Source organism: Anser anser (assembly GCF_964211835.1).
Source record: "Anser anser genome assembly, chromosome: 18".
NCBI lineage: Eukaryota > Metazoa > Chordata > Aves > Anseriformes > Anatidae > Anser > Anser anser.
In genome coordinates this window covers 4,303,503-5,322,894 of record NC_139739.1, presented here as the reverse complement: position 1 = coordinate 5,322,894, position 1,019,392 = coordinate 4,303,503, and the positions used below count along the sequence as shown (strand labels likewise).

At 40.3% G+C, this 1,019,392-nt stretch overlaps 7 protein-coding genes and 5 long non-coding RNA genes across 32 annotated transcripts; 6 read left to right on the top strand and 6 right to left on the bottom strand.

Moving 5' to 3' along the window:
- Positions 1 to 22,574: 22,574 nt before the first annotated feature.
- On the bottom strand, positions 22,575 to 79,791 carry GLT1D1 (glycosyltransferase 1 domain containing 1). Of its 2 annotated transcripts, none has more exons than XM_083803340.1 (12): positions 79,603 to 79,791; positions 70,816 to 70,964; positions 67,165 to 67,270; positions 61,664 to 61,715; positions 55,514 to 55,550; positions 54,285 to 54,341; positions 45,945 to 46,040; positions 44,825 to 44,874; positions 40,583 to 40,626; positions 38,981 to 39,101; positions 31,940 to 32,038; positions 22,575 to 24,069 (listed from the first exon to the last, which is right to left on the bottom strand). In XM_083803340.1, the coding sequence occupies exons 1-12, from the start codon at positions 79,668 to 79,670 to the stop codon at positions 23,923 to 23,925; spliced, it is 1,026 nt and encodes a 341-aa protein (XP_083659466.1). In that variant the 5' UTR covers positions 79,671 to 79,791; the 3' UTR covers positions 22,575 to 23,922. The 2 variants fall into 2 exon arrangements, with proteins under 2 accessions (XP_083659466.1, XP_083659467.1); XM_083803341.1 differs by lacking the exon at positions 79,603 to 79,791 and adding an exon at positions 74,124 to 74,140.
- Positions 79,792 to 83,462: 3,671 nt separating this feature from the next.
- On the top strand, positions 83,463 to 109,177 carry SLC15A4 (solute carrier family 15 member 4). 2 transcript variants are annotated; one of them, XR_014573652.1, is made up of 9 exons: positions 83,463 to 84,209; positions 91,752 to 92,047; positions 92,767 to 92,935; positions 93,976 to 94,053; positions 95,364 to 95,532; positions 98,901 to 99,056; positions 103,891 to 104,049; positions 107,730 to 108,028; positions 108,869 to 109,177. XR_014573652.1 is itself a non-coding variant. In XM_083804475.1 (8 exons), the coding sequence occupies exons 1-8, from the start codon at positions 83,472 to 83,474 to the stop codon at positions 107,876 to 107,878; spliced, it is 1,914 nt and encodes a 637-aa protein (XP_083660601.1). In that variant the 5' UTR covers positions 83,463 to 83,471; the 3' UTR covers positions 107,879 to 109,177. The 2 variants fall into 2 exon arrangements, 1 of the variants encoding a protein (XP_083660601.1); XM_083804475.1 differs by having other exon boundaries at positions 107,730 to 109,177.
- A 30,739-nt stretch (positions 109,178 to 139,916) lies between these two features.
- Positions 139,917 to 345,447, bottom strand: TMEM132C (transmembrane protein 132C). Of its 5 annotated transcripts, XR_014573649.1 has the most exons (11): positions 344,075 to 345,203; positions 284,978 to 285,866; positions 230,264 to 230,410; positions 195,260 to 195,443; positions 170,730 to 170,873; positions 154,820 to 155,025; positions 154,070 to 154,343; positions 152,838 to 153,029; positions 143,414 to 144,445; positions 142,952 to 143,041; positions 139,917 to 142,090 (listed from the first exon to the last, which is right to left on the bottom strand). XR_014573649.1 is itself a non-coding variant. In XM_083804466.1 (10 exons), the coding sequence occupies exons 1-10, from the start codon at positions 344,169 to 344,171 to the stop codon at positions 143,018 to 143,020; spliced, it is 3,189 nt and encodes a 1,062-aa protein (XP_083660592.1). In that variant the 5' UTR covers positions 344,172 to 345,203; the 3' UTR covers positions 139,917 to 143,017. The 5 variants fall into 5 exon arrangements, 4 of the variants coding, with proteins under 4 accessions (XP_083660592.1, XP_083660594.1, XP_083660591.1 ...); XM_083804466.1 differs by having other exon boundaries at positions 139,917 to 143,041; XM_083804468.1 differs by lacking the exon at positions 344,075 to 345,203 and adding an exon at positions 345,251 to 345,447 and having other exon boundaries at positions 139,917 to 144,445.
- On the top strand, positions 230,417 to 254,147 carry LOC310883695. The gene is made up of 2 exons (XR_014573665.1): positions 230,417 to 235,097; positions 235,482 to 254,147. It is a non-coding gene; the product is annotated as an uncharacterized lncRNA (long non-coding RNA).
- Positions 345,448 to 450,062: 104,615 nt separating the features above from the next.
- Positions 450,063 to 716,135, top strand: LOC310883694. 11 transcript variants are annotated; one of them, XR_014573654.1, is made up of 10 exons: positions 460,452 to 460,586; positions 492,249 to 492,311; positions 553,211 to 553,331; positions 554,138 to 554,262; positions 597,354 to 597,434; positions 680,889 to 680,980; positions 683,931 to 684,044; positions 707,688 to 707,814; positions 712,794 to 712,968; positions 714,521 to 716,135. It is a non-coding gene; the product is annotated as an uncharacterized lncRNA (long non-coding RNA). The 11 variants fall into 11 exon arrangements; XR_014573656.1 differs by lacking the exons at positions 460,452 to 460,586; positions 712,794 to 712,968; positions 714,521 to 716,135 and adding an exon at positions 450,063 to 450,361 and having other exon boundaries at positions 707,688 to 708,306; XR_014573655.1 differs by lacking the exons at positions 707,688 to 707,814; positions 712,794 to 712,968 and having other exon boundaries at positions 714,521 to 716,134.
- Positions 547,628 to 551,562, bottom strand: LOC310883698. Its single transcript, XR_014573670.1, has 3 exons — positions 551,438 to 551,562; positions 550,996 to 551,030; positions 547,628 to 547,746 (listed from the first exon to the last, which is right to left on the bottom strand). It is a non-coding gene; the product is annotated as an uncharacterized lncRNA (long non-coding RNA).
- On the top strand, positions 635,387 to 642,540 carry LOC310883697. The gene is made up of 3 exons (XR_014573669.1): positions 635,387 to 635,712; positions 635,908 to 636,043; positions 642,059 to 642,540. It is a non-coding gene; the product is annotated as an uncharacterized lncRNA (long non-coding RNA).
- TMEM132B (transmembrane protein 132B) lies at positions 690,759 to 945,329 on the bottom strand. Of its 5 annotated transcripts, XM_083804471.1 has the most exons (12): positions 945,187 to 945,329; positions 942,654 to 942,787; positions 936,659 to 936,974; positions 933,714 to 933,859; positions 867,837 to 868,716; positions 831,063 to 831,203; positions 766,775 to 766,961; positions 734,453 to 734,596; positions 708,313 to 708,518; positions 698,716 to 698,989; positions 697,102 to 697,293; positions 690,759 to 695,829 (listed from the first exon to the last, which is right to left on the bottom strand). In XM_083804471.1, the coding sequence occupies exons 4-12, from the start codon at positions 933,790 to 933,792 to the stop codon at positions 694,678 to 694,680; spliced, it is 3,255 nt and encodes a 1,084-aa protein (XP_083660597.1). In that variant the 5' UTR covers positions 933,793 to 933,859; positions 936,659 to 936,974; positions 942,654 to 942,787; positions 945,187 to 945,329; the 3' UTR covers positions 690,759 to 694,677. The 5 variants fall into 5 exon arrangements, with proteins under 5 accessions (XP_083660597.1, XP_083660598.1, XP_083660596.1 ...); XM_083804472.1 differs by lacking the exon at positions 933,714 to 933,859; XM_083804470.1 differs by lacking the exons at positions 933,714 to 933,859; positions 936,659 to 936,974; positions 942,654 to 942,787; positions 945,187 to 945,329 and adding an exon at positions 929,837 to 930,077.
- Positions 945,330 to 945,466: 137 nt separating this feature from the next.
- AACS (acetoacetyl-CoA synthetase) lies at positions 945,467 to 986,872 on the bottom strand. The gene is made up of 18 exons (XM_083804474.1): positions 986,592 to 986,872; positions 983,083 to 983,186; positions 978,628 to 978,748; positions 975,994 to 976,107; positions 968,252 to 968,349; positions 964,660 to 964,774; positions 964,027 to 964,108; positions 962,788 to 962,935; positions 960,487 to 960,567; positions 959,253 to 959,377; positions 955,540 to 955,604; positions 955,235 to 955,357; positions 953,820 to 953,933; positions 953,532 to 953,657; positions 951,900 to 951,969; positions 950,883 to 950,941; positions 949,373 to 949,575; positions 945,467 to 946,822 (listed from the first exon to the last, which is right to left on the bottom strand). The coding sequence occupies exons 1-18, from the start codon at positions 986,707 to 986,709 to the stop codon at positions 946,685 to 946,687; spliced, it is 2,004 nt and encodes a 667-aa protein (XP_083660600.1). The 5' UTR covers positions 986,710 to 986,872; the 3' UTR covers positions 945,467 to 946,684.
- Positions 981,327 to 983,076, bottom strand: LOC310883693. Its single transcript, XR_014573653.1, has 2 exons — positions 982,306 to 983,076; positions 981,327 to 981,887 (listed from the first exon to the last, which is right to left on the bottom strand). It is a non-coding gene; the product is annotated as an uncharacterized lncRNA (long non-coding RNA).
- Positions 986,873 to 992,344: 5,472 nt separating the features above from the next.
- Positions 992,345 to 998,412, top strand: BRI3BP (BRI3 binding protein). The gene is made up of 3 exons (XM_083804464.1): positions 992,345 to 992,603; positions 993,467 to 993,569; positions 994,219 to 998,412. Exons 1-3 carry the CDS (start codon positions 992,406 to 992,408, stop codon positions 994,635 to 994,637), a joined length of 720 nt encoding a protein of 239 aa, XP_083660590.1. The 5' UTR covers positions 992,345 to 992,405; the 3' UTR covers positions 994,638 to 998,412.
- Positions 998,413 to 998,571: 159 nt separating this feature from the next.
- Positions 998,572 to 1,014,630, top strand: DHX37 (DEAH-box helicase 37). The gene is made up of 27 exons (XM_083804435.1): positions 998,572 to 998,732; positions 999,453 to 999,622; positions 999,785 to 999,897; positions 1,000,263 to 1,000,581; positions 1,001,291 to 1,001,439; positions 1,001,934 to 1,002,026; positions 1,002,491 to 1,002,587; positions 1,003,042 to 1,003,155; positions 1,003,866 to 1,003,967; positions 1,004,467 to 1,004,581; positions 1,004,899 to 1,004,994; positions 1,005,591 to 1,005,667; positions 1,006,379 to 1,006,517; positions 1,006,778 to 1,006,854; positions 1,007,438 to 1,007,670; positions 1,008,096 to 1,008,207; positions 1,008,795 to 1,008,901; positions 1,009,539 to 1,009,727; positions 1,010,113 to 1,010,237; positions 1,010,485 to 1,010,601; positions 1,010,719 to 1,010,891; positions 1,011,286 to 1,011,400; positions 1,011,599 to 1,011,736; positions 1,012,087 to 1,012,181; positions 1,012,622 to 1,012,695; positions 1,013,541 to 1,013,638; positions 1,014,226 to 1,014,630. Exons 1-27 carry the CDS (start codon positions 998,624 to 998,626, stop codon positions 1,014,303 to 1,014,305), a joined length of 3,426 nt encoding a protein of 1,141 aa, XP_083660561.1. The 5' UTR covers positions 998,572 to 998,623; the 3' UTR covers positions 1,014,306 to 1,014,630.
- The last annotated feature ends 4,762 nt before the right edge of the window (positions 1,014,631 to 1,019,392 follow it).

Below are 1,019,392 nucleotides of genomic sequence, written 5' to 3'. Positions count from 1 at the left end.
TCCAGAGTGATTCCTTGCCCCCCTTTTATTATTAAGTCTCTTCCTGTCATTGAATCTAGGTTGCTCTGTTTAATACGCACCCACCCTCCCACAGCCACTTAGATTGAATCCCTCTATATTTAGAATGTACTGTAGATTGTAAGAATGTAATATATATATTTATAAACATGCCAACTGTGAATAAAATTTGCATTTTAGTGGCTTCATCTTTTTTCCTACTCTGAACGCCTCTCTCCTTTCACTGTCAGAACATTTACCCTAAAAGAGACTGGCAGCAATATGGAGACTTGTCCTTTGATGAAACCGTGAATTATAGCTCTTGGCACAATCTAGTTACAAAGTTTTACATTCTGCAATGTTGGGGGAAAAAGATATAACATCAACAACATGTTATACTACAAATGTATTTGCACCAAGTCACCCTTCCAAGATTTGAAACTAGTTGCAAATAAATCCATGTGCATATTCCTATCTTGAAAGCCTAATATGTGAATTCCTGATTTGGGTGTGATTAGAAAGATCCACATTTGGTTAAAAGACTTTGAAGACAAGAGTAAAAGAGTAAGTTGGTGTAAATAGGGCAAATGGGCCCAAGACGCTGGAGATCGATACTTGTGCGTGTGTTGGATGCATAGAACTCATGTAACTCCACACAAATTTAAAAAAAAAAAAAAAAAAGATATCTTTCAGAACATTTCATCAAGGCCTGGATTAGTCAGTCCTATGCATGCTCAAGTACAAAGTGCAATGGTGATGACAGCACAGAGCAGGGCCCAAGCCAGCCCAGGTGAAGGAAGTGCTCAGATGAAGGAAGCAGCCTTGGTCTCAGAGCAAAGCCCTGCAGCCTCCGAGCAGGTTCAGCAGTGCACTAGCCTGCAGTCTTGCCTCCATTCCTGAGCTATTTTGGGTGCTTTTTACACATAACTACATTGTGTCCTCAGAGAGACCCTCACTGACGCGGAGGTTGGGGTAAAAGTGGACAAATGTCAGCTAGCAGTCTGTGCAGGTCAGAATCATGCATGCACGCAAGGTTACTTTGCAAAAGCGTCACTCTGTGGCCAGTCGTTCCCCTTCAGAAAGAGCAGGTACGAGCCATGCTGGGAGCAGGCTGTCAGACTTGCTTTCCCAATGAGCTGCTATGGTAAATCCAGATTTCTATGTTAGCTGCCTCTGGGGAACATGGAGAACTAACATCAAGTTCATCTGGTAGCACTGAAATGTTCTCCTAGGACAAAACAGCCACCAGCTATGATGCTAAGGATACTGACATTCAGATTTATGCCTTTCTGCTTGCTCAGACATCCCTGACATCTCTAACAGCTGCAGCTTGCTATTATCCATAGGGTAATACTATAAATAATGCTGAGTACCTAAAGTGCTCTTTATCCATAGATCTCAAAGTGCTCTGAGCAAGGTGGATTCCTTATTGACACAGAGAACACCAGGGTTAAGTGATTTGCCCAAGCTAACAAGGGAAATCCATGGCAAAACCAGAGGGAGACATCACTCCCCCACACTTTTTAATGTATTAGAGTCACTGGGCAGAATCCTGATCTCTGATTGGGGAGAAATCAGAGCAGATTGTGGCTTGTCTGCATGCAAGCAAGCAGTATCGATTAATCTGCTAATAGAAGAGTAACTCAACTGCCTGTAGAGATTTTTTGTGCATACGTATGTAGCTATCTGTTGTGGGGTGTGTGTGTGCATACCCGCCTTTCTCACAGCACTTTTAGGTGAGAGCCTCTGCACCATGAAGCATCTCGAGGGTGAAATCTCGTGTTTCGGGCAATCAGACAAGAATTTTGTTTGGTGAATAAAGGGGCTAAATTCTGTTCCCTGTCATAGAAGCAGTGATGGCATTTAAATGGTCCATGCACATAGCATGGAGCTGTGGCTCCCATTGGCAATCTCTTGAGCCTGCTGAAGAGCCCTGCTGATAGCAAGCAGTCTCCTGTGGGTGTTATTAATAACTTTTTTTTTTTTTCAGTTGCTTCCTTATTTTCATGTTTGAGTCTCTTTTTGTGCATGTGTCTGTTTTTATGTGAGTAGCTAGACTGATAGACTGATACAGGCATTTTAACAAAAGAAAATGTGTCTGATGCAGTTTGGCTTTTTTTAGGCACTTTATGCGTAAATACAATGAGGAGTAGACACTGAATTGTCCTATAAATCAGGTAAGCTGGTTCTTTACTGTTTTTCTTCATTTTAAAGGCTTCCCCTTCAGAAGTCTTATGTATGTATAGTGGTTTAGACCAAGCTGCATTAATACACCCGTGAATTCAAGGTCTGAGCAATGCAGGTAAATAATTGGTCTGGAACAAGAGTTCTAGGGAGGTGAGTGACTTTAAAAAACAGAGGAGGTATTAAATAGATGTGCAGCCTGCACTAAGTAGCTCTAGAAACTACTTTCACACCTCGTTTCCATAATGAATGCAATGTAAATGAAATGAGCACACTAGAGACACTTTAGTTCAGCTCTGCGTATGCTTCCCCTCTCCAAGACTGTTGGCTCTCATTCCCCTGTGATCTGTGGGATGCTTCTTTATGGAAGATCCTTAGCAAGACCTAAAGGACTTGCGTACTACAACACAGAAGAGTCTTTCACATGTCACTTAGGCGAGAAATTCCACTGGACTCACGTGTGTATTGATCAAACGAATTCCAATAAGCATCACTGAGGAATTAACTCAGGCAAGGAGCTATCATTGGCATATGTTGTGGTTAGAAAATGCCTTGAGCACTTTCAAAAAACTAAAAATCCACACTGCTATCAAGAGTACTTGAGGTAATGTACTAGTTTGAAGTAGGAGAGGCTTTTGTCCTGCGGGAGGGTTGCATGGTGCCAACCTGAGCTGCCCATGCTGGGCCGCAGCACTAACCCTTCTTCGCTGCCATGCCTGGCCCACAACGAGCTGCCTCCTGCTGATGGGCAGGAGACCAAGAGAGCTCTAAAACAGGTAAGGGTATCACTTGCAAAGCATTGATGAGATAAGATTTGTGTTCTGCTTTCTGTTCATTTCTCACTGTTTGAAAACTCAGTGGGGGGCCTGCTTACGCACTTACCATGGGGCATGTGGTTAAGCACCTTTCTGAACGGGTGTTTGGTCTGCAACAGCCATCATCTTCCTCATACATAAATTGAGCCTCTATCTTATGAAATTGGTATTATTGCACTGCTTGGCTTCTTGGCAAAAGCTTTAATAGATTAAGTTCAAAAGTGGCAGCAATAAGGGACTGAAAAGGGTAGAGAGCCTTCTACGTTGTGCCAATAATCAGGGGTGTTATACAGGCCAAGGTTACATGAGTCAAGCCAATATGCCTGAAACTGGACATTTTTTACCTTTTTGCTGATTTGATATGAAGACCTCTGTCAACAAATCCTTCATTATGCAGGCTTCCTGCTCAGGCTCTATGAGGAACAGCAAATTAAGCAGCCCACGTATGTAATATTAATGGCTGGAAAAGCAGCACTGCTACTCTGTTTGTATGTACTGCCAATGCTCATTAAGAAATTCCTGTCGCGTTTTAAAGATGGCTGGTAGATTGCATGCGACAAGTTCCTGCATCTGTCTCCTTGAAACAGCCCCGCGAGCCTGGAGGGACACGTTCAGCGCTGAACCATGTTTGCTTGAACCATCTACCAGGACTCATTTCCTCCTTGTTTTGGTAGGTGCAAATGAGGTCTCCTGTTGCATTTTCCCCTTGTGCAGTCACAGCTGCTTCTCTAACGCTGCCTGATGCTGAGCTGGCACGCTGGCAGTGGCTGGATGATAGCGATTTGGTACCCGAGCTTCTGTGGCACCTGACAGAACTCAAACCAGTAATGCCAGCACCAGAAAGCTGTGGCTTTGAAGTGCAACAGGGACTTTGCTTATTCATGTTCAGGCCTTTGTACCTAATAATTAAATTAGAGCTTCCTGCAGTCAGTTAAGGTATTAATGACCTAAAAACCAATCCCAAGAGCTTCATTGCTCAGCCTTGATGATAGGAGACTGCAAATATGACTGAGACTCTCATTTTCAAAATTTTACTGTGCTCAGTAAGCCTAGATTAACCGAGAGAGTGAAGGAGAAATAATAATAGGAGGACTTCGTACAGGACTTTGCTGCACAGTAGGGCCACAGTCTTTGGTGGAAGGTGACTTTGCTTCTTCCCCAGATGCTCCTGGGATGCTCCCCGAGGGGGGATCAGTTCCCATGTGTGTGCTCTGCCAGTGCTGCCAGAGAGCCTGGTTCCCCTCTGCTGCAGCAGGGTACATCCCAGCTCTTCCCAGAGGTTGCTCAGGAGCCCAGGTCTGACTAATTTCTTTGACTTCAGTAGAAAACATGCTGTCTAAAGGTCAAAATTACAATGCTTCCCAAAAACAAGTGGGCAGAGGGAGACAGGGCAATTTGCATTGTGCAAACAGCCCAGGGTTCTCCCCCCGTACAGATACGTCTCAGGTCTCCTTGTTTCTCCAGCAAAGACTTTGGCTGACTGACTGTGGACACCCATTTTGCATTCTTTTCTCAGCAGGCCCCAAACCCAAATCACTGTGCTCCTCTCTGCCCTTAATAACCTTTTGCAGCTTTCTTTCATCCTCTCTGTCCTAATCAATGCTCTTAGCGTTTGGCATTGCTTTCCCTTCCGCCAGTCAGGACACCAAGAGCTAATCAGCCCCTTTTATATTTCTCCCTTGAATGAATAGTATCAGGCTGCCATGAATTAACTCAAAATATTTTGCAATATTGAAAGATCCCAATTATTGATTAGCTCTAGCTCTGTACCTAGCTCTCTACACAGGCTTGACTACAGCTTTAAAAGCGCGCTCAGTAGTGTTTCTATTGCAAGACCAATTCACACAGCTGAAGAGGCTTTTTTTGGCAGGCTGCGAATGAAAGCTCCGAAAGATTTTTTTTTCATTGCACCTCACAGTCACGCCAAGCCCCTGAAGAGCAATAGGATTTTAATCAGCTCTTTTAATTGTTTTGTCCCCTCATCTAGTACGGAGTTGGCGTCCCACACTCCTAAAGCACCCATGATGAAGGACTGTAATCGAGGAGGCTGCTCTTGTAACCCAGTTTTAATATGATTTGTGAGGCTACTGGGGATGCCTGCTGCAAAGCAGCAGAGGAGGAAGGACAGACAGACAAGCTGGGCACAGTTATTCAAATCAGGGACTAAACCAGAGGGAATTTCAAGGTTGTAGAGCAAGAGCTATGCCAGAGTGCAGAAAATTTTGCCACCAGCTATTCTATGCCAACTAAAAACTCATCCTTCAGAGCCTTACACCTCCAACACCCAGTTCAGCCGCTCACCCCCACAGCAAAAAAAAAAGCCTCCCCTCCACGTGGAATGCAGGCTTGGAAGCACTGCAGGGGAAGCAAACCAGAAAGCAACAGAGAGGGACAGAAGGAAGCAAAAGGGATTTACCTAAGCTGGGTCACGGGGGAGCACTTTGCGACTGGCCCTTTGCAAAGGGGAGCAGTAACGCACACTGCCATTTGTGGGCTGCGCGAGCTCCTGCTGCTGCAAAGAGCCAGGCTGCGCACTGCAGAGTGCCCACCTGGCCCTGACCCTGCGAGGAGCCCCACAGTCTCTGGTGTGATTTGCAAGGAGCCCAGGGTCCCCAGCCCAGCCAGGGAGGGCCTGCCTGGGTCTGCTGGGCTTAGGCTGGATTCGCTCTCACCGGCAGAAAAAACCTCCTTGGTGAAAAGTTGCTCTTTGAATCCCAAACTCCCCCTGTGCTGCCCGAGGGGGCTGGTGCTCAGGCATGTTTCATGCTGCTGCAAAGCACAACTCTCCAAGGGAAATGCCCCAGTCATTAGCAATAGCTGCTGCTTTGGCTTTGGATGGAAGCAAAGGGTGGGGGAGCGTAATTTGCTATCGCAAGGCAGCAAGAAGCTTTAAACTACATATTCATCTACATCTGTGTGCGTGTGGGTCCATATACATGTATGTGTGCTTTATGTGTATGTGAAGCAGACTTATGCTGTCCTCATTTCTAGCCTTAATTCGTCATTTGCTTACTACAAGTTCCCCATCCCCCATTTTAATATTTTCACTTAATGTACTTTGAAGAGCTAGAAATAGCTTGTCAGATTGAGACAGCTCTTGAGAAGTTTAATTTTCCTAGTGCTTGTTGGAAATCCCCTTTCTGAATTTGTAGGAATATTAAGGTTCTTAGTGTGAGCTGTGCAGAGAGGGAATTTGCAAGTAAAGCTGTCAGTGAAATGCAATTGGGTTAGGAGAGGCTTGATGGGCAGCACGGGTGGGTGCGGGATCCATCTCCCGGGGAGGAAGGCCACTTGCACAGCCTGCCGTGGGTGGCAGAGCTGGGAAGGGGCAGGTGAGCACTGAGCGTTTGTTTTCTCTCTGCCAGCCCTATGGGGAATGCAGGCAGGCAGACAAAATTAGAGCAGAGGCACATGGGGAGCTTACAAGCAAAGAAAGGAAGGTAACTCTTGCAGTAGTTTTGCTGCTGATTCCCTACCTGGCTTCCCAGTGTTGCTGTTCCTGGCTGTCAGAGCAGGTAGGCACTTGTGCTCTGGCTGCTGGCTGCCAGCAGCTCGGTGCTCCAGTGAAGGTGGCCTCTGGAAAGGTGCTGCTGGCGTTAACAGGCGCAGGGACAGGGCTTGGGGAAACGCGAACAAAAGCTTTGTTCCCAGCGCTGTGCATTATGTGACTGGTCAAAGCCATTCCCAGGGTGGTAGCAGTACTGTGAAGGGTTTTTCCTATAGAAAAGAGAAATAAAAAGGTAGCTTCTAAAGAACCAGAGAATAGACAGTGCTCCTTAGCTATTGTCAGTGATGGAAAAGCACAGTATGCTTGTCCAGATGGCGTTAGATGACCTAGGTAACATGTCAATGTCCAGCTCCTTTTGCTTGGTTCTGTGTCCAAATAAAGGTCCCTACCTGACAACTGCACGTTCCCTCTGTGTCACCAAAGGGGACACGAGTAAGCAGCCACATTTATATAAGCAGGGCTCCAGCATGGACTCCTGCTTCCACGCCATGCTCTGGGGTCTCCACCACATGGCAGCTGCAGGCTGGCAAACCCAGAGGTCCACCACACAGAGCCCACCGCAGGCGGGGGCTGGAGCTGAGGCCGCGGTGTCTGCGTCTGGAGCTGGGCCCGGGCTGCAGAGCTGAGCGGTGCAGCACAGGCCCAAGTGTTCTGGCTCGGGGCCGTTTCTATTGCATCCCATTGCATATATTTTTAATGAAAGGCAGATAATTTGAGAGTGGAAGTGCCAAGCAAACGCCTTCCTCCTAGTGGGAGGCCAGCAGCTCTGCTTGCTGAGGGCTATTGGCGAGCTGCTCAAAATGCAGGATGGCTCGCACAGGAGTTCAAAGATGCAGGCGTGCAATCAGCCCATTTTCCTCCTTCCTGAGCAGAAGCAAAATAGTTAAGTGAGACCAGAAAGGATGATAATTCCTCCTCCTCCTCCTCTTTTATCACCTGCTATTTTCTTCCTGAGTATCTGGACTCAAAGAATTACTGAAATTAAATATAGCAATTCAGGCTGCCCATTGTTCCCTGCTCTGTAATGTGCCAGAGTAGCACCTTTGTATTCATCCATCCATCCCCATCTCCTCAGATGTGCTGCTCACACAATAGTTATTGTTGTAGAAGGGACCTGGAATGAGCTCTTGCATTATTCACTTCATTTATTTTGATACAATATTTGGAGCCACTTCATTAAATTCTCTTACAATGTCCTGTCATTTTTTTTTTTCATCTCTTTGCCAGTGCCTGGCTCAAACAGATAATATAACAACAACGATATGGGGTGTGGGGAGGTGAGGGAATAGACTTGTTTTCTGTAAAGGGGGATAGCTATGAACAATTTAACTTGATGTGTTGGTCTCATGATTGACCTCTGCCACCCCCCCCCCCAAAAAAAAAAAAAAAAAAAACTGGTTTGAAACACTTCAATTGCAAGTAGCAGGTATGGGCACTAAATACTTCAGACAATTAAATCTTGAACAAAGGAAAACCACATAGCTTTACAGACTATACATGGATACACAGAAGAAGACAGGATATATAAACTCCTATTTACTAGCACAGAAAAATGTGCTATGTTCTCTGCTTTCTTACAGTTTTTTTCATTAATGCAACAGATTAGTCCCATGAATTTTTTTTTATTATTATTATTATTATTTTTGTCTTTTTAATGCTCCAAGTGCTTGTGGGCTGGGGCTGGACTGATGTAATACAGCCTCTCTGTTCACTCAAGACGCTGTTCTCTGGCACTGCAGGATTTGTCGGAGCTCCCAGAGATGGAGGGGAGCTCCGCTCCCAGGTGCAGCATGCAGAGTGCTCCAAGGAATGGAGCAGACTGACTCAGCAGATTAAAGTCTCCAGTGAGCAGGATGGAAGTCAAAGAAATGAGCTTTTTTTCTACAATGGAGCTTAGAAAATGTACCCACTGCACTTTCTTCCCAGGTTATAGTTTTCCAGCATTTCTATCCTGCCTCCTCACAATGGTCCATACAGTATTTAAGATGCAAAGAACACATAACACATAACCTCCACTTGCTGCTCGGTTATATTTTGAGCAGCTTGCCAAGATCACCTGTGTGCTGCCCTCTCTTCCATACTCTCCCCATATACTTCCTCATTAAACTGCATCAAAGGCAGCAGCCTCCAGCTGCTCTACCAAACGGCAAAACACCTGAGAACACCTGGAGGTGCTTCAGAGAGGTCAGCTGAGCACATCATGGAGCACTGAGGGCACGATGCAGCTGTGTCTGTCACAAGCAGCCTCACTTCTGGTGTGGGCCAGACCAGGTGATCAGACCTTGCATGGTTTTGGAGCACCTGCTAAACATCAAGAAGCCCTGCCTGCAATTTGGGGATGCTGCTAGAAACCTCGCAGCTGTGAGCAGCTTATTATACTGTAAGACAGCAGCAGCTAGGAGAAGTGAGGAAATAAAACCATAATAATTCCAGAAAGAGTAGGACAGAGCCAACAATTAAGTCAAAACTTTTCACAGCTAGAAGATGTTCAGTCTATGTAGGTGGAGGGAGAGGTGGGCAGGATCTTCCACGAAGCACAGCTGCGGTGCGAAAAAGTACATCCTGCTCATTGCATTATGCCACAGAAAATGTTTTCTGGCGATTTAGCAGTAACATGTCAGAACGCTCTGGCACTGGGGACATCCACAACTGATGGAGTGTGTGCTGGCTGCTTGGGAATTGGAGTCTAGACTTCGGTGGGTGGCTGTCTGAATAAAAAGTAATAATAATAAAAAAGTACTGCATCCATGGTGCTAATGGTGTGCCTTGAGCATTGCCTTGATTGGGACACTCAGGAATGAACTGTCTCTCCAGATTAGGTGCTAGCTCTGCAACCACATATGCTTTTCATTTTTAGTATGTAATTAAGCCTCTTGGAGTAATAGAGCTAGTCCTGTGTTTACCTAATGTCTGTAAACAGATATTAGGTTTCACCTATTTGTCCTTACGTTTTTCTTTGCTGTTCATCATGCAAAACCAAAATACCGGAGGAAAGGTATGTACTTTTTTGGCCTGGAAAATAAATAATAATCTAGAGGTAACTTTAGTTTTCAACGAATTAGAAACAACTAGCTATAATTTTACTGCTGAAGACTGTGCTTTCTTGGAACAGTGGAGCTTCTGTCCCTGAAAGGCCAGAGCTGCAGCTGAGGAGTCGGACTCCAAAAATCCTGTAGCAATGACGGCAGTAGGTCTTGAGCAGGAGCCACAGAGAGGAGACCATAGGCCAGACCAGAAGGAATTGCTTAATGCCTTATAACTGTCAACACGTGGGGCAACAACCATAAATATGAGATGGAAAGAACTAGTTGTGGTGATGGGAGAGGCTTGATTGGATTTATTTTTTTTTTCCTTTGGTGATAGTGGTGCTGACAAAAACTTGTCTTTTCCATATGTGTATTTTTGGCACTGCAGAGCAGCTTCTGGACACTGCAACACACAAGAACTGTAGGGTGTGTGCTCTCCTCCCAGCTTTTTAATGCGGGCTTCTGCAGCAGCATAAATTTCCTTCTGTGACAGATGAGAGCTGCTAAGCCAAAGGCAGCCAAAACTCTTTTTCATCCTAATTGCTCTGCAGACCATTCCTCCCTCGAAAAGTGCCTTTGCTGAAATATTGCAGCAACCATAAATTTTATATGTATTGAGAGAGTAGCATGATTATTTGGCTGTTTAGACTATATTTGCCCCTAAATGCAGAGCACGGTTCATAGCTGAGACTTGTTTGTCGATTCGTTGGTAGGCAAGAGATTGGGACAACTTTTTGGAAACAAGTTCTTAACAACAACTTCTTTGTAAAGGTTACTGTTAATTATTTGCTTCCTTAGTGGTGCCAGGCTTTTCCTATCTAGCAAAAAAGGCTTGGGGCTTGCCTTTGTCCTAGAGTCCCCTGAAAGCCATGCCCAGCTGGATGGCAGTGGTGTTTCAGTGGTCACTGGCGGCAATACTTGGGAACAGCTCAGGGTGGACAGAGCTTAAGATAAAGCAGGGAGACTCCCCTGGCAAGGGGAGCCCTGATTGCCTTTGAACCTCCAGTATCTAATACATATAAGATAAAAAAGCATCTTAGGGTTTCTCTTCCATTTTTGAAGGCTTATGTTAGATTTCCTTTCTCTTAAATTTGTTTCAGCATCTCATGATGTTAGTTTGAATCTCTTGTGCTCATGGTTGTTTTTACATATAGTGCCAAAGGAGAGCAAGGCAGTAATAATTTCCACCTGTTTTTTGTTCATTTCTTTAACCATATCTGTGTCTCTCAGATTGGAGCTCTTGAGCTGTGTGAGGCTCCAAATGGTAAGCTGCAGTTTAGCTCAGGTATCGTCAGAGCCATGCAAAGGAGGGGAAGTTTCAGCTCATGAAGTCTTGATTTGCCTTGTTGTTTTTGTTTGTTTGTTTGTTTAATCTTATGGAAAGCAATACTCAATACAAAATAAAATACTTTGCTTTTGGGAGTGTCTTATGAGAGTTATTCCCTAAAAGCTTGGAGGTTTTTTTTTCACCTTTTGAAATGAGCTTAATTAAGTAAAACTGGACTCAAAAGACTTTTTGCAGCTGCTCAAATTGACTTTTTTTTTTTTTTTCTTCTGGTGGAAATAATAAAAGTGGTTTACTAGAACTGTGGTTTTTTTTTGTTTGTTTGTTTGTTTTTGTAGGTGAATTATCATTTGCATGTTTGTTTACTTCGGTTTCAATTACCAAAGAGAGACTAGGGAAAGGCTAATAAGGAAGGCTTTCTGTAGGCCTGGCCTCCCAAGGCGGCCCTTTTTCCAGTGGGCAGTTTGCTGTTAATAGATTGACATTCAAATACTTGGCGTGGAAGAGAGAAAAGGAACACTTGACTGGCTGCAGCATAAAACAGTTTTTGAGTTATTCCTAATCTTTATGTAGAAGTCAATTAAATGTCTTACTAGAAAGCAGGGGTTCATGGGACAGAAGCCCTCTCTAGATTTATCAGTCATGGAAACTCTGTTTCCCATCACAACAGAGTGATGTTCCACAGAGATTTTTCCTGTGGCAACAATTATTTTAATTAGTCTAGTGACAGACTAATTATTTTATAAGTTTTAGTGTATACAAGATTATCACAGAGTAACTATTTTTTTTTTTAAGGCCCTGCGAGCTGTATGGTGGCTGGCATGATCCTTCAGCCACAGCTCCCTGCAATTCCAATTGCAAATGCCTTTTTCAGTCATAAGGCAGTTTGATTTGGGGAATATCCATCACAGACTGACAGGTTTTGTGCTCCCAAAGCCTGTTGGAGCATTAATTCCCCTCAGTGTCTGGGCTGCAGCTCCATGGTGTGCTGAAGCAGGGCCTTGGGCCTATGCTGCGGCCTGGACATGGAGCTGGGGAGTGTGTGTAGGCCATGAGCTGTCTCATGGCTGAAGCTGCTCACCTCAGGGCCAGTCCTAAGCAGACCAGTCTGATCATTGTGGTTGTAGTGAATTTCTAGCCTCTGATGTGCTCTGGGCAGCAGCACACAGAGGTGAGGCCTTTCCAGAAGCACAGGCTGTACCTTCTCCTGTCCTGGAGGCCGCTGCCTCCAGCCAGCCCCCAGATCATGCTGGGTGAGGAGCTGGGGAGGATTCAGACAGGGAAATGATTAAAAGATTAGAAAGCATCTCAGAGAGAGAGAGTCAAAGGGCTCAATCCATGTCATCTGTCAAAGGGAGCTTATGCAGTGCTTTGATCTCAACACATAAGTACTTACATGGTGGTCATAAATTTGAACAGTCTCTTTAATCCATAGGCAAAGACATAAGCACCAGAATATGAAGCTGTAGCTATATAAATTCTGACCAGAAATACATGTATTATAGTGAGGGAACAAGCCACCAAGGGTTGCAACAGGTTTACTGCTCACATATTTTTTTTTTTTTGATGTTTTTCTCAAAATCATGCTCTGGTTTGGGCACTGCCACTGGGCTGAACATGAGAAGCCAGACAGTCTGCACTGCAGGAGGCTGAATTACGTGGTGCTTTCTTTTGGTCCTAAAAAAGTAATCTGGCAGTCTCTGGGTAAGGATCTCTTCAGAAAAAAAAAATAGGAAAGAAAAGAAAAAAAAATTTCAGCTCTTAGCTCTAATTCCTTTTAATAGGAGCTATGTTATATCTAACGACTATATCACACACACTAACAACGGGTTTTAATCTCATGTAAGTGCATGGACTGCAGTCATGTTATTTCTCATTTCACTGAGGTTAACTGAGTTAACTGTTTCCACCTGAGTATTGCTCACTGCCCATGAAAAGGCCTGGCACAGAGCTCACTGTGCTATGATTTCCACAGACTTCAGTGACAGCTAAATCCTTCAGAGCTGAATTCTAATTTTAGCTCCACCAGAGCACGTCCGAATGGCATTACCTGTTGACATTCACATTGGTTTTTCAGCATCATTGTATATGAGCAGCTCAGACTTTTCCAGTTCCTCTAGCCTCACAGTGTTGCCATGAAATAGGGACAGTCACCTCATAGGTGGGCTTTGACCACACCAAGCCCTCCATGCTCACAAACACTAGTCCAGAGTCTTAAATGTGGACTTTCTTTCTCAGTGGCTTTATTTTAGAGCAAACCAGGCCAGTCTGACGGTCACTGTTTTTATATAGCATTGTATTTTTTTTTTCCAAATGACTTATCTTTCAGAATACTCCATTTACTGTTATTTTGTTGGTACATTCAACTTGGTAGTAGGGAGAGAAACTCCGACTGCCACCTCCTGTTTTTAATCCCAGTCAAGCAGTGGGGATGAAATTGTGTGTTTTGAATAATTCTGTGTGTGTTCTCACTAGAATACCGAGCCACAACCTTAACCTTCCCAGTAGTTCATGATGGTTACAGCTGAGTTATTTGATTAAAATATTATTTTTACCAGCTACTTGAAAGTACTGCAGCAATCTGATTTATTTCCATTGTTAGTGCTTGTTTGTTTAGCCTTTCAGACAAAATGAACTTGCCATTCATTTAGTACTAATGCCAAAAGAACTATTGTATCCAAAAATAATGGAGTATAATATGCAGTAGAATATGCAATGAAACATGGGTATTTTGCTCACGCAGTTGCATATATATACAATGGAAATCATTTGTCAGCTTAGGGTATTAATCTTCTTCTGTGAACGGGCGTTTGCAGCTTTGGTATCAGTCCACAGTTATCTCCCACTTCACAGAGGAAGTCTTTGCATCCAATGCCAGGGACAGATCCTTTCTGGGGGTAACGTGCAGAGCGTTGTCACAAATAAATGAAAAACTACTTGTCATTATAACTCTTTTCTGCAAAATTCAGATCTCTGTAAATTTGCAGTTGTCCTGAAAAAAATAATAAAAAAGGTAGGAAGCTAAATAGATGGAATATTTAAAATCATCAGTTTTAAAGTAGTAGTTAATGTTGAGCACCTGGTTTATGACACAATGGTCTAATTTCAGGGGTGCATCAAGCAGCCAATATACTTAATAAAATTAGATACAAGTTCATGATACCTCTGAAAAATCAGGCCCTGGCATCTTGGAGTGAAGATACCTGCTGAAGCTGCTTGCAGCTTGGCATCTGTTTGGGACTCTGTATTCCCCTAGTATGAACTCACTGTCTTTGGTACTAACTTCCTTGCAAGATGTGGAATGTCTTAGCAAGGCTTATCATCTTTAGTAGTGTTTTAGTTAGTTTGTTTTAAAATTTATTAACAAGATACTGGCAGTTGACATATGTTGAGAATGTAGCTTTCACTTGCATATATAGATACTCAGTCACACATAAAACCTAACATAACTGAATTTTAACACTGTCATAGCAAAATTAGACTTTTCTTTTTAAAAGTACATCCTCACTTATTTCAGACTAGTAGGCAGAGAGATTAGAACCCTTGAAAGTGTTGCAGAAAAACTGGCAATAAACAAAGAGAAAGAATCACCAGGGTATCCTCATTATTGTGGTGGCATTAATTGAGTCATTTGGATTTACTCAATCCAAATGGCTCAAAGTTAAAGCCTGGAAGGATAATATTACTCTTTTTTTTTTTTCTTTTTTTAATCAGATAGGCCCCACAAATCTCTACCACTAGTACAGCCAGACTGCCCAGTCTTCCACCAAAAACTGTGTGCAGCAGCTTGGTTTTCATACCTCCCCAATGCACGTGAGGATGTACCTGATTTTTCTGTTCTGAGCAGACATCTACTTCAGCTGTAAACTCTTCTGACATCTTTAATGGAGATAATTATAGTGCTCTGGGGGACTTTTGGCCTTTCCAAAAATAGATGGGAACAGGAAAACATGCATTTACAGGCAAAACTAGGAAGATGCTGGGGAGAATAGTGTCTATATTATGTGACAGCATCAAGAAAGTGCCTACTTCATCTCCAGGCCTTCATTCTTTTCTTGCTTCCCATGATTAAATTTCTGTCTTCCTGGAAATCTTCCAGTATCAAGCCATATTAATGGAAATCCTTGCATGCCCATATTATTTTCTGGTGTGATGACTGTGGAGGATCAGGAATGCAGTTTGCATCTAGTGACCCAGTGTGACACCTTAGCAAGATCCCAGTCAAAAATGTGCTGTTACATACCTGTCCTGTGCAAACCTAAGGATGGACACGGGTTTCTGTGGGATTTGAGGTCAAGCCATTATATTGCCTGCTTAAAGCTGAAACCTGGCTTGCTGTGATTCAGGAAACAAACTTTTCTCCAATTAAAAGAAAGTTACCAGTTGTTAATATTTATAAGCCAATCAGAATAAAATTTGTCCCCTAATGTTACGGAAAAAATGATGCATTTTTGTAGTGGCTTTAAATGTATTGAAATACTGAAAAATGAGCAAGGAAGAAACAAAATACTGCTAAGGGGAAAAATGCAAGCTGGGTGTTGGAAAGGTCTCTCCCTCCTTCTGATGGAGACAAATACCTTTCCTTGGTGGCTCCTCCTCACCTAAGGTTGCTTTGATGAACTATGCCTTTGATGAGGCCTGGACAACTCCACTGACCATAACGGAAATCTGAACAAATAGTTTTCTGTATTTATGAGACACTCGCATGAAGGTGAGATTAATCTTGCCAACCATAAAGTAGTTTAGAGGAAATTGGTTCCTGACTATTTGTCTTCGTGCAGAAATTCCCCTGCTGAGGCTTCATTTCTCTTCCCTGAGTCCACGAGTGCCTCCATTTGTGTCTCTACAAGCAGGATAAGTGCTTGTTGGCGCTCTCTCTCTCCAGCTGCGCTGCTGTGTGTGTCCATCGCCGGCACCATTTGCGATCTGACATTGCCTGCTCATGCCAGAGTGGCTCAGGCATATCGCCTCTTCCCTTCTTTGCCTCCAAAGTTCATATTCAGGAATTTGGCCTCTTCTGAGACGAGTCAGGATTGCATGAAACATTCCCATTTTCTCTTGAGCTGCTTGTTGACTCAACAGATGCCAGCTGAACCTCGCCACATCTCCGTTACATGGCTTTTAATGTACTGGTTTGATTAACAGTCTGGGACTGGAGAATTTTAAACAAGACACAGAAATAGGAGCCATCCACAGGAATTAATGACTGCTGCTCGAGAGCTACAGACCTGATGGTCCATTTTTCCTGTTTAAAAATGAGATTTAACTTTACAGCTGTTACCAGCACGAGGAAGGAATGTAGTGACAACACAACCAAGTCCCTTAGACTGGGCCTTCCATTTAAAGCCTGGTGAAGTTGGGATCCTGTATGCTGAATTTGTTTCAATGGGAGGAAAGCAGCTGGTCTCAGCCTGGGCCTTATGAACAAGTGTTTGCATTCAGCCCCAGCAGTCACAGCACTGCTGCTCACTTGGCTGCAGAGTGATCACAGCCGAGGACCAGAGGATTTATTCAAGTCCAGTGAATCACTTGCTGCATGATATGTTCCCTTCCACTCAATAGTTCAGCCCCTCAGACTGCTCTGTTGTCCCCTGATGTGACATTTGGAGCGATGTCACGTTGCACTGGCAAAACTCAAGCAAGTGCTACAACAATATTAGCAGGCTGGAGCTGTTGCAGTGACCTGAAGAGGCATGTGCAGACATCAGTCATTAGGAGATCCCAGCCTCACAGAACAGTCTAAAAGGCACCATTCTTGTAAGGAGTGAAGGAGGGAAATAAAATAAAAATAAAAAAAAATAAAATAAATAAAATAAAAATAAAATAAAATAAAATAAATAAAATAAAATAAAATAAAATAAAATAAAATAAAAAGCCCTTGCTTTGCAGAGAAAAGATACCTGCCAGAGAAGAGAGTTCTGGTTCTGAGAAATGCTGTTTTCCTTGTCCTCAAAACAAATGCAAGCTTCTTGAAAGACATCAGTAATAATTCCTTTGAGCTTTCCTTGCTTAACAGAAAAAAAAAAGGTTGATTATACACCTCTTATTTCTGCTTTCGATGAGCTTCCCATTTCATTAATGGTTTTTCCTGTCTGTCCATGGGCATGTCTACAGCTCCCACCTCTCGGCACTGCTCTGGGCTCCTGTGGCAAAGTGCATCCCCCAGCCGAGCTGGCTCAGGTGACTCGGTCCTGCTAGGGAGCTGCCTGTTGGCAAAATCTTGGCAGGCTCTAAAATAAAAGGGAAGAAGTCACTTCAGTGTGGAACAATGTTACCTTAACGATGATGTCTGGGAGACTTCCCCCAGTGCAAGCTTAAATACTTTCTGATGTTTTATTCAAACAAATGATGTGCAGAGACACATGTTTTAAGACTGGAGCAGGTAGAAAAATGGTCTCATTAAGTTGCAGAAAAGTAACTAAAAAGGATGGAAGATACACTAGGTAACTAGATGCATAATACTCCAGGGACACCCAGGAGCATTTCCCAAGGCTACAACAATAAAATATGTAATCAGTAAGAAACTGTAGATACAAAAAACAAGATGAGCTCCAGGATTTGTAGAAGACTTTAAACCTGTTCAGAACAGAATCATTACGAAGGTCATACTGAGGTCAAAAAGAGAGGGAAATAGTATTAAAAGATTATGAATATTCAGAACATGTAATATTAATGTTCTCCTATTTCAGAAGATTGTTATAGAATTCCCCTCTTGCCTTTTACTTTGCTATATTTTCATACAGAAAAGGATACAACCTTCTAGCTTGACCTTTAGTGCAGTCTGTAAATAGCTATATTGTCACTATTACTTGGCCAAAACAATATTATTTATAACCACATTACCAAGTGCGAGACAGCCTTTAATGCCTTTATTCTTGTCAGATCACACCTCAACTCCAGCAGTCGCTGACGCTGTTTGAGGAGCAAGAGCTCGGAGCCATGGCGGTGTCACAGGCTGACTCCCGGAGCGCAGCAGGCGGCTTCTAAATAGGGACTGAGGTGCCAATATTTTGTACCTGTATTCAAGGGCATTACTACTACACTAGAGTCTGTTACTTTTACGTCCTCACCTTCCTCTTCAAATTGTCATTGCTGGGTTAGATCAGGTACGGAAATAATGATTGCAGAGCCAATAGTTACTGCCGATAGTATTTGTTGGCCATGCTGCAGACCAGAGCGTCGTTGCGATAACAGCCGGGCAAACAACCAGCAATCTCTTCCCATCCCAAAAGCACTGAGCATTAGTGCTAGAGGATGGGCAAGCTTTACCTCCAGAAAGCAAACCAAATATTTGGGTAACTTGGAAGTGTACCGCAGTGGATGATGCAAGGTGTGAACACTTGCACGTTAAGCTTTTTTTTTTTTTTAATTTTATTTTTTATTGTGATTCCTTTTAATTAATTAATTTATTTATTTATTATGATTCTAGATAATTTCCTGCTTGAATGTATTTTAAAAGAAAAACAATAGCCAGGAAAGAAGCCAGGAGGCTCTCACGGATAGCAAAGGCCATGCTCCACTCATATAGGCTTTTGATATATTACTTAAGTTAAATTAAAGATTCCGTAACTCATTTCATTTCATTAAAGCTACTAAAATAACAGTGCAACTTTTCAACAACGGGGATTAATTTTTGAAGCAGTACAGGGGCATTTAATTTCAATGCTTGATGTAACTTGATTGAATCAGACAAATGAAATAAGTGACCTCCATCTAGCAAGGTTATAGTTACAACTGGACTTATGTCTAAGAAGATTTGTGCTGAAGTACACAAGAATGGAAATTGCAAAGTAAGAAGCATACTAAAATATCATAAAAGGTGTGATAGACTTGCTTCTTAAACAGTAGGAAGGGCTAGGGGGCTGTAAGGGTGATTAAATGCAGATTCAGATTAGGTGTTCACAACTGCAGCTTCTAGGCAGCCAGCTGTTCTCTGCTGTTAATGTATTGTTTAATTTTAAACAAATGTTTTAAATTAGCTTAATTGCAATGCTTTAGGGGAAATGAATTTGTAGAACGGGGCAAAACAAATGTTGTCCAACATTTTTATAAAGTATGAGAGATTTCAAGTGCCCTCAATATTTAATACCTAAAATTAGATGTCATAGGAATGACATCTAATGCATGGAACAGTTACTTGACAAAAATACGGTTCATTTAAGGAGGATTAAATTGCACATAAAAGTTACCCACTTCTTTAGAAATTTTAAATTGTTAAAAAAAAAAACCACCTCATTTTTTGTAAGAGTTTGGTCTCATGTTGTCTTTTTTTTTTTTTTTCTCTTTACTCTCAAATTCTGAATATAATTAAATGTTTAGAGGATCAAGCCTTTCCATTGGGGTATGTCAGGCAGAATTACTTGTGCCTATGGCATCTGGGAATACCAGGACATGTGCAAGGAAATACCAAGCTCTCGCTGACCGGGCCGCAGAGGCCTGCTTGCCTATGGGGTGTGGGTTTCAAACATTAAAGCAACCGGGCTTGGACCAGCCACACAGAGGAGGGTGGAAGGGAAATACATTCTGGAGTGATGAAATCACTTTGGACAACTTAATGAAAAAAAAATGCTCAGATCCCACTGAGCCATTAAATGATTGATTTCCACTTGGAAGCACCCATCTCCTCTGACAAGCCTTTGACAAAACTGTTTCTTTAATTTCATGTGGAATGGTTTTTGACCAAAAGATTAAAAAGACTGCGGGGGGAAAGGGACAGAACAGGTTATGAGCCCAATAGACAGGAGAAAATGTGTCGTAAAAGAAGAATGAAGTTCTGCTGCATTCATTAAACACAAGGGTAGACCTTGCAGTTGTTTGGATTGCTTGATATTCACTTGTTGGCAAATGATGCTAAATTATATTTGCAGAAGGAACACAAATACTTTTAAATCTTCCAATATACAATTTAACATTTTCTTTTGATGGCTTTTTAAGTCCTGATATGTCAAGTAGTTTAATAGCAAAACATCAAAACTGATTTCCCTGAGATCACCAAGTAACTCCTTTTGGCTAATTTAGAGCTCTGAGGCTTCCATCAGGACCTTAAACCACAACGGTCAGCATGAGCTTGAAAGTGGTGTCCCAAAGGGCTCTGAATTCATCTGTTGACTCAGCTAGGCTATCATGGCTGAACATGCAAGGGTCCTACAAACCCTGGCATCCCTGATAACTCTAGTCACACTGTTTGAATTTCAAACGTTAATGCTCCAAATGCCATGTCACATTAGTTATTATTGGAGCCAAGCCCCCTCAAATACAGCCTTTGTTAAACTATGTAAAGAATGTGTTAATAACCTTATAGCTGCATTCATGTTCCAGCTCCTTGGGAGCACTGCTTTTTGTCTCATCTGTGACTTCTGAAATGTTTCTAAAATGAGCTGTAATGAGGCCAAAGAGGAAAGCTTGACTTTTGTTTTGTTTAAAGCCTTAGAGATCTATATCTAAATCCCTTCCCTGATTCGATCAGACGACGTGCCTCCCCTCCAGCCACGTTGTACAGGCCACCTCCAACGCGCTCTGGTTATTGCAAAGATAAGAGTTAGATCAGTACAATCTGTTTTCCCAAGGCCAGTGCTCAGAGCCAGCTGCTGATTGCAGCACTGGCAAAGGATAAGAGTCTGACAAATTCTGTGTTTGCTCTAGGAAGAAAGAGAGAAAGATCCCCTGGCTTCCTATGGAGACCCTCTGAGGGGTAAGAGCAGGGCAGGAGCAGAGGAGGACAGGCAGTGTGGGCTCTGCGTGCTGGGGAGAACAGAAGAGCCACGACTGCGGGGATGGGAGCTGCTAAATCCTGGCTGCTATGAGCCAACGTGACTTTTTGCCTGGAGTGAACAAACCTGGAGAGACTTACCTTGGAATCAGCCTTCTTAGGGCATATCCTGGCTAAGGCTGAAATGAGAATGCAGAGATTAAGTCTAAAAATTCATATATGTGTGCTCTAGGGCTAATTAAAATGAAATCCTAATTCAGGAAGCTCTCATTCCCACAGACCACAGGCTTTAGCTGGGTTTTGCCACACACTACCAAATTGTCTCTACTCCTGAAGTAATCGTGCCAAGAAAGGAAATGGCATAGTAGTACCCATTGTACAGGTCCACAGCTTTCATTCAGTTCCTGTGGATTCAGTGACAGAATTAATTGCAAAATAAAATGCATGTAATTGGATTAATTAACAGTACATTTCAAGGTCCTGAAATGCAGAATTAGCCACAGGGGTAAATGTACAATGCAGGTTTTTCCTGAGAACAGAACCCGTGCTATTTTTGGAGCTGTATCTGTATCCCAATGAGGTGTGCCTTGCTTAAAAAGCTGCTAGGATAAGAAATGGGGCTTTGAAGGTGGAAGATAAATACCGTAATTAGGGCTGCAGGACAACAAAAGGATTATTCTTAAATGTAAAATCGTTTGAGTGAAGTCATATGAAAGATAATTATACCTAAAATTGCCTGTACAGGGTCTAATATTTTCTTTACAAGGACTTACAAGACTCATTGAATATTTATGGGCCTGGAACATAACACTGGATTAAATTTAAAACAAAAATCCAACTGTAATTTATTGTGATGAAATTCCCTAGCAGTTGTTGCCCCAACCTTTTAGCCTCACTAGACAGGCTTCATGCGGCAGAACACAAGCCCATGTGATAAATGATATCAAAGCTGAATGCCCTTGATTGATGAACGCTGCCTTGTTTGATAACTGTAAAACAGTCCTGAGGGCTGAGCTCACCACTATTTTGGCTTCTTTTTTTTCTTTCCTTTTTTTCTTTTTCTTTTTTTAATGCATATATTGCAGACGGGTTGTTTGTGCTGCTGGTATGGTTATCAAATGCAAATGAGCATGCTGTTTCCCAGATGCAGTTTTCACATTTATAGATTAAATACAGCCTGAAAAATCATATGTTAATTACATTCTGAGGGTGTAGCAGAGTTTCTCACTTGCACGTTTTGTTTTGCCGGAAATAGCGCAAAATCCAGTTCAATGTATTTAGTTCCTTGCAGCTTGGTAATAAACATATCACACTTTGGAAAAAGCTCTCTGATCATTACTATTTCCAATCATTTACCATTAGCTCAATGCTTTGAAGTATAGCTGATTTCTCTCCCATGTTATGTATTTGTTTATTTTTTTTTAATAACTTGCATTTCTCAGAGGACAATAAATGCTATAGGAAATGGGCTGGAGGGAGGCCTATAGATCAAAGCCAAATAAGCAAAGTATCTGAGACACACTGGCAGAGGAGGTCTGGGAGATGTTGTGAGAGGAACAGGATGCCCTGCAGTAGGCTCAGTTTGTTAAAAAACAACGAAAAAAAAAGACCATTTATAGCTATTGCCTATAAATGTCCCCTACCACATACAACATGCTGAAAGTGTCGTAGGGGTTCCTCCGTTAGTGCATAGCTTGCTGTGGCTAAAAGAGGTGCTGCAGTCTCATGAGAGGCCCTGCTACTCGCTGGTAATGGAGGGAGTGACATGTCAAAAGAAAGATGGAGCTGCAGGTTTAGAAGCTGTTCCGTGATAGATGTTGGCTGGCGGCTTCTAAACTGACAACTAGTGCACGTGTATTTACATCTCAGCATGTCAAAGCACATGAAAAATATTTAAGAGAAATGTGCTTAAAAGGAAATGTAGCAATTCTCAGGTTTGAGATTAGGCCCATTTTGCCCTTGGAGATTGTGATGTCCCACGTTGCTGAAGGCAAGGCTGAGCACACTACAATAGAAGGGTGATATGTTTTAGAGAGATCAATACACAACATTCAAATTCCTTTCTTGTTTACTGCCTCAACAATTGTAAAATATCCAAAACACAGAGGAAAGCTTAAAACACACACTGAACTTCATTATTACAAAGAAAAGTCTGGCTCAATAGCCACTCAAATCAACAGAAAACTCACTGGTTCTCATTGGGGCAGGATCAAGCCTATATAAAGCATATAGTGTTTTCCAGTAAGAATTAAAAGTATGACACTCATTTTTCTATAAATACAAATTCTTTGATGAACAGTTATGAAATCAAACATATGTCCACAAATATTGCACTAGCAAAAATGATTATTATGGACTTCAAGCACAGATAAGTCTCCCTTTAAAACAGCCTGCTGCAGTATGTTACAATATATCCCGAGAACCACAAATGAGAATGAACAGTACCAAAATACACAGCAAATTGAAAATACCTTTGTTTTTTTTCCTTCATTCCATTTTACAGCTCTCATAAATCTTTTATTAAATAGGTAAATCACTGAGGTACCAAAGTAACTGGCAAATTAAGAGGTAGTTTACGTAACAAAACATTTCTGCCTGCAAGCACCTCTTGCTGCCAAGGACAGTGCTGTGCAATTCTGGAATCTGAAGCCATGTACGCTTATCAGTGCTTTGCTAAACTACATGCTCTACTCCCAGGACCCAAGAAAAAATGCAGGCATGGGACTTTTCATCCATACTGGCTTATCTGAAAGGAATTCAGGTACGTGCATGGCAGCTAAACATTTCCTGTACTCCTTGTTTTCTCTAAGCATCAACACACTGTTTGCTGTTTTGGCCCACAAATCTTTATGCACTCAATAGACATGTCCATCTTCTAGTCTTAAGAAAGCTTTCATCTTAATAATTTTGTACTCTGTACATGTAATTAAATGTGGTTTTATGAAATTGTATGTATGTCACATGTACCTGAATACATTCAGACTGGTATAATTGGAAAGCAAACTGGTACTGCATTTTGTTAGGATGTAACGATCATGTTTGACATAAGCTCTTTGTGGTTGAGTGCTCCACTGTATACAAGAAATCATCCTCCCTTTGAGCCTTACAACAACAAAGAATTTGTGTCTGTTCGAGGAGTATATTTCTCCTGTGTGATCTTACAAAATGATACTGGTCTGTGATGAATTGGTACACTAGAGACTGTGTTGAATTAGATAAATTTGATAGTTTGAAGTAGCAGGCAACTCCTGTGATGTTGGTGTATTTGAATAGAATACTAATGCATGTCTTACCATCTCTTCTAATAAGAAACCCAGAGAAACCCACAACTAATTATGTTTCCATCATTATTAGGGCGCTCTACACAGATTGCTAGGTATCAACTGTAGTTCTGAGATTCACTGGAGTCCTAGGACAAGAGTCTGATAGGCTTTTCTTTCACATTCCCATGAGTGAAGTTTCTTCACATAGTCTTTGGCCCTTGTTACAATTTCTCTTTCCATAATGGGGTCATTCATCAAACTCTTGGACAGCACAACAAACTCCTAAAAAAGATAAAGAAAATAATAAATTAAAGGTTTCTTGAAGTTCTGATGAGTCTGAAATAACTTGTACCTGTAGCATGATTACAGTAAAACGTCATCTGTAAACCAATAAACAGAGCTGTTCAAAGTCATTTTTCAAGGTCAAGTACCATAGTTTATTTATAAGCAATGATCAATAAATAATTATCTTATATCTTTTATTCAGCCCACCAAGTCATTTAAAATCAAAGACAAATCCCATAGGTGTTAGGACAAGTGTAGGCAATGAATTTAATGCCACAAAAATTGTTTGCCTACCCAAGTGTTACAAAGCCACACTGGCTATAAATTAAATAATTCACCTGGTTTCCTGCATGGAGGATAGCTGGCATCAGATTATTTGATCTCAGCGCAACTAAGCTTTTATCTCATTGCTGTCGTAACATGTTTAGTTATTTTGTAGTGAGACTGAAAAACTCACTACATAAAGATAGTCACAGTATAAAGATAGTCACAGTACAAAGTTAAGAGCAGGCATGCAGCAATAAGATCTTCCAGAGTTGTTGCATCTGGACAGTTACAGATCCAGCAGTGTAAGCTCATCAAGCTCTGCAAAAAAAGCCATATATGAATTTCTATTAACTCTGTTTGGTAAAATACTAGACCTGGCAGATTACAACTATACCTTTGTCTGTTCCTCTGCCACTCTAATTTAGTTCAAGGGAAGAGAATTTGTGAACTTCAAACATATGAAAGGAGAGTTGATGTCTGAACTAATCTATTCTGAGCAGCTGATCTAATATTGTATCAAGAGACAACTTCCAATACTTTAGCTTGATTACAAATGGGCTCAGATCTTTGCAAAATATTGTCTTGGTTCGGCTCAGAAATGCAGATAGCTATTGTGCCAATGGAAAATTAAGTTAATACATTACTACACAATTGGTAGTGCAGATCGGTGCATAAGGACACGGGGGACAAAAAAGGGTGGCAGAAAGGGGATATATTATTTACACAAACTGTCAGCTATGAAAGGAAGCATCATAAATAACACCAGCATTTATATCAACACTAGGGTTAACTAGCAAACTATACTTGAAAACCTAAGTGCACAGTGTATATAAACAAATACATAAATATAAAATCTTTGGTTACCACAGAATCAATGCTGCTGTTGTAATGAAAGTTATGGCTATGCATAATACATAACTATAGCATGACCCTTGGGAAACACTGATACGTGAAATCACATCGAACATGTTATAATCACTGCCTTGACTCTCACTGACAAGACAAACTATCAATATATGCATCACTGACATAAGATTTAAATAGTCAGAGATGCACATGTCAGTTCTGTTGGAAAGATTTGTAACCTTAGTTACAAACCTACAAAGGTAAATACCAGACGAAGATGATTTTCACACATGCATATTAACAATAACCTCAAATTTTACATGGAATCAGCACTACATTGTAATCTTTGCAGAGATGTTTTTCAACTTGCATGGTTAATAGGTGCAAAAAAGCCCCACTCCTTGCCCGGTGATCTCAGCACGTATTGCACCCCAAATGCATTTCACTAATGCCTGTTAGAAAACCCTGGCACAGCACACGCTCTCCCCTTTCATGTGCTGCAGAACTCCAGCCCAACTTCAGTCTCTGTCCACTCCATTCCCACACTCTTCTCTCATGCTGGCTCTGTCCACACAGCGCTGAGTGGCCTCTGGAATAGCCATGAGGGCCACACACATCAACCAGCCTGCCTTCCATCTGCAACTACCTGGCATTCAGGTATTTTCTAACACGTGAGTCTGGTCTAGAGAGTAGCCTGAGGCCACATCTATCAGACACTGCAGATCCAGCCAAGGACTCTGACTTCAGAGATCTGTTCTTTTCCTTCCTCCATATCTGCCAAGAATACAGAACAGGGAACGTGGGAACGTCTTACATGACTTATGCTGGTTTCATCCAATTGCCTGTCTAATCATAGTAATAAATACTGTTCACACTGAACTACATTCCAACTTTAATTTTATGCTCCTGTGGAGGATTTTATTTAAAGTAATGTTTAAAAATAATTTATGTAAATTACCTAAGAACAGAAGCAGCAATGTAACATTTCTTGACAGGTAGTCCTATTAGCATTCTTTTAAAATGTGGATATAGAAGACAAAAACTTGGAAACATGTAAATGATAGAAGAAATGAGATCCTTCTTCACAGTTTCAATACTTAGTGCTGGGGATAATTTCAGGAAAATGCCAAACTGAGTCCAAAGCATAAAAGTTGAGAAACTGCAGGAATGAGCAAAAGCAAATGGAAAAACACTGGGGGACTGGGAATAAGGACTTCTCAGCTTTATCCCTACTTTCTACTAATCAAATGTGACCACCTACAAGTCACTATCACACTGGAAGCCAATGGGAAGATTTGCTGTGACTTATCTGGGTTTTGCCTTGTACTCCTGGAGCATCTGGCTTAGCTTGTTCTCAGTTTTGGTTACTGAGCTTTAGACAGCAATAACTTCGTTTATCAGGTGTTGTCCTTAACTCCAACTGACTTGCATTTCAGTCGTAACTTCATGGTGAGTCTGAAGTAGGGGCACTTGCAGAATGCAGACATTCAGAACTCAGAGCTCGTTCAGAAAATCAAGGATTTCATTTTTCTTTCTAGAAGCCTATGATATGCAAACTACTTACAGTGCGGTAATGTGTATAAATCAGCAGTTATGCTGTATTTCTGCAAGTGATATCTGCACAAATATTTGTGCACTCTCTTATGTAGTTAGACACAACCCAGAAGAAAAGGGGAGATCATCTAATGTAAGTGATATTACGTGTGCCCTCTTTTTGCGTAGCACTTCAGTTCAAACACTGGCATTTTTCAACAGCAAGCATCCATAGCACATTTTTCTCCCAGTAAATTGACCAATCATCTTTAAAGGAAATGTCAGCTTCTCTATATAGTACCTAAAAGAAATTGTGTGTAATATTTTGTAGGAGCCCAGAAATACCACTATCTGGAAGATAAAGCAACAAAATGAGTGAACTGAGAAAGGAGAACAAATATTCCTTCAATTACCATGAGAATTACATTGGTGCCACAGCTCACACATGATGAAAATAAGATGCACTGTTAATGTATTATTTATATAATGAAAGTAATTCTGCAATTAAACCATTTCATATCAGCTTCAGCAGATAAAAGAACATGATTCTTAAGTAGCAGAGAGTCACTCTGGGAAAGGCAAATGCCAGATACAACTCAGAACGGCAACACACCTACCTAGTGGCAAGCAAAGCTCAGAAGTTAGATGGCACGTCTGTGTACTTCACAGGGCAATGGGTCAGTATTTCTAGGGGAGTGTAAACAGTGATTACTGGCACTGCACACATTGCAAATTAATCTATTCAGAACCAAGGTTCAAAGGTCTAAAACTTCAGCTGCATTCTGGTTTTAAGTCCTGGTAGGAACGGCATTGACTCACATTTGGCAGAGGAAAACAATGTGCATTCAGTGTATCACTGCCAGTACCCAGCTGAGCTGTGTTTCTCTCTTAAAACTTCAGAAGTTTTCTCTACTAACAGTAGTCTTTCTGGATCCTGCTCACAATCAAATTCAGTCTGTGCTTGGCCCCTTGCTTTATGCCTTTGAAGTTTATTTACTTCCTTCTGTTTATTCAGCTCCTTCTGTGAGCTTTCACAGATGCTGGACACATAATTTTGAACCTTAGGATGCTGAATAACTCTTTGTGTCTTCCATTTTAACATGGTTTTGCCCAAAAGCAGCTGGCTATTCTTCTCTCTTACTTATCATTTTTTCTTTCAGGTCCCATTAACTCAGTGTCATATATTCCATACACTTGCAAATTCAAGTAATGGCAGGATCAAGGCGTGATTTAAAAGTAAGGTGCACAGATGATGTAGTATCAAGGACAAAATGTTTCATAGCTTTCACCTTTACTTTAACTGCTGTTTCCATCTGAGTATTGTCTTCAGTGATCAGCACGGCCTTCTCTATTTCCGTACATGAAACCTCAGCATTTGTGGAAATGGTTAATGATGACTACAATTTCCTACTTTCCTGTAAACCACAAAAGCTCTCTTTCATCAAGAATAGAAGAAGAATGCCAACAACATTCATGATTTAAAACGATATACATTTCATAACAGTCAGTTTCTATCCCTCTAATTTATCTTTCAAAAGATAAGGCAGTCCACAGACCAAACACAATGGCTCATATTTAGGCTTACCATATTGCAAAACTTTCCCACCCCAGTACAACTTGAAAATAAGCAATGTTTTCTACTCCTGATCTATAATACAGTCTATATCATCACAACCAAATAGGTTCTCTTCATCTGAAACAATTAAGATTCCTTTTACATTTTCTTAAAAATATTTGGTGCCTAAGCTTCTTCAGCAACAGACTTTCCCAACCACCTGAACAAAGTACCAATCTCTCCATACCATTAAAAGCATTTTCCCTAATGTGTAACACACTAGAATTTATTCTCAGTGTAATGAACTGCCTCCATTCGGATCTCCATTCAGAGTCCATACAGACTCACTTGATTTTCACAGATTTTCATTTATTATTTTTTTTCCTGTTTGTTTCTGGATTGTGGTCTGGTTTAGCTTTGGGCTAAAAAGAAGAATGGATTTCATGTGCTGAGCAGAATTTAACCTTGTCCTTCTTTTACTTGACTTTGCTGAGTATAGACTTGGACATTTTGCAGTGTATTCTTTTAGATCAAACTTTCATCCAGGGACTAAAGGACACAGCTGTGTGACAAAATAGACATGTCAGTCTCTTTAAAGGCCTGTCTCTGTGTGGAATGGAATAAGCACTTCGATTTACAGAAAATGGTGGATAGAGACAAGAGGTCAGAAGGATGAAACATGCTATGAGTTAGAATTTTATGAAGTTGAGATTTGGCATCCTGAGAAGAATAAGAAACCTCTTTTTGAAGGATCTCTTTTTTTCTCATGGAGGTATGGGGCACTGAGCAGCTGAAGAGAGATCATTCTTGTGTATGTGAATGAAACTTATTTTTTCCAGCACAGTCTAAGAAAAGGAGAATGCTCAACAAAAAGAGAAATGTTGCAAGCTGCAGGAAAATGGAGGAGCAGAGCAGTTTAACAAATTGCCACACAGGTGGGAATGAGAGGAGATACAGATCTCAGGATGGGGAAAAGGAGAAGCAAACAAGATGGACTGTATACAGTGGTTTAAAAACTGTATTTGACATGGTTTGGGGAAATAAGGAACAACAAATGTAAATGGTTAATTTATCTTAAAAACCATGAGTGAAGATGATTGGCATTCATTCTATATCCATGCAAGGAGAAAGTGCTTCAACAGCTTTTCATTGGGTTTGGGTATTATCCTGCAAACAAATATTTTTCTGACCCATTTGCAAATGTTGATAGTTCATACATCACTTGACACCAACAAAATTATGAAGGGCTTTCATAAAATAATATACAATTGCTGTTTTACAGAGAAAAAAGAGATATTACTCTCCTTTCTAAGATAGGCTAAATGCACAAACATAAGTGATTCCAGTACAAATATTACCTAGGAGCTTGACAGCTAATATGGTAATGAAAGTTACCATCTTCACTTGAAAGAGATCTCGTGGCCTACTGGGATAGAATAACAGCAAAACTGGGGGTAACAAGTGGCAGCAAAACAGGAGGGGTATGTTTCAGGGAAGAAATAGCATTCTACTCTGTGAGTCTAACTCTGAAATAAAATAAAGTCCTTATCCACGTGAACAGTAACTGATATCACTGCAACCACTGTGCTCAAAATAATGCCTTCCTCTATATAACGCAATTATAGCATATTTTTAATTGATCTCAAATTCCAAACAAACAGTTAGAATGTACGATGCTTTGAGATCACAGAGGAGACTTCTTACAAGGATGTATGATGAAACTAATTGGGTCTGGTATGAATAATGTATCTGAATTCCAAGCCAAATATAGTGAGCATGTTGAGGGAAACACCAGACAGAATGTATCACAATTAATACCAGGAGAGACATCAGTGTGCGAGTTCAACATGGTTGTATATCCTTAAAGTTCTGAAGAAGCATATGGAAGGCAATGGGCTGCTTGCAAGGAATACATGTACAACTAATTTTATAATTAGCTTTACATCTCAGCCTCCACTACCCTGAAAGTACCCCATTTCCAAGGGTTATCTCAAGAAGAGAGTCTGCTTCCCCAGCAAAATAAATTCCAGAAGCTAACAAAGAAATCTTGCTGTAGAACCACTGGAAACACTGAATATTCTAGAAAAAAAAAAAAAACCTGCAAGAATTTTTTCCATTAAAAAAACAAAACAACAACAAAAAAATAACAGAGAGAACTCACCTTCCTTAAACACCACAAAATAGGACACATTAATCACACATTCCACAAACTGGATAAATATGATACATTTTGTACTTTGCAAAATTATCAAATAGACTGCTCCTGTAAATTTTATTTAATCTTGAATTGGATAAAAACAAGAAGGATTTAGTTAATAATCGTTATCTAGGAAATTCTGTTTTACGGAATAATAGTTGATCTTTTTAATGCTTTCTTCCCTAACTGCCATTGTGGTTAATTAGTTAATTGATTGTAAAAGGAATGAACTCTTGCAAAATAGGTCCATGACTAGTTTGAAAATTAAATATGGGATTTCTGTACATGATGATATATATGACCAGAGCAGGAAATGACTAAAAAAGGTCTTCTAAATAAATAATAAAATATGCTGACATACCAAACCAATTGAAAACACAACACAATGTCTCTTAGATCATACTTATGATGAGAACTACACACTGCAGGTGATATTTGCTGGTCCAATTCTACTCTCTTGAAGTTGTAGAGAATCCCATCGGAGAAATGTAGGATATGTTTCCTCCTCATACAAACCAACTTTACCTTCTGTTAACCAAAAGCCCAAAGTATTAGTCCATGAAAATTTTCACCCATGAAAAATAAGCCTTCCCTTTTCATAATCAAAACTATTGACTACAAAATTTTTTTTTTTTTAACAAAATGTTAAAGTCAGTCTTTAGACAAGTTAAAAAAAGTAAGAGGAGAAGAAAGTCTATGTGTAACATTTTCAAATAGAGGCTTTAAAAGCAACTACCACAGACTTCCTCCAGTATTTTATATTTAGGGGAACCACGTAAGAAAAAGGAATGAACTAAAGCATAAAGGAATCTGCGTCTGAAAGTCATCTTCCACAACATATACAAATATGTAGCAGCAAAGCCACAATGCAAAAAAAAAAAAAAAAGAAGAAAATTTGCAGCATTTATATATGCAGTATTCTGTGTTCCCCCTCTCCCTGCTCCTACGTATCTTCACAGAAAATCTATTTTAAAAATATTGCTTAATTTTAGTCATTAATTACTTTCTGACCAAGTAGTATCTTTGACTTAATATTGCTTTATAAGAACACTTACTGCTAGATAATACATTACCTAAAACTTCGGGCTTATACTTCTCTTTTGGTCAGCTACTGGTTGTCTAATGTGAGTTCATATTTCAGGCAGTGCTTGGAAAGAAACGTGACACTGAAGTGCAACAAGTTGAGGAGAACTGAGCCCCATTCAGAGGGCAGGCTCTAAAGCGACACAGGCTAGACAAACGTTCAGCAAGGCTGACACCTAGTAAAAGTTTAGTGAACTGCAAAACGTATGTGAGACAACAGCAAAGCTTCCAGAAAGGCAATCTAACACCTAGAGTTTAAGTAGAATCTGAGATAAACTGCTCAGCATAAAAGCTAAGTTTCCAGAGAGACACCAGCATGTAATGGAAAGTGAACCTAAATTTTGGAAGGCAAAGAAAACTAGTCTAAGGCTTTGTTGTTTTGTTACCTGGGGATCTGAAAATAGCAGTCCTGTATCCTTATGTTTTATTATTGCTGCATTCCCAGGAATGTTCCTTGCCAGCACTGGAGTATCTAAATCCATTGCCTAGAGGAATATGAAGAAAGGAAACAACTGTTTATTAGGATATAGGGATTCTGAGACATTAATGACGACAACATTGAGATGAAAAGCAGAAGCAATTATTCCAACCTTTCTTTCTCTTCAAACTTTTAGTTGAAAAATGCCATTTCTAAGGTGAACTCATATATGGACCTTCACTGAAATATTTTCTTTACATTTTTATCAGTCTTGTAACTTTGAAAATATTTTCAGAAGCAATAATCAATCCAGAAAGTCAATGGATAGCTGTTTCATCCTTTATTCTTTTATTCCTCAAAGTATGCAGTTTGTTTCCCATTGGAAGTTCTTGACATACGGCAGGCTTTAAGAAGATAAAATTAAAGGTTGTCACTCTAACTCCTACCATTATTGTGCACGGATGAGATTATAGCACAAAAAGCCAACTTTCCCCAACATAGAATATCTGTTCTCTTGCTCCATTAAAACACGTTTTTTCACAGATTTTCTACATGTGCAGAACTGGAGAGAAGTGGGCAGCACCAATGACAGCAAAGGTCACAGTGGCTCCTTCTCCTCAATTCTGACTCCTATTCATTATATAAGGCTCTGGAAGGAATTTTGCTTTTGATAGTGTCTGTCACTATAGCCAGCCTTGGACTTTGAGTGTTCAGGGAATATAGGGAAGCATGCAGTGACATAGTTTCTGTCTGTGAAGAATATATACCTAGGAGGGTAGAGAAAAGGTTATGCTTTCAGAACATTACACTTTCAAAACATATTATCTACAAAGCTATTAGCATGGGATTCCTCAGGGACCAAGGAATACATCTGAAGAAGTAGAACTTGATTCTACATAAACTGTGGGCTGGTTGTTTGATTTATTTATTCATTTATGTATTATATATATATGTATGTATGTTTATGTGAGCATATACATTTTTCAAACAAAAAAGAAAGGAAGCATGGGGGTCTCAACATGGTAGTATGAGGTAGCTGATAGCACTTCAGGCTGCCTGCAGGATGAGGAGCAGAGATGCACAAAATCTGTTCAAAGCCAGTAAACCATTTGCAAGAGACCTAAGGCCAGGCAACTTTAAAAAATATGGCCTAGATTTTGAAGTACCTACTATGCAAACCCTGGCCACTCAGCTCTGTTACTCATGCATATCCTGATCTAAAATTTTAATTGCTATTGATGAATTTGGAAGTCTTGAGATGCATTGACTGTAAACCTAGAAAAACTCAGATTGTACAATTATCACAGTGTCAAAACAGAAAGCTATTCTCTCCCCCAAATCTTCAGTCCATTTCATACTGATTCCCTGTCACTTCTGAGTGAATGCTTTTTTAATTACTGTCATTAATTGCTCCTGGATGGGGAGCAATTTTCCTTCAGTCTATGAAGCAAGAAAATAAAACTCCAAGGAAAAAAACAAGAGAACATTTAATTGGCTTTGCTTTTTTATTGTTTGGACAAAACTGGAGACAAAAATACCCTGACTGGTCATGTATAGACCCAATTATGTTTTGAACAGTGAAGGAATGCTGTGACTAATCAACATGTGTTAATAGCTTAAAATTTCCATGAGAAACACTGTGTAAATCACAACTGCAGGTGAATTTACTCTGGACATTGAAATTCTACAGTCCTTCTGGCACAAACATCTGCTTTGCAGCAGTTAGCTCTAAAAATAATAACCCTTAATGACATAACCTGTTCTACACTTCGTATCAGAAACTACTCGGTCAGCTGGAGGAAATTCAGGCCAATAGGTTAACGAAGTGAACACAAACCAGACTAAATAAATGAAAAGTATAAAAACTACAGACCAGATTTCTGAATTTTACTATATAAAGTTGTTGAGTTTTTCTATTAAAAATAATTATAAGTTTTTCTATTAAAAATAATAATAATTTGGTGAGAAGTTATATAGTTTTTAGTCATCCATGGATTACTGTCATTTCCTCTGACTTTACTGTTAAACAAAACAAATCTATTTTCCAAAGACAGATTAAAAAAAATGATGACAGTATCTACTTATCGGTACAGCAAAGTTCATAGCACATCAAAGTTCACCCAGGAAATGAGATACCAGTGCTCCACTCAGCCTGACAGGTTTTGAATCTGCAGGTCGAGGAAGTTGCTTTTGGCTTTAATTACCCAACTGTAGGCCTTACACGGGATTACCATTGGTATCAACTTCTCAAGGAGATAATTTCTGATTCAGCAGACTTTCAGCCCTTCCCATTGACAGGCTTAAATGCCCTTGCATTCAATGTGCTGGCTGTCGCTGATCTCGCTCAAACATGTTCATTGAACAGGGAATGAAAATATTTTACTTGAACTTCTGAACTGAAAACCAAGAGCTTCATAGTGGTTTTGAAAAGTGTTAGCACTATTTGTCACCTGCCTAAGGCCTTCTCCTCACCTCTCTGTATCTCTTCCTTGAAAAAACAAAACTGTAAGAGTTTTTCTGGCTTGGCCACTTTCCAAACAAGCAATTGTCCATTCAAGAGAAAGAGCACCATTAAATAAAAAGAGAAAGAAAGAATGAAGGAAGAAAACACATAACACAATACAACCACCCCAGGTGTGACAACTTATCTCCACAATAGTTATCCGCAAAGCACAGAGGAGTTTGGATTTGAGTGTATCAGCCACAGTGAATAGCAGACGCTGTGCCAACTGGCTGCCCATTGATAGTGATTGTCAAATGCGAGTACAAGTGCCCCGTGGCAGTTCTGTCCTAGACTGTACGTCCTGCTGCGGTTTTACAGGCTGGCACAGTACCACTGTACTACATTGTAGACTAGACTATAGTGCACATTATTTATTTATTGATTTATTTATTTAGTCATCGCAAGACATGTTACTCCTGTTTCTGAAAGCTACGTAGTTGACGGCTCGCTGAAGCTGGTCGCTAAGTTTATATTTAATTTTCGGTAATTTCTGGACTTTAAAGGAAAATATATTTATTCTGTCTCATAGACTTGGAGGGCAGTAACTGCTACACTGGAAAACTTTAAGGTCCCAAAACACATAGGTACCAATGAATTATAGCTACTGAAAGACAGAACAGATGGCCCAATACATACGATGAGGGGCTGGCTTTATACCAGCCAGCCTTAAAACAAATGGACTGTGCTGTAAATAATTACTGCATGAAGTGGCTTAGAATTTAATTTAGATACTTAGTCTATTTTTAAGCAGTAAAAAGGATCATTTGCATTGTTGAAAATATGTATAATTTACTGACCTAGGTTCCACAAATAATAGAATAAAGTAACATTTTAGTCCATTGGCCATCTGTTTGGCTACATTATCCTGAATACAAACGCATTTTAATGCTATGTCAGAAGGGTGCTGGGTGAAAATTCTAGCTTTGGAGTCAAGTTATACAACAAACATTTCTAACCCGTAGTGTGGGGCTTATAGAGTAAATACAGTTTTTATGTACTCTTTTGTCTTTTGGATTGCCCCTTCTTTTCATCCTCCTATACTATGCATCTTTTTTGTGGCCCCTCTTCAAATTTACTACACCACAACATACCTTTTTTGTTTTTGAAGTTTGCTGTGGCTTATCTTCCAAACTACAAGGCCTGTACCTCAAATGTTGTTTAAGACTGGACTTTGCCCTGCAGCAGAATAGAGAGTGGCCATCTTCCTCTCCTGTGATAGATTTTTTAAAATTGGCTTTTTATGTGTATGTGTGAAGGCACAGCAATCAAATAATTTTTAGAACAGTAGGAAAACATGTGAGAGCACAAAAAAGTATTCCGGTGAAGGGTGCTGAACGCAAAATCTTTTGCTTTTCAACTATATAGAGAATATGCAAAATTTTCAAGCACTAGTGCCTGTTTCACCAGCACCTGCACAGGAATGTGCATAACTCCCGAGGTACTGATCTGAGGTGTATTTCAAATGCTCACTGTAATGCTTTTTTTCTCTTCTTCAAATGCCAGACAGATCAGTTACGGCAAACTCTCTGAGATAACAGTACTAGATGACAAAGTAATTAGCTATGGTTTCTAGGTCTTTCATACCTTAAAGCAGGTTTGAAATAGATATGATTATATATTTACCTGATTTATCTATTATATATTTTTCTCATACTAAAAGCAAGCTATGTATGTGCTCAGTGTTTACAGATTCATGACCTGGTTCAATTTTGAAATTCCAAGAGAATCAGAGTTGCATTTCCAAATGCAAGCAAGATGTTATTTCCAGCCTATGACCAAAAGGTTTTTACACATAGTTTTCTGCCTTATTAATTTAACAAGATCTTAGCAGATGGCCCTTCCTACTGTTGACCATCTCAGGCAGGGACTTAACTTTATTAGACTGATGCTTTCTCTGAGAGGGAGAGATATTTACAGTAGGACATTTCATAAGCAAGTCATCAAATTCTACTGTACAACTGTCTAGCAAACAGACATACAGTATCAAAATCCTTATCACTTTAGAAGAAGCATTCAAATGTCTGAGGACCTAAAAAGGGCATGCTTCAGATAGTTTCTTAAGAGATAACTGAAGACCTAATTCTGCTTTATGAGTTGATGGGAACAACTCTGACACTGTAATCTAGCCTAAACTTCCTCCTAATTTTACAGGGCTTAACCAATATTCAATGGCCCAGCAGATACACATTCATTCCTTATTGCAATATTTGAACAGCTCAGAATCAAAAATGGATTTTTATATCTGCCATGTGAAAAATTAACCATATTTTCTAAGTGGAAATGTGGATAAAGGACTGATCAACTGATCTGTCCAAGGTCACATACAAAAATCCTGACTCAACTGGGACCAGAGCTGTTGTCTCACACCACCTGTGCCACGCCTATTAGACTTTCCTTCCTATAATGCAAGATTGCAGTTTGTGCCTGCAATTGGTAATTCATTCACTTGTATCTGATATGCACCCAAACTAGCATGCTCAGGCTTCTGAAAGCATGCCAGCTCTTTTTATCGCTGTTATATGACTTCCATGATAAACTTCAAGCTATGAGTTATCAGTTCAGAGATTAGGTTGCCCTTCCTCCACTATTCAACAAGGCTAATATAGGACAGAGGCTGGTGGAAAGAAGAGGATTATACCTGTTGTAGATTTATTTTTCTCCCTGTGAAGAAGATCTCCCTGCAGGAGAACTTAATTTCCAAACAAGAGTATGTAGCCTTTTTGCGGTTCTTTATAATAATTCTCACATAATTACATAGCGGGAGGTGTAGCAACATAAGAGCTAATACAAAAGGTAAGCAGCTACCAACAGCTACTATCTCACCCATCAACAGCCCCGTTTTTCTGAACTCACTGTGGGACTGGGAGAGCAAAACTCTCAGGATGCTGAGAGCACCTCCACACAAGCACTACCACTGAGGGAGCAGATCAAGAGGCAGCACCACAGAAGAGCTAGATGTGTCTTACTAGAGATACTAGAGAAACTATAGAATTTCAGCAAGCTGCTCACATCCTAGTGTACCAGTGTAAAATGAAATGAGCAGTGTTAAAATGTGAACTGTGACAGCTCGAAAGCTCATATGTAGAGGAGAGCAAAAATCAATAATCCCTGAAGCAGGCTCAACATTACCTTCGAAGTAAACTGGAGTTATCATTTTGCTTTGAGTTACTACATATTTGTTAAGACACTGTATGTGCAAGATTGCTCCCTTCCCTGATAAAATCTAAGGAAATTGCCTTTTAACTGCTCAAATCTGATGGGATTCCACAATATTTTTGCAGAAAATTATTCTATTTGTCTCATCAGTCCTGAGTTTTCATAACAACTTGTACCAGGCCAAGCACACTTGCACTTCTGTTGCCTTGTCTTTTAACAGTCTCTCTGTTTTGCCTTTTTTTTTTTTTTTTTTTCATCTCTAACTCACTGACATTCTTAGGAAGTAAATCAGATTTATTTTTGGTCAACTGTTCTGTGAGTGCTCCTGAAGGGAACATGTAGCTGGTTGGGAGAAGGTGACAGGTACTTAACATTTACTTCTCTGGTTGTGTGTACTGTGTTAATACACTCCATTTCATCTCAACTACTGCCACACTGATAAATTTGGAAATGTCACAATCTGTAGTATGTTTTGTTTATATAGATAGCATTGGTGCTGTGAAGAAGCATCTGCTTTCACCTCTGTGATCTCTTCTCAGAAAGAAAATACAAATTTGCTATCTTACCATCACCTAATTTTCATAATTCTCATGATGCTCACTTAGTTCTTACTTATGAATAACTTTAAGATGTGTAGATGAAAAGCATGCTGGAAATTCAATGTGTGATTACTCATTACAAACAGCAAAATGTAATTAATTAACACAAATTGTATAATACTTTCTGTGATCTTCTGAGATCACCATTCAGCAGCCACAAAGAAAAAAGAAAAGTAGAAAGCATCCAACCAAAGAACTTCCACTTTACGTACATTTATTATGTTCCTGGAATGCATTTGATACTAAGCAGGGTCCTACTTTGACAGGTATGAAACCTGGTTATTAATTTTCAATACGGTTGGCACAAAAAATTAAGTGAGCATGTCATTCATTCATTAATCATTTCAGAATTAAATAACCAAATAAAGCTCTTAGATTGCTTTTTGAAAGGATGTAAAAATAAATGAAAGTCTATTCTAGCAACATTATAACAAAGTGGATGTTTTATCAAGAATAGTGACATCCCTAGTAAATCAGAATGATTGTCGTATCTCATGTCTGTATTGTTAATTTAACAGGACTGATAAAATTACATTCTGTCCTTAAAAAAATTAAATAGACAAACCATAAAAATCTGTCAGTTCAAGGGATAAAATCCTTAATTACTAACACTTGCAAAAAGAAATAGTTTAGTTTTGTCTTCACTAGCTTTGAAATATGGACATAAAATGTTTACACACATTTCCAGTGATAAAAGGCGATTTCAGATTCACTGTAACCTCACTGATAAACATTGCTAAGACGCAATTACCTCCAGGATTGCAGCAGACATCCCCTCTGAAATTGAGCTGTTCACCACAGCAAAGCACCTTTTCATAGCAGCATGAAGATCATCCTGTGGCATCTCCTGTAATAAATGTATTCCAGGTGCCCTAGAAATAAAATGCACACAAATAGGACATCTCCGAAGAACATACTCTCAGAATTCTTCCTAAAACCAAAGACAATGATGAAGGATGGTCAGACAAGTTCAGGCATGGTTCTGATGTTAACGATTGCTTTCCCATGGGCAAGCCACTTCCTGTGTTTTTGTTAGCTTTCTATAAATGCATATATTTCTATATATATTTCTATAAATTTATAAACGGGTACATCTTGCTACCTACCACTTCACTGTCTGTCCTTCTGGAGTTTTAGAATCAATCACTTAACACCAGGCTCTGTTAACCACCATCAGTCTCACAGATGAAGGAGCTGAATTCGATGGATATGGATGTATTTTCCCTGAAGAATTTACGTAGTAGAGGTGACTTTTGAGAAACATAGGGAAAGGGAGCACAACAGTCTGAATGGTCAGCTGCAGGAGATGCTGACTTTTCAGATGTTGGCTTTTTGGGATGGATCAAGGTTCTAAAACATATAATCTGCTTCTTCTTTTAGGATAAGCACTCTTCTCTTCTGAATGCTTACATTCTTCCTGTTGTTGTCTTCCTCAGTTTAAGCAAGGTCAATCAAATCAAGAGTGCAGAACGGAAAAACAGGGTAATGAGGTGTTCAGTCTCAGATGAAGTGGGTGGGATCTTTAGGATTTTTTTCAAAGAGCCAGCATCTCCTCCAGTTGATGAGTCCATTCCTGCCTCTTTATCCTCGACATGAGATCACAAAGCCAGACAGAAAAGCATTTGACCCTAAGACCCCCCCCATCAACTAGACTTTGTTAAAAATTGCTTTTCTGATCGTGCAGTAACATCCAGCTTCTGCAGAGATAAATAGCTATATTAAGGGAAGTATTAATGCATGATTACAGGAAACACGTTTCCCATAAATAACCGGATAAAAAAAAATTCTCTCCACAAAACAAGTACTTTATGCAGATTTTAACAAAGGCATATAGCTGATAGTATCATTCAGACATAATATGTTTGTACTGTTCTAGCCAGAAAATTCTAGGTTCTGCAGTCAAAAAAAGAAATCTCTCTGTTCTCTAAAATTTATACCTTCCAGTCAGGAAACTCATAAAGTAGGGACAGAAAAAAGCTACACATGGTTATCTTGTCTACCTACTCATTCACCCACCAACAGGATGCAACATCTTGCTGAAGTCAAGATGAAAGAAACAATGAAAAGACACAAAAATGTAATAAATATGAATCATACATGATCCTAAGTCAGATGTGACTTAACGTAAAACATGAAGAGATCTACTGGCTAATCTAAAATTTAAAATGTGTACAATAGCTGGCCTGAGAATATCACATGCCAAATAATCCGAATACATTTGTTAGTCATACAGGAGTTTGAATGTATGTCCATTTGTACATATAAAAAAGCATTTATGCACATGATGTTAAAAAGCTACCCAGCCAGCTGCTTTCATTTGGAGCAGATAAAAGGCTTAACATTAATTTCTTACCTCTTAACTTTTTCTTTAACTTCATTTGTAAAATGTGGATCAACCTAGAAAGGAATATACACACAGGTAAAAGGCACTACTGTAGCACTACAGTGAAATCCCAAGAAAAGAAAAATAAATTTTAGCACATCCTTTAATAAAATGCATGAGTGTGCTGAGCTTCAAAATCATACCAAAGATCACTAACTTGGAGGAGTTACACTTGACTTTTCAGACAAACGCTCTCGTGAAGACTGACTCTTAGAATACCCAGCTAGGGGTGTGAGTGCACAGCACAGCAGAGTGAATTGACTACCCCACTCTCAATTTCAGTGACTAACCTGATGCAGTGGAGCTTTGGGCTGCTGTCAAAAGGGGAGGGTCTGTTTCTTCTCCCCTGACATCCCCCTCTGGCTGCAGGTTCTAATTAGAGCTAGATCTATTTAACATGAATGACTGCTTTCAGATGACTCTGCAAAGGCTAACATGATTCAAATGATGGATTTGACAACTTACTGTCTAAGTGAGGAGCACTGCACTGATGTGCCAAGCAATTGTCCCTTTATGTATGAGGTTACCAGTGTGAGGAAGGGAAGGAACTTTTCAGACTTTAGCTAACACAGAAAGCAATCTGCATGTAAATGGTGACAGGCAAATAGATGTTACACGCTGGCAGAAATACTTGCTTGAAAACTAATAAACACAAAATTTTAAAACCTAGCATAACATTGAAGACATGCTAGAGTTATTAAAATGCTGTCTAAGATGGGCAATTAACTCCAGCAGTTTTAGTTACAAAGCTTAACTATGACTGCTACTTTCATTTAACATGTTTAAAAGAAATAAACAGAACTTGGAAATCCTTAACTAGACATGAAGAACAGAAGTAGACTGCTTTTTATTAAGGCAGACTGGCTATATTGGATCAATTTATGATAGCTTGCACAGCATGCAGCAGTTGTAAGTCCTGGGAACAATATGGCTCATTTTTTTAATCGTTAATATTTTTTTCATTTTTGTTTTGTTTTGCTTTTACACACTATAAGATAGAAAGCCCTAACAAAGCATTTTAGAAAACCCTCTTGGAAAAAAACTCAGAATTGATTTTATGATTGTGTATGCTGAACACAAGAATAATTATTTAATGAAAGCAGGACTTCATAAATCAAAAGATACAAGCAAATCACCACTGCACTAAGGAATGAATTCCTACTGCACGCAACAAATAAAAGGCTCGTGTAACTGTTTAGGAACGTATTTTTGGTAGCAGCTGGGGGAAAAAATGAGATGCCCCTTCCTGAAGCACTAACTAATCCGGATGACAGTATGCTACAGACCTGTACACTAAGCAACATTGTCAAGACACAGGTTCCTTGGATATTTTATATTGAACTTTGTGGCTGCTATTTCTGTAAAAACATCTTTTCAGCTTTCTCCCCAAAGTACTATTTTGAGTTCCTCTCATGAGGAACTATACCCTGTTTCCTTTAAAATCAATGGAGTACTTGCAAGTGATTTAACATGCAGTGGGATATGGTCTTTTGCTCTTCTACCTTTAGAAGGATAAGAAAAACTACAGCTTGTGACTCATAAAATTTGTAAGATATTAATTCCTATCCTATCTACTTCTCTGGAAGCCAAGAAATTGCCATCTGTCTCATGAACAGAACAATCCTTTAAGCAGCATTCTTCTATTGGTAGATATTCCAAGAAGTCTGCCCTGAATATAAGAATTCAGTTAAAATATTGCTTTCAGGATGGGTGTAGCAATGACTTGGAGAAGTGATCCCCCTGAGCTACATTTAGGAACTTGAGGGGGCACAGTTATCTAACCACAGGCTCAATATAACAGAAAATTGAATACAACATAAGCTGTTCAGTAAGCTGGAAATACATTTAAAAGATGTGAATGTTTCCAAAGCCAACTGACTGTGGCAGGATGCCTAGGAACTCAGCAGTCTCAGAAAAAGCTACTGAAAAGGCAAGACTATTACTTCTGCCCCAAATGTCTCCATAGTCCAGTTCTTCTATAGGTAGATGAGTGTTTGTTGTCATATTTTATTTTGTTACATATCAACATACCAGGCAAATATGATCATCAGTTACCTACCATCTGCTGTTAAAAAACCCTCCATCCATTTTTAACAGAGGAAGAGCCTTCGGAGAACTGCACATCTGATCAGCTAACAAGACCAGATACCCTTTTAAGAAAGATCTGTGCTGCTGACTGGTAAAGAAATATCTGAGGCGTTTAACAGTGCCAAAAGTCACCAAATGCTGCCTAAAGATGAAGGTGCCTGTTAAGCACAGGGCCTATCATGACCAAAATCTTGCAGACCTTCTATAAATACACTATACTACATTGCTGTCATATGAAAATGAACTCAGAGTGAAGCAATGGCCCAGAAACATCTCCATTGTGATGCTGGGGCTGTTGTGGCCCTCTAGACATCGTAGAAAAAAACAAAAACAGGTCTTAGTACACTTAAAGTTCTGTCAGATTATCACCCAGAGCACTTGAGAGTCACAAGCTACATCTGCAAGCATATTCAGTATAGATAGGAAGAATTTGCTCAGTTGCTCTGGTTTGTGAGGCTTCAGCAGTATCACTGTGAAAGAAATCAGCTTTATTCACAGCAGCAGGTGAACCCACATTACAATTTTTATCTGATCGATTGTTGAGTAGGCTCAGCAAGACTGAGCTTCCCATAGAACTAAAAAACATAATTATTGTCTGCAATGCAACATAATCTGCCTGCAGCAAATGCACTAGAAATTTAAAATCCTAGCTAAAACACTAAATTCAGCCATTCAACATTATCTTTTCCATATACTAAATGCTTAAGGAAATTAAATGTCTTCTGACCTAACCTATAGCTCTACTGCTTCAGTTCAGGACAACTAACAACTAGCCAAAAATACAGTTTTAATTCAGCTGAAACAATTTGGCAGCTAGAATCTAAATTAACTTACTTTCATCCTTTAGTGATATTACAACACTATGGGAGAAATATTTTTTTAAATGTTTTATGGATGTTAGTCATTGATTCCTTTGCACTGCCACAGGTTTGACTGCTATGCACTGCCACAGGTTTATTTCTGGTAACTTACTGTGAGAAAGCAAAGCAAATTTAAAAAGATGACCAAAATGTCTAAAATCCTCACTGGAGGCAGGAAGCGCATCTTTTGATTCTAAAGCACAGCTTCATTACACCTGCTCTAGTTTTACCTTCCATATCAGTTCACTTTCAAATCATTTTGTGTATTAGTGTAAAAAAAAACGCAGATAAAAATGTAAAAATAGCTTTAAAAATAAAATATTATGTCTTTAAATCTGCAAAGAACAAAACAGAATGAGAAAACAGAAAAATATTTGCCCATTCAGATTTTATGTATTTTCTCATAAAATAGACTTCCTGCAAGTTTTCATGCTCCTGTGAAGATAAATCAGAGAGAAGACTGATAGAGAGACCCAAACACATTACCCAAATAAAACAATGAAGCTTTAGTACTGTTTTAGCATAAGTAAGAATTTGTTTCACATGACACAGCTGCCTAGTCATACCCTTTCCACTGTTTAGATAAAGGCGATGGGTTGCCTTTTCTAGACCTCTGGCTAATTAGCTCTTGGCTAACATGGTGCATGCTTCCCTCTTCAGTGAGGTTCAGTCTTGCCACTTCCTTAGAAATCATAATACTTGATTTAAAAATCATGGGGCTGGAGGAGAGAGGTTCAAGAGCTTCTCTTGCTTGTGAAAAGAGAGGCAATTAGAAAACGTAATTTTCAAATGCATCATAAAAAAATGTCTTTAAAAACAAAACAAAACAAACAAAAAAAACAGTATGTGTAAAACAGATTTTCAGCTGCTATAAACTATTGATAACAGTTTGCATTAAGAAAAAACTAAGTGACTAGAATTGGACTAACTCAGTGCATATCCTCTTAGAAAACCCTCCTAGCTGCTCTCACTTTTGTGACAAACAGTGGAGCACATGCTGAGTGAGTTGGACTTTTAGCTGCTAGCAGAACTCTGAACTTTGGAAGTCAGAGCACTGGAAACACTTCCACTTCCACAGTTCAGATCTGTTGTGAAAAGCCTTTACAACTGCTAGATTTGCACCTTCTTATCTCTATGGAAGTCAGAAGTCCTCTGACGTAGGTTCAGTTTGGAAAGAATTATTGCGGTATCTCACACATGAGCAAGTGGAAGTATTTAGGAATAAATGTGCAAATAAAATAGTACTAGTAATTTAACAACTTACTGCAGGTCCAATTATGCCCAGATGGACACTGGGATCCTTTCTGTGCCAATCTAGAACAGAAGAGCATCTTTTTATTAATCAAAATTACTCGTTTTAAATAGTATTTTAAAACACAAGAAATACTCTTCCTTCTCTAAAATCAATGTAAATAGCTTCATGAATAAAATAGAACTAGGCAAATATTGTATTACTACTTAAAGGACAGATTTCATGCTCTGCCCTCAGATTACTCCTCAGAATTCAAATGATTAGCATATCTAAAAGTTAGTATTTAGCATTTCTGCTTCATGAAATCTCTTATGATTCAAGGGTTATTTAACTAAGCTCAGATATTAATTTTGAATCATCTCACGAGAACAATGCTCTATTGAATGCAGTGACCCTAGCCACTAAGACAAAATGATTTGAAATTTTCCTCTTAAGTAAAGGCATATTTGGAAACAACTGCAACCACTGCAATTAATACTCAGTTATAATGTACACAGAGAAATCTGCCATTCTTCCATGATCAGAATAGAACCCTATCACTAAACCAATACTTGACATTAATAAACTACTTTTGTTACTGAACATTACTAGGCAGTGAAGGCTTATAAAAGTAAACAGAACAGCTGAGGCTAAATTCCCAGCTTGGAATACCCAAACCTTTTACAGATACAAGCTGAGAACCTAGCAAACCATTCACTTATGTGACTATAAGAAAACTTCATAATGATGGGTGGTAAAATTTGCTTGTAACTTTAGTGGTATTATTTAGCACACATGCCAATCAGTCTAACAGCCACAGGACAGTAATATAAAAAAAGTTATTTTGAAGTAGGTGAATCCTTCTTTTGTCTTCCATTAATATTGTATGTATCAGCAAAAAAGTTTTACCAACAAATAAAGGCATCAAATAGTGCTTTGATTTTAATGCTGTTATTCTCAGCAGGCTGAAAAAGATGCAGTACAGAAATAATGCGTTGAACAGATCAATGGTTACATGTGCATTTTAAAAATATAAATATATTATGAAGCTTTCTGCAATGAATAAAACAGCTTATGCCAAACTTGTAAACATGAAAAGAAATGTATCTACATCCAGGAACAAAACAGGGGTATTCAAATACCAGCTACCTACCTGAAAATACATCTACTAAATACAGAGGGTCTTTGACTCTCCGAAGTCCACATATCAAAAGAAACACGTGTAGATTATCTGTATCTGTAGGAATGTCTGCAACAAAACATTTCAAAAATCTGAATGCAGATAAAAAAGTTAACTCACTCTAAATCGTTTCATGAATAAGCACATACAATGGTAACAGCAGTATCAGGGTGGATTCTGAAAAATTCTCATTATTGTTCCCTCTGTTTCTTGCTCTCACATTAATCCTCAAATCAACTCAGTGGAGAACTTAATCATGCATATCATTCTACAGTGCATATGAGTTCATTTCAAGAGGCAGTAAATGTGCAGGATTTGGAGAAATAAATTGGTAGTCAGTATTCTTCAACACCAGGAATCAGCTTTGACTGACTGGGCAACTATATAAATCAGTGTGTTTCTCAGTTTTTCTACCCATAAGAATAAATGTGCATTCATATAATAATTCAACACCTGTTTCAAGAATATTTTGAGGCTTGATCAAACACAAATTGTTATAAAAGATCAGCTAAATGTCCAATAGTTATCTATCCCTACCATGTCAATACTACTACATAATATTTAACCAGAAGTTAAATTATTGCAAAGCATTTGTTTTAGCACTATTGTAAAGAAATACAAATAAGAAATAAATAGGATTTTTTAATATGATAAATTTATTTTGGAAAAAATCTCAACATGTTCATTTTTAACATCGAAAATCCCTCTTGCAAATACACCACAATAATCCACAAAAAAAAATTTTGTAGGCTATCTTAAAAAGGAAGGTCAGATGTATGGTATTGCAGTTGCCATTGGCTATATAACAGCACAATTAATTCAGAACACTTCTGGAGAAGGGTCACTTAGTGATGAATTTTGGTAAAATGTGTTTATGATAAAATAATTCAGATGTGCTGAATGAACACTCATAACAACATAATTTAATAAACTCTAGAGAGGTTGCAATGTTCTTCTCTGATTTACTGTACAGAACAAATTAGCTTGCTGTCCTTCAGTTCGTGTTTTTATTGAGCTCATGGCAAGGATGGATAACATTATCTAACACTAGTCAGCTGAACAAGGATCATCAAGCTGTAGCTCTTCAGGGTGTTTGTGGGACATTAATGCATCGGCCACACACTGGGACTACGTCACATAGCTACCAGGAGGGCTTTGCTGCATGGTCAGATTTTCTCTTGATGGAACTTGTGATAGAATGGTTGTGATGGCTCTGCCATCCCCTGCTGCTGAACACTGCAGAGCTCCCTTCTCTGAGGCCTCCTCTTCCCTTTCACTTCCACCCTCCACCAGCTGCAGCAGCACCTCAGCTGCTATATGGCGTGACTGAATTGCTGCGGTTTGGAATTTGAGATCACCCAAACTTGGTACCAACTTACATTTCTTTACTATGTTGTATTACTTAATGCAGGGTCTGCTCCAGGCCCTGGAAAAAACAGGAATGTCTCTTCTTGTGTCAAGGGACTGGCTTAATGTGAGCTTTGCAACAAACCTCTCTATAGCAGGGGGTAAAAGCCAGAAGAGTGGTGAATACTCAGCTACTATTACTTTTAAAATTAAAATCCAGTTCAGGGACTTTTAAATGCTCCCTGTCACAGGGTTCATTATTAAGTCAGTTCCATTTAACTTAAACAGCTTGAGCTGTCAAGAGTGGCTGCAGCAGACATGGTAAGTAATATTTTACTGGTTATTGGACCAAGAAATAATTTGTAATTTATAATACAGAAACATTTGGATTGAAAAACCCATTCTTCTCGTGCAATGGTCCATTAATACTATTTGTTTTTAATACATGCAGCAGTGGTCTCAATTCATGACAAACAAATTACTATAACGTCGACAAAATTGAGATTACATTTTAACTATCCATATGGCACAAATATTCATTTTACATTATGAACTCCCACCTATTGATGTTCAGCTCTGGCTATTTTGGAACAAGCTTAAAGTTAGCACTGAAGGCTCAGTGAGACAGTAGTGAGAAATCAGGTCTCCCTGTTCTCACGTAGAGATTACAATTATTGCACTCTTGATCTGACAGCATCCTAATCAACATTAACCATGCTTAAAATAACTGCTTCTTATCTCTTAACATCTTTTTGTTTCTATCTTAAAACTTTCAGTCTTTTCATTTTATTAGACAAGGGTTTAAAGTGCTCTAACAATGAAAAGCCCTAACAGACCAACTCTATGCAGTCCTGATTATCATTCTGTTCCCCGTACAAAAAAAAACTTAAACCAAAACAGAAATGTGGAACAGGCCCTACAGACTGTAATTACACTTTGAAATTTGGATTTTTCCGTTCAGATCCCATGGCCTTTAAAGGTACTTCTCCCAAGAATCTCATGACTAACAGTTTAATTATTTCACTAGTGAAACTACCTAAAATAATGTTCATTAAAGAAAATAGTCTACTTATTTGATTTATTATTTTGAATAGACATTCACAAGCCTGAATTGTAACTGGCAGATTACCCCCTTCATGAAACTTTAGAAAGCACTACTTCACTATTACGGAATGTTTCTCACTTTCCTCTCAAATAGCAGATATTGCACACACTGCACTAGAGATTGAATCCTGCACAGCATTTCTAAAAGCTGTCAAAGAAGGGCTATTCAGGAAAAGATTTGCCTCTGCCACTCAATTTAGTGAAGTGAGAGTCAGTTGTAGTTTTACTTTATTGTATGCTGTAGATCTTAGTCATCACCTAATTCATTTTTACAGGCAGACTCTCACCAACTCAATCCACTTAGAAACATAAAAAGACATTCCTGACAAGACTGCATTACCAGCACATCGCAGCCACTGTTCAGTGTTGGAAGTTTACGCATTCTCTGTCTACTTAAGAACAAGCTTAAGAAGCACCTGTGTATTTGTTAGTTTTCTGCTCATTCACCGAAAATGGTTAGATTTACACATCACGATGATGCCTGTAACGTTTTTTTTTTGTTTTTTGTTTTTTGTTTTTGTTTTTCTGACCTGTTGCTCTCTCAAGCCTTGTCAGCACCCCTACTGTGAGAAAAAAAAATACAGCCCTTTGTACTAGAAAGCAATCATTTTAGTATGTCTTCTCCTCACGAGAACACTAACAAGGGGGACATCTTAACAGAATAACTGCAGTAGCTGCCTTTTATAGCCACCAGCTGGGTGAAAACTGGTATTTGAAAGAAGACATTTTTGGTTTTTCCTGGAGCATAAACAGTTTCAGTATCTGAGTTTTTGCTATCATTCTGTCTTTCCCAAATAGGCTACTTAATCAGATGTAAGACACAACAGCCCCATGTGATTCATTTCTGAAATGGAAATACACCGCTATGGCGCAATCAACTGATTTGCTGTTTTGATACATTCACTGTGTCGCTGTGTTGTCTGAATGACATGCAAACACCCAAATAACAAAGAAATGCTTGTCTCTCTTTTTCCCGGTTTCTGTTAGTGTTACAAAAACAAGGATTTGAAACAGCACAGTGTGCTTCATTATCTCCTAGCTCATGCATCCTTCTGTTTGCTTTGCAAAGCAAATATAAAATGGAAAGATTTGTCCATACTCACTTGCAAGAAAAAAAAAAAAAAAAAAAGACTGCATTTTCTGAAGTATGCAGCCATACTTCAAAATCACTATACACTGAATGCAAGTCTTGCCACTGTAATCAACATCTCCTTCACTGACAAAAATAATTGTTTAATATCAGCAAGAGATTGCTCCTTTAAGTGTGCTTTGGTAGTATTCATCTATGGCTGTAGTCTGACTTGTTAAGTTATCCTTATCTATAAAAAACAGCTGTACGTTGGCCATGGCCAGTCTTGAGCGTGCTTAGCAGGTTACCTCTTTAGCAAGATGTGAAAGGTCAAAACAACAAGAGTGATTGATAGGATTATGGAAACTCATTCCTCTCGTCAGCTTGACAGTATGCTGACCTGATATACCGCACAGAACTACAGGGATGGTGACAAATGAACTGCAGGTGAGCTGAAATGAATCAGCCACAGTGGCAGATTAAGACTGACACGGAACTCCCACAGTCATGCAACTCCTTTTTCATGATAGATCAGAGTGGGTATGATGCTGCTCAACTCTGAAACACAACGATGCAGCATTGGCACATGTAATTTCAGAGTGGAATTGCATGATCAAAACAGTACCCAACTGCTGTCCTAGTGTAGCTGTTGCTGATATTGGAATCTGGCACAAAATGCATTATCTAATAGATGAAATGTGATTAATAATCAGGACTTGTGTCCTCCTGATGGCTGTGATTCTGAGTCATGGTGTGCCCTAGAGAATGTTTCTCAAATCTAGACTTACCCATCTGGATTTACCCATTCATCTGCAAGCAGACTGAATCCTTGACACAAAACAATGTTTAATTTTTACTAAACTGCTTGGAGGTCTTTAGTTACAAGACAGAATGAGAGAATGGACTATATTAAAAGCATACAGTGAAAAACATCTTAATAATACGACACTTTCCTACTGAAGCATGCTGAAGTTTGTTATTTAAGATTTCATTGGCTTGGTTTGTTTTTTATCTGAAATTGTATAACTGTTTGTCACATCCACTATTTTTAGGAAAAACAATAATTTTACTATTATGATACACTATGATAGTTTACACTTGGGCCTTTTAAAATATCTGTACTTAGATGCCAGGATAGCATAGCATGAACACAGGCAAACAGCATGAAAATCAGAATAACTTCTAAAGCATTAATAAGGACATCATTTTTCTGAGAAAGTCAAGAATAAGTAGAGATGTTATCCAAATAGATTTTGAAAGAGTAGATTCATTTAACTCCATGCCTCTAGGTACCATCAGGAAAAAAAATGTGGTAATCATAGATGTACAGTTAAAAAAAAATACTGCAAATCTTTAATCTTACTGAAAAGCTGCAGGCCTCTAAGTGAATGAGTAATATCAAGCATTAGCTTGCTGAGAGTTACAGAAGCAATTTGAGACCATCATATCTTAAGTGACCTATTTTAGAATCATACAATCTCCTGAGCTGGAAAGGACCCATGGGGATCATTAAGTCCAGCTCCTGACTCCACACAATGCAACCTAAGAGTTTCTTACCACATGCTCAAATGTAGAAAATGAAAGTATTTTTCTTACTTAAAGTTCTTTTCTGTACTTTTGTAGGGTGTTTTCAAAACATCTGCTGGGTAGATGAGCTTTCTCAGTTCGTTAGTATAGTCTTTGTTAGCAATCTCCTTCTGATCACGTGATGTCTGTGTTTATTAGGGTTTACAGCTTCACCCACATTCCACTGAGATCAAAAGGAGCCTTTCATCAAGGTATGAGGACTCTGTGATCTTAAATAGCTATATCGCATCCTTGAGCTAAGTTGTTAAAGAAGATCAGTGTCAGTTTTTGCATTTTCTTAGACCGTCTTGTAATTTCCTGTCATTCAGTTTTCAGTAAAAGCCAAAACTTTCATTGCCTCTCCAAAGTCTACAGACAAGCATCTTAAATTGCTAACAAAACTGATATAGATTCCTAGATTATAAGGTCAGAGAAAACCATTTTGAGTATGTGGTCTGACCTCCGAAGCGACACAGGCTGTAGTACTTTCCTAAATAGTCTCGAGTTACTAAATAAACTGAAAAGGTTGTCTTGTTGAAGTCTGTGTTGGAATTTAGACTTTTTTTTTTTTTTTTTGCTTTGGCTACTGTTGTTTGCCGTCTCTCATACACATAAGAGAAACACTGTGAAGCTGATTGTAACTAGAATGCAAAATGTCTTTAAAACCCCTCTTTTTTTTTGTAGATTTCACCAATAAATATTTTAACAGCCAGACACTGAAAATAATGCAGCTAGCACACGGCAACTATGCAAATATCACCTCTGAAACTCTCAAGTCTGCTGCTGAGACTATGAAAAAATACAAATTCCATGATTTTTGCATTAAGATGGTATTAACACCAATAACGACAACAGTAAAAAAACTTTTCACAGCACTGCTTCAGCTTATATTAGGCAATTACCATTTATGTTAGCCACACAAATGATCAAATGGAATGTACAAATGTAGTGGGATTGCTTAGCTTTTGATTCAGTACCATTCACTTTTGGGGGCTAGGTAGGAAGTCTCTGACAGTGAAATGTATTTGATGCACTCTGCCACTCACTGAATCTGCCATTAAATTCTTTTGGAAGCCATTACCCTGACTTAAATAGACTATTTATATAGCAGTGTGACATTTAACGTCAAGCAAATGGTATAGGTTTTCTGTGACTGAAGAATTCAGTACAAAGAATATCCATATGATGTGTGTTCTATAAAATATAAGTCTTGAAATATTCTGAAGGGCCTAATTCATTTTAAAGAATAATTCCACAATGTATGGAGCTGATCACCAAGGATGTTTAACATGGATAGCTCAAATGCACTGTAATTTGCATTGTAGGGCATGTGCAGTTTCTTTACAATCAGTCCTGGGAACCCCATATCTGATATAAATTCGAGTAGACTGCTAAAGATATAGGCAAGAGTTATCTGGAGAAGTATTTCCCCAAAAAATCATTAATTGCCTTAGGTATGGAATAGATCTTCATGACAAAAGTGTGAGTTTTTCATTTGTTTGTTTTAAAAAAGATCATAAATGCCAAGAAGTGAATGAGATTGGACAGTTTTATCTGCATAAAAGGATCTTTTCAAGTGCACTTCATTGTGCAAGCCAGCATTATCAAAATAGTATTCTTCTGAGCACAACTGCCTTCTATTTTTTTTTTCCTACTGATTGCTCCGCATTAGGAGAATTGTAAATATTTCAAACACCTTGAAATTGCAAATCCCTAGAAAAGCAATTCAGTGGGAAGTTCTAATAAGTGCAAAGGTACAGTCAAGAACCTGCCTCCATGTGCAATATTAAGAGAAGTGGAAATTTTAGCTTGCCACCAGAGATGGAAATAGAGACAAGACTGATAAAATCAATGAGTTCCAGATTCTTTTCAGTGGTGCCCTGTGACAGGACAAGAAGCAAAGGGCACAAAGTGAAACATCGGAAGTTCCACCTGAATATGGGAAAACACTTCTTGCCTGTGAGGGTGACAGAGTACTGGAAGAGGTTGCACAGACAGGCTGTGGAGTCTCTTTCTCTGGAGATATTCAAAACCTGCCTGGATGTGACCCTGTGCAATGTGCTCTAGGTGACTCTGCTTTGGCAGGACTTGATGATCTCCAGAGGTTCCTTTCCAACTTCAACCCTTCTGTGAGTTGAAACAGTCATAAAAAGAAAAACAAAACCAAACCACTGAATAATGTGATGCCAGTATTCAAGCTATTATTTCACAGGCACAAGTGTTAGAGTTGCATTTTAGTTTGCTTTTCATGTACTTTATGAATTATTTTGCGCTTTTGCATTAGTACACATTAGGCAAAAGACCGCATCTAATAGATTAGATGATATGCACTTAGGGGGAGCTCCCCCCTCCCTGATCTGTTGACTGCACTTTTAATCATAGATTAGTTAGACATGAGGTCCAATCAATGCTAGGGCTGTGCTAGCAAGTGACAAATCATTTCACTTCAGAAAACTATTAATCTTAGTGGTGCTGTGCTTGTGGGCCATGATTTACTGAGAACAAAATAACCTCACAATGCTCAATTTAAAATTAGACACCCGTTTTGAAGAATGGTGCACATTTACTGATACGATAAAGCAATTGAATAGTGAGGATTCATTAGTAACAGAGGGAAGAGCTGTACTATAAGAGATCAGATTGATGACTATAACACTGAAATATTTTTACCACTGTAAAATGCATACAAATTCTTTTGGGGAAAGGCAGCTACATTAAAGTATTTAAAGTATTGCCGAGATCAGGTGACTAAATTAGGTCATCTGCCTTACATGCTGTTACATGAGTGAAAACGGAGACAGACACTAGATCAAGACCAAATATTAAAACATCAAAACATTTTTCCCTTCTTCACCACTTTTTCACTTCACCTGCAATTCTGCAATAGAAATCCTCAGTTTCTATCACACAGCTGTGAAGCACAGCATGGCCAGGTATTGGTGCTTAGGTCTAACTTAACTTCCTAGGGGATACTGACCCATACCATGAATATTTTATCTTTTGATGCAATTCAGTACTGGACAAACCTGCAGTCGAGAGACAGTCTGAATAGCTTACTGAACTGTGAGAAGTGTGTGATTGATGTTCTACCTGAATCTAATATTTTTAATTTTTTATATCATGAGGCCATTTTATTACATAATCATTTAACCTTCTCATTCTAAAATTCTTTCAAGAATGAAATCTATTAAGCATAAATATGGCAAATACAGAAAAGTGAGTAATACCTGCATTTTGTAGAAATCTATACCAGTCAAATGTTTCACTGGGTGTAGTCTTGATTCCTGTGTTGAAAAAAAGAGAAATGCAACTTGTTTGACTGGTCCCTATATGCCTGAACTATGCCTCTTAAAGTCTTGCCCTAAGAAAACCTATTTCTCTCAAGCACACTGAATTCTATACACAGCTGTTCACACCTCAAGCTTTCCTCTTCCCAACAATTTCAGGTTGCCTGCACAATCCTTCTATAGTAATCAGATTGAAATGGAATTGAAAATTTCACACAATCACGCTGTGTATGAACCACTTTAGTAATCCACAGAAATAAGCCCCTTTACACCATGCTAAATTTGGCCTTGTAAAATCTACATACGAGATACTGTTTTCTGAAGGAGATGATTATTCCAAAACAGATACGGTTCAGCTCAGACTCAAGTCATTAACATAAGGCAAAGCAGCTAAATTAAATCAATATCAAAAATATATTTTATTTGTTTTGCCTTAAAGATTATTTTAATAATGAAATGATTTTAGTAATTTATTTAATCTCTTAATTATCTATTATCTCATAAGAAGCTTAAATACAGAGTAAACATGAATTAAATACACCTCATTGAGTAATTTCAAAATAAATTTCAAATTTTTTTTTTATTCTTTGAAAGCAAAATATACAAAATGCAATAACTTTTGGAATCTGTAGACAATTACTTTTAGATAAATTAAACTGAGAGCTGTAGATTAAGTAAACACACCTAAAAGGCTGAGGAGAATGTTCCTTAGACTACTCACTTAAGTAATATACCCTGATTTAGATACTTGCTGGGTGTCATTACTCCAGGAACTCAGCCTATAGCATTTAAAGAAATTTGGAGTTTCATAGAGTAATCATTTATCAACTTGTGTGAAATCAGAGTGAGGGTCTAATACAAAGGCCACTTACTTACATATGGAGAAAGCCCCTTGTTACCCTATCTTTCAGATTCCCACTGTAAGGCATCTGGAAAAACTTCTTTTAAAAGCACAAAATGAGTTGAAAATTTAGTCTATGAGAGTGGAATACTACCCCAAATAAATTCAATAGCAAAGAGCTTGACTTCAGCGTAGCCAGCACTTCAAACCCAAGGCCCATTTCAGCAAAACATTTCTGAGGCAAAGAAAATAGATACATAAACATATAGGTACTAAATATATTATCCAAATCAATTGAATGCCTTAGTTAATATTTCAAAACTCTCACCTTGAGTTTGGACATATATTTTCTTCCTAGTATCTGGCTTTAAAGAGAAAGAGAAGAAAAGTGACTCATAGTGCATCATAAAAGATCTGTTCAGTCTTTTAAAAAAATCTAGTAAAACAACATGCTCATCAGTGTGATTTTCTTTCAACTATTAAAAAAAAAAAAGACCATTAGAAAGGAACATTTTAATAAGACCACAGGCAACAAAGTCAGGAATTAAAATTACATTTACTCTGAACATTTATAGTGTCAATGAATCCATTTTGTAATTAACACAATTACCAGATTAGTAGAAACATGTTTTTTTTGTTTAACCGTAGTTTCTCAAAATCATTAACCTGCTTATGGCATAGAAAAAGAAAACACTTCCCTAGAATAAAAAAGATTTTAAACTACAAAACAGCCCTAGCTCCCAAACACTCTGGTTTTCAAAGAAAAAGTACAGCTGGTCTCAGAATCACAGTTACATTTATCCATAATAAAATGTTTAAACACATCAGGCATGAAACAAGCCCTACATACCACTAACCTTTTCGAAGATTGCTGTCAAATATATGTAGACACTTGTCTAGACGGGAAAATTGGCCAGTACTAGGTATTGCAGTATATTCCCAAATAAGAATTGCACAATAAATTATTTTAAAATAGATACAGTAAAAGGGGTAATTACTATATTTCCAAAGTTATTCCTGAAGTGCTACTACACTAGTTATTTATGTGACTAACTAAGTGAGTTCTTACTTCATTACCTTTCTATAACTCCAATCATGAATTTGTGGAATGCTACTCATTTTTTTTCATGAAAACACAGAAATAGCCATGGGATCTTTCCAAATGGGGAAACAAAACAAAAGCAAACAAACAAAAAAAACCACTCTTCCCCTCTAGCAAAAAAAGCATAGTTTCTCTGAGCTCAAAGTATTCGCGAAAGCTTTGTGTTCAGACAGTTCCTATTTCTTTTAAAAGCTGGCTGCAGTGCCTGTATAGGAGTAAACCAAGGCATTGGTCAAGTCGCGTATTCTCTAATAGATTTGCTCAATATTACCTTGGAAGTTTCAGTTTGAAATTACATTCTTTCAAGCAGTTCTAGTGGCTATTGCTTAATGTAGCATCACAGTGACCCAAAAGGAACAACCTTCCTTAGAGCACCAGTCTTTGCTGTCTTTGGGCTAAAACCAGACTCCTCTTTAGTGCCCGTTTCATCATGTACAGACACCCAGTCCCTTAGCAGGCTGTGACTCTGTGAGTCACTGACTATTTGTCTACCACAGCTCTTTCTAAAGAGCAAATAGGAAAAGGACTCTCAGACTGCCACCCCAACCATTCCACTTTTGAACATATGGCTGATACACAGATGATACACTACTGAATTCCTCAAGCTAAGTATTGCTATGCAGCCCTGCTTCTTAATGTGGAAAGCTGGTGGAATGAATAACACAGCCAGAGTTAAACAAAGTAGAGCATCACCTATGCTGTCGGATCATGTCAAGCTGCACGTTAGTTTTCCCTTCTCCTCTCCCACCCCCATTCCATTCTTAGCAGCAGACTGCAGCTTGTGAAATCACACCTGCAGGACAATGACTTCAGGAAGGAAGAGAGCTTGTACTAGGAGAATGAGAATTAATGCAGAAACAAAGTGCTAAAGCAACCAAGTCCTGAACCAGTCAGCTCAGGAAATAAGAAGTCAAGGAGCTGACTTTTTTTTTTTCACTTGCAAAGATTTTGTTTTTTTCATTTCAACATTTCTATGTGACTGCCCCTACAGTTCACTGCTGGGTCATAACAGTCTATTTTAGTTACTAAAAATGAACTGGAAAAAGAAAAATGGAAAAAGAAATTGACAGAAAAGAGGTCAGAAAACTGAATAATCATCAACAAGCAGTTCACAGGAGGGGAAGAGGGCAGTTTCTGAGAATCAAAGTGAATTAGCTACATCACAAAACCTACATGAATAAGCAGGAAATCCATTAATGAAGTGGGGAAAATTTAATGCTGTTTATGCTACAGTAGAAGATTAAGTATATCTTTCAAAAGCCATATGAACTTCTGTGTTCAAACGATTTAAAAAATAAAAAAAGATGGTTTCATAGGTTATTTTATTACTTAACATTTCCTCATCTTTCTCTTACCTATGAATAAGTAGCACTTTAAATTAAATTGCATTCTCCAATCCTAAAAAAAGCCTTGCAAATGATGGAGACAGCACTGCAAGTTAGAGGCCAACTGCAAAATTTTAATTTGCAAGACAAATGGAAGAGCTGAAATTCAGAGCTAGGACACAGATGCAACCAAAGAAAATGTGGAAAGAAGCAGATGGAGCAGGGGGCAGCTTAAGCCAGCCCTTCCTCTATAGCTGACACACTGCATAATTCTGACTTTGGTGGGTAAAGATGTGGTCTAAGTTCCCCAAAACCACTAAGTTTCAAAAATAAGCTGAAGTTAAGCATTTGGTTTCATGCTCTACTAGACCCGTAATAGCTCTATGGTGAGTAAATATATTCCTGCGAGGGTTTAGATCATCAAGAAGAAAAGAGCAGGAACATTGTTTAACCTGGCGTAGAGATGTATTCACACTTTATAGATCAATTTTATATTTTGTTCTTTATTTTAAATAGCAGTGGGGAGAGTGGAAAAATGAAATGGAATACTAATAAAACTGGCTTAGGTAATTCTTATGCACCACTTTTACACTATTGAAATAAAACACTGACCATAAGCACGGGATCTTTTACAGTATTTTGCACTTACTTGGAATACAGATTATTACAAAAGCTATATCATGTACTTCATAATTAAAGGCAATTTATCCAATGTAATAGAAAAGAAGTAGTTGGAAGATACACCCCTTAAGCATAATGCTATTGCTTACATGTCTGTAATTTAAATTATTGACTGTCTAACTAATAAAGCACACATTACAGGAATAATGTAGTTCACATTAGGGTGAGTTAATATGTAAAGAGTGTTGATATTCTGTGAGCTGTGATATGGTAAGACGTATTTATGTTTTTCAGTGTTTGAAAATAAATGTATGGCATTTGCTCTTACCCTTTATACAAAGATACAGTTGTAAAAAGAATTCAAAACCTCAGCATTTACGACACAACTCAGCAGGTGATATTTCAGTTTAGGGCTTGACAGACTTGCCTCCAGTTCCCTGTCTGCCACAACCTTCTCCAAAACACTGAATGAGTCTCCAACCAGGAGCACAAAGGTGTTTAGGTAAAATCAACTAAGTCAAGTTCTTAAAAACATAAGTGCTGATTTCAAAATGATTTCAAAGTTAAAGTTTGCTTCTCCTCCTTATACTCTGTTAACTTTGTCTTTCCTGTTTACCCATCATGAAGTTAATTGTAGTAACTATTAAAACCAAGTTATGTTTATAATGTAACTACCACATCCTCTATGTGCATAGATCAAAAATCAATTCATGCTGAAAGAAAGCATTAAAAATTAAATTGTTGTGTTGTCCAGGCTCCACCTCTCAGTGATTTTCTTTAGGCAAAGGTGTATTAATTATTATATTATGATGCAAATTAAAACTGAAAAGATATCCAGCAGTTACTTTCTACTTCTTACATTTATTGTTCATCACAGACTCATAGAATCTGCTGAGTTGGAAGGGACCCATGAGGATCATTGAGTCTAACTCCTGACTCCATACAGGGTAACCTAAGAGTTTCTCACCTCAAATATAGAAAATAAAAGTATTTTTCTTACCAATACTTCACAAGATAAGGTGAGTGGAGCTAATAGCTGGCAGAGGGTGGTTCCGACCTTCTCTTTTTATCCCAGTTATGTTGCCCCTTACTGACAGCCAGTTACTGATTTCCCGTCACTAGCCTTGATGCTCATTGCAGTTCTCTGTGATCCAGTACAAGACTTTAGGCAACAAGTTATTTGGAAAACTAACCTCACACACACACACCAAACAGCTGAGCTAACAAGCCCTACTGCCTGGTGTGGAGTGTGGATTATTTCACAGGTCAGCAGTGCTGTCTCACACTACCCAAAAGCACTCCTTGTACTCAAATGACCGGCAGCTCTTTATCGTCTTCCTCCATTCTTCAGAAAACAGGATTGAGCACTGCCTACTTCCAGGATTTGTCTCATTTTTTTCCACTGGAAGTCTGCCATGAATTCAACCACAGAAAGGTGAAAAGGCTGATCCAGTCTATTTTCCAACCGGAGCATCAGATACTACCAATAACTACAGTGAATGTCTGAAGTAGACTTGCAGTACAGTAGACATAATTGTAGCTACTAAATAAAGAGAAAGAGAACCAAAACATATTTATTCTAATACTGTAGTCATGGTTTCTGGGAAAAGAATGAATGTATAGAAATAAACCAAGAGATGAAGGGAATTCTATTTGCTGTTAGACAATCTATTTTTAAAACATATAACCTCTAGGTATCAGTTATTATATCAGGAGTTATTTTCAAAAAACAATAAGGAAATGAAGATAACGTATTTGAAATTACTTAATTATCTTACTATTTCAGGGGCTAAATAAATAAATAGATAAAATTAAAACATTAATTTAACTCTACTCTCCTCCTAAAAATGATATATGCTTTTTCATTTACTCTTTCTCTCCCTTAAAACTTAAAGTCCTGTCTTTATATTTCAAGATCAAAAAAGAATATTAAGAAGCTCAACAACAGCAGTCAAATTAGGTAAGCCCTGGATAAATCACTTGAGTTTTTTATCTTAAAACTGTCTGAACTCACACTTTAACTGCATGCACAGCACATTATCCAAGCAAGCATGTTCACCTCACAAGGAAGTGCATGAGGCAACTGCACTCATCTTGTACAGCACTTACCCATTATTTAAACAGTCTGTGGAATGAATTAAACTAACTAGTTGCAAAGACCTGAGATCAATATTTGCTGAGAGACTGGAAAATTAACCCTAAGAGCTTGATCCCAAACTCATTGAACTCAATGGCAAAGCTATCAATAACCTTCAGAAGTGAAAGATTTGGATTTAGCACATTTAAGTACCAAGCACCCAGTGAGCTTCTGGGCCCTTACAAAATATGACTGGTGTCAGTAAGTCTATATGGAAACAAATGAGTTTTTGCATTGCTTACTACCAATCCAGGATTCATTAAGTTAATACGAAGTTAATATGAAGACTTTGTATTTACAGACAAGGGGATTTATGTTAAACGCTTTTTATAATAAAACAGCATAGCAGCTCAAATATTTTGACTAATTAAATGAGGTTATCAAAGAAACTCCATTTGAAAGGTCTTTTGATTTTTTCTGTATGTACTGACGTTTCTCTGCATGAATATAATACTCACCTTTAAACTAGATTCACCATAATAAAATATCTTCCACATGGATAATATATTTGCTACTAAAAAACATTTTACTGAATGTTTTTCATTCTGCTGAACCTGAAAATTGATAGTTAACTAATATATTCTAGGAATTTTAGTTTGTATTATTACTCTCAGTTCTTTGCTGGCTAAATAACCCCCTTCGAATACTATGCCAAATGTATTTGACCACTATACTGTTGGATAAAAATAATTGTATTCAGTATTTTTCCATATATCATTCAGCAATGTCTTTCAATCTGTTTCTGGAAGCAGAGATGACTTTTTAAAAAGTTGTGCTATTTATGTGCTATGTATCTCTCAAGGCCTAGTCAGTACTGCTGTGCATCACATACTGCTGGGCTTAGCATAACTTCAATTTTAGCTTTGCAGTTCACATAAAGAAGTTCATCCAATTTCTAGTGTTGATAAAAGAAATATTTTCAAATTATTCTTCCAAATTCTTTATTGTAAGTAAAGCTGTTTAGTGGAATTTTTTCAACATAAAGTTTATTAAATGATGCAGAAAACCAATATATGCATATGGTATCAGGAGAAGCTCAAGATAACAATGCTTAATTTAAAATGTTACAGAGAAGCACCTCCTAAACTGCTGTATACTCTTTTCAAATACTAAGCAGCTTTTAAATGCCAGATCTATCTGACCTGTCAAAGTACAAAGTGCTTCCTCTGAAAGAAAAGAACAGGAATAGAGAATATAAAGATTATTACAATTCTCTAGCATTATTTAGTAAACATTTTAGGAGAATGCACAGTTGCTAATACTATAATGATCACCATCATCACATAAACATACCCACTCTGTTGCTGCCAGTTCCTTCATTTTCATCGTGAAAGCCACTGCAAACCTAGTTAAATGGACAAAAATAGTTGGGATCATCTACTTAAAGTGTTTGAACATAACAACAGAGAAGCATTTCAGAAGAAAATATTTATAAGAAAGATGAGCAGAGGCTTATAAAAATAATTATAGATGGAAAGACAGAAAGCAGGCTTTCTATTTGTTTTACCAGAAAACACTGGTAAAACAAATGGTATCTCCAGGCTTTAAATGGATTACAACTTGGAGCTCTTGTGGAGTTACAGTGATGATTTCTTAAATATAGGAGAAAACCCAAATAACAGGAACATCCTGTAGTTTATCTAGATTTATACACACAGCGGCAGCAGCAGACAGCCTTCCTTGTTTCTACATCACTGCAAGTTGCAGTAGCCTTCTTCACAACCAGAGAACTAAATAAAAAGGAATCTTTAGTTTTGTACTATTGTTATTTGACAGTACCCAGTCCTACTATTCATTGCTACTGAATTTAATTCAAGTGAGCAGGCAGAATTTTATAAACCTTTCCCCAGTGTTCTCTCCTTATTTCTAAGTAGTCAAAGCTGTTGATGGAAAAAAATGTGTGAGAGACAAAACTGTTATTCTTCATGGAACATCCTTTAATTAAAAAAGAAAAAAAAAAAAGAAGAAAAAATCAGAATTAAATAAACTGAAAAATAAGAAAGAAGATCCAGTGATTAGGCTTCAACTCTAGAATTTAACAGACCTGGGACACTCAGTTCTGTACTTCTGAATGTTAGGCGTCTACAGAGGAGATGAAATTTATAGTGCTGAGTTAGGCACTTTATACCCCTTTATAATAAGTAAGCAAGAATTGGGTATCCAGAAATGAGACTCACCACATTCATCATTTTGGACAGAGACTCTTATGCCAGCCCACCATAATACTAACAGGCAGGCAACTGCTAAGGGGTAGGGCATTATGACTGTTCTCCTTTTCTTTGTAACAAGAAGGCAATTAAAATAACTGAAGTGTAGAATTGGCTGAGATATGAACACTATCTCCTCCTATTCTGTAATCATACAAATTATATTACCAAAGTAAGAACAAGCAAACAAAGGTGTATCCAAATATCTTCATGGTTAGGTTTTTATTTCACCTGGAAGGGAGACGGTAACTCTGTTCCCAAACTTACTTCCTCTTTTACCCTTATGGGTGTTTAACATGGCTCATCTGGACTTCTACTTCTTAGCCTTTGAGAAACATATGCAGTATACTATCATTCCCCATAACAGAAGAGTTACTTTAGAGACCATTTAAAAGCAGCATTGATAGGTACAGTTCTCATATTTGGGTGCCTCTTTATAGAGAGACTTCAGCCACAGAAGCCTGTTATCTAAACATACGAGATAAACAAGTAATTCCTACTGGGAGCTTGACATAATACCCAGAAGTCATATGAGATATTTTTATGGAGTCAGACCTAATAAAGAATCCCTGTTCAGAAGAGATCTTAAGAACATCCTGAACTTTAATGCAACTTTTAAACCAGGATGAAATACAAACACAAGCTTTGACTGCTCTTAAATGGAACTTCAGTGTTAACTAAAACCATACTTGGGGCCATTTCTGAAGACTGTCAGTACTGTGGAATATAATTGTTTGAATGGCTCCTTCACAGGAGACACAATGTGTCTGCTTGGCCAAATTCTTTTTAATTTCTTTTAAAAATACTGAATATAAAACATAGGTCATCACATATGACACTTAAGATTCCATGTTTCTTTTTCACAGAATTAATGTAATGCTTCCACCCTGAGCCATACCTGTAACATCTCAATGGTGAGAGGTGAAGCAGGTTTCTAAGTCAAAACCAGAATACTGCTTTTCCACTGGAGATATTATGTTATAATTTGAGTGCATGAAGTCACCACCACTCATTAGAAGTCACATAAATGCTGAATTATAACTCCTACTTTTGTTTGTTGTGAGCAGATATTCCCATACATCTGTTTCGTAGTATCTGCTTTATGGTATTACAATACATTTTACATATACAATATGACAGCTTTAAGGTTATTGAAGCCTTTGCAAATGCTTGTTTTCTCAAGTTGCATATGCTTCCTTTCTGGATTTTGCAATTATACTTTCAATATATCACATTAACAAGCAGAAAAAACTATTGCTCCCAAGTCTACAAAATACTATTCAATAGATTTAAATACCCTAGAGGAGTACAAGCACCATTTAGAGGAATTTGATTAAAAATGAAACACTCATTATAAAGCTTGACATTGTTCAATACTTTGTTTTATGGAATGTGGTGGTTTATTGTACTGGACAAGTAATCTACAATTCACAGTACTTTTTCCTTAGAACCCTGCAATCAATAAGGGAAAAAAAAATCAATGTTTCTTTTAATAACTATGCAATGAATAGTGATAATATTGGAGAAGAGATCCATTTAGTATAACTTCTAGAAAACTGAATTACTTTTCCTTCAGCAGAGAAAATATTATGAACTGCATAAAGCATGTGGTAATGCATTTTGAAACATCAGAGGAAATCCTAGCCACTAAAGTATACTTCAAGTTCCTAACCTAATTATCACAAAAAAATCATTCAGTATAGCATAGTTTTGTATAAGCTACATTAGCTATATTGGTGACAGAACATGTTTTAAATGCAGAATTGGATCAGAATGGACACACACAAAAAGACTGTTCTTATATAATTGTCTTTTTTCCAGTGCTGAAATTTAATGCTCTCATTTTAACTGATACATTAGATAACTTTTTTTCTCTTCCTTCAGAACTGTTTAAAGAATGACTTTTAAAAAAGTATATAAACTTTGTCTTAAATGGGGCCATGAGTTGTTTTTCAACTGCAAGTCCTTCTAAGACATAAGAACATGCCCTAATGATTTTTCAATGAGCATGATTAAATGCTGTCTTTAAAATCTGTTTACCTACCACATTTTATAAGGCACTATAGACAGAACAGCATATCTATGCCAGCGTTAAGTTATCTAATAATAGCTAGGACATATAGTGATATTAGCAAAGATAAAACCACAAGATATAAGCCTATTGCACACACTATATGCATTTCCTCATGGCTAACATGAACTAAAATCCATACTGCTGTATCTGAACCACTGTAGTTATCTGTCTTAGTGAAAATGTTGTGATGAATAGAGATAGTATCCTGAGCAAGCTTTGTTCAGCAATGTATTTAAGCTCTGCTAAAGTATATAAGCAGTACCACTGGATTTGATAAGATGTTCCAGATGCTTAAATTTTATTATACCTTGTACACTCGGGGACTTCTCTGCTTACCTAGAGGTCACTTCTGGAGTGAAGCCTCTGCAGAGTACTCAGGTCACCAGAAGTTCAGACACAATATAGATCCATAAGGCTGAATGACCTGTTGTAGCAGCTAACTGCCACCAAAAAGACATCCTTGCTGTATCCCTACACAAGCTGTCTTCTTATTAAAGCAGTAGGAAACTAACCTGGAAAATAAAAATCCCAATTTTACATTATCAAGTGAGTTAGACCTGCTCAGAAAGTGATCCAGTCCTGGCACACAGAAGGGTGGGTCACACAGCCACAGGTAAGAATTAAGGAGGAGAGGAATGAAGGTAGCAGTAAGGTCATCCCCTGCCAACAGTGAGCAATTAGTTGGGCTGCTTATGAAATGACAACATTATCATGTGTCTTGATAAGACTTAAGCCATCTATTATTATTATTATTATTATTATTATTATTATTATTATTATTAATTTCCATTGGAAGATTTACATCCAGAAAATAGTTTTGAACAAGAAAAGGGCATATTGGCCCACCATGGGAATGATCTAACACTGTTGAAAGTCAGTCAACCCTTGGATCAAGCAGAAGAAAACTTCCTTACTGGGGATGCTGAAACAATGAGATATGCTGAAAAAACGTTTGGTTTTTAGTCGTTTTCTCTGATTTCTGATCAGTTCCTGAACTACATGGTCAGATGCTTGGACCAGTTGATTTTGGAGGTCTTTTCCAACCTTAATTATTCTATGATTGTATGATTTTACATTGCTGACTACACTGACGTGTCATTGGATTTTTTCCAGATACATAAAATACCCTGAAAACACTCACTTCTTAAATCACCTAAAAAGTTAAGAGAAATTGTATACAGATTTTTTTTCTCCATCTCTGCTTTGTTTACGTAGCTAGAAAAAGGATCACATTAGCAAGAAAAAAAAAAAAGAACAAAAGCCCTTTTTACATGAGTCACCTGCTTTTCAATCAACCACACTGTCAACACATCATGTGCAAGGCCTCTGAAAACAGGTTTGATTCTGTGATGCAACAAGATAAACACCAGCTATTTTTAGTTGTCATTTCTCTTCAGTCAAATTGATAGCACTTTAGTCTGTATGTACAGAGAGAATTTAATGCATATAAAATGCTTTATTCCCAGTACAGAGTGTTTTATATATTTAAATATACATAACATAAAAAAGAATTTACTAATAAACTTTTTTGGTTTTTTTTTTTTAATATGGAGCAACATTTAGCATTTCTGGCACAGGGCCTTGTAAAAGGGGTTCAATGTTGTTCAGGCTAATAATATTACTGCAATACGATTTAATAGGAATATTCATAACTCTACCACTAATAAAGACTTACGATTTAAATAACCACACCTCCACCACTACAGATTCACTATTTAAATACCAAACATCAGTCATTTACATGGCCAGGGTAATTCTGTACAAACGACAACTGTATGAATATCATTGGAGCTATTTAATTGTGTTTTTCTTTACTCAAATCTGGAAACATAAAAAGTATAAAATAGTTTTGGTAAGAAATTAAAACTTGATTGCATGCTACAGTTGTATTCATTACAAATATATTAAATAAAACACAGTCTAGTTGCTACAGTCCACAGTTACACTAACCATCAAAGGCTGTCTTTATAATGCCTACCCATAAAGTAGATTATTCTACAGAGCAATATGCTGTCAGATCACAAGCCTCCTTGCTATTATTCTTCTAATTTCTTTCACCTACCTTAGAATTTTATATCCTCATCACATGCACAGTTCTATTATTTTAGAAAACAGTTAACATTCAGTAGACAAAGCACAGGATTAGTAAGCAAGAGCACAACATTCATTACCTTTTAATGGGATTTGAGTCATTTTGAAAATTCACAGCCCAAGAAGCCAAACTTCATCACTACCTTTGCCAACTCTTATATGGACAAATACGATGGAACGATTGTAGTAGACAAAATATAAAATGAATAGACTGCATACAGACTATATTTTATGAAGAAACTGCTCTACATTCACCACTGAATCATAAAATCATAAGCAGAGCTTGTAGGGATATCAAGTAGCCTATCCTTTGTCTGGAATCACATCTCCCAGTGACTCCAACCATTTATGGATCAGTTCCTAAAAGATCTGCCATTAGAAAGATACAATTTCCTGTCACAAACCTTCTACACAGATTTTACCTGGCTTCCCCTAGCACTTCTCCCATTACCCGACGTTTTTCTTCACATTTGATATCTTCATTTATATCTGTCCCTCCAAAGATGATTCCAAAAGGAATTCTGCTACCTGCAAAACAATGACCAAGATGAGAAGGGGACAAGGCACAGGATTCATTACCTTTTAAAGGGATTTGAATAATTTTGAAAATTATATTTTTAAAAAATATATATATAGTGATAATACTCTAACACACACATAAGCAAAAGCCTTTGAAAATGAAACCTGAAGAAACATGAATTTTTAGGGTTTTGGAACTGAAAAGAAACATACAATAAGAACGCACTTTCACAGCAAGTCAATCTGTTTTGCAGCTATGAGATTTTCTTTGGCTTTGTCTGTACTTAGTAAAAACAATTACTTTCTACATTTGGCAGCCCAACAAACAGTATAAATGGTTTAAATGGTATTCACATTTTAATAAGATGCAGTACCTTAAAGTTTGGTTCCAGGTATCTAGCTTCGGTCAATCATTTGCTACCCTCCCAAGAATTCCAATATAATGGTTTGGGTGGCCAATTTCATGTCTACAAAATATGTAGGTAGAGCCATAACATTGGAAAAAGTCACTCACTTAAATAAGGCAGTCAACCTCCAGCAAAACCACTGTTTTGCTTAATTACATCCCAAAAGATGGATCTGAGTTTATAAGTGGTTGCTCTAAGACCTTCAGTGATGACCCAAGCTCTGGAAGGTGGCTTACGATGCCAACAGTGGAACAGTAAGAGCAGAGGAAGGTATGTTGACTCAGGAAGGTCTGTGCACAAGACCTTATCAAAATTCAAATTTTAGAGTGTCAGCAAAAGTACAGATATCCCAGCGGTGTATGCACTGTGTTAAAAGCCTAGTTTTGATACATTGCATGAAAATAAGTTCCTATCTGAATACATGTAAAGCCATCAAAATAGGGTAGTGTAGCACTTCTCTGCTAACAGCAATAAGCTTTACATAGACAAGGCCAAAGACTATTTAGATGAAAATACAAAAGCCAATAGTAATTTAAGATTCTTTTGTAATAGTATTTGTTTTCCTGGCACCAGGCTATTTTTAGTAACTGACAAGTTACAGAAGTGTTCTCCCCTTAAACTAATCAAGATGGCAGTCAATAATGTTTACTTTTGATTGTTTCAGTACTGAAAACGATTCAGTGGTCAGTTTTACACCACATTAAGCTAACAAATAACAACCTGAGGGTGGCTAATTACTACATGAAGAACATGGTTTTAAATTCCAGACAAATTGCACTGCAGTTTTGCAAAAGAAACAGCCTCTAGTAAGACAGCCTAAAAAAACTCATCAAGGTGGTGGTGATAGTTTTGCAGATTTCTGTTAGCTGTAACACATGAAGCCAAGGTTTCCTTCTGACTGTGAACAAGAATCAGTCATTAGGCAGTACTGCCACCACCAACCGCGCATCAAGAAAGACAGAAAATAGGCTTTGTTTTCTCTTTTTTGCTATGAGATGGAAGTGGAGGAGTGTTGATGACTCCGTACATATCACTGCTCTCTGAGCATTGGACCAATAAGCAGGGCATCAGGAGATACTGTGCTGATGGAGACCCTTGCTTCTGAGAGATAATATAACTGGCCTTGAATGTTCATGGCTGTGAAAATTATTGCTGACGTTTTCTATAGCTACCAACAGTCTTGAGGGATAAAAATAATCAGTTTAAAAGCAGTGAATACTCATTATTAAAATTCATGGTTAAAAACAAGCAAATGAGGAAAACTTAAAGCAAATAAGAAAATATGTTAATAAAGATTAAAACTTACTATACATTTCACATTTATATTTGAAAATTAAGTGAGCTGTAAGATGAGGATTTATATTTAAATAAATGTTTGATCATTTTGGTGTTTTGTTGTTTTTTTTTGGTGGTTTCCCATTTCAGCATTGCTAATTTGCTCATTACTGAATGAAAGAACAAACAAAATAAATGAAGGACTATTTGCCATTCTGGCTACTTAAAGACTTGGCATTTCTAAATAGTTGTAATGCTCTAATATTTGTGGGTAAAGAGAATTAAAGTGCACTGTCAAAACACCACAGCACTAATCCTCAAGAGATTGACTTTCTGTAATACTTGAACAAATATATATTGCCTTTCTAATCAGTAAAAAATGAAATAATTATTCTGTCATCTATTATATGTGCTGGTTTTACATCCCCAATCACGTTGACAAAGTTTCTGTGATAAGGCCCAAAAGATTTACTAATGGTAGTATGACTGCAATAACTAAATTTCTTAAATATTTCTTAATAAAGTATACAGAAAGAATAAATGTTACCAGAATCAGGAATGTCTTATGAATCACTCTTCTGCTCCAAAAAAATTGCAAGCACTTTGACTAGGATCATCCCAGCAATCCTATTACTTACTGTCTTTCTTTTCAGATACTTCCATTTTATCTTTCTTTTAGTTATTACGGATGCTTTTAGGAACAGTGTGATTCTGATTTATTTAAATTACTGAGCATTTATAAGTCATTCCAAGCTTTGCAGGTTATTTGGGATTTTGAAAATCTAATAGCAACAGTGTTCAGGTGATGCTATCCAAATCAAAACCACAATGAAGTTTTACAGTAAACATTTAAAATTCAACCTTAGTTTTTGTTCCTCAGAAAAAAAGGGTTAGTTTTAAGACTTTCCATACGCCTCTTCCAAAACAATTCTAGGTCTTGTCACAAAAACAATTGTTTCTGTATTCCAACAAGAGAAGTCCTAATACATAGGGTAGCAGAGATCATCACACAGAATTATTTTTGTATTTGTATTCTAGGATCCCTACTGAAATCAGAGCTCCATTGTAACAGAAGATACACAAGCATACTAGACATAATAATTCAGGCTTTCTGAAAACCCACCAGTATAAATTGCCAGGGGACTTCTGAAGTCTGCAAACTAGCACAATGCAACTTATACTGCGATCTGATGAAAGTATCAAATTATGTACCCTTGTACAAGTGAATAGATTTGGACAATTGGAATGTGATCTCAAAAATGGATATGCACTTGCAATTTCAGTAGGTGACAGTGTCTATAATTTTGACAGCAAGTGCTTCTACTGTATCATTAATGGCAGGCTAAAATTTTGTTCTACATGGCCAGTTACCATAGAAAATTCTATTATTTGTCTGATAACATCCTGTCTCCTACAGTTTAGCTGGCACGAATGACAACCCTAAGTTATTCCATGTCCAAAAAAAACTGACTCATTTTTTAACAGAAAAATCAAATTAGCCTCTCTGCTTTTTTCTATTTGACCTGAGCTATACTTAGCCAAGCTATTGTCCTCTGAAAAAGCACATTTGTTGGAAGTATCTTAATGTTAATATAATGCTCTTATCTTAATGTAGTTAAAGTACTTAATTATGAAATGCATTAAGTGCTTTAAAAGTACATTTATTTAGTCCCCTCCTCTCTGGATCAGATCTCCCACAGAGAAAGATTTTCAGTGTTTCTGAACATTTGTTGAAGTGGATAAATAGAATAACTACATTATGTGTGGGTTTATGCATTTATTGTCATTTATAACTGTTTGTATTCATCCTCTTCTTTCTCAGTACCTTTTTAAGCAGTATTTTTATTGCAAAATAGAAAAAGAATTAATTACCTTGCAGAAGTCTGCCTCCTTTATAAAGATGAATGGCCAGGGCTGCATCAAACTTATCTGCAGAGGTTAGATTTGCTATTTCAGCTGGACTTTCATACCTGAAAGCATCTTTAAGAACACAGATATGACCTGCAGCATGGAGATGGCTCCTTCATTATCAGAACAGATGGAACAAGAGAAAAAAAAATATGTTAATGCTGCACACATTTCATTTTATTAAATATGCATAATCAAAATGTTTTTTCTTAATTTTTGTTCCTACATTCATCTTGTTTACACTAACTTTATTCAAGCAATCATGGAGCTAAAACAAGGGGTTTTCCTGGAAAACATTTTTATCATCACCATTGTGCACACTGCCAAGCATCATAGTCTGCACCCACTTTATGGCCCAAGCCTGCCATGTGTCAATTCACCTTTGGAAATCAATGGAAGTGAACTCTGATCAGCACCTTTCTGGATTAGTCTTTTACTCAAAAGATTCTAAAGATGCTAAAAAGATTCACTTTGAATGAAGTGTGTAAGCCTTGGTCTTGGACATCCTCAGCCCCTTGCTCTGGAGAAAGGCTACCACTTGAAAGAAAACAGAAATATGTCCAGCTAAATAATTCTATTAAAAATAGAGAAAATGCAAAAAGTCTTTGCAAATACAAAAAATGAATACATAAATTAAACTGGACGGTTGAAAATGTATTCTCTTTCTGTTTGATTGTTTAATTGCTTCTTGTCTTAGTTTACCCAGTTGTAAAACAGTCACGGGATAACTGAAGTTAAGAGAAAAACAACACAAAAGTGATTACTCAAAAATTTTCAGTCCTTTTAAAAAATCTCAATTGACAAAAAAAATCATGCACACACAAAACACACCTCTCCTAGTGTTAGTTTACCTATTCATCTTTATATACAGTCGTTCTTCATATTAAAATTTGATTCAAAGACTGCTAAAGCCATTAAAATGATTGATTAAAGGGAGTTTTACTTTAGGCATTTCAGTGAGCTTTGTTTCAGTCTTTTCTTTTACACACTAGGCTCACAATTCCTCCCACAGAAACCACGATCAGTTATCAGTGTTTCCAATGACATCAGCCAAAATACATACAGGAGCAAATCCATGTTTTGATAGAAACTAGCACACTGTATCTGCTGACATGTAGATAAAATTGCTTCAAATAACTAGTGTTTATGTTTTGAGTATTACAAAAAGACCACAAGAATGTTTTCTGCTTATTACATATTGTTCCAGTTGATTTATTTCTCATAGCATATTAATTGTTCTGGCATTAAAATCCTGCTAACTCAATAGCTTCTTGGATAACGTTGTCTGTTTTCTTTCTTGATCATTTCATATCCTCCCAAGGAATGTAATTTTCTGTCCTGCAGAAGTTAGTCATTACTGCAGAAATTGGTGCTAAAAATGTTGTAAAATGTCTTGAGGCCTTGGAAGGAATGTATTAGCACTATATCAGACAGAACTCCATCGGCGTAACATATGGTACTGTATTTCTTCCTTATTCTTCAGAGAAACTCATTTTACTTTTAACTTCACTGTTTGAAACAACACCAATACATTATAATAAGCACTAATAAATAATAAAATGCAGCCAGATTGTGAGCTCTTTATTTACACTGTTGAGCAATTATTTACTTCAGTTGTCCTATGAACTTGTACCATGTACCTGCCTGACATTTCAAAGAGGTTCTCAATTTATATCTAAATAATGATGCCCAAATCTCACAGCTGTGGAAAGAAAAATCTCTTGGGCAAATACTTGGGATGCTCATGCGTGCGTTCCATAAGTTCACAGGTGCTCATTAAATAGTCTAAAAGATTTTTTTTCCCATCAGTATTCCAATTACCATAAATCACTATCATGTACAAGCAATATGTTTGCATATTACAATTAATTTGAAAATAACTCTCTCAGGACATCAGGAGTCAAGAAACTCAGCTGGGAATTCTGATCTAAAGCTTCTTTATTGTAATATGCTAGGAATGAGACCTTCCCCCACAGTTTCCATAGCTCCAAATCTCACAGCTGAATGACAGCTGTTTCTGTGGTAAATAGAGAGGGACTCCCTTACGTGTTTCAGTGCTCAGAAATTGTGGATTATCTCTTTTACTTCATTTTTTCCCTACACATAATGACTCAGGAGCATGTAATAAATTTGCATATGGCTTAAGAAGGAAAAAATTATGATTTTTTTTCCCAGAATAATTAGAATTCCCAGATGTGAGGAGATCTTAATCCCATAAACATACCATTAAGTTCAATATAATTAGTCACAAGCTTCAAATTATGCATATATGGAAATGTATGTATGTAGAACCAGTTAGGGGGTACTATTTAAGTACTGAAATTTACAGTGATATTTTCCTATTTTTTCAATGGCATTTCATCTTTATAACCAAAAAAAAAAAAAATGCAGACTGTGATTTTCACACATATGCTGTTATCAAGGAATATGATAACAGGGTGCTGCAAAGCTATTGCAGGGGATTTTTTTTTTTGAAGGCTGATCTCTCTATGAAGTCACAGATGTCCCTGAATCAAGCCAAGACATAAGAGATACATTACCCATATTTTCTCCTCCTAGGAACAGTGTATTCACATTATTTTGCCATTTCATAAACAAATACTTTCTACATGAAAAATAAAAATGAACATAACTCCTGCTGTCTGTGAATCTAAGACAAGATAGAAAATGCCAAATTTCAAGGCTACACTTTCCCTCTATCATAGTTATGTATGAGGTGTATTTCCAATTTATTGCTTGGATTCAGATTTTGCCTTGCTTTTTCATCTTTCTCTTCTACTGAAAGACTCATGGAAGCCAATGGCACTCACTATTTGGGGAGAATAATATTTCTAAAATGGAGCTGACTGTCAGATTCCAATTTGGCATGTTTTGCTGGAAAGTAACCAAACTGGGAAAACTTCAGTCATTCAGTAGTAAGCTTGAAAGATGATTTCTTAGAGAAGATGGTAATTGTCACTGCTGACACTGTGATATTTATGTACATCTAAATACTGGATAAAATATTTCCCAACCCCATTTTAGTATTATGGGAAGTCATCTTTTTCATTTTATTTTTTACACTCCTTGGAAATCAAGAGGCTTATAAGTGACACATACGTATGTAAGTGTCTGCTCTGGGTCTACACGGTACGCAGAGGGATATTGCTAAAAGGTGTAATCCTGTACTGACACGTTTTCACTTTGTTAAAGACTTCTATAGAAAAACAGTTTTCTCCAACACAACTACGAAACACCAGGTGATGTTTTACGTTTCATTTTTTCTTTCCTACATTATTGATCACTACTTCTCACTTATCCTGACTTAGAAGGCTTCTTTCCTCCAACCTGAAGCTGCAGTTCACAGATCCTCATATGAAGAAACTCTTCTGCAGCTCCAAACACAGCATGGCTGAAGCTAAAATACAAATGAGTTAGAAGTACGCTTACTTCTAAGATACAGTAGTTTTCAAACTATTTTTATTTTCTGACATCACCCTCTCAGAAACCTTTACGTTCAAATTTTCCAATATTTTAATGGAATTACTTACAGACAAAGAATGTTTGATTTTCAAAATGTTTCTGGTAGGTAGATGCACTGACATTTTCTGAGCAGCACACATTAGGCTTCATCCAAAAATATTAATTACCTCTTTCCCCAGGCTGTCTATTCTGTAAAGCAGCTATGCATGAACTATTCTTAAATCTATACAGTATGATCCAAAACTTATTAAGTTAGCAGAGTGACTTCCACTGCCTTTTCTGAAACTTGGCCACAGCCGAATACTCACAATTCCCACTGAAACTGGTGGAATTACAAGACTTGAAACCTACTCGATCTTCTATGTTTCCTTTGCAAATTTTACTGAATTTTTTTTATAGTTCTTAAAGTAAAGTATTCTTCATTTTATTTCTCTCTCAAACTTCTTCAAATATCACAGACAATTTGTGTTGGCTGGAATGAAGTATGAAGAAAATCCACTGTGAATAAGAACAGAAATTAAAAATGGATTGATATTGCCTCTGTCCCTACATTCTGAAATCAGTAATTGTCCTTTGGAAGGACAAAATATCTCTACGAGGTTTAATCCTGCCTTATAAATAGGTCTAGTCATGCAAAACATTTGGGATGCGGCGTACATCAAGAGCAGGCCATACAAATAATTGAGTATCAGTTCCCAAGGTAGAGGATGACCGCTTGCCTTTTGCAGCTGTCCTTTTCTTGGAATGGCTACACAAACAGCAGAAATTTACCAACACCTGTGCAAACTGACATAGGTTGGTAAAAGACCTCTTAGAAGAAAGTATCCTGAAGAGAAGAGGATCTCCTCCTGTACGAGTGCTTTTCTGTGTGATTTTAATGGTGGCAGATAGGGTAAGACTAAATAGAAGTAAAGTTGGGGATCAGAATTACTCCAATAAATCACAGAATATCCTGACTTGGAAGGGACCCACAAGGATCATGGAGTCCATCTCCTGGTTCTACATGGGACCACCCAAAAATCAGACGCTGTGTCTGAGAGCACTGTCCAAACGCTTCTTGAACTCTGGCAGGCTCGGTGCCGTGACCATGTCCCTGGGAAGCCTGTTACAGTGCCAACCACTCCCTCGGTGCAGAACCTTTCCCTAACACCCAGCCTGACCCTCCCCTGTCCCAGCTCCATGCCATTCCCTCAGGACTCGCTGTCCCCAGAGAGCAGAGCTCAGCGCCTGCCCCTCCGCTCCCCTCGTGAGGGAGCTGCAGGCCGCCATGAGGCCTCCCCTTAGGCTCCTCTCCTCTCGGCTGAGCAAACCCAGGGACATCAGCTGCTCCTCATGTGTCTCGCCCTCCAGACACGTCACTATCTTTATAGCCCTCCTCTGGACACTCTCAAAGAGTTTTATGTCTTTCATATATTGTGGTGCCAAAACTGCACACAGAACTTGAGGTGAGGCTGCACCAGCACAGAGCCAAGCAGGACAATCCCTTCCCTTGACAGGCCAGCAGCGCCATGTCTGATGCACCCCAGGGTACAGCTGGCCCTCTTGGCTGCCAGGGCATACTGCTGACTCACACTCAACTTGCCATTGACCAGAACCCCCAGATCCCTTTCTGCGGGGCTGCTCTCCAGCCTCTGGTCTCTCAGTCTGTACGTATATCCAGGGTTGCCCCTTCCCAGGTGCAGAAACCGGCACTTGCTCTTGTTAAACTTCATATAGTTGGTGATTGCCCAGTCCTCTAATTTGTCAAGATCTCTTTGCAAGGCCTCTCCACCCTTGACACAGCTAATAACTGCTCCTCCCAATTTAGTGTCATCCACAAACTTACTTAGTACACCTTCAAGTCCTGTGCTGAAAAATATTGCAAGGAGAAGCAATAAGCCATGCATTGTTGAATTTGTGGGTTTAATTTTCTTGCAGTTGATTACCTGGAAATTTACAGAACAGCTATTTAAACTGTCCCGTTTCAAACTGAAACAATCTCTTCCCCTCCAAAAAGACATTTATGTATTGACAAAATACTTCCTCCAAATATCTTTAATTAACTAATTAATTCAAGATTTCTATTCCCCATTACTAATAAAGTAATAAATGATTAATAGAACATTTCAAGGGGCATAGAAGATTCATTTTTTTCTTTCCTAACACCCTTTTTGATCTCATTGCTAGGAATGAAGAACGGCAGCCCAACCAAAGACTTCTGTGTTGTGTTTTATTCTCTACTCACTGCTCAGTTTTCTGAAGGCAATTAAAGATTATGCAGACTAATACAAACAAAGCTCATAGCACCTGCGTTATATCACTTGTTTTAGTGAACTGATTTCTAGCCAAATTAGATTCTGGTTTCTTTGTCACCAGCTACTTTAAGTTCAGGAAATGAATATATTATTTATGAAAAGATGAAGCAGTTACAGAAACAGCTGTAACATCATAAACATAGTATACTCAGTGATATTAAGCCATAAAATTAATCTACACTGGCAAGTGTCCAACCCGGAGGCAACTTCACTGTTTCGTGTATACTCGACTGAAAGTTACCATAGTTCAATATAAAAAAAATAGATTGAACAAATAATTTTGTAAGTATGCATACAGAAACAACTGAAGACAAATATTAATCTGAGTATTTATTCTGAGTGTCTTAACATGTATGCTACAAAGGCAGACATATAAACTTAACCTTAGTATGGCAAATTAGTTCAACAAGCACTTGGTCATACATGTAGATATTTTTTAAAAAAGTAAAGTCTTAAGAAAACCAGTGTTAAGTATCCATGTTACATGGTTTAACTGATAGCTGTCACTTGAGCAGCCTTTTAGTCGGGAAGTCAGATTTTATTTCTAACTAATACTCTTCACTACTTTTCCTGATCAGATTTTTTTTTCCTAAATGGGCTTCTTTATATTACTACTATAAATAACATTTATGTTAAGTGATAAGATAGCAATTGAGCATTACATAAGTTACTGATTCTCAAAGACTATTTCTGTTAGAATCCTTTACCTACCTTTATTTTGAACGTGAATTAAATTAACCTCTCATTCATGACTTTCTTTCTGTTTGAAGGTCTATGCACATGAGAGAGCGGCATCCATTTTGTGTAAGGCGTGTCCATAAAGCATTAGGATGCTAAAGCAAATTGGTGTACTCTGCACAGATACTGCAGATGCGTTCACATAGCTGCAAATGATTGCGTTAACATGGTAGTATGTTAAACCATCTGTCAACTGTGCTGTTCTGTCTCACCAAGCCTATTCTCTCTTTTGTACTAACACACATTGACTTAGGCCACCATGCAAGAGTCACAGCTGGAGAAACCTAACCAAAATTACCGGTTACTGAAACTCCAACGAAGGCACCTTGCTAAACCACTGTGTCTTGATGCAGTATGTTCGATGATTATGATCAACCCTGGTTTATTTAAAAGACAATTTGAAATAATATGTGGGCATTTGTTTGACTGGCTTATTCATGCTTAGTTTAACTTGAAATAATGCAGAACCAGCTGTTTACTAGATTACCTCTAAACTGCTTCACAGACTAGATGTTTGTTAGACTCTCCTCAAAGCTGAAGATGAAAGTAAGTGAATACTTAATTTGTAAAGGTAGAAGAAATAATCTTATGGAGGAAGAATGAACATAGTCTACCCCAAGAAAAACTAGCCTTGTTTTATCCAGTGAGAGCAAAAGATGAGAGTAACATAAATTAAGAATTCCCCACAAACTACCACACATGAACTCTATGCTGATATGTACAAGTACGAAATTTATATTAAGAACGTAAGAATGTATTCATCTAAGTATTTTATTGGCAATTATTCTATTAAAATACAGACTTCAGCCTTCTCTGGTCTTTATTCTCCATCTGCTTTATAACTTCAATGCCTGTGTGACTGATGCAAAGCAGAAGGTACATTTCACCACTATCTTACACTATACGGCAGCCCTGAACAAATCTAAGACTGAACTTGGTATGACACAACTAGAGTGAAAACTTAAACAATGTCAACCGACTGTTTCTATGCATAACGGTGAAATGTGATAATACACAGAGGAAGGGTCAAGGAAAATGTGTAATAGCAGAGGGTGTTCTGAAAAGCTCATCTTAAGAAAAACAGCCAAATTGTGGATTACAAGGTAGAAGCCTGTCTCAAGAGGACAAAACATGTTTTTAAGGGAATTCTTTTTAAAAAATAAAAAATAAAAAGCTTAAATGCGCAGCTAAGTCTTTAAAAATGCCATCACCCACATACTTTTTCTATATTTCATGGAAAAAAGTTAAATGGTGACATTAAGAATGTTGTGTCTTTATGCACCACTGTTAGTCCAAACAATTTCAAAGCACTATAGATTCACGTTTGTAATTCCCATGGGAGCTGCATGTCACAGAGCCCCCAGTAAGGAGGTAACGGCAGCGGCTCTTGCAGAAGTGCTGCCCTAGGAGAACTCCTGCACAGACCCTCATTTCAGAGCCCTCAGAAGGTACCGCTCTTCACGTTTACTTGTCATCTAATTCTGGGTATTTCCCAACACGGGCAGCCCTTGGGAATCCGCTGCACCACTGACTAACCACTGACTAACCGGGTTGTGCAAGGGGCCAGCAGTGACGCTGGTGAGGGCATCTCTGCTCTGGGCTTGCAAGCTGGGGTCACCCCTGCAGTGTGAACTCCTCCTGTGCCAATAGACTGCTGAACGTGTTTGATATATATCAATATATATATATATAAATATAATATAATATATATATTATATATATATAAGTGGTCGGGGGGCACTCGTTCAGCTCCCCCTCTCCCTTACTCCCCGCTGTAGGGCAAAGCAGCAGCGAAGCCTCCCCGTGCCCCAGCCCCTCTCCAGTAGCCCCTCACGCCGGCGCGGCTCTGCCTTCCCGGGCCCCCCACCCGGCACATCCCCGGCCCCCCGGAGGGCGGCGGATCCCCCCTCGGCACCGCCGGAGCAGGGCCCGCGGAGCCGCCGCTGGGCGCCTGGCCGCCGCCCCCTCACACACCCCCGGCGGCCGCCATCCACGCGGCTGAGGTGGCCTCCGTGCGCCGCCGGCGGGCACCTAATGGCAGCCGGGGCCCGAACCGGGCCCCGAACCCGGACCCCCGGGGATGGCGGCAGCCCTTTGGAGCTCCCTCCTCATCTTCAGGGCCGCGGCAGCTCGGCGTGAGCGGGGCCGCTGCCGCCTCCCCCCTTACCGGGGAACGGGCAGCGCCGGCGGATGGGGGATGTTGGGGAGGCGGTGGATCGGGGGTGGATCCCCCCCGGTCCCCTCACGGGACACTTACTGTATCCTCTCGGCCGTGGTCGCGTTGCCGGTCTGCGCCCGGAGGCACGCCAGCAAGAGCAGCCTCATAGCGGCATCTCCCGTCAGGCCGGGCCGGCAGCCACCTCAGCCGGTGCCTCCCTCACCTGCCGGCGGGCTCGGGAACAGCGCGGCGGAGCCGGCGGCCACCGGCACACCCGGCGGGGCCACGGGCGGCCCTTGAGGAGGCGGTGGGCTGAGGGTGGCTCCGTCTCCAGGTCCCCCGGGTTAAAGACCGCGCTTAATGTCAGGAAGGCTGTAAGGCCAGGGGAAGGGTCTGGTGAGGAGCTGCAATGTTTGCTACAGAGGGCAGAACCCCGTTACAGATGCACAGAGGGAATCGTAGAATGGTTTGGGGCCCCCAGCCCCGTCCAGCCTGGCCACGGGCACTGCCAGGGATGGGGCAGCCACGGCTTCTCTGGGCAGCCTGGGCCAGCGCCTCACCGCCCTCATAGTGAGGAATTTCTGCTTTATATCTAACCTAAATCTACCTTCCTTTAGTTTAAAGCCATTACCCCTTGTCCCATCACTACACACCCTGATAGAGTCCCTCTCCAGCTTTCCTGTAGGTCCTTTAAATACTGGAAGGCAGATGAAGAGGTGTCCTCAGAGCTTTCTCTTCTCTGAGCTAAATAACCCTGACTTTCTCCACAGGAGAGGTGCTCCAGCCCCCTGATCATCGTTGCCCCCAGGGAAGGGGCAAAGGAAGAGCCTGAACCCCAAACCAGGAAAACTAGATCCCAAGCTATCAAGGAAGTGTTCAGGACACAACTCCAATTATAACCAGCACAGCGAGCAGCTGGGTGGGGCACAGGCAGTAAAACTGAGAGGCCAGTTGTGGGAGTCCCTTGGGAGACTGACAGAGGCCAGGTGGCAGACAGCAGATATCCATGCCCTTGAACTTGATTCAGTATTTTCTAAAAACGTTGAGAGCCCATGCAGGATGCTTGTGACCGTGAGGTAGACTAGAAAGAGGAATTGATCTAACAGAAAGCTCGCTTTTTTGCTTGGATGCTTATAACCATGACCATTTCCCTGATGTAATTTATCACAGGGCCGCACCAATGCCTATATTACCCTAAGGCTGTATGAGAGAAGAAGAGGTGGTCCACAAACTGCAGTGCCTGTTTATTTTGGTTTCAGTGACTCTTCAAGTCTCCATGTTAGGTATGGGTAAAAAATATACTCCACTTATAGAGAAAGGCTATTAAAATTCATAATTTAAAAAATCATAGTTCTTGAAATGCTTTCTGTGGATCTTTGAGGATGACAGGGGATGACAGGTATTCAGGAGTTGAAGGTTTAGAAGAGAAAAAGGTGTAGTTTTTTTTTCTTTTTTTCCACCATACTTTGGCAAATTGTTAAGTATTTTGGTAATCAGGCTTGGGTTCTGCTATCAGACCTTCATGCTACAGAGATATGTTCAACTCTCTGCATCTCACTGAGGCTCAGTTGGAAATCATTCAGCATGACATATTGTTCAGACCATTTTAATGTTCATGCAAACTAAAAAAGTTGGCTTCTACTTAGAAGCTAAGAGCACCAAGTCTTGCATAAATGCTGAAAATAGCACAAATGCTAATTTAAGGGTAGGCAGGACCAAGCTGTTTTCATCACCATTTTAGAAAGCACTTCTGGCATGAAATCCTAGCTCCATTGAAATTCAGAGGGTTTTTGTCAACCTGGCCAGGATTCTAGCTGGATGGCCAGCACCAGCCATCCCTGCTTTAAAAGTCATCGCTGCCCTGTTATCAGTCTGTCCAGCAGACCTGAAATACATCACACTGACTGAATGATGACACACAGCTGCCTTTTGTCTCCTGACACACTGCTGCTCTATATCCATTATCAGCACCCCCTCATTCTGGTTCCAAGAAACACACACCCCCACAAGGTGGTTCATCCAGGGGTACTGCACCAAGAAAGGCTGGCAGTGTGTGTTCCAAACAAGAAACACACCTTCCGTGTTCTTGCAGCCCTGTACCACTGGCCTAAAATGGCTCATGTAACCCAAACGGGGGCATTTTCTACTTGTACAGACCGAAGCAGGATATGAATGACTCAGAAAGTCATGTCTATTGGTAAAAAGGAAGCTGTGGTGATGAATCTCCATGAGCTACCTAATTGCAAAGAGCATGGCCATCGTAGCTTTTTTTTTTTTTTTAAGCAAAACCACAAGCTCAAAAACCAGACAATAGCTATCCAACACACTTAGTGTATAATACAAAAAAGACAAAAATGCAAACATCAAAGTAGACAAGGCCTGTTCCACCAAAGAACTGAGACGAATGAGGAAACTCAACCAGTCATCTGGGAAATAAAGAGGAAATAAAAGAAACATTCAAAGAGGTCTGAACATTTTATTACTTTATATTTTTTTGTTACATAGGCTTTGACTGACAAAATTAACTTACAAGTCTTTGCAGCATTAGGTTTTGTTGCATCTTTGAAAACATGTACATGCATCTTAATGAAGAAGTTTTAAACATATTGTAGCTAAATGTTCTTGTTCAGAGAAAAATTAAAAATATCCTTCCTGAAGCCACTATTGCTTCAAGACAGAATGTTCAAGTTAGAACAGCAGCTTTTCAATTTCAGTCAGAATTTGTCAATACCTGAATATTTAAATAACATTTTATAGCATACATTTCAAACGTTATTTAACATTGATATGTGTTTTTAACAGTTAGTGGATAGGCCAACATAAAATCTCACCCCACTTGCTAAGGGAAATTATGAAGGACCTACAACGCACTAGTTGCATATATTGAAACACACAGAGAGCACTTAGTTATTTTGTAGTCTCTAGGAAGTACTACTAGACCCCCTAGAAGATGTAACCACATGGTTGATATGATGTACTGTATTAAGCAGGGCAAACCTGAAATGTAATGCTTTAGATTACAGATTGTCACGTTACAGTAGCTCACAAAAAGAGATCTCTGTTCAGCAAGTTGCATTTTCCTCATTGCCCTTTGACACGAAATATAACTAGTTAAGAGTGCAAATATATTTAATGAGTCATTTCTATGGCACATATTATTTACAAAGGCCCGTCATTAAATGAATATATTTACTTTTACAAGCATTACTTGCTCAATTACCAACGCTGTTCCAAAACTTTTAAGTCATACCTAAACGTTGGGTGTAACTCTGTGATGTCAATCTGTCTGCCTTCTAGAAAACATGTAACTAGGAGTATCTTTCTGACTTGGTTCTGGCCAGAGTTGAGGCTATTAAGTATATTGTTTAAGACAATAATGTACTTTCATGATCTTTACTTTAGCACACATGATGGTGGGACAAGGCCCACCTTAGGCCCCCAGCCCTGCCACAACCAATGCACGTTCCCTAACCACACACTTTGTTGCGCTGAGATCAGTTTCCATGCAGACCAGCGAGGGCTCCTGCTGCCAGCACGCCTCACTGCCGTTATCCTGGATAAAAACCGAGGAGAAAACGAGGGCCCTGACGGAGGCCAGGGCTGAGCCCAGGTAAGTTATTCACGGCACGCGGTTCCATTTGACGCCCCAAACGCGATCCCGGCCTGAAGGAACGCCCCGAGCAGCGATCAAACCAAACTTCCCGCTGCAGCCTCCTCCCTCCGTGCCCCCTGTACCCTGCCCGGCACCCCAAGGGGCGCTGCAGGGCAAAAATCGGGCTGAGGCCGGGGGTGAGGCTGAGGTCCGAGGCCACCCGCCCCCCCATCGGCCCCTCCCCTCCCCACCGCCCCTTCCCACCGCGCCTCACGCCCCGCCCCTTCCTCTCCCATTAGCCCCACCCCTCCCTCGCAACCACCTCTACCGCCGGCCCTCCCACCCACGTGACACGGAGCGACAGCGACCTCAGCCAATGGCGGCGCGCCGCCGTGCCCCGCCCACCCCCCCCGCCCACCGCCGTGGGGCGGCGGGGAAGTTTCCTCAGGCCGGGCCGGGCCGGGCGGCGGCTCCGCGGCGGGGCCGAGCCGGGTCGGTCAGGGCCGAGCCGGTCCCAGGAGGCGCCTCCGCCGCCGCCGCTATGGACGAGGCGGATCCGAGCGAGCGCAGCCCCTTGCTGGGCAGCGGGGAGCAGCGCGGGCGGGCGGCGAGCGACGCTTTCCGCGGGCGGCGGGTGGCGTGCGGCGCCGTGCTGCTGGCCGAGCTGCTGGAGCGGGCGGCCTTCTACGGCGTCACCTCCAACCTGGTGCTGTTCCTCAACGGGCCGCCCTACGGCTGGGAGGGCGCCCAGGCCAGCCAGGCCCTGCTGCTCTTCATGGGCATCACCTACCTGGTGTCGCCCTTCGGCGGCTGGCTGGCCGACGCCCTGCTGGGCAAGTTCGGCACCATCCTGCTCAGCATGGCGCTCTACCTGCTGGGCATGCTGGCCTTCCCCGTCATCGCCGCGCCGCACACGCGGCAGGGCCTCTGCGGGGACATCCCCCTGTTCCCCGTGGAGAACTGCTCCTCTCCGGCGGCCAACGCCACCCCCGTGCCCTGCGCCCAAGCGGGGGCCACCCGCTACTGTGCCGCCGCCACCTTCGTGGGACTGGTCCTCGTGGGGCTGGGCGTCGGGTCGGTCAAGGCCAACATCACCCCTTTTGGGGCGGACCAGGTCGAGTATAACTTGGCGGCTGCCAAATCCTTTGTGGGCCCTGCTGCGAGCCAGGGGGTGGGTGGTAGTTGTGCAGAGGGATTGCCTTGGTGGGGTGGATGGTGTGCCAACTGCTTCACGGCGCATTGCGTAGGTGTTAAGGCCGGGAGGGATGTGGATTATCCAGCCTCGTTCCCTGTGTAATGTAGGCTGTTGGGTTGTACCCTGTGAGATGTGATTTTGGGGGCCTTGTGATGGCTGATCTCTTAGGACTTCTGGTTTCCTTGGAGCTCCAGAACCTGATTTGGCTGAAGACATAACCAAATTGAGGAGTTGGGTTTGGTTCTTCGTGACCGCTAAGTAGATTGTTAATTATCCTGTGTGGTGGAGTTGTACATAAATAATCTGATCTCATAGCTCATCATGTGAAATACCTGATATACATTTTAGCTTTGACAAGGATAGCATGGGTCTTTTGGAGCAGTGTTCAGAGGCCTTTCTTATCCTGCTATGATAAATGAAGTATAGAGATTGAACAAACCTTTTTCAGCCTTAAGGTATCGCTCACTGTGCCCGTGAGTGATGTTTTTGTGCAGGCTAATATTGTTCCAGGTGACAGGTGGGAAGGTGCTCTCCAAGTGGTAAAAGTGTTAATGCATTACCAAGGCTGTTCTCATAAGGACATGTCCTGTCAAACGATCTTACCCGCATCCAGTTCGGTGATATCATTCATTGGATCATCTCTGCGGAACCAAGTGACTTTACAGAAAATGCTTGACAGCCAGTTCATGGTTCAATATCATCTGGAATGTGCTGTTGCATGTGGTTTTTTTTTTTTTTTAGCCTTATGCTAAGGTAGTATGCAGGCTGTGGGTGATGAAGTATAATTTCTGCTTTACAAAATGAGAATTTCAGGTGCTTGGATACTGAGCAGCTTTCCCAACAAAATGATTCTTGGTGGCAAAGCAAGGAACATACCTCCACTTCAGTTTGCTGGCCCATTGAGTTATGGTTAGTGCAGCTATCAGAAATGCCATTAAATTCTTTGTGAGAGGCAGGATCTGCCACAATCTCCTTGCCAAGTGTCCCTCTATGCTCTGTTGTGCAGTTTACACTTGTCATTCTTTGGCATTTCATATATTATAGATTCTGAGGTTCTGAGTAAAAGACAGTATATAAATGTAAAACATTATTGTAGACTGGGATTGTACATCCTCAGTGTATTGGTTCTGTTTAAGCCAGCATGAGCCCATCAAGTGAAATAGCCTTAATATGACTCTATCTTGTAAGGAGTTTTTCAAAACTGATCGCTTATCCTCAGAACACTTTATGAATGTTAAATGTAAGAGATAAATAATGGTGGGAAGAGAGCAAGGGAAGAACTGTTGGCAATGGAATTGTAGCTGTTATAGGTGGATTGTTTTATTTTTATTTTTTAAGTCTTTTCCCTCAGGATTGCACTGAAAGCAGTTTTTGGCTAGGTCTGCAGATAATTCACAGTGATTTATGTAGAGTGAAGCCAAAGAAATATTCCTTCTGGTTTATAATCACTAGTGCTCTGCCAAGGACCAGATTTTTCCCCTTCTCTGTTTTTCTGGCTTATCTATTGTTAAATGTATTACAGCATACCATTTACCTTGCTGTGCAGTTCTGGGCCCTCTTGAGTGGCTTTCTCCTACATAATAATGTAGCAAACTGCTGGGTAGACGAAATATATATTGCTGAAAATAAAGTTTGGCCCCAAGAGTCATGTTCTTGGGAGACCAGAATACGGTGCAAACATGTTTTGGTTGGACGCGTGCTGACAAGATTTGTCCTATTTCCCTTAAATACCAGACAAAGAGAAATATTATCACTTGCATGTTGTGTACTTTAACTGACATTAACTGGCTTTCAAATGTTGCTAATTGCACTTCATTGCTGGTATCTTAAAAATTACCATGTAAACTTTTCAGTTTTAATTGATAATATATAATTCGGGTGGAGAATCAAAAAGTAGTGAGGTTTTATTTATATAGGATAAAATAATCACTTTATGGAAAATTGGAAACTGGCTTCCAATACTTACCGTCATCTTCAGTTAAAATTTTGTGGTTGCCTAAACTCATTTGCCTAACTGCATTTAGAAGTGCTGTTACGACTAAATAGACTTACTACAGTGTCAAAAAAAATGACTTTTGCCAGTCAGTTTACCAAAAGCAGTTACTGCAAACTAGGTGGAAGCCAACTTTACTTAATGGAGTTTATAAATGAGAGCTGTTTCTTTCCTAGAAGTTGAAGACTGATCAAACGTTTGGGTCTAAATCTGAAGTGATGGTTCTCAGAATAGTGTTTATAAGCATGTGATAAGTACAACCTGACACTTGCCAGTTCCCCTTTTGGGTGCGTGTGTTTTGCAGTCACTTCCCGTTCTGTGTAGCAGTTTGTGACTTGTTACAGTTGGGAAACATCTGACTATGTTCAACTATCCCTCATCGTTGTGAAAGCTGGTTTAGCTTCGGCATTGAAGCCAAAATCAGTAGTAGACTACTGGTCTAGTATCAGCTGTAACCATTGATCTAACGATAGATGAATCTGTTCTGGAGTTATGGGGATTAGAGATGCTAGTTTTAGCACACAGTATTTCTCCTTTCTAAATTTCATAATTAAATGTATCAGTCCAGAATGTGCCAAAATTCTTCAGGGTTTGCTACTTTAACAGCAATGGGTTTAGTTCTAGCATTGCCAAAGAGAATGCTATTGGGAGTTGCTTATATAGAGATAGCTTTAGAGTGATTTTCAACTTCTTGGTTTGTAGAACTTAGATTTTGCAGCCTCTGGGGAGGAATAGGGGATCCCCTATAAAGAACTAAAGGTCATTAACCACGAGTTGCTTTTCTTGTTGTTATTTAACTTCTTACGAGTCTGGGGACCTTGAAGAATCTGCAGATAACAGTTTGAAAACTGGACTCATGGCATTCACGTGTGCAGTACTAATTTGTTTCCACAGATGCGGCAGTAGTGAGAGGAAGCAGACCTGAAATGTGGATTGGCCAAATTTTACTATGAAAATTTAATATTTTGTTGCCGTCAAGCAGTAGTGTAAAGCTGTTACTGAGCTCTCTTCAGTTGCTCTCTAAGAACAGCCGGTGAATCACTGTATGCTTGTATGGATTCCTGGCTCTTTACGTAAAAATCAGGAGAATCTGTGGAATAAACTTTTAATATTAGAGCTGCGTGATATTTTGGTGTCAAGTTGTAGGGACTGCTTTGGTCAGTACATGGATCATCTCCCAGGAAAGATGGTGTTGAAAAATTTGGGAAAGGGGTAACTTAGCAAGTGATCATCTTCTAAGTCAGAATAAGGTCTAAGTATTAATGTCGGGGCAGCTGTGCAGTGGAAGTTGCTGTTGGTCAGGTATTTTTAATGACTGTTTTCATCAAGTGTTGTAACTAAAGATCTAGTTACCCTTCCTCTGTTTTAGCTGTGTTTAAAATTTTAGTCACGACTGTAAGATGCTAACCTCATATCCTAAACAGGTTTGCAGGATTGCAGTGCAGCATTACACAGCTGGCGTGTCCTCCACCGAAAGTGGCTGTAAATAACCCGAAGATTACACAACTCCAATAACACAATGTTCCAGGCACTTGGGATACTTTAGCATGAGACCTGTGGTGGTAATTGCATCTCATCTGACCATAATCAGTCTAATATAAGTGTTTTGTATTAGAAGTTTTGGCTTTGAGAACTATTCCTGTACTATTTTGAAATCCAGTGCCGTGTAGGTCCCAATTATAACATTCAGCACGTCATAGTGACTCTTCTTTCTGCATTTGGTTTAGCTGTATGTAAAGGATAGTTATCAGATGTATAAAGGAAAACGCCTTTTACATAGTAGAAGTATCAAGGTTTAGGTTAGACTTCTTTTGCAAAAATCTTGGTAGATGTCTTGAAAATAGCAAGACTTTTATTTCCTCTTTAGAGGCCCACCTGAAGGCAGTCAGCAATGCCAGCTGGTCAATGACTGACAATGCAGCTGTGGCCAGAAGACTTACAGTTAGTCTTTTTTTTTATTTTATTTCTTTGTGGGTTTTTTTTTGATTTTTGTCCTTTTAATTCATATTTACCCTATACTTGAAAACAAGAGAATTCAGAGCAATTTGGGTGCTCGTTGTACAGCAGAGTAGGTCATTCTATGTTTTAATTGAATTAGAAGCACTGCTAGATTGTCCCTTACTGTACTTGGAGAACGGCGTGCCATCCCATTTAGTGGGGAAAAAGGTGTGAAAGGTTTGAAGAATGCAGAACAGTTAAATGGAGGTGGAGGACTGGGTATTTGGCAGTGGAAGATGACCTACATAACTAACAGCTGTCCGACACTGGTACAGTCTGTGGAAAGTGTCTAAATCTAAGCTCATGTGTAAAACAACATGCTACCTAGAACAATTAATTGTGTGCATTAGATATTTGCTAATGTTCATTTGAGTCAGGGCACCTTTGAAACAGTTTTATTGCAATGCTTTTATTCAGTGATAGAAGTGTAGCACACCAGCCTTGGCATTTCACTGATGTTAGAAGTTTGACTGAAACATGTTAAATCGAAGAAGCTGACCTTTTTCATATCTTTTATAGCACTACTACTGATTTGAAGCTGTTTTGTTGTGATGGGGACGAAATCTTTTAAATGTGCCTATTTTGACTTTCAGTGCAGGGATATGGAACCATTAGCCTGCAGGACAGATTTGATCCGGGACCCACACCATACCTGTGCCCCTTGTGTGCATCACTTTCCTGCTGCAGCTGCTGGTAGGATGATAAGAATATAATGAAGCTGGTGGTGCTCATACCACAAGGACAGTGTTGCTATGCTTGAGCACAGAGGAAACTGAGCAGAGGGAGGGATAGATTTTTTCTTTTTGCTTGGGTGATTGAAAATAATGCAGGCAGGCACAAGGGGCAAAAGGAGAATTCCTGCAGTTCTATGAAAAATGCCCATCCTTGACAAATAAGATTATAAGATGGTTTTCTTTTTCTTGATTGCTTATTAAAATGTACCATCTACAGGATTAGTAACAGAGAAAGAAATATTTGTTGTTCAGTGAACACTTGAGAATAAACAAATCTATCATGTGTTGTCACACAGATCACGTAATAGCCAATGGGAAACTTGGAGTAGGCCCCTGTAAATGTAATGTAGCTAGTATTTTGGGTAGAGGATGCAATGTTTGAAAGAAACTATGAGGACTGTCTTTTAACTCCAGTGTTTTCTGTTTCTCGTGAGATGACTTTGTAGCTCTTCCACTTTGACAAATTACTACACCAGCTAGGTTGGTGGGATTTTTATTAAGTTGTTAACATTGGTCAGTAAAATGCTGTAGTGGCATTTCAGGAATGGTCGGGATGTGATTTTTAGTGTGCATATGTACTTTCATAAGGAAGCAGAAAATGAATTCTTTTCATTGTAGGTCTGTGGTGTGTTTGTCCCTTGAGCACTGTGTTCCTTTTTTGGTCATTCTGTTTCAAAAAGGACACTGGAGAAGGGAAGGGAAGGTTCAGGGAAGAGCCACAGACATTGTCAGTGGTTTCCCTGCAAGGAATCCTGCAGCATTCTGTAACTTCCTACCTCTGAAAAGGCAGCTACAAGGAGGATATAGCAGCAGTTTGTGGAAATAATAGGTGGTTAGAGAGGGGTAGAAGTGGGCAAGGGATGGGATAAAGCTCATCTGTCTTCTCTTGCTCTCTGGAACTAGGCAAGTGAGGCTAGTACAGGGCAGGTTCAAAACAGATAAATGGAGATGTTTCTTGCCGCTGTGTAATTACCTGGAGAACTCTGCTACAGGATGTTATGGGTCCTAAAAGCTGACTTGGGTTCAGGGGAAGGCTGGAAAAGTACACAGAAGGAAAATCTGCTGCAGGTTATTCAGAGATGGAAGCCATCCTTGGTTCCAGGAAGTTTGTTGGGAGCTAATAGTTGGAGGCTGGGATAATACTTGATAGAAATATCACGCTGTGCTTTCCCTGTTCTTATATTTTATAAAAGTTTGCTTTTACCTCCCTACTTGTCTTTGCCTAGACATGAGCAAGGTCATTTGTAAGAGAAGATGGGAAGTCATTTCCTTGCAGGAAGTGTAAGAGAACTGAGACTTTATCATGAAGAAATGAAAAACTTAGTCAAATAGACAGTGCTCCAACTTAATTGATGTTATCAACCTATGATGTAATTCTTTGCTAATACCTTGCTGTCATTGGGGGTCTAGAAGGAATACCTACCTTGCTGCACATGATGACTGTTAAGATTGAGAGAGAGAGGTACCAAGTTGAAACTGGAAAGGGAGAATTTCTTGGTTTTATGCTCCGAGATTCTATTTGACACACTAACAGACATACTTGGATGCCTAACAGTGCTATGAACCGCATAGGAATAGATACTTTAATATTTCTTTTGTCGAGCTTGGTTAAATGATACAGATGGGTTTGTGCACCAAGAAACTTGAAGCTATAAATCAGAACTGACAATGTTAAAAATGTGTTCAAGGTCTGGCAAAAAGAGGAAGGGAAACTTGAAATTAGAAGTCAGAAACAACTGATTCAGCAAGACCAGTGCATGGCACTGAGTCACTGGTCACTGCTCATGGTCTTTCAGTCATAAAACAGTGACAAACATGGTATTATAGATTATTCTATTCTAATATTTTTGATCTTTTTAATGTATTTCAGATTTTAACTTGCATAATTTCTCTTACATCACATCTTATGAGTTATGCTGAGTTCTTGTGACTTAATTACAAAACCCGGGGTGACTTACAGTAGTCAATACAGAATAAAGAGTGATGGTGGAAACAGTACAGGATGATTGTGCAAACCAGGAACGTCTTGACTTTCACTGGAGAGACACTTGAAGCAGAAAAATAACACTATTAACAGAGCTGACTTGATAGAAGGGTAAATGTTTACTGGCTCTTTTACTGCCTGATACCTCAGGCAACCTGAATTTAATTTTTTATTATTTTTTTTAAGGTCAGAATGGCAAGTCTTCAATTTATGTTCTGATGAGAGGAATTAGGACTGTGTTAAAACTTAAATTTGGAATTTGTGCTTTAATCACCTGAGGCTTAGAAAAATGGAGTGTGTTTAACTGTTAGGTATATGCTGTTGGAAGAAGCAATTGTTGTAATACTAATAATGGATGAATTTTTTGGTAGCTTAACTTTTTTACTAAAAAAGGGTTATTTCAACTTATGTGTGGATTGTGGGACAGTAATTTGAGTGAGCTTTGTCTACAGAAGTGATCAAATGAGTTACAGTGCAGTAGAAATAATAATGGCCTTTCTGGGAAAGCTATGTAGTTTAGTCTTATGTGACTTTTCAATCTACATGCTGAACTTCTGGAAGGTCATTGATATAATGGGATAGTTTATTAAGGTGTCATTACATCAAATACCGTGCTAAGCCCAAAACAGTTAAATCATTTCAATATGACTAAATTAAACCTAAACTCTTCCTCGTGTCGTGGTTGATTGAATTTTAATAAACACACTTAACTTCCTTCAGAAACTGAAGAACTTGTTTTTAATTTTTTCCAGGTCAAAGATCGGGGTCCAGAAGCTACAAGAAGATTTTTTAATTGGTTTTACTGGAGCATAAATTTGGGAGCTATTCTCTCTCTGGGAGGCATTGCATACATTCAGCAGAATGTGAGCTTTGTTATTGGATATAGTATCCCAACAGTTTGCATTGGGATTTCATTCATGGTTTTCTTATGTGGTCAGAGTTTCTTCATCACAAAACCACCTGATGGTAGTGCCTTCACAGACATGTTTAAAATTCTCGCATATTCTTGTTGTTCAAGAAAGAGACATATGGAGCGTTCAACAAATAGGTTTGTAATGAGCTCTTTTGTATAGTCTGAATTCCAGTGAATCAGTCTAAGAATTGAAACTAATTTGTTCAGACTAGCTGGCAGTAAGTCATGTAAGAGAATATACTAGAATATGCAGTTTTTCTTCAAGAACTGGATCACCTGAGGCTTACTCAGGTGGAAAACTTGGGCCCAGAAACTGTACTCTGAGAACTTGGGGACGAAAGAGATGCATTTTGAGTTCTCTGGATCTCCATGCTGCGAGGTCATGTGTGCTGTTTTCAATTGAATGCTCTGTCCTGCCGAAGTTGCTGCAAGTGTAACGTTACCCAAGTATGCTGCTTTTAAACAGTAGTAAACTTCCTTAACTGCCTAGATATGTTTATGGGACATCTGATTTTTAAAATGCTACCATGTGAGATGGGCTTTCACGTATTCAGATTGTAAAACAATTCAGTATTTGGTGATACTGTTAAGATCTGCATATTGCTGTGCCATTTACTTATGCGTGAGGATGAGTAAGGGAAATAAGCAAACCTTTAGAACATTTCAGCTTGTGCTTTCAGCTGCTACTGATCCATTATGGCCTAGTTTATTTGTAGTTAAGGATAACTTATTTTGGAAATGTATGAGCTTTTTTGTTTTTTAAAATGTTTTACAAGACCACAGAGAAGTCAAGTTTTATTGTTCTTTATCTGTTGTTTTTTGTTGTTTAACTAAATCCAAATTCTTTTCAACAGCGAAGGCCAGGGAGTCCTTCAGCAACCTCGTAAGCAGAGCTTGTTTGAGATGGCTAAGCTGTCTCATGGAGGCCCATTCAGAGAAGATAAAGTTGAAGATGTGAAGGCTCTTGTGAAGATTATCCCTGTCTTTTTGGCTTTAATACCTTACTGGACAGTGTATTTTCAAGTGAGTAGTTCAAAGGGTTACATTCTTATTTTCCATGTCTGAGAAATGTAATCTCAAATGTAAAGATTTCCTCTTCCAACTGTATTTGAAAGGTCTGGGGCTATAGCATTAAGTTACAGTTCTGAGCCTAGGTTGTAAATATACCTTCTCTCTGAAAGTTTTTTTTGGGGGAGGGGTGTAACATTACACAACAGGGGATGGGATGGAATGGGATGGCTGTTCCATAAGGTTTATTTGCAGTTAATATTTAGTAGCTGTGATTCTAGAGAAGATGAATATTGAACAGGATTCTTCAGAACTCCAGTACTGACTGCTTGATTTTGTTTAATACCTATGTGTTCAATAATGTTAACCACTTTTCGTTTGCACACCTGTGGCTGCATCTCAGGGATCGTTTTAGTATTGTCTTAGCAAAAATACTAAGTGATGATAGCTTCTGCATTTTTGGTTTGCTGGATAAAATTATTGGGGAAAGCTGTATTAGCTTACCAGTATGCCAGAGTATCTAATTTCACATGTTTTCTGGGAGCTCTTCCCCTGAAGTAGAGAGATGAAAAGTGGTTACTGAGATTACTTTCAAATAATCATTTTTTAACTTGATAATTAAACTAATTAACATAACTTAAAATAAAATCATTAAAATTATCGTTTAATAGCTGTACAAATTAACATATCTTAAATATTGCACTCTGTTTCATCTTGCAGTTGATTCACATAGGTCAGGGTAAGTGGAATAGATTTCATTTTTAATTAATTCCTTTCTCGTTTTTCTGTCTTACTGGGATGAATTACAGTAGCAAATATTTGGGGGAAAAATGCAGAAATTTTATTTTAAGTCACACGAATGATTCTTTCTGCACTTAGTAAAATTAAATTTAGGAGTTAAAAGCAGCTTACAGTGTTCTAACAATAATTCTTTTTGGCTTGCTATATTCGCAATTTACCTTTGGTGTTATATTTGTTAAATATAAAAAAGAAAAAACATCTTGGTCTCAGTTTGTCATGTCCAAGTAATCTCAAATCATCTTCCCTAATGCTAGATGCAGACAACATATGTATTGCAAAGTCTTCATCTGAAAATTCCTGAAATAGCAAATGATACCAACTCTGTTCATACGGTAAGTAGGGCAAACAAGTGGAAATTGTTTTCTTTAGTTGAAATCAAAATAAATAAGTATTGTACAGGCAATTCCAGGAAGCTAAGGTAGCAGCTAGGGGTAAGGAATGGCTACAGATGCTGAGCATATGTTAAAAGACATGACGCATAATACCTAGATTTTGGCATATTTATTGGTATGTGGAGTTCACATCATACTGTTTTTAATGTATTCAGATAATTTTCACTGCCTTAAATTACGATTGTCTTTGTCCTTTAGTGGACGGAGTATGATCTTTGAAGGAATCTTTAAAATCAGTATGCCCTAAGTTTGCAAAGTTGTAAGTGCAGAAGCAGTCATAGAAACTCAGTATTAATACCCATACTTAACTGAAACATTAGTATTTGCAGATTTGCAATATGAAATACCTCAATGATTAGTCAGTATTGACTTTATCTTGAATCAGTTTGGCGTATCAAAGGAAGCTTTTCAATCAATATTTTTCAAAAAAGGCTAGCACCTTTTCCACCAATCTGTGGCGTATTTATGAAAAGTTCTAAGCCGAATAATAGAATGTGTACTGAACCTAGCTACTAGACCGAAGTAGAAATGTTTAATTAGATCAGATTATATTGCTGGAAGTAAAATAGTGGCAAATATTTAATTACATTAATCACTTCCTGACCTGTACGCCATGAAATACTGACTTTGAACACTTTTTTAAAAAGTATTTGGGGATATATTCATTTTAAAAAGCTGCGCAATTTAGTTTACTAGATTTGAGTGCCACAATTCCTCAGTAAGGTGTTCTGTGACTTAAAAAATCTCGATGGCAGAAAAGCTCCCAAAGGATACTGATTTTCCATTAAATACATTTCAAGATGTATGCAGAAGAGCTCAGATATTGAGATAATGTCAATGTCTATCTTCTCTTTCAAAAGGCATCTGCATAGCTTTTAGTTATTTAGCTTGTATTTTGACAAAACTTAATTCAGAGTGAGGTCCTAGACTGAGTCCACTGAAACTTTAAAAAAAAAAAAAACTTTTGTAAAAAAAAAAAATCTTTTCAAAACAACTTTGCTAACTTTACATTTGCACTTCTGTGCTAACAGAACTAATAACTGCCAAATTAAATGAAAACTTGAATATCTGAGTGTTTTCCTCAGCATTTACACACACTTATTTTTCTCTTCACAATGTCTTAGAGTGCACTGTGGTTTGTTATGGGTCTCAGTATTTCATGAAAAATATTTTTTCCCTTTGTTACATTACAGTAAAAATGAACCCATGAGTATGAAATTGCTAACTTAAGTCATCCTGTTGCATTTTAGTTTCCAGCAGCCTGGTTGACTATGTTTGATGCAGTGCTTATTCTAGTCCTAATACCCTTAAAAGATAGATTGGTGGACCCCATTTTAAAGAGGAATGGCTTGCTGCCATCATCATTGAAGAGGATTGCAGTTGGAATGTTCTTTGTGATGTGTTCTGCATTTGCTGCAGGTAAGAACAAAACTTGGAGATCTACTTACGTAGTTATTTATTTAGTAACTTGAAATAGCATTTTTCAAAAACTTCCTGAATCTTTAAATCAAGATTATGCAGGAGTCTTTTTCATGGGATAGTTAGAATGCAACTGCATGGATGTATTTTATTCAATGAAAGGCATTTTATCCAAAGACTACTAGACTGGTTTGAATATTTGTGTTAAAATTGGAGAATATTTCCTGCCTGAAATAGACTCGGAATATATGTTTTAAAATCAACTTGTTAGTTAAGATTTTCACGGTAGGGGGGCTTACATTTTCACATACATAACTGACAGCATTTCTTTCTAAGCGTGCTCGATACAGAACTATTTATCTTCTGACCATATTTGTCTGAATAAATGCCTTACCTTCACTGATCAGTGCTTGGCTTGCCTGAACAACTTGTCTAACATTTGGATTTGAGGCCTTTATTCCTAATCTAAACTGTGTTGTATTATGGAAGTCCACGTTGTCTGATTTGTTACCCATTTATCTTGAAGGTGAACATTTATTTATCCTGAAAAATGAAGAGGTTCAGAAATAAGTATGCTTCTTCATACAGTGTGACTTTCAAGTATTATAAAACTGAAATTTTATGTAAAATCCTTTCTCTTAATCTGAAATAATAAAGTTAGGTTATTGCTGAACAAGAGTTTCTTCCCACTTTGGTTTTTTTCTCCCCTATCTTAATGTTCCCTAATGTTTGGGAATTACTGTAGTGTAAAATAGCTTAGCTATAACATGAGAGGAAAAAGATGGCATCTCTGCTCAAATCATAAATCAGCTGCTTTTGAGATGATTTAAAGCTGTTAAGCACTGCTGATGTGGAACTGAACATCTCTAAGCAATGCTTCATAGAATGCATAGCCTTCACCTAGAATCGCTCTAATGAACATATTGATAAAGCATTATAGCATTAAATAAATTAATTTCAGCACTTGTAATCTCCTATATTTTAGCGAGAGGGACACTTTATATGGCTATTAAGATTTCTTTCAGTGAGAGAGATAATTACCTTATTAGGCCAAGGTCACTTTGTATGTGGGCAAGTAAAGTTCTTTTAGCAAAGTCATTTAAACTTAAAATAGGAGTGTTTTTCTTATTCCATGTTACTTAAGATATTGCTACCAGCAAGAGAAGATGATGTAAAACAGTTAAATGTCAGCTCTTTAAATAGAACTTGCTGGCTCACATAAGTGAATTCAAAACCAGCAATATCTGTATTAGTACTGCAGGAAAAAAAAAAACATTGTATTATGATTGCTGAGTTGGGAAATTATTTTATATGGCAGAATTCTTAAAAATTTCAATTGCCTTCTGTTCTATTTGCCTACAGATGTGATGTGTGATTTTGTTTGATTATCTGCAATCTGGCTGGAAAATCTAACCTTTTGGTGTAACTTAGCATCCATTCATCATAATATGAATTTCAGAGCTTCAATTGTGGCAGCTTTGGGGCATAGGGAACTGTGTCTATTTTTAATGTGAGGAAAAGCTTCTGTTGTTTTTTTTGCTTCATAAAATTTTTATTTTCTCATTAAATGCTATTTGTAGAAGCCACATTTTAATATTCCTAAAGTGCAACATTACTTCCAACAAGTTCTGCCTTAGAGAAAACTATTAAATTTTGAACGTATGGAGACATTAAGATATTAATTTGCAATCTTGGAAGTATCTTAACGATTTGTGTGTACCATATTTCCATTTTAACTCAACTGACTGGCATTAGTTCTGGACACCATTTAGGCTACCTATTAGACTGCTTAGATTACTTAAAATATCTCAGTGTGTGAGAATACAACTGATTAGATTTAGTGAACATCTGCTGTGCTTCATGCATTTTATTGTAAACTCTGAGCAGCAGTATTTAAGGTTACTCAACTGGAAAATCTACTTCATTTATAGAGTTTAAACAATTATTGCAAAAACTTAAGATTCTTTTAACTACAAAAACTGTAAGATTAAACTTGAAGCTTGGCTGTCAGAGTCTAAGAATGAATCAGTAGATTCTAGATTCTGGAGTACTCAGCTTTGAAGACTTAGAGAAGTTTGGTATAATGTAGTTATGCTCCTGTGTAGCTAAATACCTCTTAAACTAGATGAAGAATGTCAAACACATTAAGGATCACTAGATGTTTTGAAGAGCAATATTTTTGTGTTGAATGTGTGTGAATGAAATCATGTATGGGTTCTTAGCTAACTGTAATGCTTAGTTTATGTTTTAATTAAGTTCTGCTCTAAACTGTTTGTCAGCTATATTAAAACCAAAATAGCAAGAAACCGAGCTTTATTTTAATTGCATCAACTTTTCATAGTTCAGAGGGTACTGAGGTGACGGAAGAGCTAAACAAAGATATTTAAGGTGGGGAAGTCATCACCCAAAAAATGAGGAAGGTAGAGAAAATGTGGTAGCCTGGTACTAAATTCAGAACAATCTTTAAGTATAATGAGACTGAAACAGGCAGGCACTACATGGGGGGCCGTATGTGTATAACTCTGCAGGAAGTAGTGTCAGTGACTCAGCCCAGCTTCTCTGCACTGGTGGTGGATAAATCCACCTTACCCTTTCCAAGGGTATTCGGAGTTTGTTTATAGAGATCCTTTCTGGGTAAAGCAGGAAATTTTATTAACTATCAGTTAATTCTGTGCATTTGTGTAACAGTGAGGCAAATACTTTAATCTAGGCGACTTCAGTAAAACCCTACAATATTCCATGCCAGATTATTTGGTATTCATTCTCTAAACTGTTGTGTTGAACAAGCTAAAAATTGTTTTATTTATATTTGCACAGTCATCTCTATTTTTCATTCTACATGAAGTGCATTCTATACAACATTTAGTTTGTAAATCACAGTCTTGCGATAAGTGTCATATAAATGTCATGATCATATTTGTAAAGTGTTTTCATGGTTTTACAGCACTAGTGTAGCCATTTTAATAAGCAAAATGTTCCTGATTTACTAATACCATGCAACACTGCGAAGTAGTAGTTTGCAAAAATTATGTCCTTTTTTTTTTAAAAAAAAAGGGGGGGGGGGCGGCAAATAAATTTTGTGTGAGAAAACTCTTAGCTAATCCTTCTAGAAAAAGGTTAAGTATTTATATGTTTATTGCTACTGAATAAGAATATAATTGCTGTAATTCTATGGCAGAAAATTTGTATGTCTTGAAATAACAATAGAGTAGTTGGCAGTGAAATTATATTGGGAAATAAGAAATACATATTCCTATGTCATAAATTGTAATTCTCATGTAGGACTGAATACTAATTTAATTCTTAATATGAAGAAACAGTATTTGCATCTTAGGTAAGTCTTTTTATTTTCCTCCCACTTTGTGTAGGAATTCTGGAAAGCAACAGACTGAAAATTGTAAAAGTTAAAACAATTGATCAGACAATTGGAAATGTTACATACCATGCTGCAGATTTGCCAATATGGTGGCAGATTCCTCAATATGTGCTGATTGGATTCAGTGAAATATTTGCAAGTATAGCAGGTAAGAGTTATGTGTCTTAAATCTGCTTTCATATCTGTCATAAATGATGGATTCTTAGAAAATAAATGAATTCTTGAATTATTATAAACGAGTTCTCATGTATCCAAATGAAATATTATGCAATATAACTGAATATACAGTGTCAAAGCCTGCAAATGTTTTTTCACATTTGAAAAATGTCTGTGTAAGACGTCTTTTCAAAACTGAGTTTCAAACAGCAGCATTTGAATATTTGCTTGCCATCCACTTAGCACTGGATATTTATAAGCCCTAATGGAACAAGATAGTCTTTCAAAAACTGTATTTGAAAGAATAGTTTTAATGTTGTACTGTTTCCTCTGAAACCTGCTCTGAGTTGCAAATCAAATTTGTGTTTTGTAACATTTTGGCTTAGAAACTGAGCTCACAGTTTAGAAAGCCAGTTAGTATGTGGAAACACCTTTCTGAGGGGGAAAAAGGAAGAAAGGATAAAGATAAATCTTTATCAAGATTTATCACCAGACTAAATTCATGTTACTTTAGTTTTTACATCTCTGAGATAAGAAAAATTGTGACACTAAATATGAACTAGTTTTTTGGGGGGATTAATAACAAAGTAGGTAGTTTTTACAGTTTTATATGTTTTAGACAGATGTTTCTGTAGTTATTTTAGTACTCCAGTGTGCTATTAGACAAACTCAAATGCTGTTCAAATCCTGCCTCTCTTGAAAAAAATGCAAGAGATCTTAAATTTCGTAATATTTTTTCTGTGACGTACTGGACAGCTGTGTGATCACTTTTTTTTATCTGAAAGTGAAGTGGGAGGAGTGGGTGAAAAGGACTATAATATCTTATTTTCTGGTCTGTTTCATATACATGCAGGGCTCATTAGCACAAAGAAAGCACAGGTGCTGTTGTCACTGTGATATGGCTAAGGCTGGTTTACTGTGATTAAACAAGTGAAATGTTAGCGTGAATCTTGTGGCACAGTGTTTACATATCCCGCGATTGGGAGAAATGCTTAGTTACCAATAATGGAAAATATTCATGATTACAGAAGTAGCTACTGTGATGGTACTTAAATAGACTTGTGGAGCTGCTTGATATAATATATTGGAACTTCTCAAGTGACTTGATTTGAAAAGTTCATGGTATTTGCTTAACTCTAGTTACTTATTAACGTGTTGTAATACTGTTTCAGAATATTGAACTTCAAAGATGATGCGTTCAAATTGGCATTACGCATAGCTCTTTCACTTAGATTCCTTAGAACAGAATTTCCTCTTTTCATTTCCCCTGTAGGTGGTTACTTTCATTCCTCACACTGGGCGAGCACAGTGAGTTAAAATGAGATTCCCTAGTTCTGTAAGATCTTGCTGGTGGTAGCCCCAGCTGTCACATGGCCCAGTTGTTCCCCGTCTCAATGGAACAGAGAACTTCTGCTCTATCAGGTTTTTGGTTGTGTGTTTGACTGTTATCACAGTTGTTAGGAAATAAAACAAAGTGGTTGGGTTGCCTGGCAAGGATTAAAAAATGTGTCTTTTAGACTTTTTTTTTTCTGAAACAGCTCTATGCATTCATCTGGACAGGTGAACTGCTGCAACATAGTTAAAATCTAACATATTTAGAGATTGTGTCAAAGGCCTTTTTCATTTTAACATCTTTAACCCTTGCTGTGAGCTACATAGGGAAGGACATCAAATTTCAGCTTGTCTCCACAGCCCCCCCACACCCCACAGGGATGTACAGGCAAGTCCTCAATGTACTTCAGTACTACTAGTAAGATGTGGGGAGAGTTCGCTATCTTTAAAGCACTACAAAGACCTAAGATGCTAAACATTTTAGATTCTTAAATGAAAGGTATACTTTAGCAGTACAATCAATGGGTATCCTCTGCTAGAGGACATATCAGTATAGTCACTGCTGTTCTGTATTACAGTACTTTTCATTATGTATAAACAGTAGCCATCAAAAACCCTAATACATAAAAATATAAAGTCTTGCTTAATTAGGTTACTTACTGAAACTGAGTCTATATTTAGCTGTTTTTTTAATCAAAAGACTAAAATGAATTATTTAGTTTTAGTTACAATGTTAGGGACCGTGCCAATTCAGTCTGAACATGGGTAAACCGATGAGTCATTGGAAATGCTAGTGTTTTGTTTTTCCTCAACTGCTTTAGTGGACTTTGCCATGGGATGTAAAGTCTTAGAGGCTTACATTATTAGGTGAATACCCTGCTGTTCTTCTGTACTTGCTGCATCTGTATCAATAGCTTTATAACTTCAAAACCTGTTACTTAGTCAGTCTTAGAAAAAATGTAAACGCCTATCTTTGAATGAGAAATTCCATGCAGATCTTAATTGCTTTGTGTATTACAGCTTCATTTGACTTGTTTTACAAAGCTTTGTTTCCCCCTGCCTTCTGATTATCTAAACTGAATTCCTAGAATATTTAAGAAAGCCCCTCAAGAATTTAGTAGGATTTAATTTACCTATTTGCTATTCAAAGTGGATAAAGGCATCTGTTTTTCTACTAAACTCATCTTTTTTTAAAAAAAGTGTAAATGATTACAAAACTATGATTTGAAAGTGTTTATTACAAACAAAAAGGGTCTAAATGCCATAAGAGCAAAAGTTTGTTTGTTTACTGTAAAACCAAGCATGTTCTTATTAACCCACAGAAGTTACACTTGATTTACCTTTAAAAAGATGATGCACATTGCATTAATCTTTTGTATTATTCTGCCAATCCTCTTAAAACACTCTTATTTAGCTGGGAATCATAATCTCATATGACAACACCAACTAGCGGGTTTAATTTCAAAACTGTTTGTTTGAGGTAGCATAAAATTGTTATCAGTGGCTGCCAGCAGGCAAGAATATCTCTGAAGGCAAAGAAAACATTTTGTATTCTTTATGATAGGTTAAATACTAGGTTTGCTGGAAATATTATTCAAGTTTAAAGACATGCCTTATTTTTTGCATAGTGTTATACCCATTCTGTTTTTGTTTTGGGCTTTAAGATTTTTTTCTAGCAGTTCAGTGTGTCTGTAAAATGAACAAGAGCAGAAATGGGCCATATTCTTTCATGTGATTGTCTTGCACAGTATATACAAATCCTGGGGACCAAAATGTGAGTGATACTCTAAAGATCTGTGGCACCTATGATAACTTACCAACAGGTTGAAGAACAGGCAACCATATCCCAAGAGTAGCCTATCTTCTTTATTTTTATTATTTTTTTTACTTTGTCAGATTGGCCAGATAAGTAATTCTTGAAAAATCTGAATTGTTAACTAGTGGCACAAAAATAAAGTTTTAAATTCTCAAAATAAATACAATTTCCCCCCGTTTGCATATGACTCTCTCTTCATCTCTGTAGCGATTCTCTCATTACGGTTTGAATTTACAGGAACCTACACAGCTGAATTGCACGAATAATGTTTCAGTTCCTTTCTAGAATTACAGACAGGTTGCTGTTGGCCCATTCAAGTGCATTTTGCAAAGATTTTTATAGATTGCAACCGTATTTGAGAAGTAGTATGGTGGTTGTCTGAGATTTCTCAGGTGGCAGTGCAGGGTGCTGTGAGATCAGTGAGAACGTGTAGTTCTGTTTCCCTTACAAGAACAAAGCTGCTCCCTCGCAACATGCAAATTGACCTATTGGACTAGAAACGTTCATTTTTTTTCTTGAAAAAGAAATGCCAGGGTAAATCTATTAAACTGTCTGGAGTAGCAAAAGTCAAATACCAGTAATGGTGAAAGTAAGCAAAACTTTATGATGCAAGACACAAGATTTGTGCCATTTTCAGGTCTATAATGCTATCTTTGGCAAGGAAGATGTTAGATGAGGTAACAGATGTTTTCAATAATTTCAGTATGAAGGAGACTGTTTTGAAACAAGCAGCTCACCTGTCAGAGAAAAGGCTCTGCAAAGAAAGTATTTGACTGTCTCTTGTGAATAATCCCTTTTGATTTTTGACAGAAATATTACTCTAAAAAGAGAGTTAATCATGGGCATTAGTCTTTGCAAGGCAGAACCTTAACCCACTTGTCCTGTTGGTACTCAAATTCAGTAGCAAAGATTGTTTTCGAATTGATGTTACTTGCTTGCTCTCTTATCTTGTTTTTATTGGTTGAGATTTGAGTAAATGTAGTTTAAAGCTGTAGTTCCATTTCCACAAGCCTTAAAATGAACATGCAAGCAAGCAATGGGCTCAGAGTGTTCTAGATCAAAATTAAGTTGAAAATAATTGTTGCCTTCCCACCTACAATTAATTTCTGTCTACACATTCAGAGACACAGACACTGAGTCTATGAGAAATGAATGTTTGTGGTGAGTGCAAGAGTGACCTTCAGTTCTTGAGTACTTTGTTCTTAGTACGGATGGCTGTGTGCTTCATCTTGTCTGTTGTGCAGTATTTATATATAGAAACAGGTGAAATGGAGAACGTGGAACTTGCCAGGTTAGGTTTAGTTCATAAACGTAATTGAGGATAATTCTACTTAAAAAAAAAAAAAAAAAGAATATTCTGCATCAGAAGATTCTTGATTTTTGCACATGCGATATTAATGAGATAAAAGTGCTAGTCTCAAATGTTTTCCATGTAATGGGTTGATATATAACATACATTGGTGAGCTTTAACAGGGCTCATGAAGCAGTTGGAGGAACTTGGAATTCATAAGGATTCATGAGTTCAGTCTCCCATGTCTCCCAAAATCTGAGGCTAGGTTTAGGTCTTTAGCATACTAGTAATAGTGTACATCTGTAACTTCTATAACACTAAATCAGAACAAACCACTGTTTTTTCTTAGATTTTTCCAATAATGTATATTTTCTTCTTTTATACAGGTCTAGAATTTGCATATTCAGCTGCTCCCAAATCTATGCAGAGTGCTATTATGGGGCTGTTTTTTTTCTTTTCGGGGATTGGATCATTTGTTGGCTCTGGATTGTTGGCACTGGTGTCTATTAAAGAAATTGGCTGGATGAGTAATCACACAGATTTTGGTAAGTTATTTTCAGCATATTCATAGCCTATGAAGTAAACTGCTTCCTTCGGAAACAGTTAAACATCAAGCATATAGAACTGTTGAATCTTAGCACAGTGTTATTTTGAAAATCTAAATTTGTCTACTATTATGTTTGACTAATTTCATCTTGCATATATAAGTATGAAGTAATGTGACTATGCAAAATGATATATTGTCCTCATGAAAGCATGGAAAACAGGCATGTAGCATTTTGCCTAAGTGCTCGTCAATTACCTCCTCAGCTGTTACTGCATTTTATCACTAGAGATTACTTGTAAATCTTTCTATTTGAGTAAAAATGAAAAGACGAGAAAATTATGAGTGGAAGAAGAATGTGTTTGGTACTGAAATTACTTTTCTGGCGGTATGGGGAGTAAAATGTACACATGTCTCTCTTAGTGATTATTCATTTTCCTAGTTTCAAGAGGCTTTATGGCAATTATCATGGGTTTATTTTTCATTTCTGTCTGCTTACTGTTTATACTCTTGTAAAGTCCAGTGTAACTTCTTTGTATTGCCAGTTGAAGTTAAAAATAATTATTGGCACCAGTAGGTGGCACCTTGGGAATTTCAGAAAATCGTGCCATCATCAGTGGTTTAATTAATTCCAAAAAAAAAGAGCATGAAAAGTTCTCAGACTGGTAGGCCTACTGTGTATACATGGCTTAAAAGAGTAGCCTGAACTTGCTTTAAAATTTGTGTGAGAGAATTTGCTGTTTAAGCTTGATTTGGTTGCTACCAAAAAGAGACATTTAATGCCACAAGCAGTTATCTTTGTTTTATAAGTTGTTCTTTACTCATCATCTTGTAATTTTTTAGCCTTATCTTTATACAAGTGTCCTCGCCAAATGGAAGGTTAATCACATTGAGACTATTTTGTCCTCCAAAACTTCAAACTTTGTCCTCCTTCCTTCAAAACTGGAAGAGTACCTTTTCTTGCAGTTCTATGTAGAGGTTGATGAGGGCTCAGTAGGAGGATAATTATTTGATAAAAATTAATGTGATTTTTAATGGTGCTTTCTTAAGGTTGCTTCAGAAAACCTTCAGAAAAATGAGAGAGTGAGGCAGTGGCTAGTGTTCTCGCCATAAAATATTTGTGCCAGATATATCTAGTGTTGGTTAGAACTGGAAGATGTTAACTTTCATGACCCACTGGTCATCTGTTTTAAATAAGCCACTCGGCTCAGTGGATTACTGTTTGGACAGCTGTCAGAGTTGGATATTTCTACCTTTCTTGTCCAAAGGGTTGCTATAAAATCATGCTTTCTCAGCATCTCAAGGTTGAAGCACTCATTGGTGGCTTTGATACGTAGCATCTTCTATCAATACTGTTTTTACTGGTTATATCAGGGTAATAACCAGAGCTGCCTCTTCTGCTGTTAAGAGACCTGTTTCATTTGGTATAATGCTATTCAAAGTTGTTATTAAATTCATATGTAAATTTTACTTAGGCCTTCAAGGGCAGGAATTGTAAGGAGGAGCCTTTATTGAACGACAAACTACAGAGTTTTGTTTTTTTTTTAAATTAGATGCTGCATAATAACTATAAGAATGTGTACCAAGTTTATGCTATTTAAGCCAACTCGTGATATCATTTGAGGTAACTGACTGCCTCCAAAATGTACTGATGAAGTTTACTCTCTGCTGGTACTTCAACGTTGATTGCTACCTTCAAAATCACTGTTATTTCTCTGACAAAAACTTGAGATTTCATGGATTTAATATCCCATCTCATAAAGGATAATTACTACTTTTTAAACACATCTGCTTTTGAAATGGAGATTCACGTGTAAATTGTATTTTAAATGTCAAGGAAAGACTCGGTTTAATTTTATTGCGTTTTACTATAAATTCATTTAATTGAATCATAAGTTTCAGTAATTAAAGTAATTTAATCAGAGCATTTATAGGCATGGTGTATGAACAGCCTGTTAGGATGGATCTACACTTCAGTATTTTCCCTCTCTAACCTTTTTGATAATCAGAATGGTCCAATTGGCTGTGGCTCATGTGGCATGTTGGAAATGAGCCACAATATATTGTTCTTGGAAGTACAGCAATAGTTAGTACACATTTCTTAATACAGGAATAACGTTTTAGCAATGAGCTTTCTTAATTTAACGTTAATTAGTGTGCTACAAATCACTAATCTATAACAACCTTGAGAGAGTGTCAAAGGTGAATTGAACCAAAAAGAAACTACATATGGTTTCATGAATACTTAACTTTGTTCCAAAAGAAGGCTGAGAGAAAATCTCCGTAATTGCTTTCTTAATATTTGCAGAGTTGCCAAACTTTTTTCCTTAATACCATTTATTTTTTTATTCTTTTTATTTTTTGCTTTGGCCTGGCAGAGAAGGGAAGTGTGTATCTCCATATGCCCAGAGACCATTTGGCATAAAGCAGGGCTGAGAAGCCTCTTAGAAAGGGTTATGTAGAGTGTCTGTGTGTATATATATATATATATTAGTATAGCATAAAATTCATACTTTTACCTGTTTCAGTTAAGCTGTAAAACAGAAAGGACGTTTTTTCCTAATTTAAAGCTGTTTCACTGTATTCTCCAGGCTCCTGAAAAGCTTTATCTATTGAAAAGGGTAAAGGCTCTTTAGTTAACTAGGCTGTATCAGTGTAGCACAACAGTACTGGCAAAGCAGGTGTATTGATAATGTATTGATATGGGATGTTGGAGGAATGTGTTTGATACCAGATCCTTTAAGCCAGGTGTTGCAAGGACAACTTGCACATCAGAATGGCACTTTGCAGAACATGGTGTGTAGGGTTTCTGCAAATCCTGTTTCATTGTTTGCCGAGGAACTTAGCTGGGGTTGCTCATAGGCTTCATTTTAAGAAATAGTAGAGAATAGACACAGAAAGCAAAACTATAAGCTTCTGAATACAGAAACATTTTGGAGACTCAATTTTTTTCCAGATAAAAGGAAGCCTATTAGGTAGCTGACACCTAGCATTGCTTCCTAGCCAGCATTCTTGAATTCTGCATTTCATCTTGGGCTGTTTCTGAACAGTTTACAATCCAAGGCTTTCCTTTTTATGTCCATTTTGTGGCCACAGCAAAAGGATGTGGTGGTTTTGTTTTTGCTTTGAAATGAGCTGTCACGTGAAAAATGGATGTCATCTGTATTACTTTCATGTATGTAAGTAATCCTTGAAATTTTTAGCAGTTTTATCTGAAGTCAGAAAAGCATTGCAATTTTGCAGTATAAGACCTAAAATGAAGGAATGAGAAAAGAAGACTATTAAACTTGTAAAATTCTGACTCTCCTGAAGCAGACACACTGCCGTGTGCATACTGTCTTTATACAGAGTTCTTTCAGTGGTAGGAGGAGGTTCCTGCATTGTTTTTTTCGAAGGGAAATCATGCAGTGAGTATATCTGCTTTCTCAGGGGCATTACGTAGTTTTAGACATTGAAGCACAAAAGAAAGCTATCTTCAGACTGTGTGTATCTTCTTTCAAAGTACCATCTTTTGTTCTGGATAATTAAAAATGAAAGTATGCTGTCAGATGTAAATGTGATTAGGTGTGGTCTTGCCCATATTCTGCAGAGAAGTCTTCACTACTTGGGCTTGAAGGGGACTGATGTTTTCACTTGTATATTCTTTATTAATGTTTATTTCTTCTGCCCAATTTTTTCTAGGTAACATTAATGGCTGCCAATTAAATTATTATTTTTTCTTGCTGGCTGCCATCCAAGGAGCAACTCTTTTGCTTTTCCTTATTGTTTCTGTGAAATATGATCATCAAAAGTCAAAGACAAATGAAGTAGCTGCCAATGGGAGGATCTGACATCTGTTATGGAGCAGACTTTATTACAGCAGCACACAATGAGGTGACAGCGCACCCCGAGTCTGTGAGATCTTGTTTTCTCCAGAGAGACTCTTACTATACTTGCATGTTACAAAAGTTCTCACCTCTGCCCCCTCTCATGTAACGTAGGTAAGTGCCTTATGTTGGCGGGGCTCGTTTCTTGCACTATGTCCTGGCAAAGGACAAACATAAATCTTGGAAGTGTATTAACTCTAGGCATTCAAGTTGCTCTTTGTTAATCATGAGATGTTTACTAAACTCTTGAAAGCTGGGACATTTAGGCTTGGAAATTGAGTATAACGAGTCACATGTGACATGGGTTAGCCCTGACTGAAAAACTTTGCTTAGTGAAAGACGGTGGATAAACAGAAAACTCAACTCCCTCAAGCTTACATTGAGGACACATAGGAAAGAAAACATTTCACAGGAACCTTAAGTAGTGGTTACAAGAACAAATTATAAGTCCTGGGAGTCTTGTTTTGGGGAGAAACAGGGACAAATTAAACTGCAGATCGCCGTGATGGAAAAAAATGTAGTTTTATAATTGAAATGTAGTTTTATAATTGACTTTTCACTGGAAGTAAACTCGAACCCTGAAGTCCCAACTTGCAGTCAAGAGAATCCAGTACTGAAGACTGAATTATATGTCACAGTAGCTTGCCACATAGCTGCTGTAAGTTTTGGTGCACAGTAAAGAATTGTCGGCAGTGAAATGGTTTTACTTCAGAATTGTTTTTGAGTCTGCATAAGGTGTATTAGAATGAAATGGAAGCATACATCTTTTGATAAAGCGTTGCTCAGTCTAATGCTGTTACTTCCCTAAGGACTGTTTTAAATATTTGCAGAAAGAACTGAGATTGAATTCTCAGAAGATGAATGCGCAATAACAATTTAGAAGCCTTTCAATCCAGTTCCTTCAGTCCTGTGTTGTAGTTCTAGCTAACATGCTACTGGTTTTGTATCTTTCAGCAACACATTCCTATAGCAGAGCAAATGGTTTTACATTCAGCCTCTTGAATTTTAATGATTTTAACAACTGATTGTGTGCAGACTGGTATGGAAGATGATACTTTGCAAGGAATTATGCGGAAAGAAAATGAAAACTCAACTTTTATTAATGTGTTGAATTTTTTATAGTTTCTTTTGTCTGCATTTGTGTTGTTAAAATGTCCTTTTTTACATGGACATCTTTTTAATGAGTTTACAAAATAAAATGAAATTCCTTGCTGTGACTTTTGACCCTTTGTTTCTAGGTGAATAAAATTGTACTATAATTCATTCGGTTTCTAGTCTTTATTTCCTAAATGTACACTGAAATCCTATTAAATTTCTAAATGTACATTGTCATCCTCTTAGTTTTGTCAGGTAATAACAGTACACATACTGTACTGTCTTTGCTAAGGAAAATCAGGAGATCATAGAATTGTTTAATATGGTTAAAAACTGGAATAACTAAAGAAAATAAGCAACATCTCATATGAGGAAAAACTAGTTTTCTTTAACTTTGTTTTGAAAATTCTATGTGCTGTGTCTGCAATATCCCATTTACAACTTGCTAAAAGGGTCTACTAATAAAATACTGTATAAGGAACAGATAGGGTCAAATATATTCCTTCTTGATTATATGCTGTTTTGGTCATGTAGGTCTGATTTGGGGCTGCAGCTGTAATATTTAGTGTTTATTTCATTAACTTCCAAAGCATATGTAATCATAGGAAAGACCTGGGCTATGCCTGCCAAGTATTGTATTATCCAACTAGATTTATAAAGACTTTGCTTTTAGAACTGTTCCTTCTTCTAAGGGACTCTTTTCCCATAAGTAAATTTAATTTAACTGTTTTTCCCCAGGCTCTAAAGTTTTACAACAGTATTCATAAACTTGTCATCTCATACAGTTCTGCTGATTATAGTTAAAACTGAGTTTAATGAAGAATGGAGAGTAATCTGCAGAGTACTAACGAAACTAGATGTCTAACACTAATTGTAACAACATATACAGGCAAGCTTTGGAGAAACTTTTATATGTTTTACAAATTATTTAAAGAAGAATATAATGAATAAATACTAAGTTAGCCCACTCAATATTTAGGCAAACATCTCTTACCCTGTCACAAACATACAGTAAATGTCTGCAAATTTCTGAAGGGCTGTGTTGGTACTTACACTCTGGAGATGAGACTGAACATGCAATCACTTTTACAATTTAATTTTTGTTTGGAATGACTTGGCTGAGCTCCAGGCACAAGTAATTATGACCATTTATGAAGATTAACCTGGCAGTTTTCATCAAAGGAAAAAGGCTTTTTGTGACTCAAAGGCTTAGCTGATTCTTCCTCCCAGTTTTATCTTTTTAGTTTTTCCACTCCACTCACAGAAATAAGGCTAATCAATTAACTTTGTGACTGAGCACTGCACCTCATTAATGAAATACCTTGAAGAGGTACAGCTTGAATTCAGTTATGTTCACTTCTTAGACTGATCTAGTACAATAGAAAGGTCTGACAGGAATCACCAGAATGGACATTTCTAAGCTTCTGACTTACCAGATGCCTGAAGTTCAAGGCACAACATTGAAAAGAAAGTACCTATTAAACATTATAGTAGGTATCTGCATAAAGTTTGTTATTTTTATTCACAAAGGATTAGGTAAAGATGAAGTGTGTACCTTGTAATACCAATACAAGCTGTAATCTAATCACGTATGAAGAATAGCTGCCTGAGCCCCTATGTTTCATTCAGGGTGAATGCATTGCTCCTGTAACATGTAGATCTTTCAAGAATACAGCAAGACCTGTCTTGTGCCTTTTGTGTTGACAGTCTATACAGAATATCCCTCCTCAGAAAAGGGGAGTTTGTTTTTTTTTTTCCCCATTTCTTCTGCTTATATAGACCTCTAGAGTGAGGTAATTCCAGTAACTGAGTCATCTATCAATATTTCCCTTAAAAGGCTGTAGTCAGTTCTGTCAGGTGTTGAGGTTTTTTTTGGCTTGTTTGTTTTGTTTTAAGAAAAGTTGCTTAAGGCTGACACGTCAAGCAAGGTTTCAGCTTAACAATAAAACTGTATTAAAAGATGCAAGTTCTTAACATTTTTGTGTTTGAAATTGCTTTTTGAAAAATGTTGTACTAGTGATTCTGTTCATATGCAGGGCAAGTTATGATATGGCAGACAAGCCCTCAGGGGGAAACATTACAATGCTTTTCATTTCAGCAGTCAATAGTTTGAGGTGCAAATTCATCTCTGAGGAAGCAGAGAATTTGTAGACCAACACTGACGCTGATGTTGGAGTAATGCACATACCTGACAGTATGGTACCTGCTGGCCCCAGAGCAAAGATGTAACTGCAGGGAAAGAATAGAGAAGAGAACTACGGTCAGAAGCTATTAAAGGCTAAGTATGTAAATAGGCACTTTGCTCCAGGTAGCACTAAGTTCTGAATAGTAATAACACTGCTTTCAGTAAAAGACTGCCTACTGACAGTTAATATAGGCTGGCTGTTGGCTGTTTTTTCACATCATGAGTATGCTATGGTTTAACAGTCCTTCCCATCTTAGAATTAATTTTTCCATTACAGTATTCACAGCACAGATTTTGTTCTCTAAGTAAGTGGAAAAAATAGTTGTCAAAACCTGGTTACATAGTAATTGGATCTACTTACAGTGGTTTTGAAATGAGCCTTGCTACGTGACTAGTAATCTTTAACCTGCAGTCTGTTGGACTTAAAAGATCATAATGAAGGATGAAAAACACTATACTTTCACAAGCATGGAATGGGGAATTAATTACAATCCATCCCACTACTTTCATTCTGCCAGTAGCTACACTAATGCTGAAAAAGGAGGTAAAACAAGTGAGTGTATTGAGAAATGATCTGAACAGTAAGAAATAGGAAGTAGTTAGTTCGTACCCTAAAGGATGAAAGCTTACTTTTCTTTTTTTTTTTTTTAAAAATGCAGTACTCCCTTAGATCTATTTTTGGTCCAGTTCTTAACTTTTACCCACATCGCTGGAGGTGTTCAAGATCAGGTTGGATGAAATCCTGGGCAACCTGATAGTGGGTGACATCCCTGCCCAGAACAGGGGTTGGGGTGGAACTAGAGGGTCTTTGAGGTCCCTTACAACCCAGGCCTTTCTATTATAGGCTATTGTTATTATTGTTCTTAAATATGCTTCCTTTATCAGGAATAAATTCAAAATATGTACATAACATGAATGGATATTCTTTACAGGAAGCAACATCTGTCTTCAGCTAAGCTGTGACTGCATTTTCTGTAGGCAGTCCTGAGCCAGCTGGATACTGATTAGAAGAACTACAGCACAGTCTGATATGGCTGATCTGTGGCTGACTGTGCTGCTTCAGAGGTACATGTCATTGGTGTCCACCAGCAGTCTTAGACCTAGCCTACACAAACTGCAGGCACACTGAGACTGCAGTGCAGACATATTGCAATACTGTATTCCTCCTTTGGTGCATAGCTACAGTACAGTACTTTCCTGATCCAACTTCTCTTCCCTCTCACTAGGAAGTGTTAGTAATCAGATTTAGTAATATAACAGTCCATAAATCACTTTTGACAGGGAATAGAACACTTTAATGAACAAGGGAAAACAAAGTAAATATTGCTTAGGCTTTTGAAAAGGGAACTTCAAACAGATAACATGGATTCTGAAAGCTGTAAAATGTACTTGACTATCTGCACATTTAATGCTGTACATCACAATCTCCTCCTATCTGTCCTATCACCTTTTCAAGAGTATTTTTTTCTTGGCTCTAACTCTCAGGAGACCCTAAGGTCCTGAATTGTTCTGCCTGCTGTAGCTGTAGACACTGGTTAATACCATGTATCAACACGAAAGACTATAGCATATATAAGAAACTATTAAACACTTGATCATAATGACAAGTGGCTTTACTGTCAAGCAAGATGCTATAAACTACTAGTCTGTAAACTAAGCATCTGAAGAGCAGAGTTCTGCTCAAGGGTATGTTGCAGAAGCTTGAGAGAGAGGATGCTAAGGGCTAGCATTAAATAGCCCCAATTTTTAGGCACATTGCTATTGCAGATGTTGCAATAATTAAAATGTGGGGATAGGTTCCCATTAATTCATGTCAGTTTAGAACTTCAGGAAGTTGTGCTTTAACTGGATCACTTTGACAAAGTTGCCTGATAAATTAATAGCCTGCACAGGAAAATCTGGATTAACTGCCAAGAGTGGTTTGTGAAATAACAGGGAACACACTGGCAGATTTTGAGGAGTATTTTCATCCTGCTTGTAGTTAGGAGAAGGCAACTGCAGTAGTAGATGATAGTTTGGGCTTGAGACTAGAGTTCCTGGAGTAAGATGGGGAGTGTGCCCTTCCCATTCTTTTCCATGTAATTAAAGAAATGTAAAAGTGATCCTCTGTGAGGGCTCTGTTCGTAGATGGATCAAGACCTGAAAGATAGGAACTTACGACTCGAGTTCACTGCAGACAAATGCATGTAAGTTCTGCATTGGCTTGTGCAAATATGCCTTGAGATATGGCTGGAGGCATAAAAGCCTGAAGAAAATATTTCAGAAGGTTCAATTCAACCCGACTGACTAGCCTGGATGAAATAAACTGTTTTTTTTTTTTTTTAGTTCATCTGTTCTGTATAAAATAGGAACTTCTAAATGCTGCAAGCCAGCAATTTAGGGAGGTGATAGATTTCATCTTCATTCTTCTAGAAATGAATTCAAAACAACTCATATGTCTGTTCAAAGGCCTGAAGGACTAAGGTGAGGCAGATGATTACTCTCAAATAGCAGACATTTCACCTCAAAGGCATAAGTTAGAAACATGAAACAGGTGTTCCTCTGCTTGTAAATACAGCACAAGCATTGTAAGAGGTAAATTACTTAAAATGGCAGGAAAAAAAAAGAAAAATCAGAAATGATCTCTGCTGTAACCCAAGCTTTTACAGTCTCATATGTAGGTACAAGGTGAGCAGTTTTAAAATTAATGAATTATTACTGCTTTTTCTAATTTCTTCACTATGTTGTTGCATGAAGGGCCCATGGAGATACTTCCACAGACCTTTCAGAGCTGCAGTACAGAAGACACACAAATCACTGGCCATGCCTTGGTTTAGTTTGGCACTGATCAAGTTCAGCAAACAGCACAGCAGCTGTCTGACGGTCACAATGAAGTACAACCCTATTGTGGTCACGTTACATGATCAGTTATATCGGTCATCCCTTACCACTGCAGATTACAAAACCTCTAGCTATGGTAATTATTACTGTACAGCATGGGCTACACAGATTATAAAAGGATTAAGTGTTATTCAAAAATCAAGCCTTAAGATTTGTTAGGAGTAACACTAATCACGAGCCCTTGCTCTATACTTCAATTCTGTCCCATCCCGCAAAGGTGAATCTAGTATGAGAAGTTATTTAGTAGCTTGGTTGGATATGATGGTGCAGGACTTCTCTGCTATGATTTGGCAGTAAATCTGAGCACAGTGTTCAAATCCTAAAAATCAATGCTTAGAGAGGTACTCTAAATCAGGAGGTAGAATAACTAGTCATAAAGGACTAAATAGGAGCTTGGGCTGGAGCTCATCTATGATGGCAGACATCTAGGAGCATTTCTGAAATCATTTTAACAGGAAAAGCATTCATAGAATGGAAGGAGAGTTTAGAGACATGTTTGAGTTACCCGTGATGACTTAGTGGGCACCATAGGGGCCCCTACTAACTGCATGAATTTTTAATCACCCACTTGTGAAGCAACATGACTGAACACCACATTTTAATAGTACTATAAGCATCACGTTCATACTTACTGTATCAAATCACATGTAGGGCAGGCTGAGAGCCCTCCTCCAGCTACTGACAGGAGCTGAGCAGACAAGCAACACCTTAAGTGCTGCAATTCAACCCCATCTCTGTACCTGAAGTGTCAGTGTAGCCAGTCAGCACAGACAAGTGACTACACCACAAAATAAGAAAAACTATGAGTTTTAAAGTATCTTTCCAGCACAAAGAAGCCAAACAGATATTAAAAGTCTAGAGAAGCACTTAAATACTATTTCAATAGGCCTGAATCCTGGTAGTTTAACCGTTATGATTTCTTCCACCTTTACTGTCTCATGGTAACACACTTGAATTGTGTAGCAGTCAAACACAGTTTATAGCTACCATCTTAGCCCAGTAACAGTGGATGATGTTACTGATGCTGTTACAGGTTTTAAAAAGTTTAATAATTTCAAAAAAAATTATATCGTCCATGTCCACGGTCCTCATCATTTCTAAATTCCAGCTCATCATGTTTGATGAGCTCTAATGCTATGAAATTGTTCTACATGATACAAAACTGTCCAAATTCAAGTACTTATAAAAGCATGAAGTGCTACAATAATTTAAAATAGCTGTGTGCTTTACAAAACACTCTCATATTGCTGGAACACTTCAAATACTTTTATAAGGATGTCAAACTGGAATGTGGTCAAATAACCTTTTGGTATAAAAGTGGAAGATGTCAAAAACACACTTCACATAGCGTGAACAGCACTTGGAGTGTCTTCAAAAATAATAATTTCAGCTTGTCAGCTTGCAGCTTTCTGAAGCTAAAGTCTGTATGTTGGTGCGGTTAAAGCAAATTTGTCTCTTGCTGATGTGATCCAGAGTTCAGGGTCTGACCCTGCCAAGAGGTGTTTGCTTAATTTTTTATTTTTACAGTAGGGGTACTTGTGACCCCAAAGCCCAGCATGTTTTGTGTCTTCCTAGAGGCTTCCATCTTAACCAGGTCTTTCAACAAGCCCTAGAAAGTTGACATCAGTGGAGGTTCATGTTCACAGCCAGCATTGTGTCCAAGACAGTGAACCCACCTGGGCTAGGAAGAAGAGAGCGTTCTCAAGCAGCAGGCGATGGCATCTCTTCCCCTTGTAATGGAAGAAGGAAGGACACAAGCTGCAGATTCTGCATTGTCCCAGTTCTTCTGAATTTCCATACCCAAGACAGCAGTTTGCTGTCAGTGGAAGTTTATCTAATCTCAGCTATCAACAAGACACACAGCCTTATCTGTATATACATACACGTGTGCACCTGCATATGCACCCATAGGAAAAGTTCCAAGAAACTTCACATGATCTTTCAGCAGTTAATGTACCTAAGCCAGCAGCCTGGTTTTGTTGGAAAAGATGGATAGTTCAGGGTTCAAATTCATATTGTTTAGTTCTGCACATAGAAGTAGGACTTGAGAGAAGCTGCCTCTAATTAAAGTTGTGCTCCTGTATCACTCACTTGTACAGATTATTCAGTGGGAAAATAAGCCACGATAACATCCTCCTTCAATTTCCTCTTTAATTTCTGTTACAATAGATGCATTTTCTTCTGCCTTCTGAAGAAGAGACTAATGCATCTCTGAAGTTAATAAAATGGCATGGGGTCATCTTTATTAAAAGTAAGTTAAACATCTGCTGTGTCCTTTGCAGTGTATTAAACAATACTTTATTATTCTCACTTTCCTGACCTGCTTCATGTCCCTGGCCAGCAGAGAACCCTATTGTCTGCTTTTCATAAGCATGTAGCAATTTAAAAAGTACCTGAGAAATAAAATTTGGAGATGTAGAACAGCTGCAGATGCAAGCAGTCAAGGATAGGTGGTATTACTGGTCGCTGGCTGTCCTGGCATATGCCCATTCAGCTCATGAGCCCTCCCTGTCCACCATTCTGTAAGAGGGAAGGGGGAAATCACTTTAACGGGCATTGTGCCTTCCGAAGGAGAGAGTCCTTACAGGGAACGGCAGTACTGGACACAGCCCCAGCTGTGTCTTTTTTTGAACTTAGGAAACGTGTTAGCAGAAATATGGCCATTTTATTTTCTTCTTAGCTTTGTTGCAGTTGCAGCAAGTTTTAGTAATGCTTCCTATCTACTGTGGGGAAGCACACAGGGAGAAAGAAGGCGTATGAAAATTTTTTTAGTCATTTTTCATCCCGTTCCATTGGAGGCTGGGAGCTTAGGGACAAGCATGAAAGAAAAACACTTCACTTCATATTAACATTCCCTTACGCCCACTTCAGAGCCCTGTATGTGCCAGAAGAAAAAAAAAAAAAAAAAATTAAAAAAAAAAATGGAGCATCCGTGGGCAGAAAACAGAAAAGCAACGTGAGCGCAGTCAAAGCTGTGCTCAGGTACAGTTTGCAGAGAGGAGGAAAAGACCGGCTGAGGCATTTGCCCAGCTCTAGATGTTTTAAGGGAGACATTTACCCCTAATCGCCAGGATTTAAAATAGATTTGTTTTTAGTGAACATAGTAAAATTACTATCAACCGCAAGACTGACAGTTGCAATTAATCATCATTATTGGTACGAGATACAAATTGGAATAGACAGCAAGTTCAAGTTGTGTTAGAAAATGCCTGTTCATCCACCTACTGCTTGTTCTCAAAGTGAGCTGAATTCAGGCCATGTATGAACTGAGATAACACCTGTACAGGCCGACACCTCATGATTCGGCAAATCTGCCCCAAACTCCAATTCTCATTTCCGTGGTGGCCCCACGAGCCTTCACCAGGGCCTGAGAGAGGTTTCATTTACTGCCACCGGTTTCTGCTTGCATTTCACCCTAGTGTCATGACCAGACTGCAGGCTGCTGCTTCAGAGCAGGTACTGCACCGCTCTGACTTCCACCTCAAGGGGTGAGCAGAGCAGGATTAGAGCCGGGCTCCCCAGCCCAGTCCCTGCTCCCAGCTGGGAGTTTGCTGGCCCAGAGCAGCCGGGCTTGGCTTCCATTCCTCTTCCACAATGGGCGAGCGGAGCTCAGGCAATGCAGGAAACCCAGCCTGGGCTGCGTGCAGAAGCCAAGAATCCTCTCCCCTCCTGCTTCCCACTGCTATGGCCTCAATTCACTCACACAAGTCTCACAGCCTCTGCACAGTTCACACCTCACCGTGACAAGACCAAGCAAACACTGCTGCCACTGCTCCGCTGCTGCGGCCTCGAAGGGAGATACCGCAGCCACAGCCCACAGCGCAGCCTCACAGCGAGCCCCAGCAGCACCCATTTCCTCACCTACTACCACAAGGACTTTGCTCAGTCCACTTTCTGCTCCCTTCTGCTGTCACTCTTGCTGTCACCATGGAAATAGTACTGTAACCATGGAAATGAGGGGCTTTGGGTTATTAACGTGGATTGGGGAAGTCACTCCGCAGCCCAGCAGTAGACTTACCTGGCAAGGTACGGGACCGCAGGCTGTGCCTTTGGTGGGGTCACCACCGGGCCTCAGGGGACAGGGAGGGATGGGGGGGCCTCAATCCTACAGCTGATATTGCTTTTTCACAGTCAGATAACAAGCCTGTGGCCATTACCCGTGTCTCAGCTCCCTCCATTTCTCTAATGAGTGTAGTGACTCTAATTTATATGACGGGGGCATTTTAAGGCTCTTCAAATCATTAACGTGTTAATGCACCTTGAGATTCTTTGTTTTAAGGGATTAAACTAAGAATTAGAAAAGAATTAACATCTTGTCAGATTCCAGGCTTCATCATGTAAACTCTAATCACAGGCTTAGATGATTGCACTTCTTCTCCAAGTGTGGCAAAATAAGAAGAGACACAAATAATTAGCATAGCTACATGTGAAATTCCTTCAGCAATTACAATTGGTTTTGTATACCCCTGTTGGAAACCAGAGCCTGGCCACCAAAACCACTTCTCTGCTCTCTTCTCATGCAAAAGATGAGGACAAATCTCTGCGCTCTCCGGTGCACAGCTGTCACCTGTGTACTACTCCCCACACAACGCACTCAGCACCATCAGTTGTGCATCAGATGCATCTCAGCCCCAAGAATTTCAGCACTCAGCTGCAGAGAGCCACGACTGCATACCCAGGACAAGAGTATTGTGCAGTGTAGTAGGAGAAATGCAGATAAGGCCGTGTTGTGACAACACGTGATTTTTTAGGATTTCCACACCAACCAGCCAAGCCCAGAGCACACATGCTCTGAATAATTTTGTGTCAGAGGATCCAGTCTAAAACCCTTCACATAGCACTTGCATCAAAGGTCCTTGGTCACACTGGAGTGGAGTGGGTGGAACCTTCCCTGCTCTGAACAAACATAACTCTGACCTGGTTTTATTTTCTCCTGATGCTCAGTATGCCTTCCCCCTCGTGAACTGCATATTTATGTTACCTGTCTCATGCCACTCCAGTGCACGTGGTACGATGATCTGCATTTGTGACATCCTTCCCACTCAACCCCCAGGCCTGCTGCAACCAATGCACTGTGACAAGGCAGTCTTTGCGAGAGCCCATCACTGCCGTCTGAGCACATTTAGCCCTTACCCTCCTGCACATCACCTGCCTTCTGAGTGAGTGCGGGTCCAGCCCTGAGCGCTAACTGAGGGGTGAGATGATCCCACCCTCTGCTGGTGGCAGTGATGGTGGTGTCTGCTGGGTTTTGCAGGGAAATGTCTGTATTTTGGATACTTCAGGCCTTCTAGAAAAGCCAGCTATAGGATGGCTTCTGGTTCTGTGTTTGCTTGTGGCAGGACTCTTTGAACTTCAAGCCTGCATGCTATGAACCCTCTCATTTAAGTGCTCAGAGACAAGCAGCCCACTGTAAGTGATCAACTGCCACAAGAAAATAAATGCAACTTCTTCAGCGCCCTCCTGAACTGCTCCCAAGTGGTTCAGTCCTTCCCTTCTTGCCCTCATTCAGCAATGTGCTGGGGATACAGTTTTCCCTTAATGGTTGTACTTAAATCACAGGCTCACACCGATGGTGCTGTCCTACCTACACTTCTGATTGCTATTCTGGTCCCAGGGCCAAAACACCGCTCTCTGCACGGCTGCACCACTCAACAAGCAAAGGCAGCTTCTGCTCCCAGGAGGATTCCTTCTAGATTTCATGAAATTCAAGAGTAAAGTCCCTGCTATCAGTATACAAGGAAGCATTTGAAGGAAGTGCTTTCCCCCCTCTCCACCCCTGAAAATTGTTTCCATCTAAACCCTTCACTACCATCACAGTGAAATTTTCCAGCTGGGGAATCAAACTTTGTTTTCCCCTGGGGCAGCTCAGGTGATAACTGCTTAGCCGCTAGCAAATTTTATTATACCAAGAGGTATTCTGCTTTTGTTTTCCATCAAATTGATTTTCCAGTTCTACTCTGTATCAGTCAATGCATTTGCTTCTCTATTCCTTGCTTGTCAGCTGTGCTATGCTGGGCTTCATGTGCAGGTGTGAGAACCATGAAGCAAAGCTGAGTGCTGCTGTCACCTGAAGGGACACAGATGCTGCAAAAACTCATGGAACCAAGACATGAAAATGCATGTATTAAAATATTAAAAATCAGTTGGGCTTTGAGTGTGTTTCAGAGTTTGTGGTCATCCAGAAGCAACGATGCATTAAGTTGGAAAGCCAGTTTATTGAATAATACCAGAAAGGTAGTGCATAAAAATAAAATAAAGGTTTGGGGATTATTGAGCTCCAGCAGTGGCACAAGCACAGTTCAGCCAATTCATTAACTCTCAGTATCCTGGCACTTTTAACTGAACCAATGCATATAGTAAAAATATAGATTTCTTTTCTCCCTAATAATTAAAATGAAGCCCAGGGTTCACATACATATACTCCACTTGCACTGTACATAGCTGTGACACCACAACCCCAGATTGTGTCACAAGGACAGTGAGGAAAAGACTGATCAGTGGTTGTGTTAAGCTGGGGGGCACAGGGTCCCACAGGACGCCTGGAGTGGGCACATCCCTGTTTCTGTCAGCAATCCCCTGTGAACAGGGACAGACCTTGTGCTAAGCTGAGGTCAGATCTTTGCTTTTGGACCTCGCCATTGCTGCTCTTTGCACTGAAAAGAGCAAAGCTCAGGAGCAGAGGTGAGGCTATGAGCATGGGGAGACCTAAGCTGGCAAGGAAAACCACGCACCAGAGTGCCACCACCTTCCAGCAGGTAGCAGGGCTTGGAGGGGCAGCTTGGTGAGGCTCCAGGCTCAGCCCTGCGAACACTGGAGGAGAGGCAAGTTACACAGACTGCAGAGCAGCCAGCAGTCGTATTTGCTTTTTTATTACCTCTGAGGAGCTGAAAACCTCCCAGAGCTGGGCTTTTTTCAGTACACTTCATTTTCTTAGTGGCTGACTTAACGAAGGTAAAGACCTCACCAGGGAGCATCCCTGAATACAGAGGACAAACAGTGGGCTCGCTCTGCCTGTGCCATGTGTAAGCAGTGCTCAGGCTGCTCGTTTTTTCCCTTGGTACTATCCAAATATTGACTGTGCTCAAGTGCCACTAAAATAACATTCAGTGCTTGTGCAATCACTTCAGGCTTTGGAAGCTCTCAGACTGAGAGAATAAATATTTTGCTGAAGTGCTGCTTTTTAAAAACACCCTTTGAGAAGAGCGTTGCTGTCCCGCAGTCAGGTTTAGAGCAGGGGTGCGAAGCACGTGCTGGCCTAGGAGCGATCCTCAGCAGGGTAGGATGGAAGCAAGGAAGAAACCCCACAGCGTCGTAGCATGCTGAGCAGGCTGCACGAGACCAGCTTAGAGGAAGCTCAAGGGGAGGGGAGATCAAGCACCAAAACACATCTTTTGGAAATGTTTTGTTAAAAGCTGAGTTTTGAAGAAAAGCATGAAATTCTGCTGCTCCTGAAGGGAAGGATGGATTCCTTCCCTCTAACAAGCAGTAGGAGAGGTGGAATGGCATAGATAATGAAGAACAGGAGATAAATAATAAGGAATGGGGAAGCAAATGGGGGAAATAACTCTTCCATTGTTAGAACAGTGCTAGTGGCAGCTTTATAGCAACTTATCATTTCTATTTAAAGCTTAGTTTGGGGGCTATAACGTCTCAGCTGTTTTCTGTACCATCTGGCTGAAATTTAGCATAAAATGTTATCTTGGAGGTAAATGAATTCTTTTCCCTTTATCAAAATAGCAGTATTTGGGCAAGGAAACCAAGATATAAAGAGACACACATTCAGGAGCGTTATTTTAACAGCTAAGGGCAATCTTCCTTTTAAAAATAGCTTGGAATAATCTGGTTATGGAATTGACATCCCAATTCTTCTGCCGTCAACATTGTCTCTCTACGCTCTAAGGGTCTCCTGTACATGGGTACATGAGCGTGAAGCCTCAGAGCCAGGCGCACAGAAGTGGCCTACCAAAACCAGCCAAGGGTGGATGACACACTCAGACACCACTTCTTGCTCCACTTCCAGGCCACCATCCTTGGGAGGCCACGCACACCCTGGGAAGGGCACAGGCTGCTTACCAGCAGCCCTGGATCACAGCTCTCAGAAGTTGGTGGCTCCTACCATGCTCATTCCCCACCCATTAACCTAGATAAAGGCTTCTTCCAGTCCTGGCCAGCTAACAGACAGGAGTGGCCACCTACCCAGTTTCTCACCAAGCGCATTACCTACCATTTCACAACATGGGGATGCTATTGCTCTGTTTCCATCTCTCACAGCTCAAAGTTTCCTTTTCCCTTAAACACCACACAGTTATTTTCTAATTCATTCTAGATAAACCTGATTATTTCCCTGCTTCACCCCACTATCATTTCAGCCATCCTTTGAGCTGAAGGTAGAGCTTTATCTGCTGAAAAGTCTCTACTTTCCAGTCTGGACTTCGATTATACAACAAGTAATATTGCTCGGTGGAGGAAGGTTGTTGGAATAATTTGTATCTTTTATACAAACTGATAATAAAAATTTAGCTCCTTGATGTATTTTTCTCCCTTAAACTGTAGTTATGCTTCCTTGAATAGATAAAGGCAAGATAAATTCAATTACAGCATAATTTCTCCCAGGATGAATAACCTTTAAATCAGCTCTGATCTCAAAACGCATTATGAGATAACATACTGTCCATTACGTTGTTGAAATTGGGGCTACGGCAGTGCCTAGAGTTGTCAGTATGAATATCAAATTATTTATGCTCCTCTTTGCATCCTTGAATACCAAATAAGCTCAGGGCTCCTTGCTCTCAGTGTTCCTGTGTAAACACTGATTTTTAATGGAGGCAAGAGGTGCTTGCTTGACAGCTCTTGAAATTGCAGTGCACTATTTATCACAGAGATGCGCAGCACTGCTACGCGCTCCCACTCTGCTGTCACCTCGCTGAGAGTTTCCCTCTTCTTGGGGAACAGTTCAGGACTGGAAGCTCAGTTGCATCTTCCACCTGGCTGGCTGCATTGCTGCTGCTCAGAGCCGGTGTAGGAATAAAAGGGGAGCCACCGTAACATTTTGGGGCAGCGCTCTGTGTTTGAGCTGTTCATCAGCAGCAGTTTTGAGGTGCAGGCCTTTCGTCATCAGACCAGTCACAAGATTTCAGAGTTCTCCACGTCCTCTTCCATTTTACAAGCCTGAATACATTAGCACAGCTATTGTCTGCTTTTGGAGGACATTGTTGTCAAAACAGGATTCAGTACAAAAGCAACACGACTTAATGTCATCCCTCTCCAAGGTTAGCAGTGCCTGAGTTCTTGAGGAGAGCAGCAACGACTACAGCATCTAAACACAGCGTGCTCCACACGGCGAAGATTTCTTCCTGCAAATCAAGTTAACCTTATGTTCAAGGTGACAAAAGTTGAGAGCGTCCAACTTGTTCAGAGCAAATAATCCAAGAGGATATTAAGTGCAGGCCTGGGAGAGGGAAGAACTGTTTGCTGTTAAGCAAAAGGGTAAGCCCAGCTTCACTTCAGAAGCAAATGGAGAAGTCCAGTGGTCTTGCACAAGCTAGACATCTGCCTGTGTGCACCCCACAAAGCTACCTCTGAGTGTCAAAGTCTCCAAACTCAAGCCCCTGGATGCCTTGTTAGAACCTAATGAAATGATGGGGGCAGAGCAAGAGGAGCTAGCAGAGCTCTTTGAGGCAAATAAGCAAAAAGACAGAAGGTTTGAGCAAGGAGCACACATCCCAAGGGGAATAGGGAAGGGCAGGAAGGAAGTAGTGTTTTGTTTGTGCCCAGACATCAAGACTGCTTAACAGAAGTACCTGGAAGCTCTTATTCCTGGTTTCGTTCTAACTTTCATTTTCTTAAATACTTGATCACAAAAATAACCTCCTGGGAATTCAGTAAGTCTCATGGCCAAGTAGTCTATTTAAATAACCTCATGTCTTATGTTTGGTGGCCCCCTGAAGTCCGCTAGGTATTTTTTAAAGAGAAAAATCTAGAATTGAGTTAAAATGCAAACATCCAACCCACCTGAGAAAACCACAGGGCCACCACACCCAGGGAGGCCAGGCCTCCCTGTGGACTCAGAGCACCGAGGAGCAGCTCTCCGCTGTTCCTCCTCCCAGAGCATGAGATGCCTGGGGCCCCAGCCCGGTACCTAGATGAGGTCTTTCTTCACTCAGTGCCAGGTAGCCTCCTGCAAGCCGCTCACAATGTGCTTTCAGTCTCCTACCAGGCAGAGCTACCTCCTAAACTCAAAGCCTTGGGATTTAATTCAGCGCACATCTGATGCTGCGTGCCGAAAAGGCGCGGGATGCTCTCGGACGAGAGCAAGCTGATTTCTCTGAAGCAGAAGCCGAACTTGACAGCACAAAAAGCTTCTCCTAGTCACAAACCAGCAAATGCTCCATATTTATCACCAGGATTTAGACAGCCCTGTTTGACAAGCCTCCACTAAGCGACTCCACAAATCACATTATGTTTATCTGCCTTTGTTTTCCTCCAGCCAAGGCAAGTCACTCTTTAAAAACAACAGCTGTTAGCCACAAAATTCCAGTGCTCAGAAGTCAGCATAACTTATTTCATAAGTCTGTCATGTATGATTTACCAGAGAGGGAAAACCATTTAAATTTAGTTGACATAACCAACAATAATCGTTCTGTGCGTCTGAGTTTTATTAATATCTGTGCATTGCTGGTGATGATGTATGAAAGAGACGGAAGAAGATGCTTTGGATCTGGGAAACGAGGCTGGCCCTGCAGGGCTGGATAAGTATCTATGTCAGAGAAGCACGTAGGTACAACAGGAGGTGGCATTTTTAAGGCACAGTGAAGCCTCGAAGGCAGAATTACTGTGGCAGCGAGCTTTCTGAGGAGCCTCAGGTGGGGAGGAGAGGGGAGAGGCCTCCTGATGAGACAGAGCATTCAGTGGCTGAACCTGGGAGTATTTCTCAGTAGGAACCCTCTGAACACTCTGCAATCACATTGCTCTAGGTCAGCAAGAGGAACCCAAATGCATTTTGGTAGGAGGAGACAGCACTGCCCAAGGCACACAGAGATGGCACAGGCCCACTCCATGCCCCACAGCTGCTTTGAACCATCTCCCGCTCAGGAAAGTCATTTTGTACCTCAGCCTCAGTTTCCCTTCATTTTAAAAAGGGCAAACAGTTAGCTCTTCATGCTGTTTGATGAACTCTACAGTATTATAAAGCACCTAACACAGCATTTAACACCCTCTTTGTCACCCCCATGATTCAGGTGTGCTGCTGCAACTGCTCCATTTCCAGCTCAAGAGCAGGGCAGCTTGCACCAGGCAATGCAACAGCCTCTTAACAGGGGATGCATCCTGCTTAATTACAAGGCTTTTGCATCTTTGCCTGGCTAACCATTACATAGACACTCTTCAGTACATAGCAGGATAGAAAACTGAAGTAAAGTCAGAGCTGGCAGACTCTTACCCCTGACAGCCTTCCATGGCATCTATTTCCCACTGAAGATGCTAGTCCTCTGCTTCAGACCCCACAGTGAGGGCCAGATTCTTCCTAAAGCCACGGGAAAGCACTTCCACTAAGGTCTTTTAACAAATTTGTAGATGTTTCTCCTCCTCTGCAAGATTTAACATGATCAAAAACCTTCTCCACTCCTCTGAGCTTCATGTTGTTATCAGAAGCAGCAGGGGAGCTGCCTGCCTCCCCTCAAGCTTTCCCTCTTCTGCAGAAACCTCTTTGAGAAATGTTTTCCTCCCATGCACACCCCCAGCCACCCATGGGCTTCCTTCCCAAAGAGGCAGCTCCTGGGTACAACCATTGTTTTAGGCAAGCACAGTGTGAGCCAGAGCTGCCTGAGGACTCTACAAACATGGCCACTGCCTGAACCATCAGAGATTCCTAGAGGCCAAACCAAACCAAAGTAGAAAAAAATAAAAAAAAAAATACCCACCACATACACACAAAAGCCACCACATGTACAATAGAACCCTAATAGATAAACCCTAAAGCCTTCTCCTGCTGCTGTGGGGTCCCTCTGGAAATGTAGTCTGTCTGTCTAGCCACTTTTACACATTAAAGAGTCTAGTAAGATTGAAGGCTTCAAAATTTAAATAAAATAAATTGGGAAAGTTCTAAGTTTTGCCTTGAGTAAACAATCAAACAGACTTTAAATGCAAGCCAAGCCAGACTGAAGAAGGAACTTACTCATGAATCTCCATCAAGGAGAATTATGCATTTAGACAAACCATTACTTCACTTCTATTACCTAATGCACCACAAATGATTTAAAAAATGCAGAACAGAACTTCCAGTACAGAGATGAATCCATTTTATGACAGCAGATCATTCTATGATTCTTCTCAGAAAGTACTAACACACTGATTAAGCTAATAAAAAGAGTGATCAACAACATACTACCATTTTATCCTTAAAGGTGTTTCTCCCTTAGCAGAAAATGTTTTCCTATTCTGTTCTTTAACTATTTATAACATAGTGAAACAAAACCTAGTATAACATTTTTGTTTATATAAATGCATTTGTGGCAACAAACTGTAAAACAAAGGTTTCAGTTGCAGATTTACTGGGGATTTTAGGGGCTCTAAGTATTTAGTTCTTCTCTTTTTGTATCACTTACTAAACACAAGAGAAACAGCATTCTCCCAGTCCATTTCCTTCTCTACACCTACAGTATTTTGCTACTAAGTTTTGTGGAGTTTTCAGCTTTTGTGTGCGGGGAAGAGAGAAACCCATTATGCTGCTGCATGTTCAGGTTCAGGCTTCCCTTTGATAACTTGAGCAATGAAGAGAATAGAAAACTTTGGTGTTTATTTGACATGATAAAAATATCATTGCCCAGTTAAATAAATGATAGCATATAGAGGTAACAGCCATATGCGAGACTGGAGGAAAACTCTACAGGTTTACCATGTTAATGGCACAAGGCACATTTGTCGTTATAATAATCCACAAGTTGGAAAGGAAGGTTTCTAAGATTTCCAAGTAAAGTCTAGAAGTGATGGGCTATTTAGGACTTAAATTTATGTTTGCAAGAGTGATTTAAACCATACTCTAAAAATACTTGGCATACAACAATAAGGACAGAGCAAGAGTTCTGTAGCAATTCTGGGGAAATTATAGAATTTTAAAATGTTTCTAAAAAGACACCCTCCCCCTCGCATACCACTAAATCACATTAAATTACCTAATTTCTTACATTGATTCATGGTTTTCTCCTGGAACTAACAGCCCTCCTTTTACATGCATTGCAGATGTACTTAGCATATGCAATACCCTGAGCTCAGTCAAGTTAAGCATGCATGTAACAGGACACTAGAGTAGCAGACAGGATTTATTTACATTGCTGCAAGCTTTCTGAACGCAGCAAAGATGAGTTACAGCCCTGTGTAAAAGTAATTATAGGCAGCATCCAGGGCAGAGGTGTACAGAAGAGACCGACACAGAGACAAGGGCAATTGAACAGAGCCTGTCAAGAGGGGAAGGAAGGAGACAGAAATGGAACATGAAGGCTGGGACCTGGGCACCAATACATTATCTACAGACACTGGTTGAATAACCCTGCCTACAACGAGGGCCTTTGAAAAGTCCCCTGAGATGCCACGGACAAGATAGAACTAAAGAGCTGGAGCATGGGATCAAGTGGCATGCTGAGCTTCAACGGGTGACCAAGCATCACAAGGACTGCCATCAATAGTGGATGACAAAGGCAGGTTTTCCTGGGGGGGATGCATCAGTCTGCAGACAGCACTGGCACCAGTGGGATTTCTACCCTAATGGCATTCAGGCCTCAAAATTTTTTGGCCAACATCTATATTAAATAAAAAATCTAGGAAAGTTTATAATTCAAATAAAAAGTCTAAAATTATTCAGAACAGACTCAGGGGGAAAAAAAGACTCCCTGTCAGCTGGGTCAGAGATCAGGTGATGGACATGCATGAAATCATGAAGAAGAAATGCAATTTGAGAAGTATCAGAAGTGGCAATCGAACTTCAGAAGACTGATCAAAATCCAGCCTCCCTGAAAAGGTCATGGTATTTCTCTTACACTTTTTGTTCCTAGTTCTAATTTGCCTCTTTTTCAGATCTTCCCTTCTCTAACACAGCAGCTCGCTTTGCTTTCCAAAGGCTTCCTGGCCACCAGGCCTCCAGCTCTCACAATTACCTTATTTCTTTTGTTGAAAACAATGATGCCAGGAGAGCTACCTCTAAAGAAGCAGTCCATAACACATGGGCCAACCTTGAAGCAAAACTAAATAAATCCCTCAGTAGTTCTTGGATAGCCAGGGTGCCCTGAATAATTCACAGTAAGTCACGTTGCACCCCAGCACCTCCCAGGCCACTCCAGCAGGGCCATTACTTTTCTTTGGTCCCCCAACTTGCCAGGTTCTGCAGGGATTTTAGCTGAAGTGCCTTGTGGCAACACACAGTTGTCTGCAGGCTGTGAACCCTCAGGGAAGTCAGGGATCACCTGTGGCACAGTTAAAGCTCCAGCTGTAAGGACAAAGCCGAGCTTGCCACTTTCTATCCAGTAGAAAACTGGATCCCTTGTGCTCTTCTCTAGCCTAAAGCTGATGAATTCTTGATAACCCAGGGGTGCCATTTTACCAAACTGAGGTCCCAAAGTTGAGCAGAAAGAACAAACTGAGGAAGAGCTCTTTCTACTTTATTTCTCCATTTCACGAGAATCAAGATGTAACTGACAGAGTTACTTTCACAGAGCCCAAGGACAGCTTCAAATCCTCAAGGACTACAGAAGAGCTCCCTACATCCAACCCTTCAGAGGCAGAAGTGTCCCAGATCTGCCCAAAAGCAGTCAGAAGCCAGCAGAAGCTACTCCACTAAGGTGGCACATTGCAGCTTGATGACTGCAATTCATTAAGAGCTTAAGCTGTGGGAAGTGCATAAGCATAAAGGGAACCCCAGGCTGCACAATCAGAGAGAGGCTCCCTGATGAATCAGGAGAAAATGAGATGCCTGTTTCAACTGTCATCCTGATGCAGGGGCTTGGAGACCAGCCAGGCATTCCCAGGGGACTCAGCCACACCAGGACCCTCTGATTAGTGACCGGGCTGTCTCGCAGGCCTGGGGACACCCTGAAGTCTGCCCGTGCTCTCCAGTGCTGCCTCCTTGCACTCCTGAGAGGGTTTGTGTTGAGCCCTAACTGTTTCTGTGTGCGTGCTTAGACTGCTTATGAGGAAACAGAGGAGAACTGTGCACCTTAAGAAAACTAGCAGCACTATACTTGGGTCCCAGCCTGTGGTCACCCCTTAGCACAGAAGTCTATCTCATCCTTGCTATAATCCGAGGCAGAGATCTGGACTCTGCCAGCATTTAGCACAATCAAGCAGAGAGTTACAAAAAAGTCCACTGAGCCACACTAATTCTGCAATAGGCCTGAATTAGTTGCTCAGATGGATTACCCGTCTTCGGATTCCTCAGGGGATCTTTTATTCATTCAGGAAAAAAAAAACATTTCTCCACACATTTACTTTTTGTCCCGAAGCTAGTATGTCAATTATATTCAAGGTGCAGCAGATTGATGCAAATACAGATGGAGTGTCAGACAGGGAATTGTATACCTTCGCTAAACTCATGCAGTGCAGTGGAACTGTGCTATCCAGAGGGCAGATTTCTTTTCCCAGGAGATGCACAGCAATGCCAGACTTGTGCAACAAAACTCAGAGCCTCAGAGAAACCAAGTGTTTCAGCTGTGACTTCTCATTTGCAGAAAAGAAACCTATTTTCCTGGATGACTGACCCCTTTGAGGCACAAGGATGTAGCCGTTCACAAAACCCTAGGCTGTATTGATTATACAGAACTCCATCACCTCCAGGTCTGCATGTGCATAAACTATTACCCAATAGATTAGGAGCAAGCAGATAGGACTCTGAGATATGTAGCATGCCATACTTTGAGTGCCATCTTCTGGCAGATAGTACTGCGTGCCTGCATTTGCATACGGAGCAGCCTTACTTCATCAATGACATCTTAACACCAGTTAAGCAGCTAATCACTTCTTGCAACCTTGGCCAAAATTCCTACCTAGGTGAGCACTTAGTAGTTTCCTTTTCCCATGTCAGGCTAGCACCTGTAATTTGTTGGCTATTCAGGATTACACCAGTTTCTAGTCTTCCACTGTCAGCGTGGTTTTAATTAACCTTGAAATCTTAGAGCTATCTTTTTCCCATAAGAGATGCATTAGAATTTTTCTTCATATACATTATAGTGACAAAAGCTCTGGACAGAAGCCCAGGACAGGCAGTGCCTAGTCCTGAGGGACACTCCCCGATGCCAAATGAGTCTTGCTCTTTCAGCTTAAAGATTTTCTGCCAGGTAATTGCTAATATTTCTGCTAGATGGAGAGCTCAAAGATCAGGATTTTCTGGAGTTCAATTTCACTGACTCAGAACTAGGTACTTGGCATGACTTTAACTGTTTTCCACTAGATCACATCCTTGAATCCAGGAACATCGAGTTCCCATTTAAAACAAAGGATTTAGGCACTCAGCAGTGAAAGATTTCACATTTAAAATTGCTCTTGCTCTTCAGTTCAGCAGCATTCCTAACACACCTAAGCTTTGACCAGCTGCCCGGGGCTGAAGAGAGGCAGTTCCTACGGCTCTGATAACAAAGGGTCTGCAAAAGCCTTCAAAGTACTTTTTTAACCAGTGTCACTAATATCTGAGGGAGATTCAGGAGTTCTCAATTCTAGCAGACTAGCTGCATGGAACTGAACTAATTAAACTGGTCTGAATAGACTGTAGGGCTCTGAGGGGAGATTGCTAGTAAGCATATCTGCAGTCCTTGTTGCAGCCGGGATTACATCAAGCCTTGCTCAGCCATCCAGTTTTGTTTCAACATACAACTGCAGTTGTTGTGTGATGTCCATGTGACTGCTTCTCCCAGGGGCAACTCCCACATTACCTGTGAGCAAATTCCAGTTTTCCAATAATTTTTGTGATGAAATTCATGATTATTTTTTGTTGCCTTATTTTGACCTTCCTACCAAAGGAAGTAGATCTCCTGAATCTAGTGTTCTCTTCCTCAGCTTAGCACAATAAAATTCCCTAGCCCACACACACAAGTGCACACATCTGCAGACAGCATTTGAAGAGGTTATTTTAAAAAGTGACAACTTCTAAAGACTCTAAGACACAAGTTATGACATTACTTGTATTAGTTCTCTAATCTAAGGTAGGAAATAGCTGTTGTTAAGAAGATGCTTGAAGAGAGAAGAGACAAGTGGGCTAATTAGGTTAATACTTTTTCTTTAAATGATTTCTCAGCATATGGAGATTTTTATGTCCATTACCTCATCTACAAAGCTGACCTCAAGCTTCCTGGCTGGCCTCCCCTTACCTGCCCTCATGCTGCTATCAGAGCATTTCTGAAAGAACACATGCTTACTGCTAACTGAGCAGGTTTTGCAAAGTAAAAAAGTCATTCATTATCACCTTCACCGTGCCACGAAGGGTCATACCGGCAAGGCAGGACACTGCTTCACACAGACACTGGTGCAGACGCAGGGAGGTGGGAAATAGCTAGCTCACCTCTTCCCAAATTTCTCCAAGCACTGCTGTGATAACCACAAAAGACATGGAGATGACACCACAGCATGATCTCCAACTCTCTTCCCCTCTTCCCTCCCCCTGTATACTCCCTTCCTGCTAGAAATGGATCTGTAATAGATGTAGATATTAATGTTTATTAGTAAGAACCTGAAAGAGAATACCAGGCTGTGAATATTTCCCTGTTCTGAGCAACAGAAAGATCTAAAGAGTTGCACATAACTCAATCACTGCTTCCAGAGCAAGTCTGCTGGAAGATTTAACATTATTGAAGGAAAATAGCAGAACCGGGGGAACAGAACAAGACTTGACAAGGCCATGCATTTGCTGCAAATGTTGATAATTTTATGCAAGACATACAGGCAAGTCATTTTTCTGCATTTGTTTGCACTGAGGTACCTCCCTGGGAAGTGTTTTATTTAACATCCCGTCTGCTTTTACCGCCCATATGCTTGTGCCCTCCACCAACTGAAGGGCTCTCTTGGCCAAAGCACTGGTTCATATAATCAATTGAAAGGACTTAGCTCCTCCGTATGTTTTTCAGATAAGACCAGAGCAGAGTAATTCCTCTTAGCATCAGTCCTATCATTGAATTTGATAACACTTCACCAAATTAAACCAGCAGGTAAACTTAAATCCACTGATTTATAGATTCAGTTTTAATCCCAGCCTTTGATTGCTGTGTAAGGAATAGTCCAGCAATTCGTGCCACTAAGGGGTGTGAAGGGTTAACATCGAGGCCTGGGTTTAGGCGAGAAGAGAACAAAGGGATTTCTTCAGAGAAAAACTGCTGACTTTGCACAGACGTGCAGTAACTTCTGACAGCCGGCCAAGAGACCACTAGATAAGGAGGAAGAATATGAGCCTCCCTGTCCGAGCGGCCCCCGAGAAACTAACAGAGACTGATAAGCAGGCGCACCTGGGAGGACTTCGGATTCGGGAAACCAATTATAATAACCCTGCCTCTTCTAGAAGTAGTAATGAATATGTATTAGCCTAGGAGCATAAAAACCAGCCGCCTTACGTAACAGGTGTGCGTCCTGGTGGAGCAGAGACTCCCGGCGCACCCAGCGCTGTTTGCTTGCCTCTATTCATTTAATAAATTGTAAACTTTGATTGTAATCCTATTTGGGACTCAGTCATTTATAACAGCTGCATTATTCCATTCCACTAGTTCAGTGAAGTTTACCTTATTAGTAATATGCCTGTTTCATTTTGTATTTATTTGCTCATCTTTTTAATAAAATTTACACAGGACTGTTTATTTCATCAAAGCATAACCTGGTTCATAAATCCAAAGCTAAGGGCAATTTAAGCTAGGGTATTAAAAACATTGAACTGAATAAGAGCTGGGAAGACAAAGACCCAGGTTGTATCACCAGAGCCCACCAGCCTTTGTCCAGGGCAAGAACCAGGACAGCCTTGTGGGGGACTGAAATAGGAGAGGAAACATCCAGGGTCCCACATTTCCTCAGAGCTGGTTGCAACTCCAGCAATGACACCCATATATATATACACCTAATATACCTGACAGTAGCCATCTGGGTGCCATCAGTACTACCTGATGGAAAGTAGAAGCCTACAAATTACACTAAAAAGGTCTGGTAGTCACAGATAGAAGCACAGAGAACAGCACTCTGGTATGGGGAAGATGGCTGGATTTATAACAGGTTTTCCCTCCCAGCTGAAAACAAATGTCTTCTGTTCCACATTTCAGGGAAACTTCCCTTTTAGTCTGCTCGGTGAATTTCCAAAATGCCCTGAAGCTGTCAGTTACCCAACCCACACATTTCCATTAACAATATCTTGCATTTTATTTTTGTAATAGTAGGCCTAAAAAATAGGAAAACACAATGCCCTACAAAGCAGAGATTTAAAAAAATAAACCTCCAAGAACATGTGTAAATCGCATGCCATGCTGATGAATGTGGCATGATGAACCTAGAGACATGATGGAAAAAGTAAATGGCAGATGCCAAAATGCAGAGGTGGACTGGAAGAATGGGAGCTGGTTACTTGATTTGCCAAAGAGTTTCTGTTAAAGAATATTAATCTTTTCAGACAATCCACAAAAAGACCCTGTAGCAAGATCATATTAAATTAATAGAGTCTCATCATTATGGTAACCTCAGCTCACTTTTTTAAGATCTATAGTGTCATCATAACCAAAGAGGAGTCCCCAAATAACTCTGCAATTGCTACGAAATGGCAGTGAAGTGCTAGTCGTTAGCTGCACAGCATTTTGGGTGCCTCACGTCCAGACTGGGGCTTTCTGCCTGCAGTGCAGCTAACTGACGCCTCATATGCTGGTACAAATCTGTTTGGGAACCAAAGTTCTCCCTGTCATAAGAAAACACTTAACTACGGCCTGCCCCCAGAATAATTCACTATCACATTGAGCCAGATTATTATTTGGACAGCCCTTACCAACAGTGCTGTTCATCATACAGCTCCCTCGGGTGTCAGCATCGATTGTCAGAGCGGAGACTCCAGTATGTGCTGGGCTGCTCCTGCTCCCCTAACCAGAACCAGGCAGCGGAGCCAGCCCGAGTCCCAGAGGGTTTGCATACCTCTTAGCCCCAAACTAGGAAAATTATCACTTCAAACCAGGAAAGGCCACAGCAGACAGGGGAATTATACATACATTGCAGAAAAACAAACCGAGAAAGCGATCCTAGCCTTCATATAGCTTAAGTTTTTTCTCATGGGACTTTGCTCTCATTCTTTCAGTTCTGCAATAAAAACAGTCCACAGCTCTTTTTACTTTTCCTCACAATTCATATGGATAGCATGAAGCTGTGTTAGTGGCTTTTCATTAGTACTGCTGAGAGGGCTGGAAAGCTAGATAGCAGCTTAAAATACCCAGTGGTAAGACAAACATGAAGTGAATGAGTAGATGTGGCCAGTGGTAGACAGGCATTTCTCTGCCAGGTGCTTCCTCCACTATACCAAGTGTGACATAGTGGTGAAACAACCAAAAGCCTTCAGTAAGATTTCCCTCCTGGCTTGCATTTGTAGACAGAAACAACCAGACTATCATGGTGCTGAAGAAAAAAAATAATAATAAAAAAAAAAATTACCTACAATCTCCAGATGTGCTACTGCAGCTCTGGAAAGATGTACCACTGTCTGGAACATGCCCGAGAGTGCACAAGGCAGCCCCTCCTGCAGCCAAGGGAATGATTAGCATGGGATATCTGTGCAACTTCACATGGCTCAGCTGAGCACCAACGCATTGTCTCCAAGATGCTGATGGCTGGCTTTAACACCAACACCTCATACAAAGAGCTTTTATCCCTCCCTAGCATAAGCATAAAAAGAATGGGGCTGAGCTTGACCGAAATCAGTAATCAAAAGGGAGAGCTGTTTAGTAATTTGCATCATAATCAGTGTCTGCTACAGCATCTTTGCTGACAGCTTATTTTTAAACACTGAAATCCAGTTTAGGAGTATTTCAAAACAGAGCAGTCCTCCCACTCTGCTTTCTACTTTCCTTCCTGGGCAAGAAGGAAGGAAGATAGATATGTGCAAGCATTGGGTGTCACTGTCCTATTGCCAGCCCAGCTGCTAGGGTGTTTCCATGCACACATACCAGAAAAACGTCTACTGACACACCTCACAGAAACCCTCATCTTCTGTTCAAATTCAAGTATTTGCTTTAAATACAGACCATAATACCCAGTGGTATTATAGTGTATACGGCAGACATGCAGACAAACTTTTTACAGTGATAAATAATCTTTGGAACATATCTCACTTCAGTTTAGCTTTTCAGGAAAGCATTGAGAAGAACATTTAGAAGGTTAAAGCTATGAAGCAACAGCTTGGCAAGCTGGGACACACTGACAGTGCCAGCGATGCAGGACTTGCAGTGAAGGTATGTTGCCTAGCACTGGCTCACACTTGAATTAGCCCTCAGTCCATCCCCAAGTCCGAGTCCCCTGAGCATCCATGCGTTACACAACCAGCTATCACCTGGGCTCTCTTTTAGAAAATCCTTTTAAAAACAAATCCACATGCAAGACTGAGATAGGTCACTCCAAGGACTCCCTCTAGCAGGCAACAGGGACACGAAAATTATGCCAGGTTCAATCTCCTCTGAAAAAAATTCTCCACTGGCGTCCCTGCACACTTTGCACCTTCAGGCAACGCTCTACAACATATCCCACTCCAACAGCTGCAATAGCCCTTGTTATCTCAGGCTCTCTGAAACATGGTAATGGCACAACAGATTAATTACTTTCAGGTGACAAGAGCACCACACATCGCTAGAAGCATCTCCAGGGGGAAGTGCCTGGGGAAAGCTGGCCTGGGGTTTAGTCCTGAGCTGCACAAACATACACCACTGGGTTTCTGAGCCAAGAACTCTTTGGACAGCTGTGTTGACAGCACAGAAACAATCTCAGCCTTCTTCTTCTTCCTAAAGGTGCATAGACTTTCAAGGTTTGCTGGTTTCCAAACAAATACATGATTCTCTGAGCCCCGACACACCCCAGGCACAAAGCAGATTGCATCCTCCTCCTTTAGCAACTCCCTTGCCAAGGGGCAAGCAACACAGTTCCTCTCATTTATTCCCAAACTTCGGACACCTAAGCAAGCAGGAAGAGTCCTCCTTCTCCCCAAAGCACCCAGTAATTAAAACAACAAAATAACACCCCCTACCCCCCCCCCCCAAAAAAAAAAAAAATTAAATAAATAAAGCAGGACTCACTTTCTCACCGAAGTGAAATCCCCCTGGCAGACCAGCTCACTGTATCCCATCTACTGAAGCTTTCACACTGTGATCTCTCTTCAGCTGCACCAACCCAAATGCTCTCTTTTCCCCCCAGGCTGGGCTCCTTGTTACTGCCTGCATCAGGTGATTTCACTAATTACCTCCCCGGGGGCACACAAGTCTAGACCTTGTACAGGTGCAGCTGAGCTCCTGCACCCCAAAAACGGGAATGTGTTCACTGGGTGTTGTCTCATTTTAAAAACACCAGGCCCCCTTCAGCCTGTTCACATCTTCACCCTTTCCCAACAATTGGAAGTCACTGAGCTTCTCAGATGAAAGGCTCTCCTCTAAGTGCAAATTATTATTAATGAATTTCCACCTTGGCTCCTTGACAGAAAAATGTACCTTGCAGCGTGTTATCTTTGCAGCCATACATCCCTGGCACTTATAGATTCCCTCATCTGGCAAGGAAGGCACATTGCCAGGAGTGATGTTCAGAGAGGCTCTCTGTGCCTGATCCCAGTGCCTTGGTAACTGTGGCACCACAAAGCTTAAGAAATGTAAATCCTGGCATTTGACCCAATGTGAATTTCTCAAATAAATGATATTTCACAGCCTGGTGGTTTCCTCCCTGCTGAGATGATCATTTATGGGGGCTCAGTCAGAGTTGGACTTTGACGGTATTTTTGGTCAGTGGAAGACAAATTGAAAATTTTCTTTTTTTTTTCTGGCTCTGAAGCACCATGTTTTGTATGTAACTTCAGAAAAAATAAATGTGATGGCAGGGATAAGTTTGTTTGTTTGTTTGTTTTTAACTCTTTCCTCCTTTCCACAGTCTCTTGAAATACAGCCCGTCTTCCTTGTTCCTTGCAAAGATCAAGTGATTTTGAAGACATGCTCCTGTTCAGCCACAAGTTACAGGAGTCAAAATCAATGGCCTCTCCTAGGCTTCCTCCAGGCTTCAGACCTACAAAGAGCACAGAGAACCAGCCCTTTTCAAAGTCACCACCACTCAGATACAAAAGTACTTTTTCCTTTGAAGTTAAACACTTGTGGGAGAGAAGAAACCACCAACACCCCAAGACCTTCATCACCACTGCTGCAGCTCAACCAGTCTGGACCAAGGCAGCAGGCTGCTGCAAGCAGAAGATGTTTTCTCTGCTTCATTCGAAAAAGCATCCGGGCTGGTGGGTGTTAGTAAAGGAAATATCAGACACGTGAAACAATTTCTGCTGCTGATGAAGAGAGCAGGCTGTGCCAGGAGAAGCAGTCATTGCCCAAGCCTCTAGAGCACTGCCATTAGCTTCATCTCTTTCCACTTTTATGATAGGGGAAAACAAACCCCTTGTGCTGCAAAACACACAAAGTCAGTTATATCACATGGCAAAATGTCTTTAAAACTCTCTTCCTAAACAGCCAAGAACCTCTCATATATATTAAATCAAAAGTCCAGACTCCTGGCTGCTGTCAATTAACATGCCTGTACCAGATGGCTTCAGTGGAGACAGAGAGATTTACAGCAGGTGTAGATCTAGAGAGAAATGCTGTAGTTGTGACTCAGAAAAGATTTGAAGTGGGATCTTGGGACTTTCTGGGTGCTCCCCCCCAACCATCACAAGCCTCATATCACACGGCCCTGCTGTTAAACACATCATGCCCCGTCTGAACATATTTTCCATATTTCAGTTGTTACTGCATATGTAGTAGAGAACCTGGAGCAGGGGTTCTTCTTTTCTGTTACAGTAAGATGTGATATTATGACAGGCAGTATTCCACGTCTTCCTCTTACAGCCTTAAACCCCATCGTGTTGCCAACATGGAGGTTAGCTGAAGTCCATTAGTTGATAACTCAGGAACTAAAAGACATCAATAACAGGCATGTGTTAGTGAAAAAAAACACCAGAGAAAAACATTTCAAGTTCTTCAGTAATGTTGTTTCCATTTCAGTCTGCTTTGGGAAAGTGGCTGCACTGCCTGCCTCGAGTCCAGCAGCCCAACAAAACTCCTGCTTAAGCCTCTCCTCTTGGCCTTGCATGTGCTCACGTGGGCAGTTGCATGTGATTGTCACTGTTTACAAAGTGATTATTATGGCACAGACAAGAAAAAGAGTAAGTCAGAACTGCAACAAATACCCACGGCAATATGCAGTGTATGTAAAATGCCGGATGTGTTTGTGAATGGCCAACGTCCAACGGGGTGTTACAAGCAGGTGGGCTCTGTGTGTGCAAGCCCTGAAACCACCTGCTGCAGAGGGACTCTGTGGAGACTACATTTTCTAACGTATCATGACAGAATATTGTCACTCAGAATTCACAGATTCACAGATTCACAGATTTCTCTAGGTTGGAAGAGACCTCAAGATCATCGAGTCCAACCTCCGACCTAACACTAAGTACTCCACTAAACCATATCCCTAAGCTCTACATCTAAACGTCTTTTAAAGACCTCCAGGGATGGTGACTCCACCACCTCCCTGGGCAGCCCGTTCCAATGCTTAATAACCCTTTCGGTAAAGAAGTACTTCCTAACATCCAACCTAAAACTCCCCTGTCGCAACTTTAGCCCATTCCCCCTCGTCCTGTCACTAGGCACGTGGGAGAATAGACCAACCCCCACCTCTCTACAGCCTCCTTTCAGGTAACTGTAGAGAGCGATGAGGTCGCCCCTGAGCCTCCTCTTCTCCAGGCTGAACAAGCCCAGCTCCCTCAGCCGCTCCTCGTAAGACTTGTTCTCCAGACCCCTCACCAGCTTGGTCGCCCTTCTCTGGACTCGCTCGAGCACGTCCATGTCCTTCCTGTAGCGAGGGGCCCAAAACTGAACACAGTACTCGAGGTGCGGCCTCACCAGAGCCGAGTACAGGGGCACAATCACTTCCCTCGACCTGCTGGCCACACTGCTTCTTATACAGGCCAGGATGCCGTTGGCCTTCTTGGCCACCTGAGCACACTGCTGGCTCATATTCAGCCGACTATCCACCAATACTCCCAGGTCCTTCTCGGCCAGGCAGCTTTCCAGCCACTCATCTCCCAGCCTGTAGCTCTGCTTGGGGTTGTTGCAGCCCAGGTGCAGGACCCGGCACTTGGCCTTGTTGAACTTCATGCAGTTGACCTCAGCCCATCGCTCCAGCCTATCCAGATCCTCCTGCAGAGCCTTCCTGCCCTCGAGCAGATCGACACACGCACTTAGCTTGGTGTCGTCTGCAAACTTACTGAGGGTGCACTGGACGCCCTCATCCAGATCATCAATAAAGATATTAAAGAGGACCGGCCCCAGTACCGAGCCCTGGGGGACTCCACTAGTGACCGGCCTCCAACCAGATTTGACTCCATTCACCACAACTCTCTGGGCCCGGCCATCCAGCCAGTTTCTAACCCAGCGAAGCGTACGCCAGTCCAAGCCCCGAGCAGCCAGTTTCTCGAGGAGAATGTTGTGGGGAACGGTGTCAAAAGCCTTACTGAGGTCAAGGTAGACCACGTCCACAGCCTTTGATACATGGCTACTCATCAGTGAAATTCAGCTCCCAACAAGGCATCGTTTTTGTGTTGGTCAATGACACAATGACCATCACTCTATATTAAATATATATATATATATTTCTGATGGGGAGTTATTTCAAACAAACTGCCTAAGTCTAAATATGAACAGCAAACAAAGTTATACACACAGTCAATAAACAAGAAGGAAACAATGGTGATTATCTTAACAAAAGCTGAAGTAAATAAATAAGCTATAACTTTCCTACTCGTAACAGAAGAGCTCTGTTCCTCTTTGGGAGTGTTGAATCCAATCTGAGCTGCATTAATACAGGAATGAGTCTTTCAACCAAAATTTACATCACTGTTTTGAAAAGGAATTGCAAAATAGTTTCCCATGGGAAACTGATTCCCCCCTCCTTAATTTCAATGAAGATGTGTTTCTATTCCTTGAAAAAAATGCTTGAGGTTTTGGAGAGGAGGTGAATTAGGAATAATGTATTCATTCACTGTGAAACACTTTTCCTAGCCAATACAGTGAGATAACAAGATAAAACAAGCAAACAAACGTGCATATCATCACTAACATACAGAGAAAGATAAATTCACCTCATAAGGTTTTCTTCTCAGTAGCCAATTGTTATGTTGGATAGAGATATCCTTTTCCTCTTCTGATCCTATAAAGCCTCAGCTGACAAAAGCTGAGTGTAAAAAAGTGTATGGACTAGAAATAAAGAATTAGCAACCAATTCCCTTCCTCCCCACCAGTGCTGTATCTGTATCCCAGAAAATGCTCAGGAGTGCTCAGTTATTGGAGATGCCATCCTTCATGTGTGCTGTAACAAGGGCTGCTCAGCACAGTAACAGCTTTCTTAAAAATGCATTTTGAACAATTGCGCTGTGTGTGTCTGTACTACCATGGTGTATTATTTTTGTTCCATATATCTTTCTTTTTCCTCTCCTGTTGTATTTCGCAGCTCTGCACTGTAAATGTCTTTTTCACCAGAGAGGCCCTTGCATTTTCCCAGGAAGATATACTGATCCCTGAGGTGTGGCTGATGCATCGCTGTGTTTAGCTTATGAAGTAGCTTGGGGTCCACTGGGATACGGGGTGCTTTGTATATGTCACTTGTGATTCAGTAAAACTTGCTTTCATCTGAACCTACTGTATCAATCAGAGAAGCAACATAATTAATTATGACTGGGCTGCATGAAAGTTGCACACATCAGAAGCTAGAGTCCTGGAGTTGCTCGTGCTGATGGTAAGCATGAAGTTGAGCAAGATTAATAGTGACACTGCCATGAACTGTGCCTGACTTCTGTCTTCTCCTGCCATCCATCATCATCACCACATGTTGGGTGGGAAGGGGAAGAGGTTCACAAAGGAAGGGTCAGAGCGGTGAAGAACTTTTATACATCTCTATTCTCTTCTCTTCAGAAAGTGCCTTAAATTTTGTTTCAGCTGTTAGGCAGTGGTTGCAGTACTCCAACACAGAAATGACAGAAACAGCTCCCTCCCCTCAGAAAAGAGAGGTTAATTTGTCAAGCCATGTAAAGCATTTTAATTACAATTTGTATAACATGTATAAATAAATATTACATTCTTTCAGTCTACAATGCATACTAGGCTTATCTTGTTAAAACGTCCATCTATGTTACTGTGTGGCAGGCTTGATTTTGTCCAAGAAAAAAACAACAAACAACAACAACAAAAAACCAACAAACTACTGAGTTTAGTAATTAAAAAAAAATCCATGAATAAAGACAGGACTATGCAAGTGCTTCTGGCTAACAGTCAAGAAATAATACTGCTTTCCAAAAGGTTGGATAGTTGGATATACCATCTTCCTTCGAGTTACAGAAGGTTTTGGTTTGTCAGTGATTTCCTCATTGTGTAGATTTTGATCTGCATCTTCCATTGGTCTAAACTGGCACTGAGTCAATGGGGTTCAGCCAGTTTACACAATGAATGTATGGCTCTATTTTGTATTTGCTTTAGATTCATTACTGGTTTTGTATTATGATTTTTTATTTTTAATACAAAACAACAGCTGTACAATCTAGTCTAAAATTTTCCGTCTTAGCTGCTCTAATGTCAATAAAATAACATAAAATAAAATAAAAATTGCTGTTATTTCTTGATCTTCCTTCAGTAATATTTTCTCCCCTCCCAACAGTCTGTCCTGAGGCCAGCTCTCCCAGTACAAGGAAATGCAAGTCTGAGGACAATCAGTGTCCTAAAGTCCGTTCCTCTAGCTTCAGAGTTTGGTGAGAGCTGGTGACATTGGAATAAACAGAGATTATAGAATGAAATCATGAATTCATGGACTCAGAAAAAAAAAAAAATCCAGTCTGTACATATTTGACCTGCATGGTGTCCATTCCAGGTACACTTAAAATACACCAGGGAGCACTCCCATTGGTTATTATTTCAATGTACTAACATAAACAAGCACCTTCTTCCCTTGGTGAAACGTGGGAACTTTGGTTGTGGAGATTTAAAACAAACAATGAAACAAACAATCCAAACCTGAAAGTAAAATGAACACTCCTTCCAAACAGAACATATTTTTAGCTAGGGTGAAACAACTGAGGCTTTTGCTTTCAGAAGAGACACCACATAGAGATTATTAGTCAGTATTTATCCTCTGAATTCTTTAAATGACAGCAGATTACTTACAGCTAACTTAGAAATAAAATATTTTTGGTCCACTGTGAACTTACTGGGTTGAATTTTTTCCTGTTTTTAAAATATTTAGAAGAATATTATGAAAGGGAAAATTATTCTGTTTCAACGTATAAGACAATCAGATAAGTAAAACTAAAACTACCTGGTAATTTCTTTCTCCTTCATATTCAATACCAAACACACATCTTCACTTCAAATGAAGGAATAGAAAGAACCAGCCTGAATATCAGTCTAAAAAGTCTCCTTACAGGTCATATGTCCAAAATTGGGATGTTCTATTAGTAATATAAACAAGTCATTGTTTGTCTCTTGCTTATTCTTTTCATGGTCTTATATTCTCTTTCTCTCTCTCTCTCTCTCTTTTTTTTCCTGAATAGTTTTGGTACTTTGAAACCTTAGTATAATTATCATTTCTATGACCCATAAAATACATTTTCACAACCTCACCTTGTCCAGTTCATTATATTGATCATACCATTTCCTTGTTCCTTTCTGCTATTTATATTCCACTTCTTAAATCCGTGAATAGCAGAATAACTGTTGGAAAAACAAAACAAAGTGAAAAACCTAAATGAAAAAAAACTAACCGTGGACAGTTTGGCAAATTTCTTTCCCTGATTACAAAAACTGCCTCATCATTTCTCCTGGTGACTCCTTCCCCTTTCCCTCTTCTCTCCCAATATATATTGTAGAACTGAAGGCATCAAGGTGTGGTTAAACCCCCTAAAAAACAGCAAGGAGCTACACTTTGTCTTTGAACTTCTCCATGTAATTTCTTATCTCTTTGGAGTCCCCCAGGTCCATATCCTGGCACACCCATTTAATGTCATCATCATTGCTACTTAGGATTGAATTGACAGTAGGACAACCATCGTCGGGTGGGATGGTAGTGAATGTTGTGAATTTTACCCGCTTCCGTTTAGATGTTGGCGAATGTAAAGGTTCGGATTTCTGGTCCTTTACAAGCTTGCCCCCTGAGTCAGCACGCCTGTGAACCTGGCTCTGAATGTTCTTCTGAGCACTGCCGTTGAGGAGCTGGTTGCTCTCCTCGCAACCCGTCCCTCGGTCAATAATGGTTGTGTGCTCATCCTGCTGAGGTGATGCATCTGCTGTGTTCTCCAGCAGTTCTGCTTCATTTCCCAGCCAGACCCAGTCATGGGAATGGGTCATGGTGGCCTGTCCTTCCACCAGAACCTGCTTGTGACGGTATTTAAGTGCAAATGTTGCACAGTTTATTAGGAAGACTAGAATTGCCAGGCAGAAGACACCTAGCAGAGCATACATCCCGATCTCCAAATCGCTAAGGCCTCTGGGTGTCTGCACCAGATCATTTTCCTCCATGCCTTCACTGCCTTTTGGGAGGTCTACTTGAGCAGGGAAGTTGGTGAAGTCTATGGGGATGTTCTGCAGCTGGCTATCATCTGAGAGTTTGCCACCATCCAGCCTGTTGTTTTTCATCACTTTATTTTTTATTACAGATTTTGCAGTGGTGCTGACTTTCCTGATGGCGCTTTCCTCTCGCTCTGCTGAAGAGCTACCATAATATCGTCCATCCTGGCCATACCGCTCCTGATCTGACACTTTGTGCCGCCGGTCGCTAGCATGGTTTTCAATCTCATCAGCATCATAATCTCCACCTGGGTCAGAGTCTGCATCATTCTGGCCGAACTTGACTTTGACGTTGCCGTTTCCCACAGCCAGGATACTTTTCCTCTTGGACTTTTGGCAGGCTTCAGAAATCATCATGTCCACCTTGATTAATGTGCCCTGACCTTCACCTTCTGCTGCTACAACTGGCCATTTCAAGGCAGCGTTCTGGTGGATTGAGACAACAGCTTCATCTAATGACACGGCAGAAAGAGAGAAGTCCTTAGGGTCATAAATGTCCAGCGGAGTAACAGAGCTGTCACTGAACTGAATCCAGGTGCTTACCACAGCCTCCTGAAAGAAGAGGGGTATGGTTAAAGACAGGATCTTAAACAGAACAGCTAAAGCCACTGCAGCTTATTGATCGCTCAGCTCTGAACAGCAGCTGGAGGAAATGGGAGACAATGTCTCTGGGCTGCATTTAAAGCAAACCAAGCTTCAGCTGATGGGGCAGAACATTGGTCACATTTTTCACTAACATTCCACTGCTACCCTTCCTGCAAGTATTTTGCAAAAGAACATATGAAATAATTGATATGAGATGTCCGCAATACCAAAGTATTCATTAGCAAGCTACAATTTACATGATTATAAAGAAAGCAAGCCATTCCAGTCATACAAAACCTGGAAAAGACAAAACAGAAAAATTACTAGAGGCACTTGACAGAACAGTTATTTTCCTCATGTTGCCCATGCTCAGGTGTCACAGGGAGCTGTCAAATTAAACAATGCATAAAAATCAGCAAGGATAAAGAGCTACCAGACTATTTTGGAAATGATTAGAGCAAAAGATTCGCCTGAAAGAAAAAGAGTCATGGAACAATTGCTATTTTGCAGGAGAAAGGTTTGTTTTAAATAAAACACACTTTATCCTTGAAATAATTGAAAACTCCACTGCATTTCTGTTTCAAGGAGAGGAGGATGGGGATTCTGGTATGATCTCTATGATAACAGCACAAATGGCTTGGATTTAATTGGACTATCTTTGTTCTCTGCAGGTAGCACTGTTAGAAATCATCATTAGAAGCACATACAAAGCTAGAGGTCAGCTCTTTGCCATTTGAATCCCATCCAGATGATATAGATATTTACTTCTCCACGTCTCAGTAGCTTTCTTTGCAGGAGATTTCTTTATTTTTTCATTTGCTCTATGTCTTGCCTGTTTAGCTAGAAGACATGCAGGCAGATTGCCGGAGTGCAACTTCACACAGAAAAGTTCTTTTCTTTACCAGACTTAAACCACAGACGGCCCTAATAACTTTACACTTGGGTACATCAGAACAACTGGGCTGAAAATCACCATCGGGGAAAGACATTGCCACCCTGTTAACGTCCAGTCATAATACAAATTTACAACCCAATATGGTTTCCAATTGGTTGCAATTTGTTATGCTATGGTTATAAACAAAAGGAATCGGTACCCTTCTAGTTAAATTTAAAGCTTTTCAGTGAAAACAGCAAGGGGCATTTAGCTGTGCAGTAGGCTGGACTATACTGAATATTTGATTTCCAAAGTGCTATCAGCAAGTTCCTGAGGGACTGGTAGAAGGAAAATAAGTTGTGGCACAACAGGGAAGAAGGCAAAGTTCTTGGTGATTCAAAGAGCTGAAATAGAGCCAGAGTAGCTCAGGAGCTGGAAAGGGTGAAATGCATAAGAAAATTAAAACAGCTGATCTTCCATTAGAGAAACAACTGAGAAATGGCTGAACAGACTGAAGCACAGAGCTACAAGGCATAGCTGAAATTTACATCATAAAAATCTACAGCAGACCAAATCCATCCATGGGAAAATAAAGGATTTTTTTTTCTTATGGATATATGTAGAGAGAAAAAGATTTATCTCCCCTAGTAATTCAAATCCCTATTGCTTTTCTTCTCCCTAGAGATAGAGGGCAGCCTCATGTACTATCAGAGAGGTAACTAAGATAGGTTTATTTTTCGTCAGCCTATGGAAGTCAAAAACATCAGCATCATTACAACTATACATCACAATAGGATTGGCATTGCCTATCAGTTGTACCCTTTTTTTTGGAGAGCAGAATGAGGAAATGAATGAAGAGTTTTATATGGTTAGTATCAGAAACTATAAGGCCTGTGCCTCCTCCCTGCTCAGCTGTGGACTTTCATCATATCCTGTCTCTAAATAGGGATTATTCGCATTGCTAAATCCTTTGTGTATTGCTTTACAGCCAAATAGCATACCTAGTGTTGCATAGCCCCACGTTTGGTTATGCCCTTGCTGTGCAAGTAGGTTTTATTGGTTCTACTGGTGGTAGAAGAGCAGCTCTGTGGGATCTGAAGTCTCTGTCCACACTGGGGAGGAAGATGTACAAGAAGCCATATAATCTTCTTTGCTGTTCTCTTCAAGTTATCAACATCCCTGATTGGTTTTCCTGTCTTGACTCCTTTCTGGTTTGCCAGTCTTCAGGTACCTTTCAGGTTAAGAGGTAGCCAGCATGGAAAATTTTGTCCAAATTGCTATAATTTGACAAATTTGCAATCAACTTTAAAACAACTTTTATTTTGTCCACCTCCATTAACCTGCACACTTGGTTTTATGAAGCAGAGGTAGAGAAGAATGAAATGGCAGTTAGCTGAGATTTGCAGACACACATGTGATTTACTATAGATAATGGGTGTACAATAGCCTAGCCTTTATTTTCAGCCAGCACTGAGTTATTTTTTATTTCCAAGAGACCAATTTTGGTTAGGAAGAACCAATTTCTTCCCAACACAACACAACATACCACAGCACAGCACAACACAACACAAGACAACACTGTCATGCTTATGCTATGTTAATTAAAAGGGGAGGGGGAAGGAGGGAGAGGGACAGAATCTCAAATCCTGCCAAAATACATTGCATCAGCTCAAATATTCCACTTGGCAAAAGATAGCTCCTCTCATTCACATCGTTAAAGGCAAGCTGAAGACAGGGGAAGGAAGTAAATTTCCCAAATGATTATAAATTCTGAAAAGCTAAAAAGAAAAAAAAAAAAGAAAGAAAAAAGAAATGATTTAGTACCGTGTCCTTCAAAGAGCTGTTTCTGCAAATCCTACGTACCACGTCAATAAATCCCCTCCGAATCTCTGACAGGGTCCTACAATTACCATCAGCAGATGAAGATGGATTGGTGCCTTCTTACCTGCTAAGCTGCTGCCCCCAGTCTGATGCCCTCAACAATGAAATGACAAATGCTTGTGTTCATTAATTACTAAGCATAAACAAATAGTTTGAGGGATTCTCTCTCCTTTCTTTCCTCTACTTTTCCTCTCTCTTTCACTTATGCACACACATGAATACTCAATTGCACTCTATGAACAAATGAACCACAACCACACATTAGTGTCAGTGTCTTAGAGAACAGGTTGATTTATATGGTGACTGTGATGACGTGAAGTGAGTCAGATACTGTACATTAGATCACATTAATGACAGAACAATCCAATCTGGAAGAGATGAAGAAACTGTTCTTCACAACCACTGTCGATAACCAAATACCATAATTTCCCTAAGCACATTAAAAAACCCTTTTATCAGGATACATTTTCTCTAGTGCTTTTGCTGTTTACCTTCTCAATTCCAGTTATAGCTACAGACCATATAAGCAAGTTTGCCAGTTTTTTGTGATCCACTGCACCTTCAACACCTTTTCTGGCCCTGAATTACATTGCTGTTTATCAGTCCAAAGATACCACTTGATAAATCTTCTTGGATAAGCTTGCATTTTGCTTTCTATTAGTATTGTTATCTTTTATTATCCACGTTATATTTAGGTGGATTAAACTATGGGGAAATTTCTAGGATAAATAAGTAACATGACACTAATGGAAACCAGCAATCCCTGAGGAGCTGTGTTCTTCCTGATCTGGAATGCTTCAAACTCCCCTGTACGAGCTGACCACAAACACCACTGTTTGCTGGCTGTGTCTGTTCCACCTAGTAAAAACAACCAGGCTCACATTCCAAAAGGCAACCTGAATGCGGGAAGCAGAGCTGGTTTGGAAGCTCAGCACAAAGCATATTAGTCAGAAATCTAATGAGTCCTGCAGTGCCGGGACTTGCACAGGTTGCCTATGAAAATCTGGGAGCCATAGTGATGATTATTTTGCCCTCTAAAGCCTTATAAAACACTTGAAAGACTGCTTATCTTACTATGTTCCACTGAGCCCATCTGTGGCATCACAGTCAGCATCACTAGAAACCTTTCACTATGAAAGATTGTGATTACAGAGTGTCCTTCAATACTTGCTCAAAAAAAGCTGGGATCAGCTTGATACCAGGGCATGATACCTTGTATACTTCAAGTAAAAACTGGGTGAATAAAATGTGTAGGACTGATTGCATTTGAGAGAATTCTACTGCTTAGAAATATGCATGAGAGGACTGATCAGTATGTTTCATTTCATTTCATGCCCAGAATTAAGAACCCTTTTAATGGTCTTTATTCACCAAAGCACAAATAAAAGTAGTTGTGAATAAGCCCTAAATTGCTGGGGTCAGCTGCAGCAGTCTTGGAGAGAGGCAGGACACCAAAGGAAAGAAAGGGAGAGCAGAATGGCTCTGTAGAAAACATTCCTCCCTAAAATAAAGGAAAAGGAACACTGTTCTCAGCTGCCTCTATTACACCAGCTCTGATTGTTTTATCTGCGGACTTGAATGCTGAAATGGGTTTCCCAGGCTATTTTATCACATGAAATATCAAAGAATTACATGTGCATTTATTTTTAAGCCTGTGGCTTGTGCAGTAAAAATTGGACTTGATCGTTATGATGTGGAAATGAAAGGCAGCCAACACTCAGATCTTAATTCAAAAAACGCATTCCCCTACTGTGTATTTCTTTCTCTCCTTTTTGTCCAATCTGCTAATGTGACAGTCCTTTCCAGTGGGAATTTGCTTGTATTTGCAAGGGAAGAATTCAGATTCTTATCTAACTACACATCCTTTCTCTTTCCCATGCTGCTTATTTCCTTTGTCATACTCATGTGCCATTACATTGCTCTGTTTAAAGAAGATAGAAATCCAATTTAAGAGTAATTTATATTACTAGAATGGGGTAATGAAACCATACCATAAAAGTACTCTCAATATCCATTATTTAACTGCGAGATGTCAGTGAACTCCCTGTTGGTGTGAAGGACATAAGCTAAACCAGGATAGTATTGTGTCAATCCAAGGGGCAGGAAGTTGTAAGTAACTCCAGCTTGTCGTCCTCATTCAGGTGGTGCTGAGCATCCTTGCCTCCTGTCAGAAGACAGCTGACATTTCAGAGGACACTCCCTGAGGTTACAGGTGACCTCACAGGGTTGGGTCTTGTCACTGATGTCAACAGGAGCTACATATGTGAAGGAGAAGAACTTGGCCTTTAGCAAGTGCTAACATTGTTCTTTTTTTTTTCCTAAGAAAATGCCTTGAATTTTCCAGTAGCACTGAGACATATATTAATACACACAGCTATTTATTAAAGGCTTTCCTTTTAATTTTATTTTATCCACTCCCATTTCAGTCCATTAGACCACATGCAATACCCTACAGTGATGAAAAATCTATGATATGACTGAGAGTTTCCTCTGCAGAGCCAGCTGAAATGTAAGAGGCCTTGAAGCTCCTTCAGATCAGAAAAGACCTAAACACTGAAGATTTTCTTTTATTTACATTTGGAAGAAAGCTTTAAGATGGCCGTGTTTATTTTACCAAAGGTCTGCAAGCCAAATGGAACAGCTTTTCTACCTGAGCAGATGGCCACTAAAAATAGACTGCATACAGCTACAGTTCCCAAATTTTCAGAAGATATTTCAACTTTGATGTTTAAAAGTTGTTTAACCTGAGTTTATTTTTAGGCACCTAAATAATCGATCCACTTTTAGTACCAAAGATGACCCCCTGATTTCAAAAAAAGGAGGCATGGGCTCAGCATCACTCAAGGTGACCTCAGGTAATGAGTTGCCAAAGCACAGATAGAGATTTCTAACTTTAGTCATCCAAAATAAAAAACTTTGACTTATCCTCTTTGGATTGCTAAGTATTTGGAAAAACTGCCAACTTTTCAGGACTCGTGCTTTGGCTGCCTTGGCCTACTTACGCAGAAATGGTGCGGTCATTATAATCAAGGAACTAATCTAGTCATTATGTTCACTGAAAGTCACAGCTAAAATACTAAATTCACTCCTATGATATTGAAGGATCTGTAATAACACAACCTGTATAAATGCTTTATGCCTTCCATTGCACTACACAGACGTACTGCTAAATCTGCTAGGGACAATATTGAGCCTGCCAGAGTACCAATTACCCAAGGACATTTGCTAATCTATGTTGAGGTTTGGCTATTGAAGATATTAAAGCGTAGCCAAGGAAAATATTTGAATAAGAACTATTTTTTTTCCATATAACAATATTGAAACATACAATAATTCCTGAGAAAAATTAAACCTTCAGCTGTCTTTACTGTTATTTTGTTTTTCAGCTTCATCAGTAAGGTTTGCATGAGTTATTTGGGTCATTTATAAACCTCTGTGAGAAGAATTGACACACATAAATAATGAAGTCCTTTCAATATTCAAGTATATGCTTAGTTCTGGGCTGCACCTCTGAAAAAAACCCTCTTTCAAAAGGGCTTGATTTTCAGAAAGCACTCAGCACTCGCCTTCTGAAATTCCAGTTCACTAAGGATCTCAGCTGGCATACTCCAATTCACTAATTACTTCTTGTTAAATTTAGTCACAAGCATTACTGCATTTGCATTAATTCTTCTAAGGGCAAGTGACTTAAATGTTATATCCTGCATTCAAACTGCCAATGAAAGAAAAAGTCGTATGTGACTCTTACAGGCCACTCATGTGCTAAGACTCTTCCCGTCAGTGTATTTTCTAGAGTGAAAACTATTCCTGTCTTTTACTTCATGTGATGCAAAAAAAGAAAAAAAAAAAAGCTACAGGACACTTCTCTTTCTCCTGGTGAAGAGGAGGTGGTGGTGGGCAGGCAGAGGCAATGGGGATAGAAGGCTCCAGACTGGAGCAGCTGGAAGGAGAGGCAGTGACTGAAGCAGGATTCCACAAGAGCACACTGGTGTATGTTTGCAGGAAACTGGAACAGAAGATGCCATATGTGGAAAGAGTAGGAAAACTGACTGATTTGGGATGCCTGCTAAGCAACAAAATTTCCTTTGGGCATACCAGATCTTGAATTACTATTACTTTTTTTTTTTTCTTTTTTCCCACTGCCTTCTCACAGAGTCTAGTTCCTGATTTTTCCAGATTTTAACAGATTTTGATCTACTTTTACTGAGAAAAACTTGATTGATTTTCTCTTGCCTCCTGCTTTACAGTCAGTATCTTTAATAAGCACAATCCAGTAGTGCTCTCTGTAGGCTCAGGCAGTAGACGTCATGTTGTGCACTACTGAAATGTTGCATCTTAACACGTCATAAACTATTTTTGATAAATATGTTTGCATACTCAGGACAAATTAGATACAAATCTGAGTAGCTGATGATATATCTGTGCAACCTTTCCAGATTCACAAGCTCTTTTATCTGCACTCAGAGCCATGATTCTTCCAAAGATGCTGCAGGAGAAATGGTGTTCTGTCTACATAATAGAATTGGGTTAAGCGTGCTTTGGCTTTCATTTTTACCATCTTTGTCTGAAGACAATATGTCAGAAGTGGTTTGTAAGCCCTGGAGAAAGGGTATAGATGGGTTAATTACATAAGTTTCTTATGTTTACAGGATGCAGTAAATTGAACAGATGGGCAGCATGTCCTTCTAGTTTGGACATTTTCCTGTCACTAAGTTATAAAACAATCTAAATTATTTTTATGTTCCAGAAAATTAGGTAGCAATAATCATGAAAATGGGCCATAAAACTTGACTTGAAATCTCTCCCTATCTCTGTGAGATAAAATACAGTTTCTGTGAGAGGCGTAGCTGTGGACAGAGTTAATTGCATGGTCCCCAGTCCCACTCTTCAAATCAACTGACTGAAAGAGCAATGAACATACAGCTTGTTCTGCTGCTATTGACCCTTGTTTTTAATCTGTTCGTCTCGATCTGCTGTTGTTCCCCAGTCCTTTTTTCCATACGGGTTGTGACCTAAAACACACTGCTTGAAAGCCTCCTTTTACAGAGATGGAAATTTGCTGGCTTAAATTAAGTAGGATCAGCATAGTGACACCCTAATGAACTGAATGATGAACTCCCCAAAATCCACCTGAAAAATAAAAGGACGGGGAAGCCTGGCAGTCTGCTGTGACTCCAGGAGGTAAAAGAAATGTATTTGGCTTTCTTCTTCCTCTATTTTATAGCTCTTCAAAATACTAAATTGTTGTGATACACAGAGCTCTGTGCTCTCTGGCATGGAAAACAAGGGCATGCTCATAGAGCAAACAGATCTCTGTCCAGAGACTGTGTTGCAAAAATAACAGATGTGGCATCATTTAAAAAAAGGGTACTAAAAATGTAAATAATACAAACTTTAGTATAGCCAGAACTTTTACTGTGGATTAGGTCCATATTTGAAGGGAAGAACTGAGAAGAAAATTCCAGAGTAACTCTAGAGAAAAGCAATCACCATAGACATGTCTTAAACTTGTTAGTGAAATAATTAAGTCATCTATAATTCACATTGATAAAACATTGTCCCATCCCAAACAGCAACAACAGTAAAAACTGGAGTGTACACTACCTGCTTAGGAGTATGAAGTAGCTCTTGGGCAATGGTTGTAGCCACAATAGCCTGATTACTTGCTGCGCTTGGCTGAAGAAAGAGCGAAAGCCCTGCCACCAGTTGGACTCCAAGGTCTGTTATGGTCACTTTGTCATCTAGAACAGTCACTGTCTTCTCTGCCAGGATGGAGTCAGACAGAGGAGACAAAACCTTTTGAGAAATACAAAAGAATCAATTTAGAAAAATGCTGATAATTTAAAATAACATTTCTTAAGGTCATCATTCCTTCTTGTCCCCAAAATCTTATGCATAGGAGAAGCAGACAAGCACACTGCAAAGACAGTCTGATTTCATGTGGAGGGTGGGAAAAAAACATTCAATAGAGAGCGTATGGCTGAGAACACTGCAGCCAGTACTAACTATGCAGCCTCTGTTGTGTTATTTGCATCACTTCACTAAAAGAGTTGATTCAAAACTGTCTTCTGTTACTCTGGGTCCCAATATGGACGAGCTCATCAGACTTACCTCCCAAACATTTTAAAGGGAGGTTAGACACATTTAGGATTTGCCCTTCATTTCTTCGCTTGAAAATTCTCATTTCTCTATCTTTGCTGTTCCTAATGGAACATCAAGGCAGTAGGAAATCTTTCCTGTTAATGAAACTGACAGCCATACCGCTGCCCTTATAGGAACTTAGGACAGCTAGTTCATGCAATAACTTTCTTCTCCACTATATCCATATCATGTTGGATAGACTAGCTATATTCAGATTTTGTGCAGCTGGGGCAGAACTGGGAAATGGTGTCATCAACATCCACTATCAGTACTTCAGGGTTATTAACCAGGTTGTATTTTTGTTTCCTGAGTTAATGTTTAGATAAGTCAAAAGCAAATCAGCATTATCTAAAGATTTCTGTGTCATAAAGTTAAAATGGTGCCAATCAGCTGACTGGTGGCAGCTTGCATCCATAAGGGACAAGAGCTCTCACTGAGCCTGCAGTTGCTGCCTTTCCTAAAAGTCTCTGAAGGCTGTATGGCTTCCCAATTCTGACCGTGCTGCATGCCTCAGACCATGCGCTAGCTTGGATGAATGTCCCTGGCTTAATGCTGTGTGTGACACTCTAATAGGTCACAGGAATGTAATGGAAAATTATCCAGTTTCAAGATAGCAGAACACTGTACTATATTTTATGCCCGTGCATAGATTCTCTATGAGAGTGGTAGAAATGTGGCAGTCCAGAGCACAGTACCTGCATCGTTGTCATTCCTACTTCCCGTCCGATCAAAATCCTGCCTTCCTGCAGCTTGGCAATGTGAGGTTCCTCCAGTTTCATAAAATCCATCACCAGGTCTGTAATGTCAAACTGCCAGTCAGAGCCCAGCAGGTAGCTCAGCTGACCCCAAGGGCTGGAATCCTCAGCTACGAACTGCGTCAGGACTCGCACCATGGCATGCTGGTACTGGAGAGTGCATCCTCTCCCTTTCCGTTCATCTTCATCCTCGTCATCACTGTCTCTGGTGGGCCTTTTTTGATTTTAAAAAAAAAAAAAAAGTGTAAAAAAAGCATTTTCAAGAACATTAGTGAAAACTAACGTTAAAGTGCTAATAGAGAGTGCTCCCTTAAGTTATTAAGACCTCCCTTCTATTGTCTTAGGACCATTGTTAATTCATGGCTACTTAGTGTGATGAAGAGCCATACAATTGGACTGTACCACCTCTTCATCTAAGCTGCAATGTCTGAACAACAACAGTTACCGTTGCACCACATTGTTCTCTGTTGCACATGATAGACACACTCACACAAACAGAACTCCCCCAGACTTTAAAACCTTTATTATATCTGCAGATGGCCAGTGCAGAGCCAAGGACTCCAGTGCTGCTGTTCCTCAAGGAAACATACTGCAATGTGGGTGCAGGTGCTGCAGCTGTTCTCGCTGCGAGTTAAAATCAACTCTATTATTTCACAAAAACACCCGAGAAATTGAGCATCTCAAACCCACCTTTTGTTGGAAACCACGGGGACTCGCCAGCCTTTTATTTGGCTCAGTTCTGTGTCCGAAATGTCGATCTGAAGAGGCAGGCGTGGAACCCAGACTGTGATTTGCAGAGGAGCACTCAGATACTGGTAGGTGAAGTTCACGAGTGCGTTCACCTTGCCTTTCATTTCTTTACCATTGACATAAACATAGTCACATCTGTCAGAAACCTAAGGTGAGGGGGAAAGAGAGAAAGAAGAGAAGGTAATTGCTGAGACAAAACAGGCTTGAAGTGTAACCCTGGCACCTCAAACCCCCAAAATAATCAAAAAAGACTCCCATCTCTTAATGCACGAAAATGACAGATTTTTACAATGGAAACAGCTGAACACGAAAATCCTTCATTGATTCAGGAGGCATAATTATTCTGGAGATGCCTAAAAACTGGATACCAATTATGAAACTGGTGTTTGATTTTCTGTTTGCTATGCGGTGAGCCACTAGCTGATCACAGTGCTGTGGAGTTCATAATGAGCACAGCTCCTTCACAGCTTGGCCAAGAGGAACCCAACAAACCATAACAGGCCTCAGTGGAGGTAAGCAGCAAACCAAAGCTCTACCCAATGAGTTTTGACCTTCAGCAGGGGGTGACACTGCTTTCAGTCTTCAAGACAAAGCTGGCTCTGTAGTGGATATTTCCATTGAGGAATAACAGAATCCTACTCCTTCCCTCCACAATAAAATTATATGTTTATAAAGGTTTTCATTTTGGTTAAAGCTGTAAAGTATTTCTAAACACTGCAGTAGATTTATCATTAACATGTAAATACCGTCCTGAAATATAAGCAAGCATTATCATAGTCATGTAAGAGTTATATCAGTAATTGCTTCTTTAATCAATGTTGTAATTTACAGACCATTGAGTTTTCTCATTTATTACCTTACTGAGTACCAGTGATAAAATCACTCCCAAATATATAAATCATTAAGAGGGATGCAAATAGTATGAAGTGACTCCATGTGATAAAGTCATTGTCATATCTATTCCTAAAGGTGTCATAAATGTCTGGGGAAATCCTGTGGCACATTAATCATATATTAAGTGGCTAGCAATGGGAGCTGTTACATTACTAAATGAGCTGGTATGCCTGCAGAAATTAACAGTAAACCCAGCAAATCTCTTCAACTCCCGTTCTTGCTCCCATCCATCAGAATTGTATTTCATCACCCATAATGAGTATCGTCAGTGGTGGCAATGTGTCTCCCCACCTGAACATACATTTATAACGTCATCTGCTGCCTTTTATCCCCACTCCCCTTCCCCATACCACTGTATTCAAATGAAGATTGTTTGCTGGAAATGTTCATGTCCTCACACTAATAAAACAGATAGGTGTCCTCTGTGACCACGATACAGGAGCTAAATTGTTCCCAGCTTCACATACACATCCCACTTTGTATCGTCTGTCAGGTTTAACCACTTCTCACATTGCGGTAAAATATTTGATGGTGAGACTGCAAGAGGAAACTTCAGAGAACATAATACAAACATTTCTATGACTCACTCCCTAAGAGGGTTATGCTGACTCTGGGTACTGAAAACAGTGCTACATGCTACAATAGAAGACCCACCTGTTTGTCTAGGCTTCTCCCTCAGACCATCTAAGACAGGTTTAAAAGTCTGAAGGTGGCAGAAATTCCTTCATTTTATCAATACAAACGGCATGCTGTATTTTTACAAGGCAACTTGAATGGCAATACAGAAATGGACTTTGTTCACACTAGGCTGTTTGATCTAATCTAAAAGTACTATGTAGCAGAGGTGCATAATGTAGTATATAATACAGCAGAGTGACTCAGAACCCTGCCCTAAATCTGCTACTCTTGCTTTCTATGGTGCCATTGCATCAGCTTCACTCTGGAAGAGGAAACATCATGAAAGTGTTTCCCACTAAAATAATTACTGAAGAGGCAAGCAAGGGCCACATATCAGGAGGTACAGCCTTGACTGCCTGATCACAGAGTCATTTCTGCTTAGAGCACTAGGACATATTGGGGCATTCAGCTCCCATGTTTGAGCTGCCGATGTCGAACACTGCTGCTGTCTCAGTTGCATGGAAACTGGAATGGCCAGTGGGTGACTCTCTCAACACTCAGCAGCATTACTCCCCTTCTCCCTGCAGGTGCCAATGTCTCTTCAACAGAGATGGAGATTCTAGGAAGAATCTTAGATCAAATTTTTAACTGAGGTTAAAAGCAATTGGAGGATGGCTGAGGTTAAAAGCAATTCACATCCAAACAATATACCACAAATGAATGTTACCTATTGCACAACACTCTCAATGAAAGTACAAGGAAGTCCTGGCTGACATAGATTCTAATTTTTGTCTTCCTCTATGGTCTCAGAAAAGTCATTTCAACTCTCTGTCCATTTTCCCCCACAGGTGTAAGCAATGCAGCCCAGGGAGCCTTGGTCAGCAAGAGTCAGTGCCGTGCCTGGAGCACGGAACAACTTCTAGAGCCAAATGGGAAGTGGTGTGCCTGGAGGGGAAGACACAAGAACATTTGAGAAAGCAGCTTCAGATATGGCTCTTCTTTCCTTAGCCCTACCTTTCTTTGAACAGAAGTTTTTGGGAGGCTGGTCACTAAGATCTAATTTAATTTCACTTGGAGCAGCAACCATTCCAATTCTGAAACTGGTTCAATCCTGTTCATTTCTATGGAGCTGATCCCGAAGGCAAATGCACGAACCTTCTGAGTTAGTTGTAGAAGCTTCTTACTTATTCACACAGTAAGCCACATGCACCTACTGATATAAAGATTCCTGATAACATATTCAGCTTCAGACTGACCAGGTCTGGTCTAGGTGTACGAGTTAATATCATCTAAAGCCGAACATTGTCAGTAACAGAACAAATGCAGCTGTCGGGAAAAAATACAATAACAATAGCAGCAAAACTGCAATTCCTAAATGGTTCTGGGCTAAGATCCAATCTCCATCTGTATTTGTAAAGCTGCTATATGCCTTCATGGGTATGTGACAAACAAATGGCTAAACAAATACATACAGCATCCTAAGGAAGTGGCTGCTGTAGCTACCAAGCAGCCCTTAAAATTGTTACAGGTTAATATTTAGTACTGGACATGCATCAGCAACAGTGGCAGGTCTTTATGACTTGCATCGAGAAAAACATTACTCTTTTCACCAAGTACAAGCATTGCTAATGTCCTTACACATGCTCTTTCTTCTGTTCCTTTATTTCTGATAAAGATGTAGCACAGAGCGAGTACGGGAGGAGCAAAGCTTATATTGTATCACTGCACGCATTTTAACTTTTGTGCCTTCAGGTAGGCATTGTTCTTAAAGTAACGCTGATTGCTTTTTACAAAGAAAGGCAATGGGCTTCCCAACTTATGCTGTACAGGGGAAGAAAGGCAGAGGGGAGCAGTATCTCAGCATCTAATTCACAATGTAAGGTCTAACTTGCTAAGCAGACTCGTCTCACAAAAAAAGGGTAGTGGTTATGTGACGCAACCTATGCGATAGAAGTACCTCTGTTTCCTCCAGAGTTTTGCATCACTTCCGAGGTCACCAAATAGTGCAATGACCAGCTCTCACCTACGAGACTTGCCCACAATACTTTAAGGAAGTTTCTGATAGAGCCTGGAAGGCTGGAGACTCTGAACAGTGATCTGTCTGTCTCTCATCTCCTGTAGTATTTATGCTTTAACTATGAAAACATTTTCTCTCTGAAACTGCTTCTTATCTTTCGCATCAGAAGAAGTGAGAGATGATGAAGGGAAAGCCTGCTTAGCCACCACCTTTAAGCAATTGGTTTTTTTGTCCATTCTGCATAGCAGATCAGCAAGAAGTTTTGCATTTTAAAGAGCTTTCTGATGCTATTTCAGCAGTTTCTTTCATTATTAAGCTGCATTCAGCTACTTTTCCCTTTTTCTCTATTTTTCTAACTTCTCTCTCCAGACTAAAACTAAAATAAAGAAGCTAGACAGCAAAAGACAGGGCTAAGCACAATTCCCCAGAGATTTCTTCTTTGTCTCTTTTTTTTCTGGCATTATATTTTTGTACCCCTTTGTTACAAAGGCCATTGCCTTTCTAAATGACTTGGATAGATTCTCTCCGCAACAAATCACATTTTACTGAGCTGACAGAGCAAACTACAGAGCAAACTACTGCCTGGAAATAAAAATAAAAATAAATAAAAAAAAAAGAGTCACTCCTGAATCACACTACCTATGGTACTATGTGACTTTGTGATCTGGGGAGCAAATGTACCTTTCCATCTAGTAATGAACAAATTAGCTGTGATGAATATTGGGATTCTTAGTACAGTTACCAGTTAAATGCGAAACCTCTGGGTCTTCCTTTACTTGCTCATTTCAGACTAAGCTCTCGATCCCACAATGAGCTCTGTATTGGATAACTGCAAGAAGGGAGAAGCCTCCCACAACATGAGCTGCCTGAAGTCACCATAAGGGATGTGACGATGTACTGCCTTGGACTCTGCAGCCATAAAGGGGCTGTTGACAATTCTGTAAGAGTATCCCTCTTTTGTTGGTTAAATTCTGCTACAGATTCTTACGAAATCTCATTCAATTACTGGTTGAAGCAGATTGTTTTCAAAAGACAAATTCCATGTCAAATATGAGCTGAGAATGTCTTTCAAAAGATGGTGAAGTCAAAATACTGTCTGCTTTGTTTTGTATCTGTTGTACACAGGAGTGGAGAAAACGACAGCTATAAGACCCACAAATAAATGGTACTGACTGTGTGAGTCTAATGTATGGCTTGTTTATTGTCCAAGTGTGTTTTTCAGCTCTGGAGACATCAATCCATATCAACAGGTCTCTGAAGGACAGTTCTGAAGAGAGCTTTTAATATGGTAATACTGTTAAATTTATGAACACTACAAATTTGTGAGGCATCCATCCATTTTCTAGGAACAAGTCTATGTGGTTTGCCGTTAAACATCCTGAGGTTTAAAAAGTCTCGAAACTAAAACAGGACAGAAATGAAGAGGTATGGACAAATGGCTCTAGGTGGACCTGCTTGAGCAGGGGAGCTGGACAAACTAACCTCCAGATGTCCTTTCAACCTCAGCCACTTGTGATTCTGTGTTACAATAATAGTAGATATCCTGCTTGTATTCATTAGCCTAGTACAACTGAAGACTTCTACAAATAAAGGCATAAATATTTCAGTATCCATGGGATAAATATTTTAAACTCTACTTTTTGTCAGCTGCTTTACAAACTGACTGGCTCCCATCACTTGAAGGTATGAAAAAAGCAGTAGAAATGCTGGAGAAATCAAAGGAAGGTAATTATGGTAGAAAAGCAGCTTGATAAGTACCTTATAGGATGCTAGCCGGCTACTGCTCATTCAATGCAGAGTGGGACAAAAAGGATTAAAATTAACTTATATTCTTAGAGAGAAATTTTAGATGTGACTGACATGAGCTGGAACTGTGGGTGATGAGTGCCTTGCTGGGATACATACATAAAGCAGAGGCACGTTCGGCTGGAGACCACTTTAAGTAAATTAGACGAAAATGACTTGTCAAAGGTTTCTGCAGGTCAGTATTGGAAATGGGAAAGGAGTTGTGTCCTCTCCTCCTAGATCATCCTTTGAGAAGTGAAACTGCTGGGCCCTCATCACGGAAGTTTCCATCAAGACAGTAATATATAAATCCAGCATAACTCTGGATTCAGCAGCTGGTTTGTGGAAAACTCTTCGATGTTGTAAATTTCATTTGGAAATAGTGTCAAGCTGCCAGAAAATCTGTTTCACTTCAGAATAATCCTCAGAATAATATCTGGGCTATAACAGCAGGAATATTGCATTCTGATCTGATTGATTCTGATCCCAGATTTCTTGAAGGACATTGTCTCTCAACAAGACACAGCACAGACAGATTCCCTATTTCTGAACAGGTCCAGCCCTGAGGAGCTCTCTTCTCAGGGTCCTGGCTAGGCCAGAGTTGTGATACGTGGCTTTCAGTCCGTCCTCTGTGACTTAGTCACACATTCTCTTCACTCTAATTTGGACATGACAAGAAATACTGCTGTGTGTCTTTAAGTAAATTAATCCTTTAAGTAAAATAAATAGTTCTGTAGTACTTGAATAGTGGCTTCTCTGATAAATGTCCCTATCAGGCTGGAAAGGCCCAGAATCTTGTATTTCGGTGTGTAAACCCATTTGCCCATATCTGTTATACTAATGTAAATGTAATAAATATTCAAAGGTTACATAAATGCTTAAATATTTATGAAAGCACTTCTATGAGCAAAAAGCTTTTTCCAGTACCTCTTAATAGAATCTCAATTTCAATGAGAAAACTTACGGGATAATTAGGAAAGAATAGTGATACTCAGCACTTTTCAAAGAGATGACTCTCTTAGTATTTCAGCTCGGTATCATCCCTCTTACATACCAGAAGGGCAATTGAAGCACACGGGGAGGTTAAGCTTTTTGAAAAAAAAGTCATTCATTCCTTTAATAAATACAGAGCACCAGAATGACGTATCCACTGAATATACTGGCAATTACATAATATTGAAAATGGTAAGAAGTGAGAACCAGTCCACTAGATTTTTGTGTGACTCTTTAGGATTTTTTAACATATGTGTCCTTGTTATAGAATTTGTGCTAAAATATTCTTCTAACAATATTTTCTGTAGAAAGGCAATTATTCTCTATTAAATTCAAGAGGTTTTGAGACTATGGTTTTATACATTAAGAAAGTCCTATGCTACATGAGCATTATATGATGGCAACTTCATAAGAAGTACTTAAATGCCTGGATGCATAACCCTGAATAATCAATAACTTACCACTGGAAAATGGAAGCTGTCTCAAGGTCTGTACTATTTATTTTCTCATGCTAAACTGTTTAAGTCTGGTAAGAGTTAAAGCTTCAGACCTGAGCTCTTCTGTGATATCTGGCATGATATTTACAGCTTTGTAACACATAGATCAGCCTGTATAAGGGAAGCATCCATTACAGGAGTTGCTAACTGCCAATGCGACTTGACTTGCCAGAGCCACCCTCGTTCCCAATGACTTCACCTGGAGCTGTGCTCAGTGACTTGGAAAGCAAAGCCAAAAGCTCCCCTCACAGGGAAAACATAAAGGTAAATACAGTAATGAAGACTACACTGATAAGACTGTCATAATAAATGAAAGGCTTGATTTTTCACACTGCAAGCAAAAATAATGCCAAGAGTTGTTTTTTTACCCATGACCCAACAAAAGAAAAAGAATGAATTTGTTTCTTGAAATAACTGAGGAATAATCACTCCCATTCTGGAAACAGTGATGAGAGAAGGGCAGGTATTACACTTTAATAAATGACTGAAGTCTCTTACATTCTGCAACTCCTAGAATTAACTCCATGGTTTTCAATGAATAACACGGCTGCAGCTTTCATGTTGCACTGTGCTTGTGAACAGCTGCCACCTTCCAAATGTGGTTCCGATCCCTGCAATCAGCCCTCAGGCAAAATTCCCAGCAACCTGCACTAATAACACAGGGAATGAGCCCTGAGCACTGAAGAAAAGGAGAGAACTCTAAAGTCAGGCCATAGTTTAGAAGCAATTTGGACTCTCTCTGCTGAGAAGCGTCTGTATTTTCAATATCAGCAGCCAGATTAGCAAAACTAACTAGAAAACCCCCAAAGCTAGAGAGCATTTCTTAGGGAAAAGGCTGTACATTATCTAATCTCATTACAAAGATTTCGCTGGCAGCTTTGCAGAGCAGAAGCAGTACATTTAACTAACTGAATATCATTCGCTACGACAGAACTGAGAGAGTAAAAGGGGCACAAAATGCCAGCTGAGACTGGAGGGCATCTATTTGCTCCCGAATGACCAGCTTTTGAAGCTGAACTGTAGCTGCGCTGAGCCACAGGAGCTCTCTGCAGCTACCATTATCACGTAAAACAAAATCTGTCTTGTTTTGTGCACTCTCAAGTCAAGTAATTTCTGAAAATGGGGCAGAACAGAGAGTTTGGCTACTGCTCACTAGGGATATGCCAGACTACATATACAGCATGGCCCCAGATATCTCGCGTGTCAAAGCAGGATCACAGGGTGAATGCAAAGACTTTTAATTTCTACCAACTAGACACTTTAGACAGTAGTTACAAGAACATAACATTGCTTGCTTTTTCCTAACTGAATATATATCTACAATATACAAATTGACAATGTGTAAATTGCAACTCTTAGCAGAAAAAGAAGAGAGGCAAATAACTATTTCTTCTGCCTATATTGTTCAAAAAGGTCTGTAGAAACCTGCTAATCTTCCCATCAAATCTATACCTGTATCGAGATTCGTTTTATTTCTCCAATTCCCTTTCCTGGTCTTGATCTCGCAACTTTGAAGTTCGTTTTGAAGCACTTTCTGTGGATCTTCAGGCATTGTTACTGCCACTCTGCTTTGATATTTCATTTGGGATGTATAGGTTTTCCACACTGGCATCACTAACACAGAGAGTGAGCGGCATGAGGGCATGAGATGACAGGGAAAGGAGTCTGCAAAAATATGGCTTAAATGTTTCTTTAGCTGCCTTTGAAATATTTGCCTGTTATTTCATGGCAAAGTATTTACACCTTTTATTGTTGAATTTAAATATCTCAGACTATGTCTATTTTGAGTTTCAACTTCCATTGAGGTTGACTGTTTGGGCAATAGTATCATACATTAATGATATAACATCTATGAAAACTCCACATATTGCTGGCTTATATGTCGTATTTGTATCTGACAGAAGTGTGCAATAAAGATTCATTTTTCTACAACACCTCTGAAGTTTTTTCGCTCTGCTGATATATATTGATCCCTGTAAATCACAGGACTATAAAAACTATTGGGGAGGGCAAGGAGGTGGACTTTCTCTTTGCAATTCTGTTCATAATATAAAATACCATGTTGGATTTGCCAGAAGAAAAGCCTACAAAGTAGCAGGGCTTCAGAACGGCAAAACAATGGAATTTCCATGCTGTGACTTTCTGTTGTCTGAAAGCTTTTCACTTTCACACAGATCACACGAAAACATAGTATCAGAAGAGGAAAGAGGAACCATCAGATAAAAAAGTGCTAGGTTTGTACTCACAAAGAGATATAGCTTCTGCTTTTGAGGGCTTTCAAGGCTGTATTAGGCTGTGCTGAGTAGGAACTGTATTTGCAGTTCATCAGCTGCTGCGCATTCATTTCAGGAAAGTGATTTGTGGTGCCCTTTGTGGGTATCTGCAACATGTGGTCGATGGAGCATGTGACAGAGATCCCATGCTTGTTCTGAGCCCGCTGGTGTGTCCCTACAGCCCCAAGCAGAGATCCCACCTAGCTCAGGACCCCAAAGCAGTGAAGATGTGTTGGTTCTCAGTGCAGCATCACATGGACTGAGCTTTCTGCTCCCCATTCTGGAGCTAACCAAGAAAGGACTTGCATGCCTAAGAATGAACGCACAGATGCTTCAGAAGAGATAATGCAACTTTTCTACATTACTGCCAGAAAGTTACACAGCTACTACATTTTTTTTTTTTTTTTCAAGAGACATCAACACTCCATGAGCAGCTGACTCCATGTTACAGGGTAGGAGGACTGCTGGTGGCTGCGAGTGTTCAGATTGAACCCTGCATGCTTCCACTGCATCCTGTAGGACACCTGTAAAACCCCAGAAGAGAGCATTACGTTCAAGTACAAAGTATGGCCTATTATTAGACCATATTGGATTCCAGGAAACCCTGTTTCATTTCTCCTTTTGCTTCACAGGGTTGAGATAGGAATAAGACTTGTTTCAATCAAAAGTTTATCCATCAACTCGTTATTCAGCGTGCTCATCTCTACAACAGTTGCACCTAGCTAACAGACTCCAAATAGAGTTTTATTTGACCTAAGTGAAAAATGAGCAATAAATCAATTGCATTATATACACTGTAGCAGCTTTTTATTGGAAGTTAGTGTTCTTCCTCGATCAAAATAGCTGGTAGGAACAACCAGTTCTTTCTTGCTGGCCCCTTGTTTTTATTTTCTCCTATAACTGCACTAAAAACATAATGTGAAGCCCTAAATCCTCTGAGTCTTGAAAGCATTGCAATAAAGCCCCATACAAAGAATATATGTGTGTGCTGAGGTGCAGAAACTCAATGCAAGTTTGGATGCTTACCCTGCTGTTTGCAGCAGGAGTTGAAAGATATGAGAGGAAATGTAACGTGCCAGTGACCTGCCAGGGTTTCTAATGGACCGACACCTTCTCAAACTCTGCTTCCCCTTGAAATCACCATCTGCATCACACTTCATCACAACCACCGCATCATTACTTGCCTCCAGATGCTGCTGGTAGTAAGAAAGCACAGGGAAGAACCCTTAGAGGCCATGGGAAGCTTTGCTTTGAGCAGACTTAGTGTGCCTCTGGCTGATACTTAAGAGATTCCTACTTTGTATATTTTGGCACTATCCATAATAACTTTTCACTGAACCAAGTACAATTATCCCCAACCTCTGCTCAGGACCAGAAGCACTGATTCACTATGATATCACAACTGCAATGCTAACAGTGTAACACTAATTTCAATAGGAAAAGGATCAGATCTTGAATTAGTCCTGTGGAAAGCAAGCCATGAGACATTTAGGTCATTCCTTAACAATCTTGAACATTTCCATATCCTTCAGTGCTGCAGTGCACCTGGTGAGGACTGTCACATCCTGAATCCCATTCATCTTCGTAGAGGCTTGAGAGCCCAATGAATTTTGGCAGCACCACTTTCTTTAACTTAACACCACATGCCCTTCCACCATCATCTGTCCGCACATCACCATTCTCTGAGCCCGGGATTTGCTCTCTTTTTGTTGCATGCCTGGCAAGTTCAGAGGGGTCCAGGGACCAGCTGGGCCCTTACAGTACATAAATCAGGTAGCAGGAGCTTGTGCCTCAGCAGGACGTTGCCCCCAGTCAGCCCACCAGCTGTGGGGAGAAGCTGATCCCCACTCAGGCTGATATATGTGCAGTGTGGGAACCTCTGCTCTCACTAACAGGGTATCAGCCTTGCTTGTGCAGTGATAACCACTTATTTTTAGGTAGAGCTAAAATAAATAAAGGACAGGATGATTTCCCTTAGCCTGTGGTGGAAGCCTGCTTTTGAATTTGGCCTCACATCCAGCCCACGTGCTTCGGAGAGCAAATGATTGTGTTGCCCCAATATGTAGCCACTGCTTTGAGTCAGAGTAAGTATCTATTTGGTATCTAAGCAATATGAAAGGGCTTCCATTAAATAGTTACAGATATCTATTGTACATAGATCTCTCTCACTTTTTTTTTGTTGTTATGTTTGTTGTTATTGTTTTTGTTGTGTTTGGTTGGTTTGTTTAGTTTTCCTCTGGAATATGATGAGACATTAAGGAGCCTGAGGGACTGTCCCTATACCATTAAAACTTCAGGGTGAACTTTCCTGATGGCTTTAATGAGTGCAGCACTTTAATGAGTGCAGCACTGAGGCTGAAGAGTTTGATTCTTTATTAGCTGCCTGCAGTTCAGGCACTCAGCCTGGAACTGCAGTCAATCTACTGGCATAAAAATGCATAACTCAACTTTTAATAAAAATACCTATGGATGCTGCTAACTAGTGGTTCCTCTGCCTATCAAAGTGAAGACAGTGCTTTCTATATCTCCTTTTATAAAACGCTGCAAGTTTTGCAAATACTGGACGGCAAGGAAGAGCAGTGCAATTTCTTTGTAGTTATCTGAACAACTGCCCCTGCCCGTGGCAGGGGGTTGGAACTAGATGGTCTTTAAGGTCTGTTCCCACCCAAACCATTCTCTGAGTCTACAGTTGTCTGAATTAAAGAGGATGAAGCATAGCTATTTGTTTGTGATTGGGTATATTAAGACAATAGTAAAGTATCTTCTAAATAATGAAGTGCTGATTACTTTTCCTTACTAAATAGGGTCATGTGATATGGTCCAGATAAAAATAAAAATAAGTTACTACAATTAGTGCACAACTATTTATTTATCCATTAGGAAAACATCCATCTGTCAGCTGCCTCACTAGCAAACTGAGTCTCTCCTGCATCATGTGTTACACAGCCTCCAGACTGGCCTTTAATCTGAACAGATCACAAATGAACAGCATATATTCCAACATAAATAGTGTCTATTTAGTAAGAATTAATTTCATTGTATAAACTGTTTCCACCAGAAATGGCAAAATCTCTGAAATATGTATGAATACTAAAGGACTATTTCATATGAGTAGGTTCACTGATGTTAGCAGTATTCACAGCAAAGTTACTTATGTGCATGAACAATTACTGGACTGGAACTTTAAACAAGATCTGCAACCTTGACAGTTGTCTATGAGTCCCATCAGTATTGCTTTGAAAGCTTTGAGACCAGCAGTGGTTCCAAGCTTTTCACTACTAAACCAGAGTTCAACTATAAAAAACCCTAGTCAAATTTTCAGCCCCCGACAGTTCAGCACTGCTTTGATCTGGGATTTTGTTTCAACCTATTGTGATAAGAGCAGGACAGCTGTGACACCTTGTCCCGGACTGGAGCTCATAACCCAAATTCCTAACATTCTTCCAGTGGCCTTTACCTACCGTTAATGTCTTTCTCTGCTCATTGGTCGCAAAGAAAATAAGAGCCCACTGTTTATTAACAGCTACCAAGGGATGTCTTAAAGGTGAGATCCACACTTCTGTTCCCACTGATGACCATAGCAGCTGCATGTTTGTACAAATATTGTGTGAATCTATGTTTTGATCTTACATTCACTCAATTTACTGATTATAAATACTAGAAATACAATAAAAATACAATGTCATATATGTAACATCCCTTCATGTAGTGGTGGGATGAAAGCTAGCCCAAGAATAATGAAATGCAAACCCAAAATGTTTACTGTAGCTTCTGAAATAGCACAGAAGATTTTTGAACTCAGGTTATTTCCATGGGGGAAAAAAAAAAACACAAAACAACCACAAAAACACCATCACCACCACCACTAAATACACAGATAAATAAAACAACAACAAAAAAAGAACACGTCCACAAGAGTTCTCAGTCTGGAAATGTCACAAGGTATTGCAAGTCTCCTGAAACTCCGCTCTCCTTCGCAGCATGAAACCGCATCTGTGCTAACTGCCAGGTGACCTGGGAACCCGGAGCAGTATTTGCTCTTGAGTAAACCATACAAAAGCACTGGCATAAGCAGCCACAATCGACTTTAATTTCCAGGAGATGAAAAAGAGGCTATGTATGCAACAGCAATCACTATTAATGGATCCAGATATATGGATCCTACTAGTAAATTCCAGCTTAGCAAAGTAGAATTTGGCTGCAGCTTGATTTTTAGTGCCATAATAAATTTTTTGTCCTCTTTTATAAGGTTGGACCCCTGTGTGAAGGTCTAGAGCATTCAAAGACTTTTAAAGGTCAGGAAATCAACAGTGAACTTGGAAGTGAACGAACAGAGTGCTGTTTGGAGCTGAAACTATGAGATGTTAAAAAAAAATGTAAAAGGAGTTATACTCAGCAGATTAAGACAGGATACAAACTATGCACTGAACTGCCTCAAGACCAAGATTATCGCTGGGGAAGCTATTACCTGCTACTTGTAGATATATCTTATCTCTACATCTCCACTGGGCTCTGTTACTGAGAATAATGTAATTACAGCCAAACTGAAGGCACTGTAAAAATTAATACATATAAGCTTTTATCTGATGGCCATTCAAATTGCAGGGCAAAAACATTACCTCTAGACTGTTTACATGACCCATACAAATGGACACTTATCTAGGTAATGACGAAATATTACAAGCTAAGTCCTAGCAAGCAGCAGTCCCCCCAGCTTCCAGAATAACTCTGTATGCTTCTCTGAATCCAAAGCAATCAGAAATTCCACACAACTGAAATCATACGAAAATACCTCTGTGAACCTTTAAATGATAATATGTCTAAGTATTACATAGCTCTCATCAATATCTCATTACTTTTCTTAGTTTGTGGTTTAAATTCATCTACAGGCTTTCATACACCTAAATGTGTTTTGATTCTGTTATGAGAGGGATGCTTACGAACACGAGCTGCAAACACATGCACCCTTTTTTGTTGAAGATACCATGATCTTGTATGAAGAAGTATCATTTATGATGACTAGACTTCTGTTTTTTAACAGAAAGGTTACTACCAACAAGGTATCTAAAGCAGTATTTTACAGAGCAAGATGATATATCCAAAGAATTGAACATAAAACCTTTACAGGGAATTTCAAAATGAATTAAGGATGAAAGATTTTTATGTTCCATTTTAAGATTTCTGCGTGCTCTTAAAAATCAGAACAAATAAATACATTTCAATATGACTCAAACCCCAAACTTCATTTGCCCACGTAAAGAAATTTACTGGAAAATTTCCTGATTCATAAATAAATAAATAAAACAAAAACCAACCACCTTTTTTTCTTTATGATAAGGTGATAAAACCTTTTTGTTCAACGCTCAATGTTCATTGAAATCTGTCTTTTAACTAGCTGTATGATTTATAGCAGTTAGCTCTTATGTCACAGATGCATTCCTCTAGGGAGTCTGCTTATATTTTTAAATATACAGAAGACATTTTCCCTATTTGTCTGAGCAATTTCAAAACATTCCTGAAAGAAATTATACCTGAAAATTTTCTCTAGTCAATTCCAATAAGCACTGTGTGCTAGCCTCCAGTTATTTGTTCCACTTTAACTTCAGAGTGGCTAGATAGGGAGGCTTCTAGAAGCCACTTAAAAATGTTCCAATAGTGCAAACAGACTCTGCTTTAAGAAACCCTTTTAGCGGAGATAAATTATTTCTGTAGAAAAGAAGAGAAGAGCACAGCAGGGTCCCAAGTGCTAATCAAAGGACATAGTGCTTGAAGAAAACATTCTTTCCAAACAAATTGTTGGAGAACTGTGGTAGTCCAGGATGTGCTGCAATTACTGCAAGAACAACACTCTCCTCTTGGTAAGATTTGGGAATTTCATTTCTTTTTCATCAATATGCTCCAAAGCTATAAAACTCAGACTTTTTTGCAGATTAATTTTTATTTGAGAAATCATTGTGCTGTCATTTTCTATGCATCATCTGGTGATGTATATCAAATATAACATAACAAATTCCTTTTCCAAAGAGCTTATGGACCAGGGTAAAATCACCCTTGCTCAAGGATCATGCACTACGAAAATCCTATGTGGAAAGCTGCAACAGGATTCCTGAACAGCATTATCTTTGTACTGTCTCTCTGCACAACTGTGAATTTCCTTCAGGGCTTTGACTACACATTCACAGCAGAAATAGTTGTGTTGCCATAAGACAGTATGACCCCACAGGTATTTGTTAATGTGTGACATTAAGCTGCTAGTGCTAAATCGATGGATCAGGCAATGTGAGCGCTTTCTAGCCACTTCTGTGCAGAATCAACTACTTAATTCAAAGCAGTTCTCAGCAAAATGTGATGTCCACCAGGATGACTTTGCATTGCAGTTGCTGGGGAATATTTATCCAATCTATTCTACTGATGCAGCTGCGGAGGTGATAGTAACAGCTGGCAAGGTAATAAGAAACATCTGGAGAGGCAGCACCAACAGCAGAGCTATTTTTGCAGTGAATGAACTCCATGCACAGAGGACTTGAGGTGACATTACCAAGACATTTTAAAACTAGGACACGAATAAAAATTAAACACTGAAATTCTATTGAAACTCAGTGTGGTGGCTGTACTCATGCTCCTAACTCTCTCTTTTCTTAAAAATCCTCCTCATTATGCTTTTGAAACAAAAGAACAATTAATTTGCAGGACTAGATTTAGTGTCTGTTCCCAGGTTGTTATTATATAAAAAGACAAGAAATTTCAGAAGCCAACATAGGGCGTAAACTTACTTTGATGACATCTTCATCAGAGGATTTGCACTCAACTGATTCAGAGATGTCTGTCACAGCACTGTTCTCCTCAATGGAGACCACTTTGATGGGCACTGCCACTGTTTTTCCCGTGAGAATTGCAGTGTTCAGTATTTCCGTATCCTGTACACAAAACAAAGCACAGCACCATTACAAGACAGCTAAAGACATTTCTAAAGAGTGAGCACCAGCTCTTCAATTGGACTTATACTCAAGAGAGATGCACTAATTCTCAGCAGCTAATGACCTAATCTCATCTTCTATTAGGCACAACTCAGTAATAAGTAGTAAAAGTCCATTTATAGTTTACCTGCTAAACAAGCACTGACACCTGCATTGCACATTGGTAAATAGCGAGCAAAAGGACCGCAGCTCAGTTCAGTCCAAGCAGGCACACGTCACAGACAGCTTCTACTTTTTAATATTTGGGGCTTTTCCCAATATAGACCTTCTAAGACGTTAGTTCAGGATTATTACAAAACTGGATTTGATTGACAATAGTTGGGACAGGATGCAAGAGTATCAAAAGCAAAAACATTACTCTCTGAATATAAGCCCATTGCAAAGACAGGGCCTCTCTGTGAACTTTGTATCTGGAACTGTTTCAAGATGATTTAATTTCCGTTGATAGGGCCAGTGAAGCAATGTAAGGAATCCAGAAGGAGTTAGTGATGCTATTAACTGCAAGGAAAATAACAAGGAAATCTGAAGTTTGAACTTGGGTCATGGCATATAAAAGCCTTTGAATGCACCATCGACTAAGCTAACTCTTCTAACTCCTGAACTGTTCCAGCATCATTGTAGTCCCAAGATTCCCATACAGGAAGATCTTCAAAGTTTTCTCCATCTTTTCAAATTCCAACTCTATAAAACGAATAAAATATTCAGCAAAATTTTCAGCAACAGTCAAGAGGACTGCAGCTGTTAATGTCAACAGCAGCAAAATGGGGCACTGATACTATTGAAATTGTTTTCAATTCAAGTTTATTGAGCTTGAAATCTAGGTCAGATTTTCTTTTCATCTTGCAGCTTGTTATTTCTCAGGTTTTCCTGCTGCTTTCATAAGAAAGCCCATCAAATTAATATATATATACATATTAAAATAGGGATTTTGGCAGTTTTAGGAAAGTAAGAACATTATTCCTATGACATTTATTTAAACAGAGCTACACAACACAGTAAATTAGAGCCAGATTTACAAATAACATTATTGGAAAGTTTAAGGCCATTCTTGGAAACTCCTGATTTTCAAAGATGGAGATCCCCCTCAGCCTACTCTTCTGTAGGCAGACTTGCAAAGCAACAAGCCCTGAGTAACCCACATAGCTTCACCAAAAAGCAGGTTCAACATATTTTTACTGTGCATTTGGTTATTGCAAGTGCTGTATGTCCTTTAAAATTAAACTTTTGCCTCAGTCCCTTAACGCCTTATTTTTTGTGGCTCAGAGTGTAAAACAGTGTGAACTAAGGACTCCAGGGTGAAGGAGCAGCTAGAGACTTTGTGGAAATGACAGGACATCTTTTCAGGCTATCTCAGCTCTGCTTTGAAATGATTCTACTCAGATCCAGCTTGTCTTTAGCAACTGATATGAATTACTGGTAGAGAAATCTAATTTAAAGGGACAGATTCAGAAGAGCAATACCATAAATAGAAATGAGTTTCAGATTTAAAGCATATTTTGTGGCTTGGAGATTTATCCATGTTTGCATTTAATGGCAATTTATGAAGTTCAACACACACAAAAAAGAAAATCATATACATACAAAACAAACAGACAAACAAACCCCACACCACTGTCATGAAGAAGAGAAAAAAACAAAATGTGATTATACAGTGAGATAAAACTTCTGTGCTTCGAGCATCAGAGTGAATTCATTACCTGAGTTTAACTTGTGACAACCTACCTGGGAGTCACTAGAACTTCCTCCAGCTCAGCTTTGCTCATGCGTGCTGTGCTGAGTAATCAGTGGCCCCAACAAGAAGTCAAATATTAAGAAAAAGAAGGTAGAAGGTAAGTGGGAAGAACAGCAGGCAAGGCCACAAGGCACTCTGATCTGCATGAGGACGCAGTGCTCCTGATTTCCCAGCCCTGCATAACACCACCAGCTGCGTTACCTTGAGTGATGGTGAGACTGCCAGTAAGATCACACTAAATCATGTTTGCTGCATCACCAACCACAGTCGCTGCTAAGCTCTGAGCCTACACCACAGTGGTTTTAAAAAAATGCAATGTAATAAAGTTAAACCAAGTTGCACCATTTTTTGAGGAACAAGTAATTCCACAAATACAAGATGGAGAAAACTGAACAGGAAAAGCTGCTCTCAGAAAAGCATTTGGGGCTCTAGTGGATCACAAGCTGAACGTAAGTTGGAAATTGCATGCTGCTGTGGTTAAAAAACAAAACCTTCCCACACTAAGCTCTGTAAAGAGTAGTATCACCCGGTAAGACGTGAAGTCCTTCTCAACTCAGCACTAGCAAGGCCTCAGCTAAAGGGATGTGTCTGATTTTGAGCAATATACTTCAGTAAAGGCTTTCTTAACTGAAGAAAGATGATTACTGTCTCCATATACGTAAAAGTCTTCTGAAAATGAGGAGAATAAACTATTTTCTATGTTCACGGACAGGGCCTGAATAATGGGCTTAAGCTGCAACAAGGAAGATTTGTTTGACATTAAGGCAGTCTTTATTATACAAATAATGATAGAGAATTTCTGGAATAGATTGTCTGGGACAGAATAAAATACATTATCTATCATAAGAGATTTTTGAAGAACAGGTTATATCTTAGTGAAATAACATCAGTTCTTTGAGTTTAGGTAAAAGAGGAAAGGGAGCAGGTGACCTCTTGTGGTTTCTTCCACCCCTCTATCTTCTGATTCTCCGATTTTCAAAACGGAATGGTAATACAATAACCTATTTGTCTTGTATCCTAAATAAGCCTATTCTACTTCACCCATCCCAAATAATATGATCCTTCCTCACTGGACAAAAGAAAATTATCTGTATCTTTAAAATGAAAAAGCCTGACAGGCAAATGTGAGTGATATTTCTGCTTTCTGTGCTCCTTAGTGCAGAACTGATGTACCAATTGCTACGTAATAATCTGTCACTTCTGTTTCTCTCTTTCCAATAGGTCATTATTGGTATATCTGAATTCTAAGTGGGTTTGATATAAAGCCACTATTACAAAGGTTAAAAAACCTTTTGAAATTTCCCAAGACCTCTCTATAGAGAAGACAGGAAATTTGACTACTAGCACATTATCAGCAATTAGAAACCTCAATCTTCTGCCCTTTGCTAATGGTTTCATTAAAGGAATGTGCATTTGAATGAATTTATTTTGATTAATTACTTCAGAGCTGCATCTGCGTAAAAATTGTAAAAGGCAGTTTGTCATGACAAAGGCTACTGAAGTTCCACATCTCTTCTCTGCATGACGATCAACTTCAGGAGTTTCAGATTCATGATGTGCACAAAGGAATGGAAATATATGGGACGTGTTATCTAATAGCTTCATAGTTAGGGCCACTACAATCATTACAGATCCTCAGCATTTGGAAGCAATCGTTCGCCACCTCACTAAAAGTTTTTTTTTTTTTAGTTAATCACTGATAGCAGTCACAACTCATTGTTATTACACAGATTTAGAAATACTGAAGTATAAGTAATTAGCATATTACACAGTATGGTAAAAGCAATTCAAACCTGCCACTTACCTTATTTTTTCTGTAGTGCCCTATGTTATTCAACTGTGGTATTTAAACAAGCAAGACCAAGGAACTGAGTTTTGATTCTTTTGTCTTTTTGTTTAGAACTAAAATAGAATAACATGTACCCTATAGCGCTGCGTATGGAATAGCCTTATGGCATAACTTCTGCTTTCTCTGTTTTTCCTTTATATTCCTGCAATACAGCCAAGGGCTTTAATGTACCGCAGAACTGACCCATTGCCTGCATCCCCACACAAGCTGTTAGGCAGAAAACTGTAAACAACGTATGGGAGGATCCATGGTCCAAGACTCCTGAAAAGCTGAGCTGAAACCCATAAAAATAAAAGGAGATTAAATAGAACTGTCACTCTGTCTGCTCTGCTATACTGAGCACTCTGAATGCGCACCACAGACAAGAGGACTCTCATTCGGCTCCCAAACTTTGTACTCTGCCACCCCCTGTAAGTCTTGGTCATCCACTTATAAGCAGAAATTGCAGCTGAATTTTTATGAATATTCACGTAACATTAAGTAAACAATTATCTTCACAGCAGGTAACTGCAGGAAATACAATAGCTGGTATAGGTGGTGACTTTTATGCTTTAGTTTAAAATGAAATATACTATCCTAGTCTAATTCAAGTATAAAAGAAAGTATACAAACAACATTACTAAGAAACCTTTAGAGAGACTAAAAACTCATATAAAATGTTGGTGCATTTCAAAACCACAATATTTTGGCCATTTCCACATTCTTCAATTTTTAAAATCCGCCCCCCCCCCCCCCCCCCCCAAACTAATTTACTGTCTGTGCAGGCAGCAACTGAAGTTCAAATTAAAATTTATTTTGTGTGACAAAAGACAGAAAGCATCTGATAGCAATGTTTGGACTTGCTCCTAATAAAATAAAAAACAGGGAAAGTAGTGTAAAGTAAATTGAAAGACCAGAAAGAGGATGAGTTATAAACAAGCATCAATATCCAGGTTGGAAAAATGTTCCTCTATGTATATGAAAATTTCTAAAAAAAACAAGGGTTGTCATTTCTGAAGTCAAACACATATGATTCTCATTGACACAGTAAGGACATGTGAGCCTTGGACTTCTTTGGAAGCCTTGAACTGTCTTCATAGCACAATGACAGAATCCTAAAACCATGTGACTGACATTGCAGATAGAGTCAGGTTTCTGGTATGGGAAACTACCTACAAAATACCGATAAAGGTGATTCTTCCCCGTTAACAGGGCATCCCTTCAATTAGTACAGCATACCAAGGAAACTGTTGCTATTCACACATATTCAATTAACAAACTAGCATTAAAGAACACTTTTTTTCTTCTTCCTCTAATGGTTAGAGGAAGGCTCCAGTGGTGAAACATTAGGCTCTCATCAAAGGAGATATTCAAAAGCAAACGACGAATTGTGTGCATAAGAATTTACTGTCAAAATTTGTTGATAACTTTTAACTTCAAGCTAGATCTCATAAACAGAACAGAGTAAATGTCTTCAACCAACATAGCATTTTCATTACCCATTAAAAAAACTACTGTTCATCTGCCTTCTCCAGATAAATAAAGTAAGAGGGCTGGGTGGCTTTCCCACCTCCTGATAGCTAAGCACTTGATCAGTAATGACTCAAGTGCAACAAAGGCGCACTTACGTTCGTCTGCATTCTTGATAAGGAAAAAAACAGCAACAAAAATTAATCAAGAAGCCCACAAGGTAGAACCGGTAAGCTACATCAGCCTAATTGTTTGGGACTCCCCTGTGCATACCTGTACCAAGCTACCACAGTTACAAACCCTGATATTACATTTGTATAAATCAGGAAAAGAGTTAATGAGTATTTCAAAGGAAAATGGTGAGATCGGAGGTAGGCAGGGAGTCAGACACTACATTAGAGACTTGTGTTCGTTGAGATCAACACGCAGAATTTGAGGCAAATATCACCAATCTATAGGAAGCCTCAGAGCTTTCCTGCTTAGAGCCAGGTGGAATTGTGACTGTAAACTAACTCTGATGTCATGACTCAGAGTATCATAAACCTTTGTTCATACACTGGTCTTGGTTCTATCAGAATTAATTTGGATAAAGTCCACTAGCAGTAATGTTGGTGTAAACATTTACTTCCACAGCTGCACCCATTATGCTGCTTCACAGAAAATCTGTACTTTTTTAGAAAGGGAAAATAACATTCATAAAACTCATGTGTTCTAGCCAGAGCTGAGAAGATGCACGTGCTCACATTTGGCCATTTGAAGTTAGGTAACACTACGGTTGACACTTCAGGAATCTGACCATTTATTTCATCACAGTTTCAGTCAGGGAACTTCCATCAATGTCAGTGGGAGCACTGTGCAAAGAGCAAGAATACGGAATATGAGCCCTAGATGCTTGAATTAGTTGAAGAGCAAACCTTATGTTCATCCAACCTTTCAATTGTAAGAAGGCAAGCATTCGGCCATGACTAATTTAGGAACTAATTCAACATTAAATTGCAGCAGAATGTGGAAGCAAAGTGACAGCTGTTTAATTAAACTCCAAATCCGATTAGATGGTGTTATCAAGAGAAATCCATGGGAGCCTGAGGTCATGAGAATGGTCCTGTTTACAGGCTGAATATTCTGTAAGTGGAATCTCATAGAATGATGTTAATCATAGCTTAGCATTAAGATTTCTCCCTCACACAAACATGGTACCTCATGAGAAACAGACCTACACTGCAGACCTGAAGGAATGACACAGAAAAGCCAATTGTGGTTTAATTTATAAGGAAAGTTTCCTGAAAAAAATAGAAAAGAGGCAGTCAGGCACTGTCCACCTTAAAGTCAAGAGTTCGTGCCTAACAGAAAAAGGACAGAAGAAGCAAACCCTTGCATGTTGTTGACAGCACTTGAATTGGTGGAGACAGTGGCTAAGGAGGAGAGCTCCAGGAGCTGCACTGTGCTTCCAACTATTGTTCAACCCATCACCCTTGATGAACAGTGACACCCTGGCCACACAGTTACAAAAGATGATGGAGCTGTGGGAGACAGAAAGTAAACTCCATGCACACCATTTGCAAACACCATAAATATTCCACTGATGAGCACAAAGTTATGCACCACAGGTTTCCAAGGCATCCTAGTCGGAGTGCTGCACAGAACGGTACTGCACTGCAGACAAGTGTTATGCTGATTTGTGAGTCTGGTGACACGACGCTTGCAGATTTGAGTTATTAATACTCCTAAGATTACAGCTGATTAACAAACTGATATTGTTAGGCATCAGATTATGTTTTATCTACATAATCCCATGATTAAAAATAAATTACACATTGAGCTTGCTGCCAACTGGATTCTCTGACACTCTACATTGACAGACAATTTATATGAGAAGGGAAAGAAGCTAACATTGCCTCTACATTCTCAGCACACACTGCAGAAGAACAGGAAAATTCCTACAGACCAAAGTTTTCTCCATTCCCTGAGGCAAATTCACCCCTTGGCAGACAGTAGGGGAAGACAAATTTTGGTGGTGGAATTTAGGTTTGCTCATTTCCTTGACTTGATTCCAATGCCATGAGCCCACCATATGTGTATCCTGTTTTGCTTCTCTCCTCATTTTATAAACATGAAGACTTTTACTTTGCAAGCAATGCTACATTGCAAAAGAAACGGGGTAATGCAGTTAAGCAGTAAAACCAAGGGGGACACCTTCTTACTTAATTGCATCCCTCAGTATTCAAACATGGATGCAGATGGAATCCAGGTTACTCTATGACTACAGTGAGAAGGAAAATGGAAAATAATGAACAGATTAATAGTAGTGAAAATCAGGCCATTCAAAATCTGCATAAGAAACAGGTTTATTTAACAAAAGTGGCCACTTCTGCAGTCTGTTTTTGACCAGGACAGCAGAACAAAAGATCCCAGTTTCTTTTGGATGCTAATTCTTTTTGACACTTGACAGCCCTGTGAGGTATCTTCTCTTTATTAAATCTTTGTTAAATGACCAACAATGGACATGGCACAAAAATTAAGGACAATACCTGCCCTGAAGAACAAACAATCCAGAAGTCAAACACAGATAAAACATCACCCATGGAAAGACCCAAAGGTGGATGTTGGCATTGTTCTGTCCTCAGCATGCACGGTATTTGTTTGAAGAGCTTGATCAGTGTGATGTCTCCAGTGAGGGTCTCCAGAAGTTTTGAAGAAGGTAAATGGAAGAAAGTTGGAAACAGGGATGTAAGGAAGGGATTCAGACTCATATTTCTCATCTCAAAGAGGAGTGGCCTTGACCGTCGTCAGTACACAGGTAAAGACCCCCAGTGCACAGGTTAGGCAGGGTCCCCTCACCCTTTTCTCTTGGGGATGGCCCACGGCAAGGAAAATAGTGGCAGATTCCTGGGGCCAGAAGGACAGAAAGCAAACACCACTCAGCTGGGATGGGAAGGTCTCAGGCTCAACTCAATCTTCCTTGTAGTTTTTGTGAGACATGTAATTTATGACAAAGATCTGAGTGTCTTTTCAAAATGGGAACTAAGTGTTCTGCAAATGCAATGCTCTTTTAATCAATGATCTTGTCTCTGTTTATAGTCTCCATATTGAGATAAATCTTAATTATTGCCCACTCCTCACCATTAGCAACAGACCATTCCATTTTCTTCCCTGCTAGTACAATTTTCAAATATCCTGCTAGTGGGACTTTTGAATCCTCATAAACTAAACTCTGCAGGCAGAAAAGGGGAATGAAGAATATATTAACAGATAGGAAAACAGAAAATTTTCTTTGGATTCCTGATGACTAATCCACACTTACTTTGCAGTGAATCTATCCTGTTAGCTTTCAAACTTGCAAAAGGGAACACACCCAATGATTACTTTGATGTAGCAGATGAACACTCAATTGCTAAATATAATTCTCTCATCTCTCAAAAGTGAGCATCTCCTTTAAAATGTAAGAAGAAAATGGAGCAACTGAACAAAATTAGCTATGCCTTAAATTGCTTTGTTCACTTTACAGTTTGTGACATAATTATACAGATGGAGAACAGTTATAAAGCCATTACTTAGACTTGTGTATCTGTACCTGTATGAAGGCTGTAGAGACTTAGAGTCAGCCCTCTGAAGGTCCTGTCACTTCTTGCACTTGTGAGTAATAGAAAATCAGACTTATTCTAACAAATTTATTTTGGAATCAAATATTTATTGTATTTAAGTTCGTCATATACAGTTTATAATGAGAAGTTAAAACTTGATTTCGGAGCTGTAATATTTTGCCACAGGCACCAAGACTAACCAAGAAATCTTATTTCCTCTCCGTTGTGGAATCCAAGCACTTCCATTAATATTCCTAACAGTAAAGTTCCACTGCCTGAATATTGCTGTTACTTGTGTTTATTATTTATATAAAAATAACCCCATTCTGGCTCCAGGTGATATCTGGATCTCAATATGCCGATCAATGAGTATAGTAAGAGACTGTTCCTACACAGCTATCCTAAGCTCTGTCTTTACCTAGCATACAGCAAGGTGGAATGAGAAATACACGATCCTTTCCCACAGAGTGCATGGGTTCAATTACAGTAATGATAACTGAACCCTTGGAGAACTCACATCCTCAGAGAAGTTTAGAAGCCCCATGTACCCAAATTGTGACAGACGGAATTGCCTGACCACCAAGCAGGTTGGAGAGGTACTCCCTCCAGCAGCAACAACCAGCATCCCTTCTGCAAGAAAGAGATGTCAGACAGACTCTCCCAAGACTAGAGACAAGTGAGCACACTGTCCCAACACTCCTTTCCACCTGTCATAAGAACTGTTATGCTACTTGAATCATGAATAACATGCACAGCTTATATGTGACAATACATTGAACTTGCGTTCAACACTTTTTTTAATGAATCAGGGCACAAGAAATAACTTCAAAACTTCCCTTCCACCCTCAATTACTCTGACAAGATGATCTCATTAGATAATCTAACCCCTCAGGTGATGGGAAATGCAAAATAGTGGCATGAAATAGAATCCACAGAACATTTTCACGTTTGACTGAGTCTTCCTCTACTGTCTCAAAAGCTGTAAATGTGCGCAGTTTGTCTTTTTTAAGCATCTATCATAATCAATGTGTATCAACAGTGACTGAGCCCCTGGCTGGGGGACTCTGCTTTGTCGGAGCTCTGACACTGAACTCTGTTAGGTACAACTCACTAAAAAGACAAGTATTTTGCTAAAGCTGTCTCTATTTCCTGTTGACTAGCATGGGTAAACCAGGATCCAATGACTGGTACATATTTTCAAAGAAAGAAGGTATTTCCTGCTGTGTGGAGGAAGAGTCTGTAAGTGACTTCAAAGAAAACAATTCTGGAACCACTTAAAACACAGAATAAGGACATAAGGACAACTGCAGGAGATAGGAAGCAGAAGCCCACATTTCATCTTTCTGTAACTACTTAAAATGTTGAATAAGAACATGAAGGTGACTGGAGAAGATGGGAAGCAAAAGCCCTCATTTTATCTCTCTCTATTTAGACATAAATGAAACAAAAAGACTGATTTTTAAAAAGATGCATATATGTAACGCAGGAAACCACCTGCTCTTCTTCTTTGTGAATTTCATTCCTTACTTGCAGTATTTTGCTAAATTGACTTAGAAATGAAAGCACTTACATAGGAACCATATTATGTAGAGAGAAAAGAATTGTACTTATGGGTTGAAATGTGGGTGATTACCTGAGATATTCCTACCCCAGCATCATTACTGGCTATTTTGAGTACAAAAAAATGCAAATAGATGAAAAGCTGTGAAGCGACAGGTTAAAAGCCCTTACTCTGAGGCCGATATAATTGAACAACTTCACTCTTGTTTCAACCCATTTTCACCTAAGGATATAAGTATGCTTATGGATATCTTTGAATATAAGTATACCTCATGTATAAGCAATTAACTGCCCTAAATTCTCCTGAAAATTCAGGATTTTATATATTTATGCAGTACATAAACTATATGTATTTCATATATAGTAGACATGTGACAACATCTACATTACATACCCAGAAGTATATTTTTCTTCTAACGAGCACTTTTAGAAGAGTAGCCACACACTTGGAAAATAGAGTGGCGATAAACATATCAAGATTATTACTTCAGTGGCTGTAGCTACTTACAACATTCCCAGAAAAGGATAAATATTTGTTACTGATTCCAAAAGCTTTGGCAATAAAATAGCCTCAGAACCTGCAAAGTGTTCGGTCCTTTTTAATCTCAAAAAATAGCTTTTCATTTACTCAAACATCTAAGGAATAATTGTCTGAAAAAGCCTTCAGCTATGATGAACACCTCTCATGTTTTTCTCCATTGCTGAATGGTCCTATTAAGTTTATCACAGATGGGAGTGGGAATATTGGTAAAGCCTGAATGGGAGAGAAAGACAATAGCCACCTGGTGATTTTATAATGGAATGGTTCATGGATGCTTAAGCAGCCATGGATGGAGCTATGAGATATCTTTTTGCTGAAATCATTTCATGGCTTACAGCTCTCCTTTGTTGCAAAAAGACTAATACATGAAATTTGTCAATTTAAGGCATTTTCTAGGCTCAAGATGTGTCAGTCATTTGCTTTCCTTTTTCATGAGTCTGAGGAAGTTATTTGGAAAAGGACCCCCAGTTAAATTGGGTTTGCTTCATCATTAAGCAGAACCAGCACAGCTCCGGTGATGTCTCCGGTCTGTGTGACCACCATGGGAACATAGCTGGTAGTAAAAAGGCAATTTTCATTAACAGTTTGAAATTCTTCCCATGTTCATTTCAATTAAACCTGCGGCACTGTTATATAGTTGGCCATATATCTGTAATAATATTGCTGTAATAGTGGTAACCGATAGTTGCGGATTGAAAAAATACAAGCATATTAGCACACGTGCATGGGTACACAGACAATTCCACGCAACACATATATGTGAGTAGTCTGTATCCACACATACACATATCCAACTACACTGGAAAAAAGATTATGATGCATTCTGTGTTAATAGAAGCCATATACTTATTATAGACAGATAGAGGCAGAAATTTTCATTTTATATATAAGATATTTCTATGTCACATATTTCCTACAGCAAATTTTTGCAGCCATCATGCTTTAAAACATTACCCCACTGAAATCAGCAGTGATCTTGCCAGTGGCTTCAATAAAGCCAAGCTCTATTCTATCAAGTGTTACAGAGTAAACCCTAAAGAGTCCTCCCTAATGTGCTTCCCTGCAGTAGGACCTGCACTTCTACATAGCCCTGCTGACTTCAACCTGAAGGACTGGTGTCCTATTCCTCGGGCAAAACTGATTTAGTCGTCTATAAAGCTAATGATATGACAGATACAAGGGCTTTTCCACCAATTAGTGATAATCTGGATCAGTGTGACACTTTTGCTGTTGTGAGTTTCTCTCTTAACATGTTGCAAATGTCCTCTGTGTTTGAAATGAATTTAGCATCATCACTGACATCACTGGCTGGGTGCAGCCTGTGGAGACAGAGTATAACAGTAACACAGAGTCCTGCTGGGCAGCAAGGATGCAAATCTCAGTGTGGTTTCCCTGTGGTGGGAGTCAAGAAGCTTCACGGTGAGGACCTGAGAGTACCTATACCTATATAAAACAAATACCTCTGTGTACTTTTTATGTGTTTTAGTGTGTAGTGCTGTTTTGCTCAGCAGTAGCAGGAAAAGTGGTCAAGAAAGTACATTTTGTGTAAAATTAAATTGTTTTCTGTAAATTAAACCACATACTGAAGAAATCCACAGTAACAGACAAAAAACATGGCATTTTCAGGGATGTGCTTCACCACAGCTCCACTTGACAGTTTGCAGCTCTGGGGAAAGATTGAAATGCCTAAGAATAGAGTGCCATTTATATGCTTGTAGGCATCATGCCTGGCCTCCAGATGCTCTTCCAGAAGGGCACAGGTGTCCTGTAGGTCTTGTGTCATACCTGGCAGTCCTGGATGGATGGCTGAGACTCTACAGTATATAACGGTATTAGACACCTATGTATAGTCACCCAGCTCACTTCTTTCTTTCTTCTCCTGACTTAGGAAGGTAAGTTTCCAATCTTCCATCTCTGTACTACAGCTCCCCATCTACATGGGGGCTACATCCTTACTCTTTCTGGTTAACAGCAGAAGCAGAAACTTCTTTTACAGCACATAAAAATATGGTACCTACTATAATCTGCTCCTGGAATTTCAGCTGAAGCCCCCAGATTCTGCTGATATAAACCCTGTTTTATATAGTGCTGCAAGCCACACTGACAGAGCATAAACAGCTTGGTTTGGATGAGGGATGTAAAATATTATCTAGCCTGACTGCCTCACAGAAGCTGCACGGCACTAATCACAGTATGAGGTGGGATGTACTATATAGCTGGGGTGAAGCAATTTTAAATGCTTTATGGACTTTAAGGATTAAGTACCCCCTCCCTCATATTTCCTTTTTTTAAGTAACTGGGGTATTGCATGATACATAGATGACTTTTATGACCACTGTGGAGGGTTGTGAACTTGTTTCATCTGTGTAGATTAATATGTCATTGATTATTAATGAGCATGAATACTATATAGTAATAATAAATATTTATTTTAACTAAAACCACATGAAAGCTACCAGGGCTGTCACTGTTAGTACTTTCTCCCTCTAATGCGGAGTATTCATCTAAAAATTTCTTAAAGTCCTCAGTTTTTGACCATGGAGTGCATATTAACACTTGGCTCAGGTTCCTGGATTTCAGAACTCTATTTAAACCACAGTGGAAAAGAAACAGACAGCTTCTGCTAAAATCTTTCAATTTAATTTAGTCTATTTTAGAAACAGCAAGAGAAAATTTCTAGTTTCTCTTTCCTTATTTTGGCTATACAGCCTTAATTTTTGATAAGCACAATCTGTAACCAAGACACAATAGAGCTTCTTTTGGAACTGCTATGAAAAAGTAGTAACAAAAATGCAGAAAATAATCATTCTTATTATTATTTCCTATCCTTGCCCCTAGATTATTTTCCCTTTTCAAACAGCTTATTGATTTCACTGACTTCACAGCAGGTCCACATAAGCAAAGCACACAGAGGGCAGGAAACAGATTATTGCATTAATGAGAGAAGATATTGTACAGACATCAGAAACTTAGTACAGTTAAAAAGATGGGAGAGAGTGACATACAAGAAAATTAAATTATTGACTAGACACATGACTAACAGACTGGTGTGTCTTACCATTTATAGGAAGAAAAAATGTCATAAATGTAGGCAGGGGTGAAGTATAGAAAGTATACATAATCACAGATCCAATTCTTTCCTCCTGATTCAAGCAAAGATGCCCTTTACCTTCAAGGGCTGTTTTGCACGATCGTGCTAGCTAGAGATTCAAGGTTGGAGAAGCATCCTTGAAAGACATTGCCATGCCCATTGTGTGAGTCAGTGATATGAAGGACAAAGGGATCAAATCCCTTTGCTTAAGGCAGTATTTTATGAGTATAACCTGAAGCAAACACAGTGACCATTATCTTTATCTGAGCATCTAAGAGCAACTTACAACACTGAAAGAGGCTTGAAAACAGGTTTTAGTGCTTGAAAGCTTGTCTGTTTTTTTTCTAACTCTGTCGGATGACCTCATAAAAGACATTATCTACAAACCTTGCTTCACTTATGTTTTTACCCTTCTGGACCAGAACAACATTGCCAGTACCAAGTGGGGGAGACTGGAATTCATGTTTAAGCAGAAAGCTTTCACTGTTAAAGGATTTGAAGTACAGAATGATCCTGTAACATAGGAAGTACTATGTCCTTTCTAAAGATGAGTGAACTGGTGTGTGAGTTCTGACTAGATACAAAATAAGCAGAAACTAAGTCCAGGCATGTGGCTCCTGGTCCATCAGACAATTCCTATTTTTGCATGTCAGAGTCTCCTCAGTGCTTAATGAGTAGCCCATAATTTGAATGAGGTAAGAGCAGTGAGGAGGAATTACTGAGTCTCAAATGACTTATTTATTTCCACACCAAGCTCACTCCTGAAGCTTCCAGGCATTCTTAAAACATATGCCGCGGGATACTTGGTGCCAGCTGGCAGTTCCTCTCTTAGTCACCGCTTTTCAATGCTTGCAATTGACATTTTGTCCCAGATCCAGAATCTAAAACATAGTGTTTTCTGCTGGCTCAGTTGAAGCTTCAAGTCATATAAAACTTCTTGATATTGGCACACAGGCACGTCGTACCCTATACAAAATGATTCCAAAGTACATCCAGGTCTTAGACCGATCGGTTTGGTTTCAGCTGCTGACATAATATATGCAGCAGGAGGCCTTCTGCCTTCTGTTAGCTCTCCAGAATGAGAATTCAAGATCACTAAGAGGTTATAGCAAACCTTTTGGATTTCATTCAATTATGCAACGTTTTAGAACACAAAAGGAAGAAAATGCACCTTTAAATCACACAAGGTGATTTTGTCCACATGCACTTTCCTCACCTGCATCTAGTGAAATCTGTTTATGCAAATTAAAATAAAAGTGTTATGCCTGGGTAAAATATTTTTACATTAAAGAAAAGAAAAAAAAAAAAAGACAAGCAGGTAAACTAGTTCAAAATGGCACACTGAGAGGAAAACTCCATAATGAACCTGAAGGTTTAGTCTTTCAGAAGTAGCTCGGGGGTACAAGAATACAGATAAAGGGGCAAATGTCGGATAAGGACAGGAGAGGCTGTGCTGCAGAACCACACTATCTGTAAACACAACATTATGTGGTCGATTAACACACTAGTGTGCTTTTTAATATTGAGTTTACAGGTTCATGTTTCCCTCTCTCATTTTTCTTAAACTCCCCAGTGAACTTGAACTATTTCTTCTACACTCAGTTTAATCAAAATACTCATTTCACAACCTCCAAAACATGTACAGATCTTGTCCTATAGGCCTTGGAGAGCAAAGTACAGCGTACTCACTAATCCTGATAGTGACAGTGAGCATTCAATATTCAACTGCTGTAATTAACAAAGCTGTGCTGCTGCTATTTTTCAATGATAGAGGATTTCCAAAACCAAATTGCAGGAATAAATTACATCATTACAGCCATATTATTGTTTTGTGAGGTAACAGATCTTGCGGAAAGGCAATCAGTTTTGATAAAGAAAAGATTAGATGACTAGGATCTGATTAAAATTAATATCAGCTTTACTTTTGTTTCCATTTGTTTCCTGAAATTCCCTCTCTCACCAGTGTGCTGGCTTGCTGATACTCATGCTATGTTGCTGGTGCTTTAAATATTAGGCATGACTTGTTTCTGATGGAAGAAAAGATCTTGATAGGTTCACTGTCTGTGCCAATTTACAGCAACGGGGCCACTGCCACACTGTATGAAGTTTTGGTCTGTTAACTTATAGCCATCTAGTATATGTGCATCAATCTAGAGAGCTTTGGCTTTGGAGAAAGGCTTTTGCATACTGCCCCTCTGGCTTAGCAAAGTACTAACAGCAGCCCAAACTTTGGTGCTGTCTTGGAACCCCCTTTTGTTTCTGAGGTTATGCACTGATCAAATCCTCTCACCACCGCTGCTTCCCATGTCTTTTAGCATCTGCTGCACAGAGAAGCAAAGAGAAAAGCCAGAAGAGTGGTGCTGGCTTTCTCACCAGGGCACTACTGACCCCCATCCTAGGTTTTACTGTTTTATCTCCCTCAAGCACAGCTACGGACTTCAAAGTATAGATTCCTAATGAATTCTATGACAAACATCCTCAGTGATGAGAGTCTGGCTGGATAATGAAGTGTAAACTGAAAGCTGGGTAAGGCAAACATGCATCTAATAATAAACCAAAGGTGAAAAGTTGCTGGGTATTTTAATCCTTGGGGTAGCTCATTATAACATTGAGGCTTAAAAAAGTCCTGGTGATTTTTATTTTTTTCCCCATGCTCACTCATTGCCTTCCATTATAGTAAAGTCTCCTGGTTGTCTAGTTAGTCTCTCTGCCAAGCTAGAGCACCTCAGGACCTCATTAATTAGGGTCCAGTCTAAAAAATTCATAATTCTGCTAGGTATTTCACCTGATGGTGAAGAATTAAGTACTCCCCAGAAACATTAAAACTTTCTTTACAGATCAAAACCATAATTAAAAAGTTGCTAATTAATAGAATTTTGTCCTATTTTTCAGTATGGGTCAGAGTTAACCTACTTAATGGTTACATTGGCTGAGCACACGCTGTGTTTGCAAACATCCCTGGTCTGCTCTGACAGTCACTGCTCATCCCAGCATCTCGATAAGTGATAGCATGAGAAGGTGGAGACCACTTTATTCTCTAGACTAAACCAGAAATCTTTGTCACCTGAAATAAATTTGGGCAGTGTCTGGACTTGCATTTATCAGTTAAGACAATTGATTGATAGCTAAAGCTAATAAAAGAGCATGAGTTTAGACAATAAAAAAAAAAGCAAACTAATAAATTAACTTTCATAGGGGAAGGCATTATCTGGCAATCAAGAATCCTCCTTCAGCTCTGCCAGCAACTCATGAATGAACTCTGTAACATTCTCCGTTCTTCCTTCTCCATTCCCATTTCACACAAATCCCCCACAGCAGAAGTGCAGTGCAGTAGGAGAATCAGAATCAGGCACAGCACTTGCCTACCACTGTGGGCCACGGGTGAATTCTGACGAATCACCTATCTCACACTACAGCCTTACAAGATAGCAACTTCTCTGCCTTTAAATTCCAATTCTGTTTTAGCTGCAAACTTGGGCAGAATGTCAGCCTCGGAAAGCAGTCTCCTGCCACTGCTCAGTAGTGCTTCTCTTCCCACTGTCTCTGCTGGCAGTGAAGGCAGCAGTGGAGGGCACATGTGATGAATACAGTCCTTAGCAGACACAGCATCAAAACACACAGTCGTGGACTGTCTTTCTCAAGCACCATCGTCTGGGACCAAAACTCAATTTCTGCTGGCTCATTATTATGTCTCTGCATGGTCTCTGCTCACATGCATGTGGCAGCTGTGAAATTGACTTTGTGGTTATGTTAAACAATCAGAATTTTAATCAGCTGTCATTTCAAATATAAACTGTTACTTAAGATGTCTTCTTCCGATAGACTGGTATCATAAACCTGAGCCAATACTTACAGCAGCCCTCATATCTAGCCCAATATATCATAAGTACAAAACTATCTCCAGGCTTGACAAGTTCCACATGCAGTACCATGAACCAATACCAAGAAATCTGCAGCAGAATGAGGACTTAGCCAGGTTCCAATGCTGAGAAGAAGCACAGAAGCATCCAGCGCTGTGCCATGCTGTCAGAAGAAAGAGACCATGACCAGAAGACTTCTAACGTGCACGACGGATTGGCATCGAGAACAGACAGGCTGGGGGATCTCAAGTCTTTACTTCGTGCTTCGTTAGGATGTAAATGTGGTGTGATGTCTGGTGTCTCAGTGTCCATACTTTGCCCTTCGTGGAGCTCAGTTTATCCACCTTTGAACACCTTGAATTTCATCATCTTGACTTGTGGACTGAAAATTTTCTAGAGAGGATTCTGACTTGCCTGTCATCTGCCTGTGCAGCATTTAGGTATTACCATAACAGCAAAAGTCCAGTAATTGAGTCGCTGGCTGTCTCACTGCACGTTCTGGCTGATCTGCAAAGTTTTGTTTGGTTCACAGAATTTCTCTTTTGTCAAGGCTGAGCGGCATATATATTAAGCCTTGTATTGACATCTCTCTACTACAGGCAGGGGAATTGGCCAAAAAATACAAAAGTTCTCTATATGGCAGAGATATTTTACAGAACACTTTAAAAATCTGGAAGCTGGCTGGCTCCACCTCTCCCCAGCTTTTTAAAAATTCCCAAGTAATCTATTCAACAGCATTGTCAGATATGAGGGATGCTGAAAGAGGAAACTATATATGCTGTTGCACTGCATAGAAAATGACATATAACTCGATCCAGTGGAAAAAAGTAATTCCAGCCAGCTGAGATAGCCTTATTGATCTATTCTCATTTCCTGCAAAAGGTAGGAGTGAATATGAACATAGCAAAGAAAAGGAAAACAGAAGCTAGAATCAAAAGTGCAGTGGTTTTAGAAATGATGACTGGGACTTAAAAGGGACTATTAAATTGAGCCATTTTAAGTTCTTTATGTTGTTTGCATCTTCTGGCCAAGTTAGAATCAATGGACAACAGTACAACAGTTCATCTTTTTTTTTTTTCTTCCCACTTTTGTTTCCTGATGGGTAGACAACAAAAGAGCCAAGTCTTATCAGATAAGATTAATCAATATGCATAGCAAGTCACAGCTCAACACATTATGTGACAGAGCCAAATTACAAGCAGGTATGCAGGCTCCTGAGTTCATCTGGTATAAATATAGAGCAATGACACAAACTTTAGTGAAATTATATTCACCGTAAACCTAAATGAAGGAATGCTACCCTCATTTAAACGACTGTAACCTACCACGAGGGAAATGGTAGGCATATAAGTGATCTGGACTACTGCTTCTGCCCTAGCATCAGAAGATTTTAAGTCTGGTCTCTCACTCAGCACACAGTCCTGTAACTAAACTCTACAAATTTTTACTTCTTGGTATTATTTAGGGCTTCACAGATCATTTAATTTGTTAGTATTACTAATAGTAACAGGATAGCTTTTACATGAAATAAATCTGTTTCATGTTATTTATGTGATGTGATTCATAATTTAATTATCTGAGACAATACTTGTCAGCTGAAAAGTTCAGTATGCAGATTTTCTGTTAGTTTGCTTGCGATAAGCAAACTGGGAAATGGATGAGTTTAGATAGCCTCAGATTTTGCCCTTTGGAAAACTCCTGAACCGTATGACTCCTAGCTGTGCCTGTTGCCTCCTGCATCGTTCAAGACTCAAAGACTAATGGGAGTGAGAATCCTGCACTTCTGTGACCTTGAAATAGATGGAGCTTTATGGTGTGAAATTGCAGACTGTGCAGAGAGAACTCTATTTATTTAGGTCCATATTTTAAAATGTAATATAGGGACTTAGTTTCCCTTCATTGCAATGAAATACCTTAAAAAATCTTTATCATAGAGAATGGCGTACATATAAGTGTATATAAAACAACCGCTGCCTTGCAAGCTAAATTTTCAGTCATCTGTGTTTTAATGGAAAGCAAGTTAACAAGGATACATAAAAATGTCAAAAAGCATTTTCGTCTGAGTCACAGCTCTTTGTCTTAAATGTCCATTCACTTCTGCAGCAGAACCACCATTACACTGAGTTCTGAATGTAAAGAAAGGCACTTGGAGACCAAACAACTCAGTACATAGCAAAAAGTATGCGCGGAACTCTGTTGCTTAATGATAAGCAGAGGAGACTCTCAGCTCCACGTTATTGCTGGGTTTGCCAGGGTATTCTGTGTAACAATTCTGAACTTGGATTAAAAAAAATTGAACTTGGATTAACCAGCAGTTATTATGGAAAGAAAAGATGCAGTTTACATCACTAGAAAGGCAGGGTGTGTAGGAACAACTGATATCTTTTATTAGACCCACTGATGCTGTTGGGAGAAAAGACAAGCTTCTGAGTGTGTGAGGTGTGAAACAGCAGCAACCGCGCACACGTATGCCTGAGAACCACTCCAACTTGAATTTGCTTGCAAGCAGTTATCAATGGATTATAGAGTTGAATGAATGAAGCCTGAAAGACCTACCAGAAGTTTAGTATTAGAGTCATTTTAAAGAGGAAATATGCATGGATGAGCAAGTTACATGGCTTTCCATGGTGACAAATGTCTTTTGGAGTACATTGAGACAAGAACTCTGCTCCTGACATCAGGTTTATACTTCAGCACTTTAAATACCTGGATTTCATGCAAGTCACAGTTAGAGATCAACTAATTCAAAAAGAGTTTATCCATATGATTAAGGACTACCACTGCAATTCCATATACAGGCACCCAGATTGTCTTGCATAAACACTAAACCACTGATTCATCAATCTACCTTCCAGAAGGAGTTATCCTTCAATACCAACGTGCCTTACTGGCATCAAGAAACGAACTTATAAATAAGTCTTTTACCTGGTTCTATCCCAAAGCAAAATTCAATGGTATTAAAATCTGTATTATACGCTTAAAGCATGAGAAGAAATCTCTTGCTCGATTTTCTAACACATGGCCTAATCTTTAACACAAATATATAGACTTCTTCATTGAGATTCATGTGTGCATGAATGCTACAAACGTGAAAAATTTCCTTTTTTTTTTCTTTTTAATCTAGTCAAGTGGCAAAATCAATATAGTTGGCTGCATTTGCACATGACAGGATAGAAATTTGAGGAAAATGGGGGAAGTAAATTAACCAACCTTGTACACCTTAATTGGTAAGTTCTGAGGTTACGTGTGATTAATTGAAGAGGTTTTCAAAAGCTGCTTAGCAGATAATTAATTAAGCTCCTATGAAAGCACTTTTCTAATTGATCCTGCAACAAGTAACATGAAATCAGAAATGCTCGAATAGGACATGACTCAGACAGTAGATTTCTCTACTGGAAGGTTCAATCTTTGCGATAGATTTTTCCTGTCAGCAAACAGTGGTATATATTTTGCTTTAAAAGATCTTTTTATTTTCTTTTTTATCTCCCCTAATTGCTGAATTTTACAAGCCTGAGTTTCTGTAGCTGTAGTATTTTGCAGCTGTTGTGATTTAAGTAAGTGAGGTAAGAGATCTGAAGGAGGGGTTGTGTGCCTGAAATAGCATCTATCTTTCTCCATCTGTATCAGTTGGTCTAATAAATGACATTACCTTTTAACACGTCTTGCCTCTGTTAATTATTGCTACTCAATGATGGAAATACAACAAACAAATTTAATCTCATCCTTTGATGAGAACCTCATGCAGCCTGCATGAAAGGTACAGGGAGTGGATGGTTACACCAAGTGTCAGACTCAAGATTTTGGTAAAGTACTACATATGTGTGATGAGGATCCATTTATGATGCATCATTCCCCACAGTACATACTTAAATAAATTATAAATAAATTCTCTTATTTGAGAGTTAGAAAGCAACAGAAGTGGTTAGAATTACATTTTCTTTACTTTTCTGTCTCATTTTTCTCTCTAAATACCTTGAATGGTGAAATGTCCTCCAAAATTACTCAGATTGATTAACTTCTGAGCGCAGGAAAAAATATACTTACCTGAAATTTACATCTTTTTTTTTTTTCCCTGGGAAAAAGTTATTCTACTTATTCTCAGCCCAGTACCTTTAATATTTCTCTTGCTCATTTTATTTCACTGTTGCGTTCACCGTAGCAGCATCACTGTGTTGCTGCTTCTTACTTGTACATACTACTTAGCTGCATACTTAGGCACACAGAATCTGGATTCTACTAAAATCCTCTCTTTTGATTGTATGATGAATTTCCACTGATTTTTCAGCAGCTGCATCCTACAACTTGCTCTACTGATCCAAAATCTGTAAGGCTCTCTTAAAATTTTAGGTTCAGTTTTTACTGGCAATGTTTCTTTAATCTCTTTCAATCCAAAATATTGTAGCATCAATTCCACTAATCTTTTGAAGGCCCTCTTCTTTTTCATCTTCTTTTTGTAACATAATCAGTCATAGGCCAGTAAAGGATAAAAGATCTTTTGTGTTTCATAAGTTTCAGAATTTGGAATGGCTCACATGAGAGATGCTTTACTCTGTGAGTCACAGATGACCATTATATCATTAACAAGACACACAAAAGTTTGCTGCTTTCATCTCCAGAGGACTGACTAGGACGCCCATCAGACCAATGGCAGAAACTCAGTCAGATCTTGGAAATCCCACATCCTAGTCCAGCACAATAGCAATGGCTCCTTCTCTCTCCCCGGTCCTCCCCTCCCCCCCCCCCCCTTTTTTTTTTGGCCAACTTTATAAACTCTGAATGACAGATTTTACTTTTGATGTTAGCAGTGTTGCAGTAGGAACACTCCATGCTTAAATCAATATAATCCTCTCTACCCTCTAGAGGATTTATGAAACACACTTGCTGATAAACATTGAGATCTAATTTCTGTGCACAATAATGCGCGGTTGCTTTACAGTGTGTAGTAGAGATAAAGAGTGTGGTCTGACTTCTCAGTAGATACAGTATCCCCCTCTCTCTTTTCAGTGTGGCTCTTGTTTCTGAACAGGAGAATTGCCAGGTAATCAGCTCAGCTAGCGATTAATGCCTAAATGAAGAAAGCACCCTGGCTGGATCTGCAGCCTTAGCTAACAGAAAACTGTGAAAATTCCCTTTATCTACTAATATCCTGCTAGCAAAGCCAATTTTGCATTGGCATCTCACCCAACTGGATTCTATTAACACAGTATATTTTGGCTCCAGCCAAGTGTTATCACAAATTACAGAAATGAGATAAATAAACACAAGAAAGCTTTGCAAAGAGAAAGGTTTAATGATTTCATTGTTTGAACCCTTTGAAAAACCCACAGTACATCTGATGGGAATAAAGGATCTCACCTTATATGATTTATACCTGACAAAATTCATTAATTTAGACTTCCAGTTCTTAGAATAACCCTTGTAAGTGGATTAATTTTAATATGGAATAGACATAAGTCTTGGCATAAAGCTTGAACCTTTTATGCAAGTGCAAAGGCATTAGACCCTGTCATGAAATATTAAGAAAATCTTGATTCCCTCAGGTATGGAATATAGAAAGAAGCTGGTGAATTCTTTCAAAAAATGAATAAGAAAGAGATGTTAAGTCCATCAGTAGACAGACGTCTGTCATTTGGTACTGGAAGCTACAGAAGGTATCTCAAAATAAAACCTGACTAGAAAAGACTTCCTTATGCACATTTTCAGCCTTTAGAAGACGGAAGTTCAAATATGTATTCCCTGCTCAACTCCACCAGTAATGAGGACAATTATTTTCTTCTCAGATCTGGAATGCAGCACAGGTTTTCTGCTGACTTAACAGAGTTTGGCTCAGGAAATTGCTGGGCATGACCTCATTTGTTATGAGCAGCAGTTTCACTCTTCAAAGGGGAAGAATATACTGAAGACTAGGACTTCCAGGAAATAATGCTCATCTAATTATCTGCTGCAAACCATAGAACATTGTTCAAAGAAAAGGCTGCCAGGATTCCACCAACAAGATTATTCACAGGAGAGGCAAAATTCACAAATGGGATGGATATGTCTAACTCTTCTTCCAAATCCTGATCTCTAACATTGAGTAACTGTAGCACTTCCAGTTCCTCTGTTTAATTGACTCTTCATCCTGTTCTAGATATCTGGCAGCTCTGTGCCTCTCCCTTTCCTGATGTTCAGGACGTGTAAAATCAATGCTCAGACCCTACTTCAGCATGTACGCAGTCTCTTAAACCACTACGGAAAAGGCCAGCAAAAGTAGTACCAGCCTCAGCCTACTGAGGACCAAGCAACTTATTCTTTAGCAAAAGGTGCTCAAGGGACCTTGCAAGTTCAAGCTCTGTAACAGCAAAATTAGAAATGGATAGTTAAATCTACCTGGCTATGTGCTCACAACTAGTAACCTGGAGGAACTGTGCATGGCAGAAATTCAAGATTTAAAGTCTGAGAGAGATTTCTAAAGTGGTAGCATCCCTTTCTTCTATGGTTTGAAATTGTGTGACATCTATGAACCGTTAAACATGGGCATGATTTTAGCAAGTCGTCCTATAAAGCTATAAAATGGGAGGCAGGGCAGAGAGCCCTCCCTTGCAAATCTGTCTGAGGCCTGGTGTGTGTTTTCTCAGACCACATACAGATCAGATGGAGCAACATGCTGAAACAGTTTCTTACCATTGCCAATGGAACAATTCCAACAAGATCCTTTTGGCAGATGAAGATTTCAGACAAGGTTATGTCTGTTGTCCCTTTCCGAGGGTATTCCACCTGCCAGGTGATGGGCTGCGTTCCAGAAAGGCTGCTGAAACTGGCTATTTCAAAGTTCATCTGCACGACCTCATTGAATAAACTGTTACTTCTGAAAGAGGAAAACAGGGAAAGGCAAGAGCTATTACTTTTGCTGAAGATGGCAAATGAAGTGAATCATATTAGCTACTAGAAAATGCAGCTATTTATATGCAGATATAACACAAGGCCCCTTCCAATCTACAACTTCTTCAGAGTATACAAAGTGAAATTATTCAAAATGAGTCAGGTGCTCTTAGTATGGACACTATGTGGGGGGATAAAACCCAGGATTTTCTGTCTGATGAAAGAAAAACATACTTACTCCATTACATGTTTATTATGACCTTTGTAAGTATAATTCAATCCTACAAGATGGATTTGACCCCTATCGGCCAAACTTAAGCCCAGTGCAGTTTATGATGACAAACAGCCCAGAATTAGCCCAGCCAAAAAGACAAACAAGATTCATTGTACATCCCTGTCACCAAATTTGTATAAATCCTTAGCAATCAAACTTGGTGTAACTGAAGTAGATATATATAGCATATATATATATATATATATAGCATATAGGCAGCCATTAAAAAAATGAACATGGTTAAATGGCAGAATGAAGAGAATATTTTAAGCTTAGAAGTATGTTCTGGATATTAAAAAAACATGCATCTGAAACCAAACAGAAAGAACAAAGCTACGGCAAGTAAAATATACCCTAAATTCAGGAAACATAAGATAATTTGAATAATAAACAGAAAAGACAGGCTGAAATTCTTTCTTTCACCTTAAATTTCTTTAACTTAATCAGAAATAAAAGTATACAAAATAAATTTGCTAGACTACCTGCTACTTTAATTTAAAAATAAATAGATATTTTACATGCATCAGAAAATATACATTAACTTTTCCAGTGCTTTCCAAATGTCTTTCCGTATCATAGAAAGTTCTGATATTTCACAGCATAGTACTTCTACCAAACCCTATGCTGTAATAATTTCAAAAGTAAGGGAAAGATGGGCATCTTCCTAGCTTCTGTAACCCAGTTCCAGCTTCATCACACTTTTGGATGTACTCACCAAATAACAGCTTCAATTTTTTCCTCTGTTTTTTTTTTTTTTTAATGTACAATACACAAAGGTCCATTTCTGAGAAAATCTGTCAAGAACTGATCATGTAAAAAGCACTTATATTTTGAAATGCTAAACTTTCTTTTTACCTCTTGAACAGAAATCACCATTTTATTACTTAAGACATATTTTGTGCTTTACTTTGCATGATTACTTTGAAAGTAAATGTGTTCCCCTGATAATTATTATTTTGATTATGGGATTTCATTTGGATGGCTTACCCTGGAAAGTCTTAATACTGCCTAATGCTTAAAATTTATTTCCTTGCTGTTTTTTTTTTCTCTGTAAAAAGAGAGACATCGCAACACTTTTGCAATGGTGGCATACTTCCTCCATGCATTTAAAGAGTGATTTTGTGTGGTAATGCAATAGATGGATGGGTTTAGCAATTCATAACTCAAGACTGGCCTATTCCCTTTTGAAGAGTTCCTACTAAATAAATCTTAGAGCTTGTAAATACAAGGCAACTGTTATAACTGTAGTTTACACACTTCTGGGGCATCTCAAAATGAATACATACTGGATTGAACTTCGTAATTTATTTGAAAGCATGATTATATGCAAAGATATCTGAACCACCTGAGCTACAGCGTTCATTTAGCTCTTAAAGACACCATTATGCCTTAGATTAATGACACCTGAAAGGCCATTATTTTCACCATTTCTAGATCTGATGCTGTGACTGACAGAAAAAGTTTTTACTTTTGATTGACTATCTCAGTGCTTTCACTTTTGTTAAACAGGGAATAAATTTTTGCACACATCAGAGACGCTCTTAGAGTGAATATATGTCTGGAAAGTCTCCCTGATCAAGAAGTCTACAATTCTCTAAATAGCCTCTGAGCAGATGTGAAATGTGTAGCTTTACAACAAAATCCCACAACTCTGCTGGTAGGACCAGAGAGCAATAGGTGGGAATTTACAGGTGGGAAAGAGCTCATTTCCAGCCAGCCCATTGATTCCTGATGCATTGCCATAGGTGAGGGCTGATCAGCTCCTTCTGGCTCCTAGCTCTTGATTTACACCACCTATTTTTCCTTGTTACTTCATTTTCCAAGAGTTGCCTGGAGTTCTGCTCATCAACTGTCTATACTGCTTACCTGCAGGCACACACTTGAGCCTGGCTTTGAGCTCTCCAGCAGAAATACCCCGAAGAAAAACTTTGGGTATGCTGTCTTTATTAAACATTTGATGGCACACTTAACTCCAATGTGGACAGACCACAGCCTGCTCTAGCTGCCATTTCTAGGTATCAACTTTGTCATGATATCCAATGATTGACACAGGAAATATGATGAGATGACATCTGTTTTACATGATTCTTGACCTCACCTGCAGTATGGCAGGTGCTATTTCATGCATCATGAACCTTACTTCATGCAGGCTACAGTGCACACTTACATACTTCCCACTTCTCCATTTGGGAAATGCTCCAGAGATTAAGTAGCAGACAGGGACTAGTCAGCTCTCAGTGTAGACATAGTTTCTCTAAGTTACTGTCTCAGGATGCCTATTCCATATCTCATACATATATAAATATTCTGTAGTTTATATGTGAAAGTACTCTAGTCTTATTCCAGCCTAATAATACCCGGAGGATTCTAGTACATCTTTTTGTTTTTATACTTTAAACCCATGACGCATACTTACTTGGATTATTGTAATCAAAGAAAATTTCAACATTTTTCATCTATTATACAAATAAACACACACATTTGGAGTGCTGGCAAACTACAACTGTAATGTAAATCACACTTGATTACTACTACTTTAGTTGCATTCTCATCCATATTATCTTCACTAGAACCACAAGAAACAGCCTGTATCTCTAAAAAGCACTTAACTCCACCATAAGAAAGTCTGACAAAAGCTGACTTCCTTTCTCCCAAATGTAGAATTATAAGAATCACTCCTGCAGCACTGACAGTTACATCTGCCACTATGTGATCTTCTCGGGCTAAAATGAGGGATTTATTGCCCATGCTCTATTTATATGCCATCTGTTGTAGAGGGTCTTGAGGGTCATACACTCCTAAATCTCTTCTCCATTGCGCTGTAGACATAGCAATCTCAATTTTGCATACAAGGAATGAAGGAGAGGCTGTGACACACACAAGGTCATGTGGAAGACTGTTATAGGGTAAGAAAGCTCTCTGTGATTTTCCAAATCTCAGGAAAACCACTGCATCATCATTTCATTATCAATGGAAATGAGAACCATAGCACTTGTTTCTAGTCTTAAATGGTCTTCAGTGTGTGAATCTTAAATTTCAACACCATTCAGTACATGAAACGTCTTTTTGATAACTGCTGAGCTATTCTGTAGAAGAAATCACTGCTATTGCCATTTACAACACTGCCTCAAACACCTGCTTAATTTCGGTTTCCAGTTCTCATTGAGCACTTTGGCTACCTCAGCCAAAAATCTTCTTGGCTGAGCAGACAGGCAGGCTTCTTCTTCCCAAAGTATCAGACTCTAATGGTAGATATCAAAAATAGTACCAAAATTTTTGTGCAGAATTCTGTAAAACATTGCTTAAATATTTCTTCTGTAAGATACATGGCACAGTAGCCAAAAATACATATGGAACAAAATAAAGGTTTTATTGGTACTTTCTCAGGATGACCCGCATAATTATTTCAATGCCTGCATTTGTAAGTAATGCACCCATCTCATTCTCACAGCAATAAAACCTTTATACAATGTCACACTACCATCAGTTTCCTTCTCTCTTCATACACAAGAAACTGAGAGATGATCAACAGCTGGGAAAGCATCCACTTGAAAAAAAATATGCCTTCAGAGATGTGTAATGGCTGAGAAAAAAACTTCTCATGAAGCACATTTAATGTTCAGAGCTTGTTCACTGACTGAAACAGCAGTTCCTTAATATCTAACATTTAGAACTGTTCAGCAGCCGGAACAGCAAGTAATTATAAAACTTTTCTAAAGTACACAGCACATAGAGATTGCAAATGAAGCTTCGTGAAGGCTGGGCTTCTAAGAAATTGCTCTGGGGTGGATATATGAGTCTAATTTGATTGGACTGAGAGTTTTCCTGGGCCAATTCACTCTTTGGATTTATTTTGATTTATAAATATGCTAATCATTCATGGCTAGATTGGACCATGCACTTGCAAAAGGGAGTAAGGACTCCTTTTGATCTGCTAAACAGCTGCTCCAGGTCTGAGCACACAGGCACTACATGAGGCACAGTGAACCCACGGCCACTCCCTTGCAGGAGCAGCCTGCAGCGATTACATGCTACTCACTGGGTACAGCAGCTGAGCCAGCAAGTTGGTGATGGGGTTGCTAATTTACAACTGGCATAGGCTAACAGTAAATTACTAACCCAGGAGGACAGGGGGAACTGCGCTGCAGAGCTGTGTGAACACTTCTGAGGAGCACAGTTTTAGAAAAAGAAGGTGGACCAGAAATATTCTGTTAATGGAAAGACAATAAAAAATGCGTTAAAGGCAAAACAGAAGAGACATTGGGAGAAACTGCCCTGCAACTCCTGTGTGGAGCCAGGAGCTGGACTCAATGATCCTTGTGGGTCCCTTCCAACTCAGGATATTCTGTGATTCTGTGATTCTAACGCATCACATCTTGCCAGATGGATGGATGAACACACCCTTTTGGTGTCAACTAGTGTAAATGTAACCAGGATTCTTGATTTTAGAATTTTTTGAGCATGATAATAAGCATTTATTTGAAACTACTGACCATTCGAACCTTTGGTACTCTCAGAAGGAAATTTTTCTTGCATGGAAACCCAAGACTGGCTGTATCAAAAGCTATATTTAACCCTCTCTTCAACGCAGGGTGTTTAAAACATGGCATCATCACGAGCCATACATAAGACAGACACATAATGTGGATAATACAATAGATGCCAGAATGAAAAACAGATTTTTTTTTCTCTGCAGAGGTCTAGTAAGAGGTAGAATGATGTTCGATGTGTCAGTGCTGAAATAGCTTGAACTGGTCACACGTGGCCAGCACTCAGCTCAGTCCCCAAGCAAGAACCACAAAGCCAGTGCTGCAGAGGCTTTCAGGGCGCAGTGGGAGAAGGAAGGCAGATACTTACTAAGAAAAACAGTGTAGAGATCTCAGATGGTGTAAGATCCACACACAAACAGAAATCTTTGTTGAATGTCTGTCTACATGTGTGGGCCAGGAGTCTCTGATGAGAGATTTCAAAGTGTTGGGTTATTGCTCCAAGTAATAAAGAATTTTCGACACTTAAATAAGTGAATCTTAAGATTGCTGCAGGCTAAATCAATAATTTTGATTTATTACTGTGGCTCTCAAAAGAGAAATTTTAAAAAACCTAGATTAAAAACATTTTTTAGCCATCCTTTATTCCAACAGATTTTCACTGAAAGTCCTTAGGGAACTGGGACTATTTCGATCTGCTGAAAATTTATCAACTCTTTTCCTCTTTAACACTATCCAGTTTGACAGTGACATCTCAATGCAAGATCAGCACTTACTAAATGACATAAAAAAGTGAAAAGAGTACAAATCTCATTTTCCCCCACTTACACTTCACATCCTATCTTCACTAAAATTAACGTATTGAAGTACGTTACCACCATGAACAGAGATGAGCTCTCATCAAAAGCCAAGGGTCAAACTGGAGCCGTGAGTGACCTGTACTTCTTCCCACCTGCAAGCACACACCAATGCCTCTTCCCACTAAGACTGCAATGGGGTACAGAACATATGCTCCACTATTCCTGCTCTTTTCAATTTCTTCATCCTCCTGCACCCTTCCTAACCACATTGGATAATGGATTACAGCAATTTAACCAAAATTAACGAAACACAAAAATTAGAACCTGATCTGGAAAGTGACTTACAATGATTTTAAAGATGATGAAATTATACGCACAGCTCTGTACACATCAATTCTCTTTTATAGTCAGCACTCAGCTCTAACAAAGGGTGGGTCATTAACAACCCAGGTTCCTTTGAATTAGTCACCTGTGAGCTAAATGCCGTAATATCTACCACTGTGCCCTTGAGCCATCCATTTCTATTCTGAAAGGCTTGATCAGCAAATGGAGTACAAATGCTTAATATCACTTTCTTTCAGCAGGTCCTTAATAAGAATGGTTACAAAGGTAATCCCTTTGCAAAAGTGTAGAAAGCAAGTGGTAATTAAAGAATGCCAACTGCTCTACACAAAACACAGTTTAAATTTCTTATTTGCAATATTAGCCTAGCTTTCATCTTTAAGCCATAAAAACCAGCAGAGGAGAAATAAAAGGATGATCTATTTTGGCAATTAACAAACAGGGAGGACATAATTTCATGAAAACTACCACATTAAAAGTATTATGAAGGTCTTCAAAGGAAAATATCCGAGGTATAACTTAGCAAACTCTTGAGCAACATAACAAAATTTACATGCATATCTTTAAACAGATGATATAATGCTGTACTTGATTTCTTCATACAGTCCAGATGAGAGCTGCATTAGTTAATAAGGTTTCTTAGTTTTCTTGTCATAAACTGTGATATAAAACATAGCTTTTTGATTAAGGTATTGGACTGAGACAGGAAATCTCATTTCACTTCCTAGCTCTTCCACAGCATCCTTTAATGACCTCAGGCAAGACACGAAGATACAGATCCTTACAGCTAAAATAAAATCAATAGGAATTAGGCATCATGGAGCTTTAAAGAATAGAACAGTGTCTGTCTACCACTTCAGACACCTGAATATAGTAACTTTATGAGCACCATGATCTCAGCTGGGTTCAATCCCACACCGTGTAGGACAGAGGCAGAAGACCACTTGTGGTTGAACTGCTGCATTATGCTGAGAGCTCCCACATGCTAGGAAAATTCTTAGCTGCATATGCACTTCCTAAGTGGCATAAGGTAGAGAGAGCCTAGGATGTGATCTTCCTGTGCCTTTATTTCCCATAATAATGATTTTATTTTTCTTGTAGTCTCAAACAAAAATTAAGAGTATGTGGTATCTATCTGACTTCTCTTTACAAGCCCTGCTCATGGATGCCAACCTCAGTCAGCGATGTTAACTGCTATCTTCAACAAACAGCAAAAGTCATGTTGCTGATCACAATACAGAAAAGCAGAAATGCTCCTCTCTTAGCCAAGCAAAAAGTTGAATGAGACAGTCCCTAAAGAAGGGAAACTTGACTGGGGATCACAACATCTCACCGATTTCTTCCAGAATATTTTTTTAGAGTCACTAATAACTAATAAATGTTGCTGTCAAGATCACAGGCTCATTAGTCTTCTCTGATACTACATCACATCCAGGCACAAGGTATAAGATTGATTTTCCCTTTTCGCAAAGGAAGCAGGTATGTGAACCTCCACCTCAGACTGCTGCCATCGGATAAAGGCTATGTGCAAATCCCAGGACTAAGCTATCATCATCTCACACTTTTATTTCACTTTCCATTCAGTTTGTACATGATATTAGCCTACTAATGTCTTCATTATATTTTCAGATAACAAAATATGTAGGCAGATTGGTAAAGAAATAAGCTTTCTCAGGGATTCATCATCTCTTCTTGCCTCTAAGAAGGACATTTTTTACTTAGTATGCACTCAGTCCTGGAGTCTCTCCAGAACCACCGTAAGTAAGCAGTATTTTCCTCGTTTGGTGACAGCAAGTGTTTAAGCACTGAAAATCTTCCAAGGGACATCACTGGAAAGGAGACCCTGAACACAGTTTCAGAGAGATTCACTGCAAAAATACGATCAAAATGGCAAAGAGATGTAGAAAGGCCTGGTTATTGAAGTAGCCCCCAAAAGACTACCCTGCCCAGTGAAGATGCGTCAGTTGCTATTGACAATAGCGGTTGATTTCTTTATCTACCAGTTACTAATAGTGGACCAAGTGTTACTGCATGACACTTGTGGTCTGTTATGCCCTAAAGTGATGCATTGATCAAAGAAAGGGATGTAGCCTAAGTGCTGATTGCTATGCAAAACATGCCTCCAGGTATTGCTCATGTAGATGTAAGTGTATCAGGCATTTGCATCTGTTTTGTAGATGCAACTGCATTATGTATCAGGTGGCAACACAAATCACATTTATTTAGAAGTAACAGCATATGTAAATCAGATGTTTGATAGGCGCTTCTAACTTAAAAGTCAGGTGTCTTCAGACTCTAGTTCCTATGGTTTCCTGTGATTTTTTTTTCTTTTTTTCTTCCTTTTACTGCTCTGCTAGCATATCTGCTGTTGGGCTATGCTTCACACTTCAAAAATATTTGGGCATACAGATCCCCATTCCTTTTCAATGGGGTATCTGCAAATGCCTCTTATAAAAAACACCTACCAAATTGACCATCCATCAGGGATGTAAAGTTGATAAAATATCTGCATTTCATAGAGGCAAAGGATGTAAAGAAATCATGCATGTAATGGCATAGTAAAGGAAAACAATATATAAGTTTTGAGTACAATGGTGAAACAGTAAAGAAAATAACCAAAAGATGAACTAATTTATTTTTATTTTTTTTTTCAAACTTGTTAACCATAAGCAAAGTTCAATGAAAAGCCAAGCTTGTGGGTGATAGCCCCATGCTCCTCTCCTACACTACATTTGGCTATGACCATAGTTTTTCTAATTCAAGTACATGGAGAAGGTAAAAGGATTTTTCAGATCAGAAGCAATGATCAACAACTGGTTGGTGGCAACTATCTGGAGAGACCTCCAATTTAGCTGAAGAGCTTTTCCAGGTGCCTGTGAAGCTGCCTGAATAGAGAGTAAAAGATCTTGAAATGAACCTTGTCCTCTGAGAAATAACCCCAACAGTTGCAATTTCATCACAGAGCAAACTCAGTTTGTGTGGAGTTCCTTGGACTAGATGCTGCAGGGAATTGAATAATGCTGTGTACAACCTAGAGCTAGAGAATATCAGTCTGGGGAAGGTGGAGAAGTAGTTTTATTTCTTGAAAGTCAATATATTTTTGCAAGCTTCACTAAGGAAGAGTCTGCAGCAGGAATATATTCCTTTTTCCCAATCTTGGGTCATATTTCTTGTGTCATTCCATATTATTCCCCTTATTAGTATTTGAAGAATATAAGATGTACTACTTAAATCTTACCCTTACCTTGTAAATTCTCTTCAGTGTTGTATACTGCTCATACATTCTTTACCATGCTAAAGTAAAATACAATTAGGGTACAGCAGAAGCCCAAACTAATCTAAGGAAAAGTCTGAGCACTAATAATAACATAAATGAATTGAACTCAGCTATAATAGTGCAAACCAGATGAAGCTCCACATAAATGGAAGGAATGATATAGGTGAAAATTGACAGAGGAGGAGAGTCAGGCAGAGTGGCCTAATTCAGTTATACTAATTATTTGTAAGTATGCTTACACTTGAGGGCACTGCCCTGGATAATAGTAAAGGCTGGTCCACGCTGAATATGTGTTCAAAAGTTATCACCATGAGGACAAGGAATAGTATTCTGTTCTCTCAGATTATGCAGTATGATCTTGCAAGGTCGAACTTGAAAAGAAACATTTTACCAGCTCTTGGCATAGATTTGCTGCACTGCATTGAGAGTTTATAGTAGAAAATTGTGACAAGTACTGTAAAACCAAGGCTGTGCATGGAGAAGTGTGAAGGACAGGAGGACAGGGTGAGTTTTTAAAGTGTTATACACATTAAGACACCCATCCCCAATTCACAATTTTGGCATCATTAGGCTGGTCTTTATGTGATGAACATAAAAAAAAAAAAAAAGTTTAGAAATGTAGAAAGAATACATATTTAATACCCATTAAATACCTCTCAGTGTACATTATGCGTGCAGCTTACCAAATCTGTTCTCAGAAGATGAAAGAAAAAAAAACGAGCAACAACAAAAAAGCCCAAAGCCAGGGAAGTGTAAAATAATGTGTACACTGACATTAATCAAAGAACTTCACTAATGGGGAAAAAAGTATGGCAGATGTTTTTAGGAATTTAGGAAGTTTTCTGAAGTAAGATAGAGGAAATATAGGTTAGAAAGGGGGAAAAAAAAGGCTTATAAATCTTATCTTTTTTTCTCTTCTTTTTTTCCTTCCTCTGAAGGGGTAAAGAGGGAAAGGAAGCTACAGGAGCCATCTTAGACAAAGAATCTCCATTTTTAGTTCACAGTGGAAAAATCTGTTTTATGCTAAAAAGTGCAAGATGTAGAAGCTAGCTGAGATGATACAGTCCAAATACGTCCTTTAGTAACAATATTTTAAAAGTGTGTTTTGTTATTTTAACTTCCTGCAATTTTCTTCCATTATTTAAATTTTAAGTTTTTAAGTAATTGTGGTTTAATGCCTGCATCTTAACTAGAAAGAGAGCTGTTTGTGTGACCTGAGCTTCAGGAAGGAAATTCTTACACATCTATGTTGGTCTCCTTAAGCTGGAGGACAGGGACATAGACTAGTTCCTAAGTCCTCCTTAGGATAAGCTACAGATCTCACAGTGGCATGTCTGAGAGCGGCAACCAGATGAGAGCTATCGTCCAGGACTGGGCATGAGTGACAAGGCTCTCCTTGTGGAGATCACATATGAATCATGTAGAGATTGAACGAGTTTGTTACACATGTATTTCAGGATTAACAACGTGATGATTTGAAGATTCACCTGCCAGTATTTACATAGATAGACTGGCAGATAAGGCCACACAGGATCACTCTGCCCAGTACTGGTGCAGCACCACCTGGCTGAAACCGACAGGAGTTATTAAGAACCTGAAGTACTTCCCTGTGCAGGAAAAGATCAGACTCCAGTGATGGCTACAACTGGTTCAAAAACACAAGCAGGGGTTGCTGGGATGTTTTGCTCCACTTCTCCTTTCCTGTGTTTTTCTCTTCCCTTCTTTCTACATATTTAAAACCAAAATGTATGATGGACAGAGATGACTGTAGTAAAGATTCTGTGGAACTTAGACAAAACAGTGACCAACTTCCTTGGTCTATAGTTATAAACCATCTCTTCAAATTTACAAAAATCATGGACCCCAGGGCTTTCACCATCTGTAGCTCTGGAAATCTGATGGACAAACCTTTATTTTGCAGTTCATAATGCAATGCTTAACAATTCTGCCTTCCTAACAATCCACAGCTCTCATTCACTGTAAACATAAAAAGAAGCACATAAAAGCTGAACCAACATAAATACTGGAGGTAAATCCATTTGAATTCATGATACTGTTGTTGTTTAACTCTAGTAGTTCATTTCTCTTGTTCAAGGATAATAAAAGGAAAAATGTCCCCATGACATTCAATGGCAGAAATGTCATTGCTGAAATGCCTATGATGTGCAATTAACATTTTTAAGGAGTCATTTAAAAGCATACTGTCAAGTATGATAGATTTGAGATTACACCAAGTATCTATGTTTGGATTTCTGTATAATTCAAGATCTCCCTAGCAAGTTCACCCTTTCCCTTCTGGATATTTATATTTTTCTTTCTCCTTATGTCCACTGTATTGAGGGCATTATACGTATTTATTATTGACTACTTCCCCATGGCAACATTATAATGCTGCATTAAAATTGCAATCACTGGAGTTTCTACCAAAAAAGTTTTCTTTACCTTTTTTTTTTTTTTTTTTTTAATGTTCTGCTTTTCTCAAGCAGTTGAAAATTTCTCCACAGAACATACTTTGTTTTGGAGAAAAAAAAGTAATTCTCTATTAGTCATGAAGACATTGTCACCAGCAGGATGGAGACTTCAGGTCTAGAGTCAGCATGTTTGCACGGAGAAAAAAACTCCTGGGTCTTTGTTTCTTGGCAGTCCCATCTGACACTTCTGCTTAATAGAATGAAAAAGCAGGAAAATATAGAATATATTTGCTAATGTAGCGGAACTGTCTTTAAGCAAAATGTTCATCAAAGTTTCTTGAAGATGCCAGCTAGCTTGTAAAAATTTCTTTGTACAACAACTGAATATTTGTAGCTAAAATGTTCCTTCTAAGACCTGATAGCGGACATCAGTTTTCAGGCAGAGCTCAGACGTTCCCGTCTGACTGTCAGGCACATGAAGAGCAATGTGTCCTCAGTATTTCAGGAAGACGAATGAAGGAGACACGATCCTATTGTTAAATGGCCTGTGTGAAAACCAAGTGCCTACGCGATTGACAAAACACTTACAGATATACTAAAGAGCAACTTCGAAGTGATGACTCTGACATCTCTGGTTCTTTCCAAATCTGTTTTTTCTCTACAGCACCTCAATTAGAAAACAGCTATGTCCAATTTATTGGGAAGTCTCAGTTTCAAATTTGCTAAATCAGGCCCTGATTCAAAGAAAACAAAAACAAAGAAAACAAAAACAACAAAAACAACCACTTCCTTACTATAGTGGATTTGGATGAGGCTTTTGAGAGAAGCCACGCTTTATAAATGTGACTTGCCACTGCAATGAACAAGTTTTCATCTTAACTTGACCCTTAGGAAGGGTGTAGGAGTGCTTGGGGGAACCATATGCTACATGATATCAGACTACTCTTTAAACAACAGTGAGTTTTTTATTACAGAAAGTAATAAACAAGAGTCTAGCACAGAATCTCTCTATGCACCATATAGTTACATATTTGTCTCACAGCCCAGAGCAAAGATTTTTAAATCTACTGTGAGTGTTTTCCAAGCAATGATTATTGCCTTTTTATACCTTCTTTTTCTACACCTTTCTACACTAGGTAAATCAAAATAGGTTTCTGCGTAATTATATGAACAACTTTTAGGGGACACTGTCAAGAGGAAGAAAAAAAGCTTCTAAAGACCAAGCCCTCCCTTTGTTATTGAAATCTGCGGCAGTATTAGTCACCCCTCCAGCCCTTTGCTGACTTTTGACACTTCACTTGATCAGAGAGGTGGAATTGGACTGATGAAAGTCCAGCTTTCCAAGGCTCTGAAGTAATACCAAGCCAACAGTGAAAGTGCTACTCTACACACTGTACATGCATATTGGATTCAAAAGAGCCTTGTTACTGCAGATTACCAAGGTCCCACTTCTCAGCTGAGCCACAGTTGTACATCTCGTGCATGCTGTTAAATTGGGGTGATTGAACTGCATTTACACCTTTGTCTACATGCTGTGGAAACCTTCTTATACTTGATAATTGCTCCCATATGAGAACACCAGCAGAATTGGCTCCACAGCTATGGGAATGTCAGATAAGAGGTCATTATTACAGACAACCACTCAAATTTTGTCAGTACAGTGTGTGCCATGCTCTAATCCGAACTGCCAATGGGCAAATGCACTCACAGTTGTATGCAAGGAAAATTCAAGACTGGCATAGATTCTTATTCTATAAAATAGGTTCGCAGGAGCAACACTGAAAAGGTTAAAAATGTGGAAGGATGACAGCCAGCATGATGGGGTGGTCTTGGAAATTACCAGCATAAATATAAAGGAGTTTGCACCTTCCGGCCTCTTCCCAGCTACACATCCTTAATCTAGTTTGATTTTCCTGTGGTAGCAATCTGTCAGATGCATCCCCTTCAGAACAAGATTATAAAAGGAGTGAATCATGGACACATTATTATTCCCCTCAGCATGCGGCACTTTTTCTTTAAGTACAGAAACCATAGTGTGCAGGAAATGATCCATCTTTTAAAATTTGTGTCAACATCTCTCAAAACTCTTGGAGCTGTGCAGCGAATACTGCTAACCATTCTCCTGTGTCTGAAAATCAGTATGATGACAACACTAAAATATGTTACATGTGACACTTTTGTCCTGACCTTACTTTCACTCAAGTCGATCGGCTTTCTGCTTTTGATTTTGATGGGAATAGGGCCGCTGTTTCATTGTCACCTCTCTTGTACCTTCAGGCGCACTCTCCAGCAGCAGTGTCAGCTTGGAGAAGCCAGAGCAAGTTCAAAGTATTTTCTGATGCCCAAGGCAAAACAAGAGATGACCTTTTCCACCAGCAGAGAGCTGCTTATAGGCTGCTACTGAATATTCCACCAACTGTAATGCTCTGCTCCCAGAGCTGACCTGGCTGCACTACATATGAGATGGGTTTTCCTTTTGTTGTCCTTCTCCTCCTCCTCCTAATCCTACGAATTGGGATCATAGTATGATTTTCTCCTGTTCCACAACTTTGTCTGTACTTTCATCTGTGACAAGACACATGCTCTTGTGTCACTTGGCAGAGTGCTCAATGTCAGGCTGCAAAGCACTGGACAACAAACCCAACAAATCCCTTTCCTTGTGCCAAGATTATTTCGACAACCAGGTTTCAGGAATGTGGATGGCTGAGTGATTGTTTATGTCTGGCCATGGAAATTAAAAATGTTGATGTCCAAATGTTTTTGGTCACAAAATAATGGAATAGTTGTAGCTTCCTTAAGGCCACCTAAAGTACCGTGCTCAATATTGTGCCTCAAGATCACAACAGAAACGCCAGTGTTGTTGGACCATGCTAAAATCACTAAACAAAACCTTTTTGTTATAGAGATTTTAAATTCTGGCTAATGCAGAGACGATCTTTGTAGAGTAATCTGACACACAGAATGGAATTTCCAGGGGTGTTCAACTCTGTTACTCTGGTGAGGGAGCAGTGCTAAGCCAATAGGGTGCACACAGAGCTGTCAAATGCGGGACACAAATTGCTGCAAATATTTTACTGTTGCCAAATATATGGTTTGTACTAGAACAAAGAGGTTAGCATATTCCAGATGGGATGGCCTGAGTCTCTTACACATTCTAGACATCCTCATATCTACACACCATTCAACATAAATGATCTTTGAAAATGGACAAATATTTTCTTAAGAACTTCCAGCAGCATTGCCAACTCTTCCCAGAACTGCATTTTGTTGGGAAGATAGCTCTTAATTTCACAGATAGGCTGTCTGTGCTACCCAGTTACATCTATAAAGAGATTTGGCCTTTATGACTAATTGAAAGGGTTTCCCAAAGCAGATGGAGCATTTTGAATATAGAGAAAGGGAATTACAGAAATACCGAGCTTCAAATATTCAAAAATAAAGACAAAATTGTGCCTAAGGCAATACTGGCAAGTAAGAGGTGCTCTGGGCTATCAGAGGTCATCTCTTCATCCTCAGTAGATGTCATGTAGTGCAAACTGACATTATTTCCTGACATCAGTGGATTTTGATTCGATTCCTCTTGCTGATGGTTTGGTTCACAAAAGGAGAATGTCTGGGTAAAATGGACAGAGAAAAGTGAAGAGGAAAAAAAACAGAATATCTTATCTGGCTGTATCAAATTAACACACACTACTTCCATGTTCTTCTTATGCCAGCAGAAGAAAAAAAATGTTTCTGGAATTATTGATGCAATTTACTGGCAAGTACAAATGTATCTTTGACAAGCCAAAGTGAGAAGATAGAACTTGTGAATGAAATGCTGTGTGTGTGTGTGTGTGTAGAGTGGGAAGTAATAGAGATGCAGAAAGCCTGTTGGTCAGGCTGAATTTGTCAAACAAATGACATCTACTTCCCTTCCCCCTACCCAGTTCTTAACCTATACATTAGATTTATGTTACGCTTGGCTAGCCAACATCTGCCATCAAACTCCTGTGATATTAACTGCACAACTTTGGCCCTTTACATGCAGGGGAATTCAGATCAGATGGTCTCTTTACAGATAAATTCTCCTTGCTCAATTGCTGTCCCCTCCTCTCTCCCTGCTTCAAAGCTCTGGTAACTGGTTCTGGGTTAAACAGCAAGCATCTCTGTTAGCTGTATGCTGTTGGCTTATGTTAGCATCACGTGGTCGAGTGTTAAGAGTCTGTGTCAAAGCCCTTTCTGGGGTCATGGACTAACTGTATGATCTCACACCAGTCATTTGTCTTGCCTGTCCTTCTATTAAGCCTGTTAAGAGAAATGATTCAATAGAAGAAAAACAGGAGCTCCTTGAAGACATTGGCACATATGAGTTGAACTTTTTTCGGTGAAGAAGCTATAAAAAAAAGACTGCAGTGAACTCTGAAATATCAATTTGTTAAAAAGGCAGTGATTTCCCTTCCTGAACAATGCTTTTCATAGTGTGAAGCCTTGCAAAGGAAAAATGTTGTGTATTTAGAAACATTCTAAAAAGTATTTATGAAGGACTGAGTGATGAGAAATGTTTCAAAAATTAAGGCTGCATAAATATCTGTTGTCTAGTAAGTCGAAACTACAACTTAAATCCTGGAAATACATTTATCAACATTTTCATTCCCAGTTGCATTTCTTGACATTTATGCCAAAACAAAGTCCTGTAAAAGGTCATAACAGGACTCATGTGTTATTAAGTGTACGATCGAACAAACAAAACAAATTACCTTCATTCACGCTTGCCTGATCATCCTGTGAACTCACAAACAATAGATCCTGTCCACTTTCTCAGACTCAAAGAAATATCCATCTTGGGTGAAATCATCCATATGCAGAGAGTCAGCAGAAGCTTTAAATGCCTCTGAAGTACTTCAAAGCAGGAATGAATTATGGCTTAAACTCTTTGAAACTATTCTGCTTTCTTTCCTTTTACAGTATCCCAGTGAATACTGGCACACCATTGTGCTAAGTGGTATATTAGTAAAGGATTGCTTCACATACTAGGGGGCCTTGCGGTCCACATCGAAGAAGGAAAAAATAAATAAATAAATAAATAAACAAACAAATAAATAAATAAGGAAATGAAGTTTATAAGTTCTATTTATAAATGCAAAAATAAGGTGCAGAGAAAAAGGAGTGTTTTGCTCCAGATCACACTAAATATCTGCAGCAGTTAGAAATGGGACCTCTCATTTTAATTCCTGGACCTCAAGCAGTACCCTTTCTTTCCATGCTCTTAAACAGTATTTACAAAGGCAATACAGGAAATCTGTGGGCGAGGTGGGAACTGAAGCTCCATCTTCTAAATCTATCTTTGGTGGTTTTGTTGCAAGGCTATCCTTGCACTTCCTTTTCCATGCATACATTTAATTTAATTTCTCCCACATTGCTACTTAGACTTTTGGGGACTTCCATAATACTACACCAAAGGCTCCCAATAGCAGCCAGAACTGCTTTTACTGATGTTTAACACAGTATTGAATTTAAATGGTGAACGTATATGCCTTTCTCACACATGAACACAAACTGCCGCATAGGAAAACTTTAATTTATCAAATTAAAATGCACTATAGCACAAATTCATTGTATCACTGCTCGTGAATGTTTTTATGTGTTTGATTATTATTTTTTTTGTCTTCTATGGTTTTGGCAGTAGATGGAAAGCAATCAAGGTTCCATTTGAAGCAGCCATGTAAGCAATTCTCATTTAACAGAAGACAATGAAAAATTAATATAAACTGAGTGTAACTAAGTTTTCATAGAAACAACAAAACCACTCAGACATTATCATCTTCAACAGCTGTTTACTGTCTTCATTTACAAAATTGCCTGTCAAATTTTACTGTTTCCTCTAGGGAAAAAAAAAAAAACAACCCCAACTGTCTCTCTGAGTTAATAAAATGCTCCATGTGTAACAGGGATATTAAGGATTCCTTTCTTGCAATCATAATACTTAGCAGGGATGATTGAGGTGAAGTAATGTTCAACGCTCTCTCCCACAGGTTTCAATTCTACATTTTTAACTACAGGAGAAAAGTTCAAACATAGCTGTCTGGTAAAAGCCTGAGTATTTTCCTCTCTCTCTTACTCTCTGGAACATCTGTCCCCTCTTTTTGATGGGCAAAGCAACATTTGTCATTCCTGAAAAGCTGTTTATGGTGAAACAACCACAAATTGAAATGAAAATGAAAATGAAAACAAAAATGAAAACATTTGAAGAAACTGCAAAAAGGGTTAATGGAATATTTTTGGTGGAAAATGTCATCAACTGAGAATGTACCTCCCAGCATCAGTTTGTTTCAGTGATGAATTTGGGCTGTAGAATTTATTTAACTAGGGGAACATGTGCAGCTGGTTAATGCTACACAATGCATATGATGGGAAGGATGTCAAATAAGCATCAGAATGAAACTGAAGGGTTCGGGGAGCATGTGCCTGATCCCCTGGCACAGAAGTCAGAGGGGTGGCTAACCTTCAGAAAGTTGCAGGAGTGGTTGCTCACCCAGCAACAACAAAGTCAGCAGTTTAGTATCTCAGGAAAGAGAGGAAGACAGCAATAAGCAGACAAATACAAAACAATTAGTTGTCCCTCACTTGTATATTCCCAGGATGAATGATCTAAAAAGGCCGTCTCAAGTGCTGATGCTGTGCCTGACTCCAGATTTAGGAGATGGGAAGGAGTTAATTATTGAAGGGCAGCTACAGTGAGTGGGGTGCACAGCTCCTATTGACTTCCTTAATGGTGGTAAAATGTGCAAATCCTGTGCACTTGTAGCTGAATTACAATGATTACAAAATATAAAGCCTAAAAAGAGGATTTATACATGAGCAGATTTAGCTGAGACACAGACTCCCTCAAGACCTACAGTTTGTTTACATGCAAAGTAGCCTACGCCTCCTGAAAGACTTTAAATCCTGATGACAATTATATATATATTTATCCACTCTCATAACGTGGCTTGGAACCATAGTTCCTGCTGCTAAATGCCTCAGGGAATATCTACTGGTTATAGGCTCATCCCTGCTTTCTGGCCATTGTCCAACAAAGCACTTTCAATGTATAAACAGCCCCACTGCCTTCAGTAGGTCTGCTCGTATGATGCGTAAGACCATAAGAACACACTGCTTAAATAAATACACAATAACAACAACAATAGCAATACTAATCCCTTCCTTTACTGCTTTCAGACAGATTTTTTTTATCCATGGCTCTTGGGAGTAAAGTACCATTACCGTATTTTAGGATATGCAAGCTGGGAACAGAAAAATGAAGTGACTTGCCCAAGGTCATACAGGAGGTCCATCAGAGAAATAAGGACAAAAACTCTAAGTGCATGGCTAAATTGAGTATTGAAGATTTTGCAGAGCTTTGCCTACTATGTAAGTAAGGCTCTGAGCACTCTGACATTGTGTTAAAGGAAAACAGTGAGCTTACATAATGAGAATAAAATCTTTTGAAAATTGTTTGCATCTGTTATCATGTTAGCCAATCTAGCTTCATCTTCTGGAGAAAGTGCAACTAACAGTGGATTCATATTAAACCTAAGAAATCACAATTTTTTTTATATACTTTATATACTTCTGATCCAGATACAGTATCAACTTTGAACACATTCCACTGTTCTAAATTCCTTAACAACAATCAATACACAGTTAATTATAATGAGAAAAAAAAAAAAGATGCAGTACCAGCTTTAAACAAAAACTAGTAGCTTTAAATGTTCTAAATTCTGAAAATGGAAAGTAATTGTAGAGAAACGGTGATACATCCAAGCAAGCCTTCATGGCCTCCCACAAAAATTTTTCTACCACAGTCATATCTGTATGGATTTTACATTCTCAGACAATGCACATCTACCAATGACTTTGTATATGGTCAAGATGACTGGTGTGGGAAATGGGAAAAACTGCTGCAATCTGTATGCAGTAAAAGAAACTGGAGGTAGACTCAGGCCATCATTCTGTCTGGCTTACTGGCATGGTAATGTAATAAATGTTGGCAACTTGGATGCATGTCATCTGGCTCCAGGAATAAGACAGAGCTAGCACTGGCTGAAATCTGCCAACTGATATATGTATATGTGTGTATATATATATATTTGTCATCAAAACGTAGTGGCATCAAAATAGAACAGTTTCCATTAAGCATTTTGAGTATGAATAAAATAAAATGCTCAAAATTACATGGACCTTCTAGATTTTCTTGTCCTTCTGGTCAAGGGACATCACAGGGGAGGAGCAGAAAGAAGTCGGTGCTATTCCACATCTTTGATCAGTGAACTCTGTACAATCTCCAAAGCTCTCAAAACAGACACTTTTCAGTATCATTAAATTCATTGTCAAATTGAAAAGGAAGAAAGGTGACATAATCCTGGAAAGTTTTGGAGACTCAGACTATCCCAAATAAAATTGGATATTGAAACATTTTCAACGTGGGTTAGGGCACTGAGAGCTCTCGTTATGAGCCTCCCCTGACGCTAAATGGCCTGGAGATGGCTGTTCAAAGTGCAGTCCAGGCTGGTTCCCTAGACTAGTTATTTCCTTCAAGGCAAAAATGAATGCAAAGTTCTTTTTCAATGCAAAGTTTTTCCCAAATAATTCTTCATATCCCTCCAATGCCAAAGCCCTGCTCAAATGCTGGCATACTCTATGCTAGACTGTAGCCATATCTGCCTTTTCTGTCCATATCCAGTTTGAACCAATAACAGAAAGTTTCCTCTGTGCCCCAAATGGCCATGTTGGCAGTCTCAACTGTGTCCTGCATGCATCATTCTCAGAATCTACAGACCAATTTGCAATGGAGGTTCCTATTACATAAGCTAAATTTTTCCATCTCACTTTTCTACCCCATTTTAAGAAATTATCTTCATTTTCAGGTTCTGTTGTCAGATGTCTGATTAGGATGGGAGGTGAAATTTCTGGAAGTACCTTAGTTCTACTTTCAAAAGTGATGGGGTAGCTCTGGGGTTTTCAAAAGCACAAGTTCCTTTCAAACTACAGTTGCTTTCAAACACATCTGCCTTCTCCCAGGCAGTGGGAATTTGAGGCCCCAGAGCTTCTGAAAATTCCAATAGGTGTCAAAACTGTTGAAATAACTGCTTTTTAAAACTTAGGTACTACAAACTATAGTCATCAAAGTATTTATGCATTGCTTCAGTTGGCACTGCGAAGCCTAAGTGAAACAGATGGCCAACTCAGGTTTCCAAAAGTGACTCAGATACTCAGGAGCCCAACTCACACAGGAAGTCAATACCAGTTAATCTTCTAAATGTCAAATGGCACTTTGAAAATAGAACTTTCCATTACCAATAAGGGCCTGAAACTTTGTGTTTTTTAAATATTTGCTTTGTACCAAGTAATACCCCAGGCCCCACCTGTCTGTCTTTTCATGTTTAAAGGACAAGTGAATTCTTGAGTAACGCAGTCCTCAGAGGCAGGTCACCAGCAAATCAGCCAGCTCGGCAGCACTATGGAATTTTTTTTTATTGTTAAGGGCATTTTTAGGCAAAGTTTAAGGCTTGTCGAGGAGGAGAGAGATAAAGAACATATATACGTAGAATTAGCAGCACAGGCTTCCCTTGCTTCCAATAGCTTTAGTAGTAAAGTAGCAGATACTGCAACCAACCTAGATAGGAACAAAGTCCCCAGGGTTTAATCAGTGTTAAAAGAATCTGAAGCTGAATGAAGGAGGGCTGTGTTAGGTGAGCCTAGGAAGCCTTAAAGACAATGGGTGAGTAATGTAGGAGCATCACTGAGGCTTCTTCTGGATCCCCCTGACATATAGCCCAGCTCTTCTATAGCACGACTCTCCTAGGGCTGGGATGGATTTCTGCTGATGTCTGAGAGCATGACTCAGACAGAACAGGTTGAAACACTAGGAAATAAGAAATGTTTGGATTCTATCCCAGAACACAGCACCTACAACAAAGTGCAGTAGTTTTAAAGTCAACATTGTGGATACAAGATATCAACCATTTCCCACTTCTGACACTATAGCCTCTGGGACTGGCACAGGCCAAAGCTCAGCTCATGACAGAGAGTTCCCATGGATCAGCCATTAGATGATCCAGAGGTCACCAGAGCAACTTCCAGTACATTTGTGCTACAAACAGGTAATTAATCAAATCAATATTCCACCCAGAAATTGACCGAAACAGGAGGGACAAATGAGTTGAGTGCATTTGGTATTTTCAACCTGAACGTCAAGTAGATGAATAATGGCCAATATCTCCACTACATGTCTTAGAAGAGGAAGAAATTACGGAGGTGATTTCTACCCACATCAGTAAATCTAATACAGAGCAAAAAAAAAAAAAACAGATGAATGCAGAAACTGCTTACAGAAGAGACTAGTGGGAATCCAGTCCTACAAAGATTTTGAAGGTTAATTTTACAGATTTTTAGGAAGCTCTGGAAAAGTCTGCAGGTTCAGGACTTGCCAAGCTATATTTTCCAGAATCATCAGAATGTATTTCAGTTTCAATGGAAACAGATTTGGGTTTGATTATATACATTCCCTTGTACAAGTGTCAAAAAAGAGAGCCAACACCAAAAGTGGTATACAGTAAATGATAAAGTTAAATGTTTAAAGTATATATTTCTCCCTAACAACTTAGCTCCCCACTCTTAGCACTATGCTGTTTTCAATACAAAAGACTTTATGGTACTGGCCGCAGGGAGAAGGGTGACTTCTCTTAAAAAAAGAACAACCATTATAGTTTTGGATTCTCTTCCAAGAGTAGTAATTTTAATACCTTCTTGTAAAATTTAAATTACATCTAGTTAGCAAAGTGACAATGACTTTTGGCATATTTTTTCTGCATCTAATTATCACTTCCATTCACTTAAATTCTCTTTTTCCCTACAGAGGATTATTGTCATTAAGCTATTTAGAGTGTGACAATAATTGAGAGGTTTTGGCTATCGCGGTCAGAAGAATTAAGATCTGAGAAAGAGTAATAGAGAGACAAGGGAGACAGAAGTTGAAATGCTCACATAATCTGCACCTGATTTTAATTAGGGACAGAAAACTTTTAAGGTCTCGAGAGAGATTTGGTCTGGATGAACATCTCTTCATTTCTATCATGCTCACACAGAGTGCTTCTCCTCCCTTCAGTCCTGCCAAGCCTGACCACTTGGTGACCCAGCTAATTAGCCCCTTTGACTCTTTTTCTTCTTCAAGTCCTCACTGAAGAGACAGGGTACGCAAGGTCTGTTGAGCTGGTGTGTAGTTCAGAATGAAGCTGTAGAGCGTCTTAGGCTTCTGAACTGTGGAGAAGCCTTGGGATATGAAGGGCCCATCTCTTTCCCTGCTACAGATGAAAAGCTAGCAGCAACTATGAAATTAAAGGGTTTACCTAGTTGCTTGAGTCTGTCTTCAGTGACATCTGGAATAGTTCTAATAACTTCTTGTATTGCCAACTGCAGAGACTTCATTTTAAAACCAGCTGTTGAGGTACAGCACTCAAAACAAAGCCAGTGAAATCAGTATTCCTCTGAGAGTGGACAATGGTGAAGAGAGGTCACACTTCTCAAACATTTATAAAGTCAGAGCCTGTTTACGCACAGTGTGGTTGGCCAGGTCTGTGAAAAACACTGCCCTCAAATGTCCTAAGTTCTGCTCTAAATTGAAGTCTGTTCTGTGACTGTGGATATATTCTTAGGTGTTTTGTTTTTTAATGAATTCATACAGTGGTTCAGATCCAGACAAATCTCTACTGATTTCCATCATTGAAGGATGTGGCAATTATATAATGTCTGATGACTATGTTTCATCTCACCTCAGCAATTCTGCCAGCCCCAGGAATACTGAAAAGAACAGGAGAGGCTGCCTGTCAAAATAACATGTACAGCTTTGATTAACAAAACATGGCAACAATCCCCTTCTTGAGTGGTTCTGGGAGAAATGTTAACAAAAGCTGAGTTATTAGCCAGTTCCTTGTGATCAAGTCCCCTACACTAACCATCATGATTCTAGGTTAACTTCTGTAAATAAAGAGTACTGTTAGGAACTGCTTGTATTTACTACTACTTGTATTTAAATATCATTCATCTGAAATGTGTAGGAGCTTACTAGTTCATTGTGAGGAAATCAGAACAGGTAAAACCAAACTGCAAGTAAGCAAGTACAGATAGCCAAACAGATATGAAGCAATGAACAAGATCTATCTGTAAATATTCCTTCTCAGTCAGTCTCATTAAATTTCTGAGCATTTCTCCAGACAAAAATTGAGAAATAGCATCTCCAAGTGGAGAGCCTCACCATCCTATTATGCTTTTTCACAGATGACAAAAATGCCATGAGAAATTATAATAAAATACAATTAAAACCTCTAAATCTAGCTGAACAATTGCTAAACTAACCAGACAGATTACATTCCTTCGGGGACTGTCAGTGATACTTGCTGAGCTCTGGTTTGGTTGAAATGTAGTTGTAACAGAATATTTCATGGAGATCATATACATCAGAAATGTCTTTTGCCTTGTGCATTAAAATGAACGTTGCCCCACAGGAGCTGTAAACTATTTTGGGTAAGAGCACTGATACAAACATTGAAATTCTTGCTAGTTGACTTATCAGCAATGCTTTGGTTGACAGAGCACTTAGCTTTCAAGCCATCTGATGGCATTGCTAAATACGCCAGTCTCATTAAAAGTAGCTGAAATCAGAATGAATTCAGTGGCTGAGGTCACTCAAGAACTCTGGCAGAGTCATTATTGAATTTCTACTAGTGTGATTACAAAGAGTGCATGCTCAGTCCATTAATTTGCAGCATGGAAACCAAAAATCAATGGGGTGTTACTTAAAACTCCTTTTGTAATAATTACGATCATGTATGCAGATATACATATGGTAGAGTAGTGTGCAAGCTGCTGTTCACAGCCTTGAACAGGAAAGACATTATCTAGTTTTCTGAGCTCCAAGCCAGGAGAAGGAAGGAGAGAACAACAAAAATTTAGTCTAAACTTGGGGTGAAATTCAGACCGCAAAGAAAATGTTGCTGTTTGCTTCAATGAAGCTAAGGTTTCTTCTCTGTAAATTTAACTGGAACTGAAATTCCTGGAATTCAGCAATCTGGAATTCAGCATAGGTCTATCAAATATCTCTGCTACAACAAGCATCTCAGTTTTCTTTAATAAATTTTCTTCCCAGTTAAATTACTAACATGTTGGTAAAGTAATAATGGGAAACATCTATGAGTTCTTTGTGAATGATAGTGTGACAAACTGGTATACATCATTTCAGCAGACTGATTTATACCATCTGTGGACACTCCTCATTCAGACCCTTCAAAGTAATACAGATGCATCACAGATTTCTTCAGGAAAAAGCACTGGATTTCCTTGCTTAAGGAAAAAGTGCATTCAAAACACATTGGCAACAGTTGTATAACATTGTTACTCCAATTTAATTTTTCATTCTTAATTGTGAAAGTGTTACAGAAGAGCATGATTGCTGATCTTAATCATCCAATATCATTTACTGAAACTAACAGAACCCTACGGGTCTTATTTAGTCAAGATTTCATGGATCCTAATGAAGTTTTTGAGAACTCACAGACATCTCCCACCTTCCAAAAGAGCAGCCTACTGCTCCCTTGTTCAATTGCCAGGAAATATACAGTATCCTCCAAACACATCCTATGTCCCTTCAGACCTGCCAGTGTATGTAACCAAACCCAATTCAAACCAGGTGATTTGTACAAGCACTTGACAGAACAAGACAAATTCTACACTGATTTACGCACTTAAGGGACTGTGGCTGCACAGCTCAGAAAAAAAAAAAAAAGCTGCCTCTTAAAATGTATTTGTTGATGATCACCACGAAGTGATAACAAAGAAAAACCCTCCTTCATACCTAGAATGTGAAATGCCAGAGGTCTCCCTGCACCTTGAATTATAGATAAATACAATTTGCAAATGATGACCTATAGAAACCAAGAGTAATTACACTTTCTTGTGTGAAGGTTGGTTATGTGGCGAGAACTGCAATGATCTCTAACACTTGTTTTTTTTTTTTTTTATTAAAGGAATTGTTTTGTCTACAGCAAAGCTTTTTACTTTCTAAGCATGTAAAAGCATGTGTTATCTCTATCTACTATGCAAAATTTGCAGGGAGAATTAGATGAAATCCATCATAACAAAACGTGCAGAGTCCTTAGTTTTGCCGAGTTGTGTTATGTCCAGCTTGAATTACACAAAACGTTGTTTGCTAGCAGTGCTCATATGCTCTAAAGTGTTTGCAGAACAATAATGCTGCTGCCGCATTCAGCCTCAAGCACTGGTAATGTGGCTTATTAGTAGCTATGTTACAAGTCAATATTCTCCCCATATCAGCCTGAAAAGGTTTAAAACATGCTTCACACCAGGGAATGGATCCATTCAACTATTTTCAGGCAGAGACACAGAATTAACCAGATAAAGGAGGTGACTATTTATTAGTATAGTAGGATCCTTGTCATAGGCTTAGATCTCGCTGTGCTGCATATTGCCCAAATAATGAACACACAGCCTGCTTCAGCAAGCCTACCAGTATAAGCAGGAAAAAAGACAGCGGATGGAGAGAGATAGACAAGAGTGCATAGAAATATTGAAAAAGTAATACAAAGCTGTAGGAAGAGAGCTGTACCCATTAGACGCCCTGTCATTGCTATAACTTTTCTAAGATAACTGAAGGAGAGTAAGGTTTTCCAAGAACTGATGTAATGTTGCTGATGCACTACACATGGGGATGACATTTCAGTAGGGGACAGCATGAAAGGCAGCCTGAGACATGAGTGTCTGAAGGAACCAAAAACACGTGGAGTGATGCACTACCCACTGCTGTCAGACCAGGTCTCCGAAATTGTTTGAGTTCAGGACCTTATGCTGGTTTGGTATTCAAAGCAACACATTTGCAATCACAGAACTGGATACCACAAATGAGTTTAAACAAACATCTTATGATTGTGCAAGGCTTGATCTTGTTTTAAATTACAAGAGTGAGAATCAGCAGATTAATATCATTCAACTCAGTGGAGCTAAACCAATGTAAAAATGGTGTTAATGACACAACAGTTAGGTCTGCCAAGTGTTTATGAAGACCAAGCTTCCTTTATAAACCCTGCACATAAGTGATTTTAAGTGATAATTTTAATGTGCCTATAAAATTATTTTTACATTACAATTATCTCCAACTGGAAGATATGTGATGGGTGTAATGGCAGAGGCTAATGAAATGCACTTAAACTCATTTTGAATTTTTAAAAAGAGAAAAAATGCAGTGTGTAAAAACACGAATATTCTGTCTTTCTATTATTTAGGCCCTGTGAGACATACAATGCTGAAAGACAGATGATGAACAAAGAGGCAGTAGTGCAGCAGGAGCCATAGAGGTAGCAGGAGCAGTGTCTAGCCATCACTTGCCACAGGTACACAAGTAATGTCATGTATTTGATTACATACGCTCGCAACTGTGAATGGAGGTTAATGACTTGAACTGAAGGGACAGCCATGAGCGGTTACGGGAGGGACAGCCCCACACAGCACCACCAACACACCGTGAAATCCTCTGAGTCAGCATTTACCATAATCTGCTGATTTTCCTACCAACCTTGCTTAACTTGTAAGGCTTACAACAAAGACATCTATACAGTAATTTTCTGCCTGTCTCACACAGCAGCCACCATTATTATATAATAACAAAATAAAGAAACAGAGAAGATATTTTTGTCTGTGCTTAAAATAGGTAGTAACTCAAAACTGAAGCATCTTTGAGTGGAAAAGTAGATCTCAGTAAGAGTGCAGAAACATGTGGTTCACCTGGCTAATACAGCACGCTTCATCCAAGGCAATGCAAAGGTCTCAAGCAACTGGTGATACTTTCTCACGGCCAGCTGGTTAGCTGCTACTGCTCCGACAGAGGTGGGAGACGGGGAAAACGTTCAAAATCATCTAATTCTCTTGAGATTGCAGTAGATTTTCCAGAGGTCTCTCTTGACCAGTTTTAAGCACCTTGGAAACAAGATGCTCATCAGCGTTTTGGAGGAGAAAAATGAACAGATTACTTGCATGCTTAGGATTGCTGCATACTATCCCTACAATAAAACTCAGAGCAAATGAGTTCAGAGGAGTTTTGTTTTCATCAAATTCCTCAAGTAGCAATGATATAGAGGATTTACATGTGTATGAAATATTTCAATTTACTCTGCTAAATACTAACAAAGATCTTATTCACTATATTCTACAAAGGTTTGGCTTTTGGTGCTTTTTCCTAAATTTTCTTCATTCTTTTTTGCCTGACTGATTTATTTCCTCTGCTGTGAAAGTTACAGAGGAAAGCAGAGTTGCTTGGCATCATGATGTGGTATTGCTGAACTCAGCTGTTTATGGCTTTCAGCAGATGTTTCTGCTTCAAAGAGAGTGTGAGGAAAAATATACATGCACAAATTCCGCCCCCCCCCCCAGTTCTGCATGTTTTGTCTCTTATCTTCCACTGTCTCCAAATCACAAGGAAGGCTGCATGACAATAGCTACTAAAACATCCTACCCATGTCAAATCTCACAGACAAATGAGAGCTGACCTTGTCCAAAATTAGAACTCATGATTTAAAGTGCAAAGAAAAAATATTAACAAAAGTGTCAGTCCATGAACACGTTGCATCAGAAAGATTTTCACAGACAACCTGGCTAAGAATTACATCTTATTAAAATGGAAGGCGATGAGGATTGCTGTGTGCAAGAGGTGAGAAGACAGCAGTTATTCTGCAGAGGATGCAAGGGGGACGGCCAGCCTTTCCTACTATAAAATCCAGGAGCTCTACAAAACACAGACATAAGCCAAAGACTGAGAAGGAGACTGTATGTTTTCTAGTCAATCTGTGAGAAATTACTGTTTTGTCAGAAATCAAAAAATAATCTCATCCTGGACATCAGGAATTACAGTTATTACTGAATTTGCCCATCAATTTGAAATGGATATAAAACTCTCCCATTATTCCATGATTGCACATCCTATTCAATTTAATATGTGTGGGGCTCTGCTCTATTTATATAATAATGAAATAAAACAATACCTCCAACCTGACTGGAAAGCAGGAGGGCACTGGCAGCAAATGAGACAACTTTCTCAGCAAGTCTGGATTACTGCACACAGTGGCTAAGTGTTCAGCATTTGGTTTTGATAAGCATTGTAAAGAGCATTTCCAAACTGTCCAGATTTGCTGAGCAAACAAAATCTGATGCTTTCACAAGTGCAAGAAATATTTGAAGAATGACCTTTCTCTTCATGCTTTAGTTTTTCTTCCCAACAGACCCGGAAACTCCAAAGTAGACACACAAATACACACCAAAACAAAACAAAAAAACAAACAATTAATTTATTGGAACTGGGCTGGAACTTCTGTGGAGATCATGGATGGGCCTAATTTTGTGCATCTTGCTATCTCATCTCACTTACTTTCTTTTCTTGGACAGAAAACTCATGGGATTGCCTTGTGCAGATCCTGTTGGTTTGCTTGGCCTTTTTCTGTCATAAAGCAGGTATTTATGCTCATACAACGAATGTGTTAAACACACATTTCCAGCAAGACTATTTACTGATAGTAGTTATTTATTGTTATTTATTTGCTTATTGGCAGGACCAAGACACACCAGCTATGGAGCAGGGCCTTGCAGTGGTAGGTGCGAGATGAAAACTAGACAGACAGATGCTGTTGTCATGACGATTGCTAGTTATCTCAAATTCGATCTTTCTGAACTTGCACTACTGAGTGCATGGAAAAGAAAAGGCCCTTCAGCCTCAGCAAGAGTCCTTGTTCATGAGGGCTCCCATGAAATTCACTTTCCCTTAATGCAGCTGAGAGCTGCCCATTAAGTCAAAACCACTCAGGACTCATAAGGTTCAACCAGTGGCCCTGCTCTCCACAAGTACCCGATAAGACGGCGAGGCACAAGAAACAAGTGTTTCCCTTCAAGACAGTTTGTGCAGACGCTGCAGCAGCCAGGCAGAGTGAGGCAATGGTAACTGTGCGTCTGCCTCTGTCCTGCAGACAGCTTCCTCTTGAAAGAGATAGGAAAGGCATCCTTCATCCCTCCTCTGTCCCCAGGTCAGTGCTTTGATAAACACTCCTGACGTTCAAAGCAGCAAAAGAGGAACTGTATGAAGGGCTCCTTTGGGAAGCAACCTTTTAACCCAAGTCTTCTGTGCCCTAGAAAAGACACTGTTACGAGGCACAGCTGGCTGATCCTCCGCCATATGTGCAGATGTCCAGTATATCTTTGGCACCTACATCGTATGCTTGAAGACATCTGTGCCCTAATTTGACCTGAAGCAGGCATCCTAACATAAAGGGAAATCTTAGAATGCAAAGACAGCAAGCAAAGATAAATTATTGGGTAAATCAGACAAGAAAGGGTGGAAGGAAAGGATCTTTAAAGCAGTAGGTAAAGGCTTAGCTGTATTATTCCTGAAACTGTTACTGCAAGCTATGTGCATAAATTCTCCCGTGTCATTTTAAGCAGATGGATGCACATCACAGGAATGACTGGCCTTGCAAGCTCTGAGGGTTGCACTGGTAACTTGCCAGCAGACTAAAAGACTGCACCTAATTTGCACCAAAATATGCATAATGCTTAAAGCATGATACTCAGGAGGCCATAACACTTGTTCGCATGTGACTTTTATATAAATTAAAGGAAATTGCTTCCCTCTTGGGCTTCAATGGTAAAGGATATCCACTGCTGATGTCTTCCTTCTAAAGCATCTCTCTGGCTTGGACAAATCAGTTTCTGCAGATGCAGATATGACCATATAAGACTTCCCAAGCAGCTAATACTACAGTAGTGGCACGTGTCATGCCAGCTTGGATCCTGCCTCAATTAACAGTCAGAAGGGCAAACAACTCTATGGAAAAAATCCTGATCCATGAGTACCAAACCTCCAAGTCCTTGTGAAGACAGATGTCCTCTGCTCAGACTGCAAGGTTTTGTGGTCAGCAGGCACCACTGCCACCTTGCTGAGCTTTGCAAACCACAACGACCCCAAACTGTGCCAGGGGAAGGTGACCCAGATTCCAAATAATTAATACCTTCAACCCTGTTTGTAATGTCTGGATGCTCTTCTGTGTACCCATACATTGGGAATGCACTGCCTGTCTTCAAGTATAGCCAGCCACACACACTGCATGGCTTGCGGTTTTTCGAGTTTGAGACATGTTGTTCACATATGCTTCATTTTTTTTTTTCCAGCACAAGAAAATTTCACTTTGCTGAAACCCCTTGGCAACACATGGTGCTGCCAGACAGAGGAAGGACCTGCTCAGAACTGTGTAATGGCTTTGTTGCTTTCCTCTGTGCCCTGATGATATGAAACACAACCTGGTAACATCATTAGCTCTTTGCATGTGAATGCAATGATACCCAGCCAGTGTAAAAAAAAAAAAAAAGTAAAAAAAAAAGTGTTGTGGCAGGGGAAGTGATTGTGACACAGTCTGAAACATAAACATAACATCTGGAAGCACTCTTCCTGAGTCTGCCTCTTTATCAGACAGATGGCTGGAGAGCTGTAAGCCCACGGGCCTCTCAAAAGGTTCAAGGCCAAGAGGATAAAGTGCTACATCACAGCAGTTTTCCATTATGTCAGTTTTTCTAAACGTCTCTCCGTTCTCCCACACTCTGTTTCTCTGCCCAGTTATGGAGACAGGCACTGCTGCATTGGCAGAAATCAAAAGCACTGAGTGACTCTGTTCCTGTGCAAACAAAACAAAACATCCACAGGCAGAAACATCAGCCCAAGAACAGACTGAAGGCAGCTTGTACCAGCCCATTGCCAGGTTTGAAGAAGCAGGAAGGGAGTTAGGTCTAGATTAGCCCCTGTTGCTGCTACTTAGTGCTTGACATAGCAGATACAGGATACTCCTGCTTTGGCAGAGAAGGCAGCTTAAGAAATTCCCCCTTCTCATTCCTACCCTTAATCCATTGTTTTCATCCCCACGTCTGGCAGCATACCAGCTGGTAGAGGTATGCCATTAAAAAAAAGTCTGTGAAAATTACTTAGGTTAAAAATAACCTTTGGTCTGTCTTGGAACAGCCTTTATATGCTGTGGTGACAGTCCAGAATAAGCTACACAACAAGTACGAGACTTTTCAGTGAAGCTGCTCTCAGGGTAGATGTGGTACATCATAAATCAACCATACTTGCCTGGAACCAAACAGAGGCAAGGCTAAGATATGGAACTGATTGTGATAGTAACCAGAAATATCTCTTCGTCTGTCCTGAGGACACATTTCAAACCCACCAGCTGTCCTCCAGACATGAGAAACAACAAGGGAAAACAACTGACCAAGCAGTAGTCTAGCCTTGTTTTCACTAATCAACACACTGTTGCTATCCTCATCAATAGTTACTTGAATCTCAGCACAAATTGCATTATGAGGCACACAAACATTGCTGATTTCAAGCTGTTTTCAGCTATTTGCTGCAGTGGTAAAGTTTTTCTGAATAAATCAAAGTTAAGGAGCTACGGCTCTTTGCTTTAGTGGCACAAATTTAAACAGAACAAATACTACTTAAAAAGTAAAAAAACATGGCCCACATATTCTCAAAATGTAAGCGTAAACAATTATTCGTGTGAGGTACCTAAAGCATGTCCCTTGGTTTTTATTACTTATATAATGTGAAAGCTGTTACCTGCTGAGTGGTGTTGCACCCGGATACAAACTGCTTGCTTCAAAACTCTTGCACGCTTACAAAGTAATTACAGCCATACACTAATGATAGTAGAAAGATGAAAGAAAAGAAAAGCAACATGGCAAGAAAAATGAATTGTTTTATGGAGTCTGGGGGTTTGTGTCCAGGGATGTGAAGGGGAAGGAGTGCAATGGTTCACCATGGTGTGTCAGGGAGACTCCCAAGTAAATAAGAGTGTGCAGAGAAAGGCCAGGAGTTCCTGTTCACGTGCTTAACTACCTAACACATCACCTTCTTCATTATGATCAGAAGGAGCTCTGGGATGAGGTTTTATCTTGTTTCCACAAAACAGTTTGCAGGAGGCAGCATACCAATACACTGAGAATTTACTATTAATTTAAGAAATATTCTGACTTTTCACAACCAACTGGGCACATGTGACAACACAAAGGGAGAGCCAAATTACTCCTGCTGGTTGCAGTACAGAGGAATAAAGCATAACTGCAGAAGACCTTTCGTTTTCCTTTCCTGCTAGCTCATTCTCTGAGCTGTGATAGAAATAGCTGGTCACGCAAAGAAAAGGAACATACTATCATCCTCACAACAGGCTGTGTGAGTGTTCATAAAGCACTCAAGAAGTATAAATGTTTACTTACTTTTCAGAAGCTCTTTGGTGAAGGCCATGGAAAATAACACTCCCTGCTTAAATTAACCAACGTATCTGTGAAATCACTGAGTTTACTGCAGGAGAAAATTAGTCTGTGTTGATGCTGGAGCTCCAGAGTGGTAGCTCACATGTACGCTGACCTTGCTACAGAACTGCACATTGCCCAGATGCACTACACTGCTAAACCACTCTGAAAACGCTGGCGGCAGCACAGAAAGATCCCATTAGGGGCTTGCAATTCTTGACCAAATTAAATCAGTTTAATAGAATATTTGTACTCTGCACAGGGGGCTCCAAGTGATGCTCAGTAATTGTAATGCCTGCTACATCGTGTGCTTTCCCACTGGGATCTCAGTACACACACCCCTAAGTTTCTCCATCAAGCTCATCCTCGTATATTAACATTTCATTCAAACCTAGGCTTGTCATGCTTTCAGAAGACAGGGACTATTTACATACACAAGTAGAGAGAGGCGTTAATTAAAACATTGACTTTTATTTGCATAATCAGCGCTAAAAATATTTTTATAGGTTAATTAGACTTTATGCAAATTGGATTAAGAAGACTTAATTTGGGATTTGATAACCTGAGTATTATAGTTCTGCAGTTGTAAATACGTTCAGAATCACATGCTGTTCTATAGCCATGTTTTCCCTTTCAAACTTTTTTTTTTTCCTTACTTCTGGCAGACTTAAATGAGTTATTTTTCCTTTCCTCACTCCACACCACCCCCGCCCTCACCCCCCCCAATCTCCACTAAAAATCTCACTAGCTGCAATGATACTAAGTGTAAATACAATGAATGAATGAGCTGCTCTTGACAAGAGAAATTTCCACACTTTATGGAAGTCTAATTTTCCCAGGCACTCAAACTGGGCACAGAATATAAGTGTTAAAACCTGCTCATGTTTTCTGTGCCTGAAGATAGTACAGATCCACTGCATGCGAAAGCAAAAGCCAACACAGAATCCACTGAAGGGTTTATGATACTCTTCAATGAGCCCAGGTTTGAGGCTGATAAGCATAGCGCTTGGGAAACATTGCTCAGATCTGTACAATGGAAATGCTCTGCGTGGACTAATGAACAACAGTGTTGTTAGACTTCAAAAGATGACACCCAGCATGAGCCAAATGATTTCCACTGAAACCAACAGTGTACGAATTCACTGCATGATGTGGAAGACAATCAGAGTTCCTGAAAAAGCACCACTTCTATGGCTGTGGAACAGCTAGACTAACTCTCAGTACAAACATCAAACAGGAAAGCAGGCACTGGCAGGCCAGCTCATACTGGTGCTTCCTGGAGTGTGTGGCTGCCTCTGACAGTTACCAGTGCATGGCCTAGCAAAGGAAACTCTAGTTCTGGAAGAAGAAATGATTTGCAAACGGGGATTCTGCCATATTACACACAGGACACTAAATACTGAAAGCTTTAAATTATCCTGTACCAATGCCTGAAAGTTACAGTGGCTCATCCTGGAAGAATTCATTACTTGCTTGGTGAGCCAACCATGGAGGCTGTGATATGTTCAGAGAAACAAGGTCAAAACTATCTAGCCAAAAAATTACGTTCAGTAAAAACCTTTAAAATTAAGGATATTTATATCCATGCCAAAATGATCCCCTCTCCCAACCTTAGGCCTATTTTTTTCTCTCATTTAAACTGATTAATTTCATTACCTGGAAACTGAGATGTCCTGTTATAGATCAGCAGATGGTACCATAGTTAACATAAGTGTCTCCAGATTTCCAGGCTACAATTTTAATAGCTATGAGTACTGGTAATGTGAGCCCTAAGTCTTTCAACCAATGAATGGTATCATGGATATAAATGAGTTTAATGTGCCGAGAAGATGAGGTTTCATACCTGTTCCTTGAACTTGGTGCTATCCTCTGACAAATAACTGTTGCGGTCGAATGCTTTCCACCATTCCCCACTTCTTGTTTCACGTCCCATTGCTGGGGATCACTTGTCTTTGCACTGAGAATATTTACACCTTTCTTCACCTTTGCCCTGTTGGAAACAGCAGTTGTAAAAAGTTTATAGGAGTCATTCAGGACTGTGATCTTCCTAATATAGCTCAGGCATGGAAATCTCAATGTATCAAAATTAAGCTAAGTATTAAAGACGTTTCTAATCCATAAATAAATGTAGACTGATATAATGAGTGCAGATCTAAGGCCACCTATTACTTTTTTTTTTTTTGGACAGAATCAAATTCCTGTGTGCCTTTATATGTTCTGCCAACAGTAGGCTGGGGGTATGACCAAGACTAAACTTGTAGGACAATCTGCACTCAACGTTTATTTCTTTATTCTGGTAACAATTTCTTTCAAAGATAAATTTGTCCCAACAGAGAAGACTTCATAAGGTTCTGTTCATCTGTATCAAGACAAGCTTGTGCTTGATCATTGCACAGATGAATATTTCACTTGAGAATTTTAAATAATCCACCTATATATATAGTATTCTTCTAGCTATTAGTGGACAGGTTGCTCTTCTGCCTTCTTGGTGACAGATTCCCAAGGAAATTTCTGTTTCTGTTTGGAATCTCCAGTCTGGAGAGAATGCAGCCATTGGCTAATACAAGGCTTTTTAATTCAGTGATATTCTTCCAGGATGCAAATTTCTGCCACTGTTACTTGTTATGCCCAGTAAAAAGTTAACTGTATTTATCCAGTGATGCTAGTATCATCAGCAATAACTGCATGGAGGGTTAATTAATGAGTATTTGCTTAATTAAGGAGCATTTGTATGAAGAACTCCCAGCAAAGATGCTATTTAGGTGCAGAACATACAACTTCTGACCTCCAGTTCTATTACAAAACATTAAGAATAAGCAGTTCAGGTACTTATACAGTCTCTCTCTTCAAAAAGACAGAGGCACAAAATTCCACCAGCCCAGAGGACTGATGCAAAAAATGCATATGCATATCTTTAGACATTAAAACACTTTAAAAATGTAGCCATGAATAATTTGAGCAAGTGTAATTGTTTTCCTGAAGATTTTTAACACTGAGACAAAAACAAGTAATATAAGTCACTGAAAAAGAAAACATTTTTTTTTTCTTTGTATAAAAGCAAAGCACTTAATTCTCTCATTTGCAACAAGAAACACAATGGAGCTTCACAAATTACAGTCTTGTTCCAGTAAAACTAGCACAAACTTGATGTACCCCTAATGCCTTCAGTTGAATTACCCAGAAATAAAACCAAGAAAAAGTAAGGGGAGAATCAAATCTGCTACTGAAGTTTCATTAAAGCCTTAAGCCCCATTAAATTTTCCAGCATACAGTTCAAATAAATGAACAATAAATAAATAAACATTTCATTAATAAGAAAACACTACTACCAATCTTGAAATCCATAAAAATCCACCTGCATGCTTTTGGTAGCATGTATTTTAGGAGACATTTGGACATATTTTACGATACTGTTATTTAGCTACTGGGGAGAAGTAAAACCTGATCATTTAAATACTTTGTTCAGCTGCTCTTTGAGATGGACTTTGAAATGGCATAATGTCAGTCAAAATGAAGTTCCTCATGTTTGGATTTTCAACAGAATTACAACTTCCTCAGCAGCTGTAAATTGCCGTTTCCATCATGTAGCTTGACATATTCGATACCTGGTCTCCTGTTAATTAGGATGGACATTTTGTGTGGTCAAGGTTAGCAGTAAAATACACTGCCAGAGGATGAAAGACCATGGCTACAATGCCATTTTGTTAATTAACTACAATATGGGGCATTAAGTTGAGTGGTTTTCACATATACCATTATATAAAGCCCATTGAAAAAAAAAAATAAAATCCATCCCAGGGTAAAGTAGGTTATGTTTAGCGAGAAAAATCAATGTTGTGATTGCACTTAGCACTGGAATTAGGGTATGAACACCCAGAAGATTGAACTTCCTAAATAAATATGCAGAAGCACAATTTGCAACTCTCTCTCTAAAAAGGGCATTGAGTTTTATATAACAAGGTCAATGGATGAATCAGAATTAAATCAGACAGTACTGAGCCCCATGCATTTTTAAATGCAGTCTGTACCCATATGCTACAAATGTTTTCACTTAATTTTTTATTTACTTAGTGTTTGAGTGCTAGCAAGGAAAAGTCTATTTAATTCCTTAACAAAAATCCATTGACCTTGTTGTATGCCTGTGATTAAATATTAATTTTTAAAAATCAATAGTGCCAACTTTGTATATAAAAATTTGTAACTTATAGTACCTCAATAAACCTTGAGATAGAGGACCTGAAGGCCAAATTGCTTGACAGTCTCCTGTATTTACCCACCTAATCTATGCAGTATATATACATTAAGCATGTTTACTTAAGGGAAGCAGGCACAGCGACAATAAACGGAGGTGACAAACAGCTGAAGTACTCCAGGTTCCCTCAGTGCATGCTTCCCCACCCACTCATACTGCAAAATTCTCCCATCTGCCGTGGCTGCTTATGCTCACAGAAAGGTGGTTTTGCACATCTCTACAGCCTGGAAGTATCCACCAGCACAACCAGAAGTTGTCACTTTGGACTTCCACCCAAGTGGAGTCAAAATGTCCCACCCCAACTTTTTTCTATCTAATTATGGCATTTTCTGTGGGTGTCAGTAAATGTCCTCTGTCACTGTGGCTATGTGCTCTCCATGGCAGTAGGATAAACTAAAGAAAGGCTCCAGGTCTGCTGACCAGTAACAAAAATCACCCTCCACTTCCTCTGGATCTAAACACATACCCTGCTAAGCAAGCCACCTACATATGCACAAAACTTCAAGGGCAGCTCATTTAGTTGAGTTTGATGAAAAGTTAAGCACAGTTTTTGATCTTTTGACGAAAGCAGACCTTGCAATGGAAAGATGAAAGAAAGACCATCATTAGGAACAGAACAGAATACCAGAGGTCAGCTTCAATCCCATTCTACACAGAAGACTCCATCTGAATGAGATTTTGAGGCTTTATGAACACATGGTAGCCAGAATGGGGCTTCTTGCTTCAAATTCTAAGGTTATTAACTCACAGCACGGGAAATCTCTTCCTCGACTTTGTCTCAAAATAACTGGGTAACAGATTTCTCTCTTTAATTCCCTCAAAGGGAAAATTAAAACATTTCACTTGGCACGCTGAGCAAGCTGCATCTTAAAGACATTACTGAAAAAGTCTCCAGCAGCTCACCTACATATCATTACATAACTGTCATCCAGACCCAGTAAAAATATTTACTGACACAATCTCACACCGAATGCATTTGTGTAAGTTTGCAATTTCCAAGCAAATATTGTTTCCAATTGAAGCTTTTAGTTGTACACAAGGATTTTCATTTAGCACCTTACCTTCCTAATGTGTCAAACTTAGAAATGACACTTCTAATTAATACGGGCTGATCAGAGCTGCAGATGAAAATCTTGCCATTCCATTTCACTGTCCTCAAATTACAAGAAACCTCAGCAGTGTTTAGACATAATACTATACAGCTGATAAAGACAGTAACTGAAAAGCAATTGAATCAGCAACAGCCAGAGCTGAAGATGTGACTTACAACTGCAGGAGCTCAAATTATAATTCCCTATTTAAATTTTAATCTCGCTTAAGTGCTTATAGCCATGGGAGGGTTCTACCACCTGCAGCAGGGCCTAGACAGGACAGACTGCTGAGTACTGCACACATTTCTTCATGTGCTCTGTGATTTTGCTGATGTTCGCTAATCCTAGAGAACATCACCTCTGTCACTTCAGAGAAATAAGGAAGAGTCCTTGCTTCACGCTTTCGCACTTCCCTGGTACAGCCAGGGCACAGCCTGTTGATCAGATCTTGCAGTGAGCCATCCGGGAAGCTAAATCCTCCTCCACATATTAACACTACCCCCTTAGCTCACCAGTAAGTCAGGAAAGGGGGGAGCAGGACTGAACCCTCAGCAGCAGCAGCTGACTCTTACATTGGGTTAGCAGTACTGGCAGGCTGCACTCCCAACAAATTTTGCAGAGCAGCTGGGGTAGACAAGGCTCCCCTGTAGAATAAAAAGCTAAATCAATAGTAAATTCCTATAGGCTCCATAATACCTGGAATAGTTTTCCAGTCACTAACTTTCTGGTCCTGTTAGACTGTCTCTTTTCAGAGGGTTATACTTAGCTCTGCATCTTCTGCATTATGCTCCTCATAAATGCCATGCTATTCCCAGGATGCTGTACTTTGAGCGCAGGCCGGTTTCAGATCAGTGACCACTGAGTTGTACAGTCTCTTCAGCTCACATCTGTTGCCCAAGATGCTGTGCTGGAAGACCTTTCTTTAGGAAGTATTCAAAACGTAACTATTAAAGACAGATGCAAGTTCAGTCTAAGTGGAGGGACCAGCTCATCTGTGAGGTAGGCCTCAGGTCTCGCGTGCTGAGCACAGGCCACACTATGCGGGGTGAGGGAATGCTGGCGCTAAACCCACTGTACTTCCACAGGTAAATCCCCATCTATTTGTATTTGCCAAACTGGTGTTTCAACTTAACAAATACTGACCCCTTTTGGTCAGTCCTCTCTGGAGCTTCAATGTTTCTTGCAGCTCTGCTACTCCTCCCTTAGCTGCCCAGACTAGGAGAAACCTTTGACATTACTGACTCTAAAGGTCACACTGTAAGAAATGATTTTACCCTACCTCCTGAGACCCAGGGACCCTCTCCTGGTGGCCTGTTTCTGGGCTGCGCCTTACAGTAAGTCCCTAACCTTTCTGGGTTTTGCCAAAAAATTTTCAACTTCTTCCTGCCATGATTTAACTTCACTCCTTTCTTTCTTTGTTCCCAACATAAATCAGGAGATTAAAGCCAGCTGCAGGAACCCATAAAACCAGGCAGGAGACTAACCACTGCAATTAAGCAAGATTTGTTTTATTAAGCAAGTCTTTTTCCTTTCATCTATGTGAAATGAGTTGATAGATCTCACCACAGCTCTGAATGAACTGGACAGCCATCTGCCTTGCAAAATAATATCCATTAGAGGCCTTGTTGCTGGTCTTAGTTGAGAAGCCACAAGCAGAACATAAGACTGCGGCCTGGTTAGCCGTGTCGACCTTTCAAATATGCTTCTTTGATTTGCAGAGTACATGGACAGAGTGGGTGTGATTAAGCGGCTATGGCTCTGCTCGGGGAATAGTGGGGATCAGATGTCAGCTCCAGGCTTCCTGCATGACTCTACACAAGCCTCAGGAGCCCTGTTTGCCTCCGTCCTACCCCAGCAAGCGGATTTCCACCTGTGCTTCACATGGCCACCCCTTTGCTACAGAGGTTTTCATTTACAAGCCAAATGCACAGGTAAGCAGCAAAAGAGAGCCCCATCTCATCTGGGGAATTTAGGTACAAAATTTATTAGGTAATACATTGCTGCTAACAGCAGTATTTCAGACTTGGTTCCCATTAAATAGGCTAGTATGAAGGGCCATCCATGCAAGAATTTTGTTTTCTTTGATTTCTAGATTTACAGTATGGGCTGATCATTACTATAATGGAAAATCTTGATCCTCAGAGCATCTGTTTTCCTTCAGGCACTTTCTTTTTCACGTAGTATCCAGAAAAGTCCTTCAGGAAATGTTTAAAAAAAAAAAAAGTAAATGTCCCTGAAAATGTAGGTATTTAGCCCTCATTTCTGGCTTCTTCCCATTTTCTTTTCACTTTTTAGAATGTTGGTCTATTTGAAACAACTTTGAAAAAAATGCCATGTCAATACAAAAAATAAATAAATATTTTACTATGAAAATACAGTAATCAAATCCTTAAGAACCTCTAAACCAGAATGCCTAAGCTTCTTGAATACAGGTTTAATTCTGTAAGCAGCAGAGGCATATTGCAGTATTTCTGAAACTTCCTCTGTCAGTTGAATTGCACTAAATTCAGCTCCCCCAAAATTGCATATTTTGGGGACTTCGCTGTCCATCAAAATTATATAAATTCCTTCCACTTCCAGTGAGGAATCCTGGGATTCAAAATCGCTCAGGGGCTGTTCTTTCATAGTGCTTCTTACATAACTGAAATTCCCTGAGACACTAGGAAAATCAGCTGTCTTTTATTTCAATGGAATAGGTGCTTCAAATCCCTTAGGAAGCTTTGAAGAGCTCAGCTGCAAGGCACGAGGTGGATGCTGTCAGCTGTATTTTATTTTATTTTTTTCCTAAGAAGAAATTAAATGGGTTTGGGGATTTTCCAGTCACAGAGTTCTTTGGTTTGGGTCAATTTCTATGGTTAACTCTTCATTATCATTCCCAGTCCTCTTTAGATCTCAGGTACTTCATTGTTTATGTAAAAAGAAAAGGAAAAAGAGATGTTATCTGTGAAGCTTGGATAACACTACTGAAGTCTAAGAGCTAGTCATTTAACCCTGTAATATATCACATGGCAAAACTGCTTTCTGCAGCTCTGAATGTTAATAGCACTAGTTAAGGGATTAGAGGAAAGACAGGAGGAAAATACATATACATAAATAAAAGCAAGAGGGAACTACACAACACAGAGAATCTGGATCTGTCTTCCAAGCTGAAAGGAAACTCAATCTGAATTTACAACCTGTTAATATTCTGCCTCCAGCAAAGATAAACACTGTAAGCTCCTAATGTTCACAGGAGCTGTCACAGGGCTGCTACTGTGTTTAACTTGCATACTCCAGTTCATCCTGTTTTCAGAGAAACAGCCACATTTCAACCTAGTTATTACCAAGTTATTCTCAAATCCACTGGTCGAGAAGAGTATTTAAACTTGAGGCAGCTCATATGAGCTCTAAACCTAAGGGACTTCATGGCTACTATAAGCTATATTTGCTCTCTGCCTTGGATAACTGCATTGTGGAGCCACCTAGGTGGTAAAACCACTGTCATTGAGCTCAAATTATCAGAGCAGTAACAAGATACTAAACAAGACGGCCCAAAGTAGAAGAAAAAAAAAAAGTCATGCACCAGATAACTCCAGTTCAGCGTACATCCTCCATTGCTTAACTCCCCAGTCCATAGCTTCAAGAATTTCTTTGGACATAGCTGTTATGTTTTGTTTTTTTTTTTAAAGCCTCAGCTCCTAGTCCTCTGGAACTGGGAATCACCACCTCTATTAAGAAATATGGAAGAGGGAAAACAGAAGAAAAACTGTTTTCAACAAGAAGAACCCCATGCTTGCTTTTGTAATCCTTAATATTTTTGCAATGCTTGATATGGGCATCCCAAAACATAAAAATCCCTTCCCATTATGAAGGATGGAGATCCTGTTGTGATAAGCACTATCCAAATACGGAGCAGGAAGATCTTCCTCACCTCGGAGTTTACAAAATAATATAACTATTAATCAACAGATGGGGACATGTGGAAGCACAAAAACACAGGATCACAAGACTGCTCTCTTCAACCTCTTTTTTTATAACCCTTTTCATGTTACCTCGTGGAATTAGCAGGAAATCTGGGCTCATAAGAAACTCAAGGGAAGCTCTTACTGAGACAACTGAAGTCCTATAGTGCCTGGGAGGTGTTTGCAGCAGTGTTACAATACCATTGTACTCCCCTATGGTAAGCATTTCAGATACTTAACCTTAACCGAAGAGAGGACAGGCTGAATTTGCAGATTTCTTATGATTTATTCACCCTTTCAATTTCTTTAAAGAGTACATGAGTAGAAAGGCTCCTTTATGATCTGAAACTCAAAATAACCAATGGGTACAAGTCAAAGATCCATCTCATGGCCCTGCAAGGAACTGAAGAAAGTTATGCATAACCCACATCTAGGTAAACTCCCTGTGAAGTCCACTAAAGGTGCACATTCATTTATAATGAGGTATTACGCCTTATGTGAGCAACCATTGGAAACTATGCTCTGCTGTCTGTTGAAAAGCAAGTTGGAATAAGCAGCTGTCTCACACCAAAACATGCTTGCAGAGAGAAAGATGGGTGTTAGTAAACAAAAAATTCTCATGGTGAATCCAGAGTGCAGATTCAGCTGCACGTGCTAAATACAAGCTCATCACCTTCACAGATCTAGTTTATAAATCCAGAGACAATTTTTGGATAAATAAATGCATTGAGATTTTATTTGCTGCTCCATGCAGATTCTATGACTACAAAAAGATCTTTAAGCAGCATATTTGTGACATTCCCCCAGCTGCCAGAGCAACAGCAGTGCTGAGGAAAATATTTAATGTTTGCAGTAGTTATTAGGATTATTACTTAGACCCCAAGTGACTTTTTAAAGTAATCTTCCTCTGCAATCCCTTTGTGTTTTTAATCCCATCCACACTCCCCCTTCAGCAGCTGTTACGGACACAATTTTGCCATCAGCCATGAAGGTTGTGTTTCCTTTTCCCTTAGAGAAATATAATATCTGAGATCAACTGCTAGGAAGAGGAAGGGGCAGGTATCCTTAAAACATCATGAAAGAGAGGAGTCATTCAGGCAAATACTTGTTTCAAATGTTAGGTGTTATAGTATGTATTCATACAAGCAATAAAAGAAGGGACTGATTAGCAGGTGGTTCATCCCCAAGATGCAGTACTCTGTACTCTAATCGGTCTATCTTTTCTACTCTAATCAGTGGACTCAGGGATGGAGCATTTTACCGTTATTCTGGGCAAGATAACTCCCTTGATGTCCCACACAGCAGGGAGTTGCTGACTCCGCGGGTGCTATCATAACTTGTGCTGCCATCCGTTTAGTCCTGCCTCCTCCCTGCCTCTTTGAAGTACCGAGAAGCTCCAACCAGCCAGGGGCAACCTTCTGGCACAGATGAGTGCCAGAACTGCCATTGACAAAGCAGAAATATTTCTAAGAAAGATAAGTGCAGATTAAACTGAGAATTATGGCAACAGGTTTCCTTTTTATCCCTTGTACTCTAATACTTGCTTTCCTCATCGTGATCCTCAGACTTGCATATAGTCACTTTAAGTCACGTTAACACCGCTGCTGTTCTTGCACACCTTGTATTCTAATCTGCATGCTGACAGTACGATAGAAATACTACAAAGATGGTCTAGGGGAATACAGCAGACAGAACTGCTAGCTTTATGTTTAAATTGAGTCTTAACCTGGTAAAAGCTGCCAGTGATCTACAGTACTGCAGCCTCCAAATTGGGTTCTTTCATGCTTTAAGTTTACCCAGTAATAGCAGAGATCCTTGTGCCCTGAGGCAATTGCTGGTAGTTTGTGTATTTAGGTGCAGACCTGAAGCCCTTGAGATCAGCACAAATACTTACAGAAGTAAGCCCAAGCACTGCTGCTGACCTCAAAGGCCTTGGGCCAGATGCGTGCAGCACACATGGGTTTCCACGGGGCCACCAGCTGGCTGGCCACAGCCAGTGGGAAGGGCATGCGATGGAAACTCACGTAGATCAGAAGCGAGAAAACAATAAATTTAATAACTTTTTATAAATTACTGGTGGGATGCGTCTCAGGGAGTTCGAGTTAGGTAGAAAACCACCCCCATCCTCCTGCAACTTGTTTTGTAACATAAATCCACAGTTCTATTTTTTTTTTTTCAGAGTTACTGAGTGACAGACACATTTTTCTTATCATAAAGGAACACTTCAAAACATGGTGGGTTTTACCTTGTAAGTGCGTGTATACACTTGTCTATACGTACAAACACACACGGTACTTCGTATACAGTTACTTCTTATTTCTCTCTGCTGTCTTTTCCTTTCCATTATCAGTCCCTTTGTATTTGTTTTCTCTCAGCTTTGTATACCTCTGCACATCCTCTTGTAACACTCTGTTTTTATTCCTCTCATTTATTTTCACCTTCTTCTTTCATTCAGAGATTTGTCTAACCAGCCCAGTCACCACCCTGTTACAGGTAACTTCCAGCCTGCCCATCCCTGCTCTTCTTCAGCTGCACTGACAGGTAACCCTGAATCCAGCCCTACAGCTTCAGCTCCTTATTTCTTTGGATTTAGTTTGCAGATGGGTCACATCACAGTGCAGAGGTATCATTTTATTCTTCAAAAGAAACATACAGTCATTTTCAATAAGCATGGACCTGGGGCCCATTCACTGAGGCTGCCAGACAGTATTCACACAGTTAGCGAGGGGTCCTCTTAGACTGCGAACTTCTGGTGTCCAAAAGTATTTGTTAAGTAAATATTTCCCTCAACTTTTACACAATTCCTTAGCAGAGAAGCTCTCTTCATGTCTCTACCTCATGATCATGCCTGTTCTCCCATCTGAAGACTTGCTCCTTTTAGGGACACGCTCTCTGACTTTGGGCTGACTTGTCTAGATCTGAATAGCATTGACTAATCTATCCCAACAAAAGGAGCCCCTTAAATTCTTTGTACATTCGGTAAGTGGTGTCCAATTCCTGTTACAGAAAACTAGGAATAAATATTGACTATGACAGAAATGAGCCTGCCCAGCTGCAGGACTGTTACAATGAAGGATTAGGAACAAGAGTTCAGGCAGCAACTCGCTTGAAAGTTGCTTTCCATTTCCCTTTTGTATGTGTTTGGTTTGCCTTATTCCTGGCTCATACCTAACTGTAACAGCAATTACTGTTGCAGAACATCTCAGCCAACTCTCTCCTATCTGACCACAGAGGGCTGTCATCTTTAATACTAATTACAGACTATCAAAGAAAAGGGTTTCCTATAGAAACTCACTAGGAAGTTAGAGATGAAATAAACACTGCAATCAAAATAAAAGCATGACTTGACACTTTTTTCAACAAGGCACTGTTTGCCCCTTTCAAAAGACGGAGAAGCTTTTTTGTGGGGACAGGTTAGGAGTGAGCAGGCAGATGTCTGTACATTAGAAACCACGGGCCTTTTGTTTATTGCTGTACAGTTACAGGATCAGGTTTTACACCTTTGATTTTCCAGGCTCACTTAGGTCATCAATATTATCTCAACAACCATTGTTGGACGTGCCCAAGGGCAACAGTTCCCTTGGGCTACCATCAGCCATTTCAGCAAGACCTTTTATAGACTTTTTTTTTTTTTTTTGGAGGCTGAACCTGCACTTGAGGACAACTGTGAACTCTTGAGGCCAAAATGAACAGAGAGAAGTCTTGAGAGGTCAACAAACTGCTGAGCTCCTTTGACATATTGCAGAAATCAGTGGGAAGATTCTGGGATGTATCAAAAGAAAACCAGCTTTCGGTGAGAGCCAGAGGCAACAGCTTGCTCCTGGATGCAGATATTAAGGTCATGATACACTTAAAAAAAGAAAAAAGCCACCCACAAGATGAAATAGACTAGTATATTTCTAACACTTACTGTGTTTATTCCTTTTCTTTGTAAGGATTACAAATCAGCATAAATCATGTTTCCTTTCTTATCTCCTGGGGAGTCTTTTTCCCCTCCACAACTCTCCCCAAAAGTCATTTCAATTAATACAACTGCAGCCAGCTACTAACTGCAGGGATGAAAATCATTTTGTTTCAGTTTGATGCAGCAGAAAAGCACTAGACCTAAATAGCATATGACAGGGCAGAACACAAGCACCTGATTTAGAGTTGCACAAGCTTCAGCAGCAACAAAGGATGTGCTTTCCAAAAATGCTGAAGCAGCTACCCCCAACACTGTCTGTATCAGACTAATAACATCCAAAAATAAATGAAATGTTTGGTAACCAAGCACGTGCATACATACGTGAATGCACACATGGAGCATCCCCCTGCAATCAGATTTCAAGGGCTGCTACAGAACCTCAGTTCATGCCCTCCAACCTCCTATGCAATTTCTGTTAAAGCCATCTCAGGTTGTGGAGAAAAGCTTGGAAATGTCACAAGTGCATTATAATGGCTCAAACAGTAGTTACTGAACAAAAAGAGCACTAATATATAGCATTATACATCTTCCTTCCACTTCCCTCCAGTTTGGGGGCACCTGATTCATAACTTTCAGATGCTTAGGACTGACAAAGCTGCTGCACATTGTATTTTTTGGTCCACAGAAAACCAGTATGGGCTTGCAGCAATCCTCTGCTCCATTTCTGTCCTATTCTGCAGAGTACTTCTAGAAATCAGTGAGAAAAATCTAGTCTACAGGCTTTGTGTTATGGTAATGACAAGCCTGTCATTATGAGGGATGTTACGGCACTGGCCCTGCGCACCGGAAAGCTGATGAGGTTGCTCAGCAGCCACCGAGGGTAGTGGTACCAGACCTGCACATGACATATGTCAGTCAATTTAGAGCCTTGGCAAACCTCTACCCATCTCCTAAGCCATTCACTTCCTTATTTGAAAGGCCTTAGATAAAACCACTAAGAATTATGGAGTATACAACAACCAAGGATATAGAGAAATGACAAGTACAAAAAGAAGAATATGAATAATATACAGAAGAGGCCATTATTCTGTGTACTGAGGGAAAGTGTTTCTGCTCCTTACAAAAGGAAGGATTTATCTTTCCCTGATCGGAGGTGGCAAAGCTAGCATGTTAATGACAGAAAAACACAGGGAGGATAGTAAGAAGGCTGCCAGCTATTCCACTTTGATTTCATCAGCCAATCATGCAATTATGCTTTTTCTTTTTTTTTTCTTTTCTTCTGTGAGCAGCAGACACATTCACACTCAGTATCCCATGGGAGAGAGAAATTACCAAGTCCCTCAGATCCTTCTACAAAATTCCACAAATACTTAGTCCAGCAAGACCCTGATGTTCTCAATCTCCTGTCCTTTAGGTCTGGCACAGCTCACGTTACCAACTTTAAAGGGGATAGGTCTGACTTCAGATACTGACTTTAAAGGTTATCAGATACTATCAAGCCAACGTAATTCAGAGCCAGTTCTGATTTTCCCTTGCTGTGGATGATAATCAAATGAGGCCTTTAGTACCTAAAGACCCCTAAAATTTCAGTATGTTTGCTTAATCTACCAGTAGGTCTTCTAATCCCCTGCTCCAGTCCATGTGGCCCTCTGTACATCCAGCTGGAAATGTTATTAGCTCTCAGCATTGTCTACTACATCAGAAAACATCACGTAAACACAACTAGAATACTTCAAGATCCAAGCTACCTCTTATACACCCAGTATATATTCTGCTTTAAAGCTCACAGTGGCGAGTTTAACACAAATGCAGCCATGTCAGTATGCCGATGCTTCCAGCAAACAGACAGATGTAAAGGCAACCCAACTGACACCAGAGATGGGACTGTACTATTATTACTATGAGCAGAAAAAGCAGCCTCAAGATAGTAGCTGGAAGCCCTGTTATGCTGTTGTACCAAGACATGATTAGAGGGCTTATACCCCCCAATGGTTTGTAAAAAGAAAAAGATGGGGTAAATTCACACTGCAAATTGCTGCAAGAGCCAGGATTTTATTTCAAGTAAATTATTTAAGGTCTGAGTATTACCTGTTTGCACACGGAGATGAAAACTTATCACAACCTCATAGCCCTGCTGCTTCTGTCATCGGAAGGGAAAGGGGTTACTAATTTGCAGCATGGAGAACCACTAGGCTGACTAAATGTAAGCATTTTCATTATATGGAGCAAAGCTACCAGCTTCCAAGCAATCAAACAGTTAATAAATATCCAAAGAGTGTGCCAGCCTTGCAATAAATTAATATTGATCTAATGTAAACTGAAGTATCCACAGCAATATGCCACAGGATCATTTGGTTGTGACTTCATTTTATTTCATATGCCAGTAGGCCATTTCCCCTTTTATTTCTGACATTTTAAGGCCATCTTTTCAGCATATTAAAAATAGCAAAAGAAGATGAGACAAACTATTTCAAATGTTTAATTATTCTTACAGAAAAGTAGTAGTGGAAAGTCTCAGAAAAATCTCTCGAAATGAATGCTGGATTAAGTACCTAAGTCAGGTTTTGGACACCCTCCCTAGAGGTAACTAGATAGACCTGAGATAAAGAGGTAACCCTGAGATATCTGATATGGAGTTGTGCATCTGATGAGAAACATCTACTCCACGAAACCAGACATGCAGGTATTCAGGACACGTCGGTGACAGACATAAGCAAAGTGTCTGGGTCACCTGTGCCAGACCCAACTTCACCAGCCCTCCTGAGAGCCAAGGTCACCAGGAGAGACTGAGAGCAGGGCCCTTCCTCCTCCAGGTAAATCAGTGCCTCTTTTCTTTGTTCCTGCAAAGCTTTGCACCTTCTGCATTGTCTGGGGAGTGTGTTTATCCATAATTCAAAATGCTGCCTGGTACAGGCCTGATCCTGCAGTCCATGTATCAGTAAGCTTTGCACTGACCCAAACGAATTCTGCCTGAATGAGGACTACAGGATCAGCTTCTTTATCAGCCAGCTGAAATAGAGCTGCTAAAGAATGCTTTTAGCCACCATCTAATTCTGTCTTTCACTATCAACCTGCTCTCTGAATCCAATTTTACTAATTTTTAAGAATCTTTGCCCTCTTAATCCTATTATACTGGTGTTTTTCAAAAAGATTTTGCTGCAAGTGACTCAGAAAGAAAACTACCACCCCTACCACCACCTTCTACTCCTTCTTTCCCCCAGAAAAGACAACTTTCCACATTGATACACGAAAACTTTTCAGTACTTCGGAACTTCTTTGAAAACAGATGCTTATTTTTACCTTTTTGTGAAGCCTTTCTGGCTGGAATTTCCCAGCCTCTGTTTGCAAGAGTGGCATTTGGAAGACCAATGACCTATTTTTTTTTATTTTTTATTTATACCTCTTCTATTCACAAAGCTTAAGGCCCCAGGATGAATGCATTTTCCACAGTGCATGCCGGATCCTCTATCGGCTAATGACATTTGTCTAAAGCTTCTGGTAAGGACAAGGACTGCTAGCAGAGCCGCAGTAATACCAAGGGTAATGTGAGGTTCACAAAGGCAATAAATCCATCGTGTGAATGGTAGGGGAGATTTATTTTCTAGTGATAATGCAGAGAGTTGAAAACTCAGAGGTTATGAAATCATTACGGAGAGGGGTACTTAAAGAACAAAATCGTTGTACTTACACAATTTTATTAAAACTTGCAAATGGAATTTACTGAGGGGAGAAAAGCAGGGAAGCAGTATTTTTATTCCCTTAGTATATTCATATATATTCTAATTATTAAAATTTTTATTGCCCCCTACATACACATTAAATGGGGCTTCATAGCAGTAAATAATGGGAACCTTACAAAAATAAGAAGTCACCTTGAAGAGGTAGAATGGAGCACAGGCGCTGATCTCTGCCCTCTTCATTGTGATTTCCATATGAGAATGAAAAGGCTGCTTTCACGGGCAAAGCTGAGGCCTACAGGCACACAGTTTGAAAAATAACACCACCTTTTCATTTGTAATCTGAACAAATTTAATGGAGAAGCTATTGATGGAAAATGAACTTAGAACTCCACATTTCTATTTTTTCCAGGGTAGAACTGCACTTTAAGTCACAGGCTTTATTAATGGAATAAGTGCATTTGTCTCTCTCAGGCCTGAAAATAAAGCACTGAGAAGTAACATATGGAATATGCCTTGGGCGAGAGATTTTCATCTGGTATTGCTGTTTTTCTAATAAAACTGAAATCATGGCATGAGTGCACATGTTGCTGTAAAGTGTTTCACAGGGGGTGGCCTAAAATAGAGGCACCCAAAAATCAATTCAGTGTCACCAGCTCCAAAGGACTGTGCTTTCCTCTTTCCTACCTACAGAGCCACTGACTGAAAACCGAAGGAGGGAGCAAACCAGGAGTCTCTGAAATGCTACCGAACAGGAATGTTTTGCAACAAACAGGCTGGTACCTCAAACCACTTTAAACTGCACAACACATCAGCATCTCTTATTTCACCTCTTCAATTACATGCAGCGATCTGCGGCCCCTAGAGATAGTTCCTCTTTTTTCCTGCCACAAAAATTAAGAAGAATTCAAATGTATACCTTGTCAGTCTTGCTTTTCATTGCAAAACAGTTACAATACGAAACAAACTTAAGTGGAGTTATTTCTTCAATGACAGTTAGCCAATAATACAAGTTTTGGCTCAATGAGATAGCGTAGTAACCATGACCTGAAGAGCAAGCAAGGAAAGAAGCTCAGAGCATCTTTTGTATGCATTGAGCTGAGCCAAATTTTTAACGGTGGGTTCCTAATTTACAAACAAGCTGGGCTAGCAGTACACAGGCAAGCTCTGCACACAGTGCAACTCAAAGCATGGTATCACAGGCCACAACAGTGCCTGAGTTATGTAAGAATTTCAGTTTATCTGAAATTAGATTTGCCCTACCACTCAGGACAGCAACTTATTTCTTGGTACAGTGTTGTATTGATACATCTGGCCTGTTTTCAGGGTTTGAAAGCCTGCATAAAAATGTGCTGAGCAGACAGCCAGGGCTAGAGTCACAAAAACCCTCTGCTACAAGGTAAGCAAAAAGGACAGGGGTCTGGTACTGTTCATTCCCCAGGAGAAGACGATGGGTTGCATGGTGAAACACCAGCTATACCAAATGTCATTTATGATGGTTAAGAAAGCAAGTCCCATCTAGCACCAGTAGAACCCATCCACTACCTAACACCTGACGCATAACCTGTAACAGAACAACTTAAATAAACTAACGAACAAAAAAGTTGGAATGGAGGTTTCACTACTCAGGATTTCAAAACTTCTGACTCTAGTTACAGAAAAGTGTTTGGTTTTTTTTTGCTTTGTTTTGTTTTGTTTTTTGTTGTTGTTGTTTTGTTTTGCCTTCTTTTCACTGTCTGCATCAGATTCCTCAGGTAATAATCTAGCATAGAATTGATTTGATGATTCTCATGTACTAAGCACCAGAAGTTGCGTTTAAACCCTTTGTGTATGTGGCACCTTACACAGAATAGTTAATATCAGCAAACATGCCTTATGAACTATTAAGAATAAAAATCTATTCTGAAAATGTTTTGGCAGCACAAAAATGATGTGCATAAACTCCAGATTCCATGAATAAGTATCACTGTTACATGACACATGCAGTTGTTCCGAATATGAAGCAGAATTATAATTAACTAAATAGAGGGGACAATGAACAACAAAGTTTAACAAGCCAAGTTGCAATTAACATCTTGCTCTCTTCTGAGACTTTAGGTAATGAATCTGATTTTACACTTCATGTTTTCAATGCTGTCTGCAGAGAGAGAGTAATAGAATGTCCATTACCCTGGTGTAAGACTGACATATTCTCATAAAATGCTTTGTGATTGGATAAATAGCACCGAACAAAGAAAAATCAAGAGCATATAGCACATAAAATGTCCATAGACATCTCATTTTTTCTATTCAGCAGGACGCAGCAATGCAAGCAGAGAACTGAAGGGCATATTAAGAGGCATTTGTGCGCTTCAGCATTTCTCTCTGTCTTACCTGAAGGTGCTTGATAAATCTGATGCATATAAATAAAAAGTAGAGGGGATAGAGTATGTGGAATCCTTGGTGCTGATGCTGACTTTTCATTCCTAGTGTTCTACTTCAAATATGGTCCATATTAATATTATTTATAGATGCTTATCAAAGGTGTAGCAATTACAGGCATGAAAAGCATTTTTGTTTATGATCCAAGCCACACTGCGCTCTTTTGCAGAGGGCAGGCAGCTCAGAAGGGCTGAATGTCTCACCAAGGTCATACACTGACTACATGGGAAATAAAGGACTAGAATGTGTAACACCTGATTTGTTTTCACATGCTGCCTTGTACACCACAAAATCTAATGTTATCAGTGACTGGTTTGTGTGTTTGAGTTGGGAGTCCATTCCCTCACAACAGCAAATACCAACTGTTTATTGGACTATCCAAGTAAAAGTCAAAGAGCAAATAAATGACAGTTAATGCAAGACCATTCCACTTCAGATATGAAATGCCTGGATGAGGCACTACTGGTAAAGCTTAGAGCTTCTCTTCATCATGCTCCACAGCCATGTAGACAGATAAAGGATTCCAGGTCTGAGGCATTTTCCAAATCAACCATGCAATCCCAGACAAACAGTGAAAGTTGAGCTGATATCTCTATCAGGAAGAAATATTTCTTTTTTTTTTTTTTCTTTTTAATTCTTTTTGATTACAATTGATAGTGACATGGTCATTTTCTCTCTTGTTCTCCAAATTATTCAATTTGTGAAACTGTCAGTCTTCATGACGTCTACAGCAACTTTTGTAAGGTGGAGATCCAATTTTTTTTTAGCTTGTCAAAGTCAAATATTTTGTAAACATAGTTGGATGATGTTGCATTTCCAAAAAGCCTTTACCCGTTGTGCAAGCTTTTCTGCTCCCGATTTCAGGATCAAATAAGCTTAATGGATGGTACAGAATGCACTAAAATAAGCCTTGTCTCCTTCATTCACCTGGATTGAATTTCACTCCCTTGCAGACCAACAGCCTGAAGCCTATTCACCATCTAAGTCGTCAAAATAGGATTAGTGGATTTAAGTAGCACAGAAGCTTTGCATTTTCCACCTAGTTTCTTAATGAATTTTTGCATTAATAGGAGTATTACAACTGAACAAACAAGCTTCTCAACAAGGGCTGTGTCAAATCTCCGGAGCAGACAGTTGCAACCACAGGGAATGTGTGAGCTCTGCAGCGCTGAGCAGCAAAACGTTGTTTGCTTTTGTGCTGAGACAGGATGTGAACTCAGATGCACAAAAGCGAAAGCCAAGTGATGCATTTTCCCTACCTTTTCATTATTATAAGGGATTTTTCTGCTTGTTTTTTTGAGTTGATACTCAAAGCCAACCTCGCATAGCGCTGGGCTTACTACTTACTATCCTTTAGATAGCGCTAACTTAGAAGCAGTTCCTGACAGTCTTAGTGACCCAGATCACCTAAACAAAGGTATTTAGAAGAGAAAAAATGATCAGCCCACATTAATTAGCAGCTATTTACTCCTTTTAATTAGCAAAGACATAGAAAAGAAAACTGGAAGTCACCCCATCATCACAGGCCATGTTAATCTCAAGTTACCCTGCTGCGCAAGCAAGCTTACTGACTATATTTTTTGGCACTTCATGCGTGCACGTAGGCTGACTTTTATCTAAGGATCTGAACACAGTGTACAAGCATTAGCTAATTAGATTTCTTGCAACAGCTATAATATCAGAAGCACTTAGGAGAGAGATAACTAGGGTTAAACCAAAGAACCAGGTCTCATGGGACCTGTGTATCAAACGGAGCTCTACTGCGGGCTGTCTGCGGTACAACCATATGATTTCTGTATGTATCAGCTCCATCACAGTCTTGTTTCCAGGTTTCATAGGTGGGGTTTTTGTTCCATAGTAATATGTGCTCAGAGGCTCCAGTCATAACCAAAACACTAGACAAACTGGTAGGAGGAGGAATTTGTACCCGCAAGTCAAGGTGACAAGTTCGAAAGACAAGTAGTACTGCACCATGCCCAGAGATGAACTGCTTTGTCTAACTTGCCCAAGCCTGTTGGAGAGCTGTAAATTGAACTCCTGTTTCCTATGTCCTTACCTGCCAACACTGAAAAGTCCAGAACACCTTGGATTTGCTATATGCACACGAATTATCTGTGCAGTACATCCTAAATCCGATACAGCCACATCTGAGTGCATGCATGATGTAAAATCTGCACACACTGAATAGCTGCGTACCTGGAATGCACGAAAAACAATATGGAATGAGCTCCTTTAATACAATTAAAATCTCCTAGATGGCTGCTCAATGCCTGTGTGTGAGCAGAATAGCAAAGAAAGTAGTAATACTGAAACCTGTAAAAACAGCAGCCTTCCACCCCCAGCTAGCAGAGATGAAATGTACTTCTAATCCCCTAACTGGAGTATCGGTTTCTTGTCATTATTTCTGATTCATAGAGTGTTAGCAGATATTCTTTCAGGATTCAAAATGCAAGTACAAACTACGCTTACTAATTTGTAATTCACTGAAGATGTCAAGAAAGGATGTGATTATATTGCAAAGGAAAAGGACAGCTAGGAATGGAATGAGGCTGTCCTAGTTCTCTTCTTCAACCTTAAAGACTATTTCAAAAGAAAAAAAGAATAAATTCAATATAAGCATAAGGAGGTCTTGTCTCCAAACCAGACAAATGCCTGCCTCTCATTAGAGTTCCTGGGAGATGTAAGCATGCATCTGCCAGGAGAACCAGACCCTATGAAAAAGTAGGGATATAAAATCCCAGATCACTTCAGAGAGGCAATAAAAACAATATGGAAAATTTATAACAATCTGGTGTAATTGTTCAAAGGTAACTGCTTCAAGGACTCTTATGAGGCTTGTAAAGGTTTTCCAACTGATAAAAAAGGGAAACCATTCATAAGATGGGATAATTTAAAGCACTCTTCAGTGCAGCTTTGCAGGAAAATAGGATACTAACGAGCTTGTGTTGGTTGCAGAACTGATAATGTAAATTTAGAGAGAAACCTTTCTTGCTAACAAAATATGATATTTATTTTTACATAAAGCATTTTAAAAAAGAAAAGTGCCTTTAATCCCTTTAAAATTCAAGAATTAAACACTAAAAAATAAGCCATAGACTGACATCTTTGGCTGGGTGCTAGAAGATGCCTACCGTCTTGATCCATGACATTTTCAGAGCTTTGTGCAAGAAAGCTAGAACGTTCATATAAATAGGTCTGAGTACTGCAATGAAAACATAGCTTAGCATGTTTATAGTTCAAGGGTGCTTATCTTTGATAAAACAGCTCAGAAAAGCTATACATTTGGTAGTCGGAGTAGGGGACTATGAATGACGCAGTCTAGTCCTTCCTCTGCTGTTTACTCACCACACAACCAAGCCTTTTAGCGTTTTAATACATTGGTGTACCCTCCAAGTAAAACAGGCATGAACACAATTTAAATACCACATAAGTGCCCTGCTAAGGCTTGAAAGAATAAATGTAATGTTTAAATGAAAGTCACTATAATGTTGTCTGGCAAAAAATTGAAAATTATAATCACTGTTTGCAAAGATATCCAGTCTCATCTGAATTATGCTATATTCTTGGAAACTATTATCACCTGAAAAGTAGTTTTACAGACTTTTTTTTTCTTTTACAGTTTATATATAGAATAATTCCTAGCTTCAGGAGATTTAATATATTATTTTTCCCTTGAAAGTACTAATCTCCCTCTGAATACCTGCTTAGTCTATTCAATTACATCAGAGTTTTTCCTCTGTTATTAACAATGCATCATTTAGCCTCATTTTGTTTTAATCATAACAGAATCAGTCCAGGTTGTCTATGCCTTTATCTGATAAATGCCTTACTCCAATATGTGAATAAATATATATTAGCAGAAACCAGCAAGTCTATTTGTATTCAAAAAGTACTAGTAAATATTATGGGATAGGCATAAAACATACAATGGGTCTTTTACAGTGTGTTTATTTGCAATAACACAGTTGTCACGTTTGCTTGTTTATACCTCCTTTGAATTTTCTGAAATTACTGCTAGAAAATGTTAAAGTCAAAAAGATAATTACAGTCACCAAGCCTTGTCATCAATGATTCAAAGAAATGGAGCAAACCTGTAAATTATAACAGCTTAAATCAAAGTCAGGTCATAAAGAGTAGCATAAACTACAATTACACTCTTCGGCCAAGCCACAAATGATGGTGAAGCAAGACAGTTGCTCTCTGCAAAATGGCCAGTGCTGCAAATTAGGTGTCAAGGTGTGCACATATTTTTGGTGAGACTTTGACAACATCCTTTGCTGACTAGTGAGCAGGGACCAAGAATGATCTACAGTGGTGTTACGTGTAGGCACCATTGCCAGCTTAAGGAATAAGCAGCATGAATATAAAAATGATGCAGATGCAGACTCACCAAGGAAACCTTTGTCTCTCCAGCAGCGCAAGCTGCTGACATGGTCACGTCTATGCAGTTAACTCTTGGGATGCAGCCCGAATTCCCTGGCTTCATCTTATCATTATCCTGGGAACCTGAATTCCTGTGTGAAGGACTAAGCCCTGGATATCTTTGGACCAGTATCCCAGGGGGCTTCAAAGGGAGACAAAAGCCTACAATTTTTTTTTGCTGCAAAGAGCCTTTTGTGTGCTGGAAATGTCAGCTTTTAGCCTGAACTGCTTAAAATCAGAAACACACAAAACCAGAGAAAAGATACTGAGATCGTTGAATTTTTATAGGTACCTTAAAACTCTATTGACAAGAAGTATTAAAAAAATACAGTATAGAAATGTAGTAGCCATCAGCCATTACACCACATTCAAAAAGTAAGAAGGAGACAGAATTATTTGCAAAAGTCACTGATAATTCCTGGTCTGACTTTAATTCCTACAGGAAGTATGAAGACACAGCGATGGAGCTGAATCAGAAAAACTTGGTGACACGTATATATGAAATCCTGATGAGGACTCAGCCTGCTGACATTCATATGAAATACTGTGCCATATGGGTCTGAAAACTTGAAAACCTCCAGAAGTAGCACTGTATATAGATAAATGCCTTACCAACACACAAGACATCTGATCATAGACTGTTTGAAAAGTGAGCACTGAGGTTGAGATCAGCTTTTTGACTCTGTCTAGATGAATCATTTTGTTGTCCATTTCTGAAATGAAATCAACCAGTAGCACATCAGCACTGTCTTCCAAACATGAGCTGAAATATTTGAGTATCCCTGGGAAGGCAATTTTTTTTTGACTCAACATTTTGCCATCTAACCTTGAAATGCTAGATGTTGTAAATATGATATACTGCTGCTATAAAAGGGGAGGAAAGTGTCTGAAATTCAAAATGAGAAGGCAGTAGGAGGAGGATTTCCCCCCGACTTTACTGCTATAGCATTACAATACTTGAAAAAAAACAATAACCCGCAAACGTGATCTTGCACTACAGAAGTAGTAGTCATTCCTACGTATTTCAAAATGCCTAAGTTGATATAAAATGCTATTCTCCTGATCACAGTTCATTTCACACCCACTTTGCCCAGGTGTAAAGGCATTACTGAAAACTCACTGCAATCAATGGACAGAGTTGATTGTGGTAGCCTTTGGAGCACCAGGGGAATTTTGCAAGGCACAAGATCCACCGGTTACTTTTGAGAGAATCAGAAATTCAGTGGTTTGGGATTCTTCTTTTATGTTTCATATCAACAGGGCATTATAGCATAATCAATAGTCCTTGTGCTGACTTTTGTTACCAGTTCACCTCTCAGAACAATAAGAAATCTGCTCAGCTTCTATACTGAGCCTTTCTTCTCTCACTGAGAGTTCCATGCTTTAATAAGAAATGTATGAAATCAGAAAAGAGCTAATGGTGCTGAGCTTGTTACACTCTTGTCATTTCGAGTCTTTGAGGCAAGCATTAGCACAAACGGCTACACGCCTGTAAATGTAGCATGGGTTTTTTGGTGTCTTTTAAAAAGCATCTAAAAAACAAACCACGATTAGAACTTTTTCCTTGAAAGCCTGGATTTACTTAAAGTAAGTCCTTAAAAATATCCTGTCAATCCTTCTGCATTCCACTAACTAAACTGTAACATTACATTCATGAAGAAAGTTTGGTGTCTAATAACAGGAAAAGATTTTATTTATTAAGCATTGGGGTCAGTGGTAAAGGAGTTTGAACTGTGAGCTGTTTACTAGTAAACTTCATAGCCTGTGTCAGAATTCCCAAGATGATACCCTTTAATAACAAAAGGAAAAATTCCATCCTCGGGACAATATTATCTAGGGAAATAATATTCTCCTGTTGAAGTGCCCATCATCTCTCAATACACAGACATTCTCAAATGAAGATTTAGCTGGTCCCATCCAGGGCAACTCATTTTCTGATTGTAGCTATCCTCTGATTATACTTTTATTTGTGATTGACATTTTCCTGTTTACAATCTGTTAATAAACTTATTAACATTCACTTTTGCAAAGTGCTTCAAAACAACAACAACAACAACAACGAAAAGACTCAAAACAACATGACTTTGATATAAGCCTCCCTGTTGGAAACCCGAGACCCTAGGTGATGTTCACTGCAGAAGAGTTCCTACCTCAGGCATCATCAGCCCCAGCACTTTGTCACTACCTCAGCATTGGAAACTGGGTGCTTTTTGTAGGATTTTGAGGAAAACAAAATCTCCATGTGCTTCTGATGCAAACTGTTTTTATTATTCTCTTAAACTGAATTCACCAACAAACTATAGAAAAAGACATTAAATGACCTTGAGATAACACCTCTGCTTAGTCCTGAGAGGAATGGAAAAAAAATGGCGCATTTGGGGCAACTGGTAAGAATGACTGATCACAAACTACTTTTTTTTTTTAATCAATTCAGGGCAACAGATGGAAAAGCCAACTAAAAGGCACGTTATTCTGTGGCACAATAATGGGAAACGAGGCATTCTCCTACCAAAACATAAAAATGAACATAATACGGGGAACAGAAGAAACCCATCACCTCCTTAGGAAAGCAGGCTACCTCTCAAAAATTTTTTTCTGTGAAAGAGCATGAGTGATTCCCAGTGGTGGTGACACTAATTTAGGAGGAAATGTTATCATTGCCTGTAGAATTTTGAGACTTAAGACTAAGGATGGTATTGCTGAGTGACAGTGATTAGTATCTTGTAATATCTGGTGTCTCCCTCAGCACAACAGAAATGCTGCAGGAATATACCAGAGTACCTTCCTTGCTCAGTTAACGTGAATAGCTGAATGCTGGAAGCAAAGGAAGGAAACCAACAGAGAGCTGCCCTAAGTTTTTACCATATGGTTTTATTTTAAAGTGTTTGCTTTAGGATAGCCAGAGAGATGCAAAGCGCATCTTTAAAAGAGCCCTTGGGGAGCAGCACAGACAATCTGAATTTGCACAACTGCAGTTTCAGGTAACCTCATTAATACAGAATTATGTCAGTGAAAACAGTAGAGACTGATGCAGAAATTCATGAAATTTCAGGGAAAAAAAGTACCCTTCCGCTTCTAAGTAAAGATTCTCTCCGCAAAGCACAGAGGAAAAAGATGAAACAGAACAAAAAAGAAAACTTTCAACCACTACCCCAAATGCAGGAACACAACGCCCCTTTATTGTCACAACTACTGGTTTCTTAGGTTCTAAACGCCACTCCCATCCCTCCCCGATTTGTCTGTAAGTCATTCTTCAGTGTCAGGACAGGGTATAAATTATAGCAGGTTCTTCTGGACTGAGTCTGTCTTTCAGCATGCAAAGCCTGCCTGGGACCCCAAGGCTCTATGAAGGTACAAGTAATGATATTTCTCTGATTATTTTTTATGTAATGGAAGACATTAAGGAAGTTACAGACATTTGCTAATGATTTTCTAAGGGAGCCTAAATAAACTTATTGGAAAAAAAAACAAAAACAAAAAACATGCAACACCAGGCAAGAGAGAGCTTCTAACATGATTTAGCCCTTCTTTTATTTATGGCTGTGACAAGTACAAGGTCACTAAGGGCAAAATACAGTTTCAGGGCTGCTCCAGGTGTCATGTATGAAACACTTCCAGTGCTCCAGCCCAGACTATGACTTCAGTTCTGCTCATGCTCACCACCAGAGTCCTGGCTCTGGAGTCCAATGGCTCTTCCACACTGCCCAGATTTCAATACTCCCTGGTATTCGCAGCACTAGATCTGTGACAGAATATTTGTTGTCTAAAACTAGAGTAGTTCTCAACTATCCAGGAAAATTCTATAGCTACTGTTAGCTGAAATAAGCAGGATTTTGAAATGTATTGAAATAGGATGGATTACATGATTGGTTTACTCCCAACTGTCCTCTTTATCTGTTTCTTAACCTTTCCCCACCGTGATCCATAAGCAAAGATACGCGTCAGGCATAAAATGGATGGAATTTTCCCTGCAGCAAAAGAGAAAGAACTGTGTAACTGAAGATAGGCCGTTTAATTGTGTGATGCCGTCCTGCATCTCCTAGACAGAGCCAGAAATGAATGCTCAGACTCTCACAAAAAATGGGAAGATAATCAAAGGAACCTGTAGGTTATTCCCAGAGCAAGATAAGCCATCAATTACCACACTGGTTTGTGGGAATGCCAGCTTGAATATGTTTACAAAACCCGTTAGAAATCACTGGCTGCTTAAAAAACGAGCAGAAGATTCCCTTATAAAATATGTGCTCCTCTACTATAAGGTTTCCTTACAAGCTATGAACCCTGCACTGTGTGTTTAAGAGCTGAGGAGCGAATAGAAATCTTAGTGGAAAATGATTTAGCAAACAGGATGGCCAGCATGTTATTAAGGCACAAGAGGAAGCAAGAAAGCCAATATGAATTTAAGAAAGTTTGTTTTACCATCACAGCATTTTCAGGTGTCAAATGCAGGAAGAGCGAACTGCATTCTCTAATCCCTGGCATAATTCCAAAGCAGTAACAACAAATTAGCCATCACAGTGACTTTATATGGGCCTTACCACCACAGCCATCAATAGACTTAGTCCCACACTAGTCTCATTAAATAGTTTAGTATTGGCACATTTACAGACAGACTGCTGAATAATAGACTCAAGGCATTTACTTGTTCATCATAACAGAATTCAACAGAAGACAGGAAAATAAGATAGATTCCCACATTTCAGGCAGGTACCAGAAGACTGTCCCACTCTATCTCTAAGACCATCAGAGAAACAGAAGAAGGACAGAGGGTTTGCATACCCTCCAGGGGCACAGAGCTCTAACGGGTACCAGTGCTACATATTTTCAATACAAACACTCAGCTAAGGAACTCCATTTGAATCTTGCTTGTTTAATCTAATTACACTTGTTTGTAGCTTTTGATCGTTTCCAAGAATACAGAAATCTGATGTGGAAAACAACAAACTTGCTACATTACCAGGTAGTTTGGTTGTTTATGAGTGGTTCTGGAATTTGAATCGAACTTCTGACTTAAAAAGAAAGTGTCCCAACTGAGGAGAGTTGAGGTAAGAGACAGGTGAAGAAAAATAGTGGAAAACATATTATGATGAAGCTCAGGTGGGACAAATCTCTCCTTACAAAAAAAAAAGTGGAAAGTGGGTGGGGTGCTTTTTAGAGACAGAACAGAAAATCAATCACACACAAAAAATGATAAAGTATGAAGAAATTGAGAGAAAGAAAAAAACAAACAAACACCTTTTCCCCCATCTGCGTAAAAATATACACAGACAGACAACGGTACCATCAAAGCACAGCAGAATTCCTTATGCATGACTTGATCCCTTGACTTATGTTCCAGTGCTGAGAACCATAAACAAAATGGATTGTTTATGCTGCTCTCTCCAGCCCCTGAATGGGAATTTCTGATGCTGGATCCAAAATTAAAGGAAAACTGATTAACCTCTGCTTTACTATCTGACCTTAAAAGCTAATAAAAGTATATTTTTTCCCCTCAAAAAGAAGTAAAAGCATTAGGAAGCCAGGAGGTTCTTTATCTTCATCTCATGACTTTCATCCAAGAGCTGGCATTACGTTTTTCTTTTTCATTTGTGCCAGTTTGGTAATATGATTAGGGGATGATATTACTGGCTCAAGAACAGCCAGTCAAGACAACAGAAACTTATTCTGCGTTCAACAAGAAAATCCATGTGAAAGGCAAAATATAAATACATAAAAAGGCATTGGTCTAAAGAGCCAAAGGGAAGTTTTGTAGAGATTTCACATCAGTAGGTACCAACATAATAGTGCATTTAGATTTCTTTCATGCATAAAGTATCGAGTATCATACATAAGTATCGAGACAATTGTGCTACCTACTTAACTGCATGATGCCATCCTTATCATATACAAAAGCAGCTTCTTTAATCATAGGCTGTATTTTGAATATTTACATGTTACAAAAGCGGGTATTAATGCCTTCAACAGCAACACCTTCTGCTTCATTTGAAGTGCGCAATTGTGTAGCAGGAAGTAGAAGGGTGTAGATTTCCCAGATGTTTGTGGTTAATAGAGAAAAATTACGTGCTTTGAGGAGAGGGTGTAAATTGCTGTGGAACTATCGATCTCCTGCTATTCTAGAGCTGTCACCCCGTTTTACTGCCCACCAGGGGCCTTTAGAAAGAAATTAATTGTGCAGGAAAAAAAAGTTAGAAGACTATTAGAAGAGTTTAGGTAAGTTGAGAGGATGTAGCAGAGACTGTTTTTTTAACCTTTAATTAAAGGAAATAACCACTCATCAAGAAGATAAACAGGAACCTAAAAATATTCTCTTAATATGACCGCAATACGTTACGCAACAAGCACGCTGTGAGTTCTGTAATGTCTGGTCCTTAAGAACAGCAGCTTACTGTTGCTGGTTTCTAAAGCTTTACCTTTTGCACAGGGTAAGTTCATCAGTCCCAAGCAGTGGCACTGTGAACAAAGTCCATGAGACTGCAACTTGCCACTGGGTGTACAGGAGCCTACCTTTGCTGGAAGCAAGATTTTACTTACTAGCTTATGTGTTTCTCTGTTGAACAACTAAATCTCTAATGTCTGCAGAAGGTTTAGAGGCAATGTCCCACTTTACATTTCTATCCACTGCCTCATCATAATGAGTTCATATTCATTAATTTTAGGGATTCTTTCTCTTGTTAAAAAGATGTTTGGACCAGAATATAAACACTGCATCTACTGAAGTTTCTACTTATTTTCTTTTGTTCTTGCATATACTGCTTGACTCCTGTTTTTAGGAGATTTGTGCCACCTAAGATATAAATTTTGATTTGCTGTTATGCTGGGGGAGGTTACGAAGATGCAGGTTTTATCACTTGACTTTCTCCATCTCTTCTATGTTTAGATTATCTATGCTGTTACAATCTCAAATACTGAATGCACTCTGCAGCTGCATAATGTATCACAGATGCACAGTAAGCTCCTCTCTATATAGCAGCATTGTGTCACAGCATGGTGCAATGGATGGGAAGCTATTCCTGGATCCAATACCAACTTCTTGTGTGACATTGGACGAGGCCTCTTAACCTCTGTTCTTCATCCTTCTCTAAAATGCTGATGATAATATAAACCCACTTGATTGCAGAGAACTTTGAAATCAAGGGGGAGGTTTGAAAAGAAATGCTATTTATTTCTCAACCAAAACATGCACATCTGTGATGAAGAAAGATACTGCTCTCTATATCTCTGTCTCCATCCAACACAGTGATGCTGGTTTTTTCCACCTCAATTCTCTCTCACCTCCTCAGTTTCTCCCAGCCTTACAACAGACTTTGAAATTTGGCTCTTATGTTTTTTAAAGGGCTATACAAAAAAATTGTCTAAAATCTGGAGCTTTGTTAAACACTGGACCCCAATTTTATCTTCACTATTCAGACCAATCTCTGAATTTAAACCACATCTGCTATGTATGTCCCTTTCATGAAAGCCTCACCCAAAGCTCTTTAAAGTCTGTTGCACCACAACACACACCGTGAAAGCAGAATCTGTCCTCTAGTGCTCTGGAGAAGGGAATTTGGACCTGGCTGCACTGCAGTTAGGTTAGAAGACCACAAAACAGAAACACTTCTACTTACTGTGAGGCTGACCCAGAATCATGCATGACTTTCCCCTCTGCCCTGAGAATGGTACTAGCTTCACAAACAGTAAAATAACACTTCAAAGCCCATTTAAACCAAGGAAACCTGACAATTTGAATGACTCCACAAGTTCAAAGCAGAGGAGTGCTTGATAAAAGAGAAGCCCATCAAAGATTTACCACTCCTCCCCGGTTTATAGAACCCATCATCAACCAGATTTTGAGAAACCATCACTCCAGAGGACATAACTCATATATTCAAAATAATAATAAAGGACCATCAAAGGAAAGAAACTGAGGTGTAATTTTTCCTTTTGAGATATCAGAATTTTCTCTATTTTGGTGAGAAAGTACTTTTGATTTTTGACCCCTGTCAAGAACCCTAATGACCATGAAAGGATCAAAATATTTCACTTACGCTCACTTAGGAAAAAGTGTGAAGGCATCACAGAACTCAGATGGGTCTGGTACATAACTTCAGTCATGGTAACACTGTAAGGCAGTAACCACCACAAGAAGAAACCCTGTTTGCCAGCACCAGAATTGAAAGTCAAACTGGCTATAATTCTCTACTCTCCTTTTATCCTTTCCATCACTCAAATAATTTGAAGACTAATAGCATGGTCTGCAATGAGTCATACTATTTTTGGAAAGGCCATGAACAGAGTGTCAAGCTCTGAAATAGAACTGAACTCACAAGCAACTTCTAGGCTGTACTGCCACCAGACATTCTGGTTATTACAGGATATAGGAGAAAAGAGAAATGTAGATAAGCCAGTTTCCTGCTAAAACTGGAGAGGAAGGTGAAAAAAGCCAATGAAGGACTGTATGATGGCCATGCACATAGAGATATGGGAGTAAGAATAATCTACAACTGTTTATGCTACCCATCAAAATTTATGCAAGTACCTCTTTGAAAGAGGAAGAAACACTAGACCGGAATGAGTACGTAAATGGCTGCAGTAAAACATTTTCTTTTATTGCAAGAAACTGTAAGAGGCAGGGCAAAAGAAGGTTGAGTCTCCTTCTCCTAAAAAAAAAGTCTTCATATTTTGTTGGAAAATTAAATGAAACAAACTTCTTGTGTTCAGTTTAATTTCTATTGCACATTACTAAACCACCACGCATAATACAAAGCATTTGACAGTCTATGTATTGAACACAGCACAAGGTTAAGCCAACCTGAAAGAGATTCTGCCAAAAACAGAATGAAAAATAAATACAAAAATTACCTGTCCTTTCTTATGCTGTTATTTGACCTATGTGTTGCTTTCTAGAGAAGGACTCGAGAGGGTTTCAAAGATAGCTGTAGAGAGACAGGAAGAACCTCTTATCAGAGCACAGAATTGGAATCTTAGTCCTTACACTTCTGTAGATGTATTGGGTATGTAAAAATCTAATAATGGCTTGATTTGCCACTCCATCAATATTTAAGAAGGTGGAAACTATATTCAAATATTTCTAAAAAGTCATTTGGATTTGTAAGTGAATGTATGGACAAATAAAAAATATTGCATGCTCAGTAATGATAAAGGAATAGAGCAACCATTTTCAGACATAATCAATGAGAATTTAACATAGCCAGCAATATCTAGCCTGAATTATGTCTGGACATCATCCTGGAAAAGAGGACTTGTGCCTCATCCTAGTTCCATTAAAACAAGAAATGGAGCTCTCTTCAAGATTTTCTTAATCTTGTCTTCCTTACTCAAGGACAGCTGGTTTCCATCACACTTGGAAGCTAACTGTTTTACTGTTTTCTGGCAATAGGAAGCAACTTGGAAAAAATCAGTACCTAAGATTATTATGGTCTGGGGGACAGCAGGGATACAACTGCAAAGGCAGAGATTGCCCCAGTGGGATACTTTAAATTGCAGGAAAAAAAAATGCACCATTTAAAGGATTTTATCAAGTATAAGCTCTGAAATAGAGCTGGTCAGGCCAGGAAAAATGGAAAATTGTTATTGGATGAATTATTATTATTATAAATTGAAAGTTCTGTTTCATTTTCAGGTTGTTCAGTCTTGCTTAAGTTAAAATTTGACATATTAATTTCTTTGTTTGCCCAAAGATGTACTCTTCATTGAGCACGTTGTTTTGCGAAGAATTTCAGGCAAACTCAGCTGCTAATAATCCTGAGCTATAAACACCACAACAATGAAGTTTTACCTACAATTGGAAAGAGGGAGCTATATAACATTTCACAGAAATAGCATTAGAGGAAAGAGCAGAACTGTTTATAGAATTGCAGCTACAGAAAGGATTTCAAGAAGAAAGATCTCAGGTATCAAAGACAATACGAGATTAAAACACTACATCTGAAAGGGAGCAAGAAAGAGTTTTTAATGACCACAGCTTGTGCGGTTTTTAATTGCATCTCACCTGAAAAATCAGCCTCTATCTTGAGAATAGGACATTTTCAAATATCTAGTGGAAAAAGCTCCCTCTCATAATTAACTCTATACTTTCATCATATATGGTAGAACCTTCATCTACCTATTCAAATGGACCAACCACATTTCCTTATGTTCATGTAAATTCACAGCACAGAGCAAGTTCAGACTTTTTCTAAATCTTCTGTTATTACTTATAATGCCAACTTGCACTTTTTGTTTCAATGGTAGACCACGAACTGTCCTCAGAATGGTATTGGAAAATGATAAATGCTTAAACGTTGCATTATGCATCACCCTTTACTGAAAACAGAATAGTCTGCTGTGACTGTGAAATACATTGCTTGCAATCTAGCAGACATGGTCATTTGTTCTGTTCAAAACTGTTAATAGAATATTTATAACCTTCATGTTTATGGTATATGAACTAATCACACTTTCATTTTATGTGTGCCATATGAAACAAACCTGATCTTCAGACACATTAATTACCAGAAAACATTTTTCCAACCTGAAAACATCAAATTCACAGGCCAAACACTTTGGCACTCTGCTACCATAAACTGAGGTTCTGACTGTAGTTTCAGCCGTGTTAAAAATTGTACACAGATACAGCTTTCATACTGGTCTCCTGAAAATAATACATGATCCTGCTGAGCCCTTCCAAAAGAAAGCATCACTTTATTCCTAGCATTTATGCCCCCATGCAGATGAGATTACTGCTTTGATGACTGAAGTATTTTTGCTTATATTTTAGTGATGTGCCTAAACAAGCCTCTGAGAGCAGTAGAATCTCTCCTTTGCAATTTCCCCCACGTTAGTGATCAGGCAGCTCTGTCAAGGAGCTCACTACCTCTGACCCTGTACCTGAACCAGCATGTCATGTTAAAATACAAAAGCCTAGTTGTAGGGTAACACTACATGCCCATTCTCTCTCATTCTGCTATTTGTACTATGGGTTTTTAAGGACGCTTTTACCCCTTTTGAAAAGAAGTAGAAAGTGGCTAGCGATGTAATTTTATGTGGTGCCTAGCCTGAGTGGCACGATCATTTGTCTTTTGTTACTATGGAAATCACTGCACTGAGAAACTGTGCGTGGGCAGCCAATTAAAATGTCAATAAAAGTAAATACATTTAAAGAGGTCATGTCTATGCATTATGCAATGAGCAAAAAAAAAAAGCTTATATTTGTATCATGCTAATTAAATTGACATTGTTGTTGCAAATCATTTTGTTTCACCTGGAGCTGTAATTAAGTGACACCACTTAATGAGAAGGAACCAGCACTGATTGAATGCACCTCTGTAGTAAAGTTCCCCTGACAATGAAGGATGTTTCTGTTTACATTTCTCATCATTTCATATTCTCCAATGCCAATACCTTCACAGTGAGGTAAACATTGTTTTTTAAAATAAACAATTATGAGCATTTGCTATTTTTAACCAGCTTTTTTTCTAGCTGAAATAAATTTTTAAATAATCTGCAGTGTTATTATTCCTAGAAGTAATACTTAAATGTAAAATATCAAAGGAATCAACACTAAAATTAAAGTGTTAATTGCCTTTCCAGTATGATTAATTTAATATTAGGCCAAATTCAGTTCTCCTTCATGGTAATTTTACTGGGATTAGTCTACGTTTACAACAGATCTAAAAAAAACATTTTGGGCCCAAAGCTTCCAAAAGAAGCTGGTAGAGATTGAAATTCAAAACTATTTGTATTAAGTGCTTATATAGTCTAGAGAAACGAGAGTGTGATACTAACAAAGCGCAATGCTACGTCTTCTTCCTACTTCGATTCTCTGCTCGAGGCTACAGTCTTTCACCTGAATGCAGAACACACACCAAGTTTATTTTAAGGTGCAGCAACAGCTTCTGCTGACATCTCCTGCCACTTTGTGGAAGTGTGATGGATGGCAGCAAGACAACATATAAGCGAGGCTTCAAAGGATTTTGCCAGCATCAGCCACACCAACCATATGTCCCTAATTTGCATAGCCAAAACTTGGCAGAACTCTTTTATTATGGTTCATTTTGCGGTCTCTGGAGGTCCTGTATTTTCTTACGTAGAGGAGCCTTACCACATCAATTATAATAAGATTGCACTGCTAGGCAAATGGGAGTGCTGCCAGCATCCAATAATTTGGCAGCTTAGTGCTTAATATTTAGAACAGCTCAGATACAAGATGCAGCTGGAATGCCTACTGGATCTTTCGAGTGCACCATCAAATTTGGATCTCTGTGATTTTTTTTTATGCTTGCAAACTTGAAAGTGAATTCAGTGCTTTAAGAAAAGAAGGATAAATAGAAGTGCTCTGAGCCAGGAACACTGTTGGCAGGGTCTGTGAAAACTCTTTTACCCGCTTCTGTGAGAAAGATGCTATTTTTATCCTGGGTTGTTCTAAAAAAAATATATATAAAAAAATAAAAAAAGACCATCCTTCAGGTTTACTGTATAATGCAATCAGAACGAGACTGGGCAGGGAGTCTGACCGTATTTTAAATTATTTTGGAAGTCATATTTCCCAAACAAAATATAAGCATGTCTGGAGAGAACTCTCACTTGAAAAGGTTCATTACTATACTTCATCCTCTTTACAGTAGTTTCTAGAGGTAGCTCGGAACCTCCTCATATCTTTAGGTTAGTGGGAATGAATTTTCTTCTTTTTTTTTTTTTAGCTGAAGTGCTGAAAACCAATACTGATTCCTGAAAATAACAAAATTATTATTAGATAATGACATAGTGGGGGATGTATCTAGACTAAAGATTAGACCTAAGATGAGACCTAAGACAGACAGACCTAAGGTCTCATCTTTTGAGAACCCCAAAATTGAAGCTTCAAGAGGAAAACTGGTTTCCTTCACTAATAAAAGAGTGAAGTAATAAAATAGTGAAGTAATTTTGGGTAATAAAAACCCCAAACACAACTGACAGTTCTGCCAGTTTGGACTCTGAAAGCTCAGGAGATCAAGACCTGGGAAGCCAAAGTCCATCACTCACCAAGTTCAACGCAGAAGACAAAACTATATTTTACATGAGTTCTGTATACACACATTGCCTCCATGGTAGACTGGATCTTTCAGATCTTAGCACCAGCTGTGAGGAAATATTTAAAGAATATACATATATATATATTTTTTTTTTTTGAGTAAAGAAGCCCAGCAGTGGTGAAGATTTTGATCTCACTGTGTTAAATGCAATCTGTGTTTATTTACTCCCTTATCAGTCACCCGAAATCAGGGATATAGTCCCATAAAAATAACAAAGGCAAAATGAGATGTGAGGACATACAGTTCACCAAGAGCCCCACTGCGGCTGCATACCTTCTTTAATTTATTTAGGAGTCATTTAACATCAGCTCACTGTCAAAAGTCGGAACGGCAATTCTGCCACATCGCTGTTGAAGGTGGGTAACCAGCGCTCTCGCAAGACAGACGGACGGCTGCCTTGACATCTGTCATTGGCACAACATCCTAAAGAAGTGCTTGCAACCATCCATCTTCACAGGCAGATCTGCCTGCTGTCTGCAAATCACTGAGCAAACTGGCAAATAGCCAAAGCCTCTGCTCTTTCTCTCCCTCTCTTTTTGGGGGCCAGAGGGAGAAAGGAAACAATGCCAAAACAATCTTGGCAATTTTCCCTCAGTCTGTCACTACTATCTCATTTCAGCCATTAAAAGCATTGTAAGATACACACAAAGACAAGAAGGGCGTCTGCATGGAGGGAAAGGCAAATGCAAAATAAGCCCTATTCCTTGCACAGCCTGAAACTAGTCCCAAGCACTAGAGAGGCTGTTGATAGGGTCATCAGCCCTCTCTCTGCTTACATGAAGAATCTTTAAGTGTTGTTTCTAAATATATATATATATATTTGTATACAAACACATGTCCTTTAGTAAGCGCCAAGGTAAGAAAAATAGAGTAGACTGAGAAACTATTCTGCTGCAGGTAAGAGGCAATTATTCTGGCCCTGAGCATGCCCATCTTTTTGCATGAAGGCTTTTAAAGGTTTGTATCCATTTTGTCAACTATAAACCCCTGATGACACTCACAATCAGTGTTTTAAAGGCACTTAACTTAATTAGGTCTCAGTGGATTGTTTGTTTTTCCAACTATCATATGTTTAGAGAGAGAGGAATATAAGGCTGGCCAGCTTTCAGCCATTCTTTTATTGATCCTGACTCTCCCATATCAAAGGTGGTGATGCTCCTGCTGACATCAGTGAGAGCTTTGTGTGCATGACAGACAGCTGTGCCATATGTTTATTCAAAAATAAACAAAGGAAACTGAATCACAAAAAGTGGTGGGGGTCCAGCATCACTGTTTGGAAAAAAATTATGATTAAAAAGAAAAAACAAAGGCCAAAAAAAAAATAAAAAGCATTATTCCAGCCCAGGAAAGGTACTGGAGCCAGAGCAGTTCAGTGAATAGGGACTGATTTGACATTATCCTGCCCCACCTTCAAATTTCAACTTTGTTAATGGGCATTTTTGAAAAGCTCAGCCAGAGAGGATGCCTGAGTTACTGCTGTCCAAATGTTTTCTGTAAATGCCAACCAGTTAATAATGACATTCAATAGCTACAAACATCAGGTGATTTCAGGCCCACTGGCACTCTATACAAAGCTTTTACAGTACAGCCCATCACTAATCGTCCCTAGTTCTACAGACCTTTGCACATATGGCATAACCATTGAGAGGAAAAAAAATAAAAACAAATCACTTTAATTAATAACCCCATTTTAAGCTTAAAATATAACCAATAGGAGAAAAAAATTAATAAAGGCAGGAGTTAAAAAAAAAAGTCATACTGCTGTAACTAATAGAGACCACATTTATGTAAGTATGTGTATTTAAGTGTTTCAGGTTTAGGATAAATCCCCTTTGCCAAAAATGTGGCAGATATATTTGCTAGTCTCCATGGGAAATGTTATAAAGAATCAAAAGCAAACAAATTTTCCTTTCAAATAAACTTGACCCGCATGTTTTAGACATATGTTTCCCTTTGAATCCTTGTCCCTCTTTGATGGTGCTACGTACTTCCCCCCCCCCTTTAAGAGCAAACACTTTGTTGTTACAGCAGAACTTTCCCACAATTCAGTCACAGCAGCTTCTCTGCTTTCTGCAGTGAGGGCTCAGGAGTCCTCCCCACTACTCCCACACGGCTTCTCCCGCAGGATGCCCCAAGCACTTTCACTGTTCTGCACGCAAACTTCAGCTATCGCACTGCCATCGTGACCATTAAAAAAAATCAGTGGCACATAACTCAGTATGGAGTGCAACGGGTTCAGTTCTGAATGATCTATGAGCACTTTTCTGTTTTCTTGCATATTACTTGTGTATTAATTGATGGATTTCTTTCTCTTGTTCTCAAGGTTTCTGTATTGAATCTACTCTAGCCCACCCCCATTAGCTAGGATGAGAAATTTTTCAAGGTATCTGGAAAAAAATCTTGCCTCACTTTAGCTTACACAAAGCTTTTGGGTTGTTAATAAAGACTTCTTTTAGAAATGAACCCCACCCAAATTAACACACTGGGCAACAGGTTGCAAAGGCAGCACAGGCTGGACAGTCAGCAGGACTGAAAGCAGCATCACCAACCCCAGAAGTAGGAAACTGCAATCATAACTTTACTTTAACCCTTTGCTTGTGGGCAAAAGCAAATTCTAGACTTTTCTTTCAGGGCCACCCACAGTGGGGCAGGATGTGTGCGTTTGTGTGTAAACATGCATAAAGAATAACTCCAATGTATTCTACCTCCATAATCATTTATTCCAGGTATTTTTCCTAATGTGTTTACTGACCTCCGCCAATGTCCAATTAAACAAGCCAAGGCAGTGTTGTCCCCAACTTAACCCGGCATCAGACCTCTCTTGCTTCTGCTCAGTGTCGCTCCATGCCCCTGCCCTCATTAGCACTCCTGCATGAACAACTCCATACTGAGTCTGGCACTTCAGAAGTTACTTCTCTTTCTGGACTTGTCTTGATTTAATTATCTGTTTTTAACTGTTAACAACTGTGATAATGAGGAGTTGGAGCGTGGTGTTACAGGCTACTAGTCCTTAGCACAAGTACTCAGTTGTCCTCACTGAGGTCAATGGAGGCTTTGACATGGATTTAAATTGCTGCAGGATCTGATTTTGGATCAATGGAGACCCATGCCATTAACTGTAACCTTTACATAGCATTTACATGCATCAGTAACTGAGTTCCATGGTACTTTCACAACACACCAAAAATCCTTAGACTGTGAGGCCATCACCTTGGAAAAATTCCTAATAATACCTAATAAGAAATTATTGCTGATTGCAACAGGACTAAGGCACACAAAGAACGTGACTTTTACTAAGAACCAAGATGATTACTTTAAATGAAAAGTGGGATTTTTCTCCTCCATCTTCAACACTTGACCTGGATAGAGTTTTGTCAAGGTGGAAAGCTCACACCTGGGAATATCGTTTCTAAAACGAACACATGGAAAATATTTCAGGGTAAAAGCCTTTGTTATAACAGACATTTCAACAAAGTTCAAAAAATTGCATGTTCCAATGAGGGGATCTAGCTTATCATGAAATACATATGCATCACTAAAATGCAAGCTTGTGTTTTTGTTGTTTTGTTTGTGGCCTTTTTTAATGATTTGGTTTTGCTGTTTTGTTTTTGTTAATCAATAAAAATGTTTTAACAGGGCAAAAAAGGTCCCAGTCAGGATCGAAGTTCCATCATACCTGGCACTGTACAAACACATCTCCAGACATTTTATGAACACATCTCCAGATCTCCAAACATTTTTTTCTTAAAACTATTCTCCTAGATAACATGCCTGGAAGGAGGAGATACTCGTTAGCCTGCTTTGCACAATGAAACAGGTAACTCTCAGGAGAGCTTCACCATGCAAAATAAATGAGCATGGATATTTCAAATCAGTTACATGTGTCATCTAAAAGCTACGTTTGTTTAATTTTTCACACACCCGGAAGATCTACCTTGCTTTTATTGCTGTTCTTGCTTCTTCTCACTTTTCCCTTTCTACACCTGTGAGGCCAGGCTGCAATTGACCTATGTGTACATGTGGAGGTATATATGTATGTGCGCACACACAGAGGAAACATGACAAATTTCTCATTCACAGGGACTCAGCTATCAGCTCTCGGGGTGGTGAATGCCTAAGTGGTATCCAGAAGACCACAAGCAGAAGAAACCCTGGCTGGTCCTCTTCCCTACCACCTCTGCTGACCCTAGTTGAGTCCCTCCGAGCAGCACAAGCTGCCAGTTGCAGGCAGCGGCAGACGGGCCAGCCAAGGTGCCCTGCAGGTGGAAGGCTTAAGTATGAACACCAGCCCTAGAAAAAGCAAACACCTTTTGTTAACCCTGCTAGATCTGCCCTCTGATCATCAAGTGAAAGCATAGAAGCAAACATTTAACTATTTTATGCTTAAGCTATACATGTATGAAATATACAATAATTTGTATATGTGAAATATAAAAATTAAGTTTTACTATGATGAAATACATAACAAATTAATTGGTAATATATTCAGATTATATAAAGAAATAACTTTAGGCTTACTGGCCAGTCATGTACACTTTGGGCACAGCAAATTTTCATTCAATAAGAAAACAAACAAGGAAAAAAAAAACACAAGAAAAGCTCACTATAAAGTGTATCTATCCATAGGGCTTTCGCTAGCCGAGTTCAGAATGACAAATGAAAGACTTCAGACCCATTTTTTGTTTTCAATAAAAATCTTGTTTAAAAGTGTCATGAATATTCATGGTTTTGGCACGGCTCCAGATTAAGAAAGAAGAGCCAAATCAAACAAGAAAATAACATTCCACTTGGCTCTACAAAAGGAAGATGCATTCATTGGATTTTATATGCTAAGGCATATACTTAAAGTACAAAACAAACTTTGCTGTGACTATGCTCAAAGGGAAATGGGTTCCCCCTATGACAAGAGCAAATCTGTAGTATGCCAAAATAATAATGCTAGGCAGTAGCTACTAGCTGGTCCTGAGTCTGCTGGCATTGATTGTGTCTTTTTGTCTTGTATTTACAACTAAGGAGTGCAAAGGTTGAGGAACAACTGGTTTGCAGCTGCTGTTCATGGTGGCAGTGACCATGGAGATGACCAAAGCAGCAGCTCCTGGAAGCCCTCTGGCACAGCACAGTAGTATGAAAGGTGCTGTGTGCAGACCCGCGGCTCCGCTCCCCAGTGTGGAGGGGACAAGGTTATAAACTGTGCTCTCTTGGAGACAACCTAGCAGCTGGCTGGTGGCCTCAACGAGTCCTTGGTTTTACGTAGGTCAAGGGCTGGATTTGCAACTAAATCTTGTGCAATGATAGTAGAGGAAAAAAAAAAAGATAACTCCTGGCACACATTTTTTTCTCTAACCCTCTGCATACTTGCACGGAAGAGTCACAACCCCTCTCTGAAAGATCACCAGGTTTGTTGTGAGCTGGTTCAGTGTTACAGTCCCACAGTGAGCCAAAGACATGGAAGGACCAATGGAGTGACAAAAGGCTATAGTCTCATCCTGAGGCTCTGGGGATAGCATCTTATTCCATGACCTACTGCTGCGATCATTACTTAGTTCCACATGCACCAAGAGAGTATTCTTTAATGTATTTATATGTATATATTTATATATATACACACACATACACATATAAAATAAACAAGTAACTTTTTTGCGTTGAAGTAGTTGTGAGAGAGATACTTGTCTAGAAGACTATCATTTCAGAAAAGTCAGAGTCATTCTCACATTATTTTCAAGACTAGCCACACGGAAATTTAATATACAAAACACTGGAACTGTGATAACATTCTGTCCCTTCTCATCACATGCTAGAAAGATATCACTCCTCCCGTATAAGAAAACCCAAGCAGTATCAGATCAAAATGCAAGTCTTACATTGTGTTTAATCAGACAAGAGAAATTACAGCCCTAACCTCTATATGTTTCTCTCCAGTGAGAAGGAAAAGGGTAGAAAGTGCAGAAAAAGCAAAAAAAAAAAACTGCTCAGGTTGCTTAAAGAGAGATATAGCCAAACTGTTGGGTGTACATGCAACATACATCTCAAGTTCCAACGTAACCAACACTTATTCGGTTACATAAATTTCTTCACATCTGAATAGAAAGCTTAATTGAAATGATCCCATCAGGATCTCCACAAGAACTAAAACTTAAAACACAGGAATTAAGGTTCAACATGTGAAAAGCTGGAAAGCATCATCCTGTCTCTAGAGCGTAGAAGAAAGCATACTTTCACAGCTGCTGGTTCCCAATCTCTGTTCCACATACCCACATCTGACAGCTACACTTCTACAATGACATCATACTTGTGCCTCTAAGAAAATCTGTTCTAAATATATTGCACAGCAGGGTAGGGGTCCCAGCAAGCATTTTTCAGGGACTTGTGATACATCTATCTCAAGCATGGGCAACAGGTGGTCACTGAAAGCACTGTGACAAGGAGGAAATGAAGGATACTGTATTGGAAATAGATACAAGAAGCATTAGTGCAAGGTTTAAAAATTTCCTACAAATCAAACAAAAATCCAGGTTCTGATTTCGTCCAAAATATCTATCTGGAATGAATTTCCACAAAAGAAATTTCCTGCTCTGAATGGCGAAGCTCTAAAATTAAACAGAGAAAAGATGAGGAAATAAGTTGTTTTTTTTTTTCCCTAGATTATAAGAATATGTCCAGAGTTGAATTTAATTTTTTTCTTATTTTTCCATTTTACTTTTCTGGATAAAGGGAAATAAAAGACAAAGTTATCCACTGAATAGCCTGAGTACATGCATATTGTGGAGTGGCAACTGATTTTTAATGACCGATTCATTTTCTTATGTTGGTGAAGATTCAGTTGCTGCAATCCTCCTGCCTTTTTTTTTTTTTTCCCCTTCTCTTTCATGTTTCTGACATTGAGTCAATTGAGTGTTTGGCAGAAAAAGGCAAATCATGGAGACAATGTAACTAGCCCAGGGAGCCCCTTAAGCACCATTTAAACAATTATCAAAGTAACATTCCTTATCCATTAAAGCTTTTCTGACTAGAGAAGAGCGCACTGATGTTCACTTGCTCTCGCCATGAATGTGTTAAATTTCCTCATTGAATAGCGAGGATTTAAATAAAAAGACATAATAGAAATGAATAGCAGTGGGATATGTGGAGGCGGATATAATTATGCGACACAACAGGACAATCATTGCCTTTCTGAACAATCAGAGCTTCCCAGAACAAGAAGTTCTTGACCATTTCCCATTCCCAGGGATCGCTCTTACATCCAGCCGTGACTCACCCATTCAGCCGATGAGAACAAGAGAGTCCTTGTGGCTCCTTCTGCTGAGTACTCTTACCTAACGTGCCTACTGCACAAGGTTAGGCAAGGTGCTCCCCAGAACACCACCTTCGGTATTGACTTTACTGTAGGAATATCATCATGAATAGGAGCATATGGAATACTGTCCCCAGACTAGAGTAATTAACATTTTTGGAAGCCTAGCTAACTATAGGATTCTTTTACTTTTAGCTAACTGCAGAAGTAAGAAATTATCAGATGATTCACATCAACTGGGTAAGCAATCAGATCCTTTTCAAAAATATTAATTGCAGTACTTAGTACATTTCCACCTCAAGGATTAAAATGTATTTCATAAAGCACCACCTCAATTCTAAAAAGTTACTGCACATATTTAATTTTGGCCACAGCACATACAGATAAATGCTCAAACAGCCTTTTTGCAGAACTGGGGCTTACAGCTTCTACCCTGCAAACACTTCTACCCATGCAGAGCATTTTTAATGCAATCATTCCCGGTACAATGGGCTATCAGACTGAATTGCACTTGATTTTAGTGCAAGGTGGTACAGTCACTCCCTCACGGGAAATCCCTATAATAGTTATTAGAGATGAAGCTAAGAGAGCTGTAAAGATGCTTAATGAGGTTCCATCTCAATCACTCTAAAAGCATACAGAGTATAACACAGAACATGCAGGCCCCTTCTTGTAGAGTCAAAAAAAAGATTTTATCTAAAACAGTAAGAATTGCTACATTTATCAAATAATTTTGATGGGGGCAGGGAGAACCCTAGAATATACTTGCAGAAATAATTTTTTCAGCTTGATTTTTCCCTCTGAGAAGAGCCAGACCTACCGGCTTTCCTGGCATGGGGGTGGCCCATGGCTCTGCTGGGTGTTAGGGCTCGAAGCGAGCCACCTTCCTGCTGTAAGGAAGGAGCTGTAGGACTTGGCTCTGCACGTGCATCACCCCATGCAGCTTTTGAACAACTGCAATCTCAAGGGAACTTGATGGCAGAACCTTGTGGAAGGGACCAGGGCTACCAGAGCTTCATACAACTTGTCATGAGATTTTTGTTGTTGTTGTTATTTTTCTTCAGGGCAACGGAACAGAAGTGCTAGCACAAGAAAAGGAACTGCTACTCCCATCATTAGTGTTCAGAAAAAGCATAGGAGAGATTTTGAACAACTGCCAAGAGTTTATGGGATCAATGCAGCTTCAAAATGGAGCTGTTTAAGAGCAAGAGAAAGTTAGCGTGCCTCATCTGCTATTAGATCCCAGTTCTCTTAAATGCTCACCAACACAGCCAAGGACTGTTCCCCCCCCAGAGTATTTGAAATCTAATTAAACACAGGTAGGAGTTGAAGTAGCTGACAAAATTATGTATGAGTTGAAAGGCAAAAGCAGCTATATACCATGGCACTAGACTTGCAGTTTATTGCTCCCTATCCACTACAATCATGACATATTTGCACAGCTATGACATCCACTAGGTATACGTGATGAATAAAAAGAACGTTAGAGTAGGTTTTACATCAGTGTTTACTCTGAGTAAGAAAAAAAATGTTACCATAGTAATGGACAAAGCACCCATCACCTGAGATGCTAGGAAAATTAAAGAATGCAAACTACAGATAACAGCACTTTCGTCATTCTTTAGCAACATGAAGAGAGGCAAGGCATATTAATTCCTAAACAACTCTTCAGGATTTCTTTAAAGATCTTCCAGAAAATTAATATTAAAATTAACCAGCTGTCATTGCCTACAGCCAGCAGATAAAATCTTCTCTCAACTATGTCAGTACTTCTGCCCAGTGTTAATTACAATAGTTTTGTCTGAGACAGATAACATGAGTAAAATTCTTAAGCAGTACCCTGGGGTCTTAGACAAGGGAGATTACACATCTACTTCATGCACTCCTGCCCAGGCTAGACTGCTGTTTGCAATATCCTTCCTAGGGCTTCCTACAGCTCGATTTGAGATACCAGCACTTCACTGTGAAAAGTCACTGGGGAGTTACTTTGAAGCTGTCACCTACGCTACAAGGTTGCTGACTTCTTTTCAGAGACCTGCTGGGAAGTTGAGCTCATTAGGTCTGGAATCAGCACTTTCACATGTCATCATGAGCACAGCAGTGTCCATCAGGAAATCAAAGACCAGTGTCGAGGATCCAAGTCACATACTTAAATGCCACTACAATGTCACCTGCAAGGTTGTGCAACCCTTGTGACACTACAACCGACTTGTGTAACACCACCTGCTTTCCATTCTCGCCTTTGTCCTGAGCCTATTCAGACCTGCTTGGTCCTCTTCACAATGCACTGAGTTGACAGATTAAAGCTAACACAAGCCTTTTATCATGTCTCGGAAAACAGTATTACAACACACAAGTGTACATTGTCCACTATCATCAACATCAACAGGCAACCAACACCAACTAAGCACACACAAAAAAGGTGTTTGTTCATCCCCTTCTGCTTGAAAACTGTAATCAAGAGGCTATGGAAAAGAAGCTGGTGCTAACATGGTCTCTCATGAGTGTCTTGTATCCAGAGGGATAAAAAACAGCCCGTGAATATTCCCATTACTTTTGACAGAACTATATTTAGGAATATTCCCAGGTGACAGACTCTCACTATGGGTTGACGCTTCCTTTCGAGAGGAAAAGCTCCACACAGGCAGGGAATTTTCTAAGCTAGAAGTAATCTCAAAGAGAAAAACACATTTTTGTTGCTTCTGGTGGTATTTCTACAGCCTGCTGAGTCCTGGCACACCCCATGATTCAGTGACTCCAGCAACTAGCATCACAGCACCTACCCTTTTAAAAGCTCAGAATCCTAAGCAGCCATGCAATCCACGGGAATATTCTGTTTCCTCAAAATGGGACCTACAGATACCCAATGTGCCAAAAAAGGAATCCCCCTCTGGCTGGTCAGCACCAACATTTGTGCCTTACTGATCACCTGGAGGGCTGACCTGCCTTCTTCAGCACTCCTGGGGCAAATGAAAGACGTTTCACTTCAGAGTGCCTGACGTACTGGACCATAATCTGTAAAACCAAGTTGTGATTCATGATCCACAACTATTTATGTGTTCTCTTCAATGACTAATCAGGGAGGCTGAGGAATTGAGCTCTGGACTTCGGCATTTAAATACCACATATTCCTTTTAATGAGTGTCTTTCTTATACAAAGAGCTCAGTCTCATTGCACTTTGAGAAATCAAGGCTTACATCTTAGAGCCAGAGCTTTAAGAAAAAGCAAGTCTTTTTAAGCAGTCTGACAGCTGATAATGCAGAGGGCTATGTCTGAAATGCTTCCCCTCCCAAGATATGAGCTATTTCTTGAGTCTTCTTTTCTCTAGTTTTACTGATCTCAGCAGCAATACAAAAACCTAAAACAATGTTGTTGGAGATGATTAGACTGTTAGTGCAAATTAACCCCCAGCAGCTTTGCTAATAGAGGCATTTTGTAACACACCAGGAACCAGACAAACAAAAGATGCTTAATTTCTTTTTAACCCAGTCTGATCTAAACTGTAAATTAAGCTGCTTTTCAGTGCGCTGAAAGCCTATAGAAATACAAACTTCCTTCTCAAGAGAACATCTCACATACCAACACACCTCTCTAAAGACACACATACAGCAAAGACTGGGATTAAAAGGAAGCACTGAGCACCCAATAGGCTCGCAAAGGAAACTGTGACAAAAGTGGAGTCAGATGCCCTGTACCCTTTAGGAATGCGCTTTTTTTTTTTTTTGTAGAAATTAACTCCTAGACCAGCGCAGCAGATTCCACCATCCTCATGCCTTTTGTGGGAGTTTTAACTGTAAAGTGCCATATGAACATATAAACAATTTCAGTTCCTTGTATATGTGCTGTCACAAGGAAGGAGTGATAGCCTACCAAAAGAGGAACTGCAATCAATCTGACAGTTTCTGTCTTAAATAACGAGACCCACAAGCAGCAATAAAACAATACAGATAAAACCACCACATTTTTACAGTTCTTCCAGGCCAGGTACCTACTCTTGGCTTATTACCCATACCTCCTCCCTCACCCTAAAGTTACCACAAAACACTGAGCTATGACTGGGTGTCCCTTCCAGCATCATTCTGGCAACTTGCTACTGCTTTTACAGCTTTAACAGATGCACTGGGTTTTAAAGCTTTTTTTTCTCCACACAATTTTTCTCAGGGATACTCATTTCCATTCAGACCTACAGGCTCACACACATTTCTGCTTACAGTGGCCTTGGAACCCAACAGCTTGTCAGATAATCACATTGAGGGTTCCCAGGAGGTTCCCTAATGCATCGGATCACAGCCTTTTTTCAGACAGCCAGAAAACATTATCTTGGTTCAACTCAAATCCACTCCCGGTAGTATGAAATTTCCCTCCTTACCGTTGGTTTGGGAGAACTGGGTATGGTATGATCTTTTAACGAGCCACCATTGTTTCTAATTGGGCAAGTAACCAAGGATTTAATTAAACATTGTAACTTGAGTCACACAAGTGGCTAACAGTCTAAACAAAAATTAAGTAGAGGTGCCTTATCTGATCTGTGAGCAGCCTTGCACATGCACAGGCATTCAGGAGGTCAGCAGACAGAAGCCAGCAGGAGGGACACCATACCCCAAAGCAGTGTCTCTAAACAGAAGGAGAAGAGCCAGGGGCACCAGTGAGCATTTAGCAACATGTGTTGCAGCGTATTTGGAAAAGAAGCCAGAAATGAGTTCACTAGGTCGTTGAGACTGAAGAGGATAGGGAAGGGAAAAGGCTTACAGGAGGGGATTTTAACAAGATGCCTCCACATATTGTTGCCAATGCTAACTGAAAAGTTCAGCCCCAGCACTTGGTGCAGCAATTCGCTGGCTGGCTGCTGATGCAATAATTTTCTTCTCCCCCACTTATGGTCCCCCTTAAGACAGCCCCTATCACTTTCTTCTACTTTTCTATCAGCATAGTAGGGAAAAGATTTCAAAACATAAAAGCCTGACGCACAAAAGTTAGAATGTATTTTATAGTGGGGTTAATATAACACTTCAGGTTTGACTACACTCAACTGGTTGGATTTCATACCTGAGTTTGCAACTCGAGGAATGGAGGTGCTACCTGTCAAATAACCAGTCACGTGGAAAAAGCCCTGCATTTGGCTGAAAGAACCCACAGACTGAGTCTGCACTGTGGAAATGCTTTCACAATGCAAAGAACATTCCTACGAGTATTACACTAATGATTTAAGGTTTTGTGAGACTTTTACATAATAGAAATTCCACTTTACAGCCAGCTCATCAGGGTGTTAATGATAAAGTTTTGAAAACTGTGGTAATAGCTTTTGATTCTCAGTGCTGAGCAGTTACATTTCTACAAACTTCAGCAATGTTGAACCCTACTGCTCACTTCCTGAATATATTGGGATCTAACCTCAACTCCTGGTTCACTGGTTGCAAAGCTCTGATCCAGTGACTCGGACATGGTCAATCAGCAAATGACTTCCAAAGCAAGGAAGAGAGACTGCCTTCTAACAACTAATGAATAGCTTATTCTCAGTGCTAAAGAGCACATTGCATTGTCTTTCAAAGCTCAAGAAACCTTCTGAACAGTCAGGAGAAGAATACCTGTTTTTTTTTTTTTTTCCTTCCTTAAGCAGGTAACTTCTATATAAAATTAATAATCCATTCCTTTTTAAACTTTACTAAACCTGATTGACTGCAACCATAGACTCAAGTGAGCTCTTTGCTTGTTCTGGTGAACGAGCTTGGCCTTTTCTTATCTGTTTAAAGGACCTCTTTCACCAACTTATTTTGAAGAATGAGCCACTTGTTTGGAGGACCCAGCTGTCTCCAGTATGACACTGATGTCCACAAACAGTGCCTCCTACGGCTAATGAAATTAAACTAACCGGAGTGTGATAACATTCTTTTCAAATAGTATTAACACATCCTCTTTGAAAAAAGATTTTTGATATCGTAAGTGCTTATAAAAGTTATACTGTGAAATAATTACCTTTTTATGTCAGTGTCATATTGTCTAGTAAACAACAGAATTAGGAGAACTTCAATAGATTATGCTCCATTTCTTACTGAACAAGAAAATAAAAAATGATACCATGATTGCTCTGAATTACTACCCAGGTATTTACTTTGAAGAAACCTAAACAAAATATTTGCAAAGTACTATTATTCTTATTTAAACAAAAAAACATAGTCCCCCAAGTGTAACAACTCTTGTGTGCCTTATTGTCACTTGTTTTATGTAATCCACAGATGCCCTACGGGGACTGGAGGCTCCCTGTACTGAGTGAGGCACAAAAAGCAAGGCCCAGCATCCTCCCTGAATTGTGTATAGTACATAGTACAAGCAAACAAACTAAAAAGATTATGTAAACAGGAATAAAATGTTATGCCCAAAGTAACAGACTAAGTCCTGAATAGAAGTAGGAAGAGAATCCAGGTCTCTTGATTTATTAATTAGTGCATAACAATGACTAGACCACCTTTTTTTTTTTTTTTTTTCCTTTTTTTAACCTGCTCCACTGTAGACCTGAAGCTGAATTGTTACTATTCATTTTACAGAAGGGAAAACAAAAAAAAACCTGCAAACAGCACACAGTAAGAATAAACATTTTACAAGGCTAAACCACTGGACAAAATATATAAAAAACTTCATGGCTCAAGCAGTAATTTCTAGTTCTGAACACTTTTGTAAACCAACTCTGACCTAGCATCCAATTCTATGACTTCTACTTAATAACAAAATGACTGCGAAAGCTCTTTGATGGGTTGGAAGACCGAGGAAGAGTTTCTGCAGTTTCTTGGAATGCTGATTAAAGCTTCATAACTAGGTTACTTAAACCTTCCAGTTTTGACTTAAGTGACTATTCTGAAAAAGACAAGGAAAAATGTGAAGAATACTCCAAAAGATCTTAGCCACAAAGTTTATATTTTGTTTACTCAAGATGAAAAAATATGAATGGAGAAACTATCTCAGATGAGAAGAGCAAAGGCATTTTGCTAGCTGGACTGCCTGAGATGCATGCTTTTCTCCATACAGCGCAAGAATTATCCAGTTAGTTTTATCAGTACCTCAGAATACAGAAAGCATGTCCAAAGAGAAGGTTTAAGGTACCATAAAAGGAAATCCAGCATTCAGAGACTATATCTTACTTTTCATATTCCTGCAATAGCTAAAGCTTTGAGTGTGGGTTTTTGAAGATGAGATCTTGTCAATTGAAAATTGAACATGAAATAATGATACAACAGAAGAAAGTCTGAGGGCTTCAATCTCCTCTCCTTTCAAGATATGGACTGAAATCCTTTTATGCTTAAGATCTTTCCTAAGAAATCTTTCCTAAGTGTTTTTACTGTTAAGCTATATCAAACTACATGGGAAATGAAAAATGTTTTGTTGTCACTCACATCTGAAGACAACCAGAAGAGCATCCCACCAAACCAATCACTCTTTGCTACACTCTGAACTTCATTCGTATTAAAACATGAAGCAGTACTCAAAAGCATGTTCCTCAAGAATTTCAGAGTTGGAAATCAACATTCCATTTATTGAGGAAAATGGGTACCTAGGATAATATAAGTCACAAGTTATGTATTAACACAAACCGTAGAGTGAATTCATCTCTGGTTTTGGCCTCTCATGTTCTGGTTAACATCAGCTTCAGTTAGTCAACACAATGTCGTTTCAGGCAGTGATGCTACTACAATGATGCATTAAAAAATGCATTAAAAACTGATAAACAATTTATACTAGTAAATCTCAGGTTATTAGAAGATTGTTTCATAATACAGTACGATTCAAGTGTCAATAGCAAATTTAAGAGTAACTACATGAAAACAATTACTTTTGTTTCCTTTTAGATACAGTGGGTATGGGCAGGGCCAAGCACAGTTGGCTCCTCTCAGCAGTTTACTCCCTAGGGAGGTTCAGATAGGTCTTCCATACAAAACAGGTGAAGTTGATGCTGAGAGATCCCTGTTTTCCACAAGTAGTTTCTCCAGAAATGGTCAGATCACAAGCTGGTCTTTTAATTCTTGAGATTCACAAGCAAGCAGCACACTGGTGTTATGATCATAACTACTTTTCTAGCTATGGGCTTTCTGTAGTGTTGCTGGATGTGAGCATCTAGGTTTTAACAGTTCTCAGTACCACCTAACACAGCCTGCTGTCAATACTCATTAGGAACTGACATATAAAGCTGCCTCCACTGATCGGTTTAATAGCCTTCCTCACTGCATTTATCCCTTAACCTTTTTTCAATCTGTAGATTTATTATCATCTCTAATTATCCATTGTCTTGGGTTGATTTGTTTGCTGGACAAAAGTAATTCAGTAACACTGTGTACAGCCTACCACCCTTCAGACGAACAAGCTGCACTGTCAAAATCTTTTTTCTCCCTCAGGATTATTGTATCACTGTATTACTGTTTTTTCACCCCTTTTCTCTAATCAGGACAGATAACTTCATCTCCTTTCCCGTTACTTATCCTGCTCAATACCTCCAGTAAATCGGGTTACGTGGTGGTTCAGCACCTTCTGCAGTACGCTAGAGATTAGCCGCTGCCTAGCAGAATAACAAAGCACTTCACGCTCCCACATCTTTTGTTTTGGCCCCGCGCTGGATCAAATGTGGTAGGTATATCATGCCATGGAAAAAACAGATAGAAGGATCCTTTAATGGTGTAGTAGTTGGAAAAGTATTTAGGTCTACAGAACAAAGTCAGCAATGCACATAGGCCAGACTTTTCAAAGCTGCCTAATGCATTCAGCTCACTGGCTGCCCAGTACTACAAATAGAAATTGAGTGGCCAGATTCCCAGTTACCTTCAAATATCTTCAGATATATACACACATAGCTACGTGTTACTTTCTGAAAGTTAACCTCTTGGGAATAGCTTGTTTTCAGTATGGTTATTATTTTTCCCTTATTTGTAGCCTGCTGTATGTGAGGGCAGTTCACAGAAGCATTCAGGAACAGGGTCTTGCCCTAAGGATTTTGCCTTCTAATCCTCACATACAGTATATACAAACGATGACTCAGATTAGAAAAGCTTGAATACGCGGCAATTCGTGAAGTGACAATCACTGCAGCTCTGCAGAAGCCAGTGGTGTTAATTTACAACAGCTCTGGGAAGCACACAGAACACTTAAGTGATCTGGATTTCAAGTGTTGCTAGTTTTTAATTTTTCTGTCCTGTGCTGATTTTCCAATCTACAGAGAAGTTATAATGACACTACCCTTTCTTCTGTTCATAATTTACCCAGCTGCTAGAGGTAACAGGAATTTTCCTCACTGAGCAATCAGCCATAAGTGGAATTCATCTCCCCTCTAGGGGCCAGAAGCCCTTCTCAACAGCAGAAATACAGTACAAGGATACTTCCCCCCTTCTTTTACCAATATTTTCCTATTCACTCTACTGTTGGTAACGTATAGCAAATCTGAATCTCCTTTCATCACAGGAAGCCAAAATATTTTAGAAACAGGACTGAAACAGATTTCATACTCCTGAGTGTGATGTTGATCAACTCTTCACATTTTCTATTTTGCAGGTGTTTTCTATTTGCAAAGACTTACCAAAGTTCACCCAGCAAGACAAGAAGAGGGTTCTGTGAAGCACTTACATCCTATAACCTGTCAGCAATGTTTGAACCACTTTCACAATAGCTCGCACTGGCTAGATGCAAGAGAGGAAGATCTGTTTATTCAGACAGTGTTCCTACTGCGTTAATGTACTACCATGCATAATTAGTTTCACTCCCTGTCATATTAGTCATTCTCCTTGACTTTACTGGTGTTCTTGGGCTGATAAGTTTATGGATACAGTAAATAGGATTCTGAATTAAGACACAGTTTAAGAACAGTTTCAATCCCGATGATTTGTGGATATGAGGTCACAGACCAGTCTACTTTACTTTTGCCAGAGAAGATTTGTAGCTATTATTTTCCTAAAGCAATGATCACATGCTGTTTACTTCAGCACTGGATGTTGCAATACCTCAATGAATAATATACAAGAAGCAGAAAATAAACAAGCCAGCCCACTGTGCCTGGGGATAATGTGTGGCATGTTTTTCTTTAGGATGATTAAATGTGAATGCATGTCACAGGATGTAGGGATTGCTCTGCTGGGAACCCATGAATATGAGAGCATACAGCCCTACATCTAACCAGGCAAACGGCCATGGAGAAGGTTAAAGCAGCCCCTAGGCAGAACCAGCATATGTACTCACTGCTCCCTGGCTGCTGTGCTCAGTCAGCTCCTCCTTGTAAGGTATAGGCACTGCATGGGCTCCCGGGTCAAATCCCACACTTCCACATGCAAGAAATTTCACTGAAGACAGATTTCCACCACAGAACCAGGAAGCTGAACTTAGTTTTGCCAACCTTTCGCCAGCAGTCACGAAATACACAGCAGAAATCTTAGCAGTGGCAGAAGTGTCCACACCGTTAGCACCTTGCAGGACAGTGACACATGAGCTTCACCAGTGGGGACCCAGCTGCCCCTTCCAATTACAGTGCCAAGGAAGCTGTTAAAACAATTTCCATTTCTTTTACATGGAATTACCCTCTTGTACTTAAGGAAAGCTTCTATGTGATGCCTTAACAACTGCATGGATCAGCATCTTCTGTAGATATGAGACTAACAGGCCCGCAAGAGTAAGTTTTCAAAACTGACATCTGCTTGGGAATATTGCACATTGTCCTGAGATGTAGCATAGGGCTGACTTGCCTTCTAAGATCAATGCTGTTCAGTGTGCTTACTCCCTTCCCCTCCCCACCCTTGATGGAAAGAAAAAATCACCACCTTCTTATTCCTGCTGGAAGTAAGCAGAACTCTTTTTAAAAATCTTGGTATCTTCAGTCTCATGTCTTTGCCTGGTTCAAAATAATTTTAAGCAAAAATGCAAATCCCCTTTTCACCAGAAGGGCGTTTCAACAACAGAATATGGCCTGAGCTCTGCATTTGTGATTAACACAGAACAATCAATATTCCAATAAATGTCAGACTATTCACTTCAAATAAACCAGCTACCTGTTCTCAAAACCGAAACGAATCCATTTTCTCCATAACAGCAAGTCACACAGGCAGCTACTGATATCCCACATTACTATTTCTATCTATTGCACTTCTCAGCATGCTAATGACACCCTTGCCTAGGCAGATTCATTTCAGAGCAAAGAAATACATCATCAGATTGCAGCAAGCTTGTTTTTATCTTCAACTCCCTTTTCAGGAAGATAAAGACTGAAGCAGACCTTCAAAGGGTGAACCCCTCTCCCATCCACCCAGCAAATACCCAGTTCATTGCCTTTGGATTTCTTCTTTCACCACAGCTATGCTTGTTATGTGGAATAGCATTCTGTTTCTACTATTTCATGAAAAAGGATTTTCAATAAAAGATAAGCACCGCAGTCAGAAAAGACTTCTGTAACGGAGATTTCACTCAGTAAACAGGTGTCCGGGAGATTATCTCACCAACTTAACCAAAGCTGCAAACATCAGAATGATTCTGGGATAACTAAAATCCCCTCTTTTTAAAATAAAAGCCTTTTATCTGCCAAGCGACACTTCCTGTTCTAAAGGCTATTCTCCTCGGTAGTTGTCAACTATGTATTAATCTAATTCATATAAGCCTTAGAAATAAATACTTTCATGTGCAGAATCTTTTGGGAAACTCTGATTCCCTGAGGCTTTAAAGAGCAATTGTTGCTTATCACCGTGGAGATTTCCCTTGAATTCAAAGCCTGGTAACCAGAAAAAAAGATACATCAAATATTTCAGCGATTAACAAGTTTTCCAGTCTGTCATCCTCAAAGGATTTTCATCTCATTGGTAGTGAAACTCCTAAAGAAGGAAATGAAAGGAAGGTGGTCTGAACCAGTAAGGCATTTGTTATGTTCCCAGGTACTGCTTTTGCCACTCCTGTCCAAAATAACAGCACTCAATTCTTGCAGTCCTTTACAAACCACAGCAATATCAAACACATTAGGTCTCATTTTAAAGGGTATACATGTTGGCAAAGACAAATGCTGCTTAACCACAAGTAGATAGTTAAAACTCCTCCCTGAAGAGCTCTCATAACAAAACCGCTGTGTGGGAGAGGCAAAGCACTGTCAGAGCACTTTGAGAAAAGCAGGTAATTGAAGTTTTGCTATGTTTAAACTCTGCCTGTGCAATAAAAAGCAGATTTTAAAAGCCCTGTAAAGCAGAGAACTTTTCTGGTGCCTCACTGCCTGTCATTCTGCAGAAATGGCCCCGCTAAGGCAGCGAATTGCCATATTTTGTGCTTTGCTGCCTAATGTCGGCATGTGTTAAATGGCATGGCATACATGTCAAAAAACCTCCTACTGATGGAGGCTTTCAGTCCTCTTCACAGTGTTCAAGAAAAATAATGGATTTCAATGACTAGGAGCAACCTCCAGTGCGGGTTAACTGCAAATTGGTTGTGATTCGCCCCCTGCTCCCAACATCTGTGTGCTACCACATTAGAAACAGGAAAAAAAAAAAACAACCTACCATACCTGAGTATGAACTGATCCACTGTAGAATTGGTGGCAATCGTCACATAAATGTTCACAACTTCTCCTTGTTTGACAGGTTTTGAGGGCAGCCAGATGACAATGTTACTGTCCAACCGTAGCTCCGTTAGCTGATAAGTTTCCTGGCCTCGATAGAGGCTGACTGATCCAATCCTCTGTAGGTGGGACGTGGTTTCATCCAGGCCATCTTTTCCTGGCCGGATAGCATTTCCCTTCCTTACATCCTCAGCAGTACATTCTCCCTTCTCATCTCCTGGTTGGACAGCGTAGTAAAGCTCCACAGGGCTCCCTTCAGAAAAATCAGGTGGCTTCTTACGGCCTGTAACAACCGTGGGGGGGTTAAACCAGCTTGCTAGGAGTTCCAGCTCTGCCACACACAACCCCAGGTCCCCCTTCAGCCTGCAGCTGCCTCTGACCTCCCGCGTCTCTCGAAAGGCAAACACCCGCAGGCAGGGCAGCCGCTCCGTGGTGCTGTAGTCATCCCAGTCCCTGCCCACGATGTAGAACAGGACCTGGACTTTGGGTTTGCTCACATAAATTTTGTCACTCATTATGAAGGCCTTGAGTTTCCAGTTATAAGTAAACTTGTTGGCAGATCCAAAGAAGTTGGAAGTTAACATTAGGTCCTGGGGCACAACTTGTTCAATGGAAAAAGGTCCATAGCTGGCATTTAACACGGGTGGCCTCTTGGCTTTGTATGGGAAGAATGATTCCACCCTGGACTGCAAGCTGGAATTTCTCATGAAGTCCTGGTTGGCTTCTTTGAGGAAGAAAGATGTCTCGGCACTGAAGATCCGGTAGCTCACAGGTAGGTAAGTTGGTGAAGAAGAAAATCTCTGATTATTGTCCAAGACCCCTCGACTCTCTGCCACTAATAAAAGAAAAGGTGATGTGGGTTAGATCAAGTCTGCTTCTGGATTCCAAGGTATGTTTATTACAAGTTTAGTGGAGCTACCTGATGAGCTAGGGATTATCATTTGGTGCAAAAATATACACTGAAGTTAAATGTTTAGATGTAGCTATTTTTTATTTATTTATTTTTTTTGCGTTACATACAAGAAAAAAGTGATGTAGACTTCAGTGCTACCTTACATTTATTTAGCATAGTTTTGTCACACATGCACATATACAGGTGATCATTTTCTCCAGCATACAGACAGGCCAACTGCAACAGAGCATTTCACTCCTTTTGCCTGCTGTTATAGATAATGTCCGTGCAAAACTTAGTCCTATATTACACTTGCCTTTCAACTGGAAGTAACAGAACCTTGTGCCCACCTAACACACAACAAAATCACGTGGAGAAACTGACTTCACTTCAGGAACTCCCTGAATGCTTTGACTGACACCTGCATGAGAAATAGGACACTTCTATTTGTGCAGATACTTTTCACTCACATGCAACGTCTCACCTCCCTAACAAAACTTCAAATATTGAAATTTGCTCACACCAATTCTCTTATGGACTGGCCACAAGCCAGAGTCAAAGCCTCACAAAACCAGTTCACAAATAAACAGGGTGACTTAAACCACCAGTGGGGGTTACTTTCCCACTGTTCTTCTTCTGTCCATGCCATCCCCACCTAAACCTTCCACCCACTTAGAAACTTCCCTGCTGTCTTTTCAATCTTTCTGTTCAGTTACAGCACACGTACAGTGTTCAGCACATTGCTAAGGTCCCTTGAACCCCAGCCCTCAAAAGCCTGCTCATCACCACCCCTGTAAGGAACGCTGCCCAGAGATCAAATACAGCCTCTGTTCTACAAAGACAGAAATTGCTTTTCTAAGAACTAACACATCCCATTTCATTCTCTTCCTCTGTCAAGAAATCTTGCCCTTGTACTACTATTTCTAGCACTATGATCTGCACCTCTGTAATTTAATATTGACTGTAAATCAGCTTCCTAAGTTAAACAGATATGTACCACAGGCTAGGAATATTTCAACAAGTGCTTTGTGCGTATAGATAATACATAAAATACAATACATAAATTAGTAGGTTTGTACATACTGGCCCAATTTACGTATAAGCTGAATATCGAACTCCTTTTGACTGAAATGATGTTTGCCTATTATGAAGATTAACAACATACATATTGGTGATAAATAGGTTGAAAGAAAATGTATTGCCTACTTGGGGTAAATAATAGAGGGCAGCCTTAAAATACAACGCACGGATTACTTAATACTCCCAAGCCCTCTTCCTAACCCATTCTGAAGAGATAACTACAGGTACAAAGGGTAATTGAATGAAGATGCATCTAGTGCTATACTGTCTTTAGTACTTAAAAATAGACCTTGCCCTCAGACATATGTCCGTTCCAATATCCTTGGGGAATCCCATCAGAGTCAGGATTTAAGGTTCTGTATTTGTTTACCACTTTAAAGAAAGGCAACAGTAAGGACAATGCATAATGCCCAGACCTGTCTGAAGCTCAGGAACACCTGATGATCTCTAAAACCCTATATAGCTGATAAAACACTGTCTTTCTCACAAGGATCTGCAGCTTGAGGTTGGGTTTTATTTTTTTATTTTTTATTTTTTTTTTCCAAATAATAGATTCACTGTCTTTCTAGCATGTCTGGCTGCTAGCATACTAATTATCCAGTCAAACTTAATTAAATGTTTTCAAGTAATAAATAATCAATAACTATCATTACTCCAAATGGCTGCTGCTGACAGAGACAACTTCACTGCAATCTTGTTGAGCATGCATGTAGCCAGTGTGCTGGCACTACTCGTTGCTGGGGAAGGGAACAGTTTTGGAAGGCAGGTGTTAGCAATTAAGAAAAATGTAAGAAAAAGGTGGAGAAGAGGGGAAAAAAAGTCAGAGCTCTCAAAGGATGGCAGCCATAAATTTGAAATAAGGAATTAAGATGTGCTCGCTCATGTTTAATTCATGCACCACCACTGAATGGTAGAATTATTTCTCATAAATGAGGAAACTGCTATGACTGAACAAAAAAATTAAAAAAATTAGAAGGCAAAAAGACAAAAAAAGAAAGGTAAGAGGCCTGTCAGTGAAAATATCAGCATGCAGTGAATTACCAGCACAATACCCTGTCAAGTAAAGCCACATTTAAAACAGAACTTCAGTGTAGCACGCTGTTTCAATCCTGTTAATCTCCAGTCTTTGGCATACATCTCAATTCTGCTGGAAAGGAACGTACAGGTGCCACTCCTGCCCAAAATAATGGCACTCACTTTTAAGCGAGCCAACTTTCCCTTAGCTGAATCAGAATAGTGCTCTGTTAGGGTTACATCCCCAAGCCCTATAATACCGAAATAAGAAATGTAAATATTTTGGAACATGGATCTTTCAAGAAACAGCAAAGCCTACATATTCCTTCTGGTCCAGAAACACAACAGGAACTTGGTTTACTGAAACAGTAGTAGTGTAGGTTCACTTTCCTCTAAATCCCTTCACCTGCAGCACAGCCTGCTGAGATAGAGCTAACTTTCTGAATTGCTGTGTAAAGAGTTTATGTGACAGCTACCACTGTTCCTTTAAAAAAAAAAAAGGTTTGCTACACGAGAATTCAGTTTCTTGCTGATCAGCTTGGATATTGAATTTGACTCGACAAGGCATTAGAAAAGAGTACACCTAAAAAAAGTTCTAAGGCCAAGAGCCTTGTAATATCAGAAAGCAGGAAGCTCTAATTCAAGGAAGCACATAAGCACTTCCTTGCCCGTAAGCATTACTTGAGTGAAACACATGGGTACACATTTCACCGAAACCCTGCTCTAGAACTGGCATCTTAGCCACTGCTACTGAGGGAATACCTTTGGCTTCAACAGGTCTGAAAGAAACAGAAAAACTCAGCAGGCTGCAGAGACAAACTCTTGATTTCAAAGGGCTGTTGATCAGTATCTATGCTTGAAACTTAACAGCTGTTTCCCTGCAATTCCCAGGGCTTTTGCTGTAGCACATACTCAGACTGACGGTGGTCTCTCTTGTGCAGGCACTCCATTTATTCTGAATCAATCACATGGATGATGTCTGTAGGACCTAGCTGAATATTAAGAAAAACAGCCATGCAACTTCCACTTTAATAAACTGAGCAACATCAGCAAAATCTGCTTGGTCAGAATGACAGCAAAGAGAAAAAGCTTTGCTCCTTTATTGCAGTCGAACGATTTCCACCCACTGTTGTACTGTACGTAAAGGAGTGCTATAATTCTACAGTGATGGCTGTGCTTTAGACAATCTATTTAAACGCTTTGAGCCTTTTTTACTGATAAAGCTGGTAGTTAAAACTGTCCACTTTATTTTAGAATCCCAGCCATATGTATCAGCAACTAAAGGCCATCATTTCAGGGGTTTGTTTTACACAAATCTCTACCCAGTAACCTTCATGTCCTGGTACAATTAATTACCAAAATCTCCAAGGAACATTTTTATATGTTTAATCAGCTCTGCCACAGAAGTGTTTTTTTTTTTTTTTAAATTTAATCAGAAAATCTATTTAACAAGATGCCAAGGTTTTTCTGTGTTTCGTATCACAACTTACTTTAGACAACGTAATCCTACACTTAATGATTACTTATTTAGAAAATAAAATGGAGCACCTCTTAAAAAAGAAGCCATGCCTATCAGTGGTTTCAGATGTTTGAGAATACATCTCAATTTTGAACTTTTTTCTCCTCAACCACCAAAGCACATTTTGAGGGGTTCGTGTTAAAGCAAGGTCTAAATTGAAGTGTTGTACCACTATGGAAGTACCAGCTGTGGGAGCAGTATTTCACTGCCAGTTCAGCTACTAATGTGGGTACAATTGCATCAGCAAAATGGAACTGGGTTTCTGCACAGGAATGCTAAGTGCATTTATAAAAATCTAAAACATGCACATCAGGGAAGTTGCATTTCCTCAGACAGATTAGCTGAAGGGTGTAAATATATCCTGAAAAGCCATGGGTGCTTCATCTGAAAGCCCTGATCATCAGAGAACGATGCTTGTTGACCTTACATATCGGGTTCAAATAAGTAGAACTTACACGTCGCTACAAACCAAAATGGAAATCAAGAATATGGACAAGGGTAAGAATGGAACTGCAGAAATAGTATTTCTGTACTGAAGACCAACTCTAACTACGGCACAAATAAGCAGCAAGTGCTTTACCTTTCTGTATTAAATAAGAGCCACAAATTGTCCAGAGGTGAAGTCCAGCATTGCAAAGACTGAGAACCAGCAAACAAAGCTACAATTAGCCAAGAACAAAAGTTAAGGCTTACAAGTAATTACTCCTTTGCAACAGCCTAGTGACTTTCTAATCCTTCTGGCTTCACATGCTTCTGCAGCACTTCATCTGAACCCAAACAGGCATCTGTTGAAGACATCACTGGCTCCAGCGTCACAGGCCAGGTCAAATTCCTATTACCTAACGAGTCTGTTTTTGGAGCTGGATATGAAATGGTGAATTCTGATCTGCATTATTTTTTCTTGGATTTCAATGTAAGAAGAATTTTCTTTAGGGGAATTTCACATGGAGCTGGAGCCCTGGGTGCTGGATTCACTGGAACAGTCATAAAGGTTTAATATATTTAAGCCAACCTTTTATGAGGTTGGTTTGAAACAACTTTCTTTTGGATTGGGAATTAAGGGTTTCATTCATGGGTGGGAGATTACTGGCCAATGGCCAGGCATCTTTGCTGACTGATGTTTGATAAGCCACCAAGCCTTCAAGGAAACCATCTGCCTGTCCCTCCAGCCAGAAGGCTCCTAGCCAGAGAAAGCCAGTGAGAACAGAAGACATCTGCCTGTGAAAGAGGACTAATGTGAGAATCTTTCTTTGTACCTTGCATGGCCCTCATAAAGGCACATTTGCAAATACTCATTCCAGGAAACAAACCATGTGAAAACTGGTAGACAAATTTCAGTCTGTGTTCCATTACCACATCAGCACAGCTGAAGCTTCCACCAAGAAGTCTGTAACTTCCAACGCAGGATCTTCTCCTTCCTTTTTATAACTGCTTTACCCACTGACTTGTCCCTCCATTCCTAAACATAGCTGTCATAGCTGTAACTGAATGCTGCATTGTACTATTTTTTCCCAAATTACATGCCACTTTTTTATATTAAAAATAGATATTGTTTATTTACAGCGCCACCACAAATCCTGCAAACCATTTAAAAGCTATCCCTTCTCCTTATGTGTATTCCCGTTCCCATTTTACCCCTGCATCCAGCAATACTAAACATATTCTAAGCATTATACTAGCCATCCTCTCACAGAAATCCCCGTCCTTGAATTCTCTTCCATGACTCTTTCCACTAGTCCAAACCTGTCCCACTGTTGCACGGACAATCACATGCTCCAAATCAGCAAATGCAAACAGAGTAGGGAAAGAATAAAAGTAGAAAAGATGCACTTAAATCCTTACAGATGTTTTCTTCACCACAAAACATCAACAGCTATGTTTTCTTGTCCATTTTCCCTTATTTTTCCACACTGGCAGCACACTTAGTAAATTCAAAGCATAAAAAAATCTTGTAGCAAGTATTTTTCTTAAAACTACAGCTCAGCAAATCTGGCAAGAAATAAATGCCTGTGAATATTCATTTAGATTTCAGGATGACCTTGTACTCTCATCCCCTCTTAGCTCTCTTTCCTTAAGATCTAGAAAAGGATATTTCATATTACAAAGGTCAGCTGAAACTTAAAAATCAAACAAGGTCAAATTAAAAATATGAAGCATTTTTAACTGTGAGGTTGATTAACCATTGCATAAATTACAGGCAGAAATAATGGTTTGTCCATTTCTTTATAGGGAGACTGGATTCATTTCTGAAAGATACATTTTTTTTTTTCTCACTGCAAGTTACAGTTTCAGTACAGGGATAACTAGAGCCTACTACTCCTTTCTGGCTTAAAATCTATGGACCTATGACCATTCAAAAAATCAATTGAAAACCTGACATGACAGGGTAACTGCAGAAACCATGTTTTCTATTTCTCATGCTTGCCCATCAGATATGCTTTCTCATCCAGTGAGAGAACAGAGACTCTTTGACTAATTGCACATAGGCAATGTCAAGTGTCAAATGCTTACAGTGAATGCTTGAGACCAATTTGTGAAGTTAAAAATAAACTGTGGAAACAAATCTGTCAAAGAAATCCATATACTGAACATGTTTGAGGGAAATTACAGTCTATTCTCAAATATCCTGTGAGCACCCAACGAGGGCAATTCTGTCAACTAAATGATTGCTAACTATTTTCTCAGAATTTTAGGATCCAGGTTTCATTAAACTGAGACTCGAAGTCACAGGACAAGTATACAATTGAGTGTTTTGTTAATTAACTTGGACTTGTATATTCCCTGTTCACATAGATGGGAACAGACACCCTCGGTAACCAACCACACATTTTAACCCAGGTATAGATAGAACCTTATCAAGCCTAGATCAGAGTTCAATTATGCTACATCAGATAAAGACTGTCAGGAGATGATTTAATCAGTTATTTTGAACAAACGTCCTATTTGATTTCAGGGAGACAGAATACCAGATTTCACTCTGTTTATTGTAAATGAAAACTGGAATAATATTCCATTATATAGGCTTCTCCCACATACTGAAAGCATGTCCTTAATGAATCTATCTCCTGTATCCTGCAGCAGGCAAAACCTTTAGTAAATCTCAACAGACATTTGTTGATTTAGTACAAACAGACACATTTCACCTATATTTCTCTAGCAGAAACAGAACAGTCATTTCAAAACCATCAGGGAACACCACAAAATTACCTAAAATAATGCATAAACAAAGATACACCAGAACTTCTGTGCTTCTCTAACATACTAAAAGAAAAGGGTCTGTCAGTGAAACTAAGTGAAAAAAATCAAGGTGGATAGAAGAAATCTTTTCATACATGGTGCAATTAGATGATGGAACTCGTTGCAAGGTAGGAAGGTACAGAGACCAAGAACACACCAAGACTTTAATTAAGGATTTGCATGTTTGGAAAGATATGCAGACTATATAGGGTAATGGCATTAAGTACAAGTAAAATTCTTTGTTTCAGTATTTATCTATTTTTCAGTATTTATCTATTAGAAACCAGGATTAGATCTCTGCAATATAAAGCATTATCCGACATCTGCTAGGTTGCTCCATTTTCCTCAGGATTACTGAGGCTGCAGGCACATGTGTACAAACCACAAATACTGTTTTGTGATGCACAGTCTCTTCACAAACAGGAAAAGATTCTTAAAACTCTAATTTGGAAACACAAAATGAAAATATTCAGAGAACTGCACGTTAGAAATGCATTTCCAGTCTTTTAATGACAGTCTGAAAGCTCCAATTTTGGATGGTCACCGTTCTATACATCACCCTCGACTTACTGCATTGCAAAACCTATCTTCTCCATCACCCTCAATTCACATAACTGAGACATGTTAGTCAAAGACTGTCTGACATTCAGGACTGAAATCTATAAACTGTTTTCTCAGACTAGTTGATGACCTTAAAAGTCTGTAAAACAACAGTGTATATGCAAAGGTCAGTGAAGGTTTCAGAAATAACTCTTACTGCCAGCGCTGACATTACTGAATGTCTGTACCGCCGCAGCCATCTGACGTATTGAAGCTAGTTTACTGTTTAGAAACAAAGATAAATATCTGGAACTCAAATTTCTGCTAATGACAGCTTTTGTTGAGAGATAAGGTTCTAAAAACTTCCATACACACACTATTCAAGTTCCCAGGCTTTCCTCCCCTTGCCAGTAACTGCAAATGTCAGTACCCTGAGAGCAACATACAGTAGGTAAAATGTCATATGATGGCCTTTCGTTCCAACACTGTTTGTCTCATTGTGGTAAACTCCATGGATTCTGCATTCATTTATTGTGTCAGCACTACAAATCCAAAGCAAATAACACTTAAGCTGATTTTGTTTGACAGCTGTATAGAAGGGGAGAAGGATTTAGTATACCCGAGTTTACTCCCAGCTCTCCTGAAAACATGTGGTAGCCATAGGGCACGACTACAAGACAGTTTCTTTCATGATAGCTTCTCTTCTTTAATAGAGAATTTTGACTAATTTTTGATTAAGTACAACATTGAGCTCATCTGAGAAAGACTGGGTAAAGCACTGACTTTTTTTTTTTTTAAACAGGAAAAATGACCCAGGGGAAGCCAACAAGCGGGGAACAAGTAGACAGTATCACCAGGTTTTTTCAATTTAACCAGTAACTTTTCAGAGATCTGGATTCTTGTTTTCCCATTGAATACACTCTGCTGAAGAGGTCTAATTTTAACAGGAGTACAATTAAGTGAAAAACAGGTCTCAGCAGATTGTGTGCTATGTTCTTAAGCTAAATTTGAGACAATCTCCCATGATATTTCAAAACCTTGGCCAGAATATTAATGTAATTGATCACTGTGATATCTCAGTAAAAAAAATAATTACTGAAGTGTTGCAGAAATAAAGACACGCAAATTACAAACATTGAACAAATAGTTCTAGCCTTGGCAATGTGTCAATCTCTTGTCCTACGCCTCTGTCTCTCATTTAACAGCACTGTGCTTTCCTTTGCTGTTTAAGTCTTTGTTAGATGCTGATAGGCATCACTCCTCTGTTTAGACATTAAATTGCTTTACACAGGCTCCTTGTTTAAAAAGAGATTAGGGTCCTACAGTCTGAATGGTGCAATTTGCTCAGCACTCTCCACTGCCACAAAAATCAACACGAACTGAGAGTACAAAGCTCAGCATGAGTAGTGTGCAGATCTATGCCGGACAGAGCTGGCAGCTACACAGGTGTAGGGAGAGGACACAGGATTCAATAAATGAATTACAATACTTCCCCCCCACACCATTCAGTAAGAAAAAGGGAAAATAATTTTTCTTGTTAAATAGGTATGTTCTGAGAAGCTAATTAGAAATAAAGCCAGAGACACAAACAAAAAGGACTCTATACTACATTAGTGCCAAAAGGCCCACACCATCTCCGCTATGCGCTGCATTACACAGATATAAGGGATGTTACTCCAAGAGCTAGGTACAATCAGACACTTAATAATTCTAAGATTAAACATGGAAAAAAAGGACTTATTAGATATGGAGAAGGCTTTCTCTAGGGTTAATATACTTTTAGCATACGTCTTGATACACTCATAACTGGCATCTTATATTTCAGTGTTTGGATTCCATGATGAAATGAACCCCTTCCAGATTTGTCATCCCATTTGGCATCTACAAATATCTATGCAAAGTTGATACAAAATAACTAATTTGTGGCAAAAAAATGACCACAGAAGTACTGATTTATATTAAGCGTTGCAGAATTCTACTCACAGGAAAGTTTCTCCACTGGCATAATCAATAAAGCTCTGTTAAAGTCAGAAAAACGGTATGCTACAGTAGCTACAAACCCAACCCCCACAGGTTATTTTTCTAGTTGTTTACAGAAAGAAAAAAAAATATGTATTTGTACGAGAACTTCATTTGAGAGTAAAAGACAACACTCATCCCTGTTCTCTCTCCTCCTCTACAGATACATTTGGAACAGTACCAGCCAACGCGTGCACATTTTCAATACCTGCTTGTAGTGCTGCGCCTTAACATGTCAGGATATCCCACTGTCCCGGCTACAACTCCACTAATCAACTCCATTTCAAGTGCCACAAGGATCTATGAGGCAATTAATTGAGAAATGAAGGTGGGGGTGGGGGCCAGCCTTGCCCCTTCAGGAAATGAACTCTGTGTCACCTTTAACCTCCAAGCAATTCTTTGTCCCCGAGCACAAAGGAAGCCCACCACACCAACAGCAGCAGGACAGAAATCAAGCAGAAATCTATCTGGTTAAACACCATCTTTGAGGAATTAATTAAAAGGGATAGCTAAAGCACTTGTGTTATTGTGGTCACAGCACCTCCAAGAGCTGCTTTTAAGGTGATATCACCTACAAGAGGTGGCTCTTTTGCAGTGCCTATTCTTCAAACTTGCATAGCCTTCTCTCTCCATTTGAAAAGGCCCCACATCAGAAGAGAAAGCAGGAAGGGGACAAGGAGGAATCCCTCCTAAAAACTGCCCTAAGCCCAAGGAAAACAGGGTGGGAAAGGCAGCACTAGAAATAGCCCTGGCTACCACTTGGTTTGCGGTAGTGTTTCAGAGGCATCCTGAAGCACCCTGTGGCACCACAGGTGCTAGTGATACTGCTAAGTAAACAGCCTTTTTATTGAAATCCAGGCTCATCTAGTAGCCTGCAGACTGGATTCAGTCCAGTGGCTGCTTCTAGCCAACTTACCACCTTTCCTCCTGAGAAGACTGAAGAGCTACACCAGCAGCAGCGGTACAATCCCATTTGGTGTCTGCTCTCATCCACATGGAGAAAACTAGCTGCTGCTAACACATCAAAAACCAGTGGATACTGGGATGAACAGCCCCTCCCCAAAATCCCAAATTGTTTTTTCTCAAGTATCTCATCCTGACTAACAAAAGCTGGCAGCATCCCAGCTCTCCACAACAGCCACTGGATGGTCGGTTTGGTGAACATCAGTGCTGCTGGGCTGAAGTAGGAGGGAAGAGGGTCCCTAAAATCCCATTCCCATAGCAGATGAACTTTGGCCATTCTGTGAACTGCTCTCTCCAGCTTACCTGCAATGGGGAAGTGAGTGGGTGAAGAAACGACAGGAAGAACAAAGCACTACAGTGGTTGTGGTGTTAGTAATGGGCATGGGAAAGTCAAAATGACAAGGTTACGAATGAGATTCGGAAGAAGGAATCCTGAGGGACACAAGTAAACCTCAAAGAATGATTAATCATGGTGAGGAAATGCAGAAAGAATTATGCACACATGCTCTTAATTCTGTTTTTATTGTTTAAGGTGGAAAGCATGATTTAGAATTTCTTCTCTAAAGTCTACTTCATTTGCTCTAATTGTCTTGCTATCATCTGTCTTGAAAGGGTCAAACCACAACACACCATCTGTGCAATACCTGAGGAAAGTGTCTGGGAGAGGACATCTGGCAATTCCGCTTTTGGAACTAGGATACAAAAACCAATGAGACCAAGTTCTTCTTTGGTACAAACTTTATCTTGAAAGGAATAAACTTGCAAGCCAAAAAACAGGACGTGCCTAAAATGAAGATACATTACAAGAACCCGGATCCAGCGTACAAAGTAGGGCAAAGTCTTGGTGGTGAGACTTCAGTAAGGAATTATGCAGAGTGCATTCATGAAAGAGACAGAGCTGGCCCACACACCTCTGAAGGTGTAGCAAAGTACACTTATTTTCTGGGGCTGGTTAAAACATAATTCTTTGCTAAGATTCCTACCTTGCTGTTGCTTCTCTAGTGTCCTTAAAGTCATTGGCAAAGACAAATGACCATGATGGATGTGAGTTTGTTATGCTGAGTGCCACAAAATTACACAGAGCAAATGACACTTGCACTGTCTTTCTAAGAGGTTGAATGTGTCATACGCCTAAAGTGCTGCTGCTCAAGAATTGGCAAGACCTCCCTGCAAATCAATGAAACAGAGCCTTGCTATACATTTTGCGAGCACTATTTTTGTCCTCTCCTAATATAACTTCCAAACCTCCCTCATGTCTCTGCCACAGATCCCTAATTCACACAGCTTAAAGTACAAGTGCCTCCTACATTTTTTCCCCAACAGGTGCAGTCCTTAAAGATAAAATTATTTTTTTCCTTTCTTTGAAAAGCATCTTCATTCAGCCTGACTCCCAAGGGAAATTAATGAGTGCTCACTGAACATGTTTACATAAGATCTCCTCAGGATTTATGCTATTAAACATTAGGAGTGTTTTAATCTGCCCCCTAAGGGCCAGAGAAGCTGATGTGGTTAGCTAAAGATGTCTCAATACAACGAACACTGTCCACTCTCACTGCTGGCAGCATCAGCTGCACTCACTCACTGTCGGCTTTGTGAGCATGCAATCCCATCAGCTCGGGTGACAAAGGAACTAGCAGCAGAGGAAGGCATTACAGCTGAAAAAAAGCAACTGATTTAATACGAAGTGCTAAGGGCTGTTTTGTCAGTGAGACGCTGCAAGACCAAGGCACACTCAAAGCCCAAGAGGTTGTAAAAGCCTGGCTTTCACCCCCTGCTACGGCCGACCCCAAGCCCCCGCACAGGGCTGTCCTCACTGCTCGGCAGCGCTGCCTCGCTGTGCTAACATGACAGGTGAGGAGCCTCTTGCACTCCTATGGTAAAACACAGACAAGCCTGCCACATGCCTCGTATACCCACGTGTACTTTCTTATTGATCTATACTAGGCCCCAACTGCTCGTTCCCAGGCAGCGTTCTCCAAAAAGCCTCTGCCTTATGAATTTTCTTACAGTCAGTGGTAAAAAAAAAAAGTGGTTCAGAGGAAAAACTAAACCTAGCGGACTCCACACCCACAGTTTAGCCTATGCTATCTGATAAAGGCTCCTTTTGAGGTTGAAAAATTTTTGCTAGTTCTGGTTTACAAAAAAGCAATAAGATTTACATAGTCAAAAGAGCACATTATGGTGAAATATATACTTGTGTGCGTGTATACGCATACACAAATATGTATTTGCATATATACACTAATAAATGCAATTCATTTCTCTGTGATAAACTGTAAATCCAAGTCTTGACCTCTCAGACTGACTTGTCCTGTCATGTCTGAGGAAGGAAAAAGCCAGATACCTTCTCTCTATTGCAACTTTACTGAAGCCAGATGTCTTGCATCAAAAGAGACTGTGGTCTAGCACAGCTATTGGGATCAAGACAATACAATTTCAGCAATGATTAAAGATGCCTGTGGCTTCTGGGCAGGCAGGAACAAAGAAAAGCCTTATGTTGGAAGAGGGGTTAGATAAAATCCACTGCTGCCTTCACATTTGCAGTTTTGTCTCCTTCATTACTTAACAAAACAATAGTTAAATTAATTAAGAGCAAAAGGTAACTCTATTAAGCATATTACCATACACTAGTCAAACACTGAGCAGTTTACAAAGCCTATCTTGCAGTTCCTTTTGACTCCATGTTTCCCCAGGTAAAGCTAGCCAGCTGAAGCCAAGTGGCACAAGAGTCATCGTGTTGCACAAGTTCAAAACTCTAAAGTTTAATGGGAATCATCTTTCTTTTCAATAAAGGCATATAAAGAAAATGCCACCCTAAAGCCCCAGAGTACTGTATTAACACTCGTCAGCTGTTGGGCTTCTGGACCACTGTGTATGTGTGTGTATATATATATATATATAAATATATAGAAGTCTATTTAAAACTGTCTGAATACAAGTTTGCTAAAGCTGTTTAGCCACATACGCACTCCATTCATGCTGGCTGTAATAAACATCACATGCTGTAACCCAAGCAGGCAATTGTGCTAGCTTGCTGGAGATCCTCATTCAAAACAGAAGGAAACAAGGGTATTTTCAGAGATGCTGTAAATACTGAGCTGCTTGCTGTGAAATCTAGTGTATGGTACTCGCTCTCCATGGAAAAGCAAAGCCTGCAAGAGGCAGGAGGGGAGCTTGTTTATATCAGGCTCCTCAGAGCTAAAAACTTACTGGTGCAGTTTTACTTTAGAGGCAATAGCATGCATTTGGTTTAGAAGACAGAGATGAGCATCTTGCACCCTTGATAGGTATCAAGGAAAAGTAGTAGACAATGTAAAACTCCAGCCCTGTGGGCTGCAAGGTAAATTGCAGAACAAGTCTCTTCTTAGAATAAACTTTAAGGGAGGATCTACAATATGGAGTAATCTTCAAAGGCCAGTCAGGTTTCCAGTCCAACAACCCTGCCAAGTGTTCCTTTAATCCTTTATTTACCAGTAAATCTGCCACTCTGTTCAGCAGGCATTTACTGGTATTGGGTTTCAGCTTGAAACCCCAAAGCTGTAAGCATATGCTGTGTAGCCCTAATGAGAAACTCAATCTATTAATGGGCAGACCTTCTCCACAGGACCAGGTCTTGGCAACATGAGTCAGTTCCTGAACTTTCACCTCCCACTTGGCAGCAGACCAGACTAACTCCCCATCTCTCAGCTGGCTTACATTATCAGCTCATTATTAACATACATCATAGCCAGATCTCTTTTACATGCACCCAGCAAACAGGAAACTACACAAGGGGAGGGCTCCTCATTTTTGTCTGACTCTGGAGCTCATAAAAATGACTAATTAGAACCAGCTATAGTGGAGGCACTGTGCAGATTTGCTTGCATGTTCTCTGCCTGTGCACCTTAGTCCTGACTTGGGCTACATACTATGAAATGCTAAAGAAATGTGTGGCTGTCTGTAATAATTAGGCATCCCTTCCTTCTGCCACAATAGCTTACAGTTCTTATCATCAAGAGCTGTGCTACTACCCTTATTTCACAGGGAAACAATCATTATGCAGATAGAATGATAACTTGTCTAGTGTCACATCAAGTCTACAGCAAAGAAATGCCAGCTTCTTGAGAAGAGTTCCCCCCTACATGGGCTCCGCTCTACAATAAAGAAAGCTGGCAGAGACTTCACAGCCAAATTCAAAAGAGATTAGTGTATGCTTTAGATCTACATGCTTGCAGAGATTCAGAAACTAGGTTTGCAGGCCACCAGCAACGTACACACCACACTCCAGAAAAATCATTTCATCAAGGATGGAAGATGATTCTCTTGCACAATGTGCTATCCTGCTATCCTAATAGTGCTATTGTTAATGACATTTAGCATTTGGTATGAGTTGCCCCACTTGTTTTTTCCTCCTTAAACAATTACCATTCTTTACATTTGTCCTTTAGAACCTCCCCATCAACTGGCTAAATGAAAAAGCAACTCTCCTCCAGATCCCTGGTTCAGATCCAGCCCAGCCAGGCAGTAACTGAAAGTTGCATCAACCTGGTAACTGTTTCCCTACCAGCTGAGCATAGATGGCAGCAGAACAATGGGAACATGCACTGGAGAATGCAAATGAAGTCACAGGGAGCAGAATAGGTCAGAAAAGTCTCCTTAGGTCAGAAGGGGGGGAGGGGATATTAATAAAGTGGATTAAAATAATACTGTTACACACAGCATCCTACACCTGTAGTCATCTTAGGTTAAGATGTACACCCTCTTAATGCTCACACCTGTTTTGAAACATACAAGAAAACTAGCCTTAATATGGAACAATATGAAATCTGGCAAAATTTAAGAACCTACACAAGCCCGACTCGCTTTGGCTGCTCAAAAGGTAGCAATTTATATTCTTTTTTTTTAAGATTAGCTGTTGTTAGTATTATTGTTCAGAGCTGATCTCATTTCATAACTTGCCTCCTATTCAGACTGAATTTATGCACAGATGCTCAGAGCCAAAAACCTGTTTTCATTTAATCCACAGCAGAACAGGTAAAAAGCATATTCCACACAGGTTCTTGTCTTTCTGCTTCAGCCTCCCATAGCACTTCAGTAGGCATAATGAACTTACTAGCTGCCAAAGAACCTGCTGTTCCAAGAGGCTTTTGTCAGCTCTGTTCCTCTGAAAGTTTGCATACTGATAACTAGAGAAGAACTAATGCAAAATATTCTTATAGGACAGAGCCCTTTCAAATGCAAAAGAGTTGGAAACAAATTTTAACTATTTAAAACACAAACGTATAGTTCAGCTTCTGATCACTGCAGGTTTTTAAGTGATTATTTGTAGAAGCAACAATGACAGAAACAGAATGCTTCAAATTCACTGGTCAGGAATAAACCATATGACTCTCCACTGTAATCACACTAAGATAGTAAACTCCAAATTCAGATGAAGGTTTTATTATCTTTAAATAATAACACTAAGGTAATTCTATAGCAGAGACTATATCTGCAGACTATATCTCTCCCAGACTTGCTGAATTACCTTAGACCATCTCATCTATTTATAGGTAGATAGAGGCACCAAGTAAAATGAGTAAGAGTTCTTTTGCAGAAAAGTGCTGTGGCCTTAACTAGTGCTCAGAAATGACTTGGGATTGATCTTTGAAAGACTGAGAATGTAATGGAAAGTGACATTATTAATATTACAGAACTGCAACACCTTAACATGCATCAGTACATTAGAGTCAAACTTCACAAAGAAAATGAAAACTTTACCATTTTTCATAAAACCTTACTTAATTTATATTTTCCTACATCATAAGATGCCAACATCAATACAGGTGGGAGAAGAGGAGATAGTACAATTTATTTCATGCTAGATACTTGATACCACTCTCACTCTATGGAGTGCAGAGATTTCATTCTCAGTAATGTTTTTACAGTAGACAAAGAAAGTCTGACTCCTGCTAAGAATAAGGGCATGATACTAATCCAGTTAAGTTGATGAAATTGCTCCTAACTTCCTTGGTGCTTGGGACTGACATGTGAAAACCTAGGCATGATAAATTGAAAAAAGTTTTCTAATATATGAAATTATAACTTTCACACAAAACATAATCTAGACTCCAGCAATATTTTAAACTGTTTCCCCAAGACCACTATGCAAATACAATGCATGCCCCACAGTGGGCACCTACACCTAGGAGCGGGACCAGCCTCTTTCCTTTGTTTTAAACACCTACATATGCAACCTGATTTTAGAGATGCTAAGCTCCCTCAAGTCTCAGCAAAATTAGCCCCATTAAGAAACAAATCAGTCTGGTGCCTACATATGGATTTAGCAATTTTACTTTAGCTTACCCAATTAGAAAAACACTGGCTCTTTTCCTCTTAAATGCTTTCAAATTAATGAAAAATCCACACACCAATGGCTGAACAAAGATTGGTTCTTGATGAAATTTGCATATAAATCTGCTGAGATTCAATTTTAAATAGAAGCAAACTTAAGCAGAATGTTTACTGCTCAGCATTTCAAAACCCAACAGCCAGCCTTATTGTACACTTAAGATTTTAGAGGTAATGGATATTATTTTTCTCAGTGTACATGGTGTTTTCAGTTTGAAGGTTATAGGAACTGCTCTTTGCTGAATAAACTACCATATATAATTACTAAATCTTTCTGTCCTAACACCAAAGCCAAGTACAGCAAACGAGATGCTGACTCACAGCTATACTGCTGTTCTCATCTTTTCAGTCTATCTTAGACCTTCCCTTTGCACATTCAATACTGACAACTGAAATGACAAACAGACAGCTGGTTTTGCAGCCAAGAATCTGTCCCGCCCTGGATATCAGCCAGCAGAGAAGCCCTTGCGCAACTCAATCAGCAGTTTTCCTGTAACACCAAGGTTGCCTCTCCAGCAGGACACATGGCAGAAAGAGTTGGTCCACCTTTGTACTTCTAAATATGACATGTCTTTCATAAACTATCCAAGAACAAGTACTGGTACAACAGTTAACCTTTCTCCCACCACCGATTCCTGCACTGTTAGCTATTCCATGAGCACTGTTAGCACAGAATAATCTTAGGGCAACCAACACCCTTCTACCCAGCTGGTCAAGCCCCTAGCAGAGGTACTCGGTCACAGTTAAAACACTGCAACACAATTAATGTCATATCTCCAGTAACTAGCATAAGATGACAGCTACTGTGTTCTACAAAGCAACCCAATTTCACAGGAGTTTTTATAGTCCTTGATCACTTTTGATTTTCTTACAAGTCATAAGAAAATTATGAAGTCTTAATTGTATCTAATCAGAAAATGAGAAAATCAGCACTTTATTTCCTATGCCATATACCTTTTCATGGTTAGAAACCTAAAGGAATAACCTGTAAGTGTAAGAATACATTGATTTTATTCAGTAAATCCATGTTGACTAGTTATATATGCTACTGATTTCTCAGTACTAACAGCAATTGTCAGAGATACCTGCAAGCTTCCAGCACGCGTAGCCAAACTGGAGCTATTCTTCATGAAAATTTCTACCAGGCTCAGCCAGGTATGGCACAAGTGACTCATCTTCCTTGGTCATTCTGTTCATCCAGAGGACACAAAAACACGGTTCCTGTGAATGCTGGATCAGATAAATGTGCTAGCAATGACAGGAATAAACCTGAATATCCTTTGGCAAACTTCTGTTCCACAGCACCAAAAACAGGACTAGCTCTTAGCTATCACATAAACCAGTATCTGAACCTGCTATGGACTAAGAACATTCCCTAGTATCTGAAAGGTTTAGCTTCATCTCCTTGAACAGAAAGTTTTCTGTTAAACAAAAAAAAAAACCTCAATTTTTCTTCAGCTTGTACATTTGACTCTCCTTAAGTAGCAACAAGTCACAACAGATTTACGAAATACTAGTGGCATTTGTTTATGTAAAGTGTTTTCTAATAGCATCTGTGAAGTTGTTAACATAGCAGCAGAAAGCCCCCTAGCTGCAATATTAGTAGTATAGGTTGGGCAGGAATCCGTATCATGATATACTCAAGTAGGTAGCTTCTTGGACATACTTAATTCTTGTAACCAGCAAATAACAGCATGAACAACATTTTCTTGTCAAACCTCCTCCTGTTCTACATTTTCTTTTCATTTCCTTCCAGCCACAGTGCTATCACCAATTCAAAGAGCTTCTACTGAACCATAACAAACCTCATAACAAAAAAACCACTCAAGAACTGAAGAAAAACGTCCCTTTGGCTTTTTAAACTTCTGCAGCTCTCAGTAATGCTGCCAGTTGAAACAACCCTTTAAAAGATAAGCATGCTCTAATGGTCAGAGCAATAAGCCATAAATCGGCACACCTGGATTTTATTCCTCCATCTTTAGATCATTCACTAGGACACTAAACACTGATTGTTTTCAATCTCATTTAAGTAGTAACTACTTGCAGTCAGGATCTTACTCTTCACATGAAACAGGATGAAACTCTCACCATGACTGACTTGTAGACTGCTAACCTGCGGCAATATCCTTCCTAGCCATACTTCTATTGTTGCTTTCAGTATTCTGGGGAAAAGACAAGAAAAATATACAGCACTACCACCTTTTCAGTCCTTCAGAGCACGTACTTGGATGCAACCTTCACAACAGCCTTTCCAACTGAAAATGCACTCTCAGCAGTAAATCATCAGAAGTGAACATTTCACCCAGTTGATCTTTACTTCTGAGTAAAGTAAATTCTAAAGTAAATTCTACAAATCCCACCTTTTACATACAAATTCCTATTCCCATCTCCCAAAATTCCCTCATCTACTATGCATCCTTCAGCATCCTGAAATACTTGGTGGCTGGGTGAAGCAACTGAAAACAATTGACCAACACCAAAATTAAACCAGCAAGTTTCCATAGTAGGTTTAGCTCTATGTACGTTTTTGTAACTACAGATATGAGGGAAGAAGTGGGTGTGTCAGGCCTTACGATATGTGGCAATCAATGGCAAAGGAATGGAGTTCAAAAAGCAAAAAGACAATTGCGCCAGTAAAAAAAAGCGAGCCCCATGAGCAAAGAGAATGAACTTGTGGCACGTCTCTCCTTTTTCACAGTGTGCCTGGGAAACTGGATGAGGCACTGCAATACATAATATTTATAATATTTCCTTATTTGTCACAATATGTCTGCCAAAGAAGTTTTGAGAAATCTGCTTTAAGTATTTCCTAACATGTTTCTTAGATGTAAGTGATAGTCGAACTTTACCACTATATACTAAAAAATTGCTGAAGATTTAACTGCTAGACTACCATCAGAGTTAAATCCCATATTGTAGTCCAACAAGTTAAAACTGAATCAATGTTTTTATCTCACTTCACGCTGCTTGCTGGAGAGATGAACAGGATGAACTGCTTTCCAGAATCAGTTTTGGATTTAATATGCATGGAGAAAAGTGTAGCTTCATCCTAGAACATGAAAGATAATACAGAGAGTGGTTTTGTGGCATTTTCATTATTTACATCATCTATCCAACTTCTGCATACAATCAGACTTCGCACAGATGTATCGATATGTCTACGTCTCCACAAAAAGGAAGAGCATAATAAATGTTCCCCTTCCTTATCCAAAAGTACTTTTAATCATGCTGTTTAGTAAAATCTGAATGGCTGAAATCTGTTAGATACATCAGCTATGCCTAGAAATGCAAACCTGATGCAATCACTTGTTATACTTTGGCACCACTTCCCTTTTCAGTGGAAGTCAGTAGCATTTTTTATTATTATTATTTTTTATTTTTTAAGAATGTAAAACCGAGGAACATGTGAAACCTTGCCCAACTCATGGCAAAAACAAACCCAGAATCTATTAAAAGTATAGTACAGAAGGACCAACACAGCAATTGTACACAACTTCAGCCATCAGGAAGAAAAACAGTTTTGAACGGTTCTTCTGTTATGTGAAGGACAACTATAAGTATCCACATCAAACAAATGAACTTCGTTTATTTTACATGTACCACAAGAAAGCCTCCAGATAACCTTATAGTACAGGGAGGTTGACAGTCAGGTTTGAAATTTAGGTCCTATCCCAACTACTTGTAGGATTTCCCTACTTCTTCCTTGTAAGGCATCTAAATTATTGCTGCTCTGTGTTCTTCCCCCCACCAGATACTCAGCTAGTCTTCTGGGTATATAATCATTGCACATTAATATGCCAGGGAAACAGAAGGCTGTTCTGGTGTTAAATTCCCTAGTTACCCAGATAACTGCTTTCTCTGCTTGCTAGTTGCTAGGAATCTGAAGGTTCAGTGGTAATTGCAGTGGTTAAGACTCCAGTGTCACTGGAATTAAACCAAAGCCTCTGAAGTGCAGTGGGAGGCACCCACGGTCCCGGTATATTCACTGCCTGCAGATAGCTCCTTCTCCCATCACTAATGCATTTCTGTATTTCTTTCTTAAATGGGAAAGTGTGTCTTGAAGTTTAAGTGATCCCAGAAAGACCCATCCACCCCTGAATTCAAGGATGATATAATGATCAGGCAGAAGAGAGCTTATCATTCCCTACATTCACCAGCTTCTTCTTGGTTACTTGTATTACACCAGATTCAGACAGAAGAACTAGTCTGCCCACAGATTTCTGCTAAAGACAGACAGCAATGTACTCAACATTCAGATTGTTCAGTCTTTTGGTTTTTTAAATCATTCCCAATGTTTAGTCACCTCTAGATCTTCTCAACAAGAAAATACAAGAATCTGAGGGCTCTCAAAACCTGAGAAAGCATAAGGCATTTTTTGCAACAGGTACTACCCACAGAAAAAGTGAGGCTACTCATCAATATGGTTGCACGCACAGAACACAGTGCAAGAGTTTGATCTACATACAATTTTACACACTGAAGTTCTTTCTTGGAAACAGCTTGGTTACTCAGTCTTTGTTAAAACATTTGTATTTTCTGTACCTAATCTAGATGAAGAGTGTAGAACTATCAAACTATCTACACCAGGAAGAGCTAGAAAAAAACATCCAGGACCAATAATATCTCAATCAGTAACAAAGTATAAATAATTGGCTGCCAACAGAACGTAACTGTAAAATGGTCAGGATGTTACGCAGACTCAATGACTCATTTTAAAGAAGTGCTCCATCTTCCCTGGTTTATCTCCCAGACTTTTTTGACTTGCTCCTTTGGGAGCCATTAGTCTTGCATATTTTCATGAGGAAAGTCACTAAACAAACTTCTAGTGCCATCACTGCTCAGGGTTTGGACAAGCGCAGGGATTTCAGAGAAATTAAAGACCCTAGAGACACGTAGTTGACTAGTGAACAAATGTAAATATCTATGGTAGATTATCCATTATGAACTACCTTCAGCAAAAAAAAAATAAAATAAAATTCCTAAATCAAGCCCATTTTCCACCAATTTGGGCACTTACAGGATATACCAAGTCAAAGATGTGAGAATAGTGGTGTGGTGTTGCCCAGTGTTAGCCTCTGTGAGCTGTAGCGAATGTCACTTATTTGTTGCTTTCAGTGGAAGTTTAATACATCCATCCACAGCTAAATCCAGTTGGTTACATTCATTCATTTTCTTTTAGTTTTGCCTCTAAGCATCTCTAGATGTCTGAAAAGAAAGATAAAGCAATTACTTGATTTCATCCTCAGGATTTTAGCTCTCAGCCTCAGCGTGGTGCCTCTTTAGCACTTGATTAGTGTCTAAATTCTCCTCAGATTAAAGAGGGTTGTCTTTTTTCTCAGTGCATTACACACATGGAGAAAACACAAATCAAAGGGGTCCAACATTCAGCACGTACAAGTCGCCACAGTTTTTCAGCTCTGGAGAGACTGTGCCAATTTACACCTGGGAAAGATCTGTCTCAAAATATTTTCAACCAGATTTATGCATTTAAGTAGGCTATAAAATCTAAGCTACGATTTTAGAGTCTGAACTAATTCCATAATAAATAATCTCTTAAAAAAAAAGGTAAATATGCTCTCATCAAGTCAGCTTCTAGAACGAGCTCTGCAGGATGTTTTGAATCTATGCCCCAGAGATCATTGACGATAAATTGGAAGAAGAGAAATGGTTTGCTGTATACATGAAATAGGGCTGAGCACAGAAAAATAATTAGAGAAAGCTACTGTTGTAGTTCTCCTGTTTATTTTTGTCTGAAAGTCCTTGAATAATGATCCAAAACACACCATTAGTGATTACTGTTTCCCAATGATTAATCAGCTGCAAAATTGTCTTTCTTCATCATCTCCTTGAGAACAGAGAGGAAAGCCATACAATAGGTGTTTGAAATGAACTATTTTGTTTCAGCTGCTCTACGTGAATCCCACATAGCCCACACATTCCAGCCCTCAGCCCCTCTTACTTGTCCAAAATCCTTATTCTGTAAATTATTTGTACAAATGGGGTTTAAAAGGAATTTACACTCTTTGCCCCCAATCTCTTCAGAACCCACATTTTTAAGACAGCTTCCAGAAGCACTCTTTTTCTGCTCTATAAAATGCATATAACTAACAAAACTCAGGTGTGGGAGGGAATGTCACATAAGAACTCCCCTAAACAAATTCCAGTCTCACAAGAGATCAGATCTGGCCCTCCAGCTATTTCCAGACCTCTCTACATCACGGGACTGTGGTGAAAGCATTTTTTATGAAATAGCTAGGTCCCTAAACTTCCAGGAACCACTTGAATTCATTCAAAGGACTCCCTAATTTACACCAGCTATTTAATCAAGAATATCAGTAGTAAGTTCGGATGTTCAGAGTTCAGCTGAAACTTAGGACGAAAAAGAGGATGCAGATTTCAAGAACAAGAGCTGTAAGAAGTCTGACAAATGTTTCCAGCTCCACAGTGCAACATTACCTGATGTTTGCCGTTTCAAACAATAATAGCTGCAGTTAACACATTCCAGCTGGGAATTAGTGGTAGCATGATGTTGAAAAACCTTAGCCTTTGATGTCCTGGTGAAACAGACCTTGAATTATTATCATTTTTTTTTCTACATTTGCAAACCAGCTTTACAGACCAGACCTAGGTATTGTAATCAGTCTGTCCTTTTGGTCACTCCCAGCTGGGAACAGAATTTTGTGACCATAGTATAACTCTTCTCCATATGCCTGGAAACATGAAAACATGTAGTAAACACAGGTATAATTTATAGATAAAGATTTTAAAATAAGGTTTTTAAAAGGCATTCATGAAGTAATAACTAAGTTTCTAGCTCATCAGCTTTATCATTAAAAAATAGTATATTATTTCATGGGAAAAATCATTTACTTCATAATTCCCACAGTAACTGCCCTAATGAAAACATTCAGAGGTGTTGTGTATTTGTAATTTGAAAGGCACATTTCAGCTTGCTACTTCTGTTCCTGAAACTGTGATAAAAATTGCACAACAAGAGTCCTGTAGTCAGCTGTTGACAGGATTTTGTTTTATTTAGACACACAAAAGTCCAAGTGAACCTTTGTGCTTCTCTCCCTTCCTAACACAACTTGACCAGAGAATTCAAAAGGGTCAGACCACACAAATACATGAATCGAGTTTGATCCTGGTTTATGTAAGTCAGTGGAGTCACACCACAGATGGCCTTTAAATCTGCTCTGACCTGAAGGACTGATCAAATATACTGGTTAAAGTACACTGGAGATTTTTTTTTTGCCACTGTCACCACAGTTTTATAATCTTGAATGTGTTTATTTTTAAACCTCTGAGGCTATTATCCCTTCTTGTATCTGAGCAGACGTGACTTGCCCAAGGGTACTCAGACAGCTTGTGGTGGTGGAACAGGGGGAATTACCTACAGCATCTAATTTTACATTTACAAATCTAATACCAGTAGAGGTACGTAAGAAAGATTTTCTTATTCATAGTAGTGAACTCTGAACTCAGTAAGTAAACTTCTTTACTCACAGAAGTTGCTCATTGGCATTATACAAACTGAAGATCGAGATCATAGTCTACAGCCATACTCAACAGCACAGATTTATTTATTTTTAATATATATTCTTAATACAAGAGTCAGTGTTGATTTAATTTAGTGCTAGGAAGGACTGCATAAACACAAGTACCATTAATGAGGTAAAAATGTTAACTGTCAGCAAATTCAGCCAAAATGAGCACTAACCTAAGAAAGATCAGAAGATGAATGTCATTTGAATTCAAAGCCACAAACTCAGATCAGATGCTTTTATACCTTAACAAGACTAGTCAAAGTTGGAAATTTACAATGTAACTCAAAACCAGAGAAAGTCCTATGTGCTGCTGACAACACCATCAAGAGAAAAAGATAGAAATTATTGCTGATTTTTAATAGAAATAAAACTGTATCAGCATTCATCCTTTCAGAAAGGAAAGTCCAGGCAATAACCGCTAAACAGAAGATAAAAAAAAGAGGGGATGAGGGGAAAGGAAGAAATCCGATGAAAGAAAATAAATCCAATTACAGAAGAAAACAGTCACGTCCCTCCTCCCACCCCCCCTCCAGTTTTAGGCATAAGGACAGGTCTATCAGCTTTCAGAAGAAGCTAGGTGATTATCTCTGCTAGTCTCCCTGTAAAATTCCACTCTCATCTTCCCTACAGGTTCATCTACTCTGGCTCCAAATGAATTACAAAGATTTTTTCTTCTTCTAAGTGTCTACTGTGAAGTGAGTGTACTCTTGAACTGCCCTCAGCCCATTTTCTATTTCACTAAGAGTACAGAAAAAAGCGTTCAGTTTAATTTTCCCTTCTTTTAAATCCACATATTTCCCCCCTGCACTGAGCAATGGGAAACAGATTCAGACAGCCTTAAAACACTATCTCAGCAACAAAGCATGCAATGTGCTCCATCTCATCTCGCCACTCCAACTGAGTTTACAGCAGTGGGTGGCTTTCAAACCTAACATTTGATCAAAATGAAAAACTGGGCATTCCTTTCACCCTATGACAGGCAGGCTGATATAAATCACAGCCTTCCCAGCAAGGGTTCTTCCCCAGACAATGAATTGTGGCAGTGTCTCAAAGCTCAGCCTGGGCCATTGTAAGAGAAAGTTTTAGGTTTTTAAAGCCGGCCTGGGCTTTTTACAACAGCACTAAAACCAGAAAAGGGAGAAAATTTATGGTATGGCTGTTTGTGACGGGTGAAGAAGATGTTTCCCCTCAAAAGTTGTATTTTCAGTGCATCGCTCCTGGTAGGTTTGTGCCAGCTTATGGTTTTATTATTCATATTTCACTAGCACTGAAAGCTCCAAATCAGATCATCCACCTCCTCCTATTTTATGCACTTACATACACATGTAGATAGGGCAACGCAGAGTTCATACACTGCTCCTTCATTGTTTTGTCAACAAACAGCCAGCCTTCGTTAGTCAGCACCTCTGGAAAAAGCTCTCAGATCTGTTCTCTCAAGGACTGCATTGCACAGATCCTCTGGTTCTGATTTAGCAAGTGGACAGTGCAGGTAAGCGGTAAGTAACAGCTACTAAATCAGTGTTGCGTGCGCGCGTGTGTGCACACAACAATGCCTGATCAAAGCAAAGCTGATACCATACACAGCACCGACGTTTTTCTTTGCTAACCCGGTAACCTATTAGAAATGCCCTCCGGTCTCAACAATTTTAAGCCTTAACTTCAAAAGATCAGCTTATCCTTCAGGGCTAAGCTGACTGACAGGTGGGGGTTGGGAAGAAATCCAGTCCCCTCCCTCCAGCCCTATCATATAGGGTTGCACAATTGGCTAGGCACATTAGGGGGTTTCTCCTGCATTCCTCTGAGGCATTTGAAAAAGGCCACCTCCAGAGCTCGGACACTGTTTGATGGACCACTCTGTTTCTCTGTCCCAGCTTTGTGTAACAATAGCTACGTCTACGTGAAGCCTGCACTATGAAGAGGCAAGAAGTTGGTGTTATTGTAGAAACCGGCTATTATATTATACAAGGAAGCAGCAGCGGTTCATCTGCTGTTAGATACCTATGTACCTGCCAGATGCAAAGGGCACAGGAGGTTTGAGCAGCCCTGTGTGCATCAGCTGGTCCTGCTTAAACAACTGCTGGATTCCCCAAGGTTTTTAGAAAGCAAGGATTTATAAGGATAGCTATCCTAAAAGCCTATCGTGCTGCATAACAATAAGCATTAATAAGAGTAAAATGAACATAATGACTGCAGATTAACAGAGAAACCAAGAAAAGGCAGACAGCCTAAGAACATACACTGAGAAAAGGCAAAAAAAAGTGCACACAATTAGATAGAGATGAGGCACACATGATCTCAGTAGAGTTTTTAAAGAGCCATCCACTGAGGAGCATGTGGAGAGGCACTCAGAGACTTTCCCTTGGGGTATATGCATCTGTGATCAAAAGGTCAAGAACCGCTGCAACAGACACTGCTCCAGCCGTCTGGCAGGCTCATCCCCAGAAGGAGAGTCATGAGCTTTGTACTCTACAGCTTTGTAATGCATACCCCATTGGCCACACCTGGTCAGCATTATTCCTAAGGCAGCAAATATCCTCTACCCCCACAAGGGCTCCAGTTGTACTTCCCCACTACCACCCTCAGACAGAAGGGATATTAGGACAGGGCAGGAACATCACTGAGTTGGAGACTTCCGTGCATCACGCTGTGCATCCATACAGAGTTTCTCAATGTCCCCTTCTATCAATGATATATTTTCTTCCCTAGAGTATATCAAATAACTTAAAGCACTTCACTGACTGAGCAGAAGCCAGGGGGATATTTGGGTAACAAAAGAGTTATTTCTGTCACCTGAGAAATTACCTCATCAGGTTTGGCCATGTTATAATATTCAAGTAATGAATTCTCACAGGAATCATTTGAAGGAGAGTAACAACAGTGTATATCATGTACAGGTAGATAGGTAGATATAAACACATCAAAATCCTTCCGCCCCCCCCCCAAAACACAATGCTAAATTTCTCTTCATGAATCTTAGGACCCAAGGCAGGCAAAAAAAGGCTAATAATTAGCTAAATGCAGAGTTGTTCCTCCAGGAGATGAGAATCTGCTGTGCAGAAGTCTGGGACCACATTTTCTGCCACAAAATAGAGGATTCTATAAGGAAAGCCAAATAAGAAATGATCTACCCAAAATACAGGTTTTATAGGGGAAAATCCAAAGTTTTAGGGAAAATCTTACCCATCTTTACAAATAGACATACACAAAGAAAGTTCAAAAGTCTTTTGGTTTTGGTCATGGTTTTGAAATACCACAGCCCACTGCTACCCAAACGATGCCACAGCTTCAAGTTCAGTTGCCAGTTCACCAGAACTTCCCAGCCACTGATCTTTAGCTGTTTGTCACTTCTGTAGAAAAATAAACAAACAAACAATTGTTCTAACTTAAGCTTTTATCAAAATAGTCCCAAGTGTTAACTACTGAAGGAATATAAGCACAAGTCTTGGACCAGTGATGTCCCGCAGTCACAGGCAGCTGTGCTAGAGCTACCCCACAAAGGTCTGCAGAATAATTCATGTCATCGCACATCACTACATACATCTCGTTACTGATTTGCAAATATGAATATAAACACGATGAGCCACGGGAGGAGAGCAGGAAAATAACACAGGCATATGACAAAAAGAGCTGATCAATTTAAGTTAGTGATCATCAGCATTTTAACAATCAAGGAACAAATATGCTAGGCTCCCTGAAAACTCAAGAGATAAACTATACCTGTCTGATTTATTTTTTTTTTTTTTACTATACATAAAAATATTTCCTTTCCCATATCAGCATAACATCAATACAACCCGGTGTGTAAACCAATGGTAATGCACAGACCAGATCTTCAGTTGATTTACATCACTAGTTTTAAATAACAATGCATGAATGGACAAAGTGCCTGTTTTATAGCATCCTCCCTTTCAGCATTTCCCGTGTCTCAGTTCATTTCCCCGTGGCATGCTTTGTTCTTAAAGCAGTCTTAACCACTCATACATCAAAATATTTAATCAACTTTTCTTAGTCAGAAAATAATCCTGCTTTAGACTAATTCAGTGGGAGACTCTGCAGTGGATTCAACATAAAAAAGGGTCAGAATCCATTTCCGAGGGTGCTTTAGAAAAATCAATGCTGACATGTTTTTAATGAAAATCAATAAGTGACATTAGATAATGAAACAACATCTAGCACCACTGCAGACAGGCCATTTAGGCAATCAGTTTAGGAAGCAACCAGTGAGGTTAATGCTTGAATGTACAAGTAGCCTGGGTTTAAGTATAGTACTTTTTTCCCCCCTTAAAGGAGAATTTTAAAACCTGCTTCCTGTGAACAATGACCCAAGAGCTTACAGTTTCCCTTCCCCCTGTTCCCTCGCTGCCCCCAGCTCCAAGTAAATCAGCCTTAGGAACCAGTGTCACGGCTCCTCTAACACTGTCTCTCCATTGGGAGCCACTGACCCGTGCAGCCGCCGCGAATGCTTTGACAAGCTGCGGTGCAGCCCCAGCAGGGGGGAGAGATCCATTAAAAGCTGAAGTTGTGAAACTCCTTAGAAGAGGCCTGTCCCTTCTCAGAGTAATTAATTCTTTGACTGCCACACTGAGATGCAATGAATGAACACATACTCTCAGGAGCAACAACTATGCCAATGGAGAGAAGCTGGGCAGACAAAGACTACAAGTGCTCACTTGAATTGGGTTAGACTCTATATGTAAACCTGCAGTGCTACACACGCCTGCAAGTCAACAAAACTCAGAAGAAACTTACCTCAGAGACCAATATTTACAGCGGAAATCAGTTTGCACTCACATTCTTTACCTACATCCAGCGGGAGCCACCAACAGCACTTCTGCACAGCTCATACAGGCTTTGCATCAGTTTGTAGGCTATAAAGTACCTCCGGGAGGCTTTGGACATGGGCACACGAACGGTCTCTCCCAGCCACAAGGGTGGCCATCTCAGTAGGATGACACCACACCATCCACACACAGTATGCAGGCCTGCTGACGGCTGCTTGAAGAGCACACTTCACGCACTTTTTGTGCAGGGAAGGAACGATAGCATTTACTTAAGCTCTGCACATTTGATCAGGATCTGAATGTCACTTCCAAAACTCAGTTGTGTCTGAACCCAGTCCACATCTTCCTGATCTAACTGTATCCATGCTGTTAACATGACAAATTCAACACATTTTGCTTGTAAGTTTAAAAAGAATAATCATCTTGGTAGTGGAAAATAAGTCAATCTGAGGAAAAAAAAAATACATGAGTTACTGATCAGAACACAGAAAAGTGTTCATTAAGTGACACACCAAGAAATGCAGCTGCAAGAATACTCCTTCCCACCTAGACATACACAGCAAACCTTGAACTGTGTTAGTTCTGTTTGACTCATATCTTAAAAAAAAACTGTAAAACTATAAATCAAAGAAAACTAAACTGCAAAATATGAACAGCTCTAGTTAGTTCCACTGTTTTAAATTCCATTGTTTGAAAACCAGCAAGGAAACACCCTAAAAGGTATGAAACATTCACACTTTCCAGGAAAGTTAGCAAATTGGGTAAACCCAAGCACAAGTGTAGGATGCATTGTAAGTTTCAATAAAAACTAGCCATATTTGAGGACAGATTTGGAACAAAAGCCTACCCATGGAGTCAACAAGATGACTGCAAGATTCATTACAAAGTCAGACATGGTGTTTTGGCTTCTGGCTGGACAGAAGGCTGTAGCATTAACACATGGTTCATTACAGCAGAATTAGAGCCTGGTTATTCAGTACTGCAGAAATTAGGGATGGTACACATCAAACGGATTTTCCCATGAAAATACAGTGCCTCCAGTTCAGCCCTCGTAAAAACACTAATTATGGTGCAGAACCTATTTACATTCACAGAATACAACTTCTGTTCAGCAGTTCTTTGTCCTTTTTTTCCCACTGCAAAGGATTTCAAAGTCATCTTCATGAAAAGATTAGATTTTTTTTTTAATATTACAGTAGAAATTTGAACAGGATTAAGATATAAAAATGTACAGTAAAGAATGAATTTAACATTTCTTCCTTGCAAGTGTATAATTTTTTTTTTATTAACAGAATAAATTACTTTTTCATCTCATAAGCAACAACTGTTACATTGAATTACTGTTGTATTTCAGACAGTTACATGTAATCAATCAAAGAAGATTTTAGGTTGCTACTATTTAATAGCTAATTCCTCAAAATACAGTATGTGAGCTCATGCAATTAGTCTCCTACTGAACAAAAGTAATGAAAATGCCTCAAAATAAATACATGTCTGACAGTAAAGCAACCTAAGGAACTTGGGGAGGGAAGGGGGGAAGCTTCCCTACTATTAATGCAAGAGTTTCAAAATACTTCTAACTTGTACATTATTCTGTATTGATTTCTACTGAAACACTCATGGTGAAGGATGCTATTCAGTGTAATGAACACTGCAACCTGATTTAGCTTGTTAGGATGCATTTGAAGAGTTTAGTGAAACAAGTTCAAATCACCAAAAGCAGAAAACATAGCTGGATGGATATCTCCATTTACTTAAATGTTCTTTACAGCTGATTACAATATCAAATACCAGCAATGAAAAGAGGCTTCTTCCACTAAAAAAAAGGCATAAAAATAAACAACTTAAGTGTCTTCCTCATTAACATCTTTTTATGTAACATCAGATTCAATTGGTCTAAGCCAAAGGGCTCCCTCAGTATTGGTAGAGCTATCATTTTTTGCCTCCAGCTAAACCTCTGTGGCATTTTAATTGTACACAAGGTTTTACAGACAATAAGATAAATGAGGCAGTTACTCAATAACTTACATTTCTGGTTCTCTATTTCCTTCTGAAGAAAAAAGTTATGTTTTTGATGTCTCTAGGAACACAGTTTTTGCAATTCAGTTTTGACTGAGCTCATAAGCCCATTTTTAAGCTCCACTCTCCTTGGCATGCAAATTCCTACCCACCTCGTGTTTCGTATCAATTGTAACATAAGCTGGCCTGGCTCCTCACTGAGGAAAGCAGAATAACAAAGTAACAAGGAAAACAGTACCACCATTTTCATCACTCACATGTGAAAGTATCAGGAGTTTTCCCAGAGCACATGAGCCTGAAGGGAGAAGAGGGTGATTTGTGAAGGATGTTTAACACTACAGAAAATAATATGAAAGGAAGAAACATGGGAGGATCTAGGAAAAAGTGGACTCAGAAGCAGTGCATAATGTCAACCATTTGAAATTGATCCACATACAGGTATCAACATGAAGGCATAACAGCACTGGAATAAAGAAATATGCTGCTAAATATTTATTATTTGAAATTACTATTTCGGGGAAAAAAATACAAGTTCTACCTGTTGTCACTGATCATTTCTTTTATATAGCTTACTAGTAAAATAGTTTATCTAGTGGTCACTTGGTCAGTTCTCTTCTTGACACTTGTTAAACTAATCCGATTAATTAAATTAATCCCCCGAAGCAGCTAGCACATTTTCTAAATGGCTGCCTGGCTGGTTTCTCCTGCCTTATTGCTCCTGCTGACTCAGCTGGATGGATGGCTGACTCTCCCCAGAGGATAGCCAAATGAATGGCTTTATAGCCCTCGTTCCCCTGGCAATCTGTCATTGAGTTTAAAAGCAACCTTCCAATTCCTCATCCCTACTGGCTGTAAACCAGTGCATCACTAAGCTAACAAACCTGAAAGTAGCATCCCAGCCACTTTTCAACATAAAACAGGTTCTCACATAACTTGTGCATGCCAAATACAAGTCAGGCATAGAAGCAAGCAGTTCACCAGAATATTTCTGTTATACATATTTATGTTATACACACAGATGTATATATGCGCACTTTTGCAGAAAGGGCCAGAGCATGGGGAAAAGGCAGAAGTGCAACTTGAGCATGGCGTTTTTAATGCTGAAAACACAAAGCGAACAACTAAGTTAATATACTGTTTCCCCAATATATCTTGATATAATAAAGGAAAATTAAACTTTCCTCTTATGAGAGGAAGGGAATAATGATGTCTATAGCAAGTTGATCCACTCCAATGCTACACTAAAACACGCACAGTCAGTTATCAATTTAGGTATTACTTTTTTTTTATTTTCAAGTACAAGGAGGGGAAAAGCCCAATTATCATATACCTTACTCCAATGCACAGCTTGAATCTAGCCTCTCACCCGTAACCTCGAGCACCCATCTGACCCTTTCTAGCTCCAGAATTCCTGAGGTCAGACCCTCCCAAAGCTCCCTACCTTTCAGCATCAGCTCCAGAATCCTACAGACTCCAAAGCAGCTTTGTAAACTCTACCATTTGCCAGCCCAGGGAGATTTTCCAAGTGATTTTATTAAGCAGTAGCAGGTATTTAAGTGCACAAGGGTAAATAAAAAGTTTACTTGGGGCATGTGGAGGAAACAGTCTGCAGAGTTTTTCCCTTTTCTCTGGTCTTCCTGAACAACGTGATTCCATTTCATAAAAATAAAAATAATCAAATAGGACCTTGTATGTCAATCTTTACTAACAAAAGCATAATGAAAAAGTCTGTTACTGTGAGAAAGGAAATAAATTCTGCAAAGGAACAAAGCAATCAGATTCACTTCCTGTACAGTTGGAAGAAAAGCAATGCTCTTAAGCAAAAAGGATTACTTTCTCGTCATTTTTTGGAAAAATTTGCTTCCTTCAGAACCATCAACCTGTAAAAATAAAGAGAGCCCACCTTTAAACTACAAATTAACAGAAATAGTGAATCATCACACCAAGTGCTATGCCCTTCAGAGCTACTCTAAGAAGTCCTCTAGGCTTTTTGGAGGTAGAACTCCCTCCTCCGCATCTTCAGCGATCAACATACTCCTTTATCCCCTGCACAATAATGCCATTGTTGTTTGCCTGTGGTTGGACAGGGGTCATAACGAAACACATTGCAGACTAGATGCTCAGCTGATAGCCTGTCTCAGAACAGCAGTTATTAGATCAATTTTCTTGCAAGTGACATTTGAGATAATCCTCCCAGACACCACCCTGCATCACGTATCTGGCCATATCACACTGCACATCACTCCAACAGCTGAGTGCAACTGAAGAGTCAATGCCCAAAAAGAGCATCTCTGTGCTAATTACTGACTATGCCCCAAAAGCCCTTCTAAGCAACTCTAGGAATGCTCTTTTAAGGACTTTCTGGACTTTGGACTTAACAATTGGGTGCGATATAGGTACTCAGCATTTCTCTAGATCATACTTTCAAACTTCACAGGAAAAGCCCTGACTCACAAGGCGTGAAGACACCTGTCAGAAAGAACTCAGAGGCAGAAAACAAGTAGCTGTACTACCTGTTTGGCTAATACCAATGCAATCAGCCTGAAGCAATTCACCCAACACCCTCACTCTCATAGTGGTTAGTATGTGGAAGAGTCAATAAGAAAAAGTACAGCTGTTGAGCTATCTTCCCTGACAGTGACTGATACCTTGTCTGTGGCATACAGGATTTGCCAGTTGTTATCCAGTCCATTCGTGCTGGCAAGCTGTGTAGATACCCCAATACCTTCATACAGTAAAGGTATTAAAACACCGAGGGATATAGACTTTCTTAGAACTGCATCAAAGCATGTTCCTTGATGCATAAACTTCTGAAAGAGGAGTTGAAGGTCAGGGGAATAACTGGAATCCATTTAGCATAGATGAAACTCAGTGCAGCTATACAAGTTAACTGTAAAAAGCACTCACTAATGAAATACTCCAAGGGAATGGAGTAGACCAAGTCCTTTCCACACTGAATTCAGACTTCACTAGCAAGCACATTACACCTGGGACTGTAAAAGAGTAAATTCCAGGCTGAGTGAGCTTTTCACCTTGACTGAATAGTTCCTAGTTACACCATCACAGATGGCAAATAGGATCACATTAAGAATAACATTCAGCTGCCATTTTAAAGAGATAGAACTGAAACTGTTATCAAGAATGGTGATACCTGAACACCAGGTACAGTGGTATTCCAAGGGAGCCCAGTCAAATGGAAATAGTTGTCAGTAAGCATTAAGTGATGTATTTTCAGAAGCCTTCCAAACAATACACTATCCCTTTTCCCATAGTTTCTCCCACAAGTAATGGGCCTAGTGAAGAATTAGAAGGAATGAACAGATGATTGCATACTCACACAAGTGAGAAGTCTGGTTTGAGAATCAGAGGTAGATGGACACAAAAGTAGTAACAACTGTTCAGGGAATGTAAATTCTTACATGCAAACAAAACCTACCCATCTACACCTAAGTTTCTTTAAGCAATTACCAAGTTTTAGAGGTCATAAATTTTGATCTTCCTCTGGTGGCAAATATCAATAGCATGGGATCAGACTTCCCTGTTTGTCTAGTCATCACCTCCTTGCCCCATACTAAGCTCCATCTATCACTGTGGGAAGAATCACCACCCATAAATAAGTGCTCTCTCAGCAGATGAAGTTACAAGCATTACTGCAGGTATTCCCAGAGAAAAAAATAAAAAAAGATATGAAGAGATTTAAATGGCATCACAAACAGGGAGATGGAAAAAGAACAAATTCTACCAGGAAAGTAAAGGTGATTTCCAAAGGGGAGGGATAGCAAGATGAAGAGGAGGAGCGAAGAGCAAAATATTCTGCCTCCAATCCTGAGCTGCTAAAGATGAAGGGATCTGCTTATTTCAGGGGTATCTATCATCACACTGGTGATTAGCAGGGAATGATGTGCTGTGTGCTGTTTGGATCCACTCCTCCCCCTTCTAGACACTGCCTTCCCCCATTCCTACGTACCTGGCAACATTCCCTAGATCCTCAGCAACAGCTGGAAGAGAGAATACCAACTCTGTGCAGGCTGAATGGGGGAGAGTGCAGAAAGGCAGGGAGGGAGAGAGACATGAAATTACTTTCTCATTCAAATGTGAAAATCCAGAGAAAAAAAAAGTGAATCCAGAGAATGTGAAAATAGCAAGGGTACAAGTAAGGGCAGAATAGAGCCTTAAATATTTAAGTCTTCTCTGAACCTTTCACACTAATAATTTAAGCCAACCCAACATCTTAAAAATCTCAGGAATTATCCAAAGCCTTTGTTAAACCAGTTCTAAGGATACAATCAGTTTCTCTCCTCCCCTGACATCATGCAAAGTGACTCAGGCAGCAGTTAATAAATCTAAGTCCCTGTGATGAATTTTGTCTTCCACAGAAAAAAAGCTGGGGAAGAAACCAGAAATAAGAGAATACGAGGAAAATCTATTCACTAATCAGAGGAACCATAGTTAAATTCAGCTGGTGAACAGCAAACTGGCAAAGGACTCATCGAGACTGCTTCCGCATGCACTGTCACAGCTTTGTCCGGTATTATATCAAGTAACTCAGTCAAAAGGGCAGCATGTTCTTTTCTGCACCTACCCAGCACTCATAGTCAGACCTTTTAGACCCCCTCTTTTTTTTTTTTTAAATCCATTCAAAACACTACCCTTTGAAAAAAAACAGACTCTGATTCTAAAATTTTTCAATGCCAAAAATGCAAGAAATGACTTTCAGGCACATCTGTAATTGGCATGTCATTGTGGAGAAATCTCCATGTTCCATAACAAAAGCATTCAAGGTGAAAGACAGTCACTTCTTTTCAGCACTGATCTCTCCAGAACACTTCGCCATAAACTCACTTAAAAAAAAAATAAATTAGGAGCCACAGAACAAAGGAATCTTTCCCCTATAAAACAGAGGGTTATGAACAAACCCAAGCACAAAGACTTGCCGAAGAGTGGAAGGGGTTAAAAACTGCAGAGAATGAAAAAGACAGCTTAAAAAGCACTACTTCAGTTAATGTTAAAACACCAATTTCAGTCCATTTGTGTCTTCAGAGGCATTCTGGTTTTAATTTCTCCACTGAAACCAGGAGATGTCTTTACGAATCATCAGAATGCACATACTATGGCATAATCAGCTTGTTCTGGGCACGAGTTACAGCATACATTGTGGCTGCAATGCATCTCAAGAAATTATGGAATCTTAGAGAGGAAGCAGTTAAATGCACAACTTTGTGATTACTCAGAAACACGGCTTTCAGTATTGAAATTGGAAGGGGGATGGAAGAGAACAACAGCATTTATGAATCCTGAGTAGTACCAGTGTATGAACAACAGGGAAAAACATATGTAATAGAGAGGCAAAAATCTTCAGAGAATTATTATCTAGTTACTGTCATTGCATATAATCAAATAGATGTTTTAATACTGTGACAATATGTTACAGAGACAGCTGTAATAATTACAGCTTTAACAAGCTCTAACACAAAACACGACGATATGGCAGTGTCATGCTCATCTTCACTCAAGCTGTCCAACTGAGAAGGGAGTCGTGCTTATATTAGCGCGCTACTTATCTAGTTTCCAAAAGCAGAATTAAAACCTTCTGCCATGTGCTGACACCTGGCCGCTGTCCAGCTCGTACTTCATTTGGTATTATCACTGAAAAATGGAAGACTTAAGCTAAACTGGACAGAGATGAGAAAGACAGTTGCCCATTACTGTCAGTTTATTCCACATAACCGCTCCTGCAGCCTTCAGGAGATAGGAAACCTCCAGAAATCACTTGTCAAGAAAAATCAGCTTTGCTGAATTCACCAATTTAGGCTACTGCTCCCCTTCTTTTATCCCCCAAAGCTCGACAGAACATGGATTCTGTGCAAGCTGCCTGGATGTAAATTTGATCTCAGTGCCGAATATTCTGGGTCTGTAATGTATACCTGATGCATAACCAGCATTCCTACGGTGTGTTTCCTGACTTCAGAAAACAAGATGTGAATTTTGTGGAAATGCAAATCCCACAGGTAGGCTTTACATAAAGTTTCTGACACTGCTTCCCTCCAATCGACTCCTGCTATTCATAGCACAGAAACAAGTCATTCAGCTCTATCCCAGTGATATAATGAAAATAATTGTTCACACTAGGCTAGGCTCAATGCACTACCTCAGTGACAGGTAATGGTTTTCTAGCTAATAGGTTTTCTTTTTGTTATTTTAACCACAGTATTTCGTGTCTGCTTCATTGTTAAATGCTCTTTTCCCATATTCCCAGGAATGTGGGAAATAAAGTGGTAGAAGATTTACTGTTTAAAACATTTGTGAGGCTCCAGCATCCCTGTTTACTACATTCTAGAAGTTTCCAGAATCTTGGTAGAGCAGCAGTGTTTTACATACCAAGTCTATCCAAATTACAGAAACATGCACGTAGAGTGGTTTGTTCACCAATTTGCATACATACCCTCTAAGGTTAATATTAGAAAAGTAATGAGGAAAGAACATAGCAGCCCATAAAAGAAAACGAATAAAAGATCAAGTGGGCAGGGTAATGTATTTCAGCAATGTACTCACCCTGTTTATTAATTAAAAAGGACAAATTTTCAGAAACCTTATAGCAACAGAGGTTCTCAGCTATTAACACAATTGAGAGGTGCTACAGACCTATACTTGGTAGAAAGTATTTTTTGATGTCAAGATGAAAAATGTAAGCCACACACTTCCTCTCAAATTCTTATCGTTTCTTGGGAAAAAGGGAGGTTAAGAAAAGTACCATCTTAGTCCATCATAAAGGTCCCACACCAAAGGGAGGAAATCTATACCAGTTCTGACATACCAGTATGTCAGTTCTTTGCTAGTTGCCCTGCTGAATAGCTTATTCCATCAAGCTATGGCTTTGCAGCAGCCGTTCCCACAGGCCTAGAGATTGAGAAGAAAGCAGGTCCTGCAACTCTTTTCCTCAAGAACACCATCCATAAAGTAAAATAAGCCTTGGCTGTTAGCCTTCATTATACCTTTCAGTCAGAAAGTAAGCTCAAAGTGCCCTCCCTTTACCCAGTCTCAATCTCATGGGGCCTGTTTAGTGCATGTAGGTAATTAAAGTTTTTCTGTTTTTAAAAAACACAATCCAACTGACAGTCTTGTGCTCCAAGAGCTACTAGGATATTAAAAAAGAATGCATACTCCAAAAGGAGCTGCAAAAGCAAAATATTCACTCACCTATATCAGCATTTCTAAAACTCAGGAAACACTCTGCAGAGGCTTTTTCCTCCCCCCATTGATTTTCATATTAAAAAAAATAAAATCCAGTCTCAAATGAACAAAGATAAGACCATGAACACTCTCATTTTCCTCTAAGCATTCAATTTGCTAACACATTTTAGCTAAAATTCCTGCTTAGTCACGCCTGACACAATCTAGTCTTTTAGGCAAACATTCCCTCCATTCTGTGTGCTGTGGCTGCCAGCCAGTTTGCAGTTGATGTACCCAGCAGTTCTGCTTGTGTCCAAGCACAGCGAGATCTCGTAAACCTGCTCTCATGCATCATTTTTATCCTTGCATATGCTCTCCATTTATAAACAAAGCATATGCATATTTATGTATAGACAAGTCCAAATAGGTGCACATTAATTTTGAAGATACCAACCAGAAAGAAGTTAGGTACTATAATTAAGGCTACAATCAGGAAATACAGTTATGTCCTGAAACAAATGAATCTTTCCGCAAACAAAGTGACATTCTTCATCCTGGAATTAAAGCTTTGTTGCAGGCTGATTTAAATAAACAGCTCTGTATATATAATATATATTGCATGTATATAAGAATAATTTCCTAAAACAGATCCAAACCTCTTGCTTATATGTTAGCATCAGAAATTGATGTTGAAAATACTGTTCAGAAGCATATCCTCAGAAAATTTCTTTAAAATCTAGTTCTGCTTAAGATCACAGACAATGTTTTGTTGAAGAAAAGATGAGCAACGTGCTTTCCTGCTAATCACCATTCTCACTCCCTGATCCTGCCTAATTTAGCTAACTATTGGGTCTTGATATTAACAGCAGGAACGTGCTAATATTTTCAGAACGAAAAAAGAAGGAAATAAAACATTTTCCTGTTACCTCCAATAGTGCTCTTTTGATGGTAGATGGCAAAGCAGCCTCCACAAAACTCCTACCACTTCCATGGCAGCTGGGCCTTGGGAAGCACGGCAGAAAGCTCAAGGAGCCCAAATCACAAGCGTAACCACTGATGCTGAAGTGAAACTCTCTTCTGCTCTTGGCAGCTAGCAGGCAATTCCACTGGAGTCCAGAAAAGCTGGGAAAGCTTCTCAGCTCTTCAGGCCACCAGTAACCACTTCTGCTCCTAGTACAATGCAGCTATGCCCTGCCCCTCTCAATACTCTGAAAACCATTAGGTTTCAGTTCTCTTCCTAGATCTCTGATGCCTGAAGCTGCACGGATATCAAGTTTCCTTAGGTTGAAAGATCACTCAATACCTCCAAATGTTTAAATCTTTCTTCTCTTCTACAAGCAGCAATTCCTTTCTTCAATCATGCCTGCTCAAGGCTTTTCCAGAAGTGCAACAGAATAGCTCCTGCTCTGGAAACTTAATTGTTTCCCCCAAATGTGATTAATTTTGGAGTGATTATTTTAAATATAGTTGGTCTGTTGCCTCCACTCTAATTACATTTCTCTTGTCAATTAATTAAAACCATGCTAAATGAAATACCAGTTTTTATTTAAAGTTTAGGGGAAAAAAATATCATGGGATACAATTAGATGTTACCAGACGTGATCTCAGCAGGTTTTCAATTATTCTATGTATAATAGGTCCCTAATTCAATACAAAGCTGTAATTAAGAATGTAATTAACTTGTGGCATTCTACTGATGTCATACACCACAAGAACACATAATGAGCTACAGTTTTTTAGTGCAGGATCCTTAATGGATTGGTCTGTTTCATTGAGAATGAATTAGGTACATAAAAATAATTTATTATGGGAACTTGGCCAACATAATGGCCACATTTAAAAAACAAGCAAAATATAAAACAAGAGGCAATAAACTTTGTCCTGCCAAGGGCAATCTGGCCAGAACCCAAACCTGCATCTGGTACCCATGGCATGGAATTGATGGACTCGCCTTCGTATGTAACAGAGCTCACTGCCTGTGTCTACACAGCTCTCGAGGACAGGTCTAGGGATTGGCAAGAAGCACAGCATAATTGCAGATGTGTCTACTCATAATCTGGATGTGGGCAGGCTGTCTGAGCAGGAATAGCAGCAAATTAAGCTGCCTGATGTTGTTTTGGTGATATACTGAGCTGTTCTATGTACAGAGCAGACAGTCCCATGTGCTTTGCAGATCTTCCAGACCTGAATGAAGCAGAGCTTCTGGGTTCACTGTCAGTATTTAAGCTCTGGATTTCAGTCTGGGTTTCATGACATACCATGATGCATCCACTCTGTGCTATCACTCACCGAACTTATGAGAAACCCTCGGGGTCAATGCTGCTTATTAAAGGAAAGCTTATGCTTCTGGAACAGACTGCATTGCTGCACTGTCTAAATCAAAGATCTCTGTTCTCAGTTACAATTATTTGAACACCACCACGTTTCCTTTTTTTTTTTTTTTACTTTTTTTTTTTTTAAATAGATGACATTTAAGGGGAGCAAGAGGGAAGTGGGAAAATAAGGTAAGTCTGAGAAAACTGAAACAGGTTCCAGAAAACATTAATAAGCTAACAGAACTACAAAAAACTGATCTACAGTAATGTGGTAAAAACAGAACAGCCTACAAAGTTGTTTGTTTTTTCTTTCAAGGAAGTCCTCTTGCAAAAAGCACGCTAGGATAAAATCTGACTTATCAACTAAGGAACCTCCTGCACTGCAGTTGATGTTAATGTGCAAGTAAGCAGATGAAAATACCATCATGTAAGGCACTGACAGGAACTCTATAATGTATCCAGAAACTCTGTAACCACTGAATAGACTTCTTAAAGATACCTCTGATTTTCTGTCTAAATACTTGATTCTTTCCTCTTTCACAAAAAAAAAAAAGAATTAATGGAGTGTCTTTGTACCCTGTATCTGTTACCTTCTGAAGGTTATTACCACCTTGACATTCAAAGAACAAAGTTTTCCTTACAGTCAGATTTCCACGTAACTTCTTCCTACAGAAACAATCAGGGAAAACCATTCAAGAAAGTCTGCAAATAGGTTCTCTACTCCACTCTTGCCTTAAAGAAATGCATTAAATTAAGAACTGGGAGAGGTTCTTACAGTATTGACTTTGTTACCAAACACAGGTCAGTACCATTTCTTCACCTTGAAGGCACTCAGCCTTTTCTGCAATGCATTGAATCCTCTTTCCCTGGGAGTGGCAAATAACTTTAAGGGATTCTATAGATCTGAAATCTGTTGGGAAAAAAATGGAAAGTAATAAAGCAGGAAATGATAGAAGCCTACACAGATTAATTCCACTATATTTAGTTGTTTAAATGAGGTGCTCTTTCAGCTCTCCCTATAATCAATGAAGAGGCTTTATCTCACCTGAAACCTACTGAAAGTCATCCTATGAATGTGCTTCTAAATCAGAGATACTTCTGAAACTACTCAGAGCACATGCAGCAAGCCAGAAAAATGGCCACACTTAACTTTCCTAGTTTATAAGGAAGCATAGCTTTGATTTTCTTTTTCCTGCAGTCTGTTCAAGGACTAATGAAGAGAAGCCAAAAGGTCACAGGTCCTTCTTCCCATTACCTCTGTGGCTGCTAAGTTTCCAAAACACGCACTGTTTGAAGTGGGTTGTATTGAGGGTCCACCACCATCCCCTGAAGATGCACCAGGTATTCTAACGTTCTTCCACTGAACTTTTCACTTCTGTTTTCTTTTGTTTCCACACATCGTTTTCTCTGTGGAACTGTCAACTAGTGAAATGTAAACAAATATTGACCTATCCTACACCAAGACACAAGTCACCTGAATGTCATTAATATAAAAACATTCAAGTTCATCTACTCGCTTGGAGGAAAAATATTGCCAAGTAGTTATCACGTACAGATATGTTGAAAAGTTACCTGAGAAACCTCTACTACTTTTCTGAAGTATTCCAATAAGCCAGATCCAAACACTTTCTTTATACTATTTGCACACTAATGCTATCAGTATTTGATCAAAATAGAACTGCTCAAGTTGATAGCTTTACTTAATGGCAAAGGTTCTTTGAATCATGACATGTCTTTCTGATGAAAGTGGCACTGAAATAGTCCAAGTTCAAATCCATTCCCATGTACCAGGGTCTTTCTTTAAGATTCTTACTCTTTTTCCACAGCTCAAGATGTTGGCACTTCATGAATCAATCTCAAAGGATATTAAAAGCAGCAGGAATAGCCTACAATGAGCCAGAAGGTTTCTTCACAAAAAGAATGTTACATTTGCCAAGTAAAGCACTAAAAAAAGTAATAAGGAAATCCAGACTTAAACTTAATTCATCCCCACATACATATGCATTAAGATATGGCCTTTAATGACATATTCTTTCTTCCAAATAACTTCTTCCTACGGCTGAAAGAATAGACAGCTGCTCACCATTTCTTTACCATCATGTATAACCTATACACTAATTCAAGACTATTTGAAGTGTTGCACAGAATTATTTCTACTCCAATAAGCTTTTCTTGCTACTATACAGAGCATATCAGAAATATCAATAAAATTACTTGCACAGCATTTTCCTAGAACAGAATTTTCTATAATTTTTAAGCGTGTGAACTGCAGTACTGCTAAATTAGTAACTAAACTCAGAAGTATCTGCTAATACAGACTCCTTATTTAGAAAACTTATGGCCTGATTTTCTGAAGAATACAGCATTAGCATAAGTTCAGAGTAAATCTCTCGCTTACTTTAAGGACAGCTCTTTAAAAAAAGTATGAAAGGATAATGTACAAATCTGTTTTCTTTCCAGCATTGCACTAATGCTGTGGCAGGAACAAGAACATAATATAACTCCCCAGGGCCCTACTAAACTCCTTTAACTACCTTTATCTTCCTACAATCTTTGCTCCTTCCATGAGCTACAAGCTAACCTGCAAACACGTCCAGCTACACTAAATAAAGACAAAGAAGGGATTCAGAAAATGAAGTCCTGAATGCCAAGGGAAGTTTCTGAGTGGTAACATAACATGCTCTAAACCATATAACCCCTACCTATCTCCTTTCTGTAGCTTGCATTTGGCTCATGAGCCACTCATGTGGCCTTCCTGAGGGGCTACTGAAAATACTCCAGGATGTTGTCACCGAGTACAAAAAAAAAACACAACAAAACAGTGACAGCCACAGAGGCTATTTATACTCTGAAATACCAAAGTTCCTCTGTCTAGATTAAGAAGTTAAACCCATGCTGAGCCTGCTATATCTACACACCTTCTACTTCTGTAACAAATGAAGCAGAAGTCCACAGACAATAACTGCCTTCAAAACAAAATCTGGGATTTTTTCCCAGGAAGCTATCCATCCTGTGTATGAAATGAGACAGCAGACCTGCAGATAACCACCTGTTCCTTAACTCTTGTCATGCCCCAAGATTGCTTCCTCCCCCTTTTCTGCATGAAGTGGAAAAGAGGAAGGAGGCACTCTGAGAGCACACAAGAGCCTCCCTGGCTCCACAGCTTTTACCCTGAAAGGTGGAACTATGATGGCTTATGACAGTCAAAGGGAATCATCCACAAGAAAACACACGTCACCCTTATCTGAGATGCAGCGTGCTCCACAAAGACAACATTCTCAGAACAACACAGAATTGAGAGGGTGGCAGCTGAATTAAGAACAGACTAGACACAATTTTCAGACTTAGAACTCTGGCAACTTTGAATAGATTATTCATGGAATTAAAAGTTATATGGCTTCACAAACATTTTTATCCCCCCCCTTTTTTTTTAATGCAGGGACGTGCTTGCAGGAGTTATCTGCAGTCATGAATCTTAGTAAAAATGAATGCTAGCATTCATACATCATCATCACTTCAGAAAGAGATTACAGAAAACACCATTTATCTTTGCCTCTAACAGTGAAAATCACAGGATTTCACCCAAGTAGAGCTGCCCATGGAAGTGATTCTAATTGGCTAGAACTCAATTTCTAGCTGGCTTTGTTCTTGGAAACAACTGAACCACTTCACAGAAACTTTCTCAAATCAGTCAGAAAATATGCAGCATGGAAAACTTCAGCTAAAACAGTTACAGCTTGAGAAAGCCCCATTTTAAGAAGGTATTATAGCAAAGATTACTAACCAATTAATCTAGATGTCGTTTTCTGATATTCAGATAACATTGTGACTAAACTTGATTTTTAAACTACCAAATCAGGCCAAAAACAAACTAAAAAAAATATTATTTCCCTGACTTTTTTACTATAGTACCAATCCATTAAGAAACATCACATATGTAACGAATTAGACCACAGACCTTTCATCTCAAACTGCTTTGAAATGTTGCTTACTAAACCCACTAGAGTTAGTTTTTCCAATGAAGAATTTCTTCACTAAGTCTTCACATTCTGAGTAGTCCATGTGTTTTGCATTTTCTGTTTCTTCAAAATGATTTCCTTAAAGCTTACGCTATTTGATTTCATTTTTAGTTTTAAGTTATGATTGGGGGGGGAAGCAGGCAGAAAAGCAGAAATGCATATTCACCCTACATGCATATGTAGTGCTATTTACATTGTAGCATGTTAGAAGTTAAATTTCAATATAAATCCAAAGATGTGTTCAAAATTATTAGAAATTAGCAGAGGCTGGCAACCCACAACTTACTTTCAAGAGGGTGGAAGGTTGGATGGGATATGTCAGTGACAGCTTTAAATATCCAAACCCCTAAGAACAGAACAGGTTACAGAATGTGAGCTTTCCAGCTATGCCCTCTAACATTTAATGCAAAGAAATACTAACGGTTGCTTTGGTTGTACTTTGTTTCTACCAGCCCCCCTTTCATAGCACTCAGCTATTCCAGGTAGAAAGGAACACTAACATCCAGGAGTACCTAGAGCAAGTTGAAGCCAGAAAGCACTGCATGAACAATTAGTCGATAAAGCCATAGATAAAGTAAACAGCTGTTCTGCTCACAGAGCTTCCACCAAAATGTCAGAGCTTCTCTCTGTGCCTCCTGAAACCCTGTGCAGGGCTACAGCAAGATACATGATAGAATAACTGAAAGCTCTGGGTACATTTTATTATGTTAGTTTTCACCCAAAAGAAAAAAGAAACCAAGGATAAGTACATTTAACTTGACTGTTACAAGTAAAGGAGTTTATCTGGATTAAGTATCTTCTGAATTATTTGAACGCAGATGCCAATGAGTTGTTTTAAACATTCTCCCACGAAGGACACTGAAACAGTGTTTTTCAAACAGTATTTACCACTTATAAACAGACTAATTAACAGAAAAATATTTCCAAAATCGTTTCAACTCTGACAGGGTCTAGCAGTGCCAAATGAGATCTGGCATCTTGAACTAGTTCCCCTCTTCCAGCAAATGAGGATACGTAAATGCTGCAAAAGAATACAAAACTGTTCTTTGCCCATGAATAGCACTAAAAATGTCCTCTCCATCCAATCTGTTTCACTTCACAGGGAGAGAAATTGCATGGTAAAGTGAAGTATACTGCAGATACTGTACCTAGCAGCCATGAATTATTAGATGCATACAGAGCAATATACATGTGGGCTGAGATCTGGATGAATGGTAAGCCTCCTACTGAAATATGCAGAGCCAGGGTTTCGCATGCAATGTATAGGGCATGAACAAGTGCCCATGGAGTAGGATTTGCTTCATTACAAAAGAGCTAGAACTTGAGATAACAGCTCATGCCAGTGTCTGTATTTATTCACATACAAGTTCTAACACTAAAATTGAATTTTTAGTTTCAGAAAAGTCCATTCATAAAATAATGAATTACAAAACTCGAGAGAAACTAATAAGCACTGGTGACCCAAGGCTTCAATTTGACGTACTCTTCTCAAATGTTAAGAGGCTATGCACAAGAGCCGCACAGTACAAGAAAGCTCAGAATATTCCTAACATTTAGATGGGTCAAACTAACAGTGGTCTAAATACAATGTACAAAGATGAGACGTCCTCTTCAGGGTCCAGGTCAGGATCCAAAATTGTAGAGGCACTCAGAACTGTAGGTTCAACTCAAACTTCACAAATCTCTGCTACTAACAAAAGTGGACCCTTTTCCTCTTCGTGATTAAAACAAAAACAAATCAATATAAGTACTCTTCAAATAAACTGTTTGCATTTTATGACTCTCCTGAACAACACTGCCTCAAGGCATGATTTTTACCTCAAACCAATTCTGGCATTACAGCACTACATGATCATGTTTAAATGTCATCTGATGATTCCTATTAAAGTGTCACAGTTTTGTCACTACAGCTAATTTAATTCCAAATGAATTTTCAAAACCAAGACTAGAGTTCAATGGAAGCGTGAAGCCTTGAGGAATTGTGATGCTTTGAGCCTGAAATACAGTAATATCCAAATTTAATCTGTTAAGTAGCCAAGGCATGGATCTATGGCTCTTTGAATAACTATATGTAATGTAATAAGGACCTTCCAGATGGATACTGCACTACACATCTTTCCAGATCAGCATTTGCCTTTCCAGACCATCACTCTCCTTTCATCCAGAGTATGTGACGCTCCAAATGAAAAAAACAAAACAAAACAAACCCACAATATACTAAACCCTACTGTTACACACAACTGGAAAAATTTGTTCCATTATCTTGCTGATGTTCCAAAGCACAATACATTAACTTACAGACTCCATCTGGAAATATGACTAAGGAGCACATCCAGTGAACTGGTGAGTACCATCACGTGATATTGGTCTCATATCATGGTAGATATTTCTGGGTAAAATTGAAACAATTATAATTCACATTGCTATCTAATCAATTGCAAAACTTGTAAAAACTTGCAATTTTACCTCAAAGAAAATATTTTTTTTCTACCCACATTATAACAGAAAGGTAATCAAATGCTTTAGTCATTCCTGTTTTACAGATGAACAAATGAAATCAGAGGTTACCTAAGCACTCACATTTACACACACACAACTGGAGAGAGAACTAAGAAACATGGGAACCCTGCTTACAATTTCTTCTTCCCTTTTCCCTCTAAGATAGAATGACACGAAGACATGTTAAACAAATATATAGAAAGACAGTACCTTAGTTCGGTATTCTTCTAATAGATTTTTCTGACATTATTATTGGGATGATTAGGAACAAGAGAGGCATAAAGTCATTTAAAGCAGTCCTTCTATGACCAAGTGACGCGCTTGGTGGATGAGGGAAAGGCTGTGGACGTGGTCTACCTTGACCTCAGTAAGGCTTTTGACACCGTTCCCCACAACATTCTCCTCAAGAAACTGGCTGCTCGGGGCTTGGACTGGCGTACGCTTCGCTGGGTTAGAAACTGGCTGGATGGCCGGGCCCAGAGAGTTGTGGTGAATGGAGTCAAATCTGGCTGGAGGCCGGTCACTAGTGGAGTCCCCCAGGGCTCGGTACTGGGGCCGGTCCTCTTTAATATCTTTATTGATGATCTGGATGAGGGCGTCCAGTGCACCCTCAGTAAGTTTGCAGACGACACCAAGCTAAGTGCGTGTGTCGATCTGCTCGAGGGCAGGAAGGCTCTGCAGGAGGATCTGCATAGGCTGGAGCGATGGGCTGAGGTCAACTGCATGAAGTTCAACAAGGCCAAGTGCCGGGTCCTGCACCTGGGCTGCAACAACCCCAAGCAGAGCTACAGGCTGGGAGATGAGTGGCTGGAAAGCTGCCTGGCCGAGAAGGACCTGGGAGTATTGGTGGATAGTCGGCTGAATATGAGCCAGCAGTGTGCCCAGGTGGCCAAGAAGGCCAACGGCATCCTGGCCTGTATAAGAAGCAGTGTGGCCAGCAGGTCGAGGGAAGTGATTGTGCCCCTGTACTCGGCTCTGGTGAGGCCGCACCTCGAGTACTGTGTTCAGTTTTGGGCCCCTCGCTACAGGAAGGACATGGACGTGCTCGAGCGAGTCCAGAGAAGGGCGACCAAGCTGGTGAGGGGTCTGGAGAACAAGTCTTACGAGGAGCGGCTGAGGGAGCTGGGCTTGTTCAGCCTGGAGAAGAGGAGGCTCAGGGGCGACCTCATCGCTCTCTACAGTTACCTGAAAGGAGGCTGTAGAGAGGTGGGGGTTGGTCTATTCTCCCACGTGCCTGGTGACAGGACGAGGGGGAATGGGCTAAAGTTGCGACAGGGGAGTTTTAGGTTGGATGTTAGGAAGTACTTCTTTACCGAAAGGGTTATTAAGCATTGGAACGGGCTGCCCAGGGAGGTGGTGGAGTCACCATCCCTGGAGGTCTTTAAAAGACGTTTAGATGTAGAGCTTGGGGATATGGTTTAGTGGAGTACTTAGTGTTAGGTCGGAGGTTGGACTCGATGATCTTGAGGTCTCTTCCAACCTAGAAAAATCTGTGAATCTGTGAATCTGTGAATAATATTTCTCACAAAAGACATTCCTTTTTGAACACGTAAAAGAGGAAAATTAGAGTTACCTTGCTAAATAAAACACTTTTTAAATCGTAAGCTTTGTCATGAGAGTGAGATTCAAATATATACAATAAAGATACACCAGGACAAACAACAGAGACTCACCAAGAACAATCACCAACTCATGTAATGTCACATCAGCTTTTACAAGGGGCACAAGCTTTACCCTTCTGTTAGGCACGTGCAGCTCCCTTTGAATATTCACAGCCAGACTGCCTCATGTAGAAATTCACTAAGCAAGCATTTTATAGCACAGAAAATGTGGAGTCCTTTCTAGTCACGTTACCCATACTCTGCATAACTCAAATCACAAATTACAGCTGTACACAAAGAAAATCATCTTCTGTCTGATCAGTCCGTTATTGGACAGCAGGAGCAGTGAAACAAGATCAAGTATCAGAGTACCCACCAGAAGAGCAAAGCAGATTTGAAAAAAAAATAATAAACTCATCCTTGAAAAGGCAGAAGTGCAAGTATTGACAACCTAAATTTACTAATATATTTGACAGAATTGTAATACAAATTGTTCTTCTACAAAATTTTACATAAGTTTCATACAAAACAGAAGCCCTCCTCAGTTTTCATACTCATGCTATTCACATGCAGGTGTCCACCCTCCCTAAGGGGCAGCCAAATTCAATCTCCCTTTTCCCTGATGTTCTCATCAGTGAAAATTAAGAGGCACTGAGATGTCAATATTATATTACCTTCTCCACAGCAGTTATTTATTGTATTTGCTACTCTTTATTTCATGCCAGCAGAGTAATAAGTCATTTGATTCTACAGAGTACAAACAAATATTCTGGATCTTTCTACTGAGATGTGAAATTAAAAATAATTTTTTTAAGAACTGATTTTTTTTTTTTAAGTCAGGTTTAAAAGATTAAAGATGGCTAAGGCATAATTGTGTTCTCTGCCGTAATTGTTTTCTCTCACCAACTGAGAAAATGCTGAAGATGAGTGCATGTACCAAGCATGCTTTAACAGCCCAGTAAATACTGGCCATCGGTCAGGCTTCATTGTCCCAGCACAGGTCCCACTGCATTGTACAGTGATTGTACAAGTAATTCAGTTGCAGACCACAAGAATTAAAGTTGTGAATTAAAACAGAAAACAGCTGGGCCCAACTCCATACCCACTGATGGCAACAGGAAGTTTCTGCCTGATTACAACAGGCCTTGGGGCAGGGCGACATGGTAGCAGGCCTGCTCCCTATTTGTCTAATGGTTTCCTCTTCATATACACCACATCACTTCACAGTCCTTTACTACAGGAACTCATTCCACATCCCAGGATCTGACAAAAACATGCTAGCAGCTGTGCACTTTTATACCCATTCTGCTCAAGCCTGAGTCCTTCTTTCCATCAGAAAGTGACCTAACCCTGCCCATGCTCCCTGTCTAGCTCCCTGATACATTTCTGCTCATTCTGTCATTCCCATCCCAGTCCTGAGACGTTTCCTTACACAACCTTCATCTTGTTCTGAATGTTTCTGCCTTTTTGCAGGCCCCTATCCTAACCTCCTCCTGCACACCACCTTCCACAATCAGACCCTTCCCTCTGCTTCCAGTCTTCTTCCTCACCCAAATACCTGACTCTCTCCCATCTGTCCCCAAATTGATTCTTGCCCTTGCTAGTTTTCAGACCACACTTTCCTGCGTCATTCTCCTCCTGCTCACCTTGCTTCCCACCTTAAACTCTTGCTTTTGTTCTTCCTTTATTCCTATGAAGCAATTTCATCTTCCAGTAAGTCCGCCCTGCAGCTAGGAAGGGGGACAGAGCATTGTGAACACAAGGATGGACAGCAACCCTACCCATACCTTACACTTTGCCCAGGTCAGACTTCTGCAGTGCAGATTTGTAACTGCAAGGCAAGTAGAGCTCATCCCTATCATGTTATAGGCCTAGTGCAAGGCAATTTTCATAGCATTTAACTGTAACGATGCAACAAGTTTTTCCTTGTTGTGAGCAAATTCATTCCTTCAAGTGTTTCTGACTTGACATCCCATCAAACCAACCTCAGACTTCTTTCAGTGATCTCACAAGACCCCTTTCCTGGGGAGTTTCATAGGAGTACAAGCACTTCTCATAGAAGAGGTCAGCAACTATTTTTAAACAAAGGAAAATCCACACTATCCCTCCTCTCCCTCTACATAGCTCTGTTTTGTAAACCATTGAACTCTTGGCTCAAGTTTTGGAAAGAAAATTTACTCAGTCTGAAGCAGATGCTTGGCATGGAATATTTCAGCTGAAACAGTTAATGACTGGAAAACTTAAATTAAAACCAAACTCTTAATGGCAGTTTTAATAACAAGCAGTGCGACTAGTCCTGATAGTAATAATAGACAAAAAAAACAGTTGTTGATGGCGGGTTTTGGTTTTTATTTTGTCTTTAATTCAACAAAACAATTTAGTCATCAAAAGCACATTCTACCTGCGTGTAGAAATGGCACTATATTAATGTAAACATCACTTATTTATATAGGATCAACAAGAGAAAAAACACCCAATACAAAAAAAATCAAAGCTGCATGGTTCACCAAGTGTTCACTCTCTAACCTCTCAGCGTTTAATATCCTGCATTGGATATATAATGTAAGCAATTCCCATAATCTCTTCTCTTACTGTGTTGTCACATGAACAAATTAAAGCCATACTGCTGTAAGTGTTAGGCTGCAGTACTGTAATCACTTAAGCCATTTCTCCCCAACTTAGGCCTATCTTTTTTTTTTTTCCTGCTATTGCTTATACAAGCAGTCAGTTGATCCCACGGTGATACAAACTTGCCCTTTATGAAAAAAATATTGTATGTGCTTTATCTCCCTGAAGCAGCTTAGAGAGGAATGCTTGCCAGTGCTGGCACAAAAAGAGGGTTGTTCAGTTTGGGCAAGGGCAGAAACCTGGCAGCACCAATTTACATTGGCTCAAGCTGGTGAGGAACTGTACCCTCAGGCAATACAACTGGTTGGAAAATGGAATTTCACAAGGACAGGAACTGTAACATTTTGAAGTTTGTTTTCATTCTCAATGGGAAGAAAAAGGTTAAATCATTATGTGAAGGTAAAATGCTTTTCAGAAGACATTTGAATGACAAATCCTTTCACAGTAGTCATATCAAGGTGATTCATTTCTGCAATATGAAAACAAATATTATAGAAAAATACTAATGATGTGCTCTATATAGTATCTATGCTATTGTCAATTCATATTTGAATACTTAAAAAAAACTGTGTTTGCATCTAAATTTTGCTTTGATAATTTTTAAAGGAAACTTTCACAAAGTAAAAAAAGGAAGCTTTTTACCCCTTTCTCCCCATTTTGTTTTGTAATTTTATCAGTTTTTAAAATATTTTTGAAGAAAGAACAGTTCAGCTGATTTTTTTTTTAATCAAGCGAAGAAATAAAGCAATTACCTAAGCAATACAGCATCGGATGTATCGTTGTAGATACATTTCAACATCTGTGATTCTATGTTGCAGTTAAAGAGCAGAATCTAGTGGACCAACCCCTCTGTTGCATCAATATCAGGGGATATCAGCTTACCTTTTATTTACTTAAGACTTCCTCTTCATGCACAGAGAAGCTGACTTTTACATGTGCTCAGGAGACCATTAAGGATTTCTTCTATTCAAAAGCATAAGCTTCTTTTAAAGTGACTTTCCAAAAAAGAGAAGCTCTCCCCTAGATTTTATTCGTATTTAAGTTCAAAGTTTTCACACAAATGTCAAATCCCTCATCATTATATTGTGACTTAGTTTGCCTCAAATTATTGAAAAGGCTAATTCACTTAACAATTCTGTCTTCCCTCGCAGCAAGTTTGCATTTCCCAATCTTAAACTATACAACAAAAAGCAGTGAACACCCAAATGCTGGTAGCAACAGAAATTAATGAATAGAATAGCACTCTGCTAAGTTTATGATAAAAATGACACCATTGCAAAATATTAGTGTCTTTCTACAAAATCTCATCTTCAATAAAGTTTGTAGAAGACAGCTGAAAATGCTGTATGAGAGGAAACAACAAAAAAGGTGCTTGACCTTAGGCATGACACTTGTAGCACCACTGGATGGTAAAATCAGATTAATTCTTACTGCAGTACATAATAAAAGCAGCGTTCAATTAAGGAGACTCATCTAGCCATTTACATCTGTCAAGCTGCTGAAGCTGCAGTCGTAAAAGAACACTTTTGATAACGATAGTGGAACTATGATTAGTATGATCTGTGTTATTCAAGCAAAAGAAGTGCCAGAAGAGGTTGTCTCTGCACACGAAGTTACTGACCCAAGATGTCAGTGATGCAATAGTAAGACATTAGCACATTTCTGAAGTGTAGTGGCAAAGAACCACTTAGTCCAAATGTACTTCCCTAAAGAAAAATTCAGCTAATTGACCGGTGGTGCAAATATGCCTGTAATTTTAGTGATGGGGATGACACTTTGTTTATGGAATACAAGCTCAATAGATTAATATGTTTTAGAACAGCAAAGAAAATAGAAGAGTAAACTTGCTGGGTCATTTCACTAGATAGAACCGAAAAGAAAAACGGTGACCTGAGGCTGTGTATTGACCCCAAAAATGTGAACAAATAGATAAAGAGAGAGTATTTCCATTTACTAACTAAAATAGATACAGGCTTTACTGGAGTAAAATTATTTCCCGAGCTAGAAGCATCCGCAGGCTTTTACCAGATACCTCTAAGTGAGGAGACTGCAGAAGCTATGAACTTTCAATGCACCATTTGTCCGTCCCTGTTTCAAAGGGGTCACATCTGTCACTAGAGCCTGAGCCAGTCCACAGAACACAAAACAGTACAACTGCTTGAAGAGCTGAACACTGTGAAACTGTTTTGCTAGGGTACTGAGTCTGCAAGGAAGGCTGAATAAAATATAAAGGACTCAGGCCTGCAAGAGCAAGTCAGGACAAGAGTTTGACCTAGACAACGGCAAGTTTTCTGGCCAGTAAGTTATTGCATATCACTATGAAGGACAGAGCACCCAAATTTCAGTCAAACACCTACAGTTAGCATCTTATAGCATCACAGATTATTTTCTGTATTTGTATCACTGTAGCATTTAGATATTAAAAACTAAAAACATCTCCCTGGATAAAGTGGCCAAACCAGGATCAAAAACTAACAAACCAACAACGAGACGAGCACAGTGAACAAGAGCCCAGGAAAGTAAGAAGGAAATGACTGATCAATGTTCAGACAGCAAGGCAGCGGTATTCCTGACAGCGGAGGCAGCATCTGATTCCTGCTAAACAGCTTTCCTTTCACTAAATCCACTCTCCTCTTTGGCATCAAATCCACCCCGTACACACTAAACGTCTCCTTCAAACTGATGGGTGAGTTATTTTTGTCATTCACCCACAGTGTGTTTGCTTTCTGTCTTACATCCTCAGTTTAGCTTTTTAGTATCCATATTAGATGATTTTCTATAGCTGTCTTTACACACTCCTTTGAAGCTCTCTCAACTTGTTACTATATTACTTTACCTCTTTTATCATGCCAGGCTTTTTTGTCTCTCTCACAGCAGCTAGGACACATCTAAGTACCACCTGTCAGACACGAACTACTGCCAAAACTCTCAGTGTGGCAGCACAAACTGGCATGCAGCGTATGATCAAATCTAAGAGTTTACCAAAAACTTGAAAATTAGAACAGGGCAACAAATCTGACACCTCTTCTGTGGTGTGGTCACACACTGAAGATTTCAAACTTTCCTTTACTTGTCTCCAGACTAACTGCCTTGAAGAGACATGACCCTAACCACAGCTACGAACAACAGCTCTGAGATATTTACTGCAGAGGGGCATTACCTTGAAAACCCTGCCTAGGAAAGTTCATATGCCAACACTTCTAACAAGTTTACCATTATTTATAGAGCTTCTCGCTATTCATTACAAGACAACTTTTCAGTGGTGCTGAACCACTGCGTCATCAGTAGAGTTCAAAAATGCAGAACTAAACCCCAACTCTCGATAATCTCAGCGAACATAGCTTACCATTGCTTACTAATATTTAGCAATTTACGAAAACTTAATGCTGTGCTGCTCATTATTTGATTTCATACAAGTGAAAGTTCCACAGCTGGCACAGATACTTAGCTCCACAATTCAGGAGCCAGCCACATATTATGCATTAGAGAAATGATTACTGGTATGACATTTATATCACGTGGTCATGCAATTAGACACATGCTTGAACAGACATTTATAATACAACTGTTGCATATTTCACTAAGTGCAGTGTCTAATAAACCTTAAGATCTGCTATTAAATATGAGAAGTCAGAATATTAATAGCACTGTCTACATTTTGACAGTGTTATATCTTAGATTAGTCACTTAAACCCTGTGCAGTTATAATTTAACTTAATGCAAGTCCCTGCTGTGTTCTTAGCTACTGCTAACATGATGAAATTGAGAAAGAAAATCTAGGAAGCGTTCCATAACACCGAGGTATGTCATGCTATTGATCTTCCAAAATAACGTACAAAAAAGCCACCTAACTGCTTGAACAATTTAAAATTGGAAGAAAATAAAATTCACAATAAAGAGCTTCAATCAGTTCCCACATCACTAACTAAAACAAGATCTCATTACATGATTTTGGTATAAGCAATAGCAGAGCCAAACCAGGTGCTACACCAACCTCTGGATGCACAACTGTGCCTGCATTTTTGTACAAAGGCTATTTGAGCACCTAAAATTCCTGTAACTCTATGCAGATGTAACATCTGCTCACGTTCAATACTCTCTTGCATGCACGTACTTCTCACACAAATGAATCAATCCTCTAGCTCTACATCCCCAAACTCATTTTCAGGACTTAGAATTCTGTATTTCTGGTTTCTACTGTTCTGTTTTAGTTCACAGATAATACGGCACAGAATTCCCGGTTGTCTATGCATTATAGAATGAAATAGAGCTGTACACTTGCCTTTACACTTATGGTCCAATTCAAGAAAACAATTAAAAATATCTAACTTCAAGCTCGTGAATACCTCCTATTGGCTATAAAGAGGCTTAAGCACATGCATTAGCACTTTGCTGAAAAGAGGTCATTTCCTGAAAGGAATATATATACACTTGGGATTTACTTGTGTAAATATGATTTCACACGCACTCTCCACCTAGAGAACAGGCATCCAATAATCAGTATGTAAAGCATGCACGTGTACCTAAATGCGAGAACACTTTTGCACGCTGACTTTTTATACATCCTGGTTTGACTAGAGGCATGGCTTAAATTAAATGCCAAGCTTCTTTCTTGAGATTGAATGAATTAACATTATTAGCCTGATAATAACCACAGCATAATGGCACACTGAGGCCTAAGGCAACATTTCAGGAGAATTTTCTTAGAAATTCAGGCCTGATAGGAGATGCTAATGAGTTCAGAGAAGTAAATATAGCTCTTTAAATAGCAAAAGACAACTTGTCTATAATAGTAAGTTTCTCAGCACATTTACAAACGTTTTCACTTGTGAGCTATAAACTGACTTTCATTTAGTTGGACTTTGGCTCTCAAGAACAATCACTATCCTAACACGCCAACCAAAGGAGTGCAAATACACAAGGGGGGTGCAAATGAAACGCTTGTTAAGGCCTCACAAGGAAACCATACAAACACCTTATTTAATAAGTTTAATTAACCGGCTCTTTTCTAAACCGTACTGTGCCTAGCAATGCTGAGAGGCAAATTCTCTGCTCAGAAGCCCTGCTTTTCTTCCCTGAAGGAAAGTAATATTTTCTCTTTTATTCCCAAAGAGCGCAGCCCAGCAACTCCTAGCAGCTGCTGCTGGTAGCAGCTGGCTGTGGCACCACTGCTGACTTCTTTACAGCACGGCTGAGTCAACGTTGACCCAGGTTCCAGCAGAGAGAAACAGCTTAACGAGGCTGGGTTGTTTATAACCTCTCACTGTAGCACTTTTTCCCACCCTTAAGAAGCAGCACCTACATATTTCTCTCGTAAAAATATTTTCAGACAGAAAGTGTCCATATATCAGTGCCTAACTCTATTAAGTCTAATGCAAATGCTTATTGGAGAAGATGCATTTGTGACTGTAAAAGCTGCACGGCAGAAGAGAAATATTGCCCTAGAAAAAAATGCCAAACCCTCCTTACAAGTCTTAGTCTCCTGCAGACTCTGAAGGTGAGCATGTGGCTAATAGGATTCTCACCTCCAGACTGCAGCAACCCAAACAAAACCCCATATTTCAGATTCTTCACATCAGCACTTTCACAGCACATTGAGTCACTTGGATGTCCATTAGTTTTAATGTACTATATTAAAATGACTGGCATTAAGAGGCCATGCAGTTTTCTGCCAAGTACTCTGCTTTCCCTACCAAGAGCTTACCACAGTACCAAGTACTCTGTTTTTTCTCTGTTTTTCTTGGGTGGGAAAAGATTTACCACCAATTCTACCTTTGTTTCACTTGAGATACTTCTGTACACATCCTGGCTGCCTCTCCATGCAACCACCCTGAGAAAGAAGTCAGCAGGGCTGGACCAAACTGAACAGTGAAGAGTCCTATTAGTAATCTCCTTATGTTAGTCAATCAGCACCACTAACAACAATGGGAATAAGAGCAAAATATATATATATTTATTGCCCAGGGATGACCACAACAGCTGGAATTGCAAAGACCTTGACAAGTTTCCATCTCCCCAAAAGGCAAGGGGTAGGTGCTGTGTTCAGATGTCCACAACTAACGTGGTCTGAGCACGATCACCAGACATGGAGACACGGCAGTCACCTATAATTCTGCATAGAAACCTGTTTGGATCCCACCCAATTTGCATCCCCGAGTCGCTTTAGAGCGGACTTGCCTTTGTCCAGGCGACTCTGGCCCAGAAGCCCAGTGACCAGAGGCAGCAGCAGACCACCCAAACGACCTCCTGCGACCACAGCTGGCCCTGTAACCCAGATAACGGCCACCTTGCCCAGCCCAGGTAATAGGGCTTCTACCCGTACTTTAAAGCTATCCCTGTACAACTCCCGCTTCATTTAAAGGATGCTATTCCACGATCTTAACACTGCCACTGCTCCCCTGGTGCCTCGGAGCTTTCCCCGCTGCCCGTCCTGTCCCACGCTGGGCCCGGGCCCCCCACCCCCCTCCCACGCAGAAGGGCCCTTTGCTCCAGGGGGATCTCCGAGATGTGTCGGTACACACCACCACCGCCGAGGCGGGGAGGAAGGAAACTTTCCCCGTTTCCCATTTCAGCCAGATGCAAGCTCGCAAGGTTCTCTGCCATGCACATAAACACGGGGATGGGAGAGAGGGGGGGCGAAACTGTAAGACAGAGGAGAAAGAGAGAGGATTTTAAAAGGGAAAATAAAGGCGTGGAGAGGAGATAAAGGAAATAACGAGGAGAAAGGAGGAACTGAGCCCACACGCCGCGAAAAGCGAGCGGCCAGCCTGAGGGGCTTCACCCAGCTCAGCCCGAGCGCGAACGCGACCGCCCCGCGGCCCCCCCGCTTACCTCCGCGGAGCAGGGCCGCCAGGAGCAGGCTGCGGGCCGCCCGCAGCGGGCTGAGAGCCGCCCGGCGGGGCACGGCGCCGCGGGTAGCCCCCGCCATGCCGCCGAGACGGGGACACGTCCCGGGAGCGGCTCCGGGAGGCTCGGCCGCCGTCGCCCCGCTAGCTCCCCCGGCTCGCCATCGCCGCAGGCACACACCGAGACCCCGCTCAGCACCGCGGGGGGCTCCTGCCCATGCCGGCCCCTCGAAGCCCTGCCCCAGAGCGGGAGGGGGGGGGGCAGCGACTGCCGGGACCCCCGGCCCCGCCAAGGAAAACTTTCCGAGCGGAGGGGCTGGGTCGCCCCCCGGCTGCTCGCCGCTAAACACGGGCGCCCTTCGCTGCAGCTCCGCTTCCCGTGCCTTTATCTGGGGGCCGGCAGCAGACGCGCACACACACACAGACGCACTTTTCCCTGAGAGGAGGGGAGCCCAGCCCCGGCGGGGAGCGGAGGCGGTGACCTGCGGGCTGAGGGAGGACCAGCTCCAATCAGGGAACCCACGCGTGCACCGGGCAGCCCGCCCCCGGGGACGGGGGTGCCGCCACCACTGTCACCACAACCACCACCATCACCACAGCCGGGGGACCCACCCCCCACCGGGGAGCGGGGCATGAGGGTCAGGAAAGCCTCGGGCTGAGGGGCGAGCGCCCGGCACCGGGAGGCTGAGGGGGGAGAGCGGGAACCGGTAACGGTCCTGTCACGGAGAGCGCCCGCGGGAAAGCGCTGCTGAGGTGAGACCGCCACTCGCAGCGCCTGGACCGTGAGGGGAGAAGAGGTTTGCCAAGCCGACATGGCAGGAGAGGAGAACCTCGGCCCGATGGGGGGCCAAGGGCAGACTGGAGGGGCAGGGCACCCGAATGAAGGCACCCCCAGACCGGCTGGCCCTGGGGAGTAGAGGAAGCCCCCTCAGAAACTATGGGCCACCACTGACCTCACATCTTCAGTCCTCCCTTCTCAAGTCCAGGTATAGTGCCAGATATATAGAAAATAAAAGAACATTACCAAAACAGGAAAGTTTACTACACACATACACATCCCTCCAGAAAGAGCAAGAGGGATGCATGACAGATTTTGATCACGTTGGTTTGCGTGCTGTGCCATTACAGTCCACCACTAGTCCCTCAGAACTGCTCAACCCACCTGGATTTCACCCATCTCCAGCCCAACCTCTCACACTTCCATTTCCTTCTGCGTAGTTTCATCTTCTAAACATAATTCTCACGCCTCATCTTTATTCCCATCTTTTAACTTGATCCAGATAGTCCAGCAGGTATCTTTTCTGATATTTTAATCATAATAGAAAATATTGAGTGCAGAAATCCCCAAAGCAGGGAACAACCTACCCTCTACAACCCTACCCTCTGCTTTTGCCTGAGAAATTAAGCCCTCATTCTTCAGGTGAAGAGTCACAGCCAGTCAACTATGACTGGTTAATAAGCTAAAATTAGTGAAGTTCTCTCCATCTGTTGTCAGGTAGCAAAACAGGTGTCAAAGTTTATCATTAGATATTTTTCTAAATAAAGTGAATAAAGCATATCTATGCTAATTCTATAAAGCCTATTGTTTACACAAGACATTGTTCCCAATTTGATAAGCCAAGTCAAGAAAAACTACTTTAAAATAGGGACTTCTGATGAGGAAGTGATGATGAAGGAGCATGCTTGGGACTGTTATGGTTTACATGATTTTATTGTCATAAAAACAGCTGATTCAAATAGAAAAAAAAAATCAAGCTAATAGCAGCTAGTTGAAATACATTTAAAAAAAAAAAAGTATATCATATGGATGCAATCCTAAGATAATTTTTTCACAGGAATGTAAAGAAACATTTCTCAGTGAAAAAATAATTCAAACATGTAACAGCTATAGCCTTTTCTGCTTGATTGTAAATTCTGTAGACACTACAGATACTTGTTAGAGGTTTTAAATGTAAGAATCCCGCAGTCAACAGTAAAACACAGCAGCTAACAAGCATTTATATCCTGTCTACACTTGAATTTGTACATAATGTGTATACACAATTCATCTGATTTATAACAGAAAGCAGATACAGTCAAGACAAAAGCCTTTCCAAGGCAACTTTTACCAAGGGACCAAAAAACAATGCAATCATCATTCATAAACTACCAACTTTGTTTTCTTTAAATTGCAAAGAAAATTTCAACATAATGTAAACTAGAGGGAATATGAGATTATTTGGAAATATTGACATGTAGTATTATGTGCTATTTATCATAACCAAGCTGGAGTGTATATAACATTATTTGCCTAAAATGTTCTGAAGAAAATTTTGGAAATTCTATGTAGAACCCATTGGCAGCGACTTTCATGGGTAAGAAGTAGAAGTATAGAGATGTCTAAATATAATAGATTTTGCTACAGCTGTCATTATTCCATTGAAATTTGATTTCTTGCCATTGTAGATGCAATATTTTGGAGCCAAAATTGTCAATAGAAGCTATGCCTAATTTTTTAGGCTAGTATGTTCCCTTCAGTAAGCATAAGGAAATATAGAACATTCTCAGGAACAAACAGAATGTGACTTGGCCAAAGCTGACTTCTTTCTTAGGGTCAGGCAGACTCCTAAATTTTTCAAGTGTCCTTCAAGCTGAAAATGCTACCTACATCAAGGTCTCTCACCAACCCCTCTTTAGATTTTGTCAGCCACAATGTTGAAGTCACTTGTCAATTCACTGATGCAAACTGAAAAATGAAAGCAGAAAAAAGAATGCATCAAATCAAAGCACATATTGCCATGTGCAGATAGCAATTGATAGGGGAACTCTAAACCCGTGTGCAGAAATTGAGATATTTTGTACAATTTGTATTTTGAAGGTGCACCTGCTGCGTATGCGGCAGTTCTGTATGGTAAATGTATCTCACCAACATTTCTCAGGCAAACACATGATCATGCACTTTGAGGAGTAACATATTGTGTAGGTAACTGAACATTAGAATAGGTACTTACAGCTATCCCATTTGCTATTTTGTTGGACAATAAAAAAGCTATAAGTTTGTCTCATACCGAGCACAGAGATGTGTAACATTCATCATAAAAAGGAAAATAGTTGAAGTACAAGATTTTTCACTTTTTTTTCTTCATGAGAAAACGTGTTCATTTCAAGATAAAAAAAGGGCCATCTTTTGTGCTATGTAGACTTCCAATAACAAAATAAAATCACAAACCCATCAGCCAGCCCTAAGACTGCACTGCAAGCAAAAGTTTGTCAGAAGCAATAATCTGACAGAACTTCAGAAAGCAGGTGTTGGGGTTGTGAAGTTGCCAGCAGTTTAACACTCATGACTTAAGTGAGTATAATAGACATTACAGCCTGTGATCTTGGTTTTAATCAGTCTCTAATGAAAACTAATTTTTGACAAATACTCAGTAATTTAGCCAAAAAACATAGGTTGTCCTTGATATATGTGAGTGGTTATGGATGTAATCATTTAGCACTAACTACATCTACTACTTGAAGGCCTGTTAAGCTTGTTTGCTGTTTTAGCTAGCTACATGTCATTATCCTTGGCACTATATTATACATATGGCTTTGTCTATTCATGTGAATTTAAGCAAGGCACCTACTTTACTCCATAATGTCTTTATGTGTATAACGAGATAATGATCTAAAAAGTTTTATAAAGTACATGGGCACATAGCTACATCTGTATTCTAGAATTCTTTAAAAATTAATAGCACTAGGTAAATAAATGATTTTCTAATTTATTGTGTACCTCTCTGCTCACAAATTGTTTGTAATTATTCAGAATTATACTTTTCTTAACTCATTTAATTTAAATATAGAATTTCTTTTTAAATCCTTTGAACGGGGTTATGGCCAGTTCACTGCATCTATGCCAAAACTGCATTCTGTGTTGCTCCATGTATATAAGGTTCCAACAGAAAGTAAGGAAAGGTGGTACACCCCAAATCCTGCCAGACACCTGAGCTCACATAATGGAATAGAGTGAAAAAAATGTTCAGGATTTAGTTTTATGCCATCCTTGTACCTGGGTGCATTATCATCCCTCTTCTGTCTTCCATGCTTTGTGTTGCACGACTTAAACTAATTTTTTTATACTTCAATGTCAGCATTTCTCCTTGAAATAGATATGTAACTTGTATCTCTTACACTTACTCATTTGTGCAGCATGCAGACAGCATGGCATGGGTTCGTATTCAGGACATCTGAAATCTATCTCTCTATCACAGTGCATGGTGTTGTCATCTTTTTGGTTGACAAATGTTTTTATTAAGGCCTTAGGATCACAAGGCACTATTGCTTGCAAAAGGAACCATCTCACCTAGTTACTGTGATATTTTCTAGTTATGCTTGTGACTGTAAGCAATGTACACAATATGTATCCATTGCATGGGTCAAAAATTTGGGATATCACGGGTGTGTGCTTTTCAGTCTTAGTTCTGAAGAGAAGGCTTTTTTGACCTCAAAACATAACTGAGGACATCAAATTTGAGGTATTCAAATCACTGATATAAAAGGGATTAAATATATGGCTTTCTCTCCTACTCTTCAACACTGTTGGCAAAATGAGGTAAACTTTGGGAACAATAGAGACAAAGAAACAGGTGGCTAACAGTTGTTTTAGGTATTTATTGTCTAATTCTATTCACAGATAGTTTAGTGAAGTAAAGGAAGTATCTTTCATCTGACTCTTGACAAATTTATGAGTGAGAAGCTTTAGGGAAACAGGTCCAGGAAAGAAACTACCAGGTAAAGGGAATATCATTTAAAAAAGGACATTTCCTAAAAGACATGTAGGATCTCTGAATTTTTTCTACATTTTAATTTCTGTCTGCAAATGCCTTACCTGAGACAAGAGTTTTAGAAAAGTCGTGCTATCATGCTAGTCATGCCAGATAGATGCAAATTTATTTTTCTGCACTTATATAATAAAGCGCTCTATGTTCATGCAAAAGCTTTTCCATAATTTTTAATAACTAAAGTTTTTGAAGAATCTGATCTTTTTTCTCCATGTGCTAAGGATCTCTATCATAATACCAGCTGTACCAAGTCAGAGCAAAAGTTCACCTGGCTTGTTTTTGACGGAGGCCAAAAGCAGATGCTTTGAGATGAGTACAAGAGTGCAAGTGTGCAGTGACAGTCCGTTCCCAGGCTCTGAAGATTTGAGGTTCAGAGAATTCCTGAGACAACAATCGTATCATTGTCTTTGATGGGTTTTGCTCCTCTGATTTTTTCCAGTTGTTTTTGAACCCTTCTATACTTTAGACGGGTTCAATCCATAAAATTGGTATCTGTTCTAAGGCAAATACCAGTGTTTTTATACATAAATAATGATGTTGTATTCCTTAATTTTTTGATTCAAAAACAGTGAAAAATATAGAACTACATATATAGTGTATATATAATAGTATAAATTTTGTTTTTCAAGATGTCCATAATTACAGTAAATACTCAAGTTACCAGTAACGTTTGGGAGTATTAGCTTCCAGAAACATGAAATGTAAATACAACTTCATCATTTGTGGAAAGCAAATGTGAGCAGAATTTGAACAGAGCGAAGACTAAGTATTTGTTTTCATATCTCAAGCATTTGCTGAAATCCCTAGAAGCACTTTTTTTTTTTTTTTCTATTCTGTAATGTCTTTTTATTTCTTTGTTTTATCCAAGTGTTATAGCTCACCATAACTTGAAACTGCAAACTCTTGGGAGGTACCATGATGAACTAATTATTATCTCTAGATTCTATTACAACTGAAGTCTATAAAACAGTAATACCTGTGTCTTATGTAGTATTTTTCATGTGTGTATATCATAGCATTTACATATATGAATAACAGTTGGAAAAAATTATCCACACATGTTTCTGTTCCCTCTTAGTTCTTCTCTTATTTTTCTATACACAAAGTAACATACATCAAAATATCTTGACAACCTTTAGATATATATATCATGAATAACTAGTACATTTTCTTCAATGTAATTTAGTTGTCTTAATATATATGTACTAACTTAAGAAACAAATATTCTGTCAGATATAATGCATTTCAAAGGTGTTTGTAACTGTACTACTGCATATTTTAATTTGCTGGAAGTTAAGGCTTTGAAATACTCAAGATACATCTGTTGCAGGTTGCATTCTGAAAAAGGATAGCTACTTCAAAGTGCTGTGCCCAGGATAAATTGCTAATCCAGGTGAACCTTTTGACACTTAGTTTGAGTTCAACCACTACTTTAAACATGTGTTATCAATTATGGGACTCTAAAGCTGTATTCGACATACCAGATCTGTTGTGACAGTACATGGGAATGGTCACATTAATACCATATTCTCTGACAATCATAACTGAGGTGACAGCATCTGACCAGGGGTCAAGAGAAATATTTTTAAGGTGGATTTATTTAAAGCCTCGAGTTCTTCTGAGGGAGTTTTGTTCTAAGGTTTTGATTGATGGGGAGTTTTCCAGCTTGGCATTCGCTTTGCTGAAGGCGAGTGATTGCTTTGCAGTGCGAGCAGTGCCCCCTCGTGCATCAGCCAGGGCTGTCTGCATCATGCCACAGGGAAAAGCAGGAGCAGAAGGTAGACTTGTTATTTTTTCCAATGCATCTGGTACTCAAGAGCAGTACGAAAGCGCCAAGTCTCGTTAATGTGGCATACAGATAAACAATATTCGGATCATTCTCTGATCATGATGGATTATTTGGTCATAACAAGCATATTATCCTTGCTTAATGAATGGAACATGCTATTTCTTCCTAGCCATTGTCAGTCTTTGATGCAGTACAATTAGCAGACGCTCTCATTTAATTACCTAGTATAATAGGACCTGAAATGCTGAAATTCAATCTTTCATATAGTTATGCTGCTTTTCAACAGTCCCCTAGGCTAATGAGGATAATGTTCTAACCTAATGCATATTATTTATAAAGAAAATATTGCAAAACAAATACAGTCTTACAGGAGTATAATACTTCAAATTGCTTTAGGAACTGTTTTGATGACTGTGGCCAATAACTGTTGTAAAATGGAGAAGATGCAAGTAAGTAGTCCTAGTTAAAAAATAATAATAATCTAGCCAGGAGTAAGAACTTTATACGTTTCTTCTGTCTCTCTTTTTTTCCAAATCAAATGAAGGATGAATAGAATTGTAATGACATTCTAGATGCAGCTGTCTTTTAATACTAAGAATGCAGACTCTTGCTTGTGTTATGACAGATTTGTTTTTAAAAACAGAATTAGGGAAACAAATCTAAAAAAAATTAGGTGTTTAAAAGATGAAGATGGCCATGCGGACAGATTTTGAGGAACATATGCACATACTGCAGAGATTGTTGGAGTCTCTTAGCACTTCTGAGTATCCTACAGGCTTTCTTCTATATTATGACTTGTCTGTTTACTGTCAAAAAACTTCCTCTAAGTGCTTTAATCATATCATAAATTGAAACATTTGTAGAATGAAACTTTACTTTGTGACTGTCTTCAGAAGACAAAGAAATTGTCAAAATTCACTTCACTATATTAAGTTCACTCTTCGTCCTTTTTATTAGTTAGTTGCTTAGTAGGCATGCAACAGGCTACAAAGTTCTTCTAATAGCGTATTCCAGTTTTATTTAGAAACACTGAGCCCACCTCAGATGTGACTCTTATATCTCAGGGAGTTGTATTAGGTAGCCTCTAGAGGTCCTTTTCAATCTAATTTTTTATACAATCCTATCTCATGGTCTATGTGAGCCTGCAAATTGCCATGTTACTTTAGAAGAAATTTTTAATGAGAAGAAAAAGAAAGGAGTGTATTTAGGTGATAACTGTCCATGCTGAGCTCTCAGTGAATACATCTCCATGTATCATTCACATGAACATCAGGATAGAAACAAAGGAAACCTGGCTTTACTTTGATTTGTAAGTGTCATCAATCCCATAGAAATCACAGGCACTTACGGTAGAAGGTTAAAGTGAGGGAAGAATTTAACTCAAGAATCTTTAGTGAAGCAGGTCATTGTATCAATGGAGTATAATCAGCCTTGAATATTTCTTGCAGAAACCACCATCACTGCCATTACCATGAAACTTTTAAGTAAAAACAATAGACGCTATGATTCTACAGATGAGCCACAGACTATTTATTATGTTTCCATTAAATATCTGTGGTCTGAAGACCACAGTTTGTCAGTCTCTGACATCCACAGAGTTAGGACACACACCTCATAACATCCCCTGAGATCAACAGAAGCTCTTGAAGGAGTGTGTAAGTCTGTCTACACTTCCCTCCTTCGTAGCAGATGCATCAGATTTTGTGGTTACAAAGAGCAACTCAATTTCCTGAAGTGATGTGTTTTGTTTATATTAAGAGGATCAAGGGAGAAAGCTCTCTATATAACAGTGCTTACTGTTTTTTTTTTTTTTGACTGTCTTTGACAGCAGGAATTAGTAGAAAAGAAACCTCAAGATTCCCAAAGAGAAATAGATTGAACTTCTAGCTCCATGTCTAATTTTCAGTGTTCTAGGTGGCATCCATTGAGCAAATGTAACACTTCTAATTGATAGTTCAATAGGACCCACGTGTCAAGCAGACATAGGAGTTTACTCCTTGAACATCAAAGATAAATCACACTATCAGAACAGCAGGAATTTTTTCCCTAGTAGCAAGATGGAAATTTTGCATTTTAGGCTCAGAATTGTCTTTTCATTGAATTATGGCTTACATATTTAGTGCCAGAGACAGATTCTGCTTAAAATCGTTTTTGTCTGCTAATCCTAAAAGTAGCGCTGTAAAGACTTATGGATGAGGGGTTATTTTAAGTTTTCTTGATTTCACTGTCTGCTCAAAGATCTGGTAGACTTAAGGCTGACATAATGATTTATATGCTATCAGCAATGTCCATCCATCCTTCAGTCCTCACACTGTTCACAAAGTAGGAATTTTCCAAGTTTCCACAACTGTGTTCAAGCAACACGTATTAACCTAAATTAAAACTGTTCCATGAGACAACCTTACATTCTCCTGCATTGTCATCAGAAGTAGCTATGGGGTAAGACCAGTTAAATTATGGTTTGCAGTAGAGATGATCAAAAGGCATAAATAATGAACAATAATGTAAAGGTAAATCAGGAATTTCATTAATTTCTTAATTAATGCAAAGCCAAAGAGGTATTCAATATAATTGTAAGACAGCAATTTTTAAATTGCCCTTATGAACAGGGGCAATGTCTGCAGAATTCCTTACCACAGACACTATTAGGTGAGCAGATTAGTAGTGTTAAAAAGATATGGAAGATTTATATAAACTACATGCAAATTATGGTAGCAGCATTTATGTAAGTCTAGAATTTTCAGAAATTTTATAAATTCCTGCCCATCAGGATATTTGGAAAAAAAAAGCCACCTTTTAACCAAAGAAATTAAGAAACTCTATATTTTTTGGCAAATTATCTTGTACATTTAAACAATTGTTCCTCATGCCTTACTTTGAAACAGGGATGGGATGGTATATTGGAAGAAACTTAGTATCAATGAAATCCTAGGTTTATAAGAATTGAAAAGAAGAGATAAAAAAGGATTATTTTCTAGCTTTTAATAGTTAATTTCATTTGTAAATCTAACATTTAACTGAATCAGTAGTCAACTGCATTAATTCGAATCCCTTGCTGTAGCTGCTTTTAAGAGCCATGAAAGCTTTTGCTTACTCTTAATTAATTTTATTATGAGGCTTAATTTAAAATTACACATGACAGCATACTAGAAAACTTTGGTTTTATTGTCAATACAATAGAAGCATTTTTATTATTAAAATTTAAGTTTAATTGTATTTTTACTTATGTTATACTGTCTATAATAATATGTGTTATAGACTGTTTTATGTATTATAATAATATTCCTCTATTATTAGATCATTATATTGCATTGGCACCTAGTGCCTGACATACCCTGTTTGTCCTACGTGAGGTACAAAACTGCATTAGATAAGTTTTGGACACAAAAGCTTACAATCAGCAAAGTAGGAATTGGAGTTGTCTGCAATTTTCAGCTAAGAAGGCATGTGTTATACTTTCAAAACACTCAATCAGTGTTTTGATTTCAAATAGCAACTGCATTTTCTTGTCCAAAACACACTAACTTTCATCTAGAGGAAACAAAATCAACTGCATACTTGTAACCTGTCTATAAATAACATGTCCATATCTTTTGTGCAGGACTTTTCCCTCTGGTCTGTGGGATGTTTTCGCTTGGAAGAACGGGCAATAGAAATTCTTAATGTCCTTTTCTTTCTCCTAAGCAGGCAGCAGTCTCAATCTTGTTCTCTAAAACATCTATAAAAGCCTCCTACCTTACAGACTGCAGTAGGTCTGAAGTGCTCACTCTCCTAGAATATGTTAGTGGACATCTGTAATTTAATTCACAAGAGGTTACACTGTTCTTTCCTGCTGATTGGTGACAATGATTTAAACATCATGTTCTTCTCACTGCCTGGATAAGCAAACCAAACCAGGCATAGATCTTGTTGGGTTATGGCTCTGTTCGTCATTCTTACTACCCATGTTCTGCTAATTTGAAAGGTCTGAGAATAAGGAAACTTCAAAAGATATTTTAGCTTCTCAGTGCCATTTGGGTATCAAATTAAAAGACCTGAACTTTACTTTCTCTGTGCAACACTTTTCTACATTATAGGAAATAATAGCTTTTCCTTATCCTATCAGATACTGCAGATATTCTGTTGTGAAGCTTGAAGATGCTGTAGCAGTGAGGGCTAACTCTAAATTTCAGATGAAGAAATAATGGGAACTGAGCATGATTACCTTTAATCTTCTCTCAGTTTCATTCCTCAACCTTAGCAATTGTCAACACTAGACAGAGTAATTTCAAAATTCTACGTTATTAAAGACCACAATTTAGTCATGTTACGAAGTAAGAATTTTATTTAATGTATATTGAATCAAATGCTAGGAATATCAGAACTGTATTTCAGTAAACAAATTGAACCTGTTTAACAATTCTGTTCAAATATTCTATTCAAAATTAACAGAAGAGAAAAAAATCCACTGCTTAAACTATCGGTATGTAGTTTCAGCATTTAGATAGCTGCTTAATATAAACAACACCAATCCCATAGAATAGCCATATGAAGGATGGATAGGCTAAAGAAAGGATATTTTATTTGTTCTAATTTATGATAGTGAAAAGTGCCTCTACCTTTTAAGAAATTCAGATTGGGGTTAATATTACTTACAGTGCCTTATTAAGAAGCTTAATGGCAATTCAAAGTGAGAAGCTATTCAGACTCAATGGTAGTTTACTTTCTTCTAGGTCAGACTTTTAATTGGCTCTACAGTAGAAAAAAAAAATGGATGAGTATAAAAATAAAGAGAAAATTTCAGTGCATTGACAGAATGACCAGACAGAGCAATATCTTAAATTTGAAAAGAAAAAAAAACATGGTTTACACTGGAGATTCTAAGAGATGGTGAAGAGTCTGTAGGGAAACAAGTGTCTCACTTATATACAAGCCATCTGAATAAAGGGAATGCTCTAAGTTAGTCTGCAACAAGAGCTATTTGTTCTTGATGATCTTCTGGAATTTCAGATGTACAATTACTGCGCCATTTAAAGCATAGGAGGCTTATTCAAAGTATGCCTTTAGTTTGTCTCCTTTAAAAATTGTTAATGTGTACAGTGCTAAGCCTTTCCTCTGTGAGATCCTGCCATACATTGAAGTTGCTGAACATGGCTGCCTGGAGCCACAAAGCAGGCAACTGCCTTTAGCAACAGATTGCTGGAGGTGCGGCAAGGGACCTCACTCCAGCCACTTGCTTTGGTTATGCCCTGTAGCTGCTGCTACAGCACGAGGAAGGCTCAGGCTGGGTGAGTGGTGGGAGCTAATTCTGGGAAAGGCAGAAGGGTTGGCTCCTCACAGACTCACAGAATCATCTAGGTTGGAAGACACCTCCAAGATCACCTAGTCCAACCTCTGACCTAACACTAAGTCCTCCACTAAACCATATCACTGAGCTCTACATCTAAACGTCTTTTAAAGACCTCCACGGATGGTGACTGAACCACTTCCCTGGGCAGCCTATTCCAATGCCTAACAACCCTTTCAGTAAAAAAGTTCTTCCTAATATCCAACCTAAACCTCCCCTGGCACAACTTTAGCCCATTCCCCCTCGTCCTGCATGGGAGAAGAGACCAACCCCCACCTCGCTACAGCCTCCTTTAAGGTACCTGTAGAGTGCGATAAGGTCGCCCCTGAGCCTCCTCTTCTCCAGGCTGAACAATCCCAGCTCCCTCAGCCGCTCCTCGTAAGACTTGTTCTCCAGACCCCTCACCACCTCCTCCTTGCAGCTGCAGCAGTCACCATCTCCCCTCCTCACATCCTGCAGAACAGCAAGTCTTACACCCCACAGCTTTTTTTCCCACTGTATTTCTGTATCAGCTCCACTGTTTTCCTATACCTCCTCACTGCATGTGTCTCTTGCTTCCCTTACACTTATTTCCATGCTTATTGGCCCCCCACTAAAATGACTCAGCTCAGATGAACAGCAAAAAATAAATAAAAGAAATAAAAGAAAACAAAACCAAAAAAATAAAACAAAATAAAACAAAATAAAAAAACAAAACAAAGCAAAACAAAACAAAACAAAACAAAACAATAAAATAAAATAAAATAAAATAAAATAAAATAAAATAAAATAAAATAAAATAAAATAAAATAAAATAAAAAAGGCAAATACTTCTCTGTATGGCTGGCAAATTAAATCAGATCAGTGAAGATTCCAAAAAAGCAACAGAGCCAATGCAAGGGAGACACTGCTGTGAGCAGGAAGATGTGAAGGCAGAGTCAGAGAAAGGGAAAAGAAACAGGTCTGTACCTTTTAGGTACAGCAAGTTGTTATTGTGCTTCAGCTGTACTGTGGAACTGTACCCCAGGCCACTAGGAAAGGTCAAAATTGTCCTTTCTGCAGCTATTGCAATGGACTAAGATAACCATTAGCATCAGCAGTTCACAAACACAGAAAGAAAGCAAATTAGTTAGGATATTAATCCTTTTTTTTTTTCATAGTTCCTCTTCTTTTTCTAATTTCAGAATTGAGAGAAATGTTTTCATATATCCTAATTGGATTCAGAACAGTAGCTGAAAGGAGAGGAGTTTCCTCTTGGGGGAGATCTTTTTACTGTGCATTCCAGGTGCCTGTTCATTTCTCTTTTGATCATGTGAATGTTTTACTTCAACTTTCATAAACAAACATTTGCCTTAGATAATATAAAGAAGCCTTCGAGTATTATGAAAGCACATTCCAGCACTACAGAGCACTGTGAATGGTCACATTTACAAGGTCAAGCATTCTTGCCAAAAGACCAAAGAGAGATATATTATTTAAACAGAGAAACAAAGGGTGAAAGGGCTCAGCCCATTGAAAAGGCTATTGTCTCTCTTTCAAGGGACTGTGGAGTTTAGTTTATGAAACAGAAATCAGATCAAACCGAGATTGAGCCAGATGGCTTTGCCACCTGACAAGGTTAGGCGATCTGTCTGACCTTGTTGGGAACTCAGAGTGAGTGGTAAATAACGCCCACTTGCCACTTGCTCCTAAAAAGGTTTTTAAACAATAGTGAAAACCTAACGTCAATTATGCAGCTTACGCTGCTAGAACTAATGGGAGGATAATTTTACTGAACTGCTATGTTTATTCTGTTATTACCATGAACTGCACGGCAGAGGGCCCTGTAGTACAGCTGCAGATAAAGAATATTATTTTATAAAACTCCGTTCATTTTCTGATGCTAGCTGAGGTAGTTGTTTTAAGCAACTAGAGGCTTGCTTGTAACTGTTCATATGCGGTTGTTTTCTGTCATGTCTGAAACACCAACCATTAGTAAAATGATGAGCAAATGCAGTTTTATTATATTAAAATTCATTACTCAGTTGGACAAATAACATCTTCTAGTTGAGATTATTCAAGCTAGGCACGGCTTCTCTGATAATTCATGTAATATTTTATACCCATGCAGCATATATTTAGTGTGTTACAAAATGAGAATAGTGATATTAGAATAGTTCAGTCGGAAGGGACCTACAAAGATCATTGAGTTCAACTGCCTCATCACTTGAGGGCTAACCAAAAGTTAGTGTGTTATATTGTAATATTGAATATAAAGAGATTTTTGTATGGCAAGATTTAGAATTCATTAAAGATAAAGTGAATCATTAGTGTTTGGATAGAGGGAAAATGGACAGATAGAATTTTGTCATTGTGTTAATAAACAGGTATGATAGAAATTGTATAAAATTTTAGTAACATCTCTTATTTTGTTGTATTACAATTAATGGTCCTGATCAAGATTGAGGTCCCACTTTAGATGGCAGTCGGCAAGTTGAATTTGCAGCCTAATTAAAAAAACGTAGAAAGAGGAGGAGAAATAGGCAAGCAAGTACCTTCTGCAAGATCACATAGTATTTCAGTAAAAAGTGGTGAGAAACTTGATCCTGTTTCTAAATGTAAAGATGCAGACAAAAGCCTGGCTTGCCTCCTTGGAGCTAAGATGGATAGAGTTCTAAAAATATGTAGTATTGTTCTTGGGAATTGTAAGATTACGGTTATTTACTAGCTTTGGACTGGAAGTAGCTTCTTGCATGCTGTTCTCTTCACTACTGGATAACAGACCATTTGTTCAGAGCTTTTAGAATACTGGTTGCTGAAGAAAAGCCTCCAAGTAATGAACTGTGGAATTCTGACTGATAAGGACTGAAAAACACTGAAAGGTTGGGACAGAGTTCACTTAATGGATGGAAGACTTTTCATTGACTCTAATAAACAGTAGATCAGGTCTGTGAGGCATCAAAATTTGTCCCTTCAATAGAGTGAATGCATATCTAAGTTAATGTGCATCTGTATTCCAATATACTTTACATTATGCAAATATGAATAGCATGATGTATAAATTTTCAGATGGAAATAAATAGATTCTAGGCTATTATTTTTTAAACCTTTGCTCACAACACTGCAGCTTAGCTGCTTTTATACAGAACTACAGCTGCAGATAGGCCAGAAGAATTCAGCAATCAGTCAACATAAAAACAGTGATTTCCAAAACATTGCTGTAGATGCCCGTTTTACTAATTTTCTTCCCTTATATCTCCTATTAGAAAGAGCAGCAGTAGCCTTAGATTGGATTCTGCTTCCCATCTCCAGAGAAAGTGGGACTGGTAAAAACAGTATGGCCATTCCTTTCCATTTTTGAAAAGATAAAATTGTTATTGATTTGTGGAGAACTAATTCACAGAAACATCCTTTTGCTTGCCTAGAGCCATTGCTATTCCCTTTCTTTCCAAGGTTCGATACCGGGTACGGGAAGCTGGTAGATTGAGTCATCCACCTCATACTGGCATAGGAACTTGCACAGTATTTCTCTATGCTTTTATCAATATGTCAACTCTTCTAAAATTCAGTTCTTGCTGTTTAAGCTTACTACCTTTATTGTCAACTCCTAAATGTGATTTTTCGGATGTGGACACTCTTCATAGGTCATCAGTATTAGCTCAAATTTCATCACAGCCAAAATAATTTTTTTCATTCTACTAAATGGACCTTGGATCAGTCTCCTCGAAAACTGATACTCCCAGATAATTTCATATAGATGTAAAACGTTGCTGACATCCGTGTTATCTCCGTTATTTCTGAAAGCGTTCCTGAAAGTGATTTTCCACTAAGAAATGCTTTGAAGATACTGCACTATTGGTATCACCTGAAGCTTGTAGTCACTCTAGAAAAGATACCTAATTTCGTAATGCAGAAATTGCTTTTTAAAAAAGTCAGTGATTGCCAAAGACATGGATAACGTCTGAGATATCACTGTCATCAGTTATTCTGAGCAAGAGTTGTTTAGTTCATAGCATACTGAGAACAAGCTAACAGCTCAGGAAAGAACAGCCTTAAAGATCTCCTTTCCCTGCTGATCACCTATCCTACAGTTGTCTACAGATGGTGAGCACTGGTAAATTTTGTCCAGAGTGCAATAACTTTAGTTTAGCCTCTTCTGGAGGGTAGTGTGTGAACAAGAAAAGAAACAGTTAATAATTGTGCACTGACTTGAAAAAAAAAAATCTTACCCATCAGGAAAGAGCCTCATGATCCTTTTTATTTCAAAGACATGATGATAAATCTCACTTTTTAAGGATTACATGTAAGTAATTGAAACCAGGGAGAGTAGGTCAGTGAATTACCTATAAATAAATAAATAAAAATAAGCTACAGTTTTACAAGTCATTAAACAAAATTCTAGTTACATTTTATGTACTGCTGAATAAAGAACTCGTTGTTATTTCTTAAAGTGCCATCACTAACTGATAAACCATGTTAGAAGAGGATGGATTTATTATCATTCCCATACAACTAAAAGGTTAACACCCTTCTAACTGCAAAAGAATACACTTTCAGATAATGGGAGCATTTAGCATTTAACAGAGCTGTGAAAAAATGTCCTTGATATTTATTAATAGACCAGTGCCATTTTCTAGGGCCAACTCCTAAAATCTTCAGAAACTGAATTGAGATTTAAAGCTTTATTTAAAGTTTATCTTGAATATTCTACTTGAAAATGTTATTACATGAAAAGATCAAAGAGAAAATATGAGCTCACATTGTTTCAAAATATCTTGTTGGAATTATAAACAACAGGTCAAGTTGAAAAACTCAGTCTGTTCCAACCTTTTTTTATTGCTACTTTTCAAACATTTTATACTAAGATATGGTATGCGAGATGTTGTGGCAATGATGCAACTATAATGTTACTCTTTAGAGAATCACTGAGTGTCTGCTTTTTTAATTTACTGTGATTTAATGACATTCTAATCAAAAAAAAAAAAAAGGCTGATTTCTAAATTTTCACCTGTCTCTCCATTATTGAGGACTCTCAGTTAAATCCAACATCATCACTGCGTACTGCTGATACTGTTATAATTCAGAGATCACAGTGAATGGACTATTGGGATTGAGTTTTATGATAAGTGAGACATAAAACTTCCTGTGTTAGCTGTAAAGAGTACAAGAAAATATTAATGACTTAACTCCTTTATATGCATCTACTGGGTGAGAACTCTGAGATACCCAGATCTTTTCAAGACTCTCCATTTTTCTTAATTTGACAGCAATAATTGTATCTCATGTGGTACTGAAATCCTCAGCCTAAAATTATTCATCCTTAGATATGAATTCAGTTATTAGAAGTGATTGGTATCACCTCTATTGTACTGTCTTGACCACTCAGTGTTGTCCACATGTACATAGCAGCCTGTGAGTTACATCAAGTCATCTCTCAAAAATTCCCTTTTTTCCTCATTTCAAATAGTTGATAAGCTTACTACAGAGGTGATGGATATAAGTACAAAATGAGTTCATGTGCAGAACACAGGAAATAAAATTCTAAATGTGAAATGCTTCAACATCAACAATTCCCAAATCAGTATTTATTCTCTTTATTTCTTTGTTACAAATATTAGTTAGGGTATAGCAAGTATTTTCATTTAGTAGGCCATACACTGATGGAGTGCAGTAAATGTGAAAGAGGAGAGATTTTCTTCCTAAAGGAAGAAAATGAGAAGAAATATGAACATTCTTTCTGTAGAAGAAAGAAAGGAAAGAAGTTCTGTCTACAAGGAATCTTACTGTCCTTCAAGTTAAAGGAAAGAAAAGGTACATTACTTGAGCCTTTTCTACTGCAGCGTTCTTTAGAGACTTAGAAGATGAAAGTAGGATCTCTTTGAACATGAAAACCTTCAAGTAAAACATGATTGCTTGGTATTTAGTAAAATAATTAAATGAGCTCTCACTAGTGTGTTCCTCATACCTTTTCATTTGAAGCAATTGCAATATTCCCTAACATAGCCAGAAAAAGTACTACGTGTGTTCAAAGAAAACTGCTTTATGCTTTGTACTTTTGTATGTAAATTAAATTGCCTGAGCCATTAACATTGGGAAAAAAAAAAAACTGGAAAACATAGTTTTAAGTAAGTTGCAAATATTACTTCAACAAGCCCAGGATGAATTGTGTTCTATACAACTGAGATGGTTTTCCATTGAAACTCCTGGTGATTTTCCTTAGTAGCATACACAACTTTTTCTGAAGCTATCTCTATAGAAGGGCCATTCTACTTAAGCTATTCCCTGTGGACCATCCGTACTCTCTCTTCACCTAGCCCCAGCAAGTGTCTTGAATCTTGAACTCAACCACTGTAGAAGTTTCAGACAGTTACTGCATAACTAATGTGCTTAATCCATAGAGGGAACAAAAACTGTCAAAACTAAGATGGTGTGATAAACTAAAACCGTCACTTGGGAACAGAGTGAAAAGTAAATTAGTGAAATCAGAAAGCCGTTTTCTTCATGACTAGCCACCATGACAATGACAGTAATCTGCCATTCACTCAGCCCTCTGTCCGAGCCTGATATATACAGAAGGACATATCCACCAAAAAATGAGCATGTTTAATTAATTCATGTTATGTTCTGCTCTTTACTTGATGTAATGTTTTACTTTTATGTTGCAACATAGTCACACCCACCCATATATTAATTAGTGAATAACTTATTTCCCACAGTGGCAGCCATGAAAAGTCAATGGGCCTCAATGTGCAATAAAACCAGAGACATAAAAGGGTGTACAAAATTCCCTGAAAGGGGACTGATCTTGATTTTGTTGATGTTATTGGCAAAACGACCTTGATTTAAAGTAAAATAATATTTTATTCTAATGGAGAAAACTTATATGCCTATTCCTAGCATCAATGCACACGACCCCAAATGTGTTACAAAGATTACTGACATTCATTTTTTTATTTTCTAGATGGGAAATCCATTTCACACGTAGTGAAATAATTCCACCTCTGTTTATTTTTCTGCAGGAATGAAGCCATGGATATATAGAGCTACAAGTATAAGGCAGCAAAAAATGCTTTGATCAGGAGACATGAGAAGACTCGATCTTCTGTCTAGTGCTGACACAGGTAGACATTCCATTATATTATGTATACCTCTTAGCTGCTGTAACAGCAGTTTATCAGCTTCATCACAACAGGCAGTAGCTAATCAAGGTTTTCACTCCTACGCTAATCACTGGAATGAGACATAGGAAAAGTGAGAACCAGGAGTGCACAAAGGGTCCTGGCTGACCTTTTGACTGAATTTTTACTGTTGAGTAAATAGCTTACAAATCCTCTCTACACTTAGACAATTTTAGGAAATGATATTAAGGTAGAATTTTTAGAAGTGAATTGATGGCTCCTTTGAAGCTGATACCTCCTGCAGAAACATAACACAGGAAACTTTAAAAAACACTAACTGTAAGATTATTTTAGAACTCCCTTTGATACTGTTCAGATATTTTTAAATAATGTCCACTTTGGACTTAGTGCAAATGATTCTGAAATTCTTGACATCCTGCATAGCCTTTGCAACAGTAATTCTGTAGGTATTTCACATACAGCTCAATATACAATTCAGTGGAAAATATCTACCTATACAAGTTTAAATCCAAATTTTGTTTTCTCCATTTTTTTTTGAGAGTGTGTCTTTCTATAATCATTCTCTTGGCTAACAAATCATTTGTCTGTTATAAGTACAAATATTTGCAAAGAGTCATTCATTCTCCTACAGGTGAAATTCACTTAAGGCATGGGTAAAAGTACAAAAGGGTTAAATCTCCCCTATGCTTAGACTAATGTTGTCACTCAAACAATAATATATACATGAAAAAGGTGTTCATGTAGTTTGAATGTTGCTGGGAACTTTGTTGACTTTCTTCTGTTAGTCTGATCTTCTGAAATAGCTTCTCTACAACTGTTCTCCAGAGAACATGGGGAAGGAAAGAACTCAACCCAGATAGAATCCCTTAGTTCTTGTTAAGTCCATGATTTTTCCTCACTGTCCATTGTTCCATGTTCAAAAAAAAAAAAATAAAAATCAGAGTCTAAACAATGTACTGGATTAAACTTCAGTGCAAATGTCTGCTACAGTATGTCTCAGTGGTTTGCCATGTTCAGAGTCATTTTTATTGACCTCTCCCCAATTGTTTCTCTTGTTTCTTCACCTTTAAGTGAATTAGTATTCATTCTAACAGAAAAGCTGATAAGTAATGTTAAAAGTGAACACAGGAACATTCTATAACTGCCACAATAATTGCTGTAACTATGGATCTGATGGAAATCATTGAAACTAATTTCTCTGGTGGTTTAGCATGTAAATAGAGATTGGATCTTCAGAGGTAACATATATTTTGCCTATTCCATCTGCACATGCCTAAATTGTTTACAGACAAAGCAAAGTATCATTCTGAGAGTTGAAATGTCTTGTCCAAGACCGGAAGCGTCCAGAAAGAATATTGTCAGTGCCAATTTAACTTACCTACCTATCTTATTGCCCTTTAACTTTCTTAGTACAACAAGAATCAATGAATATCTTTTCATTTTCTTCAGTGAGCTTTCCACGTGTTACTCTTTTGTGAATGATTTGTTGATGAAGCACTGTACCCAACATTAACTTGTCACAGTTTGCAGCCTAGCATGTAAACTACGCTGCAGGTTGTCGAAATAAGGCTTCTCACAAGACATTGTTCTTTTATATTCTGCTACAAAGAACACCTAATTGCAAAACTTTTTTACAGTACCTTGTCTCAAATTTCATTGTATATAGAACACTGCCTACCCACAACTTTAGCATTTTTTTTAAAGTGAATAACCTATACTTCTGAAATATTTACAAACCATTTATCTCATACTTAATTTTAATTAGACTGAATCTATGAAAATAACTCATGTTTCTTGTAATTAAATTATGTAGAACAACAACAGTGACAAAATGTCAGATCTTGTTATAAGTATGGTAATGTCTTCGCAGTTAAAGATAACGTTGCAAATTGCTGTAGTTGCTTACAGATTTTGGATGTTGTTTTCAGAATAGCTTAACTTTGTCTGAAATTGTCTTCCATGGGCTTGCTGGGATTTTTGTGGTTGTTTTTAAGTGAAGTGGAGGGAAGACAGGTGATGTTCAGATCTTTCAAAACTCTCACATTACTCTTGTTCCTTCTGAGTCACATAGATATTCTCTGTGGCTGTTCTGCTTAATTTTTCTGTATAGGATGGTTACCTGAGAAAGCACTGCAAGCAGTCTTCACACCTGAATCCAAAAAAAGGAGCATTTTAATTCCTGGTCGTGATTCACCAGAACTGTTGGGATTTTTGGTGGAAATTTATTAATTGATGATGGTGGCTTTATGAAAATCTTGCATTGTTATAAGAGTGACCACAGAAATGGGCCATAAATATATGTATGCAGAAAAAGAACATAAGGGTCTTGCTCTGCTTTTCTAGCTCACGTGCATGCATCTGATTTCAGACTTGGTCAGATCTAATAGCAGTCATTAAACACTTCCCACTTATCTATCTGATTTTATCATTTCAGAAGGATGATGAAACAGGTGTTGGATAAAAGAAAATATTTTTTTTCATCAGGAGTACTTTTGCGTGCTGAACTGTTTCATTCATTGAATGTTTCCCTATTCAATTCAGTATTGCTTCCTCCCTGCATGGAGGGAGTTAAATCAAAGCGGTCTGTAAAGGGGTTGTTAAGGGACCAAACAGGAAATGTAAAACAATGACACAGATAAGAATGACTTCATATAAATGGCTTCAAAGTAGTTAAGATAATAATGGCTGGGTCATCACTTGGAGAAAAGCTAATGAGCTGGCTCCATCCAGGCTGAATAGGTACTCTTCCCAAGGCTAAGTGGAGGATCAAAGAAGCCTGAAACCTCAAAGAACTAGAAAAGGGAGAGAGCTTTGGGTGAGCCAAGAGAGGTTTCCCAGAATGTGTCAATTACAGAGCTGACAGGCTGGGAAGACTCACAGTCAGAAAGAATGTGCTGCAAGCAACGGAGGCTGTTCCTCCTGAGAGGAAAACTAATCTCGATTTATGTTAATTATAGAGTGTGGAAGTTTAGCCAGGGAACATGCTTATAAAGAACAACTTTTTTTTTGTTTGTTTTTTAATTGTTTAACACCTGGGCCTTCAAGCTTTGTTTCTTTGAATTAGTGAACAAATAATATTTTTCTTGTAAATAAGTGTGATTTGAGTCTTTCTAATTAGCCACTGTACCAGTCATCAGAAGCAAAGCTCCTTCAGTAAATAAACCCCAGTTGAACATATTGAAGTAATCCTAATGGACATTTGGGAACTGTTACCCAGCTACTTAAGTGCATATTGCCAAATTTCTCTTTAGGAAAGTAAGCACGCTGGGCCTGACACCAGTGTAAGGACATACCCTTCAGAAAGGACAACATTCAATAACAACGATGCTTTCTAACAGTAATGGACCAAAATGTGCTATAAATTTCTAAGCAGGTCTCCTATGAATGGCAAACAGCTCTACAGTAAGGGCTGGTGATATCCCAATGATGATGTATGCATATGTATTGTTAGGAACACTCAATTTGTTCAAGATACTTAACATTTTTCATGGGGATTTTTATCTTATATTCACTGCATTGAATGTGAGATTCAATTATTTTGACCACATTATTTTAAAGTACCTAAGACATAGGTGAAGATAAAAGATTTTTGTGAGCTTCACCCTAAGCATAAGCTGATGGCCACTGAAAGATCAGTGAATATAGCAAGGATACAGGTGTTCAGCAGACCATTTCAGCAAGGCATGGTTAACTTAATTTTACAAATACCTTCAACTAGAAAAAGACAAATGGTGTAATTTCAAGAGAAATAAATTTATTTGGACAATTGTTTTTTTTTTGTTTGTTTGGTTTTTTTTATATGGAGAAGAACCGGGGCACTTTGAAGATCTTTTTGTGGTAAATATCTTTCACATTTTTCTACCATCATACTTTACAGGGGATCAACAAAGTTCTTTCCAGTTCAGTACCAAAAGTGTATTCTAAAATAGAATCTTATGGTGCTGAAATGAAATAGTGCCATGACAATGACAGATTAAATATGCAGCTGTTCTCCTCATGTTCACTTTTTGAGAATCCAGTACAGTCCATTGATACAAACTAGCACTTGGACAGAGACTTGCTAACATGACTTGGTTCAAGTGAAATAAATGACCCTTGAGGGACATCAAAATAGAGAAGTAGTTTTTAGACTTGTACAATATTGCCTGTATACTTTTAGACTTTGTTCATAAGTAACCTATTTAGAGAATCCCCAGTATGACTATTGTGATAATATTGCCAATCTGGGATCAGATAAAATAAACATCAGTGATTTTGTCACTACTGCATGATTTTTTAAGTTGTAGTCAAATCTACTGAATTGTGCCATGATAGAAGCATCCCTTTTCCTGGATACAAGACCTTCCTGCCATAAATCAGTCTCTCTCACTGGAAGTTTTTCATGCATCTCTGACTGAATGAGTCTTTTTTCTGAGTGGATTCTTCTCTCTCATGGAATTTTTGTATCATTGTTATTATAAGCTTCCATAGAGATAACATTTTAATTGCCTATTCTATTTTAGCTCCATAGCCTGTTCCTCAATTCTATTACAAAATGATCTGCAGAGCCACCAGGGTATAAGAATCTGATTAGAAAACTTGGTGCACTGTCTTTTTAGCAAGTATCTTTGTGTTTTTCATAGCAGAGGAAAATGAACCATCTAGTGAAGTTATAATACACGCAACTAATTCAAAATTTCAATGACTACTCACTTATTCAAATGCTTATCCCTAGAGAGAGGAATTGAACAAACTGGTTATAGGTAGTCTTATGATAATGTCCTCACATTTCTGCAATGCCTTTCTTGCCAAGGCATTTTAGAAGTGGATGCAACCCAAGGGTTATAGAAATAAAAATTATAACCCTGCTTTCAGTGGGACTAGCAACACCAAAGGGCAGGGAGAAACGATGTTTTTTTCTGAAATGGCACTGTGAGTTAGACAGAGAAGGCAAGGAAATTGGACAAAGCAGTAAGGTTTCCACATCTTCCTTAACAAAATGTTGTGAATATATATATTTTTTCTGTAAATGATAAGGGTTTTGTTCCATGCTTCATCCAGGAGACTTCATATTGCTGCACAGTACCCATAATGACTTGCAGGCCTTGCAAGGACAGTACTTGTCTGCCTCCCTATTGTTCTTGGCAATGTTCTCGTGGGGATGTTCTTGCAGGGAAACCATGAAATTCAGGAGGAAGGCAACCAAGACTTGTGTGGTAGACTTCAAGAGATTGCGTGAGGAAGACACATCTCACTGTCTCCTTTGGGAAGGAAGGTTCTGAAGTTTCTAGGGTGTGTAGGTGATTCTGGTGTTCACTTGTATTTTCTATTTTACAAGGAAATGAGGAATGTTCAGAAAATCCAGACCATCTAACTGATGGAGAAATAAGGTATGGCTCTATCACTGGTTGCTGCAAGATAATTCCCCAGTACACTTTTAGCCTAATATAATATAGCAGATCTACTGAGATGTGCGACAGGGTGATGGTGAGAACACAATACAACAAACTGGGACAAAACTGTGTATAAGAATGTCTCATCCTCAATGTTTAAATGTGTCAGGTGACAAGCAAGTTAGTTCAAAATATATATTCCGCAGAGAAGTGTCATTTCCCTATAACTCACTCCTCCTAGGAGAGGAAGTTACACACTTTACAGTCTTACCCCCTTGTTTGTTAGAGCAATATTTTAAATGTTTCTCTTTGAATCCCACCTTTCCTTCCGTAGTTCCATTTGTTTCTCCCCATATTCCTCAGCACCGAAATACCTTCTGTCTGGGAAGCCAGGATTAAATTTTTCCTTATGATCTTTTTTTCAGGCTTTAGCAGAGACTTGACATTACTTATTCTAAAGTCACATTTCTTGTTGACTAATAGATATTCCTATAAAGAGATACAGATTGGACTGACTCAATCTTTTCCTCTGGGAAATATAGGCCATTGCCTTAGATTGTGAACTCCTATGCTAATCTCTGAGATAAAATGAAATAAAAGGCTTATAATTCTATACATTAATCACATCTTATAATATCTTAGGAAGATTTAATTGTAGTAGAATTACCACTGACTTAGTAAAACAAAAAAACAAACAAACAAAAAAAAAACACACTACCAACAGCAAAAAAAAATATATTAAAAAACTATCGCAATATTGTACTGTCTAAAAAGTATTAAAAAGCTGGCCACTGCACAGTTTTAACTGCTGGCACATTAGACTTCATCACTACATATATAAGCTTTTGGCTGAGTGAGTCATTGACTGAATAATAACTTGTTTAATAATCTTTTGTCAACTGTAGTATCTCATCTGGATGGTTATCATAATAAAGACAGTAATTGTTTTTTCAAAGTAGCCATTAGAGAATTCTGTAACTGCTACCATTCTAATTAGAGCATTCAAGATTAATTTCAGGAATAGCATTCCCTAAGAGTTCAGTCACAGGAGACACTCACTTAGAAAGAAGTAAAGTTGTTGTCCATATTTATAAAGGCTGGTCCTCATTAGATGGGATACTACACACACTTAATAAAGCAGAGTGCTATAGCAAATAGAGACAAATAAAGTACTGAACTCACTTTTCCAATGTCATTGGTCTGTCTGGGAACTGAAGAATGATTTCCTTAGCCTTGTCTAATGTCCAGTTCACTAAAATCTGCTGCATTTCAGATGTGCATCCTTTGAGGAAGATAATTCTTTATATTCTGAGAGTGCAATGACTGCAGGTATACCTCTGGGAAAAATCCAGGCATGAGAGCAGGTGACAGGCAACTTTTCCAGATGTACTTGGTATAGGCAGATCAAAACCTGCTTAACATATTAAGACTGATTTGCACAGGAAGTTTCCTGATTTTGCTCATACAGCCCAAGTTCCAATGCAGGCAAAAAGATATAAATCTGCCTCCTTTTAAAGACAAAGCAAACCCTAAATTCATTATATATGGATCACTGTGAGATCACAGGGAAAGAAACAAATGGCATCATTCATTCATTGTGAAGGGTTAGGACAGAATAGCAGAAATGACAGGACATGACTGTTGCATACTGTGGTAATTTCTGTATGCTAACTTCTGTAATCTGCTACATTTACCATAACTATAAAATCACTGAGAGACACCAGATGGTGCTATTGTAAATGGTCTTGCTACTTTTGATGACCTGCTGATATGGCAGTTTGCTTTTGGAGAAATGCTTATGGTCAGCTGTGATGCATTCATTTTTGGAAGCTGAATATATGTCCAACACAAGTCTGCTTTATGCTAATCAGCGATGGAACAGTTCTTAAGTGGAGCAATGGCCTATGAGTCCAAATGAAATTCCTGACTGCCAATGAATTTAAAGGAAGCTGAGATCCATGTTTGGATCTGAAGCTTACTGAAAGATACCTTTCTGCTCAGCCAAAAATATACCACCTGGTATAGTAAGATTCAGGATGGTATAGCATGTCCAGAAAGAGAAGTGAGTTCTAAAGACGGCAAAACTGGTTGCTATCTAGTAGTTAAGCGAGAAGTCTGAATGCTTTCAGTGTTTACGGACTGAGAAGAAATTGTATAAGCCATCATTTTAAAGCAAACATGCAAAGCAGTTGAACAACTTGTGACTGCACTTAAGATCCGGTCTGCTTCTGTCACACTGCAAATCACTGGAATGCAATAAATACTATCTACTGAGAAATAAATGTTTTTATTTCAGCAAGTGTACAGACTAAATACATAGTGATCCTCTTTGCAGCACTGGCAAATTGTGCTTTCTCATGCATGAAGTTGTTCATATTACCGTTCATGGTATAGCATATTTAAAACTGCCTTATTATTTTTGATAGCTTTCAATTTTCTTTTTAAATGCAGAAGACATGCACATGAGTACTACATTACATTCTCTTCATGTGCTGTGTGAATGTGCTGTCAGGTCCCATTGGCTGAGTATGAATCCCTCTCTTTAGGTGTGAAATTTAACATTTCAATCAGAGGGTCTTATTTTGTTGTCAAATTCCTCTCTACGGTTCTCACAGTATTTTCTGCTTATGACATGGTGTTGATTCTTTCAGTTTTCAGTGTTTCCACTGAAACCACTTTACTTTATTTCTTGATACCCTCCCATACCCCAGCAACCAGCTGCAATTCTAATACATTCAGGGAGATAATTTATCAGTTGAAGGGGACACTGGCAAAAGCACCACAGTGTACCTCGCTAGAACTATTATCTTCTAATAGGGGAGCCATTTCAGCTTTTATTTCATCTTCTTCCTTTTCTAGCAATGAAAATATGCTCTCTCTCTGTGATTTTTTAAATCACGAAATGAGCCACGGGTCAAAAAAATCTAAAATTTCAGAAATACTGAAAAACAACACAATCATAGTGTTATGTAACATCGTTCCACTGTCTGATCTTACAGGATTGCAGGAAGTAGGAAATATAGTTGAAGATGATTCATCACATGCCTGAAACAGATGTTCCTCAATTTGAAATGTATCATTTCAGCCAGGCAAATAGAACTACGGTAGATATCAGATGCAGTTACATTTTCCTGACAGATATGCCATGCTTTGGAATAACATTACTGCTAATGATAGCCTACTGTTGATGTGTAGTTCTTTGTTTTGTTGTTGATGTAGAGCAGTCAGGTCTGCTCGGTGCATCCATTAGCAATAAAGCTTTGTGTGTGTGTGGTATTGCTAAATTGAATTATAATGCAAAACGCAGACTGCGTCCTCACTTCATTTTTCAAGCATTGCCTGTGCAGTCTCAAAATCAACAGTTAATAAGGAAAGTTACTCTCCTCCATAGAGCCAAACCACCTGATTTATTTCCCTTTACGAGAGCAACTTCCTGTGATTGACCTTTGAGCACAGATGAAGTTACATCCCCACACAACAGCGCAGTCTTTGTGTGTGGCTACACCGCTGTCTGAAGGCTGGTGCCAATACTAATTGCTCTAAGACCGGCAGCCACTATCATCTCTCAGAGCTGTAAAGATTTCTTGCTTAGGTTATGGAATGATAAAACACCAATCTCTTTGTGCTCCTTTACAAAATGCTAGTGTAGCTTTGCATATTTCCTCTGTGGGATTTGATTTCTGCTCTATAATAAAAAGACTTTATCATTAAGTTAAAGTACCTGTCATTAAGTTAAAGTACCTATTTCCATAGCAAGCAGTGGAGTAGATGTAAAAGACCAGATGCTGGACAGCTACACATGGTAAGATTCACCCAGACAGGTATTCAAACCTGGACAGAGTCTAAACACAAGAATGAAGATTTATAATGGAAAAGGCTTAATAGAGGTTTTATGAGGATAAAAGACAGGGAGAGCACAGGAGATACTCTAAATACCATCAAAGGAGTTAGTATTTTTCCAGCCTTGCCTGATCAGCATAGTTTCATAAACACCTTTTTTCCTGTTGGCTGGAAATTCTCAGGCTGACTTGCATGAAAGCAGTGTAAGTAGACATAGTTCTCTCCTCCTCATTGACCATGAGATACAGACTAGAATTATAGCTCAGAGTCATTGCACATTAAGTTCTGTGGCAGTGCAAGAAGTAGCAAATAAAGAATTTGGGGCTTTTTTAATGATTACCTTGCAAGCACAACTAAAGGGTTCGTGTTTGTTGTTGTTCTTTTTTTGTTTGTTTGCTTTTGTAGTGGTTCTCTACAGGAAGACTTGCAAATCTTCCTGGGAGATAGTTTTAAAGAATTTCTATCCATTGTAGTGGGAGGTAAAGGGATGGGAACATGATTAAAACCAAAAAGAAGCATTCTATTTCAGTTTGCAGAATCTATGTAGTTAAACTTTAAATGCTGAACATTGTCATACCAGTCACTCACCATTGAAGAAAATGCATATTCATAATGGCTAGCAAAATTGACTTTAACTGTGGACAAGTGGTGTGCTTTTATAAAGAATATAAAGGTGACTGACAGCCAGAGGAAATTATGAGGACAAATACATTGTCAAACTGCTTTCTTTAGCAACAGATAACTGCATTGAGAGTAGCCTAAAGGCATGGGTTGGCTTGTTTTGATTAGGCATAGTAATTTGCTATCTATCTTACATAGGGCTCTAATCACTTGTAACTGCAAATAGACTGATTTGCTAAACATACTGATGGCAGCAGCCAAAGTGAATGTTGAGGGACTGTCAGTTTCAAAATCAGCTTCTGGAAGTAAGGAAGTTGCCACTTCTAAGTTGCACCTTCTCTCTTGTGTGCACACATACATGTGCCTTCCAGCTAGCATAATGAATGAATTAAAGAACAGAGAAACTTGAATAGCATTGTATTCCTCATGGGAGGACCTGTATGTTCAGTTCTTCATAATCTCTGAAATGAAAATTACTCGATGTTCCTGCAAACTTTAAAGTCACATGAAACACTTTAAATGGGGTTAAAATGAGGCTGAGGAGAAAAAAAAAAATCCTTTTTTGTTTTTCTAACCATAGAGGAACTTCAACATATCGAGGAGTAAAATTTGAAAACGGCTGCTTGACAGTTTGACATAAACAATTCCAGTGATGAAAGCACAATATGGGGATAATTATCTGTTCAAATAAATCTGCTTGATGCTAATGAGCATTTGAACAATCCATTAAGCAGCCTTTTTTTTTTTTCTGTGCAATTTTCTTTGGTAAGCAGAAATGACACATCCAAAACTTTTATTAAGTATACAATTTCCTCTCTATATCATCCCATCTTCTACAGAGATCCTTTTTCCAAGAAGGTGGAAAAATCATCTCCAGCATAAAGGACAGAGCTTATTCCTACATAACAACTTGACACAGGACAGATGCTGAAGCTAAAACTCAGTTCAGAAATGACCCAGTGATTCACACTAGTGTTGCAGTTTGCAGATGTAGTAGTGGGGGAGAGACTGCAGAGCTCTTCTGTAGAGGTTTTATCTTGTTGATTGAAGCAGTCCTGTATGACTGTGCAGTAATTTAACTAACTAGCAGGAATCACACAATCGATAGATATCTGCCTTTTCCTTCATCCAGTCCTGCTCCTCTCTATTTTTTACTGGGTTGCCCTTTTACATGTGGTCAGTGAATCCTTTCTCAGAAAATGTCCACAGCCAGAGAAGTAAAAGCTGGATTTGTACTCTAGTACAAAAGTATTTACCAGTACAACCGCTGTTTGTCAAACTACTGCCACAAAACATGATGGTGAGAGATGAGAAGAAAATGATTTTTCATGGAAGTGTATTAATATCTGTTATTAAAACACAACAGCCAACAATATCCAGAATTTGTGGGATGTCATCAGATTTAAATGGTGTTCAGCTACATATTGTAAATATTAAGTTGTTTCATTCAGCCTGGCCATCTGAGAAATCACATAAACTTAAGGGTTAATATTAAACAGCTTTTTCAAAGGTTTTTGAAACCCTCAGTTTCATAAATTATGTTATTAGTCTTTGCTTGCTTTGAAATCTGTGCCCAAAGTGTTTCTTGTTTGTTTGTTTGTTTGTTGTTCTCTTCAGACAGAACAGAAATTTTAACCAAGCATTCAAAGACAGAGGATTAATAACATGTGATTCATGGAGTCAGCTGTATAGAGTTATGATAGAAAGCATAGCAAGAATTCCTGTAATATCCAAATACCCTAATAAATTGCCATGAATACTAAATATACAGTAATTAGGACTGGACTGCACATGATTGTCAGCATGGAGATGGCTGAATTCATAGTTGTGTCTTACTAGTTCTAATTTACGGCATTGCATCCTCACTCCTGATAGGGATTCGCTCATGATATGCATCACAATACAGTATCCCCTGATTACCTGTAAAATTGTACAGAGACCGGCTTCTTCCAAAGAAGGGTACAAGTTTTTCTGCAGTGTCTTTATATATGCTGTCACTAGCTAATCATTTGTAAGGCAAGGGTTTTATTCTGGATGTAAAAAGAATTGATTCCACTGTAAAGCAACTTTCAAAAATTATGTTATTGTACATATATTGGAAAAGCCCTTTTCATATGTAAGTCACAGTGATGTGGTAACAAATGTGCTTCTTTCCCTGCTTGTTTCTAATGTTAAATGCTGTTCTGGGTATAAATAATCTGCAGTACTTGATGTTGAATTAGGAGGTGGTGGACTATTAATTAGTCGGTGCTCCTTCTTTCTGGTCACCTGAGACTTTTGATGTAAGAACTTTCAGAAAATGATTTAATTCACTATATGTGACTTCAAAAGAATGGAAAAATCAATTCCAAAAGCATCAGTACAGCATGAGTACAATTAATAACATTTCCATGAGCACTAGATGTGGAAAGGAAAGTAAAAACCATGAGCATCTCATATTTAATCTTCTAGGACAGTAAGAGACGATAGGAAGGTAAGAATCATAAAAATAGCTACCAACATGTTGGAGAGAAAAGTAATGAGGCACGGATTTTAATGAATTAAGAGTTGTAAAGGGGATGGTGTTAATAGAAAGATGTTGAAGCATCAAAATGGAAAGTGGTTGTTGGGTGTGGAGCAGGCTGTTCACTCAGTGTCTATTTTTATATGCAAGCGACAAAATGATGCCAGGGCTCTTGTGTTCCTTTCAAGAGCAGAAGGGTTATCAGTTCCTTTAAGAGGTTGATTCCCACATGCAGTTAGGCTGTTGTCTGGTGATATGATGCGTAGGAATGGTAGCATCTTACCGTAAGTTTGCAGTGCTTATTTCTTCTTCCAAATAATGCTCTAAATTAGAAAGAATTATTTAGATGTTGATTCTAATCAATTGGTAGAGTAATGAAAAGAATGGCTCCCCTGACATCAGGGAAGTTCCACTAGCAGACAGAATGGAGGTCAGTGAAAATTCATCATGGAGTATTCTTTTTCATTATAAAAATAGGTTTGTTCATCATCTGTAGATGAAAAGGAAAAAAAAAAAAAAAGATTTTGTATATTGGCCCAGAAAGCTAAAGCTGGCTTTTGGTTCACAAGTGGTCACTCTCCCCACTGCTGCAACTTTCTTTTGACGTCAAGGTATCCTATGGCAGAATTTGGTCCATGCCTCAATGCGCTTGTGACTTCCTGCAAATGAACAAAACATTCAGGCAAGCTTCACAAAAAAAAAAAAAAAAAAAACCAAAAACATTTATTGAATGACTAATGATTTGAAGTGTCCAAATCTGTGAGTGGATAGCTCAAGGCATTATTAAAGATTTTCAGTTTGTGGTTGGAATGGGTCAAAGGAAGTTTTTACAGTTCTAAGTGAAAACATATTTCTTGAAGCTGTCTGTCTTTGAAGCTATTTGAAGCTGTCTTTTGGAACCCATGATCACTGCCCAGCATTAGCAGATGAAATCTGACCTAATCAGCTAGAATCTGATGTTTTTGATGATATCTGAAAGGTGAAGAGGTTAGATTAAGTTCGATTTTCCCTTCTTTTTTATTGTCTGCTTATTTTTTATTCTTCATCATACATGGATTAAAAAAAATAAAATCTTTGAGTCACAGAAGTATTTCATTTTGTGTTTTTACTGGAGTAGAAGACACTGTAGAGCAAACTATGGAAGAAGTTCTTTGATGAGAGGGAGTTTCTTGCATAAAATATGAAATGTAGCTCATTTCATTTCTTTGTTCCATAGTTTTCCCATCAGTAGAACATTCAGAACATATCATATTGCCTTTCTGATGGGCAACTATGAGGATTGATTGAAGTCCTTAGAAGGCATGCTTATGATTGTATATACTTCTTACTTCAATTCATATATGCTTCTTACTTACTTGAATCACTAACATACATATTCTTAGGAAAAGAGGCTTTTCTTTAAAAAAATCCCAGACTTAACACATATCTAGGCATGTTAAAGTATTTTGTGGGCCATATTCTATCAGTTCTACTGGTCTTGAGCAATACATTGAATATTGTATGTTGAACATACACAGTTCCCTAGTATTTCATCATCCTTCACACAACATTTCCTTTTTATTTTTTGTTCTAAGATGCCCTAACATGCTCAAGAATTTCTCTGAGGAGATTGCCTCCAGGATACATGTATCATTCTGAATGTTAATTAATTTTCTGACGTGTTTTTCAAGTTGTGGGGTAATTTTAGTCATTGATAAACACCATTTACTTAAGTCAAAAAAATATTTCCAGAAATGTATTCTGTCCACTTTTGCTTATCTGTAGTAAATAAACAGTGATGTTTTATTTGAATGAATATTTGGACTACTGCCAATATAAATGCATTTTGTATACACATTTTAGCAGTCATGTGTTTAGAGCATGGAGCCTTTTTTAAAAGCACTCTTTTCTGGGGGCTACACAATTAAGTACTTCCATGAATAGTAAGTGACATCTTCTAAGTGAATTCAGATGAGATTATGGTAGAAAATCATCCCTTTGATGCTCAAGAGGTGCAGATAGGAGTGTCAGCTCTGGCCCAGAAGCTGCGGAATGACATTTGTGCAGTGCTGTTCCTAGCTGATGAGCAGTACTGGGAGCTGGGTGTATGAGTTTAGGCAGAATGGTAATCCATGCAGAATGCAACCTGGACAGATGACACTATTGTCTGTACCTTGCTTCCCGCAGTTATCTCTTTTCTCATTTCTGTGTTTCTATAGGCAAAGTCATGTCTTCTCATCTCTTCAGCCTGCTGAGAAGTGATGCTAGGTTCTGTACAGTAAAAAGGTAGTGTATCTCCTCGTGTCCATACCTAATCACCAAAAGTCTGCCAGTATTGCAACCAACTCAGAGATGTGTAACAAAATGACAAGGGCTTGGGTTTAGTTACTCAAGTCTTGCTGGACTGGAGTGATGTACCTTGCCTAATTTCTGTCCTGTCAGTTTCAAATAAAGGTAGTAGAATTCGTGTGTGTCTACACAGATGCACAGAGATGATTTTTTTCACTCCATTTTGAAAGTTATCATGAGACATAAACATGTAGTCCTTGCAGAGGGGTGAATTTTACTGTGTATAGCTTGGGGTTTTATTAGCTACTGCAGAGAGATATCTTAAGAAACTCAAAAGAAACATATCCAGCTTCATCTAATTCCCAAAGAGAGAAAGCTAAAAGATCTTATGGCTCAGCAAATGATGCTTTTTCCTCTTTCTGGTTAAGCCAAGACAAGGTTCCAGTGGTCTAATGTGTTTAGAATTGGATATAGATTTTTAAGTTTGGATATAGATTCTTATAAGAAGGTCAGAAGATTTAATTTAATTCTTGACATCTACTTGGTCATAGGGAAATATTTATTGAAAAAGAGAGATGAAAGATTTTTAACTGAACTTTGAGTTAATTTCAAAATGCATTTTTTTCTTTAAGCGAGAAACAATTTTTTGTGTTTGCTTGTTTCACACTTACATTCAAGAAAACTGGCTTTTATGGACAGTCATACATTGAAATTGCATATGCTGTAATGATTTTTAGTTACACAGAAACCTCACTTGCTATTACAAATAATGAGCACATATAATGGAAAAATACTCTAAAGCCATTTCTTAAAAAAGCCAGCTGAGGCTTAATAACACCTTAAAAATCCGTTAAGGTAAATTTTTCAGATCTCGAAGTGCATGCTGTAAACATTTTCTCTCCATATTTTGCCCCGGAGATCTAACTTCTTATTATTAAACATACTGAGGAATGCTTGTTAAAAATAGGCCTAAAAATAGCCTTTCAGTCGGCTATTGCACTGGCACTTCTAGGTTTAAAAAGTATTTACTCTTCCTACCAATTGCTACTTCATATTAATCCATTTTCAATGACAGTATCAGTTTATCTTACCTGGCTTTATTCCAAAGACATTTTATTTTGACAGATTTGGGGAATTCTTTTCTCAGTTGTTACAGTATGGAAAATATTAAAGTTGTACTGTAAAAAGAACAATGCATTTGTTGATCAGCTATTCCTACTTTGTCAGCAAAAAAATAATCAAAAGAACTGAGACCAACTTTTTATCAGGAAGGTAGACATAAGTCGAATCACAGTCAGTGTTCTTTATTGCCTTTTTATACAGGTAAAAGAAAAAAAAAAAGAAAAAAAAAGAAAAAAAAAGTTGGGCCCTTAAATCCTGGATCTGTCTGTTAATTACTGTTACTCGAAACATGGTGGTGTTCCCTGTGATAGTCATTGCTTTTTTAAATATTCTTGTTGCTACCAGGTTGTACAGAGTAAAGATAGTTTCACTCTCCTTTCACGAGGACTGTTTTGGTGGTGTCCAGCTCATTGCAAAGCATCTGCCCTAAAGTCAGCCCCTTGGAATCCCTAGTGCTTGTGAGTGTGTTATAAGCAGTATGGTTTAGATGAGCACTGCAGTAGAGGCCATGGAGAAGACCTGAAGAAGACAGGACAAGTGATTTTCCTCAGGGTGATAGGTGACATTGCATTCTTTATTGGTGTCCATGAAATTCATGGAAATCTACTTGAAAAAGAGGGGGGAAATCATATGCCAGCATGTTTTTTTCCATGAAATGAAGCATTATAATCTCAAATCATGGTGCAGTCAAAGGCTGGGAAAAAATCTTACAAGTATTTACTCTGAAATGTTGACAGATAAATGTAATAATAAAGGCCTAGACTGAAGAGCATCACAGCCTTCCTCATCCCATTGCTGTTATGTGGGAGTTTGGAGCAGTTTATTGTTTGGTGGCCTATACCCACTTTTCATCTAATGACTGGAAAGAAGAACCTTTTTTTTATTAATGCCTTTGTCAAGCTGTCAGTGGATCTAACACCAGCTGCTAACAGAGAGAGTTCTTCTTAGGTGCAGGGGTGAAGTTATTTCTCACATCTAGGGTTGTACAGCCACACTTAATTCCCATTCTCCTAACCCCAGAAGCTCTAATCCTCAGTTTTGATCAGATGGCTCTTGAGAAGTTGTCAGTACTTCTGTCAGTCAGAGGAGGTCGAAGAGGATACATGAGGGATAGAGAAGTATTTGTGATACTGTGTGTCAAAGTCTTACTCTAGGGCCTGTACTGAGTGAACAAGGCTGTTTCTTTATTTCTTTATTTATTTTTTAATATTCTTCCCTGCAGGGAGCTTTACTCCCTAGCCTAGGAATGGGTGAGAATGGGTGAGAGAATTTAAAGCTCCTGGCTTCTAATCTCCGGGCTGACACAGGCTTGCAATGTAACCTCAGACAGATTATTTAAACTCTCAGCATCAAATTCACCACTACGTATGCTCTCTCCAACCTCAGTGTCATTATACTGAGAACGTAACATGTTCTCAATTCCCTAACATGTAATCCCAAGATAAGTGTTTGTCTTCCTCATAAATATTTTGTAAGGAAAGATCATTTTTCCAGTTTTGCTAGAAGTCTATGTTTCAAAGTACTACCAGTGGCCAAGTATTACGGACTACATCCATCCTAAGGATTCAGCCCCCAGTATTTCTGGTGGGACTATGGATGGAAATGAAGACATAACTATAGACTTACAGGGATAGAGATTCCCTATGCAAACTATTCCCTACGTGGAAAGAAGAAGGCCTGATGCCTTGACAAAGGCATTCTGTTTTTCCTTTGATTTCTTGCTCTCATAGGTTTCTTCTTTTGCAGGCATCAGATGTCTTCTTGAATCTCTCATTCTCCTGGACAAGGGCAGTGGTGACAGATCTCATCTGGGGCAGAGGGAGGATGACCAAGGGAGAGAAAATTCTCATCTGGTAAGTAATATGTCTGCTTTCTTTTTTTCTTTGTTTTTTAGTAACTGGTCCTAAAGGTGAATGATCTGCCCCTGTGTTTCAGAGAGACACTATTCATCACCTGTTAGAAGTCCTTTTGCTCTATCAGAATGTCGCAGCTCAACAGCACCATGGCATAATGCAGATGATATTTTTGACACTTGCTGTCCCCAGTCATTATCTTCTCTTTTTCTAGTTCATTGATAGAAAGTTTATCAATAGCACTTTTTCCCTTTGAATATCTTTAAAAAAATACCACTAGGGAATCTCTGTTCCTTTTTTCAACATTTTGATTGTAGCTTTCTTCCAAATTACTAGTTTCTTTATGGTATCTAATATTTTGGTATGCTGTCTTGTACTTTAAATCTTACCCTGGTATGAATGGGAACACTGCTTATGACAATGGTACTTCGCTTTCTTTGGGAACATTTGTGTTGCAGCTGCAATGGCCTGTGTCCATTCCATTCTCCCATTTGTTCTAGCTAAGATTTATTCAGTGTGCTAGACTGCTTTGGAGCATAACAAACTGATCTGAGAGACCGTGTGGCTGGAGGAGAGATCATAACTGATAGCCATCTTCATTAGTGCAAATTGTTCAAGTGATGAGAACTTGACATCCTTTTTCTCTACATGTGATGACTTCATTAAGCAGGAAAAAAAAAAAAAATCTGCCAAACTGTGCATCCTCTCTTCAAAAAAGATCTCATTTAGTGTATGTAGAAGCTTTTCAAAGGAAAAGGATGAGCTCATATAGATAAGCAGCAAATTTTTAATTACTCAAGGAATATTGAACAGTAGGTTAGTCGTAGGAAGAAAAAGTAAAATTACCAGAAAGATTGTTCCATCCTGTGCTCTGTATATGAGTTGCTTGCACTAAGGTAAGCTCTGAGTGATTGAAGACCAAAACAATAGCTGGTTACCATTCAAAAATTAGGATAGAACTATAATACTGTGTTACAGCTAGAATCTGTCAACCATCTCAGGACATAACTTCTTCAGTGTAATATGCATGTTTGAACTGATTGACATGGTTGTGAGTTCATGCTGAGTTTGTGGAATTGCCTCAGCTAGAAGATTCACCAATTCAAATAATTTTCATTTTGAATTTTTTGATACTAAAGAGATTTTTATATTCCCCTCCCATTTTTAAACAACCTTCTTTATCTTCTTTTTTTTTTCTTTTTCTTTCAGGGAATTAAAAACAAATAAACAAACAAACAAAACACAACTCTCAAATACTATTTTACATAACAATAGTATAACATTATGTCTAGCAGAGATCCTCTTTTTGAGACACTTTCAGTCTACATGGATAAGATAGAGGGTGAAATGGGGACACTGAGAGGAAGATGTGATTTACAGACAACAGGGGAGGAATGACAGAAAATGGCAAGGAGCAAACAAAAGCTCATTTAGATGAGTCACATAACAAATTATATATAGTGCTGAAATGCATTGTAGAAGAGAAAGTGCAGCTCTTTATTTCCCCTCTCTGTCCCCTGTGCAAAAGCATATGGCTGGGAATGGTATTTCTTGCTCCTTAGAACAGGTCAAAAAATGTGGAAAGGTCATAAGAAAATATGTGGAAAAGAAAGTAGAAAACTTTTACCTTTTAAAGATGTTGAGATGTTGAGCAGCTAAGGAGTAAACCCATGAGTTTCTCTACTGTTGTTTTACCATAGGAGCAAGGTGCAAAATCCATGCTTACCTTGCTATACCTGCTCAGTTTTTAAAGTTTTTTAGACCTACATGTTAACAATTTGGAAGGTGCCTCTACTCTAGCAATGAATTCAACCCAAGTTGAAGGCAACCATGCTGCTTCAATCAGGACAAAAATTGAATGAAGTAATCATCTAGGATATGCAATTCCCTGTGAGGAATTGTCTGTCATCATAATCAACAAATGGCAAAAATATCTCTTTGCTGTTCATTTGCTGTTTGTTTGTTGCTGTTGTTAAAGCCCGTAAGGGAATTCACCTTTAGTACTGCAAGTATGAAATCAGACCTGAGGATCCCATAACTCTTTTCAGCTAAGTGAGCACTCACTGCAACATGCCCTTAACACTAGTTTCATGACAACTTCCAGTTTAGATGTGGATTAGAGCGAAGAGGTTGTACAGGGGTTTTAACCAATCATTACTACTAGCCAATGCAGTCTGGAAATATGTCTGTACAGCCACCTTCCCCCTCAAATAAAATCAGATCTGGGTCTCCCAGTGTCCTTTGCAGTGCAGAATTTGCTGAGACAAGGACTATAAGGTATTAACTCAAGCTTCCAAAGCTGGAAACACATCCTGAGGTTCTGGCTACATGGCGTGCTGAGGATACTCAATTCTCCTTGTAGAACCAGTGCAATGCACTGCACTTCTGAAAGCTGGCAGAGCCATGAGTAGTATTGGGGTGTCCTGTACATGCCAGCCACAGGGGGAGACTTTTACAGTCCTTTACTGAAAGAAGAGGTTATTGCAACTCAGGGGCATTTAAAGAGACAGGTAAGAGAGCAAGGGGAGAATGTATATTGAAATATTTTACTTCTTCAGATACCTTTAAAAAAAAAAAAAAAAAGAAAAAAAAAAGAGAGATGATTGAATCAACTAAGTTTAGCAAAGTGGCATACTATACTACTCCTGCTATAGCCAAGGTTGTAATTTGAATGCTTACACTGTTAGATCAGGAGAAGAATAATTACCTCTACATATTGTAAATCTCTTGATATGCCAAGCAGGAAACAGGATCCTCATAGCATTTATCCCTGAGGGAAGAGATGTATAAAAAACAACTGCAGTTGGCTTACCTTACTTTTGCATTTTATTTTCTGACTCTTTGCTGCACCAGCAAGTGTCACTATGGTCTTTGCTATATAGCAGCAGAGATGAGAATGTGAGTTTTGGAGCATTAAAGGGGGAAAAAAAACAAAAAACAAACAAACAAAAAAAACAACACAAAAGAGCTAATCATGATTATGAATGTTGTTTTGCTACACCTCTATTCTACCTAGAGTCAGTAACCCTGAGTTACAAAATCCCTGGGTTTTTGATGGCAAGATGGCCTGAAATAATTTGTTAAATATATCACCCTGGAGACATTTTAATGGTAGAATCATGTGACAAAATCTGTGTTTATTTTGTTGTTGTTGTTGTTGTTGTTGTTGTTCTCATGAATATGATTGCTGCTTGTAATAATCATGGATTAAATTTCAAGAATATCTTTGCGAAACCAAATTTTCAAATTCAACTTGTCAGATTTTCATATTTGGGATTGGAAGTAGTATATTGCTAGTTCTCTAGCTAAGAATTAAAAAATGAAATATTGATAAATTTAGAAAAAGGAGTGAAATAAAATCTGTGACTATGATTTCCTCTTTCCTCTGCTCTTTCAATGTTGTTGAATATTTTGGCACCCCTTTCAATGTATTTGATGTTAGATGGGCAAGTGTGAAATTGGAAATGCATTGGGGAAATGGAAGAACATCAACAGTCCTGTTACTGAAACAAAACTAAATTATTATGACAAATATTATCATGAATATGGAAAGGAAGCAAGGTTGTGTTTTCTTCTCCAAGTGCCTAGCCACAATTTCACATTTCTTAAAAAGGAAATTTAGCAGCCTGCCCATGACATTGAAATGTTAAGCTCTGAAACTAATTTTATTTTCAGGAGACATACAGCTCATTAAAAATATTAAAATACATTTCTTCCTTACCTACCTGAAAATTTATTTTTAACCTTTTGTAGAAAGCTGTTCTAGGTCATCACAAAAACCTAGAAATTACACCTAAAATGCCTATTAACTCCTGTATACGCAGGATTGATGTTTTAGCTGAAATTCTTAGCTTGCTGAAGTAAAGGTGATAACTCCCTATGGTTTTTCACTGAGCAGGGATTCTGCACTTTATTTCTTTGTCATGTGCCCTGTACCTTTTTCTATACCTTGTCAAGTGTTCTAGGAAGTGTGGGAGAGTGGGAACAAAGGAAGGGAGGACGTCAGCCTAGGTAACACAGTATGCAGTGGCTTTGTAAGAGGAATGAATAGCTCAGAGTAATCAGCCACTCCTCAGTGAAGATTTGGATGTAGGAAGCATTAAACTGAACTCCCTCCCACATGCAGAATTTCTATTTGTCAAGGAGAGTCTGACCTGCACATGAGGTTTGGCTTTCAGACCGTAAGCAGTTCAGGGAAATGGAAAGACACAAATACACACAATATGGAAAGACACAAGTAAGAAGTCATTCTTACTTCTTTTAATTTATTCTTTCTTGCTGTAGCCATGAACAGATGCAATCCTTCCTTCACTAAGTAGACAACAGATTAACACTGACCACAAGAAGAATGACTAACTTCAGGGAGGAGAATTAGAATTGTTTGACCTTTTGTAGTTTCTTTTCATCAGCTATATAGAAAAGAACATCATAGCTCAAAGCTCTTGTTGCCTCAGGTTTCTTTCACTTTTATAACATTCCTGCGTGGGTATAATAAAGGTCTCTTTTTTGTTTAGCTCCTTTTTCTCCTTTTATTTCTACTTGTCATTCTTGACTTGAGATCATGATCGGGACAACTAATTAAAATCTCACAGAATCCTAGAGGAGGCAATATTTTTGTCTTAGCCACAAAGTTTCCCATTTCCATTGTATTCCTAATAAAGTGTCTCAGAAAATGTCTGATCTGATTCTATAGGTTGAGAAGTTTATCTAGTTAGGTAGCTTTGGAGAAACATCTAGAGTAATCCTCTATATTTCTTTTTTTTTTTTTTTCACTACTACACTAAACTTAAAAGCTTTGCTAACCAATTTCACTGATATTTCTCCTGCCAACAAAATACCAAAAGGTAAACACTGGCATTAACTTCTCCTGCATAACAATGTTTGGTTGTGGTTCTGATTTTGATACTTAAGCAATACATATAGTCCATAGCAATACATATAGTCCAGTTGTGTAGTCCATCAGTTAATTTGCCACCAAAACATACAAAATTCAACATCATAAATGGACTACTATAATGCTACTAGTAATGCTTTTAATGTGCTACTAGTAATTTACTTGCTACTAGTTATGCTACTAGTAATTTACTTGATTTAAAACAGTTTCCTCCTAAAGACAAGAATATATAGTACTGTCAGCTGAATCTGAATAAGGGAAAGGAAATTTCCTATACCTTTTCAGAGAAGTTTCTACACATTTTGAAGATATAAGGAAACATTCAAATAAGACATATGAAATGTTTTTCACATGGTAGAGGACTTGAATTAAAATACAATTTTCTGTCCACCCCCTTTTAAAAGCTTCCCTCCTCTTGTAATAGAATGGATTGTTGCTGTAAAAAGGTGTACATTTATAGCAAGCATAAAGAAGCATGAATTCATTGACATTACGGTCAGTATGTGGAACTCATTTACTTAGGAGGTCATCAAATTCTGTCTATTAGTCCTATTAGGGAAAAGCCTTGGTAAAATTAAAAGTGTTAACAGACAAGATCTCAAAACTGATTCCCTATTTTAGTCTCCTGCCTCCCGACACAAGTAGACATTTGCTCAGTGTCCCCCACAACTTTACATTCTTTAATACTATTTGTGCTCCTGCTTTGAACGAGAGGACATAAAATGATTAGGATCTGCCTAACCCCTGAAATTGCAGGGATTTTGACCTCAGTTCTCTTAGAGCAATTCGAAGTTGATATGAGCTATCTGAGGCACCTGACCTTTTGAATTAGCATAACTAAATGTGTTTAAAAACCCAGCTCAGGCTACACGGGCACTTTTCCTTCAGAAACATGACACAATGTCAGTACTTCTGGGTATAGTGTGCCTTGGATCACATAGCTTATATGACTACCCTGTTCCCAATATGGCTTATTTTTCTGTGCTAGAGGCTTATTGTCCGCAGTGGGTTGCAAGTCAAAGGAGTGTCACAGCATTTTATTTTTTTTTACCATCATATTTTCCTAATACATTGTATGTGACCTTTAAAAAGCTGCAGAAAATAAAGCAGTGTTTTTCAGCTACTCTGTGCTCATTGTACAAGCTGGGTAACAGTTTTGTGACTTACCTTTCCTCTCTGAGGACCCAGGGCTCTGTGGCAGCTGTGATGAGTTCACAGAATATATTTCCAACCATGCCACATTCCCACTGTAAAGTTTTAAAGTCTTATGGCAAAGAGAGAGAAGAAAAATTAGTGATCCTTTCTCTTAATAACTGAGATTGGCTCCAAAAATCTGGTTAGCTGGCAAAGACAAACTTGAACATGCTGCCGGCCAGATATGCCCAGCTGTACGCATGCCACCTGCTGATCCATGTGCTGTGTGGGCAGGCTGCCATTTACATTGCCGACAGTGTGTTGAGATGCATAACAGGATATAGCAGCCAGTCATAAAGTTAAGAAGTTTCTCTGTCTCCTCTAATCACAGATCTTTCTTTACTGGTTGACTCTTTTGTTTTGTTTGAGGTCCTTTCTTCTTTCTTTTCACAACCTTCACTTTACAGCTCTGAGCACCAGCTATTTATGGGACTAATTGGAAGTCTTTAGATGTTTCAGAACATACCTGAATAGTTTCATAAAATCTTGCTTCACACATTTGGAGGAGGGGAACAGTTTTGACACGTCTGTCTTGCACATATTCATCATAGGCTAATATACAAAAAGCACTGGCACTCAAAAAAGGTAAGAAAACAATAACCAAAACTTTCAAAAACATTTGTCACTGCCCTTGACTCACATAGTGATTGATGTTCTCCCACCCCCATATCTCTTAATCATTTGGTGACTTATGAGCAGAGTTATACTTATGAAATTTCCTGGCTATTGTCAGCTTGCCGTGACCTGACATTTTAAATTTTGGTTCTTTATAATTACAAGTGAGGTCTTAAACTTCTTTGGGTATGGCAGTATTCCATGAGGGGCACATTACAGAAATATCTAGAATAAATCAATTTGATAGAGTTTTGGAGCAAATGGAATTCCTCTTGTCATACTCTAACTGTATTGACGACTATTCTGCTTGTAGAAGAACCTTTAAAATAAAGAGCAAATGCTATGGAACACCTAAGACTTACTTTGGGAGGTGGTTCTGTTGGCTGTATATATGCATATAGCTGTACATTTCGTTAGTAAAGCATAGGTCTAATCTATTAAGTTGTCAAGACTGGATATATTGATGTCAATGTAAAAGAAATACACCAACATACCATTGCTTCTAAAGGCCAGTCAAGAAATGATTCAACAATTGTCACTGAATGGCAGTTTATAGAAATTCTGTGAAAGAAGGCAAAACTTCACCTTCTGAATTCCCCCTGCTGATTTCATAGGCTCGTGTATTGGAGCTACTTTGTGATGTACAGACCATACCCCCAAATCCCTTGCCTCAGAGATGAGTATCTCTCTATATACTTTAAGAATAAATTCTTACTCCAGTTCTAAAAGGTTTGAATTACTCGGGAAACATGACAATATATTAGTTTAGATGGGTCCACTGAGATAGGTGAAAGAATTAAGACTTTTCAGATGACTTTTGAGGGTACCTCTAAATGTTATCTGTGTTATGTAAGCAAACTCTGTGGACCTACGACCTTGTATCCAAGCAATGATCCATCAAAAACCTACATAGGATAGTTATGTGGATTAAAATAAGTGAGTTTTTTGCTTTTCTTCTCTCATTTATTCAGTTAATCTAATAGCAATACAAGTATGAATGAATTTATTTCAGGATTAATTCAATTAAGAGCCAGCTTAATCTAAACTAAGGTAAATTCCCCTTATGCTGAAATAGGAGAGTCTAAAGCAGGTTTGTCCTGGCTTAGCTAATTCGTTCCTAAATATACTGAAGCGATGTAATGTAACCAGCATCAAAGATACATGAAACCATATTGGAGGACTGCATTTTCTTTCACAAGTACAATAAAAACTGTCTCCACCATCATTCCTACCACAATATCTAGAAGTCATATGAGTGCAAGATAATTGCTAACTTGAAAGCTTTCAGTGAGCAAATGCTACTCAATAGACAAAACATATGAAAACTAGCCAAATCTCGTAGGGGCTTGGAGTGCTTAAATCCTTATTACTGGTAAAACTGTGGTGATAAAGAAACATTGTTATAAAATTAAAGAACTATTCTTAAGAAACACAAGTATTATAGCATGTTCTCCAGAGTGCAGTAGCAAATGGGGTTTCATAGCTGGATCCCTTTTTATTTACAAGTTGCAACTTCATGAAATGCTTTAATCATTTTTCATATATAAAGCAATATTATGCCATTTGGTTCTCAGGAATCTCTGCAATAAACATACTAGCAGCTCATTAAGTCTCACTAAACACTTCTGTATTAGATAAGAGTTATTTCATATTTTGAATAGATAAATGGGCACAGCATGCCTAAGTGACTTGTATAAGATAATACATCATGTCAACAGCTTCCGTGGCAAGTAAGCAGAATAGCAAGTCTTCTCTTTGCAAAACAGGGGATACTAATAGACTTTCATAACAGGAACACATTCTTTTTTCTAACCCCAAGTCCAAATAGAGTAAATCTACTGTTTAACTGTGTTGGTTCCTTTTGACTAATGCTTAGAGGACTATGTCACATACAGTATATTACTGGAAGACGAAATCCCCACCAAGGTAACAAGTGCCAAATAAAATATATTAGTCAATAAAAAAACTATTAGAAAGCAGGTCCTTTTAATGTGATTTACAGTAGGCTGAAGTTAAAAAACAGCAAATGGAAGGAAAGAAAATTACACCATGAGCAGTAAAGAGGACCACCGTTTTTATGGTATATATTGGAAAATGAAGGAAAAGCAATGAGTAGGTATTGGCCATGGCCTGTTAGCATTGTTTCCCAGGGGAAATAGTCCAGCATTTGAAAGCGTAAACACCAATGAGGGAGGGAAACATTTATTGTGGTCAAAGGCTCAAGTACAGAGACAATTTTCTGATTGTTTTTCTCTGCTTTCCGCTGTTCCATGTGAGTCAAAAGGACTTTCTGTGGTGTAAGGTACTGTTTGACGTGTATGAGAATGTGGGGATTAAGGAGAGGAAACATGGTCAATTAATAACAATTCTTGACAGGACAAATTAATGAGGCCTAACATATGACTTATTTAGAAGTTGCTGCTTATAGAAGGAAGCTAAACTCGATATCGTTTTGTTGGTTGCTGGAGCACAAGACCAGCACTGGGAAAACCTAAGTTCTGTTCTCATCTGTGCTGACTGGTGACAGTGATAATGTCATTGTACCTCAGTTTTCCCACCTGAGGAATAAGACATGCTAGTAATCTCCTCTGTAAATTAAGTAAATTAAAAAATATTATGTAATGGGTAGGTATCATTAAAGAAGGGAAACATGATTATTTTCAGGAACTATAATAAACCCAAACACAAAATGCTACGGTTGACAAAGGAGATTTCTACTGCCATGAAATACAGTCTACTTGCACAATGTCCTAAAAGCAGGAAGTCTCCCAGAAGTAATGCTGATAAAGTATGTACATAAATAGCCTGTTAGTTCAGCTTCTAGTCTGTGGCAGGTTCTTAGCCCCTTCATAGATTCACAATCAAAGAAAAAGAATTAAGGATGCTGGTTTGAAAAAGTTTATCTGAAATATGTTCTCTGGTTATGTGTGGGGTCTGTAGAGGAGTGGGAGAAAAAGAGGGTGTCAACATTGTCCCATTTAAACAACCTACTTTTTACTCTCAGAAAGGCAAGTGGCTTGCATTTTGAATTAGTTCCATGCTACTAGAATAAGAAGATAGCATGGTTTGCTGCAAATGAAGGCAGCATAAAATAAACAATCTATATATTGAGCTGCTTTTCTTGTTTACTTGCTGTGTCACTTTACTAGGTAGCAAAATACTGCTAGAGCTACAGCTTTGTAATTAAGTGATTATTTTACACACACCTGCATTACAGCATCTGTATTACATGACTGATAGGCTGATGGCTTGAATTTACATTGAAATATTTTAGTGCCAGATTGGTGTTAGTATATTAGGAATTTGGTGATAAAAATTGTTCTCATGTGTTTCTGTTAAAATCTACTAAACCTAATCAGTTTCATCCCATAAGAGCTCTCCCCTGGCACAGTAACATTAAATAATAATGATGATAATAATAACAATAATAATAATAATAATTATTAATAATAAAAAAATACATTTACCATGGAAGAAAAATATATGGATAATGAACAATCCTTAATCTGTGATCTGATGTTTTCTATTCTGACTGTTGCCTTAGCTGAATTTCACCCTGCTCTTCCTGAGCCAGTAGGACAAAGAAGGAACATGGAATGGTTGCCTCAACTGCTGAGCAGAGAGGATGCTCTAGAGCTAAGACGTACTGCCAGGATAAAATCAAACAGTTATAGGACGGCAGATTGATGGCTCCTCTGATCCAGCAAGAATGGCTCGCATGAGACGGAGGAGGTACTGCAGCCTGAGTGTCATAAAGCAAGACCTGGAAAAGAGGGTGACAATGGCAAACGGTAGTTTTTTAGAAGCTTGTACTAATACCTGATCTGTAGAGCCGGATCCATTACAGCCTTGATCAAGAGAAATTCAAAACAGCAGTTGAGCCTGTCAGAGATCCAGTCTTTCTTTGTAGGATGAAGTAGTAGAGGAAGAAGAGGAAGAAGAAAACAGAGGGTAAAGGAAGCTGGAGATAAAGTTTGGAATGGGGAAGATGAGGTTATCAGTGACCAACACTGCAATTCTATCTTGATACCTCCGTTGACTTAGTGCCTGGCTCTGCATGACTGTGGAGCATCCCTGGGAGATACTGAATGTTAGATATCACTTGAGGTGTTAAAGTCTGTCCTAGAAAGCTGTTTGCTCTATTCCCAGGACAGGGTCTTTAGACTCTGAAGTATTAAAAACTGTCCCTTAGCCTCGATAACATCTTAATGCAATATCAATTATTAATAATAAATAAATTCCCTTAGCATTCCTATAAAGAAAAGAAGCTCTTTGGAAGTTTTAAGCATTTTTTGAGCAACCTCCTGTTTCTCCAGAAAAGATCTTGTACATGCATCATAGTATTTGACTTATTTCAGTCTGTGAATCTTTGACATTTTTACTGCTAAAATGCAGAAATAGAAATTATGATAAAAAAATAAATCCCTTTCTTTAAATGTCACTACCTTCCATAGCATATGTCTGTTTGCCAAGGGACTGAATGCTGTTCTTGGTAGCATTAGAGATGTTTTTCAAATACCAGGTTGAACTGGCTGTATCGGTTCTCGTGCCTCTTCTTTCATACATAAAGGAAATTTCAATTTCTATGCATAGGATAAGAGGACATTATAATCCATTAACCATTCCCAGCATATTTGCCTTTTCATAGGAACTCAAAGGTGTCATCACAGTTTAAATTGGATGATATAAGGTGTAGGTTTTTTTTTTTTTCTTTCATGTTCTGGCTACTTTTATAATATGAAAGACAATTCCCAGAATAACAGGGAAGTTACTGCATAGAGTGGGACAAGAGATGATTTTTCAAAAATCTCTTCATTTACCTCTGATTAATGTCACCAAAATGAAACTTAAACCTTCATCTCCCCTGTATTAGATTTATGTCTTTACTTGAGCTTTTAGTCATGCTGGTGTCATGATTGTGTCTGTTTCAACTAGAAATTTCATCCTGGATTTGAGAAAGTTAAAATTGCAGCAGTCATATGAAAGGTGCAGATTTAGTGAAATCTCTGTGGTACAAAAAATTCTGTCTTGATCTCATAACAGTATTACAGGATGTTATTTGGTACATAGAATTTTTTGACTCCATGAATATGAAGTTATCCATTCTGAAAATGCATTAATGGATCTTACCTCACCAATTGAAAAGCCAGATCTCCTCTGTGACTGCTAGTAGTGAATTGTACAGACTACATTGGAATGTTAGAAGAGACCGGACTGGAAGAAACACAGAGCTGGCAACTTGTCTTCTCATCATCACCAAGAGGAGCAAGGTCCAGGAATTTCACTCATTAACTTGAACAGAATGTATCAGAAGTATGTAGAAGACAGTTTATTGAAGTAGAAGAGGTTGTACCCATTGGGATATTATTGCTCTGAAACTATGTGATGAATTTAGAAGTCTGAGAAGCAAACTGAGTTTCATATCTAAATTATTTTTAGACCAAAGGTGTCTTGGGAAAACAATTTTGAAAAATGGAATAATGTGCCTCCCAGAAGGTTCAATTAAAGTCATAACATTTAGCAGCATGAACTACTTCAAATTTCATATATTACACCAATTTGCAAAGTTTTGTCTCCTGACGCAGTGGGAAAACAATATGCAAAATATTTTATGATTGTGAAGGAAGCTTGAAATGATGTCAAAATAAAATGTAAATGGAGTGAAAAAGATTGTTGCCAGAGCTGGTCACAAATCTCAGTTGAGTATGCAGAACTGAATACCAAAATACTGTTTAATTTCAGTGAAGTATTTGCTTCAATTTGCTTCAACCTTTCTTGATGATTTCTTAGTGCCATAACCATTTCCTGACCCCAAAGGAGTGGAGGGTTAGTTTTGTGGATGCATCTGCTAACCCAAATTGAGCTGTGAATTTGATACTTACTTCTTGTTCAAATTCAGTTTTGTTGCTTTGAGAAGTCATGCAGAATTACATGTAATTCACATAGAATTACCTATACTAATGTATGGTTAGATAGAGTCATAAGAGATTATGAAATGATAATGCTGTACAGTTAGGTATGACAGAAGCTTTTCCAGAACTGCTTCTTCCCCAACACACACTTTTTTTTTCAGTCTTAGTATTTTTGGATTTGCCTAAATAAGGATACTAAACTGGTCAGGAAGTCAGCAGGAAGAGTTCGCTGTTTATCTGCAGCTGGGAAGGACCTTTTGGAAAACTCAGAAGAGCCATAGACAAGGGTTCAGCAGTGAAGAAAGTGAGTCCATGTATTTACAATTTGTTTGGCTGCCCAGGGTGCAAAGTCTGCATGAATGTGACTTAGTAATTCTGAAGAAAAGGCCCGGTGAAGCGTAGAAGTTTGGGGTGCACTGGGGAAGTTTGAGATGTTGCAAAGCAGATGGAGAATGAAATAAAAGAAGTGATGTGGTGTGATTTTGCTATTGATGGAATAAAGAATGGTAAATCCAATACATTGCACAAAGCATAAACTATAAAACTTGCTGTCTCAAACAGCCAATTGATGTGAAAATTACACTTGGATTTTGTCAAGGACTCCTGCCTTGGTTTCAACATAGAGTTAATCATTTTCATCTATTTCAAGAAGCACATGAACACAAAAGTATATTTGGACAATTAAAGAATGGTAAAATTATAGGACTGTCAGGGCAGTTTGGAGTTCAGTCTGGTTCTTCTCAAAAACCCTGTGAAGATTGTAGGCGAGATCTTCATCTGCTGAAAATGAATCAAAGAGGTTATGCAAGATGATATCGGCAATGTTTCTAACTTGCCTTTCATTGCTTATCTGACCTAGAGTCATAAAGTGATTGAATAAACACATGCAACGAAGTATAATACTTGCAAATAACTCTTGAGAGATCCGCATTGGTAATTTTGGTGATTTATTGAGTGCTGTTCTAAAGAAAACCCAGCAACCACCCTCACCTCCAGTTTTGATTTACTCCTTTCATCTTCAGATAGAAGAAAGTGTGATATAGCAAGCATGTATATACTGCTGGCATTTGCCGTTAGAAATGATAAAAGGAGGATTGAAAAATATGGTATCCTATTGAAACTGCTGTCCATGTTTGGCCTGATGAGAAATTGGAAAGGAACTCCACTTGACAAAAGAAGGAATGAAATTCCCTTGGAATAACACTACCAGAGGGTGTCCATTCTAAGCATTTCCATTCATTTTGTTCTGTGCTGCATTAGCTCCTACATTCCTGCTCTGTGTCACCCCAATCTATTAGTTATTCTTGGCTTTTACACTCTAAGTATTACTCTTTATAAGATCTTATACTTTATATAGGTTGTTTAGGTCAGTCTTCTCATTGCTAAGTCTGGCATAAAGCTTGTAGATGACATTGCTATCAGTATAACATCAGGTTGATTACACATGAAAATACAGAAGGATCCTAGAAAGTATGAAAAAGTAACTGGTATGTGATGTAGCTCTGGCTGAATTTAGCAGTAATATAAACAATATGTTGATGTACATATGAAAGATAGAACTAGAAGGAAACAGAGCTGCATGGCAAAAATTAGTCTTTAGCTGCCCTGTGTAATGCTATGAAAAATCTAGCCTTGCAGCAAAATTGGATACAATTCAAAGAGAGTTTAAATGAGCCAGCTCTCTGTTGGTACTGGCTGAGAAACAGGTTGAAGTATTATCTACATCGGCAGTATAGCAAGAACAATAAAAATAAATAAATAAGTCAACAATGCATTGCATTTGGAAGCTGTGATAGCCTTAGTGGTGCATGACAAAGTTGCCTTACGGCAGAAGCAAAAAAAAAAAAAACAAAAAAAACCACGAACATACAAACAAAAACATAGGAAACATGATAAATAGTGTTACCCTAGAATGATAACTTTCAATATAAAGGAAGATTCTTCTGAGTATGCCTAAGTACTTTTATCTTGGGGACTTTAAGGGATCAATATTGTTCCTTTGAAAACATTTTTATTGCATGAAAGAAGAAATTCATTTACAGAAAAATAATGTATATATAGCTTTGAATTCACCATGGCTGTAGTTGAAGGTAGTTTGATACTTCCAGCTGGATTACAGATTCTGGAATAGCAAAAATGGTTATAAGTGAAATTACTGAGCGAGAGGTACACAACTGGAATGACTGGGAAATTTTCTGAGTTGTAGACAGTATAGGCTGTAAATGGTAGGCCTTACTGTGTATTTTCTCTTGATTCTCAGAGTTGCTTGCCATCCCCAGGACATTTCTACTGAAAGAGAGAAGTGTTCTAAACCACCTTTTAAGAATATTACATGAATTAAATAATATTAACTGACATGTTTGAGGATTATCCACGTTTTCAAACTCCCTTTGAAAAAATTTGCATATAAAGTTCTAAGTAACATGAATCACATTAACTAAACTGTAGGGCATTATGATATATTTAATATTTGTAATGATATTCAATAGGAAAATACATAACATGTTTAAGATACTTTCAAGTTCTATTTGTATAAGAAATATTGGGTACATTGTATTTTCATTTCTGACTGATTTCAGATGTATGATATTGATACACTGAGAAAGGAATCAAAACTTTCAGGCAAGGGCAACAGACCTTTGAGAATTCGTACTATAAATTCATGAATTAAGATGACAAGGGATTAAGCAGGTTATCCAGATTAGGTTTGTAATACAAAGCCATTTCATTAATATAAAAGCTTCTTTCAACTCTAAAATGATTTACTAACATTTTTGCAAAGCAAGCTGTTGATTCTTTCTCAGTCGGTCTGTTTTAGCAATGTCATCACATGTTGTAAAAGCCTGGGTGAAAGGCAGGTCAGTTAAATGTAGAATGTCTTACAAGTAAGTGCATTAAAAATGTAACTCTTTCAGTGCTATCCACAAAACTGGAAATTTTTGTGGCTGTCTCCTTCCCCCTCCACTGACCTCTTTGGTCTATGCATCCCAGCAGAATGAAGTTCACATCTGGCTGGAAACAAGACACACGAGTTTCATTTGAATTTCTACTAGTGGCAGTGTAAGGGCATATACCACTGGGTGGTTATTTTCCAAACTCCAGAGAAGTGGCATACACATGAACTCTCCAGCAGGGCAGATATCACAGGCAGAAATCATAACTCCTAAACATTTGCATTTGCTAATATAATTCCCATTTACAGAGCAGAGTATGTGCTTTAAAAGAGGCTATATAGCACAGTGATGTTGTGATAAGAATGAGAATGAGTTTTGTTAATTTTCCATTGTGTAGCATTAAAGTTTTTTTTCTCACGTGCCTTGCATTCTACAGGTTTGGGGACAGCAATACTGCATTATGTATGATCACATGCCCACAAAGTGAATTTGCAATTCAAGCACCTGAGACTATTTTTCAAAGCAGCTGGAAACAGGGATAAGCAGTTCTCACCTGGTGACCTCTGTCTTAAAGTGAGGTTGTTTTGTCATACCTAAATAATCCTTTCCACCTCCCACTGATGTCCTGAAAATGATGAAACCTCCAAGCTCCATGAGTGGCTCTCTTCCATTCTTATTTTGTAGCAGCCCATCTGACTATGCTGGAGTGTTCTTCATTTCAAACTGCTCCAAAGGTGAAAGCATTCTAAAATGACTTTTATAAAAGTCTTTAGAAAATTACCATTTGGTGTATCTACAGTACATAGCAACTGCAGTAAATTCTGACAAGCACTTAGCAGGGATTATACATAACTACTTGAAATCAGTTTTCATTTCCATCTGTTCTCGGAATAAGAGGAACTAAGATGACTAAGGTGGATGTTACAGTATGTATAATGCTGCTTCTTGCTTGGAACTCTCCATGATTTGTTGTGTTACTTTTGCGTCTGAGATGCACCACAGAGGTGTCAGGAGCTGATACTGCAATCAATGGTAAATGTTTTCATTCTTATTACATACTGCCTATATAGTAGATTGGATCCCAACATTAATAAAACATGGAATCTAAGTGCAAGAATTTATTCAGTGCAAGAGCTATTTGAACATGTCAGGTAATTAGTCACCCTTTTCTTCAGTGGAAAAGATTCAACTCAATTTCCTATTGATAGATTGCTGCCAGAAATGCCAGATCAATAATGTAAAGCATTATGGGATTATAACAAAAGGCACAATGCTTAATAAAGGCAAGGTTCATAATGTGTTTTGTTGTAATCCCGCTCTGTGGATTTGGTCTTCTGAGATGTGACATCCTGTTTGTACACAACCAAAAGCAGAATATCCTGTGCTGACTGACAATATAGATGGTTACTTCTTCAGATTGCTCAGCTAGAGAGAAAAGAATTGATCTAGATCACCCAGAAACAACCTCAAGTTTCCTGTGCAGCTCAGTTAATATATAAAACTATAGTTCTAAATTCTATATTCTGCTATACAAAACAAGATTTTAAATTAGGCACGAAGATGATGTTGTCGTTTTCATTATGCCTTTCTAGTATGATATAGCATCCAGACAAACTGGAAGATGGCATCACCCTTCCCCTAAGAGTGCAATGGAGTTTTATGTTTCTAGACTTCAACTGAGGGTTGCCAAAATCAATCCAATTTAACTGAGAGATCCGTGTCTAACATGCACTATAATGCTGAAAGCAATAATGTCAGAAGCCCAATATATAATACAAAGCACATTACTTTTGTGTACAAACCAAGTATTTAAAGTATGAAATATCAAAATCAACTGGAGTTTGTAATAAATAAATTCATCTGTTGAGCTATTTGCACTCTGTTTCTACACAGGTTTTCTTTCAGGTATGATGTTCTTAATTATTGCTTTTTTACTACAAGACAGACCAGGAAACAGAGATACTCTGATACACTGCTGTCAGTAGCCATCTCAGCCACGTGAAATATTGGCTTGAGCTCGCTTTGGATTTATTTATTTAGAGGAGAGAAGGAATAAAATAGATCTAATACCATCACAGAATGAGTGTTTCAGCCACCTATCTATATACCTCCCTGGATGATTCAGAGACCTTTTTGTTTTGTAATGCTTATTTCTGTTGCTACCCTTTCCCTATGGTAGTTACTCCAAAAAGTTCATCTCTTGGCTGATCCCCAGTATTGTCCTTTCCACACAATGGATAAGAAGAATAAAACTTGCAGAAGCCAGAAGGTTCATTGGATCAGGTTTTCCTTCTTTTTATTGATTATTTATAGCACTTTAATTTCTGTAATTGTTGTTCTCTTATAATCCAAATTTCAAGTTTATAAAAAAACATGGTTGTTAGGAGAATAGTGATTCTGAAATACAAATAACAGGGAAAAAAAAATCCAGTTTTCCCAGCAAGCACACTTGAAAGGGGAAAAAAAAAAAAAGTATTTGATAAGCTGTTCTCAGCCACCTGCAAATTAAAAAAAAAAAAAAATAAAAAAAACCACAGTTTCTGTATTTCTGTCTTACATGTTATTACACTGAAATACAACTACCATTACCATTGAGGCATGCAGAGTTCCCAAGAGAAACCAAATTCTTTTTGTTCCAAGAAGAAGACCAGCTCCCTATCAGGGGCCATATATAACCGTAGTTTTAGGCTTGGCTCTGCAGCAGCCTTCCTAAATGACTGCAGGCAATTCAGCTGATTCTCTAAGACTGAACTGCCTATCAGAAAAGTGGGAATTACATTTCTGCTCTTCAGCAGAAGTTCTTGGAAAAAAAAAAAAAATCTTATATAATATCTATAATAATATCTGAGATTTGGTCAAAATTTGAGATATGATCCTTTCTGGCTTTGCATCAGTGGATTTAAGTCTCTTTGCAGAGTCATTTTAAAGCTTTCTGCACCAGATGTCAGTGCACTAAGTGCAGTAATGTAGCTCTGAGTGGCACCAACCAGACTCACCTGGACTTTTGACTCCGCAGCCTCTTTGTGTGACCCAGGAGCTCCATTTAAGCTGGGGTCTGAGCCTTCTGTTTTTGTGTGAGCTATGCTGTAAATGTGCCTGCCTCTAGGTCTGTGTCTGCATTTATTTCCTAGGTGGTCCTTAGGCCTGTGTTGTAGTTCTGTCTCCAGTCTCATCTCTAGCTTAATCTTCTACCGCTTTGAGATAGGTATTCCAGATTTGCTTCATCGTCTTGTTTTGTGCAAAACTGTTGAGGAATGAAGTTATCAGCTCCTGGCTCTGTGTACTGTGCTTATGGGACTGTGCTCTGGCTGGTGAGGAATTGCTTATGTTGTAATTCCTTACGGCTACTGGTGTGCTCACCCTCTTGGAAGAGCCCTGCTCTTGCTGCTCCCTGATGCCAGGTGGTCTGATGTTGTGTATATCTAGTGTAACTACTAAATGAACCGTCTCTTATCAGATGTAATCAAATCAATGGTGTTATTCTAGATCTGTACGAGGAGCCAAACTTTTTATCCTAGAATACATGTCAATGTAAAGTACTGCAGTGGCCAGTAGTGACTTCAGAGAATGCTGTCAGGTATGCCATCATCTTGCAATCTTTGCTACTATACTGGGAGGGAGGGGGATGACACAACTGTTGTCTAATGTGACATTGAGTGTTAAAGCAGCGTAGAGTGATGCACATGCATGTGATGTATGTGCATAACTCCATTAGCACTAATGGGAGTTAATGGGTATAGCCTACTAGAAAAGAAGAGGCTATTTCTGTAAGTGTTGTAGACTGTTGTGGTTTAACCCGGCTGGCAGCTAAACACCACACAGCCGTTCGCTCACCCTCCCCCCTCCCTCTCTGGGATGGGGGGAGAGAAACGGGAAAGTGAAGCCTGTGAGTTGAGATAAAGACGGTTTATTAAGACAGGAAAATAATAATAACAATAATAATAATAATAGTGATAATGGTAATAGTATTAACAATAATAATGTGTAAGAAAACAAGTGATGCACAATGCAATTGCTCACCACCCGCTGACCGATGCCCAGCCTATTCCCGAGCAGCCGGCCCCCCCACCCCGGCCAGCCACCCCTATATATTGTTTAGCATGACGTCAGATGGTATGGAATACCCCTTTGGCCAGTTTGGGTCAGCTGTCCTGGGTCTGTCCCCTCCCAGCTCCTGCTGCACCCCCAGCCTGCTCGCTGGCAGGACAGAGCAAGAAGCCGAAAAGTCCTTGGCCTGGTGTAAACACTGCTCTGCAACAATTAAAACATCAGCATGTTATCAGCGCTCTTCTCATCCTAATCCAAAACATAGCACCCTACCAGCTACTATGAGCTACTTAACTCTGTCCTAACTGGAACCAGGACAGATATCCACCCCTTATTCCATACCATTTATGTCATGCTCAGGTTACACTCTGTCCAATACATTCTAATTAATCACCATTTTCATCTATGATATATAGCAATCATGGTAGTGATGACATACATTATTATATAATAATTAACATACTACAATTCAACTCATGGGCTATTCTCACCCAGTATCAAATCCCCTTGAGGTACACACCGGACCTCCCCATTCTTTTGCATTACCCACCAAGTGCATCCAGGTCCCTGAGCAAAAGCAATTCCACGAATAGGTTTGCCTTTTCCTGAGGCAGGAGTAGCCCAGACTGTTTTACCCAGCATGTTTCTTACGTGCACTACAGGAACTTTATCCCCTTCTACAGTGCGTAACAGGTTTGATTGGGCAGGTCCAGCTCGGTTGGCAGATCCCCTGGTATTGACTAACCAGGTGGCCTTTGCCAAATGTGTATCCCAATTTTTGAATGTCCCAGCACCCATTGCTTTCAGTGTAGTCTTCAACAGTCCATTGTATCGTTCAACTTTTCCAGAGGCTGGTGCATGATAGGGGATGTGATACACCCACTCAATACCATGTTCTTTGGCCCAAGTGTCTATAAGGTTGTTTCGGAAATGAGTCCCGTTGTCTGACTCAATTCTCTCTGGGGTGCCATGTCGCCATAAGACTTGCTTTTCAAGGCCCAGGATAGTGTTCCGGGCGGTGGCATGGGGCACAGGATATGTTTCCAGCCATCCGGTGGTTGCTTCCACCATTGTAAGTACGTGGCGCTTGCCGTTGCGGGTTTGAGGGAGTGTGATGTAATCAATCTGCCAGGCCTCTCCATATTTATATTTCAGCCATCGTCCTCCATACCAAAGAGGTTTTGACCGTTTGGCTTGCTTGATTGCAGCACATGTTTCACAGTCATGAATAACCTGTGCTATAGTGTCCATGGTCAGGTCCACCCCTCGATCACGAGCCCATCTGTAGGTTGCATCTCTACCTTGATGGCCTGAGGTGTCATGGGCCCATCGGGCTATAAATAATTCACCTTTATGTTGCCAGTCCAGGTCCACCTGAGCCACTTCAATCTTAGCAGCCTGATCCACCTGCTGGTTGTTTTGGTGTTCTTCAGTAGCCCGATTCTTGGGCACATGAGCATCTACATGGCGTACCTTTACAACCAGGTTCTCTACCCGGGCAGCAATATCTTGCCACAATGCCGCAGCCCAGATGGGCTTGCCCCTGCGCTGCCAGTTGTTCTGCTTCCATTGCTGTAACCACCCCCACAGGGCATTTGCTACCATCCATGAATCAGTATAGAGATAGAGAACTGGCCACTTTTCTCGTTCAGCAATATCTAAAGCCAGCTGAATGGCTTTTACTTCTGCAAACTGACTCGATTCACCTTCTCCCTCCGCAGCTTCTGCAACTCGTCGTGTAGGACTCCATACAGCAGCTTTCCATCTCCGATGCTTTCCCACAATACGACAGGACCCGTCAGTGAACAAGGCATATTTCTTCTCATTTTCCGGTAGCTTGTTGTACAGGGGGGCTTCTTCAGCACGAACCACCTCCTCCTCTGGTGATATCCCAAAGTATTTGCCTTCTGGCCAGTCCATAATCACCTCCAAGATTCCTGGGCGACTGGGGTTTCCTATTCGAGCCCGCTGAGTAATCAGTGCAACCCACTTGCTCCATGTAGCATCAGTTGCATGATGCGTAGAGGGGACCCTTCCTTTGAACATCCAGCCTAGTACCGGCAGTCGGGGTGCCAGGAGGAGCTGCGCTTCAGTACCGACCACTTCCGAAGCAGATCGAACTCCTTCATATGCTGCCAATATCTCCTTTTCAGTTGGAGTATAGCGGGCTTCAGATCCTCTGTATCCCCGACTCCAAAACCCCAGGGGTCGACCTCGAGTTTCCCCAGGTTCTTTCTGCCAGAGGCTCCAGGTGGGACCATTCTCTCCGGCTGCGGTGTAGAGCACATTCTTTACATCTGGTCCTGTTCGGACTGGCCCGAGGGCTACTGCATGAACTATTTCCTGCTTAATTTGTTCAAAGGCTTGTCGTTGCTCAGGGCCCCATTCAAAAGCATTCTTCTTACGGGTTACTTGGTAGAGCGGGTTTACAATCAGACTGTAATTTGGAATATGCATTCTCCAAAACCCCACGACACCTAGGAAAGTTTGTGTTTCTTTTTTGCTAGTTGGTGGAGACATAGCTGTTATTTTGTTGATCACATCCATTGGGATTTGACGGCGTCCATCTTGCCATTTTATTCCTAAAAACTGGATCTCTCGTGCAGGTCCTTTAACTTTATTCTGTTTTATGGCAAAACCGGCCTTCAGAAGGATTTGGACTATTTTCTTCCCTTTCTCGAAAACTTCTTCTGCAGTGTCACCCCACACAATGATGTCATCGATGTACTGCAGGTGTTCAGGAGCTTCCCCCTGCTCCAGCGCAGACTGGATCAGTCCATGGCAAATGGTAGGGCTGTGTTTCCACCCCTGGGGCAGCCGATTCCAAGTATATTGGACTCCCCTCCAAGTGAAAGCAAACTGTGGCCTGCACTGTGCTGCTAGAGGGATGGAGAAAAATGCATTAGCGATATCAATTGTGGCATACCACTTGGCTGCCTTTGATTCCAGTTCATACTGGAGTTCTAGCATGTCCGGCACTGCAGCACTCAGTGGTGGCGTGACTTCGTTCAGGCCACGATAGTCCACTGTTAGTCTCCACTCACCATTAGACTTTCGCACTGGCCATATGGGACTATTAAAAGGTGAATGAGTCTTGCTGATCACTCCTTGGCTCTCCAGTTGACGAATTAGCTTATGGATGGGACTCAGGGAGTCTCGGTTGGTGCGATATTGCCGCCGGTGCACAGTTGTGGTAGCGATCGGCACTTGCTGTTCTTCAACCCTCAGCAACCCCACAACAGAAGGGTCCTCTGAGAGACCAGGCAAGGTAGACAACTGTTTAATGTCCTCTGTCTCCAAAGCAGCTATGCCAAAAGCCCAGCGGAACCCTTTTGGGTCCTTGAAATATCCTCTTCTAAGATAGTCTATGCCAAGGATGCACGGAGCATCTGGGCCAGTCACAATACGGTGCTTTTGCCACTCATTACCGGTTAGACTCACTTCAGCCTCCAATACAGTTAACTGCTGGGATCCCCCCGTCACACCATAAATACAGATGGGCTCTGGCCCTTTATAGCTTGATGGCATTAGAGTACATTGTGCACCGGTGTCTACCAAAGCCTTATACTTCTGTGCGTCTGACGTGCCAGGCCATCGAATCCACACAGTCCAATAAACTCGATTGTCCCTTTCCTCCCCCTGGCTGGAGGCAGGGCCCCTCTAGTCCTGGTCAGAATCTTCATTTCTGTGTTTAAAGGACTGCCTGCTGGAAGTTGGAGCAGCAAACCTTTCAGAGAACTCCTTTTTCCCAATTGTTTTCCTTTGCAATTCACGTACCCGTGCCTCTAGGGTCGCAGTAGATTTTCCATCCCATTTTCTCATGTCCTCTCCATGGTCACGTAGGTAAAACCACAGGGTGGCGCGGTGTGTGTGCCCACCATATTGTCTTCCTTGCATAGATGAACGTTTACCCCTAATAGCTGAGACACTGGTTTGTACAGGTGGGGAGGAAAATAAACTCTCTTTAAGTTGGTGGATCTCTTCAGAAAGTTTCTCCAAGGTATTCTCTTTTAGCTGGTGGACACTAGTTCGTTCAGGTGAAGGGGAAGATAATCTTTCTTCAAGTTGGTGGATCTTTTCAGAAAGTTTCTCCAAAGCATTCTCTTTTAGCTGGTGGACACTGGTTCGTTCAGGTGAAGGGGAAGATAATCTTTCTTCAAGTTGGTGGATCTTTTCAGAAAGTTTCTCCAAAGCATTCTCTTTTAGCTGGTGGACACTGGTTCGTTCAGGTGAAGGGGAAGATAATCTTTCTTCAAGTTGGTGGATCTTTTCAGAAAGTTTCTCTAAAGCATTCTCTTTTAGCTGGTGGACACTGGTTCGTTCAGGTGGAGGGGAAGATAAATTCTCTTTAAGTTGGTGGACCTCTTCAGAGAGTTTCTCCACAGCTGAGACACAGGCCTTTAGGGAAGAGGAGAGATTTCCTTCGTACTGCCGGAGTATTTTAGTCACTTCATTCACTGTGGGATTCTCCTCCGTTTTCCAGGCTAGTATTGCCAATGAGCTGGCATATGATGATGGGGCACTCCGTACAAACTTCCGCCACATGGGTGGTGTACACTGGACTGCATCTGGATCTGTGGATGTTTGTGCGTCATCTAGGTCCTTATAAATTACTTCCCGTACGGCCAATTCCCTCAGGTACTGAATTCCCTTCTCCATGGTGGTCCATTTGCTTGGTAAACATACAAGTTCTTCCTTGAAGAGATACCTTTCCTTCACAGCTGACAGGAGACGCCTCCAGAGGCTGCGAGATTGTGCTCCATCTCCAATTGCTTTGTCAATGCATGCGTCCCTAGCAAGGGATCCCAGCCGCCTGGCTTCCTTGCCCTCCAATTCCACATAATTGGCTCCCGTGTCCCAGCACCGGAGCAGCCAGGTGACAAGCTGCTCGCCTATACAGCGACCAAAATCTTTTCGCACATCTCGTAGCTCACGCTGGTATAGAGTCCGGGTAATTACTGTTGATTTTCCGACATCCTCATCCTCATCTTCAGTCTCCTGCACCTTTGATGGCTGGTATGGAGTCCGGGTAGTTACTGTTGATTTTTCGCCATCCTCATCCTCATCTTCAGTCTCCTGCACCTTTGATGGCCCAGCCTCGTCTTCACTTCGCCCAGACTTAGCAGAAGACTGTCTGCGTTTTAAACGACCTGAGCCTCTATACCATTTTTTCACCTTGTCTACAGGGGCAACTTGCACTGCTACAGCTCGTTTCTCTGACCCAGCCACAGGGTCTGCCACAGGGGTTGGAATACCCTCTGCGGGGTCAACTTGCACTGCTACAGCTCGTTTCTCTGACCCAGACACAGGGTCTGCCACAGGGCTTGGAATACACTCTGCGGGGTCAACTTGCACTGCTACAGCTCGTTTCTCTGACCCAGACACAGGGTCTGCCACAGGGGTTGGGATACCCTCTGCGGGGTCAACTTGCACTGCTACAGCTCGTTTCTCTGACCCAGCCACAGGAGTGGGAGCAGCTGCACGAGCTGGGGCAGCTGCAGGAGCTGGAGCGGCTGCAGGAGCTGGAGCTGGAGTAGCTGCAGGAGCTGGAGCTGGAGCGGCTGCAGGAGCTGGAGCGGCTGCAGGAGCTGGAACTGGAACGGCTGCAGGAGCTGGAGCTGGAGTAGCTGCTAATAACATCAATTGCAGCTCGATAGGCACAAGCCAGACCCCAGCACGCCACAGTGATTTGTGTCACTTTGGAACTGCCAGAGTCATGACACCTTTTTTTCAAGCATTCTGCCAGCTTTTTAGGATTTTGCAGTTGTTCAGGGGTGAATGTCCAAAACACTGGAGGTGACCACTGCTCTAGAAACCTGCCCATATCCTCCCACACTCCCTGCCACTCGCAACTATCCCGCCTCAAGACAGATCTCCGGATGAGATTCCTAAGTAGTTGTTTAACCCTCCACAAAATCTGAAGCGCATTCAGGAGACATAACAACAAGAGCAGGCTGGTCTGAGTATCCCAAGGATATTCAACATCTCGGAGAACCACCGTAACTAACTCGGGGGATAAGAGGGTGGTGGTGAAGGAGAAAGGGAGAGTGAACAGGTAGGGAAACATGTCTTCCCCTGTCCCCTTCACAGATTGGCTCCCTAACGAAAACAGGCAATAGGTGTAATTGCTAATAGTTTCCGAGATATGGGTTCCAAAGTATAGAGTCGACGTCAGTGCTGAGTACAAATACCAGGTTAAAGTCGTGACCAGATATTTCATCATTTCATAAGCCATTGTTACACCGCACAGTACCATAACAATCTTAAACCAGGGCCCGGAAAGGATAAACAGTGCAACAGGGAGCACATACAGAAAGTAACGCACCATAAAACTCAATTTGGAATACAGGTACAGCAGACTGGAGATTAAGGCAATCAACATCGTGACTAGCAACTATTAAGCAGGTCCAATACTTATACCAATTTTAGTTTAACACACTCTGGTCAGATTTGTCGATATCTCAACCCTTCGTGCCCCACGTTGGGCGCCAAAAAGACTGTTGTGGTTTAACCCGGCTGGCAGCTAAACACCACACAGCCGTTCGCTCACCCTCCCCCCTCCCTCTCTGGGATGGGGGGAGAGAAACGGGAAAGTGAAGCCTGTGAGTTGAGATAAAGACGGTTTATTAAGACAGGAAAATAATAATAACAATAATAATAATAATAGTGATAATGGTAATAGTATTAACAATAATAATGTGTAAGAAAACAAGTGATGCACAATGCAATTGCTCACCACCCGCTGACCGATGCCCAGCCTATTCCCGAGCAGCCGGCCCCCCCACCCCGGCCAGCCACCCCTATATATTGTTTAGCATGACGTCAGATGGTATGGAATACCCCTTTGGCCAGTTTGGGTCAGCTGTCCTGGGTCTGTCCCCTCCCAGCTCCTGCTGCACCCCCAGCCTGCTCGCTGGCAGGACAGAGCAAGAAGCCGAAAAGTCCTTGGCCTGGTGTAAACACTGCTCTGCAACAATTAAAACATCAGCATGTTATCAGCGCTCTTCTCATCCTAATCCAAAACATAGCACCCTACCAGCTACTATGAGCTACTTAACTCTGTCCTAACTGGAACCAGGACATAGACTAATAAAAATGACATTTCAATTTGGATGTCCAACCTTCAATTTAGTCAGTAAGTGCTTCAGATGAAATTTCTGACAGCTACAGTGCCATAATTAACTTCAGGCTCAAATGGATTTGTTTATGCTATTTCCATAGTTCATTCCCATGATTTAAGACCTCCCTTCTGTTCTGTGACTTCAGGGGGAACATATTTACTTACATTTAGAAGTTGTTTTTTTTAATTGGTGTACTGTATTAAAAGAATGCCTGTAGTAATTTAAAGCGTTGAGTCCCTTAACTTATATGTATACTGAATTTCTTTACTTTTTTAACCAAATACTTTAATCCTGATTGATGCACTAGGCCTTTTGCCCCTTGGCAGAACAAACTGGAGTTCATGCAAATTGCCAATGTTGTGCATAATCAATAGAATTGTTGACCAAATGCAATGGCCGCTGAAAGCCATGCAGAGCAACTGAGAGCTCTAAGGGTTGCAAGAAGACCTAAATTATTTGATGGCAGTAATGCTGCACAGCTGTTACCAAGGGCAAGAACTGCTTTGCATAAACTTGACTTTCAAATGCCAAAATTAGAGCTAGCAGTTTCAATCAAACCAAACTGGAAGCTGTTGGTGGGTGCCAAAGATAGCCGGGCACTGTCCCAAACTCATAAAAAAATCCTGAAGTCAGATGTTCTTCCACATTGTCATATTACATCCCGAGGAAACTTGGGATGATGTTAGTCATTGGAACACAAACCTGCCACACCAATATCCAGCAGTATATCTCCCACACTTCTCCATCTGGCTTAATGGGGAAGCAATTGTTAACTCATAAAATCATTGAATTTGTGAATCTGTGGTCACTGTGGTTTACTCCATGGCACATTCCAGTCTTAGGTCCACATGTATGCTTCCTGGCTGCATCCTTCCTGCAAGGCAAGGTGCTCTGAATGTGACCTGAATTCTGGTTCTGGAGTTATTGGAAACCTGAGGGAGTAATGGGTGGAGTACACCACACCTTTCTCACTGCCTCTACACCTGGCTCACCTTTCAAAGGACACCAGAGCAAGGAGAAAGGTGGTGGATGTCTGGGTGTCAGAGTTCTGTTATTATCCAAATGAATAATTGGTGTAACGCCTGAAAGCTTTATAGTGAAATATTTCTTGCCTTTTTTCAATTCCTAGCAATGATCTTAAATCTTCACTTTTTTTTTCTGATAAGATCCTTTATTTAAAAAACAAAGAGAATTACAGATGACCTGTTTAATTATCCTTGATGCTTCTCTGACCTTTGCTGATTTTGTTTACCTAACAGACTTCTGTGAAATGCCAGTTCTTACATTTAACTCTATTTATTTTAGCCATTCAGCTAATGAGAATGCTCGGTGTGTGATTTTAATGTTGAATTGCAACTACCATTCAGACAACAGAAATATCACTTTCCAAACTGCATATGTGGCCTGGATTAGGTAATAGTTTTTTGTGGTGCACTTTATGAACTTGATTATTTTAGCATTCATGGCAGTAATTTTTAATCATTTTGCTTATGAACACTCATGACTCTGTTTCACAATGTCAGTAAATCATATCTGGCTAACAATTCTCAGCTTCTAAACATGACCCCTTCTGTAAGAGAGAGCAGTTTATGGAATATCAGCTCTGTCTTTTATTTACGCCTCAGCAGTTCAGACAGCCCTTGGGCTTACAGAGGGTCATCTTAGGAGAGTAGTTCCAGAGATCTTTGCTCTCTGTGTCCAGCTGAAAATCTGCCCCTGATTCACTCATTGCCTGCCTGTGCTGAACAGTGGTACAATCTCTGGATAGTTCCAATGAATATCAGTGGGGTTTCTTGAGGAGTAAAGCATTATTTAACATAACTGTGGCAGAATGATCAGGCCTGTAGGAAGTTAGCATTAAAATGTACCTGTTCTGTAAAATCTTTGTGGTAAACTTCCACAGGGACATGTGCTACTGATTTTATAGAATACTGGACAAAATAGTGTTTGGGGTAAAAACCCCAAGTCTTTAGAGTTTTATAAGCTAAAATCATGTTTAAAAATTCAGGTTGGATGCATGTACATGTATAATTTAAAATTGCCAAATTAAATTACTTCCTGGGGTGCCTGTTCCACTGCCAACAATCCTCTCAGTGAAGAACCTTTTCCTAGGGACTTTTAAATCCTAACTGGAAATTACTGGGGATGGTTCAAATGGGTTATATGCTAGGCTTTTAATCTGTTAAATTCACTCTCATGATGTGGTTGCTAGAATAGCTGTGAGAGAGGAAAGGCAGGACTGAAATGAAAAGGAAAATGTTCATGAGTTGCCTGTGTGGTGCCAGTTCCGCCATTGCTGTCAGCCTATGTTCATGAATTTATTAGGGGCTAAAGTATTTCTCAGAGTGAATACAGGGGATATAATGTAATCCTTAGAAGTTTTTGTATGTCTGGATGTATTTAAACAAAGATTTCCAGTTATATCAAATATGTGGGACTAGAGCACTGGCTGTTGTAAATCAGTGAAGCTCTGGTAATTATGGACAGAATGGAATTTTATTCTAACTTAGCATCACATGAGAAAGTAACTCAAATTCATTCAAGCAATAGTGATGTTGTTTTTCTTTAAGGAAAAATAAATCTAAATATTCAGCTGTAGTTGCACATGATGGCTTGTATTATGAAGACATTTTGTCTTTTATAACCCTATGTTAATATATATGCAGAAATCAATCGACTTAAATATGATTTACCATTGTTTATAATACAAGTAGTCAAAGGACAGTCTGTTTTCTTCTAGTAAAAAATATAAATGACCAAAATATTAAATCCTACACTGTATCCATTAGCAAATCAAGCAGTTAAACAACTATGAACAGTTTAATCCTCAGAGCAGTTTAAAACCTTTTCCATTATGTTATTAACTACACATTAGCAAATAATAATGCTTAATGGCAAAAGTATTCAATATCCCAAAATACACAAATCTGTGTAACATAAAAATGTTGACATAGCTTCAAAATATCAATGAGTGATAGTTGCATTACAGAAAAAAAAATATATATGGGACCTCATTAATAAGACTGTTGGAAGATGAGATCTATGACATGAGGCTGGCAAGGTGAAAGGAATAGCTAGCTGTGATCAAATAATGCCAGGTAACCTCAGTAATGATGATTGAAAAGATTCCCCCGACCCTTCCTTTCTTCAGGCTATGAATAAGGTGGGGAACTCAGTTAATGCTGAACAGGCCAGGATATCTGGAGTGTACATATCATTTCCTGATGAGTATTTCTTTCAATTCAGGGTAAATTCTTTTGTAAAAGGAAATTACTGTCCCTGATGATCTTATTTTGAAATGTTTTTCAAAGTTATTGTTCAAATATTTTGCTCATAAAAGCTATCAGCAAGGAATCTTTCTGCACTTCATTCATCAATCTTAATCCCTCATTGCATATCCGACATCCACTTCTCCCTTCCATCTACTTCCCACTCCAATACTTGGCAAGAGATAGTATTTCATACAGAAAAATATCCTTGTGGAGAAATGCTCAAATAGACACCTAGATGTATGCTCTTTCTTTTTTTTTTTTTTCCCAAGATTAGGGCGTGAAAATGGATGGTGAATGTTAAGCAAAGTTAAAAAGAGATTTATAGAGGATTAAAAGACAGAAACATAAGATTAGGTTGAACTCATGCTTAGAGAGATTAAGAGACGTTCATTAGTCCTTTGATCTCATTTGTGTTGCTGTAAGGATCTTTAGGGTCAATGCTATGGGTGATTATCAGTGTTTTAAATTATTGTTCAGATTTGCAGTAATGGATTACATGCAGAAAAATGGTCTGCTGTGGAAATTGCGAAGATACCCTACTCATTTCAGCCTTCAAATTTAAACTGAGGAACCAAATCCCAGCAAAAGCTTTCCACTTAATTAGCCTGGAAGAGAAATCTACCACCCTATGTGAACAGAAGTAATTGTTTTTGCTAGTTTACACAGTGGTGAAAGCTATGATTCTATATCTGCTTTTGTTGCACAAAGATAACAGATAATCCAGGATTTATGATGGATGAGTAATATTTTTGGATGAACCTGACCAGTGAGGCTGGCTGGCTTTTATGACCATTGCCCTGGTGAATTTCACCTGAGAGATGGCAGTAATTGAACATGCTTCCCACAGGACATAAGCTGACAGTGAGTGACCTGCTGAGAATTGACAAAATGTTACTAAATTAAGTCATTTACAATAGCATTTCATCTGGCACAGATTTAGCCACTGATAACTGCAAAGATACTTCATGATTTACAGAAGTGACTTCTAGGCAAATGGGACAACTGATTACAGGAAGTTACCTTTTTTGTCTTTCTGTCATTGCGCTGATTACTTCCCCTTTCATTCTTTATAAAGATATTTTGCCAATTTTTTTCCTCTTTTTTTCCAGGTAAATGCCTGTGTCTGATCCATGCTGTAAAGTGTATATGCAATATGTAGTACAAATTATCCTGTCTTTTCCTCCTTTTTCGATAATAGCTCAGATAACCACGTGATATTATCTAGCCACTAAGCTGGCTTTTATTTAATGATATACTGTTCACATTTTGAAGCTGTGAAACCATAAATTTGAATCACTGGCAGGATCAACTTGCCCTTCATCTTTCAGAAGTAAAGAAATTGAATTCCATGCAGTTTAGTGTGCAATTTGTTTGGATGAGACCTCATTACACTAAGGTCCTGCTGATTTTGTATAGATATTAGATTCATAACCTCCACCTCAAGGTGGAGGTGTCCCCAGCCAAACTTTCACTTCATGTCATACCGAGTGCCATGTCAACTGGTTTCTTTACTTTCATCTTAAAAGTGGTGTAATTTATAGTGACTGAAGTCATAATATATCAGTGAGCATCTTTTAGAGGAAAGCTCCCGTAACTCTATCCTCCTTGCAAAGACTTAGAGACCCGCTTAACTTTATAAGTTGCCAGCAATCCCAAGTGAGTAGTCACTGATTTCTGAATAAAAAACTCAACATCCTCTCTCTGAACCATTACAAATAATTAAAATTGGTAGTGTCAGGGGCGGCGTTATCAATAAATGTAATCAAATTGTGATAAATTACAGGAAGACGCACTGTCATAGAGAAAACAGCATTCTTATGATCATCTCCTGAGCCAGTAGGAATAAAGGGAGCTCTGCATCCTGAGTGCTTAGCACGCTTGGGGGAAAGGTAGCAAATTTCTCATCAGTGTAATGTAATTAACAGCAACCAGTACAAAATACACAAAAATCTCTTCTTATAGAAAGAGGACATAAGTAAATCTGTATTTTATGTGATCCACAAAGGGACAGAAATGACTGAAATTCTTGCAAGTCTTTGCATAACCAATTTCCTCCTTTGAGCACATGCTAATGAATAGGTGTAAGGTGTTTTTTTCAAATACACTGTGGAAAGTTTTATAAAATAAATCACATCACATAGAGCCCAGTCCTTCCATAATTAATGGCATGGTTAATGCCATGAATGACAATATTTTATTACAGGGACACAGTAAGTGATAGCGTATTGCTCAGCCATCTTTGTAAGGAATTACAGTGCAGGGAGATACAATTCTATGCCTTTTCATTCCCCACTGCTTCTAGGAGGTAAAAGCTTGCAGTCAGTAATATTGTCCCATGCTTAGGCTAATTTAGATGAGCTGGTCCAAATTTTCTATGCTGTTTCAAGAGGTGGCGAAGGGAAGTTGCTTCTTTCCAGAAACGTGCAGCCCAGCTCACACTGTAGCCCAACTGAACTAAATGTCACTGAAGTCAACAAATCTACTACCCTAGGTAAGCAATACTCATGAGAATTATCCATGGTAAGATCAGAACCTGCTTTGTTGTTCTTTCTGCTAATTCCGAATACCCATTTTCTTTAGTAAAAGATTCTGGCTGAAATGAATTAGAACTCCTACCTCACCCATGTGCTGTTTAACATAACTTTGATTTAAAGGCTGGGTACTGCTAAATTTTCTAAGCAATCAGTCTTGTACTTTGTAGTCTTTTTTTTTTCCCCCTTAAAGCGAGGACTGCCAGTAAGCATGTGAGTTGGTTGCTGGCTCTTAACAGCTGTATGTCTAATAATGATTGCAGTCTATAAAATTCCCACTGCAAGCAAATTCACAACACAGATTGGCATAATCCAACTTCAAAAGGAGCAGGGAAGTTTCCAGGTAGTATGGAATAATATAGCACAAGCTTTCTTTTGATCTTATCAGAATCAGATTAATTCCATTACACTTCCCTTCTGTTTTTCAAGACCACCTTTTCATTAAAAAAAAAAAAAAAGGAAAAAAAGGAAAACAGTGTTTACTCATAGTTCCAGCCTCCTCAGAGGCTTGTGGTAAGTAACTTCAAGTACCAGATATTGATATGCTCCTTCTCAGCCAGCTTTTGGGGTTGACTTGGAAATTCAGCCTCTAACTACATAATTTGTTTATCTTTTGTTTATAAAATCAGACAGCACAGAATAGACATGCTAGACTTTTTTTAAAAGTCACTAAGCTTTTCCTGTCTTTTGCAAAATACCCTTGTTTCCTTTAATTCAGTTTCCCTATTGTAAAATAGTTCCTTGTGATTCTTTTCTTTATTTTTTCAACTTAAACCACAAAATCCACTGGAGAAGTGATCTTATTGTGCACTTAATACGTTAAGTATGATGGATTTCAGACTAAGAGCCTCTTAATTCTACCATAATATAAATAGCAATAGTTCAGCATCTATCCAGGAAAACATTACTTGCAAATTTATCCTGATAGGTTTATAAAACAGTCTTTTAGGAATCAAATATTTACCCATGTATAATGCATGATGCATGGAGTTATATAAGAAAATGTATATATGGAAGCTTCTGAGTAATGCATTTTCTCAGAAGACTGGGAGAAAATAGAAATTTTCTCAATGAGAAACTTGTATTTGAGAAACTTTTTTCTCCTGCTTGAAGAAAACACCTCACTGTTAATGCCAAGCTCTACCAGGGAGACAAATGCCTTTGAAAGTTAAGGTTTGGCTGAGTTCAAGGTTGCGTTATTTGTTTTAAGCAGCAGTTTTGTAAATATTTTTTTTAGAAGAACCAGCTACATTTTCTTCCCTAATGGTTTCTATTGCTCACATAAGTTGGTGTCTCTTTTTCTTTGCTTTTAGCAACAATCATTGAGAAAATACTTCATTCTGCCACCCATTGTTGCCACGATTTGTGGTGGAACATTAAGGGAAGAAAAGAAATCACTAAGAAATAAGTGCTTCAGCTGTGTTTCCTTCTGATAATTAACCCACATTGCAGTGGTAGTGCAGGTGATGATTTCTGGTTATGTTTTTTCCTTGGGTTTTCTGGAAGGGATTTTGTCCAGTGTTAGCTAAAAGACAGGTGACTACTTTTGCATTCAAGTCCAACTCTGAACAGTTTCGTTCCCAAATTTAGAAAATCTAACTGAAACTCTAATTAAAGAAACAATGTAGGAGAGTGGGAATACGTAAGGTGACACTAAACATGAATTTAGAGTGGATACTTTATCTATTTGTAGGTAGTTATGCCACTAGAAACTGAAGGAATAAATAGTGTATATTACAGCAAGAAATATAGGTTTCTAAATATGATTTGTTAAACTTGCAGGTTCAAACTGGGAGGCTAACTCAAAAAATCTTTCCCCTCTTTTGTCCCAAGAACCACATTTTAGTGAAAATATGGGTAGTACTTTACTAAAGGGGACCTGAAGAATGAAGGATTAACTTTTTCTTTCATGCCTTTACTAAAATATTACCTTAAGCTGCTTGTGCCGACAATGTGATAGACGATTAGAGGCATCCAAAGTGTGATGGCGTTATTGGATTCATGCTCAGTGGTGTCCCTCTGACTATTAATGAGCCATCTTTACTGGATGCACTGGCTTTTGTAGATTCTTCACTTAAAAATACATAGGAATGTCTGTACTTTTCCTGTTTGCTTTTCACAGAAGGGGCCCATTCCTCCTCAGGAAATGCATTAATTATCTCAGGAAAATCAGTGGTGCAGCCATTCATCCTTTACAAATGCAGTGTATGACTTTTTTGCCAACAGATCCACAAAGGATGCTGAATGGATTTTGAGTTTTCAGACTACAGTAACTGCTTGCTTTTATCATTTCATCTCTTCATGGTAGCTCTTACCCACTGTATTCCTAAGACATAAATAATTTAGTTGCTTTGATATTGAATTATTGTGATTTCTTTTCAAACTCACTGAATTGTGAAACTAAGAAATGGTTAATCCAACAACAGTGTTTACTTTATAAAAATGAAAGTGGTGTTATGGATGGCAGCTCTAGAATTCTTCAGATATTTCAAAAATTGTTGTGTTCTAATCTACAAAAATCAGCTTGTGGGTGCAAGGGAAAGGTCCCACAGGCTATGTGAAAATTCAAGCTATGCTGGTGATGTATTAGCACATAGATATGCACACAGTGCGTGCAGATTTCTAACTATTTAGCATAGAGAAAGAGGAACAGCTAGGTCACGGTTGTATTGTTTATAGGCCTAGTCTTTAGATAGCAACAGGTGCATCTTGATTTATGTCTCTGAAGAACCAGATCCAGTATGGATGAGGACATCTCCCATTACTGGGACTCTGCCTTGTTGCATTTAGGGGCAAATTCAGTTTTCATAACATAGTCTGAAAGCTGCAAGGATACAATGGTAAAAATGGGGGGGGGGGGGGGGGGAGGTCAAAAATGTCTTTGGGCTTCATTGCAATCTGTAGGAACTGGAACAAAATAAGGCACTTGGGGGAAAAAATAGGTCTGTATATTGAAAGAAGTAATGTGAAAAAGAGTTGCCAGTGCTGGCTGGAACTGGGAAGCATACCTTCAACTCATACTTTCATTGTCTCCAATCCTGTTCATGTTTATAGTTACTGTAAGTTGTCTTCTCTGGTGGTCAGCTGGAAATAACCAACTCCCATCCAAGTGGTCAGATATCAAAACAGTGTTGGTGTTATCAGTGTTAGAAGTACCAAGGAAAGGGTGAGGAAGTTATGCTCTTCTGCCTGGCTAAGGATCTTGAGGGTAAGTGCTGATGAACAGGGTGGGAATACTGCTGTAATCCATTCAAGGCTGCTGTTAGCACACTTCCTATCAGAACAGGATGAAGAAAGGCAAGAGCAGCAACTGGGAAATCTCTTGATGAATTTGCTTTTATATGTTTCATCCTGACCTTATCTTCCTGCTTGCTTCATTTTTTTTATTTTTTTTTTAAGTGGGAGAACACCTAGCATGGCAGGATTTTGGTCCATTTTATATGCAGGGATGCTCTGTGATGAGAATGGATGCTGGTGCAAGTAATGAAATGGGATGCTATTGTTGCTACCTCATGTAGTGACAATAGTCTTAGTAGACTATTACTTTGGTCCTTCTGTCCTATCCTGATCTGTACCACCCGTAGGCTCAACAACTACATCACCAAATCAGAGTTAGTTACTTATAACTGGCTGAACGGTGCTGGAATTTGTAAAAGGAACGTTCTCTTTACTGATAAATATCCATATCAAGGTTGACTGAAAGCAAAGGTTAATCTTTTTCTTCAAACTGAAATGTTATAGACTGAAAGGGGGGGGGGGGGGGAGTGCAGTCTCTCTAATACCTTTCTATTTCTGTGTTCTTAGATGCTCTGAAGCAAATTAAACTGTATATTAACAGAATCAGACAATGGTCCATCTAATCCATTATCCAAAAAGATGCTTGTAAAGAAGACACAAAAAATGCTTCCCCTGGAATCAGTTGTCTGCAGTGGCCATGTGTGTTCTTATGCCTTCCCTTCGTCGATGTGCCTAAATGTGTATATGCTTTTTCTTGCCGCTGTCTTCTATAAAAATAAAAAATCGGTTTTCATAAAAGAACAGTCTCACTAACAAGACCTATAAGTTGCAGTCACAATTCAAACTATCTCTTCTAGGGAAGCAGAAATACTTTTCTTCATAAAATTTTAGACTATTTTTTTCCTTTTTGTCAGGTGTTTCCTTTGTCATGAAATACCTATAATTGCTACTTACTCTTATTGTTTGGTTTCTTTTATTCCTTTCTGATGGTAACAGTGGAAACTTTAATTGGTTTCACCTTGCAGAGGGAGTGACAGTTCTCGCTCTCCTTTAAGGGATGTATTTGTCAATTAAATAACTTTGAATATTTATTTGGGAAGCAACTCCCAGATACTGTTTATTGTGCAAATGCAGTGTGTTATCTTAGGCATTGTAGTGACAATATATTCCTTTTTTATTTTTTTATTTTGTTTTCAAAGAAAATCAGCTCTGTGTGGCAGCAGCAGCAGGCTGTTCTCATCTTTTTGATATTCTCTGTGAAAATAGGCTGAGTATTCCCTGGGAGGATTTTTGGAGGGCCAGATCATCCTATTTCCATGTATGTTTGCATAAAGACGTATAGAGGTGTAAGAAACCTTGTCTCTGTTTTCTGCAGAGGTCAAGCTGTTGATGTTTGCAGGCTGGCTCACAGATGCAAACTGCATGTTCTCTCCCCTTCCCGGATGGCTTTGAAAGAGCCAAAGCAAGGTAGTCAGTAAAGAATTCAGCTCTCCCTGCTTAAAGACAATTTGCCTGTAGACTGAGGAGTGTAATTAATTTTTATTTTTTATTTTTTTCTGGTTCTTTTTTTAAGTGGTGTTCTTCTGTTCTTGCTAGAAAATACAAAAAAAAACTTTTCCATTTAACCTTTGTTTCTACTTTGCTGGAGAGATGTTAGTTAATTAAAAATGGTTTATAGGAATTTTCTGGTCAATCAAAACTCTAAAATTTGGACCAGAACCTTCAAAATACTCCTGAGGCTATCTCAGAAGATAGATATGAAAATCAGAATAAGACCAGTGGGCTGGAATACTAAATTAAATCAGAATGCATCCAATTCATAATCAAAACAAAGCTGTCCTTGTGATTTACCTGAATTTTATCACCAGGAATGTTTTCTGTTCAGCAAAACATACATCTACATTAATAACATTGTCTGTTTTAAATTAACACTTTTCTGGTTCCAGATTATTCATCTTTAAGTTTTTGATCAACTGTAAAGCATAGAATATTGGATCCTGTTATATTCACCTACTCCATTTCTCATGTTCCTTGTTTCCTTCTCCTCCCACTGGTAGTGCACATCCATCTAAAAATGGAGTTGTTTTTATACTAAAAATAAAATTAAAAAGCTCCAAGGGCTTCAGCTTCTATTGCACTCACAATTGCTCACCCTTTCCAGTTTGTGAGCAGTCATCATTTAACACAAAAGTGAAGTCAGATTTCCTGAAAAGAAAAAAATAAAAAAAAATGTTTGACAAAATGTGTTTTCCTGTAAATCACTCAGATGGAGCAAGACACAGTGATTGTAATGCAGGGCTGACATTCTTTTACACTGTACAGTCATCTGATATTGGTTGCCATAAACACTATAAATCAGTGCACAGTATAACTGTGCAAGGCAGTTTAAAACACCAGACTCTGAGCCTGATGCAAGATGCCAGCAATAAAACATTTAGCTCTACCTCAGTCACTTGTTTACAGCTTGTTTGTTGGCTTTCTAAACTTTCTCATGGTTCACACTTGACATCAATTGGTATGGCAAAGGGAGCATAAATGAGCAGTGAAAGAGACTTCCCAGCAGTTGAACCTGGTCAAATAGCTTCTGGCAGGCCATGACTGATGCAGGGTTTCACTTCTTCAAACAATTTCAATATAACTTTTTTTTTTTTTTTTGCATCCTAGAAATAATTTCAAGACAGTTAGTGTTTTGATGACTGACATTAGAAATTCATATGGCTTAAAGCTGAAATCATTGACTACTCATGACTTTTAATGTTCTAGTAACATTTCTCTTAGGAGCTGAATGTGTCTCTGCAATACCTAGGAGTAAGTGGATGACTCTTTAAGCCTTTTATGCTTTTACTGGTTTAGATTAACATTGAGGAGTTCAGACATTCATATAAAAATATCTTACCAGGGCCTCTAATTTCCTATCAGTGTTGTTTGGCTTGTGAGAACTGCCTGTGTATGATTTCTCTATCTTTACTCTTGTTGCTCGGTTTGACTCTGCTCCCTTCCTGATCTGTATGTATTGTGTAGGGAAGTGAATATCAACAAACTCTACCGTGGAGAATGGAAATCTTGATTACCATTTGTTACTGTTTGATTGTTACCTGTAAATCTCAGTTCGTTTCCTTACAGAAGGCATGAATAAAAATACTTTTATCCAGTCATGTTGCTCCAGATCACCTCGCTAGGTCTCTATTTATGGTGCTCTTATTCAAAGTTCTTGCACATCACTAAGACAAATGAGAAATTCCCAAAGACTTTCTATGTTTGAAAGTAGAAGCCCAGCTTAAAATCCGTCCTTTATCAAAAATGCAAGTCATCACTGACTACTTCTATCACATACTGCCAATCTGAATATGCTTTGATTAGCCCCATCTTTGATCCCTATGATGCACACAGTTTACGGTTGTAAATATTTTAGGATTCCTGCTAGATTATCAAAATAAAGTTTTTACCTGGCAATAGAAAGACATTGTTATTGTTGACCTGCTCTGCAGGTATATTTACATATATTTGCAGTTATATACATGTCTGTGTTTGTATCCATACATACATGTACACAGATCTTATTGCTTTCCTTCAATTTTAAGGACTTTGAATGACTAGAAAATGTGAATCAGCTGGTAAGCTCCTCATAGATCAGCTGGATAGTTACAGCTTTGTGTATTTAGGTTTTGAATACAGAAAGATGGTAATAGGTTTTTCATTTTACATTACAGTTCAAACAGTACCCTGGTGGAAATGAAAAGATACATTAAAAATAAAATAATTCCTGCTTTTGTCAGTTTAAGTCAAAACCTAGGAATATTCAAAGACAGGCCCCTACTAGTTTTTCAGCTCATTGTGAGCATTCTTATCACAATACATTGCAGTGCATAGGATTGTGCTCTGCTCTAAGATCTTTTTCAATAGTTTAATATAATAGGATGAGTTAATAAAGATGGAGTGACAATTTAAATACAGAAGTTCATTTTTACTCATGATTTACAACTGTCACTGATTGTAGAGTTGGATATGTATTTAACTCTTGCATGTTAGTTATGGTCCACAGATACCAAAGATCTCTAGAAATAAGTGACAGTGGGTTACATTTTCCTGATGTGGTGAGATGAATCAGGAGCCCTGGTAGCACTGAATTTTAGTAAGATGTGGATTCCAAAGTCACGGAATGCTTTTGAAAGATACAGCCTTTTATTTACGTAGAAAACAAAAACCTAGTGAAGTGACTTGCAGAAGGTTATACAAGAGAAATAGAACCACATCCCTGTTGTCTTGACTCTGAGCCCAGGATTCCAGCAAGATGCTAACAGTGCCTCTGTGCTCGTAAATTAAATCATATCATCTGTGCCAGTAATTTAGTTTGTTTTAGGCAGCCAGGCTCTCTATTTGTAGAACAGTCATGGAAAAGAAAATCAAATTTCTTCTGTTAGAGCCTAGTTCTTTGAGATTCTGAGCATTTTATCTATTCTCTGAAGTCAATGATAATTCTCTCCTCTCTCCCTTTTCTTATAACTGAAGTTTTGGTATTAGTTAAAGAGAGAGGCCTGTTGCTGATGATTGTCTTGAATCAGGCCTTATAATAACGAGGACTGTTAAAGAAGTAGAAATTAAACATTTCTTAAGTTAACTATGACAGCTACAGAACTTCTTCCCCAGCATACACGTATTATTGAATATGTATGACAGAAGATACAGTGGAAAGAACTAAGATTAATTAGATTCTACTGAGCCAAATGGCATTTGACACACATTATACAATATCTGCATATGTTATTGAAACTATGAATAAGTAAATGCCATTTCACATTCCCATGTGCAGCATGGTCCATTTCGAAGCACAATAATTACATAGATATGACATCTGTGTGTTTTTTCAAAATGTCAAGGGATGCAGATTTTTATTTACTTGTGCTTTTAATCACTTCTTGTCCACCCTGTTGGTTACATGCCCTTGTGATTGAAGGAGCAGTGTTAAGTGGGGCCTATATGCAAATTCTGTATTGCACAAAATTATCAAATTGTTTTTTTTTTCCATTATCCTTACGTTTGTCTGACACATCTGTCAGTTCACAACAGATCCTGAATGGTCGCCAGCCACATTCTTCCTTCCTGCAGCCTACTTTCTCCCTCTTCTTGTTTGTTGGTATATGCCTCAAAAAGTAACCTCAGCTTGTCTTTCCAATCCAATCTAATCCAATGCTATTTAAATTTGCTAAACAGCCGTGTACTTGGAAAAATATGCAAAAGAGCATTCTATATAATAAATTTTTTATTTCCTTGAGAATGTGTTAACATTTGTAAATTTAGGATTTAGTCTTTCCCTGCTTGAGTGGTAGGCATTGTTAAGGTCAACATAATACTGCCCATTTGATGAAACTCTCTGGTCTGAGAGAGAAACTACCTAGATGATTATAAATAGATTTTATTTATAATGTGCAAACAGAAGGAAGTCCAAATCTGTCATAAGTGTATAGCAGTGCTTTTAAAAGACCTAATTACGTAAAGCTAAAAATAATTGAGTCACATTGATTTAGAGAAAGAATTAAGACATAAAATTTTGAATATTTCAAGACTGTGTAAGAATATTTTTTTCTAGGTGCTATGCAGAAATATTTTGACAGATGAGAAAATCTCATATAGTGATAGAATATTTTCCTATAATGGTGATAATTATGGTAGATGTTAAACAGCAGACACTAAATTGTCATATTTAAATTGGCAAATCAGATTAGGCTGTATCCTGGACTCCTAAGATGTTGGCCAAAAAGCTCTCTGGGCCATTATTATTGATTTTCAGTAAGTCTTAGAATACCAGGAAAAGAAAGAAACAAAGCTAATTCAGTGGCATTATTTAAAGAGCTTAGGGGGACAGCAGGAGGAGGAATGTGTATCTTTCTGATGTTGAGAGAAAAATAATAGAAAACATACATAAGGAATATAGTACATCTATTGAAATAATGTCATTTCATTCCAGGAGAATATTCTCATTTTTGAAAGCACAATAGTCTAATTCCTTTCTGTGTGGATAATTTTAAAATATTTAATTGTATTGAGGCACTCAGAAATTTCACTGCACTTACTCTGAAACATTTTCATTTCTACTGGCTGCATGAGTACCCAATGTGCAGGTGCCCAGGCTGTCTTGTTTTGGAGGTGGGAGATTCAGCTACCCATCACTTACAAATCCAAGGGAGTCCAGCCCAAGAGGAAGGCAGCAGACTGACTTGACTGTCTGTTCACACGGTCTCCACTCTGAGCTTCAAATGAACTGGCACATTATCAGAGCAGTCTCTCAACTTCTGACCAGCCACTTTTTCTTAGGTATAGAATCATAGAATGGCTTGAGTTAGAAGGGACCTTAAAGATCATCTAGTTCCAACCCCTGCCATGGGCAAAGGATGCTACCCAACTAGATCAGGATGGCCCCATCCAACCTGACCTTGAACACATCCAGGGATGGGCCATCCACAACTTTTCCGGGCAGATAGGCATCATCCATTTTTATTTTAGTAGAAGACCCATTTCAGTCTCTTCCTCTTTTCGTTGGAAACAGATGAATTTGAGCCCAGGACAAAACATTTGCAAGATATCCTAGCCTTCATTCAATGAGATATATCAAGCCCTGCTGAGGATACAAAATACCAGGTTCCCAACAATAAGTTTAATATTGAGTGTTCAGTTGGAGATGGGCAGAGTTAGGCATCTGAATGCAGGGCAGAATTACAATATAAATTAAATCTGACCCACTTAAATCTTTTTGTCTGAATTATATTTAATATATAGCTGGACCATCAGTTCTATTTAAGGACACATCTTGTAACATCTGGAGAAAGATCATTACAAATGTCATGACTCCAGTTCAGATATGAAACACCTTATTCAACACTGTTCTTCCCACTCCTCTACCAGCCTTTCCTGAAAACCACAGAACGCGTGCAAACTTGGACACAGTAAATGGTTTTTGCAAGTTTTGTTTTGTTTTGTTTTGTTTTTTAACAATCATTTACAAATGATTGTTACTAGCAATATACATTGTTAGAAATGGATGAGTGTTTTTAATGGTGCTTACATCACATGTTAAATTATTCTGATATCACCATAGAATCAGTTTGTAGTCTGAGAGATGTGTTGTTTTGCAAATCATTGTATTACTGTGTTTGTGGGAACTTGATTCTTCAGCTCCAGAATAATTGCAAAAATTACCGCATTGTTTTTTTATCCGGGGAAAAAAAACAAAACTGTTAACTATTGGGAAAAACATCTGGGCAAATTCTGTGCCTTGGATAAGTTCTGATATAACCACTTCGCCATCATTAGCTAAATGTCAGCTACTATGCAGCATTTGTTCAGGAATATACTATTTCAGCGCATGATATAGGAAGATATGTATAAGACTATAGAGACCCTGCCAACTTCTTGCCTCATTCCATCTCAAAGCTGATTCATATTACTGTTTTTTATAGAGTGCTCTGTGCTCTATTTCTCCAACTAGTTTCATGTGGTTAACTGAAAATCACATAGTTAATACAAATATATAACCACAGATCATTGTTTTCTGCAGCTCTTGGGGTACACTGATTAGTGATTAAGCAGCAACAGCATTGATAACACTTTCTAGATATTGCTGACATGTTACGTTTCCTCATAGAAAGATGTTTTAGATGAGGGAATTAGTAGCAATAGTGGGAGAAAGTGTTGCATGGTAATTGATGTAAATAGCGTGGTTAATGGCTTTGCTAAACCAAAGTGGCATGTGATTGTAATGGAAATGCTACACTGCTTGGAAAACAAGATATTAATTTAGAACATAAGGACAAGAAGAAATAATGTTTGGGGACTGAGTAAAGGGCATTCAGCTTCTCAAGGCTCATTTCCTTTTTCTGTAGTACTCCATTAACCACAAGATGCTATCATGATTTTTAATGACCCCAATGTTTTTGCCTCAACAACTTTGTCTGGTAGACAATTCCAGATACCTGTGATGGTTCACATAATTGATAGCATAGTTTCTTCGTGCCTGCTTTGACTTCATTCTTTAATTTCACATAAGAAGCTCATTGGGAATCATCAGCACAAAGGAAAACTGAGTTCTGTTGTTCTCATCATAGTAGCAAGTGGCTGGAATCAAGACATGTTTACACCAATGTTCTACATTTAATGGTATTGTGCATTTTTTTATTTTTATTGAGTAATATTCTAAATCAATTTTCAAAGAGTATATCCATATCTTTTGAGGAACTTATTAGTGCTGGACTTCCTAGTTTTTTTGATGGGATGAGATGTTTTAATCTGAGGTAATTAAATCTCTTGTGACAATTGAAATCATTTTAGGGACGCAGTTTTCCCAAGAGATGCCAATAGGACTAAGGTATGAGTAGTAATATTCTAGTAAAGAAGCTTTTCATCTTGCTATTACATATTGTATACTTGTCTGTTTTCTAAACTATAACACATGGTATTTTTGTATGCTGGAAAACCACTGCCTTATTTTATGCAGATATTAAAAAAGACATCCCTAGAAGTCCTTGTTTTGCACCATTATGATGGAAAAATAAATGTATTTATATTTACATATTTATAATGCAGCATTGTCCAGAAGTGCCAATCAGGTGTCATAAAAATCCTGTCAAGGAAAACATCTCTGTGCCCTTGCAAAAGACTGCTGCTGCTGTTGTTAATGAGTTGTCTGGAAAAAAATCCACCAATTGGGCATAATGACTGAAATATGTCAGCTTCTAAATACTTAGTGATAGCTAGTTACCATAAGTTTGAAACCTGACCTTAATACATGCATATGATACTTCATATATCAGCTGCTACAAGCAAATTCTAGGCTTCCCCTTACAGAAATAGGGCTTTAATTGACAATCCCTTGTACAAACCTTGTGCACATCCTTGTTTTATTCAGATTTACAATAATTTAAAAATGTACTTTCATGCACTCATAGACAAGGAAGATTGTAGAAATTAATTACGTTTTGTCAGGAAACATAGAAACTTTCATGCTTTAGTGGATGATTCTGCTCATTTAAAAATGTAGTGACCTTTACTGAACATCCACTGATGAAAGTTTATCCATTCCTCAAGAGAATGAGGGAGAAAGAGAAAGGTGTGGAAGGAAAACTCAACTTTGTCAACCTGAAAATACACAACATAAGGTGATTCTGGCTCCTCCAAATGTCTGCAAGCTATTTTGTTGTTACTGTGGGATGGAACCATACTTAGAAACAGCAAGAAGTGGCTGAGAAATTGAATTGTTCTCTGGATATAGTTATAGAAAACAAAGAATGCATACATTTTGAAACATATGCAATAAATACATAAAGCTGCTTTGTTTCTACTGCATTTTGGCATGTATATAACAACAGTCTTAAGGATGAAAATCAAGCACATGCACAACTTCAATGTTAATACTTTCTTATTATGACAACGCTTGTGGTTTTCAGGCACAGACAAACCCTACCATGACCTGAAAAGGACATTATAACTGCAGGATGCGTACACAAAAAAGGGTCATATCTAAAAATTAAAATAAAACAAAACAGAACTACAACAACAAAAATGAAAATAAAAATCCTGAACGAACAAAATTTTGTAAAATAAACTGAAGCTGTACTACAGACAAGCATGAAACAGATTCGTGTAACAGATTGCTTTAGGACTAAATGACGATCAGAAAATGGTGGACCTAATTTATTATCCTCTGTACACATTATGCAAACTATTTGGGTATTGACCTAAGGGGTGAGGGTAGTTATGTCTCATTAAAAAAAAATAAAAAAAAATAAAAAAGGATTATCAAGCATACTGAAAAACATTGATAGTGGAAATTGCTTTTTTATTAATCCATGCTTAAATTCCCTGTCTGTAATTCTTTTGACCTAAATAATTGTTCTATGGGAAACCTAAATGCTCTACAAATTTTATGTGTGTGATTGTTATTTACTTTCTTCTTTCGGAAAGACTGCACCACCTACTACTTAGACACCATTAAAAATGCATATCAAATGTAGAATAAATTGTCTGCAGTTAAGCTGCTGGTGTTTTTAAACTGCTGTCATCAACAGACTTTGCATGCAATGATTCTATCTGTGTGGTTCTGGTCTGCTGTTGGCAGCTGTGGGTGCTGAATAATAAGTCCTCTGGGGCAAAAGGAGGAACCACTGGCCAAAAAAGTAGATTCAAGTACTACATGATAAAATGGAAAAAGTAAAATTAAAAAGGAGTATCCTGTTTCCAGCAGACTTGAAAAAACAAAACAGTGCATGGCCCAAAGCCAGTGAAGTCAGCGGAAGCCTTTTGGTTGACTGCAGTTAATTTTGGATAAGTCTGACTGTGTGAACAGGTGAATGTTATTATGCCCGGCTGTTATTTAGGACCCTGTTTTATTAGCAAGAGAATTACTGAACAAATGCTGGTCACCTGCTATTTCAGCCATGATTTGCTGTTTAATATTTTTGGTGGGGGGTTTGGTTGCTTATATTTCAGTGTTTCTTGGGGGTATATGAGATGTTTTAGAAATTATTGTAGAAGAAAAGTACAGTGAGGGTTAGCTGCCTGGAAAAGTCAGGGTGGGTTTGTTTGTTTGTTTGTTTTTCCCCTCAATATCATGGCTATATGAAGCTAGAGATTCACAATGGATAAGTGCCTCTGAAATATGTGCAAGTGGGTTCTTCTGCATGGGTCAAATAGTATGGTGTGTTGCATTGCTAGACGTATCATCACCAAGCGTTATTTTGCCTTATAACATTTAAAAATGGAACTTGAGTGTCCTGCAGAATTGAGATCTTCTGTAAATTATGCAGCAAAAGCAGTAGTAGTAGAGGTAGGTTGTTGGACTTAAAAGCCATGCAGTTGTTTTTGAGAAAGTATGTTTGTTGTGATATCTTGGAAGAGTTTTGATGTACTTACTAGGAGTATATTCCAATCCCACCTGTGGTTTCTGCTGGCTCTGGTATTCTTCACTGCCTGCTTTAAACTGTTATGGAGTGTTTCTGTGCATGCTGCTAAACAGGTGCCATCTATCACTTCAGAGGTGGGTGACGTTATTCCTGTGTAGAGATATATCTTGTAAAGCACTTTAGGATCCTTTGGGATGAAAGGTGCTATTTAAATCTGAGACTTTATTATTGTCTGTCCCCCTCTACAAATAAATCATCTCACAAAATGACTGTGGAAGAAATTACTCTTGCATAAATGAATTCATCCTGATCTCCCACAGAGCGATGAGAGAAACTTTATAATAACTATCAAATTGTTTTACAACCAAAATGTTGCAATGGTTGAGTAGTTACCTACTTGTGACTTTGATAATGAGTTTTTGAAAAGTAACAGAAAACGTTTCTAGAAATTGGAAAATAAGATTAGCATATCTGTTATGTAGGATTCTTTGTTAAGTCAAGCTATTTCTTCTTTGGGTGATAATAGCTGTGCCTTTGTTAATTATTATTTCATATTGTCATTATTAGGCTATTAATAATTTATAGTAAAAGCTGCTTCTTTTTGCTATGTAAATGCTTTCATTCTTATTCATCAGTTCCTTATTCCATTATTAATGTGATTCATAAATACATTACATTTAGATCCTCTTATAGGAGAAGAGATTTGCTATTATATTTTCCATTTTGTTTGGATGTGAGGTAAAACAAGGGTGAAGGCAAGGGAGGATGTCCAGAGAGGTTTTTTCAGGGGATGTAACCACACTTCTGACAAAAAGCAGGGGTACAGTAGCAGCAGCAAATGACTCCTATGTTCTCTTTAGTAAACCGCTAATCATATTTTATGAGATACCAGTCTATTGTGTTTGCCATGTAAGTATAATGGCTCACACGTTTCCAGATGCATGATATAGGCAGCAAGACTGCAATTTGGCTTTGCCATTTTCAGAGGAGCAAGACTTTTTCTCCAGCTTTTCCAATTTTTCAGTGTTGTTTTTTTTTGTTGTGGTTGATTGGTTTTTTTTCTTGTTTTTTTTTTTGTTTGTTTGTTGTTGTTTTTTCTTCCCTGAGTTACCATAACCTATATTCTTGATAACAGCACTTTAGGAGCTTACAAGTTTACAACCTACTTGAATATCATTTCATTACATAATTTGAAAGAAAATAAAACTATTCCAAGAGTTCGGGGGTTACACAGTTAAAATCCAGTGAGCTTCTAGGAGAACAGGCTTTTGTCTGTAGGCTATTTCTTCATGTTTACCCCAGGTTGCTAATGACTAAAATATTGTTGCCATCTGGTTTTCCAGTTATGTACGTGAGATGAAAAATGGAGATTCATACCATTCATCTGGTTAGTTGCTGAGTTGTACTGTTACTTGTGCCCCTGCTACCTGAGCCTCAGCTTCCCCGTGTCAATGCCTGCCTTAGTTAAGAGGACCTAGTGATCCGGCCAGTGCCTAATATGCACATTTGCATTCTGTCCTATTAGATTCATAACATTATTCCAATCCTAAAATTTACTACGTGGTCATTCAAGGCTTTGATTATACTTCATACACGTAATTCCTTTGTGTTTTGTGGAAGCAGCAGATTGTACTTTGCTAGGTTTTGTGTTAGCAATTAGGAGTAGTGTGAAAGGCACTTCTGGTATCATGGTGAATGTTAGTGTTCAGGAATTGCTCATAATATTAATTCCATTGGCCCTTAATTAACAAAAATGAATATCCAGCAGAATGCTGATTAGATTAATATAAAGTAGACCTTACATAAGGGGAGCTTCATAAAACAAGCAAACAAAACCCCGTTTCTCTATCAAACACCGTTTTTTACTACAGGTTATGGAGAAGCAAAACATTGTTTTCAAGTTGTGTTCTTGATGCTTTAGGTGTTTTTGAGTCCAAAAATGATAAATGTTAACTTTTAGAGCAAACAGAAATTAGTTTTTAGTTATTAGTTTATCTCTACCATGATACAGTGGAAACTGTCCCTTACTCTTCACTGAGCATTTAAAACTGCTTCTCAAAAGATGTGTTTTGCTCAAAGCATGAAATAATCAAGAATAGTCAGATTTACTATGGTTTTGTTGCAGGCATCAGCACTTCCAGCCCTGAGCATCTCAATCAACAACAAATCATACACATGGCTTAATAATCACACTTTAGGGAATTATGTTTTGATGTCTATTTTTGTTATCATTTTCTATTTGTATTTGGAAGCAGTGAGCTTCCTGTTTTCAGAGTGTGTGTGTGTGTGTTTTAATTATTCCACATTCCCTTTTCTAAAGAAATTCTCTTCTCCTTTTGTCTTCTCCCTCACCTTTCCAGATCTTCATGTGATCATTTTTGGTCACCCAGCTAATGGCTAAGCTGGCCTGGAGAAAGGCAAGACTATATAGCACTTGAGAGATAATTCAACAACCTTCCTAAGGTTTCCCTTCTCTCACGAACACCTGAACACAAAGCCGCCCTACCACCTCCTTCACTTTTATACTGCTCTTTTCACTTTTCAATGACTTCTGCTGGAGTGATGCAAAGACAAATTTGGAGTCCCCTTGGGGGGGCAGGAGAGGGGGGAAGTAATAGTCCAGTGCCACCTCTCTCCTGTGAAAATACCTTTAAAAGAAAACATTGAGAGGGAAGGGGGAAAAAAAAGAGTTCAGTGCTCCCCTCAGAAGTTTGGTTTCTTTGCCTTCAATGCTCCAAAAGAAATGAGGGGACATCGTGGGGAGCAGTGAATGAAACACTGTCATAGGCCAGGATGTAGGTTTTGCTGTGTGGGTTAAAGATTTGAGGGCAGGGGTTGTTCAGTTTCACTATTTATTTATTTTTGGTGTGACTCTAAAACACACAGTGAAGGGAAGGAAACCCGTCTATCAGCCTGGACTGAAACACTCAATTTCAAGAACCTTGAGATTTTGGAAATGCTCTGAAACTTGGTTGTCAGCAATAAGGCTTTGACCTGTGTTGGTTTCCATTGCTGGGACTTGAATGTACCTGTTATGAGGTTTATTGTAACAGTACTCAAAATGCCAATATGTGAGGGGAAAAAGCAACTGGAATATTATTGCATTATGGTTTATTACTGACATAGGTCACTTGTCCTTTCTATATGTAAACATCATGACACACTACTTTGTTAGTCTTTGTTCATGAAATCCAGTCATGAACACTGTGAAGCAAATGCAGTATCAGTAGGCCTTCCCTTATAATGCTATAACTGCTAGGTTTTAATGCTTTAATCCTTATTGGTAAAAGCTGTACAGATGTAATTGTTCCTTTTCACATCCATTCCTGTAGCACAACTAACTAATGCCATCCAGTGGTAATGGTACAGCATAAATTGAATGTGCCATAGGCTTGCTTACCTGGGGCTGAGCAGGGTTGTTCATTGTTCTAGCTACTGCAAAACTTATTTAACATGAAAAATAGACTAATGAGTAGTAAATTGCTCTTTCTAGGAGATGGGAAAAGTAAGGATTATATATGATGACAAGCAAGAGACTGTAAGACCTCTCCCATAGTTATATGAAACCAGCTAGTCAAGGTGGGCACAATTACCTAATTTTTTGGGGAGGATTTTAATTCTGAAACAAAATTGTCACCCACTTTACCCACAGAAGGGTTTACACTTTACTATACAGAACTTGTATTTTATTGAAATTTTGACAAAGTGTTTCACTCCAGATGAAAACCGATGGTGTGGGGTTTGTTTTTTTTGCATGACAGAACGCTCCTAATATCAAATGATTGACTCAGATTTGGGTATTTTTGGTTAAAATGTGCTTGTATATGCAGCAAAATGTTTGCTTTCTATTAAGATCTTAATTGTCTTTAAAAGTTTCATTGTCTATAGAAATAACTGAATTTTCTGTTTTCCATATTGGAAAAAAGGTCCCACTCTACATTCTTAATGTAGTACTTGGAATTTTGAGCAATTTTGTGTTTTTCTGCAGGGTTTTCAGCCATTTCTAACAGGTACTAATTGCTGCAGCTTTTCCATTCATTGCAATTTCCACAAATCTTGTATGTGCTGAAAATTATCCATTGCTCACACTAGTGGTACAACTGAACTAAGGGTGGACGTGTTCTAACTGCAAAAGCAGCAGCACAAAAAATCGTTGTGATGCTTCAGTTTCTGAACCGATGGTAATTGTGGCTTGTTCTTGACTACACAATATTTTGAAAAAATAATATTTGTTAACAGCTCTGTTCAATTCTTGTTAACACATGATGTTAGGAAAAAAATATCTATAAGTATTAGCTTTGTTTACTTTTGCCAAATATTAACTTGGACAAATCAAGGACCCATGCCAAAATCAATCTCCGTGGTGAGTGTCAATATAATGTAATAATGTAATGTAAGCGTATCTAACCCCCAAATTGTATATACAATAAAAATGAAATAAAAAATGAAAAAAAAAAAAAAAAGAAAATTTCTACCCTTATTTTCAACTTTGTCCACATCTCTAAACTGTAGAATAACAGGTGAATATTCACTGCAGTAAATATTTTGGAAGTTACATTTCAAATTTGATCAGGAATAACCAAGAATGGCAGCAAATGCTACCCCTATTTTACTGCCATCTGCATTGATCAAATAGCCTGTTCTTAGTGTCTGATGCTAGCTATAGGGTAAAAACTTTATATTTAATGCCTTCCTTATGAAAGTTGTATGTTCAGTATTCAGTTAAGCAGCAAGCTAACTTTGAATGCTAACATACAAAGGTGTGGAACTAGCTGCTTAGCATTTTAGACCCATACCTATTTTAGACTTTGCATGTGAATGCATACAAAATTGTGGAGATAAAACAACTTTGGGGGGGGGGGGGGGGGCTGTTTGCAAAGATAGAAGAGATTACTGCCCAAAGCTTGCCTTTTACTTGCCATGCAGAATTTCATTCTCTCTATTAACTTATTTGCAAAGTTTTAGTGGGATAATTTGAATAGGTGATCTGAGACAATCTGGTTAATTTTTGCCTTTAGCAAATGAAGTGATTCATACAGACTCCGGTCCCAGCAGATCAGGAGGGTCATTAATGAGCACTTAGGGGCAGTAACTTCTTTCACAGGCACATTTGGATTTTGAAGGGAACATCTGCCCTTTGTCTGCGCCTCACTGGTATTAAACAGCTTGAGATCTACTGCATTGGAAACAGAAATTAAACTGTTAACCAGAATTTCTGAGAGTGGCTCCTCTGCTCTTAATCCTTCTCTGAACTTGCTTATATAGAACCTTACAAAATCCAGACAACCAATTCCACATTGCAGTGTTACGGAACAAAGATGTGTCTGGTAGAGACATTAATCAGCATTTCTCCTCACACCTGTCCATGCCACATGAGGGACAAAATATTCACAACACAACTGCTATGTCTTAAAACCTGTCTGTTTATAACATTTTGGTGTGCGTACCAAATCTAATAAGAGTATCCCAAATATTGTGAGTACTGATAGCACACATGCTGTCTAACAATTTGCGTGGTCTAATACTGACATTCTGTTTCTCTTGGTCTATAATCCTAAAAACAAACAAACAGCATTTTTCTACATGAAAACAACCACCCAGCACCGAATGTTAAAACAGCATTATTCCTATTATGTTTTGCTGCTTATTTTGGAAAATGCAGTGTGCAGACTTTTGAAAAAGCCTGATTTATTTCTGTAAGCTAAAAGGTCACGAGTGATTTTCTTTTTCCCTGCCAACTAATATCTATTGAAAAAATAATAATAAAAAAATCATCTATTCAGACTGAAGTATATTAAAAAAATTTGACAGCACAGAAGACCTTTATCTGGGAGGGAACAGTGTTAATTATGCCACATTGATTTAATTTCAGAGAGACTGGGTGCATGATTTAAAATTCATACTATTATTAATTTGCCAGGTATGTTTTACAGCTATCACATTTAAGGAAATGCAAGTACTGCCATTGCCAATGAATTTCTTTCCTTAAACACTTTGCAGGATGTGATTTAAAAAAAAATGTGTTTTTTTACTTTTTTTAATCTTTTCCAAGTAAAATTGAAGAGACCTTTGGCACAATAGCGAGCTGGGGATTGCTGCTAGCTGGCTGGAGCACAGTGCAGGGCTCCTTGCTGCATGTATTCCCTTAGCCCCTCCGCTAGGTTACTGGAGTGCTGCATGGGAAATAAGCTAGCAGCAGCCGCTGTACAGTAGTTTTAGTACTCTGCAATAGCATATCGGTAACCTTTAAGTGGTGAAACTTTATTGTTTTAGCGAAGCCAGTCACAGTATGATGCTAAAGGCTGAATTATTATTTTTTTTATGTAAAGCAGAGGCGTAATCACTTTATTAAAAAGTATATATAAAGTTATGACACTTGCTTCTGAAGTGTATGATTTCTTTCTGAGAATTGATGAGTAAATGTCATAATTACTTTATGAAGTAAACTACCGTCTTAATATGAGAAACAGAAATGTCTTCTGGTTTTAAGAGTTCAGGCACTACTCTGGAAATGTTTGCATGTCTGTTCTGTGAACTTCTTTCTGCTAATTCTAGAACATGGCACTATCAGGAGAGATCACAGAACCTGGCTAGTGAAGCTGCTGGGAGCTGGATGTACATTGTAAAAGCAGAAGACAAATTCTGTCCTTCAGTGTACATGGTCTAAATAATGGTCTTTGGACCATGGTTTTGTGACTGTGAAGGGGGCAGAGGACTGCTGTTAAGGAGTACACGAAGCCCAGTGTTTTGCCATCCGTTGCCTGCAAGAGGGAGCATCATGCAGTTCAGTTGGAATAGCTGAGAACTGCACCAAAAGAGGGGAGTTTTCAGCTGGTGCAGAGCTGGCGGCTCATGGCCTTGGTTTCCACACTGGCCCTGCCACCAGAGAAAGTGATGAGAAAATCCTTTGGGCTAGTTGGCTTCTTCTTGAGAAGGCCCTAGGGTTTATTGACCTCCCGTGCAGCTGGCAAAGGTTCATCACAACAATAAGGAGCTATAACAAACTCATCATCTTTAATCATGTACCAAGATATTAGTGCAGATGGGAATTTGGGCTTTTCACATGCAAAATAATGTGACAAACAACTTACTGTGAACAGCTCATCCAGTTGTATTCAGGGCCTGAGCCAAGGACAGCCTGTGCAATGCTCATTCAAACTGCTGAAACAATGAGAGTTTTGAAAAAGCGATGTTTAAGAATTATCCAAAAAATGACTTTACTTCCTAGCTTCATCCTAAAAATAGGACAGCACTTTCTGTCTGGATCCCCACTCCATCAACTCTACAAAGGTTTTGTGAACATGTAAGGAGGCTGCCCTTCTCAGCAGGGGAAGGTACAGGTGCTTACTCATGGCAACAAAGGAGGACTCAAATTCATAATGTGAAACTCAAAAATAACTGTGCTCATGCACTTTATCATTTACTGCCCTACTTATTCATTAGGATGTACAGCCACAAAGTTCTATAATTTGTAAAATAGTAATGAATTAATTGCAGTCATCAGGTGTTTTTTCCATTTATTTTAACAGTATGAAGTTGCTTCCTGCTATTTATGTTATCGCTCTTCTTTTTCATTTCTCTACCCTCTATGTAGTGATAGTGATACAAATATTCCTTGTGCCTGAAATATGTCTCAAGCCAAATCACATTAATGCCCCTATTGTACAGCTGCTAAATAAGCAGCCCAAAGCCCTACATTTAGCTGATTTACATGTATAAAAATTCAAAACTGCACAAAGGTATGCTTCAACCTTTTGTTGTATCAGTTCCATTATATACAGGCTTCTGAAAATAAAGATTTAGGTGTCACTTTTTTCCTTCTTCTATCTTAGGCCAGCATTTTTTACAGTTGATTTGACATATAAAAGCAATTTTATCTTTTCTTTTTCCTCCTCAAATATTCTCTGCTGAATTGGTAAACATCTATAATTTCTGACAAGGTCACTTAATTATCAGCAGTGCTGGCTGAAAAAGAGCTGCCTTATCTCTGTAGCTTCTGCTGCTTTTGTGCAGCTGAGTATTACTGAAAAGCCTCATGCGTGTTCTTTAATTACTATTCAAAAGCCAGACTTTGTGCATGCAAGCATTTTGCCTTCCTTAGGATTTGCTTGTCATTATGAGTGGATTATCTCTGTGTTAAACATCTCTCTCTCTAGTGTGCTGGTTTCCCAAAGATACCAAGTTTGAAAAAGGATGATAAACAATTAAAACAATAATAATAATAACAACAAAATAAGAGTAGGTGGACATAGGAGAATGAAACAAAATACAGGAAAACTAAGGGAGGTTTATTTCATTTAGCATTTTTTTTTTCCTCTCTCTCTCTCTAAGGAATAGGGAAGAGCAGTGGTTTTGTTTAAAGTTCCAGACTGTGACTTGGGAACTTTAGATTCAATTTCCACCTTCATAATGAATGTCTTATGAGACTTTGGGCAAAACATTAATTCTCTCTGTCTCATTGCCTCATCTGTACAGCTGGGATAATAATCTTCCTTTTATCCACACTACTTGAGTTACCAGCTTTATGTAGCTGAGACATCTGTGTTAAGTGCACCTTATGAAAGCTAAGATGGGGGCTCTGGATGTCATCAAAATAAAATATAACTTTATCTATTATTAAGATTCAACTGCTAGTATAAAGTGCTATACAATGGGAGTATTACAGCCATTTACATGTCTTAAAATAAATAGCCATGCATGGTCCCTCACTCCTCCTCATCCCTCTTCCATTCCTTACCAAGTACATTTCAAGCAGAGAAATCAACGTGGAGATTGTCTCTCCTAGAGGTTTGTTTGTGCATTGTGTTGGGATCTAAATGACTTGGAACAAAATGATTTGGGAATTGTTTGGGATAGTTGCAGTAAGCCTTCTGCTCAGTGTATAGAAGGGGTTTTAAAAAGGACAACAAAATTAGCTGGTATGTAGAAGAGGTCAGAAAATGACCTGGTGCCATTATAGACACAGGTGAAGTGGAGAAACAAGCCTTAAAAATTTGGAGAAGCTGATTTCAATAGAATTATACTTCTGTAAAATTAAAGCTCTGGTGAATCAAATGATGTATTTCAGATCTCGTAGTTTTATTTCCTTCTACCTCTAAATGGAAAAAAGGTCCTATTTAAACAAACAGCTTCCCTGTGAAATGAGGTTGAAAAGGACTAAGAACGTTATCCTGGTGGAGAACCTCATAAAATGAGAATGTGTAAGAGGTATGCAAAATAACACAGTATACAGAAGGAAACTCCTATTTACCCCTTCTCATAATACGAGGACAAGGGAGATAGATCACTTACAAATACTAAAAAGGCTAAAAGAAATCAGATTTTTTTACACAAAGAAAATTTACCCTGTGGGACAGATAAGGGCTTAGTAGGATTCAAAAGGGATTATACATTTCTGTGGATAATAAGAACATCCACAGCTATGTTAGATAAGATTAGAGGAGGGGAAAAAAGATATAAGGACTCCTGCTTCAGGGCATCAACCAATTACTGATATAGACAGAAATCTTCCAGTGGAATATTCTTCCCCTGGAAAATGCTTTTTGTAAAGTGCAAGTATTGTGCAGAGATAGATTCATTCAAGTGAATCTTCTATTAGATTCTGCTTCAAAACTTGCTTATCTGGCAACTAACTCTGAACTGGGAATCTGGAAAATGGAATGACGTGTTGCAGAATACGCTATTGTTTAATTTGTCTGAGATGGTAAACCTCATTTATATTGCTACATGCAATGACTAGGAAAACTACCTGTACATTTTGAGACGTTAAAAATGTTTCCTTTTCTTCCCAACACGGAATTACATAATTTTTACATTTTTCAGTTTTTGTGTGAAACACAAATTTACTCTTTCTGCCTCAGAATCTGAGTTGGAATTTTCCTCAGGCTGTTGTTCCATATTTTTCTGTTACGTTTTATTGAACTGATTGACATAAGTATCTGGTAGCAAGTAATGAATCTGGAGACATAATTAGTTTAATGAGGTGGTTCTTTCATTAAGAGTTGTTTTGTTTGAAGATTGTTTATAGACGAGGCTGGGGATTTTTGTTATAGACAAGTGATTGTTATGGTGGTGATTTTGGCCAAATCCCTGTGCTTTGTGTTCTTTATGTTCATTTGCTGCTCTGTCTTCTTGCTCATTTTCATCTGGTCTTATAACTTTCCATATGATGCTCAGTTGATTCAGTCCAGTCAAACTTTTGGTTTTCAGATCTTTGAAACACTCAGCAACAGTAAGTGGATAGCATTGTAATCTCTCTCCTGGATTAAATGGTAAGAGATATGGCTGCAGGGACATGTCTTAATTTTTAGTATATACTCTTTTGTAGATTACAAAATTATTCACTGTAAATAATTTGTCTGGCCAACATCTGCCCAAAATCTCCCCTCTCCCCCACCTCTTTTTTTTTTTTTTAATATTAGAACATCAGGTAGGGAAATGGAGGAAGATAATTACTTAAGATAATTGCTTTAACTGCTTTTAGATCTAAACTGCTAAAAGGCTAACTGTGTGACAAGAAAGTAACCATGATAAATATTGGAACGAAACAATAGAGAACTCAGGTGGAAAACGAATCGGGTACAGTTGCACTAGACATTTTTGGCAACAACTCTGTAAATCTTTCAAACGAGTACAGGTACTTAATAGGCAATTAAAAAGATGGCCGATGTAAATGAATTAATAGCTGGCTCTTAAAATGCATTAGCTGCTCTGTAATTAATAGAAAATTATAAAGGAAATACATGCTTGCTTACAGCCTTATTAAGATCTGAATATTATATCTGAGTCTGAAATAATTGGGATGTTAAAAGTTTCAGGAGGAAAAAATGGAAAGCACAGTTAAATTCTTGCCAAATTTCAGCCAAATTTCAATAATGTGCGGCCATGCTCATGTATTTCAGAATACTTATGCAAGATGACATTCAGAATGTTTGAATGTAAGTACTGGGAGAGGACAATTGCAGTCCTGGGGGAACTGGGACAGCAATCATAAATGAAGCTCACTAGTCAAAGATGGAAGATCTCATGCATTATTCAATTAGCCCAGTAATAAATTAACTGCTGTATAAGCTCAGAATTAGTCTTTGGTGGCCCAATACTGTATAGCTCCATGACATGTCCATTCATACACCAAGTTCAACTTTATTTTTTATTCCCAGCCTTACTTTGGGATTTATCTGTAACATTGAAGTGGACAGTTTGGCTCTCAAAATTGTATTCTGGCTCAAAGTTGTACACATCATCTGGTAAAGTGGTTGCTGTGGTGGTTTTACCCTGCTGGACAGCTGAGCTCCACAACAACTATTTTCTCACTCCCCCTCCTCAAAGGAAAACGGGCAGAATATACGATGGAAAGGACCCAAGGTATGGGGAAATCACCCACCAATTATTGTCACAGGAAAAACAAACTCAGCATAGGGAAATCAATATAATTTATTGGCTATCACTAGCAGACTAGAACAGTTAGAAATTAAAAGAAAACTAAAACACACACACACACCTTCCTCATCCCCCCTCTTCTACGTCCTTCCCCTTGAGCGGCCCAGGGGAATGTGGGCTGCGGTCAGTCTGTAACGCTTCATCACTGCTGCTCCTTCATGGTCACCCTCTGCCCCTGCTGTACATGGGGTCCCTCCCATGGGATGTCATCCTTCCCAAGCTGATCCTGCGTAAGCTGCCCGCAGGCAGCAGCTCTTCAAGAACTGCTCCCATACAGGTCCATACCACAGGGTCCATCCATCAGGAGAAAACTCCAACGTGGGTCCCCCACGGGTGGCAGCTCTCCCCAGATCTCCTGTTCCTACATGGGCTCCTCCATGGCCTGCAGCATGGAGATCTGCTCTGCTGTGGGACCCATGGGCTGCACGGGGACAGCCTGCTCCGGCACCTGGATCACTTCCTGCCCTTCTTCGGCACTGCCCTTGGCATCTGCAAGACTGTTTCTTCCTCCTCTCTTCCAGCTGCTGTTGCACAGCAGTATTTTCCCCCTCTTCTTAAATCTGCTTTCCCAGAGGTACAACCACCACCTCTTGGTGACTGTGCTCTGGGCAGCAGCGGGGCCCTGCTGGAGCTGGCTCTGCTCTGACATGGGGCAGCTGCAGGGCTCTGCTCACAGAGGCCACCCCTGCACTCCCCTGTTGCCAAGCCCTTGCCATGTAAACCCAGTGCAGTTGCTCAAGTATAAGAGGTCAGGGCTCTGTAATACTTTCTGTAAATATTCTGTCCTCTGTCAAATTTTAAGTGTGAACTCTTGAAGCAGCAACTATCCATTATTGAGTGCTGTAGGGTTCTGATAGGAGCTGGCAACTGTAATACAAATAGCATCATAAAAACAAAGCAACTTCCAGAACGGTCAGGGTGTACGTATCATTCATAACATCTGAGTAGATTGCATGATGGCTGACCACATTAAACTCATGTTACTACAGAAACAAAAATAAATAAATAATAATGGAAGGATTGTTTTTAGATGGGAGTTGTGGGAGAAGTATTTGAAGGCTCTAGGGTGCTATGAGGGCTTAGATCCTGTTTCCCATTTAGTCCTCTTGATAGCAATAATGCACACTTTGTGTAGAATCATAATAGGCTGTATGGGAACAGAGCACTTTGCAGATGCTTCATGACCTAAGACATGGAAACTGAATGCTAATTGAATAGAGCTTTTAAATGGCGTTCTGGTCCTAGAGCTTTTTTCTCTAGATGTTAGTTGTCCATGTGACCTGTAAAAAGTCATTGATGTTTCCCTGGCAAACAGCTTGATGCAGCTAAATAAAAGGTAACTTAGTCCATATCCAGTATTCAGATCAGGAATAATATGAAAGCATGCCAGGGAAACATGAAAAATATTTTCAGATAATGAGTGAAGAGCAAATGCATACAAACACACTGTTCTCTGCCTATTTTGAAATAAACTTTTTTTTTTTTTGAAGCAGCTTCTTATGCAGTGGAATCAAGATAATTTATTTAATTTTTTTCCTTGAGCTACCTTGACAAAATAGTAAAGTCTATTTAGGATTGTGAAAGGTTGTGGGGGGTTGTTTTAGTGAGTGGAGGTGTTGGAGAACTAAGAACTATGCTTGTACTTAATCTTTCCTCCTTGTCCTTTTTTATGCGTTTTCAAGTGATAGCTTCTTCAAGGATGACTGACCTTATAAAAGACTTTTTTGAAATGAAACAGTTTGGTTAGAAGCTGTGAATTTTTTAACAATCAACAACAGACCAAGGCAGAGATCCTTCTGTCATCTTAGTATGTTCTGTCTTCTATTACTTAATCTTTTTGGTGTTATATTGCAGATGCAAGATCTTTAGATGTAAGGCTGAACTAAAAGTTGTCAGTCATTGCCAGCTGAGAAAGCTCCAGTTTTCTCTGTCCAAAACTTCTGGAAGTTTTGCTGACCTTATCTGGTCAAGTATCTCTTACCCTGATCTGAGTGATGTTACCTTCTCCTTTCATCCTCTTTTCTTCCATAAACTGTGCCCTACCTCTTGCAGTCTCCGTAAAACTGTACCAAACAATACAGATTCAGTTTTACAGTAAACTCATTGTTTTTCTACCTTTAGTATTGTTAGTTATTGTTAATTGAAGTCTAACTTTTTCACAGTCTCCATAAATCCATTTATACAGAGCAAGATAGGGGTAAACAGATAGTTGAAGTCCTGATGAGCTGGGGTTGGTAAACATAAAAGCTACCCATGTTGTAAACGAGAGAGAAAAACCTATACCTTGGGACTGGAAATGAAAGGACTAAAGTGTGTCAAAAATAACAATGCACACAATGTGGGGATTGAAAGATTTCCAGTCTCACTGTGGGAAAAGGGGGTGGTATGTATGTTGGAATGTCTTCCTAAAACTTCCAATTGCCTCTCAAGACTTTGCCTTTAGGTAAGTAATGCCAGCATGTACATGTTATAATCTCTTTAGGGTTTTATGGCTACAAGTTACACATAGAGTCTCTAGGTGGAAAAAATAAAGGCAAAAATAAAGGCAAGAAAAATCAAAAGGGTGAGGACAATGGCAGTAAAGAGAAGATTTGAAGAGAATGAAGAGTTGTGAAGTTAAAAGGATGCAAAGAATTTTAGCTGTGCCTGAACTACCTTCTGCTGTTGAATCTTGGAGCCAGGTTCATGGTGGGTTTGGATGTGGCAAAGTGATTGCTGCCTTATAATCTGTCCTAAAAAGATGGAGAGTCTCATTTATTTTGGGTCTTGTTCTCTTGACTTTAGCTACATGTCTAAAATTGCACTAATCCTATGGCCAGTATGATTTCTGTGCCCCACTGCAGCCTTTCATTTTCATATGCTTTCTTTTGTGGATTTACATGAAGCTTTAAAGCAGCAAGGACTTTAAACTAATAATCTATCTTCTCAATAGATTGAGTAGAATATTGAGTAGTAATACCAGGACTCTCTCTGCTGATTTCTGCTGAACTACTTATGCTTCAAGTTGTTGAAATCAGTCAAAACTAAGTCAGTAGAAGTTGATCTGTATAGGAGTTGACTTGTAATGTATACTTACAGCAGTAGCTAAAAAGATAAATTAATCTCAAATTGAGGTGCTGACATGAAAATTTTCAGACACCAGTGAATTTTTTTTATTAGGTAGGCTTCCCTTGTGATCTGAAAGTGTGGCTGAATGTGAGCTGTGTTTAGTTTTGTTTCCTATAACTTTTTGGAAATTTATATCTACAATTTACATAGCCTCCATCTAACCTGGAGAAGTTGTAATTTAATAATAATAATAATAGTATGAGATAGGTGGTAGAGTGCACATGGCCTTTTACATTGGTGAACACTCTAGGAGCATTGCAAACAGCATATAGCTCTTTAGAAGTTACTGGTAGTCTCACATTATATTTTTTATTTTCAATAAACATTGTCCCAGATGCTTGTACAAATCTCTGGTGCATAACTCTGGAACAAATTTCACAGTAATTAGAAACCTGCCTTTAAAAAATATCAAGCTTGGATGATGGGCATTAATCTAAACAGCTCTAGGGACTCCATTTTAAGGTTTGCTAGTTCTTCACAGTGTTAACCCTTAACTTCAAAAACTTCAAACAAATCTGCATAGCCAAATAATTAAAGGTTCTGTTACAAAGTGTTTACTGATAACTCTGTGGGAAATTTGCAATTAAACCCAAAATAAAACCACACTGTCTTGGTTTTTGAAGTTTGTTACCAATCTGAATGAATGACATTTATTAAAAGAATCTTACCGTATTTATGCCCAAACATTTCAAATGATTAGCTGCACTTTATGGAAGGTATTAATTCATGTGTAATCTTCCATTAAAATTCTGATAAAATAATCAGGATTTGATCCAGTAAAAATACAATTCTGTCAACAAAACTTTTGAGCTTGTGAAAATAATGGGAATGGTCATAATAATAATAAAAACTTTTGGATTTTTTTCCTTGTCAATCAACTAAATATTTTTGTCTTTTTAACAAAACAAAAAGTTACCTGAAATACTTTAGTGACTAGTTAAGTAACTACAGTTATGTCTTGTAGTCCAGTCATTCAAAGTCCAAAGTTATACAAAACACTAAAGAAAAGACTGCTCTTAGATTTTTCAAAAGCAAAATATAGTTAATAAAGATTGTGTGCCAAGACTACTTTCTTTGTCAAGGAAAGAGTTGATCAGACTTCCTAAATTAAATAAACACATCATGAGACTTAGTGATAATCTTATAACCATACATTTGAAGGCAGGACACTGAGTATGAACTTTTTAAAAGTCATTTGGCAGAATTGTTTTCATGCAAGGGAAAACACGTATTTAAAACAAGAAATACTTAGACTTCACCCTGCTTGGAAACATATGTTCTTACTTGCACCCTATCGTTTAAATACTTGAAGCTATGTGAGTTCATAGACAAGCTGCAGAGAGCAGGCCACCAGTGGAGAGAAAAAGTGTTTTGTATTTTAGAATTAGAAGATTAAATGAGGTTTTTCTGTATTTCTCTTTAATCACTGGCACCGAGTCATTTCAAAGTAACAGAACGACCACGGTACAATTTTGCAGTCTGGACTGCTGATTAAAAGGAGCTCTGAGCACTCACAATAAATAGCTCAGAGTGTGCAGAGAAAGAAACTGCTTCTGATTAGCAGAAAAACAAGTTAATTTTAGTATTTTCTTTTTACCAAACACTATAAAGATTATTCAGTGACAACTGTTTACATGGCCGGAATGAAGAAGTAATCTGTGTGAAGAAATGGTCAAATATTTGTCAAAGCTTCTTAGATTGTCATCAATGCAGCAGCAAAAATGAGTGTTTTTGCTAGAAAGTCAAACTACGGTACTCACCTACCGAATATATTTACCCTGAACTTTGTACTGGTGAACAAACCCTGACCTTTGACTTAATTTTTTCTTAATTCTAATATCGTCCTACAGAAACACTTGTCTTTTCTCTCCTTTCTCCTTGCCAGTCTGCTTCAGTTCCTCCCAAACACTCTCAGAAGTGGTGAGCATCCACATTTAAAAGAGCAGACAATTTCAAAGGAAGCATTGTTAAGAATCTTTGAAAGCAGCAGAAAGAAAAACAGCCACAAGGTTCCCAGCTCCTACAAGGCAATGACATTGAGTAATGAAATATTCCAAGCCAATTTTTGTGGTGAAGTACCTGTTTCTCAGTCTACAGTCTCAGATTAGATTATATGTAGCTGAAAAATGGGCCTGGTTCTGCCAGTGTCAGTGCAGCTATGCTGATTTACAACAGCTACTTTCATAAAGTATGAATGTGGAAAAATAAGTTTATTGACTCATAATTTAAGCAATGTGGATTTCTACCACCTTTCACTGCCCATCTGCATTTGAACCTGGACACCCTTGACCCCAGCTGAAAGACCACTTGTAAGCTCATCTCTGCTGGGAAACATGTTTATTCTTGATTACTTTACATTTCTGTTGTAACTTGATATCAGCTCATTTTCCAAGAACTTTGACAGGTTTGGGGTTTTGTTGGTTGTTTTATTATTATTTATTTATTTCCTCATAGACCTGATTTCCAGATGAAGTTAATATTTGTTCAGCATGCTGCTCTGCTGTTCTCTACTCATTCACTCCACTCGGGTGTTGGGATGTGTATGGCAGCTAATTTAGTCTGAAGTTCTGTACTGATGTGTTTACAGGTTATAAAACTAAAAAAAAAAAAAAAAAAAAAAAAAAACAACACTTTTTTTTCCTACAGAAGTGTTTTTCATTGTTACAAGAGTGACATAAGGATCTATAAAACTAGGTGTCAGTGTGATAGTGTCTAAATACATGCTCTAGAGACAGGCCGAGTTCAGGTCATATAGAAGGGTGGGTGTGGGCTGATCACGGGCACAGGGGTGCGTGTCCTGTATCAGACTGGCTGGATACATGGAGGAGGGCTCTCTCTGTCTACACCTGCATATAAACTATGCAAGCTAAACAAGGCACAAATTTTATATTTCTATAGATTTTCACCTTCCCCTTTTAAGCTCTATTATACAGTCATCCTACTGCAGCGCTGTCCCTGCTACAATTCTGCCAGTGGCAGTGCACTTGTTCGCTTGTACAAACAAGACAATATCTTTCTTTTGTTGCATAAAGGTGTTAATAAATGCCTGGATTTGAATTAAAAGGTGATAATGGAAAACAGAGACCCCAATGTGTCAGTCTTTCTGATGCCTACAAAACAATATCTGATATATCTAACATCTTAAAACAGCCATACGTGATCTGACCAAAAACTCATTTATAAGAACAAATTTGTGAAAAGCTAACTGGGGAGGAGGAGTCTATGGCAAATGGATAGGGAGAAAATAAAATAAATAATAAAAAAGCATGAAATATATGTGGGAGACAATTTTTAAAGTCTACACTAAATGGTTGTAAGAAAAGACTAAACTGGGACTATAAAGGAAGCCTGATTACTGGAAAGAAAATAAATCTCAAAGGTTTGTTCTTCAATGCTTGTTTACATTTGATCACAGAACAATGCAGGGGGAAGTTCTTCATTCCTGTCAGAATGATCCTACCTGTAATTTCCTCAGTGCAAAAAACTTTTCGGTGGTTCTTAATTCAGATTTTACAGTGGTGGAAAATACCTGAAAATCCTTGCATTTAAAAATTATTGCTCATGAATCTTTGCTTGCTGACACTAGTAGGAGTCTGTTAATATAAGAGGAGTACCTTTTGTTTGGCAGTGGTGATTGGAAAATCCACCCAAAGTGCATCTGATTGAGTAACTATTTAGCTAAGTCATTAATTAAACCAGGCATTCTGGCTTCATGAAGATATACAAAGCTAATTTTCAGCTGAAAAGCAATACTGTAGTCCCTAACACATCCTGTGGCTGGTGTGGTGACCACCAGCTCACCTCCTCGTATCTAGAGCTCAGGGACAGGGAGGCTCCCTAGTGCAACACGTGGGACAGTCCCAGGCTGCTGCTGCAGCCCTCTTTCCTTCCCACCATGCCAATGCACAGCATTCCCTCTCCCATTTCTCCCATCTCACACTGGGGTGAAAATAATTTGCACGGGTGAGATGACAGAATTTCTTGCAAGCTTCTACCGTATTTTTCTTTTGGCAACAAGAGTCTTGGTGCTGAAAAACCTTGCAGACCAAGGTGAGTTTTTAACCCACAGTGATTCCAGGCAAGATGCTAATTCTTCCATTAAATTCTGGCCGGTTTTCTTTTAATTAACTGAAGAAAGGCTGAAGAATTGGGGGATGAAAAAATCTATTAATCCTAAAAATCCTGTGAAAAACTTAAATTGTAACCTTTAGACATTATCTTTACTTTTATACATTGAGAAATTGAATCATGAGCACAGTCAGCTGTAATTACCAGCACCCTGGCATGGGTGAGTTGCCACTTAAGGAGATTGCTGCAGTGTTGCAGTTGGTCAGTGAGGACACTTGTCTTAGCTGTTGCTGTAGCTCTTTTCGAAGCTCATCACTCAGTAGGTCACACATAGCAGAACCTCCTTGAGCTGTGGTCTTGAAGAAAACCACGTGTAAGCAAGAGATGAGTGAATGTCACTACTATGAATTGAAGGATTCTTTTTATCCTCAAGCCTAGATCGCCAGTGGCTATCAGTAGGGTTCCTGCTGTCTCCTGCCAGGTTTACATCTTTTTCTGTCTCACTGATTTCCCTCTGTTTACAAATTTCTGATAGCAAATTCTGAGTCATTTTGATTTCTGACGGCATTTGTTTCCTTTTTCCTGTGCCCAGGTTATCATTGGGCTGTACTGCTCATCCCTAGAGCTAGAATAGTTGGAGGTGGTTTTACTTTTTCCTTTGATTGCTTCCTTGTGGTTTAGCTGTTTCTGAAAATTCATCCTTCCTACTGTGCTCAAGCTAACCACCTGGTTATGTATCACACTGTTACACCCAGAAGTGCGATGGGATGAAGTCTCTGTCCTCCATCTCTGCACAAGCAGGGTTCTGTCTCTGAACTGCTCTTTCAAGCTTCCTCTGTGACTTCAAAGATTTCATTATGCTGTGGTGTAGCATATATTGAGTAGGATTAATAATCCAAGCAGGTTAGAAAGTATATGATGAAGCATATTTTTTCCCATCAGAAATCTTAAATTTAGGGGAAAGAAGGTTGTAGCCTCGGACTGTCTACATCCATGTCAGATACTTCATTTTGTTTTACAGAGAAGCTATTTTATTCTATTTTAACGCTTTTCTGAATGGAATATTTTAATATTTTAATAAATTATGCTTTTAATTTTGAAATTATTTTAATTAAACTTCAGTGTTGCAAATAACAATAGAAATATCATGTGCCTGAGGTTAATTCATTTTCTTTTTACATTTGCTTTTCCAAGGAATATAAAGAAATGCTTTTCTCTCAGGTTGAAATAGGAAAATAACATCATTGGTGTTTCCTTAGTGTTGTTTCCTACCAGAATTTTGGCTGTTATCCAAATTCTGTGACACTACTGTTTATCTCCCATATTTTGTATCCTTCTTGCTCATTCACATAATAAGGTCATCAAGGCAAAGACGACATGGACAGTAATTGTGATAGTCTAATAGTATTTGGGAACTGTAGATATTATCACAAATGTAATGATTTAAATGTCTCCACCAAAATAATTAGAATCTTAACATGAGCAAGAGGCTATAAATTTATTCAGTAAGTGCTGCTGCTAACTTTACGTTTGTAGCATTCAGGCATTCGTTTGCTCTGTTTCAGTATTTTCTAGGTCAGAAATTTTAATCTGAATTGGTTTCATGTAATGACAAATCACCAGTGTCACAGCTGACTTCCCTGTGATGTGTTCAACACTTTCAAGATTAAGATGTGCCAGCATGCCAAAATAGTACACCACGTACCTGAGTGAATAATAGAATATATTTCATATATTGGTATGTTTATGATTCTGCATCACTTTGTTAGCCCTACTGATCCCTACAACTTTTATTACAGGTTTGTATACAATTTTACCTTAGGTATGTAAAATTTATCCACCTGTTGTCATCACATATTCAGAGTGAAATCAAAAGCCAGACAAACATAAACACTAATTCTTAATTTCCATATACATATACACACATATAAGTACCAAAGCCTAGTGATGCGTGAATTTAATTAAATGACATAGAACTAACAGGCTTTGTTTAAAAGGAAAGATGTTTTCTCTGAGACCCGCTCAATATCAGGGCTGTTCAGTGAGTTGAATATAGCTTGCTGCTTTTCAGCTTTCTGCAATCATATTAAATAGAAAGTGACTTCAGAATTTGTTCTTTCAAATTTTAATCTGGGAAAACTTGTACATGGCAAAAAATAGAACAGATAGGGATAACAACAGCCACTGTTATACAGTTTTCAAAGAGCTTCCAATTGTGACATCTAATTATTTTTTTTTTAAGTTTCTTTTTAACTTTTAATTGAATTTCAACCAATTGACCAGAAAGTTTATGAGGTTGTTTTCTGTCTGGGGAGGTTTTCTACATAAAGTTGCTACAGTAATATCAAGACTTTCCCAGGCTTTATAGTGTTAGCAGAGCTTTGGAGGACAGCAGAATATTAGGTGATTTCTTGTTTCTATTTTGTATAATATTTGTATAGAGGGTGTATCGGCTGTATTGCACTTGTTTGAAGTTGCATTACATATGTGGTCAAAATGTCTGTTCATTGTAATAAGCCATTATACACTAGTTATAGCCTTCATTCATCCTATCAATGAGAAGATGCAAAATTGTTAATTTTTTATTCTTAGTACAAAATGATAGTGCTTGGTTCTAGTCTTTTGTATGTAGCTGCTTATCAGAAATCACACCCATGTCATAAAATCAAGAAAATCAAGTAGCATAAATACAGTGTGGCCAAGATCATGCTTACTTGAAACCCAAAAGTTAGAATGGTTTAAGCTCCACAGCTTCCACTTGTTCATGTTTAACAGTAAGGAGATAGTTCTGCAATAAAAGCACCTCATCCCACAAGGTGGGGAAATACTTTCCAGAAAGGATTCTCATAAATGCATTTATCATCTTACTTGCTTATTTAATAACCTGAATTTTTATGTTGCTAAGACAGAGTTCCTTTGAAGAAAGGCGTGCCTATAAAAAGTAAGACAGTTCCTAAAAATATCATGGCTGCCTTTATTTCAAGACAGAACTTTCAGGTCCCGAATATCATCTTTTTTGTGAATGTGATTATGCTAGCTATTTTCTCAAAAATAAAGTATTGTAAAATTAAAAGTATTGGCAGAAGGTTGAGTTACAGATCTCGTAATACAGTGAAAGACCTCAGCCACTGTAACTTCTCCCCTGCACTCAGAGATAGCAAGGGATAGAAAGGGTGAATATAAGATTGAACTGACCGACCCCAGCCTTGTAATGTAAGGGTCTGATACTGCCCTGATGAAAGGCAGTGCTTTCTCCTGACTTCACCAACCGCCTCATTAAGCAGGAGAGACCAAATTTTATACAGACTGTCTGTACTTAACGCTTGTACTGTTCATTTTCAGAAGCAACCTGGAGTATTTAAGATTCAGTATTCCAAGGACTTATCCCCTAAGCTCCTAAAACACTCTCAGAACCTTCCTTTGTTGTCCATGCCACCTACATGTTGCTTCTGGCTGCAGTCCAAAAATCCTCTTAGCAGAGAAGGTTGGGCAGAGGTAGAGAACTAGTTCACACTTCAGTCTGTTCCTCCAGACTGTACAGTTCCACCTAGTTGAAGTTACTTTATAGAAGATGCAGGATGCAAGGGCAGTGATGCAGATTAACATGTAAGAAAATACAGAACCTTCACATTAGAATCAGCCAGGCTGAGCACTCCTTTAGCACTGAAAATGGGCCTCTCTTAAAACCCACATGTGGGAGGGAGCAACAAGTTCCCAGTAAGCCTACTGTTGCTGAGCAGAGTCTGAATAATAAAGTACCCAAAGTTGTGACCTGTGAAAGAAGCAAATTAAGGTAGCCATCACAACTGCAGGCATCTGTCTGTAATTTCGTGTCTGCATCATTGCTTCAAGCTGTGGAAAGTACCCTGGCAACCTGTTGTAGCATGAAACTTGTAATTACTTCATGTACTACACTGAAGAAAAGACAGGCCACTACGAGGTTAACAAATCAAGCTCTGCTAGACTAATAGGAACGGTGAGTTGTAAGCCCCTGGGCCCTTGTGACAAACATGCCACTACAGAGTGCTCTCATTTATTACCCAGGGAGTTCCAGCACCTGTTAGCATTCAGGTGCCTTCGGGCTGTTGCCAATTCCATGCCTTGCCTTTAAATCAGCTGTGCTTAACATTCAGCTCCAAAATGAAAGGGTCTGTGAGAGGCACTTGGTGTATTTCATAGGCCTTCTAAGTACTTGCAGGCCTATCGTCTAAAATATCATGCAGTTTGACATAGTATAACAGTAAACCTTTCTATCTTCTTTTTCCTAATCATACCTGCTAGATAATTTTCAAATCATATCATTTATATATATTTATATACAAAATTACAAGATACAGTCTGCTTATGTGAGCACTGCAGTGGCAAAAGTTACAGCATTCATTCAATTGTTTCTGGTCTACATCAATACATTTGAGAAGCAAATTGGAACCTCCATGAAGTAAAAAATCCCAGGGTAAGTGGCTTCTATTCCAGTCGCTGTTCTTGCTGTTAATATATTTTCTGTTATCGAAGTACAAAATGATAACTTTTCATTTAAAACCCCAGGTCCTGACAGAAACTTGTATCACGTGCTTTAAGGTGTTTTAAAACATGTACTTGCAAAAGTATTATTTATATTTTTTATCACCATAAACTTCCAGTTCCTTTACAAAACCAATACTTCCTTATTGCATGGAGTTTTGTACTTGGCTCTCAGAATAACTGTTGTAAGAATTCTTTGCTTTAAAACTTCCATATTTTTTACTCACTGTAGCTCCACTTCTCGTACAGCAGCTTCATCAGCCTCTCCCTTATAATCAGTTCAAGTATCTAGTGACTGAATAACCAGTACTACTTCTTGCTGTCTTCAAGGGTCACAACAGAACTAGTGTTTCCCTCATCATTTAAAAACAGATATTAGATTTTTTTTTATATGAAAAGAATCTGAGAAATAGTATGTTTAAGTTCTGAGAATTTGTGAAGTGAGCATATAATAGAGGGAAAATGGGCCTGGACTTTGTTTTCCAACCTTGAAAAATCTCTGCAGCTGCAGGAGCAAGCCCATTTCAGGTACCTGTCCGCAGCTGATGTTCAGTTATAGCTTGGAGCTCAAAACCCCTGGAGATCTGTGTGTCTTCACAGCAGCCTGATGCCTGGCAAACAGCATGTATTCCCATAGCCATTTGTCAGTGTGAGTTTAGACATCCACATTTTTTTTTATATCACCAACCTGTTTTGAATCATTTTAAGGTTGTGGCAATATTAATATTCTATGGCAAGGAGCTCTACTGATTATTATCCATTGAACAATGTTAAGCTCTTAGTCCTAAAAGCTGTGTGATAGTGAATTGCATAGGCTACGAACAGACATTTTAACTGTGTTTACTTAACTTCATCATTGGCCCATTCTTAAAGAACATTAATAGGAACTCTTGGTACATCTTATGATACTCATTCAGTTCCCTTAAAAAAAAAAGGTCTGGTATTTTCCTGCAGAAATCTTTTTAACTCTACATTCTTCGATAAGAAGTATGATATCTGTAATGACTGAGGTTGTTAAGTGATTGTTATCAGCTATTTTACAGCTACATGCCTAGAATAATTTATCTGAAACTGAGAAGAAAAATTATTACTGGAAAGAGCAACAAGAAATATGTCGTCATGTCTCCTGGGCTGTAAAAGGGGTTAATGTTCTGAAGAAAAAACTACTATAACAGTAGGAAAGCTTCTTCTTTTTTCATTTAATAATTAACTTCCAGTCACATGCCAAATGCTTGTCTTGTTTTCATACTGGTGAAAAGGAGATGTGACATCTTAGAAGTTTTCCCAAATATTTGAAAACCTACATCTTTGTGATCATCAAGAATTACTTGAGAAACTGTCAACGCTAGGCAGACATGAAAAGAAAGAAATTGCAAAGAAGCTTGGCAAAAAAATGGAGCTATGAACAATTATTTGTCTTTCTCCCAGAGAGATCTAAGTGCCCAGTTTTCCAGTGAATTATGCTCACTTCTAATCATTCTAATAATATAAAGAGTAAGATCCTGACATATCTGTAGGTTCTTCCTACTGTGGACAACTGGACAATTAATCAGTTGATTTAATTTCCAGGTCTTCTGCTGATGTGCTGCGTCATCTTAGGCAGCTCATTTCGTTATTTCTGTGTCTCAGTTCCATATATACAAATTGGCATAGTAATACCTTAACCTCTCAAGCCCTTTTAGTCATTAAATGGCAAATATATGATACAGACTGATTTTTAAGAAAATGAACAAACAAACAAACAAAAAAAACTTCAGTCATCAGGATTTGTGAAACAGAATAAAAACAGCAAAAACGCAGGTGATATTATTTTTATCACTGATTAATACATAACCTCTTTTTTTTTTTTGTCCTTTGGAATTTAATAGAACAGCCAACGTTGTTATCACTGGTATTTAATGTGGACTTGGATTAATGGACAGTGATTGCAAACTCCAAAGTGATTTAATCTTTTCATTTTAAAAGTTTAACCTACCTTTCATCTTGTTTTGATGAGACACAGAAATAACTAAATGACAAAAAAAAAAACAACCCTTTGGAGCTAGTTTGATAGTGTAAGGGATCGCCTTTTTTGTTGTTGTTCTTGTTGACTAGTACCTGTGCTCTAAGATAGCTAAATTTCATTTAATTGTCTTGTTATTTAAATTGGAAGACATGAAAAACTGTCTAACAGATGATTACAAGATGGATGAGGCTATGGAAAACTGTTTGCATTTCTGGCTGTGCCACGAACCTCTTTCAGTGCTGGGGAAGTTGCTTTGGTCTTCGAGCTAGTGTCTGTGCAGTAGTGTACCAGTCACATTAGGAGCCATAATAGATGTGTATTAGATGTTCAGTAGATGTGTATGTAGGCTTAACTTGTTGCAAACATAAAATAAAACATGATAGTCCTCATCATTTACTTTGAGATATGTTAGCATATTAGCCCTCTGAGATCTGCTGCTGTTGGGGCTGGCAGCCTTGGGGACCTCCAGCCACAGGAAGGCAATGTTACTTAGTCTAGTACTGTGTCTTCATCTAGAAGAATGCAATTTTCAGCTCAAATAGAGGCTGGTAGTCGCTGATTTATATTCAGAAGGAGAAATGTAACTTGGGATTTCAATTCACATAAAATCTTCAGTACTTTAGAGCATGTTCAGGTAGTCTTGTTACATGGCCACACGTAACATAGTAATGAAAATCTGTATTTTTAAAAGGTATACTTTCAAGGTTCATTTCAAACCTATAGCAAAGTATGTTAAAATGTAGCTGGATGAACAGTGTATTTTTCAGTTTGAACTGAAAAATGAAAATGTATATAATATATTTTGTATCTGGGGACAAGAATTCAAAGAGGTGTTGCCATTGAAAATATCTCTTCCTCATTAAAAAACTTTCAGTTAATCTTCTGTAAGAAAAATACAACTGAAAGTATTAAAAATCATTCCTGTGTCAATCATCATGTTGTGCAGGACCTAAAAGACAGTGATATTCACTTGTATGTGTGGACTAGCAGAAAATATCAGACAAGTTATTAAATAAGAAACCCATGAGAAGTCATAAAGTTTGGCTCTTTAGACTTCTTCTGAGGATAATAAGCTATTATACTAGAGCACCTTACTCCAGCAGACCATTTTGCACTTATTTCTGCAGCTGTTTGCTTTTATTTTTTGTGTAATGCACCTTTAAACTGCAGTGATGCATGGTTGTTCAGTTCAGCATAGACTGAGACAGACACCTACCTGCAGGCAATGCTTTCAGGAAAATCTCATTTTTGTTCTGTCTTTTTTTCCTCTTGTTGTTCACATCAAAGTCATTCAAACTGAAAATAGCTGTTGATCATTGGTTGTAGAAGAATCTAGCACAGAGAAATCAGCAGAGACTTTTTCATATTACTGAATTGTTTCCTTCCAACATAACAATATTCAGGAGTACTATTCAGTATATAATAAATTTGATGGCATTAGCTAAATTTATCCCACCATAATGAAATTCATTATTAAGCTATTGTGTTTTCTTTATGATAGTTAGTGGTGATTAGTGCCTGGATTTTCTTCTGCATTCTACCTAAGAATCAATTGTGACATTAGTTTAATGGATTAGCATGTATTTATCAGACACATGCCAATAAAGCAATCGGTATGCTACCAAGTACTATCAATCTCTGCTGTAATTGCCAAACCCAGTAAGTAGCTGCAGTGGTGATAACAGCATTGTGAGCTAATTCCTTTTCATGTCACAATCCATTCAGCAGAAACTGCCTCTTTATTATTTCTTCTCCAGGTGTAGAGCCCGTTGACTGTTAATCTAGATTAACAATGCTGTGAGTGATGGCAGTAAATGCTAATAGTTTTGCTTTTTAGCACTCCATTAGATGATGTAGGCTATTGTCTGCGTACCTTCCTCCTCCACAATACAATGTTGAAGTTACTATTGTTCTGGTTCTTTTAGAAATGACATTCCCTACAAAAGCATTTTTTCCCCTATGCAGGTAGCTTGTGGTACTAGACACTTAAGGAATGATGAAATCATAGAAGAGAGCAATTTTTTTCTAAAGGGAAAAAATGTGTTGCTGGGTTTTGTTTCTAATTACACTTTCATATATAAATATCTCTTCTAAGAAACTGGAAGGATAAGGAGAGGAATGGGAATGCCATACAAAACCCAAGTTTATGTAAGTCCAAATGCACATATTCGGAATACCAAAACAGTACAAAGGGAAGTAGAGGGTAATTTGAAGGCATTTAGAGGAGGAACTTTCAATTTTTTGATCCCAGACCTGGAGAACAAAACAAAGAACAAGAAGAAGGAAAGCCAACTTTCTGAACATATACACAGGTACATATTTAGAAGCGATGAAACTTCTTCATATGTACCAGTAAACAAAGACAATATGTTTTGGTTATGTTCACTTAGCAAGCCTAGATGAAAAGTTCAAGTGCTGGCTAAGGAGAGAGTATAAAAATGTATTTTTACAAATCAGAAATGCAGAAACCTTATTATAATTCATAACTTCACGCTGGTTTTATTGTTTTAAAATCACACACTAGTGCTTGTGCAACAGAATTCTCAGTTTAATATGTAATGAGTATGCTATTGAGTAGCATATTTTATTGGGCATTAGAAAGACTTATGAAGCCATCCATATGATATGAATTACAGAATATGTATCAAGAAGTCTAGGATGATTTATGTTTCTCTAAAAAAAATATATTCTAAATAAAGTAATTACTATTAACAGTACATACTAGGAGGTCTATTTTTCTAAATCAGAAAATATGGGAGGAAAAAAAAAAAGTAAACTTCATAGACAAAGGATTATTCCTATGTCCTTTGGCTAACAGTCTTAAATTTGCTCTTTGGCAGAGAAATAAAAAGGTGTTGCTTTAATGTTAGTTAATACTTAGTTTTCACGAGAGAAAACTTAATGTCCTCTAAATATTTTTGGATTATTTCTATGGTTCTAAGAATTTTTGTCATTTAAAGTAATAAATTTGGACAGAACAACAAAAACAACAACAAAAAAGTAGTAATAGATCGGTAAAACTTTATGTTTTGAGAAGAGAGGTTGTTTAAGGATTGAGATGATAGGACTACAGAGCTCTGAATGTAAATGCTTGATCCTGTTGAAGACTTTCTGAATGTCCTTGGATCAATAAGCTAATAAATTTAAAATGTTTTTTTTAAATTGTGGTTTTCTTGTTTAAGTACTTTTATTAATAGAGAAAACTTACTTCCTCTTTGTGCAGCACCTACCACAGTAAGAGTTGTTTAAATTTTAGTGGATGAAAATCAGAGCCTATATGCGCTGCTATAATAATACAAACTATGTTATATTTTGCCAACTTTTGCTTAACCCTCATTCAGTTTAAATTGGAGAATCTACTGAAGCCTTTCTGTGTATATATAAATATATATACATTATATGTATTATATATATGTGTATATATATATATTTCATGGTGCCTTTCATACATGCCATCAAAATGCCATCCTTTCATACATGGTGCAACCAACCGTTTTCAGAAAGAATTTTAAAAGGTGCTTACTGACCTTTTTGTGGGGAATTACCTTTCTAGAAACAAAACATGTCTAGCCAAGGATTATCTGTGTGATAATGGTTAAATCCAAATTTCCATTCGGCAGGTTTTGAAATCTCTTGCAGAGGTGTATGTACATCTGAACTTGTAAGGACAGAGTTCAAATAAAGGGTTCAGATTTAGAATACAGATGAGAAGAAATATATTTAGCTTTTTTATTTAAAACAAAGCAGTGTCTTCAGAACTTTTCTTAGAAAATCAATCTCATCCTTCAAGACTTCCACTGATAGAATAGATATTAAGGAGGGGGATTGATATTTCAAAAATGAATTGAACTTAAACACATTATTCTTACTCAAGCAAAATAAGCTTTCTACATAGTAGTCTTATCCATGTAGCATAAATTAGTGAGCAGGTTCCTTAACTACCAAAGTGCTTTATTTTTATCACTTCTTTTGTATCCACAAAGAGAGTCATAATTAACCTACAAGTTCTTTAAAGCCATAAGCACCAATTCTTTTAATTGGCTAAATGTTAGAAACTTACATTATGTAAATGCAAGGAGGGTTTACTGAAAATTGTTCTGGTGATAATCCATCTGTCTTGGATAAAGGCCAATGTACAAGTAATTGTGCCACTTGTAAAAAAAAAAAAATTAAAAAAATTAAAGGTAGAAAGATTTTCTTTTCTTCTTCCACATGACTCAGAATGATCTCTGTATACTTTTATATTCCTAGGAACAGTCACAATAGCTTTTCTGAATAGGATGCCAGATAGTCTTTAGCATGAACAGCTTACATTCACATCGCTATAGCATACTTGCTAGTGTGTTTATCACTGCTTGGAAATAGCACTATAAAAATGAGTATGTTTTATTCTTTTAAAACATGCATAGTATCAACTCTTTGTAGCAACTAACAATTTTCAAGCAGAGGAAGCTTTACCCAGTTACTTTAAAACAGCAGCATGGCAGAAATATGTATTTTCCACCACCATTTAAATGTTAAAATAGCCACAATAGAAAAATGAATTCCTTACTGCTGCCCTGCAGCAAGAGAATAAACCATTGAATTTTTTTAGCTACTCTGCTTCCTGCTTATACCTAATGTGTTTTAAAATGGCATGATAATATCTTAAATTGGATGGGTAAATGCACACTTTCATTTCACTGGAAACATATTTGCTATACACTCTCTTGGTCCTTTATAAACATTTCTATAATACACTTTAAAGTATTAGGAAGCTACAATGATCATTTCATTTATCCTGCTTCTGAAGACAAATAAATGTTGCTGTGTGTGGAGCCTGGCTTTTGCACGGCATTTGTATTGAATTTTATGTGAGCTGTATCCTCAGAGATGCTGTAAAATGCTTGACAGTTGTACCGAACCTTCCTGGCCAGGCAGCACAGGGATTCCCAACACTCTTTCAGAGTTTGCTCAAGCCTCCAAATTTGCAAACCTGATTTGTGTAAAAATATCTTGAGTTTTATGAACAACCTCTTAGAGTTCCAGGTAGAAAGCAGCACACGAAGTAAGTTTAATCGTGTAAGGGCTGAAGAATCAAGTGTTTCCATGTACGAAAGAAGCACTTTAACCCAAAGCACGGTTAGCCTTGGGAGCTGGAGGAGCAGTGCAGTGGTTTGCACAGTCACATCATATATGTGTTTCCATTCCAGGTGGCAGTGAGTGATTGAGAAGGAGTAAAATCACACATTGGAGTGTCCCAGTTTGCTATTAGAAACACTGAAAGTGCAGAAGATTGTTTTCTAAATTGTTTCTGAGATGTTATTACCTTTCTCCTTTTCGAGTGAATCTTGCAGCAGCCAAATGCTCTGTGCTGTTAAAATGCTTCAGATGCTGCCTGAAGTTTATTGTTCCCTAGAAGCAATTTATTTCATTATAATGTACTCATGAAAGAACATTAGCGTTTAATTATCAGGAGAACTCTTCTTAGCAAGGCTCAGACTGAAGTATGAAGTCCTTGACTGTTAGTTGCTGCTTATCTACGAACTGATGGTTGACAGAACAAATGTCATACAGGTTGGTTCAATGATCTCATGCAAATAACATTGGTTGTGAATTTTATCATTCCATTAAAAAATCTTTTTGAGAATAAATGATGCCAATTCAACATACTCTGACTGATGGAGTGAAAACTTATGTGGAAGTAGCTTCACACCACTGCAAGGGAAAGTGTAATATGGTAATATCTCTGTGCAGTGAGGTGATAGCAACAGTATGTGAAGGGAGGGACAGAAGTAATCACAGATCTGTATTTGCCCTCTGCAATGGGAGGGAAATTTCTTCCTCTTCATCCTAGTTCACAGCATCAGCTGCTAGTGCTGATTTCTGAGGTATAAGCAACAGATTCAGAGTAATAGATGTAATGATAGAAAACAGAAAAGATAGAAGACAGAAAAACCAGGGTTCCCAGCAAGGTTCTTTTCTACTAAATCATGGTAGACCTGATTTAGTGGAAAAGAACCTTGCTGGGAACCCTGGTTTTTCTGTTGCAATGCGATAGTTTATTTTCACTTCAGTTAAGGAATTATTTACCCTTAGTCATTCAAAGGCAGCATCACCATTTTCACAGAGTCCATACGTTGTGGCTCGCTCCAAGTTTTGACCTGAATACCAAGGATTCTTCTACAACTCAGGGCTATAAATCACACAAAGTGTAACACTTGTATTTGGTTATACAGCACTTTGGATGCAAAGGGCAAAAGATAACAGAATGACTCAGCACTGAGGGAAAGAAAATATCAGGCTTACTCAAAGAGGTGAGACAGCAAATCGTGTGGGGAGAAGCATTAGGCAAGGAAAATTTTAGAATGTGAATAAACATGAGGGAGAGTTAGAAAATGGAGAGAAAGAAGCAGAGAAATCATTGCACTTACAAATACCAGCAGAAAGCTGAGTTGCAAGCAGACTGAGCAAAAGTGATGGCAACAAATGCAGCAGGAACTATAAAATGAGAGAAAGGTAGTGGGTTTTCGTGATCATTAAAACGAATGAGAATTGTAACAATATGGGCATGAGTAACAGTATAGGTGCTGGATGTTTAATTACATAGAGAATGCTGGTGGAGATAGCGCGGTAGACAGGGAGATGGTCATACTCTCAGTGCTGCAAGTGACCTTGTGCATAACTTAGGGCAAGATGATCCCCAGTAAACTCTTCACAGTCAAGGATGTCTTTTCTTATGTGTTTGCATATGCATCTGCTGCCTGTGCAGGGGACTCCTGAGCCACGCTCGGATCTCCTGTTGTAATATGGTAACAAATGCTGCGCAGCTGGAGCCAGCTCAAGAAGGGGATCGTGGCAGGTCCCTGTGGTGCACAAGGTGGTGGCACAGCTTGGGCTGGCTGCACACCACGGCCATGTGGGTGACTGCACACCCCACGGCAGCTGGACTGCCTCCATAACCCAACAACATCCTCTGGAGTCTTTCTGGACTTGTGTCCGTAAATCAATATAAACAGTTTCTTCAATAATTAGAGGGCCATGAAAATAAAACAGTGATAAATGTCATTAGAAGCAAATACTGAGAACGTGAGATGATTTTTATTCATTGTTCCCGTATATAGCACCTGAATATGCATGGAAACCTCGGGATAAACTGGAATCAATACTACAGTGCATAATCTCCTTAAACTTGAAACAGCAAAACACTCTGTTTTCCTGTCTCTATGATTTCTGCATTTCAGTTTTAATCTTGTCCTATGTTATCCCTCTTCGCTCATCTGCTAATAAAATACCGTGCCCCATATGCAGCAGTTTGATGGAAGAGACAAATCTTCATTGCGTTGAAGATGCGCCTGGGTTTCATAATCTCTGAAATAAAAACAAAACACCTCATTTCTTTTTCCTCCCCCACAAAATTTAATTCAGTGAAAAAAACTGATGTTAACAGCATCAAAGCTGAAGTTTATTCTTTGGAACCTTAGAACTTCGCCTTTAATCAGAGATTTGGCTAAATACGAGGCACAGCTCTAAACAAAATGAACCTCGAGTGTCAGTTTGTCATTTGCAATCCCAGCTGGTTAATCATTTCATTGTTGTTTTAAATGAATGTTAATTGCCACGTGCATATCTACATGCCCAATGTATTAAAACGTTAAGTGGGAATTTTTCGTCTATGCTGTCGGAACCCCCCCCCCCCCCCCCCCCCCCGAGGGCAGGACCCTGTCACTTAGCAACTCCGAGCTCTCACGGGGGGGGGGCCCCGCCAGCAGTGTGCCAGTGGTGTGCCCTGCGTGCCAGCCAGCCCATATGCAAGCACTGCACTGTGTACAAGCAGTGCACTCCACAAGCGAGTGTACTCCACATGCAAACACTACACTGTACGTGTGAGCGAGCCTCGTGCACAAGTACGCCCCATGTCAGTGCCCCCCCATGCACAGGTGTGCCCCACATGTGAGCAGCGCACCTGAAAGCACCTGCACAGGGCTGGCTCAGCTGGGGCATGGCAGGTAGTGCAGACTTGCCCATGTGAAGCTAGTGAAGGGCTCGTTATTGGTACCACAAGCCCTGGGGAGGGAGGCTGGAAGGTGCTAGAACGTTTCCTCATCAGTCGCAGCAGCAGGAGGGTTCTTGGTCTTGCTCAATCTGGGTTCTTGCTGTTGTGCCCTGAAAGGTAAGGGAAGGCTCAAACAACAAAAATTTGGGGAGATCCCTCAAAACTTGCATTGTTGATAGAAATCATTCTCTTTCCTTTCATCTCCATTTGTTCTCGCGTTGGCTTCCTCGATGGGGCTCTTTGTGCCGTGCTGAGTTAATAGGAATGCCCTGCCTTGCACAGCTCACCCTGGCACACTGTATGGTGCTTTTGGATGATTTCATAAGGCTTGTTCTTCTTCAAATGTATGTATAGACTTGCACACATACAGTGCTGGTTGTTCTTTGTGGAAGAAGTAACAGTATTTTCCCATGGCACCTCAGCTGAACAGCAGATTTTGTGAAGAAAGCTGTTGTGTTTCAGGCTGGTTTTGTTTCTTTGAGAGTGAATGGGGAAAGGAAGCTTAGCACATAAGTGTCTTTGCAACCGTAACTGTAGTGTTTGTTATACCATGAATGCTATAATATGTATTGATTTTGTTTGCTTTCCCCTGTGAAGTGTTTAATGCTGCTGCTTGAAAGATGATTTTTTAAAAGTATGGTGTTATACTGAGTTGGCTCTGACATCAAAAAATCAAGAGAAAATGAGCAAGAGAGAGAGCAAGGATATCAAAATGATTAATTGCTGCATTAACATTCAGGCGCTGAACGTATTTTACTTTACGGATTGCTTGTTTCTCAGGGTATGATTATGACTTCTGGATTGTATTAAAAAATTGTGTATCTTAGGCATTGATGCTTAATTTCAGAGGGGTTACGTTCCTGTGGAAAGGAGGGAGAGGAAGAATGAGGGAAAAAGTTCTACGGTTAAATGCCAGAGTATATAGCCAAAGACGTACTTGATCATCCAGCATTGGTGAAACTGAACTAGTATTCCCCCCCAGACATGTAGCTCAAGGTCTGTTTGTTAAAAGGCAGGTTGGTTTTTATATGTTCTCTTCTTATAGAGCTGACCATGCATGATTGTAATTAGTGATGGCCTAATTAAATCAGAAGCAGACAGAAGAAACAACATTTATCTGTAAGCATATGTGATGCTAACAGCCATTAAAAAAAAAAAGCTGCAATTATCCTAGGTGGACAGGACTAATTTTCTCTAATTAAGTTTTGAGGAGATATATTTGGATGTATGCTTTGGGCCATCTATGTTTTGTGTCACTTATGTATTGCTAGAAACAAAAGTACTAGAGTTATTCCCAGTTATCCTGACCACATACTTTTTGATTCCAAATTCATTTAAGCACAGCCTGCCTGGGGACAGACTTTGTAAATATAATGTGCTATCAAAACAGATCATGTGTTCTTTAACATGTCGGTGGTATCAGTCTCTGTTTTTGTTGTTGTTCCTGTGGCAAAAAAAGCTGTAACTTCATATCATATTATGCAGCTTAACATTCATATTTTAGAAACATCAAAGTAATACTAAAGAGTGTGTAATATACTGTAGCAAGTTGATTTAGATAAAAACAGTTTTACTGCATACATGACTTGCAGCCCTAAAGACTCCCTCTGGCAATTCTCAGAAGGAGCAGTGAGAAATACAATTTAATTCCCTTTGTTTGTCCCATCCCCCACCTCCCGAAAAATCCATAGATTTCCTGTCATTCTTATTTTGATTAATGAATGCAGCAATTCTGTGGGAATCCTACCATCCCAAACCAGAAGTCCTTGTGGGCAGAGCAGCCACTTGCTGTACCTTGTGGCCCTATCATGGGGTCACTGTGCACCATACAGTAGCTTTAGGGTCAGTTCTTAGGAAGTGGAGCAGTCTGGGGACCTACACGGTCAGTTTGGGTTGTTCACTCATGCTCCTTTTTATCCCAAGCCTCTGGAGCCTGGCAGCATTTCCAATACAAAATGCATGGTCCTGAGTCTTGAGCAATGACCGCTCACTCCTGTGAGTCGGTAACATTTTGAACTTGCTTTGCACCTTTAGAAGGCTCCTGTTTACTTAAATCAGTGACTGAAATCCACCCTGTTGCAAAATGCCAACACAAAACATTTAATCTGCGTGGGTCTGATCTTCTGCAGGTGCAAAAGAAGTTCTGACAAGAGTTAGAAGATGTACAAATACCCTTTGAAGGCAAATTAAGTAACTGAGGCATAGGTGCACGCAAAATATTTTGAAAGAGATTTCCCCAGTCACATCTCCCTCTTGGTGTCCAGATGCTCTAGCTTGCTGCTGGGGATAGTTTGGACTTTGGGTGAAAAACTTGCATTCATATTAGTCCTTGTCACTTTTGAAAACTAAAAACAAAACTAAAATGGTGGCTAATGAGGATATTTGATGATTTGTGGTGACTTTGATATCATAATTGGCTTTTAATACATGGTTTCAAAGCAGTCTGATGAGATTCACCCTCATAACTTCTGTATCTATTCTCTTCCTATCTTGAATCCCTATTAAAAAGAAACCTCTCAATTTCTTTGAACTAAAATTCCTTTTATCATTTGAAGATTTTTTAAAAGGGTAATAGGAGAAGGAAATTACCAGGAACACACCTGATTAATTCAAAAATTAATTGAGGCTAATTTTTATGACATTAGATCATGATGACTTTCATCAGTAAATAAAACTATTATCGAAAGGAACAAGCATTTTATCCTAACTTTGAGTATACCTGTTCAGTTTCCCTTAGTTAAGTAATCAAGCAGTTCCTCGCTTCCTGATGATCACCCAGGGTTTAATTCATTGTGGGCAGGTCTATTCTACCACAGCTCAAATATCCAAAATAGTAGATGTCTGATGCATAAAGCCATGTGCTAGATCTCTGTGTGAGGGTGAATATTTTAATTGTTTGCATCGCAGCTGCAGCTTTTGCCCTAGATGTATATTCTGGAAAATATTCAGTCAAATATTGCTCCTGATGGCTTAGAAGTGTAGTTATATTGTACAGCTATTATGGAAACTAAGGCAGACTCCCCTGTGGGGAATTACTGATGAACTGGCTTGGGATGATATGTAATTCTTATTTGTTGCAAAATCAATAGTATTAGCCATCTGCCACCATTTCCATTCGCATGATGGTAGTTCCTAGAAGTTCCTCTTTTATTTGGGTCTGCACAAAATGCAGGAAAAAAAAAGCCTCATTCTAAGTGGGTTGTGGTCTTACAGGCAAAGCGTGGAAAGGGAAAGATGAAATTATTCATCTATAATTGCATGAATCCTTGGCTGAACAGTTACCTGAACCCACCTGGGCTTTGACTATGAACATGTGCCTATGAGAGGAGAGGATTTTCTGGCTTCTATGAACGTAGGCTAGGACCCAAGCAGGTGAAGGGTATGGCATGAATTTTTGGTGGGAAATGCTAAGCAAAGATGCTATGTCTGGAAGCTCTTATTATTTTAACTGTCTTGGAGATTGCTGTATCTTGGGTTCCAGTTCTTCCAAGCACTGTGGTGTAGTAACGTTAATTACTGAAGAAGTTACAACACTGCCGGGTAGGTGGTTAATTTAAGCCTTCTCTCCCATAGGAGGAAGAGTTCAAGATATTGCCAGGTATGCAGAAAAGCTTCATCCAAATAACCTCCTTTGCCAATCAACCTGTGAACTCTGATATCGGAGTAAAGGGCTTTTCTGAGTGGTTCTGTTCCCTATAACACGTGGAAACACTATTAGGAGGAAGTTTCTGCAGCCCTCCCCACAGCCTGTGTCTCATAGCAGTCCCTGCCCTGCCATTGTTATCGTTATGGCAGATGATAATGGTTCAGAGAGCAACCAGCTGGAGGAGAGGTTATTTTTAGGTACTCTAATTACTTCAGAATCTTATATAACTGGATTTGAGCAATAGTTGATGCCAGACAATCTCACAATTGGTTACAGAGCTCCATCAGTTGTCTCTTTATATTCACAGTACAGTTTGTGCCCCAGAGAGGGCGGCTGGGCAACAAGCATCACACCAAGAATGGCAAAAACTGCAGGAAAAAAGCATTTGGTTGAAGACTCCTGAACAGCGAGCACACACATAAGAAAATCAAAATCTTTGGGTAATTTGCAAGTGGGAGAAACTCAGCTGGTAATATACTCAAGTTGAAGTCCTAAGGCTCAGTATTAGGGTATGATAATGCATTTTTTAACAAGCATCTGCTGAATAAGCTGATACCTTCATGTGTGAGGAAATAGTTCTGTTAGAGCTCCTGGCCTTGGTTATGAAACAGGAGGACTGCTTTTCTACTAGAGAAGTGATTACAAGGAAAGCCACTCACAGACTTGGTGTCTGGTTGTGTTTGGCATGACTTTCATTTGTCCAGTGGCTTAATTATGGCACTTTGCTTAGCTCGGGGTCTTTATAAATATTTTTGTTTCAATAAATAAATAAATTTCATTCTATCCACGTGGGGTATGTTAGACCCAGCATGAGGACTGCTTGTAAATTCTTGCATTGCTTCTCTATTCTCAGTGTTTATACAGGTCCACTGCTATTTGTTCCTCTCCTTCCAGATGTATGGTGCATCATCTACTCAAACATTTTGTGTTCTCCGGAGGAATTGTAGAAATGGCCAGGAGAGATAAAAGTAGAAGGTCAAACAACAAACAGCACTGTGCAATTAATCTGGCTGCTGTTACTAAATCACAAATGGAGGCTATTTTCCAAAAATAGAGATCGATATACAGTTTGGTAAATGTGAAGGAAAAACAAATGCTGTCTTGAGCTTCTTTTCATGCTGAATTGCTTATCGCTCCTTAGCAGCTTGATGTAGTATAGAAGGCAAACAAGCCTTCAGAGGTCCCCCTTTGAGAGACCAGGGCAGGAGCACTGGTTCAGTTCCAGGTTCAGAGGATGTTGACTTTTAAACCTCAAGCAGTACAGAAGGTGTTAGACTGGGGGAACTATATTACTTTAACTCAAATGTCGAGGAAGATTGAGAATGACTGAGCCCAATCTCACATCTGGGTAAATGAGTGTCCAACCCCTACATGCTGTGTTCACGGTCTGGTAAGCCTGATGTGCAGACGAGAGATTTCAGCTTCCTTACCAATATTTTTGCCTCCTGCGGGAAATTGAAGGCTCTAGCGTTACACCAGCTTTGCAGCGTCTTTGAAGAGAGAAAACATCTGTAGCTGTAGTATGAAAAAGTGTTGCAAGTTTTCCTAAATGAAATGGCATGAAGGTATTGATGAAACATGTAGCTGCTTTACATACAACTTGAGCAGGGTCTTGTTCTAATCCTTTGCTACCCTGTGAAGCTGCCTTTCTGGATAGATTCATGTCTGTGGCAATCTACTGCTTGTAGGCTTTGTGTGATACACTGATGGAAATGGTTACCCTTGTGAAACTGTAGGACCTCAGAGTAGGTAGGGGACTACTTGAAATTCTCCTGCTGGAAGTATATTTAGCACATTAAAGAAATACATTAATAGAAAAGAAATGGAAGAAAAAGAAAAATGCATATCAAGTCTTACTTTAAAATAAGAGGCATCTGCTGTCATGAAAGAATGCTAGCTTAAAAAAAGAAAAGTCTCTGTTTATCAGGAAAGGTTTTCTTGTTTTTTTTTTTCAGCATCTACCTTTAAACAGTTGAACTAAAATTAATCATTTCATGTCGGATAACCCTTTCTGCATGGAGACCTGTCTGAAGTCATTGATTTCCCTGCTCTCAGCACATTCACCAGCCACAATATGAGTGCTTCATCTTTTAATCTCCAGTATGAAAGGAACAGAGGTCACAGTGGACTTGTATTGTTGAAAGTGATTACTGGCAGACCTGAGATAGTATGCAACAAGGCCAGCTTGCTCTTTATTTAAGTTTATATATATTTATTTCTCTCTGCTTCCCCCCTCCCACTCAGGACTCGCGTGTTCATGAGTCCAGGGAGAGCTAATTAAAATGACTTGTTCCTTTTAAATAAGTCTGCTAGCAGCTTGGTACAAAGCCAGAGCAGGTATCATTTTAATATATCTGCTTTAAAAATGATGGTATTGTCCTTTCCTTTCTCTAGAGCAAAATTTCTCCTATTTTTGTTCCTCCCTACATTTAATTACTGTTTATTGGAGACATTGGACTCACTGCCTTGGAGACATGAAAAACAAAGAAGTGAAGGATCTGGTGGGGAGCCTGTTACACCAAGTGCAATGGCTTTTCTACTTCTGGTATTTTACAGTGTTCTCCTTGACAAGAGATTATTCACATCTGAAAGAGCTTTCAATAACAGGCAGAAATGCAGGTATAAAGAAGAAAAATAACTTTTGCAAAATTGCAAAACAGGTCAGTAGCAGAGAATAGGATGCATCTTTTGCCTGCTAGCCCAGGGCTTTGTTTGTTTATTTTATTTTTATTAACTTTCTTAGCTTCTGTTAAATCCAGTCAAAGACACAGCTTGGACTTGATTCATAATCTGCACATCTCATTCTGTGCCGTTCCTCTTGTTGCTGCCAACCATCTTATATTACAACTTCTGCCTCTTATCTTCTGGACACGCATTTGACTCCCACACTGTGCTTGGGTTACCCCACACACCTTTTCATTAGCACCCTCCAGCCACCCTTCTCCTCCTGCTTCCCCTTTAAAAAAGAAAAGAAAACACAGTGAAATGTCCTATGCTTCAAAAGCTGAAGCCATCTGATAAGAAATGGTGGCTTTTAGCTGGAAGTCGCACTCAATGCCAGTAGCCCTATCTCTGTAATTGCAGTCCCCTTCTGTTTATTACAGGGGTTATCAGAAATTCAAGTAATGAGAAGTTGAGCAGATAGACAACTGCTTGTAAACTATTTCCAGGCCATTAAACCATTCAAATTTGCTGTTTTGAAAGCAAATTCCTTTAATCTTTGGACTTCCACATTTAGTTGGACTTTCAAAGATACCAGAGCAAATGGAGTAAATGAAAGAAATGTGACAACTATTCTTTTCCTGTGATGCAAAATGTATATTGAGATGCAGGAATTTCTAATTCTGCTTGTAACCATAAAGTTACACTCGTGTTCCAGAGCCAGCAGTGGAATAACAGACAATAAACTGAATCTTTGTCATGAAGATGAACACACAGCTGTTATCATTAGAAGAACGACAGCCATAGTAAGCCAAAATTTGTGCTAGTATATTTGATAGAATATTTACTTTCCAGAGTCTCTATTTCAGTAGCCTTACTGCAACCAAGACAAGCAAAATTACTTGCTGTATGAATACACTTTTAACTTAGTCTTTCAAGCCAACCTATCCCCCTAATAATGAATGGAACGTTACACATTTTCTAATTTTATCCACTGGCTGTGTGGAATGGTCTCAAGTCCTTATATGACTTTTTTGAAGAGTGTAATATATCTAGAAATCTTGAGTGATTGTTTGAACAGCAAACTGAAAGGGGAAATTCTTGTCCTGGAGACGCTGCCTTTTCTGATGCATAATTAAGTCTTATCTCATCAAAAATATTTCTTTGTGGGGAAGCTGAACTGTGAGGTGTCTTTTTCTTGCTTTAAGTGCAGGATAATATTCAAATGCTGGGTTTTAGTTTTTTGAGATGTTACATGTCTGATAATTAATTTTAGAAGTCTGCATTTATCATCCCTGTAAAAGCTCCATGGTAATTCTTATTAAGTATCTAAGTTGCCTTTGAAAATAGGATTTACAGGTGCTCTTCAGAATGCAACCTCAATAAATATAAACAAATCCTTGCTTTACAGAGAAATGACAGAAGTTACGCGCTTAGGGTCAGCTCTACAAAGGCAGTTAGGTACTTCTGTAGACTTCCCACACTAGCAGTTCAAACTTGCAAGAGCTGAAGATTTGGCCACCAGTGGTTTGCTAGCTCTGTGATTAGCATAATATTTTTTGCTTCCTTCGCACTTGTTTCTGATTTTATGCAGTCACAGTGGGGCTACTTGTTCTGGTGGCTGGAAACATAACTAAACATTGTGCTTCACATGCGTGTTTCATGGAAAATCTCTAACAAATGTTTAAATTGGCATTTGTAAAACTTGGCTGGCTGCTGGTAGTAATGAGAGACAAATATCATTCATTATCAGATTTTATTACACATTCCAAAAATACCAAAGTCATGCCTTTTTGCTGATCCAGTGCAGTAAAGAATTGGAATGAATCTGAGCCTAAGAAGCTTATGCTGGTTCTTTACATAATACAATATGTTGCTGTAATTTACCCACAGTTACAGTGCTAACCTGTGGATTTGATATTTCCATTACAATAGAATCATAAACAGCATTGTAACTGTCCATTGTGGTGGCATATACTGCAACAACACCCAATACCACCCCCCCCACCCCCCCCCAATTCAATTACATGGGAAACTGTAGCTAGACCAAGTATTAAAAGTGCGTCCAAACTCAACACATTGCAGCTTCACTAATATGGTTGTGTATACATTATGTAGCAATACCCTATTGTCTTTTAGCTATTTCATCAGTCTTTGTTTTCACTATGCTTTATGACATTATTTTATTATTACTTTTAAACTGTTTATTTTGTAGTGGCTACAATAAATATCTCATTTGATGGATATGAAGAACCAACAGTCCTTGGTTTAAAATGGGATAGTCCTTAATGTTTATGTGTAAGGTGTCGTTCCTAATGGTGATCGTGTGGATTTCACTAAAACTGCTTGGAAGTGGTTGTTAAGAACAAACTTCGATTCTATTCAGAAGAGGTGCAGAAGACCTCATTTCTCACTATTCAGAATAGGGCTTAAATACTGCAATTGTTTTGGAATTAAAAACAAAAGCCAACCTATGTATTATTTTTCTTCTCAGTAATTTGGTTTTGAGGAAGTTATTGGGGTGGGTTTTCTTTTGATTACTCATTACAGGGATGACTTGGTCCTTCCTTGCCCTGCTGGTATCCCTCATCTTTACATCTTTAAAGTCTTTGCTAGTCCTTTTACATAAGCAATGACAATAGTCAGTCATTTCTCTTCCACTGATTGCTCAAGCTAGACGAAGGTTGCTCCCCACTGAAAGAGAGTACTAATGCAAACTCAGCCATCAGTGCTGAGCTTTGTTATTCAAGTTTGTTGTTTTATGCATTTTTCTTCTGCACAATAACACGGGCAGATTTATTTTTCTTGCTGTGTTTGGTGCTGTGAATTAGTTTACACTTGTTTGTTGAGATTCCCTTTGCCAGCATGACAAGACCAACAATGGGCCACTCATCAAAATCGTGATGTCTCCTGACACTCATTAGTGTTCTAGGAAGACTTGCCCTCTCCCTTTTGTCATATGAATTAAACTGTCAGTTTATTGAGCCAACAGTTCACGACCAGCCTGAAAATCCTGAAGAAAATAAGTTCTGCATGGTTTATAGACAGAATTATGGGTCATCTTGGATGACAGAACACTAAGCATTAGATTACTGGAATTTATTTTATTGCCACCTCTTCCCCCTGACTATTCAGAAGGGGTCTTCTTTTGCTTGACTTCCTTATCCTCCCAGGCTGCCTTCTGTTGCTCTCCCTATATACTGTTGAGCTGTCATTTGTAAGAGACAGCCAACATCTGTGCGGGTGGGATGAGTGGTCTGCCATACAGACCCTTGTCAGCACTTATGTGCCAGCCTGTGAGAGGACTCACAGCAGCTATAGACAGTCCTTTTAACTCTAGAATAATGTCTTCTGGGGCTGTGTGAGCATTAGACCGGTAATGTCGTTTTCAGTAATAAACAGGAAGCAAAGTCCTATTCACTTGCTCCTGAGAGCCCCACCATCTGTCATCGTGTATAGATTTTCAGATTTGCTGGTGTGCTAATTAATCATATTGGGTGCAAGGGTAACTTGCATTAGGCATCTCTGCAGGGAAATAAGGTAGGAGATAAAAGTCACTCCAACATGCCTGCCTGGTTCGCTTTGTTGCAAGGGACAGCTCGCTGGAGACAGCTGCTGTGTCCCCTAGCAAGCAGCGAGCAGGTGGCGAGTGGGAAGGCAAGGATGGGTTGTGTATGGAGTTTCTCCTCTGCCTGCCCTGAAATCATGAATTGGCAGTATTGAAAGGGAAAAAGCTTTATCTGTGCCAGATAAATTGCTGGTTGAGGCAACATCTACCGTAAAACTTGGTGCTGATCTTCCAAAGGCTTTGCTGCAGCTCCACAGATGCACCGTGTCTGGGCTTAGAGATGCCTACAGAACTGAATACCACAGGGTCGTTGTAAAGGACATTGCGGTAAATGCAGAGGGAAAAGCTTTCTATTCCCAGTATGTGTTGTATATGGTATGATGAGCACACACTGAAGAATGAAAAGCACATATTGGAGAATATAAAATGTCTCCAGCTGCACATAAACTATATCTGAAGTAATCTGTGAAACTGGCCTATTTTAATGAATCTCAAGTATATCGACAGACAATATATTGGCAAAATGTGATTGCAGCAGTTCTAAAAATCATTTTAATGATGTAAAGCAGCAATATTTTTCACCAGTAATAAAACTATATTGGCTTCCTATAATTCATTTAATGGCAATTATACTAAAACACTTCCACTTGAAGAAACTATGTGTAAGAGCTTCACAGAAGTGGGAACAGTTGCCAGATATTTGCTTACACAAGCTACACCTTCACAATGTAATCAAAGAAGTTGTTTTGCTATTAGTTCTTCTTGAATTTATAGTCTCCAAGCCACTGGCAAGATGTGGATGAATAATGCCAGTGTCAAGGCAGTGTGAAGGCTGGGAAGGAACCTAAAATTCCTTATATTTCAAATTATTCTCCAAAGCATTCAAAATTGGATTCAATTGAATGAATTCTTGGAAAGAGAAAGTAATAGCTTGTCTCCATTTGTAACTGAGCCAGGCATAAAATACAAGCTTTACTGTTGCTTCCTACACTGCTCAGGAATTCAAAAATATATCTGAATGATGAGCAGCTGAAGAGGTTTTGCCAGTACTGAAACTGCGTTATCTCTGCCTTGAATCATTTTTAATGTTTGACTCTGCAGAGATTCAGCCATGGAATGAAAGGACTGGATTCCTCAGTCTCCTAAATTGAACTGGCTGTTGAATTGGCTCTTTGCCTGTAAATGTAAAATCTTTGGCCAGAAATGTCTCTGTAAGCTTCGCATTTCTGTTGGTTGTGGTGTTTGTCATTTTGGGTTGGTGGTTGTTGCTGTGTTTTTTAACTCCCCCTGTCCCAAGTCTCACCAAATCTGGACTGCCCAGAGCTCATCAGAAAGGATGCACAAGGAAGATGGTGGGAGTTGAGGGAACAGTATAAAAAGTTCAGGTTGAGAGGCTCAATTGCATATAATTATCTGTTGGTATCTAGCTATGTCACTCAAATCTGTTTGCCCAGAGCTTCAGTACAGGCCAGGAAATTCAGGAATGAGTCAGGAACAGAGCTCAGCTCTGAAACTTGAGCTTTATCTGTCTTTTGTCTCAAGTAGTGGAAAACTGAGTTAAAAACTTTTTAACTTTTGCAAGCCTCTTCTCTCTCCTCATTTAGAAAAGTAAAAAGTGGTTTTCACTTAGCATGATGAGTCACTCCACTGTAATATCAAAGTCTGGGCATTATTTGGAATTACAGCAAAATCATTTATGAAAGCCTGCAGAAACTATCTCAAATCAGATGATTAAAAAAAATATATCATTATAATTAGAAAAAAAAAACTTTATATTTTTATACTTTTCCATCCTGTTTAACTGAATAATAGAAATACAGCAGTGAGTAAGAAAAAAAAAAAGATATTTAAAAGAATGTTAACACTATTTAAAGGGCAATTTCGTATCAGCTTGGATTAACAAGGCTGCCTTGTTTATACCTACCACATGAAATATATATATATTACACCTACCTCTCTCTATTTAATTGCACTAAATCATAGCAAAGTGTTTTTAACTTTCTAGAAAGCCACAGCTAAAGTATCCAACACCAAACTTTCTCACTTCAGTCATTCCACTTAGCGTTAGCTCCCAATTTAGAGCAGTAGAGAAATGTTCTTAGCAGTTTAAAAAAAAAAAAAAGTGGGGGGAGGAGGGGGAGCTTCCTAAAATAAGCCAAGTTAAAATGAATAAGGTGGTAATCTTGTGATTCTTTTTCTCAGGGGGTCTCTAACTCAGTGTCAGGCTACTTTTATGCAGTACGGTGCAGCTCTCTGTAAAGCTGTCAAAGCTGAAAGCAGCCAACCTGAAACAATCAGCCATGCCATATTATTTCAGACTGAGTGCCTTGCTCTGCAGTTTCTGCAGCCTGAGTTAGTACATCTGTATGGCACCATGGAGTGCTGTGTATGGCTCGTTCAGAGCTAGTCCCAAGGACCTCCATACAGCACTGTCTGCACCGTATAGACTTGCAAGCTCATTGCCAAGTGCCTACAGGCAAATGCAACTGCTAACCCAGGAACTGGAGCAGATCTGTAGGTAACGTGTGTGTGTGTGTTGTTCTGAAGGTGTTTTCAGAAGAAAATTCCAGGCAAATTCCAAGTTAACTTCTGACTGTATCTTGATTCAGAGCCTTGTGGGGAACAGAGCAGTGAAGAATGATTCGTGCTGAAGTGTGGTGCTCCATCCTCTATTTCCTTGCTTATGACATTTTTGTCATTATAAGTTTGCTTTCAGTAGAGCAATTCAGCTTCTAATTGCTAAATCAGTTGTCCTAGAATTTAATGCATCTCATCCCTTGAGGTCATAATGTAACTTAGTGTCACCAAAATGAAATATTGCATGCACAGACTAAAGAGCAAATGCACCAAGTGATTTATCTGAGAGAAGAAGACACACAAATATCCTGAAGATGAAGAGCATGGTAAATTGTGTGCCAGTCTCTGTTCATTGGCAGAATATGCTAATGCTGGACAGATAAAACTATTGTATGAAAGAGAGGAAAGAGAAAACAAGCATAGTAAATTACTGAACGTTAAGGGACAGGTAATGGATGAAATGCACCTCTGCAGCATCCCCCTTGCACATGTCAATGTAACGTGGAGCAGTCTGTTCTTTTACTGCATCCCAGTAACAGCAGTTTGTTTCATTTCTGTCTCTTAGCATGTACCATGCAACAATTTCCTATCTCCAGGAAGGAGATTTAAAAATAGGCAGAAATTCTATATTGATTGCAAAGGTGGAATAACTCGAAGAACAATTAGGTGTCAGAATTCTCAAACTTTTCCATTGTAGGAAAATGCATGCTTAGAGAAAATGGCAAGAACAACGGTAGTGGCTAGTTGCCCTGTTTTGGGCAGCAACTTTCCTATTTCCACACTTCCAATAGAAAATGTGTGCTCTAATCCATTAATTAGATGGGTTATTCCAGAAATCCCCTCAAATTCTCTCTAGCTTTCCCTGAAGGGTTTTTTTTTGTAGTTAAACCCTTTTAAATCAGAGTGATCCTGCCGTGTTGGACATGTGCTGACCCTTTGTGTGAAAGAGCCTCATGTCTGAAGCTTTATAATACATTTTTTTAAAAAGTAATCTGTAAATGAGTCACTCTGCTTTTTATTTGTAGTCTACAGTGCATTCTACAGAATGTTGCTGAACATTTCAAGCCATGCCTGCAAACCTGGTGCCTCCACTCAGAACTGACAGTGGATGAAAAGTCCAGGTGCCATTATTTTGCGGTTCAGTGCTCTACTTGAACTTAATTTTTATAAACAGATACAGCGATTGCTTTGTGCTGAAGTGTAGCAAAGGGATTACTTCATGGAATATTGATCACAAGTAAATAAAGAGAGACCTATTTATGGATATTTGGGATAAAAGAAAAATATGTTCTACTTTGTTGTGTTCAGGCTTCAACAGAATGATTGACATCCTTCTGAGGATTCCTAATTATATGTTTGGTCATGGTTTAGCTGTGTATTTTACAATAAAGGCTATTGCAGGCCCTTCAATCGTACAGACTGTCAGACTTCAGGAGAAATCCCTGTTTACCAAAATAAAGTAAGTGTTAAGGGCAGGAGCTGGCATCGTGTAAAGCCTGATCTGCGTGGCTTTAAAAATCTGTTATAAAAAACCTGGGAACATGTTACCATGAGGGAAACTCTTGGCAGCACAGATACAACCTGTGCTATTCTGCGATCTGAGAGCATAGGGGACTTGCTGGAGGTGCACATTTGTACTGTCTCTGCTGGCTGTCAAAACAGCCTTAGGGATTTGTTCCTGCCTTCCATTGGGGTACATCATCGCATATGAAAAGGTGGAAAGACGATTAAAGTTTGCAGCTATGGCAGTTATAAGGGACAAAATGTTTAGTTCTGAATTTCTGGCTGTGCTTGATAATATGGAATGTAAAATCCGACTTAGTTTGGAGACTGACTTGAAAATAGATTTTGTTCTAAATGCAGTGGGTTAAGTAAGTTTGGCTACATGGCAAATATTTTGTGATGAGAGTCTGGATTTAAATTACTGAAACTAATTTGCTAGCATAACTTTGTATGGTGTTGGTTGGCAAGAACTATTTTTTGTCAATGGCTCAGGTGTACGTGGACAGAACTACTCGTTCCAAAGAAGGTGAGCTTTGTCAGGGGGGCTGTTCTGGCTGTGAGGATCACTGTACCTCTCAAATATATCCAGTGTCAGGTGCTTCTAGGAATTCCTCACCTGGAGCAAGGACCATAGGAGGCCGTGAGGGAATTTACACTTATCCAGCTGTCTAGTGGTGTCAGTGCAGTCATTTTTCCCCATAAGGTTTTATGGGGTTTGGCAGATCTCTACCCAAAGTGGAAACTACATGGCATGGGAGCCACAAAATAAATGAGTATACAACAGGAGACAAAGAGATGAGAAAACTGCTTTTAATCTTTTCATGCCAAGGTAAATTACCAACTGACCCAAACACTCGTTTGATCTACTTTAGTGTCTTGTAATGCTGTATGAGATGGGTGAGCTGGGTGAATGCAAACTCCTCACTAAATATAGCATAGAGACACAAATGCCACTGGTGGCGGAAAGGCAGAGGACTGGAACTTTAACAGAGGAACACTCTTGAATTTGGATTTTAAAGAGGGCTAGGATCTGTCAGGAGAACTTGTCTTCCTTCTCTTTAGAAATCCTCAGAATTATTACTTGTCTTCCATCTCTTCATAAATCCTCAGAATTAGGTCTCTTGGACGTATAAATGTTGGAATTTTGTTGTTGGGGAAAAAAATTGCATGCGACAGCTCATTTTATAAGCTATAACTTGCAAAAATCAGCAAATACTGCACATATACAGGAAAGAGGAGAGAAACTGGGAGACTTCAGGTACGGTTACATATGGAGCAAGTGGGGTTGCTCTTGACAACAGCAGGCTGTTTTGTTCTTACTTGGCTCTACCCTTACGGCTTACCTAAGAAGTTCACGCTTCTTGTTTCAAAGCAGTTTCTGATCATGTTACAGATTTCCCACCTTGTCTGTTGTAGCTTCTGTAGCTGGCCTGGATGTCGTTTTTGAAGTATTTCAAGACTGCCCTACTTTCAGGAAACGGTGTGGGAAATCTTTTCCAAGGAGAAGTTAAATGCTGGGTTGTCTGGGTGCAAGTTGGTTTTTTTTTTTTTTTTCCCCACCTTGAGGTTTGTAGGCCATTCAGTGGCAGATGTACAATGACCATACATAGAATATTCAGGAATGTCTGTGACTAAGCATGTTATGTCTTAAAGCCAGAGTACTCATACAATCATAAAATGGTTTGAGTTGGAATGGACTTAAAGATCATCTAGTTCCAACCCCCCCTACAATAGGAAGGGATGCCTTCCACTAGACCAGGTTGCTCAAAGTCCCAAATAGAAAATAATCAGTATAAAGTGATGAAAGCAATGATACATGAGACTGGCTCAGAGTTCATTAATGATGTGAGCAAACATCTTTTTTTCTTTTCCCCCCCCCCCCCTTTCCTGCCCTAAGGACAAGAACAAAATAGTCTTCAGATGCAAGATGTCAATTTTTGTTTCCTTTCCACTGCGTGCTTGCCCACTTCCCATCTGCTCTCTGTCTTTACCCTATACCAAATGCTGTCTTTGTATCTGTACCAGGTTTGAGCAAACCTGGCAGCCTTACCAGGGACCTTTTTCATGGCAGGAACCAGCAGGAGGTAGATATTTGCTGCTTACAAACAACTTGCAAATTGTTCAATCCCCCAGGAATTCAGTGGCAACATATTACTTTACTGCACCTACTTCTTTCCCTGGCAAGAGGGAATAGGGTGGCAGAGTCTGGATGTACAATGAAGGGACAATGTTTTTGTGTTAATGGGGGTATTGGACTGCTAGAAGCAGCCAGCCACCATAGGGTCTGCCTTCAGACCACACCCTGTTGTAATTAAAGTGCCTGATCTTATGCATCACCGTCAGAACAACATTGAAAAAGCAAATCGGAAATTAGCACGGTTCCCCAAATACCTCTAAATTATGCTGATTTATACCACCAATCCTTCTCTATAAGGATGAGCTTCCTTGTTCAGAGAGGAACTGGTGATTTGATCCACTTTAGAAGTAGATTGCTTAAAATGTAGATAAATGTTTTGCTTTATGGTTTTGTTTTCTTATACTCCAGTGACTTACTACATGAGATTTCAGATGGTTTCCATGGAAAAACATGGCACAAACAATGAAATTTCAATATTAATACTGCCTGCAATAAAAGTGTTTGATTCTTCTCCTTTTCTGAATGTTTTGTTGATGTTGATGGGATTATGTAATCTGCACACTTCAGTGCTGTCATAATTTGTTCCGTTAATCTGTCATGAATCTCAACTCATGAGTGTATGTGCAGATTCCTGAGCCAGCCTTACAGCATCTGTGAAAGTCAATAAGAGATTTGCCTTGTAAATTTTATTCTTGTTGTTCTCAACTTTTTAGCAGTCCCAACCAGATCATACAAATCAAACGTTGCAAGGTTTGAAGAGAGTTTATTGAACAGAGATCAGTTGCACTATCAAGCAATCCCATTTGCTTTGTTATATCCCAAACAATGGTAGTTTTCTCAGTGTTCTTCTTTTAAAGATGTTATCTGCAGCATCAACATCTCAGGTAATTTTTATAAAAGAAAATATTTTTTTCTACTTCACTCTATACACAAAGTACTTCATCTTTTTTAAACTTTCTTTGTTATTATTATTTGTTTTTTTCAATGGAGCTTCGGTTCCATGAAGCCTATTTGTACCAGGAAAGAAAGAAAGTGTTCTGTGTGAGTCCAAAGCTGACTTGCCTTATTCTGGTTCAGGTTTATATGTGACATTTAAAAAGTGAAATACTGTTGGAAATAATAAGTGGATTATTGGTAACAACCATTTTTAAATACGCAAAAATCTCTAAACTTCTCTAGCAACGAAAAGCTTCATCCTGAGCATGTGCAAACTTTACATCAGTATAATCTTGGTGGATTTCTGTTTTGTACATCAGGAATAAGTCTAATGTTGGATAAAGTCCCCAGCATTACATCCTGGGAAGCAATTTCCCCCTCTGTAAAAAAAAAAAAAAAAAAGTGAACAAATCAGACTAACACTTCAGTGTTTTTCTGTGTTCACTTTATTGAAATCACTATACCAGACATAGAAATGTCCTAGGAGAAAATCAAGCTTGATAAAACTATGCTTGTGTATATATAATGCAAGTGTGGCAATAATCAAGTTTAAAGCTAAATATTTTTTTTGTTGTTTATTTTTGTTTATTTGGCTATTACACAGATTCTTTTTTTTTTTTTTTGTGGTTAGTAGTGAATATGTTTTGTTGGAAGGGAAAGTGTTATAGGGTGCCCAACCAGACTGTGGCAATCCACACAAGCAAACTACTTGCCTACAGACATGAAGATGTAATTTTCTGTTGTGAGTTTCCACTAAAGATAGAAAAAATGTTACCTAAAGTAGATGCCTGACCACTAAAATTATGCGGACTAAAGCAGTATGGATGAAGGTATATATGCCAAAGGAATTTGGCTGCCTTCTTTCTGAAAAGGAAATTAATGGTGTTAAAGATGCACAGTACTTGTGCTCTAACCTGATATGAGAGGAGCTGGTTGAGAAATACTGTTGATGTTGCAGGTTGGATTTTTTTGTTTTTGGTTTTAGGTGTGCTTGATGCATGGCCAGGGAGCAGGACAGTGGTGTCCTCCAGGCTAGTTCATGCCACCTGGAACTTCTAATAGCTGCTCTGTCTAAATGATGTCTGACTACTGTAGCAGCCAACTGGGATGTAGAGATGTCTCAGCTATGAATCCTTGCTGTTAGGTCTATCCATCTCCTTTCATAGGGCGGAAGGAATACTTGTGTGTTACTCCAGGGCATTCTTCAGTGAGCTGTTTAAATCAGCTTTTAGCTGCTATTTAAGGCGCATTGCTGATGTGGAGAATGAGGGACTTTTATCTGATGGTATGCTTTCTTGCAAAACTGCAACAGCTCAACATGTGGCACTCTGAAATCAAGTCATAAACTAAGCAGTTAGGCAGACATTTTTGTCTGCTCCCTAGATACAAAGGAGGGTTTTACACAGATGGGAATCAAACCTCTTTCCTACTGCAACTTTCCAGAATGCCAACCGTGCAAGCATTTTCCACATCGTAAACTATTATTGTCCTGGATGCTGGATGCACTGTCACAAATCCCGAAGCTGTAACTCTTTGATACTGTCTGCTCTCCAGCATCTCTCCTACCTTTTTCTCAGGCAAGTCATCTACTCTTCATCAGACAGGTCAAGAGCCATTCTGAAGTTGTCACATGCCACATTCAACCAAGAAGCTGGTATTTTTCTTTTTCTTTCCAGGATAGATTGGGAGAGAGGGAGGGGTCATGGCACATTTTCTTGTTCAGATAAACTTACAATTACTTCATGTGTCTACCTAAAATAAATAAATCAGTTACTCACATTCTTCTCTCATCTCTGAAAGATTAATGTACCTTTGAGCAAGTGATAATCTTAAGGAGCCTCTTGTGAAGAGAGTGAGGATAAGTAAATCCTGTGCCAACATCACCTTTCGTGACCTCATTTTTTTGGCTCTGAATAATAGAACTTCATTTTTATTGCTAGTATAGCTTCAGGGCCACTTTTCCAGAGCCTCTTACACATCTCCTTCCAGTTCAGCGCATGCCTCTCTTAATTACCATCCTATGTAGCAGTAACACTAAGAATAAAAATAGCTTCTGTAAGCCTTGGCATAATATTGCCATGAAAATAAGGGAGGCTGTCTGATGGCAGATCTTTCATTGGGTTAATGATGCACACTGTAAGCCATGTCTATACTGGTCAGTTTGGTTTCACAGTTAGTGGTTAAGTAAATGACAGTAAAACTTTAATGATCACCTTTTACAAGTGACATCAGGAAAGCTCTTTTAGGGAGTATTTATGAATTGTACTACATGTGTTGAAGTAGTCTTCCTGTCCATCTCCTATGGATCTTAGGCGGCCTGTCTAGCCTGTGAGTGCTATCCTTTCCCATGGTATGATCCAAAGGCTACATCAGGAGAATAGGCATCTCATGTGGTTTGCCTCTCTTTTTGTCTGCGTGATATTAAAAAATCCAAGGGCAAATGAGGTAGTTAGGGGCTGCACAGAGTGCTGGTGCTTGCCTACCCCAACAGCAGACACTTCAAAAAGTCCTGTAACAACTATTGTGCTTGGGAATATAACCAGTCCCTGGAGAAACCAGCTGCTGCTGTAGCACTCTGAGTGTGCTCTTGCTGGCTGGAATGTCAGCAAGCAACTGGTTTGTCCTTGGGAATGTTTTCCCCATACTGCTTTCTGTAGCATTGCAGACGTGGGGCCCCTTGGTGTGGAGCAGTCTTGGTCTGTGGGACTGTGCCACCCTCTGCACCTCTCCCTCCAGGTCTTTCTCATATATATATATATATATTTAAGAGAAAAGGTTGTGTGTGTATGTATATATACATACAACCTTACACTAAGGCAGTCATACCAATACTGACAACTAGGTCGCGTATCTTAGAGTAATAGTGAATGCTTGTGAATGCTTTAACTACTCAGGTAGAATCAGGCCATTTTCTGAAGGTTTTTTGAAAAATAAGTAAACACATGATTTGGCCTTGAATTCCCAATATAAATATTAATTCTATAGAATAGTATCTGCATTTGAGAGGGAGACAGATATTTCATGCAAAGAAATGGTAAATATTATTTATGCTGAGGAATTAGTTTAATAGGAAATAATCTCAGTCCTGCTTTGTCCTCCTCGAGGTAGCCTACAGCCCCTCTTGCTGCCTACGGCTAAACCGATCTTTGTGCTCGTCAGCTCAGAATGCTTGTACTTTATCTCCCTGACAGTAACTGAAATATTTAAACTCTGCTTCAAATACTGACATGCTGTTTACACCTGTTTTGTAACTAAAACCAAGATTTTTGACCAAAAAAATAAGAAGAGGGATAGGAATCTGAGTGTTTGCTTTCAAACTGAGGAATGTTGTCCAAAGCTTGCCTTGCTGCAATGCAGTTACCACCACATAACAGTGTGATGTTTGATTCAAGAAACAATGCGTACCAGTAGCTATTAGAGCATTTTATTAAGACATGATTCAAAAAAAAATCTGTAGACTCTACCTGATGGAAAAAAAATGGATTCCACTATGGCTATTCTAGGTGCTCAGTAGCGTGAGCTTCCTCTACCACCTTCTGCTAATCCATCTAAATACAAGAGAGATGATGTAAGCTTTGCACTCCCTAGCAATGACTCTGGTAAGTGCCAGCTGTCTGCATTCCTGGTCTCTCAAGGGGACTAGAGCAATGAGGAAGAAGGGCCATAGTCTCGTACTGATGACTTGCTATTTGTTATCCAGGCACAAGATGTCTCTGTGGGCTCTCCAGAAATTCTAGATCAAAAAATAAAAAAAATAAATGAATAAAAATCAAGCTGTGTGGGAAGCCTGTCAGCTTGTGTTTGTGATTTTATTTGTTTTCTTTAACAAACGCTTCCTGTGTTAAACAGGCTGATACATTATATTTTATAACATCCTTGCTGCCCCAGTCCATGGCAAAGGAGAGACATCCACGAAGGGAGAGTAATGAAGGACTTGCATGTGGTATAGATTCTGACTTTATGCAGTTTAAGAAGGAGATCACCAGGGTTTAGGTGCATGGGTAGATAATCAAGCGGTTCATCCTCTAACTTCCATATTGAGACAGACATTCAAATTGCATAACGCTTATTGATGTCTTAAACATTTAACACGGTGAACATATAGCTGAGTTAATACAACTAAAGAAAACTCAAGGCTTGAAATTTCCTGGAGTCTGAATGCTTAATTTGACACCATAAATGTTTAATTAAGAGTTAACTCTGGTATTTAACATTTTTTAGAAATGTATTTATTTTAAACAGCAAGTCAGCAGGACTTCTTTTCAATCTTATAACATGTTTGTAGCATTTAGTCATTTCTAAGAGAAGGCTTTTAAAGAGTAACTTGTGAACTGCTGTTTCACCCATTTGATCTAAGATAAATATCTTTGCTTTCAAGTTTTGATAATGACCACCTTGGTCTTTGTCATTATTAAAAAACCCTCATGTTAACAAAAGCTGTGTTCAGTCCTGCTCAGTGGAGCAAGTCACATTTCCACACCAGGCACGAAGAGGCTTGATAAGTTAATGAGTCTTTTATGTCAGCTGACTTCGACTACAAAGTGTCTGGCCTGCCAAAAATGCAACAGTCTTACGGTTATTAATATTAACACCCACATCTTCTTAGTACAAATGGAGGAATCCCTTTTTCAAGTATCAAGGAAACTAAAACTGTAATGAGACATGATCAAATCTGAGCCTTTGGAATATGATAATCAGTATGCTCTCCCTTCTTATCAACCGTTTGGATGATTTTATTATAATAGTATGTAGAAGTCCAAGTGATGAAGAAACGTACTAGTTCAGGATCAAGAATGAGTTGTGTATTTGGTACCACCACAACATATGCATCTTCTGTAGGAATCTACATAGGAATCTCTCATGTAAATCTTTTAAAGTAATAGTACTACGTCACGCACAACTTTCACCTCCAAAAGTCAGTATTTCTAAGAGACTCTCCCTTAACTCCTTGACATTTGTTGCATTTGAATGAAAAGTACATATTACTAGTTGTTCAAAAATCCACTGAAGTGGGAGAAAGTGCATCTTCATGTGAACCTTGAGACTGATTGCAGCATCTCTTGCAAGTGAGAGTTTTAGGAGCATAGCATTAAATCTTTATACAGTAGGCAGACTGTAACAATGATTATGTAGACTAATTGTTGGACTGTACTGGAAAAACTAATCTCCTTAAGAACAATACACGTGGTTTCTGAAAGATGAACAATTCTAAATCATTTGTCTTTGGCCATCCTAATCCTGCTTACTTATCCTCACTTTAGAGCCAATACATTTCAATTTTTGTAATCACAGTGTTAGTAAATATGCAAATGGTTGTTGGATTCTTACTTACACAGGTTTATTTCAGTAGTAGGTTTGGCAGATAATTCTCTTTGAAATCACTTTTTTGAGTGGTATCTATGGATGTACAATAACATACTGGTACAAATTGCTCCCTCTGGGGCTGAAGAAAGTAAGATATAGGAAAGATGACATCATGACATTAAACATTTTTTCTTTGCTTGGGACTGATCCTAAGTCTGTTGACATTAATAGAGATTTTCTCTCACTGACTTCCTTGGATTTTGTGTCTCTAGTCTAGCTTTGCAATATGCTGATATCAATCCTACTCTTAACAAGGAGGTACTAAAACTTCCAGGTGTGGCATTATGCGATAAGAGTTGGTGCCAATAAGCAAGAGAACATGAGATGAAGCAACCCTTAAAGTCTAACCACTTATATAAATTGGAAATACATCATCAGGACTGTACAAGGAGCACGTATTTTGCTTTCCCACCTCCAAAAAGTTGTCAATTAGGCTTTTGACGTGTTTGAGTAGGTAAGCAAAAACAATAGATACATTTGTTAAAGAACTGACCTTGGATATTCAAGGCATCACCAGCAAAGGTGACATACAGAGGAATGGGAACATCTCCCTGTCCTACTTAGACAAGCTGAAAATTTGGCAAAAAAAAAAAAAAAAAAAAAAAAAAAAGAAAAAGAAAAAATAGCTGAACAAGCTGCTTTGAGAAATAGTTTGATAAACTCCCAAATTTGTGGGAACAGCTGGTGTGGTAGAAATCTCAACCAGTGTTTAACCAGGGATTTCTGTCAGTCTCATGTCGTGTTATAGGTTAAGAATTGAATTCGTTACTTGTAAATTAAGAGTGTTACTATTAATTAATACAATTTTGAGAAATAAACATTTCAAACATTCATGTTCTATTTCCTGATTTAATGAGACAGGAAGTTTATTTAAACTCTCTAGAGAAAGAGAAGGATTTGTACATTTACCATGTGTTCTGCTACAGACCTATTCTTGAATTTGTATAAATTTATATGATTTTACACCAGATGTATATTTCTTTTGTGATGTTTTAGAGTGCGTTAGGAATAGAGAATAAATACAGATATAACAAACTGTAGAAGCTCATCTTCAAGAAAGTAGGTATGTCACAGGCTTACAGATGACTATATCCCCGTTTTGGGATGTTGTAGCCCAACACGTGCTTAAGTCATTTGGGAAAATTGTGTGAAATGTCTGTGTTCTAAGAAAAATTCTTCTATAGATACGAAAAACAAGATTTCAGTCATCTGAATTTTTTGTGTTTTTTTAAATCACGTTGGTTACTTAGTAGGTAATATTTTGGTTGATACAAAATTTTAACTATCAGATTAAATTTAGATTTTTCATTAAGTATGTTTCCCTTTCCAGTTTATGCACAAGTGAGTTTCAATTTAAATGTGCATTTTCTTAAATTAATGTTAGTCAGCAAAGCTACACTTTTCCTAATTTCAAATAAAATCTAAGAATTTCATAAACATTTTAAAGGCTGTTGAATCAAAAGTATCATTGGGACAAAAATAATCTGCAGTGATGCCATCAAAGGCAGAAAATGATTAGGTTTTTTTCATGCTTGTATTTAAAGTTTGAGTTATTAAAGGATAATTAAAGGGTTGTATTTGGATTTTTTTAAATTAAGCACTGATTAAAACTCTTGTTTTTGGGTTGCTGATGTGACTATTCATGAATGAATCCTGACTATGTCTGTAACATGTTCATAATATCTGTATGCATTGGAATGCAATGCCTAACTCACTAAATCTAGTTCCCCGATTTCTCTGAAAACTTTTTATTAATATTAATAATAATACACTGCTCACTAGCCCCTTATAAATGGCAGCTTAACTGAAACTGCTGCAATTCTGTGTGGCTTCAGAGCCTCTTGAAAATCCCACTAGGCTTCTGCAGCACACTTTCTGCCTTTCTGCAAAGTCTTTATTTTGCTTTAGTCGAGTAATACTAACAATTAATTGTGTGTGGCACTAATAGACAGGACAAGTGTTTCATCACTCAAAATAAATTAGCATGGAAGTAAATACCAGCTGTAAAGTGTCCTGGCATTCTTGTAAATCTCACACAACTACAGTGATGTCTCCTCCTACGGCTTACCCCTTGCAGTACTTCACATTTTGACAGGATGGAATCAGAAGGGAATTAGCTGGACTCCCAAGGTTTTGTTCAATGATGCAAGATCTGTTCCAGCCCTTAACTACAACAATTATTATAATGCTTATTAGAAATTCAAAATCTTTTGCTAAAGATTTGTCGAGACTGTGCCACTAAAGTATCTATGAAACAGCCAAAGTGGAAAATTAGTTTGAAAAGTAAATAATTGATGAAGGCACACACATTCTTCACTAAATGTCAACACCAGGAAACTCCTAACAATGTACATGCGTACACACTTATGTATAATTAGTCAATGAAGCTACAACTGAGGTCCTTTGACGAGGAAGATAATGCACTGTGATGCATGAAAGGAAATGAAAGCATGTTGTCAATTATGCTGTTAACAGGTTTTAATATGCACAGTCCATAGGTTGATCACCATATGGAATAATTTATTCCTTTAATTATTAAGACTTTATAAATTAGGAACAGGAAAACTATTTCAGTCATACATGATTAATGTTGTATGTGTTTTTGGAGAAAGCATACCATGATGTTTTGCTATGCTAAAATCCTGAGGCTTTTCTTATCCTTTTCTCTTGGCATTCTTCAGGATCAGCTGTGTGCTATTTGGAATTTCGATGTTTTACCTTCTGGATCAACATTGTCCAATCTGCAAAGAATAATGACTTTTCAAGTCATTAATGACAATGACTCTGAACTGCAAAGTGGAAAAGCTAAAAAAAAAAAAAAATAAAAAATAAAAAATATATGAAAATACTACAACCTCACCCCCCTCTTCACATCTTTTGTTTTAGACTTTGTTGCCTAAAGGCATTCATGTAGAAGTGCAGTGTCCCCAGCACTTCAAGGACAAATCTAAATACTGAACTTCATTTGATGTAACATTCATTTTCTCGGAAAGCATTTGTTACACTTAACTCAAGGCTGACATTTCTTTCTTTTTTTTTTTTAATAACAAATTCAATTTATTCAATAGACAAAATATATTTGTTTTATGAAAAATAAAATATCATCTTTTCCCCCCTTTCCCCCGTCTCTCAAAACAACACCTGATAAAAACAACAAAACCACAGTGTTTGTATAATGTGCTGATTCTGGAACAGCTGTATGATGCTTTCTTGTGAATTTCAGGTAGCTTCTTGTCAGGTTTAAACAGCTAAATTCCATTCTAACCAATATCAAAAAGGTTTCCTCTATATTAACAGTTGATTTCATATTTCACACAGTCCAATTTAAGATATACATTCTCCTTATTAGAGCACACTAATTTTTTTCTTTTCCAGAGATTCTCACGTTCCCAGGTTTATTTAGTCTTGAATTAAAAAAAATCAAATTTATAAGTATATACACACGTGCACACACACATATAAAATGATGAAATACTTGTATTGAACTATTTCAGTTCAGGTACTTAATTTAAATGTTAGGGAAATTTTGATTCTTTATTTTTAAAGTAGTAAAACAAATACATTACTGTAAAATATATAAATTTCTTTGGGCATAGTTTTATACTTCATGCTGGATACAAAATATATTGGACAATTTTTATTTCCCCACCAATGTGGCACTGAGCCTTTTAGAACAGTCACGTCTCACAGCAGAAGGAAAAGTGGAGCCTGAAGCAGCTAAGTTATCTCATACAAGACGGGTTCAGATGGATTTCTGAATCCACGATAATACGTGAACCATCCTTAACAGAGCTGAGATCGTTAGCAATGAAACGATTTTAAACCCATATATCTTCACATCTTTAAATGTTTAAGGAAGTTCAGGTAGAAGAAAGACACTTTGGCTGAAACCTTAGTTAGTGCAAATACCTCCTGCTTCCTTGTGATTTAATTCAGTAAATATTGCTATTTATTCTGCAATCGATTTAGCATTGTCATTATTTTGCTGTGTATTTCTGCTCTTCCTAAGTGTTCTGCTTTCACATCTATCAATGGCAAGTATTCAGTTCACTGACCTGATGCTCAGGAAGGACAGGTGTTATCTAAGCCTTAGATGTTTTTCTGTGGCTGGCTACAGGTATTAATTCATGGTGAGTTCTTCCACATGGTCGTGATTTTATAATACTGCAAGAAGAATTTCAAAAGAGTTTTCAAAAGGTTTGGGTTTTGTCCCTTTGTGTCTGAAGATCAAAGGTAGTCCATGACTTTATAACAGAAAAATTAGCTTATTTCACAGTCATTGTAGTTCTTTCAGTTTACAGGAGTTGCTTCAATAAGAGGATTTTATTTAACATGCAGGTCAGAAATAGAGGAGGACCTCTAAGGCAAAGATGAAACCAGATGATGTGGAAGTGTTCTAGTTTCTCTTAAGTGTTGTATTGAAAACACATTTTAAGTTATAACTTTTTATTCAAAACTTGTGCTTTAGTTCCCAAGGCAACACAAACCAGGAATGATAATTTAGAGATTTTTTTCTAAGTATCCTTTCACATGAAAAGGGCGAGCAGCTGTAGATTTCTGATCTGTGGTTTGGAGACCTTTTAATGAAAGCTGTCGATTATGGAGCCCTTATTGTAACACAGACCCAATCCTTAAGCTTTTCCATTAATACACACTGTACCATCATTTTAAGGCTCTTTATTGCTAGTCATCATAGGTCCTGCCACACATCACTAATCTCTGCTGCCTGAAAGATGCTGGGAATAGCAAGTAACATACAATACATCAGAGTAATTTTAAGTTTTGATCTCATAATGAATGGAAATTGAATCAATCTCTTCTGGGACTTACTCCAAGATTAGACATTAAAGTAGGATTTTTACACACACACACCACACTCCTGCAGTAAGCATAACTTCAGTTAATATTCCTAACAGCTACGTTTTCTTCTCAAAAACTCGCTCATTAGCTTGTAAAATATACAGGATTCAGGTGCTTGATAGCAAATAAAGCCTTTAAAAAATTATGTTTAACCACTAGGGATTTTAGGAGCCTGACAGGAAACAGCTATTTCGTATACACCATTTTCGAGCCTCTCTGGAGCAAGTTCAGAATTCTAATTCTGGATTTGAAGAATTTCAAGGTTGTTCCTAGGATAAGACAGGAGTAGAATATGCTGCTTGGAGGACCAAAGTTCTCTACTGCAAGTCAAAAATGCTGTGAGCTGTGACTGTCTCTACACTGTGGCGTAATTATATCCTCATCAAGACAGAGAGCTTTCAAGGTGTTTCTGCAGAAGTGAAGAAAAAGGGAAAGCAAAAGGAAGAGGAGAAGGATTACAAAACTTTTAACCCTCTGTTACTTTAAAAAGCTTCAGAAGATACCCCCCATGCAGTTTAATTTGCTGAGTGTTGAGGAAAGGTAAAAACTTAAAAGGACTAAAAAGGAAAGCTTGCACATCTCCTTGGGATGAGGATGGAATATAAGTGTCAGAATGAAATATGAATAGTGGGAATATGGCATCTGCTAAAGATTTAAGACTTAAAGGGAATCCTTTGTAAATCACTATATAAAAACAGGTTATAATTACTATTTTATGCTTCTATTATTTTTGTTATTCTGAAAAACACCCATAAGTCTTTTAGTCCTCATTTATATCTCGGGTACTACCCTGTCTTGTCATGTAGTTGGAGCATGGAGACATTACTAATTCAGTGATGCAGTCTTTCCATATATACCATGGGTAGACTTCATGGTTGCCTTCAGATCCCCTCGGCTCAGAGGGTTGAGGTGTTATTCTAAATGTGAAAAAGAAATATGTCTGTAAAATTGGGACTTGGGGTTGTGGATATCCTGGGATATTCTGTCTCTGGACTTCAAACTGCATTTTTATGTAATACCTGCTTAATTAACTTGATCCCAAACCAGTTCCCAGTTCATTCAGCAAGACAGTGGGCTCAAAGGGGGAAAAAAAAAATAAAATAATAATAAAAAAAAAAAGGCATCACAGAACCTATAGGGACTTAAAATACCAAAGTTAAGAAGAGGAGCAATCTGGCACACTCCAAAACATGGAAATCCTCTGATGCTCATTGTTAACTGCCTCACAGATGAGCATAAAGGCTTTTGCTGCAGAGCTCTCAGGTACAGCCTGGCTTCTTTTCCCGCAAATATTTCCACTTACTACATGCCTGTATTTTCATATTGGCAAAAAGGTAAACGATCCATTTCCTCAGTCTGATACCAGCTGAGCAAATAATTCAGTTTTCTATTAAGACTTGGGATGATGAGGGTGATCTTAAAATCACACAATTAAAGTTTAATCAGTCCCACGCATAGATTTGCCAATGCAAAAAGACCACCCTACTCAAACTCCAGTACTAGGTGCTGGAGTTGTAATCCTGCTCCTCTCCTCTCCGCAGCAACCCTAATGTAGTCCCCATTTACTACTAAGATAAATACCTTTCAGGATTTGGATTTGGGTAGTACCTAAGTGAACCTTGCAAAACTAATAAATTAGGAAAAAAAATGTTTATGAATACTGCGCTAATTGGTAATGAGGCATGTTCTGTATTTCATGTCTCCCCGCTTGTGCAGTTGTGATACTGTCATCGCTGGAAGATTTAATCCCAGCAGATCCAAAAAACTAATGTGCATTTCTTTGCACCTCATTGCTTGCAAGGCCAGAGCTCCCTTCATCAAGACTTTTACAGCAGATATCATGGATTAATAAAAAGGTGAAAGAGCTCTGGTCCATTATTTATCCCTGACTGATATTTATTAGCAAAAAACAATTTATGCTGGGATTCCTTTATGGGTCTGTGATTGCAGTAGCTGGGGCAAGTGGTAATTAAAAAGCTGCAATGTGTCCTCTCACTTCAAAATTGGGCTTTAAAATGATGACAAGATAATGAATGGTGAAGTCTAATATCCATATTAATTTCTCTGGGTGTTCACATGTGTGGCTGTGTTGTGTAGGTGGCTGGAAAGTTCAGGATATTTGACAGCTAAGACACATTGCTGCTGGCAGAGCCCATCTGTCTGATTAGTTTCGGTTACACGATGCGAGTGTTCTTTGCACACCAGCCCAAAGCATTGGGCTTGACTGTTCACATAAATCTCAACCAGATTTCCTAATGAGCTGTTGCAACATGTATACCTAGAGCTAATTTTGATCAAGGAAAATGTTAAAGCAGTACATTAATTTAAGTGTTGCTAGAGCTGTAGGAGTTAGATATTCTCCAAGTTTTACATACAGGTAAACCGAGGCACAAATTCAAATTGTCTCAGGTGAATTATTAACACAGACATCCTTTGAAATAAGGACAGTTGGTTCAAGTTCACTACCGAACTTCTTTTTCCCACTGAAAGCAGGAGCTGAAAAACTGTTTTAAAAGGATTCTGAAGAGCCAGAAAATGCTGTATTGCCAGGCCTAAGTCTTGTGCTGTTCCCCTGAGATCAGTGTGTCTTGGACTCCTGGCAGCCCTTGGCTTGGCATCCCTGGCAGGGCAGTCTAGACTCAGCAGAAGTTACAGCCACAGCGTCTATGCAGCAAGGAGGAAGCTGTCTTAGCCTCTGGGAGGGAGACAGGAATTACATTCGCACGTGTTTTTCTGAATTTTCTACAAAATTACTTTGCAGATAGGTAGAAGGCATGCTCTGAAGCAAGCTTTCTCCAGGTTCTGTAAGTATGTGATGTGTCTCTTAACTTAATAAGGAGACCAGCATCAGCAAGAGGTTCTTCCCAAAGGAAAGAGTGGTTTACCTCCGTGCCTTCTTCCTATCTCACTTTGGCCTTTTGGAATCAGAGTTAATGAAGGCAAAGGGAAGCCAAGCAGGTTTAACTCCCTGAGGAGCTCAGCCTCAGGCAAGATGAGAACATTTCTTACCTGGAGACTAACTTGTAACACATGGAAAATGGTTGTCTTTTTGTGACCACACCCTAAGGGAGGTAGTACAGGTTACTAATAAAAATTAGTGTGAAACATTTTTTTGTCATGTGGAAAATTCTCAGATTTCATTATTTTTCTCCTCTCGACTAGGAGGAAAAATCACAAACCCCAATCCTAATCCCTTCATTTGAGAGAAAAGCTACATATGTAAAAATTTGGGAAGGGCCTGTCAGAGTCATTTTGTCATATGAATTAGATTTTTAAACCTCTAAATAATTTTCAGTTGCTTTTCTGCAATCCCTAATCCTGTGACCTAGAGTTGTGAGATACTTAACTCTTCCTCCTATCCCTTCCATTTAGTAATCTATTAACAACAACAACAACAAAAAATTATAATCAAGAAATGTCAATTCTAATGAAAAATGTACTTGTGCAATGACAAGGACTGCTGGTTTATGTTAATTCATCTGATCAGGCCATTAATGTCTCTACCCCTCAATTTGATATAGTTACTTTACTATGAGACAACATAATTTCTGTGCTCGGAACACATTAGAATTTAATTAGTACTGGCACAGAACAGTAGCACCTTGACTGAAAGAAATACTAAATTGCTTCATTTCTGACATAGAAAATCAATGCATTCTCTATTCAAACTTGATTTTCATTTCATTATGCTTCTAAATAGATTTGCAGGAGTCTATTTAGGATTATAATATAGCTAGCACATGAAAAATTAAAATACAGACAGGACTGGGTCATTTGCTCAGGTATCAAAGACAATGTATCATCAAGATTTTGAAGTCTATTCATCCATTAAGTTCATGTACTTCTCACTCTTGGTAGAATTGGTGCTTGTAGACTGATACAAAATAGTCTGTCACTATCTCCAGCTGCAAAAAGTTTCCTCTTCCTCTTTTCTGGGTGAAGTAAGAATGAACTGGATTCCCAGCTGCTCAGGTTTCCATTAGGCCTGGTAGAAAGGAGCAGTGCTTACTTCCTTGCCATTTCCACATGTCCTCATCATAGTAGGCTTAAAATTCATGCTCCTCAACCCCTGAGAAAAAGGAACATATGATAATGCAGTGCCATCTGGTCCTGTCCTAACTTTCTAATGCCCAAAGCTGGTCAATGTGAACTGGAGGTTTTTAGTACAAGATCACCGTTTGCCCATAAGAAACCTCAGGATTCAATGAGACTTCTTTGAGGCTTGAATAGTCTGGTTTCAGAGAGGAAACATAATAAACCCAATTAATCCTCAGCCCTAACTGGCCTGCTTGGATTTAGCAGGTTGGCTACACCTGCCCAAGTGAACAATTCACTCCCATTATTCTCTCCCTGAAGAATCAAATCCCTTCAGCAGAATGGAATCTGCTCCGCTTGCTATGTGAATCTCAATTATATCAAAATCTTGCCTGAATCTAACATATCAGCAAAGACAACTCTATTTAACAGTTGGCATTGCTTTAAAACTCACCCACTTTTCACCATTCTCTTTCCCCCTCCTCTTTCCAGGAACAGCTCTTGCAAGACAGGAAATCCCTCACCGTGCGCACAGTTGTTTGACCATCTCACACAGTAAGTGCCTCATCTAGAGGCTGGTTATTATTTTGTATTTTCTGAATACTTTTATCTGTGTGTTCTGGCTTCTGATCTATTCTCACCTGGAGTTGAAGGGCGTTCTATTGCTATATATTTTAATTGTCTTGCTGGAGTGTAGTTGTTTTCCAGTGTTTGGGTATCAAATTGATAGTGACAACTATGCTTACAGCATTGGAGGAAAATGCATACAAATACTAGAAATTTGAATATTGAAGCATACCCTTCCAATCTCTAATGAGATTATTTTGCTATTTTCCAAAAACATATATCACTTTTTCCTTCAGTTTATTTTTTGAGAAAACATCTTATCAGGAGAGCAAAGGGAAATATATATCCAGAAAAACAATCTTTCAATAAATTTGTCCTTTGCGATACTAATGGTTAATTAAAAAAACAAAAAAATTATCAATGTTATCTGAAAGCTCCAAGAGCTTGGTGCAAAATTTTTAGTACTTACAATGTCTTCATATACTGCTTTTTGCTGTCATTCAGCAGACAAGCAGATCCCAAGGAAAAAGGTCACATTTTGTGGTCCATGTCAAGGAGATTACTCTACACACATCATGTCAGCTAATGCTCATTATGCCAATTGCTTCATTAAGAAGCAAGAAGCAACAGTTAAAACTGTCAGACAGCTTTGTGGCAACATTTACTTCTTACCTCCATATTAGAAATATATCAGTTAAGGGGGAGCTCTTTTGAAACTGTGGTTTCAAACAGTAGTGAGAACGTTTGTAAGTGCTTGGATAGAAAGTGGGTGGAATTTGGTATTTTGACATAGTTACAGATCAGTGCAGAAACTTTCTGAGGAAGCAGGTTTGTCAGCAAATTCTCAGTTGTTGCAGATGTTCAGTTTGAAACATTTCAGGTCTGATGTACTTCTTGCCATTCCGAGGTAGGTTATTCTAGGAAATTGTATTTACGGGAGGCAGCAGAAACCTCCCACAGGGACCAAACCACAGTGTTTGTTACTGTGTTGTGAGGGGCATGAGGGGTGTCTATTTTGAGATTTTTGTCATGCTTACAAAGAACATCTTTTGGGGGATAGCCTAAGCATCTGTGAAGATTGGGATTCCAGCATGCAAATACATCTTTAAGTTGTAATGGTGCGTCCTAGCTGGAGAGTGATTCCTTTGAAAAAGGAATTGTATCATCAAAAATGGACATGAGAGTTCAGGCTACCTTAAGGCTCTTCCAATAATCCAAATACTTGTATTCCTTTGAGAATAACCCTGAAAGTGTAACACTTGGTAGAACTGTAATTTGTAAGGAATATACTTCCAGTTAAGGGAACAGCCATGCTATTAGGTCATGCCTGTGTAAATGATTAATTTACAGTAGCAGACTGTTAACTGATGCTTGTGGAAAGTTTTTCTGACTTTTAATCTAATTGAAAATACACTTTTAAGTGCTTTTTGTTCATCATTACAGACTTTCCTTTAGGGCCTATGGACCTTTGTAGGACAAGAACAGGATTTGGTTTTAAGTAACAAACTGAAACATGATGAAAGCAAGAAACAGAGACTGAGACCTTAATTAAAACAGAGTTGCATTTCAGAGAGTTATTGAAGAAGGAGGAGGTGCTAGAGGCTAGAGAGTAGTTATGTTTTTCAAAGCCTATTTGTACAGTGAAAGAGCCAGTACAACAGCCCTATTATTCACCTCTGCTATGTTGGTATTTGTGAAAAACAAACTTCAAACAGGCTCAGAGCTAGGAGCTCCCTGGCTGAGGATGATGGCACATCAAGGAGTAGGGATGAAGGAACAGATACTAGCAGCTGGAAGCACAGAAACTCCTCTGAAGTTTGCTAACAGTTTTTGACCTTGCTAGAATTCATTTCACATCATGATCCTCTTGATTTCAGTGTAAGGTCTGGCAGCTTCTCTGGTCTGGCAGCTTCTCTGCTCAGCCATGACTGTGAGGAGGTTTTCCTTTAGCGTAGCTCCCTGTTACAATTCACTTGCACTTGGTGCCTGTGCCAGACTCCATCGTGACATCCTGTGACATGATGACAAAGCAGTCTGGTTCCTTAGAGATGAAATAAATGCAAAGTTAAACCAAACCAGTCAGAACAGAAGAAAAGCTCAGACTAATCACGTTTACAAAAAAAAAAAAAGCCTGAAAAATGCAAGTATTTTTTGTATCTTCTGCTCTGAATATATATTCTCAACAAAGGTATTTCCATCCTCCTATAAGGATCAGAGTTAGTTAATAATCTAGTTTATAATAATTTATATTATTAAAATCTGTAAGTCATTTCAATTTTTTTCATTGGAACGTAAATCTGCTGGCAGACTGTACATGGGAATCGTACCAGTAGCGTTATATGCCCTGTGGACATCTCCCTACCATGCTCTCATCTTCCAAAGGTATCTGCATCATCATCTTCTAGGAGACAAGATCTGAAATCATCAGGACCCTACCATGTGTTGTGGCTACATCAGCTAGTTGCAGGCTCCTGGTAGAAGCAGATTAGAAATAACGTGCAATATCCTTGATATCCAAAAATCAGAAGGCACCCTAAGATGTTTGGGACTCTTATGTTTATTCATCTGAATGTTGTCTTAGCCCAAAGCTCAGGATATCCTCCTTAAAACATCAAACATGAAGTGATGTGCCATGTGATTAAGAAAGAGGTGTTGATTTCCTACTTTGGGGATTTATTTGCTGAGCTAGCGCCAGTTTTCCCTGCGGTTCTCTTGAAAGTATATGAATTATATATGATAAGAATTGATGAACTGTGCTGGAAAACCCTTCAAGGCTATCAGATAGTCATTTACAGGAGCAGAGGGAATCATTGTCCATACTTTAGTTCTATTTTATCACATAAATGATGTTTTAGAGACAGTTTTGTACATGCCATCTCATTTCAAAGCTTTTTTTTTTTTTTTCCCTCATTAGATCACATCATTTTTGGAAGCTACTAAATATTTATTTTTGTCACAGTCCCTTGGAGTCTTTTTTTTGTAATCTGCTACCAGTCCTTTATAAGGGATTAATTTACATGTAGGATGTGTGTGTATGTTTACATATATATCCCTACGTGTATATATATATATATATATATAAAGGATTAAATTTCCTGTATAAGTAACTGATACTTACATTTAAATTTTTAAATAGCTTGTTGTCAAGGACTTTTTCTTTGTTTCCTTTGTTGACTTTGAAAGCTTTGGAATATGTTTTCACGCTTTCTGATTCAGAATACCAGGAATCTGGTTGTTGATCAAGGCAAATCTCTTTAAGTTAATAGTTGTCCACCCAAGGAACATATAAATACATACCTCTTTTTTTCACATGAGTGCTCCTGATTGTGACAGAATGTGAATTCATATAAAGATTTTTTTTTCCATTTCTTCTCTGCTTACAACTTTTCTTTCTGCTCCAATTTCCAGTAGCATGTGATTGTCATTTCTTTCTTATGTTAAATCTAATTTGAATGATTAAAGTGGATGTTGCCTGTGCATGCTTCTGTTGCTGTATAAAACTGTATTAACATAGCTGCTCAGACTTTGCAAATGCTTGGCTGTGCATCTCCTTACATCCAGGCTGGTCCGTTCTGACTTCTAGTATTCTGCAAGTTCTTCTCTAGGATTCGCAGTGTCTAATGAAAGACTCCGCAGGCCACCTAAGATTTTAGTTACTTTGCAATAAGTGCAGGACACTGGAAATCTGTGCTGTCTGGAGACCCAATTAATTTTACAAAGGTAGTTAGACTGTGTGGGCATGTGTCACCTGAAGGATCAATACAAAAAAGTTGCTACTGTATAACAGCTTCCTGGTGCATTTCACCCACTCAGAACTAAACATAACTCAGTACATTTCTTTCTCCTTACCTTAGTAGCAATCCTCATATTGAGATGTTTGGCTCCCCCGGATTTCTATGTGATTTCCCAGGCCACCTCTTATATTATCATCTAGCTATTAAGCTGCTTAAAAATTCTCTTTTCTTTATCTCCGTATACCTTGCAAATGCATTAGCTTGTTCAGTATTACTCCTGTTGCACTGATGTCAAAGGATATAAAAGCTTCATTTAGTTTGCCCTTTTCATTCATTTTCTCAGGTGAGCTAAGTAAAAAAAAAAAGTGAGGATTCTTTCAATTTCTTTTTAAAGAAAGTTGTTTTGTTTTTAAGGGATTAATATATAGAACAACATATATTTTAACATGTATTCTTTTGTTAATAGAGAAGATAGTAATTTTAACACTTCCCCCTGTGGATATTACTGCTGCAGCATAAGAGCTCAAATGTAGGATGGGCTTGTCTATGTTCAAGCATAGACAGAGCTGGCTAACACACAAAAACTGTAGCAAAAACTCTTTTACCCCCATGACTTTAGATTCGGACAGTGAGAAAGTCGTCTTATCCCTCCCAAACCCTTATGACAGGGATAGAAGGAGGAACTTTCGGAGAATAATGAGGAATCACATTTCAGTGTTGTCAACTTTCCTTAACATCTGAAAGTGTTCACATTGTGGTTTCCAGGTTTGGTAAGTCTCTCCTAATAGCATCTGACATTAGCATAAATCTGATGTAAGTGTTACACAGAATTGCCTTTGTGTTACTAATACAAACACCTCTACTGACTGCTTATTACAGTAATGTAAACGTCCACTCTTGAGGAAAGGTAGATCTTCCTTCTCCTATGACGGACTTAGCAGCTAGTGTAGAAAAATAAAGAAATGACATCTCTCAGCTGAATAGGCATCTTCGTAACACAGCAAGGCAGTCCCTTACAGGAGTTATATAGGAGTACTTGCTTCATTTAACTGTCCATCTGCTTAAGGAACGAGAGGAAAAAATACAATGTGATCGCTGGAGTTGCAACTATAACTCCGTTAACTTCAGTGGAGTCCTAACTGTTTGAACAAGAAACTGGCTTTGCTTGTGAGGGCATTCACGATAACTGGCTGTGGTTGGCTCCTCGGGGTTTACCATATTTGAGATTCCTCCTGACTTACAAGAGCAAGAACTGGGAAGGATTAAGACCTGGTTCCCCAACACCTCAACATTTTTTTACTTAGGGGCATGTAGCCTGTTTTGAAGAATAATGTGTTTGAATCAGCTTCCAAAAGGTGTTGCAAACCCACAGGTTTCTTCTATGTCCTCCCTCTCTCTCCCCACAAATATTTTATCAAAAGAAAGTCCTTTTACCTTTGTAATAAAAGAGTGTCTCTGTCTACCTTCCTCAGAAGCAGGATGACGTCTGAGACCTGGTGAAGGCAATGGAGTTGAGATTTCACCCCAATTTTTAGAGGTGCTGACCGCTCTCAGATCTCATTTCTTTTGAAAGTGGATTGCGAGGCATCAATGCAGGATCTAGGTCAAAGACTACCAGAAATTTGAGGGATTCTAGGAGAGGAGAGAATGTACTCTAAACTATTGAAAATGAGTTTTTCAAACCACTGTTCCTAAATACATGAACAAAACTTCTTTTTTCCCCCTAATGAGCAGTAAAACACAGAAAGATTAACCATGAGTTTAGTAACAGTGAGCTCTTGTACCTTTTGTCCTGCAGAAACTTGCAGAGGTCACGGTATGAAGGTACTTTGATCCAAATAAGTATCTAAGCATGCACATCTTTCTCTTCACTTCAGCTGCAATGTGGGTCCTCTGGCCAGTGAGGGTGGGATGACTTCTTTCTCCTGGCCACCAAATTCCCTCCAGTGGAAGTCTCTCTGCATCCAGGAGCCTTGCTGTCGCCTGGACAAAGAGCTGATGCCAGACTGTGATGTACATAGACTAGTAAACAAAATTCAGAGCTCACAATGACGTGAGAACTGATAACACAGGAATATTGTTTGGCAAAACTCAGGCTGCATATTTTATATGTTCCCTCTGTGGTTTCCTAGCTGGCAGGATCTGCTTCCTCCCTGTTCAATTCTGTGGTTGTAGAATTACTCACTTTACTGTTTCTTGTTACAATGCCCTGAGGGTATTAAGGTCTTGTTTGATCATAGAGCTAAAATATAAAGCTTCAAATTCTCTTCTCCATTGTACCTAATTAAGGAATCTCATTAACCCTCTCTGTGAATAGATTGAGAGGATGTCTCCTTTCTGCGGGCTGCTAATATGTTTTCTGGTAGAACAGCACACTCATCTGACCCCTGGTACTAGGTACTGTGTTAAATGGACTCTGCCAGCTCATGGCAGTGACATTTCCTTTTCTGGTCCATTCTTTCTGAGAAACTTCTCTTAACTTAAACCTAGTTCTTGATGTTTTTTTTTTTTTTTTTTCTTTCCTTTCTGGAGCTCTCCCACTTCAAAAGCAGGGAAAACTGTTGCCTAATCTCACATAAGTTTATGGGATCCAAAGGGCAAGGTATCTGTTGGTTGGGGGGGGGTGGGAGGAGATAAAAATCTGGGTCAGTTCCATCAGCTGACTGTACAGAGACAACTGCACAAACAAATTTAGCATGATGCTGCTTATAATTTCTCCTGCACATCATCTCTGCACCATAGAAACTCTTTAAGTGCATATGCAACAGAATAACAGAATGGTCTGACTTAACCAATGACTTCTGTGTTTAGAAAGTTGTTTTCTCATCTGCCAGGAAAGCAATGATCTGATAGTTTCTTCTATTCAGCTGTGCTATCTGTGGGCTGCTGAAGAAAATCTGGGCAGCAATACATTGATAAAGGATATGCTGCTGAGCCTGGTGCAGGAACGTTGCCCAGCTTCTGCAGGGAGCCAGCTCCCAGCCAGCAGGGTGAAACTGTTCCTGCTCAGCACCAGCCTGCTAGCTGAGTCTGACTTCAGCGGTACCTGGGGGTGTTGTTCCCGTGGGGTCCCCAGTGCTGAGGCAAGAGGATGGGAAGAGGACCAGGCACTCTTCATTTGGCAGCATGCCTGTGCCTAAAATCCCTCCCAGAGCACCAGGTGCTGGCTGGAGATGCAGGGACAGTGGCTGTGTGAGGATTTTCTTTTGGCCTGGTGTGGTGGAAGCCAAAAGCCCAGCTGGGCTCATGCTGTTTGCATGGCATAGGAACAGTCACTGCACGGCTTTGCTGCAGCACCCAGAGCTGCTCAGCAGGGCTGGGGAGGTGCTTCGTCAGGTGCTGTGTGGCTGAGACAGAACATTGAAACTTCAGACAATATCTGTGAATGTCTGTTTGTTAAATGGATATGTCTGTGGCTGAATGCTTACAATAAGCTGTAAGTCAAGCATGCCATCAGGATTTGTGTAATAAGGAGGAATAAGGAAGACATTTGTCTGGACTGGTCCCTAGCAGATGGAGAACTGATTCCAGCGAAGTGGGCTTTAAATAATGAAACTGAAAGCAAAAAGGAGAGAAAAAAAAAAGATTTAGCACAAGAGCAAGAAAGTGAACAAACTTATGTAGTGGAAGAACATGAAAAGAAATTATTTAATTTCCTGTTCTCCACTGGAGAAGAGGAGTTGAAATATTTACAAATGGGCTGTTTGAGCGAGCTAGTATTATTGAAACCTGCTGAGAAGACTCACGTGTTTGGAATGTAATAAAAATGGTTATATTCCACTAGGCAGAACAGACTGAACGAAACAGCAGGCAAGAGTCACTGCCAGTTGGTAGCAAATGTGGAGCACTTGCTGATTCATATTTATCTAACAAAGCATGAGACAGGGTTGTCTGCTGCAGACCACCATAATACCTGCTGTAGTGTTTGAAGAAGTCCCCTGCTGCCACTATTCCTAGTTCAAATCCCTGCCCACACTGATCCTCCTATGTTTACTCTTCCCTGTGTCCTCATGCTTAGCAGCCCTTTCATCATTCCCACTAATGGCCACGGTAACAGTTGGGATGATTCATGTGCTTTACACCTCAAGGAGAACACACTATAAAGTGGAAGGACCATTTTCCAATCAATGGTGATAAGCAAGAATCAGTCAATCTCGGTACCACAGCCTGCATATATCACAGAAAGGGACACATTGAGCAATACATGTGGCTTGAACAATGTGCTGGTTTACTAATTTTCAAGATTTTTTTCCAAAGACACATTAATCTGGACAACACAAGGTCACCGTGCAGTGAGCTGGACAGATGCTTCAACTGGACAAATTATTTCACACAAATTTAAAAAGAAATCTTTTAGCCCATGCTCATTCATTTGTATTGTTATTCTCTACAAAATCCTGAGTGGCCAAGTCTACCCCCTCCAGTAGCTCTGCATTTGTTCATAGCAGCTTGCAGAGATAGTTCCTCAAAGCAAGGTTTAAACTCGTTTGCCTAACTGTAAGTGCCAGCAATGATACTGGAGAAACAATAGCACGTGACTTAGACAATTAACCAAGCATCTGGGAATATAAAAATACCAGAGGGACCCTTTCATTTGGTTGAATGAGGAAAAAAAAAGTCACCTTAGCTATCAGAGTCAAGCACTAAGTGATTATATTTAAGTGAAATATCAAGACCGGCATTAGGATTAAATTGTTCCCCTGTGGCCTTTAAATCTACAGCCTTTAAATCATTTTCTTTCATCCATTGAGCTACTCTGAGACGCATAACCTGTGCAAAGTCCCCTTAAACTATCCGGAAATATCAGTGTAATCTTTTCCTAGTCATCCTGCCTATTCACCATGCAAAATTGAAGCATGGCATAGCAGAGAGGATACCAGGGTAGCTGTATGGCCTTGGGACCAGAGCAGGCTTGCAGGAGAATGGTCTCATATTGACGGAAGTTTGGTTCTGTTTGTCCCTGCCTATTTTTCCCTGGTACAATAATATTAAGCTAGAAATGGGCTTGTTGAATAAATGCTTTGTGGTTAGATTTTCCTTCTGTTGCATAGAAATTACTTTTATTTTAGGAAACGTATGTTGGAAATACAAAAAAAAAAAAAAAAAAAAAAAGGGCACTAAAGAAGATACACCTTCAACAAGAAAATCTTTGCCAAGCCACACCTTTCCCTGTCTCTGCAAGCTGATAGATACAGAAGACAGGCACCAGATCTGATTTTATTCTAACCAGGCGAAACACTCTGACATAACAGTTTTTGTCTTTAAACCATCCATATGCATTTTTAAACTATGCTAATGGGTTATGCACGTTATTTTGCTGGCTAAATTGATACATGCCTCATACTTCCACTATAGTACCATTGAACTTTCAAAAATTCTTAGAGTAGATCAGTTTTGCAGGAATTTTGGAAAACCCAGGCTTACTTCACTGGTGCTTTAAAGCTAAAGCATCCTAATCACCTAATTTACAAATATTTCAAACCTGGCATACTGATGCACCAAAAGGTTAATTGCTGCTCATACTCAATTAGTAGGAACCCTATGCTCTTTATTATATAAAAGTAAGCTATTATCACTTACTACATTTTTAAATCCAAGGTTTAATAATGACAAAACTTTTATCTCAACCCTGCAAAACCTTAATTGGTTCTATCTGAATACCTCTTTCTTCACAAAATTTTAAATCTCAGAATCTTGTGCATATGTATTTGCGGTTACAAAATGGTATTCTTAAATAGACTTTATGCAAATTCTGTAGATGTGCTTTTAGGTCTTTTTGATAAGCTTTTATATTTCTACAAATTCCTCCTCTCTACAGCTGCCAATTTAGCTGGCTGTTTACAGGTCATTTTTGCCCGGTGGGTCAAAAGCTTCTGAAAGATGCTACTCTAGCATCTGTCAGGCTCTACCTTTTTTTTCCAGAATTGAGGTTTTTCATAGAACACCCATTTTATATTTTAATTTATTTTGGTGTGATTACTCAAATGTATTTTGACCAGATCAAAGGCAGTATTTTAGAGATGTAGGAACACATACTATAAATTTTTTTTTGTAATGACCTTTCAGTGGAAAAGTATTCTATGTTTTAAAAGTCAAATTTGATATAAAGCTTTTATACTTAACTGAAACAATTCTTGGGAAACTTCTCTCTTCAAAAATTTCAAAATTATTCTTGTGTTTCTTTTTTGAAGAAAACTACAGAACGAGCTTGGAAATTAAAACTTTCCTGAAGTAAAAATCCCATTTCCTTTGCAGATTCAAACTCAAACTCAATACTTCAAACTCAGTAAATTGGTAGGTTTTAACCAGTGATCTGCAGGTTGCAGTGAGATGTATGGATTACCTCTAAGGAGTCTGCGATTAAAATAAAAACAGGGCTGTTAATGGCAGACTGAAATTCATTATACCAGTGTCCATTCCTCAGCTGGAAAACTCAGGTTTGCAAATTGAAAACACAGTAGTTTTCAACCTCTTAAGTTAATAATTCCTGATAATACGTTCCTATACACATCAGTAGCTGCTCGCACAAATAATTTGTAAGTAAATGCTGGTTGTTTCTGAGAGTCTTCGAGCTGCACACTTACTGCCATCAGTGTCTGCTTTTTGTCATTGTTTGTTTAGTATTCAGAGGATTTATGTCAGTTCGAATCATCCTGTGGTAGCTGATAATGTTTTTGTTTAAGTAGGTTAACTTGTCTAAATAATGAAATACTTGTGGATCCTTTGACCCAAACTCAGCTGAACACAGATGGGCTGTCTGTGATGAAAGAAGGAATCAATAGGATATTCCACCCTGAATAAGTCAGTGAGTCAGTTTTCATCTTCCTTATGCTACGTCTCTCTGGTCTTTATCACTTCTGAAATAACATTATTCTAATTTCATATCCTAAAGAAAAAAAACATATTTTCCTAGTCTAACTCCTTAGCAAGGGTCATCCTGTTGTGCTGTCTTAATGACCTCCAGGTGTTAATGGGTTGGAGACATCACCAAAATAGCTGTCACTTTATGTAGTAGTTCACTGCACATTATGTATTCATTACTATTTGAGTTTGCTGTTTGGGGAAGGGAAGGAAAGAATAGAATTGTCAAATCCAAATTCATTATAATTCTGAAAGATTAAAAAAAAAGGAAAGAAAAATCATCTTCATGCAGGAGAACAGCTCTGAGGGGATGGGATCTGGCCAGTAGAGCTCACCTAGCAGTGGGCTCAGCATGGAACTGTGTGTGTGTGTGTGTGTTTTGGTTTGTCTCACAACAAATATTCAGGGCAACTGTTCCTCTGCTGTGAACAGCCCTATGAAGTTCCTGCACAGGTAGCGAGTCCCTGCATTGTGGCACTCTGCTGCATGGGGTTCCCAGCTATTCTGCCAGGCAGACCAGGTGCGAACTGTGCTGTGCAAAAGAAAAGGCAGATCTCTGATCTTTTGCCAAGCTAGCAGAATGGATTGCAGGCACTGAAAAGCAAGTTCTCTATCACTATATTTTTCCACACCCCACTGAGAATCTGTAAATTCTTTTCACTTTCCCATATTTAAATAGGAGACCTCATCCTCTTCAGACAGCTTTAGTGAAAAGTGCTTAGTTCTGTAACTTCAGACCAACTCTTAATGTGTGTACTGGGCACTCTCCTTGAATTCTTTTTTTTCTGTTAAAAAGAGTACTTCTAATGCTGCCTGAAGTGAATGTTCTTATGCATTCTAATCCTCGTTATTTTATTTGAGGACCTTATCCTTGCAGCCAGCCTGCACTCTGCTTGAAACAAAAGAGAAAAGCTCCAGAAAGGTTTGATTCACTGTCACTCGTACAATTGGAAATATTTTAGGGGGTTTTCCCTGCTGTTGTAGGTTCAAAGACAAATGATGTAAATTGAAACTGATCAGAAGCAACTAGAATCTCAGCCAGGACTAGGGACTAGCCTTGAGATTCAAGTATTCAAGTACCTTCCTATAGCCTGAGAAGGTCCTGAACTGGAGGGAAGGAAACCCTGCATCTTTACCTTTGCCTTTTCCATGTATCTGGTTATGCCACACCAACTTAAATAGATGTATATACAGTCATCAGAAAAACAAGTATCCTTCCAGAGTGTTTTATTTCATCTGAGATTCTCAAAGCATTTCTCAGGCAAGAGCCTTCTCCGTGCTTCTCTAAGGCCCCCACACTCCGCACAATGGCATGATTTCTGTGTCTATTTTGTGAGTGTTCTGACTAGACAAATGCTGTATTTGGCAGATGTAGCTCTAGGACTCGATGAATTGTTTGCCTTCTTAATCCATAGTAATCAACAACTGAAATCCAGCAGCACCACTTCTGACAGTTCCTACCAGCTGCCTCTATGAAGCAAAGGACAACATCCACCTTGTCATGGTGGTGGACTTTTGGGAGGAAGGCTGCTCTCAGAGGCACGCCAATACGCTGGTTCTCTGTGCTTTTTGGTTACTCTTCTCTTTGCCCCTTAGGCAAAGAGAAGAGGTATTTACATATTTACATTTAGTATTTACATTGCTGCACCTAACTTAGCTGTCCCAATATTCATCTGAGTAATTTCAAAAGTAGTAGAGTTTCTACAATACATAAGCAAATTCTCTTTCATGTCTACTGTATGGAGGCTTGCTATTATCCTGTAACGTTTTATTTATACATTTCGTGTACTTTCTTTAAAGGGCTGTCAAATGACTGTCAATTATTTATTCATATCAGGTAGAGCAGCTGTAGAAGGACTGCCATATCCAAAGGTAAAGAGTACTACCTAAAACTTTGTAGGCAAGAAATAATTCAAATTTCAATAACCTAACTTTTCACCTATGTGATTTTTCCATTTCTAAGCTTTTTTTCTTGGGTTGATTACCGTACACATTGCAGTAGGTGATTTTGTTTGAAGGTAGCTGAGTGAAAAATAAAGATTAATCTTGACTGAATTTTTAATCATGTTTTCAAATGACTTGTAGCAACCAAATACCAGCTGGTGTGGAAATACATTTATTAAGAACATATGGAATCCAAACTGAGCCACTTGGTAATTTTACCAGCTTAGCAAGCTCCTTATGACTTGTTCCACAAAATCATTCATTTGGTAAATGATGGGATGGACTTTAAATAAATTAAACCAGCAATCGGAAAACTTTATATATAGCACTGTGTGATGATGCATGGGGGAAAAGAACAGGAGAGGGGAGAGTGGGCAACACTCCTGGGAGACTGGGGAGGCTGTGTTCAAGTCATTGCTTTTTTGCAGGCTTTCAAGTGGTAGCAAACTCCTTATTTCTATGCTGCAGCTCATTTTTCTGTAAGATGGAGAGAGGGGCACTGATAGACATCGTGATGTTTGGGTAATGTCCTGATGGAGGACCTAAAGCTGATATAAAAATGTATTTTGAAAGGACTGAATGAAGCAGCTCTTAGACAGCTGGGTTGATGCATGTGGCATGAAGATCTGCTTTGTGGCAGACCTTCAAATCCCTCACTAATAACTGGCATGCCCGGTGTTCCCGAAGATCCAGGGGAAAGATTTGTCTCCTGTGTGTCATCCCTCCGAGGAGCAGCTGCCAGCCGCCTTATTCCCTCTCCGCACTGCTTCTAATGCTATGCTTTGGGTACATACAATGCTGATTCACCTCAACCATTACTGCCTGCTCCGTTTTACTTGTTAATCTTTTTTCAGTACGAAGGCCCCCAGCCCTTCTATGGATTGTGGTGGAATCCCTGTGAACATTTGGCAGAAGCATGGTCTCAAGGATTTTCTTTTGAGGCATATCAGCTCCCAGTGATGTTACTAAGTCCTTCTTTATAGAAGAGCTAAGGGTTTTTAGAATTCTTAAGGATAATTTTGGTCAGATGTTGCTCTCATTGAAATCAATATGATGGTGATTAGCGATTAAAAGGAAGCTCAATATTTTTAGCTACTATTAATTTTTGATTCACTGTAGTCTGCTCAAACTAGAATATACCATCAACCTGCAGCTTCAATCTCTGTTTTCTCAAATATTAATATCTTGGGTAAATTTCTGAGTCCATTCTTTCTCTGATTTCCTACAAGCTGAATCCAGTTGACTGACGATGGCAAATCTGAATGTCATTTTCATTGCTCCTAGTTAGAAGTTGCCTAGTTAGTTGCCTGAGTTAGAAAAAATAAAAATAAAAAATCTTTTCCTATAACAGTTTCTCTTCTTGAAACATGTGGGTCTGGCCACTTTCAGATTAGAGTGATGAATTGCTTAGGGTAGTCTGTGATGGCAAGTCCCATACTTTGTATTTCAGCATTTCCACGGCACGCATAGGTTGGGATTGGGCTTTTTGGTTTTGGTGATTTTTTGTTTGGTTTGGCATTGTTTTTTTCCCCCCTTCCACTCATTTCCCAGCATAAAGAAAACATTTGGGGGATCTTTATTGTGTTCATTTTTTAAACCACAATGTAACCTTGCAGTCTTCATCACTTTCCCTGTATTATTGTTGTAGACAGCATTAAGATCCTAGCTGATAGAGTTTATTGATTTCTGAGTGATCTCTTGAGTGTTATTTCACATTCATGTTCTGTCAGCATTGCTTAGAGAGCCTGTGTTAGACAATTTTGTATTTATTATACATGAAACTACTGTTCCGCAGACTTCCAATTTCAAGGCACTGGATAGATGTAGGAACACAAAGGATGATATGCACAATATCTCTACAAACCATGTTTTATCTGAAGATTTTAGAAATAAAATATACAAGTAAGAAACTTTGGAAGAGTATATTCAAGGTAGATTTATTTCATATTTTCGACAGTAACTAAGTCATATCTGAGAGCACAGCCACATATGGGTTTGAAGGGCTCTCCTTACCGTCTGTTCCAGCTGCATGATGGAGATAACAACTCAGTAGAGAAGACAAAGGTCAAAATATGATTGAGTATGCTCAGGGTAAAGTCAGCAACTTCTATATTCTCTGTCAAACAATTTCTTGATCATACTTTCCTATTTCTGAATGATGTTACTGGAATTAACTAAACTGAATTTTTACGTAGTACTTTGGAATACCTATTTGGAAGAAACTTGCAGCTAAATAATCACCCTCCCCTTCCATTCCTAAGAGCATAATCCTGAATTCAAGTGGCAAATAAATAATAGAGGAGTAAGTTATGTGCAGAAAATGTTTTCCATCTTGGTACAATACAAAAAAATGGAGATGCACAAAAAGAGGTGTGTGTGTGGTCAGTCACTAAATCAGATGTAAAGCTGAGCAAAAAGTCACAGAAGGAAGAAAAACAGAACTTGCTGTCCTGAATTCTTTGTGTGAGCCACTTTTTTTCCAGTAAAAGAAAATGTGTTCTTTCATGATTTGTTACATGTAACAAATCGTTTTTATTTCTCCTAGAACAAAATTTTCTTATTAATGTTGGCATCTGAACATGTTTCTGAGCTATATACTAGCTCCAGAAACTTACAGAGAACCTTGGCCTGCTTTGTTCCTCTATGAAGCTCAACAATAACACTTTATGAAGAAGTGTTTGGAAGTGTTGTTGTGATTTTCATGGCTAGCAATCTTCCTTATGCCCTAGAGCAATTGTACAGCTTACTGGGATCCTTTCCCCGGATGTTGTTTTAGGCAACGGCCACTTAATCCTTTTCTAGAGCACAGCTCCCTAGAAGGGTTTGCCCTGAGTTGTAATGGTGTGCTCTGAGAGGATGCTCTTACAATGCAGTGACCAAAATATCTTATAAAAACAACTCAAATATGTTACGCATAATGTTACTACTACTTTTCCATAAACCTTGACATTACCAAGTCAATGAATTCCAGACAATTTTGTCTACCAGCATGATGTGCACTAAGCTTTCCCCCTTGGATCATTTCTTAAAAAACAAGTTTATGAAATGCCAGGAATTCACTACTATCCATTTGAAATCAATGGAATCCCACATGCCTCTTTTTTAAAATAATAAAAAATAATATTTTTTTTAAAAAAAAACAGCCTTAATTCTTAACTTCATGCATAGTTTACATGTTCGTCAGTAGTATTCTTGGGTATATCAGATGAGTTTCTAACATTCAGTAATTGCCCATCCTGGACTCCTTAGATTGTGCCATTCATTTTCCTGTTGCTCAGCTGATGATAATGGTCACCAGAAGCAAAGTTTTACAGGGAGAAGAAGGGGGAGTGTCTTAGACCTCTAGCAAAATGCTCAAATGTAAAACTCAATTTGAATGAGAAGAGAGCAATCACAGAAATGTATTAAAGTTCTTCACATATCAAGTATTTTTTCTTTCTTGCTTCTTCTTGAGTATTTTTTTCCTGCTTATTGTAGACTGTGAACTTAGTCTCTCACATCATGTAAACAACAGTTAACCAACCAAGAATAACATCTATCTTATCTGTCATTAACTTTCAACTTTCCCATCTGCCATCAAACTGGGCTGTGGATCCTGGAAATCAGTCTAATCTGTCAGCAGCTTCCCTCTATTTCTCTTAGTCACTCAGTCCAATCTTAGCTTGGTATTTTTTTGTTGTTGTTACACAATATTTTTCTCATACTCTCCTATCAAATAACGTATCTTTCTGTACTGATTTTTTTTTTCTCACTGTGGTTGTGTTGCAATTATCGTGGCAAATTTAAAAAGTTGTCACAGATTCCCCAAAGTTCAGAGGTTTCTCTGATTAAGAGCAAACCAAAGCTGGTCCTCTAAGTCTTGCTAAATTATCTTGGAAGATTTCAGATACCTTCTAATGTCTTTTTTGATATTGCACCAAGATTTTATCCCCTGCAAAGTTACCAGTCCCAAGTAGAAGGCTGACCATTGTGAATTATGATAATGAGAGGTTGAGCCAACTTTCCCATGTTGAAATACTCACAGACTTTCCCACTGATGTAAAAGGAACTATTTACATGAGAAAAACTCCTACTCGTCTTCTACTACTCTGCCTTTGCAGAGGCTGCAAGAGTAGGCCTCAAATAGTCCGCAGCCAGACAATGCAAATATTTCCTTATAACCTATTTATCTGAATCAACAGGTTTTTAAATGAAGGTTAATTATGCTTAACAGTACTGATCTCTTCTTATCGATGCTCACCAACTACAGAAAGGTATCTAATTGCTCTTCTGTGAAGCTCATTGGCAAACATGCTTTGTCTATCTGTCCTGCATTATTAATCCTTTTCCATATATACTTTAACATGTTTGTTGATTAGCGTTGGCCACACAAGAGAGTGGCTTCAGTATCTCACTTTCCTCTTTCAGTTTATCAAACTCAGAGCAAAACCACATCTATTCCTAGCGCTTTTTCCCTCCCAGTCATTTGAGATGCATTTTCTCCCGCTGTACCACTTCAGCTTTTCTTTTATTTGTAGACCCTTTTTGTTGGCTTTGTTAATCCTCAATTTTCTCAGTGAACACTCTTAAAATTTTTTGTCCCCTGCCGCATGTCACAGAGGAATATGACCATATAAATAAAATAAACCATAGTTTTTATATGTGCCAGTTTTTTTCTAATATTATTCCTTCATGTTATTTATGCTGATTGTTTTAACTCAATTTAATTTTCATTGGCAGTTTTTGAATCTCAGTGTATCTTATTAGCTCTTAATATTTGGTAACTTTTTTTTTTTAAATAAAGTAATGATTGGAAATTTTTTATTTTAACATGTTTGTGTGATGTTAAATTATGAGACTGGACCAATTTACTTTGATTCGAGGCAGCCTAGCCATTTCTGCTATTTTAACTGATTTCTTTTTCTTGTTACTGAATGGAGGTTAAAATAACATTTCAAGATGATAGAGGTGAATCACCTACAAAAACACAATGGGAGGTGATTGTAAGTATGCAGTATGACAAAAGACCCACAATACTGCTATTGTATGACAAGCTATTTTAATAGGCATGAGTAAGGTCAAAGGCAGAAAAAACAATGATTAAGATGTATTGCCACAGAAACAGGAAATCTTTTGGGAAACATGCAATCTTGAACTTAATGCCAATAAATGTAATGAAAAGTAGACAAGATACGTGTTAGAGAGATGAACAAGGGGGATTCATGAGCTCAGGATGTACGTGAAGAGTGTTCAGGAGAAGATTCTTGTGACAGTATGGCAGACCTTTATCCAGCAGTATAACAGGCAATAATATTGGTCAAAACAGATACTGCAACTAGAAAAAGCTATTTTCTCCTCTATCAGGGAACAGAAAATACCAGCCTCAATTCTGACCATCAAAATCAAAAGTTAACACTTACTAGTATCCATACCTTTCCTTCTGTCATGAAGGGCACTTGTGCCATTTCCTCGTGCCGCCTTTGGTTTGTTTTGCTATGGGATAAATGATGCTTGAAGGAATTGAGGTAGTACAGGGCAAGAAGAGTCAAGAGACTAATGATACCTATGGCTGAGTTGCTGATGATAATCTTTGTTTTCTTTTTCTTTCACAATATGTTGAATGTCATGACATGGCCCTAAGCAAAGGCATAAAATTGTGCAAATTCCTAGTGATCTGAAAAATAGGTCATTCAGTTTTATATTTAGAGTGACAATTGAAATAAAAGATAATAAGAAAAGTATCATGTGAATGTTAACCTCCCAACTTCACCAAAATGTTACTTTAAACTACTTGTTCTTTGCTCTGCTTCTCTCTGATATTCAAGAAAATATGGGAAACTCAGGGTGACTTCCATAAATTATGCCATGAGAAAAATTTTTTTTATAAAATTAAAAACCTCACTGCCAGTAGGTCTACAAATATAATATGGATGTGTTTTCATTAAGTTGGTGGTGAGAAACCTTCTGCGCCTACTGTAGTTCCTTGCTCTGCAGTTCCAGAATTCCTTCTGGAAGAGTTGGAGGCAGGCCCTTGTGCAGAGCTTTTTTGTCCTTGAACAACCTCTCACATTTATTCCAAGCTCAGCAGAGTCTCAGCTTCATGCATTAAATAATCCAAGTTCTCCAGGCTCTGCATTCATCTTTGTATGCTTTTTGTTGGCATTAATCTAGTTGGAAGCATTCGTTTCTAACAGTTAGCTAGCGTGTAAGATTGCGCACACATTTGATATCCAGGGTGTGGAAGGGGTGAAGACACAGGCTCCGTAAAGCAAGTTATATTTTTTGTACTTTAGGTCCTCCTTACCCAAATAGATATTGCTGGAGAACTACAGTAAGGACAATAATATCAGAGTAAGTTCCTTGCTATTGTCTCTTCCCTGGTTTGCTGTCTTTAATATTATACCAGGACTGTAAAGTGTCTGGGGTAAAGCTTTGTCTTAAAAGCAGAATCACTATGACAGAACAAATATAGCCTTTAGATGCTGCTCAATTAAACGGAAATTAAAAAAATAAAAATTAAAATTAAAGTTTTTGGCCATTCATGGCATCTCTAACGTGTGGCATTTTCAGTGTATCTGATCTGCAGCTGTATCAGAATATAATGCTCATCTGTCCGATATCAGAATTTAAGGAGGTAATTGTAACTGCAATTAGCAGTCTCTAATTTCTTAAAACGGATCTGTAGGACTGCCCTGCCAGTAACGGGACTGCCCCATCTGTATCCCTGCGCTCCTGTAGTGCAGGAGCTCAGCCATGCCAACAGCGTTTAACTCTGGGGTGGTTATTAGGATATTACCAGTTCCCATCCAAGAGTTTTTTGATGTTCCCTTGGTTGAGGGAAATGTAGGCATGGCAAATAAATTCCTGCACTCTGTTTATACGAACATTTTATTTTAGACTTAGTAGTCTTTCATTAAAAGTAATGCCAACTGTATATTCTAATTCAATGGCACTGTTATATTTTTATGTGAACCTAGTGAACAGATAAAAATCTTTGTATGAACATATTTAATGAGGTTTTCTCCCCAGTTCTTTAGAACAGCTGTGTAATATTGCCGATTTTTTCTTTTTTTTCCATGCTCTTATTTAAATGCTATGTCCTGTTTATAACTTGTATTATTCTTTCATTCTGGCAGTTGTTTTCTTCACACTTTTTTATTATTTTTAAGCCATTGAACTCTTAGTCCTATGAATACTAAAATTACACAAAGGCCAAGCGAAATGAAAGTGCCGCTTTGCCATCAGCAATGATGAGGGTGAGTATTTTCGTTGGTACTAGATTCATGGCACAAAGTCAATAGCAAAGCAATATTTATAGAACTTGGAGATGATTGTAAACATACTTCAAAAAAAATCTCTTCAGCAGCACTGAAAATGCAATAATCAGTGATCACAAGTGCTTGAGTTATTTTTTCTATTCTCATAGCCAGGCTTTCATATAGTACTGTTCTTGCTGTTTTCATTCCTATATTAATACAATTTTGCTGCAAACAATAAACACAGCAAGAAACAGAATAATCAGGCTTGTTGGTAAGATGCAGGCTCCAACAGTTAGCGTTCAATATAAGGTTCAGGTTAGCTCCAAACTTTTGAAATGCCACCTGTGATGCATGTTTAGTGGTTTGGCATTTTACATGTTTATTTTAAATGAAATTGTTCCAGTAAAAGATGATCTATCTGCTCTTTGGTGACACAGAAATTACTGCTTTGTTTGTTCAGTGCCTATTCACACCCATCACCATAGCTTTAAGGTGGTGTGGTATCAGAATTAACACCTAGTTTAACTCTTGAGCTCTCTGGTAGAGCTGGGCTAGTTTGGCAGCAAGATATGACGAGTTTTGTTAATAAGGCACCATAACTTAACAGGGAAAGTTGAAGACAGACCAATTAGCTGCACAACAGAGCACTCAGCTGCATATTGTGGAGGAGAGAATCAGGTACTGGCAAGTCAAATTAAATGAGAAATCAACTGACCTGCACATACAGACTGTGATGTAAGTACAGATTTTCCCCCTATCTTCTCAAAAAAGATCAGCTAGTAATGCATTTCAATGAAAAACATGAGGCTTCTGGAGATGCTTCAAATCCATGTAACAGCTGATGACTTCAAAATACACAACCAGTTCAGCGAACCCATCCAGAAGTGGCAGCAATAAATCAAACAGAAAACAGTAAGTTTATTTCAGATAAGATCCAGTTTATGTCAAAGGAGCCCAATGTAGAGAGGAAATGGAATGGTCTTATCATGAGGAGTAAGCCAGCTCTCAGGGGAGTTAAAACCAATATGAAACTCTGTGACATTTTCTAATATGGTTATGGTGCTTTAAGGTGGGATTTTCTTGCAGGTTAAACTAACGTAACTAATGGCGTCATGTTTTGTGTTCAGACTTGAAGATATCAAATACTCACACTGCTCTGTCACATGGAAGTTTCTAAACAACTCTCCTCATGCTGAGAGCTTTCTTCAAAATAGAACCTTCCTCATCTGTCAAATTATTAATTCTCAATACAGTTTCTTAGATTATCTATCACTGTTTCACACATACTTTCTACCTACATGTTCTTTAATCTAGGTCATGAGGAATGGTAAATTCTATGCTCAGGTTCATTTTATTTCTGTTTCATTATATAATTTATGAATTATAGTAGTTAGGACAGATCTTCTGTGCCATAGACTCGAAATGTGATTGATGAGCTACTCAGCACCTGTAAAACTCACCTTATCAGTTGTTGTCAGCACCATTCTCATTTGCTATTTGTCTTATTTCCTTAGCCCTGACCTTGAAGGCTGTTCACAATTGTTGATTTGCATAGGATGTAAACTAATCCTGCCCATGGAAATATAACCAGAGCCACCAGAGAGCAAAAAAATATTATTCTGTTTTGGTTCTGTTTTGGTTTTGATTCTTCAAGATATACTAAGTCTTTCAGTAGAAAGACTGGTACTGTGCAGTTGTCTGCGTATAGATTCCTTTTTAAGTAGGATCAGTATGCATAGAATTAGTGTAGTAATAAGTATAATTCATCTAGAAGAGAGGAATAGCTTAATTTAGTCCAATATTTTGACTCTGTCAGTGGCTGACAGTAGGTGCTCAGAGGTGAGATATGTATGAGATCATTGCATTAGCTAGCTATTCCTATTTAGCCTGGATATTACTTTATTCTCCTTGTTAGAGTTCATGAAACAACGTATTTTTTTTTAACATGCTTATCACTGATTCTGAACACACGTGTGTGTTTAAGCGGAGAGGTAACCAATGAGTGATGCTAGTCAAAGCCTGGAGGTAAAAAAGGAATAGGTCGAGATCATAGCTTTGGTCAAGGATATCCAAATGATGGCCAGAGAGCTGGATTCAGCTATTGAGGAAGTTTTTCGTGGCCTCTAGAAATGCCAGTTGGCTGGTTAAAAGGCCACCAACACAGAGGATTTTGCTCTGCATGCAAAAGCGCATAATATCTGACACGTTATTAAGTGCTGTATTTCACATCATGAATATGTTCTTGGTCTGACTCTTGCAAGGTACCTAGGATTGAGGTACTGTATGAGCAAGATGGTTTAACTGGCCCAACCAATCAAACATAAGTCTTGAAAACAAGCACATCTGTATGATCTTCAGCAATTTGAGGCTATTTGATTCTATCTCAGTGCCTGAGGAACTAGCACATTATTCCTCCAGTGGATCAGTTATCTTTACACAGGATTATTGTCCCTTAAAAATGATTTTTCCAGATTGTTTCTTAGTACCATGCTACTGCTTGTTTTTTCCTCTCATTTTAAACTTATGTAACTCAAAGTAGAATTTGGTCCTACACATAAATCTTGTGCTTGACAAAATAACAAAGAAGCATTGACAAAAGGCAGTAGTAATTGCAGCATATCCACACTAATTGCTAGGTACAGTTACAGTATACTGTATGCAGCAAAACTATGTTAGAGATGCAGAATTTCTTCTTGACATTACCTGTCTATTACATGCAAATAAAACTCCACCACAAGAATCCTAATACTGGAAAATCAGACATGGGAGAGCTCAACAATACTTACGATATGACAGGCAGATCTTCCTCCTTTTCTCAGTCTTTTCATATCCATCCCTGTCTTCTTAGTGAGTCCTTGTTTCCTCTCTGTCACACCCATTACCTTCCACCTCCATCTCCATTCTTGGTTGTTGGGTTCCTTGCTGTTGGGGTTGCACGTAGGGTGTATGTGGGGTAGTCAAGAGAGCTGCTGCCCTCCTGCTGGCAAGAGATTTGCTTTGCAGCCCACCTCCAAAGAAAATGTGTGAGTAAATGATGGCTGAGAAACAGAGGTGGTTTAATCAAAACCCCAAAAATGAATACTGGCTAGTGCAGGAGGTACATTGTTGGCAGTGCCTGTAATGCTTTTGCTTATTGCATGGGGAGGTACTCAAATATGGAAAAAAAATAAGAAAATATATATATTAATGTATTTTCACTTGCTGTAGCAGAAGGGTATGGTTAACTGTAGTATCTTCTCCCCTTTACTGGTTGTGTGACTGTGTGACCTCTACTAGCATAAATCACTGTAATGCAAATGATATACAAAAAGAAATTATTTTGTACAAAATAGGTCCCATATCTTTTAGAGTACCTCTGGTGCCTATTTTAATGCAGTGGAATCATCTTTCCTTTGTGAGTTTAGAGGAAACCCCCGAAAAAACAAACACAAATTTTCAAAGGCAATGGAGGAAAGAGTAAAGCATTAATATGTTTAAAAAAAAAAAAAAGTTTTGTTAAAAAAGCAATATCTCTATTATGAACAGATTAGTACTCTGTAGAGATGGTTCATATTTGGCAGTAAAGGTCAGGATGCTATCACGTGGCAGTTCTTCCACCTGGGTGATGAGGTTAAAAAGATATTTTATGACAAGGCCTTCTCTGTCATCAGACTCTTAAAGAAGGCTGCTGCTTCAGACTGCTTTGCTCCTTTGCTATTACATGGCAATTTTCCAAAGGCAAGCAATAGCCTAGTGCTTAATCTACTGCAGTTTTTGCCATTTATGCAGAAGCCAAATGTTCACTATTGTTTGGGGGAGAACATCAATAACATCTTAGTGGTTTAATGAAAATCAACACCTGCAAGGCTCAGACTAAGCATGGAGATTAGTTTATCTTTTTTTTTCTCCCCTCCCTTTCTCTCTACATTAAAATAATGTATCTACTTAGATACTTATCTGTCTCACTATGTTTAACTTTTTTCTCTGGGGTTCAAAAAACTTACTACGTATGTACTTTCCCATAATGAAGAAAGATATCTCAGTGCATTGTTTGTTTTTGGTGCACAGGCAGGATTATATCTGTCCCTGTGGCCTTGCTTGCTTATTGAAAGATACTGTATATTATGTTCCATGGCATTTCTCTCTGCCCCTCAGTGTTTTTATACAATGCACAACCTAGCCAGAGAGGCAAAACCCAGAGTGCCATTACGGTTCAACATTTCAGAAAGGTCTGAGTGTTTAAGACACTCTCACATACATACCTCATAGTCCATGCCTTAATCTAGGAATTGCTAGCCAAAATAATAAAGGCTTTACTGATTTGAAACATGCTGTATCAGTTATAGATTTGAATGTATTTATTTGTTTATTTTCCCCTCAGTGCTCTTTCCCTGACAAACTGTCAGTGACTTTATTGGTCTTCTCTCAGCAAGCATTGTTGAAGTATTTGGCAAAGACTTCAGGACTTGGAGCCCTCAAGAGTTACCACATTTTGTTGCCATAATATAGTAGGAAAATGTTAGCCAAAACACATAACATCTTCAACACGTCTTTTCCCAGCTTTGGCAGGCTATGCTGAAGAAAGCCTACATCAGCTTTTAGGAAACGTTGTCCAAGTGAAATGACCCAGTGCCCGGGTTTTCAGGCTCAGAGCAAAATTTGGCTAAGCCTTTGGCTACTTCAAGTTTTGCTCCCTTTTGCACACTGTTTCTAGTCAATATGTTGAGGTGAGAAATTTTAACTTGACTAATGCTGACATTTTCATTACGTCTCCCTGTATTTTATCTTAATCACTTGGTGTATCATAATGATGATGGATCTCTTTTATATAAAAGTTCTCTTTTTTTTTTTCAAACACTGCACAAAGAAACAAAAACTAATTAATTATCCACTGCTATAGTTTTAAGATGATAGTAATCCACATATTGTGTAGGTAGGTTTCCCTATTTTACTCGTGTTTATAACGCATTTCTAGGTTTTGCAGTTCATGATCAAATTCACAATCAAACTGAGTTCTCTGCATGATTCATCTAAATGTGTTGCTTTGTTGGGCTGAAGTGAGATATAGTACAGAAGAAGTGCATGCACTGTGGCCATGTGTTATGCTTCTTATGTGGCAGGTTAGTGCAAGATGGATCAAATTCTGACTTTATATACCGGCTAAATCAGAATTATCTAGGGACAGTGCTGGAAATAGGTATTCCCACAAATGACTCCGTTCATTCAAGTAGTCTTATATGGAACTACTTGTAGCTGGGCGAACATAAATTCACAGTAACAGAGTACCCTGGGTGGGATCAGACCACAGAACTCCAGATTTACACTGAGTCTAAGTGTTGACAGTTGGAAGTTATTTTATTTGAGACCTGGATTTATACCTGCCTGTCTTGAAATTCTACAAAATAGTTCAAAGCAAGCAAATCTTAAATCAGCTTTCACTCCCCATAAAATAAGCCAAGCTAATGGCCTAGGCCTGTCAGCATCACAAAAAAAAAAAAAAGAAAAATATTTTACCAGAATTGAGGTTTCCTTAGACAGCAGTCATTTGGAAGCACATATAGCTTTCTGAGCATTAGAGTATAATGCTACCCATTGGGTGTCAGCCTTGAACAATTAGTAAGCAAAAGCAATCACCAGAAGGCAAAAAGAAAAAGGATTAAAAAGAATTAAATGAGGCAAAAGAAACTCAATAATTTCCATTTGTAAGGAAAGGATATAATAAGGCAGTGATGCACTGCAGATTTATCTCTGAAGTAAAATCAGTCTTTATAAACATACAATGCCTTCCTTTACCATCCTGTGGATTCCTTCACTCTACAGATCTCAATCACATAATTCAGGGGTAAACTTGTGACATTAGGCTGCAGAAAGAGTGGCATTCACATTGATACTAAGCAGAGGTAATTTATCTTCATAAGGCTGGTTAGTGTCCCTTAGGAATTTTCCATTAGCAACAAATCCTGTGTATAAAAAAGATGAAATTGTGCATACAGTAATGACCAACCGGTTATTTCTTTCCTAAGAGAAGAACAGCTACTGACTGTAATATCGTGGGAAGGTATTAGCAGTTCTTAAAGGCAGACGGTTTAAAAAATAAACCCAAATTCACAAAACAATAGATAAATAAAACCAGTATTAATCTAATTCAACAACTGTTCATTTTTGTTTTATCAGTCACCAAAAAGGTTTCTGCCCTGGAGATTTAAATGGACCTCTGGGTATTTGAGTATTCCACCCTCTCATGCTGCATTCACAAACAGCCATGCCAACAGAAAGTAATATTTTCTTGCAGTCCTGTATGATACAATTCCCTGTCTCTTAGCTGTGCTTCTTGAGATCATGTCTTGAAGAATTGTAGACTGATGGATATAGAAACATTAAAAGAGCAGGAATGCTTCGTCAGAGTGCTGTCTTGAGATCTTTTATCGAGGTATAGCATAGTTCTGCATCTAGAGAGAGTGGCTGAAGGGTAATGTAAACCTACAGAAAGAAAAAATCAACGAGGAAGAAAATGATTAGAAATAAACATTTTGCAGTGAACCACATCCTACTTCCAGACAGACCAGTTGCTGCTTGCTGCTACATTCTCAAACATCAGTAATCATGCATAGCTCTCTAATATCAAGTGCTTCCATTCCAAATTTTTAAGCCACAACTTTTTGTTTTTGTTTCGATTTTTTTCTTAGGGGATGAAAGAAATTAGTGAAAATGCCTGGAAATCTGATTCAAGCAGCAGCAGTGGCATTTGATGCAAATTAACTTGAGGGAACTAGATGTTTGGTTGTTGGGGGGATTTTTTTTTACGTTTCCACAGGACATGTTGCTAAATAGCCTGGGCATGAGAACAAAGCAGCTGCAAAATAAATGAGGCAGAGATAAAGCTAAAACCTGGCCTTGTTGGGAAAGAAGTGCAAAGAGATCTTGCCAAGACCAGACATAAAGAAAGGAGGACTGGCAACCTGGAAAAAGAGACTTGGAAAGAATAATTTGTTAGGGATACAATGAAGAGGCAAGGATTATTGTAGAGAGACATGTAGATCTGGGCAAAGCAGAGAGAGAAACAAACATACCGTAACAGAACCCAATTTAGCATGTCAATCCAAATGTGGAAGATGCTCAAAAGAAAAGAGAATAGAGAGACTTTTCAAATCCTGGGTTTTAACGCCTTCCAGACTGGAAACTGAATTGCTAAAAATCATATAAACCATAAATATCTATCATTAGTTTCATGCTTATAATGCACTGTATAAACATGTAATCTGCAAAAGGAAAAGAAAACAGCGATAATTAAGCATCTGTGCAGACTGTATGGATTAATCACAGGAAAAGAAGTTTGCTCCAGAGGTCCCAGCAGCATTTTTCCCACTGACAGCACAGAACTGTATGTACTTTGCATTAACTACTGGTTCCCTTTAGTATGCAGCACTGGAGAAAACTCTGATAATGTAAACTTAATTACTTCTTTCTTTAAGCTGCAGTTTTCAAAGAGATTTTTGAAAACTATATGTTGAACTTAAAAAAAAAAAAAGGGATTTTGAAATCCTTTTTTAAGGATTCAAATTTGAAAGGAACCCCCAAAAGAAATGATTTTAAGAGTAAAGAATAATTACAGCTGTTTCAGTATGGCAGGTGTGATGCCATATACACTGTGAAAACAAATTCAGACACTGTACACATCATAAAATCATAAGGGCATATAAAAACATTGTAGTAACCAGCAGCCAGGGAACCACGGAAATCTGAAACTATGGCAACTCAGTGTAGGAAGAATCATTCATCGGAGAGAGAGAGTGAGAGATTAAAGACAATAGCCCCTAAATCTCTGTATCAGCTTGGGTCCTCATTTTCACAGCAGCTTAAACCTTTTCTGCTTCCCAAGTAGAATTCTCTTTCTGCATTTTCCAGAACAGCTGTCCATGTGGTTATTTGAGGAAAACTTAGTGGTTTCCAAAAGTACAGTTGCCTGGGAGGGCAACTTTGCCAATTTGCTGTTGTATGTGCTAATTTGTGAAATGAAGAGACAAAGGATAATTTGTCTGCAGGCATAAAAAGTACAGAGAAAGAAATGGGAAAATACCAAGTCTTCCCTTTTCTGGTTATGTTTCCAGCCCTTGCTGTTTCAGGAGGATTATGGTTTGCAATCTGTGGGGCCAGTTTGCACCACTGAGATTGGCTTTGTCACATTGCAGAGGAGTGCAGCCACTGTAGCGCAGCAAATAGGGGTCAGCAGAGGAATGGGGTTCGGTCTGAAAATTTAATACCAGTCAGAAACTTTACATGGCTGATTATTGTTTCTTCTCTGAATCCATTTCAGCTGTCTGTGCTCTACTTTTATCCAGCTCTTGAACAGAACTGTAACTAGGCGGGTTTCTTTTGTTTTGCAGGAGGATGAAGAAACATAGATATTGGTTCTGTGTCTCTTTAACGGGCAGCTGAATGTGTTAAAAAAAATAAATAAAAATAAAAAGCACAGCTGAGAGGATTTTCTGTAGATTTGGATATATCAAGTATGTACCTAAATGAGAGACTGTTGTACTTACATTTAGTTCATCTAGTGGTCCAATATTATTTTCAGGGTTAATAAGAACACTATATTTTATTGTTATTTTAATCATATTTTTGTATACTTAACAGTCCTCTTTCATGATACATTCTCTTCAGATTGTTAATCTTCATCTGTAGCCATTTTCTGTTGTAAGTGGATACAAACCGTAGCTTATTCAGAGGACAGATAATTTCATATATTTGCAGAATTCAAAGTCCCATGTATATTTTTTTCTCAAATGCCCTATACCAACACTACTTTCATTTGCATAGACACCTTCCTAGTAGGAAGCTAAATGATATACCCATGGCCTGAACATAATTCCTTGAATCATGCAAGTTTGCAAATAAAGATATAGGTAGATGCCTGATTATATTTTCTGAAATTGTGTCCTGATTTGACCTAAATTATAGGACTATTTTGATGTTCCTCTTGGAACATCTTGGATACATTTCAGCAGTGAATGGCATTTCTATACCTATCTAGAAAACTAATTCCTAACCCTATTGAAGCCACTGGTCCGTGATGCCCCGCAAACTGTATTTAAACATCACAGTGCAGCAGCAACACTGTTCTCATACTCAGAAAGAAGCTCTGAGTAAAGATTATTTGCACAATGTGGTCCTTTGTTTGAAACACTTCTTAAAATTCTATAGATGAAGAAGCTCTCTCTACATATCATCCTAAGTAAGGAGAATTGCCAAAAAAAAAAGATCTGATGGTGTAGCTTATTTATCTTCTTCTTTGAAACACTGGTGGAATTTATGTATGGCTTAGAAAGGTGCATTCATGATCTATAGCACTTAGCTGTCCTATTTTCAGATGTGTTCAAATATTCCATCTACTTTCGTGGTAAGTTAGGGGAACGTTAATGGAGCTTTGCTAATTTCTAAGTATGACAGTTACATGAACTGTTTTATCTATAAATTTTAAATGTGTGGGTTTGGAGTGATTTATGCTCTTCTAAAGAGCTCGTATTTAGGAATTTCACTGTGCTTGTGTGATAGCACAAGATACAGTGTCCTGGGCAGCATTTTAATGTGGATAAGTGCCATTCCTGGTCAATCACTTCCAGCCATGGTTATCTCCATGTTGCTTTCCAGTGGGGAAGTGACAGGGAGGGCACAACCTGACACCTCCTCTCGCAGAGGTCAGGCTCGCAAGTGAAAGCCTGCAGGGAGGCAAAGCACATGCTGCTGTAAAACGGTGCTGTGTTTCAGTGGGCGCTCTCAAAACCTGCTGCAATTACTGGGGTTGTTGGGCAGCGTGTAACAGAAATTACTGTGCTGGGGGCTCACCGGAGGCAGGCAATCAAGTTTCAGGCAGTATCACCTGGGCAGGGGAATGAACTGTAGAAGAGTGAATATCGCTGAACAAAAAAGACATGTTATAAGCTTACAGTGAAAGGTGAGCTACCAGCTGAAAAGGCATAAGTCCAAGTGATGAATGTATTTGTATGTTGGAGGAAAGCAAGCAGAAGACTGGCAGAGACAGTCATGCCTGTATTGGATCAGAATGAGCATCCACTTTGTATGATCCATATTCTTTGACAGTCTGCACACATAAACAGCTAGGCACACTGAGTCACAGATTTCTGATGTGCTTGAGTATTTTTATGGGCAGAAATCATGTAAGATATGCTACAAGAGCCCACCTAGGCTTTTGCTAAAAAGCAAGCTGCTCTGATAATTACATTCAAAGACAAATGTGTTGAATCTAGTGGCGTTCTCTGAAAATGCTGGGTTAATTCCCACCTATATATGAGCATATGAAAAGCCAAACACTCATTAAACTTTAATAAATTAGATAAAGTTGGAAAGAATAAGACGTTGTGGTTTTGCTTTTATTTTTAGACTAACTCCTTGAAAATAGAAAAGACTGTACATTGAATTAATGTCAGTCTTTTGTATAGGAGTTTTAGGATTTGAATATGAAAATCATTGCTTTACTCTGAAGGAGAGCAGCTGCCAAGTTCCCTTGTTTTCTTGAATACTTACACTCCAGGCAGTGAGACCATCTTATTATTTCTTCCAGTTTAAAAACAAACTTCTGCTGTTAACAACTTTCAGTCCTTCTCCCCCTCGATTGCTGCTGTACTGCCCTGAAGCAGGGAAGCTCTGTAGTCTGTTAATAAGACTCCCTTACCAAGCAAAGTAATGCTTTTATTTTTAGACTGACAAAAATTGGCTGCTTTGTGCAAGTTGTCTAATGAAGGTGGAGCACAATCCCTGATCACCTCTATTCAGAGGTGTTTATGCAGAGTTTAACCAGCAATAATTCAAAGACTTGCTGATATAATTAGAAAAGTGCTGGCTGAGTGTAGGTGTGCACTGCAGTTTTCAAAGATATCTAGAGCCCTCATAATCGCAGCCTACTTGGATGAAGAAACTGTAAAGCTTTTGATGGAATGCATATTCACAAAATGTACAACATAGGAGGTCTCAGGAAACTTTTTTTTTTTTTTAATCTAAATCTTCTAAAAATCTTGTCTCTTTCGGAGCATGTAGATTAAAAGAAGTCTTATTGCTAAGTACCAGCCACGCACAGTTCTCAGCAATGCAGCAGACTGGCTTCTTGGAAGTCAAAATACATTCCTCAGAAATTCCAGATTGAGATACAGCAACAATCGCTGAGATTACTTTTACCTCCCTATCAAAATAAGTCATAGTATTGACTTAGGTAAAAACAAAAGCTTACTAAGAATCCACAAGCTCTGAAAATCCTTTCTTTAAGCCTTTTTAAACCCCACTGCATTTCTTGCATTGATTTTCCCACATATATTCATATTGTTTTCATTTCTTTTTGCTTTCACCAAAGTCAGCAAATCCCTTAATTACCTTGCTGCTTACAGCTGTCCACAACTGTCTGTCTTGATTTGAACAAGGCTGCAGGTTTACTGCAAGGGGAGAAATCTGAGAACTGCAATAGAGTAGCAAAGGACAGGTTTGGCTGTCCAGTATCACCTTTGTGGTTGAACATGTAAATTTGTGTGGTCAAAAAAGAGAAGTTTAGAAGTAGCCAATGTTGCAGATTGTACTGTGCACGCTGCCTTTACTTGCAACCTTGTGGTGCGAAGGGAATTGCCAGAAAAAAAACACCCTGTTCCTAGCCAGTTGCATTTGGGGTTGTTCATTAAATGGATTTCCCATGCCATCTTCCAGATGTCACCATGACCCATTCATTGAACCACAACTTCCCTAGTGAAACTCAGAGAAGGAGAGCACCCACGAGTTAGTCATGGTTTTAATTTCAGGGCACTCTGGTCTAGATTTGAACTAAAGGAAAAGGAAATAGTTTAAGAAGAAATATTTCATTATCAGTTCTGTGAACTAGCACCTCTTTTGCGGGAGGGTAATTCTTATCATTCTTATCATTCAGTCAAGGAATTTAAAGACAGAGATTTCATTACATTTAATAGGAATTTATCTTTTATATAAACAATGCAACTTTGCAGGTTTCAGCTCTCAGACACTGGGCTGGTCATGTCAGGTTGTAGCGGGTGGAATCAGACAATTACAGTGGCCAGCTCTTTATTGATCGCTAAGACACTCGCTCCTTCCTCCCCACTGGCGTGCTTTGTATATTTCAAGTAATGAATTCTACTTCCAGAAATGACCAAGATATCTTCAGAAATGGAAACAAACACTGTGGAGCCAAAACTGTGGAGTTATTTAGATTCTCAAGGATTCAAGCACGATAACTAAGCATCTCTGCTTTTTGCCATATTATATATGTGTGTATATGTATGTATGTGTGTATATGTATGCGTAATATGTATGTATTTAGTAGGATGCAGCTAAGGAGCACTTCCAAGTTAGGCCCAAGAGAGGACAGACCAGGCAGAGGTAACTGGAGCAGTGAAATACCATGCAGTTCCCATGGGCACATGAAACCTCTGCTGCTCTGTTTGCCCTGTTATTTTTGCTGTTACTGACTGCACAGGCTCTGGCATGCCCACTTGCAATGTACACGAACCTGTCATTAGCGTTACAAGTCTGACTGGTGAGTGAAAGACACCTTTCAGCAGCAGATGTCCACTAAAATTAATGGCAAAGTATAGTTTATTAGCCTGGCACAAATAATATATATGCATCACAATCTATGTCAGTACATGCTCTAAATGCAGCCTTACACATAGCAGATTTTTTTGCAACAAGTTAACATAAAAATTGTATCGTGTCCCTGAACAGCAGCTGGGTCATTACGGAATAGCTTTTGAAATGGAAAAGGTCGGAGAAATAGCCAGCTGCTTCCTCTTCCTGTCTGTGCTTTCACTCAGGGCTAAATTATTATTTCACTAATTAATAATCTGCATGCAGATTAAAATGATTACAATATATATTGCATGACAATAAAACAGCGACAGCAAATTATGCTTCAGTATGCATAACAACTTAACTCTCTAAACAGAAGATGTTTTCTAACACTCAATTCTTGTCCTTCTGCTGGTGATTAAACCCTCACTGATTTTGTTTTTATTAGTCCTCAGTCATTATAGTTCTTTTATCACTATGGGGTCTTCAGAATTAGCCACAGTGGCTCAGAAGCATGGTTGCTGCTGCATTCTCTTATTAAATCAGGTTACCTCTCTAGTTGTCAGGGACTGAAATCAAACCCCTTCATTATAATGTTCCACAACCCTTTAAATATTGATTATTACAACTATGTAGAGCTGCTAAAAATTTATTTTTGTCTAGACTAGTTCAGAGTAGGAAAAATTCCATGACAACAGTGACAATGCAGCTGCTGCTTTCTCCTTGGAAAGAGCAGCCTGGCTTATTCTCCGGGCAGCTCTGGTGTCCCAGGAGCTCCTACCTGTCCTCTGGAGCCAGTGCAAGGTAAAACTGCTGCCCATGAACTGCCGGAGATTAACAAGCTGAAACTCTAATTTTTAATGATTTATAATTTTGCTTGGTTTGCACTGGATTGCCAAAGACCAGTTCTATAGCAGACTGGAAAAGAGCAATTTGGGGAGGTTCATAAGGGCTCCCCCATGGCTGCTGGTAGAGGAACTGCCATCAGTGCCATTTCTTTTCCATGCTGCACCTGAACAATGTCCAATCCTGTGCTGTGGAGAGGCAAGCTGGACAAGCAGCTATTTGCCAAAGATCATATAGCAGGTCAGTGGCAGAGATGACAAGCGGAGCACAGTGAATGCTCCCTTTGCCTGTGATGAGGTTGCCTAATTGTCTAACTAGTCATTGTCTTTTCTGGATGTGACAAGAAATAGATTTTCTGACATTTCTTTCCTACCTCTGGTCTTAATTATCTAAATAAAACCTGGCTTGCCTGTTCTCACCATTAACTAAGAAGAAAACAGGTCAAGCGACATAACTAAATCTGTTGATTCCATCCTTCTGCAGAGTGTGCGTTCATATATATGCAGGTGTCCATGAGTAAAAAACCTAAAATCATTAAAAGCTAAAATCATTCTGGTCAGCTAAGTAACTCTCCTAATTTGGCATGCCCTTGCTACTTTATCTTACAGCTCAGGCACACTGTATGTCTATGTTTTGAAATATTTCTAAAGCTCTTTAGCATTTTCAAATGGAACAAGTTGGTAAAAGGAAATATTTCTATTAATACCTGTCTTCTGCCTTTCTGATGGGCGCCTTAAGAGGAGTTTTGCTATGTCAAAGCTTCACATGCACTTGGGGAGAGACACAGAAAGCCCGAGGAATGTAAAGTTGTCTGTAAAGGAGGTCCAGGGTCTGAAGCCAGGGAAACAGGACAACTGCTGACTTCTGCTCCTCAGGGTTCTAGCCAGGACTGCTCTTCTATTACAGGATTTGTCATATACCCAATTAAAAATCTCTCTGCAGACTGCTCAGCCATGAATGCAGGAGCATATTTTCCTTTCAAAATTCTCTTTCTGCTTCAACAACACTTATAATCCAATTTTCACCAGCGGAGATGAATCATGTCCCTCACCAACACGTTACAGTGGATGGAGAAGAGCAATCACACATATTGATTTCCTTTCCATCCTTTCTGTTCATGTTTCTTTTTTCTTTTTTTTTCTCTTTTTTCCTGAGAGTGTTATAAGTAAATCTACTCCTGTTTCTCTTTCGTGCTGCTCGTTCTAGCATCAGGTAAATAATGAATATCTCCAGGAGTGCTTGAAGGAGGAAGGTGGCTCAAGCAGCCATTGTGTGTTACATATTAGTAGCTCCCCATTTGCTCCCTTTGTTGAAAGTCAAGGATAAGGCAGTGGCAGAAGACAGAAAAGACTCTGCTCCTTTATTTTTCCCTCAGTTCCTCTCCTAGTGGGTAGTAGTATGGCTATGAAATAACTTAACTTGCCATAGCAGGGAGGTGTGGGTCCAGGAAGAAAGCAGCTCTCTGACTCCCATCCCCTTCCCTGGTTGGTTTTGGAGACACTGGCTTTATTTGCTGCCCTTAACTTACAAGTAACCAACATGAATAAATGAAAGAGGCTGGCTTGGAAGGACAGGCTGTAAGATGGCTGTCTGAGTTCAAAGGTGGAAATCCCATTATTCCAACTGCTTTACATGGTAGACGAATTTGACTTGCTGACTCATACACTGTAATGTTTCCACAAAACTGATTTTCAGATAACACAGTCCTTGATGATGAGATGCAATAGCCCCATCGCTGTCACACCTCAAAATAGCATCTGTCTCCCAAAGAAGAATAGACTTTGTACAGAACCTCATTAGTGTTTTTGAATATGAATTTATTCTGTTTTGTGCATCAACAATAAAAAAAACTTTGTTTAAAGTTGTCAGCAAGGTCTTTTGTTTAAAAGTAAACATGAATAGGTATCATCTCATGCAATGCACGTGTCTGATGTGTCCTACTTTCTCTGTTTGTTCATCTGTTCCAAAATTGGCTTTGTGTCGTGCTAGGAGGATCCCCAGCAGTTCTGGTTCTCTTGCACTTCCCTCTGTTTCTCTGGAAGCCAAGGGGACTGTTCTCTAGCAGGGAGGAAAAATGCCAAGGAGGACACCATCCCTTGGGAATGAGAGGGCAGGGAACCCTCAGCGTGTGGCTATGCAGGTGGGGGCAGGCATCCTGGAGGACCAGGCAGGCGGGGGAGCAGCGTGCTCAGGCAGCACAAATGGCCTTGCCTGGGTCAGGCTGCACCCCAGAACTGCACAGCTGGTTTGTCCTGTGCTTGGTGCAAGATGAGAAACCGTTCCAGAAGGGCTTTGATACCAGTACACCTGCTCGTTACTGTGTTTTGTGGACCTACCCGTCCAAGGCGGTGCTAAATTGGGCCTCTCTGCACTTTGTCTTATTTTGCAGCGTTGACGTGCCCCCAGTTTACAAGTGTCACGACTCTTTTACAAAACACAGAAGATTTACTTCTCTTCTGCTCTTTCTGTGTCAGTATTCAAGGTATATCTCCCTAGGCTCCAATATATAAAACACTGAGAGATGGGGATTTCAAGAGTGCAATTCAGTGCACTTAAATTAGCTCCTGCTCTGAATTGCCCTCTGAAGGTGCCTGTCTCTTTCTATTGATTACAGAAAGTGCTTACAGAGACCAGTATTCTGCGCCTAAAATTAGCCTATGTGAAGACCCCTCTGTGTATTTCTTATTGCAACCCATATTGGAATGGTAGCATATAATAATTTCTTTGATTATTATATTCTCTACTCTGTTTCTCGTGATGATATTGAAGCCCTATATGAACATGAATGATTCGAGTCTTTCGGTGGCCATTTGGTGCAAATAAGGATTATTAAGTCTATATTAGGACATGGCAGAACTCTGTTGCTGGCTTTAATATACACAGTAAATCAGAGTGGCGTTAGAAATCCAACCAGTGCAACAAAACAGGCTACTGACAAGTCACAGTAAAGCAAAAGAAGTCACCTTGTAGGAAGGTAGCAACCAACTTCCTAATTAAAAAAAACCTTCAACTGAATCATCCCTCTGTGTCCCCTCTTCTCTCACTGCTGCAGTTCTTTTTCTGGTAAACAGTTTCCTAGTGAATTACAGATTTTCCTAGGCATTTTTGAGCATTGCAGGCTAGAGACACTTTTCTAAATGTGTCTGTTTATTATGATTTTGTCAAACAACAGTAGCAAACGTGACCTAGGACCTACATAAAATAAATAAATAAATGCATTATCTATTAGGCTCTCACTCATTGTTATCTGCAAGGCATTAGACCCTTACCATGATGCATTCATTATGCAATACAGAGAGAAAGACTTTATTCAGCATTAGCTGGGTGCTGGGAGTCCTCTGTGTCTCCTGCTTCTTGGGAGAGCATGTCACCTACCCATCGTCAGGTGGCAGGTATGCAAATCCATCAGCCAGCTGACAGAAAGGCTCCAGGGGGGTTCATATTAAGTACTTTTTAGGAAAAAAAATGCTAGAAAATAAAAGAAAACATTATTCTGACTTTACATTTCACAGACATTTGAAGTTGTTTTGACATACCCTTGTGCCAGGAGCTTATTTTCAACATGGATGATGGGGACTGTGAATGGACAGTGAGAAATGACAGAGGAAGAAATAGATGATAGTTTGCCACTATTTTTTGTTGTTTAACTGACAGTCCCAGCAGCAGTTTTGAAAGAGGTATAAATGATTATAGCTAGAGAAAAGAAGCCTGTAAATAGTAATTTGCTTTTTAAAGGCACAGGCATTATCCTTTGGATCACAAGTGCCAGAAATTACTTAGGAACCAGAATAACTTTTACATTGCCTCCTTTATTTTCTCTTGTTTCTCTTCACTTTTTTTTTTTTTTTTTAATATTTTCCCTGAATTATTCCTCACTTGTTTTTCTCCTCCAGATGTTGCAGGTTTTGATTTTCCTCTCACTACTTCCTTTAAACTGCCTAATGGTAAAAAGCCTGTGGAACCTTTCCACCAAAACCCTTTGATTTCATTAATGGAAAAGCTGTACCTTAAATGAAGTATTTCAGTAGCTGGAAATTGAAAAAGAAAAAGGAGTGTGAGAGAGAGAGAAAGAGAGAGAGAGAGAGATCTACAGGACTTGCAGGACTTGCCAACTGAACATTGCTAAGCAGGAATAATAGGGGCTATTGCATAGATCAAAACTTGCCTTGGACTTGGACAAATTCAAAGTTTCAAGTGAAAGAAAGAAGGAAGAGTCCTTGTGCTCAGCGTTGGTTGTCCTCAGAATCAAATAACATACCCACTCAGTTTTTTGGTGGAATTTTGCAAAACTTATGTCTACTTTTTGGTTTTCTTTTTTCTTTTTTTTTTTTCTGTATTTCTTCATGTTCCCTGTTTAAATAAAAAAATTAAATGATAGTGTTTAAATTTCAGTGCCACATGACTGATTGAAATTCTTCCGGTTCTGACTTTTACAATGGAAAAATGATATTTTGTGTGTGTGTCTGTAAGAAGTGTCTGTATTCCTGGGGAAAACAGGGTCCATCAGAGACACTGTGTCCAATGCCATTATTAGAATGATCTAATATGTAGGGGAAACAATGGGACAGATCTGTGCTTCATTGTGAAAAAACTTTATAAGAGAAAAGCATTAGTAATTAAGGATTAACTCTTTCAATGGCTAGTTAATGATAGTGACCTACACACTGTATTCAGATAGGTATGGTTCTTTAAATACTCATTAAAGTATTAATTGAGGCAAACAGCTATTATTGAACTATCTTTAGTATAGTTCTATGATAGATTGTATGTACTGTAGAAGAATAAAGAGCAAATGTTGAATGCCTGAGAAATTGCAGTCATGTCACCAAGAAAGACAGGTTCACTCAAAACAACACTTAATGAACATTTTTAGGAAATCTGTAATTTTTGTTTAATTTACAGCATTCTAGATTTTCATGGTTGTTTTAGAGTTGCTTCAATCATTTCTATGACTTTTATAATGATGCCTACATTGATTGTTTCTCCTAATTCGTCATGCTTCACTTCTGTTGAATCCTTTTTACTTGTCTGTCTGATACTCTCTTTATATTACAGCATGTGCAGTACCAAAACAGAGTACGCTGTCAACTACTCTGCTTAATTTTAGAAAAGGAAGCAAATAATCACACTGAGGAACAGTGTGGCTCTGTCTTGATTACTACTGTAATCAATGTTAGGTATTACTTTGACTTTAGTGTCTGCTATTTATTTCTGCTTATTTTCTTGAACAGAGAAAAGAGAACAGCTTTTAACATATGTCCTTTTCTCATCTGAGCTACCACACAGTTCCAACTCCAACATACACATAGAAGAGACATATGGTTAAAATAAAAAATAAAAATCTTTTTTCTTCTAAGAATCCCAGAAAGAAAAATTGCTTTTTTGAAAAAGAGAAATTATACTTTGCCATATGTCTCCTTGTGTGTATGCTGAGAGTAAGACTGAGAGACACCTGACACCAGATGTGTTAAACTCAGTTTTCTTCAAAAAAAATGCCCACCTCAAGGCATACTTTAAAAGACACAATTTTAACCTACATATCTTCTGGATATGTGTGTGCCAGCATTGTTGTTATGATAGTTTATGAATCTTTTGAGTGCTAACCATGCATTGCAGTAGGAGGATAGATGTAGGTAAGGGTTCATTTAAAGGTTTTGTTGATGTAGGCGAGGAAACACAAATGTGTTCTGTTGACCTTCTATGCATTTTTTTGCTAGCTTTGAGAAGACTATTACAGAAAGAGAACCATGTAACCTTTGCCAATGCTGAACAAAGTAAAAGGCCTTAGTGTAACTGAAAATTAGAGCGGGGAGGCTGTAATTTACTTTTGAACGCCAAAGTTTCAGGGAGGTGGCAGGTATTCAGCACGGCGATTCACAAATACTGTGCAATTCCAAACAGTGACACTGATGGCTGCAGTGTTATTGATAGGAGATGTAACTTGATCTTGGAAAATGAATTACTGTCAACCCAGCATTGCACTCTATTTCCTGCATGATTAGGATCCCATTGGAAATAATACTGATCATTTTTATATTTCACCAGAAAGATTAAAAATACCATGACATGGCTTTAGAGCATCCCAGTCTAGCTACTTGTAAGAAGGAAAAATTAATAGAAAGCTATTATAAGCAGTAATCCATTCATAAATGGCCTGTCAGATTTTGATTAATTTCTGCAGATGATCAAGACAAATTTTCTGCATTTGCAGTTGCTTGTATTTGGTTTAGGCTTTTATTATTGAATATGTTTTGTTTCTTTCTGGAAAGGAGGAAACACTGGGGAGCATTTCACCGGATGTCTGAACACTGACAAATGCAACCATTTCATACACAGTGGGATCCCTGGCAAGGCTCTGATCCCAATATATCAAGAATCAAGAGACAGTGGACCAAATCCATCTCTGGTACAAACTTCATTGAATTCCCACTGAGTTACACTACGGATGAATTTGATGCACAGTTCTTGACACATCTGAGTTACCTGTTTATGTTTCGAAGGGATGATACACAGTAATTCCACGTGCAAATCACACACAGTAACATTAAGAGCTTGACAGTCGCTGCAAAACAGTTGCTGTGCTGCAGTAACTCAGATGAACTGAATATGTTAAAACAATGTTGTTGCAAGACATGACAAAATGTAATGGTAAATCCTGTCTGACAAAGAGGACAGTGGTTTTATTAAGGCTCAACACTGGATGTGAAGAGTTCTTATTTCTCTTTCTGCCACTAGCATATGACCTGGCTGTTCTACAGATAGGTGGGTAGATATTTAACATACCAGTAGATGGTGCTCAAAAATAAGCAGCATTACAAAGAGTTTCTAAAACCAGGGCACTGCTGTGCACTGCAAATGGCTTCCCTTGTTTCTCTCTTACCAGAGACTCCATAGGGGAGCCGGAGGGCAGCAGATCTTCAGTAGGCACTAGTCTTACATTTTAGCAGCTTGGGTTCAGGTCTTCTCTGCAGCCTTCCTGTATAGCCCTGGGCAAGTTGTTTATTCATCTTGTGTGAGACACCTGAACTCAGAGTACCTCACTCTGGAAAAAAAAAAAAACAGGAAAGGAAAGGAAAGAGAAAGGCATTTCTACTGCAGGCCCAGCGCTTGGCTACAACGCTCTCAACCATCCCAAGGAGGAGCCTGTTCTACTCCATTGAACATAAGGAATGTTTAGGCTCCCCAGCTGATGCTCATCTTCAAGATACAATTAACTACACCTCTATCCATTTGTCTGCACATGAATTCTGCATCTGTAAAATGAGGCTATGACATCTTTACTGCATAGGGCTGTTGTGAAGATGAGTTGATGAAAGACTGTAAGGTGCACCAATAATAATACATTCTGCATGTTAGCTTGGGCAAGATTTTCATGGATTCTGTATCTGAGTTGCCTCGCAAGCAAAATGGCATTGCTAACACAGTATCTACGCAGCCTTGAACTGCACTGGGATCCTGGAGTGGGAGATTATGATAGAAGAAAGATATATATTTCATTAACACTAAAATTTCTTCCTGGTACAGAACTTTTTAAATGGTAAAGTAGTCCCTTTGTCACAGAAGTCTCTTGTTAATAGAAGCTCTTTTCAATGGTGGGGTCTTTGTTAATTGAAGCTTGGAACTGCTTATAACAAGAATTGATTTACAGTTAATCATGCAGCTTGTACAATTGATGGACATGGTCATATAATTTCAATTATATCAGTAACATCATGGCAATAGAGTTGTAAGAGCTTGAAAACTTGTGACATGCTTCAGACAGACCAGACCATTAACACGCAAGGGAGCTATGCACATTAATTACAGCTGAAAATGCATCCTATTACACCCTCTGTGTCAGTCCTCTCTATGTTCCCCAGCCCCAGTCAAGCATGGAGCTCATTGCTCACTGACAGCTCTTAGACATGCTAACACCAGGTTTTTGACTAAATCCAAGACATAAAAGATGTCAGTCAATAAGAGCTTGGAAACATGGTTTGCAAAGCTTACATTCCCAGCTATGATTGGGTACTAATGAGTAGCAGAGTAAGATTTGTAACCAACAAAATGGTTGCTTACACAGTTAATGTACTGGCTAGCAGTCTACACCTGTATTTTTCTAGTCATTCCAGAACATGACATGTCAGATAATGGACTATTAGTATATCTGACTTGGAGAAAATCTTTCACAGCAAGAATGTGTTCTTCAGCTTAGATAGCAGGTGTTTGATCAAAAATATTCTCTCAAGCATTGACAGCTGTATATTTCCAGAAAGCAGAATTGCTTCTATTTTTTTGTAAGTTGCAGGTAAAGCTGACAAAGGGAATTCTATGTTAAGAATACAGAAAAAGAGTAATGTGCATTATAAAAAAAAAAAAAAAGCTTCTAACAGATATTGTAATCCAATTTTAGTTTAAATTTAAAATCTAATCTGTCAAAATTTTCTGATTTAATATCTTAATTCATTTTGCTGTGAGCAGGAGGCTCTGCTCACTAGCTCCAGAGATTTTCAGCAACTTTACAGTACCATACATTTTTGATAATGTTTCAGATGCAGGAAAAATGAGCACATAGATGACAGAGTATAATGTATGGCAGGAAAAAGTTTTATTGCTGTGATCATATCTAGCCACTGAGACAGTTACCTAAATAACTTCATAGTACACTTTGCAAAGACTCAGCAGGCTATAGAAGTTACACGATTCTGTTGATAATCAACGAACTACTAGCACCAATTAATGGCATCTCTGCTTATTATTTTTTTTCATTTTCTTAAATATAGTATTAAGTGTTCTTACTGTGCCCCACTTTCTGAGATGTTCTTGCTTGTACCTACAACTCTACAACACGTGTGAGCTCACATAGTCATGGGGATGCACAACTGCTAGATGATTTGGAGGAAAACAGGATAAGGAACCAAGGAGGGGGATTTAGGGATGGAGGTCAGTGCTCCTCTATTCACTGAGGTTTGCAGAAGCCATATCTGGAGGTATTTTCTAACTGGCAGCACCAATTTCCATAATTACTGATCCCTGCTGCTCATTCCAAAACGCACTGCACCGACTCTCCCTTTCTTCTGGCAGGCTGTTTGTCAGCTGCTGCTGTTCCTAAGCCAGTTCAGTGAGCAAAAGCCCCGCTGTCAGTGCAGCAGAGAAACAGTGCCAGCACGGGGTGGCCTGGCTGGGAGGAACCAGCAAAATGACGGGGCTCAGGGCTCCTCCTCAAATCTCCCCAGCTGATGACAGTGCTGCCTGCAGATTCTGTGTTCTCCATCACTCCCCTCCTCCTCCTGCCATGTCCACATACTTTGAATCACACACTTTTTTTCAGTTGCTTTGATAGGGAAAATCCCCCCACATCTGAACGGAGACGTTAAAGCACCTTCATATTGTTTCAGACCTTTTACAGAGACAACAGAAAATAGAGACCAAAAAGTCCCCATGGATCCACTCCATGTGGTCCAGTTGCTCCATCTTTCCAACTGCTTCTGTGAATGGAGGGAAGGGAGCTCTGAGACTCAACTACTAAATTTGTTCTGAGATTCTTTATTGACAGAGCACTTTATAATTATTCTTTCAAGTTATAATGACACTTGGTCAGATTATTACATGAGCTCTGATCATTTAGTATTAAAAATGAAACCCAGTGAAGGTGTTCCTTTTTTAGAGTTAGAAAAATTAAATAACTTTTTTCATCTGTCTTTATCAAAACCAATTACATCTATTTTTTGCAATTTTGTGGATAAATTGGGAGCAGAAATGCAGCACAATTATTAAAAAGAGAAAATTAGTTGATAAAGAGAAAAGTAAGTCAATTAACCTTTTTTTTTCTTCCCCCCCCCCTCCCCCCCCCAAAGTATCATATATTTGTAACCTTCTGCATGCTGAGGTAAGCACAGCTTCTTCCTTTTGACTCTTGGTGGAGCTGGCATTGGTTTGATTGCAGCTACAGAGTTCAATCAGGAGTCACAATTAATATCCTTCAGTGTGATTACAGTGCCTCTTTTGCTTGGACATTTGACTGAGCTCTAATTCCATTCAATTTTTTATGGATTGAAAGGGAAAACGGAGAGCTCTTACAGTTTTCACTTCACAAAATAACAGTACAAAATGCAGTGGCTCTTCTTGTAAAACTCTAGTTTGAGTTTCTACAGAATTTTATCTTCTGAAATCTAAATTCAGATAAACTGCAAGCACAACTCGGGAAAACCTAGTAGTCATCAAAACTAAAGAAAACTACAGATAGTTTATAGCACTTCATATGAATCCAGATTCTCTTGAAAGCTTCATGAACTTGAGGAGCTCAGCAAAGAATGTAGTGTATATTTTTCACTCGATGCCTGAATCACTGTCTGGGTGAAATTAATAGCTATGCAGCAGAGAAGGTATTCATCTATGCAAACAGGAATTCAAATCAACATATTGTTGATATGTTTGCTTTTGTCTGGCTTCATACTTTTAAATTCCATCTGAGAGCACAAGATCATGGTAATTAAGGGTGTAAAGCACCTCAGCAGATCTGCTGTCTGCCTCCCACGCTGAGATAGGATCACATTTATTGTCAGCTTTCCTAGAAGATGCTTGTTTCACCTGTTTTAAAAACTTCCAGAGAAGTTTCTTCTTCCTGCATCTTGCATAAAATTCCATTTAATACACCCCAGAATTAGATTTGCCTTTTTTTTTGCAACAGTGACATATTGTTGATTCATATGCAGTCTGTGGTAGAACAGCTCCTCTTCTGCAGTGCTTTTGCCTTGCTTGTAGTTCCCTGTTTTGTATTTGTGCGTTTGATTTCTCCTTCTAAATGCAGTTCTTGGCACTTGTCTATTGAATTTCATCCTGTCTATTGATCTCTAGCTATCCAAGTCATTTTGAATACTGATCTCCTCCAGTAAAGTGGTGCAACTCCCCCAATTTCACACCATCCCCACATCTCATCTCAAATAGGTACCCTGTTTTGTCATCAAAGCAATTAACCAAGTTGTTCTGTGAAAAGTCAAACAAATGAAGCCTGCATTCCTATGGACTGCTGTTCCACATCCAACTCATCACAATACCCTCAGGTAAATACAGGCAAAGATGACTTAACCACTGGAACAAAACTCAGTGTAACTACTTGGCACACATGAAATGTCTTCTGACCACCTGTGTTCTTGGAAGTGAGTTAAGACTCTGGAAGATAAATAGCTGTAAGAGACATTCAGTTTAGATTTTATATACTGTTCATTATTTAAATTTCTCAAGTTTGTACTTCTTTATAGTGCAGAACTTCAAAGGTCATTTTAATTGCACTCTTATTTATAAATTGCCTACTTGACCATGAAGTGCCACTCACAGCAGATCAAATGTGAGATTCTCTCTCTGTCTGCCTTTGTTTTATGGAAAAGAATGATAAGTGATTTACTCTCTGTAGAATGCTTTACAAATGAGCTGTTATATAAGCGATCAGGAGAAAGATTTTTTTTATCTGGAATTATTTTCCATAGAGAACAAATAGGTTGTTTTCCTAACTACTAACATAAGCATGTATGGGCCAGATTCTCAGTTGGAGTAAATTAACAGAGTCAATATTGATTTACACCAGATGCAAATATTTTCCCTGTAATATTTTGTCTTGTACTGTAATTTTCTCTATTACAAACCCTAATTTCTTCTCCCTGAACTCAGATTCTGAACTGCTATAATTCCCACATCTGTTTATTGTCTTTCTGGTTTGTATTCCTTTACCTGGGTTTATTAACATACTATACTTTTATCCCCCATTCAACAGTATGTGCACTGCATGTTTAATATCTCATTTATAGTCCATGTTTGCTTTCCGGGATACTGTTTTGTTGAAAATCAATAAAAAGGCAATTTAGGAAAAAAAAAAGTGATTTTCTCCTAAGTCTAGTTGAAGAAACTGCCAATAATTAACAAGGGAGACCAATCCGGCCGCCTGTAAGCATGCAGATTTCTTACTGACTTCAGTAGGATTTAGTGGGGTACGTAGACTCCCGAGTATTAATCTGTTGTTATAGCTGGGAACTGGGCCTCTCTAATAAAATTACGCTTAGCTCTGTGCAAATCTGTTCAGCTTCGGTAAAAAGAAAAAGGCCCCCAGCCTTCTCTCCAGATATTAAATATAGGAGTAGGATTTTGTAATACCAACTCCTAGCAGAAAGAATTCTTAAATATCCATTTTAAAGGCCTCAGATGTTTTGGTACTTGCCTGTCAAACTTCCACTTGTAGTACTTACTGAAGGCTGGACAGCTTCAAGGTAGTTACCCAAAGTCACAAAAAACTTTGGCTTGGAGGCATGCAAACGTCAGCCTGTATGTTACACATCAACAACACAGTTGATTTGAAACCTTAAATCTGTAGATTGGCAGACAGGAAAATTATATGTAGGGAAACTTGCTTAAAATTTGACTTAAGATGTGCACAGCTGTATGCAGCATTGGGGGGCTTTTTTCTTTCTTTCTTTTTTTTTTTCAGAAGCTGAAAGTCATGGATGAAAAAAATGTCTTGTTTGTTTCAGTAAGTAAACGCTATTGTGTGCTGAACAAAACCATCCTGCAGTTCTGTGTATCCCGTGCACTAAACAGAGCTCAGATAAATGCATTTTAATAATTTATTATCATGTAATTTTGGTGGAGCTTTATTATGCTTTTCATTGTTGTTGTAAATATGTAAAATGCATTTAATCAACCTTTATTAGTGAATATTTGATTAATAGCTAGCAGATGTACTTGCCCCTGTGTATACTATGTTAAATGCAATGTGCCAACGCATAATTCATTATTTTAATAACACAGAGGGCTAATAAATCAAAGGAACTCTTGAGAATGAAACAGCCAGAATTACCAAGGAGAAAGCTGTGCATTGTTTTAAAAATAACAGATCTGTGTATTGTTTCAAGTATGGTATGGACTTGATAATCAGGTACCTATAACTCCTAATACCACATTATTGTGGAAATGACCAAGGACTTGTAAACAACAGGGGTTTTTTGCCCCTTGGCCCTTCTTCTCCTAGAGAACAAAAATCAATCCCAGACCCAAAGACCTTACAAATCCAAAGAGACAAGATGGGTAAAGGGTGAGGAAAAGGAACAGCAGGTACTGATGAGCATGCAATAAGATGTCTGCAAATATCCTTTTCACTCTGTGATGTGTGTCACTGTGTAATTTCAGTCTTGCTAGTGGATTCAGGTCACAAACGTGATAGCTACCTTAAGAAACAAGAGGGGAGCAAGGAAGTTGCAGTAGATAACCAAACAGCAGAGAAGAGAGAATATTAAGTCAAAATTGGTGTAGGGAGCAGCCAGATGACGCTATTGGTGTCCATCAGTGCCTGTCTAACTTCAGCACACTGCATTGGAATGTGTGACTGATGCTAGGTTTGAGCAATCTGATATTTTCTTTAATAGGCAATCACTTTCTATCCGAACTTTTATGTTCAAAATCTTTACTTGATGTTAATCATTGACAATCTGTAGTGACAGTTGCATTACTGAAAGAGCCCTTTCGGTGACATATGTCATTCAGTTCCTGAATTTCGATGAAAAGAACTCTCCAAGTGGAATAGTTCTATGGGGAAAGTAAATACTTTGATCCAGCATTAGTCTGCTCCAAATGTGGAACCAAAGTAGAGAAAAAAGGTAATTTGCAGAAATTCTGAGACTGAGCCAAGAACTGTGCCTTGATTCTTTGAGTCCCATAACAGCATCCCCTCCCTCTTCCAAATTGTCAATTTCTAACAGAAAACATCTTATTTATAACAATATGGTGGTTTTGGGTATGTTTAATGGCAACTGCTATGAAGTACATGTAGTATAATGCATGCATCTACCAACACAGTTGTACGTGTGATTTACTGTTCTCTGATATATTTCACAGACTGCTTATTTTTGGTGACCTTGGCAATGTGTTTGATTCAATGAGGGATTATCGTATTTGGTAGGCCCTGTATGTAACTCTGTGACTTGGTTGAAAGCTTTGCAGTGATTTCCATGTGCAATTAATACATTTTGTCAGTGGCAAATGCATGCAGAAATAATATACTCTTTGAAAACTCTCCTGTGTACGTTTTATATCAAAATAGCACCTGGTAGCTGAAACCTCCTGAGATGTGTTGGATTTGAGGTGGGAATGTAGCATTAAGAACTGCTTGTATAATACAATAGTGATTTTCAGTATGGAAATAACAATTCCTTAGAAATCTGAGTAACTCAAAAGCTTAGATGTCTTTAAATCATCACCATCTTTAAATGTCTTTCTTGTACTGTGTCTTGCTCCTCCTTACAATGCAACTGAATGTCAAGTTATCCGAAGAACAAAGAAAATGACCCCCTGAAATGTGTAATGTCTTCACTCTGATATTCCTTCAAGAAATGACCCTTGTACAACTAATAGATAACAGCAGGGAGTATGGTCGTATGGATACCTTGCATAGGGCTGGCTCTGAAATGGGATTTGCGCCCTTTGAAGAAGTATCATCTAGTTAGTTCCAAATCAAAGAAGTGCCAAGATTTCTTGAAAGCCTCAGAGATCCTCTTACAATTAACTTTGCTGGAATATTTAATGTTGCTCTTTCTGACATATTCTAGTTGTATCTTTTTGACAGGTATCATTCAGCATGTAATCTAAAAGTCATAGCTACCTAAAACATTTAATTCATACTTCAAGAAAAACAAATGTTTTGACCCTATTCGTTCAGTTTTGTTTTTTTTTTTTTTTAGATGTCAGGAGATTGATATTTGTTTTTGAAGTACTTCAATTCTGTCAAATCTGTTTTCAGATATAAAATTTTTACATTTAGAAATGCTCCATCCAGTCAGCTCTAATGTGAAGTGTCTGTGAAGTTGCAAACATTTTCATCTGCCCAATATAGAAATGGACCATGACTGATAAGAGTGTTTCAGTGCTACTCCTGTCAGACTTCACAGAATTGAGACTATTAGAATGTAAACCCAAATCCTCTCCCTTTGTTTTTCAAAAACGCCCAAACTGCTCCATCCAAATAAAAAGTTGCTTTGTAGTGTTGCCTTTGATATTCTATAGAACTCCTTTTAGAACTGCAGTTCACAGTGGACCTTTAATTTCTGCTAGATATAAAAAATAAAAATAGCATTGATACCTAAACTACAAATCAAAATAAACAAACAAAGGAAAAAAAAAAAAACAAATTCTGGCTCTTTTTATCTGTTTATATTCTCACAGAGCTGTTGTTATTACAGTCACCTCTGAAACAGTAATGGATGATATCTTCATAGTGCAACAGTGTGACTGGAAATGTTATTCCCAGTTTGCTGACAGATACTCAGAAGAAAAAAAAAAAGTAGAAAAATGGTGAGGCTTATCTCACATAACTTTAGATATATGAGATATGAAAAATAGATTTCTGGTCTAAATAAGCTAGACTCCCTCTGTACACAGTAGAGAGAAGGGGACTTCTAGGGGATGATTTATCATCTTGTGGAGGTAGTCTAGACAACTCACACAAACACCCAGCTTTCAGAGAGTGATGTGGGAATCCAAGTGATTTGCATAATTAAAACAAAGTCTCCAGAACTGCAGCCCAGCAATGAAGCTATATTTCCCATCCAGTCCTCCATGCGTTCCAGCATACACCTATCGCAAGTAGTCCTAGTCACCACTTCCCAGAGAATATCATATTCTGTAACACTAGGAGCTGAGTAACTAACTCGGTGGGGGTGTTAACCAGACCAGAGGTATATATTCCAAGCTTTCTGTGTCCACACTGAAAAAAGAGCTGCACACCTCTGCCAAACATTCTCATCCATTTTGCATTTGGAGCTGTTTTACTGGCTGCATTTTCCCATGCTTTTTGAATCTTTCTTCATTAGGAGCCTCTAGCATCTGACAGGTAATTTGCTTGCCTACAGCTTCCCCTATTAACACTACCTTTGGACTGAGCACATAGGAACAAATGGAAAATGGATGTTGTGCCATTTAATGGAGTACCTGTCCCTCATCTGTTTTCAGTCTGTCATGTATCCTTCCCACCCCTTTCCTATGGCCATACTGGGGGAAGGAGAGTTGCTTACACCTGTGTGGATGTTTCTATTGCACACTGAACAGCTGTTTGTCCTAAACCAGTATGTGCTGCTTGTTATTCGAAAGGATTACTTCTGCAGATGTTCCCACCACTATGCCCTCCTGTCTTTTCCTCTGTCCCTCTCTCATACATGAACAGATTGCAGTGATTTTTATTTATTTATTTATTTATTTCCCCTCCAGAGAACTAAATCCCAAGCCAGTCCTCTGGATTTTCTTTACTTATTCGTAAGCAGCAGTTCATTCAGGCATATGGCTTTCTCTCCTTCTTCACCATTTGGACAGATGTTTTCTCTTGACTTTGTACATTCTTAATCCACAAGAGAAATGAGAAAATTTCATGATTTGTTAAGTAAAAAGAAAAAGACCATTTTTTTCTGATGCAAACTGTTTTTCAGTTGCATGTTCCTTTAATGCCATGATTTTCATATCAAGACCAGTTAATATAACAGGAACAGAAATTTCATTCTCATTACATTTGAATCCCAGTGTGATAAGTGCTGTGCAAACATGCAACAAGAATGATTCTCCCCTGCCTGAAATAGCTTCCATACATGAAAGGATGGCAGGTAAGTGAAACAGTCAGATGAGAGGATTCAAAGCAGTGATGAGACTTTTGTGCTCCACATATTAAGCAGTGGTCAGAGCACCCCCATTGCATAATTATGATGATTGGTTTACAGGTAAATGAGAGGTAAGAAGTTATTAGCAATAATTGTCTGATTAATGGCAGGCAGAAAATGCTGAAGGTATATTTAAACAATCATACTAAAACCTTCAAAATTATTTCTGGGCCATTTGAAGGTCAACATTAGCATTAGCTTTTAAAAAATTCAGATTCCAGTGTATGCCTCTGTTCTTGTGGAAAGAGGAATGTTAATATATGCCCTGCCTGTGTGAAAATACACTGTCCTGAAATTATGCTATTATTATTTCCTCTTAATTTCTTCTTAGAATAGACTCTCAAACTGGACATAGCATGAAAAGATGTATATGTATGCATGCATATGTTCCCCCCAAGTAAAATGAAGCCCTAACATGAGAATGTTTCACGAGCAAGTAGCAAGATGAGAGCTGAGTGTCCATGCACATGTGCAGGGCTTTTTATGTGGTGTTGGCTGTCTCTGATAAACTTAAAAATGAATGAAAGAATCTGTCTCTAAACCCTTCGTTCTTCACTACCCGCTATATAGCTCTTCCTAAATTAATGATTACAACCAAGATTTTAATATGATAGCCTTGTCTTTCTCACCGTAAGCATCCCACACACATTCACACCTCCCACTGTGACAGCTGAAGGAGCAAGAATGAGCACAGCCCCAGTGTAAGCAAAATCAAAGAGATTTATTCAAGGGTTATACGGTTTTTGACGCAAAAAACTTTTCTTGTGACAATGGGCTGTTGGATAACATTCAGGGTGATCTTCCCTGAGCCTCATTAAGCTGTCTTCAGTAGTTAGGTTTAAAATGAGAGGCTGGTGGCTTCCTAGATGTCTGAAAGAAAAAGGATGAGATTCATCTCTGCTTGCAGTTCTTTTATGGCTGAGTAAAGTGCCCTGACTGATATTCAGAGTGACTGAATACAGAGTGAAGAATGCTGGCTCCAGTGAAGTCTACACAAGAGATATAAACTCTGCTGAATTAGCTCTTCAAATATTTTGAAACCCTGCTGTATTAATAGGCTTATTTTTCAGCATGACCCTGAACAGACCCAAAAGACTATTGGTGTGTTTGAGGCACACAGTAAAAGAGATGAAAAGTTTAACTTTTTCTGGGTACTAGAATCAACGGGGTCGCTGCTGTGACCTTCAGATCTGGCTAGGAATAAGAGCTTTATCCTATAATGAGATCTTATTTTATGGGTGGGAAGGAGGAAAAGCTTGTGCAGGGTGAACTTAGGTGGTCTGTGGGATTCACAGCACTTGGGCTGTGTGAAGGATGAACCCTGAGAACTGAATTTTTCTGTCTTTGCTTCTGAAAAGCATCTAGAATAGACAGGGTCATGAAGGGTGACATTTAGCCAACATTGCCAAGACCCAACCATTGCCAGATTCTCATCTCTTGAAATGACTGAGACAGTGGAGCTGAAGGAAATACATGTCCCAGGATGTTAGAGGTCTCCTGCTTTTAAATGCTACAAACACAGTGTCTGTTTCAGAAACAGGATTCCAAGAACAGGTGAAAATCTTGAATATACAGGGAGAGTGGGGAGGCAGCCTGCTGGCCACAGGCCTAAAGAAGAGCAACAGCACCTGGAACTTCACAGAATTAGCCCCACAGCTGGACAGAAATTAGTATCCCTTATTAGTATCCCTTATATTTGGTGTTGCCTTTCTGCCTGGGTGAGAGATTTTTCTTTGGATATTCCTAATATCATTACACTCCCTGAATTTGCCATCTCCCAAATGCCCTTCCCATAGTCTGAGTGTAAAAGGTGTGGGGTTGGAGCTTTGGGCCAGGAAAAATTCTTCAGCATTTTATTTTGAGTATTTGAAGTCAGTGTGGTTGTTTAAGCTTTCTGTGTTATCTGCAATTCAGCTCCTCTGTTTTCACTGTTCGTGGTATGTACTGAAAGTAGTAAGAACTTCAAATATTAATTAAACAGCCTGGTGCAGGTGTCTGTCTAGGGTAACCCCACTGAACTTGGCTGAATATGCCTCACTTGCATTGTGGATGAATGATGGATTCGGAAGCACAAAAATTCTTCTCAAAAGAATTACTCTCATCCTCCAAATGTTATTTATTTGGATTGGAATGGGTCTTTTCAGCTTTAGTGATATTCATCAAAACCCTGCTTTGTGATACAATATTGCTCTTTTATTAAGCCATAATGCTAGTAGATTGTTTTAAGCCTTATGCTGTGAATCTCTTGCAAATGAAATGCTGCAACAGGAATATCTGCACGATAAGGAAATTGGAGGATGTTTTTCTGCACAACTTTATCATTCCGATGGTCTGGAGGATCTGAATGATTGAAAGCCAACACGTAAATAAAGCCATATCTATTACATACCCAAATGTTGGTGAAGTACTGAGTGGTGGGGAGGAATGTTTAAATGATCATGTGAAGCTAAACAGTGCTGCATGGACTTGAGTGACTGAAATGACATTTTAATCAAATCTGACAGCTCTATTGCATTATAATTATAAACTGCCAGAGGCACTTTTTAGACTATCAGTACTTTTGGGATAGCTTGCATCTAAATTAAAATTGAACTTCAAAGCAGTTTGATGGGGATGCGTTTCCAAGGAGTTTCAAAAATGTGAAAGACACTAACTGATTAGCATTACGCACTGTACCAGCTGGTTGCTACTGTAAAAAAATAAAATAAAAAATAACAGCCATGCTGATAATCAGAAACCACTATCTTGAATCCTATTAATTTTCTTTTGAATTATTTGGGGGAGGGAAGAGGGGGGATCGTTACAGTCGTGTACTTCCTTTCAAATGTTTATTTAGTTTCTCTGCAAAGAGACAAAAACTGGGAGGAAGAGAGAGAAATCTGGAAGATCTCCAAGGGTTAGCTCACTAGCAATCTGTTTAGATGTCCTCTTCTCAACCGAGCCCTGCTCTGCTAAATATTTATGGCAATGTTTAACAAATAAATCTCACCCACCTCTCCATTTACAGTAAAACAGAAGAGTGAAATGCTTTAAGGGAGGATTACCCCTTTTTTATCATGAGAGGGAATGAAATTCCATGAACATATTTTAATTTCTGGAAAATCTGAAGTCTAGAACTGCAAACATCTGTCCGTCCACATTACAGATGTTCTGCCTGAAGCTTCTGTTCTGATCCCATCTCTAGACAACAACTACAAAAAGGAGTTCACAGCTCTTCTGTGTTTTCTCTTTCTTGTCATATTGTATAACCACTAATTGGAAGCTACAGATATTCTCAGGACTAGGTCCTGTCTTCAGATACATGCGTGCATCGCTTGGCGCATTGTAAAAGTCAGCCAGTCCCTCAGCCACAAGCTGAATTGCAATGAATTGCAAGGCAGGCTGTGTGCTGTGAGGAGGTAACAGGACCCTGATTTACTTAAGCGTTTAGGTATCTAAATCCAGTTGATGGAACTCTACTGATTTCAGACAGAGGTTAAATTTTCGGAATATCTATGTGCATATATGCCAGTTTCCCATCAGCTCCTGCCCTTTGACATTAACCATTCTATAATGAAGAATAGAATTTTTGGTTTAATTGTTTTCATTTTGCTTCCACCCATTTTTGGATTCACTCAGCTTCAAATATTTTAAGGGGTGCCATGGTAAGAAAGAGCACAGTGTGTCGTCATACCAGCAGTCTCTGTTCAGTAATGGCTAAGGCTGGACTCTTCTGGAGAGTACTATGAAATTGCTATGAGATAGATGGAATATTTTTTCCATACTGGCCCCAAATGTCTGGTAAGTAGATGGAGCACTTACAGGAGAACTTATAGATCTTTAAATTTCATTGAGTTTTATGACTGTAGGTGAAAGAAATGTCAGTTATATAATTCAGGAATGTGCAGTTAGACTTCTATATTTCCAATACTGTCGGTATCTGTGAGCCCTTTCAAGATTTGTCTTAGGATACTGGATTTATGTGGATGCCTCCACAGTTTTCTGCCCACCTACAGTGCCAATCTGTATAAATTTGGTGTATGCAGAATCTATGTAAACAACTAGTGCCAAGGAATTTGAAGCTTACTTACCATTAGTCCAAACTTTGAAAAATAGAAAACTTCTAGCAAAAGTATCTAACCTTTTCTGTTCTGATGCATTGGTTTCCACCCTACTAAATACTGTGTTAAGAATAACTCTGGTAAATATGCAGTGTTTCTTTCATATTTCATTATTATTACATTATTGCTGTGGATAACTTCGGATGTTTGTTTATATTCATGGTAATTTATTTATGACTCGATTTACTGATAGTGCATGTAGTTAATAGCATATGGAAACTCTTTCCATAGATTCAAACCTGTTACATGAAAGCATACTTCAGGACTGCATCATCCCTATTTTTTAAGCCAGAGCATTCATTTTCACAGAATTAGTTTGGGGAGTTTCTCAGGGAAAGAGAGAGAGTCAGAAAACAATGCATCATTCATGAATCATTTTCTCAGAAACTACTTACTGTTTTGCAAGAAAATGTTGACAATTCATTCAGGGTCTCCCTCAGTCATGATGCACTTCCTTTTCCTCAGTCCAAATGGACATGCAAAAGTATGCAAGTAAGATAGGACAAATTTGGCCATCACTGTAACTGCACATATGGACCAGGTATTGCAAGCAAACATGTTAGTTTGAATAACTGTAAGCAAAATCTGGGCTCCTTCAAGCTGCAAACCTGTGATGGCTGGGTAGTGAGAGCTTGATACCACAAACTCAAATTTCAGCAGCAGCTTTGTTAGCTTTAATTGCAAGTTAGAATGCCGAGCACTTGAACCGGAAAGGTTAAACATACATGCATAACTTTCCTAACACTGACTGGTTCCCCTGCCTTGGCCCTTGCTGGCCGTACACACTTGTCCTGTTAGATGGCAGGTGATGAGAACACCTGGTAGTGTCACCATCCAGTGCCCATTCACACACCAGCCTTTGTGCATCGCTCATTAGATCTCACTTTTGAGCACAGCTGGTCCTCAGTTGAGAGCTGCATCGTTGCAGACAGCCTCACAGACAGACAGAAGCTGTTTCTTGCCCAGTTCTGCTAGCTTTTTCACTAAACTGACACAGATACTGTGACCTGGTAGCACAGCAGGATTTTATTTCTCATAATTCCAATGGTATTTTTCACTGTTAAAATTACCATCACAAATCATTGCTGCAGGAGCTCTTTTCAACAAGAAATGACAAGTTACTAAAGAAAAACATTTGAAGACATTTAAACTGAAAGCTGGTATTCCCATTTACCCCTTGACAACATATCAGCCACTCTCAGAGACAGGGCGAGGCAATTCACAGAGCCTTTCTGCTTTACTGCACTCGCTCTCCCTCCTCCACCCACTTTTCTCTCTCTTGCCAGCCACATGGAAATTCAGAACACTTTCCCAAAAATAGTGTTCAAATCTGAAGCCTGGATATATGTGTGCCGGTAGCTTGCAATTCTTGACATACTTCTGTTGGCTTCAAAGGGTATCTGCCAGCTGCTGGCCTGGAAGCAGTGAAACTGACTCTTAGCTGCTGGAGCTGAAGAAGCACCCGGCCGTGGAGTCTCCTGCATAATGAAAATGTTCAGGTCAAGGCACACAGGAGCTCTGAAATGGGGATTTAACAGAAGTCTGTCCAGCTGGGACCACATCTTCTACCTTCTTCCCACTCCAGTAGTTCACTTTGTACTGATTTACCCACACTTCTTCCTACCAGAGCTCAGCTTTGGCAATCAGCCTTTATTGGCTGAAAGCCAGAAGGCAGGTTGCATAAAAATTTCCATGTGCCAAGATTACTTCTACTGTGACATATCCCTTTTTCATAACCCCTTTGCATATCAGCTTTTTCCTCTTTCCCTTCTTCTCAACAACTACAAGAGCCAACCAGCATATAAAGCCATGGTTAGAAGGATGTTTCCTCATGTTTTTCCTCAGCATACTCCTGACTTCAGCGGAGATAGATGAAATATGCACAGATTCTTTCACGTTTAGCAGCCTCCATTTCACTGACTTAAAACATACCTCATGTAAATATTTTGGCTAATAACTTTAAAGAGAACACCTAGCTGGGATCAGTTCCTTCAAGTGATTAACACTGTATATACCCAAATATTGGGCTTCTGATTTTTGTAGCAATGTTATACAACATTTATACATCACTTTCTTCAAGAACAGGTCTGTATATGCAGCAAAATGTTAGTATAAACATAGCTTACTTTTAAATGGAAGCTCAGAAAAATCTTTGCTGTACATCTCTTGTGAATGCGATGAAAAGTGAAGGATGAGTTAAATTCCCTGTTGTTAAGTAACTACTTGTAACTGGATTGTTTGCCTTTTAGGGGGACATTTCTTCTAACTGAACCTTGGTAACTGACTCTTAGATAGCCAACATAGGATAAGATAAATCACAGTAGTGTAACTCTGTATTTCTGTTGGCATCATCTTAGATTGAGTCCTCGGGAACATATGGAGTGCACTGAGTGAGAATAGATTCAGTGATGCTCTTCGTGTCTGCTGGCTGGGAAGTAATTGTAGCAGAAAAAGAAGAAATCACCAACTTGTACTGGCATGTTCTTCTGCCTGCTTAGATTTATAAATGTAGGCATCCATGGCCAGCAAAGACTTGGCAATAAGTGAATGCAGACTTCAGGCAGCTATTCCTGAATGAGATGTGCTGGTGACAACATACTCGTGTCATTTGGCTACAAGTAGTTGCTATGAATCTGTTCCAAAACAATGGAATTGCTGTATTTGCCAGAAGTTTTCTGTCCTGCTATGGAACATAATAAAACAATTTAAGATGGTTTGATGAGTATTATAACCAACTCAGACCTAAATGGTCTCAGCTGAGTTCCTTGTTTGCCACAGACTTTCCATCTAACCTCAGGTGAATTATTTAATCTCACTGTTCCATACAGTGTTGTGAGGATGCATTGGTAAATCTGTAGGAGGCACCCAGATATTGTGGCTGTGGATGTTGTATAAAATAACACAACAGTTACAACTTGGAACTGGCATATACTTCATCACGTGGAGTATCTGAATGAGACGAGAACATATTTACCCACAGCATGGGAAGAACTGCTACTCAGAGGTGAAAGCTGTGGAAGGGTGTGCTTGCAAAGTTATTACAGAAAATTAAGAAAACAATTCCCATGTATAATTGCAGGTTCATGCCACAAACAAAACACATGCATCAGCATTTTGAGTGTTGTGGTGGGTTGACCTTTGCTGACAGCCAGTTGCCAACCCAGCTGCTCTCTCAGTCCTCCTGCTCAACGGGATGTGGGAGAAAATAAGATGAAAAATCTCAACATAAAGACCGGGAAATCACCAGTTAGATTACCATCATTGGCACAATAGGCTCAACTTGGGGAAAATTAATTTATTGCCATTTAAAATAAGAGTTGGATACTAAGAAACAAAGAAAAAAACAACAAAAACAAACCGAAAAAAGCAACAAAAAACAAACACTCCCCCCCACCTCCTCCTTTTTTCCCTGACTCAACTTCACTCCTGCACTCCTAACTCCTTCTCAGTCAGTCCATAGCAGTTCCTCTGCTGCTCCTTTCTCCTCACACCTTTCCCCTGCGCCATCATGGGCCCTTCCCTGGGCAGCAGCTCCTTCAGGGCACATGCCCTGCTCTGCCATGGTCTCCCCATGGGCTGCAGGTGCACCTCTGCCCCGGCACCTGCAGCACCTCATCCCTGTCCTCCTCCTCCTCTCAGCGTGGTGCTGGCAGGGCCGTTCCTCACACGTTTTACCTCAGCCCTGGCTGCCCTGCAGCGTGTGGCCCTTCCCTCACGCTGCCCCAGAACCTTCTGGAAGTGGCCCAGGCCTCACCTCACGTGGCCCTGTGGGCTACACCTGGGCATGGGCACCCATGCAGGTGTACATTCAGTAGAAGCTGGCAGCAATACCTGCTCTACATGCCTTGCCAGGTGATATACACGCAATTGATCAATATCTGTTCGTCTTGCTTGATAGTTGTTTGATCTGCATATGTTTCTTTGGGAGTTTTTTTCTCTTTTCGCCTAGGCCTGTAGAACCAGTACAGGATAAAGGAGTTCGGTCGATAAGGACTAAGAGTGCCTGAGTGATTGATTCTAAAGTGTTTTTTTCCCGCTTGATTCTGATGATCCTAACAGTAAAAGTACTAAAGGCTAATATGTAGTAATGCACTGTCGTAAGGATTAAGGTACTATTCACTTCAGACCTCAGAAGAAAATACAAGTAATTCCAGATGCTTTGGAAAATAGCATGAGCCTAGGGAAAATTTAGTTGAGAAAATATTCAGTTGGTGAATGGCCTCATATTTAGATGCTGGAAGAATACACTACTCAGACATTCAGTCTCCGTTCCCCCAAGATTAATTTATTATGAAAGTATAAGTAAGGGATAAACTATGTTGTTTATAGGTACAGTTTGCTGGTGATAAAATCAGGTATAGGCCTCAAGTCTGCCAGCCCTCTCAGTTCTCTGAGCCTGATCCAAATACAGTGACATGCTCTGTTTAGCAAGGCTGCATTTACAAATTTTTTATTATAAGGCTGTGTAGAGTGACTTATCTCAAATACAGGTAAACACCAAAGCTTGCAAGTCAGTTACCCTGCAACAGTTGGACATTCCCACTTGAGGATGCAAATGTTACAGTGTCCTTAGCAGTGGTTTGGAGAGCAATGTGTTTGTGAGTACAAGTTCAGAATAACAATAGAGACAGTAGGAGTTCAGAGTGCCCCATGCATATGTTCAAAATAATTGATGGATACCTGTGGGACCATTCGGCATTTCAGGTTCAGTTCATCTCTTAACTTACCATTAGACCCATTTCCAGTTGAACACCCTTTGGGCCTGAAATGCAGAGGAAAGAAATGAGCAATAGGAAGAGGGAGCAGAGCCTTTCTTCTGCATATGGAAATTATTCTTCAAATGTCTTTGTTGACAGCTGGCATGGCACAAAATAAACATAGGTCTATTTGCAAGTAAGCAAGAATTAGCATAAACAGCAGCTGCTGTGTTACCAAAAAAACATGTAACAATAAAGAATTTTTTTCTGCCTTCAGAAACAAAGGTAGGTAAAAAGCCTGCATGAAATAATGAGTTAGTTAACCACCTGTTAAAGTTCTGAGCAGTGGCAAAATGAAAGAGGTATTTGTTGATGGCATAAGCATATTTCTGAATCAGATTTTCTAATTAAAACTGAATCTATACTTATGATAAAAAATGCAAAGCAATATCAAAAATGTTCTCTTGCTCACCTCTCCTCTCTCCGAAATCCAGGGAGTTCCTACACCTGTCTTTTGAGTTGCTTTCTTGCCACATCCAGATGTCTCAATTTTCTCTTAGCTTGCTTGGATATGATTTCTGCTCCCTTTCTCCACCTACATATCATATAAAGTCAAGTCAGATCATCATAACATATACTCATATTTATGGTCAGATCGCATTCAGGAAAATAACTTTATGGGTTTTTGTCTCTCAAACCTCTCTGTGTTAAAAGCTGGTTGCTAGTTTACTAGCATTGTCACATTTTAATAAAAACTGATGATTCAACACAGTGAAATGCAGAAACAAGCAAAGAAACAATTTTAAGTTCATTATTTTAGATTGATGATGCTTGAATTTATTACTTAATCAGCTTCCCATGGAAGGTGGCTTACCTGTTCAATTAACTTTTCAGAGTAAGTTGTATATCCAGTTACATACAAATTCCATAGATTAGCTTATCTAGATTTTCTTTATATTTTAGCATTGTGACTCATATCTAGTTTTCATTTGTTTGGAACTGCAGCTATTTGTCTCTAAATTTTTCTGACAATAGGGTATTTTAAAAAAAGAAAACAAGGTAAATAATAGCCCTGTTTAGAAGTTATAGAGAGCTTTATATCTTCAAAAAACAGTTTAATGTAAGTCTCAGTACAGAGTCTCTCAAAATCAGCATGTCTTCCCACAATAAATTTTAGATCCAAATAGCTCAGAGTCAGATCCTGATATTGTTGCTTACCAGAATATTCACTTCATTTCATGAGTCGATAAAATTAGTTGAGTTAAATATTACCCATACTCAGGCATCAGAGTCTTATGTTAAACAGACATCCTACCCCTGGAATGTATGTATCAAGGAGCAGGCTGTATGGGCATGCTTGTAGGTCTGTTGATGTGCTTACAGCCATGTAAAAGGTCAGTGTTAGTGCCAGGCTGAGACTTCAGGAGTTTCTCATTTAGGATCCCATGCTTTTAGCATTCATATGTACTTTATTTTCTCACTGCTCATAATTTTAAATATGTGTTTTCCTTTGTTTCATTTTTCTATATCAGCAGGCACTTGATTTTACTAGTAACTTTTTTTTTTTTTCCAAACTATAAATATTTTGTATGGAGTTATGTGTTGTGTGTGGAATATCTTTGAAACAACACATTTTTAATTTAATCACAGTTTCATAGGATTTCTTCTGTTTCCACTGTCATCTTCTCTTCTCAAGATAACCATATTTTAAAGGTATGATTTTGTTGGGTGAAATACTTTGGAAGCTTTTGAAATAAAAATGATATATAAATTTTCATCAATAGGTTTCTTTAAAGAGTGTAAAGAATGAGATTTCGTAGTTTGTATACAGATTTGGCCAAATTTTCTTCAATACCAGTTGCTAAAAATACATCTGTGTTTGGCTGTGAGGTTTGGTAGGGTTTTTTTTGAAGAAAATAAAAAAAAATGCTTTTCATGTTATAGATGGGGACATCCACATCACAACCACAGAGGTCATAGTCATTTTTATTGCAATACTATTCTGAAAGTTTTATTTTTCATGAACTATTCTTTCTCCTTTTTTTTTTCTTTCTGAAACCATTTAATGCACCATACCTGTCGTGGTTATCTTTATATCTGCAGATGTTTCTGTGCATATGAGTCTGTATATATGCAGAGACACAGGGTCCTTTTTTTCTAGCTACGTAATAAGCTGAAATGTGTGAAGTCTGTACATTCCCAAAGCAGACCTCATTGTGGTAAAATATTATCTATTTCATTTTAGGTGAGAACATGATTATCTCTCTCTACCCACACTGATTTGGACTGTGTTTTGTTCACCTCGAATAGCACCTCTGTCCATGAAGAGCTGCGTGTCATCTCCATGGAGCTACTCTTGGAATAAGGTAATTTGCATAGCAGCAAGGGCATCATTATTTGGTCTCCTTTACTTAACACCAGCAACAGCAGTTCAACAACAGCTGATCCAAATCATAACTCAAAATGGGGAACATTTGCCATTGTATCTCATATCAGATGGATATCAGTATGATACCAAACTGAAGTAGTTCAGACTGGAAATAGAAGAGTTGAGATCTTGCCAGATCAGGCCTATCCATATGGAACAGATAGCTCTTAACTGACTACTCAGTTTGGAATGGAGGGTTTTTTAGACTATGCGGTATAGGCCTCTGGTATAGAAGAAGCTCACCATTTGTATCTGAATTTTTTAAAGCTCTGTATTTAACTGTATTGTTTTACCCAGGAGTACTGGATTTGTATTTTTTGATCTGTTCATGACTTTGGATATGACTTTGTGTGTGACTTTGGCTAAGTTTCTTAACAACTTTCTGCCTCAGTTTATGTCTAAATAACAATGTTATTTGCTGCCAATCTTGGACATTTTCTGAACTGCCATTGTGAAATGTCCATACAGAGCCCATTGCTGATTTCAGAAGGCCATAAGTCCTTACAAAACCAAGTGTAGAGTGGAAATGTATTCCTTACTGCCACTATAAAGAAGGGAAGTCTTCCCTCTTACTGCATTTCAAAGACCTTGAGTTTCTTAACACAAGAGGAAAAATCCACAACAAAACACAGAACTGAACCCCAGTTTCTTGAGCACTAGTCCATTGACCACCAGATCATAGCCTTTCCCTCTGCCACTTTGGTTATTTTTGCAGCTGTTGAATGAAATGTATTTGATTTTCAGGAGTTCATGACATTGTTCATTTGAGTACGTCTTCATGCTGTGATTTTCCCCATGCCATCACTTCCTTACCTCTTAAGAACCCAGCAAGGACAGGAACTGGCAAAGACACAACAATGCAGACACAGGTCAGTTACTTTGCTCATGTTCTAGCTTTTCTTGCTCTTTTGTGCTTTCCCTTCTACTCTGCCAATCATTCCATCACTGTTTTTATTCTACTGTCTAGTCTTCCTTCGGTGAATAACTTCACTACATGCTGGGGTCCTAATAATTCGCTGCTTTTTTATTTTAATGAAAAAGCCCTATTCTCTTGATATCAGGCCTCCCAGAGCTGGAAGCATGCAAGCCCCTTCTGATATGCTCGTTCTCTGAAACCTATATTCTACAGGGATTCTGCAATATATTCTTCTTTCCCCTCTGCCTCTGGTGCTGCAGCCGGTCTTGAAAGGAGGCCACTTGAAAAGAGAGAGCAGCAGCAATATGGCTTATGAATTCCTAGCACATTGCTTTACCCTCAAGGATATATTAAACAATAAGCATTTTTTAAACAAAGACCTCTAGTAACCTCACCACAGGCACTGACTCTGCTGATATATTATTAATTTTAGGAACTAGTTTCAAATGATCTGACTGAATTACTGCTTGTCTGCTCGTAATACTTGGTCATCAGAAAGATATTACCTCTTTCAGAAATGCTACCTTCCTTTCTTATCTGACTGACTGCTTAAAGAATATAAACTTGGATTTCTCAAAGTAACAGTAGCCCAATAGTTAGTACAGGAAATTGGAATGAAGTAAACCATTACAAACCCTCTCATTAAAGCCCACAGTTAATAGTCATTAGAAGAATAATACTATCTAAAATTAAAAATGGTTAAATATGAAGAGTCACCGTACAGGTAAACAACAAATGGATTTCCATTTTCACACTAACTATGTAGATATGCTGCTTTTCCAGAAGGTCTTACAGGTCACAACACTGTTATCACTTCAGGACATAAAATGATCATTATCTCTATAATACAAATTATGAGTATACTTCTAACATGATGAATGGGACTTAGGAAAACAGGTTGTGTTTCAGAGCAATTGTAGTAGCCCTGGATTTTGGGAAGACAGACAAGGGGCCTCTCATATGCAGTCAGCAGTGTTAACTAGCAAAAAAAATCATACTGTTGTGCTGCTGGAGCCACATCACATTATAATCCTATATGTGATTTTGTTGTGTCTTTCTTTTGCCTGTTAGGTGGTAGGTAAATATTCCCTTCCCTTGATGTGATAAATACACCATTAAACATCCAACAGGATTCTGAATTTCCTCTGTTAGGGGTTATCAAAGGCTTCCCTCATGCTGTAGAGCTGGGTTCCCTGTTCCTCTGCAGCCTTGAATTGCAACTTATCCTATTGTGAGCAGAGGAATGTCATCATTCCTCCATGCTTGCAGGGGAATAGGCATGGTCTGATCTCTTAACAGGTTTATGCTGCTGTTGCCAAAAGGATGTGTATGCCTATTTGCATGAAGAATTAAAGAGGAGTTCTGCAACATTTCTAAGTCCTACATTCATAATGCTTAGAGGAGATACAGACTATAGAACCAAACTTTCCCAGAGTTCAGCTGTGTCCCACACCTATCTTAGTCTTAGACGTTGCTGCTTCATTGCAGTCATTAAACTCCTTTCTTTGCCTGCTGAATAGGCTCTTAAGTTTCACATTTACAGTGTGGTAATTATCTTAATCATATTAAAGTACAGAATAAACTTCAGTGAGGAAAATAAAATCATACTGCTCTTTTTGGACAAACTTTATTTCCTTTAATGTTCTGTGTTTATATCTTGATTGCCTGGACCTCTCCCACTAATAAGCTTTTAATGACTGTTCCCACTGATATCATAGCAGCAGATTCTTTGCATGCTGTCTTTGTTTCCTGGAATAAAATCAATTAAGCTCCTTGTCTCTCTGACCCCATCTTGTATTAAGGCTTAGCACAACAATTAGGAGCACATTATGGTGTTCATTCTTTTATAATTTTGGTTCTATATACACTGCAGCAAGTCAGGTGTCAGTGCAAAGATTAACTTTGATGCAACACAATGTAGTATGTGTATAAAAGTCTTCAGTAGTATAATTACTAAACTTATATGATTCACTTTTGGAAGAGTGATTTAATGAGCCTGTGACACTTTTCAACAGCCTTCTTGAATTTTTTTTTTTATTTTTTTGAGTATTCCAAGGGACAAAGTTAGAAACTTGTGACAGTCAAGTTTGAAGACTTTCACAGACTTAAAAAAAATGAACTGTTAGAAGGATGCCTCTAGCATGCAATGTAAAATTTCAACAAACAACTTAATCTTCATTAAAGTCTCAGTGTCATACCCTGGAATGTGGTAAACTCTGTATCTGGTGAATTATCTTCTTACTTAGAAATAGGCATGTTATTTCCTTTTCAGTCTGCTGATAAAGATATCCATTCATAATTTAAAATGTACTTCAGCAAATAGTTATATGCCATGGGATCTACACATTTTTCTCTGAAATAAAGATACTGTATACAGTATACTATTGGGGTATGGGCAGTGAGTCCTTGCTTGTCCCAAAGTAGCTGTCTTTCTCATGTCCCTCTTGCTGTCCATATTCCTAAATCCTGACGTTCAGTTCACCCCTCCGAACTTGACATGATAATTCAGTAGGTAAAAACAAGCTCTACTTTCCACAGTGTAGGATTTTAGGTCCTTTTGAGGAGATTATCTGAAGGTACATAATCCTACCTCAGACAAATCCTTGTCTGTACATGTGATTTCTTAGCATGGCTCCAGCTGTGCTGTGGGATTAAGTCCTTCCCCATCTCTTCCTCCTGCTGTCATCTTTTCCACAAGAAAAGATTGTAGATAAACTCTACAGTCCATACAGTTTGGCATCACAGACACCTTACTCACTAATAATGTTACAGATTGCCTATTGCCTACCTAGGGTCATTCTGCAATGCACAATGGTCGACCTGTGCATGAAACACTCAGAATCTTTGTGTCTCAACTCACTGATGCATTATCAGCGAACATTAGCAAGTTGCAAATAAGTGGTGGCACTGTATGTAGAAATGAATAAGGGGATTTGGTAGTGGGTCGGTAACACGTGTATTTCACAATTAAACCATATTTTACTTATGGCAATATTTTCATTTCCAAACTATTCTGTTTCCAAAGTACTTTAAAGAAATAGTTCAGCATTTCAAATGAAGTTTTTCTAATGAGTTTTCACAAAAAAGTGTTGTTTTTTTTTTCTGTCAAAACTGCTTCAGCATATTTTTGACCAGCTTAAGAGAAAATATTCATCAGTTACTATAGTTAATGGCATGATCACTTTGTTGCCAAGCTGCTGTAGAGAAAAATCAGCACTCCCCTTTGCATTCTTTTTTAAAATTCCTTTTAACTTTAAGCAGGTTATGGGACCTAATTGATCAGCTCTTGCAATCTTTTGCTACTAATTGTCTAAATGTCAGATGATAAAGAGAATAATATCAGCTCCCATAGTTTCACAAGAGACACTTTGTACTAGATACTTGCTTTTCTCATCAAATGCAGTATGTGTGGTTCTTCCAAAATAAGTCCTTGACATGGTGAGACTTTACTAGGTTCAGAGTACTTTTGTAGGACTATTTGTCCTTCACAGAGATTATTTGCCAGCTGAAGGTAATTTATGCTGCTTTTTTCCTCTGTTTTTTTGTTTGCTTGTTTGTTTTCTTGTTGTTTTTAATTTATTTTTTTGAATCAACAGTAATGCATTTGTTACACAACAGGTCTGAGAACAAACTCTGCACTCAAGTCAATAGAGATGTGCTTGTCATCACCAATGAAGTTTATTGGCTCCTTGTTCTGTATCTGTTTGTTTCATCCTCATTTCTGGGGAATCTTTCCTTTCTTCATATCAAACACAGCCTTCCTCCCCAGTTGGACTATGTGGAGTAGAATGGTTACATCTGTTTCTTTTTTTCTCTGTTATGGGACAGGGTTTCGGTGGCAGGAAGAAGGGTGAATACTGGTGTTGAAGTCAGCATAGGTTACCAGCTCTGAAATGGCATATTAGAAGTTATGGTTTGATATCCCTTGGGGTTTCCATCCCTGGCTGTAAAAAGCTACTTGAATTTGCAGAAACACTTTTTGGCCTAGGGCAGTGCTTTAAGGGTGCTTTGGAGCTCTGATTAAACAGCAGAACCTCATCTGCTGTCCCCATCTTTCTACTTTCCTGTACTGCAACCATGTGAGCATGACAAAACTCAGCATCCATTCTGGTGCCTGTCCTTTTTCTGTTTCGATGAGTTATTTATTGCTCAGTATTACTTTGTTGTGCCTAGAACTGGCTTGGTTACCATCAGTGTGAAGGCACTTCTCTGTTTTGAAAGAAAACCTTCAACTGAAGGAAAAGCAGTGTGTAAATGTTCTCTGATCCTGTGTTCTTTAGCATGCACTGCCAGAGACTTATTTTTCTCTCCATTAACTTCAGCTGCACTTCATCTTTCATGATTACCCTGTTTGAACTCAACTTTATAAGTTAACGCCCAAGCCTAGGTCTGCCTAGTGTGACTATAATTAAGTATTTATATAATTACAGCTTTGAAGGCAAAGGGCCTCTAGAGAGTATTTTGGAGTGACCACAGCAATAACCCACATCCCCAGCTACTAAAAACTCACATTGTTTTCTTGAAGATAGTAGTTCCTCAGAACCTCAGATCCAGCCCTTTCAATTCTTACTCCTAACCTCATGAGCAATATACCCATGAGACCAGCATTGTCTGACTGTCTCTGCTATCCACAATATGCCTTTAATACCTGCAACATTTCTCTGTCTCGAAGTTTTTCTTTGGTTTATGCCATTAAGCAAATACTTCTCCTGGAGCCATTTCTGCATTGTTTATTGTAGTCACTGAGTATCACTGAGAATGAGTATTCAGTTGTAACCTCATGCTACGTACTCCATCTTCATGGACATCCTTTTAAGTGTTTAAGTTTAAGCCACAAATTTATGCCCAAATCTTGCGTTTTATGTAGGATTAAACTGGTCAAAACAGCAGGTGATATTTTGTTATATTTGCAGACCTTTTTCCCCCATACTTTGAAATCCCCTGTGAGTTACTGACAGATCTTTTAAATGTAAATGAAATCAGATATATTTTAATATAACAAATCTCTAAAGTATATACCGTGTGCAACAATATTGCAGATTTTGTGTTCAATCGGTGTGAAACTCTGCTGTCTTTAAGATTTTCAGTTGCTGTCATTGTCCCTGACAGGTTGAGGGGAGGTAGAAGAGCTGCCTGGGAGAGGCAAACGGACAATGGCAATTTGCTTGGTTACTTTTGCTTGAGTGAAGGATGACCAGGTGATGCTTTTGCTCAGGACTCTGTCTTGCTACCTTTCACATCCATGCAGCAAAGTGTAGAGAGCAAGGGTGTGGTTCCTGAGCGCTAACCCAGTGTTCACAGAGATCAAGCCCAGCAACCAAGTTTTGAAGGAACTGGAGTCAATTACAGTCACACATAAGGCGGTTTAAAACACTCTCAGGCTTAGGTCTAACCATAATTTGTAGAATAGACAAGCCTTTGGACAGTAAAAAGAGATGATTTTAAAGTAAGCATTGCTGCTAGCTGAGGGTGGAGGGAAGAGGAGAGGGAACCTCTTTTCTTTCTTTAACCAGGAGAATAAAAAGGGTAAAGGAGCATCTGAATTTAGTCTGTTCGTTTGTGATACAGAAAGTAGCCCTGTCCTATAACTATCAGATTTAATTAAAAAAGAAAAAAGAAAAGAACGGAAACAAATTGAATTGCAAACTTGGCCATGTTATCATCAGTTTTTCCTTGGCAGTTTCAAGAATATTGAATAAATTGCTGTACTTGCTGTGATAGCCTCTGTTGAAAACTTCGGTGACATTTCACTTTGAAAAAGGAGTTCATTGTTCACCCCAAATGTGATGTTCTGAAAGTCAAATTTCCCTTTTATGTCTGTAAGCAAAATTTTCAAAGAATTTCTTTTAATAATTGGACAGAGCTATTCATAGGACTTCATTTTCATCAGGAAGTTGTGGCTTTGTTTATGTCTGGAATATGGCTTGTAAAAATGAACAATAAAATCTCTGGATTACAGGCATGACTTGCCTCACTTACTAAGATAAATTGAAGGCTAGATTTAAGTTTTTTATTTTTGCCATGGTGAAGGGCAGCACTTTCCTCAAGCCATCTAGGGACCATGTTAAGGAAAGAATCATGAATCAGAGACAACTTTTTCGACCTTTGCTTATACCATCACTGCCGTCCCTACCTGCACCAGCCTGACACAGCTCACTGATCCTGCTGTACCTCCCAGCACAGGTAGGCTGTTACCTACAGTGCCTGCCTACTGGGCAGCAGCCACATACTTTATTGCAGTATCACTGACTCATTTTTTTCCCTAAATGTTATATTGATTGGTCTAGTCACTGGCTAACTGAGATGCGGTTTTATAAAAGTATGGAATAGTTTTATGTGGGTAGGCAACATTTCTTCAAGAAGAGAAAGAATTTTTTTTTAAGTGATTTTTGGTAGGAGGGAAGAATTTTATGACTGGCTTCCTCTCTCATGTGCTTTCATAGCTCACTGAAATCAGAGAAGCTGCAGCCTGGTCCCAGGTTGGGTACTTAAGTAGACAGCTGTCTTCCTTCTCAAACAGCTTGCACAGAGTCAACTCCTCATTATTTCTAGACAGGTATCTGAAGAGCCCCTCTTGCTAAGGCTTGGCACACTCTAATTATGAGATGGAACAAAGAAACAGCTCAGTGTTTTAAAGAGGAATTGAATTGTGATTATTCAATTGATGCTAAAACTTGCTTTGATACAATAGAATCCCACATTACAGCTACCAAAATTCTTACAGGGCCTTGGAGTGAGATTTACAGTTTTCTAGCTAAGCAACTGCACTCTCTACTTAGAGGAAGACATTATCTTCTGCAGAGACACTTAGAAAGGGCCTTTGTCTTTGCTGGCATCTAGAGTTGCTAAAAAGAGAGAAAAGTACTTAAACAGTATTTAATATGGAGGATCTACTGATGGTAAACACCTGAAATTTGAAAGCATGGAAAGAGAAAGTAATTTTGTGTGGTTGCAACAAAAGTGTTATTTTAACACTTATCAGAGCATACAGATGGAAAAAAATAGCATTTGACTTGCAACATCAAAGATATCTCAACAGAACTGTGGAGCAAGGTTCATAAGATCCTGCTATGCCACAATAGAAAAGTTGAGGGCATGACCTGTAATTCTTGGTGTGTCCTCCCATGATGTTCAAATAGATCATCCGTAGACAATGTCACCATCGACGTGAATGGAACTTTCTTGGCTAGCTCCACCTAGTATAAAACCTTTTCTTCTGTCTTATTTATTCTATGCATTTCTGTCCTCTCACCCCCACTCACATCACAGGGCCGTCAAAGAGATATGTTCACTTGTTATCCTGTGGCAATTCACAAGTTTTACACCAGCCTTGTCTATACAGTATAAATCTTTGTGTTTTCCTTAATTAACCTTAAATATTTTAAGTCTAGTTATTTTTGAAGTCCCTTAAAATGAAGTGACAAATGTAGCTGTGCTATTCTGAATTTTGATCATTATATTTCTCTAAAAATAAAAGCTCAACATGAGATTCATTTACAGTTGTGCACCTGGGGAACCTCTGATTACTGCCTAAGGTATTCAAGACTATTAAAATATTCACAGTGAATAGGCCTCTTTCTAGCTCCTTGCACTGAGGGAGAATTTCAACTCCTTGAGGACTGGAAGGCAGTAAGTATGCTCACTGTGGTGCCACAGCACAGGCCTGGGTTACTTAGCAGAACTGTGTGTCTTAAGTGGTGGGAGAGATCCAAACTCAAGAAGTTCGTTTACAGAACGTTTCCATTTCAGGTTGTGAACTCTTCCGTATCCTGATAAGGAAGCAATTTGTTTACTAGAACAACTCTAGCAATGGGGAGGGAGCTGGTTTTTTGTTTGTTTGTTTGTTTGTTTGTTTGAAGAAATCCTTTCACTGATCCAGAAGCTTTTGTCTATTCCCTAATTCATAAGCTTGGCCTCAAGGTACTAAACCCAATATCATGGTGTTAAAAGAAATTTGATTTCCTGCAGGATTTTTACCAGTCTCTTTGGAGCTATCTGCTGCAAGGTTTTCTGCAAATCTACTGAACGTGTTGTCCATTCCATGAAAATGCCATGTATATTTGTGCCTTGAAGTGCTTGTCTTCTAAGTTGTCTTCTCTCTTATTCAATAGTGACATGAAGCCAGAAGTATCAGAAGTACTTCTATATATACTAGCAAAAGGAAGCTAGGGCAAAACATAAGTGTTTGTTGTCTTGTTTTCAGTAAGACCAAAACCATGCCTATAGAATAAGATATCAGTTATTGTATGATTGTGGCTGAAAGGCTAGAATATTGTATGAAAGGCTAGAATACATGTAGGAATGAGATGCAAAGAATCAGTCCAGAGAAGGAAAAAAAAAAAACGATCCATAGGGAAACTAGGCATTCAGAGGGGAACTGTTCATTGTAACATTATGTGCATTGGTCAGGCATTGAAATGAAACCATGTTACCTCTGGGTTGTGTAAATTCACAGTATACGAGATTCTTATTTGTCAGAAGTTGGTTTGTTTGCTTGTTTGTTTTTATATATATCAATTTATATATTAATTAACGCACTATATTTAATATAGCCCTGTATAACTTGAGATCTCTTAATTCAGCTTAAAAACCTAAGGAGGTTGAAGGTGTTTCTGTTTTCATGTAATGTACCATAACAACACAGGAAAAATAATTATTTATTAAAGACCCCTTTCCCTCCCTTATTTAGGCACTAGAGAGTTAGAAAAAAAACTTTTAAAAGGCAATAAAGTTCAAGCAGAAAAATAAACTAAAGAGCTGAGACATAATTATCTTTTCCTGCAAATGACGCACAAGCAGCATGTAAAGCTACCAAATAAATGATACGAGTCATTTGATAGTGTATTAGGACACTGAGGAAATTTAGATACAGGACCAAATTACACCCTGATGAAATGCCATTGGCATTAATGAAGTTGAACTCAAAAAGAATTTGTCATGTGGAGTAGTACTAATATTTTGTAGGTTTTAGCCTGTAATTTGTAACCTGTACTAACTAAACATTAACAGCTTGTACACTTTGTTTTTCAAGACTAACAAGTCTGATTTTTGAAAAGCAGTTGGATAAAATTACTTTTCACACACACATTCATGCACATGAGCAAGCAAAAACATAGTCCTGGTCTAATTGCAGCTGATGTTGGCTAACCTTGCTGTTGCTGTTAGTAAGAGAATAATTGTGTTAGAGGTTTCCATCATTTCTCTGGAAATATATTTTTCTTTCCAGTGACTGCTCACCTTTTCAGCCTAAATATTTATTGGTTTCAGTACTGTGGTGATTTATTTCTATTTGTTTTTAATTTCCTTACACAGTGTTTCAAATGGTACCACAAGCTATGAATGGCTTGGTGTTAAATTATGTAGAGGTGCCACATTGCTCTTGAATGCATGTTTTTGATGAGGTTATTAAAACTCTGACAATACAAATTACCATAGCAACAAAAAACATAAATTCACAGCCTATGCCAACCTCTGGAGTATGAAAATATTTTAAAGTCCTCAAACATTTTGCAGCATAGCACAGTTCATGTGGCTAGGCTTGCAGTTCTTCACCATGTCCTAAAATATATCAAAATTCATTGGTCCTTGATCTCTCAAACAGGCAAGAAGTCGTGACTTTCTTCCTTTTCTTTTTTTTTTTTTTTTTTTTAATGTAAAGTATTTGATCCAGCTCAGTTCCTTCCTGATTACTTCCTCTGTGGCTTTCACATGATGATTTGTGCATGGTCCTTATACAAATAAAGAGAGAAAAAAAAAATCACCAGGATTATCTCTGATGGTGATAGTGGAGTAGTGCTGTGGTTTTGATTGCTTTCTAAGGGCTAATCCAATAACTTCTCATTTTTGTTTTAATGTTTAAAAAGGATGTTTCTGAATAGGCTGTGTTGTGCAAGGTGCTGAACAAATGTTGCAAATCGTTGTTTTTAAAAAAGGTGTTAGTCAACAGGTCTCAACACAGTGCAGAAATCCAGAAATTCTTGCCCTCCAGTGAAAAAATGTTGAAAGTAGAACTACAATTTGAAGAATACTTCCATTTTTCCCAACATATTTCATAGCAGTTATTTTAATGCCAATCGATATTTGATGATTGTGTCTAATTCCTCTGGCACCTTTACCGTACATTCTGGAATGCAAAGAATGAAGTTAAAAAGCCACCTTTTCTGTCCTTGTTCAGATTAACCTTGATATATGTTCAAAATTATTGTGCAATTCAGAATGGTTTGGTTGGTGAAGATGATGTATGTATTTGAAGGAGGCAGACTGAGAAAACAACCTTTCCAGTTATTGATGCACCTAATTCCATTGAAGTCAATAGTATAGTCTTAGATGTAAGTGATTTTGACTTAATTCTTATAAGAACAGGAAAACAGTGAGCATTATTTCTTGCCTTTGTGTTTTATAGGCCAGTTTTGTATTCCAAGGTTTATAGGGACATTAGAGGGTGACCATATGGTCTATTAAGGTAACCCTACTGTTTCTGTCTAATGTTTCTGTCATGAAATCACACTGCATCTGGTAAATTTAATCTGGAAATATGTCCCTATTTTCCCAAGACCTCTCTTTCTGTACTGTTGTTTATTACTATAACTTATATATTTTGTTTGGCAACGTGACTCTTGTTTTCATTAAAACATCGTATACTTATAGTATTACATGTATTTGAATACTCAGACATACTATTTACATTTCCTACTTTTTATAAATGAACACTCTGTCCCTCTCCCAGGCAGGGACATTAAAGCTATCAACAGGTAATGAATTTTGCATGGGATTTGTTCAGTGGCTAAAATGAGCAATATAAATATATTTTACAGTTTGATTTAGTGAAATATATACTGCAAACAGTAATATGTTATGATTCTCTTGGCTTAATCATAAATGAACAAGGAAATAATCAGGATTCAACAGCAAAGGTGCATCATTTAGAACCTGCATAATCTGTTTTTATTTCTGAATCTAAATATACATCATGTATAAGATTTATTTTATGGAAAGAAAGTGTTAATTTTAAACAATTTAAAATGTTTTTAAAAATTAAGTAGTTTTAAACTATGTATTATATACTTTATCAATAGACTGTAATTCGAATTTGTAATAAATAGCATTCCTAATCTGCAGAAACTATAACATAGAATATTCTGTTATAGCTCATTTGCTTCATTCTGCTGTCTAAATGTCAGTAACTGACAGAATAAGTCTCCATTTGTTGAAGACTGAATGAAAAACCTCCTGTGTCAAAAGATCTAGAACTAGTGATGTTTTACAATAGTCACAAAACTTGTAAATTTCTGTTTCTCAACACTTCTAACTTCCAGTGCAAAACTGGCATAATCTTACTAAATAAATTATGTCATTCTTATCATAGGTGGAGTTCAACCACCAGATACTCTGTTCAGTCATCAGTAAAGGATCAAACTCACGCAATTTTTTACTTTCTCTGCAAATGAGAAAGTGGTAGCATGTTCTGTTTCCTGTGCTGGAGTTAGCATGCAGGAACCTGCAAGAATCTAACCCCTTCTGCAATACCATGGGAGAAAGAGAGAGTTTTAATCAAAAAATCCCTTTGTCTTATCTGTTATTTCTTTTCCTGCATCAAAGTGCTGAAGCATTGTCCTATAAAACAATTGAAATTCCGCACGAGAGGTTTCCCAAGGATTTGAAATGAAGTTCTGTCAGCAGTGGCTGCAAAGAATGGAAGATGGGAAATGTAAAGTCAAAACAACTTTTCTTTTTTTCTTTTAAAAAGGGTCTGAGAGAGATGTGAGAAACTACAGACAAGCAAGGGTTACTTTTGCCCTGGACAAAATGGTAGGAAACTGTAATAAACAAGGAAATTGATAGACACCTAGATTAATATACAGGAGAAGAGACAACATTATTTTTGTAGAAGTCATATTTCACAAATCCATCAGCGTTCTTATGGATGAATCATTAAATATGAGGAGACGGGTGATCTGGATTGTGCTGTATTAGATGGATTTCCAAAAAACCTTCAAATAATATTCATCATTAAAACTTAGGAGAGTAACTGAGCCATCCTGGGTTGAGAGGAAGACTTTTTCTGTGGAATAGCTTTCTTAAGAAATAGGAAACAAAGGGGAAAAAAAAAAAAAAGTCCAGTTTTCACAATGGGGAGAGAGTATCAGTGAGACCCCAATATGATATGTGTTGCAGCTTGGGCTAAAAGTGGTTGAACAGTCAAAAAATGTTTAATGACCTAAACAGTTTCCCAATGTGGACAATATTCTGAAGTAAGGACCATAATAGTGGAATCATTTAGTTCATTTACATTGTAATTATACAGGGTTGCAACTACTCAAGGACATTATTCTGGAAAGCCACAGAGAAATGGGATCTGTCAAAGGATCTGTCTCCTGTTTCAGTAAGGTCTTGAGAAATTACTGAAAACATGAACGAAGAGCAGCAGAGAGGGATTTTTTACCTAAAAAATGCCTAGATGGGATACAGAGTAGCTGTTTAAATATTGTTTATAGGCAGCTTTTCCCATGCAGGCAGCAGCAGACCCTGTTGAGTTTCCCATTAATTGCTGTTCTAAAACTAGGTGAAATTGGCCTGGAAGATGCCAGCTAGCTGGGACTGACTGATTTCTGGACTACTCGATGATCAGGGAATTTATTGTACAAGTTACAAGAGAAAAAACAAGAGAGTAGTACCCCAAATACTATCTGTCTTGAGGCACTTGCTAGGTTTCAAGTTCATTCTCACCACTATTTCTCCCAACTTTTTATGTTTCTTAAGATAATATTTATTTAGAACAGATGGAACTCTGCAGCATGGTGACTCAGATTCTTTAACAGCTCTGTTGTTTTTTTCTTCTTTTTTTTTAATATCTATTCCTGCCATTCATGCCATTATCCTTACTTTGAGCAGTGTTGGAGCAAGTAACCTCCTTGGAATCCTTTCATCCTAAATTATTCTATGATACCGTAGTTCATAGAGCTGTATGGAGGGAAGCAGGGCTGGAGAGCATTGCTGGCCTTATAACATCACTCATCAGTTCTTAAGAGTTAACTTTGTTGTTCTGCTTCAACATTTAAAATATATCCATCAGTTTTTCCTCAAGTGAGTGGTCCTGTTGAATCCTGTCAACATCTAGAACAACTAACTGGACTACAGACTGGAAAAGCTTTTGGAAGGAAGAAATTAGTCTTCAGTCTCTGAATCTATTGCTGTATTGAGTGTGGACACTGGGAAGTTTCTTGTCCCTCCAATCTCATTTTCATGCTGCTGTAAGGAAATAAATGATCATATATTCTAAACCAAGTTAATAGAACTGTCTCTGAATGTATCCCCTATCCAGACAGTAAAGGTGAATTGCTAAGGGAATTGACTCTTTATTTTAATTTGGATAGGAGTAATCAGAAAAAGTTTATCCAAGAGTCTATGTTGTGGGAAAAGGTGGCAGTCAACTAAAGGGATCATAAGAGTGAGACCTGATGACGGAAAAAGAGGTTAAAAGGAATATGAAAGGACTAGATCTGCAAGGAGAATCATTACAGAGAATTATTTGACATCACAAAGCACTCTATTTTCTTTCCCCCACAGTAAACTTGAATGATCTTAATGACAGAAGATGAGATCCAGCAGGTGTAAACTACAGCATTTAAATATTTATGAGTGAAAAGTAGAAGCAGGAACTGAATTTAAGTACAGGGGTCAGTAAGGGGGAAGATTCTTCAAGGCGCTGAAGCAAAATAGCTGTCACTGCAGTGAAGACAGTGATGAAAAGACAGCTTGAAAGAAAATGGTAATGGTCAAAGTCAGCTTATAGGTAAAGCTATGAGGAAGAGACAGATTGAAAAATGCTCTTGAAATGTGGCTGAACCATTTCCAGAGACATGAAATTTTGTGCCAGAGACTTCAACAGAAGCACTGGAGCAGAATTTAGATGAGATATGAAGACGTGGAATGGCTGACTTCTGACCTTCTTCACATTTCCCATGATATTTGATCACTATTGATAAATCTGCAGCCTTTCCTGCATGTAAATATCCCAAAACAGACAAATTCATAAAAATTCTGAGAGGTGGTTTAGGGACTTTCTTCTCCATTATTTTTATCTAGGGAATGTCACTGTGAGAGGAAAGTAATGCAGTGCTAAACCAGTGAGACTGAGCATTCAAAATAAGAAAAATAAGCTGGATAACTCAATCTGAGAACTGACTTTGTGGCATGATTTGAAGAAACATTTGTTTTCCTGATAGCAGAACAGAAGTGATTCCACTGAACTCTTGAGAAATCTTCATGTGTTAGGACAATTTGATGATGCCCTCTAACAAATAGCTGTTCCAAATATTGTCTGCAAAACACAGTATGTCAGATGCTGCGAAAGACCGAATACTTTCAAAACAGCAAAAGCTCCTGTAATGTGGCCTAGTAATGTTTTGTGAAACTGCTGCTCAGTACAGGGTAAATCCAGAACGGGATTTTTGCTTCAAACATTCTATGGCAGCATGCATTTCTGTGCCTTTATGTATCTGAAGAGCATGCATTGAAAAAATTAATTTTTAAAATATCAATCAAAATGACTAAGGATCTAAGCTGGATATGCGTCAAGAAAATAGACACATTTGCTTTCAATTTTAAGATGCATCACCATCCAGTAATATCTAAATTTAAATAAAGCATGGCATAGATGCCCTTTACAGCCCAGCTTTTTTATTTTTATGGATTGTGAATCCAGCCCTTCAAATCCTGTAACAGCTGTCAAATGTGTTCATCTCGTTCCCTTATTGTCTTGCAGCACCACACCCTGTCTCACTCTCTCCCAAATTATTGCATAAGGAATAAGCAATATTCCAGCCCCTTCATGTTTCACTTGGAAAGGACTGCAGATAAATTTTAAACGATTCATTAGCTTTATCTGGATATAACTCTGTGATTCATATCTTCCTTTTTGGATATGTCTGACACAAGCAGCACAGCTGAAGTTTTGAAAGGTTGAAGATAGATTGTCCAAGCCAGGCAAGCTATCAGGAGTAGGGACTTCTCTCTGTTCTTTGAACTGATCAGGATGGAGGTCCCAATGCTCTTCAGAAGGTTTTAGGGATCAAGACTTTTTTATTTTATCTACAAGTGCACAGACTCATAACCTTCCCCTTCCAGAAACTTTCAGACAACAGCCCTCAGTATACTACAGTGCTGGGAATCTTGGCTGCACAAGCAGAAATCTCAGTCTAGACTTTTTAAAATATGTCTGTGTAGCGCCGTGAGAAAAATACATACATTTTAGAAAATCCCTTCCATCGACAGCTCTTTCAAAAATTTAGGCCTTTGGATAACTTTCCTCTGGGCTTGTTTTTTTTTTTTTTTTGGTTTTGTTTTGTTTGTTTTTGTTGTAGTTTTCTTAATATATTTAAAAGTAACAAAGTATTCAAAAACAGGGAGAATTCCCAACATCCTTCTTCAGCTCATTTAAATGTCTTGGTTTTGATCATTCTGACCTTCAGTTTGACTTGTTATTTATGCTGAACAAATTAAAAACAGGGAAAATAGTGTCAGAGCTATTCACTGGACACCTGCTTTATGTTCTGTCAGTTTTTGTATCATCACAATAAATCTGAATATTGAATACTGGTTATAAATACATGCTTGAAAGTCTCTTTGTCTCCCAAGTAAAGTTGTTTTTGTTAAAACTTTAAAATCTTTTAGGCTGTTTCGTTACGTTCTTGGCTATTTATTTGTTTGTTTGTTAGTGTAATAGTTGTGTAGTTGTTATTTTTACATTGCAGCAATGGCATCTTAATCCAGTTGAAAGTATTTCCTAACGTCCCCAGTTGGTTTTCTGTAGGAGGATTTGAGAGGCTTGCAGAGAACTGTATTTTTGTTCAAAGCAGTTCTTCAAAAACAGCAATAAACATTGCATCACACCACTGCTGCTTTATTGAGACATTGTCTGCATATAGGGAGGAAGGAGCAAAGACAAAGAACAGCTAAATGTTGTGGTGTTGTTGTTTTTTTCCTCATTCTTTTTAACAATCTGTAATAATTGAACTTGGAATTTCTAGTAGCTAATTTGAAACCACTTGTTTGTGTGATGACTAGCTTGCTGAGCTGCTTCTAGAAATGCAGGTCTGCTGGCAGGATTCATAATTTGAATATGTTTTCAAACAGCCTCATGTCCCCTGGAATCAGGGAAAGTAGTCCTGGCTTAATGTGGAGTGACTTGCAGAACCTACGAGACTCCCCTTAGCAGCACTCTCTACTTTTTTTAATTATTTTTTTTTTCATGCAGGGAAATCACTTTCAATTATTCAGTGAATCTCATTCTCTGGCTTTGTTTTTACCACTTAAGGTTCAAATGTGGTGATGATGGTAGTGGAACAGAAGCATGTCAACAGAAGTAGCATGTTTAATTACCTATCTTGTTTGGGGATGAACACCACACCTAGGTTGAAATGAAAAACCATATTTCATGTGGTTTTAAAAATATAACATGGCATAAGAGCTGTTTGGATAGAAGTATGAATGGCACAGTATGGTGGCAAGCTAAATGATTACAAAAAATCTAGGTCACTCCCTAAGGCACTGCTTTCTGGAGACTGTATTCCTGAAAGTATGGCTAGAAGCTGCTGCTATTCCAGCCCTGAGGAGACTGGATGATGGAAAAGCCAATCAATGAAAAAAAGTGACTTTAAAAAATATACACCGGTTTCCAGCTAACTAGTGAATGAGCTACAGATCCTTAGATGGTGTAATACTGAAAGGTATGCCATAGTGGTATTTTTATGAGTGATTTTTACTTTTTACTCGCTTTCCCCCAGAATAGCGTTATCCAGAGTAAGATTCTGGTTTCAGTCCAAGGGGTATGCCAGAACAATACCTTCTCAAAAAAAAAAGACCTTGAATTGCAACTTAGTGGGAGTGTGGGAGGGGAGGTCCTTCCGTTCTCGCAGTTGCAATTTGAAACCACTACCTGCCATTTTTACAATCGTAAATACTGGAGTTAAGCAGTTTCCAGGCCCATATGTACAACAGAGCCACTATAAGAAGCCAGAATTCCTCTTCAAATGCACAAGGATCTCTATTTGCTAGGATTGGAATGTCTCTGGGGTCTCTGAAGGTGTTGCTGGGCTTAGTTTAAAGTAGTCTTTTAGTAGCCCTCTGTAGTGTGCATCCATGGAGGAAAGGAGGGAAACACATTCACTAAATGTTAATACATTAAAAAAATGAGAAAAATCGACCCTGCTCTTGAAAGATCATTACATAAAGTTAAATCACACTTTGTCTGACATCTGGACATGCTAGAGATGCAGCTGTCATCAAGTGACTTAAACTAAGAAAGAACTAGGAGTCTTTCTGGCTCTACTAAGATTTCAAATATAACTTGAAAATACTGGCTTTCTGTTAATGACTCCATTCTAGACTGGGCAGTGTTCATATATCCCTGTCTAATAACCTAGTGCCCAAAGCCCTAAATATGTGAGGATATTCCCTCTGTTTCTGAATTCATTTTGCAATAGAAATAAGTGTTTGGCAACCAGCTCAGGCTCGTGATTTAATGAGCTCTGTGTAACCTACCAATAAGCAAATGTATTTAGATCAGTTCTTTTGCTTCCCCATTCAAATGTTATGGAGCGTTGGGGATAGAAATGGAGCATTTACAACAGAATTTTCAATCTGTTTACATTTTTGGATGAATGTTAGTTAGACACAGAAGCCTAGAAACTGTTTTTCATCTTGCATTTATAAAGTATATGCTGTTCCAAAGGGTTCCCAAGCATGTTATAAAACTAAATGTAATTTTCAAGGGGAAGTTTTAGATAAGAATAAGAACTGCCAGAGAGAGAAGAAATCAGATGAAGAAAATCTTTTGCCCCATTCTTAAAAATATTTGCAGGGGGTTGTTGAACTAGTTTCCCCTATACTGGTAAAGGTATTTGTCACTTGTGTTTTACAGTTTCCATCAAAAGACTTTTAAACACTTCTAGGAGGTCAATATCACTGTTCTATTTTTGTAGACAAGGAGACCTAGGAAGAAGGAGTAACTTTTACCAAGGTTACACTGGAAGTCACTGCAGAGGCCTGTTTTTTTCAGGCCCAGCTTGGAGTTTCATCTACAGTGGGTCTGGCCTTCAGGTAACAGAGGCCAGATTTAGATCAATATAAATCTCTGTATTTGCCCAGGAATTAATAAGGATGGAGCACTTTAGGTCACCTAAGCATCTGACCGCAGGTTGTGATATTTGTTTCAGTGTGGACACCTAAACATCTGACCGCAGGTTGTGATATTTGTTTGTGTGGAGTTAATCAAGTTTGTTTAGCCTTTAGAGCAAAATGTAGTAGTTGACTGAGAAGACTGGAGCCATGGCTCCTCCAGACGTCAGTAGCAGTTGTCCTTCCTGAAGGGATTTTATTCGACAATATATACAATGACTTCTAAAATTTGCTGTGGCAACCATGAAAAGCCCAACATAGATTTGGAGACATAGGAGCTAACTAATCATGAATGTCAATATTTGTGTATTTTGTAGAAGATCACATGGTTCTAGTGTGTCTGGTCTTTGCTGCTCTCCCTTCAGAACAGATTCCGACATTGAATTGGACACTGCAAGCTTGAGTAGTTATTCAGAGCTTCTTTTTTTCCTGAATTCACTATTTTATAAAATTCAGACCAGTCACAATGTGAGCCCAGAACCAACATAGCTTATCTTTTTTGCTATTATACCTGTGATATGTCCATCCGGCCCTGGCCAAAGCCATACCAAGTGTGGAGAAATTGTCAAATACATTTCTATGCATGTATATTTTTTTTTTTTTAAGATTTTTTTCTCTTTTTGAAGAGAGATTTCCTCTATAGATATGAAAACCTGTGAAGAGAATGAGATGCAGATGTGCTAGTTGGAGTAAAATGTTTTATATTCTCTGTTACCGTATAATCATAGTTGGCTGGATGTTTTCTGTAGAATCAGCAGCTTTTATTTACAGTACAGTTTTGTTAAATGCATAATCATATACTACTGCACAGTGATATCCAGACTTAAAACTGCATTTGTCTGCTCTCAGTGTGGATTCCATACAGGACTAACAATTACTCTTTACTAAGGAGTATAGACTGAAAAGGCAAAAGTTCCTCCTGTTGCTCATCTACTAAATGCTCTATCTATTAATTAATGCCAATAGAGGATACAATCTAAATTAATTTGTCCTAAGATCTGTATTTGAATCTTGCAGGGATTTGCCACATTTAGGGTGCTGTACAGGGCAAAGGTGTCAGACAGTGGCTGCTTTTGGGGCCTCTCCAGTCCCCAGTACAGGGCAAAAGTGACCGAGAAGATTGGCACCATACTGGTAAATCACAGGGGAAGAGATAATTATTGAGAAATGAACCATAGATCCTTCTTTCATTAGATAGCATAAAAGTATGCTCCAAGCTGTATATAGCTTTACACAACTCTTGTAATGTGTGATTTCCATTTTCTCTGTGAAAATTGGAAAGGAGGAAAAATGAAATGATCTGCCCAAGTTTACCCAGAGTATCTGAGTTTAACCAAGGAGTTTCAGCTAGGCTTTTTCATTCTTAATCCATACCATATCCAATTTCCTACCTTATAGTACTTCAAATTTAATTTGATAGGACCACAGGTACTCTGTGTAATTACTATTTACAGCTAATCAAGAGATAATGCAAGGTATTATATAGTGTAGTAGACCATCTAAATGGATATTACTGCTTTTGCACAGCACAGCCTGAAAGCTGCATGTTATTCAGACACCTTCCCTCCCTGCCTTGCCCCACCAATCAAAAATACGGGAAATCAGGGGCCTTGTCCTCCCTGTAACCCTGGAATCCTGTATGTATTCTTCTACTTCTAAGACTAAGCATAAAAAAATGAGATGCTTCTGTACACAAACTTCCAAATATTTCTGGGAATTTATTGAAAGCGCATGATTGAAAGCAAAACAATAAGAATATAAATGGTTGGGCAGATCTTCTTGAAAATAAATTATTTTTTTCAACATTTCAATGCAATTTTAAGTAATTCTCTTTCAAGAGAAAAATTTTCACTTGAACCTGTGGCCGGTGGGATCTCAGAAGGCACTTTCATATATAGTGACAAGAAAATAAGTTATAAATGTGGCAGAATACTAAATATACGGCAAAGTATAAGACATAAGAAAAATATAAACATGAAATATATTATGAAGTGTTTAAATAGATCAGTATGACTGGGGAGTTACTACTCAGGGGAAAGATTTGACCCCCTTTTTTCCTGAAGAAGAGTCTTCTGTTACTGGCATGATGCTCCCCTTGAGAATGCTTACACCTTTTGAACGACTGAATATGCTTAGAGATAAAATAATAACTGATTACACGTGGTGCATTTTTATTAACACTGCAGTAATGCAGGTCACCTTCAAAAACGGATTCATTTTAGAAAACAATAACAGTCAAGCTATGATTGTAGGCAAATAATTATCTTAAATGCTTACAGTCTTTTGTTTTTATAAAATAATGTTTGAATAAGTCTTCTTTTAATGACACTGAAGAGAGTTTGGAGGTTTTCAGATAAAAGAAAACTGTTGGCATGCATTTTTCAACCAGGATTTGAGAATGATTCCTAGTTCTATGTAATCCTTGATCTCCTTTTTAAAGTACTAGGGCTAATAGTATTAGTATTGTACTGATAATGAGGAAGTAGCATGGGAACTTAATAACTTGCCCAGGAAGTTCAGTCAATTAATTGATAACAAACAATATCAAAATAGAACTGGATTCAGTCTCCACAAAGTCAAGCAGGCAGGTTTCCAAACCCTTGTTTAATTCTGATGAGAAAGCATATCTTTTTGAACAATTGCTGCAAAATGGATTTATGTCCATTTCTGTCTTCATGTACTTGTGGTGAGCACAAATTCATGGATTTGTCTGTCTTTTTGCTGCTTCTGTTGTTTATTGGTTGTATTTTGTAATAAAGTTTGCATCTTAAGAACAGCTGCATCCAAGTGGGTAATACACAAATATTTGGGGAATTACAAGGACAGCAGTACAGAAATGTATGCTTTTACCATTCCCTATAACACTGTTATCCTGTTGCACAGGTTCTTGGCTTGGCTGTTTTAGAAATGGCTATGGAACCAATTAATACTAAGTTATTGATATTGGCAGCCACTGTGCAATTTTTCCCAGCTGTTGCGCTCAGACATGCTACATTTCTTGAGTTCTATTCTAATTTACTTAAATGGCAAAATTTATCATAAGGACAAACAAGTTTTTTTTTCCCCCCGCCCCTTTGGTTGCAGGGGAAAAGTGGGAAAAATGCAATTCCAGGCTTTCTTGTTTAAGAGACAGGCTGATGTTCTGCTGCCTGCTCTAATATTTTAGTAAGTTGCCTTCTGTCTCAGTAGAACTTTGGTGACCTCTTTACATGTTGCCACCATTGGAGATTACTGATGTGAAGTTGAGCCATCAGAAAAAAAAAAAAAAAACAACAACAAAAAAAAACAAACAAAAAAACCCCTGTGCATTATGTCTTACTTGGAGAGTATAAAAGCATTTAAACTGTGTGTTACCTGACACAGCAACTGGGATCCTTTTTAGCCTCTGATTTTGCAACTCCTCATGTTCTTTTTTTCAGACTTCAGCACAACTCTCTTGTTGTCATAAGTTTCCAGAGGTTATACAGGTTTCTTGCTTTCATCCACTGCTGTGAGTAAAAGGCAGTAAGAAGCTCAGTTGATAGTCCATGTGATTATACAATTAATTAAATTAGCAACTTAGCTGTGTTATTAAATAAGACCTGCAAAAACTCATCACCAGTTTGGAAGGAAATTTCTGGGGGCAGGTCTGAAATTTACAGAACAGAAAATGAGCTTGAACTGTATTTAACTAGTCTTCGGCTGTAGGTTGGTGCTAGTCACAAATGAAAACTTTGCTATTTCTCATGAAAGAAAACCTGACAAACTTGGAGAGAAGCTAACTGACAATTAAGAGACCAAAGATGAGATCAAGAGAAATCTGAAAGCAGTAAGAAGAAAATTCAAACCTTCCTAACTGCAGGGTGTGGCTTTTCCTTAGCTTAATGTTGTTATTCCATCTGCAAGGTGTGAGCAAGCTTCTCTTTAAAATTCCATAGTAACTGTCTATGAAGACACTTGCCAAATCAATCTAAGTATCTGAAATTTTTGCAGCCAGACCTGAGGTTTAGTTTTCCTGAGAGGTAATCAAGTCTCATAGTGTAAACAGGGATTGCTAGATAAGAGCTATTCTGAATTGCTCCTGCTCTGCCTGAAAAAGCCCCTTATCTTTCTTTTTACGAAGGTTTTGTGTGTAGTCTCAATGTTGATTCCTCATTACAAATGCTGTCAATATTGTGTTAGTGCTTTAGGCTTCTCTCTAAAAGCCCAGTCTTAACACAACACCCTAGTGGATAGCTTGCTGCAGATTTAATAACGATTTTTCATTGCTGGATGATTTCTTCTAATTGTCTTTCTTTTGAAGTATTAAAGTCAGGGATGATGTTTCTTGTGAAGTTTCTTGTGAAGTTTCAAAAGCATAAGATACTGCAAGAGTATTCCCCTCACCTTGCTGTCTTTTGCTTCTTACACTAGTGTTCAATTCTTTCTTCAGCTGTCTGTGTGCAATTACTCTGTTTATATATCAGTTGTGTTTCTAGTAATTCCTTAGGCAATAGGAATTAAAGACCTGGGATGTGGGAAGCATTTTGGAAAGGAATAGGGGTAAGTGTTGTTCAGTTCTGCAGTCGCGGAGAATTCACTGAACGCTGCAGTAAATAACTGCCCATCTGAAGAGTGTACTCATTCCATAGAATAAGCAGGTTTGTGAGCAGACCTGAACCTTCCTGTTCATTTCAAATCTACTGTCCTCTGAGGCAACAGTATTGCTGTCTTTACCTCTTCTTGTCATGTATTGTGGGATTGACAGTACTGTTGTCTTTAAGCTATAAAACCTATAGATAATGAGGTGGAGTTGGAAACATGAATTTCTCCTTCTCTGAGTGTCTTAATATGCTTTTAAAACTCAAATTGGTTTGATGCAGAAACCTTTTATCCCTGCCGAGGTCTACTGGAAGCTCTAGTCTTCATCTCTCCTTTATTAAGCAAAAATAACTCCTGTTGCTAATTAAGTTTGTTTACTGTCTCAAAGCCTAGCCCTTTACCATCTTAAAATTATTACTTTGGAGCAAGATACTTTTTCTTCTGATTAGGCATGAGAATACTGTGATACCACCAAACATAAACAGCAGATAAAGGGGAGAGGTATTGCCATAAAAGCTCCAGGGTTTTGCAGAATTACGGAATCATACTGACATAGCTCTTAACTTTTTCTTTTTACAAAAACAAAATACCAACAACAACAAAACAAATATGGGAAGGAAAGGGGAAGGGGAAGGGGAAGGGGAAGGGGAAGGGGAAGGGAAGGGAAGGGAAGGGAAGGGAAGGGAAGGGAAGGGAAGGGAAGGGAAGGGAAGGGAAGGGAAGGGAAGGGAAGGGAAGGGAAGGGAAGGGAAGGGAAGGGAAGGGAAGGGAAGGGAAGGGAAGGGAAGGGAAGGGAAGGGAAGGGAAGGGAGAACTTCCATTTTTCTGTTTTCTAGTCTTAAAGGATATTTACAATAACGGTCTAGGATTTATACTAACAGTCTAATCTGCACAGGAAAATATGACTCCATCTTCCACTAGATTATACAGTGAGTTTGAGCTGTGTATGTATCTTGTATATGTCCATGTACACAGGATGCACTACACAGGATGCACGGCAGTGAAAGTCTTGTGCAGGTCAGACCTCTCTTTGCCTAACAACATGAAGTCCTCCTTCAAACTGCAATCAAATGTGTGAAGAAATGCCAGAACATAAGAAAAGTAAAAATGTTCTGGGCTCTGCAGAAAGACTGATGTGCTAATCCTCAGACATATGAGCTGCCGTGTGCATTTTAACAAGCTGTTAGCATTATACCGTGCACAGAGAGGGGAGGGAGAGAAGGGGTAGCCATGCAAACCTCCAGGCAGAATCTTCCTTTGTTGTAGATAAGCCACCAGCAAGGTCTGTCAGTGAAGGATGAGCTTGATTAAAAGGACAGGCTGCCTAGCTGCCTCTCCCTGGGAGGAAGGGGGAAGAAGCAGGGATCCTATGACCTTCAATTTCCAGGAGAACAGTTGAGCTCTTTTGGTATCACAACATCAGTTTGGAGGTGACCTCTAGGGGTGGCCCACCTGTGAAGACTTCAGCATGCATTAAGCTAACCTGCCTCATGGAGTCTTGGCTCAGTGCTAACACACAGTTGATGACTCACTCAACAGCATAGCCACTGATTTTATAGCGGCTTCTGAAGTTATCCAAATCTAACAGAATAATGAAAACCAGATGAAAGGGCTGCAGGAGCCAGCCAGGCTTCCAGGATGCAAATGATCTTCTGACTTAGTGCCATTTTGATATTCTGCGCTGGTAATTGCAAGAAGCACGAGTTATAATTTTCCCAGCTTTCTAGTTCCAAAGGTTTTTCCTCAGTGGCTGATTCTGGCCTTTCTCCTTCACAACAGAACTGTTTGTCTCCACTTGTATGTACAAACACTTTTGATACTCCATCTCCAAAATCTGAGTACCAGCTTTGCTGTTGAACTCCCTTGGTTGTTTTTTCTTCTTCCTCTTCCTCTTCACCTTGTTCTCTGGGAAGTGGCTGGGACATTTTTTCAAGGATTAGGTCTAACGGATGAAAACACATTTCCTTCAGCAGGAATCATGCTCAGGGCTTGCTCTCCATCAGATAAATACCTTCAGTAACCCATTTTCTTACTTAAGATGTTCCTCCTTGCTATTTGCCTGTTGCTTCTGTTTCCATGGCAATGGTTTCCTTTTACCCCACTGTATTTTCCTTTTGCTTTTAGCTAGACTTAGCTCGGCCAAACGTGTCTTATTAAATCCAGGACACTACATTGCACCCTCAACAGGGGCCTGTCCTGCTTAGCCTCTTAGGAACATGCCTACAGATCTGAACTTTTTGGCTAAGATCTCTAAGCTTGTTGCCATCAGGATTTGTCTCTCTTTTCACCTGACCTATGTGGCTCTGACTGTTCCTTTGAGATCGTGTCTCTTCTCCCATGCTCACGATAAAGTACTTAGAGTCTCAGTGTGGTATTACTTAAACCTCCAATCCCAAACTGATTTCTTTCTTAACTTTGATGTTTTAACCTTGTGGTGAGGACTTTCCCCTTAAGCAAGCTTTATTTGGAAGGGATCAATTTCTGTTTTCCTGAACAAAACTGATCCTGACTCTTTCTCCATTCCTTCTCATCCAAATCACTGTAATCCCATAAGAAGAGGAAGCCCTCAGACAATTATGCAGCCAGATGTTGTTTTCTGAGATGCTTATAAAGCAACATTCCATCAGAGCTATAGTCAAGTCTGTGCTCATCTCCTAGTGCTAACTTGGTAAAGCAGACGCAAGATTCAGAAAAACAGGACTGTGAGTTCTGCTTTCAGTATCCCTTCTTTTTCCTTAGCTTTGTTTATGTTGACTCATACAGAAGGTACTTGCTTGAAAACTTTTGCCCAGTATCATTTCATTTTGTGCGTTAAAGGTAGTTTGGCTATTTCTGTTTGCAGGATGTCCATGTAGGCATGGGCAAAGCCATGTGAGGGTCAAACATTTCTGTATGTTACTCTGTAAAACTGAGTGACTCTTACAGCTGTAGGCTAAATGCCATAATTTATGGCAGTTAAGAGGTGTGACACTCTGGAGTTAGTTAATCACCAGTGGAAGGAATATAACAAAAGAAAAATATAAATATATATAAAAATATTTTAAAAATCAACTCAAAGCTGGATACATGCATATATGATGGAAGGGAAACGGATGCACAGAGGAAAAATGAGTTGTGCTGGGTCTTACACAGGCCAGTGGCAGAGCTGAGAGCAGACCTAAAGTCTGTTCATCCTGTCCACATCTGGGGCCTCTTAGTTGCCTAAGCTGAAAGACTCCCCTCCTAGTTAAGAGGGGCTACCCTATATAGTCTCATCCAAAATGCTTGTACTAGTCTTCTTCCATGAATTTGCCTCTGAAAAGGCTTAGATGTAGCGGCATCATGTTAAACAATAGGAACATCTTCTCTTTCCTGCTCAAGCTTTGTGATTCTCAGGGTAGCACCAGGGAAAATTCAGTAGCTTTAACCTAGGCACCTTCTCGCAAAACATAAATGCTCAACCCCCATCTAAACACTGCCAGACTGTTCAGAAAACTAAAATAAAGTTGTGCATTACCAAGTGTGCTCCTTCCCACAGAAAAATTAAAAAAAAAATCTCAATTTTGCTCAAGATGAAAGTTGTTATTATAAGATAACATGCAGTATTAGCGCCTGTTGAACTGTAACATTTACAAACCATAAGTCTGTTGTCAATTGGCAGCAGTGGTGGATTTTGATTAAGTAGGCATGCATTTTGGAAAGACAAAAGATTCTGTTGAGCCTCTGTATTTATCTCTTCTCCAGACAGAAGAGTGGGCGAGCAGATGCCTCCACAGATGAGTGTAACATAGCTCCTTGGCCAACATGCGTTTCAAACAGATTAAAAAAGTCTGGGGTATATATCTTTTCTTCAGGGAAAAATACAAAAAGGGGGAGGATGGGAGAGGAAAACTTAACAACCTAATCACAACCATCCCACTACTGACATAATTTTTTATTTTTTCAGAGGGAAAGTGTCCAGTTTTAATGTGTGTTTAACTATATACGCGAGTTTGTAGAAATGTAAAAAAGCTCTGTGAAAACTCAGCTTTGTTACCCATTGGGAGTGAGCTGTCTTGTAAATTTCAAGCTGTGTTTTGCTTTTGTTACCATGAAGAGCACCAGTATCTGATATAAAATTGGCAGGGAATTTTCTGCCAAAGTGGTTCTTGCTCAAGTCTCTTTGCTTTGAAAGGGAAAATGGAGAAATTATGGGACGTTTAAGACATTCCATTAAAATCATTGGGTATCTATGAATATATCACATGGAAACAAGACTCTATGAGCAAATTTGTTCTGTTTGCAGTAGATTGCTTAGAGTATCTTTATACCCAAGACCTATGGCTTCAGAACACTTTAACTCATCTTTCATCCCTTTAATGGTGAAAACCATGGGCTGCCCCTCAGGGGCTTGACCTCAAATTCCCATCCAGTTGGAGGGAAAATTGCAAATTGTTCCATTAGTTTTTAAAGTTGTTTCTATTTTTTTTCCCTGAAGATAAAACCAGAAAGGGAAAATAACAAAATTTGCACATGGTATGGTTTTCAAAGGAAGATTTTTAAGAAAACATAAATAAATCCAACTGCCTTGTGTAATGTGAAAACCTTGTTTATTCTTACCTGGCAAGTATAAGATCTACTTGAAAATATTCAGATTTGGGAGGTTTTTATTCTTAAATTAGATCCTGAACCTGTAACATAGAGAGGTCTTAAGTCTTCTGAGCGGTAATGTAAGAGCAGCTTAGAGTTTAAATTTTACTGTTCAAATGACCTAAATAGTGTGCATTACTAGATGGAGATGATTTCAAAGCCAAAGATAGTCTCCATATTGTGAGCTGGTGAACAGAGCATGAGCTGTGTGGGAAGCTTGCAGAGATTTTAGTCAGTGAAGCAAAATTTCTGGAGAGGATTCAATCTACTCTTCACTTTTGGGACCTTGAAGTTTCCAAAGTCTATCTTAGTAGTAATTGACAAAGCCAAATGCAGCAGCAGTATTTAAGGATGATCTTACAAACCCTGAGAAAATAACCGTTGTGATTTAGCTTTTAATACTGCTTGTTAATGCAGTCTGCTTGCTAACTCTATGTTCCATCTGGTTTGGCTGGTATTTATCCAAGTTTTCTGATTTTGTGACCTGTGTGTGCAGATGTGGACTGTGTATTTAATTCCTATTTATTTTATTAAGCAAAAGCAGTGAAGGTGAGCAATGCTGGTTTGACAGAAAAAGAAGGCCAGTGTTTTAAGAACTGGTAAAACAAATTGCAAGTCTATTCTCACTATCATTCCAGTCTTGAAAGAGCTTATTACCAATGGCCCAACAGAGTTGTAGAGGTAGTGTTGCTGTTCTGGTTCAAAGCCATGGACTCAGAAATGGGAGCCATTGTATTGAACTGAGAGAGCAAATATCTCCCTGCCAATTGTATATAAGCATGTTTAAAATAGTAGACACTATTATCTGGGTACCTCATGTTTCATATACAAGACATATGTGATTTCAAAGTATTTCACAAAACAGATTAGCATAATTTCCCTATTTTTTACATGGGAAACCAAAACACCAGAAGGCAGAAACTAGTCCAAAGTAATCCTGCAGCAGCAGAGCAGATAATTGAACTTCTGAACTGCACTCAGTGCTTTACACTTTAAATTACATAAATTATGATAAATGTCATTAATACTCTCCTGTGTCCTAAAACTCTCTACTACAGCAAATTGTCTGTATACAATAACATGGAAAATGTGATTTCCAGATACTCACAGTGGGATGATGGACATGGTGTGTTGAAGGAACATGGAAGCAGAAATCTGTTAATCCACACACCAGTCAACTCAATTTCTGGATACAGCATAGCTGGTCTAGGTTTAGAGTATGAAAACTGGACCATGCGCAGGATGCCCTGTGAAAGAAGGCATGAGAATTGTTCTGAAAACTGATTTTAAATAAAATAAATAAATAAATAAATAAATTGAGAAAACTGAAATTGTTGTTGGTGCCAAGAAGTTAAATTTAACATAAAGAAAGACAAGGGAGAACAGCCATGAGAAGAAGGAAAATAGACCCCAGATTGTGTTGCTCTCTGACCTGAAATATGATAAAGGCATGAATTAGTCAGGTGAGAAATCTGCACAATCTTGAGAATAAAACTCAGCTGTCATCTCATAACAAAAGTGACTAGGGCCTCTGGGAATGAAGAACAAGCTATAGCTAACCAAATTGCAAGGGCTGTTTGTCACCACACAGTGTTGTGCGTGACTTTCATTTACATGCTACTTTTTTTCCACCCTTTCAAATTGCACCCATAAGTCATGGGGGAAAAAATCTCAATATTCAGCTCCATTAGACAAAGTTATTCTTTGAAATTCAGGGCAAGGAGCATATGGAAATTCCTACAGCAGGGAACAGACACTACACCCAGAATAAAAATCAGCACTGTGCAATATTGAAATGAATGCCATTATGGGTTATTTTGAATCCGATCATGATATGATTGAAATTCAATTACCTCTTCTGCTTTGAAGGGCCAAGTAGCTTGGAGAACACAAAGTTAGGCTGTAAAGATTAAGAGAACAAAGAATCTATGCTGGTTGTTATTCTCAATTCTCTTCTGGCTTGATGCTTTTAACCTATTCTGGGAGTCACTAAGTTGTGTATGGTAAATGTTGTTTATGCCTTGGCTGTGCAGTTAGTCCATTCTTCTGGATTTCTTAGTCAATGACACAGTATTGGCAATTGATCTCTGCAATAGCCAGTGCTTCTTTGGTAGGATTAGCCTTGTTTACAACTTGCCTTGAATCTGAGATTTAAAGGGAAAACTTATTGAGTAAACCTCTTCAGATCTGATTTGCATATTTTTATTCTTCCTTTTTTTTCTTTTTTTAGCCTGCATTTCTACTTGTCTATGTTAAAAGGGTTTTCCTTCTTTTGTTATAGTACGCACCTTGTCATTAAAATCTGATGTGAAATTCTGGGGTAAGCACAAAGCCAGATGGTGTGGACTCAAATAGCACCACAATTACAATAAAATGGGTAAAAAAATGAGTGCTCAAAACTTCATGACTGTGGCTTTTTATAGTGCTTGGTGAGAGCAAGATAAACACTCAAGTCTCTTGGTCAACAGGAATCACTTATAATAGCAGTTTATAACACAGATTATTATCATTTTTCTATGACTTTTTATTCAAACTAAAATATGCTCATTTTAAGTATCTCAAGAATGTTTTGAAGAGGGCTGAGTGCATCCTTTATGCTAATAAGACTAGGATTTGTGTGTAGTTAAGGTTGCAGAGTTTGTTTGTACAGGAGCTTTGGGGTGGGAGTATTCCTTTCCTAAAATAAATTGTGTTTGTTATCATAAAAACTTAGTGACATTCAGCATCATGCATCATCTCTAGTTTCAAATCTGAAGAAAATCTCTCCCGGTAATTTGTTTATATGTATATGATTTTTCTTCATGTGCTCCTGCTTACGGATATGGGACTCTGACGAGTGTATGTAGGTACAAAAGGACAAAACAGACTAGGACAAAAACAGACACACAAAAAAATTATACCAAATTTCCATTTCAATGAAAGTGCATTTTTTTCACGTTTGCTCCTCTTTGAACAGCTGCTGTATGTTACAAGCATAGATCCATTTTTATTAAGCTGAATTCATTTTTCTAAAGAAAACAAGAGAGACATCTTACAGTGAAAGAAAACTGCATGGATTTCTAAAATTCGGATAATCCTGTTAAGTAGTCAACCACCTTGAAACAAAAGTTTGCCATCTAGAGCAAGACTGTAACCTTTAGAATATGTCCTTTGAAGTGAACAGAGCACAGCCATGCAGTTCCAGCAGCAGGTGAAATTGCAAAGTGGGATTGTTGTTTTTCCCCATTGCTATCAGGAAGATGGGTGACTTTCTTGCTGTTGAAAGAGTTTACTCTAAAGTACTCAGCCTTGAGTCTGTGGCTCAGTGCTGGCCTTGAGAGACTCCAGTTGCCTCTGAAGAGGAGAAAAGGAGAAAAGAAAAAGGAAGGTTCCTAAGCTTTTGCTCCTCCTTTTCTCTGCCTTCCAAAATTATTTTGATCTTTGAATTACTATAATCTAGGCCATCTCCAAAATGCTACATAAATCAGCCAATTTCATTTATAATCTTCAATGTAACCTAAGCTTTTAAAGCTTAGAAAGTGATGGAGATGTGAGCAGAGAGTACTTCTTAAATGCTGCCTTAAAATCAACCATCTAATCTGGCCAATTGTAAAAATCAGTGGTGCAGCAATCTCCAGTTAATTTTGTGATGCTACCTGGGCACTGTCATGTTCTTTCTGTTGAAGCCTCTAGAGAAAACATGACATTCTTGACTGAAACTCATCTTCAAACAGCCTTATGTGGACATGTGAGATGTCACATTAGCTTTGATTTCAGACAGGTAATCTCCTTGGTCTATTATTTGGGCATCCGAGGATTGTTTATCATCTTTTCACATTGCAGACCTGTTCTGAATGTCCAATGAGACTTTGAGGTGAATTCTCAGACAGTCAAAGACTTATTTGGAGATTTCATTTTGATGTTCTTTAACATCTTAGTATGCAAACACCCACTGTGCTGGATGACAGACTCAATGTTTAACTGAAGGATAGCAACTAATTCATGAACACCCCTTCTCATTTTCACACAGCATATTCTACTTGTTTAAGTGATTTATAAAAATGATGTGTGAGTATCCTATATTCATTTAATATAGAGAAGCACTTGCATCTGTTGACTTTGTCTTTTGAAAACTATGCAGTTGATACTTGGTTGCAATGCCTAGAAACCAGTATCTGGTCATGTTCCATTCATTTTGCACAAGCATCTCCACAATTTCTGTAAGTGTATACTGAAGGACTTTGTTTCATGGTTAAAATGAGCAATGCAGATTGTACTCTATTCTCCTGGAAAATGTAAGAATCCTGAGTCAAGGTATTGATTTAGAAAAGATGTAAACATTCTCCCAGTTTTTTATTACAGAGATGCACAGTTCTTTTCCTCCATAGGAAGTATCTCTACCCCATGAGTAGGAAATAACACCAGTAGATGATATTCTACAGTAGCTTGGCACTTCTCTGAATGCTTATGAGCCATCCTTCGCTGCTCGAATTTCAGAGTAGCAGTAATATTTTCCCATAATTCATTACATCCCATAGCTCAACAGACTGTTAGATGATGTGGATCCTCCTGGAACGATGATGATGATGATGGTCTGCATCTCTCAGCTGAATCGTTTTTCCCATCCTTGCAAGCAGGCAAAGCGTTGCAAGTTTCCACCAGGATGGAGAAGCTGGAGTATCAATTTTAGTGTGGAAGCAGAGGAGATCTTGCTTTTGTAGCCAACAAACTTTCTCTTTAAGATTAAGCTTAGGCTGAGATTTCTGTTGCTAGGCAAATAATACATTTGTAGCCAGATGCATTATTTGCTTGCTCCTTTGTAAATATTTCCTAATTCACCTTTTTAATGTGAATTCTATTCCTTTCTTACACACCCTTACAATGTGTAAATGTGATTATCTATTTTTTTTAAATAATAATTTTTAATGATCACAGCATTGTCACAGAAACAAGCTGGATCTGAATTCCATTTTATGACTCATTCAAAATAAAATTAGGCCTTAGGCATATATGCAGTCTTTGCATATGCCCCCAGACTAACAGAGATATAATGCAACATTTTGTTAATGGCTCTAAAAGCCACTATAGTAAAATGAAACCCTTTAGGATAGATAGATGCATAAAATTAGAGTTGTAGATCTCAGATTAAGTCATTTACCTTTGACTCCTTATGAAATGCATTGTCCTATGCCCCTGCATACAGTCTGTACTCTTGCAATTACACAAAGGCAATTGCTATAAATGCCTTTGCCTTCTCTGGAAATTAGAATTCAAATTTTGTCCTTTCAAACACTCAGCAAAGAATGTCTCTTAAATTAACATTCAATAGGTAACATGGAATTATTCCCACATCCGTTCCTTCAGCTCAAAATAAAAGCCATCCCTAGCATGGTCAGTTCAATCATCATTTCTTCTTGAATATCTATAGGCTGCAAACTAGCTTTCTTCTCTGACTGTATTACCAGTGCTTTTTGTTTTAAAACACAGTTGTATATCCTGAAATCCAAACTCACTAGAAGATTGCTATGTTGAAATATACTGTGCCGTGGCTGAAAAATAATAAAATATTAAACAGCTATTCACTAGGAATTCAATAATAATACTTTACAGATGGAGTGGAATGAAGTAACGTGTTTCATTTGGGCTATTGAATTTAATAGTGATTAAATAAGACCTTAATAAGACCTTAGTTCAATTTATATCATAGTCTGGCTCCTTCTATCAAATGCAAGTACCTGGACACGGAGCCAGAAAAAGAAAGTAAGCCACTGACCTATTTTTCAGACTCTGGTAGTGTGTGAAAATGTCTAAACTATTTAACCTGGTCTTTGACCTTGCATTGCCTACAGTGCTCAGATCATTAGTGCCAATATTGATGAGTTGTTTTGTAGGACTCAAACTGTTACGGAAAACTACTTTTTCATATTAATCTTCTTTGAGTTGCATATGCAACAGGGCCCAAGCTATGTAGAAAAAATATTGTCTTCTGTCTTACAACCTCTTTTGCATTTACTTGTTCTTTGGAGAAAAGCAGTAGATAATGATCATTTGTAAATACAGGTCAACCCTCTCAAACAGGCACCAGTGAAAGAAGTACATGAAGGAAGAACACTGAAGTTGTCTTACTTGTTAATTTTCTAATTGGAGTAAGGCTGGGGAAGCTAGCCTTTTTCTGCCTGTTTTTTTGTTTCTTTGCCTCCTAGGTTTTCCACTTTGCTGTTGGTGTATGCATGAGAACTAGACAGGTACTGTCCTCTTCCAAAAATCTCAGTGCACACTAAAGTGGACTGACTAACTATCTTTACAAAAGCACTTACTTCCCTTGTAGAAATCCCAAGTTATGTTGTCAGGCCGGGAAGTAATCAAGCAAAGTGTTTCACTGTAGCTGACTGCAACTGATTGTGTTTCAAGGATTACAAGCAATTTAAGGCATGGAAGCAATGCATTCCTTTTTTCTGTCTTCAGCTGTTTTCCAATTACAAAGTACTCCTGTCCTGGCATGAACGTGTGCATTTGTTTGGCAAAAGGTATATTTCTGATAGCACAATAAATTTTCTGATGGTATTAATTTTTTTTCATTCTCAAACTTGTATAGACAAGAGCAATAGATGGTGCAGAAGAGAAAAATTGTCATCTCTGATATTGCAATAACCACTTTTTGTCAACTCTTGATTTTTCTTGTTCATTTCAACATTGAACATCCCACCAATGGCTCATACATTCAAAAAGCACTATATGCACTGACAACAGGACTGTAAACACCCTTCCATCCATTTTCTCCTCCATACAAAAACTTTTATTTTTCTTTTTTTTTCTTTTAAGGACGATACATATGAAATGCTAGACATCTTCAATTTTTCAGTGTAATACCTGGGAGTTGAAAGAACTGTCTACTTGACTGGTTTTAACCTTTCTTCAGGTCAGTCTCCTTAATTAAGGTCATTAGTATCTCATCTGAAGTTCCTGTGAAACCATGTCATATTCATGTGAGAAGAGATGTGATCACAGAACTGGCATGTTCCTTCTGGTAGCTATGTATGTACATCAGCTGGGAGAGTTACCTCCATGGAACAATAGAAAGTTGCTGTTCTAATTTTAGTCTGCCTTTTCATTATCTTTTTGTGAATTATTATTCCCCCAGAATCCAAAGATTTATTCAGAAGAAGGGAGAAAAGTGGGAGTCAAAATTTTGTTTACTTAAAAAAAAAAAAGAATAATCTTTTTTAAAATACGAAATATCTAGTGAGTCCTAACAGCAGAACACTGCAGGGTACACATTAATGACCCATTAATGCACTTCTCAGATGGTAAATGGCCCATTAATGCTCCCTTGTCATGCTGTCTTGCATAATTTATTCAAATTCATAGCCAGGGCATAGGGAGGAGGGAAGAAACACTATAGAAATAGATGGTGTTTGAGATATTATCATCACCTATTTTGCTCCTGGGAGGACTTCTTTATGGATAGAGAAGGCTCTGGGCATTGCACTCTTCTGCACCAATAATGGTAAACCCAATGGCAAAGACTACGAGCACCGCCATCTCACCCTTACCCAACCAGGGGATTGCTACAGCTGTTGGCCAGGCCATGGGCATGGTGAGGTGATCTCCCAAGCCTGGCAGGACCCTGGGGTGGTCTGGGTGTGTATGCGTGGTGTTCCCGTGCTTCCCAGCTTCACTCTGAGCTAACGTCTGTGGCATGGCTAATCCACAGGCCCTGCCCCGGGCATGGTAAATTATACCTATATCACTTGTGTCAGGTGTTTGCCTAACACATGCTTTAAAATTTCCAGAGCGAGATATTTCCCATCTTGCCACAAAATCTACTTCCAGGCTTGGTTATCCTTAGTGTTCAAGAAAGTTTGCACTGCCTAATCTAATTCACCCCTTTTGCAGATTCAGCCCATTGCTATTACTTCTCCTTAAAATAAGCATGCAAAAACTGCTTATTCCTTTTCTCCTTTTATGTACTTTGAAGACTGTTATCCCTTCTTTTAGCCTTTTCTTCTCTAGACTGCACAGCCCCAAATCTTTCAACCTTATCTCATAGTCATATGTCTAGAGCTTTGATCTTTCCCACTGGTGGAATTAGTCAACTTATTTCCTGAAGTGTAGTTTCCAAAACTCAGTACAGTTATAGGCAAGTGGGAAATGACATGTTGTGTCACATGGCTCACAGCTAAACTATTGTTTGTGTTTCCTCTATGTTTTATCAAACTCTTGCTTCATATTCTGCTTTCAACCCTCTAAAATGTCTGACCTTTTACTGTGGAAAAGGGACCAGCCTCTGTTTTCCACTCTGCATGTGTAAAAAGGGTTGATCCTGAATGTGGAAATGGTTATATCAAGAACTGTAAGCATAACATGATGTGATATAGAAATATTTATCAATTAGTTAAATCCCATAGGGTATTTAGAAATTACTGTGTAAATATGATTCATAATTTTTTTTTTTTGAGTTTGATGTTCATTTGAATAGTGTAATTATGGAAGCGGTGATGAAAAAGGGCGTACAACCCATTTCATTCTTCTTCGACTTTTTAACTGACTCCTAAACTATGTATTATAATGCCTTATCTCAGCTAATTTTCTAATGTCCCAAGTTCTGTCATGATTTTACACAGTATCTGTATGTTGCTGAAAGTCTTGAGTGGCTTAGAAGTCAAAAGGCAACGTTTTCAAAAACATTTAATTTTTTTTTCTTTTTTTATTTTTTTTTCCCCAGAGGAGGTGGAATATCTTCAGATTTAGTGAATATATTATAAGTTGTAATTTTAACCTTCAGCTTGTGAGCCATTTAGGTCACACTGACTCTTCTTGGTCTACAAAAGGAATTGTCAGAACTTTATTAAATGTGTGGTTATGCTTTTCTTTCCCCCCCCCCCAAAGTTAATTCTGTTCTGATACTAAATGGTTAAATTTGACTCACGTGAAGGTGACTCATACTTTAGTAGCACTAGCTGCTTGCTGTGAGCCTCAAGCCATCCTTCTGACGTGGCTGTTTACGCAGTCATGTGCATTGAAGTCAGAATCTGATCAAGCTGAAAATTGGTCCAGAACAGGGTGCTGGTGGTTGGAAAGGGTGGACAGAAGGAACAGGTAATGGTGGCAGCTGGCAATGCTGCTGATGACATGTTCATTATGAAAATACACTGTTAGTTGTTCTCACTGCTCTGGAAGCATCATTTTCTCTTCCCTAAGATACTGAAGGCTCAGTTTTCAGCATAGATTTACCAAGGGGAGTATGTGCTATGTGGTCCTTACTGTAGTAATAACTTGTGCTTTCAGCCACTGCATCATCAGTGTTATTTTTGTTACATCTTCTGGTCTCTGTCATGGATAAAAAATGTCATGACCACCTTTGAAATAGGTTGTGACAGTGTCACGGTATGTGGTAGGTCACTAAAGAAAGAGGTTCTGTAGTGACATATATGTTCCTAGTGTTAACATTTCCTGACCTTAAGCACATTGCTTAGTAATGCTGTGCAGGGGTGTTTGAAAGAGCAGTTTGTATGTGACCATACCTGTCCCCTTCAAAGTTCATTACCACTGAACAGCTAAATCTCTTCTAATGGCTCTGAAAGAGTGATCTATAGCTCCCTGCTATGTTGTGAAATTACGGTAAATGGTCCACGATTGATCTATGGATGCATAATAAATATATTTGGACTTAAGGTTTTTAGGAATGCCTAGTGACTAAGAAATATGGAGGGATAACAGACAATTCACGCTCTCAGAAAATGAGGTCTGCCAGCAGCAGATTTTCCACTTCTGAGTTTAGATCAGTTTAGATAAAGATTTTCTAGACAAGTCCTGCCCCATGGATCTCTTACTCTAGCATGTACTTGGGCTGGTTAAATACTAATCTTTATCAGGTAGTCAAATATGTTTTCACTGTAGATGGCTGTTCTATCCAAGAACTAAGGCAATATACATAGATGTATATATAAATCTGTAAGAGAGAGCTTTGGAGGAGTAGTTATTTGAGCTTCAGGGTTACCTGAGCTTTCGAGACAATATCCATGCATTGCGATCAGCATCTTTCTGTTCTCTTCCTGTGTTCAGCTGTGTGTGGTAGTGGAGGGACAGCCAGCAAGGTACTGTGAAACCTGTTGGCTTTGCTAATTATGCAGAACTGCCAGAACGGGCACACAGAGGCTTGGTGGAAAGCAGCGCCCACATGCTCCTAATGAGGACAAAAGGAGGAGGATGCGCCTGTGCTAGCACAGAGGCAGCGCCAGGCATCTCCTGCCGGTGAGCAGCCTGAAGAGAAAACAGTACTGTCTGTGTGGGATTTAAAGCTGTGTCTAAGCCCTCCTCACCCACAATGTACCATTCCATCTGCTGTTTAAGCAGAAAGTATTAGCGTAGGTGGGAAAGGAAGTTATGCACCTAGGAGACGCTGTTGTCCTGAGCTGGCTGGGAAAAGCTCATTTGACAACATGGGTGGCACATCTGTGTATCACACAACAGAGCTTTGCTCAGGAAGGGAACAGCAGAGAGTGTGATGGAAGGGAAGAAATGCAAAGAGTCAGCTGGATGTATCCTGGGTTGTGCAAGAAAGAGGATTTCCCTGACCTTATTGGAGCTGCACCAGCTCGTGCCAGAGCTGGATTCAGGTGGAGATCCCATCCGTAACCTAGTCCATGCCCACTCCAGCTGTAGTCATTTCAACAGAAACTGAGAGGCAAGCTTCCTATTCTGACAGCACTGCTAACCACTGACAAGGTGTCTTTTTTTTAGAGGTTGAGGAGGGCATATAGCCAAAGGCATCCTACATTCCTTATGCTGAGTGTGAAGGTTGCCAAAATTAGCGCACATACACGGAATGCACAATAAGCCATTTCCCGCTCAATATGCCAAGAAGGCTGTGGAATCTGTGAATTATGCTGTTAGAAGGAAGAACATACCCAGCATCTTGTCCATCAAAGCAGAAAACACCTCCAAACGGCAGCAGGGAAGAACTAGCATTGCATGAACCAGTGTTTAAAACCAGCAGCAGAAGAGCAACCTTGCAAATAAAATTCTGAGCTCCTGTAGACAGCTCTTAACTTCCTGCCAAAAATGAAAAAGCAGCGTACACAAGAGTGTAATCAAGCTCTTCAAATCTACTATGCAAGTGCCTCTGCAGTGGCTCTTTCTCCAAGAAAGCTGAAGTTCTGAGTGGTGTCTTGAGGGAGACATTTCACACTGCTTCTGTAGGTACTGCAGCAAAATTGCTTCAGCCATAGCAGCATCGCATGGCTCTTTATTCCATTTTGCAGAGGTAATAACCATTAGCTGAATAATTTAGGCTGAAACATTTTGCCCCATAAAATTTTTTTCAGTTGACAAACAGTTATTTCTGTCATCCACAATAACCATTTTAAAGGACCGCAGAATGAAACGGAGTTTTCCATTTCATACTTTCAAACTTTTTTTTTTAGAAGGCCCCATTTGTTTAGAATATGTGCAATGTTTTAGTGTGGTGGTATTGGGAGACAGGATTTGAGGAAAAAATATGATCCACTGGCAAGAGAAAGGAGAGGAGACAGGTGTGATATTTTATTTTCCAAGCAATTTCCCCTTATTTTAACAATGAGGGAAAGAGAGGGACTTGCTTGCTTACAAGAAATCTCTTATATTGTTTTGTATTCATTCTGTGAAGCTGACTGGGAAACTAATGCATGTAGAAGTGGATTAGGTCTTGCTCTTCTTCTCACTCAGATGCAGGTGGTCAGAAAGTTTCTCAGACATAACAGAATTATACTTGTAGGAAAATTAATGAAAGTTACGGGTTCATTGTTTCTGAAGAGGGCAACATTTCAGAAGGGAGAGCACTAATGTATGATGTAGGTAAATGGAGTTCTAATGGAAACAGTACAAGATCTTTTGTAATAAAAAGTCCTGTTTGTGCCATGTTTGATTCTACCTCATTGTGTTCACTTAAACGTACTTCCTTGCTTTGGATGCTGGAGCACGTGGACTCTCTCCACTTTGCATGACATTGCAGCCTGGTAACACAGCAGGGCTTGTCTTTGGTCACTCAGATAGGATAAGTCATGATGATTAACAACACGTATTATTTCTTGGCTCTGCTTGTCTTTAAACTGATGCCTCTGTATATCCACCCCACAGCTTTTGGCATTGGCTCCACTTCAGCTTGTGACCTCAGGCCTCTTGGGTGTAAATAAGAGCAGCATGTATTCTAGGGGTTCAATTCTAAATCTCACACTCCATGGTTAAATTTTTAGCATAAGTGATATGTTGCTGGAGATACGAATGAAAAATTAGAACAGAAAATGAAAATACATGTTTGCAATGCTCTCTTTAATGGCATAGATCTAATTGCATCTTTATTTTCAGGAGTATGAGCCTAGTGAGATTTTTCTTTCTGCATAATACCTACTGATAGGTCTGATCTGGATAGGCTGGAGCGATGGGCTGGGGTCAACTGCATGAAGTTCAACAAGGCCAAGTGCCGGGTCCTGCACCTGGGCTGCAACAACCCCAAGCAGAGCTACAGGCTGGGAGATGAGTGGCTGGAAAGCTGCCTGGCCGAGAAGGACCTGGGAGTATTGGTGGATAGTCGGCTGAATATGAGCCAGCAGTGTGCTCAGGTGGCCAAGAAGGCCAACGGCATCCTGGCCTGTATAAGAAGCAGTGTGGCCAGCAGGTCGAGGGAAGTGATTGTGCCCCTGTACTCGGCTCTGGTGAGGCCGCACCTCGAGTACTGTGTTCAGTTTTGGGCCCCTCGCTACAGGAAGGACATGGACGTGCTCGAGCGAGTCCAGAGAAGGGCGACCAAGCTGGTGAGGGGTCTGGAGAACAAGTCTTACGAGGAGCGGCTGAGGGAGCTGGGCTTGTTCAGCCTGGAGAAGAGGAGGCTCAGGGGAGACCTCATCGCTCTCTACAGTTACCTGAAAGGAGGCTGTAGAGAGGTGGGGGTTGGTCTATTCTCCCACGTGCCTGGTGACAGGACGAGGGGGAATGGGCTAAAGTTGCGACAGGGGAGTTTTAGGTTGGATGTTAGGAAGTACTTCTTTACCGAAAGGGTTATTAAGCATTGGAACGGGCTGCCCAGGGAGGTGGTGGAGTCACCATCCCTGGAGGTCTTTAAGAGACGTTTAGATGTAGAGCTTAGGGATATGGTTTAGTGGAGTACTTAGTGTTAGGTCGGAGGTTGGACTCGATGATCTTGAGGTCTCTTCCAACCTAGAGAAATCTGTGAATCTGTGAATCTGTGAATCTGTGATAGTGAGTTTGCATCTTACGAAAGTAGATTCTGCACAACTATCTTGCAATTGAAGTATTGTTAAGCCTTTCTCTAAATATAGTGGTAACATTAAAACCCACAGCAAGCAATTTCTTCCTTTGTTATATTTAAGCTGGATTTTAAAAAGTGAAGCTGTAAATGCCTGAACAATGAACATGAACGCTTCTTGTTGCAGCTACATGGAGGTGGAGGAAACTGGAATGAGGGGAGGAATTAATGGCTCATGTGGCTGCAGGTCTGGTAATGAAACTGCTATTGAAGAACAGGTCAAAAACTAGGGTTTTCCTTGCCATGTAGCCCTTACCATAAGAACATTGAAGAAGTCTGAGTCCAGACCACCAGACCATTATTCCCACTAGTTGAAATGCCCAGAATCACATTAATGAATGATTCTGATCTAAGCTGTTGTGTGAATACCCAGGTGTTGTTCTCAGCATGCTTGGAGATTTAGATCTAAACCTTATCATCCGATTTATCTGACGTTTGAGTAAAAATTTAAGTCATCACGGAGTGCTCAAAATGAGGACAATGTTCGGGAAACACTTCTTGTGAATATGGACTGACTGTCATATTTGTAACTAAGCTTAGCAAGCTAGACGTGCTTCCCAATTATGCCTGGTGCTCTTTGAAGGTGTTTAGATAGAATAATGTAGGGGAGCGCCAGTATATTAGAGGCTGAAAGGATAAAATCTACCCTGTTTTTTTACATCCAGGGAATATAGCACATAATCTACAATAGGAGGAACTTATTGCAAACATCAGTTAGTCTAGGATCAGCATCAGTCCGTATCTGTGCACTCAGGGAGGTGAAATTCCTCAGTCCGCCAGCGGCAGGGCCTCATGTTCTTGGTGAGAAAAGGCTACTGGACAAAGCACTGAGTTAGGGTGCATTTAGTGAACAATGTCTTTTTGTTCTAACAAAGTCTGAAAACATGAAGATTTCTGTCCATGATCTTCAGTTTCTCCTGCTACTGGGGAAGTTTGTGATCTCTAGGAGATACGTTACATGAACCCACTGGAATTCAGTTCATGAAGAAGGAGGAATTCTGTGACTTTCAGTCTGCAGCAAGGACTTTCATCCATCCTGGAGTCACTTGAAGCTCTTTTTCCTCTTTATATACTTTTTTTTTTTTTTAAGCATTTTAAACATGAATCAGCCTGTCAAATGTCCGCGCACAAAAATGTTAACTGAAATCTCAGTGTGATATCTGTTAGAAGTTTGATGGCAAAAAAAGCAAAACTGAGATTTGAAGCCCCTTGCTGTACATGTATGTACAATCCCTTACACATGGCCATGGTACCACACGATAGCTATCAATGTGGCTATAGCAGCTTTTTGCACCCACTCCTAATGATTTGATATTCCAAGATCAAGGCACCAGGTTCACCTCATGCAGCCCATGGAGTTGAGGGGGTAAAAAAATCAAAACAGCGATTGTTCAGAGTATAGAGGTTGGATGCAACCCTGTGACATTTTGTTGTAGAGCAGGCTGCTTTAATGAGTGCATGAGCCAGTATTCATCTTAAATCAAATCTTCCTCCCTTGTGTATTCTGCTACCTCTCCAAGGCTGCAAATCTGTTTCAAAGGTTATTAGTTTGGAAACACTGTAGGGGGTACATCCCTGTACTAAACCTGTAACTGCCTGCATTATTTTGGTGGCAATAGACAAAAAGAGAAAAGCTCTCTTTGATTTTTTTTCCTTTATCTACTGCATTGCAAGTATTTTTCCATCCAATTAATCCCACTAGGTTTGTAATTGAAGTGGTGGTTTGCATAAATATTAATCAGTCACTAAGAAACACAAAGGGTCAGGGGCACACCAAATGAAGGAGTGTATTTGGTAGATACTCTGATTTATCTTTGCTGAGCTATCAGATTGCAAAAGATGCTCAGACTGTTGTTCCCTAGTATGTTTTTGTTAAGTTTTATTAGCAATATAGGTAAATAAATTATGTAAACATGTTGCTTGTTCTAATTCTCCCTTAATGCCATTTCAATGGAAAGTAAGTGGCTAAATATATTTTGTGTTGGTTTGATCTCTTGGTCCCTCTCTGTCTTAATGAAGGGAAAATATGACTTCACTCTCCATAGTATAATACGTTGTGAGGATAAATAATTTTGGAGGCCTTTATATGAGTAGGGGCCGTATAACTGGCTACAGAGAATTGCAAAGCAGTGTTCTTGGTAATCACCTTGGCCACATAACTTATTTGCTGCTGGCACATATTCCAGCTCCAAACTGTGACCATTTTAGATGTTTTGTTTTACAGGATTGTTTTCATTGCAGTGTTCATGGACTTGATCTGAACGCTTGGTTTAACCCCTTTTACTTTGGTATTTCAGTTCTTCACAATCTTGTGAAAATTAAGGAACTAGTTAGGAGGGCGGCTTGGAAAGTATTGGCTATTTAAATGGCTCTTTCTTTATTGGCATTTAATTATGGAACACTGTTTTCTTGTACAGAACTGGCTATGTACTGGAATTGCATCTTCTCTTCAGTCCCCAGGAATCAAGGTTGCAACAAGAAATGAGCAGGGTGGTTTGGTGAGTAAATGTATCTAGAGCTGCATAATGATTGTTTGAGTTCTGCAGGGTTTGAGACAATTGAATATGCAAAGCAAACCCCAACAGAATGAACGTATCAGGAAGGTCAGATTGTTTCATTATAAAACAAGAAAATCCTTTGTCTTTCTGAGAGCTACAGAAAACGGAGCTTTAAAAAAAAAAAAAAAAAACACCTTTCACAGTATCGTACTTTATTCTGCTCTTGGGACTAGACTGGAATTAGCTCTTCTTGACTCTATATTGCTGAGAAGGCAAATGTGATCATGACAAAAAAAAAGTGATATGTTGCATATCACTTTTCCATCCATTTTGTATTCCAATACTGCAGAATGCAAATAGTCATTGATAGATCCAAGACACAGCCTACCATTATATTCATCAGGCTTTTCTGCTGCCCTTATTAAGCTTGGTAAAGTTGAAGACACTGTTTATAGCCACACTGTTGTTAAAATGAACTTGCCAGAGGAAAACAGTTCTGATGCATCTAATTTTACAACTTACCCTGTAGTGACATCAGACAGCCTCACAGGTATCCAGACAGTACAGATACGATTGGAAGGGGGATGGGAAAAGAGAATTCAATTTTTCTCCTGCTGAAATGTAAGAAATTCTGGGGAAACGTAGACATAGTTCAGAGAGACTTGCATTCCTTCAGGCATGCCATCAGCCATTGTTTAAGCTTCAAAACAAAACTCACCAGAATGACAGCTCTTCATTTGCTGCTGCAGTGTGGAATTAGGCTGCTCCTGGGGGAATATTTCTTAACATCCTTGCAAAGCAAGGCTAGAGAGAAGCCTCAAACCATTGAGTGATGACAGCCATTCCAAATCCTCAAACATGGAAACTCTCTCTGTTGTCTGTCACTGTGCAATAGTCACCTTTCAGGACATTAAAATGGAAATTGTATAACAGCCAGAGAAATACAGCCATGATATGATGGAGCTTGTCAGCTACTAATCTGATATCTAAACATATACATGTTCTGAGTCTTCTTGTATTAAATCATTCTGTGCAAGTATTTAGCTATTAAATAAAACAGCATATGACCATAATCGGTATATCAGTAAATCAGTATCAGTTTTTGCTTCCCTGCATCCTTCGTCACAGCTTCATGTTACCATCATGTCATGTCAGAGCTCAGTAATTGTTATTATTAGATCTGTGTAATCTACTACGTAATCTTCATTTGTTTTGAATTTCTGTGCTGAACTCTACTACGTCTTGTACCAGGCATATTGAATTAAGCTGAGGTCAGAGCTGTCAGTGAGCTATTTCAGCAGCTCTAAGTCTTAACAAAAAGAGAGTCCCTGTAGGTGTACTTAGGAAAGTTTATAAACTTGTAGCTTTTGCTTAATAAGGTCTGAATAGAATGCTAACCTCCAAAGGAAGCAGTGACTTTTCTGGTTAGGAAGAATCAAAACAACAACAACAACAACAAAAAATAACAGCACTTGTAAAGTGTAAGACCGCACAGTCCACTGGGGAGAGCACAGGGCCAGGGACAGCAGGGGGATGGCCTCTGGAAGTATAGGTTGACGCCCCTGGTGAGAGATGTCTTGAAAATCATTTTCCTATGCCACAAAACCCTATGAAGTTTTGAAAACCCTCACTGTTTTGTCTTCAGGAAAGAATCTTGGGGGAGAAGGAACCACAGTAGCCTGGCCATTAGGTCACTCTTCTGGAGATCAAAGATCCAAGTCTTTTAATCCTTGAAAACCAGATTTGAACCTGGGTCTTCACTATCTGGCATGTCTCTCTTTCACATGCCTAGGGAAGAATATAGCTCATGAAAACATTTTACAGCTTTGACAAATGCTCACTTACAGATGAAATATATTTTTTGCCAAAAAAAATTCATAAGCCATTTTTTTTCCCTTGGCTCTGCCAGTTCCTTTATTTTTCTCTGCTTTCATCCCCAAACCTCCTACCCTTTTTCTGCCGTCTCTATTTTGATTCAGTCCATGCCCTGAATGACTTCTGTCTTGCTATGTGCTTGTACAGTGTCTATCACAACGGGTTTCAATCTGTTAGCACCTAGAGGCATTAACATAATGCAGGTAATAAGGTCTAAATTTAACTTGCTCACAACTACTTTTACCCACTCTAATATGCATCATGCTCTTCAACTGACAGACTCGAATCGCATATAATAGCTGCCTGGCTACAGTACACAGATGAAGAAGCTGGTAGAAAGCATTTACCTCAATAAAAAGAATATCTTTCCCTTCCAAAAATCCCAGCTTCATTTTTTCCCACTGCTTTCAGAAGCTTCATGTCAAGATAGATTTTCCTCCCACTGTGATGCCATTAAATCTCATGGCTGGCATAAAATATGCTTTATGAGTTATTAAAGAATGTTTTAGTAGTAGAATTGGGCAATCATTAAATAAATATTACTAAATAGTTTATAAAAAGAAAATTTAAGTGCTTGCCATTTTTACTTATTCTGTCTAGGAAGGATGATTTTATAGTTTCTCTTCATTTACCTATTTATGTGATCTGGAATGAACTTTAAAAACTTCATGGTTCATCCAAATACCTGTAAGAGGTTTAATTGATTAAGAGCAAGAAATAACTAACCAGCGTGTTTCAAAATTTCTGTGTTTAGTTTCATGAGTCTCCTGAACAAAAAAACTAGAAAATTGAGTTCAGGCCCTTTGATCTATAATTCTTTGCTTTTACAAGTCTTAATCATAGAGGCTACCAGTAATAATCAAATTATGTATGGAAAAATGGAAAGAAATAATTCAAAAAGTACAAAAGGACTGAAACATAGGGAGCAATTTTAAGAGTTTATTTGGGCACTATACAGTGTGTACTTGCTTAGCTTTCCATCCACTGTGCACCGTTGGCAGTGACCCCCCAGGGTGGTCATTCCATGAAGAGGAGCATAAATTTAGGAAGGACACTGAGGCCAAATTTCCAGACAGGTCATGATGTTAATGACCTTAACTTAAGCTTCAGTGATATAAAATTACTCTAAGCATATCACCCAGCTTTCTTCAAGAGCTGCTGGTAGGTTTCTAAAACACAGGGATAATCAATCTTCTGGATTGATTACCTTCCCCTCTTCCTCTTGACTATGGTGATGGCTGATACTGGTTTATGTGGGATCCTGACCTGAACAACCTGCTCAGGAGGAGCTTCAATAACATATCCATGGAAATCTGCAATGGACAGGTCTGTTTAACAGTGGCTTTTGCTGTGCAGAGCTGCACTGAAAGAAGTGATGCTAGCTTCAATATCCTTCTTCCTGAACACATTTTACACTTTTTAATTTGCAGTTACTTGTTCTACGTAGTGCGAGTCTCACTTTTCTTGGGAATAATGTGTTAAAGCTTAGAAGTTGCCTGCTGGACTGGATTGAGACCAAAAGAACTTCTTACACATTTGTTGTATCTTCTTAAAGATTAGGGCAAAGTACAAGAGCACATACAACCAGTTTGGTCTCAAAATGTTGGTACTAGCCCAGCCACGACTAGCGCTGAACTGAGCATTTATTCAGCAATATGGATGTAGCTATGTACTTATGAAGGAGCAGCAAATTCACATCAAAATGAAATTCTCAGACAAGGCTGGCAGTTTCTGTGTGTAGCAACTTCATTTTGTCTATCAAAATTGGATTAATCCACTGCTGCTGACATCTGAAGCCATAGGTACTCACAGCAAAATCCACAGATCAATTCTAGAGACTGGTAATGACCATTATGCTGTGTTAGTGTTTCCCAAAGAGAGATCACAGTTGCTTTCTCACTACCATGGTACTAAAGATACAAAGGAAGCAAGTCTGTGTCGTGATTTCTCCATGTGATTTAAATTTTAATTTTAACATTTTCCTTATAATCATTTTCCGAGGAACCCATGCCTACTCCCTTATCCACTCTTCTTTCTGAAGGTCTCAGGGCTGTGTGGACTACTTTCAGCTGCCATTATTTCTGATAGCCCCATTTCTTCTTTGGTTAAACCAAACTACAGAACTGCAAGATCTTGACCTTTTCAAAATTCAGACATATCATGACTGTGTCCAAGCCCCAGATATGCAGCTTCACTTGTCCATCTCTAGCATAATTGAATCTATCTTGGCTCTTTTCCATTCAATTGTGTCCTATTTCAATAGATTCAAAAATAGCTCCAGCATATTTAATTACGCTTCACTTCACTCTGTTCCTTCTAGTCCATTCAGTCTCCAGTACAGCGTTTTGTCTGCTGACAGACTTTCCATTTAGGTTGGCTGATGTTCAACTATTATACTTCCAGCCTGTATTGACTGAAAGAGGTTGTTATCTTATGAGACCAGGAGCCTATGCAGCAAAGAACCAAAAATTAGGTCAACAATGTCATATGAGTGTCTTACAGCTCATGATAAAAGTGATCATTAAAAGCCATGAAAGCAAGGCATAACAGTGGACAGAGAAGTAAAGAAGTAATCAGGAGAATATTTCCCTTTCCTCTCTTAATAAGCTATCATTCATCCCTGTTCTATTTTGACCCATTTGGGACATGTAGCCTGAGCAGGGAAATTAGAAAAAGAGAGAATAAAATAGTACTTTGCATGTGTTTAAATATTTTCAGTAGAAAGGAAACAACATAGAATCTCTCACTAAATCCATGATGAAATGGAAGAAATACAGGCCTATAGATTTCAAAGTAATTAAGGTCAGTTCCAGAGGGATGTTGGTACTTAAGTCTGCGAGGATCCTTTCAGGAAAAGATCTCTCTGGAGGGTCCTGATCCAGAGGCCCGTTGCAGTCAACGGTGGTTTTCCCACCAACTCAAACAGTCTTTGAGTAAAACCCTAAAAAGCAGATGGAGCTTCTTATCTGCCAAGGTTATCACCATGATAATTTGGGGTAACACCATTGTCTGCCTTCAACATTACATTCATGTTCCAACTAAAGTAAATGATGCACAAACACTGAACAAAGAGGACAGTCCCTGTGCTGAAAAACTGACTTCCCAGAATAGTTTACCTTTGTTCTATAAATGATCATATGATTATGAATTTTATGAATTTATGAATATTATGAATTTAATCCAGCAAATTAGAATGCATGTCAAGGGAATTCTGACAAATACCCGAAGGTGCTGGAGGTGAAGTGAACCCTAATTTAGCTGCTTGGATCATTTTCTGCAAGGCAAATGCATTCATTTTTCATGGATTCATGATGCTCATCAGTAACGTGTACTATAATGGAGTGTGAAAACAGCACTTCCTCTGAGCCTCAGATATTTGGCCTACCTTACATTAGCTCCTCATTTCAAATGAATGTAGTTCATCTTTTCTTGCAACATAAATATGAATGGCATCTTAAACTGCTGAAGGTGTTTGTTTCCTCTGAGATGCACTTTTCATTTGTTGCATTAGCAGGACAGTTGAGCAATAGCATTTCTGTTTAAAGCTATGGAATAAAGTCAGAAATCAATGAGAGGGGAAAGAGGGAGCCAAAATACAGTCAGAGATACTTGTTTGATTCCCCCCTTGAGTGAATGAGTTAGGGAAGGGGAATGATGTGGCAGTCTCTGGGCACTGAAGTACATGGCAGTTGGTAAAGTAAAAAGATATGGCAGTAGCTGACTGACCTGTACCAAAAAAAAAAAAAAAAAAAAAAAAAAAGAAAATTTCTCTCATGTTAATATATTGTTAAGGGCTTGGGGCACTCAGTATCCTTCAGAGAATGTTTTATGTGCTTGACCCAAAGTCTGATGAATCCAATCAAAATATGCTTATTGACTTCAAAGGGTGCCAAAGCAAGTTTTAAGTGTTTTTCTTCTGTTAACTTCAGTCAATATCTTGTCTTCAATCTGTGTGAACATCCCTTGCTGGTGGTATTGGTAAGTATGTGATGAGACTGAACATCTTATGCTGGTCAGGCCCCAGGCCTGACAGATTTGTCAATTAGACTTGTGATGTGATAACAAAAGAGGAGTGCTAAAAAGACATCACATTTTTGGAAAAAATGTGTAAAAATTAATGACAGAAGAGACTTCTTTTTTAAGTAAAGAGGATGAAATTTGAAGTGCAAAACTGAAAGAAATCACTGCAATCATGTCAACCTTCTCGAGCTGCTAACTTCTACAAAACCTAGTGTGGCACCAAGGGAAAAAAAAAAAAAAAGAAAAAAAAAATCTGGGCTTTTTTTTTTTTGTCCCCTAGAAGAGTGGAAGATTTCTATCCGAAAAGATAATCTTAATTACTTATTAATCTTTAATTAACTAATTGAATAATAATCTTAAGAAGGATTACCCGGAGCACCCGTGTGGCTAAGGAATTGTTGAAGGAGGCCTGTGACATACATTTCACCCATCTTTAACATTACAGAGGTGAGGCTCTATTCTAAGCAATTCACAGGAGCTTCAAATAAAGGCCAAAGAGAAAAAAGAGTCACTTTCAAAGAGCTGCTCATGCTGCCTGCCTTAGACCACTTTCTCTGGCATTGTGTTGTTGCTCTACTGTGTCCCTGGATGTCCTCTCAGGCTTGGGCTTCTGTGTGCCCTGGAAGGCAACCTCTAAGTGTGCAGGCTCGCAGCCCGCCTGGGGCACTGTCCGGGCAGTTCTCAACCACACTGCGCTGACAGGGCTCCAGCAGCTCCCCGGTGCCACTAGTAATAGCTCAGCTGCCCTCAGGCCTATCACTTATGTGGTGGAAAACTCTGCAATAATAGTTTTGCCATTTCTTGTAAAATGTGGATATACCTATCCTTTTCACAGCTGTATCCTTAGTTTATCCTCAGAGGCGTACTTGTTGTTCTATACTGTGTTCGCATGCATAGAGCGTCGTATGTCTCAAAAGTGCTTTCTGAGCCAAGGCCTAAACCATGACCAACAAAAGCTGTGGTAATCATTACCCTTTTCACCTGCATTTCCCTTCGCACAGAGGGAAGAGCGATAATTCACCTGTTGGGGGTCACGGGGCAGTGCTGATGAACACTGATGAAATGCAAGAGACAAGAGAGGGCATGAGAGCAGGAGTGGAGGAAGAGTGAGTTGGCTGGGGAGGGGGGGGTAACAGTGAGGACAGTACAGAAGAGAAGGATTAGGAGGCATATTCTATCAACCAAAGTGTTTAATGCAATGAGGATTTTCATCTGAATTTTTAACTTTGTTGGGCATCATCTCGTTTTTATTTGTTGTTTAATAACTCCTCCAAAACTTGCAGATAATACCTCTATTCTTTTCTGACACATATTCCACTCTATTTAAGAAGATTTTCCTTGTTCTCTCTGGCTTTTGATGTCATTTAGATGTGTTTTGAAGAGGGAGAAGGTGCAATAGTATCTTTAGTAACCCTTTAATGAAGTTGCGTACTCTTGTACACCGCAGATATGAAGATCATGTTGGTAGTAGAATGCAGTATATAGGGAACCACAGGAGAGCATATCGTACTCCTGCTTCATGGCCAGGCTGTCCTGCTCTAGGCTTTGGACTCAGGGAGGTAGAATCTTTCTGGATTCAAATGACAGTCACTGCAATGGCTCCAAAGCATAATCTAATGTCAAAAATAGCTAAGAAGCTAATTGTGAGCTGTAAAAATGTTATTTGGAAACTGCTGCTTTTAAATAATTGCCATCGTTTGATATATTGGATATATTTTATCAACCAAGAACCCACTTTTACACTTAAAACAAAACTGAGAACAAAGACTGCCTGTGTGAAACCTAACTGCTTTAAACACAGCTGCAGGCAGATGCCTGCACAATGAACACATCTGAAAGGAAAGCACTGAAGTTGGAGAGGAAAAATGGCCATTGAACTATTAGATACAATTAAAATTCGTGGCTAAACACATATTCTCTCTCCATTTCTTAGTACAGCATATGTGCCCCTGGGGAGAAAGTCAAGGTTGGTTATGAAAACATTGTAATGAACAGCCTCAGAAATGCTGTATGCATCCCACAGCCCTCACTGGAGGAAATTTGGAGCTCTGAGGTGGGGATCTGACAGAAGTGGGCAGAAACTGATTTTTCTATGATTGAAAAATGTTTGCATTTTCAAAAAATATACATTCCCTTTTCAACAGGGAGGGCTGAAGACCTTCATTTACTCCTTAGAGTTTACAAATTCCTCACACACTTCAAAACAAAACAAAACAGAATAGGAAACTTCCAGCCTGGTGGAAAGCAAGATGTGAATCCTTATGCACCATAGTTCTTATGTGACTACCTTTCCCAACTCTTTCCTTGCCAAAAGTTGATTCAGCTGATAAACATATCCCTGTGGAAAAAAAAATGTCATGAGAAAAATCTCAGCTAACCTACAACATACAGCATCCTGTATGCAAGAAATGTGTGGGGATTTTACCAGTGGCCAAAATGTTCTGTGACTTTGGAAGTGCATGTAAGTGGATTTTATTCTTACTGCTACTCTGTGCCAAGGGGGTACAATGCCAGTTACTGCAAATGATCTGAGATAACATAAGATATGCTCACATTTGGGCTTCAATTCCCTGACCATATCATTAGTGCCAATAGTAGAAATAGCTCTGAATGGAAGGGAGAAAAGAGCAGAAGCATGATTTAAAACTTTGTTGTGCTGTAACTCAAGCATTTGGCCTGACCATACATTGTTACTGGAACACTTAGATAATGAAGGGAAAGAAAGAACAATTGTAATAGAATTTTTTCACTGAGGTGCCAAGTGCCCTTGAGAGCAAAACAGGTCTCCATGGATGCAGGTAACAAAGCTACCTCTGAAATCCAAAAGGAAAAATATTCTCATTGGAACCAAAGCTGGCATTTGGTCTTCTGGTGGACTGCCAAAGCTTAGGTAAGGTTGAAATTTAATGCAGGTCCCATCACTGAGTTAAAGAAAATTGATATCTAATAATTTGGTGAAAACCATTGCTATAGTTTAGATGTGTTGACATTAAATAGCTTTTGATTTCTGTTTTGTTCCATAGTGCTAAAATGGTGCTGGAGGCAATTAGCTGCGTTTGGAAGTAAGGAAATGATTGATCGTTCTGCTTCCTCTCAGCTGCTTTGTGGGTGTAACTTTTATCTACAGTTTAAAATCAAAGGGTTCTTCTCTCTCTCTTTTTTTTTTTAAACTAGTTTACAATCTGTTAACAAAAAGGCCTTCCATCTCAATAGATTGCGTGCTCTTGTTTAGTTGGATTAAAAATGACAATTATATTTGTAGGAAGATATTATTTTTCCTGAATATTTCTTCCTGGTGAAAAAAAAAACAAAACAAAAAAAAAAAAACTTTGTGGTGTAGTTTGTTTTCGCTTCATGACTTAAGAGCCTTTTTTCATTTACAAATTTCTCTACTACAGCTCTGATATCTGATAAATAGTAATATATCAATATTTGTTTGATTTGGTTTTTAAATTAGTATAGTTTCTAAATTGGCAACTAGATGTCAATGAGGCTCTGTGCTGAATTAGGTTAGTTAGAACAAACAAGGATAGACTCCTTTTGGATATAGTTCATCATATTTTCTAGAACAGTCTTACAAAAATCAAGTCAGTGAAGCTTTATTATAACAAAACCACATCAATCCCCTGATTTTAAAAGCAGTATTCCCTGCTCTTAATTAGGATGTGAGAGGTGCTAAGGGACCTTCTTTCCAGGCACTGCATTGTGACTGTTGTCACTCTTGATAAACCACACTGGAAACATTTCCACTCTTGTCAGCTCTTTTCTGGATTTCACAGTTCACCGAGGAAAGAAGGGACAGGCTGCCAGAATTGTTTCTATGTAGTTGGTAGCACAATTAGTTTTCTCCTGAGATGAACACATACCAGAAGGCTGGTTCTCAACACCTCTTTGGAGTTAAGAATTTTTTTCAACTCCAGCTGCTGTTCTACAAGAAATGATCTCTGGATGAAAAATGCCCACAGGGTCCAGAAGCTGATCTACACAACAAGCACTGCCTACAGCCAAAAACCAACAGGGATAAAAAGGGGAGCTTAAAAAGGCAACTAAATTTACAAGCCTGTATACAAGAAATACTGTTGTAACGTTATTGTCTTAGACTTATTTAGGGACCTTGGGGAGAGTGCAAGCGTACTCCATGCCCTGTCATGCCTTGTTCAGTGGTTACAGCTCCTGAGTAGAGAACAGAGACAGCTAAACTGATGCAGATGGGCAAGAAGGAAAGATGGATTAGTTCCGATCCTTGCTTCCCAGTCCTTGCTGCAGTCTGCTCAAGTAGCTGCATGCAGAAGAAAAGGTCAACTTCACTACAGAAAAAGAGAGATTAAATCAGAGGAACAAGAAGTGGATCTCTGCTTAATCTCTAATCTGCCCCTCCAGGCAAATCAGAACTGCTTCTTTCTTAGGGTGGATGGTAAAATTGCCATCTGCCCTACCTGGACTACACCTAGATTGAATAAGAAACGTTTAAATGGCAGCTGAATTCTGCAGTTCAGTGGTATTCAGATGTCCAACAATGTTCTTATGTTCCACCCTCAAGCTTGTCTTATGAAGAGGTTACACCTATAAATTATCCAAACAAGGGGGTGAGGCATGCACAGACAGGCAAGACAAAGAGGGAGGAGGTTCAGAGATTTTAAGGCCAGGACAGAATTTTCTGTCTCATTTTGTAGCCAGTGTACATATTTATGATGTGCAGATAGGAATGGCCCACAGAGAAAATACAGCTCGCAAATCATATCTTTCAGCATGCTACAGAGTTTGTTAAAGTTCACTCGTGTCTCCTATGCTTGTACTCCATTAATCATTTTTGCTTCTGAAAACAAATGTACACTTGTATCCCGAATCTGCATTAAGATCATGTCCATTTCATCTCATGCTTGTATCTCTTTCAAGGCAGTCTGCCTCAACCTTCTTTCTCATAAAAGTGAATTGGAGGACCACTGCTTTCTTAATGGCAGATGTCAGCATGACAGAACTGCATCTCCTATAAATGGTGGCTTACAAACCTCAGTCTCTTAATGTAAAGTTTTTCATTAGACACCTGCCCATCCTTTGCCTCCAATACAATCCCGTGATGAACTGAAAAACAGAGGTTTCTTTTCTTCCATCTTGAAATCCTTAGGTAAGAAACACTTAACCTGGGATTGGTGATTGGAACATTTTCCCCATCTGCACTTTGATGTACTGTGCAAAGTGAAGTCAAAGTTGAACACGGGTTTTTTATCATATTTTCATAACTGCCTTTTTCCAAAGAGATCTCTACCTTCAAATAAGAAGTTTATGACTGGCCAGTATGATTTTTTTCCCTTCTGAATCTTTGTGCTCTAATGAAACAAATAGCAGATATGATGCTGGATCTCAGATGTCCTAATTTTACTCTGATGTACTTCTGTTACCTTTTATGATGTTATTCCTGACTGTAAAACTGCCAGTGAGATCAGACTCATACTCATGAAGTTGACTCAAAGCTGCAAGACAAATTTGAAAAAAGAAACAGAATAAAGTAGATATTCACTAGCATATGCTATTGCAGCTGAGTGTTGCAGAAATCTTTCTGCACTCTGTTCTTATGTAGCATATGTGCTATAACTGATAGGCATAATAGTTTGAATTAAAAATTAGTCATTTGTTTTTCTCCAACACCTTCTATCCACAAAAACTGAGATTTCCAAATGCAATCTAATTAAGACTAATTCTATCTTTGAGTTCAACAGAGTATGTGTGTGGCTGTAGAAATGCTATAGCTCTGCTCAAAACTGTAGTGAAGCCACCTCTAGAGCAGAGCTCTGGTGTCATTTCTAACCCCATGAAGTGGTTTTCCTGCATCAGCATGTTTTCTGACTTGCTTTATCAGTCCTCTTCCAGGCCATATTCACAACCAGTCCAAACCTATCCAGTGTAACAGCTTTTTGGGCATTCCCTGCTGTCGGCTTACAAAAAGATTAGGTTTTGCTTTAGCTGGCAGTGGAATTACTCTCTTCAGTAATAAATATTTTGACTATAATATTTGGGTGCTGTAGATTCAAAAGTCATTGAAAACCAAATGGAGGCTCAACCACTATGAAGATGAGTAAAGCAAATCCTGAGAGAAATTGAACACTAGCTGTGATATGCCCTTTCCTTTTTAACAGCTGTATGATTCTCATAATGTTTTTCTGTGTGTTACTATCTGTCCTTTTTCTTGCTATCATCTGCATTGCACTGGTATTTATAGCTCTGTGAGATTATGGTCAAGTCTTTTCAAATCAAACAGCCAATTATGAAAGCCCTGAAAGAGTAGGAATAGAAAATGAGAATATGATGTCATGTGATGGAGCTATAGCAGCTTTTTCAGTCTTTCCACATACTATCTCTTAGATACAAGACAAATATCTGACAATCCAGTCCAATGTTTTTGTTCTTTAAACACACACAAATCCAGTATGTACTAGATCCCAGCATGAACTGGGAAACACCCTTGCTTTTAACATTCATTCCTCATTCTGCTGTATTGATTTGATAGCAAGTTGCATACCATTACCTGCAATTATTTGTCATTTTGCTCTTAAAAAAATTCTGAAGTCATGGCATGGGCTGCAAATGTGATGTTCACTGGAGTGGAACTGCAGTATCCAAGTTACACAGGGTCATGCTGAGGGGAGCTTGACTTGCATATTTACAGTGTAACCCTCAACATTTCTGTCTTTTTTTATGGGAGCTGGGAATATTCAAGATTTGGTATAAAAGTGTAATTACACTGTATAGGGCTAATTGAGAAATGAGAAAAACCTCAGTAAAATTCTTGATAAATTCAATACCAACACTATAATGAATTGAAAAAAAAAAAAAAAAAGAGATTTTCAAAAAAGTGTTTGGAGGAAGAGCAAGAGGGACATGGCAGTTCATAATTCTAAATGGTGCTCATTTTCTCCCAAAAAAATAAATGTTTTTAGCTTTAACCTGAAGGTCTTATTTTTATCAAAGGTACGTCTAGATATCATCACAAATCCTACTGCTAAATGAGCCACTAGCTAGTCCACTGCTAATTGCAGTGGATGCAGCATAGATTAGAATCAAAATTGCCTCTCCTTCAGGTTCTTAGCATAGACTCCTTAGACTCCTGAGTCGTTTCTTAGGCAGAACCAGGAGAGTTCTTTTACTGCATTACTGTTTGACAATGCTGTGCAAAATCTGAGTGTGCACAAGTAAATAATGTCCATTAACATCAGTTCATAAATCAGATTAACCACCCACAAACAACAAATATGGAATAGAAATGAGAATATTGAAGAATATACAAGTCAAATGTAAAACACCACTTACAGATGCTAAAATGCATTTTACAATGTTTTCATGAGACCGCCTGGGATGATGCGTGGACAGAATCAAACTGAATTCCACAGGACTGAAGGAGTGAAACCCATCTACAGCATGACTGGGAGGTATGTGGCCTCAGGTACAGCCTTTGTTCTCATTCACTGGTAAATCGTGACCAGAAGTATTTGACTTGATATGTTTTGATACCTCTTTTTTTTCCTCTTTTTAATTGTGATTCTCTTAGCAAGTAGCTTTTTAATTTTTAGAAATCAAATTTAATTAAAATACAAAAGAAAGTTTAGAGGCACTACCTTCAAGAGACATTTTCCAGAAACTTTTAAAAGTGGAATTGATCAATTATCATTGACCTAATGGCAGAATTTCAAGTCAGTGTGAAATAGATTGACCTAAAAGCAGGTAGCAATGCCTGTCTCCCACACATTCCCCCACTTTGCAGAAAGTTTTCTGCAACAAATGTAAAAAATACCTTGAGTTAATCCACCATAATTTTTATATTTTCTGCACACCAGCAAAATCAATAGTTCTGATTCTTGCCAAAAGCTCATAGCACTATTTTCTAAGGTCACCTGTATTTCAATAGGATGCCAGAAATTAATTACCAGTATGAAGATTCAGAGTTTCCTACAAGGCTTGCAGTTAAACATGCAATTCCATCTCCTTATTTTAACCCCCCAGTAAATCCCAGCTTTGAGTGAAGCTCAAAGAGTTTGAGCAATGGATAGCTTTCTCCACAGAAATGTTCTTTGCAACCTTTTTTTTTTTCCCTCTCCAAATGGAGAAAAATATGGCAATGAAATTTTGGAAACTGTGAGGTAAGCTGAAGGTAGAAAACCAACTCTATAGCCAGCAGCCAGGCAGAAATTAGTTACATGATGGTTCCGAATGAGGGAGGACAACAGCAGTAATGATTACATATCTTTTTTTTTTCTTTTTCTTTTTTTTTTTTTTCTCTTTGTTCGTATCTTTCTCTTCATCTGCAAAGCATGAATGTAAATGAACTCTCTGTGTGGAACTGGAGAGGAGTACTGGGGTGACCTTTACCAATCCACACTCCTAGGGCAGTCATGGAGCAGTTTTGCATGGCTCTTGAGCTTTGATGATAACAGTTGGAGCTTCTGCACATGCTAATGTGAAGAGTCCCTGGCCTAGTGGTATTGAGGCAGGTATCTCCAGTTGAGAGATGTTTATCCCGCACTTCATATAGTGAAGATAGAACATGTCATTCTAAGGGCTTTTTCTCAGGGGCAATGTCTCACAGAATTGTAGACAGTCGTAGAAAATACATCTGGAAGGGAGCTCAAGACATCATCTAGGCCTGTCCCACCCTGAGGAAGGTTCAGCTTTACCCAAATGACTCCTGACAGTTCTTAAATATCTCTGATAACTAAAAACCCAGATCCCTCCTGTCTCAGAGCTTATCTATCCTGATATGAGTTGTAATGGTATGCAGTGGGCAGAGCCATGCTAAAGGAGAGAAAATCTGATAATTACCTTCAGCTTTTTGCTACTGCAGCTCTTGACATACCCAGGGGACTATTATTGTTTAAAGGATATAAAGATTTCCATACATCTAGGCTTGAGGGTTATTTCTAGATATTTTACAGTCAGTTAAATATACTGGTATGTTTATGTAGCAGACATGCAAGGCATATTGCAGAGTATCAAATTCATAGGAGGATGTGTTGTTTTCCTTTATCCTTTCTTTAACTATTCCAATGCTGATAACACATATTAGAGCTCAGAGGTAAATAATCATGTTCATTCTGGCAATTCTGCCACAAGCATGCTTTAAATTGTAAAAACTCTTGGCAATGATTCACTTCTTTAGTACTTTTAAGGAATAAAGAATCTAAATAGTGAAGCAATGTGAGTCACGAGCAGCAGCCATGGAGACTTTCAATTGACATGAAATAACAGTGACTAGTAAATACAACCCTTTTCCTCCCTCACTCCTCCCTTCCAAACAATTAAGATTGGTAGTGACAGAAGGACATCCAAACTTCTCAGTGCTCGTTCATTAACCTTCAGTTCCTAAATATCCTTCAAGTGGTCCCTCCAAGATAGCATATTTAAAATACTTTGGAAGAAATATTTCTGAAGTATTTATAAGTACTTTTAAAAAGTCAACAGTGTTCATTTTCTTTACCCATTTGAGGAATTACACAAGGAATGGATTTGGCCCAGTAAATAAGAACCACAAGTTCTAGTGACTTGCAAGCAGTTCAAGGCCAAAAATAAACTTGCTTGCTTGAGGCAATTGGTGACCTATTGGAGAATAAAAGTATTTGTCTTGTTCTTTGGGTGCTACTTTAGATCATGTGAGTCCCTTGTGACTAGGTTTTGAAAATTAGCTCCCAACGGAGAAGAATATTCCCATATAGCACAGCAAAGTTCTCATTTAAGTGCTTTTCTGAACTAATAACATTAACCTATTCTTTATATTCATTCTACTAACCTCTGTATCCGTTAAGTGATGCTCACTGCTTTTCTGCTAGGAACAATCAACAAGAAACCCACCTAGTGGAAATGTTTTAATGCCAAATGGGGTATGATATAAAGCTGCATGAACCAACAGCTCTTCAGACTGTATGTCAGAATTTCATTCCATAGCCATTAGTGCCTTTGTACAGTGCTCTATATTAACAATCAATATTTCATTAGGGCAGCAGGATTCCCTACCTTTATATGTTGTTTTTTTCATGTATTGTTGCATTTAATATACGTATGCATCTGGTTGTCTAGAGACAGGTAATGGTTGATTGTTTGAAGGTAACCACTTACTAAATTTCTAATAAAGCATACAATTTAAGGGGAAAGGTTGGCAAACCTAGATGGAAGATTAAATGAGTAAGACTCCCAGAGGTTCCTTTAGCTAGAGAAATTGATTTATACCATGCAGGAAAGCTTTCTTTTGAAAATTGAGTGAACAGATCGCTGCGATTTATATAAATTAAACCTTGGGCTTGTTCCTCAGACTTGAGGGTTTTTTCTTCTGTTTTTAACAAAGTTGCTGGTGCATAAACAGTGGTCGGTTCTGTTTCTAAATGTTGGTTCTTCACAGTTGTTTTTAATCATTGAACTTTTTGGAATCAATTGTAGAATTAATCTAATTGCAGCTCCCTCTTTGCTCGTCATTCTGTGGAGCACAATGCAAGAGGAAAGCTGTGGCCAGGGAGAAAAATTACAGCCTTACATTCTTGTCTCGTGTCACTTTCCTCAAACAGTCTCTGATCTATCATTACAATCAAAATTCTTTATCCTGAAAATTGCGACATGAAATTTTAAAGCTTAAAATAGCACTTCTGTAAGGCAGAGATTAGATTATGCAAAGTGTTAATGCAGCATTAACTGAAGAGTCCCAATTAAATAATTATAAATAGTTACGAGTCTAGCCTTTTCATTTCCAGAGCATCATAGTTGAAAAGTTTCACACTTTCTTTCTTTCTCTGACATTCATGTCAGTTAAGGAGGACTGAGACCTCTGCAATGTTTGTTTTTTCTTCTTTTATTAGAAAGAAGACATAAAATTTCAGTAACAAGGAAACAAGTATTGTGAAAAAATGGTAGACCTCCTTGAGACAGAATTAGTGGTTTAGACTCCTTGAGACAGAATTAGTGGTTTAGACTTATTTTAGAGGTTCTAGTAGATGCATGCAATGCTGGGATGGTATTAGCATTAATATCAGAATATAAAACTCTTAAAATCATTTTCCTGTTATCATGAGTTGTGATTTGTGACTGTTTTCTTGTAGTTCTCCCCTGTGTGTTCTTGCTGTGGTAGCCCTGGTTACATCAGGCATTTTGATGCCCTGAGAGGAAGGAAAGGGGTAGCAGTTGGATGCTTTTAAAAAGGCATAGACCTCATGTGATTCCCCAGATACTAGCAATGCTTCCTATTGTTGATTCCTATTTTATCTTGCAAAGGTCATGTCTATACTGTCAGGACCATCTTCTGTATACGTACCAGAACTTGTTCAGAGAAGCAACGATACTTCTGAAATAGAGTTTTCCTGCTCCAGACCCATTGCAACCTGCACAGCCCTGCTCTGTGCTGTGTACCCTGTTCTGTGTTGTCAGTCAATGGCAACATGCCATTTGTAAAGGTACAGTGCCTGCTGCCACTGTTGCCAGAATGATGCTCCAGAGAGCTCTCAGCTTCAAGTGCCAGTCACTTCTTACAATACTTTCCAGTTATTTTTACTTCTCCTACAAGTGTCTGGATTCACCCATAAAGTGCAATAGGAAAAACTATTATATCCTTGCCTAATCTATGGTGAAGTTAATGTTTCTCAGTGGTATGCTCTCCCTACTCTGAAGGAAAAATAATTTGCCTTCTACAACAGTGTTGTGGTTTAACCCGGCTGGCAGCTAAACACCACACAGCCGTTCGCTCACCCTCCCCCCTCCCTCTCTGGGATGGGGGGAGAGAAACGGGAAAGTGAAGCCTGTGAGTTGAGATAAAGACGGTTTATTAAGACAGGAAAATAATAATAACAATAATAATAATAATAGTGATAATGGTAATAGTATTAACAATAATAATGTGTAAGAAAACAAGTGATGCACAATGCAATTGCTCACCACCCGCTGACCGATGCCCAGCCTATTCCCGAGCAGCCGGCCCCCCCACCCCGGCCAGCCACCCCTATATATTGTTTAGCATGACGTCAGATGGTATGGAATACCCCTTTGGCCAGTTTGGGTCAGCTGTCCTGGGTCTGTCCCCTCCCAGCTCCTGCTGCACCCCCAGCCTGCTCGCTGGCAGGACAGAGCAAGAAGCCGAAAAGTCCTTGGCCTGGTGTAAACACTGCTCTGCAACAATTAAAACATCAGCATGTTATCAGCGCTCTTCTCATCCTAATCCAAAACATAGCACCCTACCAGCTACTATGAGCTACTTAACTCTGTCCTAACTGGAACCAGGACAAACAGCCAGTTATGTCCTGAATAGATAGAATTAATTATTTTGCTAATCTCACTAAGCATTAGGTTAACACTCACTGCACGAGATCACTTCCCAATTATTTAGTTAGTAACATCATCAGCAGAACACCAACTTGCCTGGGGAATGGGAGGCAATCAACCATTGCGTAGCCATTTGAACCTAGACACTGCGTACGTGCTCAGCTCCCCAAAGACAGAAATGTAATGACACAGATTAACAAAAAGATAGGTCTTGCACAAGCAGGCCTTTTATTTTTTCCAGTAGTGGAAGACACTAGCTCAATTGATAAACTTGTTACAACCCATTGCGTTTCATCAGAAATTCTAGTCAGCTCTAATAGCATATTTTATTTTCTGCACAGCCGGGAGAATAAAAAATAAACAACAGGATGAGCTGTAATCTCTTTCTCCCCCTCGGACATCTAAAATTACGCTTGAATAATTTTTTTTTGCTGTAGCATGTTCACTCTGAATCATGCCTTGTCATGACTTAAGGTAAGATGCTAATTATTTACCTAGGCTCTTCTATGTGTCATAATAATGTACTTAGCAATGTATTATACTTCTTCCTTTCCAAAATACCATCTTCCCGAGGCAACTATTTTGAGTGATATTTAAAGATGTGGTTAATTGTAGGAGGCATTATCACAACCTTAGTACAGCAGGGACAAAAGGGAAGCAACCTGATAGCAAAGTGAAGGTGGGACAAACTTGAAAATGAAATTTGCAATTAGCATTAAGAAAGAGGGATATAATTCCAGATTGTTAATCAAAGCAGTGAGATAAAGAGCATTTGAACTCTATTAAGACAAACAAACTGCTGAAACATTAGCTTGCTGGTTAGACCTCTTGCTTAATTTCTGAAAAACTATGTATAAAATGGCCCTATTCCTAGAGGCACAGGTACAGAAGAACAGCTGTTATGCATGAGAAAACCTCCCATATTTTTTGCATTTTATATAAGTTTCACCTGAGAGATCCTGATGTATATCTTTGTGGAGACTTTGTCTCCAATAATCTCATCAGAACCCACAAAACTAAGTTTTAGGACTGACCTCCTGATACTCTTAGTCTTATAGCATGGCATCTGGGAAGCCAGGGATACCTGTGTCTTCTCTATTCACTTCACTGCAGACCAATCTTTAAGCAAACATGAGTGAGTGTGCATCTGGGCATGTTTCTAAATAAAAACTCCAGTTGCTATAGCTGTAAAACATCCTAGGAGGACACTCCACACAGATACATGCACTTATCCTATCTTACTTGCTTTTGAATTTCAATCCAAACCAGGAAAGAAAACCAAATGATACTGTTAAACTGATACCAGATGGCTTCTGGGTCTGAAGTGGGTGCACAGGGCAGTGTGATGAATAATAAGCAAGGGAACTTCCCACAGCCTGGATCTTTTTAAACATGGTGCGACAGCCTGTTGCGTGTCAGAAGGATGTGGACAAGTGAAATAACCATGGAGATATGTTTATGCAAATTGTGCATAGCAGTAAAACAAGGCCTGAAATATTAAATTAAGTACAGGATTCTTCCTGGAGAGAAAGACAGGAAGAAAAAAATTATTAGTGTTGTGATTTTGAGCTCCATGGGTTGTTCTTTGTTATGTGAAATCGTCCGATGCTTGAAAATTCCTTCAGTGTATTCATTTACAGGTTTGCCAGGGATTGCCAAACTGAAAGGATGATGGTTGAGCAGCACAGTGTGCCTGTTGCCTTCCACTTTACTGCTTCTGGAGCTACATTTGCAGAAAACTACAAAGTGCATTTTGACTTTCTGGGCGCACACATTTAAAATGGCAAAAGGGCCTCCACATAGTGGCACATTTTACAGTGGCAAAATTGGGTAAACAAAAAGAAAAAAAAAATAGAGAGAGAGAAGGGAATGGCAAAATGGAGAGACCCACATTTTCACCCTTTGAAAAGCAATGTCATACTTACTAGTGAGCTAGAATTTTATTTTTATTAACTTCAGACAGGTTTATTTATTTATTTATTTATTTATTTTTCCAAATGGAAACTATTTATCAGATCCCCTTACTAGGAATTTCTTTTCTTTTCAAAGTCCACTTTCCTCAGGGGACTGGTGACCCCTTTCTCTCCTTCTGAAAAAAATGGATCTCTGAAGGCAAGACATCTCCTCCTTTAACGCATCTCTTCCCTGGATGAGGAGCAGTTATGACAAGATGAGAAATCTTAGGCCTGTCACTTGTCCCTACACAAACCAGTGTATGCTCATCAACCAGTTAACCTACAACTGGTATTTATTTCTGATGACAGCATTATCTAAGACATAAGGCTCGAGTGTGTGACTCAGGAGACCTGGGTTCTATTTCTGACTCTCGTACTAAGCCCTTGTGTGACATGGGCCTTGTCACTTCGCTTCTCTGCCTGGTCTTGCCTTAACCCTTTTTGACCATTGAGAAATAAGCTGTAGTGGGGTCAGTGGAGAACAGGGTTGTTTGGAATTTTTACCGTCACTATAATACTAACTAACAATGTGTAAAAATAAATCATAGATGATGGATATACTAAAAAAAAAAAAAAAGATACATGATGACCTTTAGAAGGATGGAACAAATGCAACAAAAGTCAATGAAGTGACTGTGGGGTTTATCATTAAATTAACCCAGTTTTACTTTGCAATTTTACTTTAATTATTTTCCACAAGGAGTGAAATTAATGGTATTTATTTCACTAAAACATAGGTGGTGCATCATCCTTCCTTTCCCCCTCTTGCAGGGACTAGACAAATTCTCATAATGTGCTTTCTATAAAGAAATTTTATGATATAGCAAAATATGTCTGAGGACTGGAAACTGATTGACTTCTGTAATACCATTTTTCTGTCTGACCCTTTTTCTTTTAAATAGAAAAAAGAATCAATTCAGTTGTGCCTAAACATCTGAAGTTTGAAGATCTACATTAGATTGTCATAATCTTTATTTAGTACAGTGTTGTGTTGAGTTATTTGTTTAAAGCTGACACTTCCTGACAGTATTAGGTTACATCTTAGGGAGATACTGTGAGTTGTGTTTGAAGCTGCATCTTGGATTTACTGCAGCTGCTGTAAATATCAGCTAAGCAACCTTTGTAAGTTATGCTAAAGGCATTTCTGAGTTATATAAGAATTATTCTGGTATGTAAATGAATCTCTGTTGCAAGACACCTTTAAACTATTATAAAGCTAGTGGTTGTATAGCATTTAAAATTTTATATTTAAGGTTTAAGTGTTGTTCCAGATTACAGTTGTATGAACACAGATACATTGTATTCTGTATAGCATGCATGCAAAATCGACCTTGCCATTGGTATAGTTATTGTAGTTTCTCTACAGTCTGGCACAATCTGTAAATTTATAAGAAATGGGAAAAGTTTATAGCTCAGTTTTTGTACAATTGGAGACAGGAGTTGTTCAAATATTCAAAGGTAAGTTACAGAGATGCTTTACTCTGAGCACTGTCCACACAGTCCTCACAAGGCAGCAACAAGCTTGATCTTGCAACAAGCAAACACCAATGCTTTTGAACTTAAGAGAACTGCTGTCCTCACTGGCTAAACCATGACACAGAACCCCTCACTTTACAGAAATAACTCAGACAACCTTCTCTTGGTTTTGGGGTAATCTAGCCTGAGTTATGCAAGTGCATTTTACAGGATGAGACTGAATGGAGTTAGGCAACTTACTTAGATTAAGCAGGAATTAGCTAGAGTCCAGGCTTGAACCCAGTGGTCAGTCATTTCCCATGGATGATACTTAACTCCATCACTGTGGGGCTTGAGTGATGAGCTCTGTTTTTGTCTGCCATCTCTTGAAATTTCATAGCACTCAGCTGCCATCCTTTACAGCTAGAAGCATGTGTACACACACACACAAGCTGTGCACCTCATTGCTCTCATGCACTGATTTTACTTTTAATCTTTCCCTCTCAATGACTCATTTCTGATGAAGGGAAATGACAGGAAAGAAAGAGCCTAGGGTCAGTTTTGCATCTATAGACACAACTGATCAGCTGGCAACATGAGTCCTCGAAATAAAATCCCATATACTCTACCCCAGAGGAATAAGCCAGTATTACATCACTTCCCTAAACCTTGCAGTGGCAGCTCTTCTGCATGGGTCTGGGAAAGATTCCTAGTGAAACAAGTTGTCCAGATCTGTACGTTACATAAGAAACAAAGCAAATACAGGAACCAGGTGACTTAACTGAATACATTTTGCACCACCTGGTTGTGTGCAAAGAAACCATTTACAAAACCAAAGACAAAAAGTAGTGGCAGACGTTGTAGGAACTCTTTGATATGTAAGTCTTGGTGTAAAGAGCCCTGGCCCTCCATTATCAGAAAGAGCAGAGTGAAAATGAGTAAGGGATTGGAGCAATAATTGACTATCCAGTGACACATTAATGATGGCAGCTTAAAGAGGCAACTGCTGACCAGATGGCTAGGAAAAGTAAATATACTATAAATCATTTGGCTACAGGGGTTCAGCTCTAGGCATGCTTCTCAGCCTAGGCACTCATATCACTATTTAATTTTACTCCTAGAAGAGCTCTAGCGGAGCTAGCTGTAGTAAATGCATAGGGAATGCATAACTCCCTCTTTTAAATATTGTGCGTCTTTGGGTCATGCCCTGTCCTCAGTCTTTGTCTCATCCTTTTCCACTGTCAGTCCCAGGAATTCTCAATATAGGGCAGTGTCTTCCCTTCTGCTTCTCCTCTACCTTGAATAGTAAGGCCAGATCTCAGCACTTCCTTCCTCGATACAGGGGTGTGACAGACCTACATGGATCTTTTAGTTACCAGCCCTTCAGGCCATTAAACCATATTGTTTTGTTGTAAGTAGAGCTCTGTGGAGATTCTGAAGTGCCGGTGCCTGGCTCTGCCAAAGCATCTCCCTGCTGAGAGACAAATGAGATGTATGGATTAGCTCTGTGATGCACTTCATAGCTACCCCTGCACTGAGGGAGTCCTGCGAATGCCAACCCAAAACAGGGATGAGAATTCAGTAATTAACCACAGAGACACAAAATGAAAACTTTAGAGTCATTCTAAAGAAATAACTGCCCATTTAGTATCTAGTCTACAGTAACTAGCTCTCCCAGCCAAGGCTGAACACATGGTGTTCAAGCATGCCTGTGCATAAAGGATCTTGCCGCGTAAGATGTCAAGTGGCATGGAAAAAAATGGGAGGAGAGTAGGGCAGTCAATTATATTTATAAAGGGCCTGATCCCAAGCCCATTACAGAATCTTTCTATTAACTTGAACACTAGCTTTGGACTAAGGCCAGGCATATTTGCAGTGGCAGTGAATCTATTATTATATCTTCCCGTCTGTGAAAGCAAACTGCAGGATAGGGAGAATTCTTACAGTGCATAATCTACTGAGCTATCACCTGCTTTTGGCAAAAAAACCTGTAATGTAGTTTTCCTATAATAAAAACAATAATAATTCTTCAGTCATAGCTTTATGATTAAACAACACTGAGGCAAGAATTTTTTTCTTCTTGTCTTAATTTGCATAATTCCCAGGCTGCAATGCAGAAAAACCTTTTGAGATATTAACTAGATTATAAAAATGTCATGTCAGATTTGAAAACTGCCACTAACATGAGAGTTTTAATTATGAATAAATTTAAAAAAAAAAAAAGAGAGAGAGAGAGACCACTTTTCCTGTGGCAATAAGATTTTGCATTATGCACAAACACTAAAGCTTAGAAATTTTCAAAGGCTGAAAAGTAAAAGTGTGATAAGAGAATGGATTATTCCGGAAAATAGGCGAAAATAAAACTGATAAAACATTGCTATTCAAATGATATCTTTACAGGAGTCATTACAACAGAATTAATGTTGTTGGAACATAGACAGAAGCAAGGTTATAAACCATTCGAGCTAGTATGCCAGAGATTTATTTCAAGAAATGAATTCTAGTGCTTGTAGCATCACTTTAGAGCTCATCCAGACAACGGTGTGCAGGATATGCATGGGAGCTTATACCATACACCACACATGCCCAAGTCAGCAGTGAGGAAAAACTTTACACTTGGCAGGAGTAGGTTACCTGTGTGCTATGAAGGATACTCTGATTTCACTGAGGTTACTTATATGCTTCTACTGAGTGGGACCGTGGGCTGCCGCCAGACTCCTTTCCCTAGTGAATGTATGCAGAGCTAAGGCCTACACAATGCGGACAAGAAAAGTTACATCTACTCCTAACTGTATTGCACCTTGATTTACCCAAGAGTAAAATGCAGTACAATATTCAGCAGCCAAGAGGAGACATTGTTGAGATGCAAACTATGTCACAAAAATATATTACATGGAGGGGGAGCCCACAAATTCTTTAGCAGAGGTAACCACACACCAGCTCAGATCTGGAAGCAGTTTAGCTGCATTTGCTTTAACTTGGCAGCTCATTGCCAGCACTGCACAGGCACAATGTCATGGCTGCCAGCCCCCGTGCTCCTCTTCAGCTCGTGGTCTTGCTGACTTGGAGTATCACCAACCGAGAGAGGATTGCATCATGCCCCATTGCACAGTGCAGAAATACTGCAGGGACCACCTACAAGTGCTTACCTGCCAGCAAATACGTTTCAGCTGCCCATGGCAAAGTTTTTGCTGATGCATCCTCACTGCCACTGCTTTCTCTTGCGGCCAAATTAAGGATTTTCTGTGCTGCAGCAACCATTTCCACTGCAGTGTGGATAAAGCCCTGGTGAACTTGCAGGGAGTCTTGGGAAGACTGTTTAAGTTGGAGCAGCACTATTGATATCGGCAGCACTGATAACCATGATGGCACCCCTCTGCACCTAACTTAGATAAAATCTGTGCTCTTTTTAGAGCCAAAAGAAAGATGTGCAATTGTTGAGATATCCTAAAGATGATAAATGTAAAGCCCCAAGATAAATAAAATCATTACTGCCATCTATTCTCCTGAAAAAGATTTTTCAACACAGGAGACTAAAACATTAGCAACCCCACATTTACGTAGGAGCTGGCATATCTGCTAAAGTGGTATTTCATGTTTAAACAGACTTGAATTTACCAGATCTAATGGATAACAATATTTCAAAAAGAGACTTAATCTATTTCATTACATTTTATATTACTTTGTTTAATAAATCATCTTTCACTAGAAGCCCAGTCTAAGATGAATTTAACAGACTTTATAAATAATGGGTCAATATCAACTTTGTCATAAATTCATTTTTACTTTGGATACAGGCCTGGTGGGTACTTTTGTATTGCTTTCTTGCAAATGATCCATAATTCATAATTAACTTTGACTTAACAATGTGACAATGCATTTTCTTTTGTCAAGTGTGGGATTTTTGCCTTTAATTTTTCAGTGAAGAAAAATTAATTCTTCTTTAATTACAGGTTTAGATAATGCTAATTTCAATTTACTTTTCTGTGTTACATGGCATGGTCTGAAATTCTTCTAGCAGCAAGAAGAACATGATTAAAAATACTTACTGGCAGAAACAATACATGGAAGCATAAGTTTAATAGTTGTCAACAGTTCAGGGAGCTGCAGGGGGGATTCATGTTCCTTTATGTAGCCAAAACATATTTGTTTCAGTTCTCTTATTACCCACATATTGGCTTTTGTAGATATTTACAACGAACTTAAATATTCCTGTGTTAGCAAGGAGAGGAGCTTGAGGCAAGAGGAGGTTTGTTGTACAGATAAGACCATTGACTGGAAAAATTCCATACATGTGTGGGACCTGAGGGTTCCACTTTCCTAGAAAGCTAAAAAATAGACAGCCCCTAAAAATATTCTGATACCTTTCTATTGCAAGACGTGATCTGTTAGGAACAATAGTGAAATTTCAATGTGAAGGTGGAGAATGTCTCAAGGTTACAGTTTGGATAGGAACAGTTGCAAACTTGGCTGTAAATTCATGGTCCGTTCAATGTGGAAAGCAAGTCAGCTAAACAGGTCGAATAGTGTCCTCAGCTATGCATTGTATGAGAATGTGGAATGGAAGAGAAAACAAAAGAATGTAAAAGCAATGTAAGGGGGCTTATTTTGGCTTCAGAACATGACTTGACATCTGCTAACTTTTGTCAGAAAACGATTTACCACATCTGAACACCTGTACAACAGATAGCAAAATTTGGTCTAGGGTTGGAAAGAAAATGAGAGCAATCTCCTTGTTTGTTGCACTTTATTGATTATTTAAAGTGCAGCTGCAGAGTCATCATGAAGTCATACATCAGAGGTGCGTTGTCTCAGGATGAATCCCATAACATGACCAATTTCAAAGGCTTAAGTTATGGAGTTAGAGGTGGATTCAGTTCTTGTCTTTACCCCAACCTCTGTAAGTGGCCGTAAGCAAGCAAATAATTTAACTTCCACTCCCTTGCTCTTTTCTTATACATACTTATTGCCTTGCTTCCTTATGTTGCAGACTTCTGATGGGGGAGTCTCTCTGGCTGTAAGTTTGTCTAGTGTATTGCACAATAAGGTTGTGACAGGAGCTGGAAGTCTCTGTGCTACTGTAGCATAAGGAATAAGTGTAAGAGAATTTCATGGGATATGCATGCATATGTATAATATATGTATGTCCATACGGTACACACAAAGTCTTGTTTTCCTGCACCCAGCATTCAGAAGGCAGGGTACTTCTTGTGAAATGGCAGTTCAGGGCATCTGTGCTTCTGTTTCCCCTTAGCTTCAGTGATCAGAATGCCACCTTCTAGTGTGTTCTGGTCAACCGTACCCCTACAAAGGTAGTTTTGAACGAACCCACCTGTGACTTTATTTCTCATTGTCCTGGGCATGGAAAAGCCTTTGACAATGAAGGGTTTTCATAAGCTGATCATCTCACCAGCTGGCAGCGAGTAGCACCTATCAGCACACAGGTAGGAAAATCTCTATTGAATTCTCTCATTTCTTTCTGTTCTGTTCTGTTTGAAAAGCAAAAATGTATCTGTTTCCTCTCAGCATGTACTCCACCTGAACTGAGAGTATGGTGAGTTCACCTTACCTTGTTATCCTATTTGGCTACACTTATCAGATCACAAGCTGGAACAGTTTCACAGTGGAAGTCTATTGGAGGGGATGATGGATGAGTTGCAGAGGAACGAAGCAGGTAGCTTTAGGGGGGATGGAACTGTTGTGTGCTCTTTTGTCTTGGGCACTGGTGTGTTTCAAATCCTTTTCACAGTTTTCCCCTAACCGATCACTAATGCTGTTTGGAAAGAGCTCTCTTTTCTTTCCCATTAATCATCTCTGGCACATCATTGGCATTTTTCTTTTTTTTTTCCCCTCTGTTCAAGGTCAGCCTTATCCCATGACACAAATGCATACCCTATGTCTTCCAATCGTAGATCTGAAAATGTATGAAAAATGTACAGCTTTGATTTCTTAATCTGTTTTATGCAAGAAATGTTCTGCTATTGCAGCTTAACATGCTGCCTGATAAATGCATTGCAGGCACATCAGCAGTCACTTTCTAGCTGTTTTCCCCAAATTCTTTTCTTCTCCGGTAAGTAAATGAGGAGTGGTTTGGCTGAGGTCAAATTAAGATTGTCAGTTACATTGTCAACATTGTCTTCATCTCAGGCCCTCTGTAAGAGCATGGAGAACTTGCTGGGACCTTGATGGATTCTGCAAGAGCTTTCAGATCCTGATTGGTTCTTTCTGTTTGAACTGGGTATGGAAACACACAGCACTTACAGTTATTGCTCCTTTGCTCAGGGCTTGTATTTTCTAGTGGCTAGAGCTGCTTTTAATCCCTAGAGAGAACCTGAAAATTAGCCTAAAAATCCTGGACTTTAATACCTTACTCTATATGCAGATGCAAGTTAGCAGTATGTCTTACCTTGGCTAAGTATCATTCTGGTCTTTGACATTGTATTTCTGTTGTAATCAAACATCACAAAAAACAATAACTTTCTAAGAAAACAAATAAATAGAGGATCAGCTCTAAGAATAGGCAAAATGGGTGTCAACTTAGTAGGAAATCAAGGATGGAAAAAAATAAGTAAATGTATACAAAAAGTGAAATGTTACTTGTTCAGGAACCAAATTTGTTTCTTGTTAGAGCTGGTGTCAGTGATGATATTTAATTTTCTTAGTAATTTTCTAGACAGTCTGGATATAAGCAGGGATAAGGGCCAAGAGTCAGCCTTCATTCCCTAAAGACTAGGCAGACATTAGAACTGGATAAATAAGCACAAAAACTGTGTTATGCTGTTTTGTTTAAGTTCTACGATTGGGCTAAAATTCATTCCTAGGTTAAGAATGAGCCAGGTCTACGTCCATTAGGAGCTGCAGTTAAGTACCAGTTTAACTGGCCGAATTTTGTTCTAGGCTTCTGCTGCCCACACATAGCTGGCCCCTTACAGCACGATTTCTCAAAAAGCATTTCCTATACAGATGGGTAAACCATTTCAATTTTTGATCATCACAACCCTCCAAGCTAGCAGTGGTTGTTTTCACAAACAGACATTTTCAAATTCCCTAGGGAGATTCAGAGAATGTGCTTCTCATTCCAGAGGCCTTTGAATGGAGCTACAAAACTGAATTACTAAAACCCTTCCAATTTCAGAAAAATGTTCAGTTCAGATTCTTGAACAAAACCTCTGAGGTCTTGTTTTGTATACCTGTCACATTTCAAACTCATTTTGAGTGTCATATTTAAACAGGAGCTTCATGTAGATTTGGGCCTGCTGCCATTCTCCATGCAGAATTCAGAATGATTTGAGAGGGAAGCCCAGCAGAACGTTACCAAAGTCCCTATAGTTTTCATAATTGATAGAAAAGCTTTTTTCATTTTTGGAAAAGTCAGATAAAATTCTAGAGATAAAAAGTGAAAATGTTCTGCATAACACAAACAATTGATTTTGTCAACTTTTCAGCAGCTGTAATGGTGAGAAACATTTTATTGGCAAGCGCTATTAGCTTCTTATGAGAGCTTTGCCATTTAATAACCTCTAAGACAGAAAAGTAGAGAGAAGGTAGGGAAGAGATGTGATAAGCCAACAAGAGTTCTGACCCTATGCTAAGATAATTCCAATGCAGTGAAGGTTTACATCCTTTCTCTTTCATTAAAATAAATCAAAATCTACTGAATAAATTTAACTGTACTTCTGGATTTAATTATTCTTTTGCTGAATAAGCAGAGAAAAGTGAATAAATTCATCATGATGTTTGTATACACAGGTTTCCTTGTGCATTCTTCTTCACTAATCATACTTACTTAGCTCATGGTATCAAGGAAATCAAAAGGAATTTAGAAAGAACTAAAAAGATACAAATAGTGGCTGGAGAGTTGCTGGAGGGAGCTAGCAGTTGTAGCTATGCTATTCCTCACTTGTTTTTTTGTGTCCCTGTTCTGCAACCATCTGTTTTTACTGTTTCAAGCTAACTCCTGGATTCTATCTATAATGGAAGCAATAATAAGCCTTGAGATATTTGTACCATAAGAGCCTTTGTTCACAAGTGTCTCTGATACCTTGAGAGAACAATCCTGAAAGAGAAAATCTGCTGTGTTTCTAAAGCACAGGATGCTTTAAAGAAGTTGCTGCCCTCAACTGCCATTTGTAAAACTGGCTTATTTATAGTAACTCCTTTTTTTCCTGTCCTTGTATGTTTAGATAGAAAACTTGTCAGATTGCAACTGTCTGTTGTTTTCCTCCTGGCCAGTGAAAGTCTGATCTTCATTAGGGCCTCAGCATGCTACAACTACATAAAGGAATGTCTATCTCATCATGGTAAGTCAGTGGTTACTATTAGCCTTGGCAGGGCATATTCAGAAATGCACTGCTTTCAACCTGAGTCTGTTCAAACTGAATTAATGAATTTTACTAGTGACTTTAATGGCATAGTAGTGACTTTTATGTGAGGCTAAATAGGCTAGCTTGAAGCACGTTTAGAAATCCCACCAGTAAAGATGCACCACATAAGCCTTCTTCTAAGGCACCAAACTGGACTTCACTAATTTGTGTTTTATGTGTGCAAACACTGTGCCCAGAGGTGAGTTTCACTGTGTTCTAGTATTGCAGATTCTTTAAGTGTACCACATGATCATAGGCAGTAGCATGTGAAGAATACAGCCTACAGTATTAGCTACATAGGTTTTGATGGAGGTGATGGGCATCAGATTTAACACCTGTAGGATTTGGCTCCAGTATTTGTATTGTTATTAATTTGCTGTCATGCACAGTAAGCAATTTTTCATCTTCAGAGTTTTATGACGTCTTGCCATGTCAGGAGAGACAGGATTGATTCAGGAAAGGACATTTCAGTTATTTTGTCTGTGATTGTACTGCTCAAGAATCTGGCATTTCTGACATGAGTGAAGGATAAGAAAAAATGAGAAAGTCTAAACTTTTATTCACAATATGCCACAAACAACAAATAGCAGATAAATTGACACATATTAAATTTTACAATTAATCATATTTCTGCTCAGTTGAAAAGTGAAGAAACAATTAAGAATAATGGTGAGATGTAGCAAATGGACTGGCATATCATACATCCTGGTATAGGTTCTGTGCATTTACCTTGCTGATGCAGGGGATGTAGAAGGGAAGAGGAGATGATAGCATAGTACAATTCCCTGATGTGCAGTCTGGATTCTTCATGATGTAGTTTTTGCTTCATGGATTTTTAGGTGTGAGATTAGCCTAGAGGTCTCAATGTAGTATTAGTTTTGGCCTGTACTTTACACTGTGCGAAAGCAAGTGAGTTTTGGTTACTGGGAGCATGGAACAAGTCACATTTACTTTGTTCTGGTGTTGACCTTGTGAGTAACCTAGGATAGAACATTTCATCTACCTTATGATCTCCTTTCCTTTTGCAACAAAATAATTAATTGCTGTATTATACCTCCACTGTGAAGTTTGAAATAATTACATAGCTTTATTTTTTGCTCAAAGAGCTTAATGGTGGAGTATTAAGGGTTTGGGAGAAGGAAGGTTTCCACAGGAAAATAATTATGTATCATGGTATGGGTCGTTCAAACCAATATCGTAGTGTTAATTTACACATCAGCATTAAGTTCACCAGTGATGTGTTGTTGTTGTTTTTGTTTTGTGATATTAAGAATGGAAAGCCTTTTTTTGACTAATAGCTTAAAACAGATTCATCTGCTACCATTGTACTGGGTATCAAAGTGAAAGATAATGCATTGCTCCATCTCTGAAATACTAATGGGCCCCTTGATTTTCTGAGTTTCTGTCTTCAGTGAGTACCTTAATCATTTTGGGCTTCTGTGATCTATTCAAAGATCAGCTTCAAATATAGAATGACAATGAAGTTTTCCAACTAAGGAAAAAATATCCAGGTACTTTAAGGACAATAGTTCGTATTTAGACTGTAGGTATAAGAATATAAGAATAGCAAAACTGCCCATCTGAAGGCAGATCATATGAGAGACACTGTGTCCCCAGTGTCAGAGCATGTGATAAGAAACTCTGCATGCCTCCTGAAGTAAATCTGTCATGCTAGGATAAGGCTGTATTCCAGGACTGTCTTGGCTGCCAAAGGTTATCTGGTCCTAACGTGGATAATTCTTATCAGGGTTGAATGTGGATGGTGCAATACCTACACAGAGTAACACAGAGGCAAGTGTTTTCAGAAGAGACTAAAGAAAGCCCAGTACCGTAAGCTTCTCTGAAAACTTGAGCTTACAGAAAAGAATGCATTCATGCCCTGTGTTAACAGATCACTGTCTGTGGTATGAAAAGAACAGACTGATGTTTCAGAGAGGATTTTTTAACAGTGTTATCATCTCCTGACATTTGGGGAAACAGGTTCCATTTGATAAGCAGGTCATCTATTTAAGAAATGGCTTCTTTAGTAGTGGTGAAACATCTGCCTAAGCACATATGTCTCTTAGCCAGAGACTCGAGGAGGGTTTACAGTTCCAGTTGTGAGTATAACGATAGCTCTAAATACCATCTGGACCATGAAACCAAATTTAAAACATTGAATTGCAAGCATTTAGGAGGAAGGTGGCTTGACTAATGCTCAATAATCACCAATTTCAGATGAGGTTCTTAACAAAAAACAAGACAAGAGAAAGAGACATGATGGAGCAATTCTAAACTTCAAAATAATTTTCGAGAGTATGGAATCTGGCAAGCAAATTCTGTCAGTGACTGAAATCAGAGCAGAATTAAAATTCACTTACAAAATGTTCCTATATCTAGCTTCACCCTCTTCGCACATCAGTGTAACTTTCTGTCCTCAAGTGACCATCTTCCAAGGGGAACACAGAGCAATCAAAGAAGACTTAAGAAAAAGGCTTATCTCTTTTCCCAAGTTCACAAACCCTGGTTTTCAAAAATTATGACAAAAACGGTAACTTTAGGACAAAGGTGGGTGAGATCAAATGAAGCCAATTTGCTATGTAATAAAATTTTTCAAAAAACATGAGATTTCATAATGATAACATTCAACTTACTCTCCAGAGGAAGGGTTAGTGAATTTAATTGGTAATATTTTTTTTATTTTATTTTTTTGTATGTGGATAGTAGTATTACAGAAAAGCAGCAGCACTCATATATCATGGTGATGGCAGCATCTGGATAGATAAATGTAAGAAAACTCACTGTACATGAAAGTTGATCCCCATTAAAATGAGACAAACTCTAGTGAACTGCAAAGCAAAGGCGGGCAAATATTTCACCTCAAATCTCAAAACATTCTGGCATTAAAATAAAGGTAGCCTACTACCTACCCAAAGCTTATTTACCTTCTTGCACAAAGACAGACTTCTGTGTGTTTTTTTTTAATCTAACTGGAGGTGTAAGATAACCTAAAGGAAATTATTAATGCTAAAATGCTTATGTTTAAGCATGAGTAATTTCACTAACATCATTGGCACTAATCATCTGCTTTGGATTTAACATGTGTTTTAGTTCTGTGCACACTGGTGTCATAAATTGCAGTGCTGCAAGGCACAATCACACCAATTACTCCCTATGTTTAGGGACTACTGTCCCCTATAAGTCCATTACTACTTTACTGTTGTTGAACATGAAGTTCGATACAATATCTGTTACTAGACACATTCAACTAGATAAACCTCTGCTCTATTCATTGCAGAACTTTCTACACCCTTAAAATATTAAATGAGTTACATGAAAAACCTTTTTTTTAAACCAGATGAGAGGCAGTGAATTCTCAAAAATTTTACATGAGGTTAAAAAAATTAAAACTCATTGCTCTGAAGGACCATGATTAAGGCTGCCTCTGAACAGCTCTTCCTAAATTGTGGGTTATAACCTCTTTCAGCTACAAGTCCCTGTGTTGAATGTGAAGTGAATAAAATGTTTATTAACATACCAATGTGCCACTCAGGTATTTTCTCTGAACATTTGGGAAACATGTAGAGGACTTTCTAAAACTCATTATATTAAAGAAAGTAGTGATTTTAGTTGCAAGATGTGAATTATATGGATGAGTGAGCGTCGGTAAACAAGCTTATTTTAAACTGATACGTTGGAAAACCTATTTCTAAAAACAATTAGTGATGAATTACTTTTAGCAGTTGGGAAGGTCATTAAACTGTGTTCCCTACATGAGCAAGTGCAAAGAAAATTTACAGCTCAGAGATGGGGAAAAGAAATCTATGATTTTTTTTCCATCCAAGGAAATGAACAGGCAAATCTGAATTGTCAGCCTGGGTTCAGAAAACAAACAGCATCCCTGCATTCTGTGCATATAGGAAAGAAGTTCAAAGAGGCCAAAAGCTACATATAACAGCAAAGCTTTCCAAATTCTCCATCAGCTCTCAAACATCACGTTCAACTTACAAATATTCCAGCATTCCAAATTGACTGAAAATTGAGGTCAATATTGTTTGTGCCACTCTAGCAGTTCAAAGACTTATCCATTCGCATTCCATGTAAATGCTGCTCTATCACACTTTTACATCACCAACTTGCCACTGTTAAGCCAGAAAGGAGAAAATGGAGAGCCCAAGAAATAAGTGTAATAGATACACTGTCAAAATTGTATTTGAGGCAATCAATCTGTAAAATGACCTAGGAGGGGTTCCTAGGGAGCCTAAGCATTTTGAATCTGCTGAGCTTAGATAGTAAGATACAGTTTACAGAATTCAAAATTGAAGCAAAGAGCTAGCTGGATTTGTTGTTGTTTTGTTTTGTTTCATGTTTAAATCGGGCTGAATGTTATGATTGTCTGAAGGAAGTTATTCTCTCTGGACACAAGATCTGACAGAAGCAGAAGCAAAAGCTTCCCTAAGGCAGGCTGTGTAGTTAACAATGTGGATTAAAAGAATGTGGATTAAAATATTAACAGACTACCCCAATTAAAGAGGATAGTTATGGTTACAACAGGGAACTAGACCTCTGCGTTCAGTTCTGGACTTGAGCTTCAATTTTATCATCCCTGAGACTCCGTCTGGGATTCATCAATGTGAAGAGGTGCAGGAACTTCCCTTCATATCCTCACAGATCATATGAAAGCAATGATACCTTTTAACACCCTCTGTCTGTTTAGACTGACACTATATATCATGTCCCCTGTGAAACTAGCTCATCATTTAATCTTCCATAAGATGCCAAAATACAGATAATGCAGGTTGCCCTTGGGAGAGCTATCTCACCTTGGTGATGTAGAGCAAGGTGGAAGAATTTTACCTGAAGAACCTAGTACTCTGGCATCTTTGTACCACTGCAGACTGCAACAGAAGACTTCATAACCTTTCTGAAATACAGAAAAAATAAATAAATAAATAAATAACTAGTCTAGAGGCTTTGCCCATGAGCATCTCCTGCATGTCAATTTCCAATGTAGAGGAGAAAAATGAAGCTGTTTACCTTTCTTTAAAAAAGCAATAATACTTCTCCTGATAATCGTGATGTTAAAGTAAAAATTGGATTAATAAATCTGTGATTATTGTAATCTATCCTCTATTTTTTTCTGCTTTGTGACAGGTAAATACTATTCCATATAAAATCTAGAACTTCACATTTCATATAGATAGGATTTTGTTCCAGTAATCACTAAGTCAGTTTAAAAGAAATCAGTTATTTGATAGAAATTCAGTCAAAGAGAAGAGGCAAAAAAACAGAAAATAAGGTAGTCACAAGGCTAGATATCTATCTAAAGTCATCTTTCCTTCTGGTCAAATAGATGACGATGTCAAAGGTTTTCCTCACCTGACCATACATCAGAGCCGCATCTGCAAAAGAAGATCTCATTACTTTAAATGTTTGACTTAAATTGGCAAAGAGAGAGAATTTTTTTTCAGAGCTCTTCAGCATATGTAAACAATTTGGTGGCTAATGCTGTTTATACCTTTGACACTCTCTTAAAAGAGCCAAATTGGACAGTTTTTCCTTAGGTGAAACACCCATATAAATCAGTGCATGGGAGGCACAGGGACAGGAGAAGGAATGAAATTGAGATCCTTTGGGCTACAGAATGTATGAATTCCTTTTAATGAGATTTTGATTACAAGCAGAGTGCCTTGGAGCAAAAACTACAGCAATAATCTCTAATGTATTATTTTGGAGGAGAAATTTAAACATTATAATGCTCATCCAATGAATGTCCATTTAGGCTAGCTAATGATGAAACACTGTATATTACACAGTTCTAACCAACTAATGTGAGGAAGGATGTCTTTTATGGTATTATGTAAAAAGAGATCAGGTTCATCAAGAATGCAGTTACTCACTTGGAAACCTTCCCATTTACTGCGTCTCGGGAATCATGGGGAATCAAAACCAGATATAATGAGATCATTTCCCTCAAGTAAAAATGGAATGTGTGCTTAGCCATTATTGATTATTAGACAAAATGAAAAGGAGTGCAATCCCACATCCATATCCTCTTACCTAGTAAAGTCTGGCTATAGAAAGAGGCCTATACGGATTTATTTTTTTTATTTTTATTTTTTGATTGGAAGATCTATGTTCTTTCATTAAGGAGACATATTTTCATTGGAAAATGGTGGTACTTTACCTTGTGGACAGTAAAACTTTTAAAACAAAGCTCTAAATTGATTAATTTACTCTACAGTGCCTGATTATCAGTCCCACATTCACAAGAAGCTTAGGAAACCAGTTGCTCAAGCTGGAGTACAAAAAAAAGCCTAAGCTGCCTTTCATAGACTCTTACATTGTCTTTTCCATTTGGCTCCAGGTGAAAGCTGATGATTTGGAAAGTTCTGGTCTGAATGTGTTTACATGAACACAACCAAAATCAAGACCACAGTCCTCGTCTGTGAAGTAGTGATGAAAAATCTTGCAGAGGCCATAGAAGTACTCACCTGCATGTACAAAAATCTTTGTGGTTTTTGCCTGACCTCAACCTCCAAACTCAAATCTTCTTCTAAGACATCCTGATATCAACCTCAAAGCTATAGTCAAAGCATCCAATGCTAGCATCCTCAAATATGGAAAGTCTCAGCACTCCTGAAATCTAATTCCTTTATTTTGTTCATTTATCTGTTTCTTCATCCTGTTCCCACTCAGCAATAGCAGCAGCATGTACTGTTTGTTCCTACACATCACAGCAGAGTATGAGTTATGATACTATTTTTCTCATACCTCTGTTGATCAGAAAAGAGCATAAAGGATACAAGGAACTGCACTGGGTCTTGCAAGAAGGCAGTCTGTGGTGAGGAATGAAGGTTAGCATTTTTTTTACAACTCTCTCAAGCTGAGTTAAGTGAATAGAGAAGAAAACTGCACATCTGCCACAACTGAGTAGAATGAGTTGCCGTCTGTTGTGCCTGCACAGTTAAGAAATCTCAGCAAAAACAGCAGTCCCCAGACAAAAGCTGGGACAAGCCAAGGTGTGTCCGGGATCCTGTGTGGGTGTGCAATGGCCTGATCTCTCTTTCAGATACGCTGTTTCCCCAACACAGGAAAAGGAATGGCATCCCCACAGTGGCTAGAGCAATCGCTCCACAGGCTATTGACATCAGAAAAGTATCTGATGCCTTTTTGATTTATTTTAATGGGGCTTAACTGATGGAAATGAGGGAAGCTAACATACGCCTGTCAGAATACTTGGTGGAATACCAGTGAGCTCATGTTCCATAGTGGAAACCCAACAGCGTGGAAACCGTCGATGTTGCAGACCTGCTGTTTGAAACTTGCTACTCTGCTTGTTTAGTGGATCACATAAGGCACTACTGAGGCTATGATACGGAGCCTGAGTTTCATACAAAACTCCATCTGCATTCAACAGCCCAAGATCTAGAGCAAATGTATTCTGACATGGTTGAATGAAAATGAATACCTCTTCTGTATTAAGATGCACTCTGGGATGAGCTAAAAAATACTTCTGTGGCCCTGGAATATTAAAAAAATAATAAAAAAAAAATGTATAAAGCTTTTATCAAATAGATGGTGGATGCAGTGGGAACAAGACTGTATTGTGCACAATACAAACACTGCTGCTGAGCAGGAGAAGCTGCAGGACGGCACAGGAGGCCAGCAGGCAGCTGGCACAGCGTGACTAGGTTGAGGAAATCTTTGTGCAGCCCTCCCAAGGGCATGGTGCCTCCACACAGGAAAATCCAGCTTCAGCAATGCAGCAGAGCAGAGGTATTAAACCTGAGGTGCTAGTTAGGATCCTCCAAATGTCTGCTGATTTTGTATACAAAGAAAATCCACAGAATTTTTAAAATTAGGCTTACTGATAGGTGGCATGACATACACAATCCTTTTATGTGAAACATCAGTCCTCCATTTCACAGACCTTCCTGGTCACTGGGCTATAGCAAGAGAAGAGTTACTCTTTCCTTTCAGTAGCTTCAAAAATTACTGAAAAAAAGTTCCGCAAAGAGAGAGGCAGCCCATAAAAGTTGAGGGCATCGTTTCACAGCCACCCACCCACACCTGCCTCCTCAGCAGAGGCAGGGAAAGGTGGGAGGGCTTTGAATGCACCAACAGGAAAAAAAGTTCAGCCCCAGGATGAGCGGGATTGGTGTGGCGTGGCTGAGGCAGGTGAGGGTGGCACTCCCCTGCTCAGCGGCACAGAATGTTCCAGCAAGAGCTGGGCCTGGAAGCCACAAAATGGCAGCCGTGAAGGGCTGGGGCTTGCCGCCTACCTCAGGAGCTGCAGCTTCCCAAATGGCTCTTGGTTTGGCTGGCCATGCATCAAGGACTGGGGTAAGATGACTATATACGTGCATTTTTCTTTCTTTTGATTAGAACATGCAATGGTTTGATACCCCTCGGCTGCCAGTGCTGTAATTTCTGAGGGCTTTGGGCTCATGCTGGGGGTTGTGGCTGGTAGGGTGTGTTCGGACTTGGGTGTTGCACCAGTCACAGCTGTCAGCAGTAGCAGAACCCAATATCTTGTAGGTTTTCTGGATGTCAGTGTCTTGTGTAGCATATTGGGCAGAGACTGATGGGGAGCCCTACGATGAAACAGTGTAAAGAAAGGTTGGGGAGAACGCCCGTGCATTTTCCTGTCAGGGTCCCAGCTTTTACCTCAGAGGTAAGTTTTGCTGTGCAGGTAGGTTTGTGTTAGTTCAGGAATGGGATAAGTATGATGGATATCTTTATCATGGGTTTATTCTATGACTTCTGGATGTTAACGTTGTTTCCTAGCCATAGAAAGCATTTTGCATGACTTTCCTGTGAGCAGTCTTAATCAGTTTGCTTCCAACCTTCTAGCGCATGCAGTTGGCTTTAGCTGCAGAATCCTTAAATGCTATGGGCCACACAAGCCAAAAATCAAAGGCAAAACCAATAACCAGGCAGATGTAGGGACTGGGAGAGCTGCAGAACTTAGAGGTGTAATTGAACCCAGGTGTTCAGGTGGTTACCAGGTGTTTTCCTGTTAAAGCTGTAGGGTCTGAGGAGCCTGCAGGCTGGACACTACTTCCCACCTCCTGTGTGGCCATTAATAAGCATGTGGTTCAGGACTGTGGGCCATGGGGGAGGAGAGTTGGGCTCTCATCCTGAAATGGGCTACCTGGTTTTTTTTCTGTTCATGGTCTAGGCTTCCATGACCTCCAAAGCTATTCCTATTAAGAAATTGTACATGGAATGACATATTTACTGGCAATGTCAGCTGATGTTTATAATGATATGATTAAATAGCAATTACTTTCCTTACTTCCTCCTCAGTCTTCCTGCAGAGAGTTGTGAGAAGAGCATGTTGAGATCTATTCTTGATGAAACTGTGCAACTGCGCTTTTTTTAATTACTCTCTTAGCAAACACTTTATCTGCATAAATCCAATGTACGAAACCTGGCAGCGCGTATTTAGGGCACTGAAAACCTGATATAAGTTTTCATGGGTCAATGCATTAGTAATGACTGAAATATTAATTTCTTGGATTTTATTTTATTTTATACTTGGTATTCTTTTACAAAATCAATTAGTAATGACCGTTCACTGGCTGTTAACATATATTAGACTACTGCATTTTGGATTTTGTTCTTGATATAGAATTGATTTATTTGGGCTAACTTCCTGCCCAGTCATGCTTGCCTTCAGAGCTCCCAGGTATTTTGTGTCGATAGATTACAAAGCTAAGGTAATTTGTGATGATCAGGGTGAGTTGCTTGTCTTCCACTTTTCTCACGCAAATGTTTCTGCAGATCTGTATTGTACATGTCCTTACACATAAAATTTGACTTTTACTATTATTCATTCTTGTAAATTACTTATCATCTTGGCACTAAGGCAGATATGGAGTCTTCTACGCTGGTCATGGCTCTATCTCAAAATATAAAACATAACTGTATAACGTATGAAGAGAAGTTAAACTCGTTTAATAATAAGTCATTGAAAGCAAATCTAAATGCCTTTCTTTTTGCAAGACATAAATTCAATCTGTTAATTTTACCTGCTATGAACTCCCCTGCAGGCAAGGGTGTTCACGTCAGCTGTTAGTGAGTGGTGGTGAAGCTTACTTTCTCATGCAAAATTTCCTTATCTTTCATTTACGTTATGTGGTTCTTTAACTGAATAACCCTTGTGCAAAAATAAATACTTTCATAGTTACCCTCAAGGAAAAGTATATCTTGAAATGTAAAGATTGGTCAAGCTGTGGTTCAGCAATGTTTGTCTCTTTGCACAGTAACATTGTTTTAAAGTGTAAGGCACCTGTCCTTAAAAGGTTATCTGAAATAGCCTTCACATAAAATGTTTTCAAATAATTCCCCCTTAGTAATTTATCAAATAGCATTTCTTCCTGCTTCTCCCAGGTTACACTGAAGACTGTGGTGCTCTCTTTATTTAGTTCCTGATGTCTTCTCTGTATTTCAAATGAAATGCAGAATAGTGTCCCTTAACGTCTGAATGAAGCCACATTTTAGGAAAGGGTCATTTCTTATGCTGATAACTAATTGAGTTGAAGCCACATTTGTTTTGTGGTTGTTCAGCTCGTTCGTTAGTATTAGGGGAAAAAATGAATCTCACAGGAATTTCAGGAAGGAAGTGGGGAAAGAAACGCATTTCAGGTTCACTGTCTGAAGGAAAAATGACCGTCCCCTGATTCTATCCTAGACAATTTTAGTGAGTATTAAAATAAACCACTCCTTTTTGCTTGCTTACGTTCCTGTTTTATGTTTTTCTGCAGTGTTTGTCTTTCTGTGTATTCAAACATTTTGTTCTATTTATTTTTTGAGCTTAACATAGTTTTTAAGAAAACCTTACAAAGCATTGACTACAACTGTATCTCATTAAGTATTTCTGATTTTTCAGCCCTCCTGAAATTACTACTGTTGTGCATCAGCAGAGTCAAAGCGCTTTAGTACATCAGCTAAATTATTAACATGGTTTAGTGGGAGTGTCAGTAGAATGATAAGCCAACTAGTTCCTATGCCTCTCATCATACTTTTAATCAGGGTTAGCAGAAATACATTTAATATGAGATTCTACAATCAGACAAAAATAGCGGTGATCCAGCCTTAAGATTTGCTGTTTATCCATCTCATCCCTAATAGCAATCAAACAATGTAGGTAGCATGGATATGGCTTATTACAGCTGAGACAGATACATTTGTTTGCTCTGTTATAATTTACCAAGTTGGCAGATGCAGGAAAATAACTATGGGTAAGATATGCATGCTGGACATGGTGTGGTTCTAAGAGGTGCTAAATGGAGCAGAATTAAATGAGAAATTCTTGACCTCATGGCAACTGAAATTCAGAGAAAATGACCTTAAAAGTTTTTCTTTAAGTTTCATGCAGGAACCTGCAACTTTTACTACAACTCTTTTGGAAGAAATACTGGAGTTTTGAAGAATAACAGAACAGGTTGTTTTCCTTGAAATTTCGTATCACTCATGATAGGGAATCAGTATGTTAATTTTCTGGAAAAAAATTCTTATTACAAATTTTGACTGGCCACATGATTCCGTAAGAGCATGAAGAGATACAGGTTGTTGCAAAAATCATAGCAGGCATGGAGCTAGGCAAAACGCCCTTTAGCAATTGAGACCCAATGTCTGTCTGTAGTACAGATATAATATAGCTTGTTCATTGACTTCTGGACTGTGGCTGCACTCTCTGACTCCCAAACTATTCCACTATTTCTGCTTCTTTTTACTGTGTGCTTCCCCCTTCAATTTTATCTTGGAAGAATGTGTGCTAAAAGAAAGTAACTAAATAGCGTTGTTTGTTACAAAAGACAATTCTGAAGTGGTCAATGCATTGTATACTAGGGCAGATGGATGTGTCTGAGAACTACTGGCACAGATCTAACCTTACAGTCAGAACTGTACAATCTCCTGTCTTACCTGGCTAGTCCCATTCCCCTCAGAGACTTCTGCGCCTCTCTAATCCATCCAGACTGGGTATTTAAAATAATTTCATGTCAGTGCTTCCCCTTACACATAAGTGTAATTTGGTACCAGAAAGTTGTACACGAGATGGAACTTTTAAAATATGTTCATAGAAATAGTTTAAATCACAAGAATAACTCAGTACAGAATGTTCCTGGCTGCAGGAAAGAGGATCCAACTCAAACACTGTCAGATTTCTGGAATCAGAAAGGTATTGAATGTTGGAGGTAGTTCAGAGGGAAGAGTGAGCTGTAGGGACTCATAAAAAAGCAGCATTAAAGGAGTGAAATACATGGAGTTTGGCTGAGCAGTGGGTACAGAGAGACATAATGGCACACAAATGTTTGAAGGATCTGAGTACCAAAAAGAGAGTGGAATTTTGAATGGGGAAAAATAAAATAAAATAAATAAATAAAAAGATATTTTTTTTCTAGGAGCAATGGGTGAGGTGTTGTGCAGCACATCAGGAAATACTGAGAGAGTTCTGAGCTCTGGAATACTGGTGCAGTAGCTGCCCTGAGAGTAGAGTGGGCACCAAAGGAACTTTTCAGTACTGGGTAGGATCTTGCTTTCTCACAAGTTGAATTTTCTGGGTGTAATTTGTTATTTAGTTTTTGACAAAATGTCTGCCACTTCCAACAACTTTTTTTAAATCATGAAATCTGTACCACCATTAATTCCAAAGTAGGCTATTTTGGTGGTAAAGCACTGGAGGGTTCATACCTTATCCTTTATCCTGTTATAGTGCAGAGAACCACTAAACCCCACATTAGAGGAGTCACATGAGATAAGCAAAAGAGCACCTGCATAAAAGCCTTTAGCTTGAAGATGTAGATGAAAGCAATCATGGTCCCATTTTAGAAAAAAACAAAGCAGTACTTTTCAAGCTGCAGACATGCCCAGGTCTCGGGGACTCGGTCTTAAACTGAAACAAGAATAATTCACACTTTGTGTAGTTTGTACTAAGCAGAGACTCAAGATGCTTCTCTTTATTGAGCCATCATTTAGTCAGGAGCAAAATCAGACAAAGCCCTGAAAAGTCCTTCCACGTATGTTTTTGCTACCAAAACTGTTCCGTGTGACTTGTCTCTATGATTTTTTTTGTATATGATGCCACACTACTTAACTTTCCAGAATAGCTCTTTTTAGGAGGTCATTTTCACATGCTGATGAGATAAAAACTTACTAATTCAATTGTTGAAGTAATATAAGAATTTGGCAAATGAAGAGGAACAGGACTTTATTGTGAAAATGCTTCTGTAACCATTAGCAGCTCTGATTTAATGTCAGGCTTAACTGTTCATCTGAACCAAAATCACTTGTTTGTGGAGATGCTGAATAATAGCAGATATCTCTGATAGCAAACCACCAAGTCTGTATGTCTTGCTGTTGTGTTGTGTATTTTTTTAGATGTAGAGGGACACTGGCACAGAAAAAAATCCCTGCACAAAATTGGTAGCAGGAAAGAATCTCTGACTGAAGAAAACACTGAGAAGTTTTTATCTTATGATCTGTTTTCCAAGATACCAGCAGGACAATATAAGAATTGGAGAGGGAGGTCTAACTAAATATGCTAAATACCTGAAGTCTCGCTGAGTCTCCTGAAAGATTAGTGGAAATAGATGGAATGGGGATTTTTTTTAATCTTTTTAAATACCCAGTGGTGCAGCATGTGACTTATTTGTTAAGTGGATTCTGAAATGTTGCACATTAAGGGGTTGATTTCAAAGGACGTCAAATATCTGCCAATAAATTTGGTGGGCTGCAAAACTTGTTCTATTTACAAAACTGGATAATGCCTCTACAAGATAAAACATCATATATAATAGCTGGTGAAGGTAGAGCTTAAAGTTGGAGTTTCACTTGCATGGAGGGCAGTCCTGAGTGGGAACTCTCTAGAAGAAATCCGGGCTGCGGTTCAACAAGATTTGGCATTACAGAAATCTTGTGTTACCTCTTGTTTCATGCAGGGAAAAAAAAAAATGCAATCAGCTTTTCAAATCAGAATAAAAAATAAATAAAATTTTTGCTTTTTTTTTTTTTAAATACCCCCAACTTCTTCATTGAAATGGTGAGAACATAATTTATTTGATGAAAAAGCTAGCTTTTTCATTGAAAGTTGAATGTTCTACAACATCTTGTTTTGTGCTTTCATCCAAAAATGGAAAGACTTTTCAATGGAAGCTTTGGGGGGGGGGGGGGAGTATTTACAAGCTCTTGTGGAAACTGGTATATGTTACTTGGCCAGAGGTCTTCTAATATAATTGAGATAATTGGCAGAGGTGGAGGGTGTGGAGACGACAAAGAATTACAAATGCTGAGATCTTCAGAATTTTGTTGAACACATAGTATTTTCCCTCGAAGTTAACAGTTAAGCATAAACCTGAGATTGAAACTTTACTTTTTCATAGTGATGCTTTCTGAAAACAGGAAAAGATATCTAAAAAGTATTTTCTTTAAAATACTATTTATGATAGACATGCTAGTGTCTAGAAGTGTATTTATTGCCTCACAAATGCACCTTGAAGTAAATATTGTACTGAAAATAGCTAGACTTTTATTTATGCAGGATGTCTAATAATGAGGCAGATGTATCCACATCCTGTTGTGAAAATATGGAGAATTTATCATCTGTCCTTGTGAAGTGGAGACAAGGGCAAGTTGAGCTGTAAATAGGTTTGGTTTTTGAACCCATTCACCCTTTCTTATCTAGGTCAGGATGTAATCCAGAGACAGAAGCACCTTCCCTGACAGCTCTGGTGTTTGCGTTGCTGCAGAACTTGATCAAAAATTCCCACCATGCACGATCAATAACAGTGGCCGTTGAAGAAAAATAGAACAATTAGTAACCCAAGTGAGCAACATGGGGAGCTGAAAGGAGCAGGCTAGTGAGGAACGACACAGATAGATGCCAGCAGTAAAGAGTGGGAAAATAAAGTAGAACATCTGTCCAATTTACCTAATTGTGTAATAAAAGTAAAAGAAATCTTACTTCTTGAAGTAGTGCACTGAAAGTTTGTGCACAAAATATTCAAAGCATGGCACAGTTTGAGAAAAGGAAAGGTGATAATACCCTGCATTGCTGGAAACTAGACTAGGTTTTCTTTTGGTGAAGGTCACGGCTGATGATTTGGATTACTAAGCTGAATGCTGAAGCAAAGAGAGACCTGGTTGCTCATTCCAGGTCTGCTTCTAACCAGCTATTTCCCCCAGTTTGTGTTGCTTTTTATTTTTTACCTTATGTCTGTCTTGAGTAAATCTCAAGATCTTCAGGGAAGTGGTGGACTCAGGTGGCTTTGACCTCAATCTTGGCTGGAGCTAGCAGGTGTTATAGTAATACAAACTGTATCTCATCATTTAGAACTACAAGAAAATGATACGATAAAAATTACTATGCATGCTTAACATGAGAAATTTGTGTTCAAATATAAAGGAAGTATTAAGTAAGAATATAATTTTTTCAAAGCATGTGATAGGTATGTGGAAGGGGAAAGAAGGGGTCTTGCTAAAGTAGTAAGGCTTTTTCATTCCATGCTTGGAAAAAGTTCAGACATCTGTGCCATGAGATGGTGTTAAAAAAAACAAAAAAGTAATAGGTGTGCCAACCAAAACCTGTGAAGTGGTATTCAAAAGATTACCAAATTCCCAACACTTTTTTTTTTCCCTAGATATCTCTTACCTGGAAACACTAAAGGGGAAAAGTATCTTGATTCAGATGAGAAGTTTTGAAATATCAGTGTTTTCTGCAAGCTGGAAATTCTGTAGTTTGACTCAAGTCAGTAGTGATCCAACACAGCGTGGGTAGTACTACATATTCTGAGGCCAGTATGTGATGCATTCTTTACCATGCCAGCTATTAGTGAAATAGGAGGAAACAAAAGTTTGAGAAGCTTTTGAATTTCTTTTGTGCAATAAATTAGGCTTTGATTTCCTAATAATGATGAAATTAATTTTATATCCAAGACATTGGACAATGCACCCTTGGTAAACAATGAAGAGTGTGAAAATCCCACAGACAATGAATGTTGAAAGCTGTATAATAGTCTTATCACTTTCTGTAGCAACCTTGGTTGAGAGAGCTGTAATTATTTATAAGAAAATGACAAGTGGTCAAGGCTATGCTGAAGGCAATGGCCCTGATATTTGACATTGTAATGCAGCTGGGGAAAAGCTTGTCAAATCAAGGTTGTGTTAATTTATTAGGCAGCTATCTGTGCCAGTCTGAATAAAAGGAAGAAAAAAAGGTGGAATGCTACAGCAAATATTTAATATTTGGGGGATTTTCATCATATGTATACTTTAAAGTAACTATATTCATCTAACTTCTGGTCCAGATGTGTGTTTACGTGTCATTCATGCTTCACGCCGTTTTGCTATTGTGCAAGTCTGCAACTGTGTAAGTGGAATTGAAATCTTAGGTTGGCCAAGTGTGGGATCAGCTGCTTCTCAATAAGCGACATGTCTTTCACACCCTATCTGGTTTAATTCTAGTCAAAATAAATGTTTCAAAATAATTCCTACAGTTCCTCTGATTCTTCATACATATAGTCTGCAAGATGTCAGCAAAGTCCCATAGTTAAATTACTGGGTTAGCACTCAGAGGTGTTGGATTCCAGCCTTGGATGTGCTGTTGATTCCATGTGAATACTTAGCTGGCTAGTTGTTATGCTTTTTTTTTCATGTTTTCTGTCATGCCCGTTCCAATCATGATTCCTAACATGAACTCTTTTAGTTATATAGGTTCCAACAAAATTTTAAATAGGAATAAAATCATCAAAAAGGTAACTTTTGAAGATAAAACTAAGCAATTTCTTGGCTTTCAGCATGCTGTAGTTTGCCTCTTAAGAGGGTTTTGTTCCTTTTTTGTTTGTTTGTTTAATATATGCTAACTAACAAGGCAAAAGCTGTTGACTGAAGCAAAGAGAATAAGATGTGACAAGCAATGTGCAAGAATCCTGGATCCTTGTGTCCTTCCAGCATTAATACACAGTCCTTACGTTGCGTCATTGTGTTCCCAGGCTTTGGAGAGCATTATTACACTGTCCAGACAGGCTTATCTAGGAAATGGACCTTCTAGGCCAGGAAACACTCTGCTAGTTCTCCCCAAGAAACAGCATGTGTGTATTCAGCACAGATGCTGCCCTAGCTATGATATATTGGGAGCTTCATAGTCCTGAAATCTGCAACTCCAATTTTATGACAGAGCACAGGTAGCAGTTATATAAAACATAAGGATTCTGAAGAGTCCCCTAATCTTCCTTAATCTGTTTTTGTTTTTTGAAGCTTTAAAAATAAAAATATTCTGTAAGGATAGAAAAGATCTTTCATATACATGATGACACTTCAAATTGTCATTATTTTTCTCCAAATATTGGCTGTTTGGTTGTTTACTAGTTAAAATTGCATTTGACCACTATTACATGCTAGACCAGGGTGTGATAATGTGTGATACGGCTGCTTTTGCAGGCTCTCCAGGTGGCTATCACCAGTTCATCACTCCTATTTTTCACCATTCATTAAATTATACTGGGAAGAGCTGACTAATCTAACTGTAACATAACCCCTCCTACAAAAATGAGTAATTTTTTGCTTGATCAGTTGATTACTAAGACTTCTGCCATTTTGCAGGATATGCCTGATTAGAGACACCTTTGGCTGAATGTTAAGCATGTGTCTACTGTGATGCAATTCCAAGCACTGCTGTAAATCTGTCTCTATGTATATCTAAGACATGGTTGGCATGAAAAATTATTCGATGAATTGCCAATTAATTTCTTGGTTTGCTCTGTAGGTTGGAGCTGGGCCTCCAGTGGTCTACTGATACGCAATGTTTCCCCTGCCAGACCTGATGTTCCTCATGTTCAGAGAATTCTTGCTGCTCAGTTGGCCTGATACAGTCATAGTCCTCTGGTTTGTGTTGTGGGTTTTATATATGCGCTATGGTGCTTAAATATAGAAGCTATATACAGACTGCTTTGGACATACCTTCTATATCAGATTATATTAGTGATGAAGTCCCAAGGACTGGTGCCACAACGCTGCAAAAGCAAGAGCAACCTACTGCCCCTGCTTGCCAAGAGTTGAGAGATGGACTGGCTGTTATGGTTCTGTTGAGACTGGCCACCCTCTAAATACAGAGCAACATACAGTGACCAGTTTGTGACTGGAAGAGGGAATTGAGACATGGTAACAGTTAAATTGAGATAATTCTTGACGTGGGATTCTTGACAAGTATCCTGGTGCAGGGCAAAGACACTTTCACATCAGTGGTGCAATCAAAGATGGCCCCAAAGCAATTGGCAAGCTAGGATGAGGCTTATTTTCTTAGTTCGAGTTAGGTGACTGAAGATGATGAGTCTGTATTTTTATTTTTTTGTTTGTTTCTGAGGCTCAAGACATGAAAATGTGTCTAAAGTCTTTCATTTCCACCTATTGAAAATGCTTTAAAAAGGAAAGAAATAAACAGATGGCTCTCATTAGCAGAAGAGTGCTTTAATCTTTTGCACATTTTAAATTTTATTTTCCTTTCAATGTTTGTAAGTAAATTGGTATAAAATTAAGACTTCACCAGAGGAATTGAATTTCACACATTTCAGTCCATGAAAGAAGAGGTGGACTTCATCCAAATTGCAACAACTGATGTAATCTTGGCATCACAATTATCTATTATAATCAACAAATGCATTCTAAGGGAACGAAATGCTGTGAGGCTGGCCCTTACGCATCTTACTCAAGCAAAGCTCATTTGAAAGTCCTGTGTACAACTGGGTGTTTTGTCTCTACAAGTCAACCAAATAATTTTTATTTTAGTCTGGAAAAATACAGAACTCATCATTTTAAGAAACGTGCAAGAAACTGTAGATAAAATTTACTAGTAGTATAAATTGCCGAAGTTGCAGGGACATCAGTGGAGCTATATAATTCTCATCACAAAATAATCTCCCAGTAGCATGCTCTGGTGGTCACTTGGCAAATGTTAAAATACTTGGATTCTTCTTGTAGCTCAGTAACTTGCTGTTCTTTAACCAGAGGGCAAAGAGGACACTAATGCCCCCTCCTGAAGAAATATGGGTTGTTAGAACCAATGGCTTCAGTTTGTGTCTGCAGTTTATGCTTCTTAAATTGTTTCAAGCCACATCTTTAGGTCCAAAATCAAAATGTGTTCAGTCAAAATACAATTTCTGTTTAGATTCACAGGGGAGAGACAATGCTACTTAAGTATTAGCAAGTCATGAGTTTCCTAGATCCGTAATTATGAGCTGTACTTCTTCAGAGTGATCCACAGGATCTGTCCGGAGGAGATTCCTTGTAGCACTGCGATGAACAGCTTGGAGTTACGCTATGGGCAGTGGTTATGTCATGTGGTTTGTGTATTCATGTACTGATAACATTGTTCTCAAATGCGAGCAGAAGGTTTAATATCTATACTGTAAACAGTACTACATTTTCTTAAGGTTTGTTTTATATAGCAGAAAATGAGTCTGATCTCTCCTACTTATTTGAGAAAAATGTTGAAAACTGGAGAGCTGGTAGATTTGCAACAAAACAAAATTAAGTTGACTCTCAGGAGAAAAGATTTTTATTCTGTCCCTTTAAAAACAGATTTGGGTATAAGGTAGATTTTCTACTTCCAAGAGGCCTTCTTTTTCTGAAAAAGAATGTTTATTTTTGGTACCACTGTACAACATTCTGAGTTGAAAAAAAAAAGCTTAGCATTTCATTTACATTGAAGCATTTTATTTTGAGCTTAATCTTTTAGAACACTAGATGTTTTGATACGAGCACTCTCACTATACTATAAAAACTTTCAGGTTTTGATATTTAAATGCATTATTTTAGATGAGGAAAAGTTTCAAAAAATAGCTTGTCAAAATCTGAGTAAAATACTTGGCATGATTCTCCCCTGCAAAGTTTGCTTTCCTTGATATTTAAACAAAAAATGTTCTGTGTCTGATTGAAGTACTTTGGACACAGTTCTCTGGACAAATTCAGCTGTTTCATCTAGGCTGCTGGGGCGGCCAGAGAGCTTCATCTTGGTTTTGCTTTTCTGTGATTTCTAGGCTTCTTGGGGGTTCAGTTCAGAATCCATGTGATTCAAATTAAAGGAAACTTGCTTTACCTCCTTTCTGTTAGTTTTAGTTTTTGAAAATTGGGTGTAAATGACACTACTGGTGCCATCTGTTTTCTTGGAAGCAGTTCAGATGTCATCTCAACAATATTCTGGACCTCAAAGCTTTAGAGATGTCAAAAGATCTTTTTAGAGGATCCTCCTGCCTTATGGCCAAATTAAGTCCCCTGCATCAGTTGAGAGAAATGTTCTGTCTTGTTCCGAAGTTTCTACAGAGATGTAAAGTTCATACACTCTGTCTAACGTGTACCCGTGCTGAAATAACCTTACTGTTTGAAAGCTCTTCTTGCTATCTACCCTGGAACTTTACTTTTTTTTTTAACCTTACTGCTTTTGTTCCCTCCTTCACAATGAACATAGTATTGTTAAGAACAAAGCAACGGTGTTTTTAGAGACTACAGACAGCTCCACCCTCAGTTCTTCTCACCATGCATATACATTTGCAGTTGTACCCCCATGTGTGCACAGGGTGTGTCTTGTTAGAACCATGGCACTCTCTGCTGAGGATAACCACTTGTTTGAACAAAAGTAGAAAAATTAGGTCCTCATAAGCATTTTACAAAGCTGTCTTTTATCATCTGAGATGCTTCCTGCATGAACCAGATAAAGTTATCATAGTGACAAGTCAATTATATGCCAACATTCTTGCATGAAAAATAATAATTTCCAGCAGAATGTCATACACAGCGCTGGATAATCTGAATACCTTTAAATTCATGGGGAAACAGCTGATTTTTAAAGTAGTGTTGCCTTCTGTTCCATATGTTACATTTGGATTCAAATGTAGATGCCCGTATTCTTGGATGCCACTTCTATAAAATGCCAATTTTGTTCTGTCATATTGATACCTCTTTCTTCAAGTGATACATTTTGTTAATAATTACCACATTGCAACTACCTCGGGTGAGTTAAAAAAGAGTTAACTAAAAGTTACACTGAAACCTGGAATCAGTCTAGTGGGTCTCAGCTGAGGAAAAAGTTCAGAGGTGGAGGGACAGAAGTAGCACTCCTTTCACAATGTTTGTGTGGATTTACTTGAAGTGTAGGAGATGTTTGGGAATTGGCAAAAACCAGGATGCTGGACCATTTACTGATGTGTTTTGAATACTGAGTTCCTTTTGCTCAATCAGAAGCGCGGTTCATGTTTTCTCTCCTGGAAGTCTAGAACCTCTGGTGGTATAAGGTAGCATTTGCTCCACTAAAGCTGTCTATGCTGGCAGAGCATCCTTCTGTTTTGTATCTAGACACTGAAATAGAACAGAATTGCTTTTTGACTATGCCTGTTTACTTAGGTTCAGAGACTACTTGTTTCACCTTCTAAGGAAGGAAAAAGTACAAGGCCTGATCTTGGACTCACTTAGCTCTATTTCATACCTCATGTAACTTCATTGGCCCTAATGGAGTTACTCCTCATTTACAGAGATATACGTTAGATCAGAATCAAGCCTCCAGCTTCTATGTGCTGCTAGTTGAGCTGAAGAGTACATAACCAAATTTCAGCAGCAGTTATCTGATCTCAGCGTAACAGATAAAAAGGCACTCCCAAGAGTAGAAATCCCCTTGAGCTGGTACAGAACAGAAAAAGGCAGTTATGTGAACTGCATGCTGTTCTATGAAGAGCAAACATTAGAAGGACTCAGCTGAAATAAACTTCCCATGGCAATACAATTTCAACACTGCTTGTAGATTTATTTCACAGATTCAGAAGAGCAAATAGGAAAAAAATAAAAATAAGAACTCCAATTAAAATTATTGACTGCTCATTTTATTTGAAAAATGAAGATTTTTCTAATGATCTTCCTTCCTCCTCTTCTGCTCCTGGTTGCAAGCAGTGAGGAAAGCCTTTTCTTTCCTGTGAGGGATGTACAAACTCATGAGTTCATGAAAAGTTTTCTGAGACTATGATATTTACTCTAAACCCTTAAGTTTAGAAAATCCAGCAGTGCCAGTTGTATTGGTCATAGATATTTATAGCATGGTTTCACTGGTGGTTTGTTTGTTTGTTTGTTTTTTAGGAGCATAATAAGCCATAGGCCCCTCTGAGATTCAGGCATGCATACCCGAGGGCAACATGTGCCCCCAAACTTGCAGACATTGCCACAAGATTTTCTACATGTTTTCCAGTTAAATCTTTAATGTGAAAGGGATTTAGAGCCCTGAACTTTTGGAATACTGTATTTGTAGAGGATGCTTTCAATAAAGCATCCTCTGAAGTACAAGGCCAATACGGTTGTTCCATTGGATGAGCTATAGGCAAACCATATATTTATGTACCACCATGCAACCTTTTTTAACCAAATGTAGAAAGGCCTTTTTAACCAGATTTTCTTCTGTTTTGATTTGTTTTAAGGCAGCATTCTGAATGTGTATCTATATAAAAACAAACTATAGCTATTCTTTCTTCTAGCTGCTAATGACCTGTATAGGTGTAGTCACGTATTTTTCTGCCTGGCAGGTTCTCCTCTGATGTTTATTCTTCCCCTGGAACGTGGTTTTGTTCCATCAAGCTCCTGTTGCCTTTGGTATCATTCTCCTGTCATCTTCAACCCATCCCCTACATCTCCTGTCTTTTCTAATAGGCCTTTCTTCCCTACTGCTGTCTGAAGGCCTCTTTCACTTTGTTCTTAGTAAAGTGATGTTCTTCTTTTCTTTGCCAGATTCTGTCCCTCTTAGAGAGATGGTCTGATGGATGTCTTTGCCATTACATCCTCTTTCAGCTTTATTTTCGGCTTCTGCAGGCCATCATTCCTGGCACACTGTCAGCTTAAAAAGTCCTTGTCTGTCACAACCATTGGCTTGGGGCATCGCTGGCTTCCCACTCCTGTTCCAGTACATATTTTCTCCCTCAGTCTTCAGCCCCAAAGTGAAAATTTAAGCTCTCAATTTCATAACATGGTGATTCTGTCAATACCTCTGTCTGAGCCCTTGCCCTTGTCAATACCTCTGAGTTTATACTTTTGTTAACTTCAGGCCAATCTCAGATTCTTTGCTTTTGCAGGAGAATATCTTGTGTAAGAGAATGAGAGGTGATAACAGTAGTGAAGCTTGTTTTCCTGACAAGCCTTTAAAAAGTGATTTTGTTCTTCTGAGTCTTTATTTTCCAGCTGTCCTAACAACAACAACAAAGTTAGTACATTTAATGGCATTAGGAGACTTAAGTTGAAATTAGGGCAATTTATAACTTCAGTACTGTTGATTTGTTGGTATCCTTATTAGGGCTACTGCTGACAGACTACTGAAGCAGTGTGGGGGATAAATTCACTGCTTCTCTAAGCTCCCACTTTAATACACCACATCAGCGCTCACCTGACTGTTCTTCTTCACCCTTCGTTAAGAACTTTTCAAGCTTAATAATAGAGAATGTGGTCCTGTACCCCTCCAGGAAGATTGAGGCATTGTAGTTACTTGGTTTAAAAAAAAAAAAAAAAGTGCATTAATGAATGCAAACGCCCAGTGTTGATGCCAAACCAATTGCTTTGCCAGCCCTTGAAGCACTGGTTTTATCTTTAGCATTGATTTAAACCTTAAGGAAAATCTGTCAGGAGATGAGCCGCTTATTGATTTGGTCTTCAAGGCTTTCTTGTATGTCAGCTTCTGTGAGAAAACTGTGTAACATAGAAAATTGGCAAAGAACAACTTTGTTTTGAATTGGCAACCCTTCAGTTTGGACATGCATTGTGTTTGAGTGTTCAGTCTTTCTGTTGAGCTTGTATTGTAACTATTGGTCCATTTCTAATCGAAGTAATCAAAAAAAGGCTTCAGGGTGTGTTTTGCACTTTCCTTAGAATCTGTGCCCAGAAAATAGGGAATTCCTTTATTGCTAGTAATGCATCATCTTTTCTGTGGCAGTGATAAGATGATCTGGCATTTTGGTCTGGGTTTTGAATGTTGATTTCCCTGTGCAGGTGTTACTCTACCGATGGCTTCTGTTGGTACTGTAGCTGACACTGCAGCTAAGGTAGAGGTGCCTGTGCTCAGCATCGCATAGAGCAGTCTAGGTAGCTGGTAAATGGAAATGGACAGGAAGGCAACTTATCTTTAGTAGGTCAGTGACAGGACAGAACACAGCTGAGGTCTCTTGGATCTTGAGGATATTCCAGCTACTAGTCTGTCTGTAGGGGGACTTCTTAAATAAGAATTGTAAATTACTAATGTAGTAAGAGGAAAGGTATACGAGTAGTTCAAAGTACTTACAATATGATTATACCTCGCCCTGTCCAGCAGCTTTAGCATTCTCCTTGCTTCGTTGCAATATCCCAGGCATAGCACAATTCACAAAAGATCTTAGTAAAGCAATGTTCCTTTTTACTTTACCCATTTCCTCTTTTAAGAAGGGATATCCTGAGTATTGGGTTAGGAACTTACAGGCAGGTTTAGATATAATACTGTTTTTACTTTGTAGACTTTAAAAAAAAAAAATATAATAATAATAAGCCTTGTAATTCAGACAACATCTAATGAGTGAGAGGTCCAGGAAAAATGGGAAGCTTCCAGAGAAAATAAAGGTCTTTTTTTTTTTTTCATAAGTCCTGACACAATGAGAATGAAAATGCAGAAATAAGTTTAAAAGAAAATATTGTGAGAACAAATAATGAGAATCTCACTTAAAGTATTACTTCTGTGCTTCATCCATTCAATATATTTACTAGTATTTCTAGAATTCTGTCTAGAATATTAAGTATTTCAAATAAAAATATCTCCGAATATGATCACCAGTGCATGCAATTCTGCATATTATGGGAGAAATTTACTATTAATTCTTAACACTTTCTGCTGCGTTAACTGCATTATAATAGAATAAGAATGCAGTGTTTGCTTCTCTAGAAACATGAGTTTATTTTGCATCTACATTGTAATATTAAGTCTCTATTTACATAGTTATATTTATGCCCTTTGAATTTAATGGACACAAAAGGAAGATTATAAATATTTACCTAATTCAACATCTTTATTTTTTTCATCAAGATGCTAACACTTCTTAACGTGCAAACAACATCTTTTCTAAGATTTGGTGTATTTCTTGTTATTTGAAATTAAAGAGCATATAAAAGGTACTGTTACTCGCAAATGTGTTTTAAGTGCTAATGACACAGTAGTTATGCAACACATTTATGAAAGTAAATAAGTTTAGTTTTGATAGTTACATATTTCCGTGTTTTCTCTAAAATTGCCAAAGGGCAAGGAATGATGGGGGAATTTCCAAAACCTCATCCCCAGTACAAGTTAGCAACTACAATGCTCTGAAGCTAACAGAGAATTTCTGTTTAGAGGCTACATGGTAATGCAGAAATAAAATGGATAGGAAGAGAAAATGTTGATTTGATTGTTCTGTGCATAGGAAACTGAGGCAGAGTTTCAATGAATTAACCAAGGCAATGAAGGGAGTAAATAACAGAATGGGTATATTTTAAGTGTTTGTATTCTTGTCTCCTGCATTTGACTTAAGGCTTTTTTTCCTATGTGATAGGTGAACCCAAGTCCTTTTGAACAGGCCAAAGTTGATCTTAAGTTCTAATCCCTGTTACTACATACCAGCATAGAGCTTCACTATAACAAGTTTCACTTAACAAGCAAGACCAAGTGTATTGACTGGGAAGTAAGTCCCACTGTCTTGAGATTGGTAACTGTTTCCTTTTATCTTACTGGGAGAAAAATCTGGATCTGACCAGGAAAAACAAGCTGAATTCTCAAAATATAAGGGTTACCGTATTCAAACAGATATAAATGGTGTTTCAGAGTCCCTCTTATGAAGGATCTAGAAGTAGTGACCTCATTACCCTTCCTTCATCCATTGCCAAGAAATTTTAAGTCAGTGGTATAAGTTAGGACTGCACTTATACATAGCTGAATTTTGACGTGTACGGATTACCAGCTGGATCCTAGCATCTATCAGAAGAAAGAATGGAGGGTTGGAGAAACCAAACTTATACTTGACCGAGCACGTCTGTGGAGATGAATTTACTGCTTATTTATTAAGATGTTGAAAAGATCTGTTCATCAGAGTCAAGTCAGAAGCAAGCATCCTTCCCAATGTAGGCATGTTTCCCTGTAATTAGGATTTGAACTTTCAGTCTTAACTGTAGGGCTGATGCTTTTGAGGGAAAGTATCTGTTCATCTTCAGCCAGTCCATCTGAAGAAATAAAATACTGAGAGGAGTACAGACTGGAAGGGATCACTTCACAGTATCTGAAAAGAATGCAGACTTGCTCAAGATGCTTCCTTTTGCACCACAGAAGAATGAAATATAGGATGGATGAGGTGTAGAAGGAATCCATCAGATCAGAGCATGTTGTTTCTGCAGGTGATACTGTAAAGTATAAGACCTTGGCCCTAAAATGCCCTTGGCCAGTTGGGCAGAGCATCAAACAATGTGTTCTTTTCAAGGGGAAATGCTACACTGGGGCTCTGGGGCAGCAGTAGGCATGATATATATCACCTTAGTTGACTGCAGGAGGTAACATCCTAGCTCACTAGAGAGTTGTAGCTACAGGCAGCGTGCCAGGTGCCACATCATATAGCCCCAGCTCTTCAGATTATTTTTTTTTTAATAAAAAAAGCAAGCAGACAGAGAGAAAAGAGGTGTATTCAAGCTCAGCCTCAACTGGCATTTAGCTTTTATGTCCATTACAGAAGTAGTATTTCAGGCAGCATTTGTTGCAGCACGGGGTCCCTGGGAATTGGGATGTGAATCTAATGGAGGAAATAAGTAGTGTATGCCAGTGCATCTATAATAAAACACTAATCCTACCCCTTTTGAGTTCAGACTTCTAGAAATACGCTGTTCAAATCCTGTGTAGAGTTTGGTCTTTTTTTTTTTTTTAAAAAAAAAAAAGCAACAACTAACCAATATATTAAAGTAATACAATTTGATGGGTCCACCTTCCTGTTGTCTTTTTCCCATCTGAAGCATTACATCTGTTATCATTTGTGCTGGAGGGTGTGATTATCCTCTATAGATAGAAATGCTCTATTGACTGAGTCAAAGGCATTTAGTTCGTCCAGAGAAGTTATTGTTTGGAGGCCAGAATGTCTCCAGTTCATATCCTAGTTCCTGTTTCCATTATTATGTGTGTGTGATATTAATTTCTGTCTTTGAGGGGAAAAAGAAATCCATCTACTGCTATGAGAAGAGGGCAGAAATGAAAGTGAGTATCTATGGACATCTCCCCTGGCATAACTTTTCATCTTGGCAACTGCAAATCATTAGAGTTTCAATTCAAATTCACAACTAATGCAAAAAAAAATAATAATAAAGTTGGAAGATGTCCAGATTATTGCCTGGGGTAACTTTGTTTCCATTTCTTCAGTAGAATAGGGCTTAAATCTTTGTAAATTATAAGAAATTTAAAAAAATTGAAGAACTACAAAATCCAATATAATTAACATAATGTATTATGAGAGAAGTAACTCACTCTAGCAGAGCCTCCAATATCAGTGTATTCAGCACAGCAATACAGATCTTTGCATGGGTTAGGAAACTGAGACTGTGAAACAATCCAGCCAAACACTAAAACAGCTGCTGTGATTTATACTTAAGAGAAATGCGTTATAGTTGTCATTGCTTTTTATCCCAGCCATAGTGTGGCAAATTACATTCTACTGTCGCTATTTATAAAATACTCTTTTGCATGTTTATCACCAATACACAATCACTACAATGGCAGCAAACAAGTAAGATTCTTTTTAAGAGTTATTCTTGTTATTCAAGTGGTTTATACTAGAGGTAGCCAAAAATCGGGAGAGAGAAAAAATAAAATGCAATTAAATCATTTAAGTCACCTTCCTCTAATAAAGGTTCCATTACTTAAGAATCACAAAACTTCCTGAAAAATGGTAACACGTATCAAGTAAGTGTGAACATTGTAAGAGGAAAAGTGTGAGACAGTCCGGTGCTGTGCTCACGGCTGTCAGACTCATCAGTTGCAGATCCTCAGAGGTCTAGTTCTCAGCCTGCAACTCAAATCCTCAAACCTTCTATCAGTGTTACTGGAAAAAAGATCTTCCTTTTTCCAGTTACAAGCTTACAAATTTAGCCTTAAAAGTTCCACATCTGAAATACAAATCTAGTTCTTTGGCATCCTTCATCCATACTCGCATCCATTTAGCTGTGTTATTGTATAGCTGTCAGCAAGCCAGAGTGACTCAAGTCTCATAGAGAGCCATCCAAAACCAAACACATGCAAAAAAAATTGGGGGCAGAGAGCACTTGGGTGGCTACCCTCTCCTACCTCTGTGGAAGGCAGCCAGTTAATTTATTTAAAATAAAAGTGTTTCAGCCAGCTGTGTAGTGGCACTTGGCTGCCCTTGCAGGGCCCTCTTGGCATTTACTCTGGTCGTGGTGTAACTTAAGTATTCAGAAGATGTAGAGGTAGCCGTCAATACCTAAGGCTGTATGCAGAAGGAAGAAATACAATACCCCAGCAACAAGCCTGACCCTTCTAGTTCAGCAACTATGCTTGTGCTGCTGCTGAGGTGAAAGGCGCAGATGTCTGACCTCTCCCTGGCTCTCAGCCTGGTGTCGTGGTTGGCAGCTGTCTTCTCTGGGTGCATCTGTCAGGACTGTTAAACCACATAGTATGAGGGGCTACATACCTATTTGGGAACGCAGGCCACAGCAGAAAAAATGAGGAGGAACTATGAGTAAAGACTTAATTCCAACAAGCTGTTTCTATGAATACCTCAACAAAGAGTGTAACTGAGTGGAAATTACTGGCATCTCTTGCATGCTGAGTATAAAAGCTGGTTTTCCCTAAACAGACACACTTAGGACAACAAGGACTTACTTGTCCATATCTTCCTGAGATATGATGTTCTTGACTTTGAGCCATCTTTTCAACTTTCAGAGGCATTTTTGGTAAGCCAGACTGGTGTGTTCTGTCATGTGTGTTGGTGAAGTGGGGCTCCCTCTTCACTGCTTAACCTTCATGGTGGGTCTCTGGGGAGCAGTGCTCAATGGCGGGGAGATGCCATTGATTATGCTCCGAGAGGTACTCTTCACATTCAAAAAAAAAAAAAAAAAGGTTAACTAACATTCAGTGCAAGAGCTTCTAGCTTTAAAAGTGCAGTGTGGCATTGGCATTCTTTAAGCAAGTATTACCACAATTTCTTCTGTTCCATATAAGAGATCGAAGTATTCAAGGTCATGACTCATGCTGCATTGATTTCTTGCCAGGGGATTTAGACCTTAAGTGATGAAATAGGTTGTAAACTGATATTTTTTCAAAAATTAGTAAAGCCTCATACTATACTATAATTGTTAATATTTACTGAGTGTATATATTACTATTCTTTGTTCTATTACTACAGCCTTTGGAAACAGCATTTAAAAGACAAAAGCCCTTTTAGGTGGCCTGCCATACTGTTTTATAGCTTTACTAAATGCTTTCAAAAATAATAAACATGATGAGCCAGGTCCTTAGTTGGTATAAATCATCCTGACCCCACTGGATTACACCAGCTGTCACTCTCTGAAGAGTTGTCCGAAAGAACCTTTCAGTGGATACCTGGCAGGGTTCAGCTGTGTCAGTCTCTGAGCTCCCAGTGGCTCTGCATGTGAATTGCCCCCCATGTGAATTGAGTACTGCATCATCCACCCTGTCTTGGGCACTGGGAGACTTCATGCAAGCCAAACAGCCTCACTGCTGCAGGACCCAACTGCAAATGATGGCATCCATCATAGCTTCTTTTCTACTCAACTGAAACTGGGTTTATGAATCTGAACCGCAGCTAAGCAAAACTTGGCTAGCACTCATTTGAATCTTAAAACCAGTTTTCTTCAGCTGCATTTTTCCCTATTTTTAATTTGCCACTTTTGTTCTTAGTCTTTTCAGTGTTTAAAAACAGTTACTGAATTTTCTTATTGTTTTTTAATAGAAGAAGGTAGATGAAATAAAACAGTGTTGCATTCACAACCACAAACATTCATGCCAGGAGCTTTTCTCTCTGTAGATTTGTCCTTAGTGCCAACCGATTGAAAATTTGGATATAAAGGGGGGAAAATGTCCCTGAAATATGGCAAGTTCAGGAATCATTCACCAGAATTACTGTGATGTGATAGGCTTTGGAGATTTTTTTATTTATTTTTTGATGTTTTGATCTGTCCAAAATAGAAATAGGATTTTAAGTAGATGGTGAGTATCCGTTTTATTATTGGCTGTATATGTTCTGTGTCCAACTGTGCTCTACCCTTCTTCGTTTACTTCTTGGTTACATTGGTCATCTCTGTTGATACATTTGGAATAGCATCTGGATATCAGGCAGTTCAGGGAAGGGTTTTTGACTAAAAAGGTTGATGTTCTGTGAAGTTAAACACAAAGCCCTTTTCGCTATATACACCGCTAATGGATAACTGGATTTTGGCTGTCCATTATCACAAGAGTGAAGGGACATTTCTGTGTGGGTATGTCTTTATGATTCTGCCTGATGTTTTCTTATACCATTTATGGTCTTTCTTCAAGTGAGCATAATGAAAGTGGGTGTAGAGTACACTGCTATGGACGTCTTTGAGTTGTTTCACACATCCAGCACAGCAGAAATCTAACCCCATGGAGAGCTTTCAGAACATAAGTCAGCAAGAACATTTCATAATAGTATGAACCCAAATAGGTTTTGGCTCTTAGAATTACTGAGTAAAATGCTGTTGAGAAATAGCTCCTTGTCAAAGGTCTAAGAATGACATAAATCAGTGGCTGTATCGAGATGGGTAGTAGTTCATCTTGATTCCTGTGGTTAAACCTGTGTTGTATTTGTCATCTACAGTATTTATTTGTATGTCCGCTGGAATTTTACATTGTCAGTGACCACGTAGGCCAGAGGTCCTTGTTCGCAAGTGCAGTGCCTGAGGCTACATGGAAAAGGTAATGTGACCAAAAGCAGAGGTTCCCAGTTGACTTAAAGGATTCAAGCATGTGGTACCATTGCTTTCTGTTTATTTTTTTTTGTAAATTTAGGAAATACCTAGTGTAATTTCCCAATTTGTCAAATGCTGTTTGTGTTTTCAGTGATCACAAATATTCATTTCTCTCTTCTCTGACCATCAAGTGGTAGATATAGTTGTGGCAGCAAAAACCATACTTGTGAATTCATAGCTAGATCACTATGAAGGAAGAGGGAGATAGAGGTTTTACCTGCTACTACAGTCGATGGATGGTAATATGCATGTAGTCACCATCCATCACAATCTCATGCTAAAACCTCAAAAAGAGCTCATCCCATGCTAGCACTGTAATGTTAAAATATATCAACACAGAAAAGGAAATTGTAGCTCACTTCACTACTCTTCAAGCTTGCTTTCTCCACTCCAGTAATGTATATAAAGGAGAGTGGTGACTCTGGGGTCCTCAGTTTTTTCCTTCTTTTACAAGTCCATACAGGAGGTTACAGAAGAGCATCAGTTCTCCTGCACCGTTTGACACACTGCCACACTGCGGCTTGCTTTACACAGCAAGTAGCTGGGTCCTTCCAGCCTGTAATGGAAGAAGATATCTTACTGTTTCTTAAGCATTCTCACACAGAACAAAGCAAGAGTGTGGCTCTTGAAAAACAAAATCCTGTTCTCCTCACCTACACACTATTTAGCATTCACCACCACGGGTTGTAATGCTAAGACTCCAATAAGACTTCATCAGTCATGTTTTTGCAGTCCTGCTGAAAAAAAGTTCAGATTTGATTAACCAATGCTGCACGATGAATGGATAGGGTAAAATTTAGTGAGATTAACTGGGCTGCATTTTAGGTGCCAATCATATTTAAAGCAATGAGCAATGTCAAGATAGATGAAATATGATGTACTGGAGAAGTGTCACCACTGGGAATGAGATAGTGACTCCCACATAGAGCCAGGGATGTATATATTTGCTTTAATAATGTCTGAATGAGAATCTCCGTTTTAATTTTTCATAATACCATTTGGCAGATTTTGAAGGCTGATGATATTTTTCAGAGAAGGCTTGTATCTCTTATTCCAGAGGTGAGCAGAAAAGAAACCCTTCACCAACCTGTTCCTGTTAATTGTTTTGTTATTCGCATACTCTTGTAATTATTTCAGGATCTGTTCCAAATATTTTTTTAGCTGGATCCTGATGATAATGAACTTCTAAGGTCTGTTTTCCTACAGCTTGCAGTGTCATGCTAAATGGACTGCAACAAGAAATGTTGCTGTGCCTGAGCTGTACTAGAGCCAGATCATAATTTGTAAATGTGTTTTTTGGGAGCTGCTGAAATTTCTCACCACCTCCTTGCAGAGAGAGCAGAACAGTGCAGAACACTTCCCACTGCTGAAATCTGAGTGAGATTTTTTTCAGGCTGATCTTCTTGACAGTGACCAGTAAAGCATAAACCAAGACTTCCAAAAAAAGACTAAGGAATCTGGGGTATTGCATTTCCCTTTTGTTCTCTGACAGACGTTTGCAAAGGAACCTGGCATTTCAGAAGGACAGACTATCTGCCTTCTAAGAGGTAAGCCCCACCTTAGGTATCTCGAGTTACCCAGGGAACTTGTCTCCAAACTCACTAGTCATCTGATCACTTTATTATTGGATTACTTAGTATCTTCCCAGCCAGAGTGGAGTGTGTATGCATATATATGTCTTTTTCACACTGGTCTGTCTGTTAGAGAAGATTAAGGAAAGCAGATATGGTAAAAAGTAGAAGTAGAAAGCTGAAAGATCAGCGCGTTTGTATGAGGTGATTAGTACTAAAAAAGATGTATTAAACAACATGGAGCTCACGAGTCTCATTCTGAGATAAAGCTAAAAGTCAGTGAAAACTTGATGTAGATCACAGGTGCTTGGTAATCCTCCAGCCTTGGCCTCAGTTCACGTATGAAACAGTGAGAGGATGGAGAGGCTGTTGATTGACCGTTTGTTTAATTGGCAGTCATTATAGGAGCTTGGGTTCCTGCAACAATAAGTAGAATCCTGGAAGCCATTTGGACAGGAGCATCTCAAATTGTTTCGGAGGCAGTATAATTATCTGGCCTGTCATTATTTTTTGTCCTAATGAAGTGGTTGAAATCTTGCACATTTTCCACTAGTCTTCCTCTCTCTCCCCCCTCCAAAAAAAAAAAAATTTGAACCAGCTTTAAATAAAAGATGTGATTTTTTTTTTTTTGTCCAGTGATATTAGGAAATATTAGTAATAAAAACAGCAACATTCTTAGGTGAAGTAATACCATTAACATATTCATCCTATGTAAGGGCAACATGTATTTCTCCTGTAATGACTTGTGTGGCTTGATGGCAAAGTTATAGGAGGGAGGTTTATTCTTGTTCTTCAAGGGCAACAATATACTGTAGTGGAAACATACTGTAATTTTTTTCTCCCCCTTATCAGACATTTTATTGTTCAAGAAAAAGTGTTCCAGAAGAAATGTTACATGGTACGACTGAACAATGTGCCTGCTGTTTGTGGAGGTAAACACAAAACAGGATGGAAATTAAACTCTCATCAGAAGTGTCTTTTTTTTCCGACAATGAAAATGTTTTCTTCAGCACCATAATGCCAACAATTAAGACACTTCTTCAAAAATAAATTCCAGTTACATTACAGCAGCTATATGTAATTTGATGACATATGGGCCACAAATGTTCTTCAGTACCTGAGTTCATTTTTGTCTTTGTTAGCATCTCACAAGGTTTGTTCCTGCAGATGCTTACCTCCTGTCACTGGGAGGTGTTCCTTCTGCTGGTTGCAATGTAGCAGTGCTTTGGGAGCCACTGTTCTGGGTTACAAACTTCAACCAGCAGCACAGGAAAAGCGAGTTGACAGATCTTGTTTTCAATACTGCTCTATTCTTAGAGAGGAGCTACATTAGGAAGATGAGTTGTTTGAAAGAGTTTGCCAGCAAATGATAGATCCTCTTCTGGGTCATGAATTCTTGTCACCTTGTGTATTAATAGGATCTGCTAAGGTTTCATCATAAGTTTCATTGCTTACAGTAGGTCACGTGAGTAACAGAACCACAAAGAGTTGAGCAGCTGTGACCCACATACTGAAGAAGAAGAGGGAAGAACAGCCAAATAAGGACACAGTGTTTGTGTTGGAGCTTGATTGGCTTAGCAAACATGTTTATACAGTGCTCTGAAAATCAACTGCAAAGTGCTGCAGCACTGTGAAGCATTGTAACTACTGTGGGATTATCTCGGGTACCACATGCCACCCTCACACAGAACTGCACATTTGTGTTGTGGGGAGGTTTGGGGAATGCCACTCTCAAACATTATCCTCTCCCTCTGGAACAGACAGAAATCTTTGTAAGCTTCCAGCAAGTAGCTGCCCGTGTGTACGGTCACAAAGTCTAGTACCACCAGCAATAGGTAGTGGTGCTTGTGTTGGTCGAAGTGTTTCGTGTCATTTACAATAAATGAGGAAAGTTCATTTCTTTGTTATGTTTTCTTGTATTTTGAATGGTCAGAGGTTAGAAATGCTATAGAACAGTAGCACAGAAGACATACCCCTGCAGGACCTGCAGTGCCAGATCTTAATAGGATTGCCTGACTGTCAGCATGTATTCCTAGGCAGCCAGAATATTTTGGACCCACTGAAAGGCAGAATTCAAAAAGACTTCACAGCAGGAACAGAAGAAAGACAAATTCTGTGACCACAGTGCATGTCTGTAACTTTGAAATTTGATGTTGTGGTCAAGTCAGTTTGCAAATTTAATGGAACCAGAGTAGTTTGTACCAGCTGAGGGTTTATTCTGTTGGAATGTGAGTTGTTCTCTCAGCGATAATGGAATGGCTGCTGGGGAAGCAGACAGATTCTCTGCAATCATCCATTGCATTGTATACCAAAAAAATCTGGAAGCAACTGGGACTTTCCTCTTCTCACCCCTTACTGTCACAAATATTTTTTCAGCATTGTTGCCCATAGCGATGCTTCAGTGTCAGACAGAGTATTGCCCTAGTGCAATAAGCTTCCATGTGCTCTTGTGTCTGTAGCTAATTCCTGCAAGACTGACTCAAATTTGAATCTGTCCTTTCTGCCCCTCCTCATCTGCAGAAATAACCCCTCTTCCAGGTACATTGAGAGGTATCTGCCAGATAAGACCAAAAGCATCGTTCCGTGGAATAAGGGAAACTTAGTTTGTCTACTGATGGCAGTATATAACAGTTAGCATTTAATTAAGCAGCGAAGAAATGAATAATTGGCCTATAGATAATGTGAATTAGCCCTTATGTTATACACGAAACTCTGTTCCACTCATTGGACTGTAGTGCAGTGTTGCAAAGTATTAAGCTGAAATCCATGCCCTAATTATTTGCCATGATGTGCATGTCTCAGCTTTTGTACTAAATGAATGTAGGTAAAGATAAAAATGTATTACAAAAAGCTAGGATTCTAATGTAAGATAGGCCAGTGCTAATTACTGGCTAATCATTGTGTTAGAGTAATTATATTATGTGCTTTCACAGCCTTGGTTAGTGCCAAATTGAACACCAGCATATAATTCGCTAGAGAGGAGTTAATTTTTCTTGTTACCACAACAAGATAATATTTTCATTTTTTTCTCAATATTTTTCAGGAATGTAGGATATTACCACTGTTTGGAACAATGTTCCTGTTTTGTTGGTTGTAAGGAATTGTTTTGGAAGTGTTGCTGTTAGATTTAGGGTAGGTTTCATTCTCTGTTGTGCTAATGAGAGAGAGCACTAACAGGTCTTGTGGCCGATCAGTTAAGTGGTTGTGATGATTATGTAAGGCTGCATTTTCAGACTGAGTTTTTAGTATTGGCCTCCTCACTGGAGCCAGGCAAAACTTTCTTCCAACAGCTACGATGGCAAGGAGTCATTTTTTTGCTTAGCCAGCTTGGAATGTCCCAGGCCTGATCCTGCCTACCTGATGACCAGTGACAGCCTTCTCTTTCTGGACCCAGAGCAGTGCGGATCCAGTAGCTGTTTTACACTCGGCATCCTAAGCACCTGAAATAAATATACTCATGCAAGCTGATAGTAGTGAAAGCCAAAACAGTATTTTTAAAGAAGTGTTTACCATGATAGCAATTATGGGAAGATGGATGGTTTGAATCTGTAGAGCAAGCGAATGGTTAGAAACGGCTATATTCTTTGTTTAACTTCTGTTCCCATTATTCCACAGACATGTGGAATATATCATTAATTTTAAAGAGGGAAATAAAACCAAATTGAAGGACCTAGATTCAAAGGCAGTACCTAAGCATTGCTATTTATTCTCTCTGTAATGGCTTGAAAATCTGTGTTGAGCCTCTTATGACAGAACTGGCAGAAGAATGCTTCCTATTAAATACAGATTCTCTGCGGATCAAAATCGGAATCTTTTGCTAACTGAGGGTGGCTGTGTCAAACTTGATGGGGACAAATGGTTCCTAAGAGTTGTGCTATATCTGCTTTTTTTTATGTACATATACAGGCCGTTCTTTCTGTCTGGCTCACCAAATTGAAAAAACTTTCTTTTGTTGTTTTCTTCAAAAATCATTATTTGATTTATTTCCTGTAAAATCTTTCTATCCTTGACATACTGAATCCACTTCTTGATTTAGACAGCTGTGATCCCAGGAAATGGCTAGTTTGGGTACATTTTTTACAGCTAGAACTATATCTGAAAAGCTGTTCCTTTTCTCAAAATTCCAAGGCAGATTTTCACATGTACATCATGATCTCTAATTGGAAATAATCTTCAAAAGAGCTCAATATTTAGCATGCTTTTAGGAGAAGCTGGTCACTTATTTCAGTACCTAAATAGATGTAGAGCTCTTTTGAAAAATCTGACCCCAGCTGTAAGTGCTGAGAACATTTCAGAATCTGATTTGTTGTTTTCCAGCCAGCAGACACTGAGATAATTATCTGTCTCTAGTTTTAATAGTGTGGGAGAACCGTGCTCCCAGTGTCTTGCCTGGGACCCCATGGCTGCATTTATACTGATCAGTGAAATGGCCTTAGCACAGGTGCCCACAGTAACCCTTGACAATCCGTAACATTCATGCTCTTAAGAGACATTCAGCTGGCTCTTTCCTAGACAGATCCTGGCCATGATTTGGGACAGTGAAGGACCACTTCCACTGTGGATAAAGCTACTTTGTACTGTGGGGGCAGAAGAGTTAGTTGTAGGGATGAGAGCCTGTGCATTTATCAGAGTAAGGGGGGGAGAAAGTGGGGAAAAGGCAGGATGAGCCAGCCATTTGGATGAGCTAGTATCTAAAGCAGACTGATGGGTCTGGCCAAGGAACTGACAGGTGATGATGCTGTTGGTGCAGGACTCTGAAGCATTGTCTAGTTTTATCTACTGGTAATAATAGATTCTTGTGTATCTACCTGTTTATGAATGATTTATCTTTTGGAGAGGAATATGCTCTTACAACACTGCCCTGAATGGAAAGGCTACAACCTTTTCTGATTTATGGAGAGTGCACATCTAAACTGATGTCCTAAAGGTTGCCTTTAGAGACTCTTCCTCAAAGTGTGGTGCTACCAAGCAATTTGCTTCGGTGTTACAGGATGACAAAAGCTAGTAGTAATGGGTCTCCTAAAGATGTCACCGGAGTTGGCTCCCATGACAGACAGAGTGTTAGAGCTATCTGTTTGTATCTAATATTAATGCCTTCAGTTTTGAAGAGATGAGCTAGAATCTAGGCTGTCAGGAAAAAAATGTCCTCTTTCTTCATCTGATGATTCTAAAGAACTGTCTGAATCTGACAGTGGAATCTCATTAATGGGAGGGGGGAAATACAGACATGAAGACTTCACGTCATACAAATATGTGGTATGAAATCTCGCCTCTCTTTTATGTTCATATTCTGATAAAATGTCACCTAAGAGATACCTCAAAGCTTCTGCAGAGGCATCAGAACCACCCTCTGTGTTACGGAAGTGTGCAATAAAGCTCAATAACTGAAGGTCTGAATTTTAAGATCCGAACACTTCCTATTAAGCTTGTAGCACCATTAACTTTTGCATATAGCATTCAGCGTTGCATCATTCCAGCTTGATTCTGCTGCTTTCAGAAACTGGAAAAATATGAAGCAGCTTTGCATGGAAACAAAAATGGTCCCCGAGTCACAGTCATAGCGAAGGCAGTGACTGCTGCAGGGGTAAAGGCAGGATCATAACGCTGACCTGCTGTAGATTCTTGGACAATCTTTTCCCTCTTTGAGTTTTTATTTGCTGTCTTCCTCTATTTACCTGTGTAGATTGCCAGGCTCCATGGGGCAAGGATTGGTTCTCGTAATGTTTGCTGTGCTGTTCATAATAGTCTGAATCTCAGGTGGGCTGCTATAATCATGAATTATGTATTAACAGTAATCTTGTGGAGTGAACTCACAAAATCTTAACTGATAACTGATGTGGATGAGAATTACAGGCTATATTTTACAGTGATGTAGACTATGCTGTAAGTGGCAGAGCTGAGGGATTCAAGGGCAGAGTTGCCATGGGAATACTAACTGAGGGGACATGGGAGAAGGGGCTTCAAACTCTGTGAAGCCTGTTTCTGTGCATGTCATTTCTCAGTTTGCTTTGTGACCTTAAGTGAGATGGAAAATCAGTTAACTCACTGGGCAAGGCCATTTTAATAAGTGACTGAGGGAGAAGGAAATTCTTGAGCAGCCCCTTGAAACTTGGAGGAGGTACGCCAGTGTCAGCCATTGAGGGTCTGGCTGTGGAGTTGTTGGCACAAGCAGTGGAAGGCAGACTTGCTGCACAGAAATGGTTATAGCGAGTACAGAAAGCTATAGGAGGGAGACAAAATGAAGATTGGTGTCTGCAGTTTGATGCAAAAAGAAAAAAGCACACCCAACACGATGAGAAAGAAAAGCAAAAACATGCATGTTGTTGTAAATCTCCCAACAGCCATAGACAGCTGCTTCAGAATTCTGGTTTAAATCTGTGTTGAAATTTCCCTTACTATGAAATTAACAGAAATACCGTAGAAAAGGGAAAATGTAAACTGCTAGAAAGGAAAACAGCTGCCCCAGCATAAAAGCAGAAGCAAAGAAATATGCAAATAAAATACAAAGCCCTATATTAAAAAAAAAAAAAAAGGCCTTTTCCTAGAGTCAGTGGCCCAGATCTCATCCTGACTTGTCAATTGCAGTGAATTTACATATGCAGTGAATCTGATCCAGTGAACTGACTGAGCCTCTGGCATGCAATACTTGTCTACTGTGTTCTAACTAGAAGGAAGCTAGACTGTAATGTGCTAGATGCAGGCATCCTGTGGGTTACTGAAATTAAGCAGAATGTAACAAAGCAAAATATATTACCCCAAATATTTGGGAAACCACTGTCAGGCCTGAAATGCTACATATTCTTATTGGTCATTTAAAATCTTGACAACATATGCACCAACACACTGAGTCCATTCAATAATGGCAATCCCTGTACTGTGCCTCATGCAGTGGATTGCTTTAGAGAATAAATCATCACCATACGACTACAAATGATGTCTTTGAGAATTTACAACCAGGCTATTAAAGCCTGAGTCAGAGAAATGCTACACTTAAAAATGCTTGCAGAATGGGGCCCTGAGTATGACCTGCTGCTTATTCGTCGCTTTTGGTTATATTTATCTCTTGGATATATTAACACGATACTGGGCTCATCCGGGAACACTAGGCGGCCTGCAGCATATGGCCATCTTTCCAATCAAGGATTTAGCATTCTGAACCTAATCCAGGTTCTGGCTGGTTGCTTAACACCACCGGCACAAAGCATAGAAGACGGCAAAATACAAAACAGATACAATGGGGAGGAATAGGGCAGGGATGATCAGAGGCAGGGCATGGTTTACAGAGGAGGTGAAATTAAACAGGGCAGGTACTCATCAGCTTGAGATGGAGGGAGTGTATGGAGTATAGAATCATGAAGGAGACGGAGAAGGCACATACAGAATAGTTTATTCATTGCTTTATTGCCTTTTGTAACACAAGACACAGGCTCCCAGTGACATTGTCAAACTGCTGGTTCAGAACAAATATGCAGAATTAAATTTTTTGTACAAAATGTGATTAAACTGTAGATCATGGTACCATAGTAGGCTGTGGAAGCCAAAAGTATAAATGGTCTCAAACAAATTCATGAGAGATTGGACAGGTATACGTGACTGTTAGATAAAATTGCCTGGCTGCAGTCTCCAGCTGGGGAAGTCACTGAACCTCTGACTACCGGAAGAAGCTCAGAGGTCTTAAGAGGGACAGGATCACTTACTTGATCTCTTACACGTTTTGTCTGGGCACTCTGTGTTACCTACTGTCAGCACAGCATACTGAGCTAGATACACCTTTGATCTGATGCCATATTGTTGCTGTTATGCTATTCCAGAAAATGGCATAGCCCACGCTTGTCGACATCTTCATTCAGGTAAAGCTCAGATGGTTGTAATGCCCTTGGTACAGTTTGTGAAAGCTTTGCTTTCTTTGCTGCTGTTGGACAGTATTTCAGTATCTTAATATCAAGTTTTAAAGCTGCCTTAGTAGCTTCTTTGAGTAACTCCAGGGGCTTGATGTTGTGATGTGCTGCCAGGACTTGAGCAGAACTTCAAATTCCTGTGCAAAAAATCCAAAACTGGGAACTTCTTCCTCATCCTGAAACACAAGTAAGAGCTAAACTCTTTCAATAAAATCTAGTAAACGAGAATTAAATATATACAACTGTTATTTAAAAAGCTCTATTTTTCTGAGGTGGAGCCACTCCTCTGTTTTGATTAGTTTACGATGTCTGAGGAGGGAAAAATTAAATGTTTAGGTTTGTCCAAATTCTGTTTCAACATACTTTAATGATAGTTTTTGCCTGAAAATGTTTAGATGTTTTAGATTTACCCCCAATTAAAAGAAACAAACCTTTATCTATAGAATTCCTCTGCTGCTACTGACAACTAAAAATTTGTTAGTTTTGCTTGTGCACACTAACAACACATCTGTGTTACTGCTGCCAGTTTGTAGTGTTTGCTGTGTTTAACTCCTGCAAAATATTCCCAGGTAATCAGTTCTGTAAATGCCTCTGAAGCTTATTTTGTAGGGAACGGATAAGGGATACTTTGTGTGAAGGTGCCGTAAAAGAAAATGGCATGCCTCCCTGTTGTTCCTTTGTTTCATACTCCCTGAAACATCCAGGTAGATGCTAATGTGGTGGTGTTAATTTGCATGTCCAAATTACTGGTAGTAGCTTCATTGTGTTTTGGGGCTCTAACTGATCAGCAGAGATTAAGACAAAGTATCCTAATGATTTTTGGCATAGAACGCTCCAGCTACCTTTCATGTCCTATTACGGAGACAGAGACAAGATAGCAGTCCTCTACTGTGGCAACGATGGTGCAAATTAGCAATACACCATCATCTGCAACGCTGCCATTGCTGTAACAAGCTGGTTAACACGCTCTTGTTGTTCAGTAGGCTCTGCAAGAGAAGGGTCAGCTCATCAGTTGCAGTGTTCTGGTCAGGGGTTATTGCAGGACAATACCATCACACTTCTCCTAGAGAAACCAGGAGTGCAGGCATTCTTGTATGCAGGACTTGAGCATAGACAGCACTGCAACAGCCAGTGGGTGGCACTGTTGTTGCAAGGAACCCAAAAAAAAAAAAAACAACAAACCAGTCAACACTTCAGAAATGTTTGGATGGAAGTTTTCCATTGAAAACAGCAGTTTTGTCGAAATTGAAACATTTCATGGCACATGTCGCTTCTCAATGAATTTTTAATGGGGAAAAAATGTAAATGACTCAGTTTGACTTTATAATTTCAGTTTAGCTCTCCCTCTATACCCCCCTTATTTTATTGATTCAATTTATTAGTTTCTGTGGATACATGATTTTAATATAATTCTTTATGGCTTTTTTTTTCCTATATTCTTTATGGTTAATGACTTGAACTGTCAAAATGAAGTGGTCTTACTTTGTGGAAAGGAACACTGGTATTTATAAAACTAAAATATTTAAAACCTCTCAAATGCTATCCCAGTGAAAACATCTTTGATTCTCAATTTAGGACAAAAATATGTTCTTAAGGTCAGAATTTTGTATGGTCTGGATGTTCTGTATTTTGACCCGCTCTGAATGGGGCTTCTTTACAAGAGATCATGCTTTGAAATGTTATTTCATGGTGCTTTGTGAGTGGCAGTGCCACCCAGCAAAATGTGCGCTACTGAGTATGCTACAGTGCTCAGGACATCTCTGTTCTGCTTGCAAGAGTTCATTATTTTGTGTTGGACAGGTGGCACCATACCTCAGTATCTTTGTAAGCTGTCAAGGGCAGGAAATGGGGCCAACATAGGGATGAAATCTCAGGTAGCTATTCCTTTTTAAAAATAACCAGTGGATGGGGTCTGACTAGGGACAGCTCACTGTCTGAGTTAATGTGGTGGTGGAGTGATGGGTGTTTACAGAATGACTAAAAGCACTGCAGGAGGAAAGGGGGCTCAGTGAGCTGGAGAGGGAATACCTTTTCCTTTTTCTTGTCTTCCAAAATAAAAAATAATAATAATAATAATTAAAAAAAAAAACTATTTATTCCTATGTGGCTTGTCTTGTTATGGCAAATATGCAAAACATGGTTTTATTCTACATAGACGGGGTGAGTTATTTATAGTGACTTCTAATACAGTCTTGTTGGAGGAAGCCCAAATGCTTCATTCTGCCATATGCAAAACTTACTGCAATTATTGCAGACTTCTCAGATTCTGCCCACTTCATGTCAAGTTAGCATTGCTACAGCTTCACTATGCAGAGCAGGAGGATTTAGAGTGACATACACAGGGGCCCCATGAAAATAAACTGACAGGGATGTTGGCTAGAGGATGCAGAACTGATATCCATAAATGTACTTGTTTTCTAATTGGAAGTGAATAATAGCCATATAAGCTATTATCTGCAGCCTTTGTCTCTCTGGATTGCATGGCACAACTACTGCAATGCCACATGAAAATGTTTAAGCACTTGCAGGTATCTTAGTAAAATCAAGATACCTAATAAGGTCAGGACAAATTGCATAGAGATATTCAAAGTAAGTATGCACATAAATGTTTTTTTCAGATCAGGGCATACAAGAGAGCCTCTAGATGTCCCAGAGGAAGATGGCAATTCCTACGTTCCCGCCAGGGATACATAGCTGTGCTTTTGTTCTTGTAAGTGTTGCAGTGGAATCTTTGTGGGAGCTTAGCAATAAAGAGAAGCACTTTTTTATTTTTGTTTGACACAGTTACTTTGGTGTCTGTGTCAGCAGTGGAGAAAGAACCAAATTGTATTGCTACCTCTGTCAATTCTTAAACAGCACAGCAGAGTCCCCTCTCCTCCCCAGATAAGAAAGAGAAATTCACACTGTAATATTAATAACTGTGGGGCCCGTTAGCCTTTAATAATTAACGTACTGCTAACTGTAGCTGAATGTTCCTTTTTCTAATTCCAATTACAGACCCATTTGGACTAGGCTTAGCTGAGGGAAGTAGCAGAGCAGAAATGTTATAACAGAGACCTACATCTGACTGAAATTGTTCTCCTTTGGCCTACACAGCAGATTAAAGAAAAGTTTGGTCTCTCTGACAGTTGTGAAGCCAAAGCATCAGGTGTAACAGAAGAATAAAGTACTTCTGTACCCCAGTCACTCCAACTCAGGGGACTACTTGAACATCAGAGCCAATTCCTGCAGCCTAGTGACAAATACACTCACCTGCCTAATGAAAAATGAAGTGTTCCTTTCAGTAGGTGACAACTGCTCATATACTTGCTGCTTTCCCTCAAGATAGTGCTGAGTAGGAGGCTCTTGCTACTGTTTTGTTACCTGAGGGGTGGCAGCATGCCTTCCTTGGTAGGGTATGAGTAAGATAGCAGACCTGGTCTGAAACAATGGCTCCCACATTGGCTGGGCCTACTATTTTGTGTGTGAAATAGGGTTGTTAGTGCAGCTCTAACAGGAAGTAGCATTTAACAAACCTACTGTGGTCTTTGCAACATGATTTACAAGTCTTGGATAAGTGGTGGTAGTGTTTACTGCAACATCATGATGTTTTGGCAGTATTCCTACTCCTGTATACTCTTCTGCTAGCAGGCAGGCCGGTTTAACAGTAACAGTTCAAATGTTTCTCAGACTATAGCCTTACTGGAAAAGGTCTACTACTATGCAACCAGAATTGGAAGGAAAGGCAACTAGCAAATTGTAAGTTTTGGTGACCTAGCAGCTAAAACTGAGTGATGGAGGCTGCCATATATCATGTCTTCCTGTCGTGGTTGTGTGATCCCATACCTTCACTTGTGTGTGCGGCTGTAAAGTGAGAAAGGTAGGGAGCTGATCCAGCTGAAAACTAACCTAACAAAACAGTTCGGTTTTTGTTAGCGTGGCTTCTCATCCATGTTTAGATTAGCTTAAACTATTATGACATTATACCCAGAATTAATCAAAAGAGGTGGTGAAAGAGGCTTGAAATTGTATTGGATTATGTCACATAGTGGGATGTTTTTAATAATTATAATTCTATCAGAGTTATACTGTCAGGCTTTTGTAATACTTGGTAAAATGTTAATTCTCACTGTCTGTGGCATAGCCATGGGTGAGATCATTTTCAGCTACCTGCTAACAATTAATACAACTCTCAAGAGACTTTCTGCTTTTCAAATTACTTTCTCACTGCTTAAATTGGAGAAGTTGTGAAGTGGAAACAGAATAGGGCTAAGAGTGAGAAGTTCTTTAGCTCAGTTGTAAATGTGGGTGGCTGCAGCTGGGGATTAGAGAAAATTCCACATACACCTACAACAATCTAAGAGAAGGAGCGTTGCAACATTAGAGGAGGTGACTCAAGGGCATTTAAACAGCACATAGGCTGGGTTAGAAGTCATCTACATGTACTGACCCTTGAGACAATAGCAAGTTTCAGAATGTGGTGCCCTCAAAATCAGATTTAAGGTTTCACCAGTATGAAAACAGGAAGCAGAATAAGAATTCAAGTTATGGACATGCAGTGGAAAAGCATCCAAAACACTCCAAAATCCCATTGAAGAATTCTAGTCCTAAATTTACCACTGACTTGCAGAGGTATTATAAACTGAATCTTTAACTGGATTCAGTCAGGAAGTGGAATTTATTTACTTTTCCAAGTGTGGAATTTTTAGCAAAAAAGTTGAAGTCATGTATTTGATCTATATTATTTAGATTTGGGGTTTGTTATGTATATAACTTCATGTGTTTTATTGCAGTGTTAGTTTCTTACAGGCATTGTCATCCTGTCTTAATTTCCCACTCTCTGTAGTATTTGTTCCAGGGTCAGGCTGCACATCCCATGTGCACCTCTGCTCGTGACCTGAGTGCCGGTAACGAATCATGCCTGCCAGCGATCTGTGCCACAGCCTGCAAGATGCAGGCTGGGACAGCTCTGGTCAGAGAGGAGAACAGGAAAAGGCACAGGAGCCAGTTCTCACGGGGTGTAATTGCAGTATTTCAGAACTAAAATATACTGCATTTTGAAAGTTCAGCTCTTCAGTGGGGATAAAAAAATCATTTTCAGCAAAAATTGGATGTTGGTTGAAACTGATTTTTCCATTGGAAAACTAGTTCCAAGAGAAAAATTTCTAATGGTTCTATGCTTACCCCTTCTTTACGTTTCTTTAATGAGAATGGCTGTTCTTACCTGCAGCAGCAACAGAGTTTCTCAATGTCTGGACCTAAAAATATAAATAAGAAGTACAAGTGAAATTTTAAATAATTTTGTGTTATGGAAACATGAAAAACATTGGAGTGGATGAAAATGAAGAAGATGAGAAGGGTTAAATTTTGAATATAATCTGATATTTCAAAGATGACATTTCAAAATTTTAAGCAAATATACACAGTCAAAATTTTTTTTTCAGATGGTTTTAATTAAAAGAATTCTAATGAGCTCTAGTTGGGAAGAGTGAGTACTCACATTTTTGTTGAACATCAAAATAAAGACAGGATTGCTTCACACATTTTGGACATTTTGGTAGAGGTCAAATTTTGGTATCTCCAAGCCTGTTCACCCATCTGTGATCCTTTCAATTACCATTTATCTAAAATGTAACACCAAGAGTGAGAGGAAAAAAACAATAACAAAAAAAAATCTATTAAAGAAAAAAGTATATTGTTTGACAAATCAATAAAAGCAGGAGAAATCTGTGTACAAAAGAGAATGCAAAAAAAAAAAAAACAACACTAGAGATTAAGTATCACTGATTTCATCCTTTGCCATGTTAGCAGTTTATGATAAGACCTTACACTAGAAATCAAGTCAGCTGGAAGGGAGTCGAATGATGATTGCATGAAAAAGACTTTGGGACAGGACAGGGTCATGAAGTTCTGAGTTCACTTCTGTGTGAGTGAGACTGTGTGTGTGGCCACGTCAGTTGTCCTGTTCTCCACTTCTGACACAATAATGACAATATTTAGGGCAGAGGCTGATTTTTTTTATTGTCTTAGTAGCACCGAGCAGAGTCCTACTACTACATCCCACCACTTACTAGGTCTTGTAGGATTGCCGTGGTTAGGAAGTTGTTCTACTGTGCTAGAAATATTTTTGAAATTTCAAATATAGAAATTGCAATTCTGTTTCAGAAGGAACCAATACAGTTGAAGATCACACATGTAAAACTTCCACTGGAATCCCTGGCATCTTAGCAGTTTGTGACTCGTTCTGAGTGTGGGAGAACAAAGTTCAAGTCTTCACTGAAAGTCTGTATCCCCTCTACGGGCATAATCAGATATAGTGTTTATACTCTATGAACTCTGTTTTGACCAGGAATTCCAGAATTGGTCAGTCTTCCCACAAAGCTCATCAAAACCAAGCTTCTGTCATTACACTTTTAGATTTCGATTGCTTTACTTTCTAAAAATGCATTTTGTTGGAAAACACTCAACCAGCTGTCTTCTGGATACTGGTGTGGTGTTAACTGTAAACAATGATTATGAGGATTTAAAAAATCTCTGCAGGTTCAGATTAGGATAAAGACCTAGGATAAACCTTTCCTTGAACGCTGGAAAACACTAGCTAAATTCTTCTAATTTGGTGCTTTATGTCTGGATTGCCCTGTTCTATGGCCGTGCAGACCCTAGAAAGGCAGGAGGTTAGCAGAAAATGCAAAGCAGAGGGAAAAAGTTGCTCTTTAATAGAAATTTGGAATTAATGAGCTGAATTTACCTTAGTACAAGTGAGAGCAGAGCTTAAGTTATTAACTTTGGAATTTGAATCAGAAGATGCTCTGTCTGCTTTTTCATAGCCTTCCAAAGTCCACAAAATGATGCACATGTCATCGCTATAGAAAGTCAGGATACTCTGAAGGACAAATAGCCACACAAAGGAGCATTTTGAAGGTAATTCATGAGTAAAAATCCATGAATGACTCCAATGAAGATGCTTAGGGGGAGGAGATTGCATTTTTAACACTGATCTTTTCTCCCTGCAGAATATTGCTCCCACCTTATCAATATTTTATAAAAGAAAGAGAAACCTTCTGCAGCTGCAGAGGCAATTTGGAGGGATTAAAAATTTATCCTGTTTTGAGCAGAGCTTTCCTCAGGTGCTAGAATCCACTTAATCACAGGTGGGTAACCTGCGCAGCTTCCCTTTCCCAGGGCTAAAAAGTAGAGTCAAGGTCCAGGCAATTCTTTCATGCAGAGATCTTCTGTCAGGACCTACGTTCAATTTGAATCATACTGAACCACAGGCTTTGCTTAGAACAGCAGCAAAAGCAGGTCTGGAAAGTAAAAGTGACATTTTTTTCTCCTGGTTTGTTTCATTTGGTGAGGATGCAGTCAAGTCCACTCCTGGAGCAGCTCAGTTACTGTGGCAGGATTACACTGAGGTTTGAATTTGCATCAGTAGTTAAAGGGCACAGATTTAGTTGAAAGGAAGTATATCCATTGACAATAGTCATTGGAATTAAAGTGTGTGTGTGTATATATATATATAAAACATATATATGTATTTAGCTAGTGTATGTTTCATGTTTTCCTTAATGCTAACAATTGAGTTGTGGTCACAACAGCTGTCAGCTGAATTCTGTTTGATGGGAGTTGAAGTCTTTTCTTCCAGTTCCGCTGTAGTTAATGGACAGATGCTCTAGGAATAGATCTAAGAAGTATCTTCTGCACTGTTTGTTTGCCGCCTCAATAGGACGCTTACAGTTTGCCTGTATGGCTGAGTCCTGTTCCTCACAGATCAGGGTCTGACAGGTGATTAGCATATCTTTCTTGAAACATTTGTAAGACCTAAAGAAATAAATTTTAAAGAGTAAGTTGTTCAGTTATTGGAGGTGGAGATTTCTAGTTAACGTTAGCTGAAATTCAGGATTTTCTGCAGTAAATTCAGATAATTCCATGTCAATTTTCACTCTGAAGTGGAAAGTCATGTGGTTTAGAAATCTCTCTCCAAAACATACCTCTCTCCAGTGATTTTATTGGAGTAAAGAAAAAGAAAAAAAAAAAAAGAAAATCTCCAATTGAATTTCAGAAATCAAAACAAGACCTTAATTTCTAAAACAGTTTTAAGCATATGTTTTCTTCCCATCTCTAAAGGAATCCTAATTAAAACATTTCCTTTCAAGTATTTTTCAGTGAAATTTTATAATGGTTTTAATGCTTAATGGAACACTTTCCAAAACCAAACCAGCATCATTTTTCAGGTGTGGAAACATCACTTGGTAGGTGGGGACACTTCTTCCTTTTTTTACTGGGGCTATTTGACACTATCACAGTTGGGTTACTAATGCATACAAATGAGAAAATACACACCAGTGCTAAGGACTGAGCACTTGTCAAATGGGTGTCTTGGCAGTTCTGATCCTGTCCCGTTATAAAACATGTTGGAAAGCTGGAAAACATTTCTGATTCAGTCTGGGGCTCAGCAAGCCTATGGCAAAAGCAGTCCACCCTGCTTCCCTTGCCTATACTTACCTTCATGGATCTGCTGCCTGGTAGAACAAACGTTCTGAACACGGGGTAGTACGGGTGCCAGGACTGCATTGTTCTGCCTATCCGGCCACAAATGTATCCAGCTTTGTGAGAAATAGTCCAGTGAGGGGAGGAAAAGGCAAATTCTTCAGGCAGTGGGTTCAAATTTCATACTTCAGTGCCAGACAGGTTTCTGCATCATTCGTGATAGGTAATAATGGGAATCTATTTCTGACTAAACTCTAAATAATTACTGCCAGAATGTCGTTGTGGTGCTGATGAGTATTTATCCAACAGAAGAAAAACAGCATGTTGATTCTTGAACCACAGAAAGCCATAATTGTCATTTAAAATCTGGCATGTTGTTTAAAATACTACATTCATTATCTTTCAAAGTCTTTATACATCTAACTATCACTCTGAATATATTTGCGAGTGTAAAGAAATAGGTATTCTTCTTTTTGACAAGGGGTTAGACTATTAGGCTGTTACATTTTTAAGATCCTTCTTATGCTAAATATTAAAGCCCAAGCAAAAAAATTAAATAAAGATGTTATGTGCACAGAATGAATGCAAAGCCCATTCTGTTCTAGAGCTATTCATTCCCATTACCTACCGCAAAGAACTTATAATTACGAAATTGCAATGCTTATTTGAAATGTCTGTTGCTCACACAATAACAAATGCTCCTGCCCCTCCTCTTGCAGTGTGATGACTATATCAAATAATTAAAAAAAAAAAAGTGCTGGGGAAAAAAAAAAAAAAAAACTAAAATTTCTCAGCTCCAGAGATGCCAAACTGTTATCAAGGACAACGACAGGGTATAAATTTTCACAAATATTGAAAGGAGAAGGAAAAAAAAAATCAAGCTTTGACATTAACAAGATGATAACAGCCATTGGCTGTTGTTCAGTAACTTCCACCCCAGAATTTCAGCAGTGAGATAATCAGGCTTTCACTGACTTGGATGGGAATGGAACTGACTTAGATCAGACTCTGCTCTCGGGCCTGGCTGTTGTTATGTGGAGTTGTTTGCTGGAAGAATTTTGACAAAAATAATAACCCCCAGAGTGAGGTTTCAAGAGCAGAGGCAGTGTGCTAGACAGGTAAATCACAGACAGGCCCAAATCCTGGAATTAGCCCTGCACTTGGTGTTGTCTGTACGTAAGCAGAGCTCTTGAAAATCCAGAGCTTTGAAAGCTTTGGAGACTGAAGGGTCTATCCAGTGTAATGAAATGCTGATCTCAATGTGAAATAGTCAGCCAGTGGGGGTAAAAAAAAAAAAAAAAAAAAGAAATCAGATATTGCTCCCACTCTAAAAAGAGTGTTGTGGCTTCCTGTTTGCCATGCTTTAAAGTAGCACTAAAAGCATGCAAGATGTTATCAAAAACTTGAGAGTTGGCAAGACAATTTTCACATAATTTCTTCCAGTTATAACTAGAAAGCAAGAAACACTGGTCAGAAGACCTGCAGATCTTATTTCTAATCCTCTTCTTGATGTGATTTTTGACTATGTATAGACAAGACAAGAGTTAATATTTGCATCTTAAATCACATTTTTATTTTTGAAAACCCTCCTTTTAAAGGATCGCTTTAGTGATGCTATGTTAATAAAATGTAATCTCTTGATTCAGTGACTCTTGAGCAAGAAAATTCAAGGAAGAGAACTGATAATGTCCCCTGAACGTTCCTATTGTCGCATGCCCTATGTGTTCTGTTGAAACAGGCAGCCTTTCCGTAGCAAGTAGCTGGGTGTTCGCTATTACTGCCTGCTCTCCCCACCGCAGGCAGCAGCAGAGCAGCACTGTCCGTACGTAGCCTTGGCTGGGTGCATCTGCTCAGGCCTTCCTTGTTCCCATTCTGCTCGCCTGCCTTCAGCTTTATTGCAAGGACAAGTTATTACTCAGATAACAGTCCTGTTTCCTGGAGTAATAGTGTTTTGGTTTTTAGTTGGCTATCACCCTAAAGATCAACAAGGCTCAGTTTTTTGTAATTGCAAGCCTTGTATGGGCAGCTGAGGCACCTTTTTATATCTCGGATGTACATCCAAGGGTATCATTTATCAATAACATCAAGAATTTATGGGCTTGGTGTCAAAATTACACAAGGGTTATGAGAAACATGACAAGAATGTGGCCAGGTACTGTTAGCACATATCTGCTGCCATCCATATGTGTTAGGCTGGTGTTGGCATGCATTTCGGTCTCCCATGTACTAACGAATGCTGCAGCATTTTAGGCGCCAACCGATGAAGCAGCCCCTGCGGGTGGATCCTTTTGGCAAAGCCCTCTGAATTCTGGAAGTGTTTGCTTGCCAACACAGGAGGGAAACATTCAGCTCCTGGAAAAATTACCTTGATGTACATTTGAAAGAAACATCAGCCTCACTGCTGCTGATTATGGATTTTGCTGCACATGCGTTTGGGGCTCAAGTTAAATCATCACACACTTAAACTTGAGGCTCTAGCCTCATGCCAGGGAGCATCATATGTGCTGTTTGTGTGATCGTTGTACAACCTGTGCAATTTTGGTAAATAGGAAGAAGAGAAAACACCATTAAACTTTGCTTAAAAAGAAACCCTTTCAAACTTCTGGTGCATATGATGTTTTTCGCAGAAAGGGAATTGAGCTGAAACTGTACTCCAGTGAAATGCTTGATCACTAAGGAGAGGAGATGTAATGATTTTGGACAGCAGCTGTCAGGGTTAAGAAAGTTATTTGTTCCATTGGTTTATGGCACAGACTAGTAGTATTTTATTGTCAAACAGAATTAGTTTTATATCAAGAAGAGTGATTACTTGGGTTCACTGTGTTTGAGATTAAACTTGATGATTTCATGTCCATTATTGATTTAGGCTTTACATTCAGTAGCGGTTTATATTTTACTTAAGGGGATTTGATCACAGTAGATGTAATCTTCAATGGCTTCTGCAAATAAATTAGTAAAGTTGCTATGCCTCTTACAGTAACTGAAGAATAAAAGAGAAGGGGTCTAGAAAAACTCTTTATCTCAACAAGCCTAGTGCAAAAAGATCTAGAGAAGATGGCAAAACCACTTACCTTTTCCAGTGTGCAAGGGACATGCTAACACCTGTGTATGACATACACAAAAACAGGAACCACACAGGAGATACCCTGTCAATGGTACATCACAGCTCCATACTCAGATGATATGTATTTGACAAAGGGATGCCAAAAACTCACAGTACATCATATCTTATTTATCCTGAAATTACACCAAAGGAGAGAGGGAAAATGAAGGTGCTTTCCAGCATTAGAACAGGGTCAATGAGGCACCAAATGTGGGCTGCCTATGTAGGAGGCAAGTGTGGAAAGTGTATAATATGTCACTAAAAATAGCCCCTTTCAAAGTATCTTAAATCAGGCCATTAGAACTTGCCATGAGGAACCAACCAAGCAGTACAGCCTGATATGGGAAATTTCCCAGCTGCCAGCCAGAGCTCTGCTCCCTTGGACAGTAGTGCATGTCTACAGAGGGAAGAGAGAAAGCATTTCACGGAAGCCACAGTCAGAAGTAGGCTTTATCAACCCGGGAGTTCTGCAGCATTCCCCAAGGGATGGATACTGTGGGATGCTCTCTATTGTACCTTCACTGTCAGCAGCTGTGGGAGCAGAAACAAGTCCTGACAGCTTTATTTACTGCTGTCCTGTTCAGGCCATCAGGACCCCAAGGTCCAAAATGCTATCCTTTGTTAGTGCTCCCTTCGGACACAGATCTCAGTAGATGCTGAACTAGCATTGTGGCTTTAAAACAAAGAATTGTGGGCCCATTTGGCCAGCATTGAGTCATGTTACCTTTACTGTCTTCCTCTTTTTACCCTACCATATCCTCATACGTTATCTTTGTGTCTTAGGCAGTTTTCAAATGCACTGGAACCATATTTAAAGGTAGTTAGACTTACCTAGAACCTGTGTGTATATCTGCACAGGATTTTCTCCTACATACTTACATAGCTGTGACCTAGCCATAATCCCTCTGCTGCTAACATAAAAACCACTCCGCATGCAGACAAGAAGTCTGACACAGCATGGGATGCACTGGGCTCTGGCTCTGCATTGCTTCTAGTCCCATGCTCCCTTGAGGTTTCCTGTCTCAATACCTGTGGATACGTTGCTTACTACTACTAGAGTCTGGGAAACAATTCTTAAATTGTGTTGTGTTCCTTGCCCCGAATGCAGGGCAGAAAACACTCTCTGTAACTAAGCACTTGTTTGCACAGTTAAACAGTAATAGCTACCAAGATGCACAGCAGCTGACGTTGGCCAAGGCTCACATAATGATGTTTTATCTTCAGTAGTTTGTGTCCTAGTCCTTCATTCCCTACAGTGTTTTTGGTTCATTGGGGAACAGCAGTGTGCTGTTCTGCCCCTTCTGTCATATCCCCTGTTGTCAGGTGTTTATGATCTCATTTTTTCTTGCAAGGCCCCTTGCTGCATAGCAGATTATGTTTCTCTGTGACGGAAAAGTTCAACATCTGTGTATTTTTTTTTATCTAAGGTAATGCACTCAGTTTGTTTTTGTTTTGTTTTGATTGCAGCTACAACATAAATGAGCAGTTTTTATATGCCACCCATCCCTGGTCTATCCCTTCACCAGCTCCATGCCAGGAGGAGATACGTTAAGCTGGAGGTAAGCCTTTGCCTTTGGCTGAAATGTATGTGTGCAGGTTTGTTGCTGCTCTCTACTGGCCAACCCATAGTTAAACCCATAATCATAGCCCGTAAATCAGATCCTTTAACCTGAGTAATGTTTATCTATTTTTCTGATGGTTTTTGCTCTGTGTCTGTTTGTCACAGAACTGTTGAAATTGGAAGGGACATCTGGAGATCATCTAGCCTAAAGCGGTGCTAGTTTAGACTAGTTTGCTCATGGCTATGGAGAGTTGGCTTCTGAGTAGCTGCAAGGATGGAGACTCTAGAACCTTTCTGGGCAACCTGTCCCAGTGTTTGACCACTGTCACAACTGAAAAAGAGTTTTTGTTTACATGGAATTTTCTGTATTTCAATTAGTTTTTTTAATTACAAATTTAAAAAATCAATCAATTAAAAATATCAATTAGCCTTTTTTTTCTTTCACTGAATGTGACATAGAAGAGTCTGATTTCATCTTCTTTATTCCTTCCCATCACATCCTTACAGAGATCGTTAGGATTGCCACTGAGAGACTGAGACATCTGCAGCCTAAACAGTGACAGTTTTCTCAGGCTTACCTCACATCAGATGCTGCAGTCCCTTTAGTGATCCATCACTGGATCTGCTCCAGTATGTCCATGTCTTTCTTATACTGGGGAGTCCAGAAGTGAAAACTGTATTCCAGTGTGGTCTCACCGGTGCTAAGTAGCTTTCCCAGGCTTTGGAAAAATGTCTCTAGTCCAAAGGCGAGACAAAAGATTAGGAGAAAGTAGATGCATGGTATTGAAATTAAATGGTTGCATTCTTTGTGATGGGAGTTAAAAAGATGTTGCCTGAGGCTTTATTTTTTTATTATTATTTTTTACTAATTTGGGTGTGGGTTTTTTTTTTTTCATTTCAGTTTCTCTGCTCAGTGAACTGGTTCATATTTAATGGCTTACTAAGTTATGTCTATGATAGAAATGACAGCATGTCATTTTCTTATATAGGTATAAGGAAAAGTGCCCTCTTTTGCAGGCATGAGAATAAAGCTAATATTGTTCAATAGCAAAATAGTTGGACCAGGTTCTTCTCAATATAAGTGGCAAAGTGAATGGCAGGTATCTGTCCTTGTGGCTTTGATAAGTTTTCTTTGGTGCAGTGTTTAAGCAAAAACACCTGCAAATGTGACCAAGTCGTGCTTCCAGACTGGGAGGTTAAGGTCATAAATAATTTGTGATGTTTTGGGAACACAAGCCCTGTTAGCTTTCAGCTAAAATATTTAGCCCACCTAAAAGATTTGTTGAGGTATCTGGACACTGTAAGGGATGTCAAAACAGATGTAGATGCCAAAGAGTACTTGAGAATCTCAGTAGCTTTTTACTGGGGGCTTGTGCTCATCCTGGACCAGAGACACTTGTCAACACTGTTCTGCAAGGTAAGGCTCTAGTATCTGCTCTGCTTCCTCCCTGACTGTGCACCCTTCTTTCTTCTTGAGCAGTGGAAAGGTCCATTACTGCCTTCTTTCTCTGGTGTAATCCAGCATAGCAAGACAGCTGCAACTTCTTTAGTTCATGGGATTTTTTGTTTACAAAGGCAAACGAGTCTCACAATAAAGACATTCCAGTCTTAGGATGTAAAAATAGTGTTAAAAAGATCAAACTGGTCAGAAATAGATTGCAGTAACAAGCATGTAGTTTTAAGTAATTAAGAGATTTGCTGCACTTCTAATATATTTTCCCCATCTGTGAAAAAAAGAAAAAAGCTATGAATCTGTTTTTCTGCTTTCTCTATTTACACCATGTAGGCAAGTGCATGATGTATCACTTAGTGAATGTGATGCTGTTACTAAAAAAATGTGACTATTCCCAACTTCTTTACTGATGTGGTTACCTCAGTGTTTCTAGCCTCTGCTTTTTCTTTCCTGGAAGGCCAAAATGCTGGTCTAGTACTATACATTCTTACCTTTCATGAAAGTGATTTCAAAGAAAGATGGTAGAAATCTTTTTCTTTTTTTTTTTTCCCTCCTGTGAAAATTGTTAGTCTTCTAACTGCAGAATTCCTAGAATCTATGCAACCTGCAGATACAACACATTTGAATATCATACTAGTTGTCTTCTCGAACTGGTCCTTCCTGTGGCTTGAATTTGTAATATGGGGAGTCTTGTTCGCTACAGGCTAACTCAGGTCCTGGGAAGAGGGGGGCTTTGTGGTCACAGAGAAGCCCTGGAACCCTGCTTTAAAAAGTGCCTGTGAACATAAGCAGCAGGTGATTAATTGTAAGAATGAGTCCAAATTAATGGCCAGGTTGAAAGGCACCAAGAGCTTGTGTCAAGTAATTTCAAATTTTCCATGCTAAAAAATGGCAGAAAATGAAGGCAGCCCCCTGCAGTTGTATGTCTCTAAGCAGGGGCATTCTTACCAGCCTCTGGCAAGTCAAGAGAACTAGCTGACTTGCAAACGCTATTATATTGACAAACACATACTTCCATTATTCAGACTGCTGGTACATACAGTGCTGGCTCTAATCACTAGCATTTCCTCTTAAAATACTATACATCCTCATGAGTTACAGTGACCAAGAGCCTAACAAAGTAAGCCATTGTAAAGAAACATAGCACAGTCAAATAACAGCTGAATATACAGCAAAATCCTTGCTTTGATCCTTATTTGCCTTTGGAAATACTATGTCAAGTGTCCTTGCTTAAATGAAGCTTAGTTTAAAGTGGAAGCTGTTGTTTCAGGAATGCCACAGTGGCTCTGGGGTGTATAATAAACTTGTTGAAAGGAGCTGACTGATTCACACTTTGTTACTGAAGTGCAGAGCCCTCAGCAGCATATTGGGCTTCTGCATTTACTATAAACTTCTTTCTCGTCTTGTGATGCCACTGTCTGATTTTTGAGGCACTGTATGTCTCCATGTCTGTGCAGGCAAGTCACCCTAAGCATCTCCGTTCTACTTCGGACAGGGTCCAGAAGGTGGTGCAGTCGCATGGCTCTCAGCGTGGTAGTCATCAACACCTTCCCATCTGAGAAGTAATCGGGAATCCTGAAACGGCTCATTACATCCCTAGTGTGATCAGGTATCCTGCCAACTTTTCTTTTTCAATATACTTTCTGCTTGTGTTGTAAACAGAATGAAAGGCAGCAAGAATAAGTTGAACTCTTTCCAAAGTAGGGAATGCCCTTAGACACTTTGGCTTTTAATGAACCTTATCTAAAGGAGTACATATAGCTTCTGTGGGGCAGCAAATTAAATCCCTTTAGTTATATGCTCAGGTTCTTCTGGCACAAACCCTAAAAGCCTAAAATACTTTTCTAATCTTTATTTTGGTCGTGCATGCTTTGGTGCTTCTCAGCTATTTGCTAAGTTAGAATGAGGCATTACAGATGGCTCAGAGCCAAGAAAAGACTTGAGCTACCCTCTTCTGCACTGGTCCAGAACTAACCTAGAGTCAACACAGGCACCAAACACAGTATTTACAAATACACCAGACAAAGGACCTAGTTTTATGCATTTATTTCCAGTAACTTTGTACCTAAACAAGTGTATATCTCTCTCCACAGTCTTACGTTATGGAGCAGTTTTAGACAAATTAACTGCATTTTCTGTGTCGAACCACAGCCTCTGTTTATCTGGTATTGGCTGAAAAGTTTTTTTGCATGTTGGTTTGACAGATGTTATTGTGGAAGTCCATGCTGTAGGTTTTCTCAGCACTTGCTGGATCATTTTATTGTTGTTATGGACTTTTAATAGCATGTCAGCATAGAACGGCCATTATTGTTACACATATACAGATACGTGTAACGTGAGGTCAGAGGTAGGACCAATGTCTTTTTACTTTTCAGTGAAAAACAACTTCTGAAAATGGCCTTTTGTGCTTATTGTAGAGTGTGATCCTAGCTGACTGATTTTATTTAGTTGCTGACATCAATGGAAAGCTCCCAATTAACATCATCTGACTTTGGTTAAAGTCCTTAATTTTGTTTTTTATATTCTTCTATGTAGCAGCCTCTTCAGTCCTTGCTAAATTCCTCCAGAAGAAAAATTCTTGTACCCTGTTTTTGTAAATCAGGCTTTTGGAAGTGACCAAGCAGTTTAGATTTAGCAAAAGATTCCACAGCATTTTCATTTAGGTGGGTCAAATTTCTGCTATCAGCTGGATAGCAGTAATGATGACATATGTATGCATGTATGGTACATGCATACGTAGCACAGAGTAAAGTTTTTACTGTACCTGGGATTAAAATGGATACCTATACCCAGCTCATACAAACCAAGGGGAAATGTAAACGGAGTCTTAACTACGTCTAGACCAACATTCGTCTTCTGTGGTTTTATTTTCCTTGCACTAGCCAGGTGGCTTTATACAGTTTCTGAGACTTTCAGGGTTTTGTCCAGTGAAAGTATTCAGAGTTCAATTAAATTGCAAAAGTAAAACACACTGTTAATCTATCTGTTGAAAATAAAATTAAGTACCTTGTCAAAATTAATTTTCCGTGGAAGGTGGAATATTTTACCATAATATTTTACCGCAAGTGAAAAGTTGATTTATAGCCCATAGTATAGTAAATGGCAACTGTTCATATGTGTTGAACATTTTGGAGTATTTAAAGAAGATGCTAATGCATAATGGACAGTAAAGCCATCTCGTGCTTTAGTAGAGACAGTAAGTTTTCATTATGGGATTTCTGAGTATCAGTTTGTTTATCCTTTTTAAAAAAAGGTGCAACTCATGTTTCACTTTTTAAGCACCTTTTATGATGGTTGAAGGTTTCTGTATGGAGAAAGAGAATCACAACAAAGATTATAGACCATGAACTTCAACAAATTTCTGTTCTTAGATGGGCTCTGGCATTAATCTGCACTAGACTTTTGCCCAGTGTGTGTATTTGATTCGATGTCTTGATCAGTATTGCATAGTGTATGGGTCACTTCTCAAGAAGAACTTGATACACATTGTAATGGACTTTATTCCATTTTAAGCTAGAAATGTGCTTAAAAAAGCAAAACCTGAACTCATACAAAAACTCACTTTACAAACTACTAGTTTTACTTTATGAAGTATGTACATATACTTGAAAATGCAGACTGTATAAATTCCACTGGAATGTGTACTCAGAAAAAAAAAATTAGTCTGGAACAATAAGAGGAGAATATTTTAATGCTGTTAAGTAGCAGTATGTATATGTACACTAGACAGGGTCAGGCCTTGGCCAGAACAACTTTTGTGGGCTTTGGTTGTGCTAGCAGCAGTATGCAGAATACTAGGAATTCCTGACTGTATTTAAAGTCGTTGTGATTCCAGTGGTGCCAAGTTTATATCCTATTTACAGCATACCATAACTCCTGCCAGTGTGGTATTTGAACTAACTAATGGAAATAACTAATGGATAAGATTTTGGTATAACTATATTGTGAAATAGCATCGTTATTTGTAATGTATGTATAAATTAGATAGTATAGCTAGACTTAGCTGAAAATGATTGCCTTTAAATAGTCATATTTCAGCAAGGTCAGAATTTTGTTCACATGGACTTTGTTTTTTAGTTAATGTTTTTAAAGTCTACTGATTAAAAAGTCTTCTTACAGATAATACTATGGCATAGGAGAGTGTATTCTACTCTGCCTACCACAGTTTTAAATTGTAGGATTAAAAATACTCATTGTTCATTTCCACTAAATCTTGAGCTCATTACTTGGGTTTTATATCTTCAGATCCCATTGATTTTTAAACAGACTAAACCAACATTATCAGAAGGAACACTGTAAGCCTTTATCCACATTGCTTTATAAATCCTTAATCTGATAGGTATGGTTTTGGAAGCAAGTAACAGTATTACACACTTAAAGAGTCTCAGAACATCCTTCACCTCATTTTAATTTCTTAAATAAGCTGCCTCTTTTAATAAGACAACTCAATTTTATTCCCTTAGTAACCAAAGCTTTGCGGACACTGACCACGTGCATCACTGGAACAGAAACAAATAGAAATGTGCTGTTACGCTAAAAGGAATATAATGGGTGAATGCAGACTGAAAACAAATAGTTAATTTTGCAACTTGCTCCATTTTCACAGAACAGTATCTCTAAGCTTTATGAATACTACATAATGCAACGTGTCACCAGTTACGTTAACTCTAAATGCTGTCACTTGCTCTGTTTGCTATATGCTAGAGGTGCTACAGATTGGAAAGAGCGGGGTCCAGTGTTAGGTAGTATGAGGACATAACCAGCCTTTCAGGCCTCAGACCTGATGGGTAATTCACAGATTCACAGATTTCTCTAGGTTGGAAGAGACCTCAAGATCATCGAGTCCAACCTCCGACCTAACACTAAGTACTCCACTAAACCATATCCCTAAGCTCTACATCTAAACGTCTTTTAAAGACCTCCAGGGATGGTGACTCCACCACCTCCCTGGGCAGCCCGTTCCAATGCTTAATAACCCTTTCGGTAAAGAAGTACTTCCTAACATCCAACCTAAAACTCCCCTGTCGCAACTTTAGCCCATTCCCCCTCGTCCTGTCACTAGGCACGTGGGAGAATAGACCAACCCCCACCTCTCTACAGCCTCCTTTCAGGTAACTGTAGAGAGCGATGAGGTCGCCCCTGAGCCTCCTCTTCTCCAGGCTGAACAAGCCCAGCTCCCTCAGCCGCTCCTCATAAGACTTGTTCTCCAGACCCCTCACCAGCTTGGTCGACCTTCTCTGGACTCGCTCGAGCACGTCCATGTCCTTCCTGTAGCGAGGGGCCCAAAACTGAACACAGTACTCGAGGTGCGGCCTCACCAGAGCTGAGTACAGGGGCACAATCACTTCCCTCGACCTGCTGGCCACACTGCTTCTTATACAGGCCAGGATGCCGTTGGCCTTCTTGGCCACCTGAGCACACTGCTGGCTCATATTCAGCCGACTATCCACCAATACTCCCAGGTCCTTCTCGGCCAGGCAGCTTTCCAGCCACTCATCTCCCAGCCTGTAGCTCTGCTTGGGGTTGTTGCAGCCCAGGTGCAGGACCCGGCACTTGGCCTTGTTGAACTTCATGCAGTTGACCTCAGCCCATCGCTCCAGCCTATCCAGATCCTCCTGCAGAGCCTTCCTGCCCTCGAGCAGATCGACACACGCACTTAGCTTGGTGTCGTCTGCAAACTTACTGAGGGTGCACTGGACGCCCTCATCCAGATCATCAATAAAGATATTAAAGAGGACCGGCCCCAGTACCGAGCCCTGGGGGACTCCACTAGTGACCGGCCTCCAACCAGATTTGACTCCATTCACCACAACTCTCTGGGCCCGGCCATCCAGCCAGTTTCTAACCCAGCGAAGCGTACGCCAGTCCAAGCCCCGAGCAGCCAGTTTCTCGAGGAGAATGTTGTGGGGAACGGTGTCAAAAGCTTTACTGAGGTCAAGGTAGACCACGTCCACAGCCTTTCCCTCATCCACCAAGCGCGTCACTTGGTCATAGAAGGAGATCAGGTTCGTCAAGCAGGACCTGCCTTTCATAAACCCATGCTGACTGGGCCTGATCGCCTGCTTGCCCTGCAAGTGCCGTGTGATGACCCTCAAGATAATCTGCTCCATGAGCTTCCCCGGCACTGAGGTCAAACTGACAGGCCTATAGTTCCCCGGGTCTGCCCTCCGGCCCTTCTTATAGATGGGCGTCACATTGGCTAGCCGCCAGTCAACCGGGACCTCCCCCGATAGCCAGGACTGCCGATAAATGATGGAAAGCGGCTCGGCCAGCTCCTCCGCCAGTTCTCTCAGTACCCTTGGGTGGATCCCATCCGGCCCCATCGACTTGCGCACATCCAAGCTCCGTAGCAGGTCGCCAACCATTTCCTCATGGATAGCGAAGGCCACATCCTGCTCCCCATCCCCTTCCACCAGCTCAGGGCACTGGGTGTCCGGAGAACAACCGGTATTGCCGCTAAAGACTGAGGCAAAGGCGGCATTAAGCACCTCAGCCTTTTCCTCATCCTTAGTAACTAGGTTTCCCCTCGCATCCAGTAAAGGATGGAGATTCTCCCTAGTCCTCCGTTTCGCGTTGATGTATTTGTAAAAGGATTTTTTGTTGTCTTTAATGGCAGTAGCCAGATTGAGCTCCAGATGAGCTTTGGCCTTTCTTGTCTGTCTCTGTTTGGTCCTGTCTCAGTCCATCTCTCAACAATATCAGTGGGAGTTTCACTTGAGGCAGCCTTCAGGATTTGGCCTATTTAGTTTGTGACAAATAATAGTATACAGCCTTTTGCCTGCCAAATCCTGAGGACTCATTTTTTTTTGGAAGGAAAAAAAAAAAAAGTGATATTTATTTGTTGGCCTCTTACTTTTTCCCAAATGAATGCAGGTAATTATTTTCAGTTACACTGGCGAATGCACACATTGGTAATTAAAATTTGATCCCATGATAGTTGTTTTAAACAGGTGATTGTTTTCCTCCAAGTGTAAAATATAACCACAGAGACTCTCCTCTGTAAAGGCTCATGGTCCAATACCTTTAGTTGCACTGCATTGCAGTGTGAGTAGATCCACTGTAATCTCTTTAGTAAGATGCTACTAAGGGGAAATGTGTCGTGTAGTAAGGGTCAAATAGGGACCAAATACAACTGGCAGTTAAGGTGTCATTTATGAAAACAAGTTTCTTCTTTGACCGTTGAGAATATTAAGTAGTATTACTGACTGGAATTTGTGCCCAAAGCGCCTTAAAATTTAGTTTCTCCAAGGCAGTTTCTAAATCACAGTTTTCAAGCCATTCATGCAATTGACTATCTAAAAACAAGTTTCAATATGTTAGAAATGACAATAGTGATCATTAAATCATTCAAGTCACTGTTAAATTGCTCCCGTTAGCACAAAGGCAGCCCATACCTTTGTAGTGAGTTTGTACAACTTGATCTCAGATGTGGTCCAGTTGAAAACAGCAAAAGCACAGAAGCACATCCTGAGCACTGAAGTCCAGTGCTGTATCCACTGTGGGAGGCCTGATTATACCTGGGGATCTCGGGAGAATTTGTGTTTCTGATTTTCCACCATCTCCAAGACCTTAAGCAAAAGCTAAAACCAAGCCTCAATTTCCTGTTTTGGCTTTAGCCAAGCTACTTTCCTAGCTCTTGTGATGAGGTCATTGTGAGGATCTTTGATTCTAGTGGGAACATAAGAGCTCCTGGAATGAAATTCCTAACACTGAAGCAAAATCTAACCTATTCATACTGGAGCGCAAAAAGGACAGGTTAAATTCATTACCTTTTTCCTGTAACTCCAAAAAAACCTCTCTGTTGTACCTTGCAAGACAGAAGTCATTTAATTTGTTCATCTGTTCAGGATCATCAGCACATGTGGTGCTGGGAAACGATCACTTACTGCAGAAAGAGAAGGCTGGACCACTGTTTGCTGGGAAAGCAGGGTGGCACCCTTGGACTCTAATCTGGTAATTTGTGGTGTTTTGAGCAAAGAGACACCTACACAGTCCATACACTGGTGATTCAGCACAGTGCAATTTACTGTTCACGCTCCAGGGCACATCACCCACAACCCAACCAGCAGATTACCATGACCAGTATGAATGCAAAATGGTTTAGAGTCAGTTTTAAAAATCACATCAACAGAATGTTTATTTGTCTAGCAGAGTATGTGTCTTTTTCACAGTCTTTCAGTTGCTTCTTTTTTGAAGAGTGAAGTCTTTATTTCAGACATCTGCCTGTAGAAAATCAGTGTGCTTTTTTTTAAGGGCACATTTAAAGATGAAAACTGAGGCTTGAATAACTTAGCATACAAATTACACAGATATAAAAGTTCTCTTTCATTGTCTTAACTTACAGTTTATTTTGTACAGAATTCATTATGTTATACATCTAAGACTTATTATATCGTATAAATATCTTGGGTGTGATGTATATACATATTCAGTGTTATAGATTCAGCAATTAATGTATGCATTTCACAATACACTATAGTGTATTTCAATGTAGTGCACATGATTTATATTTCAGAAAAGAGCATATCCTCTATGAAAAATTGATATTTCATTCATAGGGTACTCTACCTTGAAATACAGTTGTTTTCCATTATATCATGGACTGTTTGTACTGTGTCGTATGGCTGTAAGATTTTCTTATACATTCCCCGATATGAATTAAGAAACAGCAGCTCAAAACATTAATCTGTGTGGTTGTACATCAAGAGGAGAGCGGGGCACTGGATTCCTAAATTCTTACCTAAATGAGAAAGAATGCATAGACAAACCACATGGAGCTAGGCTGTGTGATGTCCAAATGAAGTAAAAAGTTCTGAACAGATGACAACTGCTAGCTCTTGCTTCTGCATTCTGTGTGTGCCAGCTCTTCAGCTGGCATCAGTCGCTCAGCTCTGACTTACAAAAGCTGAGGGTCCAGCATCAGCTTTGTTTTTACAGTTCACAAACTCCTTATGTTCCACTAATCCACTCCTTGCTTTCAGTATTTTTCCTGGGTATCTCCTTGTATGTGTATTGATACTACATATTGTCTTTCCTAGATAGCAGGCAAATAAACTCACGTACAGTGCCTTTTCTATACATGCCATAAATAAGATGTTTTGTTTATTCAGCATCAAATTACAGGTGTTGCCTCCCTGGGTACCTACTGAAGCATAATTCTAATTAACCTGTCAGTATAGTTTCTGTTTTTTTGTTGACAATTCTAGTTGCTTGCAAACATACATATTGTGCCTTTTAATCACTTGGCTTCCTTTGCTCAGTAATCTCAAAACTATAGATACTTTTATCAATGTACAAAGGCTGTTCATTTCTTAGAAAAGCAGAATATTATATATTCCATGAATAAAAGGCTTCTTTTTCTTTTCCAAAAAAAAAATTGGGGGGGGGGGGGGGAGGTTAACTCACTGGAAAAAAAAATGTGCATCTGAAAATTGTTTCGTTTCTGGTTTGAATTATTTTTAATTAAATTTACATTCAAAGTATGTTGTTTTGAAACTAAAATTTGATAGAAACAAATGTACATCAACTCAGAACTATATTTTGCATCTATTATATTCACCTAAATTATTTTCTTTTTGATTTTGTGAGAAGTAGCATAAGCTCTTCCAGCAGCATAAATCCAGAACAATTCCACTTATTTTAATGGCATTGTCCCCATGCTACTGAGACTAGAATTCTCTCTTCCCATTTCTGTTCTTTTGTTGTATATATTGCCGTTTCTCATGTAAGAAATTTCATATAACAACAGGTGATGCAAAAAAAAAAAAAAAAGGAAAGGAAAAAAGGAAAAAGACGGAAAAAAGGAAAAAAAAAAAAAGTTATGTGACTGCAGTTTTAGAAATTCTTTTTCACCATTGCCAAATGTGGAGAGGGGGTCATTTTTGTAGTGGGCTGCATCCAATTCTTCTGTTTAACTGAACACCAGTAGTGGCTATCACATTTCTAATCAACTGTATCTATAATTTAACTTTGGGATAGATAACCTGTGTGATGCCTGTGAAAGTCCTGACTGCACATAAGCCAGCCACTGTATGTTCAGCCACTGAGCCAGCTAAAAACATTAATTGAAGAACTTCAAGACCATGCTGACAGATGCTTACTTAGACCTTTACCATCCGGTGGTAAATAGAACAGAGCTCATTTACACTTTTGTTTCTACTCCAAAGTGTATTTTATTTATTCTCTCAGTTCAAACACCAGAACGGAAGCATTTCCTGCCCAACACTTAACAGTTCCGGATCCCTGTATTTAACTGTCTTCTGTAGCAACATCTGAAATGTTTGCAAGCAATGTGGTAAATCATAGAAAAGCCTCAGGTCTCCTTTGATGGCCTCTAGCCAGGTCCACATTGCATGTAGGACTGTCCCTTGGCCACACATTAGCATGCAGCGTGAGGGTACAGCCACTCATAGGTGCTATGGACAACCAGGGATCAGGCCCCAGGTACAAGCTCAAGGAGACGGCAGTGTGACGGTAGCGAGGCACCCTAACTCAGTGATACTTCTACTCTCGAGCTACGGCCCTTGAAGGGCCACTTCCTGACCAGGCCAGTAAAGCCTGTAAAGGTCTTCTGTTACCTGGTAATGATCAGAAGAGCAGAGGAGTACAACTCTAGTAGTTCTAATAGTAGTTATGCTAAACATGTTTCGACCTATGGTTTAGGAACCAAATGCAGAATTTCCTTGAATAAAAGTTGTCTGCTCTGTTCCAATATCAGAGTTGAATTAGAAAATTCAAATCCAATCTCAGTCTACCTAAAAGATGGGAATTATGGCACGTAAGGCAGTTGTAGTTTGGATCTTGTGTACATTGCACAAGAGCCATCATAAGAACATGTGCATTACTCTTGTGGGTTTTTTACTCGTTATGTAGTTTCATTTTTTTCCTATTGTTTTCAGCATATTTCAGTCATTCTTCAATATAAAAATACACATAATGCATGTGCGAGAGCAACTCTGAATCTGCGGCATGTATTTCTTGATAAAACTGCAAATAGCCACTTTATAATGTGCCCAGTATGCCTTTTCTTTCCTGCTCCCTTTTTAAATGAAACACGGTATAAATATTTTCTCTTTAGCAGCCATAAGGTCAGTGATGTTTTAGACAAGGTCTGGGGCATGACCTGTTGTACATGGACTTCTATGTCCTGCTAAACTCTTATCGTCAATGTATTAATTTATTAGTAAAGAGTAAAACTGACTCCAAGCCTTTCCTTATTTGCTAGGAAATTTCCTTCATATTCTATGCATCTCAATACCATATGTGGCTTTCTCATTCTGATAATGTGTTTTGTCAACCAAGCTGCTGTTTCAGAAAAGCGTTTTCCATTGGAGTGTGTGCTGTTTGGTTGGAGGTTACCTTTTCATGTTAGCAATGACAAAAGTAAACCCAGGGCTACTCCTTGATTTTTATATTCCAGGGTTTATTATTGTATTTACAGTTCCCTGTAAGAAGATACAACCCTTTCCCAGTAAGAGTTCTAATACCTTTCTATGTTTCAAATACTAACGACCCATATACTCATATGGAAAGGAGAAAGATAATCAGTGATGAAGGAGGTATCTCTAGGGGCTGATGCAGATGAATGGAAAACTTAAATCATTATAAATATTACTGTACTACACTTTGGTACAACCAAAAAAAAAAAATCCTTCCAAGAAAATAATGTTCCATAAGTCAAATAAAATTCATAAGCAATAAGAAAAGAAATTAACCACATGGGGTTTTTTATATGTGTAAAAAATAATAAGACTACTTGGCTGCATTGCACATAGGCAATAAAATTAGGTTCATTCAGATCCCTTTTAATGTACGCCTTGTTTCAGGCTGTAAGCAAGATATGTCCACTGTGCTTTACAAAGGACGACGACTAGAAAAATCAATGCAAACAAAGATCCCTTTCTTTTCTGATTAACCATTTATCATGAAAGATGACAAACAAATGAAGTCTCCTCTGAGTCTGAGCGTAGTTGTATTAGCATTTTGCTAGTACCAGGCAGTATACAAAAACAGCCATCGTGTGACACCTCCAACACCTACAGGTAGCTGTTTTAGGGGCACATCCTGGTTTGTGGTGAAACAGCTTTAACTCAGCCAGCCTCTTGTACCTGCTCAGTGATATCAGCTTATCATCTCAGTAACTCCAAGGTTGGACTGTCTTGTTCCTATTGCTGACTGGACTGACTGCTCCACCATCCATAAACAGAAGGCATAAAGGTGATTACAAACATAAGAAAGTAGTTTTACATATTGTCTTGCAGTCTTTCCATATAGTCCCTAAGTTCCTTGGAATCACCAAGGTTCATATCTTGGCATACCCATTTAATATTATCATCACTGTCAAATAGAATTGAGTTGGTGTAGGGGCCTCCATCCTCTGGCAGTATTGTTGTATAGGAAGTGAACTTCACTCGCTTCTGCTTTGGCCCAGAAGGATTTATAGGTTCACTTTTAACTTCTTTTTCACAAATGTACTCAGAAGATCTGAGGATATGATTATGAAGAGTCTTCTGAGAACTCCCATTAAGGAGAAAGTTGCTTTCTTCAAACTGCATTCCTCTGTCAATCATGGTAGTGCACTCCTCTGATGGGAGTGAAATGTCAACTGGGTTCTCCAGCAGTTCAACCTCATTTCCAAGCCAGACCCAATCATGGGAATGGGGGATGTTGCCTTGCTCACTCACAGCAAACCTTTTATGCCTGTATTTCCAAGCGAATGCCACACAGTTAATCAAAAAGACCAAGATAGCTAAGCAGAAAACACACAGCAGGGCATACATGCCAATCTCCAAATCTGTTAATCCTCTTGAAGTCAATGTGAGATCACTGGGATTGTTTTCTCCTGGTATTTCTACTTGCGCAGGGAAACCTGTAAAGGCAGTTGGATTATTTTGGAGCTGGTCATCCTCAAGGGACTCCTGATCAATGGGAGATATGAAAGTTGTGCTTTTGTTTGCATTGTCCTCGTGATTACCAAGGGCTCCATTTTTCGACCATTCCTGTGCTGTCCTATCTTGTTCTGCAGGTTTTTCTATAGAATTGCTTGCATGGCTTTTAAAATCTCTATCTGTCTCATCAATGTCATTACTGCTTCCTTTTTGGTCAGCATCTTTTTGACCAAACTTCACTTTGACGCTACCTTTCCCAACAGCCAGAATGCTCTTTCGCTTAGTCTTCTGACATGGTTCACTGATGACCATTTCAATTTTAATCAGAGGTCCTTGCCCATCCCCTTCTGCCACTACCCCAGGCCATTTTGACTGAAGGTTTTGGTGCGTAGACACTACCATCTCATCCAGTGAAGTGATGGTGATCGAGAAATCCTTGGAGTCATAAATATCTAATGGTGTCACTGACCCATCACTGAACAAAATCCAAGCACTGACTATGGCTTCCTGTAAGGGAAAGAGAACGAAAAAAAAAAAAAGCGTGAAACAAGCACATAGGTGATACTCTGTTGTTTGTTTGACATCAGCAAAATAAACACACAGCTTAGCTTTGGTGTATTTTCTTTTCCAAAGAAAAAATGAAAATGTCTACTTCGCTTCTTATTTTCTTCTTGCAATTTTGTGTTCTCTAGACCATTAGGCATTTATCTCATCTTCAGTAACTATCAAAGATACAGTCATCTAAATTTAATAAAAATTGCTGACAAACATTTTTTTTCCAATTCTTTTTTAAGTCTTAAATGAGACTCCTTTTTTGAATGCCAGGGCCCTGTGATGAAAATAATTGTATTTTTAAAGGCCTGGCTAATTAATTTTATAAAGGCCCTATAATGAGGAATCTCTGTAATGCTGCAGTTTCAATGATTTACTTAATACCATGCGCGGAGCTGTTACAGGTTGATCCCATGGTGATCCCATTCAGCCCATTGAAACAAACTAGGTTAAGGAAAACACCTCAATGCATTATTTTAAATTTTCTGTTATGCTTTCAAATATACAAAATTTTGTGAAATGTACAAAAGTGATTGTAGCTCTTTGTGGAAACTACAGAAGCACTCAAAACCCCACCATTTTTAATAAGGTTTTGACCAAAAAATTTTGTCCTCTTACTGCAAATTTCTAGCGCTAAAAAGATAGTTGCCCTTTCTCTACTGATATAGAGTATCAATTCTATGATAAATATAATGAGAAAGATATATGTACTTTATTCTGTGGCCTCATCCTAAACTATTTAATTACTCAGATTATACCATTCAAATAAGCCCAAACCCATCAAATTTCAGCAATGGACACCATGAAAACTTCTGTACATAGAGCCAAAAGGTTGTTTTGGCTGAACTGACTTAGAGACTTTTCAGGCATGGGATTTCTACCTCTGCGTATGGAGCTAAGGCATGTTTAGCTACAGAAAAAATGTGTCTCAAGTGCACCTAAATGCTTTCTACATCATTATGCATGCACAGACATGGCCAACGCTTTCCCGGTGCTGTGCAGGTCTGCATTAGTTCTGGAGAGTTTAATGTTCATTCTGTGTGGGTGTTTGTACCTGTAGGAGTTGATTACTAAGATGAAGAGCATTTACTATATGAAGTTACTGCCTTTCACAGAATCACACAATTGTATGTGCAGTCTACATTTACAGCAAGTAGCTTTTCCCTAGCTTCTGACAAAAATGAAGTAAACAAAACAATTATTTTTGTACCCTATTTTAGATCTTACCTGTTTTGGAGTATGAAGAATATCATACGCAGAAGTGGTAGAAACAATAGCTCTCTTATTTGCTTTGCTGATTTGTAAGGAAAGGGACAAGCCTGAAACTAGTTGTACTCCTAGATCTGTAATAGTTACACGGTCATCTAGAACTACCACTGTCTTCTCCGCCAAGATGGAATCAGAAAGAGGTGACAGAACCTTGAAAGAGAAAAGAAATGCTGTGCATGAAACAAGAACTAACTGTGTTAGAAAGCAAGATTAGATTCTAATTGGCATAACGCTTTGGTTAATCTCAAATTTGTCACATTTTATGTATAAACTCTAGTTCATGTTTCCCCCAAGAGATTAGACTTGTTTGCTGCTAAATTACTGCATTTCCAAAATAATTTATTAAAGCGTTCTATCATTTCAATATGGCAGCCTCATCTCAACTATGAAGTACAGTTTAAATTAAAGGGATTTTTTTTTTTTTAAAAAGTTATTTTTGTACGGTCTGTAACATTTCCAATGAATGCCGTATAGTACAAGACATTGTGTAAGACACTGATTAATGCTGAAACTCAGTAAGTGTGACTGCACAAAGACTGGGTGATAGGAACTTGGCCTGATGCCTTTATGAGAACAGAGGTCCTGAATGAGATGAAAGTAAGATTTGCAAAAGAATTTTGAGAAATCCCACTGGGTGCCTGTCTTCGTCTTTCCATGCCAAATAGTCCTGTCAGTTTGCTTTAAGACTTTGTTTCTAACATGCTCAGGAGATAAATCATCTTTCAACTGATTCCAGAGACAGATGGATCAAGCCCCAAATACTTGACGTGCAAATCATCTAACCTAACATCAGGCACCTACATTGCAGCTACATGCATCTGAGCTACCTGCCTTCTGGTCGTTTGTAGTCACTGAAGAGAAAGATCATCTAAAGGGCAGAAATCCCTTGACCTCTCTGTGATGTTTGTTTTAGGCTGACAGGAACTGAGCCCCAAAAAGTACCTCTTTCTTTGTGTTGACTACATAGGAAACTTAGTGTGAATGGAACGTTACGGATGCTTACAGTTTATCTCTAATGCTCATAATTCCTTTATTTTGATTTACAAATATGAATAAAGTTAGATAGATAAGTGAACATGAACACTCTGAAAGATTTCTGAAGAGTGTTTTTGTGTCCATTTTTTGTGTTTCATTTTGTGAACATAAAGGGACTAATTTAACATAATTTAACTAATTATACATTAGTATATTTATTAATAATTTAATTATACATTACATAATGTAATTATACATTAGTGAATTTAACATAATTTAACTAAGGGACTAATTTAACATTTAACATAAATGTGTGTAGATCTTTGGTAAAATTTTCTGTTAGGTTCATAAGGTGCCACTGAAATAAAAAGAAGCTAGTTGTGGGGATCGTGTAACTTGCTTCACTGTTCAGGAAATCTCACTGTGTTCCTAAGTCACAGTAACATGGATAAATCCCTTCAGAAGTTTCACCTGAAGTATGCAGTATTTCATGTAAAGTTTCATCTATTGTATGGAAGCAACAAACAGCAAAAAATTAAAACGTTCAGACTTGTTTTTATGCTTCTACTGAAGCCGCAGTGACATCTTAGGCTGTACCTGGACTGTGGTGATGCCATGCTCCCGACCAACCAGCACTCGGCCATCCTGAAGCTTAGCAATCTTGGGTTCTTCTACCTTCATGAAATCAGTCACAAGGTCAGTTATGTCAAACTGCCACTCAGAGCCTAGCATGTAGGTCAAGTGGCCTCCAAGCTCAGAGGATTCAGCTACAAACTGGGTGAGGACTCGCACCATGGCATGCTGATACTGAAGGGTGCAACCTCTTCCTTTTTTCTCATCATCTTCTTCGTCCTCACTGTCACGGGTAGGCCTGTAAACAGATGCATGTTTACTGAATTGCCATGATCTCTGTACAACATTGCAGAGCTCCATTTGCTCATCATTTTCAATTAGATTAATGTTAGCATCATCTGTTACTGCATGAGAAGCAGGCAAACAGATTTTGGAAGTGTGGGTTACTAAATCTGAATGATAAGCTTGTACAGATTTTGCACTGTACCATTGAAAAGCTGCTGTCACATCCATTAGTCAATTCTTTGTTTGAGTGGCACTGCCCAGCAACTTGCAGATGTAGTTGTCATTGCTGAGGTGTCAGTGGATCCACCGCTTGTTCACCTTGTCTTCATTTGGCAGTCAAAGCCTGCAGAGGGCTAAGGAAAGCAGCCTGAAAGTTTTATGACAGGGCAGTTCTGGAACAAACCCCCTGTAGCAGCTCTGCAGGGGGCCCTTGCCCATAATATTTGTACCACTTTGTTTTCCTCCTCAAAACTATTTTAACACAATCAGGAATCCCTGCTTATGTAATGCTTCTCCACCTTATCCCATATTGCTATTGCTCAGCAAGCCCTCTACATTTGAGACATATACCATGATTTACCCTTAAATCTCTTATAGTTCATCCAAGCGTCTGCTATATTTAATCATGTAACAACCACATGGAGCTTCCAAAAAAAACAAGCTATGCACTTAAATTACTACTCAGGACATCCCTTTCGCCGATGTACAAACACTGTCCCAGACTGGTGGGACTCAGTCTTAGGAATAGGTGCAGCATTAGGTACACTTCCATTAATGTTTTCTATCTCTTTCCCCCTTGCAAAATATAACCCGTGACAATATAACAGTTTTGCATAAGCCTTTTATAAGGCATCACAGTGATTTGTGCATGATATCAGGGCTGGTCACATCTCACAGAATTTTCCCTGGTTTAATACTTAGTCTCCCATAAATTCTTTTTTATTGTTATTGTTTATTCCTTGGGGCAAACACATGGATTTTTCACTTGCAAGTCAGGTATTAAGCTCTAGGTGGTTGCATTTTTCCTCATTATGCTCTCATGCTGTGGAATTCATTGTTCAGAAACATTTTGCCTTCCTTCTTTGCTCATTTATTGAGCCTGAGGCAACTTTATAGCAAGGGTGCAAAATAAAGGGTAAGCCTCTTATTTTTCACAGTATTTTGGGAAGTAGTTTTGTGTTTACTGTGTTCCTTTATCATCCCTTTTGAAATACCAGCTATGAGAAACTATTATGAAACAGAATTGCTTTTGTTATAAATTGTTTTATGACAAAGTTGGCAAACCGTAATACTGAAAATGTATCTAAGAAAAGCCCATGTGCTCGTCAAAATGCTAGAAAGTCCTGGTGTTACAGAATCTAATTCACTGGAAATATATTCTCAATGCATCATTTGTTAGCTGAATATATATATGCTTAGAGTCAAGTTAGTCGTATTTGGTACAGCCTTCTGGGTTTGTGTGTGTAAAACAAGTGTCCATCATTAGTCACTGAATGAAGCATCACTGAATAACCACTGAATTCTTAAGACAAAACAGGGTCCTAAAATAGGATTTATATTACACCAAGAAATTAGACCAGTTGAGTAGTTGAGGCAAATTTTCAATTGTTCTCTCTGTCCCAGTCTGAGCTGCAGCCTAGACTAAGAGCTGAAGCAAGCCAGTCAGCAAAACAGCCACAGGGACAGCACTAGAAGGGATATTCATAGAGCTTACCTGACCCATGCCTATTTAGATGTCATTTGGCTTTATAATGCTGTACAAGAGTTCATGAACTCCATAAGGTTCTAACTGACAATTTATTGCTGTATTCTGGCCTCCTTCAGCTTATCTAAACCATAACCCAGCTTTGAATAATCTCAGGCTTTGGAAAAACCAAGTTTAGTCCTGAGATGTGGGGCTTTGTCTCTGTTTTATTAACACAGTCAGTACCATTAGTATCTGTGTAGAGCTGGAGAAGAATGCTCAGGAAATATTCAGGTGAGAAGTACCTACCAGATTTTGGGGAAAATCCCCCAAGCCACAGAATTAGTGGGAACCAATTTTCTTATGGAGAAAGAGACACAGAACTGGTGTTCTGTGTAGAAAAATGTTCGTATTCAACATTACAATGACTTATTTTTTTACACTACTCTGCTTTCTTCTTTACCTTTACACTACCAGATATTTTACTCAGATCCAATGTGTTACTCCTATTCATATTTTTTGTACTTACTTATTTTTACTTTCGCTGTCTAAAACTTTAGTCTGTTTATGAGGAAATATATTCTAGACAAGTTCACGAGAGAGAATTGCTTCAGTCCCAGGCCCGTACAGCTCCAAAAATGTAAGCTGTGGGCAGCATGACCAAAAGGTGTAAGGAGAGCTACGTAAGGGCAGAGAGGGAGCACTACTACCTGTATTATGAGGCTTTGGACTATGTGGGCAGCCAGTGCTAAAAGATGATTCAACCCCGAGTATTTTCTTGTGGTATCTCAAACAGACAAAGGGCTCCATTTCCTTTACAAAAATATTTACAGCTGTTGGTATCTGTCTATTTCTTCTTATAAGTACATGATTTCTATTGCATGCAAATGTGGAACACCAGAAAAGCATTCTTAAGCTATGGACTGGGCAAGACACTTCCTTATGTCAATGCGAAGAAAAAATAGCGGTGTTTGAATTTTCAATATGAGCTTTGCAAGCCTGCTTTACTAGGTACCAACTCAAGTTCTTTCTTTTTTCTTTTTTTTTTAACTAAATTATGTCCATTTTCACTTCAAAAGCCACAAATCCCTGATTCAGTTAATAAAAGCAATTGAGTGTTCTGTCTCCATGGACCCAACAAAATGTTTGAAATCCATTGAATTGCATAGTTCCCTTTAGAGTCTTAAATTTCTTGTTACAGTATTTTCAGCAGGCTTAAAATCCTTCCTTAAGCAGTGAACTCATTTTCTCTTTAAGACGTGTCTTCATGAATATAAGCTATCGCTACATATTTTGCTTCTTTCCCCTTGGTCATCTCTGAGGTTAGCTCTGGATCGCTCTCAGAATCCTTCTTATCCTATTTCTTGTTGCTTTGCAAACTTCTTTGGAAGATTTTTTTTTCCTGCTTTTCTGGAATGAACCAAGGTTGCCAAAATTACATGTAATTTACATTTCACGCTGAAAGCCTTTGCCAGTGAGCTGAGTTAGTTAAAACAGTGAGGGTGCCTGCTAGCACTGATCTAATCAGTGATCTGACAAATTTATATTACAGACACTGTCTGTAAGCAGTTTAAGTATGTCTCTTTTAATTTGCCCGACTCTCAAACCAGGCACCTAGTTCTTGGGCCAAATACTAATTTTCTATTTAAAAAACCCTGAAGAAATAAGTTTTGCTGGTTTTGAATTTGAAATACCCATTAAAAAGTTACAGATTTTAAAAACATATGCAACACCCCTAATTGAAAAAAAAAAATCTATTTCAGATACAAAATTCAAGCCACTAGAAGTTGATTTAGTGGAAGCTACAGAAGTTGCACATAGCTCTACTCACAGCTCAAGAATAAAAGCAATTTGGTACCTCTGCAGATCTTGAAAATGCAATCTGCCTATTAACAAAAATCTCTGTGGCTTTATCTCCATAGGACATTAAACTCAATTAACAAAGAGTGAATTTACAGCGTGTTCAAGCTTTGTGTGGATGTTATTATTCACAAATGAAATGGTTTGAATCCAGTTTCACTTAATTCACTCTAAAAATGGCATTATTTCCGAGCGACAGCACTCATGAAGAGGTTTAACTAAAGCATTTTTTTTCCCCTTCATTTAACTCCAGCTAACTTTCCTGTGTTTGGCTCTGGTACTAGACAAGACCAAAGTAGACCTACCACCAAATTAACCATTAGTTCAACAGACTGCCATTCACAAGCAATACCGTGTCTGGCTTAACTCTGTTTAGTACATTTTAAAGGTTTATGCTACTCAAAGGTTTTGGTCACTCTGACTTAGCAATGGCTTTATTAGCTTTTGTTCAGTAAGGCCAGATGCTGGTAAAAGTCCTCTAAACTACATGCCTGACACTGACGCATATGCTGGAGTCATACCGTACAATGTCTGTTTCCCTGGGAGCTCATGAAAACAATGTGTTATTCCAGTTGCAAATATTTACTGAAATTAAATTTCCAGCTTGTTCTGTGAAGCTTTAGCCATGCAATTCCTATTAATGCCAGTTGAAGCCATTCATCAGATGTAAATATATGGGCACAGAGCTAGTGCAGGAGCTTCAGAAAGAGGATAATTATTTTGCAGATGCATGAGGAATCAAAGTAAATGTTCCTTGTTAGACTAGCAGAGGCTGCCTGGACCTCTTCTCCACTCCAATATTTGACTTTAATTTAAATATATACCTTCTGTTTGCTGTGATTGTAAGCTTTTCTGCAGCCCATTCCAGGAGCAGAGGTTTCTGTTAGTCCATGCTAGTTCAAGGACCCTGTATCATGGGCTGATCCCATGAAACTTATTTTCATCTGGAAAGGGAGGCTCTTCACACCTGCAGCAGCACACACCACAGATGAAGTTCTCCTCTGGATAATGGTAACAGTAATCAGGTCCGCCATATATGTACAGGTTGATCTGGTAAGTTCTGTAACTGCTCTTACATAGCGGTGTCTTTTTTTTTCTTCTTCTTCTCAGTTTCTGGCATAAAAAGAGCCTCATTATTGCTGTTGCTTGAGCATGTCCCTGCTCTTACAGCAGTTCAGAGCAGGTGGAAACTGCCACTTGGCTCAAACTGGCCCAGGCATGCAGCATTTGTACAGTTTGTGTAAAAACCCTGTCTCTTGCATTGCTTAAAGGAATTATTCAAGAAGTTAGATAAGCAAACATGTCTGTAATCACATGTGTTTTACAATTACAAACATGTCAGAGTTTATAGGGAGAAGTAATACATTTTATTAGATCAACAAACATCATCAGCAAGAACAGATGTGGTTTGGGCATATTCAGGTCTGAAATAGAAGTAGCTATTCAGATGAAGAACAGCCATGCTGAGGCAGTAGTTTCACAAGTGTTTCTTTTGTTGACAGCACCAATAAAAACATTAAAAGATTATTGTAAACCCAGTTATATTTTGCCATCTGGCTCAGCCCCTCAGACAACTGAACCAGCACAGCCACACTGCGCGTGTGGGAATGAGGCAGCAGGGAAACCAGAGGAGAAGAAATACTCAGAAATTTCACCTTCTGTTGATTGACAAACAAGTCTATAGCAATGTTTAGTTCTTGTGGAGAAGACAAGGCAGTGGTGGGAAGATACCAACCCTAGCAGACAGGAGGAGAGTAGAAAAGGGATGCCTCATCCCTGGCAGTGCTCAAGGCCAGGCTGGATGGGGCTGTGGGCAGCCTGGTCCTGTGGTAGGTGTCCCAGGAGGGGGGAACAGACGGTCTTTAAGGCCCCTACCAACACAAAACCATTCTGTGGTTCTGTGATTCTATGAGAACTGTCTTGTCTGTGGTGAGGTGAGGTAAGCAAAAACACATTACAGTCCTTCTGTGAGTAAAGCTGAGGACCATGACAGTTTCAGTTGACCTGTTGGCAATGCGCCACCTTGTGTACTGTGTACAGTTTTGGGCACCATAGCATAAGAAAGACATAAAGCTCTTAAAGAGTGCCCAAAGGAGGGCAACAAAGATAGTAAAGGGTCTAGGGGGGAAGATGTATGAGGAGAGGCTGAGGTCCCTTGCTTCGCTCAGCCTGGCGGGGAGGCCTCACGGCGGCCTGCAGCTCCCTCATCAGGGGAGCGAAAGGGCTGGCACTGAGCTTTGCTCTCTGGGGACAGCGACAGGACCTGAGGGAACTGAGCCTGCTGGAATTCAAGGAACATTTGGACAATGCTCTCAGACACATGGTCTGATTTTTTGGGTAGTCCTTTGAAGATTAAAGGACTTTCTCTTTTTCAGACCTGTTCTGAGGTATCACACATGACAATCTTCTCCCTGTATAGCACTAACACCATATTATCCATACTAGGAGGGCACTGTGAAAAACTACAGGTGGACCATTGTTTGGGGAGAGTGAATATTGCCTTCTGGTTATATCACTGAATGAGGATTCAGGAAACCAACCTTCAGCACCTGACTGCAGCCCAAATGGCTTGTGTGCTTCAGTTTGAAAACTCGTTATAAAAACTCCCTTGTGTTTAGGTTCTTGGGAAAAATGTAGTTACGAAGGAGATGGAGTCATAAGGCAAATTAAAAATCAAAGAGAAAAAAATCAAGACAACAAATGGAAAATCCATCAAATCTCAGGTAAAATCCAGACAAATCTAAACATAAAGGAAATGCAAAAACCCTAGGTACACAGTAAATATCAGAGTGAGCAAAACTAATCCTAACTAGTCCTAGATTGCCTATTGATTTAGAATACCCCCTAAAGTTTTAAAAAGAATTCAAATGAGCATTCCATAAAACAAAGGGAAAGTTGCTTGCCATTGAAACCTTTCCAGTTCATGTGTGCATGAAGTGCTGACACACAATGCCATAAACTGCCAGCTGCAATTCTGGGGCATGATGCAGTGGTCATGGTTTCTCTTCCCCCCTTCACAGGAAATGCTGGCTAAAGACATGCCGGTAGTTCAGCTACAATCTGAGCAGCAGCAAACTTGCACTGCTTGCCAGCTTGCAAACAGAGCAGACTCTCAGACCATTATCTTTATTTCAGCTGGCCAAATAAATCACAACTAGACACCAGGGGGTAAATTTCCAGTGCTCTGTATAATGGGTTTAAAGTCAAAATGTCCACAACTGTTAACAACAGTTGACTGTCTCACCAAGCTTGCTGCAGAAAGTTTACTCCTATAATAAACATCAACAGCTTAATCCTGCAGCCGTTTACTAAGCGAAATCCCCACTGGTTTTAGTAGGAGCTGTGCCTAAGGAAGTGTTACAGTACCAGGCACATTACATGCAGAAGGTAAGTGAAACTTCAAGCAGCTGGCATATGTTCAGTTCATTCATCACCTAGCACATTTCTTCCTTCTGCAAATGGCAACTTTGCCTTTATCACTGAAGCAAACAAACAAATTCCTTTTGTGCCAGATCCTCATCACCTATTCTGTTATAGCCTCCAGAATAAAATGTCCACGTAGCCAAGAAGTCAGTCAGTCCCCTCTTCTGAGATCATTACCTGAGTATCCTGTACATTTTGTGTGCTGTTACCCTTAGTTTTATGCCCTCATAAAGTATTAGATAATTCTCCTCCACTGCTGTCTGTTTGGGCTCTTTAAGGCTCTTCAGTAGCTGAGATGTTCTCCTGGGCAAATCGAGTGCTTTAGCAAGAACTGCCATAGCATTTAGTGCTACAGTTACTGCTGCCAGAAATGCTTTTTCACTGTATTATAAATTTCAGTAGGTGTCAGGCCTTGTTCTCAAGTACTATTTTTCAACTTAGTATGAAATCCACCAATATAGTAGTGTTCCTGGAAGTTTTTAATCTAGCAAATTGTCCAAAAGATAGTTCTCTCTAGAATAAACATTTTCAGTAGGGAAGGCTAAGAGAGCAGATCCACTTTTCTTTGTTGTTGTTTTCAAACCATGTTTGTCCTGGTAGAATCTATTAATCAGAATATAGTTTTCTATAGGAGTGTGGGGTTTTTTGCCTAATTTAGATCTGGTAAGGTGTGCTTCACCCAATGCTATAGAGTGCATCTGTACAGAAACTGAATAATCATCCAAAGTCCTGTTGGTCTTATACCTCTTCGCCACCTGCAAGATTTCACATGTTCTCAAGCCTTCTATCTGCCTCTTCGTGAGACCACTGATTGTCAGGGAAATTCTGCCTTCCAGTCTTTAAGAGCTATTTTTAAGTGTGCTGTGGCTAACCTGCTATGATCCCAAATGGTAAGGGACAGCGACAATAAGGGCAGACCTAAAACACAGTCAAAATAGTTTTTAAAAATGGCTGTTAAGATGACATTATTCTGTTCTGAATTTGCTAATATTACTGTTGTGGTTTTTTTTTTTAAAAAAAAAGCGTCTAGCACATCATCCAGTGTAACAAGACAAAATGACAGGAACAGTATTGTGCAAAGTGCACTTTTGCTGCTGCTTTTGAATTTAGAAATATCAAGTTATGCTAAGAAAAAATACAGAGGTAGTAGGTGAGTCTGTTAGGGAAGCTGTACGCTGCATTGCAGTAATGGATATGGGGTTGCCAAGGTCAACTGGAGGAATCCACAGAAATGAAAACCTTATCTATATTCAATCAGGTTAAAAGAAACCAGAGTTCTGTTTCTGAGGAAGAATGTCCCCTTCAGAATCCTGCATAATAGGACATAACAAGGCTTTCTAAGTTACCCTGATGTCAAATGCAAATTAAAAAGGACAACACATGCTCTAAAAGCACGTATTTTCAGCTAGGCTTCAGTATAGACTCTTCTGCAGTGAAACTTTGAACATGCTCAGAATTCTGTCTGAGTGGCAGATGCCAATATTTGGAATGCTCAGTATATGTTTCCCAGGCATAAAAAATCTCTCAGTTTTTATGAACTTTAAGTACTTTGCATAAGGTTATGCCTCACTTGACACAGGAATAGGCTGAACAGTGTTCTCCCAACAACACAGTGAAATGAGCAAGTTACTCAGTTCTACTGATGGAAAAACAAGTATTTAACGACTACAGGAATGCAAAATCAGAAACCCAGAACTGTTCTTAAAAGTCAACAGCCTCAAATATCTGGATTTTCTTTTCCAAGGTTCACCTTACCCTGCCTAAAGCTATGTCCAGACTGCTGAGTTCATGATGAATGGCTGTTTCCATATGCCACAACAATGAGATTTGGGTATCCTCTGGATCTACGTGGTGCTCCTTTGATCTCTGGTGTAAGCTGTTTCCTCAGCTGTGCCCAGGCAGTCTTGCAGAGAACAGACTGGCTTGGACTTGCATGACATCTAAGTGCTGTGCATGCTCAGTGGCCTGACTCCTCCCTGGCCTTATTTTATTTAGCAGTGTACACAAAAATTAAACACTGTCAGAGCTGAATATCACACACACACATGCTTTTATATATGGGATTGAGATGTTCAGGTTCTTTTTCTCACGTTTGGACATTGGAGTGTATGATGCAATTTTTCTGAGATTGTACAGAATTGATTAATGCTCCAAGTAAAGTCACTAACTTTTAAAATACATATAGATCAGGATAAAATGCAGCTTTCTTATACAATTGTTGGGCATTTTGTAATGAAGGCTAAGCCAGACTATAAAACTCATTTGAAACAGGAGAGTTTAGATTCTGAGAAATACTCTAAAAATTTTCTGCATTCTAAAATCAAAGGCTCGGGGCACATATCTGGACAGTGCTAATGCTGTGAGCATACCTTTTATTGGAGGTGACAGGTATCCTCCAGCCTTTGATCTGGCTAAGCTCTGTATCAGATATCTCTATCTGCAGCGGGAGGCGTGGAACCCAGACCGTCACTTCTAATTGGGTGGTAAAATGCTGGTAAGTGAAGTTAACAATAGTATCCACTTTGCTTTTCATTTCCTTGCCATTAACGAAGATGGAGTCACATCTGTCAGAAACCTTAAAAAAAAAAAAAAAGAGATTAATTAGGAAATGAATAAAAGTTCTTGCAGAAGCACAAAGAATGATACATCGGTCCAAAGACAATGCTGATAATGTGAGTCATGCACATTGTATTTTCAGTTTTCTAATTAGTAGCAAACAGTGATAAAGGGACGCCAGGGAAACAGTTTTGCCTTCCTCAATGGATCCTACTCAAACTACAAAAATAATTTAATGATGTTATATAACCTATGTGAATCTTTTATACTAGGCAAATTAAACTCTTCATGAATCAAACTCCATATGCATCAAAGTTTATGTTTACAACTTGCTTAAAGAACCTGTAAAAATGGGGCCATATGTTAGTAAGAAAAAGACTGACTCAGAACCATAAAACAGAATCCTTTTCTTTTTCCTTGAGCACTGTAATGCTGAAAGACAAAAGATCCCCTTATGGCTTATGAGCTGAAGTGCAGCAGAAGCATTAATTTTTAGAACTTCCCTGTAATTGTTTTAGTAAAATGTATTCATAGTTGTTTTGTGTCATTTTATGAAATTACTGACAGAACTAGCACAGTGGCTCTGTACTAGAGTTCCTCTGTCCTTTTGGTCACAGGGCACAAAATCCAGGGAGCACAGATCCTGTTTATATAAGGAATCTGGCTGGAAGCATATACAGGAAGGATGGAACGTCTCAATAAGACAGATTTTTTTTTTTATTTATTTATGAACATGTGTGTGTACACTTTTAGATTATATATATGCATTTAAAGTTCATATATATGCATATACATGTACACATATATATATTCATGCATATGTACATGTATTCATTACAGGCGTGCATTCTTTGAAGCAAGAGAGAGGTGATAGCCTCCAGCACAGTTCATGTACTGTGATTTAAATCTTTTAAAACTATGGCTCATAAGATGTAGTTCTGCTACCGAAATGGACTCCGTTCCCTTGTCAGGACTGTTCTTTGTCACGTTGGATAATGCATTCAGATTCACGTATGAAGGGATTCTGACTGAGCCAGTGATTCCAGTTTACTGGAGTTCATAGAATCACAGAATCATAGAATACCCCGAGTTGGAAGGGACCCACAAGGATCATTGAGTCCAACTCCTGGGTTCCCAAAGGATCACCCAAAAACCATATGTCTGAGAGCATTGTCAAAACACTTCTTGAACTCCAGCAGGCTCAGGGCCTTGAGCACATCCCTAGGGAGCTTGTCCCAGTGCCTGACCACCCTCTGGGTGCAGAACCTTTCCCTAACACCCAGCCTGACCCTCCCCTGTCCCAGCTCCATGCCGTTCCCTCGGTCCTGTCGCTGTCCCCAGAGAGCAGAGCTCAGCGCCTGCCCCTCCGCTCCCCTTGTCAGGGAGCAGAAGGCCTCCATGAGGCCTCCCCTTGGCCTGCTCTGCTCTGGGCTGAGCAAAACACGGGACCTCAGCCACTCTTTATGAGTTACTAACTCATGTAGACTTCAGCGGGGTATATGCTGAAACACAGGTTGGTTTTGCTGTGCAAACGTACCTCTAATATTTTCTGATATTAACAAGAGTAAGTGGATATTGAGCCAAGAAAAATTATGGTAAATGCATAGCAGCTTTTTGTTTTGTTTTGTTTTCTCAGAAACAGTCCTTACTTAGTACTTAGAAATTAATTTTATTCTGCTTTGAAATTCAGATGGAGTAACAGTTTTCCTCCTGAGTTCTAGCACGGTATCGTGCTGTTTGATAAATGGTACCTGAATTCTACTATCATAAGGTACACATTTAGATAACAAAATTTTGCCAAACTGGATTATGTAATGCTTTTAAGATTTATAGGTAACTTGGCTAAGAATCAGCTACTTCAGAAGCTAAAGAATACAAGCAACCTTTATATATATCATTCAGCAAACAGTTTCATTTCCAGAATTACCACGATGATGTTGAAAATTATGGCAACTCCCAAGCCGAGCATGGAGCGAGTAGCAATTGGGAAATGTTGTGCCAACTTATCTGTTGGTATATAGCCACTGAACATTGACCATACCAAGTAACTGTTTCACGCTTTAACTGATACCTCACAGCCAAACTTTTCATGTTGTTCCTTTTATAACAACACTGTACAACTAATGTCATTCTTCTGTACTGCTAATTATTAGATAACAGCTTTGCTAAAATATTGTCAAATGCCTTTAGAGTCTAGTTAGAAAAGCTCACTGTCTGATGTTTTTCCATAGGCAATACCCGTGTATAAAGTGAAAGAGCTGCACATCCACATTTACCATTTTCAAATCAGCTTCTCAGATCCTAATCAATGTACAATCTTTATTTACTTATTTATTTATTTATTACTAAGGGTGTAAGCCAGTTTATGAGGAATAGGGCAAAGGAAACTCTTGCAGAGAATACTCCTTTCATATCAATGCTGAACAAGTACAAAAACAAACAAAAACCTAGCTACCTGATAAAAGAGCTTAAAATGCACTTCAGGCTCAGGAGAAACACAAACGAGATAGAGCATACTCAGAATACTTCTTTCCCCCTCAAAACGTGTCACAAGTGTCTCTGGGAAGGTTAAGCACATTAATAAAGCCCATTAAGTGAATGAGCAGTTGCGATTCTAAATCATAAAGCCCACATCTAGGGAGTTTTGTGCAAATTAATACAAGACAGAAATAATTGAGAAAGCCCAAAGAGGGAGGGATAAATATCAAGACCTGATTAAGGGAATAAGTATTATCTGACATGACAGCATCAAATATTTTAGATTTCTCTTCTTACTGCTTTAAATGCTCTTGCATTTTTGTCAGCATGCAGGAAGGGTGGTAAATTAGGGAACAGGAAGATGGACTTTAATTGTAGCTGTAAAAATATCATCAGGCTTGGCTTACAAATTTCACAGATTATTTGTCTAGACAGAGCCATTTAGTTATTTATATATTGACCAAGAGGTAGGTATAAATCTGTATATATAACTATGCCACACGAGTTCACCCAGTGCCCCTGTGCAGACTTTAGAGCTCATGTTTCACTTAAGCATATCTTCTAGAAAATTCTCCAGTCTTGATAAGAAAGCTTGAAGGCAGACATAATTATTGTTTCAGTTCCCTACCTCAGGATCTACTGAGGAGCCAGGACAAACAGAGCACGGGCCTGGGCCGTGGCAAGGCTTCTGAGGCACTGCAGCCCTGCCATAAAGCCTCATTCTGAGAGCTTACACCAGGCCAAAGCTTGTGTCAGCATCTTGCACAAAGAATTCATTTCATCCAGGTCTGAGACGAGAGCTGTGATCTCATGGTAACAGCAGTCTGGCGCTCCTCGAAAGTGAAGAGGGAATGAGAAACACGTTGAGCTTCTGCACCAGCTGTATTCTCTGGCCTAGTGGAGGCCAGGGGCCTATAACAAAGGTTTCTCTTCACCTCCTCCACTGTACATCAGCTCCAGGAGTAGCACATGATGCTGCTGGAAGGGGAAATCGTAGCTGCTGCTGGGGTTCGGGGAGCAGATGCCTCTGTTTAGCTCATCAGTCCCACAGGTTCGCTGTGGGGCAAGCGCTGCTGGAGCAGGGCAGCGCAGGGAGAGCTACGGTAGCAGGTGGTTCATGCACAGATTGCTTTTGAGCTGCTGGTTCTGAGGGAACAAAGAGGGACACTGCCGCGCAGTCCTCTCCTGCAAACACTAGAGAGTGAGAAGACACAGCCAAAACTTGAAACTGCTGTCCTCTAATCTGAAATGCACAGAGCGAGCCTTTTTAAAACAGTCTGTCACTATCCATTGTCAACTGCCAGACAAAATCAGAAAATGTTATTTGAGACAGTTTGCAACCAGGAGGGAAGGATGGCTGGCTATCTGCTCTAGTATGCAGGGTTCAAGAGAAAGAGGGTTGCAATTAACCTCTCTGGGCTTTGAAGCAGGTGGTTGGCTCCAATCCCCACAAGTAATTGTAAAAAGCACAGTTTGCCCTGTACTGCCTGTCACAGCCTCCTCGTTTTAGCCTAATCAAGTACTAAAGTAGCTAGCAATCCAAAAGAGTAATTGGGAAACCATTCAATGTTCAGGTCAGCGAAGGTTTACACACCCTTTGGGTGAACAGGTAATATGGAGGGAATGTGAACTGACAAGAAAACAAATAAAGCTTGCCGCATGGTTAATTTTTACAGCTCTCCGCAAAGGTTTTAGTCAAAAATCTTACACTTTATCCTCAGCTTGCAGGTCATTTCATAAGGAGACTGAATGAGACAGATGTAACAGAAAGTCAAAATCCTTATATCAGTTAACCAGTAAGGATTTTTTTTTTCAGTTTTTGAACAGCAAAACCCAACCTTATTATAGTCACTGCCTGAGACAACACTACTTCTGATGGCCAGCATATGGGGAAGAGGCCAGAATGCAGTCTGGCTGCAGGCACCTAAGTCCTCTGCAAACAGGCCCTCCCAGCAGTGGTCCCAGGAGGCAGAGCTCTTGTAGAAGAAGAGGTAGGAATGACAGACCAGCAAATTGCAGACTTTTACAAAAGGTCAGAGGAGCAGTGTGCAGCGCTGCTTTCCACTGAATGTATAAGGGATGCAAAGGCTCATTATTGTGGCTGAGGTTATAAAGAGAACAATTGTAACAAGATTTTAAAATGAATGGTACCCAGAGTAAATGGCTCATTCTCATAATAATCTTAAAACTGTAATTTTGTGATATTCGTTGAATGCCTTCTTTTCCACCTTTTCTGCTATATTGTTCCTGGCATTGTCTTGTTAGCCCATTAGGAAGGACTTGCTGCGCTCTTAATGTTGGCTGATTTTCTTCTGTCTCTTTCATAATTTTATATGGCCACAGCATGGCTATATTTTTTTTCTGGTTTGGATAATTTTGTACTTTGTTTTTATTATTGCTACGTTTGCTTTGGAAACACAGTCTGAAATTACTTCCTCAGCCTGAGGAATCTGGCTTTGTGTATGAGAAACAGCTGAAGACAAGCAGAAGGATGGTTCCTATTCCTATCCTCGTCTTTCTCCCTCTTTCAGTAAGCTTCTTACCTCTTTGCCGTCCCTGGCTCTGATTGCCTTCTGCACTGTGCACTGCCTGAACCCATTGCTGGAGCTTCTCCTAAACCAACAAAGGGATGAAAAGATGTGCCTCATGCCTGGAATCAAATGAGCAAACAAAGGGTTTCTCCAAACACTTTTCTGCTAAGAAAAGCTGTTTATATATAATTTCAGAATTTTACTTGATAGTATTCAGTCCAGAAAATGTCAGACCTTGTTTGGCTGTAATTGTATGTTATGTCAAGACATGTTATTTAGTGTACAGTAAAAAGAAAGTTTTTTGCATTGTTGTTATCAAAGCATTGTATGCATCCTGTAAGGCTTAGCGAAGCCTTTATTTCAACTTCTTCCACAAGCGGGGATTTTTCTATGCAGTTAATTCAGCAAATAGTTCTGCTTCCCCATATCCCAGCTAATTATGTGTACTGGGGTCTACAGATATGTCTCCAAGCAATTCAAGGCAAACGGTAGATTAAGAATATACAGAGTAAAGAAAGGCAAATGGTGCTGAAATTGAAACTAATAAAAACAGAAGCTTTATTCCCTTTTAATTTTAGACATGTGCAGAATAGCCTTGAAAGTGTCATTTTTGAAACATTCTTTTCACATTAATTTGTTTTTGTTGGTGAATCAGTTCTCCCAGTACTGCTCTCTGGTTAGATGCTGTAGTTTCAGATACGTGTTGGCTATAGGAATCCCTTGAGATATGTTATAAGGTTTGTTTTCTGCTCAGAAACAATAGCAGGAATTTAAGTCAACTATTCCTCAAGTCCTTATGTTGGATATGTGCTTGCTTTTCACCTTTTCAGTGAATAGTAATGTTACACAGAAACAGTATACAAACTGCATGACCCAATGCAGTCTAATAGCTATACTTACAATATCATTATAATGAAAGATTTTCCCTACTACCATAGTTCACTGGAGAAGAAGTAAAAACTGGAATATATCAAGATGGACCTGAAGTATTTCCCATGTTTTTCATTTCCAGTTGTCTGAAAATGCAACATTTACTGAGAAGAAGACCAGATCATTCTGCACTGAAACAGGAGGTACTCCTAATCTTTTGATGTTTGGGGGAATATGGATTGGGGCAGGACAATTTGTCCAGCCCCCACAGCACTGTGGTATCCTGTAACAACAGTCACGTCATCTGTCAACAAGAATATTGCGTTTGGGACAACTGTTTTCAGATACATTTGCTCCTTTTTTTTTAATTACCTGAAGTCTTAATCTTACAACCACTAACATCAATACAATTGATTCAACTGGAGGATGATCAAGGTAGAGATTTCTAAAACTGCAGGAACTTCCATTGGGAAGTCCAAGCCATTTTGAAACTGAAATTTTCTCATGGTAATTCTTTCCAATTGTATTGTTCTAAAGGACTAAAGTGTCAGATCCAAACCTCATGTCTGGACTTCAAGTTTCTCTCCTGAGAGAGAGCTGCAATTTGACAACCACTTGCTTTAAAGTAAGGAGTTTGTGGGAACACAAGTGCTTCAGCACCCAGCCCGTCACAGAACCAGTTCAAGGCCCCTAAGAGCAATGTCCATGGCTACAAGGAGCCACACAGGTAACAGCACCACAGCTACAGTTAATATAGTAACACCCATTACTGTGCTGCCAGACTGGGCCTATTCTGAAGGCTGCTTATGGCACTGGTACAAAATACAAACCGTCAGTTATACTCTGGTCTGAAACATAATGATAAGGAGTTGGAAGCAAGATTGAAAGGAAGATCCTTTGTCCAGGAAGCCAAAGATTTGGAGACCTGCATAATAAACTGAAGTGCTGTGTTTTTAAGCAACCAGAAAAATGTGATAGGCTTGTGGAGGGGTTTATCAGTTGCACAGAAGCACAGAGCTCTACATGGACAACATGAGACCATTTTAATGCCAGTGCAGCAGCAATTAGCACAATAGAATTAGCGATACCCTATTGTTTTATTGAAGAAGCCTCAGTTCATTTTCTCTGTAGATGTCACTATTTAACACTACTGGTGAAGAGAAGCAGGATATTGAGGGAGGAGGCAAATGAGACTAGGTGTAGCTTTTAATGATGTCAATGGGTATCTGAAGTTTTAGAGTGTTTTTACCTTTTAACCCATTGAAATGCTCTGAACTAGAGGGAAGGACAGCATAGAAGACATTAACATTTTGGTTTAACAATAGTGACAATTGCTGTGCCTTAGAAAAGGTGCAATGATCCATGAATGTACAATGAGAATTTTAAAACCTGCTGTACTGAATGAAGTGTGCACTATTCAAAAACTGTTGATCTATGCAAAATTATTAAACAACACATGAGATCTGCCAGGATTTCGGTCCCAGGTGCAGAGCAGCTGCTCGCATTCACTTTCCAGCATGCCGTGCAGGGGCGTTCCTGCTGGAGATGATAAGTTTGGCGGGTGCACAGGTTGAAAGGGGTGGACCAAAGAAGGTGGGTGTGCTTTCAGACTCCAGCCTGTTACTTGGCCTGATATAATTCAGGCTCAGTAATAACTGCGGTGCATTCACGGTGGCCGTGCAGCTGTGAGGATGGGCAGACGCTCTGGCATTTTGTTCTTATTGATTATGTAGAGTGAATGCTGGAAGTGGTGGGGGGGGGGGGGGGGGCAGCTAATAGCATTACATGGTTCCTGCCAAAATGTCTTATGCTCCATGTACAAAGATCCTTTGCTAATCAGCTGAGCTTTTAACCATGCTTTTTCTACAAAAATCAAGCTGAGGCATTCTGTAAGAATTAAAAGTTCCTGTGTCTGCTCTCCCCGGTGATTTAGCAGCGCCCTGTGCAGGTTAAGAAAAAAAAGACGATCTTCATTAGGTGAAATCAACAGCCATATTAAGATGTTGGTGTCTTTGGTAAGTCTTCGTTCACAGTACCTGAATAGTGGTTGGGCCATCAGGGATGTCAGCTCCCCTGCACATGAAGAAATGATGCTTGATACCAATGACTTAAAGATAGTGGTGGCTATGTTGCTACTGGTCGTAGCATAGACATTTCTACATTGAGTTGTGAAACCAGATGGGGCTCTACTTAGATGTGTGAAAGAAAAATGGGATGTGTCTTGTAGGGGATAACACATGACTCTTTTAGCGTTGATCCAACACTCATAAAGTAAATGAGGGATTTTCTACTGATTTACTGGCCTCAGACCAGGAGTTTTAAAGGCCTTCACTTTCTATTGTAATGCAATGACAGCCAACTGTGACACAAGCTTGGAACAGGGAAGATTTTGAGGCAGCGAGACACTCAAGTTTTTTGGTACTTCATACTTGAAGTTATTTGGCCAAACTGCAATTATCTCTTGATAGAGCAGTACTTCGACTGCCAGGATGCAGGAGAGCAGATGCACATCTCATGTGGTTCAAGCTCATTTAAATCTCAGCACAGTTTGTGTTTCGGAGAAACTTCAGGAACATTCTTTAGTCATTCAACCGCTACTTTTGCTGATAATGGTAACACATGGACCAGAGCTCAGAGCAGTATCTCTTGCTTCCTTGGCCATTTGTGATCAAAATTGTGCCAGTCCCATTCTTGCTCCTTGAGCTGCCATTTCTTAAGCAGTCTGGTATGCAAGTCAGCTTGGCTTCTGCTTGTCTTGTCACCATGATGACAAGCTATGCAGTAGCTCTCCTGGGCTAACATCCTTCCCAGACTAGCATGCTTATCTCTAGACAGACATCTTCATTCTTTGCACTGAGATAAGAGATCTCTCACCAGCACTAATTCTAAGCACATGCTTTTATGAGGTGTGTTTTGCTTAAGTATTTGATCCTTAAACTTCTGTAGATTAGACATTACCACCACTTGATAGTTTAAGTAAACATCCATGCGCTTCATATTCATCAGCTGGTGTCCCAGAAGGGATTAGGAGTTGTTTATCTGATGAAACCCCAGCAATATGGTGCCAGCTCTTTCTTGCACCAATTTTAATTTCAAACACTGAACCTGCTCTGTAGAAACTGTTTATTAGGTGAAACTAACACATATGTTGGAACTATAAGCTGTTTTTTTCTCTTTTTTTTTTTCACTTGAATTACTCACACAAATAGGGTTATAGGCTGACAGAATAATTTACACATTGTTGAGAAAAGTAAGAGGGGAGAATATTCAGGCAGATGTAACATACTCCAGTTCCACTGAAGTTCTTTGTAAAATAATGGGCTTTAAAAGTAATCTTCTGTGTACTAAGTAAACTTGGTGTTCATGATGCATTGGTCTAATCCCTGTGACTGAAATTTAAGATCTAAGGCTCCATGAAAGTAAAAGAAAAAGAAACAATTACATGCGTATTCACTCAATTTCATGTGTTGCATATCCTTCAGTTTTTTCAATTCCAAATTTTAGGAGGGGTAATAAAGGTTTCTAAAGAATGTGTTATTCAGAAAAATATATATATAATCTACAGGTCAGTTATAACTTGAAGCTTGCCAGCTCTCCTTTGCCGGTTTCTTCAGGTTCCTGGAGAATGCAAGTCACCTCCAAATTTCCCCATCTCCCACAAACATTCCATAGATGCTGCAAACGCTGTGCAAAACGCTCAAGGCTGCTGAGTGCGTAGAGCCCTCATGTAGGACACTGGCCACTCAGCCCTCCCAGCTGGGCAGAAACACCGCAGTGTCTTCACAGCAGAGCCAGCGTATACAAAGTCCTCGTGCTGCTCCTGAACTACTCCATAGGGAAGAAGAGCCTATGTGCTGTTCCTGACACTGAAAGACAACTGCGCCCCTTCCCTATGAATGTAATTTGAATATATGGCAACTACAATGCTACTGGGAAGCCACAACACCAGAAGATGACTAAACAGCCAAGTAATAAAGCTTGTGGGCTTACTGTGTTTAGAGTAAGTAATGTGTTACATCATGAATGTTAGCCACACTGATACAGCCTTTAATCTTGTACTAGTCATGAAAGGATACACCATTCTTATCCCAAAGAATCATTTGAAAACCATAAATAAATAAATAAATAAATAAAATGAAGGAGGGAGGGAGGAAGGAAGGAAGGAAGGAAAGGAAGGAAGCTTTTAAATGCACAGTAGTACACTTTTATTTTGCAAAAGAAACTTTGGTCCTATTTTAGTGCATCTATATTTATAAGGTTTCCCTGCTAGTTTTTAGTCTCTGAGCAACAAATAATTCATTGATTAGGAAAAATAAGGAAAAAGGGACATTCAGCAAACAGAGCCAACAAAAACAGCCCTTAAACAGCTTTCACTCAGCAAAGTGCTTCAATAAAATTATTTGGAGAGAATGCCAAGGAGCCTTTACCTTAGAAATTATCTTCCTTCTCTGCTCATATAGGAGTATATAGTTACCCTCTTTCTAGACTGTTTTATGCCTCCAATACAAGATAACGCAGAAAACCAGCATGAAGAGACAGAGTGCATACACAGTAAGTGGCAAAAGCTGAGAGACAATAGCAGGATGTAATTCAGAGAAGCAAGTTTATATATATATATATATATATATATATATATATTTATACACACAAAGATGGTGCAAGTTCCTCACACATACAAGAGGGTCAAACTTCTAGACATTGGTAGATCACACATCTTATTGCACTGCATACACTGCACTTCTGCTAACTGTAATTTTAGCACACCATTCAAAACATTTGGTGCTTTATGTGAAAATTCCTGGAGACATATGAGTCTGTGAAAAACTAAATTTTACCAAAAAAAAAAAAAAAAAAATAGTTATCTCTAGTGGGTATTAAGAACAGTTTAAAAATGTGAATGCACTCAAGGCCAACATTACAGGCCTTCAGATGTGTCCAAAAATTATTTTGAACCCAATTTTTATGCAACGATATTAAAAAAAAAAAATGAGGCAAACTTTTCCAGAGGGAGGATCTTTGTGTATCTGTAAGGCCCGTATTGGAGCTACAATATATTATGTATATAATTATATATTTTGTATATTATATATTGTATGTTATATTCTTGTATATTATATTGTATATTGTGTAGCAAAAAGGACTTTCTAAATGAAGACAGTATTGTAACGATACAGGGGGCTGTGTCTACATTACAGGGAAGATAAGAGAAGAAAATATTAATTGGCTACAGAGGAACAGAGCTGTAGTGATGTAAAGGTATAAAGACGCCTTTCCATCATCCCCTCCAGTCCTGCCCTGGGTGTCCCAGTCCATGTGCTAGTACTTAAGAATGGTTCTATGTTAAAAATTCATTAAGAATGGTGCTACATTAAAAATTCCTAAAACAAAAGAGACAGGAAAAGCAAAATGAAAATAAATTAGCCGGGTAATCCAAATGTGCAGCAGGTTTACAACTCTGTCAAATGCACCTGATCAAGCTGTACATTAGTTAGCCTGGGTTTTGGTAAAGATATATTACATTTTACATATATTACAGACTCTAATCAGTTAGCCCAAGCTGAAGTCTTTCCACGTTTGCTACCAAAACTAGTTAGTTTAAAGTTAGCAGAGATTTTATGTGAATTTTGGTCACACTGCCAATCCCAAACAGGCTTACTCAGGGGGATATTATGGCTTGTGATGAACCACCAGAGAGGTGCAATCAGATGTGGGGTATTCCATGCACAAATAAAGAAACTACTTTCCCTTGAAATCCTAGGTCCTTATCTTCCTTTCCCCTCCTAGCTTGCTATAGCTACAAAAAAAAAAAAAAAAGGCTAAAAATTAATGTGAACTACTGATTTCATTTTTAATTAATGCAAATTTTTTCTTTTGTGCTATTGTTCTCTGAAGACACTTCCTTCCCCATTCCTATTAAACAGAGAGACAAAATTAAATAGAGACAAAGTAATCCAGTGCTATGACTGTCACATTTCTGCCCGAACAGAACAGAAATCCCATGCAACTGATATTGTGTCCCTGGCACGCACTGCACGAGGTAACAGGTGTTATACTGGGGTTTTATAATCTTTGTGAAAACACCACTGAAGACTTTCTAGATTATTTTGCCTTGAATTTTTTTTAGAAACTCATGTTCCCTCTCTTATTGCCTGATCTTGGAGTTTTCTTAATACTGGCTTCTCAGCCAGCATCACATGGACGTTTTTTTGCAGCGTTCGTGCTGCAAGCACACGTTGGACGCTGCTATAGGATAGCTGTCATCGCCTCCTCTGTGGCTTCATTTCCTATTTCAGCCTAAAAACTTCAAAGACTTTCTTGCATTGATCTCCCACTTCTGTTGGCAAAGGAGGGCTTAGTGAGGTTTTGTTTGGGATTTTAACTACACCTGCTGCAAATAACTATACACTTTTTCTGTCCATTCACCTTAGTCTCTGATAGCTTTCATATTCTTCCCTTTCAGCTCTTTCAGTCATTTTTCAGCTCTTCTTTCGTTTTTGTCCCTCTTACAACTTATAGCTATGTGGCTTCCCCTATCTATTTTATTCACCTGGCCTGAAGACTTTCAAAAGGGGTATAAGCGAGTGAGGTCCCCACATCCTCTTAATTTATGTTGCTGATGTGTGCCTGAGATTACCCTTTGCAGACATTTAAGAGCTGCTACACTCCGAGTCAGTGCCAGAGGGCTTGCTACACCTACACAGAAGATGAGATCCAGTGGGACACAGCCACAAGGAAGGTTTCTCCCCCTGTTGTCTGAGGAACTTTCAACACCTAAGGAAGAATTATCACAAAGCCATCTTTAAATATACATTCTTGAGCTTTTAGTGCACTGGAAAGCTCTTCCCAACCTCCCGTCTTGCTACAGGATGTCTTCTGCCCCTGAGCAGCAGGAGGGCAGAGTCACGATGTTCCTCTGACCTTTGCCCAGCGCTGCTTCCAACGTCCCGGCTTGGTGCCTGCAGACATGTCAGAGAGAACACGGCCCTGGACGTGCACTGGTCTTTGACAAAGCCACAAGAGTCTGTCCACTCAAATCACTTTGGCCAGAGCAGCAGGTACTGGGGAATATCATACGTCCACTTTATTTACTGTTTGCTAAAGGATGACATGAAAAAGGACACAAAGGTTATCACCAGTGACATGGTGCTTATATGTAAATGCTTTAAACTTTCACGGAGGGGAGAGTGCATGAGTTTACAGGAAATTATTTCTGCTTGCCAGTAATTTCACCTTTATAACACAACATCCTCCTGCAGCAGGCATCTCCTAAGTCATCTTGTGGCTACCAAAGATATTAGATTCTGTTTACTGAAATAAGTCTATTAAAGTCTCATGTTTTTTGCAGGTCATAGATGTCGTCCTATTGATTTAACTTGAAAGAGCGCTTTTTCAGTGTTAGTAAGCTGTTTGCTTTTCTACAGTTTGCTGCCTTCCTCGTTACCTAATGTGGACTGGCCGTAGGTCACCAGTTTTTAGTGACCGCATGCCCAATGCCAGGTATCTACACTTATTGATTCAACATTAAGGGCCATTCTTGTGCAGATATAATCTGCCTTCCCAATCTATAGTCTACTTCATTTCCACCTATGCATCTCTATTCAAGGGGATCATTCAGCAAAGATTTTATTCAAACTAGAATAACTAAAACATACTTCTGGTCCCCTGTGCTGCTCAGGAGGCATGCTATGTAGAAAACGTCTGCGCTTTGAGGCTTACATCTTACACACTTTATAGTATCTGCAAGGTGCTGTCAGAGTCTTCAGAAGCCATGGAAAAGGTTTGGTGCAAAGGGTTCATTTCTCATGGGGTAAAAAAGGTTGTGTGGTTTAAGCTGGCAGGCAGCTCAGCACAACGCAGCTGTTCGCTCGCTCCCCCCAGTGGGATGGGGGAGAGAATTGAAAAAAGGTAAAAATGCAAGAACTTGTGGGTTGAGACAAGTACAGTTTGATAAGAAAGGAAATAAATAAATAAATAAACAAACAAACAAAAACAACAACAAAAAAAGACTAAAAAAAACAAGTGATGCAAACGCAACTGCTCAGCACCCACTGACTGATGCCAAGCCGATCCCCAAGCAGCAGCCCCTTCCTGGATAAATCACTAGTTTTACTGTTCAGCATGATGCCATCGGGCATGGGACATCCCTTCAGCCACTCTGGACCAGCTGTCCTGGTTCTGTCCCCTCCAAGGTAAAGGCTCCTTGTGTACCCCCCGGCCTCCTTGCTGGCAGGACAGCAGAAGCTGGAGTCCTGGGCTCTGCGTGAGCACTGCTCAGCAACAACTACAGCCCTGGTGTGTTATTAGTATTATTCTCATCCCAGATCTGAAACACAGCATCATACCAGCCACTAGGAAAAGAATTAATTCTATCTTAGCTGAAACCAGGACAAAAAGCCAACTCAGTGATGACACCTAGACAGCACTGGGATCTGCTGTGCCTTCCTAGAAAGCCCGTGCACAGTGGCTGGGGCTGCCCAAAGGGGTCGGGCAGTGCATGTCCTGCACTGTGCTGGAGAGCCTAGAAGGGATGAGCTGCTCTGGTTACGTTTCTGCTTTTCGAGGTACTTTATATTTCTTTTCCTTAGTTCTCTTCTCTTTCAATCGCATCCTAGCCTTCTTTGTTTAGTATCACGTTCATTTTCAGGCACCTCAGGCTTTTCCATGAGCTTGCTGTGACTCCTTCTGAACTCCCAGTGACAGACAGAAAAACAATTATTTGAAAGACAGGCAATGGCAGCCTTCTTCAGAATCTCTTCAGTCTCACCAAATAGGATCCCTTCCCAGCCTAGCTCCACAGACACTCACACAATGTCAGCAACCTTCTCAAAGAAGTCATGATCCTGTACAAAACCATCTGTGTATTATTCAAATGGGCTGAAGCTAGAGGCATTTTCTTACAAGAATTAAGGAGATCCAAGTTGGCAATAATACATTTTTGCTCGGCAAAATTAGTTACAGAAGATGAAAATATCAGTAATAACATAAGGCAGTTAAACAAGCCACATTGTCAAGTTTGCTAAGAACAGAAGGTCCTAGCAAATGGCTGTCTACTAGACTTTAGACAACCATACTCACCACCAACATTGTAAAAAACAAACACGCTGTAACCTAAATAGTTAGAGCTGCATGGCATCCGCAGAGTGCTGGGAAACATGCACAGGTTATGGGCATTTGCCTTATGCAACGCACAGCACAAAGAGAAGCCTCCCAGCAGCTCCTCAGCTCTCCACCGTAACAGCGCGGGCTGTTACAGCACTCTCGCCACAGTACAACACGGTACCGGTGTTGTTTCCTCCCAGGGTTATGGTGCATAAAAGGGCAAAGGCATCCCAGGGCCTCCACGGGAGGAGGCTCACCAGGAGCTGCCACGGGACAGGCTGGAAGGAGGAGACCCAGCTCTGGGCAGCCTGCTCCCAGCACAGCACAGCGCCCTGCCTGCAGCCACCGGTTCCCTTCTGTCCTTTCTTTGCATGTGTTACTTTGACCTTGCCTGGGGTACTCTGGTCCTGATCATTACTCAGTGATTTTGCAAACATTGCGTTGGCATTTATAATGCACAAAATGTGTGTAAAAGCACAACAATAAGTAATTTAGTCCATGGAAGGATTTTCTCATTTTACCCTGATAATCCTTCATGCTAAACTCACTACAGGTTGGGGAAAGCTAAAAGACTACAGGTTCTGCATGGCAGGCACTATTTAAGCCTGCAGTTTTCCAGTACTGGTGTATTGAAATCTTTGATTTGTGGGGTGGCAATAAAAGACATGGAAAGAAAATCTCCCCTGGCAACGTATACTCTTGAAAGGCCCTTTCAAAGCAAACATTCCAGCAGTGAGAAATACTTCAGCATGCTGCCAGTCTGTCCTCCTCCTGTCTTCCCTCCCTGCCTCCCCAGCCTATGTGCTTAGTATTGGAATAATAAATTTCTTTGTGGCCCATATTACACCATTTCTGGAAAGAAACTGTTTCACGTCACCTTGGTGCACTTGGCTAGGGGAGACCTCACAATCAAAGGTTATGTTCTTTCACGCAGCTCTATCAGTATTTTATGTTCCTTTGAGGCCAAGTGGTATCAGCTGGCCATATAGCATTCAGGTTTGGGGAAGAAAAAATCATTGTATTCTGAAATGCTGATTGCATCAAATGGCAACTAGATTGGAAGACAGTAATCATGCTGGGCTCAGGCGATTAAAAACTCACTTGGAAAATTGGTGCTTGCTGAGCCTCTATAGAAAGAAATGAATTAGGAAGGAAAACAATAAGGAAGGGCATACATTAATTTTGCTCTGCAGTGGATAATGTTGAGTGTAAGAGATCTAAGGAAGAATTGTGTGTCTCAAGGATTTTCTCTTATTTTTTCAGGAGGAAACCTAAGAGTCAATGGGGAGGGGTTGCAAATTTAATCCAGACAGTAATCTCAGAAGCAGGAATCAGAAAAGTGCAAATAAATACAGCATATAAATAGTAGATAGCATTTCCTGCTAGGAACTCATCATTTCTGACAATGCAGCTCAACAGAGAACTCTCCCTTGCTGGCAGTTCTGCTGGGCAATCTCCATTCTCTGTTCCCTGGGTAATGTCATTCCCCTCCTCACTGCTAAGCTGCTCTGGATATTTGTACAAGTAACTCAATAAAGGATTACCTCCCAGAACGTCTATATTGTGGCAAGCCCTGTGTAACTCTTATTCAGCTGTGAGATCTGTAGGGTAGGCGCTGTGTCCACACCACTTTTATACAGTGTTGAGTACATTGTCAGTACTCCACAAACAATAAATGCATTCAACTCAAATAAATGCCCCCATCTTCTTCAATAAGGTATACATGTATTTAACAGCCTTTTCTTGACACTCGCAAGAGTTCATGTCTCTGCTCACTGTTCCTCCATTTATTACAATACATCCTTTTTTCTGGCTCATGACAGATTTCTGATCTGCAATCCTGTTTAAGGGAGGTTTATTCAGCAGCGCAGGACGGAGGACAGCCGCAGGACACCATAGGGCTCTCCAGCAGAAGCAGGCTGGAACTCCCTTTGACAGAGCTGCCAGGTCTGTTAGCTGCTGGCTACGTGCTGCTAAAATGCATTTTTACAACGTGTGAAGGCCACGTCCTGCAACACTTCTCACAGGAGTAGTCCCTACTCTCAGTAAATGGGACTATTTGCACGATTATTATGGGAGCAAAAACAGAACAGGAGTGTCTGGAATAAAGTACTAAGGTGACCGAGGTTCCTGTTTGTCTTCCAGGGTACAGTGCTATCAGTGCCAACACTGGAGGCTGTTTGACCACTGACTATGTTAAGAGGAATACACGGTCAATATGCTTGCTTGCTCTAGAGTCACTACCACTTCCAATGCTTTTCCTCAAGATAAAGTCATCAAAGGAGTAAAATTTTGATTATCATCAAACCAGTGATCCATTTTCACGCTGAATTCAGTGGAAAGCTGCTTAAATCTGCAGCCAAGCACCACAGAATTCCAAATATGCCCCACTGAGGAGCTCTGAAATGGAGAGGCAATGAATTTAGTTTCTATTTCCAATTGAACAAATTTGAAGTTTTAAACCACCGAATCTGATAGGCATGCTCAAGTACAGCCTGTAACAAAGCTGGAAGAGGACAAAAGCAACACCCCACCAAGAATCTTCCATTCCCTGTACCTTATGCAAATGGAAAGAAGTACCATTTATAACTTCATTTTGTTCTTTCATCCTTATTTAATGACTTGTCCAACTCATTAACCCAGTATTTAGCTGCTGTTCTTTATGGCTGGATTTTCCTCATTCCCCTCAAAATCACAGATATGCCCCAATCCTTATGCACAAAGGTACACAGCTGTCTAGCTACTTGTATTTCTTGTCCTGTTGCTGTTTCTATAAAGGAAACCAAAATAGTTCTCATCCTGGTTTCCAATTCTGTACGATCAAAATGCAAAAATATTAATAATTAAAAATATACCAAGAACAAAACTGCCTTCTTCCAAAGATGAGGAAGGGAGTTGGTTACTGTCAAAGGTAGGTGCTTCTAAGTCAAATAAATTAAGTGCACTTCAGAATGATGGTGGTGTGTCAGGCTCATCATCTCCATCCTCAACTCCTATTATGTATCTCAAGGGAGTGCTTCCCGAAGTTCATCATTTTCTCCCAACAACAGTTACTTATTGCTACATTTGCTTTTGCTGAGCCTGGACTGAGCTGTTTACTATGTGCATACTAAGAGTATAAAATATTCAGAGTTTATCCTAAGCAATATCGCAGTTCAGGCTAATGACTGTTTCCCAGGACTGGGATCCATGCCCTTTGCATTTCTGCTCTCCGAGCAGCCAAATGCTAAGCCATAGAATTGTTTTCTTCCTCTGAAGCAGCAGCTGGTCCCTTGGAAGACACCATAAGCATCTCTGCCGAAATCTGTGTAATTGCACATGTCGGTATGGTCTGTTCTTAACGGATCCTCTCCCAGACAAAACACTGTTTTCTCAAGCTGGCTTTGAAGACTGTGTGTGTTTAAAAATAAATTCAGGAAAATACACACATATATTTTGCTATAAGCTGTGTACAATGCGTACTGTGTACAGAATATTAATTCTTCAATATGTGATTTTGTGAGACTGCCTCACTGGCATCCTTATTGCTATACATGGAACTGTTTTGTGTGCAAATATGATTCTAAACGCGAAGTTTTAGCTTGGCACATTCACAAAACACTATAGATTTCAACCTGTTGCTGTGTAACAAGGGTGTTTTTTTGAGACAAATCCTTAATATCAGTAAATGGCTATGCTATTCTTTTCTGATCATGCTTTGTCTGGCTCTGAAACTAATTAGCAGAATCTGGTGACCTGAATGTCAGAACCTCTGATATTTCAACAAAAAGCAAAATCCTTAACTCAACAGTCGACATATTGCAGAGAGAGCTGCCATACTCTCCTGCCTCTCTTTTATGACTAATAAAGATGAACTTTGTATAGGGGCAAAGGGGGTGTTTTCTGGCCAAAATAACAAGAAACCAGAAGATCTAATTACAAGTTTAATGCATTTCAAGCAACTCAATGATCTCTAATTATTGCTCTAACTTAGGTATACCTGTCCGCAGGTATCAAAGACAAGATCTCTAACGAGTTTCTTGCCAGTAAATCCTACTGAGACAGCTGTATCCTCATCATCCCTCTGGCACAACTGAGACAGACCAGCAGCTTCACAGAGGAGTTCTGGAGCACAGCAGAGAGGTAAACCAGGACTCCTGGGTCCCAGGCAGGATCCTCCTAAATAATCCTTCTGTTCAGCTGAGGAACACTTTGCTGCCGTAAGCATCTTCCCTGTGCCAGGCATCAGGGGGAGTCATTATTTCAGAGGATTTGTAATGGACTGCAGAGTCCATCACCTCCCAGCTCTCAAAGATGGATGGAAATGAAGCTGACAGTGACTTGAGGTTGTTACCAGCTGATTTCATGGAGCTGATGATACTGATTCACTGGCACTAATCAGGTGAGATTAAAAGGACTGCTTGGGCAAGGAGATGGACTCACCAAATTAAACATTTGCACTTCAAAAGGTTTCTAGCTGAGCAGCTGCCTGCTGCAGCCCCAACCTGTCCCCAGCCCTGGGGTAAGACAGAGTGGTTAAGCCTCCAGGTCTGTCAATCTTGAACCACTCAGCAGCATTGAGGAAAAAAAAATCACTTAAAAAATAAGATCTAGCTCAAAATGAATTGTGTAATAAACCAACTGGCACCAAAGTAAATCCATCATATAAACGAGTAGAGAGTATTTTCACTGCTCCCAGAAAGAGTTTGAACTCCTAGAGTAAGCTAATTTCTGAGCAAGTGTCCACAAAATCAAGCTCTCAGGTAATGAAGTGATAGGCACTCAAAAATATGATGGATGGAGAAACAAGATCAGCTCCACTTTATGTACATTTTATTCTCGATCACATACTTTAATGGTGAAGCAGCTGCAGAACTTGCAAATGACGAGCACTGCCTTTGTTTGCAGATCTCCTGCATAAACCATTGCATAAACAGCCGTAAGCAGGTGCTTCTTGCTCTGAGTTGTCCTAAGAACGTGCTGTGGGTCTGCAGCAGGGAAGTGTTCCCAGAATTCAGTATCATCTAAATTACAGAACTGCAGTATCCCTCCCTATCTTTGTTTGTTTGCTTGTTTGTTTGTTTTGGAGTCCCTTGTAGCAGCTACTGTGCTGGCATTAGAGATCAGTGTGCCCACAGCTGTTGAATAAGGTCCTCAGTCGCTCGTCTGCTTTTGTCTGTAAGAGGGAAGAACCTTCCACAGATTTAATCTGGTTCAGCTATTATTACCTTTCCTGCCTTTCCTACACCATTTTTACAGCATATTAGATAAAACCTAGCTGGCTGCTGCTAGCAAAATTAGGTCTTCTATTGTTTTAACATTAATTATGGAGAGTTCAAGATAAGGTTTGTGTTAGAAAAGTAGGGGGTAGGAATGGTTTGAATTTGACTTTCATTATAATTAGACAGGAAATTATGAAAAGGTGAAAAATAATTCACTGAAATGCTTTCCTCTAGCAAGCTGACAAGAAAAGTGCATTCTTGCACAGAAGAGTTCATGGTATATTACTGCAGCACCATTGTTTTTAATGTATGCCTCTGCCTGGGCACATTCAGCCTGTTTCTACTGCACTTCACATGTGGGCAGAAATGAGGAGGATGAGGCCCTCTGGCTCCCTTCTGTTCAGCTGAGAGCCTTTTCTGTTACAAAAAATTAGGCTAAATTAGTCCGTGGTGTAACTCCATGGAAGCCATTTGAATTACTGCAGACATTAATTTGTACCACCAGTCAATTTCTGCGTAACTTGCAAAGAACATGAAAATATGACTAATCTAAGAATGAATTAATTGGGCAGCTGTCTCTCTTTCATTTGTACACTACTGAGATAAACATTTGGACTAAGAAGCTGTCCTCATTATAATTTTCTCACTTGATGCTGCTTTGTGGGTGATGTTTATGACTACCACGTAACTAAAATGTTTTCGGAATTTTTCTTCATGTGAAATTACTACGGTTCAGGCTTTTAAAGACACTTCCATAGGGAGGACAAAGTAATGCATGAACCTTACTTGGAGCATCTAAGAAGCTGTAAAGATTGACAGTGCCAGGGCCCCTCAGGTTAGACTTCCCTCTGCAATACAACCATCTCAAGGTCGTCACTCCACCACTGCCATTGGTCTAACTTGACTTCCCTCGAACTGTGACCCAAAGACTGATGGAGAGCAAGCAAAACCCACTTTAACAGGCCAGCAAAACTTCAGCAGTGCTTATAAGATGGATGGGCAAAGAAGGTCTCTGCCATGATACAACTGCTTTAATCCTTTTCTTCCCCACCTGTGAAGACCGAGGCCCCATGGTTCAGCACACATATAGAAAAGGCACATCCTACCATGCTACAGCTCCTTTATCTCTCAGTGTTTTACCCACCACCAGAGTAGCTGAGTAACTTGTGCATAAATTTGTCAAGTTGCCATCACTTCTTTCCTTCCAGCTTCACCACCCTGTTTAGCTCTGGTTTGCAGGAAAAGCAGGACTCCTGGGGAGAAGTCCTTCAGGAGGGTCCATGGCAGAAGACCACTGAAGTTAATGGGATTTGTGGAGATAAGGATTTTGTCGACAGTAGCTTGAAAAATTACATAAGGCAAGCTGAGGCTGGCAAAAGATGTTTTCTCAGCCTTGTTTGCAGATAAGGAAGTGAGATTCCAAAAGGAATGACTGACTTCCCACAGTTACACAGGAAATCAGCAAAAGATATGGAAATTAATGCTGAGAAGCATTTCCGTGCCTTAATCATAAAGGCAATCTTTTCTTTCAAATGCCAAAAACATTAAACATCCCTTTTCAATGACGGAATAAACATCAGAGTTTCTCTGACTCAGAGCAATATTTCCATCTAAAATTTTTAAAATGTTTTTTACATTTTTAAAGCCATTTCAAGGTAAAATGGTTGGTAGCATTATGACCTGTGTCAAACTGTAGGGAGCAGCAACTGTAGGGACCAGGGATGGCAGTCCAACTGAACAAGCTGATCTGGTCAACTCCGCTGAGGATCAAGTCACAATAAGATTGGAAAATGCAAGGTCAAGACGTAATGAGTGTGTTTCACTATATTTACCACTAATTATGTAGGCTTTGAAAAATAAGGACTGAAATACTCTCTTTCTGGGAAGCTATTAAAGTGTTATGCGGAGGAGATATATGGCTTTGGACAGGATGGATTCACATCTTTTGTCTACTAATAAATCACTCAGCATCTATCTGTTTGACCATCTCTGAGTAGTATTTTTATCAATGTGATACCTAGGTAGCTGCCCAGATAAGCACATTTTGTATAAATACATAATAGCCTGGGCCAAAGTCTGTTTCTATTTAAGCTAGATTCAGTTCATTGTGTCTTAATTGAAAATAATGGTGTTAGAGCAGTGATCAAAGAACTGTTTCATTAATTGTCTATTAAATCATTAGCTATTAAACAGAAATAAAAGGTTAAGAATGCAACACTCTGTTCTGCCCAAAAGAATATGAATATCTCTCCAATTACAAAAGAAACAATAAAGGCAGAATTAACAGTGAAAAGAAGCTCAAGATAAGGCAATTACATCCAAAATGCCTGACAACCCTTATTAGAGGGTTTAGCAGTACAACGTATGTAGAAAAGGCAACACAAATCTGGAAGCAAAGTCAATAGTGAGTTTACCAAAGGGGCTTGTAAAGGAAATATGCATTTTTATGAAAAAATACAGGCACATAAAGCTTGTACTAAATTTTAACTCGGCTAATTAATTGTTATGGATTCAATCTTGCAACCAATACATGTATTTCCAGTTAAAAATTATGCCTGAATAGCATTCAGTCTGAGAGTACCTCTCAGTAATTTGTGACTAAAATCCATTATAACGGTGTTGTAATTTTCACAAAAATAATATTACTCCCATTTTGAAACCCTTTCTATCACCAGGATGGGGCAAGTTGAACTCAGTGAAGACCACACTCAGACCTCTTGTTTTCATGCATTAAGCCAATAGCCTTGGATATCAGGTCTGGGAAAGAGTCCCAGAGGCACTCTTCTGTCAGTGATTTGATGCGCAAATAATTTTACAGAGTAGTCAAATGATGACCAGATTTACACCCAACTTGGCCACTAAAAAAAAAATAAGGGAAGGGGGGTGAGGGAAAATACAGTGCAAATCTTGTAAAACCTGTGCAGAATTTTGCCTAGTGTTTTGGTCTGCTCTCCCCAAATCATTGAAAGGGGGAGGACCCACATCAACTTGAAGGTGCTTTGGAACAGGTCTACTTCCACCTAGAAATACAACCCATCTTGAAAAAAACAAGAAAGGAAGATGGTCAAAGGGCAAGAGCTTTGCTTTCTTGAAGTGCATAAATCCACAAATGCAACTGGTAATCTTGTCTCTGCTCAAAGAGGTCATGTCAAGTTTTATTTAGCTGCAAGCTTCAGTGGACCTCTTAAATTCAGGAACCATAACAACTTCATACCCAGCTTTGACAGGACATCCATATGGACAACTGCTGATTGAACTAAATGGACTTTAAACAAGCAGTGTTTTGAAATGCAACATCTCCCTAACATGTGCAGATACTAATTTTATTAGTGGAAGAGGAAGGGGAGTCCTTTTCCTGACCTTTTTGTATCTGGTTCAGTCTAGCATTCTCTAACTATAGCAAGTCCTAGAAATACTAGAAATCCAATTAATAGAAACAAAAGTCCACATACACAATCTTTTAGATCGGTATCTGGTTTTCTGAAGTACAAAGAAAAGAAAAGACAGTCTGAGCAATAATATACTGATGATATATAACTTGGTGCTTGAGTTTATAATAGGAGCACTTCGTTGTAAACTGATAAATAATAGCCACTAATCAGATACGAAGAGCTGTACAGTAAATAGCAAAAAAAAAAAAAAAAACCAACAGCAAAATTTATCAAAAGAAACTGCTTCTATGACAATTAAATTAGTCATAAACAAAGATATTCATTCATGTCCTTTCTGGTAAGAGCTCTCAAGGAAATTTGGTTACCAGAAAAACAAAATGTGATTTTTCTTTCCCCATCTAATATATAACATAAAATAGAGAAGCTGGAGCTCAGGGTAGAGATTCAAGAAACCTCTTCCACATCACTGGCCAAGGGCAAACGTTGGAACAGTCACTTTCACGAAAAGGGATTATTACACTGATTTCCTTTGCAAAATGTTTTAAGGTCTGAGAAGTGCTAGGCATCACTCTGTCCCTGAGGATTCAACTGCACACGTGCCTCTTCTCAATCACTTGAATCTTATTTATGAATAATTTGCCTTCAAGATAAACAGAGATAAAAACATTCATGAAAAAACTTGGAAGCAAGCAGAGGTTGTCTGACCAAGACTTTTGCCCAAACCTATCATGTCTTTCCTATAGCTACTTAGGATCAAGTGGATGTCATCTCTCATCTGAGAGTCTCAGAAAAAGGATATCTCTATGAAATGTACAGTTGCTCTGTAAGCACTTTAACTGCAAAGGAATTTCTTTGTTGTTGGAAATAAAATGCAATGAGATGTTTGTTTTAGAGTATTTAAATATCAGTAACAAGCTCATTCAGAGTTGTCAAAAGTAAGAAGGTGAATTTTTCATTCCAGCATATGGTCTTCAAAATAAATGACAGCTTTGCTATGTGCATTTCTTTAGCCAGACACAGAACACGAAAAATTATCTGACAAATACAAGCTATCTGTTAGGACCTCTGCAGTCTTATCTAGAAAGAGGTTACATTGATAGGTAAAAATAGTACAAACTAAATAAAAATAAAAAAATAAAAATAGTACAAACTAAATAGTAAAAATAGTACAAACTAAATAGTAAAAAAAAGTACACAGGTATAGGATGTGGGTTTCAAATGCAACCTGAAGAGACCTTTTAAAAGTAGTTATAAAAGGGACTGGGTCAGGCCTGGGATACATTCAGACATGACACAGTTAGCAGACAGAATATGAGGAACTTGTTTTTTCAGAGCTCCAGAGTTTATAATAAGATCTACAGGTTATAGGATTACTATATGTAAAAAAGGATGAGTATACTATCCCATTTTTACAGCATTTTTATATAATATACTGTATTTTCCTGGAATTGAGACAAAGAAATCATCTTTCTAGGACAACCCAAAGAAGTTCATAGAGAATACAGGAAAACAACCCTATATAGAAGCCATTGTACTCAATTCCGATGTTCATTTAAAACAACAAAAAACAGCCTCAAACCACATAATAAATCAAATAAATCTACTAAAGATGTTCAAAAGTACCTCTTCTATGCCTAAAAATAATGAGCTAAAAGCTGAAAGCCATGCAATGTGTCAGAAGTCATACAGTCAATGTCTTGACAAAGTTAAAGCTGTTTTCATCTCAGTGCTGTGCAATGATAACCAGCTGAACACATTATATTAAAAAAATGTTTAACAGTTCACAGCTTTTGTTTTAAGGATTTTTGCAATATCTTTGTTATTTTCTATTCTCTGTCATGCTCCTCCAGATTTTGGTAAAGTTCAGTACTTGTAAGAGACTCCTGAGTGGAAAGTAGGTGATGCAGTCAGAAGCATGTACTGCTTTGCTGTACACTATAACAATATACTGTGTTATTACTATTTAATAATGGATGCAGAAAAGCCACACAAGAATAAAGGTCCCTGTGTGGCGAGTTGACTTCTCCCATGTGGGATGTATCAAAAGTCACGTTCTTTCTCATTAGCACCCGCTGGCCAGCGAAGAAGGACAAGGACTGCTCTCTCAGCATCCCTGGCCCACTGCCACACCGTATGGACATCAGCACAAACGGCTCCACATCAGTCTGTAGAAATGTGCTAACCCTGCATAACCTCTGGAAACCAAATTCCTTATTGCACAATGGAAACACCTACCACTGCAGAAACAGCTAGGATTGTATAAAACAACCAGTCCACGTTAAATCCAGAATGCAGGCTAGGACCCAATATGGTGGTGCTGGTGGTGAAGACAAGGGAGAAAACTCACATTTTCCTCATGCCCACCTCTTGTGGGTGCCTTACCTTTACGACATCTTCATCAGCCGATTTGCACTCAGTGGACTCTGAAACATCAACCACCGACCCATCCTCCTGCACAGCAACGACCTTGACTGGAACAGACACTGTTTTGCCCGTCAGGATGGCCGTGTTAAGGACTTCCGTGTCCTGTATGCACACACAATTAAAGGATGGGCATTAGAAAAGCAAAAACCATAAGAAAGCTGCAGGGGTCAGACCACAGAACCAAAACCCTTCCTCAGAGAGGGACAGGGACAGGGAGCAACGGTTCCTTGCACATACCCTGTGAGCTCCCTGCAAGCAGTGGTATAACAATTTCTTAAGCTAGAAGTTGTGTCTGGACCACCAAGTTCTGGTTTTGACAGACATACCGATTTACTCTTTTGGAGCCAATTCACAGGTTTGGCTGCTGTGGAAATGAAATCCGTCACACAATTACGCGTGAAGACACACCTGCAGAGTGGCAGAACCACAGCACTTTTCAAGCACCATCTCCAGAGAGTGGCAGCACCTCATCGCACCCTTATGTCCCAAACCATGGCAGTGGTTTGGGAGGTGATTCCCAGGCATTACAATAACAGCATTTTTTCCTTTTTGTTTCAGCTGAAAGAGTTGTCAGCTGAGCCAGTTGTCCCTTTTCTGGACATAAATGCACAATGAGAAATACTGTGCGTGAGGTAGGGTATTACAAACTAAGCAATGCCATATACAATTTTTCTAATCTTTCCCCATCAAAATCCCACCTAGAGATGTTTTACCACATTTATCTCTAATCCTGATGAATTCACAGTGCTGGCACTCTAATGACTCCATTAACACAGCCTTCCTCTGCGTCTCAGTATGGCTGCAGCTTGATTAATTACTCCAAATGAGCTGCTACAGCGGTCCTTGCCTTGCGTAAGCAAAGCAGCTCTGCAGACTGGAGGGGAAGAGCCTCCAAAGGCCTACAGAGGAATTTGGCTCTGCTTAAGCAGTGCTTACTGCAGGCCAACATTTCATACACATGCAGAGCAAGGAATGACCTGTGCTTCAGAAGAGATTCAGCTCAGCCTTCTAGAAAAACCTGTGAGAGGAAATACTGCTTTAAATCCTTCTGCTTTTCATTTTTCAACTTCTATGAAACTAATTGCTTGCCAGCTGAAAAAAAAAAAAAAAAAAAAAAGTTGCTTCCAACTAATCTAACTTTAAATTCCATTATTAGAATTGGTGGAAGAAGAAATGGATTTTAGTGAAAAATTTGATGGCAGCTTGCATAGGGAGATATATTCACTATCATTTGCTTCTGTCTGCTAGCTAGATTGATAGAAAATAATGGGCATTGACCACAAGCTGAGGACAGCTGGAGAAGACCAATAAACACTTGCAACTAAGATGTATTATTAATCAATATTCGGAAACTTCTACAAAAAGCACCCTGAATTAAATGAGTTGAAGTACTAATAACACTAGTGCCAGCTAACTGATAGAGTCTACTAGAGCTTTATGGGCAGTCATGTTCCAGAAAAGCACTTAAACGTGTACTTGAGTCCATTTCTGTTCAGAACAGCACTAAAAGTATGTGGCTCAACTTGACACATACTTCAGTGTGATTTAAGCAGATTTAAGTGTTGTCCTGAATAGAGATGCTTTCCTGAATAACGCCGCATGAAATTAATACATCAACTTTGTCCTGTTCTTTGCAAGGCACAAACCAGATCTTTTACCCAGTGACTGGTTTTTGTTTTTGCTGGATGGGATCATTTATAACCAGCTGCCATCCTTGACAGAAGGACGCTGGGAAACAGAGAAGTATGTGAAAGATGTAGAAGTGCCAAAGAACAACTGTAAAACCTTTACAAAGACTAAGGTTTGAACAAAACTAAGAAACTCCACTACCATGTGAAAACAATCAGCTGCACCTCGGGTGGAAAGAGGTTGTGTAAGACAGGTAAAGACAAACTGAGGGTGTTTCATCCACAAGTATGTCAAGAAGAGGTAGTTAGATTTTGCCAAACCAATGACAAATATTCCAAATACCCCTAAGCCATCAATTTGATACAAACATGCCACATATGTGATGCAGACATGGTGGTTCTGTGTCAAAATGCTCCCAGTTTGTCAGCAGGCTATTTCTGAGCCATTCTTCAACCGCGGACAGTTTTCAGTGCAGCAGGGGGAATAGTATTTTTGCCAAGGTCACAAACAACAAACACGTGACTCATTCTACTTCTGAACCACTTTCTCTTAGCACAGCTACATAACTCCTACGTGTCAGGGGCAGGCGGCACTTGGATGCAATTACGGACTGATCCAAAACCCTACTGAGTCATAGATGAAAGACTTCTTTTGACTTCAGTGGACTTTGAATCAGGTTCTCAGCAGGCCTGAACTAATTTCTCCTTTGCTTTTTGTGCCGTTTGTTGTACAGCCATCGTGTTGACCCTCCTGTGTGACAAGGGATAAACAAAACCTCGAGCCTCCTTTAACTCTAAGTGCTGCTTAGCTACCAAGCTGAGAACATACTTTGATGCTCTGAAGGATAATGCAAAGTTTATAAAGAGATTTGCATTCTTCTGTAAACTCTCTGTGAAGCTTAATTTGTGAGAAAGGGTCTTAGAAGTGACACCTTGCCACCCCCTACCTGTGGGTGCTCTGCAGTGTGCTCACCTGGCTCCGGACACAAGCACTGTCCTGATGTTTCCCCCCTTCCCCGTACGTACAGATGCACCCGGTGCCTATTAGCCACTGCTGCGTCACTGAAACTACACTTCACTGGTAAGCAATTCTACTACATAAATCAATATTTCAGAGGCCTGATGCCTGGATCTGGTGTTACGCAAGTATAATAGGCAGTGTAAAGACCTTTTTAAGAGCTGGTTATTTATAGAGTGAAAAAATATATTTCCTCTGAGGAAGAAATATGAAGGCAGAACTGAACTAATTGACTGTCCATTAGATTTATAAGCAGGCTTCTTTTTTTATTACTTTTTTATTTGCATCTTCGAGAGATTCTGTTAGGTTTGTTTTATATTTCCATGGTAAGGTTTACTACAGGAAAAGTGTTACTGCATTTGAGATACCTGTGCTGTTTACCATTAGCACAGTTTGAAATCTAGAGAGGGGTAATAATACTGATTTATATGCACAGGCTTTTATATTTACATGCATGGCTCAGCATCACTGAAACATCTGGAAAAACACTCAGAGACCACCAGCACAAACCTCTGATACGGAAAGGGCCCAGGTGAAAAACTGGAAATCCTTTCTGATTTCTTCCAACAAGGGTGTAAAACGCTAGATATTGACCAAAACCTGGAATTCAAGCAGCCTGGATGAAACTAGACAATCACATTGCAAGCACTATCCCTGAATAATAATTGTGTGCGTGTTTATCTCCAGTTCCTTCTCTGTACCTGAATGCATTAGCACTTCAGCAGAGCTCTTCTTAATTACAACTGTAACCTGCTAATAGCGTTTCTTTGTTGTCTGAAGGAATCTACTTCTTATCCAGCCTAGGCTAAATTAAAATTTAATACAACATCAGGTTGCAACAGAACTAGGAAGCAAATGACAGCTGTTTAATTAAAACCTAAAGCTGATTAGATGGCACTACTGAGAGAAATACTCAAGAGGAAGAGCAGAAAACTACTGAAACTCAAGGCCGGGATAATGGCTTTATTTAAATATGAATAAACCCTGCACACTGCCATAGTAAATGTCTGACAACTCATTGCTTTGGACAAATGGGGGAAATGTGAATGGGAGACCTGTCAAGAGTCACAACAAAGCTGTGATTACCAGCACGGCTGATCCGTGTGTATGTGACCAGCAGCACGGATTACTGAGGAATGACCGCAATAGGTAGGCACAAACCCACGTGAGGAACTCCAGGCCCAACGTTCCCAACAATTACTCATTAAACACCGCCACAATGACCTAAATCCTCATCAGGCCTGTGACTCCTGCAGCTCACCCAACGTGACACAGGTCCCCCCCTTTCTCAGCTGAAGAATAGAGGCACAGAAATAAATGGCACAGCTCATAGGGAGCCATCCCGTAGCCAGGAGCTGACAGGGGTCATCCGCCCCACAGCCTGCAGCCGCCCCCACAACCTGTCCTGCCCCTCCGAGCAGGCCCCGGCCTTCTCTTTCCTCTCCTGGCACAACACAAAAACCCCAGAGCAACCCAATTTACTGTGACAGATATCATCCTTGTGATTAATACACAGGCTGGATGTGGGCTTTTTAGAGGTTAACAAAACACGCTACAGTACAGCAGACCCAATAAACACTCAATTGTAAATCAGGAGGGAAACCTAAAGCCAATCCTATTCCGCTGACAAATGTTACAGCTAAATGCCTTTTGGCATTTAGTTGAAATGACTGTCTTTAGTGAGGAAGGCATAGACCTGAAATATTTGTCTGCAGAATTGCATTCCTTCATTAGTACTTTTTCCCCAGAGTGTACCTCGTGAAAATACATTTGTAATATTAGAAGGAATCTTTAGGAACCAGTTCTCCTGCCTTGAAATGGCATCTCTTAAAAAATGTAAATTATAGGGCAGAATGTGATGTGTGGGCTGGGCTATGGGATTTTTTTTATTTTTTATTTGATAAATTATTCAGCACCTTTTTCTTCAGATCAAAGAGCAACGTGATATAAGTCCATTAAGCAAGCTTAATATATAAATTAGATGCTTTGCTGAAATTATTATAATCCATAGTAATTCTGTACATTTTCCCCCTCATAGCTGACTACCGTTTTAGGTTTCCAATACATATTAATGAAGCCTGGTTGCTAGAAAGCTATTTATATTTTCCACCATTATATCAGGTAAGATTTGCCATTTTGTCAGCCAGTGGTGAGAACAAACAACTGAGATTGTGTTTATTAAAGACATAAAACATGGTAGAAAATACAAACAATCTTGCAAAGAGTTCACATTGTTCTTTACCCTTTTTCCTCCCCGAGTTCATACAGTTGCTCCACGGCATGCCACGGAGGCAGAGCCCAGCACGATGCTGGCGGCAGCGCGGCGAGCTGCCCAGAGGATACGGGCTGACCCCGCAATCCTGACGGCCTGCCACTTGCCTCCACTCAGCACAGGCTGTGCAAGTGAAAAAGCAGTCACAGGGCCTAATAAAGGGCTGAACAACGGTTAATTCCTTGTCCTACGAACATCGTTCCAGTGCAGCCACTTGCGGGATCAACCCTTTGCCACGTTTTCAGGTGTCAGAGTGAGGCCCAAAGTGTAACCACGCACAAGACCTCCTGCCCTGACAAGCATGTGGGTTGCTAGAAGATCGTTCCCACTCCCCTCCAACCTTCCTCTGTCTCCCGCTGTTTCCTCATTTCAGCTTCTTATTCAGCATATTGTTATTAGGAGTGATCAGTTATGGCAGATGGTAAATCACAAATACTGCTGTCAAAGTTAAAGATCATCCTTTACATCCTTTGTTTACCTGCAAAATAGCTTTACTTCATATTGGGATCTCCAAGGAAGAATAGGCAGGTGTATATATTCTGCACGGGAAATTAATTAATGGAGATTGAACTATACAGAGAGGTTCTTAATCACCGATTGTTACAGAGCAATGTAAGCAGCAACTATTGGCCTAATTGAATATTATTCTAGATGCATATTACAGTGTGTGCTGCAAAAACAATTTGCTACAGCACAAAAAAGCATGATACAGAGACTGTAAAGTGGAATCTTATTTCATAACTTGTCCTTTTGCCACAGATACATTGAAGGAAGCTCTTATCTTAGCTGGATGTACCTGGCAAAAATGATCAGACAGAGTGGTAATTCTGTCTTGGAGTTCGTGGAAACTGAAGCTGAGATTTATGCCTTTTCCATGTTTTTTATGAAGGAAATTCAGCTCATTTTGAGGTTTATGTAGGATGAATAAGCAAAACCTGCTGCTGAAGGTGAAACCTGATTAGAAGCACAGACGCTGTCATATCTATGACCTGAGGCAGTTTTATTTTTTTATTTTTTATAACTTGGAACAGATCTGCCCCCATTAAGCAAAGGTTCAGAATGCAGCCTGGTGCATTTGGCAGAAGTAATTGCAACCTGTCAGGCAGTCTCTACTGTCTCAGCTAAGTACCAGTGCCTTCTGCATGAGCAAAAGACCTTTCATGAGACTGAGCTCATGCTGTTTCACTTCAGCCCATTATGCCCCAGTAGAGTTTATTCTCCAAACCTGCTGTGTTAAACATCATGACACCATCACTCCAAAGTACATGCTTGAAGTAGGAGTGGGAAATTCTTACAGCTGAGGAGCAGCTATCACGCATCTGATTTTAGTTGTTTGCACAAAAAATACAGACACCAAGAGCTCCAGGCTTGCATTTCCAGACTTTTTAGCATACCATGAAATAAAGAACCTAAAGTCAGCCTAAAAGTATTATGGTAAACTCTGTCAGTCACCCATACTGGAATTTACACTACGCTTAACAATCTGTATGATACTTGAACATTCATCTGATAGACTTGCACCACTTCTTCTCAATAGTAAATAAGCATATTTAGAATGTCACAGTTCACTTAATGCTGTTGGTTTTTTTCTTTTTTTATTCCAGAAAAGCATGACCATGTTCTGTGGGTTAATAAAATCGTGGACCGTCTCCATTTGAAATCAAATAACGTCCCCCAGAATTCAGGAGGATTCCAAATGGGTAGGGCTGTCTGCTCATGTGCAATGACACGAACGCCTGTACAAACCAATAAACAAATAATTATTTTCAAATGGCCATGATATTCATCCAAACACTCTTCAAAGGCATTACTTTTTCCACAAAAACATCTGGGGAGGCCAAGTTTTGTCTAGTTTATGAAATGTAACTACTGGATTCACTTGACTATCAACAGTAGTCTAAGATAAATTTTTCTGGTCACTGTGAAATTTTGGCCCTCTATCTTTGTCCTATAGGTTTAAGAATATTTAACAACATTGTAGATATCCATTTTGAAGAATTTCTTTCAGACAGTTCTCCAATTCCTTCTCCACTTGTTCATATTTCTTTTGGGGCAGACTGGAAGGAGGGTTTTTTTCTGAGGAAATTTTGTGCCACTGGTGCAATGGGCGAGTTGGCAACTCACCGGCTTGAAAAGGCTTCAGTTTCACAAGCACAAAACCACAGACATTGAAACATAAGGTTGCGTATCATGTGAGTTTACTGCCGCAATCTGTGGGCTCATCATCTACCATGAGTGCTACCTGGGCAGAAATCCATGTCCTTCTGTAATAACAGCTGTTTAATGCTATAGAAGAATGCACAAATTAATTACAGCATGTCTACATGACTTCCCAACATCCTGCAGGAACATCCTCTCATGGAAGGAGCATGCGTTCTCTTTCTGCTTTGGACGTGGTGACTTGCTTCATTAGGCCACTCACACAATGGCTATGGCTTAATAATACCTATTTATGAGCAGAACAAGATATGTCGAAAAGTGACTGTGACATCTTGCAAAGTCCTCTGAAATCCCCTGATAGAAGACAGCTGTCTAGCATTCACTAATAGGGTTCAGGAGAATTGGATTTTATACCTTCTTCCTCAGCACAGTTCAAATACTGGTTTAAGTCCTGGGCTTATAATGTACCAAATACATTCAACGACAAACTGTATTTTCTGGACAGAGGTAGATGCATATACTTATTAACTGTGTTTGAGAAGCGCATTATGGAGTTTAAAATGGAGTGGAGATCTGCTGGATGCTTACATTCACTGTTCCGCAAAAGGAGGATATCATTTACCGAAGAACATGGACCTGACAGGAAAGACCCATCATCCAAAGAAGAGTTTTTTTCTTGAAGATGGTCTTATCTGTCAAGACCAGATTGCTCCACTTACTTTACCTGTTGAAGCAATTTCACGGGCTTCCATTCAACTACTGCCAGGATGTGAAACATATATGCACACAGTGCTGCAGGCAGCAGGCGCTTTGGAAGCAGACTGTTTCCCACTGCCTGCTCTCCCTCAGAAAGGCTATTCTTCCCCCCAGGTGCCTGCGGCAAGTGATTCATTCTCCGGCAGTTCCTGCCTTAGCCACATATTTTAGGACAGCATAAGTGACACTTCGGAAGTTTTCTCTCTCTCCATTGCCTATTAATGGGCTTGTGTCTAGTTTAGACTTGATGTCTAGAACAGGAGGAGACAAGCTCTATCCCCTTTTGTTTTCAAAATTATAAACAATTAGGATCTCTACATTTCTGTAAGGTCTTTTACTCCTAGGACAGCCTTAGCAATTTTTACACCACTGCATGTTTCCTAACTGTGACACAGGCTTCCCAGATTATACAACCATGCTTTTTATCTACTTCACTTCATAAAGCTGCCTACTGCTGCATTTGATGGAATGAAAATAAAAAGCAAGAGAACGTATCTGTAGCCAGTCCAGACACCAGACTTTACTATCGTACAAACTCAGAGCTTTCTGGTGTTTTACTTATTGATTTTGGGAGCATCTATCAACTGTATGCTCCTCATCCTTGCACAGCCACTCCAACTGGATGAGTTTGTGTCTTAACATTCTTCAACATTTACTTTTTGCTTAAACAAATGAAAATGACAGCAGATGCCTCCTGCTTGCGTTTAGAACTGCCTGGAAACTTTTTCAACAAGAAAAAAATAATTTCTTGACAAAAATCAACAAGTGTAAAAAAGACGTCTATTAAAACATTTTCTTTTGAGAAAAAGATGAAATCAAAAATTTTGATTTTTTTCAAATGAGAATATTCAGAGTGTCTGAGAGTCTTCTGGCTGTTCTAAGGATTTCTGGAGGTATTTCTTCCTTCCTCTGCTCTTTCATGGCTTGATTTTTTGCTCTTGGTTTTAATTTTTCAATCTGTTCACCTTGTACCTATTCAGAAGTGCTGTCTTGTTCCGTCCTGCCCCTATGTCTGATTACTTCTTTTTCTGCTCAACTTTTATAAAGAATGACCTCTACTTAATTCAAGTTCTGAATGAAATCCCATTTTTTTCCTTTCATGATTGAATTTCTCAGTGAACTCTTGTGCAGTGCATGTATTTGCTGCAGACTAGGACAGTATCACCTGTGTTTCAAAATCTGAGCCACTGCTTTCAGAATATCAGTGTTTTTCCAGAGTCCGTCAGCTTTTGGGAGACACAGCCCCTTGCACTGAAGAACACTGTAAGAACCTGTGAGCAAAAAACCTGGACTTACTGGATTCTGCTCTCAGCTAGACTGGTGCAAGGAACAGTAATGATAGAAAAGATCATGAAATTACACAAATGTAAAAGTCCTGTGAAATCAGGATTAGACTATTTCATTTTTCATCTTTTCCCATCACTCTTTCATCTATTCTAAAACTTCCATATTGAATGTTTAATTTAAATTACTCCTTAGGGTATCTTATTCTTCAACACTTTAAAAACAGTTCTCAGCTTTGCAAAGGACAACAAGACAGTCACCTTGATTTCAAAGACAAAATAATTAGGCACAAGAAATCCCACCAGGCCAGTGACACAAGAAACTGAATCCCTATTTCCAATGTCTTTCCATGCCTTTCCTGCAAGGTTCCTCAAACTTACTATCTTCAGGCTGTTGGTTCTGTACAGTTTAAATACCAATTCCCTCATCTTTCCTACCAAATGGCCTTTTTGCATAACAAGTAAATGCTGAGCATGCAACATCTCAGTTAATTTATTGGTTGGTTAACTGAAATTCAGTTATGCAGCAAAACAAATGTCAGTGATTGTTAAGAAATATAGAGGGCTACAAACAAAGCGACAAATAACAGATGCAAAGAAAGAAAGACTATTACTTGTCACCTTTCTTAAGTAGAAAATGATAATGGCATACTAGCATATACTCTAATGCCATAGATAACTGCATGCACTCAAGAGAAAATCACAGAATACCTCTTAATATGAAACTATTGCAAAATGTTCCACTTGAAGAGGGCTCCTGATGCCGTCTCACAGGTGGTTTGCGATGGGCCAAGGCAATAAGTAGAGAAGGGGGATGACATTAATGCTTCTCGGGAACAGAAATAGAAAGTGACAATATTATTAGTTTTTGATAGAAGCATTCTGTAAACAGACAAAGGTCTTCCACTTGTGAAGCAAGTACATATCAAAATCACAGCATGTCTCTTTGATAAAGAACTTTAACAATGGTTCCTTGCCCTTACCCCTCAACCCCAAATTCAGTCCAAGCAGAGACTCCGAAGTAGCTTCAAAATATTTAGTTCTAAAATGTTTGTAAACTATAGAAAGTAGTGGCTGACTTGGTTTTCTGTCTCAGCAAAAAGCACTAAAGGACAGAAGGAAAATGAAAAAAGACCTTGTATTTTGCTTCTAAAGCATTATTATCTTCATAATTAGCCTTTAAAAGTCATTAATAAATTATTCAATTCAAACTTTACAATTATTTCTTTAGAATCTGTTACATTATGAGTAATGGGAAAAATACTCATCTTCCAGAAAGACAAACTAGGTACAGCAAGTGAGTAAAAAGAGAATTACCCATTTCATGTTAAACAGCTCATCTACAAGAACTACCTCGGAGGAAGAAAATGTCTCCCATTTGCTGCCATTTTACTTAACATGCGATGCAAATGACTACAGAGCCCAGCTCACTGGCAAAGAGAAATCACCACTACCGGACTGTTCAAATGGAATGAATAGTTATGAATAGTTGCTATTTGCCTCCATTAAGGAAATTTATCTTCCTTAAAACTGGCTGTGTTAACCATTCATTCTTTTCCCTCCCTCTAAAAATAGGCAGCTTTCCCAATGATAGTACATTTATTTCTTCTTTCGCAGTATGAATTTCAAATTGTTTACAGTTTTAAGGTGGGAAGAAGGCCAGGTCTAATGCCATATTCTTTCTTGTACTGAAGCTGATGGGGTCCTTTTGCTGTGTAGTTATTGCTCCTGCTAAATGGACAAATACAAAAGAATATGCTTTTTACAGAAAACAGGGCTTAAGAAAAGATATGGTTCTCTGGCATTTTGACACATCATTTTAGTGAAGGAATGACAAAAGAGGAGAAAGTGTTGCATCTAAAGACCTTCAAAAATGTAACACAGAATTCCACCTCAAAAGTGCTTTCACTTGAAAGCACCCCTATATAATTACCACATTGAAAAGAGCAAGATCTCCTCACCTTCCATCCTTCCATTTCTTCTTTTTTTTTTTTTTTTTTGGCTTTCTCTTCCCTTTCTTCACCTTGATGTATTCAGCCATGTTCTCCCTCCCTGATGGCCTCTAACCTCCTCAGTGGTTGAAACAGGCTCCCATGGCACAGATGTGGGCCAGTACTTCCCACCGCTGACATACAGGATGAAAGAACATTCCATGGGTTTCTTCCACTTTGCAGTAGTCCTTAAGCCCCGTTTGAGTCACCCCCTGTGCAACAATTCTCTGGCCACCAGCACTACACTTTTCTACGCTTTCAAAGTGTTCCTCTGAAAAGGTAGGGTCTCAGATAAATCAAATGATAAATCATCACTCAAAGAACACTAACTTCTTACATCTACTTGCAAAACCTTGGTGAGAGTATTCACCTACAAAAGCTGAACCTATGTCTGCTGGGAAAAAGAAAGTCTGGACAGATAAAAAGTACTGAGAACATGGTGAGTGAAGTATCTCATTTACACTAGTGAAATTTCAAATTTTCTAGGCAAGGGGGCTGATCTGAAAATGGATAAACTGGATCCTGAAACAAAAATTGTTTCAATACATCTTTCTTCCTTTGCTATGATGCAACTCCTTCACTTTCCAAATGCCCAGGAACTATTGCCAGAAGACATCTTACCACAAAATGCAGAAAAAGATGATTGCAAGTTTCACTCTAAATTCCCCTGCTTCTCTGCAGGCTAGTTTTGAATGACAACTGTTTGTTCTTCTCATAGCCAACACAATACAAAATTGTCAACCAAAGCCATCTTCTAAGGTCACACACAGGAATACAGCGACTACATCAAACATTTTCTTTTCTTCCTTGTTTGTTAAATGGCACTAAATTTAATGAACTGTCCAAAGGCTATACTTTCTTAAATGAAGCAGTACCTGTCGTTTTAATACTATTTTTCTTATTCTTTATTATTAAAGACAATTGTGCAAGTTGTTGATTTAGTTTTGGACTTTTCTCTCAATAATGCTGTAAATGAACTCTGGTACGCATACTCAATGCAAGCTGCCAAAACCCATCACAGAGAGCAAGCTGGAATAAAACTGCCACCTTCTTTCTTTCTAATGACAAGTCAAGATGGGGGAAGAGAAGATGAGGTGTGAGCTAGCTGGCCAGGTCAGTGACGGGGCTGAGGAAAAGCAACAGCCTGACGTGGTCAGCCCCGGCCACGTTAAGCAGAAGCACTTCACAAAGCAGCCCCTGACAGCCCCGTCTGCAGGCAGCCACGGCTTGCAGCAGCTTCCCTCTGCAGCGTTTGTGTAACTTCTTTTCTCTTTTGTTGGCCAAGAATCTCATAAATACCATTTGAATCTGTAAATCCCTATTCCAGCATGCATTGCTATTCATTCCAGAGGGGAATAAAGCTAAAATCTGGGGAAAATTAGTGCAGAGGAAAAGGCTTTAGAACCCATTAAGCATAACTCTGCACGGCTATTGTAGCTTATATTTCACCAACTTTTATAATACCTCTTCCCACTTATTCTGCATGGTCTCTTGCAAAAACAAAGCCAGAAACCCTGCATCGATTAAAAAAACATTGACATCTTTTTTTTCCCAGCTGGACTGGGATATGATATATAAAGCTTTTGCTATTTTTACATGTGCAGTGATATTTAGAAAGGTTGGAAATGATGTTTAGGTTTTATCTGTTTCTGGTCAAATGGATCGCCAGCGGATTTTTCTGAGAGTGACTGTCTGAAACTTGATGGTAGCGAATATGTAGAAAATGTGCTAGGTTCTAGGACTTCATTCATAAACTGTTGCTAAATGAAGTCAGACGAGGTGGCAGCAGCAGCTTTTTGACGTGTGTGTGATTTTCAGAGAGCAACACGCCTGAGAACACACCTCTCTCCAGGGCAGAGGCTCACTGAAGACTATCTTTGACAATTGCAACCACCACTCCCATGTTCATTGTATGACATCTCATTTTGCCTCTGTGGCACCACAGAAGGGTCTGATGCACACTTCCAGACACTCCAAGGAGGCCTTGCATGGACAACGAGGACAGCACCGTGCTGCTCTGCAGCACCGCACATCCGAGTGCAGCAGAGCGAGACAACTCAGGCTGCCATGCAGTCTCCACCCCAGCAGCCTTCAGCTATTTATCAGAGACCCAAATTGTGGAGCTGTTGGGCTCTTCCAGGCTGCAGCCCAAAGAGCTTTGGTCAGACAACAGGCAACTGCGGCTTGCGGGTTCCTTGAGGTGGAAGCTTCCTGTTGACTTGGGAACACCAGCAAACAGAGAATGCCCTCTTTCATTTCTTTCACAGAACTTAATGCAAAAGTCCAGACTTCTCCTGTCTCACAGACCAATCTTGCTAGCGATTCTGGTTGATCATGCTCTCCCCTGAAATTTATGTTTCAGAAACCACCATAATTTGGCTGCTGAGCCCAGCTTGTGAGCTGACAACGTGTATTTCTCCAAGACTCAGTGTCAGTCTGAAGACAGCTTTTCTCCTCACACTGGTTTTCTGACACGCGTTTCAGTGATGACTAAAACTTTATATTTACTATTTTGTCCACATGCCCACGAGGAACGTAGGAACATTACTATAAATCGAAAAAAAAAAGTACACGGTGATTAACTGAGTAGATTAACCTGCAAAACACTTGGACAGCTGTTTCAACATACTGAGTCTTTGAGGCCAATATGCTGAAGCAGCTGTTCTTATATGTAAGGTAAACTTGTCCGCTTTGTTTTGCAGCGTGAATACTCCAGGCCTATTTCATATCTTAGCAATTTTAATGTACACATGGAGCATTGCCAAACCTTCTGAAAAATTTCATACCTGTTTTTTCCACATTATTAGCAACTTCATCAGTGTCAACTCCTTTATTCAACAAGAAGCTTGGTAACAAAGGCAAGTGGCTTCCTGTCATCTTTGCACGGGATCCGCACACTCACACTGCACGCTGCTGTCTGTAGCAAGATGCTTGCGGAACGGATGAATGAATTTGATTATTTTTGTATGTAGTTTTATAATAGCACAAATGTTCTTTAAATGGAAAGCATGCTCTGGTTTGTGATGCTTTCTCCCCTTGTTCCCAAGGCAACGCAATACACAGACACACGCAAACACACACGTGCACGCTAACACTCTTTTCTGATGCGAGAGATTTCATTTATCAATGAAACATTAGCCAGCTTCAGTAGCAGTGAAAGCCTAAGCCAAACTTTGCACAGAGTAACTCATGTCAGGAAAACAATCAAGAAACAAATTTGCCCCATCACTGTACACGTAGACCACTTTTTTGCACCAAGATCTCCTGTCTCTTCTGTCCCTATAAACCAGGAATCCTGAGCTCACCTCGCAGTATCCCTGTGTTTTCCTCCTACAACATGGTGCTTTTGGGCGAGCTCTTCCGAACAGAAGTAAGCTGGGAGCTTGGTTTGCACACGGACGTCTCGGTGTATCTCCCCCTAAAGGAAATAAGCTGCCAAAACTGGTGGCAAGCAGGCGCCACGGGAGGGTTTCCAGCCCCACAAGCACCGATCCACAGAAGCTGCGCGGCTACACCTGACACGTGCCCTGAGACACGGCTGGGGCTGTTCATGGATCTAAATCAAACTCATTTCCAAAAAACCAAGGCCCAGGCACAAAAATGATTTGTCACGCTCAGCACTCCGTGCTAAATCACATTTATACCCTCTGATTCTCAATTGTAATCCTCTTTGGAATTTGCTTAATTGCTGGGCTTTTAAGAGCTGGGGGTCAGATACAGACACTGAGTAACAAGTAAAAATGTCAGCGGCAAAGTAAGAGTCTAACAGATTCTGCTGTTTGTCTGAGAAGTGAGATGTGACACAGAGGGGAGGCAGCTGGAAATTGCAAGGGATGTTTTGAAAGAAAGCACTTTGAATCATTGTTGTTTTATTGTTGTTTCCATCTATCTGATTTTTTCCTTTGCATAACAAAAAGGCCTGCTGATTGCCTTTATTGCCTGGGGTTTTTGTGCTCGTCATTCCCACTCTGAATGTCAGTGTTTTGCAGATTTCCAGAGTACATCAGACTTCGGACCAGAGTGGGCTCTGGCCTATCTAAATATCCCGTTAATCACAACAGAATGGTGGCACACACAAATGTGGGCTATCCTTAGGGGTCAAGTGCCATTTCCAAATTAAAACTAATTTTAAAGTATATGTCAGTGGTATTTGCAATAACACCAAGTTAAACGGCAATACAAACTGATAGCAAGGCCAACTCGGACAAAGGTTCTTATTCAAATTTCACTTATACCAGGTAGGGAGGGACATAAATTTGTTTTACCTCCAAGCTTAACAGTGTGAAATTATTCAGAAGCGGGGCATTACTACTGCTCACTTCAGTGCAGCTTCAGGGCTGATGTAGAAACAACTGTCAGTGATTCAATATCCAGAGAAGAGGTAATAATTCCATTAACATCAACAGAATATCCGTGTGTTTCATAGCAGCAACACCAGGGAACATGGACCTCTTTTCCATACACCTAACCATGATGCTCCTCCTCTCTATAAATATTCAGAGCTGTAGTTTTCACAGCTCTAGTCTGTTTTAAATATCACAGAGAAAGAAATCGGCTTACCAGGTAGATCTGAATTTGGGTTATGTCATCGCTTGTTTATAAAGAGGTTTTTAAAAAGCACTAAACCTTCAGTAGATACTATGGGACATCCCTAAATTCAGCGGGAGCTCCATTATCTCGCACTAAGAAAAGAGTTTATAAATACAATTCCTTTAATTGATGCACTGACTAACTTATCAAGATTGCTACTATTAACTTGCATACCATGTAGCCTTAATGATTTTATGTTACATTTTATATTACATGCTTCTATTTATAAATGGTTTATAAGGGACTAATCAATATTTAATAGGCATTTTAGGCGTGCAGAAGATGAGTAGCATGTGTTAGAGAAGCTTACAGGCACATCAATAGAAGGGTTATAAACGTCTATAAGTTATGGCTTGTAAATAGCCTAGTGGGCCATTTGGATGTTGCTGCAATTTTAATAGCAGTTTATCTAATTAATAAAAAAGTATTAATAACCAAGTCTTTGTAAACTATTTTTAAATGGAATCCTACTACAAGGAGGTAATTCTGTGACATATCCCGCCTACAAGCATTAGGGGGAAATACACAGGTTTATTTTTAAACGCCACGCTCCTCCTGTAAGCTTGAACTAATACTGTAACATTTCCAATGCAAACACCATTACGGTGTCATTCTGGGATTTGGGCATTTTATCATATATCCTTAGGGTTAAATTCTGCTCTAAGACACATAAATTTGTCTCACAGGAGCCACTAGAGCTGCTGGCTGTGCAGATCTGTGTGTAGGAGGGCAGAACTTAGCCTTTTTATTTACAGTACTATTAATTAAATTACTGCAATTAAGTATCAAATCAAATCACACTAAGTTAAGAACACAGAAGTCAGAATCATAGCTTGTGTTAAGGTTAATGGGAGCTACATGTGGTTAGTCTTTAATGTGCCTCTCTATAAAACATACCCCAAGGGGTGTAGCTTAAAGTGACACACATGAAAATAAAATTTTATGCAAATAATCTTTTATGATGTCCTGGTTTTTGTGTCATATCCAGTCATTTGTGCAGGTTTCCTGCTATTGTTTTCTTACAGGTGAATTACCCTCAGTGAAACAGAAGAGCTTTATAAATGACAGTTTCTGACCAGCTCAGAGCAGCCGATAACGTGTCACAAACCTGCCACCTTGCAGTTAGTGCAGGGCACATTCTTCAACAAAAAATCCATTCAAGTTTATAAAAATTCTCTAGTTATGATTAGAAAATTTATGATTTTCTAATTTTCTTATTTTCTATGGGTTTCTAATGAACTATAATAATAATCGACATTTCTGCAAACGAGTCAAAGGTTTAATAAAAACCCAAACCACCCTCTTTTCTTCACCGCCAGGCCCACAGGAGCGCCGATGAGCAGCGGGGCCAGAGCCCCAGGACTGCTGGTGCAGCAGCAAGCAGCTGCGGCGGGCACCTTCCCAGGAAGAAACTGTCCCCAGGTCCTCCTTCAAGCAGCAGCAAGTGCATCCCCCAGGCTGCTGGCCACAAAGCAGGTGGCGAGATCCATCACTGCAGAGGTTTTGCACTGCCTAAGGCACAAAGGGAATCCCCCTAAGCCTGGAGGGTTTGCCACGGTGGTGAAGGGGAAGGACTGAGGTTTCTGTTGCTTTCAGTGTCAGGGGTGAACAGAAACAGTAGGCAGGAGCCCCCCCTTATGGAGTCAAACAGCTGCTTAGTGACAAATCAGCACTGAAATGGAAAATGTTATTGCATCAGAGTCCTGGTAGGCTCTTGGTGTATTCTGAGTTTAATGCTGTTTGAGAATTTTACAGCAGGGAAAAAAAAAAAAAAAGTTTGCTTATCCATTAATCAAATTAGCACAAAACTCCGTGTGCCTATATTTGCAACAGGCAAAAAAACATTAAGAAGGTTCAATATTTATGTAGTATGCTATGGAAGTTCAATAGCAAAATCCAATATAATTTCCCAATTAAAATCACCTGTAGTTGACTTACATCCATTAATATTATCTCAAGTCACTGTATACTGAAGCTATCCACACAATAGCGTTATGTGAACATACATAGGTTAAAAATTAGTAATTACTGTCTAGACAATTCACTGTTAGCTATAGCTGAGTGAATGTAATGAATAATTTATTTGATGAATTTCGCATTCCTTTTCCTCTTTGTGAATTGCTTGTGACCAGTTAGGAAAACTTGAAAATGCACTCATTTATCAGAATTATTTTCTGTGAATAATTCTTAACCTGAATACCTTTCCACCACACAAAATTATTTGAAATTGAAGTTTGAAATTCACATTATTCTCCATATAGGCTGTTGAGGCCATTGGGATTGTTGTTACTTTTTTTCTTGACCAGGTAATCGTGTAACTAGGAACAATGCCAAAGCGCTCTTAAAAAAAAAAAAAAGAGAAAAGTTTACAGCCCATTTTGTTAAGTTATGCAATTAAGAAAACTATGCAACTTATAAGCAGTAAGCAGTATTAAATTTCAAGTAGCAAATTCACACTGAAAATAAGTGATAAATACGAACTTCTTTTGAGGCATCAGTCCTTTGGAGAGCCAGGACCTGGATTTTGGGTGAGAGTTTCCAGTGCACCTAAGACTTTAAAAAGGACCAACCGGAGGCACAAATGCCTCAGTAAAAATCTTTGCATAGGCTCCTTTTTAGCTGAGCTAGCCAAGGTCCCTAGGTATATCCATGCATCACAAACTTCTAGAAAAGTGACTGGAAGAGGGTTTGGAGCCCAAGTCTCCCCAGTGTCTTAGCCATTAAAGCATCCATAAGAGCCACTACTTGGGCAGAGGTGTCTAGGAGTTAAACAGCAAACCATTCAAAAAATCCCATGCAGTGACTATCCGTAGCTCCTGGTGTCTTAGCTTTCAGAAACCCATTCATGAGATGCTCTTAAAAATCTTGAATTCTGTAAACTTGACTCACAGCACTCCTCAGTCTGAGGGCTATCACATTTTACAGGGCTGAAGTTTTGCTTTTAACGTAGACTGCTGGTCCCTAAAAACCAGATAACGTTACAGGGTAAACATTTCTGGTTTCTATTGGCAGAGTGAGATTTGAACTGGCAATGTAGAAGCAAAAGGCTAAACAACCATCACAACTCCCTGTTCTGACGAAGAATTCAATGGCGTATTTTTCCCTTTGAAACTCGATTTTAATTAGGTGAGCCTCAAAATGGAGGCTGAAACAATGATTGCTTTTAACTCCGCAGCAGATCAAATGCATTTTGACATCCATACTCTAAGAAAGAAATAACACACTAATGAGAGACAGAGATCAAATGCTCGTTTGTGACAAATCTCTAGCAACATGAAGTATGTCAAGCCTGTTAACCCATGCTTGGCACACCAAAATGCTGCAGTGACCAGGTGGCTCTGCATTTTCTTCCTATTAAACTTCAATTCTTGTGGCTTCTCCTCTTTCTCAGAGCCAAGGCAACACTACAGGAATAACCTTGCCCCTGCCCACAAGGAAACAACACAAGGAGATAGGGCATGTACAGGAAGGAGGATGAATAAAGTGCTCTAGCCAACCTGCAGTTGTTCAATGACATTCTCTGCCTTTTTCCTCCTACACTTTGCATTACAACCCTGCGGGGAGGCTGCACAAGCAGGAATAGCAAATGCTGGCTGTGATCAGCGTGCAAGTCCAGGCAAGGTTCTGCCTCTGCAGGACCTGAGAAGAGCAGGTCCGGGCTCTCTCCCAAGCTCCAGCACAAGAGACACCCCAGTACTGGTCTCACGGTGCTGAGGTTTTGGGCAGTGGCATTCCCAGAAGCTGTGGAAAGCAAGGACTCCTGTCCCTGCCATTTCAGTGCATTTACCAACCCAGAATCAGAAGGTCACAAAGACTGTGCTAAAGTAGATTCACTTCTCCGTGTCTTTGACCACAGATTTCAGTGCAATGCCAGCATTTCATCCCCTGAAACTCACTGTGCCCATTTCTTCCCGTTCGCCTGGCCACAGCAGGGAGAGCGTTTGTCACCTCTCAAATAACCTGGAAGGTGCAGCCTGCTCCTCTCTGCTCTCATAAGCACTGATGGCCTCACTCTCACCACCCCCACGGGGGATTGTTGTCCTCTGTGCTGGACTGCTCTCCAAAGGGCTCGCAGAAAAGCCCCGACCGGTACCAAATGCAGTTTTGGCCTCCAGCTCCACAGGAGGCAGAGCTGTGAAACTGCTAATTCAACAACTCCAGAACTGGGCAACACAGAAGATTACAAGGCTGTCCCAAAGCACTGTGTTAGAGTACCTCAATTATCTTAATAAAGCTGTAGCTTAGCATTTTCAGTAACGCTGAGGCACCTTTGGAAGATATTTATTTATACACAATAGCTGCTTATAGGCTACATTACAACTTCTACAGCTCTCTGATTGCCGCTCTGCTCCATCTTTATGATGCTATTTTAATTGAATTTAAAAAAATAGAAATTACATGTAAAATAATTACTAAACCTAACCGATATTGTTGCCATGTAAATCAGAAGTAACTACATAAAGGTCAGTGCCAGCTTTGAACAAGAGTTGGGTTAAATACAAATGAGTGTTTAAAAAGAAAAGCGTTCAGTGCAGCAATATGTACATAAGAAGCATGGTACTGCATCTGCTTGGCCAGAACCTGGTTCGTTTGCATAAGCTAAGAACTGTATGCATCGCTCACACATGTACACACAATACGAAATTAATACATGCGGAAGGGACTCGGCTTGCTGTACATCTTACACAGACTGACAATTAAATAGTCCTAATAGGACTTACTCTCCAGCTAGCAGAACAGTTCAAAAACAAACAATTTTGTTCACGTGTGCTCATTATATTCATGTGCTGATTTAATTAACAGTAATTTCAGCATCTCTGAGATTTCTTCTCTGTTTTACAAATGATGCCCTTTTGATGAGGGCTTTAGTTCAAATTACTGGCCAATCAGCTGTAGACCAAGACTAGAATGCTAAGTTAATTGGCAATAAAACCACAATGAGCACTCTGGAAAAAATTACAGATGAGCCAAATTATTGGGTAATTGTTAAGGAACAAGAAGAGTCTCATTTTAGGTAACCAAAGTAAAAGCTTTGTAGCTCCCTTCAGCACGCTGTGATTCCTGTCCTGGGTCCTGTTAATGGTCTGTGCTGCTCACAAAAATCACTTCAGGTTGGCTCAAGTCTTCCCTCTTGCCATCACTTGTCAGGAGGCTCCCCGTGCCTCTATGCCTGGCCTGCAGGAGATCTGACTGCTCCTGATCGCCTGTCAAGGGACCCCTTGTCAGCTCGCACTGAGCTCCCATCAGCAAATTTTTCATCAAGATAGAAGAAGGAAACCTAAAGGAACGGAGGCAACCAAATAGCCCTCTGGAGGCAGCACGGTCATATCAGCTCAGCAGAAGAGCACCTCTTAGCATTTTCCTCTGCACAGTTATTATTGGAACCACTTACTCCTCACAATAATTTAGTGCCTGTGCATCCTTGGAGAGGCTTTTCTAAGAATAGTAACTTTGCAGATGGAACAAAGAGACCCGAGATCACTCTGGCTGCAAGAATACCTGTATGTCCTCCTACCCTTCACATAAGGAGAACATGTTAACTTTTCCAAATATAGCTTTATTTAGAAACACCTAATGGAAGCCACTCCAGGTATTTGTCAATCAAGTCTGAATTACAGTTCCTTTCCCAAGATGCAGGTGCGCAGTGCAGAATTCAGGCGTCATTAGTCCCATCTTCAGAAAGAAACATCTCCAGAGCGCCGTGCTCTTACTGGGCAAACAGAAGAAGTGGCAATGCCTCCGTGCAGAGCGATGACTCAGGCCATGCCGCTCGACAGCCACGGCCACACGGCACCGGGAGGAGATGGGTGGTGTTGGAGGGCAGAGTGGGAGGAGGTGTCCCCATTATCCTTCCCCAGCACTTCCCTGCTTGGGTGACTGTTAATTAGTTCCAAAACTGCATTTTAGAGTGAGGACAAGGTAGAAAAGCAAAGCCAGACTTAGGACATTCCTCTGAAGACAGGTGCTGGTGTGGGATCAGGGTGGGCACTCCCATGGCATGGGCAATGCTGCCCCATTCCTGGTGGCTGACAGACGGGGAAGTTTTTTATAAGAGAATATAAAAAGCCAACTTGCTGGGCTGGAAGAGCCTTTGTTTCACGGGGTAATCGTAAGTGTTCTTCCAAACTGCAAACAGCTAGCAATATGTGGTCAAATCACTGCAATTTGGTAAGCTTCAGAGTGGTTTCCAAGGGGAGAATTAGTGGAAAATACTACCTTTAGGACTTGATTCCAAGTAGCTTGCAACAGGATCTGTGAAGCACTTGGCACCAGTACGCCCTGCATATTCATTAATGTTTTGGACTGTGGTTGTAACAAGTATCAGCAAGTGTATCTAATATTATGAAAGAAAATTATTGGTTCACAGTGGAGTAACACGGTGCTTTTACCCAAGCAGGCATAAAACATGAGTATGAAATCCCTCATATAATCTCTAGCTATTGTCGTTCAATGTTTATCATCCAACACAGTTGAATACAATTCTTATCTTTGATGGATGTGGCACACAATAGCTGTTTTCTTGAGTGCATCATAAATATTAATAGTATTCACAGAGCTTCTTAAAATTTGTCATGTCACATTGCGTTCACAGAAACATTAAAAATGCCATTATTTTTGTCCCACCAATAGCAAAATCTTTTTTGGTTTCTTTCTTTCATTTTTACTCTCAGAATTAAATGGTAGAGTACATTTAACTGAGCAGAGGGAAAGAAAAAGAAATAATGGATGGCACTGAGCAATTCCAAGACCTAGTTCAGATGCCCAGAATGAGAATGAAAGGGAAAAAATGTGATATTCTTTGGAATATACAGTTCAGCCAGAATTGAAACACTTCATGAAACTGAGGAGATTTGGCTGGAATTTCATTTTTGGAAGAAAAACAAGAAAGAAGTTTGACATTATCAAAGTTATCCTATTCTGCCAGATTCAGAATGGGCCATTTTCACTTAGGGAAAAAAACTTTTTTCAAAATTAAATATTTGCACATTATTTAATCAAGTTTAAGCAAATAACTGAGTACTACAAGGAAAGATATTCTTCCTCTGTTAAACAATTCTGATTAATCCAAAATAGCTTCCCTGAATGTCTGTTCACAAGTGATGTTGAAATTTCTCTGCTGTTTTCGGTCAGAGCAAAGCCCATTTGAGCATTCCTCATGGCAAGCACTCCCCACATTTCTTTCAGCCTATTTCAGAGTCAAAGTCTTCCCCTGGATCAAACTTAATAATATCTTCAGTGGTTTGTATTTTGGATGACATATTTCAAGAAATCTTTTTGAATTTCATCTTTCTCCATAAAATTCACTCCACACTTGTCAGAATACCCTTACAAAACAAAGCCATTTAATTCCCTATGACAATTAATTTAAAGATGGTAATAATTGCAGAAGATACTATCTCTGCTACAGAGACGTAGAACACTCACTATGGGCACGGGAAATATAATAATACAATTTTTTTTTTTCTCTCCACAATATTTAATTTGCTTTGAGTTTAAAAGCTTTACAGTGTGAGGTTTTAGGGAAGCTCATAGCTTCAGTCCTGCTCCCATTAATCAATGTTAAAACACACTTTGAAATCTGCGATCCAAGATTTTCAGATTATAGTTTTATTAGGAGAAAAAATAACCTTGGTAGTCCCTGGTATTGCCAGGGTGAAGATCTACTCTCTCTTGAATTTGCTTTTAAATATTTTTCCCTTGTAATAATGGACTTTGTAAATTACAAAATCACATTCTTGTGGTTCATTTTGCATGTAAAGTAAAACAGAGACCCACTGCATAATTTTAAAAGCAACTGGAAGGCCAAAGGTCAGAACGACTTCAAGTAAGAAATATGCATTAAGTGCAATGGCTAAACACACATGGGACTTTCTGCACATAAATACATTTTAACCAACCTTTAAAAAAATATGTAAATCATCTGGGTTTGCTAGAAATGACTGATCCTATCCTGATATTTTTGACACTCCAGGTTCAAGCATTCTGAGGTTTTATAACTGACCCCAGAGAGAGGGAAGAAAAGAGGCTGCTAAGTTTGACATTTTCTTAGCTTCGTTTAAGGTGAAGGTAAGCTTCTTTCTAAGGCTGGGTCTGTTTCCATCTTGGCTTGGCAGTGCTCCTTTGATTGGCACGTGAATGTAAGCTATATTGCCATTAACAAAAGTGATTTCTGTAGCAAAAATAAAAATCTCTAAAGGATTTTTTTATTTTTAAACACTCCCTTTCCAATAGCAGGATTCAACAGTGTTCTGTGCCAGAACATAGACACTCAAATTCACATTACTTCAGACATCTTTTAACTTGTACTGAATTAAAATGAATGTGCAGGAGAAATCTTTTCCCCAAAGAAGGGCACAGGAGTTGTCACAAATGAAAGTCATGGTAGAATCTGAATATAGGAACGGGGCATAATTTCAGCAGACCCACAGAGAGAAGCTACAAAACACACGATTTCTGAACTTCAAACTTTGCTTATTTGAGTAGAGGGTCAGGCAGGCACCGCTCAGCCTGGACAACCACTGCAGAACACTGCAGCATCTCCCTGCATGTGGATCTGCCTCGAGTTTGTGCCACGGCCTCAGCTTGCTCGAGGGTTTTCAAAGGGAGCGTTTTCACCCTCCTTGGGCGTGGGACAAAATCCACAGCACAATCAAGACATCCAAGCCCCATCTCTGTAATGCAGGGCAGACCAAAACATGTGTTTACAGAGGGTTATTTTGTCAATCATTTTTGGAAAACCTTTCCGCAAAAATATTTTACATTTTCAGTTGAACTGTGAAGCTGGAAACGCATACAGCCTTTACTGGGGAAAGAGGTATCAGAACACAACAGCAATGGGCTCTCCGTAACTAAAAGCACAAGGCCATGCCATCTCCTCTTCAAATGGGGATTTGATGGCATCCTCCCCAGCTGCAGTTACCCTCCTATGGCTCACTGGCCACACAGCAGCCAAAGCTAGAAGCACATTAAAAAACTACCCTCACCCTGCACTCCTGCTTTTCCTAAAACAAATAAGCAAAGTGTTGTACTCAGCAATTCCCTTTCAGCCTGAGTTATAGAAATAGGCATCTTTGAGGACCATTTTTCCTGGGTGTTCTTGTCAGCACGTTTGCTAGCAGCAACTGGAGACGTTATTATTCAGCCTCCCATTTGAAAGAAACCTTACTAGAGTATATACAGCCATCTGTGGTTCTAAGTGATTCACAACATTAGTCAACCATTAGTCAACCAAGAACTTACATTTTTGGGGAGGAAACAAGATTTCTGAAGACATAGATTAAATGCTTGTAGCATATACAGAAATGTTTCAGGCTGAGGGGCTGAGTGAACAGTGAAATATTGATTGCTGCATTTGAGAAACACTTTAGAATAATGACAGATCGGGAATTACAATCCTATTACTATACAAGAAAGGATCTGTAGCACGTATATCTAAAACACCAGTGATACCAGTCCCAGACCAAACCATTATTTTCCTAGATAAGACAAGCACACTGGAGATTCGTCTGTTATTAAACTTATTGTTCCATAAGCCTTCAGCCTCAGCTGGAACCTTCTTAAAAAAAAAAGTTAAAATACATCTCTTCAATGTCTCGTTCTTTACTTTGACTAAGTTCCTGGTTGCCTAGAAACTCTCTAAAAGACTTGGAGTCTTCTTTTTTTATTTGCCCACAACCGTTAGATAACAGATTAATGCAACCACATTTATTTGTGACAGAAACCTGGATGACAGGCTCAGAACTGGTGAAGTGTTTGTTTCTTCTACCCCAGGAGTCAGGCTCTGCTGGCTACCTTGTTACTCGCAACTTTCTATAACTATGGAAATTACAGATCACGTCTGTTTAGATCAGAGGAGGTAACTGAGACTTGTATTCCCACTGGATAGACAGGATTTATCTGTGCTATCAATTTCTATAATTAGCAGGGCATACACTTCACAAGGTTATTATATTAAAATGAATCAAGGCATCTAGTTTAGATCCCACTTTAAAATGCTCTGACATATCTGGCAGATGCCTAAAATACATCTTCTGATGCATTACACATCAACCAATTCACAACTCACATCTGACTTCAATGCCATAAAAACTGTTTAAAAAAAATCACCTGCAGAGTTTATATTTAATAAGTGTAATATCAAAAGTCTGATTCTGATATCCACTAACAAAACAAAATAGTGGAACCAAAAAGACCTTCCAACGTGGTTTTGTTCCATGTTCTCCCTTTGATCTGCTGTTCTGCTCAAAACGATGAAAATGGATAACCCTTCTACTTTGGGGGACTATAGTTCCACATGTTAATCTGTACACCAGATGTTGGAAGAATCAATCATCAGAGACATTTATTGTCAAAATGAAAACAAAATAAGCCTCACAGGAGCAAAGCAGCTGACATTTTCATCTGACAGTGCATCACTGAGTAGTAAACTGAGCAGCCGGGTGCAGACCCTCAAAGGTTTTTAGGGATGTGTTTGTATCGTGCAGCAGGGCAGGGCAAGGCAGGGCAACAGTGCTCACACCAGACGCCTGCGTGCTGCCTCCAAAGCAGCCACCTCAGGACAGTGTTCGTCCTCTTTCATTTCCTTCAGGTAACATTTCTTAGCAGCTTTTTCCTCTTACAAACTTATGGTAAAAAAAAATAAAGACAAAACCGTATCTTCCTTCTGCTCTCCTCCAGAGAAAACTCCAAGAGTCAAATATTCCAGCTTCTTAGTAAGCCTCAAATTAAGGGAGTAATCCTCCCATCCATGCATTTTTACCTGAATTAAATCAGCTTAAATAGTTATGCACAGCTTTAGGTGATAAAACAGCATTTACAGTCTTCAAAGCCACTCATCTGTGCTGTCATTAGTTCTTGACGGTATAAATCCTACCTCTTTTCTAACCGAAACAGTTTTTAGAGATATTAAGCAGTATTATTGGGAGATTTTTTCCTAAGTGTTTTAAAAAGTACCTTTGGGGTACAAAAAGTGAGTCACAAATCATTCAGAAACAGGTAAAACTGAGTAAGTGTGACTTAATTTCCATGTAATTTTCCATTCTTATCAAGCTCGGCGTATTCAGGTCTGATTAATTAATGCCTGTAACGTGTTCTGAAAATATAAAGTGCTACATAAATACCGAATAATAACAGTGTAGTTAAGGAAAAAATAATTTGATAATTTGCATGGAGTTTTAGGAATTAACATTTATTTATTTTCCCTATCTATAAAGGCCTATCCAATCCCTTTTACTAGCACAAAATGCTCTAGCAGTTACAGGACAATGGAGAATCATGTATTTTATGTGAGACAGTTCACAGAAAATGAGTTTAGAATGATCTGTGAAGTTGCATTTATAGAGGAATGCAGACAGACTGTTTTCATTCATTTTCATATCCACATTTCCTCCTAGCAAGAACCTAACCACACAGCTTCTGGGACTAACATAACACTCTGCATGATTTCAGAGGTTGCTACAGTTTGGAGCTAAGAGTTTTCTCAGTCTCTTGTCCAAAATCTTAGAATTTCACTGACCACCGCTAAAGCAGTCTGAAAAAAGTAGGAGAAACAATCACGTACTTCCTTACATATTTATATCTGGGTATCTTATGACATCTTGTCTCAATACACGTATTTTATACTTCTACAGCAATGCAAGAGCAGAATTATGCATATGTGCAATTAAGAAATCCTATCAAAATTATTTTCTTGCTCAGAAGGGGGGAATTTTCCAATCTAGCTTTCTTTACATAAACAAAACCGTCCAGGAAAAAAAAAGACAGGCTATTAGTGTAAGCACTTCAAGGACACAAGCGATCCGTTACTTTATAAAACAAACACTAGGTAGGACAGGTATGTAAGGCTCAGAATCCTCTCTGATCACCCCAGCGTAAGTCAATGAACACTGAATCCTAGACAAAATAAACAATCTGTTTCTAAAATGGTGTAAAATGCACACAGCAATACCATCTGGGATCAGATTGTAAGTAAGGCTGGAAACAGTGCCAGTGATACAGTAAGTGCTTTGCACTCTGAATTGATTTTGAATCAGTGCTCCAGTCACCTGCTAGGAGGTAATAAGTCCATGTTTGGACACAAAAAAACTCTTTTGTTTGTTTTGGAGAGGCCATTTACCCTCATATGTCTTTTCACGTCTCCAGACAATCCTCATAAAACCAAATGTTTTTTCCCCATAAGGCTTTGGCTGAATGCAGGCAGATTAGGTTGCTTCCTCCTCTCCCGCACCCATCTCAGCAGCTGGGAGCAATGGAAATGACAGAACAGCTTAACTGGAGCATTCCCACTACATTCCTCTATAATAAGGGCTACAGGATTGAAGCCTCTCAGCAGGCATCTGATTTACAGGCAGAGACGTAAGAACAACTCCACAAAGAAAGCCAGTCCTTACTGCAGCAGTCAGGTTATCACAGCTGTCATCCAAACAACCTCCTGAGACAGGTGGAGGTTGCATGCACTTGTGATCACCCATCTTGATATTTTCCCTTTTCTCTGCTGCGTTAGCCACATCCCCGCAGTGTCCTCTCTGCGCGCCCTCCTACTGCATGCAGCAGCTACGTTGCCCACCCAGAAGGGCAGAGATGACTTTCAGAAAGCAAATCCTGAACCACTGGGCTATGCTGATTCCATCTGGATGTAGTTCCCTTGGAAATCCCAACTGTATGGCCCCCTGCAATTGTTTAAACTGAATGTTTCAATTAGAAGGAGCTCAAGGATTTGGGAAGAACTGCCCAATGATGCAGAAAGAGGACTCTTTCAGTATGAAATTTTGTTTCATTTTCTCTCATTAGTGCAAACGTTTTATTTATTTATGTATTTTGAATGCATTGAATTTGGCAATAAGTAACATTGAGATTTATTCCAAATGAAAATGGATAGTTGGGGGCAATTCCCAACAGTCCAAGATTACATTTTAGTCCTCCTCTTCCAAAAAAAAAAAAGATGAAAAAAATTTCCCCTAGCATTTTTATAGTTACCATATAGAATGAAACATAGAACAGTTGGCTTTGCTACACTAAGTTTTTCTACTTTTCTCACAAGTTAACAAGTTTCCAGTTACTTCCTAATGTCCTTACAAAGCCTTAAAAAGCTCCGTTCTGGACCCAGCATACAGACATTGCCATTTGTCATCCTGCTCTCCCCCTGAATCAAGTCAGGTACCTCCTCGCAAAGCAGACATGGAGCACAGCTGAGGGGTGCAAGCCCAGACAGCATTTCACCTGTAGACTCTCCCTGGCCCTGCTTCCTTCTGTGCATCTCAAAACAGTGCTTATTAATGCACTTCTGATTTGATACCAAAGGATTAGCCAGAAATAAACTGCAATATCAATTCATTATAGCAAGACTGTCTGCTAATAAGGAGCTATTTTTTGCTACACAATGTGCAAAAATCAGCTGTATCTTCACTCAAACCCCAAAGCAAAAAAAAAGAAAAAAAAGGCAACAAAAATGCCTCTCAAGCTTGCTACCAAATGTAAATGTTAAGAACATCAGATTTGATGTTAAGAGCTTCATAAACCCACTAAAGCAAGAAATCAGCTCTTTTCATCATGCTATTATTCAAATGTTACCATGCAGTCTACCACATCTTTATCTACAAAAAAAAAAGCAAGCTGCTAATGAGGAAAATATCCCCAGTGCTGTCTCGAGTCACCACAATGCAGTGACAGAAAAAGTCATCTGGGGGCTCTTTCTGTTTTATACTGCTTGTTTAAGAAAGCAGCATGGAAAACAAAGATGAACTCATGATCAACTGCAGCAACAAAACACAGATACTCTAGACTATATGGATGGGATCTCTTCATATTAAAAGACCCAAAGCAGCCTACATAGACGCATACATTAAAATTCATCTTATGATCACAGAATCATAGAATATCTCAAGTTGGAAGGGACCCACAAGGATCATTGAGTCCAACTCCTGGGTCCGCACAGTATCACCCAAAAATCAGACCCTATGTCTGAGAGCGTTGTCCAAATGCTTCTTGAGCTCCGGCAGGCTCAGGGCTGTCACCACGTCCCTGGGGAGCCTGTCCCAGTGCCCGACCACCCTCTGGGTGCAGAACCTTTCCCTAACACCCAGCCTGACCCACCCCTGACAGCTCCATGCCTTTCCCCCGGGTCCTACCTTAAATCTCTTAAGAAAGTTCACTGATGTACTGCAGGATTTCACAGCTCATTCCTCCTCCAGTAAGCATGTAAACTATGACTAAATCCATCTCAGTCCACTTAGTGGAAGGAAATCTCTCTCTCCAGCTTTATGACACTGAACTGCATTTCTTCATGCAACATGAATGTTGTTCCCCTTAATAACTATGAGGTTTTGGTAAACTCAGCAGAACATTCACTCCTGCAAATCAAGGACCAAATGTTGTGCTCAAACCTTAAATTCTCTAAGGAACTATACATTTTCACCCATGTGAACAAGTAATTTATGCTCCATGCAAGTAATTTATGCTCAGTACATCAGCAAAGGCATGGAAATTCGCTGATTTCTGGGCCCCTCTGTGGTACTCCTCTGCAAGACCAAGGCCCAGCAGATGACAAAACTCTCTTCTAGATACCACGTGCACTCAGAGGGAGGCTGCCTTGCTAACGAGTCAGGCAAATCTTGAAGAGGAATGAATGTTAAAATGTATTTAGTTTGCTCAGGAACTCTGGGCTTCAGGAACACGCGTCTCTGAACAGCACAGCAACATGCACAGAGCAATTATTTTTTGCTCCTGACTGGGCAACGCAGTGCCAGAACCTGCACTAGTTAGTGACGATTAAATGAAGCAGCACTGCAAACTGGGAAGTGCAAGGGGAAGAAATACAAATACAAGCTGTTGTTCCTGCCACTGTTGTCATCAGTTCTTCTGTCAACCTAGGATCAAGCAAGTCAATGATGTTCACACGCAGTGACAAAATAATAGCCTACATGAGACCCCCATTTAAGGAGTAAGGTCATAAAATCACACAAGAAGCTTTTTGCTTTACTCCACAGTTAGTTTATAATGACAAAGTGTCTGACATTAGATTAGCTCCAGTTCAGGTCCAGCCTCAAATTTCATCCAAGGACATTTAGAGACAGCTTAAGCAGCCAAGAGCTGCCATAACTGCAAAGAGATGAAGTGAAACCCTGGCAAAACCCTGGCAGACAGAAGCAAAGCTCTGATCCAACATTCACAATGAGCTTTTGGGTTGGACTTGCTTTTTTTTTTTTTTTTTTTTTTTTTCACCCACAGCGCTCTGCATGGCACAAAATCCATGCTATCCATTTGGACACAGCACTGCTATATGGAAGTCAGTTCACACACCACATTGTTTTTATTATATCCGATTCATCATCGCTACTTGATAATATTCCATCCATACAATCAGAGTTTTGTTTCATCTCCTCTAGCCATGCTGACCGCTTACATGCTTCAAAAAAGCACTAGAAGAAAATTCTCTATTGACTTTTCCGCATATAATTTCTCCTCTATCATTGGGCTGCCAATAAGTGCAGCCTTTGGCAGTAGGAACTGGAAATAAGACTTATTTAGGGCCTTGTTTACATTTAGAAGTATCTTTCCTTGCTTTTGCCCTACTATGGGAAGCTAGTGGCCATGCAGAGGAAAATGCCAGTATTTCTTGGTTAATTAGTGTAATAGAGCCAACGCAGACAGACTGAGAAGGAAGGACGAATCTTCATGAGGAAGTAAACAAATTGCCAGGGTGTTTCTCAGGGAACTGGTGTAAGAGCCAGGCTCTCACTTTTTCCATTTTTTTCACTTTGTTTAAATAAATAAAAAAAGGAGAAAGAGACTGGAGAAAAACGATTATCCCTTTAAAGGTGCCTAGATCCATTTTACATAAATATCACTGTTACTCTAGTTTTACACCAGAATATTCCCACTGAAATCACTGCAGTTGTGTCAGCTCAAAGCTCCAATACTTACCAAAAGGTCCACCAGGCCCAAATGTGCATAGGCCAAGAAAAGCTGCATTTGAGATTAGAAGTAGATACTTGCCATTTTTATTTTTTTTTTTAATAAACCATCAGCTGTGAGTCTTCTGCACTTGTACACCTTAAACCCTGCCTGGAAAATAAGTCATGCACCTTTGTCCTTTCTCTATGTCTCTGAGTGGACCTTTTATTAAATTGACACTTTGCAGCTCACTGGTTTGTGTGTCTCTTTGGGGAACAGCAAAGCAGAAAACAGCCTAGTTGTTTGGTTTAGCAATGAAGTTTCCCCACACATGCATGATAATTTATTTCATTGAAAATGTCCCATCTAATTGCACCATTTACCCTCAGAGCACATGCATGGCGGTCACATTAATACACCAGAAGACAATGGTTCCAAAGGAGCTATTACCATGTACCAGGCCAATAATCCACAAACGGTAAAGGATTTACACAAAAGACTCAAATGGTTTCCTAGGAGCCATTATGGCATATCAGGTAAATAAAATATTATTGAAATGTATTTTTTGCATTTAAATCATTTGCAGCAGGTGCATAGGAAGTAGCACATAATAAAATGGTTCACATTCCCTTGAATACTAACGAGAATCAACGGAAACATTTAGCAAAAAGAAGCAGCAGCAGGTTCTTACCATCGCAAGAGGAACAATTCCAGCAAACATTGTTCGGCTGACAAAGATCTCAGAGACCACCAGTTCACTCAGGGAGTCATCTCGAGGGTATTCCACCTGCCAGGTAATTTGCTGGGCCCCTGCCAGGCTGCTAGCGTTGTCAATCTCAAAGTCCATCTGCAGGATCTCATAGGAGGAGATGTTTGCTCTGGAAAAAAAAAGAATGCCCATAAAAGAAACATCAGTAGGATGTTAATAACAAAATATTTTTTGACTTCTCTTTCCTATTCAGCAGAAGGTTTACCATTGAATTCAACATTCAGACTTCAAGACACTGACAGAAACCTAAATCAAACCACACACTGGGCAATATACATAAAAGATAAGGTGACGGTACATCTTGTACATCTTTAAGTTTCCTGACATGGAGGCATCTCTCCCATTAAACTCAAGCGTTCATTCTCTCTAATCATGATGAACCTACAGAATAAAACCCAAACCCTGGGAACTGCATTGCACAGATGTTGCTAAATTATTCAATATAACATTATTATAATGTTGTTGCTACAAATACTGGTGCTCCAAAACAACAGAATACTTGACCATTCCTCATGCTGTATCAGAAATGAGCTTTTCTGGGGAAAAACAAGTCTTTCAAACGCAAACTTGTTTTTATCTCAGTGAAAAAATGGATTTGCGGAAATTATACTTGATGATAAATGTGGGGTTGAATGTCCTTATTTTCGATTCATGAAAGTATTCTTTGCATCAGTGATGCAGACTTGTAATTGTATGGTGATCATTACGTATTTCTCATCTGGGAATAGAAGTTTAAAGGTAAAGAAATTGATGTAAATGCACAGCATTCAGAGCTCTATTTAAAAATCAATTCTCCTTTTGTTAACAACAACACTTAGCTCTATCCTCTGGTCCAACACTATGTAAATATTAATAATTAATCCTCAGGTTAGAAAGACAGATATTCTTATCTTTGAGTTACAGGTAAGAAAACAGACACCAAGGCTTAACCATCAGCAATCAACACATCCACAGCAGGGTCCTATTTATAAAATAGACATTTGTTCATCCAGTGCTTTACTTCCACAAAAATTAAGGTATTTTACAAAGCAACATACAAATTCCTTCCCCGATCCCACAGCCAGACGCCTGCAGTGCAGAGATCTGATGCAGCTTGCAAAGCACAGAGGCAGGCTGGAAAGGCAGCCAACCTGACTGCTGACCCAACCATTTAATCGTATTACATCGAAGAAACAACCAATTTGATCAGTATTTCTGAAGTTTCAGGGTACAAGTTCATAAAATAGGATAAAATTTGAACTTGCAGCATGCTAGCCACTCTGTAACATCTTGAATGTGCTCTTACTAGGAACAAGAGAGAGCCAAGGGACGTGTCCTCCGCCTGCAGGCACTCAGCACCACCCGCTCGCTCTCTGTACTTTCACCCTCTGTCCTCTCCCTTGGGACATTTATTTTTGTGTCCTCAAACAGCGACTCCAAGAGTTGTGCTCAAAGAAAGTTTTAGTCTGCTGCTACAAAGCACAGACACTTAAACATTCTTTTCCTCTTCCCAATTGCACAGAGGCAGAAACTGTTTTTGCCATATGTTTTTGAAGGCACATTGTAAAGGAAAAAAATCTGAACAGGAATTATTGATTTTCATGTTTTCTTCCTGACAACAAACAACACAAACATATGCTTCAATGCCTGGAGGATAAATATTTTCCATGCTAACAGAAGATAACATCCACCTTCAGGCAAAACCAGAAGCTGTAAAGGCATCTTTTGGGTGGCCAACCAGACAACCAGCAAAAGCCCTTTAAGAGGAATATCACTACAGAGGACTAGAGATGTAATTAAGCCTTTTTCTGTTAAAAAGCGTAACCACTGTGGGCATCACAATTGAGCACTCAACTTCACAGTCTTCCACTTATCACTTCTGGCAGTTTGTTTTATCTAAATTACTAAAATGAATTTGCTCACAATGCAGAAATGAAATTTTGAGATGAGCTTACGCTAACTATGGATGTGGATATTAGGCCTGTCAAGGTATGTTTGGATCTGCAGTTTAGGTTCAATCTGTTCAATCCAATAGTTGCCACTCACAAACACGCACGAATAGTTTCAAATTCTGAACAAAACCACTGATGGAGGGTTTTGCTTTGAATTCATCATTTAAACAGTGTGTCAGATAAGTCTGCACTGATAAATTAATTCCGTATGTCCCAGTGACTGGCTCTTCTTTCAGCTCAGTCCATCATGCTTTCAAATATGCCTTTCCTGTTTTTCCTTTTATACATGTCAAAAGTATCAGTAATAGTGGTTTTATACTTTTAAGAAAGTCCAGGACTCAGATCTCCCTAAGAAAAGTGTGTGTGTCTTGCCTATATAAGCAAACATAATTGCTTGCGAGCAGCACGACTCTTGTGCCTACAAACATGCAAAGAGCTTCACTGCATCCTTAGCACAGCAAGGAACCTTCACTCTATTGCTATACAAGAGAAAAGTTTCATTTAAAGACAGACATGGTTATGCACTCCTGGACTGCAAGTGAGCCGCTGAGCATCTAGAAAAGAGCAGCAACGCAGATACAGAAACCTTCCTGGGGTCTAACTAATGGTAACGTACAAATGAAAGCAAAGGTGACTTCCCAGGACAGGTGGTGCTCCTGGTTCCAAGGAGAATTCTCGTCTCTGGAAGAACAACGGGGCTTGCCAAATGCTCTCTGCTTTGTCTCAGAAGCAAGCCACGTAGCATGCGATACTAACACATATTAAATAAGGATCCACCTTTCATTTGGAGTTGTGCTGAAAGCGCTGCATTTACTGTATCTAAGTAGCGTTCCCTTACAGAGTTTCTCCACTGAATGAACAGTTTTTAGCAAACAAGTACTCGACTTTCTGGACTCCTTTATTCACCAGCAGGTTTCCAGTTACCTTCAAAACAGCAGGTCAGTGGATTTTCTCAAAACTATGGTCTCCTTTTTTCCTCTTCAGGACAAAGCTTGGGCTTTCAAGCAATGCCAAGTGTTACAGTATCTGGGTCACAGAGAACCCCATGGACTAATCCACCCTCTTTGTTCAGAGTCTCTTCACTGAATACAGCTTGTAACGACCCCGTGATGAAACGTGAAAAATGAATGTCTTTCTGGCTCAGACTAGAGCCTTTCAACTGGGTACTGCATCTCCTGCAGAGGCTTCTTTCCTAGCAGGCAGATTGGTACCAGATTTGTAATTCTTGCAATTTATTAACCATCCCTGTGAGACACCACTGCCTTTTCCACTGAAATTGATGGAGGTTGCCAAAGTAACAACAGAGATGAATTAAATCATAATCAAGACCTTAAGGGTTAGCATTTACTTATGTGAGCTCCATTAGCCGATAACTCCACATCACAATACCTGTATCTAAATTTCTCTCCCTGATATGCAACGTTGCACTGCAGACCTTTTTAAAAAGAGTTACTCCACCCTGCCATGGCAAATCTTCAGCTTTTCCTCACCCTGATTTGTAGCTTCTGACCAACGTTGGTCTTTGTGGTCACTGTCATCTGTAAGTGCTTGGTGAAGACAAAATGCTACAAGTGGGAAAATCCACTCGCAGAGATGATGATGACTGTAACTCATGCTGTTATCAGCCATTAAATCCCACTAAACCAAACTTTATCCTATAAAGATTTTTCAGCTTTTTCTTGAGACTTACTCCATTTTTCTCTTAAATAAGTTTGCACTATTGGGAAGAGCCTGATGGAATCTAAGGACTATAATTCACTTCTCCTTTTCACATCTTTCTTCTCTTTTTAGTTAAATATTTCTATTGTCCAGTGAAGTCTTTGCCCGGTTTAGAAGGATTTTGCCAAGCCCTAGCTAGAGTTTAGAGGAGCAATAAAAAATAAAAAGTCAAAATTACTTTTATAAAAAAAGATTATTTCCTGCAAGCACAAGGAAAAGACCTTATAATTTTAGGCAGCTGGCATGCTTGCTAATAAGTCCATTTCTATGGAAATGAGTTCATAACTATTAATTTTGCCTGCTCCTGATCTATTCTTGATGAGCCTTTCAAATTTAGAAAAGCGCTTCATGATTCTCTCAATTTGGTAATTACTAACTCCCTTTGATGAATCCAGCCCAGTGTTTCAGACATGAGACATTCATTAGACATTTTTCTTTCTGGTGAGAGGAGAAAAAGAAACCATGGGCTTGGATTTATTTCCTCTCATGAGCTCCAGCAAGTAGACCTTCTTCCTCCTATTGCAATTTATAATCCTGTTTGTGTACTTTCACAACACTGCCTCTGCTGGTGCTTCAAGAACCTGAGATTTTTGCAGAATTTCTTGTTGTCAAGACTCAGATATGCTTAATGCGTACAAACCAGGTCCCCAGCAGCCTTTTCAAGCCTTATATACAATCATTCTGTACACAGCAGACTTAGCGGACACAGTTGTCAGCCTGACCTGGAACACAACATTTTAGCACAGAATACCCAGAATGCAAAGCCATGCCAAAGTAAAGCCCAACAGCAGCTCCAACCAGAATGCAAACAACAGTTAACCAGGACAGGGAAATGTTGTTAAGCCCCAGAACTGGACCCTGTGCTACAAGAGATGTACAGGCAGGTGGCTGTACGTGAGCAGAGCCCAACAGCCTTGCCCAGCTCGCCGGGTTGAACCTGAAGCATTTCTTCTGGACGTGCCTTAAAGCCATAAAGGAACACACGCTCCACCCAGAGGCAGAGCCTCTTTCAGTTAAAACCATCAAGATTCACACCATTGTTGGAGGGCTAACTACTGTGTTACCTTGCTAAATCTATTCTGATTGATTTTTTTCCTGGATCTGCCAGTACATGCAAATAGTAAGAAAAATATATATGTTTTTTGAATCTGAATCTAAAAAAAAGCCGTGTCAGATTTTTTCTCTACATTTATTACCTTATTAAGAATCAATACTGCATAGGTTCATCTTATAATATTACAGATAAATGTGAGTGTCCACAGTAGTGCTAATGTTAGAGGTTTTACTAAGCACTAAAAAGTCACCCAGCATTGAAATATTAACAAATTAAATTTATTCCTATTTTTTGTCAAAGTGAAACATGGAATTATTGAATTAAGTAATGGAATGATATACACTGATTGATGTTATGATGGCAGTGACAGTCTAAGCAGTTAGTAGTTACCTTAAATAAACAAATGCCTACTATTAGCTATTAAGAAAGATTTACACTGCTAACCAAACTGAAGAGCCTGCCCTACATCATTTCAGAGAGAACAAAATACGCAGAAAGCCGTGAATGAAGGCGGACGGCAGAGGCCACTGGCAGTGCAATCAGCTGGGTGTGCCCCGGCACATGCAGGGTTTGCGGGCTCCCGCTGCAGCCTCATCAACAATTTAGTTGATAAAAGTCAGAACCTTCTGCTAGTGCAGTTGGCTATTACAGGAAATCATGAGTTTCATTCATTCATAAAATAACATTTTCAGTAAATGGCAAACTGTTTATGAGGCACACAGCAGTGTAAACAAAACTCCTAAAAAACGAAGCAGACACTAGGTAATTGGAGATAACAAAATGTCTGGTATCATATTGCTTGTGAATCTTCTCAAGGTTAATAATGGTCAATTCTTACTCTCTCTGACAAATTGCCACCAAATTCAGTGAGAATAGGATTATATAAGCAAGGTACATTAGTTTATAAAATATTTCAGTAATACAGGTCTCACTCCTTTGATCTCAAGAGGATTAATTTCATAAGCTTGGTTTACTGAAGAGCAAACAGTTCCAACAGGAGGCTTTTCAACAACTGATTGGAAATGCTCAAGACCCTAATTTCCTGCCGAAGTCAAACGAAGCAGCAGACGTCCAGGACCTCTTGGGGAAAAGATCCAGATTAAAGGTCCTGACCTTCTTCCCCCTAAGGAAATTAAGATCCCAGCAGTCTGAGATGAAGGAAATGAGACTTAATACCTGCTAACAGAGCCGCATCCACTCTCCGAATTGCAAAGATTTGCATACTGGCAACCCGTGTACTTTGCTGAGTGCTGCTTTCCTGAATGTGAGCATCAGCTAACAGGAACTGGCAGCAGATAATGCCTTTAAATCCGGGATATTTTCTAGCAGCTACAACATCCTTAAGTACACATCTTATTTGAGAACAATTGAGAACCGAAGCGAAACACTACATCTTGTGTTCCGTATGAAGTTTGACTTGGTGATGACAATGGATGTTAAGACCTACCAACCTAAGCCCTTCTCTCCCAGCACATTCCATTTTCATTATGCTGTAAGGACACACAGATGGATACAAGCAGCCTACTCATGCCACCCCCCAGGGCCAGTTTGCTGACGAAGAGCCTCTCCTGAGCAGTGCTGGAGGTGAGCCTGGCTGGAGCCCAGTGCACACAGGTAGAGGCGGCCCTGTCAGGTGTTGCAGCATAGACGAACGTCCCTGGAAACCAGGGAAAACTCCACGTGTGTCCTGAGAATTTCTGCAAGCTTCTGCATCAGCAGGGATATGTTCAGATGACGGTGGTGATACCGCTCACTGCACGGCCCCCAGTGGTGTTTGTTCTGCTGAGGGAACCCGCACAGTTGGGGGTGCGAGGAAGGGACAAATGCTAGAAAAAAGCCCTGGTCACTCTTCCCTCTTCCTCAGCTCCACACCCCAGAACAGAAGTGCAAGACAGAAATCCCAAACACTGAACAAAGACTGCCTGGATGGCAGGTTGCCAGTACATTTGCAGGGATGGAAGAAGTTTGCTTGGTTTCTTCCTGTGATGCATCTCAAATTCACAGTTAAGAATGTGCTCTACTTTCTAGCAGAGAACTTGATCTGTTGTCTAGTTTACTGCTCCCCAGCCACAGGCTTTTTCAAAACATGTTTGGTGCCTAATCTTGGTTTTCTTTCACTGCCGTAGGAACTCACACTCTTCACAGATGCATGGGCTGTGTACGTGGCTAAATAGAATAAACCCAAGCTGTTAAATCTGTTAAGAATGCATGTAGTGACACAGCAATTTTTAATAATCTAGGAAAAGACATAAAAAGAAGAAGAAATTTTTCTTTGAAACACACCACAAGACCAGGTATTATTCATGTTATTTTTGCTTAGCCAACATCTTCCCACAACTGAAAACAATAAATCTAGATAATGAGCAAACCTTTTAAGCTCTTCAGCTTCTTCCACTGCCAATTCACAACTGTGCTGCTCACTAACAACTTGCAATAACTTCCACTTTATTTGATTTTATCAACATCATCATGACAACCCTGGAGACAACTGAGACAATTGCTTCAATTATTTTTATTTGCTTCTACCCTTGTGACAGCGTACAGAAATTCTTCTGGTAAAAGAGTCCTCAGATACTATTTTAGCTAGCCTTTAACAAAATAGGACTTTTAGAACCAAATTCAGTATGGATGTAATTGGTGCTGTCCATTGGTAACTACGCTGGGCATTGGGACTCCATTTGTTCCTTTGTCATGACTCTCCCCTTTTGAAACAGCATGTAAGCTTCTGGGGTTTAAAAAAGCACTTTGATTGCACCGAATATTTTTTCTGACTCCTATTTAGAACCTCTTTATTGCTGTGCTGTGTATTTCTTAAAATAAAGCTTCTCTGCCAGGAGAAAGCATCTTGCTGGGGAATATAACAAACACGTCCAATAAGAAACAGGGGCCAGGGTTTAGCTGATGTTGGATGCAAATATAGAGGAAGCTATTTTTGTATAAAATAACAAATGATTTTTTGATGAAAGATTTATGCTGAATCCTAACCAGTTAATAAATACCACAGCCCAAATGGTGTTTAGAATTTTTCTTGAACTATTCAGAAATCCTTACATATTTACATACCATGTGATACCATAATCACACGGTGTATTTTCACACTGCTGTGCAAGCAGCCGAAATACACCATAAAGCAATGATGGATTTTTAAACAACCAGTGACTAAAAAATTCAGTGATATAAGAACTTCTTTGCAATGCATAGCTTCCATACAAAGAACATCTCCCTTCAGAGACTCTCAAAAGACCTTTAAATGAAAGAGAATACAACTTCAGGAGACACTTACTTTTACCATTGCCTGCGCTGCAGCTGAATAACCCAAGACATGTATCTTCAGCCAAGCTGCACATTAACATCTGTGCAGCAAACATTTCGGTTCACCTCAAATTAAACAGAATGAATGGGCCGGGTCACCCAGAGAATGGATGGTGGAGCCAGTGATTGACCCCAAAAGTTACTTGCTGGAAATCCACTGCAATGCAATGGGACTGACTCAGCCTGCCTATAATGCCGCCGCGTAACAGCCAAAGAAACGTGTTTCCTGCAGGTAATTAAGCAGAAGAAAACGGCCAATCTCTCACATAGCTCCCCCCCTATTCCTACCCTAGGTTATTGGTTACCAGCTCAACATAGCTGAAGATGCTTCTTTCAGTCTTGTTCTTCTCCAGCCAAATACAACATGGAAGACATGAAACAGTTTAATTTCTCTGCACACTCTTCCAAATTTATTGTGGGTACCAGGAAGAGTGAGTCTGTGTGACAGCTCCTAGTTATGCAAGGCTCTTGGATGTTACATTTACAAACACATGCACAGGTTCCCCATTTTCCTAAGAGAGAAGAGCTTTGATAAATGACCTGAGTGAACCCTAACAACTAAAACCACACCTCCAACAAAAAGTTTCCTTGGCATTTTAAAAAGCTTACAATTTTTATTTGCCTGGCATTAGCAGTAATTGATCAGACTCATTTGTATACAGCAAATGCACCAGTAAAGAAAAATGCAATTAGACCTAGGAAAAAGTTACTAGCAACCCAGTTGCTGTTTTGATTTCAGAATTACAGCTGAGGCTGACAGCTGGATCTCCTTGGGGAGAAAAATCAACCAGAGGGGATCTAAAGATGCAAACTCCTCACACGCTGCATTTATGAATGAAAGGGAAGGGGAGACAGGCTGCACTGTGGCACTAACAGACCTTATTCACTCAAGGATGCACGAAAACAGTGACAAATGGTGCTCTACTCCTGAGGATTTTAAAAGCCTAATGCGACACCTTGAACTTAATCCTCTGCTTAATGGGCAGAGGGTGTAAACGAGTAAGTAATAGAATGCCAAGCAGTTAGCAAGGACAATGGAAAATTAAAAAACAGGGGTTTGTTCTGAAGCGTTCCAAGAGTGCACAGAACTCATGAATCTACTGTAGAAGCTACTACAATACCACCTGCACAAAATAAAGAACGAATCAAAATAGGAACATGAGCAAGAATTATTTTATTCCTCCTACATTCTGTTCAGATTTAAACAAGATTAAGCAGCTAATGAATTAGACCTAGCTATCTTTGAACCTAATGTGCTCTCAGATGGAGAGATAATGTGCAGGGTATCCCGTGGTTTATTCATGCTTCTGCTAAGAAATAAACAGCCATGACAACATCCTCAGAGAAGTTAAGGCAGGGATGAGTGTGGTCCATCAGCACTAACACAAACAGGACCTCCTCTCCCCCCACTTCACTCAGAGGCCCGGTGTGCATAAGATTGTTTCATTTTATATTCTGATAATTATGTGAAAAAAGAGCGAAGCCTTTCCTCTCAGTAAAAATGTGGCACTGGCATATGAACATAAATTTCCCATGTTTTAATTAATAAACAACATGAATTCATCCAGCTGAGCAAACAGAGGGTGGAGCAGGGTCTGCATTCAGTGTAAGAACAGAAAAGAGCCATCTACAATAACACTGTGCGCCTCCTCCCTTTGTTCGTTGAGATCAGCTTACAGTCCTGATGTTCACAACAAAACTACAAGCAAGAGAGAAACAAGTAGTTATAACGTACACCACTCCATTAAAGTCTATTTTTATCCTAGAAATGAATTCAAATTTCTCTAAAAGTGCCAAGATCACTCCAAACGACAAAAAGCAGAGGGGCAGATTTAACATTTCTCTCCCTTTTAGAATCATTCCACAATTACTTTCTAATGGCATGCAAGTAAGGTTAACACAATGGTCGCCACAAAACATCTCTAGGTCACCTTCTCCAAGAGTAATCATTACTTTGTCACACTTGCAAGACAATGATTTCCCAACATGCGATGAATTCAAACGCAGTGACAGCTAATGGCATGCACTGGGGGGCTGCTGGGATATTGCTCAGAGCGAAGGTCATACCATGAATAAATGAGTCTGGCTGTAAGTGAGTAATAAGTGAGGTTAATTCATTTAGGCTCTGAAAAGGAATAATTAGAAATGGAAAGGGGAGAAGCGGTGTCCCATCCTGCCTTCCCCACTCCCCTGTTTATACCATAAAACGCCCCCCGGGACTTCGTTTCAAGGAATTTCCACAGCAGCGAAGGCTGTAACAACCTGCAGATGGAGCGGGGCTGAGCTGCTCAGCGGTGTGAGGCAGAGCAGACTGTGGTGCCGTGGGGAGAGCTCCGCCACGGGTACCGCACGGAGGACGGCGCACATTTTTCAAACCAGGGAGTCTGAGCCAGGCATGACCTGAACAGAACAGTGACAAAAACAAAGCCGGGGTGGACATGCATGATGTTACACTGATTCCCCTATTGCCCACTGAAATAATCACCCAGTTTGGGGATGGTTTTGCTTTTACATTTTCCTTGCTACAATTAAAAATGTTACCTAAGCAAAAATACCAGCTGTCGTAAAGAACAAAGACTCAGATAAAAGGATTTCTGGAAGAAAGCAGGTTCCTGCATGCACTGAAAATCATGCTACACTATAGAAAATATCACAAGTCCTAGCACACAGGGTTAATGCAAAGCAGAATTTACAAAATCATCGTTCTTCTATTCCTCTCTTTTCTGAATCTTTTCAGGATTTCATAATCTCACCCTCCTCCTGCCCCCCCCCCCCCCCCCAACTCCCTTCCTCCCTGTACAAGAATATGCACAGCCCTGGAAAACTGTTTAGCTGAAATCCTTAGATTTTGTTGAGTCCTGGCATTCTTTGAGACAGCTGTATTTACGCCCATTGCTGGTGGGTAGTCATGCTGGAAGCAATTAGCTTTCACGCTTTTTCAATATCCCCTTTCAAGAACTTTGAGATCCCTCACTGCTGTTGATTTAGATGTAAGAGAAGCACTGCAAAATAAAGAAATAAATAGAGTTGACCCGTATGCTGAGTTCCTTTAGCCTAATTCAAATGCAGCAACTTCGGCTCCCCACCATGTAATCCATCCCTCCACAAATGCCCAGCCCATCAGTGAAAATGCTCAAAGGCCTTGAACACCAACACCACAACCCTCAAAGACAGCAGCTTCCAGCACTGCTGGGCCCACAAAGGGTTCGACCAGCCAGCAGCCATCTCGTTTGGACCGACAGGTTGCGTTTGAGCATTTCCATGGATTTAACAACACTTTCAAGTGTGTCCTTTATGTTTACTAAGAGAAAGTCTGTCATTACTGGTCTACTTAAAAGAAGAAAAAACAACAAGAAAAAAAAAAGAAATGGAAAGAAAAACATGGTATGATAAGACAGTAGCTAAACGTATACTGATTGCAGTAATTGCATCCATTCCTCTGTCGGAAAGTCTTGTATTGTATTTCTAATATGTGCTGATAAGTGCATTCACAACATGATTAACAGCCTCCAGACAAGAATGGCTATTATGTTTAACAGACTGATTAGCAAGTGACAGAGCTGCAAACTGTACTCCTAGCAAATTGGCTGCTTTTAAATTACAGCAGCTTCTTTATGGTTCCATTTTTAAAATGCAATGGTTTGTTACACATGTGCAATGTAATTCCTATCTGACAATAAGTAATAGAGGATACTGAGATTTTAACTTTTAATCTTCAGATCTCAATTAAAGCATTGCTCATTTTCTTTTTAATTACAGTGAAATCTGCACTGTACACGGCGCTCATTATGCAACCTCCTGTCTTAAATGTTTCTCACAAACTAGCCCCAAAAACAGGGACCGCAATTCTAGTTCACATCTTTTAGAAGTCCTACATTACTTTAGCTACAGTTTTTGCTCGTCCTGTAAGCAGTCAAGACAGGATTTAATGGTATTTCTCCCAGCGTTTGATTAATTCCCTCTTCTTGCCGGTATGGGCATTTTCCCCCTGGACTTTCACAGGAGCCCCAGTGACCCTTGGAGCACAGCAAAGGGAAGAAGTGTAGGGCCTGTGCCACTGACAGCCCTGCTCACCTCCTGGAACAGAAATCAAAGCAGAGGTCTCAAACTGCCTTCAGTTCCGACTTGCCACTGCAGAAAGCTCGCCCCCGCTATAACCAGGACTGCTTATACCTCAAGTGAAATGAGCTCCTAATTAATTCCGTGTATTTCATAACAAGTAGGAATTAGGCACATAGTTCCTTGCAGTGCTTCTGAAAATCCTGCCATCAAATGTGTGATTCTGTTTTTGTTGATTGCTCTTATTTTTTATCACTGTAACATATGAGAGCACCAGTCTTGGATTTGGGCCCTCCGTGCATTTCTTACAAACACAACTATAAAGATGGTCCTGACCCTACAGAGCTTGCAGTCCACAAGACAGAGACAGAAAAGAGATACAACAATCTGCACCGATTTAAATTCATACAGATAGCCCAAACCCTTTAAGCATGAATTTATCTAGAGACTTTCAAGCTCAATGACATCATGTACTTCAAACCAGTTTATTTATAACATAAAGCTTAGTATAACTTGTAAGGAGATAGAATAAATCAATTTGCTCTATCACAGAACTTCATCAGATACAATACAGATGGCTCTGCTACCATGGTTAAAAATAACCCACGCATTTTGAAATCAGCTCAAGGCATTTATCAAATTAGGAAACCGGTGGAGGAGGATGTTGTCTAGCTTGTATACAGTAATGGGAATAGCCACCCAGCAATTTGGTGCTTTTATTAATTTAATCTCGTGTGTTCATCATTTTATTCTAGATGGTCAACTGAACTGGGAGAATTCCGTTTCCCATACCATTTATCTTTACTAAATAGCAGGACAGAACAAGTTGAGGTTGTTTACTGAATGTAGAAAAGAGGAGGGAAGAATCATCCAAAGGGCAACCTGATTGTAGAACAGAACATAAAATACTTCAGTAACAAAACCACTGTAAAGCAAGCCTGGCGTCCTGGCTGAGCAGTCCAACACTTCATGCTGGATGAAAAAGGAAGATGGGAATTGATAGATCCCAAGTGGTAAGCCCTACAGTAAATTAATTGTCAGGGAAATTGCACCATGGAAGTGGCCTTGTAGATGTATCCTCCTGCATGGTCCTCAGCCAGTCTGCTTGTGCTTCCCAGCTAATCTGGACCAGACAGGGAGACAGAGTGCAACAGCCCTGCAAATAATACTGTTTGAAGAATGAAATTCATTTGTTTCTCTGCTTTCATTGCTCTTGTTGTCAAATTCCACCCACAGAAGGAAATTAGCTGTTGGTGTTTGCTGAGAATTTATTCACTAAAGGATTTACAGCAAGGTTTTTGAAGGATCTCTGTCCGTCTCTTCTGCTAGAAAGAAAATCCTGATGTCCAGGAGTTTCTGGAGAGAAAGAACATAAAGCCAACATGAACAGCATATACCCAAAGAGGAAGGGCCATTTGCTATGCTGGAAGGAAATTCCAGTTCCTGTTAACCCTGCAAAGTGAGGAGGCAGAGTTCATGCTGTGACCATTTTAAAAAACAAACAAGCAGACAAACTAAAAAAAAAAAAAAAGGAATTATAAACTCCTGGGTCAGCCAGAGCTTTGACATTCACTGCTATGATTCTTCATCGTAATAAGCTACCTATAGAAGACCAAAAGCCTTTGTAATTCAAATAAAGCCAAATATCATCACAATAAAACCTTAAACAAACCTTATTAATAAACCTTATGAAACAGGGAAAACTCAAAGCAACTAGATCAAAGGAAAGAGAACTAAGGCGGCTCATACCCAGCTCTTCCCTCAGATCAGGTGTCAGTGCAGACTCCGCACCTGGTCCCAGCTAACCCACACTTCCTGAGCTGCAGCAAGCCCTGGCCCGCACCAGGTGGTCTCCAGGCAGATGCCTCCATAGAATCAGACTCACAGCATGGTTTGTGCTGGAAGGGACCTTAAAGACCACCCAGTTCCAACCCCCTGCCATGGGCAGGGACACCTCCCACTAGATCATGCTGCTCCAAACCCCATCCAACCTGGCTTTGAACACTTCCATCTCGAGCTGACTGCTCCCCAGTGTATCCCCACGTCAGCCACCCGTGACCCGCTCCCTGGCACAGCCCCTCTGCGTGGCCGCATCCCTGCTCATTGTTTTGAGCCCCATCTACTGGATTGTAACTACAGCCTCCCAGTTGAGTGTCCAGGTCCTTGCACAATCTCTTGTGGTCAGAACACCTACCAAAGTACGATGTACTAGTTATTTGACCAAGAATTATCCAGATTACTCCCTAGAAACGTTTAATGCACAGGGCACAACCACCTAGAAGCTGGACTCAAGCCAGTGTGAGCTTAACAGCTGCTTTCAGTGGGCAGAAGATGAAGAACTATTTTCATTTAAATCTAATCCTTTTTCCTGAAGAGAACCATAAATTTTAAAAGATCAACATATAATAACTTCTGGCTGGAATATCAAGTTCAAAGTTTACTAATGCCTATACCAGATAAATTTAGGAAAAAAAAAAAAGATACCATTAGAATTCATTAGATACACACTTAAGACTTATCACTTATTAAGATATATATTAGCTGCTTCTACTACTTCAATTTATCAGCTGCACCATGCCCATATTTTGTTTTCAAAAGGATTACAACAGCACATCTAATTATATGAATGCTTCTGCAGGTTATAATTGAAAATGAGATCAGTTGATAAACTGCTTTGATAAGGATTCAAACACGTACTGGGAGCAGAACGTGACATCTATCCCTTCTGGTCTTGCTCCTTTGCAGTGGCCTTAGAAATGAACAGAAATTGCTTCTGTTCTGCTCTTGCTCATTTGAAGTTCACCTCTGTCCCCCCAGATACCCACTGCTCCTCACAGCATCCCTCTCCATGCTGCCTCCCCAGCCACACGCCTCCTTTCCCTTGTTGTTGCCATTTGGCAGTCCTCTGATGCCAAGCCCATGTTCCCTGTCCCTGCTCTGCCACCTCTTTGCTGCTCTGGGAGCACCAGGACCCCTCGGGCTTTGGCCCCTTTGCCCCCCCCCAACCTCATTTATCATCACATTACCAAACTGCAGCTTTCACTGATCATCATCCAGAGGATCCCAACTGCAGAAAAAGCAACACCAAGAAGCACAAACAGCTGCATAAGCTAACCAGGCTGAATGATCAACTGTTCCTCAATACTGTATCAGAATTCAGGGTAGTCTCTATCAGCTCACTTTCTAACAATGATTTCAGACACAGCATCAAAGAAATGCTGCATCGGCTGCCACACCTTGACCACAAATACAGCGTGAATTATTATTAGCACTGATGCAATCAACATGGACAATAAAACATATCAAATTTTATGTTTCTTTTCCTGCTTTACGATGCTGCTCACAGCACCCAAAACTTATACCATGGATCAAATTTAGCTTTTGACATAGACTGGGTCTGAAGAGCAGTAGTTTTGTTTTATTTACTTATTTATTTATTTAAATAAGTCCATTTTCAAAAAATACTTCTGAAAGACAAGAAAAACCTTGAGGGCATTTTCCTCTGTTCATAAGCAGAATATGGAAACTGTGTTATGAGAGAAAAGTAACCTCTACCACATTTCCCACAACGTGGTATTAAACAGCATTCTTACGTTTCCAAGTTGTATTTGTCTTTAAATTGCTTTTAACACCAGAACATCAGGTTAATTAGTTTTATTCAGTTTGACTGGAGGCATTGAAAGAGACATTATATGTTTATAACTCTGCTTGTTTTAAAGAATAAAGTAATTCCATATATATATTTTTAGGGGGTGAAGCAATGACATTGTCTGCATAGGACTGCAGAACAATCAAGTCTGGCAGTCCTGATATACTGAAACATCAGAGGAGAGGGGAAGAATTTATAAAAAGAATGATTTAAGAAAGCAGGGGAAAATTCTTTTAAAGTAAAGAATCAGAGGAAAAAGACAGTCTGGGACTTAAAAACAAACAAACAAACAACAACAAAAAAAAAACTAATACTTTCCAACACCCTTTTTTACCAAACCCTTCTCCTTCACAACCCCAGCCCCTCAAACTAGTTTTCACCAGGGCACACACAAACAGAGCAGGATGTGGGAGGAAGGTGTCGATTATCACTATTAAACTTCTGTGTTTCATTTTCAGCTGAGCAAATGCAAAAGAAAAAGAAAATCCTTTAAAATCAGGAAGCAGATCTGAAGACATTCTATATAGCTTTTTAACCAACACTTGTGTTTTCATCAAACTTTCCTAATACTAGGTTGCTCTTAACATTTGGGAGTGATTGCAGGAGTTATTACTTTAATTTAATTTCAAATAAAGCAAAATTTTATTAGAAAGATAAAATGTGAGTGTTCCAAGGAGACCTATGAAGTAGAGTAAACAAGATAAAGGCACTTTTCCTTTTATACAGTACCCGATGTCACACTGGGTTTAAACTTCTCATTGCACTGGTCTGTACAAACTGCTCGCATTTGGCTTGTACAACTGAGAACAAAAAGATCTTTGTGGAACCAGCCTAAGCTTGAAGCTTCCTTTTCTCCGAGTACCCTACCCTCATTTCTTCTCTTTGTGTCCTAGAGTTTTTACTTCTCTATCACTTTCATTGAAACAAAGCATTTCCTGTGAGTGAAAAGCAGCATATTGTGAGTTGCCATGCTGGATTTGGTGGCATCTCTCCAAAGCACCCCTTCATTTCACTGAGAACAAGCCCCCTCCATCCTCTCTTTCAGGGAAAACTAAAATAAAATAAAGGGTCTGATGTGCCACACAAGTGACAAAATCTGTGCAGGACACAAGTGCTTCATCTCCAGGGCAGCCCTGGCATGAAGCGGAGACGCAGAGCCCCACAGCCCTGGCTACTGCCCAGCACCCGCCACAGAAGCAGAGGTGGTGCAGAACAGACAAATAATGCACTAAGGCAAGGAGCGTGTATTTACCCCCCCCCCCCCCCATTTCAAGTCGTATTTACCAAGCATCCAAAGCCCGATTGGAAACCTGCTTCCAGAAATGAAAGAATCTCGACAGGAAAAAAATGGTAAGAAGATCAATCACACAAACGTCTAGTGAAAAACCCAGCAGGCCACGATGTTTCTTTGGAGATCCGCAAACAGCCAAGAGATGACAATACTCTAATTAAAGCAGCACGCTGCAAAATATATCCAAAAGGCTTTTCTTCCAATCCAGCCCCTGCTCAGATCCTAGGCACTGAAGAAAACATCAAGTTGCACTGGGAGTTGTTTCCATAAAGAAAATACAGATAATGAGGCATCCCTAAAACTCTCCTCTTTTAATTTAAATTTGAGAGGACCATGCGAACAAAAGGGATGGTGTCTGAGGCAACAGGACAGATGGTTCTGCTCCCAGAGTGATGCACAAAAACGAGGCTTATTACAAGCCTTTTATTTTACTTAGAGGTTTTTTTTTATTATTTATTTACTCTTCTTTCTCTCTTCACTCATCTATTCATCTACCCACTGGAGTACTGAAAATTCAAGTTCTTGTTTTCTTGTTCTTCTGATTCATATTCAAATTCAAACACATATAAGCACACAGCACAGCTTTCGCTGTAAAAAGTTTGAAGAGTTTTGCTGTGGATTTGGGGCCTTTTTCTTTTTAAGTGTGTAACAAGCTTATTACAGAGTCTGAATCAGTACCTTCTAGATGAATACACAGGAAATGAGAGGAACATGGTAAGTGACACATTTCCCAGCCTGAACTTCCAGGAACATGTGGTATATCCTATTATTTTATGTATAATGAGTAACTTGTAATGTGTTTATCTCATCAAGAAAACCACTTTTCCCCTCATTTTTGCATTCCCCGGGTGCTGAATGAAGTGGTTTTGCTTTTGATTAAGGTAAACACATAAATAATCTCTTCAGAACGATTCCTGTGCTCTGGTCATGGTCTCGGTAGATGTTCCCACACCCTCAGCTGCCAAGAAAAAACAAGGCCACCTGCTTCAAAGGCCCGCAGGTACAGGAGACTTGCCACAAAGCGCAGTAATCAGATAAGGCCCAATGGCGTTCTCATTCTGAGACGTATGCACACTCTCCTGCCTTTGTACTGAGTCCCCACTCAGTTACACCCTCAGAGAGCCCAGCCGTCCAACAAAGCAGGTCTCCCCCCTCGCGGCAGCCCCTGGACACACGGACACGAGTCTTGCCCTGAGAGGCGTCCCACCTCAGGGGGAGATCCTAGGTAACAGCCCGCTGCCGTGCTGGAGAGCTCAAAGTGGCTCTTTACTCAGGACCAGTATTTATAGGACTGCGAGACAGCTGCCTTTAGCCAGTATTTTTCCATGCTGGCCATAGTTCGGGTCAGGTAGCCCTAGCGTTGCCCACCAGCCGTACAGCTCCAGTGGCCACTGTTGTCCTAATTCTCTGCTTGCAGTGGGGACATCAGAGGACTTGCTGACACAGAAGGTAGAAGCCCCGTAACAGCCACACTGTGATGCTCCACATAAATTTAGAATGGAAGTGAATCACATCCAACAGAGCACCCAAGAAAAGTTTAGGGAGACAGAGCACTCTCAATCACACAGGACACAGGAACTAATAGCAGTGTCTCCGCAAAGAATACCAGAGACCTACAGATATCAAAAGCAGTCAAGAGGGGCATCATTTTCTTCTTTATACGAAAGTTGTCCTTGATCCACCTGGATCATTGCTCCCGTTCTGGAACAGCTGAGCAATTGCTACCAACTGAGCCATCAGTACTACAATCAGTAGCATAATGATAGTTTTTCTCCCATATATAACATATTTCTTTCCCGCAACTTTCCTTCTGGTCTTTAACCTTGGAAAAAATTATATGATTTGTAATAATAAAAATGGATTTCAGGTGAGTAGTCCTTACAATCACCGTAATAAATTTACGGAAAATACATTTAATTATTAGCACAGCAATCTGGAAAGTGTTTTGTTATAATTAAAAGGATAATTACCTTTCTCTACTTTAACAAACTCATGAATTAATAATTTAGGATGGCTTTGCCAGAGTAAATTTATTTGCCTATATTACAAATAACACACTCTTGTGGTATTTTCTCTTTACCTCATCATATCTTCTACAGGTATCTTTACATCAAGTTGTAATTTTCATTCGGGGACAAGAATGTTTATATGCTCTCATTTCACTCAGCTAGATGCACTCCTATCACATGGACAGCCCATGGGTCACCCACTACCCATACTGAAGTGAGTATCTGTAGATCCAAACCCATAAGCTTGTTTTGCTTGAGCAAAAAGACTGCTTCAACAAGCACAGGAGCAGCACTCCAGAAATCTCTAGCTAAGGTTTAGTCCTTACTACACGCGTAACAGCACCACACAGAGCAAATGTGTTCAGAGCGAGACAAAACGTACGCAGGGCAAGTCATGCTTCGGGCTGAAAAGCACAATTGCCGCAGCACATTTTGCAGGTGCCTGGATCTAACTCTGTTACAGTGAAGAAAAACAAAATCAAGGAAAAAGCTCTTTTTTGTTGTTGTTTTAAAAGACTGCCTATACTTTCAAAATCAAACATTTCTATCTTTCAAATTGAACTATATTTCGATTTAACTTCAATTTACGTTGACAAATTTGAAACTATGGCCTATTTGGGCCTTGACTCTCAAAATTGATTCATTGTCACTTCCTGTCCACTTGCTGCCATTTTTAACACTGGTTTTGGAATTGCTGCCAGCAAACCAAAGCAACAGTTTCCCCACAGTCCCGGGAGATATCGCTGCCATTCAGCCACAAGCAGATGGGAAGAGATGAGCAAGACAGAACAACTTGTGCACATCAAGTAAGACCCCACGCCACATTTGCACAACCTTTCGTATCCACAGGACAGCTTCTCACCATACATATGGCCCATGCAACACGTGCACAAGAGATTCACATATTCTGGGTGTGAAAAGCTTTTTACGAGGGTTTTATTCAAAGCCACAACAAGCAACGGCCATGAACGTACCTACTCATTATTAGTACTGTATGCAGGAAGAAAACTCACAGTACCTCACGTGCGCACACACATCTATAGACTACATTTAGGAAAGCTACTTGGGAAATTTCAAATGTTAAGTAATGTGCTTAAACCACAAACAGCTTGTGGACAACTCAAAACAAGCAGAAGCAAAACAAAGCATCTACTACAACCTGTACATCCAGCTCAAGAAATTACATTGAATAACTCACTGTTATGTTTTAGTCTGTCACCTGTTATGATACAGCACAGAGCAAAAATCCTTGCTGAAGAATAAATGTATCCTCTTTAGAGTTCCATTCAGCAATGATCTTACAAGGTTTGCAGGTATAGGTCACTGATGAAATACAGACCATGAGCCCCGCTGCTTGAAATATAGATCTCTATAAAGAGTCTTATAAAACAGGTACTGTCTGGAAAACTGCCATAATTTTTTTAAATAGAAAAAGCAGACACATGCCTGTTACTCAGTTGAAATAACGATGCCTCTGAACACTGTAAAGGAGGACAAATAAAAATAATAAGAAAACCTTAACTGTAAATATGTTTAGTATGTAATTATTTAGAATATTCTTAATGAGATCCTTAATAAGTTGCATAAACAGCTCAGTTTATGAACTCAGTTTTAAATAACAGTTTCAATTTCTGGAAAAAAAAGAAAAGAGAGAGAGAGAGAGAGAGAGACTGGTGTTAGACCAGTAATATATTTTAGCATGACTCTATAAACAGTATAATATTAAATATATAATGTTGAATGGGGAATAAATGCAGACAAAAAAATAAGAAAAAGCACCTAAGGAGATGGTTAGGTGTAGGCACTGAACAACCATCTACACAGATAAAATTAAAAATTAAGCAATACATCTCAGATCTGTGTAAAATATGCTACAATAAAGCGAGATCCAGCAAGATCCAACTCAGATATTTCCTGACACTGGGCTGCGTAATAGTGCTCTCCTCGGTGGGTTCACTGGTGTCTAACAAGCAGTGAGATGATGCTGTGGCTTTTTTTGTCAGAAGGAGCATTAATGCAGACTCTCTTGTTTATATAGCAGGTTTTATCTCATGAAATTTACAGCAGTTCGGTAATCTCCGCAAACTCTACCTTTCTCAAATTAGGTTGAAAGCAGGACACACACCTCTCCACCCCATCTCTTTAGGAAAGCATGCTAAAAACGAGCCAAAAGATGTAGATAATACAAAGGATGAAACATGATTTTCCAGTAGATTACGTCCACAAAAAAAGCTGGTGCAAAGGTTGCACCACAAATGGGAAATGTTTCACAGTGCAGGACTGTAACAACCCCTCTCTAGGTAACACGCAATCAAGGCCTCAAGGAGCATGTTTCATTTTCTACTGGGAATGTCACTGGTACAAGCCAGGCAACCTAGGAAAAAGAAGTTGACTATTAAAGGGACTTGCACAGGAGCAAATTAAAGAATGAAGTACAGCTGAACAGAGAGCTGGGAACATATCAGTACTTGATGTGTATTTACAAAAAGAGAAATGAGTTGGTGCTAGACTGCACAATTTGCTCATGCTTGCCAAAGGAACTGCCTCAATCCAGAGAGCTGAGGCAAAGGGGCACAGTCTTGCCAACCTTAGCTGATGTTCACATGGATGGCCAGCTAGCCATCGTCAACACAGTTCCTGGGAGGTGCAAGGACTACAGGACTGGGCTTCTTACAACTCACTTTAAAGCACACAAGAACTGCAGCAAAGCAAAAGCAGAATTTACATATACCTTCTAATATCTATATACCTATAGAATATACATATACATATACCTTCAAATTGTTTTAATCTTTCACCAACAGGACCATAAAAACTCCAGAATGCTATCTTCTGATGCACACACCTTATGCCATGAACAAAACAGTGCAGTCTGGCCTGCTCTCTTGCATACTGTCGCTGTAGGTTAGCACTAAGCCTTCGCTCTTCTTTCTAAGTACAGCTTCACAGTAAATAGGAAGCCTGAAGCCCATGTCACTACATCTGCAGTCTGGCACCACCATGCCGTGTGGCTGCCAATTTGAGATTTTCATGGATGATAGTGTTCAGCAGTACCAGTGACCATCTGTTTCTTCCTCCTCCTCTTTCTTCTCCTTTGCTTCTACTTAACTCACTCTTAAATGACCAACATATCCTGGAAGCAAAGGCAGATTAAAATTTGCAGTGGATGATACAACATCTGTTGATTTAATTCCCAGGGAAAAGATGGGCTGAGAACTGCAGTGAGGATTTGAAAGAGGGTGTAATGTAGAGGGTTAATGGGGAAAATGGAGCAGCTTAAAGTTAAAGCCACAGCAAGTCGTGCGATTTGACAGACTGCTTCCCTGGGTGGCAGGTGGAAGAGCAAGGCCCCATAGAGGGTGTGTCGGAAACAGGAATGATGTGATTGCAGCGTGCTGTAACCAAAAATAAAGGCAAGCCGACCCCTGCCTATCTCTGCAGTAGCCTGCTATGCAGGGGAGTGAGCAGGAATGGAGATTAATAGCTCAATTCAAGTGCATTGTCTCTGCTTTACACATTAAGTGCTTTAAAGCAAGCAATCATTTTGATGCTTTGCATTTTGATGCTTGCAGCCTACGTCCTCCCATGACAATCTACCAAAAAAGTTTAAACTTTCCTTTTAGAGCTTTAGATTAACTGAGCCATGTCCACACTACCTCTCATTGTGCCCTGGAATGAGACAGAAGCTTTGCCTCAGGAAAATTCAAATCTTATGTCAGCGGTTTGTTAGATGGCTTCTGGCTAAGGGACATATATTAAAGGACAAGACCTGGTTTTGCAGCCAAATGGCCACATGGAGGCCAGGGAACCGCACACTAAAAATAACCATTACTCAGCTAGACTCAGGTGTGGGAGAAAAATAGGAAACATCCCACGCAGAGGGGACTCTCCCATTTGCTGAACTGCTCCTTCCTTCTGGCAGCACCGAACACAGGAAACACTGCGGGTTCAACACGTCTCATCCCTGCCCCTGCCCAGTTCATCTCACCATTAAGAATTAATTAAGAAACAGGCAATGTTGTGCAGAGGAAGGAACAGGGAGTATTCCTTTTACCTTGGGCCTGTCTGCCACATAGGGTTTGTGCTGCTGTGGCTGTTCTGGTTAGGAGCTGAGGCAGACCCCAAGTACGGCTCTCTCCTCAATGTGGTCCCAAAGATTCCTGAGGGAGGATATCTAAGTGAGAGCATCACAACAGGGCAGGCATTCAAAAAATGCCCCAGGCCCTCCAAGAGCCAGCAGAAGCCTACTACACAGAAACTGCCCCCAAAACTGAATTTAGTACTACTGAATGGATTTTATTTATTTATTTAATATCCCTTTGCTTTACAAACCCATGTAAACTTTTATCATCTACAGCATCCTCCAGCAAGGGGTTCCAGGCGTTATACAGTCAGTGACACCGTACCTCTTTTTAGTTTGAACCTGCCAGCTGCCAACGTCAGTTGATGCCACCAACACTTTTTTTGAAAAGACAATGATTTCCCTATTCACCTGACACAGTGTTAATTTCTTCAGACCTGACTCATTCTCACTGAGGTAGGTATCTCCATGCCATCGGATACATTCACTTTCCTGCAGAAATATTCCTGCAGAACACAGACGTTGCCTTTCCTAGCTGCTAATTTTTATCTTTTAGCTTAACTGAAACTTTCTTCTGCATCCTTAGTTTCATAACTAAATATCTACTATGTATAAGGTAATGGAGTTTATAGAAATTCAGTTGAAAAAAAAGTAGGTAAATTTCTTTACATAATAAATATTAGAAAGATATCCATTAGAGGAAATTGAAATGATGGTACTTTAAAATTAAATGGCTAAAAGTCATAATTTCGTTCAAATTTAGAAAGTACTCCAAAGTGGGCTCTTTCTGTGGCTGCAAAAGACATGGTATTGTGTTATTTTTTTATATGCGAGTATTTCAGGCAGACAGCCTGACAATTTCAGCTAATTCAGCTGATGCCATTGGATGTCATGTAAGGATGGAGAACTAAACAGTTCTTGCATTTAAGGTAATGGAGTAGCTTTGATTTTGCTCACCAAGATCCTGATCTATCGGCACGTATGCATTTGAGTCCATCAGCCACTGCTTCAAACAGCCAAGCTTGCACTGGTCGCAGTGAGGACCTGTATCACTACTGCCACCGTTATCTCCCATAGAAAAAGACTTTCTACCTTAGTGAAAACTTGAATCTTTAATTTTTCACAGTTGTGAAGATGAGATGCTAGGATACAAAGCAAGGCTAACACAATGCTTACTTGACAAATAAGCCATGAAGCCATGTGTCTTGCAAAGAACTGGAGGAGATGTCTGTTTCTAAAATAAACTAATATACTTTAAAAGCAGCAGGTATCTCTAGCCTTCTACTGCAGCAGCAAAAACCTGGAGAAAAAATGACTGCCAAATATTATGAAACCTGTAACCATGGTCCGACTGAATAAGCCTTCAACCAAGTATTACAAGAAAGGAATTTCAGTGCTTAGCACAACGTAATTTTAGAAGGAAGTGGATGTTCTGTTGTGATATAACATAAATGAATATAAATGAATTGAGCCTCTTTAACAGCTTCTCAACAATAATGCATATTAAATGCTTGGAGAAATTCTTCCAGGCAGCAGTGATTAAATAAATGTAAAATGCTTTCATATTAAAAGGGCATGATCCAGCATTGGGAACTAAAGGCTTGACTTCCTTTTAACTCCAGCTTCAAAGAACCTACGTTGAGTACCGTAACATACACATGACAGGTCAGATGCAGCACCCAGCCCTAAAGAGGAGCAACACAAAGCTCATTAACAGCAACATCAAAGTAGAAATAACTGCCTTCATGCAGGGAAGGAGAAGAAGAGGTACTATCAAGCCAGTGCAGGTCTCAACGTGGGTAGGACCTGCTGGGAAGTCAGCACGGGGATAAGAGCTCTTAGAAAAGAGACGTGTTCATGAATTCCTTGCGTTGGTCAGATGCTATTACAGCTGTGCCTTTGGTGAATGGAGCTCATGTCCTCCCTTCATCCCAGAGAGAATGGCTGCCTGAGCCCAGCTGCGGCAGTCAGGTGCAGGGGAGGCGAGGATGAATCATGCACTCCAGCTTGCTAGCTACGGAGGTCTCTGTGTTAATGACTGGTTTAATAATTATTTATGCACAAACAATCTCCCAAATACTCTCTGTTGAAAAAATACAGCACACTAGCCATGAGTTTTCAATTGATACATTCCCCCTAGATTCCACATTCGTACAAATGTGACAAGGTTGCACACCAAGTCACAGACAGCTGATCCATACCTTTCAGCTTGTTTAAAACATAAAGCAGCTGCCTAGTTTTCTGCTGAGATGCAAAAAAATCTTCCTCTGAGAAGCATCTCATGAGCCTCACCTTGTCTGAAGTTCCCTTACCCAGTCAGCAGTCAAGAACACTGCTGTCAGGAGGTTCACAAGAGTCTGGCAGCTATTCTAAGAAAGGCCTGTTTAGTGGGTTTATGTAATTTCAACCTCACTACTAGTTTTACTTAAAGGTGAAACACAAAGCAAACACTACAGATGTCAATCTGTACAAAGCCGGAGAAATGTTTGCACATGTTAAAAATACATCTACAAAACCAATGAGTTTTAAATAGATCTTCTCAGGAGCTGTGAACAGTAATTCAAAGTGGGATGTTCAGGAACTGAAATGGCATTAACAAAGCAGTGATAACCATACCTCCAAACTCAAGCATCTCTTGGGACAGGAGATGCCCTGACTATGAGAGAGAAAGGGTCAACATCTTCTCCAACACAGGAATTACTGTGAGAGAACACCATCAATCTCAACGGCACGTCAGACTGCCTGCCTCCCAGTACAACAGCCGGCACTCCCAAGGCAGACAAATTAAAACCAGCCACTGGTTCCCCAATTCCCAACTGGTAACAGAGCACCAGAAGTGGGGATTCTCCAGCCAGTCCTCAGGGTAACAGCAGGATGTTTAACTTGGCATACTTTGGTGTTTTCTGCTATGTAGCACATAAATGATGCCTCTTTGAGACAGAACCAAAATCAGATTTGGAGAATCAGCCTTGCCTGTCTGTCCAGTCTGCCAAAGCTTTGGTTGGCCTCTCCAACACAGCTTCCTTTGAGCATCAGCACTTCTTGATTTTAGCATGAACAAAGCCCCAGTTTTTCTGCAAAGCTTCCAAAAAGTTAAAGTTGTGATGACTGCAACTCAGCCCCTGCTAGTATTTGTCAGTGGCAAGCTGCAATTTCTGTTTTCCTAGCGACACCATACATTTCTATTCCCAGTTGCCTGCTTTGTCCCCTTCTTGCAGTCTGCTTCACACCAAGTTCATGAAAGCCTAGCAGTAGGGACTATTTTTTGTTTGTTTGTTTCTAGTACCTGTCATCCATAATCCCTCACGTCTCTAAGGTTTTGAAAGCACTATCTGCTGTAAATCATACTAATAAAAAGATTTTTTTTACCATCATAGCTGTCCTTTGTGATTTTTTTTGTTCCTTTCCAACTTTCTAAACTTCATCTTTCTCAGCTACAATATGTTTTTAAGAAAAATGATGTATATTCATTAATGTATTAACCCAGACTTCTCCACTACAAACAGTAGTTATTTCATGTACCATGCACACAAACACACCCTTCACACCTGACAGCATTTGAATTGTTAGGAAATGTTTGTGACTAATAAAACAGAACCAACTAGCTGCAGTCGATTTTATACTCTCAAAAATAATCCCACTCCACACCTAGAACAAATAAATTTGGCTGCCATATATTTAAATTAAATGCCCAGTAAAGTTTGCTAGTTGAAAACGTGTGGAAAATTTCCTAAAAGCAGATAACAGCCAGGTCGCCTGAATGGGGAGTTTTAATTGAGACTTACTAGAACTGGAGATTCAGGAAATGGAGGCCTGCAGATAAGATTAGAAACAACTGTAGCTGCAGAGCTCCAGGTTCTGAGTGGCATATGTCACACGTCAAGGACCTGTATCGCTGCAGTCACTGTCAAACCGTCCTTCCTGAGAGCATTAGTCCACAAGAGCTTCACCGTCACTACTCTCCAAGCAATAATGATAAATTTCAGCACTAAAAAAAAGGGATTCCCCCTAACACCTCTTTGTTAGAGAAAACTTTTTTTTTTCCCCTTTCCAACTTTTAGGATAGTCAAGAAAATTAACTTTCCTATTCCCCTCAGGATAGAGAGAAGCAAACTGGTTAAGTCGATACCAAGGCAAGGTATGTGGCTTGCTTTCCCCCAGCCCTGCCATCAGTGTGTGCTTGGCCCTGGAACAGGTAGAAGAGAAATCAACGTGCTCTGAGAACTGCACCAGCTCCCAGCCCAGCCTCAAATGCCAGCCAGCTGCCTGCTCTAAATTGACCTGATGAAGAGGAGAGGACCATCATGCTACAGGCCTGAAAAAACAGGATACCTAGAGTGCTTCACCTCCCTTAGCCCTCACTCAAGTGCCTTCTCCCACTGCCTCTCTGAAGATTTTAGTCTGAATATAAACAGGCTCAGATATACACAATACTTCTGTGTCTTGAGCAAGTCATTCTGCTATGTGGTCACTTCTGTGCTGAGAAAAATGCTCTCATACCTCCTTGCAACACAAGAGCAAATGGAAAGTACGGAGCGCCCTGTGTTCTGGCCCTGTACCTGCAGGAGGGCCCTCTTCCAGCAGCTGCTGCAAGCAGCAGTTCCCTGCCCTCATCAGGAAAACCAGAAGGCTGTACCTTTAGGAAAGGATAAATTTATAAGTGAGCTGAGGTAAAAACAGTATAACCACCCTATGACAGCACTCGCTTTCCTGATTCCTCCTCCGTCCCTGTTACAGAACCAAACTCTTCTCTTGCATCTGCTGCCACTTGCCTCTGGTTTCAAACAAAAGCCACAGCTGTAACCCCCTCCCACCAAAGCACAGCGACAGATTCAACTCTACCACCCCCAAGTGCCAGGGAGATAAAAAATATGGTATTTCAGAGGCGTGGGACATAAATTCTGGCTTGGTTTAGAATCCCGTGGGCAGTAAAGTGCTCTGCCCATTAAAACATAAATTACCATCTGAGTATAGCTGATGAGAGGCTGGGGCTAAAAGGAAGTGGTACTAAATCAGAATTATAGGAATGCTCTTTCCAGTCTGACCGGAGGAATTTACTCTCAGGAATGCTCTTTCCAGTCTGACCGGAGGAATTTACTCTCCTCCCTAGTGTGTCTCAAGATGACAGATGAAAATTAAGGCTGGTTTGTATGGGAGCTCGGAAGTAAATGGTTATCCTCCCCACATACGTCCTTATCAATAAAACATCTTCTTAATCCTATCAGCTATGAGTGTACAACACCTGTCACACCCAAACCTCCCAGTGTTTATGAAAATAAGAAATTTAATCTCATAATCATCCTCTGAAGTGGGCAGCAGCAGCATGCTCAGACAGCATGACGGAAGACAGATGGACAATCCTGGGCCCCACAAAATGGTACGGCAAAAAGCAGCAAACCTGGGAACAAAATGGCGGCCTCCTGAGCCTTCCTCTCACTAAGGGCCATGGCCTAGGCCCAGCAATGAACAGCAGCTTTAGAAAAGAGACCTGCCTTCCTAGCATCTCACTCAGGCACAGTACAGAGGTTATTTCACCTCTTGGCTGAGGTCTCACCTCTTCACATCCACCCTCAGTGAGTAGGATGGCTCTTCCACTTCAGCCTGTAAGCATTAGGAGCAATACCTGGTCTAAAGGGAAACAGAGGCCAGCACTCATTACCAGGCCTGGGCTTTCAAAAAATCACTTAACATGGCAGCTTTGAATTTCCTTCGAAAAATCTGAACCTCTAACACAAAACTGTGCTGAGTCTCCTTGGAAAACCTTGCCCCAGGGAGCATTCAGAAACTCCCCCGCTCTCTCAAAGATTCAGTCCCCGAGTCCCCACACAGACAGCTGTGTCTCTACACCCGGGAGGGAGCAGATCATTTTCCCCGCCATCGTTAGGTCTCATCCAGAAGGAGGTTAGGGTGAGACACCCTGAGCTGCTCTGCACCACCACACATTTCATTACTGCAAAGCACGGTGGTTGTGTACAGCTGGAAGGCGCTCTGTGAGGCAGCAAGGGCTAACCCCCACCTCACTGCCTCCTCTCGAGGTTTACTGCCTCTCCCAGGTGGCAGCTTCCCATGAGGAACTTTAATGTGAGACAAAATTTTACAGCTGTTTTTATAACAAGAGCTATACTATAGTTGCTACAGAGACTACACTAACACATATCACTGAGTGTTTGGACGGGACTTTATCACAAGCATTTATTTGCTTGTGTCCCTGGCTTTACCTCACTGAGAGTAAATATTATTAAGTCAATTTGTGAGATTTTTCTCAACATTTATGTCAATTAGTGCCTATCGGCCTAGCAAACATGGCTTCAGTTCCTACCTTGCCTTTATCTCAGGGAAGGCCTGTTACCCTGCTTGTAAAGCTGGAGCGTTGAGGCAAACTGCAGTAATTTGGGGATGTACCCAGCAAAACATTAAAGTCCACAACACATCCAGGAATTTAATTCAGACCATTTAAATTTTTCCCTATGGTTTTAACCCAGACCAATTCTTAACTTCTCTTCTGGGAATTAGAAAAAAGTAATCAGGACAAATTTAAAGTGCTTGGAGGGATCAAAACTATCAGCTTATTTATGATCTACAGATAAATCAATACATTCAGATAAACTTTCTATTTATCAGTAATAAGCTCTTTGACTCTTGAATTCACCCATTTCTCCAGATGCTTGTTTCCTAAGCAACACTATCTCATACCTCTTATTTATGGTCCATCTTTGCTCTCCATTCCACAATAGGGCTGAGACACTACTGAGATACAGCTCCCAGGGTACGGCTGTTCACGAGCTCATGTTAGAAAGCGCTGTCGGTGTCACAAAGAAAGATTGCAGTTTCCTTCCAGTTCTGCAATCTGGAGTGCACACTTCTGTGCCTGCCAGGTATGTCCCTAGGCATTACTGGGAAAACAGGATTCGTGACCCAGAGATATGTTTTGAAAATGATGATTGAAAGCCAAAATAAATCCAATGTCAATGTTTAGAAATAGACAATAGCTATGGGATCACAGTGCCTGTGGAGAGTTGCGGAGGAATCTTTTAAACTGAAAGTTTGGCTTCTTGGACTGCTGGCACTACATAGCTGATGTTACTTCAACTCTTCTGGAGACAGCTGTAGAGCAGAATAGCCACAAGTTAAAGCACAATGCACTGGTTTCTTTTCTTTTTTTTTGTCCTCCCAACACAGTGATGTCCTGTTCTTCATTATAAGTAAAGTCGAAAATTGGTCCTGCGTTGAAACGGCAGGCCTTTGCGATACAGAACACAATTGAACTGTGTCCCTACGCCATCAGACCTGAACAGCAGTGGATTGTTACGCAGGTCCCGGGGTGCCCACTGATGTGAGATGTGGTTTTTATTTATTGGAGAAGACACTTGCATACACTGGGAAAAAAGTTATTTGCTGGCCTTAAATCATCCACACAGAAACAACTGAAATAAGCTTGCAAATATATCAAGAAGGGATTCAGGCCTGAATATGGAAAGACAGGACCGAAGATGCCAAAAGCACACGAGTTAAGGGAGGTTTAAGAGCCAGAGTTGCAGAAAGCAATATATTTTAGAGTGGAAAAGCAATCTTGCCTGCAGTGCTCCTAAAGGCACAAAGATACTTTTCACTTTCAGAGCAGGCCATGCACCAGCCAGAAGGATCACAGTCTTGCAGGCTGTGGGGCTGCTGAATGCTCAGGGCAGGATTTTGAGAGACCCTAGCAGAGATCCTAATAGAAGGACCCAGTTTAAGTTCAAGCAAGTAAGGTTTTTTTTACGTGCAGAAGTAGAGCTTGGCACACAAGATTTACATTTCTTTGGCCCTGCAGTTCAAGGGGTATCCTACAAACAGCTCAGCAGAGGAAGAGGACAAAGCAGCAGCAGAGCTTGTCCTGACCCTTCTCCAAAGTGACAACTGTAAGAGCCACGTAAGGCTCAGATTGCACTGCCATGACCAAACCGAACCCACCACCTTGGTTGCCTCATAATGCCCCAAACGGAAAACGTTTTGAAACAGAAAGGATTAACATCATTTCTTCATTACAATGTTATCCTGAGAGCTTCACAAGCTCCTTTGCTGGCTGACATTCAGCAGGTGCTGTGACAGAACCAGTGGCCTTATTTGCCCACTGCACTATGCAAATCATGCAAGCTATACCAAAATAATAGGAATGGTAAATGTTATTAAATTCCCTAGAGTACAAAGTATGCCTAGGCCGGATATCACTTCCTTGTCATTAATTCATACTCTATACTTCATAAACTTTTATTGTAAAGAGTGCATTCAGAATTTAAAGAAATTCTGAAATTCAGCAATATGCAATGATCATGCTCAGTGTGTACCCTAGATTGGAGAGAAATCGTTGTGCTTGTTTGCTCTTGTTGTTATGAAGTGGTAACCCATATGTTCCTCACATTAGGAAGGTATTTAATGTATGCCCTTGGCAAATACCAGACGATGGCGGATCTGAAACAAACAGAACCATCACCCGAAGATGATGCATATTTCTATTGAGGGAGAGGGAGGCTATTTACAGTAAATTAAAAAGATATATATCAAATCTTACTTATGGTAATATAAAACTATTTCTGAACTTTAATTATTATGATGAACTGGTCTCCTGTGGCTTGTTCATTTCATGCAGTTAAAAAAAATGTTAACAGTCTTCTAATTATATCAGTTTTTTGTGTAAAAAAAACTGGCTCACATTTATTACTTCGTCTAGAGAAGCTATGGATCATCTCGCTATTCACTTAATGTTTTTAATTTACATATCAGAAATACTAATAAGTACAGTGTTATTAGATCATATTCCCATTCGCTTCCAATCGAAGAAAATGGTCCATTTTGTTTAGCTGCCACAATTAAATTAATTTATTTTTCTATGACTCGGTTTTTGATAAGGGCTTTTATCAGAAGTTTGACTGTATTAAGCTTAATAGGACATCTCTCATTAAAATAAAATTCAAAAAGAAAATATGTTTCATTAAAATCAAACAATGGCTTTGCCCCCCACCCAACCCCATTTTGGCTTCATTAGCATTTTTAATAGAGGAGGTAATTGTGCATTTCACTTGAACAAGAGCCACGATCTGAAGGTCTGGATTTGTTTAAAATTCAATGGATTATTTCAGTATCATTTAATGAGTGGCACTGCTGTGCCTACAGACGGCCAAAGCAGAAATGGCAAGGAAGCTAGATTTGGCACATTCTGGATTTGTTTTACATTGATTTTCTGTGGTGCTGCCCACAGCACAGTACCCAATAATTTGGTCTTCACTCCCTAGTGTATTTACAATATATTCCAATGGTATCAACCTAAAAATTTCCTGTAGTCCACTTCTGACAGACATAGAATTGTCTGTAAGAAAGGAACTGAGCCGCCAGCTACAAAATCAACCTCTAGAAATATTTTATTGGGAGAGCTAGTTCTTGCTTCCAGCAGAAGCAATTTCTACCGATCGTTGGGATCATTCCTGGTTAGGCTGCCAAAAGGAACAGGAACGTACGAATAACTTTACAAAAGACAAAAAAAAAAAAAAAAAAAAAAAAAGGCACTACCTGAAAAAATTAGCTTTCACAATAATATTATCTTTGAGAGAGATACTGAGGTTTTGACCTCTTGCTGTTTCATCTGGTTTCAACTCCTAATCCGTTTCATCAGGGTAAGACGCAGCATCCCCTAACGTGCCTGGTTGTCTGATGGCTCTGTGCTTCTGAAGCTCCCTTAGTATCTCCAATAAGCAGGCGTAGGAGACTAACCCCAGGGGTCCAGAAGATACCTGTACTTGACAAAGAAAAGACGAACACATTCTGATTTTGGTCTGAGGCTGGATAGGAAAAGGAAAGGGAGCTCAACAAAGACCTTAGGGTTGATTCAGAGCCATTCAAAGATCCTTTCACACTGCCGAAACAGGAGAAAAGTTTCAGTGCAGGTGAAATTTGGGCATCTCACAGAGAAGTAGAAGCTGATAAGAATGAGGTAGTACACCCTCCTGGTAGGTAATAGACGGACTAAGGAAATAAAATGTGCAGTGATCAATGTTGTGTACACATCTCATCCATCATTGCCTGAATGGATCCAGAGAGTGATTTTATCCTAATAACGCTATTTCAGTTAGGATCATTCTTTTGTTCTTCCCTTGGCACCTACTTCATTCTTCTTCTCTGCCTTCTCGAGAAGTTTCTAAAGTTGAAACTTTTGCCTAACCAGCTGCATTGCTATCTCATACTCTATTTAAACAGATTTCTGCTCACAGCTGAACAGACATTAGCTGCTGTAACAAAGCAGCAGCCCATATGCAAAGTTTGCTTGTTTGCACCACCGTGTCCTGTGCTTCAGCTCTAAGCCAAAATGCCCATATGGGCCCTGGAAAAATGAAGGGGGAAAAACGTAGAGTAAAATGTTGAGTTGCTTCTGCTGGAAGGAAAGAGGGACTGTCAACACAGAAATTGGATTAACACCTCAGCAGCGCAAACGTAAAGTTTGTCGTTCTGCTCCACACACTGTGGCGACTGGGAATTGAACAGCAACAGCCCAGCAATTTCTCCTAAACATCACCTTCCCGTTTTTAACCCCTGTGAGCCCAACCTCCCACACTGATGGACCTCCAAGGCCTGCTGGGATCACAGTGCACATATTGCTGATCTGAGCAGCCCACATACACCCAATAAAGGCAAAATGGCACACTGAGTTCATAACACTATTTATATAAGGCAATTTATTTTCATCATGCTGTTATCAAAGAGAACATTTCATAAGCTGCTCATATCCCACACACCTGTATGCAGAGTTACTGCATGAGGAAGGCTGTCTTCAGTGCCAACATCAGTTTTAGGAGAGAACTCAGGTTTAAAGCCAAAGTAGAGCTCAGTTTGCATTTTTAGTCTAAAAACTGATAAGCTATATTCTTACAATTCTAGCCCAAAATAAAGAAAAAAAAAATCCGAAATACAAGTCCCCAGATCTCTGGGGATTTCTGCTTTTTAGGGCAGGCCCAGAGACAGTACCCTTTTAAACTGCAGTCCTCTGAGAGTCCCAGCATCAGGAATACGTAAAGCAGAACTGAAAATTATTGTGTCAGTTTCAGACCTGCATTTGGGCAGGAGAATATAGCAGCAGCAGCAGCAACACAAATGATTGCACAGAGGAAGCAATCTGCCAGCCCCTGTGGAGAGTACCTAGAGCATATGTTCAGTGCAGCATGCAAACATCTTTGATTGTAGCAGGCAGATCAACAATGCTCTGGCTACACGTTTTTAACAGTAGGAAGCAGGAGATTGTGGCATGAGGTTTCTCTAACTCTGCTGCTGCTGTCTGAGTTTATTATATTTATACATTTTATGGATCATCACTTCTGCAACTCTGAAGGTACAGTGTGCAGGTCACAAGTTTAGGAAATGCATGGGGCATACAGTGGGGTCCTGGTGAGAAGCGGGCTGGCTTATCTGCTTCCGCTTGCAGTTTTCTTCAGACTCTTGTCTGCATGCTATTTGCATTTTCAGTCCTGCTGTTACTTGTGTTTGCTCCTGAGCTAGGCTGAGTTCGGATGTCCTTCCCACCTGCACAAGGTTTCCTTGTACACAACCCGTAGCATTTCTATAGCCAAATCTAACCGAAATATCAGTGCTACTTTTACTGTTGTGCCCTCCTTGCCTTACCTAGATGGCTCCTAGGCTTACTTTTCTGCAAATGGACTTGTGGAGCTGTACATGTTCCTAATATTTACACCTTTGCAAATAATTCATTGTTTTTAAATATGACTAAGTCCAGAAAACAAAAAGTTACAGTTTTTTCAGTTCAGATTAACCAGAATCAAAAATGTTATAAGGTCAGGGTCAGCACCTTTTGAAAACCATAGTAAGAAAACTTTAAAAACTGAACAATTCAAAGTAAGGATATGAAAAACAAACAAACAAAACAAAACTCTACTTTTCCAAGTTCTAGAGAAAATATGGATCAACTGCTTGTTCTGATTTTTAGTTTAAATGGTATAAATGCCTACCTGGTTTTGGTTGAAACAAATGTTCTTTTTTGTCAGTTAAAAAATAAATTTTTGACCAGTACTGCAAGTAACTACAGATATTTGAAAACAGATGAGATTAGGTTTGAAAAACAAAAAAGTGGAAACGCTTCTTTCTTCTCTAGCTCACACTATACCACAACATGCCACAAATGCCTGCCATGCTCTTTCTAATGTCGAATTTCACAACCATGACAGCAAAACCATAAAGAAGATATTTTGCCTCACACACTTGCATTTTGAAATGAAAATTAACTTCATAGCTTTGAGCAATCAATACCTTAATATAACTGAAACAACAATGAAAATTTTGATCTATAAAATAAAATTACCCAAACCACAATTAGGCCAGGACCTGGGGACTCAGAGCCACATTCCTGAGAACATTGACTTCCCTCGTATCTCTAAGTATTACAGTCTTATTTTTAACTCTGACAGCAAAAATTAGCACTAAACCAGTCTTTTATTTCCCGTTTTTCCTGGTGTACATTTTGTGTCGTTCCCCCCCCCCCCTTTTTATTTTTTTTAACCACTTTCTCCATTTATTTTCTGGATCTTGGCAAGATGCTAACCCACTCTCTGTAACCGCAGGCTACAGTACTCCAACTGCCAGACATTAGTGTATCTGTTTCAGTCAGTCAACCAGCCCAAAAATTGACAGTTTGAAGAATTACCAGCTCCTAGTACATGAAACCTAACTAGGCCTGGACAGCTGTACAAGTGAACAACCTAGATTTCCATGTTCTTATGACCTTGCACGACACAAAACACTTCAGGTATTATATCAGCTTGTCTGTGAAAAGCATTCAATCTCTTAAGAGATATGAAGTACAAAAGAAACAGCACATTTTGCCTAACTATGAATTTATCATGCACAGCTGAGATCAGCATCCATAGTTAAAATGAAATGAAAATGAACAGCCTGTCAGGTGTGAGCTGCTAGCACTAACTGTAATCCCCTTCTCTCTTCCAAATGCTCCTCCAGTCCAGCTCACTCTAACTCCTATGAGAAAGGTGAATAAACCGTTCCTCTGGGTGGAAGTGAAAAGCCCACAAAAGAATCCACAAAGTACAAGGAACAGTTTTCACTCTTCAGTCTGCCAGAGCCTAAATCTCCCAGTTAGCCAGCAAAATTGAGAAACACACCCATCCAGCACTGCCAGGTCATGCCCAACAGGTAACCATCCATTCTGACACACAGTCTCCTGCTCCATCCACAGTCTGCATGCTTCACGTTGTCATAGCTTAAAAGTTTGATGAGGATATGAAAAAGAGAGAATGGGACACAATGACATAAAATGGGAAACGGCACCCAACAGATGAATTAGATTCCTCTCTCTCTTAACAAAAAAACAAAAAAAAAAAACAAAACAAAAAAAAAGGGACATTCAACTGAACTTAAAAGCAACTGTATTTTATAAGTATTTTTATTTGGGCACAGTTCAGTCTTAATTCATTGCGGGGTTTATTTGAGGAACTGGCACCACTTAGGTCAAGAACTTAGAGGAATTTAATTAAAGGGTAATAACTAATTTCTGCAGTTGGAAAGTTTTTGTTCTCATTTCTACAAAGTGCTTTGCTGAGCCTTCCACAGCAAATTCAAGCCATGACTTTGATCATGGCCACTACAGAGAGGGCTCCAGCTCAAACCAGCTGAGTAAGAACGATCTCTTGTGCAATACTGACCATTAAAAATGCAGAACAGCTTCTCAGGCAAGAATGGCGTTTAACTATTGATCAAGGCTGCAACAACGCAGGGGACCTCTAGGCTCGTAAGAAGATTTTGATGACAATGAAAATAAAAGCTAGGGTAAAGAGGAAAAATAGGGAAAAACAAACAACAACAGAAAATTTTCCTTCCTCATAAATAGTACAGGATGACCAACTGATGTTGGGTTAATCTTGAAGAGACCCTTCAGAGAGGCCTGAAGGCAAAAACAAGGAGATGAAAATTACTACAGAAATTGCGGAAAGACCACAAATACCTTCAACAATGAAATGGTGACAGCAAAACTAATGGTTGTATGGCATCCTCCCCCATAGACTACAAAACTGTCCTCATCTGAAATAGGACTTTCTTGGACTATCAGTGAGATACCAGCACCTAAAGAAGTGCCAGCAAGCTTGTAGTTGTGGAAGAGGAAGATGACCTTAGAGCAGGGGGATAGACAAGCTCAAGAAAAGGCTGGAAAAGAGGAGGAATTACTAACAGCAGAGGAAGAATCTACTTTGTGGGACGCTACACAGCAATGGCTAACACAATTCCTGTTCAGCTGAGCCATTGACTTGAATAAAAGTAAACTTGGGCCCTAAAGTTGTAGTGACCTTTTTATTAATTAGTGTACCTAAATGTTCAGAGAAAGCTATTGTTTAATGTGCACTCTTCTCTTCTCCAATCTTTTTTAAATAAAAGGAGTTGATTGGATTGATAGCAGGATTGAGAAATGGAGACTCTTGCCATCTGAAGATGCCCGGTTACATGCTTTTTCACTTAAATATCATCAAAAGCCAGCACAAAAGGGACATCAACGACACAAGAGCAGAGCCAAATGCATCTGGCTTTACTGAGTATAATTGTAATATCAAATGCCTTGTTGGGTTGTGTCTTTTGGAAACAAAAACAATCCATTGTGATACTTTGGAAAGGTTCCTTCTCATCTGCATGGAACTCATTTAGGAAGGATGATTTAAAACAAAAGAAACATTATCCAATATTAGAAGTAACCGTTAGCAAGGCTCATTAATGCAATGCACTGAAGCTACATTCTCTGCAATTCTATTGCATAGCTAAACTACTGTAATTAAACCATAGTTCCTCTGTGTTATTTAGCAAAGTAAATAATTACACCATGCCCCTGAGGCTTATTGTTAATTTGCAGCATCAGGCAGAAACCCTCACTGTCATTTCTAAGCCTCCATTTTATGGGACCATATCCTTATAGTGCTGCCCAGCTACTGTACCAAACGTCAGAGTAACTGCAGTGACATTTTATCCTCCTATACTCCACACTGTGAATAGCAGTCATCGCACTGCCTTATGCACATGTACATCTGTATCCAAGGCAGCCATCAAAGCTTCATACCTAACAGACAGGTCTTAAATAATCAGTGTGGGTTTATTTCCCAGGGTGGGAAACCTGGTGGTTTTGCTATGCGACGGAAAAGGTCTGGATTCATTCACTTATTGCAGTTTGACTTTTTTTGCTCCAGAAATATAAATGCCAGCACAGCAGGGCTACAGTCCCTTCCAGCACCATTCTTGCTTCAATAAGCACGGCTCCTCCTGCACTCTTGTCATGGGCATAGCTTCTGTTCTAAAGTTCCCAAAAGACTGCAGGATTGTATCTGAGAACAGAAATTTAGCCCTTTGGAGAACATGGATTTTTCTACAGCTTGCTTATAGCTGCCCAAGTACTTTAACTATGGACAGGGATGCAGATCAACAAGTAATAATGAAAAAAAAAAAAAAGATTTTTTTTTTTTTTTTAAATTCATTCAACATCTCCTATACTCCTCAAGTTTTTAGGGCATGCTGAGGGGGCGTAAGTCCGTCCTGGAGGCCACAGCACAAGAGCATGGCTGGCAGGCTTATAGCTATGTCCCAGCCCAGGAGCAGTAGCAGGGCTGGCACTGCACAAAGTGGCAACCAGACCATTATTCATGCCACACTTAGAAAAGCACCCAGTATCTCTGTGCAATTTGTAAGTGTGGAAAGGGAAAACAAAAGCACAATGACCCAATAATCTCAGTATTCAAGTAAAAAAAAAGTTATATTTACCTCTGCCTCAAAAGAAAAGACCACATATTCTTACATATCAGCAGAGAAAATTACTACAAATGTCAACTTCAGTTTTCTAGTCTGGGAGCTGCAGCTTTCTGCTCCTAGGGAAGATGTGATTTCTCTTGTTTTCATGCTCCTCCCAGTGGCAGAAAAGAAAGGCCTGTCTGCTGGCTACAAAGCAGAGAGACTGTTTTTTTCCTTCCCTTTGGCTAGTCCCACAGTCCCTTGTAGCTAAGAGCTGGAGACGACTCATCACGATGCCCTGAGAGCTCAGGATGAATCAGGAAAAAGCTCTCTTGCACGAGGATGAATTTATTATTCCATTTTCTTGGAAAGCCTATAACTTATATGTCAAATCTAGCAGTAGTAAAGATGATGACTTAAAGACATCCAAGATGGGTAAAAGAGACTCAAGAAAGAAAGAAGGAAAAAAACTTTCCACAGGACATTGGTTTGCACCAAGACACTCCTCAGATTTGCTAGCATTTACATCAGCAGTTTATACTTACTTGCCCAGGACAAGAGGTAGCATTTTACTTCCTCACAACAGAGACTTAAAAGAAAAGCTCTTTACAGGCGGGTGTTTATGCATACATACTTACAACAAGACAGTGTATTTAAAACTCTGTGCTCGGTCCAGTATGGTTTCAAAACTGTAATGTTGATCCTGAGTCTCTGTTTTCTCTGTTAGCAGTAAAATATTATCTTGATTAGCTCACTACAACAACCAAAACGAACAAACATCCGCACTGTTCCCCCAGTTTCAACTGAACTATGCTGATTCGTATCTACTACGCTTCCGGCCTGTTGTGTTCTGCTTTATTCTGCTTCCTAAAGCGCTGGGATGACAGCTGGATTATTGCAAGGTTCCCCACCTGTTATTAAAAAGTGGCTGCAGCTCAACAGAGCTAAGAGTATACATTTGTGATGAATGAAAGGACCACATTATTGTCTCCCTTACGTTGCTCTGGTGAAACTGAGATGCTTTATAAGTATCACGTGCTAAAATATTTATAGATGGTATGCAGAGGAAGTCAGACACACAACCTACACACAACACTCAGCCCTTACAATCTTTATGGCAAACTGATATCAATATCATTTCTAAGTACTGTAGAGTAAACAGTAAAAGTTGTGAAACACCCTTTGTAGATCAGAGAAGGAAATGTGAATCAGAGGTTCACAAGGATTTGGAGATCCCTCAAAAAGAAAGACACTGAACTGTACGATTTTTTTTTTAACATAGGCATTATGGCATGCCATCATTTCTCTTAGGAAATGCATTGTGAAGCTGACATTCCAACATGAGTAAAGAGCTTAAGGATTTCTTTTTTCTAGACACACTATTTCCACCTAAAAATTCAAGCCTAAAGATAAACAGAAATAGACTTCCTGCACAAGTAACGCTGAAAACAGAAAGGCACCCTGTAAAATCCATCGCTTGCTACATCTGCTATAAATCTCAGTGGGTCCCTGCAGCTCTGCAAAACTAATTAGCAGCATATCAGGGATTCAGCATCACCAGTTAAACTTTGAGCTCAGAGCAATTCCTGAACACCAAGCTTTTACCTCTAACAGTAGTACACTGTCTTTTAATACCTTTACTTAAGCTGACAAATGCTGACACTGTCCAAGCAGTCAAAGTTTGCCCCTTGTGGACTTTTCCTTCCCTGCTGTCAGATCTCTGCATTCCCTGACAAAGGAGAAATAATAAAATACAGGTTTGCAAAAGACCTCGTATAAGCTCTTATTTGTTTTATAATAATAGTTTATTTTCTTTCAGATTTTATATTTAATGTAATTAATCACCTTTCTCTGTGGTTAGTTTTGTATGTACTGTACCATGTTTCTTATGCTGCCTCTGTCTTAATTCCTTTTGCTTTTCCTGTTGGCACTTAACTAATGAAACAAAAGAATCACTGCTGTATCTAACATTAGATTGTGATGTTTAAATGTACACCACCATATGATTTTTAAGCAGCAGTTTATTTAGCCCTAGTGCATTGTTACGCACTGAATCGAACTTCAAATCGAACTTCATTGAGTGTTGTCATTTGGAAGATAAAATATCATCACTGCTAATATAGTGTAGTACAATCCATATTGACTCAGAGAGTTGGTAATAGACAATAAAAAACAAAGTAGGATTGGAGGTGGCCTACTGAATGATCTAGGCCATTCACTGGGTACCACAGGCAACCACAACATATTGTAAACTCTGTTTTAGCAGTGGGAGTTTGACAGTTCCTTAAAAGCAGTGTTTCAGAGCATCACTCCCAACATGCACAATGGCTACTCAAGTGGCTACATCTCTGTCACCGAATATAACATAAAACTCCCAAAAATGCTTTTTGTTTGTTCGTTTGTTCACCTTTTTTTTTTTTTTTGCTTTGTTTTTGTTTCGCAGAGTTGGCAAAATTGGTATTCCAGGCAGATCTCCTCCCAGCCTGGACTTGAACTGACTTTTGCACACCTGCTATCACTCACTGCTGTTCCTCTGGGCCGCCAACTCTGCTCACCCATTGCATTCCCACAAAGCATGCAATTCTTCAGACAAGTCTTCAGCTCTACTATTCAAATGCTTAACATGCCCTTTGCATTACTGGTCCGTATAAATCAGATTGACTCATTAGGGCAGACATTTCACTTTTACTGTCCATTTCTGATTTCATTTAAGTTAGTGAAAGGAAGACATGGAGTTATAAAGAAAAGATTTGTCTTATAAAGCTTTATAGGCAGCAATCCCTCATCTTGATAATTTTTAAAAGGTAGAAAAAAAAAGGAAAGCAACTATCAGTTCCTCCCTGTACCAAAGCACAGTTAAGCAGTCTGACTGGATTGCAAAGTTTTGAAAACAGAAACCCCACTTCTCTTGGCTTTTTGGTTGATTCTGTCAAACTTGTCTTTAAATAGTCCTTTAAAATATAGTGGCCACTATGAAAAAGAAGAGAAAAGATGAGACAAGCAGAAAAGAAGGAGAAAAGGGAAAAAGAAAAGGAGGAAAAAATGGAGGGGGTGGGGAGGGGAGAAAAAAAGGGGAAAATGAAGAAAAAAGAGGACAAAAGGAAAAAAAAAAGAAAAAAATGGAAAAAGAAAAAAGGAAAAAGTAAAAGATTTTGATAGGTTATAGACATGGTCCTTAGAGGCTTCCTCCTTACTTCAGTCTCTTAGGAATTCTGCCCAATAATTCCTTTACTGCCAAGTTCTTTTCCTAAGGAACTGAACCAGAAGTCACATACATGATCTCTCTACTCTCTTCCCCTTTCTAATTTCCACTTCAGCCCTGTGGAGGGAAGGTTCTTAGGTACCAGCAAGAGGAGGCAAGGCAGCAGACATTCACAAACCCTGCTACATGAGACAAAGAATAGCATTCCCATGGGTGATATGCATGACAGCAGCAGTAGGCCAGGGCGTAAAACTCTCACTTCTACAACAAAAATTGAGTATTCCCCATCACAGCCATAAAAAAAAGTCCTTAATATGAAACTTGTTCCTAGAGGCCTGCAGAATACTTCCTTGCCTTTTACACCCTTCCTGTATATGCCAAGTGCCCAAATCCATTACCTTGACAACACTGTGCATCACTATAATAGCATGAGTCAGACGTGTGGTTTTTGTGACCATAACAAAAGCAGACTCTCATCGATTGGCATGGTGCTCCCTGTTTGAAACTATAATTTCAGAAGGATACTTGCTTTAAATCTTGTTGCTCTTTGCTTTGGGTCTTGCCAAACTTGCACATATACCACAGTCCGTGGCTTGTTTTATGGTCTCATTTTAATGGGTTTGTCTGTATTCCAAGGGCCAGCAAAAACAGAACAAAAATCTTCTGTAAGGGGTTTCACTTGGGGCTTCTTCTTCATCCTTCACAGACCCAATCCTCAGAGGCTGCATTCAGCGTTTGAACCATCTCCTGCAGTTTCCAAATAAAGGTTGCAATGTTCTGTTCTAGACTAAACTCCCAGCATGTGGGTGCTTCACTTGTAGAAACCCTTTGGCATACGCGGAGTTGGACCAAAGGCTTAGACCAGTGAAGGAATGAAGGGAGGGATAAACAAACGTAGCTGTATGACACATTTTCTATCAGAGAAAACTCCTGCTCCTAGCAGGTATCGATCCAAAGAAAGGGAAGACTGCTGGCTAGCACACACTTGGCTGACAAGCCAAGAAAGTGAACAGGTTACAATAGTGACAAAAAATGACAGTCACCACGAACACACAGCAATACATCTTCTTTACAGCATCCAGGAAGCAAAGGGCTCAGATTTCTTGTGGTTCAGTCTCCTTCCTTTGTTAACATCCCCTTTTTGTCAGCTGTGCTGTACCTTAGTTTAGTTACGGGCACATGGCAGGGACACATCTTGCTGTTAATTTCTGGCAGAATAATGCTCTATCAGGGAAGCATGTAGAAAAGCAAATGAAATCCAGTGGTAATTGGATTTCTCACCAATAACATCGGTGATGCATTGCCATATAGGGTTATCCAACAGGGCATGGTTTGCTGCTTTTTGCCTGGTACCCATTCACAGGCTTGCAAATATCAACATCTAGCACAAGGCAGAGAAGTACAAGGCTCCCAGTGTATCAGTCCTGTAAGCCACTGACTAGGAAATGCTAAAGCAATGAGAGATGTGATTGATGTCTCTACCTGGTCTTATTAGATATTAAGATATTATTAGAAGATGAGAAGATGTGAGCATCACTGAATATCAGTGACTACTGTATGTGTTACATGAGAAAAATCTTAAAATACCCATCGAAGCTGTGATGTGGGACTGCAGAGAGACAGCGCACATTCTTGAAAGGAAGGAAAATGGTCAGAAACAAGTTCATATAGCCACATGAAAAAAAAAAATTGCCCTGGTAACAAGGCAGGTGATTAAATACAAAATGAGATGTGCTCCTGCTAAGCCAAAGCCCGCTATAAAATCACAAATCCTTGCAGGAAAGGGGGGCAGCTCAATCTGCTATTTCCACAGGGCTGATGAGGTGCAGGGAGAATGATGGAGGTGGCAGAAGGGAGGGGAGCACCATAAGGCCAACGCGAGCCTGCGGCACACCACAGGCAGCAGAAAGGATACCCATGCTGCCCTTGAATGGACCTGCACAAACAGCCTCAAAGGGGATGACTGGTACTGATGGCTGTATTGTGAGGGGGTAGAGGACCATGGAGGACCGCTCCTCAGGTCTCTCAGGAGATCCCAAGTATTTCACAGCCCTGAGCCTTCCATCTGTTCCTGAGAAAGGGATGAAGGATCTAATTAAGGTGAGATTCACAGCATAGGCTTGAGGCATCAGAGTCTGCTGGAGGAAACTCAGTAACCTGCTGGAGCTCTTTGAACAAGTTAATACAATAGTAGAGAATTGTGAAAGGGAACATAATTTTCCACAAGTTTTCAATAACTTTCCATGTAATAGAGCAAAGGCCCTATCCTAGCCTTAGGGGATACAATGCAATAGTTCTGAGGAAAAAAAAAAATACAGGAAAAAAAAAAGAAGAAGAAGGAAAGAAACAGGTAAAGCAAGACACAAGTTGTCTTTCAGCCCAGTATTCTGGGCTACTCGGTGATATGCAAGTCATGATGCACCATCACGCCTCATCCAAAGAAAGCTCCCATCCTTGGCAATAATTCAGTATCCCAACCTACAAAGCACATATTCTACCTCTAAAGCACCAGGATAACAGTGATCAGGCTTTGCTGGACAAGCTAGCAGGTGCCAGAGAGGACTGGGAGGCTCCTTGGTCAAGCACCACTTCAGTGAGAGTTAGGTACACAGTATTTTGAAAAGCCCGAGGAAGTTTGTCTACATGCTCAGGCGGGAGAAGAAACCGTCAATTTTACAGTCTTCTCTTGATTATTCCTCTTTCTACAGCTATTAAAGACAACTGACTTCAGGTCCAGCTGAAGCTCTGCTGGGGAACAGAACCCAGCACTTGTAACTGGTGCGTTATTTTTCAACTACGGACGTACTCCAAGCCAGACTTGAATTCATGGGTGTTGCTGCCTGCCTGCCTGCCTGCGGAACGCATACTATTCCTCCCAACACTCTGTGAGCATTTAACACTCTGACTACCGTGCAGCTAAGTCCCTTGTGAGACAGGTAGATGATAATAATCCCATTTTATGAATAGAAACTGAGGCACAGAGAGTCTAAGTGACTTGGCCAGAGCCTCAGAGGGAGCATCTGGCTTAGCAGAGAGCTGAAGCCCAGCTCCCAAGCACCAGGCTAGCAGCCAAACTCCTGGAACAGCTTCTGTCAGAAACAATTCCCATGTGGAAACAAGCCACGAACACAAGGACAGCCTAATTACAATTAAAAAGGAACCTTCCCAGACCCAAATACGGTACCAGCAAACAACTTATAGTTAACCCTTTGCAGCACAAGCCTACAGCAAGAAGGCAGGTTCTTACCGTTGAGAAGACTTTTGCAAAGCATCCGCTCCCCCAGCTGCCACTACGACGTGGGCTGAGAGCTCAGCAATAACCCAGGCCCTTGGTTTGATGCTCAACATGGTCACCCGCAACTGCCAGGCAGCCCTCCTCTCCACATCCCTCCTCCCAAAGCGCCTGGTGCTTGGTGCCTGCTAGAACCACCACACCAACCCCAGCCTCAGCGCTCTGCCCCAGTGCAGCCAAGCTAGTCCTAGAGCCTTCTCTTCCCCAGCCCTGTTCACACGCACGCTGCCATTTTACTGCACATACACTTGTTCACTCTAGTTAAATCCCCTCTGTGCTTTCCTTTGGAAGGGAGGATTTCAAAATTTGATTTGTTTTAGTCACTAAGTACTCTCTGGTATTCCCAGCAGCTCCTTTAGCTGACAAGGTTTATCCTTGTCGCCACTTTGTTGTGTTTTATGAATAGGGACCCAGCAAAACCCAAGACACCATTTAACATAGCGCACATTAGTCTTTTACCCTGCGTTGCTCAGCGCCTGGTATCGCTCTCTCTACCAGAGTGTTACACACAAAATGGTCCCTCCAGGCGATGCACTCAGTCAGGAAGGATATTAACTCCCCCCAGCAGAGAGTGTGACTGAAATTCCTGCAATCCCTGTAGTTTAAAGCATGACTGGTAAAACATTTGTGCATATCAGAGAGACGCTGATCTGGTTCACACCACTGTGGCCTCGAGTGAGATGCCCGGGATGACGCAGGGAGTGGCGGCAGCACCCACCTCAGCGTGGAGCACGATGAAGCCCAGCTTTTTTCAACTCCTCCTTGGTGTTTTTCAGTGCTTCTTCCCAAATCCACCGTGGCCCAGGGCGAGAGCTGGGCACAGTGTGCCATGCCCGGGACGCAGCTCCTGCCACTGAGGGCCCACACAGGCGGGAAGCCTATTTCTGGAAGGTTCTGGAACGTTCCCCCCTGAGGGGAAACGGCCCCTCGGCCTGCAGCCGGCTCCACACCTCGCCCACCTCGCCTCACCCTGCTGCTGGTCAAAGTGGGTAACAAGCAGCTATAGGCTTACTAATCTAATTAAAATCAACCCTTCTGGCATCTGATTCATCATCATCATCATAATAATAATAATAAAGTAAGAAAACAAGAGTCACCCTTCCGAGCCACTCTTGCCCACCTCAGAGCAGCACTGCATCAGGCTCTCTCTCCCCTCTCCTCTTGCACACAAAATACAAAGCACAAATATGTTATCAGCTCTGCAGGCTGACAAAATGATGAAAAACAAATTCCTTCCACTTCACCCTGGTCACACCCTTTCTTAGGGCAGGGATCAACTTCTTTCCTGCTCCACCAAGGGCATGAGCTGGGCAACTTAAAGTTGCTAGTGGGAGGCAAAAGGCATTTCACCAGAAAAGAGACCAAGTCCTGCCCAGCATGAATCCTCCCTAACTGCAGAGCAAAGCCTGTAGATAACAAGATCAGCATTGACTGTGCTGAAAAAGATGAAAACCTAAAAGGAAGGTGCTGCCCAGCATAACATAAAAGCCGATACTGGAGCAACCAGAGATGGTGAGCAACAAAGAAATACAAAGAGAGGAGATCAGAACAAGGCAAACGCAGAGCTGTTGATGCGTGGAGATCAGGAGCCTGTGTTTGCTCAGCACAGTGCACATGCACCAATCTCCCACAGCAAATAAGGAATAAAAAACTGTCTATCACGGAATTACAGGAGAGCTGTTACACCTCCCTTTGTCCTCACACTTCTGCTCAAGAATATTTGCAGCTGTGTGAGCACTGTGCTTCAAGGCTGGCAGAAGAATCAAAGGCAGCCTTCTTTTTCCAAAGTCCTCAAGTTTGCTGTCTTTGAAGCCATGTATTTTGTTAATTCTGTTACACTTAGCTCTCTGCTGAGTTTTATTCAAAGAGAAAGGCAGGGTGTCTGACAAACTCAAGCATTTTTAACCTTGTGATTCTCCAAGAGCCTTATGTTAGACCCAAGAACCCACACAAAGCCACCCCTGCTGCTGTCTTCCACTGAGAAAATGCAACTGGACTACAGCATAACAGCTTGCTCGAGTTCCCACTGAAATTAGTGGGAGCTTTTTCACTCACAGCCTTAGAAACAAAACCCCTCCAAATAATTCCAGCCTCCCACTAGTCTGCTGCTCAAAAACATTTAGGCCAGAATTAATTAAAGAAATCCATAAAATTCAAGTGACTTTCAGTTATGTTTAGAGTTGAGTGTACAGCCCCTTAAAACACCTAGAATCTTACTTTATTTTCAATATAATTAAATTTCAAAGCATTTAATAAGGTGAAAGTAAGATCTTTCCAAGTATCTCCGCTTTGAAAAATTATGATGTATCATATTCATTAGCATCTGTCACATTATGCTGTGGGACAGAGTCTACTCTGAGTGACAGAGTATGGTAAATCAGTACATGCAGGTGTGTGACAAACAAAATCAGTGTAATCATGAGTCTCAGAAAATTGCTTTTAATGTTATGTTTATATATGTAATTCTGTTAAATTACCTGGGCAGGATATAGATGGATTTTACTTTATACAACTCCCTAGAAAACCTAAAATTGCATGTATAATTAAATTCTTATAATATATATATAGTAAAGTTGTGTCAAGTAGCAAAACGACATTAAAATACTGGTAATGAAAAGCCATCCAATTGTTTCAAACCAATGGTGGGAAACAGTTTTATATATAATTAATTAAAGAGTTGAGCAGGTGAATGTATTCTCTTTCAGATATGGATACGTAAGTGTTACCCACATCAGAAATTTTACTCACCTAGACTCTTAAACTTTAATGGAAAGATTTTCAGGGTACTCCTTGAGGAGTTACCTGATTGACCTCTCTGAGAGCTATAGAAACCATCCCAAGCCTCTTGCTAACAGTATGAAGTGCCTGTTCAGAGACTCAGGAAGTTGGTAACAGGATACAGAGCGTTTCATTGCCGGACAATAGTTCAAATCTCACATAAACCAGTGATGGCCAAGGAGTCATCATTACCATGAATGCAGTTTGGCTCCTGATGTGAAAGGAGCTATGAATTTTCCCCTCCTCAGCAGCAACTGCTACCCACATGATAAATGACTCCCCCCAGTTCAGTGCTATGCGGCCCCCTTAACAGCAGTGATAGGGACATTACAGGTAATCTTTCCTGGTCAGAGGATCAGGGGTTACTTTGTGCTGTTTCTGTCCAGCCTTCAGGCCAGGCAATAGAGCCTTCTAACCCTTCATGTAGGTAGAGTAGGACCTTTAGCAAACATTTTTTAAAAAAATCACTTTTGTAACTAAAAATAAAATGCCATTTCATCTGGTGGCTGTGTAATAGTGATTTTATACAGTGCCATTAAAAGTAAAATTCTGATAGGAGGAACTGCTGACTGCTGCTAAACTGCAGAATTTTTAAGTTCTTTGAGGCAGGAACATGTCAATCTTTTATATGTCTGCAAAATGCCATGAACATCTACGGCACTCTATAAATCACAAAGAGAATGATACAAGCAAACAGGAGTTATGGGATCCTATCTCTTCGGCAGATTTTGCCCTATGGATAAGATAGCTTACAAAGCAATAATGAAATATTATCAGCAAAATAAAGTTTTAGTGCCTTTTTATTCTTAACCGCATTTTGCTAGCACCATGTCAATAGAAGCAGAGCTTCATCTGGGACCAAAAAGTTCTGATTTGCATATGTTATCATGCAAAATGAGATTTTATTCTACCCTTGCCTTCAGAAACACTGAGCCATGCATAAGATCAGATCGCAAAATTAAAACAATTTATTGTACTGGAAGTCTCTTCTGTTAGTTTTGGCCAAGTTCCCAGTTCAAGCGATTAGTGAAACCACAGAAATACTAATTAGCAGTGCAGGGATCCTCAGAACTTAGTGTTTGTGTTCATGGTGTATTAACAAGTAGACTGACCATGTTCATCTTAAAATTACTGTCTGCTCTATCACTAATTGTCAAGACAGGAAATCAAATGACCCCTTGCAGAAGACAGATAATTTATCCCTGGAAACGTGGAAGCCCACCCTAAAACAGCATGCTGTCTGACTGTGGTAATGCAAGGGCTCTCAGAGCAGCCCTCCTCTGCATCACCAACATGCAAGGGTCATTTATCAGATCCTGCACATTCATGAACTCATCCTAAGGATTCCTAGAACTTTTAAGTGTTCCTTCTTTGCTTTCTCTTCCTTTGAATCTAATGAAATTTTCACGATTTTCTATCAGTCATGACAGGCAGAATCTCAATTTCACCTTTAAGTTCAAGTTAAACCCTTTTTTAAAATAACTTGACTCCTGGAGTCAGTGACTTAGAATATAAACATTTGAGGACACATGATAAAAACTGAAAAACTTGTCAATATGTCTCTCCATTGCTACTTAATAAGACCCCTCTGTTCCTAAGAATACCAGCATTTACCTAATACTTTATCGTAAATAAGAGGAACTACAGCTGAAATTAACTTTGTTCATTTAACCCACAGAGATCCCATGTATCACACAAGGGATACCTCCGTAGCATTTTGAAAACTTACCAAGGGGCCCAACCACTGGCCCAAGGCTCAGGTGCAGCTGAGGAAACAATTCAGTCCTGAGCGACTCCCCAGCATTTCGGTTTCTGAACAGCCTGCAAGATACCATTTTGCACCTGACCAGAAGTGAACATAAGCGTTCATTCAGAGACCCAATTAAAGCTCAATTTAAAAGAAAATCAAGAGTCAGGTACAGTGTGTGCAAATGAGTAAACCTAATCTGCCCCAGCCTTCTGGGGCACAATCTGTTTCCAGTGTTACTTGCTATCCAGCACCAAGTATACTATTTGCAAATATTAACAAACAAATAAAACTTTCAAGGGCAAGAAATCAAAAGTGGTTAGCTATGAAGGGAAATGGGTCTTTCCTCATGTCATCAGATGACGAGTTGTCTCCTGGCTTTTGTCAAGCATCAGCTACTGGTGTAAATTTTGGGGTTTCACTCCTGATCTCCCAGAATTAAGTGGTGCTACATGCATTAGGAAAGCCCTGTAGCATGAGACCTTCAGAAAGTACACTTTCTGCTTGCGAAACTGCTCAGGAAATGACAAGCGAATTGCTAGCTCCACAGAAAATATCCAAAAAGCTAATTAAAAGGCTCCTCCTAGACTGGGCCCTAACCCTGCCATACCCCAACTGCAACATACACTTCATATTCCAGAAGGCATCTCCCACATAATGGTTTAGCAACCTACACTGTTGCCAGGAATAGAAAAGTACATCAGACTTGAGCAATTAAGTTTTTCTGTGCTACATAAGCTGGAGAAGAACCACACAAAGAAAATAGCAGCACAGAAAATGAACAGGATGGATTACAGGCATCAGCGTTAGCAGATAAAAGAATAGTTTCTTGCTTTCATTCAATAATATATTTGGAGGAATAAAGCTTGTGCTGACAAAGAAAAATGTAACAAGCAGGACTACAAATAAACTTGCAGTTAGCATTCATTTTATCACAGAGAGTTCCAAATTCAATTTAGGATTCACATTTTGCAGGAAATTTCTACGTAGGTCACAGGCATATCCTACAATTTAGGGTCAACATGAACCTTTAAATTGCATTTTATTTGAAATAGGGGGACAGATGTGGTTAAAGAAGGTCAGGCATGCCAAAAGCATTCTATTTTTGTATTTAAGCATGAGGTACTAGTGGGGGAAAACAAGAACAAAGAATAAACTGGGGCTTTTGTGTATTACTCAGCTTTGTTAAAAAATTCCTTATGTATAGAATGAAAAGGTACTAGAATCTAATCAACCACTCACAGCAGGAATCCAGAAGTACCACTTACGGTGTGCAGCAGACTGATATATAATCATGGCTGAAACAGAATTATAGCTCACATCAACACATCACTTCTGCTGATCTCCGCTGGAGCTTGAGGGTGGAGGAAGAGGCAGAGGGAGGAAGTCCAGCAGACATCCCCCTCAACACAAAAGTAAAACATAAGGACTGACAGCCAAACCAGAAGCTCCATGAATTCACTGCACTGCACGAGGCAAAAGCACAAATTATCCCACTGCAGGTGATCAATTCCTTGTTCCATTCAACTGGTTGAAAGGAGTCCTGCTCCCACCCATCCAGTTCTCCAGCTCTTTATGATATTTATTGTTATTATAAAAAAAAAAAGGATCAGAGAATTTGTTCTGTAAAACACAAAGAATGGAGTTTTACAGTGTTTTTATACACTTGTAGAAAAAAAAAATGCGCAAGTGCCTGGGCATCTCCAAATCAACACAAATCTGCTGATATTTTAAACTTCTAAATATTCTTGATGTGTTTTTTTTTCTTCCTCCACCATAGTCTTTTTGGAACATGCATATGTTCATCTGGCTTGGAGCAACAATATACGTAAAACATAAATAATTAGAAAATAAAAGTTGTACTAACAGTGCACTGAAACAGGAGGAGAGCTGCAGCCCTGCACTTGGCCCATTCTGCTCTGCTGTTGAACCCCTATAAAATGAAAGGGCCGCTCCTGCATCCGTCCAGGAATGACCACCTCTGCTCCATCACGTGCCATGATATAAGCCACACTTACTCAGCTGGAGTGAATATTCTGAGAAACTTGGGAAGATAGAGTGAGGGAAGCGTTGGTTGGCTGCAACCACCAAGAAAAGTATTTTTTGTGCCTTACCTATGACAGCCCTCTTCACAGAGGCCAAGGACTGATACTACCCTGATGACAGAATTATTTCATAAAGCTTTGGACACAGTCAATAGAAATGTTTTGGAGGGATGAAGAATATGCTGTGATGAGGGCTTGAAGTTCTCCTTTCCTGTCTCTTTATAATGAATGAAAAAAATAGATGTTCCAGTGTGCATAGGGAACAGAGTACTCATACCTGGCTAAATCAGATGGTGGACTGGACTGGGATAGGCAGATCCTATTTCATGCAAGTAAGTAAGTGACAAGTTTTCCATGTTACTGAACACCAAGAAGCTCTTAGTTTCAAATACCTAGATTACTGGCCAGATTTCAAAGGAACTCAGGAACCCATTAAATAATAATAATAAAAAAAAAGTGAAATAGAGGCATACAAACCAGACTGGACAGATGCTCTTTGGCTTTGTGAACTTCAGCTGAGGCTCTGTAATGAGCTCTCCAAGATCCTGGCCCTGAACCAAGTACGAGTCCACTGAGACCTTCTGAAGAGAGTCCTGCATGTGCACTCCGCCTAACGCAGTCGATGCCAGAGACAGAAAAGACTTTGGGGAATACTGTAGTACTGATTAAAACACAATTAATAAACAACAGAGAAAGAATGACAACTGGTAATCAAATGAGAATGTTCAGTATATGTCAGAATTGAAAACAGAGAGCAAGGATGGAAACAATTTCCCTTAAAATTGTTTTTAAGATACATATTCTTTCTACTTCAGATAAAAATGTCATCCTTCTGCAAACTGCAGGATTACAAGATACATTTCCCCAACAACCCAGGGTGAAGGCACACACCGATAATGTGGGAAAACCATCCTATGAACTACCTGAACCATTGTTTTTCAACTGCTACATCTGCACTAAGTTTATACAGAAGCAACAGGAAAACCCAATTAACACATTTTCAGCAGCTCAGGTAAGTTAGTAAGGGCAACAATCAGCAAAGCAGGCTCAGTATTTCCAAGGCCTATCACTCTACTAAGCTGCGTCATGAACCAAGGCAAAAGCTGTTGTATCCCAGAGAACAGTTCCAGCAGAGGAATCCTACCAATGATGAACTCTTTAATGGTATCAAAAGAGAAGCCAAAGGTTTTGAAGAAACAAAGCCTTGGATTAACCTCTATTTAATATTTCTCTGATTTACATGCCTCTGTCTAAGCTAGCCCAGTAGCCTCCACGCGTGTTCCATGCTTCCACAAATATTTTTATCACACGGTTACTGGGGCCTGGTTTAGTTATCTCCTTGGCACACCTGGCATGCACAATGTGGCAAATACAGTTGCATGCCAGCATGTTGCTACGGTTTATCTTCCACAATAAAACTGGTAAAATACAGAGAACACACAGGACCACAAACCTGTAAAATACTCCACCTCTTATGCTACACCATTTTTGGAAGGCTCTTGAAAGAAATTATTTTCTCCTGCAATGTGTTTGGCTGGCAGGAGTCTCAAGGTGTTGTTCAATGAGTAAAAACCAGTTTTCATTATTAAGGCATTCACAGCCAATATGTTCCATACTCATCCTTAACATTTTTATTTTTCTTTAAAATTACTATCTACTTTTTTTTTATGGCAAGTCTCAGGAGTGACAGATGATCCATCAGATTATCTGCTGATTTTTAATGACAGCATTTTGCATTCATTATTCCCTACTTAAATCACTCTTTTTAAAAGAGGAATAACTTATTTCCTCCTCTTGTCACTAGAGAAATTAAAGGGTACACCATTAAGAAGAGTGCTTATCTAACAAAAAGACACACCAGTCAGATTTAGAAAACCGGCACAGATGAAAATTGCCTGAAAGGGAGAGCAAAAATAGGAATCTGTATCTCCAAATATCTCCGCTCTCCACTCACTGCTAAGATCAATAACTTCTAGAGTTAAATCTCCGCACTGAAAACTCCTAAGAGGAAAAACAAAATTTCTTTTTGATTGTGCAATGATGAGGTACCCTTGGCTAAAAAGCTAAAATGTGTTTAACATGTGGGTGATGCAAGATAGCCGCCTTCTTACCTGACAGTAACAGGGACATTTGCTTGGGGGAGCCTGGCAGTATCAGTCTCATCCCATCAGTTGCAGGAGTACTGTGAAATACAGTACCAGAAGAGTGCAACGCTGGCAGTGCTATTATTACAGACCAGCTTAACGCAGCCTTAGCAAACATCAGCGAGGATCCGTGTTGGCCATCCCCAGCTGAGGGCTGCTCACAGTCTGGGCACAGGCACAGAACCAAACAAGGCTGCATCTTTAGACAACACCTGCAGAAGAGCACACCCAACAACAAAGCTCTCCTACAAGAGGCCCTCGCTTCTTGAAACTCCGAAGTGCCATGCCTGGCCAAGCTTTTGAGCCCAGTGAGTCCAACAATTTTTGAAAAATCAAAACTTGTTCATTTCTTACACCATTAAAAAAAAAAAAAAGAGAGAGAGAAAGAAAAAGGAATTTGGAGTTTGAGAGATCAAGCTATTGACAGTTGATTTAGTTGGACAGCCTGGAGGACCAGGGAACTTGCAGAAGTGCCTGTGTCTCCATTTACAGATTCATCACACTAACGGACATGCAAGGGCTCTCAGCTTTAACCTGACTTAACATTCTTCTCAAGGAAACAATGAGGTTTAAAAGAAAAAAAAAATCATATACTGACACTGACAGAAGCATCTGCCAATTTCCACTCAGCTTACTTTTTCATTTTGCAAGAGTTACATTATAGGCTTCAAAAATAAATGCTTTAAGTTATAAACACAGGTGAGGAATATCAATGGCAAAACGACTGAAAAATTCTAACTAAAGCAAAAAATAATTCATGCAAAGTTAATGCTGGTATATTTTATAATGTATTTGGCATGGAGGATTCAGATAAATCAAAGTAACAAACTTAATATTTGCTTGTCTAGCAACAACACTTCCTAACAATAAAATGAGTTTAAATTTTGGCTAAATGCCTAATAAATGAGTTGTTAGCTTTGGTACTTTAATGCACTGGCTGTTAAGTAAGCAAGTCAACATATCTCAAATGGAATTCCAATGTGTGCAGGAGGCTCTGCTATAAGTCAAACTCATAAATTGGTAAAGGTGGGAATTAAACATGCCTCAAATACCAGCTCTCTGATTTCATATTCATTCAGTAATCTTTTCTAGTCCTATTCTATCAAAGAACAATCCAATTATGGCTCTTAAATCTCTGTGTACAGTTGCCAAAAATAAATTCCTTAGCAACATTTCTAATACGCTCAGGTACATTTCTGTGCTATAGAAGAGTGCAATTTCTGATTTCCACAATATTTTCAAGTGTGACACACTAATGCCTCTTATTATATATAGTGTGGCTTACCATCAAGACCTACATTTTCCACACAATGTATCTTTAATTGCTGACTCCAACTACTTCCTTTATCATTACTGGCATCAACAGAACCAAGGTAGATACTTAAAAGCAAGTAGGTACTTAAGTGGCACCCTACATAAGGATGGTCTTCTGAATCTAGATTTAAGTTTGCCAGAAGAACGGGTTTTGTAACTGGGAAAGTGTGAGTAAGTAGGGCATTTACAGAAGAATCAGCTAACACTTGTGGCACTGTGTTTTGATCATGTCTTCTCCCTCCCTCTGTAATCTCCATAAGGCTCGTTGAAACTCTGCCATCAGTGAGGCAATCTTAGACATCTAGAGGTGCTACTCAGAAACCTAAACATGTGCAGACCCCGCGTTTAGTAGTGACTAAGAACAGTGTTTCCCGGGTATTTGGATCAGCATACACCCAAGAAAAGTCCTCTTCAAGTCTAAGTTGTCAAGGGAAAAAAAAATAAAATAAAAACAACTGTGACCGAATTAGGAAAACAAACCCAAAAATCCAGCACATTTTCACTGTTGTTCCTTGCGTCAGAACATCTGCTATGAGAGCAGTGAGTTCAGCAGCCATGCTTACATGGGCTTCGTCACTCAGTCTTAAATTATCAGCTAAGCACAGCTGGATTATGCATACACATCTCCGTAAAGTTTTACAAATTTTCCAGAATTGTACGGACTTTTGTCATGGACCTCCGGTGGTAGCTCACATGCAATCATCCACATGGCCATTAAAGCAGACTGGTAGAGGCCAAGAAAAGCCCATTGACTTTTGAATATGCCATAACTCCCTTTGGCAATCTGTATGGAAAAAGCATGCAAGCACCAATAGATGAATAACTATTTGAACAGTCATTCACTCATCAGCATGCATTTGATATTTGCTCCCAGCATCCCTGCTATACTCTTGCAGTCCTAATTATGCAGACTATCCTACCCTGAAATTAAACTTTCCCAACTGTTACATTAATATTAAGATTCACATCTAGGAATGATATACCCAAAATGAAGCTAATTAGGTCAAATTAAAAAACAAGACTCGTTTCAGAATGATTGGGCTCATCTTTCAGAAGAAATGTCACTCAGAATAGGCTTTGAATCAAGTTTTGTGGAGCACATTTGTGAAGAGATTATTTAAGTAAAGCACCATCGAGTTCCACTGATATTTTTTGTGTGCTTTATCCCTAATTATATACGAAAGCAAAATCGGGTATTAAGAAATGGCTTCCATTTTCCTTACACCTTCTAAACTGCCAATACAGAAAAAGGAGATCAAAATTGAAAGGGCTGAAAGAAAAAGCTCAAAGCTTGTCTGTCCAACCACTGCTAGAAGCAGGAATGAGACTTCTGAAAAAAAGTCTTAAGCCACAAGCACAGCTGACCAACAAATGCCTGACCTATCGAGTTGAACTAGGAACCAGAACTGACTCTTCTAAGCCAAGGATCACAACTGCTCCTTCTCTCATGATAAGATCTGCTATTTGTCCTATTTTTTTCCCATTGCTACCAAAAAGCTGGAGAACAGGGTGCAACATGGGACTCGCTACTTCTCAGCACATCCTTTCTACACCCCAGGAGCTCTGACTTTTCTTCAGTTTGTCTTTTAAATTCCTCGGTCCCATGCTCACCAAGATCCCTACAAATAGCGCAAGTCTGACTCTCCTCCTGTAACATCACACCCAGCCTGCACAAAGACAGGGCTCTACTGATGTATTTTTTGAGGCATAAGCAAATCTTCTAAGCAAGAGGCAAATTTTATAAGCTAAAAAGGGATTTTTCCCATTTACTGTATGCCAGTTAGGCAAACACCAACAGAAGGAATTTTCTGACTATTTCTCTGTATTTACACAAAACTTCTAACTAGCATGGCAAGTCAAAACTTTATCAAGTGTTAGTTGATAGAGGTAGAGATACTGTTAGAGGCATTTTCATGCCTCTGTACGGTATCATCTTACTCCACCGAATACATGTGAATACTGCTGCGTCCTTCCAACAACACGTTTCTCATTTTCCAAATTTTCAAGACAATGGTGTATTTACCTTGTCAAGGTTTCTTGCTGTACAGGTTTTTCCAACTATCAAAGGTATATTTGTTCAAAAACATTTCCTTGGGTCATGATAAAGGCACCATATCAGCACAGTAAGGGTGCAATAAGATGAGCCACTATGTCACTACCTTCTTGGACGTGTGAACCAGGGTAAGGAAGCAATTACCTGGACTACCAGTCAGTAATCCCTCTGACCCAACTCTGCTGGAGACTTCACCAGAGCAGCAGTGAGCCTAACTAAGAAAGAGACAAAAACAGCCATCTGAAAGAGCTGGCTGGCCAGGAGAGAATTCATGTGGTTACCAGGCTATTACGCTCCCGACAGGAGATAGACAGACAATTTCATCGTTCTCAGCCTTGAATGAAAAGAAACAAACAAACAAACCAACCACCCTCCAGAAATGATACATTGCCATTTGATTCTAGAACCACAGCTTTCTACACTAAGCAGTCCTTCCTACTGCTGTTAATTTGTCTATTATTTTTTATGTCCTCTTTAAGCTACTGAGAGGTGTCAGTGCTTTTATCTCACAGAAACATTTCCAAGCAGGCTTAGATTCTTTTATACAAAAAGGAATACCTGTAAAGAATAAAGGTTAGTTAAAATTCTTCTAACTCGGGTTTTCTTTGTGACTCTTCTGAGTCATTTATGTTTGAAAATGTGTGTGGATGCTTCTCACTGGAACACTCTTTGCACAAAGCAGAGCGGAACTCCATCACTCATAATAGAGGTCACAACCTTAAAACTGGTGCATTAAAGATAAAATTCCCTTCATCAATGGCTCAAGAGACAGGGCTGTCTTGGGGTCTGGCCAAAGGCCAGAGAATGAACTCCTGCAGGATCTATAGGCCATGTGCACTCTACATTCAAAGCACATTTCTTTGCCCATGACACTTCTGACCTAAGGAAAGCAGCAAGTGCATAAGAATAGGAGAGAAACGCCCAAGGCAGTACACTGCACCACATCGTCTATGACTTCTATGACTTCTGTCCACACCTTAAGTGCCGCTTTTTTTTTTTTTTTTTTTTAAAAAAAAAGGCAAAACCTTCCTTTCCAAAGATTCAAGTATGGCTTTTGTGGTGGATATAGGCACTAAAGAGAGGCTGACTGCTTCACCTCCCTCCGACCAGCCTGGCAGGGGGTGACAGCCATCAGCTTTCCCTTCCCCGTTTCCCAGCTTTTTCCCTCAGCTCTTCACTATTGTGTTTTATTTGCTCCCTCTGCTCCTCTTACGCATTCACTTCAGTACTGTGTGAACTCGATGGCATCCAGCCCACTGCCTTTGCACGGGCCTAAAATAAGACAGCGAGAGGGTCTGGCTGTAGCAGTTACTGCTCTTTTGTGTAGAGCAACACATGCAATTGATCTTCTGTCAGGCAACTGTTGTTGCTGATGGCACTTTACACACTCAGTGTCCCAGGGCCAAGCAACTTCCTTTGGCAATGAACACATCTCAGCGTTTCACTCCATGTTCTGGTGCCTTCCCCAGTGTCATTAACAGCATGCTGCCATGTACTTTAGCAGGCTGCAGCCCTTTATGGTCCTAATCGTCGTAGCGAAGCAACCCAACTCCTCGCTGTAGCTTCAGCACACCCCGTGCCATACCACCCAAGGGCACAGACACAACCAAGCTGTGTCCTCAGGTGGCCAAGTCACGGCAGTAAGGAGCTCAGCAAACCACCAGGACCGGAGCAGGCTCTGGTCGGGGACAGTACGCTCTCTGCAGCACGCTGCCCTTCCTTGAGGCCCATGAGCTGTGACCCGCATTCGTACGTCATTCTGAAGCACAGACCAGCAGGGAATTCAGTGCACAAACACCTCCACGGGGATGTGCGATGCACATCCCGGGCACCCAGGTGGATGCTTGTCTACTGCCCTCGGCAAGGCAGGGACTGGAGCAGTGGTGGGAGAGCAGGAAACACGGGGAGCAGCTCTTGTTCCGAGGGACAGGAGCCTCTCAAGGCTGTCTGTCAATGGGAGGAGGGAGAGGAGACAGCCTCAGCTCTTATTTTTTATCCACAGCTTTAAAAACAAAACCAACTGATACAACGTTTTTGCTCATTCATCAGCTCCAACAGTATGTATTTACTTTAAATAAATATATGCCCATATCTTAACTGGCAGCCAACTTTTCATCTTCCTTTTGAGTGATATTTCTGGTTCAAAGGGTATTCCCGAGCACAGGAAAAGACGTGAATTATTTCAAAATAGGAGGTTATATTTACATACCTATAAATACATGAAATAACTGTTTTTCCTGAATTAAAGATATATATATATATGCACATATTGCAATTATAATTTTATAAAGTCATTTAAATTTTGTGAATTCTTTAAAGACCTTTGAAAATGGTAAAGAAATGGAATGATCATTACAGACTCTTAATTTTTTATTCAAGTTTAAAGATAGATGATGTCAAATGCCAAACGGTCGAGCTGGTCTGCATCAATTTTAAAAAAAAATCTAAATTTCCAGGCAACAGAATAAACAGTTCTGATGGAAACTTAAAGAAATCCCTCTGAAGGTTTCACCCTCCCTACTTCTTCTTTCTGAGTCTCTCTCATGCAAGTTTAATTTATGCAGTGATGGATATCCTGACAGATAGAAGCTGCATTGTAGACATGGAGATAAAATAATCCCTAAGTGAGAAGAACCAGTTTGGTCACAGTAACACTATACTCAGCACTGTGGGTAAAATCAGTGCTATTAACTTTGTCAGTTAGCATAAATATTAACTTTGCCAGTTAGCACAAATATAACCTTTCTGATTAAAGTACTAGTTTGTCATAGAATCAGACTCTCCTCACCTAGTTAATAATCCAATAGAACATAAGGATGGTTTTCCTGAGTAAGGATAATGATCTCTTTACATACTCCTTTCCAAAGCAGAATTCCAACTTTCCAGCCTAAATTTTCGTGCTTGTCATTCCTGAATCAAAGGTCAGGTCACGTTATTTTTTGTTCTCCAGCTTTCCAGCAAGAAGAAACTCAGCACCATGAAATACATTGCAAAGTGAGGCCCCTTCAAATGAGATTGCCAATGATCTTAAATAACCTTATCATATAAAATGCAGAATCACTCTGGCAGAATCAATCTGTTCCTGATACTCCATTCTTCCAGATATTAGCACTGAGTTATGGGGTACAGCAGCTTGCCAAAGACGGACCACGCTCTCAGGGCGTCATTTCAAGCCCTCTCGCCCTAGTTCTGCTGCAGCCTAACTTGTGGATATATTCCTGAGATGCTGGCAGAGAATTCAGGGTGCAAAGGACAGCAGAACTGCAAGGCTCAACTGATCTTTTGGTTAAGTACTGTGAAAAAAAGGCCAACATGCTCTTTACAGAACAGTATTCTGGAAGCCATGAAGGATTTGTGGCTGGTAGACTCCCAGTTGTTGACCTTCTATCTATTTGAAAAGCATTTCTTGCAATAACTCAACATTTAGCCCTACACCATAGCGTAAAATCCCAGTCCCTCACAAAAGCTGTTCTGCGTGGAATGCTGAAAGCACTTGGTTTCTATTGAAGCCCACCAGCCCTGATTTCCTCAGCTCCTTGCAAGACGCACTCTGTGCTCAGTGCAGAAATCCATAAAGATCCTTTCCTATGGCAGAGAAGTACTGGGTCCCAGCTGCAGGCACCACGTAGAAGTATCTGTACTTGAAGTAGAAACTGTGTCTTCTGGAAACAAAGCACACTTCTGATTCAACTAGCCCTACCAAAATGAGATTCATGAAGTTCTGCCCCAAGCAGAGAATACAAGGGAGAATAAATGCACATGACAACAATCATTCTCCTCACTCACTGAGCTGCCAAAAAGCTCCTTTGAGATGACAGCAGTAAGGGCAAATTAAGACTCCACACAGATCAGAATAGGTGTGTGCAATATACTTGTGTGTATTTAAAATAAATCTCTTCTTTTTATGCTCTTTGTTCAACTACATTATCAAAAAGAGGTTTTAAATACAAGCTTATGGGACTACTAAAGAAGTGAATTTATGAATGTATTCCTAACAAAACACACTCTAGAAAGCTTTAATCTATGAATTGTGACAACCTTGGACAAAATGGATTTTTAATAGAATATAATGTAAACTGCCTGTAACATTGTGATAAGGATTTTTTTTTTAAGTAATGCACAGAAAAGGCATGATGCACTCTGCATGAAAGGAGGAAAGGTCTTAATTTAAAGCATTTTAATGAACACACAATTTGCGTAGGAAAATGTGAGAAATGGAGATGAAAAACTCACGATAACACTGTAGAGGGGAGAAGGAGAAGGAGAAAGATTAGAAAAGTAAGCGAATTTGAAAAGGCTCCCACCGATAAGAGCGGCTAAAGGGAACAGAGCCCGGACGACAAACACGTGAGAGCCCAGCGCCGCTGTTCTCCCAGCAGGCGGTGTCTGTTGGTGGCTCTTATCAGTCGCACACTGGGGAAGAAAGAGCAATCGAAGTGCAAAGCAGCGGAGAACAGACCTCTGCACTAAGGGCAACGAGGATAGTCAGAGATTTCGGCAAACGCAGCTGTGGCTTGTGGGAGTTTCTCATTTTTGCCGAACCTCCTGGAGCTGTGCGAGGTGGCCGGGGCTTTCAGCCCTGCTGCAAAGCTCAAGGGAGGTTGCAGAACTGTGGAAAATTCGGCAATCTCGTAGAGAAAACTACATGGGCTCGGAGGCCTCAGTCCTGGCTTTGGCACTTCTCTGCCAGCGTAATGTCGGGCGAGTCTGCAGAACTGAAATGACTTCCAGGAGAGAAAAATCTGGCTCCCCTGAGGTAGGAACGATTCTGTTTACTAATAGCTTCTGCTCTGCAATGAAAGAGATTGATCCCGCACTCTCACTTATACATAAACTGCCTTTAATGAAGCTCCTTGAATTACTCAAAGGAGGAGCAGATGAATCAGGTCTAGCGACAGTTTTGCCACCTTGACCTTAACAGAAGAAGTTCAAGTCTGCTCATTCAAACAGAGCAGCAGAACTCCCACGTAAACACTTAACTTCCTTTGAAAGAAGCAAGAGGGCCACCACTATGACCAAAAAGGCAAATTAAAGTAAAGATCAAAGCTAAATATTTACTCTAAGCACTACAGTATGTGCAAATCTGGAAATGATCCTTCAGCAGTTTTCATTTGCATACTTTAATTAATCCAAAAATATTAAAACTAATCTCACAAAGGAAAGGGTCAAAGTATTAATTAACTTGAGATTTGTTGTTTTTGTGCAGTTTAACAGTTCAACACAAAGCAAAAATCAGTTTTAATAAAAAGTAAGTTACTGTGACAGGTATAATTTCATGGGTTAGTGAAACCACCTACAAGGCAATAGTTTCAGTACTCTCCCTGTTTTTTTTGTCTAACTTTACAAAATAGTTGCTGAGTTTTGGTAACACCAAATGATCTGAAGTCTTCCTTTATCCTCAGCATTTCACTTTCAAATTGATGCCTTTCCCCCATATTCTAAACAGAACAGAGGTCACAGCTGCTTTAGCAAAAAGCCTGAATGCCACGTTAAGCAGAGAGCAAATACTGCACCACCCCCTCGATATCAGCTATCTCAGGTTGAGATTTCACTGCTGGAGCCACCATGTGTCAATTTTTTTCAATTGTTTTTTTTTTTTCTTTTTAATGGGGAGGAAGTGCGTGAAACAGGCAATGAACTGAAATGTTTGCCTGACATTGCATGCCAGAAAGCTCTGTAACACTTGACTTAACCAGAGACTGAGAGTGTAGGAATCACCTACCCTCGCTTCATGTGTTTACAGTGCAAATGCTGTGTCCTGCTCAGTCACCTCCACTCTCTGCATCTTTACTGGAGAGAAACGGGCACTTTTTGCTTGCTGTTACTGGTCCTGTTTCACACATCCAACAGGACTCTCACCTTAACAGAACTCTTTCTGTTGCTAGAAAGAAAACCCACCGTAAATAGTCTTCACCTCAACACATGTGCTGCAGGTACCCAGAGCTAGGTGGGATTCATTTGTTCTTCAAATACAGCTTCAGAAATCAAATAGGATAGAAATGCCCTTTGCACTCCAAGCCTTTGGCAATGATCTTCCTAGACCTAAACAATGGCTAACAACCATTTTTCTCCCTTAAAGGAGCTTTCAGAAAAGGATGGATGCAGAGGACTCCTCAAATCAAAGTTTTGACATAAAGTTTTATGCTTGTCTAATTATGATACAATTACATGCTAAATGCATGCAGAGTGTACTTAAATGTACAGTAACTGCACAATAATGGAGAGAAATTGCTTGTATTGTCACATACATAATTCTGACTAACAACATAAATTTCTCATTACCTTTGATACAGTTGGTGGGAGCGTTACCGTAACAGACGTACACAGCATTCATGAGACAGTTCATAGACACTCATAGGTGTTTTGCAGCAGTAATGAATAACACTTAATAGCTATTACTTTTATAGCTTTCAAATAAAGGAGACAGCATTGTCCTATTATTATTCTCCATATTTCTCTATTTTAATCCATCTCTCCCTGTTGGCTTTTTGTCAACAGGAATTCTCCTGCTGCCCCGAAGGCACAAGAAAAGCAAATGTGAGCCAGGACTAGTTGGCTGCCTCCAGTTTAATTAGATCATCTACTTCCAAAGCTCAGAAGTGAAACGAAAGGAAAAAAGCTCTAATCACATCACCTATAGCTTTTCCAACAAAGATGAGGAGGAGCAAATGCTGCTGTTAAAAGAGAAATACCACCCCTTAAAGAAGTTACTGTGTCTCACAATTATTGTGTCTCAGCATTTCAGCAAGGGTTAATGTGCAAAAGAGCTTGCTGGCTTACCTGCTCTCTGGGTCTGGGTCGTTGTGCACACAGGTGATTGTGGCCGTGGTCCTTGCGCTATCCGTCTCTTCTTGAACCCCCCACTGGTCTGCATCACTGACTCTGACATCCATGATCTTCACGCCTGGGGCTGTCCTAATTCTGTGGGGAAACAACAGGGACCGCTTTAGTCACAGACCCCATACAAATAAATCCAGAGAGGTAAACACGGAAGATGAAAGAGGAAATATTCCCTCTTGCATTAGTAATACACTGATACATTGCAACTCTAAGTCATTCTGCTTTAAAAATATAAAATAGGTCCAATTACTTTAAAGAGATGAAGTATAAGTTTCATTATATGCAAAGCCAGTTAATTTTCAGTTCGAACAATGTGGAAAGAATAAGGATGCTTTCTGCTTCAGTGGCACCAGTTTGATATAAATGAAACAGATGTGACTAAACATAAGTTGATTAATTCATCATGTCTGTCCTGCAGTTTAAGATGGAGAATAAGAGCACTGTGATATAAAGTAGATTCTCCTGCTTGCAAACCTTTGGGAGTAAGGTGCCTCTTAATATTAGGGTGATCTGCAGGAAAAAATGTTCTCCACTGCTCAAAGACCATAACGCAGGAAGAAGAGAGAAGGAATGTTATCATATACCCTGGACAGAGGGACGAAAATAATTATGCCATTGCACTGGGATCTATCAAACTGTGCATGCAAAACTTGCTGCTGAAAACACTATGATGCTGACGTGAAAAACCTTGATTTCCTAAGCACAGGTAGAGATAAAAGCAGTTCAGTAGTTGGCAAATGTCACCATTTTTTGCCATTTGCTTAAACAAACAAACAAACAAAAAAAAAGTCCATGCTCCAGTGGGGCTCTGCATTAGGAACAGATTGCCAAGGAATAGAAAACAAACTGCTTTTAATAGCAGGAACTTCATTTGTGCAGCTTGACTCCTGAAACAAGCCTGGGATTTCGACAGGAGTGCTGCAAATATGCCTGGAGAACAATTAGACTGAAAGCAACTGCTGTAGCGCCACATTCACCACTACTGTGACTTAATTAATTAAAAGCAAAGCCAAGAGGGACCTCTTAGTTGTATGGTGGAATGAAACAGCACTGCTGCGACAGCGTTACTTAACAGTGAGTTGTGAAGGATTTGTCCCAATGCCTCGTGGCCGGTCAGTGCTCACATTACGATGTTAAGAATACCCTTTAAGCTCTATCTGAGTTCATGATCTGGGATCAAAAACTTCATGACTCGATCGGTGTACTTTTCCTTTGAGAAGGAATTAATTCATCCTGCTTTTATGATGTCCTTATTTTTCCCTGTAAGGCTTTACTGACTTGATTGACCAAATTCATGCCTGGCATAACCAATCTGATGAAAAACGTTTCCTGTAAGGAGAGAATTTTATTTGATATTTTTTTAATTGTTTCCTTCGTGTTTCTCTACAGACATCCATATCTCCAAACAACATGCCTCAAAGCTTACGTGCCCGTTTCGTATCATATCCTCTTCTTTTTTCACAGGAACATTCATTTATTTTGTAGTAATTACACTGGACCAAATCATCTCTGCCAAACACCTACATGGCTTCATTTCAGACTGACTTGTAACTTACATTAGAGACAGAATTAGGCCTTCAGCAATGGATTCAATCTTTTTTTTTCCTTTAGACTTAGTCAACCAGTTTTGAAAAAAAAAATAAATTAAAAAAAAATCCTATTTTAATCTTCTCTTTCCCAGACAAAACTATGTATTTTTAACAAATTCGCCTCCCCACCACCTCCTCAATTTCCCAGTTTTTTTCTTGACAACATGCCTGGAAGCCTCTAACCTAACTTTCCACCCAAGACAAGCCCCTCACTAATTAACAGTTCACTGAAGGGCAGGAGACGCATGGCGGGGGGCAGGACAGCTGGATTTCACCCATGATTTCAGGATTCATCAGCCTTTTCCCATCTGTCAGAAGCCTGTTGCGTCCTCCTACGCAGCTCTTGCACTACAGATATCCTCGCTCTGCAGCATTTTCTTTCCGGCGGCCTGATCTGAGCGTGGCGGTCGGCTCACTCCAGTGAGGATGCAGCGCAGGGAGGTGCAGGCCTGAGGCACGCCGGAGCACTTTGGACCCCTGCCCTCTGTCACAAGCCAAAGTTGTTCCTCCTCTTCACCTCCACCAGCAGTCCCACACAGAGCAGGTTGAGGACGCAGAAGCTTCAAATATTCACGTGCCTGGCTGTTCCAGACCTCTCCAGACACGCTGCACCCCAAAATGCCGACACCCCTCTTGGGCCAACCCTTCAACCATGCCTGTCCCCCTCAGCCAGGGAGCTTTGCTCTTCCTTCCCGTGTCTGAATACAGCTCCAAGATGCTTTTTGCCCATCTGGGCAGCAGCTGGGTCCCTCCCGACGCTTGTCCTGCTGGCTCACCACTCGGCTTCTCCTTCGGGGCCCCGTCCCTTCGGAGGCGGCCTTCTGGCTTGAAGCAATGCCGTCTTGTTGACTGTGCCTACAGCTTTCTCTTGCCGCGTATCTATCTTCTGTCTTGCTGGGTTAGCATCAAGTGAACATCACATACACTGCTTCCCAGCTATGTTTTCCAAAAACGTCTCAGAATGCTGCATTTTAGGAAAATTTCCAGTCTAATCCCCTGCAATGCATCTGCTCTGGTGGGCTGAGACAAGATGTCATTTTGCATTTTTGGATATCAGTACAGCCAGAAAGGTTGAAAGAAGGAAGAAACTCAATTCAGCTTCTCACTCAGGAAAAGTCAAGAAATTCAAATCAAACAGCCTACATATGGAAGGTTTGAGCCTACTATTCCTCAGATAAGTGATTCATATCTTTAAATCTGCCCCCAAACTCCACAGGCACAAAAAATGTTTTAAGCATTGGTTGCTCAGGGTATAAAAAAGAATAGGAAATTCCTACCAGAGCTGACATTAATTGGAGAAAAGATGGTGAATGTGTAGTGTTAGAGCCCAGGCGCTGGGTTTATTGCCCTTGCTCTGTGCCAGGCTTCAATTATAAGCTTGGGTGGATCATTTAGTTTTCTTACGCCTCCCTTCCCCACATATGAAATATGGGGAAGTGCTGCTCTTCCAGCTCCTAGGGAGTGTAAGGATAAATAGAATGGATTGAAAAAAAATATCTGATGCCCTTTCAATTTACCGCCTGACAAAAATTCTGCCATCTCTGGGTTTGAAAACATGGAGAAAATTTACTTAAGTATATCACAGAAGCATGATCAAAGAAGCAACAGTTACCACTAAGATGACTTAATTCATTTTTTATAAAGTTAAAGATAATTGTGTAATGAAAAAAAATGAAAAAAGAGAAAAAACACATCAGCCAACAGGAAATTTGGCAAAACTGACATTCCATTTCGACACCATGATTTCTTTCTGAAAAACAGAATTTTCAGACAGAAAACAGTCCTGTTAAAAAGTGGTTGCCCACCTTTAAAACATTACAACCTATGTGGCACTTTGCTAAGGCAATTAGCAGAGATGTAAATGAGACAGAGTAATACTGAGTGAGGTCGCTGAAAGTCAGCCTGCAACAGCCCCCCCGAAGCTACAGCCTATATTCACAGCCTGAATCACAAATGGGGTGACCACTTTATTCATGGTACTGTCATCTTAGGGGTGGAGGAAGCCCAAGAGAAACGTGACATCCTCAAGCACTGCCTTCTGTGACACGTATGCCCATAAGATCTTAAGAAGAGGTAGCTGGTGGGTAGAGGGGGAAAGTGTCAAAGCTAATCGGAACAGGGACCCAATGAAACGACTGCTTCATGAGGAATTCTGCCTTCTTCTCCAGCTATAAACAGAGGAAGCTCCTTACAATTTAGACCGCAGAATACAGTTGGTATTCCTGGTAGTTTTTTCCCCAAACAGTGTGTCCTCCATTTACTGTGGAATATAATAAAGCTGGAAACATGATAGACTGAATGGAGCGGGCAAGCAGAAGCATCCCCAGCCTGCCAACTTGGAACAACCAGAAACTATTTTAAAATGCAATCCCAGCCTTAAATGTATGCGACCCCATGAATTCGGCAGCTCTAAACCTCTTCTCTCACCTATTACAACAGCAGGAAAGGAGAAGGTACGAGTAATCACCAGGGCTGGGCAGCAGTATAAGGGCTGCAAGAGGGATTTAAACAGACGAGCACTTAGAGGAAGCGGTGCAGGGACTTCCACTGCCTCCCAGTCAATTAAGCACAGAATCTGAAAGGTAAATGCTTGCTTGCAACGCACCCCCAGCAACACTCCCGGCAGCAGTAATTGGGAAGTAAAATCTTGGCAAAAAGAACTTTAAAATAGAAACAGAAGGAAAAGATATTTAGGAAATAAAACAGGAATGTGCTCACAGCAGATGGAACATGCTCAAAATGATGGGAAAGAAGACTTTCAGAGCTATTTTAGAAATCCCCTCATCTCCCCCCCAACCCGGTATGGGGGAAAACATGATCAGAGCTAAATTCACTCTCAATAATAATGGTTATGATAATAAATTTCATTTGTCATTTCCAAGCATTTCTGTATTCAACCCTTCAACACACATTTTTAGCCCAATTAAAAATAAAATCATTATTCCTCCCTTACAGGAAATCCAAGCTGTAGGCCAGTTTAGTTAACTTGCCTAAAATTATACAGCCTCTGCAGAGCCAGAATGAGCACTGATGCATCCTGATTCCCAGGCTGACACTTCGGCTAGACACCCCTACCCATCTTTAAGACCAAACTAGAGCAGAGCTGAGTAATTCCAGGCCCTCACAGAGCATTTTACATATTTGAAGAATTGCACAAACAGCAAGCAATTAGTTCTGAACGAGGTCCCTGGGGAGTTTCTAGTTAAAATACATGTGTTTTAAGATACATTAAGCCAAGCACTATAAATTAAAATAATCACCGAATTCAGGCATAACAACTGAGAACTTTTGGGGGGTGTGGGTGAGACAGACAACTGTTTCCGTACAGGAGGGAATTGAGGCAGCCCTGTACAGGGGTAGGAACCAAGTGGAGTTTGTGGGGGCACAGAAGGAAGCGATGCAGTGCTGCCGCACCCCAGCACGTTGGGGCACAACGATCAGAGCTCATTGATGTGAATGAACAGAAAGCAGAGCGGTTTGGGAAGCACTTTTGGGGCAGAAGGAAGGCCGAGGCAGGGCCAGAGCTGCCCTGAAGGACGCACCCCCATCTCCTCCATGTCCTTCCCAGGCAGAATTCTCCACAGGTGAATCCAGAAATTTGAGGAAAATGAGGCGATGTAGCCGAAGCAACCTAGAAAACATGAGCCAGAACCAGGATTTACACCTCCATTTCAACTCCTTCAGCACAAATCCACCCAGCTCCCTCCTGGCCCTGCCTGAGACCCACCACACACCACAGCACCCGGCCACACTGGCCCAGGCAGCTGGAGCGCGAGTGCCGCGCTTTCGAGGTCAGCCGGGCCCAGCAGTCAGGCCCTCAATCTTCACAAGCTAAGCGAGTGTTTATTTTCTGAAGTATTTTTCCAAGAACTTTCTCTCCTCTTTTATATTTTAAGAGACTTGTCGCAGATTTACGTTCAAACTGCTTCCCCATCAAACGCGCCTTAAAATAGCAGCACTAGGCCAGCTGTGTTCGTTCCAGCGATTGTGTATTAATGTCGCTACAAGTAAAGCTATATAAGTACATACAGTAAAATACACATCAAAATACACAAAGATCCTGTGATAAACCAAGCGTTCCCCATAAGGTCAGGAGTGTAGAAACACAAACAATATGCTTTTTTGTCACACGAGTAAAGCAGGCCGCCTGCAAAGCCTGGCGGAGAGGCACGGGTAGATGGCAGGCAGACGGCGAGGGGGAACAGAGGGCAGTGCAACAGCCAAAAGGAAACACCCCAAAAGGGTTTCAGAAATGACATCAGGGGGGTTAAAAGCTTAATGTGACCCTAGTACCAACCCGGTGGCAATAGGTATTACCAGTGAAACAAAGTGGGAACTGATGGTGGGACAAAAAAAGCACATTTGCCCTCAGGGATAAAGAAAGCTCAGAAGAGATGGAAGCAGCGACTTCCCCAGTCAGCTGGTGTTTTCCTTACGACACGACCTCTGCATTTTATTCCAGCTAAAAACTACTCCAGTGGCTGCCCCTTCATTGCAAGTCCAATGCATAATTGGCCCAAATTCGCTTTAAAACCAGGGCACAGACTTGCTGTGCTCTGCCCGCCTTGGCCCCGTTGCCCTGAAAGCCCTCCCCGCTGCAGGGCCAAAGCTTTCTCAGCCACCACCCGCCCCATGGAAATGCCTCTGGTGGCCTCAGCACTCTCTCACCTTGACACCACATCAGGAAATTTGCCTTTTCCTCTCCCCAGTATACCTCAATTTCTCTCAGTATCTGCTATTTTTATATAACCTTTTGTAGCTGTCTTATTTAACCCCATCAAGTGTTTGGGGATGCGGTTTCTCTGAAAGCAGTTATTACTGCTGTGTATCAGAATATCTCCATCCAACTGGCGCTCAAGGAATCAAAGTCAAGGCCAAAGCACCAGGTAGAATAAAGCAAGAGAAAATAGCTACAGTGACCAGCGAAAGGCAAGGCAGGAGCAAAGCCGCTCAGCAGACATGGTGGCTAACAGACAAAAAAAGCCCGAAGCCTCAGGGAAGAGAAAGCCCTTCACAGTCATAGAGGGGATCAATGCTAAAGATTTAGAGTGATACAACTACCACTGAAGCTATCAAGCTCTTTTTGCAGCCCACCAAATGTATCAAAATATGCTAAGCATCAAGCTCACTAGCATATTGGATTTTGAATAATGAAAAGAGTAAACAGGATTTTAATTTGGATTCTGACAGTAAAGTGCTTTCCATGTGATAAATTAACTATTAGGGAAGACAAATTAACACAACCTACCCTTGAGTATGATGGCTTATGATTTTGAGGAAACTTTTACAGAAGCATGATCAAAATAAGGCAGGATGACAAATAGGAGGTGATGTCAGGGGGAATATTTTATCAAAAATCCTCCCTCCGCCCTTTGATCAAACTGTACGTAAAACTTCCCTAAAAAGTACAGCAAATTTTGTCAAGAGCCACCCATTTTTCCTAAAAGCTTATAAATGTTTTAGGAGAGATCAACAGCCAGTCTAAATCACCAGAGATTGATGAATTTTATACTGAATTTTTAATATTGAAAAGTTAAATTTCACATCTGTGAAGACAAGCCAAAAAAAGGAGGAGTCACCCTCTATTAATTTTTTTCTGAAGGGAAAGGTATCTCAGAAACTCTTTCCAGATGTAAGACAAAACTCATAATATCAGCAAAGAACATGGGAGCGTTTCTAAAACAGTCAAACATTACCTTGTATTTCCATACCCAGTGGAAAATTCTGAATTTTTGCCAATTCTTTTTAAAGGCATTGCAGCAGAAAGTCCATTTTTCAGTTTGCTTTCTCTCTTATACAGGTAAGTAAATAGAGCTTAAAATAAGAGTGGAAAGACATTCTGATTGTCTTGAAATTAAAGCTATTATTTTTTATTCTGATTTATTCCTATCACAAACCAAACCTGTTTATATGGGTTTGCAACACTGCTATGGAGACCTGAGAGGTTCTGAAGTCTTTACGCAGTATGAGATCAAAACACCACCTCCTGCAGTGAACACTGTTTTCATCAAAATACATCAGCAGCAGAATTTTTCCTTCAGGGAAAAAAAAAAGGCCACCAGGTATGGGGGCAGGAGATCTTGGGTCCGATTCCATCAACTGAAGGCAATCTATTAACCATTTAACTGTTGGGGCAAATTCAAAATGGGAATAAGGATATTTACTCGCCTTGGTATAGAAATTCACCCCAGGAGGTAAAAATATACTGCAGGTCAAAGAGTTCCATAGCAGTTGGCATTTTCATAATAAAACTAGAAGCCAATATTTTTTTCAGTCCACCTGAAAACATTGTTGGGCCTTTGACACACACATTATTTTAATTATAGTATAAGCAAATGTGAGATTGAGATTGTGCTGAAACTGGGAGAACCCTGGCATCCCGCTAACACAGCTCCAGAGACTCCTACTGCACCTACATGGGGAAGCCTTTCTGGTCCTCTGTCCTTTGACCCCAGGAAGAGTAGCAAACAGTGAAAATCTGCAAAGCCCACAATTCCTAATGCTTGCCTGACACTACGCTTTCACAGTATTCAATAAACACGAACTATTATTACTATTGATCAAAAGGAGAGAGAGTCTTCTTCCAACTCTAAATGATTCTTGTGCTACCCAACATCCCTTTCCCATCAGTATGCACAACCCGCTCACAACCCTGCCTCCCCTGAACGAGGAGTGATATTTTCTTTTCTTCCACTGCCTCCATTCAGTTAGCTGAGTTATGACGGGCTGATCATTATTCAAAGAGCTCCAGAGTGCCTGCTGTCATGCTCCCTTAGACATCTTCAGGAATTGAAGTATGTGCCCTCTTTTCTCCAACACAACAATTTGTGTGCACCTTCTCTGTAGAGAGAAGACAGAAAACGCTGGAGTAGTTTTCTGTAACACGGGTCTACAGAACAAAAATCAAAGCCCGCTCAGTCTCTTCAACCTTTCTCTGAAAGATCTAAACCACTCAGACTATGTCCTTTACCTTGAAACCAATGCAATGCTATTAGATGAAACCGTTCCTTAAAGACTAGAAGTACAGGAGAAAATGCATTATCAAGTCTGAAGGTGTCCAAAGTATTTGAACTTGGAATTCTTGCAATCATGCAGAAACACAGCTTTGAAAACTATAATGAAAATATCAAAGTAAGTCAGAGGTTTCCTCCTGCAAAGACAAAGACACTTATAGGTTTCCTTTTATTGAAAGCCTCCCTTTAAGAAATCAGCACTGCAAAAATGTTTGCAGGCTGAACAGAGTTCAGTCCTCCTAGGAGACGAACAATCTTTGTAAAGGGATCATTCTTCTACCTCTACAAGTTAAAAAAAAAAAAAAAAAAAAAAGCCCCAGAGGTCACAGTTTCTGGAAGCACCAAACAACAATAAAGTAAAAACTTTCCATCCCTCTCCCTGCAAAACTAGATAACGAGCTCACCAGCATTGTCTCAGCCAGCACTGGATGGGGTTTTACAGCATTTAAAATAATCCATCACTGCGGCTAAATTTCCTCACCGCCTTGGAGACTCATACATTTCCTACAAGGAAGAAGTTTATTAAATATAATTCAAACCACTATAATTAATTACCAGGCATCAGGGGATAAGACTTAAAAAGTAAGAATGCTAGAGAGAGCAGATTTTTGAAACATACACCTCTAACTTCTACTGAAACCAGTCCCAACCCTTGGCACATCCAACAATCACTGGATGACAGCATGAAGCAGCCCTCAGGGCACCTCCCATATATTTTTCTACATTAGCTCCATATTCTGCATTAAAAAACAACAAAGGAAGCGTTGTTATTAGGAACTCCACTGGGACTGTGGCAAGGAACCAAAGACCTGAGCACAAGGGACAGAGTTAAAGGGAAAAGGGGAGGAAAAAAAAACGCACTGCGATGAAAATCCTCCCAGAATTGGAAAGGCCACAAGAACTTTGCCTGAACTAGTAGTTGTTGTTTTTATTGAATTATTTTATGGCATTTTATGTTGTTTAATCGAAGAAAGAAAATGGATGCCATAAAATATGCAGAGCTAACTGGGGCTGCAGAGTACATTGCTGAATATTGCTAGTAATGCCATTTCCCCTTTACTGTCAAAAAATAAAAATATCGTTCTTTATACCGCTGTCACATGGAACAGCGGTCCTCTCGTGCTTGCCGATCAATCATCTCGGTGCGCACCTTTACCTTGAGCGCTATGTGCTAGGACGGTGAATAAGCAAAGCTCAGGAAATAATCTCCCTTTCCACAAGATAGAATTCAATTTCCAGTATAGCTCAGACCAGTACTTTTCTTGAAAAGGTGGCACCATAAATTACAGTAAAAAAGCATTATTCTGCTGCAAGTGAAAATTTTAGTGAGCATTATGATTATGCGGGTTGTACTCCAGATACCAATGACCACCAAGTAGGCTAATAATGTGTGAATTCTGATGAGAACCAGCCCTCCAGCTGGGATAAGCCATCAAACACCTTTTTCCTGGTTTTCGATTTTGCTTTCTTTCTTTACCGGAAGTTTTTTCCAGCTGCAGACAACAACTTTACAAGATTCTCCTGGAGATTAAGCACTTCCCAGTGAAATGATCCCTCTCTGGGGCTCAGGCAAGCCCGAGGTAGCCCTCTGGCCACTGTCCCAACAGGCTTTTATCTTTGAAAGCCCCAGTTTGGTTTCTTCAGGTGGGGCTTCTCAGAAGCTTTTCAAAGGCTCTCTGCAGGTAGACTAAGCTTTTGCCATCAACTCTCAGCAGATCTGGCAAGGGTTCTGCAAGCCCCAAGCTACGTTCCCTCCCCAAGCACGGCTGACAAAGGCTGCGCAGAGGAGGCTGGCTGGGTCCACACCCTGCTGCAAGGGAAGCCAAAGTCCTGCAACCAGATGGTGCTGAAGTGTGAGCTCGCTGGATTTGCCTGCAATATTTCTAACCGTGAGGGTGAGGAGATGGCTGTCCCTTTCTAGGCACACTGAAGCTCTTAGTCCCAGCTTTTGCTCTGCGGACCTGGCCAAAACACCCTTCTGGGAGCTGGTGCCTGGCAGGCAGAACCTGGCAGCCCCAGTGCTCAGGATGGGCAAAGAGGTCAGGAGCTTCCACCTCTCCAAAACCTGCTGCTCACAGTGCTGCCATGGCTCAGAAAGCCTACCCAGCCTTGCAGAGCTGTCAGGAAAATTTACCAGCCACAGCACAAAAATTGCTTGCCATTTACCACAGTGATTGATGGTAATGCAAGAAACTAATGGCATTTTACTTGCTTGTCAAAAGAAATTACTCACCCTGGGCCAGCAGGATTGGGGAAGGATTCTTTAATCCTTGCAGCGATTTTTAAATTAAACTCTAGTGCTCACAGGGCTGAAGACCAGTCAGACAGCAGCCTGCTTCAGGACGGATTCAAACGTGATATAGCACACGGGCAGATTGGTCCGGCAAAGCAATAAAACAGAGCGGAAGGCAGCTGCACGCTGTGCTTCTGACTTTTTTTTTAAAAAAAGGGGACAGATTTCATGGCACTAAATCCATTTCCAGATCTTTGATCTCTAACAAAGACCTAGGTCCTGGCTGTGCATGTTAAACAAAGACAGGGAAATAACAGGACAAAAGAGCCGTAATCAGAAACTGGAGACAACTGATCTGAGAGGTGCAGGAAGGGGCTCCCGGGTCGGTCCGTGCATGCAGGGAGTATAAGGGGTCATTCGCTTCCTAAATCAGTACAGTTGATAGGATTGTTCCCTCTGTGGCTTTCCCTTTCCTTCCTAATGGTAATAAACCACTTAACCCCTTCCTTCATCCTCCAGCATTTCTCCTTTAGCTGTTTGGCACCAGGACTGTGCTGCTCGGGTTTTGCCCGCAGTACTGCCGTTCCCCGTGCATGGAGGACATCCTCCGACACGGTTTGGCCACAACGTCCTTCTTGACATGAGCTACTTCACTGGTTTGGGGGCAGGTGACATTCATTCACCAGCTGGCAGGTGACGGGGTTTTTTCAGTCCTTCACCAGGGTGTGATTCTTACAAGTGGTAGCACAGCAGGCTCCAACACCTAGCACTGCCCCCGGGAATTTTGGTAAGACAAACAGCAAGAGACATTGCACAGCACTTCTGAGGACAGGAACAAGCCACCCTCACAGGTTTGATTTTGGTTAGCCTGTTTCCTTGACCAGAATTTAAGCTTCAAGCTCCTATACATCCTCAGAAAACAGATGAGAAACCAGCTCTGCAAAAGGTCATGAACAAAACGGATGAGAAGAAACAACTCAAATTTCATGAAGGCGACACATGCCTAGGTGCTAGCTAATAAAAAAGTCTCTTAAACTTTCAGCATTTCAAAGCATGTGCTTTGTTTGCAATAACAAACACTCTAAAAACAGGCTTTGACACTGGGGAAGCTGAGGGACACTGAATCAACTACCAGTAAAAAGGGCTACGATGCTTTTTAACGTATTTTCTGGTTTTCAGTGAAAAATGCTCAGTGAGATGCTTTGTCCCTGTCCTCCTTTTTCAATCCTGACTAATCCCTAACCCTGTTAGCCATGAATTTGCGATTAATGAGCCTTGTTTAGAGGATGTGAATACTGAAATTGTTCTGATATACGGGCTCTAACCACAGAAAGATGAGCTAATTCAGCAAGGGAATCTGCTGTGCTTAGGGGGGATTCCAAACCTTCAATAAAGGAAATCAGCTGTTAAGTCATTTTAACAAGGGGCAGCATGCTGTGCTCCCCGCTCCGAGGTGCCAAGCGATGGTCTCGCAGCTTGGCATCTGGGGACAAAATCATCATGCGTTAAGGATGCTTAACATCTGCTCGTAAATCTGAGGCCAGGCAAAAAATGGCTGTGACTGAAAGGAGGATGGTGCAAGTGAGGTTTTCCATCGGAGTTTTTAACAGCGAGAACCGTGCACACACCCGCCTCTGACTTAGCACAGCAAAAGACCAACAACCTAGGGCTAAACTAATTACGTCTAGTTATGCTTGAGCAGGAAAACAGCGGCTGCTCCTCTCCTGCTTCAAGGGGAGAAGTAAAACAAGTTCCTTCATGGCTCTTCTTCCCTACACCTGGAAGGGAAGAACTGTCCCGCGGGAGCATTCCTCTCCCAGGGTCTCCAGATAAGCAGGCTTCTTTCTCCAATGGGGACATGGCCATGACAGTTCTCCACTCCAGGCTCAACGGCACGGATAGAAAAAGCCATGTATGCAGCCCCATCAGGCCAGCCTTCCCGATGACTTTTAGAAAATGCACCTCCCAGACCATGAAAAATCTGATAAAACACTGAAAATCGAAAAGGCAGCATTTTTCATAAAATTATCCATTATGTGCCCACCAGTACTTGGAAATAATGTGAGTTTGAGGGGTTTTGTTTATTTGGTTTTTTTTTGGGGGGGTGCCTAATGGTGTTCAGTATGGTTTATAAAATACATCAAGATGGAATAAATGCTCCTCATTCTTTTATGGCATTCACTCTCAGGCATATTTCAGGAGGCTAATCCTGGGTACCAGGACATTAATTCCAGGAGATAATCCCTTTTTCCCCTCCACAGCTCCTCACAGAAAATGACCTGGTCTGATCTTAACGTATCTTGAAGAAGACAGAAAGATTAATTACGCTCCTCCCTATCTTATCTTTGTGGCACATCTGAGCAGCTTGTACAGTCACAAAATCTTTATTTCCAGGGTCCTTTTGATTGTTCCGCTGAGATATTCAAACACTCATTAAACCTAGGGGAAAGCCCCGTTCACTGAGACTTAATATGGAAAGGCAGTGGAGGAGGGAGGGCTAAAGTTACCTTATACTTAAGTTGAAGAGCCAGCCAGAGATTTATTCATAAGTGACAATCTCCATCCCCACAGTCACCTATCCACACACCACCCTGGGCGCAGGAGATGCTGTTGGGACCCGCAGGGCTGAGCAGCACAGCCTGCTCCAACAGCTGGCTCGCTCTGCTTCTTCCTAGGATGAAGAAGGGGAAGCGAAGAAACCTGCCTTCTATTTTTGTAGGCACAATTTTGCATCTACAAATCACAACTGTTTTCCAGTCACAACACTAATGTCAAGTTAGAGCTCAGCTTTCAAACCAGTCTCCTGCAAAGGTGGTGTTTGTCGATGCCTGCATGATTGTGGCTGTAATTATTTCCTCCAGCAGTTACTGCCGCTATATCTGACCTTATCGGAGAGTCAAGTGCCGAGGCATTAAAGTGACAATATCTTCTGAGCCAGTAATTGCTGATCCAAAACCATATTCTCAATTACTTACGTCAATAGCTTGTGGATACTAAAAAGGAAGCCAGTATTTTACTTTGGCTGGGCTTCCTTTCTAATCTGATAGTTAGGATATAAATTATCTGATTTGTTGATGAAAAGCTCAAATTACAAAGCCACCATTCACAAAATCACTGAATGTATGGACGAGTCCCTTTGATTATAAATGGTGTTGAGAAAGGCATTCTCTTCTTTCCCGGTATTGCTGCCTTCCTGACTCAAATCTTCACTGTCACACTATCATCCCCAATTAACTTCAGGCACAACTATTTTCAAGTATAGCACCCTGCCTGCCAGCATAGCAATAGGCTTCCGAAAGTGGGCCTTCAAACCGCAGCTGAAAGCTCATCTATCAGAAATACCAATATTACCCTTCTGTCTCACTTTCTAGGGTTGTGCAAGCTCAGCAGTACGAGTACAATCGAGGCTGTACTTACTCCTGGGAACACTTGGGCTGATTGCCACATGGGGAAACCCTTTCTTTACAGAACATTCCTGCAGTCAACATCTCTCTGCACTTCTGCGTGAAATTACGTAACTAATGGCATACACGTGGTGCTACAAAGAGTAAATACCATGATGTTAAGGGAAGTCAAGGTTCAATTTCCTTGCATGCAGCAGGTGAGATATATGCATCGAGAAAGGCCAGATCCGGAGAATGTAATAAACAGTCACAGGTGAATATAAAATATAAATGCAAAATGCACTGCTTCATATTTATTACATCTTTTACATCTAAATCAGGCAGATTTCATTCCAAAGATTGAGACTTATCTGAAGTAATTTAGTGGGAGGCTGGTAGTTGAAACACATAATCACATTTCTAGAACAATGTAATTACATTGAATTTAATGTGATTTCCTGCCACTGGTTTAAAAGTGCAGCCTCCTCCACGTTCTCAATTTACGCTGAACATGACACTTGATGTAAGATTGCTTTTACGTAGTTAAAGCACTGCGTAAGGAAAAAGTATGCCAAGACTCCTTGAATTCCCCAAGACCATCATGCAAAGGTCTCAGTCATGGAGTACCAGTACGTTCAAAACAAACATTCCTATCTAAACACTCTACTAACCTTAAATTTCTAAGATGCTGCTGAAGGAACAATTTTGCTGATCTTAAGAAACTGTGCCCAAGTCAGCTCTGCGCTATGGTGTGAAGAAATCTGAAGTGAAACTTGCCCTTAGCACAAGAGTTTTCAAGTTTTCCTATGTTGCTCATGCTTCTGTGAGTGCTATATTAAAAAATTCTTATAAATAAAAATCTAATAAATGGACAGGACATACTCATTAAGAATTTTTAGAAATAATAATGGAAAAAAAGTCATTGCAATCTGAATGCAGACCACAAATTTGAATCTTAAAATTAACAGAAGGACAAAGGCTTGGAATTTTGAAAAGTTACAAATAAAACAACACGGAAATTGATATTCACTTAACTCCTAAAAATCATTTAAAATCTCATCCAGAGAGAGAAAGCGTGCAATTCAATGCATCAGGAGACCCTGCACTGTCAGCCAAACCATACTTCATGAACAGAAAAACTACTATTAGAAAAAACGCCATTAAGTTCATAGCTGATCAAATGAAAGCCTGCAAGCCTATCCAGTATGAAATAATTCAAGTAATCTCTTTGCAGAATAATTTCAAATAGCAACCAAACTTGTAAAAATCTAAGCACATTTATAATCGATTTGCAAACAAAAAGAAAAATGATTAAATTAATCAAAAATGCTATTTACTGCTGGCAGTTCATTTAGCTTCCTGCAGAATGTTTCAACATTTATATTCCTTCATTGGAATAAATAAGTATTGAAATACAACGGATAATGAAGCAGATGCTAAAAGACAACAAAAGTGCATAGGTTTTTTTGTTGTTGTTGTTGGGTTTTTTTGTTTGTTTGTTTTTTTCCCCACAGACCTATATAAGCTTGAATGAAATAAAAGTTTAAAAGCAAGCTTTAAAGCCGGGGACTTTTATGAAAAGTAAACGAACAATAGATTTAAAGCAGTGCAATTATTGGTGAATCACAATGCTCTCGAAATGGCCCTGGAGCACTCCAAACTCATCGTACAGCTTGGAGAGGAGGTGAAGGAGGGTGAGAAGAACCCCTACCAGCAAGCCAGCTCCGCAGCCCTCACTCCAATAAACCACCTGCCTTTTAGCCACAAAGCCAGCTGCAGTTAGGCTTTAAGCCAAATCCTGAGATTCTTCCTTCCATGGAAGTTCTCATTGGCATGAACGTAGCCTCAGGATACGGAGACCTGCACCAAGGCAAAGAGAGGGCAGAGCCTTCAAGCTGCGTTTCCTGAGCAAAGCGATGCACCACGAAGGGCTACGCCGAAGCAGCTGTGACGAATGTGAACGTTTCAGCTCCACCTGCCCAACACCACTATGCCTCCGGCCTTCTTCCTGAGCTGGAAAAGCTTCCCAAAGGCCTCGGCCTGTTCAGGTTTCAAGTCCTTAGCAGGGTGTCTTCAAAGACTGAATACATTTGCAGAAATTAATTTTGGACTGCTGCTTCTTAAAAGGTACCCATTTCTACATCAGGCAGATTAGCAGCAGCACCTGCTGAAGTTACGGTCTTAACCAAACCCAAAAGGTACTAAGCAGATTTTCCCTTTTGTTTATTGAATAGCCTACTTTCTTCAAGGTGACTTGAGACACGAGGCAGCTTACTTAAACAACAAGAGATTTGCTGGATGCCAGAAGGCCCCATTCTCATCCCCGACTGTCTTCTCAGCTCAGGAGGAGAATTCTGCAAAGGGTACCCGGAAACACGACCAGGGAGTCGGGACCCTTATTAGGTTAAAACATTCATTTGTAAACCAGAACCAAGCAGACACAAACACTGTGATTTAAGCTTGGACAAAACAATGGTTAGAAATGAGAAAACAATTGGCGATGGCAGGTTTATCACTGCACTAGCTGGGAGGGCCACACGACTCTTCAGGGCTTTCATTACACGGCAAAATAACTGCGAAAATCTCTGCTCACCCATCACCACTACAACAGTTAGGTATTCAGATTTCTTTCTGGAATAAGTGCAAATTTGCTTTGATTGACTGACATTTCATCACTTAATACATTCAGAGCATGTCAAGGGAAAACCTGACTGAATTCACAGTGCGATACTGACCGAGTTTCCAATAGGAACAGTTGTCAGGACTTATAAGGATAACTCTCAAGCCCACATTTACCTGGTGGCAGAGGTATTTCAGCAACAAAGAGCCTCTCCACCTCCAGGCAGGCCTTTCCGGGACACAGAGGTGGACTCAAAGCCCTTCTTTTCCTGCTACCATCAGCTCGTGTCTTGGCAGCACAATACTTTTTCCTCTGAAGTCCTACCTTTGAGACAAGCAGCTGGGGAGTTGGCAAATGCTTTGCTGGAGACTCACGAACAAGCTGTGGAAGAGGAGCTGGAGATCAAACGAGGGGAAAAACACCCCTCTTTGTCCCTTTTTCCCACCAAGAATCCCCCAAACACAGACTGCCCCACCACAGAGCTTGAAGGTGAGCAGAGGTCACAGGAAGGCACAACCAGAAGCCACCATCTACCCTAACCAAAAATGGGGAAAAATGCCAAGGAAAATCAGCACACGAAGAAACTCAGCTCAAGTTTGTGCCCCTGGCCAGCGCTCCAGCCTCACAGCTGTGCTGCCTGCCATTCAGTGGGCTGCTCCCTGCTCACCTCAATCACTGCCTACAAATTAAAAAAAATAAAATGAAAATGTCATTCTCCTCTGCTCATGATCCCTCCTCTGAAATTTTCTTATTCCCTTAGGAAGGTCTTTAAGATATAGTTTTCAAATAAACCTACACATTTCCAAGTATCTTTCCTTCTCTGCAGAAATCTGTAAGACCGTGAAATGATTTATCTTCAGCATTCATGATGGATCTCTGGCTGCCCCCACCCTGTGTTAATTAGACAAATAGAGGAAAAAGGCAGGGCTCTTTATTACTTAAAACCAACCACTTCCAATTAAATATTTAAAATTGTCCCGATTGTTAGAGAAGCAGCTTCTGCAAAGAGACTGCAAACGTTGCAATTGTTTTGCAATACGGTCACCAGCAGCTGGAGGCTCTGAGCTGCCCATTTCAATCAGAAATTTTCCATTTCAAATGCATTTGGCAGTTTGTTCGTGGTGAGAAGTGCTTCTCAACACATGAACTTTCAGAAAACTGCAATGAGTGAAACACAGGTGGCTTTTCTTAAAGCCTGGGTCAAAACACAATTTCCCAGGTTTCTGTAAACACTCCTTTTAAAAAATAAATAAGTAGGCAAATAAAAAAGAAAAAGTGCTGTGCCATACCTTCTGCACTGCTATTAGGAAGCCGAGAGGCTCCTGCTAACCAGACAAAGCCCTCAGTCAGTCCCACAAAATATTCACAAGACAAATGAAAAGAACAGTGGGAGGAATTGGCTTTCAAGCGCATTCATTGTACTTTCCTTTTCTTTAAATGTAATAGTATGCAACAGCTCCTTGCAGTGCTGAACAGACAATACTATTAACTCTTTTTTCACTCCAGCACTTCAACCTGTTATAGTTTCTCTACACATCAAAATCCATCATGTAATGTGGGCCAAATCTTGTGGTCCTCACTCAAATATTCCCTTAAATGAGTTCTTAATAGGATTTTTGCATGATGCTTTCATGTTTTCCACAATGCCAATCAAAAGCCAAAAATACGGCATAGAAACCCTGCAGGGAATTAATGAAAAGTATCTGCATTTGTACAAGGAACCAATCGCTGAAAGAAAGAAAAAGGATATTTGAAATAAACCTGGAGGGTACATTAGCAGGAGCGCTTCTGAGCAACTTGCCATTTAAAGCACGCACGGGACAAATTCATCTTGAGAGTCACTTCAGTTGGAATGGTCTGTAATCAAAATTAATCACAATTAATTTGGCCGGAGGTTTTTGCCACAGAGAGGCAGGTTCCCACAGCCAGAGCCACAGGCAGCGGATGGCAGGAATCGCATCCGCAGCGTCCACCTCTGCTGATAGTGCCAATTCTTCTGCTATGCTGGTGCCACCGTAAAACGCTGCGACAGGATCCAGGCCAAATTTGCTTATCAGCTCTGAACCATGAGGCCAGCCAGCAATATGTGCTGAATGGTGCTCTTTTTGAGGATGTCGTCTTTCTGTTTATATTACCTAATTCTTCTTCTCCAACTCCCTGTGGCAAACCAACAGTTGAAATCATACAGTATAAGCTAATAGGGTTATATAAGCGTCCATTTGCTGCACATATGCTCTCCCCCCTAAGGCAAGCAATCACCACGACTGTCTGTAGCAAGAGAGGTACACTGTCCCTTTCTGATGTCTAAGCACGTCCAAGTGTTGGAGGTGCTTTGGAGAGCATCTTTACCCTCGATGGAGGAGGATGCATGGGCTGAGCAAGGAGCCAGGCAGCAGAAAGCCACCACGGAAGAAGCAAACCCAGGCGAGATGTCCCCAGGCCGGGCATCCCCTGCCCCTTGCCTGCCTGGTGAAACAGAGCTACACTAAAACAAGCCTGAGGATGCCAGCTCCACGCTCAGCACCTCTCAAGGTATTGCAGGACAGACACAACCCTCAAGCTTTTTGCCCAGGCTGAACTCCTCGTGCCAACTGCACAAGAGCTTCTCTGCCTCTTAATGCTTCTCAGTCTCCACAAGCAAAATGTGCTCTCCCAGCTAATTCTCCTTCTCTCTCCTCTTCTGGTTTTCCCAGCATCATTCTACAACTCCATTTTTGCAACACAAAGGCAAAATAATTTACATAAACAACTAAGCTGTTTCAGAGTAAATTGTGTATAGACACAGATACTTCCTTTGCTTCAAATACATTTGCCTTGGACTATTTAGAGTCAAAAGAATGAATACTAATCCTTACAATCTATTAATTCCTGTACCCTTCACCCCAAGGTATGTGAAAATGGCATAGGCCATACAACATAATGGGCTTTTGGCACCAAATCCCTTGCTTTCTAGAAGAGTGAAGGGTTTAAAACCCCAGAAAACACATCTAGGAAATCTAAACCCATGCCACATGAAGTTTAAAGTATGCATTTTACTTATACATACTCTTCTTTTTTGTCTGTTTTTTGTTGTTGACTTGTTGTTGTTGTTGTTGGCTACATTCTACCATTCAAATTCTGCTCACAAATTCAGAAGGACCCATTTCTAGATACAGTTTGAATGTTTCTCCAGCATGATAAAAATGCATAATCCCTTGGAGGTGGGGACTTTGCTCTCTTACACATCCACCTGCTGTATATACATCTCTTCTTTCACACCTTGTAAGATTGCTGCTGCTCCCTCCTTGGCAGTTTGAAGGGCACAGATGCTCCGAGCTCTCAGAGGGACTCACATGGACAGCAGTGCCACTTCCCCAACTGGCTACTCCCTTCAGTTTTCTGGCCAAATCCATTAATCAGGCCTGATCCGGGGAGTCCGCATGTGCATGTACTGTGAAATCCCCTTACAGAGCACTGTTTTCCACCAAAACGAACTGCCCTTTGCCAAGCTCCCCCATGGCAAGCCAGCTACAGAAAACAGACAGCGCGAGCTAATGGGGCCCTGCACAAGTCCGTTTGCTGCACATATGCTATGCACACCCTCGGGAGCAGAGCCCCGCTTGACCATTTGACTGAAGGGGAAGGGACGGCTTCCCGTGGTTCCCATGCTGCACACATGAGAAAAATTGCTTTCAAATGCCTTTGCGCTGCAGTGTTGCACTTCTCTCCATCCTCCTCGCTGGCAGGCTCAGCAGCCTTCACCGAGAATTTCTTTTCCGTTTGCTTCCTCCCAGCAGTCACATCAAACGGGCGCGTATTACCCGGCCTGGAAACAGCTGCTTTTATCCTCCAGGTGAAGAACTGAAGTAGTTAGTCTGCATACATTTCTGAATGGTCCTCAGTGAGAAAATTCACTGTTCCTATTCCAGGGAATAAAGTGATCGCTTGCTTTTTAAAATTCCTGTTTTTTAAGCTGATAAAAGCTGTTGTTACAAGCCATAGGCAGTTTCCAGACCTAAACTGACCTCCCAGTTCCCAGCTGCACGTTGGCTACTCCTGCACTCTTTGCAGTGGCTTCAAACACTGTGGCCCCATTTCACCCGCTGATCTGCCGTGGATGACAACGGCTCAGGCACAGTCCGCAGCCAGCTCCAGCAGCGAACAGAAGCCCCATCGCATTCGGGGTATACCACTGTACTTCTCTTCATTTTCCCACTGCAAGAAAAGCCAGTTCACCTGACTCTAATTTTTCTCATGCAGCAGAATGCCAGCTCCAACGCCGTTACATCTTACTAATGCTGATATATGTGAGACCTTTTAAAAGGCCTGGGGAAGACAGATTTCATTTTGTTGCAATAAATTTCGACACCGTGTAAGATGAGGGAATCCAATAAACTATCATTTATCTTTCTTCTTCATCTGAATACAATTTGCCAATCTATAGCACTAGTTTTACTGGCATGCCAAAATCTGCAAATTCACTTACTCTAGGTGTTCAGTCATATGAGGCCAAAATTGATTCACATTGTCCCTCTTCTTCCACACTGAATACATGTTCTGGGAGGGGATACTTCCCAGGCTATAGTATTACCAAAATTCACTCCAAAACACTTAAAGTTTTTGGATCTAAGTTTGTGTGACGTATCCCCAGGATACATGAAATTCAGTAACAGCAACTGGAAATGTTGGATTCTTTCTGCACTTACTGCCTCCTGCCAGCAGACGGTCTTTACTGAATTCAGTGGAAATGATGTGAGCCTGTGTCAGGCTCCAACATCGCAGGAAAAGAATGAGCCATCGCAGCAAATGAGGAACGTGTCACTTTCTCCACCTTTTCTTGGATGATAAAACAGAAGCACAAGGAAAGCAAGCAAATCACTCAAGGCCACACCAAGAATAGCACCAAAATCCCCAACCATAGGACATGCTACATACTTATAGTAACAAAAATGTATCTGTCATTGCGCGTCACACAAGCTCATTCAGAATAAAAATTTATCACTTGCTTCGGACTCCAGCCAGGTGACAGCAAATACATCACAGAGCTGCCAACAATCCGCTAATCTTGGCTATGAAATGTAGGAATATAAGCAGCTTAAAAATACACTGGTCCTTCAGAAACCATAAATTTCACTGGTTTTTTCTCACATACCACTGGGCCATAGGTCTACTCCAGCTATTTCACTCCCATCTCCTGCAGTTAAGCAGCTTCATTTACATGTCTATTTAGAGAATGACAACCAGATACAGCAGATAGCAGAAATCACCTATACATATACAGAGACCCTCTGTGCCTTCTCAACTGAGGAAGATTTACTAGTGGCAAATTTAACTGCAAAGTCTATACAGAAAGCCAAGGAAACACACCACTGGATTTTCAGAGCTGCCACAAACACAGCTGGAATAACAGCTGGAGAAACATCTCTGCCTGTCGGGAAACCTGACCTGTTGTGCACTCTTGAGAAGAGAAGAAAGCAAAGAAAAGTGAAATATGACATTTCTTCCTCCATCTAAAACCAAACCATGCATCTAGGCTCGCACTTTTTCAAATCAAGTGCAAAGGGATGGCAGACCCATGAGTGCAAATTCAAGCAATGACTTAGGTTTCTCATGGCATGAATGAAAAAATAAATAAACCAGGGTGGGAATAGGATCTTTGATTAAAAGCACAGTAGAAGTTTTAAAGGATATTTCTTTACAAATAAGTGCTCGTTCATAACATCTCACTTTGGGTACGTTTTGAGGAGACTTTCAAGTTGTGACGCCTTATAGTCAGCAAGCTCACTAAGGACCATATTAGCTTGCTTGGCTTAAACATTACCCCTGCAGCTGTATGACGTGGCCCTGCTACAGAAGTCAGTTTTCACTCGCCATTCCTTATACAAATTCCGTTCTTTGAATGAATTTCTCTTATGCCAAATGGCCTGGTGTACCTGCCATTCTTCATTTCCTACTCCGGCCATAAACTTCAATTTTCTCTCCACAGCACTTAAACAGTGCATAATTACAACTAATTATTGATCACCAAGGGATTACTAGTTGACAAATCCAATTTTCACACTGTTATCAAGCATGACTGCAGACCGGAGAGGAAAAATGGGTACCCGCACTGCTTCAGAAACCTGCAGGTCTATAAGTGGGGTGGGACCAGCGTTGGTACCGTGACCATTTAGCAAATCAGATGGCAGTAGCACCTGAAGGCCAATGTGTTTAGGGGCCTATTATGTAAGGCACTATAAATCTATAGGAAGTGACAGTCCTCACCCCAAAGAGTTTTACAAGCCTAAAAAAATCCAAGCCTTTTACATCTGGTAAATGTATTCAGTTTGGCTGTGTTCATAGCACTTCTGCATTCCATTTCTGCAAATATTCTCCCAAGCAAGCTAGCTAGCAGAGATGTTCAGAGAAACAGCTCGTTTCGGGGAAAAACACCACTCAATTTTCCTCAAAGCCAATTTTAAATTTGCATGCTTTAGTGCACCTGCTGATCTCCCCAACTGGGATTGATCCAGGACAGCAGGGCGCTGTGCAGTGCCCATGCCCCTGAGGGCAGCTCGCGCCCAGCCTGTGCATGGCCAGCTGCAGCGGCTGGCACCCCAGTACCGGGCACCCCGCCGGCACTGGCCCCACGCAGCGGCACTGAGGCACAACGCAGAGGGGGGTATCTCAGAACAAAGCATTCAAAAAAGTCTGAAAAATACATGGAGCTGATCACCAAATATCACTGAATGGAGCAAAATGCAACATTTTTGGTAGCAAGTCATGTGATTTTTTTTTTCGCAGTTGTATTTCAATGGAGTTATTCACATAATTCAAGTAGACACAAATCCCAGTGTGAAAATATCTATGCTCCTGTAGCGCAGTGGCAGCCCTTCCAGCATGACTTACAACAAAAGACAGAAAAAGTCCATTCCCATGGTATGCACAAATTGGTTTATGATTAGAGCTCATCCAGCACCATTATTTTCTGACAGAAAATGTGTTTTTAACAGAATTGAAATTTCTGTGAAGAACGTTTTTCTTGCAAATGCTTAACTTTTCTTTTGGGAAAAACCACATTTTTGTTTCATGTCTGTTTAACATTAAGATACATTTCCCTCTCTGTTCAGTTCCAAAAGAAGCAGTGCACAATTTAGAAAATGCAGCACTAAATCTCCCTAGCTCCTAAAGTATAAAACTGAGAATGAGCCTCACATACAGACAGATTGCAAGTGCCTTACAAAGGACTTATTAAAAAAGACTCGACTCTATTCTGCTTCTTGCCTATGAAAGTGAGGTATGATTTTATTAAATGAAGCCCTTAATATGTTTGCTAAGACACCGCCAGGCTGAACACCAACTACATTTCCATTGTTTTTCACGACCAAAAAGAAAGCTGCCCTGCAGAGAGACGAGCTCGCTTACAGCTCCTTAGCCTACAGGCCAGCAGAGCAGGTCGCGTTATCGAGTGCGTTCGCAATATCCAGCACAGTGCATACATAAAAAGAAAACACAGAGCTTTCAGAGCTCATTTAAGGAAGTGGAGGGGGGGGGGGGGGCACATGTTACATATATTTCTATTTTGGGTAGCGAGGGTCCCTCTGACAGGGCTGCATACATAAGCAGACAGCCAGGACACGCAGGCACCTCAGGCAGGTGAAATATGGCCAGGGGCTGGAGGGGGCTTCCAGGCCGCCGGGTCTCCAGCCCCTTGTGGAGGCCTTGCTCCATGGGGCAAATGAGCTGCCCAGCTTCCTCCCGGAGGGGCATTTTTGAGGCGACATGTTGGCTGTGTTCAGGGGATCCCTAACAGCGAAGTGCCCTCAAAACGGGCACCGACCAGCCCCAGGCCTCGTCCTGGCCCAGCAGGGACCCCCCAGCCGCCCGGGTTTCTGCTCCGGGAACAAGGCCAGGCACAAGGCCGCGCTGCCCTCTCCTGGCCTGTGCTCGGATCCAGGGCTGCGCAGTCCTCCCAGATCCTCCCCAGGGCAGGGGCAAGGGGAAATGGAGGGATCCAAAGGGGCTGGGAAAAGCCAGGGTCGCTGTGGGACAGACAGGGGGGAGGCAGAGCCCCCGGGATGACGAAACAGGCATAAAAATCCTGGGGGCAGCGTGGGATGAGTGCACAGAAGGGCACCTCCCTGTTGGGTATTTTGGCCATTACAAACTCTTCAGCCCTGGTGAGAGAGCAAAAGGAAAGGGCAGGAACACCCCTCGGCCCCATGGCCTTCGTTCAAAATAGCAGTTTGGGGGTAGAAGGTGCACTGCCTTCCTGCTTCTGGGAAGCATCTCATATTTGAGGTGGATAACTGGAACACGGGCAATAAAAATAGTAATTTGTAAAATGAAAGCAATGACAGACATTTCTTGTAAAAACACTGCGAGACATTACAGATAACATAACGTTACATAAATAGGCCGAGCATTAGAACTACCATCATCAACGACAGCACGGGGGATATAGCAGTTTAGCAAAGGAAGTGAAAAATAGCGGATGTGATTTAAGAGGCAGGCAGAATCTACACTGGCACATTGTAATTACTGTAGTTGAAACCCAGCCAGGATCCTGGTTGACTGCCTCTGGGCTTGTGAAATGCAACCCAGAATTTTTAAATTTTTTGGGACCTGGGTTTCACGTCGCCAACAAGACACTGCCATCTCCGCAGCCACGGCAGGACAGCAGTCCAGCACTGGCACGGAGAAGAATCGACCACAAACAACAGCCTCTGCAGTACTTCCAATTTCAGAAGTCTCTGACCAAATATTGACCTGAACCAGTTCTGCTTTGCATGACCATTTTTCTTCCCAAAGCGGTACGGCTTCAGGTTTCTTTCAACCATTCTTCAATTTCAGCAACCTGTAAGCATCTAATGTCTAGTCAAAGGACATCATTCATCCATTTTACAGTTCCCAGAATGCAAAGATATCTACCCAATTTCCTAAGACACATTAATATTACAGTATGGCATTCTCAGCCCAAATCATTGCAGGCTGAACAAAGCTCTCCTGACGTTTTATGACAAGGTGATTAATAATACCAAGAAGAAGAATGAAATGATACCAGATTATAAACTACTGTAAATCTTTCAGTCATCCCAGGAATAATGAATGTAGATTTCTTAGGAGAGCAGTACAGATTTAAACAGAATCATTTTAGTTTTCTTGTCAATCAAGATGCTATTTATATAATAGCAGAAAGAGACAATGAACTCACTTAATCTTAAAATGAAGGTGTAGCATATTGAAGGCAAGGGTTACTGGCACTTCTTTAACATTTTTTCATTAAAAATGGGAATAGAAAAAATATCCTAGGCTAGAATTTTCAAAGTCACTGAAGAAAATGTTCCACCTTAACCATCATTTCTGATCGCTGACCTTCCCCTCTCCAAGCAAGAATCACAACAAGCAGTTTAGCATTCAAGTCAACCAAACGTAGTCAGTCTTTGCCTGAGCTGACATGACCTACTTCTTTTTTTTTTTTTTTCCAAATACTTGGGTAGAAAAGTTTAAGAGTATGGTCAAAACCATAATGGTCTGTGCATCCACTGGACTGAAATGCCCCCAAACTTCCTTGGGACGGGCAATGGAGTCACGCAAAAAGCAAATGCAAACTCTTAACTTGTTCTGGAGATGCAGTGAGTAACCTCACCCTGGGACAAGGGTCACGGCCGTGTTCCGCTTCTGGCTGCACAGGGGACCCTACGCTCCCTGACCCCTTGGCAGGCTGTCCTAGACGTTACATCAATGCAATATTAAATAAATAATAATACTGAATTTGAGCTCATGCAACTCATACAGGCCGAATGTTCCAATGAAAAATGAATAATGCATCCAGAAGAGATTCATTTGGGAGAAAAAAAAAAACTAACTTCAGTTTGAAATAAAGCCCTGGTTGCCTTGGCGAAGAGGGTTTAATTGCTGTAATCACTCCATCTCACATAAGGTCGCTGTTTAAGGGAGTCCATAGTACTGCCATTCAGTCTGTGTCTGCTCCATAGCAAATAAAGGACTACTGGTCCCAAGAGCATCAGTCAAATACTTCTGAAAAGATTTAAATTATTTTTAAAGGGTTATTAGCTTTTGCAAATGAGTCAAAAGTCATCTTAGCTGAATAGCATAGGTACTTATGCCACATTATGGAGATAACAGCAGGAAATGCCATAATTAAGACAGTACTGCTAGTATTACCGTGTGTCACTAAAATCAGTGCACAAAACATGAACGATCCCTATCCACCCATGTCCTATCCACCTACCCCATGGCTACTACTACCCCTAGCAAATTTCCCAGCAACTACCAGAAATATGAAGCCAGAACACTGCGCACACACGTGCCTTGCACACAACCAAATTCAAACAGTTTCACTGGCACAAATCCTAAGCAACTCTACGGAAGTCAATTAAATCAACCCCCTTTTCTGTGTAAGAGCAAGAAGACTCTGGCCAGACAAATTAAATTAGAGATGGGACAGAGCCAAACTCCCAGATGCAAAGCAACCCAAAACTCACAATGCGCTTGGATCCTGGTCCAGATTCTCACAGTCTGCTACCACTTCTCCCTCACCCTCTGCCACCTCCCAGGATGGGACAAACTTTTCAGAATGTCCCCAAGCATCACTCAGTGCATTTTATCACCATCTTCCATCAGGGATCTGTATGAAAGCGCTCATACGTGTGCTTCCTGTGGCTGCTTGGCACATTTCTTGCCCAGACCCTCATTAACTTGAGCAGATGCTTAGAAAGCCCATGAACAAGGCACCATCTATCCCTCACTTTTGCTTCTCTTCCTTTCCCACTTGCTGTCTTCTAGGAGCAGCGCAATTAGAGATGAGGATTCAGTGAAAACGCATTTGACGACTCCTTCATTAATCCCACAAAAGCTTGGGCCACACAGTGAGAAAAAAGCAACCAAGAAAGTTCGCTTGCCAGGAAAATTAAGAAAAAAAAAGGGGGGGGGGGGGGGAGCAGTTGGGAGAGGAAGATGTATTTTGGTCCCAATGAGCAGCTTAAACCAAAGCATGGCAGGAGCAGGAAGAGACCTGCTGGAGCCAAACCTGATGGCTCAGAGTACAGGGGATGACAAATCTGCCCCACAAACGTGCTTGCTTGAACGCAGCCTCCTGACAGCACCCTCCTCGTTCAGATTCCCCTTGAAATACAACTGCTCTTGACCAGTTCCTCCTCTGCAGGGAATATCCACAGCAAGTGCACAGGGATCCTAAGGAGAATACGTTTTAGAGACACTTTCCTCTTGTGTATTTGTATATAACTTTCAAAGCAGGATGAAGCACTGCTCAGCTCAGGGCACTGATGCCCAGCACTGCTCAGAGGGGGAGCTTTTAAGCTGTGGATTGAAAGCCGGGGGAGATGGGAGATAAACCCAGTGGGCAGGAGCATCCCTGGGCGTGGGGAAGCTCCAGGAGAGCCCCCACTACTGTCCCCACAGAAAGCAACCCTCTTTCTGGGGCTTCTGCAGCTCCGTTGGTGCAAGGCATCACTTTCCTTGCTCTGCCCCACTCCCCAGCCTCCGCTGCCCATGCAGCATTGGAAGGCTCGGGGCTGAACGCTGCAAGAAGTGAAATAGCTTTAAGTGTCAGCACCACGCGCTGCGCCTCGGGGTGGCAGACTCATTTGTCACTGTTTTCTCCTCCTGCAGCTCTTTCGACTCACCTGGGATCCAATAACTTTGTTAATATGATTTCCTTCAGACACTGGTCAAGTGCGGCATCCAAGGCACACGTGGCAACTCTCAGAAGCAGTAAACGCCCCACACAGAGCACAGCTCCCTGCTCTGCCTTTTCCAAAACCTGATTTTCTCATGAGTTCTTTAACAGCATAAACTGCAAGGGGAATAGGGGGTTGGAAGCACTCAAAACAAGAAGAAATGATAATATTCTTGCACTATTTCATCTCGTGCTCTTTCAAGAAAGTCTTCCCTCCGCAAGGCCGCCAGCTAACCATCGTACTAGCATTCCTGCATCAGACCATGCAAAAACTTACACGGAGACACAAGGACGAAAGCAACTCCATTGCATCAGCAGGAACACGAGGAAAATGAGACCAATGTGATCACTCAAGAAATACTTCATCGGCTTCATGTGACAGTACTGCTATTTTACTTTTTTACCGCGATAAAATGACAGCAGTACACAGCCCAAAACATTTATCTCAGGAAGAAGGCAAATTTCAAAGTACACACATTTTTATACTTTTTTTCCTTTTCTTTTTAATACTATTCATTACACATAAGTAACTGCAGCAATGACTGAACCACTGTTGTGTCTGACTTGTTTAAACAAGACCGTGATTTACTGCACTGCCAGCTAATGAAGAGCCGTACAAGACGCTGATCAATGCCATCATTGTCTGGCAGCACAAAGCAGAGATCACTCAGCATATTGTCCAAAACAAAGACCACCCCCCCCCCACGCTCCCTTCCAGGGGCTTGCTAAGTAGGACACACAGCTTGCAAAAAGCCACCATGTGTCCCTGAGCTTGAAATGATCGCTCAAAAACAGGAACTGGTCCCAAACCATGTTCCCAACCTGGGTACATTGTGAAAAATAATATATATATGTTACAGCCATAGAACCCTGAGCAAAAGGAAGATTTGGAGGAGGGCAGCAGCAATGCCCTGTGCAGATCTGAGAGGCCAAACCGTCGGTGGCTCCTTTGACGCAGCTCCTTGCCCATGCGGAATCGCCACCCAGAGCACCTTGATGGCATGCAGCCTCACGGGAGCTGAGCAGATGCCACAAACCAAGGGCATCCTTGGTATCTCAGTCTCCCCCGGGATCCACATGCCTCCCCCGGGCATGCTCTGTCTCACAAGCGTTTTAACCGTGCTCACACCCCGCTCTCAACACGACCGTGCCGCATCTGCTGCCAGTGCTCCGCACGTTCGCACTCCGCTCAAAACAAAGCATCGAGTCGAGCAGGAGCTGCCTGGAGTTAATTAGCAGGAGCTGTCATGTCAAAGCTCTTACAGACTGGGATCGGCCTAGGAACAAGCGTGTAAAACCAAAACCGTTTAAAAATGTAAAATCTCTTTCCATTACCGTCAACAAGGCTGAGTTCATGTCAAGTCACATGCTGTATTGGCACCTTCCAAATCCACGGGAAACACTTTTCACATCATCCCCGTTTGCCGCGTACCGCAGCGCCTGCTAATGCCCTGGCAGACAAGGGCTTGTTGGGGCTCCTCTTACAAACCTTATGCACTGCCACCAGTTACACCAGCCTGCTTACCCACTTGTAGTTCAGTACTTCACAGACAAGATGCCTCACACACCAACTGACTTCAAAATCAGCACAAATAACTCTTTTTTTTTTTTTTCTCCACTGTACAGCTCTGAGTATGAGATACAGCAAATTCATTTACATAGCACTGCTCCATCCTTTAGTGCTCATAAATGCAGATGGGCTGATGAATGAGATAGCTGTGCTGCTGGCAGGACTCCAGTAGAGAAAGTGGGGTCTTGAGGAAAACCAAACACCTTTTCTGATGCAAAGCGGGGCATTGCTTCACTCCAGCTCTACTCAGTGTCCGTCTACCCCCTGCCATGAATGCAAAATATTCCCAAACCATCAAAATTGAAAATACCTAACCAAGTCATACTATTCATCTTCTTCGGTGAAAAAACACCCTGGTGAAATACACACAGAGGCTAAATATTTCAGAACTTGATCTAATTCTGCATTTTGGTCAACCTCTCCTTCCAATTCCTAGCAACGTTTCCCCTCTGCCGTGGAAGAAGGGAGCACCCATAAGCCAGGGCTGCTTGGAGCAGGCAGCAGGGACACTTGCCACCATCACCAAGCTCTGCCCCGGTCTCCCAGTAACGAACAGATCTGTTTGTGGACAAAGCAGCGTGTTCAGGACCCCCCTTCCAGGGTGACAGAAGTCACGGGCAGAAAGCGTTTGGGTACGAGAGCGCTCATCACCGTGCCACTGCCAGCCCTCTGCAAGTGGCATGGGGCTGCTGCTCGCCTGTTTTATTCCCCGCGATCGCGGGCTGGTGATTATTGTAGCAGGTAGTTGACCTTTATCTAAAATTCCATTAAAAAGTTTTATTGACTGTAGCCTTGTGGGGTCTTTCAGGATTCACTCGGTCATTAATTCACTCTCGGATATCCATGGGTTTTTAAAGCTTTTAGGAGTGTTCAAGCTCTGGAGAGAGGAGCTTTTTTTTTTTTTTTTGGTCATTTTTAGCTGTTTTTAAGACTGTAAAAGGGGTCTTCGCCCTCTCCAGTGTGCCTAGGGCAAAGAAGGTTTTCTTAAAGCATGCAAAATGGACAGAAAGTGGCAGCATGGCACCGCTGCTGCCAGGGCAGGTTGGCTGGTGCACGGGTGCAGCTGCCCGGGGAGGATGCCTTTTCCAGCTCGGTCAACACAGATTCCAGGCTTTTATCGTACTTTATACGATATCCTTGTGAAATTCGTAGCTCCGCACCGTCTTGTCACATAAACACCATCTATTAAGACACTTAGAGCATTGCCAGGCTTTCATCTGCTGAAGTTCCTTTTTCTAGGCCAAATGCCTGTCTCAGAAATAAGAAAATTAAAAGAATGGTTTAACCTTTTCTGAAAGAGAATTTATAGAAACGGTCTATCCAAGCTAAAAATTCTGCTGAGAGCTTCCCCCAGCCTTTGTAGGAGGGTCCTGGAAGGATGTCACTCCCTTCCTCATTCAGTAATGAAAAGAAAACAAAACAGTGGGAGCTAGACAGTCTATGAATCTAATGAGGCAAGCTATCTGGAAAAAAAAATAGCATGAATTTATCCTTGAGGAATATGTTAAAATGCGCATATACACGGGGACTGAGCTAGGGTTGCCCAGATCTCTCTGGCATTTCCATCCTTGCAGTGCTTGGTGTTTTTGATTAATGGTAATCATTGTGTTTCATATTTTGCATTTAGTTCAGTGCACACTTAGAGAGAAGAGAGAAATAATCAATTTCAACATTCATTCTGGGTTTATTAACACCTTTAAATAAAAAACAAATATTCCCAAGTCGCCAGCAATACCCTAATTCCGTAATTATTTCTAAATCTGAATTAGCACTTCTGATTAATTTCAGAAGTACATTTTTCCCCTTTTCAACACTTTCACTTCTGCTGAATTTTCATCCTAAAGTGATGCTTCAGTTAATCATTTATTTCTCTCACCAGTAATAACCCTGCCCTGCTTCCCCATTGATAACAGTTTGGTTGCAAGTGATGAAGGCCGTGCAGAGCCTGCTCCTCTCCCGCAGCCAGGCTGTGTTCCCCACAGTCTGCACTCTCTCATTTTCTATGCATTTCCAGATCTAAAGCCTTCTGTTTTCTTTCCCTTGTTTGCTCTTGGCAGCTATTGGCAGGAGACATCCTCTTAATGATCTTTTTCTGGCCTTCTAGACGACTGCTCAGACTTCTACAGATCTTTCATTATTAACGCAGAAGCCTTGTAAGTCAGTTTTAATGGCCTGTGCAGTTTTTATTCCTTAGCAGGAGACATCACCTCCTCCATATGGATATATGTTTATTAAAATAAATCCTTAATATCATTTTTCCCAGCGAGAATAATCAGTAAAAGCCAACCGCCATGTATTACACCTTGTTCTGGTTCATCCAAAAATCAAAACGTGCTCTTTGTCCCGCGGTGCGGATAATCCTTCTCCCGAGGTTGCCTAGGCACCGGGCGGCAGCGAGGTCCCTTTGCACAGCCCTGCCGTTCCCCCCAGGCAGAGGCCGCATCCCAACCGCAGCCGCTTTCATTTCTCCAGCGTGGGATTCATTACCTGCTCTCAGTCCCTTCCTATTATTCCTGGAATATCTCCAGTCTCTGTGTCTGCTCTGACAGCGGATAAAAGAAGGATGGGTCATTCATATTAGGGACGTGTAACGAATGCCGACAAACCCACTTTTTGTCTGTGCCTCGACAAATTGCTATTAGTGCTCAGCCTTCATTACTCGTACATCCTTGCTGACGGTTCGAACAGGGAGACTTGGAAAAGGGGACAAAACTCCGCCATTTATTTATAAAGAGTGTCCTGGTTTCTTTCCTACAACCAAGGCGCGATTGTCCATTTCTTCCATTAAATGCTTTCCTGCTGTATAAAATGACCCCCATTTCTCTTCTAAATACACCTTTTGAGTCTCAACTGTGAGTTGAATAATGCCATACCCCACAAAAGAAACACAAGCCATTCCCAGTTTGTGATGGATAACATTTCCATCCTACCCGTCAAACAAGAATTGCTTTCTCCTCTCTCCTCTCCTTGTTACAACTCTCCCATGTATACCAGGAGACTTCTTTAGTTCAGTAAGTAGCATAAGGGCTGGTGTTACTCCTTTTTTCATCATGATTTCCATCTTTCCCCGTGTACTATGTTTCAGCCACATTGTCAGTAAAGAAGGTAACAGGTATTCCTGTGCATCAAAAGACAAAGCGCCCACGGATTTGTGACACTAATGCATCTATTAGTCCTGCAGGATTCTCAAAACTGTGCTTCACCTTTGCTTTTTTAAAACCAGGTAGCCCATAAAAAAAGTATAGTCATGGTAATACAGCCCCTTTCACCTATCTTTATGGTTAAACCACGTTTAGTGGCAGCCCACCTAACATAATGGCCAAAATTTATGTTCACAGATGGTAAATTTTACAGTACAGACCAGAGCAGCAAGGCCACAAATTAATCTGCGGTGTCATAAGAATTTCATTGCACTCCTGTATAGATCATCTGTCAACAAAGCGAGCAGTATGACTGTCAGACCCAGCAAAAGCATTAAATCCCCACTTAGCCTCCAAATTCTGCCCCTTGACATATCTGGGTCCTTCAATTACACACCAAGCCGCACTGTCTGGATTGCAGAATGAAAGAAAACAAATTCCCTGGAACACAGCACAAACAGAGCTCCGACTTGATCTTAAATTCCATTTATTGAAAGAAAACAAACAAAAACAAAACTTAGCTTAAGCAGAGCAAAAATGGTTTGGACTGGGGAAAGGGATAGGAAGTGGCCACTGGAGCTTCACGTCCAACCTGCAGCATCTCCCTCTGCTGAGGGACACCAATGGAAGGACGGGGGTTAAGCAAAAAAGCATCTGTCAGCCCAGCACATCGCTTTCCCAGCTGCTTTTCCTTTCTCAGTATTCCCAGCTGCTTTCCAGTTTCCAAGCTTGGTCAAGAGCCTCCCGTTTTACAAGAAAGAATCTGCCCTCCTAATAGAGAAGTTTTGCTAAAACAAAATCCAACACCAAATAGGCTACACAGCGCGGCACGAAACAGTAAAGAGGTGCATGAAATTGAGCATGTCTGCTCTGCATACTGTCAGAGCTCGAGGTCGGCATCAATCGCTGTGCTGAGAATGACTTGATTTTGATCTATCATCTCATATGAGCCAGACTGCAATTCACTCTGCTCCACTTATAACAGATACGATTAAAAACAATCCATTATATTAGGCAAAAATATATTTCCCAAGGCAAACATTCACTTCGATGTATTTTTCTCTGGCTATAACACACAGAAATTCTATGTATATAAAAACCTCTGGGTTTTTACAGACGTTAGCACTGAGCTGAAAAATAGGGAAAGCCTGCGAGGGAAACCACATAAATGAGATGCAGGCGCTATAGTGATTGTATTTCCCTCGGCATAATTCCCTGCCTACTATGTAAACTTCGGCTGAATAATCTCTCCACGGGCCCCAAGTATGTCATTTGAAATACTCATAGCAACAGTTGCTGCTACTCTCTCCATCCTGGAGGATGGGTGAACCGCCAGCAGAATTGCATTTTGCCTCTTTCTTTCAGTATTCAACTGAAGGTTAAATAAAAATGCTTGCAGTCTCTCTGATGAAAAGCACAACACAGACAAAGCCAAGGAAACGATGAGACAGGCTAGACTACCTAGAGCCGATTGTGAATTTTCCAAAGAAATGTTTCTGGGCACATAAAATACACTTATTCATTATAACAGAAACATCTCCCGGAGATGAACCGATTCCGCACACTTCTCAAAGAAGGAAATCCCCATGGAAACCTGCCTGCCCGCCCAGCAGCTCGGGAGCACTGAGATGCACGCTCAGCCCCACGAGAAGCCGAGGGTCTCAGCAGTGGCCAGGCTCTTGTGACCCATCTGGGGCTCCTCAGTCTGGAGGCTCTCAACTCCCTCGGTTTCTGCTTAACACCCCATGTTAGTTACTGTGCTCATTGCTTCCAGATACAGTTTTGCTTTTGGGAGACAGAAAGAAAATCTGTCTCTGTGGGAAGATTTTGATGCTTTCCTGCCCAGTGGAAATTTCAAAAACGCCACCCTCATGCTGTTTGTTACATGGCAAAAGTTATTTTTGAAATTCCAGTGAAATGAAAATATCCTCACCTTAGGTCTTCTCTAACACCTTGGGAATTTTACCCATGGTGTGGCAAAGAGAACAAAAAACTGAGAATTAAGAGCTGATGTGAAATCCTTTGCAGAGCCTTAGGCAAATTCCATCATCTCTCTGCTACAGAACTGGGGATCAATAGGCAACTGCCGAAGTCCGACTGCTCCACAAGGTTGGTCCGTCTACTGCGCTACTCAACGGTGGCTGCTGGCCAGAACCATGCTTAACAAAGACAAGCCAGTAAACCCAAGCACAGAAGCAATCACAGAATAACTTGGTTTAAGAAGAAGAAACTTGGGAAGAGTTTTCTTGACCCAAACCATTTAAAGTCCCGTTAAACCCTATAACGTGATATTCGTCACAAGTATTTGACCCCAAGATGATGAAAAACGTTTGGGGTGGGTGGGCCACTTCTTACCCTCTGCCTGTGCACTGTGCTGTGAAGCACTTGTCCTGACTCATGCTGCAATCTCTAAGTTTATTAGCATGCATGTGCTATTTCACAAAAGTTGAACAACTTGAAAAGTACTGTGTAAGGTTTGCTGTCTGTTTCCTCAATATCTGTCCCTACAGTGCATTGCTGTCATGTTCCGCTCCCATCGTTCTCGGATCAAAAAGTTAGAAGTGAGGCATGAATCCGTTCTGAGGTTGCCAGCACGGACTGTAACTCCTTTCCTCCCAAGCGTCTCACATTCTCACAGCAAATGACACTTTCCAATTACCTTTTGGCCCTTTTATTCCCCAAGTCTGGCTCACGTTTCTCTCTGAATTCAGTCTCTACGCAGCTCTGAACCCAGAGTCTGACAGCTAAGGACATAACAAATATGCAGCTAACCCTCGGGGTGGTTAGAAATGCCTGAATTCTCCTACTGAAGGCAGATTCACGAGTAAAGGTCACCAAAAAATCTCAAAATTTAAAACTAAAATGGCTCATGCAACAAGCAGTCAAAAGCTTGAGGAGGCAGGATGGGCTGTCTTACAGCAAAGCCAAAGAAGGACTTGCAAAGTTTGGATCCAAATCTTGGCTCTGCCAAAGACTTCCTACACAAGCTGAGACACATCTCCCTTCTCCCAGCTCCCCTCTGTACACCACAACAAAATAGTTCCTCGCCACATAGGACTTGTACAAGATGCATCCCATGTACGTTGGAAAGATTGTAAGAAAGCTTATAAAAAAGAGAGGGTGTTTTGCCAAAGCAATGGGAAACACTCCTGCAAACCATCTAGCAAAATGGATTGCAGCCGTTAGCCTGGCTGACTTAGAGAGGTGTAATTTCAGAGGCAGAAGTACTACTAGAAGCAAACAGAATTAAAACAAAAGATAATGATGCAAACAGTAATAGCTCATACTTTAAAATCAATTCCCATGTTCCAAAAAGTGTCATCTACACAGATAATTCAAGCCTATTTATAATTTTCCCCAGTTGGAGAGCAAATGCTTAGAGTTCTCTGAGGAAAACACTGAATGTAACCAAAGCAATTACACCTGAGATCAATTTGTCCTTATTTGTTGACTGCTCAGCATAGAGCACTTTAAATATTCTCTTACCTTAATACAAACTGGTCTGCTAGAGAGTCATCGGCCAGGGAAACGTGAAAGGTCACAACGTCACCTTCTCTGACAGGGCTGAGTGGCAAGCGGATGACGACATTCTCATCTAGCCTCAGTGAAGACTGTTTTAATTTGTCATGATTTGGGTAAACAATGATGCTACCAATCCTCTCCATAGCTGGCAAAGCCTTTTGTTCATTATCTTGACCTGCATGGATATTGTTTTCCCATTTTGCATCCTCTGGAGAACATTCCCCATCTGCTGTATAAATCTTATAGAAGAGCTCCACAGTAATCCCTTCCAAGGAGGCTGCTTCCTCTGAAACCAGGGGTGGAGGGGAGCTGAACCAGCTAGGAGATAATTCCAGCTCTGCAACACATAATCCGAGATGACCTGTCAATCTACAGCTGGCCACAACTTCTCTAGATTCCAGGAAGGCAAACATCTTCACGCAAGGCAAACTCTCCGCAGAACTATTGTCATCCCAGTCTTTCCCCGCAATATAGAACAAGGTTTGTATTTTAGGTTTGTTGGAATAGATCGAGCTGTCAATTATGTGCGATTTTAATTTCCAATTAAAAGTGAATTTATTTGTGAAACCAAAAGATGCAGAAGACAGCATGAAGTCCAAGGGGACAGCCTGTTCAACAGAAAAAGGTCCATAGGTGGCATTTAGGATGGGTGGTAGTTTGGATTTGTATATAAAGAATGAATCCACCCTAGACTGCAAACTGGAGTTCCTCATGATATCCTGGTTGGCTTCTTTAAGGAAGAAGAAAACATCGGCATTGCAGATGTGATAGCTCGCTGGGAGATACGTTGGCAGGTTTGAGAATCTCTGTATGCTGTCCATGATCCCTCCTCGGCTCTCCACCACTGCAGGCCAAAGATAAAAGGAAAGAGAAAGACAATTCTAGTGGTTGCTTAGCAGGCCCCTCCGTTCTTCTACAAAGCAACGTATTACCAGGGATCAATACTGTTAGCCACAATTACAAAACAATCTGACATGGGTACCATGAAACGAACACTTTGAGCTCAAAGCTCATACCCTGAATGACATCCCACTCAATCAGCCCCTCTCCCCAGTCTGGTACCCACCCAAAGTACTTTCATCAAGTTCTGGATAAAACAAGGAGACAAATTGACAAGGCCAGACCCCAAACTAATGTTCCAAAACTTTTTACTGGTTTGTTTTTGTTCCTTTGTAGCTAAACCAAGTTTATGGTTTGCTCTCATCCACACTGCAATATATATAAGCAACTGGCATATTGAATAGCAGTAGGCAGGAAAACAGAAGAGTTTCTTTCAACTAGCATTACTAATGCACAATGCAGGCTAGGCTGGGGTTTGCAAATCTGCATCATTCCCATCCCACTTTTGCCAGGTCAGTAGTTTGGAAGTTAGCTGCACACTGATAAAAGACTTGTGTTCCTGGGGAAAAAAAAGAAGTTTTCACACACAAGAAAATACTGGGTTTGACAGAGGTCTCGGTGGGATGGATTTACAGGCTAGGGCGAACTTGAGAGAAGAAATCCTTTACATGCAGAAGGTTCAGACACTTGGAAGGATTTTTTACTTTAATTCCAGAGGAGAATGAAACACATTTGGAAATCACAGAAGTTTCTCTACAACACAATGGTCAATCCTCCAGCCAACGCTGAGCAATTTTTCCTGGGCAAGAAAAGATTCCAGAGGGAGGGAGGGATCAAACAGATGTCTTTGGTTTGGGCTGATCTCTAAAATAGTGAGATATATTCAATCTGGGCTGCAATCCTACCCGAAAGAGACGGTGAGTCTTTTAAACTAACAATTCATAGGCTCCAACAAAAAGCTGGTGAATGCAAGCTCCTGGGACCGCCGCAGAAGAAATAAACAGAAACCAAATGAATTGAAATGAAGCAGTTCCATAATGCGCAGAGATAACAGAGGAACAATGACAGATCCTAAGGTCAAAGCTCTTGTTGTCTCTTGCAGAAGCTTAGCGGCGATTTTAGTGTTTGTCAGGCTGGGAAGAGCAGATACACAACGCGACAAGCGCAGAAACAATTACACCTGTTACGAGCCAGATGACTCAGATACTTACAGCCACAATTTAGCACAGATAAAAGCTCAAATATTTAAGATTTTTTTTTTCAGGTTGTGTATTTTTAAAGCCTACACTTCTCAAAGACAGATTCTGGGGCAAACCTCATCCATTTGACTTTGCTCCACTCTCGTTGTCCGTTGAAATTCTGCTCATTTATTTTCAATGGCTTGATATTATCTATGCTCCTTTAAGTACTTCTCATCTCATCACAATACTTCTGCCTTTACTTTTGCTACGTATTTAATCGTATCAAGGTTTTTCTGCAGCCATTGAAATATTATTTGTGGGAACGTGTAAATATAAAATATACATAAAAGCATTTTAAAAAGCTCAGCTTGAAACAGTATCAACAATCCCCGCTCCCACTTCTCCACATGGGGATGAGTTCTGGGATTCCTCGCAGCTCCACAAGCAACGGCAGCTGCAGAACAACTGCCACACCATCTCCCCACTTGGGTGTCCTCTCGTTTCTGATGCCCACACATAAATGTTGCAGCCCATCTCTCAGAGCACACCAGCGCAGCCCACACCTTCCACCCGGCTGCACGCAGCCGCGGAGCTGGGCACCCGGACAAAATGCAGAAACCCAGGTGATGGGGAGCTCCCTCTTCCCTTTCCGACGTGGGAGCCAGCCAGCTTTGGTATCACAGCTCTCACACAGGGGAGAAGCAGTTTCCTAAAGGAAAAAAACGACCCTGACCCTTCCCTCCCACGCCTCTTTGCATGTCAGTGTGAACCCGGCGCAGCCGCCACGCTCCCTGCACCAGGCAGAACCCAGAGCCCCCAGTTCTGTGCGCGGAGCCGTAGGACGTGAGTGGTAACGAGCAGCTCTGGAAGGAGACGGAGGCGAGGGGCCAACCGAGCTACCCGCAGCAGCGGGAGGCACAGACAAGGCAGACACAGGAGCAGCAGGGGCATTGGAGCAGGGATGGACACCACTACCCTGCACGGGAGGGTGCCCTGAACCTACAGCAGCCCACGAGAGGGATGCAGGCACGCAGCAAGGCTGGTGACCTCCGCTCAGCAACGCCCCAGGACGCTGCTTGCTGTGCTTCTCCACCGCTGCCTCGGGGCAGCCGCGGTGCTTTTAGCCCACTGCCGAACGACAGCGCGCTCGGGCAGTCACACAGCGGGACAAACCTCGTCCAGCTCTTAGCAGGAGCACAGGGAGGAGATCGATGCCAATTCCGGCACCCGAGTCACCAAGGGATGCTTTAGCAGCTCCATTACTGCTCTGCTATTTATAGAGCACCTTGACACGGCGCGGCTTGCCATGCCGTTTCCGCTGCTCAAAGTGAACTTTGTTCCTGTGAAAAGCGAGGCAGCGAGGGCAGGGAGGGTGTTGTGCCTTCCCTGAGAACCCAAACGCAGACAAGTGCCTTCCCGGATTAATTGTAGATAAATCAGGCTACATTTGAAAGCAATACTTTAGAAAAGCCTCGTTTATCATAAAAACGGTGCTGCCATACAGATAAGCAAAGGACATACAAAAGCAGGAGTACCTTCTGATTTCTGGGAGAAAAGCTCAAATTTGCCTTCTCCTGGGACACCCCAGATTACAGAGGAGACTGACATAGCTCCTGAGACTAAAGAAAAACTGGATACAAGGCAAGGCTTAAATGCATCTGTGTTTACATTATAGCACTTTTCCCCCCCTCCTCATCCTTTATGCAGACACTTTATCTCTCTCAAGCACTGATTTACAGGAAGTTTAAAAGGTATGTTTTTCCCTTTCCTCCATTTCATTATAGTGGCAACATTCAGTACTTCTTCTGAGAACTGGTACGAGGGCTAAGGATATCAGCCGGCTGTAACTCAAACTAAATGAGACACAAATTTTGTCTGAAAGCTTATATGGGAAGCCATAAACACTAGTAGACAGGGCTGGGCTTTGTCCTAGAACCAGCCTGCAACAAAATATGATATCTGAATTTAGCAGCATTTTATGATGCTCTAGGAACATCTAAAAAAAATACTTCATATGGTGGCAGGCCAACACCCCGCCTTTTTAATTTGGCACGTCAGCACCACAACATCAATCTCCTTACAGTAACAATCAGAAAAAAGGACACATCTCCAGCTTTCTGATGTACAACAAAGCAGCTAATAAATCACCTACTCCTTTAATAACCACTCCAGCAAGATCAAAAGAGGGCAGAACATTAGATCAGAACATGGGTTAGTCCTAATTGCAAAATAAAGAAGAGCAAGAGGTGAAGAAAAGTAGATGGAGGCCGAATGAGCATCCCCGGAGCCCAGGGCTACCTCAAAGGCTGAACTCAGTTTTTCAGACTACTTTGGGACTGGGGACACTGAGGGAGGATGTATGGGAGTAACACACAGACACGATGAGATATTCAGACTGCATTTCTATCATAATTTTTACCTTGTAACAGTTTTTCAGATGGTGCTTTGCCTTTAAAGCACTGTTATTCAAACCAGACAAATACCAAGACCTCTGGAGCAACAGGTCAACTGGTAACATCTCACCCCTCTCAATTTATGCCAACACACTTCTCTCCAGAGCAGGACAACAGCCTCACAGCCTGGTTCTTCCTGCAAACTCTGATGGTGCGTACCGAAAGGAAAGTCACTCATGGTATTTCCAAAGGGCAGAGGGAGAAGCCGCCACCATGCACATAACCAGGCACGCAATGCCATGGATCAGGGAGATGCTCCTTCCTAGTCCTTACCCTGACCAGCTCAAACCTCACACAGAACTTCCTTTCTGTTATCTTGGTGATTTTTTTTATTTAGCCATAAAATTATCCAGCACTTTTTTCAATCCACATATCTGACTTGACTCCAACTGATGCCACAAAACGCAGCACAAGACTAAGGCACGAGCAAACCCAAGGACTGCCATTCACATAGTCCAAGATTTCAGCCAAGCTGTATTTTTTAGATTTCATAAATTCTAACTAAGAAGCAAAACAAGTATCCTACAGAAGGTAATGGTGGCAGTGGCAGGTCAGCATTATAAACTAATGCTTCTATGTTAAGCTGTAGTAAGGGTAAAGTCTTGAATTTTCAGTTACAAAATGATGAACTTTAAAATAACTCCTGCTGGAGCATAAATATCTTCCCTCTAGCTTAGCTAATTACTTAACAGGAACCAAGTCTTACATAAGCCCTCAGTAATTCTGAAATTGGTGGTGCGACAAACAAGAAGCAATTAAAATATGCAACTTTTTCAATATTCTTCCCTTCTGAAAACAAACAAGAAATCCAATCTTGCACCTGTGAAAAACTGAAAATGTTAAAATCCATCTTTCCTGCAGCATCATCAGAATTGTAGCGTGAGATCATACAGACACTCCTCTTTGTAAGAGAGGAATAATTTCAAGTAATGTGGTGCCAGTAAGTACTATGATGTTATCCGTGACTCATACAGAGGCAATCAATGGCTTGTCTGTATAGGAGAAAAATCACCAGCCCTTCCCACCAGCCCTCACTAAAGACCATAAAGACCAAACTACACATGTACATTATTCTGCTATAAAAATGGCTCTATTCATAATAATTATTTTGCTCTGGAAATGCAGGCATTATCCTTGAATAAAAACACACTGTATCCCAGGATAGGGTATCCACACAAGGAAAGCTATTCTAGAACTGCTAAATCATAGAAGAACAATTAATTCTGAATTAATTCTGGACAAGCTGTGTAGGTTACGTTCTCTCACGCACACCAGGGGTAAGACCTGATGCCTGTTGGGGACCCCAGCCACGGGGGGCTGTGCAAGGTGATTTGGCCTGGCTCCAGCTGGGGGAACTCCAGTGTGAACTACTCTGGCTCGTAATCCTGGCAGCAGGAAAATGAGAAGGATGATACCTTGTGAAAATCTACCACGAGTTCAGGCTTTATTTGGGCACTCTGGGTAGGGTAAGTTGCGGTTGTGTGAGAATTTTAGGAGACTAGATGAACACCCGCTTCATGCTTACGCTGACTCATTCAAAATTTAATAAAATAACCATGGAAGGAGGATATCGCTGTTTACTTCCCACATTCAGAGTCCATCCTGTGACTCATCTCCTCAGTTTTACATTAGAGGAGAGAAGAAAGAAAAAAAAAAAAAAAACTCTCCATAGTCCCACTGAGGAACAACTTCCATCATCCGCCGTTCAAAACAAGTCTTACTCATTTTGTACTTGATGTAGTTATACAGTGAACTGCACTGGCACAGAAAAAAAAGCCGTAATAACAAACAGTGTTTTCAACTGTAACAGAATAATTTGAAGATATGATACTGCGAGGAAGACCTAAGAAGAGTACCCAATACTTTTTTAATATTAAATTAAAGTCAACCCAGAAGCTGTCAACATATAAAAAAACATAGTGTAAGAAAAGATGAGAGGATCCCTTTAAGCTTTTCTCATTCTTTTCCTTATCCTAGTTTGATGTGAGGATAGGACTTGATATAGGACTCACAACCAGTTTACAGGCCTTGTATTCAATCTTGATTAGACATCTGTGGAAGACAGAGATTCACTTTGCAAAATGTTGCTAGTTGGGCAGTTTGTTTTGAAAGACCAAGACATGAAGAAGGATGCAATTAAAAAAAAAAAAAGTCTATTTAATCCAAACATCTAAAACTGAAGAGAGGTTAATTAACTTTTGTAGGCCTGAGACAACGTCTCACATGCTTATCTTCAAATGTCTCAGTCAAACTTTTGTTCGCCGAGCTTCACTGCAGCTGTACATCGTGACCACCCCCTGCGGGAGGCAGCCCATCTCATTTTAGATAGTTATCTAAGGCCAACGCACACTCCAGCCTCCCCTTCCAGTAAATCACAGACAAGGGTGTCTCCAGAATTCATTCGTCTTCTCACAGATGCTCGTATCTCAGGGGTGACAAGTCACCCTTGGGAGGAACCTATTTCTCTCCACTGATGCCCAAGGCGGCCGGCGCATGCCATGCCTACGTCTGCCCATCACCCTGCTTCCCGTAGCCTGAAAGCCACATCTCAGGCCTCAGAAACCTGCCTACCAAAACACAGTTTTCAGTGAAAAATCAACCTGTACACATGAACAAAACCCCCCTGATCAGACCACAAGTTCGGTAATGAACTGTATTACTGTGCTCCTAAGCAAGCCCATTGCTTCGCCTGCTCTCCATTGCCAAAAAATTAAGTTGGATGTGGAAGTTTTTGAGCTGGTACTTACGATAGGGTTTTTTTTGCCTGCATTTTGCACAGTCACCCATACTGAAAGACATGCATACAGCAAGGCCACCTACAGATAGTAATAAAACCGTACTGTCTGAAAGGCTGCCTATAAATCTTATTAAAGTAATCCCTTCCCTGAACCCAGATTATTACATTCACCTTTATGGTAGAATAAAAATTAATTTTCTCAGCTATAATAAGTGTATGATAAGAAGGCATCACTTGGGACTAAATAAAGATTATAATTAACTCCAACTGAATAAATCTAAATTTAGCTTGGACTAGCAATTTGTTTTCATACATTTTCCTCTTCAACTGAGTGAATAAGTATGGCAGGATTAGCATCCCATGCCAGCCCCAGCACTGTTGGCATGGAAAGGAATGAGGAAGAGTGTAATCCAGCACCCAACAGGCCTGAAGATTAATTCACGGTTCTCTATCAGCAAAAGTTTACATAAAACAGAAAAATGGAAAGGTTCACAACTGCCTTTAGTCTGGCAAGGAAAGCACGTGAAGTATTGGACTCTGGAGAGAATAGTGCTGGCTGCACTCCCTAAATCAGTATTACACAAAGACACGACCTCTGACACCAGCTGCTGAGAGCATGTTTAGGGGAAACATCCCTCCATGCTTGCCTGACCTCACTCTTTCCAACTGAGCTTTTGGGTGCTATCAGAAACGGGCTGCTGGGCCAGGTGGATCTGTGCTCCGACCCGGTGCGGCCACTCTTCCTCAATCTGTTCTCCCTTCTCTGTGACACCTCAGAGGTGATCCATAAAGCAACTGCAAAACAAGACACAGCGCTATACAACCACATGCAAGCACACAAACAGAATGGGGGGAAGCAAATGCACCCAACAGGTGAACAAAATTTACCTTTTTTTTTTTTTTTTTTTTTAAGTCAAAAACAAAACCCCATACAACAGCACTGTACGCAGCAGATGAGATATTTTTCAAGGAAATGAGCCTCTACTTATAAAAGGTTGAGGAACTGCCTTGTTAAGCCACTGCCTCATTATTTGACATTCTCTGGGAAGATGGTTGTTAACTACTTTATTACTAGGAAGGAGGTGTTCAGGCTTGTTTATCAAAATAGATCACATATTTATCCTGGCCAGGGAACAGCATGTAAACCCAAGCAATAAAGCTATTGTGTTTGCTCTTCTGATTGCCATGCTAGCCCATGCAGACATCAGATTTGCCTGTTTACGATGATTTTATCAGGCACAGCTGAAGCTGAACCATTATCATTACAGCAGTATCGTTCTCCAAGTGCGTATGTTTATTTCTAAAGACTGGAGTTCTTTTACCTTAAAGTTGACTCAGTCTGAAACCAGAAAATCATCTTTTTAGGATGAAATAAGAGTATGTATGCAATGCATTACACCACTATAACAACTTAAATTCATATCTCATGAAGGTTTAACTTTCCTAGACAGGGACTACCCTTGTACTTAACGCTGCAAACCCCAGACCCATCATTTATTTTTTAAATCTACCAGATGAGCACAATTCCTGCCCAAATATGAAATTTCCTAAAATTATGCTGTCCAAAGCTGGGGAGTGCAAATTCCTCCTGAATTATTAACACTGGTTGTTACAGTTAAAGTTGTCAGAGCTTCTAAGCAAAGTCTACAGCATCTCTGCAGGTTATAAAGTGAAAAGTTATTCCACTATGGGGAAGAGAGATCCCCTTTCCTCCAAACGCTACCATCATGTCAAGACCTGGAAGGACGTGAGAAACAGGACATTAAACCTGTGGCATCTGTAACTGTAGGAAGGTTATTTTAGGTAAATTTTAGAGGTTTTTATTGCTCCCTCTGAACCCTGTACAGTGGGAAACATGGTAACTAAGGCACCTGGTTTTATGGGCAGCAGTGATAGAAAAAATAGTCACAATAAAAAAAATTAAAAACTCTCTAAACATCCCTAAAATAGCTTTTCTTGAAACATATTGGGGATGATTTCAACATCTGTGAGTAATGTGCCCATCCCCACATCCCATAAAATCTTCATGTCATCACGTATTCTATTTATTAATCTCTGTCACTCTCACACGCATGCTTCTGGTCAAAGTCTTCCTTGTTATAAACTTTTATTCAAATGTGTCTGATAGAAAAAAGCTAAAAGTTCGATCAGCAAATTTAAATTATGTTCCTGTAATACTATATATAGTTGTGCAGATGGGACTTTGTGGTCCCATCCACAGCCCATGAAAGCACCAGATGACGGTGTTCCCAAGGCAGGTCCTCATGGCCGCTCAGGGCCGGTGAGTTCTTGCCCATATCTCTTGGGTCTAAAATAGTCTCTCTATGGAAAATGGAATCATTCCAACAGGTGAAGGACATAGAACAAATACCAGAGGTGAACCTATAGAGAAAGAGCAACCATGAAAAGAGCATGGAGACGCTGAACACAACCTCTCCAAAACCCAAGCAGAAGCGAGATGAGACGTTCCCAAGGTCCCTTCTTCAAGCCTCCATCGGCTGCCTCCAGCTCCTGCCTCCTCTGACAAAGGCAATACAGGTATTTGCAGAACGAACATTCTCCAACCCAGACTAATTCCCTGAGTGCTCGAAGGGAGTCTTCCTCCCTGTCACACTCAGCACGGCCAAGGCCACCTCGGTGCAATGCAGATAACTGACAAATCCTAATGCAGGGAGGGGGCAGAAGGGAGCAAATTCCCCTTGAGTTTCCTCATTTAATGTGGCTATTGCAATTGCTCCGGTTACTCTGTTGGGTTGATCGCTGGCCTAACTTGCCATTTTAGCTTTGATCAGAGGCGCTGATATGGCAGTTAAAAGTCACGGGCTGCTCTTGGCGAGTTTCTCTGCATCTCTCCTACAACAGCAACAGGAAATTGTCCTGCCAGTTACAATTAGAGGCATTAGCACAGTGGCAAAAGGTCACAAATTCATCAGCTGAATGAACTGAAAGACAGAGCCACTATTGCAAGCTAAACTGAAGCTTAAACACACCTTGGTAACCTGACTGGTTAATCACCCATCGGGGTTTCTATTCCGGTTACCTGGAGGGGAGAAACAGCTAAGGCTGCACATGCATCCACACACACAGGTTTTGCAGCACCTGCCCCTCCACAGGCAGAAACCACACAAATACAATTGCACGAACACCAAACCCTGCTCTGAGGTGCCTCCCCCAGGCACGAGCAAGCCTCCTTCTCCCTTCCCAGACGCCCCTTGGCTCTTGTTGGGCAGAGCTGGAGACGTCAAGACCAAGAGGGCTCCACCTGCACAGGAAGGGCAACCTGCCCCCTGGGGCTGCACACCTTTGCTTTGCTTTTGCTGCAGGATGAGGCGCAGCCACCCCGGGCGGTGCCGGACCAGGGCAGCAGGCACAGGGACTGCACTTCGTGCCCAGCTCCCCGCAGCATCGATGCTTCCAGCCTCCGGCACGTCAAAACCCTGCGCATCCCTCCCAAGACCTGATAAATAAGGTTTGTCACAGCTACTGGAGGGACTCGTTGCTAAAGAGGAGGTTAGGAGAGGGCTCCCTACTACCGTTATCTGAGGCAAAACTCATTTTCCCCCAGTGATTTTTCATAAGCAACAGAAAATGAGTATGTGTATGGGAGTGTGTGGATATATTCTCCGAACAACAGAAAGGCCTTACGAGGGGAACACATTCACTAAAGGCACCAGGTGACTGCAAAAGTAAATCTCTTAAATATATGCTCTAAACTATTAGCCGGCTGTGAAATATTTGTATTCAGTGTCAAAACATCTATGTCACACAAAGCCAAGAGACTGACAGGAGAAAGGCCAGGATTTATGATAGCTGGGGTCTATCTGTCATGGAGATAGGAAAGCCAAGAGAGAGTCCTTTTATTAAAATCACTCTCCTGCTGCAGATATTGATCTAAGCAGCTAAGGTTGAATAGCAAAGCGCATCCCTGTCTCTCACAAAGTTCTCGCTGGTGGCAAAGGACTGGGGGAAACACACTCACACCCCCAGCAAATGGAACCCCAAAAGGAGGGGCAGGGAAAAAGAAGCACTGATTGAAAGAGCATCCTACGATGCCATGGCACAGCTGCCTTCCAGGAACCAAGAAGTCCCACTTCACTTTCTGAGTTTCCAGTAAGCCCATTTGGCTTCCCAAATCACTAGTGTAGTTTACCATTACTCCCAGACTAAGCTCGCCATTAAAATAAGGGGAAACACAGTGCTGACTGCATTAATTACATTCCCATTCTGAGCAGAGAGAGGGAAAAAAAAAGTAATTTCCTAAGGATCCTTTCTGAAATCTACTTCAACATTTTCTATTTTTCCTCTAAGTAATAATAGCTTGAATCCAGATTTCTGCCCCAGTTTGGGCTGGCCCTTCCCTGGCAGATCTCCCTCGGTTCATGGAGGACCCGGATCTTTGCTGCGTTTGTCTTTGCGAAGGCCTCACATACTGCACCTAAAGATGAAATGAAGCAAAGTACTTGTAGTTCTATATACTACAGACTAACTACATTCCTGCGTGCACAGGTTACACAGAAACACCATTTTATAGTGCTTCTCCCCACAAAAGCTTCTTTGGTGGTATTGAAAAATTCCCTGCATGAGCCAGAAATTACAGGATATTAAAACGCTGGCAGCAGATTCTCCAAAGGCACTATCAGAAAGATGTGAATTTGGCCCAGAGGCTTTCTCCAGAGCAATGGGCTTTCACCAGATTCTCCGTTCTGTTGTTTCAAAGCTCTTGGAGGAAATGAACTCCAAACTGATGGGCCCAAACAGCCACAGGAAACTACAAAAGCAGCTTACAATAAAACCCCCGTAAAGTTATTAAGAACACAGATGTGTCTTGAATGCACAGAAAATCCTGTGTCTTACCAGCACTCATCCATATCCCACTGTGACTGTAATCCCAGAAAGAGAATATGCCACGTGCAGCGCAGCTAGGGGACTCTGATAAGACCAAACAGGATGCGAAGGCATGCAAAGCAAAATCCTGAGTCCTGCCCCAGCCCCAGCACTGGGAGCAGTTCTCATTTTGCTCCCCATTATCGTTGAATTTCTCATCTGGACAGCTACCTTAACTACACATGCTGATTTTTGGGACTGCTGGCAATATAGATAGTTAAGTTCCTTGTTAAATCTTTGCAGTGTTAAGATCCATGGGAAGAAGTCAGGTTTCACTTACATCTCCCCACTGAGCTCCTCCAGCAAGTCATGTCCCCATCCTGCAAATGAGCTTGCACAAACATAATTTCAAGTATGTGTGCAGTCTCACTAAGTCAGGAAGTTTTCCCACTGCAAAATTCAAGCACAAGCTGCTAAGTTTCAGGACATAGACTTGCAAGGCCACCCAGCCTTTTAGCTGCTTCTGAAAAAGCCTAATGAGAGCTCCATGGCTTTACAGATTCTCCCACTATTAGTTCAGGGATATCTGCGCCTTATTTCTCTGAACCCAATCTTTAACCTGCACTTTGCATTGCTCTCACAGGCTACCAATTTTACACTAACCAGACTCCCAAAGCAATATGTGCTCTCTGGCTCTCATAGGAGCAACCACGCAGGCCTACTTCTGTGGTTCAGACATCATTAAGTTATCAATTTATATCTACCTCTCAAGGCACAGCACATGAAAATAACGAATTCTTTCCCTTCTAATGACAGCAGGTTTTTTCCCCATCAAGACACCCAGAACAAAAGTTCCTGTGCTCTCTCGGATTTTTTTTTCTTAATTCAACATTTTATTTTTGAAATGACAACAGCCTCAAGCAACTCCATTAATTTGTTACGGAGTAAAAGAGCTTTGCATTCCTAGGGTGATTGCTGACCTCCTCCCCTGCTCCCTTGCTTATCGAAACAGTCCTCCACAAGCACACCCTGGTATCAGAACAAAGCATAATTTTTCACACTTGAATGCATTATTTTACGTTTTGAATACGCATCTGACATATTTTACAAATTCATGGCATATGCTGTCAGAAAGGACAATATAACCATCCCTTGGTACCATTTTTCTCTTACTACAATGATCAAAGGCTGCAGCTTGTCATTCACACAAGGAGAACAGCTCCTCTCAGGGAGAGGGGAAGGAGCCTGCAGCCTCACCCAGGACTTCTTGGGTGTTTGTTTCTCTGCCTGTTGCTGATTAGCAATTTAGAGTTCGATTTCCTAAGCACAAGGAAAATTCCCAATTGCTCTGGGGGAGGCAGCTCTAGGAGATCTTGTCAAAATATTGGTGTGTAAAGAAAGTGAAACCTTATTATGGCTCCATCCTACAATGCATCAAATACAGCTATCTTGCTCACAGACAATTATTAACTTATATGCAAAGAATAAAAACTCTCAAGCAAAAAACAAAGTTGGATGAGGTCATACTTGCTGTGTGGTTCCTATGTGTTAATATATTAAGGTAATAAAAGATAATGAGCAGTAGCTGACAGCATTTTCAAACTCTTCAAGTCAAGAGAAGTAAATTAGATCAGATTTGAGATTGCCCGAGAAGGCAAAAAGCTGGATCTAATTCTTTTCTCAATGACGGGACAATCATACAACTGAGAAAAGGTCAGAGGGACGTTGCTATCATAGCCCAACCTAGCATATCAGTTAGGAAACTCCAGATCATCAATGTGACATTATTTTAGGATGACGAACGTATGCCAGTGGCTCTACCAGAACAGAGAATGCTCACCTATCCAGATAAACTACTCCAAGAGTGTGAATTAGATGCGCGTAATTTATAGCAGGATTTCCCAATTTGTCCTATTACCTCTAAATTGAAACAATTCACTGATAGTGATCTGGAGTAACTCAGGAAACAGACTGAGGATGGCCAGATATGGAAAGTCTGGAAACAACCTTTCCACACCAGGGTTGTTTATCCATAGGGTTTGCCTGCAGTTGTCGGCTATTTCAGGGAAGCTGAAATAAGAAATAAGAACCGAATATGTACCAGTAATGACGGAGCAGAGGTTAGAAGCATGAGGAGCTGCCCCCAGCACCTCTGGGCCACCTCTTGAATTAACAAAAATCTGCAGGCCCTGTTTCTGGCTGGAGTAAGACCGCATAAATCCAACAAGGCCTCATGGACCCCAATCTTAGCTACACGCGTCTGAGTCAATCACAGAATCATTGAATATCCCAAATTGGAAAGGACCCACAAGGATCGTGGAGTCCAACTCCTGGGTCCACACAGCACCACCTAAAAACCAGACTGTGTGTCTGAGAGCGTTGTCCAAACGCTTCTTGAACTCCAGCAGGCCCGGGGCTATAACCACTGCCCTGGGGAGCCTGTCCCATTGCCCAACCACCTCTGGGTGCAGAACCTTTCCCTAACCCCAGCCTGACCCTCCCCTGTCCCAGCTCCATGCCATTCCCTCGGGTCCTGTCGCTGTCCCCAGAGAGCAGAGCTCAGCGCCTGCCCCTCCGCTCCCCTTGTCAGGGAGCTGCAGGCCGCCATGAGGCCTCCCTCTGCCTGCTCTGCTCTGGGCTGAACAAACCAAGGGCCCTCAGCTGCTCCTCACGTGTCTTGCTCTCTAGACCCTTCATTATCTTTATAGCCCTTCTTTGGACACCCTCAAACAGTTATATGTCCTTCTGATATTGAGGTGCCAAAACCGCACACAGAACTAACTCAAGGTGAGGCCGCACCAGAGCGGAGCAGAGCAGGACGACCACGTCCTTCGACTGCCGTGCCGCACCATGCCTGATGCACCCCAGCATACGGCTGCCCCTTCTGGCTGCCAGGGCAGAGCCTGTCCCACTCCGGTGCCAGGCCGCAGCGCTGCTCCCACCCCAGGCCACACAAATTTGCACCCGTGGCTGCCTCAGCTTCCCAGAGAGCCAGAGCAGGGTTCTGCAGGGGTACGACAGACCGCAACCACGCACGTGCATGGCACAGCATTCGTGCGTGCTGAGGATGCTGCTTCACTGCAGCTCGATGTCAGCATTTGCCCATCCGAAGCTGCCACAATGGGCAGTGAGAGGAAGCAGCGGAAAACCTGTGTTCTCCTTCTGCTTACTGGCATCTCCTATAAACCTCTGTGTGGAAATATCACAAGTGCAGTTCAAGTTTGAGTCAATTCAAGTTCAAGTCATATCTTATTATATCCAATATTGCTCACCTACCCATAGCCTGAAGAATAAAATTCTGCAGAAACTCAGCACACAGGTCACTTCAGCACTCTGCTTTGTCTGGCGTTTATAAGTAGAGCCGAGCACATAATTCACACTGCATAATTTATCCATGGGATTTAGCCCTTGGAACACACAAAGCAGATAACAACTGCTTCATGCTTATTTATATTTTTTTTTTATATATATAAAATTCAGTCAACTTCTTCTCTGCTTATTCTGAACTCTGCAAAAAAAAATTATGAACCTCTGGCTATATTCTTCCAGGGCTTGAGCTCATGGCTAGCTGTGATCAGTTAGATTAATTCACCTATTTTTCAGTCTTATACCTTCATCTATTCTTGTTTCCTGAGTGGAGGAAAATGCGTGCAAGCACTAAATCTCAAACATGCTATTCTAACATTTGGATTCCATTATCCTAGAGATAACATATAATCCTATAACGATAAGTAATAAATTAACATTTAATCTCATATCAGAGAGTTCAAAGGGATCACAGCCAGCTGGTGCTAAAATAAGCATTTGCTAGAGGCTGCACGAGTGGGAGCCGAAGATGAGAAGCGAGCAAGATCTAAGCTGCTCTGACGCTTTGGCTTGGCAAGACTGGTTGGCAAGGAAAGGATCAAACAAATCCCTGATATGAAGGGAAACATCTCCAAAATCAACCGGCCTGTGCCCTTTTGCTCTGAATGCTGTCCCTGCAGTCCAGCCAAGGTAGACAAAGGCAAGATTTCCCACCACAGAGCTAACAAGCAGGGAAGGTCATTGCCACACAGTGCTGTGCAGGGGACTTAATTCAGTGCTTGATACGTCCCCTGTTTGTCAAGGTGCAGAGATGTGATGAGGCTGGAAACAAGTCTTCAACCTAGGGTCAAGCTCTCTGCAGCTGCAGAGATCCATAGGGCCAGGAGAAAAATGGGGGTGGCTACTTTACGCACGTGAAGAACTGTAGGAAGGATGTACAGTTTCAACACAGAAGCCAAAAATTGTCATTTTGTTCCCTTTTCATATGCTTTCATACATAGCACTAACATACCAACCACTGCCCATTCTTCATTAACAACTCGAGTTATTAATAAAGTTTTCTCTACAGAGGCTTCCTCAATAAACATGTATATTGACTGGTGAGGATGATTTGTTTCTCCCGAAGACATGCACAACCAAAGCCCCCAAAGATGCAGCCTCCCAAACTGGACTGGGTGACCCCAAACAGTGAGCGCTGCTGACCAAAAAGCAGATAAAACCCTGACTTATGGAAGTTCCTCTGATTTCCACAAAGCCGGAGATCTCCCAGTTGGGATTAAGAGGGTAAAAACCATCTGTATCATCCTGGATGCTCCGTGTGCCACCTTCATCACCCTAGCTACATCCCATGGCATGGTATATTTATCCGGAAATCTGCAGACCCCAGCATTTAATTTTTGTTATGGGCAGCAGCAGCAAAAAACCTACTGCCATCAGTCAGATTCAGGTCCTTTCTCTGAATCCACAGACACACTTCACTGCTCCATCTCATACTGGAATATACTTTGAAAAAAAAAAAAAAGTCAGGAAACCAAGAAAGCCAAGAATCCATCACAGACAGAGAAAGTATTTTGAAAAAATACTGCAAACTCTTTCTGCTAGCTTTCAAAGGAGACACATCAACTGTGCTGCCAAATTAGCTAGAAAGTAAAGGCATTTAAAAAGTCAAGAAAAGGGAAAGAGAGAATCCCAGGCAGGATAGACAATAAAATTACACAGCGAGCTGAGTTTCACAACTCTGGACACTGACCACAGTTCTGTTTCTGAAGAAAACTTAATAAATAAAAATAACAAAAAAAAATCTTAAGTGTTATGGAGTTGTCTTTGCTCTTGCATATAACACACATTTCTATTACCCTTTCTGGATTAGCTAAATGAAGATCAATGTATCTATAAAACTCAATGACATGTTAATGCAAACCTTAAAAAAGATAAAATGCCTTTTATCTCAGTCTTAGGAAAACCTAATAAAGAATTAACAGTCCATGAAGCCATGGAATTTCACTCAAGGCTTTACTTTACGCCAGGACTTCCTACTCCATTAATTTTTAACGGACAGGTTTCCCTAGGCTTTGGGACACGTTGGTGCAAATGTACACTGTCATTAAAATCAGTCCTATACTTTCCTTCAGAGATGGGATAGGAACCCTGCTGCAGTATGTGAAATTAAAATATAGACAACAGCCACAATGAATCAGAACTGTAAATCTGAAGCAACTGTTAAAATAAATAAATATGCCAAAAAGGAGAGACAAATATTGATTTTGATAATGATCTTTTTGACAGTTAATGAATCTGTAAGCCAAAACTTCCACTATTTTTTACACCTGCAGGATGAGCACTTTGGAGCGGAGCTCATTTGTAACATTAGCATTTCAAATTTTCAAATTTATATCAGACGCAACTGCCAGGAATCTACTAACCCAATGCTAGGTGCTGAATCTTTAAAGGGATGCAGTCAAATATTAGTCTAGGATTTGGTTCAAGATTGGTTGTCAGAATTAATGAGCCTTCAGTGACTGCCATGGGCCTGGCAGGGAGGGTAGGATCCATAAACCTGGACACCCCTAAACTCACTGAGAAACCAGTCTCCTCCAAGTTCTCAGCTATATTTATTTCTACGGACAAACACGTGGCAGCAAGACCAGAAATTTAAAATGCCTATACTTAAAACCAAATTAAATCCAATACTTCTGCACATAGTTAAAAGTTCTTTGCTCTCAAAGGGCCTGAATACCTGAAGCTCCCACTGACGTTCGAGGAAATGAGGCTTCCCACCAAACCAAAATCACTGCCACTTGGCGTCTTCAAGCACCAGGCCCAGAAGATGGTTCAGGATGGAGAAAGCAAGAGCAGAGAGGCAGCTCCACAGCTGGCACATCTCCCAGGAGACAGGGAAGGAAAGAAATATCACCCATCTCCATCCAGAGCTGTGCATTCACCTCATTCTCATTTTTCCAGGGCACAAGGTTATTTGCAGTCATGTCCAAAGACTGGGCCTGGGTCCTTGTTCATATTTTAAGCTCCGGGTAAGGAGCTGAGTGACTCAGTCATCCTCATGTTAGGATGCGGAAACAAAGCTTACGTATTGAGCCACGGGTACTTCTGCCTCTACCTACAAATGCTGGACATGGAATAACAGCCTTGGATGTATCAGCATTGCAAATCCATTGGTTGGCAAAAGAAAAATTATTTTGCCATCTTTAGTCACCGACATCTCGCACACACCAAGTACGTTCGGATCACCAAGGTGGGATGCTAAATTAATCAACAGGAAGCACTGCCTCCCAAAGCAGCCTATTCTAGACCTGTTCCTGGCTAATCTTCAGGCAGTTTTCTGCTGCTCTTACTCATACAGAAAATGTTTTAAGAATTGTAAACAAGAAAATACTGCTTTGTGTGCTGGGCATTCACACCAACATTGATTGTCACCTGACATGGAAAATTCCATCATCGGACCCCAAAATCTCAAAAGAATCCCTTCTGAGAGTCGCTAACTCTAAAATTTTCTATAAAGGTCTGCAGCAAAACTCTAAAAAGCAAAACAAGAGTATGAAAATAAACGTTCTTTGCAAAGCAAAAATCCTAGCACTTTTAAACATGTTCTTTGAACCTCACCATCTCTGCTGAATTTTACATTAAACCTAGAGCCAAATATTTGTAGCCACCAGACTGTAAGTGAACCTCCCTTTTGCTATTGCCCTCCTAGCCTTCAGTTCACGGCTGTGCAAGACAGAAATGTGAACGCAGAGGGTGAATTAGCTCAAGAGGGGAGGAACTTGTCAATCAAAGCTGCTAACGCAAGACCACAATAAAATTCCAGTTTAACCTCAGCAGTGACCGCCCGTCATAATGCGACACTTTGACTGCTTGTCAGCAACCTGCTTTGAAGAACAAGGATGATGCAAAAGTCCTTCTGAAACTCAGCAAGGAAAAGTGCACCCGTCTGCTCGGCATCCACCAAGGCTTCCCAAAGTCTGCAACCAAATGAATTCTCAACAGGTTCCAAGTAAGTCATGGAGAAGAAAAATCACAGTATAAAGGATTAGTATAGGTACAGGCTCTACAATGCTCCCCTGTGTGCCATGGACGTCATTTCTTCAAAAAAAAAAAAATAGAGCAATTCTTCAATAACCACATCTGACTAGGACACAAGGTTGCACATGGAGAGATCCTGTGCTTTCCCTCACCCCAGCCTCCAAGGACAGTGGGCTGTCCAACGTGCTTGGAGAGAGGCTCTACAGAACTGCTGGGAAAACAGCAAATTTAAAACACCCCCATTCCGAAACATAAGGTCCCCATGACAGGGAGCTGCCCCGAAGAAGGGATGTTCCTCCTCTCCTCCTTGGTTCACATCCAGGGTCCATTCCCACCCATTAACGGGTTCTCTCTCCTCACGCCATGAGGGTGCCCGTGTTACACTGGGCCTCCAGCATGCACTGCAAGTTGGTTCTGTCTTAACCGACTTACTCATATCTGTACAGACTTGAGTTCATCCCGTTTTCTCCAAAAAGTCTTATATCTTAGAGGCTTGTCTGAATGTAAGTACGTGCGGGATTCACAAGAGATTGTCATACTTTAAACAGAACGTGTTTGCATTTTTCTTCAGGAGTATTAGTTTTCAGAAATGCAGCATATTTATTCATGTAGTTAATTGGCTGGATTGTAATAAAAACAAAAATATCCATTACTTCTTCTAAGTGTAGGAGTAAAAAGGAAAAATACAATTTTAACTGATCAACAGCCTAATCTTACTCTTTCCTGAACCTTTAATCACATTTCCAGCACATACAACTTGCAAAAAAGACACTAACGAGTTAATTTTCCGAAAGCCAGCAGAGTTACAAAATCCGTAAAGCAAACAAGCCAATCTTCACCTTTTGAATATGACGATATCTCCCAACGGCAGAAAATCACCCCGCAGGGAGCAGGGGCTGCTGGCAGTCCTGCTGTCGGGGCGAGCATCGGGTTCTCCGGGGGTCAGAGAACTGAAGGTGCCCAGCCGCAGACCTCCTGTGTAATCCCCAGCTTCAGGGCTATGCCTTTGCTATCTCCGACAGTGAAGCCCGCACCAGCTTCCAACGTTGTCGTTTTATCAATGAGAACCAGAAACGTGTGAAGCCCAGCTTTCAATGCACTTTATGTTTTTAGCATAAACTAAAAATCAATCGCATCTCGTTAGCAAAATTCCACCACAACAAAACAATTAGTGAGACTCATTAATTTTTTATGGGTGTTACTGATGTGCATGAAGCCTGCTGACCTTTCGGTGACCAGTGTAGCATACATTGCACACTTCACATCTTTCACCTTCTTTTCTTTGATTTACAGTAGTTACTAAGCATTTTCAAAAAGCAAAGCCTGGCTTTTCGGTGCAGCTCAGAGCTGAATTCTCCTTTCTACCACATAATTCCCAATCACACCTGCCTTATCCAGCAGGGCTGAAGGTCTGAGGAAGCACCAAGACACCTCCAAACTATTTACAACTGCAAAAGACACAAGCAAAGCCTAGCCACCTGTGAGAGTCTGTGGAAATACGGGGATTCAGTGGCCACCAAGACTTCTCTCTAAAGGGACCAAGGAAGAGCAGTCCCTGTCCTGCTCACCCCCGAACCGATGACACTTCCACCCCACTGGCACACTCTCAGCAGGGCACACTCGCTGGTGGCTTCATAACAAATAGCCAAATGCCAGTCAGCCTGCCTCACAGCTGGCCTCCACGTGACCCAAAGCACAGGGTGTGCTGCTAATGGATGCACACGGCCGTTTAGTCAGTAAAGCAGAAATAAAAGAATTTAGAAATAAAATGAAACTTCTGCCTGGGTAAGGACCTCTGGATCAGGCATTAAATCTGCCTGGTATCTCTCTCCAGTGTCATTGCACACCTATTTTCTCCTTGTAAAGCACAGTATTGATTTTTAAATGTTTTCATTCACACTTAGAAGCTTTCCAGGATTGGACTTTATTCTTCAATATTATCCGCTGAGCAGTGAAACACTAGATCAGATTGCCTGGCAGCACTGCAGGGTCTTCTCTGGGAGTCCATAAAGATGGTCTGCACAGGTATCTGCAAGGAATAGCCGAGTTTTCCTCAGGACAGAGGGACAGTCGAGGTGATCCCTCACATTCCCTCCCAGCCCCATTTCCCTACGAGCAGCCAAGCACTGAAACAACCCCAGGTGTTAATCTGCCCTTGGAGGCCTCAGCAGCGTCCCTGTGGTTGGGAAGATGTGAGGTTACCTCACCTCATGTCATCCCTCAAAAATCTGCTTATCTCAGAGCTCACCTATAAACCATACTCTGAATTTTCAGATCTTACCTGTCACCACAATATATTGTTCAAAAAAAAAAAAGGGCAGCAACTCTCCAGAACCATACACACATCTAGAACAATATTTCCTGGGCCTACTAAGGCCTCATCCCGGTATTCGCCTGTTCAACTCAAGACTGCAAATACAGGTATACCCTTATTTAGCCACTCAGTTTTGAGACTTTATTATGACAAAATGACTGACCACCCTTCTTCTGCCCCCCCCAAAAATCACAAGGCCCTGCTCTCCTCCTGTCAAGGCATGGATTGATTCACCACCAACACAAGACAGGTACGAGCCTGCACCCTTCAGCCCCTCCGCTGCAGGACACCTTCCCTTGTCACAAACAAGCTGCCTCCCCCCCACACACCTTCTTCTTTTTTTTTTTTTTAAAAAAGGTCTGTTTTATTTTCTAAATCTTGCCCCTACATTGCAGCAACCTGGGGAGTTTTGCGCTGAAATTCCTCTTCTCATTCCTCCTCCAGTCCATGATACAGGAAGAGCACCCTTGCCCTTTCAGCAGATTTCAAAGAAGCTGAGAGTTTTGGCCCCAGTTCTCTCCGACTGCAGCTCCCAGGACCTGGTACTAAAGCAGCTGCAAGGCAAGCTTTGCCCTTGCCACTGGGATTTTAGCAGTGCTCAGCTCACACCTTGGAGAAGGAAATGAGCCTGGACAGGCTTTCACAACAGGGGCACATGCAAGGGCTTAGTGCCCTCTTAAAAACAGCCCAGAGCCACCACAAAGGAGGGGACAACTTCAACAGCTCTTTGCCACCCATCGGTAGGTGCCAAGCCCTTGACAAATCCAACCCATATTCACTATGGGTATCAGGCACGTTCGGAGGGTTAATTTGTTAAAGCACAGCAAAGTGGCGAGTACTAAGAAGCGTTATCCAAGTGACAAGTGCTTATGCATATTTTATGAAGCATCTTCAACCATGGCTCAGTGTATCCAAGAATACAGAGATTTGGAGAGGAAATAACATATAGAATAGGGGGACAGATGTTGCTAATTTATGATGCAAAGGCCTTTACTGAAAAGTGCACATTTCACTTAAGATTCTCTACAAACGCTATTTTAATGCTGATTTCCTCCTCTTTAGAATTTCACAAACTCTTTTCTGTAAGAACTTCAGCTTGGCTCAGAAGTTTAGCTTGGATCAAAAGCAGCATCTGTAACCAGCAATTAAACTGAGGCTTCAGTATTGTGCATATATGCATCTTTGAAGCATATCCACTTTTTAATGATGCCACTTGAAAAAACATGGCTAAGATGTGTTTTGGGAATGTGAGAACTCATTTTGCCCTGCTGCCTTCCACTTGTGCCAGGGTTATTGGGACTTTCTGACCCAGGACTAAACTCAGCAAAGTGACAGAGCAGGAGCCAGTGGGACAAATGGTTCTTTATACACAATGAGGTCAGAAAACAGAAACGAGTCTCTCTCAAAAAAATAAAAATAACGTGATATATTATTATACATAATATATTATTATAGAAGCCCAAGTGCTTCTTCAGTCACTTATGTCCCACATGCAGGTGCCTATGCTCATTTTTTCTAGTATACCAGCCCCTCCACATGGGCACGTGGCTTCACTGCTTCTCTGTACCTCTCTAAAGATGACAGAAACATGCTACAGAGCAGATTATTTTCTGCAAAGTTGCTACACTACCGGGGAGGCTCTGAAATCCTCCTTGTATGTAAATACCAGTTAAAAATAAAAATAAAATAAAAAAGAGAAGGAACATGTGCTGACTTTTCCTTCTGGCACTCATTTCAGACACTGCTGGATCATGCCAAAGTGCAAATGAATGGCAGACACGATCGTGTGCAGATGCTGAACTGGAAAACCTGACATCAATCCAGGACTTGCATTTGATCACAGGACAGTTTCTGCTCCTAAATTAAAGCTGCATCAATATTTCACACCAGGTATCATAAAAATAAACAAACAAAACAACCATCTCAAGGTTACATAAAACAACAGTCAAGAATTTAGGAGTTAAGGTTCTCTGTATAACCATATTGAGGATGGGGCTGGTAGCATCAGGGATTGTCACAGCTGCTTGGCTTCACAGATTATGATACAGTCTTTAGATATATACAATTTTTCCACCAGCCTCACTCAGGGTGAGGCAAATCAGTTGCTCAGTTAGGGAGCAGCAAGTCTCTAATTCGCTCGTTCTTCATCCCCAAGTGCTTTGTTTCAGGCACGATGTTCGGGCTGCCCTGAGCACTAAATGGCTCATTTCTTCCTTGGTTTTCCTTTTACCACAAGCGCATCCCAGAGCTCAGCTAACCATAATGAATCTTCTCTACCGAGCTCTGGGTGAGGCTTTTGCCCTACTCCACACAGCTGGAACAAGGCAAAGGATTAAAACGTCACCCAACACACTAGGCACGTGATTTGGGGCACCTCAAACCCAGAGCTTTACTTCCAATGTACAATCAACACTGCCAAGGCGGGACCCCAGCAAAGAAGGAGAAGGAACCAGAAATCCCCCGTGGCAGGATGGGCTGCACTGATTTCCTTAACATCACACAAAATCTGTGCTGAAGACAGGGAGAGTTTCAGAATTCAGTGGCAATCTCTCTGGCCGTTGATCCTTTCCAGCCCAAACGATTAATGACCGGCAGAGTTAAAAGCTGCTGAAAGCCAGATTCTGAAAAGGTGGGTGGGGGTAAGCAGTGCTAATTATAAGCAGTGACAATGTCTGTGCTTACCGGAAGCAAAGGGGACTTTTGCTTCTCCATTTGCACTTTCTGGGACCGTGCACTGTCTATCGCCACATCACGCAGCCACGTGGCCACAACCACCCCACAGCGAAGGAGGCTCCGTATGTGCCCTGCACTCCCACCTGCACCAACTCAAACCAGTTGCTGTTGCCCTCATCCCCATGCTGGCACAGGGACCCATAATGACGGACAGTCCCAGGAGGGTCCCGCTACCATCAGGCATAAGGCTGGGCTGCGGGTGCCCCAACGGATCCAGCACAGACCCTCAGCAGCTCGGGCTGAACTTCACAATACTTCATACTCACGTATTCCCATGGCACTTTTGGAGGAGAGCGATTACCCTGCAGAATGTTATCTCACCCATCCCAAAGAGAATTTGTATTTTTTTTAATCTGATAAGTTGAAATTTCAGTACACTTGTCTACAAGAACACTGAATTGCAGAGACACGTAACAAATACCAATTGTTTATAGACTATGTTATTTATTCCCAGTGTATCTTCCTGCCTTTTACTGGCCGCGTCTTTTATCAGCAATAACCAAGTAGCTTTCAAGTTGACATCCTGTTTGGTTTACGGCAGGAAAATGCATCCAAGTACCTTTCAAGCCTGCTCTTGCTGCACAGAATTCAAATAGCTCAATGAACATCGTTCTTGCAAAGTTTAGTTTTGATAATGCTCACGGTCTTGTGGTTTTGTTTTTTTGTTTTTTTTTTTTTTTAATCGGTATCATCTTAGAATGGGCTTCTTCAGGCCAATAAAACTTTTCAAAATCAACAGTGACCACTGTGCAAGAACCAAGTCTCTCAGTCCAAATATTGCCAAAAAAAATAGTGTTTAAAAAGAATAATCATAATCAAGGCCTAGATAGTTTCAAGTTTATAGGCCATATTTGGTCAGCATTAAAAGTAGATGGGCTTCAGAGATACAGAAAGAAACTTTATGATAATAAATCAGCTAACAAAGAGGGACAAAAGAAAAGAAAACAGTTAGAGGCTGACTCAAGGAGCAGCTTGCGTGGACACCCAGACTGCCGGGACTTGCAAGGGACACACAACTACAAGAGGAAAAAGCCTGAAAAAAGAGACCACATGCGTGCAGTTAACAGAGAAAGTGCCTGAATGCTTAGAGCTGAACCCCAGACCCACTGCATCAGTTGAACCATGGAGATGTTGCCACTTGCACGTACAGAGGTATGGCAGCGGAGGAGCAAAGCCGAGCGGCTCCGTGGGGCGCGCAGCCACCTCCCATCCCTGCTCCCCTCCTGCACCTCCTCCTCCTCCTCCTCCCTTTCTGCCATCCTTCCATCTCCTCACCACAGTGCTACACATTACTCTTCCCACCATTTCTTTCCCTTTTGAAAGGGCTGATTCATGAGCAATAATCAGGCTTTTGTGTTTTAACATTCTGATTGTACTCAGGCCCTCGCTCTCCCCCAAGCCCCCTCCAGATTCATTGCAGTGACACCTTCCCTTCACATTTCCTCTCCGAGAGCTTTCATTTCTCTCCCTAATTGAATTGTTGTCATGGAAATCATTCCTCCTCTCTGCCTAACTGGAAGATTTAAAACACCAGCCCCCTGCTCCATCGCTTCTGCCACCACCAGCCATCCACCAGGCCATGGCTCCTCCCTCCGTGCGGCCCTGAGCCCAGACCAAGCCCTCTGAAATCCTCAGTGCGGGCTGTCCTGCTGGAGAGCCCGGGCACCACAACACATCTCCGTCGTGCGGCATCATGGTGATCACTGGGTTCAATATGCCGCTTCGCCATCCTTCTCAGACGTGCGGCATCCTCACAGCTCAGGAACCATTAGCTATCAAACACAGAGCATACCCACAGCCACCCCCGTCTATGTAAATATAGATGTAAATCTGACCCATTTTGGGTATAAAAAAAAAAGTCTGTGTATACATAATAGACAGTAATTTTACAGTCAAGAAATTTTGTTTGTTTCTCCAGGATAGAAAGTTAATTGTTGAAAATTGCCCTTAATGAACTTCCAAGTCAAAGTCTGCTGTCTCAAAAGAGAAAGGAAGAAATAAGGCTGCTAACAACACAACCGGTTAACACACTGCACAAGCGCCCGTGCCCAGGTGCAGGCCACAGGGCCCCATGAGGCAAGGCCGGGGCCGTTTCCAGAAGGTTCTGGGGGCAGCGTGAGGGAAGGGCCACGTGCTGCAGGGCAGCCAGGGCTGAGGTAAAACGTGTGAGGAATGGCCCTGCCAGCACCACACCGAGAGGAGGAGGAGGACGGGGATGAGGTACTACGGGTTCCAGGGCAGAGGTACACATGCAGCCCCTCAGAGAGACCGAGGTGGAGCAGGGGACATGCCCTGAAGGAGCTACGGTGTGTAGAGGTTATCCTTACTGTCAGCAAGAAATTCAAAGCAAAGCCTGTACACAGCCTTGGAGGGTGTTAAGGCTCGAACCACCACCAGCGATCCTTTGCAGGGAACGACTGCAGTCATCAACCACAAGATCAGACATCGTTACTGCAAACCTGAACCAGGGCTAGATGCTGAGGATGTCATAATCTCATCAACACGTCACACAATGCACTCAAAGACAAGCTGCACATGAATGCTGAGCTCTGCCCGCTCCCCTGCACCTCCAACCCAACCCCAAATGAAAGCAACAGCAGACTCCACAATTAAAACAGCAAGTCATATAACCACTTTTGTAGTGCTTACAGCACCAAGCCCAGGCCACCTTTTTCAAGTTTATTTGACAGATACAAAGGCAAAACTAAGGGTCAGTGTGAGGCCAAGGACAGCTTCCAGCACTTCATAACAGGCAGGGCCAGCACAGCGACCCAGTATGAAAGTATCCCAAATCCCCGATAGGAAGACACAGGCAGGCATTCAGCCATGACTAATACCCCAAATATTCTCAAGATGGAAAACAAGAAATCTGCTCCATGATCATTCACTGACAGAATCCCATAAAGCCACTAATTAGAATGGTGTTTACAGTCTATATTTCATTTCATTTCATGTTTTTAGCCTGATTAGTTATTCTATCACCTGCAGAGAGCTAGTTAGCTGAATGCAAAGATGTCATTGGACTTAATCAAGTAAAGTAGCATTTCATAGATGGAATTCAACAAGCTCTGTCCTGCTCAGCACTGTTACCCTGTTAATAACTTTTTAAAAAATTAAAGTTGAAAGCTAAGCAGAGTCAAGCTAGGTCAGTGCTCAGCAGAGACACCTCTGAGGAAATGGGTGAGCTGCAGAAAAATTGTGTATTACTGATCGTTTCTTCTATATAAACACCACAGCTGGACACCACAGCTTCTGGAGCAAATACAAAGCAAGGTTCCGTGCTCCTGCAGTCCCAGATTGCACAGTGCATCTCCTAGGAGGAGCAACACTCCTCCCAGCATCTTCTCACACCGAGCAATCCAGCCTACCTGAATTGCTTTGAGATTTCAAGTAAGACTTGAAGGCATTCCCTCCCCTCCAACCCAGAGATCAGCAGTCACAGTGTCTCACACTGCACCCCGCCAAGCCCCCCCAGGGTTGCCAGAGCATCAGCATCACTTCATATGTCTTCCCTGCACACAGCCCTGCAGAGTGCCTGCTTTTATCATTACATGACGTGCTGATTTTTGTCCTGCTGATAGCCTACTGTAACCCCAGCTCCTTCTCCTGAAGTGTTGCCTAGCCTGCTATTTGCCATCTGCAGCAATTCTTGCCCTAAGCTACCACTTGGCCCTTTTATCCTTTTTTCCAGATCACCATTTCAATCTGCCCAGATTATTTTAAGAAAGTGCTCTGGTACTTTTTTCCTGAAGAATCTGCAGTCCCTCCTGACTTTACATCACCTGTCAGTTTAACAAACGTATTCTCCATTCCATTATCCAGATTGATAATGAAAATATTGAATAGAGATGGACAGGAGCCAGCCCTGCAGAGCCTCACAGATTTTCTGGGAATCCAAGATAAATGGGCTGGTCCATAAAGCCCTGACTCCTCTTTCTCCTCTGTTTTAAACAGCAGTACTACTTATACCATTAGCTTTCTTACAGGTGACCTCCACATCACACACACACCCACGGCACTTGCCCACAGCACTGTGATGCTGAGCCCAGGTGCTTGGAGCACCTGAAGCCCTGCAGACCCTGTGAAAATACCCCAAAATTGCAGTCGATGGGGAGGTCTCCCCCCTGTTACAGGTATATGTGGGGTCTCTTACTCCCAGTGGCCTGGCTAAGGAAGCCTGGCACATCAGCACCTCCAGCCTTTTTCTGCTCAGCACCCACCACCAGCACACAAGTTGGTGGAGGATGCAAATACGCATCTCCTTTAGAACAGAAGTTGCTGGGTTTTTTCCACATTTAGCTTCCTAATCACAGCTAGCCAAGCTTGAAAATGCCGCCCTGCATTATGCAATAATCCACTGAGAGCAGGGAGATTTTACATAAACTGCGTGCTGTAATGAAAAACATCTCCCCCCTCTGCTAGGGGGCACAAAAAAAAAAAAAAAGGCAAACAAAACCTCTGTCCTCTAAGAGATGCTCACTTTTAGCAGCCATTTGTTCCATTTTATTCATTCACTGACTGACAATATTTATAACAAAAGCAGAGCAAAAACAGCTCAATTTACAAAGAGCTGGGCTGGGCTCACCTCTGCAAAAGCCGTATACAGTCTTGCCCCAAATTCCACTTAAAAAAAAAAATAAGAAATACAAAAATACAGGAAAGGCCGGTCCTCTATCTGAGGATTCGGGGTTTATTTTTGAAGGGAAAAAGCTATTATTTAGTTATTAGAGTGGAGAAATATCACTCTCCACAAGAAACAGAGCACTGAAATGTTCTAAAACTGATAAACTGCTCTACTCGGTGCATTTGAAAGTTACAATCAATTTTTCAGAGAACCTGTATGTAAAGTTGCAGCCTGATGCAAATTAAAACAGTAATAAACACTTCAAAAACACGTTTATAATAGAAATGCTAACAAATCCTTAACTATAATGATAATGGCTTGCCAGGCAGCTCTATAATGTTAAATTAATCCTTAACATGTCTTAATTTTTTTTCCACTGGGTCATTTAATAATGTGATAACTCATTTCTTTCCTCTGCCTTCATCTCTCACATTGCCATGGAGACAATTGTGAATCAGATATAAATAAAAATACTCTAACACTGTGGCACCACATGTTCTTTTGATCCGTTGCCAACACGATTTTAAAATTACAGGAATTCACAGGAGCTCAATAATTAACAATTCATTTGCTATGAAATCACTTCTTTTTAGCCAGTTTCCTGGTGATTTGCTAACTCAGGACTGCTCACAAACATGAGCGAAAAATTAAAAGTTCTGTATATCCTTTCAAATACCTGCCTTGCACTTCAATCAGCAGCTAAGAGGCAAACAATTAGTGCAGGCCAGAGCTCAAAAGCCGGTACTGCATTTTCGTTTGTAGGTTCATCAGTCTTGGTATGATTTCTAATGGGAATAAGTTTTAAGACGATTTTTAATTGTTTGAGCTTGAAATTTACTTTTAAAGAAAAATAAAAGCATGCAAGCATGCAGTGAACAAGTTTATTGCTGGCCTCTACCAGAAGTGTCAAAACCAGCACAAGGATCCCAGCTTCTATACTCGTTTGTTAAGTGCATATAGCAGTAGAAAGATTAGGATTAATTATGCATTAATGATCTTGACACCCCTTAACTGCTACCCTCTGACAGAGGCCATAATACCTGATATCATCCATGTTCTCAGAAATCCTGATGCAAAGCCCCCCTCCACAACAATACCGACGTGATTTTGCACAGGGACAGGTCTGGGTCAGAGGCTTTTTGGACCGGAGGGTGCTAAATTCGATCCTTGCCAAGAGGCACACTGTCTCACACAACTCCAGCGCCCGCGCACCTTGTCACTGTCATCGTACATAACCTCTAACAACTTGTAGCTCTGCGCGCACAGCATGAGGACAGTCCTAGCGCTGTACAGGTTACAATTAAGGGCTTCAGCTTATTAAAGAACTTCACCACCTGCTTAAGCCTTTGAAGTCTGGGAAGAGCTCACTATCTCAGGTTTTACAAAGGCTCTTATGCAACTCCAAAATTTTATTTGCAGTTACGTAAAACCCTCAGTTAAGCAATATCATTACCCCATTTACACAGTATTGTTCAGCCTCACCAGACATTTCCAGCGCAGCATCCCAAGAGGAGAGGTGTTTCTCTGCACAGCATTTTCTGTCTTCCGCTGCCTTGGAAGCAGAAAGGCCACCAAGTGGGCTGACCAAGTTATTAATCATTGCCACATCTCTTCCATTAAAACACATAGCCTACTACTCTACAAACACCTCTGTGTGTCACAGGGAAATCTCACAAATACACGGTCTTGTAAAAATGCCCCCAGCTCTAATAACTATTTTGTCCATAAAGATTCAAAGTGAATTAAGAGTTTAACTCTGACTCTCAAGAGCAACATAAGCACCTAAGGAGTTTAAGTAATAGCGAGTAGTCAATGGCTCAGAGCTTGCCTTCCCAATATAACTCCTGCTGTAACAGCTAATTTTAATTACTGATACAGCAGGTACAGCTTGATACCAGCCCCATCTTTTCGGTGGCTTACAATGATCTGCTTCTAGAGTTGACTAGAGGAATGTTAGGGGGGAAAGGGAAAAGGTCATACTTCCCCACACGGGAGCTACAGAGGGCTGGTCCATTGGGACATAACACACGTCAACCAGCCCCACCAGCTGTCTGCAGACAGGCAGCTTCCACAGCAACTGCTCCAGTTCAGCTCTGCCCTCTCCTTCTCTGCAGTAACTCAGAGGTGGACAAATCCCCCAGCCACTGCTTTCAGAAAGAGTGCATCAATGCACTTGAGGTATTCGCCCTTTCTCTGTCAGCACGTACAAGGTAACAGCACGCAAACCCAGCTTCAAATCCAAACACTAAACAAATACAATAGATACTAATTGGATAAAACTTATCAGGGTCCCTAAGGCTGTTGACCAGCAAGGAAAGATAAATACAGAGCGCCGATTTTGTTTAAGGTGAATTCAGTCTTTAGTGCTCCCTGCCACTAGGTGAGAGACCTGGTATCTTATCAAGCAAAGCAAGCTGCTTTATTAGTGGGAGACACAAATAACCTGTAAAGCAGAAAAAACACAGTGTTCCGTTCTGCCTGGCAGAGAATACCAGCCCCAACCCCACGGGGCAGGTGAGCAGGGACACAGACACACTGCATGCAGGCACACCACTTCCAGATTCCTGGGAAATGCCACATAGCCATCAGAGGTGCAGGAGGATGAAGCTTGGCTTGGGGACAGAGGGGGCACTTTCTCACTTTTTGCATAATTTGACCTCAATTGTGTGCTCACGCTAAGCAGCGATGAGTGGATTTGGGGACGATAAGTTACTACAGGGGCTTTAGCCTCCTGCACAGCCCCACCACAGAAAGCTGCATGACTCCATATCCCTCAATGGGCAGCCTTCTGCTCACTGCCAGTGTCCAATTTCTCCCATTGATCTGGCTCAGTAGTCCAAAAATAAAGTTAAAAATGTAAACATCGACATCCATATCGCAAAGAGTGTCAAGGCAGGAGAGCTTTTTTGGTTGAGCGAGAGGGCTTAATCTACAAAATAAGTTTGACAGTTTGTTGGATTCGCTGAAAAACTCTCCAATACCTGCAGCTTGGCTAAGACATTTGAAGATAAAGATGAGCTTCTAATCAATACACAGCCTATCCTTGGAAGGAAAGCAAGGCATAACAGTGCTACGCTATGTATCCGCTATCCCAGGCAGACAAATCAGTGATTCATGGTATTTCTGAACACCAGGCTATACCCTCCCTCCTCCTCGCTGGTATATGGGGCTCTGAACCAGCCTGAAAATCTTTCTCTGATGGAATCAATCGGCCTGGAGGCCTGACCTCGGTTGTAGTGGTTGCTACAAAATTTCAGAGGTTAATCCTAGCTTCAACAGTTGGGTCTTCAAAAAATGGACCATCCCTTGAGGAAGCCCTCACGCTAACAGGCAATTGCCAGCACCACTTGTTCTGAAGCCCCAGCTCCAGTCCCACCAGCTCCGTCAAGCTTGTAACCAGCACGGAGAGGAGAAGGCACAGCTTAAAATGCAGTGAGAGCTTTGGGGAGCCCCAAGGAGGAAGAACTCTCAATCCTCAGAAATAGGGGTGCTGGAATAAACGTTGACCTACTCAATAGGTAAGATAGATGTGTACAGAAGTCTTCCATAACCCAAAAACCCTCTTCTCCCATTATTCCTTCTTCCTACAGCTTGCTTTGAGAACGGTTGCATAGAATCAGGTGCTCACTGGGGACCACCATGCATGGATGCAACCACGGGAAAGGAAGGGATGGAATTTGGGATATTCCCTCCCAGAAGCCACCGTCCCACCACAGGGAAACCCATGGGACACCAGGGAGGCTTCAGGGACGGAGCTAGCTCGGATCTTCAGGCAAACACAGCACAGGGTTTGCCCGGCAGCAAAGTTTCAATAGTGGTGCTGGCTTCACACGCTCCACAAAGAACTCTGTGGGTGGGTTGGTGGCGTCCCCCAGCCACGCTGCCCACCCCAGTTACTGCCAGCACTGCCCGTGTGGTGTCCGTCCAGCACGGGGAGGCGAGCAGTCCCGCAGGCGCCCAGCTGGCAGCACAGCCCTCGGCCGGGCAGCAGGAGAAGAGAGGACAGCCGGAGCTGTCAGCTGGAGGAGTCGCTCCTCCGTCTGGCTCAGAGGCAGCCAGGCAGGAGTTACGATGGCAGCCTAATTCTGCAAACATTATCTCTGCTTTACGACCGGAGAATTGAGACACGCACAGACGAAGCATCCTCTGAAATTGAAAGCCTGGCCACCGCGCAAAGCTGAATGCAGATCTCCTGGTCCCAGTCTAATAACTTAAAACACAAGCCTATCTACTACTCTCCTCTGTCCAAATACCTCGGTAATCATTAAAGATTCAAAAGGGAGCAGGAAAGCCTACGCACCAATTAAACCGTGTAAAGTATCATTTCTGTGATGGATGCTCCGCTACATCCTGCACACTCCTTCGGCGGGGTTTTGCCTTTCATCAGTTGCTGTAGCGTGGAGTTAATGACACATGAGCTTCCACCCTTGTTAGAATTTTGTTGCCTGCGTTTGCCCACAACAGCTCCCCGTATTTATTAGCGGTTTGATAACAAAGCGAAGCACTTGTGAAACTGGCCCCAAGCTCCGCTCAGTGAACTGTGAATTAACTGTAAATATAATTAGAGCTGTACCTCACACTCGGGACTGGGAGGAACAGGAGGTCTGCCCCAGAGCTGTTACTACAGCAGTACGCAAGTCCAGGGCTGATAAAAATAGCAGCCTGAGCTAAAAGAGCAGAATTAATTACATCAACTGTTAAAACAAGCTACGCAGAGTTAACAGAGTGGTTGTACCTCTACTTCAGAATCAAGAGGAAATTCCTCTGTCCTTCCTGCCCTGCTGGAGGAACCAGTGATGGTTCAAGTAGCCACTGTCCCATCCAGCTGCATTTCTTACTTCCAGGAGGTCTGATTCCACGAAGCACTGCTCAGTCATGGGGAAAAATCAAGCCAAAATCTTCTAAAACACATACCCAAACTGATTTTGAAAAATACCCATCTGCACCTTTTTCACAAGACCCAACTTTCTAGTAGGATGAAGAACATGGCCATCGTGAGCACCCAAAGTCCATTACCCATCAGACAGCTCAGCCCCGGGGGGCGACCACTGCTCTCACAAGACGAGCAATAAAGGATGAGCATGGCAAGGAAGCGTGTGAGCTGTGAGAGCTGAAAAATTATGGTATTTTCAGAAAACCGTGTATTGTTCACCCCACTGGACTTGGGTGGGAGGCCACAGCAGGTAGAGGGAGGGTGATAATGGCTCAGCACGGACTGGAGGGAGCACAAGCAGCTTGAATTGCATGCGGTAAAGAAGGGGATGCCGCAGTAATACAGGGGCAATGGGCACGAGTCACAGTCTGGAAGACTTAGGCTGGGTGTCAGGAGTCGGGAACAGGGGAGGAATCTCATGTGGGTGACTGTCCTGCTGCGAGCCGAGGACCTCCTGAAGACCCTTCCAACCAGCATTTCTGTGCTGCCGTGAGATACCACCCGTGTAAGATTAAACGAGCTGCATTTGGCAGGGGGAGGACACAGGAGAGCACAGGCCACAAAGAAGAGGGAAAGGAGGAGGCTGAAGCTCTGAGGACGACATGCCTTTCAGGCACAAGGAGGACCGGCACAGGGAGCCTCCCCGAACAAGCCACAGCCTCCATCCAGCCTCCCCATCCTGCAGGGGAGGCACTTCCCACCCCTTGGGCTCAGGGAGTGTTGCAGCAGCAGCAGGGCATACCTTGGGCTAATGTGAACAAACCCAGGTCCCTGTACCCATCTGTACGTTTCTGACATAAATCCGTGACCGCAGAGGCAGGCAGCACGCCATAAATCGAACAGAAAGCCTCATAACATAATGTCTCCTTGTGTTGCCTTCTCCCATAAACAAGCAAGATTTATGCGTTCCTGGGGCTATTAACAAGAGCCATTTGTCTTTATTTCTGCATGTAACTAATGGAGACACCAGCAACATTGATGAGCCTCGTGGGATTAATTACTAAAGCCGTTTTCAAGGGGGTATCTATGGACTTGCTTTCCTTCATACTAAAGGAAACATCAAGCATTTTTCAAAGCATAGGATGAAATTTCATTTAAGAGACCAATGGCCCATGTGAGCGCAATCATTACCAGGCTCAGACGCGGCCTAGCGAAAAATTACAAGTGTCCAAAAGGTTGACGACTTTCTCAAGTTTTCTTTAATTACTTCATTTTACAGCTATTAAAGCAGCACAGTGAATCAAATCAAACAAGACCAAAAAAAAAAGAAAAAAGTCAGCAGGTCCATATGGGTCCATGCCACCCTGCTGATAGCCAGAGCCATGCTGGTTCCCTTGGACACCAATTTCAAAGCAACCTGGAGACACCTGCAAAACTTCCTCCACTCAATCACTTTTTTTTTTCCAGAAAGAGACTTTTTCAGCCATCAGCACTCTTACAATTCCAGTATTAAACCTTCTCCAAGGTGGAATTCACCTCCTGGATGACCCAGCACACTCAGACCTCATCCAGCTGGGGCTCCTTTGCACGCTGTGGTCCTGCATCAAGTTAAATCCCCACATAGGAGCAGCAGAGGGGAACCCAGTGGTACCAGCTCACCTGCAACAGGTTGCAATCCCTCTAAGAACCACTCCAAGCCCTTCCTCATGGATCAAAGGCCAAGACAAGACCATGTGCATCCACGTTTCACACCCTACAGCCATCCTGTTGCTCAGTCTCTGGCTTTCGGAACCATCCCTTCTCCAGGGTGAATCAAACAAAACAGAAAATAAAAATGTAGAAAACTCTATGGCCCCACAATAAATCAAAAGCTCAGCAGAGCTTAGGACCCTACTGCCTCACATCTTCCAGAGGTCTATCTTGCTACTGAGTGCCCACACAGAGGCACAGAATAACCAGACGAAGGGCAGAAGGACTAGGACAGACTGGAAATACTGGCGACAAAGTTTAAACTTCGTAAATACCAGCTTTCACCAAGGCGACACAAACAGAAATGAGTCATTAACTTAATTTATTTTATGAAAAAGTTGAATAAAGGTTAATAGAAAATTAGTCATCTTTCCTTATTTTTTTCCTACTCAGCCTACATAATTTAATTAAAACCGTGCTATGGAGTTCCAGAGGATGATTAAAAATAACCTCTCATTTTCTATTAAACTCCTTAGGTTTGTACAGGAATTCCTATAGAACCTTATTAAATTTCTGTTTACCTCTGCTACATTTCATTTTTATTCTATACATCTTTCTCTTAAGTCCAAAGGGATTTTGTGATGGGGATGACTTATTAAATAAATATTCTTTCCCATTGAAGGCAATCAAAACTTTACATCAACATTAGATCAGTGCAGGAGAACATCCATAGGGGGAAAACTTTAAAAAGCAACATTATTGACTTTTTTCTTTGTGAATGGGAGACAGAAAGACAGTTAAAAAGACCTTTTCTTGTTATCGCTGCTGTATCTTAGCCAAAGAAGACAGAAAGAAGAAGGCTGGTATTGCTGTTGGGGTTGTTTTTTTTCAGTCTTCCTGGTATTTTAATTTTGCAGTGGCGCTTGCAAGAATACAATCCGTAGCAACTCAGTAGCTCTGCAGGCTTGCAGAAAGCCAAGATTTTTTTTTTCCCAGTTTTCTAACGTTGCTGTGGAGCTACAGTACAGAGCTATGTAGCATTTATTAAAACAAGGCTAGGTTGCTTCACAAGAGGTAGGATATATTCAACAAAACCAAAAAAAGGATGCAGAGCCTGCAGGCACAGAAAACCTGTACAACATGGTAGAGGACAGCTCCAACGTCCTTACTCAAGCTGAGTCGTTCTTGCTGTCAACCTCCTTGAAAATTTGATCTAATTCATTCAGCAGTTTCGGTGTTCGGCCCGTGTACGCCAGATTCCTGACCAAATCAAGACAAGTCAGAAGCCCAGAAAGGTTCGTACAATACACCTGCGTTTGTTCTTTGACACCAAGGAATTGCACAGACCTTTCTACTTCTTTTTAAACGGAGCGAGCGACCAGCAAACCTTACACACAGTGTCCACCCTCCTACACCTCGTCCAAGCCAGAGTCACGTTTTGGAACTTGTGCTCCCTGGGGGAGAGGAGAGACGGAGCTGCCAGCGAGCACCCAGGCAGATGGAGGGGAGGCAGACCCAGCACAGGGCACATGTCCTCACCAGCAAGCCTTAAAGAAAAAAAAAGAAAAAAAAAAAAACAAGCCTACAAGGGCAAAAAGAGCCCCCCCAGCAACAGTGCCAAGGTCTTTCCTGGCCCATGGCCGCCTGCCTCTGCAGAGCAAGATTGATGCGCTGGCAGAATATGTCGTTTTGAAACTAATTGCACAACAAGAAAAGATTCTTTAATATCATGCAGCCGATCCTAGGGGGAACAATTACTAGGAGATAAAAAGAACAGGAGGAAGAAAAAAAAAAAAAAAACTTGTGCATGCAGAAGATAGATTTGCACAGTTTCTACATTTCATTAGGAAAGCCTTCTGCGGGTTTGACAGTCACCTTGAGCAGCGTTACGGAGGGAAGGGAGGAGTCAGTAAACATTCAGGAGCCGTAACATTGCAGCTCTGCCCCCAGGTAACCGCGCTGCCATTAAAGGCCAAATCTAATAAGAACTCATCTTGGCTTACAAGCCAGAAAAGCCTTCAATAATCAATTAAACTGTGAGATAAGGCTGCAGCTGCTTCCATGTCCATGGACTACTCAAGTCCAGGTCCCACATGGGTTTTCTGAGCTCAGACCGTGCCAACACATCGCTGTCGGGCACACATCCACAGTCCCCACAGGCAGCACCCCAACGCCAGCACCCCGAGCACCCAGCGGGAGCCATCCCCTATTTCAATTTGCAGCAGTGGCGAAGCCAAGATAAGGTTTGACTAAACCAGGTTGCTTCCTGTGAGCAAGCCACAAGCATCAAAGCTAAACTTTTTTTATTTAGAAGGAACACCACATAACTTTAAATGGTCTTGTATTCCTTAAGACCCAGGCTGATATCCCCAGCTATTATCTGCATGCAAAGGCCTTACAGCAGTGTCTAGCTGCCATGGAATCTGTTCCCTGACAATTTTGTTGCCATTGAACCTTGTCTATCTTGCCATCTTAACATAAGGTTTTCTCTTCTGAATAGAACAGAATAATTCCTAATTTGAATTCCACTGCACAACAGAAACAGCCTGTAAAACCTCAAAAAGGAGCCCGTTCCCTCCAGCAGAATAGAAGATATATTAGGCTTCGGGACTGTATAGAGCAGAACATAAAATTAAAATAACAGACATCATAGAGTTTGATAGCATCTTTCAATCTCGAAGATCCCAAAATACATTACTAACTGCAACAGACATTCCTCTGTTAGACAACTGCACATCTCTGAAGTGAATCATATATTCAAGAGAGGAGTAAAGAAGTGTTTATGTAAATGGGAAGCCGTTTGTTGATCCAGGGAACGCTACCAGCCCTAGGAGGGAGCACAGCAGCACTACACAAAGGTCGTAACAGTCACCATAGGTGTGCCTGTTACTCCGGCTCAGTTTAGACAGCAAGAGAAAATTAGCATTTACTCTCGCCAGCAGAGAAAGATCATCCCATAAATGTATTTTCATCAGCATTATAATTCAGGATCTTCATTTTCTTTGCTCTCCCTGGTACTTAATGCCTAAAAAACACATTCTGTGGTTAAAAATTGGTATTGCTATAAACCAATGTAATAACAATATCCTTTTTCAAGCCAGCTCCCACAAGCTCCTCACTAGATGATCTAATCAAAAAATGATAGTTAATAGTTACCTCAGTGTATTCATTAGTGGCTTTTTTTTTTCAGTTTTAGTTTTCAGGGAGATAAAAAGAAAACAAGTATAAACTGTTCTGAAAAGTTTCTGAAGTTCCCAGATCAGTGTTGTTGATTCAAAGCAGGCCTATACACTCTTAAAAAAGAAAAAAGTATTTCTTTTTTTATTATGTGCTTTTTAAGAATAAGCTTGGTTTATCCTTTATCCTCTTTCTGCAGACACAGGAGAGTCAGATCTATACTCAATATCCAACTTCCAAAGAAAAACTCATTCTAACAGATTTTTTTTTTCTAATGCAAAACCTAGAATTCAATTTTTAGGTCTCTCAAATACCTCCTGATGCTGATAAACAGGAATATAATCCAAGCAAAATAAGTGTCTTGAATCCTCACAGCTAAATTCCAATTTCTGTGCAAATTTCCAATGTTGCCCTTCAGTCCCAAGAGCTACACGTTGCACAAGCAGATAGTAAAGGCAGTGACCCGATTTGTTCTGCCGAGTATATAATGTGTCATAAAGTACTGCAGAGGAAAGCGCAGAATTAGCCATTCCAGCACTTTCGTAATCAATGGCAAAAACCACAGGACTCTCCCTAGCCACCAAGCAGGTCTCCAAACCCTGGCATTTTCTTTAGCAGCACTTGTTTTCCAAGTCATTAATTTGTCAGCACTCGTACAGTATTTCATAGCTCCAGAATGGCAGCAAAGTAAGGCATCATGGAAGCAAAAGCCCAAAGTCTTCCCATCCAGCGCAGCCCGCAGAAAACTGCTGGCTTTTTCCTAAATATCCACCACAGCTCTGCGGTGCGCTGAAGCCCACGGGTTAACTAACGCAAACCAAAACCAGAGCACGCGGACGCCTCTCCCCCTGCTCAGCGCCACGTGCCCCCTTCTCCCACGCTGGGAGCAGACTTCAACAAGAAGACATCGGGCTGCAAAAATCAGGCTGAGGCGGGGACACAGAGCACTTGAGCACCAGGAAGTCACTGCAAGGGTCTTCCTGTAGCAAATAAAAGGAAATCAGCATCCCGCAGGACAGAGTTTGACTCCCAAAGAGTTAGGCAAGCTTTTGAAGATCCTTGTGCAGCCACCCCAAGAGATAACAGCAGCTCAACCACGTTTGGCTGCAGGGGAAGAAGATACCCCCGAGCAAAGCCTGTCAGATTTACTATTTTATCTGCTTTCCATAAAACTCTGCATCGCAAGAATGAAAAAAACAATTCTTTATACAAAATTTTTTAAATGAAGCTAACTCCAGAAGCTCCTAAACCAGCCCCCAAAACGTAAATGATCCCAGAAACCTACCTAGCACATTTGCACCAGAGAAAGACACAATCCTGCACTTTTCTTTGACTCAAACTCTTACTGGCTGCCACAGGATTAGGTTGGGCAATGCAGCGACCAGAGATACAGGCTGCAGACTGGAGACACTTTCAAGCCAGGACACCCAAGGCAGGCTGGGCACACAATGGGGAAAACCCTTTCAGTAGGAAACCTACCGCCTTTAATTGTTACCTCTTGTGCTTGCAAGTGGCATCACAAAAGAGCCCAGCTGTATCTAGGAGCCCCACGACCAGGAGGAAACTCAGGATGCTTCTCTGCCACCATGCAGCAGCATGCCTACCTGAGCACAAATAAATATATAACTGGGATTTCATACCTACTCGAAATGAATTTTAGCTTTGGTTTTGCCCTTTACCATTCGTGTGCTGTAACTACATTCCGTTCTATTTAGCCTGGTGCTATAAATATGACTGGAACCTTCAAAACCATCCTCGCGACGCCAAGCTGACCCCGCACGGAGCGGGCCTGACACCACCGGCTCAGATAGCTCTAAATTGCCTTGCTGAAGCAGTAATTCCCTTTGCTCAGAGAGGGGCACTATCTCCTATGGAAGGAAAATCGGTTTGGGTAAGGATTTGAAATGCTTGGGCTTCATTTAGACTAATCCCCCTAACCACTGAGAGAAATCCCATCCAGCAAGCCCTCGCCCCATCCCTCAGAGGGGCCTTGCACCGCATGGTGCTCTGAGGAGGAAACCTGTGTTACCTTTTCACCAAAGTACTGCATTAAAACCTCTGAGCCGGCAGTCAAGAGTCTCTTTCAAGAGACTGACCAGAAGCAGGACAAAACTTGCAATTTCCAAGCCTTCCTTGACTTGCACATCCTGCAAGCCAAGCATCTGAGCATCAGAGCTGGGGTTTCCCTTGACATAGACAGTACTTACAGAGTTCAGGCAGGGAGTAAAGTCCAGCTGCCACTTGCCATGAAGAACGGCTGATCATCAGCTGAAATAAAAGCGAAAATGCAGCTTCTGCTCCCGCAGCTGGGACGGTGACCATCAGCACCCCAAGGCAGGACACGGCAGCCCCCAGGAACAGCACAGGAGCGCCACCCGCATGCCCACGGGACGCGGGAAGTCAGCAACTCACTTGTGAAGACTTTGTTGCCTCAGGATGCAGAAAGGCAGAGGGAAATGCACCTCATTTCACTCCCATGCGCTGCATGTGCTCCTGTATGCCATACATGCTTCATATTATTGTGTGCATGTTATTATCCAGGGACCCATCGGAACTGCTACCAAGGTAACACAGACAGTAACATACAGCAACCAGGGAAAAACGCCACCGGTAACACAGTGCATTTCCTCAGGTTATATTTTCATTTTCTTTCTTATAACCTACTTGGTTATTAACACACAAAATATCGTATTTGTATAGTTTGACATCTTTTACATTTTTGTAGAATTGAGATCCAAGTTTTTAATAGCTCTGCTAAAAAAAAAAATCTCATTAATGACTGAAGACTAAGGGCTGAGAGATTTCTTATACGAGGACTCTCCAGAGGAGACATATTTGTGTGAGTCAACAGCATATGTCACTCTCAGAAAATAACGCATCTGAATGAGATTTTTCTCTGCTAGTTTTATTTAATGAACAAACAACAAATCCTCAGCACATCCTTTCGAAAGGATGCCTGGCAAGACAGAGGTTAAGCTGGTTTTCAAACTTCACCATGACAGGCAGAGAATTTTCCAATATTGCCATAGATCCGTGGAGAACGGCTGCGCAGGGCAAACAAAAGGGTTTATTTCCCTTTTTATGATAAGAGGACAATTCAGGAGCCTAGCAAATGCTGAAAAAGAAGTCTCTAGTGGATGGATTCAAACAGAAATGAGCCTGGGCACCTCTGCTGCTGTTTTGATGACCACATTTATACCCCCAGCCCTGGATCAGCAAAAGGAAAATTGGGCTCTTTCAGGTGGGCAGATGGACTCTCAGTCTCAGGTACAGACAGTTTGCAAACTGTTTAACAAACAAATATGGATGCTTAAGGATGAATTTCCATTTTTATACAGCATAGGAGAACGGCCATTCTCCTATGATACCTGTTGCACAAAAGCCACAACGCTTCACCCTGCCCTGCCGAGCTGAGACCGGACACGATTCACCAGTCCAGGAGCTCAGCTGGAACTTTAAATTCCCAGGAGAGACTGGTGGGCTGACGGAGAGAAGAAAAAAAATAAACTAAAAAAAAAAAAATCTCAGAAAGGGTACATTTGATCTGAACGCCTTGGAGAGATGGATATTGAACTCCACGGCACTATATTTAGACTCCCTTTTCAAAGCATAAATGCACTTCAAATTCTCTTCATTAGGTCCCATTCTTCAGACGTGGCATCTTCTGCTAAAAGCAAAACCGCCACGCCTCGGAGAAGAGCGTGGTGGCCTCAGAGAGGAGCCTGACGGCCCCTTCCCCACCACAGCCACGTGCCTGTGCGGCCTGCTCAGGGCAAGTGCCAGGCAGCGACCCCAAGATGGGTCCTCGCTTGCAGAGCCAGCCCACACTGTCCCCGGCCTGTGACAAGCCCCAAGGCAGCATCGGGGGGGCCTGGACAGCGGGGACACAGCGGCAGGACACCGCAGCCTTCACCCAGCTGCAGCCCCTAAATCTGGGAGGCCACAAACCCTCCTCCCAGCGCCAGTCGTGCCTCATGGAGGGCGACCCCCGCTCTCCATGTCAGCTCAGGCCTGAGGAGCCACACACTTCACATGTCTCAGGAGAATACTGAAGTGAAAACTCGGTCACACCGTGCTGCGACTACTGTGAAGCACTACTGAAGAGAAGCTAACATTTGTTTTCAATTACCCAGCGTATATTTGAAAGACTTGAAATTGTCCCCCAAGTATTAAATGAATGTTGTGTGTTTACTAGGCGCTTGTGCATGGAAAATGAAAGTTATCTGGCAACCGTCTCCAAATACCAATATTGTACAAATATTGTACCAATATCACTACATCCACAGTTAACTAGTCTCTGTGGGCTTCAAACCACGTAAAGAAAGTAAAATTAGAAAGCAGAGGTATGCTACACACTGCCCTTTGAGATGTAGAGTAAATGCAAATGATAAAGCTAGTATTTTATTCCCCTATCTCCATTTTGTTCCTAACAGATCACATTGCCATTTCAGACTCAAGACAAAACGACACAGAAAGCAGGAAAGTTTGTGCCAAACGCAGAATGACATCCATAAATTTATGAACTAACTAGACTGATGTTCGATGCGATGCGAAGCGCTTGCCAATCAATAGCCACGAGCATCAATTCCCTGCGAACGGCATTCCTGTGCCGCCAGCCTCCCACCGGCAACAGGCCGCGCCATTTTCTGCTTAACTTTACGATCATTGCAATCTCCCCTAATCGATGGCATCGACAGGCCCGTGAGATCGAAGTGCTGAGGCAAAATGGATGTGAGGCGACGGCAGAGCCCGCAGTGCCCGGCACTCCGGCGGCGTTGCTTAGCGATAGGGCCCGTGCACGCCGTCCTCGCTCTGCTGCCTACGCCCAGGGAGGAGAGGGATTTCGACAGCGATCAAACTACTGACAAGGAGAAGCAGGAGGAATAACTGCATGCAAAATAAATACTAAGTGCTCTGCCTTTTTCTAAGAGGTTTATAGGAATTTAACTCCCAGCTCTCCACACCGGCACAGGAAGCAGGCAGTGCTCGTGGAGCAGGGTGATGCTTCGCTTTCCCCACTGGCATCCCGGTGGCTTCACCGTAAATCCTCAGTGTCCCCAAAAAAAGACCTGAAAAGCAGCCTGCACCCACAAGCAGAGAGTTTGGGCACACCCGTGGCCATTTGTGATCAGTAACATCCTTGTCTCTGTTTCTGTTGCAAACCATCTGTTGATGGCTTGAGCAGAGAGCAAACTTCTCCCCGCGCCAGAAAACATCGCTGGGACCTCCACTCGGCATGGATTAACAGCACCAGAGATAGATCCGAGCCACTGACAGCTGTGACAAATGAAACCCACCATATTTAAGGGCTGCAATGCCCTGTGCCCACATGCGAGTGATGCCTCGTAGCCACTGACTGAAAGTCCCTCCGTGTCAAGCACTGTCAGAGCGGTGAGATCATAAGCTAGTGCCCGTCAATCTCCATTTGTGTGCAAAGCTGCGAAGAGGGCTTTTGTAGTTCTCTTAGAGATACAAAATGGGCACTCTGATTTTGCTTTAAATGAAAGCATGAGATAATGCTAGCTGCCCGTAAACCTCAAAGACGGCATTTATACAGCGTCAGAAACATTTGCAAAGACAAGAAACGCCTTTGGGCTGCAAGACCTTAAAATCTACAACCCATATCCCAAAAACTTTTGTGCCTCTGCTTAAGCACACCGCAGGATCTGCGCCTGTCAGCATAATGATCACCCCAACAAGGCCACACTTGTACAGAGGGAGCTATGAAAATCTGAAGGTATATTATTCTTTTTTCCTTTTTTTTCCCCCCCAAATTTGGAGGAAGATATAGTAGACACGGAAACAGAAGTTTCAGCTTGTGCCCCAGAGACACAGCACAAGCTGCACAACAAAACTCCTCAAAGTCCTTTCCTAAGCAGAAAGCAAGGACCGTGTTCTTCAGAGGCCATCCTGGAAAGAGAGCAGCGACAGCACGGATTTGCTTGGTGGCTGCACAGGGCTTGCACAGGCAGCCTTAAGACCAGCAGCACCAGCAGGCTCCTGGTGCTTCGTGTACCACGATGACCCCAGCAGAACTTGGCAGTTCAACCCTGCAAAGCCGAGCGAGGACTTCTGAAATCCCACTGGGACACAGGCAGATGAACAACGGAGAAATGAAGAGGAAGGAGAGCGCTGAAGGGGAAGACCAATGCCCAGAGGGGTGAAGATATTCAGCCCCTCGATTATTGAACCGGTCACGCCGAGGGCAATTCACGGTGCCTAGTGCAGGCACACAAGGTGAGCAGGATGGAGCCGCAGACCTCCAGCTCTGGCAGGGACCACAGCCACTGCACTTCTCTGCCTGAAGAACAGGGATAGGGGTGCCTATCATCTTCTTCCTGCAGATTGCAAAGCACTTTTTAAACAGAACGAGGTGTGAAAAGATACTGAGAGAAAGTATCAAAAAAAAAAAAAAACCTCTAGGTGAAAACCTAAAGTACAGCAAACTGATTAACCAGGACACAGCCTTCCAGGTACACCAGTCCTGAAGCCTCTCTTCTCCCCTGAAGTTAAATTGAGGCAATTTTCATGAATATGTTACATTGTCATGAAAAACTAAGAATGAAGAACAACTTGTTTCTGCTTTGGAAATCCCTCTCTCTTGGCCTCCTCAGATTTCTTGACAGTATCCAGCACCATCTTCACCACTGAGATATGCCCAGTGTTATCAGAAACCCACACTGAAAAGAAAAAAAACATCAATAATAATTCAGACCTCGTTTCAGGGTCACTTAAAGGAGATTTCAGCTGCCCATCACAATGCAACCGAGGACTCCAGATTGCTCATCTATTGATCTGACAGGTGCTGATTTGGGGAAATTAAAGAAGTGCCCATCTAATGGGCAAGCTTCTAAGGAGATGGAGAGACCACAGCCAGGACGGTAAAGAGAGTACGAAGTAAAATAAGATCATCCTCAGAGGGGGAAACAAGGACAATTTGGAACCACCTCTGCATTAAGCAGAGGCAAAATTAAACTGTGTAGAAAAAACTGACTGCCTGCCTCCCCCAGATAAAACACGTTGAAAGAGAGGAGTCGATGACAGCCTTGAAGAACCTCCCCATCAAGGGAGAAAAAGTTATCTCACATGATGTATTGAAGCCTCTCCACAATGAGAGGAGAAAGCTGCCCCAACGCAGAGCCAGCACCCGGAAATAGAGGTATTTTTCACCAGAGGCTGGCCAAGCACATGGACAGATGCTCACAACCACTGCAGAGCACGGAAGCACGGAGCAGCCCAGCATCAGGTCTTCTCCAGCACCAGGGGACCCGGGCTGTGCGCACAGCGACCAAAGCTCTCGCATCGGGGCTGCGGGAGAAGAGTGCTGCAGCCCCAGGCTAGAGATGTACATCTCTATAGTCCGTACGTATGTAAAATATACATATATATACACATCTACATGTACACGTACACTTCCCTGCTTCCAAAGCAGCAGATGACACCATGTTCTAATATATTACATCTCAAGAAAAAGTATCAGTGCTACAGTAGAAACTAAGGAAGGAAGAAAAGAAAGGAGGGGAGAAAAAGGAAAAAGGAGAGCATGACTTTTGCTCCCTATCCCGTTTGAGGAACTGAACTACAGTGATGAGCATGACATAAAAAACTCGGACAGCAAAGCAATGTTCTGGAGACCACAATATGCATAACAACTCCCGTTAAATGGAGCCCTTGTTAAATGTTCCTACCCTCCTGCCCTCAGCCCATACCTCCGGGGTGCAATTTTCAGGAGACGGAAAAATTTAATGCTGCTTGGGTTAAAATAACCCCCCGGATTTTCACTGCAGAGACTGTCATGACCACGTGTTCCTCTGTTTTATTATATTAATAAGCAGAGTCATTCAGCACTCAACATGATCTGGCTCTTTGACTTGCACACGACCGTGTCCCCGAGCTGTGGCAATGCAGAGGCCTCCCCCTGCCCCCCTTGCAAAAACACGCTGTTATTTCGAGGCAAAACATCCACAACTCCTCACAAAGCGGACTGGACACACAGCAGGCTGCACATGTGCGTGGAGCCAGGGGCTGAATTCGTCCCTGTCCATCCCCGCTGCCTCCCACCAGGCTCCTGGGGGCACCCCCAGCCCCACTCCTGCCTCCGCTGCATCCCCATGTGCCCAGGGAACACGCTGAACCCCTTCTCCACGGGTTACAGCCACACAAGAATAGAAAATAACAGGCTGTTAAAATAGCCAACACAAAACAGAAAAGCCTAGCCCACAAACAAAGCTCTCCCTGGTAGGAAAAAAACAAACCAAAACAAAAACCATCTTTCTCTTGCCTGCAATTGTGTGAACGTCTCCTGTTACCTCTAATGCCTGCTCCCTGCCTCGACTTCCCCAGCTGCGAGAGGCACGCTGCGCTCCCCGGGGGCGCCACGTGCGCGATTACCGCCTTCTGCTGGGGCGTCTGGTTCAAGCACGAGCAGAAAGGAGACTGCTCCCAACGCTGACACCGTGATGCACATGTGCTAAACACAAAAGAAGGACCCCGGCTGATTTTCTGCTCCCCTTCCCATACAGGCTTTTCTTGTTCTTTTTGCGTAGGATGCGGCCTGAGGAATAGGTTTTGTTGTGGAGGTTTTATACCATGTAAATAATGGATATTGCTTATGTACCGATTATGTCAAACCCAGCTGTTTACCTTTGCTACAACTGCAATTATTTTAACAGGAATAGTAAAAATAAATTGGGGAGAAAAATAACAGGAACTTTCCAGTTTGGTTTTCAAAACAAGAGCGCTGCCAAGCGCGATCTGACCTCAGACAAGTCACGTGCAGCCACCGACCTTAAAAATCAACCGAGCTTGTCCATGCATGAAGAACAGACCGCTCTGTGGGGTTCTGTGCAGGAACAGGTCCCAAAAGGTTCAGAATTTGGCCCAGCCACATCTTCCTGGATTATCACAGCCCGCTCCAGCTGGGGCAGCACCCAGACGCCCCCAGCAGCTGAGCCACCACCTAATGCTGACACCCAGCAGGCGGACAGGGGACAGACAGCCCGAGAGCCAGACGCATGGACCGTCATCTCCCTGCTCCCCAGCAGGTTCACTTGTCCCTTGTCCAAATGCAAAAACACCGGGCTGGACTGAACACTTCTGAAGGGACCTATCCTGCGGCTGGAGCAGCCCTTCCCAGCCCCGCGTGCCGTCCTCCCGCTCCTCCTCCCCCCGGAGCACAGGCAGATGCCAAGCCATGGAAGTTATTCTTTCATTTACAGCATCTGGTTCCTTGGCAGACTCCTCGGGCAATTATGTTCATAGCTTTAAAGCTGTCTCTAGCTCTGCTTCATGGGTTTGCTGCTTTTGGCTTGCAGCAGTCTCTTCTCATCTTCCCTGTCCATTATTTTGGCTGAATGTTGCTCTTAAGAGTGTGGGAATTAGACCACTCTCATCTCCCTCTAATTAGGAGCAAAAATAAGCCATATCCCACCTTGTCCTTTAAAGACAAGCACTTGTTCTACTTTCGCAGCCATTTGCAGGAGACCCTGGCCACTCTTGGTCCTGAAGCATTATATACTTGAAGTCATTCGCAACCACCTTGACAGCCTGGGCAACTACACCCTAAAGGTCCCCCCCAGCACCACGGGAAGGGTGTTGCGTTTCCTGACAGCAAAAGGTGGCAGCTGAAAGGCAAGAGACGACAGAGGCCCTGCCCCTCACTGCTAGCCTGAGGCGACCACCACCTGGGATAAGAGGATAAGCTGATGCTCAATCCATTTTCCCCAATTAAAACTGCCCATGACCAACAGAGATCCTCGTGTCCTCTTAAGGACCAGCTCATTTTGGAGGACCTGAGAGGCCACCATGGGGTGACAACCTCCGGACACCACTGGCTGCCAAGGGGTTCCCACCAGCGACCCCACAGCAAGCACCAGACAAGGCTTCCCAAAAAAAACAAAGAAAACACCAAAGACACTGCCCCGAGAGCACGGAGGCAGCACCGCAGGGTCTCACAACATGGTAAGAGCAGAACAAACTTGGTGGAGGGCCAGCTCTTAATGAGGCACTTAAGACCAAACCACTTCACGTGCTCTCATCAGCGGATGCTCCATGGAAGCAGCACCTTTGCCAGCTCCACGCCCCACCAACAGAGGTGAGCTGCCCACACTTCCACCACGGCAGCTCCTGACCTCCCAAAATGCTCTCTCGGAGGAGAAGCGACAGCCTGGCTATTCATCATTGCTTCCTACCATCACTGGCTCAACGCCCGGAGCAGAATTAATTGCCTTGGCTTGCAGGAGCGGACGTCCAACTGGATGGCGAGTTTCTGTCTCTGGAGAAACCACAACTCATCCAAACTCCCCCAGGACCACCAGGAATGGCTCAGACATCTCCAGACGTGGGAACGTATGGCTGCAGTCAACAGCCACGATGGGAAAACACACCAGGCGACCCTTATCCTCGCTCCCAGCACAGGCACAGCTTAAAGTTTCTCTGCACCTGTGCAGATGCAAAGTCCCTGCCATGAAGAACGCCTGAGAGACCAACGTGGCATGAGCATGCACGCTGCTTTAGCACTCAATTAGCAGCCCTGTTGATTTAACAGAGCCATTGGCTTGCATAATTGATGGTTGTGACGGGCTGGTTGGAGGAGGAGGGCAGGAGGGAAGTCAGATGCTCTATCAGTCCCCATCACCGGCATCCAAAGGCCCTATCTGGAGTACGGAGGGGAAAGCACCGCTGAACAAACCAGACCAAAAATGGTGCTTCCTCGAGATATCAGCGCAGAGCTGGGCTTTCTCGCAGCATTACTGCTGCCCCCACTTACCCCCTCTGCTGCAAAAATGCCCAGAGCCCCGCCACCCAGTTCATGGAAGGCACTTGTCCAAGGCAGCTGTGGACTCGGGGCACATTTATCCTTTTTGAAGGAACAACCCCATAAAGAAAAAACTGTAAAGATCTCTGAGCATTTAAATGCATTTCCATAACCATTCGTAAGGATTCCCAGAGAGCAGCATTTATGAAGCAGGAACAGAGGCTGAGAGCACCCATTAGTAGCAAAAGCATTAAATAAAATATATTTAAAAAAAAAAAAAAAAGACTGGAAGTTATCCCCAGCCAAGAATTGCAGGCCCAAGTTATTCCTTTCTGCCTGCTTCTCTGGGAACGGCAGCGGGTTGGGGATCGTGTGCTGCTTGGGACGGGGAGCCAGCTCGGGCCCCCGTGATGACCCCGTGCAGGCGGTACACAGCAGCACTCGCTGCAAGGAGAGCAGAGATGTCAGGTGCAGCAGGTCCTCACATCCACAGCCTTAAAGGTGACAAAAGAAAGGAATGACAGAAACCCTGGCAAAGCACCAGCACACCTCCATCCATCCATCCACCAACCCCCACAGCAGCTGGAGGAGGTTTCAGCAGCTGCTTTCGCCAGTTTTAGAAGATGCTTGAACTGCTTTCACCACATGGCAAATCAAAATGAGTTTTGGTTTATTTCCATTCACTCTACGTTTTGGCAAATTCCTTAGCTCCGTGCTGTGCAAAACAGTTCTGCCGGCGGACCGTGGCAGTGTGACCCTGCTGCGTCCCTGCTGCTGAGCTCCCACAGGGGAGCTGCTTGCTAAAAGAGGAAAACCATTTATCCCACTCCCCTTCCCACGGACACAACCTGCTCAGCCTCCATTACAAATTTCGTCAGGTTCAGCCTCCAAGTGGCAGCAAAGACGCTCGCCAGCGCGAAATACAAACCAACAGAAAAGATCAGATCAACTATTTAAAGGATAAGTGTTATGGATTTTTTTTTCCCTAAGAGCCATGAGCAATTATTTTTGAGCACACAGATCTTAGCCATTCATTTATCCCGAGAATAAAAGTGGGAGAAAGGGGAAATGATTGCTTTTTCATTATTTGTCACACTGCCAGTACTGAAACAAAGTCAGAGGACTGCCAGGAGATCTCCTTTGATCCAAGTAAGAATCATTCTCAAACATTTCAAACCCACAGGGAAAAAAACAAAACCCAGTCAAATCTTTCCACCATGATTCTGAAGATAAATATATGAGCAACAAAAGAAATCCTCTTCTTCCACATACAAGACGCTGCCACTCAAGCTGAGCATAGAGGCTTTTAAAAAAGGTTCTGTCAGGGGTGAACCCAAACTGGACCAGGAACAGCCAAGCTTGAAGATTCACATCATCAGCCCAACATCGTTGCTCACAGTGAGTCAGAGATATTAAAAATATATATATATAAAAGATTCTACATCAGGAACCAATTTACTTTTGCTGCTCCACGGAGCAATCATGCCCCAGGACCTGCAGCTAAATGGCTGGAGCTCACGTAACTGGAACAGCAAAGGGAGCAGCACAGAACTTTAATGGCTTATGAAATTCAATTGAAATTGATGGTTGGAGAAGGGAAACATTACCACCCTGCCAATTTAACGTCGGCGCACACGGGTGCGTACACAGATGCGTACACGGACCGAGAAAGGTGGGAGCTCATTTTCAGCTTGCTTTCGTGTCCGTGACCCCCACAGCATTCTAGGGAACGAGACAGCACCTCGTGCAGTAACTTAAGCAATGTATAAATATTTCAACACCTCCAGACCTTTCTCTACCGGAACCTTTAATATAAGATCCACCTTTTGTGAAAGCAGCAATACGTTATTCCAGCCGGCCCCGGCCACTCCGCTGAAAGACCAGGAGCCCCGCTCCGTGGTCACCTCCAGCTGGAGCATCGCCTCCCAGCCCTGCCCTGCTGCTGGAGAAGACTTGGAATAAACCTGTTTGCAGCTGATGTACTTTTCAAACACGGATCTCTTCTGTTATGAAGCCTGTCTCTGATGAACAATAGAAAAATATTGTTGACAGGGGTGTACTTCTCCATCAACTCAAAAATATCATTTTGCAGAGCATTTTCACAGCTCAGCAGAAGGTGGAAAGAAAGACAATATTATGACTACACTGGAAAGAAAAATATAATTCATTATAATTAGCTTACGGTAGTTTTCTTGTTGGTTTTGGCTTTCTTAAGTGAGGTTCCTCACTAGTTAGAGCCCCAGTCCGACTCAGAAAGCCTTTTTCAGGCAAAACTCACATTAATGGAAGATTAACTCGGGTGAAACATTCAGGATTTGACCAGAACACTTCAGAGCCATGGTTCCCAAGGCACCAACAAGGACCGCCTGAACACTCATCCTTTTGGCACTTCCATGCACACGGTCAGCTGGGCGCTTTGGGACCCATCACAGGGGAGGAAGACCCACACCAGCACCACATTCAGCGACTGGCGGCACGTGGATGCTGCTGCCCTGCAGACACCGGGAATGGCCACTTTGGTATCTCCCCTGGCACGGGGCTGGCGTGGGCGCTTCACCCAGCTGCAGCCCCGCTGCACTGCACCAGCTGATCCACAGATTAATCATTATAACTTTTAACCAAGCTAGTGCAAGCATCATATGTTGCTAATTACACAATGCAGGGCAGGGGGAAAATATCATAAATGAATTTGACTGCTTAATCTAATCAGGACAGCAAGTTGCGTTTTAATTACAAACCGTCGTGCAGCAGCAAAGCATCTGCTGCAATGCAGCGACCCCAGCCCCAGAGCAAAGCCCCACCATGTCTCATCACCGTCCCAAACACCAGGCAAAGCCAAGCCCCAGTGTCACCCCCAGCTGGGGACAGCAGTGCATCCACCCACGGACAGCGGTGACATGCCACTGGTGCAGAAATGCCCACCCTGAACACCCCTCCCTGCTGACTCCTCGCAGTGAGGGCTCCTGCAGGACACCTTCGTGCTGGCCACTTTCAAGCCCCGCCACCTGTAAACTCTGCTGTAATGCAAGCGACCGTCTCTCCACTTGGAGGCAGAAATCCTCCTGAATCTCTCTGACTCGCTGCCTGTCAATTCGCATAAGCGAGAAGCAAGCAGCGCCTTTGCAGCCTGTTTCCTCTATGTCCTCACAGTTTAGGGGAAAGCAAAAATGGGAAATGCAATAAAAAAAATAAAATGAGATTACAAAGAAAAAGATACACACCACTCCTGGACTTTCTCATCTGAGGTAGTGCCTGGAGCAAGTTTTTACAACCAAATTAAAATCCCTGAATATTGTGTGTTTTAATGGAAACACTGATATAGCCAAGCAGCTACAGCACGGGAATGCACCTGCATAATGCATCACCTTGAGAATGCATTACCGTGAGGGACGTGAAGATGACAATGTTCACCACCCGACAGTACCTGCGGCAACAAGAAACATCCACTTGCCGATAACTCTGCTGGTAATTAACTAGAGAGTTGAAGGAAAGAAAATCCCTGAAATTTTATGGCAGATACAGGCTACCCAAAAAGCAAAAGGCAATCTATTTGTCTTATATTATTTTTCAATTTGATACAGTTTCTATTTGTCAAAATGAACTTAAAAAAAAAAAAGCAAAGATGCACAGACTCTGAGCACATTAATATGCTTCAGATTTTGCCAGTTATCTACATTAAAGAAAAAAACCTGCGGTATTTTTGTTTTTTTAAACACCAGGGGGCTGATTACTGTGAAACGATCTTAGGTTTCTCCCACTAAGTGGACAGATGGATTGCTACTTTCGCAACTCCTTTTTCGCAGGGCTGAATTCAGCTGCTGGCAGGGAGCTCCCTCCCAGCATCGTTTCTCTCCTTGCGCTCGCTGGGGCAGGGCAGAGACCCCCGGGGCAGCACAGGGCGCAGTGGCCTCGCAGGCACTACAAGAGCCCCATGACAGCGCAAGGGAAGGGCCCAGGGACGCCACAGCCACAGCGGGGTTTTCGTGCCACGGGTGGCGGTGCAACCAGGGGAAACGCCATCAGTGCCAGCCAGGCCCAGAACGAGCTTGCCAATGTGGCTGTAGAAAAGCTGGAATTTAAGGGGTTCTTGCCAGGCAATAAGGAAGTAAAATTCATTGGTAAACGCACGCTGCTCACCTAAATATTTTTAAAAGAGAAGTTTTACCAAGGGAAAAGCGAAATGCTTGGTGCCAAGCTTCAGCCCTACAGCCCTAACCCTAATTCCCCGTGGTGAGCAACTCAGGAACGGCCACGAGCGCTGCGGGGCTCCGGCCGGCAGCTGCTGCACTCGCAGCCCCTCAGTCTCATGGGTGAGGCACAGGTGGGCAGGGGAAGGGCTGGGAAGAAACCCGCATTGTGCAGGGAAGGGCACTGCTCACCGACAGGTGCTGCTTTAGGAACGTCCCTGAGCAGGCCCTGCCCCACGTGCCCGCTGCTGGGCACCGTCCCACTGCAGCCAAGGGACTGCGCCGCCTCTAGGACAAGGGACGGAAGAGGAAATGCTCATTTTGGTCCAAGGACACAAAACCCCAATGAAAGCAAGCTCCCAGCCCCAGGAATGACTAAGCACGGAGTGAGGCAAGGCTGGCAGCAGCAGCAACACACTCCAAGATCCGCACTGACGCTGATGCCGTGCCATACAGAAAAACCATTTCTGAAAAAAACAAACCCAAACCATGCAGCTAAAACCAAGGACCTGATTCTGCATCAAGCCACTCGAACCACCTGTCAGTGCTGCCACAAGTGCCCCATCCGTCCGCGCCTCCAGACAGCGACACATGGGTCAATAATCATTTAGCTAAGGATACGTGCCAACCCCCCTCTGTCCCTCTCTCACACACACCTTTCACAATAGCCCCTTACTTTAACCCTAAATTATTTGCCTCTGCTCATCTTCAGGGGGAAGCAGACAGCAGAGGAAGAAGCAGGCAATTCCCTGTGATCTGAAACCTCACTTTCTAAATCAAATCAATTTTTCTAACGTAATTTGCCTAATCTAAATCACTGACCCATGCATTTTCTCACAATCCTCTGACAAGGGCTGCACCAACTGAAGCAAAGCTAAAACACTTCAACCAGACCAATTCATAGAAGTCTTTAGAGGAATTCTTTCATCGCTGTAATTAATTCTTTAAGTACCACAGTGGGATGCTCTAAATTCAAACGCAGTCCAAGGAGTAATGATTATACTAATGGGAGAAGCTGTGCAGTAAATAAATGCGAGTGCCCTGCTGAAAGAGATCGCTTTCAATAGGAGGCTGCCACTCAGGGAGATAACCACGTCCTGGGGATAACTCAGACGACGAAGCCCCACAGACCGGGGCCTGATGCGCAGCCCCAGACCCAGGTACCTAACCAGGCGTTTTGGTGGACACCAACGAGAGCCGGGGCAGCTCCAGCTCCCAGCCACACAGCTCCACACAGCGTTGGTCCTGCCCCACATCGGGAGCACCCCAAGAGCCACAACACAGCAGCGGCTGCTGAAGAGCCTTAGGCCAAAGCCACAGGAGGGCTGGCAGCGACCGCGGCAAGACAGAAGGCTCAAGGCCGCAGTTCGGGCCGAAGGAGCCGATACTTGTCAAAAGTGACGTGCCAAGGGCTGGCAGTGGACATCAGTGACCTTATTACAACACCAGTGGTGTTGCAGATGTGGATGGTTCTGCCATGGAATAAGGTGTGAGAGAGGGACACCTGGGTTTCAAAAGGGTGCATCTGAAGAACGGCTCCGCAGCATAGGCCCTGGAAAGACGTCCCCCATCCCCTCAGGCTGCCCGGCTCCGTCAGGCCAGGGACAGAGCCTTTGCTTCCAGCAGCAAACATCAACTCCATCTCTCCATTTCTGCCTAACGCTTCCCGCAACTATTTTAATGGGGCTGGTCCAGATCAAACTTGGCCAAAGAAACAAGCATTAATTCAGTCCTGTCCATCCCCGCCCTGACTGCTGACACAACTGGCTGTTTTCAACATAGCCCCAGAGCCCGCGGCCAAGCACAGCCACCCACCACCCTGCTCCCCGGGCCCGCAGGGCTTTGGGCACGGTGCTGGCCCCTCGCACACAGGACAGGAGAGCACAGGCCACAGCCTCCACAGCGCCAGCTCTCTTCCCCACACCCCTTTGAGATCTACAGATGGAAAATTGAAGAATGGTTAACCATAAAATTCATGCTGTCTTCTGTTTTACCTGCATTTTCTTTTTTTTTTTTAAATGATGATGAACCTTTTTTTTTTTTTTTTGCCAATACTCATGCTAATAACTTTCAGTGGGCTACTCCTAAGCAAAAGACAGGAAATGAGTAACAGCTGCACTAAAAAAAAAAGAGGAAAACTCTGTATATTAATTCTCATATCTGTCAGAGATGAGGATTTAATAATGTTAGTAACTAAGCTACTCCATTATTTCCAAACACCTTGGAGGAGAATGTCTTTGTGCAAGATGAATTAGACAGTGTGACTGTAGCTGCCTTCTTTGCGTCTTCAGAGCTCATCTCCACGTGCATTTCAAGTCCCTGCCCTTTATTCTCCAAATAACCTCCAACTGTAAATGTATTTACATCCCAGCCTCAGCTTCTCCTCCGTTTCCCACCCGTTTAACCATTTGTCCCCATTTCGCAGATTTGCCTGACTTGGGGGTTCGGACAGGCGATGAGGATGGAAAGTTGTGGATTCGGGTCACCCGACGAGCGACGGAACAGGCAGAGAAGAAGTGTAGGCGGAAGACAGGAGAGGCCTAATGGGCTGCGAAGCGCTCTGCCAAGGAAGCGGCAGAAGCCCTGCTGCCTGCAGCACCGAGCACCAGCCGCGCAGGAACTGCCTGTACCCGACCGGAGACGGGAGGAGCGGGTTATCCGCCAGTGCTTGCAGCTCTCGCTCCCATGATGTGGGGACGGCTGAGGCACGCCAGCCTTCGAGCTTGCCCTGACGGAGCTCTCTGCTGCTGCTGCTGGAGAGCTTTTACCATCCTCTCTTTCGATGATGAAAAGCCCGTTTCGTTGTGCGGGTGTGCATTTGGCCCTTTTTCCACCCCATGGAAGACAACCACGCTTCTTGTGTTTAATGGCCATCTGCCCCCAGCTCTCAAAGTGCCCTTGAGAACCACGCGGGACATTTCAGGCTGCCATGGTCCTGTGGCACTGGGGGACAGAGGCACCGCGGGCTGACAGCTGCTGCCTCCCATTGGCCTCAACATGCCCCATGCACATGGCCAGACCAGATCCTTCCAAAACTTCTGTCAGACTTGCTCCTTTTTGAACCAAAATAATAATAATAATAATCAGCCAAAGCCAGTCAGCAGCTACTGACTCTCTGCTGAGTTTCTAATTACTGCTCGTTGCATAGAAACCAGCTCAAGGGTTCCCTTTTAGGGTACATGGACTTTGTCATTTTGGGGTGCAAGTTTTATCCATTCCGTGCTGCAGCAGCAAAGTTTGCTCCAAGAGCTGCAGCATCCATTAAGCAGCATCCCTTCCCCACCACAGCGAAGGTCTCACTGCTAAGCAAAAGCTGTGGCTAATTGACAACAGCTCCTAAACTGAGAGATAAAATAGTTGTGTCTGTCACTCATGTGAACAGCTGGCTTCAGCAGCCCGACTGCTAAATAATGTAAAATGGTTCATTCTTCTGACTCGGCAAAGATCCTTTACGAGACGAATCAAAGTCTCTGGTGCTACAGAGCCATGCCCTGATCATTCCTGCATCTTAAAAATCTAACATTGCTCATAAAATTCATAAATAACATAAACCTTGCTCCTCACACTGCTCTCCCAATCAGAGAAACTGGATTTAAATCACCTGCTGGCAGGTTTATTGCAGGGCCCACAAGCAGATAAGGTCCTGTGCACCAGCCCTCTGCACTTAACAGAATATAAATCTCTGCTTTGCCATCTGTTTTTGAGATGCTCCCATACAAGCGAAACAAAACAGAAAAAGAACGAAAATCAAAAAAAAAAGAAAAAGACCGAAGCTATCTGCACTTCCAGTCTCCAGAAGGATTTTATTTCTTGGGTAATGAGGATGGTATTTTCCCCGTCCCTTGCAAAAATGCTTTTGTTCCCCAGGCCGTTTCCCCCAGAGCTCCCAGGGCAGGTGGGCAGCCACGCTCTCCCCATGCTGGGGTCCCAGGGCGCATCATGCCAGGAAGATAAAAACGTGCCCAGGGCACAGCAGCTCTCCAGGGCTGCTTGACGGCCGCACGGCAAGACAAGTAGCACTGGTTCCCGCCCAGTTCTACCCCCTTCTTGGGGTACCCCCTTGCTTAGCCCTAACACAAAAAAAAATAAAATAAAATAAGGAAAAGAAAAAAAAAAAACAGTTCAAATCAAACGCTACTCTTCATTTTTCTCTCCTCGCCTGAAGTTGCAGGAGACCAGATAGGACGTAATCGCCACTTTTAAAATCATCTCCTATGGCAGTCAAATTGATCAAGTGGGGAGGCTGGGCTGCTTTCAAAGTTGAACAAACTGATCTTCTATGAAAGATGGTGTTTACATTGCCTCTCAATAGCCCGCTGAAATATGCATCTCTCTCGCCATTTCATCACCAAAATTTGGGAAGAAAGTGTTTAAAAAAAATAAAAAAATAAAGGAAAAAAAGAAAGCGTGCTCGAATCTGGAGCACATCATAAATTCATGAAGCTTTCTGAATGCTGTCAAAAACAAAGCACGTTTATGTAAACAGAGAAAAGCTGAAAGTGCGCGGCAAGAGAATTTCTCGACAGCGTGGAAGAAACGTTAATATTGACACGGCACCCGAGTCCGCAGCCCGGGCAGCGTCCCACCGTGCGAGGTGCTGGGCGCACGGGTAAGCGCCCCAGTCCCCCCACGGTGGGGAACGGGAGTACCCAGAGCAAACCAGGCACGGGGCGATCCCTGCCCGCCCCTAGAAGTTATCCAAGGCCTCTATGCTCGCAATTTCTGCCTGCCCATCCTCACATGGGAACAACTTCCTCTGGAATGCCAGCTGGGAGGCTCCTGACAGCGTGCAATCGAAGCGTCTTCTACGACACCCAGAGCGCCGCGTGGCTGCTCACGCTCCCGAGCCTCCGTGGCACTCAGTGCCAGCCGTGCGGTGGCCGCAGCCAGGAACACACCTCCCCGCAGCCACGCAGCAAGCGCTAACGCTGTGCCGGCGATTCAAGTCCCCGCCTGGCGTTAACAGGCCTCAGTTACACCAGCAGGGGAGGAGGGCAGGGGGGTCACGTTCGGTGAATCCAGTTCACAGGGCAGACTACTCATTTCCACAGGTTGGCCCCTCATCCAGCAGGACGCTGCCCAGGGCCAAATGGGTTTTGCATCATTAAATCGCTGCCTACCACCCGCCCCAGCCACCCCTACTCCAGGTCCCAGGGGCAGCCGCCAGCACAGGTCAGCGGGACTCGCCTTGATGCTACAGGTGGGCAGCAGCACCCTCCATGAGATACGCAGCAGGTGTCGGGAAAGCCATGGCTAACGTGGAGAAGGGGGAGTAGTGCCACCTGCTCGCGGTGTCCCGCAGCACCACAAGCAGCGCGTGAAGTGACGGGCGAGCTGATAAAAGCCCCGAGAGCAGGTACGCAACACGCCGTCTGCTGCGGACACCCAACATCTGCCTGGGCTCAGAGGGTAGCTAAACACACGATGGCAAACCCGTCACAGCGATCAAGTGAACAGATGCCATCCCTGGCTCAGGAACGCATCCCTGATTCGGGAATCCTTCCCGAGACACAAACTGTGCCGAGGTCTCGGTGCCCCCCCGCAGCCCCCCTTGGGCTCACACCTTCCTCCCCACGCCGAGCTGCTCCCAGCACGGGGATAACAGCGCTCGGAGCTCCCATCACTGCCAGTAATAAAATACAGCAAATTAATTGCACTCTATTGATTTGTTTTTTAACGTAACTATTTTGGCATCCAAACCCCAGGAGACTCTATTGATCAGCTGAAGAGCCAGGTGTCAACGAGTGGAGCTTTGCAACCAAGCCTGACAGACTGAAGAAAACGATCAAAAACCGACACGGTGAGCGACAGGGACTTTCCTCTTTCAGACATACAAAGGAGGCTGCAGCACTGACGACGGGGGATTCTGAAGCGCAAAAAGCTGCGCAGGGCAGGTCGCGGCTGCCGCCTGCCTTCCCAGGGAGCCCGACGCCGATCGCAGCGGCGACACAGGAGCCCACAGCAGCTCCACCGCCTTCAGAGGAGCTGCTCCAGATTTACACTGACGGGAAGTAAAATCAGAATATGTGAGAGGTATTGCCGGAATGGACGCTGGAGCAAGAGGCACTACAGAAATTCCAGACTCCTCCCCTGACCCCACTACCCCCCCACATCACATCGGGTGGGACGGTCACTGGATAAAACGTTGAAATCCGCGCTGATGAGGAGAAAATAACCTACATTTTCAACAGTTTGTACGATCGCATTCTGCCAACCTACGGCACAGCCGGTAGCACAGGTCTCTCATTTTCTGTTCCCAAAGCACCCCTGCACAACAAGTGCCTCCATGTTACGCAGAGCCTCGGGGGGGGGGGGGGGCACGCGATGAAACAAGCGTACTGCCTGCCCTCCTGCAGCCCCCCGGGGGTCCGAACACAACCCTCTGCTCCCTCCTCATGCGCGCATCGTGGTGGCTGCCGCAGCCCAGCCTCGCGCACGGGCAACCCACCCAGCTCACCCCCCGGATGCCGACCCACGCGGCCCCGGAGGCAGCCCCGCCGCCAGCCGGGAAGGCGGCCAGGAGGCCGGCCCGGCTGCCAGCAGCAAGCAGGGGCCTGCTGCCAGCGAGGCGCATCCTCGAGGCCAGCCCCGGGCTGCCAAGCGCACGGCGCTCGCCCTCTGCTCGCAGGGGACCCGGGGACAGCGAGTGATCTCTTAATTGCGCCTTCGCAGAGCTGTTCTGGGGGTCCGACGGACGGGAGGGCGAACGGGAGGTGGGAGCCACCTCCAGGGAGCGGGGAAGGGAGAGAAGGCAAATAAATGGTGAACATGGCAAGTGCCCAACGTGGCTGTCTGTGCAAGCGGGGAGCTCAGAGCTGGCAGCCCCGCTCCGTGACCCGGGCCAGGGGTCTCCGCAGCCACCCGGGTCACGACGCGCTCCGCTAACCCCAGTGTCTGGCAGGGCTGTGCTCCGCAGGTGGGAGCACAGCCCCAGGCCCCCCAAACCCCTTCTCCTGCTGCCACCCGTGCCCAGGGAGGGACAGGACAGGGGCAGCAGCGGGACACAGGATGCCACAGCCCAGCAAGGCAAAGCCCAGCGACGGCTTGGCAATGCGCAGCGTGAGCTGCGAGCCTGTGCCACGCACGCTGAGCACGGAGGCACTCGGAGAGCAGGGGAGAGGGACGGGCACGGCGGCAGGTTTGCAGCCACAAACTGTTCCAAAGTGGGTTTCCATATGTTTAAGCACTCGGAGCGCTGGAAGAATTACACCCACAGCCCGATCTCACCATGGTAGCTACCCACACAGGAGGAGAGGGGAATATCAGAGAAAAGATTATCATTAATGTGTCAAAGCAATAAAAAAAAAGAAAAAACATAAAAAAGCATTCCTTTTCTGCTCTTAACTCCCTCCTCGACTTAAAGCAGAGGCTTCACCGAGCACAGGGCATCGCGCTGGCCACAACAAGCCCCTGCCCTCGTGCCCTGCGCCCTGCTCCCAATTTCCACGCGTGCCCTTGGTTGTGCTCCCCCCTCGAGGGACAAGCAGGGCGAGGACCCCTTTTGGCCCCCATGCCCCCCAGAGCAATGCTTCTGCCCTCACAAACCGCTCCTACCATGTCCCTGCAGGGACCCTTCCCCAAATTCTTCCTCCTTGCCCCCACCACGCACCCCCTGCGCCCTCCCCAGGACCCCCCAGCCGCCGCCAGCACCCCTCCCACCCCTCGCTCTTTTTTTTTTTTTTTTCCCCCCCAAAAAAAAACCCTCTTTTTTTAGCGGATCCCTAAACCCACCACCAAGTTTCCCCGGCAGCCCAGGGCCAAACGCGAGCGCCGTCCCGAGCAGCAGCAGAGGCGAACGGCTCGCTGAGCAACTCCGGCCCCGGCGCATCTTAATTAATTGGGCTTTAACAGCCGCTATTTATTACCGCCAACAGCTGCGGGCACAGCGGTCCCTGCGGCGGCTTCCCCGAGCACCGCAGCCCCCGGACCCCTCCGGGACCCCTCCGGGACCCCCCCGGGGGATGGGGGGCACGAGGGGCGAGCCGCAGCCGAGCCCCATGTGTCGTCCCCCCCCCATCCCAGCCCCAGGGCCTGATCCTGCCCCCGCCAGCCACGGAGCGGGTTGAAGGCTCCCGTACCCCAAGCACAAATGTCATCCCCGGGGAAGTAGGGGGGGAATAAAATTAAAAAAAAAAAAAAAGAGTTTTCGGGGAAGAGGGGGGGGAAAAGGGGAAGGGAGGGGAAATAAAATTAAAAAAAAAAGCGGAGTTTTCGGGAGCCGCGCGGGGTTACCTCGGCACAGGAGCAGCAGCGGCGCCAGGAGCAGCGCGGGGCCCGGGGGGAGCATCCTCTTTGTTCCATGCCCAGCAGTGGGCATGGTGCTGCTGCTCTTCGGAGCGGGGCGGCTGGCGCCGGGGGGGGGCCGGGGGTGTCGCGGCGGAGCCCGGAACCACTCCCCCCGCTGCTGCCCGCTCCCCTCGGCCGGGAGCCCCGCGGAGGGGCCGGGGCTGGAGATGAGGGGGGGGGGGGGGGTCCGGGGATGATGATGATGATGATGGGGGGGGGCCACGCGGGGACACCCCTCGCTCACGGCCGCCCCCGCAGCATCGCCGCCGCCGCCCCCCCCCCCCCTCCGATCCCGCTGCCCGGGGGGCGGGCGCGGGGCTGCGCGGCTCAGCCTGGAGGGGGGTGGCTTTTTGGGGAGGGGGGGGTGGATTTTTGGGGAGGGGGGGAGGGAGGTTTTGGGGGAGGGAAGGGTGGGTTTTAGGAGGGGGGGGCTCCGGTGAGGCCGCCCCGAGCCCCCCCCCCAAGAAGTTTCTCCCCGCTCCCCCCGGGGGGGGTGCCCGGCCCCGGGGCGCTGCAGCAGGCTCGGGGGGGGGGGGGGAGCCCGGCCGCCCCCCTCCCGGCTCGGAGCGGCGGCGGCGAGGTGCGGAGCGGTGCGGAGCGGAGCGCAGGGAAGGGAAGAGCGCGGCTCCCCCCTCGCGGCCGCGGCCGTCACTGCGCGGAGCCGCCGGGCTGGCGGCGGGGGGCGCGCAGGTGGGCGCGGGGGGGGGCCGGGGGTGCTCGGGGGGGGGCCCAGCTGTGTGATAGGGGCGTGCAAAGGGCCGTGCAAAGCGTGTTGCAAAGGGGCGGGCAAAAGGTTTTGCCAAGAGCTGTGCAAGGGGCCGTGCAAAGCACGCTGCAAGGGGCGTGCAAAGGCCCGTGCAAAGGGGGTTGCAAAGAGCCGTGCAAAGGGGTTTGCGTGCAGGATTGCAAAGAAGTCTCGCACAGGGAGTTGAAGGGTATGTTGTAAAGGGCTTTGCAAAGCGCCGTGCAAAGGGCCGTGCGAAGCATGTTGCAAAGAGGCGTGCAAAAGGTGTTGCAAAGAGCTGTGCAAAGAGCTGCGCGAAGCCTGTTGCAAAGGGCTTTGCAAAGGGGGTTGCAAAGAGCCATGCAAAGGGGCTTGCGCAGGGGGGGTGCAAGTTCCAGCTGAATATGAGAGGGCACTTGAGGGAGGCAGAGCGCTGGGACAGGTTGCCCAGAGAGGTTGTGCAGTCTCCTCTGGAGATGCTCAAAACCCGCCTGGGTGCCATCCTGCACACCGCGCTCTGGGTGATCCCGCTTGGCAGGGGGCTGGACTGGGTGATCGCCAGGGGTCCCTTCCAACCTCGGCCATGCTGCGAGTTGGCAAAGGGCATCCTAAAGGGCGTGCAGCAGGAGCAAAGGGGTGTGCAAGGGGCTGTGCGGGGCTGCAGCAGCACACAGGTGTACTGCGCTCCCACACCCCAGCCCCGATTGCCCCGACTGGCACTTGAAGCACAAAGCCAAACACCGCTCGTCTTCCCTAGACCTCTCCCCTTGAATCCAAAAATAAACCACTGCTGGAACCAGTGTTGCGGTGAAAAGTAAACCCAGCTCTTTAAGAGCTGGGAGTTGTTACTGTGATCGCAATAGAAACAGCTAGGTAAAAAGGAGGGAATAACTGAAAAAAAAACATCCCCTTGGGTTCTTCCAGTTCTGCGAACACGTCTCCGAGTTTGATTTTTCCCCTCCCCGCATAAACAAGCTTTTATGTAGTACTTGCTCTAATCTTGTTTGTCTCCATAACCACTCCTATGAATGTCATAAAAAATTTAAGTCTAATATTTTACCGCTCCACACGAACGGCAACGTGAACAAACACTCACCTCCCGTGCAGGGAAGCAAAACGCTGCACCCTGCACCCCTGGGGAGCCCCAGCTACGTCTGGAGGAACTGGGCCCCCATGGGTTAGGGGGGACGGGGCTAGAGCGAACGCAAAGATTTGATTTCCTCAAATAGCGTAAAACCAATCTAACGACAGAAAAATTAGCTGTAATAATGAGGATTGTCTTGCTGTCTCCTCTCGGCACTGCTGGGCACCGCGGGGGTGCCTTTGCAGGCTTGTGTCACCGTGAAGGAAGTGTGCAAGGGGTGTGCAAAGGGTGTGCAAGGGATGTCCCAGAGCCAGCCACGAGGTTTCCCCACTGCTCCCTTGCATGCCTGGGATCAGGGGTGCCAGGCCCGTGGGGGCCACCAGCACCCAGGCCTAGCTGCATTGCTGAGCACGTCTTAAATATGATTTTATAGCCTGCATTTGAAACAAAATCCAAAGTGAGAAATTTTGTGAACCGGGAAAGTGCTGACAAGGAGTGGATCCTGCTTACGATGCCCAACAGCAGCCCAGAGCCTGCCGGGGCCATAATCTGGGGCTTGCACACGCGGGTCTCCAAATAACGCTTTTCCCAACGGAGGTTTTCTGTGAAGTTACGCTGGTGGGATGTTGATGCCCTTTCTTTGGGCCGGATTTTGCCCAAAGAGGCAACCTGTGCTACGAAAGACTTGAGAGACTTTGCAGCATTACGGGAAGCTGTTGCTTGTCACATCACTCAGATGTCAGAAGAGGGAAGGTTTCAGGAGCACCCCTAGGTAAGCAGTGAGGACGAGAATTGTAAAGATGTCTCGGCGTACGAGGAGGCAAAAACCCAGCCAGGAGATAAGGAGAGGCAAGGATCCAGGCCTGAACCTTGCAGGTCTGAACTGTGCCGCAGCAAGGGGAGCAAAATCACCACCAGGGCTGGAACAGCAGCATGGGGTAGGTGGGCATCAGGTGCTTGTCCCAGCTCTTCCTCCACCGTCACCCCATGACGGAGCCCTAAATGACATTTGGGAGCCCTGCGGGTGCGGCGCTGCCTTTCAAAGCTCTCCAGAGCTCCGCATCGCCGTGCTCCCCTGCAGCCGAGCTCATCAGATCTGCATTTACAGCACAAGCCTGCCAGACCCGAAAACAGTTCGGTGAGTCAAAACAACAAGAGTGACACATTAAATTTGTCCTAAAGCTGCTGTTTGGGGGATGACTAAAGCAACTCGTGAATCCAGGTCAAACTCCGCAAACAGTTTTGGCTGAGGGAAAAAATGGTAACGTCTGAGTATTTTTGGCACTTTCGAAGGGAAATGTTTTGGCTTTGGATGTTGAGCCACGTTTGTAAATCAACTTTAGCTGTTTGAGTACAAGGGAGGAGGTAAAGAGAGCAAAATACTGTCATCCCAGCTGGAGAAGCCAGGACCCACAGCACACCTTGAAATTGCTGGGGCTGCATTCCCCAAGGTGTCAGTGCCTCTAAAACGTGAAAATCTGCCAGTGCACCTGGAAAAGGCACCAAGGGCAGGTCCCATCAGCTGCATGAGGAGTATGGGCATCATGACCTGCAGTGAAACCACCACTCCCTGCACCTGCTCTGCAGATTTTTATGCTCTATCTAGACCAGGCAAGCCAAGAAAGCATTGCAACCCCATTATTTAGGGCTGCTTTTAAGAAACCCCGGGCTCTCGACCACCTGCACCGCAGCCTTGTGATGCTGCATGGCCAGCACGGGGCAGTGGGGACCACAGCTCCCTGCAGCGGAGCACCTGCGGGGGCTACAAGGTGATGAATTGCCCTAATTTCTGTTCCCTCTTCTACCTGTGTTTAATTAAATCAGCTTGAGACAGGGCTGAGCAGGAGATTGACTGATTTCTCTCTGTGTAATTGAAAAAAACTGTGTGTGGCGGGGCGTAGTGCCGGGCAGAAATAAGGTGGCTGGCACTGTGAGCAGGTGGGGGCCCTGAGTGCAGGGAGAGACAGCGAGGGGCAAGATGAGAGTAAGCCCCTAAAAGCCAGGGTTTTGCTCACCTGCTGCTGCTAGACGGGGACCCGGCTCGGCACAAAGTGGAGAAGCAGCCTGCAGCCCTCCCTTCCCATGCTCGCCCATCAAAAGGACCAAATTCCCATTCAGGTGCTGCAAACACAGGAGCTGGAGTTTCCGAGAGCCGGTGCCACTGCCGGGGTGGGAAGGAGGAGAAATGAAGCAAAACGAGTTAACCTCAGGTGACACCCGCTGCTTCTCCCGTCAGGAAGGCGTTTTGCAGGGCGCCAACACAGCTTCCCCAGAAGAGCAGCCCTGGCTCTTGGATTTGGGGCAGAAGGGGCAGTTTTGGGAAAGGACCGATCCGGTTGCCATTTCTCGCAGCACACAGGTCGGATGGGGCTCGCTGCTGTCAGGGCACGCGGGCGGCTGTGCAGTGCGTGCTGACATCGGCTTGCAGTGTGCTTCTTCAGGCGGTGCGCACTCTCCTGAGCACATGATCTCTTCCATGAAAGCTGGCTTAATATCTTTAGGAAAACAACAGGAGCCCTAGGCCTCTTAGAAATTCATATCGTAAAGCATCCTTTGATTATTCTTTCTTTATTTTTCCTAATTGCTGGTCATAAAACCCATTTTTAAGGAAATAATTGTGTACAGAGGAATCAGTTGCGTGCCATAGAGATGCTGTTATTTGCATGATTATGAGGAGCCTGATTTTTATCTCTTAGCTTTGCCAAAATAAAGAGAAATGATCTTGTCCTGTGTCATAGATGCATCATTTTCTGGTGTCCCTGAATCAATCAAAACACCCAGCCCCTTAATTCTGGTGAAACCAGGGTCTGAAGCACGTTCATCTGATGGCTTTTATGTACCTCTTGGGAGCATGGCCGGGTTTCAAATATCTGGGCACACAGCTGGGCACTGAGTTTTCCCTGCTTCCCTGTCTGTCTGTCCTTCGCCACTGAAATTGCTGGGGAATCCCGGGTTTTCTTCCTGCTGCAAAGAACCGCAGACACTTGCCTCCTCTCGGAGCAGGGCCGCTCACTTGGGCTGGCTTCACAGCAGCCAGAGCAGGTGGGGGGCTTTAACGAGCACCTCAATCCCATCCAGCTGTTCTTTTTACACGGCTTCATCATTACTAAGAATTAACTTTGCAACACGAGCGCGCCACGCCGTCACCCGCAATCCTCAGCGCCATCTGGACCAGCTTCTCCCTTGCCTGCTGGAGGCCACGGGGAGATGCTCGGAGGTGGAAGAAGAGGAGGCAGCTGCGGCTGGACGGGCTTCAACAGCAGCTGGATTTGCAGAGAGGCCTTTGCACCGCTCCTGCAGTTGCCACGCGCGAAGCAAAGCAGCAACGCGTAAAAGCGAGGGGATGGGGCAGGACATGGCCGCAGCTGGAGGAGCCACCCCAGGGCAGCCCCGAGCAGCTGGGGCTGGGAGTTACATGGAAAACAGAGCCAGTCCCCAACACCGAGTGTTTGCCAGAGGTCACCGCCAGGAAAGTTCTTGGTGGTCATCACGGCAAAACTGTTAAAAATTGGAGCCTTCACGCACCAGAAATAGATAGAAAACACACACAGACCCACCCAAATTTATTCTCTTCCATTCACCCATCCTCAGCAGTGCTAAGGAGCCACCCAAAGTCATCAGAGGGCCAGTTCAAAGGCTGCCCGGGGCACCGCAGCCTCGCCAGCCACCTGCCTGCAGCTGGCATTTGTTTGTGTCCACATTTACACCGAGGAGTCTGCACCGAGAATATTTTTACCGTAAGCAGCCAGCCCACCCCTCACCTTGCAGCGTGGCTCAGGGGGGCTGCGAGCAGGAGCAACACAGAGCCCTAAGTAAAAGGCAGGGAGGTGGCCCCGCTGCTGGCACTGTGTCCCTACCCCAGGCCATCATCTGTATAAAAAAAAAGGATTTTTTTTCTCAGCACAAGTGCCAGGCAGGCTGCATCTAGCACCTGGATCTTTAGAAATTCAGGTCTGCCTCTCTAATGAAAAGGAGAGTCTTTTGCCCCCAGGAGCACTACAGAAATTAATGGATATTACAGCTGTAACTACTTGAATCGAATGCAAACCCATGTGTCACACGGCCCTTTTGCAATTTTAGCAGCTTATTACAGGCCTGTTTACATCTGTCCCTGCCTGATTTAAGCCCAGCAGGAATGAAGCTAATATAAAGCGAGCAAAGTGCATTAGGAGCAGGGATGCTCTGAATGCGACTTGCCCCAGTGCATGGGGCATCCCAATGCCCGATGGAGGGACAAAGCCCGGCAGGGACCGGGGGGGCCCAAGGGGACGAACCCAGACACGTCCCAGTCCCAGCACCCGTCCCCTCGAGCCCGGTGGCACCAGCACCGCACAGGCAGGGGATGTCGCACTGCGCAGTGAAGGTGCTGTGGAGGTGCCCCTACACATTTCGGGGCACGGAGGAGGATTGAAAAGCACCCTCAGGCTTAATAAAAGCACGTTTCTGCAGGAGCCCCAGATGTAGGCGTTAACGTGCAGCTTAATGAACGCGCGTGTTGCCTTTGGTAGTAGCTGAAGGGCTGCAGCAGCTGCCTGCGGCGTGAAAGGCAGAGGTGTGAAGTTGCTCCCGCTCTGCGCTATCGGCATCTTCCAGCTCCCCCCGCTCAGCGAGCAGAGCAGATCACTGACACCATCCGCACCCCGTCTGGCAAACACCGCTAATTAGAGACGGCACCGAGCCACGGTGCCACGTCGGAGGGGCTGCGGAGCCAAAAGCCAGCGCACCGGCTGCGGTGTCCTCCAGGCAGAGCGAAGCATTCACCTCTCCCTTCCTACGTGCAGCAAGGCCCCGGGCACAAATGTTACGAGTTTGCATTTACACACCACCTGTAAACCACCTGGGGGGCAGTGACAGGTCTTGCAGGGAAGGGCTGATGGTTTTGAGCACGTCCCCAGCTCCCCACCAGCTCTGGAGCATGGCTCCACACCTGCAGCACGGCCGGGTTTTGTGAGTTACTTACAGGTAGTTGTAGTCTTCAGGCTGGTTTAAAATTTTATCGTGTTTTCATCGGTCAAACACAGGACGAAATCCCAGAGAAATCGAGGTGCGGGGCTGAGTCCTGTTAATGCCACGGCTTCGGTTTGCTCGGGAGCCGCGGTTGAGTTGCTCTTCGCTGTGGTTTAGTTGAGATGCGCGCGGCGTGCGGGTGGAATTGTTCACGCCAAATAATTCTTCCTGCCTCTGTGAGCTTCTGTGAGCGATCGCAGCAAATCCACCAGCCCTTACGAGACAAGAGCTTCTGCTAAGCAGCTACATAACAGGAGCGGGTCTGGGAGCTGTGTGGCAAAAGGCAAGGGAGGCAAACAAAGCTTTGGGTTACCCTAAAATCTCAGAACAAAAAACACACTGTGAAGGGCTGGACACCTCCAGACCCCTTCCCCCCAGCTGAGCAGCCCAAACACCTGATGTTGAGGCAGCTGCAGCGGGGCCAGACGGGCACTGCCGCAGGTGACATGAGTTTAACCCAGACCCAGCTGCCCACCGCAGCCTAGCAGCACATCCCCAGCCCCACGTATTTTTGCAGGGTGTCTTAAAACAAAGCTTTTTTTGGATTTCAGAGGAGACAGAGACATGAGGCCAGAAGCAGCCTCCCTCCTGGCTACTCTAGCAGCATATTTAATTTTGCAGGATGAGGGCTTGGACAGCGTCTGCTGGCCCGGCCCAGCCGCAGGCGCTGCCACGCTCAGCCAGGGCAGCCCTGGTGCTCAGGCTGTGCCGATCCAGGCTCCCAAGCACAAAGCAATTGATTTTTGTTTCTACTTTAACAAATGAGCAGGGAAATTTCCACTACTTAGATCAGGAGACGCTCTGAATATTTATAGTATTGTTCACCGATTGAAAAAAAGAAAAAGTGCCATAAATGCACATATTTGGTGACCCCATTTGAGTGGCTCATTACAATTAGATCAAGCTAATTGCCAGTCTTGTATTTCATTTGGCAACTTGTTAAGCTAATTGAACAAAATAAAACTAATGAACAATTATAATGAAGTTTATAATTAGACCATTGGAAAAACTCAGTGTGAGAATATTTAAGGCATAATGAATGTTCAGGAGGTATGGGGGAACGGGAGTTTTCAGCGACTGATGCCTCTCCTGCTGAAATGTTTCTTCCTAGGATTGGAAATTCTCGGTGTGTCATCTGCTCCCAAATTATGCCAACGCAGCATATTATTAATTACATTAATGCCCTTAATGTGTGTACGTGGCATTTATAGTGATCCTAAATTCAGACATTAGCCTATTAGCAAAGCAGCTCAGACTTGGACATAGCTCTTCTCAACTCGGCCTTTGCGATACAAATCAAATCTCTGCTGAGACAGGTTTATAATGCTAGAAGTGCAAAACAGGCGTGTGGTACGGATGGAGGAGTTCATGAAATCCTGACAAGCTGATGTATCATTTCAATACAGAACTGCATTTCCAGTTCAGGAGCCAGGGAGACAGAAATCAGGAATAACAGAAACAGCAACGCTCTCTATGTGATTAAAGCTATTTTTTAAAAATAGAGTTATTTTCCTCACACTCATTTCATATATAGATTTGAATAAAGCCATTCCAGCTGCCTCTCACCCCCTACCACTGAAGCAAAGAAAATTAAATACCATGGAAAGACACAGAGAGCGACCTTTCCGAGTTTCAATTTACAGGGTCAAGCAGGCACCCACCGAAACCTAATCGAATTGTCACATCAGACTCCACGCAGTTTAAAAAGTTCTTTTCTTCCAGTTTGTACATGAACATAATTATTTCATATATAACTCAGCAGGAACCAAGCCTCTGAATCAGAGAATAAAGGCAGAAACTCTTCAACTTGGGAGGAAATACATTCCACCTTTTCTCTTCGATGTTTGGGCATTTCCAGGACTGCTCACGCTCTGAGGGCAGGAGCTGGTTTTCAGTACAAGCCTGCGGTGCTATGTGCTGTACACACAGGGCAGGAGACAAACCACACCGTGGAGGCAGACCAAGGGGCGGGAGACGAGAGACTTGTCACCAGAGAGATGAAATGCTGCTGCATTGGTCACGCTCAGTGCCTGTAACAACTGTAATCCCAGCCCAGAGCCCCAGGGAATGCTGTCTTCCTCCCATTTACAGAGCTGCTTTGCTTTTCCAAAGGTCAAGGCAACAAACTAATTCAGGAAAAGTTTTCTTTCTATGAGCTATGGAATCCTCAGTTCCCCACTGCCCAACTTTAATTCCAGCTGCATTAGGAGAAAATCTCAATTCTTGCAGCAGTGTCTCAATATCTTTATGCCATCAGATCCAGCCGTCATCTTCTTGGTCTAGTTACCATTTTCACTAGGGAGCTGTAACATCCTGGACCTGGGGGGCTTTGTGGCTGTGCTTGCTGCTCTCTGCGTTTCATCGCCTGGCCGTCGGGCTTTGCACTGGGTCTTTGCCCTGGCTGCACAGACAGGGGGATTGCTGCCCGTGACCGCTGCCGTTGCTTTCCTTATGCCAGCACCTGGAAGCCCCGCGTTGCTCTGAGGCACCGGCTGCCTCACCGTGTGTCTGTGAGCACACCATGCAATGCGAGATGATAAAGGGAGGACACCCATGTCACCAGCCCTCTTTAGAGCCAGGGCAGAGGTTGCTCTGTGGCACCCAGAGGACAGCGTGCTGGTCGGGGCAGGACAGCGATGCTTTGCCTTGGTCCCAGCAGTCGGGGGCCACCAGCCCAGCCCAGCCCTGGCCTCGCAGCATGGGGTGTAGTGTGCAGCAGCAGGGCTGAGCAGGAAGGGATCTGCCACCTTTGATCCCCCTGGGGGTTACATACAGGGATTGTCCTCACCACAGTGACCCACGCAATGCCTGTTTTTTGCCCATTGTGTGGAATTAGAACAAATCTCTCTGTGTGCCTTCCTTGTTAGGCAAAGCGCCCAGACAAAAGCAACCAGGCCTTTTTCTCCCTCTGCCCCAACGGAGCTGGTAATCCAATTCTCACCACGGAGTTCAGTAACACCTTCACCCACACATTTACTGGGGACAGAGGACAGCGGCCTGACATGGCCGTCCCTCCCAGCCCGCTGACAGACACGAGGGCCCCGATGTGCTAAAAGCTCCTGCACAGCCGCACTCATGGGTCTGTGTGGGCCTGTGCGGGTCTGGGCTTGTCCCTCCCTAAGTTCCACCCCCTCTCCTACCACCACAGTTCAGGAAACAGGAGTAAACCCAAAAGCAAAGCGTGAAATAGGCCCCACCATTCCAGATAGCCAGGTCCATTTAAAGCCTTGCTCGGCATTTGCATTATAAGAACAAATCCTGTACAAGAATCTCCCTCCGTGCTTTATACTCTTGCATTAATTCATGAAGTGTCATGTATCTAGCATATTTTATTATACATGAGAACGAGGCAAATTAAAATTCTCAGTTGCATATCACAGTTGCATACTCAAGGCCACCTCCTTAGGCCCCGTCAAGGCGCAGAAGTCACACCTGTTTCAACTCAGCTCACCTTTAAACCAAGTTAGTTAAACTAGCACAAACTCTCACGTAGTTTTCCTTAGGTAATTTATTTCAATTTAGCTTTCACCTCTTTGTACCTAATAGCAGCTGAAGAGAAATGCATCTGGTTTAAAGGAGAAGTGCTCTGCCACAGACGTTAATTACGGCTGAGCTCTCCGGGCCTAGCTGTGCTGCTGAAGCACCTGTGTGAGGCCTGGCCCCACTTCTCCACAACCAGCTGCACCAGAAAAGTCTGACCAGTTTAAAATTGACAGCAAAGGAAGGAAATACAACTCTGCATGTCAGCGAGCCCCTAAAAATCACATTTTCCTGGTCAAAAAGATGGGTTGCAGGCCCAGGCAGGGTTCACGAGAGGTGTAACAGCTTTGTGAAAAGAGCATGACTTCTCTGGCTCCTCTACAAGAGCCTGAGATAAAACTCTGCTTTTTAGTGAGAGGAATACAAATGAAGGGTCTTGACAGAAATTACGCTATTTGATAGGACCCTAGAGCTCTCTGCCCCACTGAAATTCAGGTAAATTTATCTATTAAATTAGACTAGGTTTTGTGTATAGCTTCCAAAATGTATTTTTTGAAGTACCAAAGCCAAACCAAACAAGAATCTCCTCAGAATGGGCATTCAGCTATAGGCTCTTGAACATCAGAGCATCCAATGACTGCAGGGTGAAGAACAATGCTGTGACCTCCTCCTGCTTCAGCCTTACTTGCTCCTGCCCCAGACACACACATCCTCATCTGTCTACTCAAACCTTCACAGCAGTGCCGAGTTCAGCTCTCCTTTTGTGCAGTTCTTCCTGCTCAGCTTATAGCTCGTTCTCATGAAACAGAGCCATCCTTGAAAGGACGGTGTTCAAGCCGTTCTTTCCCATAATACCACATCCAGGGTCTAGGAGAACAATGTAATACAGTCAAACCCTGCTTCGACTGGCAACCAAACATACAACAAGAAAGTCTTCTTGAGAAAACTCGGGCTGTAGATCAATAGCCTAGACATGGTAGACTCTCTTCGTAAAACTAAAATCGGAATACACTGAGGAATATACCCACCAGTGGGATTGTTACCCTACAATTAATTCTTCCCTTAAATCACTACAACACAAAAAAGGGGACAACACTGAAAAAGGGAATTTCTTTGAGCAAAATCCTTGTTAGCGATGTGAACTTCTACATGTATTCTTCAATATGCTATTGTAAACTAATTAATTAACAATCCTGGAGATGTTTTTTCTAAGGGGCCTTGTCATTTTGGCTGGAATCTCAGGCTGAATGCTGATAAGCCTCTTGAACTTTGCAAAACCACTTGTCAAAAGTAGTAGGATGAGAATTCTTCAAGGTCTTCTAATTAAGAAGTACAAGGTCCAATTAAGCCCTTGCTAATGTGCTACATAACCTGGATAAACAATGGCATGCCGAGTATTTCCCCACCCCCACCAACACTGTTTTATCCCTTGAATTCATCTCCAATCAGTTGTTCGGAAGAATTTCCCTGGCCATCAGAAGCAATGAGGAGAAATTGTGTGGACAGCTGCAGCCTGATACATTAATACTTTGGGATGTCTTATTGTTCTGCAACTGAAATTGTTCTGAGACACTCTTTGACTCACTAATAGCATTTCAGAGACTGTTTCCCCCTCCTCTGCTTACCAGATTCGCTCCTACTTTGCACACAGATCATGTAGAGCAAGATGCTCAAACCGATGTTGATTATCTCATTATTTGAATCTAAAAAGGCCCCTAATTCCCAGCAAGGCAAATGTGTGCGCTCATCAGCTCCAAGCTGCCATACTGGACTATGGCCGTGCTTCACAGCAACTCGTCCCCTAATTTTATTTCTGGTAGAATACAATGTATGATATTTAGTCTCCTCTTTCTGCAAAAGATGCAGGAGAAAATTAAGTTGCATCTTCTTGATGTCTAAGACCTGCTTATTCAAGAGCTAAAAATATCCTCCTCATGAAGGGAGAAAGATGAACCAAGAATTTGGATTTATGATCTCAGCTCTGCAGGACACGAGATTCAGACAGACACACACCTCAGGAAATCAGTAACGAGCTAAAAGGTTTAAATGGGGAAATTGCTCAATGCAGAGCTGCTGACAAAGATCACCTGTAGAAAGACCAATGCCTTCGGATGCACTCAAGTGTCTCTGATCAGTCTCAAAGGTGCACAGAGGTTAAATGCTCAACATGACCCGCTAGAAAAAAGTGCAGAAACAAAAATGAATTCTAAATGCTTCCTCCAAATTAATGTCCAGTCCATGCTCTGCCCCAAGCACACGCAAACCGGGCAGTTTCAGATGCCAGCTGACAAGCACCTTTCCCTCTCCTGCATCGCACTCTGCCACCAGCCTTGCCCAAAGGTGTCCCACGTTCACAGAGCTCACCGTACCCGTGCCTTCTCCTCCCTCAGCAGCCTGTTTAGCACCCAGGATTCACACACTATCCAGGGAGACACTTAACAGTGCTATCTTGATGTTTGGCAACTTACCTACATGAAGACTAGGGCAGAGCCAGCACTTGCAGCCAGGGATGTGTTGTGGGGATGAGCACTCCAAAAATACCTTCTGCAAAGGCTCACTGGGACACGGTCACCTGGACGCCTTCTCCCTGCCAGAGCATTCCCTACAGAAACAAGTTTTACTGATAAAACGCTAAGGTTTTATCTCAAGAACAAACTGTTACTCTTTACTAATGCATTTTAAATATTATTTTAACACCCATTTACCCGTGTGACTGGCTGCTCTGCCTTGTAAATGATATCCTTTTAAATATGCATGCATTAAACTGAAAGACAATAATGGCCCTAGGGAAGTTGCATTCCATCAGGCAATTACCTGTATTTTTAAAATCACTGAATAAGTAATTCATGCAACCAATTTCCTTGCACATAACAATAAACAATTTTATCAGCTATATCCTGCTTGGGCTGTTGCGTACCAGCTTATTTCGGTTCTTTGAGAACCACTGCTAACCAGGGAAATTAATTGAAATCATAAGGTAGTGGGAGGGGAAAGTACCTGCTCTAAGAGGAGCTGACAAAAGCACATTTCTAAAAGGGAGGTGATAAAACTGTCTCTCCCTGTGACTCAAGGGCAAATGGGCTGATTCCATCACATAATTCTAGCAAGTTGTTCTCAAATTTGCAGGGGACTGAGTGAGAAAAGCACCTAGCCAGTAGTACCGCTGCTCTGAACTTGCTTGCTGTTGAGTATTTTTGTCAGAGGCTTACAGCACTCTCCAGAATGAGCTCTATTTGCGTGCCACACATGCCACTAAAATCTGCGTATGTAGCTTTTCAACCAAAAACACTGCAAACCCTGAGTTATAAATAGGAAACAAAAATGAAAGGGGCTACACGTTACAGAGTAAAACTAGTTACACGCTGACAGCCCAAAGGCATCAAATCTTTCTGGAGGGGAAGACCTGAGCAAAATCAACAGTCCATCAGCTCAGCAGCCTTCTGCAAGGGGTACCCAGCTTGTGCCTTCGGAGCATCACAGAGCTATGGCACTCAGCTTTCCTTATTAACCCCACAACATCGCGTGCTGCACATCCATGCCAGACCTTTGCAGCCAGGTGTCTGGATGCCACCAGTTTGCAAGGATTGTCTTGAAATCACATTTGACCCCTATTACCCTTATGCCCAAGCTTTGGAAGGAATACAGTTTATAACTGGGGGTGGGAAGCAGAAGGAAAGCTACGTTCCCTGCTCTTCCTTTGCAACCTGGTTAGCTTAGCCCCCCACTTTCGTGATATTTTGAACAATCCCCAGCTGGATAGAGTACAACTGTGATCACAGCTCTGTAGCAGTATCCAAAGAAATAGGTCGCTTGCATTTATCTTCGCTTATTGTTAGTGTAAGGTTGTTGTTTGGAGGGCAGGCTATGGGATGGGAGGAGCTGGGCTCAGGCAGCCTTGACACTGGTGCCAGCTCTGCCACAGCCTCCCAAGAGCACATCACTTCCCAGCTTAATGTAAGCACTCTCACCCCTCCTTCTCCCTGGATTTCCACCAGCTATTGGTGTCCAGTACTTCTGAAATTCAGATGATCCTTGAAAGCAGGTGAGGCAGAGCTCATTTGTCTGCTCAGCACAATCTGCAGCGCTTGTCTAGGGTTTATGGCTAGGAAGTCATTGTCAGCACACAGACCAATTTATAAACGTGCCTTTTTTTTTTTGTTAATATAGTACAAAGATTTTCCTGGACTGTTGTACATTTGGAGATCTTACCTGTTAAGAAAACTTTCTACAGTGTTTCTAAGTAGGATATAGGATTAAAAAACCCAACCCCTAGGCATTGTATATGTTCTTAACATATCTGTGCTTCTAAACTATCTTTAATTAATGAAATATCCCCAAATTACTTATTAATAAGGATCTGTGGGTTTTGTAAACTCCAGACATTTTGCATGAATTAAAGAACAATATAATGAAGTTTTAATGAATACAAAGTCACAGTTAATGTAAAATTTATATATAGCATGCCAGAGGGGAAAGGAATTTAAAAGTGCTTTTAATCATAGGTTATTGGCAGCTGGATAGCTCATTTTTTATACTTTTCTAATGGATGCTTGGTATTTTTATTATCGCATTTATCATGCCAGCATGGTATATTGTCCAACTTGGTACAGTTCAAAAAGTCAAATGGAAGCCAGCTCGTTTAAAGTCTCATTTGCTAATGAGGCATTTCTGCACCCCGCAGTGAACGCGGAGCTGGTGTCCACAGTGACTGCGTTCTTTTGAGTGCCACAGACCGTCTGAGAGGGGCAGTTGCACTCTTACTGAATTAGCAGCGATACCTGACATATTCTGCAACAGCCGTCAGCTTACTGGAGCTAGCTAGCTGAGATCTATCACAGGGGGAGGAAACATACAATTAACTTTTACTAGTTGCAGCTAAATGTGAACACCACAAACTCCTTGATTTTGCCCTAAGCAGTAACGGAGTGTGCACCTTTCCTCAGAGCTGTACCCATTAGCAACATTAATGTATTGGAACCTACAACGTCTTACTGTACTGACCCAGGGCAGTGTTTCAGCACACTTTCTTCCTCTCCTGTTTACTTGTGACCTTTTAAATGAGCCAACCATGTGCACAGCGCTAGCATCGATGTTTTACTTCTCCTGGGCTCTGTATTAGAAAAAATAGGGTAAAAAAATTAGGATAAAACTTTCAGAGAACAACAATTTTGTAGTGGGGTGGGCTTGGCTTAAAACCATTAAAATCAACAACAAATTAAGCTAAAAATGGTTCCATGAGAACCAGTCTAAAGGAAAAGAAAATTGAGACAACAACTGAGTGGAAGTGTAAACAAATATAATATATATTATAAAGAATCAATTTATTTTGATTAACTCTATAACTGTTGAATGCATTCAACACAATTGTAAGGACATCCATTATTTTAATGCATTAAATACTTAACCCACAAAATTCAAATAGTGCAGGAGAAAACTGAATGCCAGAGGTTCGGTACAACTACTGCAATCATATTTTCTTTATGAAAAAAACAAAACAATGCTTTAGTGCTTCCATTGTACTGTTTTAGTAATGTTCATTACAGTATTTTTCCCTTTATGAACTGGAAGGATACAGAGCTAGAAAACGTTTTAGTCTTTCACTTTCAATATGACATTTAGTAAAAAAGTTACAAAACCATCAGCTTTTAATAAATGAACACACTGGAATTCTTCAGCTAACGTAACACTGGATTGTTGCTTTATAGCCAATAAAGAACCTCAAAACAAGAAAGCAGGATCTTGTCTTCAGCTACAATAACATTAAACCCAGAGTAATTACAGTAAATTCCATGGAAATAACCTGGAGTTACACCAGAAATACAGAGGTGATTGCTCCCCCACCTTCCGAATCCCCAGAAGTCAATGAACTACAAGCTTAAAACGAGAAGGTTACATCGCAAAATGAAGCAGCAATTACCTTCAGGAGTACCACGAGATATTTCAAGACTGAAATTATTCTGAGTCAAGTCAAACGGGTTTAGTGCATTATGATTTGGTTTTATAAAAACATTTAAATGCATACTACATATAGAATACTTCTGTGTTTCATAGTCAAGTAGTTAAAATCACTGTATATTCCTTGCAGGTAGATCTGAAACACATGGACTGAAAAATAAAGATGCTAAAAATCCAGTTTAAAAAAAAAGTGAACATCTTATGAAGGACATTCTATTATCAACTGTAACTTCTGCTACCAGTGCTCCCATTTGATGGGCTACTGATGTAAAACTAACCAGAAAAGACGAATTCATCATATATATAAAAATCAAAACAGGCAGGTTCCTCCTTCCAGGCTGGAAAAAAACTCCAAGACATATGGCATATTTAACCAATACAAGGGAGCTAAACTTTACCCAAGCCTTTCATAATGCACTTAACGAAATATTTTATTCTTTTAAAACAACCATTGGTATTAAATAGAGCTTTTTCTTTACATACAGTATTGTTATATACAAAACAAACACGGAACAAAGACAGATGAAAAAAAGAACACATAACTTCAGAAATTCTGAAGCTCAGGAATATTTTGGTAGAGGTCCAAAGTCTCTGGGTTTGAGAAAGCTCCCCGCTGCTCAACTTCTTTCCCTGCAATTATTTGCTTCACAGCTACTTCCACTTTCTTTCCATTTATCGTGTACTGAAAAACAAAACCAGCATTGCAAAATTACACTTTTCAGGTAGTAACTTTATGAAAAAATAAAAAGCCTCACCAGCTACCCAAGAACCCAATCATGATTCAGCACAATGCTTTCCCTTTTCTGTTGTATTTGATGCATCAGAATCTTTTCTGCATCACTTGAAAAGTGAAATTTGAAGAATTTGAAGATAGGTGATTTTAATTTATTACTCCTATTTGGTAATACTGTGAGAACCTGATGAGGCTCCAATTTAAACCAATGGAACCAGATCAGAATTGTGGTATCAACACTAAAAATTTGTTGGTTTATGTTTTGACATATCTAGTTTTCAAACAATTTTTAATTTTCTAAGGGTGAGCTCCAAGCCCAAACCCAGTGACTAGTCTTTGGGAGAAGAAAACCCATGACTTACCTTAAACGTACAGCCATTCTCCTTATAGGGTTAAATGAAACACTGAACTTAAAATTTAATTTTAGATGACCTTCTCTGCTTTTATTTGCACCAAGGTTTTAATACTACCTTCCTTTGGGCTAGTACCACTGTAAAGTTTTGGGAAAAACTTTGAAAAGTTGACCTTCAAACACATCCCTAGCCTCGTCTATCTCCTCTGGGAATGAAAACTAAACTTGCTCTACTACTGAATCTGCTCCTGCTGATCAAGAAACCCAGGTTGGACCAGGCCTCCAAAGCTGTTGAAACTCCTCCTCTCCAGGAATCACCATTTTTTTATCATCGATCTTTCAGAGCGGGCTAAACAATCCGTAATTCAATACATTCTTTCAGTGTTGCTCTTGATACTAAAACAAACATTTTCTCATTAAAACTACCAAAGTCATGTGTAATCCTACCCTCTTGAATCACCTTAAGCAATCAATCTTCCTCCTCGACAATAAGCAACCTAAGTGTTCTGGTTTCTGAACGCTTGTGAAAGTTAAGTGGACTGGAAGGGAACTGTCCCCTTTAAAAAAGATTACAGACTGTTCAGCAAAGCTAAATTGTTTAATCAAACAGGCAAGCATCTTGTAGATCATGATCAGAGTGCTTATCTGGTCAGGACAGGACTAGGAAGATTTGCACAAAGAATTTGCAATGTTCTTCAGCATCTTGAGATGCCATTAAAAACCATGCTTTGCATTCCTGAAGTGATTAGCAAATCAACAGAGCTATGTTATTTACTTCTACCAGTATACAGTGTCAGTATTCCGTCAGAATTAGGCTGTATTTCAGGTGGAGATTCAAATACATTTCTGTAAGTAGCAGAAAGTAGAAAGAGGTTTCCGTTCCAAGCAAAAACTTCAAAGAAAGATGGGAGACAGCTTTGATCACTTTACTACTGGCGTATTTACCTGAAATGTAATTAACATTCACTTAATTTTAAATTCAGTCAAAGTGTGAACTAATTAATGATCTAAGCAGGCTCTCCTGAGGGACAGACCATCATAAACACCTCACTACCATCAACTTTATGCTGTACATTCTGGTGATTTATGCAGTTTACAAGTTCAACACTTCACGCAGAAGCTAAATTGCAGCCTGGAAAATCTAGCCTTCATGATTTAACGGGTGCAGGGGATTTTACATTCATGCTAAGACAACATTTTCTGCCTAATACTATTGGACAGCAGTGGCCTGAAACAGAAGTAACTCAAGAGATCATATCCAAATGACTGTGCATTATATGGAGGCTGGCAGTCCTAAACCCTAGACCATTTCCACATAGAAACCTATACTGGCAGTAAATGAGTATCAGAATACCAGATGATTGGGCTGAAACCTCCAGCCTTTTCTCTGGACTCACTCAAGTCTGTGTGCAAATGGCCTTGAGACAAGTACTCTCCGTACCCCGATCCTGCAATGAGCCGTCCGTAGAGCTGTCGGGGAGGCTGTAGTATCAGAGAGGACTAGGAAAAAAGCCAGGCAACCCAAATAAGAGTTCACACTGCAAGGAAGAGTAGCGTAGAGTACTGCAGTTCACAACTTCAGAAGACTAAGCATGCAGTACATTTAGCTATAAGATTTTTTCCTCTCCCTTCTGTAAGCAGAAAGACTTTATTTTAGTTATTGCTACTGGTAAGACAGTGATAGAGATACATTTAAATGGCTAAACAGATGTAAAAGTGAAATGGTTTACAAAATGATTTTATAAATTTGCTCAGTGCTCTCCGTTTTCATAAGAATGTTATTTCAGACAAGAAAACAGAAACCAAATAAGCTTATGGGTAGCCTGAAAAGCTGAAGTTAAATTACCTTCTTAATATTTTCCTTTAAAAGACTTTAAGTATATATTACTGAGAAAATGCAGCACATATATTTATAAACTGAGAATGGGCATTTTTAGGTATTGTTAAAAAAACAAAAACATGCTTAGCTGAAAAGGAGATGAAATGATGTTGCTAGGCAACATAGACAAACTATTTATAAAGCTCGAATACACTTTTGAGATGCTAAAATTTCTGTGCATGTGGGTTTGAAGAGCAATGACAACTGCTCCTTAATTACTATTCAAGGTGACAAAGAAAAAAAGTAGGCAGCATTTTTCATGACATACCGGAATGCCTTTGGTTTCTAGAATGAGGCTTGGAACATGCCTGGCAGAAAGCGCTACACGTATTGCATCTCGAATTCTTTTCACCAGATCCTCGCTGAACGCATGGTTTAATGCCATCTTCAAGAAGAGTATCACCCTTTCCTCCCCATCTTTGTTGTACTGAGGGACGCAGAGGCTATCTGAAACCTCCTCAAAGGCTTCAACTGAAAAAAAAAAAAAAAAAGAAGAGTCCTTTTTAGCACATGCTTTTGTTCCGTTCTGGATGCACATTTTCTCTAATTGCACCAAAAGAAATGCATCACCTGCCCTAGAGCTAAACAGGAAAAACAGACTTCCTGGATTGGTTATCCTACAAGCACTCCCTTAAGCTACTTTGTAATTCTAACTCCTGCTCAGGTGCAAAACCAGGCTTAAGGACCACATATATTTACGCACAGGACAACAGTAGTCTGCTAGAACTTCTAGGACTGACGATGACTTTTATGCTAAACTGTTTTCTTTGGCTTTTCTCACAATCCCCATTGCTGCTTAGATAGAAGACTAATGTGCCTGGTCACACACAAGAACAAGGAGTGGCAACAGGTGCCCAAGGCCCAGACTAGCACCTGTGCACACCCAGTAACACCACCTTTCACAAGATAGACATTTGAAATACATTTGAAATAGGAATCAGTATGCGGCTTGAGAATCTCACGGGGACTGGATTTAAATCCTAAGAATTCAAACCAGTCCCTGCTAAAGCTGCTATTTATACTACAGAACCATCAAACCTGGGGAGGCAGATCCAGATGCCATTTGTACCGGGATAAACCTTGAGCCTTTGTGCCAGTTCCAGCCAGAGACTGCTCCCCAGTTTAAGCTCAGAAATGTTGAAATGGAACATGACCCGGGGCAGCTGCCGCCAACACCCACACAGCTCTTGCACAGATGAGGGAGGCTGATCCTCCAAATCTCACACAACGCTAGGAGGATGCTGCTTCCAGCAGAACACTGTTTACATTCAGAAGGCTATGGCAGTGCAATTTAGCCTCACCACCCTCCTTTTGCACATTTGGCTTCAACTGCAATCCTTCTGTCCTGGTTCCTGGAATCGTTCCTCAGTCAGTTATGGTAGCATAAGCTCAACCACTTATCATTAGGAATGATAAAATAAATCAATGTCAAGAGCTTGTCTTAGGCAGAAAAAAAAAGAAAGGATAGCCTCAGAGTTTAGGTACTCTTATTAACTTGCATGAAATTATATCTGTAAGATCTTGTTATATGAAAGCAACATCTTACAAAGAACGTCTCAACAAGTCATTTTCAGTCCTACAGACATTTTAGGAAGGCAACCAATTTCAGGCCTACAAGACAGACTTTTACGGTTAATGCTAATGTGCTCTGTACCATCTTCCATTTGAAAAACAGTAGGCCTTATTACTTAATCTCTTCAAACACCTGTATAATGCATATATTTCAGATTTAAATCAACAAGGTCATACATGAAAGATGTGGAAAGTTAATTTCATACCTATGTTATAGATTTCAGAACTTCCAAATCTTACTCCATTCGGATTTAATGTACCATCACTGAAAGTAACACACAAAACAAAGAAGCATTAAAATGTAATTAGAGTTTGATCAAAAGAAAAATTGATGCAATTAACCAAGTTTCTCTGAATTTCATGGAGGGAATATGCAGACAGCCACATCAGAAACAGAATTTTAAAAGAATTAAGTTCTGTGAAAAAGGCCTTTTGCTCATTAGAACAAAATTTCAGAGAACTCAGCATTATTCATTCACCTTTCCTCCTCCCTCTTCTTTCCAGCAGCGCAAATGAGGTCCAGTTATTTCTCATTTTAGCTTAGAAATACACATATCTACCACCACCAAGAAAACAGATCAAAAATCTTTCTAGTCTGCATTTTATTGCAATTGTGTGCCATTACTTTCCAGTATCTTATAGCTGGAACTTGCATTTCATATATAGCAGCCTCACACCTTTTGTCTGTTGTGTAGGTCTGTTTGTGGCAATGCCAAAAAACTTCAATAGTCATTCAACTTTGTTTTGAACAGCAGCTTGTAAAGGCAAACAGAAAATTTAGCCACATTTGTGACCCTGAATTTTTCTATGATCTCTAAGACAAGCACAACTTCATACCTGATTTTTTGTAATAAAGCTGTGCTATAAAGCAAGTCAATAGCAAAGCCAAGAACAGGAAAACAGTTTTCCTGATTCTCTACCTTGAATGTGCTGCGCTCTCAAAACCACCAAAAGCTGATCCATCGCTATAAATCATGGAAAACTAAACCAAGTCGAACATCATCTTCATTTGCTTATACACAATGTGGCAGCACTTAGAAATGGTTTCCCTTCCCTCTAATCCAGCTGCTTTGATTAATTCAAGGATTCGAATCTGTAACATGGAATTTAACAATCCAAATTCTAAACAGGCATGATGGACAATCATGTACACTATGCTCCAAGGTAAAGTTCCCAATTCTTAAAGCTTGTTTATTCAGAACACTTTCACCAAAATACTGTACCTGCGACCAAGCATCACAATTCCTCCTGTCTTGGGATTAATTTTGCAGTAATCCCCATGGGCCCAAACACCTATTTGAGAATGACAAAGGTTAAGCAGCTGGTTTCTCATCCTTCCACTCACAAAAGACTTTTGTGTAACAACAGGCGTACCATCCATTTTTCTATCTGTTTTACAGCAAGAATCCTAACACATCATACATATTTTGAGAGCTACCCACGGCAAATGTAGCAGTACTTAACTGTGCAAACAATCCACATTGCATTTATTACAACAAGCTCGCTCACACAAGGGTAGCTCACACGTTACGATCAAACCCTAGGTTATTTTATGATTGCTTGTTTGCAGGCTATCTAGCATCCTTGAGAAAACTGATGAAATTCTGCTCTGAACACCACATTTTGAGGAAACAAAATCTTTCACAAAGGTAATGATACTCCCACCAGTCTTTCTTGACCCACTTCTTTCACAACGCACAATTCTGCGCAAGCAGCTCTCTGGGTTTGCACAATAGGTCTCAGCAGTTCGCTAAGGAGCTTCTTTGTGCTTAATGCTCTTGATTATGTTAAATCAGATTTGGCTCTTCAGAGCTGGAATAACTTTTGTAATATTTTTAAGACTGAGACCACAGAGGCAAATGCAAAACAATTTAATTTTTTTTACAGAAAAACAAAACTTTGATAACACACATGCATGTGCACATAACACCATTTTCTATTGTACCTGTTACAACCCTAATCCCATTAACAAGGAAAACTAGAAAAGGATTTTCAGACAGAACCTCTGAACCAGTTATTTCAGTCCAACAACTCTGATTTTTTCCACTTAGAATAATGCTCACAAGCAAGCTTCAACACTCCCTCAATTTTCCTGTATGATTATCTCCTGCTGCACATCCCGACTTTTCTTGCAAGTCTACTCTGTATTACTGCTATTTATAGAAAAGCTATCTCCAGAAAGAAGCAGCTTGAGGTCTTGCTCCTATAAGCCCCTACCCCATAAGCAGCAGGGAGTTCAGCATCCCTGCGCCACATAAGCAAAAACTCGGTGAGCACAGCTCACAATGATTAGGAAGATGCTGTGGGCTAGAAGCTTTCCTTTCCTTTACCCTTACCAGAAGTGGAAGACTGTATGAATGCAGAATATGCATGTCAGAGGCAGCACATACTTAAGCCTCATGCTAATGAGGTAGCAGCCCAGCACTTATCCCTTAGGATTCACTCCTGCTAGGTAGAAGCAGCCTGGCAGAGGTGCTGTAGCACTCATTAATGGCAGATTGCTCCCTGACCTCTTCAGCACTTTCACTTCACACTCATGCCAAGCAGTCTATGTCTGCACTGCAGATTATCAAGCTGTTATAGCCATATATCTGCATAATGAGACCAGGAACAAAATGGGATTGGAGCTTTCCAGAGATTCTTCTCAAGTGATTTGGATCCATATTCATAACAAAACACTAGAAAACAGAGTGAGAATTATCAGATATGCCTTGGATTTCTCACTCTGGAAATCTAGATTTAGAGCTGCATCTGCCCATCACTGGGCAGGAATAAACCTGTACCTTCCTAGTAGCAGCAATACAATCTATACTCTTGGTCAGCTTGATCAGTGTCCAACACCCTTCGATACATACCTGGGAATTTTGAAAAATAAGCCTTCCTGTATTTACTTCCATTCTCATCATTCCAGAAGCGTGTAGGTTGACAGGGAATAGGTTTGATACAAACCAGCTCTCCACTTTCACCCCAAACTGGCTTCCCTGTTTACAAAACAAAGAGGCATTGTCTGCATTTCCCTTCGGTAAAGAAGGGAGCACCAAAACAGCTGACTGTTAGACATCTGATGACTGAAAATTAAGGTCATACCTGCTATATTTTGTAAGTGCAGTAATATTTTTGGGTAATATCTGGATAATAGTTACCTTCATCATTCCATGCTTCTACAGCCATTCCAAGATTTCTGGCCTGAATTTCTCCTTTGTAAACTGGAATTGTAACATTCTGACCCATGAAACATGAAATTATATCTGTCCCACCTATAATAAAAGAAGTCAATTTAGATTACACAGTACATTTTGTAAAAAGCTAAACTACATAAGAACTCTAGAAGAGCAGACTGCTACGTTTGCCAAATGCTTCTGATCCACATTAAGCAGCACAGAATAAGAGTCAGCATTATCTAGGATGTAACATGACTTGTCATAAAGGAGGTTTCTTCTCTTTCTTTAGACGTGCATCTCTTTATACACGTATTACCTTCACGCAGAAATATTCCTTAAGGCATAACTTTTCTCCTTCAAGCAGTTTCTTTAACCATTTAAGGAAATTTCCACTTATATAAGAGTGAGAAAACAAACAGGCCCTAGTTTACAGAGTTAGATATTCAAGATCACTTGAAAATGTTTTCTTGTTTGTTTTCATTAGTTTAAACTATTCCATTCAATACTTTTTTGTTCTCATTAGCACAGTGGTTTGGAGGGAGGAGGCAAACACAGGATGAACAGTCATCTCAATTAAAAATAGGTATTGTTATAGTGCTTGCTTAATTGAAATACTTATATAGCAGGACCTTAAAGAAGTAGAATTCTAGGACAAGAATACCGTTAGCTTTACTCAAAAAATAGTCTTCCACATTTGAGACCATTAATGTCTATAGTAGCAAGTCTAAAATTCAGCGCTACTCTAAGACCAGAGTCAGAAGTGACCGCAGTAGCGGAATACTCAGACTTTAAAATCAGACTAAATTAAAAAGCCTTGTGAAAATTCAGCCTTCATTACAAAGCAGAATGAGGGACCTTATGAATGTGAGGGACCTTATATGAATACAAGTTCCCTCAGCCAGCACTCCTTACAACAAACCACACAGTATGTGGGCTTGATATTTCTCTAATTACATAATTTACAAAAATCTGTCTGCGGTGCCAATTACGTGGCATAAAAGAATTGAAATGGGAACAAGGAAAAACCTCTAAGAGAATTTCCTGCTAAAGTCAGCTGTTTTCAGAACACTATGTTCTGTAGGTTAATAGACTCTTTTCTTGATCTCACCCTGTTACCCCAAAGGACAGACAGTCAAAATAAATGGTCCTGCTTAAAAAAGCTAAAACCCCAAACATCCACCATGTCAGAAACATTCCACCTAAAAGCTTTTGCGTACGAGCTTCATTATGGCATACTGAATTATACAGAGAATCTCTGCACAAAAGAGACAATTTAGTCTAACTATACCCAAACCTGAATGATCCAAGGCCTAAGCTTGCCAACATAGCAAGCAAGCAAGAAGGAAATGCACAGGCAACAAACAATTAGCAAGATGCATATAGCCTAAAAGCATCACCTGAAATGGATCCCAGGAGGACGCTGTTTTTTATATGTTTGTAGACATACTCATAGCTTTGAGATTTGAGTGGTGATCCTGTAGACAATATAGTGTGGAGTGTTTGGAGATTGTGTGTTTCACCTTAAAAAGGAGGAAATCAAACTAGGTTAAGGCAGAATTTTTACAGGAGTTTGTAACCATTTGTCACTATAATCCAGAAAAATTACATAAATGACTTGTTTGTGACATGATTCAGAACCAGAACCTGGGAGGAAAGGCAGGAAGGAGGGTAAAAGGGGATGCAATAGCCCTTGGAAGCTTACATGGTTTTAAATTTTTCTCTTCTAGCACAGCCAGCCACTTTGCACCCGTTCCAAGGATGGTGATCCTAGAGGGAGAAAAAATTATATGTTTTACATATTTAAAGACATTAAGATTCTGCAATTCCCACTGTAGTAAGCAGGGGCTGAAGGCACTCTGTACATTGATTAGTCAAGCAATGTAGTTTCCTAAAGCTTTCTAAGTGCAAGGCACATCCTTTTGAGCCCTCAAAGTTAGTCAGGCCACATGTCATTTCTGTAGCTTTGGAACTTTTAATTCTATCTTTAAATATTAAGCAAAGCTTTCCCACCTTCTGGAAAACGTTCGCTTTCATTTATGGGAATTTGTAACTGCAGAACACTCCAAAGGCATCACAAAATGTTTTAACATTTACTCCATTAATTGGCCTTAATTGCCACTGAGCTGTTTAACACAGATCTGCTGCCTCGTTACACTAACACATGAAAAATTTGCCATTTTGGGGCACGGTGTAACAAAGAATGCTTTGCTCTGAAGACAGCAGTCAGTGATTTTCTTAGATACATACTCAGTTCATATCTGAGCTGCAGATGTCTAACTGAACATGAAATTTGGCCTAACTACTTTTAATAAATGAATTCCGACACTGCAAAAAGTATATTCAGAGGGAGTATTCAGTATCTGGCTGTACATTGCATCCTTGAGCAGGGCAAAGACTCGTTGAGAATCCCTATTTCAGCTGCTTTTGACTGCTCATTAAAATACGGTAATTTTACATTACAACAGCCAGTGCACGCATTAATGTTGAGACATCATGTTTAGCATCTTTAAGACTGAGCAGACCGTTCTGTCTCCCAGTTGCACATCACCAGTCTTTATGACAATGCAATAAGACCCAGAGCAATTACATTATGCAGGACTTTCACAACAACACTGAAGGCACAGTGTTAAATATTTCAATTAACGTAATAAATAAAATACAGCTTTGGGAATCTTGTCCATTTTTCACTTTTGACAAATAGGGAACATGACACTTCTCATTTTTGTACCCAGGGCAATGGTGTGGAGAATGACTTGCGCATTAGCAGCAAAATGAGCACTAAACTGAGCTGTTACCAATAGCTCAAAGTCAAAACGTATGCATCCATCCTGCAAGATCCAAAAGCCTTCTGAGATCTGTTCCCCTGTGAATGCACAAGGGAAGTAATCTTTTCTATAGAGAAATTGCAAGAACATTCTAACAGGAAGAAAATTATTTTGGTACTTCTATATTTTCAGCCCTCTCTCCTGCACTGCGTGTCAGTATTCCTATGATCTCTAGCAAGAGGGGCACTTGCATGCCTAATTAATGTATTAATTAAATGCCCATTTGAACATTAGTAGATGGAGGGGAGAGAGAATTGAAGTCTATTTGATGCTGATGAAGGAAACACAATCCAGAAACACCATCTCCCAGTTGCTAAATACTTTCTACAAATTCACCAAAACAAACCACGGTGCTTTCAGATACCCTTCCCAATCCTTCAGAAAAATCATGATTTCATTTGCCAAAAACTGAACTACTTTCAGTAAGCAATGAACCCTAATAATTACTTATACTAGTTTTAAAAAGTCACTATGCTGAAATAGAATCTTTACTGCTTTAACATACAAATTCTGAGGTGTCATTAATCTCAACGGGAGACATGAGAAAATTTAGATGACTGCACAAAATTTATTTTCAGTACTCTAAACAAGTAAAAAAGAAAAAAGAGCTCTCAAATACAACATAATTACAACTCGAAAGGCTGTACCCCTTCCAACTCTATCAGAGGAAGCGCTAATTTGTTATTTTTGCTGACCTTCAGGAAACCTTATTCGCTTTCTGCTAATTCGTTTTAAAGTACAGCAATAAACTCACTCAAGAACACGTGTAGAGACAAAGAAGGATAAGGGATACAGGTTGAATGCACAGAACTTGGGCAATATGCACATCAGTATAATTTAAAAACAAGATCCTATTTTCACTTTTACTCCGAAGGCAAAATGAAAAGTAGAACAGCTCTTGAGATGATACCACCATTTCAGAAGTGGAACAAGGGCTATCCCACTATCACCAGGGATGTCTTCCTCTGTCATTTACGTGGCTGACAGTTGAGAGGCTGCTACCTTTGGGCAGGGACAGGTTACTTGCACAACTAACACTGCATAAAGCAATTTATCAAGCACCATGAGAGCACACAACTAAAATTCTCCTTCACTTCACTTACCATGTATCACAAACACATGAACTATTTTTACTCGTGTAATATCTTGCTTGCCTTCCATGCTTCAGATTACTTCTTATTTTATAGTTAAAATATGTAATGCTTCTCTGTATTTTTAAACTCTTTGACACTTCCTCTACAGCACATGTAGAGACTAATCTGCTATTATTTCCTTCCAAATGCTAGATAACTGATGGGTGGTGACTAAACACAGTTCACTTGAATAGATCTTTCATTGAAGTCCACTTAAGTAATTCTTGCCGTGAAGTACAAGATTGCATATTTTTATAGTATCATCAAAATATCTGAAGGAAAGTATGGTACATCTTCAGAGAAGCAAGGTAGTCTTAACGCTTTTTTTTTTTTAATATGTAGCATATGACAGTTGGGAACAGACTGCGTTATGAAGTACCACACAGATGGCCACCGCTTTTAGCACCAGATTACAAAAGTGAGACATGCAGACACATTTGAGTTATCTTCACTTACTTTTGGCATGTAGAAACAATGCTTAAAAATAAGCCGTCTTATTCCTTGATTCTAAATTTTTGCCTGTTCTGCTGTTTGGGGAGGGGATGCTAGGGGAAAAGGGTGTTAAGCTTTTTTTTTTTTTAATGGAAACATTCCAACTAGGCATTAGCCTTCAGTTATAATAGCCAGAGACAAAATGTTAGTCTTTAAATTCATGGCACAAAAGACAGTGAAATTTAAATAAATAATTACCAAGAGTCAGAACAAGCCTTTTGGCATCCATTTTCCACCACCAATGAATTAATTTTAATTAGTAATTAAAAATGACACTCATTTAACCACAAAGTAACATCATTCAGATCTATGCTCCTTACATCCAGTTAGAAAACTGGGAAAGATACAAAAAGCAAAGTTTAACCACTGTAGTAAAACACCACCACAGGATTTTAGTCGTTTATGATACCTGTCATTTCCCTGGGATTCGAGAGAGGGCACTGTGAGCATTGCTAGATACAAAGAACCGTGTAAAACACTTCAATTGCCTGACAGGGTGAATCTAGTATTACAGATTAAAGAGCAAAATATGAAAATATAAGCAGCCCTGCTGAGCCTTTCCAGTCCATTTCTGTCTTTAAGTCAAAGTGCTGTATAGAGTCATATGTTGAGCTGACTGAAACAAAAGATTCTTGTAAGTTCTGTGCGCTGAGAAATTACTCTTTAGATTGCTCCCAATTATTGCCTTTTGAAAAGGCTGCTCTCGAAAACTGACTGTTGAACCAAAATTCTTTGTTTTCTTGGAATCCAAATACTTGAATCAATTTTGAAACAATCAGCTCTTTTTCTCTTCTGCTCTCTCAAAGATTGTTTTTAGTGCTAAATTTTAAGTAGTAGTTCCACTTAACATTAAGACAAAACTGTCAGGCTACATGCTAGTTTTTGGCACCTTTAATGAAGTTGGTTTTGTGGTAAACCTAACAGGACAAAAGATCATATCATTACATTTAACCTTCTTTACATACCCCAGTCTGTCGATCAAGTCCCAGAGCACATTTGGTGATGGAATTAGAGGAGATCCGTCATATAGGACCACTGAAGCTCCTGTAGCAAGTGCAGTCACTAACCAGTTCCACATCATCCAGCCAGTCTAGGAAAGAAAATACCTCCATTAGTTTCTATCTTTGTCAGCTAATCATCCACTTTCCTGGCAGCAGTATCACAGGGCCGGGAATATTGTTGTCATACAGCTGCAGAGAAGCTACAGACAACTAGAAAATGAACAGGCAAGGCTTTTCACATAATCATCTGGCCCAAAGCATGCTCTCTGTCCTTGTTCAAGATATGCCATCTTCCCCTCCACTTTCCTCCTTGCCTGAAGGTTTGAAACTGTTAAAGCAGCACAAGTTTATATCTATCTTTGCCAATTACCTCTAATAACGTTATTTAAGCATCAGAAAATAAGGCTGGAGAGCTGTTTATCCTCTCACCTGTCCCAAGTCTGAATTAGGTACACATTTCTAATGAATGTTCAACTAACTTGCCTTATAAATATCTAATGGCATAAGGGATTCCATACCTCCCTATACATACAGCTTTAAAGCATGAGTCAAGAGATAGGACAAGACTGGGACAAGGTAATCGTAATTCCTCTGTGGAGGTATTACAAACCAACTGGTAGTGTTAAAGTTCAGAAGGGAACTCACAAGGAAAGACATGAGCCTTCTCAAACCGTTAGGGTAATAGAGGACTGCAGAATCCTTTTCTTTACCACAACATTAGAAAAAAACATAACTGAACCCCTACAAAGATCATTCAGTTTTATTCCTTTTCCTTCACTAAAACTCAGACGTGCAGATTCTTTCCTCTCCATCAAAACAGAAAAAAAAAAATCCTCATCTTCACTATGGTTAATTACATGTTGCAGGAAGGTAGAGCCTATTTTGCAGATTAAATTGATGAGGCACTTAGATCAATGACCCTAAAGGACTGTAAAAATCAATTAATTTTCCTCACTAATTAGATCAGAAACATTTAACATAGGTTTGACCTTTCATCAGAAAGGTCCCTGCTCCATTTTTATTATCCCACATGATAATTTACTTATTTAAAAACTCTGTTAAGTAGGATGATTCTTTACAGAGCAAGAATTAAAAATACATAAAAATGAACTTGCAGATTTGTGGGGAAATCTCCCTCAGCTTTATAAGAAAAATGCACTAAAGGGTTTTTAGAAACGCCTTAATAAGCCACACTTGCCGTTGTATAGTACATAATTATGTCAGTGCTGGTCATGTTGCCATGAAGAATGTGTTCCTTCAGATGCTGTATTAGCGTACCCTGAAAAAATAATAGTAAAAAAAATGTAAGTGCACATAAATGGAAAGGAAAACTGACAGCACATTATGTCTTCAAAAAACCTGATGTTGCCTGCCGTTCACAGGATGCACTCCAGGATTACAGACAAGTATTTTCTTCTATCCACAACTGAAGTAACTCCCAGGCCTATCTAAATCAGCAGCAGTGATTGCATTCTCCATTTTCTCACATAACTTCTCAGCCTCTCTCATTAGACCTCAGCAATTCCCACTGTACACCACTTGTAATTCATGGAATAAAAAACTTTCTTCACTTCCAACTCTGCCCAGCCATCGGAGTTGCACAGTACTCCATGCAGACTATCGTGTTATAACAGTATGGTTTTACCAATCAGATTTGTCAGGTAAATAGCAGGAAGATTTCATATTCAGTATATCTAGACAGCTTGGAGGAATGAGGGACCTACAGCTACTACGAACTGCAGCAGCTATCATACATTATTTATGCAAATCACCTTACCTATTAACACTCAGGAAACAAGAGACTCAACTATACATCTCTCTTGTAAACAGTGAAGTGACTAGAAATGTAGAAAATCTCATTGCTCAGAGCATCAATATTCACAAACCTGTAGTAAAATATATTATCTCCTTTTCACTTTTGTTGGAAATGCAGCTGAAGTGTTTTTCTAATCATCATTAAAGTGTAATTTGTTAGGATAAATAAGTTTATAAACTACTTCTTCCGAGTCACTTCACTGCAGTGACACAATGTGGTTGATTTTAAAATAGTGCTTTTTGCGTTTATGTAACGAGTTATAGTGGAACTGTTAAGAGCCTCATAAACATGCAATAAGATTTACGCTGAAAGAAAATACATTACAGGTAAATATCTGAAATGAAGAAGTCATAAAAACAGCACGCACTTTGGGAGAAAAGGCAGAAAACATTAAATAAAGGAGTAAATCTGATTTTCTCTTTGGTGCCACGTCTCAATTCACCTGCCACTGTTTGAATACACTAAGCTGTCACAATGCTGCCATCTAGCTATACACTATTACCTATGTTTTAAAAATTCACATTCAGGATTTAGAAATGCTATGACTAACTCATTAGCTTTGCCAAAAGAATTGCAGGTGTTAACTTAATTATTCCATGTATAAAAGCAAGCACGTTGCCTCTGAAAGAACCACACGAAGTAGTGAAATTAAAAGTAAAATTCAATTAATTTTTTTAAAAAGCTTTCATTTAAATAACCATTTAATTATTACTTTTCCACAGCTTCCAAAACAGTTTTCTTTAACAATGACTTTAGGCAGAGACCATGAAATATTCCCCCCTAAAGCCCTGGTAACCCTCAGTCTGTAAAAATAAATAAATAAATGAATGTATTCTGGTACAGTATATAGCTGTTTGAAAGCCTACAACCTAAGATGCTCTCTCAAATTTATTTATAGGACTTGTTTACTTATAGGACTTGTAGGATGCTCAGAATAAATCTTCAGTGTTTAGCACTACATGGCATAATCTGGCAGCTGACAAAAACCTACTGGTCTGCTTGTCTTCGCTGGGCTTAGCATGCTGCTAATACAGCGCCGAGCATCTGGAGCGTCAAAAATCAGTAGGCGCTGCTGCTCTTGAGCCACGGTATCAGCACCAAGAGGTTAGGTAGCTCAGAGAGCAGCAATTCATGGCCGCTGGTCCTGGTCCCAGTCCCGAATCACCACTGTTCTCTCTGCAGCATCCAGAAACATTCAGGCCTGAAGAATCCTCAGCAATTTGCCTACAGTTACACAAGAGCTCTGTAGCAGTGCAGCTACTTAAGCCCTGGTCTCAGGAGTCCTTAAGATGGATAGAAATGAACTGATTAAGATTTTCTCACAATGGAAAAAAATAGGGAGATGGGATAACTGAAGAGAGGCCTGTGTAAGGAGCAGTACAACTTCAGAAGAAATAGCTGGACCAGTACTACCAGCTATGTGACATACACTTGCTCCCAATAGCTGAAATCTCTGAAAGGTCTCCATACCAATCTCTAAATCAAATTATTTTATGTCCTCATTAATCCATATTTGCTTACAACCAGTAACTTATATACTGGAAGTTTCATCGTGAGTTACTGAACAACTGCCAGTAATCAATTCTTCCTTAAAGTACATTACGATTTAAGATGCCGCTAAAGGAAAAAAGAACATAATGCACAGGGTTATATATAGATAGCACAGCTCCAGGGAAGACATACCCCTGCTGAATGAACCATGCATTTTGGTGCCCCTGTTGTGCCTGATGAATACATGATAAAGAGAGGATGACTGAAAGGCAGCTGTTCAAACTCCAGCTGTGGCGCCTGGTCTCCTTTCCCAGTAGCAAGGAAGTCTTCTAAAAATTCACTGCATAAGAGGGAAAAAAGGAACATTTCAGTGTGGGTTTTTTTTGAAAACATTACCGTAGCCTGTATTTAAGATTACCTCTGTATCTAGTAGCTCTTTTACAATAAGCTATATACTCAAACTATGTATATTATTTTCATTCCTAGTCATTCTACTGTTTGAATTGCTTTTTGTTTCCCTTTCCTCTTTTAAAATAAAGCATTAGTATAATATTGAGATGTAACAAAATCAAGCCTAAAAATCTCCACCTACCATCAGCTGCCTGCCTTAACAGATGAAAGCAGATTCCCAGTTTGTCAGTGGAGGTTTGGCTTTGGGATAGGAGCTACACAAAAGTCAGTTCATGTAACCAATGACAAGAAAACAGAATTCTCCACATTGCTTCTCACACTGTAAACGCAGCCCTGCTGTACTGAGTACTTATTAAAACTTTAGTTTAATTTTAAGCCCAGTATTATGTCTTGAAACAGAATGGTCTTCTACTTAACTCTGAACTAGCAACTGTACCACTCTAGCCAATGAAAAAGGCTAAAAATGTCTCTTTCCTACAAAAGTGTAACACAGCTCTGCCTCCCATCTTGATAAAGCCAGTAAAACGTATCCCATGATAAAGCAGCTTGAGATGGAATAGGAAGAGGCAGAAACTGCTGCCTGGCCAATCTCCACTGCACGCAGAGCACGCTTCAATTTAAGCCTTAGTCACCTTTAGTATGGTGACTGTGGTCCTAAATTAAATGCCTCTCTCGCCATGGTTCCTAAAGAGAAAAGAACAATCAGAGTAACTAAGGGAAAGAAAGAATGGAAAAAATCCAAACTGATTTTTCCTGTGCCGTCTCATCCCATGACACATTCCGTGCTTCCTTGACTTGGAAGGGAAAGATCATTTGAGGAACCTTTGCCTTCATTTGAGAACCATTACACTAACAGCTGGGTTTGTGGAAGCAAAACATCTACAGCAAAATACCACCTGTGCTTTCATAATGGACCCATCTCGAGAAATCTGGCTAAATCCTAGCTTTTACAAGTTAAAGTGGTCATAAATTTTCAAGACATATCAGCATCCATCCCTAGTTCGGATAGTTTCCCATTACCTGTTGGGAATCTTAGAGATATCTATGGTTTCTCTTGAAGAGACATATGGAATCACCACCACTTTTTTTATATCTGGAAGCCCTGGAAGGAAGAAAAAATTACTACATTCAGTTATACAAGCCAAAAGTCTTTTCTGTCCGATTGGATCACAGTGTAATGCCCCAAGGAATGGAGGTAAATCTGATGCATTGAGTATTGGATATAGTTTTAGAGTTTAAGAAACCCCCAAAGTTCTGTTACTTAAGATATGATTTCCTCATTATTGTCAGCCTTTTAAATACAAAAGCATAAATCATCAAGCTTTAGTGCTGAACCACCTCTTCAGTTGTTTTCAGCAGCACTTCACATGGACATAGAAAGACAGCATCATCAATTCTCCTGTTCCCCCACTTCACTGCCAGCTAATTTATGCTGATAGAAGTATCAACATATTTAAGCTAAGCAAGAAAAAGACTTAAAATTATGCAAAAAAAATGCTTTTTACTCATATCAATTCTGCAATTTTAATTGGCCATAGGGATACAGGAAAGGAACAGGGACAGCAACAAGCAAAGGTGTCATTTTCAGTGACAGTGCAAGCTTTGAGTGTGCACAGAATTACAGCATAAGATTAATGGTATGCAGCAAAATACCTTTTACCACACTCAGGAGCTTTTCCAAGTGGTTATGTTCTTTGCCATTGTACACAACAGCTTCAACAGAGAAGATGAGCTTAGGCTGAATTTGGGAAAATCTGTCCAGCACACCCTAAGGACAGAGAAAAACAAGTTAAGAATGAATTGCTAAAACAAGAAAGCCCACTGGATACTGAACGCAAATCTTGTTTTAAGCAAGGAACAAGGATAACAATTGGCAGAATAATTGTTAAAAGACTGCTTGCATTTGTCCTTCACTCACCCAGGATATTCAAGGTACAACAGGTTTGTAACAATGGATCGTGTGACCCCCACCATCCATCAACCAGTAACAAAATCACCACAGATCACAGACCATTCACTGAGGGATCAAGTTTACAAAGCTATCTAACCACTAAAAAAATTCATCTTGAGATGTACATTTATAAACCTATCTAAAGAGGATAAGCACCTAAATGTGATGTAGGTAGGAATAAGGCACTTAGCTTACTTGAAGGCCCCCAAGACTCATATTTGCATCTTCCCACAGGTGCTCTCTATATGCCCTTGTAATCTGTCCCCAGTGCTATTTTGACAATGTACAGAAAAACAGGGAAACAGGGAAAAAAGTCTTCTGGAAAATGCATTTATCATACAGCAAGGTGGCACTTCACATGAAGTCACACCTTTGCTCTGCAATCATTAGCAAAGGAAGTCGTAACACTGAATGACAGATATCAAACACATACATGCCACCAGCAAAAAAAATACCTATTCTTCTAGAACCCCTGGGGCGGGAAACATTCAAATGCTACGTTTTTAGGTGTCTTCACCAGCTAAGACTGTTTCCAGGATTTTACCATAGCTATTATCACATTAGAAGAAAACCCTTGTGGCATTTTTTATTTTTTCAGGTACACTGCATGCAGCAGCTTACCAGAAATGGATCTTTTTGTATTCAACAGCAAGAAGCAAATCCTTTTAGTAAAAGCTCCCAGCATAGGGTAATGTTCATCCCTTTCTATACACATTACTTGAAATATTAAGAACTACAAGATTACTCAATACTATAAAATTGTCAGCTAACTGCTCAAGAACAGTCTCCTAAATCATGCTGCAAAAAACAGACTTCAGTCATGTGCTTATTTTTCCCACCAGCCTTTATTATCTGTCCTGTGCATCGTGCTCTACTTTGCAACCAGAATGGAGCCAAATTGTTACCAAACCAAAAAGATTAAGTCAAAAAAAGAAATCAAAATCAACAAATCTCTGTTAAACTCCTTTCCAAGCTGGGCTGGTCAGGCTTGCAAGAAAGCCTACTGCAGAAGCACAGAGGTGCTGCCACAACTACTTCTCCACGTTGCCTTTCCGGAAAAGCTCACTGACCACCACCAGTAAGGAACAGGGGTGCGACTAAATATAATTAACAACTGGCTCTGCTGAATGTCACTTGGACACACTTTCTCTCCTATTGTCTGAAGAAAAATGTTTTCCAGGATACAGAAAATCCTGAAGATGCTTTTCATTTTCCTTGTTCACATCCTTAAAAAAAACACTATGACAATGCACTGACACCTAACTATATCGATTTAAAAAAAATGCCCTTAATCAGTTTCAGCAACCGAACAGGTTTTCAAGAAGCCACTAGTGTATTAACCAACAAACTCAGAAATGTATATTAACTAAAAACATTAGTCTGTAAGGGAATATGAAAGCAAATTTCCATCCGTCTCTGGTATGTCATCATCCCACTTTGTGATATTTCAAAGACCTGACCAATCAGCCAGTTCACACCGAGTCCCTGTGTGCATATGCTCGTGCTGAACACAGAGCACACACACCCCAGATCCATGCTGCCTGTTTAAAAATGAAGACCAATGAGAGGACTAAGGGTACTCTAACAGAAGAAGGAAATCTGAAGAGAAGTGTGAATCAGACCCAGAGATGACTACAGTTCTCAGGGTTTTACTAATCCTGCTAACATACCCAGTTGGATTCATTAGCACTGGCAGGATCAAATCCCACAGGGCAGCTTGATGTGATACAAAGGGAATACAAGCAGATGGAACATGTAATTGCTACACTGAACTTTAATCCAACCAGATGGTTCAGCAAGGAATTGCTTTCATGAAAAGCGCAGGTATATCTGAAACGGCTCATTCTATTTGATGAGCCTCAAATCCTGTATGAAAAATCGTGCAGGACCCCATGAATGAAGCTGCACTGACTTTGCAAGGGCTTACCAAAGGCTTCTCATACAGTTCTAAGAGTAGATCCTCTTTTTAAACTTACATATCCAGCAATCTCTTGCGCTCAGGCCAAAAAGAATCAGTTTCTTGTTACTGTACCTAGATGGATAACAGGGACTGGAGAAACGAAGCAAACGCTGCCAAGGGCGGTATTCTGTGTGGGAGGAAACTCACTGGTTCCCTGACAGCAGACATCCTGAACGCTTGCGGAGCCTTTGGACGTATGGCATTCAGAGCCTGCAGTGTGTAGGCAGCTCTGAAAAGTGACATTTCTGGGATTCACAAAATATATATACACAAGTACATTTGAAATGTTGAAAACGCTCCACTGTTTCCCAAAACACAAACAAAATCTTCATTTATGTTAGCAGGACAAATGTAATTGCACAGAAGGAGGAAAACCTATTCCTTCGGGTGGGAGCCAATATCCCTGAGGACCTCTGCTGATCTGTCAAGATTTCAGGGTTTGAATTCATGTCAACACATGCTGCCAAACCAAAGGAGAATAAATGATATTGATGACACCACTGCTCTAAGGCCAAGTTTCATTAAGAAAACTATCACAAAAAAAATAAATAAAGCTAGGCACTGAAAATAACAGCGTTATCAACATGGACACAACATACCAGTGCTCTGTAATGTAAGCAAAATGAACAATCTTCCCCCAGATGAGAGATCAAATCACATTGCAAAGAAAATACTCCCTACTGTCATTTTCTGAGCAAGCAGAAAATATTTGTAGAACAGATTGATCATTACATGCTGCAATGATTTTTTTTTAAATCATTTTTCTTTCCCAGTGATATAACTTCAGCTGTGAACCAACAGAATGCTGCTGCCCTCTAGCGCTAATCCTGAGACAATTCCATACCTTTAACCAGCTCATGGGATTAAAGCACGAGATTAAGGGTATATACCACCTAAAAATGTGGGTATTTTCTGTGTTCTGCAATACACAAAATATATTCTTCAATGCTTTCATGCTAACGTTCAGACAGAAAAGAGATTCAACACTCCATTTTAAAAGTCATTTGGACGTTACTGCTTATGATGTGCTGAGAACTATGTGAACAAAGAGAAACATATCCCAACGCTCACCAGGACTATGGGTTGTCTGTAAATCTCCCGACAGAGTTAGCTAAAGATACTGAAACTACTGCGCTGAAAAATCATCGCTGACAATTGAAAGGATGGGTTTTTGTTCAGTTTGTGGCAGCTACAAAAAATTTGAGTACTTGGCTGTGCCACGAGGTGGCAGTAAGACTAAAGTGAACAGAATCCATCTGTCTCTAACTTGTCACCATCACATTTGTCAAAATAACAACGACAGCTTTTTTGGAATGTACAACAAGGCTACTCACGTTAATGCCAAAGTCTGGGGATGTTGAGCTCCAGATAGCACCAATACTTGCAGCAGCCAGCATTGCTTCTACTGCATGAATGCTATTTGGTAAGTAACCTGTGGCAGAATTTGAATGGTTAAAGATGGAAGAAAACTAGAAACTATCAAAGCTTACAGAAAATATAATCTATACAATAGCCAGTTTACACAGATTAAAAAAACGAGAATTGCATGCTGAAGCACCCTTTAACTCCACAAGTTTGTCACAGTCATACTGCCCTCCTTCAAAGTCTAATCAGTGACACAATGAATTATACAGAATTCCATTTATAAAAAGCTGTATCAGATTTTATACCTACAGACTTACTCCCAATTTACAAAGGTTTCTGCTTAATTACTGAGACTTTCAGGATAAGAGGGTGGCACACTTAAGAGAGGAACTGGCAGGCTGAATAGGCTACGTGGAGACTAAGAGCACATGCAGGGCAGTGCATCGAAATGTAGCCATTAGGAAAAACAAACATCTGGAAGAAAAGAGTACGAATACTCAGCAGCGCTTAGAAAGGCAGGGATCTCAGAATAAACCAAATTTGGCTAACTGTTGATCTTGTAAGGTTCTCTTATGCAACCAGGTCACATCAGAGATGTCTCTCGCATTCCTTCAATGCTTTCTGTACTCAGCTATTTACATCACCTGTAGAAAGATAAATGTTTCCTTGCTTCCTTGGCAGAAATGACAAAGAACACCCTAAACAGCTCAGGTGACTTTTACACCTGGCTTCATTCTAATCTTACTCAGCATACGACTCAATACGCACAGAGCATCTGAAAGCAACAGTCTTTGCATGAACAGACATATGAAGCAGGAGGGTGGGCAGAGTTCTTCAAGTTTTTGCCTTACATTTGAAGTCTGTTTATGTTCAAAAGCAGAGATTCAGCTTTCCACGGCTAAACTTTGTCGGGTATACACTGCCAGAATCTTGAACACAAACGAGCAAAACCAGTGTCTCAGCTGATAAGGAGGGAACACGGTAGGACAAGCCCTTGAACATTCCTATACAAACGTGGCTCTTCAGATTTATCATCAGCTTGCAGCAAGTTTTCAACGTTGAAATTCACTTTATCAAGGCACACAGACAAAATGGAAGTCAAGTTAGATTTTCAGTGGGCTCAATTTGAGCAGCTCTCCAGAAAGCCTGCTACGTGACTGAGATTGACTCTCAACTTAGCAGAATCCAACCCACAAATAACTTGCAACTGAAATTCATAAACTACCGTTAAACAGATCAAAGATCTGGAGTTTCAGATAATCCTCTTTAAGCAACTGAAAGATGGCAGAGTACTTTGAACAGGCCTAATTATTTAGACAACTAATTAGAATTCAGTGTTTGAAAGCAAGCTTAAATGGCCTTAAAATGCTTCTTAAGCCATTTTACAAAACTGGTGCACACTGGCAGATCTTGGACTCCAGTGCAAGTTACAGGTGCTGCAGAAGTATCTACCAGGCAGCAAAAACTCACTGGCACTTGGTCCTCTCCAACGGAAGATATTTACAGAAGTACTTTTCAGGACAGGAACTAAGATCATAGATTTTAATAGCAGTTCGTTATGTTTTAACTTTATCAAGTCAGAAGGTACTGAGCTATGTTTTTGCCAGCTCATCTACACAGCTTGAAAGTCTATCCTTTTTCAACTTTGTAAAAAGTAGATTTCAGAAGTATAATTTTTTTCTTCACCATGATTCAAAATCAGTAAAATCAGTTTTTTAAACCAGCTTGACAATTTCAGCTGTGCTTTTGGGAGTAGCAACTTTGAAAATAGTGTTACAATGCATGAGCAACAGTTTCTTTAAAAATCACAACTGAATAAAAAGCCCACACCATGTTAAGATGTAAATTACTCCTGAGCTGCATAGTTTGTGAGGTTTTGTTCAGTAAAGTTCTTAAGTACATAAAGCGCAGCAAAGCCTCTAGCCCATAAAGGCATATTTATTTTGCTATTTCTTCCCTACTGTCAAGGTTTACAACACAAAGTAGTACAGTACCACAAAATTTGATTTTTTTTTTTTTAAGAGAAGTCTTCTTCCCAGAACAATAATTTGAAGTGTATGAAGCAGCCTAAACTGTGGTCGTGTGTGATGGCAACTGTTCTTTTTTAACTGATGCCAATTAATTCCAATGAGCATTTCTTGGAGAGGGTTATCAGCAGGCCAGACAACAATGAAAACTGAAAGATGTCTCTCCAAGCTTCAGAGCTGGTTTATTACCTTGCTAGAGTTTACAACATCTCTTATATGCAAGTTCTCTTCACTCTTCCTACAAAAGCCCTCAGGGCAAGTACAGAAGTCTGCTTATTATTGAGAACCAGACAATTAAATCATTATTTCCACTTGCCAGTTGGCTTAGAAGAGGCACTTGAGCATATCAGCCAAAACTGCCAAAAGGTATGAAGCACGTAAGGCAACTTACTCTGCATTTCTACACCTTTATCTGATCACTGCAGGCATACAGCCTGCTCATCAGGATTTTCACCTGCTTGTCACAATGCCCAACACCACGTAGCACAAATAAAAATGTAGTTGTTCTGGAATGACATCCATAAAAACAAATGAAAACACTTTCATGAGGAAACCTGTGACAAAATCTCTAAGCAGTACAAGTGATATCTTACCAACACTGTATACATTTATATTTTTTTAAGAAGCACTTAGAGGCTGATCTGTTCTGGACAGCATCTGCTGTCAGTTACAACTTATTTGATCTAGCGTATGCTGAAATTAGATTTACATGCTCATTTACACTACAGTACCCAAAATAGGTGAAAACTGTAGTCTAAAAATTCCTGGTGCAGTCATGTTGGCAAGAGTCTCAATTTCCTCGAAGTGCTGAGAACACATGCCCTGAAAGCACCTAGTGCCTCGAAGCACAACATGCACTCAAAGGCAGAGGCATGCAACCACTTCTAGTTATCTGAATGAAGAAAACTTTGACCCTGCACCAAAGATTTAGCTCAAGCCTTGACAGAATGCATCCAGACGAATGGAAGTAGGGACTTGTAACTGGAATACCTTCTCCACAATCCATACTATTCATCTAGCTCTCAAACATAAGACACAATTCAAAGACCAGACTTCCAGCTTCCCTTTCTGATGTCAATGCAAGATTTCATACTGGGAGGATTTTAAAATGGCCATCCTACCCAGCATTGCTGTGGCCTGACACTATTAGTAACACCCTAATCTTCTTACAAAACTAGCTTTAAAACCCACGTAAGCAAGCAGGGCTAATACAGTTACTACAGATAAAATACCAGCTTTAAACAATGTAATTCATTGACATTTTGTTGGGGATTTTGTGTGTGAACACATGGGGAAGATTAGTTTGTTTCACAGATGACTTGTAATTGAATGGCTGTAAAAGCTGGTTACAGGGCAACAGAAGCAACAGATCTGGAGACTAAACCCACAGGTACTCCCAGTTCTACTTTATTCTTGCTGTAGTCATTGTTATTTGCCAAACAGATGGCCAGGGGGAGACCACAAGTACTTCACATTTGGATTTCTGTAGCTTGGATTAGGTATTGTATCTGTCTCTTCAACTGTTCAAGCATCACTGACAGCATTACAAGATATCTTTAGAAGAGATGTTTCACTACACATCTGCTTCAGTTATGTTTACTATTAAGTGCCATCTCCTTAGTGATGGAAATGGAAAATTAGGAAGAAATCAAGCTGAAAAAAGTGCTGACATTGCTGCTTGTCCGCCCACATTCACCCACCTCCAACTTTAACATACTATTACTGGTATGATGCAACCACAAGCTGCATTGAACAAACTAGGGGATATGTTAAGTACAGTTAAACTTAGAGGCGTTAAAGAACAGAAATTAAATTCACAAGAAAACACAGTGCTAATGGTCTTGTTTCCAACTCTAACAACTCCGGATTTTAAGTGATTTTAAGAGAAAGTGGCAACAAAGGGCATCAGAACCTGGCAGGCTGACTAGGTATTACACAACTAAAACAAAAATAGTAAAAATATCTCCCTTCTATTTAAAAGAAGACTTTTCAGAAGTAAAAGCACGCCCTGCATTACACTGCTATAAGCTATGTGAAGAATCACCCTTCCTTCTGCCATCTGCTAAGAGCTTTGGAACAAATTAGGTCCCAGTAGATTTTGGCAAGCTTTGGAGAGCCTCATCTTCAGTACCACAAGCGGGTGTATGACTCAAGCTTTCCCACCCAACACTTAACATCTCTCCCCCCATGTCAATTTGGGATTTGGAGAACAGCCGGCAGCTTCAACCTCCCACTGTGATGTCACATTTCAGCTTTTCCAAGGACTGCCAATATCCTCTGGCATAGGAGAGAGATCTGTGTAAGAAGTTGAGACCCAATTTAAATATATGTCTGTGTGTACATAGCTGGATTGCTATACAAAATCTCCTGATTTTTTTCAGATGGAAGCTCTCCCTAGATATGGGCTGCTGCCCAAGGCAACGCCATCTGTCAGGGTCAGGAGTCTTGGGCACCAGGGGAGGGGAAGGGGAACTGTGCAACAGCTCAAGTGTTGGGAGCTGGTACAGGTTCATCTGACCGGGGATTACAAGGAGAGTCTCTCCGCAGCCAGAGTAAGAGGGCAGAGCAAGCTAAAAAAAAACAGAATGCAAGAAATTGCCCATGGTTCATATAAAATTAAGGTATTTTAATAAAAACATCATTCCTTAGATACTGTAACATCTTGGAAACTCTTCCTAATACCCATTCTTTAGGAAGAAGTCTGATGGTAGTTTACATCAAAATCTTGTAGTTACAATCACTTTGACCCCAAGAGCTAGACAGAAGCAGCACACCCTTTACAAGTGAATGAATCCTCCCCTTTCTATTCATTTTAAGTTGTCAGGAAGAGTAATTTAAAAGAAATTTTATGACAGTATAGCACTTGTGAAAGATGAGCTTTCTATAGTAATTCAAACGTGTTAATAGATCACAAAGCTTAAAAAATGAAGCAGTCAGGCTACATCACAAAACTTAAATTTTTGTTATTTTCTCCAATCTGTTTGCTGCTTGTTGTTTTAACAACAGCAATGTCACTGGATAGCCAGAGACTGCGTTTTGTGCCTGCTCATAAAATCACTGAACATCAGGCTTCCCACTGGAGTCACACACACATTTTCTCTTGTGAGAACAGGATGCTGAAGTGCACAGTTAAATCCTGCCCTTTATGTGTAAGGAGGCATTGACATTAACGATGAATTTTCAACAGAAATTTGGATTGCTACCTCCTGCAGGTAGTCTGTTAATTTAGTTTTAATTTAATTAAGAGGTGAGCCAGCTGCCAAAACAAACAAGATTCAAGCATCAGCCAGCCTCCAGTTGTGCTAAGCAAAAATGCTCATTAACTAAAAGGAGTTATTAAAGTTATGATGACATTATTAGCATGGTTATCACTATTGGCTACAACTACATTTCAATAGCACATTCTCTTCTCCAGCTACAAAGCACATTTCTCCTCTATATTATACACTAAGGGCTACTCACAAAATGAGCACAAAATAACACCACCATTATTTTTGCCTTCTTTTCCCAATTGTAGCATTTCTAACTGGCTTTGATTAGAAGAGTTCTAGCAGTAAATCAGGTTGTGAACAGAACTTTAATTTGCAAACACAATCTGATGTAGATAATACTCTTTAACCTTAGTCCAGAACGAATGTTCCCATTTAGTAGGCCTGCACCCAATCATACATAAACATTAATATCAGTCCCACTACCCTAGGGAGCAGTATTTCTTCCCAGAGATTAAAATCTACTACACAAAACCAGTAGTTACTCTTCTGCATTGCTCCACCACTTTGAGTATATTGTCATGTTATAGCAATTGAAACTGGTACATAGCCTCCTTCTTGTCACTTACGGATGAGACTTAATCCACTGCATTAGCACAACCAGCAATATGCATGGAACAACTGTTTTGAGAACTCTCATAACTTTTTTTTTTAAACTTATTTGCAAAACAATATAGAGTAGTGTATTAAATCTCCATAAGCAGTCTGCAACATACTCTTTTTTACACATCTTGACTATTTCTTTGCAAAAGTCACAAAAAAAAAGGAACACATACAGTGCTCCACGCAGACAGTGTTTACAGAAAACATTAAAAGTGGTCAACAAAAACCTGACTATGACTTTGACTGGTTTCACGATGTCCAGGTTTCTAGTTCTATGAATGATTAGATACTGTTTTGCCAACATTGTTGGGGCAAATTTAAAAAATGCAACCCACTTATCATTTGATGTACACAGCAGAGGACATTGTAAGCAACACCATACATTTAAGTTCTAAATACCCAAACTTTGTGGAGCATAAGTCATCCTATTCATTATTTTGGTTTCAGACAGAGGCTGTTGCTCCTCAAGAAGTTATCAGGATGAATGTGATAGCGTTAAGATTGAAAACGGAAACAAAATTAAAGCATCAACTTACTCTTCATTCAGGCAAACCTTTCCGACTTGGCTGGATGGTTCATACTACATTAACGATTTGGTTCTAATTCTGTGTAAAAAAGGCAAGCCCCTAGTTGTGATAATTAAATTCTGCAGTTACCAGTTCAGCAGAATACTCATACCACATACATGTAGTATGAGATCTCTTGAGATCTCATCCCCATTTGCGGGTCATATTTACGTGTACAGTAAAAAATAATAATGCATACCCTTCTGATTTTGAAGGCGTTGTCTCAAGTTCTGGTTTGTAACTTGCAGAAAAACAAACTAAGCAGTTTCATCACTTTGGGTTTGCACCATAGAAGAATTTACACAGACTTAGGATAACTGCCAAGTATTGCTCAGAGAACATGTGGTTCCAGTAGTAAGATGGATAAGCACATCAGCACAACTACCAGGTAGGCGTCAGGGAACTTCAAGGATACTGCAGTTTGGACTTGCACCACGCTGACAAAATTACAGAGAGTACGTTACAGAGCATGGGAAGCGCAGATATAGAACAGATCAACTGCAAGATCATAAGCAGCAATTCAGAACAAATGGACTGAAGCCAATTTGAGTAACTCCTGTCTATGCCCGGATTGCATATTGAACAAACTGTTCGTAAGACAAAAAACTGTTTATTTGGAAAAGTCTGCACAACAGTCTTATGACAGGACTAAGACCCTTCGATTACTCCAAAAAATACTGAGTTACTACTGAAAGGATAATATGACTCTAACTACTAAGCCTAGCACTGGAATGACTTAAAAAGTCATCGCTCTTCAGCTGTTTACTGCCACCGTTCTGCTAGAAGTCACTGCTCCCAAAAGCACTGGAGGCAGAAGGCAGTGTCTAGTCCTCAAGAAGTGCAGTTCACAATGCAGCACGTTACCTGGGGCTGTAGGGACAGTAATTGCCAGCTGGCACCAGAACAAACAGCCTGGGACCATAATTTCCAAGATTGCCCCAGCGTGAACCTACCCAACCTTGTGAGTCAAAGCTCAGCTAGATGCAAAGTCTCCATCACTTCTGCTTCTGTGGAGCACTCAGAGCTTCAAAAATGAGTTTTCTTCCGTCCCTCTGCAGTGCTTGAGAATGTGCAGGCTAATCCAGGTTCCTTCCTGAAGCGTATTTCATACAAAACTAAAAGGCATAAGAGCCTTTTCTTTAGAATGTTTCTGTGAAGCAGCATTTCACACTCATGGTTTTATAACTCTACTCATTCACACATTTCAAGAAAATTTTACCTCATCTCCTTTAAAAAAAATACTTACCCACAACTCTGTCTCCCACTTCTACTCCCATCTTCCTCATGGCTGCAGCATACAAAGCTACGGATTGTCTCAGTTCTTCAAAAGTAACTTTCAAGATTTCTTCTTTGCCTTCCTCTGTGGAAACAAGGTTTATTAAAACAACCAATCAGAAATTCTACACTGCAACCTAGAGTCAGTACAAGTAACTAATTCTGGAAGGAAAACATATGACTTTTAGTATGTTTTTTTTTAAACATCTGTGTTTGCCAACATACCACAAACCAAATAAACTAAACCGGACTCCATGCACCTCTGAGAGATCTGCAGGGTATTTTCATTTTTGTACCGAATGACAGATGTTACATAAGCTGTTAATAAATCATTCATGAAACAAAATGAGCAAATCAAATGTTATGAAAGACAAAGTTTGTCATCTGAAAGGCCCTGTACTTCTTCAACTTGACTGCAAAACCAAGTAAAACATTGGGCCCATCCCATTTCCAGTATCCAGCATTTCTCATGAAAACACATGTCAAGAACATAGCCACAAAAATGCACTGCATGCCCTGGTACAGCAGGTCTTTGCAGAACAGCTCCAGTCATTATTTTCCTTAAGCAGGGAACAGTATTTTTACTCTTGCCTTCTTAGACTTCCACCCATGTAAATTTAGACCTACATGAAGCAAGACAGCAGGTGTTGATGGGAAGCAGTACAGAAGGCAATAAAACACTCAGTTCATAAGCTGAGCAGGGCATGTCTATAAATTCTGTGTTCCCCTAGAACAACAGGAAAGAGGACTCTGATCTCGCTTTGTGATTAAAGACCCCAGGAGAAAGGAGTCGCAAATAAGAGACTGACAGTGGGAGACAGTACTAAATGAAATTGTTTAGGAAAGTTACGCTTCCATTCCCATGCCCTGTCACACCCACAGAGCTCCCACAGAATCATCCCTAGCGATTTCAGGAACCTGACACAGGTTCTCTAAACACCACTCTGACCTAGCAGTGACTGGTTAATGAAAAATACTCTGACTTAAGAGATCTTAAGAAGATTAAATACAGCAGAAGGTCAGGAAAACAGATGCAGGTATAGGCCTGTTCCCTGCAGGGAAAGAAGTGTGTTCACTACTCAGGCACTGACACAGTATACACCTGCATCAGCTGAATTTCTCTGCTTGGTATCATCTAAGCACTGAGTCTCCAGTGCAACCCATGACTTCCTAACAGGAAACAAGATCTCCAGAGACAATGGGATCACTTATCAAACCAAAAAATTAACTATGACAATCCCGTCATTGCTACATACCCTTAGAGCTGACTTACTGATCGGTGTTTGGCTTTCAGCTATTGCACAAGATGTATTTAAACAACTACACTGAGGTTTTTCCAATTAAATAATACTTAAGAAGCTTTTCTAATGACCTCAAATTTGAACGCTCATCACTTCGAAGCCAGCTTTCTGTTAGAAGCCTCATTTCTATCCGACTTCAGCAGGTCAACTGTTATTACATCAAAATCAGGTCATAGATTTTCCTATTCTCTCTGATTTGGGAGTTGTTTTATATATATATGATCAGAGAGGTTCCTTTCAATATCTCTAAATAGTAAAACAACTGATAAGATTTTCTTTCAGTGCTAAAATACAGAAGACAGCTCTGCTGTCTTATGTAGCTGTTAAAAACCGTCAGAACAACAGGAATACGTGTGTGATTAAAGAACTGATCTCCGTACCTCAGAAGTCAGAAACTAAGACTTAACACCTGCTCAATCCATCCATGTTTTTGTATAACTTGCTCTGCTAATAAGCCACGAGGCTGTTTTGTTTATTTTTAAGCTATTACAAGGAATCGCCTCTTGGTCACTCTTACAAGGATTAGGCCCAGCAAAAGGGAAACTCAAAATACAAGTCTGTAGGGCAACGCTCAGACAAACCCGCACAGAGGCTAATCCCATCTAACAGACTAGAATATACATATATATATTTTAAGTTACCAAAGTTAACAAATTTATGGAAGGGTCTTAAGAATTACAATCTTCATTATGAGGGTACCTGGATTTTAGTGACTTACACCTTCTCCAGAATAACAAAAAAAAAAAGTAAGACTGAACTTTAGCATTCCAGAAAAGTGAAATTCCAGCTCTTCCATGCATGTAACTGTCCTTTGCTTCCTTCGTGTACTGTCACAACTACAGGTAATTCCTACCTATGTCACATGTACTCCTTAGTATTTCTAAGATAAAAGGCATAGGAAGAGGGTGGGAAGGACAATATCAAGCAGTGCCAAAATCCTCCCAAAGGCACATTAGGCAAGTGTTTATGACAAACATGAAACAATAGCTCAAATACTGAGTGATGTTAAACGCAGCATCATCTTCACTACCTTAAGAGAGTTAAGCACATTCTCAGAAGAAAACTTCATTTACTTTGCCAAGGACTTTTCAGAACTATCTATGTTCCCAGAGCACATTTTCCTGATTTTTTTTTTTTTTTGAGGAGCTGTATCTCTCATTCTGCAGAGATACCAGCTTTATTTTCTTCTTTTCTCCTCACCCAGGCCAGTTTATTTCAAGGTTTCATAAAAACATGGGCTGTTTTATAAGGCCAGCACCTATGAACTATAAAAAAATACAAGCAAGCCATTAATTTTTACTCACTTGCTGCATACAGTGCAATCTTGTCATTGTCTTTGTGCTTCAGAAGATTTTCTGCATAGTTCAGACGGCTACCTTTAAACCATTCCGGGACATCTGCAATGCTTTTGGACGTATCAACCACCTGAAGAAAAAACATAATACATTGATGGAAAAAATTAGTATCATCTCTTGTTCAGATCGTTCTACAGATATATGCTAATTAATTCCAAGCAAGAACGATTCCTCCCAGTTCGCAGATGGCAAGCAGACACCAGATCTGTTAATAAAGGCCTAGAAATACGACTGATTTGTCAAGCAAAGACATTGTTAGAACAAGGCTGGAAAGAGTTCCTCACTGACAGCTCTACCTTCACACCAGCCTTAAATACACAAGCAAGCCAAAATACTACATCTATAGCAAGATGTGCCCACCACAGGGCACGCTGGGGTCCTGTGCGGGGACATCCAGAGCAGGGACTGAGCTACAGCACGCTGCAGCCTCCCTCTTACGAAAGCCAAAGCATAAGAATATTGAGTTCCCTGTCTCTCCCAGCATGAGTTGCTTGGTACAGAGCCCAACATTAGGAACATGGGCAGTGGTAAATGATCCAAATCTACACACGTGGATTGTATAGTCAAATATAGCTGAAGAAGTTAGAGCTTTTTATTCTCATTCTCCATATATATATATATATTTTTAAGATGAAGTTGCGATAAGCATTTTGGTACTCCACAGCTTCATTCAGAGCACAGCAGCTCTACTAGCCTCTACAACCAACAAGAGTTGTATTACAAATAGAGTACACATTTCTACCATCCCCCATTTGCCATTTTCTAAGAAGTCCCGCAACCCAGTAACCCCATGTTAAGTAATTTCCCATTTAGGAAAAAGGCACGTGAAAAACGTGATAAACAGAAGGCCCCAAAATATATTCAAATGAAAAACTCCCCCATCTTGAAATAATTCTCAAATTTTAAATTATCCGTTAAGTCACAGTTAAGAATATACCTGTAGTAAGTGATAGGTTAAGCATTACCAACAAAGGTCTTTAAACCCCTTCCCAAGTGTCCCACTATTTAGAAATTATACTGCCCAGCAGCGTATGCATGCATTTTATGATCTTTACATTGCAGAATTATTTTATAAGCTGTACATTTGAAAGCTTCTATTCATGCCCCCAGGTTTTATCACACAAACTGCACAGGCATTACAAAAGGTTATTCTGAAAGCCAGATAAAACTCAGTACTTCCCATTCTACCATCAACCCCCCCCCCAAAAAAAAAAAATTGTGCATTGAAGTATGTGATATATGTATTATTGGAGGCCATCTTAAAGTCGTTTTTTCAAAGTTAAAGCTCACATGGAAACACACTACTAAATCATTTCAATTGATATTTCTAAGAAGAGAAGCCTAAGGGGATTTCTTTGCTTGTAGCAATTAGCTAGAGCTGAGTTCTGATATCTAAAATTTATCAACTCGCACTACAGAAATATTTTTAGATACTACCATGTATTACTGTAATAGTTACAAGGCACTCTTAAAACTGACTCAGTACCGACTGCCTTACTTCAAGCAAAGTTTCCAGGAAGAGGTCTAACACAACGTTAGTCTTCCCGAAGCTCAACGTCCCTTCTAAGAGCTCCACCAGCACAGGGTGCTAGACTTGCTCTGATATTTTCTACTGAAATAATACCTACAAATCCTAGTTAAACCCAGTCTCTGTTGTAGTGGCACTCTGTTATATGAGCAACCTGATGGCTCCCTTAGAGAGGGGTTAATAGCAAGCAACAGGAACTGTCTCCTCTGCAGAAGATCATTCCTAGTTCTAGCAAGGCTATAAAACCCCCAAAGCTCTGCAACAAGCCTTTCATTCAGACTTCATACAGCCCCAGCATAAATGCTCAGTGAGTCTGTGGAAAGGGAAGGATTGCACTCTGCAGTATTGCCAGCTACTGTCCGCATTTAATGAGTAAGGTTTTACTCCTACTCACAGCAGCACCGAGGCATACGGGGCCAATTTATGTGGTTAGGCAAACATGGCACAGGAACACAGCTGATACCTGACACCAGGTGCTGCTCCACAACTGCTCTTCACAGCAGCTATTCAGGGAGTACTTCCCTGACCTCTGCAGTCAAGAGTAAATAGTGTATTAGCAATATCCTCTGCCAACATCTCTACTGCATTCTCCCCCCGAGAAGTGGTTTGCTTGTTGGGCTATTACCATACATGATCATGCCATAGATTATGTTTACCCTAAACATCGGCTACACCTCTGAGAATAAAGTTGAACATTACCACAAAAAACAATCCTTGCCTTGTACTGTGGTATGTGCCATGCTCTGTATGACCTGAAGAGCAAAACAGCATAGCTCATGAAAGCCTCAGAGCAGATATGATTAGAATGCTCACCACAGCCCCTCCACAGGAATGACAGCTGACAGGTGCTTCTCGCAGGGAGAAAAACATGCAAGTTTAGACTTTCTCACTTAAAATCAACAGCTACTTGCAACTTGACAAAATGCCAGTGCTGTCAAGCCACGATGGCTTTGTTTGGTACAAGTACCTTTGTTTTCAAAGGTGATGTGGATATTAACACCTTCACCAAGTTTAAATAAAACACTGGCTGTCTGTATTACATATACAAAGTTTTATTGTTATTCCAAGAATGACTTGTGAAAGTAGAGAATGTTTCACCTGCTAAGAAGAAAAGAATCAATTTTGGTTCATAAAAAACCTTTATTCTCATCAAAGCAAAATGCTAACTTCCACTGAGCAGCAGGGATCAAGCAGTACAACCAATTACACTTCTCAGCTTTTTGCTACCACAGGACAGCTCAGTTACTGTGACCAGCATCTCCTGATATCCACCAGAAACGGATCAATAGTCAGGATTAACAGCAAGTCACTTCAAGGTCTGACTCTATGCTTCGAGCCTCGAAGCAGTCTTCTATGCTCATGCTGAAGGAAAAGCAGAGACATTCACCAAGTTCCATGTACGCTGAGCCAAGCGCATTTGTCTGCAGCACCAGTCTATGACGACTTCGCCTCTCCCTGTTTTAAGATTCCACACCACAGCAAGGCCCTTCTTGCGAGCTCCCAGGCCACTGCGTGCTTATCCCACATGGAATCTAGTTAAAACATTACTAGGCATCCGTCTTCTTGCTTCTCATCCTCAGGAAACATTCACTTTTCAGCTACCACCACCCATTCCACCTTCCCTTCCAGTTTGTCAGCCACTGGTGGTGTCTGGAGGGCCAGACTTCCAGAAATGCCAATCCTGTAAGGCAAGTGAATAAGCATTACTGTTCGGTTTGCTCAGTACAAAGGCAGAAAAATAGTTCCTCTGAACTGCTTGCTCAGGATAATTTACAGTCATGGCCAAATCTGGAAAAAAATAGCCTTGCTAACAGCACAGAATATGGAGTGAAGGAAGATGGGGCAAGCAAGCAAACTCCAGCCAGGCTGCAGTTGAGATGAACTACTCTTTACAGAAAAGTCACTAAAAGGACCAGGAGAGTGTTTACCATCTTCAGGCTACACTTCAAAAAGCACTAGTTTTTACGTTCTTGCCAAATTCACTCTAAGGACCAGATCACATGAAGACACCTGAGCATGCAGTTCTGGGAAGAACCGCCTGGTCTATCACATCATGCAGGACAAAAGCTTGCATGACAGGAAGAGGCAAAGAATCTTACCAGTTTCCTCTGCAGAACTGCTAGCGCTCCACGTGTTTTCGGAACAGATCGCCTCCAGGGTTTAAGAACCAAGTCCAGTCCCTTCTCTACCAAGTCCAGGGAGGTTCTTCTGCATCAAGCTTTTGAAGTGATGAGTAAATCCTTGCCTTCCTCAGATGAAGGACTGCAGGCTGTTGATATCCTATGCCAGGACTGTACAAGGATTCCAGCTTCATCTTCCACTTGCAGGAGGAAGTCACTTTTGTCTCACAGCAACGCTGTGGCAAGGTCTGGTATTCCATCTGGGACTGTGTTCAACCACTACCATTCCCTCAGAGATATTTCAAGCCAACATCTGACTGCAGAACCAGTTTCGCAAAACTGGTGGGGTACAGGTGTGTTACCAGGTAGGCTGACTCAGGGAACATATGCGCGAGCTTGGGTGCACGCCAGCATTTCATGATATGCTATCAGCATAATCCTAAAGCAGAAGGCAGTATAGTGGGAGACTCCTCAATCAGCCAGGACTTCCATGGTATTTGAAGGCACATGAACAAGGAAACTACAGTAAAATTGCGCGGGACAATAAAACGTCAGGATTTCACTGTAGGGAAATTTATCAGCAGCAAGACAATCTACTACACAAGGAAGTTCAGGGCTACACACTCGATGGATCCTTCATATCACCGGCCAAAGTGTTCATTTGGTAGGTTCCAGCAACAGCTCAGAAGATTAACTGTCAGACCAGCTATCACCCCTTTGTGCTATACTTGACGAGTTAAGGTAACAGCAACTCACCTCATCATACAGGCGAGAACACACGATGTTACTGTACTTCCAGAATTCCGCCCAGAAGTCTGAGAAGGATTCCACCGACCATTGGTATAAGTCATTGTAGTTGGCTAAAAGTAATAGATATCTGTTAGCATTACGCAGAGAATTGCAGGAACATAGACAAACCACAGTTAGAGATGCCCTGGACCAAGAAAAATTGTGGCTAGAAATTAGTAAGGTAAGATGGGGTTAGTCACTTCCCTTTGTGGTAGCTTCACTCTGCTAGGCAGCTGAACTCCACTACAACCGCCTTCTCGCTCCCCCTCCTCAAAAGAGCAAAAGGAAAAAATACAGTGGAAAAGGACTCAAGGGTCAAGATGAGAACAGGGAGATCACTACCAGTTACCGTCACAGGCAAAACAGATTCAACATAGGGAAATTAATGTGATATATTGCCGATAACAGACAAGAGCAATGAGAAAATCTAAAAGAAAACCAACTAAAACCACCTTCCCCTCCATCCACCCTCTTCTACCTCCTCCCCCCAAGCAGCTCAGGGGAGCAGGGAACAGGGGCTGCTGCCCTCCCCGTGCTCTCCCCAGCATCGCTCCCAGCTCGGCTCTGCCCAGCGCTGGGTCCCTTTGGAGCCAGTGCCTGGCCTGGGGCAGCTGCTGGGCTCTGCTCAGGGGCACCCCTGCAGCCCCCTCGCTACCAGATCCTTGCTGCAGATCCCAACGCAGTGCTCAAGGCAAGCGACTACAGCATCAACAGGAAGCCTGCCTGGACACTTGAACAGATGGTCCCATTTCACCCGACTGCTTCACAAGCCGCTTGCACCAAAGAGGTGGGGACCTTTCCCAAGAGCTCAGCGCTGCATCTACCACCCTCGGTGAGGGTGTAGATCCGGGCAGCAGGACAGAGTCCTGCTCACTGACACCTCTGTTCCCTGTCCTGGCATCAATGTGGTGGCTCCATACAGCAGGAGAAAATGGTCTCCCCAGCAAGCAACATTGGCTGCACGGTTCTCCTCCAGGAAGAAGACCTCAGATGGTGTGGTGTCAGATCAGATACACTAACAGCACTATTACGAAGCAAGAAAGCATTATTCCTCAATAAATAAGGGGTCTGACAGATCTAACTTTACCCTTTCATACTAAAGTAACGTATCTCATGTGAGACAAAACAAGATGTTTACTAGCTACGTGTTACAACCATGAGGTGGCATTAAAAGCAGGGCAACGAGCAGTTAAAGTTTTACATGACAGACAGATGAAGTAACCTGAGGAATGCACACCACCCCCCCCAAAAAAAAAAATCACAGTTCAAGCCGGAATTCAGAATCAGTATCCAAAACACTGAAATTCTGTCTGGAAAGCACTGCAGGTGCTGAAAGGTATAAATAACTAAGGCAGATTCCTCATTACCATCTTAAATGGCTTGCAAATGTCATGTCCATGCTGCCTGAAGTTGTGCCAACTGCCAAATTAGCTACGAGTATCTGCCACCAGTGACAGTAGTAGCAGTAGTAACAGTTTCCTGCTCTGCCAACTGTTTGATTTGATGCTTTCAGCTAAACCAGCTGAAGTCATTTTCTCCAATTATCTTGGGCTTGTCATCCTGTTATCCACCTGATTGCTTCAGAAGTCATCTTTGTCTCCTTCCCACAAGTATACTTCCTGCTTTTTTTAAAACATTCAGACCATCCCTGTGCCATTACTGACACTCAGTCACTACTGCTGTTCCCCTACCCCATCTGTCCCTTCAAACCTTACTCCACTCAATCTTTTCCATCAATGTCAGATTTCTCCCCAGAAACTGACATCGCAGGAGTTCAAACTTGACATGGAAGCAAAGACTCCTCCAGAACTCAATTTTTACCTACATATTGCCTCCATCTCAGCCTCCTTACATCCTGTTTTTTTTTTTTCCCCCAAACACACCACCCAAGTTACTCTTCATTATTCTATACACTGCACATGAGCTGGTGTGGGGACAAACTTTGCCAAAGGAAACTAACCTCTCATCTCCTCCTTCAAAAGGAAATTATAAAGCATGCTCCAAAACCATAAGTGCTACAAGCTACAGCCACCTCTGATGTGGTTTCTTACACGAACAGCTTGTTCTATCTCATCTATACATTTTGTCCCCAAGTAAGCTTCAGCATCCAAGTCCTTCAGGGCACAGACCTGTTATTCAGTAATTAAACATTGCATCTCATTGCTACATTTTCAGGCTTGGACAAAGCCATGCTGTTGAAAGGCCTATATTGCCCTTAGCTCTCTTAAGTCCACATCTTGGTGTTACATAAAGAACCCATTCTTAGCTGCTGAACAGCACACAGACCAGCAAACATCGGCTCAGATCTAACGCAAGTTGACAAAGGTTCCTATATGCACAAGAATCCATTTTGAATTGATAGCCACATCAAAATGGAGTGAAGGAAAGAATTCTAGTTGTTTCAGCTCTAAGTGCGCGCAGCCCATCTGAAACTGCATTTGATCATCATCAGCTGTGACGCTGCTACTCAAGAAATGGCTTTTCAGACGTAAGCTCCTGCAGCGCCAGACACGCTGCCACTACTCCAGAACATCTCTGCTTATGTCACGGACATTAATACCGGACAGACAAAGAGTCAGGCCACTTGCCAGAACTGCTCCCTCCGTGCTCTTCCTCCAGCAGAGGGAGGATTACCTGAAGGCTCCCCGAGCAGCTCAGTGCACAAGCGCTCAGGTAGAACAGGCAGCATAAAGCAAGCTGGTGAGAACCAGAGGGCTCGACCCCAACGTTATCATGCTTTGCTGTGTGCCCACATAACCTGCACCTCCTGATACGCAGCTTCCAGCCAGTGATCACTGAAGAACACCAAGCAATTCGGGTTGGGAGACCCCCCTGCAGGACTAACCCCCTGCTCAAAGCAGAGCTAAACTCAAAGCTGTCAGATTACTAACTTAAGCCAGAGGACCGCACGCCTGTCCACAGGCGTACAGTTATTTCTGGACGAGCACGAAGCACAGCTTGAAGTTGAAGAGCTCAGGCAGACACACGGAAGGAAACCTCCACTCCCATCACCTCACCACGCTCTGCTCCCCAGGATGCTCACGGCTGTCAAACCAAGACACCCCCCCAAAAAAACAGCGGTGAGCTCCCACATTTCAGCTCCCAGAGCTCCGCGTGAAGGCTCCCGGTGACCGCAGCCCCCAAACCCTCTCTCGCCCCGCACGGCCGCGCTCGGGGGGAACCCCACGAGGCCCTCCCCGAGCAGGGCAGCTCACACCGCCGGTGCTGACAGCCCCCGCCGGGCCGCCGGCCAGCAGCAGGGCAGCAGATAAGGCTGTTTGCCTTCCTCATCGGCTCCCACCTCCGGGATGCGGCGCCCGAGGCCTCGGCGCGGGGCACCGCAGAGCATCGCGCCCGCAGCCTGGACCGCTCGGCCCCCGGCCGCCCCGGGGGCGCCCCCTCCGACCAGGGGGGGGGTCCCGGGGAAGCGGATCCCGGCCGGGGGCCGCCCACCCAGCCGCCCGCCCGCCGCTCACCCAGGCGGAGCCCGCAGCTGCTGGCCACGGCGGCGCGGAACCGGTCCATGTGCGTGTTGCGCTTGGTGTCGGGCTCCCACATCACCTGCGACTCCATGATCTCGGCCTCCCACGACATGGCGGCGGCGGAGAACGAGCCCAGAAAGGCAGCCGAGCAACCGAAGCCGCCTCCCGCGGGGCCGCGGGCCGCGCGCGCCCACCCGCACCCAACGCCGGCCCCGGCCGCACTGCGCGGCCCCGGCCCCCGCCGCGGCCTTAAGGGGCCGCAGCACCGCCCTTCCCCGTAACCTTCCGCCGAGAGAAAGGAGTGCGGGCAGCGCCCCGCCCGCTGAGGGGAGGCGAGGGGCGGGCGGCTCCCGCCGGTCAGGGGCGCGGGCCCCGCCGCTTTTTAATTCTCCTTATTATCATTTTTCCACAGGGAGTTGGAGAAATCCTTCCCGACAAGGGTCTTTGACCCAATAGTGAAGCAAGAAGCGCGTTTCTCCACAGCCTCCGTTGCCCTGGGGTTTCACAACGCTCCCTCCCGCAGCACCTGGCGCTGGAGCCGGGTTCCTGTCAGACCCCGGGCCCTGCTCCTCTTGGCGGCCGTGTGTCGAAACAGCCCGCTTCGGCCAAGTAGCGGGGCAGCGCAACACCTGGCGTGGAAATCACGGAGCACATACATGTTCCTTATGTAACCGGCTTTCAAGGTCACGATTTCCTTCGGGATTCTTAGAAGCCTTGGAAAATATGACATTGGTGGCGGCCAATGTAAATGTAGTATGGGCAGCCACTGTAGTATGTAGTATGGGCAGTATGGGCAGCCCCTGTAAATGCAAAAGTACAATATATATAGTAGATGGAACTGCACTTGCTGTAAACATCACTTAGATTTTTGTGCTACTACTTTATTAAATTTGAAGTTAAATGTATTAAATTTGAAAGCCGTAGCAACTTAATTTGACCGCTCTTCCCAATCTTTACTTTCCTCCAAAAGAAGCTTCCATGCAGCACATTTTTTAACAACTCCCTTCGGGGTCTGGAGAGGCTGCGGGTGGGATCAGGACACGGTGCCTGCTGCTGTGCCCCTCGGCCCTGGCAGCGGCGCTCAGCGAGGCCCCCAGCAGCATGAGGTCCTTGGGCTACATGTCCCCGTGCCCAGGCCCTGGATACGTCCCTGTTTCACCTGGACCTGGAGGGCCAAGACCCGAGGTGCAGAAAACAGCCCGCTCCATCCCTGCATGTGCCTGCAGAAAAAATATAACTTCGAGTTTTTGCCCTTCTAGTTGCAGAGGCATCTGTGGCGGCACAGGAGCGCCAACTGACATGGGGCCTGGAACAGCCCTGTGGCTGTGGGGGCACCTCCTGCTGCAGCCTCCTGCCAGAAGCCCAGGGCCGCCAAACGCGCCCTCAGAGCCCCTCAGCACCCCTCATGGCCCCTCAGCTCCCCTCAGGGATCCTCACCGCCCCTCAGGGTTTTTGCCCCCGTGTCCCCCGGGGCTCTCCGGGAGTCACACCTGCCCCGAACACCCGGCCAACTCCTCACGGCCGAGGCAGAGGCGCTGACAGGGAGCGCAGGGACCGCAGGCCGCCAACCGGCCGCCCCCCGCCGCCCCCTCCCGCCGGCCGCCGCCCCTCGCTCCTCCGGCGGCTCCGCGCTGCGGACGGATCCCGCGCGGCGCGCGGCGGTCGCGACGCCGCCGGCGGTGATTGGCTGCCGCGCGCCTGGCCCCACATCAGCCCAGAGCCCGCTCTCCTCACGGCTAGGCTGGGCGCGGAAGAGCTGACACCAGGAGGAGCCAATCGGCGCAGGCGTTTGACAAGCCCTCTTCTCGGGCGACCAATGAGGTGCCGGATCAGGGGGAGGTGCGCCCAATCGGAGGGGAGCTCTCAGCCTCTGCTCGGCGGGGGGTCCCTGTGTGGTTCCCCTCAGCGCTGAGAGGAGCCTGGCATGCAGCTAGGGTTGCCCATTTTACCCGTTTTAAGCTCAAAAAGCGGCAGCGAAACAGCAGCTTTCCCCACCCGTAGCAAACTGTGCAACTAAAAAGAAAATGTGGAGCTAAATCACTTGAGAAGGGATCCCAAAATTCCCCTTCCTGAAATGGAAAAGATGTAGTTTAAAACAGACTGACCCAATTACTGGTCAAGGAGAAATAGGCACACTGGGAACTTTGTCATAAAATTTGTGTTTTTAGCAAAGCTCAGCAGCCCTCCTCCTTCATGAACAGCAGTTTTACTGCTCTACATGTAGAATCTTTTGTGCCTGTGCTCCTAGCCACCAGTCCTTTTTCCTTATCCAACTTGTTCTTTCTTCTTTCAGAAGTGACTTTAGAAAAATGGGAAGAAAAGGGAAGGAAAATGAAACAAGCCTTTTACAAGAAGATGGGCATTAGGAGGAATGCAGTGACTTACTAAAAATAGCTTGTAGACTAGATTAGAGTAGCTAGGGGGAAGTAGCCTGAATAAGGTTAACTGGAATTCACCATTTTCAAATCTTTTTAATCCTCTCTTTATACCTAATAATAGTAATAATAGGTTATAAATTAAATCTCATTTTCTGCTCTAGGCGACTAAGGACCCTTCAAAAGACATTTCAGGAATGAATAGCAGTGCTGGTGATGATGGTACTACCTCATTTGTGGTCTCTAAGGTAACTAATCTGCAGTCAATCTATGAAATTAAAGCAAGTGATAAAATCACTGTGTGTTAGCAGTTTTGTAATAATACCTCATGGCGAACTATCCTGTGTTCTCAGGATGATCCCACACCCGCATTAGGAAATCTGAAAATGTCAGAAAGTTTTACAAACCCCCATATTCAGAACAGCTACCAGCTGGTTAATACGTCTGTAGAAGATTGAGAAACTTTCGGTTCACTTGGCATCCTTGATCTCTGCAGCCTCTGAATGGTGTCAGAAGTACAAGTAACCTGAATCAAAATCAAAAGTATTTGCAGAGAGGGCAGAATAATAATAAAATAAACAAACTAATAAATAAATAAATAAGAAGAAGCATAGTATAGCAAGAAAAGACTCATAGAGATAAGAGCAAAGCATTAATAAAAAAGGCCCAAGAAGACAAGAGGTCATACTGTGATCAGTTATGGCAAACTGAGGCTTTGAGATGAAGTAAAGATGGAAAAGTAAGGGTCATTGAGGTTAAGGCCTGGTCCACCACAACACCACTTGGATTTCTTAAAGGCTATGACAATTTATTTATTAAAAAGAGAAAACTCTATGAGGTGACAAAACATCTCAAAGACCCCAATTTATTCCCAAACCATTTCAGAATGTTGTCAAATCTCTGTATCTTAAGAAGACAATTTACGTGGTCTCCAGATCAGGAAAACACGGAAGTATTTTCATGATTCTTTTGTGTAGTGAGACCCTCAGGAGAGGATCTTTCTAGAAACCTCACAGTTGTCCTAATAAAAAGTTCAATGTGGTTAAAGAAAAATTAGATCAATATTTCATGTCATGATGCAATGTATTCTTTGAGCAGACATGATTTCATTTATTTAAACAAGAGAAAGGTGAAATACTGCGTAATTTCATAAGAGCTGTGGATATGGTGAGGTGAATTTATCTGAAACAGGCTCATTGAGACAGGTCAGGAAATCAATTACATACCGGGGAAGACTCCAAAATTATCCTGACCTCCTATGAAGGACAACCATGAGCACAGGCTTCCAAAGGCAGCCACTAAAATAGGCCTCCAAGCCTCTGTGAAGACTGGATGGAAAGAAACAACAAAAGCTTTGCAGAAGTGGTTTTCAGGGGGAACCCACGACGAAAACTCAAGCAGACAAATAGGAATAGGTCCCAAATTCTCAGAAACAAGACCTGCTGGACCAGAAACAGCACAAGGGGATCCAGAGAAGGCCATGCCAACTGGAAGCAAATAGAAGAATTATAACTGGCACTGAAAACATTACATTACAGTCGTGGTTTTGTACCACAAAGTTCTTCACATGCAAGAAACACCCCCGAAGTGGACACCGTGTGCTGGGAGTCAAGGCAGAGCATGACACTGAGGGCAGATAACCAGAGACCTCAAAAGAACCTCAAAAATACCTGTCATTAGTTACCAACTCATTTTGGAAGAGTATGAGATAGATGTCAGAATATACACGAGTGTTAACAGATCTGCAATTCGAGGACTATCTTAAAAGAGAATGAAAGCACCCTTTATAAATATATAAAGGATCTATATCCTACCGAAATCGATTAAGAGCCTAAGTACCTTCCTGGATCTGAGCCCAACCCTTTCAGGGCCAAATATAAATAAATGTTAAAAGGTCCAGGCCATTCTACTAAATGTGAAAATAAGTGTTTTGGCCAGACTAAAAGCAGGATAAAGGCAATAATCAAGAAATCTATATTCTGGATGTCTTCACAACTGCTTGATAATCACGCTTAGGCTCAGCTATGAGGTTGAAGCACCGAGGACACTGGGCGCAGTATCAAAAAGAGATACACGGAGTTAACCCAGCGACTGGAAGAGCCACAGGGTGTACCCTAACTCTGTGGCAACTCCCCAGGACGGGGCAGGGGGCAGCAGAGGTCTGCCCTGTGGAGCGTCACAGCGTCAGGTTTCCCCCATGCCTTAAATTTACTGTCAGTCAACTTAGCAAACATTTTCTGCCCCAGCTCACGTCATCACTCGCTGCAGAATCTACATTTCAACCCTAAAGATCTTTTTATATATATATATATATTGCCATCATTGTGCTCCTGTCTTGTCTAAGTCTGGCTCCTGTCAATTACCAATGAATCAAAATGTGTCACGAAGCCAACAAAATACTTTTGTAACTCCAGGGGATACTTCACTCTGCTAACGTCCTGGTTTCACTTCCCAGAAGGAGCCGATAACATTGTCTAATCTATCCTCGCAGCTGGTCTTTTGTTGGTCTGGTTATTCAAGGAGGATCGACATAAAACCTGACAGAAGAGGGAGTCACGCCATTAGGTGTGATGGCTTTCGGCATTACGTCTGAGTCAAAGTGTCTCAAGGGTGAAGGACATGAGAGTCGTTCAGAAACCCCTGATCCAAAGTTAGAAGTACTGAAAAGACAGATGCCATTTTTTGGCATTAGACCTCTAACATTCCCTTTGTTTTTGGAGGACTGCACCTGGGAATATCCTTGGAGAGGGATACCCAGGCTGGAAAGGCTGTACTCTGGGGATTGTGACAAGTGCCGAGAGCCCAGACAGATAGGATCTGGGGGAGGAGAGGATCAGGGGGCCAAGAAATTGATCATGAGTGAGCAGTGTGCCCTTGCAGCGAGGCCAACAGCATTCTGGGCTGCTTTAGCAAGAGCATGGCCAGCGGGTCATGGGAAGGGATCCTGCCCCTCTGTTTGGCACTTGTGAGCCCGCAGCTGGAGCAGCACGGCCTCACGCTGCAGGGAGGCTATCGAGGCGCTGCACCCGGTGCACGGGACGGCACCGAGCTGGGCAGGGCGCTGGAGCACGGGGCTCCTGGAGGAGGCAAGGCCAGACTTTATCCGCCTCCAGAAGCGGAGCCAGGCCCTTCTCGAAGCCAACAGATGCGAATGGGGCATTGTGATTACACGCTGGGGCGAGCGGGATGGCGGGGCGGGATGGCCTCCCCTGCTTGGAGGCTGCAAGAGGCGATGGATGAAAAGATTATGATGGGGATTTCAGGGGGTTAATTGCTCAAGGGATTTTTTTCCTTGGGGGGGGGGTGCACGAAAGTGCACCGCCCCCCCTTCCCCGCATCCCCCCCCCCAAAAAAAAAAAAAAAAGAAAGAGGCGGCGGGGTTCTGGGGGAGGCCGGCGGAGGGCGCCACGATCGCGGCGAGGCTCGGGCGGCCATGGCGGCGGGGAGGCTGCTGCTGCTCGCCCTGCTGCTGCTGCTGCTGCTGCTGCTGGGCGGCACGGCGGGGCCCGGCGCCCGGGCAGCCCGCAGCCGGGGCTCCGAGAAGCAGAACAGCCTCCGCCGCGCCGCCAGCGGCCTCTACCAGGGAGTCAGCGGCCTCTTCGGGGAGGACAACGTGCGGGCCCTGCAGAAGGTGAGGCGGCGGGCGCTTCCCCCCCACACCTCCGCGCAGCCTCCTCGCGTCTCCCCCCCCCGTCTCCGCTGCCTCCCTTCTCGCCGCCCTTCCCTCCCTTCGCGGCCTCCCTTTGCCCGGAGGCTGCAGGGGCAGAGCCTCGCTGGAGGCCGCCCCCCCATCGGAGCCCGGAGCTGGGCCTCGGCCCCTGCCCGAGCCCCCCCCGCGGCCGGAGCCTCGCTGCGGGAAGGGAAGGGGCAGGGGGAGGCTCGGCGTGGGGCAGGCGGCGGAACAGGGGGGCCGAAGAGGCCTCTGACTGAGGGGAGGGGAGGCCGCGGTCTCCCTCCGGCTGAATGCGGCCGGCTTGGTGCGGCGAAGCCCCCGCGGGGGCTTGCAGGGGGTGAGGGGGGCGGGCAGGCACGGGAATCCGTCCCCTGAGCTCCCCCTGGCCGGGGAGAGGAGGAGGAGGAGGAGGAGGAGGAGGAGATGCTGGATGCACCCAGGAAGCCACTGGAGGCACCTTGGTGTGATGACCGGGGCATCTCCCAGCTGCTCGACCAAACTCCGACTCCCTTCACCCCTGTCCATTCCTTGTGCTAAGCGTTTTCGTTAAACTTCAGCACAACAGTAAAGCTAATAAAATCCGTTCAAAATCCTATTAACATATAGGCTTACATGCCAAAATACCTAAATTAAGCCGGTAAGTTTATGATCTGCAGACTTAAAAAAAAAAAAAAAAAAAAAACGGTTATGTCTTTTGTCTTGGGGACTTGAAAATATTCTGCAATTTCCGTTTCTTGAATTCTACTAATGACTAGTAAGTTGCACGTGTGTTTAAGGAATTGAGGATTTATTTTTTTTTAATTCTCAATTTTATTTCTCAGTTTTTCTCAAGGTTGACAGAGAGGTTTGTGAATGGGGTGGATATATTAATGGACACATTCTGGAGAATATGGACTGATTTGTTAGATGTTCTTGGAATTGATGGTAAGTGTGATGCTTGTTAACCCTTAAAAGATTATCACATGTATCACTGCTTACATGAGTGAGAAAATAATTATGTTTTATTGCGATGTATAAAACATTCACCAGTATTATCTCTATCTATTTTACGTGGCTTTGACTTTGCTGTTAGTAACCTCAAACAAGAGACGTAAAACCAACCACTCCATTTTGGTGTATGTATCTACAGGATGTCTGTAAAACGCGTTACAGGTCATGGCTGATTTCTTGTTATCGTCATTAAAAGGATTCCATTGGCTAGGAACCGCACGCAAAAACAAAAAAATGAAGAAGGGCTAGAAGAAGGAAAGCTGCAATTGAGAGCCTTTAGAATATAGATTTTACAAAGCAGGCTCTTTATCTTTAATGTGAACTTGGACCTTATGCCTGACGGCAGTTTGTCGTTAAAGAATCTTCAGTGTCTCTACTTCAAAGGAATTCAGTCGCATCATTAGAGCTGGGCCAGTGCTTTGAGGACGATCCATCCAGAAATGGATGAACTAGCTCTACCCCTTATTTTAGAAAAACACAGTCATGGCCCCACCGTGTGACTTTGGAAGCTGTGCTTGCTTTTTTCCATTCTCGCTTTTGAGTGCCCTCATTAATATTCTGTAAATTTTCCTTTGTTTTTCAGCCTCCAACTTGACTCATTATTTCAGCCCAGCAGCAATTGCCAACAACCCAACCCGTGCTCTTCTGCTGATTGGTGCCATCTTACTTGCCTACTGGTTTTTATCTCTCTTCCTTGGATTCTTCTTCTATCTCCTGCACATGCTGTTTGGTCGCTTTTTCTGGATTGCGAGGGTTGCCCTTTTCACCCTCTCATGCGTGTACATCCTGCAGAAGTATGAAGGTGACCCAGAGCACGCAGTCCTGCCTCTCTGCTTTGTTGTAGCAGTCTACTTCATGACGGGGCCCGTGGGATTTTACTGGAGAAGAAACAGCAACAGCAGCCTTGAGGAGAAGATGGACCACCTGGACAGTCAGATCAGACTTCTGAATATACGTCTCTCCAGGGTGATTGAAAACCTGGACAGAGGCAGTGACCAATGAACCAACCCTACAGACCACTGTACACCAGCTCTAGAAAATTCCTAAGCACTGTCTCATTGGAAGTTACAAAGCAACAAAGCATCACATGGTAAAAAGTGTGCAAAGTTATAACTTTTCATCATGTGTAAGACTAATTTATCTAGATTATACACTCAGCCATTATACTTGTAGGAAGAAAAATTAAGCTGTATATTCAGAGTTTTATCCAGTACTAGAATTTTATCAGTAGATAAACGCTTACTTTTACAAGCATTTAAAAACATCTTTTGTAAATTTTTTATAAAGCAAATTGAGTAGTCTTTCAAATATTGAAATTGAGCTCAACATATGCAAATTTGACATTAAGAAGTTAAAAAGAAAAAAAAAAATCTCAAGCTACCAAACACTTCTATTGAGAAGTAACTGCTGTGGGTCCACTTGTTTGTTTGTTTTTTTTTTTTTTAAATCACAAATTTTCTTCTTTTGTAGTTGGCTTATTTCATTGACTCAAAGTTGCCTTTCATAGAGTAGTGGATGAACAAATTTTCTGGTATGCAGGCCAAAAAATTCACACCATAGATTCTTAATAGGAGGTGGGGGATGAGGGAGAAGGATGATTTCATAAATGTGAAGTCCTGAAATGACAGTCCCATATGAGGAATTGAGAAGTGCACATGTGGCTTTATTTCATTGCTTTTCCTATCAGGAACTTAAATTTGATGTTTGGAAGGAATCGAGTTTAATAAGTTGACACAAAGGAAGAGATGTAGTGTGACAAATCATAACCTATATTTGATCTTCATAATGAAGCACATTCCAAGCATCAGTGCATGGAATAAAACATGATTTTTAACAGCGGGACCCACGTACTTTCTCAAAAAAGGCAGCAGTTAAAACACCTGCAAATGTATTGTTGCTTAAAGCTTTCTCAGGACCAATAAGCGGCAATAAATTCTCTTCAGGAAGATCTGGATTTTTTTTTTCCTAAAATTGTGATAGTTTTATAGGAGCTTTTTGCTTGAAGTCTGTGTCCTCACTCTGTTGGGTTTCGGGAAGTGAATCCCCTTACGAGAAGGGTGTATTAAGCAGTCGCATTTCAAAGCGATGTAGGAGCTTTGAAGCAGTTTTATTTTGAAGGATTTATGTATTTGTAACCTTATAATTAACTAGCTTGGTAGACGACCACTGGCTTTGTAAGGTTTGCTGAAATGTACTGAAACAAAGGTAACCTCAGGGAGGAAGGTCTTGTAAGTGGTTTAATGTAGTAACCGATAGCATTCGAGGCTATAACGGGGGGTGGGAGGGGAGGGAAGCATCTAATTCCTTAGTGATGAGCACAGTACCAATACCAGGAGAGGTAAAAATGGACCACAGCTGAAGAAAAACATACTTCCTAATACCGGAACGATTAGGTAAAGAAAAGCTGCAACAAAAATTGGTCCGTGCTAGGGACTGGCCAAAAAGCAGGGGGAACAGATACGAGTAGATGATGCACGTGCCGCGGCCTCGCCGGTGAGTGCCCGCGTGCGGCTGAGCACGGCGTGGTGCTTGGGTCTTCAGCTTCTTGTCTCGTTGGGCACAAGTCCGCTGGATGTGGCGCTTAACTGAATGTAACTGTGGGGTGAATTTATTTTTCTCTTCGTGCTGAAGTTTAGCACTCTTCTTAAAATATGTGTTACTTGCCTAAGCTCTTTTGGTCTGTATGTGATGTTTACATGAATGATTACTTTAAAATCCATTTTTATGGCCTTCACGCCGACCTGCGGTCACTTCAGCTCAGCGTGGTTGAAGTTCACGTGCAGTTGACATTGTTCTAATCAGTTTTATTTTTTTCTATTGCATCTGCAAATTACTCTGACCCAAGAAATGCACAGAGTTGCAAAGCAACTGCTTTTTATAACTTAGTCTTTCCCATAAACGGATAAGTACTATGGCAACAACCAGCCTGCTTTGTGAAGCTGGAAGTTGAACTTACAGTATATGCATTTTTACAGCTCGTTTTCCGTTAGTATTACAGAGTCTTCCCTGTGAACTCTGTTTTCCCTGCTGTTGTGCACCGAGGACGGAGCTAAAACACCAACCTGGAAATTAGGAATTGATTAGCAAAGATGGTCAAGTCTTTGTGTTTTGCTAAATCTGAGGCCTGAGGACCAAAGTCTGCAAACCTTGCTCATGTAAGCGGCTCTATTGACTTCAACAGAACGATGTGCATGAGCCAGTTTTGCATAGATTGTATTTTATGTAATCCATATTTAATGTTGAAATTAAAAGTACTGAATCATTTATATATTAAGAGCTGTCTATTATAAAGATTACTTTAAAAATACTATATAAAAATTAGTTTGGGTTATAGTTTCTCCCTGTGTCTGTAATCGTTTCTTAGTTTTGTAAAAATCAGCCCTCCCTATATTAATACTCTTAATTTTGATCACCCTGCTGCTTGAAAAAAATATTTTTGTATTCACTTGCATCCCATGTATAGCAAAATGTTATGTGAAAAGCAGTATATATAAAATTGGATATTTTTAATCAGTATTTTTCCCAGCGCTCTGTTTTCACGTTAGACGAATTCAAAAGTAATGATTTTTTTTAAAGCACAATCTAGTCTTCGATATGTATACTTTAAAATGCTCTGTATTTTTAAACATGCACTGTAGTGAAAACGCTTTTGGGACATGAATGTGGTATTATATTTAATCTCTTTCAACTTACTTTTGTAAATACCTTTACGGATACTTCCCATACGAGTCACCTAGTTTATCCATCCAGTTTTTGCTCTGTTTTTTAGAACTCGTTCCAGTGACAGTGGTCGCACCGCTTTTCCATTGCCATGGATGTGAGCAGCTCGTATTAATGCAGAGAAGCGCAGGTATCGCACGCGGGTAATTACGCCCAGGCGTGGTTTCTGCCAGACGCGCCCAAGGCTGTGTTGCCCGTGGCAGTGGCGAGGACGGGAATCAAGCCCAGACCCGCAGCTCCCAGGCTTTGGCTCCAGCCCCTGGGCAGCTTTGCAGGAGGTGGGCAGCAGCGTTGGTGCTCCTGCAGTGCTGTCCCCTTGGCGAGCAGCTCTTAGAGCAGCACGGGCTGGGCTGTCTGAGGGCAGGGAGGCGCGCGTAACGGCGACGCCTGCCCTCAGATCCGAAGGCTCGGCACCTCGAACACTTCCTATTTACCTTCCCGTTTTCAGCAGCTGCTTGGAGTGTCACCTTACTCACTGGGTGACACAACAGCGAAAGATGGGCTTCAAACTGTCTGGTGTCAGAAATTCCAGGAAGGTCTTTAAGTGTTTTAAGCTCCATGCTTCGAGACCTGACGTTTGAAACTACTGTAGTATTTTCAATACATGAACATCTTTGCTAAACTAACAATTTAGCAATTTCTTTGAGAGTAGACGCCTCATCTATAGATAACTGATCTGTCGTACGCAGAGTGTAACGCTTTTCCAAGTGGTTTTGGATGTCAGAGTACCATGTATACAACCTGGTGTAGTTCAATGCTGTACTTAATAGCGCGTCCTTCAAATCGTGGTTTGCTTTTCAAGACTCGTTGCGTAGTGAATGTGGAAAATAGACCCGTGTAAACCTTAGCTCTTTGGTGGTGTACAAGTTTTTTAGGTGTGATTTGCCTCACGTACTGATCTGTATTTGGCAGCTAATGACGTAAACGACCGTAAGTTCTCTTTGTCCGGGTTGGAAAATAAAAGGTTTTATCGTATCCGCATGTATTTTAAACTTTTGGATAATTCCATCCACCTGTGATGACAGCACATTAAAAGAAAATCTTATTGCCTTTTTAATCTGTGGTCGTCTTTGCTGCTGGTGGGGGTGGGGGGGGGGGGGAAGGGTTGGACGCGGCGGGGGCCGGTCTCGAACCCGCGTCCGCAGGAGGAGAGGCGCGGCCCCGCCCCCCGGCCTCGCCCCGCCCCTCCTCGCGAGAGCGCGCACGGCCCGGAAGCGGCCGCAGCCGCACGTGGGGCCGGGGCCGCTCCCGCTCCCGCCGCCGCCGCCATGGGCCGCGCGCGCCGCCGGCACAACTGGAGGGCGCGGGCGGGGGCGCGCGGCGCCGCGCAGGCACGGCCCCGGGAGCAGCCCCCGCCCGCCGAGCTGCAGCTGGGAGGTGCGGGGACGGGACCGGGACCGGGGACCGGGGACCTGGGGGCTGGGGGCTGGGACCGGGCCGCACGGCGGCTGCGGGGCGCTGCCCGAGCCCTGCGGCCCCGCCGGGACAGCGCTTTTGCTCGTTAAGCTGTTCTGAGCTTAATGAGCTATTGCGCGTTAAGGTCGTTAATAGCAATAGTGGAGCTCGTAGCTCAGTAAGCTATTGGTCATTAATAAGCTATTGCTTATTAGTAAGCTATTGCCTATTAATATGCTATGGCTTATTAATATGCCATTGGTTATTAAGGCGATTCATTTATTAAAGCGCTTCTGCGGTGGGCGCTTGCACCCTCAGAACAAATGTCGCTTGTCAAAAATCTCTTTTCGTACACTGCTATCATAAAAACGTCATTAGTGCAGATTTTTATTATTAAAAACGGCTTATTTTGGGGAGACGCGTGCTCGCCCCCGTCCTGAGCTGCCCCCGTGCCCTTTGATGCCGGGCGGTTAAAAAATAAATAAAAAGGGCAATTTCACATTCTTGTTACCAGCCAAGTATCGACGCGCCGATTTCATGGGGTTTTGCCCTTGCTGATAACTGGGATTTTTCTATTTTTTGGTTGGGGGTGAGGGTTGTGTTTGTGCAGCTAAATCTGGTAAGGTTTGCAGTGAGGCTGTCGAGCAGCGTGCTGAAAATAACCGGCCTGGCGCAGGTGAGTAACCAAACAAATGCTTGCAGATGGGGCACCGCTGAAGGGAGTTGACGAAAGTAACGCCCTGGTCCTGCCAGCAAAAAAGGCAAAGCCAAAAAAAGTACCGAGTGCTGTGCAACGCCAGAAGAAACCCCTGAGCAAGAAACAGAAGAAGAACTTGCAGAAGATTTTAGAGCAGAAGGAGAAGAAAAAGCAGGTATGTGGCTGCTTGGTCGTACCTCTGGTGTTGCGACTCCTGATGTGACTTCACGGCAAGATCTGCCAGAGCACAGCCTTTGAAACTCACGGGCTGATCTTTAGATGAAACTACTTGCTGGTGAAAATAGGCTCTGACTTCGGTCGTTTTTTTCCCTTGTAGCGAGCCGAACTGCTCAGCAAGCTGAACGAGGTCCAGGCTTCTGAGGCAGAAATGAAGCTTCTGTACACTACGTCCAAACTGGGCGTTGGGGAACGCATGTATCAGGCCAGAAGGTAAGGCGTTACGGGGAAGAACCATTCTGATCCGTTGCAGTGCCTGATAACTGGGCAACCTTCTTGGCTTTATTTATTTTCCTCTTAGCGCATACAGGTTCTTCAGGATGGATTGATTTAAATAATTTCTATTTTTGTGTGATAACACAGAGGAACGTGTGATCCTCGGAGGAACGAGTTAACCTCCCTGAGTAACCCGTTGTAGTGCTGCACCACACACAGGGTGTAGAAGTTTTTCCTGTTTGGTTAAAACCTGCGTTCAGGCCCGGGCAGTGAATTCTGGTGATGAATTTTTCTGTGGAAGATGCCTCTGGCCTGAGGTCCCGGAGAACATTGACCAAACTGTAGTTGATGCGTTGTTCTAGGGTGGTGCAGGAGCCAGGGAGTGCTGTACCTGAAAAGATCAGGAGCATCAGTGGTGCAAACAAGAGAAGGCGCAGCTCAGAATCCGAGCCTGAGGAAGAATCCAGTAGCGAGGAGGAGGAGAAGGAAGAACAGAAACAAGAAACTGAAAAGTCTTCCACCAGTGATTTGGATGCTGCTGAAAAGCCAGAGGAAGGCACGAAGAAGCCCGTGGCCGACCAGCAGGCTGTTCCTACTGCCCCGGTTTGCCAGACAGCGTCCAACAAACCGTCTTGCAAGCCTGTGATTTTCGTTCCAGTGGACAGGTCTCCTGAGATTCAGGTGAGACAGAGCAGTAAAGCGCTTATCAAGGGCCTTGGAAATTACAGCATCTTGCATCAGATTAATTCACTGCAGACACCGTAGCATTGTCTCGTGTCTGGCAATATACTGCGTGGGGCAGGGTGCACTTAGGGTCAGCCAAGTTGTAAAAATACATGTCTGAGCTTTAAGCCTGTCTAATGTAGCAGAAGGAAAACTAGCTTTGTTTTAGGATATAGGCATTGTTTCTAGCTTTTAATGTATAATCCGCTAGCAGTCTTTTATTATTCTTCTCTGAGAAATCTAGCAAAGTCACTTTCAGCTCTGCATCGTGCTGTATTTGATGCAGTTTTATTCCATTTGACGTGGGTAGGGTATTCTGCAGAGCTGGGAAGAGTTTGCGTGTCTTTGAACAGACGAGGCAAGGTTGTGAAAAGAGTTGTTGTTGCAAGTGCTATATTAATAAACTCAAGGGACTCTGAAGTTTCGGAAATTGAAGTGCAGGAATTGCCAGATTGCCAGCTTTCTGACAAGACGTTTTGATGAGTCTAGTTCTTGGACACGCTGGTTTGATACCAGTTGGTTTAGAGCTTTCCGAGCCACAAAGCTTGCAGAATTCCTTTCCGTGGGTTTTGTAATCTAAGCTACGTAACATTTTTGGTCCTGGGAAAAACAAAAAGGGAGCAAGACACAAAATGATGTGAGTAAACCATGTACCGTTTTATTTTAGGAAGCAAGACTGAAGCTGCCAATCTTAGCTGAAGAGCAAGTAATCATGGAAGCCATTAACGAGAATCCCATTGTCGTCATATGTGGAGAGACGGGAAGTGGTAAAACCACACAAGTACCCCAGTTTCTCTATGAGGCTGGTTATACCAGGTGGGAGTCTTCTTTTATATGCGGCAAATGTGATTAGAAAAATTGAAGCTGAGCTCAGTCACTTCAGATGTAGCTTCTTTTATTCTGAAATGGCTGAACTGGCCATGTTTCTGCTGTGCGGTGGTAGTGGCCGTGTTGAATTGGCTTTTAAAAATGTGAAGGAGTGACGTGGAAAACCCTCTTCACGTAAGCAATCTTTTGAAACCTCTCAGGTAAAAGTTTTCTTCAAAGTCACTGGCCTCTCTTTCACGTAGGAGCTTTAAGGTCTACCTGTTCCACATACTTTAACTTTTGCTTACAGACGTTTGTTTTTACCTTTGCAAGAAAATGTGTATTTTATAAGCTTGGGCACCTCGCAAGATGCTTCTTGCGAGATGCATCCAGTTTCTGTGCTGCAACTTCAGAGCAGTTGTGCAGAAATCCCATTGTCATCTTTCTAAGTTTTTAAAACAAACAGCCAAAAAATCCTCCTCCTCTTTCCTTGCCCCTTTTAGTTCAAATGGTATCATTGGGATCACGGAGCCTCGGCGTGTGGCTGCAGTGTCCATGTCTCAGCGAGTCGCTAAGGAAATGAACTTGTCCCACAGGTGAGAAGGAAAAAAGATGAGACCTTGCTGGGAAGATTGCACTGCATATGTGATAGACTGAAACAGAAATTGATGTATTGCTGTTCTGTCTGGTGAGAAGCTGTGGTGGGTTACTTAAAAACTCTTCTGTGGGGTAAAAAAGCGCGTGGAGATTTGGTGCTAACGGTGGTTGTACGTAACTTTTCAGGCAGGGTTTTGTGGAGGTGGTGTGTGGGAAGTGGCCCTAGTTTGTCTCCATACGAGAAAGTGTCCCACAGCAGTCAAATAATTTAAAGCAAAATCGCTGTATACCCCAGCTTCTAGCGTTTCATGTGTGCTAGGCTCTGGTGAGCTGATGGGGTGCTTTTTTTTTCTTATATTGGCATTAAGTCTTAATTTAGTTAGGTTGAAGGCTGCTTCCTGGTCTGAAATTTCCCATTTCTCTCCATGCTTTTTCTTGTGGCTGCCCTGGTATTTCCTCACAGAGTGGTTTCGTATCAAATACGATATGAAGGAAATGTTACAGATGAAACACAAATCAAGTTCATGACAGATGGCGTGCTGCTGAAAGAAATTCAGAAGGTAAGTTGCTCTTCTCAGTGCTAGGAAAAGGAAGGTGTCATGCTGCTAGAAAGAGGTGCCAGTTGCTTTGCGTGCATTTGTTGCCAGCCTTTCAAAGCAAAATCCCTTTCCGCACTGGAGACATATTTCATCTCAGCCCTTTATGTTCCTGCCCTAGCCTCCAAACGTTAGGTTATCTTGCTGTGTTATATGAGAGCAAGGAAGGGAGTCTTGGAAAACAGGCTGCTTTGTGTAGCCTTGGGGATTCAGGTCTCTGCTACACTACTTGCGTAGGACTTTCAGCTAGAGATGGTGCCGTAGTTCCCTGTCAGATGGCACGAGGATAAACGCATGAAACTGTGCTCAAACGTGAGAGAGACTGGGGGGGGTCGGTGCTTGTGCAGCCATGGGTTGTCTTGATTTAAAGATACCCTCAAGTGAGGCTTCCTGCGGTGAAAATATTCTCTCTTCTCAGGATTTTCTGCTTTCAAAGTACAAGGTGGTTATTATTGATGAAGCCCACGAAAGAAGTATGTACACGGATATCTTGATAGGCCTCTTGTCTCGCATCGTGCCTCTTCGTGAGAAGGTAAGTTTTACAAGCGGGTGTCCTGGGGAAGGGGGTGTTAGACAGGAAGGGGCTCTGTGTGAGGATGGAGGGGACTCTGTGACGTGAAAATCGATGGAAATCTGACAAATGTTGAAATAACACTCAGAAAATGTGTTTCTCTTTTCATGTGATAAGAGAAGCACAGAGCCTAGAAAAAGAGGAAGGTAGTAAATGTATCAATAAACTTCTCAGGCAATATCCTATTGCAGTGCCACAAGAAACATGTAAATAATTAGAATTATCTGCCTGTCAGAAAGCAAGATGCTTACTGTTGCACTGCAGTAAGCCAGCCGATAACAGTGATTAGGAGGAGACTTTTCCTGCAGACACTGAAGTATTTGGTCCTGGGAGATGCTGGAGGCTGGGGTTGGTCCCTGCAGGGCAGCTCTTGGCGTCTGATTTTGCTTTTCATACGGATGTAAAAGAAATGGGGAGGGAATGCAGTGTTTTAGAGGTAAGCTGCTGACAGTATCAGGAGTGCCAGTGCAGGTTCCCGTGTGTTTGAAGACGTGTTGCACTTGGAGGTGTGTGTGTCCTGTCACTTGACGTGGTGCTTTCGTTGTCTTACCTTGCGAGTGCTTTGGTGCTGGCACTTGTGTCCGGTCCAGCTAATAGTTCCGGGTTTGTGTGCTGTGTAGCATAAGTGCCAAATGCCTTCAGGCAAAGAATAACACGTTGTGTCCCTGCAGAAAGGGCTGCCACTGAAGCTGATCGTCATGTCAGCTACCCTTCGCGTTGAAGATTTCACGGAGAACAACAGGCTGTTTTCTGTTACGCCTCCTGTTATTCAGGTATCGTGCTTGTCGCTGGGATCTGTGCCAGATGTAACAGCTAAAATACAATGAGAGCTTCCTTTATAAAATAAAAAATAGGACACACTAATCTGTCCATTTGGTGCTGAAATCTTTCAGATGTCAATTTAAAACATAGTTATTTTGTTTAGACTATTTTTTCTTTGGGGACTTAGTGTTTTTCTCTCCACTTCTATCAAAGTTTCCTCTGGCAGAATTGGTTTATTTTGGAAGACTGGAAGTTACAGTTTGGTGGAACTAGAAAGCCTCAATCCAAGCTCATGATTTGGAAGAGAGAATTGTCTGGTTTCTGTCTTGTTTTCATGGTGTTCAGCACAGACAACACTGATAACCTCTGGGGGTCCAGTGTTTTGTAGGTTACCAAAACCCAGAACTGAACAGAATTCAGGGTGAGCTTATCTAGTTCTCCCATGGTGTCCGTAACGATTGTGCTGGCGTTACAAAACATGGCTTGTTTGCTGTTGTATTTCCACTCCAGGTAGATGCAAGGCAATTCCCTGTAACTGTCCATTTTAACAAGAAAACCCCCCTAGATGACTACAGTGGGGAATGCTTCAGAAAAGTGTGTAAAATCCATCGAATGTTACCCTCAGGTAAGGTCACGGTGGAACCTCTCAAATTCTTCACACTTCACATATCTGGAGTTTTCTGAGTTTTTTGATAACTTCAGCAGAGAACTAATGATGTATTGTGCATCATAGCAGGTTTTTCTTGTGAAAATTATCCTTCGCTTAAGTCACGGTTACATGAGAATGTTTCTTGAAGGAGTAGTGGAAGATAGCTGCAGTCAGACACACTCTTCCTCCTTGTTACTTCACAGTGCATTTGACCTGTCTTTTTTCAAGACCAAGATCTGAAACCTGAGCTGAAATACTTATGCTGACCTTTAGAGTGATTTCTTCTCTTGCAGGTGGGATTTTGGTGTTTTTAACAGGCCAGGCAGAAGTTCACTCTCTCTGTAGGAGGCTGAGGAAAGCCTTTCCCTTCCAAAAAAACAACAGTGCAGGTAATGCTACAGCATAAAGGACTGTTACACTTGGAATTTCTCTCTCTGAGAAATGAGCTTGCTTTGCACCTAAAATAAGAGCTTTTATTTAAAAGCCTCTAAAAAGGGTTGGGAGAGGGTTTAATGTGGATGACTGTGATAACTGTTAAGCTTGTGCCGCTTTGAGTTTGGGGAAAAGCTTTGTGTGCATGATGCCTTCCTGCTCCACAGAACGCACTGCATTTCTTCACTTTCTGTTGGGTGTGAATTACAAGTGGAAGTGCTGCTTCTTGTTGGAGACTGTTTAGGGGATAGTGGGATTTCCGAGGCAATTCTAGAAAGTTAAATTCTAATATAGCTCAGCTAATTGTCTCCTAATTCTCAAGGCACACAGTTGCTGTATGTGCTGCTGTTGATCCTCAGTATGTTTCCTAAAGGAAATATTAAACTTGTGCATCGTCCCTGTCCCCTCTGCCTTCAGTGTGACTATTTACTTTTTTCATACCGTGATGCTTTTTGAATCCTAAAAAAGGTGGGAGTGGGAGTAGACTGTACGCTCTCTTTTCTGAGAGGAAAGCATGCTCGGCTAATGGTAATTCCACTGGCTGTTTTTGTAGGAGTTGATGATGACAAAGAAGAATCAGTGGAAGAAATCAGAAAATTTAAGAAATCGAGGAAGCGGAAGAAAACTACGGTAATGTGTGATGGCTAGAATTCCTCCAAGAGACAGGAAGGAGCAGGTACCTCCCTGTGAAAGAGTACTCCTGCATAGCTCTGTTCCCTGTCAGGCTGTTTTAGACTTGCATGAAGACTTGTGGCATACATGTGTCCCCCTCAGGAAATGTAGCAATACTGTTTACACTCATAGCTACTACATCATGAGAAGTAGAGTGCTAAAATGTGCCCTTGGCTATTGTGGGCGGGAGACTGATTTCCCTTAAGTACTGATGATTAAAACTTTAATGGAAGGAGTTCCAGACTTGCTGGCTCCAGGACTGTTCCTCATCTTGCCATTTGTTATCCAAAATTGACACCGATGTGTCTGTGATGGAGGGTAGCATTTGGCTTCCACCCAAGTCCAACCTGCACTTTGTTAGGAGGAGGTCGTCATGTTACAAACCTGCTGTCCACTGACATTAGATCCCGGTAGAAGTAAAGAAGTTTTACCCTTTGCCACCGTCTGCCCAGTGAAGGAACTTGTCTCAGCACAGGATGCTGTTTAAAATAGTTACTTGGGTTATTCCCCCCTTACTCTCTGTTTTGAAATACAAATGAAATCTCAATCTCTCTGCCAGCTTCAGGTCAACAAACATTTGGAATAAACGCTCAAATTTGCAATAAGCATTAAGAAGTGCTCTCTGTATCCCACTTAAAACTTTGTGGTCTTCTTTCCTGTCCTTCTCAGGCACTTCCCCAGATTGATCTGGACAATTACTCTGTTGTACCAGTGGATGAAGGAGATGAAGATAGAGATGCTGAAACTGATGATGATATTGCAGGATCTGATGTTGACCTTGATTTAGGAGATGGAGACTCAGAAGAAGGTTTGGCACTTCAAAAATTAAAATTTCTTATCTGCAGTCGTCTGTGAGATGTGTGACATAAAATAGCCATCCTTAGCTAATGTGGTGTGACAGCACATCGGACCTGTGTAATGGAAAAGCTAGTAAGGTTTTCCAGATTCAGCTTTATGCCAAATCATTTCTTGCTGCTTTTTAATGAAATTATATTCATGGAGACATTGGGGATAAGCCTGGAAGCTGACTCACTGTGTATTTAAGATTATTGTTTTGTTTCTTCACAGACGAGAAACCAGATTCATCGCTTCCACTCTATGTGCTCCCTCTCTATTCTTTATTAGCACCAGAGAAACAAGCAAAGGTAAAAGATTCATATTCACAAGAGCAAATGGCCCTTACTGATACACGGCATTGTCGTCTGAAGTCACATGTGTTTTGTGAGTTAAAATGTCCACCTTGGACTATCCATCAGTGGGCAGACTTGAATGGCTCGATGGGAAGGTTGGGATGGGTTTGGAGCAGGCCTCGTGTGGGCTGTGATCTCCCTGATGTGCTAGTTCAGCAGGCTGGGAGAGGTGAAAAGCGACAGTCCAGTAGCACGTTAAAATTACTCACAGCCATGGGGCGCATCAGGATCCTGGATTTTTTAGGAATTCTTGCATTCCCTCTTGGGCTTCAGAGGTGACAGCAGTGTGTCTAAATACGATTGGCCGCGGGTGCCTGCTCCACTTGGAGCCCATGTGCTACAAATGCCTGTCTGAGGGATTAACTGAGCTGGATAGAGACCTCCGGAGCTGGAGGCAAAGAGTAAGTCTGTAGTCTTGCTCTTGGGTTCCACCTGCAATGCCATACGCATCGTAATCTCCTGCAGCCCACATGAGCTGACTGCCTGTCTCTTTTCCCTTGTTGGCAACGCGTTTCACACACCCATCTGTTTGTTGCAGGTGTTCAGGCCTCCTCCTCCTGGCACGAGACTCTGTGTTGTAGCCACCAACGTAGCAGAAACATCGCTCACTATCCCGGGCATCAAATACGTGGTCGACTGTGGAAAAGTCAAGAAACGTTTCTATGACAAAATTACTGGGGTTTCGTCTTTCAGAGTCACCTGGATATCTCAAGCTTCAGCTAACCAGCGGGCAGGTCGGGCTGGCCGGACTGAACCGGGGCACTGTTACAGGTTAGCTGGCTGCTGGAAGAGGGTTAGGCAAAACAAAGCTCAGTGAGTGTCACTGTGAATTGGACAGCTTCCCTTGTCCCCCTTCACAAGGACCCAGTGGTGCTTGAAACATTTGGGTTTGTCTGCTCTTCATTCAAATGGGAGAGGTGAAGCTGAATGTAAATTGTCGCTGATAATGTGGGTTTGGCAGTTTGGCTTCTCAGGGGCTTTTCTGTTGCTGAACACCCTTATTTAGCTGGTCAGCAAGGATTAATTTTATGTCTCAGCCATGTTAATAATTACATTATTATGTAAGTAGTACACACAAGTGCCTTATTTGTGTATTCTTTTTTTTTTTAAAAAAATCCCTTGCCATTTTTTTTATGTACATCTTCTCCTGAGTTAAGATTTTTTGCAAGTTTCTAAGCCTGTTTCTGGTCCACTAGGTTATATTCTTCAGCAGTCTTCATGGACTTTGAGAAATTTTCTGCTCCAGAGATAACAAATCGACCAGTGGAAGACTTGATTCTGCAAATGAAGGCACTGAATATAGAAAAGGTGAGGTGTAAACCTGGCTTTGTGCTACAGAGCTCATAAAAATGGTTGCCCCTAGGAGCCAGAAACAAACACAAATGCCTTTTATCGTCATTGCTTGAAGCTGTGCCTTGTGTTAGAGGCAGAGCCCTGGGACTCCCTTTTCATTCTGCAAATAGTAGATGCTGTGAACTCCACTAGACCTTACCAGACAAGGTTATTCTGGTAATAAGAGCTTTCGCATCATATTCTCACTAATGAAAAATCCCCCTGTCAAAATAGGGATTGTGTTTTGAGAGTTGAGTGCTTTCAGAAAGCACAGTGCTTACAGTTAGACCTTAAAACAGCTTGCCCTAGGCAGTGGCTGGAGTCAGCGGCAGCTAATGGTGATGCTGGTATTCCATGTCCTAATCGTTTTGTTCTAAGCATTTCCTCCTATTATATGGTCTTTCCTCTCACTCCTGGCAAGCATCCTAAATGTTTTTCTTTGGTACACGTAAACGAACGGAAGGTTTTCACTCCCTTCTAGGACTTCTTACTGAGCTAGACTGCTTTTTGGTCAGAGCCATGTCAGTGATGTACTGAGAGGCATTTTCTCTTGGTGTCTGTAGGTAATCAACTTCCCGTTCCCAACACCACCTCCAGCGGAAGCACTTGCAGCAGCTGAGGAGTTACTGATAGCCCTGGGTGCCCTGAAGGAGCCCCCTCTGACAGGAAGGTAATGTCTGTGGTCACCCACGGATTTCCTCGTGGTGATGAAGCTACCGAGGCAGTGGGCACTGCTGTCTTCCCTCCTGCTTTTCCATCTCAGCCCTTGCATCTGACAGTGTGCCTTCTTACCCAGACAGATGGACATTATAACAGCCCCTGGTTTGCTTGGGTTTGTTTTGCTGGCCCTATGTGTATTTCGGTACTAGAACGTGGCTGTTGGAGCCGTTGGGAACAGGCCACTCTGCAGCAATTGTCTTTGTGCTCAGAGTTGGAGCAGAAAGGGCCTGAAGCACCACCGTGGTGTTCTGTTGTGTGCAGGTCTGAGCAGCTGAAGATGCTATTTGGCTGCTGGGCTGCTCTGCTGGGAACCAGAATGCTTCTAATTCTGCAGCCCTGAAGCACAGGGTTTCATAGCTGCTGGCACAGCCTGAGGATTGGGCACGGAAAGGCACTGCTAGGAGTGCTGGGTGCAGGGCAGGTGGGAGCTACGTGAGGAAGATGAATCTTTGCCCTAGCATTGTGGACCAGCACGTAACAACAAAGTTGTGACATCAAATGAATTGGGCTGGCAAAGGCAGAAACACAGACTTGTATTAATGCAGGACTTCATTGCGTGTTTTTTTTTTTTTTTACTCCTTCCACAGGCTAAAGGAACAGCAGGCAGCAAAGCTGAGTTGCCCTATTAGTCCCCTGGGTAGAGTAATGGCAACTTTTCCTGTAGCCCCCCGCTATGCAAAGATGCTGGCATTAAGCAAGCAGCATGACTGCCTGCCTTACACCATTACCATAGTGTCTGCAATGACTGTTCGGGAGCTTTTTGAAGAGTTTGACAGGTGAGTGAGTGACCCTAACGTCCTTATTTATATAGAATCATAGAATGGTTTGCGTTGGAGGGGACCTTAAAGGCCGTCTAGTCCCAACCCCCTGCTGTGGTCACGTCTACCACCCACTAGATCCGGTTGCTCAAAGCCCCATCCAACCTGGTCTTGAAAAAGTATAGGATGCATCACTTTGTCACAGCTCAGTGATATCGCAGTGCCAGCTTCTGAATCCCTGGTGGCGCTGAGCTCTTCTGTAGCTTGTTTTTAAACCTGCCCTCAAGCTCTGTCTTAGTCCTGTGCTAGAACTGTGTAGTAGAAATGTTGATGCCTCTGTTACCTTGAGGCCCATCTGCATGTAAGCGCAATCCTGACTTATGCTGTCTTCTGTTTCTTTCAGGCCAGCAGTGAGCGAGGAAGAGACAGCAAAGCTGAAGGGGAAGAAAGCAAGGCTTTTACAGATTCAAAAGATCTGGGCTGGGCAAGGGGCATTGCAAAAGCTTGGAGACCTCATGGTGATGTTAGGTACTGCAGACAGCGATTTCCCTGTGCTGTTAACTTCTGTTCTCTTGTCCTCCCCATCACTCTGACCTCAGCTTCATACAAAGCCATCCTTCTGCTGTAGAACTGACTTAAAAGTGTATTTTCTAGGCTGTTCTCCAGGCAGCCTCCAAGTGTCCCAGGCTAACACACAGCCCCAAATGAGGGGGAACTGTGGTATGCACACGCCAACTGTGACAGCCATTTTCTCTACCTGACTGTTCACTTCCAGGAGCAGTGGGGGCCTGTGAATATGCTGGGTGTACTCCTAAGTTCTGTGAAGAAAACGGGCTCCGATACAAAGCCATGCTGGAAGTCAGGCGCTTGAGAGGGCAGCTAACAACAGCAGGTAAATGGGTTTTGAGATGAAATGCCATGTTTATCTTCTTTGGGGGGCAAAAATTCAACTGGTCTCTTTGTTCCTTTACTATTGAAATGTAACTCGCCTTTTTTTTTTTCCCCACAGTGAACTCAGCCTGTGCTGATACTGGCCTCTATGTTGATCCAAAGATGAAGCCCCCAACAGAAGCTCAAGCAACTTACTTGAGACAGATTGTGTTAGCAGGGCTGGGGGACCACCTTGCCCGAAGGGTCCAGGCAGAAGAACTCCTGGATGAAAAGTGGAAGAATGCCTACAAGGTAAACAGCTCGGTGTGCCTGAATTCCTCTTCCCTCATGTCTGTGGGGCAGAGAGGCACTCCTCTGCAAAGCCTGGGCTTCTGGCTGGTTACAGCATTGGGGCTGTGAGTGCTGGCTTTTCTCCATACAATTTAAGTTCCCAGTGTTGCAATTTCCCAGTCCTCATGTAGGAATTGTTATAAAAGAGCTAAGAAGTACCATTAGTTCATCTTGCAGAATGCTTGATGTCTCTAGAGAAAGTGAAGCAGGAAAGTATGGTGTTATTAAAAACCTCCATCACTTAAGGAAACGCTATAGATGTCCATCTGAGAGAGCTGAAAATGAAATACAATCAAGAAATTGGATTTCCAGTAACTCATATTACTCTGCTTCAATCCTCTGTGCTTTCTTAAAGACTGCTCTTCTGGACGACCCAGTGTTCATCCACCCAAGCTCTGTCCTCTTCAAGCAACTCCCGGAGTTTGTGGTGTACCAAGAAATTGTTGAGACTACAAAACTGTATATGAGAGGTGAGGCTGCTGTGGTCCACACCCGTTCTGCAGACGTGGTTAGGAATGCGGAGGTGCCTTGGCAGAAAGTTGACTTGAAAAATGACATATAACAACTGTGGAGATGAGATCCTGACCGTGTCCTTTCCTCATAGGACTGCTAATGAGTGGCAGCTCCTGGCAGGAAACCTTCATTCCGGTATGTTTTCCTGTTCTAAGGTGTGTCTGCAGTCGAACCCGAGTGGATTCCTGCCCTGTTGCCGCCATACTGCCACTTTGGGAAGCCTCTGGAAAATCCTCCTCCATCTTACTGCCCCGAAACGGGCAGGATTCGATGCCACAGGCCGAGTGTCTTTTGTAAGCTTCTTGAAGTGTCTCACTATTTTTTCCTAAGAGCTGTCCTATAGTCATTGTAATGTCTCTTAATGAGACTGTCCATAATAATAATGATAATAATAATAATGGACTGTTCAAAGGGCTTGACAGTGGTTTGAGTAGCTCCATGGGATTAAAAGTATTTAAATATCAGCATCTTCCCATTGGCATGGCTGTTTTATGCCCAGCAATTACCCGTGTTCAGGAGCAAGGCTGCCTGGGTGGTGGCAGTACCTCTCCAGTTCTGTTAGCACCTGTATTGGCACATTGCATGTGAAAATTTACCCTCCTCTTTGAGTGTGTAGGAGATTCAATGAGATCTTTCTTTCCAGATCGAGTTAGCTGGCAGCTCCCTGCTGTGGAAGTTGATTATCCAGAAGGTATCGATCGCTATAAATACTTTGCCAGGTTCCTGCTTGAAGGAGAGGTAAGTGCCCAGCTGCATCACTTCCTTGACACTAACAATGTTTTTAGCCTAGTTTCCAGAGGAGATGAGGCTTGTTTTCTTTCTTTTTGTGTCCCTATTCCTTATAACTTGCCAACAGCTGCAGGAATTTGCCACGTTAGGTGGAGAAGATATCTTTAAAAAGTATGAGATGGCATGAGAATCAGATGTTGGGTGAAAGACACCCAAATTTAAGTCCTGTTTTCTCAAAGGAGAAAAGCTATAGCTTGTGTATCTCCATTCTGAGAGACAGGAGTTGTGTAGCAAGCCAGTCAGGACAAGATTGGTATGGAGACGTGCATGGGAGAGAGACAGTAAGAGGATATGAGACTGAAATCTACAGCAGTACGTGTTCATTGATGGTTGTCTCCACAAAACAATTTACCTTGTTCATTGTATGCTTATTATGACATTTCTTCCAGGTCATTGAAAAGTTGGGTTCTTATGAGCGGTGTCTGCTCTCCAGTCCTCTCATAATGCTGAAGACGTGGTCCAAGTAAGTTGTAAAAAGCGAAGTTTATTTTCAGCACTGAACACTTTTAACTTCCTTAAAAAAAAAAAAAAATCAATGGTGGGAAGGGCGTACTAGATAGTGATCTAAGATGTAGTTGTAGGGAGGGGAAAGTCAGTTTTCTTACCAAGAAAAATTGTGTCTCCAGAGAGCTGGGCTATTTTAAGGGCAGTGTGAAAGCACACGCACAGCCCCACTGGTTGCACTGACCCCTGCAGGCTGCTTCGTGTAAGTAAACTGCTCACACGTGTGTCTGTCAGATCGGTGCCGTTACTTTTCTCATTTCTCTTCGGGATTTGGCCAATTACACTGTCCTTACTTCTTTTCAAAAACATGTTTCCAGTTACCTTCCACCATGTTTTTTCTTATGGTTCTGATTGTGTTTATAGAACAGTGACCCTCAAAAGGACAGTTATTGCTTCCCGTGATCTCCCCTTGTTGCCCTCTATTGCTTACCAAAATAAGCTTTTTCTGAGTTGTCTGAGTTCTCACGGAGTTGATAGATTCAAGGATTTTGAAAGCGTTCCCTAAATATGATTGATGTCACAAATTTTAATTTGTAGGACCCTTGGGTAACAAAGTATTTTCCTTATGTAGTCAGTGTGGAGTTCAGCATGGCACCTCTGGATTTCTTTCTCTTTGCTGCGTGAACTTTTTTGAGTTAACGACACATCTCTGTATCCAGAGGCCGTGTGTTTTTACATTTGTATTTAGCCTTTCAATAACATTAGAGTATGAATTCAGAAAGGTGAGTTGAATGCTGTAACACTTCGCTAAACTGAGCTAATGAACATTGCTTTATTGCACCATTTTATTTTGGACTCATTTAGACTTCAGCCCAGGACAGAGGCCCTCCTGCAGGCTCTAGTTGCTGAAAAATGTGATAATCGTGATGCTTTACTGGATGCATGGAAGAAAAATCCGAAGTGTAAGTGTTGTGCTTGCTTAATCTTTAGTCATATCAGTGGGGACTTTGTAGTTGGCATTTTGAAGTATAATTAAAAAGGTAGGCTGTTTCACTTGATATGCTCTGTATAGGAAAAATGTCTGTTTTGGCTCTTGGGAAAGACTGGAGTTTCCTGTACTTTTGAAAGAAACATTTCTTTGTATCTTAAGAAAACTTTCTTGCTCTAGTTCTAATCACAGTGAAGTTGTTTGGTTTGGGCTTTTGAAAGCCTAGACTGTCAACGGATACATTAAAAATTCTTTGCCTGGTAAAATGGATTTTGGCCCATATTAAGGTACCAGATTATGAGAGTTGTTGATGCAAGCAGCAGTGAAATGTAAAAATTCCCCTGGATTACAGTGTTGGCTTTCACAGTAATTCTTCCTTACTCGGTGCTTTTATATCTGCATTCAGGTGTCCAAGCTCCAGCACTATCCCAGCGATGGAGAGATGGCTCTTGCTCTCAACAAGGGTCTTGCCTTCATTCCTCAGCCTGTCTGCGAGCAGGCTGATGCCGTCAGGTCTGCTCTTCCCAGCAGCCGTCTAATCGCTCCTCTCTTTTGTTCCAGATTTGCTCGCAGCCTATCGTCAGTGGCTGCCCGAAGCTATGCATGATGATCTAGCCAAGAACTGGCCACCAGTACAGTAGCACTGCGAAGTGCCCGAGTCTGTTCCTGGGGGACTCCTTTTCTCCGAGGTGTTTTGAGAGCTTGGGTTCCCTTGGAAATCTGATGATGCAAATACACTTGCTAACTGCTAGCAAGACCTTTTCAGAAGTGAACCAGCTGTTAGCTCTGTTTTTCTGGGGAAGCCCGCTGTGTTCTCAGAAGCCCTACCAGCTCTTTCACTGGTATTTTGTAATATTAATGTTTGGATAATTGTATCCATTGTATTTTACCAATCGTTTGCTAAAGTTTCTCTTTGGACTACATTAGTCATACGGTCTACAATAAATATGTATCATTCTTGGTTCGGATGGGAGAAATATTTTCTATGTAGGATGTTCCAAAAGTACAATTTTAGACCTTTGTGGGGCCCTTCTTGATGTGTGACTACAGATCCCAATGCAGACTGAACCTTCAGTCCTTGTGAGGGGTTGACCCTGGCCAGCAGCTGCGGATCACAGAGTTGCTTGCTCACTGTCTGTCACCCAGCAGAATAAGTGCAAAGGTGAGAAAACTCATTGGTTCAGATAAAGATAGTTTATTAAAGTGATAAAAAGAGGTAAGAAACAAAGCAAATGAGGCAAAGGCAACTGCTTGCCACCTCCCACAAGCAGGCTGATGTCCAGCCAGGCTCCCAGCAGGATGATACGTGGCACAGAAACTATCCCTTCGGCCAGGTCAGCTCTCCTGGTTGTGTCCGCCCCGAGCTTCTTCCCACCCGTCTTGTTCCCTGGTGGGGCAGGTTGGGAAAAATAAAGCCTTGTTGCTGCGTGAGTACTGCTCAGCAAGTGCCAAAACACCAGTGTGTTATCAAAATTAAATCAGGTAACAGGTGTTGGCTGTGAATGAAGCTTTAAGCAATAGTCATCCTGTGCAGACAGATGTTTTAAATAAGAGCAAGCTGTTGCAGACCCGCACAGGTTGTACATTTAACAATCTAGAGAGCTATTAGATACAAAACAGGCCTTTTTAGTCCTTAGCACAGACAGTAGTCCTGCAGTCCAAACACTTGTTTAAACTGTATTCTGTACAACAGTGTAAAATATGATCACAGGGTGGATTTTTTTTTTTTTTTTAACTAAGCTTTGATACTATTTTCTGTGGTTTTGTGGTGGTAAGGAAAATGATGAGATGGGTCTGCTCCCTGGGCTGGCAGGGCAGTGCCTTGAATGGACGCTCGGGTGACATCCTTCATCGCAGGCACGTGTGCAGCTGTGGTGTTGGGGGGAATGGGTTAAAAGCGAAGATTGGCGAGGAGGATTGTAAATATTTCCAGCTGCAAGGTCACGAGCATGAATAAAAGCTGCACAATTGTAATGTAGGAAAGCACATAAATTGTACCCACTGCTGTTTGTGCTCTGCGTGTTTGGCAAGTAGCACGTCTGCACAGATAACAGAGGTGTTCGGTGGACTCGGAGGCGTGCTATCGGACGTGCTCCAGCTCCCAGCCTTGGTACAGTGGAGATCAAAGAAGCACAGCGAGGATCACAGTGCGGTGGTAAAAACTGCCTGTGCAAACCCTTGATAAACAGGCGAAACCAACAGGCTGGTGCTCTCCTAGCATGGACCCAGCTTAGGGTTCCTGCGTCCCCGCTTGCGTGCCTCTGCCTGGGTGTTGCTTTGGGAATCCCCTGGTTGGCGAGGTAATGAGAATAAATCTACTCTGCGTTTGGGTCTGTGGTTGTTCCCGCTGCCTGCCTGTGCTGACTCCCACCGTGGGGGAAATTCTTCCCGGTTCACTTTGACGTCCAAGGGCCCGGGAAGCATTGTTCAGGCTTGGTAGGATGCAGTAGTTTGAAGCTGAGAGGAATTCAGAGCTAAACTCTGAACATGTCTGGACAACTGTGTTTCTGCCCTTGAATTTCAGCACAAGCAAACTGCTCAAGCTTCGTGTGAAAATGTGCAGCTCAAGTTCCCCTTTCCTTTCACCCACTCTTCACCTTTTCTAGCCCCCCTGCTCGCACTGTATTAATTTGCTGCTGCACGTAACACCGCAATGTGAAAGGTGCAGGCAGTAACCCACCAGCCCCCCAGGAACTGCCATCAGTGCCAGACGCTGCAGGCCAGGATACAAGTGGCAGGAATATGTAGCGCTGCAGAAATATCAGCTTTTTTTTAGAGCAAGGGAAATACCCTGTGGTAGCTGGGTGCGTGTGACAGATGCTGGAATGCCACAGTGCGGAGCGGCAGCCGCGGGCAGGAAAACGGACACGGAGCCTATTTACACGCGACAGAGCTGAAATTACGGATCTTTCGGAAACTCGACGAGCAGCTGGCTTCACGGCCAGCTTTAAACCACGTGCGGGGAGGAAAACGAAAAAGTGGAGATGCCGGGGATTGAACCCGGGGCCTCATACATGCAAAGCATGCGCTCTACCACTGAGCTACATCCCCGTGGTGGCAAATGTTGTCCCGGCAGCGCAGACATAGCTCTCCCAGCCGTCCCCAGCGCCGTGCGGCCCCGCTCCCGGCCCCGCCGCCCCCGCTCCCCGCCGCCCCCTGCACCCAGCGGCACGGCCGGGCCGGGGAGCGGAGCCTGCGGCGCCTCCGGGCCTTATAGCGGCACCCGGGGGAGATCCACCAGCACCTGTCCTCGTTAGTATAGTGGTGAGTATCCCCGCCTGTCACGCGGGAGACCGGGGTTCGATTCCCCGACGGGGAGGTTGCGAGTTTTTTATGGCCCGTGGTGGTGCTGGAACGTGCTGGAAGCCGTTAGTTAGTTAGTGGGGCGGGGAACGTGCTTCTCCAGGGGTCCTCGCTCGGTCACTGGTAAGGCTGGGGTTGTAGGCGAGCGTTTGTCCGCTTTGCATCTCAAGACCGCTAAAACCGAGCACGCTTTTTGCAGGTTTGTTATTTTTTACTTTCTTTTTGTTTGTTTGTTTGTTTGCCAGGGGAAGCGGGCTGCAGCCGCGCTGCGGGCACCCCTCCGGCTGTTGCTGTGCGGTCCCTGGGGACCCAGCCCCGCTCTCCCGGGGTTAGCAGAGCAGCGCGGACAGGCGGGGGAAGCCCCGACCCGCCCGGCCAACGCCGTCCCGCAGGCAGCGGGCGCCCCCCGCGCGTTCGCGACCGAAGCGCGCTGCGGGCAGGGCACCCACGGGTGCGGGGCGGGGTCGTATCCGCAGCCAGCGTGGGGGCTTTCGGCCGCCGAAATAGCTCAGTTGGGAGAGCGTTAGACTGAAGATCTAAAGGTCCCTGGTTCGATCCCGGGTTTCGGCAGAGCTTTTTCTCATTTTTTCTTTCTCCTTTTCTCACCCGGGCGAATCGTTCTGCCGCCGGAGCGGGGCCGCGGCCCGCTCCCGGTCGAAGGCAGGGCTGCTCCGCGTGGCGTTTGGCGGCGGGTCCCGGCGGGGACAGCGGCGGGGGGCGGCGGGTGCCCGAGCGGCGGCGGGCTCGGCGGTGAGGCGGCCCGCGGTGCGCCCGGCCTGCACCGTCCTCGTTAGTATAGTGGTGAGTATCCCCGCCTGTCACGCGGGAGACCGGGGTTCGATTCCCCGACGGGGAGGCTTGTGATTTTTTTTTTTTTGAATTACTGATTATTTTTTTTTTCCTTTCTGCACTTTTCCAATTTCCGAAGACGGAGAAATAAATAAATAAACGGGTGCTGCGCTGCTGCGTGCCACTGCAGCCTGACCCAGGGCCGAGCAGCCCCAGGGATCTCGGGGGGACATGCCCAGGGATCTCGCTGCCCGTCCTACTCCCCCCCCCACGCCCTTCCCGTCGCCCCTTTCCCCACCCGCCGAATTAACGAAGCGCACACCCGCCCCCCGGGGAGGCCCCGGCCGGTGCAGCCAGACGTGCCCTGGCCCTGCCGGTGCCTCCCGAGGGAGCAGGGGCGAGCGGCGGCCGCCCCCCGGGGTGGGACCGGGCGCTGGGTGCCCGCTGGGGCAGCCCGGGGGGCACGGACCTGGCCGCCAGGCAGGGTGGGCAGTGCGGGGCAGGGGGATGTAGCTCAGCGGTAGAGCGCATGCTTTGCATGTATGAGGCCCCGGGTTCAATCCCCGGCATCTCCAGCGGTGCCCTTTCCGTTTTTGCCCCGTATTTTACCTGGGGTTAGGGTTGCCGCGTCGCGCTCACCAGGAGGAATCTCTGCACCCTGGATGTGCAGCCCAGAAAGGCCCGCGGGGGCACCAGATGGCTCTTTTGTCACTTGGTTCTCTACAGGACTATGCAAACACAAGATTTTTATGCCTAGCTGGGTATTTTCTTGCCAAGCTGTGGCCCTGTAGATGCAAACCCTGAAATCTGGGGGATGCTGCACGGCTCACCCTGCCTGACACCGCCGCAGCCCCAGAGCTCGCCTCCGCCCAACCCTGCAGGCGGCACGGAGCTGCTTCAGGGCTCTCTGCGCCACGCTCCCAGAAACAGACAAAGGAGAAGGCAAAAAAAAAGCCAGGACATGGCAGGTTCCCGTACTCACCAGCTCAGATGCTTGTGGGAGTTTTTTCCTGAAGCCTTGCTGGCTCTGAGCTGGCTCGGTGGTATCTGCTCACCTCGGCTGTCCTGGGCCAGCTGGAGTCTTGGCAGCATTACCAGGCTTTGCTTGGAGCAGGGTGTGAGGGCTTCTCAGGAGACAACTCACTGCTTTGATCTTGGGCTGGCCTGGCTCGTACGGCTGTGTCTGGACTGGGAAAGTCATCAGAGCTGCGAGGGATGAAAGGTACGGCTCAGAAACCTGAGCCCATGCAGATCTCAAAACAGCTTTTATCTACCCAGTTCAGTTACCAGCTGCTTTATTTACCCTGTTCAGTTATCAACAGCATGTCCAGCTCCCTCTGGTAGGGGACTGCTGACTAGTGACACATGTAAGTGACATTTCCTGTCAGAGTAGTAATTTATTAAGTGGTGTTAGTTTGGCTATGCTACTGGTATGTCCGCAGATCCCTGCTGTAAGTAGCTCACTGGACAGGATCTCTCTGAGCAGCTGTAGTTCTGGAATATAGGCTGCACAGGGGTACAAGAACACGACAGTTCCTGCCGCAAAGAGTTTACAATAATAGGCACAAAGTGTGAGTGTTTTGGGCACAGGAAATCAATATTTGTCAGTACAATACGTCATGGTCTGCTAGGAACG

Excerpts from the sequence above, each read along its gene's own strand:
- GLT1D1 (XM_083803340.1), bottom strand. The coding sequence starts at position 79,670 with ATGAGGCTGCTCTTGCTGGCGTGCCTCCGGGCGCAGACCGGCAACGCG. Across the intron at positions 55,551-61,663 it reads AACTGGCAGCAACAGAGTGG|CCAGATACTAGGAAGAAAAT; the intron begins GTATGTTTATGT and ends TTCTCTTTAAAG. Across the intron at positions 54,342-55,513 it reads AATATATGTCCAAACTCAAG|GAATCAAGACTACACCCAGT; the intron begins GTGAGAGTTTTG and ends TTTTCAACACAG.
- SLC15A4 (XM_083804475.1), top strand. The coding sequence starts at position 83,472 with ATGGCGGCGCGCCGCCGTGCCCCGCCCACCCCCCCCGCCCACCGCCGT. Across the intron at positions 84,210-91,751 it reads CCCCTTTTGGGGCGGACCAG|GTCAAAGATCGGGGTCCAGA; the intron begins GTCGAGTATAAC and ends AATTTTTTCCAG. Across the intron at positions 92,936-93,975 it reads ACTGGACAGTGTATTTTCAA|ATGCAGACAACATATGTATT; the intron begins GTGAGTAGTTCA and ends CCCTAATGCTAG.
- TMEM132C (XM_083804465.1), bottom strand. The coding sequence starts at position 344,171 with ATGGCGGGGGCTACCCGCGGCGCCGTGCCCCGCCGGGCGGCTCTCAGC. Across the intron at positions 170,874-195,259 it reads GAATTGTTCCATTGGCAATG|GATACGGAAATACTGAACAC; the intron begins GTAAGAAACTGT and ends TTTTGTGTACAG. Across the intron at positions 155,026-170,729 it reads CTGATGAAGATGTCATCAAA|GTTTCTGACAGATGTGACTA; the intron begins GTAAGTTTACGC and ends CCCTCACCTTAG.
- TMEM132B (XM_083804469.1), bottom strand. The coding sequence starts at position 929,432 with ATGCGCCGGGGCCGGAGTTGCTCAGCGAGCCGTTCGCCTCTGCTGCTG. Across the intron at positions 766,962-831,062 it reads GACCCAGACCCAGAGAGCAG|AGCAAACATCTCCTCCTATG; the intron begins GTAAGCCAGCAA and ends TTTTTTTTCCAG. Across the intron at positions 695,830-697,101 it reads TTCTTCATACTCCAAAACAG|GAAGCCATAGTCAGTGCTTG; the intron begins GTAAGATCTAAA and ends TTTCCCTTACAG.
- AACS (XM_083804474.1), bottom strand. The coding sequence starts at position 986,709 with ATGTCGTGGGAGGCCGAGATCATGGAGTCGCAGGTGATGTGGGAGCCC. Across the intron at positions 962,936-964,026 it reads ATCTCTAAGATTCCCAACAG|TGAATTTTTAGAAGACTTCC; the intron begins GTAATGGGAAAC and ends CCTCTTATGCAG. Across the intron at positions 949,576-950,882 it reads TTCTGAAATCTATAACATAG|TTGAAGCCTTTGAGGAGGTT; the intron begins GTATGAAATTAA and ends TTTTTTTTTCAG.
- BRI3BP (XM_083804464.1), top strand. The coding sequence starts at position 992,406 with ATGGCGGCGGGGAGGCTGCTGCTGCTCGCCCTGCTGCTGCTGCTGCTG. Across the intron at positions 992,604-993,466 it reads ACGTGCGGGCCCTGCAGAAG|TTTTTCTCAAGGTTGACAGA; the intron begins GTGAGGCGGCGG and ends TTTATTTCTCAG. Across the intron at positions 993,570-994,218 it reads AGATGTTCTTGGAATTGATG|CCTCCAACTTGACTCATTAT; the intron begins GTAAGTGTGATG and ends TTTGTTTTTCAG.
- DHX37 (XM_083804435.1), top strand. The coding sequence starts at position 998,624 with ATGGGCCGCGCGCGCCGCCGGCACAACTGGAGGGCGCGGGCGGGGGCG. Across the intron at positions 1,001,440-1,001,933 it reads TATGAGGCTGGTTATACCAG|TTCAAATGGTATCATTGGGA; the intron begins GTGGGAGTCTTC and ends TGCCCCTTTTAG. Across the intron at positions 1,011,737-1,012,086 it reads CCACAGGCCGAGTGTCTTTT|ATCGAGTTAGCTGGCAGCTC; the intron begins GTAAGCTTCTTG and ends CTTTCTTTCCAG.